At 50.4% G+C, this 1,009,799-nt stretch overlaps 333 protein-coding genes, 9 non-coding genes and 2 pseudogenes across 344 annotated transcripts; 169 read left to right on the top strand and 175 right to left on the bottom strand.

Moving 5' to 3' along the window:
• The first annotated feature begins 2,817 nt into the window (after window positions 1-2,817).
• Window positions 2,818-5,053, top strand: BO83DRAFT_335290 (HMG box protein). The gene is made up of 3 exons (XM_025528404.1): window positions 2,818-3,179; window positions 3,258-3,305; window positions 3,372-5,053. Exons 1-3 carry the CDS (start codon window positions 2,973-2,975, stop codon window positions 4,596-4,598), a joined length of 1,482 nt encoding a protein of 493 aa, XP_025389841.1. The 5' UTR covers window positions 2,818-2,972; the 3' UTR covers window positions 4,599-5,053.
• Window positions 5,054-6,309: 1,256 nt separating this feature from the next.
• On the bottom strand, window positions 6,310-7,210 carry BO83DRAFT_436324 (uncharacterized protein; the record flags this gene model as incomplete). The annotated part of the gene is made up of 2 exons (XM_025535947.1): window positions 6,310-7,026; window positions 7,091-7,210. The coding sequence occupies 2 exons, from the start codon at window positions 7,208-7,210 to the stop codon at window positions 6,310-6,312; spliced, it is 837 nt and encodes a 278-aa protein (XP_025389840.1).
• Window positions 7,211-8,309: 1,099 nt separating this feature from the next.
• Window positions 8,310-9,125, top strand: BO83DRAFT_387490 (DNA replication protein PSF1; the record flags this gene model as incomplete). The annotated part of the gene is made up of 3 exons (XM_025532717.1): window positions 8,310-8,336; window positions 8,400-8,950; window positions 9,032-9,125. 3 exons carry the CDS (start codon window positions 8,310-8,312, stop codon window positions 9,123-9,125), a joined length of 672 nt encoding a protein of 223 aa, XP_025389839.1.
• A 949-nt stretch (window positions 9,126-10,074) lies between these two features.
• BO83DRAFT_335288 (sulfate transporter family protein) lies at window positions 10,075-13,709 on the top strand (the record flags this gene model as incomplete). The annotated part of the gene is made up of 5 exons (XM_025528403.1): window positions 10,075-10,306; window positions 10,397-11,728; window positions 11,779-11,978; window positions 12,026-12,259; window positions 12,309-13,709. The coding sequence occupies 5 exons, from the start codon at window positions 10,075-10,077 to the stop codon at window positions 13,488-13,490; spliced, it is 3,180 nt and encodes a 1,059-aa protein (XP_025389838.1). The 3' UTR covers window positions 13,491-13,709.
• A 2,674-nt stretch (window positions 13,710-16,383) lies between these two features.
• On the top strand, window positions 16,384-17,533 carry BO83DRAFT_377317 (uncharacterized protein). The gene has a single exon (XM_025530956.1). The coding sequence runs from the start codon at window positions 16,752-16,754 to the stop codon at window positions 17,037-17,039; it is 288 nt and encodes a 95-aa protein (XP_025389837.1). The 5' UTR covers window positions 16,384-16,751; the 3' UTR covers window positions 17,040-17,533.
• Window positions 17,534-18,965: 1,432 nt separating this feature from the next.
• Window positions 18,966-21,022, top strand: BO83DRAFT_240804 (uncharacterized protein). Its single transcript, XM_025526967.1, has 5 exons — window positions 18,966-19,344; window positions 19,411-19,609; window positions 19,670-19,871; window positions 19,928-20,106; window positions 20,314-21,022. Exons 1-5 carry the CDS (start codon window positions 19,058-19,060, stop codon window positions 20,908-20,910), a joined length of 1,464 nt encoding a protein of 487 aa, XP_025389836.1. The 5' UTR covers window positions 18,966-19,057; the 3' UTR covers window positions 20,911-21,022.
• BO83DRAFT_240787 (uncharacterized protein) lies at window positions 21,023-21,560 on the top strand. The gene has a single exon (XM_025526966.1). The coding sequence runs from the start codon at window positions 21,135-21,137 to the stop codon at window positions 21,411-21,413; it is 279 nt and encodes a 92-aa protein (XP_025389835.1). The 5' UTR covers window positions 21,023-21,134; the 3' UTR covers window positions 21,414-21,560.
• Window positions 21,561-21,766: 206 nt separating this feature from the next.
• On the top strand, window positions 21,767-21,838 carry BO83DRAFT_t118. Its single transcript has one exon. It is a non-coding gene; the product is annotated as a tRNA-Glu (tRNA).
• A 2,892-nt stretch (window positions 21,839-24,730) lies between these two features.
• On the top strand, window positions 24,731-27,312 carry cpcA (amino acid starvation-responsive transcription factor GCN4; the record flags this gene model as incomplete). The annotated part of the gene is made up of 3 exons (XM_025535946.1): window positions 24,731-24,839; window positions 25,501-26,268; window positions 26,326-27,312. 3 exons carry the CDS (start codon window positions 24,731-24,733, stop codon window positions 27,036-27,038), a joined length of 1,590 nt encoding a protein of 529 aa, XP_025389834.1. The 3' UTR covers window positions 27,039-27,312.
• Window positions 27,313-28,298: 986 nt separating this feature from the next.
• On the bottom strand, window positions 28,299-30,137 carry BO83DRAFT_387486 (asparagine synthetase domain-containing protein; the record flags this gene model as incomplete). The annotated part of the gene is made up of 2 exons (XM_025532716.1): window positions 28,299-29,348; window positions 29,397-30,137. The coding sequence occupies 2 exons, from the start codon at window positions 30,135-30,137 to the stop codon at window positions 28,299-28,301; spliced, it is 1,791 nt and encodes a 596-aa protein (XP_025389833.1).
• Window positions 30,138-30,337: 200 nt separating this feature from the next.
• On the top strand, window positions 30,338-33,187 carry BO83DRAFT_358234 (guanine nucleotide exchange factor VPS9). Its single transcript, XM_025529292.1, has 5 exons — window positions 30,338-31,900; window positions 31,954-32,031; window positions 32,085-32,260; window positions 32,311-32,936; window positions 33,000-33,187. The coding sequence occupies exons 1-5, from the start codon at window positions 30,538-30,540 to the stop codon at window positions 33,043-33,045; spliced, it is 2,289 nt and encodes a 762-aa protein (XP_025389832.1). The 5' UTR covers window positions 30,338-30,537; the 3' UTR covers window positions 33,046-33,187.
• Window positions 33,188-33,329: 142 nt separating this feature from the next.
• On the bottom strand, window positions 33,330-34,901 carry BO83DRAFT_358232 (uncharacterized protein; the record flags this gene model as incomplete). The annotated part of the gene is made up of 3 exons (XM_025529291.1): window positions 33,330-33,704; window positions 33,801-34,728; window positions 34,783-34,901. The coding sequence occupies 3 exons, from the start codon at window positions 34,899-34,901 to the stop codon at window positions 33,354-33,356; spliced, it is 1,398 nt and encodes a 465-aa protein (XP_025389831.1). The 3' UTR covers window positions 33,330-33,353.
• A 2,169-nt stretch (window positions 34,902-37,070) lies between these two features.
• BO83DRAFT_416138 (uncharacterized protein) lies at window positions 37,071-38,021 on the top strand (the record flags this gene model as incomplete). The annotated part of the gene is made up of 2 exons (XM_025534678.1): window positions 37,071-37,739; window positions 37,796-38,021. The coding sequence occupies 2 exons, from the start codon at window positions 37,071-37,073 to the stop codon at window positions 37,853-37,855; spliced, it is 729 nt and encodes a 242-aa protein (XP_025389830.1). The 3' UTR covers window positions 37,856-38,021.
• A 739-nt stretch (window positions 38,022-38,760) lies between these two features.
• BO83DRAFT_240694 (uncharacterized protein) lies at window positions 38,761-39,259 on the top strand. The gene has a single exon (XM_025526964.1). The coding sequence runs from the start codon at window positions 38,900-38,902 to the stop codon at window positions 39,155-39,157; it is 258 nt and encodes an 85-aa protein (XP_025389829.1). The 5' UTR covers window positions 38,761-38,899; the 3' UTR covers window positions 39,158-39,259.
• Window positions 39,260-39,740: 481 nt separating this feature from the next.
• Window positions 39,741-40,051, bottom strand: BO83DRAFT_240697 (uncharacterized protein). Its single transcript, XM_025526965.1, has one exon. The coding sequence runs from the start codon at window positions 40,014-40,016 to the stop codon at window positions 39,849-39,851; it is 168 nt and encodes a 55-aa protein (XP_025389828.1). The 5' UTR covers window positions 40,017-40,051; the 3' UTR covers window positions 39,741-39,848.
• A 626-nt stretch (window positions 40,052-40,677) lies between these two features.
• On the top strand, window positions 40,678-41,402 carry BO83DRAFT_240689 (uncharacterized protein). Its single transcript, XM_025526963.1, has 2 exons — window positions 40,678-40,919; window positions 40,998-41,402. Exons 1-2 carry the CDS (start codon window positions 40,792-40,794, stop codon window positions 41,341-41,343), a joined length of 474 nt encoding a protein of 157 aa, XP_025389827.1. The 5' UTR covers window positions 40,678-40,791; the 3' UTR covers window positions 41,344-41,402.
• BO83DRAFT_462834 (WD40 repeat domain-containing protein) lies at window positions 40,959-43,182 on the bottom strand. The gene is made up of 4 exons (XM_025537302.1): window positions 42,975-43,182; window positions 42,426-42,794; window positions 42,158-42,372; window positions 40,959-42,116 (listed from the first exon to the last, which is right to left on the bottom strand). Exons 1-4 carry the CDS (start codon window positions 43,018-43,020, stop codon window positions 41,409-41,411), a joined length of 1,338 nt encoding a protein of 445 aa, XP_025389826.1. The 5' UTR covers window positions 43,021-43,182; the 3' UTR covers window positions 40,959-41,408.
• A 1,304-nt stretch (window positions 43,183-44,486) lies between these two features.
• On the top strand, window positions 44,487-45,814 carry BO83DRAFT_335275 (VIT1/CCC1 transporter family protein). Its single transcript, XM_025528402.1, has 3 exons — window positions 44,487-44,764; window positions 44,818-45,154; window positions 45,207-45,814. The coding sequence occupies exons 1-3, from the start codon at window positions 44,698-44,700 to the stop codon at window positions 45,712-45,714; spliced, it is 912 nt and encodes a 303-aa protein (XP_025389825.1). The 5' UTR covers window positions 44,487-44,697; the 3' UTR covers window positions 45,715-45,814.
• A 78-nt stretch (window positions 45,815-45,892) lies between these two features.
• Window positions 45,893-51,822, bottom strand: BO83DRAFT_358224 (uncharacterized protein; the record flags this gene model as incomplete). Its single annotated transcript, XM_025529290.1, has 5 exons — window positions 45,893-46,451; window positions 50,303-50,360; window positions 50,427-51,001; window positions 51,267-51,449; window positions 51,483-51,822. The coding sequence occupies 5 exons, from the start codon at window positions 51,820-51,822 to the stop codon at window positions 45,922-45,924; spliced, it is 1,686 nt and encodes a 561-aa protein (XP_025389824.1). The 3' UTR covers window positions 45,893-45,921.
• An 861-nt stretch (window positions 51,823-52,683) lies between these two features.
• Window positions 52,684-56,222, bottom strand: BO83DRAFT_436312 (putative C6 transcription factor). The gene is made up of 4 exons (XM_025535945.1): window positions 55,683-56,222; window positions 55,064-55,562; window positions 54,245-55,007; window positions 52,684-54,180 (listed from the first exon to the last, which is right to left on the bottom strand). Exons 1-4 carry the CDS (start codon window positions 55,827-55,829, stop codon window positions 53,100-53,102), a joined length of 2,490 nt encoding a protein of 829 aa, XP_025389823.1. The 5' UTR covers window positions 55,830-56,222; the 3' UTR covers window positions 52,684-53,099.
• Window positions 56,223-59,489: 3,267 nt separating this feature from the next.
• Window positions 59,490-61,482, top strand: BO83DRAFT_425743 (Zn(II)2Cys6 transcription factor; the record flags this gene model as incomplete). The annotated part of the gene is made up of 3 exons (XM_025535228.1): window positions 59,490-59,887; window positions 59,939-60,544; window positions 60,615-61,482. The coding sequence occupies 3 exons, from the start codon at window positions 59,490-59,492 to the stop codon at window positions 61,480-61,482; spliced, it is 1,872 nt and encodes a 623-aa protein (XP_025389822.1).
• A 2,424-nt stretch (window positions 61,483-63,906) lies between these two features.
• On the top strand, window positions 63,907-67,276 carry BO83DRAFT_425742 (uncharacterized protein; the record flags this gene model as incomplete). Its single annotated transcript, XM_025535227.1, has 12 exons — window positions 63,907-63,957; window positions 64,023-64,062; window positions 64,120-64,145; window positions 64,210-64,537; window positions 64,591-64,781; window positions 64,834-65,116; window positions 65,172-65,311; window positions 65,363-65,493; window positions 65,546-65,900; window positions 65,953-66,069; window positions 66,128-66,167; window positions 66,234-67,276. 12 exons carry the CDS (start codon window positions 63,907-63,909, stop codon window positions 67,274-67,276), a joined length of 2,745 nt encoding a protein of 914 aa, XP_025389821.1.
• A 267-nt stretch (window positions 67,277-67,543) lies between these two features.
• BO83DRAFT_407246 (phosphoribosylaminoimidazole carboxylase ADE2) lies at window positions 67,544-69,804 on the bottom strand. The gene is made up of 4 exons (XM_025533941.1): window positions 69,265-69,804; window positions 69,092-69,189; window positions 68,066-69,023; window positions 67,544-67,893 (listed from the first exon to the last, which is right to left on the bottom strand). The coding sequence occupies exons 1-4, from the start codon at window positions 69,728-69,730 to the stop codon at window positions 67,697-67,699; spliced, it is 1,719 nt and encodes a 572-aa protein (XP_025389820.1). The 5' UTR covers window positions 69,731-69,804; the 3' UTR covers window positions 67,544-67,696.
• Window positions 69,805-70,024: 220 nt separating this feature from the next.
• BO83DRAFT_416129 (uncharacterized protein) lies at window positions 70,025-71,692 on the top strand. The gene is made up of 4 exons (XM_025534677.1): window positions 70,025-70,074; window positions 70,221-70,266; window positions 70,336-70,384; window positions 70,443-71,692. Exons 1-4 carry the CDS (start codon window positions 70,065-70,067, stop codon window positions 71,538-71,540), a joined length of 1,203 nt encoding a protein of 400 aa, XP_025389819.1. The 5' UTR covers window positions 70,025-70,064; the 3' UTR covers window positions 71,541-71,692.
• Window positions 71,693-71,958: 266 nt separating this feature from the next.
• Window positions 71,959-76,108, bottom strand: ctpA (Cu(2+)-transporting P-type ATPase CCC2). Its single transcript, XM_025526962.1, has 2 exons — window positions 75,916-76,108; window positions 71,959-75,854 (listed from the first exon to the last, which is right to left on the bottom strand). The coding sequence occupies exon 2, from the start codon at window positions 75,628-75,630 to the stop codon at window positions 72,046-72,048; it is 3,585 nt and encodes a 1,194-aa protein (XP_025389818.1). The 5' UTR covers window positions 75,631-75,854; window positions 75,916-76,108; the 3' UTR covers window positions 71,959-72,045.
• An 861-nt stretch (window positions 76,109-76,969) lies between these two features.
• Window positions 76,970-78,278, top strand: BO83DRAFT_358209 (uncharacterized protein). Its single transcript, XM_025529289.1, has 2 exons — window positions 76,970-77,422; window positions 77,481-78,278. Exons 1-2 carry the CDS (start codon window positions 77,164-77,166, stop codon window positions 78,200-78,202), a joined length of 981 nt encoding a protein of 326 aa, XP_025389817.1. The 5' UTR covers window positions 76,970-77,163; the 3' UTR covers window positions 78,203-78,278.
• Window positions 78,279-78,361: 83 nt separating this feature from the next.
• BO83DRAFT_240295 (uncharacterized protein) lies at window positions 78,362-78,793 on the bottom strand. The gene has a single exon (XM_025526961.1). It carries the CDS (start codon window positions 78,685-78,687, stop codon window positions 78,430-78,432), a length of 258 nt encoding a protein of 85 aa, XP_025389816.1. The 5' UTR covers window positions 78,688-78,793; the 3' UTR covers window positions 78,362-78,429.
• A 107-nt stretch (window positions 78,794-78,900) lies between these two features.
• Window positions 78,901-80,134, bottom strand: rgsB (putative RGS domain protein (Rax1); the record flags this gene model as incomplete). The annotated part of the gene is made up of 3 exons (XM_025527408.1): window positions 78,901-79,137; window positions 79,189-79,915; window positions 79,980-80,134. The coding sequence occupies 3 exons, from the start codon at window positions 80,132-80,134 to the stop codon at window positions 78,901-78,903; spliced, it is 1,119 nt and encodes a 372-aa protein (XP_025389815.1).
• Window positions 80,135-82,265: 2,131 nt separating this feature from the next.
• On the top strand, window positions 82,266-83,477 carry BO83DRAFT_377300 (short-chain dehydrogenase). The gene has a single exon (XM_025530955.1). It carries the CDS (start codon window positions 82,320-82,322, stop codon window positions 83,067-83,069), a length of 750 nt encoding a protein of 249 aa, XP_025389814.1. The 5' UTR covers window positions 82,266-82,319; the 3' UTR covers window positions 83,070-83,477.
• Window positions 83,212-84,791, bottom strand: gcnE (histone acetyltransferase GCN5). The gene is made up of 4 exons (XM_025526960.1): window positions 84,733-84,791; window positions 84,579-84,664; window positions 84,464-84,517; window positions 83,212-84,403 (listed from the first exon to the last, which is right to left on the bottom strand). Exons 1-4 carry the CDS (start codon window positions 84,749-84,751, stop codon window positions 83,354-83,356), a joined length of 1,209 nt encoding a protein of 402 aa, XP_025389813.1. The 5' UTR covers window positions 84,752-84,791; the 3' UTR covers window positions 83,212-83,353.
• A 138-nt stretch (window positions 84,792-84,929) lies between these two features.
• On the top strand, window positions 84,930-86,774 carry BO83DRAFT_358198 (putative DNA repair protein Rad1; the record flags this gene model as incomplete). Its single annotated transcript, XM_025529288.1, has 5 exons — window positions 84,930-85,131; window positions 85,185-85,214; window positions 85,299-85,353; window positions 85,420-85,459; window positions 85,590-86,774. The coding sequence occupies exons 1-5, from the start codon at window positions 85,029-85,031 to the stop codon at window positions 86,772-86,774; spliced, it is 1,413 nt and encodes a 470-aa protein (XP_025389812.1). The 5' UTR covers window positions 84,930-85,028.
• A 5,552-nt stretch (window positions 86,775-92,326) lies between these two features.
• On the top strand, window positions 92,327-92,641 carry BO83DRAFT_425731 (uncharacterized protein; the record flags this gene model as incomplete). The annotated part of the gene is made up of 2 exons (XM_025535226.1): window positions 92,327-92,554; window positions 92,624-92,641. The coding sequence occupies 2 exons, from the start codon at window positions 92,327-92,329 to the stop codon at window positions 92,639-92,641; spliced, it is 246 nt and encodes an 81-aa protein (XP_025389811.1).
• Window positions 92,642-93,367: 726 nt separating this feature from the next.
• BO83DRAFT_240154 (uncharacterized protein) lies at window positions 93,368-93,921 on the bottom strand. The gene is made up of 2 exons (XM_025526959.1): window positions 93,622-93,921; window positions 93,368-93,537 (listed from the first exon to the last, which is right to left on the bottom strand). Exons 1-2 carry the CDS (start codon window positions 93,861-93,863, stop codon window positions 93,534-93,536), a joined length of 246 nt encoding a protein of 81 aa, XP_025389810.1. The 5' UTR covers window positions 93,864-93,921; the 3' UTR covers window positions 93,368-93,533.
• A 157-nt stretch (window positions 93,922-94,078) lies between these two features.
• Window positions 94,079-96,223, top strand: BO83DRAFT_377295 (GATA transcription factor LreB). Its single transcript, XM_025530954.1, has 2 exons — window positions 94,079-95,707; window positions 95,783-96,223. Exons 1-2 carry the CDS (start codon window positions 94,270-94,272, stop codon window positions 95,827-95,829), a joined length of 1,485 nt encoding a protein of 494 aa, XP_025389809.1. The 5' UTR covers window positions 94,079-94,269; the 3' UTR covers window positions 95,830-96,223.
• A 416-nt stretch (window positions 96,224-96,639) lies between these two features.
• Window positions 96,640-98,141, bottom strand: BO83DRAFT_377293 (putative Phosphoserine phosphatase). The gene is made up of 7 exons (XM_025530953.1): window positions 98,038-98,141; window positions 97,764-97,889; window positions 97,696-97,709; window positions 97,553-97,629; window positions 97,197-97,499; window positions 96,992-97,140; window positions 96,640-96,930 (listed from the first exon to the last, which is right to left on the bottom strand). The coding sequence occupies exons 2-7, from the start codon at window positions 97,849-97,851 to the stop codon at window positions 96,767-96,769; spliced, it is 795 nt and encodes a 264-aa protein (XP_025389808.1). The 5' UTR covers window positions 97,852-97,889; window positions 98,038-98,141; the 3' UTR covers window positions 96,640-96,766.
• Window positions 98,142-98,344: 203 nt separating this feature from the next.
• BO83DRAFT_335233 (tRNA (adenine-N(1)-)-methyltransferase) lies at window positions 98,345-100,176 on the top strand. The gene is made up of 4 exons (XM_025528401.1): window positions 98,345-98,586; window positions 98,676-98,822; window positions 98,891-98,961; window positions 99,035-100,176. The coding sequence occupies exons 1-4, from the start codon at window positions 98,481-98,483 to the stop codon at window positions 100,016-100,018; spliced, it is 1,308 nt and encodes a 435-aa protein (XP_025389807.1). The 5' UTR covers window positions 98,345-98,480; the 3' UTR covers window positions 100,019-100,176.
• Window positions 100,177-100,424: 248 nt separating this feature from the next.
• On the bottom strand, window positions 100,425-100,972 carry BO83DRAFT_240084 (uncharacterized protein). Its single transcript, XM_025526957.1, has one exon. The coding sequence runs from the start codon at window positions 100,771-100,773 to the stop codon at window positions 100,474-100,476; it is 300 nt and encodes a 99-aa protein (XP_025389806.1). The 5' UTR covers window positions 100,774-100,972; the 3' UTR covers window positions 100,425-100,473.
• BO83DRAFT_240088 (CCR4-Not complex 3'-5'-exoribonuclease subunit Ccr4) lies at window positions 100,973-103,589 on the bottom strand. The gene is made up of 2 exons (XM_025526958.1): window positions 102,422-103,589; window positions 100,973-102,359 (listed from the first exon to the last, which is right to left on the bottom strand). The coding sequence occupies exons 1-2, from the start codon at window positions 103,482-103,484 to the stop codon at window positions 101,173-101,175; spliced, it is 2,250 nt and encodes a 749-aa protein (XP_025389805.1). The 5' UTR covers window positions 103,485-103,589; the 3' UTR covers window positions 100,973-101,172.
• A 1,647-nt stretch (window positions 103,590-105,236) lies between these two features.
• On the bottom strand, window positions 105,237-105,571 carry BO83DRAFT_240077 (uncharacterized protein). Its single transcript, XM_025526956.1, has one exon. The coding sequence runs from the start codon at window positions 105,502-105,504 to the stop codon at window positions 105,313-105,315; it is 192 nt and encodes a 63-aa protein (XP_025389804.1). The 5' UTR covers window positions 105,505-105,571; the 3' UTR covers window positions 105,237-105,312.
• A 2,969-nt stretch (window positions 105,572-108,540) lies between these two features.
• On the top strand, window positions 108,541-110,450 carry BO83DRAFT_377287 (class I SAM-dependent methyltransferase). The gene has a single exon (XM_025530952.1). The coding sequence runs from the start codon at window positions 108,869-108,871 to the stop codon at window positions 110,066-110,068; it is 1,200 nt and encodes a 399-aa protein (XP_025389803.1). The 5' UTR covers window positions 108,541-108,868; the 3' UTR covers window positions 110,069-110,450.
• A 1,355-nt stretch (window positions 110,451-111,805) lies between these two features.
• BO83DRAFT_377285 (thioesterase family protein) lies at window positions 111,806-113,208 on the top strand. Its single transcript, XM_025530951.1, has 4 exons — window positions 111,806-112,207; window positions 112,291-112,299; window positions 112,434-112,604; window positions 112,664-113,208. Exons 1-4 carry the CDS (start codon window positions 111,854-111,856, stop codon window positions 113,018-113,020), a joined length of 891 nt encoding a protein of 296 aa, XP_025389802.1. The 5' UTR covers window positions 111,806-111,853; the 3' UTR covers window positions 113,021-113,208.
• Window positions 113,209-116,623: 3,415 nt separating this feature from the next.
• BO83DRAFT_377282 (putative ubiquitination network signaling protein) lies at window positions 116,624-120,387 on the top strand. The gene is made up of 2 exons (XM_025530950.1): window positions 116,624-118,732; window positions 118,796-120,387. The coding sequence occupies exons 1-2, from the start codon at window positions 116,995-116,997 to the stop codon at window positions 120,112-120,114; spliced, it is 3,057 nt and encodes a 1,018-aa protein (XP_025389801.1). The 5' UTR covers window positions 116,624-116,994; the 3' UTR covers window positions 120,115-120,387.
• Window positions 120,388-120,750: 363 nt separating this feature from the next.
• BO83DRAFT_t115 lies at window positions 120,751-120,855 on the bottom strand. Its single transcript has one exon. It is a non-coding gene; the product is annotated as a tRNA-Ser (tRNA).
• A 533-nt stretch (window positions 120,856-121,388) lies between these two features.
• On the top strand, window positions 121,389-121,493 carry BO83DRAFT_t119. The gene has a single exon. It is a non-coding gene; the product is annotated as a tRNA-Ser (tRNA).
• A 934-nt stretch (window positions 121,494-122,427) lies between these two features.
• On the top strand, window positions 122,428-122,537 carry BO83DRAFT_t120. Its single transcript has one exon. It is a non-coding gene; the product is annotated as a tRNA-Ser (tRNA).
• A 682-nt stretch (window positions 122,538-123,219) lies between these two features.
• On the top strand, window positions 123,220-123,324 carry BO83DRAFT_t121. The gene has a single exon. It is a non-coding gene; the product is annotated as a tRNA-Ser (tRNA).
• Window positions 123,325-123,787: 463 nt separating this feature from the next.
• On the bottom strand, window positions 123,788-125,541 carry BO83DRAFT_309767 (uncharacterized protein; the record flags this gene model as incomplete). The annotated part of the gene is made up of 2 exons (XM_025527405.1): window positions 123,788-125,398; window positions 125,458-125,541. 2 exons carry the CDS (start codon window positions 125,539-125,541, stop codon window positions 123,788-123,790), a joined length of 1,695 nt encoding a protein of 564 aa, XP_025389800.1.
• A 563-nt stretch (window positions 125,542-126,104) lies between these two features.
• BO83DRAFT_425722 (uncharacterized protein) lies at window positions 126,105-126,470 on the bottom strand (the record flags this gene model as incomplete). The annotated part of the gene is made up of 1 exon (XM_025535225.1): window positions 126,105-126,470. The coding sequence occupies one exon, from the start codon at window positions 126,468-126,470 to the stop codon at window positions 126,105-126,107; it is 366 nt and encodes a 121-aa protein (XP_025389799.1).
• Window positions 126,471-126,951: 481 nt separating this feature from the next.
• On the bottom strand, window positions 126,952-128,189 carry BO83DRAFT_335223 (flavin reductase family protein). The gene is made up of 2 exons (XM_025528400.1): window positions 127,971-128,189; window positions 126,952-127,907 (listed from the first exon to the last, which is right to left on the bottom strand). The coding sequence occupies exons 1-2, from the start codon at window positions 128,026-128,028 to the stop codon at window positions 127,153-127,155; spliced, it is 813 nt and encodes a 270-aa protein (XP_025389798.1). The 5' UTR covers window positions 128,029-128,189; the 3' UTR covers window positions 126,952-127,152.
• Window positions 128,190-128,341: 152 nt separating this feature from the next.
• BO83DRAFT_377280 (mitochondrial 54S ribosomal protein bL31m) lies at window positions 128,342-129,151 on the top strand. The gene has a single exon (XM_025530949.1). It carries the CDS (start codon window positions 128,450-128,452, stop codon window positions 128,948-128,950), a length of 501 nt encoding a protein of 166 aa, XP_025389797.1. The 5' UTR covers window positions 128,342-128,449; the 3' UTR covers window positions 128,951-129,151.
• A 3-nt stretch (window positions 129,152-129,154) lies between these two features.
• On the bottom strand, window positions 129,155-131,562 carry BO83DRAFT_377279 (sorting nexin 1). Its single transcript, XM_025530948.1, has 6 exons — window positions 131,415-131,562; window positions 131,294-131,353; window positions 130,743-131,218; window positions 130,312-130,692; window positions 129,661-130,263; window positions 129,155-129,599 (listed from the first exon to the last, which is right to left on the bottom strand). Exons 1-6 carry the CDS (start codon window positions 131,446-131,448, stop codon window positions 129,453-129,455), a joined length of 1,701 nt encoding a protein of 566 aa, XP_025389796.1. The 5' UTR covers window positions 131,449-131,562; the 3' UTR covers window positions 129,155-129,452.
• Window positions 131,563-131,892: 330 nt separating this feature from the next.
• On the bottom strand, window positions 131,893-133,129 carry mde1 (methylthioribulose 1-phosphate dehydratase MDE1). Its single transcript, XM_025530947.1, has 3 exons — window positions 132,764-133,129; window positions 132,219-132,694; window positions 131,893-132,157 (listed from the first exon to the last, which is right to left on the bottom strand). Exons 1-3 carry the CDS (start codon window positions 132,896-132,898, stop codon window positions 132,040-132,042), a joined length of 729 nt encoding a protein of 242 aa, XP_025389795.1. The 5' UTR covers window positions 132,899-133,129; the 3' UTR covers window positions 131,893-132,039.
• A 526-nt stretch (window positions 133,130-133,655) lies between these two features.
• clxA (calnexin) lies at window positions 133,656-136,159 on the top strand. The gene is made up of 5 exons (XM_025530946.1): window positions 133,656-134,022; window positions 134,084-134,366; window positions 134,423-134,553; window positions 134,624-135,277; window positions 135,334-136,159. The coding sequence occupies exons 1-5, from the start codon at window positions 133,897-133,899 to the stop codon at window positions 135,826-135,828; spliced, it is 1,689 nt and encodes a 562-aa protein (XP_025389794.1). The 5' UTR covers window positions 133,656-133,896; the 3' UTR covers window positions 135,829-136,159.
• Window positions 136,160-136,625: 466 nt separating this feature from the next.
• BO83DRAFT_377276 (CoA-acylating methylmalonate-semialdehyde dehydrogenase) lies at window positions 136,626-138,972 on the top strand. Its single transcript, XM_025530945.1, has 3 exons — window positions 136,626-137,476; window positions 137,554-138,191; window positions 138,252-138,972. Exons 1-3 carry the CDS (start codon window positions 136,729-136,731, stop codon window positions 138,666-138,668), a joined length of 1,803 nt encoding a protein of 600 aa, XP_025389793.1. The 5' UTR covers window positions 136,626-136,728; the 3' UTR covers window positions 138,669-138,972.
• BO83DRAFT_377274 (uncharacterized protein) lies at window positions 138,970-140,223 on the bottom strand. Its single transcript, XM_025530944.1, has 4 exons — window positions 139,990-140,223; window positions 139,891-139,932; window positions 139,342-139,791; window positions 138,970-139,284 (listed from the first exon to the last, which is right to left on the bottom strand). Exons 1-4 carry the CDS (start codon window positions 140,041-140,043, stop codon window positions 139,162-139,164), a joined length of 669 nt encoding a protein of 222 aa, XP_025389792.1. The 5' UTR covers window positions 140,044-140,223; the 3' UTR covers window positions 138,970-139,161.
• A 603-nt stretch (window positions 140,224-140,826) lies between these two features.
• BO83DRAFT_335202 (dynactin subunit 2) lies at window positions 140,827-142,473 on the top strand. Its single transcript, XM_025528399.1, has 3 exons — window positions 140,827-140,925; window positions 141,003-141,062; window positions 141,134-142,473. The coding sequence occupies exons 1-3, from the start codon at window positions 140,887-140,889 to the stop codon at window positions 142,466-142,468; spliced, it is 1,434 nt and encodes a 477-aa protein (XP_025389791.1). The 5' UTR covers window positions 140,827-140,886; the 3' UTR covers window positions 142,469-142,473.
• Window positions 142,474-143,084: 611 nt separating this feature from the next.
• Window positions 143,085-147,825, bottom strand: BO83DRAFT_436284 (uncharacterized protein; the record flags this gene model as incomplete). Its single annotated transcript, XM_025535944.1, has 5 exons — window positions 143,085-144,646; window positions 144,712-144,945; window positions 145,003-145,806; window positions 145,900-147,432; window positions 147,553-147,825. The coding sequence occupies 5 exons, from the start codon at window positions 147,823-147,825 to the stop codon at window positions 143,099-143,101; spliced, it is 4,392 nt and encodes a 1,463-aa protein (XP_025389790.1). The 3' UTR covers window positions 143,085-143,098.
• A 519-nt stretch (window positions 147,826-148,344) lies between these two features.
• Window positions 148,345-150,215, bottom strand: BO83DRAFT_335200 (dolichyl-P-Man:Man(7)GlcNAc(2)-PP-dolichol alpha-1,6-mannosyltransferase). Its single transcript, XM_025528398.1, has 3 exons — window positions 150,151-150,215; window positions 149,817-150,095; window positions 148,345-149,756 (listed from the first exon to the last, which is right to left on the bottom strand). Exons 1-3 carry the CDS (start codon window positions 150,164-150,166, stop codon window positions 148,378-148,380), a joined length of 1,674 nt encoding a protein of 557 aa, XP_025389789.1. The 5' UTR covers window positions 150,167-150,215; the 3' UTR covers window positions 148,345-148,377.
• A 186-nt stretch (window positions 150,216-150,401) lies between these two features.
• Window positions 150,402-150,990, top strand: BO83DRAFT_377271 (YOS1 family protein). Its single transcript, XM_025530943.1, has 3 exons — window positions 150,402-150,440; window positions 150,531-150,590; window positions 150,657-150,990. The coding sequence occupies exons 1-3, from the start codon at window positions 150,407-150,409 to the stop codon at window positions 150,830-150,832; spliced, it is 270 nt and encodes an 89-aa protein (XP_025389788.1). The 5' UTR covers window positions 150,402-150,406; the 3' UTR covers window positions 150,833-150,990.
• A 1,033-nt stretch (window positions 150,991-152,023) lies between these two features.
• Window positions 152,024-154,682, bottom strand: creB (ubiquitin C-terminal hydrolase CreB; the record flags this gene model as incomplete). The annotated part of the gene is made up of 4 exons (XM_025535224.1): window positions 152,024-154,106; window positions 154,191-154,204; window positions 154,275-154,421; window positions 154,647-154,682. The coding sequence occupies 4 exons, from the start codon at window positions 154,680-154,682 to the stop codon at window positions 152,024-152,026; spliced, it is 2,280 nt and encodes a 759-aa protein (XP_025389787.1).
• A 4,151-nt stretch (window positions 154,683-158,833) lies between these two features.
• Window positions 158,834-158,938, bottom strand: BO83DRAFT_t114. Its single transcript has one exon. It is a non-coding gene; the product is annotated as a tRNA-Ser (tRNA).
• Window positions 158,939-159,057: 119 nt separating this feature from the next.
• Window positions 159,058-161,286, top strand: BO83DRAFT_358145 (histidine--tRNA ligase). Its single transcript, XM_025529287.1, has 2 exons — window positions 159,058-160,707; window positions 160,778-161,286. The coding sequence occupies exons 1-2, from the start codon at window positions 159,127-159,129 to the stop codon at window positions 161,057-161,059; spliced, it is 1,863 nt and encodes a 620-aa protein (XP_025389786.1). The 5' UTR covers window positions 159,058-159,126; the 3' UTR covers window positions 161,060-161,286.
• Window positions 161,287-161,457: 171 nt separating this feature from the next.
• Window positions 161,458-163,404, bottom strand: BO83DRAFT_407218 (putative ubiquinone biosynthesis monooxgenase (Coq6)). The gene is made up of 2 exons (XM_025533940.1): window positions 162,937-163,404; window positions 161,458-162,878 (listed from the first exon to the last, which is right to left on the bottom strand). The coding sequence occupies exons 1-2, from the start codon at window positions 163,115-163,117 to the stop codon at window positions 161,521-161,523; spliced, it is 1,539 nt and encodes a 512-aa protein (XP_025389785.1). The 5' UTR covers window positions 163,118-163,404; the 3' UTR covers window positions 161,458-161,520.
• Window positions 163,405-163,708: 304 nt separating this feature from the next.
• On the top strand, window positions 163,709-164,103 carry BO83DRAFT_387443 (uncharacterized protein; the record flags this gene model as incomplete). The annotated part of the gene is made up of 2 exons (XM_025532715.1): window positions 163,709-163,936; window positions 164,014-164,103. The coding sequence occupies 2 exons, from the start codon at window positions 163,709-163,711 to the stop codon at window positions 164,101-164,103; spliced, it is 318 nt and encodes a 105-aa protein (XP_025389784.1).
• Window positions 164,104-164,274: 171 nt separating this feature from the next.
• On the bottom strand, window positions 164,275-166,222 carry BO83DRAFT_377266 (sorting nexin-4). Its single transcript, XM_025530942.1, has 2 exons — window positions 165,713-166,222; window positions 164,275-165,636 (listed from the first exon to the last, which is right to left on the bottom strand). Exons 1-2 carry the CDS (start codon window positions 166,004-166,006, stop codon window positions 164,455-164,457), a joined length of 1,476 nt encoding a protein of 491 aa, XP_025389783.1. The 5' UTR covers window positions 166,007-166,222; the 3' UTR covers window positions 164,275-164,454.
• A 166-nt stretch (window positions 166,223-166,388) lies between these two features.
• On the bottom strand, window positions 166,389-169,384 carry kexB (kexin kexB). The gene is made up of 2 exons (XM_025529286.1): window positions 167,335-169,384; window positions 166,389-167,283 (listed from the first exon to the last, which is right to left on the bottom strand). Exons 1-2 carry the CDS (start codon window positions 169,095-169,097, stop codon window positions 166,515-166,517), a joined length of 2,532 nt encoding a protein of 843 aa, XP_025389782.1. The 5' UTR covers window positions 169,098-169,384; the 3' UTR covers window positions 166,389-166,514.
• Window positions 169,385-170,144: 760 nt separating this feature from the next.
• On the bottom strand, window positions 170,145-171,803 carry BO83DRAFT_462782 (kynurenine 3-monooxygenase; the record flags this gene model as incomplete). Its single annotated transcript, XM_025537301.1, has 4 exons — window positions 170,145-170,886; window positions 170,943-171,317; window positions 171,403-171,617; window positions 171,695-171,803. The coding sequence occupies 4 exons, from the start codon at window positions 171,801-171,803 to the stop codon at window positions 170,158-170,160; spliced, it is 1,428 nt and encodes a 475-aa protein (XP_025389781.1). The 3' UTR covers window positions 170,145-170,157.
• Window positions 171,804-173,119: 1,316 nt separating this feature from the next.
• BO83DRAFT_407215 (MFS transporter) lies at window positions 173,120-175,092 on the bottom strand (the record flags this gene model as incomplete). The annotated part of the gene is made up of 5 exons (XM_025533939.1): window positions 173,120-173,403; window positions 173,470-173,717; window positions 173,777-174,010; window positions 174,072-174,847; window positions 175,087-175,092. 5 exons carry the CDS (start codon window positions 175,090-175,092, stop codon window positions 173,120-173,122), a joined length of 1,548 nt encoding a protein of 515 aa, XP_025389780.1.
• Window positions 175,093-177,749: 2,657 nt separating this feature from the next.
• Window positions 177,750-178,201, bottom strand: BO83DRAFT_377264 (uncharacterized protein). The gene has a single exon (XM_025530941.1). It carries the CDS (start codon window positions 178,019-178,021, stop codon window positions 177,797-177,799), a length of 225 nt encoding a protein of 74 aa, XP_025389779.1. The 5' UTR covers window positions 178,022-178,201; the 3' UTR covers window positions 177,750-177,796.
• Window positions 178,202-178,415: 214 nt separating this feature from the next.
• BO83DRAFT_377259 (uncharacterized protein) lies at window positions 178,416-183,364 on the top strand. The gene is made up of 6 exons (XM_025530940.1): window positions 178,416-180,311; window positions 180,379-181,643; window positions 181,699-181,824; window positions 181,880-182,082; window positions 182,139-182,434; window positions 182,507-183,364. Exons 1-6 carry the CDS (start codon window positions 178,775-178,777, stop codon window positions 183,256-183,258), a joined length of 4,179 nt encoding a protein of 1,392 aa, XP_025389778.1. The 5' UTR covers window positions 178,416-178,774; the 3' UTR covers window positions 183,259-183,364.
• A 168-nt stretch (window positions 183,365-183,532) lies between these two features.
• Window positions 183,533-185,651, top strand: trr1 (thioredoxin-disulfide reductase TRR1). Its single transcript, XM_025535943.1, has 3 exons — window positions 183,533-184,033; window positions 184,117-185,016; window positions 185,078-185,651. Exons 1-3 carry the CDS (start codon window positions 184,012-184,014, stop codon window positions 185,257-185,259), a joined length of 1,104 nt encoding a protein of 367 aa, XP_025389777.1. The 5' UTR covers window positions 183,533-184,011; the 3' UTR covers window positions 185,260-185,651.
• A 70-nt stretch (window positions 185,652-185,721) lies between these two features.
• On the bottom strand, window positions 185,722-189,682 carry aof2 (putative lysine-specific histone demethylase Aof2). The gene is made up of 2 exons (XM_025530939.1): window positions 189,632-189,682; window positions 185,722-189,507 (listed from the first exon to the last, which is right to left on the bottom strand). Exon 2 carries the CDS (start codon window positions 189,226-189,228, stop codon window positions 185,800-185,802), a length of 3,429 nt encoding a protein of 1,142 aa, XP_025389776.1. The 5' UTR covers window positions 189,229-189,507; window positions 189,632-189,682; the 3' UTR covers window positions 185,722-185,799.
• Window positions 189,683-190,609: 927 nt separating this feature from the next.
• Window positions 190,610-191,969, bottom strand: BO83DRAFT_397624 (TVP38/TMEM64 family protein; the record flags this gene model as incomplete). Its single annotated transcript, XM_025533201.1, has 3 exons — window positions 190,610-190,967; window positions 191,030-191,449; window positions 191,500-191,969. 3 exons carry the CDS (start codon window positions 191,967-191,969, stop codon window positions 190,610-190,612), a joined length of 1,248 nt encoding a protein of 415 aa, XP_025389775.1.
• A 1,511-nt stretch (window positions 191,970-193,480) lies between these two features.
• BO83DRAFT_239481 (CCCH zinc finger and SMR domain protein) lies at window positions 193,481-196,300 on the top strand. The gene is made up of 3 exons (XM_025526955.1): window positions 193,481-194,716; window positions 194,792-195,523; window positions 195,577-196,300. The coding sequence occupies exons 1-3, from the start codon at window positions 193,785-193,787 to the stop codon at window positions 196,133-196,135; spliced, it is 2,223 nt and encodes a 740-aa protein (XP_025389774.1). The 5' UTR covers window positions 193,481-193,784; the 3' UTR covers window positions 196,136-196,300.
• An 8-nt stretch (window positions 196,301-196,308) lies between these two features.
• BO83DRAFT_436270 (HpcH/HpaI aldolase/citrate lyase family protein) lies at window positions 196,309-197,951 on the bottom strand. Its single transcript, XM_025535942.1, has 3 exons — window positions 197,584-197,951; window positions 197,239-197,459; window positions 196,309-197,178 (listed from the first exon to the last, which is right to left on the bottom strand). The coding sequence occupies exons 1-3, from the start codon at window positions 197,621-197,623 to the stop codon at window positions 196,465-196,467; spliced, it is 975 nt and encodes a 324-aa protein (XP_025389773.1). The 5' UTR covers window positions 197,624-197,951; the 3' UTR covers window positions 196,309-196,464.
• BO83DRAFT_377252 (DUF846 domain-containing protein) lies at window positions 197,913-199,197 on the top strand. Its single transcript, XM_025530938.1, has 3 exons — window positions 197,913-198,344; window positions 198,467-198,753; window positions 198,822-199,197. Exons 1-3 carry the CDS (start codon window positions 198,202-198,204, stop codon window positions 198,968-198,970), a joined length of 579 nt encoding a protein of 192 aa, XP_025389772.1. The 5' UTR covers window positions 197,913-198,201; the 3' UTR covers window positions 198,971-199,197.
• Window positions 199,198-199,456: 259 nt separating this feature from the next.
• BO83DRAFT_335157 (FAD-binding oxidoreductase) lies at window positions 199,457-201,200 on the bottom strand (the record flags this gene model as incomplete). Its single annotated transcript, XM_025528396.1, has 3 exons — window positions 199,457-199,644; window positions 199,715-200,580; window positions 200,715-201,200. 3 exons carry the CDS (start codon window positions 201,198-201,200, stop codon window positions 199,497-199,499), a joined length of 1,500 nt encoding a protein of 499 aa, XP_025389771.1. The 3' UTR covers window positions 199,457-199,496.
• A 2,652-nt stretch (window positions 201,201-203,852) lies between these two features.
• BO83DRAFT_335156 (porphobilinogen deaminase) lies at window positions 203,853-205,296 on the top strand. Its single transcript, XM_025528395.1, has 2 exons — window positions 203,853-204,447; window positions 204,508-205,296. The coding sequence occupies exons 1-2, from the start codon at window positions 203,945-203,947 to the stop codon at window positions 205,043-205,045; spliced, it is 1,041 nt and encodes a 346-aa protein (XP_025389770.1). The 5' UTR covers window positions 203,853-203,944; the 3' UTR covers window positions 205,046-205,296.
• BO83DRAFT_239428 (uncharacterized protein) lies at window positions 205,258-205,940 on the top strand. The gene has a single exon (XM_025526954.1). The coding sequence runs from the start codon at window positions 205,470-205,472 to the stop codon at window positions 205,818-205,820; it is 351 nt and encodes a 116-aa protein (XP_025389769.1). The 5' UTR covers window positions 205,258-205,469; the 3' UTR covers window positions 205,821-205,940.
• A 1,863-nt stretch (window positions 205,941-207,803) lies between these two features.
• BO83DRAFT_358105 (uncharacterized protein) lies at window positions 207,804-209,451 on the top strand. The gene is made up of 5 exons (XM_025529285.1): window positions 207,804-208,024; window positions 208,101-208,148; window positions 208,198-208,233; window positions 208,288-208,698; window positions 208,754-209,451. The coding sequence occupies exons 1-5, from the start codon at window positions 207,887-207,889 to the stop codon at window positions 209,288-209,290; spliced, it is 1,170 nt and encodes a 389-aa protein (XP_025389768.1). The 5' UTR covers window positions 207,804-207,886; the 3' UTR covers window positions 209,291-209,451.
• Window positions 209,452-209,769: 318 nt separating this feature from the next.
• On the bottom strand, window positions 209,770-212,234 carry BO83DRAFT_407204 (fungal specific transcription factor domain-containing protein; the record flags this gene model as incomplete). Its single annotated transcript, XM_025533938.1, has 9 exons — window positions 209,770-209,945; window positions 210,007-210,207; window positions 210,266-210,735; window positions 210,785-210,904; window positions 210,995-211,187; window positions 211,239-211,712; window positions 211,763-211,941; window positions 211,986-212,132; window positions 212,170-212,234. The coding sequence occupies 9 exons, from the start codon at window positions 212,232-212,234 to the stop codon at window positions 209,770-209,772; spliced, it is 2,025 nt and encodes a 674-aa protein (XP_025389767.1).
• Window positions 212,235-212,651: 417 nt separating this feature from the next.
• Window positions 212,652-216,490, top strand: BO83DRAFT_462765 (benzoate 4-monooxygenase cytochrome P450; the record flags this gene model as incomplete). The annotated part of the gene is made up of 7 exons (XM_025537300.1): window positions 212,652-213,029; window positions 213,090-213,637; window positions 213,710-213,998; window positions 214,067-214,387; window positions 214,910-215,200; window positions 215,264-215,758; window positions 215,807-216,490. 7 exons carry the CDS (start codon window positions 212,652-212,654, stop codon window positions 216,488-216,490), a joined length of 3,006 nt encoding a protein of 1,001 aa, XP_025389766.1.
• Window positions 216,491-218,032: 1,542 nt separating this feature from the next.
• On the top strand, window positions 218,033-220,394 carry BO83DRAFT_462751 (putative zinc knuckle transcription factor (CnjB); the record flags this gene model as incomplete). Its single annotated transcript, XM_025537299.1, has 12 exons — window positions 218,033-218,099; window positions 218,202-218,316; window positions 218,496-218,626; window positions 218,679-218,809; window positions 218,871-218,969; window positions 219,046-219,253; window positions 219,305-219,452; window positions 219,501-219,592; window positions 219,633-219,693; window positions 219,747-219,823; window positions 219,885-219,956; window positions 220,027-220,394. 12 exons carry the CDS (start codon window positions 218,033-218,035, stop codon window positions 220,251-220,253), a joined length of 1,428 nt encoding a protein of 475 aa, XP_025389765.1. The 3' UTR covers window positions 220,254-220,394.
• A 448-nt stretch (window positions 220,395-220,842) lies between these two features.
• BO83DRAFT_387424 (ABC multidrug transporter) lies at window positions 220,843-227,006 on the bottom strand (the record flags this gene model as incomplete). Its single annotated transcript, XM_025532714.1, has 2 exons — window positions 220,843-222,244; window positions 222,298-227,006. The coding sequence occupies 2 exons, from the start codon at window positions 227,004-227,006 to the stop codon at window positions 220,843-220,845; spliced, it is 6,111 nt and encodes a 2,036-aa protein (XP_025389764.1).
• A 1,008-nt stretch (window positions 227,007-228,014) lies between these two features.
• On the bottom strand, window positions 228,015-228,763 carry BO83DRAFT_407201 (uncharacterized protein; the record flags this gene model as incomplete). Its single annotated transcript, XM_025533937.1, has 1 exon — window positions 228,015-228,763. The coding sequence occupies one exon, from the start codon at window positions 228,761-228,763 to the stop codon at window positions 228,068-228,070; it is 696 nt and encodes a 231-aa protein (XP_025389763.1). The 3' UTR covers window positions 228,015-228,067.
• An 840-nt stretch (window positions 228,764-229,603) lies between these two features.
• On the bottom strand, window positions 229,604-229,960 carry BO83DRAFT_425687 (uncharacterized protein; the record flags this gene model as incomplete). Its single annotated transcript, XM_025535223.1, has 1 exon — window positions 229,604-229,960. The coding sequence occupies one exon, from the start codon at window positions 229,958-229,960 to the stop codon at window positions 229,604-229,606; it is 357 nt and encodes a 118-aa protein (XP_025389762.1).
• Window positions 229,961-230,552: 592 nt separating this feature from the next.
• Window positions 230,553-232,620, top strand: BO83DRAFT_462728 (MFS transporter; the record flags this gene model as incomplete). Its single annotated transcript, XM_025537298.1, has 5 exons — window positions 230,553-230,588; window positions 230,654-230,981; window positions 231,038-231,079; window positions 231,149-231,596; window positions 231,733-232,620. The coding sequence occupies 5 exons, from the start codon at window positions 230,553-230,555 to the stop codon at window positions 232,346-232,348; spliced, it is 1,470 nt and encodes a 489-aa protein (XP_025389761.1). The 3' UTR covers window positions 232,349-232,620.
• Window positions 232,621-237,238: 4,618 nt separating this feature from the next.
• On the top strand, window positions 237,239-239,578 carry BO83DRAFT_377247 (sugar porter family MFS transporter). The gene is made up of 4 exons (XM_025530937.1): window positions 237,239-237,763; window positions 237,837-238,025; window positions 238,101-239,037; window positions 239,104-239,578. Exons 1-4 carry the CDS (start codon window positions 237,544-237,546, stop codon window positions 239,378-239,380), a joined length of 1,623 nt encoding a protein of 540 aa, XP_025389760.1. The 5' UTR covers window positions 237,239-237,543; the 3' UTR covers window positions 239,381-239,578.
• Window positions 239,579-242,122: 2,544 nt separating this feature from the next.
• On the top strand, window positions 242,123-243,937 carry BO83DRAFT_309985 (putative MFS transporter; the record flags this gene model as incomplete). The annotated part of the gene is made up of 4 exons (XM_025527417.1): window positions 242,123-242,271; window positions 242,320-242,631; window positions 242,693-243,284; window positions 243,356-243,937. The coding sequence occupies 4 exons, from the start codon at window positions 242,123-242,125 to the stop codon at window positions 243,935-243,937; spliced, it is 1,635 nt and encodes a 544-aa protein (XP_025389759.1).
• Window positions 243,938-244,548: 611 nt separating this feature from the next.
• On the bottom strand, window positions 244,549-248,633 carry glnA (glutamate--ammonia ligase; the record flags this gene model as incomplete). Its single annotated transcript, XM_025535222.1, has 6 exons — window positions 244,549-244,566; window positions 244,620-245,041; window positions 245,100-245,604; window positions 245,822-245,914; window positions 246,006-246,044; window positions 248,574-248,633. 6 exons carry the CDS (start codon window positions 248,631-248,633, stop codon window positions 244,549-244,551), a joined length of 1,137 nt encoding a protein of 378 aa, XP_025389758.1.
• A 3,262-nt stretch (window positions 248,634-251,895) lies between these two features.
• Window positions 251,896-252,477, bottom strand: BO83DRAFT_377243 (uncharacterized protein). The gene has a single exon (XM_025530936.1). The coding sequence runs from the start codon at window positions 252,250-252,252 to the stop codon at window positions 252,073-252,075; it is 180 nt and encodes a 59-aa protein (XP_025389757.1). The 5' UTR covers window positions 252,253-252,477; the 3' UTR covers window positions 251,896-252,072.
• BO83DRAFT_238799 (RNA polymerase II mediator complex middle subunit MED1) lies at window positions 252,475-255,213 on the bottom strand. Its single transcript, XM_025526953.1, has 2 exons — window positions 253,405-255,213; window positions 252,475-253,350 (listed from the first exon to the last, which is right to left on the bottom strand). Exons 1-2 carry the CDS (start codon window positions 255,061-255,063, stop codon window positions 252,697-252,699), a joined length of 2,313 nt encoding a protein of 770 aa, XP_025389756.1. The 5' UTR covers window positions 255,064-255,213; the 3' UTR covers window positions 252,475-252,696.
• Window positions 255,214-255,512: 299 nt separating this feature from the next.
• BO83DRAFT_377241 (uncharacterized protein) lies at window positions 255,513-256,629 on the top strand. The gene is made up of 5 exons (XM_025530935.1): window positions 255,513-255,653; window positions 255,729-256,129; window positions 256,196-256,275; window positions 256,346-256,376; window positions 256,432-256,629. Exons 1-5 carry the CDS (start codon window positions 255,567-255,569, stop codon window positions 256,496-256,498), a joined length of 666 nt encoding a protein of 221 aa, XP_025389755.1. The 5' UTR covers window positions 255,513-255,566; the 3' UTR covers window positions 256,499-256,629.
• On the bottom strand, window positions 256,550-258,222 carry BO83DRAFT_377240 (DUF159 domain protein). Its single transcript, XM_025530934.1, has 3 exons — window positions 258,071-258,222; window positions 257,400-257,976; window positions 256,550-257,335 (listed from the first exon to the last, which is right to left on the bottom strand). Exons 1-3 carry the CDS (start codon window positions 258,095-258,097, stop codon window positions 256,692-256,694), a joined length of 1,248 nt encoding a protein of 415 aa, XP_025389754.1. The 5' UTR covers window positions 258,098-258,222; the 3' UTR covers window positions 256,550-256,691.
• Window positions 258,223-258,841: 619 nt separating this feature from the next.
• On the bottom strand, window positions 258,842-259,574 carry BO83DRAFT_238771 (uncharacterized protein). The gene has a single exon (XM_025526952.1). The coding sequence runs from the start codon at window positions 259,388-259,390 to the stop codon at window positions 258,995-258,997; it is 396 nt and encodes a 131-aa protein (XP_025389753.1). The 5' UTR covers window positions 259,391-259,574; the 3' UTR covers window positions 258,842-258,994.
• Window positions 259,241-261,300, bottom strand: cpcB (40S ribosomal protein RACK1). Its single transcript, XM_025530933.1, has 4 exons — window positions 261,130-261,300; window positions 260,787-260,913; window positions 260,301-260,618; window positions 259,241-260,042 (listed from the first exon to the last, which is right to left on the bottom strand). The coding sequence occupies exons 1-4, from the start codon at window positions 261,207-261,209 to the stop codon at window positions 259,617-259,619; spliced, it is 951 nt and encodes a 316-aa protein (XP_025389752.1). The 5' UTR covers window positions 261,210-261,300; the 3' UTR covers window positions 259,241-259,616.
• Window positions 261,301-261,491: 191 nt separating this feature from the next.
• On the bottom strand, window positions 261,492-262,721 carry BO83DRAFT_377236 (succinate dehydrogenase assembly factor 2). The gene is made up of 2 exons (XM_025530932.1): window positions 262,183-262,721; window positions 261,492-262,102 (listed from the first exon to the last, which is right to left on the bottom strand). Exons 1-2 carry the CDS (start codon window positions 262,640-262,642, stop codon window positions 261,654-261,656), a joined length of 909 nt encoding a protein of 302 aa, XP_025389751.1. The 5' UTR covers window positions 262,643-262,721; the 3' UTR covers window positions 261,492-261,653.
• Window positions 262,722-263,052: 331 nt separating this feature from the next.
• Window positions 263,053-264,330, bottom strand: BO83DRAFT_377235 (emp24/gp25L/p24 family protein). The gene is made up of 4 exons (XM_025530931.1): window positions 264,098-264,330; window positions 263,811-263,937; window positions 263,412-263,712; window positions 263,053-263,334 (listed from the first exon to the last, which is right to left on the bottom strand). The coding sequence occupies exons 1-4, from the start codon at window positions 264,284-264,286 to the stop codon at window positions 263,316-263,318; spliced, it is 636 nt and encodes a 211-aa protein (XP_025389750.1). The 5' UTR covers window positions 264,287-264,330; the 3' UTR covers window positions 263,053-263,315.
• A 221-nt stretch (window positions 264,331-264,551) lies between these two features.
• Window positions 264,552-269,155, bottom strand: BO83DRAFT_407193 (uncharacterized protein). The gene is made up of 2 exons (XM_025533935.1): window positions 266,400-269,155; window positions 264,552-266,347 (listed from the first exon to the last, which is right to left on the bottom strand). Exons 1-2 carry the CDS (start codon window positions 268,734-268,736, stop codon window positions 265,016-265,018), a joined length of 3,669 nt encoding a protein of 1,222 aa, XP_025389749.1. The 5' UTR covers window positions 268,737-269,155; the 3' UTR covers window positions 264,552-265,015.
• Window positions 269,156-270,919: 1,764 nt separating this feature from the next.
• Window positions 270,920-271,455, top strand: BO83DRAFT_416078 (uncharacterized protein; the record flags this gene model as incomplete). The annotated part of the gene is made up of 3 exons (XM_025534676.1): window positions 270,920-271,003; window positions 271,114-271,205; window positions 271,254-271,455. The coding sequence occupies 3 exons, from the start codon at window positions 270,920-270,922 to the stop codon at window positions 271,453-271,455; spliced, it is 378 nt and encodes a 125-aa protein (XP_025389748.1).
• Window positions 271,456-274,781: 3,326 nt separating this feature from the next.
• On the bottom strand, window positions 274,782-275,882 carry BO83DRAFT_309877 (uncharacterized protein; the record flags this gene model as incomplete). The annotated part of the gene is made up of 1 exon (XM_025527411.1): window positions 274,782-275,882. One exon carries the CDS (start codon window positions 275,880-275,882, stop codon window positions 274,782-274,784), a length of 1,101 nt encoding a protein of 366 aa, XP_025389747.1.
• A 3,179-nt stretch (window positions 275,883-279,061) lies between these two features.
• Window positions 279,062-280,982, top strand: wetA (developmental regulatory protein WetA). Its single transcript, XM_025526951.1, has one exon. The coding sequence runs from the start codon at window positions 279,143-279,145 to the stop codon at window positions 280,832-280,834; it is 1,692 nt and encodes a 563-aa protein (XP_025389746.1). The 5' UTR covers window positions 279,062-279,142; the 3' UTR covers window positions 280,835-280,982.
• Window positions 280,983-281,288: 306 nt separating this feature from the next.
• Window positions 281,289-282,530, bottom strand: BO83DRAFT_358062 (uncharacterized protein). Its single transcript, XM_025529284.1, has 3 exons — window positions 282,362-282,530; window positions 282,181-282,297; window positions 281,289-282,105 (listed from the first exon to the last, which is right to left on the bottom strand). The coding sequence occupies exons 1-3, from the start codon at window positions 282,432-282,434 to the stop codon at window positions 281,753-281,755; spliced, it is 543 nt and encodes a 180-aa protein (XP_025389745.1). The 5' UTR covers window positions 282,435-282,530; the 3' UTR covers window positions 281,289-281,752.
• A 207-nt stretch (window positions 282,531-282,737) lies between these two features.
• Window positions 282,738-285,200, top strand: BO83DRAFT_377230 (calponin homology domain protein). Its single transcript, XM_025530930.1, has 2 exons — window positions 282,738-283,248; window positions 283,310-285,200. The coding sequence occupies exons 1-2, from the start codon at window positions 283,082-283,084 to the stop codon at window positions 284,949-284,951; spliced, it is 1,809 nt and encodes a 602-aa protein (XP_025389744.1). The 5' UTR covers window positions 282,738-283,081; the 3' UTR covers window positions 284,952-285,200.
• Window positions 285,201-285,532: 332 nt separating this feature from the next.
• On the bottom strand, window positions 285,533-287,461 carry BO83DRAFT_335101 (uncharacterized protein; the record flags this gene model as incomplete). Its single annotated transcript, XM_025528394.1, has 3 exons — window positions 285,533-286,202; window positions 286,332-287,298; window positions 287,353-287,461. Coding segments are annotated over 3 exons (1,746 nt in total), but the record flags the coding sequence as incomplete, so codon positions are not given.
• A 386-nt stretch (window positions 287,462-287,847) lies between these two features.
• On the top strand, window positions 287,848-287,931 carry BO83DRAFT_t122. The gene has a single exon. It is a non-coding gene; the product is annotated as a tRNA-His (tRNA).
• A 1,821-nt stretch (window positions 287,932-289,752) lies between these two features.
• On the top strand, window positions 289,753-291,382 carry BO83DRAFT_358052 (FTR1 family protein). The gene is made up of 4 exons (XM_025529283.1): window positions 289,753-290,014; window positions 290,074-290,195; window positions 290,269-290,714; window positions 290,780-291,382. Exons 1-4 carry the CDS (start codon window positions 289,984-289,986, stop codon window positions 291,342-291,344), a joined length of 1,164 nt encoding a protein of 387 aa, XP_025389742.1. The 5' UTR covers window positions 289,753-289,983; the 3' UTR covers window positions 291,345-291,382.
• A 921-nt stretch (window positions 291,383-292,303) lies between these two features.
• fetC (putative ferrooxidoreductase Fet3) lies at window positions 292,304-294,151 on the top strand (the record flags this gene model as incomplete). Its single annotated transcript, XM_025534675.1, has 1 exon — window positions 292,304-294,151. One exon carries the CDS (start codon window positions 292,304-292,306, stop codon window positions 294,149-294,151), a length of 1,848 nt encoding a protein of 615 aa, XP_025389741.1.
• Window positions 294,152-294,296: 145 nt separating this feature from the next.
• BO83DRAFT_377227 (uncharacterized protein) lies at window positions 294,297-295,319 on the bottom strand. Its single transcript, XM_025530929.1, has one exon. It carries the CDS (start codon window positions 295,234-295,236, stop codon window positions 294,619-294,621), a length of 618 nt encoding a protein of 205 aa, XP_025389740.1. The 5' UTR covers window positions 295,237-295,319; the 3' UTR covers window positions 294,297-294,618.
• Window positions 295,320-295,359: 40 nt separating this feature from the next.
• BO83DRAFT_377226 (uncharacterized protein) lies at window positions 295,360-296,960 on the bottom strand. The gene has a single exon (XM_025530928.1). It carries the CDS (start codon window positions 296,482-296,484, stop codon window positions 295,720-295,722), a length of 765 nt encoding a protein of 254 aa, XP_025389739.1. The 5' UTR covers window positions 296,485-296,960; the 3' UTR covers window positions 295,360-295,719.
• A 920-nt stretch (window positions 296,961-297,880) lies between these two features.
• On the bottom strand, window positions 297,881-299,550 carry BO83DRAFT_377225 (ORMDL family protein). The gene is made up of 3 exons (XM_025530927.1): window positions 298,970-299,550; window positions 298,439-298,797; window positions 297,881-298,377 (listed from the first exon to the last, which is right to left on the bottom strand). The coding sequence occupies exons 1-3, from the start codon at window positions 299,100-299,102 to the stop codon at window positions 298,330-298,332; spliced, it is 540 nt and encodes a 179-aa protein (XP_025389738.1). The 5' UTR covers window positions 299,103-299,550; the 3' UTR covers window positions 297,881-298,329.
• Window positions 299,551-300,834: 1,284 nt separating this feature from the next.
• On the top strand, window positions 300,835-302,960 carry BO83DRAFT_377224 (zinc knuckle domain protein). Its single transcript, XM_025530926.1, has 2 exons — window positions 300,835-301,856; window positions 301,917-302,960. The coding sequence occupies exons 1-2, from the start codon at window positions 300,876-300,878 to the stop codon at window positions 302,793-302,795; spliced, it is 1,860 nt and encodes a 619-aa protein (XP_025389737.1). The 5' UTR covers window positions 300,835-300,875; the 3' UTR covers window positions 302,796-302,960.
• A 54-nt stretch (window positions 302,961-303,014) lies between these two features.
• Window positions 303,015-304,076, bottom strand: BO83DRAFT_397593 (putative haloacid dehalogenase-like hydrolase; the record flags this gene model as incomplete). The annotated part of the gene is made up of 5 exons (XM_025533199.1): window positions 303,015-303,239; window positions 303,315-303,486; window positions 303,571-303,780; window positions 303,851-303,883; window positions 303,952-304,076. 5 exons carry the CDS (start codon window positions 304,074-304,076, stop codon window positions 303,015-303,017), a joined length of 765 nt encoding a protein of 254 aa, XP_025389736.1.
• A 276-nt stretch (window positions 304,077-304,352) lies between these two features.
• On the top strand, window positions 304,353-305,603 carry BO83DRAFT_462686 (uncharacterized protein). The gene has a single exon (XM_025537297.1). The coding sequence runs from the start codon at window positions 304,540-304,542 to the stop codon at window positions 305,404-305,406; it is 867 nt and encodes a 288-aa protein (XP_025389735.1). The 5' UTR covers window positions 304,353-304,539; the 3' UTR covers window positions 305,407-305,603.
• On the bottom strand, window positions 305,453-306,812 carry BO83DRAFT_377221 (putative metallo-beta-lactamase domain protein). Its single transcript, XM_025530925.1, has 3 exons — window positions 306,632-306,812; window positions 305,855-306,503; window positions 305,453-305,775 (listed from the first exon to the last, which is right to left on the bottom strand). The coding sequence occupies exons 1-3, from the start codon at window positions 306,766-306,768 to the stop codon at window positions 305,581-305,583; spliced, it is 981 nt and encodes a 326-aa protein (XP_025389734.1). The 5' UTR covers window positions 306,769-306,812; the 3' UTR covers window positions 305,453-305,580.
• A 538-nt stretch (window positions 306,813-307,350) lies between these two features.
• Window positions 307,351-312,408, bottom strand: BO83DRAFT_425662 (uncharacterized protein; the record flags this gene model as incomplete). Its single annotated transcript, XM_025535220.1, has 3 exons — window positions 307,351-307,506; window positions 307,567-308,991; window positions 309,046-312,408. The coding sequence occupies 3 exons, from the start codon at window positions 312,406-312,408 to the stop codon at window positions 307,351-307,353; spliced, it is 4,944 nt and encodes a 1,647-aa protein (XP_025389733.1).
• Window positions 312,409-315,853: 3,445 nt separating this feature from the next.
• Window positions 315,854-318,254, bottom strand: has1 (ATP-dependent RNA helicase HAS1). Its single transcript, XM_025533934.1, has 5 exons — window positions 317,582-318,254; window positions 317,271-317,516; window positions 316,739-317,214; window positions 316,426-316,686; window positions 315,854-316,360 (listed from the first exon to the last, which is right to left on the bottom strand). Exons 1-5 carry the CDS (start codon window positions 318,168-318,170, stop codon window positions 316,112-316,114), a joined length of 1,821 nt encoding a protein of 606 aa, XP_025389732.1. The 5' UTR covers window positions 318,171-318,254; the 3' UTR covers window positions 315,854-316,111.
• Window positions 318,255-318,711: 457 nt separating this feature from the next.
• On the top strand, window positions 318,712-320,099 carry BO83DRAFT_238431 (SIR2 family histone deacetylase). The gene is made up of 3 exons (XM_025526950.1): window positions 318,712-318,832; window positions 318,923-320,031; window positions 320,094-320,099. Exon 2 carries the CDS (start codon window positions 318,999-319,001, stop codon window positions 319,971-319,973), a length of 975 nt encoding a protein of 324 aa, XP_025389731.1. The 5' UTR covers window positions 318,712-318,832; window positions 318,923-318,998; the 3' UTR covers window positions 319,974-320,031; window positions 320,094-320,099.
• Window positions 320,100-327,596: 7,497 nt separating this feature from the next.
• Window positions 327,597-330,052, top strand: BO83DRAFT_238335 (transient receptor potential ion channel family protein). Its single transcript, XM_025526949.1, has 2 exons — window positions 327,597-328,103; window positions 328,170-330,052. Exons 1-2 carry the CDS (start codon window positions 327,731-327,733, stop codon window positions 330,029-330,031), a joined length of 2,235 nt encoding a protein of 744 aa, XP_025389730.1. The 5' UTR covers window positions 327,597-327,730; the 3' UTR covers window positions 330,032-330,052.
• Window positions 330,053-330,185: 133 nt separating this feature from the next.
• On the top strand, window positions 330,186-330,599 carry BO83DRAFT_238327 (uncharacterized protein). The gene has a single exon (XM_025526948.1). The coding sequence runs from the start codon at window positions 330,275-330,277 to the stop codon at window positions 330,518-330,520; it is 246 nt and encodes an 81-aa protein (XP_025389729.1). The 5' UTR covers window positions 330,186-330,274; the 3' UTR covers window positions 330,521-330,599.
• Window positions 330,600-331,003: 404 nt separating this feature from the next.
• On the bottom strand, window positions 331,004-333,617 carry BO83DRAFT_397586 (putative U1 snRNP complex component Yhc1; the record flags this gene model as incomplete). The annotated part of the gene is made up of 6 exons (XM_025533198.1): window positions 331,004-331,344; window positions 331,418-331,495; window positions 331,571-331,699; window positions 331,758-331,988; window positions 332,633-332,825; window positions 332,853-333,617. 6 exons carry the CDS (start codon window positions 333,615-333,617, stop codon window positions 331,004-331,006), a joined length of 1,737 nt encoding a protein of 578 aa, XP_025389728.1.
• Window positions 333,618-336,384: 2,767 nt separating this feature from the next.
• Window positions 336,385-337,692, bottom strand: BO83DRAFT_462672 (uncharacterized protein; the record flags this gene model as incomplete). Its single annotated transcript, XM_025537296.1, has 6 exons — window positions 336,385-336,425; window positions 336,646-336,911; window positions 337,062-337,102; window positions 337,137-337,445; window positions 337,533-337,632; window positions 337,658-337,692. The coding sequence occupies 6 exons, from the start codon at window positions 337,690-337,692 to the stop codon at window positions 336,385-336,387; spliced, it is 792 nt and encodes a 263-aa protein (XP_025389727.1).
• A 221-nt stretch (window positions 337,693-337,913) lies between these two features.
• On the top strand, window positions 337,914-338,384 carry BO83DRAFT_309518 (DUF3602 domain-containing protein; the record flags this gene model as incomplete). Its single annotated transcript, XM_025527398.1, has 1 exon — window positions 337,914-338,384. The coding sequence occupies one exon, from the start codon at window positions 337,914-337,916 to the stop codon at window positions 338,382-338,384; it is 471 nt and encodes a 156-aa protein (XP_025389726.1).
• A 3,992-nt stretch (window positions 338,385-342,376) lies between these two features.
• On the bottom strand, window positions 342,377-343,636 carry BO83DRAFT_397583 (actin-related protein ArpA; the record flags this gene model as incomplete). The annotated part of the gene is made up of 3 exons (XM_025533197.1): window positions 342,377-342,439; window positions 342,497-342,811; window positions 342,869-343,636. 3 exons carry the CDS (start codon window positions 343,634-343,636, stop codon window positions 342,377-342,379), a joined length of 1,146 nt encoding a protein of 381 aa, XP_025389725.1.
• Window positions 343,637-344,019: 383 nt separating this feature from the next.
• On the bottom strand, window positions 344,020-345,312 carry alg13 (N-acetylglucosaminyldiphosphodolichol N-acetylglucosaminyltransferase catalytic subunit ALG13). Its single transcript, XM_025530924.1, has 3 exons — window positions 344,801-345,312; window positions 344,598-344,736; window positions 344,020-344,537 (listed from the first exon to the last, which is right to left on the bottom strand). The coding sequence occupies exons 1-3, from the start codon at window positions 345,138-345,140 to the stop codon at window positions 344,399-344,401; spliced, it is 618 nt and encodes a 205-aa protein (XP_025389724.1). The 5' UTR covers window positions 345,141-345,312; the 3' UTR covers window positions 344,020-344,398.
• A 143-nt stretch (window positions 345,313-345,455) lies between these two features.
• BO83DRAFT_377208 (mitochondrial 37S ribosomal protein mS35) lies at window positions 345,456-346,976 on the top strand. The gene is made up of 2 exons (XM_025530923.1): window positions 345,456-346,043; window positions 346,124-346,976. Exons 1-2 carry the CDS (start codon window positions 345,485-345,487, stop codon window positions 346,711-346,713), a joined length of 1,149 nt encoding a protein of 382 aa, XP_025389723.1. The 5' UTR covers window positions 345,456-345,484; the 3' UTR covers window positions 346,714-346,976.
• Window positions 346,977-347,050: 74 nt separating this feature from the next.
• Window positions 347,051-347,547, bottom strand: BO83DRAFT_238279 (uncharacterized protein). The gene has a single exon (XM_025526946.1). The coding sequence runs from the start codon at window positions 347,397-347,399 to the stop codon at window positions 347,142-347,144; it is 258 nt and encodes an 85-aa protein (XP_025389722.1). The 5' UTR covers window positions 347,400-347,547; the 3' UTR covers window positions 347,051-347,141.
• A 148-nt stretch (window positions 347,548-347,695) lies between these two features.
• Window positions 347,696-349,360, bottom strand: BO83DRAFT_387388 (uncharacterized protein; the record flags this gene model as incomplete). Its single annotated transcript, XM_025532713.1, has 3 exons — window positions 347,696-348,720; window positions 348,818-348,848; window positions 348,917-349,360. The coding sequence occupies 3 exons, from the start codon at window positions 349,358-349,360 to the stop codon at window positions 347,696-347,698; spliced, it is 1,500 nt and encodes a 499-aa protein (XP_025389721.1).
• A 1,630-nt stretch (window positions 349,361-350,990) lies between these two features.
• BO83DRAFT_387387 (putative chromatin remodeling complex subunit (Chd3)) lies at window positions 350,991-355,612 on the bottom strand (the record flags this gene model as incomplete). Its single annotated transcript, XM_025532712.1, has 2 exons — window positions 350,991-355,232; window positions 355,304-355,612. The coding sequence occupies 2 exons, from the start codon at window positions 355,610-355,612 to the stop codon at window positions 350,991-350,993; spliced, it is 4,551 nt and encodes a 1,516-aa protein (XP_025389720.1).
• Window positions 355,613-355,907: 295 nt separating this feature from the next.
• On the top strand, window positions 355,908-357,605 carry BO83DRAFT_238269 (RNA methyltransferase). The gene has a single exon (XM_025526945.1). It carries the CDS (start codon window positions 356,008-356,010, stop codon window positions 357,511-357,513), a length of 1,506 nt encoding a protein of 501 aa, XP_025389719.1. The 5' UTR covers window positions 355,908-356,007; the 3' UTR covers window positions 357,514-357,605.
• Window positions 357,606-357,816: 211 nt separating this feature from the next.
• Window positions 357,817-361,869, bottom strand: BO83DRAFT_335054 (putative SNF2 family helicase/ATPase). The gene is made up of 5 exons (XM_025528393.1): window positions 361,542-361,869; window positions 361,416-361,442; window positions 361,211-361,354; window positions 358,191-361,151; window positions 357,817-358,124 (listed from the first exon to the last, which is right to left on the bottom strand). Exons 1-5 carry the CDS (start codon window positions 361,665-361,667, stop codon window positions 358,011-358,013), a joined length of 3,372 nt encoding a protein of 1,123 aa, XP_025389718.1. The 5' UTR covers window positions 361,668-361,869; the 3' UTR covers window positions 357,817-358,010.
• Window positions 361,870-362,116: 247 nt separating this feature from the next.
• On the top strand, window positions 362,117-363,538 carry BO83DRAFT_377204 (uncharacterized protein). Its single transcript, XM_025530922.1, has one exon. It carries the CDS (start codon window positions 362,368-362,370, stop codon window positions 363,154-363,156), a length of 789 nt encoding a protein of 262 aa, XP_025389717.1. The 5' UTR covers window positions 362,117-362,367; the 3' UTR covers window positions 363,157-363,538.
• Window positions 363,439-364,020, bottom strand: BO83DRAFT_377203 (uncharacterized protein). Its single transcript, XM_025530921.1, has 2 exons — window positions 363,848-364,020; window positions 363,439-363,785 (listed from the first exon to the last, which is right to left on the bottom strand). Exons 1-2 carry the CDS (start codon window positions 363,954-363,956, stop codon window positions 363,604-363,606), a joined length of 291 nt encoding a protein of 96 aa, XP_025389716.1. The 5' UTR covers window positions 363,957-364,020; the 3' UTR covers window positions 363,439-363,603.
• Window positions 364,021-364,178: 158 nt separating this feature from the next.
• Window positions 364,179-366,276, top strand: BO83DRAFT_407163 (putative AP-3 adaptor complex subunit mu; the record flags this gene model as incomplete). The annotated part of the gene is made up of 3 exons (XM_025533933.1): window positions 364,179-364,263; window positions 364,322-364,741; window positions 364,815-366,276. Exons 1-3 carry the CDS (start codon window positions 364,220-364,222, stop codon window positions 366,274-366,276), a joined length of 1,926 nt encoding a protein of 641 aa, XP_025389715.1. The 5' UTR covers window positions 364,179-364,219.
• Window positions 366,277-366,531: 255 nt separating this feature from the next.
• Window positions 366,532-367,858, bottom strand: BO83DRAFT_397572 (tyrosinase family protein; the record flags this gene model as incomplete). The annotated part of the gene is made up of 3 exons (XM_025533196.1): window positions 366,532-367,264; window positions 367,320-367,405; window positions 367,457-367,858. 3 exons carry the CDS (start codon window positions 367,856-367,858, stop codon window positions 366,532-366,534), a joined length of 1,221 nt encoding a protein of 406 aa, XP_025389714.1.
• Window positions 367,859-369,121: 1,263 nt separating this feature from the next.
• BO83DRAFT_238150 (integral membrane family protein) lies at window positions 369,122-371,331 on the top strand. The gene is made up of 9 exons (XM_025526944.1): window positions 369,122-369,771; window positions 369,823-369,852; window positions 369,908-370,127; window positions 370,236-370,270; window positions 370,318-370,423; window positions 370,469-370,523; window positions 370,573-370,635; window positions 370,696-370,794; window positions 370,846-371,331. The coding sequence occupies exons 1-9, from the start codon at window positions 369,613-369,615 to the stop codon at window positions 371,279-371,281; spliced, it is 1,203 nt and encodes a 400-aa protein (XP_025389713.1). The 5' UTR covers window positions 369,122-369,612; the 3' UTR covers window positions 371,282-371,331.
• Window positions 371,332-371,790: 459 nt separating this feature from the next.
• On the top strand, window positions 371,791-373,080 carry BO83DRAFT_407160 (kinase domain-containing protein; the record flags this gene model as incomplete). Its single annotated transcript, XM_025533932.1, has 4 exons — window positions 371,791-372,243; window positions 372,298-372,337; window positions 372,407-372,463; window positions 372,499-373,080. The coding sequence occupies 4 exons, from the start codon at window positions 371,791-371,793 to the stop codon at window positions 373,074-373,076; spliced, it is 1,128 nt and encodes a 375-aa protein (XP_025389712.1). The 3' UTR covers window positions 373,077-373,080.
• Window positions 373,081-374,534: 1,454 nt separating this feature from the next.
• BO83DRAFT_387380 (hexadecenal dehydrogenase) lies at window positions 374,535-376,353 on the bottom strand (the record flags this gene model as incomplete). Its single annotated transcript, XM_025532711.1, has 4 exons — window positions 374,535-374,902; window positions 374,960-375,759; window positions 375,881-376,111; window positions 376,208-376,353. The coding sequence occupies 4 exons, from the start codon at window positions 376,351-376,353 to the stop codon at window positions 374,535-374,537; spliced, it is 1,545 nt and encodes a 514-aa protein (XP_025389711.1).
• Window positions 376,354-377,171: 818 nt separating this feature from the next.
• On the bottom strand, window positions 377,172-379,014 carry BO83DRAFT_310012 (isocitrate lyase 1; the record flags this gene model as incomplete). Its single annotated transcript, XM_025527419.1, has 5 exons — window positions 377,172-377,532; window positions 377,589-378,141; window positions 378,196-378,538; window positions 378,593-378,748; window positions 378,811-379,014. 5 exons carry the CDS (start codon window positions 379,012-379,014, stop codon window positions 377,172-377,174), a joined length of 1,617 nt encoding a protein of 538 aa, XP_025389710.1.
• A 2,345-nt stretch (window positions 379,015-381,359) lies between these two features.
• On the bottom strand, window positions 381,360-383,828 carry BO83DRAFT_397567 (alpha,alpha-trehalase; the record flags this gene model as incomplete). The annotated part of the gene is made up of 5 exons (XM_025533195.1): window positions 381,360-381,486; window positions 381,556-383,294; window positions 383,359-383,480; window positions 383,555-383,630; window positions 383,703-383,828. The coding sequence occupies 5 exons, from the start codon at window positions 383,826-383,828 to the stop codon at window positions 381,360-381,362; spliced, it is 2,190 nt and encodes a 729-aa protein (XP_025389709.1).
• A 787-nt stretch (window positions 383,829-384,615) lies between these two features.
• On the bottom strand, window positions 384,616-387,779 carry BO83DRAFT_357987 (putative potassium uptake transporter). Its single transcript, XM_025529282.1, has 11 exons — window positions 387,702-387,779; window positions 387,524-387,644; window positions 387,309-387,445; window positions 387,047-387,236; window positions 386,855-386,988; window positions 386,760-386,801; window positions 386,376-386,708; window positions 386,201-386,315; window positions 385,430-386,144; window positions 385,335-385,378; window positions 384,616-385,279 (listed from the first exon to the last, which is right to left on the bottom strand). The coding sequence occupies exons 1-11, from the start codon at window positions 387,736-387,738 to the stop codon at window positions 385,003-385,005; spliced, it is 2,145 nt and encodes a 714-aa protein (XP_025389708.1). The 5' UTR covers window positions 387,739-387,779; the 3' UTR covers window positions 384,616-385,002.
• Window positions 387,780-388,653: 874 nt separating this feature from the next.
• Window positions 388,654-389,653, bottom strand: BO83DRAFT_309547 (short chain dehydrogenase/reductase family; the record flags this gene model as incomplete). The annotated part of the gene is made up of 4 exons (XM_025527400.1): window positions 388,654-388,873; window positions 388,938-389,241; window positions 389,325-389,550; window positions 389,624-389,653. 4 exons carry the CDS (start codon window positions 389,651-389,653, stop codon window positions 388,654-388,656), a joined length of 780 nt encoding a protein of 259 aa, XP_025389707.1.
• Window positions 389,654-390,175: 522 nt separating this feature from the next.
• On the top strand, window positions 390,176-391,396 carry BO83DRAFT_237712 (deubiquitinase OTU2). Its single transcript, XM_025526943.1, has one exon. It carries the CDS (start codon window positions 390,341-390,343, stop codon window positions 391,343-391,345), a length of 1,005 nt encoding a protein of 334 aa, XP_025389706.1. The 5' UTR covers window positions 390,176-390,340; the 3' UTR covers window positions 391,346-391,396.
• Window positions 391,397-391,447: 51 nt separating this feature from the next.
• On the bottom strand, window positions 391,448-392,388 carry BO83DRAFT_425635 (putative thiol methyltransferase; the record flags this gene model as incomplete). The annotated part of the gene is made up of 2 exons (XM_025535219.1): window positions 391,448-391,804; window positions 391,885-392,388. The coding sequence occupies 2 exons, from the start codon at window positions 392,386-392,388 to the stop codon at window positions 391,448-391,450; spliced, it is 861 nt and encodes a 286-aa protein (XP_025389705.1).
• Window positions 392,389-394,111: 1,723 nt separating this feature from the next.
• Window positions 394,112-395,966, top strand: BO83DRAFT_397562 (MFS transporter; the record flags this gene model as incomplete). The annotated part of the gene is made up of 3 exons (XM_025533194.1): window positions 394,112-394,496; window positions 394,557-395,566; window positions 395,670-395,966. 3 exons carry the CDS (start codon window positions 394,112-394,114, stop codon window positions 395,964-395,966), a joined length of 1,692 nt encoding a protein of 563 aa, XP_025389704.1.
• Window positions 395,967-399,628: 3,662 nt separating this feature from the next.
• BO83DRAFT_387372 (PE repeat family protein) lies at window positions 399,629-404,119 on the top strand (the record flags this gene model as incomplete). The annotated part of the gene is made up of 2 exons (XM_025532710.1): window positions 399,629-399,899; window positions 400,008-404,119. The coding sequence occupies 2 exons, from the start codon at window positions 399,629-399,631 to the stop codon at window positions 404,117-404,119; spliced, it is 4,383 nt and encodes a 1,460-aa protein (XP_025389703.1).
• Window positions 404,120-404,667: 548 nt separating this feature from the next.
• BO83DRAFT_425632 (gamma-glutamyltransferase family protein) lies at window positions 404,668-406,658 on the bottom strand (the record flags this gene model as incomplete). Its single annotated transcript, XM_025535218.1, has 4 exons — window positions 404,668-405,954; window positions 406,008-406,357; window positions 406,416-406,434; window positions 406,494-406,658. 4 exons carry the CDS (start codon window positions 406,656-406,658, stop codon window positions 404,668-404,670), a joined length of 1,821 nt encoding a protein of 606 aa, XP_025389702.1.
• Window positions 406,659-407,648: 990 nt separating this feature from the next.
• Window positions 407,649-409,363, top strand: BO83DRAFT_357970 (uncharacterized protein; the record flags this gene model as incomplete). The annotated part of the gene is made up of 3 exons (XM_025529281.1): window positions 407,649-407,920; window positions 407,989-408,307; window positions 408,370-409,363. 3 exons carry the CDS (start codon window positions 407,649-407,651, stop codon window positions 409,117-409,119), a joined length of 1,341 nt encoding a protein of 446 aa, XP_025389701.1. The 3' UTR covers window positions 409,120-409,363.
• An 852-nt stretch (window positions 409,364-410,215) lies between these two features.
• BO83DRAFT_237535 (C2H2 finger domain protein) lies at window positions 410,216-411,643 on the bottom strand. The gene is made up of 5 exons (XM_025526942.1): window positions 411,390-411,643; window positions 411,305-411,330; window positions 411,134-411,241; window positions 410,521-411,076; window positions 410,216-410,465 (listed from the first exon to the last, which is right to left on the bottom strand). Exons 1-5 carry the CDS (start codon window positions 411,513-411,515, stop codon window positions 410,343-410,345), a joined length of 939 nt encoding a protein of 312 aa, XP_025389700.1. The 5' UTR covers window positions 411,516-411,643; the 3' UTR covers window positions 410,216-410,342.
• Window positions 411,644-421,579: 9,936 nt separating this feature from the next.
• On the bottom strand, window positions 421,580-422,744 carry BO83DRAFT_377180 (flavin reductase family protein). Its single transcript, XM_025530920.1, has one exon. The coding sequence runs from the start codon at window positions 422,583-422,585 to the stop codon at window positions 421,752-421,754; it is 834 nt and encodes a 277-aa protein (XP_025389699.1). The 5' UTR covers window positions 422,586-422,744; the 3' UTR covers window positions 421,580-421,751.
• A 2,479-nt stretch (window positions 422,745-425,223) lies between these two features.
• Window positions 425,224-426,503, bottom strand: BO83DRAFT_237410 (WSC-domain-containing protein). The gene is made up of 3 exons (XM_025526941.1): window positions 425,995-426,503; window positions 425,433-425,938; window positions 425,224-425,377 (listed from the first exon to the last, which is right to left on the bottom strand). Exons 1-3 carry the CDS (start codon window positions 426,317-426,319, stop codon window positions 425,354-425,356), a joined length of 855 nt encoding a protein of 284 aa, XP_025389698.1. The 5' UTR covers window positions 426,320-426,503; the 3' UTR covers window positions 425,224-425,353.
• Window positions 426,504-427,832: 1,329 nt separating this feature from the next.
• On the bottom strand, window positions 427,833-428,608 carry BO83DRAFT_377176 (uncharacterized protein). The gene has a single exon (XM_025530919.1). It carries the CDS (start codon window positions 428,554-428,556, stop codon window positions 428,044-428,046), a length of 513 nt encoding a protein of 170 aa, XP_025389697.1. The 5' UTR covers window positions 428,557-428,608; the 3' UTR covers window positions 427,833-428,043.
• Window positions 428,609-431,264: 2,656 nt separating this feature from the next.
• BO83DRAFT_357956 (Gar1-domain-containing protein) lies at window positions 431,265-434,176 on the bottom strand. The gene is made up of 11 exons (XM_025529280.1): window positions 434,080-434,176; window positions 433,807-433,907; window positions 433,601-433,746; window positions 433,402-433,455; window positions 433,227-433,343; window positions 432,628-432,701; window positions 432,513-432,570; window positions 432,411-432,448; window positions 432,329-432,340; window positions 432,085-432,266; window positions 431,265-432,020 (listed from the first exon to the last, which is right to left on the bottom strand). The coding sequence occupies exons 1-11, from the start codon at window positions 434,120-434,122 to the stop codon at window positions 431,652-431,654; spliced, it is 1,194 nt and encodes a 397-aa protein (XP_025389696.1). The 5' UTR covers window positions 434,123-434,176; the 3' UTR covers window positions 431,265-431,651.
• Window positions 434,177-434,313: 137 nt separating this feature from the next.
• On the top strand, window positions 434,314-437,142 carry BO83DRAFT_335000 (threonine--tRNA ligase THS1). Its single transcript, XM_025528392.1, has 6 exons — window positions 434,314-434,448; window positions 434,513-434,951; window positions 435,002-435,266; window positions 435,320-435,895; window positions 435,955-436,615; window positions 436,672-437,142. The coding sequence occupies exons 1-6, from the start codon at window positions 434,388-434,390 to the stop codon at window positions 436,824-436,826; spliced, it is 2,157 nt and encodes a 718-aa protein (XP_025389695.1). The 5' UTR covers window positions 434,314-434,387; the 3' UTR covers window positions 436,827-437,142.
• Window positions 437,143-437,312: 170 nt separating this feature from the next.
• Window positions 437,313-438,896, top strand: BO83DRAFT_377169 (glycosyltransferase family 31 protein). Its single transcript, XM_025530918.1, has one exon. The coding sequence runs from the start codon at window positions 437,413-437,415 to the stop codon at window positions 438,844-438,846; it is 1,434 nt and encodes a 477-aa protein (XP_025389694.1). The 5' UTR covers window positions 437,313-437,412; the 3' UTR covers window positions 438,847-438,896.
• A 101-nt stretch (window positions 438,897-438,997) lies between these two features.
• On the top strand, window positions 438,998-439,843 carry BO83DRAFT_237071 (uncharacterized protein). Its single transcript, XM_025526939.1, has 2 exons — window positions 438,998-439,240; window positions 439,389-439,843. The coding sequence occupies exons 1-2, from the start codon at window positions 439,148-439,150 to the stop codon at window positions 439,749-439,751; spliced, it is 456 nt and encodes a 151-aa protein (XP_025389693.1). The 5' UTR covers window positions 438,998-439,147; the 3' UTR covers window positions 439,752-439,843.
• mpkA (mitogen-activated serine/threonine-protein kinase SLT2) lies at window positions 439,547-441,567 on the top strand. The gene is made up of 5 exons (XM_025526940.1): window positions 439,547-440,048; window positions 440,134-440,266; window positions 440,334-440,400; window positions 440,462-440,776; window positions 440,833-441,567. Exons 1-5 carry the CDS (start codon window positions 439,936-439,938, stop codon window positions 441,468-441,470), a joined length of 1,266 nt encoding a protein of 421 aa, XP_025389692.1. The 5' UTR covers window positions 439,547-439,935; the 3' UTR covers window positions 441,471-441,567.
• Window positions 441,568-442,306: 739 nt separating this feature from the next.
• BO83DRAFT_436201 (Zn(II)2Cys6 transcription factor domain-containing protein) lies at window positions 442,307-444,505 on the bottom strand (the record flags this gene model as incomplete). The annotated part of the gene is made up of 5 exons (XM_025535941.1): window positions 444,319-444,505; window positions 443,533-444,261; window positions 443,182-443,471; window positions 442,661-443,103; window positions 442,307-442,486 (listed from the first exon to the last, which is right to left on the bottom strand). The coding sequence occupies exons 1-5, from the start codon at window positions 444,495-444,497 to the stop codon at window positions 442,307-442,309; spliced, it is 1,821 nt and encodes a 606-aa protein (XP_025389691.1). The 5' UTR covers window positions 444,498-444,505.
• Window positions 444,506-444,688: 183 nt separating this feature from the next.
• On the top strand, window positions 444,689-445,733 carry BO83DRAFT_436200 (SDR family oxidoreductase). The gene is made up of 2 exons (XM_025535940.1): window positions 444,689-445,358; window positions 445,437-445,733. Exons 1-2 carry the CDS (start codon window positions 444,749-444,751, stop codon window positions 445,628-445,630), a joined length of 804 nt encoding a protein of 267 aa, XP_025389690.1. The 5' UTR covers window positions 444,689-444,748; the 3' UTR covers window positions 445,631-445,733.
• Window positions 445,734-446,722: 989 nt separating this feature from the next.
• On the top strand, window positions 446,723-449,013 carry BO83DRAFT_377164 (putative pyridine nucleotide-disulfide oxidoreductase AMID-like). The gene is made up of 5 exons (XM_025530917.1): window positions 446,723-447,373; window positions 447,448-447,789; window positions 447,853-448,210; window positions 448,259-448,566; window positions 448,616-449,013. The coding sequence occupies exons 1-5, from the start codon at window positions 447,166-447,168 to the stop codon at window positions 448,657-448,659; spliced, it is 1,260 nt and encodes a 419-aa protein (XP_025389689.1). The 5' UTR covers window positions 446,723-447,165; the 3' UTR covers window positions 448,660-449,013.
• A 279-nt stretch (window positions 449,014-449,292) lies between these two features.
• On the bottom strand, window positions 449,293-450,804 carry BO83DRAFT_334986 (TauD/TfdA dioxygenase family protein). The gene is made up of 5 exons (XM_025528391.1): window positions 450,419-450,804; window positions 450,267-450,361; window positions 449,761-450,202; window positions 449,604-449,707; window positions 449,293-449,551 (listed from the first exon to the last, which is right to left on the bottom strand). Exons 1-5 carry the CDS (start codon window positions 450,639-450,641, stop codon window positions 449,342-449,344), a joined length of 1,074 nt encoding a protein of 357 aa, XP_025389688.1. The 5' UTR covers window positions 450,642-450,804; the 3' UTR covers window positions 449,293-449,341.
• A 1,067-nt stretch (window positions 450,805-451,871) lies between these two features.
• On the top strand, window positions 451,872-453,888 carry BO83DRAFT_462566 (putative MFS transporter; the record flags this gene model as incomplete). The annotated part of the gene is made up of 7 exons (XM_025537295.1): window positions 451,872-452,117; window positions 452,189-452,284; window positions 452,349-452,633; window positions 452,732-452,857; window positions 452,917-453,012; window positions 453,071-453,596; window positions 453,650-453,888. 7 exons carry the CDS (start codon window positions 451,872-451,874, stop codon window positions 453,886-453,888), a joined length of 1,614 nt encoding a protein of 537 aa, XP_025389687.1.
• On the bottom strand, window positions 453,821-456,404 carry BO83DRAFT_236972 (Zn(II)2Cys6 transcription factor). Its single transcript, XM_025526938.1, has 4 exons — window positions 456,011-456,404; window positions 455,423-455,917; window positions 454,896-455,373; window positions 453,821-454,844 (listed from the first exon to the last, which is right to left on the bottom strand). Exons 1-4 carry the CDS (start codon window positions 456,313-456,315, stop codon window positions 454,038-454,040), a joined length of 2,085 nt encoding a protein of 694 aa, XP_025389686.1. The 5' UTR covers window positions 456,316-456,404; the 3' UTR covers window positions 453,821-454,037.
• An 845-nt stretch (window positions 456,405-457,249) lies between these two features.
• BO83DRAFT_357934 (putative voltage-gated K+ channel beta subunit (KCNAB)) lies at window positions 457,250-458,994 on the top strand. Its single transcript, XM_025529279.1, has 5 exons — window positions 457,250-457,794; window positions 457,852-457,874; window positions 457,931-458,085; window positions 458,139-458,693; window positions 458,744-458,994. The coding sequence occupies exons 1-5, from the start codon at window positions 457,700-457,702 to the stop codon at window positions 458,966-458,968; spliced, it is 1,053 nt and encodes a 350-aa protein (XP_025389685.1). The 5' UTR covers window positions 457,250-457,699; the 3' UTR covers window positions 458,969-458,994.
• An 800-nt stretch (window positions 458,995-459,794) lies between these two features.
• On the bottom strand, window positions 459,795-461,415 carry BO83DRAFT_357930 (uncharacterized protein; the record flags this gene model as incomplete). Its single annotated transcript, XM_025529278.1, has 3 exons — window positions 459,795-460,709; window positions 460,806-461,051; window positions 461,117-461,415. 3 exons carry the CDS (start codon window positions 461,413-461,415, stop codon window positions 459,983-459,985), a joined length of 1,272 nt encoding a protein of 423 aa, XP_025389684.1. The 3' UTR covers window positions 459,795-459,982.
• Window positions 461,416-462,425: 1,010 nt separating this feature from the next.
• Window positions 462,426-463,572, top strand: BO83DRAFT_416022 (glutathione S-transferase family protein). Its single transcript, XM_025534674.1, has 2 exons — window positions 462,426-462,739; window positions 462,827-463,572. Exons 1-2 carry the CDS (start codon window positions 462,689-462,691, stop codon window positions 463,433-463,435), a joined length of 660 nt encoding a protein of 219 aa, XP_025389683.1. The 5' UTR covers window positions 462,426-462,688; the 3' UTR covers window positions 463,436-463,572.
• Window positions 463,573-463,671: 99 nt separating this feature from the next.
• BO83DRAFT_357923 (long chain fatty alcohol oxidase) lies at window positions 463,672-466,026 on the bottom strand (the record flags this gene model as incomplete). The annotated part of the gene is made up of 3 exons (XM_025529277.1): window positions 463,672-464,438; window positions 464,489-465,600; window positions 465,656-466,026. 3 exons carry the CDS (start codon window positions 466,024-466,026, stop codon window positions 463,672-463,674), a joined length of 2,250 nt encoding a protein of 749 aa, XP_025389682.1.
• A 1,528-nt stretch (window positions 466,027-467,554) lies between these two features.
• BO83DRAFT_387351 (uncharacterized protein) lies at window positions 467,555-469,080 on the top strand (the record flags this gene model as incomplete). Its single annotated transcript, XM_025532709.1, has 3 exons — window positions 467,555-467,699; window positions 467,754-467,879; window positions 467,933-469,080. The coding sequence occupies 3 exons, from the start codon at window positions 467,555-467,557 to the stop codon at window positions 469,078-469,080; spliced, it is 1,419 nt and encodes a 472-aa protein (XP_025389681.1).
• A 78-nt stretch (window positions 469,081-469,158) lies between these two features.
• On the bottom strand, window positions 469,159-471,085 carry BO83DRAFT_416019 (rRNA (cytosine-C5-)-methyltransferase RCM1; the record flags this gene model as incomplete). The annotated part of the gene is made up of 2 exons (XM_025534673.1): window positions 470,801-471,085; window positions 469,159-470,682 (listed from the first exon to the last, which is right to left on the bottom strand). Exons 1-2 carry the CDS (start codon window positions 470,999-471,001, stop codon window positions 469,159-469,161), a joined length of 1,725 nt encoding a protein of 574 aa, XP_025389680.1. The 5' UTR covers window positions 471,002-471,085.
• BO83DRAFT_407131 (GNAT family N-acetyltransferase) lies at window positions 471,003-472,139 on the top strand (the record flags this gene model as incomplete). Its single annotated transcript, XM_025533931.1, has 2 exons — window positions 471,003-471,034; window positions 471,473-472,139. 2 exons carry the CDS (start codon window positions 471,003-471,005, stop codon window positions 472,137-472,139), a joined length of 699 nt encoding a protein of 232 aa, XP_025389679.1.
• Window positions 472,140-472,702: 563 nt separating this feature from the next.
• BO83DRAFT_436189 (FYVE zinc finger domain-containing protein) lies at window positions 472,703-473,792 on the bottom strand (the record flags this gene model as incomplete). The annotated part of the gene is made up of 2 exons (XM_025535939.1): window positions 472,703-473,128; window positions 473,346-473,792. The coding sequence occupies 2 exons, from the start codon at window positions 473,790-473,792 to the stop codon at window positions 472,703-472,705; spliced, it is 873 nt and encodes a 290-aa protein (XP_025389678.1).
• A 1,760-nt stretch (window positions 473,793-475,552) lies between these two features.
• BO83DRAFT_377156 (uncharacterized protein) lies at window positions 475,553-476,132 on the top strand. The gene has a single exon (XM_025530916.1). The coding sequence runs from the start codon at window positions 475,698-475,700 to the stop codon at window positions 475,887-475,889; it is 192 nt and encodes a 63-aa protein (XP_025389677.1). The 5' UTR covers window positions 475,553-475,697; the 3' UTR covers window positions 475,890-476,132.
• A 9,514-nt stretch (window positions 476,133-485,646) lies between these two features.
• On the top strand, window positions 485,647-487,651 carry BO83DRAFT_357911 (choline transporter). The gene is made up of 4 exons (XM_025529276.1): window positions 485,647-485,981; window positions 486,080-486,126; window positions 486,184-486,263; window positions 486,314-487,651. Exons 1-4 carry the CDS (start codon window positions 485,778-485,780, stop codon window positions 487,564-487,566), a joined length of 1,584 nt encoding a protein of 527 aa, XP_025389676.1. The 5' UTR covers window positions 485,647-485,777; the 3' UTR covers window positions 487,567-487,651.
• A 178-nt stretch (window positions 487,652-487,829) lies between these two features.
• BO83DRAFT_357908 (calcium/calmodulin dependent protein kinase) lies at window positions 487,830-489,177 on the bottom strand. Its single transcript, XM_025529275.1, has 4 exons — window positions 488,889-489,177; window positions 488,564-488,835; window positions 488,299-488,516; window positions 487,830-488,249 (listed from the first exon to the last, which is right to left on the bottom strand). Exons 1-4 carry the CDS (start codon window positions 489,128-489,130, stop codon window positions 487,905-487,907), a joined length of 1,077 nt encoding a protein of 358 aa, XP_025389675.1. The 5' UTR covers window positions 489,131-489,177; the 3' UTR covers window positions 487,830-487,904.
• Window positions 489,178-489,420: 243 nt separating this feature from the next.
• BO83DRAFT_377153 (2-hydroxyacid dehydrogenase) lies at window positions 489,421-490,620 on the bottom strand. The gene has a single exon (XM_025530915.1). The coding sequence runs from the start codon at window positions 490,513-490,515 to the stop codon at window positions 489,466-489,468; it is 1,050 nt and encodes a 349-aa protein (XP_025389674.1). The 5' UTR covers window positions 490,516-490,620; the 3' UTR covers window positions 489,421-489,465.
• Window positions 490,621-491,651: 1,031 nt separating this feature from the next.
• On the top strand, window positions 491,652-493,257 carry BO83DRAFT_377151 (fatty acid desaturase). The gene is made up of 3 exons (XM_025530914.1): window positions 491,652-491,881; window positions 491,962-492,815; window positions 492,865-493,257. Exons 1-3 carry the CDS (start codon window positions 491,776-491,778, stop codon window positions 493,174-493,176), a joined length of 1,272 nt encoding a protein of 423 aa, XP_025389673.1. The 5' UTR covers window positions 491,652-491,775; the 3' UTR covers window positions 493,177-493,257.
• A 281-nt stretch (window positions 493,258-493,538) lies between these two features.
• Window positions 493,539-494,801, bottom strand: BO83DRAFT_287649 (glycosyltransferase family 4 protein; the record flags this gene model as incomplete). The annotated part of the gene is made up of 1 exon (XM_025527107.1): window positions 493,539-494,801. A coding segment is annotated over one exon (1,263 nt), but the record flags the coding sequence as incomplete, so codon positions are not given.
• A 332-nt stretch (window positions 494,802-495,133) lies between these two features.
• BO83DRAFT_236487 (uncharacterized protein) lies at window positions 495,134-495,556 on the top strand. The gene has a single exon (XM_025526937.1). It carries the CDS (start codon window positions 495,179-495,181, stop codon window positions 495,401-495,403), a length of 225 nt encoding a protein of 74 aa, XP_025389671.1. The 5' UTR covers window positions 495,134-495,178; the 3' UTR covers window positions 495,404-495,556.
• A 152-nt stretch (window positions 495,557-495,708) lies between these two features.
• Window positions 495,709-497,662, top strand: ugd1 (UDP-glucose dehydrogenase; the record flags this gene model as incomplete). Its single annotated transcript, XM_025535217.1, has 3 exons — window positions 495,709-495,961; window positions 496,021-496,457; window positions 496,511-497,662. 3 exons carry the CDS (start codon window positions 495,709-495,711, stop codon window positions 497,660-497,662), a joined length of 1,842 nt encoding a protein of 613 aa, XP_025389670.1.
• A 51-nt stretch (window positions 497,663-497,713) lies between these two features.
• On the bottom strand, window positions 497,714-499,073 carry BO83DRAFT_377149 (glutathione S-transferase). The gene is made up of 3 exons (XM_025530913.1): window positions 498,738-499,073; window positions 498,263-498,663; window positions 497,714-498,150 (listed from the first exon to the last, which is right to left on the bottom strand). The coding sequence occupies exons 1-3, from the start codon at window positions 498,776-498,778 to the stop codon at window positions 497,798-497,800; spliced, it is 795 nt and encodes a 264-aa protein (XP_025389669.1). The 5' UTR covers window positions 498,779-499,073; the 3' UTR covers window positions 497,714-497,797.
• Window positions 499,074-499,307: 234 nt separating this feature from the next.
• Window positions 499,308-499,960, top strand: BO83DRAFT_377148 (NADH:ubiquinone oxidoreductase 6.6kD subunit). The gene is made up of 4 exons (XM_025530912.1): window positions 499,308-499,374; window positions 499,430-499,465; window positions 499,601-499,716; window positions 499,774-499,960. Exons 1-4 carry the CDS (start codon window positions 499,356-499,358, stop codon window positions 499,825-499,827), a joined length of 225 nt encoding a protein of 74 aa, XP_025389668.1. The 5' UTR covers window positions 499,308-499,355; the 3' UTR covers window positions 499,828-499,960.
• Window positions 499,961-500,120: 160 nt separating this feature from the next.
• Window positions 500,121-501,244, bottom strand: BO83DRAFT_462493 (SAP18 family protein). Its single transcript, XM_025537294.1, has 2 exons — window positions 500,183-501,244; window positions 500,121-500,146 (listed from the first exon to the last, which is right to left on the bottom strand). Exon 1 carries the CDS (start codon window positions 500,969-500,971, stop codon window positions 500,249-500,251), a length of 723 nt encoding a protein of 240 aa, XP_025389667.1. The 5' UTR covers window positions 500,972-501,244; the 3' UTR covers window positions 500,121-500,146; window positions 500,183-500,248.
• Window positions 501,245-501,253: 9 nt separating this feature from the next.
• BO83DRAFT_436179 (mRNA splicing protein PRP18) lies at window positions 501,254-502,534 on the top strand. Its single transcript, XM_025535938.1, has 2 exons — window positions 501,254-502,205; window positions 502,259-502,534. Exons 1-2 carry the CDS (start codon window positions 501,307-501,309, stop codon window positions 502,449-502,451), a joined length of 1,092 nt encoding a protein of 363 aa, XP_025389666.1. The 5' UTR covers window positions 501,254-501,306; the 3' UTR covers window positions 502,452-502,534.
• Window positions 502,535-502,926: 392 nt separating this feature from the next.
• On the top strand, window positions 502,927-503,550 carry BO83DRAFT_462487 (uncharacterized protein; the record flags this gene model as incomplete). Its single annotated transcript, XM_025537293.1, has 2 exons — window positions 502,927-503,167; window positions 503,235-503,550. A coding segment is annotated over exon 2 (297 nt), but the record flags the coding sequence as incomplete, so codon positions are not given.
• Window positions 503,551-504,000: 450 nt separating this feature from the next.
• BO83DRAFT_387339 (uncharacterized protein) lies at window positions 504,001-505,712 on the bottom strand (the record flags this gene model as incomplete). The annotated part of the gene is made up of 2 exons (XM_025532708.1): window positions 504,001-505,559; window positions 505,652-505,712. The coding sequence occupies 2 exons, from the start codon at window positions 505,710-505,712 to the stop codon at window positions 504,001-504,003; spliced, it is 1,620 nt and encodes a 539-aa protein (XP_025389664.1).
• Window positions 505,713-506,304: 592 nt separating this feature from the next.
• BO83DRAFT_436177 (ADP-ribosylation factor family protein) lies at window positions 506,305-507,663 on the top strand. Its single transcript, XM_025535937.1, has 2 exons — window positions 506,305-506,664; window positions 506,721-507,663. Exons 1-2 carry the CDS (start codon window positions 506,616-506,618, stop codon window positions 507,416-507,418), a joined length of 747 nt encoding a protein of 248 aa, XP_025389663.1. The 5' UTR covers window positions 506,305-506,615; the 3' UTR covers window positions 507,419-507,663.
• A 408-nt stretch (window positions 507,664-508,071) lies between these two features.
• On the top strand, window positions 508,072-508,976 carry BO83DRAFT_334931 (uncharacterized protein). Its single transcript, XM_025528390.1, has 2 exons — window positions 508,072-508,247; window positions 508,304-508,976. Exons 1-2 carry the CDS (start codon window positions 508,152-508,154, stop codon window positions 508,823-508,825), a joined length of 618 nt encoding a protein of 205 aa, XP_025389662.1. The 5' UTR covers window positions 508,072-508,151; the 3' UTR covers window positions 508,826-508,976.
• On the bottom strand, window positions 508,933-510,800 carry BO83DRAFT_236402 (phosphatidylinositol N-acetylglucosaminyltransferase subunit A/GPI3). Its single transcript, XM_025526936.1, has 5 exons — window positions 510,681-510,800; window positions 510,586-510,617; window positions 510,495-510,529; window positions 510,056-510,444; window positions 508,933-510,006 (listed from the first exon to the last, which is right to left on the bottom strand). The coding sequence occupies exons 1-5, from the start codon at window positions 510,695-510,697 to the stop codon at window positions 509,040-509,042; spliced, it is 1,440 nt and encodes a 479-aa protein (XP_025389661.1). The 5' UTR covers window positions 510,698-510,800; the 3' UTR covers window positions 508,933-509,039.
• A 188-nt stretch (window positions 510,801-510,988) lies between these two features.
• Window positions 510,989-513,673, top strand: BO83DRAFT_377143 (putative ATP-dependent RNA helicase DBP6). Its single transcript, XM_025530911.1, has one exon. The coding sequence runs from the start codon at window positions 511,038-511,040 to the stop codon at window positions 513,618-513,620; it is 2,583 nt and encodes an 860-aa protein (XP_025389660.1). The 5' UTR covers window positions 510,989-511,037; the 3' UTR covers window positions 513,621-513,673.
• Window positions 513,674-516,290: 2,617 nt separating this feature from the next.
• On the bottom strand, window positions 516,291-517,919 carry BO83DRAFT_407116 (2-methylcitrate dehydratase; the record flags this gene model as incomplete). The annotated part of the gene is made up of 2 exons (XM_025533930.1): window positions 516,291-517,511; window positions 517,583-517,919. 2 exons carry the CDS (start codon window positions 517,917-517,919, stop codon window positions 516,421-516,423), a joined length of 1,428 nt encoding a protein of 475 aa, XP_025389659.1. The 3' UTR covers window positions 516,291-516,420.
• A 201-nt stretch (window positions 517,920-518,120) lies between these two features.
• On the top strand, window positions 518,121-519,944 carry BO83DRAFT_309114 (citrate synthase; the record flags this gene model as incomplete). Its single annotated transcript, XM_025527390.1, has 5 exons — window positions 518,121-518,647; window positions 518,699-518,896; window positions 518,947-519,711; window positions 519,760-519,842; window positions 519,895-519,944. 5 exons carry the CDS (start codon window positions 518,121-518,123, stop codon window positions 519,942-519,944), a joined length of 1,623 nt encoding a protein of 540 aa, XP_025389658.1.
• A 2,291-nt stretch (window positions 519,945-522,235) lies between these two features.
• Window positions 522,236-523,916, top strand: BO83DRAFT_357873 (MmgE/PrpD family protein). Its single transcript, XM_025529274.1, has 2 exons — window positions 522,236-522,559; window positions 522,633-523,916. Exons 1-2 carry the CDS (start codon window positions 522,311-522,313, stop codon window positions 523,839-523,841), a joined length of 1,458 nt encoding a protein of 485 aa, XP_025389657.1. The 5' UTR covers window positions 522,236-522,310; the 3' UTR covers window positions 523,842-523,916.
• Window positions 523,917-524,152: 236 nt separating this feature from the next.
• Window positions 524,153-526,570, top strand: xlnD (beta-xylosidase XylA; the record flags this gene model as incomplete). Its single annotated transcript, XM_025534672.1, has 1 exon — window positions 524,153-526,570. One exon carries the CDS (start codon window positions 524,153-524,155, stop codon window positions 526,568-526,570), a length of 2,418 nt encoding a protein of 805 aa, XP_025389656.1.
• Window positions 526,571-526,725: 155 nt separating this feature from the next.
• BO83DRAFT_377140 (uncharacterized protein) lies at window positions 526,726-529,418 on the bottom strand. Its single transcript, XM_025530910.1, has 12 exons — window positions 528,878-529,418; window positions 528,684-528,800; window positions 528,524-528,619; window positions 528,327-528,460; window positions 528,186-528,267; window positions 527,886-528,134; window positions 527,751-527,832; window positions 527,636-527,696; window positions 527,488-527,576; window positions 527,344-527,427; window positions 527,217-527,283; window positions 526,726-527,124 (listed from the first exon to the last, which is right to left on the bottom strand). Exons 1-12 carry the CDS (start codon window positions 528,922-528,924, stop codon window positions 526,811-526,813), a joined length of 1,422 nt encoding a protein of 473 aa, XP_025389655.1. The 5' UTR covers window positions 528,925-529,418; the 3' UTR covers window positions 526,726-526,810.
• Window positions 529,419-529,849: 431 nt separating this feature from the next.
• BO83DRAFT_377139 (aegerolysin family protein) lies at window positions 529,850-530,915 on the top strand. Its single transcript, XM_025530909.1, has 2 exons — window positions 529,850-530,137; window positions 530,214-530,915. Exons 1-2 carry the CDS (start codon window positions 530,043-530,045, stop codon window positions 530,554-530,556), a joined length of 438 nt encoding a protein of 145 aa, XP_025389654.1. The 5' UTR covers window positions 529,850-530,042; the 3' UTR covers window positions 530,557-530,915.
• Window positions 530,916-531,162: 247 nt separating this feature from the next.
• Window positions 531,163-531,244, bottom strand: BO83DRAFT_t113. Its single transcript has one exon. It is a non-coding gene; the product is annotated as a tRNA-Ser (tRNA).
• A 121-nt stretch (window positions 531,245-531,365) lies between these two features.
• BO83DRAFT_309984 (putative ABC multidrug transporter) lies at window positions 531,366-536,044 on the bottom strand (the record flags this gene model as incomplete). The annotated part of the gene is made up of 4 exons (XM_025527416.1): window positions 531,366-531,471; window positions 531,538-533,209; window positions 533,259-535,882; window positions 535,941-536,044. The coding sequence occupies 4 exons, from the start codon at window positions 536,042-536,044 to the stop codon at window positions 531,366-531,368; spliced, it is 4,506 nt and encodes a 1,501-aa protein (XP_025389653.1).
• Window positions 536,045-537,178: 1,134 nt separating this feature from the next.
• BO83DRAFT_436167 (PLP-dependent transferase) lies at window positions 537,179-539,290 on the top strand. Its single transcript, XM_025535936.1, has 3 exons — window positions 537,179-537,295; window positions 537,366-537,460; window positions 537,519-539,290. The coding sequence occupies exons 1-3, from the start codon at window positions 537,248-537,250 to the stop codon at window positions 539,161-539,163; spliced, it is 1,788 nt and encodes a 595-aa protein (XP_025389652.1). The 5' UTR covers window positions 537,179-537,247; the 3' UTR covers window positions 539,164-539,290.
• Window positions 539,291-540,657: 1,367 nt separating this feature from the next.
• On the top strand, window positions 540,658-542,130 carry BO83DRAFT_309676 (uncharacterized protein; the record flags this gene model as incomplete). Its single annotated transcript, XM_025527402.1, has 1 exon — window positions 540,658-542,130. The coding sequence occupies one exon, from the start codon at window positions 540,658-540,660 to the stop codon at window positions 542,128-542,130; it is 1,473 nt and encodes a 490-aa protein (XP_025389651.1).
• Window positions 542,131-542,361: 231 nt separating this feature from the next.
• Window positions 542,362-544,116, bottom strand: sur2 (sphingosine hydroxylase). Its single transcript, XM_025526935.1, has 2 exons — window positions 543,239-544,116; window positions 542,362-543,180 (listed from the first exon to the last, which is right to left on the bottom strand). Exons 1-2 carry the CDS (start codon window positions 543,927-543,929, stop codon window positions 542,594-542,596), a joined length of 1,278 nt encoding a protein of 425 aa, XP_025389650.1. The 5' UTR covers window positions 543,930-544,116; the 3' UTR covers window positions 542,362-542,593.
• Window positions 544,117-544,776: 660 nt separating this feature from the next.
• Window positions 544,777-546,526, top strand: BO83DRAFT_377134 (translationally-controlled tumor protein). The gene is made up of 4 exons (XM_025530908.1): window positions 544,777-545,181; window positions 545,401-545,686; window positions 545,757-545,916; window positions 545,975-546,526. Exons 1-4 carry the CDS (start codon window positions 545,167-545,169, stop codon window positions 546,057-546,059), a joined length of 546 nt encoding a protein of 181 aa, XP_025389649.1. The 5' UTR covers window positions 544,777-545,166; the 3' UTR covers window positions 546,060-546,526.
• Window positions 546,527-546,583: 57 nt separating this feature from the next.
• BO83DRAFT_357853 (putative C6 transcription factor) lies at window positions 546,584-550,530 on the bottom strand (the record flags this gene model as incomplete). Its single annotated transcript, XM_025529273.1, has 7 exons — window positions 550,128-550,530; window positions 549,538-550,070; window positions 549,448-549,487; window positions 548,360-549,392; window positions 547,991-548,307; window positions 547,870-547,940; window positions 546,584-547,814 (listed from the first exon to the last, which is right to left on the bottom strand). The coding sequence occupies exons 1-7, from the start codon at window positions 550,338-550,340 to the stop codon at window positions 546,584-546,586; spliced, it is 3,438 nt and encodes a 1,145-aa protein (XP_025389648.1). The 5' UTR covers window positions 550,341-550,530.
• Window positions 550,531-550,738: 208 nt separating this feature from the next.
• On the bottom strand, window positions 550,739-552,019 carry BO83DRAFT_334896 (RNA-binding signal recognition particle subunit SEC65). Its single transcript, XM_025528389.1, has 2 exons — window positions 551,471-552,019; window positions 550,739-551,374 (listed from the first exon to the last, which is right to left on the bottom strand). The coding sequence occupies exons 1-2, from the start codon at window positions 551,895-551,897 to the stop codon at window positions 550,989-550,991; spliced, it is 813 nt and encodes a 270-aa protein (XP_025389647.1). The 5' UTR covers window positions 551,898-552,019; the 3' UTR covers window positions 550,739-550,988.
• An 825-nt stretch (window positions 552,020-552,844) lies between these two features.
• On the top strand, window positions 552,845-554,814 carry BO83DRAFT_377132 (aminotransferase, class III). The gene is made up of 5 exons (XM_025530907.1): window positions 552,845-552,975; window positions 553,041-553,346; window positions 553,405-553,751; window positions 553,828-554,280; window positions 554,366-554,814. Exons 1-5 carry the CDS (start codon window positions 552,963-552,965, stop codon window positions 554,621-554,623), a joined length of 1,377 nt encoding a protein of 458 aa, XP_025389646.1. The 5' UTR covers window positions 552,845-552,962; the 3' UTR covers window positions 554,624-554,814.
• Window positions 554,815-555,696: 882 nt separating this feature from the next.
• BO83DRAFT_415991 (uncharacterized protein) lies at window positions 555,697-556,933 on the bottom strand (the record flags this gene model as incomplete). The annotated part of the gene is made up of 3 exons (XM_025534671.1): window positions 555,697-555,909; window positions 556,250-556,362; window positions 556,513-556,933. The coding sequence occupies 3 exons, from the start codon at window positions 556,931-556,933 to the stop codon at window positions 555,697-555,699; spliced, it is 747 nt and encodes a 248-aa protein (XP_025389645.1).
• Window positions 556,934-558,813: 1,880 nt separating this feature from the next.
• ysh1 (cleavage polyadenylation factor subunit YSH1) lies at window positions 558,814-561,983 on the bottom strand (the record flags this gene model as incomplete). The annotated part of the gene is made up of 5 exons (XM_025527395.1): window positions 558,814-559,403; window positions 559,468-560,128; window positions 560,186-561,332; window positions 561,538-561,773; window positions 561,831-561,983. The coding sequence occupies 5 exons, from the start codon at window positions 561,981-561,983 to the stop codon at window positions 558,814-558,816; spliced, it is 2,787 nt and encodes a 928-aa protein (XP_025389644.1).
• A 648-nt stretch (window positions 561,984-562,631) lies between these two features.
• On the top strand, window positions 562,632-564,677 carry BO83DRAFT_236030 (uncharacterized protein). Its single transcript, XM_025526933.1, has 2 exons — window positions 562,632-563,794; window positions 563,850-564,677. The coding sequence occupies exons 1-2, from the start codon at window positions 562,717-562,719 to the stop codon at window positions 564,494-564,496; spliced, it is 1,725 nt and encodes a 574-aa protein (XP_025389643.1). The 5' UTR covers window positions 562,632-562,716; the 3' UTR covers window positions 564,497-564,677.
• A 2,634-nt stretch (window positions 564,678-567,311) lies between these two features.
• On the top strand, window positions 567,312-569,966 carry BO83DRAFT_236035 (putative protein kinase (Lkh1)). Its single transcript, XM_025526934.1, has 6 exons — window positions 567,312-568,403; window positions 568,465-568,543; window positions 568,597-568,944; window positions 569,000-569,462; window positions 569,511-569,598; window positions 569,659-569,966. Exons 1-6 carry the CDS (start codon window positions 567,552-567,554, stop codon window positions 569,854-569,856), a joined length of 2,028 nt encoding a protein of 675 aa, XP_025389642.1. The 5' UTR covers window positions 567,312-567,551; the 3' UTR covers window positions 569,857-569,966.
• A 2,240-nt stretch (window positions 569,967-572,206) lies between these two features.
• Window positions 572,207-573,661, bottom strand: BO83DRAFT_377127 (sideroflexin family transporter). The gene is made up of 4 exons (XM_025530906.1): window positions 573,516-573,661; window positions 573,318-573,451; window positions 573,146-573,240; window positions 572,207-573,073 (listed from the first exon to the last, which is right to left on the bottom strand). Exons 1-4 carry the CDS (start codon window positions 573,617-573,619, stop codon window positions 572,393-572,395), a joined length of 1,014 nt encoding a protein of 337 aa, XP_025389641.1. The 5' UTR covers window positions 573,620-573,661; the 3' UTR covers window positions 572,207-572,392.
• Window positions 573,662-574,310: 649 nt separating this feature from the next.
• On the bottom strand, window positions 574,311-576,672 carry BO83DRAFT_309890 (PHD finger domain protein; the record flags this gene model as incomplete). The annotated part of the gene is made up of 2 exons (XM_025527412.1): window positions 574,311-574,500; window positions 574,550-576,672. The coding sequence occupies 2 exons, from the start codon at window positions 576,670-576,672 to the stop codon at window positions 574,311-574,313; spliced, it is 2,313 nt and encodes a 770-aa protein (XP_025389640.1).
• A 4,970-nt stretch (window positions 576,673-581,642) lies between these two features.
• On the top strand, window positions 581,643-583,355 carry BO83DRAFT_357827 (DUF2293 domain-containing protein). Its single transcript, XM_025529272.1, has 3 exons — window positions 581,643-582,277; window positions 582,465-582,587; window positions 582,658-583,355. The coding sequence occupies exons 1-3, from the start codon at window positions 582,032-582,034 to the stop codon at window positions 583,117-583,119; spliced, it is 831 nt and encodes a 276-aa protein (XP_025389639.1). The 5' UTR covers window positions 581,643-582,031; the 3' UTR covers window positions 583,120-583,355.
• BO83DRAFT_397505 (uncharacterized protein) lies at window positions 583,188-584,223 on the bottom strand (the record flags this gene model as incomplete). Its single annotated transcript, XM_025533193.1, has 2 exons — window positions 583,188-583,208; window positions 583,549-584,223. 2 exons carry the CDS (start codon window positions 584,221-584,223, stop codon window positions 583,188-583,190), a joined length of 696 nt encoding a protein of 231 aa, XP_025389638.1.
• Window positions 584,224-585,941: 1,718 nt separating this feature from the next.
• BO83DRAFT_357825 (pseudouridine synthase PUS7) lies at window positions 585,942-588,295 on the top strand. The gene is made up of 2 exons (XM_025529271.1): window positions 585,942-586,168; window positions 586,224-588,295. Exons 1-2 carry the CDS (start codon window positions 585,954-585,956, stop codon window positions 588,220-588,222), a joined length of 2,214 nt encoding a protein of 737 aa, XP_025389637.1. The 5' UTR covers window positions 585,942-585,953; the 3' UTR covers window positions 588,223-588,295.
• Window positions 588,296-588,752: 457 nt separating this feature from the next.
• On the top strand, window positions 588,753-589,105 carry BO83DRAFT_235970 (Zn(II)2Cys6 transcription factor domain-containing protein). Its single transcript, XM_025526932.1, has one exon. The coding sequence runs from the start codon at window positions 588,844-588,846 to the stop codon at window positions 589,054-589,056; it is 213 nt and encodes a 70-aa protein (XP_025389636.1). The 5' UTR covers window positions 588,753-588,843; the 3' UTR covers window positions 589,057-589,105.
• A 481-nt stretch (window positions 589,106-589,586) lies between these two features.
• On the bottom strand, window positions 589,587-591,056 carry BO83DRAFT_377122 (uncharacterized protein). Its single transcript, XM_025530905.1, has 2 exons — window positions 590,907-591,056; window positions 589,587-590,842 (listed from the first exon to the last, which is right to left on the bottom strand). The coding sequence occupies exons 1-2, from the start codon at window positions 591,006-591,008 to the stop codon at window positions 589,712-589,714; spliced, it is 1,233 nt and encodes a 410-aa protein (XP_025389635.1). The 5' UTR covers window positions 591,009-591,056; the 3' UTR covers window positions 589,587-589,711.
• A 1,377-nt stretch (window positions 591,057-592,433) lies between these two features.
• Window positions 592,434-593,378, top strand: BO83DRAFT_387311 (uncharacterized protein; the record flags this gene model as incomplete). Its single annotated transcript, XM_025532707.1, has 1 exon — window positions 592,434-593,378. One exon carries the CDS (start codon window positions 592,434-592,436, stop codon window positions 593,376-593,378), a length of 945 nt encoding a protein of 314 aa, XP_025389634.1.
• A 1,747-nt stretch (window positions 593,379-595,125) lies between these two features.
• Window positions 595,126-597,132, top strand: BO83DRAFT_235947 (elongation of very long chain fatty acids protein). Its single transcript, XM_025526931.1, has 2 exons — window positions 595,126-596,134; window positions 596,200-597,132. Exons 1-2 carry the CDS (start codon window positions 595,343-595,345, stop codon window positions 597,037-597,039), a joined length of 1,632 nt encoding a protein of 543 aa, XP_025389633.1. The 5' UTR covers window positions 595,126-595,342; the 3' UTR covers window positions 597,040-597,132.
• Window positions 597,133-598,047: 915 nt separating this feature from the next.
• On the top strand, window positions 598,048-601,881 carry BO83DRAFT_407096 (glycoside hydrolase family 35 protein). Its single transcript, XM_025533929.1, has 6 exons — window positions 598,048-599,323; window positions 599,371-600,370; window positions 600,427-600,720; window positions 600,775-600,846; window positions 600,905-600,992; window positions 601,060-601,881. The coding sequence occupies exons 1-6, from the start codon at window positions 598,523-598,525 to the stop codon at window positions 601,856-601,858; spliced, it is 3,054 nt and encodes a 1,017-aa protein (XP_025389632.1). The 5' UTR covers window positions 598,048-598,522; the 3' UTR covers window positions 601,859-601,881.
• Window positions 601,882-602,078: 197 nt separating this feature from the next.
• On the bottom strand, window positions 602,079-604,693 carry BO83DRAFT_415979 (putative MFS transporter). The gene is made up of 7 exons (XM_025534670.1): window positions 603,968-604,693; window positions 603,800-603,902; window positions 603,588-603,751; window positions 603,359-603,519; window positions 603,072-603,303; window positions 602,573-603,020; window positions 602,079-602,514 (listed from the first exon to the last, which is right to left on the bottom strand). The coding sequence occupies exons 1-7, from the start codon at window positions 604,220-604,222 to the stop codon at window positions 602,342-602,344; spliced, it is 1,536 nt and encodes a 511-aa protein (XP_025389631.1). The 5' UTR covers window positions 604,223-604,693; the 3' UTR covers window positions 602,079-602,341.
• BO83DRAFT_235878 (uncharacterized protein) lies at window positions 604,415-605,103 on the bottom strand. Its single transcript, XM_025526930.1, has one exon. It carries the CDS (start codon window positions 604,985-604,987, stop codon window positions 604,607-604,609), a length of 381 nt encoding a protein of 126 aa, XP_025389630.1. The 5' UTR covers window positions 604,988-605,103; the 3' UTR covers window positions 604,415-604,606.
• A 2,266-nt stretch (window positions 605,104-607,369) lies between these two features.
• On the bottom strand, window positions 607,370-610,367 carry BO83DRAFT_235838 (uncharacterized protein). Its single transcript, XM_025526929.1, has 4 exons — window positions 610,250-610,367; window positions 608,111-610,183; window positions 607,666-608,045; window positions 607,370-607,598 (listed from the first exon to the last, which is right to left on the bottom strand). The coding sequence occupies exons 2-4, from the start codon at window positions 609,975-609,977 to the stop codon at window positions 607,551-607,553; spliced, it is 2,295 nt and encodes a 764-aa protein (XP_025389629.1). The 5' UTR covers window positions 609,978-610,183; window positions 610,250-610,367; the 3' UTR covers window positions 607,370-607,550.
• Window positions 610,368-615,138: 4,771 nt separating this feature from the next.
• BO83DRAFT_235793 (uncharacterized protein) lies at window positions 615,139-615,795 on the top strand. The gene has a single exon (XM_025526928.1). The coding sequence runs from the start codon at window positions 615,307-615,309 to the stop codon at window positions 615,661-615,663; it is 357 nt and encodes a 118-aa protein (XP_025389628.1). The 5' UTR covers window positions 615,139-615,306; the 3' UTR covers window positions 615,664-615,795.
• A 4,127-nt stretch (window positions 615,796-619,922) lies between these two features.
• Window positions 619,923-621,671, top strand: BO83DRAFT_387306 (uncharacterized protein; the record flags this gene model as incomplete). Its single annotated transcript, XM_025532706.1, has 1 exon — window positions 619,923-621,671. The coding sequence occupies one exon, from the start codon at window positions 619,923-619,925 to the stop codon at window positions 621,669-621,671; it is 1,749 nt and encodes a 582-aa protein (XP_025389627.1).
• A 641-nt stretch (window positions 621,672-622,312) lies between these two features.
• BO83DRAFT_334855 (uncharacterized protein) lies at window positions 622,313-624,197 on the top strand. Its single transcript, XM_025528388.1, has 2 exons — window positions 622,313-623,232; window positions 623,299-624,197. The coding sequence occupies exons 1-2, from the start codon at window positions 622,543-622,545 to the stop codon at window positions 623,917-623,919; spliced, it is 1,311 nt and encodes a 436-aa protein (XP_025389626.1). The 5' UTR covers window positions 622,313-622,542; the 3' UTR covers window positions 623,920-624,197.
• Window positions 624,198-624,380: 183 nt separating this feature from the next.
• BO83DRAFT_377114 (uncharacterized protein) lies at window positions 624,381-625,992 on the top strand. The gene is made up of 2 exons (XM_025530904.1): window positions 624,381-624,421; window positions 624,814-625,992. The coding sequence occupies exons 1-2, from the start codon at window positions 624,412-624,414 to the stop codon at window positions 625,758-625,760; spliced, it is 957 nt and encodes a 318-aa protein (XP_025389625.1). The 5' UTR covers window positions 624,381-624,411; the 3' UTR covers window positions 625,761-625,992.
• A 547-nt stretch (window positions 625,993-626,539) lies between these two features.
• BO83DRAFT_462429 (uncharacterized protein) lies at window positions 626,540-629,712 on the top strand (the record flags this gene model as incomplete). Its single annotated transcript, XM_025537292.1, has 3 exons — window positions 626,540-626,909; window positions 626,972-627,220; window positions 627,251-629,712. The coding sequence occupies 3 exons, from the start codon at window positions 626,540-626,542 to the stop codon at window positions 629,578-629,580; spliced, it is 2,949 nt and encodes a 982-aa protein (XP_025389624.1). The 3' UTR covers window positions 629,581-629,712.
• Window positions 629,713-631,054: 1,342 nt separating this feature from the next.
• On the bottom strand, window positions 631,055-631,573 carry BO83DRAFT_235721 (uncharacterized protein). Its single transcript, XM_025526927.1, has one exon. The coding sequence runs from the start codon at window positions 631,478-631,480 to the stop codon at window positions 631,175-631,177; it is 306 nt and encodes a 101-aa protein (XP_025389623.1). The 5' UTR covers window positions 631,481-631,573; the 3' UTR covers window positions 631,055-631,174.
• On the bottom strand, window positions 631,336-633,428 carry stm1 (putative telomere and ribosome associated protein Stm1). Its single transcript, XM_025530903.1, has 5 exons — window positions 633,228-633,428; window positions 632,899-632,917; window positions 632,527-632,694; window positions 632,313-632,454; window positions 631,336-632,223 (listed from the first exon to the last, which is right to left on the bottom strand). The coding sequence occupies exons 1-5, from the start codon at window positions 633,246-633,248 to the stop codon at window positions 631,668-631,670; spliced, it is 906 nt and encodes a 301-aa protein (XP_025389622.1). The 5' UTR covers window positions 633,249-633,428; the 3' UTR covers window positions 631,336-631,667.
• A 1,025-nt stretch (window positions 633,429-634,453) lies between these two features.
• Window positions 634,454-636,595, bottom strand: BO83DRAFT_235591 (bZIP transcription factor). The gene is made up of 4 exons (XM_025526926.1): window positions 636,283-636,595; window positions 635,582-635,798; window positions 634,973-635,473; window positions 634,454-634,893 (listed from the first exon to the last, which is right to left on the bottom strand). The coding sequence occupies exons 1-4, from the start codon at window positions 636,469-636,471 to the stop codon at window positions 634,589-634,591; spliced, it is 1,212 nt and encodes a 403-aa protein (XP_025389621.1). The 5' UTR covers window positions 636,472-636,595; the 3' UTR covers window positions 634,454-634,588.
• A 3,536-nt stretch (window positions 636,596-640,131) lies between these two features.
• Window positions 640,132-641,981, top strand: pex19 (putative peroxisomal membrane protein receptor Pex19; the record flags this gene model as incomplete). The annotated part of the gene is made up of 4 exons (XM_025535216.1): window positions 640,132-640,366; window positions 640,437-641,275; window positions 641,334-641,424; window positions 641,695-641,981. The coding sequence occupies 4 exons, from the start codon at window positions 640,132-640,134 to the stop codon at window positions 641,979-641,981; spliced, it is 1,452 nt and encodes a 483-aa protein (XP_025389620.1).
• A 1,115-nt stretch (window positions 641,982-643,096) lies between these two features.
• On the bottom strand, window positions 643,097-644,455 carry BO83DRAFT_415970 (uncharacterized protein). The gene is made up of 2 exons (XM_025534669.1): window positions 643,657-644,455; window positions 643,097-643,586 (listed from the first exon to the last, which is right to left on the bottom strand). The coding sequence occupies exons 1-2, from the start codon at window positions 644,255-644,257 to the stop codon at window positions 643,303-643,305; spliced, it is 885 nt and encodes a 294-aa protein (XP_025389619.1). The 5' UTR covers window positions 644,258-644,455; the 3' UTR covers window positions 643,097-643,302.
• Window positions 644,456-645,647: 1,192 nt separating this feature from the next.
• midA (putative cell wall protein) lies at window positions 645,648-646,475 on the bottom strand (the record flags this gene model as incomplete). The annotated part of the gene is made up of 1 exon (XM_025532705.1): window positions 645,648-646,475. One exon carries the CDS (start codon window positions 646,473-646,475, stop codon window positions 645,648-645,650), a length of 828 nt encoding a protein of 275 aa, XP_025389618.1.
• Window positions 646,476-649,368: 2,893 nt separating this feature from the next.
• Window positions 649,369-649,836, bottom strand: BO83DRAFT_425554 (uncharacterized protein; the record flags this gene model as incomplete). Its single annotated transcript, XM_025535215.1, has 4 exons — window positions 649,369-649,451; window positions 649,531-649,645; window positions 649,702-649,719; window positions 649,789-649,836. 4 exons carry the CDS (start codon window positions 649,834-649,836, stop codon window positions 649,369-649,371), a joined length of 264 nt encoding a protein of 87 aa, XP_025389617.1.
• Window positions 649,837-650,178: 342 nt separating this feature from the next.
• On the top strand, window positions 650,179-652,856 carry ptpB (tyrosine protein phosphatase PTP1; the record flags this gene model as incomplete). Its single annotated transcript, XM_025533192.1, has 5 exons — window positions 650,179-650,195; window positions 650,970-651,080; window positions 651,128-651,555; window positions 651,690-651,955; window positions 652,014-652,856. The coding sequence occupies 5 exons, from the start codon at window positions 650,179-650,181 to the stop codon at window positions 652,854-652,856; spliced, it is 1,665 nt and encodes a 554-aa protein (XP_025389616.1).
• A 1,027-nt stretch (window positions 652,857-653,883) lies between these two features.
• Window positions 653,884-654,987, bottom strand: BO83DRAFT_235383 (VanZ family protein). The gene is made up of 2 exons (XM_025526925.1): window positions 654,866-654,987; window positions 653,884-654,669 (listed from the first exon to the last, which is right to left on the bottom strand). The coding sequence occupies exons 1-2, from the start codon at window positions 654,888-654,890 to the stop codon at window positions 654,062-654,064; spliced, it is 633 nt and encodes a 210-aa protein (XP_025389615.1). The 5' UTR covers window positions 654,891-654,987; the 3' UTR covers window positions 653,884-654,061.
• A 538-nt stretch (window positions 654,988-655,525) lies between these two features.
• Window positions 655,526-659,490, top strand: BO83DRAFT_235221 (SAGA histone acetyltransferase complex subunit SPT7). The gene is made up of 4 exons (XM_025526924.1): window positions 655,526-656,772; window positions 656,835-657,973; window positions 658,021-658,706; window positions 658,764-659,490. Exons 1-4 carry the CDS (start codon window positions 655,695-655,697, stop codon window positions 659,386-659,388), a joined length of 3,528 nt encoding a protein of 1,175 aa, XP_025389614.1. The 5' UTR covers window positions 655,526-655,694; the 3' UTR covers window positions 659,389-659,490.
• Window positions 659,491-661,268: 1,778 nt separating this feature from the next.
• Window positions 661,269-664,449, bottom strand: BO83DRAFT_357785 (putative eukaryotic translation initiation factor eIF-2C4; the record flags this gene model as incomplete). Its single annotated transcript, XM_025529270.1, has 6 exons — window positions 661,269-661,678; window positions 661,738-663,574; window positions 663,630-663,778; window positions 663,832-664,034; window positions 664,085-664,197; window positions 664,246-664,449. The coding sequence occupies 6 exons, from the start codon at window positions 664,447-664,449 to the stop codon at window positions 661,482-661,484; spliced, it is 2,703 nt and encodes a 900-aa protein (XP_025389613.1). The 3' UTR covers window positions 661,269-661,481.
• A 2,629-nt stretch (window positions 664,450-667,078) lies between these two features.
• Window positions 667,079-669,799, bottom strand: BO83DRAFT_357781 (anion exchange family protein). Its single transcript, XM_025529269.1, has 5 exons — window positions 669,034-669,799; window positions 668,824-668,972; window positions 668,660-668,747; window positions 668,111-668,607; window positions 667,079-668,057 (listed from the first exon to the last, which is right to left on the bottom strand). Exons 1-5 carry the CDS (start codon window positions 669,456-669,458, stop codon window positions 667,165-667,167), a joined length of 2,052 nt encoding a protein of 683 aa, XP_025389612.1. The 5' UTR covers window positions 669,459-669,799; the 3' UTR covers window positions 667,079-667,164.
• Window positions 669,800-670,939: 1,140 nt separating this feature from the next.
• bbp (putative zinc knuckle transcription factor/splicing factor MSL5/ZFM1) lies at window positions 670,940-672,647 on the bottom strand. The gene is made up of 5 exons (XM_025526923.1): window positions 672,378-672,647; window positions 672,104-672,317; window positions 671,822-672,039; window positions 671,182-671,566; window positions 670,940-671,134 (listed from the first exon to the last, which is right to left on the bottom strand). Exons 1-4 carry the CDS (start codon window positions 672,541-672,543, stop codon window positions 671,208-671,210), a joined length of 957 nt encoding a protein of 318 aa, XP_025389611.1. The 5' UTR covers window positions 672,544-672,647; the 3' UTR covers window positions 670,940-671,134; window positions 671,182-671,207.
• Window positions 672,648-672,843: 196 nt separating this feature from the next.
• On the bottom strand, window positions 672,844-673,712 carry BO83DRAFT_387290 (glutathione S-transferase family protein; the record flags this gene model as incomplete). The annotated part of the gene is made up of 3 exons (XM_025532704.1): window positions 672,844-673,462; window positions 673,527-673,580; window positions 673,633-673,712. The coding sequence occupies 3 exons, from the start codon at window positions 673,710-673,712 to the stop codon at window positions 672,844-672,846; spliced, it is 753 nt and encodes a 250-aa protein (XP_025389610.1).
• Window positions 673,713-674,554: 842 nt separating this feature from the next.
• Window positions 674,555-676,810, bottom strand: BO83DRAFT_235127 (ferric reductase family protein). Its single transcript, XM_025526922.1, has 4 exons — window positions 675,993-676,810; window positions 675,875-675,936; window positions 675,639-675,824; window positions 674,555-675,585 (listed from the first exon to the last, which is right to left on the bottom strand). Exons 1-4 carry the CDS (start codon window positions 676,651-676,653, stop codon window positions 674,713-674,715), a joined length of 1,782 nt encoding a protein of 593 aa, XP_025389609.1. The 5' UTR covers window positions 676,654-676,810; the 3' UTR covers window positions 674,555-674,712.
• A 2,516-nt stretch (window positions 676,811-679,326) lies between these two features.
• BO83DRAFT_462413 (uncharacterized protein) lies at window positions 679,327-680,668 on the top strand (the record flags this gene model as incomplete). Its single annotated transcript, XM_025537291.1, has 4 exons — window positions 679,327-679,436; window positions 679,510-679,753; window positions 679,812-680,000; window positions 680,034-680,668. 4 exons carry the CDS (start codon window positions 679,327-679,329, stop codon window positions 680,214-680,216), a joined length of 726 nt encoding a protein of 241 aa, XP_025389608.1. The 3' UTR covers window positions 680,217-680,668.
• Window positions 680,669-681,161: 493 nt separating this feature from the next.
• Window positions 681,162-685,813, bottom strand: BO83DRAFT_407079 (translation initiation factor 3 subunit CLU1). The gene is made up of 4 exons (XM_025533928.1): window positions 685,487-685,813; window positions 685,351-685,416; window positions 685,224-685,279; window positions 681,162-685,152 (listed from the first exon to the last, which is right to left on the bottom strand). The coding sequence occupies exons 1-4, from the start codon at window positions 685,521-685,523 to the stop codon at window positions 681,553-681,555; spliced, it is 3,759 nt and encodes a 1,252-aa protein (XP_025389607.1). The 5' UTR covers window positions 685,524-685,813; the 3' UTR covers window positions 681,162-681,552.
• Window positions 685,814-686,249: 436 nt separating this feature from the next.
• BO83DRAFT_334815 (cation:proton antiporter) lies at window positions 686,250-688,107 on the top strand (the record flags this gene model as incomplete). Its single annotated transcript, XM_025528387.1, has 5 exons — window positions 686,250-686,403; window positions 686,466-686,798; window positions 686,855-687,026; window positions 687,089-687,623; window positions 687,685-688,107. The coding sequence occupies exons 1-5, from the start codon at window positions 686,367-686,369 to the stop codon at window positions 688,105-688,107; spliced, it is 1,500 nt and encodes a 499-aa protein (XP_025389606.1). The 5' UTR covers window positions 686,250-686,366.
• A 909-nt stretch (window positions 688,108-689,016) lies between these two features.
• BO83DRAFT_407077 (uncharacterized protein) lies at window positions 689,017-689,922 on the bottom strand (the record flags this gene model as incomplete). Its single annotated transcript, XM_025533927.1, has 2 exons — window positions 689,744-689,922; window positions 689,017-689,660 (listed from the first exon to the last, which is right to left on the bottom strand). The coding sequence occupies exons 1-2, from the start codon at window positions 689,880-689,882 to the stop codon at window positions 689,017-689,019; spliced, it is 783 nt and encodes a 260-aa protein (XP_025389605.1). The 5' UTR covers window positions 689,883-689,922.
• Window positions 689,923-690,796: 874 nt separating this feature from the next.
• BO83DRAFT_415957 (uncharacterized protein) lies at window positions 690,797-692,896 on the top strand (the record flags this gene model as incomplete). Its single annotated transcript, XM_025534668.1, has 6 exons — window positions 690,797-690,848; window positions 690,919-691,466; window positions 691,778-692,038; window positions 692,095-692,201; window positions 692,275-692,404; window positions 692,461-692,896. The coding sequence occupies 6 exons, from the start codon at window positions 690,797-690,799 to the stop codon at window positions 692,803-692,805; spliced, it is 1,443 nt and encodes a 480-aa protein (XP_025389604.1). The 3' UTR covers window positions 692,806-692,896.
• Window positions 692,897-694,060: 1,164 nt separating this feature from the next.
• BO83DRAFT_t112 lies at window positions 694,061-694,190 on the bottom strand (annotated as a pseudogene). The gene has a single exon. The product of its transcript is annotated as a tRNA-OTHER (tRNA).
• Window positions 694,191-694,278: 88 nt separating this feature from the next.
• BO83DRAFT_t111 lies at window positions 694,279-694,405 on the bottom strand. Its single transcript has one exon. It is a non-coding gene; the product is annotated as a tRNA-Asp (tRNA).
• An 851-nt stretch (window positions 694,406-695,256) lies between these two features.
• Window positions 695,257-697,349, bottom strand: BO83DRAFT_462399 (uncharacterized protein; the record flags this gene model as incomplete). Its single annotated transcript, XM_025537290.1, has 3 exons — window positions 696,990-697,349; window positions 696,625-696,923; window positions 695,257-696,527 (listed from the first exon to the last, which is right to left on the bottom strand). The coding sequence occupies exons 1-3, from the start codon at window positions 697,172-697,174 to the stop codon at window positions 695,257-695,259; spliced, it is 1,755 nt and encodes a 584-aa protein (XP_025389603.1). The 5' UTR covers window positions 697,175-697,349.
• Window positions 697,350-698,588: 1,239 nt separating this feature from the next.
• On the top strand, window positions 698,589-701,008 carry BO83DRAFT_357764 (ATP-binding protein). The gene is made up of 5 exons (XM_025529268.1): window positions 698,589-699,225; window positions 699,279-699,644; window positions 699,707-699,948; window positions 700,002-700,342; window positions 700,399-701,008. The coding sequence occupies exons 1-5, from the start codon at window positions 698,924-698,926 to the stop codon at window positions 700,840-700,842; spliced, it is 1,695 nt and encodes a 564-aa protein (XP_025389602.1). The 5' UTR covers window positions 698,589-698,923; the 3' UTR covers window positions 700,843-701,008.
• Window positions 701,009-701,181: 173 nt separating this feature from the next.
• Window positions 701,182-702,842, top strand: BO83DRAFT_377086 (uncharacterized protein). Its single transcript, XM_025530902.1, has 2 exons — window positions 701,182-701,607; window positions 701,673-702,842. The coding sequence occupies exons 1-2, from the start codon at window positions 701,304-701,306 to the stop codon at window positions 702,422-702,424; spliced, it is 1,056 nt and encodes a 351-aa protein (XP_025389601.1). The 5' UTR covers window positions 701,182-701,303; the 3' UTR covers window positions 702,425-702,842.
• A 614-nt stretch (window positions 702,843-703,456) lies between these two features.
• On the bottom strand, window positions 703,457-704,491 carry BO83DRAFT_425538 (RTA1 domain-containing protein; the record flags this gene model as incomplete). The annotated part of the gene is made up of 3 exons (XM_025535214.1): window positions 703,457-704,055; window positions 704,117-704,209; window positions 704,269-704,491. The coding sequence occupies 3 exons, from the start codon at window positions 704,489-704,491 to the stop codon at window positions 703,457-703,459; spliced, it is 915 nt and encodes a 304-aa protein (XP_025389600.1).
• Window positions 704,492-705,819: 1,328 nt separating this feature from the next.
• On the bottom strand, window positions 705,820-709,069 carry BO83DRAFT_415953 (putative phosphoketolase). Its single transcript, XM_025534667.1, has 8 exons — window positions 708,711-709,069; window positions 708,582-708,656; window positions 708,289-708,523; window positions 708,086-708,238; window positions 707,727-708,036; window positions 707,056-707,676; window positions 706,170-706,995; window positions 705,820-706,112 (listed from the first exon to the last, which is right to left on the bottom strand). Exons 1-8 carry the CDS (start codon window positions 708,871-708,873, stop codon window positions 706,075-706,077), a joined length of 2,421 nt encoding a protein of 806 aa, XP_025389599.1. The 5' UTR covers window positions 708,874-709,069; the 3' UTR covers window positions 705,820-706,074.
• Window positions 709,070-709,140: 71 nt separating this feature from the next.
• BO83DRAFT_377083 (putative acetate kinase) lies at window positions 709,141-710,889 on the top strand. The gene is made up of 5 exons (XM_025530901.1): window positions 709,141-710,032; window positions 710,087-710,149; window positions 710,201-710,273; window positions 710,324-710,701; window positions 710,782-710,889. Exons 1-5 carry the CDS (start codon window positions 709,338-709,340, stop codon window positions 710,824-710,826), a joined length of 1,254 nt encoding a protein of 417 aa, XP_025389598.1. The 5' UTR covers window positions 709,141-709,337; the 3' UTR covers window positions 710,827-710,889.
• Window positions 710,890-712,649: 1,760 nt separating this feature from the next.
• Window positions 712,650-723,555, bottom strand: BO83DRAFT_397473 (uncharacterized protein; the record flags this gene model as incomplete). The annotated part of the gene is made up of 14 exons (XM_025533191.1): window positions 712,650-712,726; window positions 713,185-713,251; window positions 714,822-715,010; window positions 717,795-717,905; window positions 717,929-718,022; window positions 718,628-718,695; window positions 719,326-719,364; window positions 719,394-719,485; window positions 719,513-719,573; window positions 720,751-720,900; window positions 722,633-722,670; window positions 722,699-722,849; window positions 723,102-723,222; window positions 723,518-723,555. 14 exons carry the CDS (start codon window positions 723,553-723,555, stop codon window positions 712,650-712,652), a joined length of 1,296 nt encoding a protein of 431 aa, XP_025389597.1.
• A 57-nt stretch (window positions 723,556-723,612) lies between these two features.
• Window positions 723,613-725,426, top strand: BO83DRAFT_377082 (Rab family GTPase). Its single transcript, XM_025530900.1, has 4 exons — window positions 723,613-723,695; window positions 723,842-724,082; window positions 724,194-724,257; window positions 724,407-725,426. The coding sequence occupies exons 2-4, from the start codon at window positions 723,999-724,001 to the stop codon at window positions 725,045-725,047; spliced, it is 789 nt and encodes a 262-aa protein (XP_025389596.1). The 5' UTR covers window positions 723,613-723,695; window positions 723,842-723,998; the 3' UTR covers window positions 725,048-725,426.
• A 309-nt stretch (window positions 725,427-725,735) lies between these two features.
• On the top strand, window positions 725,736-726,848 carry BO83DRAFT_309389 (40S ribosomal protein eS7; the record flags this gene model as incomplete). The annotated part of the gene is made up of 3 exons (XM_025527396.1): window positions 725,736-725,891; window positions 726,251-726,333; window positions 726,485-726,848. 3 exons carry the CDS (start codon window positions 725,736-725,738, stop codon window positions 726,846-726,848), a joined length of 603 nt encoding a protein of 200 aa, XP_025389595.1.
• Window positions 726,849-727,984: 1,136 nt separating this feature from the next.
• BO83DRAFT_357743 (putative dynactin Arp1 p62 subunit RO2) lies at window positions 727,985-730,309 on the bottom strand (the record flags this gene model as incomplete). Its single annotated transcript, XM_025529267.1, has 3 exons — window positions 730,184-730,309; window positions 729,731-730,108; window positions 727,985-729,665 (listed from the first exon to the last, which is right to left on the bottom strand). The coding sequence occupies exons 2-3, from the start codon at window positions 730,069-730,071 to the stop codon at window positions 727,985-727,987; spliced, it is 2,022 nt and encodes a 673-aa protein (XP_025389594.1). The 5' UTR covers window positions 730,072-730,108; window positions 730,184-730,309.
• A 103-nt stretch (window positions 730,310-730,412) lies between these two features.
• On the top strand, window positions 730,413-731,751 carry BO83DRAFT_436119 (uncharacterized protein). The gene is made up of 2 exons (XM_025535935.1): window positions 730,413-730,756; window positions 730,830-731,751. Exons 1-2 carry the CDS (start codon window positions 730,484-730,486, stop codon window positions 731,664-731,666), a joined length of 1,110 nt encoding a protein of 369 aa, XP_025389593.1. The 5' UTR covers window positions 730,413-730,483; the 3' UTR covers window positions 731,667-731,751.
• BO83DRAFT_377078 (actin-related protein 2/3 complex subunit 5 family protein) lies at window positions 731,682-732,826 on the bottom strand. The gene is made up of 3 exons (XM_025530899.1): window positions 732,696-732,826; window positions 732,173-732,619; window positions 731,682-732,081 (listed from the first exon to the last, which is right to left on the bottom strand). The coding sequence occupies exons 2-3, from the start codon at window positions 732,529-732,531 to the stop codon at window positions 731,865-731,867; spliced, it is 576 nt and encodes a 191-aa protein (XP_025389592.1). The 5' UTR covers window positions 732,532-732,619; window positions 732,696-732,826; the 3' UTR covers window positions 731,682-731,864.
• A 415-nt stretch (window positions 732,827-733,241) lies between these two features.
• Window positions 733,242-736,958, bottom strand: pmcB (putative calcium-translocating P-type ATPase(PMCA-type); the record flags this gene model as incomplete). Its single annotated transcript, XM_025535213.1, has 4 exons — window positions 733,242-735,436; window positions 735,490-735,632; window positions 735,685-736,115; window positions 736,170-736,958. 4 exons carry the CDS (start codon window positions 736,956-736,958, stop codon window positions 733,242-733,244), a joined length of 3,558 nt encoding a protein of 1,185 aa, XP_025389591.1.
• A 1,898-nt stretch (window positions 736,959-738,856) lies between these two features.
• Window positions 738,857-741,008, bottom strand: BO83DRAFT_436116 (FAD binding domain protein; the record flags this gene model as incomplete). The annotated part of the gene is made up of 3 exons (XM_025535934.1): window positions 738,857-739,677; window positions 739,772-740,262; window positions 740,332-741,008. The coding sequence occupies 3 exons, from the start codon at window positions 741,006-741,008 to the stop codon at window positions 739,040-739,042; spliced, it is 1,806 nt and encodes a 601-aa protein (XP_025389590.1). The 3' UTR covers window positions 738,857-739,039.
• Window positions 741,009-741,520: 512 nt separating this feature from the next.
• On the bottom strand, window positions 741,521-743,657 carry BO83DRAFT_234804 (uncharacterized protein). The gene has a single exon (XM_025526921.1). The coding sequence runs from the start codon at window positions 743,497-743,499 to the stop codon at window positions 741,547-741,549; it is 1,953 nt and encodes a 650-aa protein (XP_025389589.1). The 5' UTR covers window positions 743,500-743,657; the 3' UTR covers window positions 741,521-741,546.
• Window positions 743,658-744,948: 1,291 nt separating this feature from the next.
• Window positions 744,949-747,191, bottom strand: erg13 (hydroxymethylglutaryl-CoA synthase). The gene is made up of 4 exons (XM_025535933.1): window positions 746,830-747,191; window positions 746,647-746,749; window positions 745,490-746,571; window positions 744,949-745,423 (listed from the first exon to the last, which is right to left on the bottom strand). Exons 1-4 carry the CDS (start codon window positions 746,887-746,889, stop codon window positions 745,286-745,288), a joined length of 1,383 nt encoding a protein of 460 aa, XP_025389588.1. The 5' UTR covers window positions 746,890-747,191; the 3' UTR covers window positions 744,949-745,285.
• A 3,059-nt stretch (window positions 747,192-750,250) lies between these two features.
• BO83DRAFT_234778 (M28 family metallopeptidase) lies at window positions 750,251-753,105 on the top strand. The gene is made up of 2 exons (XM_025526920.1): window positions 750,251-752,844; window positions 752,898-753,105. Exons 1-2 carry the CDS (start codon window positions 750,367-750,369, stop codon window positions 753,084-753,086), a joined length of 2,667 nt encoding a protein of 888 aa, XP_025389587.1. The 5' UTR covers window positions 750,251-750,366; the 3' UTR covers window positions 753,087-753,105.
• Window positions 753,106-755,073: 1,968 nt separating this feature from the next.
• On the bottom strand, window positions 755,074-758,515 carry BO83DRAFT_309533 (DUF1765 domain-containing protein; the record flags this gene model as incomplete). The annotated part of the gene is made up of 2 exons (XM_025527399.1): window positions 755,074-757,606; window positions 757,665-758,515. 2 exons carry the CDS (start codon window positions 758,513-758,515, stop codon window positions 755,074-755,076), a joined length of 3,384 nt encoding a protein of 1,127 aa, XP_025389586.1.
• Window positions 758,516-760,347: 1,832 nt separating this feature from the next.
• On the top strand, window positions 760,348-761,007 carry BO83DRAFT_377072 (uncharacterized protein). Its single transcript, XM_025530898.1, has one exon. The coding sequence runs from the start codon at window positions 760,485-760,487 to the stop codon at window positions 760,719-760,721; it is 237 nt and encodes a 78-aa protein (XP_025389585.1). The 5' UTR covers window positions 760,348-760,484; the 3' UTR covers window positions 760,722-761,007.
• Window positions 761,008-762,581: 1,574 nt separating this feature from the next.
• On the bottom strand, window positions 762,582-763,138 carry BO83DRAFT_387266 (ATP synthase subunit H; the record flags this gene model as incomplete). Its single annotated transcript, XM_025532703.1, has 3 exons — window positions 762,582-762,850; window positions 762,963-763,041; window positions 763,115-763,138. The coding sequence occupies 3 exons, from the start codon at window positions 763,136-763,138 to the stop codon at window positions 762,582-762,584; spliced, it is 372 nt and encodes a 123-aa protein (XP_025389584.1).
• A 751-nt stretch (window positions 763,139-763,889) lies between these two features.
• On the top strand, window positions 763,890-765,159 carry BO83DRAFT_234645 (transcription factor SUA7). Its single transcript, XM_025526919.1, has one exon. It carries the CDS (start codon window positions 764,036-764,038, stop codon window positions 765,089-765,091), a length of 1,056 nt encoding a protein of 351 aa, XP_025389583.1. The 5' UTR covers window positions 763,890-764,035; the 3' UTR covers window positions 765,092-765,159.
• Window positions 765,160-765,776: 617 nt separating this feature from the next.
• BO83DRAFT_377070 (Aim21 family protein) lies at window positions 765,777-769,649 on the bottom strand. Its single transcript, XM_025530897.1, has 2 exons — window positions 768,204-769,649; window positions 765,777-768,141 (listed from the first exon to the last, which is right to left on the bottom strand). The coding sequence occupies exons 1-2, from the start codon at window positions 769,153-769,155 to the stop codon at window positions 766,253-766,255; spliced, it is 2,841 nt and encodes a 946-aa protein (XP_025389582.1). The 5' UTR covers window positions 769,156-769,649; the 3' UTR covers window positions 765,777-766,252.
• Window positions 769,650-772,874: 3,225 nt separating this feature from the next.
• On the bottom strand, window positions 772,875-775,039 carry BO83DRAFT_309972 (putative C6 transcription factor; the record flags this gene model as incomplete). The annotated part of the gene is made up of 6 exons (XM_025527415.1): window positions 772,875-773,301; window positions 773,358-773,711; window positions 773,769-773,948; window positions 774,016-774,167; window positions 774,218-774,898; window positions 774,938-775,039. The coding sequence occupies 6 exons, from the start codon at window positions 775,037-775,039 to the stop codon at window positions 772,875-772,877; spliced, it is 1,896 nt and encodes a 631-aa protein (XP_025389581.1).
• A 3,923-nt stretch (window positions 775,040-778,962) lies between these two features.
• Window positions 778,963-780,880, top strand: BO83DRAFT_234449 (branched-chain amino acid aminotransferase, cytosolic). Its single transcript, XM_025526918.1, has 3 exons — window positions 778,963-779,852; window positions 779,932-780,536; window positions 780,607-780,880. The coding sequence occupies exons 1-3, from the start codon at window positions 779,438-779,440 to the stop codon at window positions 780,790-780,792; spliced, it is 1,206 nt and encodes a 401-aa protein (XP_025389580.1). The 5' UTR covers window positions 778,963-779,437; the 3' UTR covers window positions 780,793-780,880.
• A 1,049-nt stretch (window positions 780,881-781,929) lies between these two features.
• BO83DRAFT_377066 (AAR2 splicing factor family protein) lies at window positions 781,930-783,585 on the bottom strand. Its single transcript, XM_025530896.1, has one exon. It carries the CDS (start codon window positions 783,355-783,357, stop codon window positions 781,963-781,965), a length of 1,395 nt encoding a protein of 464 aa, XP_025389579.1. The 5' UTR covers window positions 783,358-783,585; the 3' UTR covers window positions 781,930-781,962.
• A 390-nt stretch (window positions 783,586-783,975) lies between these two features.
• Window positions 783,976-784,905, bottom strand: BO83DRAFT_377064 (40S ribosomal protein uS11). The gene is made up of 4 exons (XM_025530895.1): window positions 784,736-784,905; window positions 784,595-784,667; window positions 784,277-784,437; window positions 783,976-784,214 (listed from the first exon to the last, which is right to left on the bottom strand). The coding sequence occupies exons 1-4, from the start codon at window positions 784,800-784,802 to the stop codon at window positions 784,063-784,065; spliced, it is 453 nt and encodes a 150-aa protein (XP_025389578.1). The 5' UTR covers window positions 784,803-784,905; the 3' UTR covers window positions 783,976-784,062.
• A 1,193-nt stretch (window positions 784,906-786,098) lies between these two features.
• Window positions 786,099-787,841, top strand: BO83DRAFT_377062 (prephenate dehydrogenase (NADP(+)); the record flags this gene model as incomplete). The annotated part of the gene is made up of 4 exons (XM_025530894.1): window positions 786,099-786,287; window positions 786,404-787,003; window positions 787,153-787,284; window positions 787,456-787,841. The coding sequence occupies 4 exons, from the start codon at window positions 786,102-786,104 to the stop codon at window positions 787,612-787,614; spliced, it is 1,077 nt and encodes a 358-aa protein (XP_025389577.1). The 3' UTR covers window positions 787,615-787,841.
• A 1,483-nt stretch (window positions 787,842-789,324) lies between these two features.
• BO83DRAFT_377059 (uncharacterized protein) lies at window positions 789,325-790,130 on the top strand. Its single transcript, XM_025530893.1, has one exon. The coding sequence runs from the start codon at window positions 789,523-789,525 to the stop codon at window positions 790,018-790,020; it is 498 nt and encodes a 165-aa protein (XP_025389576.1). The 5' UTR covers window positions 789,325-789,522; the 3' UTR covers window positions 790,021-790,130.
• Window positions 790,131-791,824: 1,694 nt separating this feature from the next.
• BO83DRAFT_234164 (cytochrome and DOMON domain-containing protein) lies at window positions 791,825-793,524 on the top strand. The gene is made up of 2 exons (XM_025526917.1): window positions 791,825-792,064; window positions 792,131-793,524. The coding sequence occupies exons 1-2, from the start codon at window positions 792,016-792,018 to the stop codon at window positions 793,384-793,386; spliced, it is 1,305 nt and encodes a 434-aa protein (XP_025389575.1). The 5' UTR covers window positions 791,825-792,015; the 3' UTR covers window positions 793,387-793,524.
• Window positions 793,525-794,047: 523 nt separating this feature from the next.
• BO83DRAFT_357694 (putative cytosolic regulator Pianissimo) lies at window positions 794,048-798,877 on the top strand. Its single transcript, XM_025529266.1, has 4 exons — window positions 794,048-796,033; window positions 796,082-797,923; window positions 797,981-798,147; window positions 798,214-798,877. Exons 1-4 carry the CDS (start codon window positions 794,303-794,305, stop codon window positions 798,413-798,415), a joined length of 3,942 nt encoding a protein of 1,313 aa, XP_025389574.1. The 5' UTR covers window positions 794,048-794,302; the 3' UTR covers window positions 798,416-798,877.
• Window positions 798,878-799,217: 340 nt separating this feature from the next.
• Window positions 799,218-801,319, top strand: BO83DRAFT_309911 (putative ATP-dependent protease (CrgA); the record flags this gene model as incomplete). The annotated part of the gene is made up of 2 exons (XM_025527413.1): window positions 799,218-800,896; window positions 801,064-801,319. 2 exons carry the CDS (start codon window positions 799,218-799,220, stop codon window positions 801,317-801,319), a joined length of 1,935 nt encoding a protein of 644 aa, XP_025389573.1.
• A 156-nt stretch (window positions 801,320-801,475) lies between these two features.
• On the bottom strand, window positions 801,476-802,348 carry BO83DRAFT_234109 (uncharacterized protein). The gene has a single exon (XM_025526915.1). It carries the CDS (start codon window positions 802,216-802,218, stop codon window positions 801,769-801,771), a length of 450 nt encoding a protein of 149 aa, XP_025389572.1. The 5' UTR covers window positions 802,219-802,348; the 3' UTR covers window positions 801,476-801,768.
• A 401-nt stretch (window positions 802,349-802,749) lies between these two features.
• Window positions 802,750-804,378, top strand: BO83DRAFT_387254 (RNA-binding protein; the record flags this gene model as incomplete). Its single annotated transcript, XM_025532702.1, has 6 exons — window positions 802,750-802,765; window positions 802,789-802,900; window positions 803,058-803,132; window positions 803,190-803,211; window positions 803,371-803,844; window positions 803,893-804,378. The coding sequence occupies 6 exons, from the start codon at window positions 802,750-802,752 to the stop codon at window positions 804,376-804,378; spliced, it is 1,185 nt and encodes a 394-aa protein (XP_025389571.1).
• An 817-nt stretch (window positions 804,379-805,195) lies between these two features.
• BO83DRAFT_233656 (40S ribosomal protein uS9) lies at window positions 805,196-806,692 on the bottom strand. The gene is made up of 4 exons (XM_025526913.1): window positions 806,349-806,692; window positions 806,201-806,223; window positions 805,731-805,802; window positions 805,196-805,645 (listed from the first exon to the last, which is right to left on the bottom strand). The coding sequence occupies exons 1-4, from the start codon at window positions 806,392-806,394 to the stop codon at window positions 805,355-805,357; spliced, it is 432 nt and encodes a 143-aa protein (XP_025389570.1). The 5' UTR covers window positions 806,395-806,692; the 3' UTR covers window positions 805,196-805,354.
• A 14-nt stretch (window positions 806,693-806,706) lies between these two features.
• Window positions 806,707-807,729, top strand: BO83DRAFT_377046 (mitochondrial 54S ribosomal protein uL13m). Its single transcript, XM_025530892.1, has 3 exons — window positions 806,707-806,773; window positions 806,896-807,256; window positions 807,375-807,729. Exons 1-3 carry the CDS (start codon window positions 806,753-806,755, stop codon window positions 807,491-807,493), a joined length of 501 nt encoding a protein of 166 aa, XP_025389569.1. The 5' UTR covers window positions 806,707-806,752; the 3' UTR covers window positions 807,494-807,729.
• Window positions 807,730-807,828: 99 nt separating this feature from the next.
• On the bottom strand, window positions 807,829-809,130 carry BO83DRAFT_407046 (urate oxidase; the record flags this gene model as incomplete). The annotated part of the gene is made up of 3 exons (XM_025533926.1): window positions 808,722-809,130; window positions 808,018-808,664; window positions 807,829-807,950 (listed from the first exon to the last, which is right to left on the bottom strand). Exons 1-3 carry the CDS (start codon window positions 808,859-808,861, stop codon window positions 807,829-807,831), a joined length of 909 nt encoding a protein of 302 aa, XP_025389568.1. The 5' UTR covers window positions 808,862-809,130.
• Window positions 809,131-809,198: 68 nt separating this feature from the next.
• BO83DRAFT_407045 (MFS transporter) lies at window positions 809,199-811,352 on the top strand (the record flags this gene model as incomplete). The annotated part of the gene is made up of 5 exons (XM_025533925.1): window positions 809,199-809,689; window positions 809,737-809,862; window positions 809,918-810,597; window positions 810,683-810,785; window positions 810,859-811,352. Exons 1-5 carry the CDS (start codon window positions 809,623-809,625, stop codon window positions 811,350-811,352), a joined length of 1,470 nt encoding a protein of 489 aa, XP_025389567.1. The 5' UTR covers window positions 809,199-809,622.
• A 378-nt stretch (window positions 811,353-811,730) lies between these two features.
• Window positions 811,731-813,016, bottom strand: BO83DRAFT_377045 (uncharacterized protein). The gene has a single exon (XM_025530891.1). The coding sequence runs from the start codon at window positions 812,617-812,619 to the stop codon at window positions 812,011-812,013; it is 609 nt and encodes a 202-aa protein (XP_025389566.1). The 5' UTR covers window positions 812,620-813,016; the 3' UTR covers window positions 811,731-812,010.
• Window positions 813,017-813,720: 704 nt separating this feature from the next.
• BO83DRAFT_233432 (uncharacterized protein) lies at window positions 813,721-814,391 on the bottom strand. Its single transcript, XM_025526912.1, has one exon. The coding sequence runs from the start codon at window positions 814,271-814,273 to the stop codon at window positions 813,752-813,754; it is 522 nt and encodes a 173-aa protein (XP_025389565.1). The 5' UTR covers window positions 814,274-814,391; the 3' UTR covers window positions 813,721-813,751.
• Window positions 814,392-816,646, bottom strand: BO83DRAFT_462339 (C2H2-type zinc finger protein; the record flags this gene model as incomplete). The annotated part of the gene is made up of 3 exons (XM_025537289.1): window positions 814,392-815,031; window positions 815,284-816,048; window positions 816,142-816,646. The coding sequence occupies 3 exons, from the start codon at window positions 816,644-816,646 to the stop codon at window positions 814,871-814,873; spliced, it is 1,431 nt and encodes a 476-aa protein (XP_025389564.1). The 3' UTR covers window positions 814,392-814,870.
• A 9,797-nt stretch (window positions 816,647-826,443) lies between these two features.
• BO83DRAFT_377040 (uncharacterized protein) lies at window positions 826,444-827,826 on the bottom strand. Its single transcript, XM_025530890.1, has one exon. The coding sequence runs from the start codon at window positions 827,665-827,667 to the stop codon at window positions 826,744-826,746; it is 924 nt and encodes a 307-aa protein (XP_025389563.1). The 5' UTR covers window positions 827,668-827,826; the 3' UTR covers window positions 826,444-826,743.
• Window positions 827,827-828,538: 712 nt separating this feature from the next.
• Window positions 828,539-830,336, bottom strand: BO83DRAFT_309791 (amino acid permease; the record flags this gene model as incomplete). Its single annotated transcript, XM_025527407.1, has 3 exons — window positions 828,539-829,865; window positions 829,918-830,029; window positions 830,081-830,336. The coding sequence occupies 3 exons, from the start codon at window positions 830,334-830,336 to the stop codon at window positions 828,539-828,541; spliced, it is 1,695 nt and encodes a 564-aa protein (XP_025389562.1).
• A 2,909-nt stretch (window positions 830,337-833,245) lies between these two features.
• On the bottom strand, window positions 833,246-836,262 carry BO83DRAFT_377037 (putative disulfide isomerase). Its single transcript, XM_025530889.1, has 4 exons — window positions 835,691-836,262; window positions 835,548-835,629; window positions 833,949-835,478; window positions 833,246-833,881 (listed from the first exon to the last, which is right to left on the bottom strand). Exons 1-4 carry the CDS (start codon window positions 835,909-835,911, stop codon window positions 833,519-833,521), a joined length of 2,196 nt encoding a protein of 731 aa, XP_025389561.1. The 5' UTR covers window positions 835,912-836,262; the 3' UTR covers window positions 833,246-833,518.
• A 155-nt stretch (window positions 836,263-836,417) lies between these two features.
• Window positions 836,418-837,421, top strand: BO83DRAFT_436091 (complex I NDUFA5 subunit family protein). The gene is made up of 3 exons (XM_025535931.1): window positions 836,418-837,008; window positions 837,071-837,175; window positions 837,234-837,421. The coding sequence occupies exons 1-3, from the start codon at window positions 836,467-836,469 to the stop codon at window positions 837,298-837,300; spliced, it is 714 nt and encodes a 237-aa protein (XP_025389560.1). The 5' UTR covers window positions 836,418-836,466; the 3' UTR covers window positions 837,301-837,421.
• A 371-nt stretch (window positions 837,422-837,792) lies between these two features.
• Window positions 837,793-841,330, top strand: BO83DRAFT_357664 (coatomer subunit beta'). The gene is made up of 6 exons (XM_025529265.1): window positions 837,793-838,010; window positions 838,127-838,189; window positions 838,240-838,261; window positions 838,320-838,351; window positions 838,409-839,677; window positions 839,733-841,330. The coding sequence occupies exons 1-6, from the start codon at window positions 837,993-837,995 to the stop codon at window positions 840,945-840,947; spliced, it is 2,619 nt and encodes an 872-aa protein (XP_025389559.1). The 5' UTR covers window positions 837,793-837,992; the 3' UTR covers window positions 840,948-841,330.
• Window positions 841,331-842,007: 677 nt separating this feature from the next.
• BO83DRAFT_233113 (serine/threonine-protein kinase) lies at window positions 842,008-844,414 on the bottom strand. Its single transcript, XM_025526911.1, has 5 exons — window positions 844,265-844,414; window positions 844,042-844,185; window positions 842,834-843,985; window positions 842,420-842,784; window positions 842,008-842,362 (listed from the first exon to the last, which is right to left on the bottom strand). Exons 1-5 carry the CDS (start codon window positions 844,290-844,292, stop codon window positions 842,165-842,167), a joined length of 1,887 nt encoding a protein of 628 aa, XP_025389558.1. The 5' UTR covers window positions 844,293-844,414; the 3' UTR covers window positions 842,008-842,164.
• Window positions 844,415-845,143: 729 nt separating this feature from the next.
• Window positions 845,144-847,345, top strand: adaB (chromatin-binding transcription regulator ADA2). The gene is made up of 3 exons (XM_025529264.1): window positions 845,144-845,577; window positions 845,654-847,054; window positions 847,122-847,345. The coding sequence occupies exons 1-3, from the start codon at window positions 845,485-845,487 to the stop codon at window positions 847,188-847,190; spliced, it is 1,563 nt and encodes a 520-aa protein (XP_025389557.1). The 5' UTR covers window positions 845,144-845,484; the 3' UTR covers window positions 847,191-847,345.
• A 626-nt stretch (window positions 847,346-847,971) lies between these two features.
• BO83DRAFT_232780 (enoyl-CoA hydratase/isomerase family protein) lies at window positions 847,972-848,791 on the top strand. The gene has a single exon (XM_025526910.1). It carries the CDS (start codon window positions 848,079-848,081, stop codon window positions 848,634-848,636), a length of 558 nt encoding a protein of 185 aa, XP_025389556.1. The 5' UTR covers window positions 847,972-848,078; the 3' UTR covers window positions 848,637-848,791.
• A 156-nt stretch (window positions 848,792-848,947) lies between these two features.
• Window positions 848,948-850,114, bottom strand: BO83DRAFT_309870 (mannitol-1-phosphate 5-dehydrogenase; the record flags this gene model as incomplete). The annotated part of the gene is made up of 1 exon (XM_025527410.1): window positions 848,948-850,114. One exon carries the CDS (start codon window positions 850,112-850,114, stop codon window positions 848,948-848,950), a length of 1,167 nt encoding a protein of 388 aa, XP_025389555.1.
• A 1,387-nt stretch (window positions 850,115-851,501) lies between these two features.
• On the bottom strand, window positions 851,502-852,465 carry BO83DRAFT_425496 (SUR7/PalI family protein; the record flags this gene model as incomplete). The annotated part of the gene is made up of 3 exons (XM_025535212.1): window positions 851,502-851,840; window positions 851,899-852,270; window positions 852,346-852,465. The coding sequence occupies 3 exons, from the start codon at window positions 852,463-852,465 to the stop codon at window positions 851,502-851,504; spliced, it is 831 nt and encodes a 276-aa protein (XP_025389554.1).
• Window positions 852,466-855,257: 2,792 nt separating this feature from the next.
• BO83DRAFT_462333 (uncharacterized protein) lies at window positions 855,258-857,112 on the bottom strand (the record flags this gene model as incomplete). The annotated part of the gene is made up of 2 exons (XM_025537288.1): window positions 856,622-857,112; window positions 855,258-856,543 (listed from the first exon to the last, which is right to left on the bottom strand). Exons 1-2 carry the CDS (start codon window positions 856,743-856,745, stop codon window positions 855,258-855,260), a joined length of 1,410 nt encoding a protein of 469 aa, XP_025389553.1. The 5' UTR covers window positions 856,746-857,112.
• Window positions 857,113-857,705: 593 nt separating this feature from the next.
• BO83DRAFT_397433 (OSTA/TMEM184 family protein) lies at window positions 857,706-859,897 on the bottom strand (the record flags this gene model as incomplete). Its single annotated transcript, XM_025533190.1, has 6 exons — window positions 857,706-857,886; window positions 857,957-859,389; window positions 859,443-859,530; window positions 859,584-859,637; window positions 859,693-859,710; window positions 859,794-859,897. The coding sequence occupies 6 exons, from the start codon at window positions 859,895-859,897 to the stop codon at window positions 857,706-857,708; spliced, it is 1,878 nt and encodes a 625-aa protein (XP_025389552.1).
• Window positions 859,898-860,322: 425 nt separating this feature from the next.
• On the top strand, window positions 860,323-870,305 carry BO83DRAFT_462301 (putative fermentation associated protein (Csf1)). Its single transcript, XM_025537287.1, has 3 exons — window positions 860,323-860,579; window positions 860,628-860,663; window positions 860,728-870,305. The coding sequence occupies exons 1-3, from the start codon at window positions 860,524-860,526 to the stop codon at window positions 870,254-870,256; spliced, it is 9,621 nt and encodes a 3,206-aa protein (XP_025389551.1). The 5' UTR covers window positions 860,323-860,523; the 3' UTR covers window positions 870,257-870,305.
• A 3,291-nt stretch (window positions 870,306-873,596) lies between these two features.
• Window positions 873,597-877,054, top strand: BO83DRAFT_357636 (elongation factor 2). Its single transcript, XM_025529263.1, has 6 exons — window positions 873,597-873,869; window positions 873,994-874,009; window positions 874,138-874,195; window positions 874,274-874,929; window positions 874,987-876,765; window positions 876,828-877,054. The coding sequence occupies exons 1-6, from the start codon at window positions 873,862-873,864 to the stop codon at window positions 876,843-876,845; spliced, it is 2,535 nt and encodes an 844-aa protein (XP_025389550.1). The 5' UTR covers window positions 873,597-873,861; the 3' UTR covers window positions 876,846-877,054.
• A 266-nt stretch (window positions 877,055-877,320) lies between these two features.
• BO83DRAFT_357632 (CCCH zinc finger and RRM domain protein) lies at window positions 877,321-880,385 on the top strand. Its single transcript, XM_025529262.1, has 5 exons — window positions 877,321-877,622; window positions 877,706-877,824; window positions 877,897-878,541; window positions 878,618-879,633; window positions 879,695-880,385. Exons 1-5 carry the CDS (start codon window positions 877,558-877,560, stop codon window positions 880,046-880,048), a joined length of 2,199 nt encoding a protein of 732 aa, XP_025389549.1. The 5' UTR covers window positions 877,321-877,557; the 3' UTR covers window positions 880,049-880,385.
• Window positions 880,386-881,227: 842 nt separating this feature from the next.
• BO83DRAFT_462296 (TNT domain-containing protein) lies at window positions 881,228-882,028 on the bottom strand (the record flags this gene model as incomplete). The annotated part of the gene is made up of 2 exons (XM_025537286.1): window positions 881,228-881,911; window positions 881,963-882,028. 2 exons carry the CDS (start codon window positions 882,026-882,028, stop codon window positions 881,228-881,230), a joined length of 750 nt encoding a protein of 249 aa, XP_025389548.1.
• Window positions 882,029-882,979: 951 nt separating this feature from the next.
• Window positions 882,980-883,874, bottom strand: BO83DRAFT_462294 (TNT domain-containing protein; the record flags this gene model as incomplete). Its single annotated transcript, XM_025537285.1, has 1 exon — window positions 882,980-883,874. The coding sequence occupies one exon, from the start codon at window positions 883,872-883,874 to the stop codon at window positions 883,359-883,361; it is 516 nt and encodes a 171-aa protein (XP_025389547.1). The 3' UTR covers window positions 882,980-883,358.
• Window positions 883,875-885,300: 1,426 nt separating this feature from the next.
• Window positions 885,301-886,034, bottom strand: BO83DRAFT_309837 (putative lactoylglutathione lyase (Glo1); the record flags this gene model as incomplete). Its single annotated transcript, XM_025527409.1, has 2 exons — window positions 885,301-885,363; window positions 885,417-886,034. The coding sequence occupies 2 exons, from the start codon at window positions 886,032-886,034 to the stop codon at window positions 885,301-885,303; spliced, it is 681 nt and encodes a 226-aa protein (XP_025389546.1).
• Window positions 886,035-886,523: 489 nt separating this feature from the next.
• On the bottom strand, window positions 886,524-887,838 carry BO83DRAFT_309992 (uncharacterized protein; the record flags this gene model as incomplete). Its single annotated transcript, XM_025527418.1, has 2 exons — window positions 886,524-887,483; window positions 887,545-887,838. 2 exons carry the CDS (start codon window positions 887,836-887,838, stop codon window positions 886,524-886,526), a joined length of 1,254 nt encoding a protein of 417 aa, XP_025389545.1.
• Window positions 887,839-888,822: 984 nt separating this feature from the next.
• Window positions 888,823-892,826, bottom strand: BO83DRAFT_357626 (GTPase BMS1). Its single transcript, XM_025529261.1, has 4 exons — window positions 892,698-892,826; window positions 892,550-892,620; window positions 892,394-892,483; window positions 888,823-892,327 (listed from the first exon to the last, which is right to left on the bottom strand). Exons 1-4 carry the CDS (start codon window positions 892,753-892,755, stop codon window positions 889,010-889,012), a joined length of 3,537 nt encoding a protein of 1,178 aa, XP_025389544.1. The 5' UTR covers window positions 892,756-892,826; the 3' UTR covers window positions 888,823-889,009.
• A 315-nt stretch (window positions 892,827-893,141) lies between these two features.
• Window positions 893,142-894,412, top strand: BO83DRAFT_377021 (urea carboxylase-associated family protein). The gene is made up of 2 exons (XM_025530888.1): window positions 893,142-894,072; window positions 894,124-894,412. The coding sequence occupies exons 1-2, from the start codon at window positions 893,334-893,336 to the stop codon at window positions 894,321-894,323; spliced, it is 939 nt and encodes a 312-aa protein (XP_025389543.1). The 5' UTR covers window positions 893,142-893,333; the 3' UTR covers window positions 894,324-894,412.
• Window positions 894,413-895,317: 905 nt separating this feature from the next.
• On the top strand, window positions 895,318-898,150 carry BO83DRAFT_407023 (potassium transporter 5; the record flags this gene model as incomplete). Its single annotated transcript, XM_025533924.1, has 9 exons — window positions 895,318-895,524; window positions 895,588-895,837; window positions 895,891-895,972; window positions 895,997-896,145; window positions 896,191-896,955; window positions 897,001-897,147; window positions 897,196-897,576; window positions 897,603-897,722; window positions 897,785-898,150. Exons 2-9 carry the CDS (start codon window positions 895,637-895,639, stop codon window positions 898,148-898,150), a joined length of 2,211 nt encoding a protein of 736 aa, XP_025389542.1. The 5' UTR covers window positions 895,318-895,524; window positions 895,588-895,636.
• A 541-nt stretch (window positions 898,151-898,691) lies between these two features.
• BO83DRAFT_436073 (uncharacterized protein) lies at window positions 898,692-899,160 on the bottom strand (the record flags this gene model as incomplete). Its single annotated transcript, XM_025535930.1, has 4 exons — window positions 899,083-899,160; window positions 898,972-899,012; window positions 898,848-898,916; window positions 898,692-898,779 (listed from the first exon to the last, which is right to left on the bottom strand). The coding sequence occupies exons 1-4, from the start codon at window positions 899,098-899,100 to the stop codon at window positions 898,692-898,694; spliced, it is 216 nt and encodes a 71-aa protein (XP_025389541.1). The 5' UTR covers window positions 899,101-899,160.
• Window positions 899,161-899,547: 387 nt separating this feature from the next.
• Window positions 899,548-901,464, top strand: BO83DRAFT_377020 (alpha-ketoacid dehydrogenase kinase family protein). Its single transcript, XM_025530887.1, has 2 exons — window positions 899,548-899,825; window positions 899,884-901,464. The coding sequence occupies exons 1-2, from the start codon at window positions 899,614-899,616 to the stop codon at window positions 901,088-901,090; spliced, it is 1,419 nt and encodes a 472-aa protein (XP_025389540.1). The 5' UTR covers window positions 899,548-899,613; the 3' UTR covers window positions 901,091-901,464.
• On the bottom strand, window positions 901,072-902,719 carry BO83DRAFT_462249 (putative 2-methylcitrate dehydratase (PrpD); the record flags this gene model as incomplete). The annotated part of the gene is made up of 2 exons (XM_025537284.1): window positions 901,072-902,206; window positions 902,357-902,719. The coding sequence occupies 2 exons, from the start codon at window positions 902,717-902,719 to the stop codon at window positions 901,175-901,177; spliced, it is 1,395 nt and encodes a 464-aa protein (XP_025389539.1). The 3' UTR covers window positions 901,072-901,174.
• A 207-nt stretch (window positions 902,720-902,926) lies between these two features.
• Window positions 902,927-904,977, bottom strand: BO83DRAFT_387223 (IQ calmodulin-binding motif protein; the record flags this gene model as incomplete). The annotated part of the gene is made up of 4 exons (XM_025532701.1): window positions 902,927-903,201; window positions 903,266-903,793; window positions 903,863-904,679; window positions 904,741-904,977. 4 exons carry the CDS (start codon window positions 904,975-904,977, stop codon window positions 902,927-902,929), a joined length of 1,857 nt encoding a protein of 618 aa, XP_025389538.1.
• A 148-nt stretch (window positions 904,978-905,125) lies between these two features.
• BO83DRAFT_436069 (putative thiamine pyrophosphate enzyme) lies at window positions 905,126-908,020 on the top strand (the record flags this gene model as incomplete). The annotated part of the gene is made up of 4 exons (XM_025535929.1): window positions 905,126-905,202; window positions 905,950-905,992; window positions 906,040-906,162; window positions 906,232-908,020. 4 exons carry the CDS (start codon window positions 905,126-905,128, stop codon window positions 907,867-907,869), a joined length of 1,881 nt encoding a protein of 626 aa, XP_025389537.1. The 3' UTR covers window positions 907,870-908,020.
• A 1,589-nt stretch (window positions 908,021-909,609) lies between these two features.
• BO83DRAFT_357607 (amidohydrolase family protein) lies at window positions 909,610-910,674 on the bottom strand (the record flags this gene model as incomplete). Its single annotated transcript, XM_025529260.1, has 1 exon — window positions 909,610-910,674. The coding sequence occupies one exon, from the start codon at window positions 910,672-910,674 to the stop codon at window positions 909,610-909,612; it is 1,065 nt and encodes a 354-aa protein (XP_025389536.1).
• Window positions 910,675-911,499: 825 nt separating this feature from the next.
• On the bottom strand, window positions 911,500-912,057 carry BO83DRAFT_232397 (uncharacterized protein). The gene has a single exon (XM_025526908.1). It carries the CDS (start codon window positions 911,953-911,955, stop codon window positions 911,641-911,643), a length of 315 nt encoding a protein of 104 aa, XP_025389535.1. The 5' UTR covers window positions 911,956-912,057; the 3' UTR covers window positions 911,500-911,640.
• Window positions 912,058-912,353: 296 nt separating this feature from the next.
• On the top strand, window positions 912,354-914,920 carry BO83DRAFT_377016 (aminotransferase-like domain-containing protein). Its single transcript, XM_025530886.1, has 7 exons — window positions 912,354-913,004; window positions 913,084-913,120; window positions 913,171-913,202; window positions 913,259-913,469; window positions 913,527-913,603; window positions 913,664-914,488; window positions 914,550-914,920. The coding sequence occupies exons 1-7, from the start codon at window positions 912,843-912,845 to the stop codon at window positions 914,802-914,804; spliced, it is 1,599 nt and encodes a 532-aa protein (XP_025389533.1). The 5' UTR covers window positions 912,354-912,842; the 3' UTR covers window positions 914,805-914,920.
• Window positions 912,432-912,815, top strand: BO83DRAFT_232371 (uncharacterized protein). Its single transcript, XM_025526907.1, has one exon. The coding sequence runs from the start codon at window positions 912,522-912,524 to the stop codon at window positions 912,756-912,758; it is 237 nt and encodes a 78-aa protein (XP_025389534.1). The 5' UTR covers window positions 912,432-912,521; the 3' UTR covers window positions 912,759-912,815.
• Window positions 914,921-916,503: 1,583 nt separating the features above from the next.
• Window positions 916,504-920,485, top strand: BO83DRAFT_357601 (putative serine/threonine protein kinase). The gene is made up of 6 exons (XM_025529259.1): window positions 916,504-916,551; window positions 916,600-916,670; window positions 916,725-918,010; window positions 918,088-918,202; window positions 918,252-918,421; window positions 918,469-920,485. The coding sequence occupies exons 1-6, from the start codon at window positions 916,508-916,510 to the stop codon at window positions 920,314-920,316; spliced, it is 3,534 nt and encodes a 1,177-aa protein (XP_025389532.1). The 5' UTR covers window positions 916,504-916,507; the 3' UTR covers window positions 920,317-920,485.
• A 291-nt stretch (window positions 920,486-920,776) lies between these two features.
• On the top strand, window positions 920,777-921,220 carry BO83DRAFT_232309 (uncharacterized protein). The gene has a single exon (XM_025526906.1). It carries the CDS (start codon window positions 920,882-920,884, stop codon window positions 921,161-921,163), a length of 282 nt encoding a protein of 93 aa, XP_025389531.1. The 5' UTR covers window positions 920,777-920,881; the 3' UTR covers window positions 921,164-921,220.
• A 37-nt stretch (window positions 921,221-921,257) lies between these two features.
• BO83DRAFT_462224 (uncharacterized protein) lies at window positions 921,258-922,250 on the top strand (the record flags this gene model as incomplete). Its single annotated transcript, XM_025537282.1, has 1 exon — window positions 921,258-922,250. One exon carries the CDS (start codon window positions 921,258-921,260, stop codon window positions 922,248-922,250), a length of 993 nt encoding a protein of 330 aa, XP_025389530.1.
• Window positions 922,251-923,925: 1,675 nt separating this feature from the next.
• On the top strand, window positions 923,926-926,106 carry BO83DRAFT_377011 (serine/threonine-protein kinase). The gene is made up of 5 exons (XM_025530885.1): window positions 923,926-924,305; window positions 924,436-924,487; window positions 924,559-924,766; window positions 924,819-924,975; window positions 925,047-926,106. Exons 1-5 carry the CDS (start codon window positions 924,224-924,226, stop codon window positions 925,847-925,849), a joined length of 1,302 nt encoding a protein of 433 aa, XP_025389529.1. The 5' UTR covers window positions 923,926-924,223; the 3' UTR covers window positions 925,850-926,106.
• A 498-nt stretch (window positions 926,107-926,604) lies between these two features.
• On the top strand, window positions 926,605-927,775 carry BO83DRAFT_377009 (ubiquitin-conjugating enzyme E2). Its single transcript, XM_025530884.1, has 3 exons — window positions 926,605-926,684; window positions 926,759-927,030; window positions 927,121-927,775. The coding sequence occupies exons 2-3, from the start codon at window positions 926,880-926,882 to the stop codon at window positions 927,402-927,404; spliced, it is 435 nt and encodes a 144-aa protein (XP_025389528.1). The 5' UTR covers window positions 926,605-926,684; window positions 926,759-926,879; the 3' UTR covers window positions 927,405-927,775.
• Window positions 927,776-927,843: 68 nt separating this feature from the next.
• BO83DRAFT_377008 (NADH-quinone oxidoreductase subunit D) lies at window positions 927,844-930,001 on the bottom strand. The gene is made up of 3 exons (XM_025530883.1): window positions 929,140-930,001; window positions 928,352-929,072; window positions 927,844-928,291 (listed from the first exon to the last, which is right to left on the bottom strand). Exons 1-3 carry the CDS (start codon window positions 929,809-929,811, stop codon window positions 928,254-928,256), a joined length of 1,431 nt encoding a protein of 476 aa, XP_025389527.1. The 5' UTR covers window positions 929,812-930,001; the 3' UTR covers window positions 927,844-928,253.
• Window positions 930,002-930,181: 180 nt separating this feature from the next.
• On the top strand, window positions 930,182-931,866 carry BO83DRAFT_334637 (DNA-directed RNA polymerase core subunit RPC40). Its single transcript, XM_025528385.1, has 3 exons — window positions 930,182-930,285; window positions 930,357-930,461; window positions 930,560-931,866. Exons 1-3 carry the CDS (start codon window positions 930,241-930,243, stop codon window positions 931,529-931,531), a joined length of 1,122 nt encoding a protein of 373 aa, XP_025389526.1. The 5' UTR covers window positions 930,182-930,240; the 3' UTR covers window positions 931,532-931,866.
• Window positions 931,601-933,560, bottom strand: BO83DRAFT_436061 (NEDD8-activating protein UBA3). Its single transcript, XM_025535928.1, has 6 exons — window positions 933,306-933,560; window positions 933,156-933,257; window positions 933,100-933,105; window positions 932,957-933,036; window positions 932,612-932,908; window positions 931,601-932,546 (listed from the first exon to the last, which is right to left on the bottom strand). Exons 1-6 carry the CDS (start codon window positions 933,332-933,334, stop codon window positions 931,795-931,797), a joined length of 1,266 nt encoding a protein of 421 aa, XP_025389525.1. The 5' UTR covers window positions 933,335-933,560; the 3' UTR covers window positions 931,601-931,794.
• A 151-nt stretch (window positions 933,561-933,711) lies between these two features.
• BO83DRAFT_357584 (telomere length regulation TEL2 family protein) lies at window positions 933,712-936,998 on the top strand (the record flags this gene model as incomplete). The annotated part of the gene is made up of 6 exons (XM_025529258.1): window positions 933,712-934,584; window positions 934,636-934,983; window positions 935,037-935,123; window positions 935,174-935,711; window positions 935,762-936,478; window positions 936,536-936,998. The coding sequence occupies exons 1-6, from the start codon at window positions 933,717-933,719 to the stop codon at window positions 936,996-936,998; spliced, it is 3,021 nt and encodes a 1,006-aa protein (XP_025389524.1). The 5' UTR covers window positions 933,712-933,716.
• Window positions 936,999-938,193: 1,195 nt separating this feature from the next.
• On the bottom strand, window positions 938,194-939,834 carry BO83DRAFT_407009 (uncharacterized protein; the record flags this gene model as incomplete). The annotated part of the gene is made up of 5 exons (XM_025533923.1): window positions 938,194-938,420; window positions 938,456-939,335; window positions 939,383-939,481; window positions 939,520-939,648; window positions 939,721-939,834. The coding sequence occupies 5 exons, from the start codon at window positions 939,832-939,834 to the stop codon at window positions 938,194-938,196; spliced, it is 1,449 nt and encodes a 482-aa protein (XP_025389523.1).
• Window positions 939,835-940,332: 498 nt separating this feature from the next.
• On the bottom strand, window positions 940,333-942,776 carry BO83DRAFT_377005 (Sec1 family protein). Its single transcript, XM_025530882.1, has 4 exons — window positions 942,663-942,776; window positions 942,387-942,582; window positions 941,910-942,121; window positions 940,333-941,853 (listed from the first exon to the last, which is right to left on the bottom strand). The coding sequence occupies exons 1-4, from the start codon at window positions 942,738-942,740 to the stop codon at window positions 940,357-940,359; spliced, it is 1,983 nt and encodes a 660-aa protein (XP_025389522.1). The 5' UTR covers window positions 942,741-942,776; the 3' UTR covers window positions 940,333-940,356.
• A 356-nt stretch (window positions 942,777-943,132) lies between these two features.
• On the top strand, window positions 943,133-944,915 carry BO83DRAFT_377004 (putative plasma membrane SNARE protein (Sec9)). The gene is made up of 2 exons (XM_025530881.1): window positions 943,133-944,503; window positions 944,559-944,915. Exons 1-2 carry the CDS (start codon window positions 943,301-943,303, stop codon window positions 944,616-944,618), a joined length of 1,263 nt encoding a protein of 420 aa, XP_025389521.1. The 5' UTR covers window positions 943,133-943,300; the 3' UTR covers window positions 944,619-944,915.
• Window positions 944,916-946,803: 1,888 nt separating this feature from the next.
• BO83DRAFT_415885 (U2 snRNP complex subunit HSH155) lies at window positions 946,804-950,889 on the top strand. The gene is made up of 2 exons (XM_025534666.1): window positions 946,804-946,935; window positions 946,995-950,889. Exons 1-2 carry the CDS (start codon window positions 946,926-946,928, stop codon window positions 950,681-950,683), a joined length of 3,699 nt encoding a protein of 1,232 aa, XP_025389520.1. The 5' UTR covers window positions 946,804-946,925; the 3' UTR covers window positions 950,684-950,889.
• A 218-nt stretch (window positions 950,890-951,107) lies between these two features.
• Window positions 951,108-953,049, top strand: BO83DRAFT_377002 (FAD binding domain-containing protein). Its single transcript, XM_025530880.1, has one exon. It carries the CDS (start codon window positions 951,442-951,444, stop codon window positions 953,008-953,010), a length of 1,569 nt encoding a protein of 522 aa, XP_025389519.1. The 5' UTR covers window positions 951,108-951,441; the 3' UTR covers window positions 953,011-953,049.
• A 15,074-nt stretch (window positions 953,050-968,123) lies between these two features.
• BO83DRAFT_232081 (uncharacterized protein) lies at window positions 968,124-968,541 on the bottom strand. Its single transcript, XM_025526905.1, has one exon. It carries the CDS (start codon window positions 968,384-968,386, stop codon window positions 968,177-968,179), a length of 210 nt encoding a protein of 69 aa, XP_025389518.1. The 5' UTR covers window positions 968,387-968,541; the 3' UTR covers window positions 968,124-968,176.
• Window positions 968,542-970,388: 1,847 nt separating this feature from the next.
• BO83DRAFT_231941 (C2H2-type zinc finger protein) lies at window positions 970,389-972,185 on the top strand. The gene is made up of 3 exons (XM_025526904.1): window positions 970,389-970,984; window positions 971,057-971,544; window positions 971,604-972,185. Exons 1-3 carry the CDS (start codon window positions 970,512-970,514, stop codon window positions 971,720-971,722), a joined length of 1,080 nt encoding a protein of 359 aa, XP_025389517.1. The 5' UTR covers window positions 970,389-970,511; the 3' UTR covers window positions 971,723-972,185.
• A 2,608-nt stretch (window positions 972,186-974,793) lies between these two features.
• Window positions 974,794-975,422, top strand: BO83DRAFT_357567 (DUF3455 domain-containing protein; the record flags this gene model as incomplete). Its single annotated transcript, XM_025529257.1, has 2 exons — window positions 974,794-975,243; window positions 975,315-975,422. The coding sequence occupies 2 exons, from the start codon at window positions 974,794-974,796 to the stop codon at window positions 975,420-975,422; spliced, it is 558 nt and encodes a 185-aa protein (XP_025389516.1).
• A 997-nt stretch (window positions 975,423-976,419) lies between these two features.
• Window positions 976,420-978,269, top strand: BO83DRAFT_376998 (SAP domain-containing protein). The gene has a single exon (XM_025530879.1). The coding sequence runs from the start codon at window positions 976,840-976,842 to the stop codon at window positions 977,803-977,805; it is 966 nt and encodes a 321-aa protein (XP_025389515.1). The 5' UTR covers window positions 976,420-976,839; the 3' UTR covers window positions 977,806-978,269.
• Window positions 978,270-981,107: 2,838 nt separating this feature from the next.
• Window positions 981,108-985,667, top strand: BO83DRAFT_387203 (uncharacterized protein; the record flags this gene model as incomplete). Its single annotated transcript, XM_025532700.1, has 1 exon — window positions 981,108-985,667. The coding sequence occupies one exon, from the start codon at window positions 981,108-981,110 to the stop codon at window positions 985,665-985,667; it is 4,560 nt and encodes a 1,519-aa protein (XP_025389514.1).
• Window positions 985,668-995,011: 9,344 nt separating this feature from the next.
• Window positions 995,012-997,129, top strand: BO83DRAFT_309404 (protein phosphatase regulator GAC1; the record flags this gene model as incomplete). The annotated part of the gene is made up of 1 exon (XM_025527397.1): window positions 995,012-997,129. One exon carries the CDS (start codon window positions 995,012-995,014, stop codon window positions 997,127-997,129), a length of 2,118 nt encoding a protein of 705 aa, XP_025389513.1.
• A 1,649-nt stretch (window positions 997,130-998,778) lies between these two features.
• BO83DRAFT_309165 (histone H4) lies at window positions 998,779-999,078 on the top strand (the record flags this gene model as incomplete). The annotated part of the gene is made up of 1 exon (XM_025527391.1): window positions 998,779-999,078. A coding segment is annotated over one exon (300 nt), but the record flags the coding sequence as incomplete, so codon positions are not given.
• A 567-nt stretch (window positions 999,079-999,645) lies between these two features.
• BO83DRAFT_406999 (uncharacterized protein) lies at window positions 999,646-1,004,843 on the top strand. Its single transcript, XM_025533922.1, has 8 exons — window positions 999,646-999,961; window positions 1,000,055-1,001,348; window positions 1,001,689-1,001,759; window positions 1,002,009-1,002,196; window positions 1,002,224-1,002,292; window positions 1,002,323-1,002,395; window positions 1,002,435-1,002,577; window positions 1,002,602-1,004,843. The coding sequence occupies exons 1-8, from the start codon at window positions 999,926-999,928 to the stop codon at window positions 1,004,787-1,004,789; spliced, it is 4,062 nt and encodes a 1,353-aa protein (XP_025389511.1). The 5' UTR covers window positions 999,646-999,925; the 3' UTR covers window positions 1,004,790-1,004,843.
• Window positions 1,004,844-1,005,285: 442 nt separating this feature from the next.
• BO83DRAFT_376989 (Annexin) lies at window positions 1,005,286-1,007,258 on the bottom strand. The gene is made up of 2 exons (XM_025530878.1): window positions 1,006,884-1,007,258; window positions 1,005,286-1,006,819 (listed from the first exon to the last, which is right to left on the bottom strand). The coding sequence occupies exons 1-2, from the start codon at window positions 1,006,900-1,006,902 to the stop codon at window positions 1,005,531-1,005,533; spliced, it is 1,308 nt and encodes a 435-aa protein (XP_025389510.1). The 5' UTR covers window positions 1,006,903-1,007,258; the 3' UTR covers window positions 1,005,286-1,005,530.
• Window positions 1,007,195-1,007,260, top strand: BO83DRAFT_t123 (annotated as a pseudogene). The gene has a single exon. The product of its transcript is annotated as a tRNA-OTHER (tRNA).
• Window positions 1,007,261-1,007,353: 93 nt separating this feature from the next.
• Window positions 1,007,354-1,008,992, top strand: BO83DRAFT_376988 (U2-type spliceosomal complex subunit CWC24). Its single transcript, XM_025530877.1, has 3 exons — window positions 1,007,354-1,007,651; window positions 1,007,766-1,008,380; window positions 1,008,473-1,008,992. Exons 2-3 carry the CDS (start codon window positions 1,007,785-1,007,787, stop codon window positions 1,008,900-1,008,902), a joined length of 1,026 nt encoding a protein of 341 aa, XP_025389509.1. The 5' UTR covers window positions 1,007,354-1,007,651; window positions 1,007,766-1,007,784; the 3' UTR covers window positions 1,008,903-1,008,992.
• The last annotated feature ends 807 nt before the right edge of the window (window positions 1,008,993-1,009,799 follow it).

Genomic DNA, 1,009,799 nt, shown 5'->3' with positions numbered 1-1,009,799 from the left:
GACCTGCTCGCATCCGAACCAACATACAAATCAGTATCCACTGGTTCGACGCATGACAGATGTCTCTCACGAGTCACGCAGCATCTTCCAGTGGGCTACCTCAGACTTACCAGGAGGCAACCTTGTAGCCCAACTCTCACCTAATGCGCGCTTGCCTTTGAGTTCTCCGTCTCTCAACGTAGTCTGGCCGCTTTCGCTAAGGGATAAGCAAGAAACGACACGATCGATCGACTGGCTTGATTGTGGGGTATGGGCCAAGCAATAGTATGCTCAAGATTTGCGCTAGCTACCTACCATTTTCAGATGCATACATACGTGCGCTTCATGTCTTTGCCTGAATGACCCAGGGGCGTGTCGCAAGCTCTGCTCGGCGATGTGCGGATGCGGAGAAAGCAGAGTCTAGTTACACATATGTGGACGTCCCAGGCGCTGGAGAATACCGATCCATGGAACGCGTTCCTCTCCTTCGGAGCCGAACTATGTAGACGGGGTAGTGACGCTGATGATGATAATAGTGGTGCATATCGATTTCTCGGGAAACAGATTGCTTGCTTACTGGCTGGAACTGACTCGTTCGGGTTCAACCAAGCCTAGCCTCGAATTACTCTTGCCTGTCTTCATGGATGAAGACTGACGAATTCTACTATACTGAAATCCGGTTGGTCAATGTCGATGTCTGCAAGATATCTACACTTCAGAGTAGTAGTTCGAGACTGCTCGGATGAGGAGACCCGATATCCGGGGAGTCAAAACATGGAGCTAAGCTCGGATACCTCTTGTATCCGGCGGTCTCAATCTGTTTTTATGATAGCCGGTAACCTCGATGATCGTTTGGTAGCATTTTGTTTGCCTCTTTTTTCCTTTTTCAGATTTTTCGCGTATCCTTCACCGTTAGCCTTGTGCTTCCCCGATCTACACTTCCTATCTTGATACTTCTTTTCCCTCTCTGACCGCTTTAGTTGCTCCTCCGGCTTTGTAAAAGAATAGAATGAGCATATCTTTATCCTACAATTCATGAAGTGCCTCTTAAATGTCTAGACATTTTATTTGTTGTGAATACATACACAGTGCACGCTATCACATCCAGAGCATGAGGCTAATTCTGACCAGTGTCACTGCCTGCTTTAGTTCCGGTCCCCGGATAGATAGTAGATCGCACTAATAACTTAATAGGCAAAGAGTGGGACGAATGCCTGAACGTTAGACTGCCAGTTCCCCCCCCCTTCGTTATTATAATTATTATTTTTCCATTCTAAGTATTTTTCTCATTTTATTTTTTTTCTCCTTCTTTTTGATTTAATTTTTATTCCTTTTATTATCTAATTTGGCTGTTAAATTTGGTTCCCCACTCACTGAAATTCAGAATTCAATAATAATTCCCTTTATTTTGAGGTATGGGTTTGCTCCACGATCCAGATTCATTAGGGACCAATGTCCTCTACGTAATGTGAATACCGATCATACCCAAGCTATTATTCTCTTTTTTTTTTTTTTTTTTTTTTTTTCCTCATTTCCCGCCATCCCTTCCAGTGACTGAGGGGATGGCACAGCAAATGCCGTGCCTCAATAATTCAGTGACATGATAAGAGAGGTAAACCCAATCCGTGCCTGGGTTAGATGCATGTCCGCATCTAGTAACCACCCTGAAGTCAGGCTCTGAACAGTCTCAAATCCGCTGGTTCTTCTCCCTCCCCCTCTCTTCTTCCCCCTCCTGTTTTCTTCTGGAAGACTAGAAGAGGAACCTAGATTTGGCACAAAGAGAAAATCTAGAAGCCAACGCCGTAGAAGAATGAACAGGGGAAAAGAAGAAAGAGTGGGAGGATCCGAAAATAAACGTATGGGTGCCCCAGGAGCCAAAGTGTAGCAGACAAGCGAAGAGATACTAAAATAAAATGGAAATCAAATCACATCAATTGAGCGGATGGGATACCAAAGGGAATGCATCCATGTCTGGCTCCGGTCCCAAGACAGCGGAACAAAGACAACGCCATCTAGCAACCCCGTGCCAACATCGAGGGAATTCACCACCGCCGGCCAGCAGAGGGCAGCCCGTCAAGGGTTTCAGCCGCTGGGGATTCCATGGTTGTCATCCCCATCTAGAACTTCGTGCTGCAGTATCCATCCCGCCTTAAACTGCTTGATATCCGCCCGAATTCCACCACTGTTTTTCCCTTGTCTCTATTCACCTTTCTCCCTTTCACACACCTCGTGAACAACAACAGGTGTTCATCATCATCATCATCAAGCTTCTCTCAATTGTGCTTACTCTCGCATTGCTCTCTGGCTTTTGTTCGGACCAGAGCAAATCGCTACACACTTCGTCCCCATCTCCATCATCTTACCGCTTCCTTCTGGGCTCCACCTCCTCCCCTCTTCTCTCTTCTGCTTGTTGTCGTGGTTGTTGTGGGCCTCTACTTGTTTGTTCCTCTCAGGCTTCACTTCACCGTTCTGTATTCCACATCCCTGTTCTTATTATTCTTTCACTCTACTTATTCTGTTGGGTTCTCTATTGTCGCCCTTTTGGCAACAATCTCTACCGTCACTTCCCCCCTGTTCTTTCGTTGCGAATTGCTAGCTCCCCCGCTGTCTATCCTGTCCTTTACTTTTCCCCTCAATATTTTTTCCGCACATACTTCCTCGGTTGCTGTAACCTTTCGTTGAGTCGCACCCCTCTGGAAAGCCTTCAAATGCATAGCCTCCCTGCTGTGGACAATCCCTTAACTACTAATACCACTATTCCGGGTTATTGGCTCGCCTAGGCGTGCACAATATCCACTCACTGATCCCCGCAACTTTTCTGGCTCAGCCCAGCCGTCGCATACTTCTGCCTATTCAGATCTACACCCAGAAATTGGAGGTCTCGCTGATTCTACCTTGAAACTCCATTTCTAGCTTTCTCTTTGATTCACAACCTCTTGACCTCTCCTTGTCATCTTCTATTGTATTCACTCCGTCTTACTCTTCCTCGCACCATGGCAACTGTCGCTACGGCGAGAATGATTCGCGGTCAACCGCCTTCCCCGCCTCATTCTACTGATGGAGACCCTGCACCAGAAGTTCACCAAACCTCCTGTAGCACGCTCCAGCAAGCTTATGGACCTCCTGACCCTTATGGTTCTATGTTACATGGAAATCGTGCGTCTGGTGATATTCCATACGAACACAGGACACACTCTCTGGTAAGCAGACGCAATTTGCTCAATCTCATATGATAATGGCTAATCGTGTTTCAGGAATACACTCCTCCTTCATCGCAGTACGTCTCTTCCGGGGACTATCCTCGATCACTGTCAATGCAAGCCCCGGTAAGTCTTGCCAATACTGGACTTTCCAGGTCTCTAAGGTGAGCCGTAGTACTGATTAAGTCTTAGATGGCAACAAATGGCCTTCAGGCTAACACGCCTCCCCCTGCTGCAGACGAGGGCCTAGTTTCAGAATCGGTACCACGCTGGAGCTCGCCGCCGTCCCAGAGACAGGTGACGAGGGCAAGGGTGGCCAGGTCGCCTAGAGTGCGTCGCAGAAATAGAAATAGGAAGGACACAAGAGTCGAGCTCGAAGGCCCTCTGAGTGAAGTGACCAAGCATTTGACAAACATCCCTATTCGAGACATGGAACGCTGGGTGAATCGGTCAATAGAGGTTCGTCACCAAGAGGTAGCCAAGAGGAACGGAAAGGTTGCCAGGCCCATGAACTCTTTCATGCTTTATCGATCGGCATATGCGGACCGGACAAAGCAATGGTTTGCGCAGAACAATCATCAAGTTGTTTCCGAAGCAGCGGGTGACAGCTGGAGGCTTGAGTCCCCAGAAATCCGTCAGAAGTACGAGCTTCTGGCCAATATCGAGAAGAGCAACCACCTCAAGGCGCATCCTGGTTACAAGTTCTCGCCGTCGAAAGATAAGAAGAAACGAGCTGGGAGCGAAGATGAGCGTCCCCTGGCCAGCACCCCTGGATCCACTTCAGATTTTCTTCAAAATCGTGCCGCGAGCTCTTCAGAAATTGATAGTAGTGGCTGGGAAAGTCGGGACTCGACCCCGTTTGACTTTGCTGACCATGGTTTACATCTACCTGGGGACACCTACCTATCTTCATCTGCCTGGCATGCAGCCAACCATGGGCGGCCGCACCCTGGCATGATTCCCTCCTCTGAGCCGTCTCACTACCTCCACCAGACAATTCATGCAGGGCTTATCCCTCACGTAGAGGATGTCCGATTCAAGAAGACTGGCTTGCATGGGATTCAATATGCTACGTCCTCATCCACTCCACTGGCTGCTCTACCCGGCGCCACACATCATGACCTTCTTCAACCGTCCACCTCGTTGCCCGGTGATGGACAACTGGATCCCCAGCTCCTGGCCCTGCAGACCGAGCTCCAGAGCCCGAACCAGCTCTTTGGCAGCTCTCACAATATGTGGCAAGACTCTTCCAATGTCAACTGCTACACCTCTCCCTCGTCTTCCTTGGCACCTTATTCAATCCCTTATACCGCGACGACTTACTCACAGGGAATACACACCCTAGAAACCGACCCTGCTCTTGATGGTACCAGTGGCGATTTTGACACCTGGATCAACCAGCAGGGCACGACATACTAAATCCTTATCTCGAACACAGTAATCATGGAACGTTCAAAACACGCTCCACCAGTTTATCTGCTATCACATACAAGTCGATCTAATTTTTTTTTCTTTTCTTTTTTATAATTTTCGTCTCGTTTTGTGACCTGGGATGGACGTTTACTCTGTTGTTTCTTACCTTTCGGAGCGGAGTTATTGTTGAAGGCGTGGGTATTTTTCTTAAGTGTGGCCCGGCGCTCTGTTGTCGGGGTCATCGGTCTCAAGTTCGTTCACGTTCGCTGTTTATCTGGGTTCTAACTTTCGGTTCTTTCTTTTTGGTCATGGGGCATGCTTTAGGACACGGATATTGATATGGATATGGAAATGTGCTTTGTGGGAGGCAGTTTTGTTGGCACTCTTGTGCATATCTCATGGTACTTACGGGATTTGATGCATTAGATCAATTGGGCATTGCATGATAACAGGAGGATACCACCACTTTCAATCAAATTTTTGTTTTAATTTCTTTCTCCCTATCACTGAAGATTTCAAGGCGTTCCTCAGTATGCTGAACTTCATCGGCATGCATTGGACCACCTGATATTTTTCTAAGAACTGGACATATCTGAGACATCACGGTGTGTTATTAGTCTATGAATAGCATTTACATTGTCTCTTGCATAGTGACTATTGAAAGGAATTTTCTTATTCTTCTTTATTCCAGTAACAGTCTCGGTGAATATACAGACTCTAAACACACCATTTTATTGACTCCTTTCCTCTACAATGAGTGTGTAACCAAACACAACCCTGATCCTACACTCCAAGCACACTAAGCAATTGTTCCAAGACACTTATTCACCCTTCAGTTCTTCTACCTAATAAGTCTTCCTTTCAATATATCCCCATTCAAGCCCCTTGTTTCATCTTCCGCCAGCTACTTACTATATCTGTATTTCTTTGTTCTCGGTCATTTAACATCACTATCTGAAATAGAAACCCCCAAGGTGAGGGCATGTGAATGCTTCCTTTCAGCTTCAGTTGTTTTACTTACCTCATTACTATTAGTTGTTGAAACAGTTCAATAGGGGCTGTGTAACAATGTCAGAGGATCACCTGGACCTGTTTCTATCCAGCCTTTTTATTGTCTCATTCTATTGTCTGCTACCCCATCTTATGAAACATTGTTCTAGTTTGGATACATGATTGCTTAAGGACATGGAAGCGGCTTCGCTTCGTCGGCCGGGCGGTGTTTGCTAGTAGCTCTTGGAGATGTTCCCAACATATGAGAGGGACTTCTAGGTATTTATATGCTGAGATTTATGCCGTAAATGCAGATGTACATGGGGGTCAGAGTCTTTGAGATCTTAACACTGGATTTCAAAATGTATACTAGTTGCTCGGATACTGGGCTGCCTATCTCTGTGGGTCACAGGAACGTATATATGGCCTGGAATAAGAGTGGGACTCTTCATGGGGGGTGTGTGGTTGTTAGTCGGAGCTGACTGTTAACTTCCTGAAGAGGAGTTAGGTGAGAGGGGTTTTGGACCCTTATTGGTCGGTGGACCCTTAGCGATACTTGAAGCTTGGTAATTGGTATCAGGCGTTCATATTATCCTAGCAAATAGACTACCATTCATATCGACACTAGTATCTTGAATTAACGGATGGGGTTAGTGGAGCATCCCTGGGCTGGTTAAGAGGCTGCAAAACAAACCGCCTATATCATTCAGCATATCTACCAAAACTCTCACTCATCCAAATCGCGAAAGCACCTACAATTCCGATCAACAGAAGGAAGCGGCAGGACTCTCTCCTTCTTAAGCTTCTTCCGCAGAGCTCTTATCCAAATATTCCCATACTGCTGTTCCAAGTTATCCCAAATCGGCTGGATGACCGCTTCCAGCCTGTCAATCTGCATTTTACCCTGACCGACAACATACCAGCGAATCGAAGATAGCATGCGGTACCAGTCATCATCACAATGGCTATTATAGCCCTCGTCTCGACAGCGCAAGAGGATGAGAGCGTGAATGGCCATAGTGAGGTTCGGGATCTTGATTTTATATCTTTCCAGCTCGTATGGGTCTCTATATGCTCTTTCATTGAGCTCGACATATAGCATTAACCTCTCGTCGTGCAGTGGCTCGATCTGAGTAGGGAGGCGTTCGTCTCTGGTTGACATGTAGTACTTGTCGTGTCGGGACGGTTCGTTCAAAGTGGGTTCCGGGAATGAGAAGAGGGTTTCTGCGTGCCCGTATAGCTTTAGGTAGTATGTATGCGCGGGAACAATCCAGTAGCTCGCGATATGGAAGTGTCTTGCTGGTATCATGCCGTCTTCGGGACATTGGAAGCGCGAGCAAGCTTCGATGTGGCTCTCGGGACAGGTTGTGAACTCTGCTGCTTGGAGGGTTCGATATGCAGCGTCGATTAGTCTGTTTGGGACGATGAAGGATATGTCGTGGGGCTGGGGCTTGTTAGTTGGTGGTAGTGGTGGTGGTGGTTCACACTGATAGGGAATGGAATGTTACCTCTTGCGTAAAGGCACCATAGGCAGAAAGCATGTACTCGTTCCAGAGGACATTAGGGATCTTTGCATGATCCAGAAGACGCGCGATGATGGCGCATAGTTCTCGGCCGTAACAGCGCATTTTTGTGATTAGGCTGAGTACCCGTTGTTACATTTCCTGGTGTATGGAAGGGCCTTCTTTCCTACTGATATCTCTGGGAAAGTCGAGGTTTTCTATGCTTTCCTACATCGAAATCTGTCCGGACGAGAATGGAGGATGCTTCCGGGATAATACTATATGTATTATCCCTTTGAGGACCCTTGGGCTTTTATGTGTGGCATTTCTTCTCTCCTTCATGAAGCTTCAGGCACATTGTGTGACGGACAAAGCCATTAATACTGCAAATGCCTACGGTGGCATGATTTTTGGGTACTTGATCGAACCTTCGTCGGAGATAATATTCTTTTCTATGTGCATCTTCCGGGTCGTTATACTGTCTCCAGAGGACTTAGCAGGGAATGGCTTTCTGAATGGTTCATCAGAGAATGAAACTCGGAGCTGTTTTCTCGACGGTGGAGGGCTTTCTCGTTCTGTTGGTCCAAGTTCGTAGTCATCAGTCCTCACTCCTATCTACTCATATCTCAAGAAGCCATTGAGTGAATAGAAGATAAAAATGATTCCATCAGCACTACTCAACTGTAGGCTGGATCGGTCGGGTGGAGTTTTATTTGCATTGGATGCGCCTTAGTTATTTGTTTTGGGGTAGGGAGGGGATCGAAGATATAATAAGTATAGTTCATTTAATTAATTCGCGCCTCGGCTTCTTCCATATATCAACAACCTGGAAGATGGCTAATGGAAAGAGGCTACCAAGGGAGCTTCCACTGGCTCACAATCCTTAGCATCAGCCGCTCAGGGCACATGTTCAAACATCTTCGCTGATGTCAAGTTTGGGTTCTATATCTCACGTTGGAAGGCGGCTTGGCAGGAACGCGAGCCGTCCGTCACGTGTAGATCTTCGATCGGGCGCGGCCTAGCGATCCGCGCGACGCTGTGCTGGCAGATTGACCTCTGACCTCAATAACATTGAATAGCAACTTATTGGTTGTACACACTTATAGTGTGAAGTCAATTCTTGTCGGGTCTGCATAATCCCCACTACAACTCTTATATACTGCCAACGGCGCATGTACATCCCCCGAAAGCCGGAACATTCCTCTGAAGTTCATCTCCATTCGCCATGTACGGCGAACACGGGAATAAGCTTGTATGTGCTCCTCTTTCAAGCCAGGCTCCATGAATAGCTCGTCCTAACGAAACCCACAAATAGGTGCAACATGCCAAGCGCACTCAGGCTCTCACCCATCTCCCTCCCTACCAAACCGAACTGGTCCGTTCCGTAGCCCGCGAAGTACGCGACCTCGACCGCGATGTCGCACACCTCCTCGGGCCTTTCGAAGGCAGTTTCAATCCGTCACAAGAACCAGCCGTCGCCTGTGCCCTTCTAGTGGATCACCTCTGTATGCGCCGCAACAAACGATGTCTACTTGCCTACCACCGTGTTCGCGCCGAGAAGCTCGAGGAGCTATGTTGGAATGGCGTCGATTTGCTCGAACAGCAGCTACCGACTGCAGACGAAGGGGCTGCAGGTGCGTCAGGCCAGGGGAGCGGGGGTTATGCAGCGATGGGCACTGCGAGTGGGAACCACAGTTCGTTGAGCCCGGAAGAAGAAGAGTACTTCCGGCAATATAGCGATCTTCTGGCGGCGTATAAGGGACAATGGACGGATATTGATCTTACGGGAAGCCTGGAGCCCCCGAAGGATCTCTTCATAGACGTGAGGGTCTTGAAGGATGCGGGGGAGATTCAGACCGAGTATGGGTATGTGAGGCATTTGATTCTACTTTTTTTCCCTCGCGCGTATTGTTGATCGGCGGATCGGAATGCTGACATTGCATATAGGGTGATCAATTTGACGAAAAACAGCCAACTCTACGTGCGGCAAGGGGATGTGGAACGGCTAATCGCGCAGGGGTTTTTGGAGCGTCTGAGTTGATGGCGGATGATGAGTTTCAAATCATGCAATTTATGTCTTATGATACCCAATGAATGATGCCTCAAGAACGGAGTATAGTACAGGACGGTCTAGCTAGGATATGCAGTGTAGCGTTGTTTTCAATAATCCCAATTTTTCGGGTTTAGGGTCCTAGAACCGGACCCCAACTGCATACGCTCGCGCCATTAGCACAAGCTATTATCAGAGTGATTACGTAGAGTAATTTATATATCACGAAATAGGTCTATCTAGACTTTCTAGCCTCGCAGTAGCTGCAGCACCGTTGACGGCAGCGGCGGTGCTTACCTAATTGTGTTTGCAGCAGAGGAGAGCATCGGGGCCTATCATCGGCCTCGTGCATCCAAGCTCCTTTGCTCTCTGCAGCAAAGTCGTGCCACTAGCGACAAACTTCCCCTCTCAGAGGTACCGACTCGCCGACTAACCCAGAGCCAATTCGTGTCAGTCCGCTAGCGACGTGCTTCTAAACCTCTAAGGTCCTTCGGTTGACATCGGACCCGTCAGAATGGTGGACCGGCGACAGTAGTGTCTTGTCGGTGATAAGGCTTTTTTAGTCACCTCCGCCCGCGAGCTTTGATAACGATCCTGGGTGCCATGGCTGGGCCTCATTGAGTCCCTTCCGGACCCTTCTGGCCTCCATCTTCGGGAGTCTGCATTTCTCCTCCTTTCTGACATCTGACTCTTATCTTCCTCCCCTCACCCAATTCCCCAATCGCAGAGCAATGCCAACAGCTGCTGTGCCGATTAAATTCTTGCGTCATCTGCTATCATCTACCCCCCTCCTCACGCCTTTTTTGTCGCCAAACAATCACAAGCTTCACAGCCTGCGGGCTTGACTTTCCCCCCTCTCCGGTGGTGATCAGGGAATATCCAGTGACAGACTGTGTGAGGCGATCGCTCATCACAGTCTTCCTTCCGTTTGCGGTCAACGATGGGTGTCTTCCGCTCCCGAGACAGCAGCGACTTTCGCATATCCGGGGTATCCCCTCATCGCTCTCCCTTGGAGGACGACCTAGACTCGAACAGAACAGAGATCCCGGTTGAACATGCCAATCATGGTAGCCCGCCCCGGTCCTCCGGCCTAGATTCACTGGTATCTGGCGGTACCAGCTTCCGAACCCCAAGTCGGTCTTTTTTCCACCGGTCATTCCATACTCCAGCAGGTACGCAGCTACAGAGACCTCACAGACTTTCGTTTCGTGAGGGGAGTTCGTCATCACTTAATGTATCCAGATCTGACCTTTACATTTTAGACACGGCGCACTATTCAACCCATGGCCTCAGGGAGCAGACAGCCGAACTGGCTTCCTTTGCATTGTCGCATGAATCGAATACTCTTCCCCCTTCCTTGGATATCTTTCAATCCTCCCAAAGCCCGAACCGCCCATCTTCTCCATCTATCAGTTTCGCAGCGCAAGGAAGGACAAATATAGAACCCGGTCCTTCCTCCGTCCTCAGCACCGGTTCGTCGGTCCTGACACAGCTAATGCGCAAACCCGACGCCCCCGAAGCTGATCGAGACAACCGGGACAGAGCCTCCGACTGGGATGAGTTTAGCGAGAGTGCAGTGTCCGAAGATCATACCCTAGGAGTTGCAGCGGGGGGTGCGTCTGCTACTGAACAGACCTCCTTGTTGCCCAAGACAGTACAAGCAGGACCTTTTCAAAATTATGGAGGGACTGGCGACGTCGAAAGTCAAGGCATTTCCGGGAATACTAAAACAGACGCGCTTCCTGGAGCTGTTCACAAGCTTAGGATGTGTTTCTGTACGCTATCGAACCCGAAGTCGTGGGACGGACAGACTGTATGGCGAGATGGGATTGTCTATCCGCTCAGCTTTCTGCCGTCGGTATTCCTTGGCCTTCTGCTCAATATCCTTGACGCTCTTTCATACGGCATGATCCTTTTCCCGCTGAGCGAGCCGGTCTTTGCTGATCTGGGCTCGGACGGTATCTCAATGTTCTACGTCAGTACCATCATTTCACAGTTGGTCTTCTCTTGTGGAGGCTCCATTTTCAAAGGAGGAATTGGGAGTGAGATGATCGAGGTTGTCCCGTTCTTTCACCAAATGGCCTTCACCATTCTCACTCGGGTTGGTCAAGACAACCCGCAAGCTGTGTTGGCCACGACTATTCTCTCCTTCTCGGTCAGCTCGGTTCTTACAGGCTTGGTGTTCTTCTTAATGGGAACCTGTAAGCTCGGTGCTCTGATTGGCTTCTTCCCACGTCACATCTTGATTGGATGCATCGGTGGTGTAGGATTTTTCCTGTTGCTCACGGGTGTTGAAGTGTCTGCTCGATTACCAGGCCCCTTCGATTTCACCTTGGGAACATTCGAAAAGCTTATGCAGCTAGACACGATATTTCTGTGGACGACCCCATTGTTGCTTGCGGTTGGCCTTCTGGTTTTGAAGCGTTTCTTGCGTTCCAATTTCTTGGTTGGTGGATATTTCATCGGCGTGGCAATTGTATTCTATATTGTGAAATTCAGTGCCAGAGTACCTATGGATACATTGCGCGGCAAAGGGTGGGTGTTTGATGCTCCATCTTCGTCAAATCCGTGGTACCACTTTTATACTCTCTATGGTGAGTGATCGCTATGTCTTCGCGAGTGTGCGTCATACTAACTGCTCTAGACTTCTCTGCTGTTGATTGGTCTGCATTTCTTGACACGATACCTGCCATGTTTGCACTCACATTCTTCGGAGTACTTCACGTACCCATCAATGTTCCCGCTTTAGGAATCTCTACCGGCGAAGATAATCTCAATGTCGACCGTGAACTCATTGCTCACGGTGTCACCAATGCCTTGTCTGGCTTTGCTGGAAGTATTCAGGTGAGTGTGTTCTAACTTCCAGCGAGTCAAATGCTGACTTATTCCAGAACTACCTCGTATATACAAACAGTCTTTTGTTCATTGACAGCGGCGGCAACTCTCGTGTGGCAGGAGTCATGCTTGCAGCTGCTACTGCAGGGATCATGGTTATCGGTCCAGTTATTGTCGGATTCATTCCAGTAATGGTTGTAGGAGCGCTCATATTTCTGTTGGGCATCGAACTGATGCAGGAGGCTTTGGTTGATACGTGGGGCAAATTGCATCGACACGAATATCTGACGGTAAGCTTCGCCCTGATAACTTCGACAAGCCTTTTGGCTAATTTTACAGGTTGTGATAATCGTTGCGACCATGGGTGCTTGGGACTTCGTGGTGGGTATCTTTGTGGGGATCATCCTCGCATGCCTAAGCTTCGTCGTCCAAACTTCACGCAAATCCGCCATTCGCGCCACCTTTTCTGGCAGATTTACCGGCTCAACAGTCAGGCGGCCGCCCATTCAGCAAAGCTTCCTGAAGGAAGCAGGACAGCAGTCACTGATCATCAAGCTTGGTGGATATCTGTTCTTTGGGACCATCGTGAGTGTGGAAAACACCATGAGGGGACTTATTGAGGAGGAAGCATTCAACAAACGCCCTATCCGCTTTCTGATTCTGGACTTCTCCCGCGTTTATGGCATCGACTTCTCCGCAGCAGAAGCATTCACTCGCATCAATCGGATTCTGAGAAAACGAAATGTGCAGATGACGATTTCGGGCCTCGATGTAGGAGGAGACGTCGGAAAAAGCCTCCAGAACGTGGGGCTATTCGAACCCGTAAATGGAGTTGAGATCTTTGAAGATCTAAATTCAGCGCTCGAGTTCTGTGAGAATGACTACCTGAAGGTCTTCTATAGCCACAGGGAAGCCTTGTTAAACGGCAAGAACAAGTCGTCAGCCTTCCTCGAAGTTCCTACGCCTCAAGGTCAGTCTCATCTTGGCGATGCGGTGGTGAGTTCACCTCGTCAGCAATACTTGCAGCAAGCCGCTAGAACGACTCTCCATGAGAACGAAATGGCGGTTGTCCAACCAGCTGCATGGTCCGCAATGCGTCAACCCCTGCCGCTCCTTCTTCAGACATTCCAGGGCTTGACGTCTCGCAACGAAGATTTTTGGTTCAAGGCTTGCACGTATTTTGTCCGCGAGAGCTACGCAGCTGGCACCGTGCTGTATCACGAAGGTGACGTCCCGAAAGGCTTCTATCTACTGGAGTCGGGGATGTTACGTGCAGAGTATGAGCTGCCTCAGGGACGGTACTTTGAGATCATCGTAGCTGGACGGCCATGTGGCGAGCTACCATTCTTCAGCGAAACGCGGCGGACCGCAACAGTCAAGGCCGAACAGGACTGTGTGAGCTGGTGCCTGACTGCGGAGAAATGGCAAAACATGCGCGAGCGTGAGCCAGAGATTGCGCGAGAGTTGCTAACCGTTAGTCTCAAGCTGACGACGGAGCGGATGGACAGTATTACTTCGTAAGTGACGCCCATTTTACTGCAAACGATCTGTACTGACCTATTTCAGGTATGTTCTCACGACGGCAGCTTGATCCAATCATGCCGTCCTGTATTTTGAAAACCCACATATAATCTGTATCGCATCTTGGGGTGGACATCTGTTGCATATGTAATGACCTAATGTGGAATGCTTTTGAATATTATTCTTTATTACATATTCAGAAATGAGGGTGTAGTATACAACCACCACTAGAAGGGTAGGCGCTCACGCAACCATCAAGATCCACAAGAAGGATCCGTCACCAGCCGACAAGCACAGCGCATGATCGCCGACGAGGAATGAACCGAACCACTAGCAAAATCGAACCATATCCAATGTCCTCGGGTCCGACAACATCAACCACTAGCCTGTAAGCACCCTCAAGTGGCACGGAGTACATGGAAAGCATCCCGTCCACCAATAGGAAAAAGTAATGTCATTTGCATACAATGATCGATCGAACAATGGCGTGACTCCGTCAGTCAGGCGACCCTGTCTGTCCGGCCCCTCCACTCAATCATTCACACCCCATCAACCACAGCTGAAAAACCAATCATCATCACAAACCAACCACTGCACTCGTACTTATTATCCCAATTAGCTTGGCAAATACTTAATACTGTCGAGTGATTACCGGCAAGTAACTTCCGACATCTGTCTCTCTCCAGCTCTGTGTCTCTTTCTTCTATGTAGTATAACTTCCAGCCACGGAAATCACCCGGCGATTGAAATAGGTGGGGCTTAAGTGAGGGAGGTGTGAGGTCACGTTATACATTTCGCTGCTTATCTATCTACTTTTAAGGTATGTATTTAGCATTGACTGCTAACTGGTAGATACAGTTTGTACTAAGTTTATAGGTTAGTCTGTGAGTCATGTGGCTTGCTCGGGCTGGATTCCGTACTCATCATGTCTGTAAAGTAGAGTCAGTTGATTGAGAACCAACAATTATCGGCAACAGTGATCAGTAACGTAATTGATCGGATGGGTGAGTAATACTAAGATCTACTACATATGAAGCAAAATTCACTCTGATGCAATAATAAAAGCACAATAATCTAACGTTAGTTGGGATCATGTGTATGACAAATCCATGTCGTGTGGGCGTGGCGCAATATTCGTCATTAACTATCCTCAATCAAGATGTAATATTGCAAATGCGGAGTAAATCGGAAGATGTACATATGGATGTACGTAGTTACTGTATGTAGATAGAAGCGGTAAGTAAGCACCGTGGTTAGTCATTTGTCAGAGAGAGAGAGAGAGAGAGTAGTTAGATAACTATCTATTTTTGTGATTGTTTATTTGTTTTTTTTTGGGATGATTCGGGTAATGGGGCGTGGTAATCTACTCCATGAGTCTACCCTACTACTTATAGTAGCGAGATGCAAAATGGCGCAATCAATACATGATAATTATTCTACGGAGTACTCCCATCTGGGGGGGGGGCGGAAGTTGGGTTGGTCTTATGTAAGATTTTGTTTTTATTAACTAGTTATGGGGATGGGGATTATTACAAGTGATGATCTTGATATAACATTTAAGATTACAGTGTACTTACTGTAGTAATTATTATAGTATAGTAGGTGACAAGCTTTGGGAATCAATCAGCATCAGATGCGCGCAACATTGCAATGCCCTCTTTTTCCATTATTCATACGGTAGGATCTGGCACAGCCTTGAAAACGACTACTACTACTACTACTAACCCTGACTGCCGACGGGGAGAGAGAGAGAGAGAGAGAGGGGGGAAGAGAGAAGGGGAAAAAGCAAAGAGGACAGAATCGGCCATCATTGCAACACGGGCCAAGCCTGATCATCAGATCGACGGTGGTCTGATTGGTTCATAGCGGTCCGGGATAAGCAAGTCGTTGGTGCCGTTCAGGTTGATTGTCGCAACGGCGAAAAAGGGGGTGGTGGTGGTGGTGCTACTACTTTTTACTTGGCTAGTGGGTTTAGCTAAGATCCACTTCTTCTTTACACTTGCCGCCGCAGATACCTACTGTAAGTATCTACTACTCTGCAAAAGTGCAAAGCTTCTAGTTGGTTGGTCGGTTGGTTCGGTCGGGTCGGGTTTGAATTAAAGTACCCTGCAGGTGCCTTGGGTTGATTGGAGTTGCTACTTACTGGGGTTGACTGGTGGAAATTGTAAAGCAGCCAAATACAGTACGTACTACAGTAGGTACATGGTTAGTTGGTTGGTAGTGCTATGATGGAATAAGTAACTAAGTAGTGAGTACTACTAATAAGTATGGGGCGGGGGCCCCCGAGTCACGGGCGGCTCTAATGTTGAATGAATTTCCTATTTCGGGTATGATATGATAGGCGAGTGACAATCATGATTTGATGGCGGGAGTTGTCTAGGGAAAGCATGCGTGACGATCTTTTGTTCTGCTTCTTTTCCTTCTGCTGCTGATGGTGACGGTTGCTTTGACATATGATGCTCATTCGGTAACGTAAAGTTAGTCTGTAACTTGTTGGTTCCGTGGTTAGCTGTGCGTGTGTGCTGTGGTTGTAGGGATAGTAGTTTGGTGTGGTTATGGATGGGTGGTGCCGCATAGACTGGTTTGCGCCCCAGATCAAAATAGTTTCATCGTAAGGAGAAGAAGCTTGGTCAAGGAGATTGCTTGATTCTTGAGGTGGAACTAGGGCGTTTTATTCTAGGGCTGGCTTGACTAGTATCTTGCAGTTATGTAGGAGGTGGTGGTTCTTGTTTGTTTTATCTGGTCAGACCTTCCAGGGAGTTGAGAGTTGAAGTGACTTGAGACAGGGGATGATGATAGCGTTGGTACATGTGGGTCGCTCGTCCGCCCGCCATGGCGCTATCCAGTCACCCTACCCTTACTAACGTAAGTTAAGTACGAAAAAGTACGAGTAAGAAGTGAACTGATGGACCTTGTTGGGCAGGGGTGGAATTTTCGATCTTTTTTTTTTCTTTTTCGCGCTAGTCAATACTTTCATAAATTTCTCTTGGAAACGGAAAAGAAAAGAAAAAAAAAGTTCAAAGGTCCTTGTGAGACTGTGAGATAGAATGCGACGATAGGATCGCAAAGCCACAGATACTTGAGGGAGATCCTATCAAAGGTTGCCGAACTTGAAGACGCCATTGATCAGGGTAATGTCACGCGAGTCCATCTACTACTTACTGAGTACTACTGGCTGCAGAATCCTCACGGATTAAGGCAAGGCAGTAGGCTGAGATGGAGGGTGTCCTTGGCCCCTGGTTGGCCCCCGAATTCACAACAATGTTCGGGCTGTCACGAGGGGGTTTGCCTGTCGCATGGATGGGGATGGCCATGATTGCCGCTGGGATTGGTATTTCCCCCTCCTTCTCCTCCATACCTGACGAGAAAACAGGTTCGCCGCCATCGGAGCAGGAGGATGAAGAAGACGATGTTATTGATGACGACGATGATAATAATTATTGGATTTCCCTCCAAGAACAGATCCTGCACATCGTTAACCAAAACGACGACTGGTCGGTAACCGAGCGTCTAATAAATTGCAACCTACGGGCAGAATACCTCAACTAGACTAAAACACGGAATCCTAGCAGTAGCCCGGCGCTTAACACCTGACTAGCTCACTAATATGCCATAGTCGGAACTAATCGAAGACTACGGAGAAGCCTTGAGAGAGATCTTGGTGGATCAGGTTGGGCAGGGAATGTCCTGCTTCCAGACTTGTATATGTGAAACATACAATCTTTGCGTTGAATTTGATACACCTCCCATAGGCCACTTGTTTTACTTCCCTGCCTAGATATAATCTACACCAGGGTATGAAAGGTTAAAAGGAGAGGAATAAGGAGAGCAGAAGAAGATGCCACTTGTCTGAATATTGGAACAGCGAACTGACTCAACCATGGTTGTGTAACGGCCCAGCTACAAGCTAAACCCACCAGGATGATCTGAATAGGAGACCATGGATCAGGACCGAATGGGTGGCTTGGGTCCCACAAACACGGTGAGCAGGTGATACGGGTAAACATAGATTCTTCAGAAGTGGTCTAATGAGTTCTTTCGAGTCTAAAACATGGAATAAAAATTCATGAAAAAAAAAAAAAAGAAAAAAGAAAAAAAAAAGAAAAAAAGAATATTCCTTCCTAGCTTTAATTTTTCTTTTGTCCCATCTGATCTTATTCAGATAAGTTTCGTTTCAGCTGTCTGGATGGGAGTTCCCCGATGATAAGGTAATCATGTCAGCAGCGGGTTAAGGCCAACTGCTTGCGAGCCGTTAATCTGCACGACGGGTAGCCAACTAAGAATGGAGGGGAGCTGGCGACCTGTCATCAAAAAAGGTTGTCTGTCTTGAGGAACGATTCACCATGGTTTCAACCGCCCTTTGACCTCATAGGGGGAGGGGGACGGGGAGGCCAAGGGTTAAGGATGTATTACCTATTATTGGGCCGATGGGAGTAGTACTCCGTAGACTAGGAAAGCTCTTGCACCGGCGCAAGAGCCATCGTCCAGAAAATTTTTCGTCCAGTGAATTACCTCCCGACGGCCTGATTTATAGTTTGGACCCAATAACCGGGCCCTTTTCACACTCGAACGGGGTTCTCATTCTGACGGAGTTACTCCGGGCTACCTTGCCATGAAGTTGACCACTCCGGAGTAGAACTTCCAGTAAGGTACGAGCGTCGATCTGCAGACTACTTACATATATAATTCGAACACATAAGATGTAGATGCCCAGTGAAAGATTTGGATTGACGGTCCCCATATACAGTAGTGAAGGGGGATGATAGTAACGTGTCTGTGTGTGGGTTGTAATTTTTTTTATCTTATTTTATTTTTATATTTTCCTTGGAAGGATGGTCTGATGATGATGGGTCAATCGAAGTAGGTAATTGGGGGGTCAACCCCTGATTGTTAGGTAAAAGGGCAAGGAAAAATAAAAAATCAAATAGAATAGGATAAAATAAAAGAAAAAAAAAAAAACGGAAGGTAAAAAAATAGCAGTAGACTCACACCCTCACACACCACACACCACACACCCAAGTGACTAGACACTTAACCCATGATAGTTTAGCCCTGGAGTGGCCATCCCAGTATCAGGCCCACCCTCTTTCAGTCTAGGCTCTAGTGCCGCCCTGCAGCTCCCTGCCTGTTTGGGACGATGCGCCAATGACCAGGCCTCGTCGCCCACACCCTTTCATTTTCGCCCTCGCCCTCGCCCTCCTTTCGGCCCCTGCTCCTGCTCTCCCTCCCCTCTTTTTCTTGTCGCTTCCTTCCTCTTCTTCTTCTGCTTCTTTCTTTCTCTTCTTCTCCTCTTCTCCTCTTCTTTTCCCTCTCCATATTCATTCTAATCGCGACTGTCCGTCCCGGGTTCATTTCTTTTCCCACCCACCTTTTCCCCTTCATTGTGATACCCGAGCTCTTGTAGCTTTGCGCAAAGAGAGCTTTTGTTTCCTTCTGTTGAGATACCCCTTAAAGAGATACCCTGCTCGACGCGCGCCTTTATTTACGAAGCTTCGCCAGCTTCCCTAGCTCTTATTTAATCCCATCCCTACTGATTATAATTACTCGTCTAATCACCACCCGACACCATGTCCGACGTTCAGAAGCCTGTCGAGGAGACTCCTGCGGCTGCCCCCGCCGTTGCTCCTGCTACTGAAGCGCCTGCTGCCACCGAAACCCCGGCCACCGAGACCCCCGCCGCTGAGGAGCCCAAGGAGACTCCCGCTGAGACCACTGAGGCTGCTGCCCCCGCCGCCGCGGAGGAGTCCAAGACCGAGGAGACTCCCGCTGAACAGCCCAAGGAGGAGCCCAAGCAGGAGGAGGTGACCCCCGCTTCTGAGGGTGTCCTGGGTTACAAGGCCCCCGGTCTCGTCAAGTAAGGCGCCACTTGTTGCGACAGATTTACAGTATGCAGTGACTAATGGAGTGTGACACAAAACAGGGGCCTCCGTTTCGCCAAGCGTTTCTTCTACTTCAGCGACGACGCTGTTGAGTCTAAGCAGCTGTCTGCCTTCCACCAGAACGAGAAGGCCGCGGTCGCCAACCCCATCGCCGCCTGGGCCAGCCAGACCGGCAAGGGTCTTCTGTTCTTCACCAAGCGCGCAGAGGACAAGGCCTCCCCCGCCGGCATCTTCAACCTGGTCAGTAAATATGATAGACAACCGGATAAACTTTGCGCCACTTGCTAACTCACTTTCCAGGCTGATGTTTCCGACATTGCCAAGGAGGGCTCCACCGAGCTGCACTTCAAGGTCAACGGCCAGAAGCACACCTTCCAGGCCTCCAGCACCTCCGAGCGTGACAGCTGGATTGCCGCCCTCGAGGCCAAGGCTGCTGAGGCCAAGGCTGAGAAGGAGGCCGTGACCTCCAGCGAGGGTTACAAGGCCGAGCTCGAGAAGCTGAGTAAGTCACATTCGTAGTTGAACAGCGTATAAAGTTAGGCCGCTAACCCCCAACAGGCAAGCCTGCTGTTGCCGAACCCGCTAAGAAGGCCGAGCCTAAGGAGGAGGCTGCCCCCGCCGAGGACAAGAAGGAGGACAAGGCTGCCTCCAAGAGCCGCTCTCAGTCTCGCAAGAGGGCCAGCATCTTCGGAACTCTTCTTGGAAAGAAGGAGGAGGCCAAGGAGGAGGCTGCCCCTGCTGAGGACAAGGAGGACAAAGCCGAGGAGGCTAAGCCTGCTGAGGCTGCTACTGAGGTCCCTGCTGCTGAGGTCCCTGCTGCTGAGGCTTCGGCTGCCGCTGAGACCACTGAGGGTATGTTACCGTATATTAGTACCTTGGGTGTACCAAATACTAATGCCAACATAGCTGCTCCTGCTGAAGCCAGTGACAAGAAGGAAGAAAAGGAGGAGAAGAAGGAGGAGAAGGAAGAGAAGAAGGCGGAAACCCCTGCCCCCAAGTCCAAGCGTGCTTCTCTTTTCGGCAACTTCTTCCAGAAGGTTACCAGCCCCTCCCACGAGAAGTCGGAGAAGGAGGCCACTGCTCCTGCCGAGACCGCTGTTGCTAGCACTGCTCCTCAGCTGGACAACCCCGTTGAGGAGGCCGCTGTGAAGCCCATCGAGCCCGAGAGCGTGACTGCTCCCGCTGAGGCTGAGGCTGCTAAGGACGCCGCTCCCGTTTCTCCCGCCGCTGAGACCCCCAAGGACAAGCGTCGCACCTCTTTCTTCGGCAACTTCGGCAAGAAGAAGGGTGACTCCGACAACGAGGGTGCCGATGGCGAGCCCAAGCCCAAGGGCAACAAGCTTGGTGGCATCTTCCGCAAGCCCAGCAAGGCCGTGAAGTCCGAGCCCAAGGAGGCCACCGAGGCTGAGGCTGCTCCCAAGGAGGCTACCGTCCAGGAGTCTCCTGCCGAGGAGAGTGCTAAGCCCGCTGAGGCTGCTCCCGCTGAGGAGTCCAAGCCCGTCGACGTCGCCACTTCTACTCCTGTTCAAGCTGCTGCATGAAGTGCTTCTCGCAAGGAAGTCGAGTATGAGAAATGGTGGGACCAGCGATATTCGTATCCCAATCCTTCAACTACTCGATGATCAGTCGTTCTGGAAAATGAAAAGCCCGGAAAAGAAAAAAATACATCCAATGATTGTTACTTTTTGTGTCTAATTGATGTTCCCACTGCCACCATTTTGGTATCCCTCCCTGTGCAAGGCGAGGTCTGCCAAGATGAGTGTCAATGATACCCTCTGCTGCTTTGGCGGTCATTTCCGAGCCCGGATGTCTATTGCGTGTCCGGTGCTGCGTTTCATTCCTTTATGATATGCGTTCCGCAAGGATACCCAACTGGCCTTGTGTGTTCATGTTGTGCGCCGTCCAAACTAGATTGATACCACTTGTTGCTGTTTATTGCTTGCTCTTTGATGTTCTCATGTTGCTGTTTGATGCTTTTGTCTTGATACCCTACTGGGAGAAAGGGTGCCTTTTGCCAGCTGGACGGGGACTTCCCTCCACCTAAATTGGCCCGAACCGTCGACTACCATGGCTACATGGTGACAGCGTGCTGATAGCGCCATGTATACATGGCACAGCATCATGAGGTAATACTTAATAGAATCCACGTATTGTTAGTAACATATCCACTATACTCTATTTCAATGCCTAGTAGTAGTGTATCCGAGGTGTTAGACTTAGGTGATTGTCGTACTTTGTTAAGGGCCGCAGGCGTAACGTGCTCACGGTCCACTTGGTGTACGGGGTGGGGACTCTTGAATGTAAGCTTATCATAGAAGGTGAGCATGGACGTTGAGCTGGCGGCTGCAGGATCAAGCCGCTGATAAGAGCTTAAAATGACCCATCATTCAACAAATATCCGATATGGTGTAGTGGCTAACATCGCCGTCTCTCACACGGCAGCCGGGGGTTCGATTCCCCCTATCGGAGCTCAATTTCTCTTTTTGTTTTCTTTCTTTCATCCATTGCACATTGTTTTTTGTGTGTTATATATATATAAAATTAGTCTTCTATTTTTGACCTCAAGTAGCTGTTGTTTGCTCTCTAGGATCACTTACTATGCAAGTACTAGTAGTACATGCACCGAGCCTTGGAACTAACAGATCTGCACATCATCTGCATTTACTCTGGATGTAAATCGGGAATACCAGTCTCGCATCGCAGATATATATCTACCGGGTTATCATGATGCTGTTAGGTCAAATGCACTTCTTGAGGCAGTATCTATCTATGATCATATCGCACCGTTAATCATATAAAAAATTCCTCACCAACACCCCTTCAAAGCCGTATCCGCAGGTGGGTGTAAATACAAGAACAACTAAGCTTCCAATTCTGATATAATAGTGTAGTAGTTTAATATTTAGTCTGATTGGTAGTAGTAGTATTACTACTATTATCAGCTATACCACAATATACCGGTGCTTTCACTTCTGTATTCTGGGAATATGTGTTGGTTGATTGTTGCCTAGTCTCTCCATATATCTATCTGACATTCGACATATCGTAATGTGCTAGCAGGTACGCAATGGACATACTTACCCCGTCTAGATAACTCTGGAAATATGTGTACTTCGTTGATGCCTGGGGGGTGGAGTGGGGTATAGAGTGGTCTGGTCTGGACTAGACTGTGCGCCGTTGCGCATCAGAGTCGTGTGTATGTCCTTTCCTGAATGTAGGTATTCTGCCTAGTAAGGGAGGATTCCGGTTCGGGATCTTTCGGGGGGAACCTTTATCTTGGCGAGGTAGTTCGTTGACTTGGGTGCCTGGAGTTAAATGGATGTTTAGGCATCAGGGTTCCTGAATTGGGGGGAGGTAATAGGTTGTTTTGACTGGATGATAAGATGGGTAGTAGGGGCTAGACTGTTGTGTACTCTGTAGACTAGCTGTGTTGCAGGCGTCGAGGGTAGTGAGGCTGCGATTGTATCTGTGCTTTGGGTGGATTCGGTGATTGTGTTTCGGATGTGGGGTTTGATTACTACTATTAGGTGGTAGTATATAGGTAAGGTGGTGGTCCTCTGCTTCATAGGAGTGGATGAATATGGCCGAGGCGAGTTCAGGCGCCTAGATAGTAGTACTGCTGACAGGTGGCCAGAGCTTATATTGCTTGTCTGGCTTGGTCTTGTTGGTGATTGGTTCCAATCGTGTTGTGTTGTTCTGCATCATGTTCCTTCAGTATATATATTTCAGTTGAATAGTGGCCGGAGGTCCTATAGGCTACGACACATACAAGATTTTCTACATATGCACAACTACCAGACACTGCATACAGAGCCAAGCATTGAATGAGAAACTGCATTCCCCTGTAGACCGAATCGAAAAAAAATAACAGGGATAATCGACAGGATGGGCACTTGACAACCCACGCAGCCCTGGCAGCCTGGCGCCTGCACGGAGCGCACGGGTAATTCGCCTAGCGCCGGAACCATCACCGTCGCCAATTCGACAGGAGGGGAAGAAAGGGTTCAATGGGGGGTGGGGGGGAAAGGAAAAGGGAGAGGGAGCATATGCAAAAGGGATCACACATCACGGCTAGTACTACTATTGTTATTCGTACAATTGTCTCGCATTCGCAGGGTCCGCCTAAACAATTTGAAAGAAAGGGACTAGTTGTACTCAGGCTAGGTGTACCATGCAGCACGAATCAATCCCGTAATTTCAGTATGAACACGACGAAGACGAAAGCTTGGTTCGACTCTTCCCGAGTCGTAGACAAGTTAGTCCTACTGTGCAGTGCTGACCAGGCATCATCGACTCCTTGGACAAGACGTCATCGCCGGCGGCTGCCTGGGGACAGGACAGGCATGGTATAACCGGCCTGCATACGGCGGTGATGCGCGCGCGCCGCGGCTGATGTATGCAGACGCTGATTGGCATCCCCACTCGGAGCAGGTTGCAACGGTATCTACTAGCTAGCAGGCATGTACATACGTACGACATGTGCGATCTCGAGATGTGTTGATATGTCCGTCTCCTAGTCAACTGAGGGTTGACTTGGCAGGAGATGGTAGGTAGGTTGTGAAGTCGGAATTGTTGCCTAGTATTCTACCTCCATTTACTCCTTCTAGACCTCGATCTTAGACATGCCAACTTCGGATGGAATAAGAACACAAGTGAATTTTCTTTTCCGCTTTGCAGGTAATTGGCTTTTAGGTTTCACATGGGCCGGTTGGTCCCGTGCATTACTAATTAGAATGAGGAAATTCCAATAGTCTTGGTCTAGTCTAGTAGTTATCTTTTATGCTCCGCCCGGAATATACGACGCACCTCCCCGGAGATTATACGACCCCCCGACGAATATACCATCCCTGTTACAGCGAGAATAATCTCCTTAAAATCTAACGGGACCGGATTCAATTTGATTCCCCTGTCTTTGTGTGAATCCTTCCTAGGGCAATATTTCGCCAAGGGTCGTTTTAATTTAAAATCTCATTTGTGGTCAGATGAAGGCCGGAACGTCTCGGTGTCTTGATAGAGTTTGACCCAAGTGGAATTTCACGCCCTTCGAGCGACTTTGGCGAGGAGGGGGCTGCAGGGCGGGGAGGGAATTAGGGAAAGGATCCTCCGACCGGGTGAAAAACCCTGGTTGCAAACCGGCTCTCTGTCTTTTTTGTCTAGTATCCCTTGGTGCGGCATCGTATTCCTGCGGCCCCAGTGAACCGGGACAAGAACACGGTAGCCAGGAGTTGAGGCTTACTCCGTAGATAGAGAGATCCTACAAAGCACAAAGGGAGTGACAGTCGCACGGGACAAGAGAGTGATGGACACAGGACAGGTCTCATTCGCAGACAGTTGAGACATTGAGGCTCAGGCTCAGCCCCAATGACACCCCCGGGCGCTGCACCAAATGCAGACCCCGACGGGCTGTGCCTGCTGGTTGGCCAATGGGTCCGGTCGGCGGCACGGGTGCGAACCGGTTTCATCACCCACAGTAAGTCGCGCGGCCTTCTTCTTTTTTTTTTTTTTTATTGTTTTTTTTTGCCTAGTTTCTTCCTTTCATATTAGTCTAGTAGTGGTGGAGTTCAATGAAGGAGTCGAAGCAGGACCAGGAATCCAAGGTTGAGGGGGGCCTGCTGCTACTGGGCCAGTGACCTGCAAGTGACATTTCCGTTGCGGGCTGAATGGAGGAAAGCCTACGTACCTGCCTGGTACTACACAGTAGAATACAGGGTAATTGAGACTTGCTGCTCCAGGCACGGGAATGCCTGGGGCTCCTGCAGGCTCCACTTATTGGATCTGGCAGCCAATCGTGGGCTTTACTGTCCCTATGACTCACACCTGCTGACCGCGTAAGATTGACTATCCCCAATCAGGCTAGGGCACCAGGCGGGGGTTCGATCAATGGTGATTGGCGGAGAGATCCGGGCAAGACCGCACACACAAACAGTTAAGAAGTGCCTGGCTTCCCGTCGCTGCCTGGCGCTTCTTTTCTCCCTCCTTTTTCTTTCTCTCCCACTTCATCTTTTCTTCCCACTCCACACATCTCTCTATTCTTTTTCATCACAACTCAGTCACCATACAGCATCATACTTATACCGCTTCTGATACTACGTGCTTTCAAAATGGCCTGCTAAACGCCTCCCCCGCACCAGCTACGTCTTTCTCGTACGAGACAGACACCATAGATCCTCTTCGGACCTCGTCTTTTTCTAATCTCTCCTCTTCCACCCCCTCAGAGTCTCCTGTCCCAGGACCTCTGAACTTTAGCATCGCTTTGCGTAGCTCAAGTTCTCCGAACAACGCTTTCCCGTTCGACATCTCGTCGTTCACCACGGATACCCAACAGCAATCATGGCTTCCCACGCCCCCGCCTCAGCAGCCATCGGCTCCAGTGAATTCGATTCCCAGCGACAACAACAACAATCCCAGTCCCCTTCCGCAGGACTTTGTGCTCTTTCCCGCTCCGTGTCCCCCGCCGCAACTCAGGGACTCGTGTGCTCAAGCACCGATCAATTCTACCCCTAGATTATCCGCATATCAACCTTCTCTGGTCCAACCAGGGTATCCTGTTAGACGACACTCTTCAGCTTTGCATCAGCAGCTCCCAGGCTCGCCTGCGCAGGTTCCTCTTTCGGCCAGATTAGCCGCTCAATCTTCCGGATATTCCTCGTCTCCGTCTTCTTGGTCTCACCCCGCTCTGCGAAAGCATTTCGCGCGTCGGTTCGCAACACCTGCCGCTTCGAATCCTACTCCTGCAGTGAGCAACACTGCCTACTCTAACCGCCCACCCGTCCCTCTATTCAACGACAAGACGGGCAACTATTCCGCCTTTCCGAATCAGCACAACCAAAACCTAAAGAGAAAATACGCATCGTATCTACACCATCGCCGCATCATGTCTACCCCCAACATCGCTCAAGGTAAGCTCGTCACTTGGGCAGTGCACGCTTATGTATACGGTGCTAAGACAGTTCTAGATTTCCCTGAGCTTTTTGATCTTCAGTCCAACCGCTTTGGGGACGATCTCAGCTCCCCAGAGTCCAACATGCTTTCGCCCCAGATCAACACTTCGTTCTTCAGCCCGATGGGAGAGGTTGCCCCTCCGGGCACCGTCTCGCCGAAGGATCTGTTCTTTGATGCTTCGGCTCCCCCATCGACGACTTTCACCGATCTCAGCACTCCCCCGCTGGATACGCCTGGCTTCTTCAGTCAGAACACATCTCCTATGATCAACACCGAGATGGATCTGAACGCCGTGCCTGAGGAGTGGGAGTCTCTGTTCCCTCAGGATGGGTTTTCTCTGGACCTGGATTCGGCTGCCCTTGAGCTTGCTGCTTCCCTTCAACAGCCCAAGGCGACCGGACCCCCTCCAACTCCAGTGATCCGTGACAGCGCCTCGCCCGCGCCGTCTGCCTCTCCTGCCCCATCCCGTCAGGGCACCAAGCACTCCACAGTGGCCGGTGTCAATGCGCGTCAGCGGAAGCCGTTGCCTCCAATCAAGTTCGACTCTGCCGACCCCGCCGCCATGAAGAGGGCCCGCAATACCGAGGCTGCTCGCAAATCTCGTGCTCGCAAGCTTGAGCGTCAAGGCGAGATGGAGCGCCGTATTGAGGAGCTCGAGCGGATGCTTGAAGAGTCCAAGCAACGCGAGGAGTACTGGCGAAGCATGGCCAAGACTGGCACCAACTGATCTAAAAAGTTTCTTGGGTTTTTCATTTCGGGTATGGCATGGGGTTTTGGTTTTGGTATCTGTATTGTGCTCATTGTGCTATTCCTATCCCTAGTGGGCTCTGTGGGCGGGGGCGTCGAGCCTCCTGTCACCACCTGTCGGAAGCATCATCCAGTCTCTTGAGTGATGCTTCCGACAGATGAAAAGTTTCCTTTTGTTCTTGCGCCATTTACTATGGAGCTTACACAGTGTACTTTTCAGTAGATCTGCATCTCTGCATCTGCTGCTGTGATTCACTCATTCCCAGTCATGTACTGTGGGTCTGTTTTATGGTTCTTCTGCCTTTTCTCTGTTTCCATGGCCGGTTCTGATGTCTCCCACTTATCGGGATTGACTCGTGGCCACTAATCTCTTTATTTTATCTCGTGTACTTGACTGATTCGAGTGCCTATTATGTTATTACCGTTGCGCTTATGTACCAGACTGTGAACTATGGTATTCTCCAATTCAAGTATCTTATATGCGCATTATATCTTCTTTGTAACCGTATTCTCTCCGCTGAAGCTTTTGGCCAATAAATCCGTAGAAGCTGCCGCAAACAACCTTTTCAAGCTTGCTTTCTCATTCAAGTAGATGTACCAAGGCTATATAGGTTTAATTATCGTACAGGGCCACTGATCAATTTGTCAACGTCACTCGTAACTCATCTACATTTCTATCTGTCTCATGTATGTGCATGTGCATATATGTGTGTGTGCTATCGACTCAGCTCAGACTTGCCTTTTTACCTACTTCATAGACAAACAACCTCTTGCTTGCCCGAACCATCCATACCCTCGCGCCCGACCAACAAACAGAACCGACATCCAGTATACCAACACACTCATGGAAATGCTTTCGTAGAAAGTGCCATCTAAGCGTGTGGGAAGTACCAGTCCTGGTTCCATCAGGAGATCCCGCTCCGTTTACGGTGCAGGGAGTCTCCTAGATGATGGGCAGGCGGTTGCATTCCCACAGTTGATAAAACAGGTGTGGCGATGAGTGTGTTGTGGGGGTCACTGGAGCCGTGCCTGCTTGAAGGTCGAAACGAGAGTGTGCTGGATGGGGAGCATAGATCGAAGAGGCGGTCTCAGAAGTATCTGATCCAGAGTTGTCATCATTGCTGGTCTGTATTGATGTGATTGGGGGGTGGAGGCATGTTTTGGTACGGTCAAAGACATATTGGGGGAATCTGAAGGGGAGGGTGTTGATGGAAGGAAAAGAAAAGGAAAGGAAATCTATTCAGGTAAGAGCATCAGTCCCTTTTACTTTGCTCTTCTCCATCTTGGCTGTTCTGGACCCAAACTGAATTGCTCGCTTCTTCTCGCGGGCGACGTTCGTCATGCCGAGTCTCAGTGCAACCAGACGGAGGGCCTTTTTCTCCGAATCGAGCCCTGCCTCTGGTGAATCCGCTGGTGGTAAAGGGGTGCCGAAGCCGCATTTCTCCCAGACTGGGAGCTGCACCACCCAGGAGACAAACTCTTCGTCTAGGAACGGAAACCGCGCTTCGCGACCCCAGTGTGCAATGACTCGATTGTCACGGCCCAAGTTTCGCTTTCCAAGACGGCTGACGTCAAGGTTGATCTCGTCGATGAGGCCCGCGAACCCATCCCGAGAAAATGCTGCTCCATGTCGCGAGTATCCTGCAAATAGCTCATCTGCGCCAAGACCAGACAGTAGCACTCGTGCCGAAGTGGCATATTGCATGGGCTGAGCATCGAGCTGTCGACTGTCGAATGCCAGGCCTTGACCACGCGAAGCAAAATATAATGCGCAGGCTATGGATAGATCCATCTCCGTATTGTGGGGTCTCATCAGACGCTTGACAGTCTCACGGTGCGCAAGGGTTTCCTGGTACGGTACATCTACCGCCACAAACCGCCAGTTGCGATCGGGGCACACTCTTTGCAACTCTGCGAATGCCGCCCGGCCGGTAATACGGTCAGGGCAGCTTTCATACACGGAGCCAGTGGCGTCTCCCTTGCTCTTTGCGGCGGCCGCAACGCGCGGGTTTTCGAATGCCACGTTGAGCAAATCAATGACTTCCTCCTTTGGTAGGATTTCATGAGAAAGCCTAGCGAGTAATGTGCAGTCGAGGCCACCGGAAAACAGTACGGCGACTTTCACATTGCTCCCTGATGAAGCAGTCGGAGGTTCTCGTACATTCTGAATTCGCATTGCCAAGGACTGACGTAGATTATGCTCGAGTTCCTTGACAGCGGTAGTTTCAACGGTTAGTGGAGGAGCTTCTCCTTCGGGTATAGATTTATTCATCGGAGGGACAGGGTTTCTCTACATAATGATTAGCTAGGTAAGATCGGATGAGGAAGAGGTGCGTACAGGACGAAGAGGGAGGTCGGATGCATTATGCTCCCAGAGCAGAGTCTGTATGCAACTTGCATCGAACGAAGGCGTACCGGCACTCTTCGTTGCGATCGAGTTATTCTGGAATATAGCATGTTCTAAGTCAACCACATACACTCCGTCTGTCTCGACCTCACTAAAGTGGGTCGAAGATGTGCCATCGCAGAGACTGCACAGCTTGAAGGCCCCCGACTCATTAACACCTTGGAGTAGAGAGCGTCTTCCAAGTGAGTCTCTGGTGAAGAATAGTTTTGAGTTGATCGCATCATAGAATACAAAAGCAAAGGGGCCGGAGATGCTACTGATAAGAGCCAGAACACCTTGGACAGCATTCGTACTCGAATCTGCTGACGAAGTGGCCTTAGAAGGGTGATTTATAGCCTGCAGTAACAGCTTAAAGATCAGCTCCGCATCATTGCCCTGGATAGGTTCACCTGATATCTTCCAGGCGTCTCCATTGTAGCACAACACGGACTGCGTAGTAGGATCCACTAATGGCTGGGGCACAAGATAGCCTCCTCTCATCGACAAGACTGTGGAAACAAAGGTAAGCTGAACAGCAATGGGCTCTTCATTGCTTGACCGTGGATTGGTTATCTTATGTTCAACGCTATGAACATGGTAGTTATCGGGTCCTCTTTTCCGCAACAAGCAGCAAGTCTCCTCATTAGGAAGCACTGCTCCTGATGCGCTAAGAGAGAAGAAAATCCCACACATGGTAGCAAGCAAACCGCAAGCGAGACGCTGGCGGGGGTGTAGTTTTGAGGTGAAAGAGAAGAAAGAGAAAGAGAAACACAAGATGAGAGCCGGAAGTCGGGGGAACGATGATCCCCCGCCGCTGATTGCGGGCTGTCATCCTCGGCGCTGATGGAGCTTACTCCCCTATCTGGGGGCCCTTTTTGCTATATTTCCGCAATCTCTCCCCTGACACCTACTTTGATTGACCCCGGGGCCTTGAATTCTGTTGCCAATATTAGCTACCCGACATTCGTGGTCTATTACGTGGCAGCCTCGGGAACCACGTCTCCGCATATTTCCCCTCATGATGATCCATGTTTCTACATAACCAGGCTCTCTTGATTTTCTAGTTTGACTTTGGCGTGCATGCAGGTTGCTTATGTCTGCGATAGAACCCTCGGAATCCCCGGCTCCTAGTGGTCATGGGGAGGCCCAGCCGGCCGTTCACAGCGATTCTAGTTCGACTGAACAAGTGAGCTCGACTAGCCTCGAGCCTGCCGCGGAGCAACAGGATGACCCCTCAGGAGTGCCGATGACCAGCCAAAAAGTGCAACAAGGCGACATGGAGGAGAGCGCTCAGGGCGAAGCGCAGGCCACCATCACGGAGTCCCCAAGCACGATGCCGATACCGTCCGCCACAGATCCCTCGAATCCTGTGTTGCCCCCGCGGGAATCGCTTCCGGAGCGGATGAAGGGACTTTCTATCACCACGACGGCAAGACCGGAGCCTGCCACGTCGCCAAATGCAGAGATCCCTCCTACACCCCCAGCGAAAGATGAACTATATGTGTCCTCAAACCCTCACTCCGCGATTACACACTCGCCCGCGATCGAATTGACTGATAAGGAGTTGCCGGAGGTGCCTGAGAATGACCAAGATGGGAGGAAGAATACTGCTGGTGGTGACAATGACTCCCAGTCGGAAATCCAAAGCATTATGGATCAATTTCAAGACTCCACGCGCGGCGATGGGCAGGAACAGATAATGTCTCCCCGCTTGGAATTAGCCGAGCAGTTCCTGGGTGGACAAAGCCACTTTCCCCCTCGTCAGTCAAGCCTTGATCACAGTATATCGGCGGCTGACGACTCGCGCATGCCCAAGTCTGCGACAGGGGTATCTTCCGTCTCGGCTGAGAAACAACCCGCGAAGGCTCCCAAGAGTTCTGCTGCCGACGAGGCCAAGTTAAGTCGGCGTTCGTCGACATCGACAATCCCTCCGCCACCCGAGCCTGAGCCAGATCAACCTTTTGATTTCCATCGCTTCTTAGAGCAACTGCGTCACCGTACTGCGGACCCGGTTGCCAAGTTCCTACGCTCATTTCTCCATGAGTTCGGGAAGCGACAATGGATGGTTCATGAACAAGTCAAGATTATCAGCGATTTCTTGGTGTTCATCACCAACAAAATGGCTCAATGTGAAGTATGGCGCGATGTGTCCGACAGCGAATTTGACAACGCCAAAGAGGGGATGGAGAAGCTCGTAATGAATAGACTATATTCCCAAACCTTTTCCCCAGCTATTCCGGGTCCGCCCACAATTCCGCGAAGTGCGAGTAGAAGCAAAAGGCGTGAGATGGAGAGGATGCATGGCCCATGGAGACGAGGGCAGCATCAGGAGGATATCGAGCGAGACGAAGTTCTCGCTCAGAAGATGCGGATTTACAGCTGGGTTAAAGAAGAGCATCTGGACATACCGCCAGTGAGCTCTCACGGTCGTCGTTTTCTGAATTTAGCTCAGCAGGGTATGCGATGGGCCCTCTTTTCCTTCGATCGACATTTATCTAACCGGTTACAGAATTGTTGAAAATCAACGGCTATCGGGCTCCTCGCGATAAAGTTATCTGCATACTGAACTGCTGCAAAGTCATATTCGGTAGGTTCTAGACTCAATGCAAGGGCGGAGATGACATATGCTAATGTTCCAAGGTTTACTGAGGAACTCTAAAAGATCTGACACGTCTGCCGATTCTTTCGTGCCGCTTTTGATCTACGTGGTGCTGCAGGCCAATCCCGAACATCTAGTATCGAACATACAATATATCCTGCGATTCCGCAACCAGGATAAACTCGGAGGGGAAGCTGGGTACTACTTATCATCACTGGTACGCTAACTCCTGTTATTGTTCACGACCATATTCTGACATCTATCTAGTCGGGAGCGATTCAATTCATCGAGACACTAGACCGAACGAGCCTAACAGTGAGCGATGAAGAATTCGAGCGAAGCGTTGAAGCAGCCGTATCGGCTATTGCCCAGCAAAACCGCGAGTCGGAGACCTTGGAGCGCCAACGCTCAGGCCGTTCCGCCGAAGGCTCTCAATCCGCGCCACGAAGCTCTGCTGACACGCAACGCACGGTCGTGCGCAAGGAGACATCGCAGTCTAGCGATGAAGATTCGGCCCCAGTAGCAGGGCTTCTGCGGACCATTCAGAAACCATTGTCGACCATTGGAAGGATCTTCTCTGATGAGCCAGACTCCCCTCAAGATCGGCCCGCGCAGTCTGGGGCGTCGCCACGACTGACTCCAAACGTGTACCAGCCACCCCGTAATAGCAGTGAAGGCCGGCGATCGGCGGAGAGGCCACGCAGTGCAGCCTCTCCGCAGGTTCCCAGGGCAGATGCTCAAGATGCTGCTGCGCGTCAGGCCAGTGCGGAGGATGCAGAGGCACGGAGAATCCATCGTGCAGAGCACAACAACGTCGTAGAGACGCTATGTAACATGTTCCCTAACCTTGACCGCGATGTTATTGATGATGTGGTCAAGATCAAGGGGGGAAGGTAAGCTGTCCCTTGCTTCTACACGAGGAGTGATACATGGAGTAGCTAACACTGGCCATGCAGGGTTGGATTGGCAGTAGACGCGTGCCTTGCTCTTAGTGCTGAGTGAACGGGGTGCGGTGGAAGATGGTCAAGGACAGGCAATTAATTGCATTGAGAGGATTGACTTTCGGGGTTATACTCCTTATTCCTATGTACTGTGACCGATCATGTACTTATTGCCTGGGCTAATTGCATATAATAATACTGCTAAATGGTAGCCATACCACACAGAAATAACTAGACTACCGAACAGGACTTCTACAGAGATCAGCCCGCTCACTGAGCGCCCGGGGCATGTCAGTAAGTGTGTCCTGAGCCACTCGGCATGGCTATATAAGTATACAATACCTTCAGGAAAGTGAAAACTAGCAATCATCAAGGCACTCCCTTCTCAAGAAACAACTCATCGAACGCACAAGCCTCCAAAACATCCTTGTATTCCTCCACCAGATCCCAAAACTTCGCATCAGAAGGGGTTAATAACTTGAAACCATGAAGGCCTGTCCTGCACCAAAGGAGATTATACTCGTTGTAACATCCGTCGTGAGAGAAATCCCCGTAAGCCAAGACCTGCAGATGCAAGTATCCTTCGCGCCCAAAAGCCCATTCGGCGTAGGAAGGCAGAACATCATGGGCTACAGAATTCTCTGGTTTATGTTCGTGCAACCAGTGCCGACTTGCTCTGATATGAAGTACTTTGATAGTGGTGCTGAGACTGTGGTCGCCCTGTTCCAGAGAAGTTTCAGGTCAGCATTTGACGGCAATCCATGTCAATATTATAGATACTGAAAAGGGGAAGGGGACAGATAGGGTGGCGAATACCGCAAATGTACACATATCCTCGATACATGTCGAGACTCCGAGAAATTCCAACCCTGGATCGTGGGATATGCTGGGTCGGAATTCAACCGACCCAAACAGATCTCCGTCTCCGTAGTGGCCGTAATCTGCACTCACGAGCGAGTGCGTGACGAGGCGTTTCAGTGTGGGCTTGTGATGCAACATGCTGCCACATATGTCGTCCCAGGAGACTGCTGGGAGCATAAGATAGAGGTCAGTTAAGCCGGAAAAAGCCTTCAGGAAGGTTTTCACGGTGTTGGTGACATTATCCTGTGACTCGTCGGTTATTTGGTTCAGCTTCTCCGGGTTGAATGTCAACTCGAGCAGTTTCAGCCTTAGAGGCACGCGTGAGCGGACGATCTCGCGAAGGAAGCTAAATGTTCCAGGGCAGTTGATGAGTTGCAATGCTTGGAGTCGCTCTACGTTCAGAGCACCGACTAATTGGACCTTCATGGGGCTGAAAGATACCTGGGAGAGAGTCAGGCGTTCAAGAGCTGTGAGAAGGGGGATCGGTCTTTCTATACATGGAAGACCAAGCACGCATTGCGCAAAGAAGTTCCGTGGCATCCATATATTGGGAATGGGCAGTATTCGAAAACCTTCTTCCCAGGCCAGTCTAGCGCTGTCCCAGCCGATGAGATCGAGGTGCAGTGCCTTCAATTGAGCTCCATGTGCAGCGATAAACTGTCTAACAGACTCGAAATCAACAAAGCGCTTGAGACCTCTCCAGGATAGGGATTGGAGCTTAGAAAGCTGGGCAAGATTTATGGTGCATGACGCTTGTTTGATTTTGGCTACAGTACAGTCGTTATCAGTGATAAGAGAGATTGTAGTGATGTTCTTTTGGGTCTCTAAGAAATTGTTGATGAAGAGAACCACTTCGTCGGAAAGACACGCTTTTAGATCCCACCTATAGCATGTTAGTGTTGACTCGGCGTAGTGCATCAAAAATCAGTATCTGTACTGGAAACTCTGAAGTCGGCCCTGAGGGAGTCCCGATGTCATGCCCTGCATGTTGTGTGTCAAGATCGGAATGCAGTCAAATGTAGTGGTCTGCTGATCTCGCAGTATCGGTCTTGACATGGGTCCATCAGAATCATCCGAAGTTTGAAGCCTGTGAACCAGGAAATCATGCAAAGAACAAAATTGATAAACTTCTATCTCATGACATGCACTCCACAGCCTGAAGTGCTTTGTATGCACTAACTGCGAGTGATTGGACCTCGTGATTACATCGTTCAAGAACTGAGCTGATGGGTGCGTTGCTTTTATAATGAGTGATTCATATAGTCGTGAAATCAACTTTACATGGATGTTTTTGGAGACTTCACAGAGGTTTTTGAGATCCCTACGAGTCACCTGGGATGGCGAGTTAGTCTGTTTCAAACGCTTCTGGAGAGGAACAGAGGACTGCTTACATGATCGAGCACCATGTGCAGTAGTTCGAGGGGTAATCTGTCTAGCATCGTGAGAGAGATAGTCAATGGAAACAATAGTTGCAGATGAATACTGTTTTCATGTTAGATACGAATGTTATCATAGAGGGATGGCGCTGGATCTGCCAGTCGAACCTTGAGGCGGGGCCCCGCTGGCATGATATACCGGGGGTTCAAGTCACACAATATGGTATGTGGCGAATGCACGTATCCTAGTGGCTACTAGTATAAATATGAAAACCTTTCATATTGCCTGGACCTATGAATAGCTTTTGTCGACTTCGTACGATCTAGTCTAAGGACTATGTTGTTGTCGCGATAAGATATTGGGGCGGAGGTGGGGGGGCAGTGGCCGTAGATCGTACAGGCAAAAGTCTAATAAATGACTTTGGGAAGGAGGCACTCCATGTGAACTTGATGAAAAACCAGGAAACTGACCGAAGTTGGCGGTAACTTCCGTGCATATATAGGCTGATTCATTATGTGCTGAATAAGTCCCAGCTCTGGAAGGGGGAGGCGAGTGTCATTCTATTCGGATAGGGCAAAGCCTCATGAGCCGTAGCAGTCAAGATTCATCCTAGTGCGCTTTGAGTAGTAAATCCTCCGGATAATGACTGCTAGACTACCCGGTGAACGACCAGAATTTTAAGCTGATAGCTCAGAAAGTACTTCCTTATAAGATTTACGGGTGAATGTGAGGTCAGATCTTCACACGATGGTGTCATTCCCCCGCTGTATTATGCTGTAAATTGTACCAGTGGTAATGTAGTCAATAATCATATTACTCGGTAGAGGATTGTAGAGGGTCATCCCAGATTATTGACAGCAAAGCTGTACAGCCAAGGGATCAGCATCACCCGGAACGGGCCGAGCATTCGTGTCCATCCCAGAGTTGTCTCATCATCATTTTCAACATTTTGGTACTGACGGAGAATTCAATGTGAGCGGGGTAGGGAAGACCGTAGACTAAGGCGTCATGTCTCATTGGCCACGGAAATAGTATCATGGATAGGACCTACCGATATAGCAAAGTAAGACAAAAAGCTTGAAGCCGGCTAAATAAGCGGATGAGATGGTGATATACGGAGCAGGATTCGGACTCCGTATATGACCGACTCAGCCACTATCTTAAATGTTGAAATAGCCCCACAATGGGGACGTATACATTATAATGAGGCAACCGAGCAACCAGAGATAGTCCGAGCAAATAATGGTAGCTCCGCAAGCGACTTAATCGAAGATATAAGGTAATTATAACACTAGTACTAGCCTTCAGCATACAATAAGTTGATACTGTCTCCGTATTTATTTCATTCCGACACTCTTGAAAATTCCGTCTAAAGATAGCGGATGATTTGGAAACCGGTCGAGACATGTTTAGCGCCTTCGGGGCATGTATACTGGCATATTCGCTATCAAATAATCCCTGCAATGCCTCTGTGTACCTTATCGGGCCAATGAGTATCGATGTCCCTAAGTGCCTTTCATATTATCCTCGAAAATGTCGGAATAGACGGCACGGATTTGCTCGTACATAACCGGTTAGGAAGGGAAAACAAATCAGAGTTGGAGGTGCAATCAACACGTAGAAAAGCACTTGACATTCGGGCGTGCTTGTCCCAAAGGTTGTCTACACTAACTTCTCCTTCAATTCCAGCCTCCCGTTTGGTCCTAATAAATTGTTTCATTAAAATACTCCGCTTTGCTGTCTAGTATGTGGCCTTTCTCCCTAATAAAATCATGGATTAATAAGGGATCAAGCGAGTGGAATAACAAAAAGACATAGTAACAACCACGGAAGCCAGTATATATTCCAATGCATGATCATGATGCTTCTTCGCAAAGCAAACCGGAGCGTGGTGAATATATAGCTTTGAACGAAGACGAATCTACCGAAGGCCTTGAATCTCCGGTGCCTAAACGCCGGAGGATATTTTCCCTCATATTTCTCACCAAGCCTCTCGTATATGCACCTTTAGCACTTGTCTTTGCAGGAGCAATTGTATTCTTTTGGATGACCCGTACCAGAAATCTCTATACATACACCGATTGCGGAGTGACTCCCGATGAAGCGCGAGCACGAGGTTGTTTATTCGAGCCGATGCAACGCGCATGGATTCCTCCAGAGTGCTACTTTCCGGAGGCAACGGAAGACTACGACACTTTTCGGGACAGACAGTGGTACCTAGACACCAAGATGACGATTGACGCTGATGTGGAGAAGTTGGAGGCTGGGGAAGTGCCCGTAGCCTATACGCGCTACTGGCATGACGAGCATTGTACCTATCTTTTCCGAAAGCTCGCCCTTGCGGTCGATATGGGGAAGAACATGATCAATTCGAAGGCTTTGAATATTGAGCATTCAAACCATTGCGCACTGGCCATAGCCAAGAGACTGGCTAGCTCGTACAATGTCTCTTTTGTGGAAGCTGACCGATCCTTGACGGAGAGCCATTTGGGGTTCGAACGTTGCCTACCACTCAAGGTAAGTTGAACCCCTTGAATAGGCTACTTTCCTGTTAACCTTTCGTCCCGCTTCAGACTGTCCTTAGTCCGAATTATGCTGTTCCGGTCTACTCCAAAGGCTCAGGAAGGAACTAAGTCCTGTCACTATCATGGTTAAATTGGGTTCGCAAAGCAACGAGGACCTTTTTTGGTGACTCAATTCAGAGCTAGATACCGACTTCTTCCAAACTCAGACGCTCTTTAATGTCTTTTGTTTGCAATGGAGATTCATTCCGATCATTGGCAATTTTCTCATGTCTTGGATCTTGGGTTTGCATCGGTCCCGATATCTGAACCTGATGTTCTTGTCCTAGTGCACCGATTAGAATTCATTTGAAGACAACAGTCTTTTTCATTATGCGGAGGATACGGAGTAGATAACTCAAACATACTTCTAGCCATGTCAGTCCTCCGTGGGCCTCAAAGCGAAGCGTATTGGCATGCAAGGAGGCCTCCAATAGTATCCACGTGACATACCGAAACGAGTCGTGCCGCCAAACCTCGCTTACCGCTAGCGCTATCCATAGTTCCCCACCCATTCCTATATAAGCAACGTTCCCCCGTCGCCCTTTTAGACTTTTTTCTTCTTTCTTTTCTTCATACTTACCTTGTTTGGGTGACTGCGATCAAGAAGGCGGTTCACCACGGATTGGTCCCTGCATTGCACAGCGCGGCGGAACAATCCGTTCAACGGCCTACGGGTCATTGACAGGCGTATTCTTTGGCACTTCTCCTTTTGGAGCTTATTTTCCTTTTCATCAGTTCTTGGGCCAGTGGCCCGAGGGTGGAGAAGAGGACATCGTAGTAGTAGACAGAGCAGCTTAAGTGGTGGCATTGTACCAGCGAATAAGATGTTTAGCAGTGCGCGACGGAAGTAACTACCCATTGGAGGGCAATCATATCCGCGATGCTGGGAGCTCGTACTCTGTGCTTGGATTGCTAAGCCACGGTCGGTGGCCTATGACGTTGCGGATTCTGGGTCGCCACCACGACGCTTATAAGTAAACAATATCGCAACCCATTACTACCTTCAATATCTACTACTACCTGTCTATCATAATCCAAACAAACTCATTTCTTTCCTCCCATCTGTCCTTCTGACAGAAAGTGATACCAAAACAAAATCCAATACCTCTGAAAATGCCACACAAAGATACCAACTCGTTGCCCAACGGCACAGACAGTACCTCTGATTCTTCCGCCAACCGCCTCGCAGCAACGGGAAATACCCTCGGCGCGTCCGCCTTTGGCACAGGCATGGACCAGAACAGTGCCACGATACCCGAATACTTGTCCACGGGCTCGGAGGATCTCAGGCCTTTGAGCAAGGAGGAAGCGGAGAGATTATACGAGGAGAGAATTGAGGAGGAATATGCCAAGCGGGAGGGAGGTGCTTGATTAAGTGGTTGCTTTGATTCATAATGATCTCTACGGAGTATTGTGTATATATATTATCAGATTGACCTGCATATTCACCATAAAACTGAAGTAAATACATCAACCTCACATTGATCAAGTAAAAATTGTTGTAAGTACTATGAGTGTTACTCGCAACATAGTATATATATATTGAGGCCAGGCAAAGCAACTTTATATATGTTGAATGAGAAAAAAACGCAGCGACCGACGCAACTCGAACCCGTCACCTCCCCAACACTATATACTACACCAAAACACTCCCCACCTCCATATGAAGTCTGTAAAAGTTGCAAAAAAAACTGGTAGCTTCTCTTTGATTGAGCGTGTCATCCTTAGTGCAGGGGCCATGCTAATCTTCTCTGTATCGTTTCAAATTGACCAAATGCCCGAAGGCAATAGTTACCTCTTTACAATGAATTATATAGGAAGAGTGGGTGTTATTCTACGGTCCTGATTGGCCACTAAGCGAGCCGCCGGGAACACCAAAACTGCCAGCCAGCCTTCACCCCGCGCTGTTTGCCTGAGGACGCACAGTGTAGTAAGTAGTACGGAGGGTCGGTCGGTCGTCGTGGTTGCGATACGCACGGTCTACATCGGTGTTAGGCACGAGCAGGTTCAGTCGATGAGGCAAGGACGGTAGATAGCAGTGTCTGCTGTGTATGCTCGTCGGCTAATCGTCAGAATGGCACGGATTGTCCTCTGGCATATGCGCCTTAACCTGGCATGTCAGCAATAGTACTAACTCAATGGGAAGCGCAGCTCTGCCACAAGGAAGAAGTAATATGCAACTTGAAATAAAAGGAAGAAGAAAGAAGCAAAAACAAGCATAAGCCACCATTTGAAATATTATTAGCACTCGAAGTTATGCTCTAATGCTCAAGAATAAGGTGGAATAGAAGAAGAAAAAAATGAAGGCGAATAGATACTCCTAGTGGCAGTCGAGGGTGGCCCCTCCTATTCCTCTTACAGCGAGATCGGCTATCGGCCAGCCCCAACAACACACCATCTGGCGGAGTACTTCAGTGTAACCGATTTGCAACTAGAAGCCCACTACGTATGGTTAAGCATATTTTGCACGACGGAGTTTCTATAATGCTAAAGTCTACGTCATTAATGTTACGAGCTGGAGAGCCTTGTGTTTGGGATCAACTCAACCACACCCCCCTCAACGGCGCAGCTGAGCCGCTTCTGCGGAGTAGATGCCTACGATTTACCACGCATGGCATCTGCCTTCCTTCTCTCTTCTCTCTTCTCTCTTCTCTATCATTATATTTATGATACAAGTCTACAGTGAAGCAGATTTGAGTACGAAGAGGTGCTATTTCCTCTCCAAATTTGGTATGCACTGCTACAAATTCAGGTCCCGGTGTCTGGCCACAACGTAGATCGCTGCTTTTGGCTCGGAGTTATCTTATAACGTGCAATGGCAGGCAGTGAGGCTGCCTAAGTAGTCCATAGAAGGCAATGATAGATAGTAGCCTGAATATATAACTCACTTCTCCCACAGTCCTCTTCCAATTCTTCAAACATCATACTCCCCTACCCCCTGGCCTTGATAAACCTACCAATCACACCCGAACCTATCACTATACCTTACTATTATACAAACCAAAATGCGCTTCACAACTCTCTCTGTCCTACTTCTATCAACCCTAGCACTAGCAACCCCAGATTCCGACCCGGCCATCGAAAAGCGAGACGACAACACCGACTCAGACTTATCCAACCCTCTAAGTAACCTGTAAACCTACCTACATACCTACACATTCCTTACTCTCAACCCCATCTATATCTAGCTAACAAGCCACCAAACTAATAGAGTCAACCCAACAACCACCACCACCACAATGCCCACCCTCTTCCCTGATGTACCTACCTCCATCAGATCCGACCTCATCACTGAAGTTCCGACCTCTGTCATCTCCGAGATGACGAACCCGACAGCTTGGTCATCAGTCGCGAGTGAATGGAAGAATGGAATCATTCCGTCCTGGTACAGTAGTCTGAATGGGGATGTGAAATCGTACTTTTCGACGGCGTTTGAAACGGCTTCGCCTTCCACCTCGTCTTCGCATGGTGGTGCTGGGCCTGCGGCTCCGAAAGCGACGGGTATGGCGGGTATTATGGGTGCTGCGGGGATTTTGGGGATGGCGATTGTTTTGTAGATTGGTTGTAGTGGGAATATGTATATATACTGTCGAGAAGAAGGGTCAAAGGTATGGATCTGGATCTATCCGGATCTCAAGAAGATGGGTGGTTGTTGAACGAGGTGGTGGTCAGAGACTACGCAGGAAGAAGAGGAGGTGAATGTTCCGCTGACTCTGGCTGGAGTGAATATCTCAACAGCATCTCGTTTAGCCTGCATGTCAAAACAAATAAATAGAAGACGGTCTGAATGGGATCCTAAAATAAGTGTGGAATCTGTTATACGGAACCCCTCGAAACCTTCCACTGGTCGATATTCCATAGGAAGCCATAAAATCTTGTCCTTGCCGAGGCAGACCCATCCATCCTCCACCTTTTTTTGATCGTCAACAGCAGATAGAAAGACCGGATGGCCCTCAGTGTCAGTCTCTAAGTGATATAGCTCATGCACCGTGCTCATATAATTGCCATTTTCGGAAAATTGAATGTAGCGCCCAGTGACACCATCGATGGAACAATGCATGTCACACGATAGCACATCCCACAAATCTAAGGTGAGCTTACCCCAGCTCTTGGAAAGCACAGCAAGGGTCATATCGTTCGGCGAAAAAGCCATTCTCATTCTTAAATCATATAAAATTTCCAGGTAGATGCGCTTCCTTGTTGAAAGTTTACGAATGCCGACTTTCGTACGGTCAGTGACAGCTAACAGGTGACCACCGTGGGAGACATCAAATGATTTCAGCTCAACCGAGCCATTGAAAGTCTCAATTTGCTTCCCCGAAAATGGGTCCTATATTTGGAACTGTAGGGTTTCGGGGTCCATGTAATGACCTTACCATCCGGCCGGAAAGCAGCCTTTATACTGGCGTAATACTCAATATCTGAATTTCCAATATCCAACTCCAACGCCCGAATAAATTTCCCACTGCCTGTGTCCCAAATCATGATTGTTTCTTCCGCAAATGCTGCAACAAGGCGGCCGTCGCCAGAGAATTCAGGGCCAGTACTGGGATTTTTGAGAGCCTCGAGCTGGTTCTGTGGAGTGCCTGTGGGAAATTCCCAGAGGGTTGCGCCATCAAGCATGACCAATTGGAGTTACGGGGCAAGGGATGAATAGAAAGAATTGAGGAAGTATGGGAAACAGAGGTTGAGTCTCCATAGCCGACCCCTGAATCCCACAGGCGTACAATGCCATCGCCCCAATCAGAGATTAGCTCGCCATTGGGAGAGAATGAAAAAGTATAAACACGATTAAGGTGATGCCCTGACTTCCCTGAAGCGCTGTTCCAGAGTTTAGTTGTGCCATCCCAGCCGCAAGAGGCGACTAATTCACCATTGCATGAGAATTCTACTGACAAAGGGTAAAAGTTCTCGAGACTGTGAACTAGCGAACCAGGTCTTCCATTCCACACTTTGACCTCGCCAAGGTAAGAGCACGATGCTAGCAGGTCATCATGAGGAGAAAAGGCTAGGAATCTGGTAGGAAACTCACACATTTTGATTTGGGATTGCACTGCCATACTCATAGCTGTGTTCTACAACCTCAATATACCTGTATCAGACCTAGTTGAAATTATCTGGCCGCCAGGTGAGATTGCTGATGCCATAAGACCATCAATCTGACCTTCCAGCGTCTGATGAAACATACGGTGGGCAATATTCCACAGCCCTAACGTGTGGGGGTTGGTGGACATGTCCTGCACGAGCACTGCCGTGGGGTGCTCAAGAGTACTGGTAGGACGATGCTATGATATAGTGGTTGGCTTGCGTATGGTTTGGCCATGTTGGATTAAAGTTGGGTATACTGGCAAGAGTATTGATTGGCAGGCATAGAAGGATTTGTTATTGACATGGAGTACCTCACACCGAGACATAATTCCTAATATCATATACTACTGTGTAGGAAGCCAGTAAATTGAAAAATGCTCATTATTAGTCCATACTATTCCTCCAAAACATACTATATATCATCAACTGATCAGGGACGATCCAGGCACAGGAGGCTTAGCTATAGCAGTCACGCCATTTTATAAGTACATACTACACTGGAAATGACTGGACCATTAGTCTGACGCTTCACTACTCGGGTACTAGTACTTGAGAACATCTGATTCGGTCATCGACTGAAGGATACTGATGATGATTGTTAGTCAACACTTTTTCATATGCGGATAAAATCTTCTTCTTGTTTCCAGAACCCTATATTAGGGGTTGCAGTGCGGAGCTAAGTAAGCTTATTCCACTGGTAATGAAGCATCGCAAACTTAATGACCTAAACCCGAGAGAATAGTGGGCGCTCTTGCTGATCGCGGCCTTCGGCTCAGACCTGCCCTTAGTGAAACCGGTCGAAGGCGGGTCAGAACGTTTAGTGATCTTCATTAGGTGGATTTAATGAGTATCAGGGCGAAATCCCAAATATTGAGAGTATTCCAACGCTCATCGTATAGTTATTCTGAGTAATAAGCCCAAGTAAGCAGTTTCACGAGAGATGTCTGGCCGATCCTCGGTATCTCTCCCAAGATTTCTCTCAATCCCAGCCATGGAACGTAGAACCCGAACTGGCAAGCTCCATTACAGTGATTGTCGAAAGATTGGCTCCATCGAAGCCAAGCTCCATGGACACGGCACAGCTATGAAGGCGAAGCCCCTAAAACAGATCGCCCTTCACTTACGTCAATTTGCTCAGTAGTGCAGCAACAACAGACAAGTGCACAATGCTACACAGCGTGCCGCGTCTCACCCTAAAAATTTCACACTGGTGTTGAGCATTGGCCTCCTGGTCAGATGTTAGCTGCATCGCCACACCTACTTTGCTAGTGAATTCGGTGTATTCCCCTCCTCGGACTGCTCTCTATCCGCATCGGAGACCGACCAGTCTGCATCCGAGTGCGTAATCGAGCAGCAGCATTGCTGCAGTTGGCCAGTCAGTGTCCTGGTAAATGTCAGCGGTGCTTTGTGAAAGCCAATCAATACCGGTGTATTGGCTTAACCCCGAGGGGCTGCTGGAGCTTTGCGCCGAGATCTACACCCGCTGACAATTACGCCGCTTGTGATTGGCCCGCGCCAAGGCAGCTGGAAGGGTCTGGAGAATAATCAGAAAAAGTCGATTCTGGCTGCCACAAGGGGACTTTTCTTATAAATATCAGTGCTTCCAGAAGTTTTTTCTTCTAGCTGAAATCGTCATCCAGAACAAATTCAATCGATCAAGCTTCTTTCTATCACGCCTGGACTTTGATTGTCTCGTCCTGCTTCGCCGTCTCTCGAGAATCCCTCAGCCTTACCGGAATTGTTAAGAGGGTCTAGATTCGGCCACCGACTCCGGCTTCTGACGTCAGGCCTGAGGCAGCCCGCAGCAGCCCAGTCAATCTACAATGGCGCTATTATTTCTGAAGCAGAAGCTCTTCCCGAGCGAAAAGCAAAAACAGGCCCTTCCATATGGTACGCTCGCCTACCAATGGATAATTCAATACGAGTTGAACTGACAAAACCAGGCAAACCACTGCTTTCCAATGAAGATTCCGATGCTTTGCCGACCGAGCAAGATCTCGAAGCTCAACGGTCTTACTCTACCTTCCGCGCCTCATCTCCTGTTTCCGACACCGACAGCACCGCCGCCAGCACGAGCAGTTCGCGATCTCGAATCAACCCACGCATTGTATCCGATGCCATTCTAGGTTTATCAGATGGCTTGACGGTACCGTTTGCGCTGAGTGCTGGTCTCTCGGCGCTGGGAAACACTAAAGTCGTTGTGCTTGGTGGTTTGGCCGAATTGACCGCGGGTGCCATTTCCATGGGCCTGGGAGGATATGTCGGTGCGAAGAGCGAAGCGTGAGTTTCCTACTCGACTCTGTATCTCTCAATCAATCCTAACAGCAAACAGTGAATCTTACGAAACCACCGTCCGTGAAGCAAAAGAACTCATCGACACATCACCAGCCGAAACAAGCTCCATCGTTCAATCCATCTTCGCTTCCTACCGTCTCCCTGAAGATGTCGTCAACCAGATTAACATGTCCCTCCACTCCTCTGAAGACCGCCTTCTCGACTTCCTGGTCAGCTTCCACCACAAGGAATCCGAGCCTGACTGCAATCAGGCCTGGATCTCCGCCATCACACTCGCGCTGGGCTACTTCGTCGGTGGTTTCATCCCGCTCATCCCATACTTCATCGTCGACCAAGTGATCGTGGCCTTGTACATGAGCATCGGAGTCATGGCAATCACGCTGCTGGCCTTCGGATACATCAAGACATGTGTGGTGCGCGGCTGGTCCGGGCGCGACAACGTTGTCGCAGGCATCAAGGGAGGAATACAAATGTGTTTCGTGGGCGGAGTAGCAGCCGGAGCAGCGATTGCCTTGGTCCGGTTGATCGACACCGGCGGAGCGTAATCTCCCAACTCCAAAAGTTAAACCATCCCATTATCTCATGCCATAACGACTGTACATTAATAGATACCACGATCACCATTCCATAGAGCGGCTCTTTGACCACAAAAAAAAAAAAAATAAAAAATTCTAACTTTAATAAAAGATATCCAAAAATAATTATAAACAAAGAAACAGTCCTGTGTAAAACAAATAGATATGAACCGGAATCTAACCCATCAAAGCCTCCTTGACCAAATCATTTGCTTCTTCCCCCATCTGCAACTCCAATGCCAAACCCCTCCCCCGTTCCGACATCTTTCCCCAGGTCTTTCTCAAGATCTCCACCACCTTCTTCCTCTCATAGTTTTCTTTGAACTTTTCAAATTGATCATCCAAAAACACCAAACATGCCACATCCTCCAAAATCTGTGCCTCCGCATCCTCCCCTCCCTTCAACCCTTCCTTGCGAATCAACCGACCCACGCGCTCCGCTTCCGCTTCTCCAATTCCACTCTCCAGACACACCTGCACCGCTATCTCAGCCTGGCGACGCGCCACCGCCGTCCGCCAGGAATAATACCCTACTTTACCATCGGGGTAAGTACTGCGGGGTACCTCCCAGCGCTTGAGATGCTGGGCGCGGATAGCGAGCTGGAGGGTCGGGGAGGGGTCCGGGGTGTGTTTGTATAGGTAGCTGGTCATTTTCTCGGCGTAGTGTAGTTCGTAAGGGATGTCGGTGTTGGAGACTTTCGTGGGGTCTTCGGAGTGGAGGGCGTCGATTCGAGTGAGGGCGGTTGTGAGGGGGTCCATATTGAATTCTTTATAGGCAATTGGATCGGAAGGGTTGTGGACGTATATATGTATGTAGATATAAAATATATGTATAGGAAATGTAAAAAGGTTGGACTTGTACAGGAGTAATCTGTAAGAGAAACGCTGTAGTTAGGTTATGACTTATCGATTTTATGCGAATCCGACCTCGGGGTTGCCTTGCGGTTAGGTGCACTTGCATCAAATACCGGCTGCGGGATTGGCTGGCGGGTCGGCATTTGGGTGGGTTCCATTTCTTTTCTGGGTATGTGAAGGTGGGTGGGGGTATGCTGATAAGCGATAAGGAATCACACCCCACATGGGAGGTTGGGTTTTGGTGAGTTTGATATTGAGTTATTGAGGTATAGCATGTGGGAGATATAGGGCTGGGGGAGAGTCCGCGGAGATGTAGCTGTTTTTAGGGCTTAGAAGTAGTTATGTTTGTTCCTTTGTGTAATCGTGTTCCGATGCTTTGGGTTCTGAGCATTTACCTACCCTTTTGAATGCATGCATAGCTTTGGTAGACATGGAGTCAGCTACCTGAATTGGAAGCGATCTTTATTCGCAGAGAGGATATCAAAAACTGGCTTATTTTCATGACTCGAAGACGCCGTTAGTCCACACTCAACTCTTTAGGATGGAACTTTTCAAGCACCTCTTGTAGCTCGGCGGTAGATTCTCACGAACTATTCCGAGTACTCTCGAAGACAATGTATGTGAAATGAGCCTAAATCGGGTCAATAGTATCAGGTCAAAAAGCCTAAAACATGCTTTCTGGACAATAAGCTGTTAGCAACGTATGTACCGGAGTCAAGACCCAAGTTGCCTGGCGGTTAGGGCACTTCTGCCACTAAATGGGAACTGTGCCGTTGTCTATGGAGTATCCATGCAGAACGGCGGCGATAATTCGACTAGATATTAGCATCTAATGCTAGAGCGAAAGGACAGCTCACACCGGTATTAGTGTATAATGTATAGGCGAAGCATGGGGACGACCATGTGTGCAGGTATCATAATCAAGCTAGCTAGCCCCAGTAGCTACCACAGCAAACATCCCTACTACTCCTACCTCCCGCCAATCTGCCATATTATGCATATAATTTATGGCTACAATGCAGTCCTAGAAAGAGCTAAGATAGGCAGCTCCCCTTTGATTAACAAAGTATACCGCTGAGACGGAGAGCTAAGTATTATTGCAAGTCAAGCTGCCACTATCCATTAGTGCAAAGCGGGATAGGATCGGCCGGCCAACCTTCTACAATCATCTTCTATCTACGCTTCGTACTGCGTAATTCACCTTTTATCTTCATACCAACAGTGTCACGGACTCTCTTGATAGCTGCGGGGTCATACACAAGGTGGGTACTTAATCTATTCCAGAGATGTGGCAAAGTCCAATAATAGTCTGGTACATCACGCCAACCCCGCTTCCACTGCGGATCTTGATAGCACGGATGAGCCAGGATATGCTGCAAGATTCAGCTTCCGGAGCTTCCGATTGCAATTCGGAAATACGGATTGATTGGTCTTCATCTTTCAAACAATCGGTACAACGAGCGGCAGTTTTGACAGGCGTATCAACCTCGGCATCGAACAACAGAGGGTCTCAAAACACCCCAAATCAATATGATGCAACTGCTACTGCGTGCGGGGGTGTATCCTATCACGGATAGAACCAATCCAGCACTCACTCTGTAATAATTGACCAACAGACCAGAGCATTGCATATACAGTACAAGTCTATATAAACCCAAATCCACCCCAATATACACCCAACTAACACCCTCAATAAACCCCCAATTCAAATCTAACAATGATCCAAACCCACCACCACACCTCCACCCCCAAAGGCCTCTCCTCCATAACCACCCTTCTCACCACCCCCAATGCATCCCTCCTCATAGACCCCCCTTTCCTCCTCACAGACGCCGAATCCACCATCCACTGGATAAAATCCCTAACTCCCCACGCCCCCTCCGCCATCTTCCTCACTCACCACCACCCAGACCACTTCTTCTCCGCGAATCCCATCCTAGCCGCCTTCCCCAACGCCAAATTCTACGCCGCCCCCTACGTCTGCTCCCGCATCAACGCCGAATACGACCAGAAAGTCAAATACTGGCCGGCGGTGCTCGGGTCGGACGCCGTTCCCGCTAAGCCCCGCAAGCCGGACCCGTACTTGTCCAGCTTCTTCATGCTGGATGGGAGTCCGGTTGTGCTGTTGGGTCCGGTGCAGGGTGATTGTGTGGATCAGACGGTCTTCTGGATTCCGGAAAGTAGGACGGTGGTTGCGGGTGATGTTGTGTTTGGGAGGAGTGTGCATGTTTGGTTTGTTTTCCCCCTAACGCCTCCCTCCCTTTTCTGTTGTTTCTTTTTGGGGGAAGGATTGGCGGAATTCACTTCCAGTTATCCATCCATAGGTTGTTGGATAAGGTTTCGGAAGGGGTATCCTGGATGAGAGTTATTGGCTGGCTTATTACTATCTAGTACATTCTGAAACTACTTACTTACTTACGAACATATACTATACTATATGGTCGAAGAACTCGAATCCCCCGCTCTCGTACACGCATGGCTCAAAACCCTCGACATGATCGATCATCTACACCCATTGAAGATTATCCCAGGCCATATGGAGCACGGATGGGAGTTGGATGTCAAGGCGGATCTAGAGCACACGAGACGCTATCTACGCCTGTTTGAGGAGAAAGTCACCTATGCTTCTGGAAGTGGTAATAGTGGTAGCAGCAGCAGCAGCAGCAGCAGCAGCAAACCTTCCGTGCAAGAGCTATATGATACCTTCAAAGAGACGTTCCCTGAGTGTCGGGAGAATCTGGATTTCTTTCTGGGATATATGGCGAATCGGTTTGGAGAGGGAGGGAAAGTATGGGAGGAGAATCGGCATGAGGATGTTGGGGAGAGGACTTTGGAGGAGCTGAATGGGTATTGGTTTGGGTAATTCCTTTTTTATTTTTCTCATCTCTTGTGCAATTCTCTACTTGGTATAGAGGGAGGTGTTGGGTAGATAGTATGGGTTTGTATCTACTGGTAGTAAGGGGGAGTACATATGGGTGAGGGTGGGTGTCAAGGGAATCTGCAGTGGTTTGCTTCTATGCTTCCAGCTCTTATTTATTATCCATGATGGGACTGAACTACCCACGTTTAACGTAGATGTCATTCCTATCCATCTAGTATTGTATCACACAAGCATCGTCGATGCTAAGCTAGGATCCTGTACTATCACGCCCAAGCAATCCGCCGCACATCAACAGACTCGAATAAAAGAAATACATGCTCTTCCAGTGGCGGGCGACGGTCCATCTGGCACAAGAGAGAAGGAAAGCTCAAAAGCTGGCATCGGAGTCTGTCGACATGGCCAGCAGTAAACACAGCGAAAAAAGAAATTGTCATTACAACTCCAGCTCCCTGTCAATCAGGAAGCACATAGACAGAATAGAGTGCAAGCAAAGAAACAGGCAAAAACCGTGCCGCAACAAATCATGGCTCCTCCAACGCCGTCCCATTGTGAAAGCCGGGTATATCCAGCACCGTGATGCAAAATTTGTACGGAGAATTAACAGATATGGCGAGGACATGACCATGGGTCTGCTGAACCTGTCCAGCAACTCACAATGCCAGACACAGATCCAACAAAGGTCTAGCCCTCACCTTTAGAACAAGGACCCTATGCATGAAGCAAAGCCAAGAAGGCAGAGAAAAGAAACGAACAAGCCACAAAGCTTTTCATCCCATCAGGTTTCCGTCCCGTTCGTTTACCTGGCCCCGATCCCAAACATACCAACCCCGTAACTTCCACCTCGGTCAGGTAGAGGGGTAGATATCTTCGAAACGTGGTCCTTTTCGAAAAATAAGCGAATGTGATCAGTATGTTAGAATGCCATTTCACCGTCCGAACGCCCTACCTTCTTCCGTTTTTTCTTTCCCATGCCTTCACTGTTTGAATAAAATGCCCCATCGTCATCGTCGTCTGCGTAACCTTCGCCGTATCCAACAAAGCTGTTGTCGTCGTAATGCCGTTTACGTCCCCTGCTAGGCCGGGCTCGCTCTTGGTCTGAAACAGGCGCTGGGGTTCCATTCGGTTGGGAAATCCGGACTCCATTGGGAGGGGGTGCGACGCCCTTTTTGCTGGCGTCGCCACCGGCGTGCTTAGATGGCTTCTCGTGGCCCAGCACATCTTCCCAATACTCATTGTTCGGTACCGTGCCCGGCTCCATTTTCATGGCCCTCATCTGCAAGTTATGCAGCGCAGAGTCCATGTCCGCTACCTTGATCTCCTTCCCGAACACCTTCTGGTTTTGCCATTCTTCCTCTGGCCACATGGTCATGTGCCTAAGGCTGCCGGGCGCACCAGGCTCAGTCTTCACTGGCTTGTTCCTCCCTGCGAGTCCCAAGCCCTTCAGTTTTCCTTCATAAGACTTCCTGAGCCTGTTGATCTTCTCGCCCGTTACAGGATCCATCCGAGCAACAGACTTTGCCACTGGACCTAATCCGTAGAGTGAGATGAGATCTAGCGACGGATCCGGTCCAGTCGCAATATGGGCTGTACGTTCATAAAGCCACATGTGTTAACAAAGCTCAATCCAAAAATGAGATGGGAGAGAGTGCATTGCAAATTGTGGCAACAGCCATGCCAAGGACTGGGGAGCTCTTACAGCTTTTGCAAACATGAAAGGCAGACGAAAAGTTCTTCTGCAGGGATTCCAAGCTTGGCTCACTGCGACTGGATGAAGCCGGCGCCTCACTATCGATATCCATAGCGTCGCCTCCGTTGTTCGCAGCAAAATCGCGGACTCCAACTTCCATATTTATACCTTCTGTATGCCGGTCATGATCTGTCCGTCTGTGTTGCGCCTGCTGTATGGCCGCGGCATTCATATTCGCTGCTTGCGCACCTGTGTCTGGAGCTGCCGAGCCCATTGGCTTCTCTGTATGTTCAGAATCATCGAAGGAAGTCGCACCCGTGAAGTGCCCGCTCACGCTGCTGGCCGGCGTCGGAAACGAATTCGCCGTACCTACCGTCGGTTGTTGCGAGGCTTGAGTGGACATCGGAGCGGAAGACGGGGGTGATGAGAGAGTTGCGGATTGAGAGGTCGCCTGGTTAGGTGATGCTTGCGAGGATACAAAGTTGGTGGCATAGTTCTGGGCGCTTACCGACATCAACGGAGGTGATGTCGGAGTCTGTGGAATTCGATCGGACAAGGGAGCTGGCAACTGGTTCTGTTTGAGAGCTCCTGCGGCGGGAGACGATGGTGATGGAGGTCCTACTCGAAATGATGCCGAGGAGGCGCGATCAGACATCGAGGACGGAGTGCAGGGTGACGAAAGAGGAGGTTGGCCTAAGCCTGGGCAGCCCGAGCCTCGCGAAAGGGAGACCTGAATCGAAGATCTTCAACACAGCAGCAGATCACAGCAGATTCAGACTAGTATCAAGACGAGGATATGGGGGGAAACGCCGGTCGAGGTGCGCTCAAGCGGGCGAGCAGGACGTTCCACGACCGTCTTAAAAGTCACACATTCCAATGAAGCGACACAGCACTGAGGTGAAATATCGAACAGCACCAGGTAGTGAAGAAAAGACCAGCGAAAGAGTGAATGGCGTGGTCTGTGGGTTAGGTCGAATTCTGGCGGGGTGGGTAGAAGTTCGAGAAAGCGCTGGGATGGGAAACCCTTGGTCCGCAACTGGAGGAGAAACGGACGGCGAGATGTTGGATGACGGCAAGAGCCCCGGGATGGGCACGTGACGCGCCCTCATTTCTTCGATCTTCCCTCTTTCGGCCTCCGCGCCCGTATTTCGGTATCAATACGCGCTAACAATACCGATACTCGGGCGTATTGTCGGGTAAGATACGGAGTATGCATCGGTAACGGACATTCCCTCTTTTTCTTCCCTCACTCTTTCTTGTCTTTCGAGACCAGGTCAACTAACTACCTGCTTACCGTATTCATCCTGTTGGCCATCGCAGGTTTGGCCATCTAGACATTTCTTCCCGTGGATGTGATCCATGTATGCCACGACACGCATGGGCACAAAGCGCCTTACTAGCGTCTCTCATACCCCCCTGTTGGGCGCTGGCCTAAACCAGGAGAGAAAATAGTGGCAGAGCACCGCCCCTCGGAAAGTATTACCTGGGGTTATTGCATAGTTTCACCCGGAAATTTCCTTGCTTCTAGAACCATAACTACACTTGTCCCATCTATAGAATATGCAGTTGACCTGCCTGAGGCGAGAGGGCTTTGTGGCCACTCTTTGACCCCTAAGCCATGTCAACACCTAATGACAGAATAAAATAAGCTTGTACTCTTCTACCAAAACCCTTGATTGAACCCTTGAATCCCGAACTAGTGATCGGAACCGACTCGCTCCAAACACCCAGATGAACCTCATCAAATTCCCAACACGATGACCCTTGGGTATATTGAGATCCATAAATCCAAAATTATTATGGTAACACAATAAGAAGAAACGAACCAGATGAAGATGGCCCGTACAAAGAAAGCTCAAGAAACACGCTGATATGACTGAATCAAGAAGAGCGAGACGCCCTCATAGAAAGCTTTCAAAAAACATGAACATGTCACGATTGGTAGAATGTTGCAGATTCTTGCACTAATAACTGCGCCGAAACGTCAGGAATGTTGTCTTCTAACGTTTCCATCAGTTCCATCTGCTCCTGGTGGCTGAGCGTCCTTCCTCGCCACGGGGGCATGGGGTAAGCGCCATTGGTGTATTGGGAATATTGATCTCCTATCGTCTCGATCCAGTTCATGGGATCGACCGTCGCATCGACATAGGCTAGATGACTAGCCGTCGTGGACGCTAAATTGAAATTGGGATCCCAGCCTGGCAAGCCCGGAACGACGGATGGGAAAGAATTGTATGGAGTTGTCGGGTCGAACGATAAGTCTGCGTAGGAAGGTGTCGGTACATTGTAGGATTGGGGGGAACTGAATGAGGGTTGTGTGGTGGTTGATACGGATTGCGGAGTGAGTTGAGCATCCCAGGATGGGTGCTGCGCGGCCTGCAGTGATTCAGTGGCAATAGGTGATGAGGTCGACCCCTGGGAGAAGGAGAATGAGGGGTCTGCAGAAGGTCCCCTCGAAAATGTGCCACCCGATACGCTGCTTTCGGGGATTGAAGAATTCGCTGCGCGAGCTCCATGTGAGGGGAATGATGCCGACGTACTTGCAGGGCTAGAGACGGATAGCGGTGTCGTGACATCCTGCGAAGATGACGGAGTTGCATGATTAGACGGCGAATGGACGACGAAAGACTCTTCGGTAGCATATGCGCGAAGGCAAGCAGCAACCAGGCTCCTATAGAGTACCAAGGCCGATTCAACACCAGGCCATCTCTGTGCAGCAAGAACAATAGCCTCCAGGGCCACGCCGAGGTGACCTTTGACTTCGTCAATAGGGTGTTCTCTGCGAATGTCAGGATAAGAGAGAGACCATAAAATAGTGTTCAAGGCCATGAAAAGTGACTGGGTGAAAATCCATGTCAAATCAACGGATCCTGTTGCGATTTGTTCTCTCTGCATTGCTACGTTGAATACGGACGCATCATAGCATTTTCGCGCAGCCTCAACGGAAGGCTCCGGCACTTGGGGAGAAGGCCGGAACATAAAGACAATCATCGTGTTTCGTCTTCCATGAAACCTATTGAAAGCCACATATAGATAAGCACCCAGAAACAAAGAAGCTAGTCGGGAATTGTCCTTACCATTTTTGACTCAAGCCACTACCCCCATCATTTTTGGGACACGAAGCTACCCAGTAATCGATCTTCTGAAGCATTTGCGAAAACCATGGGTCTTGGTCGTCGACTGGTACATCGCGCTTATTCAGGTAGAGCGTCCGTCGAATCTCTGCTTGGAGCAGCCGCATCTTCAGGAAGTGAATAGCTATGCACTTGGGTAGGATTATTTTTGCTCCTGGTAGGAAGCCATCCGCAGTGATATACTTGTCCTCCACCGGCTCGAAGAACTTGACGTTGATGTGATCGTGACAAACGGAGTAGCAATTCGGGCGACCAAGGCTATGGGAAAGACCGTACTCCATGGATATGACAATCCAGAACAGTCTTCTTCGCATATCAATCTCTAGAGGGTTCAAGGTCTGCCCGCTGGGAGATTGAGTAATGGTCGCTTCATCGGTAAGCCCTAAGTCTTGACATAACTTGACTGCCATTCCTACGACCCAATATGCCGCTGTCCTTGTTGGCGTGAGCATGGAGTATTGAGCAATCAGGGCAAGGCATTGCAAAGATCGAAGGTCCATTCGTTTTAACGACGGTTCCAAGTATGGCAGCGCCGCAAGGTAATAACTGTCCGCCAAGCCTGCGTAAATAGTGCTCATCTTTTGCATGCTGATAGCTATCACCATGCGTAATTGGAAATTATGGCAGGGATCATTAGACCCGTTAAGCACCTCTTCGGCTTCTTCGCGGAAGGTAGGCTCGTGCAAGGTCGGAAGCATTGCCTGGGCTAAACGGCAAGTCAACCATGACTGTACAGCTGCATAGGATAGAATGCGAACGTACCCTTGACTACAAAGACATCAATAAGTCTGTATGTTATGTGTCTTGGTGGTAAAGTAGGCTGCGGCGTCGAACTGATCATGGGATACACCTTTGACGTTGGCTTGGAGCTCTCTTGTGCAAAGGCATCTTTTATCTCCTGTGCTGTCATTTCAGGAACGACGTCTTTGATGTTTTTGGAATCTGTATTTTGCTTGGCCAGTTCCATAACGAGGCGCGTGATCGCAATACCGCTGGACGGTCCCAAATATCTCGACTCGTCATTCTCCTTGAAGCGAATGCGACCTGCCCCGCGCACCATGAGCTCCGCGTCCGCTGCATGTTGAAACTGTCTCTCGACTTCAGCAAGCTCGCTCTCTAACCGACGAGCTTTTTCTCGGAGCGAGACAATATGATCCCTTGATAATGTCCTTTGAGACGCCGAATCGTAAAAGACACACTTGGCGTTGACGCGTTCGCATGGTGAGCATCGAGGGATTCCGGGATCACACCTAGATTTACGCTGTATAAGAGTTAGAAACTTTTTGTTTTCGAGCCAGCGTGATAAATCAAGGAGTACATGGTAGAGAACGCGGAATCACGTATAAACAAAGTCAGCGATAGAGTAAGAGACACTACGTACATGTCTGCACCGCGTACAAGCAGTCAACGTATGCGCAATCCGGCTATCAGGGGTATGAACAGACGGCTCTGATATTGTTGATGGAGAGTCCGACCAGGGGTTGGTGAATTGTGGGCGGGAGCTTGAGGAGTTTAAATGTGTGGCCATTGTGGTATGTCGTGCAGGAGCACCCCTATATTAGGTTGACCGAAGGTTTGCAAGTTTAGCCGAGAGAATCATCAACGTTGCATTCTATGTATCGCATAAAGCTCTGAAAAAAATGGGAAGCTTTTGAGAGGTCTGATCCGAGCGTCAGGCACACGCGACTGTGGAAATTTGAAGGAGCACTTGAGGAACGAGCACGTTCGACATATTCAGGGTTCGCTCTGACATGCACCAGCTGCTAGGAGTAGGCGGGCAATACCTGCACAGATCTAGGGGTGGGGGGGTTGTACAGGTTGAAGAGCTCAGCTAGCACCTCACACGAATTCCGACTCACTGTACCCGTTCAAACATTGACAAGAAAGACAAGATATGCAGTTGCGAATTTGAAATGGGGCGCAAAGGAGGGGGTGAGGTGGAAACTGAAGTGAAGCAGGCCTCGGTCCACCTCCCGCCTGGATCGACGGCACGCTAAAGAGCGCCCCGATGACCGACGTCGCACTTACCAGGACTACGGCCACCCACAGCTGCCCCTTGCGAACACTGGCCTCGAAAATGACGGGTGGGACAAATTCCACCCCGGTGGGCCTCTTTCTCCCCCTCCCCTCTCCTCCGTACCGGACAATTTAAGAAATGGAAATGATGGCTTCGCGATCCGATCAGTCCGTCAGATTATTTTGAATTTCCGGTGGCTGTGAGAAGAATAGAGAGGGAGAGCTTATAGTAGGTCGGAAGATTCACGGACACGAGGATACATACACTGATGACCTAGCAGATAAGTAAAAAAGTATGCATAACCTTTCTCGAGGATCTGCGGTGGCGGATGATCTAGTATCAATTACTACTGGGGTTACTCTAATAAATCGGGAAGGGGGCAGTAGCAGTAGTAGTAAACTACCAGCACTACCTATCTAGTACTATCAACTAGTCAGCTTCAGTCCTCTTCGAAGGTGAGTCTGTAGGAGGTAACACTGTAAGAGCCTTGAAGTCATTAAACTAGATGAGCCGCGCTCTTCGAGTACGCACAAAATTGAATAGTGTGGATGAGGTAACTATCGAAGAGATAGCCATCGCACTCTCGAGATAGTAAGCCTTACATCGATTGGTTGCCTGCTTTGGTCGTACATGGCATCAATACTACTTACTGCCATGACCTAAGTACTACGGAGTAAATTCTGCCCTTTCTTTGTCAGTCCTAATTTCTCAGCAATTGTAAGCCCTTGGCAAGTCTCCTCGTCAACACTCTTTGCATGGTTGTAGTTCGGACCAGAGCCGACAAGTCTACCAACATATTATGGGGAGCCTCAAGAGGAATTCCGCGGAATTAAATTCCAGAGAGTCTAGCCCCCTTTGGGAGATAAGTAGTTGGCATTCAATATTAACATCCCATGGATACAGAGTCGCGAAAATGAAGAAAGAGGCGAAGAGGATCTTAACGCCATGGTCGGAACCGTTTGTTGGTTCATCTGATCCAAGCTTCGGAAAGCTATCCCAAAAGGGTATATGGGTAAGCACGGGCGGGTGTCTGCAAATGCCTCTAATGAGTTAGAACTTCTGCTAGTAATTTGTGTTGATCAACTACTAGTTAGTAGTCACTACCGTCATGATTGATTTTCTGAGTGAGGACTTCGAAGACTAACAACCCCGTATTGACTAGACTGCTCCTCAGTCCGAATGAAAATTATGAGGATAGAAATACTAGGGTTAGCATTTCGCAACTAATACACCACACTCCGTTGGAAGATTGACTGGCTTACAAACGTCTATGAGCGGACAACAGAGGGTGTAAAAACTAGTTTAGCGCCCCGAACAACAAAATTTGATGCAAGGATTCTGGTTGCATAATTCCAGCCACTGCAACATCGGCAGTTATCGCTACAGACAGACCTTCTGTTGCGACATATCATGACACTGACGAGCTCATACAAATCTGAATTATGTATCCCTTTCGCGAATTCCGAGACGTCAGTGTGGACATTCTCTTCCACCCCCCGGTCAATCAGCACCTTTCTTTTGGGGAGGGGTGAATAGGGGGAGTAAGTAGGCACTACAATAGATACTAATAGTAGTAGTCCTATTTTCTGTTCTGGACCGGCCAAATGCCGGGAGTTGCAGCATGAAGATCACTAATACGGACACCGTACTAGCACCGGCTGACCGAAGCTTTTCCGCTAGATTATGCATAACACTCAAGCGGATGCCTCACAAATAAAGTGTAGGGTGAGAGCTGATACAACGGATGATGTAGATATAAAACTGCATACTAGGGCTGGATCTTGCTTCAACAAGCACAGCTCTGGTCCCGTGTGGTTTCCAAGAAATTTGCGTAGGGAGAAAAAATCCAGCCCCCATTGCGCGTGGGGGAGGTGGGGACCATTTGGGGGGCAATGAAAGGAGGGGCGTGAGCAGGAGCCAGCCTTGACCGGGAAATGTTTGTGTGGCACCCAATGACAGTAAGCGGTCCACAAGCAAAATCGTTCGGGCCAGATGTCCGTGGTGGTGCCGGTGGTGCCGGTGGTGCTGGTGCTGCTTGGTGTCCGGGCGGGTGGTTACCTTACGAGTTGTTTTGATAAGACACTGAAGCCAACCCCTCCCTTCCCATTTTACCCATATCTAATTTCCAACAAACACTGGTAGCCTCCAACTTGTCAACTATATTGCGAGTCTATCAACTGCTAGTACAGCCTGAACACTCGGAATATAATCTCATAAAAAGAGGCTAATAGGGGAAGGCCCGCCAAACAGTCAACGACGACGACTAAGGTACTTTCTACTTGACTTTAGTACTTACTAGGTATACGGGGCTGACGGGTACGGTACGAACCCCCCTCCTCTGCCCCCCCCCCCTGCTTTTGCACTAGCTCGTGACCCTAATTGCGTACCAGAGCCTGCGGTACTTGTCTTTTCCTCCCTTCCACCCTCTACGACTGGCTCATCTGCTCCCAGTCTAGGCTTAGTAGCAGCAGCACTACGATTTCCTGAGATTTCGATACCTTTCGCTTAACGGTGATTTGTCTCTTACTTTTTCTTTTTAGTTTTTTTTTTCTGTTCCGACCTCTATACCCACAACGGTTGTACTGCTTGGGACAGTTTAACACCCGTCAGCCCTCTCTGTACTCGGGGCAGTTTGAACCCCTCTCGCTACTTTGCCCGTTCAGCCAGCCTCCCCCGCCAGGCTTCCGGCTAACTTGATAGCGCTAGTGCCTGGTGAGTAATCTGCCTCTGAGTTCTAGTCCTTAAAGCCATATACATACCTAGGCAGGGCCATCAGCCAAGAAGAAGTCAAAAAAGAAGGAAACATGGAGTTGAAAACTTATGTTTTCCCCAACTATCCTGCCGTCGTATATTAGTTAGATGACTGCAATACGCGCGATAAATCCGATGCGAGGAGCTCTCGCTGAACACCACTGAGTTCTTCCTGCATGCTAATAGAAACCGAACAGATCTACGTCTGAGCGCCTCTTTTTCTCTTTAACAAAGCGACTTGTGCTGCTCATCCCTCCTACTTTATCTACAAGGTAGGTACCTATTATGATCTGCTCAAATTGTGCTGTCACGAGTTTAACAGCTTGGCTGACAGGGCAGGACTCGAGTCAAAGCTAGCCTTTCGACTGGTGAATAATTTATTCCCTCTCTAGTACGATATAGAGAATATGTATAATTAGCATGTCGGGTACCTCATTCTTGGACAGACCGCTCCTCAAAGTCAGTCGACCTGTGGCTGCTTGCTCAAGATGTCGAACGGCCAAAATCAAATGTGACGGGAAGCTTCCGGCCTGCTCCGCATGCGAAAGGGTTGGTAAAGCGAGCACCTGCTCTGGCGCAAGTGACGAATTTGCCAGAGGAAAGGAAAGAAGCTATGTCGCCTCTTTGGAGGGATACTGCGAAAGACTGGAAAAGAAAATTGCAGATCTTCGTCGCCTGAAATCATCATTATCTGTGGATGAAAGGGGTGTCGTCCATCAGAGTTCAATCACATCTATTTCCTCAGCAGGTGCTGTCGCACAGGAAGGTGGCAAAGAAGTCACTGACATCGATGACCTCGTGGGTGATTTTGGCTTCTTGTGAGTGGTCGCTCAGATTAGCTTGATGTTTCTGGGACTGACATTGATCAGGTCCGTCAATGCGACTTCGAGAGACTTCCATGGGATTACTTCGAACACTTCTTTCGCCAACCTTCTTCTGTCCCTGTCACAAGCCGAGTCGATACCAAGACTACCGGCGCAGTCATTACCGCCGCGCAATGAAATACCGAACTTACTACAACATTATTTCGACAACATCCACATACAGCTTCCATTCTTCGTCGAAACGAGCTTCTGGACCTCTGTAGATGCGGTCTACCAAGCTGGGGGGCGCTTTGCCAAGCCTTTTGACAAGTGGATCTTGCATATGGTCTTAGCCACTGCTTCTGCGTCTCTCTCCCTCAAGATTGGTGATACCAGTCATCGCAGAGCGTTATCTCATATTTCAATGGCAATGAATCAAGCCGAGGACGTCATCCGCCCCGGTACTATAGCCGGTATCCAATCAATCCTGCTGCTTGCCCAATATTCCTTATTCGACCCCCAACACTTTCGCAGCTGGTACCTGGTAGGGATGGCTGTTAGAGTAGCAGTCGACCTAGGCCTACACCAGGACCCGCCTTTGGATGTTCAGTCAGCCTCAGAGCAGTTGGACCTGCGTCGCCGTGTATTCCATTGTGTTTACTGCTTGGACAGGTATGTTGAATGATTCCAGACCCGTACTAGATACTTGAGCTAACGAAGGAACTCAATCTCGCTTCTGAAGAGGAATAAGCACTGCTTTTGAAAGAACCTTCTCGTTCTCAGACGAGTCCGTCGATGTTGCTTTGCCATCTTCTGCCACATCCTTAGGGGCATCGCTAACCGAAACGAGTCATATATTTTTACGGAGCTCAGAGCCTGCGTGGCACATTGTCAAAATTCGCCAGATACTGTCGGAGGGCTACCAGAGAAAATATTTCCATGAACACGAGACTTCTCTTCAAGCTCCGGCCTCGACGTGGGCTCTCTGCTCAAAAGCATATGAGTGGTTTGGTAAAATCCCGAGTAATATACCAAACCACTTCCCTATCCTGTACCGGTTGGAGCTATCATACACGATCGTCGTGATTCTTTCTGCTGGCGACGAACCGACTGCACTATGTGAATACAGCAAAATTGTTCTGTTCCATTGCTGCATGCAGTACATTAACGAACTTTATGAGATGCTGAAGAACCCTACTTGGTTGCCTTTGATGACCTTCCTGGATATCCAGAGGACGTATCAAGTTGGTCGACGATTCATACGAGATGTTACAGAAAACCAGGACCTTCTCTTGGACCCTTCGATACCCGCATTACCCTCCATACCTCCGGAGACCCCGGAACAGCTGATTTTGAGTGGTGAAGATTGTATGAGCTTTTACGCGCGCGCCTCGGAATGTCTTTTGCAGATCAACAATCTCCTCCAATATGGTGCAAGCAAGTGGGGAGCGACCGGTATATTGGGGGAATTCCAGCAAATGTCCGAACCCGCTCGGAGCCGTCTTCTACATGCATCGAACCCATACCTGGCGGGCTCTACAGCCTATATGGCTGGCTACTCTACGATGGTGCCTGCAGGAACAGGATACCTAGGCTTTGACATTGGATAAACTGGCCCTCGGCGAGGGCCAAGGCAAGGGATGTCTGCTTCATAAATCACCAATAATGCCTTATTCTATGCCCTTGTGTTTTGGTAATATTGTATGATTTTTTTTTTCTTTCTTTTCTGGTTGCACATGTTATATGTGAGCGAGGTGATGTCGGATAACGATAGTACTCGGAGAAAAAGTGACCTTACCCTCTATGTGTATTGTATCTTGATTTCCTTTTCCCTTCACCTCTTCCTCTGTGGGATGCCTTCAGAGAATGCATGTACTTGAATGACAGTCGGTAGCAGGGAGAACTCGGGCGGGCCCTACGAGAGTCTCCCGGTTGCGGATAAGTGCTGCAAGGGATGCGAGCAGCCACACCAAAAGGCCGATCGCATCGGGCCATGTGGGCTAGCATCTCTCCGCTTTCCTCCAAAGCATTCGAGAAAATGCACGGGAACATCAACCTCCGTACTCAGTGTAGGTAGCTCGGGATTTGATCGTAAGCGATGCTGGCGCCCATCCATTGATCTACCGGCCAATCGTTCATTGGAGAAGACCCAGAGACAGTGTGGCTGGTGAAGATCGGAGCCAGTTGACCGCACTTATAAGCTTACGGTAGTACAGCTCTAGCAAGCTAGTTACAACAGACTCCATAGGTCCGGAGTAGTAGGAGAGGAAAAGAAAGACTAAACGCGCTCAAAGACACGCGTCAAGTACACGCTTGACATTATGAATTTTTCGTGAGCCCTCCCTTGCTTCTCGAGCCTTCTTGGAAACCCGTCCCCTTTTTCACCATGGAAACTTGTTCCCAAATTTAGCATCAGGCACCGCACTCATACCGTAGCAATGAAGTGAACAAAATACATCGATACAAACAAATTCGAGTAGATACTCGAAGGGCAGAGAGACAAGAGCGAGAAGAGAAAGACTACTCGTGACGTCACAGTGATGCGTCGCGGACAGTCAATCAGTCGATCTTATTACACTGCTTTTCCCTAGTAAAAGCAGTGTAGTTATTTACTTTTACTAGGGAAGTACTAGTAGTCCTTTGCAATTTGCACTAAGTCGCAATGGAGGGTGGGCAAATACCCACATAAAGTCCACAGTCACCCCCATAAGGCAGAAGAAGCTTAAGCTTGCTTTTTCCTCCAAGGCTGCCAATGAGTAAAATGTATTTCCGCGTTACTTTAAAAAGAAAAAAGAAATGTTTTCCTTTGATATCAGGCCATGGGAAGGGATCCGCTTTCTCTTTCTTTTTTGGTCTTTCATCAATTAGATTTCGGGTATGCTATTGTTGATGGGATCAACTTGTTGAGCGCCCGTTCAAAGTTAAGCTACCAGCATCCTTAGGGATGGGATGATCTATCTATCTATCTATCTATCTATAGGTACGGAGTAGTAGCACCAATTCTCCTGACGTGGATGGATCACATGTTCCGGTTGAAATGATTCCATGGCTCTCAAGTCCCATTGCTGCTTCTCTCTCGCGCGTGCATGCATGCAAGCAACCTCAGTAACTCCTGAATGAATCCATTAGCTAAGAACACTACAGCTGGCTCAGCCCGACGACTTGTTAGAAGGGCTGAAGTAGGGAGTCGTAGGGATGATCCGCGCAACATCCAGGCTCGTAGCGCCGATCGTGAGTGGATGGCGGGCCAGATCTTTGAGCTGGCGCGTCCGCCCTTGACTTCATCGCTCGGCACGATGATGATCTCATCGTCGTACAAACTCAATCCTCCTTTCTTTCCACCCCCTATGCTGTTTATCTCGACTAAATCTTTTTTCAGGAACCAAGACACAAACCCGGACTTCACCTTTGCCTGTTCTGTTCGTCACCAACGACACCATGACGTCAAACAGGTGCGCTGGCCCAAACTGGCAGGCACCACCCGCGCCATTACGCTCCTGCCCTTTCGCTGCATGCGTCCAGTTGTATTTAAATCCGTAGAAAACTTCTTCGTCGTCGTAGTTCCTTCCTTCCCTTGATCCACTCGTCGTTTTAATTGATACCACGATTTCTTTCGGCGTACATTCTTCCTCCCCCCCCTTCCTACTACAAGTTACACTACTACAACTTTACTACCCTTGTCAACCTAATACCCCATCCGTCCTCGGCGTCCTTCATTCCGGAGATACCCAGCGACGCGACTCTTTTTTTTTATCCCTTGTTTGCAGTCTCAAAGTGAAGATCAGCCTTGTCGTCTGCTTATCGTCTTGTCGTGCACTTTATCTTTTACCTTGTTTGATCTCTGTTCTGTCTGTCTTCTCAGATACCTAACCCCGGATCTTGGCCAGACGCCCCGAACCTGCTGGCCAGTGGTCCCCCTTGCGACTGCCGACTTTCTCCCACATACATACACTTAAAACAAGAAAACTTTCTTGCTTGGCTTTGGAGCCTCGTAGACGTCAATTTTAGCCAGTCAATCTGGTCATCTTGCCGCAATGCCGTCCAAAGCAGTCAATCATCCGCTGAACACCAAGCAGAAGGAACAGGTATGATGCCCTCTCACTCTTCTCGAAAGCTGGAAGTAAGGACGCTAACCCGAATCTCGCTCCAGGATATCAACCAGAAGCTGCAGCTTTATGGAATCTATCAAGGTAAATTAATACTATTGATCGTGTATCAGCATATCTTGTGCTAATAGAGCCATGTAGCCTTCAAGAATGGCAAGCTTCCATCGGTGAGTGCAATGACTCAATTATCATGTTTGTGCTGCCTGCTGACAATGGTATCATTCATCATAGAACAAACAATGCGACGTTGCCCTGAACAGTGCTCTCAAATCTAAGGCGCTCTCGTCACCGTCCCAGGAGCTGTCTGGTGAAGGCCAGACCCTCGTCCAGGATCTCCGTAACGTTATCGAACATGCCAAGAAACTTATGCTGAGCAAGAATGAGGGTCAGCTCTTGCAGGAGTTCCTGTGGGAGGCACAGACTGTCTCCTCCGGGGATACAGAGAAGCCAGGTGTGCCTGTGACGAAGGATGCGGCCCAGCAAGACGGTCAGGAAGCCCTAGAGGGTCTCAAGACCCTTGGACGGCTCCTGATCACGAACGGAGAATTCCGAAAGCTATGTAAGTTGACTTGCATCTTGACCGGGAACATGGAGTCTAACAATATCGTCCAGTAAACGATGCTATGACGCTGGCACGTGATATGGCTGGCGACGTCTCCCAGAAGGCCGCAAACAAGCTGAGGCCATCAGAGGAACAACTTTCCCAGATTGATGAGCCAGCTGAAGAGAATGTGTGGCACGAGCAGCCTGATTTTTCCAAGCACAAGGAAACATTCAAGTCTCGCTTTAGGAGAAACAAGGACGTGAGTTTTTCTGAATCAATATTGCCGTACCAATTGACTCACATATCAACAGGAGGGTAAGCAGGAAGTCGCTGGTACTGCGGCTCAGGCTGCCACCGGTGGCCAAGAACCTTCATCCGTCTCTGATGTTGACGCGCGCGCTGGTCTTGCTGCAGGTGCAGGTAGAGCCCAGGATAAGATTTCGGAGAATGTCCCTGAAGAGGCAAAGGGCCGTACTCGTGAATACAAGGACAGGACCAAGAGCTACTTGTCAGAAAAGGTGCCCCAAGAGCGACGGGATCAGACTATTTGGCGCTTGAAGAAGATGGTCATTGAGATTCAAGGCCATTCTGATTGTAAGTTATCCTTCAACGACATGGGCCCATAGACGGTCGACTGACTGTGAAACAGACCAACAGGCAATCCGAACTCTTCTTTCGATGGCTGAAAAGTATGGTTCCCACGGACGGAACTTGTCCCAGCAGGGTGCTGGTTCAGTCCAGGGCTTCCGAAGCGGCGATAAGATCCAGCGAATGGAGGCCAATCTTCGGGTACGTCAGTCAGTCTTGTCGAATAAGCAGTCACTAACCCCCTCTGACCAGACATTGATTGAACGTTTTGCCAACCACACGTCCCTGGACAATCTATTTGACTCTCTGGACAACATCTACCGAGATGCAGACAGGGATCCTGAGCTGAAAGGATGGTTCCGAAACATGGACACCTTCATCCGGTGAGTATACGAGTGCAAAAGGAACCTAGGCGGTGTGCTAATAATCTCACAGGAAAACCCTAACCGAGCAAGGCTATATTATGGATGATGATTGCAATCGCCAGTGGGACCAACTCACTGACCATGGCCGTTACCTCCTGCGTGAGCGCTACAGGGATCATACCGATCGCATTCTTGATGAGCTTAAGTTCCTTGGCGATCAGTTCAACCAAGACCCTCAAAACAAAGCATTTGGGGATGCGATGCAGAAGCTCTTCGATGACCTTGGTCGCGACAACAGCGGCAACATGGCCTTCAAGAAGCATCTCGTCAAGGACATTAGGGATGTTATCCTACCTGAAGTTCTCGAAAATGTCCGCTATGTCCCCGTTCCTCGTATCGAAGTGTCTGATCCCGCAGCCGATGTCGTAAGTATACCTGAGTTGTCTTATGCTGAGTTCGTGGCTAACAATCTGAAAGGTTGTGGAAAACCTCGTCATTGAGAGCGATAACTTGATGCCGAACGTCGTGGAATTTGGCAGCGACAACTACTTCCGGTGGGGACGCAAGAAAATCAGCAGCAAGAGGGACAACAAGGTTGGTTGACTCACTATCAAGATTATTTAGGGGAATAATACTGACGATGTGCCCAAAGATTATGATTTCGGTGTCCGGAATTCAAGCCGATCTCCGAGGTACGTTAAATTATCTCTAGTTGTCGTCGTTCGCTCTGATACTTTTTACTAACACAACTTCTACAGATGTGAGCTACTATGTCAACAAGAAGCAGGGATTCCCTGCTATCACCGACACGGGAATCATGGACATCTTCTTGGGTGGCGAAGGCTTTGGATTCAAGATTGCAGCCTCCACTGCCCAGAAGGAAGACCGGCAGAACTTCATCAAATTGGATAAGGTGACTGTTAAGATTGACTCCCTCAACGTCAAGTTGAAGAAGTCAAAGCACAAGACCCTATTCACGGTCTTTAAGCCATTGTTATTCCGGGTCGTCCGCCCAACTCTGGAAAAGGTACTCGAGCAGCAGATCCGGGACGCCTTCGCCAAGGGAGATGCCTTTGCCTACGAAATCCACAGTGAGGCAAAGAAGGCACAGGAGGCTAGTAGCCAGGATCCCGCAAACGCGCCCAACATCTACTCCCGCTATCTTGATGCTTTCCGTGCCAGAAATGAGGACAAGAAGCGGAAGGCGCAAGAGATTGCCAAACGAGACACTAAGGTGCAGACAGCTACAACTCTGCATGATTCCCTCTTCCCCGAGATCAAGCTTCCTGGCGGCATCAGTACCAAGGCCACTGAGTACAAGGAACTTGCGATGAAGGGTGAACGCTGGGAATCTCCCATCTTCAGCATTGGCAGCGCCTCGGAATCTTCTGATATTCCTAAGGCGGGTGACATTTCTCGCAAACGGGAATCACCTGCCGAAAAGGGTGGTGTTAGTGGAGTGACTAATGGAGGCGCCACAAACGGCAGAGTCACGAATGTTAACCAGACCAATGGAGGTGTCACCAATGGGACTACCGCTATCACCCAGAATGAGAAAGTGACCAACGGAGGTGCGCAGCCTATGGATGGTCGAGTGACCAATGGCAAGCACGCTATTTCCGGGACCAATGGACATACAAATGGACATACCAATGGTCACTCCAAGACATATGACCATGCGGCCGCGTCCCAGAAATTCTCCGATGAAGTCAACCAAGCGTTCAGTGACGGAAACGTTGGCGGTGGTACTCGCACCACGGTTCCAGGCGTCGAAACGGCCTTCAACCCTCAAACTGCTTAGGTCAATAGTGTGGAGGGACTGTAGAGTTCAACATGCTCATACACGCAGCCAAGTATCTCTTTTGTCATTGTTTTATTCTGCCTGTACTGTATTTGATACCTTGTGACGTTGTGTCTTTCATTTGTTATACGAACTTAATGTTTCACTTATCAGCACAAGTGTGTTAGTAGTTAATGATTAATTCATTGTGATATCCTGCGATATGTTCGGACAAGATTTACAACAGCTATAATAGATAGTAGCTGTATAATGTATACTAATGTGTAAGTAAATTATCTTGCTCATTACAGTCACACGATATGCAATAATGAAGCATTATCTTCAGGAAAACCTAATCATTACCCCTTTTAAAACTTGCTTCTAAACTCTATATAATTTCAACCCATTTGAACAACTTGACCCATTCAATCATAACATCCATTACATTTGCTCAAAGTACTTTTCCCAACCAAGCTCGCGCAGCTTAGTACCCTTCAGCTCCATGTTCTCAGCGCGTGCGCTCTCCGCATACGCCTCAACCTTGCGCTGGATAGCCGGGTCGAAAGCACCGAGGATACGAGCGGCCAGGAGGGCAGCATTGATGCTGTTGTTGATGCCGACGGTGGCGACGGGGACACCTGTTAAATGAAAACATATTGTCAGCTTGGATGCATGCAACATGTATGATATGCATGTCATGCAGGAGTAGTCCATGTGACAGGTGACGGATATGGAATTGAAGGGATAGATGTAATAAGGGAATGAGAAGGAAAAGGAAAGGGAAAGGGAAAGGGAAAGGGGAAGACTCACCCCTAGGCATCTGCACAATGCTGTACAGACTATCGACTCCATCCAACGAGCTACCCTTAACCGGGACACCGATCACCGGCAGCGCGGTATGAGCGGCCGACATACCGGGGAGGTGAGCGGCACCTCCTGCGGCAGCAATGATGACCTTGATGCCACGGGCGGCGGCATTGGCAGAGTATTCGGCCATGTAGGTGGGGGTGCGATGAGCGGAGGTGATTTCCACGTCGGGCTCAACGCCGAAGTAGTCGCGCAGGAGCTTGAGACCGGGCACCAGGGTCTTGAGGTCACTGTCGGAGCCCATGATGACGGCGACGGAGGGGGCAGGCTTGGAGACGCCGGACTTCTGGGGCTTGGAGCGGACGTCGCTGCGCTGGGAGCGGATGTCGTCGACAACGTCGATGAGAGGCTGGATGTGGGATTCGGCTTCGTGCATGGTCGGGGCGGTGACGGTGACGTGACCCATCTTGCGGCCGGGTTTGGCGGCGCCCTTGCTGTAGAGGTGGATGCTGGCGTTGGGGATGGAGAGGGCCGCTTCGGCAGCCTTGAGATGGGTGTCCGGGGCGGAGCCGCCGATGATGTTCAGCATGATGGAGGGTTGGCGGATTTGGAGACTCTGAGGGGGAATGGGGAGGTCGAGGATGGCGCGGATGTGGGCTTCGAATTGAGACATGGGGCAGCCTTCGATGGTGTAGTGGCCCGAGTTGTGGATACGGCTGGCAATCTCACACAGGAGAAGGCTGTCATCTTCCAGGAGGAACATCTCCACGCCGAAGACACCCTTGCCTTCGAACGCCGAGACGGCTTTCCGCGCCAGTTCTTGCGCCTTGCGGTTGATGGCGTCGGAGACGTTGCGGGCGGGGGCGTAGACGAGCTTGCAGATGGAGTCTTCTTGCACGGTTTCAACGGTGGGGTAGGAGAGGACTTCGTCCTTGGTCTTCACGACCATGACAGCGAGTTCCTGCGGTATGGGGTGTTAGATGGTGGTGGTGGGGGTCATTTCGTGTGGAGGCGGGGGGTGGGACATACCATCTTGAAGTAGGCCCATTTCTCGGCATACAGAGGACGGCCCTTGAGGAACTCGAGGGCTTCGGGGATATCGTGTGCACCGCGCACGTGGAAGTTTCCTGATAGATTAGGGATTGGGTTAGTGGAGGTTGGTGGTAGATAGTAGAACAGCAATTGGGACACGGGTGACTCACCACGTCCATCGTAGGCCATGGTCTTCGACTTCAGCATCAAGGGGTAGCCAAGCTCCTCGCCAACCTTGGCCAATGCCTCGGGGGTATTCTCAGCGAGCTCGCGGTGCTCAGCCATGGGGATGCCATATTTGCGGAGGTGTTCCTTCTGGTTGTACTTGTTCTGGATGGTGCGGATGGCCTGCCAACTGGGCTCGATGCGGACCTGCGAGGCGATCTCCTCCAGGGCATAGGTATCGACGTGCTCAATCTCAGCAGTCACGACGTCGCAGGACTTGGCCAATTCGCGGACGGCTTCGCGCTCCTTGAAGGAGCCGGTGACATGGTCATCGTGGGAGCTAATCTGCTTAGCCGGGGAGTTCTCCGCATCAAGAACGTTGCACTGGATGTTGAGGCGGTTGGCCGATTCGACCAGCATACGGCCCAATTGGCCTCCACCGAGGATCCCCACCTTGCGGGAGTTCCACATATTGAGATTAAGGGGGATATAAAAGAACAGGGAGGGTATTAAAAAAAAAGGAGATGGACAGGCACCAGCACGCACCAAGCAGAGGGGGGAGATCTGGGGAAGAGAAAAGCAGCCCCTCCACGGCGGAGCAAAAAATCCGCCCGATAACCATCACGTGCACCAGTGATAAGCGGCTGGCAGGCCCAATCAGAGCCTGCGGTTGCCGGGGGAGACGCCGTCCCCGCGTGTCCAGATCGAGCCATGTCAATTCCGCCCGTCATTTGCTGCTCTTCCTCTGCACATCCCCTATTGGCCCTGTCGCATTTCACTTCGCTGGGCGCAGAAGTGCTGGATCATGTCGCTGGGTAAGTCTGAACCTACTGTCACTGCTGGGATCGAACTGCAATGCTGCTTTCGTGCCTCTTGACCTGCGCCGTTTGCTTTCATTCCACAATGAGCTTGTCAGGCACCGCTTCAAGCTCCAGCCAGCTAACTCAACATGCACTCGCAGACGAAGAAAGCCTCGAGACAGTCGCCAATGGCGGCACGATGGACTAGTATGTCAACTTGCGCCCCAACCAAGCATCAACAGTACAATCGGAGCTGACGTGCCCCGTTTCCTCCAGTGAGAAATGGCCCAGCATGGTCGAACCCCTGCTTGAACGATTGGAATATGTGCGCAACCCCCTACCACCCACCAAACCAATCACCAACTACTAAAACTTGCAACCAGATCATATATAACGTTTTTCCAATGCCGCGTATCCCTCCCGACCTTCAACAGCAGTCTGCCAATCCCACCGTCCCCACAACCACGCCATCTACAACCCTCCAAACCTCCACACAGCCCGAACCATCGTCGCAGCAATCCACCACAACTGAGCGTATCCCCGACTCCCAATCCCAGTCCTCGCAGGGCTCCTCTCTTCCCGAACCCCTCCAACACCACCTAAACTCCATCAAATCCACCTTGCAATCCCTCTTCGCCTCGAAACCACCACACACTATCCAACGTCTCGCAGAACTCATCGTTCGTCCTACGGCCCACTACCGCACTCTTCCCGCATATCTTCGCGCCGTCGACCGTGTCGTCTGCGTCACTAGCAGCGCGGAAATATTCCCTCTCCACTCGACACACCATGGCGCCGCTCCCCAGCCCAACGGCGCGATCATCAACGGCGCCGATACCGGCCTCCTATTCCCGGACCATACACTCGGCAGCGATGAGTCTCTGGGTGGAGCACTTCTCACGCCAATCCCATGGTTGAGTAACGATCCTTCGTCGCCGGAACATGAGGGTGAAAGCGGCGCGCTTATGGGAGATACTGGGTTCACTGCCCAGGTAGTGGAGAGCACTGTCACTGAGCAAGGACATCAGCAGCTGGGGTCTGTCACTACTACGGAGACGGCGACGGTAGTGACAGCGGACACGAATGGAAATGAAAGCACGAGTGAAGCTCCGTCGGCTGAAACATTGGAGGATATTCCGCATGCCAGAGGTCCCTCTGTAGTCGGAGTGGAAGATCTAGGGTTACAGGATGGTAGGGGTGTGGAGATGGATCTCTCGAGTGGAGGGGAGGAGGCGCCAGGACTGCAGGCTGCGGGACAGGAGACTTCCCAGCTGCAGCCGCAGCAGGAGGAGCAGGGGCAAGGACAGCAGCAACAAGAACAGCAGCAGACTACTAGTCAGGATGGAGAAGAAGGTGGTGCTAAGCCGACAGCGGATGGAGATGGAGATATTTCTCTAGACGATGTCAAAGCACCGGAGGAGAACGCTTCAGTATCTGAGACGGCGGATAAAGAGCAGCAGCAACAGCAACAGCAGGCGTAGCTTTTGGGACGTCGTATGATATGATATTCATAATCTATTAGCGTGTCGTGCGTTGTCTTGTCGCGCATTACATTTCTTTTTTGGGACTCTGCCTGCTAGCTAGCTTACATTGTTAAATCATGAATGATGACTTGACTTTGACTGTAGTTGTCATGAACCGTGCTTCCTCGGCGTTATCGATCACTTACACCACTACTTAGTATAACTTACAGCGAGTATGCTTGCATAACTACCCAAATGCGAATGTAAAAATATCCAAACTTGATCCGATTGAGTTTCATATACTGTGTATGTAGCAACATTCGTAACGACAGCACATCACAATCCATCATGAACACAAAACCCAGTCAACAGATATAGTAGATAGATAGCATGCATATATTCATCATTAGGAGGTCATAACATCCTTGAAACACCAATCATGCAATATAGACGTAGATATATAATAACTCCAACAGATAGATTATTCATTATCAAAATCCGAAAAAGACAAAAAAGGAATAGATCAAACCGGCGGTTCCACGGTCTGAAGAGGAACATAAAGTCCCTCATCGGCATTCGAGCCTCTCCTCTTCCTACCCGTCACGGCCGACCAAGTATCAGAGATGAATTCCCGGACCCAGGAGGACGAGGATGAGCGTCTGTGGGAACTGGATCCGGTTACTGATAGCGTGGCTCCCCACCAGCTCTTCTTGGAGGCATTGAAGCTGCCGTTGGATGATGAGTCGATTTCCTTTTGTAGCTTTTCGGCATCCATCCAGCCTGGCCTCCGCCAGAATTTGAGGAGAAGGCTGCTCACCACAACGGAGACGCTGGATAGAGCCATTGCGGCGCCGGCGGCCATCGGGGGTAGCATGAATCCGAATGGGAGGAAGAGACCCATTGCGAAGGGGAGACCGATGACGTTGTAGAGGCAGGCCCACATGAGGTTGAGTTTGATGCGGTTGAAGACCGAGCGGGAGAGGGAGAGGCTTGCGGGTACGGAGAGGAGGTCGTCGGGTCGCATGAGGACGATGTCTGCTGCTTCGACGGCAACGTCGGTGCCTGAGGCAAGGGCGATACCTACGGATGCGGTGGCCAGGGCGGGAGAGTCATTGATGCCGTCGCCGACCATGGCGACGCGGTCGCCGGAGTCTTGCATCGAGGCGACGATGGATTGCTTGTCGGAGGGGGAGACAGAGGCGTGGACTGCCTCTGTTGGGATTCCCACTGCAGAGGCGATTGAGATGGCGGTGGCGTAGGCATCACCAGTGATAAGGGAGGTTGTGATTCCCATACGGTGGAGGGCGGCGACGGCTGCTGGTGCGGTCACCTTCACGGTGTCCCGGAGCAAGATGGACCCTGCGTATTGGCCATCGATGGCGACGTGGATTTGGGTGATACCGGCAGGAACCTTGGACTTGGGGGTGATGTCGGAGTCGTCTGGTTCAGCTGTTTCAGGAACGGGGACGTCCCTTGATCGCAGGAAAGCAAGGTTTCCAACCAGGACACGGTACCGGATGCGCTCCGCACTGGATGTCGGTTCGACTAAGGCGGAGATTCCTTTGCCGACACAGGCTTCAAGGTCACCCAAGCTGCCGGGCAGGCCATCTCCTGGATGGCCGGATTCAGACTGAGCAGCGGAGAAGATGGCTCTGCCGATGGGGTGTTCGCTGCTCATTTCTGCAAGGCCGACGATCAACCACCAGAGTCTGCGGCGCCAGTCGTTAGATGACCAATGTGGCTCGAGTTTAGCTTCAGCAACACTCATTTTGCCGGTGGTCAATGTTCCGGTTTTATCGAACACGACGTGGTTGATCTTGGTAGCAGCTTCGAGGACAGCGCCGCCCTTGACAAGGATACCCTGCTGCGCACCCACTCCAGTGCCGACCATGACAGCTGTAGGCGTGCTGAGACCGAGAGCACATGGGCAGGCAAAGACAATGACCGAGATGCACAGTTTAAGACAGACCATAAACTTGCCTCCGTTATTTTCAGACAAGAAGATCTTGGGAGGGTGAGGTAGAATATGGCTCATGAACATCCAGCCGAAGAATGTTACCAGACCAAGACTGATGATAGCTGGAACGAAGTAGCCCGCAACAACATCAGCCATCCGTTGGATCGGAGCCCGGCTAGTTTGAGCATCTTGAACCAACTTGACAATCTGACTCAGCTGAGTGTCCTTGCCAGCTCGAGTAACCTTGAAGTCCATGGAGCTAGTGCCGTTGACTGTGCCAGCAATGACAACACTACCCTTGGCCTTGTGGATTGGCAAAGCTTCACCAGTAATCATGCTCTCATCGACATAGCTTTCACCGCGAATGACAACGCCATCAGCCGGTACTTTGTCACCAGGGTGAAGAAGCACAACATCCCCTAGCTCGATGAGCTCTGTTGGGATTATCTGGTGCCCTGGCCCTGCGCGCTCCTCAGTGGCCGAGGAGGTGTGCTCCTTGGGAATTTCGTTAGGATTTCCCCATTCCTCGGCGAGCTTCTCCGCCGCTATCGGGTCGTCGTAAATAGTCGTCATTGATGGTGCAAGGGACATGAGCCGGGAGAGAGCGGCAGAGGTTTGGCCCTTGGCCCGATTCTCCAGCCATCTTCCGAGAGTAATAAAGGTTATAAGCATGGTGCTTGTATCAAAAACTGTACTTGGGCGAATATCATTCACCGAAAGCAACGAAACAACCATGGTAAACACACTGTAGAAGAATGCCGCAGAGGTACCAAGCATAACGAGAACGTCCATGGTTGGTGAGCGATGTTTCAAGGATTTGTAACTGGCTACGTAGAATCGCTTTCCAATGCCAAATTGCACCGGTATAGTGAGCAGAAGACAGGCAACATCACCAAGGTAGAGACCGGAACATAGTCTAACACGGCCGAAATCAAGGACCGGAAGATACATCGGCAGTAGCATATTGATCAGGAACACGGGGACTGCAAATGAAGCAGAGAATAGGAATGAGCGCTTCCATTCCCGAACCTCTTTGGTTTTGGACAGCGATTCCAGCTGCGCATTGGTATCATCGGACTGGGACAGGAGGGCATTGTATCCGGCCTTTTCGATCGCTTCGACGATCGAACGAATACCAATCTTGGAGGACTCGTATGACAATGTGATTTGAGAGTTGGCCATATTTACAGACGCTGACGAGATTCCGGGGTTCTGGTGTAGTGTGTCTTCCAAGGCCGAGGCCGAGGCAGCGTCGCGCAAGCCGTGGAGGCTGAGAGTGACACGGCCAAGGCCTTTGGATGTAGGCGCCTGTGCTTCCGATGAAAGGACGGTAGTGTCGAAACCGGCATCGTCGATTATGCTGACAATTTGTTTCGTGGTAAGGGTCGTAGGGTCGTGAGTGATAATCGCACGCTCGGCTAGCAAGCTAATGTTGAATTGCACTACACCGTCCACCCCGCTGAAGGCATTCTGTATACTCGACGTACAAGCACCACACGTCATACCATCTATAGACACCTTCGTGACCATCAACCCGGATGCAGAGCCCGACAAATCCTCCGAGGTGCGGACAGCGCTCTCCTCCGTCGAGGTTTCCAACACCTTTGCGCCAAACCCACGGTCCTCGATAATCTCTGCAATCTGGTCGGGCGTAACGAGAGATGGATCATGCTCCACGACTGCTCGTTCGGAAAGCAGAGATACATTGACTGAATGCACACCAGGTGTATCCTTCAATCCTCCCTCCACCGCGGAGGTGCAAGCACCGCATGTCATGCCCTCGACCGCCAACGTCGTGGTTGACAGCTGAAACACTTTATCCCTGGCCCCGCGGGAACCATCCGCCGGCGTAGACGCACTATCCGTAGAGACGATCGTTGCATCGAAGCCGCAGTCCTCAATAATTTCGGCGACTTTCTCCGCAGGAAGCAGGGTTGGGTCATGATGGACTACAGCGCGGCCCATCATCAAACTGACGGTCACTTCGCCAGCACCCTCCACCCCCTTGAAGGCGCCCTCGACGGCGGAGGTGCAAGCTCCGCATGTCATTCCCTCGATGTTGACTGTTGTGGTCGCCATATGGGCTGCTGATCGGTCGGAAGGAGCGCCATCAGTGCCGGCGCTTAACAGAGCGGAGGTTGAGGCCGCCATGTTGCGCCGAGTTGCTGCAGAAGCCGGACAAGGACGGTCGGGACGCGCGGTGGTGTGTTAATGCATGCGTTCGTTTGGGGAAGAGGGGGACGAGGAGGTCGGGGGAGATAATAATAAAGGAAGGGAGGGGAAAGGAATAATAAGCAGGAAAATGCTAGTAACACGCAAGGGTCGTTCGATTAAGAGACATTCGGACCGGATGCGACGGAAAGGATACGCCGAGCCTTTTTAAACATGCAGCAATTAATTACATCAAGGACACTAAGACAAGGACTACTTACTTACTTTCACTACCGGATGGTACGGGAGCTGAAATGGGGGTTTTTGCACGGGAAGGAACCTAATCTTAGGCCACCCACAAAGAGCGTGGGATGGGAAGAAAGAATGGTAAACAGCAGGTAAAACCAAGAGGTCCAAGACAAGACATACCAGGCGGCGGGAATCCCATTCAACCACGGACTAAGATTAGATCGAGGTCTGGAGGAATGATGCCAGGCGCATCCCAACCCACCGCAACGATGGCGCTAACAGAAAAATACGCAGTAGATGGCGTCAGGTTGTCTCCGCCGCCCCGCGAATTTACGTGAGTTTTTCTTCCCCAAATCGGGCAACATTGCCGCTTCAGGGCATTTGGAAGGCTGGGACCACTCGTAGTATACTTACTGTAGTCGAAGCTTAGTAGGTATTGAACTCAATACCCGTGTTCATGGTTCACCTTTCAAGGCTATGCAGTAATATTGTCAATAAGATCGTATAGTATCAGCTGAGCTGTCCGATCCAGCTCAATAAGCCACCCACGCATGCGCTAGCACTTATCTATCTGGCCTGTACTACCCATCTAACGGTTGCTTATCTGCCTGCACACGGGCTCTGGTATGAACCCTCCCCATGAAAGGGATATACCCAGACCTTTCGCCCAGACTGCCAGGGAAATGACCAGGTCTGATGCTGCGACACGAGAAGCATCATGCTTATTATATGCTCCATCCTAGTAGCAGCTGTCATGGGATATCAAACTCAGACAAGGACTGAAGGGTCTGGAGGGTGAAACACTTGGCACCGAACCGGCTTCGTTTCGATTATATGGAAAGTAGCCGAATGAGTGACTTGAAAAGAACCGGATTTGTCTGTAGTAAATAGACTGTACTCTAGTGAGGAGTGAGGCAACTAGTTCATCACAGTCATCATGAGCAGAGTAATTTATCAGGAACGGAAGCTGACAATGTCATTGACTACAGCAGACAAGATCACCATTCAAACATACAATTGTATATCATTGTTTGCATCTAATGCAAACACTGGAGGAGACACCATTGCTCCTCCCATACCATCATACTAATCACCATCACCATCAACAACATCAGCACCACTATCATCCCTCTACAGTACCACAACTAATGGAACACTCGTCACCACAATTCGCACACTGATACACAGACCCATCTACAACCTCAATCCACATTACCAACCGAATCATCCTAACCTCACCACACACCCCCTCATCTTCACCACCACCACCAGCATCACCACAAAATGGACCAAATACACACCCGGGCCCTCGAAGCCCTCCAACCATTCATCCACCTCGCCACCTCCAACAGCGCGACCTCCCCACGCTTCATCACAAACCTAATCACCAACGCAACCTCCAACCCAAACACCTACGTATTCGCCGAACTCCTCACCACCCCAGCCATCCAATCCCTGCGGGACCCCAACACCCCAGCCGAATATGCAAGCTACCTGACTCTGCTAGAGATCTTCGCCTGGGGCACATGGCAAGACTATCAATGTAAGCCTTCTGGCCCCGAATACCCACCTCTCCCAAAGCCTCTGACTAACTGAAACAGCAACACCCAACCTCCCCCCCCTCAACGACGCCCAAACACTCAAACTCCGACTCCTCTCCCTCCTCACCCTCTCGACAACCACCACCCCGCTAACCTACAGCTCCCTCATGACGGCCCTCAACATAACACAACCCTCGGAGCTCGAATCCCTCGTCACAAAAGCCATCTACGCCTCACTGATCACCGCCCGTCTATCGCCCGCTTCCACCCCACCCACTGTGAACGTCACTTCCGTGGCGCCGCTCCGGGACGTGAAGCCCGAGTCGCTGGGTAAGATGATCGATATTCTGACGGCGTGGGAGACGCGCTGCGGGGCTGTGATTGGGGATATTGAGGCCGAGATATTGCGGATTAAGACGGAGTCGGCGAGACGGAGGGCGGAGGAGCGGGAGAGGGAGGTGTTGTTTGAGAAGGCGCTTGCGGGGTGGGGGGCTAAGATGGAGGAGAAGAAGGTCGGTGGTGGTGGTGGTGGGGGGTGGCAGCAGGGTGGTAGGGGTGGTGGTGGGGTGATTGGAGGGAATAAGAGGGAGTTTGCGGCGGATGAGTTTGATGATGATGATGGATATTGGGAGCATGGGCTTGAAGGAGGGGATGGGATGGGAGGTGGGGGATCTAGGATGGATATTGATGATGGGGCTGGAGTGAGGTTGGGTGGTGGTGGAAGTGGTGCTTCTTCGGGCCCGGCTAGACAACCCAAACGGGTGTTGGGGAAGAAGTCATAGTTATTTACCTACGGTAGTGGTACTATTACTATAGGCGTGAGTCCCATTATAGCGAATAGCATGGTAGCGTTCCGAGTCTTCGAAAGATTCTATGAGTTTTACGAGTATTAGGAAGCTGAGAATGAAAGTTCATCAAGGTACTGCTTAGAGTCCAACATAATATGGCATCAATATATCATAATAATAATAGAATCTAATTACCGTGGACTAACCACAACACCAAAGCCTCAGAGAAATCGTTTAACGTACATGCAAATCCAGCAGATGAGGGGTATTATGTAGAAAGGTAAATAAACAATGAAAGAAAAACCCAATATACACAGGGTGTGGGGTGTGTCTGTGAAATGAACGTCGTGACCCGACGGACCTGGTGTGTCACGCCAGTCCATGGATAGTTGGTAGGTATAAATCCCATATGCGATGGGACCAGAGGCATGAGCAGCCATCACTGGTGCTCCAAGCACTGGGTATCTGTCCCTTCTCATATTAAGAGAATCCCCGAGGTCATTCGGGGAGGAAGAAACTCTCTCTCTGTATCCATGCGCTGAATTGGACCCAAGAAGCAAGATCGCTGGCTAACGCTCAGAAAGAATCAAGATGCACATATATGCTGCCCAAAAGCGGTATCACGCGGCCGTAGAAATCGAAAACAGATTTCGGAAAGGAAATCGGCAAGGGTATACGCGATATTATGGAAATTAGAGCATAGTACCGGGCACAAAGATGAACAGTATACTCAACGCTGCGGCGACAAAAAAGGCGATCATGGCCGTGGCCGTGGCCCGCTTGTTCAGCAGTTTGCGCACGTATGGCTCGCGAATCGGCGACCAATTCATGAACGTGTACTCGCTGTAGCCGAGGAACGCCATGACCGGGTCGATCTTGTACTGGTACGAGACGATGAAGTAAGAGGCAATGGCAAAAGGTAAGATCAACTGGTCAGGTGTTAGTCGAATGTCAGGCCTCGCATGGGATTGGCTACTTACCCAGCAACGAATATGCCGTGGTTTATCCCGGAGAACCACGTAGAACGCGCCCCAGAAACCTCCACCGAAGCTAATGAGGGCGAACGCCAGCCGTGCGAGAATCGTCAAGGGAACCAGATTTCCCAAAGCTTTGGCCTGCAAGAACCCTGGAAAAGCGTCGCGCTCCATTGCCTGAAAGACATAGTCTTTCGCCGGATCGAATACTTCAGGATCATCTCTGCCGTCGTCTTCAATCAGATTGATGATGCCGGATACCATCTCCTCGGGGAGAACAATTTCTCTCTCTGCCCCCGGAAGCAGGTACGTGTAGAGGATCTTCTCGGCGCTGGCGCGAATATCGGCACGTGCCACCGTATGGCCTGGCGAAGGCGAGTCATTCCGAGTCCCAGAACTGTCCCGAGGTTGCAGCTCATTCGATGTGGTGCGAGCAGCATTCTGCGAACCCAGGCTGCTTTGAGGCGAGTGTCCGGATGTTTGACCTTCAGAGCGGAGGAATGCAGACAGTCTTTGGTCGGCATCCCGGTCGCCGACATCGTTTAATCCATGGCGTGAGTTGGAAGGACCAGCTTCAACGAGTGGGATGTCGTTGTAATGCTCGAAGTTATCCAATGCCCCGGAAGATCCTTTGCTGTCGGCTTTCTCAAGATCAGGCGTAGCTACCAAAACGGACCGACGTAGTTCCCGAACGTAATGACGACAGAGGGACATGTGTTGCGAGACATCGAGCCTAAAATAGAGACATAGGTTATTAACAGCACTCCAGCAGGTAACACAATGTTTCCCAATCATACCAGAAGTCCAGATAATCCACCGAGCGCTGTTGATCTCGCATATAGATATAGAAGGAAAACAGGTCGACGGGAGCGAGGGTCCGGCGACTGAGGACCTCGAAGAGCGTGGGGAGGCGATTGCGCTGCTCCAAGCTCGAAAGAGAGGGCGACGCCATGATGGAACGAGTGTTGGGAATCTCTCTTGCTGAAGGATAGGTGTTGGAATTTTCTTTTACTCTTCCTGAATCAGGCTCGAAGGAGCTGCGCCGCGATGAGGGGCCGAAAAGGGGAACGAGCGAACGTCGGATTTGAGTTAGGGACGGGGGTTTGACAAAGGAGTCGAAAGAGCAATTGGGAAGGGATCCGGCGTGTTATGTCTGTAGCTGATCGAGGAAAAGGCTGGCGAGACGCGACGATAAAAAAAAAGAAGGACGGTCAAACAGTCGGAGTTCGGCAGTTGAGCATGGGATTGCAGTGATACGGGGACGAATTGAGGTCGAAGTGCAAGCCAGGAGGCCCTGCAGAAGGTCGTAAGGTATTCCGAGGCAGTAAACAAAACAGCCGACCGACTGCAGGAGAGGTCAGGAAGTTGCGACAGAAGCCATCCAGGAGAGGCTCGGGAAGTGGATTCACAGGCAGCAACAGAGCGAGAGCGAGAGGAGGAGGAGGTGAAAAGAGATTGACGAAGCCAAGGGTAAAAGCGAGGGAAAGGGTGTGGATGGCCAGCCCGCAGACACGCAGCGACGGGCGAAAAGACGACTAGTTTGGAGTTCGTTGATTCGTGATGCCTGAGGGAGGTGCCTGAGTCCCCACTCCCTTTCCAGCAATGGTTCCTCGCATTAATGTTTCCCCGAAATGACCTGGTTCCACTTGCGGCCGATCTTTTGGATCTTTTGACACTCGCCAAGGGGTAGCCGATGATGATGATGATGATAATTGCTTACTGTCTACGGAATAGAGAGAGAGAGGATAATTTCTCCTTTTCTCTTCGTCCAGTATATGGAAAATACAATACAATCTCTTCTGTAATGCAGGAAAAAGAACTCCGCCCCGCCCCTCCCCAGTCACCTCAATTACGGCACTACATCCTCTGCAACCCTTCTGTTGGTCTCATTTACTGTCCAGCCGACAGGCTCCATCCACATCCATCCCACCCAAAAAAAGCAACCCACGGCGGATCCGCACCGTTGGTTCTCGGTCGGTCCATAATAATATGATTATTGCAGGGCCGTGGCTGGCAAACAAGACTAAACAGAATTTTTTATTTTTATTTTTATTTTTTTTTATTTCTTCCCAAGGACCTTCCAAACTGCAAACTGTGCCCTATAAATAATAATAATAATAATAATGATAATGATAATCTCGAACAATGTCCATTTTGCCCGGGGGCGGGTCATGGACTGGACCGTTATTTTCCTGCAAGCCACCCCAAAAACGAGTGTTTTGCTTTATGTGCACTGGGCAAATAATTAATTAGATCAAAATACCGGGACGGCAAATGATGAAAATCGTGCCGATAATAAGCCCAGTGACCCCCCCCGTTTCTATTAATCTTCGTTTTAAGGTTACTCAATGATATCATTGTTTATGGTCCCTCTTTTTTTTTCGGTTCCTTTTTCCTACACCAACTAGAAAGCATAGAGTAACAGGCATATTGCATAGAAAATGAATTAACCACTTAGTGTACTTACTCTTCACCGCTATGTTCATGTCCTGCTTACCATTCAGAAAATATGCCAAATGAGCTTGCTTCTTAAGACACTTTTAAGCTAACGCCAAGGCTAACGTTTCAGTCCAAACTCTCTAACATGTCAGACCTCCATGGTTTGAAATGGTAACTCCTTCATGGTCAGCTGAATATTTATTAGCATATTTATGGAGGTTGCAATCGACCGGTCTTATCTCTGCACCTTCCTCGACTGACGGGGTTCATAAAGAATTGCAGCTTTGTGTTTGTACTGGACATTTTCCAGCTTTGCGTCTGTACTGAACATTTTACGTCGAACGAGTCCTTCAAAGATCCAATGAACAGATCTTACAGTATACATCCAGTAATGATTAATTCAAGTGAGACAAATTGTGTCCATTCAGTTATTCCCAAGTTGAACTTACCCACTGTTTCTACCCAGTATACTACTATACTAAACATGCTACGGCGATTAGGAGGACAGTCGGGCAAGCCGTGCTTATTGAAGAGGTCTTAGAAGGATGTAACGGAGTTAACGGATTCGGGCTTCGGACTTCTACGGACGGTAATAACTATATCAAGGATCCCAAATCCCAATTGATTTGATCATAATCAGTTCTCGCAGATTGATATCATCTCAACTATCATCTCAACTATTCCATGCAAAAGAAAACATGACGACCTCCAAAATCCTCGTTCTCATCACCGGTGCCAATCAAGGCATCGGCTTCGCCGTGGCACAGCAGCTAGCTAGCTCAAGCAAGTTCCATGTGCTAGTCGGCGCACGCACGACACTCAAGGCCGAAGCTGCAGTCAAGGAGCTGGAATCGGATGCAGTGGACAAATCAGCTCTCACACCCATTACCATTGATGTGACAGATGATGCGTCCATCGCTGCAGCTGCTCAGACCGTCTCGGAAACATTCGGACGTCTGGACATCCTGATCAACAATGCGGGTATTGCGCAGACACCCGCCACTACCCTGCGCGAGCAATACCGGCAAGTATTCGATGTCAATGTGTTTGGCATCGTGGTTGTCATGGATACATTCCTCCCGCTGCTGCGTGCATCGACGTATCCCGATCGCCGCATTGTCAATGTCACGTCCGGGCAGGGTCTGATTAGCAGAGCCGGCCACAAGGATCATCCGGCTAGCGCAAAGACCTATTTCATACCTGACTACCGCAGTAGCAAAGCAGCGGTCAATATGATCACCGTCGCTCATGCGGTAAAGCTGGCTGATGAGAAGATTGCCGTCGTTGCGGCTGCCCCGGGCTACTGCCGCACCAGTATCAACGGAGGTCAAGGAGTCAAGGAAGCAAGCGACGGGGCCAGGGTCATTGTGCGCGCTGCCACAGAAGGCGACCCGGAGAAACTGAGTGGGACGTTCGTCGCGGACGAACAATGGACCCTTGGGTGGTGATAGCGCGTAAGGGAGCATATAAGCAAACGTTTTTGAGCATGGCTGCGACCGATCAATGCGTTTGGTATTGTCGGAAATTATTGAAACACGAAATCAATAGAACAGACAGGCTAAAAGCTAAAATAAACCATGTCCTCCACGCCTGGGTATTTGTTCACGCCACGGAAACGCCTTTTAAAGAACTCCAACATACAGAGTACGCTAGTATCAATGCCCGTCGGCCAAATGCTGTGTCATGTTAGCTATCGCGAACAGGTATAGGTATAGGCATCCAAGAAGGAGAATCAGGTTCCAATACTCACCGACCACTCCGGGATATTTCGTATCTGTTGCCACATGAACTTCTCTAGTTTATTGGCACTCTTCGCATAGGGCGTATTCTCGTTATTGTACCTCCGGCAATTGTCAAATATCAACATAGCATCTTTAATAAAGTCTTGCGGCGTCGGATACATGTCCTTCTCATGCTTTTCTTCCATGGTTGATAGATCCATGGGCTCCTTGATGACTTCATAATAGTCAGGAACCTCATCGCGATTAACTGGCTGAGTAAATGGCCATGCCGCGCTATGGTTCTGCATATCATTAAGGAGATGTAGCAGCTGATTGTAGTTGGGCCCGTGGCGTGGTTGACGTGCTAGCTCATCCATGTCCGGTGACCATCCCGACTCTTTGATGGCTGGTATACTCAATGGGTCAATCTTACACGGACCATTCTTCCATTCCTTCGGGGGTACGTGAATGATATGTGAGCGACTGAATGCTCGGATCTTCGCGTGTACAGCTTCCTTCTGCTTCAGAAGCATGCGGCCAACCTCGAGGTACCGTATCTTGGGTAGCATAGTGCACTGCATGATTGTACCACCCTCATAATCCTTGATGTATCCCATCCAGACGGATTTGTCGAGTGTAATTTCTTTGGTGAACCCTTGTTTCTTGAAGTACCCAATGGCGTAATTATCGGCGTATGTGAGGAAGTGCATGATGTCCGATGTGGCTTTGACATAATCCTTGAGATGGGACATCAAGTGCGCACCGTATCCTTTGACCTGCTGGTCGGACGAAATGGCACAGAAAACGATTTCGGCGAACCTGCGACTGTTGAATGGTCGGTATGTGATGCCTCCCACGACTTCTAACGGGTGTTTGACGATGGCCAAGGAAAGATGCGACCTGTCATAGACCAATCGCGCGATGTAGTCTTTAGGCATCTTGGGGAGCTGTTTTTGAAAGATGCATTTGAGACCTGTAAGGACAACAAAGCTGTCGCGAGATCCATCATTGTTGACTACACGAAACTCGATATCGCCGCGACGTTCCTCCAAAACTGCAGGCTTATGTGGAGTCAGCGTCATCGGAGCTCGGGCGGGTTGCGGGCTTGATTGAGGGCTTACCTTCTCCGGGAAGGGAACGATTCTCGGTGGTTTATCCAGCAGGTCATCTTCGGTCTAAGGTAGGCACAGTACATTAGTCTCATACTCCAGACAAATACGAGGATATGCAACATACCTTGGGTTCCCTCTCGGGGGAGTCAGTGCGCGCCTTCTTGTGGGAATCTGGGGAGAGCGCCTCCTCCGATGCTTTCCGCTTGGCACCTGGACCTGACATGAGCAAATGGACCAGAACAGTCGCAAGACGCGTGATCCAGAATTGAGACACTTACTATCTGTGATTGCAGGCATGATGCGCGACGAATTCCGATGACTTCTGGACGAAAGCGTCTTTAACCTCATGCGACTCTCTCCACACGAGCTGCGGCCGCGATACGGGGAGCGGAACGGGAAGAAGTTGATCCGCGGCCGTCAAGCCAGATAACCAATTACTAGTTCGGGCTCCATGGCATTACGACGACAGCTTGAGGGAAGCTCCCTCTCCTTCTTCTCCTCATTTCCTCTCTCTAACTGTCTTCTCTCCTTTATACACAAGCCCATTGGAATTAAGTGCATCTCATAAGTCCTCATGTCTCTGAACGAAGTCTGGCAGGCAGCTTCTGCGAGCCCGTATACTCCCCTAGTCTCTAAAGACAGCCAGTTCTTTGTCGGCTTCAGTCTACTACTTGCTGGTGAGCCGGACCCGACCTCTCTCACACACTAAACAACAACTAACTTACAACAGCTTTCATCCTTACTGGACTTTTCGGATTGAGTCAGTACACCACGTCAGAGATCATTTCCACATATGAAATGTCTTGCGCCATTGTCACAACCATATACTTACAACTTGCCGCAGATCGTTCCTTCCTCAGCATCGCTTCCTTCGGAGTCCCGGCATCTTTGGCGTTTGGGTAAGCCACGAATCTACCCTAACAACAGCCACCCTATCAATAATCGCTAACAAATTCCCCGTCCAGCTTCGGAGCCGTATTCATGATCTGTGCCGTTGGGGTCTACGTTTAAAAAATTTCCAGTTGTTTCCCAGATACCCATGTACCATACACTGGAGAGTTTGAAACGAAGCAAATCGTTACCTTTATAATCACCCAAAGTTCTCTTCGCACTCCAGCTCTCTATCTTAACATAGCTCTCGAGTCTCTACTCTGTCGTGCTTAAGCCAATTCCACTCCAAACCATCATGACGGACACGGAACCCATTTTCACTGCTGTCTCCAGCAATGCCCACCATCTCTACACTCTCCTCCAATGCATCGGCTTCACATCCAGGGCCACGGTGCAGATAACCCCAGATGGAATCCGCTTCTCCGCCGAAGAGATGCGAGTCATCCAGGGGCTCGCATTTCTCGACAAAGCCCTCTTCACCAGTTACACCTTCAACCCACCAGCCGCGCCAAACCAAGGGACAACAGACAACAATGACAACGACGACGATACAACTTCCGACCCCTCCACCTACTACCCGTGCTTCGTCGTCTCCTTGTCCGCCCTCCTAGAGACCCTGAAGATCTTCGGCACCAACGACTCCTCCACCAACCCGAACGCCGGTCGAGCATCCAGCGTCCAACCAACCCACCCATCCGGACCTGGCGCCTTCTCCGCCCCCTCCTTACTCCTAGACCGCTCCTGCACAATCCGCTACACCAGCGAAGGCTCTCCCCTCAGCATCACGCTCTCAGAGACGGGCGTCAAAACCACCTGCGAATTAACAACCTACGAAACCGAAGGCAGTGAAGTCGACATCCCCCTCCAACGAGATGCCATCATCATGAAGATCATCATGCGCTCTGCCTGGCTCCACAATGCCATCTCAGAACTAGCCGCCACAAGCCCATCGGTATTGAAGATCTCCGCGTCCGCGACCCGGAAACCATTCTTCGCTCTCTCCGGCACGGGAGGCTCGTTCAGCGAGTCATCTGTAGAATTCTCCGTCGAGAATGGCGGGGCTAATGGTCCGGGAGGTGATGCAAGAGGCTCAATTGATGAAGGGTCCCGTGCGAAGAAAGCTAAACTTGCGCCGACTGTCACGGAGACGTTCCATGTCAGTCCGCCGTCGTCGATGGGGTCGCGTCTCAAGCAGAATTACAAGTTCGCGCTGATTCAGAAGGCGGCGCGTGCTATGGCGGTGGCTAATAAAGTGAGCATTCGTGGGGATCGCCAGGGTGTATTGAGTCTTCAGTTTATGATTGAGTTTGATGCTAATGGGGCTGGTGGTGTACGGCCGCTGAAGGGTGGTCCGCCGCCTGTTGTGACGTTTGTGGATTTCCGGTTTGTGCCGTTGCTGGATGATGAGGAGGGTGATGATCTGGAGTGAGTGGTACTAGAGAATATATGGGTTGGGTCTATATAGTGGACTCCATGGGATATGTCAAAAAGTAATATAGTGTTCCCTTTTGGTTCCCCAACGCCGCCTCATGCTCATTGACCATACCGAATACAAGGTAATCTACATAGAACGTAATTATAAGATCGCTGATCGAACCACCCTCTTCTCGCAGGGCAAGGCTTGTAGTCCAAGCCATGATTGGAAAATTGAAGAGCGGTCAAATCACATAACCTGAAAACGACGTCAGTCCCGAAATATCACTCCCTAACCTAGGTATAGTTCACACCTAGGGATAACGAAAAAGGGAGCAAACATACCTCAGCAATAGACTGCCTCTCAATAATCGACTTCTGCTTCTCATTCCTCGAGACCCGATAATAGTAGTCACTGAAGTCACCGCACTGCATATGCCGCAAGAACTCCTCGTCATGGGTAATGACAATAAGCTGGAAGTTGGCCTGTTGCTGTCTAGTCCTAATGATGTCATGAAGCGATTCCGCAAGCGAGCGAATATTATCACGGTCAAGATTGGTCGTGGGTTCATCAAGAGCAATCAGGCCGCAGTTGACACCGAAGCACTCCGCAAGAGCGAGTCGGATGATGATACTTGCCAACACCTTTTGACCGGCACTGCAGCGGCCGCGCATGTCCATTTCTGCGCCTTGTTTGACCATGCAGACGCGGTAGTTGTAGGAGCGGTTGCCCTTGGCGTTTTCGTTGTCGGAGCGGATGAGGATCGTGTCGACGTCAGTGCCTCGGTAGGTCTTTTGCCAGAGCTCGCTGATAATCGCGTTAATTTCTTCCATTTTGAGCCCATGGTATTTCATGATGGCTTTGTCGAGGGCACCACCGTAGCGTGCTAGGTCGTCCACTGCGGCTTTGGTTGTTTCCACCTTGATGTGCGCTTCCTTGTATTTGCCTGCTGCGTCTTTGTAGTCGGTATTCCAGTCTGCGAGGAGCTGCATCAGTTGGTCGTCTTTTCCTTTCATCTCGCCCATTTTGCTGGCTTGTTTAGCGGCGAGTGCGTTGTGTTCTCGTGCTCTGCGCTCAGATTCTTCTTTAAAGCGGCTTCGGTCGACTTCGGCGTTTTGCGCCGCCAGCTGCTCGATCTCTTCGGTGACTGCGTCGAGAGATCGGGTCGCCTGGCGGTATGTCAGGTTATCGGCGTATTGGCGCTTGGTGTTCTCGCTGTCCTTGAGTTGAGCAGATATCTTGTTGATCTCTTTAGTAATATTGGCTTGCTCGGTTTCGAGATTGCTGATCTCGTTCTCGATGCTTTGCAGTTCACGCTTGCTGCGCTCTAGTTGATGAGGGCCGCCTCGCTCGTTGTAGGCGTCGATCTCCTCGTTTGCCAGTTCAAGTTGGTGTATATTCTCGTAGAGGTGTGAGATCTCCTGCTGCATGTCCTTTTCACGCGCTTCAGCACGCTGGCTGATGTCGTCGTACGTGGCTTGGACCTTGAGAAGTTCAGGGGTTAGATCGTCAATCTCTTTGTCCGCCTTTGCAATGGCTTCGCGTTGTTGGTTGTTGAGGTTCTTGTACTCCTCAATGCGAGCCAGGAGGTCTGCCTTTCGCTCGAGCTTGAATTTCACGTTGTCGAGGTTGCTCTTGACGTCTCTGAGTTGCAGCTCCAATTTGTTCATCTCAGACAAAGTTTGCTCCTTCTCATGAGTGAGTTTCGACAGAGTCTTCTTCAAGGCTCTAGACTTCTCGCCAATTCCCGCAATTTCATCCTGAATATCTTCCAGTGTACGAGAAGCATTCGTATCGTGCTGTTTCGAAGACAAGTCCTGGACCTGAGAGCGTATGGATTTGATTTCACTGTCGTATCTGACAATAGTATTGACCGTCTTTGACAATGACTCGACCTCTTTCTTTTTGTCGGCCTTTTCGCTGACTATCTTGTCGTTCTCTTCCAATTGGCTCAGTAGTTTGTCTTGTTGAGCAGTATACTCTTCTTCCTCTTTCTCCAGATCTGGAATCTCTGTCTGCTTCAGCCGACACCAGGTATCGTAGGCTGTGCTGGCCTCGCGGGCGGCATTAAGGTCCTCTTCGAGACGAGGTATTTCGTCATCCTCCATCACCCGTTTCGCTCTTTTCACTAACCCCTCTAACTTGTTCTTGAAGGTCTGTAGCTCGTTTTCGGTTCGGAAAGTCCGCATGCACAGTCTGCACATGTTTGCCGACTTCACGGTGTCAAGACAGTCGGCCATGTACTTGCTGACTCCGGCGTATTGTTCAGCGTCCTTCCTGGCAAGATCGAGCTGGGCTTGACGCTCCCTCAGGATCTCAGGATATTCTTCCGGTTCGTCATCAACGGCATCGCGGATCTCTCTGATGCACTCCTTGAGTTCCTTCTGTCGCTGACTTAGTGTTTTCTTGACGCCCTTCATTTTGAACTCGACCTGCTCGAGTTCTCTGCTGACTCCATCACGCTCGCGCTCTGCCCTTGAGACATGTCTGGATTCCTCTTCTATGACGTGCTGGTAGTCCTGCTCTAGAGAATCAGGGCGCCAGTTGGCATTTACTAATTTTGCCAGTCGTTCACCGTGAGCTCCTTTCATCGTCTCCAATCCGCGCTCCCGTTCCTTTAATTCCTTCTTAAGGTGGTCTAATCGAGCCAAATCACCAGCCTTCTTTGTTGCCTCGATGAGTTCGGTATTCAAGCGCGAACTCTCGTCCTCAAGGTCGCGGATCTGTGAGTTCACATTCTGAATCTCCTTGTCCCAAGATGCGGATCGTGCGCGCTCCTTGGCTTGGTCCAAACGAGATCCGATGTCTTCGATGTTTGACTCCAGCGCAGCCTGAACGCCTTCGTCCACGTTGATCTCGTTCAGTTTTCCCTGGTATGTGGCTGCTTCCCTATCATTCGAGGCAATCTGTCGCTTGGCTGCGTTTTTGCTTTCCTGTAGCGCAGACTTCTGTTGTCCGATCTGGTTAAGGGTTGCCTGGACGTCACGTAGTTCACTTTGCGCCTCCTTCTTCACCCGTTCCAGTGCCAGGTTTTGATCTTTCAGGATTTTTCGCACTCTCCGCATGAACTCGTCAACGTCTGCCTGGTCCTCGACATTATCGTAACCACGGATATTGTGCGCTCGAGCGACCTCTTTCGTCATCCTCTGTCGCCGCTCAACCTGGCGCTCGAAGTTGGCTTTGTCGTTCTCAAACTTGCCATACTCTGCTTGCTTGACACCCAGTTTTTGTCGAGTTTGTTCTATCTGCTCCTTGAGCTCCATATAGTTCTCCTTCTTGGCTTCTTCCTGCTGCTGGTACTGAAGCTGCCTTGACTCAAACTGCTCCAAGTTCGACTGTAGCCACTCATCGGAGTCGTCTAGCTCAACTAGGTGTCTCTTGAGATTATCAATAGTCGTCTGAATACTCTTGGCCTCGATGCGCTTTCCTTCAAGCGCACCCAAGACCTGAGAGTAACTTTCCGACTCCTTCCACGCCTTATCAGCAAGTTCAGCCACCCGGCGCATTTCCTGAGAGAGCTGGTGTGTTTCTTCGCGCAGAGCTTCAATTTCGTCCTGAAGCTTTATCGATCGTTTCTCAGCACGGTCGGCCTTCTCCTTATCCTCTTTGGCATGTTGCTCCATGATTTTGTACTTGGCAAGCTCCTCATTCTGCTTCTTCCGCAAAGACTTGATATTGTCGATCGCCTTCGTATACTTCATAGCTTCGAATATCTCATCGAACTTCTTCTTCAGCACCGAGGGTTCACTCATTGGCCACAAGCTCTCGTCCTGATGACAGAATATAACGGAGTCCAGGATCGCCTTTGATACACCGAGATACTGAGGCATAATTTGATCCAGCTCCGCCACGCGGGAGGAAATAGACGTCCGCTCACCATCCTTGACCATCAACAACTGACCCTCTAGTGTCTTTTGTTGCCGTGTCGTTTTCTTCACCGTGAGTTGTAGACTCCTCGTAGCGACCATCTTCGCGCCTGACGTGCCTTTGAAGGACAGTTTCACCTGGGCCAGGACTTCCTTCTCGCCACATAGCTGCCATAATAACTCAGCACGTCTGTCCATCCTACTCAATACCATATCTTATAGATTCGCGTACCTTCGGATCATGGATGAACGCACCACCCTTGCTGTTGGGTGGTAAATCGCCGGTGGTCGCATATTTAAGACACTCGATGATTGTCTGCCCCCAACTCCATTAGCCTGACAACCTCCATGATACCGTCATATACCATCCATCATACCGTCTTTCCAGATCCATTATACCCAACAATCAAGGTAAGCGGCGTGTGAAACTGGATCGTCTCGCTGCGCGTATTATCGAACGACCGAACACTAGCGCCCATCACAAGCAACTGTCAGCAAAACACTCCCATACATCTCTTTAACCAAATATATTATAAGAAAGGAGCACTCACCCCAATATTGACAACTTATCTATCTTGGCTGCGACAAACAAACCCTCGATAGTTAGTACCCTCGATCTTTCACACGACCTCCGCGGAACTTACACCTGCGAGCGGACTGATTAGTAAAGAATGTTTGTGGCCGGATGCAGAACAAAATCTCACATTTTGGGACGACGTCACTTCACAATGGAAGGGTAATGGAAGAAAGAAGAAAAGGCCCGGTCCGTTTCCACGGATGCGTAAGGGTAGGTAGCAGGCCTGCAAATCACACCTTCCCCGTGATATTCTTTCTCCACTCGGGATAAAGAAAGCGTGCCGGATAGATAGCGAGCAGCTGCGCTTGGGATCGGCGCGTCAGTCGACGCGGGGAGACGGCGCGAGGTCACGTGTATGGGCGGTCAGTTGGGGGGTGGTGGGTATTGATTTGGGATGTATATGCTTTCTAGAGAACACCACTAGGATGGGATGGAGTAGGTGGCGCTTGATGTTGTGGAGATACTTTGGTAGAGGAATGATTGGATGGTCTGTGGCTTGCTGATACTTTCTGTTCGGGGCATGCTTTCCCTTCCTTGGAGGGACTCTGTACTTCTTCGTGGAACTTATGGGGACGGACGCTCCGTTCTTGGTTGGGTAGAAGAGCCACGATTGAGTTGACTACATGGGCTATAGGATGAAGTCCCTGCTGGATTCTCTGTACACAAGTAAATAGAGGATATCCCTACGCAATATACCTGCGTTAAGCTATTCGATATCAGACTGGCTGCAACAGATGAATCACTGGCAATCCTATCTGGGGGTTTTCATGTTATTTGACAACATCGATGCGGGCAATGCAAAGGTCAGTGAATTATGTGTTGCTACCCCTACCTCTTCGCTGTATCCCGTGTTGCAAGTACCCTTAGGTTCAAGATGCTGTGCCTCAGATGTGAATAGCGGGCATGGCAGCTATGATAATTTCGACTGTAGATTCTTTGGGCTAGAGCGGTTACTCAATTGCACGTAGGATTGATGTTGCGAACACCAGGTGTCACATACAAAAGGCTCACCCTACCTTCCAGCCTTCTCTGGTTCAAAACCCTCTTCTCCCGAACTTATCCTTTTATCGAACCACTCCTAGTCCACTCGCTTCAGATACTGTACCAGTTTACCTCCATTCAGGATGTTTTACTTCAAGAACATCATCGTTCTTTTGTGCTTGTCCTGTCTCTTCCTCAAGGCTAGCCTGGCCACTTCTTCTGCCAACCCTACCGAAGTTGCCAACGTCGATGATGTAGTTGCTGGGAATATTGGCACTGCAGCCGTCAATAACCCTAACGAGGCCTTCGACGATGTCGACGGTAATGGCATGTCCATGGCTACCACAGATGTCGAGGAAGAGTTGAGCTCTGTAAGCACCATCCTATTTGGCTGATGGGATCAATGCTAACCGAGTTCAACAATTACCGTTTCTGCGAAGGCAGATGCAGCGTTTTGAAAGTGTGCAATTGCCATGATAAGAATTATCATTTCTGTGGTTGTCACTACCATGGACTGAGGTGCAGGTGCAAATACTAGTTGTGATTCAACAGTAAGTAAGATCTTCCAGCTGAGTGGTGCATCAGCAAAGCTGATGTTGCCTCTGGAAAGGAGCGGCCGCCAAGCTTCCGTTCCTCCATGTGCATGTCGTAGTTGCTTCTGACGTGTCGAACAAGGTAGACGGTGGGGCTTGGCTAGTCATGGCTCGGTCTCAGAGGATGTGGAAGGATCCTGGAATAACGACGGCAGTAATTGTGGTTCTCAGGTTCCCTGGTAGGGCTTTCACATTGAAAAAAAAAATTTTTTTGCCAAATTGTCAATTGAAGCAGATTGGTTATGTTAATCAATCTTCAGATACTGTGGCACATAAGTTTATATGGGCGATAGAAAGAGCTATGGTATCATCCATATCTGACCATCTCATTGCTCTGCGTAGTAGCTCGTCATCTGTAGTAGCGTAAGTGGGAAGTGCATTCATCCTTTGTAAGGCTGGAAGGAAGAACATAGCATGAGCATCCCCAAGACAGGGGGATTATCCCGCCGGTAGGACATTCCGGGTCTGACCTGCGCCTGGCCTCGCTTAGTACTCTAGGCCATCTCCACCAGCACCTAACAGAGTCCAACGTACCCGTTCGCGTGGGTGCGGTGTGGTCTGACGTCTGCAATTGCACAGACGGGTGACCGTTAGCAGCTGCAGCTTCCCAGCTTTGCATGTTCTTCAATGGTGGGATGACAGATATCGTAGAGGGCGTTCGGTGTGAGTATCCCACGGAGAATTGAAAGAAGGCAAATGCGGATTGCAGGCTCCTCAAGGGATGATAGTCGAGGTAGTCGATAGATAGTCGATAATTTCATCTATTATTGATGCCTGATATCAGCCCCCGAGACAAACTTAGTAGACGGCGGCGCTACGCGATGCACGTCCCTAGGGGATCTAACGGAAGCCAGATAGTCAACCCGTGCTTGACAAGATAATCCCACACCACACCACGCAGGATGATGTATGCTTCAGGGATGAGGTGATCGTGACAGGAAAGGAGTAGGAGTAGAGGGCCATTCAAGAGGGATAGAATCCAGGATAACCCATGGGGGGTATCGCAAGCGGAGCGCAAGCGAAGCAGCAAGAATACCCAACTTTGAAGCAATGAAGCATCGACCGGGATGCCCCCTGCAGCAATCATACAGACATACCGACCTGTATTGTACAACGGTACCTGAAAGTTTCCCGACGCCGCAGCAACCCACCAATCAGCAGCCCGGATAGTGCGGAAATCCCCGGGAAGCCCCATCGGCAGATTTGATTGGCAGCCGCAGTGGATCCCGCGTGTCGGTGCGATACCAATGACGATGTGGCCGACCAAAAGTACAAGAATTGACAGCTCTACTGGATTCACCACCGCGGTCATGTCCAAAAAAAGTTCAAGAAACACTGCTCACTTACCCTCTCCTCTTTCTCTCTCTATCTCCTTTCAATCCCTTTCTGTATCATATTCTTCATAGGGAAACCTACCGAGTTTTTCACCCCCCGGGAAGAAGAGTCCCCACCACCCCGGCGATCGATCGATTTGATCCCCGCGCAGCCCAGAGATGGAACTCGAATTCGATCAAGGACGAAGAGTGGCGCAGAACCAGACTCCGTCCCAGTCATACGGTCTACGAGCCCCAGGGTCGAACTCAAAACCACCGGGGCCCCCGTATAGCATGGACGCGCGGAGTATTCCTCGCTCGATGAGCCGCGGCGCCGCTAATCTGCTTCAACTCTCCGCTTCCGCTACCATCTCTTCTTCCGCTGCTGCTGCTGCTACCACTTCAACGACCCCTGCCATTATCACAAGCACAGTTCCTGCTCTTGCTTCCATACCTACAACTACTACAGCGCCAGCGGGAACCAGCAATCCCCACCACCCCACTCCAGACATAGGCCCTGCCGGCACCAACAATGACGGCTGGTCTGCACGGGTACTAGACGAACTGAAAGACTTGCTCCTTCTCCTCAGTCACGATGGACAGGTTCTATATGCGTCACCATCATGCTCCGAGGTGACGGGTATTGAATCGCACATGCTAGAACAAAGCGATTTCTCCCGTTTCGTCCATGAAGACGACAAGCCTATCCTAGGCCACGAATTGGACGAGTGCATCAAAACTGGACGCGAAATTCGTTGTCATTTCCGGCTCTGTAGGCCTGACAGTAGCTCTTGTTTATTAGAGGCTCATGGACATCCACACCTAGTGACGACCGGGTCTACTTCTTCTGCGATCGCAGAATCATCCCAGCAGCTGCAGCAACAGAAGACAGTCTGTAAAGGGATATTCCTTGTCTGTCGACCATATCCCACGCGGGGTTCACAGTTACTCGATTCGTTTCTGGAACATAAGATCGAGAACATCCGGCTGAACCAGCGCATAGCCCAATTGAAGGAAGAGGAAGAAGAGGAGTTGAATTTGAGACCAGGGCAGACGTCAACAACAACGACAACCAGCACCACTACCACGACAACAACGCGCCAGACGTATGTATCAACGACACAAACCTCGTTCGCGCAACGAGATACATCAGTATCTGGAGAGGAGAATGAATCATCCGACACATTCACTAATACGGACGACGCCGATTCGCGATCATTTCTGGAGCAGATTGGGGATCGGTTGCCACAGACTGAAGACATGTCCCATATCGACGGGATTGAGGTTATGACGGGCTTGTACTACGGAGAAGGAGAAAGATCACAGGGATTGAGTACGGGAGTCCGTCATGGCCGTCTGATTCGTTGTGATGCGGAGCAGCCGAATACCGTTGCTGCCGGTTCTGCTGCTGCTGCGGCTCCTCCAAGCGACCAACAACAGCAGCAACAATTGCAACAGCAACAGCCACAGCAAACACAATCCAAGAATCCTGCAGAGGCCGTTGACAGGAAGAAAAGAATGAAAGGCGAGTATATGTGCACGGATTGCGGGACGTCGGACTCACCCGAGTGGAGGAAAGGCCCGGAAGGACCAAAGACTCTGTGTAACGCTTGTGGCTGTGAGTTTCTCCCCTTCCTTGATCATTCTGACTAGATAAACTTCTGTATCGGTACTGACATTGAAATGTGATCAGTACGTTGGGCCAAGAAAGAGAAAAAACGCCAGGATTCAGGACCGTAGTAGTTGGTGGGAGGGGAAACGCAAAGAAAAGGAGAAGGAAAAAGGTGGGGCTTGCATTTGTATGAATTGTCATTTACTTTCTACTGCTTTGCTGCTGTTGCATTTGCCAAAAGGGGCCAATTTACCCCTGCGAGGATACCCCTGCTTATGTACTCCTTTGTGCATTGTGCTTTTTCTTGTTCTCCTCGGTAGCACATTTTCTTAGCGGCTGCGCTGTCTCAGCATTTGCACTTATTGTGCTCTTCTCCTCTGAAGTGAACAGATATCATGACTTTATGCCCGACTCACTCAAACTATATTCAGCTCAGATTGCAACATAACTTACACTAAAATGAAGTCCGCGTGATACACGTGCGCAGGATAGTATACAATTGAGTCTCGAGAATGTAGATGTAGGGATACTATAGGAAACGGATAGAAAGAACCAAAGTAAATAGAGGAGTTTGAATCCTTTGACTCCAAAGTTTAATATAAGTCAGTTTACTATCGGTCTTACATCATCAACTACAAGCAGGAACTAGGACTATAAATTATCATAGTGTAGATACCTCTAAATACAGTAGAAATAATGTCTCAACGCTCTTCTTCAGTCCAAGATAGAACTGCTATACCGCTTGTTTCCTCGCTACCTAAAATGTTCAGTAGTCAACAATACAAAGTAGTATATTCAACTCAGAGGCAATCTCTTCATATATTAGTTGCTGATCAGGGTGGGATTAGCAGTGATTAACCAATTCAGATATAGCCTCCTAGAACCCTACACAACTCCGTGCAAAATACAAATAACGGGTACTGATATGCAAATCATCACTTCTATTAACGAATCCATCTAATCATCATGATATCTAAACTAGTACTATGTCCCTGGTGCGTATATACTCAAGCGATCTATATCTAACAGCATGAAGAGATGATATCTTATCCTAGCTGCACCGCATCAGTTCTTGTTGGCTCCCTCGTGGACCGCAGTCAGTCCATCTTGAGCAACCTCCTTAACTGAAACCTTTCCACCCAGGATGTCCTTGGTGGTAGCGAGAATCGACTCCCAGCTCTCAAATAGCGTGAACGGAATCTTCTCGCGCTCGCAGAATGTCACCAAATCTGAAAAAAGAGTCAGTAACTACATAACGCAAACCTCAATGTCAGATCTTGGTAAACGCACCCTTGCCCTTCTTGGCAAACAGAAGATCAGTCTCTGCAGCGGCTGACAAATCGGACACGCCATCTCCGGCGTACAACAAGGTCGGGCGCACACCGTCCGGCAGTGCGGCATAAGGCTTGATTTCCAGGGACTTGTCGTGGCCGAAGTGGCTAGCAGTATGACGTCAGTTCTGGCCCAGCGACCGGTTCCAAGAAGATTTCCTTACCTATCGTCATGGTACTTGATCTGCCAGCCCCCCTCAGAGTTGATGTTCTTGCCATCACGGCTCTCGACCTGGTTGGCAACGATGTAGAGGTGATCGTCCGGTTCGCCGCCCAAAAGCGTCTCGAAGAGGGCGCTGATGACTGGAATCATGCCGGAAGACAACACCACGATCGGTACGTTGTTCTCCTTGGACCATTTGTAGAATTCCACGAAGTAAGGATCCAGCTTCATGTTCTTTTTGAGGTACTCGATGCACTCGTTGTAGGGGGTTTTGATGCTGTCCAGCATGTCGCGAAAAGCGTCACTTCGCAATAGAGGTTAGCAGGGCGTCTACATAAGCTGTCTGTACTCACATACCGGAAGCTCATGGTGCCCTCAAGGACGGCCTCATTGCCTTGACGGCGCTTTGCGCGCCCGTAGCCAAGGTTATCGATCTTGTGACCAAGTGTCAGTGACATGCAGGTTTAGTGGTGTGCTTGTAGATTGTAAAGTGTAGATACCATAGCATCATTGCCTGCATAGAGTACTTAGCTCGTGAACTTGCTGTGCGAACTTCGTCTGTACCTACTGTCTTCGAGGGTGATCGTTCCATCAAAATCGGTGAAGAATATGAGCTTGGGGTTCGTTTTCATGTACGGTAGCGTGGTAACAGTCATGATGAAGGCTCGGTCGCTTTGATTTCACGGCGATAGTTCTGCAGTATCGGTGTTAGTCTCACTGTCGGTTGACATGTAGGAACTGATTAACTAGAGGGCGCGTTCTGTTGCGCATGTTTGGGGGATGCTCAAAAATATACGACGGCAATAACTCTGTCCCTGAGAAATGGAACAGGGGAAACAAACCTAAATCAAGGACGACAAGGGATGGAAATAAACCGGTCGGATATCCGGTAAAAAAACAGAAGGAGAAAGATGTGAACTTATGAGAGAAATGGAGCGATTCCGAGTAGAGAGAAGCAAAGAGAGAAGAGAAGAAGAACCCCGCGGTGAGAAAGAAGAGAGACTAGACTCGATCGAGTGCAAACGAGGGACAATCACCACCAACGATGGACCCATGCGGAGTTCCCCATAATTTCCAGCGCGACACTAAAAGCTGGAATTGTCCTCTTTTCGGTGGAGCCAGTCTTATTTTCTGACCATTCTGGGTCTAGCCGAACCGAGTTATCTTCCCGGCGAGTCTCCCAAATCAAAGTCCCGAATTTTTGATGCTCGATCTTTTCGGCGCCGATACTTTCTCGGACACTTGATTGATTGAGGGCATTACTCCCTCCGAATCATCCCACGCCATGGCTCGTCTACTGCAATCATTGCGTCGAGCCCTAGGCTTAACATCGTCCACTCCTGTCCCTCGCTATGCCCGTTCAATCGACACCAATTTCTCCGTCTTTCGGGGTATGTCACACCTTTATTCGACTGAACGCCGTTCGCTCGTTCACAGTTTGCGCGCCATCCCACACTAACAGATTAAATCCACCACTTAGAGGGAGATAGAGTTGTGGTCCATGGCAAGTCGCCGCTACTTAGCAAACCCTTGCGGAAGGGTCATAAATCCGACACTCGTCGCGGACAATTAGAGCACGACAACATCATCGGCCGGAGGGTACGGGATCTGGTGCAGGCGCGGAAAGGTCATTTATCTTCCTCATTCCAATATCAACTTAGCCGGGCGCATTCTAATAATCTCCATTGAATACAGGCCCTGAATACCGACTCTCCCTCCCTACGCTCGAAGAATATGTTGCCATGACCCCCCGTCTAGTCACGCCGGTACGAACCTAACTACACCGTCGTCAACGCGCACCACGGCCATCCCCAATTCCTCATTAACGCATGCCATTAGATCTACTCAGCAGACGCCAACCTCATCGTTTCCCTCCTCGACATCCACATCGCACCCCCAGCCGAAGGAACAGACACACCGCCCCTTGAAATTCTCGAATCCGGCACCGGCCACGGCTCCTTGACCTTACACCTAGCGCGCGCCATCCAAGGCGCCAACTCTACTCCTCCACCCCTCCCCCCCAGCTCGCAAGTCACATACCTACCTACCAAACCCGGCGAGGTCTCGACCCGCAAGTTACAGCCGCCCGCAGATGGCGCTTCGGAAACGACCGTGGATCCCGACCAGGAGAACTGGGACGCCTGGCGCTCCCATCGCAAAGCAATCATCCACAGCGTCGACGTGACGCCCAAATCCTCCGTCCACGCTGAAGGTATCGTCCGGGGTTTCCGTCGCGGCATCTACGCAGGCAATGTGGATTTCTACGCCGGGCACGTAGAGGACTGGATCGCAGAGCAGAAGAGACAACGCGCACCGACAGGCCTCCTTTCCTCGCTCAAGAAAAATGAAGTTGAGCCGTTCCTCTCCTACGCAATCCTGGATATGCCGTCCGCGCATCTACGGATTCCCCACGTCGCCTCGATCCTGAAGCGGGACGGCATTCTAGCTGTTTTCATGCCGAGCGTGACGCAGATCGGCGACTGTGTGGAGCTCATTCGTCGACAGAGACTACCTTTCGTCCAGGACAAGGTTGTCGAGCTCGGAAACGGGATCAGCAGTGGTCGGCTATGGGATATCCGGCACGCGTTGAAGAAGTCCCGGGATAATGTGTCGGTGGCTTCCTCCACCGAGGAGGGTTCCGGTTCAGAGGAGTCCGTCGAGACGGGTGCCGTTGAGACTGAGTCTGCAGATGTTGCTGAAGAGAAGACGCCCAAGGAGGAAGACAGTGTGCTAGTATGCCGGCCAAAGGTTGGCGCGCGGATTGTGGGTGGTGGTTTTGTTGGAATTTGGAGAAAGATAGAGGAGGATGCGCGGAGGAGCTAAGCTAAGCCGAGCTGAGCTTCATACGATTCCCCGTTTTATATGCCTACCTACCTGCAGTATTCTTGGATACCCATTTGTACCATAACATGCATCTCATAGAGGAAAGACCTACCTCATGTACTATTACTCAAGATTCAGTTACAAATACGATGAAATCATACACCACACTCCATAACAAAAAAGAGCATACACACATGCACTCACTGGAATACAATCTACGACTATAATGAATAGAAAGAGAAAACCCCCAGAAGTAAAAGAACTTAATAAGAGGACAATAACGAAACAAATAAGAACAGGCTTATTCAAATATACTAATAGCAAACGCACTACCCCAATTCCCGATTCCCCATACTAAACAACAACAAATGTCAAATCAACCACCCACTCTCCCTTTCTACATCAAAGAAGGTAAAAGAGAAAGATCAACGACCAACAAGCTCAGCTATAAAACGTCAAGCGATTTCCAAACCAAAGAAGCCCAAACCAACAGGCACATACGTGAAAGAAGACCGCCGACCAACCAGTAGTAGAAGTAGTAGTCGCCTAAGGATACAACGAGCACATACACACACACAGAGGTACAGATGAGAACCGATTCGCCCGCCTAAGTGCAAAATATTGAGATGAGATGAAGAAAGGTTAAGAAAGAGGAGAGAGAATCCGTTCGTGAGATTCAATCTACAACAAATGGAGAAAAGCATGTTGGAAAGTGAAGAGATAAAAGTATCGTCGTTAAGAAGAAGAAAAGGCATAATCAGATCCTAACACATACCAAAGCTGGGAGGAGGAACGACGTAGTAGTAGAAAGAGAGCGTGAGAGAGTGTGAGTGTGTGTTGCGTGAGATAAAGCAAAGCTGCTGCGCCGATGTGACTGACTACTTTCCAAAGATGATGCATGGATACGCAGAGTTCCATTTGAACGAGAGTCCGCTGGGCGACAGCAGTAAGCAGGAAGTAAACTCACAAGAATGGAAGGAAGAAAAGAAAAAAAGAAACAAAATGCAACAAGAGCATGATAGCGTGAGAAGAAAGAAAAGAAGTAAAAAGAGTTAACACCACAGACACGCGAAAGGCCCCCAAAGATTCCGAGATAACAAGATGAACCGGCTACACAAACACCAGTCTCGTAAGATTCAACATGCACCGTCCCTTCAATTCCGTTGCGGTCCAAAATCCGCTTCCACAACCTTTCCCTTTTTCCCTTTAACTGTAAACTCCGCAAATAATGCGACATGATCACTTGGAAAATGAAAATTGGGGAAACCGGGCACCTTCTGCAGATAGTCCTTGTCCACCTCCCCAAGTAACGCCGAGACATGAAGTGTGTTGGAAGTATACCAAATATAGTCAAGAATATCCTTGAAGTCCGGAGTATAGTTCGTGAAGCTCAGCTCGCCAATCGAGTTGTACGCCGACTTAAGCTTGAACGGGTGCGTCATACCGACCCGACTAAGGTTGCCGTAGAGCCTCTTCTCCAGGTCCGGATGGGACTCCGTGAGCCGGCCATGTGCGACCAAGTTGTACGCTGCCGACCCAGGCGCCGAGTTGAAATCACCGCACATGAAGAGCGGGATCTGATCACCACTGGCATACTCCACAGACGGCGCAGGTTCAGGTGGAGGAGTATCCGATTCACCTTCTGCTTCCGAGAAGCGGAACGCAGTCTTGTCGGTACACGGTGGGAATTTCGCGTACTTCTCGGAGAGCTTAGTGATCTCCTCCATCAAGATGGCGGTCTGAATCAACTTCACGTCCTTGAAAGCAGGATCCCAGTAGAGATGCGCGTTCACAACGATGAAGCGGGAGCCTGTCAGTCGGTTCTCTAGGAAGATGACAACCGCAATGTGATCCTTCTGCCAGAGTCTGTTGTAGATGTCATCTTGACCCTTGGCATCCGGTCGCCGCACTGCTGTTTGACCGAAGTTGATCATCTGCTTATCGAGAAGGATGAACTTGCTTCCCTTGAAGAAGGTGGCACAGCCATCGACCGACTTCGCTTCCTCCTCTTGCATACCCATAGCTCTACCTCTAGGCCAGTATACACCCTTGTAATCGTTATAAGCCAGCTGCTCCCGGAAAAATCCATTGTAACTGCCTTGATCGATTTCCTGCAGACAGATAATGTCCGAGTCGTGTGACCTCAGCTCGCTCAGGATAAGCTCGCGTCTGAATTCCCAAGAAAGAACACGGGACGGGGTATAACCGAAGTGACTCGGGGTTGCGGAAGAGTCGCAGAGGGCGTTGTGGGAAAGGACGGTAATTTTCTCGATAGAACTGTTGGAGGAGCTAGCGGTCTCATCCAGGATAATCCAATCTCTATCCGGGGGCGGAAGATGCACTTTTTGAAAACGAAGTTAGTATGAGGTGCATGGTGAGAGCTTTTGAGTCGTGAGCACATACCTGGCATTTCTTCCCTCAGATACCGGACTAGGGCCTTAGTTCCTTCCTTGATGATCTGAGACTTCAAGATATCATTCAAAGGGTTCCCTTCAATTCCCAACATCTCTAATCTATAAAGATAACCCATCTCGAACGGAAGCGTGCGAATATTGTTATCGAACAGGAGGAGCTGCTTCAAGCTTGTGAGCATACCGATCTCTTCGGGGAGCTCCGAAATATCATTGCTCGACAGATCCAAGTGGGTGAGCTTCCGCAATTGGCCAATCGCCGGAGGGAGCGTCTTCAACTTGTTGTGATTGAGGTACAATTTCTCGAGGAAAGTATAGTGGAACAAAGATGTCGCAAGCGCGCGGAGACCCTGTCCGCCGAAATCAAGAGCATGCCAGCCTTGCCGAGGAGCAGGCTTGGACTTCACCATGCCATTGCGATCGCCGCTCCCATTCTCTTGTTGCTCAGGCTGACTGGGCGCAATCTGGATACCCTTGGTTTGCTGTGCGACGGTGCGGGCGTAATAATGCGGGGAGCTTGCCTGCCGTGACTCCGCAGCCAACTGAAGTTGCTGCTGCCAATGTTCGTTCATGGTCTCGTCAATATCTTCGTCCACGTTAACATGAGCGCCATTCTGGAGGGGGCCGGGAGTGAAGTGCGGAGTGGCGGCAGCCAATGCCCCACTGGAGAAGTTGTGCTGGTGATTGATGCTATGAGAAGCTTGGTTGTGATGGGCATGGTGATGGGCCTGCTGTGCGGGGTGGGGGTGATGGCTCTGCGATTGGAACTTGGGGATCTGCATGCCAAATCGCTGGTGGGCCTGGCCGCCATTCATCATGACATGCTGCCCTTGGTGGGTTTGTGTATACATCGTAAAAGGATTCAAGGCAGCAGCTTGGTTGATCGGAGGTGAACGTGAGGGAGAAGGAGTGTCGTGACTAAATTTTAGTCTTCCAGTGGGGGAGTTTGTCCCGTTGCGTACGAGATGACGTTGGTGAGAGTGCTGTTGCGGTTGTGTTTGGAAGAAGAACTGCCCGGCCCCAGGCTGCTGGAACCTGTAGGTACCATCTGCCATTTAACGTGGCAGACGAGACCGTAGGTCGATCGGTTGAATGTTCCTAGGGTAGGTTGAGGCTGGCAGGGTTGGGTTCGGGGAGGCGGCGGTGGCAGGAGAGAGAGGAGTCGGGGATCGGATGCGTTCTCTCCTTCTCTTCAACATGGGGTCCTGAAGCGGAACCACCCCAATCTAAGGATAGGCTGGAGTCACAACCGCAGCAATTTCGCCAATGCTGGTTGCACACGGTTTCGAGATGCAGTCCTGGGGAGGTCGAGATCGGGAAAGCGATCGAGGGTTGAACGATACGGCGGGCGTCGGGCGACCGAGACACAAGAGGACGGACGACGAAAGTCTGTTGAGAATCCTGGGAAAAAGGTCAGGTTGGACTCTCAGAGACAAGCTCGCTGGAGGAGAGTGAACAATGCGCACTTGAAAATAGGTCTGAAGACGTAGCAAAGGCGCCGGCAGCTTGTTGGGATGAGACACAGTCGCCTTGACGCTGCGAAGTGGTTTGCATCGAAGGCGGGAGGTCGCCGGTGTCACGTGATGTCACATCCGGCGGGCCTGATTCGCCGCCAATGGCAAAGCCAAGACCAAGACCAGCCTTGACAAGCACACCTCCAGACTTAGGTCTTCTTCCCTGAACAAGGATATCTCCCTAACGAGCAGAGGATGCCTTGGAAGTCAATATCCGACGTTTCTACAGGTTATCAATCCTTGACTCACCAAGTGAGCATCGCTACCCTATTAACCTCCCCCAGGAGAACGGCAACCGGACAAGATCTCAGCATCGGTCCTTCACGGCCCCATATTCCCAATTATTGAGGGGACTAGGCGATCCGCGGGGGTCACTGCACAAGTAAGGAGGTCCCTCAGCAGTCAACAGCCCACACGCATTCAGAAGTATCGAAGATATGCTACATCTTACTTTTTGCATGAAGCATATCCGACTAAGACAGCGTCTACATTTTTCTTCAAAATCACAATTGTCACTACTATATCACCCTACAATGACTTCCACAGGCCATGAAGGAACTTGCCTCACTATCTTATCTATATTAAACTGGCCATATCGCCTGTGCCAACACGCTCCCGTGACCCTATGACGGAGCCCATATCAAGACCACACATTCCTTGCACTGACACCACAGTGGCTCACTCGCTCGGTTGCTTCCGATAGGCAATGCAAGAAATATTTAGGAGGGCTATATGTTACTATTATGCTATATAGCACCCCTTTATTGCTTTCGGTCACTGACCACTTGGCACTATCTAACTAATCGAGCAAGGTCCCAACTAACTCTGGACACATTTCAGCTAATTGTTGGGTGAGCGCAAAAGGGGCCCATGTTTCCAGAACGGTCTGAAGCGTTCTTCTCAGTTCTTTGTAAACCCGAACCCCCTGGTAGACGAGCATCCATCCCCTTGCAACCCAAAATGATGCCAAATCCATGTGTCTCACGTGAAAAATACGAGGTCGTGGGATACTTAAGGTGTCTTGGTAGGTAATGATCCTCGTATAAGCCCCCAGCCAAGCAGTGTCTCAGCAACCCCAGGACGTGCTCTGAGCATTATTCATTTAGACTACCTAAAAAATCCAAATGTTGCCTAATTTCTGCGAATAAACGCTCATCGTCGAAAAACGGGTAGATATGTGTCACTGGAAGTAAAATTCATACACAAATTGCCACTTGTACATTTTGTACCCCATATGTAGTACCAGTCATCAAGGCCACAGCAAACCCCCTTTCTGGGGACAAAGCAGGATTTCCAAGTGAACTCAAAAAATAATATACCGCATTCAAACTGCGACCAGCTTCGACTGTTATGCAGCAAGCCCTGTCTGTCAAGAATAATGACAAGCAGTAACCGTTAGCAAACAAAACCTTCTCCTTGCTGTGGAACCCCAGGTGCAGCAGGAATGCATAGAAACATGCCAGCCACACATACACCTGCCACATACCTGCACGCCGGACTCGTTCTCCGAGGCCAATGAATGCCTATGGCATCTATTTGCGACAGATGATGAAATACTCATCCCTTGCAATGTTTCAGTTGGTTCCGAATCTCCGACATGTAATGCCCTTGAGGATAATAATTGATGATAGTACTCCTCACTCACCATAAGTATTAAGCGCTCAAGCATCAGTTACATTTGTTAACTAAGTAGTTAGTAAGATTTTGAGGATTAATCAATCCATTCATCATTGCTTGGCCTCCGTATGCCAAGGACTAAACTTTACATTTTCACTCAGTACTCCATGATTCTTCTATTAAGTTTGCTCAAAGCAAAGCAGCTTGGCTTGCGATCAACGTAAGCTCGGGAGATCATGGTGACTAGTATCCATGGAGGGTATGGCACTGACCTGAGATACATATGTAGTAGTCTCGTTTAGCCTAGTATACTCACTAGTGAAATCGTGTTCAAGTTTATCTACTATTAGTGTAGTTGCACTGCTATTCTAGCTAACCTCATATCGTCACCCTTCGTCATGGAATTCATGTGAAAGTTTCATAAAAGTAGCAGTCCACAGGCGCCTGGATGACATTTTTAATTAATCAGTAGAACTGATTTGCTTACGAAGGGATCACTATGTAGTTAGGGTAAGTAGGGTGATTGTAATATAACCAAGTCGCTGGGTAACTATGTCCGAACTATAAGTGCAGTGTGTGAAACAGCATGCACGAGGATGTAAATGTTACACATTAGGCTTTCCGGCAGTAGTACAGCAGTCTGTACGAATACTGAAGCATGTGTACAACTCAAGGCAGCAGGGAACAGACTTCAAGAGATCTAATCACATCATTCAATGCTGACAGCTGTAGGGAGTTTACTACGGTAGTTTCCACCCCCACCAGCATTCCAAAACCAGCTCATTATCAGAAACCTCCGACTGGCGGAATAAGAACCGATGTTACAGATTCTGACACCTTAGTAGTTGCAAAATATGACAATCCATAAGCTGACAGCATCACCACGACGACTTGAAAAGAAACCTGTAACAGTCCATCGACAAAAGGGGAAAGAGAAAAGGGGGGACAGGGAGGGGGGGTGGAGGAGAAGAGATTGGCGCCTAGAAAGAAGAAAACCACCAGAAGGACTACCGAAAAAGCCCAGACAGACCTGAGCTCGGAAAGAATGCCTAAGTAGTCAATTACTTAGTGAGAATAATGGATAGTGGTGAAAAGAGCAAATCCCTGACAGGGCAACAAGTGACCCGTGCAAGCACGTGTCTTTTCAGGTTGAAAAGTGGCCCCGGCATGCATAATCATCCTGGGTGGCCGGCGGAGCGTTGCGGCCGCCGTGGGCCAAAATCCAACCAACAACAATTGGATTATTATTTGTTTTCTCCATTGTAACTAAACAGTAAGTACTAGTAGTGGTTACTAAATAATTATCTGTCCTTGGGCTTCGGGTTGGTGGTTCATGTATGTATATTCTCCCCTTCAAATGTCTGTCAGGTGGAAAAAGAAAGGATTATTCCAGCCAACAGATACTTGCTTGGTCGGGGGAATTGATCCTGGTAGGATGGAACAGGATCTGGCCTTCGTTAACAAATTTGTTACGATGCACTTTACCCGTTTGTTATTCTTCTTCCGAGATCCATCGAATTAGAGTAGTTAGGGTTGGTCAGGATGGAAAATCAACGAGTTGAGTGGTCGCGTCGGCAGCGCCATCGTTACTACAAATCACTGCTAGGATTCTTCAGTCCCACACGGCTACCCATATTTGTTCGTTAATATTGTTAAAATTATCAAGTCGCTAACGCCAAAACAATCATGATGTCAAAGAGTCAGTCGCTAATAGCCTAAGAGGAAGCCTGAGACTAGGCTAGACGGGTCCTAGAATCTTTCCGTCTCCCTAAAGGGGGCAAAAAAAACAAAAATAAGAAAAAGGTAGTTATAACTATTTCTTTTTGATTAATAATTCGATATGTTAATATCTGATTTGACTTTTCTTGATCAACAACTGCTTCCTTCTCCGCCCCTTAGTCTAACGGACGGATTCCGTCAGAAAGGCAATTTTTCTGCCTTGTGTCATCAGGAGACTTGAGGTGACCCATCTAGGAAGCTCAGCAAGTCAGCAGCATCTGCCGCGGTTCTTCCAGTTCCGTGGGATGTCGGCATGTCCGGGCAGGGCTCTATGTGGGCTGGCCTGTGGATTCGGGCGTCAGAACTTGAGTGGGTGACCCGTGAACTTGGGTAAGGGATGAAGCAGGGTACTTCGCAGTGGACGTGCCCAGTTTCATCATTACTCCGGCTATCGTTATCAGTCCTTCTTTTTTGTTAGCAGCTCAGTCGGCCAGATTTGGTTTCACAACAAGAACCACGGATGGCATTTCCTCCGCTGTAACCTTGATTCTTGTTTGGACCATTGAACTTATTCAGTTCCAGACAAGGGGCCCAGTTTTGGGCGGTTCACAGATAGCCGAGACCACTCGAAACGGATCTGGAATACGGATTCAGCTCACCTTCACCCGGTAGCCTCTGCGCATGTACGGATTCTGATTCTGCATAAGAGAGATCAGATGGCACCGGGCGGAACAGTGAACGCAAATAATCGAACCAATAACCCGTAGCTCGGGCTGTTGATCTTGGATGCAGCTGCAGGAGAAAACAACAGTCATTGGTATCAGATCAGTAGGGCTTATGCGGGCGGGTTGGTTAGTATTTGTGTTTGGTTTGAGGAGGAGCATACTTGTAGTGGTGGTGGGAGCTTTTCCGCCACCACCAAGCGGGCGCATTCGTTCAGCTCCATCGTCCGGGGCCTTTCGGCAGATACCTTTTGTACCGGGCGCCGACTTTGAGTAGTGAAAAATCATACTAGAAAAGTAAATAAAAGTGACAGATTAAGTTATGTATAGTATCTATGGAGCGAATCCACCCAAAACGAGGATGTGAAATCGCTCAGTTCGGGGAGGTCGCCGTCCGGAATCCCGCCAGAAGATTAGTGGCAGAAAGTAGTAAAGGCAGTCGCAGTCATAGTGGAGTGGCCCTAAGGGGGGTTCATTTAATCGAGCCGGTGCGATTTCGTTTTCGGTCACGATGTGGTTTTTGCCCCCCTCCATCGTCCTCTCCCTCTCTCCTCATTATTATTCCTCATTCCTCCTCCTCCTCCTCCTCTTCTTCTCCCCGTTCTCGCTTCCCATGAGTCGAGGCCGCCTGGAACTGTATCCCGACTGCCTCACTTTCGCTTCCCTCCTCTCCCCGCCCCCTCCGACTAGCGTTTGTTTCACTTCGCCTCCCACGCTCTTTCCCTTCCCCATTACATTACCATGTCCATATTAATCGCGTCTCTGCCCCGTCCGTGATCGATCTGCGTCGCCATTGTCGTATGCAAGCATGCAAATCGTTGTTGCTAGCTGTACCAGATCGATGACAACCCAATCTTCGCTGCCAAAATGGATATGATGTCAAACGGGCCTGCGACTTTTGCGCCTGCCGCAACTTCAGGCTCCGATCTCCATTCGACTACCAGTTCGACCGGCCCAACCCTCGCTGCGACATCCACCTCTTCTTTAACCTCCGTCAATGACTACTCCAACTTTCCCCTGATCCGCCAGGGCGATCGCACATATCTTAGAGACCCCGAAAATAACTACCCTCTCCCCTGCGATCTTCAGGAGATCCATCGTCAGACCCTGCGCTCGCTCATGCTCATGCGCGTGTTCGGGGGTCCATTTTGCAACCCCCACCTCGCCGACCGATCCCCAAAGCGGGTTTTGGAAATCGCATGTGGTTCAGGCCTCTGGTCCAGTATGAGCCATGAATATTTCACTCGACGCGGCCACCGCAACGTATCTTTCCACGGTATCGACATCGTCTCCGTCGCCCCCGATCTGCGCAAGAAAGGTGTCCACTGGCAATTTCGAAGGCACGACCTTCGGAAGCCCCGCCTGCCTTTCCCCGACGACTATTTCGACTTTGTCTTCATTAAGGACGCAGGAATGTGTCCAGCTAGTCCGGCGCTGCAAGCATCTGGGTTAAGCGAGCCACTGAGGGTGCTCAAATCCGGCGGAATTCTGGAAATCTGGGACTCTGACTGGGTCTTTCGATCCTTGCTTCCCAATCCCGCACCCGCTCGCAAATTGGCGTCAAGGGAACAAGAGACGGCCGATGCGACTGCGACTTACACCTTTTCTTCCGCAACTCCGTTCACACGAGTTCAGAACAAGTTCCTCCAGGACTATAACTCTTGGGTCGAAAAGGCCTTTGACCGACGCAAATTGACAGCCTTGCCGTGTGCGACAATTGGTTTGTCTTTCAACTCAGAAGTCGATGTACTAGAGAACGTTGATAGTCGCCGCATCGCTATCCCGCTAGGCGAACTACGGTGGGAACGTGAAGGTCATGGGAAGGATCCGGTCGGCGCGTCACGCAGACAGTTGACCGCAGATCAATTGTCCATCCGGCGCACGGCCCTTTTGACCGTAGTCCAGATGATTGAGGGCATGGAGCATATCCTCATGGAAGCTAGCGGTAAGACCAGAGATGAATGGGACAGGTGGTGGGCTGCCATGATTGCCGATCTGTTCCAGAAGGGAAGCCTCGCGAATGGGGAGTGCTTGGAAGTAAGCGCTTGGTGGGGACGAAAGAAATGAACCGTCTTTCAGTAAAGAGGATACAAGCTCAATTGCCGATATTCTGGCGAACGCGGGAAAGAAAAAAAAAAAAAGAAAGACACGGAAAGCGTCGTGACCATTGGTCTCTCTCATATTGGTGATACCCCACTTTTTCTCCTTACAGTTTTCGCATATATATATTCCTTGGTGTAATATTCTTGAGAACGTGTTAACAAGGCTCCATGGTATTTTGAACGGCCGGGATCATTTAATTTTCATAGCGCTGTTTCAAGGTGCGATATCGCTTCAGATAGTACCTGGGCGCTTTTGGTCAGCATTGGTGCTGACATTGTCGAGCCTGATTTATCTCGATAATTATGAGACGATGAGGATTCGGATGGACATGGTTGATAGGCAGAATTAATTATAGATGAACTAGTATCAAGCCTTGCGGGCCTGGGCCTTGGACTTTCACATGCTTCACCGTTTGTAGATAAGGAATTGCAGGCAGTCTGGCGCCGACGTGATTCCGGTAAGGGAGGGGCACAAGGTATTGGAACTCACAAGGCTTCGATTTCTGTAGAATAGAACCAATGATCAGCTCAGTTTCAATATCCTGGCAAACAATAGAAAGATTTGTTAAACGTACCCTTCTTGACAAATTCCGCCCTAGCAATACCTTTTCGGATCTGTTCCTCATTATCCAGATGCGCTTGGCTGGAAAACGCTTTATGTAACCTGTTCCGATAATATTCGTAGCCTAGGGGATAATTGCGACCAAGGAAGAGCAGCTCTATCGATGGCGTGGAGTCAGCTTGCTGGCTGCGAGACATTCGATACTGAGAAGAAATGACTGGAAGATGGGTCAAGTCGGGGTGATGCACATACCCTTGTATATATGTATGACCTGCGCGCGAAGTTCTGGATTCGTCATATTGGATGGTGTTGCCAGTCGATGGAATAGGGGGCCAGGACTCGCCGAAGGAGATGGGAATGTGGAGGAGGAAGACGTTGTTTGTCTCTCAGCTCTAGGAAGAAGTTAGCCGGAACACAACTAACTACCGGTGACGTCGCATGGGCGGAATCCTTACTTGTTGCCTCGGAGGGGTAACCATCCAGTAAGCACTAATTATACTGGCTATTGTATAGGCCGGTAATTTATGATGATAGGATTAGACAAATGGCTTTCTTTAAATGAACGTTGAAGTGACAATGTATCTTTCGAAACCTTGGTGCTTATTAGTATTTGATGATTGTAATGGGTGGAGATATATCCGAGTGTCTTCGGTTCCCCGAGAAATGTTTTGAATTATGACGTTAAATTTGCGCAGTGTCTGGTACAATACATCTTCATCGACTGCACTGGTTAGTTATGCTGGTTAATAGGAGGATGCATGAAATACTGAAGCATATCTATACAATTTTGAACACATAGGTTGCTGAGCGATCATCTTGGAGATTCTTCAAATGTATATATTCTAGTTATAAGCCTCAATCAATCCATGCCCGAAGCTGAAACAACTACTAGTAGCATGATGGTAATCAGTAACGCCTGAATATTGTAAATACTAAGCATTGTATACAGACCATCACAAATCAAGTATCGGATCTCACCATAGGGCTTATTGTAGAAAGCAAGTATGGGGGTACTAACAAGCAAGCACCGGCCATGTCAGCTTGCGGAGAGAGGGAAACAATGCGCGGGGCTAGCCGAAGCTCCAACCGCCCGGACAACTAGCCGAAGTGAGAGAAGCTCCTCGGCTGGAAACAGCGACATTCTGACAATTGACCATAACTAGCTTCACTTATTCCCAAATTATAATAATGTCGCTTCAAAGATTCGGAAGGCGACCCCTGGCTGGATTCGCCGCTCAATCTTCATCACTTACCACCCGACTCTTCTCTGTCTCGACCGCATTCCGAAATGCCTCCGTTTCCGCCCCCGGAACAACGCCAAAGAAGCCTCACACCATTGATCCACGATGGCTGACCATGACCAAGCGAAGAATTGGCAGATGCATGATGTTCGGCTTAAAGCCCCCGCAGATTCAAGCAGCCGGGGAGATCCTACAGCAGATTGCAAGGGATTGGCGAGAATTGATCGCTGGCAGCGAAGGCTATTTGACAGATGAGACACGAAGGGGGCTATTTCAACAGAGCGTTGCGTGGGGAGAGATGGTATGATATATAGTCACCTGGTGCATGGCAGCTTACATATGGCATGATGCATAGATGCTAATGTAGGCGCTTGCATTGGACAGGACAGCATGGTAAGCCAGGAACTTCTTTCAAGCAACAAGTGATGTCGACTAATTCGTGAGTCTAGGGTGTGTATATTTCTTTCTAAAGCAACATTGGTTCAGTGGATTACAGCAAGGGGTCTAACATCATGAGCGACTGATTAGGACATGTGAACAACGTTACATACCCCCGATATGCAGAGACGGCGCGCGTGTACTATACCCGCAACTTTGCCATGCATATAGACCCGGCCCATAAGACAGAGTGGATGAATCTTGTCAGCTCAAAGGGCATCGGACTCATTCTTCGAAGCATCAAGATTGACTACAAATTTGTACGGTCTTCTCAGCTGAGATATAGAACTGATCGCTAATACTTCGTCTCTCTTTGCAGCCCATGACCTACCCTGATAAAGTTACGGTATATCATAAGCTGGTTCACGATCCGACATCCCCTGATGCACCTCGTCATGGGTTCTATCTCCATGCGATGATAGTCTCCGAGGCTCGCCAACGGCCCGCTGCCCGCGTTTCCGAGGACCTGGTCATTTATGACTACAAGGCAATCAAAAAGGCGGAGCTTCCACCGTTTATCATGGAACAGTTCAAATCCACCTGGGATCTTCAAGAGAAAGCTAAGAGATACTGGCAGGAGCGCATCCTTGATATAGAAACGAGGGTCCGCACATTGGAAACAGAGAGCTGGGACCGGGAAGATGCGGTCGAGGATACCGGATCTGCGAAGCAGTGATGTAGCAGGCTGACTTCCCGCTTTCGGGCAACTTTGCAGACCGACAGATCTAAGATCGACAATGTACATAGTAAATGAGGAGGATCGAGCGTAGGGCACTGGCATAGATTCTGCTACCAAGCGCGTACTGTAAGCACAGGGGTGCGGTAACGTATGGAAGCTTACTGGTAATATATCTATCTACACGGCATACAGTATGCGTATTGATACTAGCTGTATTCCATCACTTCAAGTCTTCCTGGGCGACATAAACGTTCATGAGAAGGCTCATCATGGCATCTTGAACTTAATCTTCTTTTTGAGACCTCTTCATCACCTCCCATCTCACCCCATAATGGCATTTGGTCTTTCAGACATACTTTGGAGTGGAGTCAGATCAACGATGGCCATTGGCTGTTCGAGGAGAAGACTACAACAATCAAGGACGAAACATAATGCAAGTATTTTCAGGTCATTCAGAGCTCAAATTTCTTACTGTCTTCATAAGTTCGCTGACCATAGACTGCTACAAGCTTCCCACCAATTGCGTCCTCCAGCCTCATCGGTTTCTGGGCTGGTTCAAGGCAATGCCATTATTTTACCATCTTACACCACTTATTGATGGTACCTTATTTCTCAGAACAAGTGGGCGAGACAGAAGAACAATTTTGAGATGTCTAAGTTTCACATGTCTCCCATAAAGCGATGGAGCTCGGCGACACCATGGCCATCCGGCTTGGTCTAAGACATGAGTTGCAACCCTTGAAGAAATAATACTAATGCTAAATCTAAACATGCTGCTGTTCTCTTTCCTGGAGAAGATCTCTGCCCATAAGTCTCTTGACTCGTGCGTTGGCCTTCCTACATCTACCTCCATCAACCATCAGGAAAACACCAGCGCAACCTACATTGACTGCACGAAAGCTTCTGCATCCGTCTGCAAACACTTCATCCTGAAATTCTCCGTGGAGGTGTAGCGTCGATGTTGTGTAAATCGGTAAGTCAATTGAAGAGCCCGGTTGACTCGGCTCGGTTGTCGGCAGCTGATAACTACTTACCTCTTGAGGCCGAAGCTCAGGTCCACAACCGCCATGTGATGCTTGGCCTAGCTCTCGTTACTATGGAACTGATACTCAGGCATAATGCGTGGCTGCTTCAACTTCTCAGGCTACAGGTATACAGATGGGTTGATAGCTACGCTGGCCAGTCATATAGAGATGTTTCACACATAGTTTGTGCAGTAACACAGGATCATGGTTGCCGTGGAATCCAATTGCAACTTGTTGGTTCGTCACGGCTTGACCCGCTTCATTTGCGCCACAGAGTCTCTTCTAGACCCTCCCGCCTAGTGCCTCTGATCGGAAGCTTTGCCGGATCGGTATCAGTTCCAGTGTCCCAGTTAATTGCTTGGTTTTCCAAGCTTTGACGCCGGTCTTGGGTTATGAGGCTCACCACAGGCAAAATCGTTTACCTACGAAAGACAGCAGGGTAAGTACATCTGGTCTCGCACTGTAATACTACTAGCATCAAGGGTCCAATACCCTGTGTTACAGCCACAACGACACGACAAATGGACGGGATATCCCTGGTAATCATCTGACAAGGCTTGCGGGGCTCGACCGGCAAACCCTTCAATTTAGTCAACGCGTCTGTCCACTTCAGGGTAGAAACGGTCGATCATCCATCCGATTCCAAGGCTAGTCGATCTCTGTCCGTGAAAACGGCAATCAAGTCAGGATACTTGCCTATCGAGCTGCAGCCAGTCCGATATCCGGCGTATGACGAACATTCCAATTAGCCTGTGATTCTAGGCAAATTGCCTGAGCAGCGACAATTAAAGTATCAATCGCTCCTACGGGGCAGATCAAGCGAGAAAAGTGATGATTTTGCTAGTGTGGAGATGTTTCGGTGAAATACCGCTGTTTGGTATGATACAGTATTTCCTATATATAGCTGGGCAACAGCTGGGTATTGAAGCTTATCTAATCTCACACCTACTGCCTTACTGTACCACAAGATGTCGTCGTCGTCAGTCTTCGACAATGTTCCGATGGAGACGGGCTATCCCCCAGATTGTCGGTGTCAGCTTGCTTTTTTTCTTCGGGTCCCGTGAATTGCAATTTTGATTCTTTTAATCTCCATTAAGCAGGGAACCAATGGCATGATAATGGTCTCCTTACAGGGTGCTGTTTCGGACTTGGCACGTATAAGCATTACGAGCATCATTTATCGGCTGTACAACCTCCCGCGCAAGTGTCAACTGACAAGTCCAACGGGGCCCCCAAATGACTAGAGAGCTGGGCAGGATATGCTTATCTTGACTTGCAAGTCACGAGCTAGACGACATATGGGCTTCTTCGTCTGCCCGTTTTGAATTCTACGCAATCCAGCTGATAGAGAGATAACCAACCAGGTTTATGCAATATGGACGGCACATATGACTGCCCACGGCTTGGTAGCTGCCAATGAGTTGGTGATGGTGTTGACCATGGTGAGTTTTCACAGCTCTGCCCAGGGAATTGCCTACGCGAACAACCAAAAAGCTATCCCGTGAAGGATGGGATCGCCAGATCGTCCTGTCTAGTTTGGGCCCTAAAGTCCTGGATTACCCGATAAAGCACGACCCCGGGTCTTGTCAGTGGTTAGCGGGTAAGACGTGATATGTAGGGTGACTGCGTGAGAAGGAGGGGTAAACGGACATTAACTGGCGCTGATTTCTGCGAGCCTATGAATGATGGCTGCAATAGGAGGGTAAGGTCAGAATGAACACGTAGTCCAACCCCGGCTTACGAGGCCGGCGTTCAGCAACCATCAGTCCATAAGTGCTTTAGACCGGGAAGCTTAAGGTCTGGTTGTTGCTAGGTGACGGGAGTAATACAGCTAGCCTACATGCGCAGATTGGTTGACATAGTTTTCTCTATTGATCTGTTGGGAAAGTCAAGTGAACATTTGCTTTTGTTTGCTTATGGACATGTCAAGGGAAAGAACAGCACTGACTAGCTGAAGGCGGGCGTAAGTTGCCTTGCGTTGACAGGAGGCTTGGATCCCAGCAGCCTGCGTAGAGCCGTCAAAGAAAGAAAAACTAGCTGTTCGAAGCAACTAGTGGCTGAGATTAGCCCCCATATCAATGCCTCGAGCCGGTGCCGGTACTAGGAAGCAAGCTTACTCTTGAATGATGTGGCTGAAGAGCCAGGTGTCAATTCATGCCCGTAATAGTCTCTGTTTTGTGGACACGGTTGTTTGAAGATCCAAGCAACTTCAACCTTCACCAGGATAAGAGGTCCCATTGGTCTCTTTAGCATCCACGATCTCCGTGGCTGGTCTCAACCTCCAGATCGCCCCAAAAATCGGTCGAGGGAAAGGGAATCTGGATAGCCAACCAGCCAACCGGAAGACAGCGCAGTGAGGGTAACGTCATGTAATGTATAATAAATGTCAGTAAGAAACCTCCTGTATCTGACAAAGTATGTATGGTACCGTGACAGGGAAGGGTATTATATTTAATGCCTAAGGCACCAACCACCGGATTGGCTGGAGGTTGGCCGCCTTGCTGCCTTAGCGGGATTCCCTCTCGACGATCCGTTTCCAACCTTTCGTCGTTTCGTCTTTTTCCCGCCTCGTCTATCCAGACCCAAAAGTCTACCAAACCTCATTCATTTTTCCCTTCTCTTTCCTCCCACCTTCTCCCCCGCCACCCTCTCTTACTCACCCTCTTCCATATCCAATCCGATTCACTCTGACTTTCCTTTTCTTAACCTAGTCCTTACCTCTACCGATTCTCTATCCCCTCTTGTCATTCCTTTTCCCGTTCGCTTCCTGGGTGCTACCTCCCCTCCCTTTCCTTTCCCACTCTCATCACCCCTTCTTCTCCCCTCTCCCACCCCCAACTCTTCTACTTCCCCGACGCTGTCTCCGTCCTCAATTCTCGCCTGGTCCAAGTCCTTGGCTCCTTCCTGCCAAGCTGACTCGGACCTGGGTGTTAGGCTCCCTCGTCCATGCCACGTTCATCGGCCACGGCTAGGAAGAGTCATAGCAATCGGCATGAGAATGGTCTCGTCGGTCCCGGAAAGAAAGTGAACAAGCAAAAATCCAATGGAAATCTGAATGGGAACACCAACGGCGCCTCTGCCCCGAACTCTGGTCCCTCCACTCAAGTCGACTGGCCCGCATCTCGCTCTTCCAGCGATTCGGCCATAACCTCATCGGCAACCACGGCAAGCAAGGTCAACGGCTCGGCGGACACCTCGAAGGCGGATGGCAACGGGCGCGGCTTGCTAAACGGGTATGCTAAGGGTAACGCGGACATGTCTTATGGCCAGACGAATGGCGCCGTGCCCCAGAATGGCGGACTTGCCGGACAGGCGTCGCGGCGAACGGAGAAGCCGGCGACCGGTTCCAAGAAGTCGGGCTCTATCAATCCACTCCAGCTCGCGTCGACGATCCTCAAGTCCTGCCCGATGTACGACACGATCGCCATTCTGATCTTTCTTTTGCAGCTGCCGCCTATGGTTCTCACTCTGGTTCAGTTCCTCTTTGCTTCCCTGACCTTCATGCCTCCTAGCGGTGCAGCGTCTGGCTCCTTGACCTCCAACTTCGACATCTTTCAGGGCCCCGCCGGAACGCCTTCTCTTGGCACAATGATCGCCATGGATGGATTCTGCTTACTCTTCTGGGGCCTTTTCATGTGGACATGGGCGCAGAACTTTGCGCTCGATTTAGCTCATGTTCAAGTTGCCATTACGCTGGGTGGAGGAGGTTCGGGGAAGAATGGAGGGGTCAATGCTCTCTGCGTTGGCATTGTTCTCGTATTACATCTTATCCGCAGTAAAGGTATACAGGATTTTGTTATAGGTCATCTGCTCTCCGCCAAAATCGTCTCGCCTGATTTCTTATCGCAATATTCACATCTCATGCCCCCCGAGTTTCGTCGCACGGAACCGCAAAGCTCCCCAAGTTGGATGCGCAGTCTCCTCGCCGTTCACATCTTGGCTCAAGCCGGCACCGCCATGGCAAGAAGATCGATGGCGAAAAACCGGTCACCGGCTCCCCCTCGCAACGGCAAGCGCGTTGATACCGAAGCCTCTGCCGGGTCGCAGACACAAATCGATTCTGCGTTCGAGTCCGGGGCTAGCGTATCTTCCTACATCGGTGCCGATGGTCAACTCGTTACGCCGGCCACTCATAAGGATGGCAGAGATAGACTCATGTCGGCAAAGAAACGCAGAAGGCAAGCCAATCAGGTCCGGAGCCGTCAACCGTTCTGGGCTGCACTCGCAAGCACGAAGGTGACGGTGATGAGGGAGTATGAGCATTCTAGGGCCCTCAACAAAACCGGCAGGGGCCTTATGATGACAGAAGAGGATCTTCAGGGCATTTCGTTAGATGATGGACTTGTTTGGATAACCGAAGTCGATAGCTCTACTATCAAGTTTGCCGCGGGTGACTTCACATCCGTGGATGATCCCGCGCTTTCCGGAGTCTGTGAAACTACTCGTCTGGGAAATGATGAAACGGAACCTTTCTACGTCTGTGTTAACGGCGCATTGTGGGCAACGGCAACGATCACCAAGGTGCAAGACGCTCCGAAGGGGTCAAACACGGTACACTGGCGGGGCGAAGTCTCGGGACTTGCTCCTAACTGTGCCTATACTTGCTCCTTCGTGCGGAGCGATACTGATGAAGAGATCTGTGTTATGAGCGTCAAGACACCTGCTGCAACTGACGCGGAACAAGGTAAGGGAATACCTCGTTTGGCCTCCAGTTCGTCCGAAACAGTTGGCTCACATCGGCCACCAGCAGTCTCTTCGATCCCAACTCCTCCGCAACCTTCTTATCGTCCGTCATCACCGACCACTACGCTCAAGAACTCGATCATCAACGCCGAGGTCAAACTGAATGAGAAACGCGCCCGGTTAAGGAAAGCCAAAAACGACCACAAACTCGTCATTTCCAAAATCAGGAAAGAACTGGATAACTACAACCATCGTCTGCAGAGTGGTACCGATGAGAACCGACAGAAGCAGCGCTCGTTACAGCTTGAGAGAAACATTAAGCAAACGGAGGAAATCACAGCCGCTCTTGAAAGCCAACTCGACAATTTGGAGAACATTCCCGAGGAAGAACTCGAAGAATGGTCGACCCAGAAGTCCAAGTACGAACGGGAGTTGGAACATCTTAACCTGGCTAAGGAGGAGCTCGTTTCTGCTCGGGCCGCTGTTGCTCGTGAAGTGTCGTCACTGGAGTCGGAGCTGAACTCGGCTATCCAGAGAAAGGAACGTCTTCAGGGCCGCCGTACTAGGGTCAATGAACAATACGAGCGGATCGTCTCTGCCAACGCCCAAGGCTTGAATGAGCGGGAGCGCCGTGCCGCGGAACAATTCGCTCGGGAGCAGGACCAGGCGAAGTTAGAGGCCAACTTCAACGAGCAGTTTGCCAGCATCAGCCAATCCGTGCAGGAGTACCAGATGCGCACCAACCAACTGTGGCAGCAAGCTGCTGCTATTGAGCAAGCCATCCAGCAGCAGCAACAGCAGATGCTCTTGGATTCTGCCCCGCTTACACCCGAAGGGAACCTGCCTGGCACCAACCCTCTGACTGAGGCACCTGGCATATCTTTGGGGGCATTGACAACGACTGCGCCCAGCACCCGCTCTCTCCTGGGACTTAGCTTTCCCGCGCTGAAGTCTAGTCCGCTGCAGCATGCCTCGTCCCCCGTTGGTGCCGCTTCGTCTCATCCGACTAGCCCAACACAGCCACCTTCCTATTTGCAACACTTCCCGACTTCCCCGCTTGGTAACGCCGGCAACTACTTCGATACGGATTTCAGCTACCGTGACCGGTCTTTTTCCAACCGGTCTGCGCACAGCAGTCTCTACGGTGCTGATTTTTTGGACTCTAATCGTCGTGGTCCCTTCCAGCTTGATCTCTCCGACACGGTCGTTGAGAAGCGGATGGATTCGGGCTCCGAGGGGGTAACTCCTAACCCGATCATGAGACCCATCTCGACCCCGTTCCAGCGGGCCGATAGTCGTGGTAGCGGAAGTGGAAGCGGAAGTAGCGGTGCAAGCGGTAGTGGAAGTGGCAGTCCCAGCTCGACGGGTGGTAAGGGCAACTAGGCGAGGTGAAAGGACAAGTCTGTGGTTCTCCTCACGAGCTCCATCTGGCTTGTTTCGGGTTGCGTTGTGGTTCCAGTTCCTGCTTGGTCGTGTTCATCTTCAGACGTGATGCTCAAGGTTGTATGGTGGTTTACCTGCTTTGGGGTTCCTTGGCCCAGACGAGTTCGCGGCCGCCGTGTGTCTTCCGTCTTGGTATTCCCATCGCCTGTGAACAAAGAAATCTTGTGTCATATGTAGAGCCTATTCATAATTTGCCGAAAAGCCTGTTTCTGCACATTTCGTGGTTTCATTGTAGATGTTCATTCTATCGGTAGCATCGTAGATGGCGTAACCCATGAGTTGCTGGTCGATAAACAGCTTTTTGTGGTATCATTTAGACCATTTTCTTATCTACTAAGTAGTGTATATATTCTACGCCTTAACATCACTTTTATACTCGATTCGTAACTGCCATTCGCGCCGTCTTACATGAGTAATAGTAGACAACGACTTTCACAGACCCCATAATATATCCTCATATCCGTCCACAACTGATCAAAACAGACACTCAATACCCTCCTAATTATTCCATTCATGTACCAAGAAAAAAGAAAGGCAGGCTTATAATAATATATAAGCACGGCAAAAAGAGATATGCGACACCTCTGGGACTCGAACCCAGGCGGGCGAACCCACAGGCTAAACAGCTAGTACGAAGAGGTAGTAGCAGGCCTGCGCCTTAAACCACTCGGCCAAAGTGTCTGATTGGATGGTGGCGAGGCTGCCTCTAGTGATTCTCTATCGTGAAGGTGAATGGGTGCAGGAGGTGCTGATAATGAGGATAGAGTAGCTAGCTATATATCGCTCATTAGAAGGAATCAGATACCATATTGACTACCAGTGGCCTCTTGCATATGTCTACATATTTACGCTAGGTTAGTTGCATTACACTGCACACATATGTACGTGATGACCCTGGCAGAGAAGGTTAAGTTGGTATGCGGGATAGGATGCATGTGCCATGGTACTACTCTACACCGGAAATAATCAGCAGATTAGACCATCGACCTAATTATTCAGTCCCTCTCCCTACACGGCATGCGAGGTATGGATTAAGACATGAACATGAATCGTATTCCTTATATTACTCCAGACCCATCAGATAGAAAGTCATTTACCCGGACATCCTACAGGAAGATCAACTCTTATCACCAATCAGTTGAAACTCCAGTTACTACTGCTCGCTCCGCTCGTACAGCTCCAAATCGCTTCCAGCCGCAACTTTATCAGATTTGGACACTTTGGCCGAGTGGTTTAAGGCGCAGGCCTGCTACTACATTCCTGTACTAGTTGATTAGCCTGTGGGTTCGCCCGCCTGGGTTCGAGTCCCAGAGGTGTCGATAAAAGATTCTTTTTTATATCTGGTGAATGTTTATATTTTATTGATATATGGCTCTTTCTCTATTTATTATTAGTATTAAATTAGTTCTTCTGAAGCATAGCTAGAAGATATTAATCTCTTACACACTAGATATATTACTAAGTTTTAGAGTGTGTCAAACCCTAGGATCGTTTCCCTGTCCCTGTTAGCTTAGCTTCACTGGTATACGTACCGTCGAACTAGGTCGAGGAGGAATCAGGCTGATGACTAGCTGAGGACAGCTGGTCTTGGACATGAGAAGAGAAGTAAGGCCGAATAGTGCCGCGCAGCTATTCGTAAGTAAGTGCGGACGAGTGTTCTATCGCTAAGCTTTCAAATGTATGGTTACTTAAAGACACTGTTATTGAGCACGAAGAACAGAACTAGCTAAGTACATGAGAGAGTGTCCTTATATATCCTATCCTTCGTATACCATATCATATACCATTCTGGGTAAATTGATGGTCGATCCAATCGTAGTCCAGGATCCCAGTATACCCTAAGTATACCCTCGATGGTAGGCTTGATGGTAGATGCTCACGTGATGCGTGGCCATCTTGGACGTCATAGTGGTAATCCGACAGTTTGGTTTTGCCCGAGCGCTGCACTTATCGGCGCTTTCTGCCTGGCGAGTCCGCCTTACTAGTAGATTAACTAGCACATCTTTTACTCTCTTTTCCAGGAACCTCTCTCTCAGCAACTTAAGTAAAATGAGTCTAGTTCACTATAGGCTGTTAGAGATAATAAAGAAGGCATAGGGTAGAAAATTACTTGTAATTATATTTGATATTATTCAGCAGGAGCTTCTATTTTGATAAATATTGTTAGAAATTTATCATGTTATAAGCTCATGTATAAAAAATGTTATTCCCCGAATTTAGTATGTAGATTCTAAATATAAAATACATTAATAAGACACTTTGGCCGAGTGGTTTAAGGCGCAGGCCTGCTACTACACTACCTTATTGTACTAGCTGTTTAGCCTGTGGGTTCGCCCGCCTGGGTTCGAGTCCCAGAGGTGTCGATTATCATTCTTTTTATCTGGTGATTATCTATATTTTATTAATATGTGGCCCCTTCTCTTTTTACTACTGGTATTAAATCAGTCCTTTCTAAATTATAGCTAGAAGTCATTGGTCTTTTACAGACTGGGTATTTTACTTAGTTTCAAGATCTTCTTTCCAGGACTCAGTATAAGGATCTACTTGTCAGGGTCAAGCCTGTCGACTAGGTAAGGAATCAACCACTAAACACCATGAATTCATCTAGTAACGAGAAAGGTAGCCTATACCCACAGAATAGACTGATCCTTGAGGGATCAGTAGTCCGGTAGCAAAGAACCAGTTGCTTATAGGCGCTGAAAGGACGCGGATCCGCTGTCGATGACCTCACGACTCCCACAGCCGCTGTGATATGTCATTCTGGGGTCCCGACCAGGAAGGATATTCTAGCCATTCTATCACACTCAGCAACTTGAGTAAGAGAGTCTGGTTTACTATAGACCATTGAAAATAATAATAAAAAAGCATGGAGCGGTAAATTACTTGCAGCTATATTCAATATTTTTCAGCAGGAACTTTTATCTCAATCGATATTCTTAGAGTATCAGATTATGTATTATAGAAGTTAATTTCTGAATGTAGAATATAAATACCTCCGTGCTGTGTGCATGATATAGGTATCTAAAAATGAAAATCTACCAATCAGACACTTTGGCCGAGTGGTTTAAGGCGCAGGCCTGCTACTACCTCCTTGTACTAGCTGTTTAGCCTGTGGGTTCGCCCGCCTGGGTTCGAGTCCCAGAGGTGTCGTATCTCATAACTTTTTTTTTCCCTACTAATTGACAGTTAATTCGAATTGCGCCTGACGTGCGAGCCTTCAATGGTGCCCATCATCAAAGGCCTGCTAGTCGTGTTCTCTAACTCATCTGGCTATGTATGAAAAGGCTTTGAACTTTTATATCCCTGTAGTGATTCCAACCAAGGATTGGAAGACAAACCTCTGCTCATGCCATTGATAACACGCCAAGGGAAATGAAGTATTGCTGCTTTTCAGATAGAGAGCTTTTGTGATCGGACAGTTGTGTGAGGGCTAAATTTGCTACATAACTATACAGGTTTAGTTAGGGTAACAACTTATGAGCCATTGTTTGACCCACATGATTTATGGCATGCTATAAAAAGTATGAGAAGACAAACTGGAGATAGCAATGACTCGGGTAGTAACCTAACGATGCCCAGCAATAAATACCCTGTCACTACCTCCGAAGGTACCTCATACCAAACGTACAAGAGCCTCCACAATATCTGCCATTGCACGAGTATCATAAGATGCATTGTGATAATTTCGAGATGACATGTTTTCTTTGCCTCTTACGAGGTACTCCCTGACCGATTCGAGTCGCTTTGAGGGGAGATTAGGTAGGAGTTTCCTACATAGGTCACCGATGTTGACTGGTTGAAAATTCGTAGATGTTAGATGAGAAATCTTGCTGTGGATCAACACATCTTTCCCAGTAAGTAGCCTGAGGAAACATTGCATGTCTTGAGCAGAAAACCAGGATAGTAGCTGTACGCCACTATGGTCATAGCCACAGACAGTCCTGACAAACTCCCTTATTTTGGAGGGGGTATCGCCATTCGTTCTCAGACCGCCATAGCACCTCAGAAAAAGCGTCCCCATCATTTTATGCTTATTAGAGACGTATGGGGAGACGGCTTCTACGAGTTCTCCCATAGACATGCTGTAATCCACACTTTCCGCATATAGAATTTTTCCATCGAGCTGTCTAATCGCAAATTGCAGCGGAATTGGCGAGTATTTAGCTGGCATCGAGATAAATTCGAAGTCAATGATCCAAGTTCTGTTAGGGCGCGAGTAAAGGCTTTTAAGCTGTAGTAAAGCTCCCCGCGTATCACCTGTGATAGATATCTCTCGCTTAGAGGCGCCATCTGCGAGCAAAATCCCGCCCAAAGTTGAGCCAGACAGATTAGAGGCATGATTGATGAGTGCCCTGGAGTGGTATAGGCAGTAATACGAAGCTACAGAAGCCTGGGACTCTGGACATGTATAAAACATGCATCTTCTCTTCTCGTCAACAAACTCCATAGATTCTACCAGGCTCAGCTTCAGTGCATGCGTAATTTTGCTGCGAATGTTTTGTATAGAGGTAGCAGTGACATCTTCGTGTTCGAATGACTTTTCAATGTCTTCAAGTCCCAGCTTCGGTGGGGTGCCAATACCAGAAGCGTCAAGATGGTGTGAAGACCGAGTTAGAATCTGTTCATCAGTGACTCTATTGATGAGTGTATAATGACCGAGCTCGACTAGCTGAGAAGGTTGCACTGGCGCTTTGAAGAAGGACACTCGAGGCGCCTTCTCTATAATCGCATTTATCATGGATTTGATATCTGTATACTTGCCATACATTGGGCTCAATGGCTGTCCAAACCGGTAGCTGGAATGCAAGATTGTGGTGTATAATGTCCACGTCGGGGCAAAACGGCGCGGCCTCCAAGAAGATGTCTGTAAGAAAAGCATCTCAACGTCTGTGATGTAAAGGACCGGACTCAACCTCAATTTCGAATGTATAGGTTGTGAGTCTTTGTAATATCTCTGCATATACTCGACCACCTGCTCTCTGCTGTCAATGCGTTTCCTCTTTCGTCCTCTGCACTTCATCAATTCGTGATCTATCGTCCAGCCTTGGAGGTACAAGGTGTCAGGGGCCATCTCATTGACTACTGCACCCTTAAGAGAAAGTGACAATGGCAAAAAAATTCTGATACTATCTCTGAATACAAGCCAGATGGCCCAATGCTGTGGTGCGCCTCGAAATGGTTCGTTATAATCAAATCCGACTCGAACTGGAATTGCAGATTCGATCTCAGTCAAATTATGGATGTAAACAACTAAATATAATATGGGAGCGCCTTGATACTTACTCTATCGTCGTTATCAATGATCTGTTGACATATGAGCGCGACGCAAGACCCTATTTCATCATAGCAAGAGATATTTGTATTCATCATCGTCACAGCCGATGCCATCTCTGATACAGACGATCTTATCCTGCATGATGGTTTCCAACTTAGCCATTGTTCCATTGCAGAAAAACCCGTCCTGAGGTGAGATCCTTGAGCGAAGTTGTTCCATTGATAGTATGCGTTGAAGAAGCGGATCGGTTATGTCACCGACCTGCCAAGTATCACCGTCGGCCATAAACTTCTTATTGAAAACGTAGGAAATACTGTCACTCCCTTGGAGGAGTTGTGGGAAAGCGAGAATGCCCTTTTTGGTCCAGTCATGCTTGGCCGGGCTCCACAACAGGGTCGAACTCCATGCGAAAGGATATTGTTTGGTAAAAGCGAAAATCAGGCGTGAGCCTTGGGTCAACGCCGAACTTGATCAATGCCTTCTTCCATGGACCATTGGTGAACATGTACCCGCAGACCGGCAGAGCTTCTCCAACGTCGCTTTCACGGCGCAGTTGGAGTTGGCTTTTGATTACCCTGATTGTTACTATTGGGCGGCGCTCCAGGATATCATGAATCTGACGTGCCGTTTCTTTGATAGACACATTCAGGGTCGATTACTTATCGATCAGGCGGCTGCCATCTGGAATCTTCGCGGCATCCATATTGACGGTGGCACCTGTGAACTCCAATCCCCCAAGGATACTGACGATATCCTCTACATCTTTGCAGGCTTGCTTAGAGGCATCGATGGAATTGCTACTGGATGTGCTGTAGTCGTCATCGTCGTCGTCACTGTTGCTATCGTTGTTATCGTCGTCAAAGTTTGCGTTGTCTTTAAAAGCTAGCGAGTCTGCAACCTCATGGCCATAAACAGCTCGACCCCGTCTGTCTCTGTACTCATGTTTGTTTTGGACAGCTTTGTTGTCATTGGTATCTCCAGAACTGTTGCTGACCGCATGGGATGATCTTTTAGAGCGCATAGTGAACCGTGTTGTTCACGAATGATTGTTGACCTTGACCAAAGCTGCTTTGCCCTGAAAGGAGCATTGCGATACGCAAGATGCCTCAATGAAATTTAGTATATTGGACTTTAGTAACAGTAATATGGCGTGTGAGTTAATGAGATGTGTAAGACAACCCTAAAGAGGTGTGGATAAGTGAATAGTGGGGCAATTTGATAGTGTGCAGCCCATGCTGTCACTCATCGATTATATGAAGCCCCCCCTTATGCGCTAGTTTGGATCTCGGTGAATAATGGTAATAAATCTAGAACCCTAAAAAGAAAGAAAATGGACAATATCATGCGTGTTGCTTGGTGTGTCTATCTAGGTGCGAACAACTAAAATACCCCATGTTTCCTGTTAGACTATGTAAGTCACACTTGATACTACAATACCAATTCCTGTTTAATGTACGATGCTCACACGGATTTGGTAAGACCAAGATCTATGGTGTATTAATCTATGTACATGTAATGGAGATAGTGTTTGCGAGATTCAGCTGAAGCCCAGGATATCGAGTATGCGTAATATACAGAGGTAACGTAACTCCTTGAGAGGCTACCGGCACTTTAACAGTATAATGTGTATGGCCCGTATCTAGAGCATCGGGTAATATAAGGGGAGAAAGGCTTGAGTGACCACGGATTCTGAAAGCCGTCTTTCATATCTCGTGGCCCATTTCCCAGAAGTGAGTATTTGCGTACGTCAGGCAAAGGTCTCCAGCCTTTGTCTCGGAGTCAAGGCTCAACAGCTCTCCTGAAAGCGCTCGAACAACAGTTCCCACGACGATCGTGTGGTCCTGGACCTGGATACTTTGCGGGTGGAGCTGACACTCCAGTACGAATGGAAAGTCTTCCGACCCTGTGGTCGTAGCATCCTGCTTCCTCTGCAACAACGGAAGAGGTCTCCCGGAAGTCTCATCACCACGAAGGGAATGTTCGTGCGCAACGAACTCATATTCACTCTTCCCCTCCAAGAGTGACAAATTGTGGTTGCCCTTGGAGAAGTCTCGTGCAAGGGTAGCGGTTGTCTGTCGGGGAGCGAGGAGGTGTACAAGGAAGCGCTTCGACGATTGAAGCGCGCTGAGCGTCTCGGAGGGCCGGCGCACGTTGAACGATATGACGGGTTCCGGACTGAGGGTAACGGTGTTAAAGGAGGAGACGGTCATTCCGCGGAAGGCCTTATCTGCCGGACCGTTGGGATCGGTGGCCGTGATGATGGCGACAGGGTAAGGAACTCGTCTCATCAAGAGACGGACTTGTTTGGATAATAAGGCGACGACATCGTTCTTCGTGTTCTGAACCCCTTTCAAGTCGGATTGGGGATTTCTAGCGGCTGCGGCGACTTTGGTGACCGTTCTGCGGGATTGCAGTTGACCGTATCGGAGAGCTGTTCCAATAGATGGTGCGCATTGCCCTTTACAAGGAAAGAGTTAGTTGGCGTATAATAATTGCGAGCATACAAAGCAGACCAACTAACCTGTGAATTGGCCCACCGTCCGACAGGCCGCAAGTATAGATCTAGAGTAAGGAAGCATTATTATCCCGCGGCGGACGGAGCTCGCAGCTCACGGAGAGACGGGCAAAAGAACAGAGGTGAGAGAAGCAACAGAAAGACTCTCGGAGCCCTCCAAAGTCATCATGAAGACACAGACACAAATCCCTCAACGGTTCAATGGGCAACCATACTAGCCACCAGACCGTAGCACGCAAATTGATGGGTTCAAACAAAGTCAAGTTGAAACTCCGCGACAAGAAAAGAGCAACCCACGGGATGCTGACATAATCCCCGTCGTTCCGCCCCGAATAATTTGTCTTTGGTCAAAGACAGACTGGAAGATCACCGCAGCGTCGCAGTCTCCAGTTCCAATTCTCCCACCTAGGCCCGGCATATTCAATCACCTCGCGGGCGTCCTCTCAATTACCGATTTCTCTTCCGGTCGCCAAAAAAAGAAAACCATGTCCCTCAGCACTCCCCTCCGCCGCACCGCGGCCACCACCTCCCGTGTCCAGACCTCCACCAGCTTCATCTGTTCGCAATGCCGACATGCGTCTCTCCTTCGTCGTCCTAGACGCCCTTACCAATTCACCCAGCTGATTACCCTGACCGACGGCAGCACCTTCACTCACCGTACCTCTTCTCCTCTCCCCGTCTACCGCTCGACTCGTGACACGCGCAACACTCTGCTCTGGAACCCTACCTCAAGCAAGCTGAAGAGCGTTGAGGATGATGAGGCTGGTCGATTGGCGGCTTTCAGAGCTAAGTTCGGTCGCAGCTGGGATGTGAACACGCCTGTGGAGGACTCTTCCAAGACGACGGACAAGTCGGCACAAAGTAAGGAGGCTGCTGCTGCGGAGGCCGCTGCCGCTGCTGAGGAAGAGGACGACAACTTGCTGGATTTGATCAGTTCGTTTGGTCAGGAAGAGCAGCAGGCTTCCCAGAAGAAAAAGAAGGATTGATATGATTGATTGATTTGATTGGGTTGGATTGAATTGTGCTGGGGTGTATGTATGATGATAGTGTGGGCGATTTATGGACCTTTGTTTCCAGTTTCTTCTTTTTTCTCTCGATGTTGTTGTTATACGATACAGATCTTGTTCGGCTTTATGTACAGTACATCATACCATTTGAATGGAGTTTCAGCATCGGTGGTTTAAGACTTGTTTTTCCTGGAGTGTAGCCATTGCACTGTCTTTGAGTCGATGTGAATGAACATGATTAAAGCCATTACTATACTACATTGGAGAAGCCATTGATATCAGGGCGCTGCTGTAGTGATCCATCCCATTGAATACTTATAAACGACTCGCCATAAGAAAATGAACAAACGTGCGCCGCTCCTCTCAGTAAGCAGGCAAAGTGATAATCAACGTTGGGTAATACCGCAAGGCGGAGAGTGGAGGGGACATCAACAAGTCGTCGCTTTTCTTTTGTACAGAGTCTGACAGGTAGGGAAACCGCCTATGCCTCCTCTGCCGGAGTAGCTTCAGCGGTTTCCTCGACTGCAGGGGGCGCCGAAGCATCGCCCACTCCTGCGGCGCCGTAGAGGGGGTTTCCTTCTTCACCCGCATCCAGCTGCAAGAGGAACGTTTCCCAAAGCTCGATCAACTGAGAGAACTATGTTAGCAAACATTTGTCAAAATTGTTTACCGGACAAGTAGCTGCTCACCTCTTTTTGGGCTTCCACTGCACTCTCCAAAAAGGTCTCAACCCCAGATTTGAAATCCTCCACCTTCTCCTTCTCGAACCTCTGGAGTTCATTTCGCATAAGCCGACCCATATCCTCGAATAGTAGCCGAGCCTGATGAACCTTTCTCTCGGCATCGGCCACATCGGCATTGACTTGGGTCAGGCGATCCTGCTGCGTCTTGCCCTGCCTGAGGAGCTTCTCTTGCGTATGTTTGCGCTTCTGCATTTCCGCTTCCGCCGCGTGCCAGCTATGAAAAGCCTTCTGGCGCTGGGAGAAAGCCGTCTTCACACTTCCAATCAAACGAAGATACTCGTCGATTGTGATTCCCAGAGTGAGAACATCCTGTTGAGCTTGGCGTTCGTACAGCTCCCTTATGCGTAGCTGTAGGTCGGAAAGGCCATCGAGGGGACTAGAAAGCGCAGGAGACAGCTCGACAGCTGCCAATGCATGAAGGGAAGCCGAAAAGTCGCCAGCAGCCTCAGCCAGTCCTTTGCGCTGCGCCACCACTGTGTCGACCGATTTCATCAATGCCTTCAACTGATTCTCCAGGGCGTCCATGTAGATCTTGCGGTCATGGAACCACTGAAATTGTCAGCACGGCTACCTGCTCGCACTCGTAGACAAACTTACATCATCATGCTCGACGAACTTTCCACCACCACCGACGTTAATGCCAAAGGAACTGAACATGCCCTTGTTCTGGCCAAGGTCGGGTTCCCTGTTTTCCTTGTTTTTCACGTCCATGTTAAAGGTTTCGCTCTCGAGGAAAATCTTAAGATCGCCATCATGCTGGAGAATAGGGTGTGCCGCGATTTTGTTCAGCATCCGCTCAAGAGCAGCCCTCCTAGACTCGACGAAGTTCGTATCGAAACGACCCACCGCTTGCTTCTCCGGAGGAGGGGGGACAACAACACCGGGGTTGTTGTTATGCATTGAGTTATAGAGCCAAAGGAAGTCACGGTATCTGCGGCTGACCGTAAACTCCGGTTGTCGGTAGGCTTTGGAAGTCGTCTATATGTAGCATGAGCAGGGTCCTACAGCATCCCACTAGAATGACATACCTTGGTTCTCACTTGATACACAATATGACTGCTGGTGAGGTCTCCAACTTTGTGCGGATCGCCGACAGTGATATCGAAGGTCGGGTTCGCAGCCTTTTCCACGCTAATACTGGGTTCTGATTGCCGTTTCGCCCCTTCCGCCTCACTCGGAGGTTGTACTGGCGGAGGTCCTCGAAATCCTGCACCATCCTCTTCCAGATTCACAGAATCCGCTAGGCCAGTTCCTGCGGACGCTTGGGAGGCAGATGATGTGGGACGAACATTGCGCCCTGAGAACTCCTTCTGCGGCGGGGCAGGTGCCTGCTCAAGGGGACTAGTTTCCGCCTTATCCCCGAGCGGACCAAGGGGATCAAACGAGTCATCCACCGCCTCTAACTTCGTCGCTTGCGCATTGATCCTTCGGGTGCCTCGTGGGCCTCGTCGTACAGGGGAAAGGGGGGCACTGGGGCTAACTTGTTGTGTCGGTTGGTCGGGAGCTGGGAGATGTCGTCATCAGGTTAGAAAGCTCGGACAAGAGGTACAGGGATGCAAGATGCTCTTTAGGGACATACACGTTTCCTCTACTTCGGATCGGGATGCTTGATGGGTGGTGCTCGATTGCGAAGGCACGTCTGCATAACTGCGTTAGACGAAGCACGATGCGATTGTATCCGTGACTGCCTGGGTGCTTACCGCCCCACGGGGAGTCACCAGCGTCGAGATCCATGAGAGATGTGGGTAGCCAACTGGGATAGATCGGAAATCAAGAGGTATCAATTAAGAATAGGAATTAGCTGGAGAATCGAAAGACGGCGTGAGGGGTTGGGGAGAGACCGCAGTCGGGGGAGTTGGAGGGAGCGACCAGGTTGCCGTAGTCCGATGATCCGCGCCGTTGTCCAACTACGGATTAGGGTTCCCCCGCCAAGCTTGATGGAGGACCTTCAGGCTGACCTCCATTTGAACTTGCAACTCTTCCCAATGTTTCTCTATAAGAATGTCTTTTCTGCCTATACAAAGACATGTGGTTTTCTATTCAATGCTTACAGTCAGTTTGGTGAGCTCAAGCACTTGGCAACAAACACACTGGCCTGCTGGATGGATTCCAATACCAAGCCAGTACATTCCCCGAGATACAAGCTAAACACTCAAATTCCCGGCCCCTGTTTCTTACAAAGAAGTACTAGACTACAGTATTTCTTCAAGTGAAGCAGATATTTATTTCATATGTATCATCATCATAGCCGTGCGGCCCAAGTCAGAAGACCTCCAACTGCTGGACTACACAGAATTGAGCGTTTCAGCGAACAATTCCTTCAAACTACGTTTCTTTCACCCAAGGAAGACCAAGCTTGTGCATCTCAACAGCAAGCTGGAACAGGTAGTCTAGACTCTCGCACTGAGTCTTGGCTTTGACGACGTCGTCTCCCCACACATAACTAGACACATACATGAGCCCGCCGTCACTCGAAAGTCAAGGGTTAGAAGATGAGAACTTACATTCCGTGTCTCCGCACAAGGACAGCATAGGTGTCCGGGTATTCCTCCATCGCCTTCTCCAAGCTTCCCGTGAGGTCTTCCTCAAACGCGGTGTTATCGATGATCGGGATGCGAAGAGTATCGTAGAATCCCATCATGCCCTTGCCCTTGCCACGGGGGATACCCTTGATCTGCTCAATGTTGCTGATTTCAAAACAGGCGTTCGGGCCCTTTTCGCGCTCAACCAGGAGGGTCACCAGGACCGCCCACTGAGAATGAGTGTGGATACAGCAGCCAGCCCCGCGCTCAAAAGCGGCAAGGAACAGTGGCGTGCATGCCGAGGGCTTCAGGTCGAGCGGCTTGCGAATGTATTTGCGATCGGACGGAGGGTACTTGGGCGTAGGAAATTCCAAGACGAAGATGTTGTCGGATTTCATCATCTCCTTCTGCACACCAGAAGGAGCGATGAATATATGGTTATCGCGACGAATTGAAGTCTAATGCATAATAAATAGTGATCGATTAGCGGTTAATCACGATCGCTCTGGAGGTGCAACAGTGCATACCCCGCCACCAGTACCGGTGACCCAGCCCCAATTGTAGAACCGGCGACAGAGATCAGGGATCAAGTTGGCGGGATGCTCGGGGTCAGACGACTGGACCAAATGGTCATTGTTCTCCTTTTGGATTTCTTGGGCCATGGCGATGGTTATTGCGCGTGGTTGGAAGATCGATTAGGTAGGAACAGACAGCTCGGGGCGATCGGCTTTAGAGTGATTGTCACAAATTCTCTAGCGCTAATTCTGCAGTAGATCTTCCCTAGATCCTGCGATGAGAGAAATAGAATATATATTGGAAATACAGCGACACTGCCTTGAACGTCGTACAGGTGAGGCAAGAGGAGGTTTGACAGAAAAATAAAAAAAACTGTCAGGCGGCGGGGAGGGGAAAGCAGAAGCAAATCACCTCACTAACGCCTTTGGGTGGATTAAGGTAGCGGGGGAAGTGTGTTCGCGCCATCGCCGACCATTGGTGGACAAGCAACGGAAGAAGGAGGTAATCCATCTAGTAGTCTGAACAGCGTGAGTCTCCCGCTGTAAAGCATAGTTCCCAAGAGAAGGAAAAACCGGATCTTTTATGTAGGTCACTAAAAATGGACCACAAGGTCCTTTACTACATCCAGTAATAATACCTACTGTAAACATTCCCAGCTGCTGAGAAATGAATTGCATATGACAGTCACTGGATTCCAAGTCCATGAACTGCAATTCTTCTAGACTCTGGGTCTACTTACTAAATTAAATACAATCCCGAGGAACGGACAAATACCAGCAGCCGATTTGCACCCGCAGAACATTGGAGAAGCGCGACTAGCCAGATCGGGCAGGCGGGACCTTTCCACAAGGAGCAGCGGCAGCGGAAGAGGCCACCTTGAACTTCCCAGCTTCATGCATTACCTTGCGTCTTCTTATATAACCATCGCTCCAACGGTTCCCTTCTTCCTCTTCTCCTCTCCCTTTACCTTCCCCGTGCAGCTACTTGACTGTTGAGCTTGCCTTCCTCTCTCTCTCTCTCTCTGATCCACATTCACCCTCTCCGGAGGTTCAATTGCTGGTGCGCTTTGTTCGCCTTTGTTTGTTTTTCTTCTTTTCTTCCTCTCTCGGACGTTCTGGTTTAAGAGCGCCGGTCGCTATCCACCATGCGTTTCAACGCTGCTTTGACTTCTGCCCTGGTCTCCTCGGCCTCCATCATGGGCTATGCCCATGCTGAGGAGACTGAGAAGAAGCCCGAGACCACCTCCTTGGCCGAGAAGCCTACTTTCACCGTGAGTATCTCCGCAGACCGACAAGAGGTGCTGCCGCGCCCTGCTAACTTCATGCTTCCAGCCCACCTCCATCGAGGCTCCTTTCTTGGAGCAGTTCACCGATGACTGGGACTCCCGGTGGACTCCCTCTCACGCTAAGAAGGAGGACTCCAAGTCCGAGGAGGACTGGGCCTATGTTGGTGAATGGTCCGTCGAGGAGCCCACTGTCCTCAAGGGTATGGAGGGTGACAAGGGTCTCGTCGTCAAGAACGTCGCTGCCCACCACGCCATCTCGGCCAAGTTCCCCAAGAAGATCGACAACAAGGACAAGACTTTGGTCGTCCAGTATGAGGTGAAGCCGCAGAGTAAGTGTGACAATCGCTGCGCATGCTCGGTGTTGGGACGCTAACGATAGTCACAGACTCCCTTGTCTGCGGTGGTGCCTACCTGAAGCTTCTCCAGGATAACAAGAAGCTCCACCTCGACGAGTTCTCGAACGCGTCTCCTTACGTGATCATGTTCGGTCCCGACAAGTGTGGTGCTACCAACAAGGTAAGAAGGATCTTGCTAAACGCTGCTTAGTGCAGGCGACTGCAACGGGGACTAACAGATAGTTTCTTAGGTTCACTTCATCTTCCGTCACAAGAACCCCAAGACCGGCGAGTACGAGGAGAAGCACCTTAAGGCCCCTCCTGCCGCCCGTACCTCCAAGGTCACCTCCGTCTACACCCTGGTCGTCAACCCCGACCAGACCTTCCAGATCCTGATTGATGGCGAGTCCGTCAAGGAAGGTTCTCTCCTTGAGGACTTCAACCCCCCTGTCAACCCCGAGAAGGAGATTGACGATCCCAAGGACAAGAAGCCTGCCGACTGGGTTGATGAGGCCAAGATCCCCGACCCTGAGGCTACGAAGCCCGAGGACTGGGACGAGGAGGCTCCCTTCGAGATTGTCGACGAGGAGGCTACCATCCCCGAGGACTGGCTTGAGGACGAGCCCACTAGCATCCCCGACCCCGAGGCCGAGAAGCCCGAGGACTGGGATGATGAGGAGGATGGCGACTGGGTTCCTCCCACTGTTCCCAACCCCAAGTGCCAGGATGCCTCCGGATGTGGTCCTTGGTCTCCCCCCATGAAGAAGAACCCCGACTACAAGGGCAAGTGGTCTGCTCCCTTGATTGACAACCCTGCCTACAAGGGACCCTGGGCTCCCCGCAAGATCGCCAACCCTGCCTACTTCGAGGACAAGACCCCCTCCAACTTTGAGCCCATGGGCGCTGTAAGTGTACCTGTCCATTGTAAGGCTTAGGCTTTGAGTGACTAATGATGATGCAGATTGGTTTCGAGATCTGGACCATGCAGAACGACATCCTGTTCGACAACATCTACATTGGCCACTCCGCCGAGGATGCTGAGAAGCTGCGCCAGGAGACCTTCGATGTCAAGCACCCCGTTGAGCTGGCTGAGGAGGAGGCCAACAAGCCCAAGCCTGAAGAGAAGGCCGCCGAGCCCAGCGTTAGCTTCAAGGAGGACCCCGTGGGTCACATCAAGGAGAAGGTCGACAACTTTGTCCGCCTCTCTAAGCAGGACCCCATCAACGCCGTGAAGCAGGTTCCTGACGTTGCCGGTGGTCTTGCCGCTGTTCTCGTCACCATGATCCTCGTCATCGTCGGAGCCGTTGGCGCCAGCACCCCGGCTCCTGCTCCCGCCAAGAAGGGCAAGGAGGCTGCTGGTGCTACCAAGGAGAAGACCGGTGCGGCCACCAGCTCCTCCGCGGACACTGGCAAGGGTGGTGCTACCAAGCGCACTACCCGCTCTTCTGCCGAGTAAACCGGTGCAGCTATCAGTGGAACAGCACGCAGGGAAGAAAGGAGAGATAAAAGGCGGAAAAGTCCAAAACAAACAAACAAACCAGGGATATCCTAACTACATTGTGTTTTTATTTTATACCTCTGTTGCAGCGTTCAATCAATGATTCATTCTGATTCCATGGTGGAAAGGCTAGTGGGGCATCAGCTACCGCCTATACAAGGAAGAGGATAAGCAGACCTCAGTTGGGGGGTTTCTTGGGAGGAGGTTAATGCAAGTGAAATGTGTAAAAGTAGCCAAGCTGCAGAATTCTACTGTTGGTTTCTCTAGTTCACGGAATGATCGGGTAGTTCTTGTAACTTTTCCAGCGGTGTCACAATTTTGTGACCGATCGTCTTGCGGTCCGAGGTTCTATACACCGTCATCGGAGAAGGGCCGACGATACCCGCCATTTACTTACACAGGAGCTTCCATCCCCGAAAAGATTTGATGAAGGTATCGCAATTTCCTTGAAGGGCGAATGTAGCCATACTGGGACTATCTAGAAATAGCTTATAGTAGTCGGCAGTCGATGCTCTCTCCAGGCAAGTGATCTAAAAAGCTGCGAAATTACCCCATAAAATGGCTGGATCGGGCAGGCAGTTCCGGGTGACAATGTGATTGGCTGGAGGCGCCGAGCGTTATCAGAACCTCGGCGGAATGCACAACAATACGGGGAAAGTACCAGACCCAGTATGAACCTGGTACCTGAACGGCCTCCACCGTATTTATCTACTTTGCCTCCCTTCCTGCTGTCCTCACCTTCTCCCCCTTGGATTATTTCCCTTGCTCTTGCCCGTGATTTGAAATTCTTCCTCAAACCATTGTCCTTCTGACCCCGATCATTCATCTCTCACATATCTTATCTTCCATCTTTCAATCATGGCCGCCCGTCGGTCTATTGTCCGTTCCATCCCCGCTCTCCGCGCCGCATCTCCCCGCACGGCCGTGGCCACCTCCAGATCTGTAGCTGCAGCTTCGGCCTCGCGGCGCCTTTCTACTGTTATAATGCCCTCATCATCCTCGACATCTTCTCCTGCAACATCCAAGCTCTCCTCATCCTCACCTGCCACCATGTCAGCAACACGTCGACTCCACGCCACTGCCCAGCAGTTCACCCCCGCAACTACCTCCGCGGCTACTACCGCCACCGAGTACCCGACGGACCATAGCCCCATCGCCAACCCCATCGACACCGCCAATTTCCTGGACAACCAGTTTGTTGCTTCCAAGGCTACCACCTGGATCGACCTGCACGATCCTGCCACCAACAACCTCGTTACTCGCGTGCCGCAAAGCACCGATGAGGAACTCCGTGCCGCCGTCGAGTCGGCCGAGAAGGCCTTCCCAGCCTGGCGCGCTACCAGCGTTATTGCCAAGCAGCAGATCATGTTCAAGTTCGTGAGCTTGATCCGTGCCAACTGGGACCGACTTGCTGCATCCATCACCCTCGAGCAGGGCAAGACCTTTGCCGATGCCAAGGGTGATGTTCTCCGCGGCCTTCAAGTCGCCGAAACAGCATGTGGTATTACCACCCAGCTCACGGGCGAGGTGCTCGAAGTGGCCAAGGATATGGAGACCAGGAGCTACAGAGAGCCCCTGGGTGTGGTTGCTGCCATTTGTCCTTTCAGTAAGTGATCCTGCAGTCATCCTGCAAGCTAGGTGACATTTTCCGACGCTAACCGCTCCCCCTCCCCTTCTCGGCAGACTTCCCCGCAATGATCCCCCTGTGGTGCATCCCCATCGCTACCGTGACGGGCAACTGTCTCATCCTCAAGCCATCTGAGCGGGACCCCGGAGCTGCAATGATCCTGGCCGAGCTGGCCCGGGAAGCAGGCTTCCCTCCTGGCGTCATCAACATTGTTCACGGCTCCGCCAAGACCGTCGACTTCATCCTCGACGAACCCGCCATCAAGGCCATCAGCTTCGTCGGTAGCAACCGCGCCGGAGAGTACATCTACACGCGCGGCTCTGCCAATGGTAAGCGTGTCCAGGCCAACTTGGGCGCCAAGAACCATGCCGCCGTAGTCCCAGACTGCAACAAGAACCAGACCCTGAACGCTCTCGTCGGAGCGGCCTTCGGTGCTGCTGGCCAACGGTGCATGGCCCTGAGCACAGTGGTCATGGTCGGCGAGACCCAGGAATGGCTTCCTGAAATGGCCGAACGGGCCAAGGCACTGCACGTCAACGGAGGCTTCGAAGAAGGCGCCGACCTCGGCCCTGTCATCAGCCCCGAAAGCAAGAAGCGCATCGAAGACCTGATCGCCAGCGCCGAAGAAGAAGGTGCGACCATCCTCCTCGATGGCAGAGGCTACAAGCCAGAGAAGTACCCCAACGGCAACTTTGTAGGCGCCCCCCCCAATCTATTTAACTATATCTTTCTTTAACTAACACGAACCCCACAGGTCGGCCCCACCATCATAACCAACGTAACCCCCGAAATGAAATGCTACAAGGAAGAAATCTTCGGCCCCGTCCTCGTCTGCCTGTCCGTGCCCACACTAGACGATGCCATCGAGCTCATCAACAAGAACGAGTACGGAAACGGAGCTGCCATCTTCACCTGCTCCGGATCTACTGCTTCCCGCTTCCAGAAGGACATTGAGGCCGGCCAGGTTGGCGTGAATGTGCCCATCCCTGTGCCGTTGCCCATGTTCTCTTTCACCGGTAACAAGAAGAGTATTGCTGGTGGTGGTGCTAATACTTTCTATGGTAAGCCCGGGTTGCAGTTCTATACGCAGCAGAAGACGGTGACTAGTTTGTGGAGGAGTGAGGATGCTGTTAGCACTAAGGCTCATACCGTTATGCCCACTCATTCGTGAGGGGGGGTTTTGTTTGTCAGTTGGTTGGACAGGAGATTTATGATGTTTAGGTTGCATCGGACATGATCGTTTTCTATTATAAAATACCATTCAGTTTATGATTTCGGGTTTCTGGCTGTATGGCATCGTTTTAGTCAATCGCATAGTCCAATTTGTCTCTGCGTTGTGTGGATGTGGTCGATATTTTAACCAAAACGTGCTGTCTGCATGTGATCTAATATGATCTTCTACGCTTTGTGCTACTATTCCAGTTTGGATACTTCGCGAAATACATCAAGATATTGAAACCTGTTCTATAGGGAACATAATGATATTTTATTGTGTGGGGCATCCCTAGTCAGAACTAGTGCAGACAGCATATCTGCAGTCACAGCTTGCAATAGAGCCCCGCCTCCAGGGGGTTAGTGTTAGGGCAGTCACTACCCTGTCTGCCATGCATTCTATTAATAAGGTATGACAGCTTCCGAGCAAGAGCATCTCACGTAGGATGCCTCTACTCAGTCCGTGGCTTTACGAAGCTGTAGACCAGCCGGGCCAGCTTGTAGGTTTCGCCCTTGACGACAGCAACACGGCGAGTGTAATAGCGCTTGCCGTCAATGATCTCGAAACCCCAAACCTATTCATCTTGCATCAGAACATGTCAAAGAACGGGAATCATGAAGAAAAAACGAACCTGTTCGGCAGTCCAGCCGCTGTCCAGGTTCTCCACAAAGCTGAGATACCAGAGCCCCTCTCCCTCGCCAAACTCTTCACCGATTTCCTCAACAACAAAGCCCTCGGATGCACTTCCGTCGGCTAGAATCTCCCCTCTAAGGAATTTGTAGACCAGGGGTTCGTCGATCTTGGTCTCGAATTCTGTATAAGGACGCACCTTTCCGTCCTCGCCTTTAGATCCCCGGAAGAACCGCGACTGACCTTTGAGATGGCCAAAGATGTGGTCGTCGTGCTCTCGAACCTTGTTGTCACTGATACGTCTCTCGGTTGTACCTTTGATGCCACCAGTGACCGTCTGGTCGATGTCGATGTGCCATACAGACGGATCTGCGGCATCGGGATACTCATTGATGGAGAGAGTGACTGTTGCGACGCCGAGAGCTTTACGCATAAGCCAGCTCATTCCTTGCTATTCCATCGACGGCAGTATGTAAGCAAGAGAGGTATTGCCTTGAGTTGTATACATGATCGACTTGTAGAGTCCACAAGGGTGGGGTGTGAGACTTACCAGCTCGAGAATGGGCTCTGAAGGGTTGGAGAGAGTTTTGTCCTAGAATCAATAATGTCAGTATATATCTTATGAAATCAAGGCAAAGTATCAGTGTACCATTGTCCACTCTCCATTGAGGGTCTTGAGGTTGCTGTCTGCGGGGGCAGCCATGGTGATGGTACGATGAGGGGTGATAGTGATAAGATACGGAAATTGAAAGTAGGCGGGTCACAGGTAAGAATGGGTGATGGGGATGATGATCAGGACGACAATTGGTCTGATTGACAGTGGTCGTACGAGAATGAGCTGGGGGAGTGGAAGAGGAACTTTAGTGGACGTGGACGGAGCAGCGCTGACAATTTGACTACTTATATGCTGCAGGAGTAACTACTAGATGGGGGCTTCATGTGATGGGCTCCTTCCATTTCTATCGCCGGACTGTGACTTCCGCCGAGGCATCTGACACGTGCCACCGCCTATTTCATGTTGATTTGGCGACTGGCATTTCTTGAGTAGTACTAGTAGTACTACTAGTAGTAGCAGAAGGTGCGCAATGGTTCGCCGTGGTAGATGGTGTGATGGATCAACCATTCGGCTGCGGACTATTTATTTCCAAGCTGTAAATAATGGCCCGGAGTATTTGTTGACCGACTGGCACGTCTCAGTAATTACTACATGTAGTAATCTCCTTCTCGAATAACATCATACTCAGTTTCAGCTAGCTGTACCCATACTATATTACCATTTGATCCAATCCAGCAACTATGTCCTTGGTCACGACAGGTAAACACCCTGAAACACTCATGGTCAGGTACCCGTCCTTTTGAATACAGCTGTTCATGCCTCAGGCCACAACAGATGATGCCCCTTTCACGTGCCCGCCCGCGGAGGAGCCCCAAATCCACCCAGCATCAATCACTCTTTAAGTTCCACCTGCTGTGCTCTTGTAAATAAACCCTGCCTGTCCTTGTCTCCAGTCCGGCCATTATCTTGCCATTACAAAAGCAATTGGCCATGTCCTTCAATAGGAAGTATGCTGGTCTTCCCGACCTGGTACGTTACGCCCATCATTCCTCCCTCCTACCCCATCTCTATTTAACCCGTCTACTAACATCGTTTGTTTGGGCCAGGATCTCGCTCCCGATATCTACGAGACCCCCGATCTGACCGACGAAGCATCCACCGTTCCGGTTAGCTACCCCGCCTGACGCCTGAGCTGGCCTTTGCAAAAGAATCCGACTGCTCATACTATATACCATAGACTACAACTATCCGCACCGCATCCAATGCAGACGACGATGCCGGCTCCAATTCCGACATCGACCGCCAGGGAATCAACGCAGATGAAGCACGCGCCCACTTCCTAGGAGCCACAGTCGACGCGCGCGATGTCAACTTCTCCGACAGCATCGCGATGAAGCGAAAGGCGTACAAGAACAAGAACCGTCGCCGGCGCAGGAACGAGAACGGTCTAGAAGAGCCCGAAGACATCAGCGACAGCGAAGATGAAAGCCTCGAGAGGAAGCTCGCCCGCCTCCGCAGGGAAGTAGAAGAACTCAAAGACGAGATGGCCGCTCGACAGACCGAAACCGAACCAGAAGCCGCAGAAGGAAAGGAGCCCACGGACGACGGAGTCCTCGAATTAAGCCGCGCCCTGGACAACCTCTATACCTCCCGAACCGACAACACAGGATCACACTCCGCAGCTACACTTCTAGCACAAAAGATCGCAACCAAACCCACATCCCAAACCGCTGCACCCAGCACTCAAAACGCAGACGCCACACAACAACCCGAACCAACAGCCCCCGCATCCTCCGGCGTCCTCGCAAACGCCGCAGCATTCGACGGCCGTCTCGCCCTCATCGAAGCCGCCATGGGCATCTCCAGCTCCTCCAACCCCTTCGTCAGCGACGGAATCTCCGAACCTGCACTCCAGCCCGTCCTCCCAGCCGTCGACCACCTCACATCCCGCCTCACCACCCTCATGAACATCCTCGTCGGCCCGAACCCCGTCTCCGCCGTGCCAACCATGGGCTCCGCACCCCCCTCCACAACAGTCACCACCCCGCATCTCGAGACCCTCTCCACCCGAGTCCGCAAACTCACCGCAGACACAGAAGCCCTTGCCTCCGCGCGCAAACGCGCCGTGGACGCCGCCAAGGCAGCTCAGAACGCACGCATCGCATCCGCCGCCATCGAGCCCTCAGACATGTCCGTCTCCTCGTCCTCCGCTACGGAGGTCGATCCGGCTGCTACCCAGCGCGATGAACAAGCCACTAAGATTCAGGCACTCTACGCCACTCTCCCCACGATCCAATCCCTCCACCCCATCCTTCCCAGCGTGCTAGAGCGACTCCGCTCCCTCCGTGCCATTCATGCAGGTGCTGCGCAGGCCTCTGAGTCACTCGATACACTGGAGAAGCGACAGGCAGACATGGCAAGAGAGATCGAGCAGTGGCGCGAGGGTCTGCAGGTAGTCGAGGAAAAGATGGGACAGGGCGAAGCAGCGATGAAGAGCAATATCGAGCTTGTGGAACCTTGGGTCCGGGATTTGGAGGCTAGATTGGATCGTTTGGAGGGGCAAGGCGCATGATTGGGGAAGTTTGTGAAATAGTATGAACATATAACTACTAAATTTCTTGTAACTGTAGCTGGTCGATAGTAGTACTGGGTACTCATATACCAATTTTTTGTTTAAGCGGACCACAACAACCATTAGTACCAATCATTTACACGCAATAGCGTATGCCAGAATGGGAATCTAAAAGACTCAACGCGGGTCCGATAGTACGTACGTAGTTTCTTTTCCATTTTCTATTTTTTTTTCTCCTATATTACGGGTTAATAATGCAGGCGGTCTCTACTGAGCCCATGACGAATGATGTGTCTTATCACAGTGAGATATGGTATGATTCTATGCTCTGGTCATGTAGCTTGAACAGCAATTCATGAACATACTTCAGCTACTGATGATGACTGAATCCGCACAATGGGCATGCTGATAGTAGTAGCCATAATAGAAACGAGATACCGAAGTATTATGGTCTTCGTGATACGAAACGAAAGCGATACTACTCGCTATATAACTGTATCCGGGTCGCGCTCTACAGAGGGAGTACAACATAATCGCAGTATTTGTATTATACCTAAAGAAAATGAATTTCGAGTCAGTAGAACAATACTATGTGAAAGCAATCTCGAGTCCTCCTATGATATAAACTCTTTACCGGAAATCCCAATCCCCTTGGGGATCCCATTTTTCTTTCATGCAATTCAACCACTCCACAACCGGGACTTCTCGGCCCCCAACCAGATACCCATCATCTGCAACAGTAGCATCCATAAGGACTCTGCGCCGAAATGCGCGAACATGTGCCTTCGCATCCCAGGGTGGGATTCGCACATAATCATGCTCGATGTGGCAGAGAGACATTTTGAGCACCCCGTGTTGGAACCGATGGAAACACGACTCACATAGGGCGAAATCATGGCAAAACTTGCATGCATACATGCTCCTGCTCGTGTCTAGGTAGCAGTCACACGCATCACACAAATAGTATTGGTGAGCATCTTTGAGTGATTTAGCATATTGGTTCATGGATTCAAGAAGTGCCTCATAAGACTTCATTTTGGCTGCGTCATCATCACTCCAGAGGGTCTCGTTCATCAACTTGCGTTGACTTAGCCGCAAGAATTCCACAAGTTCTATGACCTTGTACCAAGCGCTGGTCGGTTCGTTGCAGACTTCTTGGAAGTACTCCCTGAGCTCGGCAGCTTCCAGTGTTGTAGTTTTCTCATCAGACTGTAGCCACTCTTTCAGAATTTCGGCGTCTAAGACACGACGAGCTAAAAGCGAATAGGCATTAAGGGCATTGACTCGGTCACCGGTATGAAGGAATATTAGAAACAGAAGGCAAAAACCGTCCATGTCATTACCAGTTGTGTCATCAGATAGTAAGCCAAATGCCTCTCTGATGTTTGCCTGGAAGAGCGCTTCGGCATCCGGTTGTTTTCCACGCCGGATCAAGTCTGCCGCCAAGTATGTCTTCGCAGCAGACATGCCATGAACAATACCCCGTTGGTTCTGGTATACTTCCTCCAATTTCCGAGAATATGTTTCAGCGTTATCAGGGTCTTTCAATGTCTGTGTGAAGTAATGACAGCCTAACTGCCGCCCGACTCTGTCCAGTAGAATTGCACCAGCCGACTGGTACTTGAGTTCCTCCATGATGGTATCAGCGCATTCTGTCCACGATTTGACCGCCTGATCAGCGTGATAAGGGTCATCAGAATAGCATGCAAGTGCCATCCCTTTATGCAAAAGTAAGGTAGTCCATGTTTTGACCCGGTTCTGTGCTTTTGCATTTTCGGTTGCTGTCTGCATGTTTTCCAGTAAGGAAGCGAAGTTATCGGCAGAGGAGGAGCATATAGAGCTAATGATGTAGGGTAGGTTCATCATCTGAGTGTCGTCGTAGTCACTATCTTCGATGGCCATCTGGATCACTAGACCCAGATGCCCCATGGGCCCTGAAGCCGTTCTGGGCTTCAGTGTGTCGAGAACCAGGTCGCTCAGCTCCTCTCTGCAGTTGCGAGACCACAAACTCTTGATTAGCGCATACCTGGCGTTGATATTGCTGGCGCTCAGACTTAGAGCTTGCTTGAGGTACTGCAAAGCTTGGTCCTCGTCCCCGGTCAGTGACGCTAGACGAACCAAGACTTTCCCTTGTCGTTCCTGGTCAATGTCCCCCATCCGCTCCAGTAGCTTACTGGTCTTGGGTTTGGAAATGTCAGCTACCTTTCAATGAAGGAGGCAAGAACACCTTTGGAAAAGCTTACCTCCCGATATTTCTTAAAAGCTTTCTTGTGACTATCGGCATACTCATATGTTTCGGCTAGCCGTTGGACCCAAACATCTTGTTCGCGCATCCGGCTTGGTCCCAGTACCCTCTCGCACCATTTTTCAGCCTTTGTAACGTCATCATCTTTGATGCTATCATTAGATTCGAAACTATGGTCATCTTCTTCGGAGCCAAAGTCCGAATTTTGGCTGGCATAATCGAGCTCTGCATCCTACTACAAGTCAGCTCAAGGCTGAAATCATCTCGAATGAGAGAAATCATAACAGACCATGTTGAGAAAAGCCCTGAGCCATTCAAAAGAGGCTGTGGTGGAACTGGGCGACCGGTCCTGAAGCCATTTTTGACCAGCCAACCTCGCTAGTGGCTCAAAGAGCTTCTGGTTTCGCTTCGGGTCGTTCCAGACCTCTCTGATCTTATCCCGAATGATCGGATGTTTGATTGCAGCATCGTCCGACAGCCATTTCCAGAATGCATCTATGGCATCTGGGGACGTGTGCCATCTCGTCTGTTGCAGAACATCCCAATGTCTTTCAAGGCTCATTGGGCTTAGGAATATTTCTTGGACATTCTCACCTATGGTTCGTCGATCGGTATCCTTGAGTTGTTCAAGCTGAGAGGGTTCCTGCAGGACTGCTAAATGAGCCGGAAGTTCTTCTAGTAAAATTCCCCCAACCGGCCGTGATAGAGGATCAGGTGCTTTTCTGAGAAATTCGAAGGTCCGTTTCACAATTACCAAATGCGCGTTCAGCTTCGTGACTCGAATGCGGTGAGTTGAGGGCTTCGCCATGTCCATCTGGTTTGCATCAAAATTGAACCGATTCATCACCGAATGATTGGCTAGATCCCAGAAAAACCGTTGGGCTACTTCGATACTTGTGTTTTGGACGGATATAGTGGCCGAGATGGCTGGATGCTGGTCCTTGTTTTGATCCAGGATTACCAGATGCTTCATCTCTTTGCGAAGTCGAACCCCATCATCTCTCTCCTCCAAGATCGAAGAAAACCTACCCCGTATTTTCTTTCGCAGAGAGCTTAACGGCGGTGAATTCGAGCAAATGAACTTTTGCTCCCACTAACGATTAGCCAACCCCGAATTCCTCAGGCGACAACATCTTTCTAGATTGGTATCTTGTCGGTTCACAAGATTGCGGAGAAAGATACGTACCAGAAAGGCTTCAAGCTGATCAATATCGAGAATGACATCCTTGGACATGTTGAATTCGCTCCAAATAATCAGCTCATTCAGTTCCGCGATCTCCTTCCAGTCGAGTGTTCTTTCAAGATCTTGTAGCTCAGATCTGGCAAGATCTGAACCTCCCCGACTCAGCGCACTGAGGAAGCGAGTGAGCTCATCTCTGTTATCCGATTGAACCACACTCTCAATCCTGTCAAGCCATTTCTGCACTTTGTGGAAGCTACCGCAAGCGTTACTCGTTACCGCCTCGCATATCGATTCTCTGAGGTCAGCAAAGTCCAGAAAGTCTTCCTGCAACAAATCTTTCTTTTCTAAGAACTTTCCAGTATAATCAGCGATTACTCTTTCAGTGTAGCATTCGATCTCCTCAAATTGCAGACAATCTTTCCGCTTTGAGTACGCGCGCAATAGTTTCCTTGATCCTGTGACGCAGACACGCAAGGAGTTCCTTTTAGAGGGGATTTGGTTGGTGATGAGATGATTCATGAAATCCTTACACTCCTGCTCTGCCAGATTATCGAGGCCATCCAGAACAAGATAACAAACCATCTTATCTGGAGCCTGCCAAACATTCAGGGTGTCCAGAAGGCCCTTATAGTCAGTCCCCTGGGCCCTTCCTTCTCCCATTTTCAGTAAGTGCAGCAAGCGTCGCCGGTAGTCTAGATTCTGCTCTGCCAATTGTAGTCCCGTAGCTCTGACACAGTCCTCCAGCGGTTGCTGGTGGTCTTTAGGACTTTTTGGCATTGGAGAAAAGGAATAATAGGCAGCGAAAGTTTCCTTCTTCTTGATGTCCAGGAACATTGAGGCTGCACAGACGCTCTTTCCTGTTCCTACTTCCCCAGTGATCAAAAGCAATGGTGGTACACCTTCATCCTTGTTGAGCGCCCAGTTCATATAAGATTTCGACTCGAGGAACTGGCATGTTTTGTCTTTCGCCATGCGAAGGGTCTCCGTATAGACACGATGGCCCATCAATACCCCATCCTTCGAAGTTACACGCAGATCTTTCTTGATTCTACTCAGATCATCCTGGCGGGTGACTTCATCAGAGCGCTTGCTGACGTACTCGGATATTCCATCGATTTTACCATCCACGATGTCGATCTTGTCACTCGAATTTAGGATTTCCTTCAGTATGATCATCGATTGAACTTGTTCTTTCTGCTCGGCAAGGGCCTTTAACTTATCCAGACTATCTCGGATGGGATTTTGATTGGACATAATCCACTTCCCTTCTTTGAAGTATCGGTAAGCCTTGCCCTTCTCAAGGAGCTTCACACACTGAGCACAGAGAATTATGAAGGCCATCATGACATTGCAGACAGAGATTATCAGAACAGGATCAATGACTGTGCCCATGCCATAATATACCCTTATTTCAGTGAACCGTGGCTCAACTTCATCAATCACAGCCCGGATTGACTCATGAATGCCATGCACCTTTGATGGAATTTCCAGGATAAACGACAAAGCACTAGCACAAGCGCTTGCAGGCGAGAATGCCTAGAATGTGAATCTTAGCTTCATGAATTGTGCAAATATGAACATCCCTCCCCAGGCGGATATCTTGATTGCCTTTCATTTATCTTCTTCCTTTGCTTTTTCCAAACATGGGATACTTACTATATCGGTAGCACACTTTACAGGTCCAGTTAATGTCTGGAGAGCAGACACAATCGCAAGGAACTTTTGTCTCGTTTCTCTAGACTCATCATCGTCTCCTTTCTCGCCTGATGAGATTTTCTTCATGAGATCTTCAAAACTTTTAACGTCTTCGAATCTTCTGGACTCAAGCCTCCTTTTGGTGATCTTCTCGAATTGAGCACAGGTTTCTTCCATCAGTCGTTGAATCGATTTAAGTCTCTCTTGGACGTCTTGTCTTGACTGAGTTTCCATCTTGGCGGCAGAGCTCTGCTTTTTACCCTAATTCTTTTTTGTTTATTTTCCGATAGTTATGCCCACAAAAGATTGAAACAAAATCTGTATGATATGTTTACCATGACTTTGGTTTGATCTGTTGGACTCGGGGATGTATGAGTGGTTGTCTTATCACTCACTCATGTTTGCTTTTTGCTTACAGCCCCCTCCAACCCCCTCCCAAGGCTGCAGGCGGGGTTCGTTTGAAGCTAAGGCTGTAGGAATCTTTATTCTCAACGTCCCTCTTGCTTCGCAGACTAGTCAAACACACGAATTAGTCCCAGTTCATGGCACTTACTTCTTGGTTGAAAAAGGTCTATCCATCGTCATCACCATCATGCTTCAGCTTAGTATTACCAGGCTGAAAATGTACTAATCAGGATAAGAGCTTAGTACACAGCAGTCACTGGTCGCAATGTGGTTCTTGTATCATCTCGAGTAGTAGATATGACTACTGCTACTACTCCTACCCCAGCAATCCAACAAGGGTATCTCTGTATAATTCTTATGAAACCTGAATAATCTATCAACTCATACTTCCACCCCTCTCCTCAAAATCCTAATCTTCGGCTCCATCCTCACCTCAACCCACCACCCCTTCGTAATCACATTCCTCACAAATCCCCTCGCCTTTTCGAACAACTTCACTCCCTCATCCCCAAGGACATACACAACCACCTTCTCCTCCACAGCTCCGACAGCTTCATCGCCCGGCCGAACGATCCTTAGCCCTGCAAATCCATCAACTGTGTCGACGACTTCCCATGCTCCGAGGACCTTCTCGGTCTCTTCGCCCGGCTCGACGAGGACGTAGTCAAACTGTGACCAGAAGGTCGGGGATAATTTGGTGGCTTCGTCTTCGGTCTTGTCGTAGTACCAGGGAGTGATCGACTTCGAAGAAACTGAGGAGGGGTGTTGAAGGAAGCGAGTGACGCCTGTTTGGCAGGCGAGGTTACCTAGGTAGACGGAAATGGAGTCGGGGGATGAGTTGGTATTCTCAGCGTAGGCGTGGAGGGTATTCAAGGCGTGAGCACCGGGGTAGTTTGCTGACGAGGCGGGGAGGAGAACAAATGTGGATAGGAGAAAGGAGGCGAAGGTGGATGCAAGCATGACGAGGGAGAGGAGACGGTAGAGGAGGGATTTAGTCCGATGGGTCCAGATGTACGATGCGCCGAGGGAGGCGGCGGCGGTGAGTGCGGGGATGGTGTAGATGATGAAGCGCCATTCTTTGTGGGGTTGGGCGCTGTAGATGGCGAGGAAGAACAGGGCAGGAATGAGAGTGTTGGCTGCGAGGCCGCGAGTGGAGGGCTGGTAGAGGGCGAAGGGGATGCCCACGACGTAAGTGAGAGGGTTGAGGAGGAGACGGGGAACGGCGTTGGTGAAGTAGAAGTGCCAGGGGTGGGTGCCCCAGGCGGAGGCTTGGCCGGAGATGACGTTGAATTTGAAGGCTGCGAGTTCAGGCCAGAGGGGGAATTGTTGCCAGAAGAAGGAGTCCACGAGGACGGTAGAGGTGAGGCCGACGAGTAGGCCGAGGATGCCGGCGGGGATGATCTCGCGCTGGATGGTGATGCGACGGGTCGCGAAGAGAAAGAGGGTGTTGGTTGCGAGGAAGATGGCGAGTTCGGAGCGGAAGATGATGCCAGCGACGGTCAGGAGGTAGAGGGAGAGGCGAGCTCGCTTCCTGTATACTGCCGGACTCACGGGCTCTGGGAGGACATATCGCAGGGCCAGGGTGGTGAGGCCAAAGGCGAACATGTTGGACAGGGTCCGCGATGCGTAGTAGAAGATGTGGAATTGGCTGGCTTGAAAGAGTAAATACCAGATTGCGGTGGTCTTGCCGGCAGTGCGGCGCAAACCAGAAGCAAACGCCAGTATCGAGGCAGCATTGAAAAGACCCAGAATGGCGCGTGCTGGAAGTAAATCGCCATCGTTAGCGCTATTGCTCGAACACATTAGAACGAAGCACATACCGAGGAATTGTCTGTCAATGTTGGACTTCAACCAGATAAATGGTTGCGACAGGCCGGAGAGCATCACGGCACCAACGAACGTCCTAGGGACGGCACCAGGGAAGGCAAAGTGATCATATTCAGCGCGCAGCGTCTCGGAGACATTGCGAGTCGGAATCCCCGAGGACAGTATATCATGTATAGCCTGGATGTGGAACGACTCTTCTACCTTAGTGTAGGGAGCTGCGGCGAGATGGAGCAGAACAAGGGCCGGAATTGCGGCGAGGAGCAGCAGGAAGACTAGAGGGTAGATCAGTATACTATTAAATGTTGAAAACTGTGGACAACAACCTACCGACATCTCTCCCCATGATGACACCCTAAAGTCTTTTTTGGTTAGTCTCGAATGCTCCTAACAAGAAGACAAGAAAGAGGAGTATATCCAAAAAGGACAACAACATCCCAGCGGGTAAAATTACGTATGCCGCGATACTGCCGCCGCGGCTTCTCCGCCTCTCCTCCGCCATCTCCATTCAGTATCTCCGTTTCACCACCATCATTCGAGAACCACATCAATCTAGACGTCCTCTTCCCTCCCCCCACCGCCCAAGATGTTCTTCTTCGGTCTTGGGAAGCTTGTTTACGGTGCGCACATTCTATTCCACCCCCTACCACTCCGAATTTATCCCACAGGAGACAACACAACAAGTAACTAACCCAATCGCATAATCACAGTCATCATCCTCCTCATCAACTCCCTCGCTGTCCTCTCCGAAGACCGCTTCCTAGCCAGAAGTACGCCATCCCCCACTCACCTGCCACAAAATTGAATGAATGAGTAACTCATGGAATGAAAAACAGTCGGATGGGGCCGCACACAAAACGACCCAGCTTTCGGCGCAACCTACGATACCACCAGCGTCAAAGCGAAGACCATTAATCTGATTGCGAGTGTGAGGACTGTTATGCGAAGTATGTCAACGAACCCCATATTTCGCTATTGCATACCTACTAGTTATGCGATGTGTGGGAAATAAATGGAAAGAAGAGAGACACAAAGCTAACGAGCTGCGGGGGATTGTTTCAGTACCGCTTATTGTGATAAATACGATAATTATCGTGTACGAGCTTATTCTGGGTTAGAGTTGGGATTGAAAGCTGAACTGGGGATAATATGGTTGAGGAATGGGGAGTTGTGATATAAATGCATGCATATATGATTACTACTGCTGCTGGGATTATTGTTCTGGTTTTGGGGGGGGGGGGGGGGGGGGGGGGTTCAAAGAGATGTGTCTGTATTCCAACCCTTGCCTTCTTCTTCTTTCTTATTGTTATGTTTATTGTATGATTGAAAATGGAGTGAAAGGATTTAACAGAACAGGGATGAGTGCTGTCCTACTGTAATTATAAGTGCAAGTGCTGGGATCCTAATGCTTAGGGTGAGAGGCATGTATGTCTACTCTGTGCTCGAGTCTGAGGAGGGGTACTAGCTGGTATGCTAATGGACACCTCTGTTTCAATGTTGATAGTTTCATTACTATCTAATGCGTGTACTCGCATCGGTCTATATACCACGCAATGTTGATACATATGGTCTATCCCACGAGCCCGAAGGATGAAATGCTCACCATGACCAGACAAGATGTGACAAGTCCAGATCTCGACTTCACTCTCTTCCTACACAAAGAATCGCGCTCCCTCTTTCGCTCCTGGCATCGACAAAAGATGCCCTTCGCATTCCTGAATCCCGTTACGAACCCCATTTCTCCATAACCCATTTTTGAATGGTAGTAAAAAAAAATCGACAACGTGTGATAACTTGTAACATCCAAAACCCGAAAAACATCATTCGCCGAACGCCTCACTTGCCCAGCTGTGTGACCCAGGCACGGGTATCACATGATCAAATAGCAGTCAAAGAAGATATATAGCAATAACAAGTGAAGCAATGGTTGGCTAAAACAACATGCAGAAGCAAAGTTCGAAACATCACAATGCAGGCAAGAGCCCAATAGTGAGTAAGAAAGTAAGACAGGGACCGGACCCATTTCAAATCTTGCATCCACTGGCGACATGCCCGCACCCTGAGCAATTTCGCCATATGAAGGAGCCGGTAGTGAAGAGAAGTGTGATGATACATCAAGAAAGTATGTACGAAAAGTCCACGTATGTTATGTGCAAAAGACGAACAAAGATGCATGCTTGGTGCGATCGGCGAAATGCGGGCCTTAAGAAAGGATGCTGAACGACTTCTTCCGGATGCTGAAACTCCGCCATTTCCCATGCCCTGCCCGGTCGCCCTTGGGGCTCTTGAGAGCGTCTGGCTCGTCATCTTGGCCCAGGGGCTTATGAACGATGTGCGACTCCTTCGGTGGGGAGGTCTTCCGCGGTGAGAGCGGCTGGACGGGCTCCAATGGCGGCTGGCGTGGTGTTAGAGGCTCGGCACTAGGAACTGACGGCAGGCCAGACGACGACGAAGCACGGCTTTCTTTGTCTTTGCCCAAGCGCTGACTGAAACTCTTGCTGCCCCGTTTCAACCGGCTAAGACCGTTGCTGGTTTTCTTCGGATCGCCGTCCTTCCCGTTCTCCGTAGGATTGCGTCGATCCTCATCTGCTTTCGATGCTTTGCTGGCCTCCAGGGCAGCCTTTAGTTCAGCTTCCTCGCGTCGCTGATTTTCCTTAACCCTCGCTTCTTGTTCTTTCCGGCGCTGCTTTTCCAACTCCTTTTCAGCTGCTTTGCGCTCCTTTTCTTCTTTAGCTCGCTCCTTCTTGGATTGGATGTCACTCTTCTTAGGGCTCAAAGGCCGGTTGACAGTCTCAGGTATTGGCGGAACCGGAGGTGGAGTTGCTACCGCGGGACTTGACGGCTCAATGTCTGGACCAGTATATTCTGTATGTGTGGGTAGCTGAGGTGCGGTGGGGGCTCGTCGGAGGCCCGTGTGTCGTTGAGGCTCGTCTGGCACAGGGATCTGCGAGGCACTATGAACATGTGCCAATCCCGAGGGGTGGGGGAAGCCGTTCGGTTTCACAGCAGCTTCATTCGCATCAGCCGCACTGGCATTCATGTTCTCCATCTCTTGCTCCTTCAAAACAGCCTCCAATGTAGTCTCCTGGTAGAATAGGACGTAGGCACATGCCAAGCCAGGCTTATCACCAAAGAAGTTGCGCACGTAGTTCTTGTCAACAGGCTCCACCATTTCGTCATCAAAGAGCAGCCAACCGCGATCCTGCGTCTTGATGATAGACACATAATGCCCGTGGTAAGGACCGCCCCCAATGTGGACCACCACGGCGTATAACTCGTATAGGCGATCGGGATCCTCCGCATCGTCTGTTGTGTTAAAAAGACGAAGATGGTAAGGGTACACGACCCGATGAAAGAGCTTCTGCAGTCGCTGGAGATCCTCGGTATACTTGAATCGCTTGAGGTGCAGGGCCAGAATGCGCGGGAGGCGCTTGATTTTCATCCTTTTCTCGGCCTCCTGGAGCCCACCGCAGTTATCGCAGTGAAACTTGTTTCGCTCGCAGAGCATCTCTTCTGCTGAGAATTTCCTCAGACATGAAGTGACCGACGAGTGCTGCTCCAGATCTACCGACAAATCTAGGAAAATCTCATCGCGCTGGGAAACATTCTCGCACGTCAAGCACTGTGTCTCTGATGTCAAGGTTCCCTCGAACAGCTCGTGCACCCATCGCGTTGTGTTGGGAGTTTTAGAGCCCGAACTGATCGACTGCCGGGAGGAGTCGGTGGTGTCGGCTGGCGGTAAGCTCGGTATAGGTTGCTTCATGGCTTCTGCTTCTACATTGGCGACTACTTCGTTCAGCACAAGGTTCAGGAATTCGTGAGCATCTTGATGCATCGCCGACCGAAACATTTCGTTCTCACGGCGAAGAACGTCGAGGAAATGCTGTGGTCGTACGATACCTATCCTGGACTGGCTCGCAACGACCGATTCGAATATATCTTTGAGTGATGTGAAGAGCGATTCTGACATTCCATAGCTGCCTGCATTGTTTTTCGTTTCTAACAGCGGCAGCGACTGCAGGGCGATTTTCTTTTTGTACTCAGAAGAGTCTTTATCTTCGGGTTTCGGTGGCTGAGCGGGAGGTGCGCCGGGTCGCTGAGCGTTGGCGAGTCTTTGTTTCTCCGCTTGTGCCTCAGCTTCCTGGTTCGCGGCGAAGTTTTGATAGCGAAGGTTCTTCGCCAACGCAGCCTCTAGGGTTTCTATCGGCGTTCGTGTCGGATAGTTGAGCACGGCTTCGCGAAAGGGTACTGAATAATAGAGACACTGCAAGATTGAGTTACAGTAACTGCGCAAACGGGGGATTAGTGACATGACTCTGGGATGGTGTTCCTCCCCTCTACTGAATGGTCGAGACCGATTGGCCACTCACCAAGTATTTCCGTACTGTATAACACAAGCCAGCGTTAGAAACTCTGCCGAACCGGTGTATAGGGTGCAAGAATGGCCAACTCACGTTCTCCATGCCGAAAAACTTGTCGCTACCGTCTTGTCGAACAGAATCCGAACCCATTTCTTGCAGCATCTTCTCCAGCGGGGTCATCGGAAGCGCCAGGGGTTCTTTCTTCGCGGGAGTCGCCCCGACCGAAGGAGTGGGAGATCCCTGAAAATGATGCAGTCAGCATTGTGGTAGTTGTGGCGAACGGTGTTGGAGACGCGACAGGTTGGCTCTCCAGCGATCTAATGGGCGTGTTGCATGTCCTTTCACGGTTTTCCCAAGGATTGCCAACATAACCAGGCATTTGATATGGCCCCAAAGATGTAGGAGGCCAGAGCATGTTCAGAGGCAAAAGAAGCGCGACCAAGCCAGAAAACCGGGGGAACTTACCACATCTCTCCGGAAACTCCTCAGAAAAGACCCCATGTTTATCGCAAAGTCTCAAAGACCTTAGTATTCAACTTCATCTGGTAGCTTTCGCGGAACACAGTAGCCGACACCGGAACCGAATGAGAGTGAATGTGAAGCGTTATATCGGCGCGCAGGCGAGCCAGCCGGTATGCGACGGCAGGAACCAGTAAGCGAAGTCGAGTAGAGATAGGAGGGTTTGTGAGAGCAACGGTCGGCGATATGATGGGGTTTTTTGACACAACGGAGTGACAGCGACAAAGAATTAAAAGAAGAGAGTCTAGATGCTCGGCATAGGGTTTCCTAAATCCGCGGATCCGACGAGCGTTTGTGAAAGGACTTGAGAGGGGGGGAGATGTGGATGAGTGAACCAGGAATGGGGCGGAACGTGAACGGGCGGCGGAAATCGAAGGTGGAGAACGTTGCGGTCGGAGGGAGAAAGGCACAGGCGAATTGAAAGCAACGGTGGTCGAAGGGATGTGTAAGAAGACGAGCAGGCAAAATGCAAGGTCAGACAAGGAGAGGAAGAAGGTGAACAAGAGAAGAGAGAGATAGACTAAGTGAGAGACAGAGGCAGAGGGAGAGAGAGAGGAGAGGCGGGAGTAGGGGAACGACGTTGTTGGTAGCCGGATTATTCCCCAAGTCAGGAACCTCGAGCCATACACAGTACACTGTTTGATACACCAGACACTTTGCAGTGGATACTAAATACAGCCTTTCACATCTGCCTGGGTAATATTACATGGGGGTTCTCCCGTAATGACGGGCGGGTGCGCGGGCCCGAGCGGTTGGGGGGGCAAACCCGATTTGACTTTTGGAGATGAACGTTTCGAAGGAGGGGAAAGCTGGCTTTGACGGGTGCTACTGTCACAGATTGGGTAGAGGGAGAGACTTTGAACCATCGTTTGGACGGGAGCATATTCCCATAGTCATCCGAGTCTAGATGTTTGGCTTTCTCCTCCCCCGCAAATTGTGTGGTGACTGCAAGAAGAAACACCCGGCCGTCTTCTCGATTTCACACCAACTCCGGTAAACCTCAGTCATACTAGGTTTCTTTACCCAAAAAAACACTCTTCAGTATTTTACAGCGGTTTTTAACTTTTAACTCCTCCCACGCATCTTCCCAACAAAGACATCTGATGAACCAGCCCCATTCTGTGTTTCCCCCTCACTATGACTAGAATCTTTACCACGTTCTCTCATCTTGATCCTAGCGAGTTCAAGTGGCCCCCTTATAGCTGGCTCAGCTCTTTACACTACGTCACAGTTTCCATATATTAAAGTTCCTCCACGCCGCGTGCAATGCAATACTTACGCCAGAAGAGGAGGGGGTGACATTTGAGGCCAGATCCACTGGGCCTGAAATATACCCGGTGATTCTCCCCTCCGCCGTAAACTCCGCCAGTTACTCTTTAAATCCGAAGGACAAGTGACCTATAGATTCAAATTTGGCATGCTAAGAATTCGACTATTCTTGTCTCCCCCTAGTTGAGCCTGTATGACGAACACAAGAGAAGATAAGCCGTGCAGAGGATTGATGTGGAAGACAGACAGAGAAAGCTTGCGCAGAACAAGTGGCCATCGGGTAATATGGAAGGTACGAGTCGTGAGGTGCGGTTGCGTCGGTGTCGAAAACCATCGCTCTGATTTGTTGCCAGCCCATTGGCATGGCTTAGCCTTTCCACGAGCCTTCTGCGGTCGGAACTACCTGAAACGCACATAGGTTGCGTTAAGATGCGTGGGGTGGCTATGCTTCCACTGCAGGCATGGAAACCCAACTGAGCAGGATACCCTGCGTTAGCAATAGCCGTGACTAGTATGAGTGATAGATAGATAGAGGGAGGAGATGCTGGAATCAACCAGCACTCACAGCTATCTCAGCAGTCTATTTATCGAGCGGTCGTGGACGCGGGATAAACTGCGTGATTTTAGCAATTAGTCCGGCCTGGCGGCGTTCTTGGCGGTGGCTTCATGTTGGCAAGTTATCGCAGTGCATTTGTTGTCCGGGGTATTTGCTTTTCCCAAGGGGGCGGGGAGGTACCAGGGGCACTTGCTATGGGGGTCAGGAGACCCCTCGAGCATTCCGATCCAGTTCTTATTCAATATTAACTTTGCCATTTCCAGTTGTAGTACCATGCAATCGTCATCTGCGTTCTTGAACTACAACGTTGTACCTTTCTTTCCCCCTCTTTCTGGGGTACGGTCGGGGCCACACCATTATTAGATAAGATCAGTACCACCTAGTAAGCGGTTACGATGTTAGTGTACACAAAGCGAACAGGGATAGGTACGATGTCATACATACCGTATCACGCTACACCAGAACCACGTGGAAACTCAAGGATCAGAAGGGTGCCCTGTGACCAATCGCATAATTTATTCCGCCCCACATACCCCATCCACCCCAGCATTTGAGATACTAGCGTCATACAGACCGACGGCGTTGTACGGAGCGGATGTAATTGTGCCTTACACAGTACACACAAACACACCCATAAGGAGCAGGGTTTGGTTCTCCATTCCGTTCCAGTGAGTGACACTCGTGTCGGTTTCCGATTCTGTCAAGGAACAACAGCTGCCACTTGCATCCGTGGTAAAGTTAAATCGGATCGGGTTCGGCAGTGAAACCATAATTTATACGCGTGCATAAAAAACATAACGCAGCCTGGTCTTGCAATTTCAACCATGAATACTGTGAAAGTTATGAAGACCAACGATTTACGGCGTAACCGATAGCATCCGCTCTGTGTCCGTTCAGCCCGATAAAGCGCCAGATAACTACTAACTAGGTAACATCATAACCCGGGTTTAGCTTATTAAACTGCCAATTGATAAGCACCATGGATCTGGGTTTCAAGCCTGCGACAAATCAATGGCCTTTGGGGAAGATCCTTGAGAACAGGCCATAACGTCATTGGGTGGACATGGGGGCACTAGGGCCTGCACTAAAAGCTGCGGGCGTCTAAATGGAACCTTCCACCGCGCTCGGTCTACTCCGGAGTCTAGTCCGAAGTAAGAGTAGGTTTTGCTACTGCTACTGGGATGGAGGTGTGCAGGGCATTTAGTGTGCCTGGTCAAACCGGACAAAAAAAACACAATACTTACAGACATCAGGTGTGCAAATTACAAAGTGTAACATCACCCCATGTGCCGGTCTGCCTCACATCAAGCCACCGTTTCCCCCGCCAATAAGCGCCTCTGTCCATGTGGGTTGATACTATCCATGTGCTTGAATCTACCACGGGGGCAGATCTTGGAATAGGTAGGACCATAACGGGTGGTCAGGGTTTCTGGCTGGAATGGCGAGTAGAAAACCAGTTTGGGGGGGGGGGGGGGGGCTGGGGCTTGGGAGTGGGACAGGTTCTGGGATGTAGTGCTAAGTAGTAGTAAGTAGCAGTGGTGACTGCGGCTTTGTACTCGGGTTTACTTGGCTCTTCGCCCTCGGTCGGATGGCGGAATGGGACCGAATCCGAATCTGAGTAAAGAAGGCACCCCCATGACAACTACCAACCAGGGCGGTGTTCATTTGCTTTACTGGCAGGGAGTTAGTTCTCCCGTACTACTACGTTGTATAACCGTGTAAGACAGGAAACTTGTCGCATGCCCCATTCGGTGATCTACTGAGCCGGATGGACATTCCTCCTAAGGTGTCCCTTCAGTGACGATTTCTAATTTACTGCGAAGTATCTCCTGCTATACTTGTAACTATTAATACTTCCTTGGCAGGAGAACTCCACGACTCGGCCAGTTTGTTTCTGGGTAGCATCAGTTTGTGATTGACCCTTATACCGAACAGTGCTTGAAATGACACCTTTTTTAATATTTACCACCAAATTTAGGCGTTGTCATAAGCCTGAGGCCATTAATAACCTCTTGCCGCTTGCAGCCTCGATCTCGCATCGTTCGTAGCCACGAGGTTCTCAATGTGGACCAGGAATGTGTAGATCTAGCCAGCATTCCAGCTACGATGTGACTTGTTATGATCCCTGCTACATCGCCAGGGGGCGGAAAAACAAGTCGCAGCGCTGGGCATGGTGGCTGGTGATCTATCAAAGCATAGCAAGAAACCAACTCTATGAACCAAAAATTGGCTGAAAGAAATGCATATATTCTGGGGTCATGATGCTGGTAGACAAAAAAAAAAAAAAGAAAAATCAAAAAGCAATATGCGACACCTCTGGGACTCGAACCCAGGCGGGCGAACCCACAGGCTAAACAGCTAGTACGATAAGGTAGTAGCAGGCCTGCGCCTTAAACCACTCGGCCAAAGTGTCAATTTGATAAGAGTAATGACCTCTATACTCATACATAGACTACCTTGTATATGCACTGTCTGACTCACGAATCTCAACCACCGATTCGCCGACTTCGACTTTACCTCCAAACATCTTTTGCTCCTGAATTCAAGGCTGCCCGTCTATAACGCCGGTTCGCACGGGAGAGTCCGACATCAATTCCTTGAATGCACCCCTCACTCCAACCACGCATTCTCCGCTCCGCCCGACGAGCTTTGACGGAGTATCCCCGGGCCCCAGCGAGCAGTTGCAGACGCAGCACCAGCACCAGCACCAACAGGAGCGGTAGTAGCCTTCAGCAGCACCAAACCAGAGAGCGGCCAAACATCCGGCAGGCGATCGAAGCCCCCACCATCCCCCACCACCGCCACTACCACATCTCCCTCTCCCACTCGACTTTTCCCTCCTCTTCCCCCTCCATTCCCCTCCCCCATCCCTCTCGTTCGCTCTCCACCATGCCCAAAGAAAAGGAATCCAAGCTCTCCTTCAATCTCAAGACCCCCAAGGGTACGAAGGACTGGTCCGGCTCCGACGCCCTTCTCCGCGACCGCATCTTCTCCACCATCGCCGACGTCTTCAAGCGCCATGGCGGTACTGCCCTCGACACCCCCGTCTTCGAGCTGCGCGAGATTCTCGCCGGTAAGTATGGCGAGGACTCCAAGCTCATCTACGACCTCCAGGACCAGGGTGGAGAAATCTGCTCCCTCCGCTACGATCTTACCGTCCCCTTCGCCCGCTGGCTCGCCATGAACCCGGACGTCCGCAGCATGAAGCGCTACCACATTGCCAAGGTGTACCGTCGCGATCAGCCCGCCGTGAGCAAGGGTCGCATGCGCGAGTTCTACCAGTGCGATTTCGATATCGCCGGTACCTTCGACCCCATGGTCCCCGATGCCGAGATCCTGCGCATCGTCACCGAAGTCTTCGAGGAGCTGGGCTGGAACGGTCGTTATAACATCAAGATCAACCACCGGAAGATCCTCGACGGTGTCTTCCAGGTCTGCGGCGTGCCCGAGGAGAAGATCCGTCCGATCTCCAGTGCCGTCGACAAGCTAGACAAGATGCCCTGGGCGGATGTGCGCAAGGAAATGGTCGAGGAGAAGGGTCTGGACGGCGCCGTGGCCGATAAGATCGAGACATACGTGATGCACAAGGGTGGTCGCGAACTCCTTGAGAACCTCCTCAAGGATGAGGGCCTGACGGCCAACGAGTCCGCCAAGGCCGGTCTCGAAGATATGGGTCTGCTCATGGACTACCTTGAGGCATTCGGCGTGCTGGACAAGATCTCCTTCGACATGAGTCTGGCCCGTGGTCTCGATTACTACACCGGTGTTATCTACGAGGTTGTCACCGAGGGCTCCGCCCCCGCCGTGGCGTCCTCCGCTCCGGAGGCCCAGGCCGTGCAGAAGTCCGGCAAGAAGAGCAAGTCCAAGGGCGGCAACTCGGAAGACGACGACCGCTCCAACGACCCGACCCTGGGTGTCGGCAGTGTCGCCGCGGGAGGTCGCTACGACAACCTGGTGGGCATGTTCCTGCCCAAGGCGCAGATTCCCTGCGTGGGTGTGTCCTTCGGTGTGGACCGTATCTTCTCCATCACCAAGGCCCGTCTCGAGCGTGAGAAGAGCGCCGAGGCCCTCCGCAGCAGCGAGGTCGACGCCTATGTGATGGCCTTTGGTGGTAAGGGCTTCACTGGTATGCTGAAGGAGCGGATGAGCGTGTGCCAGACTCTCTGGAATTCTGGCGTCAAGGTAAGCCTCCCCCACATACCCTCTCCCTCCCTTCCTGAACGTATATACTAATAATAATAATAATCTACAGGCCGAATTCTCTTACAAGGTCAAGCCCAAGCTCCCCCAACAATTCAAGGCCGCCGAACAAGCCGGCGTCCCCTTCGCCGTCATCCTGGGCGAGGACGAACTCGCGGCCGGCAAGGTCCGCGTCAAGGAAATGGGTCTGGAGGACGGACACCCCGAGAAGGAAGGTGTTCTGGTCGATCTGACTGCTCTGCCGGCGGAGGTCAAGGCCCGGGTGGCTAAGAAGCGGGGAGAGAGTGTCGAGGGTGTTGCACAGCAGTTGGGTGAGATGAAGGTTGATGCATAAAGATGGGAAACCATATACGGGGCTTAGATGGGTTTAACTTATTTGTGCCAAGAGCGTTCAATTCCCTAAAAGAAAAAAGTATAGGGTGGGAAGGAAAAGAAAAAATTAACGAAGATGTTCTAAAACACAATACCCGGGGGTTTATTTTCATTTTATCTCTCGCGTTTCATTTGTTGCTTTTGTCTTGATGTGGTATAGATAGATAGCAGTCGAATTGGAGCGAGATTATTCTTTACTATTTGTATACCTTTTTGTTCAATTTGTGGGTTCATTAGTGCTTCATTTTTCTTACAGTATTAATATGTTATCATCTAAGGTAGTGAGTAGTCTGGAGTCTAGAATTGATATACTGCACACATGTAGTCAAATCATACACTTGAACAAATGATTGAAGTACTGCTAAAGAAAAAATAATAATACACATACCCCCTCCCTACCTCATAATAAACACATAGGTTGATTTACGACCCCTCAGCCCCCTTCATCAACAACCCCTTAACAAACGGCACCCGATCAATTACATCCAATCCCAGACTGCGCGCCCACGCCACAGGTCCATTGCCCGGAACATTATACAACTTATGCAGAACATCACAAGCACCGCCGATCTTCGCATTTGTGCCGTACCGATCCCATGCGTACCGCTCAAGGGTGAGCAAATCACCCACGTCCATACCATGGTGCACGGCGTACTCGATCGTCTGCGCCAGGGACGCCACGTCGCCCAGACCCAGGTTCAAGCCCTGACCGGCGAGCGGGTGGATGACGTGCGCGGCATCGCCGACGAGAGCCACGCGGGGAGAGACGTAGGTGGAGGCGTGGCGGAAGCGGAGGGGGAAGGAGGCCACGCTGCCTTCCTGGACGCCTGTGACCATGGGTGGGAGGTGGGAGGGCTGCGGGGTGTGTTGGAGGCGCCAGCTGAGTTCGTCTTCGTAGGGGTTCTCGGTTGTAGTAGAGGAGGGGCGTTCCATGCGCAGCATGTATTGGAGGTCGGTCATGGAGAGGCGGAAGGCGGCGTTGACCATGGAGATGAAGGCCTTCGGGGAGAGGGATTTGAGGTAGGCGGCGTTTTCGACGGTCGTGGACCAGACGAGGGTTGCGTTGTTGTTGGGGAGGGGGAGTAGGGCGATGGGACCGCCTAGGGAGGGGAGGAAGCGCTGGTAGGCGGTTCTCATTCCGAGAGGGAACGGAGCGGGGTCTAGGTCGGCGAGGGAGAGGCTCGCGACGATGCCATGTCGGTTGTAGTCCCATCCGTCTGTGGCGATGTCGGCGAAGCGGCGGACAGGACTGTTGATGCCGTCTGCGCCGACGAGGAGGCGCGCGGCGATGCGGGTGGGCGGTTGGGTGGTGGTGGTGTTGGTGGGTGTGATGGAGAGGACGGGCCAGGCGGAGAGATCGGGGCCGTCGGGGGTATCGGTGCCATTGGTGATGGAGGAGACGGTGCTGTTGGAGAAGAGGGAGAGGTTGTCATCTCCGGAGGCTGCGATGCGGGAGAGGAGGGCGCGAACGAGGTTGGAGTTCTCGGTCATGGTCGCGACGGTGCGGAGGTCTTCGAACGGAGAGGTCTCCATGGACCAGTCGAAGGAGATGCGCGAGCCGGTTTCGCCATCCCAAACTTGCATCTCCTGGTAGGGCTGAGCGCGGGATGTGTCAAGGTGATCCCAGGCGCCGATCTTCTTCAGGAACGAGACGGAGGAGGGAGTCAGGCTGCTGACGCGGTTGGAGTAGTTCTGCGCATCGAGGGACCACGAGCGGGCTTTGTTCAGGTCTTGAGTTTCGACCAGGGCGACTTTCAGCTTTGAGGTGGTAGGATTAGCTCCTAGAGAAGTCAGTTAGAGACGCCAATTGAATGTATACAGCGCATTGGAGCAGCATACGAAGTGCAGCCAGCAGGCCTAGACCGGCAGGACCACCGCCGACGCAGACGACATCGTAGATCTCGGGTGCCGTAGCGTTGGAGGGCGAGTGGGAGGCATATCTCCTGCGGGCAGGAAGACGGCCCAATTGACAAGACGGGCAAACGTAGGGACGGAGAGCCGTCCGAGAGAGAGGACGCATGATGAGAGATGGGGCAGTGAACAGCGGGGAAGAGAGAGCGAGAAGCCGGAAGTGGAAGGGAAAGTGAAGCCATCACCAGATACTAAAGCAAACAGAGCAAACATCATTCCGCGTCCATCAACTAACTAACCAAGTATCAAGTGTAAGTCATCTTTCAAACCCCCAAGCAACTACTCATTCTCGCCCCCAAATACTAACTTTCCTCCTGCATAATATTCAATCCAAGAAATACATATCTCAGCATACCATCCAATTTCCACAAAATGCAACATGCCATCTATCCCCCTCCTGACTCCAAATCTCACTCTCACTCTCACTGCCACTGCCACCATGCACTCACTCCGCCACAATGCACCCATTCCAACTCCACTACTGCAGAAAGGCAAAACACCCCCTTCAAGCAAGGTTGAAAAAAAAAAAAAAAAAATAGATAACTAGTAAAACCCTGAAGAACTTTAAAATATATTAGTACCAGACACAGCCTTACAACTTAATTGAATTTTTCTTTTCTTTAACTTTAATATCCATCATTTCACTCACATAACAACCCTACTACCATACTATACATACCGAGAAAGGAAAGAAGGAAGAATGTCCTCATCAAACACCACTACTACTAAAAACCCCAAATCCAAATCCAAATCCCAATCCCAAACACAAGAAGAAAGACCCCATCTATCCGCCAACTTCGCCAACCCATCATCGCAAAGAATCGACTACGACCATGAAGTCTACCTCCACTTAATGTCCGGGGATGATGGTGAAGACACCCGCAAGGACAAGAATAAAAGCAAGACGCCGAATCAGGTGTATAGGGAGGTTAGTACCATACCTGATTTCATTGCATGATTGTTATCTACTATGTGTTTATTGGGTTGTGTGTGTGCTTGCGCAAGGGTGTATCTGATATTAGGAGTATCCCTGTGGTAGAATATCGTGCGAAGACATACGACTCGCGCGCTGGATCCGGCAGTGGTGGACCCTAATGCGCAGAGGGATCCGAGCCCCCTTGATTTGGAGTGGGCGGAGAGTCAGAGGGTTAGGGAGAGGTTGGTGGGGAATTAATCGGGAATCATGGTCATGGTGTTTGAGGATGATGGATGAATGGAAGGGTTCTGATGGGCGAGTAAAAGGTGGAAAGAAAGACAGAGAGAGAATGCAACGTCGTGATGATAATTTCATTCATGAAGCAACAATCTCCTTCCGTAATGGTAATAAGAGAATCAAAACCCTCATGAAGCGAACAAAAAGAAACATGGCTAGTGCGATATCACAGTGTCATAATCAGTAGTACCTAAATGTAGCAATGGTGGTTGTAGTAGTAGTAGTAAAAGTTATCACCTCTCCTCCATGCCTGGGTCATGCTCTTCTTCCAGATCGCCCTCCATCTCAGCCACAAATCGTTCCCAGGTATTCAGTACTCCCTGGTAGAACTCGATCTGCTTCTCGGCCAACGCTCCAAGCGTATCCCGGAACTCTACGGCCTTGATGCGCTCGAAGTCTGCCACCTCGCGCACAACTTCCTCGTCGAACATCTCCGACGTCGTTTTAGCCGACTCGACCTCGCGCGTGAGCTCGTCGATGCGGAGCTCCAACTTCCGCACCCGCTCGCGTCGCGATTGCTCGTGATCGACACCCCGCATGTCCTCCATCTTGGACCGGATGAAAGAGGCCGGGGAAGAGGTCAGCGGGTTGGAGGCATAGTAGGAAGAGGGGTTAGAGGCGAGGGAGTCCCGCTCCGCCACCGCCTTGTTTCGATAGTCGACCAGCGCTTCGAAGTCGAGCTGTTTCTGCTCGCGCGTCTTGAGGAGGGCTTTAAGCGAGACAATGTACGCCTCCATATCCCGCAGCGACCCCAGATAATTCTGATCGGTGTGATCCTTGAGCGTCTTGAGCCCGCGCCCCGTCTCCTCTACCGAGGCTGCAAAGACTTGTAAGGGGACCTCCACCTCCGGTTCTAGGGGCACTAGTTTGCGGAACTGCGTAGCCAGGTCATTATAGTCTGCCTCGAGATCCGATTCTCGCCGAGCCACCCGGGCTACAATCTTCTCCACATGGTTGAGGTCCTCATCCAGTTTATCCGCCTTCTCCCGCACTTCAATAAACCGCTTATCCGGCTTGTGCACCTTAGTGAAAGCGTTGACAAAGGTGTCGGTAAAGTTGTCAAAGATCCCAGGAACCCCGCTGCCGTCCGAGGTGCTGGTCGAGTTGCGCGTGGACCGCAACCGCATGTGTGCATTCCAGTCGGGAGATTCCAAGAAGATGGCCAGCAACGGCGCGCGCCGAAGCACGGGATGCAGCGTAAGCCGTTTCAAGAAGCGATGTAGAGACCATGCCCGTCGGGTGGTGAACTCGGGTCCGAACCGATCGCCGCGGACATACTCCATCTTATGCTTATCCGGCAACGGCGGGACGGCACAGGCAGGGTATTCGCGATAAAGCGTCTTGTATAGGAAATAGAAATCGGTGAATCTGCGTCGCACGGTGAATTCGGGTTTCTGGAAGGACTTGAAATCGGTCTACAGTTCTGGTCAGCGAACACTGCAACTACACACTTGTCTCCATTCGAGACCACTGAAGGCAGAGACAACCCACCGTAGTAGTAACCAGATATGAAATATAAGCGTCTTTTGTCCCATCATTCTCTTTCAACGGCGAATCTACCCGGCACTCTAGCACACCGTCGCCGATACCCGCCAGGTCGACGGCATCCGCCAGTGGCCCAGCCTGGGGGCTCTCTTCAGCGTTGCTCATCCTCCGTTTGCCATTGACATCGTGAGTGTATGGTTCCTGTTCCTCTGTATCTGTCCCGGAAGTCGTAGGTCGCGAGAGATCACTGTCCGGGTCATGCCTCCATGAGACGCTGTCGAAGTCGTCGTGCTGATCCATCGAGGGGGTGGTTGGGTTGCCTGCCGCCTGGAGCCGGCAGAGAAGGCTAGATCGGTAGCGTTGGAGTAGGTGGAGATGGGGATCAGTGCGAGGTACAGTACGTGGAGCTAGGAAAAGCCGGTTTTTAAATTAATCTGAGGGTTCTAGAAGCAGGACAGCAGGATAAGGTGGGAGGAGTGAGGAGATGGAGGTTGGTTGGCGGGCGGTCAACAGCAGGAGAGACGAGAGATGCGGAGGAAGTCAAAAGCAGCGACGGGAAGCGTCATCGCCAAGACCCTTAATTTAGTGTTCCTTTGGTTCTACTCCGGAGATCACCACCACTAGATACTACGGCAGATGAAGAATAGATATAAATCAATGAAGGAATGATTTAAAATGGTGCACACATACATGGTATATACACGCTTTCTCTATGCAGCATACACAGCAGGAATATAGTTCAAACGCAGGTCATCCAACGAGTTAGCAACACTGTCCGAAATAAGATCAACCCTCATCTACTTGCCGTTCATCTCCGAGAATGCTCTCCATCCCCCTCCCGTTCTTGTTCGCCGCTAATCCCCCGATCCCGATATGGTTCATCATCCTCATCACTGAACAACGGTTCCTCGTCGCTCTCGCCCGCAAAAGCATTGTACAGCTCGCCACCCCGGCGACGTGAACGGTCCGCCCGTCCGTTCATCGCCTGCAGCTCATCCTCGTCTTCGATCATCTCGAAGTCATAGTCATCCCGACTGTCGTTGCGAAGGCGTTTACGGCGTTGCACATGGAAGTAGACGCCCAGACCAATGCAGAAGACAATGATGGAGCCGATCGCGGCGTAAATCCAGGCTTGCGTTCGCTTGGAGGCACCGAACGTGGGAAAGAAGGAAGGCAGGAAACTATCTGACGCAGAGGTCGGAGAAGGGCTTGCTGTTGAGCTTGCCTCAGCCGTAGGGGTCTTCTCGAGTTCCTCATCATCGATGGGATCCGTCAGACTACCTGTCGGCATCGCGGATGTTGTTGGCTTAACGTTCACCGGGCGATCAACGCCACCAGTGGGCTTGTCAGGCAGCTCGGTTTTCGTGGGGATGGCGCTAATGCTCGTGGTAGCCACGTTTCCTTCTTCGTAGCTGTGGTCGTCATCATGTTCAGTAGGCATGGGGTGAAGAGGCTGCTCGGCTGCGTCAATCGCCTCGCCCCACAAGTTGAGTCGCCAGTCAATGAACTGTCCAGTATGCTCGTTGACATTGGTGTCCTTGACAATCACAGTCCATTTGCCAATTCCGGACTCGCCCCTAGATGAATATTAGCATGAAGACCAACAACCGAGTGAAAGAATTACTTACCAATGAGCAACGCTCATAAAAGTCCAGTCAACATAGCCCACCTCTTGATTATCCGGCCGCCGGGGCGTACTGAGGTGACTGACCCTGCCGTCAGGGCTCCGCAACTCCACGCTGAGATCGCCTCGGCGGGTGTGGTTAACATTCATGGTGACCGTGACATGCTCCAGCCGTTCCAGATTGGCACCCTTCAACATATCCTCCGTCACCTCATACGAACTGGCCAGGCCCTGCTCGCCCTGTGGAATCTCATGCTCAACCCGCTGCCAGGGGGAATGGAGCCAGGCTTGGGGCTTCACCAGATCCCAGGTCTTTGCCTGTTGCACCAGCGTCCAGGTATCTACCTTGCCGTATCCCCAGTCATGGCTGAACTTCTTTCCATTCTTAGTGTCTTGCCAGCTACCATCGTCTTCATGAACCGGCACTGCCGCCTCAATCATCAAATATTGGACATCACGCCAGGTGAGTTCCGGCCGAACACTGAGGGCCAGCGCCACAGTCCCCGCAGCGAGCGGGCCGGCCGCCGAAGTTCCACCATGAGTACTCGAGCACTTGTCTGTGCCGACGTCCGTGGTATGAATTGCATCACTCGCGCCGCTGCTGTAGGCAACCACCAGTTGCGCCGAGCAGGATTCCGAGTACGGAGGATGGTTACCCTCCCGATCAATGGCACCCACCGTGATGCTGTAGATACTGTTGGTGTAACCGTCAAAGTTACAGTTGTCATCATGAATGGCACCGTTACCAGCCGCAAACACAAAAACCGAGCCTTTTCCACCCCGACCATTTTGAATACCATTGACCATGGCCCGCTTGATCAGGGTTCCCGGAGCCTCCATTGTAGCTCCATCATCGTAAGGACCCCAGGAACACGAGTAAATATCGTTATCCTGGTAAGCGTAGTTGATAGCCGCAGCCTCATCAGTATCGTCAATGGGTGCAGAAAGAATCCGAATACCAGCAATGCGACTATCATACGCAACACCAACCCCGCACACGTCGTTCTTCGCCGCACCAATTTCACCCGCACATCTAGTACCGTGGCGGTCGTCGCTCAAGCGCGGCCTCGGCTCCGGTACTTTGTCGTTATAGTCGTAAGACCCCGCCGCAAAATAGTTCGGCCTAAGATCGTTGCTGTACATGTCCAAACCATCATCGACAATAGCCGTCGTGACACCCTGCCCCGTAATACCCTCCAGCCAGATCCCCGTCACGTTAAGATCATGACCCAGCTGAACGGTATTAAACAAATGCCATTGTTCGCCGAAAATAGGGTCCGCTAGGCCCAATTCCGAGGTAATGCGTTTTTGCGCCGCAAGCGCTTGAGGATCACTCTGAGTGTTCACAGGCGATCTGGCAGTATATCCCGTCGGCGGCACTCTCTTATGAAGTTTCCTCTGGGGGACCAGCTTCTCAGACCAAAGAATACCACTTAGACCTTCGTCTCGCCCGACCAAGGAGGGAAGGACAGCGGCGTCGTCTCCGGAGCGACGGCGTAACCTCCGACGATCGCGCAATTGATCCAGCAGCGCATGGACATCGTCACTGTTCTCACGGGGTATCGAAAAGGTATGATGTGAAGGTAATTCTCCGACGGGGCCTTCGTGGCGAGCACCTAAACGTTGAGCGACGTCGGCCGGCGAGGCGGATTCATCAAGGTGTAGAGCGAAGTAATCATGTGTCTCGTAGGAACGATGAGGATGGAGAGAAGCGGAGGCAGCAGCGCAAAGGCCTAGAGCCGCAGCGACACCACCTGTAAGACGCATCGTTTGGGGGGAGAGTTTGGGTGAACTCTCACTCTCAGGACGACGTGATCAGGCCAAGTAGGAGGCTTGCCATGGACCAACACGTACTGGGTATGAGGCGGGACCCGGTGTACAGGCAGACGCAAGGAAAGTCGGCCAGGTATGTGTCGGTCTGTAGGAGCGCCACCCAGATGAGAAAACGATACCGAGGATCAAAAGCAATTATAGGGACCGAAAGTGGCAAGAATGGCAAGATGATACGAGAAATAATGGAATTCTGAATGAAAGCGAGGGAGAGAGTTGACGAGTTGGCCCGAATGAATAGAGAGAGCAGCTAGACTAATACGCGGCCCTGGGGCGGCAGACCAAACTCCCGACTCCAACTTGCCTTTCGCCGATCCACTTTTTGCCCTTTCCTCGCCCAAAAGGGATCACCGCCTCAGGTGGTCCACCACTAGCTTTATTTAGTCTAGCAGATCTTGGCTGCCCCTTTTGGCCCCGTTAGATCGGAGATCGTGTTTATCCGGGCCCGGTCACATTGCATAGTTACTGTATGTAGTATGTATGGACTATGGAGATGCAGGTGGTGGGACGCCTATTAATGCATGAGGACAATCCTTTATCTCAAGTTTATTGCATCGTGGTTGTACTAGTGCTATATACAGGTATGATTGATAGACCTTATGAGGTCAACCCCCGCATTGGTGGTTAGTCGATCTTAGATGAAAACCGTCCCAAAAAGTTAAGTTTCGATTATATACTTTAAACCGAACCTAAAGTTGAACCATGTCTGATTGCCAGCGAGAAACTACTACACAACATCGCCCTCAATAGTGATAGTATCCCCTCTTCACAACCAAAGTAACATATAATTGGAGTATGAAAAGCTTTTCCTGAAAATGCTAAATATCTCATGTTCAGGAACAGCAGAAGTCACATTAGGGTTCGCATCGCTTTAGTGTGTAAACTTCAATCAAACAATAATCAATAACTGACACTTAATTACACTATGTCCAAGCTTTTACCCACTTATACCATAGACCATATGCAAAAACCAAATTCATTACCAATACTTCGCTTCTTACAAGTGAAGCGAAAAAAGACACAAAAGGAAAAAGAGCACCAGGCAGCTCCACGCCACTGCACTCAAGATCATTCCCTGTCTTCGGACCTGTCGCAAAACATCGGTATATCGCATCGTCTCGAACGCCACCAGCCGGTACTGCGTCGCCCACCCAAGCTGCGGGGCATGAAGACTCAGAAACTCTTCAATATGCTTACGGATATGGTAAGACATCTTGAACACGCCCTGTCGTAGTTCCTTGTAGTTTTGCAACGCCAATTCATTTATAATGTGGACATCCGGCTGGCGATACTTGGTGTACTGCTCAAGGTAGTCTTCCACAATCGCTTGCGGGGTGTCGGGTAGCTCTTTTTGTTGCATCGCATAACTCAAGGAAAGATTGTCCTTCCAGGAGGGGAAACTCCTTCGTTGGTCGAGGAAGTCCTCGAACAGGATTCGGACATCCTCGAAGCCGGTGTTCATGCCTTGACCGTAGAAGGGGACCATGGCATGCGCGGCATCACCAATAAGGACACATGAGTCCTGGTAGTGATACGGTGAGCATCGGATGTCGATCATGGGGTGATGAAGGTTGGACTTGAATTGTTTCTGGAGGTTGTCGGTGGGGATGAGGTCTGGTGTGATACCGGGAAAGTTCTTCTCAAAGAACTCTGCAATCCTCCCAGAGGACTTCAGTTCCAGGAAGACTTTTTCCGGAGCGAACAGATTGCAAGTCAATGTTCCTTCCTAGGGAGGGTCAGTATAACATTGTTTGATTGGAATAATCTGTGGAGCATGCATACCTTATCCGGACAGGCAAACAGCATAAAGTCACGCTGGGGCCACATGTGCAGACAGTCCATCGGAAGAGCATGCCCCGCAGGGATGGTAAGCTCACACCAGAAGATGTCCTCCCACTTCTGGTTAATGTTGATTTTGGCATAGCGGGACAGAAAGAAGCGGGTTGTAGAGTGAGCACCATCAGCACCAATCAGTAGGTCAAAGTTGGTCTCATGACTGGGCTCCAGAGGGCGAGATATGTTTTGGAAAGTGGCACACTTCTGCTTCATGTCCAAGCCATTGAGTCTGTGCTTGTAGAATATACGAACATTTGGGAAGGCAGACAACTCTTCAAGCAAGTTTTGGTTAATCTCAGAGCGGCTAATAGCATAAAGAGCCTACATAAAGATGAGCATATGTCAGAATGGTTGTCTAGAAGGAGCAGAGAAAGGAAAGGAGCAACTGAAGAGGGTTCTGACATACCTGTCCATGAACATCATAGGCAATTCGCCTGGTAGTTAGTCGCGCCTTGGACTTGCTGTGCACCATTCGACCATAGACGGGAACAGTTGTCGATAGAATTCTCTCTGCCAGGCCCCTGCATTGACTATGCCGTAAAGCCTTGATGCCTCGTTCGGACAGCGTGAGACTGATACTCTTGGCAGAGAAGGAAGTTGCTGTCTGGACTTGACTGTACTCTACATGTACAACCATCCGTTAGAAGAGAATGTCACTGGGAAGTGCATCAAAGGCGCAGAAAGTAAGGCAGACGCACCGTCCCTCATCTCATAAATTTCCACTTGAAAGCCTCGCTGAGCCGCATATAATCCCGCCAACGCCCCAACCGGGCCACCCCCGACAATAACAACCTTGTATGAAGACATAGTAATCTAAGTACAATAAGACCTTTCGCACAGAAGAGTAAGACAAATAGATTGGGGGAGACGCCCTGGTAATACTAGCATCCTGTAAAAGGGCATCGTGGTACCCTTTTATATCCAAAAGGTGCAACCAATTCTCCAACGTAGACCGCCTCTTACCAGATTCGGAGTTATAACGCAGTCCTGGCATGATACATTTACCGGTGATTCCTGATTGAGCGAAAGTATATGACACTATTCCGATGAGTCCCCTCGGAAGTTAACTGTCCATAGAGCAATGTTGATCGATTGGCCACTCCAGCATGGAACCGCTGACTTCATTGGCCTGATCTGGAGCCGTAGGAATCTACTACTGACATCCTTCAGGATGGAAAAGAAAGGCCAGAATTGGGGGCCATCCGAAAAAGAGTCTAGTAGATATTTGCAAGCTTTGTCTTGGGGCCAAATGCCTTTGGAAACTGGACAGGGTCAATACGTTGCGTGGCTGGTCGGAGACCCCGGATATTGATATTTATGCAGAAACCAAACCTAGTACCCGTTTACCTACTTAAGTTCACATACTTCGAGAAGAAAACTTTAACAATTTCCATGAATGTAATATAAGTATGGAAATTCCCTCGAAGTCCCGGACTTCAAGGATGTGTGAGTTCTCACATGCATGAAAGGGTATAATTATCGAGGGTCTGTATGTCGGTTGAATGCGGGTTCTCGACTCGCAGTCCAGGCAGCAAAGAACGTCTAAAAATAAGCATTTCCAATATAATATTTCCTGGCAATTCATCGGAAAGGCCACCGGGAAGTGAACGAGACGTTACGGTCTGTTGGACGGTATACTCAACGAAGATCGTTATCGTCCTCCGGTGATCTAGACATCACCCAATTGGCTACACTTGGATATTGTAGGATGGGTTTGGTAGTGCATGTCTGACGTGAGGCGGAGATGTGCCCAAAGAAAGCAAAAAAAGAACTAAGCAGAAGTATCCTCAGTCAGTTTTTTGCAGTAATTCTCTGCAATGGCCACCACTAGATGAAGGATCGCCGGCGCAATCCCGCTTCCATAAGCATCTCCTACGCATCTCCTACGCATCTCCGTCGGCATTTTCTGGCCAGAGACAGTCTTGCCCGTCTGGACCGGGCTAATATCATGACGTGACCGCTAAAAAGGCGCATTAAACCGCCTCGTTCCTGCTGTAAGAGGCCAGAACTAAAACAGTCGTTTCATCCTATAGTTTGCTGGAGATAAGGGATCCGGAATTTGGTGGCTCCGAAGTGTTAGGGCTTATAGGATTTAGGATCGTCATGATAGGTTACAGAAGATTCTACTCCTCCTTTTTGCTGCCCACCTTTCCGCCGGACCGCAGTCCCACGAAACTGACAAAACAGACTACGATCATGGCTGCGAACATGAGCCAATAGGCCGCTTCGTAGCCTTTCAACAAACTGCCATCCGAGTGTGCCGTAACAGATCCAGCGATAACAGCGCTAACGGCTAGTCCGACGGAGTTACCAATCTGTGAGACGGCATTAAACACGGCCCCAGCCAGCCCTTGATTCTCTCCCGGATAAGCTTGCGATATTATAAGGTTTGAGACGGTAAAAAGAACTATTTCCAGATTAGTGAATCAGAGTGGGTTGCTTCATTCAGCCGTCATGTTCATTTTGAACTTACCATCTGGATGAAGTGGGCTCAGAAGCATCCCCACGAACGGCCCCCGCCAATATCCCCAGCTCGGTTTGACCAATGCCATCAACAGAGCAGAGATAGTGCTGATGCAGGCAGATACAAAGACTAATGTTCGTACCTCAACTTTATCCACCACGTAGCCCGTGACAATATTTGTGAGCGCCCCGACGATCACCAAGGGTAGAAACATCACGGCCGAGATGAGAGCAGAATGATGCTGGATGTTTTGGAAACTGCCCATACTCGTCAACTACTTGCCATGTTCTCCATAAAGAACAGAGTGTAAACTTACTAGAGTGACGAGAAGTATTGAAAGGCATTGAAAACAGCCCAGGTAAAGAAAACGATGATGCATGTGGAGGTAAACGTGGTGTTACGCCATATACTGTTGGGAATGAGGGCGGGCTGACCCTTTCGTTGTCGCCAATTCATCCAGGCGATGAATGCAGGAATGAGCACCAGTGAAACAACAAGGAGGGCAATGACGTATCCTGTGCGAATGTTTCGATAACTTCCGGAGAGTTCGCTGCAGGACACATCGCGTTAGCAAGATAGAGTCGAACGCGGGAGATTGAGGGAACACCTACGCCATCACGAAACACAGCAATGCCAGCGAGACACTAATGATGACTGCCCCAATCCAATCAATTCTTGCCATGCGCCTATACCACGGCTCTCCGTGGGGTTTGTTAACAGCGGGCAGCGCCCAGAAAGCCGTGGCCGATAGGACAGCATTGATGATAGCACTGATATAATATCCATAGCGCCATCCGATCGTGTCAGCGAACACACCACCAAGGATGAGCCCCAATGAATAGCCTAAAGGCTGCCCCATTCCCATTGATGCAAATCCAATGTTTCGCCTTTTTCCCGAGGGGCAACTGCGCGTCATTAGGCTAACTGCAGAGGGCAAGCACATTGCGATGCAAAGACCCAAAAGAGTCCGAAACGCGATGAGCTGGTTCCCCGTTTGTGCAAAGCCGCAGGCCAGCGTGAATATCGCATACAGAATACTCCCAGTTATCCATATCATTTTGTCACCCACTGCATCCGCAATGGAGCCGAAGAGCAGCAGAGTGCAACCTGCTGCGAGCGCGTAGACCGATGCGGGCCATAGTAGGATATCTTCGTCTAGATGGAGGTCGATCGCCATCTGTGGGAGGGCCACGGTTAGGATTCCGGATCCCATAGTATTGAGGAAGCTGACGCCCGTGAGGCTGACGATGGTCATATTCGCGCGAGTAGTACTGAAGGGCTTGGATGAAGGGGCCGTTTGTGCGAGTACTGCTTCATCGTTGGGTGTGCTTTCGGATGATGTAGTATGGACATCATCTGGCTCGTATGTGTTTTTTTCTCCTTCTGGCTGCATTGTGTGCTCCCCCCAGATGTATGCGTCTTGAAGTTGTATGGGAATTGACAGATAGAGCAGCTGTCATCCAGCGACAGCCACCAGAGAACACAGTCCAAAAAATGTTCACAGCTGTTTTAATGAGAATAATGATGGACTAGGCTATTCGGAGCTTAGTCTCAATTTGAGAGAGTCACTATTGCAGTGATATTCAGCTATTAATTAACAAGTAAGCATAACAAATTGGGCTCTACATCCATGCTGACATATTGTCCTTTTGATTCTTTTGTAATCAGGTCGGGTTCGTTTCCGCTTTGGATGAGTGTACATTGATCCTTCCACAGACGAAGGATCCACCAGCTGGCGTTTCTGCTAGGGGTTGCTATAATATGCAGTAGTATAACAAGGCTGACTTTTAGGGTTATCGCTGATAAGCAACTCTGGACTCCACCGCGGGACTCTTTCCGTGGTCTGATAACACTATTACTAGTATTGTCTCTGCCCAAGATTTTATTTAGTTAGCTAATCAATCTATCAGCGCGTATGACAAATTGAACCAACGGAGCGCGGAACAGAACTACAGAGGCTTGATAAACATATATTTGTCCAGCACCTCCGCCGGAGAAGCTCTCTATTTACTCGAATTCTTCTCGCTCGTCTGTTCCTTACACTACAGTCATTGATGTTCCAGCGTGCTGACGTGGCCATTCCAGAAATGTGAGAGAGCATTCGCCTTAACAGCGACTGCCTTAACTAGCACCTACTTACTCCCGGGACAATGCATATGATCACCCGTGCATATATATTTTAGAAAGAGAAACCATACATGGAAGGAACTCAGTCCTCCGTGTTCTTCCTCTTTGACCACTCAATTCTTCGTGTTGCATCCACTCATCAAGGAGGATCACAGGGAGAAACCATAATTCCAGTAACAGCGAGCAAATGAGCGACAAACTCCATTCGTTGTAGGAGCAGACCATCATCCAATTATTGATATGTAAAAGGCTTAGGTTTTTAATAGGGTAAACTTCATAGATAGTCCACCTTAGTTGCATGATAGAAACATGTCCTTACTGTAGGTGCACGGAAGCATGAGCGATGCATGGGTGGAATAGTAGCATGAAGCGTCTCGGCAAGACTATGGGGAAGTCCCGCGCGAACAAGATTATACATGTGATGTATCCGATAATGACCGTCTTGGGAATTTCCATTACTTTCTTGAATCCACTAAAGGCAAGATCAGCTTTTGCTTTCCACTCTAATCACTTCTGGCGTGAGATGGCTCCCACACCGCTCCATTACCCCAATCCATATGCTTTCTCTTCGCCTAGTGTGTTGTTCTGCTCATGCACCACACTCATGTGGCATATGAACACCTCTTTAATTATATAACTTCCTTGCTATGCGATCGCCTATTTCAGGTTTCTCACTATGAAGCTCCCTTGCTATGAAATATATTTACTTTGCTATTCTTGGCCTCTTGGAGCTCCAGCTTACGGGTTTTATGTTTTCAGTAGGATTCACGGTAGACCTAAATGTTCAAACACTGGCCCAGAGCTATCCAAACCCATTCCCTTTCAAGAGCTCCGACATATATCTTCTAACAGCCTTCCTCAACCTGAACCATCTATCTAATTGGTTAATATACTCACTGATCCATGAAGCGAAAAAAGCAAGCAGACCAGTCTTGTATCTAGCCATCAAATCTGACGACGAGACTAGTCTATGAAGATGCCACCTGTACCTCGGAGGGTTTTGCCTCTATTCGCAGACGAAACCGCCTTTACGGGATTGTGTGCATGGCCAGTCATTCTTTTATGGTCTAGTTAACTCACCATATTGTGTCAATAAGGCTGCACCAGAGCGTGCGACATTATAGCAAATCATACCCGATTTCTGATGCGGAAGCTTGAAACATGCCAGCCACAAGGGGGGAGGGGGGAAGAGTCGAACAGATGCTTTTGAAGATTCCAGTGCCCTAAGGATAAAAACCTTCTCAACGGTCCCTCTTCGCTATATGCTAACTTCTACCCCCTGCGCGAGTTGCTAACACCTGCCCTTAATGTAGTGGATCGAAACCCCAAGATAATCAGACAATAACCTTTTTGAGCAGCACAATGCCTGAATATCCAGGTTCAAACTTTCGGTCGCATGATTATCTCAGCTCACTACCTGGTCTCGAAAAGAATGTATTTGCGCTAATCTGACTCCTTATCCAGGGAGTACTGCATGTCTGATTGCTTCATGTTACAGCTTAAGACTATGTATGTGCCACCTACCCGCGTTTCGCAGTCCACGATGATCGGATATTCTCTTCCGTCCTCATCAGCTGCTTCTGCATCTACAAAGGGACTTGCTACTTGCTAAACATAGGGTTCGATATATTAGTCCTATATCGCCTTGTTGTCGACAATAATATCAGCTCGTTTCCATTCTCGCATTCTATGCCTCTTACTCGGTTCAACACTGACAAACATCGAAAAAAACTACCCGTGTTACTACAGACTAGTATATACTTAATCCTTAGTACGAGGGCTCTTACAAGGTGTACTGATGATGTATGAGGTTGGAGTGCCAGAGCGCTCTGGATTACCCCATTCGGTAAAACCGATTTACTGGGTCATGTGACAGAGCAAGCCTTGAACAACACAACGGAGACTACACTGGCATAACAACCTGAGAGTTCAGACAGCCAGAGAATTGAACTACACCTGTTAGTCACAAATGTAGCCATTGAGGTTCAATTAATAGTGCTGCTCGAGCGTTGGATTTGAGCAATGAGCACTGCCATCCAATGGTGGTGGTTCCAGTAAGGTGTTTCTTGCCAAGCCCGTGCAACCACCCGCACAGCCATAAATATGATGCAAGTGTCTAGGCTGCACAATATACTTTCATCCTCCATTCCTTGCTTGACTCTCACCACGATGTTGGGTGACAGGTAGGTGTGACAGAGGAGATCCATTGTCAATAATTCTCTTCACGGCTGGCTAGACTGACAACACTGTCCAACATGTACACGAGGCATTTTGAGGTGGCAGACGGGGCGACGTTGACGGCAGTAATTTGACCACACACCTGCCCAACGAAAACTAACAAATATCCTCTCAATGACGATCCATAAGACAACAATAGAACAAGAGTTAGCGGAAAGAAAAACGGCCGAGTCAGTGTGTACCTGGCAGAGCTCATGGGTGGACGCCCCGCAGAGAAGATAAAACAGGCGAGTTAGAGAAAAGAGAAGAAGAGAGAGGGCTGGGCTTTTTACCAGCCACCGGTTTAGATTGACATCTCCCCTCCGATCGATCGAATCCCCATCCCCATCGTATATTAGCATTACGCCTTTCGTTGGGCATTGTCCTCTGCCCCGTGCTCCCCTTTTTTTTTTTTTTTATCTTTCTTCTCCTCTTCGTCCTCTCCCCTCCCTCTACCTACATTCCTCACATTCCCTTTCTTCCATTCTTTCACCTCCCTATTGTTTCGTCGGCCCCTTTGCTTAGCGGGTATCCCGATTGTTTACTCCACCGGCAGATCTGTAGTTATACTGCATAGTACTTATATTATCTCCGACTTATATACCCCGAAACGTGAGGAAAAATACCAGTACCAAGGCAGGACTACTTCTAGGCTTCCGCCACCTGCAGTGCATACTTTGCCAACACTGCCTTCAACTGCAATGCTTTACTACTAATCGAGGCGTCACTCCGGTTTCTGATCAATTTGAATCAATTACAATCATATACTTCTATCGCCACTACTTCACGGGGTAATTGTTTCAAGTGGACCAGTTGAATGCGCCACAGTGACTACGTATCAACCGGACCAACGAAGGACTAACACCGATCCAAAACACGCCTTCAATTCATTCGCCGGCCAGAGCCTCCTTGAACAAGCGGAGCTGCTAGTAACACATTTGCTGCGTTTGCTGCGAGTTACACCGCAAACATGGCAACAGATCGCTTCCCCGCCCCTCCCACGGAAGCTCCCACGTATCTGCAGCAGGCGCCCACCAATGGTATTTATACAGCCCCGTCGCACAAAAGACAGCCGTCCCATGTCGTGAAGTCCGCTGCGCCGGATTACTACGAGGATAACGACTTTTACGCCAACCCCAACAATTCAAGGCCACCGCCACCCTACCCAGCCAATTCTAGCAGGGTTCAAAGCCACCATAGGTCGCGTTCACATTCTACCAGAAGCAAAAGCTACAGGAGAGACGTGTATCCGGAAGACAACATGGAAGAAGGAGAAAATCTCCCAACGCCGGACCGTCCAGTATGGTCTGAGAAGCGCTCGAAAACATCGGCCACGAGAGCTGACAAGCACGGCGCTGAGGCACACAAGGCCTCTTTATCCTCGAATAGTCAGCCATCCCCAGTAAGTCGGTCGAGCACGGTCCGCTCTGCAACCGAACAGCGACGGAACTGGGCATCCGATCGCTCGCCGCTCCAAAAGCTCGAGACCACTTATACGGGTGCGAGCAAGGAGGAGAAGCGGGCACGCGCTCTAGAGGCTGAAATGAAACTGAGGGAACGGATGAAACGGCAGACTGAAAGTCGCGCGACAGCAATGGCGCAGCCTTCTGACTCACTAGAGAGCGTGGATAAGAGAGCAGTCCCTGGACGAATGGCCGAGCCAAGACCAGCACAGGGAGCAAAGCGATCACATCATCGGCATGCGGCTTCTGAAGGACACACTGGATACAGCCCCGAAGGGCCAGACTCTTCCGAAAGAGCCAGGCCGCCTCGCAGCCGAATGCCACCTTCACAAGACGCCGCAGAGCGCGCTTTTGACGAGATTCAGGACTCCAATGGGGGTCGGCCAGACGGGCCGATGGCACGAACCGGCAACGCTCCCAGGCGAACAGTATCTGTGAGCCACCCTCCGCAAGGACCACCGATGGGCCCGCGAGCAATGAATCAGGGCAAACAACGAGATGCACAACCGTATCCACCTATTTCTGCTGCTCCCGACTCGGCGTTTCCTGATCAATCTAGATTGGCAGTCCCGGCGAGGAAGGCCGTTCCAATTCAGCCCAGCACCCGTGCGCCACCAGTTGCCAACCCGGCGGCTTATCAAACTAAGTCGCCCCCACAACTTATCCCGGAGAGGGGGCCTTCTATGCAAGGGCCGACTACCCAGCAGGGAGTGTTGAAGAATCCTACTGGAGCAGCACCTGCCAAGGCTAGCGTAGACAGTGGACTGGATGTAAACAACCCAATAATGCCTTCTGCTCCAGCGGAGACAAATGTGCCGTCTAAGCCCAAGGTCTCGTTTAACGTGCCCCCGCCAACACCTCCTCCTCTCTCTGAATGGAGGACTGCAGCTATAGCTAGGTTGGGAGCCTCTGATTTCGACTTCCAACGTTTTGATGCCGATCGGAGTAAGGCCTGGTGGGAAACTGGCGAAAGCAGCAACCGCAGACTCAGTCGGGCCCTGCCCAACAGCTTTGCCCAGAAGCCGTCTGCTCAGAAGCCAACAAGTAAGCAGCAAGAAACTAGATTATCAAATGCAAGGCTATCTGATTGCTAACCACGCATTCTATACAGGTAACAAGCGCTTTCAGCCATCAATCTTCTTACAAAGCGGACCTCTGCTCCGCTACGCCGGCTTGAAGCGGGTCCGAATTGATGGTCCCAATGGGCCATTTAACAAGGAGACCTGGAGAGGCAGTGTCCTGATCGTCACACAAGACTCACTCTCCTCCTATGAGCCGCGTCCAACGTTGAGGGTGTTTGCTCAGCCCATGGACCTTCTTGCTCCCCCGCCTGTCCAGGTAGGAGGGGAAGATTCTCAACTGGCACCCGAGTACGTTGACCCAACCGCAGGATTGATGAAATTGGGCCGGGACGGACGACCTCTGTATGTCAAGCCTGTAGAACATACTGCGGAGGGAGAAGATCTGTCATTTGTTGAAAATGACGATGGAATCTTCGAATTGTCCCCCAGTATTATGGACTACAGCAGTGAAGGTGTCAAACAGCCGGTCCCGGCCAATCGCATCCACTCCATGGACGGAGAGACTGCTGGAAGCTACAAGGAGATTACAGGCGCTCGTCTCTATGCTGATCCCGGACGGGACGTCACGTTCTGGAAATTCAACATTGAGATTGAGTTGGGCCCGACTCAGCAGCGGGTCGCGTACCGTCTGAATCATGGGCCGGCCCTAGGATTTTGGGTGCCAGCCAGGGGACAGTCAATGAACATCATGTTCCATACCGGCAATGGATTCAGCCCCGCAGTGGACTCCAACAAACTCAGCGGTCCGGACCCTCTTTGGCGAGATGTCCTCAATGAACACCAGACCCGTCCTTTCCACGTCATGATTGGTGGTGGCGATCAGATTTTCAATGACAAGGTAATTGCGGAAACCGCCCACTTCCAGGAATGGGTCAAGATCAAGAATCTGAGCGAGAAATATGAGGCGCCCTTTACTGCAGAGTTCAAGGCAGAACTGGAAGACTTCTACCTGGAGAATTATGCCTCTTGGTTTTCGCAAGGGTTGTTCTCCCTCGCCAACTCCCAGATTCCTATGGTCAATATGTGGAACGACCACGAAATCATCGAGGGATTCGGCTCCTACCCGGAGGAATTTATGAACTCGCCCGTCATCTCGGGACTAGGCAATATTGCGTTCAAGTACTACTTGCTTTTCCAGCATCACAGTGTTCCCGAAGAAACTGAGACCGAGGAGCCTAGCTGGCTGCTTGGCGCTAAGCCAGGACCGTATATCAACCAACGCAGTCGGCATCTGTTCATGTCGCTGGGTGACGGAGTAGCTTTCCTCGGTTTGGATTGTCGAACCGAGCGGATGGTAAGCATTTGATGACACGTTAGGTACTACTTTGATGCTAACAGTGGAACGCTAGACCGACGAGATTATTTCGGAAGAAACTGGAGAACTAATCTGGGATAGGTGCCATCAGGAGATAGTTCGAGGTGAAACTCGACACTTGATCGTGTCCCTGGGCATTCCCCTGGCGTATCCACGAGTGGTATGTCACTGATTCCGGTCTGATCCCCATCGCGCTATGCTAACGTCTTTCGCAGGCCATGGTCAAGAATATTCTCAACAGCCGTAAGTCGCTTGGAAAAGCAGGGCTTTTCGGCGGTTTGGTGAACAAGACCGGCGCCAAAGTCGAGATTTTCGATGATCACTGGACGTCTAAGCGGCACAAGGCTGAGCGGACATATCTGATCGAGGACCTTCAGGATCTTGCGGCAGAGAAATCCGTCCGGGTGACCATTCTAAGGTAAGTGCTAGACTGCCCCTGCAGTGCAGGATATATCTAACCAAGACTGTTTTTAGCGGCGACGTGCATCTGGCGGCGATCGGCCAGTTTTACTCCAACCCCAAGTTGGACGTACCCAAAGACCGAGATTATCGATACATGCCAAACGTCATCTCTTCAGCAATCGCTGACATGCCCGAGACGGAAATGATATCCGACATGCTCAACAAGCGCAACCGCGTGCATCATATGGACACCAACACGGACGAAGATATGGTTCCCATCTTTACCCATGATGTGAATAACAAGCCCCGGAACAACAAACGGTTGCTCCCACGCCGAAATTGGTGTTCTATTCGGGAGTACAAGCCTGGTAAGTTGACCCACATTTATTATGGCGTCTTGAGATGACTGTATGAAGCTTCGGTGTCTGACCGATTGATAGGCACCACGCCACCCGGAACGCCGCCCGATGCCCCAGCTGAAGAAGAACCCCGACCCGCCAAGCTCAAGAGAACATTGTCTCTCACTCGTGGGGAGAAGCCTCCCCGGACCGGGCTCCTGCGACGACTCTCCGTTCGGGGCCCGCCTCCCACCAAAGACTTCAACCTGGGAGAGGCACCACCTGCGCGTCGGATGAGCATGGACGGGGCTTTCCCGACCGCAGACACAGATGATGCAGGTGAACCCAAGCCCGGCCCGTTCCTGCGACGACCCACCAACCTCAGTCAGAAGTCCAAACGGGGTGATGATGGGCTCGGGGCGTTGATCAATATGGAAGGTGGCCTGGCTATCACGCTTAATCTCGAGCTAAATCCCAAGGATCCGGCGGGGATCACGACGCCATACAAGTTGCTTGTGCCAATTCTACGCTACGAAGACATGGAGTACGATCCGCCTGCGGCATCGGTGCCTAAAGGGTGGAAGAAATGGCTGGGAGTGCGACGCAAGAAGGCCGACAAAGCGCCGGTGGAAGATACCGACGTCGAGCAGGGCATAACGGATGAGGAAGATGAAGACGATGGGTTTGATGACGAAGATGATGTGCGAGCGAGGTTCGAGATTGCTCAAGGAGGCGTGTTGCCTCCAGAGACACTGGTGCCTGTGAGTCCGGATGCGGGAGAGATGGGAATGGGGGGAGAAGAAGAAGAGAAGGAGGTGCCTAAACGGAAAAAGTGGTTTGGGCGATCCAAATAGGAAGAAGAGAGGTTCGAGATGCTTTCTGATGAGTGATATGATTCCACGAGTGACGACTGAATAATGTATTCTTTATTTAACTATTCTTGTTCCTATGATATGATATGATGTGATGCTATTCCGGACCCATTCCATTGATAACTAAATGACATAATCGGGTCTCGCCCAGCCCGGTTGGTAAGCAAATGGTGCACGTGACCGGGTCTCGCCGCGAATGATTTGTGAGCCAGTCTTTCTTGCCCTCTCAAGGTCTTCATCCACCCTTTCCTGACTTGTTGAGTCTGTTTTCTGGTTCCTTCGACCTTATCAATCAGTTCCAAAGGTGCGTCTCAATAATCACACCAACATCCACCTCTCTCTCTCTTTTCTCTGCCCCACTCCGTTGCAATTCTGCGCTTCCCCTTAGCTAATCCGTGCCGGCCAGCCCTTTTCCCCACCCCTCTTCGCCTCTCCGTTCTGTCTGTCTGCCCAGAGATAATTCATTTAACCCCCCTCTTCGCTCTTCCGCTTTCTCTCTCTTTCCTCCCCCTCCTCTTCTATTCATACTTAAAAGCCAATCGCTTTCCCCCTTTCAACACCGCCAATCTGTTTTCCTCCGCCTTTCGTCGTTTTCCCTTTTCCACCCTTCGTTCCTCTCTTGGATTGACTGCCGCCGCCGCGTCGTCCCTGCAACAAAACTCCTCGCCTTCGGCCTCCGTCCTATCCAATAACCTCAAGGCGCCCCTGCGCGTCAATTCCACTTCAGCCTCCAGAATGGTGCACACCAACGTCGTTAGTAAGTGGATCCCCATTCTCATTGGGAAATAAATATATGGCAGCCAAGAAAGAACGATGGAAGAATCTAACCGAGTTACACAGTTATCGGCTCCGGCCCCGCCGCCCACACTGCGGCCATCTACCTCTCCCGCGCCGAACTCAAGCCCGTCCTCTATGAGGGTATGCTGGCTAACGGCACCGCCGCCGGCGGTCAGCTTACCACCACCACCGACATCGAGAACTTCCCCGGTTTCCCGGACGGCATTGGCGGTGGAGAGTTGATGGAGAACATGCGCAAGCAATCCGTTCGCTTCGGTACGGAGGTTATCACCGAGACCATCACCAAGGTCGACTTCTCCCAGAGACCCTTCAAGCTGTGGACGGAATGGAGTGACGGTCCCACCGACGAGCCCGCTCACACTGCTGACGCCGTCATCATCGCCACTGGCGCCAACGCTCGTCGCCTCAACCTCCCCGGTGAGGAGAAGTACTGGCAGAACGGTATCAGCGCCTGCGCCGTCTGCGACGGTGCTGTGCCCATCTTCCGCAACAAGCCCCTCTTCGTTATCGGTGGTGGTGACTCCGCCGCCGAGGAGGCTATGTTCCTGGCCAAGTACGGCAGCAGCGTCACTGTCCTTGTCCGTAAGGACAAGCTCCGTGCCAGCAAGGCCATGGCCAACCGTCTTCTGTCTCACCCCAAGGTCACCGTCCGCTTCAACTCCGTCGCCACCCAGGTGCTCGGTGAGGAGAAGCCCAACGGCCTGATGACCCACCTCAAGGTTAAGAACGTCGTCTCCGGCGAGGAGGAGGTTGTTGACGCCAACGGTCTCTTCTACGCTGTCGGTCACGACCCCGCCACCTCCCTGGTCAAGGGCCAGATCAAGCTCGACGAGGATGGATACATCGTCACCCAGCCCGGCACCAGCTACACCAGCGTTGAGGGTGTCTTCGCTTGCGGTGACGTCCAGGACAAGCGCTACCGCCAGGCCATCACCAGTGCCGGTAAGCTTCACCCCAACCCCCGCATATGTGTCAATTGCAACCCACTAACTTAAACTCTCAGGATCCGGCTGCATTGCCGCTCTCGAGGCCGAGAAGTACATCGCCGAGCGCGAGTCTGGCGAGGAGCCCGCCACCTCCACCGAGAAGGCCGCCGTCAAGCCTGCCACCCAGGAGGTTAACGGTGAAGTCAAGCAGGACGGTCAGGGCGCCGCCGCCGAGTACAAGTCCAACCCTCTGCTTTAAGCGATTTATTTCCCTCTCACATCATCGCCATCCCTATACCTCCCAATCTTCTTTTCCCTTATATTTATTCCCCTCCTCTCTATTATCTTATCTAGACCTGGAGTTTTCATTTAGACCGACCTAGACGGATCTGTCATTGTTATGCTCTAGCCAAGGTGGGGCCATGGCTTGTTTTGGTGTGTTTGCATTTTCATTTATCCTGTTACCGTGACGGCTGCTTTATATATTAGACTCACTCCAGCGATTCTGTTGTTTTATTTGTTCTGTGATACACGGAATTGTTCTTTTTCAAAGACGGGGTTTTTTTTCGATGATTTGATCGGTCATCATCCTCGTCGACGATCTGATCTCATGAATGTGAATGTGAATACAAAATAGAGTAGGAAGACGTTATAGAGTAATTTTTTCTTTTACACATCTTTTTCTCGTTTATGGTCTAAAAGGGTCATAATCATACAAAGGATGCAGTTGGATGGGTGTTAACCGTGTTAGGTAGGCTAGGAGGGGAATGTAGAAGAAGGGTAGTAGTGCTGAAAGTGTTTATCGAGCACTATCTCCTGAAGTGCCATTCGTGGTCGCTGTAGCTGGCGCCTCTGGCTGACTAGGCAGCATAACAGATCCGGCAGCAGCAGCAGCCCCGTTAATACTAGCAACAGCGGCATTGGCATCATGCGAGATCAGCGAAGGGCCAGACTGGTTAGCACTCGCAGACTGATGGAAAGACTCCGAAGCAATGGTTGTACTTGGTTCCTGCGACGACGCAGGCTGTCCCCAGTTTGCAAATGGATTCGCAGCACACCACCGATCCTTGACCTCGTACGACTTCTTCTCCCATTCCGCATTGTCGCGACGCCAGGTATCCCAGATCTTCGCATTGGCCTGTCGATTGACCTCTATCTGCTCCAAGTAGGGTCGTTTCACCTCCTCGCTGGCCTGGCGCCACATGAGGCCTAGCGCTTGACGGATCTCGTCGCGCGCGGCCTTGGCGTTGGGATCGTTGGTTGCGGCTCGGCGGGCTTCGTCACACTGCGTGCGACATTTGCCCCAGTAGTCTTTCTGGTACAGTAGGAACGGGTTAAGCGCGGTGCGTGCTGGTCGTGGGGGTGGCGCCCCCAGTTCCTCGTAGATGGCGGCCCACATGGCTTTGTCATACGCTTCCCGATGGAGTGCCTCAGGTGTTGCATTGTTCGCCGTTGCATCAGTGGGGTCGAGTGATGGTCCCTTGCTGTTTGTTGAGGGAGGTTCTTTTCGCTTCTGACCTGTCGTCGCTACGGGTATGCCAAGGTCGACAGCTTTGCCTTTCTCCGGAACAAGCGGTTTGGGCACGTCAATGGGGCCCAGAATGGACTCAATAACCTCAGATGCAGCCCGCAGTCCGGATAGGTATGCCCCATGGACCGTAGCAGGGTGAGTGCCGCAGGTGGCTTCTCCGGCAAAATGCAGGTTGCCGATTGGCTTGGCCATCAGGTCATAATCGCCCGGAAGTGCTTGCGCTGCTACATACGAGTAGCTCCCTCTAGTGAACTTGTCCGTACCCCAGCGAGTTATGATGGTCTCCAAGGGGTCTGGAACAGCCACATGCTTGAAGACATTACGCAGCTGACTGGTCACTTCGGCGATGATTACCGAATCTGCTGTATTCTCGGCTTGATGCGCGGCGTCACCAGCCATGAGAGCAATAAGGACCGGGAGACCAGTGGTCTTCATGCAGTTCCAGAATAGGTAGAACCGGCCACGATTTGCAGCATAGTCCTCCTGCATCATACTGTTTCGGTTGCTAGGTTCACGCAGAAGCCCAAACATATCACGCTCCGTGTCCCAGAAAGGCTGATCAAAGACTAAGATCACTTTGTTCATAATCCCGAAGCCAAGTCGGTCAATCGCACCAACTTTCCAATCCGGGAGCGGAGGAGAGAACTGTATCGAGTGTTGTTTCAGGACGCCCAGAGATCCCGTAAAGACAACCTTATCCGCAACGAGAGACTCACCATCCTCGCAATGAACCACCGTCTTCTGCTTGCCTAGTTCTGTATGGCCATAGGATATTTTGCTGACAATTTTGTTGGTACGGACATCGAGTTTTGTAGGCAGCGAGAAGAGCCCGTACGGCAGTTGCTGATATCCACCGATCACTTGTGAGTGCTCTCCCTCAAATTCGTTGCCCATATCCTGATCCCACCCGGAAAGACTGAGCTTGCCAATGTTCGCCGCATTTGCGTACTCCAAATTAGCCATATGCCAATTCAACAGTCGCATGTCTTTCGGGGTCAATGGGAGCATGCGCTGGTACTGTCGCACACCATCATCCATCACGGCGCCTAATGTCGGGAACGGGGAGGCTTTAGCCACATTGTCCAAATTGATGGTCTGGTTCACTGCAACCCCATCGTTTAAACTCCAGCCCATCGTTTGACAGGCAAGGCGAGCTGGGTTTTCCTCGCCGTTGTCAGATTCGGCCAATGAGGCCCCGGCCGGTTTAATGTCGGCGGTTTTGTGGCCAACACCTCGCCGAACGCGCTTGGCAGGAAACAGAAGCCCGATGGTCCCAGCAGCCCTGGCTTCTTCGTACTGTCTTATTGTAAGGCCGTCGCTAGTGGACACATCACGTCCGGAATCGATAAGATCCCGGTCACCTTCTGCTGTTGGCACTATCACGGACTTGTGGCGATAATTCCCGGATCGGTCCAGTATATCATTGTAGAGCATCTCGTCTGTTGCGTCCCGCGCTTCATCCACCGCTGAGCCATCTATATCGTAGATTGTAGATATGTCGCGCAATAGATGGTAGGGAAGAGCCAGCTGGCCCCGAATAATCTGGTCCAAAGGATTTCCATGGTCGAAGCCGACAATAATCTGAGCGCCCATTTCAGCCTTGGGAACTAATCCTGGAGCTAAGGTAGAGGACTGAAGGCTTCGCAAAGGATGTGAGTAGATACGACCCCCGATCCTGCGTCTTCCTTCTAGTACTATCACACGGGGCGATGTGAGCGGGTCATGATAACGGTTGAAGAGGCCTTCCAAGTGGCGTGCACACCCCAGACCGGCCATTCCAGCCCCGATCACAACAATCACAGGCCCATCCCGCCGTCGACCCTTCTTTGGGGGTGCCGGAGAGACTGGTATCTCTATGCAGCCAAAATTGATGTATCCATTGCGCACGAGAAACTCGTAGGCAAACGATGCAAGGTTCATCCAGCGATAGTCCTTTGCACAACCCATGGCTTCCTCCTTCGAAACACTCAGCATAGGATTACGCGTCCACAAACGCAGAATGCCGTTTCGAATGTTTAAGTAGACAGTGACATGGAGATGACACATGTGATCTTGGAGGAGTTCTTGTTCCTTCTTGTGAAGCGCGAATGGATTTAGTCGGGACGCATACGCCGCTGCCACACATTGTTGAGCGTAGACTGCAGCGGGCATCCTGGGAGGTATCGAGGAGCGTGGCCGGTACATCGCCTGTATGGATCCATTGTCGACACCTTTGTTGTAGGTCGACGACGATGTTGACGAAGACATAATATTGATGGTCCTAGCTGGAGATGTTGACGTCTTCTGAGTGGGATTGGGGGGTAAGGCCTGCGTCTTTTCCAGATGATTGGAAGTTGCTGGGATCGTACTAGGAATATAAGACTGTGGTGTTTGGTCTGCTGCCTGATCGCGATCCTGCAATCCCCGGAGAACGCCATTGATTTCAGGGATATTTCCCCTTACGCCTCCATTAGGAGTGGGGTTAGAAGGTAAAATTCCATTTCCATTTGGAAGACCCCTCGGATATACGCCTTCAGGCTGCTTTGCAGGAAATTGAGAGGGACCCGTTGCAGCGAAGGCTTGGCGCGGTGCCAGCAAAGGGAAAGAGCTTCTGCCAGCGGTATCCAAATTGGTGGGCACATGATATTGGTCCAAATGATTGCATTCATAGCCATGGCCATCTGGACCTCGAGTCCCCACAGCTGCGGCAGATTTCATTGTTGCTGGTAAGCGAGCAGAAGTGGAATCTCGACAAGTGCCACACTCTCTGAGACTGTAGGTATATGCTTGTAAGGCTTCTGGAACCGATAGCAGAGAGCTCACGAAACCAACTACTACGCTGCAAACACGGCGACTGACTGATTGACTCTATGGATACCCATTTCGTGAGGTGATGTAGAATGTTAATGCTTAGCCTATTCATCCATGGCGAGCTCCATCACGATCAGTCCCTTGGATGGGTGAAGAGAAGCCCTGGACCAGGGATGTGAAATGTATCTTATCTTTCAAATCAAGTCAGCGGACCACTCGATATCATATATGATTTGCGGGTGAATACTGGGGAAAGTCCAAGACAAGTAGTATGCATGAACCTGACACAGGCAATGACCAGTTGACATACATGCCGGAGTGGAATTAGTGGCTAACAGGACATCAGGTCCTTCGCCTGCGAATCCATCACGTTGGTTGGCTTGTTTCTGGCACCGGCGCAAACCCTACTAGTAGTAGGACGAGGAAACCGCAGGGGTATCTGAGTGGTACGGAGAGTAGTAGCGACCGACTTACCGGTAGGAAGAGAACACCGCCGCCTGAGGGGTGGATATGGAGACAACGAATCAAGGGGGGAAGAGCCACGGTGCAGAGTTAGAAGGGACTCGGAGTCAGTCCAAAGTAGACGGATGATCTTGCATGATTGAGGCTGTCGGAGTCGAATAAGGGAAGGAAAGTCGGCGGGAAAATCGGCCGAAACCCCGCGTAATTTTCAGTCCGGCCAGCCATTACTTTCGATACTTTCATTACATTCCTGCTGGCCGTCTTCGTGTGCCATCGTCAGACTGAAGACTCCTCGTCCATCTCCCCCTTTTCTTGCTCCTCCTAGTCTTCCTATAGGTCCGTCTGATCTCGCTAAGAGGACCTCGGTGAGATGCTGCTTTGCGATCTGACCGTTTGCCCCCAGCTTTGTTCGCGCTCCCGGATCCTCCCGCGACACAAGCGTCAAGGTGGACCTCCCACTGCTTGGAACGTTGCACTCGTCACCACCGTGCGAATCTTCCAATCCTACGCCCGGTGGCTTAGAGAGCGAGGTCTCCAGTAGTACCCCGAGAATTGCCTTACTGATCAGTCAACCTACCTGCAGAAATTCTAAAGCTACTCTGTACAAGTACTAACACAACTTGGTGTTCAACAGTCGAGGCATAGCCAGAAGCAGGGCTTCTTATGGGCCCCACGCCTAATTATAATATTTACGAAACCCCCAAAGGGAATTTATAAACCGTCATGTCCATCCGGAAAAGTGTGCTGTCATCACTCGTAACCGCAGATATCTATCACGTAGCCACCAACGCCCTCACTATTGACTGTTCCGGGCCAACCATGAGCCCTAGGGTTTCCGCACGTGTGTATGTAGGGTATACATCTCCTCATGGGCCCCATCACCATCTTTGAAAATATCTGAATCGTTGTCGGTAAATTCATCGCGATAAGGGGAGGCTTGTGTGCGGTGGGGGGAGGTCTCACTGCCACTCTCATCGTCAATCGCCAGGTCGACATGGTCGTCGTCGAGGTCGCCGAATCCGATGCGCTCTTCTTCATCACGCGCAAGAAGAGCGGCCGCGCTGTTTACTTCGGGATCCTCGGAAAAGGCGCCATGGGGACGATGGGCAGCATGGTCAGTTTGCAGCGAGCGTCGGATGTCCTCCCTTTCTTTCGCTTCTAGCTCTTTGGCCCGGGCCAATGTTCTTATCCAAGTGCGTTAGTCTCAAAGGCTTGGGTCAATGCAGGGAGGCATCTTGAGTCTTACCTTCTATATATATACAACCCCGTGAAGATACCAATGCAAATAGAGACGATAATGCTGCAAATATTGACAGCCTTGGAGCCTGCGCTCATCTCTTCATTGTTCTCCGACAAGACGCGCAACCGGTTACCGATGAAGGCTGGAACCAGCAGCTTCGGCGAAATGAGTGCCGTGGCAAGCCCATACGTCAACGGTTGAACCGTGGGGAAGGTTGAGACCGCCCCATTGCATACCGAGTAGGGCAGCGGGCAGAGGCGGATCATGCACAGCAATTTCAGGCCGTCATACTTCAGCGTCAGCGACAACGCTGCGAATCTCTTGTCGCGTTCCATCAACCGGTGGACGAATTTGGATAGGATTGTCCGAGACACAATGAAAGAACAAGTCGACCCAAGCACAGTCGCGGAGGCATAAAGAAGCCATCTATGAGCGGTGTTAGCCCTCTTGCACATCAATGCAAACTCTTCACTCACCCTTTCCAGATCCCAAAGATGTAGCCCGCCATAGTTCCAAATGTGGACCATCCAACCAACGGCGGAAAGGAGACAAAGAAAACACACAACCACAGAACCCCGTAGGCTAGAGGAGAATGCTCCCATTGTGCCGCCACGGGTTGAAGCCAGATGAAGACCTTCCCAGTAAAGACAAGAAAGCCTATTCCAAGGACATTGGCCAATAAGAACGCGGACACCGCCCCTACCCTTTGCCAGAAGTTCATCTTGCGCCACGATTCCAGGAGCTGGTGATATGACTTGGTTGCTCGGTCTACGATCTGATCTCGGAGGGTAACGGGTCGTCCGCCGGAGATACTGGCTGAATCCCGCCTCCCCGGTGCCCTTCGGCTCCATGGCGGATAGGCCTCATCCTCCGACGGAGATAGAGGTTCTGGGGACGAGGTCGAGACGGATAGTGCCCGGGCGGTGGATGAGTAGTCCGCAGGCATCTTTTCAAAGGGGAATTTGAAATCGTGGTCGAGCGTATGATCCTAACTTGATATTCGATATGCGGAGTCAAGCTCGGCTCGATGTCGAGATTGTGTGAGGCGGATGAACGCCTGTGCAGAGAAATGGGCCGACGGGCGCAGACCAGTACGCGACTTGGAGTTCGGCAATGTGTGAATGTTTGAATGCAACGCTGTAGATGTTCAATAGTCGTTCAGTTTGGCGATGCGCAGTTAACAGCAAGGAGGGCGTAGCTAAGCCCTCGTATAGGGACGAAGCATGAGTGGATGGCGAGAGAGATGGTAGAGAGTGAGGGAGTGAGAAGAGAAAGGGTCCACGACGTCCGGTCTAGCTAGGCGATGATGAAATGAGAGCTGTCCGGTAATTGGTCAATGAGCTTCTGCTAGTTGTAGCACAGAGGAATGATCTCGGGTGGTGGGCAGTGGGAGGTGGAACACAAGATCGGATTAGAATAGCATTTGGTATTAGAGATCGAGAGATGGATGCGAAAGAATGACCGTGATATCAATCAGCTCATCCAGTCTTACCTCGTGAGAGTCAGTCCGTCTGCATTTCTCTTGAAGGTGGAGTTTAGTGTCTGCCTGAAGGCGGAAATCGGGGAAGATCTTAGTCAGGATCGCTGCTGACTGTTCCACTTTGCCCGTTTCATACTTACGCCTCGATACGGGGGGTTGATTACGGATGGTATTATTGTTTGCCCGCAATCGATCGCATCTTAGTAGTTAGTAAGGGTTGTGGTTACATGAATAACGAACTGCATTAGAGATGTCCCTGACTGTGGGGAGTCACGAAGTATTCTACTATCACTTCGGTAGGTCGAGATGGATTGACACTATGGCGACTCCATCGTCTCCATCTCGATCCTGACCAGCAAGTCTTCTTTCTGCTTAGTCCGGCAGATCGACCAGGAAGCCCAATTCCTAGTGAGGAATTGGCTGCCAGTCTAGATTTCCTCCCCCCAAAAAGGGGGGGGAAACTTGGACGGTGACAGCACTGCCGTTTCTTTGGTTGAGAGTCAAATCGCGTCCCGGAAGCTTCAGCTTTGGTTGATGGCCTGTCAATAATAAAGAAAAAAACATTGACGACAAATAAAAATAACAAGAGTACCTCTTTAGGTGTGTTGGTTGGAAGAGAGATTTATCGGGAGACACCGCCGTAGTAATTGTTTGAGGGGGGACATAAACCATCAATCAATCAATACCAAATCCCTCCGCTCCCTCCGACTTTCTTGCTTTGCTGCCCTCTTTCCTGCTTCTCACCCCTTCTTTCTTTCTACTTGCTGGCTTTACCCCTCTCACTCCTCCTCCTCCTTCTATTCTCTCTCTCCTTCTTCTCTCTTCTGTGTGTCTTGCGCGTCCTCCCTCTTTGGACTTCCTTTTTCCATCTCTCCATCCCGTCTCCTCTTCTTATCTTCTCTCGCCCTTCCTTCCTTCGTTTTCTCGGATCCACTCTCTTCTCCCCCCTCCCCGTCATCATCGATCATTGCACGACGGCTGATGCGATGTAATCACCCGTGGACTTCCAGCTTGTCCCCTGTCGCCTGTCAACCTTGCTAACATCCCTCTTTTTTCATCAAGCTTTTATATTCGCTTCATGAATTCCAGCTGTCCTGGGAACAAATCATGGACGTGGATCATCGAATCTGACCTGTCTTCTGTTGTCTCCTTGATCTGATTTGATTACTGTTCCCAATCTCCAAACGCCGATTACCCCACATCTTCCTGCACACACCGTGTATCCTCCGTCGCCCTCCTACTTCTGCCTTCCTTCGTTCACAACACCCCTGACGATTCAGCATGATTCAAGAAGACCTCCTCGAGGATTGTCTTCGCATCCTCCAGGATCAAGCTCTGGACGAAGAAGAGCAGGTCGAGAAAATAGAGGATTTCGTACGCGAAAAGACCTCCTTATCAGGTCCGTCTCTAGAAAATGCCGTCCTCGACATCCTCTGGCGCCATCGCAATCGCACCTTACCAGACTCCTCCCCTCCGCCGCCCCGTCACACGGTGATTCGCCGCTCGTCTCCTGCCCCTTGGCAGATGGCGCGTTCTGCGACCCCATTATCTCCTCACTCGAACCTAGGCACGAGCCCCGGAAGTACCTCCTGGCTCCAGAGCTCCCGAGGCGGCTTATCCCGGCCACCCCTGTCCTCCACCGTATCGCCTTTTACTTCTCCGCGCCCATCGCCTCGACTAGCTCTTGCGCAACCCATCCCTCACTCCCCTAACCTAAACGCATACGAATTCTCCGATCAGAGCCAAGTGTCCGATTTCTACGGTGACTTGGGAAGCGATAGCAATGTGGACTGGCTGGTTGCCGACGACGCGAATAGCGTCACCTCGTCCATTGGGACCCCGAGCATCACAGGAGGGCTGAGCGCCACGGCACCCGAGTTTGTGCCCGATATGAGCCCGCATGATATCTTACGCACTGTCTTGGGAGACAAGCGATCGAACGATGAAATTGAGGCGGCTCTGGAAGCCAACAGCTACGACTTGGGCGCGACGATCGCGTCGCTATCGCAACCCGGTGATGGTGACCCCATCTTGCAGCACGCGGAGGATGGCCACGTTGTGGTCGGAAAGTCCATGTCAATGGAGCCACCCAAGATCGCTACACCTCCGAGCAACAGTCGTAGTCCAGTGGTCTGCAAGTACTGGCTGTCTACCGGCCAATGTCTCCGTGCCGATTGCCGTTTCAGTCATGATCTAACCAACCACCTTTGCAAGTGAGTATACTCCTGAGCCTCTCAAGGTATTGTTTTCGTAAGAATAGGACACTAAATAGCAGCGCGTTCGTATAGGTATTGGGTTATGGGGAACTGCTTGGCAGGTGACGGCTGTCCATTTTCGCATGACCCTTCAGCTCTCGTTGCGAATCTCAGTGTGACAGACGGTACTCCCGGCACAGGATCGCCTGGCACGTCATTTCACATGGAAAGTACCTCAGATGCCTTTCCTCCTCTGCAGTCTACTGCCGGGATGGGAGACCAATGGGCTGGCCAGTATCTTGGCAAGTATCCTGGCCATTTGTCTGCGTTCCCTGGCAGCAAATACGTGCCTCAGGCCATGCAGTTTGCTGTTGGCAAGCGGAATGGAAGCATGACCAATCTGTCCCGCCCCCATTCCCGACCAGGGAGTCGGCATCAGCATCGTGAGCTGAACCCGGCTGCCCCATCGGTCGATGATCCAGACGCATTCCCCACCCTTGCTGCTGTCAGTGCCAAAAACACCGGCAAGAAGCATCATGGGAAGCGCGGAAATCGCGACAATATTTCAAGCAGAGAAAACATGCCTACATCTTTAGCGGACGTGGTTCGCATGTCCCCATCTCCGGCACCAGGGAAGGGGAAGACTTCGTCTAAAAACAATCGGGATGGGGCTAAAGGCCGTGAGCATAGCGCAGCCGCTCAGGCAATCCCACCGCCGCAGAATATTCCCTGGTTGGAAACTGGTTCCCGAGCGAACCAACAATATATCAAATACCGGACGGAGGCTATCCGCCATGGTACTGTACGGAACAAATTTCTTCAGAGGTAAGTTGATACTCTTTCAAAGTCAAAAGGCTTGGAGCTGATTGTCCGGATAGTGCTGCTCAAGCGTGGAACCGCAATGACGCAAGAGCCGCAAAAGCTCTGTCTCTGCGGGGACAGGCTGAAAACGAAGCCATGCGCAAGTGTCATCGGGAAGCAGCACGGCAACTATACGAAGAACGCAACAAACATCTTTTAGACGCTGGTCTGGATGATGCAGCGGAGGAACTCTATGTTGATTTGCATGGCTTGCATCCCGAGGAGGCCATTGAATACCTGGAGAAGATCCTTCTCAAACATGCCCGCGAAGGCCGCCGAGTAGTCTACGCCATCACGGGCACGGGCCATCATTCAAAGAACGGCAAGGACAAGATCGGCAAGGCCGTCAAGGCATGGCTGAATGAATGGAAGTACCTGTTTCGCGAGTTCAGTGTCCCCGGCGAGCGGGGCGGATATGTCGGAGGCATCCTGGGGATTGACCCCACCAGCTACGATAAATCATTAGCCAAGAGCTTGGAAGACGATGCCAACGGCAAGGCGGATGCGGACCAGCCCGTCCTGACCATGGGCAAGATCCAGCTGTTGAAGCGCGAAGACCTGGAGTCAAAGCAATAATACACAGCAAAATTTAAACCCTCAAGGGAACCCATTTCTTGATTCCTGATCGTCAAAGTCAACGCCGCACTCCAGCTCAAACTCGTACACGCTTTGGAGAATACTAGGGTTTATAAGAATCCTTGTAGGGAAGCCAATGCCACGGAGTGTAAGAGGTGATCATTAGACTATCTACTCAAACTTTTTCTTGATCTCATTTCGGTTCTACCTTCCCCTCATCCAACGAGTACCATCATATATAGTTATTCCTCATTTGTCAACCGGCTTGACTACTTGTATATATAACTCCACTCACCCAAAGACACGCACATCATCTGTATTCATCTTCATCACTCCGGCTCCTGGTGGCCCCACTCCTCTCTCAAACCCCCAACATCAAACCCACACGCCTCAGCCTTCCTAACCACCGCCCTGGCCTTCTCCGCTACCGGCACATCAATCATCTTCCCATCCAGCGTCCACGCACCCCGCCCGGCCCTGGCAGCCTTCTCATCCGCCACACACACCCTCACAGCCCACTTAACTTCCTCCGGATCCGGTCCAAAGATCGCCTGTGCCGTCTCGACCTGCGACGGATGAATACACTGCTTCCCATTGAACCCCAGCCGTCTCCCATCACGACATTCCTCCTCCAGCACCGCAGGCGGAGACCCGTCCCCCTTGGTAGATTTATACGCCGTGCAGACCAAATCAATAGTCGAGGGAAGGTTCGCAGCGCGAGCAGCAGTAGCAATCATCGACCTTGCGAAAAGGAATTCAGTGAGTGATGGGGTTCGAGTAATGCTGAGGTCGAGGGCGAAGTCTTCAGCTGCGAAGATGAGGCCTTGAAGGAGGGGCGTGGAAGCGCAGATTTGGGTGAGGTTTGTGAGGGATTTGGCGGATTCGACTAGAGCGAGGAGGGAAATGGGAGTTCGGGGGGTCGAGGGGTCTTGTGTTTGTTGCTGTTGGGGGAGAGTGTGTGTGATGACGTCGTTCACGAAGGTCAGGTCCGAGGGGGTGTTGACTTTGGGGATTACGATTGTGGTGAGGTTGGGGGATTTGAGCTATTTTATGTTAGTATATTGGATTGAAGAGGGAAATTTTTGGGAAAAGGTGATGCGTACCACTTCGGTAAGATCGCCTAGGGCGAGTCCGCTGTCTACGGAGTTAATTCGCACGGCTCGTTCGCGGATTCCCTGCGGTGCGGGCTCGTCGAGCGCTCTCCGCACCAGGGACCGAGCTTCCGCTTTCTTGTGCGGAGTTACGCTGTCTTCGAGATCGTAGGCCACGCAGTCGGCGGTTAGAGTGCGGGATTTGTCGATGAAGCGTTGGGAGGAGCCCGGGACTGGGATTGGACGGGTTAGTTAGGGGTGAACTGGTATAGCCGGATGGGCAGGTTGGGGAGTGGGAGAAGGGTTGGAAATGCGGGGAGAGCTGCGGGTTGGGAAAAACTGAGGGGAGAAACGTACTGTAGAGAAGGGCGCGACGGAGGGTATTTCTGGCTGCCATTGTCGATTGGAGGAAAATGCTCAGTACGGATTGGGAAGATGATAGTGAGTGGCTATCGCACTGAACTGCAATGTCTCCGGTGGATTGAGGAAATGGAGATATCGGATGAAGCTGCAGCGGTTGCGGATTGACCCGCAACTTTAAGAGATCCTCGGTTTGCGCATAAAGGCTTCTCCAGTCAGGAACCGGCCGATGACCTCATCCGGCAGGTGTGTCGCGACTCACGCGTATTTAAGTTCGTTCCATTGACGCTTGCACCATTCTTTTGTAGTGAATAATTGGGTTTACACCCTTGGCAAGCGCTCAACTCGGGCAATATAACTGAACCCGTGTGCCGATCGCGCATGAAACATGGGGAGTCGGAGAAATAAGATGAAAAGAGTGTCAAGTAACCGTCTGCCGCTCCACATTCTGCCGTGCCCCACCGCCCCCTGGCTGGAGACACGCAGCATCAACGCAGTCCCGCCTCGCATGATCTGGACTCGCCAGGAGGCTGCTTGACTGCCGTCTATCTCATGTGCATTGGACTGTTATCAGAAGTAACTGCTTCGTCTTGATACTGCACGCTCTCTGTCATCATGGAACAGCAACCGCTCCAGCCGCAGCAGGGCGAACTGAACTGGCGCCTCAGTGCTCACCCGATTACCCTCCTGTTCTTCCTGGGCTTTCGCATCAGCGCCCTACTGATGTACCTCTTCGGCGTGCTCTTCATCAAGAACTTGTGCGTAAATTCCTTTCATACTCAAATTCATGATCATAACTCTTTCATTCTTCAATTCCGGAACCTCCCAAAGCTGCACAATCTAGATCCAAGCAACCAACCCAGCTAACAACCGCAACCAGTGTCCTCGTCTTCATCATCACCCTCCTCATCCTCTCCGCCGACTTCTACTACCTCAAAAACATTGCCGGTCGTCGCCTGGTCGGTCTCCGCTGGTGGAACGAAGTCAACACTTCCTCCGGCGACTCCACTTGGGTCTTCGAGTCCTCCGATCCCACTACCCGCACTATCACTGCCACGGACAAGCGCTTCTTCTGGCTGAGTCTGTACGTAACGCCTGCGCTGTGGATCGGTCTTGCCATTCTGGCCATTATCCGTTTGAGCAGTGTGATTTGGTTGAGTCTTGTTGGTGAGTTTATCCTCACACCTCCCCTTTCAGCAGGTGTATAAGGAGTGTGGAATACTAACTGGGCACAGCCATTGCTCTCGCTCTGACCATCACCAACACTGTTGCGTTCTCCCGGTGCGATCGCTTCAGCCAGGCTTCGACATTCGCGAATAGTGCGCTTTCGGGTGGAGTTATGAGTAACCTTGCGGGAGGTCTGCTGGGCAGGCTTTTCAAGTAGGGTGTATGCCTTTAAAATAGGATTAAGCTGGGGTTCATACGGGATGTGGACCTCGGGCGGTCTGTTTTGTCTTTGATTTGTTCTTTTGAGTCGGATTGATGAGTGTAGTGGGTTTGTCTGGGGAAGAAGGAGTAGGTTGGCCTAGGGGAGGGGAGCTTTTGTTTTGTCGGTTATACTCTAGTAGCGTTATGGGTTAGATTTTATTGTATTGTATCATTTGTTACTGCTGGTATGTTCAAGACAGCCTCGTAAAAGATATCTGATCAGATGTAGAGTCTGCTTATCGCCGTACACTGGGGGTGTATAGTCCAAACTTCAATAGAACTATCAGTCGCTGAACAATAAGGTCAGCTTTGTATGCCGAATTCCACTGTAAGACTTAAAAGAAAGCATTATCATATCCCATTATCCAGCTGACGCTATACTATATGGTAGGTGCGTCCTCAACAGTCAACTACGCACGATAGAATAATCATCCAACAAACTGTATATTCCTTGCACTCCTCCGTCCCAGGAACCGTCAAGTTCAAAATGACCATCCGCCCTGACGGAACATGAATCCAGTTGGATCATATGCCTTCGCAATGCTTGCCAGTCGCGCCTTATTCGTAGGTCCATAACTGCCATACACATCCTGGTAGTTGGCGGCATCATTCATGAACAGAGGATTCGAACTATCAGAATAAATTAGTCTGCTGCCCAAAACATATAAAGAAACAACACGAAGGAAAGAAGGTGACATACGAGATCCAATCAACATCACCCGACTGATAATTCGTCGGCTTAGTTCCCAACAGCGTGTTATTGAACGCCTCCTTCACAGTATCCCCAACCTCGTGCAAGTAACCAGGACAAGCATCATTGCAAGCCGGGTTGAGCCAGATCAAGTCATTCTCGACCCAGATACGATCACCGTTGGCAGGGTCCAAACCGAGAGCATTACCACCTGCGTTCTGAGAAGCACGAGCAATACGCACCGACAGCGGCTGCGGGGTAAAGGTACCGAGCTGAAGGTCCAAGTTCCGGGAGGAATCATTCTTGATCATAGATTGATACGTAGTCCAATGGGTTTCAAGCAGCTGGGTCATCTGCTGGGACGGCATGTTGGGGAAGGTATTGACGTGAATGGCGGCATTGATGCCGTAGATCTTGGCTCCGCCTGCCGCGTTTGTTATATTGGTGTAGCTTGTGGTATTAGTAGAGTCAGTGAAAGGTTCAATATCTTCCAGTCCGGCAAAGGCGTTGGCGCTGGGCTTGGCTCCGTCGTAGAAGAAGAAAATAGCGGGGTTGGAGATCAGGGCTCCGGGCAGGCCAATTTCGAAGGTCGGGATGATGGCGGCTTTGGCGTCTGGGTATTCACTGGTGAACTTGGAGAGCGCTTCAAATATTTGCTCGCGTTTGTCGGCAGAATAGGAGCGAATGCCACCCCAGACTTGTCCGTTGTCGCCGAGTGGATGGGCCTTGAGTGTGAACTTGGTGACGATGCCAAAGCGGTTGCCGCCACCGCGCAAGGCCCACCAGAGATCTGGGTTGGAATCACTGTTTGCGTTGATTATGGTGCCATTGCCTAGGACTACTTCGAAGTTGACGACGTTGTCGCATGCTAGACCCTGAGGTTGGGTTAGTACTGGGATGTTGGTATGGGGGGATGGGGGTAAGGTAGTACATATTGAGCTGAGTAGTATGACAATCCTCCTCCAGTTGTGAGCCCTGCCACGCCGATATTGGCCAATCGGCCACCTACCACGACTTGATTTGTCTTCTGCGTGACGGCGTAGACATCGCCCCATCGTGCTCCGGGGCCGATGTCGAAACTCTGGCCGTCCGAGTTGCGGGTGGTTGAGGACATGTTCTCATTAAACGAGATAAGAACGCCTCCATTAGTACTGGAAAACCCCACATTGAAGTTGTGTCCACCTCCTTTGAGGGCAAAGGGTGCTGTGGGATACTTGTTTAGCTGCTGAACTGCAACGGAGACCTGTTGCGCGGTTGCCGGGAAGAAGGCGCAGGCTGGACGGTTGTCAGCGTTCACACCGTTCCAGTACTCCTTGACTGCATTGCTGTAGTAGGACTGGTTCCAAAATGTCTCAAGTCCGTAGGTGCCTGTGGGGTCCCAGACGGTGTATTGGGGGTAAGCCGTGTGTAGGTGTTGGCAAACGGACACAGCGTCGGTGTTAGAGGCTGCCAGAACAGGGGCCACTGCGGCCAGAAGAAGAGCAGCTGCTATCATCTTGAACTTGAATAGCTTTGCGGCTTGGGTCATGGGCCATGTCTGGTACAACGAGGTCTTTTGGCCATCTTATATGCGAGGCTCAGGGGGTCCATGCTGAACGGACTTTGTATCATCTGCTGCAATAAATCCTCAAAAAAGGGCAATCTTTCGTGTCGTATTTGCGTATTTGCAATGTTCGATTCTGAAACGGCACGAACGTTGGGACAAAAAATGGGTTGTTTGATGTTGAGACGTTTACCAAGTAGACCAAAAGAGAAAACTCTCTAGTGGTACTGGTATTGCTCAGGTATTTGTTCTAACATTTGATGATCCATCGGGCGGAGGATACTCTTCAGGGACTGTCAACTCATCAGAACGGAGGGGGATCTGCACAAAACTTCGAAACGAAGTCCCAACTTTGAGAGTAACCGAGGATGCACGTGTCTTTCCCGCTGCACCGTGTTTCTAATGAATCAGTACGGAGTACCTTCTCTTATATAGTTCATTGAGGAGGTTTGAGAAGTCTGTTAAGGGGTAAAACGAGAGCAAGTATAGAACATCTCGTGACTTACGCTATTTTCCATGTTGTCAGCTGGGATTCGTCTCTCCTGCTGAGGATACGTCAGATTAGCACTGATTTCTTGGGCCGAGGATTTTATATCCTTCTTGACAGGTTATTGAACATCTGAAAATTCCTCAGAGCCCGGCTTGCATTGGGTGGTGTTCTTTTTTCGATGCTTAACCCTGCATAGCGCTGTGACAAATATCTCGTGTCAAAGCCAAACCAAAGGGTCCCATAATTGTGACTAGCAGTGTCAAAATTTACATATATTTCCGCCGCGATGAATGAAGAAGAAGAGGTGTAATACTCTATGTCAAACACTGGATGCAAGGGGTGTCCCGCCCAAAAATTGAAGCTACAGGGCACGGCTCGGTAGGGTTTGATGCATCCGCAGTGCTTGCAGTGAGAGGGCAGCAGAAAAGTGGTGATTACTTCAGCTCTCCGTAGAACTAACGACACAACAACTTGTTTTCCCATGATCAGAATTCCCGGCATCAGTCGTGGCGCTGATTGAATTGACCACACGTGTTTTACTCCGAACAGAAGGCCAAAATGGACCGAGTCCGTTCGCTGCCTCTCAGAATCATGGAAGCCTGTGTTCAACACCTTGTCTGCGCATATGATTATTATACGCTTGAAACCATGGTCTTTACCACATCCTACTTCACAAGTACTATTACCCCTAACTACATCTGCTGCCGTGATTTGTGGCATCGGAAAGATGGCGACTCCCGCTGCAAAGAAAGCCACACCATCCAAGACTGCATTTGACTTGCGCTCTATCTCCGGCATTGTGTCTTACTCCTCTTCTCTCCATTCTCCCACGCCCACCGGCAGGGCGTCATAACCCACGCTCGAGATTCGAAAACCGTCCGGATGTATGAAACTATAGAAGTCCCTGAGGTAGGGCAAATACTACCAATTAGCTGTTCGCCAGTAGATATCATGAAACAGCCAGGCCCCTTGTATCTCGGCGGGGGCGGGTCAGGAGGGTTACTGATGGTTCTCTGTTCGGCGTTAAGTTGGGCGCTCGCTGAGCATTCTGTAGGTCTTTCATGGTAATTTGGGGGGAGGGCTCCCGACCGTAGCGTCATCGTCCTTTCTACAAGCTGGGTCGCTAACTCGCACTCTTCTGAATTTTGCGATGCGTCAATTTCGCGTATCAGTCTCAACATTGTATCGCCGTCGAGAGTGGAGTTGAACGTTGGGAGCCATCTCCGATATGGCTTGAGAGCCCAAGCAGATAGCCAAAAGAGGAGACGGGTACATTGCTGAGGATCCAGTCAGCATAAGAGTGCTCATATCAGGTGGAGAACAGATAGTTAGTATCTGGGTTAGACAAGAAGACTTATGGCTACACCCTTTTCTGCTTGCTGGAATTGACCTAGTCAGGACCCCCAAGTCAGACACCCTGACATTGGTTTACCAAGTATAGACAGTTACTTCGACTAGTTCAGGGTTTGTGGCGCGCCAGACCATGAATAAATTGTGTTGCCAGTGTTGGAAGCGGGGACAAAACCATATGGTGGTGAACGGCTCTCACAATTGTGATTCCTCCTTTAGTAATCAGCCTGGAAGTTCCCATGAAAGTATTATCTTCCTTGTTTTCGTCCAGTCCCGATAGATGTATATCTTACGTCCGCGATAGTATGACTTCTCAGCATACACTCGACCAGATCTGGTACAGGGAACTATCCCCGAATGACGAATCTTCTGGACAACATTGACATGGTAACTATGATCTTTACTTGGAAAGCTCATCTATTGGCTACTCGACATCATTGATAAGTTCAGCTCTATCATTGTAGATGATTCTTCGAGAAGAGAGATTCGGCGTCTCGGTGAAGATTCATTGCCGGGTGATGCCCTAAAACCCAGGTATTTCACACATCGCACGGTTGCCAAACCAGATATGCTACCTGGATACCATAATCTGCCACTGGCAAATTTCCACATTGGCAAGGTTTGAGTTAATGATCGATAACAGGACGGTTCGTCTCAGGCCTCCACTCTGGATCACTAGTCTCAAAACATACAAGCGCTTATCTCTTAGTCACCTAATCTTGGCTAGTTAATTAGTTTATCGATTGATTTGACTACAGGCGAACTGAAATCTGAAATCCTCAACTTCACGAAGTCCAATTGTCATCTACAAACTACACACAAGTCAAATTTCACAGTCACTATCGCGAACTTTGAGATGTCACAGAATACACCGGCCACAGTACAGGAGCTGCGCCTGGGCACCCGCAATTCCAAATTGGCATTAGTACAAGCAGAACACGTTTCCAAGGAATTGACCCTTGCTCACCCCGGTGTCCAGTTTCCCTGGCAAACCGTGGTGGTCCGCGGTGATGTTGACAAGAGCAGTCCTTTTTTGAAATTTGCAGGACCATCTGATGCAGCAAAGAACATTTGGACCGAAGAGATGGAAACCAAGCTGTGCGCAGGAGAGCTGGACCTCCTCGTGCATTGCCTGAAAGATATGCCGACGCGCCTACCAGAGAACTGCACACTGGGGGCTATTGTTTATCGGGAGGATCCCACCGATGCGTTGGTGATGAAGGAGGGGCTGCGGTCGCAGTATACGGATCTGAGTCAATTGCCCCCCGGCTCCGTGGTGGGCACTAGTTCCACTAGACGGAAAGCCCTACTTCGATACAGATACCCACACTTGAAAGTGGAGGAATGCCGTGGCAATCTGTAAGAACACTGTCCCTTACTGTCCCTGATACTTGACTTTTTTCTGACTTGGCCTGGCAGCGGAACGCGACTGCGTAAGCTAGATGACCCAGAAGGTCCATTTTCAGCAATCATCCTGGCCACGGCTGGTATGGTCCGCATTAATCTAGAAGACCGCATCACTAAGCGCTTGCCTCCCTCGGAATTCCCGTATGCTGTCGGTCAGGGCGCCCTGGGCATTGAAATCCGCAAGCAGGATATCCAGACAGAGACCATGGTGCGCAAAATCGAAGACCTGCTTACCAGACGGATCTGTTTGGCAGAGCGCTCACTGCTGCGCACTCTTCAGGGTGGCTGCTCGTCTCCGGTTGCAGTACAATGTACTGTTGAGCAGCCACCGACAGCTTCCTCGGCAGCTCGATTGCAACTAGATGGTATTATTATTCATCCCTATGGGACAACATTGCTATCCGAACGGACGACAGCGGAAGTGGGAACGGATGAGGATGCTGAGGCGCTGGGTGCTACAGTGGCTCAGCTTTTGTTGAAAAATGGCGGGCAAGCTTTATTGGAAGAAATTCGGTTGCTACAAGAAACGATATCGACCGACGCAAAATAGTGGAGGACCTGAATATGTACCACTAACTAATAGAAACAATCCCCACTCCATGTACATTGCTACGGCTGTTAAGCTTCGCGCTATCTAATACCTAGGCTCTAGCTGTTAGAAGGATTCTCCCACCTACCGGAATGGTACCCTTGGAGGCCTAAAATAGCGCCGGCTTGAGAATATTGGGCATCGTCTTGCCCTCATGAGCAGCAATTAAAGAGCTCATAGGCACCTCGCGACATAACTCAAGTACAAAATCGATAAGGACCGGACGTGTGGCACACCAGTGGATGTATTTCCCGACTACATTGAACACTCACCATAGGGTGTTTTGCTTAGTTTCTGACAAATGCATGACTGCTTTCCTTCAACCCTCGCAATATAACGCTTCACCGAAATCAAATATGACGAGTGAAGTAAAGAAAATCCTATTATGTGGGACTCTCCTCGCTTCCTTACTCGAATTTTATCACAGTCAATTTCGCTAGGGTCACTCTGTTTACACCCATCAATCTGCCGGTATCTCGACAGCAGTTTCGATGCACATTTACTTCAATTCCCAGAGTCCGTCCGCTCAGGAAACCAAATATGTGGACGTCCTTGCATCACGTATCTTTCGTTCTCTGATTTCCACCTTCATCTTTCTAAGAACAACAAAGTCTGTGGAATGGAATGTGCGTGGCAAGGACTTGCTTCCAAAGCATGTACCAGGCTTTCGGCTTATAAAACGTCTTTTGCCATCGAGGCTAAGAAATTGACCTGGCAAGCGATCGATGCAAGATAGAATCCGTGCTACTTTCAGCAGTTGAGGATGACGATCCTGAGTTGGTCACTCTTCTAGTTAATAAAGACGGGCATCGGTCGGGATGATTGTACAATTCTTACTTGGGCCGCCAAGAAGGGATACAAAGATTGGTGCAACAGCTTATTCACTATGGTGCGGACGTCGATTTGCAGGATAATGAACGTTGGACTGCACTTGCTCAGGCTGCAAAATATGGTCATGACTCCGTCGTCAGACTACTAATCGAGTGTACTTCCTACATTGATTTTCCTAAAGACTACTTTACGCCCCTTCAAGTTGCTGCAGTCAACGGGAAAGATAACATGGTGGAAAGTCTCATTCAGCAAGGCGCAGATGTTAATCTCCCTTACGAACAGTTTACGCCCCTTCAACTTGCTACAGCGAATGGGAGAAAGAGCACAGTCAGAATTCTCCTTCAGCATGGAGCGAGCGTCATACATTCAAGTCTGGCACCCGATTCACTTGAGACCGGATATCATCTAGGGGATTAAGTGTTGAAGCAGCTGAGCCCAGGAGGGGGCTCTCCAATGGATATTCGAGGCATCGAAGGTCGCGCACATTTGAGCAGGGCCGTAGAGATAAGTCTTATGGCTAGAGTCAATAACGAAGAGCCGCGACTAGTCTGCGGCGTCCTTTCAGTAGACTAATATGATCATTACGAGTTAGTCCCGACTTTTGGGGCTATGAAGCCGGTCGAAACGCATGCGAGACTGATGGTGCAAATGCTGTTGCCTTGGCCGTCCGGCATGGTTATTCAACTATTTCACGGCTTCTATGTGCCAGCTCTGCTTATCAGAGAAGTCTATAGCAGTTTCAAAGTTGTTAGCACACACTGAACCTAGCCGTGTCAATTGGAACGTTTGCTCAATGAGGTGCTCTGCTGTTCTATTATGTTCCGTGAGGCTATTTTGATGTATACTACAACATTTCCTGCTTGAAATAGACAGCGCCCTGGGTTGAGTTATCAATTCTGTGTAACATTCGTTCTATTGTATAGAATATTGCTGGGCGAACGGGCACGCCAGAAATAATATAGAGAGCAGCCTGGTTTTTCTTGGGTGGGAAACTGGGTTTAAAAGGTCGAATGATAGCATAATACAGGAAATTCAAGAAGCAGAACCCAGATAAGCCTCCAAGAATACCTGAATTCAGCCGGCGGTGAACAGCCTATAGGAATTGTAGTAGATCTGGAAATCGTGCGAGAACCCCATTCAAATTTGGTTCACGGTCTTGTATTTTTGAATCCTACCCTTAACACAGCAGTTGAGAAACCAGAAATCTGTTATCTGCGAGCGTGCGCGTGGGAACTTCCATTCGAGGACCAGTTCAAGCTTCAGCAGTTTTCAGCTTCATTTACAAGGCTGCAACAACAATCCTGCGCCTGCAAGGCTGAGTGCTCCTGGAGGTGTTATCTCATCCTCTGAAACCGTCCAATGCATGAATGAGGTCTAATCGCAGCGCTTATGCAAGTCGCCAGAACTGTCATTTTGGCTTGCGCAGGGGTGGAAAGCCAACGGCCGCTGCTCCTAATGCACCTTCGCTGCGCCGCATTGCTTCCTTAGCGTGCTTTTTCATTGCGCTATCTCAGAGAAAGTGTCCGTTGGAAAGAGTCGGTGAAAGGCAGATACGACATCTCTGTCTGGACCAATCAGGGTTATAATATTCAACTTGTAGTATTTCTAACTGGAGGTGGGAGTGAGATTTACTAGGGGTATTCACCGACGGAGAGTGAACCGCGCGGTGAGGGAGCTTGCTACCGCGTATTCTATCTATCGAAAGGTATCTCTGATTGCGAATTTCCACCTCAACACAACAGGGATCCTGGTTCCTGGTTTTTCAAACTGAGCTCAACTTCAGTTCTGCCTGTCGTGGCGCTTGATTCAGCCTCGCCGAAAGCCTTATTTCACCCCACTTGCCTTGGAAGTTCTGAGACATCTTCATTGTAATACCTTCTTTTCTTGCCTTCAATTCAGCTTTACAATTATTTCTTGCCTCGTTTACTTATCTTCAAGCAATTTCCTTCATTTTCTGTTGCCATAATCCTCATGCTGACCTTCTCGCGCAAACCTAGAAAGCCCAGAGCACGCATGAAGACCGGCGGTACCTGGAATGATGAAGAGAAACAGCGCTTCTGGGATCAGCGAACAATGTACAGTCACATGCCCTGGAAGGAATTTCGCAAGGTGGGCATAGATTGTTCCTTCCCCTTTATTTATTATCCAGGCCCTCTACCCACAGTGATATACTTACTCTACGCAGCAGTTCTTCCCCCATAGAAGCCAAAACGCCCTAGAGAAGGCCTATTCCGTATGTCCCATTTGCTCCCACTGCCAGGACCTATCTGACCCCATAACAGATTATGAGTATACAGAGAAGACGCGAAGCCAACATTGTAAGTTTGGCTTAATCCACCTCTATATTGATAGCTGTCGTACTGATTTCAAAGTCAAACCCTGATACCCCTCGGGATCCTCCTCCAGCCCGCATTGTAACGCTACGAACTAGAAGCAATAAGCGTTCACTGCCCGACGAAATGGCGCCTGGGAATCGTCCAGAGAAGCAGACCCGAACAGCTGCGGTCCTTTCGTCGGGACAGGACCAAGTGGAAGAAACGGATCAAAACAATTTGACAGACGAGGATACGTCTTCGGACTATGAACAGGACTCCGACGAAGAGACACTTCAGGGGCCCAGTATACCGTGTGAAAGAGAATGTCTAGATGGAATCGAGACAATCGTCATCGATGATACGAACAATGCTCCTGAAAGCCACCAAAACGGCGAAGAAGATGCAGGGGTAGGCAGATCTGACGCCCAAGGAGATACTGATATGCCTGACTCTCGCCCTAACGGAAGTGTAAGATACACATGCTCACAAGTCTTGCGTCGTTAAACTTACTGACACATTCCAGTCGGGCGTGTCTAGCAATAAAACCCCTCCTGCAGGCCCCATGCCTGGACGAACAAGCATGACACCAAGTTCAAGAAGTGGAGAAAGTCAACAAGGCCACCAGAGAAGTACAAAAGAGGCGACTGAGCCTACTAGGCCTTCCCTCCCATCGGACGTGCAATATCTCAAAAACCTCATATGGAGGTTCGAAACTACATTTTTCAAAAACAATGATCAGGAGAAAGTTATCGCCGCGCTGCAATGTCAGATTGAAGATCTCAAAAGGATCAATTCAGATAAGACCGCCAAGCTGGAGTCCGCACAAGAGGAGAGTAGGAGACATACCCAGACCATCAAATCCCTTGAACAACGTGAGCAGAAGTATAGAAAGGAGATTTATGAATTGAAAAACAAGCTCGTACTTTCTGACCAGCGAGCTACAATCTTCGAGCGCAAGGTAGCTGTGGCTCGAAGCATGAACAAATGTGAAACGTGTCTGAGGGTCGCCAAGATCGTGAACGCGGACGCCGATGAGTCTTCTAAGGGCCCACGATCATGAACGCACCCAGCTTGTATGTTTCAATATATATTCGGATTGTTTATTTTCCTTTCCTTTCTCATACCGCTGTGGGTCTCTATCCATGCATGGTCTCACCTTTTACTTTAGCATTCACCCGAACTTTTAGCATTAGATATATAGGTCTTAATATATGATATTACCACGTCCCCTTTTCCCCTACGATCATGGTAAGAGGCTGCTAGCTGTTGGTCCGGGTTCCCACGACAATTGCTCCCTATACTCGAAAAATTCTCTGTCAAGACTCGATGAATTCCACCATGCCTAGAGGGGCGCAGAGCGCCCAGTGATAGTACTTTATACGTTAGTGCAGCCACTGCCAGTCGTGTAGACTCTTAACACAACCCCTGTGATCCCCTGACATTCTCCCGCTACCTACAGTCATTAATTCAGGTTCCAGTCCTTATCAACTTTTGGTACGACAAAAAAAAGTCCCATACCGAACTAGAACTATGTGTAACTCATTCACAAAGCGGAATGCTCGAAAAGATATCCAAAAACAACTGAGCTTGCTCTGACCCTTCGTGCCGACTACATTGATTGAAAAATTCCTCTGTTGGGAGCTTGATATGCTGGAAAATGAAATCGGTGGTCAATGTGTCTAACGGATTACGTGCATGCTCTTGAGGCTCGTTGACTACAGGTATGTTTAGTACGCAATAGTCTGTATAAGGTGTTTCAAGGGAGAGTTAACATACCAAGGGCGTCGAACACTACAAGTAACCTTTGAATACAGTAATCCGCCTTCTGATTCACGATGCTTCCTCTACTGATATTTCTCATGGTGCGGAGGCAGGCTTCTATTTCCTGGCGGATCTGGGTTGGCGTCGGCTCCGAATCTAAGGGGTATTGCTGGCGGACGAGGAATATTGCTAGGCAGTGAAGGATGGCTGTGAATACTAGAGATATTTTAGCACGTTGGTATATGAAGTGGGGTTTTATTGGGAAAAGACAAACTTGTATAGTTGCATGTATACCATGATGCGTACATGTCTATAACCCCCTGGAGTGTGGAAATGTGTGATATCAGACGCTGCACTTCTTGTATTGCGAGCCAGTCTTCTTGGAGGATTTGGGAGCAACTGCGCTGAAAAATTTGCCGAGTACGGTCTCCAAGCGATTTCGTTGAGTCGGGCTCTAAGAAATTCAGTAGTAATGGGAAGTTCATGGTCAATTCCAGCCTATGGTATTGTAAGCATAGGAGTACTCGTACGGCCCAGCGAGCATCTGGGCTCGCTGATTTTTTCAGTAATTCTTCACTCGGGAGCAGGGAAATGCACTCAGGATGACTGTCGGCCCATTGTTCGAGGTGGAATTGTAGATTATCACGCTTGTTAATGGCGGTCTGTATATTGAGAGACTGGCCCGAGTCCAAATTTTGATCGTACAGTGTTTCGATGATGCCGTCCAGGAGTGTGTTAGAGGATCTTTACGAAGTAAGCATGTGTAGTTTCAAATCCTTTGGGGTTAACTGACATCATCTGAAACAGATAAAGGGAACTTATATCCCCTGGTATTGCGGGCTGTTTCAGTTCGCAGGTCTTTTCAATGGAGTAAGGTATAAGATACGGTCTCCCTTGGGTTAACCCCATAGTTCTACTAAAGTCAGATCTGCCATTTGGCTGAATATGGTAGTCACAAGTGTGGGTGCGAACAAAGCTGAAAATAAATTTTGCATCAACCTACCTATCGTTATACACAATTCCCAACCACAATTTTCGATGCAGACTGTCAGGTGTATGTCCATGAGCATCCCGAACAGAGGCACAATGAAAGCCCATCTGCAATGCCGCTCTGACACAGTTTGTATGGGTCGTATAACTCGATGTAGACCTTTGATGATTCTGCTCGTAGAAAGACTTTAGCAGTGATGTCTGGACTGCATTACTGTCAACTCAGGTAAAGCATTGGAAAAGCATGAATAGCTCACCTAGTTCAAAAGTTGGTCTCTCCAATGTTCGCTGGTCGAGAAGGCCTGCGCAATGACTGTAGAATACCTCTGCCTCCGGAAGCTGCAGGGACGCAGATGCATGTGCCCAAATCACATTCAGAAGAGCCAAAAAGCCCCTTTGGAACCTTGGATGCCTTTCAAGAAGAGCTTTCTCATAGGTATTTAACAAGGATTCATAGTTGACATATGGAAGGATGACACCGATTGTTGTGGAAAAGCGACTAACAAGGTACAGTACCTCATCTCTAGACGGAAGGGCGTGTATATCTTCCAGAGGTATGGAGAATTGCTTTACTAATGGTGGTTCCTTTCTAGTTGAATTCCTCTTTCCTTCTGTTATGCTGCAGCTTTGAATAGCGGTAGATGCATGACTGCTTAGCGTCAGGTGTAGGAGAGCGCTTTCTGCGAATGCGTTCGAGATGAGTCTAAACATGGCGTAGTTCGAACTAGACCCTACCTCAGACAATCAGATTGTCTGGTGTTTATGTTAGAAGGCTACCTACCAAAGTAGACATGGCCAAGAGATGTCTCAGAGAATGCGTGTGTGGCAAGCTCATCAACACTCGTATCTTCGCTCACTGTTTTCCCAACTGATGAACCTGGTGAATGTATTTGCGATCCGGTTCTATGACCGAATTTATCCTCCAGTATCTCAATCCGGTGAGCTAAGCCCTGCTGGTCTCTATCTAACGAAGATTAGCATCTTTCTTTTCTCCAGGATCTCACGCAGCTTGACCTCTTAACCTTTGGATGTCGAGTACCAGACCTTGTAGGCTGCTGATAGTTGCATTTTCTCCTCCTATGCTGACATCGTGCACACACCGGCCTTGTTCCCTCACACTACCAATGTCAGTCTTCCATATCCGGATTTGGCTTTCTCACGGGGGATGCACGAGTAGATACCTTTAACTTCCTGTATCGGCATTCCGAACATGCAATCTCAGTTCGTCTTCTGCGATGTGGGCGACCTGACATGGTAACAGTTTTCCCGGATGATGCCATTCAGATTAGTGAAGGATCGAAGCAAAGCATTCTCATCTCAACGATAGTTTAGTGTCCTGTATAATGCGGGGAAATTCCCCACCCACTCTCGTTCACCTCCTCTGGACCAATCGGCTTCGCGCTTCCCGAACTTTGCCGAAGGTATCCCCCATTGGGGTGTAAGACATGAAAGAGTATCACGATGATTCGTATTATGGCTCAATTTTGCAATTAGAGAAAGCCATTCGGATAGCTGGCCTCGGTTATAGAAGCTAATGATGATTGACATTGTTTCCATGTTGAGTAGACAAAAATATATAAAGCCAGCAGAATGAAACCATGGTGTATACCATTGACCATCGCGACTACTTCTTTACATTTAATTTGAAATACAAACCACACAGCTTGAAAATGACCATCCTCATACACATCCTTACGTCTACTCCCATGACCAGCGCTGGTGTCTTCATGGCACTCACTCTCACTATTTACTCTATTTACCAACGATACCTACACCCCCTTGCCAAATACCCCGGTCCATTCCTAGCATGCCTGACCGACCTCTGGCAGGTTTACCAATTTCTGACCCTCAAGCAACCATACAACTTAACAGAGCTCCATGCCAAGTATGGACCAATTGTCCGGTACGGACCAGACAAACTCAGCATAACCAACGAAGGGGCTATCCAAGCAATTTATCAGAAAGGTGGAAGAGGAATGCCAAAGACGGAATTCTATGATGCATACGGCGCAGCTCATCCGAATGTATTCGGTATGCGAAATGAAGAAGTAAGTCTGGTTCATGTTCTATGTTAACAACTGCCGGAAGAGATCTCTAAATGTGATTAGCAACACTCCATCCGCAGACGCCACATGTCTCACGGGTTCTCGATGAGCTATGTGAAAGAGATGGAACAATACTTGGACATTAATATTCAAATCTTGAGAGACAAGATCAGAGAGCATAGTGCTCAAAATAAGACGTTCGACCTGAAAAAGGCCCTGCATTATTACGTGATCGACGTCCTTGGTGAGCTGGCCTTTAGTCAATCATTCGGGGTCCAGGAGACGGATGATGAGACACGAGTCCCGCCAGTCATCGAACATAGTCTGCTTGCCGCTGTCACTGGTGCCTGGCCTGCTATGACAGCAACACTGAAGAAATATCTTCCACTTGTTCCATACAAGCCCCTTCAACAGCTCTTTGCTGGCCGCAAAGCTTGTGCGGATCTCGCGTCAGTGTGTGTTCAACGTAGGTTGGCGGATTTTGGTGGAGATAGGATGTCCAAAAGCGACGATAGGAAGGACGTCCTAACAAATCTGATTTTGGCTAAGCATCCTGATACTGGTGAGCATCTTACACAGACGGATCTTGAGACTGAGGCTTTTGGGTTAATGTACGTCTCTCTTTCGTTCTTCTTCCTAGTTCTTATGATGTGTCGGCCACCAGATGCTAAATGAACCTACAGTATTGCGGGGACACATACTACAAGTGCCACGACAACTCTGTTGTTTTACCATCTGCTTCATAACCCCCAGTATATGGAGGAGTGCGTAAAGGAGATCGAGGCCAATCTGCCTCCTCTTACACACGGAAAGACAGCCTATTCTGTATCCGCTGCAGAGGCCGCCCTACCGTTCTTGCGCAACTGCATAAGGGAGAATTTCCGGATTACGCCGGTCTTCACGATGCCTCTAGCTCGGAGAGTGATGAATTCAACGGGTGTTGTAATAGAAGGACAGCATATACCACAAGGGGTAAGCCACTTTATAAGACTATGACTACGAAGTAGTCTACAATGCTAATGAGTATGCAATAATCGCAGACATCAATCGCTGTCTGCAACCATGCATTCCATCACAATCCTGACGTCTGGGGTGACGATCACAACATCTTCAATCCTTTCCGATGGGAGAACCCTGAGATTGCTGCCAAGGTACGGCTGCTAATGCATTTTGGCCTTGGTGGACGTCAATGCATTGGGAAGACTATTGCGATGACGAATATTTATAAACTGATGAGCACATTGTTGAGGGAGTTTGCTTTTGAACTTGCTGACAAGCAGGTTCAGGAGAAGCGCCAATCTAGCGGGGACATTCCGGAGTTGATTAGTGTTGGAATTAGCGATCTAAAGGAGCCCTTGATGGTCAGAGCGCATGTGCGGGTGGGGTGCATGAGAAAGTTTAGCAAGAGCATGATTGTGAAATCCCCGGGCCCATAATTCCTCACGACCAATAAACAATGTCCCGCAGAGGCTGTAGACGGACTTACTTGCCGGGACACGTGTCGAGCACAATTGCAATTCACTGTGGCGTTCTGCTAGACTCCAACCGAATACTTTCGTAATTACTCTCTAAGAGTACTATGTGTTAAGTCTTCATCGGGTGAGGATGGGCAACCGTACGTCGGAATTTCCGAGGAATACGAGCGCGGATGGCCTAGCGCATTGGCGCAATAAGAACCGCGGTCTGATACCTGCTAAGACAGTTAGTACCACGCATAGCTACCCAGTATCATGGCAAATCAGACGTGAGCTTGCCGTAGGGTCCGGGGGGTCGGCAGTTCGCTGCGGGGAAATTAGCTTGGCGGGTGTGAAGATCCGGGGTACAGGTCGGCTAAATATTTAGGCCCTTTTCTATATTAAGTGACGGGTTTGGGGCTCAGACAGGGGGTCATAATGTCCTTAACTCGGGTGTATTCCTCAACTGATCCATTAAAACGGCATAGCAAGATGGAAAAGCCCGGCGTTCAGCATGTTGAGAATGATGATGGTGATGAGAACCTCGCCGTCAAAAGAAGCAATGACCCTGATTTAGAGGCATTCAATGCGTCTCCTGGTGGCTCAGATGCTTTGACGGAAGATCATCGCCAATATTTGATTCAGAGATATGGAACGGTAGAACTGGATCCTATCCCGGACATGACTGACGCTGATCCCTATAATTGGCCGACATGGAAGGTAAGTTCTCCCTTATGCCAAGACAAATTCCAGAAATTGTTATTGACAGGGCCTTCGGTGTAGAAAGTCATCAACTTAGCTCTAGTTGCGTTCCACGCTATGATGGCAACTTTTTCGGCGTCTTCAATCCAATCCGCCTTCGTTGAGATAGCAGAGGACCTTGGTGTCAGCGTACAAAGAGCAAGCTACTTGACTTCCCTAGTCATTGCCATTCTCGGGGGTGCGCCTCTTTTCTGGATGCCATTGTCCAACCGCTATGGTCGACGTCCCATATTCCTGCTTTCGCTGCTCTGCAGTCTGGTTGCTAATGTGGGCTGCGCCAAAAGTCCGTCATATGCGACTATGGGATTTTGCCGGGCCCTTGTTGCCTTTTTTATAAGTCCTGCCGCTGCTATTGGTAGTGCTGTCGTCGCCGAGACTTTTTTCAAGAAAGACCGCGCAAGATGTATGGGCGTGTGGGCCGTCATGGTAACTTTGGGTGTGCCGCTTGCACCTCTGCTTTTTGGGTTCGTTACTAGTCGTGTGGGATACCGGTGGATCTACTGGATATTGGCTATCGTGAGTATGAGCGTCATCAAGATTAAAGAGGGATGCTAACCATACCAGACCAACGGCGTTCAATTCGTCACATACCTGAACTTCGGCCAAGAAACTCTCTACATCCGTGGTAGCCCTGCTCGTCACGTCAGTAATCCAACCCTTCGCCAACGATTCCTTGATGTGAAGCGTATTGATCCGACGCCCTTGGAAATATGGGACTTTTTACGCCCCATCCGCATGGCAACACGGCCCTGTGTAATGATTCCAGCCGCCGCTTATGCGATGATATTCCTCCTCGGTGGTATCCTCCCATCAATTGAGATGCCGCAACTCTTCCCCGAGATGTTCGGACTTGACTCGGAGCAGGTGGGCCTGCAGTTTATTGCGATGATTATCGGTTCTCTGCTTGGCGATCAGGTCGGAGGATTCTTATCCGACCGTTGGATGCTGTACGGGCGGAAGAAAACGCAGCGGGCCGTTGCACCGGAATTCAGACTCTGGATAAGCTATCCGGGTATTGTTCTGACGATAGTTGGCATTGTTATCTTCCTTGTCCAGCTAGATCATGCTTCATCGAAGTGGAATATCACTCCGTTGGTTGGGGTCACCATTGGGTCTATTGGAAACCAAATCGTCACTACCGTCAGCTTCACGTATGCCGTGGATTGTTATCGATCAGAAGCAGCAAGCGTTGGTGTTTTTATCACGTTGGTGCGACAGACGTGGGGATTCATAGGACCCTTCTGGTAAGTCTTCTGTGTTTTGGGAGGTGTGGGTATACTGACAGTAGTCCAGGTTTCCGCAAATGTTGGAGAATGTTGGGTATCTAGGGAGTACGGGGATTGCGATTGCCTTGATCGTAGCTGTTAGTGCCATTTCAATGGCTCTGTTGCATTGGAAGGGGAAGGCTTGGAGGTAGAAAAACAGGATAGCTAATGGCTTATCTCATCGTTAAGTCCCGCTGGTTACTCAGTCAGCCTCATATTCCGTTCAGTTTACCCATTAGCAACTGTCAAATATCCTGACGCATCTCTTGAGCAATTGCTGGATATATATAGTTTTCAGTCAATTGATTTAATGTGAGATAGTACTTGCTACTATAAGCCTGGGGGGAAAAGGCGAGGGCCTTACGGCTTGCAAGCACCGGGAATGTTTGATATCCAAGTGTATGACCATTGCCAGTGGGCCCTTTTGGAAATCAGTATCCTAAATTGGATCACCTGTAGCTAGTAGTTTGAAAATCTCCTCTCATGTCTATTTTGAAGGATCATCAAACTTTTATGATAAACTATATCTTGCATACTAAGCATATCTTAGTTCCTAGTGTTAATAGTTGTGGATATAGCAGATTTCCTGTGCGTTCATGATGAAAGCACTGATTATCGGAGAAACATTTACGCGAGATCACCTCCAATCAAGCCGCTAGTAGGCTCTGTTAATGGCTGTTAATCGAAATTATCATAATAGTGTTCTGGACGTGGATGGTGGGCCTAGGTGGCGTTCTTATTGAAGAAAACGGCGCTAGCATATTCACGAAGATGTTTTGACAATCCACAACTTTTCACTTGAACTATACAGATGTTCCTGTACAACTAACATTCATTCAAAGTCTATACTAAATGATACCTTTAGACTAAAGTAACAGTTCACAAGTTTTTCCTAGCTCTTTTGCGTTGCTATTGTTATCTCGTAACATCTTCGAATCCCAAGTTTTATGACTACTTGACTGATAGGTAAGTATATGTGGTTGTAGGGGTCTATAAGCTGTACTACCTTCGATCTTTGGTGTTACTCGCTTATTCTTCATGCAATCCATTGGCAGGGAATCAATAGCTATCCCTGGGTTCCACAAGACTAAGCCATGATCGCTTCGTTTGCTCATAAATGGAGAAAGCCGTGAATTGGCTGACCTGTTACCCTATTTGCTCCTCTCTTTTGCAAGCTCTCAAAAAGGCCCCGCTTCCTTGTCTCCCTTTTTCTATATCTCCTGTTCGCCTCTTCCGTCTTCCTTCCTTCTCCCCACTCCCTACTTTGTATCACGGCTCTGGTAGTAGTTCTTTGCAGACAACTAGGCTGAAGGATCCTACGCCGCGTGCCATCAATATGTAAGTGTCATATCCTTTTCTTGAAAATAGATCTTTTCATCCACTTTGTCTATCAAAAACTGTTTCTATCCTGTATACCGAACGCGTCCACGCGTTGTTATCGATTGGAATGGACTACCAACAGACTAACAACACCAGTGCACCGATACCCATCTAGCTTCCATCAACTACAGACTCTGCTCTCAAGATGGCCGGCTGGACGCTCGAAGGAGATGGAGATGACAATGGCACCTGGGGTGGTGGCAATGACGCTGGTACGTGTCCTCTTGGAAACAAGTCCCTTTTCCCAAGGACAGCATGTGCTCAATCATGTTCGACCAAATCATGAAGTTTCAAGATATTAAGAGATAAGACAGGTTTCAGTAATGATGAGAACGCTAGGCCTGGTGGCTTCGGTACTGAACCCGGATACGGTGGTGATGACTTTGCTCCTGCGGCTGAAGGCCATGGCGATGATAATCGGTGCCGGAAGTAAGTAGCTTCCTACAGATCCTCACTGTCGCTAACAGGAGATAGCTGTGGAAGTGACGGTCACTTTGCTCGCAACTGTCCCGAACCGCGTAAGGACATGGCATGCTTCAATTGCGGCGAGGACGGGTATAATCATCCATGTGCCTTTCCAATACATTTCTTTCTCTGACATGAGTTAGACATAACAGGTCTGAGTGCACTAAACCTCGTATTTTCAAGGGTGCTTGCCGTATCTGCAACAAGGAAGGGCATCCAGCCGCTGAATGCCCTGAAAAGGCTCCCGACGTGTGCAAGAATTGCAAGATGGAAGGTATGGCATACCGCATGCTCTAATAGGATGCATGTGCTAACAGCTCGTGAAGGTCACAAGACTATGGACTGCAAGGAAAACCGTCGGTTTGATCTGAACCACATTCCTGACAAGCTCCCCGAGGAGGCTTGGGCCATTCTGAAGAAAGCCAGTGACGAAAGAGATCTCGAAGATTTCCGTGAGGTAGGAAGCACTTACTTCGGATGCGACCCTGTGCTCATTCACAAGTACTAACGTTGCACAGGGACTGAAGGTGTACTCCAAGTCTCTTCCGCAGGCCACTTTCGTGGACATCGAAAACAAATTGCGTGAAGAGGACCTTAATTTTTACCTTATTGCACTGGTAAGACAGAACATTCGTCTTCCCTGCACGCTGAAGCCCTAATAAGCACGCACGCTGACTCTATGGCCCCGTCTAGGACAAGGAGGTTAATGATTGTATCAGCCTCATTGATCTTCAGGGGAAGCTGAACTGCACATACGTGGTCGGCTTTTTCTATAGCCCCAAGCCGCAGCGCGCCAACCTCAGAGAACGCTGGCCGTCTTCCGTCGAGGAAAATCTTGAACGTCTTGCTGACGCCGGTCTGCCTTACGATCGACAGGTTCCCAAGTGCAACAACTGCGGCGGTACGCTACAAACTGTACCCCCATTTCTTTCTATAAGCTAACGGCTTGTAGCATTGGGTCACACTTTTCGTGGCTGTAAGAAGGAGCGAGAGGAGCGTGAGCGTGTCGGCGTCAAATGCGTCAACTGCAGTGCTGATGGACATCGTGCTCGCGATTGCCCTGAGCCACGGCGCAATGTTTTTGCTTGTCGTAACTGCGGGTAAGCTCACTTTACAAGACTTGAGAGTGCTTTACTGACGATAGCAAGCTCGGAGGACCACAAGGCATCAGAATGCCCCAACCCTCGCTCTGCAGAGAACGTTGAATGCAAGCGATGCAACGAGAGCAAGTCTCCAGCATGTCAGATACTCCTTTGCTACATACTGACTGTATAATCTAGTGGGACATTTCGCGAAGGATTGTCCTCAGAAACCGCCTCCCAGAACCTGCCGCAACTGCGGGTAAGTTTGAAAGAGCTATTCCATTGACTCATCTACGTCTCCTAACGAAGCAGATCCGAGGACCACGTTGCGAAAGAATGTGACAAGCCGCGCGATGTCTCTACTGTTACCTGCCGTAACTGTGATGAGGGTAAATCCCGAAGACATTACCCCAGATCTCTACCGTCCAGACTGCTAATACTCATTTACAGTCGGACACTTCAGTCGTGACTGCCCCAAGAAGCGAGACTATTCCCGCGTCAAGTGCAACAACTGTGGTGAAAGTAAGGATGCTCCCCCGGTAAAAATGATTTTCTACAAAGCACGCTCTAACCTAATTACGCCCGTCTATAGTGGGCCATACCATCAAGCGTTGCCCTACCGCCAATGCCACCGAGGACGCCCCTCACGACGACAGCCACAGTCTGTACGCGCCTGTTAACGACGAGTGGAATGAAAACGGAGGAACTCAGTGGAACGCCAATGGGGGAACTGAGTGGAACGATAACGGCGGAACTCAACAGGAAAGTGCCCCAGCCGAGGAAGGTGAATGGAATGTTGGTTCCGCTCCTGGTTGGTAGAAGAAGGACATGGCAAGCAAAGTCGATCAACGCATGGTGCATGAGGCGTCGATCACAATCGTCTGGAACGATGTCGGATACCTTTGCACGCGTGTTACTCGGTCACTTGCATGCTTATCTCTCTTCTCGGACAGCAACCAGTTGGCCTTCCATGGTGGGTGATGTCTGTTGAGGGTCTAGCTTTGATATGTGTTCATACCGGCTGGTTCGGGTAAATCTCCCCTCGCTATTTTCTTTCCTTTACTTGCAGAATTCGCTCGGAAGACGGAACCGTTCCTGCTTGTCTTTGTTTGATGAGCGGAGGGATCTGTCAGGCCGTTTGACCTGTAGGGTAGTTCGAAAAAAAAAGTTGATTCGAAATACGTTGTTGCTTCCTTAGTGTGCTGTGAACGTAGCTTAAGTACAAATCATCTTATATAGAGTATCAAGCCAAGTTCCACCATCATATATGATATCCACACTAACTCATACCCATGAATTAAATAGAAAACCACACATCAAACAAAAATAAACCCGGAAATAGTATCATCAACTGCACACAAAAGAACACGATTACACATTAAATATCCCCACCACCAACCACCCTAACTTACCTTCTAACCCTCCTCCTCCTCCACCACATCACAACCTTCTCCCAAGCCCCCAACCTCCACCTCCTCCCCCAAAAGACATGATAAACCAACACAGCAACCCCAAGATTAAACCCCACAAAAGCCCACCCGACGCCAAAGTCCATCCATCTCCGATCAAACCGATACTCCCTCTCCGCGAGGAACTGGTCCGCATTTGAATATGGACAATACTCACAGCTCGTCATCGCCTCCGGATTCATCAACCGCCCGGGCACTGTCTTCAGATAATCACCCAGATACTCAACACAAGTCTGTCCTGAAGGCGGATCAAACACTGCTAACTCAGCACTGCTGCAATTAACCGCCACGCCATGGAGCTGAGTAGAAGTTACGCCTGCGACGAAGTACGTGAATGGGGAGACGCGGTACATGAACATCCAGAAGCCGGGGAGGGCGTGGGGAGGTTGCATGACGCCGTTGAAGGTGAGGGCCATGAAAGTGCAGATGCCTGTTATGAGGGTTGAGGTGGAGATGGTGAGGAGGGCGAAGGAGATGGCGTAGATGAAGAATTGGATGAAGAAGAGGAGGACGAGGCCTTGGCGGGGGGATGATTGGTTTGTGGTGTCTGAGATGGGGTAGTAGTAGATTGCCCAGACGCAGATACTGAGAGGGATTTGGTAGAGGAGTTCGGTGAGTATGAGGGATAGGATGAGGACTTTGCTGGAGTAGGTTTTGGTGAGGCGTTCGCGGGTTTGGTATATTGTGTGGTGGTTTGTGAGGAAGGGGGTGATTTGGTGGACGATGGGGATGAAGAGAGTGCAGATCATGAATGCGGAGAAGATGGTTTCTTGGAGGCCGCTGATTGAGGTGCCGTGTTTGTAGAAGGAGAAGCTGATGATGAGGGCGGCGCTTATTTGGAGGAGGATTCTTGATAGAATGGAGAGGGGTGAGCGCCAGTATTGTTGGAGGGTTCGGCGGAAGACGATGGGGAGTTGGAGGTGTAGTGGGATGGCGAATTCTTTGTTGTCTGTTGGGTCGTTGTTGTTCTGCGTGTCAACGTTCTCGAACTCTTCGTGGATGGGGTCAACTCGGTTGTTCTTGGCCCAGATATCGGACCAGGGCTCCCCGTGTCTGTTGGTGGCAGTGGAGAGGATCTCGACTATGTATTCGGCGTCATCTTCGTTTTGTTTGAGGGTCCGTGGAGCGCCGTTGGATTCGAGATAGTCTAGCAAAGGCTGCGCATTGTCGCCGGTGGATCCGAAGTATACAGTTCTACCCTCGGCGGAGAGGAATAGGAGCTGGTCAACTTGCTTGAATGCCATCATGCTGGGTTGCAGCGTACAGAGTATCGTCTGTCCGGCGTCTGCCAACTTCTGGAGAATACGGTAAATTGCGCGTGAGCTTTGCACGTCGAGACCGCTGTTAAACATTAGCTCCTGCTCTATGCAAGAAATGCCAATTGCAAAGCTTACCTGACAGGCTCTTCCACGAACAGAATCTCTGGCTTCGCAGCCAATTCTACTCCTAAACTCAAAAGCCTCCGCTGCTTGACGTTCAAGCCTTCTCCAACCACTCCAACGACAGAGTCGGCATAGTCCTCCATTTCCAGCGCCTTAATTATTTGCTCAACGTACGTGTGTTTGTCCTCCTTGGAGACGGAGTGTGGTTGTCGTAGCACTGCGCTAAACCGCAAAGTCTCGCGAACAGTCGCCGTTTCCAAATGGATATCCTGTTGTTGAACATAGCCTATCTTCCGCTGGAAATTCGAGCCCAGAAGGCAGTTGTTGAAGAGTATGTCTCCACTAACAGTGCCTGTTGTGGAACGCTGCGCCAACACCTTGAGTAATTCCGCCTTCTGGACACTGTTATGGCTCATCAACGCTGTGATCGTCCCTGGCTTGGCCCGACCAGTCACTTGGTCCAGAATGCGATGGTTTCCACTACTTGTTTGGATTTCGCAGACCACATCGCGCCAGCTCAAGTCATTTCGCTGAGGTTCAATGAAACTGAAATCATTCTGTCTCACATTGCCAGTGGTATCTTGGTCTGGAGTCACCGAGCCTTTTCCAGATTCTTCGTCCTCTTTGCGATACTCTTCGCGCCTGAGGTAAGCCGATTTGCTTCCGAAATGAATAGTTGAGTGTGCAATGAACTCCGTCGCAACGAAATAAAGACCCATCCAACCGACCAGGAAAACAATAAGAATACCAAAGTTTCTCCACACATGGTCGTAGGTATACTTGTAGGTCTGCCAGATATAGTCGTCACCACTAACAGTACGACGGCCAGCAACAGCCCCGACAGCTGAGCAAATATATGCATTCGTCTGGAGGTTGGGCTGAGAGGGTACGAACTCGGCACAGCCAAATTCCCGACCGTGGAACTCGTTGGCGACTAGGGCTTCATATGCGTAATATATGGGGTTGATATCATGGACAAATTCGAACCAATGAGGCATTCGAGGCTCCCGGATAATGAAGCCCGTAAATATGAAAACCCAAAGTACCAGCATTCCAGCGAGGGCTTGTACTTGCGCCAGTGTCTTTGTCACTGCTGCTGTCATCCGGAAGGCTGCACTAGCCACATGGATCAACACGAAGTTGATAAGAAAGCATATGAAGAATTGCGAAGGTTCGCGGCGAAGGTTGCTCATGAAGTATATGACAATAGTGTTCACAAGGACGAGAAGAAAATTCTTGGGGATTTCACTCAATAAAATGGCGAGTGATTCGGTCATGGGGTGATAGAAGCCAAATGAGGCATGCTTTTCCACCACCGAACGCTGGGAAAGTTGACTGCTCAACTCGGTTAGTGGCAGGAAGGAGTTGAGCATCACTAGGTAGAAAAGCACGGAACCCTTCGAGAAGAATGCAGCGGTCGTTGCAGGTGTATTGTAAAACATTGAGCCGATCAGCAGGGCTATAATGAAGCTCACTGTAATCTTGCATGCTGCTGAAGCACGTTCGTTCCAAGCTCGCTGAAAAGCACGAATGGTAGTGAGTCTTACTTGCAGCATTATACCGGGATACTGCGAACCAAACTGCGTCTTTCCTAACTGTTTCTGTTCTTCATCCAGCTTAGGGTCGAGCAGGCGTTCTCTTGAGTGAGAACCCGCAATCTGCTTATGACCACTCATCTCCCTTTGTAGCTCTTGATACTCTCGGGACTGGCACCAGTACGTCTCAAAGTCTTTCGGGGTTCGGGGAACTCTGTTCTCCATACCCCGACGTGGCTGCCTCTCCGTTGGATTGGTAATTGAAGTTAGGAATTCGGCAGTGCTCTGGTGTGGATGACAATACCACCCTTGGCGCTCGAAAAAGCCTTTAGCCTCAGAAGAAGAGCCGTAGAATATCTGGCGACCTTCGTACAACAACAGAGTCCTGTCAAATAGATCATACATTGCTTCGCTAGCTTCATATGCGGCTACAACATGGGACGATGAGCCCAAATCTGCTGCCAGTCGCAAAGACTGCACGAACTTCAATGCCTCTGTTGAAGCTAGGCCCTGAGTTGACTTGTCCCATGCAGCTAAAGATGTTCCGGATAGGATTATCTCGGCAATACTAACTCGCTTGCGCTCCCCCTCTGGAACGTCTTTGACTTTAGTGTTATACGTGTGACTCAGGCCGAACACGGCTACAACAACTTCTGTTATAGCTTTTGCATATTCTGTCCGTGTTATTCCCTGTAGTCTTTCGGTTGGGGCTCGACTTGATGCCGCAAACTCCAAAGTCTGGCCAACTGTCAAATATGGAAAGTGTTTGTCGGTTCCGTAGTTGTAAAGACTTGCTCTCTTGACATTCTCCAGTGTCTGTTGATGTGGAATGCCTTGGTAATGGAAGACCGATTCAGGACCTAGCTTCAAGCCATCAAGCTTCCCACACAATGTTTTTGCGACCGTACTGCACCCTGCTCCAGGTCGTCCTAAGATAAGCAGCAGTTCCCCATTGCTTATGACGCCGTTTAGATTCCGTACGATACTCTTGGGGGATTTCCGGCCCAGACTGAATGTATCTCGCGGGCGCAGTAGGGCAGAGAAGACGCTCATAGCCGTCAATTTACGAGCATCGGGCCTAAATACTAGAACATGTAAGTTTTGAAATGTCGTTGCCGATAGGTCGTTATGTGTGCCCCGGTTAAGCATGCACATCATCTTTCTGAGCCACCTGTATAGACTGAAATCTCGGCTCTCTGGGTTAAGATACGGCTCGCCGGGCGAGACATTGGTCAATTGAGTGACACGAGCAACAACTTGATCATTTGCAAGCTTGGTGAGATGTAGTTTTTCGGTTGGATCCAAGGCAGCGCAAGTCTTTGTACGTATTAAGGTCTTGCTATTCTTTTCGTCTCCCATTGCGGATTGTTTTCCTGATAGAGATCCAGCTTCGGATGTCGAATTTCCCTCATCAACCGCAATGCTGTCATGATGGTTTATGTCGCATGAAATTTCTTTCTCTTCTCCTGTGTGCACCACTTCCGAGGACAAAGCGGGCGCAGTATGAAATAGAAGAGGGTCTCCTTCAACTGCTTTTCCTGAAGCCTCATCTTCCTCCGTTACTCCTTGGTCAGCCACTATCGCGGGGCTAATAGACACACTTTGGTCCATATGCCTAGCAGTCGCATAAGTATCGTCTTCTTTGGCTTCTCGAGAGTCGGTTATCCCACTTTCCATCTCTTGCTCCTTCACTGCGGGTGCGATGGTTAGTGGGGACGACGTAGGTTCCGCGTGTGATATGAGAAATGTCCCTTTTCTTCTTTCGCTTGTTTGAGTTGTTCCATTCATTATGTTGATTCTTGTTTCCCAAGGAGCAAGATCCGGTGTCACGGTCTGAAGGGGGACCTTATCAACGTTGGCTTCGGCCCCTACGTTCTCAAGGCTTTCTTCTGTAAACACCAATTCCGATGAAGCGGTCTGTGACTGAACTATCATGTCGCTGTGGCCGTCCGTATTGTTCGTTGCGCAATTGCGGTCCTCCAATTCATTGGTCTCTATCCTAGACTCAGTATGTGATAGTATGGTGCTCTGTTCGGATGATTCGGTCCCCTGTGCTTGAGGAATTCCCTGGGCGAACCGCGACGTAGACAGGAGCCCCGAGGAAGTATCCTGCCCGTGATTTGACGTTTCTTCCATATATCCATCATGGGTTTGCGCTTCAGCAGCCACTCCTCTTCCAGCGACTCTGTGTTCCGATGTTGCATTTGGGCCTCTCAAATGCATAGTAGAGGACGAGATAGAATTTTCTGGCATGCCAAACTGCATAGCTCCAGCACGCTCTTGAAAAATATCTCGCCTTTGATTTGACATTTCTTCCGCATATTCTCCGTAGAGTTGTGCTTCAGTAGCCGCCTCCCTTTGAATGACTCCTGAAGTCGATATAGTATCCGAGAACGACGACTGCGGGTTGGAGAAAGAGATGTTCCTTTCCATCATCTCAGACTGCATTGCTTCAGCATTTTGATTAGACGCATTATGCACTTGAGCTACAACTGCCGTGCCTTCCGTATATCCACTATAGGTTCGCATTTCAGAAGCCACCTCCCGGTCAGCGTCTATCGATGCTGATGTAGCATCCAAGAACCCCAAGTGGGTGTTGTCGGAAAGAATGTTTCTTTCTACCATCCCGGACTGCAGTGCTTCAGCATCTCCTTGAAAGAGGCCATGCCCTTCTTCTTTCATAGACAATCCTTCAATATTTCCACTATAGATTCGCGCTTCAGGAGCCACCTCCCGTTCAGTGACCCTTGATACCGATGGAGCATTCGAGAAACCAAACTGCATACTGGAGGAGGAGAAGTTTCTTTCTACCATCTCGAACTGCCTTGATTCAGCATGCTCTTCAACAGTCCTAGAAGTGGAGAAGAAGTGAGGAGATGTTGACTCCGTTTGATAGAATTGAAACTGGCTCCTATTACCATCTCCAGTTGCAATGAACTCGTGGACGGCCGCGTCTTCGACAGCGCGTGATCTGGATGAGTATTCAGAGCTCGATCGCACATGCGCAAGATTTAATTCCCTGAAAGTGTCCTCGCTGAAATTGCCACTTCTAAAGACATCTTCCTCGCCCATCGATCGGGAACTAGAAAAGAATGTTGAAGAAACGGACCACCCATGGGCCGAGAGATGATCTCTCTCCAGCCCATCCCTGTTGGTATTCAATTCGTTCTCGTCTCTGTCGGCCATGTTGTAGTCATTTAATCATCATTCTCCGCAATGATGGTTACGAACTGGATCTTTGGCCAGCGATCGGATTAGTCCAGAATAGGGAAGGAAAACAATCATCGAAGAGTCACAAGTGGTCGGTCTCAAACAGCTGGGGTAGAAAAGAGAACTGCTAGCCAAGACAGAAACTGGGAGAATGAACTCCGGGACTCTGCCCACTTGTCAGAGAGTCTCTGCGTAGACCGGGAGCCATTTTGTCCGTGGTGCAGCTCAACAAACCCAGTTCAGCTGGCACTCGCATAAGTCTATCGACGGACCAAAATTAGTCTTCGGAAGAAAGAAGCAAACAAGTCATCATCAGATCCTCAGAGGTGCATGAGCTCTGTGGTACCCACTGATCTACAAGGCAGGCTCGGGATTTTGTATGTGGACGAATAGCTAGTCCGGCACCCGGGGGCGATAGTGATCCCGGCCAGATGAATAGTTTAGACATGATGTCTCTGTATGGACGTAGTGTACGATTGATAATCGCGGCGACGATCTGTTCTTGATCCACAGATTGATGCTTCGTTCATGTTTTGGGTTATAAAGCAGACAGACTGCGAGAATAGAAATGAGAGACTGCTTTCATGGCTTCAGCTGAAATACCCGTGGGTCCAGGTGATCCCGACAGCTGGCTCCGCCGGCTAGTGACTACCATACGGCTCGTGCTGCCCGGCGTCGATCATCCCGGGACAGTCCAATGGTTGGTTAGTACTGAGAGTTATGATCAAGCTCAGGGCAATACTACTAGTAAAAACAGAAAGGCAGAAAAATATTTTTATTATACTTCTATTCAAGTGCTACGGAACAAGATCCGCGTGGAAAGGGCGGTTGGTGTGCGCGTTGTGACCATGTGACCTCACATACTTGTGGTATCGCTCCAACACGGCCTTTCAGGCGAAGAAGCTTCCGAGGGGCGTATTTGAGTGGTAGTCTTTTCCTAGATAGGCAACTTTTGGTATAGAAGAATCCTTTTCAAAGTGCGGAGCAGCGGCGGCGCCGGTAGCGAGACATCCCTAGCAGGTGCTTCATGTCACAGATCACCTCTGGCTTTGTTCGATCGCGTTCCTGCAAAGAGTGAAGAAATCATTGTCTGTATAGGTGCTTCCCGCGTCGGCAGGCATCGCTTGTTCTATCATTGTCACCCAGGTAGGAATGTCATGAAGGATCTCTCTGAGCATCAAGAGTGAAGCAGTAAACGGAGGTAGGCCGCACTGGAGTTGCTTGGCGAGTATGTAGATGTTTTTGAAGTTTTCAATGTACTGCCCCGCAGTTGAATAATCGGCACGCGTCATTCTGACTAGTTTGTACGCGACGTTCTGACATCTTACAATGCCGTGCCCTAATACAATCCTTCTTATCACTTCGTATGCTTCATCGGCAAAATCCTTGTCGTCGACAGATGACACAAACTCTTCCATAACTTCACCAGATAGCTGCCTAGTCAGCCATATCTGCAAGCGTTTCGAGCAGCTATGCCATCTGACGTAGTTCTTATGGTTTTCTTCCGGGCGTGAAAGGTCACGGTCGACAAGGTCCTGCAAGCCAAGGTTTTCAAGTACCAGTCGGACCCGAAACTCCCATTTTGGGAAATCGGACCATCCCATCAGTAGGAATGGCAAACCGGGAATAGTATCAGGTAGATCATCGGGTATTCTGTCCGCTTGCGTGGTTCCCTTTGGAGGAGTAAGCGATAAATCCCTGAAGAAGATCGCGCGTCCCTGTTGGGAAGCCATTCCGATGGAGATTAACTAATCGAAGTGCTGAAAGCGGGGAGTATATTGCGGATGGTAGTTCCTCAGCACCTCTGAATGTTCGTATTGGGTGAACTTCGGTGAACACCCATTCACCACCTTGTTTCGCTGATATTAGTCTCTCCGCCTTTTTCGGCGTCAGATTCCGTGTTGTGCAGGTGTGGACAGCTTAACAGCGGAGATTCTTGGTTTATATCCTCTCAAGATAATGGTCAGGGACTGTTTCAACTGTAAGTATGATATTAGATTGTCAAGAGGGTGACGTTGGTTATGTTGAGGCCATGTAGGCAGCAGAGGCGGCGAACTATCTGGTGGGGTCAAGCTACAGTGAATGTCTGGAGCTTGACAGCATATCTCATTTCATCTATAGTTTCACATTATGCTATGTATTGATCCCCAGTGTAGGCATGACGGTATAAGCCTTAGCAGTTGCTTAGATATCACAGGACTACGCGAAAAAGGGAGTATATTACAGCGGCAGCATCTACCTTTTGATTTTTGTAGGGCCATGAATTGGCTATGTTTGCTCTTACTCAATGATCTAGAAGAAAATTTCCCAGGCCATGTGCGATTTCGCTCGGAGTATGTCCACCTCGGCTGCACCTTCACTCAAGGACGGGATCTCTTCCACGTATTGTTTTACCTCTGCCCTATCATTCGCTTTCATTCGGAGAACCTGTCGAATTCCACCAGTCAGTCCCTTTGTTGTTACAGCACAGCGGTCTCAGTCAACTTACCTTTCCAAAGCCTCACGCAGTGCAATGCATCTCTCTCCCCAAACAACGCATCAAACGACGATGCATCCCTTGCGACAATAACAACTTACCAAGTCACACACGGGTCCGTGATAAAGGGCCGCAGACGTTGCACTGGCTCACAGTGCAGATACTTTCCTCCTTGGTGGAAGAGCTTAGACACCGAAGTGAATTTTCCAATGGGGACGACCTTGGCGTCTGAATACCCATGCTTAATCCACGGCACCTTCTGCTTAATGGACTCAGCTCGTTCTGGGCTCTCAATGCTCCTCCAATGCACGACCGCTCCATTGACCTTGTTTATTTCGTCGGTTATGGAGGGGAAGAATCGAGTGGTCTCTCCACTATGGGTTGAAGCCCAGGCAAACTCGGACTCTTTGCGAAGTAAGGCGAGTGGGGGCGTCTTCAAGGGTCTTCCCTTCATTAAAGATGTCATAAAATAGGTAGTCCATTTCGGCAGGAGGTATAAGCTTGGGTGGCGAAGGACTAGGGCTTTAAAACGGGAATAAATAACACGAGAGTTAGAGATACCTTGATCACGGATGATTCAGTATGTTACATCGCCGTTTGTCAGATGGAAGATATATTGATATACACCTGTACTTCCCTTGCCGCGCTCCTAACGGAATGCGATCAGAAATGGGAAGCCGGTGGGGGATCGGCAGTTAGTTTTATACTAAGCTGGCGGGGATAGATGTGTCCTGAAAGCCTAGTGGTAGATTCCAAGAATATTCCTAACATCTGAAGTTATAGATCCCGACGGGGCCGAGGGGGCCGATGGGGTAGCGACGATCATGCAGCAAGCCATCCAGAGCAGACCGTAGGTGTCAATGCGCAAATGACGGAACTGGCTGAGCTTGATGCACACGAACTTACTAGAGCAATTAGACTTATTGAGAGATTTTGCATAGCCTACTCTCAGAGTCCGGAATGTGGAGACGAAATGGAACTGCATATATAAATCTCGAGTTGCCCATTTGATTTGGCCCTAAACCAGAAGCAAATCCTACATCAAGATGCACAATGGCCCTAATTCTCCTAACGACCCAAAGGTATTCTTTACATATCATATACAGATCCTTTTACATCAAAAAACCTGCGTACTTAGAACCACTAGTGTTGGAGCACCCGACTCCGCTGCGCCATCCTGATGAACATTTGTTTCTATGTCTTTATCGGAAACCTATACGCATCAGGCCTCGCCACAGGCTTTGCTTCGTTGGCCCAGGTCTTCCACGTCGAATTCGACACGCTTACTGGCCTTGTCGCCTGGCCTGTATTCGCACTCGGAATTTCCAACCTCTTTTGGATGCCGACAGCAATGTGCATCGGTAAGCGACCAGTCATCTTGATCTCTATGATAGTCTTCCTAGCTGGATGCACATGGAGCATCAAAGCAAGCAGCTTCAAAGCCCTACTAGCTTCCAGAATCGTGGCTTCATTTGGTGCGTAGTACCTAACATCACTACTATCCCGTGAGCTCCCTTCATTGGTGATCTAGGGGCTGGGTCTATCGAGGCTCTTGGACCGTCTATTATCGCTGGTAAGTGAGTACATATTGACTATTCTTTTGTCTATAGACCTGTCAATTAAATATCGTTGATTCATATAGATCTCTTCTCGGAGCGGTATTTCGCATCCGCTATGGCTCTCTTCGCCTTGTCACTTTGTACTGGATCCCAAGTCGGCCCTATGATTGCCGGTTTTGTCATCAGTGACGTGAGCTGGAGGTGGTTCTTCATCGTCTGCGCGATCCTCGGTGCAGTCAATTTCTTGACTTCGATCCTCTTCTTGCCTGAAACAACCTTCCGGCGTTGCTTTGCCGAAGACGGGAATAGCAATGCCGCTGAAACCGAAGAGAAGGTGGAACAAACTGTCGAACAGAGAGAGAACGAACCTTCTCCAAGGAACTACTGGAAGGATCTAATCTCATTTAGAGATCGTGGTCTCGAGCCTGAAGGACTGAAATGCTGGCCTGGGCAATTTTCCCTCCCGTTTCGGTTCCTTTGTGTGCCGATTGCTTTATTTGCGACGATCGCCTATGGTATTTTTCTTTCGGGGTAATTCATACTTAGTATTCTCTGTTCGCATCATTCAGTCTTTCTACTCATACACTTAACCATTCCAGCTGTATCCACTGCTTGACATACTCCTATTTATATATCATACAAGCTAACCAGAAGGCACTACCCCCAGAATCGTCCTCATCTCCGCAATCAGCCCCCAATTCCTCTCAGCATCACCATACCACCTCTCCTCCTCAGCAATCGGCGTCTACACACTCTCCTCCTTCCTCGGCATCGTAATAGGCTACCCCATCGCCGGTCCCTTAACCGATCTCCTCTCCAGATTGGTCGCCACTCACAGAAGACACACTACCACCACCACCACCACTATCAACAACACTCACCACCCAAAAGACCGCATGCCCGCACTCATCGTCCCCTTTCTGATCGCACCTCCAGGCTTAATCCTCTTCGCGTACGCAATCGCAAGAGAGAAATCATTATATGTCTCTGCCACCGGATACGCCATGCAAGCAGCAGCTCTTGTCTTCGTTCCATCAGTCACCATGTCTTATATCATGGATGTGTATCCGCAGTCCGGAAGCGAGGCCATGGTGCTCATCAATGCGGGTAAAAATGTCGTTGCGTTCGGTGTGACGGTCTCGGGTGCTGGTTGGGTGGGACGTGAGGGCATTGTCAGGGTTTTTTGGGAGTTGGCTGCTGTGCAGTGGGTGGTTTTGGCGTTGGCGATGCCGTTGTATTTGTTTGATGGTAGTGTGAGGAGGTTTGCGGGGCGGTTTGTTTAGGGTTGGTGTACTTCTTGATGCTCCCGTTTTCTTTTACTTTCTTTTTTATTATTATTCTTATTGGGTTGGCGTTGGAGCTCGCTTTTGCGCTGTATGGGATTTACTCAAGTTTTGTCTATGTCACTCAATGTATGGTGTATGGCAAAAAAAAGTATCGTGAGTTATTTACTCCCACTCCATGAACCAGTCACAGCCTATGTTGCTTTGGATTTAGCGCCAGAGACATAGCTCAGCTGCGGGGCTAGTTCAAGGATCAGGAGGTGGGTTTACTTGTTTACTTCCCCCGTGATTGACTGCCACATCCTAAGTATCTGCAAGACATACTCACAACGTGGTCTGGTCTGGCCCCCATACGCCCCGCATGACTGTTGATCTTGCTTGGAGTCAGTATGCATCTCGTCTAGTAGGTTCGGAGTCTAGGAATTTAGTATCACTTCAAGCTTTCAGGGAGAATATCATGTCGGGAGCAGTGCGGCTGAGCCCGCTCATGTGCCAGCCATGGTGGTGGGGTCTTGGTCGGTTAGTATGTACATCGTAGTTCTAGAAAGCTAAGACCAGGATCTTCCAGTGGCTGCTGGGGAAGCTATTTCTCCGGTGAGCTGTCTAGCTTGTGTTGTCTGGATCGTGAGATCGGAACTGTTGTTGCTGTCAATAGGCTTGAATGAGACGCGCCTTGATGAAATACGGGAAATCGTGGATGGTCACCGGGGAACATATCCGCGAAGCCAATTGCCTGGTATTTGCTCAGGAGTTCTTACATACGTAGTATACTCTTATTGTTGGTGAATCTTATGGTTAGCACACTCGGTATGTTCGAGAAGGCGATCCCATGATCGGTCCTGATATTGACGGCCGTGCTTGCTTGGTCTGTTGCCCGAGTATCCGAGACAGAGGACGATGAGAAAGGAAGTCCAAATGAAATGAAATGACATCATCGCGCATTCAACCCTAGCTTCGGCCGCCACGGCTTAGCTCAAATGTACCTATAGTACGTTAGTGCCTGGATGGTTGATTTGGTGGCTCATCCTTGGCTATGGGCGCCGATGATCTGCCACAGTACTGCCCAAGGTAGAAAGGTGTATTGCATGAGCAGGTTGCGCTAACATATATTGGCGAAATCACAAGCCGTACGCATATGCTTGGTTGTATTGAGTTGGGTGGCCTGTGTACGAACCTTGGGCTGTGCACAATACCCCGGATTCAAGGTCACTAGTATGCGGCGTCTCCTGAAATCCACGAGGGAGGTCTTCGGGACACAAGCACATCCTCGGTTGCCCTGGATTCTTACATCCAACTTGAAATCTATTTAGTCATGAATTTCCAGTTTGACTCACAGATTGCATTTGTGAGGGGGACAAAAATCCCGCGCTGTCGAGCCAAGACCACCAGCCTGATCCAAGCGCCGAAGCACACGCCAAAGAACTCAATCCGTTCTAGTAGCCCCACCAATTGTCTCTGCTTTGTGATTGTTGGGCAAATATTCGACACGCAAACAGAACCAACTATCTCAGAATGGTAGGAAATCAAACATTGGTCCTGGAACGCCCGAATGTTTTCCGAGCCACTTACATTGACCAGACCGCGTTCCAATCAGAGCGAGTAACACTAATATGTTCGAGGACCAGTAGCTCATAGCAGAGCTCCTTCCTTGGTACCATTGTGTCTGCGTGGTGGATGCTCTTGAAACAACAGCTATAGCGGATGTAGTGGTACATTTCTTCCATGCATATCTACCCAGTAGTTTATCCTGGTTCCAGCTGACCGGGATCGATTAGTCACCTTTGGTGTAACATGACTGCCATATTTTTGGGAATCAGGTTTCGCATTCCAGAAATCGTGATGGGTATTTCAGGTAAGCTGACCATGTCTGTCAGATGAGCGCCAAAGATAGCTTAGATTCTAGTAACCTGCCATGTGAATTGACGCGGGTGTCAGAACACCACGAGGTGATCTACTATCGACCAAGAAAGGAAAGAACCAAGGCGCTGCCATGCCGGTCCACGAATAAGGCAAGGTAAGCGACGGGTGAGCACTGGGAAGATGCAGAGATTGGTACTCCGTAAACGAGATGCATTGAGCGATTCACGATGCACATGAGGTAGGGGAATTCCTGCCTATGAGATTGTGCACCCCTCTACAGCCCGATGAGAAACGCGGGATGTCCAGAACTGGTAAGCCGCAGAGGAACCTGGAGACACGCTCGGCCACAACCGAAGAGCCTGACTGCGGGGGGAGGCCGAGCGCAGTTTCACGGATAATGGGGATTCCTACAACTGACGGATGAAATGGCCTGGTCTCTTGGCAACAAACTCGAGCCGGCTTAGTGGTTAGACGCTAAGCCGCCCGAAGGGACGCCAGCAAGGAGTATGGGCTGCCACCCTTGGGCCAGTGAGGTGCCCGGCTTGCCTCGCGCGCTATTTCCCTCAGTCGGCCGGCGAGCTGAATGGTTATCCATTAGTACTTTGGGGTACCGCGTACTGTGTACTTTGAGACGGGCGCAGGGCTCCCTCCGTGAAGGCAGCCTAATCGTCCCCACCAGACTGCTCCTCAGGATAAGCATCTGACATCCCACATCTTCACCCATCAAGCGGGTATAGACATCCAGGAAGTTTGGGGTCGGTTGCTCGAACGTTACAAGGAAAGGCAGCTGTGGCATACATAGTGCCATAATGCATCAAACTGTGGCCGTCGTCTGGGCCGATGTTTTCGGTGACCTTCGGCCAGGCCTAAGCCAGCGCATATCGGCCGTGGTTAAGGTTACCAACACCGGCGGGAGTTCGGTCTGCGTCAGACATTTGTGGTCGGTGTTGAGGTCGGTGTAACTGCACTTTCCCGGCAGCCTTCCTTTTTGTCAAACCGACATGATGACTGCATGGTTGCAATTATCTGGTTGGTTCATCCGCAAGCTTGTAGCAAATAATAACTTCATCAGACGACTCAGAGTGACCTAGGGAGGTTCCTGGAGGCATCAGGAAGCGGCTTGTTGAGCGGGGTGGAGCTTAATCGAGCCGAACACCGACCGTGATTGGAGGAGACGGGGTCTTAGCGAGTGTAACCGCATGCACCAGGCCGATATTAATTGATGCTCTCCCACGGAATCCCCGACTGCGCGGAGGGGAAAGGGAAGGTTTGGTTGGCATCAGACCAGCCTGACCCATTGGAGACTAGGCGCCCCATCCAACGAGAATATTACGGGACAAGACGAGACGGTCGCACGCAGGAGTCTCAGTCGATGAGGGAGATGCCTTACCGTGGAGAGCAAATCCCTAAATAGGCCAAGAAAAGAACATTAGAGAGCTAATGGAACTCTGCATATCAGTTAATATTAATGTGCTTGACCTGAGTACGATGTCGCTAGCCCAGCTGTGCCACACAACAATACTTGAAGCATTCAAGCAAGGAGGACGCGATAGCAAACGCCCACGAGGCGGATAGAGCCGGGGAATGTCCTTACTGGAAGCGGTAAAGCGGTCGGTCCCTTTGTGCGGAGTCTCCAAAAACCCCGGATTCTGAATAATCAGCCCGGATCTCTCTCTATCTTCCCTCCATCGACGGAAAGGGTCCACGGGGACCAGACGACACACGACAGCCATGACACGGTAGCATACCTCGCAATCAGCTAATCCATCAAATGAGCAACCAGAAAAATATGACGATTAGATTCAGCGCCCTCTGCCTACGATCATTTCCGTTTTCCTTGATTTTGCCCACGCGAGAAGCCACGCGAACTGGCCGATGACGATGACTGCAACGCCCAGATCGCAGTTAGCCGCCCCGGAGGCTCACATTCCTGCCTGCCGTCCGCTATCCGCCCGCCTACGGAACGGACAATGTAATGTTAATCTACGCTTCACTAAAGAAAAAGAAAATCACACGAAAATCACTGTAGGATTCATCTCAAGCTCCCAACAGTGGACAATAACCAAAAAATATGTATTGCCAAGTACAAAACAGTATATCAATCTCGGCTGGCTCACATCCGAGCTGGTCCAACCGCGGGTTGAAACACTCCACGATGAAAAGCGACCGCCGTGCTCGGTTTCTCCAGAAACGGCTAGTCCCCTGCGCATCCCGATTCCTATGACGGCATCGAGGAGACCTCCGACCGTTGGTTGGAAATTTGCTTACTCCCACCACCACTAGGCCTAGTATAGTGATACCTACCCATGTACTCCTAGTCTTGAAGTCTAGTACACGCCGGAGCAGACGCGGCCCCCAGTTCAGCCCCCCCGCTGATCGCGACGCCCGCTCATCGTGGAGGTGGAGTAAGAAGGAGTCGGGCAACCCACCCACCACTCGTCATTTCATCTGCACCGGTCTCCAAGATGGTGTAAGATGGTGTGTGCCTGGGGGAGGCCATGTGGGGAACGGTCATTCCTCCGTTGGTTGTAAGAGCCAATGGAACTTCCTGGACGATGGGTCCGGGGAGGGATCTCTTTCAGCAAGTGCTCTCGGACGCAGAATACTGTATGTACTGTGTCTGTAGAGAAATAATATCAGTCTCTGGATCCGGAGAGTGGCAGCTGTGGGGATAACTTCCCCTCCAGGCTTCTGTGGCTCAGGCCAATCAGCTGCAGGATTCGAGAAGCAGCTTCCTGATCGATTGCAGTCCCTCCAGGTCATCCTGAGCCAATCCCATCTTTTCGTTTGTCTCATCCAGTGGGTTTCTCTGCTTTTCAAAAGTCAAATCGCATGGTACTTGTGTGCTCTGGGTGGTGTACTAGTAGTGACAGAGTACCAACGTCCTTCCTACGACTAACCACTAGTAGTAGTATCCCTCACTGAACCTAGCTAGTAATTGCACGGATACTCTCGACTGGCCCGAATGGTAATATTATTACTTACAGTTCAAGCTCTCCACTACCCAATCGGTCATTAGAAACCTACCGTTGCGACAAGTCGAGTCTCTTGAGACTCTAGCTCTATTTAAAAACCCCCCGTCCCCTTCCCCTCGTGCAACCTACTGGTTGATCTCTCTTCTTTTCTCAATTTCTTCCCTTCCATTTCACTTTCCTTCCGCCAGCGCATACATATTCCTTCCAGCCAATGACTCTGCCTCCCTGACTACTGATCACTCGTGTTGTGCGGTGTTGGCTTCTTTCAACTACTTCAAATTACACAGTTCCTGTCTCGACCGAATACAGTAACTCGGGCTTAATACTTTCATAAAGAGTGCGAAAGTCCGTCTGTGCAAGATGGCGCGGTCATACTTGGGCCTCACAGGAGGCAAACTGCAAATTGCTATCAGTGTCATCGCTGGTATGGATTTCTTGCTGTTCGGTTACGATCAAGGTGTCACTGGCGGTCTCTTGACCCTCGATTCGTTCATAAAATATTTCCCAACTATCGCGACCAACGGTGAATACTATGAGAGCTTGACTAGCGCGCAACAAAGTACTCAGTCGACTCGTCAAGGTAAGTGCACCATCTTGTGTGATATGCTCCAATCACTAGTCTAGCCCGCGGGCTGATCTTCATTTTTGTCAAGGTGTCGTCGTCGCTGCGTACAATTTGGGTTGCTTTGCTGGATCGATTCCCACAATCTGGATTGGTAATATGCTCGGTCGACGCAAGACGATCTTCGTGGGTTCGTTTATTATGTGTATCGGAGCTTTGCTGCAATGTACCTCCTACCAACTCGGGCAATTCATCGTTGGACGCTTGGTTACTGGTTTCGGTAGGTGCAACGAGTCCATAAATATCCAACTTGTGAGTTCTGCAGCGCAGCGATACTAATACCGTCGGTCGATAGGAAACGGCATGAACACCTCTACCGTGCCCACCTGGCAGTCAGAGTGCTGTAAATCCAACCATCGCGGAATGCTAGTCATGATCGAAGGTGCCATGATTACCTGCGGTATCACCATCAGTTACTGGATTGATTTCGGTCTGCTATTCGCCGATCCGAATGAGGTGGCATGGCGATTCCCGCTGGCCTTCCAGATTTTCTTCGCCCTCATTATCCTGGTTTTCGTTTTGCCCCTTCCCGAGTCGCCCCGTTGGCTAATCCTTAAGGGCCGCGAGGATGAAGCAAGGACTGTCCTGCGGTCACTCTTGGGGGACGATGACGAGACTTTCATTGAGACGGAATTCACAGCCATCAAGGCCACAGTCTTGGAGATGGCCAAGGGTTCGTTCCGTGACATGTTCACTATGACCGAGGACCGCCACTTCCACCGTGTGGTCTTAGCCTACGTCAACCAAATGTTCCAACAGATTTCGGGTATCAACCTGATTACATACTACATCCCCGTTGTGCTGGAGAACCAGTTGGGTATGACCCTCGAAAATTCCCGCTTGATCGCAGCCTGCAACGGAACGGAATACTTCCTCGCTTCATGGATTGCCGTGTTCACCATTGAGCACTTTGGACGCCGGACACTGATGCTTTTTGGCGCCGCGGGAATGTCGATATCTATGATCATCCTTGCCGTCACTGCTAGCATCGGTAGCGACGGAGCCAATATCGCTTGCATCGTCTTCTTATTCGTATTCAACACGTTCTTCGCCATTGGCTGGCTGGGTATGACCTGGCTGTATCCCGCTGAAGTGGTGCCGCTGCGGATTCGTGCTCCGGCCAACGCGCTGGCGACGTCATCTAACTGGATCTTCAACTTCCTGGTGGTCATGATCACGCCTGTGGCTTTTGACAACATTGGTTACCAGACCTACATCATCTTTGCGGTTATGTAAGTTCCTCTTTCTCCCCGTTTATTCCCCTTTTGCTGTCATCATCGGTTCTAACCTTTGAACAGCAACGCCTTTATCTTCCCAGTGGTGCTCTTCTTCTACCCGGAGACGGCCCGTCGATCCCTGGAGGAAATGGATCGCATTTTCCGCAAAACGACCAGTGTCTTCAACGTTGTCAAGGTTGCCAACGAGGAGCCTCACATGTACGGTAAGCATGGTGAGCTCCTGCGTACGCTCGATGACGTGGAAGACGATGCTGTCCGTCGCGCCAGCGTGCTAAGCCACCGGGCAAAGGATATGGAGAAGGACAGTGACGAAAACACCAACAGCGTGAAGGCATAAGCATACACGACTGTGCTTTTTTCTTGGTCCGAACTCTGAAGGACTATAATGATTTAGTGATTCAAGCATGGGCCGTGCGGCCCTAATTGCTGAGCTTTGTTTATACCCCGACTGTTTCCGTGTATTTAGACCGAGAAACATGCTAGTTTTGATCTTCATGCTTAACTTAGATTAAGTCTTGCTCGATGAATATTACCCAGTCCGGTCAGTAAGATGTTACATCCAATATAGCTCGAGATGAGTAGCTCCTTGCGTGAGGTATGCATCGATACTGCACGGTCATGCAGCTAAGATGAATGGGTGTCATTGTGGACACTCCCAAGAAAGGAGCTTATCTTTAGCATCATAATGGAGCGGTCCAGGCTGCCGTAATGAACTGGTCTAGAACGTTTGTTGCTCTACTAGAACTGGGTCCATCTATAGGGGAGTCTGCAATATTTAGCGCAGCCTGAGGCAACAGCAAGTATCGCCAAAGAATAAAACCAGATCAGGTGACAACAATAAGAAGCAATGGATACCTGCTCCGGCAGCTTCCTCAAGAGTATAGTCAGCCTTCATGCCAACACATTACCCGGTTTGATAGACTCTAATCCATCCTTCGCCCACTATTCTGATTCCGATTTGGTTTCGCGGTGAGCGGATTGGGACGCAATGCCCTATTTTATCATGAGTGGACAACGAGTGTTCTGATACTTGGTGAGTAATTCTGCTTTCACCATGGTTCGCTATTTGAACATCTAATGTTGTACGCATCTTGCAGTTCTCTCGTTCGTGGGCTATCGATAGGCTATCAATCTCAAGGTGCCTCTACTGATTGACTGTGTCTAGTGCTCAATATCCTGCATATTGATGATAGTACCTCGGTCATCAATCGTCCTCTATGAACTTGTACGATGAAGCTTTTGATGATATCACAAATAGTAGGGACTCGGTGAGAACTGGCCCTCGTTCAATAACAAGGTGACACAAGTCGCTTCGATAACCGAATTTGTCTTTTGTTCATTGGATGGCATACATAAGCATAGCATGTTGTACAGACTGTCGCGCTAACGTTGTTTGCTAGAGTGTTTATATGTGCTTGCTAACTCTTAGTGGGAAATAAGGGGGAACTGCAATTAACCCTGACGGGGCTTTTCTCTATTTATTTTTCCTGCATGTCTCGGATAGCAGTACTCTTCTCCCTAAGATTAACTGCAACAACAGAGTGATTGATGGGCTGACGAATAGCTGGCCTGGTACCAGGCGCAAACAAGGTGCATGATCCGTCAGGTTCGCTGGTCGGGTTAGTGATGGTTCCCTGCATCCATAGAAAGGGGCAGCCGCTCCAGGAAGATAAGCTGTTCTTGTCTAGACGGAGAGGATACTGTGCCAAGTCTTTCTAACTCCCTTCGTTTTATGCAGAGCTACAAAAGCGTACGAGCCGGTCACTATCTTGAGGGGAGCCAAGCTTAGGACTGGATAGAAATGAAGTGCGCGACTTCTAGTGTCGTCGGATTACGGTTCCCCTTTTATGCCCGTTCATCTGCTGCCCATGACTGGGTGGAGCCTATCGGTGCCAGTTTGTCTGCTCGGTCTCACCGAGGTCCCGATGTCAGAAAATGTGGAAGAGTGCCGTCTAGACTTCTATCAACTGAAAGAGCTCAGGAAAGAAACGATGGATAAGCCCAGAAGATTGGCTCACCGGGCCATGGATCCAGTCACCGACCGGTGCAACAGAAAGCTGCAGATCGAACGGCAACCTCGATGACACTGCAGGATGCAGGCCTCTTAGCCGGACGAATGGAAAGCACCGACATCGGATTGAAGCTTTTTAACTTTTAGTGTTGAGCGACACCGTTGAATTTACTCAGTTGGTAGTGAGTACAATTTGATTTCTCAATCTGGGGGAAAATAGTGACTCATTGCGGACTGAAGGAGATTGTTGGTTAACTAAAACTTGTTGAGCACATCAACCGCGAAAGTGGATTCGTCCGACCGTCGGCTGGCAAATCCTCTTGGTGCTGCTCTGGAACCTCTGAATTCGTTCCATGGCAATTGTTTATCCGCCGAAACCGTCGCTGTTCTCGTGAGGATCGACTCTTCTCGGGCCATCGTTGGTCCGCTTCACGTCTCTCGCGTCTCCGCCTTTTGTGTCTGCGGTTCTTTTTTATCAATCGCTTGGCAATTGCCTCAGGACAGAGCCAGCCAAGTACAATTCCTCTGTCCCTTGCATTTTCAGCTCTCCTTCCCCTCTTTTCACTGAGTGAGCTGCGATTGACTGGAATCGTTTCATTTCTGCCTTTTCAGCATCACATCATGGCAGTCTTAGTTCAGGTAAGTTCTCTTAGTATCCAGATTTAGTAGATAAAGTCGGTCCTCCGATCCGTGCACATGCTCAGAGCTCTCCCCGCTTTTTTTTCTTCCTCAACGCTTGACTCAATGCTTGCAGCATCCACCCAACTAACCAGGCATGCAATCTTTTCTAGGGCTGATCACTACCATCTTGATCGTATATTTCCGGTTTCTCCCACCGTGACACCACTGGCCACTCAGCTCTGTCTGTGCGGGGTGCCCAGCTGCATTGCTTGAGCGATCCTTATCAGCCACTTTATACCCTCCGTTTCCTTACCATTTTTCTCGCTTTTAGAGGAACGACCGTCTTGCTCACCGTTGTAAGTCCCAAGCCGTGGCGTCAACGGTGTCTCCCCGGATCTCGCACTAACACTATTTATTTCCGCAGGAGTTCCTAGCAAATACTCCAGCATGTCCCTGATGGAAGCGCCATCCCAGGCCCACGAGCCGGGAAAGGACCTGAGCGCAGAGGATATCCAAGAGCGATCATTGAGCAGTCATGACGGCGACGCAGAACCGAACAACGAGCCCGATGTTGAGGATATCGAGCGCATCTACAGGTCCGTCTCATCTCCTTCCTAGGTGCGGTCACACCTAACCTTGAATAGAAAATTGGACCTCCGTATCATCCCCGCATTCTGGGTCCTCTACTTCCTTTGCGCAGCAGTGCGCTCCAATGTCAGTCTTGCGCAAACCATGAATACCGACGCTGGTCACGATCTCGGCTCCGTCCTCAACGCTACTCCACACCAAATTTCTACGGGTCTGGCGCTGTTCTACGTGTGCTATGTCGTATTCGACCTGCCGTCCAACCTCATAATGACCCGACTGAGCCCGCACGTGTGGATGAGTCGCATCGTCATCAGCGTCGGCGTCATCGGCAGTTGCATGACCGCCATGAAAGCCGCTTGGAGTCTATAGTTCGTCCCCGGGCCTTTGTGTCACCTTTTATGTCTGCGCAACAGCAACTAACAACCCCAGCCTCCTCCGTCTCCTTCTAGGAATCGTCATCGCGGGCATGTGGCCCGGCATGACCTACTACCTGACACTCTTCTACCCCCCATCGCGCACCGGCAAGCGCATCGGCCAATACTACACCGCAGCGCAAGTCTCCGCCGCAGTCGTCGGTCTGGTCTCAGCCGGATTCCAAGAAATGGACGGCGATCGCGGCTTGGTCGGCTTCCAATGGATGTTCCTCGTCTACGGCGTGATCACAATCGCCGTCGGCATCATTCTCCTCTGGTGGCTACCAGACCGACCCCTCGCCCCAGGCGTCGAACCCCCACACCGCAAATACCTCTGGTGGTTCCCACGCAGTCCTCCAGCTCTCACAGGCCGAGACGCCGAAATCCACTACCAAGATCTCAAGCGCGTATACCACCGCGCGCAATGGACCTGGATGGACCTCGCCCGCGTATTCATGGACTGGCGCCTCTGGCCCCTCCTGATCATGTACTTCGGCGTCGTGGGCGTAGGCATCGGTGTCCAAAGTTACGCGACGGTAATCATCGAAGCAATCAACCCCTCCCTCAGCGGAATCGACCTGAGTCTTCTCTCCGCTCCAATCTGGATCGTACGTCCCTCCCCATCATCCCCTCCCCTCATCAACCAAACCGACCCACTAACCCCCCTGAAAATCCACAGATGGACCTCATAGCCATCGTCCTCGTAACCCCCTTCTCAGACCGCTTCCACCGGCACCGCGCCCTCTTCTTCTCCATCCCAGTCCTGCTTCAAATCCTCGGCCTCCTCCTAACGACCTACGCCGGAACCGACACCAACTCCTGGCCGCGCTACGGCGGCCTCCTAATCGTCGGCTTCGGACTGGGCCCCACCGTACCCATCACCATGACCTGGACCGCGGAGGTATTCCAAGGCCGCCACGGCGAGGTAGGCGTGGCCACTGCGTCGGCGGTAGTCTCCGGATGGGGTAATCTGGGGAGTATATTGACTACGTATGCGCTGTATTCCGGGTGGAAGAGCGATTACGAGGCGCCGGGCAGGGCCAAGTATCGGAAGAGTAATCTGGTCATGGTGGGGATTTTGTGTGCGAGCATTTTGGCGGCGGTGTTGATGCAGGTTCTTGTCAGGGTGATTGATGGGAAGAAGGGTGGGGAGCAGGAGCAGGATAAGATTGTGGATGGGGCGGCGAGACGGGAGGCGAGGCAGAGGGGGTTGGATGGGTTGGGGAAGGGGATGTTTAGGTTTTGGAAGAAGGCGCGGTGAGGAGATGGGGATTGTATGGGGTTTGTGTGCGTGAAGGGTGGGGTCTGGTTGGGGTATCCATCTCTCTTTGATGAGAGCGGTCTATATCTATAGTATACACGATTATGATCACTACACATATGTACTTAATGCCAGTCAAAAAGTTGTTCCTGTTTTATATGCCAGCAGCGATACCGCGAGTCGTCTAGATGAGGGAGATATCTCATGTCCAGCCCGTCGGGCAATGATTGTATTCACACACTATGTTACTGTGGTAAGTCGGCTATTAATCTATTCTCTGATCCTTCCGGTGCATGCCTGAAGCACGTTCCACCAGTTTATTTTCAAGTGACTGTCGGTTCCTCCGAAGTCCTCTATGCTTAACGTAACACATAACCCAAGTAATGAAAGAAAACGAAATGCAAAACCAGCAGAGGGTAAGGAACGCAAGGCGAGCTCTGGCGGAGAGTAAATGAAGAGTCCCGAACTACCAGCTGAAGAATGAAAAAGAAATTCTATGTCTGCTCCCGAGAGTGCCAGGCTGCGCTATTGTCCACCTCCCTGTCGACGCCGGAGGGTATACGAGCGCTAATATGAAGTGTATTCACATTTTTAAACGGTATGTAACGCATTTAGTTGCCACCCATAAGCTGAAGAAACAGTCAGTTATCTGCGTGATCATATTTCAAAATTCAGAACTTACAGTCTCAACAATAATACCAGTGATCTGGTAGGGGCAGGCGTTACTGGCGGGACGACGGTCCTCGAAGTAACCCTTGCCATCCTTGGCGACCTGGCGGGGAATACGGATGGAGCCACCACGGTCGGCAACACCATAGCTGAACTTGTCGATGTTACCGGTCTCGTGGCGACCAGTGAGACGCTCCTCGTTACCCTCACCATAGACGGCAATGTGCTCAACATGGCGGGCTTCGAGCTTCTTCATGGCGGCCTCAATGACCTTCATACCACCCTCAGCACGCATCGAAGCGGAAGAGACGTTGGTGTGGAGACCGGCTCCGTTCCAGTCACCCTTAATGGGCTTGGGGTCGAAGGAGATCTTGACACCAAACTCTTCAGCGACACGGTGGAGGAGGAAACGGGACATCCACAGGTGGTCACCCACTGCAGATACAGTTAGTATTGATACACTCAAGTTAGCGACTGGTATGGGTCAACTCACTCTCAATGCCGTCGCAAGGACCGACCTGGTACTCCCACTGAGAAGGCATGACCTCAGCGTTGATACCGGAGATCTTGATACCGGCGTACAAGCAAGCACGGTAGTGAGCCTCGACGATGTCACGGCAGTAGACCTTGCCGGTACCAACACCACAGTAGTAAGGACCCTGGGCACCGGGGAAACCACCACGGGGCCATCCGTAAGGCCAGCCATCAGTGCCGAGGAGGGTGTATTCTTGCTCCAGACCAAACCACCATTCTTCCTTGGCGTGAATCTCCATCAGACGGTTGGCCTCGTGACGGTGGTTGTACTTGTTGGGGGTTCCATCGGAGTCCCAGGTCTCACAGAGAACGAGGATGTTGTCACCACGGCGGAAGGGGTCGGGGAAGATAGCGACGGGGCGCAGGTAGACATCGGAGTTGTCACCGGGGGCCTGACCCGTTGATGAACCGTCAAAGTTCCATTCGGGAAGCTCATCGACCGATGTGACAGGCTTGGAGAGAGTCTAAAGCACAATCATGGGTTAGCCCGAGACGCGCTATGTCACGTGCGACGGGTGGGTGCAGCCGGCGCGTGCAGGATCGAGTCACCGTGCGCAGGGCTTATCGGTGTTCGAGGGAGCCATGATAACGACGGGTCCCTCGTCTCAATCCAGGACAACGCCCGGCTCCACACGCGTGCAGTGAATAAAGGAAGTCGAGGGGATAAAGAAAAGTGCATACCTTGGTCTTGCTACGGCAGCCACCGACGGCGTCAATCCAGATGTACTCAGCCTGGACGGTACCCCGCTGGTCGAGGGACATGTACTTCATGAGCTGTTTCCAGCCAGTCAGTATGCATTTTCCTCAGAACCGCAAAGCGGCTGAAGAAAGATTATGCAAGGTATTAATGAGAAGATGAACGCACATTCTCCGTGTTGGAGATGACGGTTGCTTCACCGGAAGACTGTAGCGAAAGTGTGAGTCAGCGAGTAGTTCTCAATGAAATTTTGGCAGGCAAGCAAAGCAACAGAAGCAAAAGAAACAGATTGAGAGACTGGAAGTGGAAGGACATACCATTGTGAAGTGTGTGTGTGTGATGTAAAATTAAGAAAGGTTTCTTTTTGTGATTATTGAGCTTGCTAACGCAAAGCCTGTTCAAAGACGATTGACTTTGAATTTGTGATCAAGTCCAATGACGATAAACGCGAGACAATCCAAAAGATTGGTCAAGAGCAAAGTTGATAGCGAGAGAGGGGAAGGACCCAGAGATATAAGAGAGAGAAGCTTGGAATAAAAGATGGCGGAGAGAGGAGTGAGGAGGAATGGAGATTGTAAGTCAGCGGTTCAGTGGGTGGGGAGGGATATCCTTTAAATTTAAGAGAATCAGGAAGGCGGGCTTTTGCTGGGGAGGGGGGCAAAAAAGTCCCAGACAAAAATGGACCTGGAAATTCACAAAAATAACTCTGAAAATTACCGTCACAGCTTCGGGCTGCGTTTCGGTTGCTGGGCATCCGCTTTCGTATTACACTTTTCTTTCCCACCGCGTCCGTTTCGCCGGATACACCGATCGCATTCAATATGCGAGGAGTTGTGTTTTCTGGCGATCCTTGAGGTCGCATTTGCTGCTTTTTTTCGCATTTGCTTCATTGGACATCACTGCTTCATGTGGTGATTTACTTAAGATTCTATGAATCAACTTTTGTTGCTCAACTGATGAGTGAAATGTAACTTTACCCATCATTCAAGTCAGATTCACTGACACCAGATGAATGCGGCAAGGCTGCAGGTTAGACCAGGGTTTGTTACGCCACTATTTCCATCGCCCATCCATTGTAAGGACTAGACCCAACACTGGCTTTTTCGATATCAAGTCTACGTACGCCGGTCATTTTCCCAGCGTGGGCATGTCCGCGGCTTGCTAAAATTCACGCAAGACTTGCTAATGGAAAACTGATTCATCACTAACGGTGAAAATGGCAGGATATTGCATTAGCCATGAAAAAATGGGATTGTCCATGTCGGGTAATGGGAGCACCTTGTCCACCGATATGCCTATGAGGGCCCAGAAAGAAACAATATTACCCAAACGGGTAAAATTGATGCAACAGCTGGGAAAAGTTCCCCCATCTTTCTTTTTTTCTTTCGTCTACCAAGACAACCTTCTGTGGAAGGCCACTACTGCAGTCGGATAATTTCTTAGAAAATCCAAGTCGTATTCCAGACTATCTGAACCTTGATAGGCAGCACTCTCCTCCATTGGGATTCATCCATGACTGAGAGTATTAATCACAGCAATCTCATTCGAACCCGCAAAGCGGTTGCCCCCTTCCTTCCCCAGATAATCTTCCCACCCCACGCGACGGTGATCTGAAAACAGAAGCGACCACTCCTGTTTGAGTTCCCACCGTGCACCTGCCAGCTATCAGGGCAGGATTAAAATTAAGGAATAAGAAAATAACAGCCACTTATCTCGTACTTTTCTACTATCAACTCTATGCACACCGCATCTCGAACGATCATGTCTGCTGACCTTGTCCTCCCCCCCTCCAATACAAAAAGTAATCATGATATTGTCTGATCCCTCACTTTTTCCCTCTCTGGCCTTTCGTTACCCAGAGATAGCGACAGCAATTAGTTGCTAAGAGATATTATCAACCAGTGGTCGGTTCCGATGCATATCAGCTGCAGGACCCGAATAGCTCGAACGTTGCCTGCGCCTAATCGCATTGACATGGGATCCTATTGGTAGGTGTGACATGATGGCTGCAATGATAGGAAAGACATATCGAGGTACCGGTGTCTATCTTTTCCGTCTTATCTTTGTTGCAATTTGGGGGTAAATTGAAGCGGATGGCAGTAGTGCATTGCCTGACTACCACTACTACTACTATCGTGAAGCTGCGTTGAGTGTCTACTTGTTGTGACCAGATATCACGGATGAATTACCGGGGCGCCTGATAGGAAACAAATCACGACATTCCGTGTAAGCGCCAATACACAATTTGTTCCATTCACGATACGCAAATCCTGTACCTGCGGTTATCTAAATTGGGAGGATTTCCCTTATCAGTGGCTGCCCCTCAAAACCCCGCCATGAGTCGCGTGGGTGGATCATGGCGCGCCTGCCGACTGATTTTTTTTCACTTATCGGCCTTTTCATTTCCTTTTAATCGCGCATGGACAATACACTTTGGGTCGACGCTTTGCCCTTTCCGCACAGCACTCTCAAAAAAGGCATCACGATCGAACTATTGTCCCTTATCCAGGCTACCGGCCCGGTGGAATATCCCGTTCCCATTTCACCCCCCGTCAACTCATATCAGTTGTCCAAAGGATGCTTGTACATTGCGCATACGAAGTCTGACAGCTTACCACCATGAAATACAGTTACACACAAGCGGGTAAACCCAAGAAAGGCCATGTCCCGGATGCCTTGCCTCGCAACGCAAGTCGACTGGCTGATTTGCCGGGAGTGGGGCGTGGCAAAACATACCTTGAAGGGAGAATGGCAAGAGAGCCGCCCGCCAACCCCGAGACCGGCCACTGTTTCCATGTTAACTGGAGTTATAATTAGGTTTTGTGACTAATATCATGTGAGTACGGTGTGTTACTCGTGGGCGCACCGCCTCTTCTGCCGAGCCTGGAGGGAAAAACGGTTCCAGAAGGGAAAAAGTCAAATGAACGGCGGATGAATGGATTGGGGGGAGGGGGAAAAGGGAAGAAGGGAAAAATGAGGTTACTCCTGAGTTAGAGCATCCTTGTTCAACCCCAGGATTTCCCATCCGCATGCTCTGTGGTGACCCATTCGTCTGTTAGTGTCCGATCGTGGGTTTGGTCATTCCCTTTCTCCGCGAGTCTTTGTCTGCCGGGGGTGGGTGGAAGGGGTGCTGCAGCAAATGACAGAGAGGCCAAGTCGGGAGTTTCAGGAATCCGCGAGGGAGAGAGTGGCTGCGTCTCCGATCAGCCCTGTGGACGTCATGGCTGGCCTCCACACGGTGATGCTAACATGAGGTCTCAGATGTCATTGTTAGAGAACTGGGCAGGATAGCCTGAAATCCACCTAGGAGGCATCAGGTTCAGTGTCTTAAACCGTGCGCCATAAAAGCGTCATCTTCCTTCAACACATCCTCCCGGTTACCGTGCGAACCTGGAAGCCGGGCTGTGTGCCGCGCCCCAGAATAGAACGGGAGCAAGAATAGCAGGAACTGAGCCATCACAGACTGTGGCACTGCACAATGACTAGCCGAGATGGGTCTAGTGCCCTCCAGCCGACGACACAGTACACAATCCAAGTAACCACTATTATCATCACCCTACTTGACTCGTAACTGATCGTGATCCGAGTTTCACATTCATCTTGATACAGTAGCCCGATCCCCCCTGATTGAAAATGATACACAAAATAGAAAAAAAATGCAACCGCATATACACGGACGGTAATGCCGAGTACGAGTGGACCAACTTACCACCACCGGACTGACCAACAGCTGCAGCACCTGGTGAAAAACTAGCAGACCAAGGATGGGTTCGGGCGTCACAACAGTGGACTGGCGGACCACGATGCAAGCCTCTCAGCATATCAAAAATCAATATATCCCTCACCGGCCAAGCAGAAAAAGAATTCAAAGCCCCCATTTCCGAATTAACCCCTCAATGAAACGGACGATAAAACTAATCAGAACATGGTTCTGTCTGTAGATCACGCCCTTTCAGTTCGCGATGCTTATCGTGGCCTTCTCATTGGTTGGTTGTGGGTGGTCATGACAAACGACGCTGACTGGTTTCGGGCCGACCAGAGCGATTAGGTGAGATGCGATTTACATTTGTGTAACTGGGAGATACAAAGTTGTTTGCTTCTTTGCGCTATACTTGAATGGTATTGATATTAACTTACTAGACTACTATATCGCTGAGCTTTCTTATCGTGATATTGTTTAGTAGTACGGAGTACTATATACCTTCATCAAGCACCCACATCTTCACCACTACAGAGACTCTTTACTACTATACATACAACATTCCAACCTACCATTCCTTTCCCTACAGAAGATGACAGTAGTAATATCCATTATTCACAATCATGATTCCTCGGAACATATCCCTGAATCGCCATATGAAGTAAATGCAACATGCACATGCAACACCCCCAGAGTTCCGAGAAATCCAACCATATACAATCCGAAGCCGATCAATTGACACGTTCGAATGCCATCCCATCTCGCAGACCATTACATTCCTCTCAAGATCATGATCATCACCACCATCCAATCCTCATACTACAAATCACTCACTCATCGACTACCAGTTTCGTATACTTACATACCTACACCACCACCACCACCACAATGACCCAACCCAAACCGGCACCAACAATACAATAGCCTAACCCATCTGCACGACATATCCAATATCACTTCAATAATGACATGTCTAATCGACATGCCTAGTAGTTCACAGCAACAAACCCAGGTACTCCGTAGGATCTCGACACTTTTGCTGCAGAATATAAACCTTAATCCCATTGCAGATGATGAAGCACTATGGAGATGGTAGGTAGATGTCTGACACATAGCAAAACGATCTTCAACAAGGTAGTATCAATGACTCAAGCCCGGGGATTCCGATTAGTTAGTTTGTAGTTAGTTAGTCCAGTCCTCAAGAGACAGACAGGGCCAGGGCCAGCATCAGCACCAGCCACAGCAGCGATCTCGGCCGCGGAGTAGTAGTAGCTTTGTTGCATTGCAGGTATGTATGTATGTATGTATGTATGTATCATGCGGTGCCTGAATATGGGGTAGCTGAAGTGTTAAACTCAGCTAGCTAGCTGAGGCTAGGATTTCCATACCGGATTTTACTTAGTATACTTACATACTCAGGTGAAGTAACCGTGAGAGAACTAAACCATATAACCGTGAAACAGAAACAAAAACAAAGAAGCTTACGTACGTACGTACATACATAACATACATACATACATGTAATAATAATTCAATATCAACAGAAAATAAAAAGAGAGAAAATAGGAAAAGAATTGAATGAAAGATAATACCTCAACAAAGTGTAAAATTCAAATCAAAAAGCCTAAGCTAAGCTAAGTACCTGACACTTACCCCCAAATTCCCCATAGTTAGGCATCCAGTTTTAGCCAGTCAGGGAGAGTAATTCGCGCAGTTGATCAAAGGGGGGGTGCCGCCAGGATAAAATTTTTTTATTTTAGTGCATAATACTAGTAATGTCCGAGCTTCAACTTCATTCCTCTTTTTCTTGATTTCATCATTTTAGGGGAAAGAAGAAACTAAAGAAAGGAAGACACACACGGGATGGAAATGAATGCAAAGTGCATAGTTACATACATACATAATGATCTAGACAACATCTAAATTTTCAATTGTATCTTCTTTGCAATGTTTCAATTCAATTTCCGAGTATGAAGGAAGAGAGGGTTTTATTTCCGCATATTTACATACGTACAGTACAATAGACTAGTAGGGGAATTCTCAAGCACATGTACCTAGTAGCAGTGTAAACCCTCCTTGCATGTTGTTGGGGTTGAGCTTTGAAATTTAATCCCTCATACTCTATTTTTGTTTTTCGCTTGAAAAAGAGTGAAAATGTGGCGGTCGGTTGGTTCAATTGGCTTGTGACTCAGTTGATCGGTTTCAGAGGGATCGGATGGTGATCCATTTCTATCTATACCGCCTCTACTTTGTACTATTATTATTATTGTTGGGCATTTGCCGCTATTGGTTACCAGTAGCTACTAATAGGTATAAACCTGCTATAAGTCATTGTGGATTCTTATAATTATAGACTTGCGAGTTACAACAAATCCATTGGTTAAACTAGTTAACTACTTCGTATGGAAATGCTAGGACAGTTGTCATCAAGGCTGGTCTAGATTCCCGAGGCTCCTCTTTTTTGTGTTTGCCCCTGCAGATGGGCCGATGGACAGACACCCACGTAAGTTAACCCTCGCTCTGGAACTTTGACGGTCAGGTGCTTTTTCTATTTGCTTTTCGGTCTGGCATACTGTACATTTCATTCGCTTTCTGTCTTGCTAGTATTATTTTTCGGTGGGCCGGTTGTGATTGTTGTGATTGTTGTGATTGTTGTGATTGTTGTGATTGTTGTGATTGTTTGTTCGATTTGACCGGCATTCCACCGTTAGTCATGTCAAGTTGCCTCGGATCTAGTTCCACACCCACAGGGTCACCATGGTCAAACACATGGTCCCTTCCCAGTAGTTGTACAGGACTGCATCACATTAAGCTTAGATTCCCTTTCACATGCTCCAGTCCATATCAGGTGGTTTAGAATCGGGTGGTACAGAGTTGGTTTTGTTTGGCTTCAACTGGTGTATGACAGCCTCTAGCACCCATCCCACGCAGATACTGCACAGACCGTGATTCAGGAAAAATGGGCCGAGTCTGCTTCCAGAACATCGGTCGAATCTTCGGCAAGTCCCCACGTCTGAATTAGTGCGACTCCTGGTCGAGGATATCCCAGCTTGCGTCACCGCTTAGACCGATGGATGAGAAGATCGATCGCTCTCCACTTCCGACGCAGTGGACGATGCGTATTCCTCCCCCTCACTGTCTTGGACTCCGCGGCAAGTTTCAGCGGCCCTTTCGCTGCCGCGCCCATCGTAAAATCCATTCCACCAAGATCCCAATGTCCTGTGATATTTCCAGCACATTTGCGATTTTGCTTTGCAGCTCGAGAGTCTTTCTCTCTGGGGTGTCCTCCATGCTGTCTGTGGTGGTGTTATTGTCATCTAGTAGACCCGTCATGTCCACAACTGATATCCGGCCATTCAGTCCAACTTCCAGACTAATGGACACCTTCGTTAATGCTGCCTCCACGTTGGCGGATTCCGACGCTTCGTCTGGCTGATCCACCGCGAAAAGTAGCATGATTACCGGTGCCTGTCCTAGTTGCGTCCGCAACGTTACGTCTACCTTGACATCATCAACAGTAGAATTGAGACCAGAGTTTCCGTTTCCCACCCCCACAGGACCTTTACCCTTAGCACTAGGCGAAGTTGCTAGTTTCTCGAAGCCTCCCAGCAATGCATCAAGCCTCTTCTGGTTCGGGTCGGCATTGCTCAAGATGATGACATCTTTCTTCGAATTTCCATCGGTAAACCTGGGTGGACTGAATGAGATATTCGAAGAATCAGCGGGCGTGGCGGGTTTATCCTCATCGGGCTTGTACGAGGAGCTGAAAACGCTGCGGATAAGGTTGGCCAAAAAGGCGTACTGACGAAGGATCTAGAAGAATCTGTCAGTAGTCTCGACACACACATCTGAGTCACCGAATCATACCGGGATAATGTCTGCGAGTTGCCGGGGATGTGCAAATGGGATCTCCCTCAATGTTCGGCCAGCAACAGACTCAAACGGCTGAAAAGTATAACTGTGATGCTTCGTACACGGCTTGCCCGTACTGTCAACCGATTGCACTGACATTCTACGTCTCCTCCGCTCAAGCTGAGAGGCCTCCTCGGGCCCCAAACCCATAGCACCTGCTGCCGACAGAGGCGACCAGCCCGGGGCCAGGAGTCCATCGTAGGTGACCATCTTGAATTCTTGCGGCAATTGCATTCCAAGATGCCGGTAAATATCAGATGCTGCCAGAATCGGTAGATCCAAGGCCGGCTCCAACTTCGCCACGAATCGACGATTAGGAGCAGAAGAACCCAGCATGTTCGAGTCAAGTGCCATGGCGTCAGGGTGACCTTGATTGTTGGTCAACGTCGCCGGCGGATCAACCCAATTGACAACTGCAGCTTCGGACCCATGCGCCTCACTCGACGACGGCCCATTGTCATTGTTATTGACTCCCGTCAACACCTCAGACCCAACCCAGTCCTTCGACACACGGAGAGATGGGTAACCCTCTTCGCACTCCACCACGATACTCCATTTCCCCTCCAAACTGCTCGGCTCATCATCCGATGGCTGCCCATTCGTCGCATCAACCACCATCGCATCAGATGACGTCCTCTGCTTCTCCTTCACATCCAGAACCCGTGCTTGCTGCACCCAGTAATCCAAACCGAGTCCAATGCGACTCCCCTTGTGCATACACGGCTGGCCAACCCAGCCACTGCACAGATGGTCGTACACCCCCGCAAACTTGCGATGTTTCCACTCCGCCTCCCACACGCGCTTCAAGCTCTCGTAAAGACCCTCAATGGCCTCGAAACAATTAACCTCCTGACTAAGCCGATCATGTTTGGCAAGCCACTGTAGATTCTCATGGAACCCACGCAACGACTTCCAAGCACCCCGGTCTCCTTCCTCCGGCGACTGTATCAAATCGCGCTTAAGCACCGCCGTAGCCTCGTCACGCTGCTCCCCATCTTGCGCATCAGGCGTCGCATACTTCAGACTAACATCCTTCACCACATTATACCCCCGGTGGAAGTCAATCTCCAGATCAACAAAGTTCCCCGCAATGCTGAGACTGTCTTCCTGCCAGATCGACTCGAACCCTTCGAGATCACTCAGTCGCTCAATACCCTCCCTGCACACGCCCCGCCCCGAGACTCGGGCTCGTAGGAGCTGAACCACGTCGTCTATATGTCTTCTGCGCTCCTCCTCGCTGTCGCGAGCACCCCCGAGCTTCAGTCCCGGCATGCCCAAGGCCTGGATATCATTCTCGTTCATGCCTGCACCGACAAGACCATCGTGTCCGGCGGGGGACGGACTGATCCCGCTATAGCCACCAAGCGCGAGGAGAGCCGACGGGGAACTGAAGGTAACGGGGTCCTCCGCTCCGGTAGTCGCGGCGAGAGGGGTAGAATATTGATGCAATGAAAAGGGGGGTTGGTTGTGTCCATGACCGGAAGCTGAAGGCGTCCTCGTTGACGGCGATTTGTGGGAAATAGGACGGGCCATATGAGCACCAGACGGACGAGGCGACGAGGTCAGATGTGTCGGAGTCGCTCCTGGGTTTGGCTTCGATGAGGGAGTCGCCATGGTGGTGTTTATTGAAGTGAGATCTATCCACCTCGAATAGGAAATTTACAAAGTGTATGAAGTAGCAAACAAAGGCTGGGTATCATGCAGAAAAATAGAGAGATAATGGAGAAGAAATCAAGCAGCCGATGAAATCATGGATGCTGCATATGTCGGACGACAGCAAAAACACACGACTTGAGCGGGGCAAACCGAAAGAGAGAATGATTGCGCAAGCGCCACTGTCTATTTAAGAAAGTATAGTAGATGAACCTCCATAACAAACGCAATCAAGAACCACAACCCAGGGAGCTAAATCGCAATGGAGGGGGGAAAGCCGAACAGATGGTCGTGCCTAGTACCGACCATCAACTGGTCGCGGCCGCAAACGCGCAGTCACATGAGTTTGCGCTGTTTGTCTGCGCAGCGTCATAGTTTCTCCAGGTCTTCGGATATTCTACCCAGCGTTTATTTACTTGAAAGTTCAATTGAGCTCCATTCTTTATATCAGCACTTGGTTCAAAATGTTTGGCATTCGCTCATTCGTCCGCCAGACGCCTAGGTGGACGCAGCTCCGTGCTGTGTCGACGCTCGAGGGCCATTCTCATATTGTAAGTACATTTCATTCCAAGAGCTAGCTAAATCGCAGCAATCTACAAACCAACCCTACTAACCTCCCTCCCCAGTACGTATTCCCCAAAAACGGCACCAACATCCTCTCTCTCCTACCCTCCGAACCCACCAACCCGGATCTCGCCCTCGGCGTGACCTCCAAGCTCCCCCCAACACCCGATTCCTTCAAAGAGAACCCGAAATTCCTCAACATCCTGCAAGAAGTGATCGCGGAGCATGGATACAAAGATCCAGAAGCTGTTTCACAGGCCCAGGTGATGGTCTCAACAGCAGGCGCTAACCTAATGTCTGGGGGAGTGCTGATGGGTGGCGCACGGTCGAGGAGACGGCGCGGCGAAGTCGGTGACTCCAGTGGCGGAGCTAGTGGTCAAGGGGGTGCTGGTTCGGCGGGGAGGGGAGGCTGGATTCATTTGTCGGATGGTAGACGGCCGCCGGAGTATGGGAGGATTGCTTGGTATGTTGTTTTTTTCCTGTTCGTACCTGCGGAGTTGGGTGTGGGCTGACGAGGCGGGATGGATAGGCCTGAGGATATCTTTGGGAGTCTGGAGGTGGATGCTGACGGGAAGTTTGTGGGAGGGAATGGTAATTATCAGGCGAGTGGTATGTTGCGTGATTGATTGATTTGATTGTAGGTCGTTGGGTTGGGTGATGGTGTGGCTGACTTGGGCAGGAACTTATCGCATCGTGACTCGTGATGGAATGTAGGTTCCCTCTATTGCTGATATGACTGCGTGAAATGTGCTAACTGGAGTTTAGTTTCGGTCTGAGCCCATTTCTACGGGAGAAGTTGGTCCAGAGACTACGCCAGCAAGAGTCTCAATAGGCTACTTGGTTAGGAGCCTTGTACAATAGTTCATGTTTGTATTATTTAATGGGCTTTGTGGGATAGTATCTCCATTCATACTGCTGGCAGTTGAATCAAGTTGGATCATGCCTCAATTACAGATAATTAGCTCCCGGGTCCTGCCCGGAGCTTAGATTCTGGGTATCTCCATCTTTCATGCAAATTCCACGCCTCACTTCCCAAAAAAGTTCGTAATCCGCTGAGTCCCTGCAGGAGGCTGCTTCTGCGGGCTCTTCTTCAACGGCTTATTGTGCGTGGCACTGCGCATCTTCTTCCCTGCCGGCGTCGCAGGCTTGGACGGTGAGGTCTTCTCCGGGCTCTTCTTCGGCGATGTATCTACACTCGGCTCCGTTTTCTGCAACTTAGTATCCTCCGTCTCGACATCCGGAGAATGTTCCCTCTTGATTCCGGTAACCGGCTTGGGGGCATTATCCTCACTCCATTCCGCATCTTTCGTGGGTCTCTCATCCTTCACTCCTTCTTCCACCTTCACCGCGGCACCCTTCTTCGCATTGGCAAAGAAGTTCGCAATATTGCTCTTATTCTCCTTACTACTGACCGGAACTATAAAGTCCGGCGAATCATTCCCTACCTTCCCCACCTCCTTCGCCACAGGATAACATTCCAGCTCGCCCTCATACGGCTTGAGGATCGACTGCAGCTCCTTCGACCACTCCGTCCTGGAGGGGTCCAGCCAAATCTTCATCTCCTCGCTATTCGGATCCAGAATCACGGGCATCCGATCATGCAGGAACTTCAAGTAGGGATTGGACGAAGTCGTAATGATCGTATATGTGTAGAGATATTCATCGGAATCTGTATCTCAATTAGCTCCGACACCCCAACATTCCCTCAGACATATGAAAATATATTATCTCACCCTCATACTTAACACTGTCCCACAACCCCGCAAAATACATCAAATCCCCATCCTTCCTCTTGACAAAATGCGGAACTTTCTCTTTCCCTCCCGGTCCCTTCTTCAGCCACTCATAGAATCCCTGACACACCACTACGCACCGCTTCCTCCGCTTCATGGACGTCCACAGGCCCCGGTCCTCGATTAGTGAGTCATCTCGGCAATTGATCGTACGCATAAGACTTCCGTAGTCGGGGTTGCGTTTCGTCCAGAACGGGATGAGACCCCAGCGCATGCTGTGGAGCTTGTATTTGGTGGCTTTGCTGTTCTTTTGTTTTTCTTCTCCTGCATCTTCCTCCTCCTCAACTTCGTCTACTGCTGCTACTGCTGCTTCAGTCACCTCTTCGTCGACGTCAGGTTGACTAGCTGGCTCATCATCATCATGATGAGAAGACGGGTACATATGCGTTTCGGCAAGATAAACAGCGCCAGTATTCCCCGGTGCGAAGTTGTAGGTTTCGCGAACGTCTTCGTCGGGAGGGGCGTCGTCGACTTGAAGGCCTTGGTCTTGGAGACGGCGGCGGATGAAGTTCATACGCTATTTGTTCATCTGTTAGTTACGTGTGGCTAGTGGTGATGGTGATATATAGTACCACCGGAAAAGTATACAGGGCGGAGGATGAGGTACGTACCACGCCTAAAGCGTATCGTCCACACATGGTGAGATGATTGAATTATCAATGAGGTGAAAATGGAAGCGCTGGAGTAATGAAAGGGTAAGCTGAAGTGGAATGCGACTGAAGAGAGAGAGAGAAGAAAGGAAGACTAGGTTGCGACGTCATGCGGCAGGGCGGAGAGGGAAGAAGCTAAACTACGATCGATCGGCGGGAATCTCTAACTGTAACCTAATCAAGTTGTGAAGGGGGTCTGGAACTTCCCGCTGTTCGTGCACTGCTTAGCGGACTCTTCTCATATTTGTCTTGCTTCAATCTCACTTACTTCTTAGCTTAGAGTATCTATAATTTAATTATATCTTAGTGGTACATCTTAAGCGGCTAACTGAGCGACTTGGAATGTTCAATGCCGCATTGCGGTGCTTTTACTATATCCGGAAATTGTTAGCTAGCAGTATATACTTTTCAAGTAGATTCTATGATGGAAAATCCCTAGTATCATTGCGCTGGTAGCATACAGTATGGGATACTCAAGATGAGTATAAACAATAGACGCAGGATGTGATCTAAGTTGTCCTGGAGTACTATACACAATAGTTCGATAGTAGTACTTCATTATAACAAAGAAGAGGAGTTGAAGGATAAAGGCGAAGCTCCCAGGCCTCTATAAATGTAGATATAGAATTCCCAAAAAAAAGATATTAGGATAAATAGAAGGAAGTTTGGAGACTGAACGGTGATGCACGCAATAACGTATATAATGTCATCGCTCCTGGAGATACCCGCTAGCTTAGTTTACTATTGCAAAGGACGTATATGAAGTGAGTAGTAGCAAATAACCATAATCGTGTGAATGCGGACAACATATCATTTATTGAGATATAGCTACATAGCACTGACAGAATCAATGCCATAGCCTGGTGTCATGCAAGGTACGAGATCTTAGCCATGTAGATCAATCTCAGGGCTGGACCCGAGAAGAGCCTCAAATGGAGGTTGAATCTGGGGATAAGGTAGATAGGATGGAGCATTCCATCGACCGATGGATCGAATCCAGAACAGCGACATGATTATGACCCCGCAAGAATATTGAGATGTTACTACGAATCGATAGATCCTTCTACGGTATACCATCATCAAATTCCCCATCGGAGTTACCAAAGATAGTATAGTAAATAGTAAGGTATGTCTACCAGGTCTCTCCTCCGGTGATAGGGTGTAACTTTTTAACAGTCTTTTAAATGGTATTAGAACAATTTTGCATGTCATCCCTTTCACAAGATTCCAGACAGTTCGGATTTTTATGAAACGAAAAATCTCGAAGTAAAAGCTAGACATGTTCAAGGTGAAAACCCAGGAGAGAAGCGAAGAGAGAAGAACTCCCCTCCCTCCGAGGTGCTTTCATTGCTTCATGGCTCATACATCCCAACCAATGCCTGCCCTTTTTGAGTGTGTGTGTGTGTTTGGAAAAGGGAAAAATAAAAAACAGATATCTTTGTTATTTGATTTCTCTCCTCCGCTAAAATCTCAACACCGTCCCTTGGATTACTTGATGGGTATCAATCTATGCCCTCGACATGACACCCCAAGCGCGGATCTTGTGGTCGGTGTAACCAGCGAACAGAGTCTGGCCGTCAGCGCTCCAGGCCAAGCTGACACACTCGGGGTCGCGGCTCTTCTTGCCCTTCTCGACGTACTCGGGCTTGAGCTCGTCAACCTTGCTCTTCTTCTCGAGGTCGAAGATGGTGATGCTGCTGGCAGTGGCAGCGCAGAGCCAGTAACGGTTGGGGGAGAAGACGAGGGCGTGGATCTCGTCACCGGCGTGGAGGGAGTAGAGGTGCTTGGACTCGTTAAGATCCCAGAGCATGGTGGTGCCGTCCTTGCCACCGGAGGCGCAGAGGGATCCATCGGGGGAGATGGTGACGGCGTTGATGTAGCCGGTGTGACCGATGTGGTCGGTCTGGAGACGGCAGGAAGCGAGCTCCCAAACCTAGTTGTTTTTGCATGTTAGCTTTGATCCCACAGATACATCCTCTTCAGATTGAAGTTCTCAGTGGAAAAGCAATAAGAACAATAACAACATAAACAAACTATGTTTGTCGAGTGTCCATCAGGGCATGGGTGAATGTTTGTCTCATGGCCATAAGGCTCTGAAGTAGCAAATACGTTTATGCAAAAACATCTTCTGGACTTGTCGAAATTGCGGATAATGGAAAACTTGGATGTGCGGGAGTCGACTCAAACGTACCTTGACGAGCTTGTCCCAACCAGCGGAGACGATGACGGGGTTCTGGGGGTTGGGGCTGAAGCGAACGCAGGAAACCCACTCGGTGTGGCCCTTGTCGGTGATGGTGAACTTGCAGTCACCAAGGGTGTTCCAGAGCTTGATGGAGCGGTCGCGGGAAGCGGAGACAATCTGGCGGTTGTCGGCGGAGAAAGAAACGGAGAGAACGTCGTTGGTGTGGCCGACGAAAGTCCGGGTGGTCTCACCAGTGGAGAGCTCCCACAGGCGGAGGGACTTGTCCCAGGAGGAGGACAGAGCGTAGGCACCGTCGGAGGAGATCACCTATATAATCCCCATGAACGGTTAGCCAAAAGTTTTCTTCCCTTGATGCTTTTCCCAGTCCGGCCTTCTCGTAGGTCTCGATCGGGCTTCGTCCTTCGTTGTGGGGATGATTCTTCTTTCTTGTCTGGACTGGGACATGGTGGGGACGGAGTGATTCGGAGGGCATACACAGTCAGAGACGATGTGAGAGTGACCCTCAAGGCTGCGCTTGGGGTAACCGTAGGCCTGCTCGTCGCGGGTCAGGTTCCAGATGATCAGGGTCTTGTCGCGACTGCCAGAGAGCAGCATGTTGGGGCTATAATCGAGGAAGAAAAACATAAAAGTCAGAACCCAGTTTTGTCCATTTGATATATGAATATTCATGTTTCAACCAATGCGATCATTTTCTTTTCTCGCAACAATGCATCCATATACCACTTGTTCGGTAGCACATGCACACCTTGTTCGATTTTCGCAACAAAACGCATTTGTTTCATGTGTTCATTTCGGTGGTAGTGTAGTGTTGCCTTACTTCTCCAGAGAGGTAGCCAGGCAGGTAACCCAGCCATTGTGACCCTCAAGGGTACCGCGAAGGACGAGCTGCTCAGCCATGTTGGGAGTCTGGGAGGAGAGAGGGATGAACGCGGGCGGAGCAATTGTCGTTGACTCTAGGCTGGAGATAAAAATCACAGCATTGAGGATGGAGTGGCAGACACTCAGCGTGCCCGCCTGAGCCCTAACTAGCGCGCCCAGCCCTTCTCGCCGTTGTGCGGTACCGCCAACCCTAACTCGTATAAGCGAGTCACGTGAATCCTCACCGCCTGCCTCGGCTGCTGACCGCCTATGGCCATCTATATCATAGATATCAAGTTGAAGTGTGAATGAACCCTCTTTATCGAACGGCAATGCTTTTATAACCCTCCCAATATATCCCTGTAAAGCCATCCCGGTGTATAATCTGTACAATCTCGCCCAACATATAATACAAGCCAACTATACAATCTCGCGTCACTTACACACACACACCACCATGCCTATGGCAGCAGACTAGCAAGCTCAGTTGTTGAACACCTGCACATTGGGCATACGTCCCAGTCCAGGTCCACCAGTCTTCTTGGTCTTCGCAGCATGGAAGCCCGTGGCACTGTTATCCCGAACATGTTGACGCAGGAGTCTCAGCACATTGGAGTCGGCCCATCGTGACGGAACGGGCCGGTATGCAGCCTTGAAGGCACCAACCGTCTGCGCCCACTCGCCGCTCTTGGCTCCAGTACGCTTCCACGTCTCCGTAGGAGTATCCTGAGCGCCTGCATCAGTGGAAACAGCAGCCTCAGTCCCCTCAGCCGGAGGGTCCTGGGTGGCCCAGTAGTAAATATCCCAGTCATTCTCATCCAAGAACCGGTCATACTCCTGCAACTGCTCCTTGTTCATATCGGCCAGATAAACATCGGCGAACGTAGACAACAGGAGATCAGACTCGAGGATTCCGCGCTTGCGGCTCTGATCTATACAATCCCCGGATTTGCATCAGCTACTCATTCCACACAGAAAGACTCAGAGGGGAAGTGGACTGGGGATCACGAACACAACAACCGAGCCCTCATAGTAGTAACATCCTCGCCCTCCCGGCGCAGCGGCTCAACTTTGAAGGTAATGCCCTCCATCTCTCCAACACCAAGTTCAGGCTTCTGAGCCCCCGTCTCCTGGCGCCCTCCGGTGAAATGCTCGACTCTTCCGGGGTACGGATCCGCCGGCCGGTAATTGGGGTCGACCGAGTTCAACATCTCCGGGGGAGCCGGCTTCTCACCGACCCTGGGGAAGTCCTTGGTCATGGTGGAGGTCGTGTTAGGCACATGAGGGTTAGGGGGCTTGTTTGTCTGGTTCTTGCGATGCTCGGGGGCCGTGGATGGTGCGCGATCATTGTTGTTCACGCTGTTTTGACGAACAACCGAGCTGCCGAAGGAGCGCCGGGCAAAAGTTGTCGTAAGAGAGATTGACGAGGTTGATGGCCGCATGAAGCGGTTGATGAGTCTGGGTGCAGACATTATGATGTCGCTATGGTGATTGGCACTGACCTATAGTGGAAATGAATAGGATATTGGAGGATTGGTCGTGATATCCTGGGGGGGGTCGACGATAAAGTAAGAACCGAAGCCGAAGAATGACGGGGTTGACATCATCCGGAGAAACCTCGTTTGCATTGTTTGCAGGGCTGTTCACCAACCGTCTCCGGCGCATTTCCAACGGCGGTTGGTTTGCCCCCCTTGCTTCGCTGATGTTGCTATGACTGCAGGATGTCAGAGTCTGTGGGCTGCAATTGGCTCTCAAAGAGTGAAGTCTTATTGACTAGCATGGAATCCAGCCTGGAGTTACACAGTATCGCGTTGGCTGTCTTATTGCTAGCGGCTTCATGGTGACATACTACAGCACCTAGCGACGGTCTTTCGACTTTGGGTAGAGGTCTTCTTTCTATGTGGTTAAAAATGGCTAGAAATCTGATAATAATACCGATCACCAGCACCAATATACATGCACAGTTGTCATACTCATCAGATAATCAATCAGTGTACCGTGAAGCAAATCCCGGAGCTACATAGGGCCAGGATGATAATGAAATGCATTGAAAAAAAAGATAGTCCATATTTTGTCATGACAAGAGAGAAAGCATCAACCTGGAACCTTCTCTTTCTCACGATTCTAGATTTAAACCCACATAGTCTAGATAAGGTGCTTGGATCTACAAATCCAAACCAGTTAGCCACACCACCCATATACCAGACTAGGGGAAGCGTCATAGAGAGGAAAAGAACGTACCTGAAGTAAGCCCTCAGATACACAACCTGCCAAGCACCCAATCCAACCAGCATACCCATAGTACCGAATGCGAACCACTTCACACGCTCATTCGTGCTCTCGTTGGTGTCACGCAGCTTTTGCTCACGAGCGCGCAGGTACTCCATCTCGCTGACAATCTCGGCCACCATCTCCTCGATACGGCGGAGGTCGGTCTCGACAGGCTTGAGCTTCTCCTGGACCTGAATGCTAGACCAGTCACGGGCATCGGCACCGATGTCGACGTCGAGCTCGATGGACTTGTAGGGGTTGGCAACGGCGTCTGGTAGGTTGTCTGGTTAGCACCACATATACACACCACACAGCAAGAATATCCCTAGTATATCACAGAGACAAAATAACCAAGGTGTATAGACATACGACGAGTGGTGAGCTGGTTGTCAAAGCAAACATCGAAGGCAGTATCAGCGGGAGAAGTGAAGGCCTGGCGAGTCTCTCCGGCAATATCCTTAGGACGACCGTGGTCATTGCCCAGCGCATCCTTGATCTATTTCAGAAAGCAAAATAGTTAGCCAAGTATATCTTTTCTTTCTCAAGCGACACAATTTCAAGGTGGAATAGGACATCGGGAGACAACAAAACAGCTGGCCCGACCAGCGTGCCTCCCGCAATCACCACAGACAACAATGGGGTGAGTTCCCACATACATGCATGTTAACAACCTGACCATCACCCTTGTTTCCGCTCACAATGGCCGTGACGACCACAAGCTGGTCCTTGAAGACGAAGTTGCGTATACATCGCTCGTTCTTCCCGCTCACGGCAGAGAGGTCGAACTTCAGGGCGGAGGTGAGTTGAACGAACAAGAGGAAGAGAAGACCGAGGAAAGACCTCATTGTGAGACGGGTGGCCGCCATTGTCAATGGCAGTTGTGGCAGTGGCCGGGGGGAAGGAGACTATAATTGACAACGAGGCTCGGAAGCTGCTGTGCTGCTGCTATTGATGCCACGCCGCGCTCTGGAGCCCAGGGGATCCCGATCGTTCGGTGGAACGTTTCTCCGGATATCGGCCCACACGCCGGATCTATACAAACTACACACAGTAGATTGTCTTCGGACACCTACTTACTACTCGAATCATTATAGTGAAGGGATTAATTATCCGATTAAGTTGTTAAATTTCCTTCCTATCAACAACTTAGGCGCTTGAAAAGTCAAGTAATCTCATTCATAGGCCATAATGAAACTCTCTTCCTGAGGATACTAAGTAAATAAGAAAAGGTCCACGAAGTAGTGGAAGATAAAGGAAGAAATGTAGAGGGGGAATCAAGCGTGAGAAAGAAATACCGCTGGAAAGAGTGATACATCCAAGAGGTGCAAAGGCAGACCGCAATCCAAAAGGGAAAGAAAATAGAAGATATGAGCGAAAGAATAAAGCTCCAATATGGACAGGAAAAGGGCAAGGAAATAAAAGACAGTATCGGTCATCAGGGTTCGCCACGGCGAACAGGGCATGTCGTTTGCCTAACACATTATGATATCGTGTTCAAAGCAATGATTAGAGAGTGACAATGTAGAGAATTAGGACACAGGAAGGAGAATATAAGACGCATTCGAGGAGACACATCATGCCTCGACCTTCTTGCGGCGAATAAAGAGTCGCGAGAATCCCGAGTCCTTAGACTTGGTAGCAGCAGGAGCCTTGCTGACGGGAGGCTCAGGGGGTCCAGTGTTCTTGAGGAAATCTGCCAGTGCGCTGGTCTCGGTCTGTCGCACCGAGGGAGTCTTGAGGTCATAGGCGCCATTCATGGCTCCCGCATTGCGCTCCATGCCGACTTTGACAGTAATGTTCGAGGCGCCTCCCGTGTAGTTATCGGGCTGTTGACGCAGAGAGGTCTTGGAGGGTTTCGCGATAAGTGTCTTCTCGGATGCGGTGTTCCGACGCAGACGAGCTTTCACTGATGCTGAGCCCCGCCGAGAGTTTGCATTGGCCGCCAAAGGCTGTTGTGGCGGAGTGGGCTCTGGCGGGGGAACATTGCGCAGGAAGTCGATCAGACTCTCCTCATCACGTTTGGGCTTTGGCTCTTCAAGAAGCTCATCAAGCTCGTCGTCATCGTCCAAGTCAATAGCGTAAGGGTCCGGTACACGGCGTCGTGTCCGTGGCGGACGGTGGTCATCGGATACGCTCACAGGAGCAGCAAATGTCGTCTTCGTTTCCTTGGCCATGACAGTCGGAGTGCTTGTCCGACTAGTAGATTCCAGAAGCCCTGTGCGAGAGCCCACGGAGACCAGAGACGTCTCAGCTACCGATTGCGTGCTAGCCACGGAGGGGGCACCCTTTGTGCGGCCTGGCTCAATAGCCTGGAGCTCGTCCGAGTCCATGGTATCCCTGAAAGGCGCAACAGTACGCGGGATACGATGAGCCCCAGCCGTTGGTGGGCCTTCCCGAATGAAATCGATCAAGTCGGACGACTGATCGCCCCGGGGAACCACGGCAGAACGGGCTTCCATGCGGGGACCGCTACGGGCAGAGGCTGCAACAGAAACAGTGCTACTCGCAGGCCGGGACAGCTTCTTCGAAATCTCAGTGGCATCAGACAACCGACGCAGGCCCGACGACTTGGCGGGGCTACCATCAACCGTTGCAGGAGTGGTAGGAGTATTCGGTCCGGTGGACTTCAAAAAGTTTGCAAAATCACGGGTCGATTCCATGCTGTGCTTCGCATCCCGAGCCTGTCCGGCAGCCGGTTTCTGCTGTGGGACCATGGCGGGAATTTCGATGGATTTGGGTTTCGGCTGGATGTACTTGGGTACTGGCGGAAGGGCCACCGTGCTTTTCGATGATGCAGTTGAATGTCTCGACCGAGACATGTCATCTGGGGTCGGTTCAACGCTTTTCGGCAGGTCGGTCGGCTCAGTACCTGCTTGCTGAGCACGCCATCTAGGTGAATCCGGCAACTAATATGAGGGATTAGCAATAGCAAAAGGAGCGGAACAATGGCTGACTCACCTCCATTTCCCTCATGCTCTTGGGAGTCAAGGTGAAATGGATTGTTTCCTCGCTGCGGATCAACTCGTCCAAGCCGGACGTATCGTCGTAAGCCGACTCCCTTGTCGAGACCCTGCTGACCTCAGACGAGGTACGGAGACGAAGCGAGCCAGTATCTGCAGGGCGACCGATAAGACCTTTCAACTTGCTCGATACCTGAGAAGTCGTAGAACCTGCAGTGACAGGACGCTTCTCACGGCTGCTGCTGAAACTGCCTGAGCGACGAGACTTGGAATAGACAGAAGACGCCACTGAGGTGGATGGTCGTGCCGGCAATCGCTGGACTGCGGCGCGTTCGACGCCGGAGCCGACGGAGGCTATCCCTGGGCTCGAGCGCCCGTACTGATGCTGAACCCCGGGTACGAACGAGCCGCGTTTGCCAGGCAATGATCGCGAGGATTCCGAAATTGCGCTCTCTCCAGAAGTTGAAACAGGCCGAGATGTTTTCTCTACGGCGATGTCGTCCACAGAAGATGGAACAGTTGGAGGGGTCAAATCGTCGGGAGTAGACTGGTCACAATCAGCAGCCTTGGACGCATCCTGATCGGCGGCGACGGGTTGTGCCGGGGTGGAGTCGACGACCCCCTGCGTTTGCGGCGCGACAGGCCCAGGGGCAATTTCTACCCCAGAGGCCACTTGAGCTTTTTCGTCTGTCTCATGATTCTCAACCTCGTCGATCTCTTCCCTCTCACGGTCGGTCAGAGAAGGTGACGACACTGGGGTACTACTAGCGTCACTCGTTGCTACGACCGATGCGACCGATGTGGACGGGGTCGCGGCGGCCCCCTGTGCAGCGCTAGGAACCACCGGTTCATTTTGTTCGGCGGTCTCTGATTTAGTTGCCGCTCCACCGTGCCACTCGTCATCCTCGTCATGCTCGTACATCGTCTCCAGGCGTCTTCGCTCCTCTGATGGAGTAGGCGACGTGCGCTCGGCGGGCTGCTTAACTTCGGATGGTTGTTCATCCGTAGGAGCAGCATTGGGCAAAGACCTTGACCGAGCATGGCGCGGCGATTTGATGTTAACTAATCTTGGCGTGATAGGGGAGTTCCCGCTCGATGAGGGTGATCTTGGTGAGGGTAGCGTCAGCACCATAAGGCTGTGGGGTCGAACCTTATGGGCTACAACGGCTTGCATCGTCTGGATGTCGCTAGTGTCGAGCTCCGGGAGGAAGCCTGCGGTTTCAATCTCCTGAACATCATGCTCACTCATCGGCAGTGGGACGGATGCCGGGTCAACTTCGTCCTGGCTCTCCGGAAGCGGCTCATTCACAGACCGCGATGATGCGGTACGCGGCGAGATCTCATCGAGTGTGATCGCACTGCTCTTCCTACTGCTGGGCCCGAAAACTAAGCTCTGGCGATTCACGAGAGATTCCCTTGACACCGCTCGCGACAAGTTGTTTCCTCGCATACGCTTCCTCCAAGTCCGCCAGAGCCTTCCCAGAGTGGGGTTCAACGCCAGCCTCTCCATGTCGTGGTCTTCCACGACCAGTCGGTCCATGCTTGCGCGGTTCGCGCCCGTCTCCGTCATATCATCTTCACCCTCAAGGTTTGCTGATAATCTAGACCGAGCTATCTCGCCCGCAATGATTAGGGCTTGCTCACCCATGTGTTCAATGATGGAGGTAAGAAAGATTGAGGCAGCAGGCGTGATGTGACCGACATGGCTGGCGAGCCTGTGGAGGCCGCCTCCATCTTCGCCTATGATTTCCTGGTTGATGTATTCCTCTTCATCATCTTCTTCCATGTCTCCCAGCCGCGTGTAGACCATACACCGCAGACGGGTCAGCTTCCAGGAACGCACAAGGTCGAATTCGCCAATCGAGGTTTGGCCGCTACGGGATTCCAGCTGCTCGTCTTCCGGTCCGCCCAGATATTCACTTAACTCGTCATCAGCTGCCGACACCATCTCCTTGGCGAGTCGAGGCTTTAACACTTCGGCGACGGCGGGACGAATCTTGACCAATTGAGTGGACTTGGCCGCGGCCAGGATGTTGAAGAGAATGTTGTCGAGGAATGCATTGAGAGAAGAGAGGGCTTCACGAGTGACAAGCGCACTCGCACTGGACTCATGGCCTTCATCGTCGGCCACAAAGTCGGCGGCGTTGAACTCTTGGTCCGCAGTAATTATTTGAGCGGCCGCAGACGAGGCGATATACGAGGGCGCGGGGATCACTGGTGGGGGAGCGAGAAAATGGGAACGGGAGAGCTGTGAGTCGCTGGACATGCTGGTGCTGCGCGAACGCGAGATCGTCCGTCCCAGCTCGTGAAACTCGAGTCCTTTGGTGTGCTGCATGGTTGAACCACTGGGTCATATACCGACCCCGACAGCGCGCAAAGGGTGGTATGTATTAAGAAGTAGGATAGAAAGTGAACGACTCGGGGTAAAATGTCGAGGGTCAAAGAGAATGGCCAGAAAGAATAGGGAAAGCACGCTAGATCATCCTAAAAGTCATAAGGCATAAGCATATCTTCGTCAGCTTTTCCAACAATACGACCTCCGATGCACAGCCTAGTTTGGGGGCCATTTGCTTGATTCGCCTTTGCGCAGTCTGCCTTCTGAACGGATGTCGTAAGATGGCGTTGGACCATCCCAGACTATCAAAAGCCAAAACAGGGAGGATGACTGGGGGAGGGGCGCAATGAGCAGCGAAAGGGCGAAGAAAAACAAAGAAGGACCGAAGCAAAGCGAGGAAGAGAAAAAAGAAAAAGAAAATGTACAGAGTACCCAACGGGATGGATGCAGGGTAGGATAGTGTCGCGACTAAGTAGAACGTACCCGGAGAAAGGAACCAATTAACAGTACGTCGGGGTCATGTTCGATAAGGAAGACGCGGAAAGGGATCTGAAGGAAATCGATTCCGAGAGATCAATAAAGAACTGGACGGAGAAGAAAACTCATCGAAGAGTTCTATAGCAGAGGGAAGGAGGAGAAAAGGAGAGAGAGTGTGTGTGTGTGTGAGTAAGAAAGAAAGAAGGAGAGTAAGTGAAAGAAAGAAAGAAAGGGAAGTAGAGGAAGAAAGGAAGATTTGGAGTAGTTGATGGTAATTTCAGGAGTAACAGACAGAAGAAGATCCCGTTGCAATGAGAGTTGTGTTGCTCTCTGTGTTTCTTGTCTGTCTGTCCGTCTTGTCTCTTCTCTACTGCTAAACTAGGCTCTAGCTCCCCATTCAGACCCGAGGAATGAAATATTTAGTGACTTAGAACTGTTTAGTATTACTGACTATTACAATTACAGACTAAACTGGGCGACTTGGTACCACTTTAGTCTCTTTTTACTCGAAGCAAAACCAGGAGAGGTGGAGCCCACCCTTTTCCCCCCCCGGCGGAAGAAGAGAAGCAAGAGGCAAATGAGGGTCGAGGGGAGAGTGGAGCAGGGGGGAGAGGAGAAGAGAGAGGTTGATGGAGGCGACGGTCGCTGTGAACGGTGAAGGCTAACTTGGGATTATCAAATTTGCGCGATGGAAAGTCTTATCCGCTCTTCTGAAGCGGATGGGCTGGCAATCATCTCCGGATTCCTTGCAAGGTTGTACCAGTTGTTACCTTAGTACAAAAGTATGTTGTAGGATGGTGTCTTGTCTTCAAAGTATCTATCTAGTATCTACGTATCTACTGGACCAAATGGAAATGATTTGATTTGACTTTGGACGGCATTAGACTCAGCACGAGTCGGATGTCTCCAGGCACGAGCGGGTTGCCGATCTTGCCACTCGGAGGGTGAATGCTGTGCGTGTGTGTCATACAACAACGTGGTACTACTATTGGGACCTTTCGGCCGCCATGAACCACGCATTTCCTTTCAGCAACTGGGAAGCGTTGCTCTAAGAAGTAGTTCAACAGCCTTGATGGTATAGTACCTTGGTTGGATGAGCAATAGTAACAACCGTGACTTGAGACCGTTGGAAGAAGCCCTTGGGACCTTGTTTTTTTTCCTTTTTTTCCAGAGAAGCAGCGAAGGAAAAGGCAGCGAAGCCCCCAAGAAAGACGACGATCTCCAGAACCAAACTAACTAACGAATGCGACCCACTCAGCCTTCGAAACAAAACCCTAAAACCGTCCGACTGCAGGAAAGGGGCGCTACTGTACGTCTGTAACCGCTTAACCGACCCGTGTTGGTCTGCTTGGCCGCTCCGCCTCGAGGTTTCTCTCATCTTAGGCGAAGTTGTACGTCACTAGTAATCCTCTGAATATTTGAATGAAAATGGAAGGTGTCTGGGACGATGATCCGTCATGTTCCTGGACGAATTTCCTGGGTCTTCTCCCATCCCCTCTTCTACCCTCTCTGCCTAAAGAATGGTCACAAAGAGATATGCCACGGTTGAGCACGTCTATTGGTCGTACCAGGTTTCGGTATCTCATATCCTTCCCGAAAATATCCAGACCCATCCAACACAAGGTCAAACTCTGATTTTCGACTATTAAATCCAATCAATACCCCTGGGCCGAAGCGGAAGGCGGCCGTGCCCAGGGCCAATAGACATGGGGTCCACTCCCATCACCACGGGCACTCTCCTCCCCCTCTGCCTCTCTCACTCCCCTTTTGAGTCTCTGAAAAAATTCGAGGTGCGATGGTGCCTTTTCTGAGCAATTACGCAATGAGGCTCGAAAAAAGGGCCCCGTTTCTTTCCAGAAATGCTAGGGATTCCTGTCAATCTGCCTTGCACCCGTCACAGAATCTCACAAGCAAAAGGGATTATGACCGAGATGAGGTCGAAAATATCAAGATGGGGATCCTTTCGAACGGGACTGACAAGGTAGATCATCGGTGGGTAGTAACGACCATAATGCATGAGCGTGCTGCATGACTCTCCAGCACACACACACGCAATTTCTCCATATCTACCCCATACGCTACTGAATTGCTATATGAGGCTAAAGGACGCCCTGACAAATCTTATATGACTATTCGGGACCACAAAATCCTCCGACCTTCCTTCTCAGTATTAAGCTGCTGGGAAGCACAGGGCAAATCCCTGCTTGATGTGCCGTCCCCAAAGTTACTATGGAGTGAGTAGTCTATCTTCTTGCTATTTATTCCTGACCCCTGCAATAATCCGGGTGCGCAGTTAGGTACTAGATACTAGTTAGGTAAGAAGCCAAAGATTTGAAATACCATTACAGGCACACACCCACACAACCCCCCACCATCACGCGATCGAACAACCATACATACAGCATCGTTGGACAATGGACATATCCCAAAAATCTCCTCTCCGTGCCTTCCCAGTGGACCGATCCCAGTACCCAGTCATGCTCAGTCATGACCAATGGACAGACAGTGACCTCCGTAGTTCTCGCATTCCGTGGTTCGGACGGCCCTCGATGAAGCCGTTCCGGGTAAGTCCTCGGATAGTTAATCGGGTACACCAGGGAGCTCTGGCCTATGATTGGTTTCCGACTACAGATTTTAATCTATCTCGGATATGGTTGCTATACCCACTTTGTCTCTCTCTCTCTCTCTCTCTCTCTCTCTCTCTCTCTCAGCTGAGTCCGTTCAGGTCCCAAGTTCAGCTCAGCCCAGTTGGGTCTAGTTAGATGGGGAAATATCCACGTAAAAGCTCCAGCTGAGACCACACTGCATGACTCAAGCAGTGGCTATATTAAGCGACGGGGAGACCGATAGTAGATGGGAAGTCCCAATAGGCTGGAGATGCACGGTAGGTGCATACTCAGTCTATCTATCCATCCATCATTAAGATTATTCTAGGTAGTGCACATATCCTCCTAGGGACCATTGATCAAAAGGAATAATAATCTAAAGTAGTGGGGGGTCAGCTGTCATTCCGGAGCCAAGGACATGGGACGCACTGGGAAGATGCAAATCTCGAAGAGTTCTAGACCTCGAGTAATCTATGATGAATTCAGCTGTTGTATTTACCATATTCTTTTCAACTGCGTCTAGATCACGCCTCTATCTAACATAAGAATATCATCCTGAATCTAGACTAGGATACACTTCTCATAGGAGATATCCGACCCTGGCACCTTCAACTTGGCAGCAACAGCAACAACAGCAGCAGCGACAGCGGCAACATGATCCCAATCGCACCAACCACACCACAGCATCACCTCCTCTAATGCCATGCATCCTAGCGCAGCGGGAGTGGCTTGTCAATAGTCAGAGCACTATTATTCAGCTAGACTAACCCCCCATGGCCCATAGTTAATCACAGAATGAGATCAATACTGCTTGCTGCCCAATGAACCCAACTATTGACATTAAGAGACATCTCCAGCTAATATGATCTCCACTACTATCTACCTAAGATCATCACGATCTAGACCTATAGATAACCATAACTGGCTGCTATTTACACAAATCACGTTCCCATGTAGTACTACTTATGCAGGTGGCCTAGGATACAAACTAGCTAGTAACTAACCCCGCAATCACTCACTCACGCACCAGATAGCCCGCACATGTTCTTGTGTAGCGTTCAAGGATATACAGTTCTGGTACGTGTGACGGTGCAATTGATGGGTGAGCTGAGTAGAGTTTCTGCTTCTGCTTCTGTTTCTGGTTCCACAAAAAACCGAGATATACTCCGATATAGCTGACTGACCGGGAGACTGACTAACGGGCCGTCGCTACAATGATAGTCATTGCCCTACTAAGTATTAAGGTAAGTACTCACCAAATTAGTTAATAAGGGCCCATGTACGCAACATCAACACATGTGAACCATCCAATCCCGATAAACACCCGGCGTCGGGGCACAGTCACACAGCCCAGCCCAGTCCATTCGCCACGATGGGCAAGGGAATCCCAGCTAGCAGCATCATCATCATCATCATCATCATCCACTGCAGGGATAAAGGGCCGATCAGTAAATCGATCGATCGATCGCAAGTGCGAGTATGTGTGTGTGTCATACCCTGGCGCAGCCTGCATGTACACAACACAGCAAGTACATAGAACGAGGCATCTGTACACCATCATCACAAAGTCAAAAGAGACTCAAAGTCCGAACCCCGACCGATCAGCCAAAGTAGACGGAATACTACTACTACTAATACTCCTACAACAGTAGATGACATGCATATAGCCCCCCATCTAATGCCAGCCAAAATGACATGTACTGTAAGTGCTGTGCTCCACACCACCAATATGTAAGTAATACAAATACTTAGCGAACAACCAACAATGAATCAACAATAGAACACACACACAAAGGAAATACACTAGACTGTATTTAGCAATAGAAACAACACGGCAGCATTTCCAATCAACTCATCAATCACACTTTCATTAGAATCATACGATCTAACTGGCTCGGTGGAGGCGATGGTGGCTTCGGTAACTAAGATGTTACTAAGAAGTTAGTTACTAGTTGCTTGCATAGTGGACAAGTAGACTAGTAAGTAGTGTAGTTGATTTGAATTATTCTGGTGTAGGCGAATTCCGCTCTTTTCCGTTCATAAGGCCGGCTCCTTCATTTACCCTAGGTAGCTAAGTAATTTAATGGGTTAGTTTCTGCCTGTTAGATCTGATTGTGACGTGGCTGGCTGGCTGGCTTAGCACACTCGGTTATTATTCGTTATGTCATGTTGTCTGCGGCGACCTGGTAGTTAGTTAGTGTTAGTTACTAACTAGTTAAGTAAGGTAGTTACTGATCGGATCGGATCTGACATCAGCTTTGATCTGTTGTTGGAGTCATTAGTTAACATTCCTTCCAGCGAAGTAACTGAAAAATTGTGACCTAAGCCATGGTTAGCGTAAGCAAGGTTGCGGACTCGGAGGTAACTGGCCATGTCATAATACCGATGTAAGTAGTAAGTAGTACCCCTGTAGGTATTGTTTGGCCCCCAAGCGATCGGTTTCACAGCAGAACCGGGTATCATACCTCAAGCCTCGCTCGTTTCAGGTCAGGTGGATTTTCCACAATCCCAAATTTAGGCACTTACTATGACAATGTGTGTTACAGCTGGACGGGCTGTGCCTTGCTTGACGGACTCAGCTTGTTTCAAGACTGACAGGGAAGGTTTGTTTTATAGCATCATCTGAGCGTATGCTTGACACTTCTATGTTTCGAGTACTGTTCGATAATGAGACAGTATTCTCTAATGGCCCGGGTCGTGTCTATTGCCTTCTTGGGCTGGTAGGGATTCTCGATGACCTTTGATATGTAGAAGGAAATGGCACTTTTATTTCAATGTCATGCTATTGATAATATTATCAAGACTATTGAACCCCGCTCATGAGCTTTTGGTAGAAATCGGTTGTGCTGTGCAATGGCACACCGTAAAAGAAAAATGTCAAGCAAAAATCAATTCCTGGGCTAGTTCCAGTTTGCAAATTCTTTTCATCCGTCATGTCATCATTTCTGTATGATCTTTGACTCTAGTGGACCAAAAAGCCATTCCAATTTTCCAGTGCATACGCAACACCGCTGGTGAAGAAGCTTAGCTCGTCTGGCCCTACGTTGGTGTCACACGCTAGTCTTTCGGAGAGTAGATTCTCGATCTTGGCCAGCAAGTCCTTGTTGTGACTTCTACCGGCTCTCGAGGGACGGTCAGAGGCGCCTTCTTCGTTAACGAGGTTGGCAAGTTCTCCAAAGTCCTCCTTGGCAACTATGTTGCGGAAAAGCCCAATGACGTGGTTCAGCACATTGTCAAAATAGGTACCGCTGGCACTATCCAGGTCCAAGTACGGGGAGTCCAGACGACCGATGTAGAAGTCATTGGCCTGTTTGCGAAGGCGGGCTTTGTATTCGAGATCGCGAATCCCATTGATGCCATTCATGTAGGCAAGAAACAGCCTCTTGTCCAGATCGACGATGTCGCTGGTGTGCTCTTCAGGCAGCTGCTTGATCGACTCGAGCGTACTGCTGAGTTCGTCATCCTCGATGTCGTTGACGTCCAGCTCGTCAACTGACTCCTTGAACCGGAGCGTGCCAGATGCCAGTGCACGTTCCATTAGCTCGTGGCCAGTCAGCTCTGCTTCAGAGTCTTCATTGTCGTCCGGCGAATCTGGAGCATCAATATAGCGTATGTTCGTGTCAAATCGAACCATGGGTCCAAAAGAGATGAAAGATCCATCCAGGGATTCGGCATCGTCTTCGTCACATGAGTCTGACATTATATCAGACGCGTCGTCCCACCCGGAGACATGGTACATATCATCATCGTCATCACTGTCTTCGAATATCGCATCATAGTCGTATTCCGAGTTTTCCGATGCATAGCCCGACTCTGATTCCTCATCTTCTTCGATTTCGGAATACGGTCTTTTCAAGATGGGCTTCAAGAAGGAACCAAGAGACGGTTCGGTTGCAGTCACCGGGCCTGATACACCAGAGGTGTTCGAGGTGGTTTGCTTGGTCGACACGACAGAGACTTCGTCCGAGGCATAGCAACTGTCATGAGAGATCGATACTTCAAGTTGAGAAAACGTTGAAGAGAGAGACTCCCATGACTTTTTGTTCATGGTTTGAGGGCTCATTTTGGTAGAGGCCTTTTGCAGAATGATCTGGTCAACAAAGAATGCCAACAGCGGCAATGACCAAGAAGTCCCAAAGCAAACTTGACAAAAGTTTTCCCACTCGCACTTGTAGCGACTGGGATGAAGAGAGGTCAATTGCTTTTGGCAAGGGAAGAAGAGTGGAGATTTTTGATTTCAGTAAGTGGCTTCGAAGGCCTCCAAATGGTTTGAAGGAATCCATGGTGAAGCACAGGCGCAAAGGTAGTAGCCGCCTAGTGAGAGCCGAGAAGGCCCTTGACCAGAATAACCTCGCAAAACATTATGGATATCTGTAAATTCACTTCAAGTTGGGGGATTGTTTTGAGTCAAGACGCATGCGCGTTTGGTTGTTGGAAAGGTTCTTGGCCGAGATATACGGTTTAAGCCCTTTCTTTCCCTTGAAAACACGTTCGATTTCGATGGAGTGTCTGACGTGATACATATAGACTGCTGGGTCGTTTGTGAACTCGGTTGTTGAGTTGAATGAGAATGCGCAGTACTTGATGCTAGACAAATACCGCGACGCGTTGAGTAGTGCTTAGGCAGTATCCGTCAAGTCTGCGTGAGGATGACGGCGTTATGGGCTCTGTTCGGAACTTGGCTGGGTGCTTTGTTCGTAAAGAGGGGCAATAACCGATGGCCGATGCCCTGGCGCTATAATGTCATGCCCACTTTTCGTGGGGATACGAGTGGTGCAACGGGAGGGGACGAGGGGTAAAGAACAAAAATTCGTTGAGAGACAGTCCCTCAAAGGAAGTTCGAGTATGATAAGACTCGACGACTGTCCGCCGAGAAGTGTCTAGAATGGATGAGAAATAGCACAGTAACCAGTGCTGGGGTGGAAGAAAGGGATGGGAACAAGGCGAACCTCGCGGGTGTCAGTCAGATTTCCGTCATCACCACATGACCTTGGCCTTGTTGCCTCCCTTTCCTTTCCTTTCCTTTCCGGCGCTGCCATCGGGCCGATTGCGGAATGCTCAATTGGGTCTAGCTGTTGCGGCTGAGTCTCGCTATTTCCTCCAATCAACGCTCGTTGCTGCTCGGCTCGGAGTCGCGAGTAATTCCGTCCCGGAGTCTCTACGTGCCGCCGGTGAGTGTTTCTCATCATGGGTGTGGGCTGCTGTGTACTCTGGAGGTAGCATTGATTGTCGACATTATCACTGCTGGAGCTGGCTTCTTCGCTTAGATTCTCTCCATGCTCCTGGGTTCTAATCCATATCTGGCCTTTTTCTCCACTCCAATTTCGGGCTGATGTTTTACTTTTCTTTGAAAGAGAATCAGTCCTTGTCGAGAGGACAGCGGCACATTGACTTCCCAAAAAGGAAATACGCGGCACTACCACTTGCCTTTGCTACAATGCCCATCATCTTCGTCCGACTTTTACAGTCGAGCAGGACTTACATTCGATGCAGAGAATCTATATTCCATACTTAGCATTAATCCATCCTTGGCTGTCTATGTTTAGGTTTTGGTATGCTTAATGCACTAAAAGAAGCTGGCCCTAGAAATTCTTCTGGGTGGCTTGCTCGACTCACTGTACCGCCAGAACGACGGTTTCGGCGGACCCCTGATAAGACACCTTCCAAAACACCACTTGCCTCCATCGTCTCTCGGAAGAGTGTGACCTTGTTCCGATCGCCTGTGCTTCGTAAGCCTAAGTATTACGAACCCCAGCTCCACCAGATGCTGAGGAATCTGGACAAAGAAAGGGCAACTTGGCCAGGGAAATGAGACGGCCTCGCTTCTGAGACGATCTTATGCTGTACTAAACTCTCCCCAGGCTGGCGAATCAGGCTGTCTATCTTGAGACAAGGAACAAAGAACTCGCGATGAAACATCACACTTAGAGTTCCGAGCCCTCGCAAAGCCGAATTCTACGATACGGACCGCTTATTCTTCAGCGTAGTCCAAGGCCAATGGGTACGGAGCTCAGCACACTCACAGAAGGTGTAGGCCAGAGCTGAATGCGAAAGCTACGCCCTCCCTCCTTCGCCAGAACTTCACCCGTAATGGGGTGATAAGAATAGAAACTCGTCTTAAACGACGAGTTAATCTACAGATCTAAAGAAGAGAATTTTCTTTCTTTTTTGGAGCTAATGCTTAATGCAAAAAGCATACAGGAAGGGCTTTGATCCAGAATGCCAAATCCTTCTGTCCACGCATTGTTACGGGGGGTGTGCATTCTTCCCAGGCCCAGCATTCCAATGTTCAGGCCAACCAGCTCACCAACGGTAGCTCATTGAGTACCCGAAGATCATTAGCTCCACCATGCGGGAAGAGCGTGGAGCAAAGGTTCGGTCGGGGTAATTTAGTGCAAATCATTGAGGCTGCTATCCTACGTATACGACTCAGGATGAGCCAAAGCAACCCAATGACGCTTACACTCCAGGTGTCAGTCAGCCCGTTGAGCCCCCTCTCCACGTCGTCCCTTGACGCGTTGAGCCGTCGAAGCCGGTCGACCTCCATTGTGACACTCATAGTTCGATCCAGCCTCGACATCGATTATCAAACAATGGCGAGGTTGGTGTCATTGGCTCAGCGCTCGCTGGTTCCTCTAAGACCCGCCCATATCCGCCCTGCTGATACCTCTGCACCCTGTTTCTGGCATAGTAAAGGTTGCATTCCCGCGGGTGGCCATCAGTGCTCCGAGCCCACTGGGTGAAGGGTGTCTGGCAGTGGATGGCACGAATCAGCCACCGACTTTGCACTCCTCCTGATTGGCGACAATGGCTCGTGGGAAAGGCATGGGCCGTTCTGCTCGAGCAATTGGGATGGGGTGGGCCATATCGAGGGGCTGCGTATTCCTTGATGGCACATTCCCTGCCTATCTTGCCCTTGTTGAGAGCTCTTGGAATGTGCACAGAATCCAGCAGAGAATCCAGAGGCTGGGGCCCATCGTAGCAATTCAAATAGGAGCCCTCTGTCTGTTGTTTGTTTGCTTTGTCTACTTTGCATTTTCTGCACTGTTTTCTTCGATTGTCAACTCGTCAAACTGTTCCAACACTGCCATTGCATTCCATCATTACTTCGAGCCATCGTCATCACCGCGGCCATTTTGGACGGATACTCGGCTAAGCTAGCCGTCCCTTACTTTGCGTCAAGCTTTCCTCTGCATCAAGCTTCTGTGCTTCCGCGGCCTTCGTCGCCAGTCACATCTACTCGGCCCAAGTGTTCGTTGGGTCGACCTTAGACAGCTCCTCTGGTCGTCGCCGCAAACGGAAAGCGGCACCCCGTCTGGCACAATGTTCGCCCAGCAGTTCGACCATTCCTTGAATGATTTAGATTTATTTAATCAGTACGTCAATATGGACAACTCCAGTGTGGATGGCAACAAAGATGTTTCATTCCCTGGCGATCTTGACCAAATATTTCAGCTTGAGTCATTGTCCAGCGACTGTGGCGAGCACTCTCCGGCCATCTCCACATCAACAGCGCAACCCCATCAGCAAACAGCCCAAAATTGGAGCAAAGACTTCTGGTGTTTGTCCCAGAACGCGGACTCTTCTACCAGCCAAGGCCAAAATTTCTCTCTACAGGACACTGTTCACCCATCTGCCGTTTCTGAGCTTGGTGTCAACTTTGAAGCTCCGCCGACAGCGTGCGCTCCGGAAACCCGCCCTTCTCCGTCGACTCCCCCAGCAACTCCTAGTCGTAAGACCACCAAGAGTGCTGTAACTACGCCCAAGGTGATCCGTCGTCATCGCGAACCTAATGATCGTCGTGGTCCGCTGCACAAGCAGAGCTTCTCTCCTGGCATAACACGCTCCTCTCAACCTCAACGGAACAGAATGGCGTATCAAGAAGCCTGGGCGCAGCGATTCAACAACTTCAGCTTTCGCAGCTCGGATGAACGCCTGCCTCTGTCCCCACCACCTTCCGATATCCTCGTTCAACAGGAGAATATGGCAGCAGACAACTCTGCTGCCCACTTGAACCGCACCGAATCACTACCCAAGGCATCGGCTGAAATGCCTCCCCAATATGACACCGGCATCTTCAACCAATCGCCGGCTATCTCCATGCCTTCTCCATCAACAGCTGCGCTAGCGGGGCAGCCCCCGAGATATTTAAGCCAGTCCAGCGGCTCGGGGTTGCCCACCTCAAGCCCCCCGTCGGCTGACGACATCTTCTCCTCCCCACATTCTTCAGGCCCTCAGTCCATGTCTTCCTGGCATTCCGACTCTCTTGGCTCTTCTGGGATTCCGTACAGCACCCCCGACCTGAGTGGACAAGATGGCCAAGCCTGGTGGTCGCCAATGGCTTCGAGAGTCCCACAGCGACAGCCTTCGTATCAGCAGATGGTGGCGTCCCCAGCTGCACAGAGACCGATCCAGAACTCTGCAAGTCAGAGTGACATGCTGCAAGGGGGCCTTATGATTCAACTGGACCCGTCGTCATACGATCTTTCTAACACACATTCGTCATTCCCCTCGGCCGGCCTGCCTTCCGCTCCAAATGGTCATGAGAGCCGCGCCTACATGCAGCCCACTGCAGCACCAGTGGATTCATCGTCATTCGTCACCCCTCAGATTCCCCCTTCCCATTCACGCTCTCCATCGCTGTCTCCGGGCTCAGGCTCACCAAAGAGTGGAAGCATGATGCACAATGGCCACCGGAGGTCATTTCAGCGCCAGAGTATGAACCGAAAGCTTTCCTCCAATTCTATGAGCGCACCCAAACCAGTCAAGGCCCCCCACAGTTCATCGGGGAGTCCAAAGGGAGGCAACAAGGCCGTCACCGTATCCTTCGTGAATTTCACACAAAATGATTCCAAGAGGATCCTCACCGGTGTCGCACCCAGTGGCAGCTCCAAGACTAAGGCACGACGTGAGCAAGAAGCCCGCGCTCGACGCCGCGAAATCAGCGAAGCTGCCTTGCAAGCCGTCCGGAGTGCCGGAGGAGATGTTGAAGCTCTGGAGGCAATACTATGCTAATATCATATGTAATAGTAATACTCACATGTCGATCCAGTACATCGCTCGTTTGCCAGTATCCGTTTATTCGTCGTCATTTGTGTTCTGCGGCTAGCCAGTTTTTTGAATATTCGTTATACCATTCCAGAGTCTGTTGTTATTATTCTTTCATTTTCTTGTTTGTTTCATTTCTCGATACAAGGCAACGGTCGTTTGGGTGTTCGTCTGATCATCACTTTTTTCTTTTTGAGCCGAGGATTTGGAGTTTGATTTCATCAAAAGCGTTAGATTGGCGGGCATTCAGGTTCCATCAACCTCATACTAGTTGGATATAATATATACCACTAATATTGCATTCTTGAAAATTGTGTTTGCACAGAAGCGAGTGATCTGTATACATGCAGCTAGGTGGCGACACAAAAGAAATCAAGCACCATGCTTTTTGACATACCTGTACATTCTATCAAATTGGCCTGATCAATATTCGCCTAACGGCGACCTGGTAGAAAATTCCGATGAAAATAATGTACATAGTATCATTCATAATACAGTAATATTTCGTAATATACAAGATTTGGGGGTCCTTTAAGCCAAAGCTCCAGATGGCCAAGTACGATGTGAGACATCCCAACCCGTCACTGATCCCCAGAAAAATGTGATGTCTCTTATCGAGAGATACTGTTTCGCAACTGTCTGTAATGTTGCTCCAACGACACTAACGTAACACAGCCAATCAGCTTCTCTCTCCGTATGTCTGGCGTGTTCCGCATTTCGGGAACGGATGGCAACCTGGCAAGGCAACCCCAGATATGCCTATTTTAGAGGTGACGAGTCTGACATATGTGTTTCAGATTGAAGCGAGAGACTGGAGGCCCAAGTACGGAGTAGTCAAGCCAAGCTGCATTTCTCCACCTCCTTCCCTCCAGACACCTCGCTCACTCATCTCTTCGACGCAGTCGGGCTCCACGAATCAGGCTGCCACTTCTGACCCGGAGCGCCTGCCGTCGCCTTCGCCCAGGGGTCATTCTTCTTCGCAGCCTCCGCGGTTGCCGTCTGCGTATCCTCCGAAGGGCTCTTGTTTGCTTGGGCTACTGTCGCATCACTCGTGTTGGTGGCGGGGAGCGGTTGTTGTTGGGATTTGGGCATATCCAGATATGATGGTTTGCTGGCCCAGCGCTCATCGGCCAGACGGGCTAATTCCTTGATTTGCATTTGTCGGATGATGTCTTGTTGTTGTTCTTGGATGGACGGGGGGTCTGCGCGGACGTAACGGAGCCATTGGTGCCATTGTGCTGTAGTTATTGGGGTAACGGTGTTAGCTGCTGCTGTTGGGGATACGCTATGAGAGACCTGAAGGTGCCACTTACGGCTCACTTGGACATCGGCGAGGTGGGTTTTGGGATCGGTCTTGACGATGCGGCGGAAGCGACCGGCGTTGAGTTGGTCCTTAAATTCCCAGAAGGTGTTTCCGTGTAGGTCGGTGCCTGAGGAAGAGGTGTTAGGAGGGTTTCTGGGGAGCTATAGATTGAGGATGGCAGATGAGCCTACCGACGAGGAACGACCTGCGCCAGGGTAGGCGAAGGCCCTTCCACTTGAACCAGAGACTGTTGATCGGACTCATTGGGGTACCGGAGGGAGGATGGTGGTCGATCGAAGGCTATGCGATCTAGGTTGAGGCGGTGCAGTGGTGGTGGAGTGGCGCGGAGAGAGAGGAAGATGATGTTCCGATTATCGAAATGATGAAGCCGAGATGAATTGAAGCGGCGATGATTGGGCGGTCATGGACACCCGAAAGCTCAGGCATACGGGACGTCATCGGTAAGATGGGGCGGTCACGGGGCGTCAAATACGGTATTGTTCTGGGCGTTTCTTTTCTATTTCGGGCTTCGAGTGTTCGATTTCCATTCCACGCCGCATTCCGTTCGCCCTCCAACTTTTGGCTTCGTTGCTTTTGTTTTGTCTCTGCCTCTTCGGTTATTCTGCTGCATTGATCCCTCATAATCCCCCGGTGATCTGTCTTCTTCATCCCTTCCTCTGCTCTTCATCTAGACCCTGAATTGATCTTCCGATTCATCCGCCCTCACATAAGCCTCCACCCCCCTCCTGAACCCCTGTGACGTACTGCCGGTTCGTCCCACCGGAAAGCCACTATAAACACCCACTCCCCCTTATTCTTTTTCGTATATTTTTGCGCCCAAGCTGCCTAACGGTCCTTTAAATTCGTCTGCATGTCCCAGACGCTCTGATTGAGACGGTTCGAACTTTAAGATGGCCTCCGTCACCTCGCTTGACAAGGACTTGCGCAGTCTGCGCTTGTCCCGCTATACCCCGCAGGCAGCCGCGGAAGTCCGCGACTGGATCGAGGAAGTGTTACACGAAAAGCTCCCGCCAGGAGATCTCCTGGATGCTTTGAAAGATGGCGTTGCACTCTGCAGGTGAGGATACTACGAACTTCCCTCAAAGAGCGGCCATTCAAGAACACTAACAATATTGCAGGCTGGTCAACTTGGCCGTCTCCCCCGGCGTCAAGTACAAGCAGTCCTCGATGCCCTTCGTGCAAATGGAGAACATCTCTCACTTCCTTCGCGCATGTCAAATGCAGCCCATCAGCCTCCCTCCGCACGATGTCTTCCTGACAGTCGATCTCTACGAAGCCAAGGACCCCGCACAAGTCCTACAATGTCTTACGTCTTTCAGTCGTCGGGCCAATGCTCTCCAGCCTAGCAAGTTTCCTCGCGCACTCGGTCCTCAAAGCAAGGCAGCCACTCTGAGCCCGCATGCCACCGGTTCCAGTCAAGGCGCTTATACCCCCACCAAGTCGAGTGTTTCCGGTCACTCCAGCCCGGCAAGATCCCCGAAGCCAGTCAGCAGCTGGAGCAAGAAGTCTGATGAGTTTGTCACGGCCCCCGCCTGGAATATTCACCAGTACGGTTATATGGGTGGTGCAAACCAGGGTAGCATGGGCGTTGCCTTTGGTGCACGTCGGCAGATCACCACCGCTGCCCCGCGTGTCCCCAGCTTGGCGGAGAAAGAAAAGCGGAGAAAGGAGGAAGAAGAACGGCAAGTTTTGGAAAAGCAGGAAGCAGAGCGCCAGCGCCAGCAGGAGCGCGAAGCGGAAGAGGAGCGTGCTCGCATCGAGGAAGAGCGCCGCTGGGAGGAGGAAACCAACCGTCTGAGGGAGCAAGAGCGGCGTCAAGTCGAGGAGGAGCGCAAGCGTTGGGACGCGCAACAGCGCAAATGGGAAGAAGAGGAACGGCAACGCCTGCGTGAAGAAAAAGAAACGGAAGATAGGCTAGAACGCGAGCGACTTCAACGACGAGAGGCGCAAGACAGCCGTCTCAACGGACAGTTCCTCAGCCAGTACCAAGCCAGTCTACCAGCAGCATCTCCCGTTCCCCCAGTCTCCAGCGAGAACCGCGAGAGACAACGAATTCGCGAGCTCGAGCGCGAGCTAGAACGCGCCAAGGAGAGAGAACGCCAATACGAGCGTGAACGTCAAGACATCCAAGAACGGGCCACCAAATCGCCGCCTCGCAGTCCCCGGCCAGCCCAGCCCAGCTACGACCTATCTTCCCTCGAGCAAGAGCGTCGCATGCTACGCACCGAATGGCAAAAGCACCACGACGAGCCACTCACAGAATCAGACATCCCCCCAAGCATGCCTCCGCGACCCCTCCCAGAGCCCGTCATCTCCGCCGAGGACAAACCATCCACGCCCCCTCGCCCCTTGCCCGACCCCACCGGAGCGAAGCCCCCTATGCCTCCAAGACCCCTCCCCGATCCCACAAGCTACACCCCTCCATCCCAAAGCCCCTACACACAAGAGAGCCGGGTCGACCGATTCCTCGCTTCCAACCGACCCCCTGTTGCCCCGAAGCCCGCCGCCCACCGGCCCCAAGACTACACCACCACAGCGGAAGTAGACGCCGAGAATAGCCGTCGCGCCGCCGCTCAAGAGAAGACCAAGGCCGGTGGCTGGGCTTCCAAGTCCCTTCTGGAACGCGAGATGGAGCGCGAACGGGAGCGTCAGCGCGAGTGGGAGGAAAACCAGCGCCAGACACAGGAGGCAGCAGCTAGGGCTGGGTCTTCTATTGCGGGCGCTAAGCGGCAGATTATTGGGCCGAGGCCACCTCCGTAAATATGAAGTGGAGTGTGCCCTTTTCATAGTTCGCCTTTTTATCACCCCCTTTATCTATTTTGTGTCTGCCTGTCTGGTTTTAGTTTGTCTCCCCTGTGTTGTGGATATACCCTTTTCTTTTGCCTCCTTTTTTATCCCCCTCGCACCGCTTGGTGCGGTGGTGTGTGCAACTGCGAGGTTTGCTTGGTTTGCGTGGTCTAAAATATATTTCTGTTCGGTAAAAGAAAAAATCAAATCAAAAGATTCGAATTTACATGTAAATAAGTAAATAAGTAGTTTTCAGGTGAAATCCGATAGACATTTCAAAGTTCAGAGTCACTTTGATGTCAGTTCCAACTAAAAAGGGTATTTGTACTATCTATACATTAAGGAAATATAGCCGAAAGCCTGTTTCAAAGACAGTATGAGAGTCGACGAGCGAAACAAAAGTTATACCGAACCAGAGAAAGAAAAAAAAAAAAAAAAAAACATGACGCGCTTGCCTTTAATTCGCTCACTTCAATCACACACGCATGCAAATAGAATAAAAAAGAAGAAGAAGAAGAAGAAGAGACATTTCAATACCTCAAGCATCATGCAGTAGTGGCATCACCCTCGAACGGCAGAATACAAAGCACGAGAAATTGCAACCGCTCCGCACTCTCCTCCAACCACGCACGCTCAATATCATCCGCCCACCTGTAAGCTTCCTGGGCATGTTTCCGCGATTGGTATTCGGACCGGTCGAATCGACGATTAACGCCCTTATGAACAGCTTCTCGCAGACTTTTTGTGACGCTTAGCATGCCGTTATCGGCGAGAAGGATGATCAGTGACTCTAGGATGATGGAGATTTTGGTGTTATCGGCTATGAATTTTGTGCTGGCCGCGTAAGGCAGGAAACATTGTTCTAGCTTCGCTTGGTTGAGATATTCCTCGTCGGTGTCGGGGGCGGCGGTCTCGCGCATGCGAAAGAGAAGGAACTCGCAGAGGGTGGTTTTGGCAGGGCCGGAGAGGTAGGGGAGGGTGGAGGGGCTGATGAAGGCTTGGAAGACAGGAAGGGGCAGGTGACGGATGTTTTCGGCGTAGAGGTGGTAGAGGTCTTCGAGAGGGATGAAGTCGTCGGGAAGGTACTGGGAGACTGTGGATAGGAATTGTAGGAGTCGTTGTCGGAGACCGAGCGAGCGCATGCCTCCGTAGAAGCCGACGTCGCCGTGCATGTAGGGGATGTGTCTTGTGGGGAGCTCTTCGATGGGCACACGAGCGCCAGTGCTTGGGGCAGAGCCGCCGTATGGGCCGGGGGGTGTATTGATGCCGTTGGGGCCTATGGCGAGTGATTTGCCTCTACGCTTGGGCTGGGGTGCGCGCCGAGGGGTGGGTTTTTCTCGAGAGCGTTTGGACCTGCTGGTGGTTGAAACAGACGAAAATACTTCCTCGTCGGAATTGGCGTCCGTCTCATTGATATTCTTGTTTTCATCGTCATACTCTCCATCCTCGATCGGATCATCGTCCGTGAGGTAGTCGCCGAACTCGTTCTCATCGATGTTGACCTGCGCGCTGCGCTTTCTGCTGGTGGGGGTGTGAGCTTTTGCGTATTTGAGTTCATTGTCGAAGACTTCGCGAAACTCATTGCGCGAGGTCGAGCCACCGTCTGCAAAGATGGAGCGGACGATGCGCCGGTATGGACCGTACGTGGTGCTAGCTCCGTGAATGTAACGGAATATGAGGCTTTCTCTGAGAATTTGGAGGGCTGGATCATCGTCATGATGCGTTTTCTTCCTTCGGGACTTCTTCGGGGAGGGCGGTGGTCCCTGTTCACTAATGGTGTTTCCGGTGTGAGCCTCCTTGTACTGTCGAAACCGCTCGTTCCAATCACTCTCTAGAACATCACACATGTATTCAAGCCAGACCTGCCACCACGTCCAGCGGGGCCGATGGCGAACAGAACAGTTGAACGCCCAGCCAACGACATGCCAGAAGTCTTCTGCGTTGGACCACAGGGAAAACGACTGGCTGAGATCTAAGTTCAAGGGTTTCGTATCATCGGAAGACAGGTCCGAGGATGGGGGTATATTCTCTGCCACAGGACGTCGTCTTGTATGGCGGGGGAAATCGGGTAGGTTGAAAGAGAATGCGACGTTTAGCTTCGAAGAGATGGGTCCGACAAGGGTATTGGTCAGTCGAAGCAGACGTAATGCGGCCAGGGGTGCTTCTTCCTCCTCGGTTGTTTTTGCGCGCGTGGTGGTGGAGGGGTGTATGAGGAGAGTTGCGGCTAGGGCGAGTTGCTGGACGGGCGGAGTATATACTGGCGCTGAGGCAACGGTACCGGATGTGAGGATATTCAGTAGAAAATTGATAGCTTGTGTATCTAAATCGGGAGGTCAGATGTGGACAAAGAATCAGCGATGCGGAGGAAACGGACAGAGTCTCTCTTCGAAGAAGATAGCTGCATGTTGAGCTAGCTCAAAAGGAATGGGTTTGGCGGGTCGATGAACAGGCAAATCAGCCTCTAGCGGTTCTAAAGCGGCCATAGAAGATGGGAGTGAAGAGAGAGGTAGAGAAATGAAGAGGATGTGGAGAAGATGAGGGAGACTTGGAGATGGAATGGAAATGGAAATGGCAGAGCGATAAAGAAAGCGACGCGATGCTTATCGATAACCCAGCCGGGGCAAGCACGTGTGCCAGCCAATCAGATGTGGTGCCTGACAATGCGGGCCACAATCAGGCAGTCCACACTACGAGACCAATTCGGTTTGTTCCCTACTGTTTACAACAGAGAAATGAAGGGTTGGTTGAAATGGACGGATAAACCAGGTATCCTGAGCGTTAGCCTGAAACTTCCTGAGCTGCGGAGAGTTGATGATTGCTAAATTATAGAATATGATGCATAATAATGAGTTCACTTTCAGCAAATCAGGGTGCTGTAGTGTAGTGGTCATCATGAAACGTTGTGGTTTTCCGCAGCGCCGTTTCGACCTGGGTTCGATTCCCAGCAGCGCCAACAATTGGCGTTTGAGCCTGATCTGCTTTCTTTTTTCTTTTTGTGCGATACACTTTATTTATCGCTCTATTTCATTCGAAACCATGTTCTTTGTCTACGGCGGCCATGATATAATAGCCCTTTTTCTGCTTTCAATTCTGATACTGTGCTACATTCATCAGTGTCTCTCTTCCATTGCTACATTCAAGCCACCGAGTCTCTGTGGGCAAAGGGACCTAGATACGTAGTATTCCGCATGAATCGCCATCACCATACTAATATACAAGTTAATATGCATTCTCATCGGGGTGGTAGTAGTCTATACAGCAACTAGTGAATATTAGGTAGTAGTACTATATGATTACTCCATGTATAAGTGGTACGAGTGGTTGGTGTGTCTGAATACCTTCCCGATTATATATAGAAGGGCTACACCACTACACCGAAGGATAGTGAAAAGCCATATGGCACCTAATCACGAAAACCAGGAGAGATAAGCAACGAGCGTCTCATAGAGCTAAGTGGTAACTTCTTAAAGTCATATGCACAAAAGTTAGTTAGTAACCTGTGGTGTAATTAGTGGCTGGCTACTCCCATGGATCCGACTCTCGGACGGAACACCGTAGGAGCACAAGTGTGATGAACTCCCAGGATACCCATTTGACAGACAATCATACTATCCAGGAAGAATTCCAAGCCTACTTCTGTTCCACCATAGCACAAGACAGGGAGTTGGGTTCTGTAGCAGGTTAGTCGTCCTCGCACAATTCGTGGATTAGCAAGCATACTGGCTATCTTGCCCAGCACCACCCTGGAGAGCCACCGTCCGTTAGGTCACATGGATGGAAAATATGACCAGACACCACTATCTGAACGGCAAGTCAGACAGAATCTTCTTGAATAGACCGTGGGCAGTCCCACGGATCATCCACAGCCACTTTCCCAACCAGCCCGACTGTCCAGGAACATGAAGCTATACTCCTTTCGCTCAGGCCCGAACAAAGTTTGGCCGAAGTACCCACACCCCGTGCCACGAAAAGCTTGACCTGAGCCAATCGTTTGAGGATACACGTTCCCATCATTCGTATCATCCTCTTTTTCCGTTTGCCGAGTGTATGTACCCCCCCAAATGAATGCCTTTATAGCAGTGGTGGGGACGACATATGGCAGGGATGAATCCCCCGCGCCCCCTTGAAACCTGTGCGCAATGTCGGTGAAGTTTGGATGAACCTTCCAGTTGATGCCCCGCGTACCTCGTATGAGGTGGATGACACAAGCCAGAAAGGCAGGGAGCTGCGCGCGAGCCGTCCGGTAGACGATCCGCATTGCCATTGGTGATCTCGGCAGTCGAACGGGATTCACCAACCAAGGGTGCACAATACGAAGTCACTGGAGCCAGATGATAGCCATTTACTGACAATATCCAGATAGAGATTGGCTTCAGAGTATGCCCGAGGTCCATACCACTAATTCAGCTGGTCCGAACGATGCTCCGTAGGCCTGATTGGAGGGGCGTAGTCTAGTTATCGGATGTCTCACTTGAGACTCGACTCACCACCGCAAAAGACCCTGGCATTCCCGGCTAATTGACCCGCATATTCCACAGACCCAATAACTAACCATTCTTTCCGCCATAGGCGCATTTCTCTCAACTAGCACGTGTGTTTGGGGTGGTTGATGAATGGATCTATGTCTCAATCTGGTCATGATAAGCGGACGGATACCCAATCCGATCGGCTCGTTGGACGTGGGGTGATAAACAAGATCGACCACGGTGAGGGTAAAAATCCTCCCTTCCTACCTCGCATCACCCCAATAGCAATCATATCCTACCTGATGCATGTGTCATACACGGTATGGTAAGATGAAACCTGTAAAAAAATTCGTTTTACGGCGAGGGGTAAGACGGATGTGGCTCGAAGAAAAAAAAAGCGGAAGAAACCCGCCAAGCGAGTGAATACTTATCAATCAGCGGATCTCGTATTTCGAGAGATTATCTGATTAAATAACTTTTGTTGTCGCGTGTGTTTGTATTGCGTTCATAGGGCCAATCTTATTCCCTTCGTCGTCAATATGGGCAATAATCCGGTCTTTGCTGTCACTGGTAGGTTCATCGCAACATAACAGATTTTCTTGAAGTGATAGGTTACTAATTGCGACCAGTGTTCTTCATCTGCTTCCGAGAATGCCTGGAAACAAGCGTGGTTGTGTCTGTGCTGTTGGCTTTCTTGAAGCAGACTCTCGGGGATGACGGGGGCGATACGTATAAGCGACTCGTGAGACAGGTAAGTGTACTCACGGCTTCAACATGTCATTATCGCTGAATTCAATTGCTGATGATTGCCTCGTCCCCACCAGGTCTGGCTAGGATGCGCACTCGGACTATTCATCTGCCTCTGCGTCGGCGCCGGCATGATTGGCGCCTTCTACGGCCTAGGCACAGACACGTTCTCTAGCACCGAAGATATTTGGGAAGGAGTCCTTGGAATCTTAGCATCTCTCATTATTGCGGTCATGGGAGCAGCCCTATTGCGAGTGTCAAAACTGCAGGAGAAATGGCGGGTTAAGCTCACCAAGGCCCTTCAGCACCACCGCAACACCAACACCTCGCGTAAGGGCCGTGTGAAGATGTGGCTCGAGAAATACGTCATGTTTATCTTGCCATTCATCACCGTACTTCGTGAAGGACTGGAGGCAGTGGTGTATGTTGGTGGTGTTGGATTGGGATTGCCGGCTACCTCTTTCCCTTTGGCGGTAGTGGTCGGCCTCATTGCAGGATGCTTGGTCGGATATCTGATTTATCGGTAAGTAAACCAAGCACCGTTACTCGCTAGATGACACAAGCTAATGCAGACATCGCATGTTATAGAGGAGGCAGCGAATCAACCATGCAATTTTTCTTGATTGTCTCGACCTGCTTCCTTTACTTGGTAGCCGCGGGCTTATTCTCCCGCGGTGTATGGTACTTCCAAAACCACGCATGGAACAGTATCATTGGCGGGGATGCCTCCGAAACGGGATCAGGCCCTGGGTCCTATGACATCCGACAGAGCATCTGGCATGTTAACTGCTGCAACCCCGAGTTGGGAGGTGGCGGCGGATGGGGCATTTTCAACGCCTTGCTGGGATGGACCAACTCTGCCACATACGGATCCGTGATTGGCTATAATCTATTCTGGGTCTGCGTGATGCTCGCCTATGCTGCGATGTTGTATCGGGAGCGGCGTGGTGCAATCCCCGTTATTGACCCGATGATTGCGCGCTACCAGGCGTTCAAGGCCCGGGTGATAGCAACCATTCTTCGTCGGCCAGTGGAAGAAGAGAACGTTGAGCCGGTGGAGTATTCTGGGATTTTTGCGGAGAGTGGCAAGGCGAAGGAGACTGGTGCCGGAGAGCCCATGTCTGTGAGGGAAGCGGAGGTTAGGGCTGCGTAGCGATAGACCGATGGTGCTAGACTGCTAGTATAGACAACGGAGCGGCGGTTTTTCTCATTGAACCGCGTCATGCGGGTAATGTAAGTAGATTATAATTTGTAATCGCATCTGGCGGCTTTGTGGTTCCTTGACGAACCAAGAAAAATAATTGGCGCCAGTTCCGCAGAATGCCAGAGGAAGACAGAATGATACTGCGTAGTAAAGCAAAGTAGGGCAATCGTAATTAAATCAAACAACACATTACCGCAAAAATACTAGCGTAATACCCGTCTTGGCGCGACCGGGCCCAGCATCAGATAAGCCAACGCCCAGACAGTTTGATAAGATTGGGGGCACAAGACACCATCTGCTCGCTTGCAAATGACGAGGAAAAGGAAAAATCTGTTCGACTGTCATCTTTAAGCCATTTCATTGTTGAAGATATTATAGCCAAGCCATGCCAAGTCGGCGTTCTCTACCTGAACTGGGGATCAAGCTATTGTGGGACTGCATGCTGGGTGGGACTCCGAGAAATCTACCAGTTCGGGCGATAGTGGAAAACCGTTCCTCACGTACAGCCCAGTATTCGGTAGTACTAGTCAATATCAGATGGCTATCTGATTCGTCTCAAGCCTCGCATTCGTGGATGGCTCCTCCTCATTTTACCTTCATCCGGCGGCCCGACTGATTGATAAGTGGGATGATTGATCCATAGTATCTAGTAGTCATACTAGTCATTAATTTCATCTTACCTTTTTTACTTTTCTCTCTCGTACTCCACCCTGCCAACTGAAACCCCCAAAGGGCCTCCAGCCCAGGGTATATAGAACCCCCAACATAGAACCTCCCCCCCGCCCCCTTCCCTATTTCTCTCTTTCTTTCCCTGTCCGAGCAAATCCCCTCCCTCTCTCTCGTCCGTCATCATCCGCCCTTTCATCCCGGACAGGACGGACAGACAGACAGACAGACAGACAGACAAGATGGCCTTCCCCAGCCGTCTTCTCCCCTGGCTCGCCGCCACCATCTTCTTTTTCATCGCCCAATGCCAGGCCAAAACCGTGACCTATGACTGGAACGTCACCTGGGTGACCGCCAACCCAGACGGCCTGGCCGATCGCCAAGTCGTCGGCATCAACAATCAATGGCCCCTGCCCATCATCGAGGTCGACAAGGGCGACCGCCTCGTAGTGAACATGCACAATGGACTCGGCGACAAGAGCGCTTCAATCCACTTTCACGGCATGTACCAAACCAACACCACGGAAATGGATGGCCCATCCATGTTGACCCAGTGTCCTGTGCCGCCGGGCAGCTCCATCACGTACAACTTCACTGTCAACCAGAACGGCACGTACTGGTACCACTGCCACACCGACTACTGCTACCCAGACGGCTACCGCCAGGCCCTCATCGTGCACGACAACTCCTCCTACTTCGCCGACAAGTACGACGAGGACCTCACCATCACCATGACAGACTGGTATCATGAACTGACCGAGACCATTGCCCCGACCTTCATCACCGTCGAGAACCCCACCGGCGCTGAGCCCATCCCGGACTCCTTCCTCTTCAACGACACCCTCAACACCAAAATCCCCGTCGAAGCAGGAAAAACCTACCTCTTCCGTCTCATCAACATCGGCGCCTTCGTCGCCCAGTACTTCTACATAGAAGACCACACCATGCGCATCGTCGAAATCGACGGCATCTACACCGACGAGGCGGAAGCAGACATCCTCTACATCTCCGCCGCACAGCGCTACACCGTCCTAGTGACGATGAAGAACTCCACGGAGAAGAACTATCCCATCGTCACGGTCGCGGACTCCCAACTGCTCGACACCATCCCCTCAGACCTGCAACTCAACCAGACCAACTGGCTCGAGTACAACTCGAGCGCCGCGTTCGAGCAAGCCGTCATGACCGTTTCCGACTGCTCAGATCTCAACCCCTACGACGACATGGGCCTTGTCCCCCATGACAGAATGGCCCTTCTCGAGAACCCTGACATCTCCCTCGAACTCACTGTCACTATGCAGGACCTCGACGACGGCGCCGACTACGCCTTCCTCAACGACATCTCCTACACCGCTCCCAAAGTCCCCGCCTTGTACACCGTCATGTCCGCGGGTGACCAGGCCACAGATGCCACTGTCTACGGCGACTACACGCACTCCGTCGTGCTGGAGAGGGACCAAATCGTCGAGATTATCCTCAACAACGGCGACACGGGTACCCACCCATTCCATCTTCACGGTCATGCCTTCCAGATGGTCGATCGGTACCCGCCGTATGGTCCTCATTTCTATGACTACGCCGACGGTGATCCGATCACCTACAATGCCTCGAACCACACTGCTTTCCCGGAGTACCCGCCCCGGAGAGATACCTTTGTGCTTCCGCCCCAGGGTTACTTTGTTGTGCGCTTCAAGGCCGATAACCCCGGTGTGTGGTTCTTCCATTGCCATATTGATTGGCATTTGGCGCAGGGTCTGGCTATGGTGTTCATTGAGGCCCCGTTGGCTATTCAGTCTAGTGTTACTATCCCCCAACAGCATTATGATGTTTGCGAGGCGGCGGGTATCCCTACGGCGGGTAATGCGGCCGGTAATACCGAGGATTATACCGATCTTACGGGCCAGAATAAGCAGGTTGCGTGGTTGCCTGCTGGTTTCACGGCTAGGGGTATTGTGGCTCTGGTCTTCTCGTGTGTGAGTGCCTTCTTGGGTATGGGCATGATTGCTTTCTATGGATTGTCGGATATTAAGAAGGGTGGGGGTCAGGTGCAGGCTAGGAGGGAGGAGGAGGTGAGAGAGCATGAGGATTAGTTGTTTTACTTTTATTTTTTGTTTTGTTTAGATTAGGGGGTTTGGAGAGGATGCTCTGGTTTGCATCAGATACCCGATGAATTAGATAGGATTAAAAGTATGTAATGTATTAGAAGTGTAAGGACTCTTGTCTATCGTCATCTTCGTAACTCGTAAATCCCACAAGATGGGCATCGGAAAATTATATAAGATGGAAAGGGTTTCCCGGGTTCCACACATGGCGGGATAGCGGTATGCATGGTCAGCATGGATCGTATCAATATAAGGAAGTTGGACTGCCTCCCCCACCCCCATACCAACGATAGAAGCCAGCCGACGGTATACTCAACGCCGTGCCTTGCAGTAGGTGGTCTGGACAACCCTTACTGCCCAGTTTGACTTGTCTTTCTGGGGAGGGTGGACTCCTGGGCCACTAGATTGCCCGGCAATTCACCTAATGGTAATCGAAATGTTAGTTTTTGTCTTGTTTAAAATATTGCCCGCCTGCTGCAAGGGCTCTTTGGAGGCGATTCAAAATCAATGATCACGAGGCCGCCAATCTCTTCGTTCCAAAGTATATTGCGCCATTCTGGATCACTATGAATGACACCACACGCACTGATCTGTTCCAAGACCTCATTGCGCTGCTCTCGGAAAGAAGGAGCAGTCTGCTCAGTCATAACCTTGTTCGCTCTAATACCTGCCCAGCTTAAAACAAGCATATGCGCCATCAACTGACCGTGATACCAGTACCGAACGCGCGGAGCGAAATTCCCCACGCATACTGGAACATGTGTGCCTTGAAGAGAGCGGAGATGATGGTAGGCTTTGATTTCTTGCTCGAGGCTTGGAAGCTGCTCGGCGCTAGTGGCCTTTAGAACCACAGTATATCCATGGGATAATATGGTGGCTTTCAAGAGATAACCAGTCCTACCGACGATGTGTAGCTGCTCGAAACCAAATTCCCGATCGCGCGATAATTGATCAGACAGGAGACGCGTCAAATCACGAGCGTTGATGCTGTGGACTAGATGTCCGTGTCTTCTGACGTTCGGACATTGAGGATCCAGAGGGCCTTTCTTAGCCAAACCACGCAGGCATTTCATCGTGCAATACTGGTCTTGAATCGCGTTCTTTGGATTTTCGTTTCCTTTCGGCATGCACCCGCTAGCTTCCTGGGATACTCGTCCTCGTCCTCGTCGTTGTCCCCGCCCCCGCCCTCGGTTGTCTCGAGCCCTTCTAGAGGCATTATTAGGCGGCGGAGAAGGGGAAGGCGGGCTTGAAGAAGCTCCTGCTTCGTCTCCATGCTCATCCTCATCGTCAATTCCTTGGCTTTTCCGTGACGGCTGGAAGTCAGGCTGACAACGCCGTCGTAGCATACACGGAGACCGATCCACGGGTTTCCGCGACGGGGGCTTATATTCGGAAGACGGCGGCTCTTTGCGGACCGATTCCGGTATCTGTTTCAAGATATCCAGGTATTCGACTTCCCACGTGTCCAAATCATCGGCTGCATCGTACCACGCCTGAGATGGACGTTCAGCTTGCACGGCGTTGAGCGTGAAGGCCAGAACCTGAGCAACTGCTGTTCAATGTAGACGAAGCTCATCCTCGTCAGTGACATCCCGGTTGGGGAGGAGCAAATAGTATTGCACAACCGAAGGATCTTCGGTGATGCGGAGGCAGATGAAGGCCTCCCCGGTGCAGATATAGCCGTGTTGGACTCCCACGTCTACCATGTATGAGAAAAGCTGGGTGATTACTGCTGCGACGAGCCGAGTAGCATGGTATTCGAAGCTATCTACATCCGTGTTAATGACATCTGTCTCCAAATCCATCTCATGGAGACCGGCGAGTATTTCAGCCAGCGATAGCTTATGTGGAGCTTTGTGTTCGACAGCGTACACGGGCACTCGTTGATCGTCTGATAATACATGGACGCAGAACTGGTCAGCGCGACGGTTGCGTCGTCTCCGATGGATCGGCCGCTGTGCACTTCGTGCTCTGCCTCGGGTAGAAGGTACGTGTTGTACCGATTCTGCTATTTGAAGCTGTTGCATTGACGTTTCGAGTGGAGAGGTCATGTCATCGGCATTGTTATGGTCCTCGAAACTAATATGTCCATGGAGTTTGAAGCGCCGTCGAAGTCTGTCGTTGTTGTGTATCTCTTTTAGAATTGATTTTACGAATTTATCCACTGTGTCGCGTTGGAAGTATTGAAGTTGAAGTTCGGACCTTATTGGTAGAATATCTTGCCGGAATGAGATCCAGTTGATTCTTGGACGCGAAAGCGCGATGCGTGGAAAAACCGGGGCCTTCTTTATCGAATGCTTCCCAGATGGCCTCGAAACCATTCCCAAGGTACTAAGCGTTTAGGCCGTATTCTACTGACAGGAATTGTTGGGCCATCCTGGGTTGTTAAAATTGCATCTGCCTCGACAGGGATAGCAAGAGAAAGCTCATGACACCCTTCGAGAAGACCAAGAAGGGTGCTTGGTTCGACTTGTTGCTCTGCCTGACTGATTCGCTGTTCTGCCTGAATAGCTCGCTGCTCTGCCTGGCGGAGTCTTTCCAACAATGTGTTCACATCATGCTCCATGGCGCGAGCAAGAGAAGGTAATGGTATGTTTGTTGGTTGTGAATAGTCGTAGTAGTAATTATCCCTTTCGGGGCCGACAAGAACTTGCGGTACTGCTGGTTAATTGTTGATAGAACGTGGGACTGTAAAAGAAAGAAACAAACAACTGTTTCAGTCCACTTACAGCATGCACTATGGAAGAGAAAACCTACAAAGGGCAGCACAAGTGCTTGTCATTGTCCTCTGGAGATGAGATGGAGTGGGTTAGTTATAGTAAGAACTAAGTCTCCACCTGGGGGACTCAAGTTCATTTTTAGGAGACCGCTTTCCCCGCTCTGCTGTGAACCAACTGTGCAGCTTTAGGCGCCTTGGCACATCTAGACTATTTTACCCTTAACTCACAACAGTGTGACTATTGGGATAATCATCAATTATAGATCACATCTCCATCATCTTCATTAGATTTACCGACGCAGCAGACTGCCCCCAAGTCTCATGTGGCCAGCTAATCTAGTCATTATCCAAATTGGGCACGAAATGCATTCGTTCACTCTGATCTTCCCCTTATCGCTGGAATCACTATTTGAACACTTCATGTAACAGTTCCTGTCAAATTTTGATCAGCTGTATCTGGTGGTCTAACCGTGGAGTGCACCTATTGCGTACTGTCCAATTGTTTGGCGAGTTAACCCTCAAAAGGAAAAACATTATACACCAAAATGGTTCCTCCAATCATATCACAGTAGATCGTCAGAAGGGAATAGAGGCCTTGATGGACGAGTGAACAATTTACACAACTCTCGATTTCTGGACATGGCTGTATTGTTCAATGAGTTGCTGGACCCTAGTATGTACCGTGGGACTTTTACTTCGATTGAGGATAGCTGATCTCTTCTAGAGGGAATAACAGCAGGCCAAGGGACAGTTGTCTGTCTGATAAACCCCTTCACTGTTGTTTGTTTGATGGGCTTGTGGAATACGATATATATACCAGTATCATAGTAGGTTATCTCGGCTGTTCCCATGGCTGTGGGATCGCGTAGGTAGAGTTGCATACTGCTAGCCGGATTCGAGTCTAATAAGAGGCTATAGATTACTCCGCTAAAATCACGCCATCAGAGGCGGACTGCTGCCTACGGGCAGCCATGTCAGGTCTACAGGTAGCACCACAGCATAAGGAATATCTTCTTATATAGAGTGTAGTGATGAGAAGAGAGTCCAGAACCATCAGACCGGCCTCCCCTTATCTTCATCTATTCCGCTTACCCCATTCACGCCAGCACCTTTCTATAAACCGAACCACAATTTCCCCTTTTCCTTGCCTCCTCCATTCTTTTCGTTTTCCGAAACAAGACACTGACGGGTCTGTCTGCCCATTGCATGCCGAGATATGAGACCCACGAAATCGAGCACGATAGAGATGTTTGGGATAAAGCAAGACGTTAAGAGAACAGAGAGGCAAGGAAAAGTGACAGCGACGCCAAGCGGAGAATATTATCAAGAACGAGAAGTAATAGTTTAGTAGTGAGAAGCAATAACACACAGGTTAAGTGTAAGGGAATAAAAGCAAGTAGATAAAGCCAAAAAGGAAACGGAAAGCAAAGAGGAAGAGAGAAAGCGGCTACTCTTCGGGTATATCAGAGAAGAGACCTATTCGCAGACGGTGCGACTAATGAGAGCAGTTAGCAAATGACTCACCAACCACATAATAAAGCAAGGACAGCACATACAAACGGCAATTTCGGGATGACAACTCCCAGGGTTGCAAGGAAATTGATGGTGAAATACGTCAAGTCGTAGTGGGTATAATGCGTGCTAAGGAGGAAGAGACAAATGGGTACGCAGAGGAGGAACTTCTTCGTGGGGGTATACTGGTCTCCGTTGTCGATCTGCTCCCACATGTTGAGGTTGTCATACGCGCCGGCGTTGAATTCAAAAGGGATGCCTCGCACCCAGTGGAACATGAGGAAAGAACCGAACATGTAGCTGATGTTGGTGAGCGTCCATGAGGTCTCCTGCGAGACGCCGGGAATGATGTCGAACAAGATCTTAAGGGCAATGATGAGAACGAAGTGAATGGTCCAGGCTCCTAAAGGGTAGTACAAAGTGGTCAGCCACTGAAGGTGTCATGGAAGTCATGGGGACATATGCTGGTGACAAGTCCCCGCCGGAACTCGAACCCCTCCTTCTGCAGCGACGGAGTGGTGATGATTGAGGGGAGGGGGGGGGAAATGGTGGAGATGGAGGTGGCCACTACTCACCCTTGGCGTTGACCCAGTTCGCATTCAAATTGGGCAGGGCAGCCTGGTCGCTGGTGTGCTCAATGGACTCGGGAGGCTCTTGGTAGATGATACTACTCGACCGTCTCCTCCGTCCAGCTTTGCCCTGGGCCATGGTGGTGTCCGGGGTCAACCGGCGCGACGCAGCGTCGACGTCCGGGGGGAAGGAGATGGCACGGGGAACGATTAGGGAAGACACTTTGGCGGTATTGATCGGAGATCGAGCGAAGAAAAAAGGAGGAATCAAGTGACAGGAATGAAGAGGAAATGGTCGTGAGAGAATGGCAGAGTGGTAAAAAGGACGCCGCGGGCGAGAGAACGAGAGAGCAAGCTGGCTGGAATACCGAGAGACTGGAGTGACTTCGACTGGGAGGCGATCTTGAAGACGATCGGCGGCGGTGTTGGTCACGGGAGCAGGTCTCCGTATTACCGGAACAGGGGGTAAATTACCGCAGGGCCAAAGAATGAAGTTGGACCCTAAGATAATATAATATCACGAAAGAAAAAGCGAGTGAGTGTCTTGCAGGATGAGGAAGGGAATAGAAAAAAAATCTCAAACGAAAGACAATGGAAGAGAAGAAAGAAAAAAAAGTCAAGAAGAAAAAAATAAAAGAAGCCAGCAGTCCGACATCCCGAGGGGCAGCCGAGCAGATCCTCAACTTCAAACTAATTGTCGGCGTGGCTAAGAATAGCCGGGACGCTTGCTGCATCCCATCGTTCTAGATAGAGTCTAGACCACACCATCGCTGCACCAACCAAATGCCATTCCTGTCTGGGTTGATTCGAGACCTTAATTAATGATGATATTGCTATCTATGCTATCTATGAAGGGTTTTCTCCTATTCCATATTCCCTTTATTGGTTATCACGAACATATGAAATCTTACTGGGAGTGTCTGACTCAGGATGAGACTCAAGTGGATAAAGGCAATATACGATCCTTTCGTTGATAGCATCTACCAAGAAAATTACTACGGTAAGTACTGGCTGAGAGCTTCTACTTAGGTTCGTCTAGTGTCCACACATATTAGCTGCAGTGACCATATAGTCTATCTACTGCTGAACAGCTTCAGAAGCGTGTAGTAACCATCTCAGTCTCAATGGCTGAATACTCCGTTCTGCTATTATCCAATAAGATAATAATTAACAAGTTGAAATGTCCACGCCCTGACAATCACTCATAAAATATTCCGACTCTGTTATTCCCGGAGCAAAAAAGCAAATGGATCTCTTGGATATTGAGAAGGTCGCGAACATCGGATAGTTTTGCACTAATCACATGGCATTTGTCGCTTTAATCCAGGGTTTCCCTTTAATAATGCAGTAGCTGATCCCCTAAGATCCTCTCGGTGATCATATCTGAGTTACCACCGCATCTCTAGGATTCCTGATAGGCCGTATCTCGGTGAGAGGACCCATATAAATTGGATATATCCAGCACAGCCATCCTTTACTCGCGTCATGACGAAGATCAACAACAATCCAGCAATTCGTAGGATTCCTAGGAGTAAACCGGCCCGTCTTCAAGATCGGAAAATCTGAAAAAAAAAAAAAAAAAAAAAAAAAAAAAAAGCCACAATATGTGCCAATTCCAGACACTGCAGCTCATTACTTAGCTTGTCTCCCAATCCTCTCCACCTTCAACTTGTACCAGACAGCCATCAGTCTAAAACAATGAACGTCAGAAGCAATAACAATAATGGATGATGTGATGCTAATACTCGTTCGTGACGATACAATACTTGCACATGGCACAAGTGGCTCCTACCACCCGCCGTAAAATTCTCTCCGCGAAATCTGAAGGTAAATCCGAAACGAATCTTGCAGCAGCAAGCAAACGCCCTCAACTTCCTGCTCCTTCCCCCTTCCATCCCCGTCTTCTCCCAGGATGCCCGATTCTCCATCCGACGACAACGATTCCAGAACCGCCGCAGTCGGCCCCCGCGCTCAGACAACCGGCTCCCGCCACTCCTCGCGTCAGAGCTCCCACGATTCCAACCCGAACCCGCGGAAAAGGCGTCGCCGCAGTCGCTCCGCCGACGTTCGCAATGTTCGCGATTTCGTCCCCCAAGGCGCTACCTTTAGTGCAGCGGGACTTGGTGTTGATGTAGACGCTACCTCATCTTCCGGTTCCGACAGTGACGACGGGTCGTCCGACGGTGGTGATGATGATGATGATGATGCGCAGACCGAGACCGCGCCCGCGCCGCCGGCGAGCTGGAATAAAGGCAGCAAGAGTGCGATTCGGACATCGCTTCGCAGTCGCGCGAAGCCAGAGGAGAGCAAACCTACGTCACAGTTCGACTCTGTCAATGACAAATTCTGGCGCAGTCGCAGTGAATCTGTCTCCTCAGAAGGCGAACATGAGACGGAGGCGTCAAAGCCCGCTCAAGTCGATGGTATTGAAGAGGGCGAAGTGAATGAGGAGGAAGCTTCAGACGAGTCCAGTCAGATGCAGCTCTCCGGCGACTCAGATGATTCAGAGTCTTTGGGATCGGAAGCAGACGATTCAATCTTGCTGAATATCGGGTCACGGAACGGCCAAAGTCTCGGTCAGGACCAGGATGGCTTAATAACCCCAGACGGCGACGACGACTACGACCCCGAGGAATTACCAGTATCCAACGGAACATCTACCAACGGACAAACCTCCACAAACCAATCCAAGGAGGACGCGCTCCTCCGCTTTTCGAAGAAATACCCGACCGCCCCCTCAACCCTCGCCGACCTCGACCGCGAAGACATGGACATCCAAGCGAAATACCGCTTCTACGACCGCGACGTCAACGCCATCGACCTCCAACTCCCCATCGCCTGCACAGAATGTCTACTCGAGGGTCACCTCGCAGAAGTCTGCCCGTCCCGAGAGGTAACGCTCACCCCTCCCCCCCCCATCATCCCCACAACTACCAACTAACCAACCATATAGTGCATACACTGCGGCGCCTGGAACCAGCACCAAAGCAGCTTCTGCCCGACCTGGCGCCGGTGCCAACGATGTCGCGCGCGCGGTCATGACGACGACAACTGCCCATCGGCACTGAAAGGCTCCTCCAGCGAATTCCCCTGCGAACTATGCGGCTCGACCACTCACATTGAAGAAGACTGCGACCTGATGTGGAAGCTCACTACTACCCGCCCGGACTCCGAACCCGTCCTCGTCTCCCTCTCCTGCGCCCACTGCACCAGCAACCGTCACCTTATCGGCGACTGTCCCTCCCTCCCATCCACCCGAACCCTGCTCTCCTCATCCTGGACCGTCCGCGGCATCGACCCTAACATGATCACCAACATCAACTCCGTTGTCAATCATCGACGAAACAACAACAATAATAACAACAGCAACAATAATGGTAATAACCGAGGAGGTCTCAAGATCCGCGGCCGCGCCGACCACCGCCCGCCTTCCTCCGACAGCGACGACATGATGGCTCATCGACGTGCGCCTGTTCATCGCGGCGGCCGCGGCAATATTCGCATTGGAAGCGGCATCGGCAGAGGGAATAAGAACATTTCGGGTGGAAATGGGTATCGCGATAGATCTGATTTCGGCCCGTCGAGGCAGCGCTCGATGTCGCCGAATCCTCGTTCCATGCGCGGGAGAGGTGGGAAGGATAGTTGGCAGGGCAGTGGTGGACGGGGGAAGTCGTCCGGTGGCGGTGGTGGTGGTAGCCGGCCGCCGTCGAGAGGTGGGAATCCCGGTCGTGGAGGAGGTCGTGGTGGGAAGAGAGGTGGTGGTGGTGGTGGGGATGCGTATCGACCGTTACCGAGTGCGGCGAAGAAAGCCTGGGACAAGTATCGGTTGTGATGGAGTGGGTTCTTATCGTTATGAACAGGTTCGTTGACGCTGGCGTTTCCTGTGTGTGTGTATATATACCCCGAGGGTGGAACGATTGATGTTGCATGTTTCAAAAGTTGTGTTGAGTTAGATCGTAGCTCATAGCTTAGAGCTCATTATATGTACAGACAAGATGATACTATAGATATCCAACGTGATGTGTACAGGAGGACAGGACAGTATTAGTCTCTATACGCCATTCTCCACGGCATTATCCGTAGACGTAGGGGTCTTCTCACCCCCGCGATGTCCCACGAACCCTTCGTCTAAGATGCGAATCAACTCATCTAGCCTCTCGATACAGAGATCCGTATGCGCATGGTCCTTCAAATGGCCGTTATGGTCGTTGAGCAGGAGCACGGTCGCCGCGCCGGCGGTATGCCCGGCTGTCATGTCGTCGAGAGAATCTCCAACCTACACCGACCACGTTCAAACACACCAAATCAGAAATGAAACAGAGAAACAATCAAGAAAAGAAAGGAATCATACCATAATCAACCCCCCCGCCATCCCCCCCTCATCCTGCACCCCCCACTCCCTGGCAATATGCAATATCCCTGCTGGATCGGGCTTGGGCAACAACCCCGGTGTTTCCCGTGTCACAATGGGGAGGAAGACGTGTGCGGGGAGATGGTTGTTGAGGAGGTTGAGGACGGGGGCTCTACACCACATGCTTATTAGCATTCATCATACTACAACCAAAGCAACTTCCAATAGACTAAGGCGTAGGGGGAGGGAGGTATACTCAAAATTCCTTGTACACAAAGCCCTCTTCACCCCCCTCTCTTCTAAGAAATCCATCAATTCGACCAAGCCCGGTTGAGGCTGCTGGGATTCCATGGCGGTGCGCTCAATGGCTTTGATTTTGTTTGTAGCTTCGAGACGCGATTCCGGGGTTGGGAGACGGCTGATGTGGTGTAGGATGTCGACCTTAGGGGGGATGTTGAGGGCTTGTCTAGATTATACGTTTTGTTAGTATGGGTTGGATTGTAGGGTGGGGGTGGAGATGGAGGTGGGGGAAGTACCGCATTTCGGAGAACATGTGGTTTTGGGGGAGGCTATATATTTATATTATATTTGGTTAGCGGTGGAATTGGTAGCTATGAGGGTGTAGGTATAGGTATACCATAATGTGCCGTCAACGTCAAAGACGATTCCGCGGAGTGGGGGTGCGGAGGAAGAAGAAGCAGAAGAGGGGAGGAGAGGGGCGAATCGCCGTTGACGGAGAGGATAATTGTTTAGGGATGCCATGAGGGAACGGGAAATGCGTAGGGCTGGATTAGAGATGGACATTGGTAGGAGTCAAGGTAAGGAGGGGAGAAGAAAAGAAGTAGAGGAATGTAGAGTGGAGAAGTGACGTTGAAGAAGGAAGTGGTTGATGGGCTGATAAGATGGAGTGGAGACTGGCATGCGGAATTAAGAGGTGGGTTTCCTTAATTACTAGTTTCGGTTCTATACTTCATGTTACTATAGACTCCATCCATATACTGCAATACTTCTGAACTGCATTCTATCTGCACCAATTACATCAGAACAGTTTCCACAAGAGATTGTCAAGGTTTAACGGTTGCACCTTCCTCTGCACCAGCAACATCTCCTTCCACACTCATATCTCCGAGTCTGACACCTCACAATGATCTATCTCTGCTTCTCCCCTGCAGTCCTCATCCTTTTTTTCACCCTGCATCCAGTATAAATCTTCCTGCCGGCCACCATGTCAGCCAAGAAACACCATCCAGCTCCTCGCGATCCTATTCTCAATGCCATCAATATCCGCACCGTGCTCGCCCTCCTCGGCACTCTCCTCACCATCAAGCTCCTGAACTTGCTGGCATGCCTCACGGGGGTGCGACGCACCTCGCCCCGATATCCCTACAGCTACGTCGGTCAAGCCATCAGTCGCAAAGAGCAGCACATCATCCAGATCCTGCTCGAAATCATCCCCGAGAGCAGCACCTCGGTGAATACCAGTCTGCCCTCTAACGCAGGCTTCTCCAGCCCCGACGACAGACCCACCACGGCCGACAGTGTCCCCTCCTCCAGTCTGGTCATCCCCCTCATGCCGGTGCCGTCGCGGGTTGTTCAACTGTCTCACAGCGCACCTACCCGGAGCTTGGAGCTCGCTATTGCCGATAGAGACCGGGTGTTTGATGACCATACGAGCACGCGCGCGAGCGTGCACTTCCTGGGCCACCAGCCGCTTCCTAGTGACTCGGTTTACTCGTCGATTGTCCGGAGGAGTCTGTCGATCAGTGATCCGAATTCGAATTGTTCGAGTCCGCAGCAGGGTATGCTTCCAGGGGTGCGGTTTTCGGGGTTCATGTCGGATAGGGTGCGGTTTAGTATATTGAGTCGGCCGTGGTCGATGGATAGTGTGTTGGCGGATGAGTCGCAGCCTGAGCAGGTCACGTTGGATATGGCACAGCTGCAGCAGACGCGCACGGCAGACAGCTATCCAGGACCGTTTCCCATCAGTGATGGCTTGGAGCCGAGCTCGTTAGCCACGGCGCAGTGTGCCAACAATGGGGCCAGTGAGGCCACCGCGGTGCGGACCTCCGTGAGGCCGTTTACCGATGTGTAGCAAGCAGCTTTGGGGGAGGGATGAAGATGCAAGATGTACACTATTCCTCGACGGAGCTATCTGGAGCAGAAGATGCAGGTGCAGGTGCAGATGCAGAAGCAGAAGCGCCAATAAAGACCATGCAGTATGTACTGTGTAATGCAAGTATGTAATCCAATCCAAATAATCAATCATTCATGCACATTCCTCCTCATGAATCGCATGATCCAAATACCCCATAGCCCGAACAAAGATCTTCGCACTGTCCAACACACGTTGCTTGCAATTCCCAACCGTGTCCATCCCCATGAACGCCCCATACGCCCGATCAAACTCCGTATGTTTAAGAGCCTTCCAAATACCATGCACATCATCCGGCGGCAGGGGAATCTACACCAGCAGCAGCAGCAGCCCATTAGCAACACCCCCACGGAAAGAGAGAGAAAGATAGGAAGACAGGAAGACGTACCATATTCGGATAACTCCACATAAACGTATACGACGCCGTGCCCTCCCTCCTCCCTCTGTCCCCATAATCCCCAACCCCACTAGGAATCGTCCCAATAGTATCCGCCAACAACATCACCTTTTCATCCTTCCACCACAGCACCGAACTACCCGGGAAATGACCACCTGTTTTGACTCCTATCACCCCGCTGCCGGGGAGGACTTCTACCTCTTGACCGTCCCAGAAAATTTGCCTTGCACTGCCACCATTGCCCTTACTGCCTTCGGCATTAGTAGTATTACTGGATGTGTCAACCCGCATAACCCACTCCCTATCCTCCCCGGACAAATACACCGGACAGTTAAACGCCTCCGCCCAGACTAAGTGCGTGGCGTAGTAATGCGGATGGGAGATGATGATTGCGGAGATACCGCCTAGCGCGTTGATGTTGGTGATGGTCTCGGTGTCGAGGTAGGGGATGCAGTCCCAGAGGATGTTGCCATGGGGAGTGAGGAGGAGGAAGGCGCGTTGGCCGATGCAGTGTTTGGGGGTGGTGTGGAGGGTGTAGATTTTGTTGGAGTTGGGATGGGAGGGTAGCGGGGAGAGGATGTTCTTCAGTTGGGGTTCGTGGGTGGGGGCGCGCAGGGCGCGGAGGGTGGTGTAGTCTTGTCTGTTGGTTTTTATTGTGGTGGGTTAGTATGTGGTTTGGTGTTTTGCGGGTGGTGGTGGTGAGTATGGCTGTGTATAGGGAGAGAGTGGGGGTGTAGTATAGTCAAGAATGGGGGAATAGAGATATACCCAGTTGGAGGGAGATATTGACGGGGATCATCGCAAATAGGACATGGAGTTGGCGGCGAGGGAGTTGAGAACTGGGTGCCGCAGGTGGTGCAGATGGGGAGGTCGAGGGGGTCAATAATAGTAGTATCACTAGTCATGACGATAATAATATTGTACCTGTATCTGGTTGTAGTTATTTTGACAATGTAGAGATACAAAATCGAAACACCCATCAAATGGGAGATATTCACTGCTTAAATGTATGGAAGAACATCAGCTGTTCTCCGCATTGACCCCGCATGTACTGGAGCCATGGATCGCCGAGCTGAACCTCAGCTGAGCTGCTGCTGCTCTGCAGCTGAACTGATAAGCTGCAAACCAGGGCTCGACTTAGGCACAATGATGTCAACACTATCTGAATCCTAAAGAAAAAAAAAAGGTGGAAACTTTTGTATTCCATCCATCGCATGGCATACAGCCCATCCATTATGCACTAATCGAGAAAAATATGCTGCAAGAAGGGAATCATATAGCACAAAAATGCAAAGGTCGGTACAAAAGTAGCAATACTAGTCGACACATCCCCCCTTTCCGCCCATACAACCATCCATTTCATGCACGCTTGCTATCGCTGCACGGGTCATAAGTCGTGAACATAACAAATCGTATAACAGGTCCAAATCGAAAGAAAACATGACGAGAGGAGAAAAAATAATATTGGGTATCAAACGTCTGTCGCGTCAATAGTCATGGTCGGCATCCACCTGCTCCGGACTGGCGCGATACTGGCTTCGCTGCCGCCGTGCAGGGCTGAACTGGCTGCCCGACGTTAGGGGACGAGGCCCCGTGGGTTTCCGGGGAGGCGGTGTGCTACGGGGAGAGCGCATGATTGAACTCTACAGAGATATGGTCAGCATCATGCGAATAAAACGTCCCTTCCGGGTATGATCACTAACCCGCGAAGCAACTCGTTCCATGTACGATCGCTCATCGTCTTCCTTGACTTTGGGCGGCCGCTCCGGGATCAGTGGCCCCTCATCCTTGATCTTAGGCGGACGAGGAGGCCCCGTGTGCCGCGAGCTCGCTTCCGAGTAGCCCGCGTCTGAGATGGGCGAAAGACGACTGGCGCCGCTGTAGCGCGGGTTGGCGTTCACGCCAGACAAGCTGGGGTTGGATCCCCACTGGTCCGAAGGTGCGCCCGCTGGCACGCCGTAGACCTGCGCTTGCGTTTCCAGCTGGTTTTGGTATCGCCCCGACGGGCCTTGGCGAGGCTGGGGATGGTGAAGATCGAGACTGCCCCGGTGAGCCCGGTACTTCGGCGCCTCCGACGCTTGTCCCGATGCTTGAGACGGAACCAGAGGGGACGGCGGCCGATTCTCCTGCTGCGGGTCCTCCAGAGTGTACGTCGAGCGCAGTCGGTCTTCGCCCTGGGGATCATAGTAGTCCGGCTTGTATGGTCCTGGTGCAGCCTCGGATTCAGAGCGCGAGGTATCGAAGGACGCTCTCTCCTTGCTGCGGCCAGGTTGAATGCTGTTGCGGATGTTGTCTCCCATCGAAGACGCCGTGGTTTTGGACCAACGGGAGATCTTGGGGAAGAATGAAGAGCTGCTCGATTTGTGCTTCTTGGCCTTCTCCGTCGTCTTCGGCGTCGCCTCGTTACTGAGGGCACCCGAAGCCATAGGCTCACGAGGAGGTGTTGACACAGGAGCGGAGCCAGCCCGGCCCTGGCGATTGTTGGCCGGCTCCTGCGAAGGCATGGTTGGGCTCGGGAACTCCGCCTGCTCATCTATGTCTTCATCCAGTTCCGGCACCGTACTGACGCGGTTTTCCATGCCCCTCCGTAGTCCATTACCCACGAGTGGTTCCAGAACAGGCTGGGAAGAGGTGGAAAGGTACTCCGACTGGTTTCCGGGCGACGAAGTCCCAGCATGGCCCTCCGGCTCATAGCCCTCCGGATCCACACTGGCCGCTCGGTTGCCTCCCCGCATGTACCGGTCATCCTGGCCGTAGCGTAGAGCTTCGACTTCATCAAGGAGCTGTTCCAACATATCCTCGATCCGGGTAAGATCGTTGGAGTTCTTGAGGCTCAGGCCTTTAAGTGCTCGCTTGAAGATATTCTTCCGCTTCGAACGCATGTCATCCCCGTCGTCAATAGGCACCTGGCGAGCACTACGCGTGCTAGCCGGCTGAGGGCGTGGCCCACCAAGAGCTCGATAGGTCCGCTCGTGCTGTCTGTCACTAGCTTCCATGAGCATTCCATCCTGTAGAGCAATGAACTTCTTCATCTCCTCGAATGAGTTGCGCATTTCCGCGGCGCTTCGAACAAGAGTCACGAGAATCTCCGTATCCCTGGCATTCCGTTGGGCATCGCGAACCGTGAGCTGTTCAAATAAGTCAGCAGTGTTACTTTCAAACAAGATGACATGTTTACTAACATGGTCCATGAGTGCAACAATGTCCTTGGACTGAATGCGATCAATTCCTTTCCCAGTTGCACTGTCATACAGAGGTGAGCCGACTCCTTGAGAGTATCCACTCAATTGCCGCTGGTGACCAGGCATAAAGTGGTCTTCCCCACCAAGGGGACTGTCAAACAAACCCATTCCATTTGTGTCGATTCCAGCAATACCCTTGCTGAGCGGCTCAGGGGTTTCAACACTCGGGGAGCGAGGGTTCGCGGCCGACACATACCCTTCGTCTTTGGCACCAAGCGGTGTGCCGAGCATCTGGCCTCCGTGGTACTGCTGATCATAGTAGTCGTTCGCACCGTAGTCATCCTCCGGGTAATAGTCCTGGCCATAGTGGGAGGGCTCAACTGAACCCAAGCCCAAGCCAGCACTTGCACCAGCTCCAGACTTGTCAAAGAGGGGCGACGGAGCGTCTTTGGAAGGGGTGCGGTTGAACGACCAGCTGTTTTCGTGGGCCGCGGGACCTTGAATGATGGAAGGATTGGTATTGATTTCTGATTCTGAATCCGGGCTCCGGTCGTCTTCATGCGGCATTGGGCTGCTGTCGAGGTTGCCAGCGAACAAAGGAGCCGGCTCGTTCTGGTAATGTTCGTCCAGCGACTGGGTGACACTCTGGGGCGGCGAAGTAGCACCCATGCGTCTAGGGAACGAGGTCGCGTCGGGGCTGGAAACTTCCTCGCGCTGCTTTAGGGGGCTTCCTCGGTGAGATTCGTGCTCTGCCGGCTCCTGCTGCTCATGATGCTCCAGAGGCTCCGGCTCCCAGTCCTCCTCCTCTTGCTCCGGAATACCAGCCATGGAGCGGTTCGCTCCAGACTGGCTGGACCTGGTGTCCAGGATCGTGGGTTCGAGGACAGAGGCCACCGCCGATTCAACAGCCATCGGATGTACGAATCGGGGGTTGGCAGCAAGGCCTTCAGCTACCGGTCGGCCCTGATCTTCCTGGTCGTGGTGATCAAGCTCGCTGTCATCGGTGTACCCGGTCATGCGTTTACCCACGGTGCTCTGCGTCTCAGTTTCTGCTAGCGATTGCTGGTCTTCATCATCGTCGGAATATTCCTCCCAGTGTCTTTCCTCTCTGGGGGACGGTCGGGGGGTCTCCTCGTAGCCGAGCTCGGGGCCAGGTTCCTGTCGACGGCGTAGGGACTCCGTCTGGCTCGTGATGCTGAGGCCTTCTGGACGGGTAGATCTTGCAAAATCCGTACTGGGCGCAGACGAAAGAGAGTCAATCGAGAGACGCGGCTCCAATTCTCGTTCATCTTCGGAGTAATCGTACCTATCATAATGGGTCAAGTCCCGCTTGACCGGAGATTGGCTCTCATTGCTGGCCACGCTCTGTATCGGACTAAGAGTGCGCCGACGGCTCGCCAGATCACTGTAGTCGAGGTCATGATTCTCGGAGTGGGAGTCGAGCAAATTAGCGGCAGCGGCAGCGGCGATAGCGCCTGCGGCGGCATCCCCGACGGGCGACCGACTCGAGGGGCTATGCATCGACAAGTCGTGGCTGGACAAGTTGCTGTGCTTGAGTTTCAGCTCATGCCGCACGTCAAGAGGCGTCCTATTTGGCGTGCGAGGTGCAGGTGACAGGGGTGCTGGCGAGAGAGATTGGAAAGGGGAGCCGCGGAAGCCGTCATGGAACTTGGTGTCTCCGTACGGTGCTGCTGGTTCGGCGGTCTGCTCGGAGAGAAGGGAAGCTCTGGTGAGGTCGGATTCAATCGCACTGCGCAGTGGCATGGGGGCGACATTGTGTTTCTGGAAGACTAATTCGGTCTCGTTAATACTGCCGGTGCGGCTTCGGGCCCCACTGCTCTTTCTTCTTCCCTCGCTTTTTCCGAGGCTGGACCGTGAGTCGTGATGCTGGAGGGCTGCAGCGGTTAGGGCCGTCCCCACGAGTGCAGCTTTTTCTGCATCACGCAGTCCTTTGCTCTTTTGTCGACGGAGCTTTTCTTGCTCCGTCAACTCGGGGCGGTTAGCCCATTTGATGTAACCGAGATCCTGGCTTCTTTCGCTTCTGCCATGGCTTCGTTCACTGTCCTTGCTGGATCTTCGTTCTTTCTGGGATGGGACGGAGTCGCCAGAAAGGACGATGCCTTCATCGCGACTATCCTTATTCAGGACGACCTTGGGCTTCCGGACGTCAGGGGCGCTTGCGTGTTTGGAAAGTCGTCTGCCCAGCTCGTCCCGAGAGGGCGTGCTGGCTGATGAATGTGAGGTGTTCATGTCGCGTTCAAATTTGGACGTGTTGGTGATGACTTTCTGGTCCTTCTTAAGTTCCTTCAGCTCAGGCAGTATGAGTCTTCGGATTGCGTCTTCAACAGTTTCAAGAAGCTTTGGGTTGTTGATCGATGACTTCGAGGTACCGGATTTGAACGAGTATTGATCACCGGATCGGCGATGCGAGGACACAGCCGAGGCGCTGAGGAGGCTGGATTCTGGACTCATCATATCGTCGGGAAGAGCCCGACGACGAGGAGACTTCGAATCCATATCTTGGAGATCACTGCCGTCTTCGAACCTACTTCTTTCGGCACGCCGGCGTTGCCTAGAGACGTCGCGAGGATCGTTGCTGAGCTTCTCTGCGACTCGATGAGCAATGCGTTCGGTACTGAGGCTGCGACTACGTTGTCGCCGGGGGGTTTTGAGGTACTCCTTGGATTCACGTTCCAAGCTCTGACTGCGTTTTCGTCGAGGACCAGATGAGGGGGCTTCCAGCATGCTATCCGCCGGCATCGACGAGATGTCGGAGGTTGGGTGGAAATACCTGTCGCGCGACAGGGCGGAGAGCTCACTGCCTTGGTCGCGATTCATGAGCTCGATTTCTAAAGGAGAATGGCCGGGAGGCTGGTTCTCATCGGTGGCTGAATTGGAAGAACTGTCATCCACAGCCGACTCCTCCAGCGACTTGTGCTTGTGGGGCGAGCTCAGGGAGATGCGGCGGGAATAGACGGGTTTCCGATTGCCACTCGACTCGGTGATCTGAATGTGGTCCTTCTGGTCCTTGAGCTTCCGCGCGGAGGAAGGGGTGACACGGACACGGACACTGGGGCGGGAAGTGAGGGAGCCAGAACCCTTCCCGCCCTCGAAATACTCGATGAGCAGGGAGGTCTGGGAGTGCTGCGACGAGCGGGACAGTTTGGAGTCGTCCCCGCGGGAGCGATGTTTCCGACGAGTGGGGATGGTGACGGGGCTCCCGTCGTCTGGAATGGAGTATGAGGTCTTGTCTGTGCGGCGAGATATGTCAGTTGCCAGATCAGTGCCTGTGATGCTGCCGTTGGTATCGACAATGGATTCAGTGGGGGCAGGCAAGATCGGTCTGCGGGTGTCGACGCCCATGATGAAGGAGAAGAAGAGAGCGGAGAATCCTTTCTTTTCAGCCAGACAAGACCATACTCTGTGTTTGGGCGAGTGGGAACAATAATTTTCCTTTTTTTTTTTTTTCCTTGTCTTGTCTTCCCTGATTTCTATTTTTCCTTTTTGCCTATTTTGGGAAGCTGGCAAAAGTTCAGGGGCAGGAAGTGTGTGTGCAGGGGGGGTGTGAAGGAGGGTAGTTGGAAGGATTAAGGCTGGGGATTGGGTCCGACTGCTAACAGACTGAAGTGTCACTACAGATCGGACCGATCGATATGCAGCTCGGATGAGGAGAAAGGAAGCAGGCGGGTAAATTAGATGGGCAGCAAGAGAGGGATTGGAGAGGATTGGGGAGGGGGAAAGGGAAAGGGAAAGGAAGGATGACGATCAGAGCAGGTGGGGACGCAAGAAGGGCAGCTGTGAGGGATTGCTGCGATATCACAAAAAGCAAAAGAGAAGAAGCGTACCAGCGCTGGGGAGTGTTGGGAGGGAGATGCAATAACAGCGGAGATTTTAGCAGTAGAGGAGGAAGAATCACCCGAGGCGGTAGTTGCCGGTGATTCGAATCAACACAACGAGGGAAAAGGTGGGGTGGGAAGAGAGAAGAGTGTGAGAATGAGAGAAAGTGAGAATTAAGGATGAGGATGAGGATGAGGCAAGTGAATGAATTGAGGCAGCACCCTCACTTGCGATAAGCCAACAATCGGTGTGGATAATCAACGGATGGTGGCCATGTACATTCACCGCAAGAGTTCACCCGTGCATTGATTGGGTTGACTGGGTTGGAGGTATGATTGCGAGTTGGTCGGGGCTGGGCTGGGTAATAATGATTCGGATGCAGGGAAAGTGCCCAAGATTAAAGAACAAGAGAGAAAAATCTAATCGAAGGGCAGCAGCAGCAGCAGCAGGAGAGAGGGGAAAAGGTCCAAGTGGATGTGCTTGCTTGCTTGCTTGATTGATTGATTGGAGTGGGAACGGTGAGGGAGGGGAAAAAATAGAGAAGGCTGGTAAGGTCGGTCACTAAAGAGCTAGTCAAGGGAGTATAAGGATGGATGGATGCTGGAGTTGGCGGTTTAGTGTCCACCCCCAAGTTCAAAGTAACTAAAAGTCAGTGGCCGGCACTGATTTAGAAAACAGTCACTGAAACTTAAGTAAGGTACGGCCTTGGATGAGTTGGCCACGACCCAAAAAAGATGAGCTTCTTGTCTCTGCCAGCCTCGCGATTATCGCGTTTCCTGGGCTCTTATACTGCTGATGGCCTTCGCTTGAAGCGGGATTTCCCCCTTCACTTTGGGTGTCATTATCGGTTGGGTTCGATAGAAGTGGACTGCTTTGCTTCCTACGTGTGTGTATCCCCTCCCGGGATCCATCCTTCTCCTCCACCAGATGAGATCCACGCATGGTGACCGAGCAAAGCTGCGCTTCAAGGCTCTCTCACTCTTCCATCAGATCAGCCTCGAGGACACAAATACTATTGAGTAGTCGGCTTTGCCGGTTTCTCCCTGTCGCCGAGAGTGATCTTCACGATGCTCGATGATGCTTCCTCAAGCTTAAGGCTGAATCCGGCTCCTCATCCACTTGCATGTTTATTTCCAGACACACCAGGGATGTAAGAAGCGTGAGGCTTGGAGAAATATGATTTTTCTTGTTTCCTAAAATCCATACAAGTTCATGCGCGCACCTCCCACTGGACGAGAGCGGGTTGTTGCTTTCGTAGTGCGACCCGAGATGTGATCTGTTTCCTGTCTGTCTGCCACTCCCGATCTTGGATGGCCCTATTACCGTTGTACAGGTGTGAGAGAGAGCAGCGGTTTTTGCCTCCCGAGACTCATGGTGGTGAAACCTGGAGCGTGATGCTCAGGAATTGGCTGCCATATATACAGCTTGAAACACGAGCCCTGCCAGCACCCAATGTCCAGAGGGTCGTTCGGTTTCGGAATGACTCGTCACATTAGAAGCCACGATCTCCTGTCTTCCGGACTCCGTACCTGGCTGGGAATCGGATAATTCTGAAGACCACTGGCGGAGGAGGCTACCGGAACAGCATCAGCATCCCGAACGAACATGACTAGTGTAGGTACAGTCGTTGGGTTACTGGGATTAGGAAAGTCCGAATCGAGAATAAAAAGTCCTTCACCAGTAGATGGATGAATCGTGAGTGGGTGGAGCCCGCGCCCCTCCCTGTGTGTGTGTGTGTTCCTTTTCCCCCGACCCGCACACGGAACCAGCAAGAGACTCTCTCATCTCTCCCATTGACTGACTGGCTCATGGGCCGCAAAGCAAGAAAGGTAAAGAGGCAGTCAAGGACCAGGACTAGGCGGTCTCCAGGACGACCAACTCCAGGCAATCATTGGCGGTTAAGACTGCCAGCTCATCAATCCCCTCCGTCCCCTCCGTCAATTCTGACTACAGCCTTCACGGCTGATTGGTAGCCTCTTTTCATCCTTTTTTTTTTCTCCATTGCAACGATCATCCTGCTAGAGTAGGACAGGTGACTGTCAGGACCAGGTGTTGCTTACGGCCACTTGCAACGTTGGGTGCGCTCGTACTTTTTTGTTTTCCAGTAGTGGATGGGATGGGAGGAAAGTTGGGTTCGACGGCGGATCCCGTCCCGTCCCTTTCCCTTTCTTTTCCTTTTTTTGTCTTTCCCAGCCACCTTTTTGACCAGCCACCCTCGGATTTAAGTGTAGGTTTGATGAGTTTGCTAGGATTGTCCATGCTCCCCCGGTCAGCGTGGTCTTATTTGCCCTTTCAAGTTTGTGTCTGCCGGGATGTGAAATGAAAAACTTAAATATCTGATGATGGGAATTGTCGGATCGAAGTACTTGATTGGTCTTGATGTCCAATGCATGGGGTGTGGCGGGGCTGGGCTCATCATCTTTGATCATAAAAGGGTGAGTTCTTTCAACAGGCAGCCATACTAAGTAGACTATTAATATAAAAAAAATAAGAAAAAAAAAAAAAAGAAAGAAAGAAAGAAAATTCACTGCGAGCCTATGAGAACTCTTAAAATTATTCTCGCGGTGGGTTGTATTCATTTCTTGTCGGAGGGACTTGCCAATTTCCTTCGTTCTGTTGTGTAGATTTGCCAGATATAGAACAGACCACTCTACTCTAAAGTACTATTTTAGACATGTGGAAGATGCGTAGAGTTTCCAGATTTGCAGCAGCAATAGGAGATAAGATTCACCGACCATCACAATCTGGTCCCCTCTGCATCTATTCATAGCCCAGCCTACCAGATACTTTATTCCTTTCTGTTACCAGGCCTGTACAAGAATGACATGCATTGCAGCCATCCATACTAGCCCGTGAGACACTCCAAGCTGCCAAGTACATCAGCAATCCAGCCGAGGGAGCTACTATGACCAGTCCTCGACCATAATCTCCGTTTCACAGAAAGAGACTTAGCACGCTTCTTCAGTCACCTGTTTCGCTCTGTGCTTCTGGGTTTATTCTAGGGAGTAACTTCCGATCGGAGGAAAACGTAAGGTAACGGGGATACTGAGTACATCTGACACAACAGATCAAATGCTTCTGAATGATATGATCTATTCAAGAAAACGATTGGAAATAATAATATAGACAAGTCCAGATATCCACAGGGTAAACTCCGAAACTAAAATGCCAGGTCTCAAGAAATCACACAAACCACTTGCTTTTCTCTTTTGCTTATTAGTCAGTCAGTTCAGTCATCCTCGTGCTTGCGCTTGAACTTCAGCCCCTTCGGTTGGCTGCCGTAGTTTCGGCGTCCTTGCTGCTGCTGCTTCTTATCCCGACTCAGGCTGGAGCCCAGCTGGATGTCGATGCGCGGCGGCGTCGAGAATCCGAATCCCTTGGCAATCTTGACCAGGTCAAGCTTGTGCACGTCGAAGACGGACCGGAGCGAGTGGGAGGCATATGCCTGGAGGTAGGCTCTGTAACCTTCCTTGGCGGACTAAGCGGGGTGTCAGTATGGGATCGATATCGTAGATAGAAGTCAAAAAGAGTCTGTAAACGCACCTTGTTCAGATAGTAGTTCTGACCAATCAACTTCTCGAGCTGAGATTGAACGTTGACAATCTTGTTGGCCGGGAAGTCGAACTCCACAACGGGAACACGAGCCTCCTTGAGGTGCTTCAGGAAACCAACCTCGGAAGGCTGCAAGAACATCAAACTGCGTCCCTTTCCGTTGACACCACGAGCCGTACGACCGACACGGTGGACGTAATCCCTGGTGTCATCCGGGGGGTCGAACTGGATGATCCAGTCCACAGCAGGAATCTATGATTGTTAGATTGTGCTCCGAGTGATTTGTAAATGGGCAGGTACTCACATCCAGACCTCTGGCAGCAACGTCAGTGCAGATCAGGGTTCCCTGCTTGGCATTGCAGAACTCAAAGAATGTGTTGGTCCGCTTCTGCTGCTTCTGCTTGCCGTGGAGTTCAAGCACCGGCAGGTCGATGTAGTTGAGCAGCTCAGCATGGTACTTCACACAGTTACAGCTGGAGAAGAAGACAATGATCTTCTTCTTAAGGTTGCGCTTGAGGAAGGAGAAAAGAAGCAGGAAGCGCTTGTCAGCCTCACAGATGACATAACCCTGTTCCAGACCCTCGACTGTGCTGTGCTCCTTGCGGTGGTCGACGTTGATGTACAAGGGGCCAGGGCGCAGCGATATGCGCGCCAAATCCTCGACTTTCGTGGTCTGGGTGGCAGAGAACAGCATGGTCTGTCTCTCTTCGGAGGGCAGGATCTTGACAATCTGACGCATTTCGTCCTCGAAACCGACTTCCAGAATACGGTCCGCCTCGTCTGCATAGACGTTAGAGTACATTCTCCTGTTGTGTTCGTAATCAGGCCACACTTACCGATAACGAGAGTCTTCAGGTTCTTGAACACAAAGCCGGGGGTGTTCTGCAGATGATCAAGCAAGCGTCCAGGAGTGGCAATGAGCAAGTTGACACCCTTGGTGAGCTTCTCCGCCTCAGCTCGACGGTTGGCACCTCCAATAACGATACCATATGTTTGCGAGTGGTGCGCCATCAACTCTCTGGCCACACCGAATATTTGCAGCGCCAACTCTCTGGTGGGAGACACGACAAGAACACCAGTACCTAGAAATAGAAAATCAGCACATGTTCAATCGAGCGAACACCTAGTAGAGATGCCAGGAACCCACCATTGCGAGGCTTGAACCGCAGAGCGCTCAACATCTCCACAGCAGGAATCAAAAAGGACAAAGTCTTTCCGGAACCCGTCTTCGCAGCACCGAGAACATCACGACCAGCAAGTAGCGGGGGGATAGTACGTTGCTGGATCTCGGTCATAGTCTCGAAGCCCATATCCTGAATACCCTTCATCGTCTTCTCAGAGAGGTTCAATTCCGTAAACTTCTTAGGTTCGCTATCCGTCTGGGGCAGACGCACAGCGTCCAGAGAAGGAAGATCTGCACCATTCTCAGTCTCTTTGCCCTCCTCATCATCTTCATCTTCGGGTTCCGCCTGACGGACTTCTTCCTCGCTGTCATTCTCATCCTCGTTGCTGGAGTCGTCAACCTTGCGCTTCTTGGGCTTTTCTTCCTTCTCGGCCTCCTTTGCGGCCTTCTTCTTCGACTTCTTTTCCGTAGGTGTCTCCGTCACTTCGGTCGTCTCTCCATTGTCGACAGCGGGCTTCGGAGAAGCATCGTCGGCTTCGGTCGCACCGCGCGCACCGTGCTTTCTCTTGCGCTTCTTGTTGATAGATTTCGCGGTATCCACAGGGATCGGCATCTTGACTGAGTACCTTCCGTAGACAGGTTCCCTTTGCGAACAAAAAAAATTCGACGTTGGGGTTGAGTCTGGAACGTGAAGCTGTACACGGCCCTTTTTTTTCTTTCCTCTTTTTTTTTGGTCCGATTCTGCCAAAGTCCGCGTCACGTGCTGATAAGGGGCGATAATTGGTTGTGGCAAATCTGTGCGTTGGTGCCTGAGGCGGTAACAGACATAGATATGCTACCATACTCCGTATTCTACGGTGACGGCTAAATACTGCATCCAGTATAGCGTACCTGATCGGGGAAAGCGCATCACTGCCGCTTGGCATCGTGGTGCGTGGTATATACAGTATAGATAGTCTCCTCGCCCACCTGCCTCTCCTCTTGCTTTCCTATTATTCTTTGACGCCGTGTCGACTCAGACTAACCTAAGCTATTGTTTCCCATTGCGCCAGTCTCTCCGTGTCTTGCACTTCGTCACCCTCTTCCGCATAGGGTCGACTATACTGAGCTTGACCAATGGGACGTCTCGGATTGGGACACTTCATTGCGGATGCTTGTCCTTGCAAGATATTGATATTCATTCCGGGGTCACTGACTGTAGCGCGGGTATAAAACAAAGAGACCAAATTGAGAAGTACAGGTCAACCACCGGATCCATTTAGAGGAATGCTTTAGGTCAGCAAGAATATACAGTTGTGCTTCTGATGCAAGTCATCGAGACAAGCCTGATCTGCTGACGTGTTTATGCTGACATCACATGGCAAGCCTCTCTCCCAGGACACATGCTCATAGCAACGTCCTAACTCGACCAGATCCTCTTCGACAGCACCCATATCACAATATGACTAGTACGTCGTCTGAAATCGAGATAGCCGCCCAACACCTTGCCAAGGCGAAACGAATCGTCATCCTGACAGGCGCGGGCATCTCCACCGCCGCCGGAATTCCCGACTTCCGCTCCCCCACCAGTGGTCTCTACGAGAAATTGGCACCCCTCAAGCTGCCCTTTCCCGAGGCGATTTTCCATATCAGCTATTTCACCCATACTCCGGAGCCATTCTACGCCATCGCAAAGGCTCGCCATCCCCGCTGCCTCAAGCCGACCAGATCCCACGCATTCCTCGGTCTGCTCGCGAGGAAAGGCCTGCTTCACTTCCTGTTTACCCAGAACACCGACGGTCTCGAGGAAAATGCCTTCGTCCCCGCAGACAAGATGCTTGCGGTGCATGGGAACTGGAAGACGCAGCGTTGTCACAAATGCAACACGCCGTACCCGGACGAGCTGATGAAGAAGGCCATCGCCAAGAGAGAAGTACCGTACTGTCTTGAGGCGAGGTGCAAGGGAGCGGTGAAGCCGGATGTGGTCTTCTTCGGCCAGTCGCTTCCCGCTGCATTTGATGAAAAAGAGAAATTGGTAGCCGATGCGGATCTGGTGATGGTTATGGGCACAAGCTTGAAGGTTGCCCCGTGCTCGCGGCTACCGCGGTTGGCGAGGGAGGGAGTTCCACGAATCCTCATCAACATGGAGAGTGCGGGGGACTTTGGTACGCGACCAGAGGATGTTCAAATCCTTGGATCGTGTGATGATGGGTTGGAAAAGTTAGCCGATCTGCTAGGCTGGTCGGATGAACTGGACAGTCTCTGGGCTGCGGCTGCGAAAGAAGAGCCGACCGATGACGAGGAAGAGATCAGCCTAGACGAGTGTATTAATCGATTGGTCCAGAAGAACCAAGGAAAGCAGGTGTCCGACGGACATAAGCGCATGCTAGAGACACACTTGCAGTCAAAATTTGCCCATGTGCTTCGGTCGAGTTAGACCAGAACGAATGCAGCAAGATACGCTTATTAACAACCCAGAGAACATAAACTCGCTGGTGTGAACCTCTGAGACCCCGTCCGATAGAAAGCATGTACACTCTAACATGGGATCATCCAGTCTATCTTTTCATTAAATCCTTGCTGCACGATTGCACATAATCCTTTCAGTTCCGGAGATTTATACTGGTCAGTGATTCCTTCATTGGGCAATTCGTCACGAGTGGCACGTTTTCGACTTGTAGAAGTACTGGAAGCACTCATCCATATCACAATGCACTTGACAGTCTGCAGCGCTGTTCATATCGGTGATGACGTCTAGGGAAGCATCATCCCAGTCCGCTTCGACCTGGTCGAGATGTGAACGGACGAAGCGTTAAAGACGTCTTTGAGTAGACGTAAGGAATCGACATTCTGAGACGCCCGCCAGCGATACATCCAAGGCAGCTAGCTCCAAGAATCAATACATAGCTCACCTCTTGTCTCCAATTGTGTTCAAACTGGGAAGCCTCTCCAACATCGTCTGAAGCCATACGGTGATATAGGCAATAGGGGGACAGCACCACGGTCGTTTGTCGATATACATAGTGGAAAAGTGATCAAACGTCCAAGGAGTCGAGCCCTGCAGCATCGGCCATGACCAGAGAAGCGGAACACCTGCCTTACCCATAACGCAGTCACCTCCCGAGAGTTTTCCAGGGGTAGGCGAAGTTGGCCATGCTCGTCAGAGTAAACGGATGCCTAGGCCCCAGGACCTTTTCGCTAGCCTTCATCACCTCCAACTCTACCCTTTCAGCTTCCTGCCATCGTTTTTGGTCCTAGAAGTCGAATCAAAGGTGCCGATGCGCATCAGATTACTTATCATCTTGTAGCGTAGATCTGATATCTCTGCCTGCAGACTCTCCCGTTCCTTCCGCTCCTCCTAGGACCGGTAGCTTGCTGTTGAGGTTTTCTATACTCTCAGAGTGTCGGAATTCTCGGGCTCAAATACTCGTTATGAGATCTTTAGCATCTGTATCTGTAGCTCTTCTGCTTTCTTCCATCGTCCTTGGTGTCGGGATGCTCTGGCTCCGGCACTTCTTTCCTTATCTCCGAGGCTTGCAACAACAGCGCTTCTGCTCATTGTACCTCCTGTCGCTATATATCTCCTTTATAGCTCGGGTGATCGGCTAACACAGCACACAAACATACCCACGGTCATGAATTATCTTATTCTTGTCGTCAAAGATAGAAAACCCTACCACAGGTCTATTAATCTCTACGCAGTTCGAATCTACAACAGAGAGAGCGTAGCCGGTAATTATAAACGGAGCAGTCTATCGTACCCTCCTTCATCCGGCCCGCCATTAGCCTGACTTTTTATATTAGAGCTACATTTGATCTGCTGATACTGGGGTGCTTAAGCCAGTGACGTATCCGGCGTGCTATCAAGGTCGCTGGTAGATTTATATATCCCGAACCCACTAGCAGGACCGCGACAAACGTCTATCATATAAAGGCCTGATTACATGTTATTACTTATAACCTTTATGTCTTGTGTAGCCGTAGGGATGGCGCACGCGATTCATACTCTTAAACATTAAGTTACCTACCGCGCCATACAAAATATCAACAGGGATGCCTTTTCACTCTTAAGATTAAGGAGGAGGCGCTAGATCATTCTTATTTTCTAGCGAGTGCGAAATTTCCGCAAGCGATTCACTTTTGCCGATAGCCGCGTCGGCGCTATCTCTGTCACTACACACTCTCTCTCAGAGTTCCATCTAGCGATATTAACCTTAGCTCATGGATTTCCGAAGGTCTACTATACAGGTTAAGTTTTACAGAAACTATTTCAGCAGTTTGAAGGAAATCGAGAATGTGGCTTTGGGAAATCTATTAGCGGCCTAATGACCCCCTACCCCCAATCACTTTAGTCTAGAACTTCTTGTCGCTATGGTCTGTTGGTATTACAACGAAGCTGAATTTAGTCTGCCTAGAATGTTTACACGCTTTTGTATCACAAGACCACGCACAATCATGGTCTTTCCGCCGTCATCGACAATTACTCCGTATACTACTGGTTGCTCTTCGTACATACGAAGCATATTGTGCAACCTCAAGAGAATATGAAGCGACTTCAAGACGTCAATCAGATAATTGTCGTGCTAATACTATTGAATAATTTACAATAGCTATTTCTCATAGGTTTTGGGTGGATCTTGACCTCTAAGACAATATAGGGAAATTTCGCCCGAAATTCCGAGACCCGAACCCGAATAGCTCGGCCTTATAGCTTCATGTCATTGTTTCATGCGCGGTCCACAATTATCGTCTCTAGATGGCAGGAGGTACAGTTCCATACTATACAGCCTCCAGCATCTATTCAATTTCATACTACCTGACTAGAGGAGTACAGGTTTCCCTAAGCCGAGGCAGCATACTCTGTGTTTTTAGAACAACAAAGTAAAATACAGACCTACCACCTCACATAGAAAGTACTACTACTACGACGAACATAGCACCCTACACCAAAATCTCTCCGTTCCGCTACAGTGCTTACGATTATTTTCGAACAAACTCAGCTATCAGACACGGGCTGAGTAGCCCCAAATCCAACACAGTTTGCCGGGATTGGATTCCATGAAGCGCTAGTCATGGTTGTAAGGCTCGTTACCCCTTTTCTGTTCTTTCTCTCTCTCTCTCTCTCTCTCTCTCTCTCTCAGGCGTTGAATCTGACTTACTTTCGCTCAACCCGCTCGCCAAAACCAACTTATGAGATATCCAAATCTACCCCTGAGAGTGGCTTAGCTCGGCTCCCTGCCAGGGATGCACCTTTGTAAGCAAGCGAACGGAGTTAGAACATCAACCTAGTCTAGTTCACTCACTTCAATGTTTTGGAAAAGACTGGTCCGACGTTTCAGATGTATCTATACTTAGATAGACTCGACTCCAGTCAACAGACAGACATCTGGAAACAGGGCTTCGCTTCTAGTTTATGTGGTAGGAAGCCATATTCGCTGTGTAAGACCAGACATCATATTATGCAGTTTACAGGAAACTAGCACTCGGAGATCAGCCCAATACTACTTAACTGTGCAGAAGGTCCGACTTATCGTCCCATGGGGAACGAAAGCACAGTGTACACAAAAGAACCGGATACCAGCACTCCATCACAAACCGCACGGGCAAGATGGAGTAGTCTAAGTACTACCATATGTCTTTCGTGTATGTGCATGAGCGGGCCTGCTGGGGACGGCTAATACGTAAGTTGATGTAGACTATATAAAGACACGTCATCAGTGTCTTGTCTGTTGGATAGGTATGGGTACCACTGTCTAGTGTTGAAAATCCTGCTAGATTGGCGATTATGATCTTGCTATATAATGAAGGTTAGTAAGTAAGAGTATAGAAATGCAACTGTTGACAAATTTCGGGGAAGGTATCTAAATGCCGTGTATACTCTAACCAGGAACTGCCGTACTTAGGTATTAGTGAGATTGAGAGACACTTAAGCCGTTGAGCTCTGGGCTAGTGGGTTTATGGGGCTAGGGGGGAGGGGGGCGGCGCTCATTCCATATTTGTGAGGGCGAAGCTTGGTTGATATGAGAAGATACTAGTAGGAGTAGGTTGATGAGATCAATGATCGAGGAGCGATAATATCATTCATTTTGTGATGTTGCTCGAGAATTTGATGGTGATGGAGGCATAATACTAAGTACTAGATCTTGGCTGACTCTGATATATATTCGTCAGTAGTTGGCTAGGATCATGGTGAGATTTCGAGAAGCAAAGGCAATAAAAACTGTTATGTTTCAGGTCAGGTAGAAATGTCATCTTCACTCGAGGATTATATATATCAACCATCAGGAGCCCGTTGTAGTAGCCTGGAAAGATATGCGATCACAGTACTAGCGATACTACTAGAACGGCGGAAATGTACGGTATAGATAAATGCAAGTATAGTTAGGTAGTTATGAATAAGTCACTTGTACCTCATAATTTAGCATTCGTCCACTTGACGAACTACGTCTTGAGTCCGATGAACAGTAGTCGCACCATGAATATGACACTGTCCAACAAGCATAAATACGACAATTACCTAATTATGAACCACCATTCACAACAATCTTATACCCTCAGAAAACCCCCGCCTAAACTCGAGAAAAACCAAATGAAACAACCACTAGACACCACGGTTAACAACTCATGGCCCAGGCCCTAGCAGCGAACCAGAAAACCAGGAAGAGTGGCGTAGCCGAGAGACACGCAATCCGTGGTTCTGCACTCGTAAGTAATTGAGGGCCAGGAGCACCAAAAATAGGACGAGCCTTTCCGCCAGACCCAAGGTTGAGGCGGCGTCAGCGGGTTAGGACCCTGTGGATGGATGGATGATGGATGATCCGATACTACGTGTTGCGTTGCTCCCTTTGATCGCTCTAAAGGAAGGAAGGAAAGAGCATGGAGAATCGCATTGTTGTGGAATCGTTATTTTCTCCGCCCACTGGGTATGATGGAAGGAGGGAGGGAAATGCACGGGGTTGGGGAGGAGAGGAGAGGAGCAGTTGATCAATGGGGTCCGGACGTCATGATGCGCAAGTCACGGACGGGCAAAAGTCTGATGATCTGCCTTTTTTTTTGGCTTGGGGGTGAGTTGATCAGGGATGCGGGATGCGGTGGCATCTTAGCAATTTTAACTACAATGTCCGTGTGTCTGGGAAGGTCGTCCGAGACATGTGGTAGCAGGTATATATCCTGTGTAATAAGGGAAGGATGAGACCTGGAAAAGCATTAAAGATTTAGTTCCTTCCTGCAAGAAAAGAGGATTGGTTTGTAGTTGATTAAATCGGAAAGAGGTGGTAGGTACTAGATTGACTTTGGTTTCTGGAAGATTGGGCAAGGAGGCGGCTGTGCAGACAGACCAGGTTTGCCCCCTCGCCAAACTATCTAATAGTAGATTAAAAAGAAGCAGCCCATAGTTAAGCCCTCGACGGCAGGCTTGCTGTTAGTGGCATTCCGGGAACGCCCTCTGGGGCGCCCTACCGCACGCACTAACACTTATGTCAATCAAACAAGAGACATACGAGTACGATCCGCTGTCCTATTCCGTTGATCTTCCAGATCAACAGTTATTAACACGGTTCCAAGGTAAAACCACGCATGAGCAATGACCCAACTCTCTGCCGTTTATGTGTCCCATTGAGGCAGGTTATCTGCAATCTGACATGCGACAGGATCGAAATTTCCACGCGCCTGACGGAGTACTACAGGGGAATTACTCAGCAAGCTCAGGTTACTGTGTTACACACGGGGGTTCAGGCACAGGGTCCAGGTCCACGGTTGAAACACAAATAGATCGGTCGGAAGATAACCTCTGCTGCGAGATTTGACAGTTCCAGTTGATCGATAAACGACCTGACATCTCATATGTACGAGGTTTGGAGAGACCGATGCTGTCTTTCTAGATGATGGCAGATGAAGAGATTTTTTTTTTCTTGCTTCTTCTTTCCTATGTTGCATTGTCCTCTTATGCTTGCGCTGGATGGAGGTACGCACCTCGACGTTTCAGTTGCAGTAGTGCGTATCATTGGGTCGTCGCAACAACTCGTGGGAAAGCCAAGTTATTAATAGCATCGATGTAAAGTATTCCGATCCAGGCGGTGAGCGGGGGAACAAGAAAAAAGAAATGAAGCAGGAGGGGCAAAAAGAAAGCACAACAAAAAGTCTGTTCTTCGACAACAGCTACAAAGTACTTTGTTAGGTGCGTGGATGAACTACTAGGTCAAGGAGGCAGTAAGACCAGGAAGCAAGTTGCTGATGTAGATCTCCTCGCACATACAGCACAAGACACGATGGACTGTGTACTGTGTACTGTATACCTGTGTAAGTCCATGTCCACGGCATTGCGATCACGACGAACAGCGGCAGGCATTACATAGATAGATCCACTGACATTAAATTTTAACCTCTACGAGGCTGCAGGTTGCACCCCACAAGCAAGCACGGAGGATGATAATTTCGTAATGCCGTAGGAGGATGGAACCATCCATGATTGCCAGCCGTTTTTGCACCCCCCGGGCGCCATAGAATTTGCTCTGGCCCGCCCGATGCTAGACAAATCAGAGTGCGGCCCGGCGGGTAAAGGAAACTGGCATAAGTAGGCATCCGCATTTGGCCAGACCCAACCCCCTGAGGGACGCGCGTGCACCCACTGGAGTCCGACTGAAGGTGAGCCTTGGGACTTGGGGCAAAGAAAAAGGCAAATAATATGACTTCAAGTTGGTACCGACAGACTGGCAGCAAAGCAGCCAGTTAGTTTTAGTTCGTAACTAGGTAGACATTGGCTCCGATCATTCCTGGTGTGGCAGCTGCACAGCGCGGGACAGAGCCCTAGTATATGAGGTCGGCAGCTGAGCAGGTTGAGTGACCTGCTCTTTTTTATGCTTTCTGACCTCCTCTGAACCGTGTGATCATTCAGTGAAAAAAGAAATTGGGCAGAGTTTGATTCATACGTATAACTGATTGGTCCAACTGAGATTGATTCACTGGTCATTATCATCTGTCAACCATTCTTATTGTCTTGGCTATTGTTCATGATTACTAGTATCATTGTTCCTGCGTGCTTGAATACTTCATCTCCATCCATCCCCATCCATCAAATACCGACCTGATACCGTATCGTACATACTCCGCCCGGCGGTGGTTCGACTCCACTTTCCCGTGACAGAGTGCCATTGAGCCTTGTGATTGGCGAGATTGAGGGCGGCCCCCGAGCTGAGTCAGCGCAGAGGAGGGTCCTGGGCGGTTTCAAACCATTTCAAACCAATGCAAACGACAGCATTCCATTCCCGGCCGTCTCTCCTGCGACCCCAAAGAGCTGCTGAAATCCCCTGAAGAAAATAATACACACACGTCCAACTCGCTGTGACTGTGTTGTGTCTGGTGTTTCTCGAAGGGAGAACGTCGCTTTCTCTTCTTTCTTCTCTCTCTTCCCTCTTGTCTGGATCTTCTTGTTAATTCTTCCTCTTCTTCTGCTTCTTTTCTCCCTCTCGTTGCATCCCTCTCTTTCCGCCAATTCGACCTTGCGCACCCCCGTCTCCCCAGAGGGTGCGAAACACCTCTCCCCTCTTTTCCCTCCCCTTCCCGCTTTTTTTCTTTAGGGAGACTCAGGCAACCATCTTATCCCATCTTCCAGTCTCCTTCCCCGTGTGTCGTTCTTCCAACTCGACAACCACCAACCCCCGGCCATACTGTGTGTCGCCATCTCACGCTCGCTTTTGTTGTTATTTCGACTTCCAACTACCACAATCTCTTGAAAGTCTTTATACTACTACTACTACTACAGTCGACACTCATTTATTATATCGCATTCTTTTTTTTGCAATCGTTCTTTCAGACCCGACGTAACCCCGTTTCATCCGCTCTTTTTGTTCCAATATCCCGGAAAGCAAGCGCCCTGGGCTACCAATGACGTGGTGAACCGTAACCGCAACAGGATCCCACCCCCCCATCGAGCGATAATCCTTACATACTACCCTATCCGACTCTTCCTTCTACGATCCTACCCTCCGCGATTTCTACTGCGGTACCACTCCCTCCCTAACAGCTTCCGCCGACTTCCTACACGACCGCATCCGGCCGCGCCAAGCTGGTGCTCTGGAGTACCACCTTATTGTTCGATCAACTTGATTTTTTATCCCCGCGTCTCCCGCACTGGTCGACGGGCGCCCTCGTTATTTCCTACGACTCGACAAGTTGTCGGCCATATAGCTTGCCAAAATGCGATTAATATCCATGTTCATCGGCCTTCTGGTCGTCCTGCTCAACTCCCCGCAGGCCGCTGCCACCAAGCTCATCGAATCCAATGCCCTGAGTATTTGTCAGGACAGTTCGAATTTCACGGCCACTTACTTCAGTGTTACTTTCACCCCCGGCAACCGCTCGCTCAGCTTCAGCTTCGATGGAGTATCTGCAATATCTGGAAAGGTCACTGCAGAGCTCGTGCTCGAGGCCTACGGTATCCAGGTGTTGACCAAGACTCTCGACCCTTGTGAGATGGATCTTACTGGACTCTGTCCCATGAATGCGGGCACGATCGATGTTCCGAAAGCCGTCATTACCCTGCCCGAGTCGGTGGTCAAGGCCATTCCGAGTGAGTGATCTCCGTCATCGGCGGCCTTTTTGAGCGAGCCCTAGTTCACTAACAACCGGCGCTTAGACATTGCATACACCGTCCCGGATCTTGATGCCAACGTGCGGATCTATATCAACTCCACCACGACTGGTGAAGCCATTACCTGTGTGGAAGCATCCCTCTCCAACGGCAAGACAGTTTATCAAAAGGGCGTCGGCTGGACTACAGCTATTATCTCCGGTCTCGGTCTGGCTGCCTCTGCTATCACCTCTGGATTGGGACATTCGAACACGGCTGCTCACGTCGCGGCTAATGCGCTCTCTCTCTTCGGTTTCATGCAGTCTCAAGCGATGATTGGTATGACATCCGTCGGAATGCCTCCGATCGTGGAGTCTTGGACCCAGAATTTCCAGTGGAGTATGGGTATCATCCATGTGGGCTTCCTGGAAACCATCTGTACATGGTACCAGCGCTCGACCGGAGGAACGGCTTCAACCCTTCTTTCGGACTTGTCCACTACGTCCGTTCAACTGTACAGACGCAAGCGCTCCCTCGATGACGAGCCCATTGTCAGGAAGGCCACTGGATATTTCAAGCATTGGCAGAAACGTGCTGATGCCAGTACCGAAACTGCCACGGATTCGAGCGTCATTGTTCGTGGTATTGAGCGTGTTGGCTTCAAGGCTGGAATCGAATCTACGAATATCTTCCTGACCGGTCTTATATTCTTCGTTGTATTTGTTGCGCTGGTGATGGCCCTCGTCGCTGTTTTCAAGCTTGGCTGTGAGGTCCTTGCTAAGAACGGCAAGATGAAGGGAGACAAATTCCAGGAGTTCCGTAACGGATGGAAGGTTGTCGCACGTGGAATTCTGTTCCGACTCACGCTGATCGGCTTCCCCCAAATGTGTGTACTCTGCCTGTGGGAGTTCACCCGGGTCGACTCAGCTGCGGAGGTGGTTCTTGCTGTGATCATGTTCCTTTCGGTGGTTGCAGCGCTGGGTTGGGCAGCATTGAAGGTGTTGCGTCTGGCCAAGCGATCTGTCATCATGCACAAGAACCCGGCTTATATCCTCTACTCTGACCCTACCTGCTTGAATAAGTGGGGCTTCTTGTATGTCCAGTACCGCGCAACTGCATACTACTTCATCGTCCCGTTCCTGGGCTACATTTTGATCAAGGGCCTGTTCATTGGATTGAGTCAGCCCGCCCCGGTCGTGCAAACCATCGCTCTTGTGATCATTGAGGCTGGTATGCTCATTGCTGTCAGCGTCCTCCGGCCCTGGATGGACAAGAAGACCAATATCTACAACATTTCGATTGCCGCCATTAACTTCCTCAACACAATTTTCCTGCTATTCTTCTCGGATGTGTTCAACCAACCTGGAATTGTCACTGGTGTTATGGGTGTCGTTTTCTTCGTATACAACGCTGTGTTTGCTCTGGTGTTGTTGATCTTGGTCTTGATTGCATCTGTTTACGCCATCGTTTCCAAGAACCCCGACACACGGTACCAGCCCATGAGAGATGACCGGGGTTCGTTCATTAAGAACGGGGGTCAGTTGACCACCGAACTGGATGCTCTGGGTGCTACCGCCCGTGGGGACATGAAGGGGTCACCATACCAATCCAGTCCGTTCGAGGATGACAATACGTCCTTCTCGAGTGGAAACGGTGCCAGTGTTAGCCGTCAGAATCTCGAAGCTCCTGATGCCGCGACACACCAGACTGCTCGCCATTCCCCGGTCTCGCCTGTTGACCCGTCTTTGCCGCTATTCCCCAGCGACAACTCGGCCCGCAATGGCCCTCCTGCCTACGATGCTAATTTCGGGCGTTCGCCGTCTCCTGTACCACGGAACTACAATAGCTCCCCCTTCCAAAACCCACATGCATACCGGCAACAAAACAACCCGAGCCCATGGCAACGGGGAGCAGGTTACGACCACTGAAAGACTTAATATGATTGCTTTCTAGCCTTGCTTGAGATGAAGTTATGGCTTAGTGCGGGCATGGGTTGATTCTTCGGGCCCTATTCTAGCTTTCCACTGACTGCATCCTCCCTCCCCCGCGCTATGTGCGTTTTTTTTTTTTTTTTTTTTTTTTTTTTTTTTTTTTTTATTTGCTTTATTATATTGCGATTCCTCCCATTTGCTTGCCTATATGCTCTTGGCTACCATTCCTTGTCGTATACTATGATATACAGGAAAATTACTTGTTTCCTTCTTTTCTTTCTCCCAATTCCTCTGGCTCTCACATCCGAATTCTTTACCAAAGGCAATCCACCTTTCATTTCCTTCCTCCCTTTTCTCTCTCGATTTACTTTCACCGCGGGCGTTCTGAAATACTGGATCTGGAGATCGGTACTTGGGTTTTGTGTGGACTACGTGAAGTGTTCCTTTTATTTTATTAGCTGGCAGGGGGTCTGTCTACTTGTCTGATCCGATATCCCTGTATTATTCTTGTGATTTCATCGTGTATGGAGAGAAATCATAATGCTATGCCTGAGTTGCATTGACCTATTATTCTAAAACTATTGAGTAGACCTTTGTAACATGTTTATAACATTCTACTAAGGTTATCGTAGCACTACATTAAGAAGCTTCATAGGTATTAGTACCATGCAACTCACATACGCATTATGACAAAGTAAATAGAAAAATCCATCCAATAAATCCGTTTATTCATATTCTGTTGATTTACCAACTTTTTCTTTCCTTTCAATCAAACAAAAGAAAAGAAATATTGCATAACCGAATCCCCATAGATAGAACGCTGGTATGGAATCACTTGAAAGAAGAAGCAGCAGAATCTAGACAAAACAAATAGAAAAGAAAACAGAAAATAAGTAACCCCCGTAATAAATATAAATCAAGCAACACATGATACAGATACAACATAAGATAAGATACTACTACCCACCATCACCGTTTATCACCCAATCCCGGAGGCGGACCAGGCAAACCGGCGCCCATACCGGGCGGTGGTGCGTACCCACCATCCTGTCCCGGAGGACCGGCTATCCCGGGCGTAGGACTGGGGCTGTATCCTGCTGGGGCTTGACCTGGGGGAGGAATCGGAGGGAACCCGGCGGCAGCAGCACCGGGGGGAGGGGTCGGGAAGTTAGGAGGGAATCCGCCAGGCGGAGGAGGGAAGCCCTGGGCGCCCGGGGGCATGTTGGGAAGAGGAGGGAGACCGGCAGGAGGGGCGGCGCCTGCTGGACCGGGGAAGGGAGGGGGGAAGGGGAGGCCTCTTGCTCCGGGGGCTGTTTTCATTAAGGTTAGATAAGATACCTCAGGTGTGAGTTTGGGATGTTGGGGGATTAAGGTGTAACGTACGAGGAGGCATGCCCGGCGCGCCGGGTGCGCCCAGAGGAGGCATTCCGAATGGAGGGGGAGGGAGTTGACCTGGTCGACCTGGGGAGAGGGTGTTAGCTTGTTGGTCGATGCAGTAGTGTGTATGTATGTAGTAGGTGGCGATGCGTGACATACCAGGGAAGCCAAATGGAGGAGGGTAAGCTCCCGGGGGAGCCATCGCGGGGTTCGGGACAGCCTGGCCTTCGGCAGCGTAGGACGAGGTGATGGAGTCGATGACCGATTGGGCCTTTTCTTGTCCGATTTCTGGTGTCGCGTTAGCAGCACGCATTGGGATGGTCTGAGAAGAATGGGGCCGCCGTACGTTGGTAGTATTCGAGAACGTTTCTGAGGTGGTTACGTCCGGCGTTGTGCGCCTTGCGCACGCTCATCGAGTCGTGCGTGAGGTAGACATCGCAGTAGTCGCCTGTATTTGATTGGAGACATTGGTCAGTGGGGATGTGACTCCGGAGATGATGGCTGGATAGGAGGATGGAAGGAATTGCATGCGCGATGGACAAGTCGGCGGGTTGACGTGAAGGGAAATGGGGGTGTCCTACAGAAGAGTGATCTCTTTGTCAGCATCAAGAGTCCATCAAAAGATGAGGGTGAGACTTATATTTAGGCATTTTGGTGTTCAGAGAGCAACTGCTTTTTGAAAGCGAATTAAGCTCGAGTCGGATGCGCGCAGATGGCGCGGTGCGCGTGAGAGATGGCTCGGTTGGAAGAGTGCGATGGTGTATTGACTGCACTTGTAGCGGTCTAGAAAAAGGAAGAGAAGCTGGAAAATGAATGGGCACAAAAAACCGTTGATGCTAGCTAGAGAGAAATCAATGGCGACGCACTGCTTGAGGCGGAGATCGCAGCGATATCAGGGCGGTCAGGTACGGCAATATACCAGGGAAGTGATGTTATTGCCTCAGGCAGAAATGCATTTCAAACTATAGCACCATGTTCACGTGTGCGAGAAGGTCGTTGCAAAATAATCCGACAAGCTATTTGTCAGTCAATTGGTGTATAAAGAGCTGCGTAGGGTCGGCCTTGTTATCATTAATTAAAATTCAGGTAGTATTTTCTAAACAGATGTAAAAAATGTGATTGTTTTACGTTTCCGTACTAGTAAACCGTCTAATTTTATTTAGCTATTTGACTAAGGGCTCGTCTTTTTTCAATTCTCCCAATCCTGATCCTAAGGCTAACGAGCATCAGGAGTATGGGTGCCTCCACTAATCAGATGAGAGGTTAACATATGGGAGCGCTGTGCCGTGCCAGTCTGAGCCGGGGGGGAGCCGTCATATTCAAAGATGTCTTCAGCAACTTCCAAGAGTAGCTCTGGCCACAGAATGACATCTTTCTCAGACCACACCGGTTTTCTACCCACTAAGCGCTGGAACTCCAGCGTGACTGAAGGGCCTCAAACAGTTGGAGGGTCATCTCCATAGCACACTTCAGTAGTTGAAATCAGGTCTGGACTATAGGCTGTCCTAAATTGCGCCCCGGTGTTGGAAGGAACACTGGGTTTGGGGAAATACTTTTCGAATACTATACGCTTACTTTCTTTGTGCACACTGATCAAGATCACGATCTGCACTTGCCCGTTAGAGTTATTTATCCACCAGGAGGCACCTTGACGGAGTCTAGGCATTGGATCTGCTACTGCACTTTCAATCACGATTTTTGGCCGATTCTTGTTCCTAGATTCCATTAAAGGATGGGACCAACTATCGTCGGCTTCTTTCACGGAACCAGGAGGGCCAACGTGCATGGACGGCCATAGGCCAGGACGTTCCTCGATGTCGAGACTCATGATCCTTAACTGGGAGGTGATCTCTCGTCTGAATGTCATGCGAGCCACGTTCTGCCTTTGTATGGCGAGTTTGACAATAAGAGGTTCAATATCTGGGAAGTATGTATACCTCACTGGATAACATAGCTGCTGGCGGTCCTTGACCAGGTGTTGAGAATCCTGTTCAGACACAGATCCTAGAGACAGGTATTGATCAATATCATGCTCTTCGAGTGTATTAAAGGCGGCTTTTATTGTTTCCTTGAGCCTTTCAATGCTTTCGAACGCCTTTGGGGGATACCTCCCAGTCAAGGCAAGGTCGGCTGAGGGCAGAATAGTATACATGGGTCCTTTTGACGGTAGACATTCATTACGGCCTGATTTTGAGGGTTTCTCCATCTCAGATGAGGTCAGACTTCTATAGCCAAGAGCGCATACTCAAGCTTCAAAAAACGAGGACCTGGCAGGTTAATTGGAGAGTCAAAGAGGAATTAAAAGGATCGAGGAAGTTATCTTCGGTATTTGTATAATATATAAAAATGGCTATATTCGACGGAGTTAGCCGCAAGACACAGGCAGTTTAGACTCAACTCAGGCAAAAGCCGATTTTATAGTTGTAGTGTGGACTGCCACTCCGTATATTCCTTTGGCCTCCAGCCAAAACATGCCATTACCGCTCTACAGACCGTTCAAGGCGGCAGAAACTAGTGAACCTCGATGAAAAAAGCTCGGATTTAGCGGATTTTGGAAACATACAGTCCCAGAACTTTGACCTGAGATTCTGTTAAAAATGGCTGTGGGCGGTGGGCGGCGGCAGTATTATATTGACTGAGGATACTATTTATATTTATGGAATGATTATACTTCTATGTTTGTTTTCTACCCATGATACTAATTATTTGAGATATATTTTCTGGTTTTGTACGGAGCAAGTACTAATACTAGCTGGTACTTGAGCCTGGGATGTCTGTCGTAGTCGAAGTTGAGGGCAGGGCTGTAGACTAGGCTTTACCAAATGGCTACGGAAGCTGCTTGATCGTCTATAGTTTACATAACAAAGCGCTCGTATGTGCAATATGTTAAGAAGGCGACTCCTTACTTTTATTTTCCGTTCTATGTTCCTGTTTCTTCGTAAAAGCAATGCGAGGAGGTGATTAAGAAACAGGCAGTAGGATAACCGGTGATCTGAAATATATGGAGTAATTTGTGGAGTTAAAGCATTACTACTTCTGGATCAGGTTCATTGCTGCATTCAGTCAGTGTGATAATCATGGTGTCTGCATGTTCAGAAGTATTGCATATCCTAGAAACCAGATTTTGACATGACAGACAAATACTAGTAAGACTGGTATGCATGGCTGCACTACCTAATGAGCCGCCCAACGGCCGATAAACGCAAGGGGAACTGTGTCAGAACTATGGGGTAGGACATAAGAAGATGTAGTTAATGTGTTGCCGTCACTACTGTATCCCCTGATCTTGTTGTAGTAATGGACTAGCAAGGGATTCGCAATGTCGTGACCGACGACTGCCTGAGCGACTCGCAAGGGACCAAGGGGCCAATGCGTAATGCCAGTTGCAAACTCTCGAAATGACTACAATGAATGATCTGGTGTATCATTATGTCCCCGTGTGCGGTGACTCGACCATAGAGAAGTGGCAAGATAGGAATGTTGAGAAATACGAGTGAGGGGTCACGACACCTGGACATGGTTGGGAAAGGAGCACACGAGCGACCGAGTCAGGCGGTGGCCGTGTCCAGAAGCATGGAACTTCGACGACCTCCTGGCCACGTCTCCGGCGAGAAGGAAGCTGAAAGAAGGGGTACATCCTGCACGGAAAAATTACTCGTACGTCATGTCCCGGTGGTGGCAGTCAGCCGGGTGTGATGAGTGATGAGACCTGCATGGCTAGGATGCTCCGGGGTCGAAAATCCGGGGAAGCAACGACGTGTCCTCCAAAAGGTCTTCTGCCGTTTTCCTTTTTGCCTCGGGAACCAGAAGCGGGTTTGCAGGAACGACGGGAATGGCGGCCATTTGCCGGTCCAACCGGCTCGGTTGATGTGGCCATTCAGGGGCTTGAGATGGATGAGATGGAGTTGCTTTGTTAAGATGACTGTACCCCTGACCCCCTAAGAAAGGAGATGCAGTCCGTGAGCGCTTCACTAGTCGAAGTCGTTGGTCCTTAGCATACATTTCATTTGACTAATAGTAATAGTCCTGACAGGTGGGGGATGATGAGCACTCTAGAAGAAATCACGATGGTCGGAGGGTGATTCGTGTCATTTGAGGCATTTCTGGTCGACTTCCCCTCTCGATCGTTCCAGATTTATGGAGTCATTTTTCTCTTTTTGGAGTGGCGCCCCCCTCGTCAGTCTGTGTCTGGGGAAGCTGTCCTGCTTGGGTTTAGCGTAATGGATTGGCAGTGGGGTTCCTGAGGCATTCTTCAATTTTCCGTTTGTGCCGTTCAGATCTCATGACAGCCAGGGGAGATCCCTCAACATCCAGTTCCCCCCCAAGTTCCTGCCATTGCCCCATGTCCAACGCACACCGGCCAGCATCATACGAGTAGCAAATAAATTTCAACCAGCCAACACAGAAAGAAACTGGGGCGCAATGAGGGACAGTCAGATGGGGACCCGGATGATGCGGTGAGGGGCTGTTGTTTGATGATCTCCGCTAACCGTCTCCATACTGGAAGAGATTTCTGCACTAAAAATGGTCTCGACCGGTAGCCCCGGCAAAGTCTTAGTCACTCCCTGAAGGAAATCCCACGCTCCGCACCGGTCTTGACTTCAGATGTGACTTTCATGTAGAATGCCATCATCATCGTGCATACGGAGTTGGTTGGCCTGCCCCTTTGAGCCTTTAGCATTGGGCATCTTCCCCGGTACCTGCCTTTCCAGTAGACGCCGTTCAATATGTAGAAGTAAGTCTGCTTAGCTGAGATTTGTGAACCGGGATTTGACTGGACGATGCCCTTTCGCCATGGTTGTAAAGAACAACACCCCCTCGGTACTGCCGGGGATCAGAGTTTAGCCATTAAACTTGACGCTTCCAATTTCAGATGCAGCACGAATAATGATGCAACTGTGCTGCTGCCGGTTTCAGGTAGCACCGGGCCTAATAGTTGCGGGGAATAATAGTCATGGACTGGTAGACTGTTCTTACCGGTTGACCGGCTGACGGTGAAGCCACGAGGGCTTGCCTTGGATATTGGGCATTACGGGATAGTGGAAGGGATGGTGCGAGTGGACAACGAACTGTTTGTAGCGCACGAGTTCGTCAGTTACTCAATTTAGTTTCTCTTGCTGGTACCGAAAAGAGTAAGTCCATAGGCAGTCCTGCCAAGCTAATAATAACATGTTATTTTCTTATCTACGTGTTATTAGTATACCAAGTAGAAACTATAGACAGTAATAGAAGACTATACAGAGTAGACGGGCTGTGTATTACTTCGTACATCCAAGACCAAGGAAGCAGCATCAACTCAGCCCCGGGCCCAAGCATACCATAGCCCCTTGGATACACCGAATTATTGCTATTATTGATGGCGAAATTGCGAGAGTCTTCCCCCTCATTCAACAGGATCGACCCAACTAGAATCAGAACAGGCCGCACGCAATGTGTTGGCCGATGACGCGTGACCGACTCAGCAATTTCCATTACCCCCAGGAAACCACCAGAGCCAGCCCTCGGGCACATCCATGGCTTGTGATTGGCTGTAGCGCCAATTTCTGTTACGTTTCGCCACGCCTTGGATTGGCGCCGTGCATGTCAGATGATCGCACAGAAATTCTTTAAAGCAGCCAGGATAGACAGGGGCGGTGGGTCGGATATCAACCAATGATACTGTTGAACAGGAGGCGGGCAGACAATGATTGGCTGTAAATGTTGCACGTTTTGGTGCCGCCCTAACGGGGTGAAAATTTGCAGGGCTGAAAGCAGCGGTGATGATGGAGTAGCGCGCGCATAACCGCAGAATGCAGAAAGAGGGAAGGTTCAACCAAGTCACTACTAGTAACGAGTTATTGGGGATGAAATTTTCTGGGCAGCTCCACCCCAGCCAAGCGTGACCCTGGCGCGGTGCCTGGAAATGGAAACCACGCAGTGGCCATGGTGCAATCATGAGTCTGCCTGCCGTCACGAAGGGGGGCTGTCCTGACTCTTCCCCCGGTAACTCGCTGGGCCCGCCTCGTCTGCGTCCAACTATATAACTCCTTCCCCGCTGCGAGGCCTGGTTCCAGGCTATAGAAGTGGATTCTCATCAGCTCCAGTTTGAAGAGTCAGTCATACCACTAAAAAAGAAACACACGAGGGAAATTTTTTTTAGTTTCTCCTCTCCTTTTTTAATAGTCTCGCTCCCAGACTGCTTCTGCTTTATTCCTCTTTGTCTGACTGTCTGCCTACCACACCTTCACCAAACAAACAAGATCCTACCACTCTTCGCGAATTACTCGACCATAGGTCCCCATTGCCTATACATCTCATCTCCAATTGACTCATATTGCGTCTACATGTTTATTACGCCATTATCGCAAATCGGATTGAGTTTCCGCGTTTCGAATTATTCGAGTAATTCGATATAGACCGCGAGTTTATACTTCCCGCATCGCAAGCGCTTTTGCACGCATCCTCAATCACATCAACAAACACCACTCTACTACCTACTACTACCTATCACAACTCAATCACCATGCCTGCATCAGTGAATTACCGTGTCGTTGAACCGCATCCGTCGGTCCCTCATACCAGCCGCCCTGCTCTGCACACGGCTCGCGGAGGCGCTGGCAATGTCATCAACCTGAAGGGCACCAAGACCACCGACTCTCGCTCGGCTACTGGTCCTGCCTCTTTGACCCGCTTGGACTCGAATGTCCCCAGCACCTTCAAGTCCGGTCGTGGCGGTGCCGGCAACGTCCACAGCAGCAGCGAGCGCGCTATTTTCAGCTTCGACGAAGAGCTTGAGCGTGAACTCCGCCGTGCCGCCCCCGTCTACCACGTCGGCCGTGGTGGAGCCGGCAACATGGTCTTCTCCAGCGACGACTCATCCAGCACCCTCAGCCGCAAGTTCTCCGGCAGCAGCTCGAGCAGCTCCGGTTCTGCTCGTGAACGGGCTCTCCGCGGTCTTGAGAAGGGCTGGGGCAAGCTCAGGGGCATGGCATAGGTATGAAGAGTCAGGGGGGAGTGAAACTGGGTTTCTTTCCGACCATCTTCAGCGCCATTTCCATTGTGCCTATTGCCGCCTACCAGCGTTGCATCAGCAGATCATGACTCACGACTTACGACCACCAAAAAAAGTTTTTGTTTTCATTGTTCGATTCGACCTTCGAAGATTGCTACCTTCACCCCCAATCATCTCATTCAACTACGCCTTTAATCCTTTTCCCTCTCTTTAACAATCGATTGAATTAAGGGGTTTATTGTTCCCCCTCCAACTTCAGCTCTCTTCTCATCTTTTCTTTTCTTTCTATTTTCAACCTCCACATCAACACTTTTCAACATGATACCCCTTTAGCCATGGTCTCGTCTATACGTGCGGACATCAGCATGGCGTTGACATTGCCCTGTTCACTTGTTCCTTTGTGATTTGTTAGGACAATGACAGGATTTTGTCTTGTTTACAGCATAGGATCGATCACTGCATCTCCGTGCTTCACTACCACAGCATAATGTGTCACTGGCCAATAGAGCCAAGATTTCCCATGTATCCTACTAGTTAACTGTGAAATCAAACAAACAAAAACCACCCCAACCAAACCAAATTTTGTCGCGTTGCGTACAAAGTAGTAGTAGTAGGTTGTGACACAACTAATGTTGGTAACAAATTGTGCAATCTCACGTAATGATGCCGAAACCGTCTGTTACACAAAACGTAACCACAATTACCTCACCAAACACCCTGGGACCGCGGAGCGCATCGTCAACGACTGTACCAGATCCATCTCGATGCACCATCCCTTCAGCAAATGACGGGATCTCCGGAATTTGATGTCGTGACTTGACATCACTCAACAATTCAATGACACGACTTGCCTTTTTTTTTTTTTTTTTTTTTTTTTTTTTTAAATAACAAACATAAAATGTTCTTGACAATATCATTCTATGTAAGGGTTACAATGACGCTGCCCACCTACATTACTATACTCTTTGAGACAGTGGAGTTGGGTTGGGTTACCTTAGGTTAGAAATACCTGGAAGTGTTCTAGACTTTCTTTTTACACAAGATGCGTTGGAGGAGGAAGAGGTAAACAAATGCTCGTGGTTATTTGGTTCGGGACTACTATGCATGTGGCTGGCTAGTTAGTTGGCTAGCTGACTATGTGTTGTACACTTGCTTGATCACTAGTAGGGATATGGTTGGCACTGTGTGAATATTCCTCATATTGTGGATTGGGTTGAGGCACGACCAATAGGCAATAGATTACACTTGGAACTATAATTGTAAGTATATTGGTAAAGTGACTAAGACATACATGTCTAGGATGTCACATGAAGATTCCAGTGACTTGAGGTTGTTGTTGCTGCTTCTGACTTAGACATCAAACGCTCTTTCCTCAACTAGTAACTACTTTTACCGTTTCCATCCATCTCGCTGCTATTCTTGTTTATTACTACCTACTACCTGAGTCCTGCTACTGCTGGAACCCCGTCTATTGATCAATCGCTAGGACTCAAAACATTCTGCTGGTTAATGGTCATAAACCTACTTGTAGATTCGAATGATTCAACGGATGATTCATCCGCGTCCCTCAGAATGCATACTTGGACCTGCTAACTCCCGCATTACAACCTCGTTGAGTGATATGATCATCAATCACTTTGTCAGTGTGTCTTTCCTCACTGTTTGAGGGGTTATTCTCACGTCTTCATCTTATCTGGAAGCTTAGGCGATGCAACGATGCCAATCAAATAAATTGCATGCTCCAGGAAAGGCAGACAGCTGTACTCCCTAATTTGAGTCACCAGTTGCTCTTACCTCGCGATTGTAAGGTTGTGAGAGAGAGAGAGAGAGAGAGAGAGAGCCGTCCTTCCTAGCCCCCTCGGCAAGAACTCTATAAGGACAGCCTGAGATTCCGCGGATATTGTTACGAGGCACTCAACCATGCATACTGGAGAGCCAACGATGTGGTACAGCAACATTCCTTGAGACCACACCCGTTCCATGCGAGTTATAGGTGGAGTTTCTGTGTCCTCAACCTAACCCCTCTGTTCAAAGTGTGACTCTGTGGTTGGGAAGACGGTAATCAGAGCAGATCTATTCGACAGGACGCAGAGCTCATGTGGCATGTTAGAACTTACTATTCATCTAGTTACCGCTCTCAGCATTCAATGATATCGCGTTACACCCCTGTGCGCAGTCTGAACTAATCTAGGGACTTAGTGGAACACAAGAAGCTGAAATGTCTACATCTACATACCAATATGACATCTACGGCACTTGGAGACTCTAGTGTCACTGTCATTCAAGAGGGGGAAGCTACGGTACAGGCGCAGAGTGCATCAGATGGCATTCTTCCAAAAAGCCCGAGGTCCTCTTCCGTACGTCATATCACATACCAGTACCCAGGAGCCATAGACCTGAGGGCCAAGACCGGACCTCTAATGTGATATTGTAAGTCTAAGACACATTCTGACAAGCCATCCTTGCGGAAGTTACTTGTAACAGTTAGTTTTGTTGTAACATATTGCACCACGCAGCAGTCCTCCGAGTTTCAGGCTCAATTATCTACTTAGTATACACCACAACAAGCCATCCCCCCAGCACCCGTTCCAATAAGACGAGGTATGTATGCAGGGGATTGACAATCATCCTTAGAAATCACATCCAACATCCGTTCAACCCTTACCATTGTATTCTCTATCTCCTCATACATTACCCCTCAATATTATAACCTCCCCTCCCCTCCCAAATCCACAAAGGATCTCGAAGCACAGACCTCACTACATTTCCAAATTTCATTCCTGGACCACCTCCAGAAGAAAGGCCTTCTACCGCCCTCAATTGCCCCCGACAACCCATCCTCAAAATCACCATGCTCTCTCAGAAACCCCTCGCAGTAACCCTCATCGCCATATCCAGTGCACAAGCAATATGCAATAACAGCATGTACGAGATCGATTCAGGAGCATGCACCTGGGTAGGATCGGCACCATTCTGCCCCCAGGACATGGCAGACTATTGCGATACGATAGATACCCCCACAGGGGCAGTGAATCTGTGGGCTACCACCCGAGACCTTGATATAAATGATCTTCTTGAGCTGGGATATATCACACAAGAATGTTATGATGATTATGGGGATGGCTGTTGGGATGATGGTTGGAAGACTCTTTGGTGCGAGGGGGCGTGGCCTCAGTGTAGTGGATAAAGGGCCCTAAAAAGCTTTTGCTTGATGGTAGGTCAATTGAGTACTAGTTTTTATTTTCCACTTTTCTCAATTACTTTCCGCCCTTCTGAAATTTATTTCTGTTACTGGTGGTAACGATCAGATAGGGCTATGTGGATGGGGTTTTTTTCTGTGCATCTTAGGTCAATTGCGGAGCTTCCAGGCCCCAGGTTACTTGATCAACGGAGATGGTTTGTTGGGACTCGTATATTTTCATCTATCCATCCAATATGTACACAAAACTTCAGAATGTGGCACGCAATTTCAGCGAGAAATAAGGAGATATGAGGTGAGACAGGAAAAAGGTAGAAGAAGTGAAAGCAAAATAGCATCTAGATTCATGTCTTTCCTCGTAATCCGGGTACATGTCGCTAGGTATGTATGGTTAGAGGCTAAGGGAAGCAGCATAAGATTAAGGGTAGATGTGCTAATGAGCTCATCCGATTGGGATGGACACCAACACCGCTCATGGAAGATGTATCTCGCATCAGATAGTTAAATAGCGGAAGGGTGAAAGCGTAGTATGAGTGGCAGATGGGGTATGGCAGCTTGAATAATCGAGGCGAACAGAAAAGAGGGGTATCTATTAAGAGCTGCTGCTGACCATTGTGAGCATCACCATTGATGTCTTTTTCTAGCTAGTAGCTTGCATGTTCAGTCTTTGCAGTAAAACGTATCCTGTCGCGGAGTCTGCGAGCTGCAGGTGCGGAAGTGGATACATCGATCGTGCAGGTCCCTGATATTGTTTCATCCGAGAACGCAAGCACCTTTAAGCGAACTTCCGGTGGATGATCTCGGGGTCTTCGTGCCATTCGTCTGCGCTCACCCACATCTGTTGAAGGAGTTAGATGTACGGTTCATAGTTTAGGGTGATGAGGTGGAAACCTACCTTCCGGAAGGTGCTCAAGCCAGCAAGAATACCACCTCCGATCCATGTCGTGTACTTCCGTTCTGCGGGGGCAGAGATTCTGATCTTCATATCCTCCACAGCCAGACGCTTGATCTCGCGCATCAAACGGTCCGGGAAATTCTTGCACAGCGTTGATCCACCAGACAGGACGATGTTGAGGTAGAGAGATTTCCGCAAATCGAGATCCGTCCGGGTAATGGCGTCCTGCACGATTTGATGTACACCAGGGTATTCCAAACCAATAAGTTCCGGATCGAAGAGAATTTCAGGGGCGCGGTAGCGTTCTTGTCCGATCTAGTTCGCCATTAGCAAGCCCCTCCAACCCGATCAGCATAACGTCAGGGAAAGTACCTTGATCTTATGCCCATCAGGCAGCGCATAGTCAACAGATTTCGTCTCCGACTTGTGATAGCTATTCATCCAGTCTTTCTCCTCCCGCTTCGGATCCAGCGAAACGTAGCACACCTTCTCCTTGATCATGCGGACGACCTCCTTCTCCGCACTGGTATGCAGCACATGTCCATTCTTTCGTAACAGTAGTTGCAACTGTTCCGTCACATCCCGACCCGCCACATCAATCCGCCGTATACTGTTCGGGATCGCGAAACCTTCAAACACCGGTACCGCATGGGACACACCATCCCCTGAATCGAGGACCACACCTGTTGTCCGACCAGACGCGTACAATGACAGCACAGCTTGAATTGAAGTGTACAGCGCCGGAACGTTAAAGGTCTCGAACATGATTTGGGCGGCAGCGTCGCGGTTCTTGCGTGGGTTGAGCGGTGGCTCCGTCAGGAGCACGGGGTGTTCCTCCGGCAGCGTTTTCAGCTCGTTCTCGTACACGTAGTGCCAGATTTTCTCCATATCGTCCCAGTCTGTTACGATTCCATGTTCCAGAGGGTAGCGAATCTTGAGCAAGCCGCGCAGTTCTTGAGCTCGTTGTCCGATAAAGACATCGCCTTCGAGACCGCCGGCCATCACCCGCGGATGTTTGGGCCGGCCCACGAACGAGGGGAAGTAGCAGGAGGGGATCTCCTCACCGGCAAAGCCGGCGCGGATGGTGCCACTGCCATTGTCGATGACGATCGGAGCGTTGTGGAGGGTGGCTTCTGCCATTGCGTGGAGAGAATGTTGGGGATTGGGGATCGGGGAAGAGAGAGGAGAGATCGAAGGGCGCGGGTGTTTTGTTGTCGTCAAAAGGCACGGAGAGGCCCCGCGGCCTGGTCGGTTGCTGGGCGAGGACGCGGAACTCGAACGATGTCGCAGGACTTCTGCCGGTAGAGTGCTTGAGCTCGATTGCTCTTCTGCGAGGTCACGAAGTAGAGCAAACCAGGCCGGAGGGAAGGATAGCTGCGGGTTGTTCTGCGCGTATGTTTTTGGGGTCGAGGAATGGAAAGCACAGACCAGCACCGCTCCAAACTCTCGGAAATCCCAACTATAAACTCTATCTACAACCCAACACAGTAGGATAGAATGCATTACGATCATCATGCTTTGCTCGCCATATGATCAATTTATAAAGACATAAATATGCTTGATTCCTTCAATCGTCCCAACCGGATTGGCTACTCCTACAGATACATTCCCAATAACCTATATCTAAGCGTTGTTAAGCCACCATTTAGCGGATTGTCCAAGACACTGATGAGTCCAGTCGTAAGTAGAACCGTCCAGTCTACCTTCCATGGCTGTTTGGTCTCGAGACTCCTCATTGCTCAAGGCTCATGGCCAGCTACCCGATGACGTCCATAGTCATGATAATTATAATCGTACCACATAGTGGCGGTGTCATCCCAAACAACTTACAGATGTATCGCTTTCAATGCGCCCGGCAGAGTGGATTCGACCGGTGCTAGTGATAAAGACCCAAAGGCGGCTTCAATCTAAGAAGCCCAGTTCGTCAGACATCACGCTCTCCAGCGTTGGCTGGCGCCGCTGGCTTACTCCACACACAGGCGGCCAAGCCAGCATCTGAGCTCGCAGCTTTTCTGCACGAGCGAGTGCGCTCGAAATTTCCCTGGAAAAGGAGTGAGTTCGTCTATGTCACCCGGTCCTAAGCACCGAAAGAGCAGCGTACCAGTAGTTGCTGGCGACAACATATCCCTGCTTCTGCAGTTCCTGTGCCAGTTCTTCCTGGTGATTATCCTTCAGGGTTGGGTTCGGTACAACAACAAGCGGTACACCAAGCCGTAATGCTCCAAGAATACTTCCCGATCCTGGACCCAAACCATGTCAGCCACCTCAATCAGGTATTGGAGAAACTGTAGACATGGGCATTACCAGCGTGGCTGATGATTAGACCCCCGAGTCGACCCTCAGACGGATCAGCTCGAGCCAAACCCATCTCCTCGTCTAAGCCAGCCTGATTGAAGTCAAATCCGGCGATTTCAAGTCCATGTCGGCTTTCACTATCGGGAGGGCATCTGTTCTGGAACTCATCCCAAAGAGCCTGGCCGTCCTTGCCATATTGCACAAGTAGGTGGGTAAACCCTAATTTCTGTAATGCCAGCAGACACTGATCTGACAGTACTGACTGTAGAAGAAGACGAAAAGAAGCTGTAGCACCCACAGTGACGAAGCAGACCTTTGTAGTGGCATTTGGTTGGAGAGGAGACGGCATGATGGTTAGTTAGTGGGCGGGTGATATCCCGCACGGAACAAGACTCAAACGTGGCCAATTTTGCCAACCATATCAGCCTCTAGGGAATGTAGTCAGTGCCGTAGCATTCATAGACTGGCATCCAACATGCCAGACTCTAGATGAAGTTGGCGCGGAAAGACGCAAAGGCAAGTATGAAGTTGCAGTTGAGGTAAGTAGTTCCAGCCAATTGTTCGGCGGTGAAAGTCACTGCCTTCCCGAAACGGTTTAGTGGCACGCGGCGATGGAAGGAAATGAAAAACATCCGCCGAACTTCCTCCACTGCGCCTCTCATTCCCAATATCCCCAGACTTTCCCCTCCCCCAATGGCCTCAGTAGCTCGGTCGCTGGGCCGCTCGGCCTTCTTCCTGGCCCGGAGAGGGCCTATCATCACCCCCTTCCGCCAATTCTCCGCGACGCCCATTTCCCTCGTCTCAGAAGATCCGCCCGTCCCTGAGGAGCCCAAGCGCCCTCGTCCGCAGGACCTGCCCCCGGCACCCGAATACTCGCCTGATTTCCTCTCGAAAGAGGAGCGGGAGCAATATGACTTGATGTCTCCGGAAGAGCGAAAGGCATTCGACGAAGCGAACCGTGCTCTTGTCTCCGAATACAACGACCCCCAGGCCCGTGCCGCCATGTTCGCCGAGCTCGACAAGGAAGTCTTCCAGATCGAAAGAGAAACACATATGCGTTTCGAGGCCCCGAGAGCCCGATCGAATGGGTTCTGGGCGGAAGACGAACCGGATGATCTGGCTCTCGTTGAGGACGGCGATGAGGATTTCAACGATGACGAAATGACGAGCATGGCCTACGCACAACTCGAACAGCATCGTGAAATCAGAGAATACGCTCGAATCGCCGCTTGGGATATGCCATTGCTGAGCGGTATGCAGCCACACCTACACCCAGACCCCACATAGTTACCCCCCTCATGTCACAATCCCTTTGCTAATAACCCGCAATAGAGCTCGCCAAACCCTTCACCCTCCCTCCCGAATCTCACATCCTCCGCTTCCGTTATACAACATACATGGGCGAGCAGCACCCCGCCGAACCCAAGGTCGTTGTGGAGCTGTCCTCCAAAGATCTGACCCCCAAATATCTCACCGAAGCGCAGCGCCAGACCTTCCTCAAACTCGTCGGTGTCCGCTACAACCCCCAAACCGATATTGTGCGCATGTCCTGCGAGAAATTCCCGCTCCGCGCCCAAAACAAGCGTTACCTTGGTGATACCATCAAGTCATTGATCAAGGAAGCGAAGGAGGGCGACTCGTTCGCCGACGTCCCTCTCGATCTGCGTCACCACAAGCCCAAGGTTACGCACCGCTTCCCCGAGTCTTGGGTTATGACACCCGAGCGCAAGAAGCAGCTGGAGGCCACTCGTGCTGAGAGACAGCGTCAGGAGCAGGAGCGGGTGGACGGCAACAAGATCGTTCTGCAGGCGGCGCGGACCCTGCCGGCTTTGAACCCTGCGTTGAACGCAAAGGCCACGGAAGAGCGGGAGAAGGTTGCGGTGAAGGTCAATGCAAAGGCTCAGAGGAAGAGGGTTCGGTGAGCTGAGCATTGAGCTGTGATGAGTTCTGGAGGAATTCTAAGGAAACAAACACCACGCCTCACTACCACCATGATCGTTATTCATTTACGAGAAACGGAGGGAGTATGTCCATGTGGTAACCTGATGTGTCTGTTTTCGAGGGTATACTGTAGTATTTTCTTTGACCTGTGTAAGCTCAAACAAAACAGGGCGGCGCATATTTCGCAAGGTTGTATTAGACACTTTTATCTTATGCCAATGTATTATATCTCATTCATCGTTAACTAGCACTTTCCTCTACTTATTACAACTGCATGAATCCTGATACTGTCTGATTGGACCTAATAGCATTGGGAAATGATACACTACGCCGCAAAGGCTCTGTTGATTTTACATTCCATATATTATGAGGTTTTGATATGTTCCTGGTACTATCGACATGATATGTGCTATAATATCCAGCATACCAAACCGTTCCAACAAAGGAAAAGAAAACTAGAGGAACAGAGCAAGCAAAGGTAGTAAAAACACACGGAAAAGAAGAGAAGACAACAGAAATCGGAACTCATAATTAGCACATGTAAACGAATCAAAGGACAGAAGACAAAACACACCACCGAGAACCCTTCAGCACAGGACGTCGAATATGAAAGTTTGACAATCCCCCGCGCCTTGCGCCGGTTGTATGTATCCTGACGACCACTCATTCCCTTTCCAACCTAGATCATGAACGAAAGGACAGACATCTGGTCTAGGGCACAGATGAGAACCAGAGAGAACTAAATGCCGATGGCAATAATATAATGACCTGGCATCCTTGAGCCATCCACACCCGCCGGACTTATCAACCCTGTAAGTATATTTAGTTCGACTAGTACTCGCCGTGTCGTGTATCATATCATGAAGGATCGAGACCCTGTATAGTTACGTCTCATATTTAATTAGAATTGTCTCGAGCAGTGCAGGACTACTCAAGCAGCGGGATTCGTTGGACGGCCGGGCTTTAATCATCGTCCTTGGTGCCCAGGCCTAACAGATCAACTTCGAAGGACCCGTCACACGATTTACCGTACCCTCTCTTGGTACCGATAGCGCCGAAGGTCGCTTTGTGTTCTTTTTTATCTTTGTGTCGGTCGCGGACAAGATCGGGACTCGAGTCCGATGATGCAGTGCCGGACTGGGTTAAAGGGGAGGCACCGCGAGTAGCCGGCTCGGACGCGCTATCTAGGGCAGACCGGATGTTCGGGCTTGGGTGGTCAACCTTGGAAATGGGAGATGCAACGCTCGGCGGAGCAGTGCCATAGCCTCTACAATCCCCGCTGAATGCATCTACTTCGCTTGCTTCAGGTTCGGACTCCTGCTTCAGGACAGCAGGCCGAGGCTGATACAACCGGCGGGATTTTTGTGCCTTCTTGGAACGAGGCTTATAGGGAGAACCACCGGCCAGCAGGTACTCCGAGCTCCCGGACATTGGAGTCGGCATTAGAGATTGTATACTGCGGACGAAGTCCTCACGCTCGCTGTTGACACTCGCAAAGGCGGCGGTGCCATTTGCGTTGGCCAGCGCGCGCATCTTCCCGGGCGCAGATTCCACGGATGTGTAGCTGGGGTACTCTGGAAGAGGGTCAAAGGATAAAAGATCCATTTTCGAAGAATTTTTTGCTCCGTGTCTCTGGGGCATTTGAGCCCTGGACGGTCCTGCGGCGGCATAGACAGGCCGCGACGATCCAGGAAGTGCAGCTGGTGAGTGCTGAATAGCATAATGAGTCTTCTGCTGAGAGTCCCTCTCAAAATCAGAAATGTCCGAGATGATGTTTGCCCCGAGGCGAGATGGGTTGTGGACCGCCCCGAAACCCCCATTGTCCGTCAGTGGCAGAGCATGACCGATTTGATGACGAGGATGAACATGTCCATTCGGTATCAGGCTGGGAATGCCATACTTCTCACGATACCAGCGAGGGATGTCACGGAGGCCAAGCTTCTCGAGCATCGCCGGGTCGCCAGGCATCTCATGTTTAAAAAGGCAGCCTATAGTCATATTAGTGGTCATACTACACAACCAGACGACTGAAATACTAGCCTTGTTGTGAATAGTCACACTCGCCATGGCGAATCCAGTACGAACAGTATTCTTTCTTGGTATTGTAGTGAGGTCCCTGGTTGAGGGTTAGTCACACGCATTTTCCTTTTCAAAATCGTTGTAATGCTATATGTTAGGACTTACTTGTCTAGAACCCACACTGCCAGCAATACTACCACCATTATTAGGCACCAACCAACCGTTACTGGACGAACTGGGCGTAAACATGCCGCGAGAAAGACCATGCTGTATCAGCGTTGTAATAGCCCGACGCTCGTTGGTCGGAAGACACTCATCGGAAAGGACTCTCATCAACGCGGCCTGTAAATCAGAGTCACGGGTGCGGTGTCCGGTCGAACTCGTGGACGTCTCTCGAGTGGAAGCGGGGCCAACTCCTTCGACAACATAAGACTGGGGCCTCATCTGTACAATCCCAAGGCTCGTCATTCCTTGGGTTTCACTGGCTGCTAGCACACGGGGAGCTCCACGAATCGAGATATGCGAGGGGAGCTCATCCACGGCGATAAGGGGAGTGAAGGTGCCATTAGGACGAGTACAGAAGTACTGGGGATGAATCGTGGAGGACATCATGACTTGGCAGCATAAAACTGCAACCAGATGTTTGGATGATGTCTCGTAAAGAGATGAAGAGTCGGGAATGATAGATCCTAGATTCAAGTGTAGTGGTAAGCGGCTTGCGGGAGGAAAGAGATGAGAAGGGAGCCGGAAGTGCTCAAGAAGAAGCCAAGGGAATCAAGAGGTAGGAGGAGAAAAAAGAATGGCGGTAGGCGAGTGCGCGTTTCAAAGCGCGTGGTGAATGGCTTGGGTGTATGAGCGAGAGAAATGTCACTACCATTCACTGAAGCCGGCAGTGGGAATTGGATAACAGTACTGACACGGAAAATTTGGAATCACTAAAACGAATTCAAGCAGAGGAACTAAAATATAGATGAATGCATAATATAAGATAAGAAAGCTTATACGGACAATGCCATTAAAGGTAAGATAGAAGGGATGGCGACAGGTGCAGATACAAGGTTTTATTCGGGAGTCACCGTAAACATCCACAGTTAGGGAAAGGAAGGTTCCGCTAAATTGCGGAGCAGACATCCAAGAGGGTGTAAAGGCAGCAGGAGAGTAACGTGAAAGAGCCTCCAAAGCGCTTTAACAGCAGGCTCCGACTTGGGTCCCGTTGTGGCTCAATTCCGCCAGTGTTTGTCCGATGATGTTGGTCAGTACAACATCCGGCTCGGATGGCTGCAGCCCTCCCACTCTGGCACACACGCTGTTCTGGCCTGTCTTGTCGGTTTCGTTGGGGACACAATGCCCCATCCTTGAAAACTGGAGCCCTTTGACAGTCATCAAATTTTTTACCTTTCCTGCCATGATCTCCCTGTATCCCGTGGACCCCCTTGTTCCCCTATGATGGTTGTGGTTGTCAAAGGCGGGAAGCTGCCAACACCCATGTTTGTAATGTACATGGTTTGGCCACTTTGTATGGTGATTCCGAGAGGCATCATACTGTGGGAAGCTCCAATTCTCTATCTGAATCATTCTGGTGGCATATTCCCATTCTTTGAGACATTGAGTGCCGATAAAACGTGGCGATACAAACGGCTATATCAGCCATTGGTGTTGGTGACATAGCGACACCAACTGCCCAGTAGATCAGCAGTAAACGGCTTCCTGTGATTAGTCAAATAGAGATAGCGCTTGAGACACAATGCGGATATAATCTACACTTACAGCCCTATCAGCGATGGTGCGGCCTTTTTCACCAAGGCCATTGTGCGACTCGAGAAATGTTGGCATCTTCTGGAAGAAATTAAGCTATCCCACAAGCTTTGAGCGGGGGCTCCGGATACAACCATTCGTCAGGTGAACGAGGGGATCTGATCTGCTTTAAGTGTATATCGGCCAGGGGTCCAGTGAGGAATGCGATGACAGCTGCAAGGAGGAAAATTGACAGCGGCAGAAACCGAAAAGCCACAAAAACATGTGACCATTTCGATTTACAGCCTCAAAGGGAAAGTGCCTCAGGGTTCATGTCGGAAACTTCCAGTCATGCCAATGATATGATTGGGTATGATGTCTATGTATGTATGTACATGCATCCATAGCGATGCAAGATTGCAGCCCGTACGCCCAATAACCCCGAAGGATCCCCATATATGCTTTTGATCCATGCACCATCAACTCCTCGCCATCTTAATACTATCTATGGTTCATGTCCCGAATATCCATAAGGATTGCGAAATGGCTGAGGGGGGCCCCATGCTGGTTGCTGGTGGGTCGACTGCCATGTGCCATCGTTTGAGGTGAGATCGATGATGGAGGGATTGGTCGCGCCAACGGCACTAGGTGCCTCATGTGTGGCTTGTGTGGTATGTTGTGCGGTAAGATCGATCATCGGGGAGTTCGTCGTCACAGCGGCACTGATAATCGAATCGGTGGTGGGTATGCCAGGGTTTGTGAGACTCGATGCAGCCTTACTGGCTTGCTTTTTCTTACGCTGTGCAAGGTCCCCACGGACCCCATTCAAGTACTTTCTAGCTAGTTGGACAAGTTCACGGTCCTCAGTACTTTGCTTCAGAGCGGCAAGCATTCTGGCAACTTGAGTATCTGACCGTAAATGCGGACATGTACGCGAATACCCATAATGGGCAAGCCCGCACAGAGGACAGTGTTCGACGCCGGCCATCTTCAGGCGGCAATGTCCAACTACGTGGACCCGGTTGCACGCTATACAGGGTGGCCCCGGAAGGAGGACGGGGTCTACATTGCCATCTAATGGGGGCGGTAGATCCTGTTGGGTAACGCGTTGGAAAGCACGCACTGTGGCTTCTGTTAGTTGCCAGAAGAGCTTACTCGATGCAAGGGCGCTCTCACCTTTGGAAGTTTTAGCGACCTGGTCCATGTCGTCGGAATCCAGCTCGGGCGCAAAATCGGATCCTGATTCCATTGCGTCGTCCGCTCTGAACTCCCTGTCACTTTCCACCTCCTCACGAGCATGGCGGTCTTTGTTAGGCGACAGCTCCATTAAAGCATCGTTCGCATAATCCACAGCAGTCCGTTTGCGTTTCCCACGACCAAGGGTTTCAGCCTTTCGTCTGGCTTCCTCGGCAGCTGCCTGCTCTCGCTCCCACAGGATCTTTTCCCAAACATCTGCACTTGGCGCAGGCTCTTCCTCCACGTTCTGCAGTTGATCCTCGAGATTCTGGTTATCGTTCGCCCAAACCCGAGCAAAACTGAACTGGTTACCCTGATTGCTGTCATCGGGTGTGCTAGCTTGCTCGGCTTGACTGCGGTCAAGAAGTTTGTCAACCGATTCCGAATCATAGCGGACGTCGCCAGAGTCATCGTCATCAAACAAGGCCTGAGCACCGTGCCGCAGAATGTTCTCCAGGTCTCGTCCATCGTCCTCCTCCGAGACCATGCGATCAATGAGGACATGGTCAAGAACCATTTTCTTCTTGCCAATCTGCATGATCTTCTCTTCGGCACTTGCCCGGGTCATGAGCTGAAAGACGAGGACCTTGTTCTTTTGTCCTATGCGATGAGCACGGGACAATGCTTGCATATCCTGATGTGGGTTGAAATCGGGATCCATAATAACTACGGTATCAGCGGTAGCTAGGTTAATTCCAACGCCACCAGATCGAGTTGATAGGAGGAATGCAAAGTACGGTGAGTCTTCGGCATTGTATGCATCGATAGTCTTTTGTTTCTCGAGCGATGACATTCTCCCATCGAGGCGGAGATACATTAAGCCGACACCTTCCAGAAAATCTTCAATGATGTCCAGATTCTCAAGGAATTGACTGAAAATCAGAACCCTGTGGCCGCGGTTCTTGAGTTTTGGCAGCATTAGTTCTAATAGCTGGAACTTGGCAGCTGCATCTACCAAATGTCGATGCGAAACAGCAGCGTTGCTCGTTTTCTCTTCGATGGCCCTGCTGTAAACAAACGGATGACATAGGCATTTCCGCAATTGCATCAAAATATTGTTGAGATTATGCTTTTCCGTCTGTTTCAAGGCACGGGTGCCTTCTTTCCTCTGGAAGATTGCCTTGATAAGCTGAGGGTTCTTAGCCAATATGGATTTGTACAGTTTCTTCTGCACCATAGTCATCGAAACAGGGACGATAATCTGTGCCACTGGGGGGAGAAAACTGAGAACCTGGGCTTTTGTCCGTCGCAAGAAGAACGGACGGATCATGTTATGTAGTTCAAGTATGTTCTCCTTTGATAAATCCTTATACTCGTTTTCAAGGTCATCTGCCCTCTTAGATGGATCACAGAATTGCAACAAATTAAAAAGCTCTCTTATGTTATTCTGGAGGGGAGTGCCCGTCAAAAGAATCTTAAAAGGAAACTTGATTCGTGACAATGCATCGTACAGTTGACTTTTGTCGTTCTTTAGCCGTTGTCCCTCGTCCACGATGAGGCCAGCCCAAGGTACTTTCGATAGCAGTCTTCGGGATGCGTCGTCGACCAGGGTTTCGTACGAAGCTACGACGACGTGGCACCGAAGGCTTGTATCGTCATCAGCGAACATTTCATAGTCTTGTGCTAACTTCCGAGAGAATGCCGATCCATAGTATGTGACTACCCGCAGTGAGGGAACCCATGTTTTGATTTCCTTCCGCCAATTCGGGCACGTCGAATTTGGCACAATAATCAGGAAAGGCCAGCATTTATGATATTGAACAAGGGTTGCAATTAGGCCGATGACCTGAATGGTCTTACCGAGACCCATTTCATCAGCCAAGATAGCGTTTTGCTGTTTGTACCACATGTAGTAGAGCCAGTCAAGTCCGTCCTTCTGATAGTCCATGATCTGTCCGCCTGTCATTGTCTCTGGCTGCCCACTTTTGACAACATTGGAGCTGAAGTTTTGCTTCCGGACGTGAGCAATACGCCGTCTGAGGTTGTCTTGGTTGGGTATGTGAGTATACTCCATTTTGACCCAGTCTTCGTATGCAGCTCGGAAACTCTCCCATCTCTCAGGGTTGCTGCTGCGCTCGGGAGGCGTGTCCCAGGTGACCTCCTCATACGGTAAACCTTTAAATTTGACGTACATTTCTACCACTTCATCCATACGTGCAACGTCTTCTTCGAAGGTACGTTTGCGGCCTGTGTCAGGCGAGGTGCCGGAGAATCTTACATCAAAGACAATGTCCACGAGCAAGAAGTCCTCAGGAATTGCTTCCTCGGCGGTCATACAGGGTTCGAGGCTTTTATCTGACCTCATAAAGGCACGTCGCATGTGATGATTCACAAAGCCCCAAACCCAGCTGCCCGGCATCCAGGTGGTATGGTTGTAGGATTTATTCTTCCACTTGATAAGATACTCCCTATCTGCTCCCTTCGCGGCCTCTGACTTGTGGACCACAGGGCGCCATGCGACTATCGCGCCAACCTCTCCAGGTACTGATGCACAACTCTCACATTGCCATGTCATGTGCGTTATTTCGGATAAGTGTTCGAAGTGGAAGCCTCTGCGGCAGGTGGTGCAGCGGAAGAGCAGGTTCTCGACGTCGTTGACCCGGGACATGTCAAAGGGCGTTATAGGATCTTTACCATCATTCTGCTGCCGGAGTTGTTGCTCCTGCTTAGGTGTCAGACGCTCCCGGATCGGTTTAGACATATTCCCTCTGATATTGCAAATTGAACAGCGGCCTTGATGTGGGTTGGAGGGGTCCTTGGCATGAGAAATGCCCAGACAGCGCCGGCACTGGAGAACAAATAAATCTTCAGCTACTTTTGTGACAAGATGTTCTCGCGCAGAGCGTGGACCGAGACACCCTTGGTGGTAGGCGCTCGTACATCCTTGACAAAAAACCAAAGGCCCTTTCGCGTAGTCATCGCCAATGACATGGCAGACTTCGCATACATTCCTATGGCGTTGGCGAAATGTATCATGCTCTGGGACTTTGCGAAAGAACTCCTTAGCCCCAAAGAACTTCTGCATCCGAGGAGCATCCTCAGCATCTGAGATGTCATCTTCATTCCTCTCGCGCAAGCTTTTCTTCTTTGACTTCCGCGTCCTAGTAGAATGCCGTGTGCCTTTGGGTGCACTATAATCGCTTTCATCGGAAAGCGAGACGACCGAGCGCGTATGCTTTTCGCGGCGTCGCAAGACTCGACGCTTCTTAAAGGTAGCCTCTGAAGAAGCAATTATGTCCTCGCTTGAAGGCGACCTCTTCCTTCTCGTGCGGCGGGCTCCTTCATCACTGCTGATGGCCTCAAAGAATGCTGTGAAACCAGATCGTTGACCACGAGTAGTGCGCCGGGAACGCCTCATATCGGGTATATCTGACTCAGAAGAGGGAGACTGTTCTTCGGAAGGAACAGCTGAAGCTGACCGAGAGGAGATGTAGTGATCTGGTCCGTAGTTGAGGAAGTTGGAGAGAGACTCGGGACCGTTCTGGAGGGACTGAAGTTGCGCGAAGGACATCTAAGACAGAAGTCGAATGTCAGTGATTTGACAGAGAAGTGGAAGTCAAAAGAAGCCCATGCAATACCTACGGTTTCAGTTTCACCACTCTGCAGCTTCACCTGGTAGCTCAGTCCAGCATCTGCCTCGGATGTTTCACTAATGACATAGCGGACGTCAAAATGTCCGGGAAGAAACTCGTACTGCGACAGATCACTGGTTGATGTGACTGGAATTTCAACCGTGACAGAAGACTCAAATATTGATTGCGGCTCAAGCTCTTCCTCGCGACTCACTGTGGGATTGTTGAACTTGGCGAAGAGCTCCTTGACCATATCTCCATCGTTGTCTGCATTATCCGGCCCCTCGCCGCTACCGAGCGTTTGTAAAAGGAGATCCATGATGAGGGGAGACTATTAGAACAACAAGATACTCAACAACAAACGCTATTACAAAGCAAGTGACCATATAGAACGACTGTCAAATGAGCAATATGCGCGTCAACATAATTGCAGTTGGACCCCCAATTCCCAAGCGGGTGATAATGAGATTCCAGACCCGCGCGTTTCCCCGACAAACGCGAAATTCCGCGGCGGAGCAATATTGATGCGCTTATCTTATCGGGCGGTGAGCAGGAAAAACCCACCTCCAAAAGGCGGAGATCGTCGTTGCAGGACTCTCCGCCTAGCATACATTTCCCGACGCCAGAAGAAGTCTTACCATCTTCAAGCTCATCGTTCGAGAGTGGATGGAAAGAGAGGGTTTCTAATCTCCCGTCACAGCTCTCTGGACTACGATGTCTCTCCAATCGTCTCTCACCTCTCTTCGAGCTTACCTTCGACCCTCAATAGCACCGTCAGCTCATTTGCGCCCCGTCAGACATGCATCACTGAACTCGGCCATTGGCCGGGGCATCCGCAGGTCACAATATGTCGATGATGTACCTCAACGACGCAATTCCGCCCGCGATGCTCGGGATGGTGAGCACAAAAGAAACATGGCCAAGCGTGACAAACGCCCAGAAGCGCGGGAGCACCGGTCTGGAACCGCATTCGACGAGGAAGAGTTCATTGAGAAAGGGACATTTCGCGCATTGCCTCGCGCATATCAAACAGAAAGAATTGTAACTAAAAGAGGGAAAGATGGAAAGAAGATCTATACGAAAGAGGAAGTGAGGCACCCTGATTATGTCGGCGACGATCAGGAAATCAGGAGTGGGCGTTTCCGCACATTATCCCAGGATTATCAGAGCAGGCCTCCCCCGCCTCGCCAACATCGTCCTACCGACAAATTTCCCGAAGAAGTCAAAAGTTTCGTCAAAATTCCCCTCTCAGTGCCTTATACCACGCCTGCATCGCAGTTTGTTTATGGAATTTCTGCATGCATGGCTGCATTACGTGGCAGCCGTCGCCGGCTATACAAACTCTACCTCTACCAATCAGAGGGCCAAGAATTAACTCCGGAGAAAATAGCTCTACGAAAACTGGCACTTTCGAAAAACGTGGCGGTAAAAATGGCTTTTGCGAGCTGGCGCCGATTACTCGACCAGATGAGTGATGGCCGACCTCACCAAGGCTGTATTCTTGAGGTATCCCCTTTGCCTCGGCTGCCAGTGCAATATTTCAGGCCCGTTCCATCTCCGGGGGCGGATCACTTCAGCCTAGAGCTGGGAGCGCAATCGCGAGAAGAAGCACAGGTAAATACTATGAACAACACGGTTGACATCAACAACACCTTTGGAAATAGGTATCCTGTTGTTGTACTACTCGACGGCATCGTCGATCCTGGGAATCTCGGCGCCATCATTCGCTCCGCCTACTACATGGGAGCTGACGCCATAGTTTTCGCGGGCCGAAATTCAGCAGAGATATCCCCAGTAGTTATCAAGGCATCTGCAGGAGCCGCAGAACATATGACATTTCTTCACGTGCGAAATGAAGTCGAATTCATTCGACAATCAAAAGAAAATGGGTGGCGGTTCTACGCCGCTGATGCGCCGGGCAAGGGATCTTCATCTGTATATATGGACCCTGCCGAGTTTGGGAATGAGGGCACTGTTGCCCAGGCACCGAGTGTCATTATGATGGGCAGTGAGGGCGCGGGGCTGAGCCCCCACATCCTTTCCCAGGCAAATGCTGTTGTTGGCATCCCTGGTGCTAAAATCAGCCCAGAGTTGGGCGTGGAGTCAGATCCGGCTAGAGTGGACAGTCTCAATGTCAGCGTTGCGGCTGCTTTGTTGATGAATATGTTCCTTCGGGTGCCGGTGTCATGGGCCAAGAAGGAGGATACTAGGGTCTGGTGAGGGAGCATCTGTACAGTAATATCAACGACATCATATGTACACATACGTCTGAATCGCATAGTATAAATTCATAGCATACTAATATACTGAGAGGCTTTTCTCAAACATGAAATCTCTCAAGACTACCATACAAACTAAGCAATCATGACCAGTCGAGGTATGAAGAGCTCCTTCTCTGCCTGTGCTTGAGCATTCAACCACAGAAGTCACCGAGCTGAGTAATATACTGGATGATCAAATTACGGTTTCGAGTGCACTATGTGATGGAAGACAACATTCATAAGGTCTTTTTAACCACAAAGTGTCATTTTACAGAAGCGAAGGAGATGGAAGATGATCATAAAACTACAATGGCATCTATCTGCCAACGCCAGACCGACATATATGGAACAAAATAGAACCAACAAACCTTCCCTCCTCAAAATGGCTTCCCAAACAGTCTACAGAATAGTCGTAACAATCCTTCGTCATCGCCCACTTCTGATTACAGAAAGAGATCATTTCTTGCGACTCCTCGACTTGGGTGCCGCATTGGAAGAGACACTGGCTGCCCGCGATGTTGAGGTAGAAGTTGCCTTGCTGCCACCCTTGACGGCCTTGACTTGCTTATTCTGTGGGTAGGTTAGTCGAGCTCCTCTATTGTGATTATGGATGGTAGGAATGTCAAGGAAACTTACAACTGCACCGCCCTTCGTCTTCTTCTTGGCGGGTGGGCCCTCATCCTCCTCGGCTTCATCGTCGTCGCGGTCACGTCCCCGGCCCTTGCCGCTCTCACCGTTGGCCTTTCCGTCGGTTTCGAATTCCTTTGCCACGGTGTTCAGCAGGGTGGTGCACCGACGTCCAATTTCGACTGGGGTTCGACTAAGGAAGAACCAGTCAAACCGGAAGAGGGGAGACTCGCGGATTTCGTCACGGATCTTCTCGTAGAGACCTTCGCCATCGACTCCATATTTGTCTAACATTACCAACAAGAACCGATCCTCCTCTTCCGTATAGACCTTCTTGTTGGTGGTAGACACAGTGTAGTTGATCTTGACTTGCTGGAGTGGTACGCGGTACATTTCCATCTTCTTGCGCAACATTTTGCGTTGGTGGTTCATCTTCCGCAGTTTATCCTCGCCCTGCTCGATGACACGGAGGTACTTGGGATAATCTTGGATTTCAGTGTACCGCTCCCAGAATACTTGCGCGTACTCCTCGATTTCTTCCGGCTCTTTGCTGTCCACCTCGGTGGCGATTCCAACGTAGTCAGTACGGCCGAACTTGGCCGAACCGTTCACGAACTGTTGGAAATCCCTGCGGTTCCAGTTGGAAAAGCCTTCTTCAGACATCTTCGCCTTCTCCGCCTGCTCATCCTCCGTTAGTGGCACTGCATTGTCAATCTCCTGTTGTTCGAGATCACGTTCGGCCTCGCGCTCGCTCAGCTCTTCTTCTGGACCATCAGGCAGAGGAACCTTGTATCCGATTTCCTTGTGGAAGTAGGCGGTCTCCTTCTCCTGCAGCTCTTGAAGCCCAGGCGGGAAGAACTGCCAATCATGGACAGTGATCTGCTTTGGCGCCCGAGGAACCTTGGGCTTGGGATCAGCCGTTCTACCACCAGTTGCCAAAGCCTGGCGATAGTATTTGTCAATAGAATAAAACTGTTCCTTTCGCTCTCTCTTCGCGGGGTTGATCCAGTTGATACCAATGTCCTTCTTGCGATCAGTGAAGTCTTTGCCGTTCCATTCGTACGCACTTTCGGAGCTGAATTTCTGCAAGTCGTCGATACCAAGCTTTTCGTACTTCTTGTTCAATTGCGCAGTCCGCTCTTCGCCCTTTCGCAGAATGTTGTCAATATCATCTTCGGATATCTGGTGTTCCGCAGATATGGTGGTGTTGGCCTGAGTGTTGAAAACATTGGCAGCTCCGTGCTGGATCATACCCAGCAATTCTTCCTTGGACGCGGCATTCTTGGTCTGCTGCTGAGCGCGTCCCTGTTGAATGACAAGCTGGTCGAGCCGCAACTTCTGTGCGGCACGTTCTAAGACTTTTTCTTCGATCGCATTCTCTGTAACAAACCTGAACACCACGACCTGTTTCGTCTGTCCGATACGGTGGGCACGATCCATTGCTTGCAAATCAGCTTGAGGATTCCAGTCACTATCAAAGAGAACGACAATATCGGCCGTCGTCAGGTTGATACCAAGACCTCCGGCTCTTGTTGTGAGCAGGAAGATGAACTTCTCTGATCCCGGCTTATTGTACTCGTCAATAGCAGCAATTCGGTCCTCGTGGGCCGTTGTACCATCGATGCGGCAGTAGTTGTATTCGCGGAAAACACAGTAGTCTTCGAGAATATCAAGGACACGACTCATCTGGGAGAAGATGAGTACGCGACTTCCCTGTTTCTGCATACGCGCCAGCAATTTGTCAAGGATCGTCATCTTTCCAGCATTGTAGATGAGATGCTCATCGGTGGTGTAGGGTGGGCCAGGCTCTGCACCCTCAAAAAGGTAGGGATGGTTGCAACATTTGCGAAGTTGCATGACGATATTCAACAAACGGGTCTTTGACTCACGCTTGCCGGCGGCGCCATTGACCGCATCAATATCCTTTTCGAGGATCTTCTGATACCACTTGACCTGCATGTCCGACATGGGGACGTAAAGATTGACCTCCTTCTTTGGCAGCAAACTCTTCTCAACGTCACTCTTGACACGGCGAAGCAAGAAAGGTCGCAGAACGCGATGGAGTTGTTGCACGACTGTATCCTGATCGGAGTCTTGTCCGGAGAACCATTGGTCGAATGCCTCAGAATCACCGAAAACATCCGGCAACAGGAAGTTGAGGAGGGCCCAAAGCTCGTGGAGATTATTTTGAAGTGGGGTACCGGTAATCAGTAGTCGGTTCCTGGAATGGAAAACACGGATGATTTGCGCCAGAGAAGACTCCTCGTTCTTGATCCGATGGGCCTCGTCGATGATGATGTACTCCCAAGCGAACTTCTTAAGGTGCGCCTTTTCTCGAAGAATCATCTCGTAACTAGTGATACAAACGTCGAAGTTCTCATCGAGAAGCTCCTCATTGATCAGCTTGTGTCGCTGTTCTTTGTCACCCTGAAGGACAAGCACATTGACCTCAGGTGTCCATTTTCCAAACTCCCGCTTCCAGTTATCGAGGGTAGATTTCGGGACGGCGATGAGGTGCGGGCCGGTGATATCGCATACATGTCGGAGGTAGCCAAGGAAAGAAATGGTCTGCAAAGTCTTGCCCAAGCCCATTTCATCCGCCAAAATACCTGAAATACCGTTCTCATGCAGCGAAACTAACCAGTTCAATCCTGCAATCTGGTAATCGCGCATTTCCCCCTTGATGAACGGCGGGGAGTCCCGAAAGACCGTGTTGGTTTCGCCGCCGGATTTCTCATCCTTCAACAGCTCGGCGTCTTCTTCTTGCTCTGTTCTGCGACGCCTTTCACTACCTGCACCGCCTGAGCGCGACGAGCCCTTCTTCTTAGCCTTTGCCTCCTCCTCAGCATTTTGCCGGTCGATTTCGGCCATGATCTCCTTGATCCGCGGATTAGGGTTGGTTTCGATGAAATGACGGAATAAGTCGGTCAAGCCGAGGAGGTAGCGAAATCGTCGGATAGAATCATCTTCCTATAGTAAAACACACCGTGAGCGACAAATCATCAAAAACGACAATCGCATTGGCGTACCTTCGACTCATCCAAACGACCATGCTTCTTGCCCAAGATACTTTTTCTCATGTGGAAAGCTTCAGACCTCCGTCTCCGGCCATCCAAAGGCGCTGCGTCGCCTGCAACACTGCTCGCCGTGGTATTTGGGTTCGTATCTGAGTCCTAATTTGTGTCAGTCGGCTCATGCGTCAGGCAGATCGCTGAGTTATTGAGTTGCATTTACCGTGTAGTCTGGAGTGTCCTGGTAGCCCTGAATTAGGATTATTGTCAGCGGGAGCGCTTTGCCGTTAAACCCAGGACGCGCATGAAGATAATACATGGCGCAAAGAGGGGTTTTGCGCTAACTCACCGTCATCGGCGCGTCTGCGCTATCCACGGGTACCGACGTGACAGGCTCAGCATTCGCGTCTGTCATAGGGGTATCTGCCTGTGACGGCGAGTCGGGAGTCGGTTCAACTGAAGGAGCCATCACCATCCACAGCGCACCGAGCGCAGCTGTTCGGTACTATACGAAGCGGAACACGAGTTGATATTAAAACAACCTAGGGTAGGAAGCTATCGACAAGACCGTAGAAATATGTAAGATCCACGACCTCTTGAAAAGCTGGCTGTAGAGGATCTGGTGGGAGAAATTGAGGTTGGGGGGGGCGCACAAAGGAGGTGCGAAAGGAACAAACAGTGACGGATGATGAAAGGACGAAGAAGCACCGCCAGTCGCGCTCATGGGATGGCAAATGGAATTTCGTCGGAGAAGCGCGGCCAGGGCACGCGCTCATTGGACGGGAGACGCGAGGGCGTGACTGAGTCATTTCTGAGTCAGCAGGCGGCGGAAGACCAGTTTCCCCGCTGTGGGTCACGTTACCGGGACAGACGCAAAGAAAGATCAGCTGCGCCAGCGTCCTTTCCGAACGGTCATCGCCAGCCAACGTCCTTTGTTAGCCTGCGGAACTTGTTGTTTCTCCTCTATAACGCCCCCTCTTTGGGCCTGTCTCTTTTAGTCCAGACTATCAGTCATATCTGCCTCTTCCTGATCTTTGTTGGGGTTGCCTCGGAGTTTGCCTAACCCCCTGTTTCCCAGAAGCACGGTTCAAGTCACCCCTCCTAGTGACGCCAACGCTAGTATTTATTGTCAAAAGTCTCCCAGGCAGACTGCTTCTGCCACCACACCACACACCATGGACTCGATGAGATCCCTAAACACGTCACTGCCCAGCTCCACGCCTCGGCCACAACCTCCTGAGCAGCTCCTACAGTCGTTCAAGGCTGCTGCTCTCTCCGTCACGAATCTCTACAAGAATGCTGTCTACGAACAGTCGCAAGCCAAGCAAGCTGGATACCAAGAAGCAATTGAGGATCTACTACACTTTCTAGATCGGGAGAACCTCGGTCTTGGAGACGGGGAGGGCTGGAAAGTTCGGCAATGGGCCACGGAACGGAGTGATGGAAGTGGTGCCCCTAGCGACGATGATGAGGTTGAGAAACAAACCAGAGGCGCAACGCCGGCTGCCACCCGCAAGGCACAGCCAGAATCCGAACCGATCCGACAGCCTTCCAAGTTATCGTCGGAGGAGCAAGCTCCAGCTCCGCCGCAGCAACAGCTGCCAACACCTTCGACCCCTCATGCCTCTGAATCAAACGACTTCGATCGTCCAACTATCTTCACGTTTACTGCCGGGCCCACTTTTCCGCAATTCCCAGAACAAGACATGGACATGCAAACCACCGACAGTTCGACTCCAGCGTCTCAAGATGGTGCCCCGGTCAGCGTCTCCGTTTTGCCTCGAAACGCCCGGCAACAGAATCGTCATAATAACTTCACCCGCTCAAACACTCGGTCGTCCCCTCATGAACCGTCCGTCGGGATCGGTTCGAAACGAAAGCTGAACGTGCCCGATTTCTTCGACTTGTCTGGTCTAGGCAATCGAGACATATTTGGGGGCGGCAAACGTGGCCGCTTCACCTAGAAAATATGGTATCGACGAATAGACGAGCATATATTCTCACGGTCACGCAGCGGTCAATTGCATTCTTTGTGGTTTCTTCTTTGTTTCTCTTTCGGTGCATTAGTAGGAGTATTGCATGTGGCCCTTTGGTGGGCCACGGGTCATCTTTCCGCAGTCATCTTCATTCTATCCTTGTGCTCATATTCTCTTTGCTTACACCTTTTCCTTGTCATATCCCATTTCCTTCGGTCATCATTACTATTTAAATATAGAGGTTATCAGACATGGCGATACCCGGTGAGGCGGCTAGTGTTATATTAATCGTACGATCCTTTCTATATACTGCTTTGTACATGTTTATTAGTGGTGAAGCGCTTGACTTGATGTGCATTCCCGTTACCAGAAGAACCAACGCCAGAGTAGAATATATGGTATAGAGTACATGATATACAAATCGTCGTGGCTTCATCAGTTGAAGGCTCTATAAATTCCCATCCCAACTAGTGTCGCAGAGATGGTGAAGAGCCCGAGATGTCGAGATCCCATCTTATACTTGGTTGTTCCTTGCATGATTGCCTTTTCATTCATCTTGAGGTTCTTCAATCCCGAGTAGTAACTGTACACACCGAGGCCGATGAATGCGGCGGATCCTGTAAGCCATCAGATTAGCTATAGTACCATGATTATCGCCCAGAAACAAAGATTAGAATACCAGTGACTCTGCACGATAGGCAGTCATCATATGCGTCCTCCGCAAGTGCACGCTTCGCGTCCTTGGGCTGGACATCCAAGGCGCTGTTATTCTGGGTAGACGAAGACATTGTTCTAGAGAATCAACGAGAGACAAAAAAGGTCTTTTAGAGAGCAGTCCAGACGAGTCTCGATCAAGGAGACTAGCTCGTTGCGGCGAGCTGCAGCCATTCAGAGGAAATGCATGAAAAGGCGGGGATCGGCGGCAGAACGAGGGGCTTTTGGACTCCGCTAAATGGGGGCCGCTGGATCACCGACCATCATTGCTACACCATGACCACCTCTGCCTACTACATTACACTCCCACCGGTCGGGATAGGTCGCCTTCGCCATCATGAGCGGCCAGGTCGATGCGCTCTATATCTATGATGAGCAGAGGCACGCCGTTCCTTCCAATGTTCTGACTTCCAGCAGTCACTGACCTGTCCTCTTCCAGCAATCCGATCGTCGAGCAGGTCTATCGCTCCCGTCCGCCCTCCGCATCGGCCATTCTCCCCCTCTATAACGCCTATGCAGCTCCGCGCCCGTCACTCATCTACTTTCCAAACACAACTCCGCCGGTGACAGTGTTTTCGGTAGTGCAGTCCAACCTGCTGTTCTTGGCGCTGTCCGAGGTCGATACGGAACCGCTACTTGCCTTGGAATTCATTCATCGGGTTGTTGATGTTCTCGAGGACTTCGTTGGAGCACCATTGCTTTCCACCAAGATCCAAGCGAACTATGATGTGGTCGCACAGCTTCTGCACGAAATGTGCGATGCGGGGGTTGTTTGCAATACAGAGCCCAATGCGCTACAGGAGGTAGTGGAAATGCCAGGATGGATGGGGAAGCTGTTAGGCGGCGTTGGATTGCCTGGGTAAGTGCCCACTATTACCGGATGAAGGTCACCATGCTATATTCAGTGAACTGACGGCCTTTGTTATGCGCAGATCATCGACACCGATTCTGGGACAACCCAGTGCCATGAAGCAATCAGCCGCCGCCGCGGCCCAAGGACCTGCGATCCCCTGGAGAAAGTCCGGGGTGAGACACACTTCCAACGAGCTCTATGTTGATATTATCGAGTCACTTTCCGTGACGATGGCGCCATCAGGGCGAATACTCTCTGCGATGTCTTCCGGTACTATCGCCTTCACCGCCAAAATATCCGGTGTCCCTGATCTGCTTCTTTCGTTAACAGCACCCGGTGGTCAAAAAGCTTTGGGACGTAAGTTGGAGTTGCCGGTATTTCACCCATGCGTGCGCCTGGCGCGCTGGCGGGAGAACCCTGGCGAGCTCAGCTTTGTACCACCAGACGGTCGGTTCATTCTTGCCGGGTACGAGGTGGACCTCATGCCAACAGACCCTACACTTGATCAACCCCCGAGTCATATGGAGAAGCTTTTCTTGCCGGCTATTGTGGACATCCGTAAATCGCTTGGGCCGACTGGCTCAGATTTTGAGGTCCGTCTTATTCTCAACACAAATTTCCCGGGATACTCATCCTCCAGCCGACCTGGTGTCGGGCGTAGCGGATCAGGCACGTCCACACCCTCTTTTCTCGGGGGTGGAGGCGGCAACTCCTCAGCGCCAGCGCTAGAAGAGGTTGTGGTGACCGTCCCGATTCCGAAATCGGTCCGGAACATCACAGACATGCAAGCCAGCCGTGGAGAGGCTTTATTCTCACCGGGCAACGGCGTACTAGAATGGCGCGTGCCGACCAAAGATGCCGGCACTATTTCCGGGACGGCGACGCTCCGGTGCACCGTCGTAGGACACTATGCGGATGACGAGCTGGACGACGATGTCGAAGAAATCGACGCAGACACCAATCTCCTTCAGGGCTACTACGACGCCAACGCGTCTTACCAGAATCCTGAAGCAGACACGACGAAACGCAAGACCAAGAAAAAGAAGAAGAAGAAGGTTGTCAAGAAATCATCTTCCCGCGCAGCAGCAGCGGCAGCGGCAGCAGAAGCCTCAGCTTCCTCGCCCGCTGAACCCCTCTCCTTGAACTTGGAGGATCCCGAACAACTCACACATACTCCTACTCCTGAACCCGAACAATCGCAGACGCTTACACCGCCCGTTCAATCATCCTCGCCGCAACCCCCACCGTCACTTCCCCGGTCACAGTCACAATCACAGAAACAATCACCCAGCCGAGCCTACTCCGATTCCTCCCTCTTCCTTTCGGCGCCCCGGAAAACCAAGACCCAACTAAACGCGACACTTATGCCTAACTCGGCGGCGGTGTCGTTCTCTGTTCGTGGCTGGCTTCCCTCGGGGCTCAAGGTAGAGAGCCTGAACATCGATCCGCGGCGGAGTCGCGGACTAGGCGAGGGAGTGAAACCATATAAGGGAGTGAAATATATCTGTATGAGTCGGAAGGGAGTGGAACGGAGATGCTAGATACTACATTGCTATACATCTAACAATTGATCTATTGGATATGACAAGTACTCTAGGATTACTGCCAACTCCAACAACCATGTAAAACGGAAGAAAATACTATGAATTGTTGTATGAGTCCGGTTCTGACATTCTCTCGTACCAACAAGATCATGCCATTTACTTTTGCATCACACATACTATATACATTCTCACTAGAACTATACAACCCATCACTCCCAACAGTATCATGATATCCACCCACACCTCCCCAATCTAAACATAAGCATAACAGAACGGCCCCTTCGTCGTACTCATCAAATCCTTCATCCTCCTCGGCACTCCCTTGGCATACCCCAAATCCACAACCGTTTGCAAGGTAGTATTCTTACTAGCCGGCTCATTCAAGAACGTTCCCGTTCCCGAGATCGCATACTCCCTACTCTTCAAATCCAAGTTCTGCCAAATCCACCAAACCCGATCAATCATACCATGATGATGCCAGAACGCCGGATCTCCAGGACTAACATAGACATCTCGTCCCGGATCCCCACCCATACTATAGTGTCCGGATCCATGAACACCAATCGACCCACTGCCTGGCACACCTTGCATGATCATCTCGAAGTCCCAGACATCGTCATTGTCCAGGATAAGCGAGGTGATCTTGGGGTAGGTGTTGTAATCTTGCAGAAGGGCGGTGGTGAGACTGCGCTTCAGGCAGCGGGGGTTGTAGTTGAGGGGGTTGGAGACGGCGGCGGTGCCGCCTCCAGGGAGGGAGAGCGCAGCGGGGCCCATGTTCACAGTGTAGTTCTTGAAGGGCCCGCTGGTTACGCAGCCACCGCCGGTGCCAGGGGGCAGGATTATAGGGGCGTAATCGCCGAGGTAGAGGGAGATGTTGCCTTGGTTGGGGATGTAGTAGCCGTTGCCGGACATGGAGGTCTCGGAGCCGTCGAATACTTCGGACGCTTCCATTGTGTGGATGGCGTCGTAGCCCCAGTCCCAGTATCTGTGAGTTGAGGTTAGTTGGGGAGTGAGGGGGTGAGGGAGAAAGAGGGGCGTACGGGAAGTCGCCTGCGTAGTGGCATTCATCACGGAGGGCTTGCTCGAATTCAAAGGTGAAGTAGCGGTGCCATGCGAGGAAGGTTCCCTAAGACTCTTGTTAGTGTTGGGGTTAGACTTCTGGGCAAGTAACGTGTACCGTATAGTGAATCTCCAGAGTCTGGTTGATATGCGTGGCTAGGAAATCATCATAGCGAGTCTTAGCACCTGGGGCTAGATGCGATGGGGTGCGCGAGGGAAGCTTCTGCAGACAGAGCACCGAGTTGATGTAGTCTTTCTTCTCGGGCCTTGAGAAGGTCCGCCAGTCACGGCGGATGCGCAGGGTCTCTCGCGTGCAGGCCTGCTTGTCCTCGGAGCTGCTGGGAAGGTTTGCCAGAGTCTGGTCAAGGGCATAGCTTGACAATTGCTCGAGCTTGGCAGCTGCGGCAGCCACGGCAACGTCGGATGCAGCTGGGCTGGTGAGAGCCGTATGGGAGGCTGTGGGCACGGCCCAGGCCTGCGAAGCAAGCAGGCCCAGACTGAGGGCCTTGAGAGCAACCATTGGGTTGGCTTCAGGGCAGTGAGAGGCAGAGGCAAGACAGAACGGGAACGCAGCCTGAGCAGAGAAAGAGGGGTCCCCAAAAGGGGAATGCCAACCCTTTAAGTGTTCATCCCTTGTTTAGATCGCCTAGATGTTCGTATCTCGCTATGGGCACGAGCCTATGCTATTGATGGAGATTCGGATGGCCGGCGAGAAATAGAACGGAGCCCTAATAGACTAGGATGCTGACCGAGCAAACATGGAGTTCGAAACAGCTCCAATAACAATGGCAGTCTAAGCAGTTAGGGCGATGCGCTGTCTGCTCTAGACTTTCTGACAGCTCCACTATCGGTCCCAGACTCCGCCAGAGTTGACCGAAGGTGATGAATACACATGAATGGTGAGAATCATGTTTGCTGAGGTGGGATCGGGAGGCTCAGAGCCACTGGAAGAAGAACGTGGATGGTGGATGTTTATAGTGAGGTCGTCGTATATGCAGGGCTATGACAGTGTTGTACTTCCAAGAAGATGTCTGGAGAAGAATAAGTTTCGAAAGTATCATACGGTATGGGACGGAACCCGCTAAGCGATGACGGCTCGCGGGTCGGACGGTTCCACCCTCTTTCTCTTTCCTCCGACAAACCAAGGATCCCTCCACCGGCTGGATCGGATCCTTCGATTCCTCCAATATCTTATAATGCCCTGAAAGTGGAATCGCTGCTCTCAGTGGCTTGACCCGCTCATCGATCGATCCCTGAACGATCCCGCCTGTGGCCCAAGTGTGATCCTCCATCCAAGACCAAACACAGACGATCAGTAAACATTGCGAGCCAGATCTACCCAATTGAGCATTGCATATGCTAATTTTTTCTGCTATCTTTGGCTTGCTCTAAGCCATTATTGCTAGTAAGTTATCTTATTACGGTCCATTGTGCGAAACGTCCAGTCCAACTGGCTTGGTGCTTGACTAGGCGAGAGAAATTAATTTATATCTAGATGAACCCTAACTCTAGCTCTTACGCTAAGTAAACAACTGTGCTGTGCCGCCGGAGATATCCGCACGCAATGACAGGAATAAACAGATTCGAGGACGTACACGTACTCTTACAGGGGAATCGCCAGGGGTTTCGCGTTCGGCCTGTGTTTGGTGTGTGGGACTCCAAGCTGATGCGCGGATGGCACGATGTCAGCTCCACTCACAAACGTCGTTGAGCCGTTCCGAGGTTCTACCTGAGCGTTCAAGGTTCAACACATGGACATGAACTATCCCATTGGTCATGTTCCTGTTCAGCCGTCCTTAATGCCTCGGACATACTGTAGAGACCGTGACCTATTGGAGGCCTTGCCAGGGGGCCAACCGGGTCCTCTCGCCGAGATTAAGCGAAATTGATTAGATTGTACCTGACAGATGAAGGTGGCAGAGCTGAAATGGACGGGTCGATTGCGGCATGGACAACGAAGCAGATGGTTACCAGTTCTAGCATCGGAGATCCTGGTAGTGGGATCCTTTACCACCGGAATCCAGAGCAGCAAGAAATCCTAACTTCCTAGTCATTCCTCTAGTTCCCTAGCGTTATCTTTCATTGCGACGCTCCTGGAGAAGGATTACAAGCATACGACCGGCAGAATAGGCCGCTAGCGCGTGTGGAAGGCTTTCGCAAGCTCTGATCCTGCGATCTGGGTGACCCGATGCTATATCGCCCATTTGCCCCCTCTGTTTTCTAAGGATACTCATGATCGTACCATGACAAGCATACCCCAGTTTGAGTGCGACTATGGCGGCTAATTCTCATCTGGGGGGCGCGGGCTTGCCTGATGTGAGCCAGGGACCCCAAATCTTGGCAGCTACATCGATCACCACGGCTTTTGCATTACTCACGGTCCTAGCCCGGATGTATGTCCGTGTGTTTTTCATCCGAAATGTTGGGCCCGATGTGAGTATAGGACAAAAAGCAGCCGGAGAATGGACACTGACCTGCAGCTAGGATTATGTCATGGTGTTGACAATGGCACTTGTAACCTCCCCTCCCGACGCTCTAGCAGCCTGGAATCTGACATTGACGCCCATAGTCACTCGGTGGATTTGCTGTGATAATCCCAGAGGTCATATATGGTGCAGGAAGACATACGGTCTATGTGGAAAATACGGCCTCGATAGCGACACACCTAAATTTCGCCACTCAGGGAATTTATATGTGGGCAATCGGGCTCGTCAAGATCTCCATTGGGCTGTTTCTCCTCCGGTTTGCCCCGCGACGGGGCTATAAGATATTCATCTGGGTAGTAATGGGTATGTCATGAACCTAGCTGTATGCTGGACAATTGCAGGGAGATGGGAACTGCTTTGATCAGCTAGTCCTGCTCTGTCTATTCCATCAATGGCTAATGACTGTGGCAGTGGTCATGCTACTCTATACCATAATATGCTTTCTTGTTTGTCACTCCCGTCCTGTATAATGAATCACTACTAATGATGGCAGACACTCATGTTTGAGTGTAAAGATATCCGATCCATCTGGGATGAGAATGTGAAATCACAGTGTTTCACATCCCCACAGCTCCTAAAATTGAGCTACACAAATACCGGTAGGGAACTTGCTCATGTTCTTAGGACATTGCTGACGATCCCAGGTCTGAATGTTTTGACAGATATCATATTTGCCATTTTACCGGCGATAATGCTACGGTTTGTCCTCGTCTCAAAACTGCACGATTTTCTCAACTAACAGCCACAGACACCTGCAGGTTAACCGACGTGTGAAAGCCTCGTTGGTCTGCATATTGGGACTGGGGATATTGTAAGCAACCAATATATCCCCCTCCTTCCCTCATAATTACATCCCCTAACCAAACTTCAGTGCCTGCGCCGCAGCAATCGTTAAGCTCTCTGTCCTGCCCAACTATGGTCGCACCGGCGACCTCCTATGGGACTACTCTACCCTCACAATCTGGGTCGTGTACGCAAACCTCCCCACCGTTTATCACCCATACTAACAAACCCACCACAGCGTCGAGTCCAACATGGGCATTATAGCAGGCAGCCTGCCCACACTGAAGCCCCTCTTCAAACAATTCCTGGGCACATATGGATCCCAAACTAAAACACGGCGCTACACATACGGTAGCAAGAAGTACCGACTACAATCGTTATCCCCATCCTACCCACAGCCATCCGTGCGCAGCAGACCCCTCAGCGTTCTGGACCCGGAGGATTTGGAAGAAGGCGATCCCCGTGCTGCCCAGAGAAACTCCAAGTACGGAACAACAACGACCAAATACCACTACCGCGATGGCAGCCACACCAGCGAGGAATACATCCTGACCCGTCAAGAATCAGCGGGAATCGTGCTCACCACAGAGGTGGTAGTCACACATACTACAGCGGAACAGGTAATACGAAACAACCGAGGGAAAAGAACACAGTTACCCAACGAGGAGGTATAATATTACAGTCACTTCCACTACCTACTTAAATACCATATCATCAATACTTCCCTACTATCAAACCATATACATAGACCTGCCAACAACACTTCAATCCCACATCTACCTCCAACCCACCCCAGTACAATAGAACATCGAAACTAAACCCCTACCCCCACATTCTTCGGCACCTCCACAACCACAGGCCCCAGCCTCCCCCTCAACGCCACCCCAAACGCCTCATCAATCCGTCGCGGCAACTCCTCACAGTTCACACTCCTCACCCGCACATCCCCAACACATGCGAATGGACTAGTGAATTTACTCCGCAAGTGTGTCAGCTTGCCAGATTTGTCTGAACTGTTTCACGTATTACGGATAAATTGATATTCGTACCAAACCAACAATAATACAAGCCCCGTCCTCGTTGAACAAATTTACCACCTCCATCTCTCAACTCCGTATCGGTCCCCCCAAAATCTGCTGGCATCGAAGTAGTACCTTCGAGTGGTATAACAGGTGTGATCGAAATGACAGCAGCAAATCAATACTGCAACCAAGATGGCAAGGAAGACTTCGGCGACTTCGTGCGTAATGAAGACGAGGAAATGGACCTAGAAGAGGTTGCCGAGCCCTGGGACAGATATGATAAAAAGATAACCTCAGATGTCTTCTATCCCATCCGCCTTGGAGACCTGATCAATGAGAGGTACCTGGTAGAGCATAAGCTTGGATCCGGCGGCTTCTCGACTGTCTGGATGGCCAATGACCAGCAAAATAGCAGGGACGTTGCCCTCAAGATTATGTTTGCAGGAGAATCGGGTGAAAGTGAGATCCGCCTGCAGGACGAAATCGTTCGGAATGTGCGTGATGCCTCCTCTCATTTTGTGACGTATCTGGAAACCTTTCTACTTCCAGGAGATGGATGTCACCATACGGTTCAAGTATTTCCTTTAATGGGCCCATGTCTTTACTGTCCGAACGTGATTTAAATGTCCATGACTACTCGCATGTCCGCTGCTCTGCAATTGCTAGAGGCGTCGGAGAGTTTACACGAGGCCGGAATAGTCCACCGTGGTGAGTGACACCGAAAAATCCTGCTCTTTTCTCTATTCGCCCGCATGCTGATGTTTTTATTTCAAACAGATTTGAATGAGAGAAATTGTATGTCGGGAATGCAACCCCTCCACCTTCTACCCAGGAGTGCTAAATACAAGGCATTGGGCCGGCCATTGAAGCAAATGAACCGGTGGACGATCTCTGGAAGGAAGGGGAGCTCGTTGGACCTGCTAATATCTCCCAAAGCCTACAAACCCAAAAATTCTATCTCAGCGACTTTGGTCTGGCAAAGAAACTGAGCGATCCCGTGACTCCACGTGGCTATCCACCATTACAATATTGCTCCCCGGACCGCCTGCATAGACAAGATCCCAGTCCTGCCTGCGACATGTGGAATTATATGATCCTCTTCTCGGAACTTTACCTTGGCAACGTGCCTTTTTCTACGTTTTTCAATGGTGGAATTATTGGTGTTTTCGTGTTGTCTTTAGGTCCTCTGCCCGAGGAGTGGAAGGGACTCTATACTCATCCCGAGAGCCGTGATTCCTGGTATGACCATAATCAAACTCCCGATCCCAAATGGACTCTTGAGTCTAGAATTGCAAGCTTTTGTCCCGACGCCGACCCAGTGGAGCGGAGCCATGTGCTTTCTATTATGTCTCGTGTGTTTACTTACGACCCGGCGAAGCGTCTGACCGCAACCCAGCTTCTGCGTGACCCTTCGTTCAGAGCTATCATGGAGAATCATGGCTGTTGATACCAAGTTTTTGTATGCTTTTTCTCTTTGTGCTTTTTTGGGATTGACGGGTTTCGCGGCGTGGTCTCTCGCTTCATGGGTTTCTCTGTTCTGAATGTTGAAAGCGTAACCTTTTTATTTTCTTCTTTTTATAGGTGTTAATCAATGCGACCGTCTGTCTCTTACTAGATATATATCAAGAAATTTTTAATGCATTTATTGCAACGTGCCTTCCGCTTGTGGAATAAGATAGCAGGTCTTCTTAACCCCCCTCGTCTGATCCGTGCGATCCATCATCATCAGGTTCTGTATCTAGGGAAAAGGGAAAAGGAAAAGAAAAAAAAAAAAAAAAAAAAAAAAAGGAACATCGTGATGGTTGATTGTAGGTCAGTGGCTGTCATTATCCTGGTTTAGTTAGTAGTTGGGGTTGATGGATGGTTCTACTACTAAGTTACTACTAATCTTTGGGTTCATAATGTTAGTTAGTGTCTTTGCTCTTACTAGTATCTATTTCTTTTATTCATCTTTTGGTAAAGATAGTTAAGTTGGCTAGTTGTGTGTGTAATTTCATTAACTAACTGATAATAGCTGGCTAGATATAGATATTCGACGGATATATAATTGAATTCAGATCCGTAAAATTTATACTACTTGGAAGTAGGCCTGTGATATAAATATTTGATCATATGAAGAAACCTTGCCTGGAGATGTTCTACCCCTACGCGACCTGAAGGCTTAAGGATAGCGTCACGTCAACAACTTGGAGGCTACTTTTCTCCACATGTATGATCTACACTCGACTTCCTAAGCGAGCTAACAGCTAACTAACTACTCCGAATTACCTAATTGATGAAGATCGACATAAACCACTCAATCTTAGTTAGATAGCTTCACTCCTACTCCGTATGTACATGCCTACCCACCCACCTACCTCGTCATGTTCGCATACTTTCAGCTAGTCAGATCATTTTACATACATGGTGAATCGACCCCCATCCCAAACAAGAACCACAGAACAGACCAAAAGGAAAAGAAACGAAAGGAAAGGAAATGATCAACGAATGGCACACGGTCTTATAGTCGTCCAAAAGCAAGACTAACTCCAAATAGAAGACCGAAATAGGTAAAGATATGCTGGCGCAATTAGAGCTTCGCCAATCGGCGCTCGAGCACTTGACGTGCGATATAAGCCACTAATCATAGATATGTAAGTAAATGCTCGTACATCGTGTGAAAGTTAAGCAAAACATTATGTGTAGAACATTAAGCAATATTATCAATAAATATTATGTTTAGTGTATATGTAAATTACGTATCCAGGGTATCGGGGTATCCAATTAACGTGGAAGCGACGTGCGGGATAATTCACTCTCGGTCTGAAGGGGATGCGGAGGTAAGAAGTCTGGCATATCAAACAAACGATACGCAGTAGTGAAAGGGGTTGAAGCAGAAAAACGACATGTGTTGATAGTGAAAGAATCACTCACCAGCAGCAACAACAGTGGCACGAGCAGCACCGGACTTGGCACTGCCGCCACCAAGAGTCAAGAAGTATCTGAGCCAGCTCAGCTGGACCTTCTTGCAGTCGCGGTCAAAGTCGGGAATCAAAGTAGTAGCCTTCTTGAAGAGCTCCTCCTTGCCGTTGTAGGGCGGGTAGCGGATGGCGAGGAAGCTTTCGATCCAGCTAGGGCTAGTGGTGATTGTGCGACGGTGCACAAAGACATCGAAACTGGCCTTACCCCGGTAAGCACCCTGACCGCTCTCGCCAACACCACCGAAGGGGAGGGTGGGGATGTGCAGGGCGGCGTCGTTGACGGCAACACCGCCGGAGCGGGTCTGTGACAGGACTGCAGCACGTTAGTATTTTAAGTTGTACGGTAAATTATACAGCTCCAGAAACATACTCTGCTCAACTTCCGCCTTGGAACCGAACGGGTAGAGGCCCAGAGGCGTGGACTGGACGCCGTTGGCGATCTGGACAGCCTGCTCGACGCTGTCAACAGGCAGGATAGGAATGAGAGGACCAAAGCTCTCTTGTGTGATCATGGAGTCTTCAGGCGAGTCGACTACAACAACGGTGGGTTCAATGAAGCGCTCCTTTTCGTCCATGCTGCCACCCATGACAATCTTGCCCTTGGTGTTGTCGATCATGCCCTTGATACGGTGGAAAGAAGCATCGTCAATGATATGGGAGAAGTCCGCAGAGCCCTTGGCACCCTGGGGGTAGAACTCCTTGTAGACCTTCTTGAACTCCTCCACGACAGCATCGACAAGCGGCCTCTCGACCAGCAGGTAGTTCTGCGACGTGCAGAGTTGACCAGCGTTCATCAGCTTGGGCCAGAATAGTCTGCGCGCGACCAGTCGGGGGTCGGCATTCTTGGAGATGATGGCGGGGTTAATGCCACCCAGCTCCAGAACAATGGGGGTGAGGTTAGGAGCCGCTGCCTTAGCAATGATGCGACCGACATTAGCACTGCCGGTGAAGAAGATCTTGTCCCAGCGTTCGGCCAACAAGGCCTGAGTCTCGGGAATAGCACCCTGAACAATGGTGTAGGCGGAGGGGTCAAGAGCAGCCTCGATAATCTGCTGGATGACCACCGCACAGTTGGAGGACTTTTCACTAGGCTTAATGACAACGGTGTTACCCGCTGCGATAGCGCCAATAACTGGACCCAGCGTCAACTGGAAAGGGTAATTGAAAGCACTGACCCCATAATGGTCGCCGTTAGCCTTGTCTCAAACCCCAACCAAAACAAAATAGGGGGGAGGGGAGAAATTTTTGTTGAAAATCCCACAGAAATCAAAAACAAAAAGGAAAAACATACCCAATAACTAAGACGCAACCCAAAGGATCCTTGCGGATCTTGGGACTGGTAAACTTAAAGGTGAGGTCGATGTCTTCGGCCTTCTCATCCTTGACCCATTTGGGGAGATTGCGGCAAACGAAGACAATGTCATTGAGCAGCCAGGTACTCTCAGCCATGACGGCCTCAAAGAGAGGCCGGTTCAGATCAAGACGCAAAGCCTCATGGATCTCGTCGACACGATCCTTAATGCTATTGCGTGCAGTAGATTAATTAGTTACATATTAAAGCCATGCGGGGAGCTACCCGAAAGGTAGTGAAATAAGGTACTTTGGGACAGCAACTCACGCCCAGTAAAGCTTCCGGAGCTGGACCAGCCGGTACTCCACATCGCGAGTGGTATGCTCATGGAAAGTCTTGCGGCAGCGAGAGACGCGTTCAGCGACCTCGTCAACAGGAGTATACTCCAGAGGAGGGATTTCAATGGCACCCATGGTGAGTAAATTAAGGTGGTGGAGAGAGAGAGGGGAAGGGATGAAGATGACAGGAGGGAGGGAATGGGAACAGGAGGAGAGGAACGAAGGATCAAAAAAGGCGGAAGTTCAGCCGAGAAGAACTAGTAGTTTAAGAAGGAATCCGAATGCGGAGCTCTTGTTTCTGACAAGCCCCTGATTCTTTCAGAAGCACCGTGACGAGTGCCTTATCTACTCCTATGAGTAATGAGTAAGGGAATACGAAGAAACAACTGGAGGTGAGGATGTTCGTCAGGCCAGCTAATATGATGAGCAGCAGCCAGCATTCCGCCGACCGAGGACCGGGTGGATTGGTGATCAGCAAATTCACCGAGCCGTTCTTTTTTTTAGGGGCAGAAAAACCCCCATGCATTCTCCGTCCATCATCCATTTCCGGGCACATGCCCTCCCTTTTTCCCCTCATCTGTTCCGCGGCACAACCGAGGACATTTCCACTCGCAAGGTCTGCTTTTTACGAACGGAGAACCGTTGTTGGCCACTGCTCACATGTTACTGACTTATCTTTAATTAACAAATGACAGCTACGGGTTGAGTCATGCACGCGACCCACTTGCCTCGCAAGGGATTCTGTTTGCGGATAGCTTAGGAGCTTATTTTTCCCCCTGCTCATCACCCTCATCAACTTAATGTCAACGAACTATCACATTGTGGTATATACGATGATAAATCAAAAGCTAGCTCACGGGAACAAAATGGAAACCATGAATAATATAGAAGAAAAAGAAAGAAAAGCAATATGCAGATCTGCAGTCAGCCACCAACTACTCACCCCTCCATCATCAGTGCTTGAACTGATCCTCCGTGACACCCTTGCCCATAGCCGCCGTACTGCTAATGCCGCCCGTCACCATCTTCAACATATTATCCACGTAGTTGGCACCACTCCATTTCTGGTGAGTCACCACATCCACTCCCTGCTCCATCTCCGGTTCTTGCACCAACTCGCCGTACGCCCGCATTCCCTGCTTCGCGTACGCCTTGGCGAACTGATCCGTGATCAGCGCCGTCGTGTGCAGACCCGCCAGGGTGATGAACTGCCAGCAGTATCCCAGGGCTCCCAGACGCTTGATGTACGTCTCCTGCTCATCGCGCGGCATCGCCTTCTTCCAGTTGAACGAGGGCGACAGGTTGTACGCCAGCCTAAAGGGACATGTCAGTGTCAAGGCCTTACCAATGCAAATCAAGACCACACTTACTTCTGCTCCGGCCACACGGCGTGAACGCCGTCGGCGAACTCCTTCGCCTGAGCATAGTCGGGCAGCTTGCTCTCCATCCAGATGAGATCCGCGAAAGGTCCATATGCAATGGCGCGGTTCACCGCACACTGGGTACCTCCCTGGTACCGGTAGAAGCCCTCCCGGGTGCGAGGGGCGTCCCAGTCCCAGTAGACGTCGACTCCAGTGATGTCCTTGGCGATAGCCCGGGCTTCGCGGTTGCTCTTGCCCTTGGCCTTCGTCAGGAACTCATCAATGAGGGCCTTCTTGTTACCAGAGGAGCCCTTGTTGATGGTGTCGATGACAGCTTCGCTGAACAGCTTCAGGCCAGCCTGGGCAGTCCACTGGTCTTCAATGGCCTGCAGCTCGTTTCCGTTCTTACCAGCCTGCTCCGCAGCCACCATGAGGTCGTTGAGGGGTTGGAGGTTAGGGTTCGTCGATCCCACGACGAAGGCGTGGTCACGGTAATCGATTGTGGAGGTAATGAGAGTGGCAGCTTCGGAGTCGGTTCGAGCAATGGCAAGCAGGTCGGTGCCTGGATAAAGTCAGTTAATGCTATGCGGATTGAGCAAATCAGGATACTACTCACCCATGATGTCCGCCTGCGCACGGATAGCCACCAGACGGTTGATGTGTTCGCTGATAGGCACAAGCACCTTTCCGGCCATGTGGCCGCACTTCTTGGTACCCGGAGCCTGGTCTTCAATGTGAATACCAGCAGCACCGCGCTCAACGAACAGCTTGGTCAGCTTCATCACAGCCGTCAAGCCACCATGTCCGGTATCAGCATCCGCAATGATGGGGCGCAGGTAGTCCACATTTGCCACCTTGCCACGCTGCTCCTTGGGGGTGGTGATGCGTTCCTCGCGCTGTTTCCGGTCATGGAACAGCTGAGCCAAGAACAGCTGGTTGACCTTGTTGGGGACGGTGTTCTAACTCGAGTCTTAGCAGTGATCTCACAATTACCAACATCCTCTGAGACCTACCATGGGGTAGTCGGCAAGATCAGGAGAGGGTTCATCGGTGGACGAGGCAGTGGAGGAGCTCTGCCAACCAGAAACGTAGACGGTGTCAAGGTATTTGGCCATCTGGGTGAGCATTGTGGGCTCGAGACAGCCATAGGTGAAGCTAGGTACTTTGTTCTGCGGAAGAGAAAGGTAAGCTCATGATTGACCTAACCACCACACAGCAGGGACATGCGAACCTCGAAATTGCTCTCCAAAATCTTCCACAGCTTCTTGCTCATAGCATTGGAAGGATACTCAATCTTCAGGGTACCACGCTTGGCCACAATCTGCTCAGCAGTAAAGGGCCGCTTGGTGTGTCTCCATCTGGAGTCCTGCCACCACTTCTGGACGGCCTGGACATCGTCCAGATACTTCCGGTCTTCTTCTTCAAAGGAAGCCATGATGATGTGTGGTATAGCCGAGGGGGTAATATAAGCAAAGATCTAAATTGATGCAAATGGATATAGTATAATACAATGTATCCAACAATGTTCACATACAACCGACAAGAGAAAGACAGAGGAAGAAGAGAGGAGAGTAGAGGAGAGAGAAAGAGAAGAAAAGGTTACAGTCAAATAAAGTCAATCAACAAAAAAGAAAACCGGAATCACAAGCCAAAGGGAAAACACCCAGCTACTTAAAGCATGCGCCATAAATTCCCTCGATGCGTCACAAGTCATCGGGGCCACCCAGCACCAGCACAAGGTTGGTCGGTAAACGTTCGGTTCAGCGGGACAAGAAGGAAAGAAGGGCCAAGGGCCAAGGACCAAAGGGGACAGACAGTCAGCTTTGCCGCCCCCGGAGTATCTGATTTTCTTGCATAAAATAAAACCGGGGGTGAGTCGAAAACATTTAGGTTGAACCAAGGGTTTCACAAGCCAAGTTAGTGGAGGAGGAGTCTCAGTAGTGAGTGGTTTTGCTGGTTCGGAAGAGAGGATCGAGACCAGACGAAGATCCTCGGTCTAAAGGGACCAAGCCGAAAACAGGTCGCCACTCTGCAGTTAGTAGTTGGAATCAATTGCTATGCAATAATTAACTCTACTTTCTACATTTTTATTTTCCTTCTTACGAGAATCAACTTAATCCTGAATTGTTCTCTTCTAAATTCCTACTACATACTAGCAAACAAGAACAACACTCCCTCTAAAAGACTGCATAGCATATTATCCCACTATCAAATGTACATACTAGCTACCCCACGAAACAACCTCCCACCCCATAGTAACATAACAATCTGAGTAAATGACGTTGTCCAACCTCCAAACATAACTAAGTAAGCATGTGCCTAGCACCAAACTTACAACAACCACCTCCGACTCTACCCATTTACAATACCATACCACTCCCGTCCCCCCAGGCCTCCATCCCCATAGGCTCAGTCCCTCCCCACCCCGTATCCATGCCCCTCAGGCATCAATACAACACGGGGAAGAAAATCAGCCTCGGCATCCCGCCACCCAATCAGCTGTCCATCTCATAGCCGATCTACTTAACGTAGCTGTCCCTTCCGTATAGTCTTCTTCATTGCCTTGAGGGGCCACGCAAGGTCGGGAAGTTAAGGAGATGGTGTTCCGAGTCTTCTACTACTTTTTCGTATCTATTTATTTGGGGTTTATTTGTGCAAGAGTGTTGGTGTACTTGTGGAGGAGGGGTTCGGACGATGGCCGAGAATAAGTAAGTAATTCATCGGAAGTTGGATGTTGTGAGGGAGTGCGTGGGTTGTGTTTCGGAGATGAGTAGCTCTTGTGTTTTTGTCTACAGGGATAGTAAGTTGTAATTACATAGTATACTTGTTATTGTAAGATGAGAGGGTGTGTGTGTGTGTGTGTGCAGATCTACTCCGTATACAAAGGTACACTGCTATCTACTGAGCTGAGTGGTTGGGTGATAAGTGGTTAAGTATTCGGAGATTCTGGGGGCTGATGCATGGAGCTTTCAGCTGGGCTGGGCTGGGTTTGGGGGTTTCGGGGCTGCGTGGTCGTGTGTCAATTATTAGGACTACCTACGGTGTGAGCTTGGGGAAACGGATGGATAAATTGGGAGGGATGGATGTTCTGATGAAAAAGAAAATAGCAATATTGGGTTGTAGGTAGTTTAGAATGTATGTGTTTTCATTCACATGTGAATTTGTCTGTGGGAGGTCATCCATCCATTCATACATCTGACAGTCGTGACTTCTGAGTCAGACTCAGACCAGACCCTGGATTGATCTCCGATCGTTGTTAGCTGCATCTAGTGCTTACGGGGTAAAAGGATAAAGCCTCATCATAATCAATCATCATTATCATCCAAGTCCGGAAGAATGCATTAACTACTACGTACTATTTCTCGTTACTACCTAATCGTTTTATCGTGGACTTTGTGGCTGGAAACGCAAACCCGAACAATGAACATCAAAAAGAACAATCAATCATCCAAAAGATAAACGCCGCATTCAAGAAGATTCGTCACTTCTACTCTGGGATATGTCCACCTCGGAATGATAACAAGCTCCCTTCTCTCTCTTTGCATCAGCATAAATCAACTATTGAGTCAACTCAATCATAGTAGGCAATGCATCCTCTATAACCAAAAAGCCAAGATGTCCCCTCGTCCAACCGATTCTAAAGCTATAGAAACTGTGCCCGCATAACCATTTTTCCTTTTTGTGCAGAAAGTCGACAAGTGCCACGACGGGCGAAAACAAATAGCCGCGCTAAATGCGATCATGCTCTCTCCTGTCTTTGTCATCCTCGGGATTCCAATTTTAGTAGTCTTGGACAGCCACCGCCTTGTTGTACGTCTCGTACGGCGTGATGGCTCCCAGGGCGCGTCGCTGATGGGCATTGAGTATTTCCAGTCCATACACGTAGCTGGCGTTGACCCATCCGAACCTAGAGAGATGACCGGGTTAGTGTTGCGTTCGCATGGTTATTACTCATCAGGGAGGGAACAACGCTTACCCTTCGCGGGGAGCCCCCTTGAAATCCACACCTTGGTTGCCGTACTCGGCATCCACTCGGTGTGGGTCAATAGGCCGGGTGACGTCGTACTTCTCGACCACCACGCCGTTGAAATCAACAAAGGCCTTGGTGATCATATACAGCCACTTGTATGCCAGGCGCTCGGCTTCCTCTTGGTAGCCATACCGCATCAAACCTGTCCATGCCAGCATCTGCTGGGGCGCCCATCCGTACGGGTAATCCCATTGCCGGTTAGGCCGATCCAGGCCAACGGCACCCCGAGATTCTTCAGTTCCCGAGACAAGGCCTCCGTAGGCCTCGAACCGCTTGAGGGACTGCACCAACTGCGATGCTTGGTGGGGTGTCGCGAGACCAGCCCACATCGCCCAATAGGTGGTAGCACTCTCGTACGAGGTGCGCTCCTGCTTGGCAGTATCGTAGTCGAAATACATTCCCTTCTCCTCATCCCAGAGGTAAGTGTCCATACGCATCTTTCTTCTGCGTGCGCGACGGTCCCAGACCGAGGATGACTCGAATTGGATATCCTGGGTCGACGCGGTCCGGAATTCCTGCGGGATCTCGAGTTTGTCCTTGAAGTAGGTGCGGATGATGCGGGCAATGTCCACCTCGTACTTGTACAACAGTGAGTTCAGATCGACGGTAGCCAGGTTGGCACAGACTCTCTCCAAACGGTAGCTGGTGTCATGTCCCGACTCTCGCACGGCCCTGTCATGCAGGAAGTACTCGTCGAGCTCTGGCTCCAGGATCTTCTTTTCGTTGTAGGCCTCAACAAATTCTTCAAAGCTCATGCCGTGCTTCTCGGCATATGGAGTCAGAATATGAAGGAAATGAGTCGGCTCCGTCTCCGGAGGCACTCCTTCACCTTCGGGGCGATATCTGGACAGACCAGAAACCGGATCATATCGCGGCTCGGCCGTCCAAACGCTATAGTACTCCTTGATTGCGGCAAGCGTCGCATTGCGAAGGAAATCCATAGCATCAGGCTCGTTCTTTATCCGTTCGTAGACACGCAAAGCCATGTCGGTCAAGAAAGGAGGCTGGGAACGCATGAGGTAGTACGAACGATTTGCGTTCAAGATCTTCCCGTAGTGCTTGATGCAGAAACAGAAGTTGATCACCATGCCTTTAGCCAGGTCGACTCTATTGCTGACCAGCAGACCCAGAGACATCATATAGCTATCCCAGTTATATAGCTCGTTGAACCTTCCTCCCGGGACCACGAACGGAACTCCACTGTACTCGGTCTTCCCCGTGGCTTCATCAACCTTCTTCTCCATGGCCAATGCCAGAAGACCGGGCTTATCATTCAACCTCCTGGTATACTCCGGAGTAATATTCGAGTCCAACAACTGCACATCCAGGCGCAGCTCGGGATGCGCTTCCGCAATGCCCTTGTAGTACTCAAGCTGCTCCGGGGCTCCCGGAGGGACGTAGACCCGGGGTCGTGGGTCGTCTGTCCAATCCTTTGGATCGCGACCAGCTTCAGCAATGTTATGTCCATCAATCCGCCGTGTCAGGGCGTTCCAGAAGGAGTTCTTGATGAGACGAGAGAGACGTGCGACAGGGTTCTCACTGAGACGGGCTTCATCGAGAACAATATGTTTCCGACCGTAGTCCTGGGCGATTGTGAGCTCCTGAAGGAGGTTGGAAAGCATGTATGTTCCTCGCAGGTCGAATCGGTTGTATCCCGAAGATGCAGCGGTTCCCACGGAGAATACCTGCAAGACAGTGCATTAGTGACTCGAAGTGGCCGTAATACTTTCGACATCCGACCACACATACCTTGGGGCCCACATCTTCTATCGTTATCTGCATGTTCCGATCTGTGTCTTCCCGCTCCAACAGACTGTGGAGCGTTGCGTCAACGTCAATGAGGAATTTGCGGGGAACGGCCGGTGTCTCATCTGTATACCCCGCGGGTTAGCCCACAATCCCTGGATACCTTTGGGAAATTGATCGTTCTCTTCTTTTGACGTACCATGACTCGCTCTTCTTGCGGGGAATTGGCCTCCGAGAAATTCTTGAATGTCATCCCGATTGAACGATTTCAGAGTCTGTACACAGGCGTGGGGTCAGCAAGGCTGATTCTCAGCTTATCTTAGGGGAGCGATGGAATCCGGACGTACCGAAGAGAATGCCCGCTTACGGTCTCTCATGCGAGCAATATTATCCTCATCGCCATAGTAGACGTCGGGATCGGAGAATGGATCGAGAGACGTGTTGCGTCGATGCTGAGCACTTGGCGAGCTCATCGTCGGGAGATTGTGGGATGGTAGATAGAAGAGACGTTCGATGACAGGCCCAACAAACGAAGGGCTAGAGCGAAAACGGGGGATCCGAGCAGGGGTGGATGGATGGTTGGGTTAAGGGGTGACACTGCGACACCAATTATTGAAGACGCTAGGCCCGTTCGTGGCGCTGTACTCTTCTTGGACTCGAGACGGTACCCAAGAAAAAAAAAAGAGGTTATGCTCTTCGTACCTCAGACAATCTCGCTAAAGCTGGGTAGGATGGTAGGACAAACAGTAGGGTATTGGGTAAGTTAGAGGATTGAGAGACAATGCAAATACATGACAAAGGGAGTTTTTGGTGTAAGATGGATTGGCCACCAGCGGCGGTTCAGCTCCCGTGCGATTTGGGGGGGTACGTCACAACACCCGGTCTTCGGTTTGGCTGGTTCCTTTGAAGGTTTTTGTTTGTGTGCAATTCGGCGGTGTGTAACTCTCAATATATACTGGCTGAGATTGAAAACTTAAGAAAGAAAAAGAAAAGGAGAAGTAGTCTCAGACTGTTGAATTTGTACTCTTCGCTAACAGGGGGGATTTTTGATTATCTATTGTGATTATAATTGTTATTTCTTGCCCGGATTGAGCGGCAGCACCCAACAACATCCCATCGATGTAGAGAATGAAGTTCCCTTGGAGACTATGACGCCACGGGCCCGATGATGTCGCCGCTCCACTCAATAATTCCCCCCCTTCGGTATTTCCCTCGGCTGTCTCCGCCCTACTTGTGCTGCATTGAATGGACTCTGGAGATAAGTTGTTGGACAATTCAGGCCAAACAAGGAATAATGAGAAAATGTGAAGAAAAAGGAGTAATCCTGAAAAAAGAAAAAAGCAATTTACTGCCAGATAACGAGTGGTCACGAGGACCAAACCAATAAAGCAAAAATGAAGGAGGTCTGTGGGTCTCCGCGGCATCTGTTGGTCGAGCTCTTGACGTGGCACTCGATAGATATATCTCTAGTATGGAGCACGCAGCAACAATGAAAGTGGGATGATCTTTCAGTCTATGTACATTCTAGATCTTCTTCGGTGTGGGACAGCCTGTACACACCCAAGACTCATTAACCTTTCACCTCCCCCGGCAAAGCAAGAAAGCCTGAAGAGAGTCGCCCAAACCCAAAAGACAAAAGTTTTCCTGCTATCTCGTATGGGCTTTCTTCATCTTCATGTATCTGCTGTCCGTCGGATCCATACTGCGGATGCGTGGCAGGGAGATACTTGGTCGCGTTTCAACTTTATCATCCTCCACAAGGCGGTTGTTGGGGATAAGGATCGCGCGGTCGAGCTGATATGGCAGTCCACGGTGCCGTCCACGAATCATCATGGCACAGATGACTATCTTACTGAAGATATCGAACTGAGCGCTGAAGGAGGTGGAGGCGGTCGGGTATCCTAGACTTAGGCCGACGTTTCCGCTGTGCATACGTTAGGTACATCTACGCGCAGTAACCATGGCGTGGCTATACTCACTAGGCTGAGACGACTTCGAAAAATATCGCGAACACGGAGAATGCCTGTTGTCCAGGTCAGAGCGATGCTTCCAACGGTCCAGGAGGGTCACAAACCGGCTTCGTGGGGTCCATTATTTTCCCCGACTCTGCAATGCAGATGCACATGATTCCAAGGAAAATATACCACAAATCGAAGCTGAGTTGGTTTCGCATGTGCATTAAGACGTATCTCTTGCCGTCACCTTCGTCCATATCGGTTTCTGATGAGAATACCCCGATTGATTTTTCTTCATAGATGTTGGAGGCTCGTACACTGATAGCGATAGGGAACACCGAAATGTACATCATGACGAGTAAGCTGAATTGGACTGCCGGGTTCACGTCGGCAAGATTGAACGATGCTGTCCCTGTGTGCCGTGAAGATGCTGACTGAAAGATAGCTGCCGCCACACGAGGTCCCCCAGGTAGATCATTCACCGCTGGGTTGTCGAGATCAAGGACCAGGATTAAAAGGACATCAACAAAATTCAATACGAAGATTATCCCGAATAGGATCCATGTTGGCTTGCTGCGGAAAAGGAGCAAGTAGCATCGACGAGGGTACTTCAACAGGAACTCCAGGGGTTCCTTAAGAGAAGAGCTCTCAGGAATACACTTGGACATGCCCCAGATGAGAAGACGGAGGCAGCAAGGATATAAAGTATTTCCAGCGTAAGCGAGAAAACTCATGATTAGCATAGGGAACACAGCATCATTGAATGATATCATAGAATCCGGAGTAAGTGTAAGTCCCAGGTTGCTAGTCATCGTCTGAGCCGAATAAATCGCCCTATAGTTATTAGGATATACAGATTGCCTGTAAGAGTCATATATGCCAGGACTTACCACCAGACTTCATTTTGACCGCATTCGTCGAGGTAGTCCCTATACTTGCGATTCGAATGCAAGATCCAAGGGACAAGACACACCACACCAATCACATGGAGCCCAACAAAATAAACTTTTGATGATAGATGAGCCTCCTGAACGCAGAAGAGGGAACGAAGCTGTATATACGCACCGATCACAATTTTGAGGAGTAGCTTCAGGCTCCGGTACTCGATGCCACCAAGTCGCTCTCGGTCTGCAGCAGTCAGGTTGTGGAACTGCGAGTTTCTTCCAAGTGTTGCTTGTACGGAGAGTTCCGGCAGGTTTGCGTCTTTGGAGAGAGATATGGCCGGCCGCAGAGATGGCTCTCGGGCTCTGCTAGGTTGTTTCCCGATCACAAACAGAGACGATGCTACCCGCTCGAATGGTAAGCCACCGGTAGCGCTCCTACCATTCTCAGACACGTCATCCGTATTTTCAGAGTTTCTCCGCTCAGTTTCGGCGTCCTCATCTTCCTCTTCGATGACTACCCGGTGTCAGACTGAATGATTGCAACAGAGCTTGTGATTAGGCTTACCGTCCTCACCCGGTCCTCGTTGGATTTCTGCTATCGGCACCCCTATTTCCTATAAGCTATTGCCTGGCCGTCAACGCGCCATGAAATCAAGGTACCTCTGTCACGCTCCCGCGGTGAAGGGATGTAGAGCGCCTTGGTAGTGTCCGCAAAGGAGATACTCCGCGATAAACCAACAGTAGGTGCATCTGAGCTGTCGTTTTCAGGTCGTACTCCTCCACTGCTTCTAGGCCTATATGGCGATTAGATTGCGATTCATAGCGACATCAAGTGTCGAACCACGTTCCCACCTTTCGGGTACCACATGACCGATTTGCGAGCCAACAAAGCGCTGGCCATCGTCGACTTCCTTCTCTGTTGAGTCACCTGGTACGTTTTCTGACGTAGTAGGCTCACCCTGCCCCCGATGATGCGCTTCAGGGTCATAGCGAGCGGAATCATAGTTCGATGGGTTACTCTTTCGATCAAGGACACCAGGTGCTGTTGAAGTTAATCGCATCAGTGAGAGTTCGAACACCGCGCAACTTAGCACTAGCACGTGAAAGGACCTACCAATTTCTTTGAGTCGTTTCTCGAACCATAGCAAGCGGACAACCACCACCAGAATATTGATAAATCCGAGGTTCGAGACAATTGGGACAAAGTAGACGAAGAGTTGCTGATAGAGCTTCAAGTCCTTAACGTCGACTCTAAATATAATATCCACGTCAGACTAGGCTCCTATGAGCCGAAAGTAAGTAGCACGAATGAAGAAACGATCGACTAACGTGTTCAGCCCTGACTCGGTCGAAGAGCTTACACCGAAGAAGTATGCATCGATGGCGCGGAGATTGCCGTAGGGGTAAAGAACGACCAATCCCAGAAGACTCAGGAAAAGGATATATGCATCTGTCCCCAGTAGATGAGCTATTTGTGCCACCATTATTGAAATGATAGTCAACACACAATGTAGAGTGATAAAATTAGCCTGCAGCTTCCACATACTGCGTCGCGGCAGGTATGCTCATAGATCGGGAACGAAACGATTGGGGCGCGGTAAGGGACAAACCAATCACGAATACCAGCATGCAATGACTGAAGAGGCGAAACTAGAAAAGATTAGTTTACCCAAATTCGACAGCAATCTCTGACTCTTTACCGGGACTAGGATCTTGGGAGAGCCCGCTGTGAGATCTTTATTCTGTGCCAATAGAGCCCCGCGCTGGTAGAATGAGCGATTTGTCCGGACCAATACCGTTCCAGAAAATCACGACCCCACGCGATCGGTCACCAGAGCTTAGATGGAGGCTGTATAGATGCACCTTTGCGATCTGGGAGGGAATTTTCCTAGCCAACGGTTCTAGTGCACACTAGAAAAGGTGGCTGACGGCGAGTGAAGATCGCCGCAGCAACCTTCGGCGTGGAAAATGCAGAACACCAGGTTGCTTTTTTGATGTGCGCTGACTGGAGTAGACGACCACTGGAGATGATTTTGAGATCGTCAGAAGGCAAGACAGGCAAACGCCAACCATCCGCAATACTAGTGGAAGGTTTGTTGAGGGAGTGAATCCCTTCAGCCATGTTCCTCCCAATGATGAGAGTTACCCGCTCAGCATGACATCCTCCTTTGTCATATGCCAACCATGGGATGATGTCAAGCGCGTTGTTCAGCCTCCAGTCGTATTGCCTTCTTCATGGTAGGGGAGACAAGATGAGTGGCTTGGACTAACTTTTGAACATTATAATTTGCATGACTCGGGCACGGACTGTCAGGTCTACCACGGATCAAAAAGTTTAAGTGAAGCAATCCAGTAGTTGGGTTGGACCTTCTGTATGTAGGCTTAGATCAACTCTGCATTGCATACGCATACATGGATTTACCCCAAATATCCCATCCATCTTGTTTACAGCTTACAGTTTAGAGCTTCGCTGCGATTACGCTACCGCCGTCCAGAGTGATAGTCGCTCCATTCACATACGAGCCGGCGCGGCTGCTCAAGAACAAGCACGCACCTGCAACATCCTCCGGGGTACCAATCCGACCCAAAGGAATACTTGCCTCGATTGTCTCCCGATGCGCTTCCAAGGTGGCAGCCATCATCTTGCTCTCGAATGGGCCACAGGCCAAGGAGTTTGATCTGCGGGTAGTGCCGGGTCAGCCCAAGCGCCGTCGATAAGCGATCATATGGGAGTTACACGTACGTGATGTTCCGTCTTCCAAGGTGGTGTGCCAAAACACGACTCAAATGGTGCAATCCAGCTTTACTGGCACTGTAGGCAAAGGTTTCCAGAGCTGGAACCCTTATGCCATCAACACTACCGATGTTGATAATGCGAGCCGGGTCACCTGATGAGCCGGCTTTCTCCAGAAGAGGGGTGAGAAGCTTGGTAAGGTCGAACACACGATGAAGGTTGAGGGTGAGAACTCGTGTCCATGCAGACGAAGGGTATTCATCATACGGGGCACCCCAGTTGGAACCCGAGTTGTTGACAAGAACGTGCAGCTCTGGAAATGTGTTAAGCTAGAGTACTTGGCACACCCCTCTCCCCAAGGAGCAGCACTCTAGGGGCTAGACTTACTACTCTCACGCTTAGCAATTTCTTCGGCCAATCTCTTGACTTCCTCTTCTTTATAGAAATCGGCAGGGATAGCATAGGCCTTGCCCGTGCCAAGTGCATTGAGCTCGTTTACAGCTTTATCGCAAGACTTGGCGTCTCGCGACGAGATATAGACAGTGGCGCCATTCTTTACGAAACCTTCTGAGATCATCCGACCGATTCCTTTGGCGCCACCAGTGACCAGCACGACTTTGCCCTAATCGCATGGTTAGATCTTCAGCTTAGCTGTACAGGCCGAGTCCTCTATCCTGCATCTCCGCAGTACGCACCTTGACGTCGAACAACTTTTGAACGTCCATGATGATGGTCTGTGTGGTAAATATCGTACTTGAAAGCCAGAGAAGATCGAAGAAGTCAGTTTCATAAATGGATGACCGATTGCAAGAAACTCAGTCAGCCGCACGTGTGAGGTCTGGACGGAGACGCTGATCTACCCCTTATAGATATTACCTTTACCGCCTGGGGATAATGGGGATACCCGAACAACCGGGGATCACTCTACAGTGTCACAAAAGATACCGAGGCAGGGCGGAACGGAAGAACAATGTTGCAGTGCTTCTGGAGTGATTAGTAGTGGCTTGCATAGCATGTCAGTGGCAATGGCCAGCACGAGTTTGATCAGTACAGAGTACAGTAATCATAAAGCTGGTAGAGACACATGAGGCAGCTCTCATCATTGCCAGTATCTTATCTCCTCTCGATGGTCGTTCAATGTAGCCGAAGAGCGACCAAGGAACTTGATGCCTTAGGCATGAACACCGAAGGGCCGATCGGGTGATCCAGAAAAAGTCACGACAGGCTTTGGCGGGGCTGAGCTTCATCCCACTCGTGCATGTCCAGCATTGAACTTCCTACTCTGTCACGATACCCTTGTTTGTATTTTTGCATAGCTGCCCTTCGCGTTCATTCAACATATTGATTCTCGACATTCTTCTAGAGTCATTCATAGAGTTTCAGTTGGACCAGCACATCCCCCGTTTTCCAGGATGGAGGAGCTACAAGCTAAACACCGCAAGGAACAAAAAGATCTCCAGGCTCGAATCACTCAGAAGAAGAAGTCCGCCACGAAGAAGACCCGCAAAGGAGTTAACGATGATTGCGAGAGGCTTCAAAGAGAGCTCTCTGAGCGGCAACAAGCTGAAATCGCGCAACTAAACGGCGAATCAGACCAGCCTGTGGATGGCATCGAAGACCTCAGTTTGAACGAATCAAGCGAAGGGGACCGAAACGCTGATGAGGCTGGTGACTCGCCCGATCAGCAAAATGCAGATACCCCGTCGGAGACAACGACATCATCGCCTCAAAGCTCTACCCCCGCTACCCCGCAGCCCTCCGGTCCTCGTCCCAAGAAGCCCAATCGTCAGAAGGCCAGATTAGCACGTCGTGCCGCGGAACAAGCAGCGCAATCGGCGATTGCTGCGGAGGAGGCTGCAAACCAGACCGATCATCGTGGAAATGAGAAAGAGGTCATGGAGGGCGTGTTCAAGCGCTTACAGTTGAAGGAGGTTGACATAAACCCGGATGGACACTGTCTGTTCTCTGCCATCGCATGCCAATTGGACGAGCAAGGCATCGGTCTGAAACCTGACCCGAAGAGGATGATCCTTCAGCCTCCAACTCAATCTCGCATTGATACCGTGGCCTCGCCTAAGCATGACGGGTATCGGGCGGTTAGAGCTGTGGCGGCAGATTTCATCAGCGATCACCAGGACGACTTTGCACCATTCATGGAGGAGCCTCTGGACCAATATACCAGGAAAGTCAAACTGACAGCCGAATGGGGCGGACAACTGGAATTGCAAGCGATCTCCAGGGCATATGGCGTCGAGATCAATGTCATCCAAGGCGATGGGAGAATCGAAAAGATTGAACCGGGTGATGTCGAAGAGCCAGGCGACGAAGAGGGAAGCAAGCGGGTCATCTGGTTGGCTTACTACAGACACACATACGGACTCGGGGAGCATTACAACGCACTCTCCAAACATACATAGAGAAGCGTATAAAACAAAAAAAGTCAATCAAAGATTAGGCTATTGACCAATCAAGGCAGTGACTCCCATCCCGGCGATACTTCATCTACCGCGGATATGGCCTTACCGGCGGCGCCAGATCGATACACGGTCTTGAACCTCCCCATTGACATCCTTGCCCACCTCATGTGTTCGGGCAGGCTGCCAATAAGCCACACGTTCCAGTCCTCGCTCACTTGGCTCACGGAGAGGGTCTCCTCTGCATCGACCCTGGGCATCATAAGAGACCTTCTCTCCCGGGTGGCTGAGATGCTCCATGTAAGCCTCCGAGGAAAGACCAAACGGAGGGCCCGGGAGCGATGGGTCCTTGTGCCTTGGGTATTCCAAGCAGATCAAGTTCCCATGTGGCGAAGGGGCTAATAGCTGAGTATGCCGGAGCGCCCAGTCAGGTCGCATGGACGGGCTCAACGCGCAAAAGAACTACACACGAAATCAGTAATCATTCATCTAGAGAACCACCCGTAGACCGTCGCCTCCTCTAGCGACATCATAAAACTCACCGTATAATCATAAATCAAATCAAAAGAATTCAACCCCAGTCCCAACCCCTCCAACCAATCATCCTTGAAGAAGTCTCCCTGCACGAACACCACCTTTCCCCTACCAACCTCCTCATCTCTCACGGGATACTTAGCACTAGTAGTACTCTCCTCCTCCTCCCGCCTACACGCCTCAACCGCCGTAGCACTATACTCCAACCCATACGCATCATACCCGAAACTCGCCAACAGAAGCACATCCACTCCCCTTCCACAGCCCGGGACTAGCGCTTTCTTGCGGTACTTCTTCCCCTGCGCGTCCGTGGCGATGGCATTGCCAATTGTACCTTGACGCTGCGTCAGGGTATCTTCTAAAGCTGGATTCGGGGTGCCCTTGTCCCAGGGAGGAGTGGGGTTTGCGTTCCAGATTTCGGCCCAGCCGTCGACGTATTTCTCGCCGGGGTATTTGGCGAGCGTGTTGTGGACGGATTGTTGGGCTGCTGTCAGGGTGGGGTGGTCGGCCATGGTGGATTGATGATGGATGCTAGGTATGAAAATAGGTACTAGTAGGTACTTTGGATGTACGAGGTCAGTAGGTGGTGAGTTATGTTGTCATTCTAGTTGGGTTTGTATTTCTGGAACTGTCTATGAGGCTGGTTGGCTTTCTGGCTCGGACGTGGGGCAAGTTGAGTGAGCCGGCGGGTCGTGCTGGAGTGTATCCACTGGGCTGGAGGGAGGGTTTTGTCGTCCATAGATAGCTGTTGCTTGGAGATAGACTTGGATGTTGCAGATGTACTGTCAATATGGATAGCTACGTTTATTATACTGTTCAGGCTGCTTGAGTGACATCGTTGCTGCTTGGGGGTTTCCCGAAAGAGGGGGTTTTCCTAGATCTCATAGTAATACCCTTTGACATGCCTAGTTGGTCATTAGGAAAGACGGTCCATAGAGCGATAGTCGGAGCAACGTGAATTTGAAGGAAGCAATCGATATCTGACTGCAAGAGAGGATATTGCGAAAGTATTGCGCTGGAATAGTGTCACGGGTGCTTTACTTCTCCCCGACATGACGATCAATACCATATAGAGGACCCCGAGAGCCCTTATCAAGGAGCAATCTAGCTAGATCACACCATTGATGTCAATTATCGTTTACTTACGGTTATACTCTCGAGCCTCAAAGACTGAGCACCTGTGATATTGTGTGCCATGTGCATTCGGATGTTCATACTGTTTTCCTTCCTGTTCCTCATGCTATGAGTCCCCACTACCGAGCGGGACATTTAACGTCCGGCTATCTAGCGAGGCTTGACCTCGGCAAAGCACCGATTAGTGCCAAATCAGGGACGGAAATGACCGCCATCGGATGGGACGGCACCAGTTGGTTGGTCTCTGACTGGCTGGCCTTGAATTTGGCTTTGCCCCCTAGAGTATGGAGGGAGGGTTAGATGCTGCTTGATTCATGGGCTTAGCACACTGACGGGGTACCTGGTCATTGATTATGGAACAAACTACACAGATTTCAGACAGGATTTTGCAACCAAAAGGGTTTGACTGCGGTATGCATACTGGCGCCTTGCGTATGTAGCGGTGTACTACGTGCTGCTTGCCAGTTTCAGCTAGATGGTGTTATTATCTGGATTGTTGGGATTTTGAATTGCGGCCAGAGATACGATCGTAGAATAGAGAAAATAAAGCTGTAGTGAAAAGATAAGAAACCGGGAAATTTACCCTGCAGCCCGTGCAGGATCTATATCCTTTGTAAGCAGAATCGATCTATCAAGGATTCCTGGATTGTCGAGATCCAATGGCAGGTGCAACCCAGAGCAAGTGGGGAAGGCACATACAGTTTCCTGCCCGATTAGGACGAACCAACCCCGGCTGATACAAACTAAATCATGAGCAAAGACGCACCCCAGTCTTCCTCCTCTTCTTTCTTACTCCAAACTTGATCTTTTCCAACTGTTTTATCTGGCCGACCAGCTCGTCTCCCACTCTCCCTCACCACTATTCACGTCTATACTTACGACTTATTGACAGTCTATGATGTTACTCAGCTTTTATACTTCGTCTTAACAGTTTGTCACTGGCCTTGCCGGCAAGGCAAGTTAGCGCATGCTACTTTCACTTTATCACATGCATGATATTCTAGTCTGTCCCGACCTCTTGGTGTGTCCCTTGTGAAACGAGCCCTATCGTGCTGCTTGGACTGTTAGCCTCTCGTATGGAAAAGCAATACGGAAAGGAAGATGGCGACAGCAACAAATGGTATCCCTGATGCCGACTTGGTGCAGATTTCCCCAGCTGGTCATACTCACCCTGAAGCAATACGATCTAATGATGAGATGATCGACGAGAAGTGCGACCCTGACTCCATATCTCAAGGCTCTGACGACTCTCCCGTGATAGAAGGCAAAGATGAGGAATCACATGTTCGCACTACCTTTTCAGAGGAAGAGAAAGAGGGTCCGATAGTGGTACCTAGATTGAAACGAAGGGGACTTTTCGGTCAGCTCTCGTTGCTGGCTGAAGTTGAGAACCCCAAGGTATATCCGCGGAAGACCAAATGGTTTATCACATTCGTGGTAGCAGTGGCAGGAGCCGCAGCTCCAATGGGTAGCTCAATCTTCTTTCGTAAGTCGTCCATCTCTCCAGTCGTGGCTCCATTTGGTCGTGTCCTTACATGGATGCCAGCCTCCCTTTCCCAAGTATCAATGGAACTGGGAACCTCAACAACCATAACAAATTTATCAATCTCCCTATACATGCTTAGTATGTCGATCTTCCCACTGTGGTGGTCATCTTTTAGCGAAAGATTGGGACGACGAACGATATACCTCGTTTCCTTCAGCCTCTTCGTCGTTTTCAACTCTCTCTGCGCCATCTCTAGTTCAATAGCTATGCTCATTGTACTGCGAATGTTGAGTGGTGGTGCATCTGCATCAGTTCAGGCTGTTGGTGCAGGAACTATTGCGGACCTTTGGGACCCCCAAGAAAGGGGACGTGCTATGAATATCTTCTATCTCGGTCCGCTATGTGGACCTCTGTTAGCCCCAATTGTAGGAGGTGCTTTAGCTGAACGCTGGGGATGGCGAAGTACGCTTTGGTTTCTGGCCGCCTATGGAGGGCTCACCGTGGTTTTCATCTTTTTTGCCCTTCCAGAAACACTGGCAAACACGAAACTCCAGACACAGGAGGCAAATATCGAGCAAGAGGAAACTATTAGGCGTCAAGTGAGTCGAGTATCCTCTCGACAAGTCGTTCAGTTCACCACTAGGTGGTTGAAGGTCCTCAAGATGGTGTTTCTTGACCCTTTGAAGATCATTCTTTACCTGCGCTATCCTCCCGTTCTACTAACTGTATACTACGCAAGTATCACTTTTGGATCTCTTTATGTGCTAAATGTCAGTGTTGAGCATACATTCAGCGCTAGTCCATATAATTTCAGTACAATCATCGTTGGCCTGCTTTATATACCCAACTCGCTCGGATATGTTGTTGCTAGCACCTTCGGAGGCCGTTGGATGGATAGCATCATGCAACGGGAGGCAAAGAAAGCCAAAAGATACGACGAACATGGAAACTTGATCTATCGTCCCGAAGACCGGATGCGTGAGAATGCCTGGCTTGGCGCCATGCTCTACCCTGCTGGACTGATCTGGTATGGATGGTGCGCGGATCGAGGCGTGTTTTGGCTAGCACCGGTATGTTTCTTGGATGTCTGACACGCAGGGTTTCACACATCTGCTGATGCTTATCCCCTCTGCTTCATGCACTTCATGGCATCTTACTGACAAGTTTGTGTAGATGATTGCCAATTTCTTCTTCGGCGTCGGATCAATGCTCATTTTCGGCATGGCAACGACCATGCTGACAGAGTTCATGCCCAAGAAATCCTCTGCAGGTGTCGCACTAAACAATTTCATGCGAAATATCTTCTCCTGCGTGGGCTCAGTTGTCACCGCCCCAATCATCGATGCCATTGGCAATGGATGGCTGTTCACCATTCTCGGACTGGTCGCGTTTGCAAGCAGCTCCGTCCTCTTCGTGATGAAAGTTTACGGGCCTCGATGGAGGAAATCGATGGATGCTCTGAGAACATGACGTCCTTTATGACCAGTCTCGGTCATTGGTACGCTGCGTTGGGTGCCAACCACTGTTACTTGGGTCTAGACCCTATTGGTAAGTGTCGTGTTTTGTCAAGATCATCATAGACGGTTGCATAAAGTATTTCCTTGGCTTTCTGTCTCGGGGTATCTGCCGGGTTCCTTTTCTTTCTCGAACTATCACGCCTGGTGGTACTAGGAGTCAAGTCCGCGTCGTTATGACAGGTGGAAGTGGCCTCAAATTCGCCAGAGAACGGTTACGTCTTGAGGATACCCAAAACTGCATAATTGTTTATTTTTAGACTTGATGAAGCCCAAGTGAGGCCAGATGCCTCCTGCTAGGCTGTGGCGAACGACAGCTATCGCCTGGTTCGAAGGACAATAGAGCGTTGAGGTCCAGATCAATAGAATACCCAAGTCAATAACTAATTGGATGAATTTGGGGTAGTGTCGATTCTGAGCCCGTGCATTGTTTCATAATAGGTCCCAGTGTCAATGTCACTGCCAACAGTGGTTACCCAAGCATGCGCAGACCAAGGCGAGTGTAGTAGATTCTGATAGCTCTCACGCTTCTAGTGATCCTATTCTAGCATCTCACACGGTGATTGGCAGCCAGAACTTTGACAGCACAGGCTGACCAGGTAAGCGCTCAAGCACAAAGTACGCGTATGGTTTAGACGGCAATTTTACCTGACGGGGCCACAGATGGGGGTTTAGCGGATGGAATGGACCAGCAATTCGCACCGCCGGGACGAAGCGGAAACATGCATAAGCGGTACCACCAGATGGATGGATTAAACATCAAGGCTATGGGTCAGGGATGGTGGTGAAATCCAGCGGGGAGGCAGCCATATCCGGCCCGTTGCATGTTCCAGCGTGGGATGACACCGAAAGTATCGACTAGGGTTTCGGTGGTGGCCAGCAAATGGATTGCCGGAGACAGAAAGAAAGCACCCCATGATGGCAAGATTATTAAACTTGCATAGAGAGAGAATGTCATTCTGTCGGACCTGGCATCTGCTATTGTGTGACCATCATCTCTTTGGGCGTCCGTCCGCTACGTGTAGATAGTAGTCTATACTGGGTACCTTACTATACGTTACTTAGGTCAGATCTGCGGGCGATCTCGACCTGAACCTGACAGATTTACGCTGTGCTGGCAATAGAAAGATCTAGTAAATAAATGACACGCACATAACGATCTCGGGTATCTGGCTGAGTATCTGAGATGATGGGTTAAGGCAGTTGCGATGGCAATAGATAGATGAGGGGGTTGTTGACGTGGAGGGTGTTTATGCCAGAGGGAGAAGACATCGGTGCTGGCTGATTGGGATGATTGGAAATTGGGGTTTGTATAGACCCGAGCGGGGGAGCCCATCAAAACACAACACTGTCTGCGCAAGCTGCAATGCTGGGCAGCTTGCCTGATGGGCAGGTAGCCAAGGGAGAAATGGAGGGTCTCGGAGGAATGGGGTTAGTTAGCATCACGATTTAGTGTGCTCCGTAGCTTGCAGCCATGTCCATCCATCTACTCACTAATGACGCCTCCTTCAACGGGCCTGGATGGGGGCGGGCGTGCACTGGTAGCCACTCACCGGCTGCCAGAACAGCAATGCGCCTCACTTATCGGTGGATGCGACGAGTCCGGCTTCTTTTCTTGCCCACCGCCCATGATCTGGACCTTCCTCGGAATTATTGATTCAATCTCTCGATTATTACTCGGAAGTAATCGCGATGCGAATTTGGGATGACAGACCTTCCCATCGTGGATCGGGAAAATGTCATCGGGATTGGAGACACGATGGACAATTCCTTTACTTCCCATCTTCATAGTGCCTGAGAAAAATTGACCTCTTGTTGAATGAGATCATGAATAGTCAAGGCACTTGAAATGAAACAAATTGAAACCCGATCGAAAGAAATTCCCACTATTCCTGGTTGGGCGGTCCAGTGATCTGCGGCTGCTGAATTGTCCGGTGGAGTTTCGAATCCGGCTTCACTTTCCCTCCTCCCCTCCCTCTCTTTCCTTTCCTCACCATTCCGCCAGGCATTTGTTTTTCCATTGACCCTTCTGGCTTGCTTCGTTTTGGCTTCGATGGTTCTTCATCAGTACCAGAAGTACGAATTGACCAGGGTTCTGGAGATCTTCATCGCCCCCCTCTCTCGCGACCAGCTTTCCCTCACCCCCCTTGTCATCTCGGTGATGGGGAGTGATGCTGTTGTCGATGATTGATCGCCTTTACCCACCGAACGGTGCACAGTCACAACAGTAATCCCTACCCATGGCCATAACATTCGCACCCTAGTTACACCCAACCATCCCTAGCTTTTTTTCTTCCCTGGCCAGGGACCCAGTCTCGCTACTCACGGACCATGCGTCTAATTTACTACTATTGCTGCACCAGCCGTTGGGCATGAATGATTATGATACTGGTGCTCCGGCTATGTTGATGAGGTACACTCGACAGGTCGGAGTAACCATGGGCAGCGCCCTTTTCACTTTCGATGGCTTCTTTTTTTTTGTCGCCTTTCATTGCCCCGGATGCCGGCATGATTGGCTGTATTAGAGTGTTCACTCATTGGGCCTAAGATCAATCATTTGACCTTGCATGCTCAAGGCGCAGGTCTCTATCGACCCTCCGATTGCTTTTTCCTCTCCCACTGGATTTACGATCCCGTACAAAGTACTTGCAGGGCATTGGCTAACCACGATACTTTTGAACTATCTATGCAATACTTCTGCCCGCAAGAGGCCAAATAAACAAAAGGAATTGACACCAGATGGTGAAAAAAAAATTTAAATTACGAAAACACTTGTGATGGAGCTGTGGCACCACCCCCACCACACTAATGACACACCCTACGGAGCACCCAATTCCCTGTGGTGTTGCTATCCTATCTGGACCACAATTGCCCATCCACTCCCCGCCGCCACCTGCTTGCTAGTTGCGACTGCATGCTTCTGCTGCAGATGGTGCTCCGCCGGTTATCCCCTTGCCCCAGTGATGCTTCCGGAAGAAGACCCTCTTTCTATGTCCATCCGGGAGGGATGGGGCCCATGAGACGTGGCCCAATGATACGAGTTGCCGTCGGGCAGTTCGTTCATGACGTCCCCAGCCCCAAGCCCGAGCCATTCCTGGACAGTGACCCATTGCACTGGATAGCGAATGCACTACTATACGTCGCCTCGTCTTCGTCCTCGAAAAGGAACCACAATGTTGTTGGCGGACCATCGGGCCTATGCCCTTTTTGCCCTTTGCGTTTCCAACCTCTCATACCCCAGCGTTTGCTTAACCCAGCAATTACACAGCACCCCTCGTTTCGCGTTCCTTTTTCTTGCGTTGCCCCTATTTTTGGGTTTTCTTCATTCGCCTTCCCCCCTGTCTTCTGCGCCTTGTCTAGACATTCGACAGGCATATGTCATATTTCCTTCAATAGATTTATATCCGCTTGTTACTCCCGTTTCACAAAGAGGTCATCAGAGACCCAAGAAACGCCACTGATCCGATGCCATGGGTAAAAAAGGAAACAACAAGAAAAAGAAGAACAACAACAACAATAATAATAAGCAAAGGCTCCCCGTAAACGACAATCAACTGTCCAAAGAGCAAACCCCCTCTCCCGATCCCACCCCAGAGGCACCCGTTGATGTCGGAGAAAATGGAGCAACGCCCGGTCCAGTATGCACAACTTCCCAAGTTTGAGTACCAGACTTTCGAGCGTCACTATCAGACCTTCGACCGTCAAACTTTTAGCTTTTCATATTACCCTGTCAATACTGCATCTACGGATCATCTGACGCCGCCTAAGGATCAGGACAATAACAACAACCCCGTCGAACCAGATAATGCCCCGGCCGCCGAGACTACCCCTACAGAAGGATCCGATAGTGCCCCTGCCGATGGTGGCTCAACATCTCCCGAGTCTGAAGGTATGTTGGACCTGCCTGTGATACTACCTTCTGGCCTGAGACACTTGTTACCATGTTACCTCACGTGACATTTATCATCTTATACTTCCTTGTACTAAGCTTCACCAGGTGCCACCGAAGCAACAACGCCTCCACCAGAGGCTGAAGAGACCTCCCACGATACGACTGCTGAAACAAAAGAGGAAGGCGAGAGTCCCCCTCCTGAAGCAGACGAGTCCACCCCACCGCCGGAAGATAGTCCTCCCAGTGATCAACCTGTTGAGGATGCACCCAAAGACATAGAACCGGAACCAGTCGATGCAGACGCTGCACCGGCGGATGTAGATGATACATCGCCCGAGGAGAACACTGAAGCCCCCAGCAATGGTACGCCTGATGTTGATATCAGTTCCCAAAGTCAGCTGACCTTACACATAGAGGATGACTTCATAGAAGGTGATCCTCCTACAGAACATGATAATGTCGAAGCCGAAAAAGAAGAAACCGAACAACAAGCGGCTGAAGACACCAAGCCCGATGATGAATCGCCGGCGAAACCAACGACGGCCGATTTGATCGACGCTGATAAGGACGGGGAGAACGCAACAGAACAGCCACCGGCAGAGAGTCAAGAGGGCGAGGCTGAGCCCCCTGCTGAGCCCCCTAGCAACGACGAGGGCACCGAAGCCAACAGCGGCGATGCATCGCCCGAAGAACCGGCTGCAGACGCGGAGGCCCAGGAGCATGAGGCTGAAGCACAACCCGAGCCTGCGCCAGAATCCACGGAAACCCCTGTCGCCCCAGAAGGACAGGAGAATCAAACTTCAGAGGAACAACCTAGTCCCGAAACCACAGAAACTGTGGATGGAGCACCAGCAGACGAGGGAACGCCAGAGTCGACAGAAGATTTAGCGGCGGACAATGCCACCGTTGAACCCGAAGCAGAGCCAGCAAATGCAACTGAAGAGGCACCGGAAGAACCGGCCGCTCCCCCCGAAGAGTCACCTGAAGGGTCCGTACAGCCTGAAACAACCGATGAGGCCTCAGCAGAAGTTGAATCCGGCGAAGCGCCAGCCGAGGAGTCTACCGAATCACCTGTCGCTGAAGAAGATTCTGCTGAGACACCTACCGAGACACCCGTCGAGACACCTGCTGAGGAAGCCGTTGTCATGGAAGAACCCGCCGGAGAGAGTGTTGCAGAAGAACCTCCGGCTGAAGAGCCCACCGCGGATGATACAGCAGACGTACCGGCTGAGGAAACTACAGAAGCAGCAGAACCTGCATCCGAACCCGCCGCGGAGGAGGCAGTAAACGTGGAGGTGCCTCCTGAGGAAGCCGCGACTTCGGAGTCAGTCGAAGAGCCTACCAATGAAACTCCAGCGGCAGCGGAGACTACTCCGGAACCAGCAAGCGAGGATGAACCGGTAGATGCTCAAGAGCCAGCTGACGAAAAGCCGACCGAGGAAGTAGTTGCAGAGGAGTCTCCCGCGGAGGCCGCAGCAGAGGAAGTCCCGGCCGCTGAGGCCGCAGTCGAAGAAGCGACTCCGAACGAAGATGCCGAGGGTGCCGCACCGGAATCTGAGGAGTCTCCTGCTGATCTCGCCGCTGAAGATGCGCCAACAGAAGAGCCAGTTCATGTCGAAGAACCCGAGCAAGTAACACAAGAAGCGGCCCCTGGAGAGACACCATCGACTGAGGAAGTGCCAGCAGAAGAGGGTGTCGGTGAAGTTCCTGAAGAAGCTCCCGCCGAAGAGCCGGCCACAGAAGCGGTGCCCGAAGAATCCGCTCCTGCAGAAGAAGCTATCGCTGAAGAACCTGCAGCTGAAGAACCTCCAGCCCCAGATGAGACACCTCCTGAACCTGCGCTTGAGGAGAATGTCCCGGCTGAAAAGTCTGCTCCAGTAGAGGAGGCTGTTGAAGAGGAAGTTGCTGCTGAGGAGTCTATCGCCGACGAGCCCGCGATTGAGGAACCTGCTGCTGCCAATGAACCTGAAGCTGAGGCTACCGTTGAAGAATCAGTACTGGCTGAGGATCCTGCACCCATCGAAGAAGCTGTCGAGGTGCCCGCCACCGAGGAACCCGCCGCCGAGGAGCCCGCCGCCGAGGAGCCTATCACTGAAGAGCCCGCTCCGGCCGAAGAGCCTGCCCCAGTTAATGAGACTGTTGAGGAACCCGCTGTCGAGGAACCTGCCGCCACGGAGGAGCCCGCACCGGTCGAAGAAGAGCCAGCTTCGGTTGAAGAACCTGCTCCCGAGGAGAACACTACCGCTGAAGCACAACCGCCAGCAGAAGAGACTTCATCTGTGGAAGAGGTTCCCGCTGAAAGAGCTGTTGATGATCCCGCTCCAGCGGAAGAACCCGCTCCAGTAGATGAGCCTGCCGCGGGGCAGGAGCCTGAAGTGGAAGAAGCTACCCCTGCTGAAGAAACCGCTGTGGTCGAAGAACCTGCTACAGTGGAAGAGGCTATTCCTGCTGTAAATGAGCCTGCCCCGGTGGAGGAGCCTGAAGAGCCTGCTCCAGCGGAAGAAGCTACACCTGCGGTGGAGGAACCTGCTGCTGTAGAAGAGCCCGTTGCGGAGGAGGCTGCTGCGGAAGCCGCCGCCCCGTCTGAAGAGCCTGCTGCTGTGGAGGAACCTGCTGCTGTGGAGGAACCTGCCGCTGTGGAGGAACCTGCCGCTGTGGAGGAACCTGCCGCTGTGGAAGAGCCTGCCGCCGTGGAACCTGCCGCCATGGAGGAACCTGCTGCTGCAGAAGAGCTCGTTGCGGAAGAGGCTGATGTGGCAGTCGCCGCCCCGGCTGAAGAGCCTGCTGCCAGGTCAGAGCCCGCTCCTGCTCAAGAGCAGCCTGCCGCTGAAGACCCCGCTCCTGTTGAAGTACCCGCAGAAGATCCTGCACCTGCTGACGAACCCGGTTCAGTCAATGGACCAGGACCGGCAGAAGATACAGCTCCTGCTGAGAGAGCCGTTCCTATCGAGGCATCAGAAGTCGCAGCACCCCCGCCGGAAGAACAGGGCGAAAGCGAAGGATATGAAGCAGATCCGAGCTCAGAGCCGTCAGAAGAAACCGAGGCTAACGGTTCTTCAAGGGGTGAAATTCTAGGCGGAGCCATAGCCGGGGCCACAGCCGCCGCCGCCGTCACCGCAGCAGTCCACCGTAAAGATTCACAAAGGAAGCACAGAAGATCACCCGACGCTGACTATGATCGGAAGGAGTCTAGGAGCTCGTCTGATGGTCATCGCTCACAAAGGCGAAAGGGTGAGCGTATTAGTATCATGGGTCGATGGGCGCAAGCTTTACAGGACTCCAAGAAGATGCACGAAGAGAAGCAGAAGCAAAAGATTCAGGTCATCGAGAAAGAGCGTCGCTCTTCGGACCGTGGAAGTGAGAGGGAAAAGGACAGGCAGCGGGAGCGTGACCGGGATCGCGACGAGCGGAAACGGGAACGGGAACGAGAGTACGAACGCCAACGTGAGCTCGAGCGTGAGCGCGAGCGCGAGCAAAGACGGCAAGAACGCGCGCGCAGACAACAAGAACAAGAGCGTCTGCAACAAGACCAAGAGCGCAAACAACAAGAGCGTGAGCGCAGACACCGAGAACGCGAACGCGAGCGCGAACAACGTGAACAACTTGAACGGGAGCGGGAGCAAGAACACGCAAGGCGCTCTGAGCGAAGCGCAAGATCAAGGAACTTGGAACAATCCGAACGTTCTTTGAGCGGTAAAGAGAGCGCACCCACCAGGTCACACCCACGGTCAGATCACTCTGGAAGTCAGGACCGCGAGCGCAAGAGCAGCTCGTCGTCGCGCCACACCCAATCTACAGAACCCAAGCCTCGCTTCTTCTTGAAGTATATGGAGGGTCAGTCAGACACCAATGGCCCACTTCTGAAGATCAACGCTGCCAAGGCCTCCGCTAACGTCTACAAAGATCGTGAGAGAAGGTCATCCTCCCACCAGAGTCAACGTCAGTCGCAAGAAGGCAAGAGCAGCAGTGAGCGCTCAAGTCGACCACGTCCCGAGGACGACGAAGAAGCTCGAGCTTGGCGTGAAGCTCGCAGAGAGCGCAAGAGGATGGAGATGGAGCAGGAAGCAAGGGCAGGGGAGGAACCCGAGCAACGTCGTCCTCACCGTAGTAGCGGAGAACATCGCCATCGTCATCACAGACATCGACGCGAGCCGTCTCCTCCACCCAGTGGACCATCCAAGCTGAAGACTCTCTTGGGTGCGATTGCTGCTCACTGATAATAGACTTGCTTGGGAAACGAACACTCATTCTTCGCTTTCTACCTTCCTCTCTGTCAGCTCGATGTATATATTTATTCTTTGTTTTCTTTTGTCCATTTTGACTTGCAGTTTCTTTTGCGCAGCAGATTCACAGCATGCATGCATCAGCGGGAATAGCATATGGTTCGGGGTGCTTGTGACCTTTTTATGAAAGCATTTTAGCCTATTTCGGTTCTATTCTCATGTATCTTACGTTTGATGTATGTTGCATGCAATTGATGAATGCGATGATAAATATGACTATCTTTTCTCTATGTGGACTTATATTTTACGTCTAATGTTTTCTTCTCTTCTCTTCTCCTTTGAAAAGTGCTATTTCTGCGATGGAGCGTATGGTAATTAGCGGGGGGTTCTTTTTTTCTACTCTTGTTCCTCTCATCTTATGGGATTCTAAGCGCGCTGTGGAATATCTCTAAATCAAATTTATTTAGGCTGCATTAGCACATTCTAGGATACGTATCGTCTCAGCTCGTAACAAGGAGGTTCTGAACTACCGGAGTAAGGCTTCACAAGGCTGGAATCGCCATTCCATCACCTCTCAAGTCGCTTCCAGCACTGTACACCAGCTTCCCATCATCATAGTGACAACGAATGATCTGTCCACGGCCGAACATGCCCCTCTTCCATCCAGTCAGAACCTCGACCTGATGGCCCAGCTTCTTCAGGCCCTCAACCGCAGCATCGCTGACGCCTTCCTCCACATAGACTGTTCTGTCGATGGGCTTTCCCTCATCGGCGTTCCCAGCAGAGATACAGATTCTAGGTGAATCTAGTGCAGCTTGAGGGTGATAATTGAACGCAAGCATATTGAGGAGGACCTGGACGTGACCTTGAGGCTGCATAAAGCCACCCATCACACCATATACCGAGTGGAGAGATCCATCGGAGACGTTGGTGATTAATGCTGGGATAATGGTGTGGTAAGGTCGCTTGCGCGGAGCCAGTGCGTTCGGATGCCCTGGGGTCAGCGAAAAGTTGGCACCCCGGTTTTGGAGGGTGAATCCACATCCCTTGGGTATGATACATGTTCCGAATCCACCATAGTTGCTGTTGATGAAGGAGATACCGTTTCCTTCTTTGTCTGTCACTGCAAAGTATACTGTATCACAGTGGTTGTGGGCTGGACTGCCATGGTCAAGGATATCGGACGCCTTATCAGGGTTGAAGAGTTTGGCACGTTCCGCGAGATATTCGCGGGATATAAGTTCCTTGCTTGGAACCTTTTCCACATCGGGATCGGTGACCCACCAGGACGCATCGGCAAATGCAATGCGAAGGCTTTCAATGATTGCGTGTAGATATTCGGCGGAGTTGTGCTGTGCCTCAGTGAACTTTGGGATCTTTCCTGTGCGCTCTAGTTCCTCGAGGATACCCAAGGCCATGAGAGCCACGATACCCTGTCCGTTTGGTGGATGCTCCCATATCTCCACTCCCTGGTTAGCCTCGCCGGTTGTACCGGCGGCCTGCTTCTCGACGATATCCTGACCGGTGAATTTGAGGGAGATGGCTTCTGTTTCCTGGCTTCCGGTTTCGGCGTGGAATTTCAGGTCTTCCAGGGTGATATAGCCTCCCAGGTCCTGGACGACTTTGACAAGTTCTTCTGCAACACGTCCTTCGTAGAAGCCCTTCTTTCCCTCCGCGGCAAGCGTTCGGAATGTCTGGGCCAGTGTGGGGTTTCTCAGGATTTCTCCGGGGAGAGGGCTCCGAACACCGTTTTCAGCGTTCGGGTCAGACTTGAGCATCTCGTGGTAGTTTGGCGATGCTGCGCGAATCAGATGCTCGCTTTCGTGCCACTGCAGAGAGTCAGCTTGTTGTATAAGTCGGACGAAGAGAACGGTGTGCTTACAAAGAAAGATGCCAGCTCTGAGACAGGAAAGCCTTCCTCACCAAGTTCGATAGCAGGACGCAAGATCTGCTCCAGAGAGAGTTTTCCACTACCAAACTTTTCCACAGTATCAACCCACCCTGCCGCTGCACCGGGAGTAGACACAGCGAGGACGCTGGTCATGGGTATTTTTCCAGACTCATCTGGGCCAAGGTTCAGATCCTTCCTGACCTTTTCGAGGGTCGCATTGGCAGGATAGCGACCAGAGCCGTTCAGTGAATGGACTTTCTTCGTTTTGGCATCATAAAAGAGGCAGAACATGTCTCCACCGATGCCTGTGGATGAGGGCTCTGTGATATTCAATGCCGCAGCTAGTAGACACATTTCTCTTAGTTTCATCTTCCCTCAAAAGTCACTTATTCTACTGACCGACAGCTACAGCAGCATCCTTTTACCAAAGTCAGCATTTAAATCTCAGAAGATGGCGGGGGTTCCTCAAGAACGTACGGCGGCATTGCCTCCTTCACTCAGGATTCTGTGGCCTGCGGCGGCTGCCAATGGCTGAGTACACGTTACAATTCCTTTTGTGCTATGCACAGTACTTCTCCGGCTCGCGAAAGGGACAAAATCGGGGTTGAGCCGAGAATAGACAGCTTTGGAGTTCAATGGCATCTTGATGACGTGACGGGGGTGTGTCTGCGATGCGGGAGGGATCTCGCGAAGGAAGGTTGAGCAGAAAGTCAAGTAGTAGAGAAGGAGGAAGAAACACGAGACAAGAAGTATATTTGTCCTAAGGATTCGGCTAAGGGATACGATAGAGGCGATCAGTTATCCTCGGAAAATGCCCCGACTTCCCCGATAAGATAGAAAGAATGACTCCAACTGCCTGGTGGGGTAAGATGAGTCTCGCCCCTCCTTTTGGCCGCCGTGGAGGGAGATGCTCGAGTCCATCCTTAGGCGTAGAGGTACCATCCACGGCCAATTGAGTTGATAAAACATAGAAGATGTATTACAGAGTTCTGACTATAATGGTGCCACCTTCATTCTCTTCATTGAGACTAATATTGCAATAGAAAGTGGAAGAAGCGAGAAGCCGAGCAAATGCGGAGGAGCGGAGAAGAGAGAGAGAGAGATGCACCTTCCCGAAGAGGAAAGGCGTAACACCTGACTGGCGGCCGACGCGTGACCCCAACAAGGCATGACGTTGGGAGAAATCGATGCAACCAACATCGTTCCCGATCTATCTCTTCCACGAGGCGTGTTGGATATGACTCGTCTGCCTCGAATATAATAAGGACCGCCCTGAAGGCTTCGGTTCCACGTTGGGATTCCCCATCTGACCCAGCCAAATCGCCCACGGGTTCTCGATCGCCGAGACGAACCACTGCTGTTGATCTTCAGGACCCGCGCCGAATACGGAGCGGAGCTGGATGTTTCCCTGCCGTATCATCCCACTGTAGCCTTCAACAGGCTTCTAGTGCTTCTTTGGACGTTTGATATACTTATAATGGCCCAACTAGACTGATCTGGCTTGCCTGTCTTACTTCTAGTGCTCAATACTTGTTGCTCGTTCATTCAGTTTGCTGCCGGTTAGCAAGCCTCTTCGGAACCTGTGCATCTCTTTCCCCTCCGCCTGTGCCATAAATACTTCCCTCGAACAGGATGGTGGTTTTCATAGACTTCGACGACGATGCGCTTAGCCCGCATCATATCTCGGGTCCCTCCAATCCCTTCCTACATCCCTACATAGAACCCAAAAAGCCTGGGTTATCCGAACTATTACCTGTCAAACCGGACGAGCCGCATCGTGCAGCGGATGTATCCGCGGACAGTGATCGCTCCGCAGACCCGTTACACAGCATTTCTCCCATCTCTAAAGCGCCACAACAAAATCCAAATCGGAATGCTTTCTCAGCTGCTCTGAGCTGCTATCCGTATGAGACACTTTGAACCAGGCCGCTCCAGTGTCTGGTTCGGTATGGTGTGCTGACTGCGGATACAGGATTATCAAAGCAATTGCTCGCTCGGTGGATCTGAATACTCTACACGCCCTTTCACGAACATGTCGTCAATTCCACGCCAACCTGTCTCCCTATCGCCCGCAGCTGGTTAAGCAGACCTTGCGTTGTGAGAATGAGTATATCGAAACACTATCGGACATGTTGAACAGCGGAGCTTGCATTCCCGACAGCGTCAAGTCGGTTATGCGTTTGCTCAGCCAGAATGCCAGAAGTTCCGGACGCCTGACCAGTGGCAAAATCTCTAAATGCGCCCGAGATATGGTGGCCGAATGCCGTCGATGTTCCAAGGTTGTGTGCCGGGTGAGTCTGCTCCACCAAGCTCTGTGTCGTCCCATTCCAATACTGATACTTGTACCATGTAGAATTGCGTTATCAAGCCTCCATCCAGCCACATGCTCAAACACCGCATTCGTCGTCTCTGCACCACTTGTCGTACGGCCCCTCTGAATGAGCTTATCGAGCAACCCTACGAACATGCTCATCCACAGAAAATCTACACACATGCGCCTTCACACCCTCCTCAGTCCATAATCTCGGCATTCCAACGTACGCCTTGCTCCTGCGATGATGCTATATGGCTTTGTCATCAATGCGGACACCAAGTACGCAGCAGCGATACCACCTACCGACGGGTATGGACATGGCGCACTCGTTATAGTACCTATCTTGGTGGCCTCGGCACTGGGATTGGAGAAGGCTGCCAAGGCGTCAAGTGCGGTAGAGGAGAGGATTGCCTTGCAGCCCAAGAAATTGAGCTAGAAGTAGAATGCGAAGCGGACGAAGCCTCAGGGAGCCCCCCTGACTATGGTCGCTACTATGAACATCGCCACAGCCAGAGTCCTCCACGACACCACAATCACGCCCATGACGGCTGGGAGCATCGTGAGGAAGAAGAACCGGGCTACTTTCGACAGGAGATTATCGGCATCGGAGGCCGCGTCAAACACAAGGCGAAAAAACGAGTCACGGTGGGTGCTTGCGTAGTAGAGCATGAAGATGAGCGTGAAACAGGCGAGTATCTTACTAGAGAGGAGCGGGGACAGCATAGAAGCTGGTGCGGATGGTGTTGGAGAGTCATTCCGGCCAGGGATGAGCTGTGGGGTGTTAAATGACTTTACGAACGTTAGATAGATGAAGTAATTGCCAAGGGCTTATGTAGCGAACTTGCCTGGTAGGCGAAGACAGGATGTGAACGCGACTTGGTATCCTGGATATTTCAAAGTTTTCTGGCTGAGATTCAGTCTCATCTAGCGAGATAACAGCAGGTAATTTGATGGCTTGATCATTATGTCTAGCAGCAGTCAACAGTGGATATTTCCTAGAATCATGAATATCAGCATCTCCCAGATTATTCTGAGCAGAGTATCTTTGCCAGTGTCATTGTCAAGAATCTCATGTACTACACAGTGAAAGGCTTGCCAACAATTCAAAACAATTCAGAGTCTTCTGAAACCAAACCCCAGTTCTTCAAACCAAGTTACCTAACCAGAATAAATCATTCGGAACAATATCAGACGAACTAACAGATGGATAATCAGGAGAATTATGAGAAAGATTATCGGAAGTAAGGTGTAAAATAGATAGGTCTTGCAGCAAGAAGTGAAGTCTATACTAGTATACAAACACGTTTCTATAAGGAAAAGAGCAAAACATTGGACAAGGTTGCATAGGAAAGAACAAACAAAATATAAAGAAAACATCATTGGCTCAGATAAAACATCAAGGCACAACAAAAGAAGAAACCATCAAGCTAGCATAACTCAATAAGTATAACATGACATATGGACAATCAGTGCACGTTGCGAAATAAGAAAGCCACACAGCATGGGTATATAATCAATCATGAAGATCCCAAATGGACGCCATCCAGTAGCCGGGTAGCCAAATTGCAAACCAGGGCTTTTTTCTCCAGAACAAAGGAAATATGTGCAGATAGACAAAGGAAATGATAACAAGGATGGATAAACAGATCAATAATGGGATGAGGCCACCAGTTTCTTTGGTGGCTCGTTCCCATGGCCTCATGGGCCTGGTAATGCCAACGTCAATGCGTGGCGGCATTAATGTCGTATTATGGTTCATTTGAACGGTGCGAGACCGGCTTGACGGTGATGCTGCGTGGTTCTCTTCTTCTCGTGCAGTCGCATTATTCTCGGTCCGCACAAATTAGAAGTACCAGAGATATGCATACATATCACTGCGTGTCGTCCAAAGGGGGGCGAGTATTAGCGTATCAGTCGTATTGGAACGTGGCTCATAAGCCCTAATTAGGCACCGGCCTGTCGTCGGTGGTGAATAGATGAAAATCATCACCGCCTGTTGGCTTTGTTGTTGCTCATATCGCCCATGACTTCCAGTTCATTGCGGGTGGGTATGAGGCGGGGGGGAGGACATGTTCCTCGTAGGTCAGGCTTGGGCTCGCTGACCAGCTGGGCGATGGATAATGGCAGTGGATAGACTGCAATAAGGAATTAGCGAACATATTATGGTGGATGTCTCTCTGATTGACATACCGGATGAAGGAGGCTTTCGGTGAGAGGAAGGGGCATCATGCTTAGGGACGGAAGGCTGGTGTCTGGCTGTTCCCAGCAGCGCATATTCGACTGCATGGACATTGGCGAGGAAGTCAGGTCGGGTTCCATGAGGCTCTCGGGATACGGTTCAGCGACCGTAACCGGTGTGGAGACGACAGACGAACGGGAGTGAGAGTGCACTGAAAGGGAAGTGCCATCCGAGAGAGGAGACGGGCACGTTTCCGGGGTAGCGTAGTACCGACTGTCTTCTACGGACTCGTGAATCTGATGGGGGCCTTGGTACAAAGGAGTCTGGTGTCCAGATGTAATTTCGACACTATTCCACATCAAGCCGCAGTCATTGGAGAGGTCTGGGTGGATGGCAGGCGCCACGAGGGCACCAACCGACATGGCATTGTGCGGTTGGGTAACGGCCAAGTACGGTGTTTGAGTTGAGGGCATAGACGTGGTGGCAGGGACATAAGGCTCAGAGATGAGGGGAGTTCGGCTCTGCTGGTGCCATTGGGCAGTCCTGTCCATCTGTGCTTCCAATTCGCTGGAGGTAATCGTCAGTAAAGGTGACAAGCAAGCCTTTATGGCAGGAAGTACTTACTGTCTTTCCATGTGGCGGGCGAGAAGGTCAGGGCGGTGGAATGCCTTTTTGCAGTGGCTGTGGGTACAGCGGAATAGGGCTTCAGGGTTGTGGTTCAGCTCATGGCGTCTGCAAGATTTGGTTAGCATACCAATAAGGCAAGATTATTGCGACACAAGTGCAACGGCTTACCTTCGGTGCTCGGCTCTGGTGAAGACCTGAATTGAAGGGTCAGCTTGGTTCCAGGTCTGTGCGACAGCATCCTCGTGGTACCAACCTTGTTGCAGCCTGGGTATTCGCAAGCATGCACACGCTTTCCCTTCTTCGCTTTGCTGATGCGATGCGTAGTTGGAGTGTAGGTGATAGGAAGAGGGATCTCCGACTGAGTAGTGCTTCGACGCATTGTTCAAGTTTGTCTGCCTGCTTGGTGTATCTGAAGGTGTTCTAGAAGGTATCGGATGTTGTTGTAGCAGGAGTAGGATTGAGAGTAGTTGTAGTTGTTTGAGGTTTGAGTTGTTGGAGTTTGAAGGATGAAGAGGCAGGAAGAGGCTTTGATCTTATAGAGTTGGTTGTGATGGAGTGAAGATAGACAGGATTCAGATTGGCGAGTGAGCGATTGATATAGGATTTGGTTCCTGAAGGAGGCTATCCCCTGATCATTCTGTAACAGACCCAGAACTTGTCAGGAACGGGATAGACATGTGGTAAGTGTGGAGATTGGGGGTTAGAGTGGGAGGTGGGCTGTGATGCAGCTATACTAACAGAATTGGGGAACAGACCAGGGTGAGATCAGAACGGAGGAGGCAGGGAAAATGCCTCGCATCTGCAGGCCGGATTGGGGCAGTGAGATTAAGATGGGGAAAGAAAAATAAAAGAAGAAGTAAAGTGACGATCTGAAACGGGCGGAATGGTGGCGGAGAGGCTGTCAGGGTGGATAGTCTAGAGGGAGCAAAGCAAAAGTGATATAGAAGCACCACTGGATGAGGCTAGACCTGGGTTGAACCACTAACTACTACTTAATTACTTAACTTGGTATTTTTTTGTCCTTCCCGAGCGATCGCCGGGGAAAGCGAAGGTGGGAAATGATTTGGAAGCATAGTAACAAAATAGTAAATAGAATAAATTGGAAAATTAAATGTAATATTATGGTAATATGAAAAAATTCATTAGAGTAAATCGAAATCGTGCAGATAATAATAATAACAACAATAATAATAATAATAAGAGTAATCAGAGATAAAAATAAATACGACAATGCGATTATCGTCCAATCTCCTTCAAGTTCTGCACCAAGGGAGGGAAAGAAAAAAAAAAAAATGTACCTAAGGCAGGTAAGCGAGAGAGCCAGTGCACTGCAGTTTGATGATCAGTTTGTAGGGTGATCACAGCAAGCAACCACTCAGGACTAGCCCTGCTACCATGGCTATGTTAGACTTAGACTACTACTTTGACTTCCACCAGGTCAGATGGAGACGGAACCGTGAATCCGCTCTCCCCAGCGAGGCTAACCGACGCTGCCAGTGTGTCTTTACAAAAAGTGGGAATCAGAAAGTAAAATGGATCCATTCCTGTCATCTCTTTCCCGATCAGGATTTTTCAGTTCAATTTTATTGATCCGGTAGGGAAAGAAAATAAGATAAAATAAAATAAACAGTCAGACAAGACCAAATAGGAAGAAAAGAAAGAGAGAAAAAGCGGCAGGGCGTTTTTGTCATACTCACTTGGCAGGAACGATGGGTTTCCCTCTTTAGGCTTGGTTAAATCCATCGTTACTATGGGGCCCGTTGGGCGAACGGGCAAATGACAGCCGCCATGAGGCCAACATCCCTTTCCCCTTCAAGCGACTACTTGACTAGCAAGTCCTGGTGGTGTTGCGGCTGAGGCACACTGCAGATTGGAGTTGAAGAAGAACCTTTCCTGTATCGTCGAATTTTCTCGGCAGGAAAATAGGACAAAAAAAGAAAAGAAAAGAAAACATCTAATTTACCCTGTTCGTCAATTCATGTACTAACTGACTGATCAAGCGAATACTCATACTACAACGGCTCCGTTTGTTGTTGGTTTTTCTACTACCAGACTCCACTTGCATAAGCTGAGCCATGGTTTTCCCGATCTCCAGTCCCGGCCGGTACGAGAAAATTAGAAAAGGGAAAGTTAGGCTTCTCCGGGTAACTCTGCCAGAGGCACACTCCCTCGCTCACTCACGAGAAAAACAAATTAATTAGCGGAACCGGACTCTTCATACTCGTGCGAAGGAGAAAGGAGACGGACGGGATCACGGAGACGGATATGGAGAAAAGAGGGGGGAAAGAAAGGGGTACCCCACTCCTGGGCAACAATACCCTGTGCACATGGCTCAGGATTCGATCCCAGTCGATCCCGTCAGCTATGAAGATACGAGTCATACATTGCATTATGGAAAGCTGATGGGTTCGGATGATGGCCGTTGTGGTCCGGTGTGGTGTAGTGTAGGAGATGTGTTGTAGCTACTTACTTGTTTCCCACCTATACTACTCCCTACTATACTGCCCAAACAGATGGCACCATCAAGAGGTTGGCAAGCTAAGACCGCCAACCACATGGCTATTCCTTCCCCTAGACCGTTCCCTTACCCCTGCTGCAGTGCTACTATTACTAGTGTTCTATTAATTTGCTGACATGGTGAAGGTGACGTGCGAGTATTGTGCAGGGGTGTCTGTCTCAGTATCTATTAGAGGCAAGGCAGTATGGGGTTTACGATATTGAGGTTGGATATTGTTGATAAGGAGAAAGAACATCATGCAGAGCCTGAAGGTCGAACACCATCACTGCACAAAATTGGGGAAGTTGTTGGGTGTCTGAGCCTCATGATTGGGGGGCTCGTTTATGACATGGAGGACCCAAAGTATTCTGGCCAGGTCTGCTGCCCTCTAGTTTTCGAGCCAACTCCAGACTTAAGCAGGCTAAAGTAGTGGGCAGAGACTTGACTTACCAGGATAGCCCAACAAGCAAGCCAACCCCGGTGTCGCTCCTCAGGCTTTTCATCAAAGCCTCACAAGCAACCCCCCATCCGACGGTCCACTTTGGAGACGGGCTGCCAAATTCAGGGAGCTAGCCAAGGTCCTTAGGCTAAAGAGGAAAAGGCTTATAAGATCGGGCTATTCCGTACTCCACGGGCCACTGGCCAAAGTTCCATCCAAGCTAAACGTGGACCAAGTGGGGCGACCCACCTTGACCATTTGAAATTGTCAGTTGACATCCCGTACGAGAGCGATAGGGTTCAATCCAGTTGGTGGTATTGCGGCACACACAATACGGCGGTTTCCAGGATGTTTGCTTGCCCGATAGATAGCCGCCCGGACCACTTATCGACAAATGCAATGTTAGAATAAGAAATTCGCCCGTATCAAAATTCCAACTGCACGAAAACCATATGCAAAGCACTCCTAATAATAACCCATCTGCAGCTTCAGTCATTCTTACTATTGGACCATATTTGCGAACTGACGCGACCCTATGTATTCAGGTAAGATCGTCCATTGTCACGGAGAGCCTTGTTCATTTCCTCATCCGCCTGGCGGGCAGCAAAGCCTCTCAACGGCGCCCCGCTAGCTTGAGATGATCTATACTGTTTCCTTATCGGGTGTGACTCCTCTCAAGCGATCCCGTCAAGTGTCCACTGTCATAGCATGGACAATCGATCGAGCCTCTTCTAGCGCTGTGGAGAGAGAGAGAGAGAGAGTTGCTCGTCTTATCTGTATGGGGCCAGATGGTCCTCAGGTATCTGCTGACATTTTCAATTTTTTTTCTTGGCTCGATTCCAAAAGTGGTGCTGCAAATTGCAATCTACCAGAGCCTAGTGGTGACGTGCGCGCTATTCCATGGTCTCACATAGCGCCCGGCCCTCAGTCGTAGAAAGTAGTAGGGAGAATTGTTTTATTGCCCACGTGCGACGACAGGGTTGTTGCTGTATTGGGTAGTGTTAAGGCTACTACTTCCGTTGGCGATCGCTAAATGTACCGGAATTCAGCCGGTCAATTCGAGTCTGCCTGCCAAGTGATTGTTTCATGGATACTGAAGGTCGGTACGGAGTACATGCGGTTACCCTAAATTCCACGTGACCAAGCATCGGTCTTGCTCGGGGGCCCTGGAATTTCTGCAGACAACGGGAGGAAGCCTTAGCACCAGCAGATGAAGATGAAGACGATGTTCCCAGAGAAAGGAAGACGAAAGGAATAGCCGAGATAAGCACTCTACATCCTTACCATATGACCATCCTCAGGTACCAGCTTTTCAGGGGCAAACTCTTACTCACTACTCAGAAGAGACATGAACAATCAGATGTCCAGAGCAATGTTGGAAAGTGGTGTTGGTCGTTAGGTCCAGTGAGCAAGCAATTCGTTGTGGTAGCGATGTGATGAACGGAGCTGAGTGGTACGGTTGTAGATAAATTAACCTATTTGGGAAACCAGTGTGTTGGAGACCCACTCGTGTAACAAGACGGTGTACTCCTCTTACACACAGATGTATGGGTTAGATGCTTAGGCCGTCCATAGGCTGCTATCGTGGAAGCATTCCGTAGCGTCTTCCCCTAGCAAGGGAGCCTTGGGATGATGCTACCTCAGGCCTCCTTACTGAAATCCTAACACAGTTAGAGAGTCCATACTAGGTAGACAAATGCCTAGCGCTGTGGAACAAAGAATGTTTTCGCTTCGTGCATCCTTTCAAGGAGGTAGAGGTCCCAACAAGCATGGGGGCCATTGTCATTCTTACCTTCACATGGGTTTCTAGCTTGTTTCAGATCGTGGATCAAAGTGCTTCGAACTGCATTCTGCCTTACGCTTCGAGGGGCAGAAAAGTGAATAAGCATTAAGTTGTTCTAGCTCAAATTTTGAATGGTGATCTCATAACCGAGACAAACACCCCTTTTCGGTAGAGAACGCGAAACAGCAAATGCAGTAAACGCCGCGAGATAGAGCCCAGCCCAGCCCACCGGAAGAATAACGGGTGTAATACGAGCCTGGGTCACCTTTCTTGTCCCCATCGGAGACGAAAGTTGCGGACTCGCGGCACTCCCGTTCCGTCAATGGAGTTGTGGCTGGGTCTCATTTTAGAGTAAGTGCGACTGGAATAGGCATAGAGGCAGATCCATGCCGAAATTGCCCGTCACAAATTCAGCCATTCCATTCCTCTTAATATCTTAATAATAATACCGATTATTATATGGTGTTTAATATGGATGACAGATGGCAGGTCTGATATTAAGCCACAATTATCCTGGCGGCCATGTGTCCGGGATCGACAACATGGTCTGATTTTCACCACACCACAGGAGAAGCTCGTTCGCCCTTGATAAGCGGGATTCTTCGGGAAATGCCCTAAGCAGGGGTGGTATACTTCCCCGACAGACGCCAACTGGGTGATACATGACACCACAATTCAACCAAGTCATCAAAAACGGGTTCCACAGATTTATTGCGCTAACAAATCATCTCAACTTAGGATTTTACTGGAACCAAATCAGGTCATTCAAAGAGTACAAGTTGAGAGAGTTCACACTGCTTGTCATAGGAATGGAAACAGTAAGAGCAGAACTGTGTAGCTGAAACCCCTCTATTCTGATGAGGGGCTGCAAGGTGCCATATCGGAGAAATTTGCTAGTGGTCCATTTTAGGAGAGCGGGTCCCTTGAATATTCGTCAAGCAACTGAATGAAGCAACTAATTGAAATGCAGGAGGCGGCTTAGCTACTGCAGACTCGATAGGAAACCTGTGCCTCAGGCCTAGACACCAGGTCCATCATGCATCGCCATGACACCAGGCCGCCCGCAGCCCACATTGGCTCTCGGGCCTTCACGTGGCGGGTCCCCCATGCTAGGATTGTGATCTCTCACAGAATGATGATGAGTCGGGCAATAGGAGCAACCATTCGCGATCCATACAGGGTGATCAATATTCTCCCACCCTTTCTGCCTGGGACAAGGTCATGTTTGTTTATATCCACTGGGGTACCAGCCATGACAATCAGCTTGGCTTCATTGGCTCTCATTGCACCTAGGAGACTTCGCCGGAATCCTCTGAGATATTCTCTGCTGATACCTGAGACAGGTGCTTGGGGAGTAGTATTCCTGATAAAAGTCTTCTAGAAACAATGTCCCTGAGACTGGGAGAAAGAGTTTCTGCCTAATCTACGTCGTTGGCAACGCCTCTGTATGCGGCATACAAATCGATGGGACGGGTCTTGAGGCAAAGATGATAGCAAGGATACGAACACTAGCACAAAAAACCCCGTCGCTAATGACATAACCCGACCTCTCATGCCACGAGGGAAAGCTAGGAGTCGACAACGTGGTCAAATTGTGGGGAAGGAAGAAGGAACCACTGGGTTAGCAGCCCTGGACTGGCCCCCTGCCCACCGGCGGCTCGTGCTATCATGATGGCTCGAGACAGGAAACAGGGTCAATTACGGCCGCTCCTAAACAGGTGCTGCATTAGGAAATGAAGTGAATAACTTGACAGTACCACGGGGTATCCACCCACAGATGCTCTATACGAACAAGCCAATGGTGATGCAGAATAGAGCCTCCCGTCTCTGTTATACTATTGATGTGCATGCGCTCTACTTGATTATACTGACAACATACCCATTCTAGTAGACTACGAGATTATTGATCAGTACTAGGCGATCGAGAGCTGTCATGTGCCAGTTGCCTCCCCCACCATCTCCTCCAAACCGACATATGAACTAGCCTGGGATGGAATATGATAATCATACTAACCGTCAGTCTAGGGATTAATTGGCCAAGAGGTCATTCACGGAGCCCGCTACTAGATGCAACCCTGGTTCAAAATAGTAAGCATCGAATGCCTAGGGCGTGTCTTAGTGGTAAAGTACAATTTCTAGCGCAACACCGGGCGCTGCGGTCATCTCGCGAGGGATTGCCGTGTGAAGCATGTGCGATGCCAGACAACACTAGCCATGCAGAGTGACGATGGCTTCTGCAGTCATCATTGCGTCGGAAAAAAACTGCCCTTGTTGCTGATGATGATTCTGAAACGCTTCCATGACAACCCATAGGTTCACAGCTTGTTGCTTATCCATGTCTCTTGCCCGAAAGAGTTACTATACTGATCAGGTAAAGTTCGTCGGACTCTCGGCAAAAAGTGGAATCCGTCGGTGGGTTATGGCTGCCGGAGCCAGATTCTGCCCCGGTCCGGCTCGAGGACAGCAGGATCTGGATCTTCCCTGGAATGGGTGGGAAGGGGGACACTGCACGCCGGTCTCCGGAGGCTAATCATCGTCCGGACCCCCTCCAGACTCCCGGAGGATGTATCTATCTACCATCGAGAGGCCATGGAAGGAGAAGGCCATCTGGAGGATTTACAGTTTGGAGCTACAGAAGCGGGAACGTGATCCCGCAGTCTAAAAAGTTCCTCTCGTAAAGCCTTAGAATTCAGGAATCTCATGAGAGGATCAACTTTACACGAGAGAATCGATGACATCGAGGTAGGATCTGATGATCCGCACCCCGAAGGTTTGATGAACAACTCTGTACCACGCGAGATGGTAATCACTTTCATCTATTCGAAACCCTGTACCCTCGCATAAGATAGGGGCCCAGGGGGAAGGGAAAGGGTGGCATGACAAACATGATCAGCTTACCTCATCTCAACTTGCAAACCTAAGAGAGGAGGCCTGCGGTATGCCTAGCACTTGAAACATGCACTGTGATTGCTGTGGATGTCACGAAGATCACCGATGCACATTCCACTTTGGGGTTTAGGTTTTTCCTGCGCCATCATCAAAAATAACAGAGGTGATAGATCAGGTGTCGAACCCGAACCCGAAACCAAATCAGCCTTGCCTGAGGCTGTCAAGTCACACCTGCCTTAGGTAATCCCATCATCCACTTTGGACCCGCTCCAAGAAACTGGGAAATTGGGTCTTCACAACCTCCAGTATCCCCGTCGGACGATCTGAGCCCGAGCGCAGTTCCGGTCCATGGCGGGCAGTCTTAATTTGTTCAAGTCTGCCCGGGGCATAAGTCTGCATATTGTCTTGCAGATAATCCCCCTATTGGTTACTAAAAGGGGCAATCGATGACGGCTGCAGGCTTCCCACGCAGTCCTGTGTATACTGTCGGACGGCTGGATATGGACTACGCCTTTACCCTCCAGTAAACACGGTGAGATGTACAAACTCATCGACCAGATTACACACCTACAACAACAAACAACAATACCATAACTCCGCCACCTCCCTGATTCGTCGAAGTGGGGGCACTTTGGGTATGTCTTGTGGACACTGGACGGCACTCTTCTCCAGTCTCGTACGGAATGCTCCCGCTGCTCCAACGCGTTATCATCAGATAAGACCGGCGCGCTCACTAACATTCGAAGCGCTGCAACTAACCTCTTAGGAAGCTAGCAACAGCAAATTGGAGCACGCCGTGCACTACGCTAATCAAATCGCTTGAGCCCGTTTTCTGGTGCTAAGCTTGAGGGACCAAGGGACGGCTCCCTAGCCAGCCAAGACACTACGCACGTTGTAGCTACTATAATTCTCTTGACTAATTAGCATTGGATGAGTAGACGGCTACGCCGTGACGGAGTCCCCGCCATATTTCCGTCCTTAACAGAAATTTTAAGAGGCTGTCTATTACCCACTGCCAAGCAGTCTTTTCGAGTTCGTCTATCTAGGTGGGCTTGGTTGTCCACCCCATAGACCTACCTTACCCTCCGCTAGACTTTCATACACGAACAGACGAATCAGCCTCATCAGTTCCCCCTCCAGGGTGCCGAGGACCGGAAAATCCGACAGGGCACGTATGCCGAAGATGTCCGCGATCTACACCACACACGCCGTATGTGTTGACCAGAAGGACTCAGGCCAGCTGGGCTTGTCAAAGGGCGGAACGGCCCTTCCGGTGTCTGTTCCACACAGGCAGCCACAGTTGCACGAGCATCAACGTCAAGTCTTAATCTATCCTCTATCGAAGATAATATGGTGAATACATTAGTGCTTCTGATCCTTCCAATGAGTAGCCAGCTATTGTTTGTGTACTTCTCCATATGTTCCATTATTTCTAAAGCTCTTCGCTGACTCCTATAATAGGCTCGAGCTAATACCAAAACCGGAACATAACGTCTCTCTGTCATAGTAGCCCCTGTCAGCATGGCCCCCTGCTAGCAAGGGCCCTAGTAGCGAATGATGACCAACACTGAGCTCGACACGGTGTAACCTAGTCACCTGGAGACCAGGAAAGTGTGATCGGCCGTACAACCCTTCTAGCGGTCATTGGTGAAGAAGCAGCTTCCGTGCTGCGTCGAACATTCCACACGTCAGCCTACGCTTTACGTTGGATACTACTTTGGGAGAGGTACATCTTCATGCAGGCTTTTAGTTCGCAACCTACTGCAACCTAGTCTGTACTATTGTTACAGGTAACAGAGCCACGGGGCCTGTTACTTTGCGTCATGACAGGGGTGCCATGCGCTCTGGAATGGGTGATATCCACATGGTCTGATCTCACTCCTGCTACATTCAGCTTACTGCGAATCGCTACAGTATCCTAAAGTGTCAATGGGTTTGCGAGCCGATAGTTGCTAGACTAGCATTTCCTCGAGCAGTTGGAAATGGCCCTTGCGTGTCAGCATGAGCCGGTCTGTTCAGGGTCCAGATATGCCTGTTCTTCCTCGGAACTATCAAGGACCTTTTTGACAATGAGCGTGTGAAGAATCACCTTACCAGACCAAGCTAGCAGTGTTGTCCCTCCCACGTAGCTCTGTGCCGCTCACTTTCATTACGGGCTTAACCACGAAGGAACGAATACCCTTGCTAGCGAGGGAACACTAGTCCAAATGATCTAAGAAATCCTTCAGACAATGGCTTTACCCGACGACTAATGATGTGCGCAGAACAAATTCACTGCGCCCGGATTAATATGCCGGGCACCCCGACCCGGACCCAGTCTTCTGCATGGCAGTCAGGAGTGTTTCATCCATCTACACGTGTGCTGGCTGCGGAGCCACCCCCTGGTGAGCACGACGGCGATCATGCAGTACTTCGATACGACCGGGATCGCAAGACAGCGGGGTCACTTGCCACGAGGCATCTTTGCCCCTAGAAGATTCCAGATGATCCTTTCACGCGAGAAGAAGAGCGCTGTTCGATCTAGTATGGTGATTCCGCCTTGTGTATCAATGCCGTCATTTGACAGATACATGCCAGTATGGTTTCCTAGCCCATTCACTTCTGCTGAGACATCGCTACTCCTCCACATGGACTATCGGTATTCCTCCACTGTGTAACCAACTTTCATGCGGGCAATGTAGCAGGAACAGCCACCAACAGGCACCAACCAGAACCAACATGTTGGGTTACTGTTCAGCGCTGACTCGTTCACAGATCCTGCAATCGCAATTTAAGCATGACACTATCAACAGGGCAAAGTTGCCAGCTGTGCAGACTAGGATGCACTAGGCAAGGGCTTTTGTCACAATTGTCTCAGTGCCTCTAAACCCTACCATCTGCTTACCGAAACAATGGCAGAGTTGTGTGCATACCTTGTATGAGACGAATCAGCATACTGCAATCCTGTTACATCGAGCTGCAGGTCATGGATGAGCGGATCACAACACAGATATTGCCCCTGACGAGCCTAATCCTGGAACTCCTTCCACTTGACCATCCTATCTCTCAAATCGACTTCCTCTCCGTCAATCACGAACCGGCCATCTCCGCGATGGTGAGCCATCTTCATTTCCCTCTTCCTTCGTTTGCCACCACCAACACGATCGTCGTCATCTGCTGGGTCTCTGCTTCCCTGGCCATACTCTAGATCCATGTCTCTATTGATCCATGCTCCAGTCACCTTCAGCACCCACAGATTGTACCTTGCCACCAACGCTCGGTCCTCAACCATACACTGAATGTTGGCTATAACATCCTTCCCTCCAACCAAAGGCGCCCGTGCTCTCCCTTCCTTACCCCCTTTTCTATCCCACAACCCATCTGCAGATGCAGGATCAGGAGCTGGGACCGGGTTTATTCCAAAATTGGCCCACTTGTTGACATCTTCCCCACTGCAGTTGCCGATATCAACGGCCTTCTCCAACATCTCCACTGCAGGAATGGCGAGCACGCATTCGCCCGTCTTCTTCAAATTATCATAGCTCTTGTCCCACGGCCCAATGCAGGCACCGACAAGTGTTGGTCCTTCGTGCTGGATCATCATGTGGAAACCCATTGTCATTATGTTGTGCGTCTTGTTGGCTATGGAGCCGGTCGCCACAAGCAAAATGGGTCCAGGCTCCAGGAGCCGATTGACCTTGTGGATAGGATAGGCCACGAACTGGTCCAGACCATTGCGCTTATCATCGCCATCGTTGGAGCTGAATTCTAGTCTCGATTTTTTCGGTGTCCGGTTCGGCTCCGACTCCGACTCGTTCAGGGGCTGCTGCAGACTGACATTGACATCCCTTTTCGTGTTCATGTTGTTCCTGCGAGACATAACTGCCGTAGACCTCTCGTCTCCTTCCTATACAGGTATGTGCAGAGTGGAATATAGATGAAAACTGTACACACACACACACCACTTGCGGTGTATCTCGTCAGGAAGACATTCAGAGGACCTCAAGGGTGAAGTGCAGTGAAGAAGTTGCTAAGTCGGAGAATATCCGGACAAAGAAGTGCACCAAACTTGCTTGCGGAACAGACTGCCTCTCCCCGCATTCCTAAGAACTCTCCGGCCCGCGCAATCCTGTTGGTCGGCTCTTTGTTCCCCTTTAGTAAGTGACGTACACATGAACCATTGTCCTCTCATGTTCCGAATGAATACTTCATCGACAATATCACAAGCAGTCATTACATCCATCAAAGCAATCACACTGCATCAAGAAGACACTCTCTCCTACCTTATAGACCAAATACCGAAAGCTACTTAACCAGAAACACATCATCATATTCTGTTATCACTCTTGCTCCGTACTGGAGCGAACGGGTCTAGGATCTATATCTAATCGAACGTAGGAGGAACAAACGTAGGCAAAGCAGATGATGATGTTCAATTGTAACTATCTAGGGTCTTCTTCGTAGAAGATGTAATGCGGTTAACTAATCGAATGAGGAAGGCGCGGCATGCCCGCTGCAACTCTTGCTCCTTCTATCTTGAAACGTAGATCGACTTCTCAAACCACGTAGTTCTCACCTGGGCCATCATACATCATGCTCCAATCGATACAAACCACATAACCAAACCAAATCCCACCTACTAACCTCGACGATTAGTCCACGTAGTACTCAGAAAGAACACCCATAATAGTCCTCTTCTATACTCTGTACATGAGTCGTGTGAATAACATACCCATGCATTTAAATGAATTACTACTACTACTACTACTACTACTACTACTACTACTACTACTACTACTACTACTACTACTACTACTACTACTACTACTACTACTACTACTACTACTACTACCACTGCTTTTTGAGAATCTTCTCCCAACTACTTATACTATTTACATGATCATCATAAGCGAAGTACAACCCGCTCTAAGAAAAAGCGACTGGATACCACCAACCAATGTAGTACCTGATCTTCTTGACTAATGATTATACTACGCCTATTGATATCTATCAGACGTGATGACTATAAATCCCTTGTTGATATATATAAGTATGACTACTAGCGCTGTTGGTAGCAACGTAGTAGATAGTGGTATGCGTATATATACATATATATATATAGTACTATGGAATCATCACCGATATCCCCCCTCCCAAAAAGCCTGGCAACTAATAAAAACTCATGAAGGGGGCAATTAGTAGTTTACTTTATGATTAGAGGGACAATGAACTCCCACATACTAACTAGCATTAGCTAACTAGCTAGCTAGCTAACTACTAAATAGTACTGTATTTATCAACATATACTTACCCATCAAGCCCTCCTCCACCGTAGTACTACTACTAACTACACAAAAAACAGAGATCAGCAACTGAACTTCAATCCCTCATGAACCCAAATCTGGGAAGTAACTTAATTGTCGATGATTAAAACTAGCAGGTCATAGTTAGTTGTATCCACGAAACTATTTGACTCCAAGCAGGGATTAGTAATAATAGTATTGAACATGTCTTCGTGCGTCATACATAGACATCATATGGTAGATGATGTTACCCTTGACGTAGGTAGTGAAGGTGCAGATGAATATATATCTTTCAATATGGTACTAGTGTCCGCGTAGTTACTATTAAGTAACAAGTTCAACCACATCAATTCGGATAAAACACCAATTATATGATTGGCGATAACAGTATATAGTATCAGACGAGATCATATGGCTGCCTACTTGTGGAAAGAAATATCGTTATTCATCGGTCATCACGCTACCAAACCCCGAGGTCTATATGGTCATTGCATAAGGAGAAAAGAAAAAAAACCATCATTACAGCTACAAGATGATTGACTGATAATCAATGCATCACGCACATGGTACACATTCATCCTCACATTAACTACAGGGCTGTCCGTCACAGTACTTACAATCTTCCAGTCAAGGCTACTGTATGTAGTACCCATGACAAGCACGCGCGGCCCACCGCCATAGAAACAAGCATCGCAGAAATACAACAATTGGGGGGTTCTCGGCTCAATAACAAAAAGGTTTGGGAAAAATAAATGCTGTCCACGAGGGTAATCGACTAGAATACAGCCCACTTCAAATAACGCCTTATCAAAAATGAGATCCTGAAACTGATATACCTCAGCCCGACTCGTCGAGTCCTTGACCTTGAGAAGCCCTTTGATGAGACAGAGAACCCCAAGTCGAAAATGTAACCATCATCAATGGCTAGTGACCTGGGTGTTTCTGAAGAGCCGCAAGCCTTCACTAAAGCAAAAGTCACGGTCGGCTTTCTCAACAACGCTCCGGGAGGGTTGCTATCCGCCACGGGCGGCACATACCACACGTATGGAGCGAATGTGCTTTTCGTAGCCAGTGGCTGAAGGGGTCATCATATCCTATCTGCAAACATGCACTGGTATTGCAAGGTCGCTGTATAGTCCAGCAGGAATAATAAAAGGAGGGAAAGGATAGCTGTCGTGAAGGGTGAATCTATGGTGACAAGCGAAGGTTGTGTAAGGTAGGAGGAGGATATCTGGCAGGGCATGGCTCTATCGTTGAAAGACATGCACAGATAGGATCTTGGTCCACAAATGGCGCTGTCCATGGAAAGCTGGCGAACGCATCCCTTCTAGCGTCGATCAGGGTTAGTCACCTAGTACCTGTTAGCCGGAACTCTTCATATCTGGTCATCGTTCAGTTAAGCCCACCTGCAGGATGCGACGAGAGAAGTCTTGGTCATCATCGATGCTGCCATTGCTCTGACGGCGCTGCGCCATGAAATCACCATCGAAACGGGAATCCGACATGGAGTGCTGGGACATCGGGTTGCCATAGTTGTCCACACCAACACTACGACGGTATTGCGACTTGCGGTTCTTGAAGCGCCACAGGAAGAAGCCAGCGCCAGCAAGAGCACAAGCTCCTACTACACCCACGACAACGCCGGCTGCAATGGCAGCAGTGTTGGCACTTGAGCTCTTCTTCTTTGGAGCTTCAGTGGCACCCTCGGTAGTTGCAGATGCGGTCGCATCGGTCCCGGACGTTGCATACACGGTTTGTGTGGTGCCAGAGCTAGTGACGACATGGGCTTCCTGGGTTGATGTTGTAGACGTTTCGCTCTCGCTGCTGGAGGTACTTGTGCTCGAGGCGGAATAATGGTCGACGTCATCCTCAATGCCAGTAAGGTAGACGGAATAAGTACTGCTGCCACCGCCTATATTGTCACCGTTAGCAGATGTGCCATCTGAGGCCCAAAACCGGAAAACATACAGTCCACAGAAGGCCAGCCGGCACATGCGATGTTACACTTGCTGTCATCAACCTTTGCTGACGAGGCAGGTAGCAGGTTACCGCAAAGACAGTCCTGCCCATTATGCAGGGCAAAGACTGAGTAGTTGTCCTTCAAACACAGCTTCTGACAGTATCCATCACTCTGATATGTATAGGTTCCCTGATCTTTCAGTGGCGTCGAGTCGGAGTAACAGCCATTGTATTCCTCGGTATAGGCATATGTTGCAGGCAGACTGATGGATAGGAGAAGGGCTGAGGCTGCAAGAGCCGACCGCATCGTGAATGATTTCGTGGTGTGGTACATGGTCGACGTAAGAAAGGATCCCAAGGGGTAAGGTTTGGTTGAGTTTGGCGAGAAGTGACCTCAAAGATACAGCGAGGGAGGTTGATCGAAGAATAAGGGACGACCTGCGTAACCCTTTGAACCTCTCAGAGCCACTTTCAAAAGTCGATAGTCCTGGTGGTCTTTTCTCACTCCTATGTCCTTGGAGCTGGACGTGTCGCGACGGTCCTCCGGGGTAGTGGAAGAAGAGTACGGATAGTTTGCAAGGGCCGACGTTGAGGACGAGTGACGTAGATGGGACCAGGCCTTGACGTGGAGAACTGGTCGGCTATAGACCGACAGTAGAGGGTCAGAGGATGGTAGTAGGTGAGGATTAGAGTAAAGATAGTGATGAAAGAGTGTGGTGTCTGGCCTGGGGGTAAGCGGTCCCTGGCGGGGAAGGGCCCTTTGGACCGGTCGTTTCAAGCACCCCTTTCTGTCGGGAAGAGTTTAATGAGCGTGCCTGAACGGGCGGTTCAGGAAGGGAAATCGGCCAAGGGTGGATTCGCATTCACAGCAACAGGGGAGATTCTTTTATGGCCCTTCGAGATAAATCCGAGTATCCAGATAATAGAAGCTCGACCTAGGGGCCACAACAGTTTTGAAGAAGCGAGAGTAGTAGTATGAAGAGTTGGGAAAGATGAAAATCCAATGAAAATAGGAATAAAAAATTGCACAAAAACAATAATGTCCTAATAGAAGGCCAAAAAGAGCGACTGGGTTGAAAGCAGGAAAGAGAAAAGAGGGTCAGAGAAGGGGAAGGCGACAGAAACGATTGACAGACTCCTTCCTGGGACACAACAGGGTGACTACTGCAGAGGCGGAGGACTGGACTGGGAAGGCATTAAGCGACGCACTGACGGGTGAACTAGTACTAGTAAGTAAGTAGTATCATTGTGTACCTCCGTAGTTTAGTCGTAGGGGGAGGTCAGAGACAAGAGAAGGGGAGAGGGGGGCCTGTGTGTGCCTGCCTGTCTGCAGCACCAGGTAGTTAGTTAGTGACTTCTGAGTTCGCCCGCGTACTAAAGTTTCCCCTACTGGGACGGTCGAAAAAAAAAAAAGGGACAAACAAAGCGTGAGGGAGGAGCATCATCCCCCTCCATTCCCTGCCTTCTCCCCCAATGGCAGGGCGTGAATCCAGACGCGGTTCTCTTGTTGGTGGTTCCCCGACGGTACCTGACCCTGGATGTGCAGGGCGGTAATTTACCATGTCCCGCGTACCTGTCCCTTCTATCCAATCATATATCTTGAATTATATTACATCAGCAGACCCGTCCAGGGGCAGGGCTCATCCCTTTCCATTCTGGGCCACACGGGCGGCACAATTACAATTGGAGCTGCTGCTGGCATGCACTAACTAACTATTCATCCCCCCCTCCCCAATCCACCCGGTCATGGGGGGCCAGTCATGATGATTGGTGGCGGCGCTGTATATTTACTCATACAAAGAGGGGGATGGGAAGAAAATAGGCACATGCTCAGGCGTTTTTTGGGGGGATTTTTTACCCTTCGTCTCAACTCCTCCATAACATACTTTCCTTCCTTCCGTCTGATGCCGCGGTCGGAACTCGAAAGGCATGAAATGTGCGACTCATACATACTAGGCACATACCAGCATCTTGTGATCTAGTTGGCGAGAATATTTTCCTTTCCCTTTACCTTCATGTAATCTCCGTATGGCTACTTCGACATTCCATGCATCTTCCCTACTGAACATCTGTCTGTCCCTTACGATCATTATTCGGCACCTCCGGCAAGACAAATACACGTACCCAACTGGAAAAAACATAAAGAAATGGAAAACGACCCAAAATTGGAAGAAGCAATTCGAATTTTGCCCGGGAAGAGGGTTTATAAATAGCAAAGATCCTCGGTACGACCTCGGGCACTGATGCCCTCTGTACGAGGACACAAGCCTCGCGCAAACTCACCCGTCCAAACTCAGCAAGTAGTAACAACGCTGCTGCTGCTCGGGTGCTGACACCAGCCATTGAATGTCGATAGAAACGCCTGCTCCACGATGGACTTTTCCAAATCCGACTGACTAATGATGAGTTGTTCGAGGTTTCAATTGTACCGATCCTTGCATGACTGCATGACGGGCAGCGCGAAGTTTTCCTCTGCCCACTTGTAAGGAGATGTCCGGCCAAACCACTAGGTAATGGAATTGGTTCTGGCGTCAATAATGTATTCGGTCTCTGAATCGTTGCGTCATCCATCTCGAGACACAAGAACGTAAACCAACTACGCATCTACTAGTAGCATCAGATACAACCGTCAGTAGTGAGGAGTGTGTGCCTTCTCCCCCAAATTTTGGCGCCGACACACCTCGAGGACGAACGGCGGAGGATGTCACTGGACAGGGGAGTCGATTAACCGCCCAAACTCTGGGGCCCATCATCGCATCGCAATTCCAACAGTCGCTGAGAGCATCCAAACTAATCCTTTTTGATCCTTGATCCGCATGGTCTACCCAATGGGATATCGCTGCTTGGGGGAAGCTATGCACGCCGTCACGGATTCGAGTGCTCCAGTTTGTTGGTTAAAAGTGATCTAGTTAGCGACCGGCGGGCCCTCTCCTCTTTCGAGTCAGAAAAAAGAGTTCGAGTTACCTCGTGCTTGGCTTTACCGTTGAAGCAGTCACTACTCAATAGTGGGTAGCGATTCACCAACGCGACACAACGCACTTATGCTCTACGTATCAGAGCTTCATTTGCCACATCATTGTTTCGGTTGAGGGAGATCCTCTTGCATCATTACCAACCTGCGACTGGAATGGTTCCGATGGTTCAAGACGGTCGGGTCGTTTCCGGGGTGCGGTGGGCGCGCGGTAGATAGTGGGACCTTTGGAACCCCTGCAGAAGTGCAGCCTGCGCCCCGTAAAAAAAAAAAAATAAGTAGTTAGTAAGTGTTGTAAATGTAAACACCGCTTGAGTAAGTAGTATCTACGCAAGGATTCTCCGCTCCCACCCCCCTTGACGCGTATATCTGCAAGACTCTATGCAGGCAATTGAAATCACGGCGCTTTCTCGACGACCAGAAAATTCAGTTGCTGATAAATTGTAATGGGCCGATCCAGTTGTAGGAGGTTAATTGATTGATTGATTGATGGGCAATGGGGAATTGCAACTGATGACGACTCCTTCGGTCGGAGACTACTATGTTCAATAAGAAACAACCGGCGAATTCTTGCCGCCCATTCTACAGGAAAGTAGACACATGTCCGTTACATCGTGCATCTTGCTTTTACTTTTTCCTCTTACTCCTTTGGAGCGCGCGTTGAAGGAAGATGCTTGATCTTTCGTCACCAATAACATACCCACAAATGTTATTTTGAAGATGGGAACGAACATGCACGATCAACTGTTCCGTTTCCCGCGGGCCCATGGGAGGAATTCTAGAAGTATGAAGCAGCAGCAGCAGCAGCAGCAATCCTTCTTCACATGCCGAATAAGCTTATCGTCCGTTCTTTTTCCATCATTCCAGGCCTAGTAGGAACGGGTGTCTGAAATTTAGCATTCCCCGAAGTTGTTTGTCGTGTAGGGTCTGTCTATGCTGCGATGGCTGTAGATTTCCACTTCACTGGCTTGCACTGGCAAGGCTCGACTACTTACTCGAACACCATCCACCGATGTCAGCACTCCCAAAATAGTACGGATACACCGGGAAAGGATAAAGGCAAGAGCAAGAAAAAAGAGAAGAAAAAAAAAAGCAAGCAAAACAAAGACCAATCCCACCTACTAGTAGCGAACGACCAGGAATAATATTGTAGGAATAGAAACTATCAACACCACAACCCCATCCATCCATCCGCAGGGCAAAGGAAAGATCACCGGCACTGTCGGCAATTCACCACTTAACGCTTTTCTCGGCCTCACCGGATACCACCTCCGACTACCAAGAGGTCCTACCATTTAGCCAGAGACGGTGAGCGAGCGGGCGAGCAAGCAAGCAAATGAGTGAGTCAAAGCGACCCAGTAGAAAAAGGCTCAACTCAAAGTGAAACCCTGACCGAGGGGTCTAGAACATGTCACCAGGATCCACGATGTCTCTCCCGGGGTTTCCATTTTTAAAAGTTCCGTCAATGATATACCCAATCGTGAACGCGCAAGAGACAATAGCGCAGGATTTTCTATTGCTTTGCCAAGAAAGGAAAAATCTCGGCTCTACGTAGTAGATACACAATAATCAACTGGGTTGGCTGAGGGAACACGCGGATGGATCACTGGGAACTTGACCTGGTAACGATAGCCTCAAGGGTCTCACTTGGATTTTGAGTGTGTGTGTGTGTGTGTGTGTGTGACCATGACTGACTCGGGGGGTGAGGTAGGGTTGGTCTTGGTGACTGACTTACTTCCATTTCTTTTGCTTCTTCACTTTGCTGCTTGGTGGGATGGTAAGGAAATGTTTATGATGATCATGATCATGTATCTTGCTGATCATTGAGAGTGTAGGGACTTCTAAGACATCTTGTTCTGTAATATTAGGAGGTCGAAGTTGGCAGGCTAGAACCTCCATAGAGGGCTTGAGTGGCCATCGGCTCCATCGTCTAGTTTCTGATCTGCTTATCAACACGAGAGGGACGGTTCCCCCATGATTTCGGACTCGGCGTGCATTGGTCTTCCCTCCATATCTGGTAGGTCATGTGGTATCTTTGAGTCGATTATATGACACATAGATTATATGAATATCGGATGTGGATGGATGATCAGTTCGTTGGGCTTCGGATTCCTACTTTGGAGCTTATTGCAAGCTGCACCGTTATATCCTCTACGAGTATGTACTTAGGTGATGTTTCCTGCACGAATCTGAGCATATACTTGGTCTTGAAGTGAACATCCAATGCTACAACCATTCGCACACTTGATATTTTTCTCCAAAACAATCTATAACAGTGTCATAGTTGTGTCTTCCCTATCTGTTTAGGGGATCTTGATTTTCGAAACATACTCAGTATCTAGGACAAAGCAAGAAACATTGCGTAGCTGCTGCATCGATGACATAACAAGGATCGCCATACTATGAACTTATAAGGTACCGTCATTGCAATAAGCTAGAGGTAGATAATATCCTGTGTACAATATCAAACCCGATACCGGCTGAAGACAAAGGACAAGACACTATGCAACATATGCAAATTATTTTCATTTCTGTGACAACTGCGTTATCTTCCACAGATACATCGTACCATACTTTTTTCTTTCCCTATTATCCGGTCTCCCGTGGTGTATATTGCTCGTGAAAAACATCTCTATCACATTTAGGAATCCTGATCCGGACAAGTGCCTGATTGCCCGTTCGGTTCTCCCTGCATCTAAGGCTTAGGGATATGCAGCGTTTTGCTGACCATGAGGCAGCCATGCAAGACAAACAGTAGTACCAGCGGGTGAAATTCGAACGCTGTGCCCTGGGCTACAAGGCCAAGGGGTAGATCTTCCAGTACCCAGTCTTGAGAGACACAGTAGGCCAGGAAAAAGGTAATCGACAATGTAGTCGGGATGGGGGTGCCCTCAAAGTACTTCGACTTTCCGGACTTGTCTTTCGGCAGAACAGCAACAGTCACGTTGAACCGGGCCAATCGTGTCAGGCCGCACAGAACAAAGAAGGAGAGGAGCAGGTGGTCGAGGCTGGTGCGCATTCCGAGGGCAAAAGCTGCGGCGGCAGGTGCCATTCCGAAGGAAATCTAGAGCGCAGAAAGCGAACAATGAGCGAAAGAGCCGCATGACACGTGAAGTAGGGGACCATACCAAATCGGCAAGTGAGTCGAGCTCTTGTCCCATGAGTGACGACTTTTTCCTCCACCTAGCAATCCGTCCATCCATGAAGTCGAAGAACAACCCAAAGGGCATGAATATCAGAGCAGCCCAAATTGCGCCAAAATCGCGAGGGTCACCAAGACAGTAACGCATCGAGGAGAAGACGGACATCACTGTTTATGGGCGGTTAGTTCCGGGTCCTCGGGCTCGAAGGAAGGAGAAAATTTGTGCTTGCCTCCGCAGAATCCTATAATGGGGTGTCAGCGAATGGATATTCCAGGATATGAACGGGTCTGAGAGAGGATCTGGTATATTACCATTGAGTTCAGTTACCAGATCAGCAAGATGCAGAGCCCTGATGTGCGTAATTGTGTAAGTGAAGTGGTCGAAATCATAGCAACGAACTCTCAATGGCTGACCTGATCATGCTAAAGTGACCTGTTTCGGAAGAGAGAAGCATCTTTTGCTTTTCTTGAGCTGCTACCATTTAGCTTCCCAAGCTTTAAGGATCTTGTCGCAGGGATGCAGGCTCACCACCGTTACCCGCAGGTGGAACACCGCTAGTCGTGGAAGTATTTGACGGCATGGCAGAAACTCTGCGAGACATGCTCAGGTGAATTTGACGAAAAGAAGATTCTCGCAGGACAAACAATCGGAGTAGTGGTGTACGTTGGATATAATCGAGCACAGGTTGCGGGGATAGGAAAGAAATGATGCAATGGTACTAGGCAGCTGTCTTCAGAAGTGTTGACAGGCGCACAGATTCTACGGCACAAGCGTGGCCAGACGTCATTGCAAGGCGGTGTTGTCATGCGCCACACACGGACACTAGCCACTCCAGACCGTCACTGAAAAAAATTTACTGCGCCACATTTGCCACCCAGTCATATGGGCAATTTATGGCTTCTGCGAAGACCCGAAACAAATAATGAAAGAACAATATTCCGCATAATCGATCGTAGCAATACATGAATTGGATGGCTGAGATTCACGACAGCCTCTGCGTACAGAGAAGCAGCAAATTTTTCCTAGGATGCACAAGAATATAGAGACAAATAAATTCCTGTAAAAGCTCCCGTTTCCCATAACGCCGTAAGAAGACAGTACTACCAGGCAAGACAGAGACTGTCTACCGTCCGCGGAAGCCTCCACCACGAGGTCCTCCTCTGCCACCACCCCTCGAGAAACCACCGCCGAAACCACCACCGCCACCACCACGGAAGCCACCACCCCGGGGACCACCACGTCCTCTGGGAGCGCCGCCGCGACCACCACGCATGGGGCCACCACGGCCACCACCACGGCCACCGCGCATGGGACCGCCTCTGGCACCACCGCCAGCTCTCTTGGGCTTGGCAGCACCTGTGTTCTGGTTAGGATCAAGCACATAGAATTGTTGCGCGAAGCGAGCGATATCATACCGGGAGCGGGCTTGGGCTTGGGAAGGAACCTAGTTTTGCAAAGTTAGACATGTTTTAATCATGATCAACAACAGCATGCAACATACTTCTCCAAGGGAAGGAGCTTGTCGCCACCAATGTAGACCTTGTCACCAGGCTTGAAGGAGGTCGCGACAATTCCTTCCTGGGGCTTGATGGTGAAGTAGACCTGGTTGATAGGGCCCAGGACTTCATCGACCTTGCCGATAGGGGTCTATTGAAGAATTGCGTTAGCGCATCGCGAATTTGCGGAGAGCAATTGAGTCGAGCATACCTTGTTCTCGAGGTAGATGGGGGCGTTGAAGTAAGGAATCTTGGGGTTGATGGATTCGCAAACCATCTCGCCTTCGCAAGAATGCATGACAGTTCCCATCTCTAGTTATTCCGCGTTAGTCCCAAACACTCCAATCGCATTTTGGCGTATAATTACCCAGAACTTGGGCAGGGGGACCGAGAGGTTGCTGGAAACCTCCGCGACCTATCCGACGAAATTTTCGTTAGCTCATACCCAGCACTGCGATCGACCTCTAAGGTTGCTTGAGCTCACCTCCACGGCCACCGAAACCGCCACGGCCTCCACGGAAAGACATGTTTAATTGCTGTTGATGCGGTCGACCTGGATCTCGGAGTCCGGAGAAGTTTTCAAATGGTGGGAAGCTCGAAACGGTAAAGTGTCGCTAGCCGCAAGGGCAGTTTTCTGTCACGTGGCTCACCGCCTTCGGTCCCTCACTGTCGATTTGCGTTTCATGATCGTCCGATTCCTTAGAGATACTGAGTCAGACATCGTTGCTGGCCCTGCCCCTCTTCCCAGGTCTAAAACTCCCAGGTCGTTCTTCAGACGCTTCTGGATACAAAATGTCTTCTGAAGGCGCAAAGGACCTTCCCGTTCGGCCGGCGGCCGACGCCAAACCTGCTGGTGAGCCACTGCCTGCCCCGCCATACGCTTCCCAAACCCCTCTTTTAACCTTCAAATGCGCCAGGTGACGGGCTCCCCGATTTCATTGTCGAACGTAACAACTTCTTCGAAGAACTCTGGCAACAATACCTCGAGGAACTGAAGAACAAGCCCCACCCCGAAATCAAGGTCAACCTCGAGCTTGGCGACGGAAACTCCATCGATGTCACCGCAAACGCCTGGGAGACCACCCCCGCACAGCTTCTGAAGAACGTGCCCAAAGAGTTGAGCGCCAATGTTGTTCTCGCGAGGGTTGGAAAGGAACTGTGGGATTTGAGCCGTCCGCTCGAGGGAGATTGCACCGTTTCTTATGTCCCCTTCGATCACCCCGAGGGTAGGGAGGTTTTCTGGCACTCTAGCGCTCACTGTCTGGGTGAGGCTTGTGAATGCGAATATGGATGTCTTCTGTCCCACGGTCCTCCCACGCCCCAGGGTTTCTTCTACGACATGGCCATGCCGGAGAAGTAAGTTTGGGTGAAGATAATGCGGAAGAGTTATACTGATAGTGAAATAGCCGCGTCGTCAGAGAGACCGATTGGCCGTTGTTGGACCGCCACGCCAACCGCATTTTCAAGGAGAAGCAGAGTTTCGATAGACTGGAGGTTACGAAGGAGAACCTCAAGAAGATGTTCGCGTACAGCAAGTACAAGCTGCACTACATCGACAAGCTCGTCACCGGAGAGAAGAGCACTGTCTACCGGTGTGGTACCTTGGTCGACCTGTGCAGAGGTCCCCATATCCAGAGCACCGGCAAGGTCAAGACCTTCAAGATCATGCAGGTGTGTATCATAGTGAATCTATGCCTCACAAATATTCGGCTGACCCTTGAAAGAACTCTTCCGCCTACTTCCTCGGTGACCAGTCCAACGACTCTCTGCAGCGTATCCGCGGTGTTGCTTTCCCCGATAAGAAGCAGATGTCAGAGCACCTGAAGTTCTTGGAGGAGGCTGAGAAGCGCAACCACGTTAAGATCGGTAAGGAGCAAGAGCTGTTCTTCTTCGACGAGGTTTCTCCAGGATGCCCTTTCCTTCTGCCCAACGGTACCAAGATCTTCAACGCCCTCCAATCCCTACTGCGCTCCGAGTACCGTAAGCGCGGCTACCAGGAGGTTCAGACCCCCAACATGTATGATGTCGGCATCTGGAAGACGTCTGGTCACTGGGCCCACTACAAGGATGACATGTTCAAGCTTGATGTCGAGAAGAGGGAGTGGGCTCTTAAGCCTATGAACTGCCCCGGTCACTTTGTGCTCTTCGGCCACCGCGAGAGAAGTTACAGAGAGCTTCCTCTGAGAATCGCGGACTTTGGTGTCCTGCACAGAAACGAGGCATCCGGAGCCCTGAGCGGTCTCACCCGTGTTCGCAAGTTCCAGCAGGATGACACTCACATCTTCTGTACTCAAGACCAGGTGAGTTTTCACGATCGGGATCGCACCCTTTTGAATCATCCGAAGCTAACACTGTAAAGATCACGTCTGAAATCGAGGGTCTGTTCGACTTCCTGCAGTCCATCTACGGCCTTTTCGGCTTCACCTTCAAGCTGAAGCTCTCCACCCGGCCTGAGAAGTATCTTGGTGAGCTCGAGACCTGGAACTACGCAGAGGAGCAGCTCAAGGCGGCCATGACCAAGTTCAAGGGCAATGACTGGACCATCGATGAGGGTGATGGTGCCTTCTACGGTCCGAAGATCGATATTACCATCGCTGACGCCCTCAAGCGAGAGTTCCAGTGTGCCACCATCCAGCTTGATTACCAGGCTCCCATCAACTTCAAGCTCGAGTACATGAGCAACGAGAAGGCTTCTGCTGATGCCGCTAAGGAGGGTGAGGCCAAGCCCAACGAGCCTGGTCCTGGCCGTGCTCGCCCGGTTGTCATCCACCGTGCTATCATCGGCAGTTTTGAGCGTTTCCTTGGAATTTTGATCGAGCACTTCGGTGGCAAGTGGCCTTTCTGGATCAGCCCTCGTCAGATCCTAATCGTGCCTGTCATGCCTGCTGTCAACGACTACGTTGAGGAGTTGCAGACGATTCTCCGCGGCGATAAGCTGAACGTGGACATCGACCTCAGCGGCAACACCATGCAGAAGAAGATCCGTACTGGACAGCTTCAACAATACAACTTCATCTTCGGTAAGTAACATCTGAATCCCTGCTTCTCTTGGACCTGCGCTGATAACCTGGAATAGTTGTTGGCGCTTCCGAAAAGGAGAGCCGTACGGTTAACATCCGTAACCGTGATGACCCTGCCACCCAGAAACAGGGCGTAATGATTCCTCTCGACGAGGTCCGCGAAAAGCTCCGGGTCCTGAGAAAGGAGCGGAGACTGGTCAACGCTCTCTAAGTGAAACATCATTTTTCTTGCATCTGATCGTTTGCATCGCGGGTTCTGAATTACGTGCTACGAGATCTACGTGTCAATATACCATGACTTAGATACTAGATCGCATAAGAGGCGATGTGGGCAGAGATGAGTGATTAGACCAGGAGATTAAGTTGAAGCCAGCGCTGCGTGATGCTGTGTTTCTACGGTGATTGAGTATCTATAGCCTTCGGGATAAAAGTTCACGTATATGGCGGCAGAGGATATTGTTTAGAGTTGCAAGGGCGTTAGAGCTAGCTGTTGATTGTTAACTGAGCCTCAATCCATGAATTATTCCACTTTAGAAGCAATTGATCTCCTAAGAAAGGGGGTAAAGTCCGACCCCAAGGGCTGGCCGCCGATTGCGTTTCGGATGTCCGACCGTCCATTCCCGAAACGCGAGCCAGACTGTTCGGACTTAATGTACCACGTTTTACTTCTTCCCAACCCAACTTCCACTCCCTGAGGACTGAATCACGCCCTTTCTGACCGGGGTGAGGATGATCCTTGTGGTGCACACAATCTCGCGTACGGGAAGACTCAATCGCATCACCGTCATGACTGATCCATGATGGCTCCGCCGTTGCACCGTCGGTCATGGCGCCAATCAAGGGCGTCGGCACTAATCATCGCGGCGGCCTTTTTCTCCGCAGGCTTCATACTATTCTTCTACTTCAGACCTAGCTATGTTGCTCCAATTCCCGATCTCGAGTCTAGTCCTTCCCTAGCTTCACCCGATGACACCAATCCTTGCTTCGTGGATCTCGATCTTCTCCGACAACACTCCAGTACCGCCACAGTACAATATGCTAGGCTTGAGATAGCCGTGACACCTACGGCAAACTTCACTGGTTATGCGGATACTCTTAGCACGCGCTTTCCCAAGTTTCGCACCGTACACCTAGACACCGAAGCCCATCGAGAGACTCTGTCGCTGGAAAAATGTACTGCCACCGTGACCATCGAGGGGCCTCAGCCCAGTGCACCCCCGGACGCATCTCATATCATATTCGGCCTTTCTACATCGATTGATCGCTTGATTGACTCCCTGGATGCGTTTGCGCATTGGGCTGCGGGAACCAATGCGCAGATCTTGGCTGTGGTGGAAAGCGGGGGACAAAAGAAGGAGGCTGAGAGACGGGCGCAGGCGCTGGGAATTCGGCTTACCATCGTCGAGGAAGATAATGAGCGCTTGGATCGATACTTCTATCTGGTGCAGTACTTGTACAAGCACAAGGACAAGTCTACTCAGTGGGTGGTCATGATGGATGATGATACATTCTTCCCGTCAATGACCCGGCTGGTGGATCGGTTGACCACCTACGATGCCTCAATGCCTCAGTATGTCGGTGCTGTGACGGAGGATCTGCAGCAGATGTACAGTAGTGGCTACATGGCATATGGTGGTGCAGGGATCTTCCTATCTCTTCCGCTTCTCGAGCAACTCCAGCCGTGGTTCGATGAATGCTACGTGTTCAAAGGGGGTGGTGACCACATGCTCTCGCAGTGCATCTATAAGCACACGAATACTAAGCTGTCCTGGGAGCGAGATCTTTTCCAGCTGGATCTCCGGGGAGATGCGTCAGGATTTTACGAGGCTGGGCGGGCTCAGCCTCTCTCGGTACATCATTGGAAGTCTTGGTTTCAGGCTGATATGGCGGCTCTCAGCAAGGCGTCCAGCATCTGTGGCGAGGAGTGTTTGCTCCACAGGTGGCTCTTACAGGACGAGTGGTATCTTGTCAACGGATTTTCCGTGATCAAGTATTCGACCGTGTCAGACGATCCCTTGGCCATGGAGCAGACATGGAATGCTAGCCAGTATACTGGTCCGAATCCGTTTACTTACAGTCTGGGGCCACTACGCCGCAAGGATGAAAAGAAGATTTCTTTTCGGATGAGAGATGTAGTGCAGGAGAAGGACCGAGTGAGGCAGATTTATGTGCATGAGGTGACACCTGAGGAGGTGGAGGTGTTGGAGGTGGTTTGGAACCATGCTGCATAAGAATGACTGTTCGATTAGATACACATAGATGTAGAGAGAGAGAGAAAGACATAGATACATATATAAGATACCGTATACAGATTCTTTCTCCCAGAATATGTGATGATGAAGACTATCTTTTTGGAGTGGGAAGATGTAGAGTGTGCCTCAGGCACCGGGTTGTCGGAGCAGATCGCGATGGACCCGTTGAATGAACCCACTCTGTTGTATGAAGTATTCCGTAGAGGCTCCGGCATTTTACATCCTCGCGACGCCGTTATGGAGACCAATGGTCACTAATTAATTGCATTGCTGCCTTCCTATGGGCTGCAACTCCTCCTGCATCTCCGACTATGAACGGTTCCCCTCAATTGCTGCAAGCTGCGCGCTTCGCAGGGTCCAATCAGAAAGCAATGTGCGTTGCCCGTCACACCTCGTCACTTTCAACGAACTGCATCTCCCAGGTTCTGTTTATTTCTCCTGTCGGGGGTGGGTATGAGTCTCTCTTTTTTCTTCTTTTTTTCAATTCAAGCTTCAGCCTGTTGACATTATTATTGTTCAAGCCCAGTCTTGCCGTGTCTCTGTTGATCCCGCAATTCCAGCTTCTCCTGTTTCAGAGTAAATCCAGACCCTCCCGGACATTGGCGGGGCGCTTGACCCAGACGACGGGCCTGACAGACACCATTCCTTGTGAATTGATTGACTGGTTCTGTACTTTCAACCCGCCGAGCTTGTCTGGAGAGAAAAGTGACAAAGAGAAAAAAAATAAGGGTAAAAAAAAAGGGAAAAAGCAACCAAAACCGGAGGGAATTTTCTCTGAGAGAGTCAAGAGAGAGACGCCTAAATCCACCAGGGAAAAAGAAAAGAGACTCCAAAACGCACCGCCGGGCCAGCCCAGCGCCTACTTTTTTGCTACTATTTACTGACTTAACTCAGTCACTACCCCACCTGGTGCCATCCATCCATCGGAACAACTCTCTCCCTACCTCATCGATTCTCCCCATTCGGCCTCCATAACTTCCCCTTTACTTCCCCCGCCTTCCCTCGTCTCGCTTCCTCTTTCTTTTACTATCTTTCTTGTTTGTGTTCTCCTTTGTACGAGTGTTTATCATGGCCGACTTGCAGGGTCGCAAGATCTTCAAGGTCTTCAACCAGGACTTTATCGTCGATGAGCGCTACAATGTCACCAAGGAGCTGGGTCAGGGCGCATACGGCATTGTTTGGTAGGTTTGATATTCTCCGATGGTGTCATTCATCCAGGAGCATTCGCTATCGTTTCGTTGAAACTCATTGTTCTGACAATATCAGCGCCGCGACAAATGCTCAAACCGGCGAGGGTGTCGCCATCAAGAAGGTCACCAACGTCTTCAGCAAGAAGATCCTCGCCAAGCGCGCTCTCAGAGAGATCAAGCTGCTCCAGCACTTCAGAGGTCACCGTAACGTGCGTTATTCTTCCATTCCTTCCGGTGATTGCTCCGAGCCTCGAGGCTGACGTGAAGATGGCTTAGATCACTTGCTTGTATGACATGGACATTCCCCGCCCGGACAACTTCAACGAAACGTACCTGTACGAGGGTGAGGCTTCTTTCTGCACCTACGGGTTTCTCTTCCTGTTGCTAACTTCATATATTATTAGAATTGATGGAGTGCGATTTGGCCGCTATCATTCGCTCCGGACAACCCCTCACCGACGCCCATTTCCAATCCTTCATTTACCAAATCCTCTGCGGTCTCAAATACATCCATTCGGCCAACGTTCTGCACCGTGATTTGAAGCCCGGAAACCTTCTCGTCAACGCGGATTGCGAGCTGAAGATTTGCGATTTCGGTTTGGCCCGTGGTTTCTCCATCGACCCGGAGGAGAATGCAGGATACATGACGGAATATGTCGCCACAAGATGGTACCGTGCGCCGGAAATCATGCTGAGCTTCCAGAGCTACACGAAAGCCAGTATGTGTCCCTGATAACCCCCCAATACCCCGGCGCTGTAGCTGATCAATGCCCAGTCGATGTTTGGTCCGTGGGTTGCATTCTGGCCGAGCTGCTGGGTGGCCGGCCCTTCTTCAAGGGCCGTGACTATGTCGACCAGCTTAACCAGATTCTCCACTATCTGGGTACTCCTAACGAGGAGACTCTGAGCCGCATTGGCTCACCTCGTGCTCAGGAGTACGTTCGCAACTTGCCGTTCATGCCTAAGATCCCCTTCCAGCGCCTGTTCCCCAACGCCAACCCCGATGCTCTCGACCTGCTCGATCGCATGCTTGCGTTCGACCCGACGTCGCGTATCTCGGTTGAGGAGGCCCTTGAGCATCCTTACTTGCACATCTGGCACGACGCCTCGGATGAGCCCACCTGCCCGACGACTTTCGACTTCCACTTCGAGGTGGTCGAGGACGTGCAGGAGATGCGTCACATGATCTACGACGAGGTAGTGCGCTTCCGGGCTCTGGTCCGGCAGCAGTCGCAGGCGCAGGCCGCCGCGCAGCAGCAGCAGATTGCCCAGCAGACCAACGTGCCCATCCCCGACAATCAACAAGGCGGATGGAAGACGGAGGAACCCAAGCCCCAGGAAGCGCTCGCCGCAGGCGGTGGCCACCACAACGATCTGGAATCGTCGCTGCAGCGGGGCATGGATGTGCAGTAGGCCACTACTAGTTCCAATCTGCCGCTGCCTTCTTCAAATACAGTGTACATGTGTTCAGTTTTAAGACAATGGTGGGGAGGAGAGGCCTGACTCTTTGAGACGGATTATAATACTATCGTTCCGGAAGTCGCGGGCGTTTCCTGGACTACCTACCGCTGTTATACGATATTATTCGATATCGCTATCTATCCGTTATGCTGTCCTGTGTTATGCCCTTACTCCCTGTCTGCTGGGATTATGAATTCTTGAAATGCAAAACATACGCTCATGGTCGGCTGTTCTCATTGGATGGATTTTTTGTTTCTGTCATTGATTATCCCCCGTTAAAGAAAGAACTGGTTCTACTCGCATCCGGGAAGTGTCGTTTTGGAGACATAGTATCTTCGCCGGGAACCTGCTGCTTTGCAATTGAGCGCTGATTCGAACACGGTCTGCCTTGGTTGAATGCCTGATTCAATAGATAGAGTAGTCTGATAAATAGCATTTTGCTTCTCATCCCACGATTCATTCACTTCTTGCATGTATCAGCTAGTGTTTTGTACCCAGAACCGGAATGTATTTCAAAACAAGCCATAAGCATGACCAATCGGGTTATTCATCGAAACCCTACTACCTATATACTCAAAAGTAGAGAAAATCATCACGCGATCTTCCACTCGAAATCCCACCCGACACCGGAAGATCCGATTCCACCCGCGGGAACAAAAGAAAAATCCCAGCAACTGAAAGCTCACAAGATATCCAATTACCAAAAGTACATAGTAGCTCGATCATGATCAACCAACCAACCAACAAAAAACCAAATTAATAAGATCATAAGTAAAACCACACACAATCTACCCAAACCCCGTCGTAAAATCCCTCAATAGCGCATCCCACTGAACATCATCCACATTAAACATAGTACCCTCCAAATCGCCGTAGATACTATTACCATCAATACTATCTGGCATCCAGTCCTGGGATACCATCTCACCATCACCATCACCATCAACCTCACCTCTATTAACATCTAGCTGATGATGATCCGTAGTACTAGTACTAGTCGCCGTGGAGGACAACGACATATTATTATTATTATTATTATTATTATCCCGCCTGATTGTATCATTTCCCACCACCACGACCCCCCTAACCTGATAAGGATAACAACGGGCCAACAACCGCATCTTGGAACAAAGACTTCCTACCACGTCCATCTCTTTGTCTGCGGCAGATAACATCGGTTTCCCCTGTTCATGTTGGAGCTTGGTTTCTAGTGCTGTGGCTAGCGAAGTGACGAGGGTGGGGTAGTCTGCTGTGGTGATTATGGTTTGGATTTGGTCTTGATTCGGTGTTGAGGAAGAAGAAGAAGAAGTGCTCCTTATAATATTAAGAAGTGCCAATACAGCAGTGGGGATGTATCCAACCGCAGCGCAGATACGGGCGTTCGTTATGACTGTCAGCTGGGGGATCTCTGATACGGGGAGGTTCGTGACCATTTGAATGAGTTCCTTGCTTCGTTGGATGAGGATCATCAGCATGGTTGTTCGGATGATGGTGGTGGCGGGGTCTGTGGTCCAGAGGTCTTCGCGGAGGGATGGGTCGTCGAGACGCATTTCGGTGTATTTGAGTTCGGTGGTGAGTGCCGTTGCTGGTGGGTTTGGTTTGGTTGGTTATTATTCGTGGATGACTATGTGGGAATGGTGGGTGGGTGGGTGATGGTAGGTACCTATAAAAGGGGGACAGCTTGGGAGATCTCTCTCTATAGATGTCCGTAGGTTGTCGAATTGTCGCTGTAGAGATCCGCGCGTGACTTGCACAAGGGCACTTCCGCCAGATGCTTGCATCGAAGCGTAGACTTCGTCCATTGTTGCCATGATTGATTGTAGATGGATGAATGGTGCGATCCAGCGATCTGATGTATACTCGGTGGTGGAAGATGATGCTAGACTCTTGAGGCATTCGTCAATTCGACTGTCATGTTTCATGGTAACAGGTCTGCCGAGCGTGCCATAGAACCTAGCAGCACGTAGTAAATACTATTAGCATGAAATCGAATATAGAGAAAGCAGTCACTCACCCAACAGACAACCAATACGTCCCCAACAGCGCCCTCTGCTCATCCGCACCCAACCCACCCCTCCTATGCAACTTCAAATCATGCACAATCGTAACACAAAGCTGAATCAACAGCAACAGCCTTGGATGATACTTCTCAGCAGGATACATGTACCACGCACAATGAACCAACAACCCACGAAGCAACTCGAGATTCCTCTCAGACCGTGCTACTATCCTCGAAGTAACATGGTTCATGATTTCGTCGGCGACGATCTTGCGCAGAGGATGTGCACTGCCCATTGTCGCGGCGACAACACACAGAAATAGAAACGGTTCTCTGACCCTGAGTTGATCGGCTGTCTGACCATGCGGGATCAAAACAAACGGAAATTTGGCAGCGAAGTCAGCTTTGAAAACTGTGAGCATACGCTCGGCCTCAGCTGGACTCAAGAGCCCTCGGTCTACGAGTGATGGCTGGCCCGCGAGGACAGAGCTGGTCGGTGGATTGGGGCCGTGGGAAGGGTCTTTAGCTGCGTCTAGCAGCGCGGCTATGTCTGTGTCCGTTGAATTTCCTTGGGAGGAGGAATCATGAGAAGATGTGTGCAGGTCTCTGTTGATGTTACTGTTAGGTAGACTATCATTAGTCGAGGTATCAGGCGGTAAGGTCTGTCCATTCTGTTGTTGTTGCGTCAAGGTAGCCAGCTGGGACAAGAGCTGGTCGACTTTCTTCTCCAAGAGCTCTACACGGCTGCATCAATTTCAGTTAGCACTTGCAGTGCTAATTGTCTATGGTAGAGGGGAGTACCTCGGTGCAGCCTTCTGTCTCTGCTTACGCTTTGTCTGCGGAAGGTCAAGGTACGTGCACGACTTGCCTAGACGAGCGCACCGCTGGCACAGGTTGGCAGCCTGTGGCGTACACTTCGCCTTGGCGGTGGTGCACGCCACGCATGCTCTCCTTTTGATTGCAGAGATTGGGGAGCTCATGATGTCGCATAGTGAGGAGTCGGGAACGGGGGGAACGGATCGGCCGATTGATGAAGTTGCTTACTCCCGCTTGCTGACAAGGAGTAGTAAGACCGGGGGATCGGATCGTCCGGTCGGGAGGGTTGGTAATCCGCCGAATGTATATAAATGTCGATGAGTATAGCGAAAAAATATCGCAAGAGCATCAGGCAGAATTTACTTATTTGATACTAAGATTTATTGTTTTTACATTTCATATTCACTATCGGAAAATGTCCTCATACGCCATCACTGGAGCCTCCAAAGGCATTGGCCGCGAATTCGTGCGCCAACTCGCCGCAGACTCAGCCAATACAGTGCTGGCAATCGTGCGAAACCCTGAATCAGCCGACATTTCAGATCTCGCCTCCAAGCACTCCAATGTGCACATCATCAAAGGCGATGTCACGGACCCAGAATCCATTCTGGAGGCGGCCGCAGCCGCAGCCGCGATCACCGACGGCAAGCTCGACGTGCTCATCCACAACTCCAATGCCGTTGACCAGGATAGCATGGCATTTACCCCAAGCCAATTGCCATTCGATGCTCAAGCAATTCAAAATATATTCAGCCCGCCGCTCAACACAGCTATCTACGGCGGTATATGGGCGACGAACGCTTTCCTTCCCCTGATCGAGAAGGGAGCGCAGAAGAAAATCGTTCACATCTCTAGCGGCATGGCAGATGTGGACCTTATCAAAAAGGCTGGTGTCAGTAGCGGTGTTGCATATTCTATTGCAAAAGCTGGATTGAATGTCACGGTTGCGAAGTATGCAGCAGAACTTGCGCCTAGAGGGATTAAGGTGTTGGCTTTGAGCCCCGGATGGGTTGACACGTGGGAGGGTAAGTCAATTCCATTGCTCTTGACTTATTTGTCTTTGGACTGTGATACGGGAGATGCTAATGTAGTCGGTGGCACAGGGGAGAAACCCGCTGGGGTAGTACACGCGAAAGAGCTCCTGCTGAAGATGTTTCAGCTAGTTGAGCCTGAGCTCAAGGGGCAGATCCAGCCCGAGGAGAGTGTTAGGAAGTGTCTCCAGGTGATTGATAACTTGGATGCTGAGTCTAGCGGGTTGTTCGTAAGTCATAATGGAGACAAGTCAAGGTGGTTTTGAGTATGTGAAATGTGGATGTTGCATGAGTTGTCGGGCTGAATTAAACGCGCAGTGACGTACATAGGCTCGGGGGTTAGTAGTGCCTTAACTATACCAAATCAAGCATATATGGCTTTCCCTTAATATCATTTGCAGTATCTACGGCTGTAGATCGAGTGTAGGACCAGCGAGGCAGTCCCAGCCCTTGCGGCCCTGGCCTACCTGATCGACAGTTTGCATTCTGTAATCCCGCATTTTCTCGGTCATGACTTCTTTAGCTTGGATAGCTCTTTGATCTTCATAGCCAGTGGGTGCGCTAGGCCAGGAGACCCCAAAATTGGGCAGGAATAGATCAAGCTAGAATGTAGACGTGGTTACTGTCAATAGGACGCGATTGGAAATCGCCTCATCCATGAAGCCCACCCGTATTCCTTTCGTGACCAAGCGTTTGAACCTGCCCCTCTCCAGGTAGAGTGACCGGCGGCGACTACTCTTTTTCTTTTCTGCCCTCTTGCACAATTACTCAAGCCGATGCACGAACCGAGGGAGGCGCCGAGCAAACGGCCAAGAGTCGAATTTCAAAGGAGGCTGTGGCACCTCTACAAATTTCGAGTTCGGGAATGACTGTGACACCCACCTTCCATCTGATAACTTTATTGAAAACTGATTGGGAGAGAAAGAAGGAGGGGCAGTCAGAGGTGCGAAAGTAGGCGAGCGGCGCTACTCTAAATTAGGAAAGAATAGCGGCAGGTATGTCAATCTGGAATGCAGAGGCGGATCAGATAACTTTTTTGTTTTCCGACCCGGGGATGCCAGCGCAAGACGAGCCACTCTTTTACATCATTAGTGTCTGTGAAGCTGAAGAAATTTTGGCAAAGCTCACTTGTATCAATATACCCCATTCTCTGTATCATTCTCAAATCTGAAAACATAGAACTTCGGGTTTCCTGGACCATTAAGTCACAAATCCTCCGTTCCGATCTCGCTGGCGTTCCATCTGATAAGATGACCCCCTGTGGAGAGCGGCCCCTATTGGCCGCCGAGGACCCATTTCTGGCAGTGCCCGGAATCACACGATCCGGTGTCGAATATTCCATGTCCTCCGGATCACCCTGGATTACGGGTCTTGCTGGGAATATACCCAGTAGACTACCTAACTAGCAGGCACGCCGTGGTATGCCGCGGGAAATGACACTTCGTACGTTTCCAGTCATCTTTCCCAACGGTGGAGTCTTGAGCAGCAAAATCGGTCAATCTGTGCCAGATTTTCGGTTCATTCGGCGATAGAAATAGAAACAATTAATTTCTCTGCCTCTTTTCAGCGCAGATATTGACCAATATAATCGGCTCCACCGTTAGTGAACCGGTCCCTCGGTCTCGGCTCCTGTGGCCTTCTTTCGCCGGAGTTATTGCGGTCTCCGTGCTTAAAAGCAGCTCTACTCCCAGAGACTTTGTTCCCTCTGCTTTATTTTCTGTTGACTTCTCTGAATTTGCGTCAACTCCCCTCACTTCTCTTCAATCTCCGCTCTTGTAACACCTGCACCAAGTGTTCCATAATGCCGTCTGCTACAAGCATCGCATCTTTCACGCGACAGTTCCGCGTCTTGGTCGTCGGGGGCTCATACGGTGGCTTGACCGCAGCCCTGACGTTACTTGACCTATCTCGCGGTCGAGTAGCCCGATTCAACTCGACCCCAGATGCGCAGCCGCCGCACAGACAGCTTCCCATCCAGATAACTGTCGTAGATGAACGTGACGGGTTCTGTAAGCCTCACCACTGATCTGGCTCCCCCGAAGTCTCCGCAGCTCACATCGCTAATGCGTATTACTTATTGTAGATCACTTAATTGGATCTCCTAGAGCCTTGGCATCTGAAAATTATGCATCGAAGACCTGGACAAAGTTCGAGGACATTCCGGCCTTGAGGTCCCCGGACATTCGATTCCTGCGCGGTAGTGTGAACTCCGTTGACTGCCAAAGCAAAGTGGCCCGTATCCTTGACGCCCACACCAAAGAAACACGAAAGGAGAAATACGACTTCCTGATTGCTAGTTCAGGACTGCGACGTGTCTTCCCAACCGTCCCCCAGTCTCTTCGCAGGGATGAGTTTGTGGAGGAAGCCAAGAAGCACGTAGATGACATCCACAATGCCCAGGATGGAATTGTGGTTATCGGAGGGGGTATGTAGCTTGACCTTCGTCGTGTACTTTGAACATTGTATGACTGACCGAGGACATACTTAGGCGCCGTTGGTGTTGAAATGGCAACTGAGCTCAGACTTCTTCATCCCAACCGCAACGTCACGTTGATCCACTCTCGTGATCGTGTACTCTCAGCAGAACCTTTGCCGGCTGAATTCCAGGAGCGTGTGGGATCCATTCTGCGTGAAGCAGGCGTGAAGCTCATTTTTGGACAACGAGTCCTCGACATCACAGCTATCGAGACCGAAGGAGAGCGACGGCTCTGGAAACTTGAGCTGGCTGATGGAAGGACTATCTATGCAGGCCATGTCATGAACGCCGTATCCAAATCTGTTCCCACAACGTCGTACCTACCAGAAGAGGCCCTCACTGAGGAAGGTTACGTCAAGATCCGAGCATCGTAGGTTCCCTGAAGAAGGATCACTCAAACAAAGCTAACGTTAGGTAGCACGCAATTCCCCAAGAACCTGCCGAACGCCGATTCCCATTTTGCTGTCGGTGATATGGTGTCCTGGTCAGGAATCAAACGTTGCGGGGCTGCAATGCACATGGGCTATCACGCAGCCGTCAATGCCCATCAGCTCATGCTGTCGGAGGATTCAAACTACAAACCCGAGTTTATCAACCTTCAGGAGGTGCCTCCCGTCATGGCGCTCTCCATGGGCAAGACAGCCGTCACATATACTCCGGATTCGGGAACGAAGGATGGAGAAGATGTCCATGACGTTATGTTCGGCGAGGATATGGGTTATAGCAGTAAGTGATCATGGTGGTTCTAATATGATCAGTGTCTAACATGATACAGTTTGCTGGAACTATATGAGAATGTCTGAGCCATGCCAGGCATAATGCACTCACACATGACTCTTCACTTCAATTCGACAGATCGGGTATCTGTCGCCTTTTGCCGTTGAAAGACTATTCAGATCTTTCGTCACTATTTTATACTATTAGGCGTACACAGTTTGCTGGTTAACTGGCACTGCCTAGTCGGCGGTTATCGTGCGTGACCGGGCTCTGGCGTTTGGACTTTGACACTTTGGATTTTCATAGCTTGTCTGACATGGTTCGTACTTAATCCGAAATGGGTATTCTTGTTTAGAATGTGACTGTATATGAAACATCAAGGAAGATGTTGTATATGTGGTGTGATGAAGATAGATACTAAGGTGGTTGCAGACACAAGAGATGTAAGACCGTCAAAAGACCACAACGGGAAGAAGGGGGTCAGCTGATTTGCAGATCCAGCCGAGAGACATGAATCTTATATACTCATAGAACTTGATGGCACCTAGTCATCCTCTAACAAGCGTCAAAATCAACGAGCACAAAAGTACAAGTCATACAGATCGAGATACCACTGAAGACGATACCATTGTTGGTATCGCTTCCAAGTATTATACCCTTTAGTCCACTCCACAATTCGAAGCCAGTCAGATGAGAACCAAGGAACGGAAGATTCATTACTATATATATTATGGTACCCGCCACATGAATAGAATCTCAAGTCCTACAAGACCAAGTTTCAGGCTTAAGCTTGAGCCTCTGCCAACGCCTGCTTCCTGGATTTGGACTGGATGTCTAAGTAAGGAGCTTCACCCAGACTGCAGACCCGGTCACCAGCCCGGGCTTCAGCGTAGTCATAAGTGGCGCAATGCCAGGTGGATCTGTTGTCCCAGATGGCCATGTCATTCTTGTTCCACCGGAAGCGAACCTGCGCGTCGTGGTTTTGTGTGACGAGCTGTCGAATGTCAGTATACCAATTGCTGGCAAATAGGTTATTTCTGACTCACATTGAAGAGATATTGCAGCAGCATATCGGACTCGTCCTTGGTTACTCCATTAATCCGTTTAGTGAATCCCTTGTTCACATACACGGACTTCCAACCGGTCACAGCTATAAAAACATTAGCACTCTCACCCATTTTGGAGATGATGGTTGATACGCACGGTTAGTCCGAACGACAGGATGAACTGCTTTAAGATCTTCACCCTGATTAAGTGGCGATCCTCGAATTCCCTTGCGTAGGGGGTTTCCCAGCCTGCGTGCTTCGTCATGGAAGAAGCTAGCATCGTGTGTGGCTGTTAGACCCTCTAGGAAGGCAGCCATCTCAGGAGACAGGCGGTCGTATATCTCGTATCCCGAAGCCCAGAGAGTGTCTCCTCCGGTTTCGGGCAGAGTGTGAATCTTGAGCATGGCGTAGTCCGAAGGTACACGCTCAAAACTGATATCGGTATGCCATCCTACAGAGGCGAAGCGACTCGTATCGCTGAGCTGGTGGGTAAGACCGCCTCCTTTCTTCTGCTTTTCGCTGCTGATAACACTGATTTGATCACCAAGTTCGCTGCCTTCTTCCGTCAAAGGGTGAACATGGAGGCCAGATGATTCGGGCTGTAGAGGGAAATATAAGCTGTTTATTCCACTGACCATACCGGAGATCGCCAGGATTACTTACGCAACCAGCCAGAACAGTCAGCCTTTCGCCGAATTCTCTCATTTGCTGGGGTGTGACATCCTGGTTACGAAGGAAAACAACGCCTCTTTGCGAAACTGCCGATTGTTAGTGTATGTCAAATTCCACGAAATTTCAATAAGAGCAAAGCATACTTGTCACCGCCAGGTCTTTGATAATCTGGTCGGAGTTTTCTGCCTTGAGTATATCGGCCACCTGAAGTCCTTTGTACTCTCTACCAATGACTGGAGTCAAGTCTTGGTGGGTATATGTGTCCAACAATCCGGAGTATTGCAGGGGTTCTGAAAGCCGTGGACGGGACTCCTCGTGTCCTCCGCGGATTGTCGAGGCTGAGGCACTCTCGACGGCTGACGGCATGGTGATTTCTTGATTGACAGTGATTGATATTCTTTGTCACAAATGAAGGGCTATCTTATGAAATCTAGGAGCAATTATTTCCGCGGCCTCCGACGGATTCACGGGTGACTATATAGTAGCAGGTATACAGACTACACGAGGTCTCTGCGAGAATTACGACTGCTGCCGACGAACAATCTCCACTTTCGATAAGTGACGAGTATCGGGAACGCGAGAGAAGAGAAGCATAGAAAGTCGATCGTTCCACCTCTACCCGACTGGCACACGAGTAGGATGATGCTATCTACTGCTTTTGTCATTTGTCGCATGTTCCAAACTGTTCTGCGACAACCCGACCCGGATTCCTAGCCGTCTGGTGACATGAATTATTTCCCCGCATCCAGCACGGTGGAAGGGTCTCGTCTTATCCCTGAGCGCCAGTCACAAGTCAACGGTGCTGTTATCGGCGGGGCATCGGCGAAATTTTCGGAGGAGGCTTGCATCCTGCCAGCTTGTGTCGCTCTAGTGCCGGCCGCTAAAATCGCCGATCGACGAATGAACAGTGCTCTCATGAACGGGCTTGCCAGCTGCGTGTCCAGCTTCCCTGCGCATAGGCAAGACTGCTCTATGGTAACAACCATCAAAGTGCCAGATCTGGGGAAATACATAGGTTATCCGTAAGTGGAATAGTCCATCCCATCTACCGAGCTGCAGCAAAAAGAGAAGCATCCGGGGAAGCGCATCGAGGATCTTCAGCGACTGTCTGCATTAACAAGATGGGTATGAAGACTTCAACCGGACCCATCTTATTCGAGGCGATTCTCCGAAGCAACTAAAGAGTTATTGGCCATAAATCCAGGGTGCCGCAGGCGATATGGCCAGGTTGCGCACACCAGGGCGCCCTAGGCGATGATGTGCTCGGTGATCCGTCTTGTGCAATCCGGTTAGTCTCTTTCTGGCTCGAAGGTATCGATTCAGTCGTAAAATCACCCCCGATATGGTTGGTTGGAAGAATAACCACATTGTCTTCCGCCATCGCGAATCGTATTGGCACTGCAGCCATCTCCGTAGTATGTATACTCCATACAACAAATCATGCCTTTTAAGGCATACACCATGAAATAAGTATATAAGTAGTCATGGGAAGTTTCTCCCACGCTTCGCCTCTAACCCTACCTGTGTCATTCCTCTGCTCTTTTCCACATCCCCATCATCCACATCCAGTGGTGAAATAGTTAAGAGCGAGCAATCATGCCCGACGACATCGAGCAGGGCTACAACAAGGGCACCATCAAAGCCCACGATGTACTCGAAGACTCCCAATCATCCAAAGCCTCAATCGAAGTAGGACAGGAGCATCTCGCAGGCGTCACTCCACCCCACGAATCCTTCGAAGGATATCACCGCTTCGACCCAACAGCAACATGGACACCTCAAGAAGAGAGGAAACTCGTCTTCAAAACAGACTTGATGCTTCTAAGCTGGATTTGCTTCATGGTATACCACCATCTCAAAAACCCAATATATCTCCAATCGGACCAAATCTAATGATAGAAAAATAAAATCAGTTTTTCGGCCTCCAACTCGACCGCGGCAATCTTTCCAACGCACTCACAGATCACTTCCTAGCAGACCTAAACATGACCACAGACGACTACAACAACGTACATATCCCCATTCCTTACTATCAATATTTACACTCACTGACTAACCTTCTCCCAAATACAGGGCTCAACAATCCAACTCGTCTGCTTCCTGGCCGCAGAATTCCCCGTCCAGCTTCTAATCAAGCGATTCGGCTTCAAGCGCGTCCTGCCCGTCATGATGCTCGCTTGGAGTCTGGTCTCCTGGACGCAGGCGTGGATGACCAGCCGGGCGTCGTTCTATGTGACAAGGGCGCTTATTGGTGCGTTTGAGGGAGGGTTTATCCCCGGTACGATTCTGTTCGCGACGTATTTTTATAAGACGAAGGAGTTGTCGGTGAGACTAGCGTTCTTTTGGTCGACGTTGAATGTAAGTCTCCTTCTTTACTGCGTGATGGTGTTGGAGATGAGGAAGAGAGAGAGAGAGAGAGATGTGGAATCGGGGCTAATATACGATTGGTGATATAGGTTGCTCGCATCGTTTCCTCCTTGCTAGCTGCTGGTATTTTGCAGATGCGCGGCGTCGAGGGAAAGTCGGGCTGGTTCTGGCTTTTTTTGATTGATGGGTTGCTTACGTTTGTTATTGGGTTGGTTGTATGTGGTTCTCTATCTCGAGGTATACAGAGAGGAGATATTTGCTAACAGCCAAATAGAGTCTCTTCTACCTCCCCAGCTCCCCAACGAATACCAAGAGTGTCCTGTTTCCCCGGCCGTGGTATTCTGAGCGTGAAGAGGTGATCATGATCAACGTGAGTGCTCATAAACCATGACTTTTTTAATTGAACGGAATCTGACAGACCCCAACAGCGCCTCCTCCGCGATGACCCCTCCAAAGGCTTAACCCACATCAACGAGCGCGCCACACTACACGACATCTTTGAAGCATGGAAGGACCCCTCAATGTGGGGACTCTACTTCATTGGCCTAGTAGCCTACATCCCTCAAAGTCCCGTGCAATCCTACCTCTCGCTCACCCTGACCCGTCTCGGCTTTGACACCTTCGACGCGAACATGCTCTCAATCCCGTCCGCCGCGCTACAAATCATCCTCATGCTTGCCGTTTCCAAGAGTAGTGATATCTTTGGCGAGCGGACATTCCATTGCTTCTTCGGCGAGTTCTGGTCTCTGCCGCTGCTGGCGGCTTTGGTTGCGCTGCCGAATTATGGGTATAACTGGGCGCGGTTTGCCGTTTCGACCATGATTTCCGGCTATCCGTATTTTCATCCGATTGTGTCGGCCTGGATCTCCGAGAATACGTTTGATGTTAAGAAGAGAGCGATTACGGCGGCCACATATAATGTGATTGTGCAGATTGGGTCCATCATTTCTTCGCGTAAGTGATTTGGCCCGGTTGAGATATTGGCACGTTGACTGATTGTTGAACAGAGATCTATCGGACGAGTGATTCGCCGTACTATTACACTGGAAACAAGGTGCTTATTGCGCTGTGCGTGCTCTCCTTGGCGGTTTTTGTCGTCCAACGTGAATTCTTGCGGCATCTGAACAGACAAAAGGAGAGGAAATGGCAAGCCATGTCTCCTGAGGAGCGGGTTTTGTACCAATCTGACAGGGAAGAACGAGAAAAGGAAGGAAACAAGCGGCTAGACTTCCGCTTCAAATACTGATGAGACGAATGTATTATAATCAGACATGTTGGTAATGATAATCTGGACTTGATAATGGGTTCTTTGGGCATAATATGACTGAATTCGCCTTAAACAGCAAATGGGTATATTCAGAAAGGTGCTCATAGATGGATCGGGAATAGCTTTTACTAAGAAAGCAGAAACCCTTCGCCAGATAGGACTGCATCTGGGAAGTCATTGCTTTGAAAGTTGAGTTCAGGTGTGAACTGACCCTCCGGAATTTGCGAGATGAAGTCGTTTATTAACATTTCGACGGAGCCAGAGGGTAAAGCAGGCGACAGCGAGGCGAGACTCATGGGTGTACTTCTTGCACCCTCCAGAGGTAGCGAGTATGGTAGCAAGTTGCTAAAAGAGGGGTCATAGACGCTTTGAGAAGATTCAAGTTGCGGAGGGAATGTTGACTCCGCAAACTCGGGGAATAGCATGTCTTCCAGTGGCTGGAGACCGTTGTACCCACTCTGCGCATGGTGCTCGAGACTAAGACTATCTTGTATATGCCCTTGGCCCACAGACTGCATTGTAGGGACCTGAGCCTCGGTGGCAGCAGACCAATTATTGAGCGAGCTGATGTCGTCAGCTATGGGACCTGCAGGTTCCATTGCAGTAGCAGCCCGGTTATGGGTTAGGTCCTCTCCACTAGACGCAGAAGTTGTGGTAGCTGCAGGTAGCATTTTACTTCTAACTGGTGGTTGTGGTTCTCTTATTGGAGATGATAATGCAGGACCGCTTCTAGCCTGGGCATCTGCCATCTTTCTATACAGTAACTCAGCTAGCTCCTTGTTTCCCCCACCTCTGAAAGTGGAGAGGATGGAGTGTAAGCGGGCAAGAATGCTGCTGGGGCGGCTTTCATTGTCCCAAGAAGGCGCACGTGGCAACATTGCGAGGTCTATTACGGCATCGGCGAGTGAGCTGGCAATTTCATAGAGTTTCAACTCCTGAAGATCTGATCAGTGGTCATTCCGCTGGGGCTGCTGAAAGTAACATACCATACCGAGCCCATGTGCTTCGATGGCCGCTCGTGGTAATTGCGATACTATGTTCAATAGCTCCTTTGCGACTAAAATTGGAAAGGATGGAGAAGTGGGCCAATAAGTAGACGATCCATGAGCGCTTTTCTTGGACGAGAATTTCCACAGGAGCATGCGCATCCAATGTCTGGTAACGCAAAGGTCTGCCTTTTGTACGTCTGAGATATGATCCAACAAAGCTGATCCGTCCTGCAGATTATCTTGCAATAGCCTAAGAAAACGGCTGTCTAGGTTAGGAACTTCGCTGGACAGTGGCTCAAAGCCTCCCTGATCATCTTCGATGATGTCAAACATTTTTGACTGTTCGAACAGTCGGAACAGATTGAGCAGTTTCAGGAAGGCCGGCAGAACCTGGGGCTCATCATTTGCATCAAGCTCTGGGGTTGAGATATCTGTTCTCAAGACTACGGGGAGCTTGTGGAGTATGCAGACGCCGCTATGAGAACGTTAGGGGCAATGACAAAAAGCAAGAGCAGGTTCTTTACCGTTCGGTGACAAACAACAGCCATAACACACGGCGACGCATTTGTTGTTCTTGCGGGGGAAGGCCAGCGTACGAGACTTCTCGATGCAGACACATCATCTGAGCTAGTGTGATAGCCTCCCTCAAGTACAATAGTGATTCGCTGGCGCCCGATTGGTGGTTCTCGAAATATACATGAAGGAAAAAGGCTGTCCGGACATTGTTCAAATTGAGCCTTGATCGGTAATCGCAGGATCTGCGGGCCTTCATGCACTCCGCTGCAAATGTTTCCGCAGTCACCGACTTGTCAGGGAGAGAACTTTGCCCGAGCCTTAACTGGGCGATCGTTGCCGCTGCCACAGCAGTTGCCAATGCATATGTCTCGTGGTCATTCTCCGCAACATCCTGTTGCAAACTGGACATGACACTTTCGACATCGACGATCGGCCAGACAGGGTACATTCGCACGTGGTATATATAAAGCGGAGATGCGAGAACATTGGTGGGTATGCGAGATCTGTGTCGCTCGAAGTGTTAGACGGTAATAAGCACAATAAAGTGGTTTTCTGGTTGCACGACCTAGAAGGTACGAGAATGATATTTAACACACCTTTCCGATTTTGCACCACATTCTCGCTGCACCGGTGTCGAGGCGTGGTCGGTCTCCAAAATCTCCCCGCTCTGAGGAATCGAGGGTAGAGCATCATGTACCTCGATACCGCGTTGAGCTTGGTCTATAAGGTACTTGGTAGTTGCGCGCAGCTTCTGAGGACCGCGAGGTTGCTGGACCCGGATGTAGGTACACTTGATGCGTGCATTGAAGCAGGACCGACATGGCTGACCACCACCACAGCGAATCTTTCGAATCTTACAGCCGTCGCATGCTTTCTTGGTTATACTTGCTCTGGAAGACATCTTTGTGGTTGTCAAGTCGCAGGCGTAGCGCAAATTGCTTCGATTGAATGCATGACAAAGGAAACAGGACGGAGTTGCGAGAAAAGTTGAACGGCAATGGGCTGTCAGTTGAGCCGAAAATCAGCCAGTAGCGTAACGCTGCATATCCCAAATGATGCGAGGGGACGATTAACCCGAGGTCATTGCGGGGCAAAGCCTACGCATTCGCTGACTGGTGCAGCTTGAAGCGACGCTTGGTGCAGACGTGGCGTATCCGAGTCGTTCGACGGTGCAGCTCTGGTTGACTCCGCTGCGAAGTTGCTGTATTGCTTGAATTGTGAATTTTGTCGAAAAGGTGTTGCCATGATACGATGAGGATGTCTGATGATAGCGGGTGATTGCGCCTTCAACTCCACGCGGCACGCCATTATCGAGACCCACCTCGTGTGCCTGGACTGTCCACAACAGACATCAGGGGATGTTCGTCCTGAAAAGCATTGCCTTCTTAGATGCAGAGTCACAAAGCTGAATGTCTAGCGAGTAAACACGAGGAGATGCGGCAAAAACAACTGCAGTGACGATCACAGGATGTTGAAATGGTTTACAGGAGAACGCATCTTCTTCATTGGCGTCAGATATACCACAGGAACCTTTTCGGCATCCCATCACTGTCAATAGCGAAGCAATTGGTGGTATTCAAAGTCACTCTTGAACCATAACTGTAACAGAACGTAGAGAGGATGGTAGAAAGGCAACGATCAAGAAAGTCTTCAGCAACGGTGGATGGATGTACTTGTAGGAACTCGGTCGCCGCTGGCTGGACTATAAACGGCTGTCTGCCTGCTGTCACCTGACAAGCGTACTATCTCTAATGGGACAATAATCACAGATTGCACTCATTTACTCCGATTATGATTGCTAAGGCCTCTCCTCCACACTCGTGGCTATTGCTATCTTCACATTGCAGCACTTCATTAGCAGTACATGGAAACCGGAGATAGACACTGAGCAGCCTTTCTCGGAACCGGCTAAAACCACTAGTGCCTATGCTAAAACATCCAGGCTAAAGCGCAGCCAGACCCTCCGAGTATTCCTCCGACGCCTTTGCTGGCCTCCGCATTTGCCCCTCCTTATCTTAATGCTTATATGATTGGTCTTCACAAGCACGAGGACCCGGAGACCCTGTCAAGAACAGCTCTCATTCGATTCCAGTACAATGACCGCCTCTGCCTAACCAATCGCGGCCAGATCGCGATCGCAGCTCCCCGGGCGCAACGCAATGGCTGTCGCAACCTGATAAATTGGTTCATGACCCCTCACAGATGGCAATAAATACGCTCTGTCTTTTCCTTCTATTCCCTATTTACGTTTCACTGGCTCTCGAGAAGATATTCTACATATAATCATGGCGTGGCCAAACAAGAACAAGGACATGCTCTACCGACGAGTGGGCAATTCTGGTCTACACGTCTCTGCACTTGGATTGGGAGGCTGGTTGACGTGAGTATCTGGTCTTCTCCAGGGAAGAATTGTGGATGGCTAATTCGTGTCTTATAGTTTTGGCGGCCATGTCGACAATGGTGATTCCTTACTATAACTACCCCAATGTGCACCAACAGCTAATTCCTTGCCCTAGAAATCACATTTAACTGCATGAAGCAAGCTTACGACTTGGGAATCAACTTTTTCGACACAGCTGAGAGCTATGCGGGCGGTCAATCAGAAATCGTCATGGGTCAAGCCATCAAGAAGTTTGGCTGGAAGCGCAGCGATCTCGTCATTAGCACCAAAGTACGTGTCATTCTATGCGGGGCCAGAGTATACGCAAGTTAATCAGTCAACAGCTCAATTGGGGTCTGGCGAATGGCGAGATTCTAATCAATAACCACGGTCTATCCCGCAAACACATCATTGAAGGCACACGAGCATCTCTTGAGCGTCTACAGCTCGAATATGTCGACATCATATACGCCCACCGCCCCGACCGTCTAACACCCATGGAAGAGACAGTGAGAGCCTTCAACCATGTCATTGAGAAGGGATGGGCATTCTACTGGGGTACATCGGAATGGTCCGCGGACGAGATCAGCGAGGCTTGTGGTATTGCCAGAGCTCTGGGACTGATTGCGCCCATTGTCGAACAACCTCTGTACAATATGTTGGATCGGCAGAAGGTGGAAGGCCAGTACCAACGACTGTACTCCCGCTGCGGCATTGGTTTGACTACCTTCTCACCATTGAAGATGGGTCTCCTCAGTGGCAAGTACAATGATGCGACGACGCAGCCTCCACCAGGATCTCGCTTCGCAGAGAGCAACGACAAGTTCGCAAGCAGCGTACGCAGAGACTGGGAGAACGAGCAATGGGCTGGGAATATCAAGAAGATCGTTGGATTGAAGGTATGCTACTTCACTCGATCAATTAAGGCATATCGCTGACAAACTCCTAGGAGGTTGCGGACAAAATGGGCGTCAAACTGTCGCAATTGGCTCTGGCATGGTGTCTCAAGAACGAGAATGTCTCCGCTGTAATTACCGGCGCCTCTCGGCCAGAGCAGGTTGTTGACAACGTAGAGTCTCTGAAGTTACTCCCACGCCTGACACCGGAGATCATGGCCGAGATTGATGAGTATTTGCAGAACAAGCCAGACCAGGACCCAGCCAGACAGGATTAGCCAATTATCAATAATGTAGACATGACACGAGCCGAGATAAAAGCAAAAATACAAATCCCACTTCAACCAACTCCTGACCTAGAACCATAAGCACGTGTCCGCCCCCCGTCTCACCTATTACATCACCCCCGCATTTCCTCCCTCCACTTTCCCCTCTCACCCATACTCTTTACACCATCTATCCCCTTACCACTATTTATCACCAATACACACCAACAATGACCACCCTTAATGAATCCACACCCCCCAGCCCCCACTCCCAACCCAACACCCAAACCCACACCACACCTCTCTAACCACCATCAACAAGAAAAGAAGCCCCCCCTCCTCACCCTTCCCCCGGAACTCCACCTCCAAATAACCTCGCACCTCCCCCTCCTCCCAGACATCTACTCCCTTCAAGCAACCTGCACCTACTTCTACACTCTCCTCCCACCACCCAGCCACTCGGCCCTCCTCGCAGCCGAAACCACCGACTACGCCATCGCCCATGACCTCTACACCTGCCGATACTGTCTGCGACTACGTCCCGGCTCTGTCTTCGCAGACCGGATGCTCCGGCGCGGAAGAGGTCGGTATGGACGTGACAGGGCGAAGAGGTTCTGTGTTGACTGTGGGGTTCTGCCGAGGGGGGAGGGCGAGGGCGAGGAGGCGAGGTATGGGGCTGGGGCGTTGGTGAGGGTGGAGGGCGAGCTGAGGGTGTTTTGTGGTGGTTGTGGTGGGTTGAGGAGGGTGGGGATGGTGTTGGGCGTTGCGGGTGGTGTTGGTGGTGGGGGGAAGAGGGAGAGGGTTGTTTGTGAGGGATGTTGGGGGGTGGCGGGGTGGATTTGATGGATCCCATGTGATGGTGTTGTGATACCCATTTGATGTTTATTTATTGCCTTTTTGTGCTGGAGTGGGATGGGCTTGAGAAGGGGATAGGGAAGCGGTAAGTAAGTGTGGGATATGCTTTTTGCATTGAGAACATGAATGAACAGGGATACCAACACAGGCTGACAGGACACAAGGTTTTAGTTATAGGAAACCATTCAACGAGCCGGCGATCTCAATGTCCCCCTCCTCTTCGCTGTCTTCGTCGTCGTCACTGCGTGCGTCGAAGTCGAAGTAAAAGTCCGCGTGCTCGTCAGAGATGTCACACTCGGTCAAGATCATGGTACTGGTTTGGTCCATGCAGGTCCATGATCTACCAATGCCCTTTGCTATGGCTTGTTGGTCTTGCGGGTTCACCTCCGCCAAGTACCGAAGGCCGTAGGAGACTTTGTATCCGTCGTGATTATTGTCGGGAGAGTCCGCAGGGCTGGATGGGGATACCGTATCTTCTTCGGGGGTAAATCGCTCGACGACCATCCCATGTTTATAATGTGTCACGTATACGTCGTGAACAGTCCCGGTGGTGGGTGCCTTCAACCCCTTGATAAGGTACTTTTCAAGCACTTCGGTGTCACTAGCCTTGATAGTGTCCGATGCCGATATACTACTCCGAACTTTAGCATAACGAATACCACTCTTCTTCAATGCACCGATCATCAAGTTCCGAAGCGTCACCTGACGATACTCTTTCACAGAAGCAGAGGTAGATGTAGATGTAGATGTAGCCGAACAACCAACATAATCTTCCGCTGCCGCAAACAAAACAGCAAGAATACACGCCATCATAACCGCCAATCCGTAGCAACTTCCAACTTGTAGAATATTGCAGATGCATTCGGTTAGAACAGCCATGGCCATAATGTAGGTGAGTCTGCGGACTAATCAGTCAACCATTCAATAACTTATAAGGTGCTGGAGATCCCACTTATTATGACTGCGTCCCATTGCACATACAACCCTACCCAACATCATGGAGAATTGATCTTCTGAACACTCATCACGCACCAGCGAATCATCATATCGCCTCAACGTCCGAGCGAACTCATAATCATGTCCCCAAGCATGAACCGTGATCTCCCCATTCAGGACTTCTCCATCTGTAGTGATTGAGTACATCTGGGCTGCTTCGTAAGCTGCAAGCAACAGGAGTATAGGTTTGAGCATTTTGGTGGTTGTTTCGGAGTCCAGACTGTTTTCCAAGGACTGAGATGTGCTTAGGGGACGCAATAATGTCAGTATCTCTGAAGCTCGTCAGGTGATGATCAAAATATGACATACCTGTCCCAAAACCCAGAACATAAAGCGCACACAACAGAACCAAAACTACTCAAAAACCCAAAAATCCCCTTCAAACACTCAAAAATCATAACGGCTGTATATGACTGCCGATTGAAAATGCTACGCGCAGTTTCGCGCGGCACGCGAGCATCATATTTTGATAGCAGGGCTGTGACCTGCGGAGTGAATTCTGTGAATTGTTGTGCGCCGCTACTACTGATGAGTTTATTCACGATCGGGGGGCTTGAGCGGTGGTCATGAGGATATGATCCTGGAATTTTGATGATGATGGGGTCCATGATTGCGGATTGGATTGGGTGTTAAGGTGAAACGAGGGGGATGGGTTGGGCTGTGCAATATGGAGGGGGGGATACTATCTGTGTTGGATATGTTTGGTTGTTGGTTTGGTTTGGGTAGGTTGGGCTGAACTGGGGTTGCTATGCCGATTGTAGGGGGTGGTAGTGAATGGTAGGGTGGTGTGGTTGGGTATAGTTCTCAGTATGGAGTAGTAGGGCTTTGGTAATGGGGATAGAGATGCATGTTGGTAGTACTAGGGATGAGATAGGTAGTATACAGATTATATTAGAGAGGGGTTCTTGGTGGGGGATATTGTAATGGAAAGGCACTCTTGCTAGACCTAGACCAGACTTGAGATCGAATGATGCTAGTTACATCTTAGACAGAGCAGCAACGCTAAGAAGCGAAGATACTTCTGATAGCATGCAGTGAGTGCAAGATCAACACTGTCAATAAGCCCTCGTGTCATACCTAGACCACTAACCACCTTTTCAAGGCTCCATGCAGGAAGACCATAACTAAGATATACAAACAACCAATAGCAAAGGCACCATCTACCCCAGTGATAGCCCTGAGAGAACCTGAAGAATGCCGTCCCAATTAGATGAACTAACCCAGGGGCAGGAATCCAGATCCAAGCAACCTTAAGTGCAGATATACCAATCAGACCGGATCAACCACACTTAGCTCTAATGACGCCATATCGTAAACAAATCACCAATATAAACTCTATAATAGATATCACCATAGTAGTTAATAAAAATCAATATACTAAATACTACTAACTTGGTAATTCCCAGTATTGACAAAATCTCCCTCGCTGACCCCACATGAACAAACCCCGGCATTTCCCTGCAAAAGCAAGCCACTCGGGAATAAACAATCCTGCTGACAGGCCAATCAATCCTTCCCAGCAAAAGTAATGTATTTGCAAGCAAAAGAACCAATACACTATAAAACACAGTAAGCATCAAGCATATCCCGGTTTTACAAATATAACCTCAAACTGAATCAGAGTAGTACTTTCCATCACATTCCATCAGAGTGTATGATCGTCCACCGCCATTCCGCTGATTTGTCATCTCAGCTTCAAGTTTAGGAATCAACCCCTCTCTCTCCACTCCGCCTTGATCCGATCTATATTCTCCTAGACATATTTATAACCCAAGGACCGTCCACAGTTTGCTTGATTGCTTGCTTCATCCTACCAAACCAGAACAAAGCTCCTCAATCTCCAAACAATACCATACATACACCAACTTCACAACCGCCAAAATGTCCTTCGGAACCATCTACACCTACCCCAACAACCCCCGGGTCATGAAGGTACTTCCCCCCCCCCCCCCCCCCCCTTCTCCCCCAATATATCCCCTCAACTACCACCCAAACTAACCACCAACATAACTGAACCAGACCCAAGCAGCCGCTAACTTCAACAACCTAACCCTCACCCTGGCCGATTTCAAGATGGGCGAAACAAACCGCGACCCGACCTTCCTCAGCAAATTCCCCCTGGGCAAGGTGCCCGCCTTCGAAGGCGCGGACGGCACCCTCCTGGCCGAATCCGACGCCATCACGCAGTTCGTGGCCGAGAGCGGTCCCGCAGCGGGTCAATTGGTCGGCAGCACGCCCGCCGAACGGGCGCTGATCCGTCAGTGGATCTGCTTCGCGGACGGAGAGGTGCTGAGCGGAGTGACTTCGTTGGCGCTGTGGCGGATCGGGTTCAAGGCGTACGATGAGGCGACCGAGAAGAGTGGGCTGGAGAAGTTGACCCGTGCGTTGGGAGCGTTGGAGAATCGGTTGAAGGGGAGGACTTGGGTGGCTACGGAGAAGTTGAGCTTGGCGGATATTAGTCTGGCCGCGGCGTTGTATTGGGGGTTCTCGTTGAGTATTGATGCTGAGATGAGGAAGGAGTATCCCGGTGTGGTGGCTTGGTATGAGCGGGTTCTTGAGAGTGAGCATGTTAAGGAGGCGTTTGGACCTAAGGTCTTTGTGGAGAAGAGGAAGGAGCCTGAGAACTAAGTCAGAGAGATGGATGGATTGGGGCAGGTCCGCGATCATGATTTATGACTTGACTTATTAGAAAAAGCAATGCAAATTGACTGTGATCAACCGAAATAATAATGTATTGGTTCTCTGCTACCGATATATACCATCATGGGTCCAGCCACAACCAGCAGCCCTGCTATGAATGTGTCTGGGATGAATTGTATGGACAAGGGACAGGTAGGGCTTGCTGCACGAGCAGAATGATTCATTTACAGACGAGCATGGAAGTTCTGATCGCCTCTCCGCATCGATCGGGCCAGATTACGACTAGCGCGGTCGGCAATGGCCATGTTGGTGAGCATGGGGTTGACGCCACTGGCGCTGGGGAAGACGGACGCATCCACCACATACAGACCCCGGGTGCCCCAGACTTGACAGTCCGAGTCCACCACACTGGTCCTTGATGATTTGCCCATTCGACACGTCCCCATCTGATGCGCACTGGCAAACATGGTTCGCTCCGGATCAAGGGGTTTCTTGCGACGCACTTCCGCGATCCAAGCCTGAAGTGCTGCATTATTGGCACCTTCTGTATCCTCGGCATCGGATTCCACTGGGCGGAGGAACGGGGGCACTTCACGCCATGAAGTGTGGAATTCCTTCGCGCCCGAAACATATGCCATCTTTGCACTGGCGATTATACCTTCGACAATGTGCTTACGATCTGTGGGTGAAACAGCATAGTCAATGCGAATTCGTCCATCACCCGGGTCTGGATAAACTCGCCCAGTGCCTCGATCGCGCGCAAGCATGATCAGACCGGCCATGCGAGGCAACTTCTGCACCCAGAGCTTATAGTCGAGACCATTGCGCCAGGGGAATAGGGGGAGAAAAGCCGCGGGCACCATTGACAGGGCCTCGATCTTAACTCCATGACCTTGGTTATCTAGGTTCTCGAGCTCATTGACGACGGTGGTCAGCGCAGCGCCTTCCCAAGGGCGGAACTCCTCATCTAGCACTGCACCCGCAATGGCAACTACGGATAACGTTAGCAATGACATTCCCTTCCTGCAGAGAGCATCTTACCAGGATGGAGGTGGAGATTCCGGCCAATCTGGGGATTCTTCAAACCACTGCGAAGAAGCAGCAAAGGACTTTGCAGAGTGCCGCAAGAGACGACAACCCGTTTCGCCTTGATGGTGACATTTCGCGTAACTGCAGTTGCACCTGAACGACCCAGGTACGCATCCCTGGACGTCCACACTCCCTCGACCCCTGACGCTACCTGGCCATCTTTAGTGTCAGTGAACAGGATCTTGTTTGCACGGAAGCCTTCAATGAAGGTTGCGCCGGCTGTCGCGGCATCTGCCAGGAAAGTTTCCGTGGGGCCCTTCTTCCCCGTGGAATGGCAGCCGAGCGTACAGTAGCCACAATAATGCTCAGTGTGGCCCGTATTCTGTGGCACGGTCTTCGCAGCGTAGCCCAATCTTCGAGCTCCTTCGAGGATGAAACGATTTGTCTTGTTGTGCTTTATATGCTCAACATCGACCCCCATCCGCTCCGAAACACGGTCCAGACAGTTCTGGAACTCCATCGAGGTAAAGAAAGGCAGGCCGTTCTTTGCCCATTCCTCGCGTACGAATCCCTGGGTCTGCAGGGCAGCGGACCAATTGACCGTGCCACCGCCACCCCAGGTTGAACCGGCCAGAACAGCCATCGAGCCATCATCCGTCACAACGGCACCCCCTGACTCGAACATGCTATTAAAGGCCTCGTTGAAGTTCATGGGAAAGTGGTTTGACGTGTAGTGATAAGATTTGTCCAACACTAGTACTTTGTGGCCTGCTTCGGCCAGGTTCTTCGCAGCCACGCTACCACCGCAACCACTGCCAACGATGACGACGTCGGTCTCAATGGTCTCCGGCTCATCTGCGGCAGGAAATTGGAGGAAGGTGTGCTTGAAACCATCGGCAGGCTTGCCGTGCACTGGCACTCTTGGGAAGCCAAGTACAGGAGCAAGAGTTGGGCTGAACTTGACCCAAGTTTGCTTGAACATTCCCGTGCAAGCCCTATAGACACCGCGCAGCGGACTCAGTCGAGAAGTCTCCCATCCTCGGAAGATCTCTTCCCGAACGTGTAACGGTTGTTCGTGGATCGGGGTTACTGATCCTGTCAGGAGAAGCGATCCCGCCCGGGTACTATTCTCACGTCAGCTTTTGGCTGTTGCGGCCACATCTGAGAATGGATACGCACTTAAGAGCATTGAGGATAAATCCCAGGCCATTTCTCCCTTCGTCGTGCACATACTGCGCAAATAGGCGCTGCAAGCCTTCTCGGAACAGAGGGTTAGACGACGCGTCTTCCTCTAGGTACTGTGCTGCAATGGTGCCAGCGTCCGGAGAGTGAATTGATTTAGTCAATGTCGCCAAAGACTTGTTCAGCTCGGAGTGCGGGATGACTTTGGTCGAGGCTGATTTATTTGCAGTCGGACTCCGGATCGAAGGAATGACCGTGTCAGCCAACGATAGAAGAGTGGTCCATTGTGCCTCTGTGAAGATCTTAGTGGTTGGGACTGGAGGCAGAGGTACGTCCAGAGGAACGTAGTGAGAGACTGGTTCCGCCATGGTGTGCGTGTCCACCTGATAGGATAGCGATATCTGTATAGAAAGTACTCGGTAGTATGTATAAGATGAATGGATGAATTAAGAATGACCAGAAACCATGTTCAGGAGGAACCGGAGTGGAGCAGAAATGATGGTCCACGGCTGCTGCTAATGAATTCGGCGCCTTCAAATAGCGGAGAAAGACGAGGTGTGTGAGCAGAGCAGCCAACCACCCAAGCGGTCGATTAGAATCCCAGAGAAGTAATGCTTGCGAGAGTGAGGGGAGGCCAAGTGACTAAATTCTAGTGGTGCTGCCAGTCGGGAAAGGGCGATCGAGGAGAGCTGAATGCTAAATGCGCCAGGCACGCCAAAGATGTTCTCCCAACTCGGTGAACACGGGGGTGGCCCCCATATTTTTTGGTGATTTTGGCGATGTGACGATCAGCGCACGGCACCCGAGGCATATCAAAAAAAGGAGACCTGAACTGGAGAGCAGTGGGGCCATCCGAAAGTCTATATGAGTAGAATCAGAAGCCATCAGAGGGATGTTGAAGCTGTAAGTCCTTGCTGGTTGGTTGGTTGGCTGGTTGGCTAAATGGGGATGTTGCGGATCCGCCGAGGGAAAAAGAAAAGCCATTCTTTGGGTGCGGGGAATGCTCTTTTAGACACTCACTCACTCACACATTTGCCATGTGAATCTCGCATGCCAATGTCAAGCTTGATTGTCCTTAATGCTTTGTCCCCTCGACTCAACCAACAGTACCCCTTTCGCCCTACTGCAATTACTGCAATTGAAGCGTCACCATGTCGTGAGGGGAGTCAGTTCATCCAATACGATCGATACGGTTCCGATGACATCTCCCGCCGGTACATCCAACGGGTGGCTTGCGAGGACAAGGCGCTGCACTCCATCCTGATTGCTCCAGTCTTCATGCTGCTCTGATATCCGCTGAATCAAACTCCAATATAACCCTGGTCCAACAGAACCTGCCCTCACGGCGAGAAGAACAAAAGCCAAAGTTAACCGCTGTGCGTGACAATCCCATCGCCCGGAATGCGCGCGCCGAACCTCCGAGCGCGTAACTCTGGCTGATTCCGCTGCCAGAACATCCCAGGGCTGTTGTTGGTTCACGATGTGATTCAACGGGTCTTCTCGCCAGCTCACAGTTGAGATTTTTTCGCATATAACTGTCGTCTTTCTCCTCTTGAGCTGGACTGAAATTATCAACTTCTCTTGTCCAGAGCTGATCCGAACGGGAGCAGTCAACTTTGTGGACAACGTGCTCAAATTGGGGACTTCGTGGTTCTGTTTTCTTATATTCTCACTATACATTTTTGGAGAGGCCAGACCATTGTACCGCACACGTCCCGGGGGAGCTACTTTCATTTCCGACCGTGCATTGTGGAGTGAGGGACCCCTTGCAGGCCCAGTCATACCGCAGTACGTGCCGTGCATTCCATCTTGAGCATCACCACATGCGTGGGCTTGAACACGTCTGATTCAATCCAACAAGGCCTTCCACTGCGGAACATCATTACACAATCCACAATGTCGAGTGGAGTTGGCCGACCGACGCTAAGCCAATCTCCCAGTAATGGGGAGCCCAAATGTACCCTTCCTTTGGAGAAGGTGTTCTCCATTCAGATAGGAACTGAGCTCTTCCGTCTCTCGGGAGCTTCAATTGCTTCCGATGGTCAGTCGACCCGAACCAGTCGCCCTCATGCTGTTCCTTGCTAAATTTGTCAAGCTCCGTCATACTTTTCCCGCTTCTTCGAGGAGCAGCTTCGCCTGAACGGAGACATCTCCAACGTCAGGACCCTGTATATCGACCGGGATCCCACCACATTCAAGGAGATTGCCAGGCATCTGCAAGGTAAGTAGCGCGTATCGCAGAATGCAGCGTCTCAACTAACTGTCGCCAATCAGGCTACCATATACAGCCCAAAGATGGGCCACAGTTCGTCAAATTTTTTGCGGATGCCCAATTCTATAGCCGTAGGAGACCCGTCCACAACATCATTTTGAGAAAGCAAGTACTGACACTACCAGTTCCTCGATTGATCTCCCAACTCTTCGAGTCGGAGATCTTCGTCCGAATTGGCGGTCACAACTTCCAGATTCCTCGCGATATCTTCTCTAGCCCAGGGGATTCGCCGAATTTCTTCACATTGGGATTTGCCGCCTTCTTCGCCTCGCCACTGGAAGTATTTCCCGGGCTCGACCGTCAGGGTCTCCTGCGACCTCCGGCAATCACCCCACCCAGCGTCCCCAGCCGCTCGGGAGAGGTTTTTGCGCAGCTCCTCCATCTCCTTCGCGGATATCCTCTGGATATTCGAAACGAAGCGCATCGTGCAGAGCTCCTGCGGGATTGCCGCTACTTCCATCTGCGCGGTCTAGAGCAGCAGCTCATACCGCACCATATCAGCTTCAATCCCATCCGCAAACGGGATGAGATTGTCATTCGACTCGAGGACGTCCGTCGGTCAGGCATCGACGTAGAAGACATCGCTCTTCCTCCCGGTCACACTCAGGCCGACACCATGTCTGCAGCCTTGGTCACTTACTCTCGCCCGTTTGTCGATGATAAGAAGTACGATCTCATCCTCGAGATAGGGGACGAAAGCACCATCCTCGACATCACCAGCAGACGTCCCACCTTTCTGGGCACCACGAAAGCCCGCGTAAGCAGCCTTCTGCAGGTGATAGCGGGGAAGAAGGGCGACCAGAACCGCCCAGCGGGACAAAAAGAGAGTGCACCAGAAGACCGTCTCTGGGCCTCTCTCTCAATGGATACCGACATGACCGTCGATGGAGAAAGGGAGTACTTCCCCGACATTCTCCGGGACAGCATGTCCGGCTCGGAGAACCTGTCAGAGGAGCCGTCGAGGAAGCGCAAGCGCGTTGAAGAGGCGTCCATTAATCGTCCGTGGATTGTCCGCAACGGACAGTGGCGGCTGTGCATGCAACCGAGGGCCAAGGGAGATGGGATGGATATCGTCATGATTGCGGTGAAGTTGGAGGTGTATACGTTGCAGCGGACGCGGAATAAGCAGAGGAAGTTCCTCTCCTCTTGATCGTTCTATACCTATACATGACTTTGCTTTTGTACTGTACATGTCCCCTTTACTTTACTTTATGATAGACCCATGAACTTAATCCGAGAATCCCTCCCACTCGTCTTCCCCTTCTTCATCCTCTTCCTCCTTCTCATCCACCTCATCCTCATCCTGACGACCCTCCTTACTCTCCCCAGCTACATCCTCATCCCTCACAAACCCAGCAACAAAGAACCCCCCAGTCCCCTCCTCATCCCCAGGCCAACACCGCAAACACCCCTCCAACTCCTCATCCGACAGCGTCACCTCAACCCCTTCACCACCAGTAGCACCCCCCATAACCCCCCTCTCCTCCCTAACCCCCCTATGCACCCACTTCCTCATCCCGACAGGCTGCTCATCCCTCCTGAGCACCCTCCATCCACGCGTCTTCGCCACCTCCGAGGCCAAAATCCTCGAAACCACCGCCTCATTCTCCAACAAATGGATCGAGCACGTACTATACGTCACCCTCGTCGCGGCAGGGAAACTCAACGCGTGCTCTACAATCCGCGTCTGCAGATTCGATAGCTTGATGAGGCGCTCCTCCGTCATTCCGGTTACTGGGACGTCGTTTTCGTCTGTTGCCGAGGGGGATTCTGTCGTGGTGGTGGTGGAGGAGGAGGGTTTCTTTCCTTCGCGACTGTCGTCCTCATCGTTGGCGCGACGCTTGCGCTTTTTCCCTGTCGAAGAAGAGGAGGAGGAGGTTGTAGTAGACTCAGGGAGTGTAAGCTTAGGCACGTCGTCGCGACCGATGATACCACTTCCGGAGCAGCTCGGGTCGAGGAGTAGGCCTGAGACGTTCTCGAAGCGGGGATCAGTTGGATCCAGAGCGAGGAAATCCTGTCCTGGGAGGACGGTCACCATGGTGTCTGCGCCGGCGGTGGAGACCATCTTCTGGAGAGTTTTTGCTCGGATGGGCGATTGGTCCATGGAGAAGATGTGGTAGGCCGTATCCCCATTCACGGTTCCCTTTTTATGTTTCCGTTGCTGCTTCGCCAACAACGAGGCCATGTGCGTGGTCTTATTCCCCGGCGCAGCACACCCATCCAACAATCCACCACCATCATCCCACCCCTCATCCTCATCCCCGACAAGCAAATACGCAGGAAAGCAACTCGCCTTATCCTGCAAAATAATCTCCCCGTTCTTGTACGCCGGCGACGACGTAAACTCCGCTCCCGGCGCAACGGCAATAAGATCCGGGACATGGGGGTCGAGAACCATTCTCTTCGGGAGGGTAAGCTCCGCTAATGACGAGACCTGTTCGTAGCCTGCGAACGTGGTGGAGAGCTGTTTCTCCAGCGTCGTGCGGATGTTGTTTACTCGTACCCAGCGCGGGTATATTGCGGTGGATATGCCTGCTGCGCCCTGCAGAGCGAGCTTCTCCCTCGCGATGGCATCTTTCAACGCCGGGATCGTGGCACATCCGCGTCGCACTCGCGCTTTGGTGAATTCGCCGCGGAGGCGGGTCTTGTGACGCTCGATGGTTTGACGCAGGGGGTGGGTGGATTTGGCGGCCAGGCCGGATTTGGCGAGGAGAAGGTCGTGCACGAGGAGGAGGGAGAGGAGGGGGGTGAGCTGTAGTTCAGTTGGGCTTGTGGTTAGTTAGTATTCTCTGAAATGGATTGCTTCGTGGGTGTGTTGAGCGGGTGGGGATAAGTGGTATGTGTGTATATGTGGAGATATGTGTATGTACCTTCGGTTCAAGCTTGAGGATCCCCGCTGCTTCTATTACTTCCTTGAGGAGAATATCCCATTTCGAGGCTTCGATGATGAGGGCGTAGATTTGCGCCGGGGCGGATTTGATGTTGCGGGCGTTGTAGATGCGGGATTTGAAGGAACCACCGGTGGTGGAGGGGGCCGTGAGGATGGATACGGCGTCGTAGTAGAGGGACATGATGGAAGGGAGAGAAGTGGTGGTTATTGCATGGTAGAGTTGTGAATATTGTGAGTTGCGATGCGATGCGATGGAAAAGGAAAACTTGGTGTTTGCATTGTTTGGTTGGGTTATCGGAGGAGATAAATAACTAAGTATACATTCAGATCAAGTAACCAATTACCAAACAAATGACCATTATATAAATATTTAACCTATCTCATCGCTCAGACTAGATAGATGAGACAAGAAGTAAATAATCTGGTAAACATACCCAACCCTATCACAACCGACCTAATGACTCACCCACCAGCAAACACGAGGAGGCACATAAATAGTTGGAATGGGCCTTATCTCCGCATCTCCGTCCGATCTATACTTAAACCCGCATATCCCCCATCCCACACAATTCCCTCCACCTACAATCTCACCAACTCTCTCCACACCTCCTTGAAACACCACCCTCACACCCTCCAAACACAATGTCCACAGCCACCAAACAACCAACATTCACAACAACCGTCATCCCACCACCCGGACCCTCCCCCAACCCACCACTCACCGTCCCCCACCAACAACCACCCTCACCACCCCCACGGACCCCCTAACCACGGCCCTCCTCATCCGCCGGGACGTCTTCATTCATGAACAAAACTGCACGCCGGACGGTGAAATCGACTCGGACGATCCGCGCAGCTGGCAATGGGTAGTCTACGCACACCACCAAGACACCGAGTCCACCCCCACCCCAGTGGCCGTAATCCGTCTCGTGCCACCACCCCACGCACCGCACGAGATCCTCACGCACCCTGAAACAGCGTCGAGTCTCCCCAAATGGGATCTGAAAAGTGAGCCGTATGTGAAACTGACACGGGTGGCGGTGGTTAAGGAGTGGAGGGGGTATGGGCTGGGACGGGTGTTGGTGGATGAGGCGCTAAAATGGGCGGCGCAGAACTCGGGGGAGATTCAACGGGCGTTTAGGGATGTTGCTGGGGTCGAGGGGGAGTGGAAGGGGTTGGTGTTGGTGCATGCGCAGGTGCAGGTGGAGGGGATGTATAAGAGGTTGGGGTTTGAGACGGATGAGGCGTTGGGGAGGTGGGATGAGGAGGGGATTGAGCATGTGGGGATGTGGAGGAGAGTGTCTGTTGGGTCTTCTTAGATTTGGGGAGTCGTGTGTATATAGTGTATGTATTGAAGGGATGTTAAGAGGATAGATAGATCTACATGTGAGTATACAGCTACGTAGATAGAGGTTTGATTGGTTGTTTGTTGAATAAGTCTATTGCATATCATGATGATGTCAAACCCCACAACTCATCGAGTAAACTTCACACTGAAGCGAAAAACAAGGAACCAACAAAGAGATCGCCGCGCATAAGCAACCATGACGGGGTATCCTGAGTAGTAAAAGGAGAACGAGATTAAGAAAAGAAGCCCCCCGCATCTCTGTCGACGATCTGTCGCAGCTCACAAACAAAGAAAAAATCAAACGCCCGTAAAGCCCATTAGCCATAAATCCGCAATTCATCCGAGCAAACTCCAAGCAATGACCGAAACGGTTGAAAAAGACAAACCCAGACGGTGTAAAACAGAAGCGAAAAGTGACAGAAAGTATGTTCTAAAACAGGTATGTACGAAGTGAAGTCGCTTCCCAATGTCGTAGTTTCAATGGACATGGGTGGTATTGACATGTTGTTCATCAGCCGTAGTTGTCGTAATAAATTAGAAAGTGCTCCAGTTCCAGCCACGAGGGACGCTAGCGGCGATCTCAGTGCTCTGGGCCAACACTCCGGTCAAGGCGGGCTTCGCATTCTCGTCCGGCGAGATATCCGAGCGGTCGGAGGCGGTATTGCATTCTTCATTGTCACTGTCGGAGGCTCTGCTTTGAGCATCGAGCAGGCTCTGGATCTTGCTCAGGCGCTCCGTGCGAGATTCCTCCCAGCGCTGGTAGGCGCTCCAGCAGAGGTCGCATGCGCGGGAGGGAACTCCATCGGGGTGGAAGCGAGCATTCTGATCAAGCGGGACGACATGAGGAGTGTGGGAAGAGCAGAAGACATGGCCGCAATGGCGACAGTGGTGGCGGCGAAGGAAGAGACCGAAAGAGGAGCGGCAGGTGGGAGAGTCGCAGTTGGGGGAAGCAGAGTCCGCCTGTTGGGAGGTTTTGTTAGCACAAGTTCAATTTATTTGCTTCTTTGCAAGGGGGTTTGTTGCAAGGCTGCCTGGATGTCGTCATGGCGATCACGCGATATCGCGCAACGCAATTATGGCGCGACTCGGAGCTCGGCTTGCGCCATGACAATACTATATAGTAGACGCGTCCACCCAGGGGCAAAGGCAAAAGGACTGAAGAAGTGGTTTCACTTACTTTCCAGTGATCACGAGTGGGAAGGCCAGTGACCTCACCCAGGTGCTCATTTTTCATCCATTCATCCTCTGCCAGCTTGCTGACAGCAGGACCGCTGTTGTAGCTCTCCATGGTCGAATGACGAGTAACAGGTGCACCAACTTCGCCCTCGTTCAGGCTGTCGAGAGAACCGTGAGAACCGTGAACGCTGCGGGGAGGAGTCGGGGGAGAAGAGGCCTTCTGGGGACGCTCAGTCGGGCGCAAGGCAGCAGGAACGTAGAGAGGGCCCTTGAGGGGACGAAGTTGCTTCGACTGAAGCGGCAAGTGCTGATAGCGAGGAGAGGTAGGAGAGTTATTTGCGGGAGAGGTCTCGGCCGAGTTGACAGGAGAGGGATGGCCGTAGACGGAAATTTGCTTGCCAGTGAAAGCAGGGGCAGTAGTAGTCGCAGTCACAACGTGGGTAGCCATTTGAAATGATAACAGGTGTTGAAATATTGAGAAAGGGTTTTGGGTAGAAGGTGGAGGAGATGTTGGTTATCAAGTGTTGGTAGAGTGGAGAGTAGTTGAGAGGATGAAAGTCAAAAGTAGAAGATAAGGTGACAGTAGACCAAGTACTAATAGCAGCGGATGTTGAGGGAATTATGAATTATCGCTTTCAGTAAGGTGTCGAGTGAATCGATGGGTTATGATGCCAACAGTAACCAGAGAGGATTAGATCAGTTAATGGCCATTGACAGAGTAGCTGGACGGAACCAGAAGCGCATCGCAGTGGCAAGCGGGAGAGTGGTGGGATAAAGTTCGTGATGACGCTGGGATCTGGAGATAGGCGATATAGAGAGGATCGATCCAGGAAATCGGGTTGCAGCACAAGCAAACCGCGTGGGGGGGATGTTCAAGTAAGTGAGTAAATAGTGAGATGATAAAATAAGTTAAGTAGTGGGTGGGTGGTACTCGAAACGAATCGGGACGAGTGAAAGGGAAGGGGGAGAAGCAGGTGATAATGGTGGGCGATGAAGGGCTACTAATAAGAGAGCGAGACTCTACTCCTACAGGACCACTCCCAGCAGGAATGAATGAATTATTAAGTGGCATCCGCCGGACGGGGATGGGGGGTGGGTGGAAAATGGAAATGGGCAATAGGGAATGGGCGATTTTTTTGCCATGCATTGTGGAGATGCGCTAGTGGATGGAGACCCCGATGATAATAATAATTATCATCATCCTTGAACACGCTAAATTAACCCGACGAGCAACGCAGTTTCGTCTGCTTGGACTCGAAAGGTAGTTCCGACGGCGGCTTAGGTTGAGGCTAGAAAGTCCCGAAGAAAGGCAGGGAGTGGAGCCGTTGGAGGATCGGAGGCGACCTTACACTCCCAGAAAGTTACGCTTGATCGTGACGATGACTGACTGAAGTTACTTTCCCTACCCTACACTGTAAGTAACAAAGGGGGAATATTATTACTTTACTGTTACTGGATGTGTCTCCTACGACTTGAATGTTACTTTACTTTTTGGGATCTTATTTGCTTCTTCGGATAATATTCTCCTCTCTTCCTCGCCCCTTTCGCCCTGCAAGATGTCATAAGAATGTGATCGTGACCTACTGATAGTTCATCTTATTCATGTTTCTTTCCTTTCCCGTACTCATTTCTTACTCGACTAACCATTGTTTTTCCCCTGACGAATCCGTAGCCGAGGACTGGAGGGAAAATCCAGGAGATTTTGTTTGGAACTGGACGGACTCCCCGATCGTCCGGCGTTACCAATCCATAACAGCAGATCGGACGGATTCAGGTTAGACTAACCCCAAACCAGCACGGCATTTTACCGAGGCCGCCCTGAGAAAGAGAAGATAATCTCCAGAGCCGGGATTTAGACGAATATCGGATACTACGCCGGAGTGTTACTCTGCTGAGTGTTTCCGACTGTCTTAATAGTTGGTATTATTATGATGGGGGATAATGATGACGAGAGCTGCAATATACTCGTTACCCTGTATACCGGCAATTCTTCCGTGATAGTCATATGAAAATGAAAATAAAGGGTAATACATCCAATCTATCTACTTCTGCCCGGTTCTTGGCAGATTCATGACATTTTGTACCGGGTGGGTGGGATGGACAAACGCGGTGTTACTACCTGCTGCCCGTCCACGGTAATATCCAAACTGGAGGATGGCTGCATCGCCAACCAGTCACTACCACTCGATATCCATTCATTCCTTCCCCCTTTCCGCCGAAAGTCATGATGACAACAACCATGGACACCTTCCCCCCCCCTGCTCTCTCTTGACCGCCTCTTGCTTCCCACCCGCACCGGGCATTCCTTGGATCGAGGATCTTCCGTATCTTTTCCCCTCCATACCGCCCATCGATGATTCATTCATCCCCGCGGTATGCACAGGGCGGCCCAGACTCAACCTTGTATCATCCTTTTCCAACTCTCGACCCTGAGGCAATCAAGTATGCATCCCGGTCTAGTGGCAACAAGACTTGGAACACGGTGGAACACGGTATCATCATCGAAAATGGATTTATGCCCGCATCTGATAACTTTCCCTTTTGAGCCATCTCCATTGTTCTTCCCCCCACTACTCCTCACGATGTACACAGCTGTCCCCATTATTCTCCCCTTCTCCAAACCCACCAACTGCCAATATCACTCACTCTGCTGTAAGCACGGGAGTCTACCGGGTAAGGTACCACAATTAATCATGGATGAGGGCCCGCTTCTCCATTAAAAAAAGCGGACACCTAACGCGGACTCCAACCGCCATCGGATAGTCTACTTTGTAATAGTGGCAGCTGAAAGAGAGACAGACACAGACAGAGAGACACGCTTCTTGAGCGACGGCTACAGACCACGGAACGCTCGACCGGTGAATCTCCCATCAAATCAAAATAGGGTGGCTTCTCATTGGCAAGCGGACTCCACCCGAGGTAAGACCCACTGGCCGCCTTGACCGCGATGACTTGCTCTCTTAGGAAGAGTTCACGAGACCACTGCTACTACTGTGTACATGGGTGTTCCCTTCCCATTGGGAAGTACTAGGAATGGTCTGTCCTATTCCCAATGATCACGGGAAGGGGAGTCAGTGTGCAGTTAATACTTACTACACTACTACTACTACTATTTACATATCCACACATACATCCACTGCTATCCCCATCCCCTTGCAAGCAAGACTCCATCAAGTCCAACGTCTTTCTGGCGGTGACAGACCGACCGTTGTGTCCGACTGCTCCCCCGTGCCAATCAATCCGATCGGATAAGAAACAGGGTGGTGAAGGGGAGATGAGATGGAACGGAAAGCATGGACTGGGTTTGGGTTGGATTGGATGGATGGCTGCTCAGAATGGGGCCTTTGCACCGGTGGGAGTGGAAACCAATTAGCTGGAGAACCGCTTTTCCCAAAGTTGGTGGATCCCTTGAACCTCGCCTCCGGATTGGAGTTCTCCTGCAGCTCGTTATCGCTGTACTGTGATTGGCTAAAATGGTCTTGCCACGTTGCCATTGGTCAGTGCCCCTCCAGGCCAGCACGGACAGTCCCCGAACCAGTCGCCTCTCCAGGGCGTCTCTCCTACTTTGCACTATAACTTTCATGACTTGGTGTCTTTGTCGGGCAAACTGCCTCGAGCAGATTATGTAACAGATACAACAAACCGCGTCGCGTGTAGACACCTTCGGTACCGCTTCGGGTTAGCGCTTCCGGTGCACCTCGGCCGTTGAGCCTTTGACTTGCCGCTGTCGACTTTCTTCGGCTTCCCCCTGCGCCCGTGGTGGATGCGCCTGACTATTGAAGCCGTGATGATTGGACTGGCCTCGTGGGTTTGGGCCTGTCAAATTATTCACGGCGGCACACGACCGAGGCAAGTTAGTATCTTGATTGCTTGCCCCGGTGTGCGACTTGGTGCTATACCCAGCTGAAACCCGCCTCGAATATTCTAGTCGGCCTTAGTCTAGCAGCCGCTACGGTGAGTCTAAATCGGCAGAGGATCCCACTCCTGACGGGCCGCCTGCTGGTTGGTGCAGACGTGCAGCTCAGGATGTAAGACATCCGCGGACTTACATGCACCGTACAGCCTGGCCGTGAACTATCCTCAAGGCACATCCCTGCCGCTGCAGCTCTAGACCGGGTGCGAGGCGGTGGCAGGATGTACCTAGTACCTGATTATTCAGGATTTCTCCCTGGCTCTAAAGTGGCATCCAGGAATACTAGCTGCTTCATTTGTCCAGCTTAGGAAATGACGACGATGGCTTTGTTTTCGAGCAGGGATTCAAGCAAGTTAGGAACTATAACTGCTGCTCGTTATATGCAAGCGCCTGGAAAATGCGCTTGCGTCTCAGTTTCGAGGCGATTCGATACGATCGTGAAGCAGGCCGCTTAAGCGCTTCGCCGGATCGACCGCTAAGTAGACATTAAACACGGATGTAACCCAGAGCAGGCACCTGCGTTAGGAACTGATAACTGAGGCGACTCCGTGTTTAAGCGCCAAGCTAAGCATCAAGAACAGTCGATCCATCAGATTAGGAGACCGACGGGATTGATCACCCTTTCCCAGCAACCAGGTACATCCCTCCATTATGAGATGAATCCATCTTACTACGTACCCCTTATCGAGCTTCCATACGAACAGAGCAAAACAAAAACAACGCTCTTCAGACGGTTGGGAACTGCCAACCAATCATATTCACCCTATCAAAAATAACGCGGGAACCATACTGTATACGAGTCCCTTCCCCCCATCCTCAACCACACGAGGAGGAGACGTGGTTAATTCTCGGCATCTCCAAACCCTACCGTATCCGCGTAGCCCGACACCCTCCCCAACCCCGAACCACGGTTCAACGCAGAGCCGGACAGACAGCTCAACGTCGATCCCACCCGAACAGGCAATCTCATCGAACACTCGTCGAAGCCTCCGTGCCCGGAAATTGCCCCTCACCGAGGAATCGCCTGCCCGGCCGTCCCTCGAAGGCAAAAATCGGGGCGATGAACAACGATGATCCGATGATCACTGGCGGTGGATGTCTGGGTCAGGGCCAACCGCGCACATGATACGATCAGTGATCAGTAGAAAAAGTGGATGTGCATACGTGCCACAACTCACTGCCACTAGACTAAACTTACTAGACACAGCCGAGCCGACCAGACAGCCAAAGATACGCCAGTCCTCTGTAGAGTGTAGAAAGGCAGTGCCGGGGCAGCGAACCAATGTTTGCGATGGAGACTGAGACCGCGTAGTCCAGTTCAGTTGTTGGGTTGACTCCGTACCACTCGTGGATGTTTGTTTGTTGTTTACAACCCTAAAATAGAGTCGAGTATACGTATGTCGCTTGGCTGTTGTTTCTTCTAACGGTGAAACATCATCTTCGTTAATTCGTCCTGAGGTTAACGCATGCCAAATAATAAAAACAATCTCTTTTGGTTTTAGGTGTTCTTTGTGTAACCATCACCAGGAGATTTCAGTCCGCTGCAGAACTGCAGCCCAATTATTGGGTCGCTGCTTCATCCGATGCATCCGGATCCTGATCGGGTAAGATCGGTTGACTCTCATCGTCCATTCACATTGACATTGGAGTGGGATTTTAACGTTCACCTTGCTTGTTTGGGGCGTTGTATGGCATACACTCTAATCTCGATTTATTCTCCATTTAATTGCATGGTAACCCATATCAACTAAGCAGGGGACTTGCATTTGTGCATATATATGCAATAGCATTAGTATTAACGGTGCGTAGCACAAATATATACAGCTAAGATTGAGCCGTTAACCCTCCAACACAGCTTGGACATGAATTGGTAGCAAAACGATTAGGTCTCGTCCAAGTAGTAAGTACTACTGGATACTGTTAAAGAGATGATGGTTGTTCAATCCTAAAAGAAACACAAGCAGTACTATGACTAGTAGCAGTAGCACTCTAGCCCCCCCCCCCCAAGTTAATTAACCTACATGATTGTACACAATTCAAACCTACCCAACCCCCCTCCTCACCACACACCATACACCAATTGCATAGTAACCATCCTGACGGACAAAGTACCAAAGCCAAATCTAGCCCCCAAACAACAACCTGCTATTTATCAGTTGAAATCAATATGCTGATCACTGCACCCAGAGCCTCAAACTTCCCTTCCGTGCTCCCCCCAAGCGAAGTAAAAAAAACCTAAAGCTATACGAATAAGGCTGGCTATCAAAACCTACTTTGTCCTGCCCAATCTACTACCCATCATCTCGGGAAGTCAAAAAAGTACGAAGGTGTGTGCTTTGATGATGGCGCACGGTTGCTTGTGGTATCTGTGCTGAAGCTTCTGGCTCGGTGGTGAGGTAATAGGTAGATAGCTAGCTAGCTAGCTGGCGAAGGATGGGATTGAAGGAGCGAGGAAGGAAGGTTTTGGGCTGCAGTGGTGGTAAGTTGGGAAGGATTTGCTAGTGACTAGGATCATGGTGTGGATATGATATTGTCCTTGGGGATTTGTGGGAGATAAGAAGTGAAGTACTACAAGTCTTTGTATGATTTGGATGGTCTGAGACTGGATATGTATTTACTGGAATTCGTGTTTGAGTATAGAAATGCTAAAGGGTAATATTATAGGTACTCCTATCTTTCTAATACCAGTGCTAGATGGACATATTCAGTAATTCTAGACACCGTCAATACTGCCTGTATACCTACAAAACAAATAAACATCTCTTGGTTCAATGCAAGATACCATCACATGCTATTGTTTAAACGAAGGTTAAGAATAAGACCAACTCATCAGCACATCCCTGTCTCTCTCTGGAATATACTCTCTTAGTTACCCCGCCACGAATGCCACCAGAGCCCCGCTACTCCGATGATGGCGACAGTATCGCCGCCTTCGGACATGACAGTGATTCATTGACAGAAGACATACAGTAAATTCCCGCAACCGAGGAGGCGGGATCTAGATCGAGATCGAGCTGGATGTGTCGGCGGCACATGAGGGTAGATAGATATCTAGGCGAGCTCCTATTCTTTGCCATAAATTATCATATTGGATTTGTCAAGCATCGACTATTTTGGAATTGACGCGGAAGCACTAGTCCGAGTTGGTTTCCTCAGGCGTTGGGTCTGTCTCGTGACCGGCATGGATTAGTGTTGTTACTTGTTGCTGTGGCGGTGGCTACTAACCATCTACAATCTACATAGTATCCATCCATTCGATTTAGTTCCTCTCAGCTGGGGGCAAATGGCAGAATGGCGTGCTTTGTTCTGCAGGTGACCGGCAGGTGACCGGTGAATACTAAATTCACTAACTAACAGAGGGTCTACAGTCCACATAGGTGATAGTCTAGACAAGGCTGTCCTGCTCTACGGCTGCTTGTTGATGCCCAAAGCGTCAATGGCGGGGTGATTACCAGTTACCCCTCACTCAACTTTTCTTTGATTCTCACCGCAGCCCCTCTTCCATCTATGATAGGCACTCGCCAGCCGCGTCTGGCCGCCATTAGCGCTGCCTCAAGTGACATCACTACGGTGTTCCTCTTTTTGAGATACAGATGGATACATTGCACTTGAGTTGAGCGCTCATGCACCTACCGGCCGCACGGTGAGTTGTTCTGTCTTCAATGCTGATGATCTAGTGCGGTGGAGTACCTATCGGCCGAGTACATACACACATCCTGGAATCTCCTCTGCTGCATACCTGGTATCTGGAGATAAGATCGAAAGAACCCCGCAGTCTGCCATTGTCCACATCTGCTGACTGACTGACTGACATTCATCCTCGTCAATGGGGTCAAGCATGGATCCCTCAGCCACAAAGGCCAACGACCGGACCGAGCAGGGTCAGCCTGGCAAAGAAGCACCGCTGCGCTCGGAAGATTGCCAACTAGGGTCTCTGCAGCCATACTGAGTCACGCGTGAACTCCCGCCCCCCCTCTTTGTTCCGATCTCTGTCGATACGAAGTGTACATAGTCGACTTTCCGACTCTGGCCGGGCCTTGTCTACAAGCTAGAACTGCACGCATCCGGACGCGCGGGCAGACGGACACGTGTCGGCCGTCCAGTATGCAATCCGTGCGTCATCTGAGGGCGGCCATGGGCTCGGGACCAAGGCAGAAAACATACCGGCATCCAGCCAGGTCAGGTTCAATGAGCATTGACTTGTTCCGTCCAAGAATGATGTCTTACATCCAGCTGTCACCGCTATAAGCTTCAAGGCCCGCTGCCAGTTGATGGGTGTGTATATACCCCGCATCCTGCAGCTAGCCTGCTCCGGGCCTGCCCGGACTCATGCTGCTCATCTGCCTGGGATATTACTCGTCCAATAGTGCCAGCCAGGTAGTTTACACATCCGGCTGTCTCTAGCTTTTGACACGTGTGAACCCGGGGATATCGCGGGTATGTCTTCTCTGATAACCTGCGACAAGTCATGTAGAGTGTGCAAGAGGTCATAGTCCATGCCAGGACGCATGGCGTGCGGGTGATGACCATAGCTGTTATTCATCGGGACGTGCACGATGTTGGGTGTCGTAGGCCATCATGGATATCAGATGCCGATGACGCCGCTGTGTTCGGCCCAAATGTGGTAATTTGTAGGATACAGTCCTTCAGATAGCTTCCAGGCATGGCATCGTCGCCGTTCACATGACAGTAGGATTGACAGAACGGCCGCCATGGCACACAGTCTCGACTGGCCCATTGTAGTACCCATTGCAAAGAATTCATTCACATGTTATTCCGCTTGACTTGGGCTTGGACGTCTTCACTTGCCCACCTCAGATCGCTACAACCCCTGACTTAATAGTTCTGTTTCTTTGTCAGGCCATCGCATATGCAAAATGGCGCTGAGATATGTCCAGCAAGACATGTGTCAATCACTCTGGATGTACGCGCTAACTATCCGCAGTGTTTGTAGTGAGTAGCAAGAGCGCAAGTCTATCATATCATGATAATGCAAGATATGCATGCTTACTGCCTCTATCTCAACTCACATCAACCCAGTTCAAAACAGACTTGTGTATCGTCAACCCAACCACTAAAGCTACTAGATAATACCATCCATCTACGATCCGTGGAACAGCACCAGTCGAAGAATCATCAACCATATCCCATATCACCCAATCTGGCGCGAGTTGCACCCGCCTAGTCTCCTCACATGAAGCAGACAGTCTGCCGGTCTTTCGAAAGACAAACTGAAATTTGTCCACACTGGGTTGAATAATAACTGACACTCTAGAAAATGGACATGAGTACCCTACATGAACACAGACACCAAAGCCATTTGTTGAACATAGCTTAGATGAACAAGAGCACTATCCATGAGCAAGCCCAGCGACAAAGACATGCGTATCATATCTAACCCATTCTAGTATGCGCACCCTGGAAACGTGTCTGCGATTACGATGAGATTATATCTCCCGCAACATTCTTGAGTCTAGCTTCATCTATATACAAGTACTACGGGATGGTAACGCGACAATGGCTCGAAGTTGTATCCCTAAGTGAGCGAAATGGTCGCATCAATACGCCTGCGATTGCGGATTATGTCCATATTATCGTAGAGTTGAACACATATTCAGCCGAATGTGATATCGAGTGCTGTTAAGTTTTTGGGTATGTTTGAAGAGCATGATACATACAGAAAGATGCTGTAGGCACCGCCAGTACATATTTATTTTCCCAGAGTTAGGAAACGCCTGATCTCAATGGCATACTCAGAAGACCAGCGCTGACCAGAGATACAACTGCGATGCTATCCAAAGCTTCCCACAGTCTGTCTCACTGTCTATGGAGCTACCCCAGCCCGGGGGGCCAAAGCAAAAGAGTACATTCGTCAGGTATGTGCAGTTTCGGCGTGAAAGGACTGGCATAGTGAAGAATGATTCCACTGACAGTGCCTTCCTCTTTATCACACATGTAAGAAAGTTTTTGGATAGACTACCTTTTTGTATGTTGCTGATATTCTTGCAGGTGAATACTATGCTAGAACTTATACATCTAAGTAGATCAAAACAGATATATACCGTTTTGAGGACATGGTGCAGAAAATTGAGATGTGTCCCTACTATGATAAGTGTTGAATACTGGTAGTATGTCTGTCATTGACGGCTTCTATCGACTAGCCTTCAAACCTCAGTGTCCTTTCCTTTCTGAGACAGGCCACGGAATCATAAGTGCTGGTAAGCTAGGCACAGGTTAGGGTTCAATGAGAGCTAGTATGAAACTAGCACACCATACCAGGGACTAAGATGGAGGCAGGCGTTCATCTGTGGGATCAAGTCTAGTGCCCCTGGGCTGAAATATCTTCTGACCCCCTGCTCATCCTTTACCCGATGTCAAAGACAGCCAGTGGTTCATGCCGTGAGCAAAATAGCATCCCTACACCATTTGAAACCACCACCTAACCGAAACAACCTCTCTAGCTGCCGACAGCTAGTCCAATTCCACGATCGCAAAACCAATGCCCAGTTTACAAGCCTTATTTCCTCCTCCCTGCAGCCCTGTGCTCTAGACCCAACCCTCGCTAACCAACATCCGACCATCCGACCATTTGAAAACCAAACACAAAAATCGACGAGGTCCAGAATCCAAAGCAATGAATTAAACTTCAACCAGTCTCAATCGTAGCGTGTCGGAGCGCACTCAATCCCCACCGCGGAGGATATTTGAACTCCACTAGCGCAGCGTCCGTCTTACGCAGCGTTTTAGCACGTTTAAAGAATCTAAATCAATGAGGCAGGACGAATTACGTTCCTTCAGTTTCAGGGTTGCCTGGCTGGGAGTGGAGTCACTTTTCCTTAACTCCATGCGTGGTTTTAAAACTAGTTCAGTAGTTAGTTATCGCGGATGATGGCCGATTGCGGTGACAAATTGGTTTGGCTAAGCGGATATACTACTTGCCCCGGGATGATCTGTGCTCAGGGGTTCGGTCCGGGCGGCCCTCGGTTGCTTAGCTTGCTGGTGGTCCACGGATATAAAATTGCTTTGCGTATGTGATGTTGGTGAGTGGTGAGTGAGGGTGTGAGGGTCGTGATACAGGTTGATGGGTTTAGGAGTGTTGGTCAAGTAGTGTTGTGTGCTGCTGCTTTGGTTTGTAGGCAGACTCCACGGTTACATGAGATGGGTTGGGCTAGTGGTTAAAACGGACCGGCCTCTTTTGTCAATAGACTAGCCTTATGGTTAGCTTCGTGTCAAGTTGATTAGTTTGCTATGGGATTAATTGGTCTGCTTGGCGAGGAAAGTGGCTGGCTAACATTTTACCGGTAGGGTGTTGAGTTGAGTGCTGAGTGTGTCCCTCGCAGTGCTGGCAGCTGGAAATGCTTCACAACCGCCTAAATCATAGGAGTCTAGCAGACGTTTCTACTAGCTGTAGCCATCAAAAACAGCTAATGGTGACAAGTAGCCCATAGAGTCTTCTGCAGTAGTGTACGTTAAGCCAAATCAAGATGGCGAGATCAGGACACTGCAAGGAACAGAGGCAAGATGGAGGACGACGATTGACAGTTAAAATGACATTCTAAACATGCGGATAGCATTTCCACCAGTAGTGGTGTTTGACAAGGGGTAAGTAGACAGGGTTGATCAGCTCCAGACACTGCACTCAACTTCATAAGCTTTGTTCGCTGTCGCAGATGATGTGGCGAAACCTCCCGCCAGAGTTGTCCGCAAGGGATAACCATGTAGGGCTTGCTGTCCGAATGAGTGTCGAGGCAAGGTATCCATGGCCAGCACAGCTCTCTGTATACTGTAGACTCGTTACACCGATTATGTGCTGTCCATGGAATAGAAGGGTTCATCTTCCAATTCAAACCACAATTCGGTGGGTGGTGCATCAAGACCCAAACAATCGTACTAACACAATGACAATAGAACCAGAGGTAGCAACGTCTTTTTCATAGGATACTGATATCAATCAGCCGGTATGCAGGGACAATAGATCGATCGCATCTGATCTCGTGCCTGATCGATAAGCTCATCATCAGATTGAGACTTATAATCTCGGATTCCTTCCTCTCCGTCTCCTGCATTCCGCCCCCCGGAACCATGTCGATCCCTGCCTCCAGGCAAAGTTCATATCCAGACAATTTAAACAACGCATCAATTAAACTTTCATGTCCGACCACTAGCATTGAACTAAACAGGGACTAACAGACCGGACAGACCGGTTCTATCCACAATCCCTTTATCGCGTCCCGTCGTTGGCAACCGGTGCCTCTTGGCCTCCGATCGCGCATGCATTAGCGACAGGCTGTTCTTCCCCCTCGTCGTACGATCAGTCATGCAGGAAAACTGTGTTCATTTAAATGGCAATTTAGGTTCTGAGTCCTGCATATTAATCGTGCTTTAGCTCGGAAAATTTTCTTCTGCTGCTGCTGCTGCTGCTCCTGGCCGTTCTTCAAACATAATCTGTTCCTGCTCATCTCTCCATCCCTGTCAATTTCTATGTCTGTGTGCTGAAGAAGACTGGAATCGACGAGCACGATGGAGTTCGAGCACGAGCCCAAGCAGCCGGTTGATCCTGTGGTGGCCACCGATGTACAACATTCCGACGGTCCATCCACCGTGGATGTGCCGATCAACGCTTCTGGCCACAAGCAGGAGCTCGAGCGCAATTTTGGCTTCATTAACATTTGTGGTTTGGCTTTGACTAGTGGAAACACCTGGATTGCATTGGGTGGGAGTATCGTGAGTGACTTCTTTCAATGTTTTTGCTCTATAGATGTCGTCATCTGTAGATTTGCTTGTCTCCGACCGTCCGATAACTGATACTTTCTACCATCCAGGTCACGGCTATCTATGATGGAGGTCCGCCCGGTGTGATCTATGAGATGTATGTCCACCACGCCACAGCAATTCTGTATTGACGTCAATACTAATGTTCTCCCAGGATCGCGGCCTCTTTCTTCTACTGGTTCATTGCTGCATCTCTCGCTGAACTTGCCTCGTCCATGCCATCATCCGGTGGAGGTTCGTCTTTCACCACGCATACACTCAGGACCACACACTGACCTCTACAGTCTACCACTGGGCCTCCGTCACAGCAGGAAAATATGGTCGCGTCTGCGGCTGGTTCGCCGGCTGGTGGAACTTCCTCGCCTGGATCTTCGGTGCTGCCTCGACGACGCAGATTCTAGGCACGCAGGTCGTGTCCGCCTACGCCTTGTTCCACCCCGACTACACCATCGAGCGCTGGCACGTCTTCATCGCCTACCTGATCTGCTCCATCCTCTGCTGCTTCCTGGTCGCCTTCGCCAACCGTGCCCTCCCCATGATCGAATCCCTGGGCGGATTCCTCGTCGTCGGTGGCTTCCTCGTCACCGTCATTGTCTGCGCCGTGATGCCCCACGTCAACGGACAGCCCTACGCCACGGACGACTTCGTCTGGCGCGACTGGCTCAACGAAGCCGGATACAGCAGCGACGGCTTCGTCTTCTGCCTGGGAATGCTCAACGGCGCCTTCGCCGTCGGCACCCCCGACGTCATCTCCCACCTGGCGGAAGAAGTCCCCAAACCCGGCAAAAACATCCCCCTCGGCATGCTCGCCCAGTACGTGATGGGCTTCTTCACTGCCTTCCTCTACCTGATCGTCATCTTCTACGGCATCACCGACCTCGACGCCGTCCTCGAAGCCCCCTACCTCTTCCCCCTCACCGAAATCTACCTCCAAATTACCGGCACCCGCGGCGGCTCTCTCGGCCTCATCATCGTCTCCATGCTGCCGCTCTTCGTCGCCATCGTCGGCTGCTACCTCACCTCCAGCCGTGTCCTCTGGACACTGGCCCGCGACCGCGCTACCCCCTTCAGCGGCTACCTAGGCCGAGTCAACCACCGCTTCAAGAACCCCCTCAACTCGGTCCTCGTCTGCGGCTTGATCGCTATCATCCTCGGCTGTATCTACGTCGGTAACTCCACTGCATTCAGCGCCTTCGTCAGCTCCTTCGTCGTCCTGACGACCCTGTCTTACTCCGCTGCTGTTCTCCCGCACCTGCTTCGTGGCCGTCAGGGCATCCCCCGCGGTTGGTTCTGGATGAGTGGGATTACGGGGTATTTGGTGAACACAATCACTTGCCTGTATATGATCGTGTTCATTGTCATCTTCTGCTTCCCATTCTCGATGCCCGTCGATGCGGAAACCATGAACTATACGTGTTTGATCACGGGTGGGTTCACTATCTTCATTGCCCTGTTTTGGTTCGTTCGTCAGGGTAGTTATACTGGGCCTAGGGCTATTGCGTTGGAGAGTAGTGCGCTGGCTAAGGATGCTATTTAATGGGGAGGTTGTATAGTACTGTATATAGGAGGATAAAAGTCTGCTGGGTTTAATAATTTATATTAATATGAAATAATTACACAAGAACGCTATTGGTACATTTGGGGTAATACTATGAGTAATATCATTAAAGAACATGCATGTTTGATGTCTTCTTCACTGTAAAAAAAAAAATATATATATATACTATCCTGGTCTACGATCGGATTACACTTGGTGATAGCGCAAGAGCCAGCAGGAAAGAGACATGAGAGGTATAGATTGATCGTGGGAAATTGATAACATGAGAGGAGATATTCTAGTACATGCCATGGTAATGGAACGAGCATGGACGAGGCTCACACACCGCCAAACCATTTATGCGCCAATGCCTGACGTGCTGTGATTCTCCTTCTTGGATCAAGATTCGTCATGGCGCAGACAAGGCTTTTGAAATCATCGTCGACTCCCTGCCAAAGAGAGAATGGCCTGACCGGGTTGTCCTGATTGAATCCATTCAGGGTTATGTTGAAGACAGAGGCCCAGGGATTGTCACCGAGGTATTCGAGAAAACCATGAAATCCATCTTTGTCGGCGAAGTAGGAGATCTGGCGTTCAATCACGACGGCTAAGCGGTCTATGCCTTCATCTAATTCGTCGTCTCCGACTGCAAATATGACCCGTTTATGTACCACGTAGATTAACTAGTGAAAGTTAACGAACCGAGATTTTGAATAAAGTGGTCATACTTACAACAAGAGCGAACGAGAAGATATCGGATGGTTTATTCACCCGTCCTCTAGCATGGGCTTCGGGACTCCTCCACATCCAGTTGCCTGCTTGCTTACCAAGCATGGATGAGCCAGGGGGGATGTGGACGGCGTCTTCGAGATCGCCAAGTTGGACTTTCTCGATTGTGATACCTCTGTTGGACTGTTTCCAGTTGACGAAGAAGTTGTCCGCTTTGATGTCTACGTAAAATCAGCTACTGTCCGTAAAATCACAGGGTACGATCTACCCGTATGAACAATGTCTCTGTCATGCATTTCTGCAATTCCATGAAGAGCTTCTTTGAGAAGTTTCTTTCTTGTTCCAAGAGACAAGTCCTTCTGAGCCAAGTGGAGAAGATGACCTGTGAAGTATTCGAACACGAACATTGACTTCTCAGGGATGATATCCTGAGCAAGACGAACATGACTGGCATTGTTGTGTAATCTGCTGTTTACGTCTTGAAGGTCTTCGAAATTGACCTCGTGGATATATTTCAATATAAATCTCTGATCACCGGCGCTAATGGACTAGTAAGGGAGTGGTCATGAGAAGTAGTAGTCAAGTCTACTCACGTTGCAAGGAGAACCTGACGTGGCGGGGATGATTCTTCCTGAAGAACCCGTTCAACCTTATAATGATGGCCAGATTGGCCAATATACTCATCAGCGTGGATTGAGGAAGTTGGAATTGTGCTTGCTCTGCGGTGGAGACAACTGCTGACGATCGATCTGTAGCTAGGAAGTCTTGAACTCACGAGAGCCGAGTATGCTCGCGTCTTGAAAGAGTGCACAATTGGAGAACATAATGACAGCATCGAGAGAATGCGACTGACCGGAGTAGTACGTCTGCTTGGCTTAGATCTTTCTGACAGAAGATGTGTGGCTTCGAATGGAAGTCAACATCAGGTGACAGCTGCAAGGGGTGCTCGGGGAGCACGCCACAGTGGCAGGGCTGGGGTTACAACATTGCGCTCAGCTATTAATGTGACCGATGAACACGTCTTGAATCTGGCATATCACTAAAGCTTATGATCGACTAAGATCTGCACAGGATCTAGTTGAATATCTATTTAGGGATCGCGGGCCCAACACAGCCCTTAATATTATCTCAAGAGTCAGGCAGGTATATTGCTACAGATAATCCACACATCTACAACCGAACCGGCTCCTTATCCTCCTCAACACATAAATGTCCCTCTCTAACCAGCGAATTCTTACATGACCGCTTCTTCGCCCAATCCTCCAAATTGTTCAGTGACACCTGGGCAATCTCACTCAGTGCCTCGCGCGTGAAAAACGCCTGATGTCCACACACGAGGACATTGGGAAACGTCATCAGTCGCATCAACGTATCATCATGGATGATCTCCGCTGAATGATCATTATAAAACAGATCCCCTTCTTCTTCATACACATCCAACGCCAACCCACCCAATCTTCCATCCTTCAACGCCTGCACCGCATCTCGTGTATGGATCAGCCCGCCTCGCGAGGTATTCACCACCATTGCCCCCCTCTTCAACTTGGCCAGGCTTTTCGCATTGATCAAATGTCTCGTTCCCTCTGTCAACGGACAATGCAAGCTCACCACATCACTGCGTCCTAGCAATTCATCCATCCCTACATAACTTCCTCCTATCTCCTTCTCAAACTCCTCCCCACCATATGGATCTGCCCCAAGCAACACACAGCCGAACCCCTTCATTATTCTCGCAAATGCCATTCCAATGCGACCCAATCCCACCACGCCCACCGTCTTTCCTGCCAAGGTCTGGCCTAGAAACCCCTCTAGATTGAAGTTGCCTTCGCGAACACGGTTATACGCCCGGTGTGTCTTGCGGTTCAAGGTTTGAATCAGCGCCACGGCGAACTCGGCCACGGCTTCGGGGGAGTAGCTGGGGACATTGGCGACGAAGAAGCCGAGGGCTTCGGCGACGGGGAGGTCGATGTTATTGAACCCAGCACAACGGAGGAGAATGGCACGGACACCATAGGAGTGTAGAGCATGCAGGACAGTAGCGTCGAGGGTGTCGTTTACGAAGACACAGACAGCATCACTGGAGCGCGCGAGAGAGACGGTGGAGGCGGTTAGAGCGAAGGGATGGGCGGTGATGGTGGTTAGATCTGGGTGAAAAGTTTGGAGGGTCTGATTGAAGTAGTGGGTGTCGTATGATTTGGCGGAGAAGAGAGTGAGTTTCATTGTGCTGGCTGGTTGATTGTTTAGATGTACGGTAGATTGCGTGAAATAAGTGCTGGTAAGTAGGTTTTAAGAAGAATTGGATGAAAGGCTGGCGGGGTTACACATGGGAGGGGTAATGACGTATCCTATATTGACAGTTGAGTTTATTGGAGTTTATTTGGGTTTACATGGTGTAATGCTGTATGGATGGCTGGATGCAGTGAATGGCGTGTTGAGCGCATTTGGTGATGCCGACCGGCTAGATTGGTATGCAGTGGCAGCCCGCAGCTGGTACGTCGCTCTCCATGTATCCGAGAATGAAGCTTATATGGGCTCCCTATCTGGCTATAACATACTTATCATGCAAATGTATACTGATTACGAGCCACGCCTCTATACTCAAAATTTGACGACAACAACTGTTTGTGAGTTGTCCGGAATATTGATGCTGTTGCTAATTATAGATAGGCCACTAGGGTTTCTATCTATGTGATGGGTATAGAGCTTTAATGGGTTGATAAACACATTTAGCTCACCTGCCAATTACGACGTCTATCTACTATATTACACGACTCAATTGCAGCATCTGGATACCTACTACATTGCCTTGACCCCAGTGGATCGACACGGGGGAGCTAACTGGAGCTACTATTGAAAGACATCTGCCACTTGCTGTTCTCGGAAAAGTGACTCCGCCCCCGCCAACCAAGTGGACATCTCTTGCCCTCATCGGAATGTCACAAGTCTGACTTTAAAACCCTGGGGATCTCGACTGGACGCGAAAATATACATCTTTTGTCACACCTCACGGACGGAAAAAGTCGACATCATGACCTGATCATGAGAGGAACTGATGGAATTGCCCTGGATGCAATGTGCTCGTCATGGATGCTCTTGACCCACCATCTCCACCCATGGTTGCTGTCCCCAGGCACACAGCTGGCAGACACATCACCACCACCACGGACTTTTTTAAGTCCTCCATTAGCGACACGCTAAGTTAGGAGCAAGCTGGGGTATGTATGGATGGTCTGATCGGAATCATCGAGCACGGGCTCAGATCGGATAATATGCCAGGCAGATAGATACTTACTGACCATCGTCTCAGCTCATCCGATGCTGTCAGCCCCACCCCCTTTTTTCTTCTTCGGCGGTCCGTTAAAGCTTGTTCGATTGTCACTCCAACAGGAATTTTTGGGCCAATACCTCCCTTTGCTTTACTGTCTAAACCGTGCCTTGCTTCCCGCCAATTCCAGCAGATTATTCCCTGTTCTGCTGGCCATGGACCCTTCCACCTTTATCGATCCCTATCTGACCCCGCCCGATCGACTGGTCCTCGATAACCTGCTGCTCGATAGCCAATCCACCCCGGACAAGCCCAAATCATGTACATTCTCACCCGCTGTCAACTAACTTCCTTGCCACTGCTCTTCCGGGTTTCATGCTAACTTGCTCCTGCCACTAAAGCCGGTGGGACCCCCGATGTCCCATCAGATACCGACGCCACCGTCAGCCAACTGGAGGCCTTTAATGACCCCCGGCATGCCGACTTTGTCCCGACCATCTTCTTCACCTGGGATTTGCAGGACATCAAGCTGCCTCCGCTGCTAGATGCATGGCTGCTGCAACCGTACATCAGGGCCGCGCGGTCCATTGTCCGGGTGGACACCGACGTGGTCATGCTCACCCATCTCTTGCTCTACTTTACCACTTCTGTGCCTAGTGCTATCTATCTCTTCCGTAACTTCCATTGGCTCCATGGCGTGCTGCATTGGATCATGCAGTCCTACTACGTGGGCACCTATACGTTGATGATGCACCAACACATCCACATGGGCGGCATCCTGAAAAAGCGCAACTGGTGGCTCTTCGATACAATCTTTCCCTACATCACGGACCCCTTGATGGGCCACACCTGGAACTCCTACTTCTACCATCACGTCAAGCATCACCACGTCGAAGGCAACGGTCCAGATGATCTATCTTCAACGATCCGGTACCAGCGCGACAGTCTGGCCGATTTTGCCTGCTACGTCGGCCGCTTCTACCTCTTCATCTGGCTGGAGCTGCCCACCTACTTCCTGCGCAAAGGAAAGACCCTGTTGGGTTTGAAAGCAGCCTTTTGGGAACTCAGCAGCTACTTGATGATGTATCTGCTCTGGAACTATGTCAGCTGGAGAGCGACATTGTTTGTCTTTGTTCTTCCGTTCTTGCAGCTGCGTGTGGGTCTCATGGTGGGAAACTGGGGACAGCATGCGTTTGTCGACGAGACGGATCCCAACAGTGACTTTCGCTCCAGTATCACCTTGATTGATGTAGCGGTATGCTCCAATTATTCCTCAATTTTAACCACATACTCACTATGAATAGAGCAACCGCTTCTGCTACAATGACGGCTACCACACCTCGCACCACCTGAACCCGCGCCGTCACTGGCGCGACCACCCCCTCGCCTTCCTGCGGCAAAAGGACCGGTATGCATCCGAGCATGCCCTCGTATTCCGCAACATCGACTACATCATGATCACGGTGCGACTGATGCGCAAGGACTACGACCACCTGGCGCGGTGTCTGGTGCCGATGGGCGACCAGATCGGCATGACGCATGCAGAGCTTGCGGCGATGCTGCGTCGCAAGACGCGTCGCTTCAGCGAGGAGGAAATTAAGCGGAAGTTTGCTTGATTGCCTCTTTCCTCTCTTTAGCTGCTTCTGGAAGGCATCCCGATACTGGAAGAGGAGATAGGGTTGTATATACAGACTCACATACTCTAAAAGAAGATGTAATACATAATCTATTGCATACACATACACACACAACCTCCCTACTAAGCAGCAGAAGAATTCCGACCAACCCACCTCCCCAACAGCGGCACCCTCCCCAGCGCCCTGGGCACCATTCTTGACCCATGCACAATCAACGGCACAACAGCCACCATCCACATCACATACACCACCGCAACCGCAATCCCTAACCTCACCCTCTCACAGAACGACACTTTCACCTCCCCAGTTCCCCCCAACAATGCGCTCTCTTCATCCCTTCCCCCATTGGCTTCCAAAGCATCCACCATCCTCCCCACCACCCTCCGATTAATCCTCTCCCAAGTCATATCCTCCGCAAACACCCTCGCCCCTCTCCCCAACCGCCCCCTCAACCTCCCATCCCGCAACACCTCCCCCACAAGCCCACTGAACACGCCCACTTCCCCCTCCGCCACCGGAACCAAATACCCCGTTTCCTGATTCCTCACGATATCCGACGGGCCACCTTGATCCCTCGCGATGACCGGCACCCCGCTCGCCATAGCCTCCAGCACAACCAGCCCGAATGTCTCCGTAACAGAGCAATGCAGGAAGATATCCGCGGAGGCGTAGATCCTCGCTAACTCCACCCCAGTTTTAAACCCGAGGAAGATAACATGTGAAGAGATGTGGTGAAAGAGGGATTGGATGCGTGCTGTCACAGCTGGGTTGGCGTTCCCACCGACTATCACCATCTTAAAGGGTATCTTCGTACTGGAGAGAAGATGGGTAATGGCCTCAGCGAGGAACTCAAATCCCTTCTCTGGCGCGATCCGACAGACTGTAAGGAGGATTGCTTCGCCATTCGGGGCTAACGTATCCCGTAAGGATTGGGATCGACGGGATGGGCTGAAGAGAGCTGTGTCGACTCCCCGTCCCAACCGGTGGGTCTTGTGTATTGGGGTATTGGTGGATCGTAAGTAGGTTAGGACATCGCTGCACGGGTAGAAGATCGTTTGGATGCAGGGCGTGCGGAAGAGATATCCCTCTACGAGGGAGAGGAGCCAGACGGCAAAGGTGGAGAGGGGTCTAGGGAAGATGATGGAGCTGTAAGAGGAGAGGTCTGTTTGGTAGTTTAGGAGCGTTGGTGGAGGGGAGTGGAGTTGGCGGAGTTGGAGGAGGAGTTGGAAGCCTAGACTGGCTGGGCTGGCGATGTAGATTAGGTCCGGGGTGAAGGTTTGGGGGTAGATTGTGGTGGTGAGGTGGAAGGGGTAGACGAGGGTGAGGTCGGGGTTGTAGGGGAGGGGGTAGCCGGGGAGGCGGATTGTTGTTGTTGTTGTTTCTTCTTCGTGGGTTTGATGATGTTGTGGTGGTGGTGGTGGTGGTGAGGTGAACTGTGGTGCCACGACGGCCAGTTCGACGCCATTGCGACGCAGATACTCGATTAATTTGCCGGTTGTGCGACTGACGCCGTTGACTGGGCCTAGAGATTCGGTGGTAAGGAGGATGCGTTTTCCTTTGAGGATGCTGGGGAAGTCTTCAGAAGGAGGAGGAAATGAGGGCATGTTGATGATGTTGATACTATTCATCCAGTATCTCATTGGTGGACTGTACGTCTAGTACACTGTCTATGACTACCAGGAGTGCACGCACGTACTTATGTTCTACAAGAATAGACAATACGGTGTGCACAGAGCAACCCAGACCCAGGAGGACAAAACTAACACCCATAGGTCATCATTCCCCTACACTGAGGATCACTGCAGGTGATGCACAAGAACCGTTCGTGTCGCCGGGCTGGATGCGGGCACGTGGGCTGGCTGAAGAGCATCGCTCGTTAGGGCGGATCACCAGCCAAATTTCATGCCTTCAATGCCTCCTGCATCCCCCCCCAATGGTTGATCCAGTGGCAGTCCATGCTGCCCCCCGCGTGCATCAACCCATGCAGCTCTGTGGCATTGACTCCCTCTTTTGCCTTCATGCTCTGCTGCTCACGTTCCGCTGCAACGGCCATGCGCCCTCCGCGCAAGACCTTATCTCCTCGGTCGCCCGACGATCTCTTGCCTCTACTACGATTGACCCCGGTAATTTTGTTAGGACAGTGGGAAGGTTCAGGGATCTGAATCCTTTGTCTTTTGCTGTTCACATGAGTATTAATACTTCATAGGGCCATTCAGCGTTGCTATTCAAGGCTTCACCATGGCGATTTAAGAAGACGGTGCCGAATGGGAGACTTACCACTTCAAGGATTCAAATCCCTGCAACTCTCCACCGTACCAACAAAATCACCGGGGGTCAACCACTAGGTATCTGGGCTGACGCTTATGCTGCTTGTAGTCCTGTCTCCCTTGTCTTGTTTTGTCTTGCCCCTCCGTCGTCTCGTCAGTTCCTGCACTGACTGGTCAGTGAGGTCTGTTGCCGACGGTTACACAAGAAACACTACAAGTAGCACCAGCAGCAGCGGACAGCACAATGGATCTCGCTTCTTCACCACTGAGCTCTCTCGAATGGAGTCTAGATGACAGTTCAACCTGTCCCACTACCCCCACATCTAGTCCGCTGTTTCGCGCTGCAAAGGTGGACGATGTCTCGTCGCATTCTACCTCGCCTGCGGGAATCACTGACACTCAGAGAGCCCACAACGACGCTGCGACCGCCAGTTCGGCACGCATTCTGGCTAATGACCGTGTGAAGAGCGTCTGCGTGGTGGGTGCAGGATACGTGGGTAAGCTTCTGCTGGCACACTGCCCTTATCTACGAGCCAAACTAAAGCCAGCCCTACAGGCGGACCAACCGCGGCTGTTCTCGCGCTGTACAATCCCTCTGTCGCAGTGGCAGTGCTGGACCGGGATCCTCATCGCATTCAGAGCTGGAAGTCGGCGCATCTTCCGGTACATGAACCCACCCTGTACAATGTGGTGCGCGCAACGCGCGATGGCTCGGACGTGGCTCAGAGTGTTGGTACCGAAGGCTCAGAGTACTCGCGCCGACAGCCCAACTTGTTCTTCACATGCGACTCGACGGCCATTGCAGACGCCGACATGATATTCCTGGCCGTCAACACACCCACCAAGACCTTCGGTCTCGGCGCCGGTAGAGCCACTGACATGACAGCCGTCGACGGCGCCGTGCAGGAGATAGCACGCCACGCAAAGCCAGGAGCCATAATCGTCGAGAAGAGCACCGTGCCATGTGGAACAGCTGAACGGGTGCGACAAACAGTAAGCCTCATCCCCACCCCTTATATAACATAAGAGTAAAGTTGACGGACCAGCTCACCACCCTCCGCCCCAACACCCCCTTCGAAGTCCTCTCCAACCCCGAATTCCTCTCCGAAGGCTCCGCCATCGACAACCTCGTCCACCCGGACCGCGTCCTAATCGGCTCCTCAGGAACAGCCCCCGGCCGGCGCGCCGCCCGCATGCTCGCCCACCTCTACTCCTGGGTCCCTCCGACGCGCATCCTCCAAGTAAACGCCTGGTCATCGGAACTCGCCAAACTCGTCGCCAACGCCATGCTGGCCCAGCGCATCAGCAGCATCAACTCCATCAGCGCGATCTGCGAAAAGACCGGCGCAGACGTCGACCAAGTAGCGCGTGCCATTGGCATGGATGCGCGCATCGGACCACAGTTCCTCAAAGCCGGCGTCGGATTCGGCGGGTCCTGCTTCCGCAAAGACATCGCCAGTCTGACATATCTCGCTGAATCACTAGGATTAGACGAAGTCGCGCATTACTGGCGCCAGGTCAACGCTATGAACGAGTACCAGCGCGTGCGGTTCGCACGGAGAGTCATCGACCGCTTCGACGGGAATCTATCCGGTAGGAAGATCGCCGTGCTGGGGTTCGCATTTAAGAAAGACACCGGGGATACGCGCGAGTCGCCGGTTGTGGATGTTATTAGACTGTTGCTTGAGGAGAGGCCGGCTGAGATTGATATCTTTGATTTGTTCTGTCATGAGGAGGATATATTGCGTGAGTTGGAGGCTGTCTGTGGGAAGGAGGCTGTGGCTGCTAGGGTGAAGGTCCTGTCGGATCCGTATTTGGCCTGTTCGCAGGCTAATGCGGTTTTGGTCATGACGGACTGCGAGCAGTTCAAGAATGGGCGGAAGCGCAGTGCTGCTCGCTCGGACTCGGAGGCGTACGAGAGTCTGGATGAGATGCTGTCGCCGGTGCGCAAGGATGAGGAGTGGACGTTTAACGGGGCTACTTATCGATTGACGCCGGAGGAAGGGTGTGGGAGTGATTGCGCGGCATGTCGGAGCTGGGCACCGCGGTCTGTGGCTGTGGTGAATGAGCCGTTGGAGTGGGCGCGCATTGCGTACAACTTGAAGGATCCGAAGTGGGTGTATGATGGACGGGGATGTTTAGATGGGGCGGAGTTGCAGAAGTTGGGGGTGGAGAGTGAAGCTATTGGGCGGATGTAATCATACTACCATTGAATTTCATTGATAGATAGATCGAACAATTAATTACTACTTAATACTATCATATATACCATTATCCAATCCCAATCCCAATCCCAATCCCATCAAATATCATTAAAATAGAAAAGGGAGAAGTTACAGAGAAGCCTCAAATTTCCCATCCACCTCCTCCACCTTCTTCACAGCCCTAATATACCCCTCCTCCTCCTGCAACCTCTCCGCATACTTCCCCAACAGCGGAAACTTATGCAACTGATCCTGCAACCTCCCCGACATAGCAATGACGGGAAAACTCATCATAATATCCGCGGCCGTCAAGTCTGTCCCGCACAGATACGCACCCCCATTAGGACTACTCCGCAACTGATCCTCCAAGAACTCCAAATGCGACTGGATATTCCTCGCCAGGAAAGCCTTTTCCACCTGGCCCGCCACAAGGCGCGGAAGCGGCTTGACGAAGAAGGGCATGCCGGGGGGGTTTTTTACCGCTGTTACCCACCACCATTAGCATGAGCATTAACATCCTTTCCTGTCCGCAGGACATATCCCATCATATCTCACATGGAGAAAAAAAAGAAAGAAGGAAAGGGGAAAACATACTATCCATAACCAACTGCATCACCAAAAACGGCATAAGACTTCCCTCAGCATAATGCATGAAGTAGCGATAGCGCATCCATTCCTCGGTTTCACCGCCCACTACACCCTCCTGGTTGGGTTTCCATCGAGCAGGGAGAAGAGGTTTCTCTGCTGCGTTGTCGCCGAAGTGGTCGAGCAGGTATTCGATGATAATGCCGGACTCGGCGAGCACGATGGGCTTCTGGTCTGGAGGGGCGTTCGCGGGTTGGATTGTCAACAAAGGAGACTTTCCTAACGGGTGGATCTCTTTTAGTTCGGGTGGTGCGAGCTTGTCGGGACCGCGGTGGTAGATCTTGAGCTCGTAGGTTAGGTGCAGGGCTTCGAGGAGCCAGAGGATGCGGTGGGAGCGGGATTGGGAGAGCCTGTATTTATGAGATTTTTATTGTTAGTGGTTGGGTGTAGGGGGGATAATGGGTTGGAGGAAGGGTATACGGACCAGTAGAGGGTGATTTTGGTGCCTTTGTTGGGGTCGGTCATTTTGAGTGTACTGATTGATTGATTGATTGATTGATTGATGGTATTGGATGGGTGGTGGTCTGGTGAATAGGAGAATGGTGTGTATGTTATCTTATATGTGACAAGCCTAGGTAGGTAGGGATTGAATGTGATTGAGTGCTCATCACATTCAAATTAGAACTTATCATGCGCGAGCGAACCTCGGATGTTCCTCGTGAGGACTGACGCCATGAGTGGGGCGCCCATTTTTGCGATCATAATTGTAGATTGTAGATACCAGAGGACGAGGGATTCCACTTTTCAACATTGTGCAGTGTAGACAAGCAGTGTATATGTGTAACGTATGGGATCGTTGCTGACTGTAGAATGTCATAATACTTATCACTAACGTTATACCTATAGCTAGTAATCATAATAACATTACTGATATCCACTTACCTGCATACCTGCATAATTTCATAGTACAACGATGCTAAGTATATTACTAATTATGCTGCTCATCACATGACCCAACTTCAACATCATCATCACCACCACACCCAATACGCATGTACCCCCAGCTCGCCAGCAATAAACCAGCGCTCCCCAAACCGCAACCATGGCCGGTCCCAGCAAGTGTATGTCATTAACCTCTGCTTCTCCTCAATCCCAATCGCTAACCGCTATCTCCAGCTTTGATCCTTGATCCGGCCCTCCAGAAATACTACGGTCCGTTTGTTCCCGCCAATAAGACTTGACGCATTACATTACTCCCCTCCCTTCAGAAACAACAATTACCTCTCAGAGGGGGCATTGGGAGGAATTACTCTTGGATGGATGATAACTGACAATTGGGTTATGTAGAACTCAACGCCAACCGCTACAAGTACTTCCGGTGGACGCCGCGCCATGCCTGGTTCTCGTTCCTCTATATGGCGCTGATTCCTGGTGCGCTGGGCTATGTCGCTTACAAGACTGATGTGAGTGATCTGAGTTACATTGGGATTTGGTTTGGGCGAAGGCTAATGGTTGTGTAGGGTCTGTACGAGCTGCGTGGAAAGCGCAGGGGCGATACGATTGTCGAGTGGTAGATCGATTCGATCCTCTCATGTGTGGTTGGGCGGGAGAAAAGCGTGATGTGATGTGATGTGATGCGATGGGTCGGGCTGGATGTGTATCTACTACTACTATTATACCGTTATTGAAGATTTCGTTTACTACAGCAGGTTCTTTGCGTTGCTGATGGGCACAGCAGTCAATAATACCGACATTTTACTAGTAGATAGTAGACAAGACATCCCTGTAGCGAATCGGGTATCCTCAACTCCTAACACTCATACATACACATACAGCATCAAAAATCAATCATTCAAGCAGGTAGTTAGTACGGCGCCCACCCCCTTCTCCCTCCTCTCCCTCCACCTCCTCCACCACCACCACCACCACCACCACCCCTCTCCTCCGGAACTCTCTCCCCCCGTCTCCAATCCCCCGGTGGAATCCTCCCTCCTCTCATCCCACCACCGCCACCTCCTCCACGATACCTCTCCCCCTACCAGCATCCCCAGGGAACGCCCTCATCCCCCCACCCATCGCCATCCCCCGACCGGGGTTAACCGGCGGCGCCACAGACCCATCCTCAAGCGGCGGCAGTACCGCACAATCAACATAATCTCCAATAACGAACCTTGCCTCCTGCAACGTCTTATCCGCATCATTGCCTTGAATCCTCAACCTTCCTCCTACTCCAGCACCACTCCCTTTCCTCTGCCCTCCTTCCTCCCCAATCGCATTCTCATCATCATCCCCACCATTCGCAATCGCACTCTCCCTCGGTCCGATAATCACACTTCCCAAATCCTTCGCGAGATATCTGCCCCGCGCGTCGGGCCCCATCGTCGCGGCGCCTTTGGTGTCCGGGTATATGAGGCGGAAGCAGAGGCGCGTACCGACCGGCGGGTCGGGAAGCAGACTAGGTAGCGCGGAGGTCAGGAGGTGGGAGAGTTCGCGGAGAGTGCATGATTGCCAAGTGTAGATTTGGAGGTGGGGAGGGAGTTGTTGTGGTGGTGGGGGACTGCGCGTGCGGATGGCGTTGGGGCCGCTCGTGGGGCCGCTGTAGGAAGAGGAGGGGGCTGATGAGGAGAAGTCGGAGAGATGGTGGTAGTTGTTGAGTCGGTAGAAGAGCTTGAGGTGGAAGGGGGTTGTGGTTTGGCGGTCGATTGGGGGTGGTGTCATTTTGCTGCTCTTCTTTTATTATTTCGTTTGTTTTGGTAGTCACTTTGTTGGTGTGGTCGGTTCCAAGAGATAGAGTGTGCGATTGTAGTTGTGTAGTATAGGATGGTGGTTATTGCATTGAAAGAGAGAATGAACGAAGGTAGAGGATGAAAGCTTGCAGCAAACAAGCTATCCAGGCGCGGGTGTTTCTGCTGGATCTGGACGGCGGAAGTTCCGCCGCGGCAAGTTTGCCGAACACGGGTGTCTCTTTACCTCCGATTTACCCAACTCTATCTATCTATCTAATCGCCACAAGCAGCACTACACCTTCACTGGCATCACACTACAACACCAACATGGACTTCGCATCGTTAATGTCCAAAGAAATCTCCAAAGCAAAACCCAAAGCAGACTCCCAAGACACCTCCAAACCCAAATACACCCGGCGCGGCGACCTCGAAGCCGCCCGCATCGCCGCCTACAATGAAGAACAAGAGCGCCTCGCCCGCGAACGCGAAGAGCGCAACGCCCTGAAACGCAAGCTCGAAGACGAAGAAGCAGAGCGTCGTCGTGAACGGGAAGAGAAGAAGCGCAAACTGGCCGAGGAGTCGCGCAAGAAGCGCGAAGAGGAAGAAGCTGCCCAAGAACGAGAGCGCAGGAAGAGACTCGGGTTGCCGGAGCTGCCGCCTACGGAGTCTGGAGATGATAAAGAGGGTGAGGGTAAAGAAGGTGGCGAGGAGGATATACCGGAGGAGGATCTGTTGAAGAAGTTGCGGGACATGGAAGAGCCGGCGATATTGTTTGGGGAGACGCACAAGGGCCGGCTGAGACGGTATAGGAGGCTGTTGCAGCGGTCGTTGACGCCGCAGCCACAATTGTCGGATGGGCCGATTCCGACGACGTTGGAGCTGGTGCCGGAGGTGGATATGAAGATCCCGGAGACGGCACCGAAGGATCTGGAGGGGAAGAAGTTCTTGTTTCGTCAGCTGGCGTCGTACTTTAATATGGTGCTGCGGGAGTGGGAGTTGGCGTTGGCGAAGCGAGATGCGTCGGTCAAGTTGAGCTTGCAGGGAAAGCAGGCGTATAATGCCATGGTGCAGTCGCGGGAGAATATGAAGCCCTTGTTTCGCAAGTTTGAGAAGGTGGATATCGATGATGGAGTGCTTGAGCATGTGGTTGAGATTGTGTCCAAGGCGCAGCAGCGGCGTTATGTCGATGCTAATGATGCTTATCTGCGGTTGAGTATTGGAAAAGCGTACGTATCTTCTTTCTGTCTTGACGTTTTGTTCTTGGCTAATTCTTTTGCAGAGCTTGGCCTATTGGTGTTACCATGGTTGGTATTCACGAGCGATCCGCACGAGAGAAGCTGCATCAGAGCGATCAGCAGGCGCATATTTTGAGTGACGAGATTACGCGCAAGTACTTGCAGAGCATCAAACGGTGCCTCAGCTTTGCGCAGACGCGGTGGCCTCCGGATGATCAGTTGCAGATCATGGGCTAGCCTGATGTTGATATGTATCTATACCCATAAGACTTGTGTACTTTTCAACATTTATCTCTACATAATCAGTAAACAGTAGCAAAGCCCTTGAGGTAAAGCACTTATTCCAAAGACTTTACTCTTGTATATCACATGTAGCCAGCGCTTAATCTGCATCATTCGGCAGATCTACATCCACCAAGCAATACATCATATAAAGAACAACATCCCAGGCGACTTCCAACACCAGCTCAACATCCAGAACCAACTATCATCCTGTCCGAATACCCGGACATTTTTGATTATGTCCGCGAGAAAGAGGTATTCATCTACCCCCTTTCTAAGGTGTGATTTGCTCCGCTTTAGTCAGACAAAGAGAAAGTTATTCTCCGCGATCCACTAAGTGGATTAGTTGAGATGCATAAGAGGGATATAGTTCATAAATGGTAGATGATCTTGGTTATTGTTGACTGATATGTTGTACTAACAACCCATGAAGACATTAAACCCAAACACATCCTCATCGACTACACAACCCCCCTCCACAGCCGATAACGAACAAAGAGCCATCAATAAAGTCGATCCAAACCTCCGACTTGGAAGATACAGTCATCGTCCCGCCAGGGAAATGGCTGCGCGGACCCCCTCTGCGGAAATGCACTCTGGCGCAGCGCCGAGAGCTGGGGGCGCGATCTCGTCAGAACCAGGCGTTTGATGTGTTCTCCTTTGCCCTGGTTGTATGTTTGGCCTGTGTCTTGTCTCTATTTGTTCCATTGATTGTGGGTCAGCTAATATATCACGCAGATGATTTATGTGACAGCCAATGAAATGGTCCTTCGCGTCCCCTGATGAGCAGTTGAATGCTGCTGACGCATGGGGGTATATTCTTCGTCTTCATTTATCATACTTTGCCGATGTGGACGGGGTGGAGCAATTCCTTGAGCATATAAGGGAGCAAAATCCATTGTTTGATCGTATATTGGAGTTAATCCACACGTTTGGGGCGGAGAATCCGAGACAGCCGGTTGAGTGTTGGGGGTTTCTGGAGCCGGGATTGAGGGATTTGGTGGCTAGGATGACTTATCTTGATCCCAGGGGGAGGATTACGGCAAGGGAGGCGCTGGGGCATCCTTGATTCAAGTGATTATTCTGTGGGAAGGGTTGGGGATGTCGGGAGGTGAAGTGGGTTGTTATGGTTGCTCTGGGAGGATGGATGGGTTAGGTGCTGAGTTGTATATGATCTTTGCTTAGTACTAGAGTTCTGTCGCAGAACTTTGTTAGAATGTGAAGCTTATCTAGTTACATATTTGTGGGATTGATTATGATTGAGGTGGTGGCCAGGGTTGTACAATCATGGGTGTACTTCTGTGGTGGTATATTATGCTTAAAGACTTCTTCTAACGCAAGTAAGGACAAGCCCTCTCCAGACAAGATATATGCAGATCAATGGACAATTGGCCAACTATACATGAGTAACAACATATCCTCCCTTTATAAACAAAGCCAATGGAATGCTATGTACAATCATCAATCACATCTATCATCTATCATGCATCGTTCGTCATCATGCCTACCTCACGTCAAACCATCTCCAGAGCCACCTCCACAACCCGTTCGGCATAACCCTCTGCGGCCAAGTCGACGCCATGCGGTCATCATCCACAGCACGGAGCTCGCTAGGTGGCGAGATATCGTGTCCATCTATGCCACGCATGACGCCCAACGATGACTGTGGCCGAGAGGTATTGTTCGATCCACTGCGGACTCGCTCCTTACCCGTGCGCGCGTCAACCAATTTCCCGGCGGCTTGGACGCAGCTGCCGTACGCAAATCGGATGAGAGAGTCGCCTGTGAGGCTGCCGATTATGAACACGTCTGGCGCAATCTCAATATCATCATATACTTTGCTGCGCAAGGACCGGGCGGAGATGACGGGGCTCGTGTCTGTGGTCGCATCTTGGTCGAGTACTTCATTGAGAAGCGGACGGTCGAGGTAGTCGAGGGTGCCTCGTCGGCCAGTAGCGTAGACCATCCCGCGGACGGCGCGGGTGACGGTGCTCCCGTCAGGCTGGCGGAATGTGACCAGGGCCTGACCCTCTTGCATCGCAACATCAATGACTTCCGAGTTGGGCAATCCTTCGTATATATCTTCCCATGAGCGAGTTTCCAAGAATGGGATCGAGGTGGTGCGCCGCGGCTTCACTCGTTTCTTCGTGGGGTCTGCTGCAACCGCAGCTCGTTTCATCAGTCGATAGACTCCGGCGTATTCAGGATATGCTTGGTGGTGGCAGCCACGCAGCGGTGATGACCGCCCTTCCGGATCCCACTTGAACACATGGATGATCTTCTGATCCGCCGGTGCAGAGATGATGATATCCGCGGCAGAGAATCCAGAGCCGACCACAAGCAGCGGAGTCTGCGGAGTGGGCTGGAGCGAGGTCAAAGGCTGTAGCATTGGGCTGGGCTGCAGCACTTGAGTGAATATACCACTAGCCAGGACCAAGTGCTTGCAGTGGATGTTGTGAGACCGAATGTAAAACCCATCATCTGTTCGTGAGATGCCGGAGATGGTCTCATTGAACCGGAACACATCATCGATCTCAACCGCCTCGGGGTACGTGCGGAAGTAGCTTGCTGTTTCTTCCCGACTGGGTCGGGTATATGCCGGAAGCTCCTTGCCCGTGATCTTCCGGTGGTGCTCAGCGAACGAATAGCCCGGGAGAGACAGCATTGACGCATAGCTGAGGGTCTGGATGTCCCAGCTGGCAGGCACGGGATTATCAGTCCACTGACCCCCTGCATGCTGAGCATTCCCGAACACCAAATGGGGAACGGCCTTTTCGGGCACGAACCGCCATTCGACATTCGTAATGGCCTCAAGCTCTTCTACATCCACGCTGGGACGCACCAGCGTGTCCAGGAGCACGTTCACGGGGAGAGCCTGCGTGGAGTACGACAGTCTCGAGGCGGCGAAATGATCCGTCAAAGCGTGCACGTCCACATGGAGCAACTCCGGGGAATCCTGGAGCTTCGCATGCAGAAGCGGGTCAGGATGAGGAGGATTGGAGGAATAAACTGGAAGATGGCCATGAAGAATATACGACAGAATCATGGCCGACGGCCCGTTCCCTGTGGGGGATCACATCAGCACGATAACAAGGACCAGAGGAAGAAATCAAATAAAAATCCAGCATATCCGTTGGCACGAAATGGCGACATACCGACGATAATGGTATCAGTCTCCAATGAAGGCATCTCTTGCGCCTTCGCCCGCCCAACCATCGTGGGGCATGCTGTTTGCGACATGCGATAGCAGGGTTCCTCTGACAAGTCCAACCACACACAGTATTGAAGATCTACAGTAGAGCCACTACCTCCAGCTTAAGGGTGAGAACCAGTGGCCATCGGGTGACCGTTACATTGACAAAGAGGAGGAAAGATTAAGCTTGTAGGGAAACCATTAGAAGAGGAAGGGAGAGAGGGGATGCCGATTCCGCGAGCGGACAAGGCAGGGCCTGGGGACGCTGACAAACTGACAAATGCAAGACCCTCAACTCGACTATGTAATCCTTACTTATTACAGTAGGAATGGATCCAGCCAAGGGACGTGGGGGGCGATTGCTTGCCAGCCTCCAATGATGACCGTTGCTCCGTGCCACCGGCGCATCCGGGGTCGAGAAGGTGAGAAGTTTGGCTGCCACGATTGACCCGGCAGGCCGTGGTGAATGGACCCCGTCAATCTGGGTTCCGAGACACTTTCATTGAAAGGAAGAGCAACATTCCGCAGCGATAACGGCATGCCCGGATAATGAATATTAGTCCCAATAAATCAAGAGATCGACAATGCATGACTTTGACGTTGCGGGGTCTTCTTGTTCCGGAAGGTAGGGCTCGGGGCCTGTACCATATCTACCCTATACCCTACCTTCCTGTTCGGGACACGGCTGACGCGTGGAACCCCAGGCAATCAATCTATTGCCATCGGCGGCTGGCCCAGCGTCCTCCGTATCGAAGCGCAAGAGACAAATCAAGCAGCAGGTGGAATATTTCAAGAATCCAGCCTTCTGCTGCTGCCATGATTCTGTTATCTGAGCTGTCGTCCCGCCGGTTCTAATTGGAATTCCGAGGCTGCGTTCGCCGGAGGATATCTGGTCTAGTCTCCGCAGTCCGTCCCTCTCCGCAATCATGTATCATCTGGCCAAGTCCCTGTATATGTACGCTACTAGCAAGGAGGGTGAGTCGATGTCTTTGTCATAATCCCATCCTCGCGCGCTAATATCACAGTAATAGAATACTCCGTACTCCTCCTTGGCCTCGATAACGCCGGCAAAACCACCCTCCTGTCGCAAATCAAAGCCCTCTATCAACCCCGACCAGATGGCGCTCCCGCCCCTAACCCCGGGAAAACCGTGCCCACCGTCGGCCAAAACGTCGCGACCATCTCCTTACCGGACATGTATCTGAAAATCTGGGATGTGGGGGGACAAATATCCATGCGGAACCTCTGGCAAAGCTACTACACCAGCTGCCATGCCATTATCTTCGTCGTCGACAGTGCCGACGTCGGTCAAGACCCAGATATCACCCGGCTGCCGAGTCGACGACCTAGCTCTGCCTCCGGTCCGTCAGGAGGCCACTCGGGCGCATTTACGGAGGAAATGGTCGGGATCAATGCGCCCGGGAGCGATTTCGGTCGGCTCGACGAGTGTCGGCAAGTGCTGGAATCGGTTCTACAGCATTCGGATGTGGCCGGTGTACCGATCCTCGTTCTCGCCAACAAGCAAGATCGGGAAGACTCGGTAGAGGTTGTTCGTATCAAAGAGGGGTTTGTGCGCAAGGTCTTTGAGGGAGAGTCTGGAGCCGGGGTGAGGGATAGTCGTGTGTTGCCGGTCAGCGCGTTGATGGGGTCGGGCGTGCAAGAAGCGGTGGAATGGGTGCAGACGCGAGTCAAGTGGAATAAAGAGGGACGACCACCGTTAATGAAGTGATAGACTTGGGGATGGGATGGTCTGTTGCGAAGAATTTCGATTCTTTTCTTGTTCTTATATCGTGTTATTCGGGCTTGAGTTTGGCGTTAAGAGGTTATATGATCGGGAAGATACCTTAAATTGCATTTGTTTTCCATCAACTTGGGTCTTGTTCAATTGGCTTTCGCTGAAACTGTCCCGCATAGCGCATGTTGTACCGCAACCATGTAGACAGCCATATCTACATCCAGCAATGACCACAGCACAGTATATCACAAAACACAGAAAAATACCTACTACATCATCATTATCATCTCCATGGCCTAGATCAAAACAAACTGCCAATTCCATGCACCGGCATCTGACGGAGACATCCCTAATCATCCCATACCAGATACTGCAGAGTTACACCACATCCATGGAAGCACGCGACCGAAAACCGGACTGATTGGACGCACTGAACATTCTCGATACCAGTGCATGACGTTTATCCTAGTCAAAGTAGTGGTTCGATGAAAGTGAAGTGATGGAAAAGCATGCAAGCCATGAAGTCAACGCCGGTCACTTTGACGTCATTCCCGTGAAGCCCTAAACTGCCATCCCGGACGGTTCAGCTTGTATATTTAGCTGTCCGGTTACTGTCTGCTTCAATTCTGTTTAGTATCGACTGCAACAGTGTTTACTCTCTAATAATCTTGAACTGATTTTTTTTTCAAGTTCCACCACACGATAACGTCCGCACACATTCTTCATCATGAGCCACTTCAACAACCCCGACTCTGTCGCTACTAACAAGCAGGGTGAATTCCACCCTTCGGTGAAACCTACGGGTCCTATTGAGCAAGGTGGTGTATGTATCCCATTCTAATAGTGTCCGATCATGCAAATTGTACTGACAAAAAACAGCACCAAGTAGGAAGAAAGGTCGCTCCTAGCGACTTCGTCCCCGAATTCCGCGCCGAGAGCCATCCCCCTGGTACCGCGCCCGCCAGCAGCTCCTACCAGCCTAATCCCACCGGCGAGGTTGGTGGCCAGGCACTCAACCCCAATGTCGAACGCAGCCATGGCAAGGAATCTGTCAAGACCAACGCTAGCGATACCTTGATGGGCGCTACATCGCAGGACGTGCACAAGGGTCTGGGCCAGCCTATTTCGGGACAGACCAGCAACGAGCTTCGTCATGATGGACAGCATGGACGCAAGGGCCAGAGTGCGGGCTTGGAACAAGTTGGAGCTAGTCGGGGAACTACCTTTGAGAGAGATATGCCGAGCCAGCGTGGATTGGAGCGTGATGAGGCGCGCCCTGGTCAGCGCGGTGATAAGGGTGCATTGGCTGCAGAGGATCGCATGCCAGAGTCGGCAGAGACGGCGGCCGCTGAGTGGAAGTATGAGCCTTCGACTAAGAGGGATAACCCGCATAAGCATTGAGCGTCACCACAGGCTGGACCTTAGTTGGATTTGAAGTGAACATGCTTAGAAAGGAAGTATTTTGGCGGCGATGTATTGATGAACAAAATATTCCTGCGTCTATCGGTCTGGGTATCGTACTGTCTCTGTATCATAAGCGAATTAAAATTGCAAGTCGAGAAAAGCTTGGCCTGATCATGGTGTAGAAGAATTTGTAGGTGCAGTCGGGATCATGTTATGATGCAGGCCCCAGACGGTCGCCTTTATACGTAGACCCTGGCCGTTTGTTCTCTTTTTGGTTGATCTTCTTAGGCCAGCTACGCGCAATGTCAATGTTTGCACGGGGAAACCACATCTCCAAGAAAACATAGAGTAAGAAGTCGATCACCACGCAAAGGCAGAACAGCTTGCCTGCCCACACTCCGCATCCGTAGTACCGTTTCAGACGGTCAATAAGGGCAAAGCTTCGCACCCGGTCCCGACCGGCCTCCCATCCCTGTCCGGGATAGTAGCCGTAGAATTCCTCGGGGCTAATGTCCCCGGAGATGCCTTTGTAGACACGTTCCGTACGTTCGGCTACGTCCGTCCAAGAATACATCATCTTGACCTGGTCGTGGAATCGATCCGTGCGGACTTTGTTCGAACGCAAGGCGGCGATGGCTTTTCCAGTGGCAAGCACGATATCATCCTCCTCCGGTTTCGCAAAAGTTGTCATGTGTTGGGGGAGCACCTCGGGAATGCCACCAACGCGTGTGCACACCACGTATAGACCACAGCTTGCAGCTTCCACAAGGACAGTACCGAACGCTTCAGTCAAACTCGGATGTAGATAGATGTGTCCCCGGATCATCACGTCACGAACTTCTTCGTGTCGCACCGAGCCAAGCATTTCAACCTTGTCCTGGAGAACATTCCTTTCTAGCATCTGTTCGAGATCGATGGCCTTGGGCCCTGATCCGGCAATGATGAATCGTACATTCGGATGGGACGCAAGTATCCGGGGAATGGCGGCAATAAGAAGATCGGTTCCTTTGTTGTAGAAAAGACGGGATATGACAACAATCGTGATAATATCGTTGGGCTCCATGGGTCGCGCTATTGGCCGTGGCTCTGGGGGTCGGAAGTTCTCTGCAACCACCGCATTGGGAATGACAGACACCATCAACGGGTCTAGCGAGGCTCGAAGGACCGTGTTCTCCTTGCTATCCCCTAAGTTATTAAAAGTTGAGCATAATCATGCGATTAACGTACCATGTATGACTGACACAAATAACATGGTCTACGTCACTCAAGATGAACTTGAGCAGCTTGTTGGTGAGAATTGACGCCGCATCTGCAAACCCAAACAGCGAATGGTCGGTAAAAACTGTTCGGAGGCCCATTGTCCGTGCATGAAGAATAGCTTCGTGACAGAAGCTGCTCAAGCTTGCATGGCCATGTACAATCTGAATCTGCTCACGAATCACAATATTTCGGAAGATAGGGAAGAACGAGAAGACCGTCGGCATGGTCGACTCCCGGTAAATCACGAAGAATGGGACATGGTATACTTTGAGCCCATTGGTGAGATAGCGAACGCCGGTTCGTCCCTTGTAGGCATGAGTTATGATGATGACTTTATGGCCGCGATCGATAAGCTTCTATAGAGCGATAAGCGTTGGCTGGAGCGAACGAGGTCTGGTAATCTTACGGTCGATAGCTGATATATGTGACTTTCAATTCCGCCTGGGTTCATCAGTAGCTGATCGTCAGAGGAACAACAGAAAGAGAGACCAACTGACCTGGCTGGGGGAAGAAAAAGTCACTGACCATACTGTGGACCGGTGATTAGTAGGCCAACCTTGATAGATCGCTCGAAACGCAAGCAGACACTCACGCAATGTTGTATGTCATAATGGCAGTCGGTAGCCTCTGAGCTACCCAAATGACACCTTCAACAATGGCCTTGAGAGGGCCGTTTCCAGCATATCCATGTTAGGACCTGACCAGCGTCAGGGGATGAGCAGATGGCCGACGATCGAAGCTGCGGCGATGGAGAGACGCGATGAAGCCCGGATTGGTCCAGACCCGGGCGGTGCTTGGGGCGGTGGGGATGTTCTGCCGGGAAAAGATTCCCCGCTGGAAAAGAAATATTGATGCTTAATCTTCGGAGCTGCTCTGGCAACACCGACCCAGTGCTACATTCCCCTTTCCCTTGTCAACCTCGCGCTGACCCTGCGCTACCGCCGCGATCATGGCCGGTGATCGCTCCGCATCTCACGATCCTGCCCGCATAAGCTCAGGAACTCCGTCGAGCGCCAAGAAGTCTCACAAAAGAAAGAGAGATCTCGATGGCTCCGCCACCGCTATATCCACTCCCACCCCGACGAAGAAATCCAAGAAGAATCAGGGTTCTCCATCCAACGATACCCCAGTCAAGGAAAGCCGGAAGAAGAAAAAGCATTCAGGAGCTGCAAGCCAAAGTGCTGTTCAAGAGACATCGCCCCAGAAAGAGAGTGCTGTCTCGCCGGTCGGCGGCCAAACGACTACTTCAAACCAAGACGACAGCCTCATTAAGAAAAAGAAGAAGTCGAAGGATGGAAAACGGAAAAGCGGAACAATTAGCGATGCAGCTGATGAAGATGTCGATATGAAGGATGCAGACGACACTGAAGAGGCCAAAGAGGAAGAAGCTAAAGGGACGAGGAAAAGCCGAAAGACTTCTGAGACTGCAACGACAGAGGATGACGACAAACCTACGAAGAACAAATTCGCCGGCATCTTGTCCAAGTTTGAGAGGTCGAAGAAAGCGCGGGAACTGGAAAAGACAAAAGAAAGCATGAAGGATGAAGATTCCACTGAGCTAACGACAGCAGAGCCGGTTGTAGCACAAGGTCTGGAGCCGTTACCACAACCAGAAGCAGCGCCTGAGCAGGATGAAATGCCAACCTACTCTTCGTTGCCGCCATGGCTGGCCAATCCCCTCCGTGCATCCGCTCAGGAACGACGCAAATTCGCCGATTTGGGAATCGACTCTAGCCTCCTCCGAGTTTTGGAAGACAATGGCTACCATGAAGCATTTGCCGTGCAGTCAACCGTCATCCCTCTCCTGTTGCAAGGACCAACGAACCATCCGGGAGACCTTTGCATCTCCGCCGCCACTGGTTCAGGAAAAACCTTGTCCTACGTCCTACCATTGGTCACAGCGTTGAAGCCGCTTCCTGCGCCTAGGTTACGAGGACTCATCGTGGTGCCTACTCGGGAGCTGGTGAAGCAGGCCAGAGAAGCCTGTGAGCTCTGTGCCGCTGGATCCGGCCTCCGCGTCGCGTCTGCAGTTGGAAACGTTGCGATCAAAGACGAGCAGCGGTCGTTGATGCGCGTCGATCAGGTCTATGGCCCTGCGACATTCAAGCTTCGTCAAAACGTGCAACTGACAGGCGATGACTGGACGAACTTCAATTTGCAGGACTACATCTCAGAAGCCGGTGATCTAAGTGAGTCTCTGCCAGGCTACGTTCACCGGTCAGAACCTAATGTCGACATCTTGATCTGTACTCCCGGTCGTCTGGTCGACCATCTTCGTTATACCAAGGGGTTCACCTTGAAAAGTCTCGAATGGCTCGTCATTGATGAGGCAGATCGACTACTGAATGAAAGCTTCCAGGAATGGGTGGACGTCGTGATGACCTCCCTGGACGCCCGGAAAGCCCCTGGTGCATTTGGTTTTAGCGGGAACTTTCTGTCCGGGCTTGGCTTGCCGATCCAGAGCAAGGAGCCACGGAAAATCGTTTTGAGTGCCACGATGACTAGAGATGTGACGAAGCTTAACTCTCTACGTCTTGCCAACCCCAAGTTAGTTGTCATCGGCGCGGATGCCGCCGCAACAGATGATGAGAGCGGTGGCATTGCACCTTCAGACGAACAGTTTACGCTCCCGCCTACCTTGAAGGAACATACCGTATCGGTTGGAGATGGATCGCAGAAGCCGCTGTATCTCCTGCGCCTCCTGCTGTCCCACATCAAGATTGAGACTAAGAGTGTCAAGCCTTCTGTGCACGATACTTCTGACTCTGATGATTCGGATTCCGACGAGTCAAGCTCTGGATCAGATTCCGATGACGCGTCGGACGTGTCTAGCTATGATGATTCAGACTCCGACTCAGACTCGGACTCGGACTCTGATACCAGTTCTGAATCGTCTTCAGACTCCGAGGATACCTCGGAGGACGAGTCGAGCGACGAGTCAGAGTCATCTGACAGCGACTCTGAATCAGAAGACGAAAAGCCGGACCGACAAAGGCCATCGCAGACCACAGTTTTGGTCTTCACGAAATCGTCTGAATCCGCATCACGACTAGCTCGACTGTTGGCACTCCTCGAACCCTCCCTCTCCGACCGCATTGGCACGATTATTAAATCGAACAAGTCGTCTGCTTCACGCAAGACTCTCACAGCTTACCGCCGGGGCAAGATATCTGTGATTATTGCAACGGATCGGGCCTCGCGTGGTCTGGACCTACGGTCATTGACACATGTTGTCAACTACGATGTGCCAGCTAGCATCACTACCTACGTGCACCGGGTCGGTCGTACAGCTCGTGCTGGCCAGGAAGGATCGGCGTGGACGCTTGTGGCACACCGAGAGGGCAAGTGGTTCGCAAGCCAGATCGCCAAGGGGTCGGATGGGAAGATCACTCGATCGACCAAGGTAGGAAAGGTGCAATTCAAATTGGATAATATGAAGGAGGTCAAGGCACGCTATGCATCTGCCTTGGACTTGCTCGAGAAGGAAGTGAAAACGGGTGGGACCAAAGCCTCCAAACCTAGTGCACAATGACATTGATGTTAGGTAGTCTCGGACAAGTGTATATAGTTAGGCCGAATACATGCAGACCAGTCTGGTGACCCTTTCTGTTTCGAAGAGTGGCCCGGGCTGAATACATAACTATTAAACAACACCTCCCCCCTCCCCGGCATATCACGCTCAACAGCTGTTCCCAACAGTTTTGTGCTGTATCAGATTATCAGTAACCATATCACTGTTCGTGTTGAGGTGCCGGGCTCAGCCGAGCTTGTCAGGTGCAGTCCATCTCATTATTGGACTCGCCGTTCTTCCTTCCTCCTTTTCTCAGTTCCTCGTTCCTATCGTTGCCAAGTATTACCATCCAGTTGCCGTTGACTTGTCTTTGCTTTGTTGTATGTCGAGAGGTATGCTGGTACAATATATATAATTACTCGTGCGGTGCTCTTGAGTGAATACTAACTCATATATTTATGGCATGAGCTGATCCTTCTACTACATTTACTGGGCAGCAGAACATCCTACCAGCGTCCGTGCCGTTTCCCCAATATGATGGTCAAATCCTCCTCATGTCACTAGTTTATATATGTCCACCCGCGCCGCTCAAATCGCTGCACCAAACAACCGGTGCTGTGGAAGATACATTTACCCAGATCGCAACGTCTTCCATGATCGTCCTGTTCCGAGCTGCTCCCTCAGGGCCGTAGCAATCCGTCTCCCATAAAAACTACGCACATCGGGAGTGTTACTAAATTTCTGAGAGGTGGTGGTTGCCCATCTGCCCTGCCTTTCAGAAGCACAGTGTTATCGACGGTCCTACGCAAATTACAAATGAGACTGGGGTATTGACAAAGAGCTGTACAGGATTCGTCGGGACAGGTCGAATATGGGAATGAAGGACTGGTAGGAAGAGCACTCTCACTGACAACCATCGATACGTATTCCCGAATTGATGGCTGCCTGCTCCAACCGAATACATCTGTGCGCACCTCGGCCTGGTCATCTGGACGGCGAGCGACGACGTGGAACAGAATAGACAGAAGCCCAGCAAGGAACACACTCAGCAATAGTTCCGGTCGCGTCGCCAATGAGTTCGACCACCTGGGATAGAAGCAGCTCAGAGTCTGAGCCTTTTTCGCACAAGGGATATTACGCGCTCGCACGGACTCATTCGCACTACTGTCTACACTTTACATAGACCCTAGTTCCAGCAGCAGCTCAGTTGAAACTACGTTTGGAAATGGGCTGCAGGGAAATGGACAACTCCCGTTGCGCGCAAGCAATAACGCCATTTTGGGCTATGTGATAGTCACGGGAGAACTCTAGCAACTCGTGACCGTCCACTTTGAACGCTTTAACTTCAAGGAAGTCGATCACAGAGTCAATAATTTGCACTATTAGCAATGCTATCATCTACGAGGTGTTTCAGGCGCGGAAAAGAAAACAAAAAGTAAGAAAAAAAGGGAGAGAGAGAGAGAGAAAAGGAGGGGGGACCTATTCCAGATCAGCTGTTGTGGTTGCAGATCGGATGGACAGTGCACCCAACTGTCCTACTATCTCCTGACTTACGGACATGCCGCTCAAAAATTGAAGGTCGGCGATGTAGCAGAGCGTGGAGGTGGGTTTGAGCAGCACTCGCGACTCTTCCCACTGCTTCCCATCGGCGGCGATGCCTACGCAGCACTTCACCACATAATGCCAGGTTCGGAAGAGTATCCATTATTACGAAAGCGAAGTTGCATATAGTTCAGCAGACGGCGCTCGAGCGTGGTGGAGACCGTCTTGCGGAGAGCGTCGGGGCTTAGCCCAGGGTCTAGATGGCTCTCCTGCGGTGGTGGAAGGCACCTGTGATGGTCTGATACCTGTCAGATGTGTTGCCCTGCAAGGGGAACCGGGCCTACAGTGTAACGGCAAGGCGAATTTTCCAATCACTACAGCAAAAGAAAGGGGGAAGCACGCTGTCAGTACTCAAAATGTATGTGACGAACCAAAAAGAAGAGCAAAACCAAAAGCATAGATTCGGTGCCACAAGTAGAGGGAGCATCATGACTATGTTATTCAGAGACCCTCATGACTTTTCCGAATTTCCCGCTATTGACTTAGTGGGTTCTACTAACCTCCACTGTCTTGGAGGCCTTCTTGCGGAGTATTTCTCGGCGTGGATTTAACCCGCGCCTTCAAGCTTATCGAAGTTTACAGCTTACAGCAGTGATTGACCGATTGCAGAAGGATCAGGAGAAGAGGCGTCGCAATGCAAGTAGGGCGAGAACGCCAGGAAAATCAGGAAATTGCCGCGCTCATCCGCCGCACCGGCTTATACTATTGAGCTTGGGCCTCCTATCACGCTTTTGGGAACCGTTTTCCGTCTGTTTGTGGTAAATCGGGTCGTGAAAGGGGGATCCCTGCAGACTACTGTGGGTCGCATGCAATAACGCAAGAACAGCCTGATTCCCCACTGGGTTAACACTGCCGAAGAATATAGTATCAGCACGTTGACATTCTGGAAAAGACCAATAGGCGGTAGCTGGCGCTCGATAGTGCAAATGCTAAGTTGTTTCTTTTTCGGAACTTTACCCATTCTGCAGCCAGAGACTGTCGTCGAAGAAGCAAATTACAGGGGTCTCATTGCTCTGACAGTTTCATCAGACAAGATCAGAATCACCACACATCAATCCACTGAGTTATGCTAATTAAATTGATTGTACGAGTCTATTATCGACCGGTTTCAAACTATATGTACTATCATTCCAATGATTCCAGCGGTGAAGACCCGCCAAGCTCGTCAAGCTCCTGTTCAATATCCACCAGTTCCCATACTATTTAGTTTCAATAGCGATCATCGGCCCAGCAGGTCGACCAATCGATGCACCGGAAGTTTGTCCTGATGGATCGCGTCGATCACCCGGCTTGTCTCCTCCGCCGTGAACAGGCCCTCCATGTTTCGCTCAAATTTGGCACGCACCTTGGGCAAAGTATCTTCATGCATCGGATGCCCGATCGGGTATTCGACGACTACTTCGTCTAATTGCGCCCCGTTGGTCAGAAAGACGGTGAGTCCGCTGGCCGCCGCCTTTTTGTGGTGGTAGCCGTAGGTGAACTGCGGGTCTTCGGCCATATGGATCCGCTGGCGAAGGGTCTCAACACGCGGGTCATGGGCCCACACGCTCGAATCGTGGTAGTCGTCTGCTTCGATGATCGCGTTCTTCAACAGCACCACCGACACCATGTACCGCATGCAGTGATCGCGGTCGGCCGCATTGGTGAGCGGGCCTTGCTTGTCGATAATGCGGACAGCCGCTTCATGCGTGCGGATATCGATGCGACTGATTTCAGTAGCGGGATCGATCCCCCTGCTGGCCATGGTCTCGGCCAACGACATGGCTGCCTGAACTGCGGAGATGCCGTGGCCCTCTGCAGTGATGAGTTTGAAGAACACCTCCTCCATCACCCGTGTCTTGAAGGGCCGTGGCAGCTGCAGCTCCTTACCCCCAAAGCTGACAGCCAGAAAGCCCCATTCTGGCTCAGTTAGCGCGCTAGGGATGCCTGGCTGGCCGGCGCGAGCTAGTAGGCACAGGTGTACAGCACGCATGGCGGCGTCTCCAGCGGCCCAGCCCTTGCGTGGCCCCGCATTGGGACTTTGACGGAAGATGCGCAAAGGGTGGCCATCAGCCCACGCATGGGAGAGAGCGACGGCGGCTTGTTTCTCCGTCAGACCCATCAGCCAAGCGACAACAGCTGTGGAGGCGATCTTCACAAGTAGTGTATGATCCAGCCCCACCTTGTTGAAGGCATTGCGGACCTGGTAGCAGCCTTGAATCTCGTAGGCTTTGATCATCGCGATCAGAACCGTCCGGACGGTCAGTGGCTGGCTGGTGGTGCCTGTACGGCTGAGCCAATCTGTGACCGCCAGGATGGCGCCCAGGTTATCTGTTCGTCGATCGGTTAGCCCTATATCCAGCCAAGCTTCTGGGAGCGCAGATCCCGCAGACGGGCCTTACCAGATGGGTGGCCCCATTCGGCACCAGGGTATGCATCATTGTGATCCAGAAAGCGAATCAAGGTTGCCATGTCAAAGGCACCCTTGACTGGATCGAGCTGGTGGCAGGTGCCCGGCAGCTTGAACCCATAAGGAGCGACCAGACCTGGTGTGTATGGGCCGATCAGAGCGCGACACTCGGGGCTTTGTTGAAGAGTCTCCAGAGCGCAACCAAGAGCATCCATGAGAGCATAGCGGGCCCGCAGGATAGCAAGGTCGCTTGTTACTTCGTAGTGGTAGACATACTCGACTAGGCGAGTTATCATTTCGTCATACTGTCGATCGGAAGTGGAAGACATGGTTTTCGGAGTGTGCACGGAAAGACTTAGGGATAGATAGGATTTGGAAGAAATGTTTGGATTGGCCCAGAAAGCGACGAGAGTGATGGCGAACGAAACAGACCGCAAAGGGAACCGCCCTTTTATGCTCCGTCGGGCAGACCGTGTCAGCCAGATGCCTTTAGATCGCCGGTGATAGTCTCTGCGGGCTGTCACTAGTCGATGGACCAAAGCTTGACAGACTATCTCGGCGTATCCATTCGTCCTTTTGAACTATTCCGTCCGAGACTGGATGGCCTCGGACAGATGCCTGCTGCCACGCCAGACGAGGTACAAATATGTGCTTCAGAGCCAGACAAATCCCAACAGAATCAGGACAGAAGCAGCGACAATCCTTCGCAGACTCATCGCATCCCCTTCTACATCATGGCATACACACTGGCATCTTGGCTGGGCCGCCTCTTCGATGCAGGCAAGAGCCTGCTGCCCTTGCAAGGCAACTACATCAATGCCCTACTGGAGCAGGAACTGCCTGGTGAGCGTGAAGGCACATTGACAGTGCGGGATAACCGGACGGGATCGAAGTATACGATTCCCATCGTGCGCAACTCAGTACCGGCCATGGGATTCCGTCAGATCTGCGTCGACCGTGCAGGAAAGAGCCCACGACAGCAATTCGAGGATGGCCTCCGGTTGATTGATCCAGGGTACCGCAACACAGCCGTCAAGATGTCCAGCATCACGTACATGTATGCTTACCTTTTGTCCCCTGGTCATCTTTGTCTTACTAACTGAGGTAGCAATGGCAACGAGGGCGTCATTCTGTACCGGGGCCACCCCCTTGCTTCGCTCATCGGAAAGAGCTACGAGGAGATTACCCACCTTCTCATCTGGGGCTCGCTACCCACACCCGAGGAGCGTCTGCGCTTCCAGCGGCGAATTGCCGAGGCGATGATGGTGGTGCCCGAGAACGTAAAGCAGATTGTGGCCACTTTCCCGTAAGTCCGCCCCTTATCTTTGCTTGTGCATGCTACTAACCTTGACGCAGACGAAACACTCCTCCAATGGTCATCCTCTGTGCGGTCTTGACGGGCTATCTGGCAGATCAACCCGAGCTCATCCCCGCCCATGCGGGTGCCAACCTCTACAACCGACGCCCAGAAATGGTCGATGAGCAGATCATCCGCACACTAGCAGTCACGGCGATAGCCGGGTCGATAGCTCACTGCCATATGAAGGGAGAGGAGCTCCGCGCAGCCGACCCGAACCTGAGCTACATCGAGAACATCCTCTGGATGGGCCGGTATGTGGATAACAACCCGGCGGTCACACGGGAGAAGGCAGCGGAGATCTTGACGAAGGCGTGGTCGCTGTATGCGGACCATGAGATGACCAACTCGACATCGGCTTTCCTTCACGTCTCATCTTCCCTGGCCGACCCACTTTCGGCGATGGCTGCATGCTGCATGTCTGGCTATGGGCTATTGCATGGAGGTGCCATCGACGCGGCATACCGAGGAATGCGGGAGATTGGTGGGCCGCAAAATGTGCCCAAGTTGATCGAGAAGGTGATAAACAAGGAGTGCCGGTTATCCGGGTACGGCCATCGGATCTACAAGCAGGTGGACCCAAGGGCGAAGTACGTGCGCGAGATGTTGGACGAACTGACGCGGGATCGCGACATTCGCGAGATGGACCCTGTACTCCAGGTGGCCATGGAGATCGACCGGATTGCCAGCACACACGAGTACTTTGTCAAGCGCAACCTGCAGGCAAATGCAGACTTGTACGGAAGTTTCGTGTACACGGCACTGTAAGTATTCCCCACATATTCCCAGAGGATGTCTACTAATCCATGCAGGGGTATTGACTCGCAATTTGCGACGGTGCTGGCAGCCACTGCACGGGTGTCGGGTGTGATGGCACACTGGAAGGAGCAGACTGGTAAGTTTTCGTCACGTTTCTTCTTGCGAAGAAGAGAAACTAACGAATGTAGAACGCGCACCGGATTTGTGGCGGCCACTGCAGGTGTACGTGCCGAACTAGAAATAGGGGTCTAAGGATGGAATTGTACAGAATGGGTCATCATAGGAGTCTATTGTTTTCGGGTCTGGGTCTTGGTTACTCCATAATTTGCGCTATATTCTTTAGTTAATATATTTCAACAATGTTTATTGATTGTCATCTACAATATCCATGGTGTCGTACGGTGAGGCGCATTGTTGTGAAAAATAATTATCCGCAGTGATTATTACAATGATGATTGATTTGTAGAATTTAGAAGAATAGAGCTATAAATCGGGTCCAGGCCGGAGATACCGATCGATTTGGTCCAATGTCCAATTATTATCTAGATTTTGCATTCTCTGTCAACTCTTGCTAGAGAGACTAATCCATTAGACCGGAGCCAACCATGCAATCCTGTGGCTGCACACGCCCAGCGGAGGTTAGATCCGAGACCACTTTTTCAACCTATGCATCCATGCTTTGCTCAGTCTAAATCTGTGATCTAGTGCATCTCCAAGGTCATCATGAAGTGTTCTCGGTGGCCAATACTTCTAAGACAAGTACCATGCCTGCGACCCATACACTATCGTTGTACGCGCCACACTACGTCTCGACAGTGTTGGATTTTTACCGTCGTAGGAATCAAAAAGTTGATAGTTACTACGACTGCTATTGCTACTAAAACGCCTCAGTCTAAGTAGCAACCTCTAGTACGAATCCGAGGCTCATATATAGTCAAGCTCTTCCTTTCTTCTCGGTTTCCATCACTGAACCCACCATCTCCTCATCTTACTATCAACCAGCTCCTCGTAAGCATATCCATTATTCACCCAACCAAAGCCAAACATGTAGCTTCTCTCCACCTTTGTTGCCGGTGCCCTGGCCCTTACCACCTCTGTGCAGGCTGCTAACTGCAATGCTGGCCTGAACTACTGTGCCTCTGTGCTGAAAAGTATCGGTACGTGTGCTCTCGTAGTATTCCACCTTCACCTAAGAATATCAAGCATATGGTTCAGAATCGGATTCTGACTTTCGCCATTGAATACCTTCAAATTTCAAGTACTTTCAAATGATGAATGCCGCCATTGGGCAAAAGTATAGAGAGTTCAATGCGGATCTTGTCCACCCTATGCTCTACCTGTGGCATTGCAATGCCGGTGGATCGGTTAGCATCGTTAAGCGCTGTGACTGGGACTGCGTGGATGGAGGTGCTGGAAAGAGTGATTACTGCCAATGGCAGCAGTAGATATAGTATGATATGATGCAGTGTTTCTTGTGGCAGGGGGGTTTGATCTGATCGTGTGGGTTTGTGGTAAGGGTTAACATGTATTGCTTGTGTTATTTACATGGAAGTGTTTTGGAGCTTTAGCGTGTTAGAGAAGACATAGTTTGATGTTGAATAGATTTTTTTTTTTGGAATGTATCTGTGAAGAGGGTAGTCCGCATTATATGCCCGTGTTTGTCAATGGCAGATGAACGAGGGTGGTACGTAGTTGCCTATACTGAGAGTTCTACGGTCTTCTTCAATCTCTGTGTCCGATTTGACACCTTATTTACAGGGCCTACCAAATCTCGAAACCCTAAAAATCGCTAATTTTCCTACTGCTGTGGCATTTTGTTCAATCCAGTCAGCAGGTGAATCAGCTTTTCACAACACAATCGATTGTGTAGTTATCAGACCATGTAGGTCAGGGGTATATCATGTCCGTCTAGTATTGACCGGACAGAAAACACCGACAGAACCCATCACATTGCTTTTGTCTCCAGCTCCACAAAATCCAAAGAAATATATCTGCGCCCTTAATTAAATCCCCTAAACGCCTTGATAGCGGTCTGCATTGATAGTGTTATATCGTATAATAATTAGCTTCACTAGTTACGAATGGGCGGCAGCGATCGACACGCCGCAAACAAGTAACAAAAGACCCACAATGACAAGTCGGTTTTGCAAAAGAAATAATGACCTTTACGTTTCAGTTAGACTATTGACGTGTTTTTATTTGATTATTATCCTATCACGGCCCAATGCAATAAAAATTTATATGGTGGGTCATTGACAAGTCGATCCGGGCATTTCTACGCCGTGTCTAAACTCCGTACCAAAATACTCCTAGTAGATTATAGTCCAAAAGATAGTCAGATCGAGAAATGAATCGAATCGAGAAAATGAAGACGATCGGGTTCGCCAAGAAGCACCCTATGTTCTTACTTTCTTTCTTTTTCTTTGTTGTTGGGTAATCATTCATATCCCCATAGGGCTATAACTGACAAACTTCCACCTTTTCCTCGCCAAGCCATACTTCTCACTCGCTATCATACTCCTATCCTCCCTTTAGTTTCCATCAATTATTTCCCATCATTTACCTGTCATTCAGTCACATAATACATAATAAAGTCCTACCACAATGACCTCTCACACACCTCCCCCCGCCACTTCCACCGGCACTCCCGTAACTCACACCCTCTCCAACTGGCTGGAAGAACTCACTTCCGAGTCCATTCCCGCCGAAGTCCGTGAACGGGCCAAATACCTCATTCTCGATGGATTGGCCTGTGCTCTGCTGGGGGCACGACTCCCCTGGTCCGTCAAGGCCCATGATGCCATCACTGCCATTGAGGGAGAGGGCAAATGTACCGTGATCGGATGGAATGAGGTATTTCTTTCTCCTCTAATCAGATTCCTTCACGTCTATAGACGTAATGGATAGGATGCTAATGGAGTGATAGACCCTCCCTCCCAATGCCGCCGCCCTCCTGAACAGCACCTTCATTCAAGGCTTCGACCTCGACGACATCCACATCGAGGCCCCCTTGCACAACATGTCCGTCATCGTCCCTGCAATTCTCGCAGCCGCAGAACAGGAGCAGGGCAGTTCGACTCGCCCTATCAGCGGCAAAGACTTCCTTACTGCCACAGTTGCCGGCTGCGAAACAGGACCCCGTGTAGGCTACGCCCTGGGCGGAACACACATGCTCACAATCGGATGGCACTCTGGTGCCATCTTCGGCCCTGCTGCATCTGCCGCAGCTGTCTCCAAGCTGTTGAATCTCCCAGCCGCGCAGATCGAAGATGCCCTGGGCATGGCGTGTACACAGGCTTGCGGACTTATGTCCGCGCAGTTCGAGAGCATGGTAAAGCGCATGCAGCATGGGTTCGCATCACGGAGCGGAGTACTTGCCACATACCTGGCAAAGCAGGGATTCACGGGAATCAAGGAGATCTTTGACCGCGAGTATGGTGGGTTCTTGAAGATGTTCTCGCTCGGGGCGGAGACTGAGCCCAAGTTTCACCCAGAAGAAATTTGTAAGGGATTAGGGGAGGTGTGGCAGATCAAGAAAATCAAGCAGAAGTTGCATGCGTTGTGCGCGGTGACTCATTGTACAGTGGATTGTGTTAAGGATCTTCAGGCCGAGCATCCTGCGAAGATGGGCGAGTGGAAGAAGATCGTCAAGATCGAAGCGGAGATGGCGAGGGCTGCGATGAAGAAGGGTGGCTGGGCACCGGAGAAGCCGGCTACCGTCACAGCGGCGCAGATGAGTATACCGTACGCGGTGGCGTTGCAGGTCCTGGATGGGGAGATTGTGCCGGGGCAGTTTGCGCCGAGCATGTTGAACCGGGAGGAGCTGTGGGATGTGATTGGATTGGTGGAGTGTCGGGAGGCTAAGGAGCTGGATAATACGTGGGCTCAGAGGGTCAAGATCACGTTTGAGGATGGGGAGGTGCTGGAGAAGTTGTTGAAGGCGCCCAAGGGAGTCCACCCCGGGGTGACCAATGAGGAGGTGTTGGAGAAGTGGCGGGCTGTGACGAAGGGGGTGATTCCGGAGGAGAGGCAGAAGAAGATCGAGGAGGTGGTGTTGAACTTGGAAGATGTGGAGGATGTTGCGGGTGTTTTGGGCGAGTTGTTGAGGGGAGAGACGGTGAATGTGCTGCAATAGAAGATTACCCCTTTTGGACGGGGATGGCTTCATATTTCCCAAGCGATGTCACGCCATACCAAAGACTCATTTACCCGGTGCCTGAGCAGATCTCTACTTTGTTAAACAATGCCAATGTTCGTATTTTTTTTATTGCTAAATGCAAGCATTCCAAGTTCTTCCCAATGCCGGCTAAATCATTCAGGCTAAACCCCGCGATGAAGTCAATCGGCCATTCTCCGGCGCATCTCCGCATCTCCGCAAAACCCTATAAATCTACCCCAGATTCAGTCCCCGACCATCTTTTTCTCCCCCCACAGACTGGCTCAAACATGGCGCACTCAATGTCTCGTCCCGTGGCTGCCACTGCCGCTGCTCTGCTGGCTCTGGCTCTTCCCCAAGCTCTTGCCCAGGCCAACACCAGCTACGTCGATTACAACGTCGAAGCCAACCCCGACTTGTTCTCTTTGTGCACGGAAACCATCCCACTGAGCTTCCCCGACTGCCAGAATGGCCCCCTGCGCAGCCACCTCATCTGCGACGAATCAGCCACCCCCTATGACCGAGCAGCATCGCTCATCTCGCTCTTCACGCTGGACGAGCTGATCGCCAACACCGGCAACACCGGCCTCGGTGTCTCCCGACTTGGCCTCCCTGCATACCAGGTATGGAGTGAAGCACTTCATGGCCTCGACCGTGCCAACTTCAGCGACTCAGGCTCCTACAATTGGGCCACCTCATTCCCCCAGCCTATCCTGACCACCGCGGCCCTCAACCGCACCCTCATCCACCAAATCGCCTCCATCATCTCCACCCAAGGCCGCGCCTTTAACAACGCCGGCCGCTACGGCCTCGATGTCTACGCCCCCAACATCAACACCTTCCGCCACCCCGTCTGGGGTCGCGGACAAGAAACTCCAGGAGAAGACGTCGCTCTCGCCGCCGTCTACGCCTACGAATACATCACCGGCATCCAGGGTCCCGACCCAGACTCGAACCTCAAACTCGCCGCCACGGCCAAGCACTACGCCGGCTATGACATCGAGAACTGGCACAACCACTCCCGCCTGGGCAACGACATGAACATCACCCAGCAAGACCTGTCGGAATACTACACTCCCCAGTTCCACGTCGCCGCCCGCGACGCCAAAGTCCACAGTGTCATGTGTGCCTACAACGCCGTCAACGGCGTCCCTGCCTGCGCCGACTCTTACTTCCTCCAGACCCTCCTCCGCGACACCTTCGGATTCGTTGACCACGGCTACGTCTCCAGCGACTGCGACGCCGCCTACAACATCTACAATCCCCACGGATACGCCTCCTCCCAGGCTGCCGCTGCCGCTGAGGCCATCCTCGCTGGCACCGACATCGACTGCGGTACCACCTACCAATGGCACCTGAACGAGTCCATCACTGCGGGAGATCTCTCTCGTGATGATATCGAGAAGGGTGTGATCCGCCTCTACACGACCCTCGTGCAGGCCGGATACTTCGACTCCAATACCACCAAGGCGAACAACCCCTACCGTGACCTCACCTGGTCCGATGTCGTCGAGACGGACGCATGGAACATCTCCTACCAAGCCGCGACGCAGGGCATTGTCCTTCTCAAGAACTCCAACAACGTCCTTCCCCTCACCGAGAAAGCTTACCCACCATCCAACACCACCGTCGCGCTCATCGGTCCCTGGGCCAACGCCACCACCCAACTCCTGGGCAACTACTACGGCAACGCTCCCTACATGATCAGCCCCCGCGCCGCGTTCGAAGAAGCCGGATACAAAGTCAACTTCGCTGAGGGCACCGGTATCTCCTCCACAAGCACCTCGGGCTTCGCAGCCGCCGTATCCGCCGCCCAGTCCGCCGACGTGATCATCTACGCCGGTGGCATCGACAATACCCTTGAAGCGGAGGCACTGGATCGCGAGAGCATCGCATGGCCCGGTAACCAACTGGACTTGATCCAGAAGCTCGCCTCGTCGGCTGGAAGCAAGCCGCTCATCGTTCTCCAAATGGGCGGTGGACAGGTCGATTCCTCGTCCCTCAAAAACAACACCAACGTCTCCGCACTCCTCTGGGGTGGATACCCCGGCCAATCCGGCGGTTTCGCTTTGAGAGACATCATCACGGGAAAGAAGAACCCCGCGGGCAGACTAGTCACGACACAATACCCTGCCAGCTACGCGGAGGAGTTCCCCGCGACGGATATGAATCTCCGTCCTGAGGGAGATAACCCCGGTCAGACATACAAATGGTATACCGGCGAAGCAGTGTACGAGTTCGGCCACGGATTATTCTACACAACCTTCGCGGAATCATCCAGCAACACCACCACGAGGGAAATCAAACTCAACATCCAGGACATTCTTTCCCAGACACACGAAGACCTGGCGTCTATTACCCAGCTCCCTGTGCTGAACTTCACAGCCAATATTAAGAATACTGGCAAGGTGGAGTCGGATTACACCGCTATGGTGTTCGCCAATACGTCTGATGCAGGCCCGTCGCCATATCCGGTGAAGTGGCTGGTCGGGTGGGATCGGCTTGGGGACGTGAAGGTCGGGGAGACAAGGGAGTTGAGGGTTCCCGTTGAGGTGGGGAGCTTTGCGAGGGTGAATGAGGATGGCGATTGGGTGTTGTTCCCGGGGACGTTTGAGTTGGGATTGAATCTGGAGAGGAAGGTTAGGGTCAAGGTTGTGCTGAGTGGTGAGGAGGAGGTGGTGTTGAAGTGGCCGGGGAGGGAGGAGTAGATCATCGCTCCAAGCGATTGATTATCATCATCATGATGATGTATATAGCCCCTAACTATTTATTATCAATTGACATTGAATGTTAACTCATATAGAGCTAGCTCTCCATCGTGAGCGAATAAAGTGAGAATTTCATAAACTTTATTAGAGACTAGCTAGCTATAGGCTATTCACAATTAGCCGGTTCTGCAATATGGCTTGCTTACCCGCCCTGCACGCTGTCCGGGGCCAGGATCATCATCACCAACTACTCTTCGCATAAAATGTAAACAAAGGCCTGGGACCAGGATCCGTCCGACTCAAAAGGAGCAAGTCCCTCGTTCGCATACTGGCCACATGAACCTGGTGTTCCGAGACCTCTTCAACCGGGTCTTCAAATGCCCAGAAGACGCTTTCTTCTTGATATCCATCGGATACGCGCTGGCCGCTCAGACATACAAATGATGTACCCTGTCTTCCGAAGGAAACAACTGTGTTTCCGAATCTGGTGTCGAAGTCGTAGGTTTGGAATTTGAAAAGTGTGCGGGCGTTTCCTTGGAGAGTTGGGAGTGCGACTGCAGGTTTTGTTAATGTGTTAGCAGGGTAGTTCTTGACCGGATGTTTATACTTGTACATAACTTTCAGAAAAGGGTGGGGGAAAGCTCACTGTCGCTGAAGCTGCCGTTGTCGAGGGTTCGTTCTTGGGCGATCATGGTTATTGTCCTGATGGCCAGCTGTTTCGGAGTTTGGGGTTAGTGGAGGATAATTGGGGATATGGTTGGTGGTGTACTTACCAGGACTAGTTTCTTGTAGTCCTCTGGAATGGGATATGAGATTGGGGAGTTGATTTCTTCGGGGTTTTCGTTGATGGCTTGGACCTTTTTAACTGTTAGTAATGTAATGATAGCTATAGGATTTTTGTGGATGCGCAGGCTCACTTTGGTGCGGATCACGGAGAGTATGTTGGCCCCTTCTTCGTACAGTTCGGCTTGTTGCTCTCTGCCGTTGATGAACTTGGAAACAGGGACTATAATATAGAAAGGGTTAGTAAATAGCAGCAAGCGGTGATTCGTGTGAAAGCTATACTCTTCCTGACGAGCTCAAGGTACGCGTCGTACTGCGTAAAGTCTTCGAATAGGTACCAGCTCTGGTTCAGTTAGCTACATTCCATGGATAATAATCATTGCAGAGCAGGTCTCACCCTCTGACTGGCAAAAGTATAGTCAAATGGCGTGAATGCATTGTTGAAATTCGGTACGTTGGTGTATCTCCACAGGAGTGCACTGCGTCGCTGTAAGTGTCCTGTAACCGAAGAAACTTGAGAGGGAGAACTCACAATCGTCTATATCTATGCTTTCCCTCCCTCAACTCCTGGTAGAAGTTATCCGCGCCTTCCTTGATCGCAAAAAGAGGCGAGTCTTCACCGTCGTGTGGCTCTGCGTGGATAACTCCAGATCGGCCTCCGCCTCCAGAGGTATGGATCCAGACTGTTACGCGAGAGTGTCTGTTAATCGTCTCCACGGCACTTCTTACTTCGTTTGTGACAGAGCCGGTGACTCCGTACATCGAGAAAGCAACCTCAGATCTTTCAGAAGTGTCAGGAGGAAGTAAGTTGAAGGACTCGGTGATGACTTACGCCTGTCTGATCTCTTGACTGGTGGATTTGTTGACTGCGGAAATGGAGACGCGAGCAAAGTATTGGCCACCTCGAATGAAATCTGTCACGACCATTTAGCAACTACCCAGTGGCTAGAAGATAGAACATCGTCTATCTTACCTGCAATAAATCGATCTCCGTACAATTCATTCGGAGTATCGGTGCTAATTTGGTGAAAGGAATACGAATTCCCAATTGAAGCTTGCTGTCTGGATGACACCTGGACTTGATAGGTCACCGTACTGCTTTCAAAACTGTGTCGATGAAGATTAGCTAATTTTGAATGCCCAAAGTCAAGCCAGAACAGATACACTCACCTTAGCCGATCAAGATAGCCAGCGTCGATTTGAGAGGACTGTCCCCAGCCGGAAATAGCAGCGCCAGCACTTATTTCCAAGGACTGCGCAAGCTTTCTGAAAAAGACATAAGGAGAGAAGTCAGCATTACACTTCAAACTGAGAATTTAGGTGTGCGGACGTGTAATCATCGATCCTTTCACTACTATAGAAGAGGTCGTAGGTGACGGACTCCGGTTGGCCTGGAGTGATAGTGACAGCATCTGCTACACCAATTTGTTGAAGGTAGGTATTGTATCTGGATGAGGGATGAATTGTTCAGTATGTGAGCACGGACACGGTTGTATCTATGAAGAGGATCGGAATCGATCGTACCCCTGTCCTTGCTGCATGCCATCGAAATATGGAACAAGTTCGGCCATTTTGGAAAATCTGGCTGCTTTGATCAGGTAATAGGGTATGAAAAATCTGAAGATGATTCTCAAAAACTGACTGGTAGTTGCATCACATTCCAACCAAATGCTGATGTCTTTATATGCTGGAGCACCAGTGTACGAGCAATCCTCGGGCCTATACAGACATCACGTCACTCACAACAAACCCCGATGCAATGTTCTCAGAGATGTAACTTCGTGGTGGCGGTCTGCATCATTCAGTTCTCTATGTGAGGCATTTTCTTGGGAGAAGTAGATTCCATCGAGTGACAACGACGACTATCCATTCAGCGGAGCAAGAGCCATGGAGAATGCAATGGCAGTGTCAAGGATACAAACATCGCGAGTATTAAAGCCGATGTCTAGACTCGCAATTGATGTCTGATTCGTTATCGGTGACTCCGAAAAGCCACTGGACGGGCACTAGATTCCGCTGCACGAAGCGTGGAATAATATCGATGGATCTGTAGATCAACTCAAGTGATCAAGGAAACGTTCGGGGAAAAATGGACCTGCCTGTGCTTCAGATAATTTGTTGACATGGACTGTTCGGGAACTGCCCTATAGTACCCCTGCAGTGGCAAATGCATGTCATCAGAGATGCATGAGCTGAGCATCGCGCAAACGCTTTCCCCTCATTTCTGAACGCTGATCTGGCCCTTCAGCTCGAGGTTCTACTCCACTTTACACTGCTGGAGGGTTACATCGATGAAATTCTTGCAATTCTGTGGCGTGCTTTCTATGATGTTCCTCCGAGGGCAAGGCACAAGGAAACTCAGCGACTGGGAATGGGAAGGCATGAGCTGCACAATCCCTGCTACTCCTGCTGTTGCGAATACGTAATGAGATGGATTAGCAGAATCCAGGATCCAGACTTGATTTTGCAGTCAGGCACACACTCACAGATACTAGGCTGGAGGATGACGATGGTGGTCGGAAACTCCAGACCTCAGCAGCGAGTACCAGAGATGATATAAAGACCCCCTTCCGGTCGCTCAGAAGAGAAGTCCACGAGAAGCATATCTTCCTCAAACCAAATTCGTCAAGAATATACACAATCCTCTCCACCAAAGACTTATACCACAGCCTCCACCCCCGATTAAACCATGGCCGAGCGAGCAGAAGCCCAATGGGTGCACATCCGCGTCGTCAACTCCCTATCCTTCGACACCCTGAGTGTCAGAAACACCTGGCTAGGCTGGTAAGTTCACAAAAAAAAATCATAAAGTTACCCATTTGGCACCAGCTCTCTTCCCTCTTCCCTAACACATTATCAGGGGCAAATTCCACAAAGAAAACAACAAGAGCGCCGAAATCCCCGTCTCCGACATCAACGCGCTCCGGGCAGCTCCTGGCGGGTCCTTCAACGTCTTCGCATGCGGCAGAGCACACTCGCCCTCTGGCACAGAGGGAAGCTTTGACGTGTACAGTGGAGATGTCCGCGTCGCTTACATCTACTGGGACTGTCCTTGGGGCTCGAAGCGCAACCAGTTCCGTGTTGACAGGATTGCTGATGATTACTGGGTGGAGACGGGGTATTGGAATCAGTCGGGCGGTGCTATTGGTAGTGTTACGGTGGAAATTGGGAGAAGAGATCGGGCGATTCGGTCGAGTCTTTAGATAGGGTGGATTCTGTGCTTCTTGGCCTGCTATTGCAGGAGTGTTTGGTTCGTTGATTATGTGTATGTGTTGTAGGTGTTGAATGGGTGTGATGAGAAGTATGTGATGTGGTTGAGTCGTCATTAACTTCTTGCCATTGACGCGAGAGACGATCTGATTATGATTATCTTACTACTGCAACTGATGGCTATATGGTGGACAGATTGATTGAAGAAGTCGGAAGTCGTAGAATTAGTAGGATCGACAGCATCTCCCACCCTATCGGAGTTGCTATGCGTTAGCGCAGGGACTGAAGTTTGGGGTGAAAGGCTGATATGATAGATCAACAACTGGCAGGTACTCTAGATAGTGTGTCGAGCATGTTCAAGATATATAATATTGTATTGCCTCATTTGTCCGTGTCATTGTCTTGTTTGACCAGAAGACGACGCTGAAGTCTTTCGCATATGCTGATAAGTCCCTAGCAGTGCTGTCGGTATAGAAGCATCGACTCCTCGACCGCAACAACAACGAACACAACTCAACTCATAAAACAACAACTATTGCAATTACATGGCATACTCTCACCCTATCTTTCCGAGCAAAAAATAATCCGAAAAACAAAAACGACGACAGTCGGATTTGAACCGACGCCTCCGAAGAGAATAGATTTCTAGTCTATCGCCTTAGACCGCTCGGCCATATCGTCTTATGATAGAGCTTTCGTAAAAATGCTATAAGAGGTCATCAATCAATGCATCCAACAATTCATTCGGTTTATATCATAAATCATTGATGCCATATCCATACTAATCATTTACATCTATGTACTATTTACTCTCCATCATCTCGATCAGTTCCTCGTACTCGCCCGTATTTCGCACCATTTCCCAAAATACGCCCTTTTTCGCGACCAGTCGCGCCGGTGAATCATTCCTATTAGCTTTCAGTTAGTTTCGTTCCTAATTCATACGGATAATAGAGGGGTTGGCATTGACGCACTCGATAATTTCCCCATCTGCCATCACCAACACTCGATCATAGTCCATGATCGTCCGCAATCGATGCGCAATCGCTATGATCGTGCAATCGGCAAACATCGTCCGCAATACCTTTTGCATATGCGAGTCTGTTTCGTGATCCACCGACGCCGTCGCCTCATCCAGCAACACCACTTTCGATCGCCGACACATTGCCCGCGCCAGGCTCAGGACCTGTCGCTGACCCTGACTGAAGTTCTCTCCGTTCGCAGCAACCGGCGTATCCAGCGCCAGCGGCCGCATTGTTCGGCTCTCGCCCTCGCCCTCACCCTCGCCAGGGACATGAACCGTCGTGCACGCCGATAGCGCCGCGCGCAGCTCGGTCTCGCTGGACTCGCCAAACGGGTCGAGGTTGGACTGCACGTCGCCGGAGAAAAGCACCGGCTCTTGCGGAATCAGTGTCACGTTGGTGCGCAGCCGGTTCAGGCGGATCTGGTCAATGTTGACTCCATCAATGGTTACGCTACCGTCGACGATATCGACGAAGCGGAGCAGGGATAGCCCCAGGGTTGATTTGCCGCTGCCGGTCCGGCCGACGATGCCGACACGCTCGCCTGGGTACGCGACGAAGGATACTTTGCGGAGTACGTCGGGTCCGTCGGGTTGGTAGCGGGCAGTGACGTTGCTGAATTCGACCCGGCCGGAGGTTGGCCAGCTGGCGGGTAGAGCGTCGGCTTTGCGTTGCTCTTCGATTTCTAGCTTCTCCTCTGGCTCGATGTCGCCGTATTCTGTCATGCGTTGGAAGGAGTTCAACTCCACTTCGAGCTCGTTGAGCGTCCGGACTAGCGTCAGGATCGTCTGGCTGAGGCCGATGGCGTTCGTCAGAGAGAATCCCACCAGACCTGCTGATCCGGACCAGAAGTATGCTACGCAGCCGGCTGCAGCTGCTACAGACGCGGCGCAAAAGTCTGTCCGGACCGAAACCCAGCGGTTGCAGTTGTATTGTGCCTCGGAGGAGCGGGCGTGGACTGCCAACTTCTCGGCCAGCAGGTTCTGGAACACCTGGTCCATGCCGTGTCGAGCTCGGATCACGCTCAGTCCTGACAACGAGTCGGTAAAGTGTGAGAAAACAGGGGAGTAGTTGATAGAGGTCAGCCGCTTGATCGATACTTGAGCGCGTGTGTACATCTCTCCGATGACGAACCCTGCAGCGCAGATAACGGCCGCCGGGAGAGCAAAAATGGGCATGATGGAAGCGACACTGGCAATTCGAAGCAAGAATCGTAGAGTATTCTCGATTGACATCCGCAGCCACTCAACAAGAACTGTGTCCAGAGACCGTGTGTCGTTTCCGAACCGGTTGATGGCGCGTCCAATAGGGTTTTGATCGAACCAAGCAATCGGTGCAGACAGCACGGCCGTCACCAGCCGGTGGTGCGTCTTCTTAGCAGCCACCCAGCTGCCGTACTGATAAATAAGATTGTTGCATAACTGCAAGGTCAAGAAGGTGATGATGCACGCTGCGTATATCCCGAGGTAGAACAACGTATTGGGGTGCTCGTATTTGTCGTACGCCCCAGTCCATATGGATAGCCAGTATGTGATGGCAAAATAGGCAAATTGCACGGAAATGGTTGCAATCACAACCAGTGGAACGTAGGAAGCGCCACCAAATAGCATCATATAACGAAGCGCTGATCTGTTAGCAATGCTCAAAGCCGTCTGAAGTCCTCGGGTTCTTACCTAGCGTGCGAGGCACTCTTCCCGTGGCAGATGTCTCCTTAGCTATGCGTTCCTCAGCAGGCGGTTGCTTCCCAGCAGGAGCAACTGGCGGAGGCTCTGACGGGGATTCCAGAGCTTCGTCTGCCACGCGCACATTGCTCTCCGACACGGAAGAGTCTGTATCAGTGCCCGGTGTGGTGCATCGCGAGGACATGAGAGAAAGTGTAGTTTTGGAGATAGCTCGAGCGGGGACAATCCTGCCATGCTCCAACCGGATCACCAAGTCGGCATCCTGCAAGGCGGCTGGGTAGTGGGTGATTAAAACGACCGTGCGATCCTTGAGTAGACCGCTGCGGAAACATTTCTCATAGACAAGACTAGTGGTATGGGTGTCAAGAGCGGAGAATATGTCATCAAATAACAGCGTGTTCGATGGCGAATAAAGTGCCCTTGCCAAAGATACTCGCTGTTTCTGACCGCCGGAAAGCGAGGTTCCTCGCTCTCCCACCATGGTGAGGTCGCCTGCCGGAAGCTGTTGCAGGTCTTGGGTCAGACCACTGGCTTCGATGGCCATGGCATAGCGGGCTTCATCGAACGGGCTATAGAAGACGATGTTCTGACGAATTGTATCGTTCTGAAGCCATGGTGCCTGTGGAACGTACGCTACATCGCGCGGACAAGTAGCAGTTCCTGATTCCAACACTGTCTCACCCAGGAATGACAAGAGCAGTGATGTCTTTCCGCAGCCAGTGGGGCCCGTCACCACATTGAGAGCGTTGGGCTTGAAGCGGAGAGTGATATCCTGCAGCCTAAAGGCAGCAATGGGGGTGCGTCGAAAGGTGGCATTCTTAAACTCTAACGGGCCGTCTGGGTGCCGCTTGATCTCACTAGCAGTGTCAAAGAAGTGGTCCACACGACGCAGCGACTCTGATCCTTGCGCGGTATAGCGGCTGATGTTGGACAACCAGATAAACTGAACGCGCAACGTTTCCATGATGGACAATGAAGTAAAGGCGACAGGGGCCCGCAAAGGAAGATCAGTAAACAATATGTAAACAGAAAACATAACTAGAAGACTGAGGAGCGGCAGCAGCTCGCCGCCCATGGAAATAAGAGCCACAAATACGCTGCGTCTCCACAAATGGCGCTGCTCTACACGGCGAACGTCGTTAATGTTATTCATCGCAGCATGCTCCCACCCAAAGTACTTCAACGTGCGGATGGATCCCAAGTACTCAGATATCTTGGACAGCCGAGCATCCGTAGCCTGCATAACGGTGCGTTGGATGCGGGAGACTTTCCGCGACGCCAGGGCAGGCAGCGGAGACAAACACAGCAGCATGAGAACACCAAACAGCGACGGCCATCCTAGCATCTGATACAGAAACACTAGAGCCAAAGTAGTCGAGATCGGACCTGCGGTGGCTATATAGAAGATATCACGGGAGTTGTAGATAGCGTCAACATCGTAAGACATCAAGCTGGTCAGATTGGCCTGGCTTGACTTGGAGGCACCCTTGGACTCGGCCCGGTGCTTCGACTTGGCATGTTTGCCTGAAGAGTGGCCCACAGAGTCATCGTAGATGTACGAGCGCATCGCAGTCTGATAGAGCTCCTGGACGAGTGACACATTCACCCGAACCAGTAGTCGGGTTGCCGTGAAGATATACTGTTGGTAGCAGAGCGAGCGTGTCGCCGGACCAGCAAAAAGTAGTGCGATCCACAATGCAGGATGAAGCACTGCACTGCTGGGGTTCTCCAGATAGGCTAATAGCCGCAACATGGAGTATGGCGCAAGAAAGTCCACCACCGCCGTAAGGGCCGCCCAGAACATCATGGTTTTGATTTCCGTCTTCAGCATGCGACATAGCGTACGGAAGGTTTTGCCGCCTTTAAGCCGCTGCTTCTTGATCTTTTCTAGCCACTTCAATGGCTCATCGTATGACGGCAGTGGAGGCAGATCATCCAAAGTCAGATCCCTCTGACAGCCTCGCAGGATCACATGGGTGATCCACTCATACGAGCAGTAGTAGGAAAAGAGAGAGCATGTCTCTTCTGGAGAAGCCTTCTCTTCAACCACTACATCGTCCGTCTCTGCGTTATGAACAACCGAGCGTCGTGGGCGTGGCGTAGCCGCTGCAATTGCCACAACCGCCGCCAAACAGGCCACAATAGCAACTCCAATGGAGGTTGGCCTATAGGTAGCTCCGATCACCATCATGGGTACTATATCCTGCACCACAGCCAGAATGAGAGCCGTTGTCACCATTGCATTCATATGCCAATACATATGACGTCGATAGTCATAGCGCTTGATGCAGAGCCGGCCGATACCCAACAATACCACGTAGGTCAAAAGGGCGGACCGTTTCCAACTGTCACCATTGTGTATGTCGACCCAGGTGAGACAACAGGCCGCAATAGCGACAGCCAGGTGTGCGAACGCGAACGGCAGAGATACCACAATTTCGGACTGATCATGCAGGGTAGTCTTCGGCGATGGTGATTTCTTCCGGTAGGAACGGATGTAGCGCAGACTTATCGACAACAATACCACAATCCATGATGCTAGGATCGCCGCTAGGTGGAGGTTGCCGGATTCAACAAAGGCGGACGCCTTCCGAGTCCGATATTGCCATAATTCCCTAAAGCAGCTTCAAGTCAGCCATGCCATTACCCACGATCTTGCTGGAATAAACCCACCTCTGCACCAGACCAGGATTCGGAGTATAAGCGATCTCGCCAGCCCCGCCTTGAACTGTTAGGGGCACCACGGCTGCGGGCACGATGGCCGCGAGATGCTCCATCGGTCAAATTGTAGTCTGCAACGGGCAGACAAGCTCACTCATGGGCAGTTCTCGCTTTCGTCATAACCAAGTGAGAGCTCTCTGGAAACTGCCCGACAGCATTGGAGATTGGCGAGGGTGGGGAAGGCAGTTACAGAGCACGGGTTGAAAGGACACTACCCATTGTCTTAAAGACTCCGGTAGTGAGAGGCTGGACAGAAGCCGGAGGTGCAAGCGAGGGGCCGGGAAATTGGAGCAGCCGGAGGAAGCGGTGTTAAGAGCAGGGAATAATTTGACGGTCATATTGCCGATAGCGGTGGACCTTCAATCTTTGGATCCGGACGAATTCTGCCCCGGATCGATCCTTGGATCGCCTCGAGGAAAATCCATCTGATAACATCCAGCTGAGTCAGGATAGCGCCTGAGGCAGTCATTCTTTTCATTATCAATCTGTGTCCGTTCCATCCTCGCTGCCTTGAACACAGAAGTATTGAGGCAAGTACAATGCTTTCTCAACGATCTGGGACTATTGAGCGGCATACCCCGTCATCAACGCAGAATCCATTGACAAGCTTCGGTACACATCACATCATCCCCTCTCTCACTGGCTGTGGTATCAGCACTAAACCCCCCACTCTCATCGCTTAGCGTGTCATCCGCCATAGCCACCGCCCGATAACGATAGGGAAGACGGCCGATGCGTGATTCCTCGGAATTTGAAAGGCTTAGCACGCCTTATCAAATAATCAAGCAACCAGGCTGTAAGACATTCCAGGTCCCTGATTAATATCATGAGGATTGAGGCATCTATCAAGCTGGCGTCCTTGATGCCTTATATTCACGGTGTCGAGGAAGCCCCTCCCGAGGAATGTTAATGCGCGATTACCGATGAACAGGCGGAGCCGCCTACCCCGCATTGGGTCACCCAAGAATTTTGGATAGCTTTGATGCATCTTGATAAAAAAAAGAAGAAATTTTCCTAAAAGAAAGAAATAACACCCATCTCGGACATCCTTTTGCCTATAATCGAGTTTCTCAAATAGGAAAAGAAAGTCTTGCTGCGGCTTCCCGCAACCCTAGTCCCTTTCCGGCCTTCCCGCCCTATGACTCAAAATTCAGTGCACGGATAATTTCATTAGTCAACTACATCGAGTTATCAGAGCTCAACCCATAGTATCATTCCATTTGCATGAATTTCGTCCAATTATAGAAATTGGGATCAAAATGTCGGTGATAGAGCTTGGTGACTCTATTCCATCGCTCACCTCCCATGTAAGTCACATCCGTTCCTGCAGACGTTCGCATTCATGCCTGTCAGTCAACAACACTTACACTTCCACAGGCCGTGAGCGTGTCCCTACCAACATGGGCGGACAATGTAGGTTATGAGGAAGGTGATAGACGAGTCGTGGACAAAATGACAACAGGCTATCCACGGTACTGCTCAACGTATATGCATCCACACTTGAATCATGGAGACTAATGTCACGGCCAGATTTTTCATTCATAAATCAATTTGTGCGTTAGCAGATGCTATCATTGCCAGATATGGTAGCCCAAACCAAAAGGCTATGTTGTTTCCTTCCTCAGCATCTGCCCAAAGATGTCGCGACTTTATCAAGGAAAAGGGAGAGCCCGACCTCATCAAAGATGTCGAGGTGATTGATTTGACCCTTGATAAGGGGAAAGAGTCTTCAGAAATCATATTGAAGATTTCCCCCTCGATATCCGCTGTGATCTATCACAGCGACCTCTTCCCAGTAGCGAAGCAGTATTGGCAACACTCTGGTGACGGAATCTCAAGCAGACGTGCTGAGTTTTGCCACTCACTCTTTGTGGACGGCAAGCTCGTACCTGCGGTAACGCCGCAACCTGTGATCCCTCAGAAAAGGGGTCCCAGGCGATACCAGCGAGGCTCTATTGACCTTACTTCCACCCCAACAGACAAAAAGGCCAGCCCAGAAAGAGTCAAGGATGCAGCATTGATCCAGGAAAGCACGCAGTTCCTCGAGGATCGGTTCGGTCGGAATCTTGATTTATCTTTTATTGATAACGCCAAGATCTCCCTCCGTCGACGCATTGCTGGCTCCTTGACAGGAGAAGTGAATCTCGCCGAACCGAAAACCCCCGAGCAAACCTCTAACTCCCACGGAGCGACCCAGGACGACGTATATCTTTACCCCTGTGGAATGAACGCTATCTTCAGCGCCCACCGAATGCTACTCCAGTCTAGAGGCCAGCTGAAGAGTATATCATTCGGCTTTCCATACGTGGACACTCTCAAAATCCTCCAAAAATTCGGCCCTGGATGCATTTTCTACGGACACGGTTCATCAGAAGACCTGGATGACCTGGAAGCCCGCCTTCAGGCCGGAGAAAAATATCTAGCTCTATTCTGCGAATTCCCCGGAAACCCTCTCTTGAAATGTCCCGACCTCAAACGGATTAGAAAGCTAGCCGACACCTACGACTTTGCCGTGGTCGTCGACGACACGATCGGGACTTCCATCAACGTCCATGTCCTCCCTTACGCCGATGTGGTCGTCAGCAGTCTCACCAAGATATTCTCCGGAGACTGCAACGTCATGGGCGGCAGCGCTATCCTGAACCCCCAAGGAAGATACTACGACTCCCTGAAGAAAGCCTACGAAGCAGACCATAAAGACAACACTAACTACTGGGCCGAAGACATCATATTCATGGAACGCAACAGCCGCGACTTCATCAACCGAATCAAGAAGATCAACCACACCACAGAAGCCATCTGTGATCTGCTCAAGTCCCATCCTCTCGTTAAAGATGTATACTATCCCAAGTATAGCTCAACGAAGCAATTCTACGAGGACTGCCGAACTCCAGAAGGTGGATATGGTGGCCTGCTGTCTTTCTTCTTCCACAAGAAAGAACACGCAATCGCGTTCTATGATCGCATCGAGACCGCAAAGGGACCTAGTCTGGGCACTAACTTCACTTTGACTTCACCGTATGTCCTGTTAGCCCATTACTGGGAGTTGGAGTGGGCAGGTGGATTTGGGGTACCTCCGGACTTGATCCGCGTTAGTGTTGGCGTGGAAGAAACGGAAGAACTCATTTCGAGGTTTGTGGTTGCGTTGAAGGCTGCTGAGGCGGTTGATTCCTGATTCTGTTCAAGCGAGAGTTGTATGCATATATCTTCTGACACTTCAACCTGTCAAAATCTTGTACCATGTTAGTCTATTATTTAATTCAACCATATGTAGCAGGTACTACTACACCAACATATTTCAGGGCACACACACACATACATTCGAGTACCAAGACCTAATAGACCCTATCCAACCCCCCACCACATAAACCAAACAACTTACCTAGCAGCAAAAGCTAACTAAGGCTGGTACCACCCCCAACCAAGCATAACAAAAGATTCATTATAATTTAGGTAGTACCACCTACGGCGTAAACTTCCGACGACAAGCAACCCAGCCGCATACTTCCGATGGCACGGAGAGGCCTTTGTGAAACTTCGCTTAGTTCTCATCCCTCCATGCATGAGGGGAGAAAGTAAAATCTCTAGGTCCTAGTTAACCAATTCAGGGTAGGTATACGGGGGTTGGTGATGCGGTATTGTGTTACATGGATCAGCTGCAGGGCGGCATAGGCCAGTTGCAGTGGTGGCACGGCATTTAGAATGTGTTGTACTAGCAATGGATGATCGGAAATGGGGGAGTTGATATCATCATAATAATGTATATCTCGATGGGGAGTGGGAATATTGCGGAGGACATGGGTAGATGCTGTTGACACTATGATATTTTTTTTGCGTTGTGGGGAGGGAGGTATATTTAACAAGGCGGGATAATTCCGTGAAATTTGTGGATGGTAAATGGATTGAGATAAATACATATACTTGAGTATGCCCCAAGGTGAGTTGGGTTGACTGAGTTGGGTTAAAGAAATAAGTACTATTTTTTATTCGCAAGCACTATATTATTCATTATGATGGAAGGCTATTCCCACCACAAGTACAAGTCATCCACTGCGTCAAGTCGCTAAACTCAAGAGATCTTTGATCCCATATCCCCATTCAGCAACATCTCAAGTGGAACAAGGTGTAACACGAAGCATGCAGGTCACGATTCCCAAGAGTCCCAATGTAGTGCCACCGTCCATGTATCACCCCAGAAACAACGGGAATCCCCGAGGAAAAGACATCTTTCTCTCGGTGACAGCCTTGCCATATACTACTGTCGGTCGTCTGCGCACGGAAGTTTCCTCATGCCATTCATTTGGTGGTACAAGGAGGCGGTTTCACCATCGAGGCCCACCCCGCAGCCGCACGTTCAGCAGTCATTTAACCAGCAATTTGAGTTCAAAGTGGCGGACAAGCTTTGAGGTGCGAGGTGGCACAGCACAGACTGTTGAAAGTTGCTGAAGCCGAACAACGTGCATTATGACAATGTCATTCTCCGAAATAAGAAGCTCCCTGTAAAATTGTGTAGAATGAGTATATAAGCCCCTCCACAGTTTCGTGAAGCAGTGCCCCTGGTTCTCTAGCAGTCCAGTATCTCTTATTTTTATCCTATCGTGGTTGACCCTCGACTGTACGGTGCCACAACAAGCACCACTACAGACAGATGTCTCACCAGGCAGATATCATGCCCAGGAAACTTGTTGAGCGCCGCAACCGTATAATCTATCCGTTATCAGTCACTCAGCTCGACCAGCAGGATCTGACTTCGATAGTTGAGATCCTCCTCATTGATAGCGAAAAGGATCGTGCGAAAGTCGCGTACCTGGGCCAGTATCGAGGCTACAGAACGTCTAAGAACATCAAAACTGGAATTCAGACTCTTCGATGGCAACTGCAAGCAAATGCTATGTTCCGATTGCTCTTCGGCCCCTCCAAGATCGTCCTCTGTGAGGTGCACAAGGGATTTAACCCCTGGATTATCCACAGCCTCTTCGAATTATTGGTCAAAGAGGTCACATCGTTCTTGGATGAGCTGTACTGGTTCCTGGAGTATCTCAAAGACGATGTCAAGGAGATGCTGCGCGCTCTTAATTCGATCGCCGGCATGTGGTGGTGTCCTAAAAGCAGGCACGACCTTCCTCCTTTCCATGCGAGGTATTACCAAGAGAACCGCTGCGAGGCGTGTATGCTTGCGCGTGTTGTTGCTAAGGCTCCCGATCTGCAGAATCTTCACGCCACGCTTCTGAGTCGCACAAGAGAAGATAGGTCTAAAAAACACCCTGAGCTTCAGAAGTTCGTTGAAGTGGCCATCAGTATAACCGGCTTTACCCCTGATATGCTTCGAGATGGTATGGGATTGGCAGCCAGAGCCAGAGCAGCCCGAAAGGCAGCACGCAAATTCGCGAGAAAACAAATGAAGGGGCCAAGACCAATGCGCTATAAAGGGAAAAGGAAGAGATCCCATTGTATAACCATCCAGTTGAAGGCAGAAACGCCCGAGGAAGCGGAAAAAGAGCGAAAAGAGATTTTGGAGATGTTGGCACGTCTTAAAGGCGAGCCCTCCAAAAAACTGGACGATCTTGCTAATGACATGGTTAGAGAATTCAAGTGCGACGTGGAACGCACAATCAATGGTAAACATGAGAAGCTCCCAGACTATGCGGACAACGAGCAAGTGTCAATGCTTGCACCTAGCCATCATCGTGTTAGTCTTGTGAGTGAAGCGGAAGTCAGTGATTGTCTGTCGGAGGACCCGAGCATCAACGGCGAAGAAACGGACATGACGCCTGCACCCAGCTACCATTCTAACCTAAACGGTGTCGGGTCACAAGAGCCTCCGGTTGTAGGTGCCAACAGCTTGAATAGCACGACTTATTGTCCGCCCACAGTTGCGACTGGATCATCCAATACAGACCAAGCGACTGATAATCGGTCGCGCCCCGGTGACGATGAACCCATACTTTCTATCATTGAGGAGGCTCGCAGAAGTAGCGACAGATTGCCGGTGGAGGCCAAGAGCAATGGATCGGCAATCCCTCGACTCATGCCTGATACGCCAGGGAAGAAATCGGTGAAGTTTGCAGCGCCCAGACATGTTGTACCTGTGCATGGGAGCCGCCTGCCCCAGAACTTCTTGAGGTTCAGAACGTCGTCATGATTGTGTCAAGGGATGCAATATTCGAACCACGCGAGTTGCTGAAATTTGCTCCATGTTCGTATAGCGTGATTTCAGGCGCACCCTATAATCCGCGATTACGCAGTTTGCTGTAAGTCATCAGAATGTGGTAGAAGTGAAATTTATACAGATTATTTAGTAAAGACAAGAATTGAGTGGAATGAACAGAAGGGAAGTGCTCGTCAATTTCCAAATCTCCGTGGTCATGCAGGATGCCCGATTAGTAGATAACCCGAACAGTAGGTAGGTGGGTGAGAAGACATTGTACAGGTCCGTAGCAGGTTCTCATCAACCTGGCTATTAATACAGCGTAAAGAATAATGCAGTGAACAGACAGCGAAGTAGGAAGTAGGAGGCGTCCCGCAACTCCAAAGACCCCCGCTGGGCGGCGAAGACAAAAGGTGAAAGAATTATTACAACGAATTATGAATGCAAAAAGAATTGACTATAGGACGCTGCTGGCGACGGGGTGGTTTACGCTTCGGAAACCATCGACATGAGGGGAAAGCGTGACGGTCTTTCTGCGGCGAGAGCGAGTGGACTCTGCCGGTCCTTCTTGGGGAACAGCTGCAGGAGTGACACTTCCGGATGCCGGAGTATCAGCACCCGAATTGGTGGCGGAGCTAGCATCGTTGTCAAGCTGCTTCTGAGCAGATTCACGGGAACGTTCGTAACGTAACTTCACATCACCCTTCCACTGAGTACCGAACCAACGATCCCAGATTGTGAAGAAAGGCTGCGAAAAGTTCGTCTTGATTCCCCAGCTTTGGTGGTGAATGTCATGGTAAGCGGCATTGTTGGATGTGAAATGCTGCAGCGGATCCCAGGGGAAAGCATAGCCGCAGTGATCGTCAACGGTTTTGATGGTAGAAAAGGTGAAGAACCACATGCTCTGGCGAGTCGACATCCGGGCTGTCAAGAATGCGACGCCAGTGCCAGCAGTATCGAGAAGGAATCCTTCAACGGGATGGTTGTAGAGAGCGCCGAAAGCATAGGGAACATATAAACGATGGTGGCGGGAGTGGAAGGTTACTGGAGACTGTCAATGAATTGCTCAAAGCCCGAATGACTCGAAGAAACTATGACTTACCATAAAGCCACCGGTTCAAATGCATCGCGCGGTGCAGGAAGTACTGCCAGGTATCGACGACGCAAACGCCCCAGATGAACTGCAACGCAGGGACGAAGAACCAGTAGATGAAACCGGCCGTAGAAAGTTCCCAGCTAGTGAAAGCAGGGACCACCGCTTCTGCGCCACTATCCAGAATAAGGGACTGGGTAATTTGTGGGTAATGCCCGCCTGCAATGGCGCCTCCAAGCATTCCCCAGCCCTTATGCGACAGATTCTTCCCTAAACCCATAGCATCAATACCAAAGAGAGCCAGCAGGTGAGGCAGGCCCCTTTGCATGAGGCGAAGACGGCGAGCCCAAACTGCCACATCATATGCTTCTTTACCCAAACATTCGGGCTCATCCAAATAGCTCACTGCCATGCCCGCGATTGTCTGGACTACTTGCTGGAGCAGAACATCTCTCACTACTTCCCAGCGCGTGACTCGGTTTCGTTTCAGCACCTCAGCGGGGGTGTGTAGGCGGTATTGAGGGAAGTAATCGTTGACATCGATAAAGTGATATACCATGGACAAGGCCCAGTAAGCAACGATAGGTAAGATCAAAGCGAGAATATTGTCTGGGATCGGAGCAAGAACCGGCGGGCGGGGAGTCAAGGTATAGGTCGGAAGAGGGGGGAGGTCAAAGACGACCGACGTGTTGGTAGCCATGATGGAATGAGGACGATCGATCACCAGGACTATGCAAGTCAAGAATTGGGAGAAGGTTATTCGACAGACCTACCGCATCGGTCGCGGAGATCCAACGTGGAAAGGAGATTCGAATGAAAGAGAAATGAGATCGCAAACGCAGTCGGATGCAAGTATGGCAGTGAGAGGTTTCTGGCGCAGGCCAAAGGGAATAGCAGGAGATTTAAGGGCCCGTGGGACAACGCAATGATTATGGACCGGCGATGGCGAGATATCTGATCGGGGATCCTGGTCAGGTCAAGGCCCACCAAAATCAGGGGACGCAAATGGCACCAAGTGCCGAGGAACCGATGGGGTAGTGGTGAGGGATTAATTAGGAGGGAGGGTTCAAAAAGAATGACTGCGAGGTTCAGATTACCATCGACTGTAGCAGTAGTCAAGGAATCCGGCACCGGGATGAAGAAGATAACAATAGTCGAAGGGCGGCCAAAGGAGTGTCTACCGCGAGTTGGAAGGTCAAGACGGAGAGAAAAGTCACGGGTGGAATTGGCAAGCAGGAGTGGCGCCACGGGATCGTGAGGCCGACCGATAGCTGCACGATGTTGTACTGGTATGTATTACGATACAAGATACAGCTATTCAAGATGATTTTATGATGGAAGATGAATGTTATGTATCAGTAATATACCACTGTATGTTACCAACAGAGGACCCCCTTAGCCACAGCGATTATGCCTCAGGCACGAGCATATCTGGAGTGGGAAGATCGGATGCCGGAGCCCAACTGACATATCAGCCGAGCTAGAATAATACTACCCCAACATTCAACTACAGAGTAAAACCAATTATCTCAGAAGTAAAAGATTGATGCAGCGGTAGTCTGGACTCACTGCCTCGACTTTCCCTTTCTTTCATTTTTGCCTCAATATTTTTTTTTCCTCATCGCCTGTCAGAATTTGCCATCGGAGCAATGGACGAAAAAAACAACAGGAAAACGGTAATTGGGATCTTTCTTTTTGGGCCAGACGAGTCGACCAGACCCAAACAGGACTAGCGGCAAGCGGTGCCCCTCGAGCGACGGAAAATCGACCGTGAAAAAAACCCCACCACGAGAAACTGGAAAGGTAAAGCGCCACTAAATATTAATCTTCATTTTTCCCCTCCTTCCCCTTCTTCTCCTCCTCCCTCCGTCTCTCTCTCCTCACCTGCCACTTCTCTCCTCTTGTGACTTTGTCCACTTCTTCATACACCCGCCAAAATGATCATTTACACGGTTCGTATACCCTTCTGAGTCTACCTCTGTCCTTGTTGCGATCCTCCAGCAATGCAAGGATGCGTGAAAAGAACAACAAACGGTTGCATCAATCCTGCAGCCTTGTTGCATCTCCTCTGCTTCCTTACCTGCATTCATTTTCATCATCATCATTATCATCATCATATCCTCGCATTTGAAATTTGCATGCCTCCAAATTACTGACGTCCGTCCTTATAGGATATCGTCTCCGGCGACGAGGTTCTTGCCGACACCTACAAGATCCAGGAGGACCCCGAGAGCAAGCTCCTCTGGACCTGCGACTGCCGCAAGTACCTCAAGAAGAGCAACGAGGACTTCCAGCTCGAGGGTGCCAACCCCTCCGCTGAGGGCGGTGATGATGATGCCGGTGGTGAGGGTGAGGCCGTCATGGTCCACGACATCGAGGACCAGTTCCGTCTCAACTGGCTCAAGACCGAGGAGGGCCTGAAGCCCTCCAAGGATGCCTTCAAGGGTCACCTCAAGAGTATGTTCTCGCACTTCTGAGATACGGTTCAGTTATTTCACCCCAATGCTAACGAGTCTACCCTGTACAGGCTACGTCAAGAAGGTCCTTGCCAAGCTCACCGAGACCGGTGCTTCCAAGGAGACCATCGATGAGTTCAAGGCTGGTGCCGCCGGTGCTGTCAAGAAGATCCTTGGCAACTACGACAACTACGATGTTATGATGGGTCAGTCCATGGACGGTGATGCTATGTACGTTTATTCTGCCATCCATCTTCTGGTTGCAACTAAAACTAATTTACCGAACCAGGCACATCCTGATTGACTTCCGGGAGGACGGTGTCACCCCCTACGCTACCCTCTGGAAGCACGGTCTCCAGGAGGTCAAGGTCTAAATTCAGACACTGCAGTCATGCGAATAATTGTTGTCATGAATTGAAAAAGAAAGAGAAGAGACACTGAAAATGCGATCTCCTAATACGAGCAACCAAGGGTCTCCGGAAATTAGCTGTCCAGGAGTTTGGACTCCTGGGTTCCCGCTAACGCGTCCCTTCTGGCTATTGCTAATTATCTTTCCCTTCGCATCTTGATATCACATCATGCTCCTGCGTCGCACATCTTCTGCGTCCTTCTTGATTAAAGTCACGCCTCATGAAATCCATAACTGTTACGTCTTCTTTTATTTTTGATCACATATTATTCCATCGTCTAGCGGTTCTTCCGTTTGACACATGATCATCTTTCAACCTCAAGACACTGAATCCAGTTTCATAACCGTAGATCTCAACCTCAAGGATGAGTTCAATCAAAAAGTAGTAGAATATGACCGCTATATACAAAATAAACGAGAACTTAATTTATACCCTCCAACCAACCAACCAAACACCTCCAATTAGACATACATTAAGTACTAAGTGAATCAACAATAACCCACCCAATCAGACCCCCTCACCTCCCCCATCCCAACCTCATTACCACCACCACTACCACTACCAACACTCCCAAAACTGCCCCTCCCCACACCACCACCAAGCCCCATCCTCGAAGGCGAAGCAGCAGCATTAGCATAAGCCGCACTGCTCAAATCCCCAAACTCGAATCCCGTGACCGGATCCAACTCCATCAACTCATCCGCCACCGGCAGATGCTGCCCGAAGACAGCGTCCCACTGGTCCCAATCGAAGTTTAAGTTCGGATCCACCATGGAGGGCGGTGTGGGGGCCCCCGGGATGGGTTGGCTGGTGGGTGAGATGGCTGTGTCCATGAAGGACGGAAGAGGAGCTGCTTGTAGAGCAGCAGGAGGAGGGGTATTAGTTGGTAGTTGTGGTGCTTGCTGCGGCTGCGGGGTGTTGTTGAAGGTGCTGGCGAAGATGTTAGGGTTCAAGGGGGCGATGCTTTCGGGGGATGAGATGGGGGAGCCGCTGGGGAGGGGGGAGGTGGCGGTGGTGGTGTCCATGGGGTATTTGGGGGGTGTTGGGGATTGGGGGAATGGAGGAGGAACGGGGGCGGTTCTTGATTGCGGGCTTGGGAGGATAGGAGCAGGGGCTGGAGGAGGGAGTTGATAGCGGAGAGGGCTTGGACGGGAGTTGTTATTAGTGGTAGCTGGGTTGGGGAGTTGATGGGAGCGAGTCATGTTGTAGAACATTTTGGAGAAGTCGGTGAGTTGGCGGCGCGTGGTGACGGGAGGAGGAGGAGGGTAGGTTGAGGGGGAGGGAGTGCCGCTGGTGTAGCAGGGGTCGTTGTTGGCGTAATCTTCTTGGAGAGAGGTGACGCCTGCTTGGATCTGGGCTTGTTCGGACCATAGTCTGTGAGGATCCAGGCCGGCTTTTTGCCATGCTTTTTGGCGTAGGCGTCGGATCATGTCCCATGCTTCGCGGCCGCCGTCTTTCAGAGGTCGTTGGGTTGAGACGCCGTCTTCGCCGCCGACGACGCCGCCATCGGGGCCCGTCATGGAGAAGATTTTGTCGATGTAGGCGCGGGATTTGGGGGCCTCTGGGCTGTAGGGGCGTTCGTAGAGGTCAATGAGCATGATCATGGTCGCGTGCATTGGTTGGTGATTGCCGGGCCAACTCCATTGGAAGGGTTGAAAGTCGGGGTCGGTTGCGAGTGAGACGAACTTCTCCATGAAGCCGTGACAGTGGCGGAGTGCGCTGTGGTTTGTTAGTGGTTTGTGTCTTGTCTCTGGATGGTGATGTTGGACAGTACCTCTGTCTTGCAGCCGGCCAGATTCGACTTTTGGCGTTCTTCAGAAAGGGCTGATAGGCGACGCAAAAAGCCTGGTAGGCTTAATCAGCAGGTATATCGGTAAATCTTAGAAGATACTCACTTTGTCTATGAAAAGAGACATGAGGATCCTAGCCCACTTGTGGAAGGAGACAAGGACAGGCGAATGGTACTGCTCTGCACATCCATTGGGTCCATCCGCCGGCAGTTCGGTGCGGGAATCTGCTTGTGAGGATAAAGACCATGATCTAGTAGACGACACTGGAGACGAAGTATCGAGCGAGTTTGCTTCTGGTATCCGGTTGATGATAGAGTTCAGTTTGTATTGCAGATCAACCAATATCGACCTCAGCTCCTCCATGTCCCTTCGCGTGACGGGTTTTGTACCAAGCTGGATCTTCATGATCCGACGAACAGCGCCTGCAGGGTTGTTAGATATCGTAACCTATGGACGTATACTTCAGATACTTACGAGCCATCGTATATTTGCCCTTGGCCGATAGGTAGTAAACGTTAACCATAGAAGGCCCACCACATACGGTTGGGTCATCGGGGTTATCCGGTGGCCTCATGCCGGTCATGACAAGCCTATCATACTTCTCGGCAGCGGGAGTTCCAAGAAGAGTGTCTTTAACCTCGCTAGTCTCGCGAACATCCCAGTAGTTCTCATCACTGACCAGGGGAGGCAGACCGCTGGACATGGCCACCACGCCGTCCATGTGTACAATGTGCCACCATATACGGCGACGGTATTCCGCGTCGCTGGGGCCAATGCCGAATTTAGCAGGGTCCCGATGCAAACCCATAGTCTGGGCCACCCTCATGGCAAGACTGATGAAGAGACTACTGGTCAGAGGCTCTTCCTCCTTGGAAAGAATGGTCTGGACCAGCAGATATGCAGATAAACCTTGCATGGACGGACTGCGAGGGAACGATATCTTGGATAGCCAGCGCGTTACCTCCTCACTGTATGCCTTGGACAGACCTGAGCGGGATGACACGTTGAACTCAGCCTTGATTGTTCGTATTGAGACAGTGACGGAACCGCCATACCAGATGGCATAAAGCAAAGGGATAAAGGATGGGTCAGGGCAAGACTCTCCAGAGTAGCTACTTGAATCATACCAATCCCAGAAGGAGTTGTAAAGCTTCAGAATGGTAGGCGGGTGCACAACTGGGGTAATGGCGTGTATTCCAGACATAAATCCTTTGTACAGGATATGGCTCTGTCGTTTTGTCGGCATGTTCTCAAGCATCTCTGGCTCCACTATCTTGTCATTCACAGAAGGCGATTCGCTTGACGGAAACAAAACAGACTTCTGGAATGTCTGTACTCTGCTAAGCTTCTCGGCAGGCTCGCTGACACCGTCAGCCGACTCTTTCCACTGGCGTCCCGGTGTTGTAACCATAGGTTCCGTTCCCGCATCGTCAACGGGGCTCTCATTGAAGGCTGGTTCGTTGTGCGATCGATTCTGATCCCTGAGCAACTGATTGAGCTCATTTATCTAGTGATACTTAGCATAGTCCTCCAACGAAAGGCTGGAAACTTCTTCAGCATACCTCATGAGAAATATAAGCCCAATAAGTCGTGCCGACGTATCTAATCCATTGTCAGTATAGAGCCCTCCCGACCACAAAACAAAACCATACCTTGATCGCCCTCCATCCTCCAAGCTCAAGTGGCCAAGATTCAAGCTCCCCACAGGATCCACCAGATCAGTAGCATGGCCCGCGGGAATAGGAAATTCGTCGCCACTAGACTCAGCCGCGCGACGCGGACTATCCGGACGGGAACCAGCAGTTGGCTTTAAGGCCGCAATATTGCTCAAACGAGGATCACCCTCAGCCGGCTCGAGTTTCACATTTGGTGCCAGCCGTTGCTTTCCTGCGACATTCAGCGGCTGATTCGTCTTGCTCAGCCTCTCGATCATCGAGGTGAGTTTATCCAAACGCGCCTCAATGGCTTGCGACCGTTGCTCGGAAGCTCCACTTTGCTTCAGATGACCGTAAATAGATTGTATATCATCGATGTCCTCCTCAATAGGTCGCGACGACTCCCTCCTCCGCTTGACGCCATGTCCGTTCTTCGATATGCTCGAGCGCGACTCCGTATCCTTCTGTGGCGCCGCATCGTAGACGCATTCGGTACCATTTTTCACGCAGTTGCCGCAAATCGGGTGGACCTGCAAATTTGCCTGTCAGACCAGTTCAAGACTCACAAACAGTCTAGGACTATGCACCTTGTCGCATTTGACCTTTCGCCTCCGACAAGTGTGGCAGCTGTAGCTGGCGCGATTGCGGGTAATTTGACGGCCTCCGGCCTTCCCAGTCTTGGGAGCAGCTGAGGACGAAGAGCCTGAGGCAGGGGAGTCGTAGCTAGAGCGAAACTGGGATCGGGGGGTTCCGTTCATCTGCCCGTAGCCGGGCAGAATGCTCGGTGGGCTTGTATTCATGGTCCGTCGGTCGCAGTGGCGGGGTTCTATGATCCATCGACAGGACGCAAGGAGTGGTTCATGAGGGAGTGCACATGAGTGTCAACCCATGTATGTGAGTCGCGACTACTCGGGTGCCGATCGAACAATTGTGCGCTTGTTGGGAAAATAAAACGGAAGCAACCGCGCAGTGATTGAAGCTGAAGCTGAGAGGAACAGCGGCGGAGGATGACTCTGGGGTAAAAGAGGCCGCGGTTCTACTTATCGGCGATTGCGCCGGCTCGGCCAATGACAGCGACCATATACGCAAGACGGTCGGATGGTCCTCCCGAGAAATTCGGAGTGGGTTGGATTGACCCATGATTCTCTACTGAGAAGTGTAGGACCTTACAGAGCATGCTTTAGGTACGCTATAATTACTCGAATGATCTCTGCAGAATAAACTAGAGAAGCTACGGCTGCCATCCGCTGCGGAGACGGCAGATGGCACCTATCAGCCACATCCGATACCACAAACCAGACATGTCCCCACTCATTGATCATTTCATTCGACTTGGTATCAAGAGAACAGCAGAGATGCCCTCTATACATGAATCATCATAACGCCTTTCGCCCGTGCCAATGCAATCAAAAGCCTATGTACCATATGAAGAAACATCGACAAGTGCTTCACGCCTTGCCCTTCTTCTTATCCTTCTTCTTCTTTTCGCTGCCTCCAGCAGACGGACTTCCACCCATGCCCCCCATTCCCCCCATTCCTCCCATCATTCCCGCCAGATCCGGCATTCCAGGTATCTGGGGCATGCCTGGCATACCCTGCATGTTCTGCATCTCAGCCATGGCGTCCTTGAGCGGGTTATCGCTGACTCCACCACCGCTGTAGGCCGGAGAGTGTATCGGTAGAATCTTTCCAATCTTCCATCCACGGGGAGCGGCGGGCGCAGCAGGTAGTTTCTCGGGCATGGGGAGTCCTCGGATTCTGAGACGGTAGGGGGATTCTTCGGTGGTAGGGTGAGCCTTAAGGTATTGCGCCACGAGGATGTAAAGGTGGTGCTCTGTAGTCATGGTCAGACAAAGGAAACTGTGATCAGGCCATTTGAAAAGGGTTCGACTCTGATAGTAACCTGCGGACAGGTTGGGGGTACACTGACTGTTCTTGATTCTCGAGTTGACCAGCTTCCCGTCCTCGTTCTTCAGCAAGACACGCACACGTCCAGGGTTGGCCCAGTCCTTGGGATGCAGCTTCTCAGGCTCGAATCCGACATTCAATCCCAACATCTGCACCGCATCGACAATATCCCTCGCTAACGGGTTCTCAACCGCCAGCTCACTTCCAACCTTGCGGCCCTCGGCGCGGGACCGCGACTTGTCGAAGTATATCGGGTACAGGCATTGATAATGCTTGGGGATCTCGCGCTGAGGTTCAGGAGCGGGCCTCATGGGTACTGAGCCGGACATAGGTACTCCAGCTCCAGAAAGGATGGACTCATTGGCGAAGTTGGCGGGCGAGGAATCGGAGGGAGCAACTTCCTCCGGGTCAGAGTCGTACACCTCCTCTACTTGGGCGTGTCGTGACATGATTAAGACTCAGTATAGGTAATAATAACAGCGTAGAAAAATATGTATAAGATTAAGACACGCTAATGTGTCCAGAGCGGAAGGTTGAGCAGGTGGGCTGTTGTAGTGAAGCCGTGGTGGCCTTTCTGTGCGGCAGGGAGTTTTAGTGGCCAACCAACTGCGGAGCGGAGAGCTTTGTCCGCCCACCGCCCGCATCGCAGCGGAGATACCCATCACTAGTACTACATGCAGCCCTTGATTTGCTTCTGAACAACTGCTCTATCATGTACCGTATAAACCTTACCTTTGTTTGCTGCAGTTGATGCACATGATCATGCCATGACATTGTCGCTTTGATAGGTCCTGCACGCCGAGGCTCAAGGGTTACATTGTGTTAGGCCAGCTTATTACCTCCATGACTCCCCGGTTCTGCCTGGACATTAATTAGGGTTGGCGATGAAAAAGATATGCCAGAAAGGGGTCGACTTCAGCATTGAGGGCAACATAGGGCGCCAAGCCAGAATAGCATAACCATAGATTATCCAGCGATAGAATCCTGATTAACATATCCAACAAAGTTCTATCTGATAATATATAAGCTGGCACAACATGTATAGACAATGGCATTGACGTAGACAGTTGATGTCCACTTGAAGGCATGGTGTAGCAACAAGTCGTCGCAGTGCTTCCTCTTCATGATCCATCATAATTAAGCCAAGATGTTGCATCGCCATAAGCGAGGGAGATTGCTCATCTCCGCATCAGCAGTAGATGATGGAGAGATGGACGACTCAAACGAGCACGATAACCACCATCAAGTCGGAGATCGGCCCGTCGGCGGAGACGGCCAACCATGCGCTCGGCTTCCCAGGATTGGGTTGCCGGCTCCCCGCCGGACTCCATCCCCGCTCCTCCCCACATCTTGAGTCACTGCGTGATATCAAGAAGAAGCAGTCGACAGGGCTTATCGCAGGCATAAATAGCTCTGCATCATGCTGCAATCATGGCTCCAGAACTATTCATCCAGCTCTATGCACTCAATATACATTTGATCTACTCAAACGGCTATCTATATCCTGTTCAACCATGACCAAGTCAGGTATGTTCTTACTAGTAGTATACCAGACAATCTTAATCCCTTGTTCCTAGCTCACGAAAGGCCAGTGACAGTCACCCATAGCTCCGTCCTTCACCGTGATACCCGCTTCGTCCCCAAGAAAGCTATCGGCGGTAAAGGCAGCTACATCTTCCTCGAGGATGGCACCAAGTTCCTCGACTCGACCGGTGGTGCCGCCGTATCCTGCCTAGGCCATGGCCATGAGGAGGTCAGCCAAGCGGTGATTGACCAGATCAACAAGTTGTCATACTGCCATACGGCATTCTTTGGGACAGAAGCATCGGAAGAGCTTGCTACCTTCCTTACCGAGTCGACTGGTGGTAAGCTCTCGAAGTTGCTCGTTGTGAATTCCGGTATGTTAAAACACTTACTCTGCACGATATCGCCAGACAAATACTCACATTATCTCAGGCTCTGAGGCTGTCGAGGCTGCATTGAAACTAGCTCGTCAATACTTCGTCGAGCTACCCACCCCCCAACTACAGCGATCCAGGTTCATTGCCCGGAAGCCCTCCTACCATGGCGTCACCTTGGGTGCCTTGTCAGTAGGCGGACACATGATCCGTCGAGAGCCTTTTGAACCCATTCTATCAACCAACACGTCTCACGTCTCGCCTTGCTACCCCTACCGAGGTAAGAAAGCAGGCGAGTCCGACGCGGATTACGTTGCCCGACTAGCAGCAGAGCTCGACGCAGAATTTCAGCGTGTCGGACCAGAGAATGTCTGCGCTTTCATTGCAGAGCCAGTTGTAGGAGCGGTAAGCAAGCATCTCTCAACAGACTCACTCCTTACACACAAAGCTCAGCAACTAACGCAAGCACCCATCAAACCAGGCCCTAGGCGCCGTTCCCGCCCTCCCAGGCTACTTCCCCGCTATGAAAGCAATCTGTGAAAAGTACGGTGCGCTTTTCATCCTAGACGAGATCATGTGCGGCATGGGACGCTGTGGCACCCTCCACGCCTGGGAACAAGAGGACGTAGTTCCCGATATCCAAACCATCGGCAAGGGACTCGGAGGCGGATACGCACCCGTCTCTGGTATCCTCATCAGCGAGAAAGTTGTCGGAGCCCTCGACAAAGGCACGGGAGTGTTCCGGCACGGTCAAACGTACCAAGGCCATCCTATCGCATGTGCTGCCGCGTTAGCCGTGCAAAAGGTCATCAAGCGGGATAACCTACTCGAGAATGTCAGAAACATGGGTAAGTATCTGGAGGAAAGGTTACGGGGCAGCTTAGAGCAACATCCGTATGTGGGCGATATCAGAGGGAAGGGGCTGTTCTGGGGTGTAAGTCACTCTTCTTAATCCAAGTTCTATCGACCATTAGTGTACCCGAGGTTTGGGTGAAGACTAATATACCATGTATCTGCAGATCGAATTCGTCAAAGACAAAGAAACCAAAGAGCCATTCAGCCCTGACAAAGCAGTTGCATTCCGGGTCCAAGAGACTGGGTTGAAACCAGAGTACGGGGTGTCGTTGTACGCTGCTAACGGGACGGTGGACTGTATGAAAGGAGACCATATCATTCTGGCGCCGCCGTATAATGTCTCCAAAGAGGAGATCGATATCATCGTGGATACGGCGGTCAAGGTGCTTGATGTTGTTTTTGCGAAAGTTAGTGCAGCTTAATGATGGGATATGGAATTGCTTGCGGTAGACTCTGCTGCTAAGGATACGTACGCAGTTGTTGCGATGGTGCATTGACTGATTGCATCAGCAGCCAATGCGAGGGTCCGTCTGTCTTGTGAAGGATGGAGGGTAGTCAACTGGATCCATTTCAAGGAGAATACAATTGATGTCTCTTTATAATATGTCAAGACGTAGGGTCAAAGATATATGGATTTGATCTATCTAGATCTCAAGAAGATGGTTGGTGGTTGGATTGGGTGGTCAGAGGCCATGTAGAAAGAAGAGACAAAAGATCAGCTGACAGCTGCCTGGCTGCAGTGAATGTCTTAATACTGCCTCCCAGACAGGCAGATCCGAAGCCATTATATACATGTAAAAGGATTCTATCTCAGGTTTTCAAGATGTTCGAAGCGCTTAATTAAAACACGGAAATGCAAAGTAATCAAGATTATAAGTAGGGATGCTTTGAGGTTTATTTTAAATAGGATTTCCTATAGAATTAAGCACAGGGATCAATAATCTTAATGAGTTCAACTATTAGTGTTCCTCCACGACTTTTTCTTGTGTGTCAGGCGTACGCGAGGGCATTGGTAAGGCTAATTTGGGGTTTATTTGGAATATTGTTTGGGTGGCCGTTTAGGTGGCCGCTTGGGAGGGTCTTTGTATACGAGCCTTTAGATTAGCAAGCACATGGTCAACTGTTTTAGTGGATTTTAAAGTCTTTAGTGATTCAAGATGTTAAATAAATGGTGATAGCTTCCAGCAGTTAGGCCGGATTTGAGGGTTTAAATAATAGCAACCAGAAGCTGTATAAAAGGCTCCTTTGCAGTAAGAATACCTTTTATTTGTGAGGGCTCAAGTGCGCGTTTATACATATATTTAGCGTGATATATACCTGGGGGTGGTTTTTCTTGTATGGAAGTTGGTGTTTTAGCTACCTTTCTTTTCGGAGAAGCTTGCTTTGGTGGAGGCTTCGAGACTGGAAGCTCCGCTTAAGATTTTAAGACTTTTGGTAGGGGCTCTGGCTCTGGTACTGGCTTTAACACTGGCACTGGCACTGGCTCTGCTTTTAACTAATTCTGGAACTCTTGCAGTCTTTGTACGGGAGCAAGTGAGAAGAATCTTGGATTTTCTGTATATTCTTGCTTAGTCTGAGTGACTGTGATATGATAAGCTCTCTTTAAGAGACTGAGGTATTCATTCCCATTTTTGGTAGTTGAGTTAAGGTAGAGAAAGATCTCAGGTTGTAGAAATAATGAGACGCGTTGTAGCTCTTCAGAACTGATCTTAAGTGTTATTTTGAATTAAGAAAAAAGAAAGAGGTGTGTATAGCTCTGCGGCAAGAAGCCGGGCTTATAACTTGTCAAGATGTAGGGTCAAAGATATACGGATTTGATCTATCTAGATCTCAAGAAGAAGGTTGGTGGTTGGATTGGGTGGTCAGAGGCCACGCAGGAAGAGGAGGCGAAGGATCAGCTGACAGCTGCCTGGCTGCAGTGAATGTCTCAACATAATACAAAAAAGCACTAAAGCATCCGAGTAGAAAGAAAAGAATCAAAGCCACAGCCATCTAGGTCTCACGCAGTCCACGTCATCGTTAAAAGCCTGCCAATGCTGTCATCGCACCAATCTGCTAGCAACCCAGAAATCCTTATATGCTTTATGGAGTTCATTAAGCTGAGCATCTGCTTGCATGGGATCCAAGTAATCACCTGCATACCCAGCTGGGTCCAAGGCATCTAGAAATTTGTGAAACCGTTCCTCAAATAAGTCAATTCCTATTCTCTTCTCAGAGGCCTTATGTAGGTAAGGTCAGCCCCTGGATAAACAAAATAGGAAATACAGGAATGTTAATAGAGATCAGGCAGATATAATATATCAAAACTTACCGATCTTCTTAGCAAGGATAGGATCAACCCCATAGAGAAACACAAAGGTATCGGCGAAACCAATGCTGAATTGTGCGCGCGCCTGCTGCCCGAACTGACCGGATGCGTGTTGAGATTCGGACAGTTCTTGATCAGTTCCGGCCAGTTCTTGTTGAAATTCGGACAGTTTTTGTTTAGTTCCGGCCAGTCTTTGTTCAGTTCCGGCCAGTTTTTGTTCAGTTCCAGCCATTCTCGCTTCAAGCTTTTCAAGATCCTTGCGGAGCTGATCAAGTTTTGAGTGTATAACCGGGATTTCGGTGTTTTGGAGAGCCAGCTTAACACCTGCGTGATTTCCTGTTATCATATCGTCTCTCTCAGCTTCCACGAACAGTTCATCGCCTTCAAGGAATTCAGAAAGCGACCGCTTTGTAGCAGCAACCATTTGAGACTCGGGCCCAAGATATACTTGTTGACTGGGAAGCTGCGGTAGAAAGCTTGTTTGGGGAAGCACGTTTACACTACGTCTTGGGAAGGTGTCGCTCCGATGGGGTACTGCCGTTCTTGAAGGCGTGGGTTAAGAAACGCTGGAGAATAGCACGTCGTAAAAAGTATGGTTATGAGCTTTGAATAAAGGAAGTAGTAAGGTGAGAATGTGAGGGGTGAAATATATGTACCGGGAGGTAAGTAGATGATGTCTGCATTATGGTGTACCTACGTAGGTACCGTATCCATAGGCGGGTACTGACGGGGATCTGATGAAATAGTACGGAAAGCTCTGTGTTTCCGAGAAAGTGAAGTAGTAACACAGCAAGTGAATGTACAGTGAATGGTGATTGCAAACTTCACTTTTCTCTTCCCCCTTTCGTCCTTCCTCTGTCCTCTGGAACCATGTCGTCTCACGCAGTATTCCCCAAGGCTCAACATGGAATGATTAAGCCCTTGGATCAGGCTTAGCCTACCGGAAGGCTTACAGGCATGTCACTCTATTATGAGTTTTTCATTTCTTTTGAGCTGTGCTAGGTAATTTGTGTCCAGTGAGGAAATAGTGAAGTTCAAGTGGAACATATCAAGAAGCTTAATTCTTTCTGCTTGGGTACTTCCCTTTTGCTTTCTGTCCACATACTACGCTTACTCTACTCATACTTCCCGTTTATCCACTTTTCCTTCTTCACAAAGAAAAACGCTCCAAGAAATCAAAAGGCCCTGCTCCTGCTGACTTTGAGATCTACACAGACGAACGAGCAACCGCTGTAGTGTCGTCGAAAATCAATATTAAATTTCTGAATTCCTTGAAGCCGATGAAATGCGCGTGGAAGCTGTGAAAGACGAGATGATAACAGGAAATAACGCCGGTTGTCGAGTTGGCTCGCCAGAACGCAAGATTACCTATCCTAGAGACGAAACTGGCCAGAGAATGAGTGTTGAGTATACCCTTGGATTTGCTCAGATCCGAGGAAGATTTCTTTCCAGCTACCGATGACCACATGGCCGATTAACAAAGAATTATCAGCCAAGGACACGCGAAAGCGCACGGCGGCCATCTCAATGCGGATGCTTACTTATACCGGGAAGAAGGCCGGTACATTGATGAAGATGGCATAGTGCATCCGCCACGATATGAGACTGACACATTCCGATGTCTCTATGGTGTTGAGCCAAATATAGCGGAGATCATCAGTAAGTCTTGATGAACAAGTCCACCCTATCTCAATTGCAATTTCTGCATCCATCATTTAAGTCATGTACTGACCTTAACTACGTTAAGACTACCACTCCAACTATTCAAGTTCTGGAGCGACACGCTACTATCGAAGCCTCCGACCGCCTTGAAGCTACTGAAGTATTGAAAGCACGGTTTGACACGTTTCTACGTGCCTTGAAAGAAGCCGGTTACCCCGGAAACTACCTCAATTTGATGTCTCCCGAGTATCATCAGTTCAAGGAACTCCGATCAGCATACAGAGAATACTGGAACGCGACCTAGTTGGTGTCATCAGCGTAGCCGATGGACACTATACCGGAATGCGGACTCTGTGTTTGACGCTTTCGCTTTTTGCTCGAATTCTTCTTCTCATATCCCATACCAATGGCTTCAGCAGCACATGTTTCTTAGTAGCAATGTTGACTACCCGCACAAATCCACACCTGACCCATCATTAAGCAGCATTGAAGCAGCAGCAGCAGGAGGAGGAGGAGTATGATTCATATACCCGATATAGCCGGCCTTTACTAAATTAAGGTGCTGGTGGGAGGAAATAGTCACTATTTCAAGTGGAACATATCAAGAAGCTTATAGTTACATACACCAATTACAGATTCATATCACGCTTTAGCCTCAATCGCTGTCGCCTTCAATCCCGTAGAGACATCCTGATCTTTGCTTTCTCCATTTGCAGCCACCACTGTAGCAGGCGCAGGTCCCTCTGCCCACATGCTCGCCACGGTTTCCACGGCTCGTTCGACGACGACGCGGACCCGATCCCTTAGCGCAGGGTTGGCGCACTCCACTTCCAAATCTTCCAGCCATATCCGGGCGATGTGCTTGTCGACCTTGATTTCGAGTCCGGGGAATGGAATGCCTAGTGCGTGGAGACGAGAGATCTCGGCTGCTTCTAGCTCTGTTAGGTCGTCTTCTTCTTCTTCCTCTTCCTCCTCCTCCTCTTCTTCCTTCACAGGGGTCGACTTGTCGTCGGAGTCAACTTTGTCGGTGGTGCCATTGGTAATACTATTGGGGGGTAGGCGTGGGCGCTCGATGGCCGTGATCTCTGAGCCGAATTGTGCTTGGAGCATCATGAGGAGACGTCGGAAACGCTCTTCTGGTCCGACGTTGGAGTGGGGATTGGGAATTTGGTGGGCGTGGTCATCGTCGTGATGGTGGTGGTGGTGATGGTGATGCTTGTGCTTGGCGGATTCTGTATGAATCGTAGTTAGTAGGATGGTTCTTCATGGGTATTGTTATAAGTGGTTGCCACTTACGTTTCACTGACGCAGGGCTGCTCTCAACAGTCAGGAGGACCGCCATGACTGCATCAGCAACTCCGTCGTTCATCATGTTCCCTTCCCATTCAAGTTCGACTTCGCGAGTGCGAGGATAGTATCGGATGAGCACGCAACCCATGACCAGGTAGGTTTGCGTATCTCCCATGGGGATTTCTTCATCGGCGGCTTCCTCCTTGAGTTTGTCTCCGTTGGCTTTGTCGGATTCATCTTCCTGTCCCTTCTTGGCAATTTCCTGCTGTGGTTTGCCGACTTCTTCAATGGCTCCAAAGGTACCTTCAAGAGCCCATTTTATTAGGTCCATGCTTGCAGAGCTTAACGTAATATGCTGCTTGCATGTAATGGCGGTGGTGGTCAAACCAGCATACTCGCGGAGATCGTCGGGTGCCATCAAGGATAGGTTGAAGCCGTTCTGGACAAGGACGCCGGACATGAGCTGGCCATCGTCTTGCTCCGAAGGAGGCGCGATCTGAGCCAATTTACCCACTACCTTTGCGATCTTGTCCTTCTTGAACGGGATACGAACTTCTTCGCAGTTACCCGGCGTGTAGACCTTGACTTTGACGGTCTTCTCGGCGTTGAGACTGAGCAGCTTCGACTTGAGTCGCATCATTTGGTGCTTTTCACCGTGGACAAGGATCTAAGGAGAATGAGTAATCCAAACATGTTGTGACGAGAGGTAAACGGGGCTACATACCACAACAGGTGCAGAGACTTCCTCGATGAAATTTCTGTTCTCAACTCCATCTACATGGGCTGCGAAACTGACCTCATCCACTGTACATCTTCTGGGAATCATAACCTTCTGCTCTTCCTCATTTCCGGCAGCCATGCCTCGCCTCACCAGTCCCGTCGTTGCTCTTGACATGACCGCAGGGATTTGCTCCGGTTCGTTCAGAATCTGCTTGGCCATCGTGCCCTCAACACTGTAGCCTGTCATGACCACACCATTGCGTTCGTTCGGAGCCCACCGCTCCAGAAGCTCCCTACTGGTTCCTGTCTGGAGCATACCTGGTGAAGCCAACATAACACATCCCCCTACATCATCGAAACGCTCCAGGCTGCGCAAACTTCTGACGAATCTGAAGTCCCAGGGCCCTGCACTGACACTCTTGTCACCACTAGCTTCCGCTTCCGCCATACGCTGACGGAAGAGTCGCTTAATGTTATCGTTCATTGCACCTATATATGTTTGATACACGACCATACATCTGCGAGCCGTATTTCCGATATAGTAGATAGGTATCTTCTGAAGTTCGGGATGTGTCTCCCAATATTCATCCAGAATGAGCAACAACTCCTGTGCGCGACCCAGGGCAAACACCGGCATTAAGACCCTGCCCCCGCGATTCAGGACTCCGGTAATGGCTTTCATAAGGGCGGCTTCACGTTCAAGGCGGGGGGGATTGGACGAAATGCCGAACGTCGACTCTGTGATAAGCACATCAATTTTCACACCTTTGGGAACTTCGGCTGGGATCAAGTGTCTGTCTTCTTCACGAGAGTAGTCACCGGTAAAGAGGATGTTGAGGCCGGCAATTGAAATCAGGAACATTGCCGCACCAAGGACGTGGCCAGCAGGGAAGGGAGTAATGCGAATGCTATTGATGGTGTGCGTTGTGTTGAAGTCGATCGTCTCGATCAAGGGAAGCGTAGACAAGTGGTCCTGCTCGGTATACAGAGTGGTGCGTTGATCCGAAGACGAGGCCGTGCTGCTCACACGCACATTGTCCTGAATCAACCATTTGTAGATGGCTTTGGTGGCGTGTGTCATGAATACACGGCCCTTGAAATTGGTCTTGCTGAGCACATAGGGGAGCGCGGAGGAATGATCAACATGGAAACTATGGGTTAAGTAGAGTATCTATCAGCCGACTGTCCGATTGAGATGGTCGAGCAAGAGTGAAATTGCAATGATGTAGCAGAGGCTGCGGTTAAAGGCACGGATACAGAGATACAACGCAAAGACCAAGATGAATAACTAGCATATATTGTATTGTGTCTCTCAGTACATGAGCAGATGCAATTGCTATGATGGCAGAGAAGAACTCTGCCACCATGCTGGGAAACCAAGGAGAGATGTGGTGTGGGATGCTATCCACGGCCATGAACAATCCCCGCATGCTCGGGGGCGACGGTGTAGGAAGGGTGACTAGGGGAACGCAAAAGAGAGACTGTCCCACATACTGGCTGATCAAAAGAATATCTACCGTGCTAAGGTCAAACTCGTCGAAGAAGGGCAGGGCTGAGAAGCCTTCTTTCGCAGGATGCATACCAGCGTCAAGCTAATGAGACCACAGTCAGTAAACAGTAGTTACAGCATTGGGTTGCGAATGACACACCATCACTGTTTTGCCCTTATACTGGATTATGTGACATGATCGCCCGACTTCATTTCCGCCCCCTAGACAATAGAAAGCCAATTCATCCGTTGGATCGGCCGGCTCGTCATCCACCGCGGCATTTAAGGCCGATGCCTTTCGCTTTGTCGCCATGATTGGGAGTTTCGGATAAGCTACAGGTAGCGATGCGGAACTGAGGAGAGTATGCAGCAGATCAGTACAGATGCGACGGGGTCAATAGTAGGTGATGGTGTTCCTGGAAGTGCCGATATTCCTAAACTAGCTGCCTCTGCTCCGTAGGATGTCAGTTGACGCGGGATTGACTGCCCATGACATGTACTGCACAGAACCTGATCTAAATCTGCAGGAGTTTATACAGTCAGTGCAGCATCCGCCACAGTAGTATCTTGGGCAACAGGCAAAGTGTGTTATATCTTCTGCATTTCCTGCAACTGGGCGCAATAAAGACACGGAAAGTCGCGAAACCAAGAAAGCGCAAGGTCCAACATGGCGCGGACTTACCTAAGCCAGCCACGTGATGCTCCCGGGCGGATCGCCGCAACAGCAAACCTCGTCGGTGCGAAGCTCCCCTTCGCCGTTCGCGAGAGTAACACCGATAAACCCCGTCGACCTTCTTCCCTCCCTCCGGTGCTCACTTCTTCACCAAGACTCCGTGTCCGATCTCTCTACGCCATTCATATTCTGCTTGCGATGACCTGAGATGGTCTCACTTGGTGGCGGAGGCGGTTAAAGTAGTCCGCCCGGTTTTCCTACATACATACAACGCGAAACACCTTCCCTTCTGGCGTCCAGCGCAACCGTGACTCGGTCTTGCCTTGAATTCTTCGAGCTAGAATTTTCATCGAAGCTACAATATCCATTCACCATGGCGCAACCCCAGCAACAACACTTGACGCAGTCATTTTCCCCGCCGGGTTCCTCACCTTCACCTGGTGCCCCATCGCCTGTAAACGGTGGTGTCCCTCCACCTCTCAAGCGCCAACATCTCTCACCTCTCCCTCAGTCCCAGTCTCCTTACGCCTCACCTAGCTTCGGGACGTTACAACTACCGCAGCACCAGCCGGCTCCCATGACTACACCGACCATGAATATGAACGGCGTCCCCCAGACTCCCGCTCCTCCGCCTCCACCTCCAGGCGCGATGGGACCCCCTTCTCGACCGGCAGACAAGGCTACCGATGCTGCTGAGCTCACAGATGTGCTAGCATCATCAGGAATTGATGTGCGGGAAGAGGAGGCGTACCTGACAAGCAGTTACTCTGGTCCTCCGGTGCAGGCTCAACAACCACCTCGCCCTCAACAGCCACAGATTCCGCAGCAACAACCTCAACAACCTGTGCCACCTGCTGTGAATACTTCGTTCACATCACAAGCGTCGACGACTGGGAGTGTTCCTACGACTCCTAGTTTTGAACAACCCTCCCCATATAAGCCGGCGACCACGCAGGATTCCTTCTACAGGGAGCCGTCGACGCAGCCTCCTGCGCCCTTCAAGGATCCTAATGAGCCGACCCGCGAAGACACTGAGGCAGCTCGGCGCGCACAGTATACTCTACAGGACTCTTTCTTGTGGACTAAGGTTTTGGAGCAGAGACTGCAGAAACGTGGATTCGAACTCGGAGTCCGTATACCGGCAGAAGGACTGTATCATCCAGTACCCGGTCGCCAACAGCCTATCGAAGTCACTGGACCAGATGGATCATCGATCATACGTTCCGGGCAGACAATCCTGAACCAGACCGGTGCACCTTTATTGGACATTCTCAGCTTAATGTCTATCGCATGTGAGGAGCGGTTGCGAACGGTGGTCGATTATTCTTCAACACTGGCTCGGAGTCGCCGCGCACACTCACACGGAGTTGTCCCCACTGATTGGAAGGACGTTGCTACATCGGCTAATGCTGTCAATGGGAATGTGGAAAATCCTAGCACACCACTCAAGCGTATGTTTAGGACAAGGCTTCAAGACGTGTTTCAGACTAATCGATTGGCATATAGGCCCGCACTCAGCGATCGAATCGCAGGGTACTAAACCACTGTCGGAGAAGTATCGCATGCTTATGGATAAGGACAATTCAAGCGAAGAGGCCCGTGCTGCGAAACGTACCAAGCGCAGCGCAAATGCCATCCTTGGAGAAGGGGGAGCGAGCCGATCAGAATCTGTAGATATCCCTGGCTCCGGCGCCTCCACACCGATCGGAGAGAGAGCCCCTAGCATCGATAAGAAGGGAATGTCGAAGAAGGAAGCCAAGAAGCTCATGGATGCCAAGGCCAGCGAGGCTCAGCAACATCAGCAGTCAGTAGAGACCGCGCGCCTGGCTACTAACAGCATGCTATCTGGTCGCATGTTTGGAAGCAAAAAAACGTACTCGTGGTTAAATCGTGGTGCAGCAGCTGGCAGTGGATTTTCTACGCCGTCCCGGGTCAACACCGCCACGCCGCCTGCAAGCACGGACAAACCCGGACGTTCCGGTGAGCCAGCCGCCGTGCCTGCAAAACGTCTGGGAACATGGCGAGAAGACAAAGAGAAAGGTGCCGGCATCCAGGTTCGGGATGTTCTATTCATGCTGGAGCTGGATGGCAGAGGGCCCCGACACGTACAAAAGGCCTATTCGAAAGATGTGAAGGAGGATCGAGCGGACTAAAGATTACCTAGCATGAGTCGCTTCAGCGGTTTGTAATTCCGTTTTGGGTTCCATGCTGTGACTGCGCAGGATCGTGGTTACTTGGCAAGGTTGCATACTCCGCAGTGCTCGCAGTTGGTGTTCTTATCATTCATTGTATGTGCACTTGCCCATTCTTTTCGCATCCGATTGTGAGGCCCCGGACTATTGTCTGAGTAATACTCAAGCACCCGATTCTCTTCCGTTCTTCTAAGCTTACTACCCCCTGTTTAATTGTCCCGGGTCTCTGCCCGATATTTTATGTGGATGTATTACTTTTCTTATGCCCGTGTGTTACGGAGGGGAATCAGGGTTTCGCTATTGCAATCCGCTTGCTCTATCTCCTACCTGACGGCAGTGAGAGCAGCAAACGCCAGTCTCTGGGGATTGTGGATATTGTCGGACAGTTCATTGACGTGTTGTCTGGAAGACGACAATTTGACGCCCCGATGATATTCGGCTTTGCCAGTGTGCCACGGGGAGAAGAGAGCAAAACAAAAGAAATGAAAGAAACGACATGGGTAGACTCCGTCTCTCCGTGCATCGACTCGGTCACTGCATTTCATACGTTTGAAATGATATGACATATTTGCCTAGCAGACTGACCATCTTCTATCCCTTCGTTCCCTACTATTTCCTGCGTAGTTGTAGTTTGTTTCGTACCTGAGGCCATTTGTACTGCATGCCAAGCCCGAGGTTTCCCAGAGCAGTTTAGGGTTGACGCTAGATCGTTCGGGGCATCGGGTGGGACCAAACACGCAAGTCTCTTTCAGCCGGAACAACTGAATCTGACTTCATCGTTTGCCCGGGGAGAGTTGCCAATCAGCTTGTCCACCAGACTTTCAGCCATCGTTCCAGTCACACTCGGATCATCGCCCTCTCATCCCTACGATTGATCCCTTTTTTCTGCAGACGAGAGCAGCGAAGCGGGGTTCCCCAAGAGCATGATCAACTCAGCGGGGGAGGGTACCACCCCCAACTTCAAAAACAAGAGGATCAACTTCGGGGGAATGATGTCAGAGATCAGGGACTAAAGAATTGGGACGAAGGGAGCACAAGGCCGAAAAGCGGAGATTCGCCGCCCCCAAATCCAATCAAACGCCTCCGCGGCGTCATCATCCAGAGCATCGTTCTTTCGGGTTATTATTAAACCTTCTCCCAGGGCAAATTGGCGGTACGAGGCATCTCTTCTCACTACTGCAAACGAGTTCTCTTAGTGGAAAATGGAAAAAACGCATGTCATGCAGCAGCCCTCTCCGGTCGTCTGAAGGTGCCCGAAACGCAACAGCAGCCACGACGACATATTGCCACCAGACCATCACCACTCACTAACTACTAAGTAGACTAACACTGCACGGCGAAGACCGCAGACGAGTAGAGCGATGACAAGAAAGGCCGGTTGAACACATCTACAATGCCACCCATACCTTATCATCATCATCATCCCTCTATCTTACCTGACCATTTGGGTCTCGCAGGGTAATTGGTAACGTGTTTCATATCTGACATTTCGGTTCGCGGAAGAAAGGACCTCAACCGGTGGATGTCATCCAGAGCTTGGAAGCCTAGACTCGCCTCAAACTCCGGCGCTATGTTTTGCCTCCGGGGCTGGTTGGGTTAGATGAGCCTTGCGATCTGCGCCTACAAAAACCGTGCCAGATTGTTGTTTAGGATTGGAATTATTATTATTGATAATCGCGATTGCCCTACCATGGGCTATTGCCGCATAGAGAAAAGGGGGAATCGTCAAAGGGCGAGCAAGACAACCCGACATCGAAGACGGTGTCCAGCCGAAGAATAGGCTTCCTCGGAGGATTGATTGATCCAGAAGGCCCAATGACACCGACTGGAATGGAGGATGAAGAGGGCGAGTTGTATGTGTGTGTGTGTGTGTCTGTGTCGTAACCGAACAAACCTTCTGTGGTGGTGCTCGTGCGGCGAGGCGCCATCATCCACCATGACCCTTGAGACCGCCGTAATGGTGGAGAGGAGGTTCTGTTCGGTCTGTATTCTTTTTGGTCAGTAAATGCGGGCTGAAGGAATAAGTTCTGCACGCTGCCATTTTGAATCTCCCCCTCATAGAATAAGATTTGTAGTTGTTATTGTCCGTCTTCTTTGTAGTGCTCGTTGCTGTAGGCCGAATTGTTTCAATCCAGGCAAGAATTGACGAGGATAACTGGTCCTTACCAACGACTTACTTCTTGGGAAAGTTCCCATTTTCTCTTGCTCTCTGGGCGCTGTAGTTTCCCGTTCCAGCACAACTCAAGTTTCTTTCTGGAGTCCGTCTATCTGTCACCAGATCTCATCGCCTCTCCCATTTTCAAATTCCAGTCTTCGCGGAGCACCACCACTTCTTGCTTTTCTCCCCCTTTCATCGATGCTCACCATTCTTTGATAAACCCACCACCCCAAGCTGATGCTCTTCGACACTTCAATGATTTCTCCTTTGGCTCGCCCGGTGACCCAATGAGTCTTCCTTCGTGAGCTCATCCGTACCGTACGAAGCGTTTCTCGGACGCTCTGCTGGTTCCCCCGACCGACCGCCTCGCCATCCATCCATCCCTCCAGCCAGTGATCCCCACGCCTCTCGACTCGCTCTTCCTTTCCTTTGCCCGATAATATTCTCCTTGACTCTTCTTTTCATTTTTCTCTCTTGCAATCCTTTTTATCTTTTGACTCTTTTCTATACCCCTCATCAAATTTCACTCCAGTTTTTGCTGGAATTTTAACACGAGAATTCCCGGGTGTCTGAACCCTGCTCCCAGGTAGTTTCGCAGAGAGATTAGGACTTACTACGACGAACGACTGCCGCTTGTTACTACGACAATTCGGACGGCCGACGACCATCCGGCGACTGTGAATCTCCTCCCCTCCACCACACCCTCTCTCTCCTTTCCTCTTTCTTCTCCTCCTCCTCTTCACGTCCCTATCTCCTTTCTCTCCTCTCTCTCTCTCTTTCTCTCTTTCCCCCCCTCTCTCCATTTAGCCGGAATCCGCCGCGAGGACATCCGGCTAGTATACACTTTTTCTTTGCATCATGTCCACCCCTTCCACGGCTACCGCGACGCATCCGCATCAGCAACACTACGGATACCCCCATCATCAACCCTACCAACCGAACGCATCCTATCCCACCACTTCCGCTGCAGCCACTTCTCGCCTCGTCCCCTCTTCATATCCCTATCCCGTTTCCGCCCCGACGCCTACTACCCTTCCTTTCGTGCAATCTCCGAAGCTTATGCCAACCGCACCCACCCCAACGACTACCACAACCACCAGCACAACCACTGCCACCACAACAATGCCTCCAGCCCACAACGCTGTGAGCGCTGGCACAACAGCGCAGGGCACCCGGAGGAGGAAGCCTAACTGGGGCGAGTTCTATAAAAATGGGATCCCGAAGGAGGTGATTGTCATCGATGACACGCCCCCTCCGGAACAGTCCAAGGCCTCCTCGCGCAGTCTCGCGACAGCGTCCACCGTCACGGCAGCCAACGGCAACGCTCCTCAGCCGGCTGGGAAAAAACGGCGCACTGGCATCGAGTCTGCCTACGACGTCACGTATTACGATCGGCCGTCGTACTCAATCAATCCACAACACTATGGCGAGGAGTCATCGGCTGCCTCCCTGTCGACTGATCGGACAACCTCCCTGCACACCACGGCTCCTACATCTCTGTCCCAGGGAAGTTCGGGGGCCAGTAATGGGATCATTTACGAAGACGCCAATGTTGGCCAGAAACGCAAGCGCGTAACCACTCGCAAGTCCGCTCGCGATGAGCAAAAACGGCGGGAGTTGGAGAACGCAGGGGATGCGTTCTTGAGCTATGTCCCGCCGCCGAAGCCGCCCATCAAGGCAAAGGATGTTCCGGTACCTGTGGTCCGCGATGTATGTGATAAGTCATCGCCCCATTCTCCTTACTCTCTCCTTCTTTGCTAACCAACTCTAGTATGCGAATCGAGGCGAAAAGTATGATGACGACGATGGCCATTATATTGTCAATCCTAACACTCCCTTGACTGAGCGATGTATGTGTTTCCTTCGTGGTCATTCAGATACGATCGATGCTAACGTTTCGCAGACTCGATCATCAAACTCTTGGGGCAAGGTACCTTCGGAAAGGTGGTTGAAGCGTTTGACAAGCAGCGTAAGACCCGCTGTGCCGTCAAGATCATCCGCTCGATCCAAAAGTACCGGGATGCTTCGCGGATTGAACTTCGGGTGCTGTCCACACTGGCCTCCAATGACAAGCAGAACCGCAACAAGTGCATCCACTTGCGAGACTGTTTTGACTATCGCAATCACATCTGTATCGTGACGGATCTGCTGGGGCAAAGCGTCTTCGATTTTCTGAAGGGAAACGGCTTTGTGCCGTTCCCCAGCAGCCAGATTCAAAACTTCGCCCGACAGCTGTTCACCAGTGTAGCTTGTGAGTACTTTTGGCAATATGCCTATCACTGGGGCTATCTAGCTGACATTCTCAGTCCTTCATGACCTGAATCTCATTCACACCGACCTTAAACCCGAAAACATCCTTCTGGTCAGCAACGCCTACCAAACGTTTACCTATAATCGCACCATCCCATCCTCTTCGCATGCCATCTCCCGGAGTGCTCGTCAAAGACGTGTGCTGTTGGACAGTGAGATCCGCCTGATTGACTTTGGGTCAGCCACATTTGATGATGAGTACCACTCGTCTGTGGTGTCCACTAGACACTATCGGGCCCCCGAGATTATCTTAAATCTGGGCTGGAGCTTCCCTTGCGACATTTGGAGTATCGGTTGCATCCTCGTGGAGTTTTTCACGGGGGACGCCCTTTTCCAGACGCATGACAACCTGGAGCACCTTGCCATGATGGAAGCTGTTATCGGCGACCGCATTGACACTAGACTAGTGAGGCAGGTGATGCAAGGCGGTCGCAGCGCAGGCCAGAACCAGGCCGCCAAGTAAGTTACATCGTGGTTACACCCGCCGAATGATGCTGACTGTCCCAGGTATTTCAACAGAAACAAGCTTGAATACCCGAATGATCAGACCACTCGTGCCTCACGAAAGTATGTGAGGGCAATGAAGCAGCTTCCGGTACGAGCCCCTTCCACTCACGGCCTAAACCCGGGGTTCAGGTTTGCTAACGAGCCGCAGGATTTCATCCCGACCAACACCAAGTTCCACAAACTATTCCTCGATCTCCTTCAGCGGATATTCGTGTATGACCCGAAGAACCGCATCACGGCCAAGGAAGCGTTGAAGCACCAGTGGTTTAAGGAGTCCTTGGTGGATGACGGCACTGAAGCCCTACGGATTGGGGAGCAGCTGCAACGCACCACTCAGCGGCGTTGATTTGGACAGCCTTCCGCTGGACACTTGTATCGGGTGTGATCTAGCTTCGCGCTAATATTCAGACGCTGCGGAGCCCTTCTATACCGAGAGGCTGGTACGTCGAGATAAGCCCTTCGACAGCCACCAGGCGTTAGTATGTATGGGTACAGCCACATTTGCGATAGAGGGATGTTATTTTTCTGTTTGGATACTACTTCTCAGGGATGGCCTGGCGATAGTGCTAGCCGATTGACGATAACTGGGTAATGGAACTGACGGAGGGTACATGGATGGGATATCCCGGAGTTGATGCCCGCAGTCGGGCAAGGTGTATGGGGTTTTTGCATGCTTCATTGTGAACACAAGAAACCGTTGGTCGGGGCCTGACTACACCAGTCCCCGATGAGGACAAAAGAGCAGTACGACATATATTGATTATCGGAGGGACATACCATTTTATATTTATGTGTTTTTTATACAGTCCGGGCGGCCTGGACTTGGGGCTTTGTGGGCTTATGGGATCTGTGTTGAGCTTCATCGTTTTTTTTTCTTATATCGTCTTTTTTCTTCTCGCAGCATCGTTCGATGTGATTTCTCATACTCGGAACTTATTGACGTCTACGGGCGCTGGTGACATGACGATTTATCTCCTGCATAGCTTCGACTATGATTCTTGACCTTTTTGACTTGTTCTTCGACGCGGTAGAGCAGTACCCTCTGGTCTGTCTGTCTGTTTCCCTCGGATGGACCGAGGCGATGATGATGCATAGACCTGTGCATTGTGAACTACCACTCCTACCGATGTATATATATTATACCACTTGATACTACCTTACCTACTTACTTTTATGAGCTCGTTACGACTGATCAACGGACCCGGAGTTCTCTGGCGCTACCATCTACCATCTCATATATCAATACCAATGCCAACCTTGATATGATGGACAATTTGAAGATCTTCAAAACAGCATCATGTTCACAGCCATCCCTACTGCTCATCATACCAGTACACACAACAATAGAATAAGCCAGGTACGAAAATACTAATCTCCTCCCAATAACAGAATGGCTACTACAATACTAATCCATCCCTTCCTTACTACTATTACAACTCCTATTCTCCCTTAGCGCATCTCATCAGCTCTATTTATACAATCATACTCCAACATCACAACATCTCACTTCAAGTTATCATCCATCCCCACCACTCGCCGAGTTACCACCAACAGAAGCCTCCACAAAATCCTCACCCTTGTGCATGCATGCACCCAACTCTCCCACTCCACTTCAACTGAAAATCAACCATACCATCTAACTACCACCACCATTTCACTCATTTCTTCTTACAAGAAAACAACATCCACCAATTCCAAACAATTCCTCCAAGATCAAACCCGAATCAAACACCACGAACTAGACATCCCAATGACCTTCGCCTCCGTGACCCCATTGTACGAATCAGATGGAGGGAAAAAGAAAAAAAAAGATGGAGGTGGCTGAGGTTGTTGTCGATTACTTCCTTTGTGTTTGACTATCCCAACTGTCTCTTCATGGTCTCATGAAGTATATATGATATGACAAAATTCGACTTCGACGAAATATATGATTGAATCTGAAGTTTGGAATTAGTAGGAAGTCCTTATCCGAAAAATGATACAATTAACTCTAGATTTGCATAGTAGCCAGTACTACCACTGACTCGGTATTGTATTTTCGAAGACTTAAAAATGTCGATCAAGGGTGCCGGGGGACGGAGGGCGTTATTATTGCGCGAGAGAATATGTGGGCGTTTTTTTTTGAAAGACATTTATCATTGCTACTAGCTATTTAGTGATGGAGGAGGAGGAGGGGGTAAATATACGTATGCTCTATATATAAGAGAGAGATTTCCATCCAGTACACATGGTAGTATATACAAATATACAAATAAAAGTCCTTATGCTTTCCTTATAAGATAAGTAATAAGATAATGTTATATGATAATCCTATAGCTAGACATTAGTACTCTCAATACTTGATTATATATAGATAAGTCTAGGAGGGTACTGTAAGGCTGAGGGTAATACAAATTAAAATTATTGTACAACTAATTTGTGATGGTAATAGAAGAGTGTTGTTCGGAATCCTATATCCAAGACTTACTGGTGAAACGATTTTGACTACTAACTACTTTTAGATATGTTTTTACTACTATGATATATGTATAAGACCCTTCATGATATAACCTAGGCATTACAAGTACTTAAGTTCTATGTAACCTAGAGGCTATAGTAGTTGAAGTAGATATATATCATATTCTCGGTTGTAACCGAGAGAGTGATGATGTGAGAGGTAGTATATGCGTTGCACTTGTAGTCGAATAGGAATTCCCATTTAGAATCATGCTTTGGCTTCTCTCAAGACCAATGCTCACCCACAATAATATATATGCAACCACACGATCTATCCACAAACGGTCTAACGATCTAAAAAAGCATTGCAAAGCACAATGACCCGAAGACAACAGCTATGAACAAACGCCCCCCCCTACCTGCCAAACCAAGGTAAACATTTTTATCTACATGCCCCGGTTAAACTCCACCTGACCATCCTTACCACCCTTCTCCCAGAACTCCGGCTCCAGAGTCGTGGCGCTAATAGCCTGTCTCTGGGGGAACGCACCCAGGGCCAACGGCAACGCGAACAGGGACGTCGCCAGGACCAATCCCAAGTTCAAGGGCATAATCATCCTTGGACGAGCCTTCAACCAAGCAGTCTTCTCCAACCGCACCAGCACCAACGGCGGGACCACCATGATAGGAGTAGCATTCAGCACACGACTGATAGCCGTCTCGCCGACGGCAATAGTAGCCGCCTTCTTACTCTTGCCCAGACTCTGCACCGTCTCGCCAGACTCCTCGAGCTTTTTCTTCTCCACCTCCGACAGCACCGGGTACACATCAATACCCTGACGGATCTCCTCGCCGCGCATGAGGAACACGTTCAGAGCGCTGGCGCTGGACACAGCGGCGAACGGCACAAGACGACCCAAGATGAGCTTCGCGTTGGGCGAGATGCCCTTGAGACGGGGCACGAGGGCGTTCAGACCCAGAGCGACGGAGCAGGAGGCCGACACGGCCATGAGGTAGGACTTGGCGATCTGGGGGACGGACAACGGGGTGGACTTGTTGGCGTTCGCGTTGTTAATGGCGACGTTGAGCGATTGGTTGGCAATTTGCCAGAGGAGAGTTCCGGTGGTCTTGGTATATTGGTCAGATTTGAAAATCCATGGTCGGCTTTAGGAGCTGGAGCGTGTCGGTGTGTAACTTACCTGCAGTCCCGGCGTAAGCATACCAGCTGTCACGACCAGATTGGACATAACGTAGCAGGACATGCGGAAGGGAAGGAAGACCGGCTCGCCAGTGTCTGTTGGTGTTGTATGAGTATCTGCTGTGCGGCTTCTTCCTCTCGAAGGATAGTTCATGGGGTAAGGAGGAACGCACCAGGGTGAAGGGTGGAATCAACCACCTTCTTCGCGCGCCACAGCTCCGGAGTCATATGCGGAAGATGGTTCTGCTTGTAGGAGGAGACCAGCTGCTTAGCCTGCTCCAGGCCGGACGAAGACACGAACATCATCCTGGAAAAATTGGCGTCAGCGAAAGTTCACACACTCATTCACATCGAGCGCATTTCCCACTTACCGCGGGTCGGAGAGGTCAGCCGCATGCCGCACGCGGCCCCAGTAGGTTGTCAGATCATATTGAGACCGAGGGAGGTCCCGGCTGCCGGGGAGGGAGGCGGACATCTGCAGAGACGAACGAAGGAGGGTCGCGAAGACAGGATGGACAGAGACACTTCAGGGAAAGGAGGAGGATCGGAGGAGTCATCGGCGCCACGGCGAAAATCATTGAGGCGGGACCACACACGTGCCTATCGCGGGCGGTGAGCCGATAAGCGTCAGGTCCACCAATCGGAGTGCGTCAATCTCCGATCTCGTCAGGAACGTCTCACCGCCTTGAAAGCGGTACGGTATTTCCGTTACCGAACGCTACATCGGAAGTATGTACTGGTAGAAGTCAGGTCTACTCAGATTTACTTGTTGCTAATGTAGTACTTCATGGTAGTGGTTTCATTCGAGGTGGCGAACATATAAGAGTACAGGTATCACAAGTCTCTCGCCACACAATTAATATAACAAATTAAAAACATCCAACAGCCACAGGTGAGCAGTTACCGCTGGGATGTGATACATGACCGCCCGAAGCGGATGGAATGTACGTCGCAAGGAAATGGGGGTATGTCTAAGCTCTGGCACACAGATAAACAAAGGAAACCCGGTGGAATAGGAAAATGAAGGCGTAGGCCTGCTCACTGGCGAGACCATCAATGCAAACAAAGAACCCACCCGGGATGTAGGTCAAGTCGTACAAAAACTCGGTGCGAGAATGGTACACGAAGAAGGGAAGGACGCCAATCGGGCGCCATGGTCATTACATTCATCGAAATCGGTAGGATTTATGAGCTAAAGGCGAGGTGGGGGCATGTCCAGAAGCCCCGACAGGCACTCGGACCCGATGATTCTTTCGAGTGGGTGTCTGGGCGCAGAAGATGCACACATACACGGACGGCAGGTTGGCCCGCTCCAGTCCAACGCACTTGGTGTGCAACCAGTGACTGCATGATTCGCTGCTCATCAATCAGTAGCCATCCATAGACAGTTATTGCTATGGCTTACCATTGGATCATGAGGTGGCCACCATTGTCCATGGAATTGCAGACACACCGGGTCCCATTGCTCGGGTTGCTGAAGCGGTCGGTGATGGGGGTGGCTATGTCGGGGTCGGTCATGGTCGTGGGCGATGTGTTCGTGGTTCGTGAGCTGAGGTCAAGCTCCGCACCGAATCGTGGCGGGGACGATCGGAGGTGAGCGAGAGAGCGAGCAGAACGGCTGATCCGCGACCCGTAGCTGACAGTGTGCGGACGAGGTATCCGGCCTCTCTCTTGGAGGACCTTTCGGAGTGCATGCTGAGCATCACCACTGTCATCCTCGGGATCAGCAAAAGTCTCGCCTAGGGAACCGGCACTGAGGTAAGATAGGTCTGAGTGGAGCGTTGTCAACTGCTTTTTCGGGGTGCGCTTCCAGTCATCCAAAGTAGGCTTGTACTGTGGTCGTCTGGAAGGCGCTCGACCGGCGTCAGCCCATGGGGATGCTCGTCCTGAGGATGACGCTGCCGTAGAGGTATAGGAACCCTTGGAATGGGGCCGTGAACCACAGTCACTACGAGCAATTGTCGCCCCACTGGCATCGGAAAAGGCAAACGAAGGGTTGCGGCTGGGGACAGTTGGGTATTCACAGTAGTCCACCGAGTCATACTCGCTTTCCGTGGTGGAGCCATCCAAGTCCATTCCTGTGAGGGGGTCCGTCAAGCCGGTTGATGCCTCGGGCACAGGTTGCATTTCCGCCTTAGCTCTACCGTCTTTGCCTATCTTGAGGACTACGGACTGAGAGCGTCTGGGCAGAGTAGCAGCCACTGAATTTGCCCTCGACAGCTGATGACGAATGGGCTTGATAGGAGAGGAGCGACCCTTAGAGGGACTCTTCCGGATTCCATTGCTGGAAGAAGCCATCATACTCCCAGACCCCGGTCGGCTGGCAGACCCTGCAATAGCACTGTGCGTTAGGCTACGAGTCAAAGTCGGCCTCATCTGACGGGGGGTGTAGTCATCGTCATCATCATCCTCATAGACAGGGATATGGTGGTTGACGCTGCGAGCGCGGCGGAGCTCCTCTCTCTTAGACTCCTCCGTTTGGTGATGGTAGGGCTGGCGAGTCGGTCGGGAGAAGAGCCTCTTCTCAGGAGTCGGCCGCAGTCCACCAAATCGGCGTGCAGGGGAGCTCAGGAACAGTGCTGGATCCTCTGCTTTCGTGATAGGGCGGCGAGGGGAAGTGGAGAAAGGGGCAGGGAAGAGGGCGGCGTCGGTAGTGGTCACCCCCGAAGAGAGGTTATATGTACTACTATTATTGAAATCGGGGAGGTCCATGTTCCCTTCGATTATAGGCAACTGTGGGATGTGAGAATCCGGGGCGGTGGTGTGATTGACGTGGAAGGAGTCATTGGCATGAAGGTCAAACAAGTCAAGATTGTTACTGGCCGACAGGCCCATATTGCTCTCGTGCTGATTGAGATCATGGTCCCAGAATAGCCTTTGCTGTGGGAAGAATGAAGAGGTGCCGGAATCGATTGATCCTAGCTGGAATGGGTCTGAGGAAGATTGAAGGTCTCCAAAGAGCCGTGGGGAAGCACCCAGTAACCGACTGGGAGTCTCTAAATGACCGCCAATCATGCTAGAGGCGGACGGCCGTCGACCTGTACCAGTGGCCTCGTCAAGCCCCGTCACCTTCTTCCTCGAAGCACTGCTGGGAGGAGGGGTCTGAATTGTCGCAGCAGATTTGCCTGAATCTACCGTGCGAGGACCATCCTCTCCCACATGCCCATGTGGCCTGGACGGGCGACGTCTCTTGGCCGTATCAGTGTCCTGCTCCGCCGCTTTGCCATTCCGGGTATTGTCCTCAGTATCGGTCGGTCGGTCGGGGGCAGTATCCGGCAGCCGGAGAGGATTGATGGAGGGTGTGCTCAGCCCAAACTTCTGGGGCGTGCGGAGGAATTCCGGACTCGAGGCATAGGGGTCCGAAGTATCCCAGGTAACCCGGGGATCGAAGAAGCTGGATTCGAGTTTAGGGGTCTGGAAAGCGGAATCGCCAAAAATTGTGGTTGTCGGGGGAGTCCTCGTAGGAGTCTGAGGTTCACCGTTGGGATAGCTGAAGCTGAACGAGAAAGACGGCTCTGTCAGCATCATGTTGCACACTAGCTACCGCTGGAGGGTCGGAGCTCGGTAGGAGCTCCGCAACCCACACGATGTACTGAGGAGACCAATGTGGGTAGCGGTTTAATGTGCATATAGAGATAAAAGTTCGAAATGAAGCGGAAGACAGTGAAAACGTGAAGTAACAAAAGAGCAAGAAAACAGTATGAGGGAGAAAATTGTATCTAGTAAGGAGTGTGGTGATAGAGAGGCAGCCCCGCGTGTGCCGGTAATACAAGATGAGTAGGAAATTCAACCGACATACCTGTGAACCGGTTGATCCCAACTCATGTCAGCAACGTTGTGATCCCAGCAACCATACAATGCACAAGCTGCCAGGCAACCCTCTTGTAGGAAGTCCAGATATTTCGGGGGCCGTCAGGAATGTTGAAGGAGAGGGGTTGGTTCGGTAGGGATCGCTGTGCCGACGAATGTGAGCCTCCTCCACAGGGTCATTGAAGCCAAGCTAGTTCGGACTGGAGTTGTAGGTTCGGACACAAGATTGTTTGACCCTTCGAAGGAAAGGTTGGGGTTGGACGAAGGGAGGACGACGCTAGCACATAGTCCTATCGTCGGTCTGAAGGACGGGAGGTCACCGGGGCTGGTAATCTGGAGAAGGGGACAAAGAAAAAAGGTAGAGAGGGAGGAAAGAGGAGGAGTCAAGAGGGGAGGAGGGAGATAGAGAGGACGGACTCAGACCAGGCAGGCTGGGGGGTTAGAGGGATTGAAGGTTGGGTTAGGTTGGTTAGTATGGAAGGTTCCAAGAACGACAGAGCTCTCCTGAACAAAGGGAGGAGCGGAATGCGTTTAGATTAGGACGCTGTGTCTTTGATGCTTCCCTCTTTTGTTTTGGCCGAACCTTGCCCTTCAAACAGGAGTGAACAGGAAAAAGTGGAAAAAAAGAAAAGGAGACCAGGAGAAGAATCAACCGGCTCGTTGTGAAGGAGGAAGAGTAAAAAAAAAAAAAAGAGACAGAGGAAGAGAAGAAAGTAAGAAGCGAAGCCGAATGGGAAATTTTGTGTTTTCGTTTTCCTCTGTTTGTAATTTGGTAATAAGTTGACAGTTTTTTTGCCCTCTTTTTTTCCTTTTTACTTACATCCGCAGATCCACCAGCTGGGGACTTTTTTTTTTTAATGAACTGCTACGTTCCCTGGGAGGGTCAAGGTCCGGTTTTGCTGCAACCAGGACTTGGTACCTTCAATTGCTGGTGACAAATGAGGCTGCTCCAAATTATCGTCTTTGATCCTGCCATCTTAATCTCCCGCCATTATTATAGTGTTTGTTATAGTATTCTAGTATTCATCTAGTCCTTGGTCATCGAGTCCCCTCTCGAAACATCATCTATGTAACTAACCAACCAACTAACTCTGCCTTTCCTCCCGATCGTCCTCCACTTTTGGCTGGTGGAGCTACGGGCCTTGGGTGAGATGAACTGGGACCGCTTGCACACGACCGACACCTTGACCTTCCCGCTGCGAAGGGAGAGCCTTCATGACGCACCGGATGGGTAGAAAAAGTGAATGGATGGTAACATCGAATAATAACCTTTTCTACTTTCTTACTTCCTCGTATGAAACAGAACATTAGGTGATTACTACTAATCATGCTTTGGTGGTTCTATCAAATTCCAATGGTTCTGGTTCCGAGAATAGTGAACTATCACACTACTCTTTAGTAGTTCACTGTGTACCTCGGATGGGATAGTCAGCTAGTAGTGACTTAATCAATTCCTAGGGAAGGTATACTCCGCTTGTGATTGTAGTGTATAAGATAGATAGTAGAGAATAATAGGCAGTGATCCACCCATCAAACTATGCTATACTGTACTGTACCTAATATCTTACCGTCAATGCCGGAGAAACGTATACGAGGTCACCGGCATCATCTTGAAATTGTCGACAAATGGAGATGACGGGAAGAGACTGGTCCTTTCAGCGCGAGATTATACCACCGAACGTATCCATAATAATCCATGACTAGTGAACCGCGCTCCAAGGCACCAGCGGGCGGTCCCAAGAACAAGGAACAGCGGTCCATTTCCGTGGGTCATCTATCACCGTCTCCAGCGTGATCGGTTGGTCAAGTTACTTACTGGTGCTGACGCCGGGCTCTGGACCTGCATCCGTCTTCGATTGTTTCCCTCCCCCGTATCTTATGGCTTGTTCATTATTCCTCGGGTGGCCATCGAAATAGACTTCCCACTTGGCTGAAGAGGATGACCGATATGTCAACAGTCACAGGTGATACAGAAATGTGGCCGCACGTCTCGACCGCTCTCTAAACCACCGATGTATGTAGATCGAATCATACCGGTCAACACTTACTCCATATTTTTGCTCCATACTGTACTTACTGGAGTAGGAATCAACCCGGACAAAGTTTTGAATGTGAGCAGCTCAACCTCCCTTCCCTTACGAAAGCGTCGATCGAGGCCGGATTGGGCGACGGGAGATTGAGCCTTGCGACCACCGCCAACACTAACGACCCTCGGACGCCCTGGGGTTTCTGGTCCTTCATCCATCCTCCCACCACCCCCCGACTCCGGCCACGACCACCACTAAATCTAACCACTAATAGTCAATCCCCTGGGGGCCCTCTTTTCAGTTCCAGCCTCGATCTCATCCCACGTCTCGCAAGATTGGGTTAATACTGTGTTAGTACTGTGTATGTGTGTTGCCCGGAATATTAATAGCTCCCCGTAATTACGATCTCCTGGGCCTGGGACCGACCCCAATGACGACATCCGAACCCATTTTCAATTTCCTCAATTCAGCTCCGTGTCTTCTCCGGCATAATCCCTGGTCTCGCTCCCTTTCCTAATTTAGCTGTCTGGAAGCTAGTATGTCGACACTATTTACACCCGCTGCAGCTATCCATGCTTCCAACTTCGGGACAGGCGAGGTGACAGAAAACGTAGGCAAAATACCAAATGGCTCGTCTCCAGAAACCGTTGGATTTAAGACTCGACTGAATCCAAGTCTTCGCTTTCCCAGTTCCTACACATAATTAACGGGTCAAACTTGTCTAATCTAGACTATTTCTTGGGGAGCAGATGTTTCAGCCCGCAAAGGAAGTATCATCTTTCATGGATACTAGTACTATTAAGAGTAAGTGGTAGCTAGGATGGATACTGGGCAGGGCAAAAAGGTAGGGTGAGCTTCCGTCCCCGAAAGTAATATTACCCGATTAAGGAGATTCACCGCGACCCGCCCGGTGGTTCATTCATTGGGCCACGAAAAGAGGGGACGTGAGGCCACCCATGAACGCGAGTCTAGACTGCTACTAGGTACTGACTACTATCTGCGATTCTACTATTCATCGGTTCTCCTGGATGGAGGATTCTAATGCCTGCCGTAACTCGTTTAGCAAGAAGAAAAAGAGATCAATGCTTTAGTCTCTGGCGAACATCATTGGTCGAGCACTATTGGAAAGGGGAGAGCCTACAGTATGGTAGGGGCGGAATTCTCCCCGATCGGTTAAACTAAAGTACTACACTCCAGTCTTCAATGGGTAATGCCGTCCACTACTTCCGAACCCAGATTGAGTTGATTCGCAGTTACATACTTACTCCGTCCCGAACTGACCCTACCATTATTCAATATTATTATGATCTTTTTTATTTTTTTCTATGTTCTGGGGGCATTGATCTGCTCTGCCGATGCTAATCCAGCCGACTGAGATGGAAGACGTTTCCGATAGGCCCCAAGCATCCACCAACGATGACTTGCTGTCTGGAGTCCCTCCCCCCTTCACAAGTCAGTAAACAACCATTCTCAGGCCCATCGGGGCTGAACCAGTAAGAGTTGCTGCACGCGAGCGACGGGACCTGCAGCAGTAGTTAGACGCCCTGCGGTGTAACCCGCAGTAGTCTCTCCTCCCTCCCTCCATTGAGCATCTGTGATTTCAGTTTTCGAGGAAGCCCCTGACATGATGGTTGATGCAGCACCGGCTTAGTGTCCTGCCAGCCTGTCCATCTCGCAGCTCGTCAGGCACACCTTGGCTGGATTAAGGTTGGAGACCTCAGTAAGGAGCAGCACTGCCCAGGGTGATGTTTGGCTCACCCTTCCTCTAATTACAAAAAAGTTTTGCTTTGCTTTCACCCCGTGCAAGAAATTCCTGGACAGACAGCCGGGGGTTCTTATCTTTTGTGCAGCTAAAGTGAGATTGGAGTGCACATGGCCCTGAGGACTGCATACCTGAGCTGCACCATAGATCCATCTATAGCAATTCTTTGCTCTTCACGATGTGTAAGATCCGGGCCGTGGGCGGATGACCTGACTGGAATGCCGGCGGAGCATAATCATCGATCAATATCTGCGGATCAGATGCACATAATGTGCAGCTTCATACACCGACTGTGAAAGTGGCAAATATTGTGCGGATATTGCCGTATACATGTAGGATTGTTACCATGGGGATACGGGCCTGGAGCGGGTGCTTTGCAGAGTCAGTGCGATCGATCCTACAGGAGTTTCGTAAAGTAGTAGGCAGCGAATGCATAAAGCAGAAGGGCTGATGATAGTTCATACAAGTGTTGCCAGTATAGACCGATAGTGACGACTGGTAACTTCATCATGCGGAGTACTCCGTCACCGAGGCTCTTGTTAAAGAACATTTGTGCTTTCTGTAGCCCATGCTGAGTGGCATACTGTAGATACTCTGTTTCGCCTCCATAAAAGAGCCTTTCACAGGATAAGAAGACGGCCATTCCCATACATAGTGTGAGATGTAGGGATTATATAACTGATGAAGTTATTGTATACCATATATAGAGTATACTTGTCCAAGACCAGGAGACCCCGAAATGATACATGCGACTACTCGAGGATCTACTCATACTTGATACCTGAAACTGCAGGCTCTACACACCGCCACACACACCAGCCACAACCCCGCCAAGATCCACCGCCCGCCGAGAAGAGGAAAGTGAGTGGATTCATCATCCAATCTATCCATTGTGCTGTGTCAAATCACACTTTGGCCATTGGGCATCAGTATCTAGCCTTTCTTTCAGCCATAACCACAATCATTTACAGCCATTTGCTACAAGGCATAACCAACAACTCAGCCCGCATGGGTTGTTATACATAAAGAGAAGGACAGCTGGGCCGTCGTTCTTTGACTATGAATGAACGTTCCTTTCACTATCCCGACCCATAAGCATCTGCAAGCACCTGTTCAGTTTCTTCCCCTGAACGCCTCACCGTTATTCCATACCAGCAGAGCAGCAGTAGCCTTAGTGCAGCGTCAGATTCCAAGTATACAATAAGAATCAGATTTGGATCGTGTCTTGCCTAGTCCTTACTCAGCCTCTTATTTGAATGGCCTTTCCCTCTCCAAAAGTTCGGAGATAATGTCGCCCACGCCAAAGAAAGCCTCCCGCTCAGGGGCCGCCAGAAGGCGGCGTGGGAAACGGAAGATCACCCCGAGATCGCCCCTGTCTATCCTGGCCCAGACTCGAAAAAACAGCGCCGTGAAGAAACGTGATCGCAGCGACGTGGTCAGCAGCAGCAAGACAAAACTTACGGAGCGCAGGAGTAAACCAGGGAGACCATTCGGACTGAATCTCCTTCCACTGTCGACCGAGCCAAGAGAAAAGGTGAGTGATGACAAAATCTGAGAGACCTGCTTCGGGCTTCTCTTCTGCCCTTGATAGTTATTAGTGTTCCCGGTGTTGTAGCAGGGATCCCGATCACCCAGCCTTGATCCTTGCATTGCCTGCATATCCTAGCGCCAACTCGGGGTACCAATCACTAAACACATACTGACACCCGAGCCGTGGACAGAACTGTTTTAGACGGGATCCATCCCCTGCGAACTACCGATTTGTCCCCAAGGGCGACATCTACATTACTCGCAATTGCCGAAAACTGACAAAGGAGTCTGGCCGAAATGTCTACGTGGTTTATGTGAGGATACAAACCCAAATCATTCTACCATTAGCAGCTTCTTTGTACCCAGTGTCTAACCTTTTCACAGGATGATAGAGGCAAAAGCACTCTTGGCCTACGTGTTCCGGCCGATGTTCATACTGCCGTCCTCCGGTTAGCGGACGAAACAGCTCAGTCTCGCGCTCAAGCTGTTCAAGTACGTGATGAGAAAGATTATGCGCAGGCCCGTCAGCTCTTACGCGCCCAGTTTCCTTTAATGCCTGAGGAGTCACTGGACACTATTCTCGAACATGCCTTTCTGAAGGGCTCTGGCCGCGTGGGCCGGACATCCAGATTATCAGATGAAGACAAAGCCAAGTTAGCCGTAGAGGCTCATATCAGACACACCCATACCAGCTATGAAGCACTCCTGAAGGCGGGGAAGACGCGCGGTGAAGCTCGTCAAGCATCAAAGGAGATGGTCCAGGCTATCAGAACCGCATGGGCAGGTGGCAATGTAGAGCCAACGGATTGCCTGACTATGCGCGATCGAGTGATTGTGATTGATTAATCCCTGTGTGGGGAATGATTTGATTACAAACCAACGACATTCAAACGAAAGCGATGCCCTATTACCGTTCATTTCTGGTATGTTGGAGACTGTACACAGATTGCATCAGGGTTAACACTACATATGTGCGAGGCCGCAACACCTCCACGACTACGGCGTTCTGTTTTGGCTTATGGTATTGATGCACAGCGTGATGACTACTAAGCATGCATGATTAGATTAAGTATAGAGATTAGACACTCAAGTTAATATTGGATTATGTTATTTAAACATAGGAAAGAAAGAGAGAAGGAAGAAAAAGAACAACAAACGTCCTCCACAACTACCTTTTAACTCCCTCAATCCACTTTCCAACACTCCCATCCCATCCAGCCTACTATCATTACCTCTCCCCTCCCATCCCCAACTACCCACACCCCGAACCCTCACCACTCCCCCCTCCTCCCAAACCCTCAACCCCCTCGACCTCCACCCAACAATCGGCTCCCCGGGCTCATAAAAGAAGATCTCCAACCTGCCCCCATCCCCATCCCTCCTATAAGGAAAAAACCGCACCTCCCTAACCCCGCCCTCCAACTCCAAAAACACCGCATCCAGATCCTCCAACAAATTCCCAAAAATCTCCTGCGCGGTATCCCCCCTCGCCGCAACCTTACACAGCACATGATACTTAGTCCGATTAATCGCCTTATTAGCGAAACTCCCCGTCCGGAGAGAATGTGTGAGATGCTGCTTCGCGGATCGCAATATGGCGAAGATGCAGTGCGAATGGTGTCTGTTGATTGGGGTGTGAGCGAGAGTATCGCATTCGGGCATGTTCGTGAGGAGAGTTTCGAGTGAGAATCCGATGGTTATGAGGATGAGGTTGTCCAGGGGTGTGTAGAAGAGTTTCTTGTAGTATTCGAAGGTTATTCCGGATTCTTTGAGGCGGAGGCGCCGGGCGAGGATGGGGTCACTGTGGGTGGTTTGGGGAGGGAGGGGGATGGTGGTGGTGGTGGTAGTTGGGTAGAAGGGGTAGAGGTGAGGGTCGAGGGTCGGCCAGTGGCTCATGTCGAGGTGGGGATGGAGGTCGTGGAGGAGGGTGGGGTAGAGGAGGGTGTCCATGTTTGGTTGAGTCCTTGGCCTGCTGAGCAGGGGGGTGAGGGACCCTGAGGTAGGGTGTTTGGTGGTGGTAGAATGCGTTTTATAGGGGGTTTATATGGGGTGGAGAGTTTTTAGGGCTTATGGTGGGAATGGGATTTGGAGATGTGTAACTGCTGTTGTTGCGGGAGTCTCCAGTATAGGGCTCTTACAGGGGAGCCTGGAATGCATGTAGGAGCCTACACATGAGCCTGATGTGCCTAATGGATACTATACTAGGCTGGTAGGCCAATTAATGAATCTTGCTGTGGTCTTCTGTACGTACCATCCATCTTGTCGAGCTTAGTCGGGATTTGCCGTAGATGGTGACTTGATAATACACCTGCTGCTAATAGTGAATGAGCCTAGAATATCTTTTCCTTGATTTGGGGGTAAAGCTGTAATGCTAAGGCTCCATGTCATGGTGGCCATATCGAGGTTCTAGGCAGCATGCACTAACACCTACGTTGTTCCTTTGTTTCTGAACGAACCCCAGGAGTATCGGTTTGAGGTCTGACAATACTCGCATGACAAGAGACGTAGGAAGTCTGTGGTATGTACTAGTAAAGACATATTACAGTGCACATGTGATTGCCTAAATAGCTGAGTGACACACTCTGTCTTTCCACTAATAACTGATATACTGCGTATACCCAAAGGAGCTATGCTTATCATGTTGTATCATCATACATAGAGGCATAAAAGCCAGATCTTCACAACCCACATCCTTGCAGGTTTGATCGCTGAAGCAGAAGTGTAAACCAGACCTGCAGAGAAGATCTCCAAAACCTGCAAGAACCCTTTATGTAGTATCTGATATAGAGAAACCTAGAGAGATGCCTGAATGGAACCATGCCGCCGAATACCCTGACATATCTCCTCAATCAACTGCTCATGCTCCGTATCTCCAATCATCTACTGTGATTGAGTCAAAGACTACAGGATTCACCCACGTACTTTTCTCTTATTAAATCAGACCAGGCCCCCTCTGGTCAGAATATCTTCAGAGTATACACAATGATCCCCACTACAGCACCCAGATGCCTAAAAAATTATTGAAAGCCCCTGGTGGGAAGTTTTGTTTAAGGCGTGGTAGGGGGTACTTGCAAGTCTTACGCGCTACCGATTGCGCCACAAGGACCACTTGTGTGGATCTGCGGCAGAATCAAAAGATTCATAAATATGCTCATGTGTATTGTTCAGAGGTATACTCAAAAGCACATCCTTGGGTATCTGCATGGCTGCATGTCTTCTTCGATATGGATGTACTGTATGAGACCTATCACATCTCGACATCTGGATATATGACCAGAATATGGGTGACGCAAGGCTAGTCTCATGGCAGATCTGGGAACCGAAAAGTTCTGTCTGCGTACTTCCAATCAATGCGAGAGACAAAGAGAGAGGCTGGAGCAATTAGTACAATATATACGTACATAGCTACATATGAATATACGTCAAGCAGAGGAGAACTCCGACAATATTCATGCATACCACCTTGGTACATTTGCTACAATTGTTGAAAGGATATTGAATGAAAGTATGTCAGTAGTATAGATCAAATCATGTAAACAGACTTCCTCATTCGACCACGTTAGGGCTAGCCCCACTTTAGCCCAATGCGGAGCAGCAAAAACGTGACGGTAACTTTTCCAGACTGGAGCCGCTCATGACTTTTAGGTGCTGCAACTACTACAGTTTGAGCCACCGTTACTATGGAAGGTGCCGATATTGTTGAGTCGCCGCGCAAGCGGCTCAAGACTGATAACACTCCTATCACCGATGATGCTGCCCTTCCTCCCTCCAACGAGGCAATTGCGCCATCGGACGCCGCCAAACTCTCCGCGGAGGAGGCGAGAGAACTCGAGGTTGGAATCACCGAGTTTGTCAGTGGCGATAATGAAGGATTTTATGGCATTCTGAAGAAGAGGTAAATACGGCCCAAACTCTGTTGATATACAGGCGCTTACCGACATCTCTACTAGATATACCGACTTCCTTGTCAACGAGATCGTACCGTCCGGCGAAGTCCTGCATCTACACAATATCCCCACCCCGGAAGCAGAACAGGAGAAGGCTAAGCCCGTGGAAACTCCCACGCCCAAACCCGCAGAGAATGACCAACAGGAGAAGCCAGAAGGATCTGCAGAGAAGGATGCTGCGCCTAGTGCAGAGAGCACGCCCGAATTCCAGATCCCCGAGGAAGACATGGCCCTGCTTGAATCCCTGTTCGGCGAAGAATCCACCAAGAAGATTGTATCGCTGAACAAGCGTGCCGTCCTCAATCCCAAATCGAAGCCGAGCGACCTGCCCAAGATTCCCACTCTTGTTGTCGATGACCGCGACCTGCGCATCAAGATGCACCAGGCTATCCGTCGCATCTTCAAATCGCAACTCGAGTCTCAAACCGATGGCGAAGGAATGATGGTTATTTCTGCTGCGCCAAACCGGAACAACCGCAGTGCGCAGGGTGGACGTAACAATGCACGCCCCCGTGTGCCGGTCAATTGGGATGAGCTGGGTGGTCCCTATCTGCACTTCACTCTGTACAAGGAGAACAAGGATACCATGGAAGTCCTCTCGTTCATCTCGCGGCAGCTGAAGATTAACACGAAGAACTTCCAGTTCGCCGGAACCAAGGACCGCCGCGGTGTCACTGTTCAGAGAGCCTGTGCGCACCGTTTACATGCTGAGCGCCTCGCAAAGATCAACCCTACGCTCCGCAATGCTGCTCTTGGCGACTTCGAGCATTGCAAACATGGCCTTGATCTAGGAGATCTGAATGGCAACGAATTCGTCATCAGTCTCCGTGAGTGCGATATTCCGGGTGTTGACTTCAGCAACCGCGAAGCTGCCATTGCGAAGGCAAAGGACGTCGTGGGCACCGCACTACGGAATCTCCGCGAGCGTGGCTACTTCAACTACTTTGGTCTGCAACGTTTCGGAACTTTCGCTACACGCACAGACACAGTCGGCGTCAAGATGCTCCAGGGCGACTTCAAGGGCGCCTGCGATGCTATCCTCCAGTACAGCCCTCATGCTCTGGCTGCCGCTCAGGAGGGCGAGAACTCGACTGCCATGGTCAGCTCCGACGACAAGGCCCGCGCAGAGGCAATCCACATTTTCGAAACTACCGGAAACGCCAACAAGGCTCTCGAGAAGCTTCCTCGTAAATTCGCTGCGGAATCCACCGTCATGCGTCAACTCAGCCGTGCTCAGAACGACTACCTTGGCGCTCTCCAAGCCATCCCACGTAATCTGCGATTGATGTATGTCCACGCCTACCAGTCCCTGGTGTGGAACTTTGCCGCCGGTGAGCGCTGGCGCCTGTACGGCGACAAGGTTGTGGAGGGTGATCTCGTGCTGGTGCACGAGCACAACGACAAGGAAGACGCCGGAGCAGCTGCCGCTGCGGGCGACGTTGACGCCGATGGCGAAGTCATCATCACCCCGCAGGCGGGAGACAGCGCCTACGTCTCTGAGGGAATCACCCGTGCGCGTGCCTTGACGGCCGAGGAAGCAGCCAGCGGCAAGTACAGCATTTTCGATGTCGTTTTGACCCAGCCCGGGTACGATGTCCTCTACCCGCCCAACAAGATGACGGACTTCTACAAACAGTTCATGGGCAGTTCCCAGGGTGGTGGTCTCGACCCCTTCGACATGCGTCGCAAGTGGAGGGAGGTTAGTCTCACAGGTAGCTACCGCAAGCTGCTCAACCGTCCCGGACCCGACTTCTCCTTCGACGTGCACGTGTATAGCCAGGATGATGAGCAGTTCGTTCAGACCGACTTGGAGAAGCTCCAAGGCAAGAAGACTGAGACTGAAACCTCTGGTGAAGCGACACCGTCCTCCAATGCGCAGGAGAAGCTTGCCATTGTGCTCAAGTTCCAGCTTGGTTCGAGCCAGTATGCCACCATGGCTTTGAGGGAGCTGTCCAAGGGTAAGGTCAAGGCCTATCAGCCCGATTTCGGCAAGGGTCGATAGATGATGGATGTATATATAGTATAAGCTATTTTTTGTACATACTCTGGGTATAGATTGACTTGCAACATAAATGAACGCTACGTGATAGGCCCATTTAGTCAAGGTCTGTTGCAGCAGATTCAAGTAGTATAATTAATTAGACAGACAGTGTGTATGCTAAATAATTACCCCCATACCTAGAGTTATCCTCTGACAGACGGCAAACACGAGTAATGATAGTAAAGAGGAGCAGGGGGGGGGGAATGGTCAGTGCTCACTCCTTAGGCTGACGTGAGATGAGATGAGGGCTAAACTCGGTGAAGTCAAATGGCATATCTATCTGTTTTTTCACTCAACCTTTGCAAATCATGCCTCTTCCAAAATATGGGACGATCAACTTGACGAACGACATATCAATGTATCAATGAGCGAGTCCAGCGTCCGCCGGACAGTCACTTAAGGGTGTTTAGCTGTGCCACAGGGCCACATCTACCTAGTCAAACATCCTGGTCAGACTAAGCAGGGTTTGGATAACTGATCCTGCTTTCTTCCTCTGCTTCATCCCCATTAGGACAAGACTCATCTTATAGACCGTTGAACTCTCAGTAACTGAATATAGAATACTTATCCGCTACTTAGCCCATGCCCTATCTTTCCCTAGTTGACATCATGTCCACCCAGCCCCCTTCAGCTTATGTAGGGTTCATTGTGAATCTGTCTGTGCGCCGTGCTGCCTGCGACCAGTGTCACGCACAAAAACTGCGTTGCACCAAGCTGGAAGTCTGTGTGATGTGCGTTCGATGCCAGCGTCTAAATCGGCAATGCATCTGGAGTCCTCCATCAAGTCGATACTAGATAGCCAGGAACATACTTCGACTGTGTTGAGCATAAGACGTGTTTGGGAGGCCATGTGTTAACATCATGTTCTCATCGCTATTGGTGGTCACCGGGATATTAGGCAGCTTGCAGGGCAATTGAAACCAATCTACGTAACGGAGAGTGGACGTGTGATCGGGTTTCTGATGACTTTATAAGAGATGCACGGTATGCTGGTCTCAGGATGTTGAGAGCTGCAGGGAGGTATTGGGGCGGCTGCATGATCTGGGGGTTTGTCATGGGGATACGAATCCGTTTAACTTTCTTATATGTGGTGGGAAAGTTACGTTGATTGACTTTGATACCGCTCGTAAATGTGATGATCAGATTGTGCTTGTTCAAGAGATGGATGGCTTAGCTGCGTGCTTGGACAATCGATCTGGTAGAGGGGGTGGTGGCCTTCTCTGAACATTGTTTGGGGGGGGGGGGGGGGGGGGGACCAGATGAATTTCAGTTCGTAGAGCCTGGCAATCGGTAGTTGGCAGGGTTCTACTTTGTCACCTGATAATGTCAGGACAGTCATAGTAATAATAGGTATACAGTGTGACATGGCTATGCAACGATATATATACTAATGATACATGACCCATCAATGGGCCAAGCGGACTGCTAACACATCAGTCAAGACCTCCGCTCAACGGGGCTTGGTGTTCAAAGGAAGAGGCGGCGGCGTCGGGGCTGACCCGGCGACAGGCGTTGAACGCATCCCCGCCTTCTTTGGAGGAGGTGGTGGCGGCGGAGCCTTTCTTTTACTCAATGCATCCGTGTCAACACTGGATGTCGAACTATTTGCATTCGGGTGAGGTGGCACCGGAGGTGCTTGAGTGCTGGGAGTCTTCTGATCGTCAAAAAACTTGTTGACTCGCTGGGAAATCCCGTACTTCTCGTTCAGCCCATTCAGCTTCTGTTTCCCCGCTTGGATCTTGTCGTTATGTCGCTCCCGAAATTCACTGACTGTAGAGGAGCCACTTCTGGGCTCCGGGCTAGATACAGACTGGGCCGTGCTGCCATTCGTATAAGTTCGTGCTGGCGGCGGGGGAGGAGCAGGAGAGCTCGAGGAGGTAGTCCTCAATTGCGAGAAACGGGATTGCAATTCGTTCACCGGTGCTTGACCGACAGAGCCTGCAATTGCTGGGGACGCAGTACCGGGAGAACTGCTATCTCTTCCCCACTGACTGGTATTATTTCCTATTCCAAGTGCAGGTACTGACACACCAGCTTGGGAAAGGCGGGAAGCAGCGCCTTGGTTTATGTATTCTTCGGCATGCGTAGGGGTCTGAGAATGGGGAGAGTAAGCCGGGGGCGGGGTAGGCGGGTGCGGGGATGGAGTCGAATTGTTGCGAGAAGGAAGTCGCGGCGGAACATTGGGTTTGGGTCTGGAACTGGGGGGTGGTACGGAATCTGCTGGAGAACCCATGCGTCTGACTGGGGGCGGCGGAAGGTTAGAGGTGTCCAAACCCGTCCGGTTCGCACGATATGGCAGCGGCGGGGGTGCTGGTTTTTGAGCAGCCTCCTCCTGCAATTGCATTTGTTGCTGCTGCTGTTGCACTTGAGCATTTTGACGATCTATCTGTTCTTGTGGCAACGGGGCACCCAGTCCTCTCCGATCCGGCGTTGTCTCATTCGGCAGAGCGGCAGCGCCATGATATTTGATATGCTTCGGCGGTGGTCCAAAAGATGCTGGGTCCTTGAGCGAAGAAAGAGGTGCCGAAACATGCTCTTCACGATCGTTAGTGTTGTCCTTCCCCTTCCCCATCCATCCTGCCTAGATTGAGGTAATTTCACATCAGCTAGTGGCCTGATTGGAGCAGGGGGTGGAAGACACTAACCACTTGATTTATGCCTTTGAAGTCATTCCTCCAACTTTCCTTCTTCCCATCTTTACCCTTAGGGTGCCAGCCCTCTTTCATTACCCCCTTGAATCCACTCATGATCTGTAACAGCGGCGTTGAACCAGCAAATAAGTTGTTTCAGTGGAGTACCTAGGTAGTTGCAATGACGCCGATCCGACCGGGACCGGAGAGATAAGAAGAGCGAGGCAGTGCCGTGACACTAGTCCCTATTTGGCGGGCGGTCCGCACTCCACCCCGCGCCTAACCAGATCCGGCCATCTCCAATTTCCGGGGTCATGTGATGGCCATTCGCTGGATTTACGAACTACTTCAAGTCATGCATTGCTCCTGCTTACTCTTCTTACATACTTCAACTGCATGATTAAGTTATTTTTGTCCCAAAAACACACCGGCTGGTCATCCGGGGTATGCGATGATCCCATATCATCCCTGGGATCTCCTTAGGCCGCAGTATAACTGGCTGTCTGCGACAGTCAAGGATCCTTTGGCCCCCATGTCGGGGCCACGCAACGCTGCTACGTCTCCGGTCTCTTAACGCGACGAACTAATGCGTCGATCAGACTAACGGGCCGATGATTGGAGCTAAGTCACTCCGTCTCAGGGCTACCAAAATCGCGGCCCTATGAGCACCATCCCATCTCGCAGCCAAAGAAAATTGTTGTTTGGATGCCTGCTAGGCGCCTTGTCTTTGTTATCTCATAGGGCAGATATATAAACGGTCCCGGTCCACGACAGCGCTAGATGGAACCCTCCTCCCAGACTAAACAACCTGTCAATGTCGGCGCCTATCGTAATTACTAGTTACTCCGTACTAACTGAGCCTCGAGGAGGAGAGGCTTGTCCGTTGTTTCGTCTCTGTTGACTAACGAATGCGAGATGCATGCGTGTCGTCCTGGATGGTGGGCAGCGCTTCGTGCTGTGCCGCCAACTTCACTGCTGATTGGCAGTGAGCGACCCTCCGTCCCGAACTATACTTGGTACCCTCAGTAGTCCCTTCACTAGGAGCTGCTGCGCCATGTCAGCCTTCCTTTGTGTTAGCTTGGGCAGTTTTCTTTCCCCATCTTTATTTCCCGGGCAGGATCCGTGCTTTTCTTTTATTTCTCCCCGTATATTCTCATTTCTCACATACGCATAGGCGCGTATAGGCTCTTTGTTTGCTCTGTGACTGGCATGTCTGGGTATTCCCGACGTACATTAGTATAGAAAGCTTTCTCAACAAGAGCCTGCAGAATCAGCCTGAGGGCTCCCATATGGTAGGTCCATGCTCATACGTGAATCTCAGGTGTTCCATTGTTTAATCATTGCTATAGTCGAGTCCGGCATATCCCACCTTGTTCAATAAAAGATCGCCCTTGTGTAGGGCCACTACATTCCTTAAGATTTATCACCACTGCCCACCTTCCTTTGTATCCCGGCACGACGCACATATAAAGCCCCCATTGTTCTGCACCACCACGTAGGCGGGATAAAACCAGTCGAGAACAGAATTTGAGCATTGGCAAAATGGCTGGCATAGGTGGAGGCTCTAACTACAACCCTGGCGGGGAGTCAGATTTCACCACGCAGAACCCATGGGGATCGGAGCACACTACGACAGCAGAGTATTATCCCGGAGAAACCACCAGGACAACCACCCAGCAATGGACTCCGATCACCACTAGTGAGTCAAGCTCACAACCCATCACTACCACCGCAACTGCAACCCATTCATCCTTAACCTCCTCGAGTACCTCCACTACCGCTGTCAAAAGCACCAGCAGCTCCGGCAGTTCTAGCAGCAACACCCAAACCATCGCTATCGCGGTTCCCATTGCAGTCGTTGGCGCAGCGATCATCGCAGCCCTACTATTCTTCATTCTAAGACGCAGGCGTCAAAAACGCAACCGTTCCACCATACCCCAGACCAACAACAATCCACCCCCAGTCAGCATGGGCGCAGTTCCTCGCCAAGTACGATCACCTCCACAACAACAACGACCACAGCAAGCAGCAAACGGCACAACATGGGAATTTGCGCCCACAAATTCACATGACATCCCCTTCACAGGTCCCATCCCAGGTCGCCCTGTCCCGCAAGAACCCGAGCATATCAATCCTACCAACAATTATCCCCGCGACTTTAGCCCACCAAGTACGAATAACCACAACTTTCATACCGCTGCTACCGCTGCTGCCGATGCTGCAGCAGGAGCAGGAGTTGCAGCAGCAGCAGAAGTCCCCAGCAGAGACAACAACAACCCCGAGAGAAGCCCCCAGCCCACTATGCCAGCTGCCTGGCCCTCCCCCGAAGCAAGACTTGACCGTCCAATATCGCCCTTTGATCATCCACTCGACGACGCAGTATCTGAGATATCGCGTCGATCATATACCCATGCTAGGGACATGGATGATGTTTCGTCTGTATCGTCATTTGAAGATGATGAGCGAAGGCCGGCTATGCGTCATTGAAACTGCCTTTTCACTCAATAAAACTATTTCTTTTGATACCTTTCCCCTCGTTTCCAATTAGCAAGCGACCTTCACTTCAGTTTTGGAAGACGGATATACCAAGTTGCTACCCATTCGCTTTCCATGCTTTGTCTATTTTCTAGTCCTGTCATGTGAAGATACGTACGTGCGTGCATACATACATACCCACTCTCGCTTTTGTACATACATGCATCTTGGTATGTGAAATACGGAAATGGTACTTTGATGGATAATGGATTAACGGACGGGGTATTGCGCGTGGAGGCGTTCATAAGGGAGTAGTTAAATCAAAATGTCGGTTTGAAAATCGCACTTCTTTTATTCCGACACTAGTCGGTGACATACCAAGCTTGTGTCATTATCCAGTAGTACTAGGCTTGTATCCTATATTGAAGGACGATGAGGAGTAACACATGGGAGATAGACCAGATGCTAGTAATGCTACTGAAAAATACGGCCTCTCATTTGAGCATGCATGTACTCCCCACTATTGAACTGCTGTCTGCCCTCTTAATTTAGTGTTAACGGGAAACAGTAAGCTACGACCGCAGAAGCTGCTAATATTCGAACGCACGCCCAATGAGTCGATATATCTCCCTGATTATGAACTCCAGACTTGACGGCATGACCTTGATGATCATCACAGACAAATACGAGTGATGTGCGTTCTGACCCGTCAGGCTCAGAATCCTCATCTACTGACAAACGTCTAACTGGGCAGCTTCTCGTGTAAACCTAGAGTTGTGCTTAGGGCAATTCCTGCCAGGCAATTGCGTTTTTACTACAAACAGTTCTTGCCAGTATCTATTTGTCCTTTCATCCAATGAGGGCCGCATTTATCCAGTCAATGATGTTCGGGTGATGTCAGTCGCTGAGTCAGCACCACGAGTCATGGTGCAGTCACGGGATCCACTGCGCTGCTTCTGGAAGGCCGGAAATCGAAATGTTGGAGAAAACCAAAACCAAATCCTTCAATGGCGTGGTATGGCTGTCACTTCCGCTGGTTGATGTCATGCCGTTTCAAGGCAACTCAATTCCTATCTGGGTGCGTTGTACTAGGTGATTGATAAGAAAGGGGAGTAGATTGGGGCAATGGGGAGTATCTGTAGCTAAAATGGAAGATGTTGTACTACTTTGTTTTCATGCGGTTGAGATCAATTGCGGAGGGTGATGTGTTCGGTTTGTTTGTCGAGGCGGAGAAATATTCAGTGAATCCGGGCCGGTCATCATGTGAGTGGGAGAAACAAGATCTTATATCATCTCCAACAAATGCAGTCAGCTTGTAACTATAGGATGGAGGATGACTTCCTTCAAGGGGAAGGACCCCCCAACCCCCATGCAATTCCAATGCAAATCCATCATCATTATCATCATCTTTATCAGTATTTTTCACAAGCATGTCAGAGCTCTCCAGTAACCACTTTGTTGGGCCGAGGCTTGAAGGTTGGCCGAATTCCCAACAAAACGCTGCGCGGCTCCACTCGCCGCGATCATCGTGACTCTCATTGATCCACGGTCCAACTGCAATCCGGAGATTGACTGACCTCAATTATGAATTAATCACATCGGCCTTGCTTTAACTCCTTGTCACCAGCGATCCCCGTTCGTTCGACCAACCGTTGCCTATCCTCCTCCTCCCTCTCCTCTCCTCCACGCTCGCGTAAGGTTTTGGTCGCGCCTTACAATTGCTGCTTATCCCCAGTTCACAGCGGGATTTGCGCGCGCTCCCCTCCAGTATCCAGTCGTCCGAGTGGACTTGCTTGGCCTGGAAAATTTCCTGGTGATTTTCTTCTTTCGGCTCGGGCTAACTGAATTGTCCCACCATTTCTTCTTAAAGTCAATTCTCATCCTCTTTCCCTCCTGATTCTTCCTTCAATCTTCCATCTGTATCTTCTCCCTTATCGTCGGGTCGTCCCAAAGTCGCACGAAATCGCGTCCCGACCATGTACGACTTCACCGTCCACGGCGAGGCGAACCCGGCCGTCATTCGCATCGGCCTGCCTCCTTCGTCCCTTTTGAAATTCCCTCCCAGCGAGCTCCCGGCCACTGTCCCCGCCCCTGTGATCTCCGAGCCGACATGGAACCAGCCCTTCAACATCCCCCCGACGCTCTACAACCAGCTATTGGACGTGCGCGTTCCGATCACGATTGCGAGTGTGTACGCTGTGACTGTGGTCCTCGTCAATCGCATCAACAAGAGCCGAGGTTACAAGCCTTATGGATTCAGTCAGACGCGTCTCTTCAAGCTGTTCGTCATCCTCCACAACGTTTTCCTGGCCATTTACTCGGCATGGACTTTTGCGGGCATGATCCGTGCGTTTCGCAGCTCGTGGCCCAGTCGGGATGATCCCAACTACGTCGCAGCTGTTGCCGATACGCTGTGCAAGATCAATGGACCTCGAGGTTACGGTAATGCGGCTACGTACGACTCTACCGTCGACCAGTGGACTTTCCGCAACCCCGAGTTCAGCCTGGCTGCAGGCGGTGTTCCGGACCCCTCCGATCTTGGTCGTCTCTGGAATGAGGGTCTGGCCTTCCTCGGCTGGATTTTCTACCTGTCCAAGTTCTACGAGGTCCTTGATACCGTCATCATCCTGGCCAAGGGCAAGAAGAGCTCGACCCTGCAGACTTACCATCACGCCGGTGCCATGATGTGCATGTGGGCCGGTATCCGTTACGTCGCAGCTCCTATCTGGATCTTCACCTTGGTCAACTCTGGAATTCATGCTTTGATGGTATGTGACGTCCCTCTCGGGTTGTTTTTGATTTGTTGCTCATATGTTCTGACCGTCCCATGCAGTACACCTACTACACTGTGACTGCCCTGCACATTCGCGTCCCCACCGTGATCAAGAGATCCTTGACTACCATGCAAATCACCCAGTTTATCATTGGCTCCACCATGGCTGCTTCCTACCTGTTCTTCAGCTACACTCTTCCTGTGGGCCAGACCGCTCCGGCCTCTCCTGTTGACACCCCGACTGTGCCGGCTGGTACTGCCGGTGCTGGACTTGTGCCATGGCTCAAGAAGCTCGGGTTCCGCGCTGCGGGTGCGGAAGGTATCGCCGAGAATGTGGGCGTCCCGGAAGCTGCTGCTGGTGCGCGCGTCCTCCATGTCGGACCGATGGTGACCTGTATGGACACCAGCGGCCAGGGTTTCGCTATCTGGCTCAACGTGATGTACCTTCTGCCTTTGACCTACCTCTTTGCCCGGTTCTTCGTTCGCTCGTACCTCTACCGCAAGGAGCCCGGTCCCCGTCAGCCGACTCAGTTGCACGCCGCTGAGAAAGCCGGAATGGATGCCCTGAGAGGCGTGAGCCGCGAGATCCGCAAGGCCGTCGAGGTCAACGGAGAGACCAGTGAAGCTACCGAAGATGAGGCTGTGAACAAGATCCAGGCCCTTCGGGCACAGAAGAACCAGCAGAAGCCTGCTGAGAACTCTCCTATTCGCACCCGCGCAACTGCTGCCAAGCAGAAAACGCGTGTCGCCAGCAGTGATGCTGACTCCGACTCGGGTTTCTCGACCGTCAGCGGCAAGAAGGGCGCGAAGAAGGCCACTAAGGAAGAGCTCCAGAGCTCGACCATTGTCGTGGACACTAAAGACTCCAACCCCTACGAGGTTCTGGATCGCTCTGCCTAAGTCTTCGGCAGCGCTGGTTATGGGTGACTTATTTGGAGTCTCGAATCAGTATAGACGGATAAAAGTATTATTACGAAGATCAACTCAAGGCGACTTAGCCTGTCGCCTCGGCCCGAATCGCGAAATCGGCCTTTCACCATGACGGTTCGGGGATGTACGATACGTCGGTCGGTTTCCCTCGGCATTCATCGGCCATCCTGCAGAGGCAGGACCCGCGGTTTCCCCCCGCCGGGCCCGGGTTGGTTCCGGTCTAATGGCCCACGGTATCTGGAGTTGGTCGCCGTCAGGCTAGCAGCCTATCCACGGGCCCGGTTACATACGGTTTCTTAATGTTACTTTGCTTCTCTTGGACAGCTTCTCTTGGATTATTGTCTTTCCCTGTTTCACCCCTGCTGTTCATAATCATTTCCCGTTTATCTTGTGATAGAGCCCTACTATTGTGTGTGTACATACTTCTTTCTGGAACCTCATCCACCGTTGGACATGGAGGCTGTTGGTTTAGGTGTCGGGATGGAATTGGAAAAGTTTTTGTAATTTAGTCAAAGAAATCGTTTGGAATTGGGCAATCATACTATCTTATTCAGATCTCAAATTATGATCTCGTAACAATGCAGTTGATCTGGTGGTGGCGTCGCGGTCATGTGCGCGCTGGGCTCTCTTACTGTGGGCTGGAATCCTGCACTCCCCCGTCATCATCTCCATCTCGAGATTCATCACATTCCCTATAATACTACCTGTTTCATCAACTAATGACCTCACTCAATGGAAGATTATCCAGCTCTCCCTTTGAATCTGGAAGTACGTTGACTGCTCTGTCCTTGGGGTTTCTGGTCAAGCTAACTGGTGTTGCTTACCTCGGCACAGCATCTCTGCGTCAGACAGGCATCGATCAAGCCATCCGATTCCCCCACAGGAAAATTGCACCCCGACAAATCCCTCTGAATGGAGGAAAAACCCAGCCTGGTTTCCCCACAGACTAGTTCCACCCCACATTGGCTGACACCTCCGCCGGACTTGTGCAGCGCAAGCTTGAATCTACAAAGGGTTTGGTCCCTGGGTGTACTCCACCCCGAACCCTGTCCCGGTCTCATTAAGTTGGCACTATCGGCACCGTTTGGTCATTGGCTCTTTGGCCTCCATGGCCTCTCAAACGAATGGTAGCCTGGTGCTATTCAAATTAACGAGTTTTATGAGCTCGCTTAGCAGTCGTTGATTTCATCACAGAGCCAGTTGTGGATAGTGTCATTCGGAGTTACGCTTACGCTTTCAAGAGTCTCTCGGAAACAAACCAGGGCTCATGGATTCTACGCCACTAATTAGGCTAGACGGCGGGGCCTGAACTCATGGGAGACGAGATGTTAAACATTTTTCCTCAGTTGAAGGCGGGCTATAAATTGGACCTCCTGGCCCGGAGTGTCAAAAATGGGTAATCCATACAGGCACGCATTCCTGATCCTCCATCAGGTCAGTTCAAGGAGCAGCCATGACGCGGATCACCCAGTTATGCGCTCTTTTACTCTCCAGTACAGGTCTCCTGGCCGCTGCCCAGAACCAGACGGAAACTGGATGGCCCCTTTACGATGATGGTCTGACCACAGACATCCAGTGGGATCATTACAGTTTTAAGGTCCATGGTGAGAGAATTTTTGTCTTCTCTGGCGAATTCCACTACTGGCGCATTCCAGTGCCTGGCCTATGGAGGGATATCCTTGAGAAGATCAAAGCTGCAGGCTTTACGACTTTTTCAATCTACTCGAGCTGGGCGTGGCATGCCCCGAATAATCACACGGTCGACTTCTCCACCGGTGCCCGCGATATTACACCGATTTTCGAACTCGCAAAGGAGCTTGGGATGTATATCATCGTCCGCCCGGGTCCATACATCAATGCAGAGGCCAGTGCGGGTGGCTTTCCTCTGTGGCTGACGACTGGCGATTATGGGACGTTGCGCAACAATGATTCGCGATACACGGCAGCATGGAAGCCATACTTCGAGAAGATGACGGAGATCACTAGTCGCTACCAAGTTACGAATGGCCATAATACGTTCTGCTACCAAATTGAGAACGAGTATGGCGATCAATGGCTCAGTGACCCCAGCGAGAGGGTTCCCAACGAGACAGCCATCGCCTACATGGAGCTTCTCGAAAGCAGCGCTCGTGAAAACGGCATTCTTGTACCATTCACGGCAAATGATCCCAATATGGATGCCATGGCTTGGAGTCGCGATTGGTCCAACGCTGGAGGCAATGTCGATGTTGTGGGCTTGGACTCCTATCCTTCGGTAAGTGGCTGGTCGCGATCGAAGCATGACTTAACTGACTTTCCAAGTGCTGGACTTGCGATGTCAGCCAGTGTACATCCACCAACGGCGAGTATGTAGCCTACCAGGTTGTCGAATACTATGACTATTTCCTCGACTTTTCGCCGACAATGCCGTCTTTCATGCCTGAATTCCAGGGCGGCTCATACAACCCCTGGGCTGGACCTGAAGGTGGCTGCGGCGACGATACTGGAGTGGACTTTGTCAATCTTTTCTACCGGTGGAACATCGCCCAGAGAGTCACAGCCATGAGTCTCTACATGTTGTATGGAGGAACGAACTGGGGAGCGATTGCTGCGCCTGTCACAGCTACTAGCTACGACTACTCCTCCCCTATCTCCGAAGACCGATCCATCTCATCCAAGTATTATGAGACCAAGCTGCTCTCATTGTTCACGCGCAGTGCACGAGACCTGACAATGACCGACCTCATCGGTAACGGAACGCAATACACCAACAACACTGCTGTCAAAGCATACGAACTGCGGAACCCTACAACCAACGCTGGATTCTACGTCACGCTTCACGAGGACTCGACTGTCGGCACTAACGAGGCGTTCAGCCTGCACGTCAACACGTCAGCGGGCAACCTCATCATTCCCAGACTCGGAGGCTCAATCCGTCTCAATGGCCATCAATCCAAGATTATTGTTACCGATTTCACCTTCGGGTCAGAGACCCTTCTGTATTCTACTGCCGAAGTCCTCACTTACGCTGTTTTGGATAAGAAGCCCACCCTCGTCCTTTGGGTTCCCACAGGCGAGTCTGGAGAGTTCGCAGTGAAGGGCGCAAAATCCGGGTCTGTTGTATCAAAGTGTCAAGACTGCTCTGCGATCAACTTCCACCAACAGGGAGGTAACCTTGTCGTCGGATTTACTCAGGCCCAGGGAATGAGTGTCGTTCAGATCGACAACGACATTCGAGTGATCCTACTGGACAGGACCGCAGCATACGAGTTCTGGGCCCCTGCTCTAACAGAGGACCCTCTTGTTCCGGAGGACGAAGCGGGTAAGAAAACAAAACAGACTCCTGATATTCAGAGTAACGAGCTAACCTACGAGTAGTTCTCATCCAAGGCCCGTATCTTGTTCGCTCCGCTAGTCTGGAGAAATCAACTCTTGCAATCAAGGGCGACTCCATCAATGAAACAGCTGTGGAAATCTTCGCGCCTAGCGATGTCAAAACCGTCACATGGAACGGCAAGCAGCTGAAGACATCCAAGTCCTCATACGGTAGCCTCAAGGCCACTATCGCTGCGCCTGTATCTATTCAACTGCCAGCTTTCACTTCCTGGAAAGTCAACGACAGCCTGCCGGAGCGACTTCCGACATACGATGCCTCCGGTCCGGCGTGGGTTGGTCAGTACATTCTTCACTTCAACTTCTTCAACCCGATACTAACATCTATCCCAGATGCAAACCACATGACAACCGCCAACCCCAGCAAGCCCGCCACGCTGCCCGTCCTATACGCTGACGAATACGGTACGCCTACCCTCTTCCTCTATACCTAACAAACAAACCTAATATATATCCACCCTAGGCTTCCACAACGGCGTCCGTCTCTGGCGCGGCTACTTCAACGGCACCGCCAGCGGAGTCTTCCTGAACGTCCAAGGAGGCAGCGCATTGTAAGCCCTTCCTTCCCCTTCCCCCATCCACCTACAAACAACCACCCCCATTTAACAACAAAACCAGCGGTTTCTCTGCCTACCTAAACGGCCACTTCCTAGGCTCCTACCTCGGCAACGCCTCCATCGAACAAGCCAACCAAACCTTCGTCTTCCCAACCAACATCACCCACCAAGCCACCCAAAACACCCTCCTAATAATCCACGACGACACCGGCCACGACGAAACCACCGGCGCCCTCAACCCACGCGGCATCCTCGAAGCGCGCCTCCTCCCCTCCACCTCCACCACCACCGACAACACCACTTCCCCCGAATTCACCCACTGGCGTCTCGCCGGCACCGCCGGCGGTGAATCCAACCTCGACCCCGTCCGCGGGGCCTGGAACGAAGACGGGCTCTACGCAGAGCGAGTCGGATGGCATCTGCCCGGGTTCGACGACAGCACATGGCCCAGTGTATCATCATCAAGCCTATCCTTCACCGGCGCAACCGTAAAATTCTTCCGCGCCACCATCCCCTTAGACATCCCACGAGGCCTGGACGTCTCCATCTCATTCGTACTGGGCACACCAGACAACGCACCGAATGCGTACCGCGCGCAGTTATTCGTGAACGGATACCAGTACGGACGGTTTAATCCGTATATCGGCAACCAGGTGGTGTTCCCGGTTCCCGTGGGAGTGTTGGATTACAGTGGGGTGAATACGATTGGGGTGGCGGTGTGGGCGCAGACGGAGGATGGGGCGGAGATTACGGTTGATTGGAAGGTGAATTATGTGGCGGATAGTTCGTTGGATGTGGCTGGGTTGGAGACTGCAGGGTTGAGGCCGGGGTGGAGTGTCGAGAGGTTGAAGTTTGCTTGAATGATGTAGAGAGAGGTTTAGGGTGGTGTAGGTAGAAAAAGGGATTGTTGAGGTTTTTGTTGTGTGTTAGTTTTAGTTCAATTCATGATTTCTATCATGTTGTATCTTTATTTTCATGTAAGCTTTGGGTTTTAGATCGAGGGGTCTTGAAATGTTCTGGTGGGATAGGGGAAAGGTGTTTTGGGTTCCTGGCAGCTGTGTTTGGTGGTATGTCGTTGTAGTCAAAAATCACATTTTATATTCAGATCATGTCTTCATTCAATACCCAAATAATAGATAGGTATAATAACACATCATAATGCATCATGCATCGTGCATCGTGCATACTCCGTCATGATACTAGCCAGCCAACTAGATGACCCAAAATCTTATAAGAATGCTGTGTGCAAATATTTACCAAAACCATAACCATAACCATAACCCGCTTGGGGTATATAAAGCAACCCATAACAATCCGATGTCGTAACACAAAACAATCTAATTCTAAACCAAGAAACGGAAGCCCCTGGAGCTGGCCTGGCCAGGGACACCTCCGCCATCGCCCAGGCCCTCGCCCCGATCGAGCTTCTTGTTCAGCCGGACGAGGATGAAGCGGAGGGCAGTTGCGGACAGGATGGCTACGAAGGCGGTGACACAGTTGACGGTCATAGCGGTCACTAGAGTTATTGTTAGTGGCTTGTTTTTGGGAGAAGGTAAGTGGATGAGGGTACTTACCGAATCGCGGTGCATCACTGTCCGGGTACATGTAACTGGCATAGATACTACTGGCATTACTGACGCAGTTGATACCTGCCAGAGCTGCAGCACGCTTCGAGGCCGGACGGGGGAGGGTGCTTGAGATCCAGCCCAGGGCTACCACGTAGCCGGTGTACAGGGATGGAACCATCAGCATCATAGAGACATAACGGGGAGCGGTGCTGGTGGTGGTGGCAGCGAGGATGAAAGCCGCTACAGAGATGTATAGGGGTAGGGTGATGTGGAAGTAACGCTCGCCAGTACGATCGGCATGCCAGGCATTAGCAAAGGCACAGATGACAGCCAGAACGTATGGGGGAGCGGTGAGCAGAAGCGTTTCGATGTTGCCGTAGTTGAGGGTCTTGACGACGGTGGGGAAGAAGTTTGTGACAGAGGCAGAGGAGACGATGCACAAGATGAGCAGCATCTATATGTGTAAGCGGAGAGAAGGGCAATGACTTTGTGACTGGGTACTTACAAGAATCCAGGTCTTGATATCGGTAAAGGCCAATTGCACACCGTGGAGGAAGGTTTGTTGTTCACTATCCACCCAGTCGTCCTCACCGATGTCTTCCTCCAGCCGCCAAGCGGCCAGCTGCTTCTCTTCTTCGCTGAGCCAACTGGTGGTTCTGGGAAAGTTGGGCAGAATGAAGATGGAGATGGCGGCAACAACGATGGTGATTGCACCCTCGATGATGAAAAGCCAGCGCCTGTTACTCTCAAGTCAGCGATGTCCACGTCTCAAGTCTTTACTATGGAACTAACCAAGCACGAAGACCCATCTTGTAGTCCATGTTCTCGGTGATACCAGCGGCAATAAGTCCAGAGAAGGCTCCTGAAATCAGGGAACCCGAGTAGAGGGCTGCCGTGCGGAAGCCGAGTTCCTTGCGAGTGTACCAGGCACTAAGGAAGTAAAGACAGCCAGGCTGAAGGGGGAAAGTAGAAGTCAGTAAGGCGCTTCGGTAGATATTTCTTTCCTTTCAGGCAGACGTACGAAGTAAGCAGCTTCAACAAAACCGAGGAAGAAGCGAACTACAACCAAGCCGGCATAGTTCTGAGCTCCCGCCGTGCACGTAGAGATAATACCCCATAGCATCATAGCACCCGGAAGGTAGAGGGCAGGCTTTCCGAACTTGTTCAGGAGCAAATTGGAGGGAACTGGCACGATCAGTATCTGCTATTCTACCAATAGAGGTCTGCACCTACTTTGCATCAACAGATAACCCACGAACAGGATACTGACACAGGTCTGGTATTCCACACCCTGCAAGTTCAAGTCGGTGACGAGACCAGCGAGTTTGGCAGCAGCCTGATAGTAGACAGAATAGTGAGCACAGAGTTGATTATATGGACAAGCTGAAGCATTCCACTTACGATGTTATTCCGGTCCAGATAGTTAAGAATGTACATGATGATGATCATGGGCAGGAGACGCAGGTCAATCTTGCGGACCAGGGCCTTCTCGGCCCTCTCGCGCTCCTCGGGGGAGAGACTGGCCACATAGGCCGGGGCCTCTTTCTTGGGGTTTGGTTTATCGGCATTGGCTACTCCATCGGTCACGATCTCGACGTTGTCGACATGGCTCTTGTCGAAGTCCCGTTCGACATCATGAGAAGTTCTGGGGGACATGATTGTCTCCGATGGTCTGACACTGGCCTTCTATGAGGCAGAAGAGAGGGAACAATGACAATGACAACGACAACGTGAGAAGAAGAAGAGGAGGAGGAGGAATGGATCAACAGGAGAGGGGGGGAACGGTCAAGTAAGGGGAGGGCGAGGGGATCAAGAGATAGGAAAAATTAGGAAGAGGAGAGGGAGAAAGGGAGGAGTAGTAGAGTAAACCACGGGACCATGGTGCCAGCTGCAGTCGGGACCAGGGGACCTTTTTGATGTGGTCAAAGAGTAGAGAACCGAGCGATGACGACCCGACGAGGTTCCCGAAGGATGGGGAGACAGACGGGGAAGAGAAGCCGCAATGGCAATGGGGATCGGGAATGAAGACATGGTAGAAGACTAGAAACAGCCAACCCCGCCAATGGGGAAGACGGAAGCGGGGAAAGAGTCTGGAGATGAGATCAGGATCATTAGGGGAAACCGTCGGGACTGGTGGGATGCCATTTGTGGAGAGGGACGACTGGCGTGGGGGTGAAATATTAAGAAGAGGAAGATGATGATGATGATGATGTTGCTGTAGTATGGAGTAGACAGAGAGAGAGAGAGAGAGAGAGAGAAAGAGGGTAGAGAAGAGCGTGGGAGGCCATCAGTAAGTATTCCGTGGGGGTTCCCGAGCGAGGGTCCTCTTCCTCTCTCCACTTTTCTCTTTCTCTTCACTCCACAAGACACACCTCTGCATCTCTTCTTCATCTCAAATCCCCGAGAAAAGAAGAGATACATTTATCCATCGGGTAAGATCTAATTTCTACTCTTTGCAAACAAGAGGAATTTCTGCAATTCTAGTTCAAAATGTCTACATTTCTCTGAGTAACAAGAAAACTGCAAGGCATCTACAGTCATCCACAACCATCCCGCAATCCTCAACCCCAGACCGAGCCAATTCCCCGAGAAAAACTTAAACCAACCTGGACGGTGCCAAGGAACACCGGCCCGAAAAAAAAACAAAAAAGCTCGCTCTCACGGTGTCGACCCCAGGCGGAAGATCCCTACCCTCAACCCCGGCTCTGGCTTCAACCGGTATTTTTCCAAAGGATCAATCATCAATCATATACTCCGTACTTCCTGATGGATGGATGCAACTCCACCACGGTGGATATTGGTTGGTCATACGGGAATACCACCCCCCTCTTCCCCTTCCTTCACGCACGAGAGTCACCGCTGGTTTGATTGATCATCAGGTCAGTCAGCAAAAAGCCCATCTTCGTCATCGAAGGTAGGTTGGAGGGTTTACCGGCGGATGGACCCGACATTCATCGAGAAGAAGAGGCCAGCCATGGCCATTGGGAAAGAGGGATTACTTCCTTGCTGGCTTAGCGACACGGGCTTATATCGCACATGCCGGCTAGATCATCTATTCGGGCCCCCCGTCTGCTCCCCGCCCCCGAAGGAGGAAAATAATGGAGAATATTCATTCCCCAACGCCACACGCACGCACGCACACACACACACAGATCAGGCCATGAAGGGTAAGCAGTAACCAGCCAACCCATGGTTCACAAAAGTACTACCCGGTTGGAACAACCAAGCAGTAGCTACTTCGTATGTACCCCATCCATCGGGATCCCATAACAAGTCTATCTACTAGTAGCAGGCCGAGTCTACATCTATCTACATTTCACCCGAATACCTCCTACTCCTCCCGTACCCCAAGCCAACCCCATAGATACTCTACTACTCTGTAAATAAGTACCTCTTCAAACTAAAGATTCCACCCGAATAGTCAAGTAAAGTACCCAACTAAGCAGAAGAAGGTCATCATCCCCTGGGTCCAGGTCCACCCCTCGGCAAAATACTCGATTTGCCAAGCATGTGTTTCCCCCTAACTAACTAACCTGAACCCCGGCAACAACATGTGGCAGCTGATGCCGCAGAGACTTTTTCTTTTTCCTTTCCCTTCTTTTTTTTTGTATATTAATTTCCTTCTTTCTCCTTCTTTCCCGATTATTCATTTCTCGTCCCATTGGGCTTTTACCCTCGGGATCTCTCGCGTGGTACCTACTATCGGGACCGGGGCCGGGTTTGCATGTTCATCCACTCATACGCTTTCCGTTGTAGATGAAAGCGTGGGGGTTAGTTAGTTAATTAGTTACCTAGCTTTCCTTCCATCTCTCGCTTGAAGGGCTTATTTATCAAGTGGCTGTCGCTGTCATCTCCTTCTGGTTTTACTTCTTTTTTTTTTCCCTTTTTTTCTTCTTTCTTTTACTCTATTCTATTCTTTGAATGAATAATACGGTGGCTATGGTCTGAAGCAGAACTACACTGTCTCCCTCCATCCCTCTCTCTAAGTCTGACAGAGCCAGATCATAATGGAATTGTTCAGAGGCTCGAGAGCTACGCGGTTTCGAATCCATCGGGATACACTTCTACGACCTACGACCGATGTCTGCTGACTTGCCAGACAATTCTCCTCAAAACTATAAAATCCAGCTGTATGTAGTCCCAAGGAAGCATTGCGTAAGGTCGGGCGGAGAAGAAAAAAATTGCATTGATATTGCCAGTCAATGCTTTGATGATGGATGATGATGCTGCGAGACATTCACTTGTGTACCGGTCTCAGAAAGCTGTACACAGACAACACGTCGACAAAAAGGATCGGTGCTTGCAGGAAATAGAAAAAAGCAAAAGAACGTTTCACAATGAACACTATGAGACAATGTGCAAAGAGATGCTGCCCAATTTTCACGCTTGCAGAACAAAACGAGACTTCAAAGAGACGGTGTGGCTTGCATGCAGTGGTCGGCCAGGAATCGGGGCTCGAGAGAGAAAGGAAGACGATTAAAGAGGAAGCGAAAAGCACGAGCTGTGACAGGCTGCCGAGGGAGAAAGGAAGCGCAAAAAGTAAATCGGTGCCCAAATCCTGGGTGCGACGTAGATCGAAGCCAAATGATCCGGAACCGGGCCATAGGCGATGCCTCCCTTAGCCGATCCACTATTCTTCATTTGCTGTAGTAGAATCCCCATAAATCTTCATGCGCAGAATAACGGAAGAACACGACACAAGACCAAGACCTGAATGTTGCTGTCGCCATAACTCCCAGAACGCATAGCAAAAAATGAAAAAACACAACAAAGGGGCGACCCGGTCACGTCCGTACACTCGACGGACAATTAGACACCGAGTCAGCATGAGACTGAAGACGGAAACCAAAAGACTCTCTAGCGAAAAGGAAACAGGTCTAGAAGCCACCAAGGCTCAATACCATGCCGTTGATAGATCCAACACTCCTCCTAAGGGTAAATAACACAAGACACGCAATAAGAACGCCATTCGAAATGCAGCGGCTCAGAGAAAGTGAGTATAAATTTTTGACGTCTCGTGGACCTCCATCTCCTGCGGCATAGTTAGCACTCAATCGACTTCACTTTAGAAAGGGGGCTAGTAAGGACGAGTTCCTCACCATTTTGAAATTGTTCAGCTCCTCCTTGATTTGTTGGGCAAGGAGGGGAGTCAACCGGTTGCACGTGGCGATGTCACCGCGTCGATCGTACTCCCCGCTCGGCCATGTCTCGTGAAACTGGATCCGGGGACTGAACACCAGACTTTTCGGCATCACAGCTTGTGGAGTAATAGGCGCGCTCTTAGATTCAGAGGTCTGGAACCGCCCTTCTGAGAGATAATCATCCTCGCCGGCAATTTTAACCGCATCGGTTCGCCGATTGCCTGACCGTGTCTGGTCTTCAGGAGTGCTGGGAACGCTAGAATGCGGTGAGTCATTGCCGTTCAAGTTTTCGGACGATTTGAGCACATATGTCTGGTTAGCCGGGTCCGAGTAGGTCTCTAAATGGGACGTTAGTACGAGACATATCACAAGCAAGGATCATTTCATGGTAACCAAGACGTACTCTTCAGTATGCCCTTCCTCACGGCTGCCAGAACCTCCGCTCGCTCCCTGTCTCCTCCGACAATGCTTTTACGCGACTTGTCCAAGGCACCATCTTCATGGCTCACGGCGTTCGCTGCATCGGTTTCCACCTTAGAGAACAACGTGTTACCAAGATGATGGTCTTGCGAGTCTGAGGTGACGGCTGTACTTTTCCTCTCCGCTTCGATGTTGACCACGGACAGCTGGGGTGCCATGGGCTGAATCATTACACCATCGGTCGAAGATGTGCTCACTACCGACTTCGGACGGAAAAGCCCCACCAATGATCGCGTCGATCGTTTCATTCCCTTGCCCATCTTGCGAAGCATAATAGAGGCCGAGGAGGCTGTCGATGAAACGGAAAGATTGTCGGTGGAGCTGTTGAATATACGACCTTGGTGATGTGATGAGTAAATGCTCTCGCCCAGGCCGCTCGCTTCCTGTTGTTCGGCTATGGCTGCCTGTTCTGGGCCCAATTCCTCTTGCAGCAATTCCCTGCGAGCCCTCTCCGCAGCCATCGCTTCCCTTTTGTTTTGCGAGGAAGCTTTGAGGAGCTCTGATGCGCTACCGAACGAAAAGGCCCTCCTCAGCCTGGATTTCCCTGGTCGCTTAGGGTCGCCCTTTGTTATTTCGGCAAGACGTTGGGAAGCGAGGCTCTCCGTAGGAGCAGGGTTCGGCGTTGTGGAAGGCTGGGATGCTTTGGGAGTCGGGGGCTTGGAGTCAACCTCGACCGGCTGAGACAGCGGTGAGGGTTTGTTCGGTCGCTTGCCGTCATCGGTCTTGGGACCGCTCTTACTGGAGGATGATGCAGATTCGCTGTGTCCTGCATCACGTACAGATGAAGTCGAAGAATGGGCGGACGGAATGCTTCCCTGGACTTCTTTATGAGACTGTGCCGATCGGGGCCGCGTGCTCTGATCGAAGTAGTCATGGCCACCTGCTGTCGGCGTCGGCGATGATGTGGGCAAGTGTAGCTGCATATTGATGAGACCAGCGTTATCAATGTTTCCCCAGCTCCGGCGCCTATACCTCTTGGCTAACTCTGTCTGAGGCTTATCTGCGCGCGTAGTATCATCAGCACTGGGCACGCGGACATGCCCAATGCGGCGGGGGGCATCCAGAGACACACCCGCAAGGCTGGGAGTACTCATGTGGAGGGCACTGTCGTCTGTGGCTAACGTTGCAGAACGTGCAGGTGCCGGTCCGTTGGGCTGCGTGGAAGCGGGCTGGGTGCCCGCAGCATTTTCCGGTCGCCGGTTTCCACGACGATAGCGGTCGGGGGACGGACGGGCCACAGTTGGTGAGGATATGTTCATGAAATTCGAAGAGGAGGGTGAAGGAAGGTTAACTGTGGAGAGCGGGCGCAAGGGAGCATCGGTACGTATTTGTCTGGTCGGAATCGCCGAGTCGTCTTTCGACATGTAGGAATGGACGGAGGAATTGGAGGAAGAAGTGGATACAGAACCAGCTGCAGGATGGGCGAAACGCGAGTTGACTCCGACGTTGGCGGGACTTGCAGACCCCTGAGGCACCGAAGGGGCTGAAGATGTGCGATGCTCTGGCCTCAGATGAGGGGACAGTGACTGACGGGCTTGCATGTTGGTTGAATTCGAGGAGTTTGGGGTGCTGGTGAAGGCGTAGGGGGCCACGACCTGGTGGCCCACTCTGTAGTTTCCCGAACTGCCGTTGTTGTTATAGGGGTTCCAGGACATCGTCGAGTTCCGCGGATTTTGCTGTTGCCCGGGTTGCGAGGAAGTTGTGAAGGTTCCCGAAGAAGAGGATGGTCGGGTTTGAAGCACAGAAACCGTGCCACTTTGCTGGGGGATTGTCTGTACCAACGCAGCCATGGTGTTCTCCTCCACTACCCGGAACGAAATAACATCCGACGCGTAGCTGACAGCGTCTCCGGGGAGAGTTGTGTCGACAGGTAAGCTTGTCGACTGTCCGCAGCGCCCAATCTAAATGAACCAAGCCTAACGTCGATCAAGTCTGGAGGAGAGGTAACAAGGGTAGAAAAAGGAGACAGATTGTAAGAAGGCAACAGGGGGAAAGTCTGTACTACAAACAGTTGTCAGTTTTGGATTGCACAAGAACAAGCCGGTTCAAAGGCTAGCTGAACTCTCGAGGACCGATGTTTCTCCAACGCGAATGTGGTTGCCGTTTCGAAAGGGGGGTGTGCAAAGGCAAGCGGCGGAATGGGGTCGTACCTGTTTCGCAGTAATATGCCCCCACCGAATTATACTGATACAACAATTAAGGAAAAGCGTTCTGTCGATGTAAAAAACGAATGCTGACGAGGACAAAAGAAACGAAAGGCTCGGGATCAGGCGATCGAAGAGGGAGGAGAGCTGGCGACGAGGTACGACGTGCGGAATACAAGGCTCCAGGGATGGCAGAAGCTGTCTAGAGCGGTCGAGCCATGTACAAGAAAAGAAAAGAGAAGAGGGAAAAAGCAGAGCTAACAAACAATGTTGAATAGAGACAAGAAGGGAACAATGCCAAAACCAAATAGGAGATCGAGAAGGAAACGATAACCAGATCCTAGGCACCTTGTCTTCTGAATCAAGCAGAAGACGGGCCGCTCAGGGGGGAGGGGAGGAGGGAGGGATGGTGAGAGCCGGGAAGGATGGGAAAAGAAAAGCAGAGAGGATGGGTCGGAAAAGGAAAAAAAATAAGGGAAGAAGAGCAAGAGGGGCTGAAGGTGTGGGAGGGAGTAGAAGGGGAAAGGGAATAGAATAGGGAGGAGGGAGAGATAATGGGGGAGAGTTGAGAGAGAGAGGGGAGGGAATGATGGGATGCTGCGACTACAACTTTCTCACTCTCTCTCTCTTTCGCTCTCAACTTTAGGGGAGACCGACTGACTTGACAGGCGGAGACAAGCGGACGGGATTTTCCAGAGAACGCGAGAAGGAACGCCAGGCACACACCCTCCCGAACCGTGCCCTGTATTTCCTTTTTACTTTTCGATTCTTTGGTTAGTATTTCTTGATTTATTACTTTTCTTTCTAATTTTTTTTTATTCTTTTTTCTTCTTTCCTTCGTATGTCGCTTTTTGTTCAATCCAGTGATGATCCTTAAAAATCGTCCATGTGTATTTAATTCTTTTTCTATTTTGTTCGCCTTTCTCACGTTCGCTTTCTTGTTCAATCTAAATTCGTTGAACCGACAAGGAGCAGAAAAAGTAAAGAGATCAATTTGGAGGGGCGCCCGATTAAAAATCCACGAGGGGAAACCCGATGGAAGTGTATTGTATGGACGTAGTATGCAACGTACGCATAAGAAAATCTTTTGAAGACTCTGATCTGATCTCAAAAAGCTCACATCCAAGTAGGGGTGAGGTATTCTACGATGACTCTTATTGCAGCTGCGAGTCATACCAGAAAATACCAGGAGAACTCGCCATAATCATATCTTTCATCATACAATTATTATTTTGAGTAATTTCTTGAAAGACAAGGAATGGGGGGAATTATGATAAACGAGCATTCTTGCTCGGTTCGAGAGGGTGTCCCTCCCTTCACTTATCGTATCATCGAAGCTAATATTATCAGGTAGATTAAATGTTCGAACGTCTCCTGAATCTCTTTCCACTCTTTCTTTTCTCTTTTTCTCCCCTTCTGCATCAGTCAACCACTCTGATTCGACCAGCTAGGCGGGTGAGACTAAGACACCTTTGGGGCTGTACGGTAAGTCCGGTTCCATATTGGTAACTGGTACTAAAGTTAGGCTGGGAAACTAGCGGGTTGTAGTTCTGCGGCCGTTGTTGCCATTCGGTAACCATCGTACCGCACATACGATTCGTCCCCAATAATACCTCCATATTACGTTAGGAGCGGGTCAACCATTCCCCCCCCTACAATGGCCAAACCCGGCTCCATCCTTGCGAGGTAATCGAAGGCGACGCTACTTGAGAACTTGGATAAACGATGTGCGGGTCTGGCTGACTGAAGATGTCTTTGCATTCGCCTCATCGGCCCATCTTTCCCTCGTTTGATAGGAGATGTTCGTTGTGGGGGATTTGGCCCTCCGACACGGAGAGTACGTTGTAGTAAAGAAAGTAGCTGGACCTCCTCCTACTTACATTACCAGATCTCTGTAATGGTTGGTATTAGTGATCAACTGCCGAGTACGCGCAATAGTAGAGAAGTAGAGAGCCGCCTCCTTATCTCTTTTCTTTTTTCCTTTTCCTTTTTATCTTTTATTTTCTACTTTTGGGTAAGTTCAGTGCAGTGCTTTCTTCAGATCTTTGGTGTGCGGCAGGAATCGATAATTGATACCCAGAGAGTATTAATTACTGAAGAACAACAGAACGTGCTGAATGCATAAGACCATAATCAACTGGAACCAATTAGTATTGTCTAGTAACCTGAATAGTCCAATCGGACGAACAAATTGGAAGCTGATTTGCGACCACACGCCTGCTAAATTTCTTAGCTGTCACGCCATGACTACCAAATGGAGTCTACCTCCAAGGAACTGAACCCAAGCACGGAAGCTCGGAGAAACAGCCTGTGGAGAGCCAGTAACTAGTAGCACTTAGCTAACACTATACCACAGTACTAGTAGTTACTTTTGTAATATTTGACTACTTAAGTAGTAGTAACAGTCGCTAGGTAACTAACATTGGTACCTCGGCCGCTGGCACCACGGATGACTAGGCGATCGCGTTTGCCAATAATACCGATTAATGTCATTATTATTATCCTTCTTATCCAAGGATAACGCGATGCCAAGACTGCAACAACAAAAAGGTTGCCAAGTTGATTCTACCAAACTCCAGTCTCTTCTCCAGTCTCCTGATGATACGAGTCAAGATTTTCGACGATTATCCTGCAATGATCTTAGCCAGGATTATCGCCCACCCCAGATTCTTTGCCCAACGCACAAAGCATGACGAAACATTGAGGGGGATTTGCCAATCCCCAATTTCCCAACCCTACCTAGACTAATAGTTTCTATGGACCGTGTATGGAGTACATGTATCAGACTAATGATTGAATCTTTTATTTTCCTACATTACCAGTGACAGGAAAACTCTCCTGGCCATGTCCCGACTCAGGGAATGCTGATCTCTAACCAACCAGTGGAATCTTCCCGTGAGGGATTCCGCGGTTCAGATTGTTCCACCAAGAGTAACCTAATCGATAGCCACGGTCCGTGTCCCCCTCAATGCCGTTGAAGTTGAAGTGACCGGTATCCACGGAGTTTTGTCGCAGCCTCCGACACACTCTCTCTCAGCTCCCGGTTGTGTACCATGGAAAGGTTCAGACTCCCGAATCAATGGATGAGAACCTTATTCAATCTCTTACTACGGTTGTGTACATGATGTCAGCGATGATACTCGAGACTGATAACGCATCCTCTCATCCCTGAGACCGATTCAGAATCCATCTACAGCAGTGCGGAGGATATGTTGTGCTGGTTCCTCAAACCCTATGGCCACCTGTTTGTCAGCTACAAGCTATAGCCAAGAAAAAATGTGTGTGTCCTCCAGTTGGGTGCGCGGGGAGAGCGCAATAGACTTGAATTGGATCTGAGTGATCTGAGATGCCGGGTCAATTGCAAACGAGACTGATGTACAGTCAATCTTCAGATTAGAATTTGGACTATTGATGCAGTGCAATGCAATGCCCAGTATTTGACATACCAGTTTGCTTCCAGTGACACGGTTTGCGGTTTCTCCCCGCTTTGAAGATATATCATCATGATGATGGATCTTGGTGATTGTGCTTACTACTGAAGATTGCTGAAACAACACGACGGAGGATTGACCTGGTCAAGCAACGGTACCCGTTAGCACAAAAAAGAGAAAGCGAAAAGCTCTATTCTATCATACTTCTCACTAGTACTACAAAATATTGATGCCGCAGGTCGGTAAGTATGCGCTATATCCTTCGGGGGGTTCTGGAATCGGTCAATGCACTCGAATCCTAGTTGCATATATTTCGGTAGTGCCTACCCTCCAAAACACCACGATAATCGTGGGCTTAGCGTACTTATACTTCGTATATAATCAATAAGCATGCAAGCTGAAACTATGAAGATTTGCTAAACGTAAAGATGGCGAAGCGAGGAGAGCGCAAAAGATTCAATAGCTTAGCCACAAGGGATCCCATCCACCGTATTCCAACCTACTTACGACTGTCGGTGAGCAACCCTGCCTGACTGGTCTCACTCAGAGAGTGACCGCCTACATACAGTTTCCATTAGGTTGGGTCACTGTCTATCGCAACGTGTTGGGTGTGTAAGCTACGGCCCAAAACCACACAGGCGCCAAATGGTTATCTAGATGGACGGATGATGAGGACGGTACATCAAGCCGGCCGATAAGTCGCGGGCGCGGTTTGACTCGGTGGTGCATGCGGAGATTGTACTTAGTGGAAAGGCCCACCATTACTAAGTACTAAGGCACAAATTGTCATCCACATTCCGCCCCTTCGCTACCAGCTTGTCAAGATCATCTACAATTTCAGTCTGACTGTTTCAAAAACAGAAAGGCAACTGCCATCGCTTGACTGGCGTCGATTTTCAACGGTCATCGCGAGAAAGACGGGGCCTGAGCTGCAAGTTTCCCAGGAAGTGGATATATCCTCCATCTATCGTCTATCCCCGGTTTAGTGCCATCGCAGATCCCCTGTAAGGAGTTCCCGCGTGATCGACAAGCAACGTCGCCATCTCAACATCTTATTCGGGGCTTTGCCTTCCAACCGCGTCACTTCCATGCTAACTTGACAGACGGGCTCCGGCGGGCGCATATCATCGCCTATCCTGCAGTCTGAATCATGGTTGGCGTACTGATATACGGAGTTACTTGCTTCTAGTATCATCCATCCTTCCATTTTGCAGAGGCGAAGGAAGAGGGAACGTTCTGCCGTATTCAGATCAGTTCGTTAATTCACGACAGTAGTAGTAGTATGTTCCGATGCCGCAGTTGGCAAGCACGGGCGATACTCATTCGCGTGGTTTCCAATCCACTGCATAAACCATGGATCCTGGGCCAAGTTTGAATTTGACGAGTCAGCAAGTCAGGAAGCATCAATTTCAGCTCCTCTTCTCAATGCAATTTCTCCAGGATCCACTATCGCAGAGTACTCCGTACCTCGGCGAGAAAGAAATATTTAAAGTGGGAAAGCAATTTTGAGAATTTATGCATTGACTCGATAGCATGTTGCCTGAATGCTCATCGAATTGCAAAGTACGAAAAGAAATAAAAAGTGGATATTCTTGGGTCCGAATTATACACACTACTACACATTAACCAGACGAACATCATACGTTGCGGAGAGTGTCCTCCGTAGCATCGGACGTCAACCGCGGTTCCACCGTTTTAACCCGACTATCTATCAGTCGGAACCAGGTTCATACGAATGCCGAACTGTCGAAAGCTGGGTCAAATACTGTGCCGTTGTGCTACTAACACTGATAGTATATTTGCTTGTTGTCCCTGGATGCTGGGATGCTTATCCGAACATCCGAGCAAAGGCCGAAAGGATCGCATGTCATAGACCCATCATGATGCCACAAATTAATTAGCTAATGATAATAGAATACAAACTTGTCAAGGGATTGCAATGGCTGGCCTGAACGCCATCGAACGGACCGACCAACCTACGCGGGGTGCCTGACCATTGGTTTGCCTAATGCTTATTTGCACCACTCCGTACCATGTCAACGGCTGTCAGTTACCCCAAGCGGCGTCATGGTCAACCGTTGTGTTAAATCAGTGGCGCTTTCGACTAGCTCACGTTGACGTGTATCTCAATAGCGGGGACAGCGAAAATGCGGAGTTGAGAGATTTAGGTCCAAAAAGCCAGATATCCTGACAAGGTTCCTGCCATTGGATGGCCCAACCGCACGGTCCTCTCTATTATATATAGCCCAGGAGCGTTGAAACATGGGGAGTAACCTGGCACGGACATGCTGGTAGCTACGACGCAAACGGAGTGGCAGATGCTGACTCCTCCATGGAGATGATGGACGAGCTTCCTACTAACGGATTCTTTCTCGATGACTGCAGTGGTTGAGTGTCTGCAAGACATTGAATAGCCTATAAGACCCAACATACTCACCTAGGTGAGAGGTTGAACCATCTGATTCACCAAATAAACACTCTCTACTACACTATTGATGGTTATGGGCCAATTGCTAGGGACTATCAGCCTAGCACGAGCAAAGCGCGCTTGAATCATCCAATCCCGCCTCAAACGGTGAATCCCTTATATCCGGGGAACCCAGAGTGTGGAGTACATACAGTAGTTAGTCACTAGTGGGCAGCACCGAAGCACCGTCTAGTCTACTGTAGTCTAGCCATGCCATGGATCCCTCGCACGCAAACATGTCAGGTGGCCTTTACACCTAGACTGCTAGTATTACAAAGTAGTACTCCATAGTTTCAAGCTAGTAAGGAATAGTAAGAGTTCATCATTGCGGACATGGCTCCTTCGGACAGTCATCGGAAACGGCGCCTCATTGTCAACCCAGATCTTCCCTCCCCTGGTGTTATCTCTGGGTTCAGACATCGTACTTTTAGGCAGAAACTAGGGGCAATTACTCCGGACTCCGTACTTCACCAGCGTACCCTCTTTGGTCCGGTCGCAACCATCCAGGGGCTAGATTATATAGTAGTATCGCTACACCTATGACTACTAACTAGTGAGACGGTAGTAACTAGTCAGCCTGGGCTTTATATCCGAACCTCCTCAAAAGGGTAGGAACCGACCCAAGCCAATCATTCTCCCTCGTCCCCTTTGAGACCAACTAAATCCCGCATTATCATTCGGGCGCATACTACTTACCGGCTTATCACCAAAATGGTGCCCCTCAAAAAGAATAACAACACATTAAAAGTCAAAACATGAAAGCAAGGGATAAAGAACCACCATAGCAAAGTCTTCCTCACCAGAATAGCCTATAAATCCATGATTGGTCACAGAAGACTGGAAATTTCCCGGCCCGCCCGCCATTTTGGTTTCTGCGGCCGAGATTGAGATCCCCTTCTCCTTCCTATAACTAGAGAAAATATTATACTTGTTAATAAAACTGGTAGGGCCTTGATGCCTGAAATTCTTATTCCTTTACTAGTTCCTCTAGTTGATCGAGCTAAGCAGGACACATCACTCTGCATTTAAGTATTCACCTACTGCATGTTCTTGCAAGCATTGTAACCGGGATATACCTGAAACACCGAGTGACCCTCTGATCTGTCCTGGCATAATAAGCCGTTTAACGATACATTGCGTTTGTTTTTTTTTTTCCCTGCAAGCTGCACGGTAGGGGGAGATAAAGAGAGATACTACCTTGAAAGGGGGCACATGGGTACAGGGTACTCCGCACTATCTTGTCTGGTCTTTTCTGTTTTTAATGTTGTTGTTCCTTTTGCTTGGTGCGCGTGGGTTATGATTTCTACTACTACTACTGATCTGATGTGGTTCGTGTGCCTGTGCCAGGAACGGTCATCTGACTGGATGTCGTATCTCCCTCACTACCACCATCATTTACCACCACCACCACCACCAAGTACTAAGACATTACCAGCAGTGAGACCTTCCCGCCAAGTATGATTTTCCGTTTGTTACCCCGATCGGAAGTTCCTTAACCATCTAGTTTCTATCCATCATTAGTCACTAAAAAGAACCAGTGGAGCACCCAAGAACTCGTACAGTAAGAAGTGTACGAGAGAGTAAAAAAGAAAAGAAAGCGGAAACGAAAAGGAATAAGTGGTGTAACTGCGGCAACATGATTCTCGGGCCAAAAAGAAGAGGTTAAGCTAGTTAGCGGAATCTGCATGTCGCTGCAACTGGAAAGCCACCAAGCGGGGTTTGTGTTGCCCGGTAGGAAATCCATTTGTTCTTGGTGACCTTGGTTTTTAAGCGTTCTCACTTCGTGCTTACTGCAGTCGCCCTGTGAAGAGGGGCGGTGGCCTACCGATTGTCTGCCGACTCTGAATCCACACCGAGTTTGTCTGGTGGCTGGATGGAAATTGGAAAGGAAAAAAAGGGAAATAAAACTCGAAATCTATTATTGATAAAGACGAAGCCAGATACAGATACTAACTACAACCCTTGCACTTGCCTGGCTCTTATCTCCAATTCTTGACAACATCCAAGGTGATCAGCAAGTGGAGCTCTAATGATCGAGGGCTGGCTGAGATCAAGGATCCTTCCATTCTCCATCCAACATGCTGATTGATTTGCCCAATGCTCGCCGGACCGTGAACTTACGCCCAGAGCATTGAATGAGACTTGAGGTGCCGCGCACGGGATTATCTCAGACAAATATTCCTATCTCGACCCACTGCGGGGTCCATGGGTTTCGGGAATAGAAGGATTGAGGAACCGGAACCCTCTTCATGAACTGATCAGGTCTGGCGATGATAAGTCGATATCATACCATTGCGTGATCTGATGTTGTCCGTGGATTGGACTTGCAACTTCATTCGCTATGCGAAGCCATTATTCACTCACTGTGTTGCAATTATTCCTGCACTTGCTGCTTCTTCAATGACTACTCCTCGTCTGGAAATGAAGAAAGGCTTTGCTTCAGCTACGAGTGGGGATACTACTCAGTGGAGACCCTCATATTTTTGGTACTTAATAATAGGTACTTGTCGCTGATTTAGCTTCAGCTTTCCCGGTATTGGTGGGATAGCGTGAGACACGCACGTTCGCTCACCGGTGTGAGGGCATTTTGTACCTTGGATGAGACCATTGTGCGGACAATAGGAACGAAAATAGTAACGAAATGGAGGATGTCAATATCTTTCTTCCTCGGACCATTGGGTTCATACCGTACAGCTCTGGAATCAATATAGTAAGTAGGCCAGAGTATTGTCTGTTCTAGCTAACTTTGCAGTATCTACGTATTATGTAGTACATTGAAGGCTGACCTGGATGTATCATAGGTAAGCATACATAACCTATGATGTGATTAGAATAGATGTATAGTATACTACTTCCGAAACATTACTCCCATCGGGATCAAATTGCGGATTATGACTTACACACAATGGGACGCTTGTACAGCCAATGTCAAATAGTTCAGTAGCTGCTCATATCTTTACTCATGATCCACTGGATATATAACCTGGCATCATATCTGCATAATGGACACAGCTTGTATTAGCGATAGAGGCACTAATTCCCTCAATTCCCGATTATGAGACTTTAAAGACCATGAACACATATACAATATTGGACTTTTCCCATGTAGGTAGTGCGGGTTTCTACTACTATCTTGAAATCGCTTAGCTCAGAGAGTATATGTCCATGCTGCAAGTTTAGTACTAGAAGCCACTAGCCAATATGATGTTACTTGATAGTACTATATTCTAGTTATACATTCTGTCTTACTATTCATCCACCGATTTTACCCACCTTTCAATCTCTCAGATGATTTTCGAGGGTATTACCCATTATCAGCAGCAGCAGCAATAACAGCAGCAATAACAGCAGCAATAACAGCAGCAATAACAGCAGCAGCAGCAGCAATAACAGCAACATGTTTGCCTACTACTCAAACTGCCCATTTGCCTCGATGTCCATATGGTCATTGTCTGTTTTGTTCCTTCACTGCGTCGAAGACCCTCGTCTTCACTACGTCGATAAACACAAGATGCCCTTCTTTGTTTCCCACCAGCTTTGGGATTCCTACTCCATGCAGAGATGAAAACTTCTTCTAGACGCATTTTCAGTCTACTTCATCTCTTCCATCCGATCTTGACTTCCCCTGGGATACTTCTCATCAACCAGATCCCCTCGTGTGCTTCAACCCAGTGTTAGCAACACCAAGTCAACATGACCCAATTGGTTGTTCACTGGTTCGCGTGCAATCACTTCTACCCTGAATGGAGGAACACCCCCATACCTCCTTGGGCATCCCCTGGGACTATCCTCCGCCCTACAGCTGCATTACACGGCTACGACTGCTCTGTCTGTCTTGATCCGCCAAGCAAGATCCAAGAGGCACGAAAGTCCGTTCTGATGACTGCCACTGCCCTCTCAAAGATTATCGATATCCCCGTTAACGATGGCGGATTCATGCACGGGGTTATTCGATTTTATGCCCGAGGTGACCATCTAAGATGGCTACAGCCGCCTACCCCTGATGCTCAGCTTTTGGCACCCGACCCATATTTGCATGCATTGATGATGGAATCGTGGAGGAACACATTGGGCGAGTTGTACTTCTGGACTAGGCCTGGTTATCTCTTCGATGTCGCTCTAGCTGAGGTGAAGCGGTCGGAGCCAGACAACTACGAGCTCCTCAATTGGTCTGGGACAAATTATATGCCAATCTGTCCGTACTATTACGTGTCAATGCCACCAATGGCGCAGCCGGTTGCTAAGCCAGTGCAGAGCTCTTATGATTCGGCACAGAGATCTTCCCTGAGATCACAGGCTTCATCCAATCTGGTACAGACACCTATGAGAAAACCAGATTCTAGTGTTGATTCGACACAGTCTTCTTTCGATACAGCCCGGACTGCTTCTTCAGATCAGAGCCTCTCTTCCCGCGTGAGCCAGAGTCCCTGCCATGAGGATATCATACAGCAGGTAGGTACCCAGAACAATACCACTACGGCTATGCAGAACGTCCAGACCTCCCAGGTGTCTCTGCCCTTTGTGAGGATGGACCCCTCCGTGGCCCTAGATGATCCGTTCGTTGTCGAGCCTATTTCGGTATCCCCAAACTCATATATTCAGATGGTTCCATCACTAACTGTGTGGCAGGGGGAGGGTAGCTGGTCAAGGCAAGACGACCATATTGCCGACCTGATGCGCCAACTCAGACTACCCGGGCCAATGGTGAGAAATGTATCACCAGACCTTGGTTCACCGACACCTTCAACTCCTGAAAGGATATCTGCGAGAGTAGTTAATCGAAGCAGAGATTCGGAGAAGCCCTACAAACCCACTTCGCTCGCCAATGGTACTTCTGCATCTTGCGACGATGATGAAACTTGGTCTATGGAAGATGCATCGGAATCGTCTTTCAAGAACGCAGCTAACGCTCGTTCCGAGTCTGCAGCTTCCTCCGCTGGCAGCCCCGTAGTGGCTTCGGAGAACGATAACAATCAAAGATCGCCTGTGTGCAATACTAGTGATACTCCACCTATCAGATGCACAACCGTCGATCCCTCCTTGCTCGTGCTTGAGAATAGCCTCAAGATGTATCCCTCTATTGAACCCACGTATGATGCTGCTGCAATCAGACCTCGATCACTCTCACCCGCAGAAAATCCCGAACATGAGCTCCAAGTTGGCTCCCCCGGTGGGAAGGATGCGGAAGATACAGACTCGCTAACTTTCAATATTGGAACGGAGAATGACTGCAATACGGATCTATTTACAGCTACTTTGGATCAGTATACTGTAGAGCAGCTGGCCGCGCGGCAACTCACAAAGACTCCAGAGTTAGAAGAAAGCAACCCGAATGAATATGGATTTGGGTTTGGATTTCAACACAGTTTATTTGATGGATTCGACTTTTTGCTGCCCGAAGAACAATCTGAAATACCTTTGGAGTCGAACTTGATGTTTTGAAGGGGATGATCGTTTGTGCAGCAAGAGAGAAATGCGACCTTGTCCTTCGACTCACGATTTCATGATATTTATGCTTCTCTTTGGGTTCATTTACATTCGCTTCAAGTCTGTTTTTCATGCTTCATCAAACTGTTCTTTTCTTTTCCATTCTTCTGCGCATATGTACACGTAGTTCTTTTCGGCCATACTTTTCTTTGCTTGCTATCTGATGGGGTTATTTCGGATATTGGGTTATTGCTTCCTGGGGGATACGGAGTGAATGGCAAGGAGGGAGTCATTAGGTTCAGTTTTTATGACGTGATTTTTTTTTCGCATTCACGGAATTCTTCTGACTTTTAGCGAATAGCGAAACAATTGCACATCAAGACCTTGTTCTATAACATTCAATACTAGTCGTGTGATATACAACTACCCCAGAACCACGTGCCGACGGCAAGCTGAATCGGCTTATGCGGGCACTGCATAACTACAGGGAGTAAGCAGCATAAAACATGGGGCCGAGGAAGAAGAGAGAAGTAGTCTACCCCGGGCAGTTCCGTACCATACCGTAAGGGAAACCATTGGTTGCTCCTGGCAGAAAAAGCAACCCGCGGTACCAATAATCAGCGGGAAACTATTATCATATCACCAGCCACATGTTTCTCGGTTCGTCCGAGGCCAGCCCAGCCCGCGCGGCAAAGTAGCAGCTACTACTACTTAGTTACTAGGACTTAGCTCCTCCTTTCTTATCCCCATCATTACTACCACACACCTCCCCAGCCCCCTCCGCTCTCCCCTCCCTAAGACAGAGACTTGCGATGTGACTTGCAGCTCACCGCGACCCATCCCAGTCTATGCGCCACTATTAAGCCCCAAGTTCAGTGTGATCGCGATGTCCTTTCCTTACTCCCAGGATGCTCGCCGCCGGCGGGTCGGAGCCGGCGCCGGCTTCAGCTCCACTGGTAATAGGACCGTCCTGGGATATTGGGTGCCTCTCGCTGTTACCGTGGGCATCGCAACTGTTAGCATTGCAGCCTGGATCTGGAGCGAACGCAGCGAGGACGATGACGATAATAATAACAATAACAATAACGACCGCGATACTACTATCCCCCCTCCGCACGATGACCGCTTCCCCGCCCCCGAGGGATACCCTCATGGCGAATATGCGGACGATTACGCCCGTTCAACCGCCACGGATATACCAGGGGATGATGCTAGCATGATGGCGCGCATGCAGGGTGCGCTGCGCCGCACTCCTAGTCCTCAGCAGATCTTCGATGGCGCTAGCAAGAAGGTTGCTGCGGGAGTCGCTGCCGCGGGAGCTTTCGTGGGTGGTGCGCTGACCTCGATTCGTGAGGAAGATAGGGGCGACTTTGAGGATCATTCTCGCTGGTCGGAGGAGGTCGCTTCGAGAGCTCAGCGCGCGGAACAGTCTGCGCCGACTATGACGGGGGCGTTGCCGGTTCGTGATGTTGGGGTTGGTGGCCCAGTGTCTGCTACGAAGAAGAGGACTGTTGCGATTGTGGTCTCGTCGGAGTCTGCGCAGGTGGATCCGGAGGATATCGTTTCTCAGCATGTGGTAAGTCTCGATGGTTCGGTATGTGCCAAAGCGGTTTATGCTAATGAGTTTCTGTTTTCTACGTAGTCTATCCTTTCTCATCTCCCCGAACATGTCAACCTAGATACGGCTAGGGTCTTCATCATGATCTATGCCCCCGGTCTCAAGCACGCCCCGAAGCAGGGAAGCTCCTCTCAGCCGGACTTGTCTGTTGCCTCTTCTTATTCCAACATCGCCCCCGAAGAAGCTGTTGCGTCTGGTGAGCTTCCCGAGGGTGAGTCGCCCTCGGAATCTCGCCAGGTCGATGAAGAAGAGGGCTCTACACCACTGTTCAAGACGATGTACACCCAGGCGCAGGCACTTGTGGAGAAGGAGAATACCATCATGCCCTTCAGCACCGCGACAGGGTTTGTGCATCTTCTTCGCCACCTTTCTCCTGAGGTAGTGTATGTTCAAGAGTCCCTTACCGGGGAAGCAGGAGAGCATGTAAAGCTCTTCTCTGGCTGGGTTCGGGAAACAGTCATCGTCGTCGGAGGCGAAATTGGTCACGGTGGTCTTGTCGACAGCGACGATGAGTCTGCTCTTGCAGACAAGGGCGAGAAATGGTGGCAGAAGGAGGGTGTGACAGGCATTGGCAAGCGAATTAATGTGGTCGATGTACACCGCATTGGTGATGATTGGAGGCGAAGGGTGTCTGGGCACGACTAGAGCAGAGTCCAGCCGTCCGGCGCCATTGGGGATGTTGGTGTCTCAGCGTTGGCTAAACCTCTCGGTTGCCTTGCGTATAGGTGTGCCTTATGTTATTTTGATGAACCTTCTCTTTTCTTGTTATTGATTCCCCTGTCTTGATGAGATGAAGAGGATTTACTCTTCATGTTCTTTACCCCTGTGTGAATATTGATTGCATGATGACCGCGAAGCATGGTCTACTTAGCTTCTACGGAAGCGATATATTGGAATGAAATGAGCCTTTGCACATAGCGGTGAGTCTACGCGTTAACGTACTCAGGAGTATAAACTCTGTATAGATTTTGTCATAGGTGGTCAATACTTATCCCGTACATGATGTATGTATGATACTCATGTGTTGATAGCCATGGTGCGTAGTACTTAAACGACTCATCCACCACCTAATTTCCGCAGCCAACACCACACATTCAGTTCCAACCGAATAAGCTGTGTATTCCCAATAACTCAGCAATGGAAGATGGTATGTGAAATGAAAATCCCCATGTTATATATTTGTACTTCATTACTACCTGCACCCCTATACACTTTTCTAGTTTGCATGCTTTATATGTTATAATTATGCTTCCAAAACCTTTTCTTCCTTTTTTTGGCTATTCATTCACTTCCCATATCTCTGCCTCAGGTTACTTATAATATTCACTTTCTTTACAATCTTTCAAACTCTTCCTACACACCTTCATTCCCTCCTATCTCTCATACATAATCTTCACGGGCTTAATTCATAAACTCATACTCACACTCCTCTCCCAATTGTCCCATATCTATCTACTCCATATCCAGTCCATACATCCTGATAATCATTCTCAATCATGGCTTCCTTGAAGTCTGACATCTTTTCGGAGCCACTTCCAGGTCTTTCCCGTCATAGCACATCAGATGATCCGGTTATCAACGGAATTAGCGCACCATACAATATTCTGGCTGATTTGCCACCCTCCTGTCAACTGCGCTCATATCAGTCATGCTCAACTTCGAAACGGTTACAAAATGCGCTGAAGGCCATTTACACCGAACTGGAGCAGAATGGAGGGGATGGAAACCAATGGTTAGTCCTCATGGGCATGCCTCAAACGGCCATTGACAGGCTGAGCGAAGCGGATGACATACTGCCCGATATTGGAGTTCGGTTCATGTGGGAAGCAAATACAGGGCTCTTTAAGGTCGTGCCATCTGCTTCACATGAGTTCACTACGACAGAAATAATGCGTTACATCGAAGACCAGAGAGCTCAAATGGGGACACCACGAACAGAAGTTTTCTGGGGGAGAACAACCACGAACCCTGGTACTGTTTCGACACACGGCAAGCAACCTGACGAGTGCTTTTATCCTTCGAGCCGCCCGATTTCTTTTGGCCAGATAAATGGATGGCCGACACTTGTTATCGAAACTGGTGTCTCAGAATCTATGGCAAAGCTCCGGCGCGACGCAACCTGGTGGTTTCAGAATTCTTCTGGAGACACTAGAATTGTACTTCTTGTCTCGATCAAATCCAGGAGCAGAGAATTACGCATTGAGAAATGGCAACTTGCCCCTCCCAACATAGGTAGACCGGGTACTACTAGACAACTTATCGACCAATTACGCCAGCAACCCGACCAAATGCCACCTCTAGTCCAGCAGCCCGCAAATATGCAGCTCGCATTTTCTATTCAGGAGGTAGTCATTACGCCAACGTCGATAATCGGACAGCCTCTTGTGATCCCATTCAGGGCTATGTTTGATCGGCAACCTACTGGAGCCGAGCGAGATATAGTCATAGATAATGTGGGCTTTCGCGAGATTTCACGTTTCATATGAGTGACAAGTACAAAGCCACGTTGGTGTGTTTGTCTCGTCCATCATCAGCCTGCTAAGACCCCCAAAGCCCAAGGGCACCCCTGAGTCGCTAACCGCAAGATGCTCTCCACAGAGCCCCAAGAGCCACTACTACGGTATTATGATGACTATACTCTCTACAGATTGCCTTTTTGTACTTAGTTTCAATCAAATTGCCTAGATTTTGAATAACACCGTAGTAGTTGGTCTTCAGTTATGTATCGAGAATGACAAATTAGATGTTAGCCATCACTAGAATGATTTCTAATTTTTCAGAGTGGAAGGAATACAAATCTTCTTCAGTAGCCTGTCATACAGATGAATAGAAGATATAATATCTGGAATACTCCATATCGCAGGCGCGCGGCACTAAACCCAAAGCGGTAGTCAGGTGACCCCGACCTCCTTCACGTCGCCCGCGGCTTGGCATCATACAAACTCCCTTTGCAGAGCCACAACCGACCGTCGACCGACTCTTCCCACTCGCTCCGAGCCTCCCCTGCCTTCCTTGCAGGTGTCTGTTCGATGGACTTTCATACCCTTTGTCTGTAGCGACCCGCGCTTTGTGCAAGTGTTCGCATTGAATCGGGCCAGTTCGTTGTCGTGCCGCCCCCGATCTCCGCTCCCCACATGTCTCGCGCTCCGGCTGTATCATCAACCACGACTCACGGCCCTGTCCTCATCCTTCCTGGATCCGGTTCCCCCAAGGTCGCATTTATCAGCTTGCGACCATAATCGCGCCGCGGTTCATCTCCGAGACTATGGCGACCGCAATTTCGAAGCCGACCTCGCATACCCCTAAGATGAAGCGACCGCCCCCGCCTTTCGTCCAGACCGGAGTGAACGGAGTCAAGTCTCAACAATCCTCCTCTTCTTCTCCTCCCTCCTCCGCGAAACGTCTGCCCGGTTCGAACCAACCGGCTTCAGCAAGCTCCGCCGGCGGCCCGACGTCAAATGGCGTCAATGGCGCGGCTAATGCGGCTGCCGGCTCGAACAAGGCTACTCAGAATCGACCTAAGAAGGAAGCGCAAAAGCCCGGTGACCAGGCTGCGCGGTTACAAAAACCATTGTTAAGGTCCTTATCCATTGACAATGATCGTCGCGCAGGGAATAGGTGTCCCGAGCCATATGGTAAGCTCTCAACCCGATCCACATGCGGAGCCCCTGCGTACTGACCATCGGGTGCGTCATAGTCAAAACGTCGTCTTACATCCTCAAGAAGTTCTCCAAATGCCCGCCCTCGCTTATCCTCCACCTTCACCCAACACATTTCCGCTTCGAGCAACAAGATGGAAGCTTCCCTTATAATTCCGAGATGAAGGTCATCATCGAACATATTCGTGCCGGAACCGTTCCCCATGATATGATGGAGGAGCTGTTGCGGGCTAATGTCCGATTCTATGAAGGCACGCTTCCACATGCCTCAACTTCACCTCTATCTGGTGGACTTGGCTAACCTCTGTAATTCACAGGCTGCCTCATCGTTCGCGTGGTCGATCACAAGTCGGTGTCAGCCCAGGCCAGGAAGTCGACTGCGCCGACTTCCAACGAGAATAACACCCCGTTCTCGATTCATAACTATAACGAGCATGTTACACCATCGGCTTATGTGCCCTACCCAAAGCAATCCCAATTAAACTCCGATAAGCCGACCGCCAAGGAAACCCCAACCGGAAATCAACCCGATACGAAAACCAACGGCGAGCAGTCCGGCGACTCGGAGAATCGTGCAGAGGAAGCTACATCGAACTCCGCTCAACCCAAGCAGCCTCCAAAACCCCGAGTTTTCACTACCGTGCTCCACCCAACTCCACGTTCCTTGCAAGCGGAACTCACTTTACTTGCCACTACACCCGATCCCAAAGCGGCGAAACAGTCGGCATCAAATGCTGCCTCGCGTCCTCAGCAGTCCTCGTCTACAGCTCCACCATCTCCAGGAGGGTCATCCAATCAGACTGAGCGTGGACATCCTGCAAAACGACAGAGAATGTTGGTTGAACCTCAGGAGTTTCTGGAATGTGAAGCGAGATTGACAAGAGCACTGGCTCCACCTCTCTTCTTGGACCCTGTCAACAGTTTCGACGCTGTGCAAGATCTGCTGAAGATCATGGAGAGCCCGCTCCACCGCGATCCGCCACCCTCACCAAAGAGGAGGAAACGTACCGTGGCTGAACTCGCTGCTGACGAGGCGCTGGCTGCCGAGGAAGAGAGATTCATGCTCATCATGGATGAGCGTCTGGAGCCTACCTCCTCCGGTGGTGCTGGAGGGCCGAAATCCGCGGTCGTGGATGATACGGGTGGTGGTGCACCATTTGAGCCTCGATTCTCAAGGTTCAAGACGCTTGAGAATATCCGTATGCAGCATGAGGAGAAGGCCAAGCGCGAACATGAAGTCAAGATGAAACAGGAGTTGGCTAAACGACAACAGCAAGAGCAGGAGAGGGAGAAACGTCGCCTTCTGGAGCAGCGACAGAATGAAGAGCACGCTAAGGAAGAGGCTCGTAGACAGCACTTTGCCGCGCAGGCTCAGGCGCAACTTGCGGCGCAGCAGCAACAACAACAACAACAGCAGCAGCAGAATCGGCATGTCATGGCGCAAACTAACGGGGTTAGCCAAGCGCCGCAGTCTTCGCCGGTGGTCCGTAATCAGACACCCCACAACACCTCTTCGCCTGTTGTTGGCAACACAATGGCCGCACAAGCAAGTGTTCCTATGAGCATGACGCCTTCTATGCAGGGAGCAGGCAGCCCCCCGAGGCCGCCATCTGCATTGCAGCACGCCCATCCTACAGTTATGAGCCATCCGATGGCACCTTCCAGAAGCCAACAGGGACAGAGCCGACATGGGACACCACAGATGACTCAAGGAACGCCAGCAATGTCTCATGCTACACCTATCATGCGCAATGTAACACCAACACAGCGTATGAGCCACGCCAGCCCGAGTCACACGACAATGGCCCCAACACCGGTGATGAACCAGGCTACCATGATGGGAACACCACAAATGGGAGGCGGAATGGGCCTTACAACTCAACAGCAACAGCAGATGCTATTGCAGCAGAGGCAACAACTTCTCGCCCAGCAAGGGCACATGGTACAGAATCAGTTCTCGCCCAAGCAAGTAGCTCAGATGCAGGCCAACGCACATGCGCAGCAGAATATTCAAGCCCATCAGCAGCAGATGCTACAAGCCCAGCAGCAGAATTTCCAGGCACAGCCCAAGTTCCCGAATCCACAAGCCTATCAGGCTCAGTTGATGCGTGCGCAGCTCGCGCAGATGCACATGGCTCAGCAGCAGCAACAGCAACAGCAACAGCAGCAGCAACCGCAACAGCAGCAAGGCCAGCAATCACAGAATCAACAGGGACAGGTACACCAAAACAGCCCACATATGAACCCTCAACAGCAGCAAATGCTAATGGCAGCGGCTCAGGCCAATGGAGGTCATCTGCCACAAAATATGCAAGGAGTAAATTTGGCACAGAACGTCATCACTCCACAGCGCTACCAGCAATTATTCACTCAGCGATTAGTACGGCTTAGGCAAGAAATGGCGGCTCGATTGATGCCACAGTACGGTTCACCGTCGCAGTTCCCACCACATATACAACGACAGTACACCACGGGACTGGAACAGAATGCCAAAGCCTGGGTTCATGACATTGTTCGACGAGAGCGCGAGCTGATTCAGCAACGTGCCAACCAGGTTGCTCAAGTTCAAGCTCAGGTGATGCAGCAGCAACATCAGCAGCAGCAACAGCAACAAAACATGATGCAGAACGCCCGGGGAAGTAGCTGATTTGCTTTACCTTCTTTTTCCTTTCATTCTAACTACAATATGCCGCAGGGCTATTCTTTCATCTTTACCCTTTTTCTTCAAACCTTACCGTTCTTATACCTTCTATCGGATTTGGACAGCGCATGGCGCTCCCCACGAACCTCCACGATTATACATTGGGATTATTCTGTTCTTTTTCTTCTTTTCAAGCCCTCGCTTATTTTTTATTCATTTCTGAGACTGTGCATAAGGTATTGGGAACCAAGGCAAAAGAGGTTGGCGTTTTCATATTTTTTGTAAGACTTGGGCCTCCTTTTCTTCTTTTTTGGTATCCTTATTTATTTTGCTTTGCTTAACTTTCCTTCTTTTTGTCTTCCTGGTTTGCGCTTGGCGATTTGATTTGCTTGTACCACACGGGAATGGACTGGTTGAATTTAGGGGAGCAAGGAACCGACTTGATACCATTTTTGTACAGGTGTCCCCTTTTGATTTATGCTGATGTTGACGTTGATGTCTGATAAGAATCGAATTGAAGCGAACTGATATAATGTTGTTTGTTATAAGTAAGACTGTCTAATCGACAGGTAGCAATCATCCCAACAACTAAGGAATAAACCCCGCCCCCTCCCTATGAATTACTCTAGGGGCTTGCACCTAAAAGAATAGTTTCACCATCGACAGTGCCGATAGTCAATAGGCAGTAACACGGAGAGCTTTAGCTTTCTTTATGGGGGGGAAGGCTGATGGTTGATTGAGTAAGGGGTATGCGGTCGGTGGAAGATAGGATAAAGTACTAGGAAGTCGGAGATATTAAGACAGTTCAGTTCAGTTCATTCATTTATATATCTCTATCTGTCTAATGACCCAGAATTGCGGTAGATAATAGCATGCTATGGGGCTGGGTAAGTTATAATAGTAAGTAGTAGTAAGTACTAGACACATAATCCCAACATTGTATGATCAAATAGCATTGAAAGTGTGGTGTGAGCAGAGCAGTAGTAAGAGTATACATTTAACTGTGGGGATGAAGAACCTAGCAATCTAGAAGTCATTACACTTCCTTACTAGTAATCACTACTATGATTGAATCATATACTTAAGCAGAGCTGCAGAGGGGAGCTAGATAGTAACTAAGTAGGAGGTTCTACTATCTACCTACTTCCAACAATTTACTAGTAATCTGTCTGTTGCTTAGTTATAGATAGATAGTATTATCAGATCTACCTGTAGGAGTATATAGCATAGTATAGTGTAATCATTGGGGACATCGATTCAGAGTTATCTGCACTAAGTACTTGATATAGAATGTTATCTGAGTATTATCTAGTTACCATTGGTAGTAGTATCTTTCAAATCGACTAGTTTATTTACCCAAAGGTGGGAGGAGGGGGGGTGTAGTACCAGCAGAGCAGGATGAGGCTTTCAAGTCATTTAGTATTATTGTCGAACATTGACATGAACATGAACATTTAGAACAACAAGATTACATGATGTGGTAATCCATCCACCTTTATTTTTACAGAATTATTTAGAAATGGACATGGGCGGGGGGGGGGAGAGATACAGAAATATGGACAAGGACAGAGCCAGGGAGAAGAAAGAAATAATTATTCCATCATTCCATAGAAACAACTGTACGATAAAACTGAAATATGTGGAAAAGGGCCCATAAAGCCATAGATAGATAAAAAGAGGCATATTGCACAGATGAACCTTTGGATTTTTTTGGTGTCTTTTTTTCTCTTTCCCTTCTGTTCCTTTTATGTTTCACCCTTTCCCTATTTTGTCTGTTTTCCCTTGGTCGTTTTTTGTTTTCACATTTGAGATTCAAGTTCATACACACATGCAAGCACACACAAGACGCACTCTTTTCTCTCACTTCTCTCATGCACACACACAAAACTTTCATTTTCGTTCTCATCTCATTTGGATCCCTGGATTTCGACTACCTAAGTTGCTAGCGAGAAAAAAAGGGGTGTTGGGGAGGGAGGGTTTATGGTAGTGAGGATCATGCGTAGAAAGAAAAGAAAAAAGGTGTGGGGGAAGCATGGGCATGCATGCATGGATGCTAGCCTATAAATGCAAGCTTATGAGGGAAAAAACTGCATTTATTTGCCGCCAAGGCTGGGGAAGTTCTTCTCGTCAACGGCGACAGTGGGAGCAGCAGCAGCGGCAGCGGGGCGCTCGGAGCGGGGACCGTTGCCACGGCCGCCACGGCCACCACGGGGACCACCACGGCCACCACGGCCACGGGGACCAGGGCCACCAGTGCGGGGAGCCTCAACGAAGCGCATGTCGACCTCGAGGATGTTCTTCTCCTTGCGCTGCTTCTCGCGCTTGGCCTTGTCCTCCTTGCCCTTGATGTAGGCATCCTCCTCCTCGGAACGCTTGAGCTCCTTGGCGGCGGCCCACTTCTTGTCGAGCTTGGTGCCCTCGTTGGGAGCACGGACGGGCTTGGCGCTCAGGTCACCCTGGGCGGCCTTCTCGGCAAGGTACTCGGCGTAGGACTTGGACTTGTCGGCAGCCTCCTCGGGCTTCTCCTCGCCGGGGGTCTGGGGCTCGGTCTCATCGGTCTGAGCAATGTTCTCGCCGGCCTTCTCGTCGTCCCAGGTCTTCTCGCCGCTCTGGTTACCCCAGCCCTGGTTCACCTGCTTGCGGGTGTCGCTATCCAGTTCGTCAGTTTTGATCGAGTCCCAAAACTTCCTTTTTTGCCCATCTTCATAAAGACAAAACGTATAGAGGGAAAGGCTTACGTCTGGCCGGTGCGGGACTGGCGGTCGTGGCGGACACGCTCACCACGGTCCTCACGGGCGCGGAATCCGCGCCGTTGGGCGTCCTTCTCATCGGTGGGCTTCTCACGGTTGTTGTTTCTGCCGGCGTTGCGGTCACAGAAAGCTGAACGTAATCGAAATCAGTCGGAATGGACTTGCCAGGGGGCCGGAGCCCAATGTAGTTGGGAATACATACCGGCCTCGTTGCCAGTGGCACGGCCACCACGGCGAGAGTTGTTGTTCTCACGGGGCTGGGCAGGGGCCTCCTTGGGAGCGTCCCGCTTGCCAACACGGGGAGCGGGCCTGTCTACGGCTTTCGTAGGGGGCTCGGGAGCTCTGTTGGGGTCGAGTTCAGGGTCATTGCCTGTAGTTGCGCAGCGCGAGCAAAAGCACGCTCGAGGTTAGAAAATGATGTAATTCCTTCACGAATTCGAAGTGTAGATGGATCGACGACATGCGAAAAGAGAGACCAAGGCAAGTCAAAACACGATAGGTAGTGCAAAGTGCAGGATGGGACTCAGGTATGGTAGGTAGGTAGGTAGGTAGACAAGGGAAGGGCGAGAATTACCAAGAAGCTCGTAGAGGTTCTGTTATAGTAGATGATATGTTAGCCATCGCATTCCTTGATGTTTGAAACTGTCGCTTTCTCTCCCGTCTCATCTGTGGTGGTGGTGATGGTGCGAAGTGGTGAGCAGCAGGATAGATTTGTGCAATATTCCTGCCGTCCCCCAAACCCCGCTCGTTGCAATGCAACTGCGCTCCCAACCCAATCCCAGCATTCTACCATCAATCCAGCCCGTAAATCATTCCTTCCCCCAAATCGCGGATTTCCATCACCCTCGCACAGCAACAGACGGAGAGAAAACGAGAGCCATTCTCTTTTCAGAAGCAACGCACCTTGGACCGGATCTCCGCCATGACGCCTGGTTTTATGCGGGGCCTTCCGGGGAAGGCTTCTCTCTTATCGCAACAATTCGGTCCGACGGAGCGGGCGGGGAGAGTCGACACAGGCAGGAACCTCGACGACGAACGGTATCTGACCTCTCCTTTGTTTAGGGGGGATGGGATAGGATAGTGGTTGGAGTGAAGGGGGTTGACTGGACGGTGGATGGAGGCGACGTTTGTGGTTGCACTCGCCCGATCCGGTAAGGTGCGAATTGCTGCTAAGCGAATCCGGGAATGCGACCTGTGATTGGTCTACAGCAGCTAGGGCTTAGGGTAAAACACCAGCGGATGACGCTGAGATGATGCTCTGCATCGCTGCCTTCAGTTCGGCTTACGCTCGACAGTATGTAGCATGGTTGGATGTTGCTTTTTCTTTACTCCTCTTCCCCTACAGCATTCTTGGGGTGATCTGTAGATCACTGCCATCCCAATTCCATTCCCCTCCTTTGTCATACGTCACTACTCCATTCTCCATCCTCTTTCTTCCTCTCTCGTTCCCCCAGCCGTCGTAACTTTCCCCCAATTGCCGAGCTCCGTACTAGCTGGTCACCTGCCACTCCAGTTACTTCCCTATTCGAGTAGATACCTTCCCCTAGCTCTCAAAGCTCTCCCAAGAGGGAATTTTTCCCACATAGTAGTATCTCCAAGAAAAAGTAGCAGTAGAAGGAACCGAGGAATGTAAGTAGAAGCGAAGACGTGATAAAATGATTCATGAAGATGAATAGAATAGAATGCAATGCCGCAGGGATGCAACATAACCCAGATCAGCAAGAGATACACATGCAAGCCACCGTTTCACTGCAGCCCAAATCATCACCATCTCCATAGCAAGGAAAGAAAAACATCATATAGCTATGTCCGCAAGAGCTGAGAGTAAGAAGTGCGACCCAATTCGAACTGCACCGCAGTCGCCCTCGGGCCCATTATACCAGTCATGCATGTACACAAAGAACCATGTCCCAACTTTTATCGCGACCTTTCTTTTTACTTTCCCTTTTGACCCTTCTTTCCTCCGCTCATTCCGCGCTCAAAGGAACAAATAGCCAACCGCTTTTTTTCCAGTTTCAAAGGCGTCAATCAATCAAAAGCGCCACAGCAACAGCAGAACAGCAAGCGAACCAATATAAACAAATGGTATCAACCGCAAACGCCAGGCAATGCTTCAAAGTTTCAACTTTTGTCTTCCAGTCATAGAAGAAAGCTATGAAGGAAAATCCGTCAAGCGTGTCTCTCTCTTCCGACCGTGGTATCCCTCGAACCGAAAAGGAGAAGTCAGTGCCGGATGTGAGATTACTAAACAAGAAACAAACGGGTTAATGGCGGGTATTATTCTGCTCGTAACTGAAAGGAGTCTGGAAATGCATGCTAGCACTCAATCCAAATGGATCGGCATCCAGCATAGGTTCATAGTTCCCCATGAGGTGATTCGCATTATTGTATGCGCCATTGGCTCCCTCTCCCGCATGTTGGGTATATTGGTTGAGATTATGAGCCCCCATGGGGTGAGAGCCCGCCGGCACAGATGCGGCATTGTTGTAGCCGGAGACGTAGGGTGAGGCACCCACGGTGGAATCATGTTCCTCGTCAATCATATCGGCCTGGGCATCGTACTCCTGTTCTATGCGGACATTAACCAAGGGTTCAATACCACCACGGACCTGGAAGAAAACAACAATGCGACAATGGAGTTAGCTTACCCAGTTGGTCATAGTGCTTCTGGAATGGCGATGGGTAGTACGCGGAGGGGACGCGGGGAGCTCGGGGATTCGTACCACCCGGTATGGCGGCCTTTGGGTCGGTCGACTCCGGCTGGCCGATGCTCATCGGCGGCGAGGTTTGGCTGATATTTCGCGAGTGCGACAGCATCTGCGAGCGCTGCTGGGCTTGGGGATCCACCCCAACCGGCGACATGGCTCCCTGGAAGGGGAAACCGGGGGACTTGGCGTGGGACGGAGAGGAGACATGGGACGGAGGCGTGGCCTGGAACTGTGGCGACGGGATACCATACGCACCATCGCGATGTTGAGCCATGCCGAAGGGCTCCTTGGGAGCGATGCCAGGATGCCGTTGAGCCGAGGTTCGGTTCACGGCAGCACGTTCCAGGGTGGAAGGAGGCTTCGCTGCCATTGGGGTGGGCTTAGCGGCGCCCGCGCCAGGGGCCCCGGCCTTGAGTCGCAGCTCTGCTTGCACATCGATTCCTACGGTCGGTCAGTATCTCACGTATGGGACAAGGATCGCCCCGAGGGCGCTTATCAGGAAGGGGGCTTGCAGGCTTGCAGTTGGGTATGCGAACGGGGGAGACCAACCTTTTTCGAGCAAGATACGTTCGAGCAAGGAGTTCTTGTAGCGCAGCATCAAGCATTCATCAGCGGCGCTACGATGATTCTGCTGAAGTGTCTGCAGGGAGTCTTCATTGCGCTTAATGGTGGACTCGAGCTGGCGGATGTACTCTGTGCGACGCTCACGGAAGGCGGCCTGGGCCTGGCGGTTGCGTTGCTTCCGCTCCTCCGAGGTAGCATAGATCTGACGGCGGCTGTTAGCTTCATGCCGGGGAAGGGATGGGATCAAGGGTCCAGATAGATAACAAGATCGATAAAGGCTGAAGAGGGGGAAGGGCGGAGTAGTAAGGTGCAGATGAGATAAGTAGTCAAGGGGACAGCAAGAATGGAGGGATATGACAGGACGATAAGGGATGAACAATCGCAATGATAAATGATAATAATAAACGCAGTGCGGGGCCCCGGACTGGCACGCAGGGACAAATCACTGGGGGAGGAGCAGCGATAGGCACCAACAGCACAGCCAGTGATGATGCTTGATGAACACCAAAAGACGTGATGGATGTGATGATAGATAGATAAAGGTAATAGAAATGAGATAAGAGAAAAACAAGCAACGACCACCACGAGGTATAAAAAGCCAAAAGGGTCGGTCGATCTGGATCCGGGGTAAAACAATAAAAAACAGGAGTTGAGGACAGCCACCCTCGAAGAGTTCTCTTACGTACTGGTTTTCTTCCTCCTTTGCGCTTCTGAGTCTGGGTCACATCTTGCATCAGAATCTCCCCCTCGGCCTCAGGTGTTGACACCGCCGAGCTGATCGAGCCTTCAGGCAACGGCTCGGTCTTGGGGACAACCGGCTCAGTGGCCGGGTTGTCATTTTGTGTGGAATTGCTTGTCTCAACCATGGAGACCATTGGATTTGGCTATGTATGAGGAAGGGGGGATGGGAATTTAGCCTCGTTCTTTTCTTTGTTTGCTGGCCGTTCTTGTTGCCTGTCCGGGTTGCCCAAAAGACAGGTTGGTTATGGGAAAATCCCCCCCTTGCGTGCTTGGTGGATGGGGAATGACGCACCCAACAAGAACGAAAACCTGGGGCGTGGGATATATTATAAAATTAGCAAGGAAAGAAAAGGGAACAACAACAGAAAAAGAAAAAAAGGCAGATGACGACGGCCGGAATCGAATATCAAAAGCCTCTTCGTCTTCTTCTCTTCTCTTTTGTCTGTCTCTCTCCCAAAGACCGGGCTAACAAGACAGCGGACTTTAATTTCCCCCTCACACAAAATGAACGCGGTGAACGATCACGAAAGACAAAATGGTAATAGAGTACACAGCAGGTAAAAAAAGTTAGCCGGCGGGGTTATGGAATCTGATAATTCAGACGCAGGAAACGCGCGGCTGGGCGGCAGAAAGGGACGTGCGAGGGCTGGCAAAGGGTCGCAAGGAGGCCAGCGGAAGAGGTGACATAAAGGAAATTGATGATGGAATACCCAGATAGCCAGCAGGTTCGGAGGGAAAGTAGGAGAGAAGCGCGAAGGACAGTGAGAGGGGAAGGGTGGGAAGGTGAGAGTGGGAAAGATGTGAGGTAAAATTATTTACTAAAAAGAACGGGGATGTTATTAAAAGGAAAAAAAAGGTCGAATAAGGGCCTTCTTCTCTTGGTCCAAGCCTGGTGGGTTGGAAAATTCGAGCAAAGAGTGGGCAAAAATAATATTTAATGGGGACAGCAGAAGGAAAGGAAAAAAAATAAAAAAGATTTTTATTTTATTTTTCTTTTGGCTTCTCTTCGAACTTTCCTTTTAGGTCAAGGCAGAGACTTTCCCAGGGGAAAAATCCAGCCCATCATCCCCATCCACTCCCTCCATCCACTCACGCGAGACGGTACAATGAGTGTGAGAGGGGAAAATGGACCGAACGGAACGAGCTTCGGTTTCGCCGCCGCTCGTCAAAACTCTTCTTGACTTTTACACTACTTTTTTGACGCCTCGTCTAGTCTTTACTTTTTTCTGCTTTTAAACAACTGATGTTCTCTCGCGCCCGTCCGGTTTCTGTTTCTTCTAGTAGTTCTAGTAGGAGTTCTACGCATTCTTCCCTGCCCCTGCTTTAGTCTCTGTCCATCCAACATCACAAGAGCCACTCTCCCCTCATTGCCCAGTTACAACCCCCCCCGCCTCCCTCCCCTCTCCTCTCAGCTTTTCTCACACTCTGTACACTGGCAGTCTCTTTGCTTTTCTGTCCACTCAGGTCCTCGATGCAATTCCCTCCTTGCTAGGAGCGGTTTTCCTCGGCCGCGGCACCAACTTGAGCGAGATCCACTGCAAGGTCAGACCCAGCCGAAGATCCGCCCAGGGTGAGTCGTCAAACTCGTCACTGCCTCCGTGGTCCAAGTTACTACTTATGCCCTATTCGAACGAGCTTACTCCTCTGGTGGTGCTGGTGGTGGTCCGTCCACCAGGCGATGCAGGCTCCGAAACGGAGTGGAGAGCAGGAGAACGTGTCGTTGTCCTGTCTTATTCCTTTTCGCTTCTCTCGGAAGTGGCTACTGGGGGTGTGGATGCGAGCAACCTTGAAAGCAATGCCATTGTTGCGTCGGTTCCAGCTAGCTCAATCTGGACCAGAACTGTGTAGTATCTATTGCAGGCGATAAAGTAGATGCCTGTCTTTTCTCCTATCGACAAGTCATGAGCAGACTTCCCTGCCCCTTTCTGGTGGGCACGTTGTTAATATCTTCATCATGCCGCGGAGATGTTCCGGCAGGTCAAGACAAGGTTTTCCGTGGTTCAGCTGGGGCGGATTCCTTGTCCTGCTGTCGTACGAACTCGGGGGTCTTGCGTGGACACACCAGGTTTCCCCTTCTACCCTCTTTTGACTCCTCATTCTATTGAAGGCGGTGGGTTTATGATTGATTGATTAATTGAACCTCGGTCTAAGTACCGTGGCAGGAAGTAATCCGACAGTCAAGAAAATTCTGGTCTAACTCCACGAGAGAGGTCGTAGGAAATGCCCGGGACCCTTGAAGGAGGAAGAAACAGCGAAGAAAATCACGCAGATCCAGCCAGACCAGACCCAAACGGGACAAGATGAATACGGCAAAGTTTCGTCTCTGACCCCGTGACCAGTGGCTATTTGGGGGCATAATACGGCATGATGACCATACGGTACCACGAATCCATCTCGACTAAATTGCCTTTCTCATCCTCCCTGAAATTTCTCAGGGTCTTGGATACTACACTACATAAGATAGTCTGATCTGTCTGGTCTGTTCGGAATCCCGAGGATAACCATTTGGATGACAGTCCTTGGCATGTCTGCTTATAGAACAGTCGGACTAGAAGAGACCTCCTCTTTCTGTATGCTTTGAGTATACAATGAGAGCACCTGATCCGACAGCCGAAATTCCGGTTTCCATTCCCCCTCAACGCAAACCAACCAACTAATCCAGGATGTACCTGCAGGACAGCCAGACTAGACAGAAGACACTATGACTTACTCGGTTTAATACTACTACTCCTTGTGGGATATACATGGTAGTAGGTGCCTAGTAGGAGACTGCCGATGAAGGAGATCTCCGCCAGCCAACCACCTCCATGGCCTCGCCTATGTCCCGTCATCGTACGTCGCTCCGAAACTCCGCCTCAAAGGAAGAAAAGGCAAAGTGACTGTGACTTGACATCACGAGGATCCGCCACGGGATCATCTGAGGATGATGGGCTGATCGGAAGGAATTCCAGTGCCCGTACCTGTTGCTGTTGCTGGGTGGACTTGCGGCGACTACCGATGAGCAGCAGCAACTATTGACCAGATCCTTCTTGGCAGACTTGGATTTGTTGTCGCTGCTGCTGCTACTGCTGTTGCTGTGTTTGGAAGATGAATATCAGAATGGAGAGAGTGTAGCACTTCTGTACTCCGTAAAATAGAACGTATCTCCATCGGAGTAAATCTGAATCCAGACCGAGTTAGTTGTTCGAACATGTCAACTAGCCAAATCTCCATCAGATCTGCCGGTGACAGCGCCTGGACCCTGATGTCATTCCCAGGTCTTTCCTAACTATACTCAGTCACCTCCCCCTACTGCTCGACTCTATACTCTTTCTTTCACTCTACCCCTATACAAAATCACATCCGTTCGTTACAATTCCAAATGTTAATACAATTACTCCAAAGAATGAATGCCATCCTTCCATCCCCCATCCACCATCCCCTGAGCGCAACTCCGAGAAAACAAAAAGAATTAACCGCGGCGATCGGCTTTCAATCGGCTCTTCCCCCACTACCAAAAAGATGGACTGACTGATTATTCATTCCCTTCGTTTCTTTTTTCACATGAAGACCGAAAAAAAAAAAGAACTACATCCTCAGCTCTCCATCATCATCCACCCCATCTGATCTAATCCCGCCTGTCAGACTTTCTGTCCCCTGCATCTTTGAAAAGGAACAACACAAGGGGCTCATCTGCGCGCCGATGCAATCCGCCTCCGCCCGTCGCAACCCAGCAACTGCAACTTGAATCCGCCGCATCATTTCCCCTCTTTCCCCCCAATTTCCTCCCCCCTCGGCTATTGCGATCATCAGCCATGGCCTCCTCATCGGCTCCCTCCGCCAACATTGGCGCAACCCCCCAGTCTGAGAATCCTGCTGCTCCCACACAGATTCCCCAAAAGGTTTCTGCGGATGATCAGAAGAAGTCCGCCACGACAACTGCCCCGAATAATGCCCCCTCCTCAGCAGAGAACCCCGCGCAACAACAGCGCACGAACAACAACGATGACGATGACGATGACGACGAATCGGAATTTGATGACTTAGATGGTAATTCCACATACTCTTTCTCTTCAATCCCTATATATATTCTCAACTAACAAACAATGTGATATAACAGAGGTCCTTGACGACTTCAAACCCAAACCATCCCCCGCCCCTGCTAAACCCGATGCCGCACAACCATCTGCCCCCGATGACTTTGACGAGGAGGCCTTCCTCCGCCAACTCGAACAAGATATGGCGAGTATGATGGGCGGTGGTGGCGGCGCCAGCAACGACGCTGCTGCGGCTGCGGCTGCGGCTGGCGCCACCGATACCAACGACGGCGGCCTCGACAAAGACGCCGAGGCATTCGCCAAGATCCTTGAGGAAAGCGGAGTCTCGCCGTCCGATTTTCTGAAACAGCTCGTCGGAGACGTCATGATGAAAGGCGACGACGATAACAGCACTACGGCCGCCACCGCGGGCTCTTCAGCAGCACCAGCACCAGCAGCATCATCAACGCCATCAACAAGTGGCACCGCAGCACCTGAAACCTTCAATGACACCATCCAGCGCACAATCGAACGGATGAAAGAATCCGGCGACAAAGCCACAGCGGCAGCCTCGGAGGACGACATGTCGGATGATCTGGTAGCGCAACTCATCAAGGCGATCGAGGCGGGGGCATCGTCAGGCGAAGGTGGCGACGAGGGGGATCTGACAAAGATGTTCATGGGCATGATGGAGCAATTGTCGAATAAGGAGATCTTGTACGAGCCGATCAAGGAGCTTGATACGAAGTTCGGGCCGTGGATCAAGGAGAATAAGGGCAAGGGGAAGGTGTCAGATGAGGATATGGCGAGGTATGAGAAGCAGGCTGGGGTGGTCAGGCAGATTGTGAGTAAGTTTGAGGAGAAGGGGTATTCGGATGAGGATCCGAAGTGTAGGGAGTACGTGTGGGAGAAGATGCAGGAGGTAAGTCCTTCCCATTGCGATCATTTGTCGTGCTGTTCAGTACTAACTCGGGGTCTAGATGCAAGCTGCGGGTAACCCGCCTGATGAGCTGATTTCTGCTCCTTGGATGGAGGATCTCAAGGGTCCGGGTGGTGGTGCCGGCGCGGGTGGTATGCCTGATTGTCCGCAGCAATGATGAGTAGTAGTAGTAGTAGAATTCTAATATATATATATACACGCTTGGGCCTGATGGATAGTATTCCTGTTGACCCGGACTCAATGTCTATTATTGTAGTGCAGAACCTGTTGGAAAACAGCTTCACCACCTAATATGGTACTTCCAAACCTCAGTCTCCCAACCCCAGGGCCAAGACGCATAGTCATAAACCCAATAGAGCAGAACCAACTACTAGTTAGATGTTACTGCTGACTACATACAGTATTACCATCAACAGATGCATCAGACCCCCGTGACAGCATCGTCAATGCGGCAAATCTGAACAACTGGACAACATCAACGTTTGAGACTTCGAGGGTTACTGTATTGTCTATTCGGATCACCATAATCATCAACCAACGGGAGAGGATCTTGACCGTGACCATTATGCATGATCCTAAGAGTCTCAGCAAGTTGTCCATCCAGCTCCCGTTTTCTGAAAATCCTAGGGTTTATTTTTTGATAGGCGTAGGATATAAACGGGTACCAACTGATGTCTTGCATTCGTGAGCAGTTCTGATAGTCATACTCGGTATTATTAAGGTCGACCACAAAGTAGGAGGAGTGCTTGCCAGGGTAAATGTTGACTGCAATGAAACAAGTCTTGATATTAGAGTTATATTCATGGACGCAATTCTGGATTTCTGTGACAAATGGGCGTATAGATGTCAAATAATCTTTAGGATCGAGTATGCTATTTGGAGTATCGCCGAGTATTCGCATCGGGGCCTGTGTCTGAAGACTCTTGGAGGAAGTCGAAGCGAATCCCTCGGATTTGGTGGAGAATGCGGTCGCGGATATCGGCTGTGGTTGAGGCGTCCATGATGAGTGGGCGAAGTTCGCTTTGGAAGGGATGTTAATGATGATGATGATGGGATTATATGGTGAATGTTTGCTGGCTTCTTTGATACTTGAAAGAGAATGAAGAAGTTCTTGGATTCGGATTCAATCAAGGGATGCCATTAATCAGAGGAGGAGAAGGAGAAATGATCTTCCGTGTTTCTTCTTTGTTAGGAAAGGGTTGAAGCAACGACTAGCCAACCAACAACTCTTTGCAAGAGTAAGTTGAGGTGAAGGGTTTGTGAGTAATAATTGGCTTCGAAGGTATCCGATCACTCGGAGGATTATAGTAATCTGATTCTGATACCTCAAGGTGAGTCCAGCTTGTCCTGATTAGGACGAAGGAATATTCTCTAATTTATATAAGCCAAAACTTATTATAGAAGTGGTTGAGGGAGCTTGGACGATAGTAGGTAATGATATCGTGCTTTTGAGTACTGGGCGGGTGGAGGTTGGGGTTGTGGGGGATAAGGGATGTCAGAGACGGGAACGGAACGAGTACTAAACATACTATCGGGCGGGAACCTAGGTCCTGATCCATTAGGCTTGGTGGTTTTTTCAATGGGCGAATGGCCGTCTTGAAATTAGGGATGGAAAACCCCTATGAGGATAGTTTGTTAGAGTATATGCATATAGTAGTAGCTTACCAACACTTCAAGTAAGCAGTGGCACATCTACGTGCTATGCAGAACACAGGATATTAAATATATGGATAGACTAGGTTACTATCCGGAAAATGACTATACTGAATAATTTGCTAATTACTACTGTCTTAATAACCGGATGGGTGGGTAGGTAGTAGTACCCTATATCATTATAGACCCAATCCATGTACCTCATTCAACGCCAGACCATATCAAACCAGACCAGACCATGCTTTTGCCCTGTCCGTAACAACTAACGTGATACTAGTAGTGACAAAAGTCCCATCGACCCGCGACAAGACACTCCCATATCCACAACCAAGACACACGCACAGATAAGGCAACAATCACGACATATCCATATCCTGACTATGAGCAAATCCCCCACTTGACCCAGAGATACCGGGACCACCATCATGCCCCGCTAGATCCATAAACAGATCATCGTATTCCTCTTCATCGCTGAATGAGGTGTTCATCCCACCATTACCTCTACCAGCAGGACCACCCGAATCAAACACTCCGTGCTGCTGCTGCTGTGGCTGTGGCTGCTGGTTCAAGTACTCCAACCGTTCCATTTCGGCCGCTTGTTCTTGCAAGTACTCGTCTAGAGCATATGCGTCTACATCATCTGAGCGAGCAATCGTTAGCGTCGTCACCTCATCACAGGACGTCTCAGACAAGGAAGCTGTCGAACATACCATATCCATTGGCATACCCCTCTTCCTCTTCTTCCTCTACAACACCCATCATCTCCTCCGCCCTCCGCCTCATCACCTCCCCCCACCTCTTCTCCTCCGCCACATGCTCCATAAGCACCAACTGCTCGCCGCGATCCCCAAACCGCCCATCATCTCGATCCCGCTTCACGCGATTTAGAAACACATTCCGGCGTGCCGAGGGAGACGCGCTTGATTTTAAGTGCTTGGTCATGGGGTTGGAGATGGTGTTGGCGTAGCGGTGGGCATAGTTGGGGGAAGATTGGATGTTTCTTTGTCTTCTTGCGAATTGGTGGTGTGATTGTTGTTGTTGTTGCTGTGGTGGCGTCGGGGATGGTGGTGCTGATGCCGATATGGAGGGGAGTTTCGTGGGTGTTGGAAGTGTGAAGGGGCTGGAGGGGATGTTGAATTGGGTGTTGTTGGAGGTGGCGGCGAAGATGTTGGGTGCTGCTGAGGGGGTGTTTGTGAGGCGGCGTGGTGAGAGGGGAGATGGTCGGGTAGGTGTGTATTGTTGGTGCTGCTGTTGAGGTGGTGGTGGTGATGACCCTGGTTGTTGTTGCATTGGGAGGGGAGCGAACATCATGGTGAATGTCTGTAGTTGATTGATTGAAGTAATGCGATTCAGCCGGATGGGTGGATAGAAGGGTATGTCAATTCGTAACGCGTGGAGGTAGTGAAGATATCGTTGCGAGTATAGAATTGGTTTCCTCGTCACTCATACGACAAAGACAGAAGTAGCTTAGCTTTTCGGTAACCACAGTTGCCACTCAATCGTATCTATCCAGTTGATAGTAGAGATGGTTGTCCGGAGGGACCAGCAATGGCCGCGGCGAAACAACGTGAAAGGCGGCAGGGATTCGCGAGCGCGTCCGACACGACGCCACGTGCTCACTAGTCTCCTTCGGGATATATAACATTCCTCAGGCTGTCAGGCACCACGGCACCTTTGACCCCTCCGCTGTGCGACGCATCATATGTAAACGGACAATATGATTATGCGGTCTTTTGCATCGTACATTATCATGACAGATATATTCCGAAGGTTCTATATCTGATCTTGCTGTTGTGCCACTAGTGTCGTCGTAGATCGAGAACTAGGTGTTGGGGTTTCTGATCGCTCATACTCCTAATTCTGAGTGGTTACGATATAGAGGTAGAGATGTTGCTCAATGGTGTTGTGTGTGGGTGAGAGAGGGATAGACCGGGATCGGCTTTAGATAATGCAAGTTGACGATAAACTCACCTTGCAGGATCGCATGTTCCTGGCGCACTGTTCACTACCGGCATATAGTGTGGACCAAGACATGTCAGTGATTGTGCTATTTCCTACCGAGGTCGTCTGTATTAAACATGGTGAGAAGGCTTGAACCATCAGACGCTACGATGTATGACCTGCATAGTAAATAGGTAACTACACATATGCAGCGTATCTAATCTAGCAAAACTGCCATGACATCATTGACAGTACAATTACCGCAGAAATCCTTCTCAAGTCATTTTTTTGATTAAATACATACAATCGAAAGCTTTTGAAGGCTGAGGTCGGGGATCTGCAATCCACAGCAGAGACAGAGACGGGACAGTTTGCCGTTCACCGCTCCGCCAGAAAAGAAATCAAATGCTCGAGGGGGGAATCAAACTAAATCGACCAACCATAAATGCTAGGACAAAATCGCTGTGCTAAGTAAAAGGAGCGTGATATCGGTAAAGACCCGACGTATGGTCTATCAGAGCGAGAAAAGAGCGGTAGCTTCTTGAATGCAAAGCAAACAACCCAAGATAGCAGTGAAGAAACAACAAATCAGAGGATTTCCTCTCCACAAGCGCCAACAATAACTGCGTCATAATCGTACAAATTTACAGTCTCAAGAACGGTATCAGACCAGAACATATGCCTTCCCTGTTCGTTACCGCAGGATAAACATAGGAAAAGGGTGGTGTGTTCGTATCATAGACAAGAACGCCGGGTTGGCTTAGAAGTTTGATGCAGCGTTGACAGGTCCAGGGTTGTGATACTGGTCAAGCGTGGTCTTGAAGGGCGTGCCACCAGCACCAGGGCTGGGTGCCTTCTCGCGAGCACCCGCACCGACTGCCGTGCCGCTCATGAGATCAGCAGCCTCGTCGTTGTCTTGCGCAGCCTTGCGAGCGTGGATCCTCCAGCCAACAACGGCAAGGGCACCGACGATGATTGCACCACCCACGCCGACCACGACACCGATAATGATCTTCTTCTGAGAGGACGAGAGACCAGAGCTGCTGTTAGAGTTATCAGACGAAGTGCCGCTCAGACCAGGACTGCCCGTGGAGTCAGCACTGGCGGGAGTCGAAGTAGTGGTGAGAGTGGTTTGGACGGGGGTTCCACTGATGGTCTCGATAGTCGTGACCGTCTGCACAACCGGGGTTGCGGTGGTCTGCTGGGTAGTGCTTTCGACGGTGGTCTTGCCGTTCTTGTCTGTTGTAGTGACTGCAGTTGTCTGCGCATTGTTGTTGTTGTTGGATGATGTTGTCTGTTGCGGCTGGGTGGTTTGTTGGGGTTGCTTGTTGGTCGTGGAAGTGGTCTCTTCCGAAGTAGTCGACGTAGTTGTAGGTTCACTGGTGGTCGAAGAGCTCTCCGAAGTCGAGGTAGAGGACTCAGACGTCGAGGATGATTCACTAGATGTGGTAGAAGGGGCCTCTGTGGTAGCGGCAGCAGCGGCAGAGGTGACGGCGTTGCCTACACTCGTGACTGCAGCGCTCTGGCCAGCGACGACAGCCACGAGGGACAGGGAGTAGAGGAGGAACGAGAGACGAGCGGCTCGCATGATGGGCACGTCGGAAGAGATCGATCAGTCGGACTCGGGGTATTCAAGGCGTTCTTTCGAGGCTTCCAGCGCCAACACGGATGAGGCAGGAGGGCAGTGAAGAGAACCGACACCGGGGAGGCGAGATTACAATTCCAACGCGACACGGGGGTGCCCAAATGGTGAGAAACGATCGTTTGGAGGGTTAAGAATCGGGGGGACAGCAGGAGGACAAAAAGAGGCTGTCGGAAGATATGATTCACAAGGAGGGGTTAACGAGTGACTGCAGATATAGAGTTGGGTGTGCTGGTGTGTGTGGTAAGAAGACAGGAAAGAGCGTAAGGAGGCGGGATGGAGATGAAAAGGGACTGGAGATGAAAGAGAGACGGAGAAAGAGGGAGACGAAGGGAACGGGATGGTGGAAGGGCACTGGCCGGCTCAATTGGGGGGAGCCACCAACGGGACTTTTGGCTGCGCAACACCAATCCCAGCGTCGTGTCCAGGAGTCGGCGCTCTCTAGCGTCGGCGCTAAAGAACATGCCAGCCAGTCAGCGGCTGCCAGTTGAGACAGTTCTGCACAGGGGCGCCCCTCGTTTTGTGTTTTTTTAGTGTTTTTTTTAGTGTTTTGTTCTTGCATTTTTGGGGCGCCTGACTTTCCGCCCAGTATTTGGTACTGAGTATTATGGATACTATGGGTATTCTTCTTTTTCTGCCCGTTGGCTGTCACGGCCCTTGTCTCGGACTACTATGCCCAATACGGTGCTTTCTGGGTCGTCCCGATCCCACTCTGATCTCCTAGTGAGGTACCTGAGCAGTAGTGCTCCGGGTTGGTCGGCTAGAGTGAGGAGCAAGCAAGTCTATAGTATGGTAGATCACAAAGCGATCTTACAAAATTAATGAGTTCCAAAATCCATTAGAGTAATTCTGGTACACACGTTGCTATTTTAAGGCATGTACCATGGGACTTTGGGTACCGGTTAATGACCGTACCATAGAAAACAACTTTGTTCCTTGGGAGGAATTACCTAAGATTCGGCACCAACCAACAAACAACAACACCGAATCAACAATAATAATCCACAATTTTACTATGATGACTGGATATGTGTATATTCTATCAATTTTTATGCTTCTTGCTGTTGGGTGGTCCCTTTCATTGTATCCGCGTGGCTCCGGTTCGACAGCAAAATAAGGAAGAAGAAAAGAAATTTCTGTAGTTTCCGAGCACCCACATCCTCGGTGTCTTCCTGGGAATACGGACATACGTACATTCTCTCTCACGTGTTTCATTCCGAAAGAACAAAATCTTTCCATCTTTCCAAACATGGCCATCGACGTGTGCCGGCTCACCCGACTGCAGCAGCTGCCCGCTTAATGGACGCCAGGGCGGCAATTGGGCCGGTGACTCCGTTCCCACAGCGTTTTTTGCTGAGCTGTCTTTCCTTATGGCAATACCAACGGGGCTTAGTGGTACTTCCCCGTAGCGTTATCACTAAGCCCCAAAGACCCTGCATCTTAAGGGTCAAACTGGTCTTGTTCGTAAATGATTCATCCTTCATAAACCTTAGTCTGGGTGCCACCCGACACTTTCATAATAATACTTTGATTACTGCTCTCCATAAGACTAGTTAATAATTATCTTCTCTCTCACGGTGAATGAGAGGGTTAGCTAGCTAGCTAGCCACTTTCGAGTTCGAGTCGGGTGATCGGCAGCATCTGACGGTTCTAGATTCCTCTCTGCTAATTACACAGTACCCAGCTGGCCACTCATACTAGACAACTACCCCTCATTAGACATGACACGGCGCTCTGGAACGTTGTTCTCATTAGACTCCATATTTCTGTTAATTAACATACCGTGGGGTTGACGACTTGTTAGAGGGGTCTTGGTCTCGAAGGGTTCCAATGTGTGTGTGTGTGTGTACTCATCGAGGTTACGTATATCTCCTCAATAGTGCGTGTGCCTAGACCGTTCCCCATCATACCCTCCCTCCCCAGTAGGAGGTAGAGATTATTACGGGTCGATTCGGGTCTCTGCAGCCACTCCGTCCGCCAGTTGATCGCGTGGCAAGGATGAGTGATCTCGCTTGCTTTTCTCCTGCCTGCTTAGTGATCGGGGTTAGTCATGGCGTTCGTTATCATTCCTTTTGCTTCGCTTGCATTAGTTGTCTGTCTACCTGGTATGTAATCAGTTATGAAAATGTGCATTGACTCAGATGGGGATATTTCGACGAGGTTAGGTTACGTAGGTGTTTGCGTCTGTAGTATGTACGTATTTCACATCCTCTGTATTCTGTGGTCGCACAAGTAACACCTCGCCTGCATATGCAGGTTACGCAAAGAATAAAGTAGCCCTGGCAGCGAGGACACACACACACACTCGTGCCGGGGAGTCCCTGGGAATCGGCCCTTGCAACATACAGGTCCTGCCATCCGGATTTCCCGATATTGTACACATCACATGGGGGATAAGGTTTTAGTCGTGCCCAGCCATGGCCGGCTATGACCAAGGGATAAGATCGGTTCTGCCTGGAAGGCTCGGATGATATAAGCGATGGATTTGTTAACTAATTGTTTGATATTCGGTTACGTTCGACTCTCTTTGAGACTATATATGTAGGCTTCGACATTTCAAGGCCCAACCCAACAGTCCAAAGATACACGGTTAGGCAAAGCGGATGAAGCAATGGTAATCGTTCTCCGGATGGAATGAGGGATGTAGCTCATGGTGCAGAAGAGCTACAGCCCAATCTGTATCCGGTATACCAGACGGTATATTAGACAGATCAGGATGGACAAGCACGAACAACAGAGAAACAGAAAATAACGGAGTATATGAATATTGATGGGTATCACAAGTCATAAAAAGCAGGGCAGTCACAAATGCCCGGATGAAAGAAACTTCACCTTCTCATCAATGCTTGTTGCGGGGATTCCCTTTCATCTGGTCCTTCAATTCTTCTCTGAAGTACTCGAAGAATTGGCTCAACTTCGAAGCTAGAGTGAGGGGCAGGTTAGTATCAAATGATACTACACAGCTACCATGACCGGTTCACGGTATGGGCGAAGTTCATACCAGACTTTCCAGAGTCAGGGCCATGGACGTCTTCCAATGGGACACCCGTCTTCAGGTGATGAACCTTGCGGTGAATTCCCCCAACCAATTTATGAAACGACCGGCTGGCCAGCAGCTATACGTGGCAACATGAGCATCAAGCTCAAGGATTAGACATGATCATACACCTACCCTAGAGGTAAGCCATTCCTGTATGAAGAAGACTGTTAGTATGGAGGGTTGTGCGCGAGAGTCCAGACACAAGTGCCTCATACACACCTCGAGAGGCCGTAGCAGAAATGCGCTTTTGAGAAACGCCCGAAACATCTTCGGTGTGGACTACGTAGATCAGGTGGGATCCGTGGCAACACAAGCTAGACTAAAGCTTGAGTGCAAAAGGGATGAAGCCAGCGCACCGTGGGGGGCTGGTGAGAAGCGAAAGGAAGAAAAAACGCGTGGTCTCACCCTTGAAGAGCGAAAAAAGGTGACAGGTGAGGTCCAGCCACCAACTGAGTTGAGCCTGAGGCTGGTGACACAACACGGCGTTCCACCAATCAGAGGTAAAGGACATGATACTCCGCCCGCGGCAAAGTGTCTCGGAGAAAGCGATGATCCGGGCGGATTAAAGGGATGGAAAGTGGATGGATCGACCGCCTGAGGCCGACCATCATGGCTGACGATGGCCGGTTGGATGAAGATCTCAAGGCACCGCTGGAAATCTGAATCATGCCTCGGACGGAGCATGGCTCTGAATGGTGAATGCAAGTGCTCTTGTACTATCTGTTCCTGAGACGCTCTCCTGAATTACATCATTGTTTTGCCATCCCCCAACCCTTAACTAAAGCATGGAAGTCGTCGTAATGCGCAGTAGTAGTAATAAAACTGATAATAATAATACTAATTATCTCCTGAAGGGATCCATACTCCGTCTGGACCCCGAATAAATCAGAAGAAAAAGAAAATTACCAGGAATGAGAAGGATCTCTTCTTGTTCGATACATACAAACTCTGCCAACCTGCCAGAGAAACATCTCCTTTTATAATATTTTTTTTTTGTCTTGGCTGCCCAATTCTGCTTCTTTTCTCTTCCTTGTATAACCCATACTTATTCTATTAGTCCAAACCCACTCTCCTTAATAACCTCATTATTCTAATCTTTTTAATGACTCGACTGATTGGACTGCTGGCCACGTCCTGAGGTTAAAAGACAACAGGAAGACGAGAGAGTGCGGGGAGAACAGCAATTGCCAAACGGTGTCGCGAGGGGGTCTTGCATCAAATACTCTCCTTCTTTTCCTGCTGCTGGCCGGACCCTCTCGCCTGCTGTTTCCCCCGGGTCGCATTTCGTTGACGAGGTTATTGCTTCATTGTCACTGACCCGGTGGTTCTCCCTGTTGGTCCATATTTTTTTTCTTTCTCTAAAAATCACCCAATTTTTCTTCTTGTCCTACACGTTGCAGGGGTTGTGGGCTGCACGAAGAAGTTGGCTGTCGGGTCTTGTCTGCCGGCCGAGTCATCTTCCATATTATCGACTGCCAGGCAGTCTTCCTATTCGGCCGCGCGTTGTTCCCGTGAGATCCAGAAATCTGGCCAAGCATAATATTACGTCGAGGGGCAGCTTCCACAGCTGTCCCGATCTGTCCACGCTACAGATATCATCCCTGCCGCATCCCCCCAACGGCGCGCACGAGGATCCGCCCGACGGCATCGAGGGGGAAGTCATCACTGCCCCAACCTCCCGCTCGCCCTCCCCCGATACCTTCAGTCTACGCAGCGGTCCCCGAAAACTCGCAGCGACTAAGAAGCGGGTCTCGAAGAAGGCGCGCGGCGTCCTGGGCAAGGTTCGGGCCTTCCAGAGGATCGCTGCGGCCAAGATGGCTCATCCCACCATCAAGATCGATACCAGCGTACAAGCGACCAAGCGGTCGCTTCCCGAGGATAATGACGATGGCTTCGAGATTATAGATGGTCCGGAGAACGACGATCCTGGCCTGGAAGCGCGCGATAATGAATCTGTTCCTCCATTTCTCTGCCAGTCAGTCCTAGGTCAGTATGCGCCCGCCTGGCACTTCACCCCGCTTGCTGCTTCTGGGTCTCCCAGTCGTTTCGGGCGCAGTTGAAGGCGTTGCACCTCTCTAAATATTGCCTACAGCCTGACTAATATATCTTTCTTGTGATAGAAATCCATCAAAAATTCGAGGAACTCGAATGGATGCAGCGGACTCGGATACACGAGGGGATGCTAGCCAACGACCCCTCACACCGTTGGGCGCTAGAGGGAGACCCCGAGGTCAGGGCAAGAAACCGATACATGAACGTGCAGGCATGGGCCAACTCCCGCATCCATCTGCGGGTGCCAGAAGGGGAATGCGATTTTATTAACGCATCGCCGATTGTCCTCGAAGACTCAGTCTCGCAGGAGGAGCGACGGTATATCGCGACGCAGGTGGGCGCATATATTCTGCCGAGGGTTGAAGGATAGTTGCTAATCCGCTGCTATGTAGGGACCGAAGCCGGACCAGCTATCCCACTTTTGGCACATGGTGTTCCATGAAAGTGAGGATGTAGGCGTCATCGTCATGCTCACGCAGACATTTGAGGCGGGCAGAGAGAAATGTGCCCAGTACTTCCCACTGGACCGCGAAAACGCCACGATGCCCCTGCGACGTGAGGAAGACCCGTTCATGAACGACAACCATCACCAGCAAGCCGATGAGGACCTTCTAGGCTATGTTACACTGCTCGAGACTCAATGGGATCCCACATCTCGCTCGGAAATCCGCAAACTTCGACTCACCCTCGGCACCGAGTCGAAGATTGTCTGGCATTTTCTGTTCGCCGGTTGGGCGGACTATTCCAAGCCCGAGGGCGATGACCGCGATGCGCTCCTTCAGTTGATTAAACTGTCCGGTTCGAAATGCACCCCTGCTAACCCCCGCATTGTGCACTGCAGTGCTGGTGTCGGCCGGACAGGCACGTTTATCGCGCTGGACCATCTTTTGCAGGAGCTCGAGTCCGGCCAGTTACTAGAGGCGACTGACCCCGACATCGACCCTGTCTTCGACACAGTCAACCAAATGCGCGAGCAGCGAATGATGATGGTCTATAATGAGATGCAACTCCAGTTTATATATGAAGTCCTACGGGAGCAGACCGATCTCAAGCTCGGAAAGACTGCCGTGCCCAGCGGGCGCAAGTCGGATGAGAGATCAACGAAGATGGCCAAGTTGTCAACCGACGACAGCTACCGACCATCCTCCAAACCTGAGCTCGAACCTGCTGAAGATCACCGATCTACTCCTACCCGGAGCTGGTCGGGCACCCCCGAGGTTTCCGATAACGAATGAGGCTAGGGACGACCGGTTCCCGTCTCAGACAACATTATTATATTACCTTCCCTCGTACATATATAACATTCTAATCGCCTATTGATGTTTGTCTTTTGCCATGTTTGTCGTTTTTTCTATTTGCCATGACTAGTTACGAGTTCTGACCTGCATCTTCAACATGCATTCTTTGCCCTTTGCGCCACCCTGCATACTATGTTTCAGTATACGACCTGATGCTTTTATTCCTTCAGTGCCCAGGATGCTTACATTTTCACAAGCGAACCGTCCTGGGCATTGTCATCCGAAGCTGATTTGCTTACTCCCACGCGATTATCTCTTTTCAGCTTTCATTCTGTTTCCCCCCTAGCATTAGAACTGGTGTACCATACTGGACTTGTGGATCTGCCTGGAAATGAATAACGATGCATCTATTCATACACGTGCCCTGAAAGAAAGGTCCTCTCTTACACACCCTACCAGAATACTACCTACCACCTAAGCAATCAATCACTCAATATAAATCATAGCGTTCTTATACTATTAAACGGAAACAAAACTCCCACCCTCCTCATCTCTGTTATCCTATGTACATCATAATTCCCTCGGAGGGTTTATAGAGCAAAAACCAGAACCAGAACCAGGAGGAGTAATAAGAATAGAGATAGCTAGATAGGCAGGGTTCGTAGAGGAGAGACGCGGAAGATATAGAGAAATAAGAAACACAGAACAGAATGTAACGGATCAACTCAAAACGCCGGTAGATAACGGGTCGGGTCATGACACGGTCGTAGCGAGAGTAGTAGTAGGTGAGTAAATAGATAGATAGGTATGGTAACTTTTTCCTTTTTCCTTTCGTTTCGTTGCCATTCTTTTCTGCGTAACGTAGCAATCGTCGAAGCGGGCGGGGTACGAATAGTCTTCCCTATCATATGGAGGATGGGTTGGGATTATATCGGGGTGTCGCGGAGGGGCGATCAGCAAATAGGGAGTGCGTGGTAAGCGTGGTAGAGAGCGACAAGGTGGTGGTGGTGTGGTAGAGAATGCATCAACGCCGAGTGAGCGTATACGTCGCAATCACATGGTGGGCAGCGATGCCATTCTGCTGGATGAAGCGGAGTTCACAGTCCAAGAGACGTGGAAGGCATGATAGATGGGTAGTAGATAGCTAGCTAAGGCGCAAGAGCCATAGATCTAGCTAGCTAGCTAGCTAGCTAGATTGCGACTTAATCACTCCGCTTCTTCCCATCTTCAGCGGGCGACGTCCTCTTGGAGGTATCGACGGCCAAATCTCCAGACTCGTCCTCCTCATCCCAATTATCAACAGCATTCTCATCCCAGTTATCTACCTCCTGCTCTAGACTCATAACACCTGTCTCCTGGGGTCCAAGACCCTCCTCCTCGTCGCTGTGGTGGCCCGTCACTCCGAGCTCGACATCATTCTCTGTGCCGTCGCCGCCCAGGGAGCCGAAGCGCGCCTTGCGTCGCCGGTCAAGCATGCGCCGGTGGTACCAGCCGCAAAGGCCGACGGCGCCGAGACTGCCGACAATGTTGGCGAGGAGGTCAAAGAAATCGAAGGACCTGCCGTTGGGGAGGAGACCTTGGATGATTTCGGAGCCGATGCCGAGGACGAGAGTGCAGACGATGAGGGTTAGGTGGAGGGTGCGACGACGGGTGGTGTCGAAGATCCAGTAGAAGACGAGGGAGAGGAGGAAGAAGGTGACGACATGGAGGAACTTGTCATTGGGTTGGAGTTGGGACGGAAGAGTGGATGATGTGCTGTGCGGGAGGAGACCGATGTAGGCGGCGAGGATGAGGAGGAAAAGAAAGGCGCCTGGTGAGAATGTTGTTAGTGGTACAGACTATGGTGGTATTTATGGTATTAGTTGGTGTGGTGTGGGAAGCTGGTGAAGCTCTTGATGTAATCGGATGATTAGGTATCATAGAGCTTCACTTTTGGCTTCGGAAGAGGGTTGGAAACGGATGGGAAGAGCTCAATGGATGGGGAAGATCGGGGGGAAAAGACATACCCGCGAAAGGGTATCGGATTCGCATGATGGGCGATCTGGAAGGAGATGGTTTACGGGGAGAAAGTGTAGAGAGAGGAGGGCGTGGAGGGAGAAAAGGAAAAGGCCGGAAGAGGGAAGACTGGATGATGAAGCGATGAAGATGATGGCATGTCATGTGGTTGGTTTAGTTACTTTACGATACAGACAGACAGCTAGAGACGCCGCAGCCTCAGGCTGAAACTGGGTTTATTGTGGTTTGAAACATCCTCGGGAAACTCCCTGCCATTCTTCTTTTCTTCTTCCCCATCGAGGCTGAGTGTTGCTTGTTCCCCCGTTCCAAACCCAAGTTCAATCCATTGAACGGGTTATTGCTCGCCTTGTTTGATTTTATTCTATTATTTAATTTTAATGCGGATTCACTTTTTGTCGGCTCATTCCTTTTTGTCATAGTGTTATTCTGTCTCATTATTATTACTATATCTTCCCCTTCAACAACTACCTACTACTACTAGTTAACTCTGTTAGTTGCTTTGCTGCTGCTGGAGTCAACGAATTGCGCGGTTGGTCTGAAGCTGCGGTCGCCGTTCCGACTTCACGCAACCAACTTCATCTCATCCGTTCGCGCAGAGAACCTTATAAAGAAGCCCTCCAGTCCCCCATCAAATCCCCCCACTATTCCATCACTTGGGGTCTCCAAATCATCGTCCCTCATTTCTTGACCCCTGTCCCCTAATGTATATGTCTTTTTCAGCGTCTCAAAAGGCTCCCTTGTACCTTAGCTGGAACTGATCCGGACCGTGGAGAAACGAGCCCCCCTCGCCCGCCCCAGAACCGGGGTCTTGGAGCGAGCATGTCGCTCGGACACCACCACGCCTGGCTCCCCCCAGGTCATCTGCGCCCGCCGGATGATTTCCATGATGCGCGGTCTGTCAATGGCTATCCCAAATCTTTTTCCGGTTCGCGAACTCCCCAGATGCGCGCTTCGGCCGACGCCGACGGGTCTCACGCGGGCGGTCTGATATCAGATGCCGATATTGCAGGCGACGAGGACCCGCGCATCGCCATGTTCCGGGATCTGTACAAACGCAGTGAGGCGCAAATAAATGCTCTCTTTGCCAACCAGAAAGCTGCCGAAGATGCCCGCCCTGCCAACGATTCCGACGAGTCCCAACCCGAGAGCCAACGCGCCGACGAACCCGCTCCGGCCCCGGCGCCCCCCAAGAAGCCCGCCAGGAAGTTAGATGACGATGACTACGATGAGTATGACGACGAAGATGACGCTGAGGATACTGAAGCCGCATCTCCTCCCAAGCCCAAGTCTCTCGCTGCCTCTCAGCTACCTAGTAGCTTCCCATCGCCCAGCCGACCGCCCAGCGGCTCCGTGTCGGTCGGGCCCGATGCGCAGAAGGAGGCCAAGAAGGAGACCTTGGAGGATATCCGCAAGAAGCTAGAGGAAGATAAGAAGGCGACCGAGGAAGCTGCTAGGAAAAGTTTCCACACACTCTTTTATACTTTAGAGAATGATAGAGATGCCATGTTGGACCAGCAGCGGCTAGAAGAGTCGGAGCGACAGGTAGAAGCGGAAATGTCGGGCCAGGCGAATGCGGGCAACAATGCGAACCCAACCTCCAATGGATATGGGTCGCTGAGTAACGCGAACCTGGGCGCCTCGAGCCTGACCCTCAAGAACCTGATCGCAAGAATTGACATGAAGCGGAGTTTGGTCCAAGCATCTGACGCGGAACTCCGAAGCCTGATGAGCGAGGTTCGTAAGAACCGTAGTAAGTGGGCTAGTGAGGACAAGATTGGCCAAGAAGAGCTGTATGAAGCTGCAGAGAAAGTGCTTAGTGAGCTCAAGGCGATGACTGAGCATTCAAGCGCCTTCTTGACTCGGGTGAATAAGCGCGATGCGCCTGACTACTATACAAGTAAGATACCCTGACGGACGAAGAACCACGCCGTGTGTCTCGTTGCTGACTCCCTGCGCTAGTTATCAAACATCCGATGGATCTAGGAACCATGACGAAGAAGCTGAAAGCGCTGCAATACAAGTCGAAGCAGGAATTTGTCGATGACATCAATTTAATTTGGTCGAATTGCTTCAAATACAACACCAACCCAGAACACTTCTTGCGCAAGCATGCTTTATACATGAAGAAGGAGACGGAGAAGCTCGTCCCTCTGATACCAGACATCGTCATCCGAGACCGCGCCGAGGTCGAAGCAGAAGAGCGCCGACTGCAGATGGCTGAAATGGACGGCGCCGAAGAGAGTGACGACGAACCGATCATGTCGTCCCGTGGTCGCAAGGCCCCCGGCAAGTCATCATCGAAGAAAGGCACTGCGCCTGTTCGAAATACTCCCAGCGGATCGGAGCCTCCTGGTCAGAGCTCTCAGCCTCCGGGGCCGGTCCGTTCGGATTCTGATGTTGTGATGGAGGGGACTCAGAACGGGCTTGTAACGCCGCCGCCTGGCACACAAACGCCATCTGACCCTGCGGGCGTCAGCTCTGGTGTACCTGGAAGCCAAGGTGATGCTATGGACATTGATGGGTTAGTCCCGACAAGCACCGCGCTGAGCGCGTTGCCCGCGTCTGGTGTGGATTCTGAAGATCCCGAATACAAAGTATGGAAACAGGTGACGAAGAAGGATCGCGCCCTCATTGCCGCAGAGAGGCATCGTCTCTTCAAAGGTGACAAGCTCAACTCTGATGAGCCAGCATTGCTCCGTACTAAAGCGGGCATGCGGCGGTGGATCAGAAACCAAAAGCATAATCTTGCAGAGAACGACAAGGCGCGCGAGTCAACAGGACAAGGCATGGAACCTGGCGCCGCGGGTGAAACGCTCGCAGAGGGCATTGAAGTGGATGAGGATCGAGTGATCCCCGACTATTACGATGTCATGTCAGGGGTTCCCGATCTACCCTCTCAGCTACTCTGGAAGGAAGACTCGGACGGCAACATTGTGGATGCGTCCGAAGAGTTTTTGAGGATCCTCCCGCAAGGCTCATTCACTCAACCAGATAGTAAGCTGGCCCGCAAAATGGATGCAAACATGCGCCAAATGCAGGAGACGCGAAAGGTCTGCTCGAAGATCGGCATCGTCAAACAGATGCAACTGCAGTCTCAGGTAAGCGATATCTCGAATCATAATTTCCCTTGTCTAACCCTCCAAAGATGTACCAGAATCAGTTCCAGAAATACCAGCCGGAACCCTTCGTCGAGCAGGATGTGTCACCACATGTGATGAATGACGGGGGTCCTGTCATTGCTCCTTGGGTTTGCAAAGCGGCCATGCAGCGTTCCGTGGCGAAGATCTTCTACCACACTGGCTTTGAGGAGTATCAGCCTTCGGCCCTGGATGCAGTGACTGATATTGCCTCCGACTTCTTCCAGAAGATCGGCGAAACCCTGAAGTCGTACATGGAATCCCCGAAAGTCCCGACGACCGAGGCGACCGAGGCGACGGGTACAGCTCAGTGGAAGCGAGCGTACACGGAGCCGGAGATCGTACTACACACTCTCTCATCTGTTGGCATCGATGTAGAGTCTTTGGAGTCGTACATTAAGGACGATGTGGAGCGGCTCGGGACGAAGCTTTCGACAGCTCATGACCGGCTGCGCTCTCTGCTGTCCGAGCTCCTGCGACCTGCGCTTGCAGATGGCGGGGAGGATGGCTCCAACGCATTCCACGATGGCAGTGAACAGTTCATCGGCGGTGACTTTGCAGAAGATATCGATGAGGACTTCTTCGGTTTTAAGGAATTGGGGCTGGACAAGGAGTTTGGTCTGGCCACACTTAGCGTGCCACTTCATCTCTTGCAGAACAGGATGTACAACGCTGCGCAGGCACAGAACACCAGGTATGTTTCTCTTATTGTATCGACTATTACTTGCTTGATACTGATGGGTTTTTGCAGTGCTGCCCAAGCCGTCACTCTCTTCCCCCCGCCCGCTCCCTACCCTCGCATCACCAATGACTCTCTCGCTTTGCAAATCGGGTTGGTTCAAGAATTCTTCAGCTCTAAGCTCCAAGCAAACAACAATGAGCCTTTGGTCGAAGATCTTGAACTACCACCGAAACAACGACCCATGGCCGCGCGACCCCGTCTGCCCGCGTCTGGCAAGATCCCGCCGCCTTCCGCTCCTTCAGGCGTGACCACCAGTCCCCAGAAGCGAACCCTCCCACCCTCCGCATCGGGGCAGTCGGGCGCTAAGTCTGGGACATCGGAGCCGAGTAAAAAGAAACTCAAGAAGAATGGGCCTAGCCTGGGCGCTCCTGACGCGACAGCTGAAGGAGACGATGCCGCCGCCGTTGGAGTAGATGGTACCAAGCCGTCGAACGGATCGTTGTTTACGGCCGCTTCAGCGGACGAGCCCTCTGCCCAGGATGCAACTATCAAGGGCGAGATGGAAACCTCGACCGCGCCAGAAGGGACTGGTGCTGAGCATCAAGCCCCAGCTGGGACCTCAAACGATGACCAGAACCCCAACCACGACAGCGCTGCTGCCCTACCAAACGGAACGGCAGATGAAGCGTCATGATATGATCTGTCCTACTCATTCCCCCGCACTGTACTACCTCATTATACCATGATTATTTCCCTCTACCTCTTCTACCACTTTTATTATTTCCTTTTTCCTTTCGTCTATGTCTTCATTGCAGTATATTATATTGTCCACCACTTATGTCTTATCTACCTTTTTTACCCACTTTTGTTACTTCTTCTTCCATCTCACTTGTTTTCTCATTCTCTTTCATCGCCTGTTTTCACTCTTGGATGATATATAGTGTGCGATATGTGGCGTCGCGCTCTTTCTTTCCAGCTGCCTGCCTTTACCCGAGCCCACATTTGAGTTCGCGTTCGACTTCGAGTTCGAGCCCCCTCTCTTGTCCTATCTAATCCCAGCATTACCAGTGTGCGACAAGAGAACGGAACTACAAGCGGGAACCACACACAAAAAAAAACAGATAAATGAAGATACACAAATACAAACGATGCATCCTTGTTCAATTTACTTGCCTTGTATACCGTAACACAAGATCATGCATATACCTGTTTCAACGTAGATAGAAAAATAAGGACAGGGATTGATTTCCTTCCATTACGATCTGGCCTGCGTCTGCATCAGCCTCTTTTTTCTTTGGCTTGGCTTGTGCGTTGCTGATTGTTCTAGACTAGACGGGGGTATGTATGTATTCAACTGTAATATTCTCTTTCATTTCAGATCTCATAAAACAAACGCTCATCGAGTACTACTGTGTAACGTTGTCCCATTAGAACGGTAAGTAGCTAGCAGGGTAACACAAACACAGACGAACAGACAGGCACCACCTAGATATCTACCTTCGAGATGCAGCAGCAGCAGCAGCATGCACGCATGCATGCATACATGGCATGATATCTATCCATCTACTAGTATCCTATCACATCCCCAACTACATCTGAATATAACTATCTATCTTATATTCCTAACCCCTGCTCAGCTCAGTCGCAAAAATCCTATCGACCACCCACTCACAAACACATCATCCATCCACACCACATCCCCCATAAAGCCAAACAAGTTTTTGGAAACAAACAAAACAGTCATCTTATCTTCTGCGACCGTAGACACATACAGACTGTGCAACATCCCCCACATTCCCCACACTATCCCATCTCCATCCCAACAATGCAGGGAAGGCAGGCAGGCAGGCAGGGCCTAACCAACTTTACCAAACTCGAAAAGTACTCCGAAGCTTTAAACTACCCTAGCCCTCTATAGTAGAAACTAATACACTCCATATATAGAACAGGATTTTTGCATATTCAATACAATGTCACGCAAATGCCCACCATCTTGCATCCTATCTCACCACATCTTATCTCAATACCTTCATCTATCCACCCTTCACCCATCCTTTCTTTCATCACTACAGATAATGAAGGTATTAGCAAGAATAAAGCCGAGATGTAAAAATAGAAAACCTAGGTCCAAACCTCACTACTTTACTGATTTAGTATAGGAACGTAGATAGGTAGATGGATAGCTACCCTCAGTCCTCCGAATATCAGTGGTAGCCTTACTCTGCTATACTCGACGCTCGTGGCTGGGTGGTTTAGTATGATGGCTTACACTTGCGACTTATTTGTTTTTACCTACATTATCTTCGATTTTCTTATATTCTTGGTTTGTGGTGAGCTCTCTGTTGGGCTTTGTACGATCTCTCCATCTTGGCTTGCTGATTGGTAGGTTTGGCGCACCCGCTTGTTGGCATAACCTGACCTATACTGTCTGGCTTGTCCGTGACCGACCTAGTCTGATAAATCTTTTATTATTACGAGGTGATCTACTAATTGTTCTACTGGCTACGAGCTCTTGTGCACAACTGGTAAAGCAATAAATCTTAATTGAAACTCAAGGACTATGGTACGGTACGCCAATGATCTGGCCTGCAATCCCTATCGACCTAAACCGTCCTACCATCAAGGCTGGTAAGTTAGAGTCAAAGGGGTATGCTACCTGAACTTCAGTGTTGAGCCGACGCAATCCGAGTACGGCAATAGCAAGCAGATCAGACGATGTACCGGACATCGCTGTGTAAACGACTAAAGGCAAAAAGCAACCAATATCTCCACCACGCCAACTTCTGCCTAGATGTACCACATCTGCCAGGGCAGTCTGTTCCTCCGGTTGATGATTGGCAGTAGCTTAGGGTCAATTGGCCTGTTCTTAGGCTTGGGGTTCGTGAGCTTGATCGTGTTACCGCTCTGTGGGCCAGAGCTGGCCGGAACATCCTCGTGGCTGCGGGCACGACTAGCGATAAGGTGCGCATAGTAAATGGCAGGGTCTAATGTTTCACACATGTTAGCGCTATAAGCCTCACCGAATGGGGGTAAGGCAACTTACACAAGGAGACCGAAGTCGTAGACCGGATGTACTGGTAACAATGATCATAAATCATGTTCTGAAGCTCATGGGGCTTGTGCTTTATCTGGTCGAGGATAACATGATAATGAACGGGCCGCGAAGTTCCCTGCAGAGCAATATGCGAATAGAGGAGGAAATCCCAATCATGTGGAGAGGTCACATCTTTCTCAATCAAAATACCGGGCAGCGGGTTACCGTTCTTGTCAGCAGCATTGCGATCGGCCGGCTTTGGGAATGCTCGCAAATGGTGACGCTTGTTAGCAACTACCACAGTGATCTTACCATCCCACTGATTCATGTTATGTTGAGTAATGACGCTCTTGATATTTATGACCTCTTGATTGAGTACGTGCTCGAACTGACCGGAAGAAACACCATCACGGAAGTAGTAAACGTACTTAGGCGCGCGTCCCTGTCCGATAGTAGTTATCCATTCACGAACAAGAGGGGCGAGCATGAACTCCATACTGGTCCGCGAGATGATCTCTATACGATCCATGTTTGCTTCGCAAGCACCAAAGTAGCTGCTACCATAGGGATCCTTGGACACGGAAACTGCCGCCATTGAGGGTGACCAGACACCCATGGGAGGATGAGTCACGTCAGCGCCAATAATCATTGAGCCTGGACGCAAGGTCGCTCCTTGCACCTTTGATATGGCACGACTTGTGACTCCTCCAAGCTTAGCGTTCACCTTCATGAGGACATTGGAAACATATTGGGGATTACCCCTGTTGACATGACCTGCCTGCAGGACCTGGGAAGGCACACCCCAGCGGCAGTCACACGACTTCTTGATTCGTGTATAGGTGAAGGAATTTTTATCCGGGACGATGACAAGAAGCAACTGAGGGTCCTCTTGATTTGCCTTTCCGGCACCCTCATACAGCTTTTTTATCGCTTCACCAATGTCTTCTTTGAGCTCGATGATCACAGGACGACGGGTAATTGTGCCTCCATGTCCAGCATAGGTCTTCATAAAGTTGTCGGCGAATCTGACTACCTGGTCGTTACTGATAACGTTGCGTCTTCCAGGGAAATAGCCAATCCCCCATGCTTGAAGGGGCTGTGGATTTGCTGTGTAGAACTTCTTTCCGCGGAGATCCCAGCGGCCACTAACACCAGGTTCAATGCGCTGGTTGTTGCCGAACATGACGGCGGGACTTGGTAGAAGCCGAGCCTTGGTCTTCATCATGGTATTGCTGATCTTAAGCCCAAAATTGTTAAGGACAGGGTCTTGGTCGTGGGCAAGTGTTCTCTTAGAAGTGAGAATTGTCTCGAGCCTTTCTGACGGACGGGACGCCGCATATTTGATCATTTGAGCTGTCTGGGTTTCATTCAACTTAAAAGGAAAGCGCTGGAGACCCTGGATGGTCAAGACCTCCATAGGGTAGACCACATCTTTCTTGGTCATCTCTACCATGGGAAGTGCCCAGTCGTTGAGGGTCAGGTCGTACTTGCGCTTGAAGTACTGCTCGACGCTCATCCGGTCAATCCTGCCGGTAGCCTTGTCCTTTATGTCAACCATGTACTGGCGCGCGTTGCCGTTAATAAGCCCCTTGACAGTGAACCGGACTCCCAGGACTGGGCATCCTCCGTAGAATGGAGCCACAACCAGCTTTCGGAGCCGCCTACTGACTTCTTGGAAAAGCTCCGACTCGGTAACTCCGCCATACCCATCCGCTTTTGGCTTAAGGAGATGGCATAGATGCTGATGGTCTCTGGCGTCACAAATCTCCAGTGCCGCGCCAGTCAGGCTAATACGGGCCCAAAAGCACGTATTGGAGACGTCGACATTGACAATAAGTCTACCGCCCTGGGGTAACAGTTAGATCAAAGACCGGCGTAAGGTAGAATAAGGGCAATCTCACGATGGCAGGCCGAATGGATTGATACATTCCCTTAAGAGCAATGACGCCCCCGCCCAGCTCCCCCTTCCCGCCATTCTCATCGAAAAAGGAACGTTTGATGGCCAAAAGCCGTGAGCTGGGATGTTCTCTGAGAACATGGTCAAGGAAATCTGGGAATTGTCAGTTGGTCTCTAACAATATCAGGAAAACAGTGAGTGCTTACTCATCGCCTCCAGCACTCCATCGTCGAAGGACGCCTGGCCAGAGAGCCAAGCATTCAACACGGCCAGGTTGACTGTTCTGGTATGCCGGACAAGCAGACGGAAGGTATTCTTGTCCTTCTCTATGCCTTTCCTCACGGGCCGACCCTCTTCGACGTCAAGATTGATTTCCTCATTGAATTCGGTTTTGTAGAGGTTCATCGACCTGGTTGTACCATAAGCACTTCCCTGTAAGATACTCGGTGGTCTACCTACCATGCAAGCTTCGAGCCATCATAGACGATGCTCTTCAAAGCCGCCCTTCGAGCCCTGGAATTCCACACCTTCTTGTTGACAATGAACTTCTCCAGTCCGGTGCCGATGTGAACCTATCAAGGTTAGCAATAGAGAAGTGATTCATCTGGGGCGCAACCTACATCGTACTGATAAACGGTTCGGCTTGGGAACTTCGTAATGGGGTAGGCATTGAGCGAAAGCTCGACTTCTTTTCCGGTTGTATTGAAACCTGGACGGGGGACAGTCTCCACTGGTACAGAGTACTTTACGAACTCCTCATCAGTACGAATTCTCAAGTGACGGAGACCCCCTGGGAGTTTATTGATCGCTTCAATGTTGTCCATGATGAACGTAGATGTAATGCAAGATAATTGCTTCAATAGGGAAAAACGAAAAGGAAAATCGATAGACAAGAACGAATTGCAAAGGAAGCACACGGGTGGATAGGAAAGTAGAATAGGGTGATGGAGAAGGAAGAAGAAGAAACCCTGGCAGAGAGATCATGGGGATATTTATATTCCTGTCGAGAAACGGACATTCCCACGTATTGTGAAGCAATAGAGCCAGTGAAATAGGAATATGGAAGTCAACTTCCTACATGGAAGGAATGGTGGAAATGTGAATCCCGGCATGATAGTGGCAGCAGGAGGCGTTTACCCAATGGAAAGGGGTGAATAGGCGACTCCCTGCAGGTGATGCCCTTCCAAATGGGTTGTACAAAGGTAAAAGACCGGCAAGTCCCTTTAAATTTGGAAGCAGGGGAGAAGGTATTGGGTCGGAGGGAGGGAATATCCCGGAGATTCCCAGCACGTATAAAGAAGGACGGTGAAAAGACCAAGGGAATACGCCGTACGACGCGGCCGACGGCGGTGACAGGAACGCCAGTGCATTACACCACATGATGCATATTGAACGAATCGAGGGAATGCAAACAGAGGCCTGAACTTACCAAGTGGTTAATCGCAAACGCAGACATTGGCAAGTCCACGTTCTTGCACATGTCGGTCTTCAATCTAGGCCGGTCCAACGCCGGGTCCGATAGCGGAACACCTTTGCTCGCCTGCATGGCTGCGACAACGCCGAGATATTTTGGTTTTTTATTGTATTATGGGGGGTTTTGGGCTGTGTGTGATGATGGTCAATGATCAGAGGAAGTAACGGAGGGGATGAGCGCTCAAGAGATCGGAGTAGGTTGGGGAGGAAGAAGGAAGAAGAGGAAGAGGAAGAGAGAGGAGGCCTTTTATACCTTGACGCCCACGAAAAGGACTAAGTCGGATAAGAGAAGATGAAGTCAAATGTGAGGATACAGAGAGGTATAGGAGGATGAGAAGATGGGGAAGAAACAGAAAGAGAGAGCGGAAACACGTCGATGGCGAGTTGAAGGGGCAACAACGCGTGTTAGGATCTAGATGAGGAAGGAGCGAGGCAGAGGAGAGCAGCGTGGGATTGATCGCGCCTTCCTTGTTTGTCGTGTTTACAAACTGAGGCCTGAGTCGATGGAGAACCGACAGTGAGGTCAATCTGGATGGCGTCAAATTGTTCAGACGATCTACGCTGTATCTACTTGACGGAGATTGCGCGGGTTTGCGCACAATATCATTTCAAATGTAAAATGGAAAAGAGTGCTACAATAGTTGGATTGCTACCAATTGGAACGAAGAATGATCAGAGGTGATACTTCATATCTAGTTTATTTCCAGCACCTGGTGGGCTTCCTTTCAATTTGCTTGGAAATGTGCCATTGAACCGCAAGCTAACGAATTTAGAGAGCTCAGATAAAATGACGATCTTGATCCTTCATATCAAATTGGACAGCTACGGTTTACGTATTCGGGACCACCTTATCACAGAGAACGATCGAGACGCCACGAGCAGAAAGAGGAGAGATCGAGAGATCTAAGAACAATACCAATGGACGAACGCAAATATACGCTATTGCTGTAGTGGTGGAACCGAAAATACAAATGGCCAAGAATATACCGAGGAACATAAGCGAGCAAGAAGATGGTTGAATCAGCACGCTTCTCACCACGCAGTTGATTGCCACCGACCTTCGGAAACATATCATCCTTGGCTATCCTACAAATATACTTCATGAACTGAACCACTCCATCAGGATGGCCCATTCTTCAGTCGAGACGAGCGATCCCGCTAGATCATACGCCTCAAATACCAGTGAACAGCTCCCATTGGCAAAGAGTCCGCTTAAGAAGAATCCCCCCTCAATGCACATCAACTATCAGAACACTAAAACCACTAGAAGCACTTAACGGGACCCTCAACATCTGCTCTACCAGACGAAAAAGGAGAGCCCCTGAATTGCGAAATAATGCCAGATACGGTACTCCACAAATAAAACACTTTGACATAGCATAGACAATTAACTTTCCTCGGAGACCAGCTAGCGCAATCCCAAAGCGACGAGCCCATCGACCTAATCGTATCTAAGCCACAGCCCCCGGTCTCAAGCAATGCCATGCATATCATTTGATCAACCTATACTATCACGCATGGCATAGCTTCTGGGCCACGACCAGACCCTAGGAGGAGAGAACCAGCCCAAATAGGCAAATGTGTCCTTCTATCAAGTTGACTGTCGCTCATTTTGCCCCATTACATACCTACTAAGCATCGGTAGATTAGGAAAGATACGTAGGTAGGTAGTACAGTGCGTAGATACGATTCCTGAAGAGTGCGTCTATATTAAGTTGATATCATATGATGACTACTTCAAGGTTACATTCCACAGGCAGCTAGGTGAGTAGGTCTACACCCATTCGATGTAGATGAACGGTTCTCATGTAAGAAGAAGGGTGGGTAAAGAGATGTAAAACGGACAATCTTACCTGGGAACAGTGACGTTTAAGAGTGGGCTTCAACTCATACCCTAGTAAGAAATCGAAAATATCATCAACCTGAAATACTGTACTTGATGCATCTTCAATTATATACTAGACTATCTATCATCTCACCATTATATATCTCCAAAATCAAAACCATCATTATATACTTTTAGCCCATCACCTGCACTGCAGCGCTTTCCCTCATGGGGAATACACCTACTCCACCCCACCAGTCGTACTCCTCCGCCTTACACCAAACCTCTGCATCTCATACGCCTCACCTCTCTCCAAATCATCCTCAACAGCCGACTCCGACGAGCTCTCATCCCTCCGCATCATAACCCCATCACCACCACCCCCATTCTTCGAATTACGGCGATCATCATCCCGGCCTGAAGCAGCAGCAGCAGCGTCACTCAGCCCATGCGACCCGCCCACGCTCTCCATAGTGAATGGACTAGCAGTCGGGGCGTCCAGGATGGACAATTCCTCCTGTGTAAACCACCAGGGGAACAAGAACGAGCGGACGGGGATGAGCAGCAGGATAATAACCGGGAAGCCGATGGCAGCAATAGTCTGTGTGATGGCAAAGGTGGCGCCGAAGCCGATCAGCTCCAGAATGACGAACACCCAGATGGAGAGACGGCGTTTGATGCGCTTGAGCGGGTTGGATGCTGGCGTGAGACCGCTGTCTTGGGCGAGGAAAATGAGTTTCTGGGTGATGCCGTTGCCTTGGAGGGCTTGGACGCCCATGATGAAGAAGAGGCCGGCCAAGACGGCTTGGGGGATCAGGTGCAGGACAATGAGCAGAGGGCCGGTCATGGTGCCCAGGGTCATGAGGCCTTGGGCGAAGTTGCTGACGCGTTGTTCGACGACGTGGTCGGTGACGCGGATGGCTTTGCCTTTGTTGGTGTCGTCTTCGTCGGCGACGTCGCGGGTGACGCAGAGAGCGGCCGTGTGGAAGGGTGCTTGGGGGATGAGACCGTTGGGGAAGGGTATACCCAGGAGACCGGCCACGAAGGTGGTGATTCCGAGCAGCCAGAGGTCCCAGTGGAAGCCGGCTGGCTTGCGCAGAGGGAACTCGGTTCCTTGTGCAATAAGAGATGAGACTATTTGGTCAGTTACCCAGCAGAGCATTTTGCTATCATGAAAGTTGACTTACCATTGTGGTCAAAATAGAACAGAATCGTCAACAGCACCGCGAACGGAATAGCAAGGAACACATCGCCGACATTGATATCCCAGAAATGAACCAGCCACGGGCGCTCTTCCGTCGGGAAAAACGCTTTGCTAGTGGGCAGTCTTGCCACCTCGACATCCCTCATATGGCCGATATGAACGAACCCAGTAAAGAACACAATGGTCAAGGGCGTGCCATAATCCTCCAGAAACTTGCGAATCCACCGTTTAAAGAGACTGCTGTTACCGAGCTCGCCACAGATCCAGCCGCTCATAAGCACCAGCAAGGCGACCATGATACTGAGATATGCGGAAGTCTCGCCAGCGGTACCCCATTGCCTAGTGAGGACCTGGATACCCTTCTGGAGGTAGATAAAGGCGACATAGAAACCGAAGATATCGCACGAGAAGCGGGTGACATAAGTGAGACCATTACAAGCATTGGTAATGGCAAGCAGCCAATGCATGATCAACGACCATCTACAATAATCAGCACACGAGCTGCCAAAGAGAGAACCGACAGAAGACTCACATCCCAATCCAACACATAAATGCCAAATAATTCGTCCCTCGTGGCGAGATGATATCATAAACCGTGTAATTAAACACAGTAATAGGACCTATCCCACCACCAGATCAACAACAGCTCAGAAACAAAAGAAGAAAGAGATCGAGATAGAGAAAAAAAAAACATACCAGTAACACCCACAATAACCAACGGCTGAGCCGCAAAGACCGAAAATACCACCGCAGCCAACACACTCGCCAGCAAGACCTCATTAACGCCATAACTCTGGTTGGTTTTCTCAAACATATCCAACGAGAAAGCCAGCGCAGGAAGAATACTACACCACACACAATCAGCACCACAAGAAAACCAACAAAATAAAAAGAGGATGCACCCACTTAGCAAAATACATATACACCGTCGCCGGCACAACGCGATAATCCCACGCATCAGTCCAATCACTCCAATAGAATGGAGCACGGCGCTTAATATCCTGAATCATACCGCGGAAGAAATGGATTTTGTACCATTTCTCTTCTCCTTCTTCTTTCTCCCCAGCATTACCTGTCCCACTCCCCGTGGAAGACTGATACCTAGTAGTATGTTCATGATGGCTGTTGTGTGTACTGTGCTGAGAGCGAATACTGCTCGTCGCCGTCGCCGGGCGGAGATGTTGCGATTGCGACTGCTGCGACTGCCACGGCCGGCGCGAATGCGAAGACGACGGTGGGAGGCGGGTGTCTCCTCCCCCTCCTCCTAGTATTCCTCCTCCTCCTCCGCTGCCGCTGTGGGAGCCTGAAGTGGAGGCAGATGGAGCCTGCATGGTTCTATTAAGAACTCGGCTATCCCTCAATACTACAAGATAACAATAATAATGAGTAAGTATACGTAAAGAGCCTAGTAAACTCTCTCACAGCTGCCCCGGCGGGAGAGGGAAAAAAAGTGTCACTCTCTCAGCCGGAATCTTAACTGGTTAACTTGATCCGGGGAAAGTTAGGTTCGAGGAATGAGAAGAAGGGAAAAAGTGTGGAGAAACGGCCGGCTAGTTAGTACCAAGCTAGCTTGCTGCTAGCTAAACTGAAATTCCGGCGGCGACGGTTGCGGAAAGCTCACGAAGGTGGTGATTTCTAGAAAAACCGATAAGTGGATGAAATATAAACCATTACTCTCTAGTCTAATAAGAATTGGGGGGACACTCGAGAAACATAATTATGATGGCGGGTCTTGTCTTTATCTACGGATACTGCTAGTCATGTTTCTACGCGGTAGCGACCATGCTAGTTAGTGCCTAACGTCATTGGCTTTAGCGAGCGAGCGAGTGACGCTCTTTTTTTTTTTTTGCCGACGGGCAGCCATGCGTACATTTTGCAGACGGATTGATGTACCCCCCCCCCCCCCCCCTGCAAACTAAGTCTCGATTTTATCGAAAAGTGGAAGCAAACAATTACAGCAGAACGCTTGATGCTGGACTACCTAACTATTACACAGAGAGAGTTGTTAAAACTATCATCGCCAGTGTCCTACGTGCACTATCAATTTACCCGGGCCGGATTCTTCTACCGGTGTCCCTAGCTATCGTTCGCATCAACATTAACCACTTTTATGTCGCATCTCCCCTAAGCGGGAGGGGGAGGCGGGGGAGGCTGGTCACTAGGCGGCTGCATCATCATGTCAGTAAGCGGTAGTAAAATTCAGTTGTGTAGATAGCAAACATACCGGAGGTGGGGGACCCTCGCCAGGAGGCGGAGGGGGTGGGCTGCCAGAGCCGTAGTACATCGACGGCATGCCCGGCGGCGGAGGAGGAACACTCAGACCCGGAGGAGCGCCAGGGGCACCCATGCCGGGGTACGTAGGGTAAGCTCCGTATCCGTACGATGCTTGTCCGCCAGGGGGCGGCGGGGGAGCAGCCTGTTGCCAAGGAGCAGCAGCGGAGGCAGCAGCAGCGCCAGGTGCACCATAACCACCGTGAGAGCCATAGCCATAGTCGCCGCCACCGCCACCACCACCACGGCCCTGTGCAGCCCATGGAGGCGCACTGCCGTGGTCGCGGGAGCCGTAGTCGTCACGGCGGTCGCGGCCTCGTTGCTGCCAGGGAGCCACGTCACTGGGCGGAGGTCCGCGCTGCCATGGCTTCACGTCGCGGTCATCATAACCTTGATCGGGGCCAGCCTCGATCCGACGAGGGACATGGCCGTCTTCGCCGGGCGCGCCACCAGACAATTCTTGCATGAGTTGCTGAAAGATGTCAGTACTATGTACTGTGTACTTGGAAAAAGAATGTGCGGGAACATACCTCCATCTCACGGTCAACAGCGTCACCGCCGCCAATGGCCCTGCGGCCGCCGAAGCCACCGTTGTTGTTGCGCCAGTCAGAGCCGCGCTGACGGTCGGGACAATCACGGGCCATGTGACCAGCGTTACCACAGACGCGACAGATGATATTGGCGGTGAAGTTGCGCTGCTCAGGACAGTCGTACTTGCGGTGTCCGATTTGACCACCTGTGTTTGTTAGCTATAATTCTAAGTAGATTATGAAGGGCACGTACAGTTCTGGCAAGCCTGGTTTTCGTCGTCACGGAGAGTACCGTTGAGTGCAGCCAGCTCTCGGAGCTGATTCCTCTTGAGCTCGTTCTGACCCTCGGGGATCGAAGCAGCCTGTGTCCATTAGTACCTGGACTTCATTGTACAAGATCTTTGGGGTACATACCGTCTCAATGACATTATGCACCAACTTCTTCGCCTTGTTAACCTTCTCCTCAGTATCCGCCATAATCAAACAGTGAAGATCTTCTTCCTGGTTGCTGGCATGAGCGGCATCAGAGCGACCCTTTCCTTCCTTGACGGAGCCTTTACCACGAATGGCAATCTTGGCACCAGACTCCGACTCCATCTTCTTCAGGGTATTACCACGAGGTCCTATGAGTAAGCCAACTTTAAAAGATAGCAAAAAGCTAAGTGTTAGTGCAAGCTGTTTTAAGTACTTTCAGGCGGGTGAGTGTGAGCAAAATGGTGCAAGTGGGAGCAAAAGAACAGGTAGAGCAAGGGTTCGCAAGAAGCGAGCTGGAGATAAACAACGCCCGGCGGCGAAGTCTTCATCAGAAGCCCGACTCGAGCACAGCAGAGTCAAGGAGTGCAGGAGAGTACAAATACAGCAATGGTTAGGAGTTAGAGGGTTAGTTATCATACTGAAGTTAATCTCTGGATAGTCATTCACAGGCACATAGACCTTCTCCTGGGTCTTAGTAGGACGTCTGTAGTCAGAAGGCGGGTGGTAGTTAGGAATAGTCTTCATCGCCTTTTCGACGAGTTTGTGGCGCTCATCCTCGAGACGCTTCCGGTAACGGTATTCCCTAGTGTTTACACGTCTGCCAAAGTTATCGTACTGAGGAGGGGGAGAGGGAGATCTAAAACTGTTAGCATGTTTTCCACAAGGGCGCAGCAGCCATCAACAGGAGGTAAGGGACGAACCTATCCCCATCAGCCGGCACAACATCATTGATTCTCAACTTCTGGCTAATCTCCTCAATCCGCAAATGCAGGGTATACGCTTCCAGCTGTTCATTGGTGAAATTAGCCATAATCATGGTCGGCAGACCCATGAGACCGGCAGCCTTGTTTTCCTGCGCATCGCCCCAACGGTTACGCTTCTTGCGCTTCTTGACGCCGTCGGCGGGGGGTTCAGCTAACCATAGCATTAGCAGCTGTTTTTTATTAAAGGGCATTTATAATATTATGCACTCACCTCGGACAGGGCTCCGACCACGCTTGTAGGCCGAATCACCAGCACCAGGCATAGAAGCAGGCGTCGCGGTGCGACTCTCATCCTCCGGGCCCTCCTCACCTCCAAACCGTCTCCGGCCCAGAGGGATGTTATTGGACCCGGTGATTCCCTGGTTGCGCCAGGCCATGATGAACGACTATTAATCCCTGTTGTTAATGAGACCGATATACGAGCCAAAAAAGAGATATTCTTTTTCTTTCTTTCTCCGCAGGATCCTAGACGAAAGGACGGCGATGCGATGCGACGAGAGAAGCTGGGGAGGGAGATGTGGCAAGGCTTTTAGGCCGGCACGTGGTGATGACTAAGCGGGGAGCAGAACAGAACCGTAACTTATGCACTTTCACATCAATACTATCTCAACAACTTTTACATTGCAAAATCAAACAATCATATACATAATTACTAACTAAAACATACTAAATAACAACTAGTGCTTAGCATCCGCCTTCATTCCCTGCTGAATCCACCCCTTCGACTCCTGCGCAATCTTCTCCGCCTTGGCCTTATCCTTCAAAATCTCCTTAATAGTATGCGGACTCGGCACATGTCTTCCCTTCTCGACGCCCTCCCTAGCAGCCATGCGTTCCTCCCACGCCTTGAGATTCGGGAACTCCTCAATATCGACTCCCGCCCACCCGGCCGCAGCAACCCATCCCCAATGCGAGATATCCGCGATACTGACGTGATCACCGACAAGATACCCGGACTTGGACTTGGCGAGGTGCGCATCCAGCACGCTGTATAGCCGTCTCGTCTCGTTGATGTAGCGGTTCACGCCGTACTCGATGCGCTCGGGCGCGTACCGGTGGAAGTGGTTCGCTTGGCCTTGCATGGGCCCGACACCGGCGTTCTGGAAGTAGAGCCAGCTGTTCTGTTCGTAGTATTCGCGGGTGCCCTGCGGGTAGGAGATCTTGTGGTCTTTGTCGTATTGTTCCGCGAGGTAGGTGAGGATGCTGCCGGATTCGAAGAGGCGGATCTTGGATCCGTCAGTGAAGGTGTCGGTCAGGGCGGGGATGCGGCCGTTGGGGTTGATTTCGAGGAACCATCTAGATGGGTGTTAGTGGTGTTGGGGGGTTGGGTTGTTATTGGGGTATGGAGTAGGTAGCGTACGGCTCTTTCTGGGTGTTCTTGCTAATGTCGATCTTCTCGACTTTGTAAGGGAGACTGGATTATCGATTAGTTGATTGCTAATTATCCTATGAAGATATCGGCATACCCAAGCTCCTCCAGCGCAATGGAAATCTTAATTCCATTGGGGGTCTGCGCTGTGTAGAGGGTGATGTCGGGACGGCTCATTGTGGTAGCTGCAGCTGTAGCTGTACTATACAGAGAATAAGAAGAAAAAGAAGAAGTAGAAGGGATCCGTGAACAGAAAATTGAGTTCAAGTAAATAGGTGATGATGATGGTGATGATGATACAAAAGAAGATGCAGTGCGACGACGAAGACAACGGGCATTAAATAGGCCTCTGGATCCTACACGAACCCCGCTCATGACCGACCAAATAACTACTACACGATGATTAATGCAATTGAACAGCTACGTTAGTTAGTTCATGGGGGGTAACGGGTTAACCTTAGGAAACATGATGATGCCATTTTCGGCTGATTCATCAGTAAGCCCCACTTGAGCTTGAGGTTTGATTTCTAAGCTGCAGAAAAAGCATCCGGCTGTTTCTATCGGGGATGTTTTTTTTATCGGGCGGGGATGCCGTACTAGGATTATGCCGGTTTACTGTACGGTTAATTCATTATTGGGATTGCGTGATTATTAGTTGGCGGTATTAAGTACAGGGGTTTAGATGTTACTTTGTAGGTGCGGGTTAGTAATGTGTTGCAGTGTTGCTGATGCCGGGATGCATACATCGATCGCTATTATGGGTGCTGACTGCTGCCCAGTAGTCCTACTGTGTTGGAAGAAGCTGGACGGGAACAGAAAGGATCGTGTAAGCATGCAATGCAATGTACTAACTAGGGTTTAGCTTCAATGGCTTACAAAAAAAACAAGTTTCCATAAATAAGCACAAAGTTATGCAAAACCTAATTGTTATGTGCAATCGCAAGCTTCAGAGCCACGCATAAAAAGGAACAACTATATATACTACCCTAGCTACAAAAGTATAAACCAATAGCAACCGAAAACACCGAGAGGATCCAACACACAGGTAGCCCATAGGCTGTAGATAATTGAGGGACATGGCTGCCAAGCGTGGATGTGCTGAGACACAAATGGGGGCCAAGTGAGCAGCAGCCCTCCATTGAACATTCACTTAAAGGCAGCCGGCTGTCCACCAGTCTTACCAGGTAAAACTCTCCTCGATGAAATCCACTTGCGTTTGGTCCTGTCTCTTGCGGCACACCCGTCGAACATCATCGCTCAGGCTTCCGTTTCCACATACCAGCACTCCCATCGCTCCAACCTGGTTCTCGGCCTCCATGTTGATCAGCGTGTCAACGTTAGGACGACCCGGGAACATTTGAACGGTGGTGCTGGGGCTCTGGATCTCCTTGGTATTACGCGGGCGGGTGATGAACAGCATGATCCGAAGGACTTCGCGACGGCGGTCCATCGCCAGAATGCTGGTCATCCAGGGCCGGATCCACTCGAGGTGTTCAGGGGACTGGATGATCCAGACCAGGGTAACGCGACGGGCCGCCACGGTCCCTTCGGCAAAGCCCTGGACGAGATGCCGCACGAATGGTACTTGATGTGTGATGCCGACACCGCCTGCAAAGAGCATGACCGTGCCGTAGGAGTCCATGGTGTGGATGCTGCCGTACGGGCCTTCTGCGAACGCCCGCAAGGAAATCCGTCCACTGGGAGAGTTTTGAGCACGCTTAAATAGTTTGTCGGTGAACCCAGTGCGGCGACGAATCAGCAAGGAGACGGTCGTCTTCTGAAGACTCGCAAGGTCTTGTTGGGTCATAGGGATGCCTTTTTCGCTTGCGGGGATTTCTTCGGCTTCGCTCCACCCGACGGAGAAGGGGTGGCTCATCCAGAAACCAATGGATGGGATGTACAGGTACATGTGTTGGCCAGGCTTGAAGGTCCACGGCCGTGCCATCTTCAGGGTGATTCGCAGGGCATCGCCCGGGAGGGTCTCGACATGCGCTGTCGTGCATTCCCTTCCGCAGTTACGGTACACAATGATGAGGATTCGGGCGGCTCTCTATAACCATGGTTAATCCCGTCTCATTCTTCAATAGGATAATGGAGGCTTACCTCGAGAGCCCAGAGGATGATGGCGGCGAGAAGGTAGTTCTGAGACACCAGGCCATCCAAGTGTATCCATAGGAAGGCGAACGAAAGCGCAACGAACGCGATGTGGAAGTGGAGGAAGGTCTCGTAGAATGCATGGCGGATGGGGGAGGGTGAGTGCACAAGAAGAGCAGTGAAGGCGCAGCCAGCCTAACAGTCAGGTTAGTCGAATTCAAGCTTGGTCTTTCATAAATGCTTACGATCAATCCACTCAGCATGAAGCTGCTCTCTCCGAAAAGCATTCCAACAAGACTCCAACCAGCTATACAATTATTAGCACATATGGACCATAATCCGACATGGGTTGCAACTACATACCTTCCTGAGCCTCCGGGATCGCAAAAGCAAACACATGGGCGATTGCCTCCAAGACGACAATGCGAGCGAGCCAGCGGTGAATCAGATTGAAGGTGTCAAACGGCACTTGAAGCAGGGTGATCAGGGGATTGTTCCTGCCGGCCATGAGCACCACCGGGATAAGGTTCACTGTCGCCATGGTTCCGGTGCGGTTGCGGATCAGGCCCGCAACCGTGGACTCCTCGGTCCCATAGGGTACGGTGACAACGCAAAGGACGACGTTCATAACGATAATGCCCACCACGATAAAGGAGTGAAACCGACTGGGCAGCGTGCCCATGTTGACAGCTCGGGAGAGCTGGAACTCGCGGTTGTGGCGTGTACGGAACAACGGGGCATAGACGATATGGTTGTGGATTTTCGCGAGCATGCTGTCGGGGCGAAGGAAGTACCGCTGGTGTTCATTGTTAAAACTTGCCAGTCGCCTCATATGACTGGCAAGACGATGCCACATCTTCCAGACATAGATGAAGGCAGCCATTAGGCCCAGGACCAGCAGACTGAGACGAGCGAGGTCGTCATTGAGCATCTCATAAAATGAATGACCCCCTCCATGACGCTTTCCAAGCTCTGCTGCAGAAGCAAGTCCGACCAGGGACGAGCAAAGAAGAAGAGAATGCATTTTGTGTGTGAATTGAAAAATGAGAAGAGAAAAAAAAGAACGGAAAGATTTCTCGACAATCGACGTGGAGATGTACTAATAGGGGATATTTCTTGCAGGAGAGACCAGCTCTACCCAGACGGAGTTTTTTCTTCAGAAACTAATTGCAAATGAAGAAAAAAAGAAAGAAAATCCCGAGATGATCCTCGTCGATGACCCATGCAAGAGACCCAATGAGGAGTATTTGAAGTCTCTAGTTGTTGGACTGGCGTGGGGAGAGCAAGAATATCCCACGTCCAGCTGAGAGCCAGGGTTCACACCAACAAGGGTATTGTGATGGCGCTTTGTCGTGCAACGGGAGGATCACAACTTGAACAAAGACCAAGCGACAAGGCTGGTCACGGATCGAAGAGAAATACGGTAAAAAGCTTGGTGTGTCTTGATTTACAGAGAATGGACGGTCGCCTGGGAACTGGGATACTTCCGTGTGGAATCTCTCGACAGTGGCGGGCAACGGAACGGAATGTTTAAGACGGAATATGAACCAGTCACACCCTTTGCTTTTTCAGCTTCAGAAAAGAAATGAAAAAAAGGTTCCAATAAAGAATGAACGAAAACCCGGTACCAACAGCCAACAATCGACCAACAGCGAGCCAGAAGCGAGCCAAATCGATTGGGGGGCGTGGGATAGGCACCCAAAAAGTAGTAGGGTTGGAAGGGAAAGAAGGGACTGACTATCCTGTAGCCGATATGTGAAGGGGAAAGCGCTTAACAAAAGGGAAAGCTGAGAAGCAAGAAAAGAGGGAAAAGAAAAAAGAAAAGTCTACGAAGAAGAAGAACGAGCAGAATTGAGAAAGATCTCCAGAGGGCCAGTGCAAAACCTTCTCAATCAAGCACACGCCCTTGGCTGGATTGGAGCATTACGGGTTAGCCGGCGACTCATCAGGGCCCAGCATCGGGGCCCATCGAGTCAAGTCAGTGCATCGCGATAAGTGGAGAGAGAGGGAGAATGAGGTGGAACATTGGACAGGTCGAGCCATGTCACCAAGAGACGCTGGGCCCGTCCGGATGACTCCTGTCAAATTTGCCATCCACGCCAAGCGAAGCGGATATATGAGGCCATCGATCGAGTAGTCAAGAGGAAGGGGGGAAGAAGAGAGAGAGGAACAGGGAGAGGATGAGTGGGTTCCTAGATGAAACACCCCAGCGGAGGCCGGATGAGATCTCGCGGCTTGGCTGGAGGGAGTGATGGCTGTCGCCCTTGCGTTGTAGAAGTTTAACAGCCAGTGAGCGAGCCAATCTTGGCAGCGCGGGCGGACAAGAGCGGGCCCCAAGTGGATTTGGCGCGGTTTGAGGTTTGATATGAGCGAAAGACAAGAGTCGGAGAGAGTCAAGATAGGCAAAGACTTTTTTCCCGGATGGCGAATCAGAAGAGATAGTAATAGTCTAGACAGGAGTTCGTTCCTCTTCTTTCTTGAATGTGGCTATGATTAGGTTGTCGGCCATTGCCTATTTGACTGGTGATATCAGACAAGAATTACTGAGAACAGGAAACAAGAAAGAAAGAGGAGGTACCTATTCTTGGCACCGGAAGACCCGTGATCTAACTGATTGATTAAGTAGGAATATTCCTAACTAGTATTCCTTTCTACGCTAAGCATAAACAAAGGCTCCCGAAATAAACTCTCTGAACAATCCTTTTCTTTTTTTTGTACTACCATAACTCCCTCTCAGTCACATCATAAGACATTAATTTTACTGATATCAACCACACGGCACACCTCCCCTCTCAGCCAAGGCTAGAAGGATTGTTAATGTTTTACTCTGGGGGAAAATAAGTAGTCTAGTCTATCTACTAAGTATCTACACCAAGTTCCTATCGTCACGCCTTCCCCACAGCAGCAGGTGGAGCAGTCCCTCATATCATTACTCATCGATTCAAGAAAAAGTGGGAAATAATATGGGATGATAAACAAACCCTCATTTCATCAATCAGAAAGCAATATAATTATTCCTGGGGTTGTTCGTGTAGTTGGGGAACTTGTTGGGGGAATAAATCTAAATTTAATTTCGTATTTATCCTGATTTATACTTCCCTCCTGCTGTCAGTCGGTGCATGATGTATGTCATCTGTCAATGTTATTGTTGTTTAAGCTACAGTCGTGCGACACTTTGTGTGTCACTGCCGCTGCGTCAATCTTCCCGTTCAGGAGGTGCCCTTCTGACCGACTGACTGACCGTGGGGGTTGAAGGTCTTCTACTGACCTTCAGCTAGTAAATAGCATCGATAGTATTTCCTAGGGAGTTTCAGACGGTGAAGTCATACCTAACCACATTACTTCACCTACACCAACAAGGGAATTTAGTAATCCATTCAGAAAGATCTACAATTTAAACAAAGCCGAATTCCGTGCCCAACCCATGCCACAATTCCATTTACCTTAACCCCCACGGTCAATCCAGCCACCGGAACCAAAGAATCAAATGCAAGAATGACTTTTTCACCCACGAGTATTCTTATCAATCAGTCGATCAAATCCACCAAAACGCGAAAATCACCCCCCAAAAAGAAACCTAATCAATCAATCAACCCACTCCTACCAGGAAATTCAATCAGTCGGTCTAATTCTCAATTTGCCGAGGAAATAAAAAAAAACATCACAACAATACGCACTCGGATGGAAATGAATGAACATGGACAGAACCAGACCAGACCAAATCATCAATGACCCAGTGATGGGGGTTCGTCTGAAAAATGAGACCTCGCCAACCAGCATTGCCAATCTCCCAACGCCCGCGCGAAAGTGAAAAGAAAAATTAAATCATGACCCCCGCGCGCTCACAAAAAACTCAGCTCGTCCTGGCTGTCATCATCAGAGCCAGGAATTACTCGCTTAATTCGGGACAGGTCGCGTGCGAGTGGAGCGTCAAGGACGCTGCATCTCCGAACGGTGTAGTGTTGGAGGTGGTAGCTATTGTCGCCGTCCCGCACTGGCGGTGCAGATCGGCGGCTCTTCACACGGGCTGGTCAATGATAACCACCACGAGCTGGGTGAGTCAACCTAATAGGAACCGGCTGGTGTGTTCGGGCCCTTCTTCAAAACGCTGTTCTTGGCCTGGGGTACAAACAACATCGCCAAGGGGCAGCCTGTCCGTGACCCGGGCGGCTATCAGTGCAGACAGGGACGCGCCCGCGTATCGCTGGCGAAGCGCTGGCCGTGACTGCCAGGACTAAATGCAGCCATCAAACTAAGTCTCTTGGGAGACGAGACGGTGGCCTCCAATCATTCCTCCTCCCCCGCGCCCTCGTTTTCCCGCTCATTGATGGCGCAGACGTCACGCTGGATGCCGCAGCCCTTTCTCTGAAGGTTCAGGCTACGCGACGTGCTACTGGTTGAAAGACCGACGCTCAGGTCTCGCAGAAGCTGGAATTGAAGCGCCGTGGGGAGCCAGACGTGCTATCTAGCCAATCCATTCGTCCAATGCTTTCTTCCTATCAGTACATTGAAGTGATGTGGCGCATCCAATATAACTCCCCGCCAACGCTATTGCTGTTTCCGCAGGTTCCTTCGCGAGCAGATTAAATCCCTTCTCATTGTCAGCTGAACAAGCCACCATATGAATCACTCAAAAAGTTCCGAGGTATCCTCACAGCATTGGAACATCTATTGGACAAACTCTACTACTGTTCAACTGCATTGCATCCTGTTGGTATACCAACAATGTCGTAGGCAGAACAATTCTAGATTTTTGTCCCATGAACCACTGACTTCAGGGTCAGTTTGCAACGTCCACTCATCCTGGATCTTAATCATGTTTCTCGTCTGGGAGATTAGTCTACAACCTGTCTCTGGGCCGGTGGGGGTGGTAAACGGTCAGAGTCTTGACCAGTCTTGGCTTTTCATTTCCATCTCAGCGATGCTGTTCCCACTCCTCGTAACATCTCTAGAGTTAGTGTGTAGTAAGTAGTGTATAGTTAGCACAAACACGCAAATTCGCCCTTCGGATGCTACTACTACTACTACTACTACTACTACTACTACTACTACTACTACTACTAAGTACTACCACCACCCTCCAAGTTGCACCAACTATATCGCGGCTTAACGTAGGGAGAGAGCTCTACATCTGTGATGGGGAGAAAAGGATCCAAGGAAAGCGAATATGTTTATTGATGTATTGTAAATTCCATCATGTCATCCGGAAGGCTGGTGACCAGATACTCGGAGGTAATCAAATTGCGGGTTACTAAGTATGTGTAGGGGACACCTCGATAGATCTAAAGTTTCTTCTCTTATGGTCAGGATATACAAAGAGTCGCAGTAGGTGTGACTGGGATGTGTAAACGTTTTTGCTTCATTGCCGGATGCAGTTAGCTGATACTCAGTCAGGGTCTCTCTCTCACTTCAGTCTTATTCGCATGGTAGTTTGGATAGCCATTCACGGCTTTGGCTTAGTAGTACTAGACATCTAGGTGTATGATGGGATATTCTGCTACGAAGAGGAGAAATAATGAATCAAAGACATAGCATCGTTACAGAGTCGTATTGGGATAACCACCGATCATCGTATATAATACATAGCATGCGAATCGCCCGGCTTGGCTATGCACTGCCCGCGATAGAGAGAACCCATGCCAAAAGGCGTGAAATGAACAGAACAATAGGAAGATAATAAGAAGTAAATAATAACATAGAACCATCAGCACCCAATGTGGTGCGGGAGTAGAGAGATTTCTGCAAACGGCCCGCTCATCCAAAACATCAACTCTTTGCAGGGATATATAGAGCCAAATAATACCTCTATTAAGACAGGCATAGTACAAGGAAAATAAACCCAAGATCGTTTTTTTGAGCTCGGCCAGCGGCCATGCATAGGAAACTGGAAGGTAGGAGAAAAATATGAGACAATTCATCTCGCTTAGGCCGAAGACTTCTTCGATCCACGGAGCTTGGGGTTGCTGGCAGCAGCACGCTTCTTCTGCTTGGCCTTGGAAGAACCGGCATCACCGCCCTCGATGAACTTCAGCAGCTCATCGACGCTACGGGAGTCCAGGGAGGCGCTGCCGGGAGCCCTGGCTCCAGCGGCCTCGGGAGCAGTCTGGCCAACCTGAGGCTGGATCTTGGTGCCGAGAGAGCGAGGGTTCATGTTGACCCGGCGCAGACGACGAGCCTGGATGTCCTTGGCATGCTTGGCAATCGAGACCGCGTTCTGAGTGAGCTGCTCCAGCCAAGTCTCAGCTTCCTTAGTGTTGCGGTCGTTGGGACCCAATTGGCTGAGGAAGATGTTGTAGGCATCACGCATCTTGCCAACGGCACCCTTCGAGTCCTGGTCAAGAGCCAGCGCCTGGGCCAGCTGGAACAGGATGGTCGCGGTGTTGATGGACTGGCGGCCAAAGAGAGACTCGCACACTTCCAGCGAGGCCTCGAACCACTTGCGAGAGTCCGAGTATTGCTTAAGGTGCTGCAACATCACCGCGGCGTTGTTCATGGTGGTGATGGAATCGGGGTGGTTGGCGCCGTAGATGATCTTCCAGAGGTCCATGGCGTGCTTGATGTAAGCCAACGCAGTCTTGGTGTTTCCAGAAGCGTGCTCGAAAAGACTGAGGTTGAGGTAGCTCAGAATGGTGTCAGCCGAGTCCACACCCAGAGTACGCTCAGTGACGATGACAGCCTTGCGAGCCAACTCGACGGCCGCCTCCTTTTCGTCGGTCTGGTAGTACAGCATGGACAGCTGGTGGTAGAGCTTGGCGACCTCAGGGTGGAGGATGCCGTAGATCTGCTCGTGCAGAGACAGAGACTCCAGGATGAGCTCCTGGCCCAACTGCTTCTGGTTCTGCATAAGAGAGATACGACCGGCCTCCAGGGCCTCCTCGGCAAGGGAGCTCCTGGGGGAGGCGTCCTTGACCAAGGGCACAATGTTGAGAATGTCATCAGGGACAATGGCAAGGATGGGCTTCTCCTCCTTGGCGGCGCGGGCGGGAGAGCTGGAATCGCCACCCTTCTTCTTCTTCTTGTTCTTGCCCTCCTCCTGAGCAGCACCGTTGGCACCGTTAGTGACAGGAGCCTTGGCAGGGATCTGCGACTTGTCGAAGATGAATTCCCGGGCACCAAGCTGCAGACCGAGCTTGATCGACAGGTCACGGAGAAGCTGCAAGTGTCTAAGAGAGTTGAACCACTCGGCTTCCAGGGTGAAGCGGTACCGGATGGACACCTGCTTCTCAATCTCAGCCCGGAGAGTGGCAGGGGTGGCCTTCTCGAAGGAGAAGTCGCCTTCGGGGTAGATGGAGCGCAGAGAAGCGTCGATCTCGGCAACAGGGTTGGGGTTGACATCAGCACCCAGAAGGCAGTTGAGCAAGTGAGAAATGCAGGAGGCGACGAACGGCGCCGGCACGTTACGAAGGTATTCGTTGGCAATGTGCTTGAAGGCACGGGCAATCATCTCCTGAACAAGGAGAGTAGACAGAGCATCGAGGCGAGAACCCTTCTCCTTGGACAGCTGAGCCAGCTTACCAAGGTAGCGGATGTTGATACCACGCTTGTGCAGAAGCTGGCTAAGAGACTGTCCGTCCATGGGGAAGCCGACATCACCGTCGTGCAGGTCCTGGATCAATTCGGGCATGATTTTAAAGCGCAGGTAGTCGCAGGTCTCGCGAACCTCCTTCTCGTCCTGGGCCCACTGTTCCTTCTCTTCGTCGGTCTGGGGAACCTGACCGCTGCAGACATCGGGGTTCAGCGCAAGGGAGAATCCGGAAATGTCAACGCGCTCCTGGTCAGCAGCCTCCTCGCTCTTCTCTTCTTCGGAGGCCTGCTCCTTGGATTCGGTAGCCTCGGAGGATTCAGCCTTGGCAGCGTCCGCCTCGGCCTTGGCGCTACGGCGGCGCTCGACTTCGGCCTTCACGTACTGGCTCATCTTGTGTCTCCAGTAAGATTCAACAAGCTCCAGTCTCAGGACCGACATGCGGTGCGGGTAGGCATCGCTACCTTCTTCCTCCTGCCACATGACATCCAGGGGAGTCACGCGGTAGAGGTCAAGGACGTACTTGCGGCCATCGGTACCCAAAAGACCCTTGGTCTCCACGCTACCCTCGAGCTCGTGGCGCTGGCCTTCCTTGTCCCACACGGCGTGCTTCTTGACGCGAAGAGCCTTGGACATCTTCTCGAAGACAGACACGAAGTCGGGGTGAGTAGCCACGACATCCTTTCCTTCAACACCACCATAGTCGATCTGGTGCTCACCGGGCTCACGCTGCTTAAAGATACCGGGGACAATGCTCTGACCGACGATACGCTTACCAAGGTAGTCAACGACAACAGTTCCCGGGGTGAAGAGACCGTTGATGTCGAGCTGGTTGACAGCCTTGATGCCCACAACATCCTTACCGACAGCGACACGGGCAGCCTCATCACCTCCCTCGGAGGCAAAGGTGCCAACACCGTCCGCACCGAAGGAGTAGAAGATGTTGTTGTACACGAAAATCTGAGCATCGCGGCTCTCAGTGGGGTTCAGAGGAGCGACCTCACCACGAGCAACCAGAACGGCACCGCGAGCGGCGGCCTCGTTGTAATCAGCGAACAGCTTGGAGGTCAAGCGCTCACGGAAGACACGGTCCTGAACAGTCTCGCGAGGCAGCTCCCGGGTGGTCTGGAACTCCTCATTCCAGTCACGGAGAGTCTCCGCGTTGTCAACTCCGGAGATGAGGTAGTTCTCCTGGGAGCGGGTGATGTCCGGCTGGTGAGCATTGGCGGTCGAGGTCGGAGGGGGAACAAGCCACGGGTTGTTAGGGATGGCGTTCTGGAAGGGGAAGGTGGTCAGGAGATCCTTCTTGTTGTTCGACTCCTGGAGGGCTTCGAAAGAGGCGTTGAAGGAAGGCGACAGGTGAGCGATCAAGGTGAGCAGCGAGTGCGCGCGACCACTCTTGGGGATAGTCTTGGGGGAAGGATCGAACTTCATGTTCGAGTTCTTGTTCACGTAGAAGCCGGAGATGTGAGAGGTGATTTGGAACTGCTCACCCTCGTTGGTGGTGACCTGAAGGTAGAGCAAGTGGCCCTTCTGACGGAGGTGATAAGGGACGGGGTTCCAGGGGGAGAGAGAGATGGCCTTGACGGTCTTGGGAAGGGGGGCTTCGGCGCGGGGGAGGATGGTCTTGAAAGAGGGAGAGCTAGTGATGTCGTACTTGGACAGGGAGTGCTCCTTCTCCGACGCTTCAGCCACCTCGGCGGAGATGGCATCGTGCAGCGACAGACCAGCGCTGATACCGTGGAGGTTGTCCACCCGGTCACCAGCAGCGCCAACCAGCTCTCTCATGCGAACAACGTGCATACGAGCTTCCTTCTCGTTGTAGGGATCCTCCACCAGGGTGATCTCGGAGTCAGCCTTCAAGTCGGGCACCTCAGACAGCTCGACGAAGTCATTGATGCGCTGGCCGTTGAATTCGAGGTGGAAGCAGGTGTACTGGAAGGTGCTGGGCAGCTCGACGATCGATTGGCGCACATCTTGAACTTGTTCTTGGCTCGACACCTAAGCATACGAATTAGAGGGTTTTTGAATCATTCCTCTGGTCGCATGACTCCTGTAGACTTAATACCCACCATCACCTGGATCTTGTAGGGCTCATGGGGGAGCTTGACGGTGATCTGGAAGAGGCCTGTAAACGATGACTCATGGTCAGTAACAGGTACGCGATTATTGAGTCATGAAGCGACAAGAGAGACATACCACCGGTGTTATCCTCTTCCTGAGTCTCCTCAGGGTGGTTACCATTGGTGAGCTGTTCGGGAGTCTCTGTGGACAGGAGGTTAATTTTATCGGACACATGGGATCGGTGATTGACGGCGGGATAAAGAGAGCGAACCTTTCGAGTGCTCCAATTCGCCATTGGTCTGGGCCATTATGACGGACTAATTGGTGGTAGATCGAAGGGAGAAATATATAATGGAATAGATCGGTAGCACTTGATTAGACAAAGCTACCTGATGACGGCAAATGTAAAGCGGGTGGCGGTGGAAGTAGTAGAAGGATGTTGAAAAGGAAGAGAAAAAAAAGGACGGAGAGTAAACAGAAGCAAAATGGTATGATACAAGGACAAGGGCAATTGAATCGAATACAACCCGACCCCGTACCCAGGACAAGAAAAAGGGAACCCAAAAAAAGACCCGATTAAGAAAGAATTGGTAGGATGGAGGGAAAAGGTTGAAGCTGGAGAAGAGCACACGGGGAAGCCGGGCAAAGAGAAAATTTCGCGGATGCGGAATACCCTCGGAAGTGCTCGGGCGGTGGGAGCCAAAACCGGCACCAAAAACTAAATTGGTGGATTTGGTGGTTCTCCACATCAGTTGGGACGATGCCCCGGCGACCAGATAAGATGTGGATAATATAGTAGTCAAAGTAGTCAAAGTAAGTCTGCATCATTGGGAAGTTGAGTAACGAGTATTTGACCTTCAAACATAAAATTTAGTTTTGCGGAGAAGATTGATTGATTGTATGTAGATAGTAGATAGACTATGGCTCTCGCAGGCAGAATTGAACAGTGAGATCATTGCCCGTAACCTTACTTTGTGCGACCTCAGACAGATGTGTCACCAACACTATCTGTAGTATGCACAAGACTTCACTGATTTAGAAAGAAGTATATTGAGACTGAGATTCAAATTCCATTGATATACCCACCACTATATATTACTGAGCAAGTCTGTTAGTCAGGTAAAGGCATTAGGATTGAAAAGGTTGCAATTATGGCTGGAGGTTTCCTCCCCTATCACGAACCAGGCAGTACGTTGACGATGATATCTTCACTACTACCATTGATCATTGAAAGAAACTGACCATATCAGTTGTCAACATTCTCATCCTAATCTCCTTCTTCCTCTTCCTCTCACTAGCGGAATGGATCTCCTCAAAAATCATCCGCGCCGGCATCATTGGCCAGATCGCCGTCGGTATTATTTACGGAACGCCACTGGCGAACATCCTGCATGAAGATTGGCAATCCACTTTCCTTGCGCTAGGTTATATCGGCTTGATACTGATCATCTTTGAAGGCGGGCTAGGAGCCCGCCTTGACCTCCTAAAGAAGAATCTTTTTCTAAGTATGATTGGCGCTGCAACAGGGGTTCTTTTTCCGATCGGACTTTCTTACCTGCTCCTCTACTTGGGATTCGGCTATGGTGAGTAACTATACATTATACTTGATTGGGATAACAAAGGTGACATATCCCGACAGGTGCTGTGGAAACCTTCATCGTGGGAGCATCTTTGTCTGCTACCTCTCTTGGCACGACCTTTGCTGTTATCTCAACTGCCTCCAGCACGGTCGATCTCGCCCAAACTCGCGTCGGATCAATCCTCGTAAGCGCAGCTGTCATTGACGATGTTGTCGGCCTGGTAATGCTAAGGTAGATAAGCTACTTGCCCTAAGCCCCAGATCATTCACAGTGTTCAAACTCACGTAAAACAGCGTCATCAGTGATCTAGGCGAATTAAGTCAAGGCCATTCTGTCAATCTAGGCTGGCTAATTGGCCGCCCAATCGTAGCTTCCATCGGAATGGCTATTGTAACCCCCCTGGTAACAAAGTATCTCTTCGCGCCACTGTTCCGCCGCTATATCGAGTATCACTTCGCTCGGTTCGACCACATCTCCAACATCATTCTGATGATCTTGGTCCTCTGCGCATTTATCAGTATTGCCGCGTATACGGGGACTTCCATCCTCTTCGGTGCATTTCTGGCTGGTACCTTCTTGACTTATATCCCTAGTAAACATCCTGATGGGCCGTTTGTGGTTATGAGTCGCGAGGAAGGCGAAAGGGAGGAGAACAAGAGTCCGACGTTTGTGCACACCTTCGAGCGCTATCTATTAGATGTGCAAAAGTATCTTATGGAGCCGCTTTTCTTTTCGAGTGTTGGATTCGCCATCCCCTTTGTGCAGCTCTGGACGGGGAAGAGGATCTGGAGGGGTATCGTCTTTACTCTTCTTATGCTGTTTGCAAAGGTATCAGTTCCCGTTCTCTCGCTAAGCGTGGTACTGGCATGACAACTAAAACAATGGCCAGCTCATCGTCGGAATCTGGGTCCCTCTCTGGCAATTACTTTCCAGTTCCAATCTCCTGAACAGAAAGACGGCGAAAGAGTGTCCTAGCGAAGAGTACCCCAGCGAAGACAGCACAAAACCAGTCTGTTGGTCCACAGTCTGCCTCTCTGGCCTACTTCTCGGCTCGGCAATGGTTGCCCGCGGCGAGATCGGCCTCCTCATTGTCGAGGTCGGGTACAATGAGACTTCGTACGTGAGTGAGGATGCCTTTATAACCGCTGTCTGGGCGATTCTGCTTAACACGGTCTTTGGCCCTGTAACTGTGGGGCTGCTGGTGAAGTTTCAGGGAAAGAAGATAGAGAAGGGAGCATGGGGCCTTCAGGGGGCTGTTCCTGCTGGTGGCGGCGGTAGTGGTGATTCAAGCATCGATTCCTCAGTTGGGTGATATGCTAGGCACCATACCATTTAAAACACTCCAGAGGGCCACTCAGGTCTGGCCCAGAGCCTTTTCCCCACGAATATCCAACCTTCAGTCAACTGCTTACTAAAATGCCACCAAACTATACTATCTTCCTGCAGGGATATTATTCCCGAACGCCAACATCATTTATACCTCACTTTTCTTCACTTGGCAATTCCTGCTTCAGTGTAGGGCTGAGTCATGTGAGCTCGTAGCAGTCGGGGCATTATAGTAACATAGACTTAAGGAAAGACTCTGACCATCGGACGTGCATGACTATATTATCTGATGATGATTAGGTGCCTAGTGTTCGACATACATGAACATGATGATAGAGCAGAGGTGACGGAGTTGAATTTGGAATAGACGGGGTTAGAGGAAAATTCGATGTTTGGGTGGCTCTTGCCATGCTGTGTAAAGTAGAGTGCAGTTGGTATAAAGAATGCCGAGACATCTCATCGTGAGAAATAACAACGAAACAAAATAATAGTATCAGTAGTATCAGTAGCTGTTATAGCAAGATTATTTTGATGTCCCCTCTGTGCGCACCACCCCCCTCCTGGACCTCCTTTCAGCCTTTTGCTTGCTGCAGGAGGATTTCGTCGCTGGACACGAATGGCAATATGTCTACGGGGACCTTTATATACTTGTGTCTGGTTGATGGATAACGTTAAGGGCAAGCTCCCTTGGTGATATAGACTATCAATTTGATATAGAGGTTCATTCAAAGACTGGGGCGTGGCAACTTCAAAAGATGAATAACAGCATATGATTCAGCTGGCTCGGACAATGAACAATAAGGCAAATCTTCCTATTCTCATAAACAAAAAGCATTTTAGGTGTGCACGATATCGCAAAGCATAACCTGACAACACAGCTAAACCGGTATATCAGCTAGGGGGAGACGTCTTTGTCCTCGGGGTCAGACTCATAGTTGTCAGATGAGCGGTCATTTCTCACTGTTTCCGTCAGAACCTCAGCTTTACAAATTAACCAGGAGGTAGGCTCCCCCTCCAGTTCCTCGAGTCGTAGAGGCCGATGGCTGAATGGTACGTATCGGATTGGAGTATCGTACCGGCACACTCCCGGCCGAACCACGAGGATTACCCGGCCGCGTGGCTTGGGGACGTACAGTGGAGGATCCTCTTGCTCCTCGGATTGAAACTTTGCCGAGAACATGAGCCCCGTAGAAGTATCAAATTGCTCCAACTCAGGAAGCTGATGAACCTTCACCTGTCCACCCAGCATAGCCTCGTGGTTGGTGAGGGCTCGTGCAGTGTCCTGAAATAATTTCACCAGGCGCTCACGGCGCGCTGTCTCTTCTTCTGCACCAGCCAACTCACGCAGGAGCAGCTGGAACAAACTGTCTGCCAGAAGTTGATCCGCCAGGTCTTTTGCCATGTTTGCCTGCCGCTTGCGGCTCCTGTCTCCAAATTCATAAGGTGTTTTGTCCCGAGGGGATTTGGCCATGGCGTCTTCTTTTAGGTTGGCAAGACTGAGTGTGACCGACCTCCACCATACAGCATTGACCGGGCTTGCTAAGAAGACCAGGGATGACAGTCCCGCCTGTTAGACGAAAAAGAACCCTTTCATGTAATTGGAAACGAGCTGGATTACTTACATTCGTAGTATCTTTCATACAGATACTGGATTCGTTCGGAGAACGACAAGTCTCCAGTCTTGTCAGTTCCATCACGTTTCCCATCTAGGAACCTGAACGGCTTCTCGAGCAAATGAGAGAATATCGTTTGGTAGATCATTGCTTCGGCCAGATATGAGTGAAATACAGCACGATATGAGGGAGGCAGGAGGGACTGAATCTTAGTCCAAGATTCTTGGATACAGTATTTATCAAGTCTTCGAATGATCATCTGTTTCTGTACTCTGGAAATTGATGGTGCATCCACACAAACAAATGCATCAGTCCAGAAGTGGACTTCGTCTCGGAGGTTGAGATAATCTATTATGACTGCATTCGTATCGGGGTAGTATCCCACTTGACTGAGTGTCATGCGATGACAATGGCTTTGATATTTATCGAAGTCCTCAGCTGTCAGGTGCACCGAGGGCCTTCTGGACGGTCGGGTATCGGACGGTGACTTGCCCTTCGGGGATTCAGTAGGAGAAGGCTCAAGCGGCTCATTGGGACTCTCTGGCAGAGGATCCTGTGGCTTCTATGTGAAGATCAGCCATGCAAGTGGAAGGCCGGGGATTGCCAGGGTTGAGAGGTAGATGCAGGATGATAGGCAGGAGGTGAGAAGGGGGCTATCAACCTTTAGCTTCTTTGCGTTACGGCGTCGTTTACCCGCCATGATTCTCAGAGTTTCGAAGACGCAGGATGGGTGGGAAAGAGAGGCGACGGAGGAAGGACAAAGGAGGAGGAAAGAGGGTGTATGTATCACTCTGGACATCAAAGTCCAATCCCGTGACATTGCCTTGTCTTTCAAGCCAGCAAACGCCACAATAATAGCAGCAGCAGCAGCAAAGAAACCTTCTTCTACCCCACCTAGTCACAACTTCTTTATCTCACGACCATACCAAGACTAGCATCTCTTTATTGTGGAACCGTACCAAAGGCTACGATATCATTGTCTCGTAGCCGTACCGTTCCTGCCTTTGACATCCAATCGTTCTTGTTCCTCGTATCTCTCAAGACTTCTCTCATTTCAGAAGCATGGAAAGGTCCAGATTGGTTATTAACATCGAATTTGGGGCGAGTAAAACAGGTAAAGCTCATGCTCTCCAGATGCTTCCTTCTCCCACATGTGTTCATCACTCACGTCCCATTTTGAATAGTCGTCGGCTATCATGTCACCACAAATGGGTGGAATGGGCTTCCTACGTTCTTACAAATATACAATACCCATATCATTCCAACGGCGATCGCGTACACCCAGGGGGACTTGTCATGCTGTATTGGAACGGATGCCCAACGCCGAAAGAACTGCATTTATTGGATAAAACATATATTCGACGATGCTCGCATATTGCGAGACTCTGATGACGAGCTTCTCAAGGAGCTCGTCGGGTCGACATGGCCGCAGCTACCTCGCAGGCAACGCGAGGATCCATCCCTCGTCGTATCTGACTTCCTGGGAAAGTTATTAGGACATCTCCAGAGTGCCTTGAAAGATGACCCGACACTCAACGGAATGCCAAAACATTTCATATTTACCACGCCATCTACTTGGTCGAGTTCTGCGCATATGAAGATGGAACAGGCTGTATATTCAGCAGGGTTTACAAGCCCTCAAGGCGCAAGCGTCTCTTTTACTTCAGAGGCCGAGGCGGTCGCCGTATACGCCGCCAGTGAAGGGGGATTCAACATGGGGCAGCTTTGTGAAGTGAGTATCTAACTACAGGCAAAGGCCTTTTCAAATCGTCGGAATTAATCTGATGACCGGGGTTTTTTAAACAGACAGGTGATGGAGTTATGGTGGTCGATTGTGGTGGTAGCACCGTCGTATGAGTTTTCTTAAATACAAGGAATCTCTTTCCTATACTAACAGCAGGACTAGGACATAACTACATTTTCGGTCGATCAGAAAGCCCCTTTTGAGTATCAAAGATTGACGGCTTTCACTAGTGAGTAAGGCCTAATGAGGTCATGTTTTCAGCTAATTTTTTGTAAGGTAACGCCTGTGGGGCTGTTCAGCTCCAGTCTCTGGTATATGCTAAAGCGTTGCAGCAAAGTCGGACGTCTGGTCGGATGACGAGAAGCAAGGTCAAGCTACTTCCGTTTGCCGAATGGGCCCGGCAAAAGTTTCCATATGGACTTGTATCAATGCCCACTAATACCGGGCTTTTGGATGCTGCCTTGCGGCTGATCTACAATAGTGTTGCCAATAAGATCATTAGCCATATTCGGCGTGAGATTGCTTGCGCTAACATCTGCGCTGGATGCAAAGTTATTAAGGTACTCTACTATCTGGTAGCTCTCGTACTGCATTGAGCGACTAATATCTCTGTTAGAAACTGCTTTTAGTGGGAGGTCTGAGTGGCTCGGCCGAGATCTCAAACGCCATTCAGGAGGCATGTACAAACGAGTTAGAGATCGAATTTCACCAGCCACAATACGAGTAAGATTGTCGCCATTTTCGTCACAGTATCCCCCCGTTCTTTTTCCATTCAAAGCTTACAAGCATTTCATAGTTTTCGGAATATAGCCGTTTGTATCGGTGGCACACTGCGCGGCCTCACGGGACCGCAACTGTCCTTCAAATTTTGGAGATATTATTATCTGGTCTACGCGAACCGGCAGACCACCATGATCGTCAGCAAGGTAATGCGTGAGCCTGGTCTATCAGGGTGCTACTGATGGCTTAACCTTCTTCGCAGGGAAGCCCCTATGACAACGAGTATACCAATCACATCAAGATAATACTGCCCCGAAGCACAAACGGGTCCCATCACATTCTTGTTGTGGAGAGTGCGCAGCAGGTAAGCCAGCTCGAATCGCTCGAAGACCAAAACAAGGTTGTTGGCAGAATTAACTGCGACTTGTCACAAGTGCCGGGAAACTGGCAACTTCTGAACGTCTTGGTCAATTACCGAGCCACAGTGAGATCTGAAGGACGACATCTTCCTCCCGAGCGCCTGCTCCATCTGGCTGTGCACGAGTCGGAAAGTGAAGAAAAACGGCTAATAGGCCACACGCGAGTCCTCATGCAGAGTGGGTTGTGAAAGCAGTGCTTGGAGTTTTATTCGGTTACGGTGGGCACGATGGGTAGGGGAGAAAAGAATTGTTTACACACATAGAATGTAGAATGTTTTGGACGGTTAGAATGTCAATTTCTGTAGGTACCGGGTTGCAAGGTGTATTTCCTCGAGTCGTCCTGTACAATATACTTCGTAGTATCTGTTATGTAGACCGCGCACGGAAAGATTGGATGGAAGAGCGGAAGCTGTACAACCGGTAGGACCAGAACTTCCTACAGCCCTCTACCACGGGTACGTAGGAATCTAAAGAAGCAGATACATGGCCCCTGTCTAGCATGACAACAACAAACACCACCCTCCCTTGACTCAAAGGCCTTACTTACCATGCATCTGTTTTTCAGGTCATTTCCATAGAACCCACTGTCAGGGCCTATATATACCTTATGCCTCCTCGAAGCAAAAAAAAGACCAGCTCCTGTCCGAACATCAACATACGTAACCAACCAAGTCTTGGTAATTGTCCACAGACCCTCACCAAGATGGAAGAATAAAGCAACTCAAAAAAGCCAATGAACAAGTCTCCCCAAACCTTTGAGGTAATATCCATCTGTTTTCTTACACGACGCGCCCCCCCCCCCCCCCCCCCCCCCAAAAATTCATCGGTCGGATTGTAAAGTGTACCAAGAAAATTTGGCAATATGGCGCGGCCGCCTGCATCGGATCCTGGACCTGGACTCCTATCCCCCCCTCCCCCTTTCCCCGGTGCTCGTGCCATATGGGTTGATATTGCTATGTTCACCACGTAATAATGAGAGAGAGTAGCCAGAGTAGCTTTTATTAGTAGATGATATTTGCTTTAGTACATTTACTGAGCATAGAAATAATAACTTTGAAAGGGACAGAATCTACGACAATTGATTGAGATCTCAGGTGGTATTACCAAACCTGGTAGTGTTCAGCATATTCCTCATATCTTATGATCCACGAAAGTTGGTATTTACAAACCTTCTCGAGTTGGTGGGCGAGAAATCCCTGCTTTGATAGACACAACGCGTGCAGGCATAGGCATGTCTTTCGGGCGCAGGTTAGATGGATAACGGTTGGTGCCTCGACCTCTCCCTGTCAGTCTTTATCAAGATCATGGGGAACAATCTAACAGAAGAATGGAGGGAGAGAAAGAGGGAAGGGGTAAAGGACAATGAAATGAGGGTTTTCGTGGAACAAAGAATATGAAATGGAAAGATGGCAAAGCAAGATGAAAAACAAAAAAAAGAAGATGGGCCCGAACCGCGATTCGAACGCGGGGCCTCTCGCACCCAAAGCGAGAATCATACCTATTATTTAGTTAGACACTGAAAGCCAAGACAGAGCATAGATTTGAGGGCTGCTTACCACTAGACCATCCGGGCTCGTATACGTAATCAGGTGGCAAATAGAAAACAAAGGCTAAGAGAGGAAAGGTTACGAAGAAGTAAAGCCAAAAAAGAATTGAAGATAGGCCCGAACCGCGATTCGAACGCGGGACCTCTCGCACCCAAAGCGAGAATCATACCTATGAATTTGTTAGACGATGAATGTGATGGAATGTTTGATTGGATAAAGCTTACCACTAGACCATCCGGGCTCGTATGTGGGGTTCTTTTAGCTTTTTCCTTCCATATAGAGGGTAAAAGCTCGGTCCATGCTAGGTTTTTGTCACCGTTGGTGTTCCACTGGCGGCGTTCAAATATATATGTTCTGGATTGCTGGAACGCTCGAAGAATTTTCACGTTGAGCTCCGTGATGCTTATTCATCCGTCGCCATTGGCGAACCGTTTTTCCCAGACTATTGTGTGCTTCATTAAGTTTCTTTATCAGTACTAATTCCAAGCTTTTCGACTCATCCAGAGAGTCAGTTGGATACCATCGATGGGATGAAATACTTATATAACTGAGGCTGGTCCTTAACATAAGCGATTCCTTATTTTAACTTGTCTGTTTCCTCTTTAGTAGTGGTTAGACTTTGATATGCAGGTATACCTCTACATAACGTGACCAGTACTATATGTAGTAAGATGGCCGTGGCTTCGTGCAAGAACATACAATATTATGGAACCGAATGAATGCAAATACCTATGGCTCCTAGGGAATAAATGCTACGTAGTTTAAATACTTTAGAGATGTATGTTTTGGTCTTCATCAAGATTAACACTTACTAGCCTTGGAATCGTATCTGAATGCCGGATATATATACATGAGATCGGCGGGTTCTTATTCTATTCTGCGATGCAATAGTACTTTAGTAGTATGTGCACTCATAGCCAAGCATTCAACCAAAAGCAGTTATATGATACTGATGAAAGTCCGAAGCTTCTATTTATAGCTGTAGTATCTATGGCATCGATGGTGCGATACCACACCATTAGTACTGAGCTTTCGGAAGCGGCCCCTGAGCAGTGAGGATACGTCAGGCCAAACTAGCTCTTAGATTCAGCCTCAAAACAATGGAGAGAGCTCCAATGTGGGCCTGTGCTCAATCTCACGTAGCAGATCCTCCAATGATGCCGTGAACCTTACGTTATAGGGTACCTCCATATCTCCAGAAACAAAACCCGGTTCATTGATGTACATCCGGCGAAAGTAGTCACGTCCCACCAACAACGCGAAATTTTTTTTGTGTCGGAATCCGCACATCCGCTGCAATATATCTCTTGCCTTAGTTCGATCGATGTTTAGTAGTGGTACACTCTTGTCGCCAATATTTTCCTTGGAGTACAAGAGCGCTACGCTGTACAAGGCCATCCGTGTCTTTAAATGCCGATATCCGAGTCGCTCTGCAAGTAGCCGGAGAATTTCTTCGGCAGCAAGCATGGCTGGCCAGTAAGTATTGATACAATTGTATGCTGTCTCGTGCATTGCCACATTAGTGTCCCACAGAACCTTCTCGATTGCCGAGTACGTTCCAACAGCCTCTGCTGCCAAGTCGAGTATAGCTGAGGAAGGCGATAACTGCTCTCCCCAACTCCATATAAGGTGAAGGCTTCGAGCTGGACGATTGTTCTGGGACCGTATTTGTTGGAAATCTGCACTTTCTGCTCCGTATGTCTTCTGAAACACGGCCCTTAGCACGACCACTCTGAAACAACCATCAGTGTATCTGATGATGGATGGATCTGGAACTCCCTGCAGGAGGCATACAATATCCAATGGCTGGATCGATTCCACTAATTTCCTGATGGTCCATTTTACTTTCCACAATTTGTTGTGGTCCGTTTTAGCCACCCCAGTCAAAAGCACTTGTAAATCGGTCTTCGTGTGCGTGTCATCTGCTTTGACAATGAAACCCAAGATCCGTCCACTGCACTGTATGCCTGCAATTTCCCTACCAGGCCAGGTCTTCACTGAGACCTGTTCATTCAGGAGAAACCGGATTAATCGTTGGAAGAGCTGCTCCCAGGACACCTGATAGTTGGGTAACAGACCAGGTGCTTTATGGGAATCAGAACTCAGTCCCAGTAAAGCATATATTTTATCATGCAGAATAGAGGCCTCGCTCGTATGATGCATATCAACCAATTCGGCCAGGGAGAGCTTGTTCATTGAAAGCGTTCCATACTGAGGTCGAAAGATTGCTCCACGAATCAGACGTGTGGTACTCAGCACACAGGGGCCAGCATACGAGCCCCATGCTTGAATGCCCGTGGCAAATGTGTAACCGCTCATTCTGACAGGTCCACACTGGATTTGGATATTTCGAGCGAGGCCCACTTCTTGAAGGATCTGCTTATCTCCCATTAGACATTGTATATCACCGCGTAAAGAGCAGGAGGAGGGGGCACGCGGGTGGACATAGCGTGGTAATACTTACCCACATGCGATAAAACCAGCTCCGCAGGAAGAGAGTTTTAACTCCCTCAATGAGGATGCTTTCTGATGGCAGAACAAAGAATTCACCAGCAAACACTCCCTCTGCCGCTACACGAATAGCTTCTAAAGCCTGACTACTATTATCCGCCTCCTCGCCCAGCCACACCACCACCTGGCTGGCCTGCTCATATATGCGGGCCATGTTTCGAATTTGCATCTCTTTCTCTGTCATGTTGTTCTGGTCGATGCAAATTGCGTCGACCCATAATGTCCGTTCAAACTCATGGCCACGAAGCCTAAGCAGGGCGGAGTGTAAATTCTTTCCGACTGAAAAAGCCTGATTGTTGATTGAGATGTTGCACTGCCCGTCCGCCTTATCTCCCCATACGTATGAGAGGGCGTCATACTCTTGGGCAGTATCGTCCAGAATAGAATGATTGGAAAGCTGGCATGCGATTGGAGCGGCTCTGTCCTTGTTTGGGAGCAGACGAAGTATGCGAGTGCTGAAAGGCTCTTGATCCAGAGGAGAATATTGAAAGACGGCCATGGTTGAGAATAATAGTACTTCTTTTGGGTCACTGTACGGGATGAAGGTCCTACAGCGTCGTTTAGGAGCACTTTACACATGCAGAACAGCCGTCCCTATTATCCCGTGTTGCCCATCGAACTCGTCTGAAGCTGATGTGCCAATAATGGTGGGAATTAGAAAGCCGTTGAGATGCCGACCGTGTGGAATTAGCCAACGAGGTGCACCTTAGTGAGGGATTCTCGTGCATACTAAGTCTCCTAGTAGTAGTACTTAATACAGTAAGAGCGTCGACAACTTGTTCTTGAAAGATTGGCTGGCCGTGTCCCTGCTTATCCTGGGTTCCCCGCCATGAATAACGCATCAGTTTCCGGTCCTACCCCCTACCCCCTCCCCCCTCGCTACCTATCTAGATTAGATCATGCACGTGGCCAAAGGGGAGTACCACCTACTTTGCAACAGGCTGCGGATGCCCCACTGACAGGAGCGGATAGAGGCATTAGGCGAGAGCGGGGTTGTCATTTGTATATAACATGATCGCGAATAATGTTGAAGAATGCTAACAACAGATTGGATCCACATCCTCACCGGATTAGTTAAGGTGGCCCCGAGCAGCGTCGGTCCAAGAATAAATAGGGGAGGAATATTCCGTAGACGAACGGTGATGGTCTGGAGATCGTGTCAGGGTACTAATATTGACTTGCTTCAGTTTACTTTAGCAATTCTGCAGATTCTGTCCTGGGACATCTGCGCAAGATGGATGGACAGGCTATTCATAACATAAGTCCAATAGATTTTAGCCGTGAAGGTATAACATGAACTAAGTCAGTAATAAGGCAAAGGTGGGTTACTAACTGATAATGCTCTCGTACATAGACGAAGGCGATGTGGCACCATATCACGTTATGTCTCAGAATCCAGGGTAGTTGACCATCGAGCAGGTTGGATTATGGTAATGGTAATAGTTGTTATAGACGTGTCAATCGATTCAGTACCGATGATATACTATAACTATGGGGGCATGCGATGAGCCGCGGATAATATTATGGCCGCGACAAGCATCGAGCTGCATTGAATGCAGGTCACGTGATACAGACCGGGGTATTGAAGAAATAAACAAACCAGATCAAATCACCTCAAGCCCAACTTTACGACAAACATTGCAATCTGTAGAGAAGAGTTTGTTGTTGTAGAGTACACCAACTCTAGCTGATCCGCAACTATTATTACAGCTGCATCATATTGAATAACTAATTAGTCTATACAGCAATAGATCTGAATAATGATCAGCCACAGGGTGGGCCCGGGATGCGAGGCGCAGCAGCGGAGTAATCCACGCCAATCCGATCTGGGCGAGTAGTACCGACTTTTTGGTAGCAGTACTGATTCGGGCCCGATTCCAACTCACCTCTTTTTCTCACCGTGCGCTGGCCTTCTTTCATTCATTTCTTCATTTGTCGCTGCTTCGCTCTTTCCCGCACCTTCTCTCTGCCCAATCCTTTGCCATTGGGAGCCTTGTTGCTGTCAGGATCCGATTCCATCTTGAAACAACGGCTCTTTCGATGTATAGATAGAGTGGTGTCTCACTTCTGTGCCGGACCCATCTCCGCCCTTTTAAGAAAGTTCCACACACTCCTTTATCAATTTCATTCGATCTCAATTTTTCATATATACATTCATCCGTTGTTTGATATTATAGGGTGATCATCTACCCCCCTCGGAATTATTATCCGATAATTAGCAGGGATATCCGATACCCAGCAGAGAAATATGTGGTATCGCAATGCTCCCCGGTCCGTGATCTCTTTCTCTCGGGCTGGGCTGTGGACACCTCCCAGGACAGCAACCACAACTATCAGTGGTACGCGCATAGCAACCCCCTCCTATCGACGGGGTTTCTCACAGGGCTCAACTCGGAGAAATACGGATTCCTCCTCTTCGGACCAAAATGCCTCTAAGGAAGGCAGAAGGCGGAGGAGCGACGACTCGGAAGAGGAACCTACTCTGCGGTCGACTTTATTAAAGATGGGGGAGTCTGCGGCTACTACTCTTGCTTCGATGGCTGTTCTGGGGTAAGCTATCTTGTCCTTGAACAATGATTTTTCTCCATGCTAATACCTGCCAGTATGGTTGGATACGCGTACCACCGGTACTACAAGTATCTCATCCTGGAGAAGATGGAAAACGCCTTCAAACCGGGTGATCCGGCCCTTGAGCTGGCCGGTGTGGAAGACGGAAAGCATCAGTCTACCTACGAGGAGCATTGGGTGCATCGCGATGAGCAAGCCAGAATGGATAGAATTATCTCCGGTAATGCTGGAGGTCGGTATTACCTACTGGTAGGCGAAAAAGGAACCGGAAAGACGTCGATGCTTCTCGAGGCAATGCGCAAAATTGACGGCGAGGGCTGTGCCATGTTCGAAGCTCATGCTGATCTCGAGCTTTTCCGGATTCGTCTGGGAAAGGCTTTGGACTATGAGTTCCATGAAGAGTACGTCTACTAATGAAATCTATTCCTATGTGTGCATCGGGTTGCTGACGCCACATGAACAGTTACATCGGCAGTCTCTTCAGTATCAAGGGTCCTCGGGATACTACCGCACTCCTTGATATCGAGCGCGCTTTTAACAAATTGGAAAAGGTTGCTCTTGCCAGAAGGCGCAGCAAGAAGTCGCCTTTGGTTTTGATAATCAACAGTGCCCACCTGATCCGGGATGATCACGATGGCCAGGATCTGCTTGAGGCGATCCAGCAACGGGCCGAACAGTGGGCTGCAAGTGGGCTGGTGACGACAGGTAAGTCTAATTACATATACCATACATTTATGCGTGAGTATTGACGGAAACAGTCCTGAACAGCGACGAGTACTGGGTGTATGAACGCCTGAAGAAGTACGCTACCAGAATGGAGGTCATCCCAGTGCGCGACCTCCCGAAAGACCGAGCAATGGAAGCCCTGAGGAAGTACCGCAAGCAGTACTTTGGCCAAGAATTAACCCACGAGGAGCTTGAGGAGGTGTATAATCTCGTCGGCGGACGATTGTCCTACCTCAACCGAGTTGCCAAGGCCCTAGACTACAAGAAGCTCTGTGAGAGCATCTGCGAGGCCGAGAAGACGTGGTTCCTCAACAAGTGCTGGATCCTGGGACCTGAGATGGATGATGATGTGATGGACCAGCAGAAATATGCTGTAAGTGCAAATCCCTCTGTCGATGACAAAAAGCCGGCGCACTGACCGACATGTAGTCTGCGGCAATGGTGCTGGCGAAAGCACTTGTGGACAAGGGAGAGGAAATGGACAAGACGTATGATCCGACGCTTGGCCACATTCTCCCAGAGATTCCTCTCCATCAAGCGCGACAGATCATGACACGCGCGGACTTTATCCAGAGCTACGACCACGAGAACATCTTCACCATCGACTCGCGGGCGATGGTTCGTGCGGATTCGGTACCCATGCAGAATGCGTTTAAGGAGATCTGTAGCTGGCCAGGATTCGACGAGCACCTGGAAGGCACTCTTACGCGCATTGGAGACATTGAGAGCTTGGGACGTACTCGGGAGCTGACGATCAAGGACCTCTGGAACCAAGGCAAGTATCAACTGGTCATGCGGGACCACAAGGGGCGTGAGCAGGGTGCGGCAGAGTTCTCCGTTGTGGAGCCAGAACAGGAAAAGGAGGACAACTGAAGACCAGGTTTAGCCTGGTGAGTTTGTACGATGTACAGAAGATGGAGGGTCTCTGGGATACCTGATCTCGGAGGATATCTCAAGAGTGTACTACTACTCCATGTGCCACATGGTGGGAAAGTGGCTTAACCGACCCATGTATTTAGAAGAATCGCTTCGAAGCCACTTACGACTGTCTTATAGAATACACTAACTACATCTCATCCGAGTTACTTGGGGTTTTTGGATTCTTTGGGGCATCGTCACCGGTGACATCATGGTCAGGGTGTCTCTCACCGCCCGGCAGCTCATTCTGGCCATCGCATCATCCCAGCCTCATCTTTATTTCGCTGCTTGTCAATTTCCTCTCCTCCCTTTCCTCCCCTCTTCTTTTTCTGCCCTCTTCCTGATCCCCCTCCGACCCTGTCCATCACACCATCAATTTCCATCCCCCCAAAGCAATCCCACCCACCAACAAAGCAATGGCTCCCCGCAAGAAAGAAGTCCTCTCCGCGGTAACAGCAGCCGACGACGATACCGCCGAGAAGACGACGCGCCAACTGCGTCACAAGACGCGCCTGGACCGCATCCACCCCGCCGTGCGCTTCATCCTCGCCGTGCTCGGTAGCTTGACATTGAGCTCGACGCTCTTCTCCCTAACGACGGGGATCACCCTCGGCGAACTAGGCCGCGTGAGCAAACACCTCGAGACATGGTGGGAAGTAGGAGGTCTGATGGCCTGGAAGGCCGTCGAGGTTGGACTTGCCTGGGTTATGGGCTTTGACGGTATCCCTCCATCCCCGTATAACTTCATATCATCATCGGTGAAGCTAATCCAGCAAAAACCACAGGCCGCGACGTCCTCTCCTTCACCTACCTCACCCACCTCCCCACCTTCAGCCTCCTCTCGACCTTCTACAGCCTGCGCCCAACCACAATCCTAACCAGCTACTTCATCACTCTCCTCTCCACCACCCTCCCCTTCGTCCTCCTCCGCAACCTCACTCCCCTCCACTCTTTCTCGGATTCCACGCGCATCCCTAACCGGTCCATCCTCAACGACCGCCCGACAACCATCTACACCACCATCGCCGCGGCCGCCATCTTCACCGTCACCCTCTCCCTCAGCTACGCCACGCCCTGGCTCCCCACCACCCTCGTCACCCACTTCCAAGACATCCCCGACGTCACCGCCATCCATGCCGGTCCTGCCGCTCTCCCGGGCCTATTCCTTTCCCTTCTCCCCGCTGGCCTGGCGGCGCGCGATTTCCTCTTCGCCAGCTCGACGGGTGCATCCTCCACGAACTCCAAGAAGAACAGCAACAACAAGAACAAGGAGGGGACATCCAGCCCCGAAGGCGAGTACCTAGCCTACACCGTCTACCGCAAAACATGGGGCACCCTGTCCCGCAAGACGCAAGTGCTGGTGTCCCGCACCGTTCTGCTGGCGAGCATGTTGTTCGCAAACACAGTTGTGCAGGTCGCAGGGACAGTGAACCAGGTGGACGCCGAAGGCGCAATGGTCTGGGGTGCCGTGTGGGCCATCGCGGCGGTTATTACAGGCGCGATGTTTGGATGGATTGAGGCCGTGGATGGAGTATAGGTCCATCAGCTTCATTCATCATCAGATTGAGAGAAAAATTAGTTCCTTTCATCCGATTTATGATGATGTCACTTGGTGTTATTTTTTTCCTTCCTGTTGGTCTCTTTATTTCCCCCTTCTTTCCTCCCAATTTCTCTCTGTGCAATGAGATGAGATGCCGTATCGCCGTGACACAGAAGCAAAAGCAACAATTCTCACACCATGTGGTTTTCTTCCCTTTTCTCTCCCCCCGCTGTCAGCTAGTCAGTCAGTTAGTTATTTCTCCGAAAGCCAACCAACCAACAAGCTAGCTAGCTAGTTAGCACTCTTTGATTTTGTCATTTCCTGTTTGCCGTTCATTATTTGTATTTGCTTTAGTCCAATCACGATCCCAGCCGTGGCGTTTTGCGAAACAAGGAACGGAGGAAAAAAAAAAAAAAAGGAAAGAAACGCAAAAAAGGCGGAACCAGGAGCAGGGATGATGTGGGAAATTTGAGAAAAGATTAAGGTTTGGTCTGAGTATCAGGATCAGGGTCAGGAACAGGGACAGGGTATCTATCTGATTCCGGGGTCAAGTGTTTCGGCGGCGTGTTTCAAGTTGATGTGTTTCAGCGGGTGGTCTTATTTTTGAGATTTGTTGATCGTTGAGTTGAGGTGATTTATCTGGGGCAATGGTGTGTCTTGTCCGGTTTGGTCTTTGGGGCCATGTTACGATGTTATGTTCTTAATGAATGATTTTTTTTTACTGCTTGGCTATGATTGTCATGATTGTCAAGTATACCTTTGGTCAATCTTGATTATAGTTGATGGATTTCCATGGTGCTGAGGCAGGGGAATCGTCTAGTTCATTAAAGTTGAAAAGGAAAAGCTAATTACATAATGCCACACTCCAATCCATCTACCGATTATTTAAACGCTGCGTTGACATACCAGAGACCAGAAGCAAAGCACGTGGACTCGCTTTCATGGCGTTGGAAATAAGGTTAAAAAAGTGAAATGGGGTAAATGAAATTATGTCTGGAATAGAAAGTAGGAAGGTGAAAAGCGACAATATTACCGCATCTCCATTCCACTAGCCATCCCGTCAGGAGAGTAGATCTCGCGGTGGAACGGCTTGACTTCGTTTTTAGGGAGCAGCCATCCTGGATGGAAGATGTTGAACACACCAACCGCTAGGACCATCATGATACCGTCCAGGACGATGAAGTACCGCTCGTGCGTGATCAAGTAGCCAGACCACCCTTGCGACAGCTCGATGGTTCGATAGATACTCCGAATGTAGATGCAGATGACAGAGAAGATCATCGCGCCGAGAAGAGGGATGATCGTGCCAGTCATGGTTTGCAGGATCTGCATACGGAGAGTGCGACGGACGAAATCAGCGGCGAGGAAAACAAAGACCGTGATAGACGCGAGCTGGAAGACGATACCGGCGACCATGGTGTGTGTGCCTGGAGCAGTATCGCCGTTGACCTTGTTTACTTCCATCGACGCCATGCCACCTCCCACAGCCTGGACGACCAATGAAATGACATCGCAAGTGACGAAGATCCAGAGGTAGAGTTTTGGTCTCAAAATTGAGGTCTCGGGCCCCAACAGGTGGATGAAACGGCCCAGGAGCACGTAGATCCCGGCGGTAAAGAAAGTGGGGGCTAGAGAGAGGCAATTAGTTTCTGTTTCATGAAATGGATATGTGTGTTCCAGCTTGCGTACCGATGATCAAGGTAGAGATTTGCATGAGAAAAGCGGTTCCATTGTATGGGCATTCAGCAGACCAGGTACGTGCTGCCCAGCCCAGGATTTCCGCTGTGATGGCCGAGTTAGCGTACGGTTGAATTGGACTCTTGTAGGAGGGGTTGACATACTGATACATCCAAGAACGAAGACAGCGCACCACCAGGTCCTCTTCCACACCAGCTGCAATGTGTGAAGCAACATCGACAGACCGAAGAGGACACAGAATACAATGCCGGCAGCTAGCGAGGGCACGTAGCCATACGATGTGCCGTAGCCATCGATCTTTGCATGACAGCCATAGGTCAATTGCTTCTTGAATTCATATTCCGCAGTAGAGTTAAGGCTCGACATATTGGCGTAAATGAAGGCCAAGGTGGTCCAGACCAAGTATGCCGAAGATTATATGGCGAGGTCAAGTGCGACTGTGGACAGAGTAAGGAGAGAAAGCGGTTTTGAGGCAGCGAAACACGCTGCAGATTAATATACGATCAGAAAACAGGAATAAACGAATGACACCGAACGGGCAGGCTGTGCGCTAATCGAGCCTAGAGGGGTTGAGCTATTTGCTGTTGGACATAGATATATGCGTATGAAAATGCACGGGGTACCAATCGGCGAAAAGAAAAGGAAAGACGGGCATCAGGGAAGGAGAGGCTCTGCCTATAAAGAAGAAAAATGGGAAGAACTGTGATAGAAATCCTTCCAAACTCTGCCCCCATACTTTATTCTCGTCCGTTCAATAATGATCCCCGTCCTCCTGGCTGCCCGTCTCTGGGCGCCACCTGGTACGGCGGGGACACCCGTTGCAGGGAGCAATCTGATTGCACCTCACGAGAGTAGGCAGGGCCTGCCTTGCAAAAGCAAGCACTTCATTCGGCTAACAGACTGGCGAGACCCAAAAAAGAGTTGGGGGACGAGATGATAGCTCGCAAGGTTCGCTCAAAGAGGTTTAGCGCGTCTCGCATGAAGCCGGTAACTCCGGCCTTTTCCATCAGACGGTTTCGCGATAGAATTGTGAACAGACACCTCCCTAAGATGATCATCCTGTTGTCGCTGTAAGGCAGCTCATCTGATAGGACCCTTGACTGTCAAAGATTGTGGTTAGGACCGTTATGCCGTGTCACTGCTAAACTCAGTAGAATCAATATATGCCATGCAGCCCAGGCAGTGATGCATGGCCAAAACCGATCGGGAAACAGGGAACCCGGGAGTCCGTCCACCGAGCTACCATACCAGCAATAAGGAACAGCACGGAGTACAGTAGATAGTTCTGGGACGGGATCGGAGTTATGATAAGGCCCGATGTTAGGTTGCTAAACATCGAATGAAACCTGAAGCTAGGCTTCGATCAGACATGATGGATGGGATGTGGTCGTCGTCCTCCAGATCACCCTAGTCAACACTAGACAGGGAGAGTTAGTCAACTTAACAGTAGTAACTCACGAAATGCAAGCGAAAGAATATTGATCGATAATCACATGCAGGGAAGAGCGGAGAACTTCCTGCACCGGCAACATCCAAATACGGAAGGCGCGTCTGGCAAACCCGCTGCCCGCCTCAGGCATCAATATAATACTTCACTCCCTCTCTCCTTCTCTCTGTCTCCCACGCAGCCTTCGGCTACGAAATCTCAGCCTCTCACATTTTCAAATCACTAATCACAGTCTTTGGCATGTCACAGCAAAGGTTCAGATTCACTCACTTCTTAACGATGCGAGTCTAGTCCCGCCAGTGAGAACTTAGATGTCAAAATTCTCTACGTCCGTATGCGATGGCTACGCTATTGTTGCTCTGCCTGATCAACATGACATCCAGGCGGCTGCGCAAAGACGGACACTTTAATATTCATTCTTTTCTAGCGCTAATAACAGGTCATGTCTTCTTCATATGCTCCACGCTTAATGGATCATCTCATTGACTCTACTCATTCGGACTCATTCAAACGAGGGCATATCATACGTATCATCCGGGTCTGTGCACAGTCAGTATGAGCAATATTCGACCAGTCCACGGTAGGTGAAGCTCTTACCTTTGCGGTTGGCCAGAATGTACTTGCGTGTCTCCACGATGTTGTGGTCGAATTCGCTGACCAGCTCGTGCTGCCGGATCTGAACCTTCTCATTCCGTCTGGACGCCCCAATCACGGCTGCCTTCGCCACGTGGTATCGTGAGACGTGATTCAACAACATCATATCGAATGGCGTCGTCGTGCTTCCTTCTTCCATGTATCCTTCCACTGAAACCCGGTCCAGGCGGGGCCGCCCGAAGAGCAGACCCTTCAGCTCGCCCGGGTATCCGTGGTAGTTGAAGTGTATCGGCCGGTCCGAGCCAAACAGGCTGTCGAAGGCTTCGGTGGACAATGCATGTGGATGTAGACCTTCCTTCTCCAGAATCATCAAGTCGGTCACATTGACCACCCGCACCCGGACTTCTGGACAACGCTTGCGGAGGATGGCCGCCGCGTAGATGACCTCGAACATCACCTCAACTCCAATGCCAACCAGCACGACATCCGGGTCCAGCCCATTGTCGGTGCTACAGAATCTCCAGATCGATGCGCCGGCTCGGCAGTGGCTCTCTGCTTCCTCGGGACTCAAGTACACCGGAGTTGGCTGCTTTGAGCCCACCATGAGGTTGACGTAATTCTTGGACTTGAGACAGTGATGAAGGGTGGTCAAGAATGTGTTCGCGTCAGGGGGCAGATAGACACGCGCGGCGGTGGGCTTCAGCCTGAGCACGGCTCCGATGAAGGATGGGTTCTGGTGAGAGAACCCATTATGCTCCTGACGAGCCCATGTACTCGTTTCGATATAGTTGATGCTACTGACCGACTTGTGCCAGGTCGTCTCTTGAGCCTGTCATGGCAGTATCTGTTAGTATCGGGCGATCTAGGAAGAAGCACTGCAGACAAATACCATTTTGTTGAACTTGGCATATTGCACCATCATGGTGTGGATGATTCCCAAGAAGCTTTCATACGATGGGAAAATGCCCACCCGGCCCGTCAACGTGTATCCCTGCATAAAGCCCTGGCACAGGTGCTCACTGAGCACTTCGATGACGCGGCCGCCTTTAGCATTCGAGAATTGATCCCACTGAAAGTTCCTTCCCGTGTGCGCAAGTGCTGCATCCAGCTTGTTGCTCTCTAGCTCATCTGGTGAGAACACTCGGACGCCGTGGGGGTTCTGGGTAAACACCTGGTCAATGAATTTTCCAATTGTCTTCATAGCGCTTTGCTGGGAACCCTTTTCTACACCAAATTTTCGCCAATCTGGGAGATCGGGTGCTCTATAGCCCTTGTAGGATTCTGCTCGCTGCCCCAGCTTCTTGGAGTCTTCCCGAGGGATAACAGACTTGATTTCGTCAATGATGTCTCCGGTCTCAGTGAAAAGTTCGTGCGGATTATACGAGGAAAGCCATTTCTGCAGAGCTTGAAGCTCCTCCTCGTCCTTCTTTGCATTTGGAAGAGGGACCTGATGCGAGTGGAAAGATCCCTCTATGAACGACCCGTGGAGCTCTTTAGGTCCTGACCAGCCCTTCAAGGATAATTAGCGGAGATCCAATGTTAAGGCAGATATTATCATACCTTAGGTGTGCGCAAAACAATCATTGGCCATCTAGGCTTCATTATTGGCTTGCCGGAACGCGCCGCTTTTTGGATCTTGTGGATCTCCTCAATTGCCCACATCATAGAGCCGTGAAGATCTGCATCGATGTCATCCAGGTTCTCAACAATGCGCACCTGGTATCCATAACCCGTGAAGAGGGAGACCAGCTCTTTGTTGTCCATGCAGCCATAGATGGTGCGCTCGCTGATCTTGAAGCCATTGACGTGGAGGATCGGCAGGACGGCACCTGATTCTGCAGGGTCAATGTACTTGATTGCATGCCAGGACCTGTCTGTTGTCAGATTGTGCTCGAATGGGGGAGTTGTTAGGTACTTACGTCGCGGTAGGACCAGTTTCTGCTTCTCCGTCACCAACCACGCAAGTGACGATCAGGTCCGGATTGTCCATGACAGCACCAAATGAGACGGCCAATGCATAACCCAGCTCACCACCTTCATGGATTGCTCCGGGGGTTTCCGCGTTGATATGGCTTAAAGAAGTTAGATTGGCTTCAACTCAGATTCCCAGCCAAAGTCATACCTCGGTAAGCCAGCGCTTGTGCTGAAAGTCGAGATGAGCTCATGAAGACCATCCATGTCTCGGGAGTACTTGGGGTAAAATTTTTCTAGAGAGCCCTCGAGCCACAGCGAAGCCAGAATAGCTGGAGCGCCGTGTCCAGGTCCAACGACATACAACATGTCCAGGTTATGCTTTCTGATGATATAGTTCAGATGGGAGTATATGAGGATCAACCCGGGACATGTTCCCCAGTGGCCTACAGATCTGTGAGCGGAGCTTGCAGAGGACAGCACCGGGAGATTGAAGATACTAACCAAGGAGCCTTGGCTTGATATCCTCATGCTTTAGATTCTGTTTCAGCAACACATTGTCCTGAAGGAAGATCATTGCTTGTGTGACAGGTCAGTGAATGTAGGCTGGAAATTTGGGGGCCTCGATCTCACCAGCAGCAATGTAGGCCGCTGCTCGGCGGAATTTCAGCAGGGCATTGTAGTCAGATTCCTCCAAACTCGTCTCTTGGAGTTTGACCTGCAATTGATTGACAAGGTCGGGGATATGTGAAGGCTCAGCCTTGGGATTTGGCCTGTCAATGACCTCTCCAGGCATAATGATTTGATGGATGTAGATTGGTCGTTTGGTAAATCAAAAGGTTACTTAGTATATCCGTGGAACTAAGGATTAAGGTCCGTTCGAGATCCCAGGGTCTATGGAGGGGTAGATCTAGTAACACGTGGAAACAAGAGAGTCTAGCCCACTTTCTGCAACTGTCAAAGATGGTAGAACAAGGAGATCATGCCACTGCCTCGACTGCACTGCTTAAAATAAGAACTGGGAAGCGAGGTGGTGAGGTTGTTGTTGTATGGAGACCCCTGGCAATACGTCACTCGGGGAGTGACATCACCCGCCGTCGCAACCGGGAACTGAGCTGCCACCACCAACAAGCATCAACCCACAACTTCCGAGATCAAGGCCCGACAAGGGTTTCAGAAAGCCTATATTTCAATCTTTCTTTCTCTAACAGCCAGCAAGCTAACTCATCGTGTCCCCGCACCCAATTGCTCCGCAACAACATGGCACGCAAATCCATCCTCTCCGTCAATGCCGGATCCTCTTCGGTCAAGCTTACCTTCTATACCTACGAGAAGACCCCAAAGGTCATTGCTGCCGCGCAGGTTTCCGGTATCACTGCCCCACCAGCAAAGCTGAAATACACCAGTGGCGACAAGCAACACAAAGAGGAACTCAAGGAAAGCATCAGTACTCCTCAAGATGCCTTCAAATTTCTGCTTCAGCGCTGCATCTCTGATCCCGAGCTTTCCGAAGTCGCCAGCACAGATGATCTAGCCTATATCTGCCACCGTGTGGTGCACGGTGGAGACTATGACAAGTCTGTTGTAATCACCGACGAAACTTATCATCATCTCGAGAAACTGGAAGACCTAGCTCCATTGCACAATTACTCGGCTCTGGAGATTATACGGCATTGCAGGAAGGAAATTCCATCCGTCAGGAGCATCACCTTCTTTGACTCTGCGTTCCATCAAACTCTTCCTGAACATGTCAAGACCTACCCAATCGACCAGAAGACAGCCAGGTCCAACGGGCTGCGGAAATATGGCTTCCACGGCATCAGTTATTCGTTCATTCTGCGCTCTGTTGCGGAGTTCCTGAACAAACCTGCTGATAAGACCAATATTATCGCAATGCATATCGGAAGCGGTGCTTCTATCTGTGCCATCAAGGATGGTAAATCAGTTGATACCACGTGAGATTCCCAGCCTTTGTCAATGGCCATCTATACTGACATATTCACACATAGGATGGGACTCACACCGCTAGCCGGACTACCAGGCGCCACACGGAGCGGAGACATTGATCCATCGTGAGTGCCAATATGCCCTGCTCAGGAAACTGCATACTGACAGTAGTCCAGCCTTGTGTTCCACTACACCAACGATGCAGGCAAACTCAGTCCTGCCAGCACTAAAGAAATGCACATCAGCACGGTACGTATGCACTTGATGGCAATAGTTACATTCCGCTAACGCATGACCAGGCCGAAGAAATCCTCAATAAAAAGTCCGGCTGGAAAGCCTTGACCGGCACAACCGACTTTGCCCAAATCGCCGTCGAGAACCCACCGACACGGGAGCATAAACTGGCATTCGACATCCTCGTTGACCGCATCACGGGCTACCTCGGCAATTACTTTGTAAAGCTAGACGGCCGTGTCGACGCCTTTGTCTTCGCAGGCGGAATTGGCGAGAAGAGCGCGCTGCTTCGAAAAGCAGTTACGGAGAAGTGTCGCTGCCTGGGATGTGCGGTAGATCTGGGGAAGAATGACAAGGGTGCAGGGGACGGGGAGACTGTAGTGGATATTTCTCGGGGTGATGACAAGGGTCCTAAGGTATTGATCTGTCAGACAGATGAACAGGTGAGGCATACCCTTATTTCTACCCCTATGATGATACTCGATTGTGCATGTGAGTGTGGTTACTAATGATGGATATATAGTTCGAGATGGCATACGGATGTGTCAATCAATATGAGAAGTCGTAGACAGATGGCCTGCTGTCAGTTTAGCAAGAGAGGCATGTATCTACTACTTACGAAGTAATGAATTGAACAAGGGAACTCGTCATAAGACCTCATACCCAATGTAGGCATGCATCCCTTTGCTCAGGCATGGAGTTTCCTGTATTGGAATTATATTTCAGAGTTCAAATGTCACCTTCCACTTTACGACGGCTAAGTCTAGCCTAATCACTCTTTTCTAAGTAATACAAAGCATGAGAGTGTAATATTAGTTTCCTAATCAGTAGAAAAAAGAAGTTATGAATGAATGGATGGTGACCGACTCACCCAACAACCGAGTTGAAAGAATGAAGAGCATCTCCCAACAAACCAAACCATCACATAACATTCCAATCACGTTAGTCACCGAGGAACCCGAGACTCAGCCAGCCAGCCAGCCAACATTATCCGTTGAGAGAGAGAGAGAGTTGTAGTCATTGACAACTGAACAAAGAACTGATACTGATTAGTTAGGACTATACTAGGTATATACCCTGTATCCCTGCAATAACTTAACATCGTTAAGTATAAACCCTGCTTACCCGTACTCAGTACATACTACTTACTATGATAATTTAACCTGATTGGCACACGTAGTATCTCTACAAAGTATTAGTGGTAGTAGATAGAACCTTTTGACATCTACCTCGCCAAGAACTGCCATCAAATCCACGTCTCAACTAGACACCATACCAATACCAATTCCTCAGTATACTTGTTTTAGACACTTGACAGATCAATTATCATTTCTCATCCTTCCCTGTCTGACCTTTGTTTCAATCCCAAGCACCCTATTGGGATACGAAGCATGTCTTACTCCCAGTACTGTTTATGTGTTGGATGGAATAAGTGATCACATCCCATCACATCACAATAACCACTAGTTACCACTCCCTCTCCGTCTCGGACCCGACAGTCTGGACACTTCCATCAGGGATTAAAGGGGGGGCCGGGTGGCGTGTAGTCCTCTCCGCGGGATTTGACTTTTGTGAAAATTGTCAAAGGGAGAAGTTTAATCTGAACACAGTTTAGTAGTATCTGACTTTGTTAGTAGATAGGAATGTGTAGAATGTACTACTTTGCAGATAAAAGTGGCAAATCATGGTGCTGGAGGAGGGTGGTGATTGGGTGGTTAGTTGTTCTTTTTTCTTTTCTGAGGATCGGTGGTTCGGAGATACTCCATCATCTCCATGAGAGGGATTAGTGTTGGATGGATAGTCATACTAATAATGATGGTGTTGAGTTGGTAGATGATGGTTGATGTGATGATGACCCCGTAAGTGTCAGTCACTCACTCACTCGGTCAGAGTTTAATAGGGAACCCAATTAGACATTGAAAATCCTCTAGTCGTCGCTTTGTTTTCACCCATCACCTGATTAACAGAAAGAAAAGCAAAAGAAAGAAGGAAGCAAGAAAAAAAAAGCAAAAAGATATTAGTACGACCCGCGGAGTTGGTCATTGATCTCCGTCTGACAGGATAAACTAATAGTCAAGCCGTACTTTTGATAAAGAAAGAATGAAAGATAGATAGAGAGATAGATAGATGCACGATTATCGGGGTCACTCACTCACTGCTCATGCAGCTAGAGGGTTAGCTGGGACAACAACAACACTTGGTCTAGACGGGCCGGAGGCCATCCATGTATAGTAACACTAAATAATAATAATAATACTGATTTAATAATAATCATAAGAATAATGCTCCGGTTCTATAAAGTAGTCTAGATTTTCTACTACAATCTGGAGTAAGTCAGTACTTTGACGGCAGACATGGATGTTCTCCTCTAGTGGAGCATCTTTATGGCAGCTAAAAATGGATGTGTATAGCTGCCATATGTGCCGTGTGAAGGAAATGGCTCCACTGACAAGGGATCCAGCATCTACCTAAAGAGGTAGGTACTACTACTTCTCCAGACACATCGCATAGCAACCATTCTAGAACTTTCTCAGTTAAGATCAATTGCTTTCTTGGTGAAAGAAGAGAAGTGGAGGCGGGGGGAAGGGGGGGGGGACCGCCTCATCTCGGCGGAGATGTATGATCGCTCACTTGCGCCATCATCTCCGGGAAGATAGGTAGGTAAAATAACTCAGCTACTGTAAGAATGATGTGATCTATCTATTCATTCACTACTTAACTATCTAACTTTCTTCAGTAAAGAAAAAAAAATAATTATAGTAAAAAATAATAATAATGCTAGCTAGTTGGGTCCGCCACGGAGGCGACCTGAAGATCATCACTCCGAATCGGGAAGTCTGTCAGATGGATGCATGGACCGGGCCCCCTTCAATCCCTTCCCTTCCCTTCCCTTTGGGACGGATGGAGGGTCGCTCAGCATTCAGACTAACGATGAGGCTGACAGACGGGGCAAGGCGATCATCACGCATCAATCTGGTGGTTTTGCTGGGTGGCTGAAGAAATAAAAGAAAATATGTGTTGAGGTGATACGAGGGGAAGGAAAGACGGGGAGGAGGGATGCACCATGACCTAAAAAGGGGAACTGAAATATGGTCCGGAACGGGGAAGCGAAATGAGGTTCCAGAGTGGCGGGTGGATGCGTTAGTTGGATTGACATGGAACTTGATACATCCACCGTGGACCTCTTTCTTTCCCTTCCCTTCCCTTTTCTTTCTCTCCCGTGACTTACGGTTGCTGTAGCTGTGTAACTATCATGTATCAATCCCGTTCGTCCGTCCGCGCGCCGCCTCCCCATCCTCTATCTTCCTCTCTCGCTCTATCTATTATCTATCAATCAATCTAGAAGATCACCCTCAGCAGAGGAAAAAGAAAAGAAAAAGAGTAACCGAAAGATAGCAAGCACAAGAAAGAAAAGGAAAAAAAAAAAAAAAAAAGAAAACATTGACAGGGCGACACGGGACATCCTTATCAGGTGAATCATCAACAAAATGAATCCATCTATCGAAAAAAAGTCGCCATCATCCGTCCCGCACTGTTATTGGGAAGAAAGAGAAAAAAATAAAAGTAAAAATAAAAACACACCTCCCCTTTCCTAGTATTCTTTCATTCAGTTCAGCCCCGTTCGTAATAATGCGCCGAGAGCCCAAAAGGATTTGCAGACGATCCGATCAAGTTTCCCCTTCTAGAACGCCATCCCGTGGACGAGAGTGGACACTAAAGGAAAGCCGGCTGCGATTCCGCGCGCCTCTAGTGCTGTAGTTCTGTAGGGTTATCGAGGTTTCTCTTTGGTCTGTTACCACTCAGGTGGATCAGGGGGAGAGAGAGTGTGTGTGAGAGAGAAAGAGGAAAAAGAGAATAGAAGAAGGGTGAATATCGTTACCTGGTTAGGGATAACGGGTTGGACGTGTTGTTTTGTTGTTGTGTACACAGTAAGAACTGCAAATTACCTACTTTGTACGGAGTACTCTCTGTACCTCTCGCTGGATCAGTCATGTCGCATGGATTTTAATTGCATTTTTGAGTTATGGGAGCAAAAACACTAAAATGATTGACTGAATGACAGACAGACAGACAGATAGCTCAGCTCTCAGTTCAGCTCAGCTCAGCCCAGGAACCTTGCCTAGAGTCTTGGCAGGTACCAACCGACTAGTAACTAATTACTTAGATTTTCCGGCCTTAATGTTCAGGTTTCACGCCACTGTCAAGGCACGTGTTCCACCTGGATGGATAGTAGCTGTAGAACTGAAGAATTGCCGCCTTGATTGAGAGCTTAGCTAACAGTAGTGCTAGATGATGATGAACAAGGGAATGATTTTACCTTTCAGCAAGGAAATACTTGTACCCATAATGGCAATTGATCATTCACTCCAATTCTTCGGGGATTTGCTTCATTCACTCTGTCTCCTTCCACCCAACGCACACATACATATTTACTAGGTAGAGACAGGTTAAGCTAAGCTACCATGTAAAATGCAAGACTACTATCCGTCTATGTAAAACAAGACAATGTCTTCACTTCCACATCTGCACAGGTAAATTGCCAAAAGTACAAACATTACTTACCCTGATCAACAGGAGGCAAAAAAACGCTTTGGCATTAACCATAATCAATCTAGTAAATGCAGTTTCCCCCTGCGTCGGTCGCATAACCCTCGCCCATTCCCCGTCCCATAATTTTCTGCAAGGTACTATGCAATGGCGAACAGACCTCCTCTTCAGAAGCACATCATCCTCATCCTTTTTCCCTCTTGGCTATAGTTTAAGTAGTACAGTAAGGGTAAGTTAAGTGGGTTGGTTTTCGTGTTTCACGGCATCGGTCGATCCTCTCTGGCTACTGTATCCTTCATCTGGGATGTAGCTCTGCAGTATGTATGTATCTAGCCACATGCAGTACATACGTCCATTTATCTCTTTCTGTGGCTGCAATAAAAACGATCTGCTGCAGGAAAATCCCGATACCCGACATACTATACAGCGATACCATGGAAAGTAGAACAAGGTCTCGATCATTCTGGTATGTTCCCTTTCCATGGGGAAAAAAATAAGATCGGACGTTGGGGTGTTGCTGTATTCGCTAGAATTAGATTTGTTTTTTTTTCTGCATGGCTAATGCATCTTGCCGATGCGGGCTGAATCATGTCCAGTCAAATTTTTGCAGGGAAAACTAAACCATGCTTAACCCTTGAACCTTGAACCTGGTTGTGGGAACGAATGAACCAACGAATGAGCCATGCGGAAGAGAAGTAAAGTACATGCTCACTTCGTGGGTAAGGTAATTAGTAGTGGTACTTCTGGCTCCGTGTTCGGACTACTTCGGCCCATCTAATGATCAATCAATCAATCAATCAATCAATCAATCAATCAATATCAATTAATCAATCTGCATCCGACCACCACCGTCGGAAAATCCTAGACATGTTTCGAACGAACACCAAGATGAACGTTCACGCATGACAGGTCAGGTTTTCTCATCGCTGTTTCCTTGTGCGGGAATTATTAGTCGCTTGCAAGGGAAAAAAGTTCGAAATGATGGATCATGAAACTAATCATAATCATGTGGTTTGATCCCTGTTTACCACTTACCACTTACCAAAATTGTAAGCAAGCAAGCAAGCAAGCAAGCAAGTAGCAGCTCGCGACGGACCCTCAATGGATTGATTGATGGATGTATCCATTATCTATCCAATTCAATATATTCCCAACCGCCCTATTGAAGACCAGTCAGTCAGTAATCGGACATATAGATAGTTAGCCAGATAACTTGAATAATCAGCCCAGCTATCTATCGACAGTCAGTAAATAGTTAATCATATCGGATCGGAAGGATCCTATCCATCCATTCCATGCCGTTTCTCGCAATCCTCTTCAATCCTTCCAACGATCTAGCCTTCCAAGACCGACCGACCCAATTAGAAAAAAAAAAAAAGCCATAATATCCACAAGTCAAAACACACTCTAGCGTCTGCGGAACCCGGAAAGAAAAAACTCAACCTACGGAGTACTTACCTTTGGCTTTCCTTCTCGTCCATTTCCGAAAAGGCAATACCGCCCAACGGTTCCCTTTCCACCCTTCTCGCTAGACCAAAGTACTCATTAGCCCCGTTCCTCCGGTTTCTAGCGCCGTTCTAGCCTCCCCGTAAACCAATTACGGAGGACAAATCCACTCTCTCGATGGAGTCGTGGTGGTTCGCCTATCGAGTAATTTCCTCTTTTGGGGACATGTTCGGGCCGTTGAGACGGGGATCATAATAGCTATTTCTGCCTTACAGTAGCTCTTTTTGCAATTTGTGGGTTTTAGTTCGTATCTCCGATGTCTATTTTTCTTTTTGGCAGCCAGCGGGTTCAAGAGGCGTAAAGTCCCGGGGACCATGACGGATGGTACGATCCGCGAGCGAACCATGGTTGGATGGGGAAGGGTAAGAACCATCCGGATGGGCCTTCTAGAATCGTTCTGGAAGAGGTGGTTGAGTTGACTTTGACCCATCCGGGCGCAAGGTGGAACACTTGCTTGCGTTTGCTTTTTGTTGATGTTTCTGTTTCTGTAGCTATTGCTGGATACTGGGCGTGAGAGGGTGTGTCGGCTGTTGGGCCTGGATTTCTGGGGTCAATTGATGAGTGCTATTATTATTGCTGGGTGGTTATTATTGTGTGGGTGTGTATGTTCGGCTGTTTGGTCCAGGATCATGATGATAAAACAAAAAACCAAACTAAGGTGTCACATGTAGCCGAGGACGGCGTGTCGCAAAAAAATTGAAGGATTAAAGATACAAGTCATGCCATTCCATTGGATGGGATGATCTCATGTCTCAGAATCTGATGCTATCAGCAACTTTAGTTACTTCTTCCTGCTGACACAGTCATCACGTCCTATTCGACCACAAAGAAAAGGCCAACTATGTTCCTTTCAATTGATTCACGTCATTGGCTAGTCAGAGAAGAGACGGGAAAAGTACGAACCAGTTGTGAGATAAGGTGTAATCAGACATCCCCAAACAAAGATAAAGCGCCTACGGTGTGACTGTGACGGCTAGTTCCAATCCATCGGTTGGATTGAAACACGCGTACGCGCCAGCCTAGCAGGGAGTCCCATGTTGCGAATCCCGGTACATGCGTCGCTTGGCACTTTGTGGCATTGTTTCTCCGCGCAGATCGACGGCGACGTCAAGACGGTCTACAACGGAGATACTATCAGAGGATCAGAAGCTACGCAAGTGAGCAAGAGGTTGGGCAAACGTGGGCGGCTTTGAGCAGCTCGAGTCAGTCTAGAATTCCACTCGTCTAGACGTTACTACTTTGCTTTGCCCCATTGTGGCGAAGGTCAGGAATAGAAGTGGTAAGAATGATGTAGTGGGATGGGCTGGTGGAGTCGAATAATTTAGCCCATACTGGGTAACGACGGTCAAGCGACAGAGGTAATTTGTAATTCCAGCCACAATTTACAGAACGACAGACGAGTGAGAGAGCTTGCTTACCTGAGTATTAACTAAACTAGCTTCCTCCATGCAGCCGGAGATGTCAACCCCCAGAAATCCGCACAGGGCTGCGAATCCCCCAACTTGTCGGGGGGAAGAACATCCAGATTGTTCTTCGGGAAGTTTTAGAGGGCTCCTGGACCCAGCGTAAATTGAGCCTATCGTTTACTAGAGTCTGGTAGTCTGCGATCGTAGGACCGAAAAGCTGCAAAATTGGCGCGCTGGTTCTGGTTGCTCGCAGCTCCATCCGCGGTCGCGGGGGCGAACAGGCAGGGCGAGGGCGCTAGAAGGACTAGAAGCGCGCGAGAAGAATGCGAGTTGCACAATAATACGTAACGGAGGCGGGTAACAGTGGATTTGCCGGATCATGGATCGTTATTAGGGGGCCCCACTGCCCCTTTCAGCCAGCCGATTTCCCCGGTGACCAAAGGGAGGGAAGACGCGAGTGTGCCAAAAGATCAGAGGGTGGAAAAGAAGTCCAGCGGGAAATGAAGGATAAGGAAATAGAAAAAGTAAAGACAGACAATGTCTTGAGGTCAGCTCGGATTCGCTTAGTAGATAGTTGGCCTGTGTAGGTTGATTGCTCACTCACTCAGAGACGACAAACGAGGGCCAGAGGTGACAGAAACCGGTGCTAATCTCTCTGTAGCCAACATGAATCAAACCAGGAGAAATGGTGGGCCAGGCTAGGGAGGTCCATCAATAAACAGTGATCTTGGTCGCGAATAGTCTCCCGAAACTACTCCAAACTAAAGTGCAGCAGGTGACTAACTACCGGACGGAAAGCTTCTGGATTGGTTCTGAACCTGGTTAGGTACCCTGGTCCTCCGTATCCCCGGCGGTTACTTACTAGTTAGTAGGCCAACTTCCCGTAGGGTTGAATGCCTGCTTGCTTACCCATTGCGGATGAAAGCAGAAACAGCTAGCTGGTCGTCAAAGTACTGAGAGTACTTTTTCATACTTACCTACATACTTCTACGCCCAGGATGATTAAAGTGATAGCCCAGAGCTCTGGACCTTACCTATCAAACCATGGTTGGCGCCATCAAAGTTCGATCATCTCGATCGTACAGTAGTCGAGCTCGATAGATAAGTGCGGCTATGCAGGTACTCCGGCCCTTTCCAGGATGTCTAGCCGTGTTAGGGGGGAGCTACCGACAAGGGTGCGCCGCTCTAAATCTTAGCAGCCACCACTGGTAAATAATAGATCCAGCCCGAAAATTCAGAGACCCCGTTTCATAGGATAAGAGGCAAATATCAATGAGCAAAAAGGGAAGGAAAAAAAGAAAAGAAGAAAAGTCAAAACATCTGCATGGGGTCATGCTGTGCAAAAGCACCCAGACAGACCTACCTAGTTGGCTAGCTATGGCATCCCATGGAATTTTGAATACGTAGGGTTTCCGGGAAACAGGCTCCTCCCCCCATCCAGGGGCCCCTGACTTTGGTTCTTCCCTTCCCACCCCCCCTCCCCCCCCCCCAAAAAAACCACGCGAGAAAGCATCAGGTCAAGCCCCAGCGGACCCATTGGTGCTGGATTCGGATCCATCCGCGGGATCCTGTGAGCGGCTGCCTTCCCCACTCACCTGCACTCAAACCTGCCCGTCGCGTCCGAGGAATCGGTTCCTAACTTCTGACTGATGTTCTCCGTACAGTCAGTGGAGACCTCAAAATTTCTTCTGTAGTGGTATTTCCCTTTTTCCGTTACTGGTGTGGTGGTCGTCAGAATGATGATGACTGCTGAACAGTGGCTAAATTCTCAATGCCATTACAAATTTACAGTACCTTTACTTACTATAGTCGGAGAGGTCGGTCCCTTGACTGGTTGGGCAAAGTCTTCTCCGAACTAGGCCATGATCGATGGAATGGATTTCTCTATTCAGAAACAATCCAGGTAAGGTCACTTCCGTTACGGATTAGACGGACTCTTCCTGTGGTTTCCCTACAATTTCCGAGATGAACCCGTGTCTAGGTATCAGCCATCATCGGGAAGGTCTAGTAGTAGCAACTGACGGGGGGGAAGGGAGATGGGATGCAGATGGGGAGCCACTTGAGTGACCGGGAATAACATGAGGCGACTCAGACAAAGAAGCAAAGGGATAGGATAGAAAAGCAACGAAAAGGTAAGAAAGATACCAACCTTCACCTGAGCTACCTATTACTTAGTAGGTGGCTACAAAGTTTCCCGTCCGAGAGAGGCGTCACGACGTTGGTGACGGGGGCCAGAAACCCCTAAGAAAAGAAAAAGAAAGGGGGAAATGGATCGCACCCACGGTACCTTACCTTCGGGACGGGTGAGCCGCCTAGCTATGCTAAAGAGAGCTGTTGCTCGACTACTATTATTGTTGTTATTATTACTATTACTCCTACTATATGCGTATTTTGCTTTTCTTAATTTCTGTGTCTCTCTCAAATTTCTAGTCTTCGCCGTATTACTATGACTCTGTCATTGCTCCGTTTACACACTCTTTTGGCCAGGTTTAGCTTCTTACTCTCTCCGTAGTTTTTCCATTTTCCCAATTGGATTTTCCACCTTTTAATTTTCCCTTTTTCCTTTTCTGAATTTTCTTTTTCTGTTTACTTTTGTCTTTCCGTATCTAGATTAGGTATCGTCCACCTTTATTTTGATTTTCTATTTTTTTTTTGACTTCCTACTTTCAGAAGTTCTTTTCTGTCTAGATTGGAATTCACCCCAATCTGAGCATTAAAAATTTAGAATAAAAAAATAAAATCAACCATAAAGTAAGAAGGTCTAGTCACTATATATCTATGGGATGGACCCCCTTCAACCATCTGGCTACTAAATTCTTCATCCATCCATTCCTAAAATCAATTAAACTCACCCTTCCTCCTCGTCCAGCTCCTCTCCTCTTCCTCCCTACGTACTTTCGCCCATTCCCTTCGCCCTCGGCTCTATTCCCGATCCTCCTCGCCGTGACGTTACCAGGCCGCGTTCCATCCTCCCTTGCGATACGTCCAGTCTAGCTTGGTTTCTTTTTTTTACCGGATTAGACGGAGCTCACTTCCGTGCTCCTTTCCAGGATCACCTCCTTGCCGGCTGCATTAGTCGTCCTCCGTGTCCTTGGTCGCTGGTTCTTGATCAGATCGCGCTTGTTTCCAATTACCATCATCTGCACATCTCGCGTACTTTTTATCTCTCGTCGCTCTGCCACCTGGAAAAAAGTTCCCAAGGGGAAAGAAGGAAAAAGAAAATAAACGTCTTCGAACCGCATGAGTGTCTAAAGAGGATCAAAAGAGGGTAAAAACAAAAAGAAAAAGCGACCTGTCGACTGGGTTCAAGGACTCCACCCTTCCTCATTCTTACACGCCCATTTCTTGGTACTTCGACAGTCGCATTCCTGCCCTACTCAGATCTGCCTACACTACACCACCCTGTCTCGTCTCCAACCCAGTGTCAGACTTGTGCGCCTTAATAAGGATCCCACTTCCGATCTCACCTGCAGCCTGCATCATCTGTCTGCGTCGTTACCGCCTGTTCGCTGCCGGGAATCGCTTGGGTACCTCGCTAGTCCTACACACGATCTATCAACACGACGCACAGTCAGAATAATAATCGAGCTCTTTTTATTTATTGGTATTTTCTTTTTTGGGGAGGCCCGTCGTGTGTTTATTTAATCTTCCTGTGAGTACACTTCTCCCAGGCTTGAAACACACTTCCCTTCAAAACATCCGCCTTCGCTTTTCTATATCTTTCCCACCGTCTTCCACTCCTTTCCGAAAGAGCAAACCTTCAGCATCTGACCATGGCCATTCGCTCAGAATCTGAAATGATATTGCGAGATCTGTCAGCCTTCAACATGGGACGAGGAGCTTATGACACTACCGGAGTCAAGAAGCCGGGTGCACCACCGCCGCCGCCTTCGACCCGATGAAACCCTTGGAGACATCTGCCAACCACATGCTGCTGTTCTGCTATTCTCTCGAGCGAAAAGTTATTTGTGACTTGCAACTGGCGCATGGCTCCTGGAGTTTGACGTGACTACTATGAAGTCGAGCTTGTAAGTTGCCTAGACACAAGCATCTCCCGGGTGATCTGGTTCCCGACTAACAACGAATCATAGTTCCCTGTACCACTACTATTTCCTGCTCTTACTGCGTTGTCCTTTTGCCGCCACTGGTTTCGGTTTCTACATACTTTCTAATTACGCCCTTTCCGCCGTGGACATTTTTCTTCTCACCATGGAACGATACGGCCACCACCTATTTCTTTTCAATTCTTCGATCGACCATTATTTTTGCCTCCATACACCTTTAATCCGCCGACACGAACCAGCTCAGGTCTATGATCTGTTCCACCAAAAGTGATTTGTCGAGATTTGTTGTTTTTCTACTTGGTCTGCTTTACTACCGGCGTTGGGAATAGACGGGATGGGGTTATTTCTTTTTGATTTGGGATACATGGATTGATACCAAGACAGACTAGAACGTTGGACCTCGCGGTCAAATACCTGGAATTTATTTTTCTTTTCCTTACAATTTCGTCAGCATTTGCTCCTTAATACAGTCTGCTGCTAAAAATTGATTCTGGATATTTTCAATGCTTATTGAATTCTAAACCGAGCGAACTTCATCGTGGTTGCGTCAGTGTTGAATTGTGTATGAGTTTGCGTGTATGTGTACACTACTGGCACTGGCACAGATAATCAAAGTTCATGGTTTGGGGGATTATGACTACTGCTACTGCTACTACTACTACTACTACTATGGCGTGTCACTCCATAATGTGAAAATCGCAACCCACTGCACCAGTACGGGGGAAAACTGCAAGTCAGCTGGATAAGTGAGGACTTGGGGAAAAGAATTTCGGCACTCGGACGAGACCCCGACGATGACATCTAACCGTGATTGTCTTCAGGGTTGTTTGACGGGAGCCCACAGAGCGACTTCAATCTGATTTGCTGGGGAGAAGGCAGTGGCATTATCTGGGTGGATCCCTGGTCGAGAATCAACAAGTTCTGAACGGCGTGCATGTGCTTCTTTTTTGGGCAGCCACCGGCTCTGCACAAATCATGTCGTGCAACGTTGGCTCCGTGACACGACTGGATGCCATTGGGGAGGCGTTTCCAACTGTCTGGCCGGCGATCATGGGCCGTTGGGGGACCTATTGGCACGTCATGTTCGGACGCCATGGCATGCTGTTGTTCTGTCGGTCTTTGTTGTTGTTGTTTACCCCGTGCCTACTTTGCGACCTATAGATATGCACCTTATGGATAATCCTGGCGTTGAGTTGGGCCAGATCGCTTGCCTACCAATCATCGAAGCCCTGATGGTTGTGGTCGGGGTTTGAAGGGTTTCTCTAGAAAGATGATCTGTCGCATTTCCCGCGATAGTCAGGCCCCAATGATGGAATGACAGTGTATGAGGAGATACTATCTATCTTCTGCGTTGGAGCCGGTTGATGTCTCGATGGGTATCGACAGCAGGTGTCACGGGTAAGCTGCTTTGTTTCAGGAAATAGTTTAGGGGAGCAGCCGCTTATTTTCCCCCCATGTACGTCGGATGTATCTACAGGTCGAGTGTGGGAAATCAACTGGACAGAAGGAAATACCAAACAGCCCTAAACCCTTCCAACCTGTGCCTCTCCGCTGTTGTCACCTGGTTTACCCGCAGAGCCACAATTGTCTCATCCTCTGTCTTGTCTGCCTTATTTTCTCCCCATGGGACCAGTACCCGCGAAGTTTTGACTGGTACCTGAAGCGCACCAAAAATTAACTAATAAAGATATGGGTAATTTTTTATGTTTGGAGAATTGCGGGAACATCCCGTGACTGCCCGCCCGCCTTGGGCGCGCTAACCGAGTCGGGCATCGCGCCGCCATCTACTTCACCCTCCGCCTCACTGCGTATCTACCTAGGCCGTAGCATCTCTCTCTCTCCCTCTCTCTCGCCGTCATTGCGCTCTCTCTCCATCACTCTTCCCCGTCCACCGCCATTTCACTCTGGTACCGGTGCGTAGTATACCTTCTTCTTATTTGTCCATTTTTTCTTCTCCAATGTTCCCTTCGTCACATTAACCCCTGCTCGATTCTGGCCCTTTCCACCACACCCCCTCCTCCGGAGTTCCCTCGTGTGTCTTGCTTACGTCTTCCTTCAGGCTTCTACTCCCGAGTAGTGCTCTCTGTATCGCCCGGCCTGAGCCGCCCTTTGCGAGCTGAAATCATCCTTCAGATTGATAATCATTCCTAGTGTGGGCTTGTCCTGCAAGACGACCTGATCGCATACCTTCATCGCCTTCGTTGGGCTCTCGAGCCATGTCTGAATCAACTAGCACAAATACTCCCAAACCGAGTAGCAGCGTCAAGCTGGTACTTTTGGGTGAAGCCGCTGTGGGAAAGGTACGAGCAACCCCGGCACTTTCCTTGCTCTGACCTCCGCGTGGTACCTGAGTAACCACAGAGAAAAAAAAACGACTGACAATGAACGCAATGGATGATTGCCCATTATAGTCCTCACTGGTGCTGAGATTTGTCAACAACGATTTCCAAGAGAACAAAGAACCGACTATCGGAGGTAAGCTTCTCCCGGCTGTGGCAGTTACAGATCACTTTTCCCGATTTGGGAAGAGACGGAGGGAAGGGAAGAAGGGAATTGTTCCCGGTTTTCTTGGTTCCCGACAGTGGCTGTATCTCCGATGCTGATGTCATTGTCTATCATCACAGCTGCATTCCTCACCCAAAAATGCTCTCTGTCTACGCGAACGATCAAGTTCGAAATTTGGGATACCGCCGGTCAGGAGCGTTTCGCCTCGCTCGCTCCCATGTACTACCGTAACGCCCAGGCGGCGCTCGTGGTCTATGATGTTACCAAACCGTCCTCTCTCACAAAGGCTAAGCACTGGGTTGCGGAACTTCAGCGACAAGCTAGTCCCGGTATTGTGATCGCTCTCGTTGGTAACAAGCTGGATTTGACAAACGACGGGAACGAGGCGGCCGGGGAGTCGCCCGCTGATGCCGAGGGCGAATCGTCTACGGCCGATGCAGATGAAACCGCCGAAGAACCTCAGGAAGCACAGGATGTCACTTCCGGTGATGCTCGGAAGGTGCCTACACGGGAAGCTAGCGCCTACGCGGAGGAAGAGGGTCTCTTGTTCTTCGAGACCAGTGCCAAGACGGGCACGAATGTCGTGGATGTCTTTACTGCGATCGCCAATGCGATCCCGGAGAGCAGCCTGAAGAGCGGACGAGCAGGTGGCGCTGGCACGGGCCAGACTAGCCTGAACAGCGGTCGTCCGGCCGAAGACTCGCGGGTCAACCTGGGGGAGCGTGGTCCGGCAACTGCAAAGGAAGGGTGTGCCTGCTAATCTCAGATTGTTTTTACAGCGTGTCATGAGATTTTGGTCGTGCTTCTTTCGTTTTTGCAATCGTCCTTTTACTGTTCGATACAATGTCAGGTTGATTACATAGTAATATCCTGCGGCAGTGATTCCCCGACCGTCAGGACCAGACTGACATGCGGCTTGATCCATTCTCATTTCCCGGCGTCTCGAGTGTTCTGTTCTGTTCTGCTCTGCTATGGTACTGCACTACTTCTTTATCTTTTTTTTCTGTTCGTTTCCAATGACTATGCAGAGAGTTAGTATGGCGATTAAGGGAATGGCAAAGATTTGTACAGAGAACCGGTCAGGTTCATTGCCAGTCAGCCATAGTCATAGAATGCGAATTCTGCGATCCAAATGCAATGTATAATATGAGGATTAACATGATAGACAAGCAAGCATTTCTCGCAATGCTGCATGGTAGTAGTTGGTTAATGGTTGATGATCCGAAAAGGGCAGAAGGGTCACGGGACCAGACATCCCCTAACTAGTCCCAAACGGGACTACGGCCACCCGCTAAGCGAGAGGCCGAGCCTCCGATCCCACAGCCGACCCAAGCGCAAATTGGAGGACGTTCGAGAGATCTCCGTTCAACCACCAACCTCGACAACCAACCTCACGACAGAAGGCAGCATCCGCAGCACAGCCAGCTACCCGTCGCTCGTCTGCAATCATGGCTGCTATCAACAAGATCGCCATCAACTCGCCGTCGAGGCAGAACCCCTCCGAGCTGGAGACCGCGATCGCCGGTGCTCTCTTCGACCTCGAGAGCAACACACAGGACCTGAAGGCCACTCTCAGGCCCCTGCAGTTTGTCTCTGCCCGTGAGGTAAGGATGATTTGGTTTTTTCATTCATAGCCTCCGTCCGTGTACAGATCAGAGAGGGTCGAGAGTTTCGTGAATTCGCGGAAATTGGCAACATACGAGAGACGTTCTGGGAAATATCAAATATCAATGTGGATATTGTGTGCGGTCTGCACCTGGATGGTGTATACGTTTGTGTGCTTGGGGATTACATACCACCAGCATTGAGGAAAAAGAAGAGAAAAGAAGAACACGAATTGAACCGTCCCAACAACCAATCGACACTCAAATCTGATCTGCTGCGCGAACTGGGAATTTGAAATATTCATTTGTTTTTCTCTCGGATTGTGCGCAACTTGATATTGACTCTACTATCACCATAGGTCGAGGTCGGCCACGGCAAGAAGGCAGTCATCATCTTCGTCCCTGTCCCTCTCCTCCAGGGCTTCCACAAGATCCAGCAGCGGTACGATTTTCCACTCCACACATCTCCACATGAAACAAAAAAAAATACACGAACCCCGGAATGTGGCCAGCCACATGCCCACAACTACCAGAAGCGTAGCAGCGAAAAAGAAACGACACCAGAAACCATCTGACTGACTCCCCTTCTCTAGTCTGACCCGTGAGCTCGAGAAGAAGTTCTCCGACCGCCACGTCCTCTTCGTTGCTCAGCGCCGCATCCTGCCCCGCCCCAAGCGCTCCGCCAGCTCTCGTTCCAACCAGAAGCAGAAGCGTCCTCGTTCCCGCACTCTGACTGCTGTCCACGACGCCATCCTCACCGACCTCGTCTACCCCGTCGAGATCGTCGGCAAGCGTACCCGCACCAAGGAGGACGGCTCCAAGACCCTCAAGGTCATCCTGGACGAGAAGGAGCGTGGTGGTGTTGACCACCGCCTTGATGCCTACGGCGAGGTCTACCGTCGGTTGACTGGCCGTGCTGTTGTCTTTGAATTCCCCCAGGGTGGTGCCGACTACTAGAGAGTGAAAAAAAAAGGAATCAAATTATTTTTTTTTTCCTCTTTTTTTTCCTTTTTTAATTTGACAAGTGACAAATGTGACAAGACAAGAGACTAAAATTTGATTTGACCTTCTTACCTCAATTTTTCTTCTTACTCCGTCCTCTTCTCTCTCATCTTTCTTGCCGTTTCTTCCATATTTTTTTTTACTCGTCAATTCCCCTCAGAAAATCACGTACCATATATTGCACGTGGGCTCGGGGGCATGCAGAAACACTAAACTACGATCTCCCCATCCCCCATCACCATCCCCGTTTTGTTTTACTGCATGTTCCCCACCCACACACCCACCCCAGCCGTCAGTTAGACACCTTCTTGCTTGCGGCTCTTTGTGGGGTTGAGGATTGAGACAGTGAGGTTCTGGTCAGGTATCTTTCTATCTTTCTTTCTTTCGGTCGGTCGGTCGGTTCTGGTACATGGTATATGTGTTCTTTTTGGGTGGGATTCGGGGCAAAAATAAACCGGGTATTAAGGGATTGAGGGTTCGAAAAGGAAAGTCAAAGTTCAAAGATTCATGTCGGTCTTGCGTGCAGCTGTCATTCTGTCATATTAGTTTTAAAAAGAAAAAGGGGGAGAAGGAAATTGGTTGCTAGGGTAGCTAGCTAGCTATAGGGCTAAGGGGAATTGCCTGCAAAAGAAAATGCATTGTGTTGTCGAGTGTATGAACTCTTTTCTTGTTTTTCTTTTTTTGAGTATAGTGTAGATGGGGTAGGTATTGATAGTAGTATGTAACTATTGTATTTATAATGTAAAATTTCGAAGTTATTGGACTCTCTTTGAGTCTTGTTGGTAAGAGGTCGCTTATTACTAACAGTTTACTTACTAGTGCTGCTTGCTGCCAGGAAGGGCTAAGCCTCATAGTTATAGTTACTATTGTGGGTTCGTTAGATATGTCAATGGGCAGCCATCATGTCATAGGTCGTGAACCACTACTATACCCACCAGCATTTGATGACTATTGACTGCTCTGGAGTCAAGAATGAGACAGATGCGATATATGTCTATCTAGTAGAAAAGAAAACAAAGGTATCACCGACATCCATCAATCATCACATCTATACACAAACCAACGTCAGAACTCAACATGCATGCATCGATCTACACAATCTCCCTCACTATCCTCCCCACCCCCAACACCATCCAATACGCCAACTCCCTCTTCACCGTATCACTCCCACCCGCTCCAGCTCTCCCAACCCCCTGCTCACTATCAATCTGATTATCCGAATCCCATTCCATATGCACAAACACCGGAATCTCCAGCACATCTTCATCCGGCTGTAGCTGCTCATTAGGGTCAGATGCCTGTCCGCTCCAGTCAAATCCCGGGTCGGAGTCGGAGTCATCATCGTCAGATTTGTCATCCTGGTCGTCTAAATCATCATCGGCGGGAGCCTTCTTCTTTTGCTTGTCTTTCTTGGTATTATTGGCGGAGGAGGCTTGTTTCGCACCACCAGGTAATGTCCCCGGTACGACCTCCAACACCACGGTGGTCCAGTTCCGTCCCTTGTCCCAGACTTTGCCGGCCTCTGCGACTTTCTCGTACACGCCGAGCCCTCCGGATCGGGATCCGCGGGGGTCAGTTCCCGTGGATGTAGCCGTGGTAGTGGTAGCCGAAGTACCCTGGAGGGCTTCGTCCCACACGTCGCTGTTGGCGCCAATGTCGAATTGCGGACAGAGGATAGTTACTTTGGAGGCCACGCGGCCCGGAGTGACGGATGGCGTGGCGAGTGTGACGCGGACGGGATCGAACATGTGATTCTTCAGCGTGAGGAGGAGTTGGATGGGTCGGAGTGGGGAGAGAGCGTCCAGGTTCGGGTTCGTCGTGGAACTTGAAGGTGCCGGGAGAACGGTGGTGGTCGTGGTGGTGGCTGGGGAGGGACTGGGGTTCAGCGGCCGTAACGTCGGCAAGGGAATGTAGCTGAGGGCAATCAGACGGATGCGGAATCGCGTGGACTGTGGTTTCAGTTCGGGTTTGACGAGGATGTGCTTGCACGACTTGCATCGTTTGGATCGTTTTGTGCGAAGTAGCACGGGCAGCGGGAGGAGGTCCTCTACGAACCGGGCGTCTGGGGACTGGAAGGCGCGTTGTTCGATGGAGGCGAGACCGTCCCATCCGCAGTCCGGGGAGGACATGCGTTCGATGAGTGTGCCTTCGGCGTCCGGGGAGGGGATCTTGAGACCCTCGCTGGCCGTGAGGGCTTCTCGCATGACGGGCGGTTTGGTTTTGGGCTTCTTGTTGGCTCCGCCGTAGAGGCTGCTGAGGCGGGAGGAAGAGGTGTAAAGGGACATGATGCGGTTTAGGGCACCGGGGGAGGAGAACCCAGAGCCGAAGTCCATGCCTAGAGGGTCAGTGGGGGAGGAGGATGTCGCGGAAATCTGGTTCTTATAAAAGTTCTTGAGGGCGTGGAATCGAGCATCTGGAGTGAGAGGAGCACTGGGTTGGTCCAGAGGGGAGTCTTCGGGCTTGGTCTCGCCTGGTGGTAGGAATTGCTCATCGATGGAGGAGTAAGTGGAGAGGGGAGACTTGAGGTCCCCGAATGTCCGGGACATTTGTCTCGAGCGAGCAGGAGTGACTTCGGTCATCTTGGACAGTTGAGTCCGGATGTTGGTCGGCTTATCGAACTTGATGCCAATATCCAGAGTCGACCACATACAGTATCCGCAAGACAACACCCAGGGGCCTTGTTGGCTGGTGCCGCCTGTCACGACGTTTTCGAGGGTGTTGACGCCCAGGGGGGCGGTACATATCGGACAATTGAAGCAGTTGCGAGCGCATCTAACACTCACTGCATTAGCATACACCTATAAAAGCTTGAGGCTTGTATATCCTGCTCAACGTACCGATTCCCCTCACTCCGAACCATGCTGCTGGGCGTCTCGAACAGGCAGTTCGGACAGTACCAGCACACAATCTCCTCCGTTATGCATCGCGGACACTTGATCTGATGGCAATCCTCGCAGTACAGCAGCTGCTCCGGGGGATACAGAGAGAAATTGGCGCGCGGAGACCGAGGATCAAAAGCCTGTTCATCTTCGTCGTCATCCGGGCGCAGGAGAGATTTGGGTTGATCGGGGTTGGATTTCTGCGGCGACTCCCTCGATCTCCGTTTCTTTGCCGGATCAGGTACAGGGATGTTGGCGCAGGGACAAGATATAAAGGTGTAAGGGAAGGGACGTGACATGTTGAAGAGTTCAATCAAGATATTTGCTTATTGCATTCTAGGCGCATCATTAAGATAATCAGTATGGAAGTCCGAAAACAACATCAGGGGGAAGAAGCAGGAAGCATTATACCTAATACACCGGTAAATCGAATCACACAGAACGATTCAAATTGCTACCTCAATGTAATCTGCTTCCAACATACCCACAAGACCCATCACACATTAAGAAATTGTAGAGCGAACAACCCCGCGAAAAGAGGACGCGACGTGGCGGGAGAAAATGCGGAGATGGAATGGATTTCTCGCCGACGTCACGTTCCGCTGCTGCTGAGCTGCCTCCAACTTCTTTTTTTCTCTTTCCTCTAAACCCTTTCTCCCTCCTCTCAATTCCAGCAACCCCACTCCAATTCATAACCCAGAGACCCTCAAAATGTCTCTGTCTCACATAGTCCGACCAGCTTTGCGCTCCCCGCGCATCTCCACCAAACGCACACCCACCTACACATTATCATCATTATCATCATCATCATGTCCATCACGCCGCACCTACGCCAGCCAAACGCCCGGCAATCCAGTCATGGAAATATTCAATCGAAAGACCAAGCACATGCAGAAGGACCGCGCAGCCCGCAATGTCGAGGAGAGCCGCAAGACCGACTACATCAAGGACGAAGTAGCCATGCGGCTATGTGAACGGTTGCTGGTATGCCCTCCACCACACCACCTACAGATAGAGATAAAACATAATACTGTATGGAAACTGAAAATGAATCTAGGACATCAAACGCACCTTCCCCCAAGTCCTCGATCTCGGCGCCAACAGCTGCAACATCGCCCGCGCTCTCACCATGCCCGATCCAGACCCCGACGCTCCCAACGGCAGCTCCCCACCCCTCAGCACTCGCATCGGACAGTTAACCTGCATCGACACCTCCGAAGCCCTTCTATACCGCGACGCAGACGAACCCTTCAACGACCAGATCTCTCTAAAGCGGCAAATCGTGCCTGATCTCGAATCTCTTCCCTTCCCGGAGAACTCCTTCGACGCGGTGCTCTCCTCGCTCTCGATTCACTGGATCAATGATTTGCCCTCGCTGCTGGCGCAGGTCAACTCTATCCTCAAGCCGGACTGTCCGTTCATTGCGGCGATGTTCGGTGGGGATACGCTGTTCGAGCTGCGAACGTCGTTGCAGTTGGCGGATTTGGAGCGGCGTGGGGGTGTCAGTCCGCATGTGTCGCCGTTGGCGGATGTGAGGGATGTTGGGGGATTGTTGAATAAGGCGGGCTTCAAGATGTTGACGGTGGATGTGGAGGATATTGTGGTGGAGTATCCGGATACGTTTGCGTTGATGGGCGATTTGCAGGCGATGGGGGAGAATAATGCCATCTTGCATCGGGAGTTGGGGCCCATATCGAGAGATGTGTTGTTGGCGAATGAAGCGATTTATCGTGAGTTGCATAAGGAGGAGGCGTCTAGGGGAGTGCCGGCGACGTTTCGGTTGATTTATATGATTGGATGGAAGGAGGGTGAGGGTCAGGCGAAGCCGTTGGAGAGAGGGAGTGGGCAGTTGAATCTGAAGGATTTGTTGGGTGGTGGTTCCATTGGTAATTGATCATGATTTCAGTGGAGTTGGTTCGTGTATAGTATAGAATATTGTGCTTGTATAATATTGACGAGGAAAGGGAAAAATAAAAGAGTCACATCTAGGATATCATCCTGACGAAGAACATGAGTACACAGAACACACACACATACACCTCCATCTTCAACATACAACAACCCAGATCAAAACAACAAGAAGTGAAGAAAATCAAACAGTCCTCCGATCCGTCATGACCCTAACAATCGACCCCGTCCCCGCAACCTCCACCAACTTCTCATGCCAGTTCAACAACACACTCATCTGCTGTCCACCACCTCCCTCACCCAGATTGCGGGCCTGAATCTGCGAGAATCCCGTACTCTGCGGCGACATGCGAGGCGACTGTGCCGCGCTACTGGGAGCTGGCGCCGCCATGCCCTTGTACCTATACACAACAAGGATTCATTAGTATGCACATCCACAACCATCACTTGGTGATGATGACATAGGAAAGTGAAGTGAAGGGGGAACCATACAAATACTTCATCAAACAATCCGCTCTCTCCGACCCACCCTCACCGGTACACACAGACTCCAGTACGCGACTCATCTCTCCCTGACGAATACCCTGCAAGACCTCCACCACAGCGGCCAAATGCACCTCCTTTGCGCGGTCATCGCCGCCCAGCGGCGCCGTCTCGAGCACGTACCGTAGAGCTCCCTCGTTGTCGCCGCTGCGGAGGAGCTGGCGCACCTGGTTTACGACGGAGGCGGCGGCACCGGAGGTCGTCGGGGCGGGGAGAGTGGGTGGGAGGAGAGTATCCATGGGGAAGTTGATCGAGGACTCGGGGTCCAGGACGTCGATGTTGATTGTGCGGTAGTTGAGTTGGGCCATTGTTGCGGTTGCTGTGCTGGAGCTTTAGGGGTGGGGGTGTAGTATATTTGGTTGGGCTTGTTGACTTCTCAATTGAGGAGGTCTGTATCTGGTGGTGATTTCTCTGGTTAGCGATTGTGGTGGGTTGAAGCTGGAGCTGGGTGGTAGGTAGGCAGCGTCATTACCAGGTGTCCGCGGGGAAAGGAGATGACGGAGGTGGTCAGGTAGAGAGATGCGGTGGGTGGCTAGGAAGGGGACGGGTGTGGTGTTCCTAGCAAGGAATTTGGGTACAGTCTTACTGTGTTTGACCGAGATGAATTGACAGCGTGGATTAGAACGGACAGAAGGAATCAAGAGCTCCTGGAGAAGATGGTGGTGATGAATGAGGATGAAGTGGCGGCGGAGAGCGAGAGTCGCTGCGGAGTGCGGGCCGGCGGGCCTGAGGCAACCGCTGTCAGGGTCAGGACTAGACTGTTCAATAACAGCCATTTCAATAACTATACGTTTTAAGAGGAAGGAATCGATATTATCACAATTAGGTATGATTCTTTTTGAATTATATAGACACTTCTCTGGGGATTATGTTCATCTAATGTACATATACTGCTTGTTTCGAATCTAACAAAAAGCCACCAACTCCATGCACTATCTGCATACCCACGCATGCTTAATCGCTGTATACCCATATATACAGAAGCTCAAAACCCGCTAATTAAACATCATACAAATCATCAAGAAGTCGTAATAGTAATTGGAGGCACCGGAATTGATGTAACAGGCGCCTCCGGCGTCGGCTCTCTCTTCAACTCGTGCAACGACGCCCTTCCTGCCTCCTCGTCGGGCAAGGCATCAGTGCTGGTGTCCTGCTCTTCCTTCCCACCGCGCTTCACAACACGCTGGGCTGTTCTTTTAACTGGCCGCAGACAAGATCGGATCATGGCTGCAAGATAACTCATAGCCCGGCCGATGGGCTTGAAGATAAAGTTCATGCATCGGACGACAAAGTTAAGAGCAACCTCGCATGGCCCATCGGGGACCGTACGGAGAACAACCGCCCATGGAAGGCAGCCGAGCGCACAGATAATACAAATGGCCCATTGGATCCCATCGAGACGGGTCACCCCAAAAGCCTCACCTCCCACGAAAATGATCATGATTTGACCGCCGACCATGATGCAGTTGATTCCCAGGAACCAGTAGTTGCGGAACATGCCTTCGAAGATGTTGAACTTGTTGTCCAGTCGTCGGTTGTTGAATTCATTGAAAATCTGCATCCACACAAAGGTGTTGAATACAATAGTGTTGAGGACCGTCTGCGGGTCGTCGGTTCCAAGGCGCGATCCGATTATCTGACTTCCACCAAAGTAGAGCATGAAGGTGATAGCCAGCTGATAGAGAGCTTGACCGAGAATCATCTTCCACATGATCACTGTAAATAGTGATGCGCTCTTGGGAACAGGCTTGCGGTCCAGAATCTTCTCCGTTGGGGCGTCAGTCGCTAAGGCAAGAGCTGCAAAAGTGTCCATAATCAAGTTGACCCAGAGCAGCTGCACCGCGTTCAGAACGCTCTTGTTCTCACTGCTGTACAAAGACGAAACAAAGGTCAAGACCACAGCTGTGATGTTGACCGTGATCTGGAACTGAAGGAACTTGGCGACAGCATCGTTGACAGCCCGGCCCCATGCAATGGCGGTGACAATGGACTTAAAATTGTCGTCTAGAAGGATGATCGAACTGGCTTCCTTAGCGACTTCTGTTCCGGCAATTCCCATGGAGAAGCCGACATCAGCTGTTCTCAGGGCTGGCCCATCGTTAGTACCATCACCGGTGACGGCGACAGTCTCGCCTAGTTTCTTGAGCCGTGCCACCAGAATCCGCTTATCCTCGGGTGACGAGCGAGCTAGCACCTGCAGACGAGGGATGACTCGATCCATTTCCTCGTCAGAAAGCTGACGAAACTTGGGTCCTTCCATGACAATACCATCCTCTGTCTTGATACCACATGAGGAAGCTATCGCACTGGCGGTTACAATGTTGTCACCAGTGACCATCTTCACCTGTACACCTGCCGCATGACACTTTTGGATGGCAGCGGGCACTTCGGGTCGGAGAGGATCCTGGATGCCCACGACCCCGATCCAGGTCATGTCGCGGAAAACATCCTCAAATCTGGCAGATTCCGGATCATCTTCCAAGCACCGGGCGTCTTTCGGCGGCCAACTTGGGAAGTCGCGGTACACTAGTCCGATCGTCCGTAGGGACTGACCTGCGTAAGCTTCGACTGTGTTTAGAATGACCTGTCGGTCTACCCCGTTCAACGCATCGGTGGAGATATGATCGTGGGAAGAGTCTGCCTCGACTATCTGAGTCGTGCATGAGCCAACCATTATCTCAGCAGCGCCCTTGACAAGGAGGCGATAACCCATCGTAGGTTCCCGGTAGACAACCCCCATGCACTTACGTGCAGAGTCGAAGGGGATCAATTGGACAACGTCCGCAGAGGCACGCTCTGCAGTAACGTCCAGGCCGAGATAATCTTTGGCCATTTGCAGCAGAGCCACCTCGGTCTTACTGCCGATGAACTCCTTTGACCCATCCTTCTCTTCCTCAAAAGCAGTAGAATTCAAGGCGATGCTATGGAGGATGAGGTCCCGCTGCTTGCCTGAATATTGCTTGAAAAACTCAGCAGGAGTAGAGACGTCAGATGAGCGTTCCTCGCCTGGGGTATGCTTGAAACGCTTCGAGCCCAAGGTCCCTGCCACAACAGTCATCTTGTTCTGGGTAAGGGTCCCGGTCTTGTCGGAGCAGATAACTGTTGCATTTCCCATTGTCTCACAGGCACGGAGGACACGCACAAGGTTGTTCTCCTTGACCATTCGGGTTGTGGCAAATGCCAGTGCCAATGTGACAGCAAGCGGCAGACCCTCTATGGATATCAGTCAGTAAAAGTCATTAATCTAGCATGAAGAGACTACTAACCAGGAATCGCAACGACAATGACGGTAACAGCCACAATGAGGATGTCGACGAACTCCTTTCCCTTGGCCGCAGGAGTTCCAGTGTTATGGGATAGATCCGCCACGAACCTAAAGAACAGAGCGAAGAACAAGATAATCGCAGCACTAGAAGCAGTTAGCAAGGGATTCCGTGTGAATAAAGGAGGGTCGCTCTTACCCTGAGCCTAGCCAGCCGATCCAGTTAGCAAGTCGACCCAGCTTGACTTGAAGAGGTGTCGGATCATTCGATTCTTGCAAAGACAGCAAGATCCGGCCGTAGGTTGAGTACGGCCCGACACTCGTGACTAGATAGGTACCAACACCTTCAAGCACCTTGCTGCCCGAGATCATGAACGGGTCGAGCTTCTTCGTAGCCTTCCCATTCAAGATCAGCCGCCCGACTTCATGTCCATCAGTCTTCTTCATCTGGTCAGATTCTCCTGTAGCGGAGGACTCGTCACATTTGATGCCATGACCCGAGACTAGAACCCCATCCGCAGGAATGGCGTCGCCCGGCTCGACATGAAGAATGTCACCGACTGTGATGTCGTGTATCGATATCATGGAGACCTTGCCAGATCGAACAGCCTTGACTTCTCGGTCGTTGTTCTGAAGAAGTCAGTAGTGGTCTTCGTTAACAACAAGAGAAAAGTAAGCACTTACACGTTTATCCAGCTTAGCAAACTGTCTCTCCTTCTGCCAGTCATTTGCAGCAGTCACAATGGTGACTATTAGAATAGCCACACAAATCGCCACTCCTTCAATCCAATCCACTCCACTACCTTCGCTCGTAGTCTCATAGATACCAAGAGACAGCGACACAATAGCAGCTATCGTCAACAGAATGATGATCTTGTCGTTGTAGGCTTGCCAAAACAGCTTCAAGAATCCCGTTGACTTCCGAGCCGGCAGTCTGTTCTGACAGAACACGCTTATGCGGTCTTGGAATTGCGTACCGGACTCTGTAATCGGGGCGTCAATGTTTGGAGGAGCGGTTTCTTTGAAAGAGGCATAGTCAGGGGAAGTCGCTTCCGAAAAACTGATCGAACCCGCCAAGAGAGTCTCATCGACTGACAGACCAGATGTCAGGTCTGTCCGCAGCCCTCGTTCCAATCCCTGCATGCCTCCAAGTGCCTGGAACGCAGCCAATGATTTAGGGTTCTGCATCTTGTTCAATTGTCCTGGAGAGAAGGCGAACTTATTGTCTGGCACTATGAAGTCCTGTTCATTTCGAGGGTCGGGATTCAAGGCATCGGCCACCGAAACATCATCGTACTCCATCTTGGTCGGGGCATTAGTGGCTTCAGAGTTGGCTCTCGACCTTACAGCTGTATCTGCACTGGAGATGGTAGAGTCTGCTCGCGGTCGTAACGTCTCACCGTCCAGCGACTGAGCTGACGTCCGCGTGTCACTCCGTACTCTGAGCCTGTCTGGCGATAGAGTGGACGCCATGTCCGCAGGTGAAGAAGGTCTAATGGATGATATGCTTGTTCGTATTGAGTCGGATGATATAGGGTGCTGCTATTGGTAAGCGTATGAATATATGGCTCTCTCATTAAGCTCTAGCGCTGTTGAACATACCTCTCTATCTGAAACCCCGAAAGGGTTCAAGAAGCCAGACTGAGGATGCTCGTCTGGGGTCTGCATTGATGCGACCGGAACGAGATCTGATTTGGTAGAGACAAAGAAACGGGCATAGATCCTGGTAAATGCAGTATCAACTTCAAAGTGTTGCACCTGCTACTGTTTGGTTCTGTGCCCGAGCGACACCCGTTATTAGTAGATCTGGTCTGGGGGCTGTGCTTCCGAAAAGGGTAGCCTAATATTTAATAGTCTGATTATCTCATAACGGATTTCTTCGTATCAATTCTCATGTCTGGTTCGTATCATCCGTGGCACTGAGACGAGATATTGTAACGCCAAGGGTCTTCCCAACAAGCACGGGGTGAAAAAAAGGAAGCGGTTGCAAGGTCCGAGAAAGAGGCTAGCAAGAGTCCGGCTTTTGCCATACGCCAAAACAACCATGAAGTGTGAGTGAGTTGAGTTGACCCTTATGCTTGGTAGCATCACAATGCGCTGCACAGCCTCCTTCAATCCGTCCTATCACCGACGGCGTAGACCAAGGGGTGGAGAGAGGCATGACCCATGGCTTCTACTAACGAGCGGGGGTATACCCAAAGCGCTTTATCTTAAAGTTGAAGACGCCATGACACCTCCACTCTACCAAAGCAAGTTATATTGCTCAATCTAGACGCCGACGGAGTTCCTGTTCATCTCCAGCGTAATCTTATCTCTCCTATGAGAATGCAAGAAGCAACCAGGAGGGGGCAGAATTAGAATCGGAGGGTCCCTGCCTCCGATCACAAGCCTGCAATCACATTTCATCAACTGTATCGATGCGCGCGCAAAACCATGGACAAATGACGCATGCTGAACTCTGAGTGGAGCGTTACAATCAACGCATACTCCAAAAACTCTCCAGATGGAAATGCCGAGAGAAAAGTGGCCCTTGGGAGTTGCCGCCGGGTGAGGTATAGTTCCAGCAAATGAGTTTCTAGCGGGCGGCTGCGCCTCCTTCGTTTAGTTCAAAAGTCAGACGATTAGTCGGTCAATGAGGAGTCACGACATGCCGTTGCCGCCAGTAAGATTTAGTTGCGTTCCAGATTTCCTAGTGCGCATCGGTGATCTGGCCTTTCATTCGCCTCGAGCATTCCTTCACGTTGACTCTATCCTGAAGAATGTTTGTTTGTCCATGTCCTCTGTTGCACGGCCACATCTCCTGCGCCACATATCCCACGGATTGTTCCCATTCGCCTCTTCAAGTTGGTTTCGCCCCCCCCTGCGGCTGAGGAAAGCACCGAGATCCTGGAAAATAAGATTATCTGATGTGGCGTCAGGACTTCAACTGGCTGAGGCTTTGTACATGTTGAAACGCTTTTAGGTGCGGCGATTAATTCATGCTGGTGCTGCGAGCTGTCTCGCATGCGGAGATTGGATGCTCTGATCAGGCACTGCGGGTGTGGCTGGTGAGTGTCTAGGCTCTGCTGAGTGGACTTGACGATGGCAAATCTTGCGTCTTGCCAGCTGAGTTGAACGACTTTGAGTGAGGCTTAGAAGCTTGATCTGTCAGTTGATGGGGGAATGACACTCGCGGAGGCAACATAGCTGCGTTCTGGTGGGATGAGATGAGATGAAGGTGGGTAAGTTGTTCTTAGCAGGCAGCAGCACAGTTATTCAACATGAACAAACTGCCCGAATCAGCCTCGCCAATCATACATACGTCCGGTATTTTCATCGTTATTCAGGTATTATTGGCTCTAGTTGCTACACATTCACTAATAATTATGTGTGTAAATTTCATACCGTATAGTAACTTAACATACAGCATCAATGTCTCTTTAAAGGCACATATTCATCATCATCATCGTGAGCCATTCTCAAGGAGTATACACCGCAGTGAGGAGGTAAATGCAGTATTACAGCCTCCACAGACAGCCTCGAATCTTATTCTCGTGCTCAATTATTGCCTCGGCTTATTCGTCCACGTTAGCAAGCTCAGCATACCGATTCCCCAAACCGCAAAAGCATTGCTTGGATCGTTCAGACCCCGTATCCTCTGATCCTTTTCTACCCAACACATCCTCCATCGCCCAGGCAATCCGCTCCGCACCCAGCCTCGCTCCCTCAAGATTGGCAGCACCGGGTCCCAAACGAAGAGACCCCAGCCGGCCCGTCAAGAAAAGTGGCACATTCGATTGCCACATCAGGTCATCCGTGATGCAAGGCAATCCCTGCTTAGTTTCAATCGGATACTCACGGTTCATGCGTTGGAGCAATGGGAGCTCATTCACATCGGCCTGCATGCCTGTTGCAAAGTATACATAATCGATGCGAGGAAGGTCAGGGATCGGAGGATCTGTCGTAAGACGCCATGTGCGCGAGGAGGCGCAGTACTCCTTGCCGCAGATGACGGTGCGTGGGTGTATAGAAAGCCGATGGGCTGCCACATGTTGCTTCAGAATCTTCTGATACCGTGGCGTGATACTGCCGCCATTACGCGCGGCTTTGATCATCTCAAGGCGTTCCTCGTCCGTGTCTGCGGACCAGAATGCTGCCTTTTCGAAGTTCTTGAACTTGCCCATCCAGTTCAATGCGAGGTCAAAGTGCTTGACTAGAAATCATCTGGTCAGCATCCCCCACGTCTGAGTTTTGGATGGATCACGTAGGAGGCTGTGCAACCTGCCTACTACCTGTCTAGTACGTACCTTTAAAATCCGACCTCAAAAGAAACCAAACCTTGGTCACCCCTCGCCGAATGGCCATATCCACCACCTGCGCTGACGACAGTCCACCCCCAACAACCACCACGTTCGTCTCCTGACGCTGCTTAATTTTGGCCTTCACATTGATACTCGGGAACATGCGAATCTCCGTGCTATGACAAGCCCCTTTCTCTTCCTCACCCGTCAGCTTGAACGGCAGTATCTTCGTCCTCCCCGGCCCAATAGCCAGCACCACCACACGACTATAGAACCGATTTTTCTCCGCCGTAGTAACAGTAAAGATCTTGTCCGACGGTGATAATTCAGAGTGATAGTCGAAGGATATATCATTTACTTCGCACTGCCTGATCATTCCCGGCGCGTCCAGTCCATACCGCGATACAATGCTCCCACAGTAATCTTCAAACAAGTCCGTCGACGGTGAGAAGTAATCTTTACGATCTCTTTCATCAATCTCAACCTCGCCAACAGCCCTGATCACCCACGCAATTAGCAACCCGAACACACAAAACATCAGTCACTTCATATAAGGAACAACTTACTGCGCCCTCGACCTCATCTTCTTCTTCTTATGCTTACTCAACTCCTTCCCCACGCACCCCGAAATCTCCCATAAATCCCTCTCCCTCCTCACCTCCCTCGTATACGCCAACATACCATCCCGATCCCTGGGATCCACATGGAAGAACATCGGACTGCGCAGCTGCTCAATCTCCAATGTCTTGAACGCCCGATTCCATCTCTCCATCCACTTGTCTCCGGAACTATCCAGTACGAGCGTAGATATGCCCCCATTCCCATTCCCATAGTCAGTATCATTCTTATTATCCCTCTTGCCCATATAAACCCCATCCTCCGACGAAACCGACGAAGACAACGACGGCGGAGAAGAATCAGAACTCGACCTAGAACCGGAAGATGAAGACGAAGATGACCCCCGTCTAGGATAATGCTCATCATCATATCTCTGCCACTTCTCCGCCTTCACGCCCTTGAGTTTCCCGCGGTGTGCCTGCACCAATGCCATTCGGCCACTATGCTTGTTGATCCAGTGGTAGCGTTGGTGTTCGTCGTCGGTAAACATGGCGGAGGGGGTTTCTTCGCGGAGGCGCGCGGCGACTGCTAGGCCGCAGGGGCCGGCGCCGATGATGAGGACATCGAGGATGTCCGGGAAGGAGCAGGATGAGGATGATTGTGGTGAGGTGGTTTTGCCTACCATGTCTGGTTGGTGGGTAGTATGTATGTATGTATGTATGTATGTATGTATGTATGGATGGTGGAGGTGAAGGCTTCGTAGGTAGTAAGTGCGATATAGTAGAGTAGGGCTATTGCTTGAGTGATTGATTGATTGTTCAAGTATGTGCATGCAGGGTTTATATTCAATAAATAGATAACAACCTGTTATATGGTGGTGGTGCTCATCACTCCCCCGGGTACTTGGATCCCCAAGGTCCTTGTCGCCCAAAAGGGAAAGTCGGGATCACCATTATTGATAATGTGTTTGAAGTTTAGCGGATGGGTTTGGGGACCTTGGAGACGATTGCAAAGCATGATTTGCTACTATGCTAGGGTTTATGTCATTCTGAGTGAGTTTTGACGCTATTGATTAATGGTTCTGTGCTGGCCTACTATACTGTGAAAGCGTCCTCGGTGGGCATATGGAAAGACATTACATTACTATAAGACAAAAGTTTTATAACAACAAACATAATTAGTAGCAGCAGTGAGAAACCTGTCTCCGCTAAGATAAGCGTATATTATTTGTGCCACTTTTTGGGCCTGGGTTCCGTCGTCATTGCTCGGGAACGAGGAGCTCCTCCACCTTCTCGACGATGCCAGGCATCCTGGGGCCACACCCAGCCTCGAACTCGCTTCGCATCACGGCGCTCCCCAATCTGGGGCTCCGGGATCCATTTGTCTTTCTTGTCTGGTAGGATGCGCTGCCGGGTCAGAGCACCTGGGCCTCCCACGTTGAGATGGGCAGACGGTTGTGAAGGCAAGGGAACCGATTTTGAAAGCATCAGTAAAAAGTACAAAGCTAGACTGGCGGTCATTGGCACGTCCAGCTCATCGGAATCCGAAATTGTATAGCTATCCAGTATGGGCGACTGACTCGCCAAAGAACTGTCGCTGGATGGAGTGGGCGAATGCGGATAGCCATAATCACTGGTATATGGCCCCGAGCCGTGCCCACGCTGGTTGATCGCGAGCTTGGTTGGAATTGGCGCAGACAGCTCCAGGAAACCAAAGTAGGGCACATCGTCGCCCTCGTCACAACCTGCCCGTACACACACGAGCTCGATCTCGGTGAGAATGAAGCCGTAGCGGCAAGAGTGCTCGCGCATGCATCGCTGCAGGTGTGCTAGACCGTTCAGATACTCCACCCTGCGGTGAGGCGCTTCGTTGCGCATTCCCGTGTTCCAGCGGTCGAAGGTCTTGACAATACCAACGAGTCGTCCTCTGGCAAGGCCTGAGGCTGTTCGTTCGGTGTCTGACGCATAGTTGGCAAGAAAGTGTGGCCCGCCATAGTTCTTGTTAGGCGACCCTCGCGGAATAGGAACAGCGTAGAGGGACAAGTGGTCCGGGCCTTGCGAGACTGCCAAGGCAGCATTGATACGAGGTGCATAGATGTCTCGGATGACGTTGACTAAAGCTGGCTCGCAATCTGGGGACAAATAAGAGCTCGGAAGGATATTGGGGGGCGTAAGATGCGAAGGGATTGCGGTTTTAAGAAGTTTCGGAAGTCCACTGATAGAGTTGAACGTGGATAGAGAAAACGAAGTCCAACTGCGCAAGTTCCGAATGTCCCACCAAAAGTAATCGTGCAAGCCTCGTGTCGGAATCACGTTCACGTTGCGCACGAGGTTGATTGCTTGTGTCGGGGTGGTAAGGTACGAGAGCAAGGTGGTTGACTGAGAGTTCGTCCTCTCGGTCTGGTGAACGATGCCGATGGGAGAGCATTGTGCACTCGAAGCTCGCACATACCCGTATGGTGAGCCGGGAAGCATGAGTGGCACCTGCACGGGAGGGTACACTTTGGGATAGTATGGCTCGGCTGGCGAGTGAGGCGCATAAGGCGGATACACTATAATATTGGGTGTGGCGGGAGTAGCCGGTGTAGTAGGGGAACTCTGAGGTTGAGAGGCGTATCTGATGACCTGTCGATATGCTGGATATCCGCATCGGCTTGTTCTTGGATCCTCAACGTTGGAGGCAGAGACTGATCGAGTGTGCGCGCTCGTCGCCTTGCGCTTCTGCGCCGGCGTGACGCTCACGGGAGATGATAATGACGAGCCATTGCGAGTGGTATACTTCGGCGACGCCACGGCCGGGGATGCCATAGGAATGCACCCTGAGGCCTCAACAGCAACCCGATGGCTTGACCGGCGGTTGGAAGCAAGCGGTAAAGTACCAGGAGGATTGCGTGTGTTTGAGAGCACCCGCCGTTGACGTTGGGATCCACTGGCGGGTGGAGGCTCAATCACAACGTCTTGAGGTCTGATTTTCGGAAGAAGAGTAGGGCCATGGTGGTGTTGTGGGGGTGAGTCAACTACAGGGCTGGTAGCCGACGTGATGACGGACCAGGGCGACGAGTTGTTGGAGTAAACAGAAGAATCAGAAGCGTTGCGGCTATGCCCCGTTCCACTATATTCTTGCGGGTGCAATGCAGGAGGGGTTGAGGGACGATAATAAGAGTACTCCACAGACATCTTGCTATATAAAGTCACCGCAGGTCTGAGACGTTTTAGATCAAACAAGATTGCGGGAAAGTCCAGCTTCCCAAGAGGTATCGAACAGGGAATGCTCGCGCAAGAAGCTAAGGTCAAATAAACAGAGAAGAAAGGAATGCACTAGGCAAAAGAAGAGACAATGTTTTCGAGTTCGCTTTGTCTTGGTGAACGACTTCACTGAACTGAGGCATAACCAGACTGGAGACGGTTGGATATTAAATGTTCTTCAACCTAGGACCTATGAGTCCCTTGATCCAAAAAAAGATACAGAATCAATCGAACTGCCTGCAGGGGCATGAAACAGATCTGGCTCCATTGCGACAGCCAGTCGCTAACCATACTAGGTAAATATGATGGAGATGGTAGGGCCATCGACACAGGGATGTCGATATCTGCTTGGATGATGTGCAGAGCATACGATCCTAGAGCAAGCGAAAGCGTTTCATCGACAGTCGCGCGTCAAAAAGTTTCTATATTTGACATCTTCTTCGCTTCTTCAGATCTGAACCAGGCTGTCGGTAGTCTATTCCGACCATGGTTCGTTCGAAACCTGCATAGGATCTATATTGGGTAACATTGGGTGTTTCGTCTATTCTGGGTAATGTAATTAGGATCGATAAGTTCCCGCAAAGGCGTCACGCCTGGGGCATCTATTAGTCGGCGGCAAGCAGGTGTTTGACGTCAAAAAATAGAACGCAAGTGACTGGTACATTTCCACGGCGTGTAGTGCTTGAGGGTGTGCCGTTGTAGAGTTAGCCGCCGAGGTTTGATACCAGGGCCTGGGGGAGCCGCAGCCCACTCAACGGGCATTGGCTATTGCAGTCGAAGCTTGCAGATTGAGGTCGAATACTAATCAACTGATACGATACTCTCAAGCCCAAGAGGTTCTAAGAATATCCCCGCCTGAGGGTGTCGATAAATCAGAGGTCTTGCAGGTCGTCACAGTAGGCGCCGGCTAAGACCCCGGACGGCGTCAGGATGCCTCAGTGGCTCTTCCCTGTCGACAGCCTGCAGTGTGCTTGAGCTTTCTCCAACTGGACCAATCACAGTCATTTTAGATGAACTTGAGTGCTTATTGTGTGACGAAGTTTGGTCGTAGATGGGTCAGACGGAGACTGGCAGACACTGTAAAAGGAGAGTCGGCGGGAAACAAAACAGAGCGACCTTGTAGCTTGAACTGCTGCTATTCTTGGTCACGCCTTGTTTCGCGCCCATCATGAAGTTTGTGAAACTAGCAAGGTGCCTATCTGTCTTTATGTCTCCTAGGCGCTTGGTTGATCAGTGCAATTTGCAACAGGGTTAAGGTGCTGGAAGAACGCGCCACTCTCTGCACCCATGTCACATGACAAGGTATGCTACAGTAAGCAACCAACAAGCCGATGAGAAAAATAGAGAAAGACTACAGGCATTTGTACATCTTAATCACGCCACATTATAGTTAATCATAGTCCTTGAATGACTCCTGATGAGTCTGGAATTATTGGTCATCGTCTTATATAATTGCATTCCAGCTCCTGTCTGGACAAGAGAAGGTCTCCTCACTGGGAGGATACATGAACAACGTATGAAACATTAAGAACCAATATAAAAGGAGAAAAGTAGACCCGGAAACTGGTAGGAGCATTTCGCTGCCCCCGAGCTCTATTAAGGCGAACCACAAATAAACAATGCGCATGCTGAAGGGAATCTAGTAAAACCGTCTAAGCAACCGGTCATGTCCAAAGAAGCAAGGTCGAAAGCAAGTCCATCAAATGCTCGTCATAATTCATGCCTTAACGTCGTACTTGCGGCGGAACATGTCGTCCACCTCAGTCAGGTAGTAGGTACCAGGGTAGAGAGTCTCGGTGCTGCCGGAAGGCTTGAAGTTCTTCTTGAGGTGAGCGTGCTCACGGAGGGCACACATCTGTAACCAAACGTTAGCAACTGGACTTCGAGGTGCAGGTCAAGATGAGGTCGTTGGGATACTTACATCAACGTAGGACTGGGGAGGGAGAACGTTGCGGTTGCTAAGACGGTTCTTGAGATCAAGCTTCTCCACCAGGTTAGACACGTCGCCGACAATCTTCACGCTAAGCAGGGAGCTGGCAAGACCACTGCCGTAGGAGAAGAGACCGATGCGCTTAGACTCGCTAGCATCGAAGGGAACGTGGGAGATCAAGCTAGCCAGACCAGCCCAAACAGTGGCAGTGTACATGTTACCGCAAAGAGTGGCAACCTCAAGAGCGGGCTTGACACGCTCAGCGAAGCGCTTCTTGGTCAGACCCATAAAGGTCTTCTCCACGTTCTTGTCAGTGAGAGAAGTGGCGTAGTCCAGATCACGGAGCTCAGGGGCCACTTCGGCGAAAGCAGGGTGAGTGGGGTTGGTGAGGTAGTCGTTGTACAGCATACGAGCGAAGGACTTCTGCACCAGCTTGCAGGTGGGGGCGTGGTAGCAGAGGTAGTCGAAACGGTCCAAGGCAGTCTTGGAGTCGTCCTGGGCGGTGCCGTTGGTACCGTTCTGGACCTTCTCCTTCAGGGTCTTCTCACGAGCATTGTAGGCCTTGTAGCAGGCGTCGACAGCCTCGGTGTAGCATCTGAGGGAGAAGTGACCGTCCACGACGGGGTACTCGCTGGTCAGGTCGGGCTTGAAGAAGTCGTAGGCGTGGGTGACGTAGGAGGCACGGAGACCAGGCTCGAACACGATAGGGGCGTCGGGACCGATCAGCATGGCGACACAGCCAGCACCACCGGTAGGGCGAGCAGCACCCTCAGCGTACAGGGCAATATCACCGCAGACGACGACGGCATCTCTGCCATCCCAAGCAGAGGACTCGAGCCAGTTGATGCTGTTGAAAACAGCGTTGGTGCCACCGTAGCAAGCATTGACGTTGTCAACACCCTCAACGTTGGTGTTCCCGTGAGGAGCCAAAAGCTGCATCAGGACGGACTTGACGGACTTGGACTTGTCCAGCAAGGTCTCGGTACCGACCTCCAGACGGCCAATGGAGTTGGGGTCGATGTTGTACTTGCGGAGAAGGGAGGAGAAGGTGGTCAGGGCAATGGAGTAGATGTCTGCCGGGAAGTGCACGTTAGCATTGCCACGCGATCATGAGATGCGGACGATGTCTGTCATTATCTAATGCATACCTTCACGGTCATCACAAAAGCTCATCTTGGTCTGACCAAGACCAATGGTGTATTTGCCTTCGCTCACGCCATCGAACTTCTCGAGCTCGCTCTGGTCGACACACTAGAAAATACAGGGACATATTAGAACACAGCTCAGAACAGACAGGAATAGAATCGAATGAAGTGGCAAGAGACACGAACCTGACGAGGGAAGTAGACCTCAATGGCCTTGATACCAATGTTCTGAGGACGGGCAGCCATGGTGAATATGTTGTTAAAGGAGGAGGGGTAAGTATTAAGCGGAAAGTGGGACAGTAGAGTTTAAGACACAAAACACTCAAGAAAGAGAGCTATTGCGGAGAGTCTGATGTATGGGGGGGAGAAGGGAGAAAGAAGAAAAGATAATTAAAGGTAAGAGGAAGAAAGTTTTTTTGGAAGAGAGAGAGGGAGAGAAAAGGAGCTGAGAGAAGGTGAAAGAGGAGAGTATAAGTAGTGAAGCTCACGATATACTAGAGGGACCCCCCGAGGCCAGCGGGCGAACGGTTTCCCAGGTGGTCACTGGCCATCGGCCGGGGGCAAAAGAAAAAAAAAAAAGCAATGAACTGGGTCGACCCCCGTTCCTATGCAGCCAGACAATACTTACGGATCAGCTAAGGTAGTGTGCTTCTAGTGCGTGGCCTGGTGGGTCCATCTGGCTTGGACTGCGGGCTGTGGTTGGTCGGCGCCCTGGCCTGCCCTGGGGTGCCTGAGGTTGTCCCGGCGGTGTTCTGGCAGATACGCCGCCTCAGATCTATAGTATAGATGATTTTGGGGTTATCCAAGTCACGGCGCATCATATCAACGACTTTTCCCACGATATACACCATTTCCCCCCATGACCGGGACAGGAAAAGGGGTCGAAATTGTGGATGGGGAGTTTCACCGGACAGGACTCGCAACTCAAACGATCCACCTCCTAATTTCCACAATTGTTGAGAGGGAGAAAATCTGATGGTGTCCAGGATCTGGTATACGCCGTACTCTTCATCCTATGTCCCGAAAACGGGGGAACAGGATACGGCTGCCTCCAACCACAGCTCTCGCACCCAACGCATCATTGCACAACCTAGCTCCAAGTGGTCTTACCGACAGCTCATCTTGCTCCGGGTGGATGATTCTATTTTGCGTTTTCCTTTTCACCGACTCTTGCCGCCATGTTCTGTGATATGGCCCTCACCCTAACTATACATCCGCCCTCAATCAACGTCGGCCCATGTTTCTCCCACACTGGCCGATATGAACGGAAGGATTTAATATCCACACTACCGTACTTTAGGAGCTTGCTGCTGCACTATTATTACCCTACTTACAACCGTGCAGCTTAACTGCAGACACATGATGTAAACCCGCAATGTTGCACTTCTCTCCCCAGGATGCCAAGCACTTTAACACGGCAATGGGATGCGTTCCCTGGTATCCTTTGTCTCTCCCCTGCGTCCCGGCCGTTGATTGCCCATGACGACAAACCTGCTTACGAGGAAAACTCCGTCTAGACGCGGAGTATCTTTCTGCGGATTGTTTCTGATCAGACGGCATCTCTAATTGACCACACAGGATAGGCTTGTCCGATGGTCTTGCCCAACCCGTAGGGTTTCAGTGTCGCATGCCCCTCCATCTTCTTCCTCTTATCACGCTTTTCCCTCCTAGCACAGCCCCGTTAATTACTTAGATGGACCGAGAACATAGTAATGTCCAGACAAGAATTGTCAGTTGAGGCCTATGGTATGCTTTGCGGTGACATCTACGTTCGAAAGCGTAGGTATGTCAACCAAAAGTCCCGTTCTTCGACACCTGCATATGCCAGATACCAAACAAGTGGGATAACGCAAGCAAGCAATCAGAAAGGAACCTCTCTGGAATCGATTCCATCCCAATCAAATCCAGTTCCGACCACATCCACCCGGTATAGCCTGACCGTGGAGTGGAACAGTGAAACAAGTTGAGGGATTAATCAATCTTATCTTGTGGAGCTTTCGGTGCCCTTTCTGTAAACGAGCCTCCATCTTACCGAGACTTACAGGCATAAGTAGGGTCCCAGTGGGTTCAGATGTCGGAAAGAGTCGAGAAAAAGCCCGCCATTGAAGAAAAGTATACCCGATCTTTGGCCGTTGCCACTCTGGCGCGAAATGGGCCGAGGGGTGCGCTCATTAGTCGTTGACGAAAATCCCACATTGTCATGCAGATTTCACTAAAAGTAGATAAGTACAAAGTGGGCTACCTGGTAGGTGCCAATGGCAGGGGAGATCCACCATCATTCAATTGGATCGGGTCCTTTTTCTTTTCTTTCGGATTCAAAAGTAGCGCCGATTGACATTCTTGGGGCTGTAGTTCCGTGGTCATTTGTCGGATCTCCAGCGTTGATGTGGGATGTGCGAGAAAAAAAAATGTGTATCCGTTTGAAGCGTTACCAACGTCTGAATTGCGTGTGCTGCAGATGCTGTGAACCGGAGTGGAAAGCAAGGGATCAGGTCAAGCAATGATGTCGGCTGTTCGATTAAGTAGAGGAGTAATAAGTAGGCATATGTATGATCAAAAGCCTTTCAGCATACATTTAAGGATATGAATTGCCCAACCATACGACAATAATGGATATATGTGATGCATGTTCGACTTGGTCCCTTATGGATCACTACGTGAGCACACTAGTACCAATGTACTCTGAGTGTACATAGTAGCACTCGGGCATTATTGTTATTGTTAGTAGTAGTAACGGCAGGTCGAACCAGCATGATGATGATGATGATGATGATGATGGTACTAGTATGTACTATACGGAGTAGAAGACAGAAAAATATATATGGTTAGTACTAAGCCATGATTGTCCGCTTGCTCGGCTACTTACTACTTCAATTGACAGCAGTAGTTACTACTCCATGATCTTTCTCTTCGTCTTCACACAAACTACCAAATAGTACTACGGAACACTACTATGACATGAATATATGATATACTATACTACTTACTCCTTTTACTCTCTAATATAGTGCTTCCAATGAGATTGGCAGCGTATCTCGGTACCAAGTAACGGGGATGCATGGCCAGCATTACTGTTTGTCTTCAGTTTCTACTGCTATTACTGGTACTTGTAAACTGTTCTTCTCTCCTTCTACTCTATTCAAAAAGTACCACTCTGCCTCATCCTCATCATGACCAGTTGTAAACAATTCAAATTGACTATTAATGGCGGATACAGAGAGCCCTTAAGGATGATTGATTACATATCGATCGGTCGGGAGAAATCTGTTCCAGAACCCTTCTGCCTACGGATGCCGAGCCGTGGCCCCGACCAGCAAACTTCCCCCCTCGACTGCGCCACGCGTAGCCTCAATGTTCCCCCCCCAATGTGACGGGCGGTCCGGGGAACTTGTGAAGTGAGTTCTCACTACTGCTGCTACCCTACTCGAGATCTGACACTGCGATCGACTGCTACTGACCCATCCTCGTCCTACCTCCATCATCAGGAACATCACCACCCCCTCCCCTTTTCTTCCTTAACCCCCCCTCCTAATATATTTTTAATAAAGTACACACTCTTTATTTACACATTCACCTCCTTTGTCGTTCGTTCCCGCCCCTCCGCTCGGGAGCATGGCTGCATTGGCTGTCACTCCTTTCTCATCCAGATCATGATCCCGCTTAGCCCGGTATCTGTGATACTACCCAACTCGCACGGCTCTCGGGAGCCCCATATCACCCGCCATGGGCAACGACAATAAATTCGAGTATGAGGCCCTTCCAATCCCATCCTACGAAGAGGCCATCAGCGCTCGCCCGGGCTCTTCCCGATCGCACCTCGATTCTTCCGAAGAAGTGAGCGACAACACCGAAAGACAAGGCTTGCTCCAGCGCGGTCCCCAAACGGGTGCCCGCGGAGAGACTAGACCTCATGGATATCACCCTCCCACCGTCGAGTCCGCTCGGAATAGCCTCGATGACCTTGAGTCCGGATCTGGATCGGATAGGGGCTCGTTGGAGGAGTTACAGCGGGAGCTGGCCCAGATGGACGTGGAGGACGCTGGTCAGCAAACATCATCTCAACGATCTCGCCTACGGTCGCGGTTCTCGAAGCGATTCAACGACTTGACTCGTACATTATCCTCGTTCAATCTGCCGTTTCGCCGTTATTTGCCAAGCTTGCCAAATCTCAGGTTTACCGTCTACCTAGACGATGCTCGGTCGGGCTTCAAACACAATGGATGCATGATCTTGTTGCGTGTCTTTGGATTGCTTCTCGTTGTCACCATCGTGTACATCTTCTTCATTTCGGACCTATTCAGCATGAACAACCGTTTTATCATGGGTCAATCCTACAGCGCCGCGTCCGTGGAGAACTTCGTTCAGGGTCATATCAATGAGACGAGCATTGCAGAAAACCTGAAGAAGCTGACCGCATACCCTCATATTGCCGGTACGGAAGGTAGTTTCGTTCTGGCGGAATGGGTGGCCTCGGAGTTCAACAAGGCCAACTTCGACGAGGTCGAGATGGAAGAATTCCAGGTATATTTGAATTATCCCCAGCAAGACGGTCGGAGGGTGGCGATCATCGATCCTCCCGACCTTGCCTGGGAGGCTACTTTGGAAGAGGATAACGAACAGACTTTGGTATTCCATGGCCACTCGAAGTCGGGGAACGTCACTGGTCACCTCGTCTACGCCAACTACGGTTCCCGAGAAGATTTCCAATATCTCAAAGATCAAGGAGTTGCCTTGGACGGCTCCATAGCGCTGGTCCGTTATGGTGGGTCAGAGAGCGATCGGGCCCTGAAGGTCAAAGCTGCAGAATTGGCTGGTGCAGCTGGTTGTATAATATATTCTGATCCCGCGGAGGATGGCTTTGTCCGGGGTCCGGCCTTTCCAGATGGACGCTATATGCCAGCAGACGGGACACAAAGAGGCGCTGTTAGTTTGATGTCATGGGTGGTCGGTGATGTACTCTCGCCAGGTTTCGCGTCCACACCGGATGAGAAAGTGAGACTCAAGCCAGAGGACAGCAAGGGGTTGACGGCTATTCCTAGCATTCCTCTCGCCTGGCGCGATGCCCAAAGGCTCTTGCAGGTGCTCAAGGGCCACGGTTCGAAGGTGCCGGCCAAGTGGGTTGGCGGTGTTCCGGACGTGAATCAGTGGTGGACTGGGGACGCATCGTCGCCCACCGTCAATCTTATGAACATCCAAGATGAGGTAGAAAGACAGCCCATCTACAACGTCGTTGGAAGGATTATCGGGTTGGAGCAGCCGGAGAAAAAGATCATTGTTGGTAACCACCGAGACTCGTGGTGCTTGGGAAGCGCAGATCCGGGCAGTGGCACGGCTGTGTTCCTTGAGCTGGCTCGAGTTTTCGGGGAACTGCTGACTTTTGGCTGGCGCCCACTACGCACCATCGAGTTTATCAGCTGGGACGCTGAAGAGTACAACCTCGTTGGCTCGACTGAACATGTTGAAAAGGAGTTGCAAGCACTTCGTGAAAACGCATATGCCTACATCAACGTCGATGTGGGTGTAAGCGGCAAAGAATTTGACGCCGCAGGAAGTCCGCTTTTCGAGAGCGTCATTATGCAGATCCTCGGTCGCATATCGGATCCTGACAGCAATGAAACGCTTAAAGATCTTTGGGAGAAGAAGAAGAAAAGACTCGGACCTCTTGGTGCTGGAAGCGACTACGTCGCTTTTCAGGACATCGCTGGAACTTCCAGCGTCGATTTTGGATTTATCGGCGAACCTTTCCCCTACCATAGCTGCTATGAGAACTGGGACTGGATGACCAAATTCGGTGACCCCGGATTTCAGTATCACAAGATTTTAGGACAGTTTTGGGGTTTGTTACTTCTGCAACTTGCAGACAGCCCCATTCTGCCTTTCGACTTGGAGGCATATGCTGCACACCTTGGTGGCTATATTACTGGCCTGGAAAGTTATGCCAAGTCCAGGAATGTCCCAACTACCGATAACACTCAGAACGCCGCCCGGGACACCTCTGTGACATTCAAGCCCTTGTATGAAGCGGCGGCAAAGTTCAAGGACGATGCGTCTCACTTTCAGGAGTGGGCTCGGGTCTGGCATGATGCTGTTTGGGGAACTGGTGGGTTTGAGAACAACGTGATTGCTGTACAGCGTCTGGCACATAATACGCGGCTGGCTCATTTCGAAACCCATCTTCTCGACGACAGGCCAGATGGCGGCGTAAGTGATTCAACTCTTTCCATCTGGAACAAAGACTAACTACATATGAATAGGTTCCCAACCGCACACAATTTAAGCATGTCATCTTCGGCCCTGAACTCTGGTCCGGCTATGACCCTACTCTCTTCCCTGCCATTCGAGACAGCATTGATTCTGGCAATTGGACGCTAACTCAGGAGTGGATTGACCGGGTCTCCAATATCATCAGTGACGCGAGCGATCATCTCGTCCATAAGAACTGATCATTCCACTGCCAGGAGGACAACCCCATCACTTTCTCCTATACAATTTTGTGCCCCAATCTACCTCCTTGTCTTTTTACCGCCAAACGACGACCCGATACTGTCCTAAACTCAACGCCCGCTATACACACCATCTCCCGACCCTGCACAGTATACCTCCACATCTCTTGACTCTTGTGTATCTTCCTTTTGCGCAAAAGATTCCCTTCATTGGCATTCGTGTTGTCCCCCTGATAGACGGGAATTGACGAGCCCTCTTCTTCTTTCCTCCCAAGCCTTATCTTCAAGCATTTGTGTGTGTCATGACCTGCCAATCGGATCATATATCTTCTTGTATCTAGTCACCTTGACGCCCACCCCTACCGATCCGGGCCTCTTACGCATATTCTTCTACTGTCTGTCTCTTCTATCTTTCATCTATGTATCTACATTTGGGTGTTTGTGTTTGTCTTTGCCTCGGTGCCTGCTTTTTGCACCTTGCTGTGAACCATGGTGCATTCGGAGTATATCAATTTACTACCACTACTACTTAGTCAATGTCAGGTTTCTTTTTCTTTCACTTTTTCATCATACCTGATAACTATCCATCAATTCCGCGCCTATCAAGGATTTCAATCCACGCATTTGTTGGATCCTATTCGAATGTATACGATAGCTCCCCATTAGCAGAATGCGTACCTAAATCTTTTCTTTTCGTAGTTCCTGCAATCTGACACATCATAGTCGGATTACATTCCCTTGTATTCTTACATGGTGAATACCACCAACGTAACTAAGTAGTTCCATTAACCCACCCCCATAACAATTACTATGATTGAATACTAGCTAGCTAGTTATTTTACAATCACGAAAAGGGGTCATATATCCTAAGTTTTCCACCCAACTACTAAGTTATAATTGCTGCTATTTCAATACTAACCTACCTATATAAGACTCAATTGAAATTGATGTCTATAGAATACACATCAGCCACACTGCTTACTGATATTACCTACCTAAGACGTATATAAATCATGGCCCAAGAAAGGGCCTAAAATAATAAAACGAAAGATAAAAATAATAACAACCCGAACACATAAGGGATGCGTCGTTACTCATTAAAATTTAAAACATTGGTGTCTGCTCCCAGTTGCAATCCGTGCATTTCAACCCATGCCGTGTCTTTTCTTTTCTTTTTGCTTTGGCTTTCACACAAATCACCTATATCCTACAATTTTCTGGCTGCATTGCAGCTAGCTAGCTAGCTAGCTACATCCCAGTTTAGGTAAAGGAAATTAAACAGGAAAAGTTGAATGAGTAAGGAATGGAGAAAGATAAATGGATGGAATAGGAGATAGTAGCAGTCATTAGAAACTGAATTGGTGGATGAGAGGAAGAGAAAAGGAACGCATCGCAGACCATAACCATGACTCCGCCGAAATGTAGGTAGGAAGTAGATTGAATGACGTGGGAAAGAATGATGAAATTTTCAAAGAGAACAAATAATAAAAAGGCTATAAGATAAAGGAAAAAGAGACAACCAGGCCCTCATCCCACACCCGTGCATGCGCCGTGTTATGTATTAGCCAGTCAACCCAGATTTATATACAGTACATGTTTGGAAGTCAATGAGGAATCAGAAGGATGGAAAGGTGATGGAAATAGAACAGTAAGGTATTAAATATGCATAATCCCGGGTTCGCCTTTTCGTGGTCGTACGCTGTATGCAATGTGGAACCGGAAAGTGGTTGGTTCCGTTGCATGCTCTATAGGACAGTTTGCGTGGTTTTGGTGAGGAAACATGATGTGCAAGAGATGTTGTGTGTTGTTGGTTGTATGTAGTAGGGCTTCTATCTTGAAGGTGGATGAATGGAGTGGCCGGAGCCTTCGGTTTGGAATCCGAATGCGGAGGACAACGCCTCCGTCAACGCAAGTCAGGACTGACTCATGATCAGTATGGAGGATATACATTATATTTCCATTTCTTCCTAGGCTTCCAGTGCGCTGCTTACTTGCGGAAACTCTCAACTCCCAGCGTTGGTGTTTCAACCATGCGATCGCAGGGCACGCCTTCGTCTCGTCTCCTGGCGAAGAAGCTATCACATTCGGATACAATTTGTGCCCACTCCGCAAGAGCCCTTCCTGCGTATTTACTGGCTGCGAGTTTATCATTCATCGCAAGACTGATATCAAGGTCATTGGACTGCTTTTCTGACTCTGTACTGTCGTCTGTTCGGGCGTCTTGTTCGTCTGATTCGGGTGCACCTTGAGGGTCATAACTCTCATCGTCGTCTTCTCCCTCCGCCGCTGAAACGTATTCGGATAACGTCTCACAATCATCCCGCTTGTTCAGAGATTTTCGGAGCTGCAAGTGCAGCTGCGACCCCACGGGAAGACAGGGAGTGTAGAGACGTTTGTTCTTGCTAGGCCATTGAGGCCGATCCATCCACTCTAGCGAGAATTTGAACGAGTAGGGTTGGTGTGCAGTCTTGGGCCGACTCAGCTCCCCAGATTGGTTCTGGGGCTGCCATTGACCGTCCAAGCCTTTGTCTGCTGACGCCAGATTTTCAGAGCTCGCAGAATCTGACTCGTCAGAGCTGCTAGAAGACGACGCCTCACCATTAGACTTTGAGCTAGAAGAACTGCCAAACATGGCTTTAAGGATACTCCATTTCCGTTTAGGTGCGGGTTGGGGCTCCAATGATTCCGCTTTCGCAGAAGTAATGCTACTGGAGAAAGCGGACGTTTTCTCCGCTGGAGCCGGAGGAACAACACGATCGAATGATACGAAGAAGTTCGATGGCGACAACTGATTATCACATCTGATAATAATGATCCTCCGGCCTGGTGCCGGCGTGCACGGTGCAGAAGAAAGCGGTGTGGTGAGTTCTTCATCGGCTTTGGCCTGGAAAGCAAGGTAGTATTTCCAAGTGCGCTGAAGCCGGTTCCATAGCGTCTCGTATATCGCAGTGTCAAGAGATGTGGGCTCATCGCTAAACCTCCCCAGTCTCCAACACAACAGACGATGAAAGTAGGCGCGGACCATTGGACTCCAATGGCTGAAGTAATGGTAGAAAATGGACTCTTCTAGGAGAAATTTCAAGCACAGATCGGCTTTCCTTTCCTCTGAAGCAGTCCATGTGGTCCAGATAGCAAAGAGAAACGAGAACACCCGAACTTCAGTGAGAGAATTGTGACTTTGCATCATTTGACGACAGACTTTCAGCCAGAAATTCCAGTCGAACAAGTCATTCTCGATGGAATGGGAATATCGTATGATAATGGGAATAACCTCCTCCACAAAATCACACAGTAGGAAACAAGCATTATGGTCGAACAGCGATGTCCTCTCCGCAGCTGCTCTCATGATGGTACAAAATGATTCAGCATACAGCAACCTTGCATGGTTCGGCTCAAGCGAAGATTCCGAGAGAAAATCCCGAAGCAGAATAATCAAGCGATTTTCAGCCATCAAACGATGACTATTCGCTGCCCCTAAGGGAAGAGCCGAGACAGCCGCATCGGTCCCTTCTATGAAATCATCAAATGTGACCGCGGCAGCCGTGTGATTGGTTTCCTGCATTTGCGGAACCGATTGCTTGTAAAGGGTGTCCTCAAGAACAACCAGGAGCTGCGAGTGAATCGGCAGCAAGCCTGGTGCTAGGATCCGCTTCTGCTTGTCAAGATCTGGCGGCAGAGCATCGGCGTATAGTACATGAATGTACTTGACAAAAACGAAAAAGAGATCGGTATCCCGGCCACTCCATCGCGAAACCCACGGGCTCTGCCAAGGAATCTGAACAGTGCTCAAAGGTACATCAGGCTTCTGGCGAAGGTATCGCACCAGAGCCGTATGGGCGTGAAAAGCAAGCGTCCGTAAGGCTGCCGGGAAGTTTAAAGCAAGGTCCTGTGTTAACGCTTTCGTGCCGCTACCTTTGTCGAGATTTGACTGGGAAAGTACGCGCCGGAAGATGCTGGGAGGTGTATTCCATAGCCGCACAAGGATGTCGGCGACGCCAGGACAGAAGAAGAATGCATAGGCACAGGCCTTGCCACAGAATGCAACTAAGCTGGCGGGCGCATGTCGCATGGACATTCTTTCAACCACAAACGACATCTGAGACAGTAAATTTTGCGTGAAGATATTCCTTATGTTGTGATGAATAGACTCAAGGAGAAAGTCGGAGCCTGACGAGCCATCCGAACTCTCCGATATAGAAGTTGACGCATGCTTGAGAGGCTGTGGGAAATTGCTGTTCGACGGTGGAAGAGGGAAAGGAACCCTCCATTCGGGTCGAGTCATAATGCCGACAATTGCTTCCAAGTATACAGGCCTGTCCGTGCCGGATATGGACTGATTATTCTTGCCGTTGAGCATCTCCAATAGCCCGGTCCACCACTTGTTGAGTATGTTAACCCGGCGATCTAGGTCTTCGGGCCTCAGATGTTTACAGGATTGATGCGACGGGCTTCGGTTCAAGAACGGCAACAGCGCGGACCGGATTACGTTGGCTTTCAAAGCGCTGGACTTAGCCTGAAACCTATATGAAGACTAAGTCAACCAATGTACGCATATATGCAAATTCCTTGAGGACTCACTTCTGGAAGTCAGCCTCGAGGCCCCGGAAAACACCCCAGAGCTCATCCTTTTTCCGCGACACGTCCACTGTTCCGGCGGAATTCGTAGTTGCCGGTGCTTTAGGCACCGGAGGTAGGACCGGCGTTGAGACATTGAGGGTTGCGGTGAGTTTTTCTAGCGAATTCTTGGCCACTAGTGATTGAGGTGAAGAACTACTGGGAGTACTGGGACTATCTGCTCGACTTTGCGTCACAACCGCGACCATCGGACGTCGCGGTCGTTTCTGTAGGATTGTCCGCCTGCGGGCGGGGGCAGTAGGCTCAGTTTCTGCACTCACAGAATCTGCTTTGCCGTTCGCTTTAGGTGGAGTTGTCGGGGGATTTAAGGTTTGTTCCTCTGTACGTAGAGAACGGAGCCGGGAGCTTTTCCCAGAAGGCGGAGAGCTTGACATCCAGGGTTTTCGAGCCAAACTGACCAGCCTGCCGGACATAGAGCGGGCTTTGGAGGGGCGAGCAACGGGCGACGGTGCCCTCGTTTCCGGAACCTGGGCAGGAGGAACTGAGGTTTCTGGGCCAGCAGGATCCGACACATCCTCTGTCGATACGGTAAAGCGAGAAACAGCGATAGTTGGTTTGTTCTTAGACCGAAGCGAGGTCCGTCGTAAGATGTCTTTGCCAGCAGCCACATCCTCTTTTGACGGAGACTCCGTCTGAACAGGATGGTTTAGGTCGGAGAACGTCCTCCGCAGACCAGGCCGGCCGGCCTCGGTGGCCGCTAGGTCCGGAAGGTGGTTGTAACTAGCGGCATGGGTCAAATGGACGTGATCGTCATCGAGATGAGGGGTTGCGAGCTCTGTAGAGGAAGAAGACATGGTCAAGGATAGCCAATCTTGGCTATAGATCCACGCAGAGGAAGAGCCCTAGCGAGGTGTACATCTCCTCCAGCCGCGAAAGGCTGGGCAATATACTATCACTCAAACGGGCGTTGGGGAGACCAGCTCCTCCATATACAACGAAAGCCACTCCCAGAGAGATCAAATCATATGCGGGTCGTTCTATTCCAGTAGCATTGAGTCGTTCCGGTCACCGATGCGGAGAAAGATGAGGGAAGGCGACAAGGAAGGGAGGCTTGGAATGATGGCGGTGCAGGCAGGCAGAGGAAGGGCAAGCGACCGCGGCGAGCGAATACGGCAATTATCGACGAAGCTCGGGATAGGACTGGCTCCGAAAAGCTAAACCGAGAACCTTTAACGACGCACGGCGAACTAGGGACTGAATGTTAGCCAATGCTGGGCAGGAGAAAATGAAGAGCGAGCGGTTGATCGACGGACGGGCAGTATTCCGGCGTGAATACGAAGTATAGCGGAGTAACGATCGTAAGGTTGATTGAACGAGGGGCAGGTCGGAAAGCCGGCAGGGGGGGCAAGAGATAGTAGGTATGATATTGCAGTAGAGCTAAAACTTGCTTGCTCCTTTTCTTGTTCTTTATATGGGGCCCAGGGAAATGATAGAGCGAAGGAACAATGGGGAGTGAACAGAACAAGCAAACGAATGTCGGAATCAACGAGGAAAGGGGAGCGGAGCAGAAACGGAGCGGAATAGAGTAAGGAAAGGGGAGAAAGGAGCCGCAAGAAGAGGAGATGGGGATGAACAAGCCAGCGAGAGCCAGTGACGGCCAAAGAAAGAGAGACAGAGAGACAGAGGGGGAGAAAGAGAGAGAGAGAGGAGATGATGAGCAAGGCCGAATGGGGCAAAGCAGATGAACTGACCGGTTTCGATAATACTTCCCACTTCCTATTACATACAAGCCAGCCCACTTCTTCTTCTTCTCCTGGTGGCTTCTCTCCTCTCTAACCCTTGATTTAGCCCTTGGAGTAGCCCCCGTGAAGCTTGGCCCCAACAATGGGAGGGTATAATGATCTCACTAGGTGGTTATTTTTCTTTTTTGAACGACGACGACGACGATGATGATGATGATGATGACGGGGGAGGGAACAGTGACCTTGCGGGCGCGGAAAAGTAGAAGACGACAAGGAGGACTGAATGGGACTCCTTCCACGTTTAAGATTGAGAAAGAAAAGAAGGCTGTCCTATCCTAAAGGTTCCAGGCAATTTGCCCAAGTAGGCGGTCGCTTAGGATTTCTTTCTTTTACTATTTCTTTTATTTATTTATTTTTTTTCTAACTATTTTTTATTTTTCTTATTTTCCATCTGCCTGCTTGTCTGGATTTGATGGCTTGATGATGTACCCCGTCCACGCACGGAGGGCCCAGAAGGTAAGTAAGCAAGTACACACCGTCTGGCTTGCGCTTGGGCGGTATTGTCTCTTACAGTAAGTACCGGGTATTTATGTAACCATGTATTTGATTACAATACCGCAGTTCCCTTGTCGGAATTCGAGCGATCCGAACACCAGACTCGCCCAGAATGAAACTCCATTGTCCGTCTAGAGATGAAATTGGGACGAGGATGGTGATGCTCATATGATGGGATTGAGGGGGAAATTAAAGCCTGGACTTGGTATTTGTCCCCTTTATCGTCCCCCTTCCTTTCCTACTGTATATCTCACCAAACGTTGAACCGTCCGGGTGCGTCCCTGGTGCTTAAGCCTCGTAACCTATTGATACATGGAGAAGGGGGGAGGAGTTTGCCCCATGCAAGGCTGTGAAGAGAAATTCAATAATCGCGTCATGACGAAATCATTCTCCAAGCTGAATTTTTTTTTTACTATGAATAACCCACACTGTCTTAGCAGTCCTGGACTTGCGTAGATTTACATGTAGGTGCTATGGTAACAAAAGGGTTGAGAAGAAGGATGGATCAGAATCATTGCGACTATTGATGGAAGTAAACTGTATTCGTGAGCGGTACCATACTTTACTATCCGTACTTACCTTTTACTATCTATCTACTTACCCATCCAATCTGGCTCAGCTCCGGGCTCCGAACCTTTTTGAGGCTGCATGCACGTCCAACAGCAGCTTGCAGGAACAGGTTGGGTACGCAGTAGAGTTTTCGATCCTCGTCCTGGCCCCCGAGTTGGGCAATGCGAAGCGTCTGTGGGAACGGTTGCGCTGACTCGTCCGAGGGGCGCAGTGGAGGGGAACATTCTCCCGTGTTATTATTAGTAGTGACAAGATGGGAGTTATCTATTTCGTACAGGAGGAGGACTGGGATCTTGGCAGGACCCTGATATTAGTTCCTATTTGGTTGCCGTATGGGGTAATTGTGAAACATTGTGAGTAAAGCCGCGCGCAAACTTGACTTGGCATAGGGAAATGGTTAGTCAGGCTGAGGCTGGTAAAAGAGGTGTCAAGTAGTGTCAGGTAGTGTCAACTACTTAGTAGAAAGCGCTTCAGTGCTCTTATCAAGTGCTACTTCCTGGTGCAGAGGAGTTGCTTGCTACTTATCAGTCGGGGCGTAAGTAGATGATCAAAGTGTGGCGTGGTTGTTCCATCACACTCTGCCCCTGCTTTGTCAGGAAAGTAAAAGCAAAAGTAAACTATCTCTGGGTGACTTGGTCTTTCACCGTCCGCGCCGTAACTTACCATTCATTGTTTGTTTGGTACCACCCGAATATACTTGGATCGGATCGGATCCTCACCAGTACCACCGCAACTGGTAAACCTTCCCTCCAGCATCCTCCACCTCCTCTTGGATTACTAGTCAGGTCGCTAATCAAATCTTAATTAAGTGGGTTTACATTATCAACCATAAGACAGATGTGAATTCCTGCCAATTCAATCCTCCGAAAGGAATGTTGTACAGTTATAAGCGGTCCACCTGGAGACTCCCGCTCTCATTCCATTTGACCAACGTCATCCTGTTGATAACCGGGGGATGAAGTGGCTCAGCCAGCCATTTCATGCCTGCCACCGTTTCCTAGTCTTCTTGTCAAGATTCCTGGAGAATGAGATTCTAAAATGGCTGACAGACCCATCGATCGCTCAATCATTCCACAGATCGACCCTGCAAGTATGAACGTGTAAGCCCCATATGTTGAAAGCAACCCGGCTGCAACAACCCTCATAGCGTGATGGGTGTTGTGGACAGACAGACAGACAGATTGATCGAGGCAGATTATCGTATCATTCTTTTAGTCAAAGGCCTGAGTCCTGATGGTCTAGCGGTCTGCGAAAGCAATCCTGGCTGGAGCTGTCATATCTCACGCTTCACACCCACTGTACAGTAGAACAACTAATGCTAAATCCCCTGCATCCTCTTCGAATCGACAGATCTTACCAACACACTACTAACAAGATGATTCGTATTGCATGTTGTTTTTAGCCCGATGAAGAAGGACACGTTATGATCGTCTCTCAGCCCGAAGTAAGGTAGATGCAGTTGCATACCCTTGAGAAGATCCAAAGATGTCCTGCCCTTCCGGTCACCGGCGCCCATGTGCACTTGACCATAACCGAAATGTACCAGATGTATTCGCAACTTTCACACGTCGCACACCAGGGTCATCATTGCAGGAGGCGAAATTCCAATTTGTCTGGCCGTATCATGTCCCGCTGTACTCCGGACAGCGTTCCCAAATGGCGTGCTGGGATCAATCTGCCACTTATCAATCAGAAGAGGAGGTTCGGACGGTCGGATATATCAAAGCCGCCCGCGCTACGGTCGCCTGAGGCCAATTTCTGCGCTCGGGGTACCCGCTTTGGCCAAACGTTGAGTACTACGGCTACGAAGTACTCCTCTCACTCCCTTTCTTGAAATAACCTCCCGGCCGGATTATGTTCCGAAGGGATGCAAAACATACTTGACTAAAAGAGCTTGATGGCAAGAGGAAAAAAGAAAGTTCATGTGCTCAAAGTAGGTTTAATTTACAGAAGTTACTCCAGGACTTGAACAGCGGAGGATATCACATTAAGTCCATCCCATTGTCTATAAGCCCCGACTCTCCCTGATCGTTGTCGGTGAAACAACAGATACCTAGTGAGCAGCGTGGGCCTCCTCCTCCGGTTCCTCCTCGAACCAGCTCTCCTCAACGGGAGCGGCCTCACCAGCGGCGGCCTGGCCCTCAACCTCGACCTCCTGGCTCTCGTAGGACTTCAGCTCATTGGCGAGGTTGGCCTCCTCGGGGGACTGGGGAGCGGCGGGAGGAGCGAACTTCTGGACGTGAGCGTCGGCGTCACCGGCCTTGACGGGAGTGGGCTTGTAGGCACGGAGTTCGCGAAGGTAGAGCTCCTGGACAGGGTCGGCTGCAAGACGTTAGAAACCGTAGATGCCTCATATGCACGGCTGATTTGCCCAATCCGAGTGAACATTCTCGATGGGAACCGATTCCACATTGTATGATAGAGGGTCACATACCCTGACGGACAGCCGAGGTCAGGAAAGTGCGGCGAGAAACAGAAACCTGTTGCCGAGAGACGCGGGAGAAGAGAGAGCGCTACCGAACAGGGTCAGTCACCATGTCACCCATTTGAATTGGGGAGTATATCGTAGGTGTATCGTAATCTTACCGACGCTCTGAGAGTCTGGGACATCATCGCGGCGGGGTGATAGATGAGGGGGGTTGGAGGTAGGTGGGTTTCTGCGAGGAGAGCAAGTGCTGATTGAAGCCGATGTTGGAAGTTCGACGTTTGTTCGGGAGCCTTCGGCTTGGCGGATGACTCAGCAGGGCGGCTGCGAAGTCCAAGTCAGGTGCATCTCCAAGTTGGGTTTGTCCGCTTCGCCCCTCAACCTCAGTTCTCTCGCTTCCTCTTCCTCTCCTCTCTTCCCTCTCGTCGTTCTTTGTTCCCCTCCCCTCTTAACCTCCCGGCCACCTCTTCCGCAAGGCCTTCCTTGTCTGCTCTGCGACACTTTTTCGTGATACAACCCTCACGGAGAGACCTTGATTGGTTCCATCGCGGTCGGGCAAGCTTGGCTTCGAGGTTTCGGGGATTACGCTGGAGAAGGTGATCACCGAGTACTTCAGTGCTTTACTCTGGGAACTTTGGCAGGACCAAGAGTCCTTCACCTGCCCGGAAAGGTAAAGCGCTAGCTTATAGAACCTGATCCCCTCCCTGAGGATAAAAAATTGCATGTCGGTGACTACCGGTGGACCTTCACCGTTGTCATTCATCATGTAGTTTTCACTCGGGAATCTCCTGCATCGTCTCCTATCTTTGGAGTTGTTGTTCAGATATGCTTGGGGCATTCAGGCTAACATTAGTACAAAGGCAGTGACGTGAAGACGTACTTGTAAATCAGTCTGAGCGATTTGCGCCGCTGCTGCCCCATCCTCTATCGCCGTTATACGCACGCCGATTCATAAAGTCTTTCCAACAGACTTTGGCTGTGAGCCTCACCTCGCCATTCGAAGGCCGTTGCACCTGCAGCTCCGCGTTTATCGACCACTTTTCTAAACGATACACCCAAGCCTTGTCACACTGCCTCTAAATATGGCTGCCGTTTCCCCTGCTGCCGCTAGGGCCGAGCCAGGCCAATGGAAGAAGAACCTTTCGGCCCACGTCATTTGTCCCGAGTGCAAAGAAGTGCCTCCTAATTTGGAGTTTCCTGGTTCCCATGAAACTGTTTGCGGATCATGTGGCCTGGTCCTCGCTGATCGGGAAATCGACATGCACTCTGAATGGCGTACATTCTCCAACGACGATCAGAACAACGACGACCCTTCTCGTGTTGGAGATGCTATGAACCCGCTTCTCAACGGTGATCAGCTGGAGACCCAGATTGCTAGTGGTGGGTCGGGCCGCGTTCGCGACCTTTACCGGGCTCAGAACAAGCAGTCAAGTGAAAAGGCAAACAAAGCTCTTCTGGCAGCCTACAAGGAGATCGGTGCTCTCTGTGATGGTTTCAACATCCAGAAGAACGTGGCAGATACAGCGAAATACCTCTTTAAGATTGTGGACGATGCCAAGGCATTCAAGGGAAAGTCTCAGGATGTGATCATTGCAGGCTGTATTTTTATCGCCTGTCGCCAGTGCAAGGTGCCACGTACCTTCACTGAGATCTTCGCGGTGACCAAGGTTACGAGGAAAGAAATTGGGCGTATTTACAAGGCTTTGGAGAAGTTCTTCACTGCGCAGAACCTCGAGCGGATCAACGCTGTGGTCTCAAGCGGAGGTGTCCCTGACCCCAACGACACATACACCGCCACCACTTCCACCAAGCCTAGTGACCTCTGCAACCGTTTTTGTAACCTGTTGGATCTGCCCTTCCAGGTTACTAGCGTCTCCTCTGCTCTATCCGATCGCGTGACAACGATGGGAGATTTGGCTGGACGTTCTCCCCTGTCCATTGTGGCAGCCTGCATATACATGGCTTCGTACCTGATGGGACATGGCAAGAGCGCCAAGGAGATATCTCAGGTGGCCCATGTCAGCGATGGTACGATCCGCGGTGCTTACAAGCAGCTATATGCTGAAAGAGAGCGCCTGATCGATCCCGAGTGGATCAAAGATGGAAAGGGTGACTTGAAGAACCTGCCTAATAGTTAAATGGGCTAGACCTTGCCCTTTTCAAGCAGTTTGACTACTCGACATTATGCCGGAATAGCCGCTTGTGCTTCACATCCAGCGCCTTGGTCAAACCTCGCTACTAGCTACTGAGAGTAAACATGATACCCCAAATCACCTAGAGATATACACAAAAAAAAGAGACAAGAAACAAAAACAAAAACACAGATATATAATCCAAGTCAATTTCATACCGTCGCATCACCATATCAAACAAAGAATGGCAATTTGCGAAAGAAGGATCCGGTAGTCTCCCAAACGAACGAGAATGAGATCCAGAAACCAGAAAGGGGGAAATCTCAGTCGTTATTTTCAAAACCATCATCACATGCCGTCATATTCCTTCTTATACTATACCATTTATCTCCCAACTTCCAAAAAGCAGCCCTGATGTGTCTGACAGACAGACCACACCCTTTTCTTTTTGCTCTTAGTTCCCCGTTGACGTTGAATTTACCAAAACCTTCCCGTTGAAGTTTAGTTATCCATTTGCTCAGTCCTTTAGCCTTTCGTTTCAAACTCTGTATGTAATTAATCCAGACATATCTAGCTAGCATACATGCCATGCATCATGCATCATTAGTTACCAATCAATCAATCAATTCCTATTATTATTGGTACTAGTAGTATCTATATAACAGTCATACAGTAAATATTAACGTAACCTGACAACTCTTGCAATTCACAGAACGTAAAAACCTAATCCCCCTAATTCGTCTCTGCAGTGGTATTATTATAGGGGTTGATCTGATCAGTAAGTGTAAAGATTGAACTTCGGTTTAGGTGAAGGATAAGGGTTAGTGACAAGTACCAAGGGGCAGGGTGTCCCTCACGCGGATGTACCAAAGGAGTGGAATACGATAAATGATACGAATAGCACTGCTGGAAGGTGGGCCACACAAGCTGAGCTAGCTAACTGGCTGGCTAGCTGTACTTACGTGTTGTTAACTGGCGGTGGTTGTTGTCGTTGTTGTTGCTGCTCTATAGCTACTGCACAGAGGTATGGTAGACTATGCGTGTATGTGCTATCAAGGGAGTGAAACAAGACGATGGGGTGCACAAGTGTCTCAAGAAATGAAGGAAAGAGGAAAAAGAAATGAGAAAGCAACATGTAGAATAAGACAACCGTCAATAGCCGGTACTTCACTGGGTCTCGCCAATGTCACCTTCCGATGGCCGTTTGCCATCTGCAGAGGCGGCTAGGGTTTCGGCGACGCTGTCGACGTCTTGCTCAGGGGATGAAGTCTCTTTGGCAATGGGGACATCCTCCTTGACCACGGGTTCTACAGCGGGGCTTGGCTCGGCCGCACTGTCAGTTGGTATTGAGTGGGCAGCCTCGGTGAATGTAGGCTCCTTAGATTCAGTGACTGTGGTGTCCTTCGGTGAAGCTGAGACTTGCTCTTCCTTCTCCGGCAATGGCTGCGGATCAACAGGTTCACCGGCGATGTTCTTTGCGATGGCTGGTGCCATGGTATCGGGCTTGGTATCGGGAACAGCAGAGTTGGCTTCAGATCCAACGACCAAGTTACCGTCTTCACCAACTTGCCAGACATTCAACGTCGTGGTGATTCTGACCTCAGGAATAGTGGGTAACCTCGTGCTGGCCTTCTCAACGGCAGGCTTTCTCCGCGCGGGTCCACGGGCGCGGCCCTTCCGAGCATCACTCAACGGTTGTTTCTCCACCGGGGCGGCTTCTTCCTCCTTCTTCTCCTGAAGCTTGGGAGGGGCTTGCGGGCCAAGCTGCAACCGTGAGTTGAGATCCGACAGGAACCCTGCCTTCAGGGCAGCAATCTTACTACCGCCAGGACGCGCCGGTACGGCCGGTTTGGGCTTGGGAGCGATATCCTTTGATTCTTCGGGACTTGCACGAGAGATAGGCTTGGCTGGACGGGCTGGAATCTGAGGCTTGGGTCTATCCGGGATGACTGGAGGTTGACGCTTTTCAGTAGGTGAGGTGACCGGCTTCGTTGATGCATCCACTGCTGGTGCCTGCTGCGGGCGCTTCTGAGGACGTAGTGGGATGCTCGGCTTTGAGGGAACTTCTGGGCTCTTGACCTCTTCCTCTGACGGCTCTATGGTCGTCACTAGTGTATGGCTTTCAGGGGCGTCCTCCCAGATGTCACGGCTGGGGAATCTCTGCTTGGCCACTTCCGGTCGAGCGGGGGGCTTCTCGTCATGCTCTTCGGATTCCAAAATCTGTGTTGCGACCTGATGGGGATCCAAGTGACTCGCGTGGCTTCTACGGAAAGACTCTTGTTCAGGAGTCTCAAAGGCCTCCTGCTTGGGGCCCTCCGGGGTAGACACCGTAGCGTGCAGCTGCAGACTGTTAGGCGAATCTTCCCAGATATCCTGGCTAGGGAACCGATGTTTGAGCTCCGGACGCTGCTTGAAGCGCTCTGCAGTTGAGACAGTCTTCTTGTCCTTCGCATCGTCCTCAGGAAACAGTGGCTCATATTCTTCGACATCTTCAAGAGGGGTGTAGACGCCTCCATGCTCTTCGCGCGAGTCATATCGTGTCAGAGCGGGCATGCCACTCTGTACACTAGCAGCCCTGCTGTTAGATCTGCTGTGCGTGGCACTAGGTGTATGACTTCTGCCTTCATAATCGACACTACCACTCCTTCCAAACGAAGGTGAAACAGCGGGGTGCTGGTAGGCCGACTCGGGGCGCACTTCGTCGGCAGCCAATATGGGCTCGTCGTCTTCATTGCCATCAGTAAAGCCGCGGTTGAGCTCTTCCGGACCCGGAGTCTGAGCGAAACCATCGGGATGGTGCAAGTGGTGGTACGGCTCGTCAACATGGATCACTCGAGGTTCTTGTGGCTTCTCAACTGCCTCCTTCTCCACAGCCTCATCCTGTTGTGCCTGGGACTCTGCGGCTGGTAGGCTGGACTTGCGGAGCGGGGACTCGAACGCCGGACGAGAATCCCGACGTGACTCGGGAGGTGGCGATGACAAGCGATGCGTATACTCATCAGAGGCGATGTAGCCAACTTCCTCTTCTGGAGTTCCCGCCACAGCAGGCGAGGTACCTGAAATATCATCATCAGCACTATCGTTTCGATTACAAAAGTGTATCATTGGTTTAACGTACCAAGTCCAGAGCCAGTGACAGCAGAACCTCGAACAATTTTGTTCAGGTCGTCGCTACTCAAAGCCCAATCTGGTCTAGGCGTGCCAACACCCGGACCATATTGGCCTTGTTCCTCCTTGACGTATTCCTCAGGGTGCTTCTCATACCACGCTTTTTCAAACTTGTCGTTTGTAGGTACACCGTGCCCATGCAGGCCATAACTTCCGGGTGGCAGAGAGGCCTCACGACCACTACGGGTTCTGTTGTGACTCCGACCTGGACGTTGCTGCTGGTGCTCCACGATGTATGGACTTGGGGACGGGGCCTGGACATCGCCCGCGTTGGGGTACATGGGCACTCTCTGCCCAATCTCGGGAATTCCGTGTTCATCACCGTGGAGTGACTGTCTGCGATCTGCGGACGCGGTTGAAGACTCGGCGCGTGAGCCACTAGCCCGCGAATGCGATGAGCGAGTGGGCCTTTCGGCATGATCATCATGAAGAGGAGACCCGGCACGGCCCAGACCGGCTGCTGCAGCTTGACGAGAATCTGTACGTGTGACAGCCTGCACCTTGGCCTTGGCACTGGAGGAGGGTAATGATGGCCTTGGCGCATGGAGCTTGAGATCGCTTCCCACGTTGCGTGTTTCCGCGGGGGTCGACTGGTGGGCGTCGGAGGCGTTGCCAACATCCAAGTCTTCGTACTCGATACCCTCTTCACCCAGAGAGGGAATTGTGACACTCGGAGGACGGGGAGGCAGATCGGTCGAGGGGGTACGCTTCACGCCCGAACCATTGGGCAGTTCATTCAATGGAGAAGGTGCATAGCTATCGCGGTAGGGAGACACTGAGCGCTCAATGCGGTGGGTGGGACGAGGAGGGATCCTAGGCATGTCTGCTGAGGAAGGTGCAAGGCCTTGTTGAGGTGATCTTGACGGTCGGGGAGGGATGACTGGAGCTGTTTGACTTGACATGATCGTCTGGTTGGTCTGATAAATATGGTTTCGGTATGTGCTGGGAATCAATTCTAACGATCATCAGTATCAGCGGAGCATTGAACAAGTGTCACATGAGCCAATTGGATCTCGATGGCGGGGAAGTGATGAGGGTTGGGTTTGAATTGGAGCTAGCACAGGGCAGCTGTGCATACATAGGTCACGGAAACAGGACAGGATGCAGGGGCGATGGTCAGTCTTGGGGGACGTGCTCCCAGTGGGAAGATAGAAGAGAGCACTATCTCAGCTAGAAAGAGGAGCTAGCGGAAGAGCTGCAGAAGAGGGCACGAGGCGAACTCTGTGGCAGGGATTGTACATATGTAGCCGGAAGCAGGTCGATAAGATAGGTGCCATGCGAAGCCGCTCACATTCTTTGTTGTCTTGGCTTGTCCAGCAGACTTCTGAAGGCGGATAGGAAGCCGTTCCAAGGGATTTGGAACGATAGAGAAAGGACGATACTTGCAATGACTGATAAGGGACATGGAATTGATTCGCTTACCTGTTGGCGCAATGTTGGAAGGAGGACTCAGTCCGAGCTCTAGAATGGGGGGAGGAGGAACGGGGTGGGGAAAGTCAATTCTGGGAGAATTCAAAAGATGAATATGAATATGATGCTGAGAAAGATGGAAATACACGAGAGAATGTGTCCGAGCGAGGGGGAATGAGGAGAACAGTGAAGAAGTAGAAACAGTAGCAAGAAGTAGGAGGAGGAGGAGGAGGAGCAGCAGCTTGGCAGCAGGAGACGGTCAGGCCTGCAAGATAACTAGTCTACAAGTAACTATGGGAATGATGTATGACTCTTGATTACCGCAAAGTGGCCGTAACAGCCAATCTAACCGCTTTCTTCCTGCCACGGCCCACCGCCCCGTCGCGTGACGTGCTCTGACGGCATAATACCGCTCCTGTCCCCTCTTACAAACCGTATGGTAACCGTATCTGGGCTGTGAACCAACCGGCACGTTTGTTGCAATTACATAGTATTGTTGAGGCGGTGGCAGAGGACCCCGCTGGGATCAGGAGTCATTTTTAGGTTTCCCATTTTTTCTTTCTGTATCACCGTGTATCATTCCTCTCTCTTTTTCAAGACACGTTCCACTAGACCCTTCTGCAAAGGATGTTCAAGATAACGTTAATCAGTTCAGACAAACACAAAGTAGTCATAGTAGTAGCTAGATAGATGGAGAAGACCACATACCAACTGTCCGTTTCTCAGGCATCATCGTTCAGCTGACGACAATCCACCAATAATACCAGATTAACAACAAATCCCAAGATCCTCAAATGAGACTTACCCTATGCATGAATGACCGTAATGGATAGGTATGATTTGGTGATGTTTTTTTTTTTTTTTTTTTACTTTTTACCATTTTTCACTGCATTGCATCATTTGAGGCATTTTCCCCTCTTAGTCTGCTCTTGGAAGGTTGAACATAATGCATACCAAAAGTCTAGACACTTACTAGGTACCCCAGTAACATCGACGATAACACGTTAGCGCTTCGTGATACTACGAATTAGCATCTATGAAAAGGTCAGCTCAGACCCCAAAGGCAAGGCCGTCGGCCCCCGCCTTGCACGACGCAGAAACCCGGTATCAAATTGGCGGACTACGGATTGATGATCTGTGGCCGATCCATTCTTGAAAACTCCCGGTTTGCTCTAAGAATAGGAGAAAATAAAATCCCTCCCCTATTTTTGCGCTACTTTGTAAATAGATACAATGAATGGTGCGGGGGGAAAACATTCGAATACCGGTAAGAACATACACTGTCCATAGTGAATTGCCCCCTCTGCTGCGTCAGGAACCACTTCCCTCCCCCATCCCCCTTTCATGTTGGGAAAATGAGTCGGGCTAGACCATGGTCCAGATGTAGTCTCAGCCACAGCGCCACGAAGGGGGTATTTCCCCCCCGGTTGCTACTGCTGTATAGTACAGAGATCAGTCAATGGGCAATATGCAGAGACACTAAGAGACAGGGAATAATACCAGATTAGCTATGCAACTTATGTTATTTGTACAATATGTTCACTCTTGTGCATTATTTATTTCCCTTTCTACAATGCAATTGCCAATACTTCAGTGTGGCGGTGCAGACCGGCTTTCCGTACTGATTTACTGGTGCAGCCTTCCGTGGTACAACAGGTGTATGTGTTGATTGCCGGTCTAATATTGAGTAGTCACTCCATGCCAGGCTGCATGCTTGCTATGCATGCATATATACCTCAGATTTTAAGGTCGTAAATGTCAAGCAATACCGCTATTCTATCAATTTGTCGAAGCACTCAGTGAAAACAGATAGATACGGAGTATATGTAACTTGATATGAGTTGAAATCTCCCATGTAGTCTATAGTAACTATGCATCTATCCTTGGTGGCAGGTTTTGTGGCTGCCGGTGGCGCACCCTCCCTGTCCTTATCTGATCCTGAAAGAGCAACTTTTAAAATTAGCATATACTATGATTGATATAAGAAGGCTTTTCTTATTTGCCTGCGTTGCTATAGTTGCTAAATACATCTAAAGAGTTACATATTCGCCTAGTAAGTGCTCTTGCGGTTATTAAGAATTCATGATTCGTAAGTAGATATAGTAGTTGGTAAAGATATTTCCTAGTCCTCTGCAGAGTAGACATGGCTGCCAACCTTAACTTTACTACTCTGTATACTGTGTGAACATGCAGTGCAGAATTGACTAAAAGATGCTACCTTTTAACATAATAGACGTGTCTCTAAAGAGTGAGTGAGTCCTTGTATCCGAAAGTATCACATCAAGGCCTGAAGATGCATATCAGAGAGGGAAGAGAGAGGCAGGGTGATCGTCTTTCAGACGGATGGCCCTAGAAACAACAATGTTATGCATTAGAACCCGCTGTTTAACAACCTTCAGAAGAACAAGAAGAAGCCAATTGGGGCAGCCTGAGGGTCGGAACAGCTGTCTTCCCCATAATGAGGGCTGTCGTCAGCAGTTGTGATGTGCAGCATCGGCATGAAGAGCTAGACTGAGATGCACGAATGAAGAAATCCTTGCCGAAAGGATACTACTACACGATGGAGGCAACCGAAAAGCAGGTTTTACTGAAACCAAAACCCAAGACAAGTTGCTGGTCGGCGGTAAGGGAAAGAACTGATGGGCTTCTGGAGGTTGGAAGGGAGGCCGGCGGGCGCCCTTGACGTGTTTGGTGTAGGGAATTATTGGTGCGCTGGTCCGGAAAACTTATCCTACCGGGACAACCAGCTATCACTGGCTCCGTTCTGCCTTGACAGGTGCCCCCAAAGCAGGCGGACTGATCTCCGGGTTCAGTCTCGAAACTCCAATTGTCGTCCACTGGCTCACGCCACTTTCGTCTTCCTTCAATGCTTTATCTATTTCATCGTCTCTGCTCGGGACCTTCTCATCTGAGTTGATCCTTGTCATCCTCTACTGACGATTTACCGTGGGCTCCTCTAAAAAAAACAGATACCGCATTTTTCAGGAAACACACATTAACACTGCTGAGGGAACGCCCCCCCCCCTTCCCCTCCTCCCTCCCTCTCTCATGGTACAGGATCTAATCTTCGCCCATCATGCCTTCCGATTGAACCTGCTCCTTTCGACTTTCATCCACTAACCATTCCACCTGGTATCTCTATATGATTCGATGCAAACATAATGACGGAGTAACATTGCCTTCCTGGCAAATAATGCTATGATACCCGGGCTTACAGCCATTGTGAAGTCTCCTGCCCCCTGTGATCCAGTACAGCAACAGCTTCTGGGGGCAAAGTGAGCCTCGAGGACTGAACAATGTTCTCTAGATTGCGAAGCATCTCTTTAGCTAACGCGAATCTTTTGCTGAAAGCCACTAGAAACCGACACAGTTCCACAAACGCGTCCTTTGAATCGTCCTCGTTCAAGGCACTCAGAAAGACAAGGAGACTACTATTGGTGGGCTCGAGTATTTGCCTGGGTATTTGTCGCAATCCATAGGCTTCATGGTACGAGCGGAGACAATGGACAACTTGCTTCGCCGATCGAAGCTGATTTGACCGGGCTTGTTCAAATTCCGATGGATGGGACGTGGGCCCAAAATGTTGATGCTCCAAGAAGTATTGGAATAATACCATGATCGTATGGTGATATCCGATACTAAATGACAGTCAGAGATGGTGTAAACATCTACTCCGTGAAGTTCATGTTCTTACTACAGGTATAAGATCTGTGGTGGTTTCTCATCGTCGGCTTCAAAATCCTTCGGAAGGCTGTCAAGCCATCGCTGCAAGAGAACGCATTTCTTATTGGCTGCTATCCACAATTCGCCGATTGCCATGTCGAGCCCTTTGTCAAACAGCAGATCCGGTATGTCCGCGACAATTTCGGTCAAATCGATTATTTTGGTCATGACGAATCGTAGATATGCCGGGTGTTTGGCGAGGCCAACCTGATTGAAGCGAGGATACGGTATCCATATAACATCATCATCGAGCGCAGTTACAGGATAAGGTTTATATTTCGGTGGCTTCAACTCTGCGACCTTGCGACTATGCAATGACGTTTGCCTGCAGACAGATTTAGCCGGTTAGCTTGGTCGGTTTACGTCGGGGATACCGTCATACGCGTTCAAAATAAAGAGACCCCAAGCAGTGATTGCACAAGCATGCTGCAGTCTGAGAGACATTTTCTCCCACTGGCGGCGTCCCATCCTCGGTGAAGTGAACATGCCAAAATCTTGTGCGAGCTGTACAGCTTGTCTGAGCATGAGCCAGCTCAAGTCGTCTTTACCTTGGAATTTCAGGCTTCAACTAGTCAGCTGCTAGAGTTGGTATGTAAAATTAGGATGGGGGGTCTCTTCGCGAGCCATACAAACGACTCATTAGGGCCACAGCTTGAATATTGGCCAGAGAAACGCGGCCTTCCTCCGCGTTCCACAATCGCTCTGCTTCCGCATAAAAATGCTGCCCCCGTGACGTCTCATCGTCAGAGACAGCAAAAACTTCTGGAAAGTCGGAATAGATCTTGTCGTGGTCAGAAAAAGCAAATTGAAAGGAGGATAGGAGCAACGCACACTTGCCACCGCTAATATGCTATTAACAAGCAGCGAGGTGCAGCAATCTGGGTTGGTTTCTTTGGTAGCCATATGCTTTAGGAACATCTCTTGATCCATGACCTGCAATAACGGATGATCCCAAGTGAAGTACAACGATATTAGGTGCGAAACAATATGGTCATCATTAGTAACCACTGTCCAAGGCCCGGAAGATACCTGGAACAAGGGAATATCACATAGCCTCTCCACCTTTATCCGCAAGTGGGCTTCAACAACTGGACGCTCGTGCTGCGATGGGATATCTTCCGCAGGTCCAACGCTTTTGGAGTGCTCTGAACTTGCGTCACTGAAATCAGTGGCAGGAGCGTCGATAATAGTGACCAGGTCGTTCAGTTGAGCATTGCCACGGATCTTTTCCAGCATCTGTCGTGCCTTTTCTTCATCTGAGGATCGAAGCGTTTCGAGAAGCGAGTATAGCAGGCCTCGGTAGTACTCTAGCTCTCCTTGGGTGCGCCTCGCAGCGACCTTTCGCCTCAGGTCGAGCGTCTCATCAAAGATGCATCCCCCAGTGTTTTGGCATGCCTTACAAGGTGGCGGGCGTCCGCTGCACTGTGATCCTTCTTCGTTAGCAGGAGCGCGAAATAGGTGAAGGGGCAGATGAAGGACAAGGATGCAGGGCACTTCGTAGGAAGAGAGGCCCTGGTTTGCCAGATAAGATTCAGTGAGACACGCATGCACACAGAGAGAGTCTCCCTCCCTCCCTGTGTTTCCCCACTGCTTGTATGCAGAACTAAGAGTCCAGGTATTACCTTTCGCTTTGCCTGCTTGCATGGCAAACATGCTGTCGAGTTCTTCCTTGACTTGGCCAATGTGGTTGATCCAGTTGCAACGGGGCCTCGGGGCCCTGGGGCTAGGGAGGGAAGATGTTTGCCTTGGTTTTCGGTGTTCATTTCAAGCGACAATGCTCCCTCTCGGACGAAGGAAAGGTAGCTATGAGATGATCGAGAGATGCTATCGCATCGCTGATAGTGGTTAAGGCTGCTCTTGGGTCAGTCGGATCGTACGACATGAATATCGCCATAAGACGTACGGCAATACCTTTTCAATCTGAGCCAATTGTTCTTGGGTAGAAGGACTGCAAAGAAACGGGTTTCTTCTCAGGAACAGGGGCGAAAATGCTAAATCACCTCACCCTGTTTAAAAATTCGGTATGGAGCGACCTAGGTGACTCAACTCTCATGCAAAGAACGACCTATTCCGGGAATCCTGTCAATAGGCATATTTCGTCAAACACGGATGTCAGCCTTTCAACGGTCGGTGGTTGTTGCTGATGACTTGTGCCGTGGTGACAACAAGACCCAGTGGGGTTGGGGAGACGATTTCACCCTAGAGGTGATGAAATGGTTCAACAAATCGAGAACACCATGATACACGTGATCATAGACTTCTTCTATACGAGAGCCTGGGGATGGGAAGGGGCAGGGCTGGCAGAAGCAGAAAGACTCACCAGATAACTAACTGCCCGGGACCATGACTAACGACCATCACATCTAAGCCAAAGCGCTTGCATGGTATGGAAGACCCCTCAGCGGGAAGCAAACAAGCATCAATACCGGTTATTCTTGGGGCAAATTCCGATCCCTAACAAGGGGCCCTGCTTAAAAAGGACCACAAATACTACAAGTGGACAGCTCTCCCGATTTCCTTACCAAGGTTCCTCAATGGGCAGAGGTCTGGCAGCAGCGTGAGGCGCATCGGAGCGATCTTGTCGTGGTATTGGTTACGGCCCTATACCGTTCGTTCCGGTCCGATCTACAGGTAATGACACCATGTTCGCATCCCCTAAGCAAATGACTAGTGTCAATGTCTCATGGTCCTATATGTGAGGGAGCTTGGGTATCACTAGCCCAGATGCATCCTAGCCAGGAAGCCTGGAATGTCTGCTTAAGGCGAGGATAACACTTAGGGTGACAGGTATGCACGGGGCCCCTCGGACTGCAATTGGTCTACACATTACCCTCAGGCCGTCAAATAAGCGTGCCACAAGGTAGGCCAGGAAGGCTCGCGCCCATCTTGCTGCTACTGCCGTCGATTCATTCCACTGTTTACTAGGATAAGGGATCCAGGACTCGAATGCATACAATACATGACATAGGCCAAACTCTACCTGCGGGTACCATCCGTTCCTAGCGATCTTACAGGCCGGGTGAAACAGCCATCGGGCCAGCGAACCGCAAAATAAAGTAAGGGAGAGTTTTTGGGAAAGCACACAAGGCGGAGGGTGTAAAATTCAAAGAGACCAAAAAAAAAAAAAGAGAGAAAAAGAGGCGGGCAATATGGCAGACAGGTGCTTAAGCCGACACCCGATATGCAGCAAATACAATAGGTGGAAAAGTTCACCGACCCGCAACACAATGAAATAGCACCGGCTAGAGGACTCCAGATCCTAGACTGGTAGAGGTTGAGGTCCACCGTAAATCAGGTCGCCGGTCCACTCCTTGAAAACGAATAGCTACCGAACCAGACTGCTTCTTACATCAGCCCAGCCGGCTCGCCTGTCAGGATGGGGGCTCGCATCCTCTCACTGCGTTCTTACTATGCGGCGAATGATGCTCCGTTCTAGCCTGCCATGGCATGGCCCCGCAGCAGTTTCTCGACTGACCCTGGTTAACAGCTCGATATTGGCGCCGGCTTATGTGGCTTGCTCGAACCAATGTGGGTTGTGCGGTGCAAAGTTCCGTGGGCGTGACGCCTCGTAGCAAATTCGACTGAGCGGGTATAAGATGACGATTGGGGACTGGGTCTACTGACTTGAGAACAGAGCCTTCTTACAGTGGGACTGTGACCAGAAACTAAAGCTCCCGTGTTATAAGCTTAAATCGAGGACCAGACATCCCTATTCTATTGACAGAGTATGACATGCACTGGGGCGCATTTCTATGCACCAAGTGGTTATCCTCCTTGCAGTATAGGGACGGGAGGGGCGCGAGCTCGCTCAAAACCCCATCTCCACATAGAATTTGCGGCGAAGGTCGCGCCTGTCGATCATTAATAGTCCAGAGTTACATTGGGTCGGTCATCTGTTGCCGTAGGATCCTGGAAGCAAGTGTGCATACGCGGCTTGGGATACTCTCAGCAGAGGGTCACGATGAATGGGTCGGATCACCTGACAGTCCGCAGCACGTCCGATTTGCGCAGAAACGGCCTTTTACATCACTGTGACATGAACTCCTCCAATCTTCACCCTGTTACGAAGGGAACCAGGCTTTTACTTACATTTTGTTGGTGTCAACCGATGCTAGCCCTCCTTTCCTATATCGCCACCAATCACGATGACTGGACCATGGCCCGATGTTGCAATACCAGCAGCACGCGAGCTCCCCCAACATTTTGAATACCTCGAACTTTGGGGCAACGCTTTTTTGGCCGGAGTCTGCCAGGGGGGTGGACGTTAGTAAGGTCCAAGCGCTTGGCATGATATCTCTCTGCACCGAAAAGCATCGATCCAATCATCACAACTCATCCTTACCTCCGCGGTCTGAGCGCCAATCAAACATGCAGACCCGGTCTCCGCCCCATCGTAGGCCATCTGGCCCTACAGACAGCTTGCCTAGACGTTCGGCATGGACAGTTTATTCTTCTCAACAATAGGCCCCCTCCCCTCTTCCTCCAACCTCACCGTTGAGGATACTGACAGGCAGCCCGACGACCGGACAATAACATTCTTCTGTTCGGGCACCACCCGGAAAGGAGACCCAAGAGCTGGGCATCCATGGTTATACAAGTAGCCGTGGTACAAAGTGCTTTCCCATTACAGTTTTCTCTTTACTACTTGGGCTGTCCATGTGGCTCAAATAAACCCCGAGGCTTTTCTTTATCCTTGCGTGCGGTGTCTGCAAGAGTTGGCTAATAGAGTTCCAGACAAGCACTCGAGACACACTACTAACGATCTGTTGTCTCCAATCATAAGGGTTGCAACATGCATCCACGGCATTCCAGTCTTTCTGGGTGCTTCTAGCCTTCCTAGCTCTACCGAATGTCCATGCGGGTTCATGATAGCCAAGGATAACTAGTAAATTTTGCTTTTAAATGCTCCAGCTACTCTAACTCAAAAGGTATGTGCGTCTGGACTTCTGTGGAATGCAACCGGCACTTCTTGGTCGGGCGTAGGTATGGAGGTCAATGGATCGAATTACTCTGCAGAAATTGTTTCACCTCCACATATACCTGTGATGGGACTATTCGGCTCGCAGTGAAAGTCCCACGGAATCTAAGCACCAATAACTAAACACCGTGTTCGCTTTCGATGAAAGAGACAATCATACTCTGAGACTGAAATCTCTGGAAAGCCAGAAAGAAGCTTACAAGCATGATTCTAGTCGACCAGCTATGCTAACCATTCAACAAGCTCTTGATCAATACACACCTAGGCCACAAAGACCTTTCAGTTAAGCGAAAGGGTAACCTTTCAAGGTATTGCCTAATCAAGGCGAACATGACTCCTTTCACCTCCGTTTCCGGAGTGATAAGCCGCCGTCTATCTAATCAGAAGACTACACCGCCTTCGGTTAGCATCGGCACGAGGGGCTCAACGCATCAAGTCGATCGATATGCATACGATGGAGTCCGCTGTCAGATATAGAAATATATCGAATCTGTTACCAAATTGACGCGACAAAGAGACAGGCATCAGCCTATCACCGTATGTTCTGTTAGTTCGCGCCCTGTCAAGAACAACGGCGGGACGTTGCATATCGCGTGGAGGCTCGGATATCGATGGCAAAAAAGGAGTCGTCCCATAGAATCAAGGCACCCGAACCGGCAAGTCACTGTAAAACTTTTTTTTCTTGGTTGACCCTTTCCCCTCCGCGGGGTTTGTCTGGGTGCTCCTTAAATTCAGTAGATAGAATCATCGGTTTCTCTTCGTCTGTAGAGAAAGAAAAAAAAAAATTTGCCATCTCAATTGCTCTCTTACCACTCGCTTTGCCACCGAACAATCTCTGCATCTCTGCAATAAGTTGGTTTTCTTTTCGCTCGGGTTACGGAACCGAAAGTCGACGCATAAGGTACTTCGAACGGATCGCCAGGGTCAGTCAACTTATTCTGTGACTCATAAAGCCTGTTTCGTCGCGGAATCCACTCGCGCCCAATCAATTTTTCCAATTCCGCATATCCTATATAATACGTTGTCATTTTCATTGAATCAACTTTCCTCGCAAATCATACTTCAACGCAATAATGGGTTCTGTTGCGCCTTCTCCCGCCGAGCTCGACGCCTCCGTCGTCAAGGTCACCCGCTCGACCAACCTTCGCGATGTGCCTCTTCCTGGCTCTCCCGAGGAATTGAGCCACTCCCACTGCACCGACCACATGGTCACTGCTCGTTGGACCGTCGCCAATGGCTGGGAGACTCCTGAAGTTCGACCATTCGAGAATCTGAGCATCCCTCCCACAGCCTCGTGTCTGCACTATGCCACCGAATGTTTCGAGGGTATGAAGGTGTACCGGGGATTCGATGGCAAGCTGCGTCTGTTCCGGCCCGACTGCAATGGTGAGCGTCTGATGAACAGCGCCAAGCGCACCTCTTTGCCCTCGTTCCGGTATGAGGAGATCAAGCGTCTCATTGCCAAGTTGATGCAGATCGATGGACCTCGTAAGTTTGAACCCGAAATCCGATTGCTGGATGTGACCCTCCGAGCTTCGATGAACTGACAAACCCTCGTCTTTTCTAGGTTGGCTACCCAAAGATCAACCCGGTCGATTCCTCTACCTCCGTCCCGCGTTGATTGGCAGCGGCCCACACCTCGGCGTCCAGACACCCAAGGAAGCCCTACTTTTCATCATTGCCGTGCCGTGGCCCGACCCCTCGAAGAAGCAGTCCGAGCAGCCTGGTGTTCCTCATGGATTGAAGCTTTACGCTTCTCAGCCTGATAGCATTCGTGCTTGGCCTGGTGGTTTCGGATACGCGAAGCTCGGTGCCAACTATGGTCCGTCGTTGCTGGCGCATGGCAAGGCGCAGGAGCTTGGATTCGATCAGGTGCTGTGGCTGTTCGGTGAGGATCGTCAGGTTACGGAGGCGGGTGCTAGTAACTTCTTCATCGTGTGGGAGAACAAGGACACGAAGAAGCTGGAGCTGGTGACTCCTTCGTTGGAGAGTCAGCTCATTCTTCCGGGTGTTACTCGTCGTAGTGTGCTGGAGTTGGCTAGGGAGCGCCTGACTCAGTCGGTGGGCAAGCTGGCTCCTGTTGATGTTGTCGAGAAGCACTTCACTATCGGTGATGTCGAGGAGGCTTGGAAAGAGGGCAGGATCGTGGAGTCGTTTGTCTGTGGTACTGCTGTGAGTATTCCCTTTCCTTACTCCACTTCATGTGTATGGTGGTGATGGTGATGCTAACCATTACATCTAGTACTTCGTCACTCCTGTCAAGCTCATCCGCAACGGAGACGTAGATATGAACATGCAGGAGGCTGGTGTTGAACGCGCCGGTTATGCTGCTCAGATCAAGTCCTGGCTCGAGGCTATCATGTTCGGCATGAAGGGCGAGGCGACCCATGAGTGGGGATACGTCATTGATGGTGAAGTTGAACAATAAGCGTTGAAAGTGATGATTATCATGATGATGACGATGTTTTGTTTAGGGAGGGAGGGAAAAGGAATCAGAGCCCGCTGGGAGGACTCGTGCAGGGTAGGAGAGGTTGGGTGTGGGGCAGCAGGAAGGGATTAGAGCTACTGTATATATATTTAACTTATTCTGTCAGGTACCTTTTTTAGAGTGGAATGATAGACTCATGTGACATGCCATGCTCCGATACTAGTATTCTGCAGTTAAATCCGACAGAAAGTGCAGCCCATACATTTACAAAGAGGATACTACTATTAGAGCTGTGTGGCATACTTTGCTTGTATCAAGGGTTTTCATTATCATAAACTATTGTGGAAGGCCACATGATTTTATTGTAATAATTAGTGGAGACTACACATTACATACTTACCATACAGATAGTTTGAAGTCAGACAAATTCTTTATGCAAGTTCTTACAAGTAGCAGTTGATCTCTACGAAACGCAGCGACATTCTGAGCATGAATATGATCCTGCGTGATAGATATTGTTGGCTTCAAGATTGCCTTTTCTTTTTTTTTTTTTTTTTTTTTTGGTTATCCTATAGAACTTTCAACTGCCAATAAAATATATATTGACACAAGCCCTCGACTCTACTTTTCATAATTCAATATTTCCCAGCTCAAGCTTCAAGTTCACTACTAGTACTAATACACCTGTTCATCTCCGAGTATAACCCAACCATCCGACAATGATGCGTCTTTCCACTCCAATTACCCTCTTTCTTGCTACTATTTAGGCTCCAGCCTTGGCTGCTGCAGTGAACCTCGACCATGATTCAAATCACATTTGCAGTGCTCATGAAGAACGTATCTATCATGATTCGATCATATTTACTTCTTGGCATACCTCTTGTAGAAGGTTCAGACTACTAACACAAGTGGATTGAAGTTGTTGCTCGATCTGTAGAGGATACTACTACTAGTAGCAACGATAGTACTATATTCCAGTCCGTTTTAGCTACCAGATAGTTATAGTAATTATTCGCCCAGCAGTTGCCAGTCTACAGATAGGCAGTTCCATCCCGGAAATCAAGATCAGACCCACTGCTAGTCTGTTCATGATAAGTATGGGTTAGTTGTAAACATATACGCCCTGAGCAGTAATCATATCTTTTTTTCGTCTAGCTGATGGATGCTTCCTCAAGCCTCTCCCATATCTACACGATCCTGTGTGGAATCGTCTCCCAGATCTACCACCATCGGAGCATACTCTCCTAGCTCGTCGTCTTCATCATCATCATGCATGTCGAGCTCCACCTGTTCGCCATCTTCCAGTTGAACCATACCTCGTCGAACAAAGACTTCACGGTTCAGCTCCCAGTCATATTCCTCCTTGACCCAAGCCTCGAGCTTGTCAAACTCCACCTTCACCAATGACTCCGTCCCATCGACGACCTCATAAAGCGACCGTCTGAACTTCACAAGTAGTCTTCGCAGGAACTCACCACCTTCCTCACCATCAAGGTCAAACAGCCCTCCTTCGACATCATCACATCTCTTAAGCTGTAGTAAAAGCAACCTCAGCACCCCAGCCACCAAGGTCTCTCTATCCCGTATCGCCGCCCGACACGTCAAAATCAACTCCAACAGCCTCTTCCACTGCTGAAGACAAGAGTAATTCATGAGCGTCAAGATCATCAAGAACGCAAACTGCAATTCCCCTAGCACCTGATCCTCTCCAACCCTTTCATCACTCTCAGAAACCCTATGTATCAAATCCCCCAACGCCCACGAGCGATCCTGCGCAGCCTCCGTCCTCTCACGCCCAATAGCCCCCTCCCGCCACGTCCTCTTCAAGTCAACTGGCAGAAACCCGAACTGACTCTCCTTCTCTCCTGTAACCTTCTCCAATTCCTCCGTCGCCTCCGCCGAATCCATAAGCCCAGGTATAACATCCGTATCTCTTTGCGCCGAGCTAGCAGACGTAACCATCCACCGCGGCCGACCGTCCACATCCAAAGCCGGATCACCCACAACGCGCGTCAGAAGCTGTGGCGTCAGTTTATCCGTCAATTCCTTCCAAGTCTGTCTTCCTTCTTCCTCATCCTCTTCATCGACTTCAAGCTGTACCGGATGCCCGGCATTCTGTTGCGCCAAAGCCGCCGGCGAGACTCGACTGCGGTAACGGAATAGTCCTCCTCTTTGCCATATAGCTCCCAGATTCGCTTTATGACGCATCGCTTCTTGTTTGTCTGCGTCGCTGTCGATGGTTAACGGGGCTAGGGTCTCGGTGTCAGTGTTCCATTTCCAGACGATTATGTCCGCGCCGGGGTGAGAGGGGTTGCTAAGAGAGAGCGCGCTGCCGGCTTGGGCTTCGCTGAGTTTGGTTAGGTCACCGACGTAGAACCAGCCGCCGCTTCGGAGGGATAGACTCTCTGTTGTTCCGGTATAGAGAAAGTGCCATCCTGAGGGAAGGTCGCGGATTCCGTAGAAATTGGGGGTCGAGGTGAAGGTTATGAGGTCGATGCCGACAAAGGTTTTTGGTGGGAGGTGGGGGACGAGGATCGTAGGGGAGGGCGATAATGTGGATGTCATGTCTGCCTTGTAAGTATCGTTAAGTGTGAGTTGGATTTCTTAATGGTGGGATAGCTGTGTTTAGTCGTGTCGCATGTGAAAAGATCGAATCGCAAAGCTGACGTCAAACCAGATTAAGGCTGGATAGGGTAATGATTTTTGATGTTGGTATATCACGTAGTATGGCGGAGGGTGCAGTTAATGCATAAAAGATATTTGATGAGTCCAGAATCGACGTGTAAGAAATTGTGGTAGGGACAGGAAGGTGGAGGGGAGCTCTGGGTAGATCGATAAAATGTGCTTATCTTAGCTTGATTGCGGGATAAGGAGCCCGGCTAAGGGAGATCAAAATCCAATGCCTAACATTCACAAGCTCAAGATATATATCGAGGTGCAGGAATCAACCGTTGTCAAGTTGCATGATTCTATACGCATATTCTATTCACTGTGATTCTCTACACATACTACACATACAAGTTACACTCAAGGACCACATCAGTTCTAGGTTCAGTTATATTGACTATAGCAACCGCCACACAGACAGCAGACTACCTAAATCCAGAACCGAAAGACACACTTTTGGGTATGTAATAAATTGAAGACCAGGCGATAAAGGCCGTTCTTCGCGTTTATTCCATCCACATACGGCAAGCAAGGCCAAGTCCGCTCCAATCCAACCATGCGGAGAAGCTCCGCACAACTTGGAAGAGATGAACCCGCACATGCTTACAAACGACGACCACGGCGACCACCCTTGCGACGAGTAGAGTCGGAGGGAGTGGGGGTGACGTCCTCGATACGGCCGATTCTCATGCCGGAACGGGCAAGAGCACGGAGGGCAGACTGAGCACCGGGACCGGGGGTCTTGGTGCCGTTACCTATATCTAGTATTAGTGATTGTTCTCTCGAGTTGGTGCTTTCAGAGCGCTCGTTCACATACCACCAGTGGCACGGATCTTGATGTGGAGGGCGTTGATGCCAAGCTCCTTACAGCGAGCAGCAACATCCTGAGCAGCCAACATGGCAGCGTAGGGGGAAGACTCGTCACGGTCAGCCTTGACCTTCATACCACCGGTGACACGGCAGATGGTTTCGCGACCACTGTTATCCCAATCAGTTAGCCAACTGTGTCCCGCCAAGCAGCATTTTGCGACAATTCACGATATCCGACTCCCAAGTCCATTGCGGGGCGCAAAATGTTCTCCGGAGAACGGATTTTCGTGCAGTCGATAATCGGGTGTTCTGAGATGTGACTAACCTCAGATCGGTGACGTGAACGAAGGTATCGTTGAAGGAGGCAAAGATACGGGCAACACCGAAAACGAGCTTGCCTACAAATCATCTCAAATTAGACATGATCTCGATCGCAAATTTGTAGAGTGCACTGCGTTGTACATACCATCTCCGGCCAAAGGACCGAGAGAGACGTTCTCCTTGGCAGCACCGGCGGTCTTCTTGGGAGCCATTTTGTCGACTTGCTGGGGTAGTGGGATGGAATATGGAAAGGAAGGAAAAAGGGAAGTTCGATAGGCCTCAAATGGCTTGGATACAGAAAATGACTGGTGTGTGCCCTACCCACGGCAGCTCACATTCTGATTGGCTGAGAGTTAATCAAGGGCGGTGGGCAAGCGAGTGTTGGAGCCTTAGGCCGCGGAACCGCGGTGAATCAACTCGATGACTCTTTCTGTGACAGGCGTTGTAACACCGGATGGGCAGTCGGCCCGGTTTGGTGCTCCCCCAGCACTATTTAAAATTTCTGCTGCAACCTCCCAAACTGTAACTTTCTTCTCTCTCCTCATATCCAATCAGGCAGACAGTCGGACTCTGTGGCTTTGTCTGCTGGCTTGTTTATTGGCTCAATTGAGCGTGTCGCGCAGCCTAGTTTCTCACAACAAACAAGACTGAACGAGGACTAATCCAACCAGCAAACATGGGCTTCACCAAGGAGTCAGCCACGATCGGCATCATTGGCATGGGAGACATGGGCAAGATGTACGCCCAGCGTCTGAGCGCTGCCGGATGGAGGTAATATTTAAACAAGTGTCCTTCCCAGTCAGTTGTTTCCGATTATCACCCTGGTGGTGTATGTTTATTGTAATAGGTGAGCATCCCCTTTTGTTCTTATCTCTCTCGCTTTCCCCTTGCTTCCTCTCCCCCTCTTTGGATGATGACTTGAGTGCATTTGGCTCGAGTATGGCCTGGAGGTAAGCTTTCCTACCTTGGTAGGTTTGCGACTCCGCCAGACCGTCAATGATGTAACATCTCAGCTACCTATATTTCTTTGTCTGAAACCCAAAGCTATCAACATTTATGATGATTGATTCACACACATTTGCGCATAATGGGCTTGTGCTAACCAATCTGCCAAATTAGGTTCTCGCGTTGTATATCTTTAGAGCAAAGCATCAAGCCGGACTGGACTAGCTATACTAACTATTTACTCTTCTTATCTATCAAGGATTAATGCATGTGACAAACCCGACTCGTATGAGAGTCTTATAAAAGAGTTCAAATCCACAGTACGTCCATGATACTTCACAGCTCGCGCTGTCCAGACATAAACTCATCCTTCCTAAAATCAAAAAGCAAAATGTCACTATCTTTCCCAATGGCCACCTGGTTTCCAGAATAAGCGATTACATTATTTACAGTGTAGAGGCCGGTGTCATCGACAAGGTAGTGGAAATGTATGGCCCGTGTATGTATTTCAAGTTGCAAAGGCTTGCTTGCTTGCTGCGCCCTTATATTTGCATCATGAATTTGAAATGTGCCTGTCTGACTTGTGGAAAATCACACAAAAAGCTACCAAGGTCGGTGCAATCGTCGGTGGTCAAACGTCCTGCAAAGCCCCTGAGCTCGCGGCTTTCGACAAACACCTTCCCAAGGACGTAGAGATCGTATCATGCCATTCGCTACATGGCCCTCAAGTCAACCCCAAGGGTCAACCTCTGGTACGCTGCAGCCTGCCTGTCTGTTTTACTTGGAGCATATTATGTGCCCTCAGAGACCCAAGTTCGCACAGGACAAAGTATGATAACATAACGCCCGTTTGCCTTTTTGTCTCTAGGTCTTGATCCAGCACCGTGCCTCCGATGAAAGCCTCAACTTCGTCAAGGAAGTCCTGTCATGCTTCGAATCCAAGTTCGTTTTCCTCTCCGGAGAGATGCATGACCGCATCACGGCAGATACCCAGGCCGTCACCCATGCGGCCTTCCTGAGCATGGGAACAGCATGGCAGGCCAACCAGCAATTCCCATGGGAGATTAACCGTTGGGTGGGAGGCATCGAGAACGTGAAGATCAACATCACCCTACGTATCTACTCCAACAAGTGGCACGTGTACGCCGGTCTTGCTATCCTGAACCCAGCAGCGAAGAAGCAGATCCGGCAGTATGCAGAGTCCGTGACGGATCTGTACAAGCTCATGATTGAGGGCCGCCGAGACGAACTCAAACGCCGTGTCAGAGCTGCAGGGGAGGCCGTTTTCAAAGCGGGTACCAACGGCCAGGATCTGCTGTTGAAGGACGAAGTCCTCGACCGTTTCTCCCTGTCAAACCGGGAACGTGAGCAGGCTCCTCCAAACAGTCATCTCAGTCTGCTTGCCATCGTTGACTGTTGGTCCAAACTTGGAATTGTCCCCTACGATCATATGATCTGTTCCACGCCTGTGAGTTGCTTGGTCCCTTGCTTTCCATGGCGTTCCTGCCTTCATTCTCATTCTTTTTTTCTGTCTTCCCCGCGCAATTTATGCGATGTAACGTTGCTTGAAAGTCAAAGTCTAATCATCGCGCGCGCGTATGCGTGCAATCTATATAGCTTTTCCGTCTCTGGCTGGGCGTCACGGAATACCTCTTCCGCAATCCCGAACTCCTCGAAGCAGCCCTGGACACTGCAGTCGACGATAAGACGTTCCGTTCGGATGACCTGGAATTTACCTTTGCAGCTCGCGTGAGTACCAACCCTGTTTTAGCTTCAAAAAAAGACCCTGGCCGCGTTTGTGCGGTTTTATTCCAGTCCAATGGATATGAATGGGAACCCAACCCCTCCTCCAATGCACATTTATTCCGATTGTTTGTACAACAACAGCACCACTGACGTCATTCACTATAATTCGTGCAGGCATGGTCGGACTGCGTATCGTTCGGTGATTTCGAATCCTACCGCGACCGGTTCGAGCGGATCCAGCAGTACTTTGCTCCCCGATTCCCCGAAGCCGTCAAGCTGGGCAACGAAATGATGAAGACCATTCTGGAGAAGACTGCAACGGGCCAAGCCTAGTATAGGAGAAGACACACCGAAAGAGATGAAAAGCGAGTAATGCCAATGACTCCTCCCTAAGTCTAAAAGCCCAATCACAAGAAGAAGCCGGCTAGGGGACAGTCGGGTAGCGCGTCTAGAGTAGGTGGATGTCTCTGCGCCAGTCCGGCAGGATCGGAGAGGGGGGCAATCCATAATAATCATACTCATAATAATATACTAATGATATTAACAATAATGTGTAATAGGCAGCAACTGTCTCGCTCGTTGGATAACGACGACGACTGGTAACAACAGTGGAACTTTGGTAGACGTACGGGGAGTATCCCTTGAACTAATCGCAATCAGGCAGATAAGGGTAACCCTTGAAATGTTGTTGACAGGGTTTCCTTCCCGAGGTCGGACGAGAGGCATGGAAAGTCATGGATCTTTCTTTCTTAATGTCAGGCAAGAATGGCTATTATTGTTTCTCCCCCCCCCCCCCTTTAACTGTCGTTGTTCCGTGTGGTTGGAGCAGCTCTTGGTATGCTGAATGGGTATGTATGTATGTATGTACGTAGTAGTATGTTTTTGTTCACGCGCGCGGGGGCTCAGGTCGCTCGCACTCTTTTGCGCACGGAATATTCCACCGTATCGCTATGGGCTGGGCTTTATCCATTTAGGGCAATTCGCATACGTTTCATGGGTCCCGCTGTGGCAGTCACTAAGATGCTAAGCCAGGATGTTATTAGTCCAAGCGGTGGCTAAAGGTACTAGGCTGCTTAGTGTCGTATCTTTGAGAGGTGCCAAAACTCTGGAATGGGGATCGGAGACCCAATCCGATCCCAACAGACTTGAGGAGGGTAGTATCGTTCTTGGTCCTCTTGCATGAATAGATAATTGAGTAAAGTGTGCGTGTGTGTGTGTGTGCGCGCGCATTTCGAAGCGACTAGCTACTGCTAGAGCCGAGATCTTATATTACTTGCGTGACCTGCTTTGGGAAAACAAAAGGTTGATCTGTATGCTGTATGACGTTTTGAACGGAGACCCTCCTTTGAGGCTTCAGCCCCGGGTCGTGGGAAATCCGCGGTTCCGGTAGGGGAGATGGATTTACGGAGCACGTCGGATCATTTTAATCAATTGTTCTCCGGATGGATACTAAACTTTGAATGCCATGAGTCTCGGGCGAGAAGGATAAGATTCGCAAAGATATATGGTAGTATTGGTAATGGTCCGGAGCAGACCGTTTATCTTGGGGCACGTCGAAGGTTGTGCTCGATCGATTAATCTTGGCATCGATGCACTGCTAAGTCCAAAGCGGTTGGTTGCAGCCTAGCTGGATATTGATAGTTCATGAACTTGTCGTATACAAAAAGAATTTAAAAGCGCTATCTGTGCGGACCAGGCCGTCTTGTGGCGTAGTGTCGTATCTGCTGGGGTATGCTAGGATAATTACGATCCAGGCTATGGCGCTTCCTGGCCTGCATCATCGTCTGCATGGCCATTGTCTTTTCAAGCCACCAGATGATGTAGTGGTTGTCGAAGTGGGGTATCACATGGCTGCACTATTTGCATGGCAAAATTTTTTTGCTTGCGAGGTGCTAAGAATAACCGAGCTGTGGACTGATCGAGCCTGGAGGCGTCGGAGGCTCGGAGAAGACTTGCGTTATTGGCCTAGTCCGCCCTAGACGAGTCACAATAATGACAGCTTCAGGAGCCCAAAACATAGGGGGCGTCTGACCCAAGGTGGTCCTGCTTCTTTTCTGAAACCATGCTGCGCAACCTTTCCCCATACACTTTTTCATGTCTGTACTCCGCTGCACGCAACAGGCCATACTAACTGTCGGTCAACCATGAGAACGTGCGGAAATTGCTGAGTTGTTCATATGCTTTGGGAGAACGCGTGGAAAGCGTATAGGGATACGGTGTTCGTTCTTTGGTGCATAAACCATGGTCATGATTAAACTTTTTTACTTCTTGCCCCCCTCCTCTTGGTTTCCCATTCGCCTCGAACCCCTTTTTATGGGAAATAGAAAAAGGGTTAAGCCCAGCATTTTCCAACCCAAGGTTGCCCGGCTGTCCTATTTCAAGAATGGTAAAACAGCCGTCTCAAGACCTCGCAATCGGCGAAGACCTCGCCCGTGGAAAGCCAGTAAACGAAGGTCCCGTCTCCCGGCTCGACCGTGTGATTGGATCCGTTATTCCGTCGGCCCACCCCTGGATGAGCAGCGAAAGAACGCCAGGATCGGTGAGAATACGACTGCTTCCGAGATCCGAGAACTTGGTCTTAGCTACGGAAGGCGGATGCTGATTGGCAGCGGTGGTCCTGCACAGGATTCGTGCGTCCGAGAAAGTGGTGTGGGTGACCACTCACGTCTAGTGACGAAAGGGTCCATGATTGACGCCAGGAACATTAAGCGGACTTGTGAGCAAGTAGCAGTGGACTAGATAGTAGAGAACCTGTAGCTAGCTATTACACCGGAACCACTTTGTAAGTAAGAACTCGGATTTGAGAAAAGTAGATGAGTGGCTCCCAATGACGATACAATGATAATAGACAATGGGGGTGGTGGTGGTGGTGGTGGTGGAAGGGGAGAAAGCTGAATGAGAGAGATAGAAAAAACAACCGAGATACCTGTATCTGGATAGAACTTACAGTACTGACTTAGGTACTCTTTTTCGGGTTCGCCTTCCGGAGTACTTTTACTCCGGTCTCTGGTAAGAATGGAGGATAGATCATTTTACCATAGCCTCTTGGGAGTGAGAACAGGTCAAGAAAGGTGTAACCAAACGACGAAGCAATTTCTAGTATCGTTTGTAGATGATGGATGGACCTTCAAACGAACAACAGATGCGTGCCAGTGAGGGAAGGGGACCGGGGGGGAGGGAAGAACAACAGAAGGAATAACAAGGGAAAAAGGACTGAGTTGATGGGTCCGGCTGCAGGCTGCAGTCTGATTGATCAGCTGCTGCTCTCCGACCCAATTGGCATGTCTCCATCCATTGAACGGTCGAAAATCATGATGCTGGATTCCCGGCAAAAGTTCCTTTTCGCCTTTTTTTGCCCCCCTCTCTCTAAAGTCTACGTACTGTGTATTACTCTTCCACCCCCCCCCTCCTCTGAGAGAGTCTGTCGTTTTTTTAACTAGTAACTACTGTACTAGTGTCCTTCCTTCCCTCCCAGAAACCCACACCCACCCCCCCCCCGAGAAACCCAAATTCAATCCAAGGCTCCTCTCCCGTCTGCAAATAAGCACCCAAACGAAAAGTTGCGCATGGACCCAACTCCATGGATATGGCATAGTCCCATCCTGGTTTGATTAAATGCCCACTAGGCAGTCATCGTACCTTGGGTTGAAAATCCCCCCTTCTCCGGCTGCTAGTATGGTTTGGGACATTGCTGGGCTCAGTCTCCAGCGCTCTGTCTGGGCACAAGCTGGCGAGCACAGACCATGTGGCCATTCCACTCCCAAAATATGCCCACTGAGAGGCCGGAGAGGCGTGGCAGCTGGGGGAACTTTAAATTGGGAAAAACCCGAAGATTTTCGCCATGGTTGATCTGAGAAAAAAATCAAGGTACCCGCTTGCCTTGCGCGGTGGGCATATCTATCTGACAATCGCCCATTTTGATTGACGATCTTCTCCTTTCGTGGGCCCAATCTTGCTTCCTATCGCTGTTGGATCTGAATAGACTCGATTGCCTTCACTCGCCCTTCTGCCCTTTCTGTCTCCCTGGCAGCTGCTAGTCTGTCCATCGGAGGGTGTTCGCCCGCATGGTAGCGTGATCTTCCATCTCTTCCATCGTTGTGATTGCCATGCAGATCTGTCGCATGGCATCTGTGGCACATCACTATGTGGCTTAGGACAACCATGCACCTTTCGATTCTTCAATTGCTCTAAGTATGAACAGCCCTTGTTTCCCCTGTCCCTCCAAACATGGCACCTATGCTCTAGCAATCCCTTGCCAAATGGACGTGACCGCGGTACCCTCGTCGTCGTCGAGACTCATTGATGGTTCATGACGAACATGGGGGGACTTTCAGTCTTGTATACCGAAAGAAATCCAGTAGATGTCGATTTTCCAAAGAATGCTTGGTCTTTACTGACAGAATCTGTCTGCGCAGTGATGTTTCCCATCTCGTCTATCTATGAATATCAGACTTCCAGCAGCAACTGCTAAGATTCCAGCATCTATACTCCCAGGAAACCTCCACCAGCAGGTGTCGCCCACACGCAATCCTGGTTACATTCTATTTAGGACAGTCCTTTTGTGATACTATTCTTTTGGTATCCTTATATTCTTTCTCATTGTATTATTCGTGAAGTGGCTTGGGCCCGCTGTCTCCTCTCATTTTCTCTACATCTACACTGATTCGACTATCAATCACCTATTCCTTCCTTCCCTCAAAACCTAACATCGAAACGATCCTTATTACCCTCCAAATGAAGTTTTCAAATCTCTTTGCTGCTGCAGTCGCTGCCTTTGGTCTGGGTAAGTTCTTCCTTCTTCCTTCTGATGTCATTGTACCTGCTGAATTGGCTGACTGTATCTATTCAGTGCGCTCAGGTTGCAGCCAAATAGTCAAGCACAGGCCCTCAGAAGGTGCAGGTGTCTCCTATAGCATCAATGTACCTAAGAATACCTCTTCAACGGGCTCTGGCCCCATCTTTCTCCAATTACAGGCACCACCTGGTGTCAAATGGTTTGCCCTAGGTCAGGGGTCGCAAATGACAGACGGGAACCTGTTCATCGTCTATGCGGCATCCAGACACAATGTCACCTTGTCCACTCGGAGGGCAACCGGTCATGTGCAGCCTCTTTATGACCCGAGTATCGAGGCATATCTTCTCGACGGCTCGGGTATCCACGACGGGGTCATGACCGCTAACATCCGTTGTGATAACTGCACAACACTTGCTAATGGAGAGAGTGCACTGGGCAATTCCAGCTCCTGGATGTGGGCCCTGACGCATGGCCCTCCGATGATGTCCAGCAACGTATCCCAGGTGTTATACCAACATGACTGGCACGGTACTTTCACCCTGAATACCACTTGGGCTGTTGGGGGCAACAATACCAACCCCTTCGTTGTCCCGATGGCAACCATGCACGAGCTGTCGGCATACACTCACCAGCAGCAAGTCAGCGATACCATTCTCCATAAGAAACGAATCGCCCATGGCGTGATGACTTCAGTGGCCTTCGTCCTTCTCTTCCCCAACTTCGCTCTTCTTTTGTACATCGTCCCTTCTCGGCGTACAGTACCCTGGATCCATGCTCCTCTGCAGCTTTTTGCTGTGCTCCTAGCGTTGGCTGGGTTTGGAGTCGGTGTCTCTGTCTCCAAAGATCTGCAGGAGATTGGAGGCTACCACCCGGTCATTGGTTATGTGGCGGTCGGGGGTGTTGTTTTGATCCAGCCAGTACTGGGCATCATGCAACATCTCCACTTCCGCAAAACAGGGACAAGTTCGCTATATGGCGTCTCACATCGTTACCTAGGACGTTTTTTCGCGGCCCTGGGAGTCATCAATGGCGGAGTAGGCTTTCATTATGCCACTGCGAAGAATCCTGATATCCCTCCGGCTTCCCCTATTGCTTATGGCATAATATGTGGGTCGATGTTCATCATCTATGTCTCCGTCATCTTCTGGAGGAGATCGAAGTCGGCATCCAAGACCTCGAGGTTCAGTTTACCCTTCTTCCGACGGCGACAAGAGAAAGCGCCGATCGCCAAACTTGAAAATAACAGCGACAGCACACTTTGTGGAAGTGGAGTTGTTGAGACGTCACGGGAGAAGTCATGGGTGCCATGAAGTTCCCGCAGAATATCACGATCATTATCAGCATTTTGTACTACCAAGCGTACATTTTCGTTGGGTCTTGCATATCCGGAGTTCGTCGTACTACAGCATCTTGCCATCTTCATTCGTTTCCGATTTTCTATTCTCACCCCTGTCTTCATGTAATATCCTATTGCATCAACAGGATCTCTCACCTGTCTAACACCCCAACCTTCGCTAATTTCCATGCATTATATCTCAGAGAGATTCTTCTGTATATATACGAGCTAGCTCGTTTGACTACTTGCCATGTGTTTCATGACTATATTGGTCTTTCGTGAACAGGCATCGATCACGATGCCCAATCAATCATATTTACTAGTCAATTATCAAAGTGCATCGGTAAAGAATAAGAGAGTAAACACGCATCCAATATCCAAATATCGGTGAGCAATCAGTAGTGGAGGCCACAGAAGCGACGATGAACTAGTATAGTTGCTAGGTTAAGTTAGTTAGCCTGAGGCGATAAGAGCGGGTTAGTCAGCTGGGGTCCGGCCTGAAACCACCAGCGGTGGGATTGGAGAAAGACCCCGGTCATTTGAGGCAGATTGCTTGCTTCGTGCTCTAACTAGCATCTAGCGTTGTCATCTGCAGTCTGTGCTACATGTGATTTGATTCTTAGACGCCCTCAACCTTCCCGATCTTCCCCCCTCCCTCAGCCTCATCACCTTCGTGACCGCCGTGATTTGGTTTCCCCTCCCCTCCCTTTTGAGGTGCCCGCCGTCAGCGAATACGCCCATCAAGAGCAGTCGGTTTCCAGTCACCCCGAGCACTTCGATCGCTCCGATAGTCTCGGTAACCTTGTCGGCGAACTCAATGCAGTCCTCCGTCCCTTATTTCAATTGCGACAGGTGATACGCACTCCTCTCTTGCGGCTAGATGGAGCTCTATGGCGTCCGGACATAACTCAGCGTTCTCCGCGACGTCAATTCAGCACCGTGCTGTGGGTGATGGACGGTCATATAATAGCTTGGAGGATAACACTGCAGACGGTAGCTGGGCCGAGTCCGCTACGCGAACCGGACGAAATGCTCGTTCTGAGTCTGGAGGCAGCGCGACCATTGGTCTGCGGGGAGGGTCATTAGCCCCTTCTTCGGGGGCCCCTGGTAGCTTCAGCTCCGAGCTGAAGAGCATGAAGACGTCGCGGAGCACTACCCCTCGACCCGAAGGTGTTCCCGCACGTCGACCGAGCAGTCTAACGGAGCACGATGAGTTGTCCAGCACCGAGGAGCGCCAGGCCGTGATCCGGGACAAGATCGCAAAAGAAATGAAAATCAAGACGGGGACGGAAAACATGCTCGAGGCGCTCCTGGCGAAGAACCCGAAACATACCAAAGATCAGAGGCTAAGGGTGGAGTCGGAGCTGAGTTCATCCAACCGCAAGCTTGCCGAACTACATCATGAACTGGAGGAGGAAATGCTACGTGCGCAGGCGCCGTCCACCCCTCCCCGAAGTCGACTCTCAAGCCTTTTTCAAGGCGGCTCGATGCGTTCGCCCACTCGGAACAATATACCGATCGAGGAGCAGCAGATCCCGGAAGGTGAAGCGGAAATGGAATCGCCAACATATGTGCTTGCGGAAACACTCCAGGCCCTGGAAATCGAGGGCATGTCCCCAGATTACTACGTTGAGCGTGCGAACAGTCTGGTGGAATTGTTCAAGAGACATCCTACCTTGAAGTACGACTTGGAGTGGTCGGTGTTTGGGCTCCGTGTGCAAATAATGCTCTTGAGCGACAGCAAGGAAGCCGTGGCCGCAGGGTATCGTTTGACTCGTTATGCCATCGCAGATCGGAAGTCGTTGCAAATCATCCGGTCATTACATACAGACGAGCTGGTTATATTGTCCCTTGTCAAGGAAAGCAAGGCGAGCATCGAGCGTGAGCAGGCTTTGAAGTTTGTTAGAGCGTTTTTGGACGTCAAAGATGGCGTTCGGGAAATCTCGCGTGCTGTGGTCAGAACGATTGTCTCGGTTGCTGAACATTACGAAGACCGACTCCGGAATATTTCCATCATGACACTAGCCGAAATCTTGGTGAAGGATCCGGCACTAATTGCATACTCTGGGGGCTTTGCCACTCTACATGATGCTCTCGCAGAGGGGACTTTTGGCGCCTCAGAAAGTCTGATAGCAAGCTTCCTTCATGTCCTTGATACCCCTCACAGCAGGAAACATCTTCGGGGAGGATGTGAGCTAGAGGCTGTTCTCGCACCGTTCACTGACTCCTTGTCGGATACTGTTCGCAATGGGCGCCTTAAATCGTCGGCTAGGGCGATCTCTGCCATGCTCAAGACGTGGCCAGGATTGATAGTTCTCGCGAGAAATGGGGCCCAGCCTTTGCAGTCACTCTTGGACTCATTACATTACCCTGATCCACAGGCAAGGGATCTCATTATGGAGCTTCTGTTCGATGCGTTGAGGATTAAGCCACCTTCATGGTCCTCCTCATTCCTCGCTGGTCGGAGATTGACAACATACGGAAGAGTAGCTAATCTCAGGACTGAGACTGATACAAAGCAAGCTCGCAGTTTTTATGATGACGATGGGAATAGATTTGATTTAACAGCACATTTCTCGACTCTTATCCTCGCAACCCTGGTGGATGCAGGATTGTCCAAGGTCGGTACTCCGAGTTCTGGGTTGTGGTAAACTGTTAACACGGTGCAGGCTCTTTCCGATCTCATTGAGGATGAAACGGACCTTTCTCTTAGACGCAAAGCGACGTTGCTTTTGACCGAAGTCTTGAAGCTGGCACATCACTCTCTGCCCCAGCATATCAGTGCGAAGCTCCAGGTCCTCCCGCATTTGCTACCAGCCGCTATAAAATTTGACGTCGACAACCATGATGTTTCCACCTCAACTATCTACCAGATCGAAAGCATAAACAGAACACTGGCCCGCTCTGTCGGGGGTGTTTCAAATGGAGCGGGGCGTTACAACGTTGACGTTGACATTTCTGCTTCCATACTTACTGGCGACCAAAACAAGGAAAAACTGAGTCCTGCCATGGATGAGACTCAGTTCCGCAATGCGATCCTGGAGACCCATGTTCTAAATACTGTGAATTACCTAAAGTGGAAGTGGGATTTGATCCACCGTATTGTTGAGGGACCTCTGACCAATCCCAAAAGACTGGAGGAAGGAATCAAGGGTTCAAAGTTCATGAAGCGACTTATGGGTTTCTACCGGCCATTCAAGTATAGGTTCTCTATGCTGCCGAACACAAAACCAAATCAACGTTATGTCCGCACTGGTTGTGCGCTGATGCGCACGCTGGTGCAGTTACCCGAGGGCATCAAGTACTTGGCCGAGAACAAGTTCTTAAGGCAGGTTGCAGAGTGCCTTGCGCAGGTTGACCGCATGAGCGGGCTGACATCCTCCTCGCCATTATTCTCGAAAGAACAGATGACCAACACCTTGAGCGGTGGATACTTTGCAATGCTGGGAGTCCTCAGTGGCGACGCCAACGGGCTTGCTATGATGGAGCGTTGGCACATGCTCAACATGTTCTACCATATTATTGAGCTTCGGGATCGAGACGACCTCATACAAACACTGCTCGGTAACATGGACTACGCCAAGGAGAGTCACCTACGAGTCATCCTCTCCAAGGCACTCACCACTGGCTCCAAGGAGATTCGCATATTTGCGACCAGGCTACTTCGAAAATATGCGGTCGGAAACGTTCCCCTTTCCTCACAGTCGGCCACTGGCAATGCGGACTGGGTGGTCAAGCTGCTAGTCACACAGCTATACGACCCTGACGTGTCGGTATGCCAAGTAGCTGTAAAGATTCTCGAAGAGGCATGCAATCAGCGTCATTATCTCGAGTTCGTGGTCAAGTGTCGCCCTTCCCTCGATCACTTGGGCGAAATCGGTGCGCCGTTACTTTTGCGCTTTTTGTCCACCTCAGTTGGATATCATTATCTGGATGGTCTCGACTACATTACACAGGAAATGGATGACTGGTTTCTGGGTCGTAACGACGCATACGTGGGCCTTGTTGAAGCCGCGCTATCGCGTGCCTACGTCGATCAACCGCGTCGGAACAGCTTTGTCCCTGAAGATCTTGTAGATTTACAGGACATCGGACTAGTGCCTCCCCATTTCTATAGAGAACTCGCTCGGACAGCGGAAGGATGCAAACTTCTGGAGCAGTCAGGGCACTTCAATGAGTTTGCGTGGACCATCCGCGACTTTCAGCTGGATGAAGAAGACACAGAGGCTCTTCTCAAAGTGAAAGGTTGCCTTTGGGCCGTTGGTAATGTCGGCTCCATGGAGCTCGGTGCGCCGTTCCTTGAGCCCGATATTGTCCAACACATTGTGAAGATCGCCGAAAGCGCGGAGGTTCTGACGATGAGAGGAACGGCCTTCTTTGTTTTGGGTTTAATCTCGCGCAGTCGACATGGTCTTAAGGTCTTGAGAGATTTCGGATGGGACTCTGCTCTCGACCACAAGGGAAATTCTTTGGGGCTGAGTTTACCGACCGACTTCAACAAGCTCTTCTTGGTATGTTTTTAATAGCGAGTACCTGTGCGCCAGCCATTAACCATCTTACTTTTGCAGGTTGATTTCCCAAGCCATTCCCGGAACCCTGACTCGAAGCGCACGTCTCAGGAGAAATTCAAAGAAGCCGCCATGGACACGGATCCAACCAACCAGAAGATCTTGAAGTTGATAGTCGATATGGGTAATACCGTGTTATCCAAGCGGGCTGCGGCAGACCTCCACAAGTAAGGAACACACCTTGTATAGTAATAACCAAATGCGACGAAAGCTAACGTAGCCCGAATCTACAGTCTCAAGTCGAAACAGCCCGATTGTTTCCACCAGCCTCACCTTTTCCGCAAGACGCTCAGTATCCTGGAAAGCCACCACTTCCGACTGCCTGCACGCCGCTTTGCCTTGGACTTGTTTGACAAGAGTGTCATGCGACGCATAGTGTTAGAAGACGATTCCGATTCAGACTCGGAGGCATCGTCTTCTCAAGTATCAAGCTAGATGGGCACGCCGAGTCTCTCGCTTGTTCGAACAACCTTCCTTTTAACGAACTATCATGCGTCAAGCTAGATCCACAAGCAAGCATCCGATGACCTCACGTTGGAAATCTTCTTTCTTAGCCACATCCCCCTTTAATTTCTGTCTTCCTGGCTATGGCGTTGGATGGTTCCGGTCATGAGCAACGAAAGGATGTTAGCATATCATGTTGTTCTGCTCTATTCTACCCTTGGTTTCCGGCTTTCTTCTTTTTTTTGGCCGTTGATCCGATACCTTTGTCTGCGTTTCTTCTTTATCCACCAATCTTGCATCAGATCGAGAGTTTTGCTTTCACGGGGTTTGTGGGATTTTTTATGCATCGGTGATCATCATTCATTCAATCTTATGAGTGCCCTCTGTTCTCGTTCGTGGGTAACATTGTACTGTATATACTTAAAGCTTATCATTTCCCCTTTTCAAGTCCATGGAATTTTCATCAATTCATTATGTCTGATAGTTTAGCTACATCAAAAGAAAAGATGTCATGACTGGTAGCCAAGACATCGAAGGCGTGTCCCCGAACCTCGGATGACGGCCGGAAGGAGAGAGCTCCCGGAGACCAACCAGCCCAGCTTGTCTCCACCCGTCAGTCACTGTAAGTAAGCCAGCCCAACAAAACATCAATCAATCAATCAATCTAAGCGCCGACCGACCAACCGACCGACCCTGGTCTAGATTCTCTACCTCTTTCCTCTTTATTTGCCTTTTCCTCCTCTCCGATCCCCACTCCTCTAGCATACCGCGAACCTCCATGGAAGATGCCACCATGCCCAGCCCTCCACCACCACCATCACCTCCGCATCCCAGCAATGCAGCAGCAGCAGCAGAAGAAAAACAAAACGGCGATGATCACCACCACACGCTGAACAACAACAACAGCTCATGCGACCCGCGTCTTTCCCTATCAACCTCCGCGCATTCCATCATCCGGCTTATCCAATGCCCGCGCTGCTCGTTACCGCTCCGAACCCCGCTGCGCCTGCCCTGCGGAAACACGATCTGCAAGTCATGTCTACCGCCCATTCGGCAACGGAAGGGGATTACTTATCCGGCGGATGAGGAGCGGAAACAGGGGTTTACGTGCTATTGGGGAGATGGTGCGACGAGCTGCTCGGGGGAACATTGTCTGGGGGATTGTGGGACGGATGTTTTGTTGGGGAGGGTGGTGGATGTGTTTGAGGAGGAGTTGGGGAAGGTGGGTGATAATTATGATGATGGTGCTGGTGCGAGGATGTGTGATGTGAGGTGGGAGAGGGAGGAGAGGTTGAGGAGTGAGGATGAGGTGAAAGGGACAGAGGCAGACATAGGGACAGAAACATGTGTTGCTAAGATTGGGTGTGGGGATTTGTTAGGGGGTGTGTATGGGTTGGTTAAGCAGGGTCGGGTTGGGTTTGGGGATGTGCTGGAGGTGGAAGGTGATACTACAGTCGAGGAGGGACAAGGGCAATTATCCTACGAGAGATTGAAGGAGGCTGTCCGGGGAGAATTGGACTGTCAGGTCTGCTACTCGCTTATATTGGATCCGTTGACGACTTCTTGTGGACATACGTTTTGTCGCGGATGTGTGGCTATGGTTTTGAATCATAGTGATTTGTGTCCGCTGTGTCGGCGCAAGTTGAATATGGCTTCGACAGTGCGGGCTGAGCCCGTAAATAGGAGGATTTCGGACTTGGTGGAAGCTTTGTTTCCTGAGCAGGTTGTGTCGCGTCGCGAGGGTTCTTCTAGTGAGGATGGAGTGGCCGCTACTGGGGATGGAGAACGGACTATTCCCTTGTTCGTGAGCTCGCTTTCGTTCCCGACTATGCCGACTTTCTTGCATATATTTGAACCGCGGTATCGGACTATGATCCATAGGGTCATGCAGACGAGGGATAAGAAATTTGGTATGGTTATGTATAATCGCTCCGGTCGGCTGCAGGAAGGTTTGGGCAGGGCCCAATTCATGCAGTATGGTACGGTGCTGGTGGTGGAGCGGTTCGAGCTACTCCCCGATGGAAGAAGTTTGGTGATCGCATCGGGGGTGTCGCGCTTCAAAGTGATGAGTTTTGAGATGGTGGATGGATATCATGTTGGCAGGATACAGCGCGTGGATGATATTGCGATATCTGAGGAGGAAAGGCTAGAATCTTTGGAAACGTCATCAGGAATGGGGGAATCGCTATCAGCAGCGTCAACACCACCGGAGTCTCTGCCCACGCAGCAGCTTTTTCAGATCGCCTTGGAGTTCATCGACAAAAGCCGTCGCGAAGGAGCAGCATGGCTCCATCCGCGAGTCTTGCTAGCATACGGCGAGGCCCCTACCGATCCGGCTGTGTTTCCCTGGTGGTTCGCCTGCGTTCTGCCTCTCTGGGAAGATGAAAAGTACAAGCTTCTAGCGACGACCAGTGTCCGGGATAGACTGAAGATGGTTGTGCGGTGGGCGAGGAAGTCAGAGTCTCGAGAGTGGTAGGTAGATGATCGGCCCCTTCATCAGGGCTTTGCTTTCATATCCTTCCTGGCTGGCGCTCACATTTTCTCTTGACAAGGTTGGCTCGGCCCCGACCATCATTCGCCTCGGTCTTATGACTAGCCGTCCCTCTCCTCGTCTTCTCCCTCGTGCCAATGGTTCTGAGCCCAGCTTTGACATACCTGGCCCCGTCTGCGGGAGTCTTTACGTCGTTCACGCCATTTTCCATGTCTGTCTCCATCTCATTTGGGTCTCCTCGTCCAGTTGATCCTGATCGCCGGCAGCGGACGCAGAGTCAGGATTCAGGAGGAAGCTACATCCCACAGACTCTCGTTATGGGGATATTCTTGGCTATCTTTGCGACGCAAATGGCGATCAATGTTGTCCAAATTCGGCGAGCCAGACGGCGAGAACCACGCTGATAGATATGCACAGAGGACGACGAGAGAGATGCACGACGAGGAAGAGGGACGCCACTCAATGACGCCAGGTACGGCTAATCCTTGAAGTATCGAAGGCGCTGTTAGTACGCGATAGCGTTCACTGGTCCTTGTACTAGTTGGCGCCCGGCCTAAGACTGCGGCAGCCATAATTCCTCCTCCAGAACGAGGAGTATAAGTATATTCTCGTCCTAGCTGGTGACTGGTTGCCACAGGGACACACTAATCTCGGAAGCTACCCATCGCATCGTATAGGTGGGCTTAATGCCCATCTCGTAGAGTCCGGTGCGACTCCATGCAGGCATGGTATCCTTTCTTTGCTTCTTTATCTTTTCCTTTTCTCCTATGATCGACCGATGACAGAATCAACGGGAACTTACAGCTTTGTGCAGATAGAGGGGTAATAGGAGGGATTGGAAGGTGTCAGGCAACTAACTGTTTGGAATCCCTGCATGTACTTCGAACGAGCACATTGGTGGTGGAAGTGGAAGAACCAAGCCGTAGCTATCTATGCATAAAGTAGGAGCGAAATGCGCCTTGCGTGCGTACCGCAGATGGTGGAGACGGCTAATTGCGAAGCCTGATAAGAGAACAATGTTGCCTAACTGGCAGGGGTAGAGAGCCTCTGAGCTAGTATCCAAGCTCTGACTTGTCCAGCACAATGCAGTGTCGCTGCGCCCGTTTGCCGCTGAGCTGCGCTGGTTGGTGGTTGGTGGCCGTTGGTCGCACAAGCGCTGCACTTGGGATTGGCGACGCCAAAACCACCCAAACGTTGCAAGATGGCGAAGGAACAGATGCAGCTCATGCAATCCTAATCGCCCTTTCCCATGGCGTGCCTCGTCGCTTGCCTGTTCGGGCGCCATTGAAGTCTGGTTCGCCATGCTGGTCCTGATGCGTTGGCTTGCCAGCTCCCCCGGTCGTTTTGCTTCCTTCTCTTCCTCTTCGCCTTTCTTTTCTTCATCTGCAATTGATCCGCTGTTGCATCTTATCTGCAGTCTTCTTCTTTATCACTTTGAAATATCTCCCTACGTATGGAGCGCCCACGGTGAGTGTAATCCAGACTGGATCTATGATGTACTATGTTCGTCAGCAGAGTGAAAGGTGAAGCAGGAAGAGAAGATATCGGAGATTTCAAACCAAGACCCTTGTAGAGAAGAAAGGAAAAGAAAAGAGGAGAATGAGTAAAGAGGGAAGAATAAAAAGTGTCGGGTGATCCATCGTTCTTGCAAAGTGGATGTGGAGCGACTGGGGATTGGAGATATCAACTTTCCCTTTTCTCCTCTTCTCCCCTCTACTTAGTACTTCTCTACTCTTCGTTCCTTCAACCATCTCTTGCGCTGGTCTTAGCTTCTCTTCTGCATATTCCAGGTGAAGACTGCTCAGACTAACAGCTTCTTTTTAGTATCAGCTCAATGTCTACTTCTTCAGGTAAGCTTGGCTTCAATTTGCAGTTGTCAAGCTGCTGGCGGATTGCCTGATCTTCACTAAAATCACCCCAGATTCTCGTTCTATAGCCTCGTCGACCTCATTCACAGGCCATCCGAATAGCTATATGCCTCGAAGGTGAGTGCCCTCATACTCGAGTTCCATTATATACTCACTGAGATATGTGCTCGTCCGACTGACTGGTTTGTAAACAGACCATATGCTGTGAGTCCCCTCAACTGCTCGCTTAGAATCCCATCATGCGAGCTGATCTGACGATTTCACCATGATACAGCAACTTCCGAGCTATAGAAGTACCCCGTCAAACGCAGAAACTGTCACCATCCCCCGCTCGGAATATGATCGTCTGGTGAGTACAATGTGACAGGTCCAAAATGGCCCCTCACTGACCGGTGACACTTCGCAGCTCCAAGATTCGCAACATTTTGGTATGCGACCGCCTCTCATATATCTAATATCTATCTCTGCAGCTGACATTATCACTCCAGCTAAATTAAGAACCTCACTCCTCAATGGAGGGTTGTTCCAGGAAACTCTTGATGTCAGGACACGCCCACTGTTTGGCGTACATCTACTAACCTACATAGGTCTTAATTTACGGGGCTGCTCAGCAGCCTTCTCACCAAACTAGCCGCGAAAATAGCTCTCAGAGCCCAGCGAAATCGCATGCGGCGTTCGAGAACAAGGCTCCTGGCTGTCATGAACACTTGGACGTGAAAGTTCATGACCCTGAAGAATTCGCCATTGGTGAAGATGAGGACGAAGACGAAGACGCTCTCCTGGACACTCATGACAGCGAAGATAAGGACGCCTATGATGAGTCTTCCAGAAGTGCAGGATCGTCTCCTACTCCAAGCGCCCAACGTACCGTGCTAGTTCGGAATCTTCCCGACCGTATCACGCACAGAGACATCGTCGCAGCCATAAAGGGCGGAGCCCTACTGCACATCTACTTACGTGCGCGGGAACACATGGCCAGTGTGTCTTTTGTCGAGGAAGCGGCCGCTCGTGAATTCTTCCGGACTGCGAAGACCTACGGTCTCATTGTTGCTGGGAAGCGCGTAAGTGCCCAATTCGGCAAACGGTAGCACCGCTAATAGCTACTATAGGTGGAAGTGGGTTGGAATGACAGACAGTTCTACCTTCCTCCCTATGTCCGGGCCAAAATTGACAATGGAGCATCGCGCAATCTAATCGTCTACAATGTACAGCCGAACGTCACGGAGTGGGTCATCCGGAAGGATCTGGACCATATCCACAACCTAATCGTGATCTCGGTACAATTCAAGAATGGCAATGCCTACATCTCCACCAATTCAGTGCATAATGCGCTCTTTGCGCGCTCCTGCATGATGTCTCGGTTCACGTACAAGGGCATGAAAATTGGGTTCTATCCGGACGAGTGTTCAGGTACTCCGGGCAAGTACCCCAAGAAAGAACCACAAGCACCGGCAAAGAAAACCGGCTCCGTGCCCAATCGTTTTCAACTTCTGTCCCTGGATGGAGCCGACGATGAGGACGACCATACCAGCCATGACGGACTGGGAAGGATGAACAATGGAATGCGATGGGCTGATAATAGCGTTACCGCCTGAGTTGTCACCTCTCTTCTCTTTTTTTCCTTTGTACTTTCTTTGAAGTGTTGTGCTACCAAATGGTTGAGCAGCACGTTACCTTAGGCGAGACTAGTCACCAAATTTAGGGGAATCGGTACTAGTATGGTGGTGCGTTGCGTGAAGGGGATCTGGCTTAACTAATAGAACGGAATGACTGATCAGGCTGGACGGACGAACATGACAGATAGGCAGCGGCGAGTGGGGTGAGAATGAAACAAGATGGCGGGTGATCTACGAGGGGGATGGCCAGACTGATTGCCAGATGCTATCACTTACTATAGCCAGCGTATATCAGTCATCTAAACGGTTCATCCGTTATGGGAACGTGCGTTTGTATGCTAACTCAACGCACGGACGTCCAATACAACTTTATAGTGACAGGGCTGACGACAAAAAAAGAAATTGGGTGATATTTAAGATAGTCCAGGCTTATACTAAATAACAGCCTAAGACCGGGGCCAGCATTGCACCATAATTTCCAAACACAGCCACTGTAAACAACCCAAACCATCCTCTTTATTTGATTGAATTGTCTGCAGTGGTGGAATGGGACCACCACACCAGATCTCTCTCTTCTTCTCTCCCTCACCCCAATAAGTACAACCGTTAAAACGACAAACAGCAACAACAACACCATCCCGCATGATATCCCGTTTTCTGCCTCATACAAAAAAAACCCTTCATAACCCGGCCATAATCATAAGAGGGGAAACGTTATAGGAAAACTTTTTTTTAAAACCGATCCGAGCCAAGCAAGCAAAAACTCGAACCGTAAAAGGTGGGGGGAAGCATAACAGCCGGGAAAGTAAGGTTTTTGTCCCCCAAATCCATGTTTTGAATTCCTTCCTTTCGAAAACGTACGGAATGGGAAACAAAAAGGAATGAGAACAGAAAAACAGGCAGAGGCGGAGCAAGCTTGTATGTGTGTATATTGTTGATGTAATAATGAAGCCGTTTAACGGTAGGACTTCTGGTAGCGAGCGCGGGCACCACGACCACCGAACTTCTTGGGCTCCGTACGACGGTTGTCGGCGACGAGGAGTGTGCGGTCGTACTGGACAAGAGCCTGCTTCAGCTGGTTCTTGGAGTGCTCATCGACGTACTTCTGGTAGTAGGCGACGATGGACTTGGCGATGGCCTGACGGATGGCGTAAACCTGGGAGGTGTGACCACCACCGGAGACGCGGACACGGATGTCGACACCGGCGAACTTGTCGGCTCCAACGATCAGGAGGGGCTCGTAGACCTATTCCATTTTGGAAAAAAATCCCGTGTTAATTGACCCGTCCCATGGCAATTTCGCATATAATCCCGACAGGTGAGTTATGTACCTTGAAGCGGAGGATCTCAGGCTGGACCAGAGAGAGGGGCTGGCCGTTGACCCGGATCATGCCCTTGCCTTGCTGTAGTTGGAAGAAACGAATCAGTCTTGACGCTCTTGTTCTTCTTCCTTCTGTCGCAGTTTTGGTTCATCTGATATATTGTGATGCGGATGCAGATGTGTCGTTCGAGTTTATTTGCACATGTCTTCTTCCTTTTTTTCCCCTTTAGGTATTCGACTTCCTTCAAATTTGCATATTCGTGTCGTTCAATTATTTTTCGATACTCGATATCGCATCCCTCGCGTTTCCATGCATTCCATGTTCCTTAACCCTTGATGTCGAATAGATACCCAAGCTTCCTTCAACCTTCCAAACCCAAAGTATTGACCAATATCGAACGACACATCGGCATCCGCAAACACGACAAATCCTAGACCAGCAGGGAGGTGACAGATAGACAGCGAATGTTATTCTCATACCTTGCAGTGGGCGACAGCGGTAGCTAAAAATCACATCAACCGTTAGCATCCCATGCTACCTTCAACAAATCATCCAACATCCCGAACCCTCCCAATCTTCAAATTCCACCCAATCCATTTATATATCAAAAACAAGAGGAAAACTCACCCGTCTTCTTCTTGCCGAAGCATTGCACACTCGGGACGGAAGCCATGATGGGGAGGCGGCGAAGTGTGCTGGGTGGTGGGAAGTAAGGTAGACGGTGTCGGGGTCGTGGAGTATTTGTCGTCGATTAACGGAGTCGCGCTGTATTAATTTTCGCTTCGCACAGTCAGGCGGTGCGATTTCTTCTTTGGGGCTTGTGGTTTTGCTGACTGTCCAATTCTTGGTCTCTCGCTTAGTGCGCTGCGCTAGGCCGCTTTGGGACCTTGAGGTAGGGCTTGTCGGGGGAGTTGGATTGAATCACGTGATGTGGAAAGTTCGGACTTCCGGGATAGAGGCAGTGCTCAGGTTGTTGTAGGTATAGATTGAAGTAAGAGGCATATAGCTATAGCTATACGTTTTACGTCAAGATGTCGCAGACTGTTGGAAAGGTATATACCCTTGCTTTCTTATCACCTCGTTCTCAATGGCACATGATTGATCCCTTCTCCCTCCCTCTTTATCTGTCTGTTTATGCTCATTGTCTAACTTTGATATCAATATAATGCTATAGACCCGTCTCGCCTTCTCCCGAACATGGCACTACGTCGACGTCGGCAGTGACCCTCGCAGTCTGGGTAGACTTGCCTCCTCCATTGCCCTCACTCTCATGGGCAAGAACAAGCCCGTCTACGACCCCTCCACCGACTGCGGTGACTATGTCGTCGCCGTCGGATGCCACGACCTCCGCGTCACCGGCAAGAAGCGCTTCCAGAAGAAGTACTACACTCACAACACCCGCCCCGGTAGTCTGCGGAGCATGACTATGGACAAGATGTTTGAGAAATGGGGTGGTGGTGAGGTTCTTCGTCGGGCTGTTCGCGGCATGTTGCCCAAGAACCGCTTGCGGGATAAGCGCTTGGCTAGGCTGAAGAGTGAGTATACCTCTGATATCAATATCAATTGGATATATATATATGTTGTCTCTACCTTGGGGCTAGACTGGTATATGGGGAATCTTGTTTGAGGATGTATGCTAATGACGTTGTATAGCTTTCGAAGGTCTCGCCCATCCCTACAAGGAGAACATCGTCAAGCTTAACGGACAGTCGGTCATCGGAAACTTGCCCGAGGTGAAGGAGGCGTTTAAGACGGCCAAGACCGATGCGTAATTGCATTGTATTGTCTGCGCATCTTGTCGACTTGCTGGATCGGATACCATTTTACCATTTAAACCTCTTGTACTTTTACATATGTCATTGATATTGCTGTTGTCATGTTATGGCTTGCTAGCGCATGGGTGGGAGTTCTGTGATTTGATTCTCTTTCTTTTTTCTTTTATGTGACATATCTTGTTTATATTACTACTAGCTACGCTACACAATTACAACAGCTTGTGCATTGATCATGATGTATCAGAACATGTGAATGATGCTAATTATCCCTAACCTATATACAAGTGCCAGAACTCCGTCTCATAACTGCCAATGCAATACTACAAATCATCCTACAGCTTCGCCTTCGTGTTGCGACCAACCGTGCACTTGATCAGCCCGTTCGGGTTGGTCTGCGGCGCATACACCTCGGCATCCTTGCCGGTGTTCTTCAGGCCCTTGTGCCAGCTCAGGTCTGTGACAAACAATGGGTTAGCCGGAACTCAAGACGAACAAACCTCTCAGACAGATGAAATACATACCAACTTCGAAGTAGTGCTTGTTAGGCAGAGAGTACTCGACCGTCTCAAGCAAGGGCTGACGAGCCAAGATCTGCTCCGCCATTTTGTACATAGTGTTCTGGACACTGGCCGAGTTGTCCTCGGCAAAGGTCTTAAGGGTAATATCCCTGGCCGCCGACCAGGTCGCATCGAACTGAGGCACGTTAGCGCGCACCTCGTCCAGCCCGTTGAAACGGCGCCACTGCCAGCTGGCGTCGACATCGGTGCTGAGAATACGGTCCCATGTCTCAGGGAGGGTGGTGTACTCGTCGCGCAGGAAGCCCCAGAACTGCGAGTTGGTACTCTTCAGCACAGTCAACTTGGCCAGAGACGAAGTGATGTCCACGCCCTTGCCCTCGACGACATCGACCTGCACGTTGCGGGTTTCCTCGCCATCCCGGAGGAAGGAGTGCGGGTGCGGCTTGCCGTCGATGGTCATGCGGGTCCAACGGTGGGTGATGATGTTGACATGGGCGGCATGGATGTGGTTGTACTTGGTGATGAAGTGGCTTCCAAGAATGGAGCCGAAGAGCTCGGGGGGAGTGACGGGGTTTTGCTTGGCGGTAATGTAGATGGTGTTCTTGATGGAGTCGGTCGCGACAATCACGCTGTTGTCGGCCTTGGTGTAGCTGTAGTGAATGAGGGTTAGCTCTCATTTCGATTTGAAGGAGAAAAAAAATACATACGAGGTATCGATTTCACCCTCCAAAAGGACGCAGACGGTCATCTCCACGACTGTCTGGACGCCGGTCTTCTCATCGCGGTGGACCTTGTATACTCGGACATTGTCCTTGCCGTAGCGGGCCGCAGTGACTGGGGAAGACATGGTGGGTATGGGGTAGGGAGGAGAGGAAGATGAGCAACCAAAGAAGGGTATTGACAATAAACACAGAACTGGGAGTTTCAACGGCAACAACCCCTGTGGCAGCAGGATGAAGCTTTTTAAGACTTCTCCGGAGCCAGGGAGCAGTCGGGATGGGGAGATGGCAGCGTATCGGCCACCTCCGAAGCCCGCGGGACTTGACGGCCGCAGCCTCCCTCGCCTTTATCTTATCGCCCCGGGATTCGTAACCTCTGGGGTTATGCAAACATCAGGCAATCCCGGCTGTGGTTGCCGGGGATTTGCTTGGCTAGAATGAATGTAATGTAACCAAAGTGATTGATTGGGATGAATTCATCTATGCTGCCGTCAGCGGTTACATGAAAGAGCAAGAATGACAGCCAGACTACCAAGAAACCCTACAACAACGTAGAGGAAGTATTGGACATGTGACTGCCCAGACGTCATCCACTCGAAAGAATGTCGCGACTCAACAAACAATGAAATCCCAGGCTCAAGATGGTGTCTGCCATCATTGCAAGAAATATCGGGATCTGCTGAGTTTCTCAATATAGCATATCCCGTTTCGACCCTCGACTGACCTTCAATCGCTCTGCTACGGACCTGTCCGATACCGCGGGCCCGGCCAATTGTCCAACGGTTCAGCAATGAGAGCTATCCGGCTGAATCGTGCTGAGACAAGGACATCAAGTCGACGATCCTGAGAATACTATGTGGTTTACAACTGAGGGCAGGAAGCGCCCGCCATGGCTTCTCAAATACCGTTCCTCCACAGTCTTCATCATCGCGACAGTCTGGACCTCTTCGTTCACGGTATGCAGACAATCACACTCAGAAGACACAGTAGCTGACACCGGCAGGACTACTTCCTCTATGCTATGGTGAGCACCGTCCATACTCACACCTGTATTGCCAGTTAACTCTCCAGATCGTTCCCGTCATGCCAACAGCCCTAGTCGACCGCGCGAAAATACCCTATGAAGACCGTACGTCCACCACCACCACACCCACCCTACTCTATACCATCTGATACAAAACCAGGCGAACGCTGGGTCAGCATTCTCCTCATATGCGAAGCCACTGTCGCATTCATCTGCTGCCCGATCTTTGGATACTTGATCGATGTCGCGCCCACGCGCAAACTCCCCTACCTGCTCGGCCTCATTCTGCTCGGGGCATCTATGCTCATCCTCTGTCTCGCACGCACCATCGGCTTCTTCGTCATCGCACGCCTCCTACAAGGCAGCGCAACCGCAATGGTCGTCGTCGCTGGACTCGCCCTCCTCACCGACTCCGTCCCATTCGAGAACCTCGGCCAGACTGTCGGATACCTAGGGTCAGCGGTTACCCTAGGGTTCCTGCTAGGTCCATTACTGGGGGGTCTGGTGTACAGAGTAGCAGGATATCAGCCCGTATTTGCAATGGCGTTTGCCATTGTAGGATTAGACCTGGTGATGCGGTTTGCAGTGATCGAAAAGAGGGTCGCGAAGCGGTGGATGGCTTTATCGCAAGATGATGACGCCGACGATGAAGAAACCAACAACCACGACAGTCCCTCTGAATCAAGCACACCTCAACCCGAAACCACAGAGAACGAAGCAACCATCATACCCAAACACTCCCGCAAACCCACCCTCCTACTCCTCATCCAACAGCCCCGCATCCTTATATCATCATGGGGTCTTCTCGTCCACGGCATGATATACGCAGCCTTTGACGCCGTACGTCCCCTTCCCCCCCCCCCCCTCCACTTCCCCATCCATACACCACAAACTAACAACCCACTCACCCACTAAAAACTAACAGACAATCCCCATCTTCGTCGAATCCCACTTCAACTGGACGCCCCTAGGCGCAGGCCTAACCTTCCTCCCCTCCTCCATGACCGCTCTCTTCGAGCCCTACTTCGGTACACCCCTCCCCCCATTCCCCTTACCCCAAAACCACCCATCTCACTAACCCTATCCCTCTATAACCAACAGGAAAACTAACCGACACCATAACCCCACACCCCATCGCAACAACAACCTTCCTCCTCCTCCCCATCCCACTCAGCATGCTCGCGCTCTCCACCAACCCCACAAGCACCCATATCACCCTCCTAATGATCAACCTCACCTTGACCGGCCTCCTCGTCAACATCGCCACCCCGGCCCTGTACCTCGAGACCCAGCGTGTGTTGGATACCATGGAGCGCCGGGAACCGGGGATCTTCGGGCCCAGGGGCGCAGTCGCCCAGGCGTTCGGGATTCAGACGATGGCGCAGTTCCTAGGGCTGAGTTTGGGGCCGTTGGCTGGGTTCGTGGAGGGGAGGTTTGGGTGGGGGTTTGTGGTTGTGGGGTTAGGGGTGGTTTGTGCGGCGACGGGGGTGGTGGTGGGGGTTGGGTTGAGGGGGGATGCTTGTTGTGGTGGTAGTAGGTTTGGGGATGGGGATGGAGATGATGGGGAGAGGGAGAGGTTGCTTGCTGGGGATTGAGTAGGTAGGTGAAGTAGCTATCAGGGTGATAGATAGGGATTGGATTTTGGATAATGAGTATGAGGGTAAAGTTGGAAGTTTGCTTTTAGTAGGAAACCTAACTAGGCCGGTCATATGCTGATTGATACATTCGGATTTCAGATCAGATCTAACATTCATTTCATCCATCCATCTTCTCTCAAATCATACCAACTGCACCTTTTATCGAAAGAGATAAGACGAGCATCACACAGCACAAGGATTGTCTTCATGTACAGTTCAAACTTCAATCCAGATACACACCGATACACACCGGTGTGGATGTAGCGTAGCGTAGCATAGCATAGCATAGCGGAGCGGAGAAAGAAGAATCCATATCAACACCAGAATGGAATGGATCAATCATATAATAAGAGAATCGAAACCCCGAAGAAAGTTGAAAGCGGTAAGGTTTTTGTCTGTATTCCATTCACCGGAGGGATAAGGGAAAAAAAAAAAAAAAAGAAAGAAAGAAAGAAAAGGAAAGGAAGGTATAACGCCATCCAATGCCCTACTTGGACGCCAATAACCCCTAATCATGGGGGGTTTAAATGGTAATAGAAAAAAATGAAGGAAAGAAACTCCACAAAACGCTCATATCCCCAAACACCATGAATCAATAAATCAATTAATCAATCAATCACAGACTTAGCTGATCAATGCTTCCCACTCTACCGCTTCCACCGAGCCGACCTCCGCCCTTCGTCACCATCCCTAAACGGTAGAACCGCTCCTCCCCGCCAGGCGTTCGACCTCCGATATACCACTTCTCCGGACCCAGCGCATCGCGGAACCCTCCCGAGCCACTTGAGCTGTCGCTGCCGCGACGCTGACGGCCTTGGCTGTTTGTAATCGGGATGGGGTTTGACGCGGCCGGGGTAGGTGGAGAAGAAGCGACCTGCTGGGTCTGAGGTGGGGCCGGGGATGCTGGGGAAGATTCGGGCTGGTTCAATGGAGATCGCTGGTGAGAGTGAGGACGGGAGTGGGAGGAGGATGAAGCGCTTGTGGTGGAATGATGGTGGTAGTGATGGGTAGTGGTGGATGGAGAGGCATCGGATGAGGAAGCGGCTGCGTTGCCGCTGCTGGCCTTGGTGGCTATGGCTCGTGCGCCTTGGGAGATTTGGGTGGAGGAGAGAGAGGAGGATGGACCAGCGGTCGCGGATTGTGAACCTGCTGCTGAGGCTTTGTATGTGGACTGGGCGCGAAAGGCCGCTAGGAAGTTGGCCAGGAATGGCCGGTTGGTGGACATGGTGGCGAGGGGGGGAGCCACGGTGAGAGTATAGAGATGGGGTGAGTAGTTTTAGACTGACAGGGGTACGCTAGTCGGATAGGACTAGGGCCTGTAGTCGGTCGCAGGTGTGTTTGCTAATATTGGTGTAGAAGGTATGGGTTGCCGAATGTGAGAAGTGGTGGAGTGAGGGGATTGTGCGTCTTGTATATAGAGTTAGTGTCGGTGGTCGTCGGTCGAGATCGGGGCGATAGTAGCCGCGGAGTTGCGGAGTAGACGAGATCTAGACGGGGGTCTGAGAGGAGAGTGTGGATGGAGGAGTGCGACTGAGTACAAGAGTACACGAGTACACTAGCACAGACAGGACCAGAAGGAGACTGCAGGAGGGCGCGGACGATCGGAGCCAGAAGGATGGAGGAGGGAATGGGCGATGACGAGAGAAACGGCGGCGGAGGAGATTCAGAAGTTGAAACTGGAGGACCTCCGGGGAGTCCCGTGGACGGCGGCCAATCAGCGGGGGTGGATATCAATCCGGGGGAGCCCCTCGGCGGTGACGTCTATTAATTAAGTACTTGTATACTATCAGTTAGTTCATTATATCTACTGGTAATGGAGGGGATGAAATAATCATTCATCACTTGGAATCTTAAGTAGTCTCTTATCTCTCATGCTTGCTACTATGTCTTTCTGCTCTATCAATCTAACCCCCACAGACACACACTCTCTCTTCCCAAGTAAAGTATTGGCCTACTACACTTTGGCACATGCGGAACAAGAAATAAAACAAGAATCGAATCACCTGCAACAAGACTTACCCGATCGCACTAACCATCCAGCGCTCACCGTAGGGAAATCCCGGGATCATCTCCAGACATCTCCGCCCCGGACCAAAGGTTGGCTTGTTCGGTCGGGAAAGTCAAGTTCCAGGCAGTCACGGGGTGTTCACATGGCCTTGTCCCCTCCCGATCCCGTGAGGCTCTCTCATTAGCTACTTAGCTAGTTAAGTTACCTCAGTACTGCTTGAGTAGTTACTCTGTACTTTGTGGTACTCTGCTATTTCTCTACTACACCCCCACCCAGGTTGATTTGTAAGTCATGTAAATATGGCCCTTATTATTTCTCGTTCAACTCCGAATCACTGGCTGTCTATATTCTAGCTTTTGGATTCCGTGGCTTCCCATAAGTGACGACTTCCACCAGGCCTGATGCAGGGGGTTTTCAATCGGCCTCCCTGGCCTCCAGGCTCCAGGACCAGATACAAGAAGAAAATGCATGCGGCATAATGGATAGAACAAGTACATAACCGACGTATGGAACATCTGGGGGCTGACCAGGGGTGTGCATCCAGGCAGATCAACCAACCGCCGTCCGGAGTAACAAAAAAGAATGAAACAAGCTCCAACACAGCAGGAGTGTCCCTGACTGCGGCCAGGATCTGCAGCCAACCCAGCCGCAAAATGTAGGAAATCGGGCAGTCGAAAAGCACCATGCTACCTTTTTCGGTCACAAATGAAAGAGATAAAAAGAAACAGAACAAGGAATAAAGCATGAGACACGAAAGGAAACCGAAGCACATTGACACAAAAAACACATTGAATAGGAACGCAGGAGGCAAATAGTAAACACAAGACGACGCAACACCTTTCATCCTCGCTCGACCTCGTATGCCCTCCATCGGACACACAGTATGTACTTACAGGGTCGACTGGAAGACAACATGCGGATAGGAAACGGCCGTGACGGTTATGCAAACAGATCCCGAACACACTCAACCCTCCGTGCAGCTCGAATTTGAACAGGAAAAGGGAACATGCAACGCGAAACGAAGAGTGGACGGAAGCCTTCCCCGCAAGAAATCTTTTGATGACTCGTTAAGATGAGAGAGCCCTTGACGCAACAAAAATCAAACACATGCCCAAGTCTATGATTGGACGCCAGTTAAAAAACCACACACACCATCCCATCAACCCACTCATAATGGATGGAAACATAACAAAACAGGTCCAGAATCACCGCAAATCTGCACTCGCCGTAGAAAATGCTCACAAGATTTTTCAAATAAACAATGGACGACCAGATAACCCAGTAGGACAAAAGAAGACGTTTTTCATAACAATGAGTGATCCGGATGCTGTAATCTAGACCAACGCTGTGGCGCGCTGCGCGGAGTCGGTGGCCGAAACGAGCTTTTTTCTATCTGTATTTTTTCCCCTTCCCTTCCATTTTCCGGTTCATATTTTTTTCTTTTATAGGGATAACCCTCGATAATCATTCATGTGATTTTCCAGGCTGGGTTCATGCGCATGATCCAGGAGACTGATAAGGCGCCAAACCGCATAGCATGTAAACCCTTATGTAAGAGCATCATCAGCATGATCGGAGAAGCGTCCCCATCGATACTCCCAGACAAATGACTAGCATTGCAAGATATCGCTAGACTGATGCATAACATCGTTTGACAACGTAACCCAGTTAGTAAGACAAATTTGTAACCGTTCGTTATGGCCGTAATGCTCCGTCTCCCTTGACGTTATACACATCAAGCTCAACGTGGTCAGCTCAAGACATCCACTTCCAAGTCACCACTATTGCCTAGCAGGCTGGACAGTACCTGGGATCCGGGGATTAGCATGCCGTCATCCATACGCAGGGGCAGGAGTTGAGTTCCGGGACTCCTTCACTTACCGTCGCCACTCAGCGTGGTCGAAGCCAGGTAGAGACCATTCATCCCACCCTCCTGGGGACCAGCGGTGGTGGTGGGGTAAAACTTGCGTTCGGTGTCGACGTGAGCGTGGATAGGCTCCTGGCCGGACGCCATGGTCTGGGGGAAGACGGGATTGATGTAACCGTCGGACGCTCCGGGCTGAAACATCGAAGTCCAGTCAATTTCGCCAGCGTGATTGGGAGGTCCAGGCATGACAGGACGTTTAGGGTCTTGAACAACCGGGGGCTTTACCTGCTCAATAGGAGGACGATCAACATTCAGCTGCTGGCCATTTGCATCTGCGCCAGGCTGCACCATGTATGGGTTCTGCTTGGGAGCAGCAAGCCAAGGTCCACGCTGGTGAGGCTGTCCGCCGGGGAACGCGTCTTCGGGCTGACCGCGGTTCATCCCATTGACGGAAGGCATGGAGAATCCCAAAGGCTGCTGTTCCGGATATCCGGGGCGACCGGGAGCCATGCCATTGCCGTTCACGGGCGCCTCGCCATACGTAGCACCCGGCATACCGTTGGGATGCGGGACGGTCGTATTGACTTCATCCTGAACGGGTTTAACGGCGTTTTGCGCAGCTTGAGACCGCTTCAAGTGTGCCTGAGGGTGCGACAGGTGAGTCGCCCCAGTAGGGTTACCGCGGCGCAACGAGCACTTCTGGAAGTGGCGCTTGAGGATATCACTGCGAGAGAAGGTATCCTTGCAGAGCACACACATGTACGGACGGTCTCCAGTGTCTACCCAAAAAAAAAAACATAGATTAGTCATCGGAACAGTTCGATCCCCGCCATGCGCTATCATATTATCCAGATGGAAAGAGGGGCACTCACGTCTGAGCAAATGGCGCTTCAGATGCTTCGCATGAAGATAGGTCTTGTTACAGTGCGGGCAAGGGAACTTTCCATCCGCATCCTTGGCCGGAATAGTAGTGTTCTTCGCGGTACCATTGACACCGTTCGTGACGGGAGTCGCGCGTCCCGGAACGCTCGGCAAAATTCCGCGGCGGCCCTGCGACCCAACAACCTGGGTCCTAGGTGGTTCCTTCGCAGCATACGGGGGAGCACCGTTTGCACCTGCAACAGGGTCGGGGTTCATCCAAGGCGATCCCTTGTTATCGGAGTAGCTGAAAGCACCTGACGGAAGACCGGAGAAGTCCGAGCGACGATCACGCGGAGGCGCCGGCGCAATCGGCTGGGGATAGGTCTGCGCGCTGGACGCGGGAGGCAGCACGCTATGAGGAGGATGGTAGGCTTGCGACGGCTGGGGTTGAGCCTGCGGATTGGGGTGGGACAGGAACGAGGAGGGAGGCAGGCTACCCACGGTGGTGTGAGGCATGATAGGAGCCGCGGAAGACGCGTAGACATCGTGAGTAGATGCGGGATACCTCGACAGATCCGGCCGGTACGGCTGGCCCATGTAGGAGTGAGGGGCAGGGGATTGACTGTGATGAGGCTGCAGCGGGGGGAGAGTATGCGGCTGGGACACAGGGTACTGAGGCTGCATGGTGTACTGAGGCATGGGCATGCTCGAGATGGGTGTCGAGGACAATGGCGTGGAACCCTGGGGTAGGCTGGTGGATGGGGCCGTGAAGGATGAGATCTGGGATCCATCTTGAACGCGGAGAGGCTTTCAAACACGGGAGGGGAAGGAGGGAGGAGAAGAGAATTGGGGTAAGAGACTGGCGAAAGGAGATTTCACGATATCTCGATCATTGATCGCAGGGCGAGAAAACCTTTTCGTAGGATGTGTCTTGCGACCAAGGCAGTGCTCCGTGGATGCGAAAAGACTGCCAATGCCACCTTGTTCAGATCCTGATCGCGTTTCGCTCGCAAAATTCTCCAGTCCGGAGTTGTGTGCTCGCTTCTCTTCGATTGTGACTTCTGGTTCCTTTTTTTTTTCCTTTGCTTGTTCCGACAAATGAACAATCCTCCCACCTGATGCGGAAAATTGACGATGAGATTCGCGGAAGAGGTAGGTTCGATAAGCAAATCGACGCTCAAGGATCCTCAAGGTCGACGATAGACGTGCAGGATCAAGTTCGACTCCACTGCAGAAAAGAGGTCAGGAAAGAGGTCGAGATGCTTAATCTGAATTCCCCACGGTCACCCACCAGAAACTCGAGTTGTGTGGGAACTTCTCACTATCCGCACGTTGTCAAAACAGTCAATGGTTCTGATCCACCAGGGAGGCGGCGTGTAAGTGGGTCTAACACAATCAGCAGTGCTAGAGGGAAATTTCGCTAGCCAATTTTTGCTTCGCGTCAACAATGCGCGCGAAATTGACCAGGATGACTCTGATGGGAAGATCACAACTGCCAGGGACAACGCGTATAGATGCGGAGACAGGGCGAAGGAAGAGTGAAAAGTAAGGGGGGGTGGTAGAACAAGAGGGCAAAAAAAGAAAACGAAAAAGAATGATAAAATAAAATAGAATAAAAAAAAAAAGCTTAGGAAAATTTGTTCCAAGAGGGAACACCCAAGGTAGCCGTCCCTAGGGTAGTCACGGGAATGGAGGGAGGAGGAGGGGGGGGGGTGGAAGGGGGGGCGACGAACGGCGGCGGCGGCACAAAGTTAAGTGGGTGAAGGAGGAAAAAAAAATTAAAAAATATGTTAGGGAAAAAAAAAAAAAAAATATCGTCAGTATCGGAGGAGCGAAAACTGACACACTAACCTACTACTAAAGGCAAAGAAGGAAAAAAAGTGGAAGAGGGAAAGAAATCACGACTAATTGAAGGTTAACTGGGGATTGGCGGTGACGATCGTAACTCTGGGAGGCGACAACCGTAAATGATGAAGAGAAAAAAAAATGTAGGTAAAAAAAGAAAATATGGAAAAAAAGGGAAAATGCTATTAAAAAAATATACGGAAAATATTAGTTATTTTTATGATTTTATTAGCATCGTTTTCTACTCAGTCAGCACCCAACGTTTGGGACGGTTACTGGTTGCCGTTGACCTGATTCGTGCCTCGTCCGGTTTCCGAAACCCAGTCAAAAGCCGAACAAGGTCTGCATTTTCTCTGTAAACTAGACTATCCTACTTTTGTGTTTCCTCCTGGTCGCTTTACCTTTTGGGTACAACGATGTTGAAAACGTTAACCAAGATCTGCGTGCTTCGGTAGACTTCAGCAGTGCCTTTGGCACTGGGAATTCTAAACCACGAGAAGAGGAACGGTTCTGTAAACTTTCTGCCGGCCCAAGAGACGGCAAGATCGGCTCAACAATCAGAGTCTTTTCCGAAATGTAGATACCGGAAGGGTAAGGAAAGCCCTCAGCAGAGCACAAGTCGATTTTGGTTGGCACCAGCGGCAAGCAGGGGAAAATTGTTGAAGGCGCTATTTCGATCGACGATGCTGGTTGGCTAGTTCGTCCATCGCATAATGTATTTTAATTATTCGGATTTCTTGGTCAGGCTTCCTCTGTGTCACAGATTGGTTTGAATGGGAGACACATCGGGCGTGTACCGAAAGACAGACCACCCCGATGTACTCGATCGTATCCTGGCCGCGGACAGCCACGGGAAGGATACCTGGCAGGAACTTGTTGTTACCGGCCCTAAAGCCTACCAATCACATCGCACCAGAGACTGCGCGGACGCAAGCGGAGAAACGCATGAACTGTTCTAGGCCAAGCGTCAAGCATAACGAAGAGTTAATTCTCTTTTATTTGCCTACGTAGTTATGAGAATATGGTCGAGGAAGGAATATTCTGAACTATGCAGAACGGAGTCGGACAGTTCGATGTCCGCGTCTCGATCGTTACAACCCATCGCAACGAAGACCGTAATTTTACGCCTGTTGGTTTTGAACGCCCCAGGGAGAAGAAGGGCCAGGGCCGAACTTCATGACTCAAATGGACTACCAAGGCACCAGACCGGGTGAAAGGAACAAAGAAGAGTAGCAGGTACTATGTAGATACAGCAGCAACATAGCAAATCAGTTCTCCTGGCGATGAGGGGGTGGGAAGTCATGGAGGGGCGGGAGGTCTAAAGACTGCTGCATGCCCGCCGTAAGATTGAGCTTCCGACAAAGCGTAAAGCCGGAGCTTTGGTCTCGAAAGCTTAGTGAATCTCGTAAGTATCTCTGTAGTTACATACTTCATAGATGCATGCCGACCGCCAGTACAGAGCAGTAAGTAACGTCCCTGTTTTGGTACATACTCGAAACTACTACTAGTAGGAATTAGTTAGTGGGCAGGCAGTGCTCCGTCCGGTCGCGTTCGACTGCCCTTTTAAGCTTGGACAAATCACCGAGGCATCATATTGGCCTGGGTGCAGCAGAGCTCTCGACGAACTCTGGGATCTCTCATCATGTTGGAGACAGAAGGGGTCTTCTACTTTGTAGTATGCTTGATGTCATGAGGCGGAAGGAGTTCTGCATCCCTTCTCCGCAGTTGACAGGCCCGCTTGCTCGATATTGGCTCCTTGGGGCGCTCAGTCCTCATGGCACATCCACAATCCCACATGAGTTAGGTAGGGGCAGGAAACCTTATCAACGCGATATCTTTGTTCGAAGTGGAGTGGCATCCTGGCTTGGACCTGAGCTTCACGGCTGGGAACAATGGTAGAGTTGCCCACTCTACTCCACGGCTGTCAATCTCGATTCTAGAAGTATATACTCCATCAATACTCCATAATGTGTGACATCCGATGGGGATCCTTATGGGGCCTTCCATCCTGCACTTCCCCATCACCGGTATTTATATCAACTGCGGGTTGTCCGCAGCAGTCAGGTACCTTTCTTTAGAGTTGATAGTGGTTCACATCTGTAAGTGTCTGATGCCGCGGGCTACAACTCCCATGCAGCCATAGCACTATGCTACCCATTGATTTGTATCTTTGTCTATTAATTACTTCCTACGGTCTCTATTGAGAAGTGACAGGAGTTAGTCTAACGGTGGTGTCACAAGCAACGACTCAACGGCTGAGCCTGCATCTATTACTCATATCATGCGCTCGGTTTGCTTTTGCGAACTAGGTATTATTTCGGACTTGCGTAAGCCGCGCTGGACGGGCTTTCAAAGCAGGGTATGTGTGTGTGTGTGTGTGTGTGTCTCCTGAGACATCCTGAGATTACAGGTTCGGCGTTCAGATCTTTCAGGCTACCCTCCCAAGTCTCCTGGCAATGAAAATCCCACGCTTCAGGACAAGTGATGTTCAGCGCAAAGACACACACCACCGGCAGGGCTCCGACCATTGATTGAACGCCTCAGGTATATACCGGCTGCATGGAGCTTCTAGACTGCAGGCCGCAAGCGTGGTACTTTTGCGTTTCGGGGAGTGGCAGGAAATCCGGCCAATTGGCAAGTCGAGGAGGCCATGCACCTTGTTCCATCCATGCCAGTGTGCCACCCCTAACAGCTTGATTACGCCTTGGAAATTGTGATTTCGGAGGGCCGAGTGATACCACATTTTCCAGGCGTAACCCGTGGTTCGGCGCTGCGTATCCTTGCCACTTTCGACCGGAGGTATGATGGATCATAATCAACTCATTCCTGCAATCGCTGCTGGCGTTCAATCTCGAGTTCCGGAAGGGGACATCAGAGCAGCGAACAGGACGATTCGATTTTTATGGCTTTTAAGCTACAAATCATTCCTCAGATCAACGATTCTTCTTCATGATGGGTCCCTCTTTTAGACTTCAAGACTGCGGCTGTTCTCCACCAGGAGATTTTCGCTGGGAGCTTCTCCCGCTTCGATTGTGGACCTTGACCTCTGGCTTAGGCGGGCGAGTGGAATCGCTGCACTTGCTTCTCCGTATTATATCCGGAGCTATCTGATCTGACCACCCGGCAGGGGTCACACAGCATGCAGCGATTCACCAACTCAGAAGAGGCTTACTGCAGTACGCACAGTCCAGTATGCAGTCGTACTGTGAAAAGCGAAATTGACGATGCATGGCGGAATTGCGCGGAGGAGAGTTCCGTCAGCTTGCAAATGCGGAAGCCTATTTTGCCTTCTTTTCTTTTCAAAAGGGATAACATTAACTACATTCGGATGAGTGCCTCGCGCTCGTGGCCACGGAGCACTACGGGAGCGTGAAGGAAACATGCCGTCATACACCCCCCGTACCATCCAATACCTACCGACTATCTTACCAACCCGGTATCATCATTACTAATGTGTGCGGAACGAAAACTAAGTAATCTTGCAATCTGCGCTCGGCTGGATGGAATTCGCACAGCTAACCTGGTATACTCCCCATACTAAATTCATTATTTGTCTGTCATGTTCTTAGGAGTTGTCGGTCCTTATCCTCGCCTTAGCGATCGGACATATCGCTCAACTACAAATAATAATCAGCTAGACTAGCGCTTGCTCTTAAGCCGGTGGATGATGGTTCTGCAACATCTCGCCCGACTTGCCACTTACGCTGGCGTTCCAAGGAACAGGCGCCCGCAGTTCTCACGCCGGTCAGCACCACTGCGAGACGCCTTCCCGGACACGGTAAGACCAACATGATGCATCCAGTGGTAGCCTCCCGGTACTACCCTGCACCTCGCCCAATGTGGCGGTCCGATCACGGCCACCGGACTCCACCAACGAAGCCGATGGCCCGCTCATGGAAACTTCTACGGAGACACCAAGCAAGGCGGTGTGGGAGATCTCGAGAAAGACCCAGTCCACACACTGGCTGTCGTACGAGAGAAGGCGCACTAGACGCTGTTGGTCCTTAGGCAGCGCATAGCCAGAGATTAAACCAGGTGCTTAACGGCATGGCTCAACGAGAAATTGTCCGACCGATCGCCGCCAGTCTGCTATCGTCCTAAAGCTTGGCCTCGCTTGTGAGACACTTGCGGACTAGTTGGACCAGGGAGTACACAGTAGGTAGGCATAATGCTGTCCGCCATTCTCCGCCCACCATACTGTGTCAGGCACGAAAGGAACTATTCGGGCTTGGTATTCACTGCTACTGGGTACGGAGTTCTACCCGGCTGCAATAGTAGCCAAGCGCCTAGTATATGTGATGTCGATTACTTCGTACCGACACGTACCTACATCAAATTGCGTCGAGTTCCATATATAGATCCTACGGGACACCGCCGCCCTCAACAAAAGGACTGTGTGCAACCTCGAAAGTACATTCACCACAACAGATCGATAGAATCTCTACCGTGTACTCCGTACTATCTACGTGGCAGGGATAAGCAGGCACAAGCGCGCAGCGTGGCTGGTCCGAGTCCAATCTCTGAACAATGAAAACCAACAGGCGCCGTGAAAATAACATAATAGTGATATAATGCCACTAAACTCCGTACGTGGACTAGTCCAGCAGCGCTAAAGTCCTTAGCCCCTCGACGAAAAGCATCCCTACGGGTCCTACAGAGCAGAAAAGAACTCAAAACGACCGCATGCAGATCTTCCCGCCGAATCCGGGACGCTCAGAGTCGGCCGGATACTTCCTCGGCACTTTTACCCTGCCAGGGTGGTTTTTCCGGGCATGACCGGAGTAATGCCGAAGCTCAAGTCTGGATCGGCTCAGTTTCAGACCTCGCGTGCGATCCAATCACAGCGAAAATGTTGAGCGAGGCGAGAACGCCACTCACCTCATTCCACTTGATGCCAAGCGGACCGGACGCTCTTGCGATGCAACATTTTGTTGGTTGTTGTTCGGTGTGTGTATTGTGTGTATTGCGTGCTGTGTGGCCTGAGCCTGAGCTGCTTAGGCTCTTCCCCTCTCCCCTCATCGCTCGCCTGTTTGAGTTAGTGACAAAGTAACCTACTCTGACTGGGAGTGTACACTGTACAGAGCAGTTAGCGCTTGATCTGGATCGCATGGGTGAGGTAATCATGGTCATGTGCCTGACGCTGCGAGTCAGCCAGCCAGCCCGCTCGTCCTCTCTCCCGCTCTCCCGCCCGGAGTGCTGTCGCTTCTGCTGCCGCCGCCATCATTACTTTTTCCTATTCGATCAGATACTTCTCTAGTTACCCAGTAGGTGGCTGGGTAGATACTACACATCCTTCGAAACATCTACACCGGCTCGCTTAGGAGTATGTCTTAAAATTGGGACCACACAAAACAATGGCTATTAACGTACAAGATCACAAGCATACTATTGCCCGAGTTGGCAGGAGTGTAAGCGCAGCTAGTAATTAGTTAATTGGGATGTTATTGCAGCTACAGGCTATCCCACACTTGACGGGCATCGTTGGCGCTTGCAACAGTTACTCTATCTATTCGCCAGCCACCCAGACTAGGGTCATGCATAACTGGGGGGGAAGGACTCGTTCGATCGAGCAATGTACCCAGTCGGACATGGGCGGCACTGACACTGGTCGTCGATCCGAAGGTAGCCATCGAACCATGGTCTTGGATCCGACTATGGGCCATGGCAACAAAACCGCATGGTCCCTGTTGAGGTCTCTGAATGATACGATGGCGGGTCCTTGGGATACGGGATGTATCTACCAGGGCCGCGTCATGATGTTTCCGACTGGTTTGACGCGCATGTATGATCCGGCGAGTGTGATATGTTCAACCGTATCAAATGCTACCAGGGCAGCCGGAGTGCAATCCGGGTGGCTATGGTGAGAATGGCCTGATTAGTAGGATTTGAGTTCGTTGAGCGTAACGCCGTCACCGGAGCCCACCATACAACTTCCATTTCAGATAGAGTATGTGGCTGCCTGAGGCGTGATCAGATAAACGACGAACCCCCTCTTACTAAAGCTGCAGGGGTATGTCCGCACTACGGAGCATGGAGGAGGAACTAAGGGAAAGGAGGAGGGGACGCTGAGGGGAAAGGGGGAGAACCTGGAGATGAGGTATCCATGATCTACTCGATGGCCTCTCCCACCCCCGTATGGGTTAGAAAGGCGAGTCCGTCCCGCTTGTCTGTTGTCGTGTATAAAACTTTTGCCACCGGCGACAGGCCGACAAGCAGCCACGCGGACTGGGATTTCATTGTGAGACAGCCAGGTTTATCTGCCTAGTCTATATGGCAGATTATAATTTCTTCCTAGGCTGGAAAGGATTGTTGTGACTTTCCCCAATAGGTATCTTCCACGGTCTGAGATAGGGAAGAGACGGTAAAATTTGAGAGGTAAGCTGATTTATCCTTCCTTTAGATGTCGATTGTTATTTTTTATTATTATTATTGTTGTTGTTGTTGTTATTATTGTTATTATTATTATTATTATAGCATCAATTTTGTCATTCTATGATTACCACTAAGGTTAACCTCGCTAAAGAAAGCAACAGCAACAGCAGCGAACAACGATATTATCATCATCGGCTGCCGAGGCACAAGAAATGATAATGCAAAAAGCAAAATAATACCGCAACAAGAGGGTCAGCCCCAGGCAATCAACCAACTAACCCACTAACCAACTAGCGAGTTTAGAGGGCCTGCCTCAGGCGGGACACCGGAATAACGGACTCTCATTGCCAAGCACCACCAACCTCCCCTCTCTTCCTTCTTCCCCCTGTCAATCAATCTCCCCCCCAGCCCAAACCCACCTCAGCCCGCTACTCAAATTTACCTACTAACTACGGAGTTACCACTCGTGCTCTTCCTTTTCTCTCGGCGCTGACTTTGGGTCTCAAGCAAAGATAAAGTTACAAGCTACACCAAATAGTCAATGCAAGTCCATCCCAACACGGGTTAACATCCGACGAAAGAGCATACCAGCCAACCTGCTGAAGAATTAGAGCTAGACAGTTCACCCAAGAATGCTCGACAAAAATTGTCGGCAGTAATTTTACACACCACTGGGACATTTTGCCGATACTTACGATAGGCAACGACTTTGCCTGCTACATAGTTAGCAACTTCTCAGCATCCCCTGAAAATAAATAAGTTGTAAAAAGTCGGTGAAGACCATTGCCTACGTATAGAAAAATAACATATAAATTATATAATAAAAAAAACAAAATATCATGGGCTATCAACTACTTACTACCTACCTACCTACCTAAGTGAATACTGACAAAGGTACCAACCAACCAATGAAGCCAGTTCTGCTATGAAACTACATACAAACGACCATGTAATTTTTGAAACACTTTGAATAGATACATAGACTTAACTAGACAGATAGATAGACAGATAGATAAAACTGAATGGATACATCCCAGCCCTACTACCCACTACCTATCCATCCATCCACTCCATAGATACTAAATAGACAGTAGTTAAGACACATACTACTGCAACCTGCGTACCTGCAGGAAATTTAATGACCCTCTGGCCCGCACGCTCGCGAAATCCCGCGTCAAAGGTTGCAGGGCAAGAGACAAAGACGGGAAAATCATTCGTTCGAACCGCCGGGGGGGGGGAAGGCGTAGTGGAGATGGACGGATGGATGGATGGATGGGGTTTTGTGGTCGCGCGGCTGGCGTGTATGTGTGTGTGGGTGTGGATCGGGTAAGTAGGTAGTACAGTAGGGATTATGCTTGCTAATGGAGTTTAACTTAGGTTTAAGTGGTGCTATTGCTAAGTGTGGTATGGTGTTATGTGGTGTGACTACAGTACAGAGTAGGTAGATACATACTATGGGGGGTGGAATACTTGGATACCACGGTTGAGTGATTGTTATGGGAAGGATAATTTCGAATGGCATAGTGATGTCAGATTATTATGGTTAAGATGATAGATGCAGTGAGTGATTCTAAAGATTGCTGGATTCATTGGATGGTACTAAGTAGTTATATATAGTATGTTAGGGTTGAGTGGGTTTCACCTCAATATCATGATATAAGTACACACTGCAATTGAACTACTGGTAATACTCATAGTAGTATACAACTGAGATCCTTCTCGAGAGAATATTATCTTCGTATTGCATTATTCAACCGAAAAAAAGACTAACAAATGTATCCCTGTTACTCTTGATGTGGTTCATAACTCATTTTTTTTAGAGCCTAGTAGCGACAGTATATATTCGTAGCACCATCATTAGACGCCGCTGAAAGCTCTGCAACACTCCACCACTAGTCATATAAATAATCACTCTTAATTATTTTTTATTAGCTACTACTGCTGTTTCTCAACTGATTGGTCGGGTATAGAAAGTGCAGCTGATATGATTGATAATAAAAAAGAGAGGGGAAATCACGAGAATTGTCCTAGTCTTATTATACGCAGAGCAATGCATATTCCTCATAGGCCGCCAGAGTAATGATAGGCAGTATCTAGGCAAGTCACATAGTATATAGATTCTCAGTGAAGGGAAAGAAAATCCCATGCAGCTTTCCTTTTCTATTGCATAATGCCATCTATCAGCAATGTGTCTAAACTCTCAACCACTCTCCTTCTTTTTGTACCCTCATGCCCTCTCACGAGATCCCAATACTGCGGTGTCTTGAAATTACGCATGTAATGGCCGAAAGGGCTTGCTGTTCACAAATTCAATATCCAGAACCAACCCAAAACCATAATCCACCCATACTAACTAAACCATAGACAGACAACCCGGACTAAGCAGAATCAACCTCCTACGACACCAAATATATCATCGACTGCACCACCGCAGCAACCCCCACCACACACAAACACATCTTCCCATGCAACTCCAAACAATACAGCAACTGTCTCACACTAATCATCTCCACCACATCAAGCACATGCAATGGTCCCGGTAACCTGAAGAGGTCTTTGATGAGCCTGCCTTGCTGCTTTGGGCACTCCTCCTCCTCCTCCTTCTCCTCCCACAAAACGATCTGATCATCACCATCCCCCATCTTCTCATCCTGCTGCACCTCCTCCGGCAAAGTGATCAACGTCTCACAATCCCCGGGTACCAAACTCCCCTCCACCACAACAAGCACAATATACGCCGGGAACAAAATCAGAATCTGAGCAACGAGCATAAGTCCCGCGACAAGAATATCAGATCTCACGAGGGAAGTAACATCCGTCAAGTCCTCCGGCTGCAGCTGCAGCAGTACCCCATCAAAACGAACCGGGGCAAGAAGTAGTCCCGGCACATACATCATGATCGACTCAGCAATAGCATAAAGCAGCGTCGGCAGGAGAAGAGCATTCCACCGATAATAATCAAGACCAAGAGGTACGTAGCGCATCTGCTCAGCGGGAGGGAGGATAGCTCCGGCTGTCCGGAAGTAATGGAATTCGGCGAGAGCGACGGAGGCGATGATGTGTGCGAGAGGCCCAGGGAAGCGTGCGATAGGCGATGTGAGCATGCCTGTGACTATAAAGTACCTCAGGTTGTAGTAGATGGTGTAATGGAAGCCGTTGATGAGGGATGTAACTCCGTTCTTGTGGTGGAGGGTGGTGAGGGTTTGGAGGAGGTTGCGGGTGGTAGGCTTTGGTTGTGATTTCTTGTTGTCGTCCTTGTCCTTGTCCTTGTTGGGGTTGGGAGGGTTGCTATCGATGGTCTCGAGAATGAGGAGGGACATTACAAGGTTGCCGATGATATAGCGGATCTAGATGTGGTGATGGGTACTTGTTAGGTTGTGCTCCTTCGCGAGGGGTGGGGATCGGGTTGCTTACTATGAAGTTGAGGGACATTCCTAGAAGGGTCAAGGTCAATTCTAGCACATGTTGGGGTGGTTCGGTAGGACTCTCTTGGAAGAGTCCATGGGCGTTGGCGAGTAGTGGATCGTTCCTCGCGGTGTAGATGAAGGTGTTGAGGAGTTTGCGAAATGTGAATAGTAGGAGTTGTGACATGGTGAGTCTATAGATAGCGAGAAGTAGCCTAGAAGCGAGAGTCTCGGAATGCCATGTTGGATGTGGGATATAACTATTGAGGTATAAATACTTGAAGCTATATTGCTCTGCCAATGAGTTGTCGGCACTTCCCTGCTCCCTGTTTCGCAGACACGTCTAAACTATGGTAACAACCGCAAATGTTTGGAGACCCTCACGGAAGCCAAACTAGTTCCCTGATAGGGTCCATAAATAGGGCTGATTCTATATGAGGCTTCTATGGCCTAAATGCGGGTGGATCCTCGCTGTGGAGAAGAGAATTGGTTTGCTGAATATGAGGGAACAGCGATCTTCTCCCATTGCACCACAGACAACAGACAACCTTTACTCAAGGCAGTAGTGCAAGGAAAGTTTCTGTCTCAGCCGACGTAATGCTCTTACCAAAATAATGGGTAATTGTTTCGACTGGGATACGTTAGATCGTACGAGATCAGAGATATAATACTAATTTAGCAGTATATTGACGCAATGTCGAATTATTTACAAAACTGTATGCGGCGTCGGTGGACGACTGTAGCCAAACATTAGAACGAACGTAACCTGAACAGTGTAGTGAGGCAACTACCTCGCAGATGCCTTGCTCAACGCATCATCTTGCACTACGTCTTCATCTGCTCCCACGCCATCTATAACAGCCGCATCCGCAGCGTGGATTGCGTGCTCCACATTGACCTTTGGTCCCGTGAACCACTTGTGCGCATCCACAACCCACCAGATAGTCACCCCCAGCATTGGCGCTCCCCAGACCAGACACGTCCAGTTCATCAGATCCGGTGTCAGATCAGAACCCGTGACACTAGGCAGACACAGCACGGGCACCATGAGAAGCACAAACACCACACCAATTCCTCCAATCCAGGGCCCAAAGGGGCCCAGATGCCACGGACCTTTACGAAACCGGTGACCAACGAAGAACACCCGAATCGCGATGGGAATGGCAAAAGCGACAAACTGAGCGATGCCGCCAATGGAGAACAACGCCCCGATGGCTGTATCGCCGGCTAGAACCAGCAGACACATGAGCATTCCCAGGACGCCATTGAGGATCACCGCATTGACCGGGGTTTGGGTGCGCGTGTTGACCATTTTCCAGTATTTGGATAAAGGGAAGCAGTCATCTCGTGCGTAGGCGTAGGTTACTCGTGAGGCAGCCACCATGCAGCCTTGGCCCATGGAGAAACCGCTGATGATGGTGAGGGCTAATATGGCCAGGGCAGTCTTGCGTGGCACGACCTGGAGCAAGTACGAGGCCCAGGGCTGGCCCAAGTCCGAATTTATGACTCCATCAATGTCGGTGACAGTGTAAGCGACGACTAACTGCAAGAACCATCCCAGTAAGCCACCAGCCCCTGAGGTCATTACGATCGCACGCGGCGAGGCGACATTGGCATTGGAGCATTCCTCGCTTAGATGGAAGGGCGAGTCGTAGCCAGACATGGTCCAAATGACTCCGACAAAAGTCATCAGAACGGCAACACCATCGGGAAAGTCGGTGAGGTTGGTGATGGTGCCCCAGACGTCCTTGGACGAGGAAAACTTGGGCTCATTCGTAGTCCCAGCAGGAATGGCGATGAGAGTAATGACGAGGGCGATGACGTTGAATGTTGAGCCCCAGGAATTGACTCGAGCCACCCATATAGTGGGCATGCTGCTGATGGCCGTATGGATTATGAGAACGAGCACTGTTAGGAGATAAACTTGCCAGTTAGTGGGGACATAGTCTGGGTTCTGCATCGACGCAGCGGCGAGGATCATTGCAGAAAGCGCGTAATCCACAGATGGTGCTGCGGTGATCTGCCCAATCCAGTTCGACCATCCTGTGATCCAAGCGGCAAAAGGTCCATACTTTGGAGGCGCAAGGACCGCTGCGGCGTAGTAAAGGCCACCACTGTCAAAGTCAGTTTTATACTCCTATAGTATGCAACTCAGGACAATCTTACCTGGTGGGCATCGCGGAACATAGCTCAGCCATGGACATGGCAACGCATTGAATGAAAACCATCGCGATGATCCAGCCCCAGACCATACCAGCTGTACCTGCATAGCCCATTCCTTGTGAAAGTCAGCCCTACCCATCATATTGATGAATCCAGGAACAGCTACCGTAGTATATCGTGCTTGCAAATGATGGAAGCAATCCTAGCACCGAAAAGCTGACACAGAATGTTGTCCATAGCGAGAATTCGCGTTTGAATTCTTGCTTGTACCCCAGGGCCACGATGACCCTCTCGTCCGCATCCATCGCATGATCGGTATAAGGGACGTCGCCCTGAGGCAGAATGGTCGTGACGGGGTCATGGTCGACATCCGCGAACACTGCTCCCTTGGATACAGCCTTATGGCTGCTCGTACCAGACATTATGGATGAATCATTCATATATAAAAGGGGTGATGTGTATACAATAAGCTGCTGCTGGGGAGTGGGAACGGCGGGGCAGGAAGTAACGTGGACGGAAGAAAAAGCAAGCAACGCAAAGATGCGGCGTTTGCTAGCTCAAAGTCAAACTTTCATTTGTTCTTCTCAGACAAATGTCAAGCAGTATAAGTATGGAAGACACAGGTGATTAGAAAATAAGTCATAGAGTGGCTGCGGGACAGACAGGATCATGCGCCAGTACATATATGAGTGGCTTTCGGAAAATCAAGACTGCCATCTTATCTGCACAAGACACGTCCCGTCCTGCAAAGTCTTAATACTGATAGCCAAAGCCTTGAGTAAGATAGGTGGAATGCTGGCGTAACACGATAAACACCTTAAGGAGCTCAGGTACCTCTGAAGCTGGGTGCAAGCGAAGCGGGGATCGAGCGCTGATACGCTTGGCAGCTGGTCACGATCTCACTGGATGACCGGAAGGAAAGACTGTCACTTGCAGTCAACCAGCAGGAACGAGTAGGATGACTCGCTAAAGACGAGACGAGATAGGATGCAGCTCCTTGCTGGGTCAGAGACCTGAAGCTTGGCATGCACCATACTTGGCTGGGAAACTGCAGGCGCCGCGAGCGAAGACAAAACTCGGAGAACCCCTTGAACTTGACGCTAAAGCAATGACCCAGAAGCTGGGGAATCCATCCACTCGGGCTTATCGGAAGCAACTGGTTGGCTATTGGGTGCTTTGACTGCCGGATGATAAGCATCGAACGAATATCAAAGTGTTTCTAACGGGTCGATGATAAGACGGACGGCAGCATCTGGAGCTGGCTGGATTTATGACCTGTCAATGTAAGAAACAATTGGCTGGTACTAAACGAGTCGCTCTCCACTGATTTGGCAGGCTATACCTGCCTTTACGAGAGTAGCGGGGATAATTTGGTTCATTTTCAACGTCTCACCGTAGCTATAGGTGTGTCTACATAGTGCATGTTAGTCGTGGGTCCCTAGACGAAGCATAGACTCCTGTATTAGCCCCCGCATACAACTTGCATGGACACCACGGGAGCCACTATTACCTTGCATTTGATACCAGTCTCCTCACTGGTCTTTCATCTAGGGAGTTCTCGCGAATGGCAGCCTCCAAATCCTTTCAAGCCACATCGTTCATACATTTTCGCGAAGGTCCATGGTGGCTTGAGGGACTGAAATTGTGACTATTCAATTATCAGCGATAGTCAACCTGAAACTGCGCTGCGCAGCACTCGAACGGTGCTGTAATGCGTTCCTGTAGTCCGGTGCCAGAGATGGAATGACTAGCCCTGAGTGGTCCAGTGATGGAAGACTTGAGGCTTACGTTTGAACTCAGACCATAGGCCCAAAATTGTGCATGTGTAGACGTAAATATCAAGGCTGTGATTGGGGGGAGGAGTAAAGGAAGAAGCCTAATGTGCCTGGGGCGGGAGATATGTTCGGAACCTGAGGCTACAAGGCATGCATGTGCCCCTGGAGAGCCATTGGCAGTCTGACGTAGACACAGACAAACAGTGCGTCTTAATGTTACTGGAAAAATGAATGAAGCAGCCAGTGTCTATGTGCTATCAGAAACTCATCGCTATTCTACACGTACAGCACCCTCTTTTTCTCACCATCCATCCGCTAGGAAGCATATCCACGCTGGGTGGGTTGTTTTAGATGGTCGGAAAAGCATATCCCATACGGCACCAATTTAGAAGGGCTAGACGATTGTTAGCATAGCTCTCCATCCCAGTTGCTGGTGCCGCTGGAGTGAAATGAGGGAAAGGCACTTACGTTGTCCTCGGGGGCGATCGTGCGGTCGAAGTACTCATCGAGGAAAGGAACCTTCTGGAGGATGTCGCGACGAACACGGGGGATCTCGCCGAAGAAGAAGAGGGCGAAGGTACCGGCGGCGACACCGAAGGTGCCAGCAATGGTAGCGCTAGATGTGCCCAACGTGTAAGCTGACCTGCCAGGAAGCCAAAGACGAGGGGTAGTCTTGGAACCTAAGGAGGAACTTACTACTTGGTAGCCAGGCCGGTGGTGAGGCCGTGGAAGTGAAGGGGAGTGTGGTACCTATTCCACACAGTCAGTACGTCGCTTCCTTATACCACTTGCAGTCCCGGCTGGATTGGTGCCTCTCTAGCTGAATCTTGTCAACTCGTCAGAGGCAGGGTATGGCAGCAGTATGGATAGTTCTGCCAAAGGCAAACCGCAGTACCCAGAGCTAGCAGCAGGGAACCTGCCTCGTTGACTCAACCCAAGCCAGCATGGACACCTTGTGTATTCGTATGTCGACAGAAGATGGGATATCGGGGATTCTCACTTGGGAGCGAAAGGGGAGCGGTAGGCACCGGCGCTCTGGGCGGCGGCGCGGCGGAGAGTCTGAGAGAAAACCTATCGGCGAGCAGACGAGATCAGCACTGGTTCACTTGTGCCAAACAGGGTTCAAGTCGCTATCAGAGTAACATGGATAACGGCTCCCGACGCAGTTGAACAGTGGGCAAGCTCAAAGAACCCAACAAAACACTGGCAGGATGAATGCCACACGAAGAAACTCTGGAAAAACACATACCATATTTACTGGGTCTAAAGAAGCACGTCCGGCAACGACAATTGCTCCAGCAAAGGATGACGGCAGCTGCACTTGAAGTCTGAGGCTGTCGACGAAAACCGGGAGACTCCGCGACGTTGAGTGCTTGCGGCTTCCGATAGCCAATCAGCGACCGGCAATTGGCATTCACGTGACAATATGATTGGTCAAATCAGAGGCCGCGCATTTCCACTGCTCATGCCATCATTTATGTCTACAATAAAAATGCGTGAGTCGAAGCATTCAACCTCTACTGCAGCATAGCATCCCTTGAAAAGATCATTTGAAAGACCTGATTATTATGGGCACTTTTTTGTTTGTGTATGGCCAACTGGAAGACAGTGAAAGTTTCGAAGGGAATTTGTGTACAACAGTAGCGCCATATTCTAACACCATTTGGGACAAAACAACAGACAAAAGTATAAGAGTAGAATCGTCAATATGAAGAACCCAGAGATCCTGGTAAACATATAGCAACCCAGTAAACGTCCAAGATAGACACGAAATTAGGGCGTGGAAAAAGGTATAAGAGAAGTAACTGTACAATGCCCATATTATGGGATCAATCAACCTTGCCGGTCGATCCACCGTTCAGAAGACCTTCCTTTCCATCAAGGTTGAAGAAACCACCACCGGTGTTACCAGTAACCCCGAGTATTCCGCCACGAGCCCCGCGTCTGAGACTCCTTCCCCGGGCTACAATTGTAGCACCAGCCACCGAAAGCGTCAGGATGATAAAGAAGATGATCGGGTGACCACTGATGAAAGACCGAGTGAAGAAGAAGACAGACTCAAAGGTACCGACTGTGGACTTGGGCGTAAGTTTCGGTGGGTTGGCGATGACCAAGGGGATGGTCTCAAGGATGGAGGTCCGGGAAGCCATGATAGAAGCTCCGCTGGAAGACGTATCCCAGTAGCGCCGGTTCTAGAAAAGAAAAAAGATTAGCTTCAAGTCCTAGCAGATGACTAACTATTCTGTTGTAGTCACTTACATCCTGGTCATTGATAACCACGCGTTCACCGTTCTCGACGTCGATGCCGTATGTGGTTCTCAGCCACCGTTCCCAGAAATCACCATCAATCCAAGCGAAACCGACTTGCTTCTTGTCATCTTCGCGGATGGTAATGCGCATGTTCTTGGCGGCCCGCAAGGCACGCTGGTCGTTACGGTCTTCGGCTTCCTCGATCCGCAGCTGCTTAGCGTCACGCAGCTCAGCACGCTCCAACTGGAACAACTGCGTCTGCTTGTCCATCCACTCAAGGGCGGCATTCTTGAGCTCTCGCTTCGATTGAAGGAACTCGTCCGAGTGCTTCCGGCTCAGAATGCCAAGGACCACATACTTGCCGTCCATGATCTCCCGTGCGTTTGAGGCGGTGAGCTCAGGAACAATGGGCAGCCAGACAGTGCGCATCCAATTGAGAATCTGGCGGAAGTCCCGCATATCCTTAGGAGCAAGCGCATTGTAGTAGCTGGGGCGACCGTCGCGGGACACAAGGAGGCGTGGCCAGGTCGAGATCTTGAACCGTTCCGCAAGAGCAGCGCTGTTCGTCTTGACAAGCCGGGCATGGCCGACCAAACTAAGAGTCAGGCGCTCGAGAGCTTCGAAATCCTCCGAGGTGGTCGCATGGTCATAGAAGTACAGGAAGATGACGTCCTCTTTCTCCTCCAACTCCTTGAAGGTGGTGGCATCGACATCCTGTACACCGGATCCAACATCAACAGCCTTCTTGGCGTAGCTGACCAAATCTCCGAGGCCACGGAGACCGGTATACTCAACCCTCTCACCGCCGCGGAAGAAATACATCGTCGGGAAGGCGCTGACACGGGCATCTTTGCAAAGTCGGGATTCCGCATCGCAGTTCACTTCGCCCACATTGAGAACACCCTGCATCTCCTTTGCCATTTCCCTCCAGTTGGGAGCCAATGCTTGACAGTGGTGGCACCATGGTGCGTAGAATTTGATGAACCAAGGATCCTGAGTGGTGGTGACCAGCTTCTGGAAGCTCTCCGCGGTGAGAGGGACAGAGATACCCTGGGGGTTTGCTGGGGCCGGCTTGGGCTTAGGCTTGGACTTGGACGACACCTTGTCTGCGGGTGTCTCGTCCTCGGCCAGCTGTGCAGCCTGCTCGTTGTGCTTTTCTCCAGCCTTGGTGCCCGCCTCACGATCCTTATCTTTGGCGACGGGCGCCTCGGGCTGAGCCTGAGTATCCACTCCCTTGTCGCCAGGCTGGGGGAGATGGAGACCCTGGGCAGGCCGCGAACCAGGCTTGATCTGTTCCAGCTTCTCCTCAACGAATTCGCTGATCCCCTCCATACTCTTCTTTCCAGTGTACTGTTCAACCAGTTCACCGTTGTGATACAGCGCAAAGGTGGGGAAGTATTTGACTTCGAGTTTCCGGCAAAGATCGCCATGCGCGAGACAGTTCATCTCGGCGAAATGGAAGTTATAAAAACCATGGAATGAGTTCAGCGAATCGGTGTTGGATGGCTTGGAAGACGACGAGGACAAAGGATCGGAGGTCTAGTGGGATATTAGTGGATGCTGCTGGCAAGGAGCGATGTTGACTCAATGCGCGAGATATTAACTCACGTAGTAGAATTCATAGAGTGTCTGCCATGCAGGGGCAATCTTCTGGCAGTGTGGGCAGGACGGAGAGTATTGCTTGACGAACCTAGATTCTTGTCAGCTTTCTGGAAAACCAACGGTACATGTAGAATGAAGAGACAACATACCAGTAGCCGTCCTTGATCGTGTCATCGAAGTTGTCGGGAGTCAAAGCCTTCATGGGCGGGACCTCAATACCATTGAAGGTAGTCGACTGGCCCTCCGACTTCACGTCGGAGTCGCCTCTCTTTACGAGGTGATGGCTGGGAGAGACATTATCGGAGGGGGCGGCTAAGGCGGGAATCGAGAAAAGAGAGAGTAGGGACCACGCCAGCAAAGAGACCCTCATGCTGGCTGTAGCGTAAGGTCTTTGACCTTAGAAGTGTGACTGAATAAAGAGGGACGGTCCGAATTTCGGGGGTCGAAGGAGTAGTGGAAGAAGTCAGGACGGGGCGTCACAGGTGGCACATTGAACTAACGACGGTCTAGAATCGCTAAGGGACACGCTTGAATGTACCCCTTGTTGGAGGGGGTGAAAGAGATATCAGCGAGACAAATGCTGAGTAAAAGAAGAAGAAAAAGGTGAGCTAGGCTCAGAGACTACTGCGGAGGCGATCCGCAGGCTCTTTGAGAGAAAGAAAGCAGGAAGAACACTCCTACAAGAGACAGCGATAAGCCGACCAAGTGAGGTGCTCACGAGAGCCGCAGGGAGAGACTGAGGGAGAATGTCCCCCCGGCGCCACGGTTTCTCCGCGCCCCGACACGGGACCTCAACCCTTCGCGCATCGATCCCGATCCAGTGTGGTATCTTGACGACTGACAGCGCCGCTATTCCCGCTTATCGTCTGCCATTGGGTCTGTCACCACCCGACCCTTATACCCAATTACACAACCTCCAGTCATAATGAGGTCTACATTCCGGTTGCTCGCCGGTGTGAAGCCGGCTCGCTACTTGGAGCCTTTCGCTCCTACCGGCTTGACCGGCCTTGTCACTCACCCTAGCCCTCGCCCGACCTTGATCTTCCTCTACAAGTCCACCCTGGACAAGCTGAAGGCCTTCCCCGAGTCCTCCGTCTACCGCCAGTCTACCGAAGCATTGACCCGCCACCGCCTGCAGATCGTCGAGTCCACGAAGCCGCCCGGATTCGATGCTTGGTTGGAGCGTGTGAAGAAGGCCGTGGCTGAAGAGCCCGAGCGCTTCGCCTCTCTTCGCCGTCCTGACGGTACATATGCCGCCTGGCAGCGTGACGACGGTTCCGACAACCCCCGTGGTCAGGAATGGGATGGAGAGAGCATCGAACCTACTACCGAGGGCCCCGCTCGTACGGCAGAGGAAGAAGCGCGGTGGCACCAGGCCATCGAGGACTCTACCAAGCCCACTGCCGAATCAGACTTCTACACCTCACAGATGAAGTGGGAGAACGAACCCGCCCTGGAGGCTGAGCAGTATGTGGCATCATCTCTGAGCCATGCTACCGTTCCGTGAAGATGCTGACCAATTCTTCTAGGATTGCCGAAATTGAGAGACAGATTGGAGCCGGCCTGATTGAGGAGGTCATTGAGGTTGCTGAGGGCGAGTTGAAGGTTGTTGACGAGCTGTACAAGACTTCCGCGTAAGTTGGCCGATTGACAAGTTTTCGATTGAAGCCAGAGATGCTAACGTTAGCTTAGTTGGGAGGAGCTTTCCGAGAAGCCCAGACCCGGCCAGTGGTCTTACTTTGAGCGCAAGACCGAGTAAGCATAGAATGGTTTTCTCATGAATGGAGGATCCGAAACTAGATTCCCCATCTGCTTGTAATTATTATCTTATGGTTGTGTGAAACAAAATTCGATGCCAATGGCAGGCCAATTTCATTTTCATGGGGTTACTTTGATAGAAGTAGTGATAATGCCGTTAATTCCTGGTTATAAATGTCCCTTGGAGAAAAGAAACTGAGGGAGCTGGTGCAAGTGATGCGTGTGATGTGTATAGTTTATTGCTCTAGTTGATGACTACTGCATTCACCCCCACGGGGTGCTTGAAATGGTCGCACCTGCACTCAGGAATTCCCTTCTCAGATAATCTACAATCAGAAAGGCATCCACAAGCATCTATATCTTGGAGTGATGCAGGGTTGATGTTTGATGCTCAAATGGAATCACAAACCGTAGGCGGTGAGCCCCATATGGCTAGCCGGTTCCAGATAGCTGGCGGGATTCCGTCTCCTTGTGGACACATCGCTGCCAGTCCCTGAACCATCTTCGTTGACCTTGCTGGCCATTCCGGTCGGGGACTTTCCTTCTTTCTTTGCGCTCTCATCTACCTGCTTCTCGGGACTCCTTTGAATAGACGGGCTGGCTGTTTGAGTGGCTCGTGGCCTGGTTTCCCCTCCTTCTCTCAGGCCGTTCTCCGACGCCGCACATAGTCGCGACTCTCCTTCCCCACACATCATGAAATTGGATGTCAAGGTACGGACTATAATGCGGGGTCTAAAGCCCTTAGTTCAATAAGAGGCCGTGGCGTGCAGAGGATATACTCTTGGGAAACAATTGTACGGATGCTGACTGTTGTTGTGGCCTAACAGAGACAGCTGTTCGCCCGCTCCGAGCGGGTGAAGGGCATTGACTTCCATCCCACAGAGCCATGGGTGAGTACTCAATCGCTGCAAATCCGTCGATCAATACTAATGGCTTTCAGATCCTCACAACGTTATATAGCGGTGCGTGACGGTAGCGAGTGGAGGAAATCATCGAATGTGATGTGCTAATTCGACATAGGCCATGTATACATCTGGTCTTACGAGACTCAGGTGAGTTGTGCAGACAAGGAATTGCTATGATGCACTGCTGATTGCTGAACTATGTAGTCGATTATCAAAACCTTCGAACTCACCGATGTCCCTGTACGAGCCGGTCGATTCATCGCTCGCAAGAACTGGATTGTCTGCGGTTCCGATGACTTCCAACTTCGCGTCTACAATTACAACACCTCCGAGAAGATTGCCTCGTTTGAGGCGCATCCGGATTACATTCGTTCCATCGCAGTGCACCCTACCCAGCCTTTTGTTCTTACGGCGTCCGATGATATGACGATCAAGCTCTGGGACTGGGAGAGGGGCTGGAAGTGTGTCCAGGTGTACGAGGGCCATAGCCACTACGTGATGGGGCTTGCTATCAACCCCAAGGATACAAACACCTTCGCCTCCGCTTGTTTGGACCGTACCGTCAAGATCTGGAGCCTTGGCTCGCCTCACGCCAACTTCACCCTGGAAGCCCATGAAACCAAGGGTGTCAACCATGTCGATTACTACCCACAAGCGGATAAGCCATACCTTCTTACGACATCAGATGACAGGACCGTCAAGATCTGGGATTACACGACGAAGGCGCTCATTGCAACCCTGGAAGGACACACAAGTAACGTTTCGTTTGCCTGCTACCACCCGGAGTTGCCGGTCATTATCTCCGGATCGGAGGATGGAACTATCAAGCTCTGGCATGCAAACACATACAGGCTGGAGCAGTCGCTAAGCTATGGCTTGGAGCGTGCCTGGTGTATCGCTTACCAGCGTGGCAGACAGGGTGTTGCAATGGGTTTCGACGACGGTGCGGTAGTTGTGAAGATGGGCAGAGAGGAGCCGGCGGTTTCCATGGACGGCTCAGGAAAGATCATCTGGGCCAGGCACAACGAGGTCGTTTCCACTGTCATCAAGGGTGGTGATGCTAGCATCAAGGACGGCGCACCGCTGTCTCTCCCCACTAAGGAGCTGGGATCTTGTGAGGTCTATCCCCAGACGCTGTCTCATTCCCCCAACGGCCGTTTCGTTTCGGTATGTGGTGATGGTGAGTACATCATCTACACTGCCCTTGCCTGGCGAAACAAGGCTTTTGGACAGGCCCTGGACTTCGCATGGGGCTCCAAGGACAACAGCAACGATTACGCTATCCGGGAGTCCACGACCAGCGTGAAGATCTTCAAGAACTTCAAGGAAGTCAGTGGTGGTCTGGACGTGGGCTTTCAGGCTGAGGGTCTCACCGATGGTGTGCTTCTTGGTGTTAAGGGACAAGGAGGTATTGGTATGTTCGACTGGGAGACGGGTAACTTGGTCCGCCGCATCGAAGTCGACCCCAAGGCTGTAAGTATCCACCAACGACTAAATTAAGACGACCCTTCACTCACACCTCGAATAGGTCTACTGGTCCGAGTCCGGCGAGCTGGTGACCCTGGCTTGTGAGGATACTTTCTACGTCCTCCGCTTCTCCAGGGAGAACTACGTGAACGGTCTGAACGCCGGCGAAGCAGACGAGGATGGAGTGGAGTCCGCTTTCGAAGTTGTCACCGACATCAACGAGTCCGTCCGCACAGGTCAATGGGTTGGAGACTGCTTCATCTACACGAATTCGACCAACCGCCTGAACTACCTGGTCGGTGACCAGACCTACACCATTTCCCACTTCGACCAGGGCATGTACGTCCTGGGCTACCTGCCCCGCGATGGCAGAGTCTACCTTGCTGACAAGGACGTCAACGTTGTCTCCTTCGGTCTCTCCCTTAGCATGGTCGAGTACCAGACCGTGGTGCTGCGTGGCGATATGGACATGGCAGCTGAGCTGCTCAAAGACGTACCCCAGGACCAGATGAACAAGGTTGCACGATTCCTCGAAGGCCAAGGCTACAAGGAAATGGCCCTTGAAGTCGCAACCGACCAAGAGCACCGGTTCGAGCTGGCACTCGGGCTCAGCAACCTCGACATCGCCCTGGAAATTGCCCGTGAAGCCAACAACGAGCACAAGTGGAAGACGGTCGGAGATGCCGCCTTGGCAGGATGGAACCTGGCCTTGGCCCAAGAATGCTTCACCAACGCCAAGGACGTCGGCTCTCTCCTCCTTCTGCACACTGCCAGCGGCAACAAGGACGGTCTCCGTCAGCTGGCCGAGCAAGCCTCGGAAGCCGGCCTCCACAACGTCGCCTTCTCCACCTTCTGGTCCCTCGGCGACGTTGACGGCTGCATCGACCTCCTGGTGCGTACCAACCGTCTGGCCGAATCTGTTCTCTTCGCACAGACCTACAAGCCTTCCCGTGCCCCTGCTCTCGTCGCACAATGGAAAGAGTCTCTCGAGGGATCCGGCAAGACCAAGATCGCCCGTCTCATCGGTATTCCCCCGGGCTGCCCTGACCTCGCCGCAGACGATGACCTCTTCCCGGAGTGGGACGAGTACCTTCGTCTAGAGAAGGAGGGAGTTGTTCCTGAGCCCCCCTCCTCAGAGTCTTTGATCGATGTGCACGCCGACGAAGACGGCAATGCCGTGTCGGCAGGTAATGGTGAGCCCGAGGTGGAAGCTCAAGCCGAAGCCGAAGCCGAGGCCGAAGAGGAAGAGGCCGAAGAAGAAGAAACTGAGGCATGATTGACGATGGTTGTATAAGGTGGGGGAAGAATTGGGAGACAGCGTGTGTGTGAGGCTTTTCCTTTAATTTCCGCAGGAGTGGGAAGAAGAGAAGTGAGAAGAGGAAAAATTATTTCCATGTACCGTTGACAACCCTCCTACTTACTCTTATCTAGCTTGCTTGCTCATTTTTTACATAACTTTATTCATCCTTCTAGAACTATGTTTTGTCTTTTTTTTTTCTTACATCTGCTTGGTTTGTCATCATGATTCAATCTTATGTTCATCCTTTTTTCTCTTTTATATTTGAACATTGTATGTTTCTTCGGTTCAGTTCTCCATTCTACTACCTGTATCTATCACCCCTTGTTCTAACGATTTGAAGTGATGATCATAATATTGTGTCCCCTATTTCTGCGTATGGTGAGATTTGGACAGTACGGTGTATGAGCTACCACTCTATATTTGTTTGTGTGACGCAGATTCAGTTGTACCATTGTCTATGAGCCAGCCATGTCAAATCAACAAAACACCCTTACCGGCAACTGGTTTAGCCCATCCCAGCGCGCAAAGAGAGCAGAACCCAGACAAAAATTTTCGACAGTAACATGAGTAAGGAACAGCTAAATGTCTAAATCGAGGACCGCTCAAATGTGTACTTTCATATGTAGATCGTTCCCAAATGGATTTGGCTTTCCCAGGAGCGATCCGTGTTCCGCTGGAGCAGCAAAGGATCGGACCAGCAAATCTGAAACAGAACGAGGTCGGTTCATCAGGCATACAGTGGCCCTGTGCAGAGGGCTAAAATGTGGGAGCTTTTCGCTTTACCTGTGCCGTCCGCCTGTTGTTCGAAAATGGAAGCAAATCACTGACGCAAGCCCGAGACAAACTTGTGAAATGATGCGGCAGTCGAAAGAGGTGTGATAATGACAGAAAATGAGAAATGCACGAAAGGGACCCGCCTCAATTGTATCTTGAATGCAAACCAGGATAGAAAAACACAAGCGCTCAGCCGAGATCACCGCCACATAGAATGGATTCCAACAGAAAGATACCATATACCACTTGTGCTAAGGGGAAAAACAGGGAGAACCAGCAGTGAAGCAAGTGCTCGAGCTATGCAGAGAATATGCACGAGTAAAGGTGAAAAAGCAAGAAATTGTCTCAAACAATTTCCCTTTATGTCTTGAAGGGACGTATGGTGTTCAAGTGAGTCGATTGATGATATATCAGCTTTTTTACTCGGTGATGCTACCAAAAGAGGGATCCTTGACACTGCCACCGGCGTCGCCAAGACCGGCAACCGGGCGGTTGTAAGACCAGCCTTCGAATTGTTGCTGCATAGTCTGTGACAGCATGGGGCCGTCCACGTACGAATCTTGCGGTGCTTCGGAGGTGAACTCCCGATCGAAGTTGGTGATATCGCGAGCGCCCATCTACAAAGGTTAGTCATCATCACCGTAATACGCTAGCCACATCAAACAGTTACATACCACGTTCGGACGGAAGCTGGGCTCGTACTTCCGCTGGAGAAGCTTGCGCCAATCGATGTTAGCGAAGAAGTGGTGCGACTTGATCTCCGCTGCGCCGTTAGCTCCCAACCGACGTTGAGGATCGCGATCAAGCAGTCGGCTCAGCAGATCCCGAGCGGCCGGGGGAACAATGTCCGTGCTGGGGAAAGTCAGGGGCTCCTGAAGGATCTTCCGATACATATCGTTGGTGTTTTCGTCGTAGAAGGGGGGAAGACCCGTCAACATCTCGTAAAGGAGGACACCCAGCGTCCACCAGTCAACGGTCTTTGTGTATCCGTTTCCAAGCAAAAGCTCGGGTGCGAGGTATTCAGGGGTACCACAGAACGCTGTGTAGAAAATTAGACGTATTCAGGTTGAAAGCAGGGGTAATCTTACTGTTTGTGCGATCCTCATCCTTCATGTCCAACTTGCACAGACCAAAGTCGCACAGAGCAATGTGGCCAGTGTAATCCAGAAGAATGTTTTCAGGCTTGAGATCACGGTAGATGACCTTGAAACCATGCAGGCACTCCAGCGCACAGAGCAGCTCGGCAGTGTAAAAACGGGCCCGGTTGATATCGAAGCGCTGCTCGCGCTGAAGGTGATGGAACAGCTCACCGCCGTTGACGAAAGCAAGGACGAGGTACAGCTTCTCCGGAGACTGGAAGGAGAACTTGAGAGGGACGATGAAGGGGTTGTTGATTTGAGAGAGCACGGATCTTTCGGCGAGGGTGTGGGTGACTTCCGACCGTGAGATGATGTGCGCCTTGCGGATAGTCTTGAGGGCGTAAATCCGACCCGTATCCTTCTTCATGACCTGCATGACCTTGCCGAAACTACCCTTACCCACAACCTTCAGCAACTCGAAGTCTTCCAACTTCATGCTGCGCTGCTTGTTCTCGACGAAGGAGACACCAATCTTGATGGAACCGGTGCCGAACTGCATATCCAGCCATTCGGCGCCCAGCTGACCCAGCTGGCGCTCCTGCGGCGTCTTCTTGGACTTGGGGTCTTCCGCATGGGGCTGAGCCTCTTCGAAATGAGGATGTACCTTGACGGCGCCGAGGAAGATATCCTCGCTGCGACCAGCGCCAGGACGAGCCGTGGGGTTCCGCAAATACAACTGGACGTTCAATTCCGTCTTGCGCGACACATCAAACTTATACGCCGTGTTGTCTCCAGCCCACAAGGGGTTTTCGGGGGAACCAGAAACGGCGTCGACGAAAACTTGGTTCTTTTCGAAATCCAGAAGGGCATAGGGGAGGTACTTGGTCGAATAGCGACCGTGGGAGGTCGGAGCGGCATTGATACCCCCGCTGGTGGATTGAGGGCGACCGCTGGGGACGTAGGAGGCGGCCTGTCCGTGTGCAGAGTGGGATGACGAAGAGCTTGGACGCATGCCATAGGAACCGCTGCTCTGGAAATGGGAGTTGAAGATCTGTTGGTAGTGGGGGGAAAGAGAGAAGCCTCGACCTTCGTGGAGGGTGACGATCAGGATTCCGGGCTTGACAGGGGCCACGGGCGGGGAGACGAGTGACTCCGAGGCATCTTTGAAAGAGTGTTAGACGGTCGGCAGAGAATTGAAGAGAGTAGGAACAACATACTGATTCCATTGGAGTTTGTTGTGGAGATACTGGGGGTTTGCGAAACAACGGGGGTCTCTTCGCCAGAATCACCTTTGATGGTGGATGTGGAGGAGGATCGGGTGAATGTTTGGGTCAAAGGAGCCAAGTGCGTCTCCTTTAGTTCTGTATGAGGGAATTAATTCATTAGCATCCGATATGGCGGGACAAAGGAAACACAACCGGGCATAAACATCGCACATACTTCTAGTGAGTTTCCACGACATTGTCATAGGGATGTTCTAGCAAGCGAATCCAGGGTGTGTATATGTTTGGAGAAAGGGAGAAGAGGGAGAGGAAGGGAACAGAAAAAGAGAGGATCTTTTTGAACAGTCTTCCGACAGTTTTAAGGAAGAGGAAAAGGAGAGAGGAATAGGAGGCCAACAACTGGGTCGGAGGCCTGGCAGAGAAGAAGGGCAGAACGAGCCAGACCAGTCAAGTGCAGTGATAATATGCAGAACCGCCACAGCCACAGCGGTCAGCGACACAGAAAAACGAAGGAGGAGAGAGAGGGAGGGAGAGAGGAATGAGGAGGGCGAGGGTAAGTAAGTAGTAGTAGTAGTAGTAGTTTCAGGAACCACCGATCGGGGCGGGAACAGGGGAACACCCGCAAACTGTACAAGACGCTTGAAGAACAAACGAAATGATGATGGAAGTAGAACCAGGGTCGGGGACACGATGCAACAACGAGAAGGAGGATCGACCCGGAAAGTGACTTATTTTTTAGGGAGAGACAGTTGATAAGGCGAATTGGGGGGGAAAGAATTGGGAAATGGGGGGAGGAGGAGTAGGAGGGGGGGGAAAGGGAAGAGGGGGTGAATGAATGAAGGTGGGAAAGGGACTGAGCGAGGCTGAACTCTGAATAGAATAAGTCGCCGCCACTCCGTCCTTCATTGGCCCAGGAACCCCGTTGCCTGAATGTGTGCCTGGGGCACCAATCTTTGTCACCCTGAGGCGGTGCATTCCCAGATCGTAGTCTAGTCCCGATAAAGTAACCACCAAGTGCACTAGCCTCAGAGCTTAGCCACCGCCCACCCCCAAGAACCTCGAATCGTCCGTCCGCCGATACGCGACCAGTCTCCTGTTCACTGCAAACTGCTACTATCACAATCCTTCAGCCATCCCCAGAAACCTTGTTGGTATTACGGTTCTTGTCTGTGCTGGATCGACTTTTTTGGGACTAACCTGACGTTGAGTCCTCAAGGTTACTCCACCCTAGTTTCCCCGGCATTTCCCCCCGCTCATCGACTGCGGAGACGTACATCCCTTTGCGCTACCGTCGTTCTCCGGACCATCACCTTCATACCCGACGCGCATCACTCTTTTCTAATTAGTTCCAAATTGCCCTCTCATTTCACTGGAGGGCGTGTCGGTGTGGTCGAAACGGATCCGGGAACATTGGAGGATGAAAGGGACCCGCGACCGATGGGTGTAATACGGAAGAAGACCGCCTCGCGCGGCACTGAAGCGGGCACCAAGTATCACTGCGATATCTGCTCGGTTGATGTGACTTCGACGGTACAGTCTGCGATCCGTGTTCTAGAAATCTCCGCCTCTTGTCGGCCTTAAACCTAATCTATCGGTCTCTTACTAGGTTCGCGTATCTTGCGCCCATCCCGCCTGCCACGAATACGATCTCTGCGTCCCCTGCTTCGCTGCCGGAGAGAAATCCAAGAACCATGACCCGTCAACGCATCCATTCCAGGTGATCGAACAGAACTCGGTCCCGATCTTCGAGGAGGACTGGGGTGCGGACGAGGAGCTCCTGCTGCTGGAAGGCGCCGAGATCTACGGACTGGGATCATGGGCGGACATTGCAGACCACATTGGTGGTTACCGCACCAAGGAGGAGGTTCGCGACCACTACATCAGCGCCTATATCGATAGCCCGAACTTCCCGTTACCGGAACGCGCCGATCCGGACGACAAGCGCCTTTCGGAGGCCATTTCGAAGGAAGAATTCCAGGCGCGGAAGAAACGCCGCATCGAAGAGCGCAAAGAGGCGGCCAAGGCAGCTCCACCCACAACACCGAAGCAGAAGCCTACTGCCAGTGTACCGGCTTGTCACGAAGTGCAGGGCTACATGCCGGGTCGGTTGGAGTTTGAGACAGAGTTCATGAACGAAGCGGAGGAAGCGGTGCAGCACATGACGTTCGAGCCTGGTGCGGGCGAGACGGCGAACGGCGAGACAGACGCGGAAATGGAATTGAAGATGACCGTGGTGGATATCTATAACTCGCGGCTTACGGCCCGCACGGAGCGCAAGAAGATCCTCTTCGAGCACAACCTCCTCGAGTACCGCAAGAACACGGCACTGGAGAAGAAGCGCACGAAAGAGGAGCGCGACTTGCTGAACAAGGCGAAGCCGTTTGCCCGGATGATGAACCACGATGATTTTGAAGAGTTCAACAAGGGCCTCGAGTACGAGCACAACCTGCGGCTAGCCATCACGCAGCTCCAAGAGTGGCGCCAGATGGGGATCGGCGATCTCAAGGGCGGAGAGAAATACGAACAGGAGAAGCAACAGCGGGCACAGCGGATGGTGCCGCAGGGCTCGTTTGATCGGTTCGCCAGCACGCGACCGACGAAGCAGTCGCAGCAACCAGAACAGCCGTCCGCTGCCAGTCAGCTGACGACCCCAGAGCTTCCTCTCCGGCTACAAAAGGCGTCCGGGGCGCCTAAGGCACCAGAGCCTGTTAACCCGCCGATGAATGATTTTGATCGGGCGTTTGCCGCCACCAATGGCGACGGGATCAGCACGCCGCAGCCAGTGAAGACCAAGTTTGTGATCCAGCCACTGAACGGAGTGATTCCGTGGAAGCTGGAGAACGAGGGAGCACCGGATCTGCACCTGCTGACCAAGGAGGAGGTCGAGGTGTGCAATGTGCTGCACATGCAGCCCAAACCGTACCTAGTAATTAAGGAGACGTTATTGAAAGAGGCGATGAAGCAGGGCGGCAGTTTAAAGAAGAAGGACGCGCGAGCTATTTGCAAGGTAACCAACCCTCTTTCCCTCTGCCAGCGAAAGAAGTGATATGGAATACTGACAAAGGTTTCTACAGGTTGACAGTACCAAGACGAGTCGGATCTACGATTTCATGGTACACAGCGGCTGGATCAACAAGAGCTGAGCGTCTGATTTGCATGAGCAGGATACCACGTGGTTCTGAGTAAGGAGTTGCGGCGTTGTGAGGTAGATGATACGATTTACGGGTTCGATTAAGTGATTAAGTAGATGGACATATAGTTCAATCTATACAAGGGACAAACTAATCCTTCAATTGACTATAAAATAAACAGACTTTATTTTATTCTTTACGACTTCCATGTAGTTACTACAGTCATCCATGATATTAAGAGACAATAATCGGAACCGATACCCACCGACTAACCACAGAACCAGTCTAGCGGCAAAGACCGTCTTCTCCGCATTCCAATCCAACCAGCTTACCTTTTAAGTACGTATAACATCCGACCGAACCTCGGCATCATTTAAGACCCGTAATCAATCATACACCTTTATATAACAACAACACCACTCCTCCCAATTCTATCTACCTTAATTCCATAACCCTCACCATACCCCAACCCATCTAATATCCCAAAGAAGAATAAAAGAAAAAGATGGCACCAACCCTCCCCATCCCCACTTCAAACACAATAACCGTCTCTCTCCCCCACCCACACGTCCTCCTAGTCACTCTCTCCCGACCCAAAGCACTCAACAGCATTTCCACCGCGGGCCACCACGACCTCCACGCCATCTGGACCTGGATGGACAATGAGCCCTCAATAAGAGTAGGCATATTGACTGGATCCGGGAGGGCGTTTTGCGCGGGCGCAGACCTAAAAGGTAATTACCCATACCCATACCCATACCCATACCCATACCCCTACCCCATTCTTCTCCCTCTCACCAACATAATACTCATTGCATATATGTACATATAGAATGGAACACCAACGTCCAAACCTCCACATCATCCAGTCCCACTCCCTCCCCCACCTCCACACCAGGCATGCCCCCCAGCGGCTTCGGAGGCCTCTCCCGACGGAGCGGCAAAAAGCCCATTATCTGCGCAGTGAACGGGCTCTGCCTGGGGGGCGGATGCGAGATGGTGCTCAACGCCGACATGGTGATCGCTTCTTCTAAAGCGTATTTCGGGTTGCCGGAGGTGCAGCGCGGGGTGGTGGCGTGGGCGGGGGCGTTGCCGCGGCTGGGGAGGATTGTGGGACGGCAGAGGGCGATGGAGATGGCGTTGACGGGGAGGAAGGTTCCTGCGGAGGAGGCGGAGAGGTGGGGGATTGTGAATGAGGTTGTTGGTGATGATGGTGGGAAGGGGGTGGTGGAGAGGGCGGTGGAGGTTGCGGTGCAGATTGCGGGGAATAGTCCTGATGCGGTGTTGGTTAGTCGGGAGGGAGTCAAGTTGGGGTGGGAGGGGATTGGGGTTGAGGAGGCGACGAAGTTGTTGATGGAGGGGTGGTCGGAGAAGTTGAATCAGGGGGAGAATATTAGGGAGGGATTGAGGGCGTTTGTGGAGAAGAGGAAGCCCGTCTGGAGGGATAGTAAGTTGTAAGTAATCGGTTAAGATCTATATCGGCTACTGTTTATAAAAGACCTGGCATAAAATTCATGTTCAGTCATGTATTCGTGCTAGTTGCCTGCAACTATGTACATCATTATCATGTTATGACTATGCTAATCCGTTCCCATACCCATGCTCCATATCCGCGCCGACCAGTGTTCGCCGTATCCCAGATGGCCTGTCACCGTCCTGCGGCGGGGCCAGTTGTACATGCAGGTGATCGACTCGGAATGCTTTCGCAGTTTTCGTAATCGTAATCGTGAACATCAGAGAAGACAGTGTGCAACAACAGCAAATTGCCTTTACTTCGTCCCCTGCTGCACCTTGCGCACCCGCTCCAGCACGGCAGGATACAGAGGGTGTTTCTCTTCCAGGCCGGTGAGATTGCTGGTGGCATCTTCCGCCGACTGTTCTTGGAGAATGTTGGCGAGCTCGGCACTTTCGTCGTCACCAGGCACGTTCTGGAAGCGCAGAGCCATCTCGACAGCGTCCATCAAAGAATCATACTTCATGCCGCGCTCGGCGAGCTGCGAAGCCGGTCCAATGAAACGCTCTTTGCGAGACAGCTTGCGCAGGGGAGCACGACCCACGCGTTCGACATTGTCCTCCAGATAAGGGTTGGAGATGCGGCTGACGATCTTATCGACGTACTCCTTCTGCTCCTCCTCTGAGATGTCGTGCTTGGCCACGATGAGTGAGGCAGTCTCGTCAAGAACCTTGTGAACAAGTCCACGGATCTCCTTGTCTTCCAGAGCGTCGGCAATCATCTTCTTGCCCCGGAAGTGACCAAAGTAGGCAGTAGTAGCATGGCCGGTGTTGACGGTGAACAATTTGCGCTCAATGTATGGCTCCAGGTTGTCGACCCAGTGGATGGCAGGAATGTCCGGGTGGCCGACAGAGCCAAAGGGAGTCTTCTCGACAGCCCATTCGTAGAACTTCTCAATGCGGACGTCGAGGCCACTGTTGGGGGCCTGTTGAGGGACGATGCGGTCAATGGCAGAGTTGGCAAACTGGGCGCGGTCGTACAGGGACTCGACGCGGTCCTGGCTGGTGTGTTGCTTGATGAAGCCGTGCAGGGTGTCGGTAGCACCAATGGCATTCTCACAGGCAATAACCGCGACAGGCTTAGACTCTGTGCGAGCATCGATACCCTTGGCAATGACAGGGGCGATGAACTTGAGGATGTTGGGGCCCACGGCACAGGTCACGACATCAGCCGTAGCAATCTCTTGAATGACGTCGCTCTCATGGGTCTTGGAGTTGATGGCACGGTAGTTGGTGATAGTGGTGGTGTGCTCACCCTCCTCACTGACCTCAGTCACATTGTACGACTTGTTCTGCTGCAGAGCCTCGACCATCTTGTCCATGACATCGACGAAGACTACTTCGTAGTCTGCCTTGTGGAGGAATTCGGCGACGAAGCCACGGCCGATGTTACCACCGCCGAACTGGATAGCCTTCTTTCCCATGATGTACTGGAAATATGACTTAGTAGAAGGGAGGTTGAGGTTGAGGTAGAGTAATTGGAAGACTGATCAAGTGAGGAAGTTGATCAGTAGTATGGAAAGGTGATATGATATCGCGAAAAGAAGAGTGGTGTTGAAGACAAAGGAAGGTTGAGAATGGAAGAGGAGAGGATGGAGAGAAGAAGAGGGGGAATGGAGGGGTATATAAAGTATAATGGCGAAATAAGAGAGAATGAGGCAGTCACGATGGAAACAACGGGAAAGTGCAACGGTGAATGAAACCGAGACTTTTCACGATGTTCGGGCCAATTCCAGTAAGTGGGGGGGAAAAGACACAGGCAGTGACTATGATCCAAGTAAAAGTGAACTAAACTAACTGACTATGACTTAATGGATCACGATGAGGCCCAATCCAAGCCCTTCCAAACAGGACCAGAGCCGGCCGTTCCAATGAGCGGCGATGACGCAGGCCCAAAGCGGATTGGCCATGCGGGCATTTTCAAAGCCCTGCACGCCTCCCCTTACTTTGCTTCTATCCCCAATCAGACACGGCCACTGTCATGGTCCCGGTTGATTCCGCACCCACAGACAATCCTGTCCTAGTCGCATGTGCGACTGTGCCATCGTGAGGTTGACGACGCGATAGACTAATGGCTCGTTGGCTCGTTAGCCCGGATGGCCATCGACTAACCATAGTCTACGTACAACTAGTGGTGCTACTGTAAGTCATCTCACAGATTCTCATCCCAGCCGGTTCTAATCCATCATTCTTTCAACAAGTTAACTTCCCTGAACGCTGTGTACCTATACTCCGATCGCTGACCTATAATGGGCTGGTGGATGCTGCTTGTTGGTCCGGTTCTCAGGTCTCCTACATCATTCCCCTGACTATCATCATCGTCCAACCGGTCGTTAACATCATCATCATGGAATCAAATCGAGTATCCACCAGGGGTTGACCCACCGCTGGTGTCAGGCCAGCGATAGAATGGATAATTCAAAGAGATTCTACTGTTAGCGCTGGACGATGCCGGGAACGAAGCAGCGCCGGAGGGGCCAAGGGAGGCCATGCGCCCTCGTCATTCGACCCGAGCCCAAACCTACTCCACTGGTGACGTGACCGGTTCTTACCCCCAAGAAACGCTACGCTGCACTGTACCACACTTATCGTCGGTTACCCCCAGTGGATGCGATCAACAATGGACGGCCGTAGAATCCCTTTCATGGGGTTTCTGTGGGTCTTTATATCCGGCTCCCTCTTATCCCCAAGACAAACCCAATAGCTTCATGTACTATAGTCTGGCTGGATGTATTCCTTGCATTTCGATTCATTTCTATCCGCGCTATCTACCCTTTCCATCAAATACAATCCCTATTCCTCTTCTTTCCATCACTGATTTCCCTCCTTTTCTGTCTCCACCCCGGGAGATGGTTCCGCACTGGATTTGACCGATTCATAGTCCGAGTGCATGAGGGACTTGGCTTGATCATCACAGTCACCTGCAAGGGTGCCTGTCTCTGCTCGGCTCCGGTCGACCAGCACCGTCAATAAACTGGTGATGCTTCCCGTCAACATTAACCCTGTGGCGGCCCAAGTCATTCCCAAAAATTGGGGTCCGTACTCGGCACTCACACCCATATCCCGGCCATGGTCATTGACAAGATCGACAAATTGAAACGCGATAACCGTCGCAATAATCGAGGAGATTCCGAGCATGATGAACCCCAGCTAGCACGTGGTTAGTGCTGGGATCATCCCAATCAGATGTCTGGGGAGGGCTCTTTACCAGTAATGCCGCTAATTCCATGACGGACTGCCGTGGTCCGCGCCGAACCAGCCAATACAATTTGCCCACTATCGCCAAGCCAGCAGCCCCGGCTCCGATGCAGTAGAATATCCCTATACTCCGGCTGGTCATGCTGAACGCATGGAAATCGTCTGTAACGGCATCGGGCCATCCCAGGTTCGAAAGTGAAGTGGTGTTACCGGTCTCATTCAACAACACCACGGAGGGATCAAAGGCAAAAGGCAATGTGGCTTTGGAGCAATTTGAGAAGTGTCTGTTGCCTGTCATGAGATCTCCTTCGCAATACGACATCACGTAGATGGAGTAGAAGTCATGTATCCCCGTATCTCGACTCTGTTCTCCAGAAAGAACCTATATTGACATATCTCAGCTGACTGACTAGACACTAACGTGCGACCAGAGGGGTCGATCGGGGCTTAAACTAACCGTGAAAATATCGACACCCGGGAGCACCGTCAATTGTGTGCCTGCAAAGAGACATAATAAAGTGAGGATAAAAGCGATAAACGCTGTTATCGTGGGGAAGTAGTTCACCAAGCGACCCATGGTGGAAGATGATCTGCCTCTCTACTAAAAATGTTTGCGACGAAGCTTAATTGATGAATACTGCAGCATGATAACCATGAGGGGAATTGCTCGCTCGCAGACGACATGAGCGGTAACTTAAAGGATCCCAACCGCCGTGTATTCATCATTCCTTGAGATGGCCGGTATACATCATCTTTGGGAGACAGCAATGATCCCAACTTTCTCTCCTCCTTCAAGCACGTGGCGGTTCTCCAGCTGCATTGGTCGCGGGTACTGCCAGAAATTCCAACTGGCCGACGCGAGCCATTGGGAATGTGCATGCTCAATTTATCAGGGTTGGCATGTTCATTCTTGAGGGACCGCCCGCTTGAAGAATGCCCGCCTACCGGGAGCATTCGAGCTGAAAGAATCAAAAAGGTCCAGATCCCGCATTTATCATTTGATTCCCTGAACAGCGCTGTTATATTGACAGTGCGTTATTGCTGACACTAAGATTCGACACCCTGAAAGAACAAACTCTACAGCTAGCCTACTTAGAAAAGCCGTCATCCTAAAGATAGTCTTCATATATTTCCCACCAAAAGTCACTTTTACCTAAGTAGTAATTTTGAGAGCCCGTAGTGACACTACATCCTCAACAACTCTGAAGCCTATGGCCCTGGAGGTGGCCTTAAAAAGGAATTCTTGAAGATGCTCTATGTACGGAGTAGCCTAGCCTAGTTATGCATTCTCTGCTTACCTTAGAAGGCAAGGCCCGCTTTCTATAACATAAGGCCTTATATTCAATGCTCACCACCTTCTTACTTATTATAGCAGTATACTGTCTCAGGCAGTAAGTAGTTCATATCTCAGCCAGTTAAATAGGCCTTTTGCTTGATCTCCGTCTGCAAAGTTTACTTCATTCGCACTACAGATCTACTACTTTCTGCTGGTACTTCACTAAACTATGTTTAGGTAGCAGCGCTTGAGTCAAGAAAGGTTTTACACTTCCCCATGAAGCATCCGCATATCTTTCGCGATCAGGTGGTCCCAACCCAGATCTTGACTTTGTCAAGGTTAACCTAAATTTGCTATTTTGGGGAAGGTATCAGTCGTTGGTTGAATTCTGATAGTTGATAATGGTTAGCCATGAAACATCCATGCCATGAAGGATGCCCTATTTAAGGCATCAGGATACACTCAATCCATATTGGACGAGATCTGTTAATATACACCAGCTACTTGATTCAATTATACTATACCTTCCCTATTCTCCCATTACCCTTGGCCAGTCACTTGCCACTGTTCCCAAGCCTGAGATTATCTCCCTATTCGAGTCTTCTCATTGATCTCGATCTTCTGCTTTCTACATCTATCCGATCTTTCATCTTCTCTGATCGATAGAACATTCGTTCGTTATGATGTACGCACGCCAAACAAGATAGTAAACAATAGTACTGCACTCATATCAAAGCCCACAATGACATAAACAATGATCCAACAAACGCTGGTTATCTTGCCTGGCAACAGTCGCAAGATGAAATCCATGGATACCAAACATACTTCCAACCGAAGCAGAGCCCCAGAAGCTATATCATAAGGCGTCTACCATCAAAGCCAATGACACTGGATAGATACTATCACTGAATCACAGTGACTAATGTGCTTCTTCTGTGGCCAAACGGCCATATTGACCTACGTACCGCATGTATATACATTCTCCCGTGCCATGGTACTGGAGTGCGTCCGCGATATACTAGTAGTGAAGCAACTCAGAGGACTGATTATACAGTCACCCTTCAGAATGCGCCAGACCCGCTGTTGATTCAGCAGGAGATATTACTTCCCTATATAAAGCCAGTATGACATATATGGTAAGATAACATCGAGTACCATTTCCGAACTATCCAGCATATAACAGTTTCTGCCAAAGTCGATTGTTCTATACTATTAGTTACAAACCGCGTTGCAACCTTATATTGCGCTGGCTACTCACAAGCGACTACTCAACTTGTGATACCATAGTATTGTAATAAAAAAAAGCCTCTATTACATATAAGGATATAGTAGGGCAAAGGTTTATAATTCATGAAAAGGCTATAAGCTACTCATAACGAGTCCACGATGCGCATCACCAGTAGAAATAAATACTATCGATTAAGATATATCTACTTACTGCGGTTAAATCCAGGCGTTATACAATGTGGCTCTTGTTGATTACTACTAATCTCCGTTTGTTTCTTTATGCGGTGGTTGACGTGGATATTCACACAGAGTGTCTCATGATTATGGATGCGGGAGGAATGGGGAGACTACCAAGTTGCAGTCAACGGTTCAGAACCCGTACTAGCTGTGCTGACTTACACATCCTGGCGGGGATGCAAGGAATAGGGCGATTGAGTTGACTAAGGACCGACCCTTCAGTTTCGGGTCGCTCTATTCAGAGTCTCTCTATTGCGCAGCTGTGGCCCCATTTGTACTCCTCATAAAATAGCTAGTTTTGGACCAGAAACACTTGTTGATTTATGATGTATTATGTAATTGAAGCCCAGATGAAGTGAAAAGCGCATATGTAGAACCAAAAGGGTATCAGGTACATTGCTGTTGCTAGTATGTAAAGAAAGCGAGCGTATATAGGATCGATCCTCAAAAGGAGGGTCTGTAAGGGACTGGATCATTTAGGCTGGAACGAATAGATATCTCCCTTGAGCAGAGATATAAATACCGACAGAAGAGTAGTATGCATATCGAGGCCGTCGACCGAGAGGTGAAGTGAAAAGCCTTTATCTGAATGACAGTAAAGAAGAAAAGGACCCGGACAGATCAAAATGCTACACAACAGCGGAATGACGATACTCGTAATATTGGGTAAGCATCTCGTCATAGACTTCGGGCTCCTGGTGCTGTGGCTGTTCACCCTCGTAGATTGTGGGATAGGTGTGTTCTTCTGTCACGGTTGGAAAGGTCTGTTTGGGCGAGAATGGGCTGCCAAGAGGGAGGTCAAAGTTCCGTGATTCAGTGCTCGATGCTTGCATGGTTGGGGCTACTGTCGTGCCGCTGGCGAGAGACGGGGTGGCCTTGTGGCCTCCGGTGAGGTTGGTAATGGTTGATGCGAGCGTAGATCCGCTTAGCGTCCGCGACCGGATGCGAAATGGGCCCTTGTCGCTGGTTTTGATCGGATTGGAGAAAAGGAAATTTGGCTTGTTGGGCGTTTGAAAGAGCCACTGGGTAACACGTCCCGAGCGGGTTGGAGTTCGATTGGGGTTCTCCGATGGTGTGGTCGGAGGTCGACTTTCGGAGGGAGTGGTAGGTGGGTGATACGTACTGCCTGAAGAAGGGGAATCCTCCTCAGTTGGAATGGAAGGTAAGGGCCTGTCCTGCAGGCTGGGTTTGGTGGGAGTCCTAGGGACCGTGGACGTCGGGTCCTTGTGGGTGTCCCGGTGTAGCTCGTTCCTAGCCAGGGACGTGCTGCCACCACTTAAATCCAGCCTGGGAGTGGTTGAAGGAACCGCTCTTGGGGTCAAGCCAGTGACCGCAGAGCTATGTTGTGAAAAATGAGGGATTAAGGGACTGGTGACCGGAGGATTTTTCTCTAATAACTGGAGCTGGTCTTGGGTTGGCAATGAAGACCGACGGGAGCCTGATCCGACCGGCTTTCTCGCAAGCTGGAACGACGAAGAGGGTCGGTGAGTTCGCGGTTGCGATATCCGTCCCATTTCGGTGGACGAGAGAGCCCGCGGGGGCCGTGAAATGACCTGCTTGCGGTCGTGCTCGAGAGGGAAGTCTTCAAACTTGGGAAGATCCGGGAGTCTGTTGCCTGGAATATTGAAGCTCAACTCCAGAGGACGATATTCATCCAATTCAGTCAAGAACATCGAGACTCTTCTAAACTCCGAGGGTCCACTGATCCTCACGGGAGCGGTTGACTTCCTCTTGAGCGACATGCTAGCTCGATTGGACGCTCGCGATGCCCGGGTCCTGCCCTCAACCACCCATGACTGTAGCGAAGATACCCGAGGCTGAGGGCTTGGACTGGGCAAGTCATCATAGCCGGTGAGGTTCATCGGAGGAACGAGATGAGGTTGAGTATGGCATACTTTCATTACTCGTTCGACACCTGCAAGGGACAACTGTCAGTCCCCATATCTGAGAGGGAAGAGTTGTAGTAGGAGAGAAAGTATGGGGAAAGCTATACCTTTTTGCTTCATAGCCTGCTGATGATGGAAGCTCTCATCGTCGCCCCTCCCGCTCAGGCAGAACAAACAGGAAGATATCCAGCCAGTGAATATGGAGCCTGCCTGCTCAATTGCCTGCATCATGGCTGCCAACGCATCAGCAGTGATGCTCCATCGCCCAGTGGCCAGAGAGGGAGGACTGGGTGGGGACCGGAAGAAAAGGCAGGCAGCAAAGGCGCGAGCAGGCGATGCACGAGGCAGGTCAATGAAACACTAATACGAGACATCTGCCCAGCGGGGATGCAGGAGAATTAAATCGGAGGGTCCGGGAGGAGGGGGGGCCCCATGAGGGCGCTGATATGAGAGAGTGTGAGAAAGAGAGGCTGGGAAGGTTAAAGTAAAACAAAGAAAGCGAGTAAATAAGCAGGAAGATGAAGGAGGGAAGCGGGACAAGAGTAAGTACTAGGGTTCTGGTGACCAACCATCTCTCCCAAATGTCCCATTTCCCTCCCCGCGATAAGTGTCAAAGTAGTAAACAACAGAAAAAGCGGCGACCGCTTGATGCTATTGTCCCCCTGATTCATCCATACTGGGAGATTGAAAGTAGCAGAGCAGCTAAGGAAATGGTGCCATGCAGTCCAAGGCACCCGCTAAACTAGCTGGCAACCAATAACCGCCACGATCTGCCCCTCCTCGACAGCGTGTCGGCGTGTCGATCAGCCATCAATCCATCAACTGATAGCCATGTCACCCTCTCGGCGCCTAATGGTTGCCCTCCATTTGCTCGGATCGCTGAGGATGTGTGATCCGGCCAGCAGCAGGTGGCATTCACGCTTCACACTCACACCAGATCACTCATTAGACGGAAACAAATTTAGATACTCGGTGCCTGACTGTAGTGTCCCCCCCCCAAATTCAACTTTCGCAGCTTTCCCCTGGTTTCATACTTCACCTCCTGTCTTCTCGTATCGATAAAACATTTCATGGTTTCATTCATCTTACATATCCTATGCTTCAAGAAATATTTGCAGATGCGCCCCCATATGTAAAAAAGCCACTGAAATCGGCGGGGATGGGTCTGTGCATGAAGCAAGCTCTGCTCTCCTAGCGATCCCACACATTCTCCTCTTCCAGCCCTCCATATGCCCAATTTGGCCGCGGTGTCGGTTCATCATCATCCCCTGCTCGATCGGTTGGGCTTGCAGCTCTGGTATTCTCCATCGTGCCATCTGCGCTATTTTCAAGATAGCTTGGCCGTTCATCAACTGGCTCCCCAGAGGGTCTCCTAAAGTGAGAGGTCAGTGCTGTTCCGTTCCGCTGCAGAAAGATGAGATCTATGAGATGTTGCAACATACTGGAAGTGCCTCTGGTCGGGCTCCAGCCAGGTCGATCCGAACGCCTTCTGTGTATGCACTCTTTCCGCTTGCTCTGCTTTGTGGTCCTCCACTACCAAGTCCACCAGCTGACTGCGCTGGGAGCTGTGGGATATGGATGAGCTAGTCTCCTGACGAACTGTCTGGCGACTGTTGGGGGGTTCCCTGCGAGAACTACGGGGGCTACCTTCACTTCGTGGGGTGCCTCCGCCATTGTTGATGCGGGACTTACGGTGCTTTCGCGTCCGTTTCACCGCTCCAGCGTTTTGTAGATTTGGGGAGCTTCGCTGGTGTATTTGCCGTTGATCCTCCGGCACTTCGTTGGCCGTGATCACGGGATACTGATTGCAATTAGCCCATCGGTGTCCTGGACTAGAGCGCCATGCAGCTTGATGACTTACATTCCAATCACCGAATTCAAGAGCGCGTGCATTGGCAAAGAGTCTTTCATCCTCATCGTCAAGACCCATCTCCTCAATGTCACTGTTTGATCGAAATCGACTGAGCGTGCTGCTTCGTCGATCGCGACTGCTTCCTTCAGACCCTGACAGTAATGGCGTTCGACTGTTAACCTCGCCTGGTTTGGGGATCCAGTACTTCGCTTTGCCCCCACGCTCATACCGCATGCCGTGCATCACTCGCCTGACACGGGAGTTGGACTCGGCATGAGGGATGATGTGATCACCGGAATCAAAGAGTCTGTACTCGTAGTTTTCTCCTCGAAGGGTCATCTTCGTGTCTTCAATAAGGTCGCGGATACCAAAGGAATCACGAAGGGCAAACTTCACAGGCAGACGGGCAGCTGAAATGGTGGAGTCGGCGTAGTCATGCCAGGAGAAAGCGTACCAGTGAGTAATGGCGAAGAATGGCATCTCGAAGCAGATCAAACTGTCCTGAATCGCAGCGGCGAGATTGTCGGGTGTATATCCCGCCACGCCGTTGGATAGAGCGCCCAGCCACTGCAAAATGGACAAGAAAAAGCCTTGCCAGTAAGAAGCAAAAATGATAAGCTTGACACAGAGGAACTTAGGAACCGGACGGAATGGTGCCAGGTCGTTATGCAGACAGACCCAAAACATGGCTAACGAATAGAGACTTATGGTCACGCTGACATTGTACACGATACCCGTCCAGAGATACCCCGATGTCAAGCCCAGATAGCCTTCCTGATAAGTATCCGTCGCTTTCATGACAATAGAAATGATAGCCAGGATTGGCTTAAGCCATGTATACTGAAGAATCCCACGCTTAACAGCCAAGAAGGTCTGAGGGTCGGAGATATCCACTTTGGGCAGGATATGGTTCAATGGCCAAGCATGTTGAATTGGAGGACGTCCATGAGTCATAATAATCAATGCTCTCTCGCCTCCCAGAAAGTTGATGAGTAGTTGAAAGAAGGTATAGATCGTGAACGCCTGCAGAGCACCGTAAGTATGTGGCCAGCCAGTTGTCGGCGCGCATAGCTTACCTCGTAGACATCGCGAACGGGGTCCAGCCACATCGCCGCTTTCAAGGATATAATGCTAGCCCAGGAGGAAACCGCATAGATAGGGACCCTATTGCAATCAGCATTGCGCCAACATGGTTGTCAATGGAAGTGGAGACGGACATCAACAGTATGCGGACAACATATCGCTGGAGGAGTGGTTTTCGATAGTTTTTCCTATGTCACAATCAGAACAGCACTAGGATGAGATGGAAGGTTTGGATGGTCGTACGTCTGAAGCCATATGGACCTAAAACCAAGATGAACGGTTGTTATCAGCACATGTACCCTTCGGGGGCTACCAGGGGCAGCGGGGAAGGAGAGCTTGCTCACAGGAGAGACAGAAGTGAAGCTACCAGCGCAGAAACACCAGCGACTATCACCACCGCTCGTGCCAGGCTCGAGCCTGTACCACCGAAGGATGAAATGCTACTCATGATCAACAAGTTATCGGTAATCGCGGTAGTTGACCGCGTGCGCTTTCAAGGCAGTGTCCGCGGGCAGAGCATTCCGTTTCAGACCACCAGAATGTCACCAAGCGCCGAACATGATCATCGGACGGGTATAATCGTGGAGCTGAAAACTTCCCAAGACCTTCCAAAGCGAAGAACTCCCTCGCATGACGGGTGGGAGAGAAAGCAAGGTCGTGCGGTGAATATTGCGTGGACATCGGGGGGGGGGTGGGATCCTTATCCATCAGGCCCATTCCTCCGCTCTAGCTTGAGACACCGCCTACTGACACTCTTGTGACTGGTTCCGTGACGGCAGCCTAGTCTGAGCTAAGCTGGTCTAGTGCGCGTCCGCCGCCCGTCCCTCCGTCGGAGCTTCCCCGTCCTCTCCACCATCTTTTTGTGACCCAACCCGCCATTCCAGCCTCAGTTTCAAGGAACCTGGGGCCCCCCTTTCCCTTGTTCTATTCTGCTTGAAATGCTGTCGCGAATCTTCCATATTGTTTGAACTATGCTTCTCCTCCTATTACGGCTCTCATTGACGGCGCATTGATTGTTTCGCCGAGTCACCATGTTCCTGAAGCACACGGGTTCTGGTAGGAGGATATTGCGACATGGCCAGCACAAGCTTGACAGCTTTATCGCTGACCCCGGATCCAAGCTTCAACTGGTTAGTTCTGTTGTCGCCTTTATATTACAATGGCTAACATGCATTCAGGTTCTTCCTCCTTGAGCTCATTGTCTCCTGCATCCTGTGGGTTCTATTCATGCTCTCCCCTTTCTCTACAAGGTAACCCGCTAACGATCATACTACCCAGTGTATTGTTCTTTTTACTCTACTTCAATCGCCTCTTTGCGACCCTCTTGTCATACGGAATCCGCGCTTATACTTGGCATTACTATCGTGCCTATGTCGACATCCGTGCGCTTCAGATATCCCTATTGGGAGGCCGGATCTTCTTCAAAGGCATCCGATACCATGGGGTGAACGAAACTATTTTTGTGCATGGAGGTTTTATAACATGGCATTATTGGAGACACTCAGTGAGGCAGACGGACCTTGCGAATGGTAGACCCGACAATCAACAATCACAGGATGAAACCCAACACAATGGAACCGCCAGTGCCGGCGCGAGCAACAGTAGCGATAGAGGCGAACAAGGGGGGCTGAAAAGTACGAACTCGCTTCCTTGTCGCATTACCGCCAAGCTTTACGGTCTGGAGTGGTTTGTATATAATCGAACTCCAGCCTACGAAGGAATCCTTGCGGGCTTCAGCCCCCCGCCGTCCGCGCCATCGTTCACCAGACCGCAGTATCCTGGAAGCAATACCTTGGATTCCCGACTGAAAGATGATACAATGGATGGCTCTGCGGGGCATACGCCTGACCAGGCGTCCGATATTCATGGCAGTCGTCGCAATAGCGATATGAAGGAGACCGTTGCGTCTGCGGCTTCGGAAGGCAATGGGCAAGAGGTAGGGGAGAGCCTATCTAGGTTGCTCCGGCTCCTGCCCATTAGAATCGAGTGTGACAAAGGTGCTATCGTCATGGGCAACGAAAATACAAGATCTGTACTGACTGCTATCTTTGATGGCGCCACGGGTTTGATCGAAGCCTGCGATTCTGGTCCCCTCGACCGATACCGGCAAGTGTTCTCTTTTGACTTCACCCACCCGGTCATACAGATGCGACCCAACCCGGACTTCAAGCAGAATCAGATCGCTGCTGCGAAAAGCCTCGGTTCAACCCGGTCGGAGCAAATGGAAACGAAACGCAAACGCGACACGATTTTCAACTACCAACTGCAAAAGCGCCGGGTCTGGCACAGTATCCGTGATCTTATTCCGTACTTCCAGACTTCCGTTGAATCATTCCATATACATGAGAAGAACCCAGAGGCGGCTCCTCGAAGCTCGGTCGACTTCCCCGATGACACACGCTGGGTTGGTCTTTCTCGATATTTGGATGAAAGCTCCCAGGATGACCACGAAGAGTGGAACCCTGTCGAATATGCTAGGTTTTCCACACTGATTGATAGTCCTAGCATGACTGTGGCATACTACTGGGATATCCCTGGTTGTGTCAAGTCGTCCCCCGGTGTACCGGCACCGGCACCGGCACCTTCAACTTCGGCATCGGATATCAATGGCGCACCACCTCCGGAATGGGGAATTGATGTGAAGATCAGCGGCGGCACTATCAACTATGGTCCTTGGGCTGATAGAGAGCGAGTAGGCTTGCAAAATATATTTTTCCCAAATGCCTACAAAAGCTCGCAGCCGGTTGACCCGCCGACCCTCGGTGAGCTGAGAAAGAACTCTGTATTTCGCCTACGGATCGAAATCAACGAAGAGTTGACGTTGCGCATCCCAACCAGGGAGCCTTCAAAGGATTGGCAGTGGAAAGGCCGTGCTGACGCAATACGAGGTGTTTCCAAACTCCGAAAGCAATCAAGCCGAAGGCAGTCGCGCGCAGGAGACGGGGATAAAGGCCATATTGGCCCTGACATACGCCCTTTCGGATGGTTTTCACTCCGCGTCGCGGGCGATTCCACCATAAATTATGCCATGGATATGGTAGCATCGGCCTCAGGGTTCCATAGCCAGCTTGACCTCGATCTTCGAGAAACGAAGATGTTGTCCAGTGTCAACCATGCGCTGTTGTGGCAATGTCCTAGACAACTTGTTAGCTGCGATCTCTCCGTACCACTATCTTGGAACAGCCTTCGGACCTGGGTGTTCGACGTTAAAAGCACCGATATGGAACTATTTTTACTGCGCGATCATATTTTCCTTGTGACGGATCTCGTCTCTGACTGGGCGTCGGGCCCCCCACAGGACTATCACACGTTCGTACCGTTCATATACAAGCTCAAACTGTCTTTTGACAATTTTTGCTTGTTTCTGAACGTCAATGATATGAACATTGTCAGCAACCCTTCGGATCTGAATGACAATCGCTCATTGGCTATCAAAGGCACGACACTCACTTCCGACATCAGCATCCCTTTGAGCAAGTATCAGCCTGAGCAGAACACCATTGGGTTCAGCGTCAATCTGGAGGATGGAGGCATAGACTATCTGACTCCAGTATGGGATACGCTGCATTCTTTTCTGCAAGATAAATCGACTGCCACGTTGAAAAGCCTCTTCATTGATGGTTCATATAACTACTATCTGTCAACATCCCCGGAGCTGACAGATACGTTATTGTTAAACATTGACGGGTTTTCTCCCAGGCTCTATCTATTTGGGTTCTTGATACGGTCATTCATGACAATCAGAGAGAACTATTTTGGAGAAGAAATGCATTTCAAAACTCTAGAGGAGTATCAGGAGCACGCATACCAGCAGGAGGAGTCTGGATCGCATGGCGGAGTCAACCCAAACAAGAAGTCAAACGACCTCGATGTGATCGTACACGTAACTGTCAACAGTCCTTGCGCGCTCTTCCCAGGAAATATCTATGGTTACTCCGACTGTCTAAGGCTTACCGCGCCTTTGCTGGAGGCTGACCTTCGATTCACGAACTACTACATGGACTTGCAGTTCTCCCTAGCCCCTCTCAAGGTGGGCTTGGAATCCAGTGAGGTAGAGGAGAAAGTCCTTCCCGCGGAGACCCAACTTTTCATCGATGGTGTTTCTATATACGGCCACCGTCTATTCGGACTGCCCCCTGCTGAACCTACCTATGTCTGCAATTGGGACTTTGGAATTGGTCGCATTATTGGGGAGTGCTCGCCCGAATTCTTGAGCTGTCTTGTAGCAGCATTGCAGAGCTTCGACTTGACGTTTGACAATGAGGAAAATGCGCTGCCACCATTATCTCCGATCCAGCTTCATGATGTCACCTTCTTACGGGCCAAGGTGGATTCTATCCATCTTTCTGTTCTCCTAGACCAAGCCGCGCTGATGGTCATGTCTGGGCCAATAACGACAGAGTTCAATGATCTGGCGAATGCAAAGTTTTCTAAGCGGATGAAGCTCCTCATACCGGACCTTTCCATTGCCGCAATCGACTACCAGTTCTTGGGTCGATTTGGAATTTTGCTGCATACGGAAATCACGCCTCTCGCGCTTATCCAGTCTAATTTGAAGATTATGATGGTTCAAAGAAGAAGTGATATTAATGAAAGCCGGAACCTACAACAGGAGCATATCAAGGTGCATGATAAAAGGACACAGCGGACGCCGTGGCTACTCATGGATTGGGAGGACATGGATCCCGACTCGCTGCAGCACAATGAAGATGATTCTGTACCACCGACTATTCCTATACCTACAATGCCTGAGCCTATTTCGAAACACTCCGCCTTAGGGTCCTTGCAACCGCCGAGGCGACGCTTTTCTGCAGCCAGAAGCCATCTGAGTTCGAGAAGCTTTCTTGTTCTGCAAGATACGTTGAGCGTGAAGAGCGTACCTAAACGAGAAACACGTACAGCCACTCGACCAACAAATATGCCATCTAGAATGGGGAGGAATCAAAAGCTGCATCGGGCAGCGACAGTCGGTTCAACTCCTACAGCATCTAAGTACCCGGATACGTTCAAGGATGGATCAGTAAGCATATCTGGTGTGTCAAATGCGTGGGTCATGCCGGACTTCTCTCTCCATAAGACCGTCCTTGATACATCACAACTCCCTTCGGAAAAGGACTTGCGCAAAGATGGTACTTCACCGAGGGGTAACCCTCCCGTTGTGGATATCGACCCGTTTTTCTCTTTCTCCGACAGTGATGTAACGACTTATACTAACATTGCCATTGAACTGCCCGTTGGGATTAGGGGCTCCTGCTCCCCTGAGTTCCTTCACATCGTGTCTGCCTTCATTGAGCGATTTCAGGCAAAATCTCCTGTTGCAATCATTGATGCTCTCCAAAAAGAGGTCATATCAGACATTGTAGGTTATGAGAAGTCAATGAGGCAGCCAAAGACGTGCACCAGTGTTGCCATCAAAGCTCCTTCAATACTCGTCAATCTGGTCAACTCTGAATTAGCTGCGAACGGTGACATTCATTCTCGTGACGAGTACAGGGTCGAAGTGTCTCATTTGCAGACTGAATTCAGGACAAAGGTGGAGAGGCAAAAGGGCGATCTCCTTTCGGGCATAAATAAAAGCTCCATTGTGCATGCGGCTGCAAGCAATCTTTCGATATCTGTTCAAGGAACCAGTTCTGAGATGTGTCGACAAAAAGCCGAATTTAGTTGTATCTTTGGCGATATGAACTTTTGGCTTATGGCTAATCCTAGCGTGAGATCAAACTTTCAGGTCAGATCATTCGACACTGTGACTTCCACGAAATCCGTGGAGCACCTCGCCTCCCTAGTCCGCCGAACAACTACAATGTCGGATTCCCTTGCATCCTCATTCCAACAGAGCTCATCAATCGGAAACAGGCGGTTGCAGTATCTCATACACTTCCTTACCCAACGAGCTACGGACATTCCAGATCCAACATTCCTTGTTCGCATATCGTACGTGCTTAGAGTTGCACGTTCCCATCTGCGACAGCACGACTCCTGGAAAATCATCTCACGCTTGCGAAATGTCTACTCCCATATGTCGCCGGATCAGCGCCAAGTGTTGGCATCCAACTGCCTCCATGATACTTTTGTGCTTCCTTCAAACGCTAGAACTGTTGTACTCTCTGATTTCGATCAATGGCGAGCCTGGGATTTAGCCCATGTTGAAAAGAGTTATGTTATGCGAAGGATATGGAACACTTCTGATTCCGAATCCGATTCCGAGAAGACATTGACAAGCCTAATGTTCACTTCTACGGTGAAGCTATTTCGTTTCTCTATCGACCCTGGGCCGAAAGAGAGCGATTTTATTGTGGAAGATTTGTCGACTGCCGTCTCAGTTCAGCCCAGTGAACTACCATCGACAGACCAAGGGCGCCGACTCAAGGACGCAGTAGTCATACAGTCGTATTGCTCTTCCGTTGGCCTCCACTTACGATGGGAGATCCTAGATCTGGTGGAAGGAGTCCTGAAAACAATGTCTACAGTCACACTGGAATCTACGCCTCCGCCCCAGAGTCGTGGCAGTGGCCCAGAAAAGCTCACCGAAATTCAGGTAGTTTTTGGAGCTGACCTGGGCTCGATCATTCTCGATGGCATCAATATAAAGCTAGCGTTGACCGGTAAAGCTCTTAGGAGCTCGCTTGTGCAGAAACCCCCCTGCGCAGAAAGCCCGGAAATCATGAGCTTGTTGCTGAGCTCCGAAGCTTGCTTCTCTGAACTCTCCAGCTCTTCCAAAGCTCTCATGCTCTGGAAAGTCAGTAGTCCTCATATGTACTGTTCTCTTTCAACTGAAGAAAACGAGGCAGAGTTGAACCACGAATGGAAGATTGCTGGTTCTTGCAGGAAACTCCGCTATGACATGAGGGAAGATGTGCTGGGCCTCGCACATACTGCTGATCGGTTGATAGAGGACGAGATTCATTTCATACAACAGCTTGTGAACAGTGTGGAATTGCCATCACATGAGCCGCAACTTGACAAAACTCCTTCGAAGAAGCGAGTGCGCAATAATTTCCACGTTGCCATGTTCCTGGACGATTACCGACTAAGCTTTTGTGTGCTTCCATCGCTGACATATGTCATCGCTGGAGAAGTAGCACGAACTTCAATCACACCGAAATTTGGATCGAAAATTGAAGTAGACTTTGACTTGAAGAAGAACGCACATACGCTTTTATCAAGCGAAGGCGGCAAGTGGCGTTCCCTTTCAACATTGGAGATACCTCCTATCAATGGTCGAGTCATTGCTGATGTCTCCTCGACCCGCACTGATGTGGAAGTGGATGTCACTATTGAATTGATAAGAGTAGAGGCCAGCGCTGTGCGAAGCCTTCTTGGTGCCCTATCCAAGCCAGAAATTTCGCATCTGCTTGACGATCTGAAGCAAAGTCTCGAAGTCCTGCGGCTACATTTTAACGAGAACATTGCCCAGAAAAGACCTCCTCCACAGCAAAGCGTGTCCAAGAGTCACAGCATTTTGTACAAAGCACGCATGACGATGGCGGGAACAACTATTCATGCCAGGGCACCAGGGCTGAACGGCAAGAGCTATACCGCAGATATGGATATCAGCCTCGGTATGGTGCGCCTTCACCTAGACAACGGCCTCAAGGCAGGACATGCCTTGGAATACCCGGAGTTCCATATCGATACATCGAGCATAAGCTTTGATTTGAGGAAGGAAGACGCACATCGCAGCCGCTCATACTGTACTTTTGCAGTCGACGCCAAGCTTCAGGGTACCTCGACGACCAGAGAGAGTGGGGAAACTCGACGATTGTTCCACTTAACCAGCAAAGGGTGCGATATCGAGCTTTTCCCAGAGACCGCCGCATTGGTGGTGGATATGGCTGCCCACTTGCAGGAACGCATAAAAACGTTGGACCTTTCTCAGGAGGTAAAGCGATTCAAACGACTGCGACATCGCGGCCACACGGAAGGCAAGGAACAGGAAATTCCAAGCATCAACGTTACGGATAGCGCTTCCTCCGAAGGCCTGTTCGACTCGATGTACTCCCTTGACTTCAACGATATTCAGATTGGCTGGAACATGGCAGGTGTACCACCAATGGCATCTGGACGTAGACCTGATGATCTGGTGTTCTCCATCAAACGTGTGGAATTGTCCAACAAGAAAGCAAATGCCGCTAAGCTTCGAATTGAGGACATCCAGTTGCAGATGGTGCCTGTTTCTGGTAATAGACGGAAGCGCTCGCTTAATTCTGCTCTATTGCCAGAACTGGTTTTCAATGTGGCATACTCCTCAGCCGGAAAGGAGGTTCGACTAGCCTTCCAAGCTGCAGGGAAATCTCTCGACATACGCGCTACTTCTGATTTTATCTTGCCAGCAAGCGTGATCCGGAACTCTCTTGCCTCTGCTGCACGAACTATCCGAGAGGCCAATGCCACTTTAGTGACAAAGCCATCCGATGATAGCACCAAACACCGCCCACTCTTTGGAAATAAGCGCTTCCGCTCCGTTCTGGTTGACGTTGACTTTGCCGGGGCCGTTATGTCCCTACGAGGGCGGCACACAGATGATACACAGGCAATGCTAGCGCCACCCTTGAAAGACGGCAGGCTCCCTGGGTCAACTTACGGACACTACATTCAAGGAGATGGAACAGCCACTGCAACGTTCAGAGCTCCAGGAGTAGCTCTGAAAGTTCAATTTGAGGACAACGGGCGAGATGACTCTGCCTTAAACGCGGAGTTGAAGGTCGACGCATCTACAAATGTCCTCTACCCAAGTCTCGTTCCCCTGATCAAGCAGATGACCTCTACTATAAAGGAAGCCATGGGCGACCAACCAAAGTCGAGGAGGCCGTCTAATGCCATGATGCTGCAGTCACAGAAGTTGATGCAGGAGACCCCTTTCGATGACAAAGGACCTGGATCAATCCTTGGACGGTGCAAGGTGAATGTAGGCATCTTGATTTGCAAACAGGAGTTCAGCTTAAGCTGCCAACCCATCGCTAGAGTAGCAGCTACCACGCGCTTTGACAGTGTCTATGTGACAGTCAATACCGTGCAGTCAGATGATCAAGAGCGATTCCTAGCCCTCTTGGTGTCTTTCAACTCATTGCAAGCATCCGTGAAGCATGTGTACTCAAACGAGTCAACCGCTAGCTTTGAGGTTGAGTCTATGGTCATGTCTCTTATGAACAGCAAACACCTAGGGAGGTCGAAAGGGATCTCGGTCGTTCTGAGAGTGAGTCCAATGGAAGTTGCCCTCAATGCGAAGCAGGTTCAAGATCTTCTGCTCTTCCGTGAAATTTGGGTTCCTTCAAGTGACGAGGTAGACACTGCCCCTCCACCCGAGCCACAGCCCACGGAGACGCAGGCATATATCGTGCAGCGATATCAACAGGTCGCAGCAACCCCCGCTTTCCCATGGAACACCACAATCTCGATCGAGAAATTGGAAATCCAACTCGACCTAGGGTCTACGCTAGGAAAGGCGCAATTCGCCATCAATGACTTGTGGCTGTCCTCGAAGAAGACCTCCGATTGGGAGCAGACTCTATGCATCAACTTCAATACACTAGGGATCGAGAGCAAGGGCCGAATGAGCGGTTTGGTTGAGCTTCAGAGTCTCAAAATAGCCACTTCCATTAATTGGCCAAATAGTCAGCAGGTCAACAAGACGCCTCTCATTCAGGCATCTATATCTTGGCTTCAGCTGCAGGTCAAGGTTTCTTTTGACTATCAACCATTCTTGATAGCTCACATCTCCAGCTTTGCATTCTTGATGTATAATGTTCGGCAGACGCATGACGCTCCTGGCGAGCGTCTCTTTAGCATACTGGATGGGGACAAAGTGCAGGTCTTTTGCACAAGCCTGACTGCATCACAGTCGCTGGCATTATACCAGGCATGGCAGCGACTTGTGCAAGACAAGCAAGCAGCGTATGAAGCTTCTCTACGAGATGTGGAACGGTACCTGCGCCGGAAGACGTCGATCTTCTCGGAGAAGGCGGAGGTCTCGTCCAGGAAAATTCCCAAACAAGAGGAGGACAAGATCGAGACGGCACCAATCACCTTGCACACCGGAGTTGTTGTCAGTATCAACACTGTTAGCATTGGTGTCTTTCCCAGCTCATTTTTCGACAATCATGTGTTCAAGCTGGAGGCGCATGATGCGCAGGCTCGGTTTGATGTCTCCTTGCAGGACGACAAAATACACAGCGCATTAGGCCTAACTCTGGGCCAGCTTCGTGTCGCGCTCTCAAACATTGTGCGATCTGGCCCTATGGATACGGAAGAGCTACTTGTGAATGAGATCGCCAATCGTGTCACGGGATCCAGGGGAGGGACTATCCTGAAGGTTCCTCGGCTTGTGGCTCGCATGCAGACCTGGCAGGCCCCGGGCTCCCAGCAGATTGAATATATCTTCCAGAGCACATTTGAGGGCAAGGTAGATGTTGGTTGGAACTACTCACGCATCAGTTTTATCCGAGATATGTGGGAGACTCATTCTCGTGCCTTGGCTACTCGACTCGGCAAGCCGCTGCCCCCATCCGCGGTTCGAATCACTGGGGCATTTGATGCGGAAGGCAGCGGCGACAAAAATGAGCCACAGGAGAAGATCACGGCGGTAGTCAATGTCCCGCAATCGAGGTATACATACGTGGCGCTGGAAACACCGGTGATCGATACCCCTCAACTTCGCGATATGGGCGAGGCGACGCCACCGTTGGAATGGATTGGACTTCAACGGGATAAGCTGCCCAACATTACTCATCAAATTGTCATCGTCACGCTTCTGGAGATTGCCAAAGAGGTGGAGGATGCGTACGCGAAGATTTTAGGATCTTCCTGAATTCACGTGGTTCTGTATATAAGTTCTACAAATAATAATAGACTCAACATCACTAAGTAATACTTTCAAATGTACCTAAGTACAATTCAAAGGAATCCAGACAAGATCAAGGCACTCTTACATTACCATTAGGACCCGGTGTAGTCCTACTATAAGATGTTTTCCAATCAGGACATGTGCCCTAGCCACGGGCCGGAATGACAGAAGTTTCATCTGCAAATCAGAGCCTTATGAGTTGATCAGCATCAAGTGCATTCCACCTTCTCATTAACGCCTGAGATCCGCGACACAAATTTGACAGCACATAGCAACACAACAAAGTTGACAGTTATGCCAGAATAGTATCATCCAATGGAGAGCCCGAAATAGAGCCCCTTCCAATGACCGGAGTAAGGGGGTAAAAGGTTATTAAACATACATACCTCTATCGTAGCATCGTCACCTCTGTGTGTGATCGCACATCGAACTCACATAAACTAGTCCCCGATAGTGGCGGTGGTTTAGGACGAAGAGTCCTTGCGTAGCGTAGATGAAGAGAATTTGCGCCTTTCAGGCGGTAAAGAGCCAAGAAGGAAGACCTTGCATAGTACTTAGTAGCAGAGCAATAGAACATCGTAAGTTAAGGACAATGATAATGGTAGTATGTATAGAATAAGGACCACGCCAACGAACCTAAATGGTCTTGCATCTTATTGCTATCAGGCCTCTGCGCGGTATACACAGTTACAGCGCTTTTCTGCCTTGCTTTCACCACTAAGTAGTGAGTCCGATGACATTTCCTCCACAAGTTCACAAATACAAAAGACAAGATATGGCCATGAGTGCGACATAGACCGGGATTAATAGTAGATGTTGACGATAACCGAGAGGCGCATGTTTCTGGCGCACGTTATGTTGTCGAACTGCCTCAGAAGGCAACACGGCACGGGGGTCACTCGGATGAGTTTCGAGGACTGCTTTCCGAAAAGGATACTGAGGCGGCCATATCACGCATAGCAGTGGGAGTAGGTGACAGGTAAGGCTTATGTAGTACATGAGAACCACAGGAAGGAACAGTAAGGTGGTTATAAGATGAATCTGGCTGTCGGGATAATTCCTTATATCAATCCAGATATTGACACACGAACAGCGTTGAACTGGATGTAGCGCTGTTTAGATGAATGATTATGAACTGTTGCGCAGACGATCATACTTAGCATGTGGACTTCAAACCCACAAAAATGGAACAGAAACAAGAAGCGTCTGGTCGTCTCTACTATATCAATACATATCAAATACGAACAGACCATGTTCCTGAAGGGGCTCATCGCTACATTACAGTGTCCATGATAGGTTCATAGAGACATGGAAGGTCTTAAGGGAGCCAGCAATGCTCTCGAGGATGGTTGCATTTCATCCCAGTATGACCATATGCTTAAGAGGCGCGTTGAAGTCATATGAGTATGCATTTTGCTCCTACTCTCACTTTAGCTACTATATACTCACCAGATGCCAGCCCATCAGAGGGTATCTTAACCTCTCCGTTGCGAACGTTTCCTCATCATAAGATGTTGTCCCCTATATGATTTCGCTTCAGATATACCGTGACTCATTTAGCATAATCTAAATTCAAACCGCCCTGTTCCTATGAAAATTGTTTTATACGCCTGTTCCACTTCTGGAATGTTCAGGGGCATGTAAATATCATCGCGCAGCAATATGACTAGAGCAAGGACACTCAGGGGTCGGTGGGCTTGTTGTGTGATTCTTCATGGCGTTTCACGATGGTTCCCGGAGGCAACATGGGGCTGTTCTTGTCGACAGACCCGGCTTGTGGTGAACTGACGAGCCTAGGGCAAACTTAACTAGCGCCGACTTCATTGTGAATTAAGGGTGTCGTATGTTCTGTATAGCTTGGATTATACTACCTACTGCATGATGCTGCCATCGGTGAAGTAAACAATCGAGGTTCATAAGCTGGACTTATTCTGTATATAATCTGATTGATGTTTATCTTGTCTTCGAAACCGCGAGTTTTGAGATACCATTTATAGTCAACAGTGTTGCTACAACATATAATTGAAGATACCCAGGTGCTCAATTCAGAGTGCACATCCTCTATAAGGTTACTTGGGTGAATATGAAGTCAGATCCTCACAGGTGGTTGGTGATCCAGCCACGTGACCAAGCCTGCTAGTATAATTGCTTCAGCAGTAGCTTGGACGATACTATGCCACATTATCTACCTTAGGATAGATTGATAGAACAAAGAGCCTAGACTAGCCATATGTGCACTGCAAAAGGGCACGTCGGACCGCATTTGCAGGTGTGCAGGAGTAGTCGGGCGGGCGATTGGCCTGCCGCTGTCAAATTGGTCGAACCACGTTGTTGTAACGTCCGGTAATGCATTAATTCCTAACTCCGCTTCCCCCCCATCCCGTGACCAGCCGGGCGGTGAGGAAGGAGGGGTCGATACCAGCCTGCAGTAAGCAGCTACAGTGTAGATAATACCAATTTTCGAATACAAGCTAAGCAAATACTCTGGGATGTGACTGCCACCATTTAATGATTTCTTTCCCTCCCATTCATGTCCCTTGAATACTTGACGATGTTCTCTCCATGGAAAGAAGCTGACCAAGATGATGAACATGAAGATGTTTGGGTCAGTGGAACTAGGCCGCAATTAGGCAAGGTTCATACCTTAATTACCCACTCAGGATGGCGGGAAAGACTTCTCTGGTACAACGGATCATGATATCAGCACACTTCAGCACTCTTTGCCACCCACCCACCTGAACACGGGATCACCGCTGAGAGGGAGGTTGGAGGTTACAAGTAAGGTGGCTAAAGATACCGGAAGAGCTCGTGTACGGGAAAGAGAGGAGCTATGAGCTCTATAAGCTTATAGTAACTGGTCATTGGATGACCTCTCCAAAGGAAGGTGTAATTTGCCCATAAACCATGGTCAACTCCCATTACCTTACTAGTTCCAGTCAGTCTGTGCTGCTGGGAAGTGCGGGCACCCAGAGAGGAAATCGAACGAGGTATTGATGATGAGTCCTAATACTAGTAGTTGTGCAGTAGTAGTTCAGCCGTCATTACGGATACTCATCCATAATCTACCATGATTACCCAGTACGTATTTCCCTTGATTCATAACCATTACGATAAGCAGGACTGGTGGGCAGTGAAAAAGAGAAAAAGAAAGATACTAGATACTAGAGGGTAAAGAAAAGTAACCGACGCTAAGCAGTGAAACGGTAAGGAAACGAGGGGCCCGACAAGAAAAAACGCACATCCCAGATTTGAAATCGGAAAAAATCCCACCAGCACAAAAAAAAGTGTCCCCACCCGCCGCCCTCTCGCTTTCCTTCCCTCTTTTCCCCTCTTCCTCTCCATCCGCCCTCTTCCCTTCCCTCTTCTCTCTTTTTCCTTCCTTCACCTTCCTCCGCGAAGCCATCTCTGTCTCTTTCCCCGGAGCAGCGCACATAGGCCTTTCTTGTCCTATTTGATCCCTCGGTCGAGCTAGCTCTCGATCTTGGTCCTTTGTGTGTCGTTCTTCCTTTTTATTTTCTTTTTTTACGAAACCCCGCCTCTACGGCAGTTGACGAGAAAAATCAGTCAAGATGGTTAAGTACGTTCACCCACATACATCCTGTCAATCTCTATGGCGATGCTATACTATCGCATAGATGGGTTGAGGCATCTGCCACATACCTTGGAAACTTGGAATAACGTGCTAACGATGTTCTCTATAGCTTCACTATCGAAGAGGTCCGTTCTATGTTCCCCGCACCCACCTGCATCGGGCTGCTTCTCGACACCTAAGAGGGCAACCCCGGCCCAGATTTGGGAAAAGCGATCAATCAACGAGGATGGAAGTGTACTAACGCTGGAAATAGATCCGCGGCCTGATGGACCGCCCGGCCAACATCCGTAACATGTCCGTCATTGCTCACGGTATGTACTTGACCCAGGTCTTGGCATCATGGATGGCCATGTATCTCTCGAATCAATCTCGCTGACTCGCAACGATAGTCGATCACGGAAAGTCCACCCTTTCCGACTCCCTGGTCCAGCGTGCCGGTATTATCTCGGCTGCTAAGGCTGGTGAGGGTCGTTACATGGACACCCGTCCCGATGAGCAGGACCGTGGTATCACCATCAAGTCCACTGCCATCTCCCTCTACGCCAAGTTCCCCGATGAGGAGGATCTCAAGGAGATCCCCCAGAAGGTCGATGGCTCTGAGTTCCTGATCAACCTGATCGATTCCCCCGGTCACGTTGACTTCTCCTCTGAGGTCACTGCTGCTCTGCGTGTCACTGATGGTGCCCTGGTCGTCGTCGACTGTGTCTCCGGTGTCTGTGTCCAGACCGAGACTGTCCTTCGTCAGGCCCTGACCGAGCGTATCAAGCCCGTCCTGATCATCAACAAGGTCGATCGTGCTCTGCTCGAGCTCCAGGTCTCCAAGGAGGACCTGTACCAGTCCTTCTCTCGTACCATCGAGTCCGTCAACGTCATCATCGCCACCTACTTCGACAAGGCTCTTGGTGATGTCCAGGTCTACGCCGAGAAGGGTACCGTTGCCTTCGGTTCCGGTCTCCACGGCTGGGCTTTCACCGTCCGCCAGTTCGCCGTCAAGTTCGCCAAGAAGTTCGGTGTTGACCGCAAGAAGATGCTTGAGCGTCTCTGGGTATGGAGCCACCCATTATCTCGCCAGTGTATGAATTTGCGCTAACAATCAAAACAGGGTGACAACTACTTCAACCCCGCCACCAAGAAGTGGACCAAGACCCAGCCCGAGGTCAACGGCAAGCCCGTTGAGCGTGCCTTCAACATGTTCGTTCTGGACCCCATCTTCAAGATCTTCCAGACCATCAACAACGACAAGAAGGACCAGATCCCCACTCTCCTCGAGAAGCTTGAGGTCAAGCTTTCCAACGACGAGAAGGACCTTGCTGGCAAGCAGCTCCTCAAGGCTGTCATGCGCAAGTTCCTCCCCGCCGCTGATGCCATGTTGGAGATGATCTGTATCCACCTTCCCTCCCCCGTTACTGCTCAGCGGTACCGTGGTGAGACTCTCTACGAGGGTCCCTCCGACGACGACTGCGCCGTCGGTATCCGCGACTGTGACCCCAAGGCTCCTCTGATGCTTTACGTCTCCAAGATGGTTCCCACCTCCGACAAGGGTCGTTTCTACGCTTTCGGTCGTGTCTACTCCGGTACCGTCCGTTCCGGTCTCAAGGTCCGTATCCAGGGTCCCAACTACGTCCCTGGCAAGAAGGAGGACCTGTTCGTCAAGAACATCCAGCGTACCATCCTGATGATGGGTCGTTTCGTCGAGCCCATTGAGGATGTTCCCGCCGGTAACATCGTCGGTCTGGTCGGTGTTGACCAGTTCCTGCTCAAGTCTGGTACCCTCACCACCTCCGAGACTGCCCACAACATGAAGGTCATGAAGTTCTCCGTCTCCCCCGTCGTCCAGCGTTCCGTTGAGGTCAAGAACGCCCAGGATCTGCCCAAGCTGGTCGAAGGTCTTAAGCGTCTGTCCAAGTCTGACCCTTGTGTCCTGACCATGATCAACGAGTCCGGTGAGCACGTCGTTGCCGGTGCTGGTGAGCTTCACCTGGAAATTTGCCTGAAGGATCTTGAGGAGGACCACGCTGGTGTTCCCCTTCGTATCTCCGACCCCGTCGTCTCCTACCGTGAGACCGTCGCTGGCACTTCCAGCATGACTGCTCTGTCCAAGTCTCCCAACAAGCACAACCGTCTGTACCTCACTGCCCAGCCCCTTGACGAGGAGGTCTCCCTGGCCATTGAGGCTGGCAAGATCACCCCCCGTGACGATTTCAAGGCTCGTGCCCGTCTCCTTGCTGACGAGTACGGCTGGGATGTCACCGATGCCCGTAAGATTTGGTGCTTCGGTCCCGACACCACCGGTGCCAACTTGCTGGTTGACCAGACCAAGGCCGTCCAGTACCTTAACGAAATCAAGGACTCTTTCGTCTCTGGTTTCCAGTGGGCCACCCGTGAGGGTCCCATTGCTGAGGAGCCCATGCGCTCTATCCGCTTCAACATCCTTGATGTTACTCTGCACGCTGATGCTATTCACCGTGGTGGTGGTCAGATCATCCCCACTGCTCGTCGTGTCCTGTATGCTGCTACCATGCTTGCCGACCCCGGCATCCTGGAGCCCATCTTCAACGTCGAGATCCAGGTCCCCGAGCAGGCCATGGGTGGTATCTACGGTGTCCTTACCCGCCGTCGTGGTCACGTCTACACCGAGGAGCAGCGCCCTGGTACTCCTCTCTTCAACGTCAAGGCCTACCTGCCCGTCAACGAGTCCTTCGGTTTCCCCGGCGAGCTTCGTCAGGCCACTGGTGGACAGGCCTTCCCCCAGTCTGTCTTCGACCACTGGGCTGTCCTCCCCGGTGGATCTCCTCTTGACCCCTCCACCAAGCCTGGTCAGGTCGTCACTGAGATGCGTAAGCGCAAGGGTCTCAAGGAGCAGGTTCCCGGCTACGAGAACGTAAGTTGAACCCCGTATTTCTATTCCATTGATGAGATCACGAAGCTAACTTGTATGAACAGTACTACGACAAGCTGTAAAAACCTCCCTTACAAGCCGACTAAATTTCGAACTTGTGATGGATGGAATCCTCTGTTTATGAGATTGACGAATGCAATACCCTGTCTACATTGAGGGGGAGGATATAAAAGAAAAACAGCTTAATGTCGTATGTGGATTTTCGACCGCTTAGAGAAGTAGAATCGAGCTGTGCACGAGCATCTGCGATGGCTTTATTTTTACGTTAACGACCGCGAGGGATTTTCCATAGCTCCTTTCCTATTCCCTCGATTGGACATGAAAAAAATATGATGGTTTTCAAGTTCATTATTAGTATATCGTCACTTTAGACTCGTAGTTGGCTTGTAGGCCAGATAAGAGATTAGTAGCACCGGTGGTGACGTGATGTGGTAGGGCAACCGGGCAGCTCACCCAGCCTAGGTCACGTGGTGAGACTGTCATCCGCGTCGCTCGCGTTTCCCCGGCTTTTTTGGTCCGCAAAGCTCTGTTGCTATCTCCTTGCACGTCTTTCCTTCACCACACGATGATTTGCGCAAGTCTCTGATAAAACTCACCGACAACCTTCCTCTTGTCACTACATTCATCATCCGCATTCTCGACGCCGATTTTGATCCCTGACCCAAACCTCTTTTCCGGCATCGCCAAGTAACGCCTGCTGCCTCTTTAAGCTCTTCGAGGCACTTTTCCTTTCGGCAACAGTCGCCTGCCACGGTTTCAACCTTGCGCAGCAACATGCAGCTCACCGAGGATCAAGCGACCGAGGTGAAGACGTGGGTAGTGAGGAAACTGGAAGATATGTAAGGCTCATCTGCCCGGCGACTGTTTTTCCACGACGTTCCCTGCGCTGAATCACGAGCTAACGAATAACTCGCCGGTTCAGATCGGATGCCGATTCTGATGTGCTCGCCGATTATGTCCTGGCGCTTATCCGAACAGATGCCCCGGACGAGGAGATCCGGAAGGCTTCGGTGGACAATCTGGAAGACTTCTTGAGAGAACGTTAGTCATGTCGAGGTACTTGCTTGCGCAGAGAAAGCGCAGTTGGCTCACTAGCTTTTCTTGCATATATAGACACTGTTCAGTTTGTCGATGAACTCTTCACAACGTTTGCGCCCAAGCCGCAGCCCGTTCAAACCGCCGCGATGTCTCATGATGGTGCTGCAGGATCAGCTTCGGAACAGCAGCAGGCCTTTGGTGCTCCCTCCGGCCCAGCAAATGGCCCCTACGGCATTCCACAGTCGCAAGCCGATGGCTCCAATTTCAATCGCAAGCGTAACTACCACGAGGGATTCCAAGCCGATCAGGAGCGCGACGATGGACCCCACCATCGCACATACAAGACCCCTCGCCGGGGACGTGGCGGTGGCCGGGGAGATTGGATGGGTAGGGACGGCGGCCGCGCAGGACCGGCTGGTCCGGGACAGTTCCATCCTGGTGCAGCAGGATTCCCAGTGATGCCTCCTGCGTTCCCCGGCTTTGACCAGAATGATCCGATGGCAGCGATGATGGCTCTACAGAGCATGGGCTTCCCTCAGATGCCGGGCATGCCTCCGATGCCGATACCACCCCCGGGCGCCGGTGCTGGCCAGCAGCCGGACAAGATGGGACCCAAGAGTTCGGAGCCTTGTCCGTTCTACGAGACTCAGGGTATCTGCTACCTTGGCGCTACATGCCCCTACCAGCACGATGCCATGCCAGGGTCCTCCAAGGAAGATGGTGAGTTGGCTAATTGATTGCGTTGGCCGCTGAACGAACTCTGCTAATGATGGGGGGGTTTTTTTTTTTCTTTTAGAATACGATCCAAAGTCCTCCAACCTCATTACCGACTTTCAAAGGCGCACGGATATACCTATGCGAGGCAGCGACAGAGGTCGCGGCCGCGGTCGTGGTGGGGACCGAGGTGGCTTTGGAGGCAGGGGACGACGCTCTGAATTCTCTTCTGCTGGGCCTAACGAGGATACGACTATCACGACCATTGTTGTTGAGCAGATCCCTGATGATAAGATGGACGAAGCCACGATCCGAGAGTTCTTTTCACAATATGGCGAGATCACTGAAGTCTCTCTGCAACCACACCGGCGACTGGCCTTGATTACCTACGATAACCACGCAGCTGCTAAACGGGCATGGTCTAGTCCCAAGGTGATCTTTGACAACCGATTCGTCAAAGTCTACTGGCATAAGCCCAAGGGTGATCGGAATGGTGACCATCGGTCTCCTGCCGGCGACGCCATGAACGAGGGTCCAGCCTTCAACCGCGAAGAGTTTGAGAGACAGCAAGAGGAAGCCCAGCGGGCGCACGAGGAAAAATTAAAGAAGCGCAAGGAGACTGAGGAAGCAAAACAAGCCCTCGAGCGACAGCGCGACGAGCTCCTTAAGAAGCAGCAGGAAGAGAAGCTTCGTCTGATGCAAAAGCTTGGCGGAAAGGAAGGCGGTGATGGCAGCGCCTCTCCGGCCGACGAAGCCGGTGTGTCACAGGAGAATGCCAGTGACCAGACCCAGCAGCTTCGTGCACAGCTGGCCGCTCTTGAAGCCGAAGCGAAGAGTCTTGGTATCGACCCCAACGGTGCTGGTGCGAGCGCACCGTACTCCTACCGCGGTCGCGGAAGAGGATTCGGTGCTCGTGGTGGATTCCCGCCCCGGGGCCGTGGTTACGACCCGTCCTTCCGCGGTGGATATCGTGGTCGTGGCGGCGCTGCTCGCGGCAGAGGTGGTGTTCTACGTCTCGACAACCGACCCCGTAGGGTGGCTGTCTCCGGCGTGGAGGCCAACTCTGAGAAGGACGAGGCCTTGAGACAATACCTCATTGTAAGTATCCTGCCTCCAGTCTTACCCTATTTACGCTTTCAAAGCTAACCCAGTATACCAGGGCGTCGGCGAATACGAATCCATTGAGCCCAACCCAGACCAACCCGACTCAGTCATCGTAGCCTTCAAGGAACGCTACCTAGCCGAGAAGTTCATGTTTGGAACCCGAGATATCCCCTCGGTAGGCCAAGTCCAGCTCACCTGGGTCCCTAACCCCCCAATTACCCTCCCAGCCAGCGGTACAACATCCGGCCCTGGCTCGGATACCAATAAGACAGGGTCAGATGAGGACACGGTAATGGACAACGCAACGGGGCCATCCATGCTACCGGAACAGAGCGGAGCACGCAAGGACGGCCCGCACGATGTGGACTACGATGTGGCGGAGGTGGATGATAGTTGGGGAGTGGAGTAGAGTAGATTCTACCTACCTGCTTTCGAGTGTAACTTATGCTCATGATGGGATGGACGGATGGATGGTTTGATAGAAAGATACGTCTGCACTTGATTCATACTCCTGGCGTCTTCTGGGGAAGGGAAAATGGTTTCTTTCTTGTCTCGTTGCATAAAGTAGTCGTCGGTGTCTTCTTCTTTGATCTTTTATTTGCTTTGATGTGATAGACTATGCTGGGTATGTATATGTATATGTATGTATGTACCTGGCTCACTTTTCTCTGGCCTTTAGGCATGTACGATAGTTATGTGACTCTGCAGATGCAAGTGATTGGTGATGGTGCTTTGAATGCAAGTGGCGCGATAACGACCTGGTATATACCTTTTCTAGCTGCGGTGGCGTAGTGGTAGAACATCAGGAAGGCCCTACTTGTACAAGAAAAGATAGGGGGCTCTCTTATTATTAGTTAGAAATCATATATTTGAATCCTGTTGCGGACACCTACTCTACCGCGGAGATATTTATATAAGAAATAGTCTAGGGGAAGTTGACTTCTCTAGAAGCTGGGGCTGGATTTTAAAGTTAAGTATATATCTATCATTGTTAGTAGGGAGGCGAATATAGTTTTTGAACAATTTTTTGAGAAATATATCTTTATAGAGGTTTCTGGACTCTATATAAGGATGTAGTTATTTATTAAATCAGAATTCTATTATAGAATTAGAAAGCCTTGGTGCTAGACAGGGAGTATTATCTACATAGCCTTACATGTAATTAGGCGGCTGCATTAGATCAAACAATGTAAATTAAAACCAAACTAAACTATACATTCGCTACTAGTACTCAGTAGTAAGCACAGATTCGCTAGGCTAATTTTCATACATAAAGCACCCCTTCACTATGGTTTCTACATTAAACAAAGAATCGCTACAACATTTCCATTAACTATTAATACTTCGACGTTGACGCGGGATCAAGCCGTAGTGGCACAATATGCACCAAGCCTGTGAGTACGACCTACTAGATTCCACTTGCATTAATTCAACTACCTACTAATACTATACTAGTGATAACCAGTGGAATTTCTCTGCTTAACATCCATTCATCGATCACCCAGAACATGATAGCCATCCTTGTGGCTTCTCTCCGACAGCCTTCTTCCTCCAACATGGTCCTCCCTGAGAAACTCAGCTCAAGCTCTTAGTGATAAAACATCGGTTCCCCTTGAACCGGCTCCAGACTATCCCATGTCGACAGATCAGAATCCTCCAAAGCACCGCTTGGTGCCACTTCCGCAAGAAATCCTTCGTCTAACAAGGTTTGCACTCCTTCCTCCACATACCACTGGTCCGCACCTCCAGGCTGGCCGAACCATGGCGCAATAGGCGACAGCGATGCATTAAAAGGCTGCACTACCTCAAACACCCAGTAGTTATTCTCAGTATTACCGGGACCAACATACTTGTTCAAATTATTCGGCGGGGCAGATCGCTGACTGTACGGTACTCCGGCTAGAGCAAGATACTTGCCATCTTTCCTGCCAAAGCGGTCGTATCTGTCACCCGGATTGAGGGTTACGTTTTGGGGACAGCCTATGCCACCATCGTTGGGCGCATAGACGAAGCCTCTCCAGGGGTCCTTGGCCCAATTGGCCCAGGTGCAGAGGAAGTCGCGAGGGCAGTATCCGCCCCATGGGACCCAGCCGTCGAAGATGGAGGACCAGTTGCCTGAAGTCGCGATTTGGTTTTGGCCTAGCAGTTTGTTGTTGCAGGGACAGTCATTACACCAGAATGTGTTTTGGGTGTCATTAGCTTGATCCGGTACTAGGCCGTTGCAGGCGTTGGCCTCATCGCCGCACTCTGGTGGGATGACATTATCTAAGGCCTAGCTGCGTTAGCATGAGCTGCTTGAAAGATTATGTTTGCGTCAACCTACCACATCTGCAAGGGCTAGTGATCCCAGCAGTGGGAGAGCGAGCAGTGCACGGGAGAGAAAGACCATCTTTGTTGTTGAATGGGATCAATCAGTCCGAAAGTAGAACAAGCGTGTGTGTGTTCAAAGCTGATGAACAGGAAGAATATACGCTGATCGTTACACCTTTATATACCTTTGAAAGATTCCTACTTATGACATTCAGCTCCTACTAAGTATGCAAGGAATGCAGTCAGCCATTGTATATTCATACTACCACCCATACCAATTTCCCGTCTTGATATGCGTATCACCAGCTAGCATTACCATACTACCCCTAGTCCACAGGAATACCATGGGGGGAGGAAAATGGGAGCTGGAGTGTAGGACAAGAAGGAATGTACGCCTGTATCTGCTAGCTATGTTCATCAGTTCAGTTACTCCACGAAAGAAAATGTTCCGAACTGCAACTACCTAATACTCGTACGGCTAAGAGCCAGATTATTCCGCAGGAATGCTTCAAAGTCATCTGCCAATTTGAGGAGAGTATCGGCAACGGCGAGCCCGGGTGCTTGGTATGGAGTAGGGCAGGATTCGGTATCTAAATGCTGATCCCCGCGGAGCTTTTTTGATCATCTACTGGGGGCAAGGGAGGAGGAGATGGTTGATCATTCGGACTGTGAAGTGATTATTTGGCTATGGAATGGAATTACCTTTCCTTGATTTTTGTTGTTTTGGGCCGTGAATGTCTGACGATTCAACCCAACCTGTTTCATGCCTTAAGCCCTGTATTTTCTACGAACTCCTAAACCTTCAGGGACGTTAAATTAGTTCGACGAAACCAATTCCGTGAAACCTGTCCGTAGAAAGGCCCGTTTATAAAAGCGAATGATGTGTGGCTGTAGCGCCTTTTTTCAACTTGTATTGCAGAGTCACCTACAATCAGGGCTCCAATTCAGAAAGGCAGAATTCCCGTGACCTCACTTGTTTATCTCCTGCCTTAAAACTTCATCTTGCTATCGGCATTTCCTTCCATCTCCATTTCTCTCTTTCTGCCTCTCTCTCATATATAGCAGTTCACCGAAGACTTGATAATTGAGCTTCTTACTTATATCTAATTGCAATCATTATGTTATGTCGAAGCACTAATCGGATGGCCGAAATCGATATATCGCATCCAGCCAACCAGACTACGGAGGGATATGTGTTCCAACATACTATCTGGGTGATATTCCTGAAACTACTATACAACAGCTACTATATGACTATATAGACGTTGACTTCACGTGTAACAGCATACACCTCAGCCCTTCAACCCCTACAAAATCCAACCTCCAAAGGGACAGGCCCATGAAGTACAAACCAATTTCCCCTTTCCCGGTGTCGTCGTCCACACCACCTTCTCAGCTAGTACCACCCATTAATCTTGAAGACCTATATCCCCATTTAGCGGCTCAGAAACTTCCCAAGCCTCATCAATTATCCCCAAACTCGGCGGGTCGATCCGCTCAATGTACCCGCCCTCCAGCAACGGAGCGATAGTCCCTTTCACATACCACGCCCAGCCATTTCCAGGCTGACCATCCCAAGGTAAAGTATATCCAGCCTGCGCCTCAAAGGGCTTTGTCACATTGACCAACCAGTAGTTGTACATGGGACTATCATCGTATTTCTTGACCAGACTGCTTGGCCCGATGGACCGTGACCCGTACGAAGCGTTGGCCGGCGCGAGAAAACTGCCATTTTCCCCGCCAAATCGGTCCACCAGAGTGCCAACTTCCAAAGTCACAGTCTCGGAGCAGCCATCGAAGCCGTCGTTGGGTCCGTAGACTAGGTTACTAAGGTTTTTGTTGAATCCGTTATCGGTCCAGTTTGCCCAGGTGCAGAGCCAATCTCTCGGACAGAGGCCGCCCAATGGAACCCAGTCGATGAACATGTTGGTGAAGTATTCTTCGACTGGTTGGAAGTTGGACGGTCCTAGCAAATAGTTCTGGCAGATACAATCCTTGCAGAAAAGGTATGCTTCGGTCTCGTTGTTTTCGTTCGGGGTTATGCCGTCGCAGGGGTTTTCGCAGGACGAGGGATAGTCTTCGGCCTGTTAAGTGAGGTATTGTGTGTTAGCGTGTGTATGGCCTCTTCTCTCTCTCTCTCTATCTTTGTCTCCTTCTTTTCTATCCGTCTCTGCTATGTGACTATGTGTATACCACATAGTATGAATATAAAGTCATAGCATATAATGAAATGTGTCTCCCGTACCACAATTGCATGCGACAAAGTCCCAAGGAACGGGATAAGAAGCAGCGAGATTCGAGCAAGTAGAACCATCGTGACTTGGTAATAGTTTCAGGCAAAAGTATGTATAAAAAACTAAAGGAGCTGGAAGCCGATCAATCTGTAAGAAAAACCCGCAAGACTCCACAGAGATGTGTCCTTGGGATGATACTACTTGACTTGTATGAGATTATTCTGTTTTCCTTCCATCTGACCATCTACTCCTATCACTACTACTCACTTTTTCCAATGAAGGGAGAGAAAGAGAAAGAGAAACTGGAGGGAAGTACGACAAGCCTATACTCCATTCCGTATCCCATAGTGGAATGCTATATACTAGTTGAAGCTACGAGAATGTCAGACCATAATAGATGATATCCTCTTTAATCTATTAAGGGGCGGGGGAGAATTAGTGAGTGAGGTAGTACCCTCTATACTCTCACAAGAAAGAGAACCCAAGCAGCACTGATTGTCTATTCGTTTTCGGACAAGCCCTTGTCCTACTCTGCCCTAATGTAACAAATATCTGCTAGACCCAATATGGAAAGAACTCTACAGGAAGTATGCGGGGAAAAGGACGGAAGGGCCGATGCGTAGCTGTTGGCGGGGTTGGCTTAGCTGGGAGAGGGAGGGATAGGGAAGGGTGACGCGTGTGAGGCTTGTTTAGGCCTAGCTGAGTGAAGAAAGCAAGTATTTGTAGTAATAGTAGTGGTACTGGTAAATCTGAGGGCCTACTAGAGGTATACTACTGTCGAGTAGGTAGTACCGGTAATCGGTAATCGGTATGTCTGTGTGTGAGTTGCTTGGGAGGGATTGATTGCTTAATGTTTGGAGGGCATTGCTTATTCATTTTACATACACAAGATTCATTACAGTGGAGGTGTGCAGAGATGTGCTACTGAAGAGTTACCGTTGAAAGGGGAACCGGGGAATAAGTCCCGCGGAGTTTGTACCGGTTGTGGAATGGAATTTGTGGCTTGGCTTTCAGGGCTGACAGTTATCATTGACCCCAAGGGGTAAGTGTAGATAATTACTCCGAGGGATTACTATAACCCACATATTCCAAGTCACATGGTCCCTTCCCAATAGAATCAACTAGACCGGGCCCATCGATCCTGCATGTTCTGTGGAACCAGTTCAACCATGTATCCGTCCTAAGCAACCGTCAACAACTTAGGTACTGTTATTATAGTCGAGGTCTGCCTACCGGATCAGCCACACACGCAATCTGATCGTATATTTCCTTGAACTTTGGATGTACATCCCCCGTCCCCAAGCCGCGATGCTCTTCCCAAGCACTGAGAGGAACACTGCCCCTGGTACTATCCCCAACCTCTTTCAGCACGTGTACACCATCCCCCCTCAGTCGCTCGACAGCCGCGGGAACATTCGGGACAGTGAAACCTAGATGGCCAAATCCCAGGTTAGGAGGCAAGTTCCCTGTAGACACTCTAAACTCTTTATCCTTCTCAGTCCCATGAGTATGGTAAAACTCCAGCAGCCCGATGGTCTGGGTGAGTTCACGGATGTTGGCGACTCGGAAGGCCCAGGCAGAAAGGTCGGCGCGGTCGCTGGGAGTGGGGGGATAGCCAAGGTAGTACATGGTGAAAGGGCCGGCGTTCATGGTGAAAATGGTGCGCATGCCCATGAGATCGATGTAGAAATGCAGAGTGCGCTGAGGATCTCGGATGCGGAGCATAAAGTGATTCAATCGGTAACCGACCGTGTCGGTTGTCAGAGGCGGGTCGGTGTTATGACCCCCAGGAAGATAGATGCCAGCCTCGAAAGGGGATGGTTGAGATGCGGAAGGTGTTGCTTCATCCATTTCTTTGGCGTGACGAAAGATTGTAGCTTGGACGAGCGCAAGTTGTTTGCACGCAAGCCGGAGGAAACCTGTACCAGCAATAGAACCAATGCGCGCGGGATGCTCTACGTAGCGAAGCTCCTTATAGAAATTAAGGAGCACAATGGTGGGAGATTCTCCAAGTATGACCGAATCATGATCTGTTTGAGCAGATAGTGGCATTAGTGGACCATGGAAACATGATGTTGAGAACGCCACGACCGTTCCTTTCGTCTGAGATTATAGTAATCGCAATTGTAAGAGTAATCTAGGGGTGGCCTGAACCAGATATTTGACCCAATTTAAGTCCGACTCCAATAGCGATTCTTCAGGTTGGGGTACCAAAGAATATATGCAAACCAGGGCGAATGTTGCCCCTGTCCTGTTGATGACTGCCATTTTGAGCCGTACATGTGAGCTTAGAAAGGCAGGCAGGCAGGCTGAACACCAAGGGCTGTGTCCGAATGCCTCTCATCCACCTCGTCGGTTATGCTCTTGAGAGCTGTCAGCTTGCTTAGAGCCATGGTCTGTAAAGCTGGACTGGGTCGAAGCAAACTTGACTTCGTCATCGCTGTCACTGTCCATTTGATCCAGAATCCGGTCGATCTCGTCTCCAGCGTGCAATTCTAGGCCAATCCCTTGGTCGTTTGAAACTGGCATAGGCCGACCACGGGGATTACTGACTTGAGAGTCTTGACTATGGGGCACTCGAGAGGCCGAGCTTCTGGAATCGTGGCTGCTCTGAAATATATTTCGTTGACGTTGGGAATGCTGGGAGCTTGAGTGATAGCCCGAATGTCCAGGACTGGACATGAAAAGCAGAGTTTCAATAGCGTCCTGTTCCATAGCGCTATTTCGATTGTGGTTTTGATGACCAACCGTACCGTTATAAGAAGCCTGACGCATTGGGCCAAGAGGAGGAGTCCCAGGGACCTGCACCTTCTCTGAATTTGCAGCTGGCCTGGACACGCCAACCTCTTGGTAAGAACGATGTCTGCGATGCAGTGACACAGAAACTTTCGGGTGGTGCAGCGGCTCGTTGGGGTTGGGACGTCGACGGCGACTGCGGCTTCCACCTGCAATATCTGCAGGGGGTGCGAGTTTTGGACGGGGATGGGATTTTGGCAGATCGAGGTGTGAGGGTGGCGAGGCATCGGCGGATTGGACCACAGGAGACAGCCGCCCAGGGCCGCTCGGGGTGTAGAAACTGGTTGTTGAGGGTGGATCCGGCGCAGACATTGTGGTTCCATCTGGTGAGCTATTTTCTCCCAAACGCTGAGCCTCTATCTCGCTGGAGGCGGGCAACAGTCCAACCTTAGCGAGAGATTCTGTACTAGGCGATAAGGAATGAGCATGGACGCCATGGATCTTCCTACTCTTCTCAACCTTGGCGGCAGCATACGATAACCGCGTTCGCAGGTGAACGGACAACTAATTTGAAATTAGAATTCACATACAAGTCGCCGAAATTGATGTAAGGAGTAAGCCTTACCGCTGCAATCCTGCTCTCACGCGATAGGGAGCCAATACTATGAGAGCGACGTCGATCGGGACTGTCTACTTCGGAAGGGTGGTCCCCTCCAGGGGCATCGACAAGGTGTTTGGAGATCCCAGCTGCAGTCCTCTTCGATGGGGCGTTGTGTTTAGATGGGCTTCCCGGTACCGTCATAGAGGGACTATGGCTCTTTCGAATGGTGGACGCCAATGGCTCAGACCTGATCTGTTGCCCACCAGTGGACGCGTGTACACTCGTCCCCGTGGGTTCTGACGAAAGTTGGTGATGCATTATTTCTTGCGTTCTGTTGTATTCGAAAAGCTTTCCTTGCGCGACAGGCGGCAGACCCGTCGAGACCGAAGACTGTGGTAACTGTCTATTGGAATTAGATGCCGGCTGATCCGATGGTGGCTCTGATGTTATGTGAACCGCCATGGACGACTCCGGCTTAGGTGGCGATACGCCAACACGACTGTCTCTATGATCTATCGTGTCATGATGGCGGCTCCCAGCTGGGCGGCTGTGGTGTTCGGTGGCTTCTGCAAGATTCCGCGACGCAATTTGGGGTTGGGGGTTCTGCACATGTGGGCGTCCGTCTAACCGCGACGATCCACTCATACTGATAAAATGAGCGGCGGAAACCTGACACTGCAGGTCTTCTGAGGAATCTCAATAAGCTCTCGGGTGTGGCGTTTGCACATTCCTCCGATGGCAGCAGAGGAAGCAGAGGGTAAACAACCACGAGGGCTCTCAAACGGCCTGGCGTCTAGCGTCAAATAGAGGCAGATCACCGCCCGCTTCTGACGTTGTTGGGCACGGGAAGGTCCGAAGCGGAGCTGTCAGGAGCACTCAGTCCACTCAGACAAAATGCCTGAGAAGCTGTTTGCTGCAAGGGATGGCGTTCGAAGAATCCACACGTGCAAGGTGGGACTAAGTACTAGCAAAAGCACGTTGCTGGTCTCCGCACGTCAATCCCGATGCCTGATGGATCGGCTTGAGGGGCGCGAGGGGAGGACGATGAGGGATGCCATATGTAGACGAGAATCCGCCTACATGGAGAACAAATTGAATGCAGAGCTAGCGTTCACTGCGCTGGTGGGCGCAGGGCAACATGGGGAAGATCTTCCAGGACCAGCACAGCAACGAGCGACGAGACAAGACGCGTTGCGCGGCGCGGTCACGTGGGGTTACTTCCACCGCATGGTTCAGGCACCATTTTCAGGCAGCCACCGGAAATGTAAAAAGTCAACACCAACTCAGTCTATTCCTGGTATAGAGCATCAATATATCCACAAAAAAACAATAATCCAATAAGAGAAATAAGAAGTCCGACGCTATAGTCGGGTAAGATTCAACGCCATCCACCATGCAACATGTAGATAGATACACATCAACCATATTCACAGTAAACTTTTAACATCCGGTAGAGATCCCAAAAACATGCCGTTCCAGGAGGGTTGCCTTACTTGCGTTTCTTACCCCCACCACCTTCACTGTCCTGGTTCTTGCGCTTCTTACCTTCTCGGCGCCAGTATTCATCCCGTTCTCTCTTCTCCCGCTCGGCCTTCTTTTCCAGACCCTCCGCAACCTTCGCACGATACACCTGGCGCCGTTCCTCCTGCTTAGCCGCACGCTTGGCCTGCTTCTCGTTGCGCATTGTATTAAGCTTCTGCATGAGATCTCGTGCCTTCTTCTCTTCACCACCCAAGACCACAGCACGCTTCTGCATGTAGGTCTTGTCCTTCCGACCCTTCATCTTCGTGATTTGGGACTTGAAGGGAAGGTCAGCCGCCAGCTGGCGTGGCACACGAAGAGGGTTGAAGTGACGCTCGGGGCGCTCAATGGCGCGGTAAGCTGAGTCCTTGTTCATAGGAGTAGGAATTCCCTTTTCACGACGGACTTCACCAGTGAGACGCATAGCCTTCCAGCCGTTGTCACCGACACCGTCCTCGTCCAGATCCAGCAAGTTGGTGACAGGGTTGTAGAAGCGGTGGGGCTTGATGGGGTACCACGCGCGAAGGAAGACGATATCACTCATGAGAATCTTGTCCTCGAAGGTAGCACGGAAGTAACCCTCGGGCTTGCTGAGAGCGCGTTTGATCTGACCACGAATACCAGATACAGTCCGGATGGAAGCTCCTTCAAATTTGGCGATTTCAATAGACGAGTTGAACATGTCCTTGATGAAAGCGGTGTTCTTGAAGATCTTGTAGGGTACACCAGTCAGCTTAAGCTTCTTGACAATCTCCGTGTGCTCATCGACGCTCAGTACGACACCTGTAGCAGCGATGCGGAATCCCGGGGTCTTGTTCGAGAATGATTGCACACAGCAGAAACCGGTGTTAGGTGCAACAAGAGGCCCGTAGAAGGTACCAAAGCAGTGCATGTGTTCGGGAGTGTACTTGAGCATGCGGTTACGGGTTCGACTGTCCGAAGTGCTGTATATCGGCAGGGACTGGAAGCGGCGCCAACCGAGAGAGAAGATAAGAGGGTCGTTGCTCTTCAGGATCTTCTTATGCCAACGATGCCTCTTGATGCGGATCTGCACATAACCGAATCTGTCTTCAGTCGGGGCCAGTCCACCCACAATCACAGGGAAGCGGGGGTTGAACTTGGTTGCGAATTCGCAAGGAACGTTCTCAAGCACGATACGTGCATAAGTACCAGCCTTGAAACCTTCCGCACGGGCCCTCGAGGCCGGGTCAAGCATATCGAATTCAGCACGGTTGATGTCGATCTGCTTCTGGAGCTTGGCCTTCTGCATATCGTACCACTCGTCCTCTCCGAATTCTTCATCTCCACCACCGGCCTGCCGGGAGTTGTCCTTGGAGTTGGCGAATCCTTCACGGTCTTCTTCCTCAAAGCGCAGCCTCAATTCTTCCTTCTTCTTCGCATTACGTTCTCGCTCTGCATCCAAGTCGACGGGGCCTTCGGCCTCTGCAGCTTCATCATCCTCGGCGCCTTCTTCGTCAGAGAACCCGTCGAAAGCTTCACCAGTCTCCAAATCTTCAAACTCTCCGTCACCCTCGTCATCCTCATCAAATGCATCATCGACATCCGAATCATCATCGTCGCCACCAGACAGTTTGGCACTGACGAAGCGTTGCCGCAAGGATTCAATCATGTCCGCATCTTGCCATTTGGCTTCTAGTTTGGCGTAGTCGTACTCAGGAACAGCACGGTACTCCGCAGCTTCTTCTTCCTCAACGTTTGTCTTCCTGAAGAAAGCGTCTTCGTCCTCTTCAGGCTCTTCATCGTCATCGCCGTCGGCCTCCTCCTTACCGCTCCATCGGCGGATCACATCTGCAGGTGTGATGGTTTCATCATAAAGCATGCGTGACAAGTCAGGGACACGGTACTTAGGACGCTTCGAATGGAGGGCCTTCGCATTGGCAAGCATGTTATCCTTCCAACGGACCTCGCCATCATCTTCACCGTCTTCGTCTTCGTCGTCCTCGTCGCTATCGAGGACCTGATCCTCTACTGACGAGATGGAACCAAGGTCGGAGTCACTATCGGCAAAGGCGATGTCGTCCTCTTTCTGATGAGCATTGCCGTTTTGTCTTTCCTTGAAGTTGGCCTCGAAATCTGGCGGTGCGGAAGCGTCGACCTCTTCTTCATCACCGCTCAGGTCCTCTTCCTCATCTTGCTCCATGTCCTCCTCGTCCTCTTCGCCCTCTTCGCTTTCGAAGCCTTCATCATCGTCCGCCGCATCCTGATTGTCCTGTTCGCCGTCCAGGAATCGAACGTTTCTCTTGTGCTTCCTGCCGACAGCTTCATCCTCGTCATCTGCCTTTCCGATGGCACCACCGCCGCGGAACAAACGAACACCACTGTCTGCCTCACCCAGAAGTTTACGCTCTCCTTGAAGACCGACGACCAATTGCTCTCCCAGACCACGCTCCTCATCGTCGGATTCCTCGCCACGATCAAAGTTCGAGGTCTTCACATCGATGTAAACAGCATCCTTGTCAACCAAGACACCACCGACGTCGGACATAGGAGCAAAAAGCAACTTCTGCTTCTCTCCCAGCCTGCGCTTGCTATTCTTGCCGGTGGCTTTAGCCAACTGCTGATCCATATAAGGTGTTGGGCATGGGTCGGGGAGAGACTCGATGCCAGAAACAGTCAAGTCACCCACACCAGGAACATGCACGCGCGCACCAGAAGCCGGGAAGTTGGTGCCTCGTAGGTATCCATAGAGCGCTATCGTCCGATCACACTTCGGGTTTTCTTCAATCTGGGTAGGCGGCGTGATGTCGAGGAATCGATCTGCCAGGGCGTAAGGGTGAGAGTTGCGCCAGATGAGCGGTCTCGGGTTCTTCATGACAGACAAGAAGCGGGACAAGTTGTGCACTTCACGGTCGGGGTAGCGGCCATTGACGACTCCGGAAAGGTAGAAAAGCTTGGCACCGTTGTACAGCTCGGTCCAGAAACGATGCTTGAGGCGTTTCTTGGCAGCACGCAGGGTGCTCTGCTTTTTGAAAAGGTCCAAGTGGGTCAGGATACCGAACACATTTCCGGGCATACCGTGAGAGCCCAAAACGTTCAAGAACTCCATAGTCTCCATCTCGAAGCCATAGTTTCCGTCGATCATCAGAAGCACAATATCCGCGATTTTAGCCACATCGACCATGCTGGCGAGGGAGTCGGAGGGGCATTCTAGGAAGGTAAGGCGGCGCCGTTTTGAGGTTACAACAGTCAACGGTCCCTTAGGGGTACTGAGGGTCTGCTTTGTGTATCGACGGATCAAGGACTTGATAAGGGTCGTTTTTCCAACCTGGAAGCAGCGAAGGCATTAGCATGTTGCAGTCTTGACAATGGCATCATTGGTAAAGATACGTACCCCCGGTGGGCCAACAATAGCCACCACGAGCGGCGGAGCCTCCTCGGGCAGGCGATCAACAAGAGGCACATGGAGTCTCTTCTCTTTTATCTATGCGGCAGAATGAGCATCAGTGACCGTTGCGTACGGGATTATGAAGAGGGTAGTAGCGCATACATCGTGAGATCTTGCGCCGGCCTTATTCGATTTGCCAGGGTTCGAGAACGCGAAAGCCTTCGGATTCGGGCCTAAGTTGCGATACATCTGTTAGTCGACCATTTTCTTGAAAAAGCGGCGAATCCGACTTTGAAGAAGTACTACATACCGTCGTACTTCTTTTTCTCTTTGGCAGGGCGATGCGCCCTGTTGGATTGCTCCTCCATCTTGAAAATACGAGGTCTGTAGACCCCTCAAGAAAACTCTCCCCGGCTCGTGAAAAGATAAAAGCTTTCACCAAAAAGTCGAGCAATCGGCGAGCTGCTTCCGTTGTCCAGTAGCTCGGCCAAAATTATTATTTCCATTTTCTTTCGCCGGATGGTGATTTTTTCCGAGCCGAGATCTTCCCGCCGGAGAAAATGGGGGCAAAAGGCGGACCAGGAACATTGCTGCCCCAGGCAACAAATTACTAATGAGATCCGCCTGCTATCAGTTATCATCCGGCCCGGTTGAGTTCGATAAGGGCTCAACCCTTCCATATCGGCCCGGTGTCAATACGTCGTGATGGCCATGAGAGGACCCGAACTGGGACCCCAAAGCGGGGCTGTATGGGGCAGAATACGATAAGGAACGCTGCGATTATCGGCAGGCATCCCGAGGTAGTCGTGTACTATTAAAGCATAGGTTCACTGCCCCTGGCGTGGGCTAAGATGTACATTTCTCTCGCATTAGTCGCGTACACTGGTCATCTCGAACCGCGAAGTATATTACCTCAAGACTAGTGCTTCAACCAGAAAGATCCACAATGGCTGCTCCGCGTCGTCCCCCTCCAGCTTATACAGCTCCTGCTGATTCTGGAGTCCATGCTACCTCAAAGCTGTACCGAAACATCTCGGAAACAGCTTCCGAGTCCTCCAAGCGAACTCTAGAGTCATCATTCACTATTCGTCCATGCTCGGGCCAAGCTTGGGTAGTACCAGCTGGGCACATCTGCCGTCTCACAACGCCCAAGGGACCTCAAGTGGGGGATCTTAACATCTGGAATGCGAATAATCCGCGCGAAAGACTCTGGGCAGCGCGCACTCGTCAGATCCACGCCTCCCATGTCTCGGTTGGTGACCGCCTGTGGTCGAACCTGCCATACTTGCGCCCTCTAATTACCATTACAGGTGATTCGCTAGCAGGTGGGCAACTTCACGAAGTTTTGGATGAGGATGGCAAGCATAAAGAAGGAAAGGGCTTCGGCACAACGCAGTTCGGAGGGCGCGTGCACGACCTTCTTGGTACCCGTTGTGACCCTTATGTGAATCTGGTTATGGGTGGGGAAAGCTTCGACTTCCACTGCCATTCCAACCTGACCCGTGCGGTTGTTCCGTACGGCTTAACAGAGCTCGACGTGCATGACGTACTCAATGTCTTCCAAGTGACGGGACTCGATGAGGAAGGAAAGTACTTTATGGAAACATCGCCTGCAAAGCCGGGAGAGTACTTTGAGTTCTTCGCCGAAGTTGATGTGCTTTGTGCGCTGTCGGCATGTCCTGGAGGTGAGTTTTATCCGGCAATTATGGAGACAAGAAACTAATCCTTGGTTGTAGGTGATCTGTCAAACTGGGGCTGGGAGGAGAAGGCCGATATGGGGGATACTACACGTCCCCTGGGTGTTGAGGTGTATAAGTTGACGGATTCCAAGGTGCTTGATGACTGGAAAGAGCCTCAAAGCCCCAAGTATGCTGGTATGCACGGTATGAAAATGCCACAGAGGGCAGATGACGGATCTGGTTATGTTGGGCTATAAATGTTGGAGAGGATATACAATATGATGTAAAATATACAATAAACGACCAGAGTGTTCGCATACTACGTCGAACCGAATAGCTATTCAACGCAATTTGAATGTACCTTTTGATATAGTAGCATCAACTTCTGCCAATACCGAGGTCTACAAGTGGACTGAAGTATCCTACTTAGAATGGTTTATTTATCTTGCGCTGGAGATGGTTTCTTTGTTGAGGTAAGTCTCCAAGGCACTAACTGCTCGTAGACTTAGAACGATGTGTCGCGTCTATCTGGAAAGCAGGTAGTGAGATGCATCCCAACATGTGTAGTAGTAGTAGTACGATGACTCGTGGGGGATCTGCTCTATGTCAGATACAACTACAGTAACAGCTATCGCAGGTTCCAAAGTGCACAACAGGGATGTGTCTCAGGGATTTTCCTCTTTAAGGATGAATATTCATCCAAGTGAACATTATTGATTAATATATGCAGGACGCTGTTTCCATGGGGACACTCTCATTGCCTGAAGAAAAACTTCCCATTAACTTTACTTCAATGGCAAATGGCAATGCAAGAAATGAGATGACGAATCAATTCTGTAACTACATACACATTAACCCTAACCTGAAATTGATGTGGCGTCCATGACAGGAGATATTTAGCAAGATCCATGCGTTGCCTAGAGGCGGCCTCAGGAAATGGGATGAAACAGCGACGATCATGTGAGCTAAAGTCACCCCCTCCGACAAGCACCAAATTTGGTCTGTATTTCCGCATCATATCTTTATTTCTTTTGACATCTCAGCATCAGCGAGTCGGAGCGAATGATCAGCGCCATGTGGTGCGGGATGCATTGGACTTGCCGTGAATGTACCAAGCAACTATTGGTGTTAACAAATGCCGCAGTCTCTGGGCCGAACCCCAGAGGTTGGACCAGAATAATCACTCTCAAGGTGCTTGCAGCTTTTATCTATAGCTATCTGTGCATTATCTAAAACATTCTTAGGATATCATCCAATCCTTATTTACTTCGAGATAAGGATATAGTGGATATAGCTAGATGGCGTTCGAAGGCTCGTATACGATGGCTACGATGTGTGTCCGTCGTAGTGAGAAGAGCACGCGGGATGAGGCTTTGCTCGAAAGCTGACGCTTATCTACGATTCTTGTCGCCTGAACAATCAATATAAATACTAAAATTTTCAGTGGTTCCTATAAAGGTGAATCGCACATAGCCCTTCGTCATCCCATACCTCTTTCACTGACGTGACCTGACCTTTAAGTTAGCTAGCTGCCAGTACTCTCGCGAGTCAGTCTTTGCTTCGCATCAGTATGGACCCTGAACCAGAGGCCTTGAAGGAACTGCCAACGTTGGCGACGGTGAAAGAGAAGTCTCAACAGACTCAAGACTCGATCTACAATATCCGACCATGGAATAACAATCATTTGGACCGGGCCATTAGTACTGTGAGTACTATTGGCGAGGATGATGACCCAGGCTTGCGCAGACCTACAGACTTCAAGCAAAGACAGGTACGGTCTGACAGAATTTCAGTGTTGAGAAACACGCAGGCTGAAATCAGCAGGATTTCTCCGGCAAAATGCTCCTTTGGCTCGCATACCAGTCAATCGGTGTCATATACGGAGATATTGGAACCAGCCCGCTCTGTCTATTCGTCTACGTTCACTGAGGCGCCGACTCGCCAAGACCTTATTGGAGTGCTCTCCATTATAATCTTATTACTATTATGGTGACCCTAAAATACATCTTCATTATCCTTCACGCGGATAACGATGGAGAGGGAGGTACATTCAGCACATATTCTCTGCTCAGTCGCTATGTAAGACAAACCTCTCTCCAAGCCGGACAAAATTGACCAGCCCAGATGAATATCACTCATCGAGATCCTCGAGAGGCATCCCTTGTGCAGATGAAGAGACACCTGTCAATTGATCTCGAGAGCTCCAGCAGATTTGCCAGACACAGCCTGGAAACAAGCAAGTTTGCGAAACGCCTACTGAAAGTCGTAGGAGTACTGGCCGTTACGATGGTTCTCGCAGATGGCTTGCTCACTCCCGCTCACTCCGTGCTGGGTGCCGTCCAGGGAATCGAAGTTGTGTCTCCAAACATTTCCAAAGGCACTGTCATCGGGGTCACGGATGCTATCTTGGTCATCTTGTTCTTGCTACAGCCACTCGGTATCACGCGGGTTACGTTCGCATTTGCCCCAATAGTTATCATTTGGCTTGGATTCAACGCTGCGTTTGGAATCTATAACCTTGCCAAATATGATGCTGGAGTCTTTGTCGCCTTCAACCCCGGTTACGCATTCACGTTTTTAATCCGACACGGAGAATCAGGATGGAGGATGCTCAGTGGTACTTTGCTTGCCTTTACCGGAGTCGAAGCCCTTTTTGCCGACCTTGGTGCCTTCAGTCGTCGGGCGATCCAGATAAGTTGGCTATGTTATACATTTCCCTGCCTACTTCTGGCATATATCGGGCAGGCTGCATACATCAGTGTGCATCCAGAAGCATACTCGAATCCGTTCTACAACGCAGCCCCCCCAGGCACCATCTATCCTGCGCTTGTAATTGCCATTCTAGCAGCTATAGTTGCATCGCAAGCAATTATCACTGCTACATTTCAGGTATGAACTTCGCTTCCAAGGTACGACCAGTCTAACTCTGTTTAGCTCCTAGCGCAAGTGATGAAGCTTTCGTACCTTCCGCAATTCAAGGTGGTTCATACATCCGATATATTCCATGGACAGCTTTACATACCGCTTGCGAACTGGCTATTGATGATCGGGACGATACTTGTGGCGTCTATCTATAACAACGTATGTCAATCGATTCTATGCTCAATGGGGTGCGCTAATGAAGAGCAGACTACATCTCTTGGAAACGCATACGGAGTGTGTGTCATCTTCGTCACCTTCTTCGACACATGCATGGTTGCAATGGTAGCAATGTTTGTGTGGCGCAAGAGTCCTTACCTTGTCTTCTTGCCCTGGCTTACAATTGCTTGCTTTGACGGTGCATACCTATCTTCGGCACTAACAAAAGTCCCCACTGGCGCATGGTTCACTCTCGCCGTAGCCACGATTCTCGCCTTGCTCTTTCTCCTCTGGCGTTTTGGAAAGGAGCAGCAATGGTTTGCTGAAGCGGAAGATCGCTTTCCCACGTCGCACTTCGTGACCAAAGATCAAAATGGTAGCATTCGCCTTACAGATCGGTTTAATGGTGCGCCTTTGAGTACCACTCAGGGCGTATATTCTTTGACAAAGCTGGAGAGACCACGCCCATCGTCTTTAGCCAATTCATCCTGAAGCTCACGACAATGTTTGAGATGATCATCTTCTTTCATCTACGACCTCTCGAAACTCCATCAGTCCCTATCGATGATCGCTACACTGTTCGAAACTCGCGATTCCAAATTGCTACCGTCTGGTTGTCCGCTACGGCTACAATGACGAGATCATCTCCCCGGATCTCGCTAGTACCATCACTGATCAGGTCCGCAAGTACTTGATCGAGCATAGACACACCACTGCTCCGACAGAAGGCAGCACGAGCATAAGCCAGTTGAGCCGGGACATAGGCCAAGACTCGACGAGTGCTGAAGAGTCCCGGACGATCACTAGCCGAGGAAGGCCGATCGATCCGGTAGCACTGCTGGAGAAGGCTTATGCACATAACGTTCTCTACATCACTGGCAAGGAGCAGATGCGAGTCAAGAGGGGCACGAATATTTTCAGGCGATTTGTCCTGGAGATCTTCCTATGGATTCGAGACAATACCCGAGCGAAGATCGCTTCGTTGGGACTGGAGCCGAGAAGGTGATTGAGGTGGGGTTCTTGAAGGATATATGACCACATAGTCTGTAGTGAGATAACAGCATATCGTATGATTTATCGATATCTCATCTATACTATGATGATCCATACAGATATTTCTTTAGTTCTTCATCCACGTCATGTACAAGCTGTTGATAGTATACAGCACGTGACTGCCCCTCGCGGGATAACGTCATCGGGTGCGTCATTGCCGCAGGGAATCACAGGATGGAACAATGCAATTCAATACGAATCCGGCAATGCCAGTTGCATTCATCCATAGTTAATGAGAAGTGAGACTTTGAGGGGTAGTTGTGTAACATCACCGGTGTACACACAATATGTAGAGCTCTCTATACCAGGCACTTGAATTCTGTGCCCCTCACATGTTACAGATTGTGTCTACTTGTTGGCTGGATACGACAATTCTTCATGTAAAAAATATCATAATTCATACATTCAATATAACAGTTAAGATCAAAGAAGTAATCTAGGCTCCCATAAAGTAGTCATACGGCCGGACCAGTTCCCGTTCTAAGAACCTTTGTTTACTGGATCGAGACTTCGCTGTCTTTCTCGACGTGGATGTGGTCGGAGGACTGGAGGGTGGAGACTTGTTCATCGTCGTATTGGACACTATAGAATCAATAATTAGTTGATTATGCAAAAGATAGTAATCTTGACAGTGGGGAAGATGTTCATACACGAAACCCTTGACCAGAGCAAATTCCTTCACGATCTTGCCTCCGTTATCAGTGGCAGTCTTCTTGGCCCTACGCACAAGTGTTAGAGTGAATCATGAAATGAGTGAAGCGTGGTATATCTCACTTCTCGAGTTCCTCAGGGGGAGACTCCTTCTTGAGGCTGACCTGTAAGTAGTGAAATTCGTTAGCATTTATTTAGCCCAGGGGCGGGAGTGGGACAGGATAACAAACGAACCATGTACTGGTGAGGCATGTTGGCGGTATATTTGTTTTGACGAAGAGAAGTAGTTCTTAAGTGAGAAAGTAATATGTAAATCTTTGACCTGAAAATGTTGATGAAAGATGTAAGATGAGTTGCCCGATGGGGGACAGGGGAGGGTTTATTTATACTCTGCGGCTAGTAGTAAGAAGTAAGTAAGAGTGAGTTAGGCACCTGCGGGGGTCGATCTCACGCCCTGATAAGGGGACCGAGGGGTCGGACTAGGGACCAACCAGTAGTGCACACCACTTTGGGTGCAGTGCAGGATCGATGATGTCTATGCAGACAGGGGTTAACAGAGTACAGTTAATGTGGCTGAAGAGTGCATGCAGATAGCTACGTCGCATCACAAGTGGCTACAATTCATATTCTTGGCGAATATTGATTTGTATGGGTGAGTCAACTGGCGAGTTTTGCGGCAGCACGTGAGACGGATCCCCCACGGAGTCCGGCTTGTGAGGTCATCGACTGTTGTGTCTCGCACAGTCGCTATGGCCAACTTCTACCATGGCGGTAAGACGAGTCCTGCAGACTGCGTCTCGGGGTGCTAGCCTTCGATATCGTTGTTTCTCAACCTTTCCAGCAAGGTCCTTTTCTTCGTCACCTCTCGTGCAAACGACTACATCCCCGCGGCACGCGTTTGCCTACGGCGCCAATGATGAAGTTGCACGTCTCGCCGCCAGTCGTCGCCGACCATTGACTCTAGCAGATCTGCTCAAGTATGCAGCACGCGTCGAACTCGGTTGTTGTTTTATGGATATCCGCTAATTTGAATAGACATGGGCGTCCGCCCCTGTGCAAAGATGCCCTCCTGGCCTCAGCCAACTTCACGCTCTCCCTTCTTCCGGCCCGCCTAGCGTCTCGTATCGAGGCTCTCCGCAACCTCCCTTTCATCGTCGTATCGAATCCGCATGTCTCCAAGATCTATAACAACTACCTACACTCGCTCTCGACTCTCCTGCCATATCAGCAACGCCAGGTCACGACGCTAGAGGAGGAGAATCAATTTGCTGAAGTACTTGCCGATCTCGTGCATACGCATACGAACACCATTCCCATTCTTGCCCGCGGCTTTCTTGAATGTCGCCGATACATCGATCCCACTGAGGTAACTCGGTTCCTAGACACGCATCTGCGCGCCAGAATCGGCACGCGGCTCATAGCAGAGCAACACTTGGCGCTGCACTTTGCCTCGCAGCCTGTCCGCGACAATCCATCTGAACAACAAGACACACCGAAGGATGCCGCACCATCAAATTACATCGGAGTCATTGATACCGCGCTGCAACCCGCCCGCATAGTCAAGTCGTGCGAGGACTTCGTGGGTGAGATCTGCGAGCTGAAGTACGGGGTTCGTCCGCGGTTGAATATCGGCGGACAGCCGGACGCTTCTTTCGCACATGTGCCGGTCCACGTGGAGTATATTCTTACGGAGTTGCTGAAAAATGCTTTCCGGGCGGTTATTGAGTCCGGGAATGGGAATGAGCCCATTGAGGTGACCATTGCTGCGGCTCCTGATGTTCCTGCCAGTCCGGTACATGACCCGAAAGCGAAGGAGAAGTGGAGTCACTCCGATTCGGATACTGGATTTCACATGGACACGGTGGTTGGAACGGCGGATGCGAACGAGTCAATCAAGTGTTGGTCGCCGTCGCAGCAGAGCATCACGATCCGCATCCGGGACCGAGGGGGAGGTATCCCTCCGGAGGTGCTGCCGAATATCTGGTCATACAGCTTCACTACCTTCTCTGACTATGGTATGAACGGGTCGGAGAATGGCAGCATGGACGCGCTAAACACGATATCTGGCAGCGGGGGCCATTTGAGCAGCATTGCCGGACTGGGGTATGGGCTGCCACTGAGCCGGGCATATGCAGAGTATTTTGGAGGGAGCATCGCGGTGCAGAGCTTGTGGGGATGGGGCACAGATGTATACTTGACGCTCCAGGGAGTGGCCATGCCATCTTGTGTACCGCAACATTGATATACCACTAATCTAACGAGGGCCGGAACCAATCTAATACCACTTACTATTTCTCATTCCCAATCCTGAAATCTCACCTACTGCTCATAGATGTGTCTCTGACCTCGCCAGCAGATCCACCAACTCACAAACCCTAGCATCATCCCTCTCCACCACCTCCAAAATACTCTGAATCTCCTCCTCCGTAAACATCAACCGCAAATTCCTCACAAACTTTCCCCTAACTTCCTCGCCCGTCCTCGGATTCCTCACATGCCCAACCGGAAACTCGACCAACACCTCCTCCAACACCCGCCCATCCTTCAACCTGAACACCACCCCAGCAGCAATACTCCTCTTCCCAACATCCAAATAATCCCTTGTCAACTCCTCATCCTCCCTAACTACAATCCTCCCTCTCAACTCCTCCACCATCTTATCCCCCACCCACCCCCCCTCATCCCCATAATCTTCTACCTCAATCGCCCTCCCCTTGACCATCGCAACAGCAACAACCCACTCCAAACAATGGTCCCTCTCCGCCGCACACTTCAACTCCTCCCTCCCCGGCCTAGAAATAATATACTTCGCCGCCCAAGGCACCCTCACCAGCACCTCCTCCACCTCATCCCACATAACTCTCGGCTCTTTCTTCATCTGCCCCAAAACAGCCTCCACAGCCGCACACCCATGTCCCTCCACCGGCATAATCTTATACATCACCCCTTCCACCCCCCTCGCTTCCATCGCCCCAAGTTCGCCTATAAACTCAAATTCCCTCCCCCCGAATCTCCCATCCCTGAACCCGCCCCCCTCATGATTCAATACACTCCCCACACCCCTCATCGCCGCCCCGCTCCCACCATCATCAGCCCTATCCGCCCTAAACACCAACTCAACCGCCCTCGCCGCCGCATCAGCAGCCGCCCATCCCTTGCGAGGCACAGTGCACGGATGGGTACGATACAAGTGACTCGGCCCCGCGTCCATCCATACATGGGATAGAATACTCTGAGTTTTAGTGGCAGAATGGCCCATCATCCACGAGCAAACTGCCGCTGAGGCCAACTCGACGAGAATGACATGGTCGAGGTTGTGTGCGTGGAAGGCGTTGAGCGCTTGGTAGTGTGTTTGGATCTCGTAGGATTTGGTTATTGCAGAGAGCAGGGTGGAGATTGTTGGATTGGACTGGGAGTTGCGGCTTAAGTAGTCGGATGTCGCGAGGAGGGCGGCTATGTTATCTGTTCATTTAGTTTTTCTAGTGTTAGGAATTTGGTGGTGAGGAACAAGAGGTAAGGGAAAGTACCTACCAGAAGGATGACCCCATTCCATCCCCCAGCTCGCATCGTTGTGGTCCAGGTAGCGGATTAGGACGCCTAGGTCGAAGGTACCCTTTACTGGGTCTACGGTGTGAGAGGTACCCGGGACTGGGAATCCGTGGGGGACGGTGGTGCCGGGGATGATGGAGCCGAGGAGGGCTCGTGCAGAGGGGGATTTAGAGGCGGTTTCGATGGCGCAGGAGAGGGCGTCGAGGAGGGCGGTTCGGGCTGCAGTGTGGTGGGTGGTGTTGGTTGGAGAGTGGGTGTAGGTTGTTATGTCGCGGAGGGGGAGGTCGTATATTGGTTCTTGCGGTGGTTTAGGTTCATTCATTTTGGGTGGTGGTTATAATGCTGTAGTTAATGATAGAAATGTGGGGACGGAATATGGATCTAGGGAAGGTATAGTATTTATCCAACTGTATGACTACTATCCAAACATGCTAACGTTATCACTAATGCTAAAGTCGTACATGTCCAACATATCGCTAGTAGATAATGGGCAAAATCATCCAAAAGACCAAGCAAATATACTGCTATATCAAAAACCACCCGCTCCTCTGACTCTCTGCACCGCTCCTACTGCTCCCCGTGCCCAGCTAAAGTGCCCCGGGTCAACGCCAATCGATCCCACAGGGAGATCATTGGTCGTTGGATCATGCCAGCAGCCGTCTTCTGGGCTGACGCCGCCGTAGTACGCCGTGTTCTGGTTCCGGTCGATGGCTTCACGCCAGGCGCGGCAGACGAATGGGGAATCCAGCAGAAGGTTTACCTCCTGGCTGTGGTAGAAGGATTGGGTATCGAGGTTTCCATTACCTGCGTAGTTGTCAGATTTCACATCACTTTAGGATATAATATGGTGTTGTAGAGTTGGGGATACCTTGAATAGCAACCTTCTCATCAACAATCATCAACTTAATATGACAACTCCTCCGCTTAAACTTATTATGAATCGGCCGGACTTGATCCTTCGCCACATAATTAAAAATCCGCAGACGGAATCGCTGCTCGTCCGTATCCAGCGCCTTGTACATTCGGTGCGCAACCATCTCGTTCGTCCCGTTCTGGAACGGCAGTAATTCGCCGGCGTCGTTGTACCCCAGACACACGTAGCATGTGACGGTGACGTCGCGGGTCTTGACGGCCTCAATCAGAGCCTGGACGATGGGCTCGGCGTTCATGTTGGGAGTTTGAATAAAGATAGATTCTTGCGCGTTGTTGATTGCTGCGAGAAAGCTGCTGTTTTGTGGCGTGTGGACGCTGCTATGGTTGGGGGCGCCCCAGGGTTCCCGGTTGATGACGGCCATTGGGAAGGGATCGTGTGGTGGGAGGACGACATAGGGCTGCATAATGAGTTCTTGGTCGCTTTCGGGGGCGTCGGCGGACATGTCAGTTTGGATTGTGGTATCTATTGATTAGAGATTAGTTTCTGGCCCTGCGTGGATCTGTAGCGCTAGTGGTTGCGGTGCATGCATACTTAAGCGACGAGTCACAGCCTGCGTTCTGGTCTCTCCCTCCCGTGGTAAAAGCAAACCATTCATGCGCTGGGCCTCAGCCCGAATATCCGGGTCATAGTGATGTTCGTCGACAGTAAGTTCTGGGAGAGGCCCCGGGTCTGAAGCATCATAGTCTGGCTGCTGCGAGGCGTGACAAGGAATAGGAGCCCCCGTGGCAGGAGAGTCCAGCATGGGCAATGGGGGTTCGAGAGAACGACCCCACGAAATCAACGCCGTATCATACAACCCATCCACAATGGGTCCCTCGACATGAATCATCATCTCCAGGTTGTCGTTATCCTGCACATTACTGCTCTGCAGCAGTCCAATGCGTCGATCGATTACCATGAACTTGGCGTGAAAGGTCCCGAAGATAGGTCGGTGGTAATTGACAACCTGCAGGTCGATGTTGGGGATCTCATGAGCCGCAGGCAGTTGCACCTTTTCGCTGGTATATTTCTTCTCTGGCACTGGTAGGTGGTTCTCGAACAGCTGCTGCGGATCTCCGCGATCATAGACCATCTTGACAATTACTTTCGTTCCACGTTCGCCGGCTCGTCGGGATAGCTCTCGGAACGCATTGGTTACCAATGTGGAGGCATCCGAGTGAATCCAGAAATTCGTCGCCAGGAACACTTCCTTCTCAGCTCGCACAATGCAATTGGCCATATGGCGACAGAGATCAGGCAATGGGGCGATGATAGTCAGAGGGACTACGCCGTGGCTGCCCATCAGTGGCGGGGAGACTACCCCGGACATGGGATTTTTTTCTAATGCGCAAAGCGCATCGTGGTAGATCTGATTCCTGTCAGGTATGTTCTTCCAAAGAAGAAAGTGATGGTATTGGCTGATTGATTACCTTCAAGAAAAGGTCGCTGGGTTGAGTGCTGCCCCAGTTACCACACTGCAGAACCTTTCGCAGTTCATGGTCATCCTTGTCGACCGACTCGTTCGAGTCAGACTTGTGTGACTTTGACTTCCGATCATGATACAACTTCTGGAATAGCTTAGTGGGTGATTGTGATGGATCCTGCAAGAGCTCTGAAGTGACGGTCTTCTCGTCATGACAGAGCTCATACACAGTGTCGGAGAGCATGGTAGTTCGCACTTGGTTGGCACTTTTGGGCTGACGAAGAAACCAGAAAATAAACGAAGCCAAACTCAGAGAATACACGGCGCTGACGAGTTTAAAAAGGGGTATCCAAGTGGATTCGTTGGCGGGACCCCAGGCGACTGGCGCGACCATGGCTATTAATATTAATATTAATGTGAAAGGATGGCTGCCTGTCTACGAGATGACGTATTTGGGGGCTATCTACAGGTCAGCATTCAGATTCTGGATGGCCATGGGATAATATAACAATTAATTGGGGCCAATGCTGCAAATGATGTGGTGAGCGCATCCCTTGAAAACCGCAAGCAACTGGCGAGGGACGCGGCCACGACGTCATGCGGGCTGACGATAACCAGTGATAACCAATTGAGAAACTGGCCGATGAGCAGTGGAACTGTTCTAGTAAGATTCAATCGGTGGATGGATCCACCAACTACCAGCTTGGCTCTGAAACAAGCTCCTGTCGGAGAGAACTGGGCAGAATAGGGCTGATCGAATACTCGTGATACTGGACATTTTTGAGCCCAATATTGTTATTGCTGCTGATCGGCTTCCGGCACATAGTGGAAAGATGAGCACCTCCACACTGAATTCGCATTTCCGCACCATGATTGCACCTTGCAGCTCAAGTATGGGTTCCACCTCATCGTGCCAACCTTATTGACGAACTACTTACCCCGTTGGGTGATTACTCAGTGAAAGCCGTTAACCTCGGAGTTTCTCCTCACCAGTTCGGACTTGCCCCCGAGCTGTCCTTTATTAGGCCGGCTTTATCAATCTATCCCCGACTTCTTGTATCCCCCTTCCTTTACTCCGCATTGCTCTCGGTCAACTCCAGTCTATTTCAATTGCGCACCCGTAGATTACCGTTGTTGACTGATTGCGACCATGTGAGTCACTACAATTTCTTAATTGGCCTCTCTTGTTTGTTTCGTATTCTCTGACAGTCTTCAGGATCTACACAGCATCCTTTGCCTTCTTCGAGGCACTTTGGGAGGTACTGTCCCCATCCACATTAAATTGTCGGTCAAGCTAACCTTCCAGGCTGGGGTCTCCCATGTCTTTGTCAATCTTGGCTCTGACCACCCCTCTATCCTCGAGGCTATGGTCAAGGGCCAGAAAGAAAAGCCTGATGCCTTCCCCAAAATCATAACCTGTCCCAACGAGGTGAGTCGATGAATACTATCTCGTTGTGGATCTCGACCGGAACACTAACCCCGCATGCCTCCTTGGCAGATGGTGGCCCTGTCTATGGCCGACGGCTATGCCCGCTTGACTGGGGAACCTCAATGCGTGATTGTCCATGTCGATGTTGGTACCCAGGGGCTCGCTGCTGCTATCCACAACGCATCTTGTGGCCGAGCCCCCGTCTTGATCTTCGCCGGTCTCTCCCCGTATACTATTGAAGGGGAAATGCGTGGCTCGCGCACAGAATATATTCACTGGATCCAAGATGTTCCGGACCAGAAGCAGATCGTCTCACAATACTGCCGGTATGCCGCGGAAATCCGATCTGGTAAAAACATCAAGCAGATGGTCAACCGCGCTCTTCAATTCGCTACGAGTGATCCCAAGGGACCTGTCTATCTGGCCGGTGCACGAGAGGTCATGGAGGAGGAAATTACCCCTTACTCTCTCAATCAGAGTCACTGGGCGCCTGTCTCCCCATCTGCTCTCCCAACCGAAGGTGTCGAGTTGATTGCATCAGAGCTCGCAGCTGCGAAGAACCCCCTGGTCATTGTCGGTTACTCTGGCCGGGAAGCGCGAGGTGTCCACGAATTGGTCACTCTCGCCAACACCTTCCAGGGCATCCGCGTCCTCGACACTGGCGGCTGTGATATGTGCTTCCCTGGCGACCATCCTGCGTGGCTAGGCATGCGTTTTGGTGTTCATGATGCCATCAAGTCTGCCGACTTCATCCTCGTTGCCGACTGTGACGTACCTTGGATCCCGACGCTCTGCAAGCCCTCCGACTCTGCCCGCATCATTCATGTTGATGTAGACCCGCTTAAGCAGCAGATCCCTGTTGCCTATATTCCCACGATAGCGACCTTCCGCGCCGAATCGGCAACTGCTTTCAAGCAGCTCAACGAATATGTTGCCTCCAACTCCTCCATTCAGCAGACAGTCCAATCGGATGAGAACCGTGCTCGTGGCAAGCGCCGCGCAGAGGTGTTCCAGAAAACCCGCCAGGCTATCTACAACCTCGCCCGCTTACCTCCCGGCGGGGATGTCGCTCCCCTCAATGCCAACTATCTCATCAGCCAACTACGCCAGTCCTGTCCATCGGATACCATCTGGGCCATCGAATCCGTAACTCTCACTACTAACGTGGCCGACCAGATTGCCCCTACCCTGCCGAAATCCTGGATCAACTGCGGCGGTGGTGGACTCGGGTGGTCCGGGGGCGGTGCCCTGGGCATCAAGCTCGCCACCGACGCCAAACACGGCGGGACAAACAAGGGCAAATTTGTCTGCCAGATCGTCGGCGATGGCACCTATCTCTTCTCTGTTCCGGGGTCTGTTTACTGGGTTGCTCGTCGCTACAACATTCCCATCCTTACGATTGTGCTCAACAACAAGGGTTGGAATGCCCCTCGGCGCAGTATGCTCCTCGTCCATCCGAACGGCGATGGATCCCGCGCTACGAACGAAGACCTCAACATCTCTTTCGCCCCGACTCCAGACTACCCGGGTATTGCAACAGCTGCATCTGGTGGTACTTTCTGGGGTGCCCAGGCTGCTAATGTTGCCCAGCTGAGGAAGCTGTTACCTGAGGCTATCAAGAGTGTGCAGAATGGTACCACGGCGGTCTTGGAGGCGCAACTTGATGGGACGAAGGGCAAATACGTGGCTGCGAAGCCTTCACTGTGATGTTTCCTTGAACATATCATTACGCTTGTGACGTCTATATGAGTATTATGATACATGATACAGTCTTTTGCAAAAGACTGGTGCCGCCTCCGATCTAGACAGATAGCAGAAACAGAAAGGTAGTTCTATACAATACAATGAATAACCGAATACACATGGACATTGACCAGATGGAGTAAGACTACTAGTAGTACCCAGTAGACAGGCGGTGCCCTGTTCTATGATCCGAACCCCCCATGCAACGCCACTTCGGAGAAATACCTTAGTCTAAGTACCTCTTCGTATAATCGCCGATCCTCTCCTACCGAGTAACTACCTAGTACTAAACTCGATTAATAACACACAACGGGATCACATATCCCTTTTGATTGGGCCAGACCGCCCAACGGGAACTCAATCTCCGTTACCGGGACTTAACTTCCAGCGCTCGGACTTCAATCCTCGGAGATCTGCGAAGCCTCGGATTTCTCTCCGGGAGATGCACCATGCACCTCGCGTAGTTGACCTTTTCGTTCGTCTTTATGGACAAAGCAGTGTCTTCCACCCCCCCTTTCCTCCTTAATTCTCTCTTCGGCATCAGCCACCAACTGGATGGATCCTCGAATAGTGTTTTATTGTAAACGCTGTTCTCTCTCACTTTCGCTCCGCTAGCACTTGTAAATCAATATTATTGAGTCCCAATGATGACAAAAGGATACTCAATACAGTGTCTACTATTGAGCATTTCCTAAGTAAAGCTCAGAATATGTGGGACTATGTACAAGGTTCCTTAATGAATTTATAGCCACGTGATATTCATGAACGAAGGTCCTGCACTCAATCCATTAATCATGGTCATTCCATAGTCATACTATATCTTCAAACACCACTCCCTCCTACCATCCTCCCCGACAACCCAGCCTGACTCTTAATCTTCGCCGCCATATAAATCCCCTCACTAATATGCGACTTCCAATAAAACCTCCCATATTGCTCGTTCCACTCCTCACCGAGCAGGATTCCACCGTCAGAACTACCCAGACCCTTAAAGACTCCTGGGTGCAATCGACACCGAAGATACAGACATTAGCACAGCTATCTGCAAAGCTGTTGTGGGAAAGAGTGGTTTAGTAGCACCCGCATCTGGTTCCCGCCCGCCAGATGCAATCACGTTCAAGGACACTGAGATATGTCGGAAAATCTTCAAGGAGTTTCTTCCGAAGGCGTTGAGTGAGAAGAGCTATATTGTCGCTCCGAGTCCAGTGTTTCCTCCGAAGATCTCACATTTGCGTTTGACTGTTGAGAGGGCGCAGAAGAAGATTATTACTTCGGTGTATTGTCCGTGATTTGGTGATGGTGAGAGAGGTATTGTGCATTCGTGGTTGTGGTCTCAGCTACAATGCCAGATATGTCATATTAATTTGTCACTCTTTCACAATCTTTATAACTAACTGTTCCAATAAATACTCTTTGTCTCAGAACACCTAAGATGTCTGACCCGACGAAATATCCAAGAGTAGTCTACGAAGCAGTAATCAACCAGCTCTTAAGTGTCAAAAATCACCCAATGCAAGAGCAAAAGCAAGTAGATTCACCTCATTGAGAGTTATCATAACAAATTGTGTAACAATCTCGGTTAGTAAGAAAGCATGCATTACGATACCCATTTTTGTGTTTCCCATCATCAGTTTCAGGTCAAAGCAACACCCTTGTCAAGCAAATAAACGCCTTTCAATATCGAAAGAGTCTCAATGACATTCTTTAGACAACATCGCAATCCTTGAACTTGCTGAGCTTGAACAACCTTCTTGCGTTGTCTCTGCCAACACGAAGATATCCGTCTCGGCCACCCAGTGCTTCCTTGATCTTCTCTTCATCATCATCGTACCATTGGCAGCCATGCTCCATTCGCTCGTAGGGGAAGTCGACGCTGAACATCATTCTCTCATCGCCTAGCCACTCGTAAAGGTAGCGCAAGTTCTGGGTGCTGAAATTTCCACTGGTGGTGATGTAGATGTTGCGCTTGAAGTAGTAGAGGGGTTCCTTCTGGCAAACAGTATCTCCGTTCTTCTCTGCCAGGGGCCGTGTCACACCCTTGACCCAATGGTCCATCCGCCAGAAATCATATGGGATGCGCTCGCCCATGTGTCCAATGATGACCTTCAGATTGGGGAATCTATCGAACACGCCATTGACGATGATTCCCATCAGGTGTAGTGCGACTCCATTGCAGTAGCTCTGGGGTGGTCCGATGAGATACTTGCGGTCCTCGTAGGTCTGCTTGTAAAGTTGGGTATCCCGCAAGGGTGCGGCAGGATGAAGGTAGACCGGGACGTCCAACTCCACAGCCACTCTCCAGAACTCATCGTAGTCAGGCTGATCGTAGAACAGAGGCTGATCATCATCTCCCTCCCCGGTGTGTTGAACATCATTCAACAAGGCTCCGTGGAAGCCCAGCTCCTTCACGCAGCGACGAAGTTCATGTCCCGCCTGTCTGGGATCATGCATTGACAGAGATGCGAATGCTCCCAATCTATCACGGTGGTCCTTGATCTGGTCATGGATGTAGTCGTTTACATCGCGGGCCCGTTTCTCGGCCTTGTCCTTGTCAGTGATGCCCTGAATACCCGGGACTGTCAGGGAGAGGATGCTGTATCCAATGCCGTTTTGGTCAGACAGCTGCAAGCGTTCGTCTGTGATAGACACGATCTGACGCTTGTAGCGCTCAACGTCTTTGGGAGCAATGTAGAGGGCTGCCTGGGCATCGATCTCCTCATCCATGCCCTTCACCTCAAAGGCTTCTTCGAGAGCGACCTTTCCACGCATATTGAAATATTAGGTTCGGTAACTTGTTCAAGCTTTCTAGTGGGATGCAATAGATATGTCTCAAAAGTCAAAAGAAATTAAATTATTAGGTATAGAGTAGATGATGCTCTTTGATTGAGATGATCCTCTGTCCGACTGGTTGAGTCTTTGAGGGGGTTTATATACTAGCTGCATCGCGGCTCAACCCATGGTAAATACCCCCATGATGTTCGGTGACAGAAGGTTCCCCGCAAACATTCCCCTCCGTAGCATTGGGTTCGAGATGGCCGGTACTCACCTTGAATTGCGGTGGTGGAGAGGGGTTTCAGAGGAGTAATGATTCCAGATGTCAATTTGACTTTCGGGTAACTGTTCCAAGGCCTCAACGCCTAATAACATTGAATGTTGTTTGGAGTCGGTCTCGGTTGAGAGTTATGTGCAAATGTCATGAGGGGGCTTCCTGTCATACTTATTTCATCCGAGTTCATCGCTGATGAGACGTTGATCTAGACCTGGGTGTGGCAGCTGTGGCCTCACCCGGCTAGAATCGGATGATGGGAAGTGGCTTGTGATGGCTTCAGGGAGGGGAATACAACAAGAGATCTGGATGATCTCAGCATGATCATGGTACATCCTCTTCTGTATTGGAATTGGCCAAGGGATAGTAGCTGGCGTTGTCCCCAGCTGGGAAACCACAGACAACATTGGAGCAGATTTAGTCCCCAAAACTAGAAGGGCAATAGCCCATGATACGTCACATCGAAGAGCTAGATCACTCTTTCAGGTAGAGCTGTAACAACTGTTGTAATATGCTCTGATGTATAGCCTGAAGATTATGTTGAAGGTAGTCATGAGAGTTACCTCGAGCCAGCTTGAGCCAGCTCCAGGATTCGTCACCTACCGAGTATCCCATGCTGAGAAGAATATGAGGATTATGAGGATTGTGATGGTAGAACTCCTCCTGACGCAACTGTCGAGGCTCATATACTAACAAGCGAAATACGGAATTCTGTTATCGTGTAATCTGAGGATGGTGGTATGTGGGTGGTCCGATGGAGAGAGAGCTACACAAACCCGCGTCCTGTTTGCATCAGATTGTGTACATTCGAGGGACTTCTGGTTAAGCTCAAGAGACATTGAGGATAAAGGGAACATCGGCAGAGTAATAGTGTGTTCCTGTAATTCTTCATTGGTGGTGAGCACAGACTCATGCTTTTCTCCTGCCAAAACCCCATGAAAGAGGGGTAGACCCAACAAATGCAGGCTTACCACGTGAATCACCTCCTGAACTTTACCAGGCATGGCTGTCACACCCAGTAATAGGAGTTAGGGCTCCATCTATTCAAGTCAGATGTGTACACGGTTTAGTCACTAACTCGTGGGTAGGCAGTAGTTAGTAGAAGTCGTGATAGTTCGTTTCCATTGCCTATTCGGGGTTAAGACCAAGATCTTATCGGGTCGATAAGCAAGTCCGATGCCGGCGATAGCCTTATCTAGGCGCGGGGTTGTCACCCGAGCGGTAATCTAATTTCCATGCATTCTTGCTGTTTGTCTGGCAGCAACAGTTGTTGGTCCTTGCTTCAGCTCGAGCTTTCCCCTCATTCTCTTCAGGCCAAGTCGGATCACAATAACGATTACTCGATGTCCCACCAAGCTATCTGGTACTGACCAATGGCTCTTTCCTTGAGAAGCAATTAGAATGAAGTTGCCTTTAGTACCTTTGCAGGCCCAACCATACGGAGACTGTATCGGGAATACGAATTACGTTATCGCCGCCCGCCGCGCCCTGTGAACGACAGCGTCACATCGCATCAGTTTGCGGCATCCTACAGCGATATTAGATAACGAAAACGCGGTGAAGCTCCTCCATGGCATCTGATTGCTTCTGCCTTCCTTCCATCAGCAATGGCGCCCCCTTTTTTGCGTGCCTCGTGGATGAAGCCGGTCCCCATCGACCCAATGATGCATTACCGGCGGAACCGGTCCGCCCACTTAAGCGGAGAAAAAGCGGACGCCCCTGCGTGACTCGATTCTCCCTCTCAGTTTCGCCATCAGTTCGCCTGCATTGTGGATTTCTCTCTCAATCGTCTACCTTGCTACACTGACTTTCGTGTGGATTGTGTGCATACCCTCACTTGCCTTTCATATTCACCAAGTTCACTACGTGCAATCAGACCCCTGCCTCAAGAATGAGCCCTCCCGTCGCCGTGGACAATGACTCAAAGAACGTGGGCTCGGTTGCCGCAACCGGCCCATTGACGGTCGATGCCATCCCTGCCCTGAGAGCCAAGAGCGCAAAGATTCCCACCGGTGTTGCTCCTGCTACGAACAGTGACATGTTCAAGAGCCCGGTATGTTATTTTCTCGCCTTCATGAACCAACTATACTCTGTGGCGAAAGACCGACTGACCTTACTGTTCTCTCGTCCAGCACTGCTTCACCAAGCCTCAATCGAAACGCTGGGATCGTAAGTCGTCTGATTGCCTCTGTGTCGGCCAATCACTAATTCCTCGCAAGATATTTTCTCCGTCGAATCCAAGTCCCGGAAGGTTCGTCCGTTTATACACGTCGTTGCGGTATACATCGATACTGAAGCTTTTGTTAGAGTTCAACCTTGAAGGGTGCTGCGCAGTACCTGAAGAACCCCGGATTGATCTCTCTGGGTGGTGGCCTTCCCTCTCCGGAATACTTTCCCATTGAGCAGCTCTCCGTCAAGGTTCCCAACGCCCCTGATTTCTCCCCGGAGGCTATTCAAAACTCCGGTGCTCTTCTGACCGCGAATAAGGGTGACGTGCGCACCGGGAAAAGTCTTTACGGTTAGCTGCCTCCAGCCCCCGCGCTTTAAGTTACAGACTAATCAAACATATGATTAGACTTGGAGGTTGCCCTTAACTATGGCCAGGCTTCGGGAACTCCCCAGTTGCTTAGGTTCGTGACGGAACACACCGAAGTATGTGGAGGCAATACAACCCAAGTTTTGACATGTGTGACATGGACTAATCGCTACTAGCTCATTCACAACCCTCCCTATGCCGATTGGCAATGCTGCTTGACCGCAGGTAGCACGTATGCGTGGGACACGATCCTCCGCATGCTTTGCAACCGCGGGGACTACATCTTGATGGAAGAGTACACTTTTGCGAGTGCCCAGGAGACTGCGCTTCCGCTGGGACTGAAGGTGGCGCCGATCAGAATGGATGGGGAGGGTCTTTTGCCCGAGTCCCTTGATGAGGTTCTGAGCAACTGGGATGAAGCCGCCCGGGGTGGTCCCAAGCCTTACGTGCTGTACACCATCCCCACTGGTCAGAACCCAACGGGTGCTACTCAGTCTGCGGAACGGCGTAAGGCTGTGTACAAGGTCGCCCAGAAGCACGACGTGTACATCGTGGAGGATGAGCCGTACTACTTCTTGCAGATGCAGCCCTACGCTGGTGCTGACAGCGAGCCCGTCCCGCCCCCTGCGACCCACGAAGACTTCCTTAAGTCCCTTGTGCCATCCTACCTGAGCCTCGATGTCGACGGACGTGTCCTTCGCATCGAGTCATTCTCCAAGGTCCTTTCTCCTGGATCTCGTGCTGGCTGGATTGTCGCTGCGGATCAGGTTGTGGAACGATTCATTCGGAACTGCGAGACCTCGGCCCAGAACCCTAGCGGCATCTCTCAGTTGATTTTCTACAAGCTTCTCGATGAGCACTGGGGTCACTCTGGATACATTGACTGGCTGATCAACCTGCGCATGCAGTACACTGGCCGCCGTGATACGATGATGCATGCTTGTGAACAGTACCTACCTCGCGAAATTGCTCAGTGGATTCCCCCTGCAGCAGGCATGTTTGTAAGTACACTATGACTACTATAACTTTCCCCGGTGAGATGATAAGCTAACACACTGATAGCACTGGATCGAGGTCGATTGGAAGAAGCACCCTGGCTTGGCTTCCGGCAAGACTCGTGAGTCCATTGAAGAGGAAGTGTTCCTCGCTGCCATTGATAACGGCGTCCTTGTCTCTCGTGGCAGCTGGTTCAAGGCGTCTGGAGTCAACGAGGAGAAGATGTTCTTCCGTGCTACGTTTGCTGCTGCCAGCTCGGAAGGCATCACTGAAGCGATTCGGCGGTTCGGTGATTCTCTGAGAGTCCAGTTCGGCCTGTAGAGAGCAGTTGACTTCTTTTAAGAAGATGTAAATACAAAAGAAGTAGATAACCCCATCCTAATTGTAGCGTGAAATCGGTTATAGAGTAAACAAATTGAATGTTTATTTTGTCGCGGTACACTTCCTCCTTAAATGAAAGATTATCATGAAGGGACATCTGTATAGAATATTCTTATAAGTAACAGTCTTTCTAATATCCTAAATCCCATGATTTCCCTTCGCTGCGCAGCTATTATCTATCACATTGGTAGAAACCAAAAACATCGGAACCGCGTGAAAACAATATTCCGCCGGGTGATCCACCCAGCAGCGTGACACTATCCTGAACGAACGCTCTGGAACTTTAATCGAACGTTTGCCCCAAAACCCTCCATCGACTGCCTTAGATTGTCGATATAACTATCTAACGAGAGAGGAGAGACGATGTATCTTGTTTTTGATTATTGATATTATTCCAACCAGCTCTTGATACCCCTTAGACTTTCTTCTCTTTCCGTTTTGCCGTTGCCCTGATCCCGTTACCCCTGCATTGACGAACGACCGGTTTATTGTTCGTTGCTTTGTGGTAGACCAGCTGGCTTGGTCCTAGGATTTTTGGGTGCTTGTTGTAGGTGAGTGGTCTTGGGATTTTCTATAGATAGCAATAGAGGGTTATGCTCTGTGTCTTTTGGTGGTCGAATTGCTTGCTGGACAGCTGTTCGTCCGATTTCTTGCGCCGGTTTCTTAAAGTCACGTGATGGGTATGAGGCGGTTAGGATGCAAGATGCCTAACTAGTCAAGCTGGGTCCTGGGCTCAGTGGCTATTTTGTGTCTGTATCTGAAGCCATTCGTGATCACCGTCTCCAATTTGCTTGGCTTGAATAGTGTGCTCTGTTTTGTAGATACTAGCTGGTGCAGTGCTAACCAGCATGCAGATTATTTCACTTTGAAGATTCCATTCGTTCCAGCATCTGGCATCTGGCTTCTCTGTTCATGCAACAGAATTGTGCAGGTGTACTCAAGGCTGTGAATTTAGACAGACCTTCAAATATCTTAGATTGTCACTTCTTGGGTGTACTGAAAGGTGAATCTGATTGGTCAGAGTATAGCACGTGGCCTCTGTACTTCACCATATATCAAATATCTCGAATTCACTGGAGCTCGACTGCCTAGCACCTTGGAGAACTGGTTTCTGCCTGGCGCTAAACTAGCGTCTTCTTCTTCTTTACATCTCTCACCGCCTTATATTCACGTCATTTTTGGGCTTCAGTGCAACACAGCATTTGAGGTGAGTTTGCGCCTATCCTGGGTAAGCTTTCGCAGTGCTTGGGATCACAGGTCCCCGGGAACAGCATGATGTGTTTCAGTATGTAACTAACACCTTGTAGTTCACTGGCTGGTTTTATAGGTTCCTGCAAATCAGCCAACAGTGAGAATCACCCTCCTGCTCCGTGAATGAGACACGGGACGCTCGGCTAGGGCCTCTCGCAGCATCCGATCCGTTCTATATTGGGATACTCCCACTTGTAGCTTGGATGTAAGTTAGTGAATTGGGCGGTCACTTCCCGTGTCTGTTGTTATTTCTTCTTCTTCTGCCGCTTGCTTCTTCTGCTTGTCTTTCTGCGTCGCGTCATACTTGTCGATGAGCCGTGTCCGTGACGATTTCCTCGTTCCTCGTTATTTCTCTCTCAAAGGTCGCGTCGTTTTCTGCATAATCCCTGATAATGGCAGGTTCAAGCTCATTTGAGCCCTGTGAACGCGTCGACGGGTTCGCATTATCCTAATTGCTTGGTTATAAATGCTGATCTACTTGCAGTCCCCAAGCCTGGCAGGAGTATCGCCAGGGAGGTGATCAAGGCAGCGTAGCGGGCCTAGACGGGCATAATAGTAAGTTTCCGTCCCATTCTGACTCGAGTTTGTAAAGAGCTAATCATTATATAGGCCCAAAAGAGGGTCTGTTCGAGGACGGAAATAACCGTCGGCAACGGGGCCTGTTGCATAAGAAGAGCGCGAGTGAGCAACCGGTTTACCGATCTCACCAGCGCTCAGGCAGCAGTAGGCGAGAACGACTGCCATTTTTCGGCAGGAAGGCCACCTCGAAAACGCCGGACGAACAATCTCCAGTTGAAGCACGTGCCACCAAGGCGGGCGACTCTCTTCGTCGAAGGCGACTCTTCCGTTCGCACACTTACCCTTTTGGTCGTAACTTCCACAGACACTCGCCGCGTACTGGAGGCTCGGACTCCAAGATTGGTTCGGCTCTTCAGAACCTCTTTTGGCCAGGACGGTCCAAGGAAGAAGAAGAAAGACCGGCACCATCGAGATTGACCCTTGCTGACCCGTTCTTAATCAGCGTGCCTCCCCTTACCATTGCTCCCTTATCCACCCACTTCCCCAGTTCCTACGAACATCGTCGAGCTCAAGTCTTACCGTTTGCACAAGGTGTTTGTGGATCTCCCACAGGCTACTACTGGGATCCTTCCTCCCCCCTCTCTCCACCCTTCATCCACACTCCACCTCAATTTCCTCCGGTGAATTTCCATTCCCCTGGAAACCCTCTCGGTCCTCCCATCACGCCTGTCTCTCCTACTGAGTGTTTTCCAGCATTTGATTGTGAGTCTCCAGGTGCCCAACCTACTCTCCCCTTGGTACCCTTGGACGCTGGGAATCATCCTAGTCCCGAGACCTTCATCCGGCCCCGCCAGCCTTCTATCTGTCAACAACCAGTTGATTCCCCCATTGGCTTACAAGATCATCCGCTACCCTCAGAGCATTCCGATTCCACCATGGATCCCTCACGTGGATCGCGCTTTCTGGACCCGGCGGTGGCTGCCCTCTCCAAACATAAGGCCGAAGCCATAAAGCTTGCTCGTGAACAGGGTGTTGCTGTCCGAGAGATGTGCCGCAGAGCCAAAACAAACACACCCCCTTATGAATTCGAGGAGTTGATCGGAAAGGGCTCATACGGACGCGTCTACAAAGGCCACCAGCTTCCCTCCAGTAAGGTCGTTGCCATCAAGGTGATGGATATTGATTCTGTGGACTATCAAACTGTTCGTGACTTCAGAGATGAGTCAATCAAGGACTTTATCCACGAAATTAGGGTGATGAAGCAGGTCAAGGATGCGGGTGCGAGGAACATCAACGAACTAATCGAGGCAATCTCCATCCACTCACAACTGTGGCTGGTTTGCGAATACTGCCCTGGTGGTAGTGTTAGAACCTTGGTGCGTGCATTCCTCTTGCCATTCTCTGCCTTCGTAAGCATATTTTCTATCTGTGTGCTAATGTCATTATATTGCAGATGCGAGCGACCGGCGACCGGCTTGAGGAAAAGTTTATCATCCCTATCGCTCGAGAGCTTGCTGCTGGGTTACGCGCCATTCATGATGCCGGCGTCATCCACAGAGATATTAAAGGTAGGCAAACTACCTTTAAGCTACCAGGCTTGCGACTGACTATCTAAAGCTGCCAATATCTTGATCCACGAGGAGGGAAGGCTGCAAATTTGTGACTTTGGTGTCGCCGGAGTGCTTCAATCTCAGATGGACAAGCGGTCCACTTGGATTGGGACACCACACTGGATGCCGCCCGAGATGTTTGCGACTCGCGGTGAAGCCCACAAGTACGGTAGTGAGGTGAGATCGACGTCTTCAAGTAAACTTTTTCATACTAACTGCTATAGATTGATGTTTGGGCCTACGGCTGTACCTTGTTTGAATTTGCCACGGGCAATCCCCCTAACTCGAATCTTCGCGAACGTATGCAGATCGGCAGACAGATCACTCGCAACACTCCGAAGCTGGACACCGATAAATATAGCGACGGTCTTAAGAGCATCGTTTCATTTGCCCTGGAATCCAACCCGGTCACTCGCCCTGGTATGGCAGATATATTGACACACCCTTACGTTGCTGATACTGAGGACGCATATCCTACTGCGTCCCTCAGCGAGCTGGTTCGCATCTATTATCAATGGTCACAGCGTGGTGGTCAGCGCATTTCTCTCTTCCACCCTGGAGGTGCTGCTGCAGCAGAAATCCCCGGCAGTAAACAAGATTATGAAGAGGACTGGAACTTTAGTACGACAGATGGTTTTGAGCGTCGCTTCTCAGTTATTGATCTTGACCAACTGGCCGCCTCTCTGGCGGAGATGGAAGATCAAATAAGTCCAACCACGGTGCCTAGCTCGGATCATGAATCATCTGAGGACGGATCGGACAAGGACATGACGCCGGAGGACAAAGCAAACTTTGACGAGCGTGTGCGTCGGGGAGCTGCGGCGATGGAGGGTCTCTTCGATGAAGACAAGCCAAGTTACAAGTATGAAACCAAGAATGACTTCGTCCCAATCGAGCCAAAAGCCCCTACGTCGGATCTTCCGCTTCGCACTGATACCGATCGATCATCAGTCACCTCGACATTTATTGATATTGACATTGGCTCCTTTGATTCTTCACACTATGCTGCCGGAGCAACCTCAGCCCAGCCATTTCAACTTGCCGATGCGGATACTATTCGAGCGAATCGGACGAGTGGGCGTCAGCACCGGAACTCTGTTGAAGGCCGTTCGCGTTCGTCCAGCAGCGGTGTGAGTAGCAACCGGGGCTCCGAAGATATGACATTCCAGCCCCAGACTGGGCCTCGTCCTCCTACAATGGACTGGAAGTTTCCTGTGTTCATGCAACCTCCAACGGAGGAGGCTGAGCCAGCCAGCCCACCAGAACCAGAGACGAAGCCGGCTGAGCCCGACACATCCGATAAACGAGCAACTATGGAATGGACATTCCCCGTCATGACAGCTCCAGCAAATGATGGGGGCGCCAGCAGCGACAGCTTTACGGATGCTAGCCAGTATGATACACTGAAGGCACCGATTGTGGAGAGCCAGCCTTCAGCCACAGTCCGGCGCTCTAGTATTGGTGAGCCCGGGGACTCCCGGCCATCTACGTCTCGATCCGGCGAGTCCAATGGATCTGAGACTGACTATGACCCCTTCCGCTTTGATCGACCTTCCACACCACCCAGTCAGGCGCCCGCGGACCCAAAAAGTCCTGAATATCCCCAGTTGCTGAATACGTTCAAGTATCCTAACTACGACCAGTCCATCATTATGGACGGCCCTGGTCCAGATGAAGAAGAGGAGACGGATGACGTGTGGCAGAAGCCTTCTGAGAACACGGACGATCCCTCTTTGTCTGAACCCTTCCCGACCGCAATCCCCACTAAAAGCGTCGACCTCAGCCTCCCCTTCGTCCCGTCTGCTAGTTCCTCCGTATCGGACTCCTTACCTACGGCTCGGACCAATTTTCCTTCGCTCACCACTGACGATGGAGAGCCGATCCTGTTCCCCGAGCTCCCTCTGCCTCAGCTTGAGCTCTTCATGGCTGGTGCGAACGACCACGCGATAGCTGGGGAGTTGGATCGACTGTTAGAAAGCTTCATTGACTCGTTGAATTCCACCGGACAGGCTCTATCTAGAGTCAATCTTGGTCCGGAGGTGAAAGAGGAGGTCAAAGGAGAGGCTGAGTAGGTGGTTAGTCTGTGGCTGGTTTCAGAAAAGAACATGTCGGACTGCTGGCGTCTTACGGTTTCTGACTGGTAAAAGCACTTGTCGTTGAGGGCTGTTGGGCATATTTCGGTGTTCGTGCTGGATGATACGGTTGAGCAAAATGTGATGTAAATTGAATTTCTGCAGTCATAATGAAACCATAGTATCTGATGTATGCTGTCAGTTTGACAGCCTGTCGTAATGAGTAATCAGCATTCACTGCCGGTCAGGCCCAACTTACGTATAGGAATCCACTGCAACAATATCTTATCAACAAACAGTGCAATTACGATCAAGGTTTAGATAACTACTGTATAATCCCGACCCTCGTGGCTCGACACGAAACTCAACCTCGTCACGTCTGGACGTGACGCGCGTCATGAGGTGGATGCATCTCATTGCCATTTCTATATCCGTTATCTAACTCAAAGCAACGACTCCTAATCATTCTCCTTCAAGACCTTCGGGACTTAGTAACCCCATGACCCAACTGACAATCAACAACCTTTAACCACATGTCCACATAGACATACACACCCAAACTAAAATGACCACTCGATCAACTACATCCTCAACCCCATCTCCATCTCCATCTCCAACCTCCCACCCAACAACCACACCAAGAACCAAAACATCAGGAACCACAAATTGGCCCCTTACCCTCCGCACAATCAAAAACCTCTATACCTCTCACCACTACCGCCAATGCATCGCCCACGCAGCAGAACATTTGTCTCTAACGGAGCAGCCGGTACAGTCAAGACTATTTATCCTATCCTATCTCCATTCTACTTTTCTTTCCTGTCTACGAGAATATATATTACTTTGAAATCTCTATGAGATCATGTGCTAACAAGATTGTCTTAATGATCGGATGGTGTTTGTGTGGGGTATAGATATACAAAACTTATCTCACATTCTACATGGCTGTTTCATATGAAGGGATGGGTCTTGCGGCCCATCAGTTCTCCGGTCAGAAATTGCCTCTTTTGCAGGCTGCTGTGGAGTGGTTTGGGGTTTGTGGGGGTGTCCTGGAGGAGGTGCAGGGTGGCTGGGATGGTGGCAGTGGGGTGCTGATGTGTGAGGAAGATGGTGATCCGTTTGTGGAGTATCATCGTCCTGATCATGATTATGATGGGGAAGATGGTAGAAAATGGGATGAGGAAGAGGAAGAGATGCTGTTCTCGGGTGAGAGTGACAATAGCTTCGATTATACCAACACCACTATCTCGACGTATAGTGAGGTGTCGTTTTTCGATGAAGGTGGAGAGGGAATTGAGGATGGGGATGAGCGTGGTCTTGTTCCTTCGCCATTGAAGGTGCGGAAGGTGTCTGGGGAGTCGGTTGGAGGTAGTAGCTCTCTGCAGGGTTCCGAGGGTGAGGACCATGCTATGGGTGTGGCCAAGGCAGGAGTTGGGGTTTCGTTGCCATTGCCGTTGAGGATTGCTGCCCCCACTACTTCTGCGTCTATCTATACAGGTCCCAAGAAGGAAGTTGGTATACAAACGTGGCAATCAGTCAAGACACCAGCTTACAAAGGCGAACTACAGACCAACACAACAATCGATTTCCTCCGTCAGCAGGTCACTTCAAGTATCACCACGCTGCATAGAATGATTACGGACGTGGCTGAGATGCAGTATGCACGGCGCATGTCCAAGGGAATGCGACGCTCTGGATCCTTTTGGAGCTTTAGTCCGGTCAAGGAGAAACAGGTTTCTGGTTGTGGTGGTGACGAAATACAGAAGTCTTCTTTTGGGGTCAAGGAGAGTACAGAGCAACGAATTGCGAGATTGCGGAGGGATGGATGGCAGACGGTTGGAATCCGGGAACAGAAGAGTGGATGGAAAGGGGAGGCATATTATCGGGAGTATTGTGAGCGAGTGTTGGATGAATTGTATTTGGGAAGATCTTGAGATTGATACATGGTGGCCATGATGGTTTAGGGGAATTTGGTGTTAAGTTATGGTTCATGATAGAATGTTTGCTAGTGTCATTATACCCATTATTGTAATACAGGTGCTCAATGAATTGGTTGAGCCTCCTTCAGGTTGAAGTCGCAAGTCAGACAGCCTAATTAAGCCCACGTAGTAAGTAATCAAGGAAACCTAACTTACTGGAATTTCCACGAGGCTAGCCAGGAAACCTGCATTCAGCCCGAGTGGAGAACGACAGGAATCATCCGAAGAGAGCAGGCCGTCAGTCAGCCTGTCAGGGCTAGACGGTGATCCAATGAACCGGCGTCAATCCGGCTAAGCATCCCAGATGAGATTTTAGGCTCCATCTCCGCGCCAATCCTTTAAAGGGGGCCAAAACAAAAAAAAAAAAAAAAAAATAGTTAGTATCAGAAACTTGGCGGACATAGCCCCTTTTGTATTGTGACCAATATGTCTCAGTCCGAAGACTCGGAGTGAAGAAAAAATAGTTAAAACGAATACGACATTCTTCATTATGTTCTTTTTGTTCAAAATGAGACCTTCAGTTTTCTTCTGAGGGTGTGGCTGGTGCCCAAGGCACAAAGCGCCAAAATAATTAGCTCCAGGGACTGACTGTCGGCATTGTTTCAGCTTGGAGAAGGGCGTGTCAGCATTGGCCCGCTGGCCGATTTCAGATTTGGGGGCCCCCGTTTCACCCTAAGCCACCTTTTATTCTAGATTCCCACCATTTTTCAGGGCGAAAATTTCTACCAGAACATATCACTTGCATGAAATGTGATGGTCATACTTTCGTAGAAAGCATCAGGCTGTGAAGTGAACAATGTGTCAATACCAGACGGATATCTAAACCCGGAATTACACTGCATTATGTAGTAATTGGACGCCAGACTTCACTGATTGTGACTGGGACTACTGCATCCATGGATCAGCCTAAGCCTACTAAAATGCGCTGCCTGGAGGAGCATCAGCCTTGCGTGGCCGCTCCATCACTCCGACCTCCACCATCCAATCCCTATAGATAGGATTTCCCTTCGAGATTGAGCCCCGCTGAGAAGAAAACCCCCCCCGTGGCTGTGCTGGGCAGCCATGGGATTAATGGGTTAAACTCTATCGCCGGGCCAGAACTTGACCTTTTTCTCGCTCTCTTTCCCCCCCTCCTTAACCAGATTTAATCGCTCGGCTCGCTAGTATTATTATTCCCTTTCTTCTTCTCTTCTGGTCAGTTTCAGCTGTCTGATCAACTGTTTAGCCTCCTTCCTTTTTTTTTCCCTTTCCGACCGACAACAACAGCGCATTGCATTGCCTTGCATTGCCTTGCCTGCCAGAGTCTTGCACGTGCAGCCATTACCATAAGCGATAAGCAGCGACCCCCCGATCAGGTACCGTGTGTTTACCCAGTTACTTAGTCTTAGTCTATTTTTTCTACCCCCTATCGGTGGATGGAGGGATTTACCCACCATCAATCAGCCTTCCCCCCTCCCACCCTCCACACGGACACTGTCGCTGCTCGTGTACGAAAGTTAATCTCACCAAATACTTACTTCTTCCGTCTTCCTCCCCCAGGTTTCTGTTTTTCAACCTTCGTCACTCGATTTCTCACAACGCGACTTTCGCGATCTCGTCTCTTGAATCGCCCCGCTACCAACCTCCCTCACGTGCGGGGTTTCCATTCAGCTTCGCGCTCGCTGGTCTCGAGCCCACCGCACACTACTACTCACGGATTAACCCCCCTTCCTAGGGCCTTCACTAAAGCCCTTCTACTCCAGTCACCATGAGTTGTAGGTCTTTACCTTTCTTCGTTTCCCTTCTCTTGTTTTTCTTTCGTCGCCGATCAGCCATTCGTTCATTCCACGATGGCATACCCTTTCATTAGCCCAGCTTGCCATTGACAGCCATTGATTGGTTTCTGTGCTATCGCGCCCGGAACGGCAGCCTCATGTCTTTCATGAGCCATGTCTTTGTCTCTTATTTCCACCATCACCTGGGGCCATTGCGTCCATGCAGGTGGCATTCTCATCCTGCTCTGCCTCTTCGGTTCGATCGTCCCATCACTACTTGCCCTGCTTGCACCCGTCCACCTCTCCCGGTGGTTTTTATTGAGCGGCTATACTGGTTCTCTCCATTCCTGCAACGTCCAAGTGCTGACCAATGGATGATTTCACAGTCCATAATATGCTCAACAAGCTGTCGGGACAGCCCGAAAGCTACGAGAAAAAGTACGATAGGATCCTTCTCGCTTCCCCTTGCATCTGCAGACATATAATAACCGCTGTGCAATTCGTTTCAGGTCCCACTATAAGTTCGGACGCACACTCGGCGCTGGTACGTACGGTATCGTTCGTGAAGCCGACAGCAGCAAGGGAAAGGTTGCCATCAAGATCATCCTGAAGAAGAATGTCCGGGGCAATGAACGCATGGTCTACGATGAATTAGAGATGCTTCAGGCTCTCGACCATCCCAACATTGTCCATTTCGTCGATTGGTTCGAATCGAAGGTCGGTTGCATCAAGGATACTCTAGACGGTCCCCTGTCTAACGCTATGGCAGGATAAATTCTACATTGTCACACAGCTGGCCACTGGTGGTGAGCTGTTCGACCGCATCTGCGAGTACGGCAAGTTCACCGAAAAGGATGCCTCTCAGACCATTCGCCAGGTGCTGGGCGCCGTCCACTACCTGCACGAACGCAATATCGTTCACCGAGGTGTGTCCTATATATCGTCAATTGTTCACTTTCCAAGGACTTGGACTAATCTTGGCATCCACTCTAACTAGACCTGAAACCCGAAAACCTTCTCTACCTTGGTCCCGACCCCCATTCCCCTCTGGTCCTTGCAGATTTCGGTATTGCCAAGATGCTGGATAGCCCGAGCGAGGTCCTGACCAGCATGGCGGGCTCCTTCGGCTACGCCGCCCCAGAGGTCATGCTCAAGCAGGGTCACGGCAAGGCCGTCGATATGTGGTCCCTCGGTGTCATCACCTATACCCTGCTTTGCGGTTACTCCCCCTTCCGCTCCGAGAACCTGTCCGACTTGATTGAAGAGTGCCGAAGCGGAAAGATCATCTTCCACGAGCGCTACTGGCGCGATGTTTCCCAGGACGCCAAGGACTTCATCCTCACCCTGTTGCAGCCCAATCCTTCCAAGCGTGTCACATCCGATGAGGCCTTGAAGCACATCTGGTTGACCGGTGAATCGGCCAGCGACCGCGACTTGCTGCCCGAGATCCGTGCCTACATTGCCCGCTCTCGTCTCCGCCGAGGCATCGAAATCATCAAGCTGGCGAACCGCATTGAGGCTCTCAAGATGCAGGAAGACGATGAGGACATTCCCAGCCCGGTGGAAATGGCAGAGAAGGCATCTGGCACGACGCCCTTCCCTCAACTCTCGCCCAATGGCAAATCGGATTCCGCGCCAGCGGAGGGCGAGGCGACCGGCACGAAGAAGCGCAGTCTGAGCAAGATTGCCCGCGGCGCCATCTTCCGTGAAGTTGTGCTCGCGAAGGTCCGTGAGGTGAAGGAGAACGAGGAGCGCGAGAAGGTTGAGCGCGAAGCTCGTGAGCGGACCACCCATGCATGAGGCCTGATCGGATGGCGTTGATAGAGACTTGCTTTCTGCTGCTGCACCGGTTCCATTCTTATTGGGTCACGGACCATCACTGAACTGTTTTCTGTGAATAACTTTCGATGATTCCCCGTCCATATACTGATCTGGCGTATTCTTTTTGCTGTTTCTTGGTTTGCTGAACGAGATGGGACTTTTAATGGAGGCTTCGGTTTACGGAGATAATATTCCTTTTTGTGATCTGAAATCATACTCGGCTTGACATGATCTTCCAACTATACGCCGCATGTAGATGACTCGCATCGATGTAACTGCCTCCAAAATGTGATCAGGCAGAGTAGAAACAACAGTCTAATCATGACCAAATCAGATGCCGGGATGTCACGTGGGGGATGTCCCCAGCGTGATCGGTCCGGGCCAATCAGGTGATGTGGTGCGGCCCCGTCAGCCACCGCCAGCAGATGATCGCCCGGAGATACCCTCGCGGCCCTCTTTTAAGTAACTTCCTGTCCCCTCTCTTTCATGTTCCCCTCTTCGGTCTCTCTTCACTCAGGGCTTTTTTTTTTTCCCCGGGCATTCACTACTACTAGATCCCTTAGCACCGTTACTCTTCAGCCTTTCACTGATCCTGCCCCGTCCACAACTCATCCGCCGTCTCGTCGATCGCCCCGCCCTAAGTTGTAGACGTCATACATCTGTGCGCCTCTACGATCTGACAATTCCTTCCCGACAAGGCTGGCCGACTATTACCCACCAGATCTTCCCTGAGCAATCTCCAATAAACCGACTGTCACTTCTGCCTTGAAGAGGCGCTCTGCCCACCATGTTTGCCGGCAAGCGCCTGAGCAAGGTAAGTCATCATGCCACCTACCACCCCGCTCATCATCATCTCGACCATTGCAACTAACACAAATCTACATACAGGAGCTCCTAAAGGTACCCTTCCCTAATACCTGCAACATTCACCCTACCAGATCGATCACAGCCATTATCGACTCTCCAATGGCGCTACTCCCTCACAAATCAACTAACCCCCCCACCACAGATGAAAGACCACCTCCCCCCCGGGATCACAATCGTCAAGTCCGAAAACCTCGAGGAATGGCAAATGGACATCAAAGTCCTCGACTCCAACCCGCTCTACCAGAACGAAATCTACCGACTCAAATTCACCTTCAGCAACAAGTACCCAATCGGTATTGTACCCCCCCCCACAATTACAATTTTCTCCCACAGTCCCTCAAATCATGAACAATACTAACGCATTAATTATAAAATTGTAATAGAACCCCCCGAAGTCCAATTCATCGAATGCCCACCCACCTCCGACCACCCCCGTCCCATCCCCATCCACCCACACATCTACAGCAACGGCATAATATGTCTCGATTTGCTCAGCTCGGCAGGCTGGTCACCCGTACAGACGGTCGAGAGCGTCTGCATGAGTATTCAAAGCATGTTGACCGCCAATTCGCGCAATGAGCGACCTCCCGGTGATAGTGACTTTGTGTCGTATAATCGGAGGAGACCTAGGGATATTAATTTTCATTATGATGATGATAATGTATAATATTTCAGGGGACTGGGGTGGGGGGAGGGGGTGAAATTATTGGTGGTGGATGTTGCATTGATATTGGCGCGTGATCTTGATCTTCCATTTTCAGTTTACATCATATTCAAGTTACCCTTTTTGATTCGCTATTTGCTTTGCTTGCTTGCTTGATTCTTATCAAGGCGAACAAGGAGTTTAACTGGATTTCGGACGGAGCGTTGGTATTATGCATGAAATGCATTTACGTGTGGGTTTTATTTATTTATTTTTTTTTTCTTGTTTACTCTTTCTTTACACAGTTACATCTCCTGTCTTATATATTACAACATACATACATATACATATTTCGCTACACTCTCTCTTCGGTACACAGACAACTGAAAATTGACCCTAGGGGTTACATTTAAAATTGTCACGTTTACTTCCCATAAACTACTACTTCTACTACTGCACCAAATCCAAAATCATACTCGATGTTTTGAGTCACTATACACAGGGTTTATGGAAGAGAGAACAAGGAGGAAAGAAAAAAGGGGGAGGAGGACAGACAGACACAGTCGACGGAAGCAACATCAGCGACACAGATACAAAGGAAAAAGTTCAACGCCATAAAGCAAAGTAACAAGCAAAAGGACATTGGTACAGCAGGTTGAACCTGGTTTTTGGGGAGATCGCCATAGTCCAAAGGTGGACCTGTTACACAAACTCGCACACAAGCCGAATGTGATGGTAATAGTAGAGACAATTAATCTTTCTCTTGGTATATCTGCAACTTCTAATCGAGATTTTGGCACCAATAAATCAGGGTCATGTGTCTTTGAGCTGTTATACAGGTCTTCGTTGGAGATCAGACGGTCCTATCCTTTTCTACCGGTCAACCTCACCGAACACAAGATCCATCGTTCCTAAAAAGAAATGCGTTAGTTTGTTGTTGATATGGTAGAGGCACTGTGAGTATAGCTTACCAATAATAGCGACAGCATCGGCCAGAAGGTGGCCACGAGACACTTGGTCGAAACCACCCAGGTGAGCAAATCCAGGAGCACGGATCTTGCAGCGGTAGGGTCTCTCGCTACCGTCACTGACAAGGAACACACCCATCTCACCCTTGGGAGCCTCAATGGCGGAGTAGGTCTCACCCGGGGGAACGGCGTAACCCTTGGTGAACAGAAGGAAGTGGTGGATCAGAGCCTCCATGTTCTCCTTCATGGCCGCACGAGGAGGGGGGGAGATCTTGTAGTCCTCAACACGGACGGGACCAGCGGGCATCTGGTTCAGGCACTGGTGGATGATGCGCAGGGACTGGCGGAATTCCTCCATACGGCAGAGGTAACGGTCGTAGCAGTCACCGTTGACACCGACGGGCACGTCGAACTCAACCTTGTCGTAGGCATCGTAAGGCTGGGACTTACGGATATCCCAGGGGATACCGGAACCACGCAGCATGACACCGGTGAAACTCATGTTGAGGGCATCGGCAGCCTTGACAACACCAACACCCTGGGTTCTGGCCTTCCAGATACGGTTATCTGTGAGCAGTTCCTCGGTCTCGTCAATGCGGTCACCGAACTGAGTAGCCCACTGGTAGATATCGTCGAGGAGACCAAGGGGCAAATCTTGGGACACACCACCAGGGCGGACGTAGGCAGCGTGGAGACGGGCACCGGAGACACGCTCGTAGAATTCCTAAATTCAAGGACTCATGTCAGTCATTGCGGCTAGCACACAGCTCTGCATGCCAGAAAACACCTACCATGAGCTTCTCACGTTCCTCGAAACCCCACAGGAAAGGTGTCAAAGCACCAACATCCATCGCGTGGGAAAGGACGGACATGAGGTGGTTCAGAATGCGTGTCATCTCACCGAACAGTGTCCGGATGTACTTGGCTCTCTCAGGAATCTCAACGTTCAGCAGCTTCTCAACAGCCAGGGAGAAGCACTGCTCGTTGGTCATCATGGAGACGTAATCCAATCGGTCGAAGTATGGCAGGGCTTGCATGTAGGACTTGTATTCGATCAACTTCTCGGTACCACGGTGAAGCAGACCGACGTGGGGATCGGCGCGGACGATCTCTTCACCATTGAGCTCCAGAATCAAACGCAACACACCGTGAGCGGCAGGGTGCTGAGGACCGAAGTTGACGGTGTAATGGCGGATTTTGCGGCCGGCTCCAGTGTCCTCGGACTCGAGGGCGGCGCCCACATCAGCCTCCGAAGGGCCCTCCTTGTTGGCCAGAGATGTGAAGGTCGGGTCGGCCGGGATGAGGCGGGTGGCCTGGTAGCTGGTGGGTTCTGCGTACCGGCGAGGCAGCGACGTTGAAATCGTCCGGGATCTGGGGATAGCAGTGTTTCTGGAGAAGCTCGAGGGGCGGAGGCAGAGCCTTTTGGGCGCGCTGCCCGCCAGGCGAGTGAAGGAAGCAGCCATTCGGGAGAGCGGGGAGTGAGGATGAGGGTAAAGCGAGGCGGAGAGCCCTCAATCCAGACGCAATTGGGTTGGAAGGAGGGGGAATTGGCGGGGATTGGAAGCGATGCGGACTGACGCTTGCTCCTCGTTGGATGAGGTTGCGCTTTCCAGGCGAGATACAATTTGGGCAGTCACGTGAGGGGAGCTTATGGTCATCAGCCCGTCTCTGGTTGGTCTGCCGTTAGCCACTTAAAACTCTCACCACTAGTGCCGATTCCCCTTAAACTGCTGGGTGTGTTATATACACCCTTTTCTCCGCCTTTGCGGCCTGCAGAATTTCAGAAAATACTGCCGCTTCCGCCAAAGAACTTTTCGCAGTTGCTCCCTCCACTTTGTCTGTCCCTCTTCCTCCTCCAAATTTCCCCGCGGCTTCTAAGTCCATCGTTCATCATGGCGCCTCTCGTTCCCTCGCAGGAGGAGCTTGATCGCAGAAGGGTATGTTCTGTCTTCCGACCGTGACCTCTCGTTCCTATTTCGTCCATCATACTGACTGCATTGACTTCCAGATCGTCGACATCAACCCAGAGACCGTCTCCAACATCCCCTCCACAGATTTCCCTGGTCATTGGCCCGGCGAGTCGCACGAATGGTCTCTCGAAAAGTTCAAGAATGTACGTTGGTAGTACTCAAGTGTTCGCGCTCACATTGTGACTTCTCCACACAAGTCCCATCAGCTTTGCGCTCACACGTCCCTTTTTTTCGCGAACAGGATCTCAAGATCGACTTCCACCGCAACGAGCGTTTCGAAGCCTCCTTCTCTCTCATCGGAGTCGACGCCTCCATTGCCAATGCCTTCCGTCGTATTCTCATGGCCGAGGTGCCCAGCATCGCCATTGAATACGTTTTCGTCCACAACAACACCTCTGTCATCCAGGATGAGGTCCTCGCACAACGTCTGGGTCTGATTCCCCTCAAGGGTTCCGTGGAGGGCATCAACTGGATGCGCTGGTTCAAGAAGCCCACCGACGACGATCCCAATGGCAGCAATCCCGCCGACTACAACACCATCGTCTTGCGCTTGGACGTCGAATGTACTAAGAACCCCAACGCGGACCCGGAGGAAGATGATCCCCGCAAGCTCTACAAGAATGCGCACGTCTACGCCAAAGATATCACATTCCACCCCGTCGGTCGCCAGGAACAATTCTTTGCTGGCGATGACGCAATCCAACCCGTCAACCCGGACATCCTGGTCGCCAAGCTCCGTCCTGGTCAGTCGATCGAGATGGAACTTCACTGTATCAAGGGTATCGGTGCCGACCATGCCAAATTCTCCCCCGTCGCCACGGCTAGCTACCGTCTACTCCCCGACATCAAGATCCTCCGCCCCATCATTGGAGACGATGCCAAGAAGTTCGCCAAGTGCTTCCCTAGTGGCGTCATTGGCCTCGAGAAGGTCACCCGTGAGGAGGCCAAGCAGAAGGACAGCGGATATGAGGGCCACGAGGGCGAATTGAAGGCAGTTGTTGTGGATCCCTTCAAGGATACCGTCAGCAGAGAGTGTCTGAGACACGAGGAGTTCCAGGGCAAGGTCAAGCTCGGTCGCGTCCGCGACCACTTCATCTTCAACATCGAGAGTGTTGGCCAGTTCGAAAGTGATACCCTCTTCCTGGAGAGTGTCAAGGTCCTGAAGCTTAAATGCGCAAGATGGAAGCGGGGCTTGACGGACCTCATGCGCTAAGTCAAAGCCATTTGACTCAGCCTTCCGTGAAAAATGATTCAAAGCTATATAATGCATTGGCCTGGCGTTGGATTGTCTTGTTGATTTTGTACATTTACGAAAAGTTGGTGACAACCTTCTTTACACTTGTTGGGAGTCTGGACTGGGATCTTTTTGTGATAGAAAAAGCAGATTTGACTTCCTAGGTCTTGAATATGATCATCAGAGCATCAGCGATTCTTCGTAACGTGTAGTTGCCGGTCCATCTCAGCGGCTCTTCTCGTCTATTGAAACGCCAGTCGGAAGCGGAAATCGATGATATACGCCGGGTCACTGACTGCGATTTCCTGGCCGTCCTCAATCAAGTCCTTCAGCTTGAGCTTCAGATTAGCGCGAGTCTGTTCCTCCAACTGCGGCGGGAACCGTTGGTAGAGTGTCTTCTCCTCCGTCCTCATACTGGGCTTCTTCAGTTGAGCCTCAGGCCGTTCTCCAAGGGTCTCGATGAATTCTTCCAGCGTCATGTTCGGGTTCACGTTCAATTTGCGTGCCAGGTTTCCGCACACCGGACAGTCCGGCTTCTTCTCCGCCTCAAATGTGTACGTGTACACGCCCTCTTCTCCTGCATACATCATATAGTTCTCAAGGTACGGGTTGCACGATGTGGCAATCTTCAATGCCTCGGAGGTGGTCGCCGCTGCGATCACAGCATTGGTTGAGGCAATAGCCGGAATGATGTTCTTGACAACTCCCTGAGTCATCTGGAAAGTGACGCCAGGGATATTGAACTGCTTCGCCCGTTCCAGAGCAGCATTGTAGACCCAGCCAATGTGCTCCATGTCGTCACTATCGAATGCGTCATCTTTGCGCTGTTCCTGCCAAGCGATCTGATGAGCCCATTCGATGCAGTGTTGAGGCTGGCGCGGAATGGTTGCGATGGTACAAAGAGGAACGGCCGGTCGCGGCGCGTGCATATCAAGCTGACACTCAATACAAGAGGAAAGTGTGGGTAAAATTACACGCGCCTGTCCCTTGAATCCTGTTATCGGTCAGTTGTAATTTTTTATTTTTTCTTTTGCATCCAGCATAAGTGAGCAAACATACCTTCTGTTCCACCATCGATGAGCGGCTTCAGACTTTCTGGGTCCTCGAAATCGACCATTCCGACCAGAGTCGAGTTAATCCAACGTCTGGCTTCGATGCTATCCAGACCACAGACGATGATCTTGAATTGCATGTAGTAATCTTCGTCTTTGTCTTGGATCTTCCCTACATACGGTGTGATCTTTACCCCCTTGACTCGTCTTTCTACAAAGGCAGCAGCAACCTCAGCTTTGGGCTTGCCTATGTCTGACTGGCGAAATAGAAATTGTCTGTTCAGGTTGGAAATATCGATCGTATCTGCACGTGTTGGTCATTTGTAGTGATTACAAGTTAGGAAGGACTTACCCATATCAATGACGTGGATGTCTTTGAAGCCTGACAGAGCCAGGTTTTTGAGGATCTCACATCCTAGTCCTCCAGCGCCGCTGTAAGCAGTGCTTGGTTATTATCCATGTATTTCTAAGGGAGTAAGAATCTCCTTGACTTACATGACCCTGTAATACCGTTAGCGAGCACGACGGGTCCGAAACAGTCAGATACGTACAGAATTTTGGATGACTCTAAAGCACTTATCGTCTCTGGTCCAGGGACCCAATCTTCATCACTGAAGGGTCCGGACTTAGTCAGGACGCTGTATAGATGCTTCCTGGGAGATATGAGCAGCTGCGGCTATGGGGTGAAGAAATCATCTCACCATCGCTGAGGCGAACTTGTAGCTGCCATTTTCCAATTATGTTGTCTAGGGTAGCCACGTCGCTAATTATGTGCCTCTACTCAAGCTCTTGTTGCATAAGCAAGTGATCTCTTGCCTCCGAGCTGCACTTATTGTGAGCTCCTGCGCCAGCTTAGATAATCTGGCGTCCAAGATATAAGCAGAATAATGGCTCCACAGCCAAGAGCTATTTTGCTATGAATTCCGACTTATCAGATTGTAGACAGCGTGAAGGTGATGGTGGGATGATGAGGATGATGAGTCTCGAATGGTCGTTAGATCGATACAGCACCGCCCCACGTGACCCCTCCGCGCCATACAATTTCCTCCAACTTCCACAACTTGGTCCTCCTTTCCTCGTAACTTTTACGTGGATAATGCCACGTTAGTAAAATGGATGGACTACTCACGGCCGTTAAAACGGTCAAGCACAGCCAGCAGCCCATCTTGTCGGCTGCTGCCGAGGGAATATATTCAGTCACCACATCTAACGGCTCTGAGCACCGGTCCAAAGCCGATCTCCCCGGGGACCCAACATCCTCAGATCATATCTTGGCCGTCTTGAAGGCAAAGCCCGACGAGCACGAACTTGCTCAAGTTCTAGCCATACTAGATCCATCAAATAAGACAGCAAGTCCAAACGGTTTTGATATCCGGGTTCCGCGCCCAGTAACAGCGCAAATTCTCAATGCTCTGGTTAGCATTACAATCCCGGATCATTGGGAGGCTCTTGGGCCACAATCCCAAAGCTCAAAGTCTGGTAGTTCGAAACTACGAGCTGCTCTTCTGAGATGTCTTAGCAGTGTCGCGGGTATCAGTTGCTTGGTGACCCAGCTCCGTTCTCTCATAGCTGCGTCCCGTTCATCGGCTGAGCAGGCGAAATCATCCGGTCATAAGATACAGATTAGAGATATCATTGCGGTTATTTCCGCCTTGCTGGAGCCGAGTGACTTTGCGTTTCGCCTATACGCTGACATGAATAATCTGTACAGCAATGCGACGCAGAAGCAAGTGGCTTGGAGGGAGTTGCTCTCGGTGCTTGCTGCCAGTAAAGTATTGTCTACAGCGGCAGAAGCACTTACTCTGATCTCTGACCTTGACGGGATTTCTACAATCTCATGGATCGGGGAAGGCTCAAAATACGCTACCTGGCTAGGTTCGAATATCTGCTATATGGCATCGAAGACTGCTCTCAGTGATGAAGAGGCTTGGAAATCCGTGGCTCTTTTGACTGGGAGGTCGCTAAGCTTGGGCTATACAGGTAATTGAGTAAGCCTTTACTGATAGGCTTGGTAGGCTAAGCGTGATACAGATCAAATTGTCAAAGAGATCTATACCGGACTTCTTGTTCAGCAACCGCTTTCCGAACAGTACAGCTCGCTTTTTGACCGTCTCCGGCCAACGGAACAACTAGCATTGCTTGAGGCTGTCTTTCGGGATCTTGAGAAAAAGCAGTTCTTAGGTGAAATACCTGGTAACAGTGCCAGCAACACCTCGGGACAAGTGGTCAGTAGCGTAGCAGCTCTCTGCTCAATTGCCGTGTCAAAACGGTCACATCTGCAAGGTCAGATCATAGATTGGCTGTCAAGAGGCCAAGGCGGTTCGATCCATTCACTGGGGTTGCGCCGTGCTCTAGTGGCTACATTGGCACAGCAAGAAGGTAGGAGTAAGCCCGCTTAACAATGTTCTTCTGGCTGACAGGGATCACATTAGACTCGATGAATACTCTTCTTAGTAAGAGTCTAGATCAATCAGGCGACAAGTTCTACATTCAGCACGCTCCTATCAGGTGTCAAGAAGGTACTGTATCGATTCATTCTGTATAGCAGAAAGGCACTAATATATATCAGCCAATGCCCAAATTGTTCTTCTCGCTGCGGGCTACCTCCAGCGGCTTGATGCTGCAGCAATGATGTTTATTGGACGCACCGGACTCTTTCTGAATACAATCTCAAACCGCCTAGCAGCGTCTTCGCCGAGAGCTCGCTTTCTCGGTATGTTGATTGGAACTACCATTTCGCAGCTCATCGAGCAGCAAGGTAAAGGGATGAGGTTCGATCTCGAGGAAATGGAGAGCGATGAGGCACATTGGTATTTGGACCTTGCCAAAGTACACGATACTGTTGGGTCTATTGGATCCATTGAATCGCTCAGTGGACCAGCGACAAAATCGACGGAAAAGCCTACCAAGAAAAGGACCTCTGCGACTGATACGCCCAAGAAAGACACTAGAAGAGCAAAGATTGTTGCTATAGAAGAGATTAATGACTCGGATCAAGAGGATGAAGAAGATGAAGACTTCATCCCATATGAAAAGCCCGATGAAGACCCCTCAGATTCTGATGATGACCCAACCTTGCTCCAACGCAACAAACCTACCGCACCAGTGTATGTGACAAAACGAACCGTAACACATATGGCCACTAACCATGAGTTAGGTACATCCGCGACCTCATAACCTACCTACGCGACACGGAAAACGTAGAGCGCTACGAGCTGGCTGTTTCCACCGCCCCTTCCTTAATCCGACGCAAGACCGGCTTTGGAACGGAGCTTGCTGAGAATATAGAAGAACTAGCACTCGTTGTCGTGGGCTTACAGGAGCATGGGAAGATCCCCAGATTCCAGGAAATCCAACTTCAAAGTATGATCGCACTGATCGTATCTCAACCTCTCAAGATGGGCCACTGGTTCTCGGCCATTTTCTTCGATGGGGACCTATCTCAACCACAGCGCTCTACGATCCTCACAGCTCTAGGCTTGAGTGCTCGCGAACTCGGCGGAAATGGCGAAGCAGACGCTAAAGCACTAGGTCTTCCACGCGTATCCGACGCTTCGTTCCCGTCCAAAAAGCTCCCTGGTAACCTCGAGGCTCTGTATCAGCCTGAGGCCGAATCGCCAATCGCAAACCTAACCAAGCAATTATCACGCGCCTCACTCGAACCACTAGCTGCCGATGCCTCAGATTCCCTGTCTGGGCCCAATGCACTCAAGGTCCGCACATTCTCCTCCCGAATGGAAGTCGAAAAGAAACGTCAGCAACGCGAAGCACAGCGACAGAAGTCCACCGCAAAGGATCTATACAGAGTCCTTGCAGATGGGTTCTTCTACCCTCTGAAGGGCCGTTTCGAAATGATGATCATGCAATTTTCATCGTATGTTCTCCTTCCTCCCCAAATTTTCCACACAAGTCATCATCACTAACAAACCAGTTCCACCGCTCCCTCCTACAACCCCTTCTACGCCCCCCATCTCCTCAGTCTCTTCATCCAAACACTCACACTCATCCTCTCAACAATGGGCCCTCACACGCCCCATCTCGCAGCCGCCACACACGAAACATTGACGTTCCTGCTCTCCCTCCACGCTCGCCCCATATCAGACGATCCCGGCATCTTGTCCTCCCTTCTATCCCTCTTCCTCGCAGCTGTAGACTTGAACGTCGCCTCCGGGACATCCGGAGAAGAGCGCCTGGTCACTGAATTCGCCACGCAAGTCATGGAGCTGCGAGAATGGGTAGGGGAGATATTTGACAGAACGCCGCCGGTCCAAGATACGAGCGATCCGCGGGAACAGGTGCGGACATTAGCCGCAGGTGTCATGGTGAAATTGGGAGAGGTGATAGAGCGATACCAGGGACGGCTGATGGGTGTGAATTCCGGATTCAGGTACTAATTATAATTAAACAATCCCAATAAAGTCTATAACAACTTCAACACGATATACCCAACCGTCATGTCTGATCCTCTAGAAAAGGCGTCGTCCCCTCTCACCCATTCACAGTAGTGGTGGTGGTGATGCTGATGGTGGTGATATCTATAGGTATCATTCCCACTCCCCTGTTGTTGCCTACGAACGCTCCTATCACAATTTGGTAACAACGGTACGACGTGCTGATAGTAAATCGTTTGGTATGTGTTAATGCTTTTGTACTTCCATATATAATGCATTATCCGATACGTTTAGGCTGTCTACGCAGAAGAGTAGTACCAGGCTCGACAATCTCCGATCCTGCTGGAGCAAGCGCAGATGGTTGGTGATTTCTGTTGAAGGAGGGCGCATTTCAACAAATAAGAATAGTAGATTCTAATAGATAGTACTGGAATCATAGTAGTTACGGCGGTGCCAAAAAAACACTAAGTCTAGACCCGTTCCTCACAGTATGTCAATGGGGCGGGGCGTGCGCGAGATACGTGATGGTGTGTAGGGAGAGGGTTAATTGCAACTACCTAGATTAGTAAGTCTGCTACGTGGACGTTGTAATGCGGTTGACATAAATGAGAGCTTCTAGAATCTAGACTTAACAGGTAGCGGGTGCTGGCTCGTTAGGGACGTATTTGAAGGGGGACGTTGACGGTCCTCTTCTCGTTTTGCTTTGCTTATAGAGGTGTCAAACGTGGTGGCTTTGGTCATATTGGTCCGGTCCTATTAGGTATGCGAAGATTCTCTATTTTAGGGTCATGTGTTCTGGATGGAGTTGCAAGTGGCTTGGGAAGCTGGAAGACCAAGTCTATGATGCTAAAGCCTCTCTTAAAGTTTGCTGGAGACTTACGCAGAACTACAATATAGAGAGTCAGTGTGAGAAGCCCTCCAGGATACGGAAGACCTCCCAAAGCACGGGAGATGGCCGACGGACGTGCGTCACAGGACGCAGCAGAGCGCGAGGCTCGCAATGCTGTCACTCTCGGGCTGGGTGACTAGAAGACTACGCAACAATTGTCATCGTCTGGGAAGAGCGCCCAGGATCGCCGGAGAAACGCGACACGTCGGCATGCTCAGAATGAAAATTCTGGCAGTCAGGCGGCGACTCAAGGAGACACGGGGCAGAGCGGGAGTCAAAACCAAGCATGACATCGATCAGATCGATTGTCTAATTTGCAGAAGGTGACTCTGGGTTAGATGGTGCTTCTTGGGCGACTGAAAAGGCATCACGAAGATGACCTTCATATATCTCTTTCTCTTTCAGCTTGCCGTCAAGGAAAGATTGTATGTCCGGGGTCCAATATGGCGACACAGTCCGTTCAAACTCCACCATCCCAGCATCATCCAGTTTCGAGTATCTTGGTTGTATGTGATCTAGGAAGATATTGTATAAACCTTTGGGGGTTTCGAGTGCGTGAAGTACCAGAAACTTCCAATTGCCCAGCCTCGTCTCATGATACTCGCGAGACCCAAATACTTCTTTCCCGCTTGAGAGCGAGTCTGTTCTTCCTGGTCGAAGACTTCCATGAATTCGGCATGAATCTCACTGAAAGCATCAAGATGTTCTCCTTCGTATAACTGGTCCACTCCGCGACTTGTGAGCCAATAGGGCGGATGGAGCATCTCAACTGGTCGTGAGCATGTCCACTCTAGGTCAACGAGTGACTTGATGTTCCAGTCGCTGTCGACAAAGAGGTTACTTTGGTGTAGATCCGTCAAGGTCATGATAAACGGCCCACGTCGATGTTTGCGACAGGAGAAATATGGCAGCAGAGCTCGCATTATGGTCAGAGTTGACAGCTGCGCTTCACCGTCGGCCTTGTCTCGTATCGAATTTGGGACATGGCGTAACCGACTGTCATGATAGGACAGCAAGTCCATATAGTAACTATCGCTTGTTGAATACACGAGGTCTCTGTCCATGTTTGTGGGGACGGACTCGTTTTCTAGATGATGAAGACGAAGTGTTAAAGGGCGATTGGTGAGCTTTACAATCCCTTGGTTATCGATTGTCAGAGATCCTATTCGGTCGAAAGGAAACTGGGCTAATGATAGTATAATCTGACTCAACCCGCGGAAAAGGTTGGCTCTGCGTTTGCGGTCGTGGCGTAACCTATCCCAAGACTCAGAAAGCATCACGGCATCAGAGCTTCCGACGTGGTCCAAAAGTAAATAACCCGTTTTCAGGCTGTAAGGGCAGTTTCCACTTGAGTAAGGTGGTCGGATTGGATACCCGATAAGAGGCGATAGCACACGGTGAAGGTACCATTTTAGGCGGCTGACGATGGAGGTGTGCTGAATCGCGGTGAACTAGGCCAGGGTTAACTTAACTCTCAGAACTTCAGCAACTCACTTACACATGGGCCTTGTGCAAATGCGAAGCCCCACAATTGCGGTATGGGTATAGAAGGACAGTTCTGCCGAGTCCATATATAAGTTGCAGCCTCGCAGCGAAGCTTTTCGTCCGAATCCCTGGTTGTTGACTCTCTCCCACTTTATAAGGCAGAGGAAACCTCACGAGGACCCTTTTGGATGTTCTACCATCCTGCCCATCAATGACAACTGGGATGCACACATTGAAGCTTCCGGAGATCCAGTCTTTGACTTCTTCGACACGGCATGTCTGTTTTTTATTTGAATTCATATGATACGACACAATAGATTCGATTACGGTGCGATGTTGATACAAGTATACATAGAAATCAAAGCGCCGTTGTGGATATGATAGCTCTTGGAGGACATTGTCATCGTCGTCTAGAGCCGCAGAGAGACTGATTTGTCCGTGGAGTAGCGGCAGCGCACCCGGCATGCTGGCCGGTCGGGTGGTTTGAGGGACTACAGTGCAAATGAATGTCAATGTAGCCTCTCACAGCGCAAAATAAATCAGACTCAAGGATTTCAACACCCACTGTCTGGCCTAATGCCAAAATTGCGAGGGTTGGGAAGACTGCTAGGTGACTTAAGGGGATAGAGATAGACGGACAACGAGTTAGAAGAGTAAGGCCAATGTGCTAAGGCCGCTAGCCCCCTTTCGGGTGGAGTTTTTTCAGGCCTGAGGCCCCCAGCTCCGGTACCTAGGATACTTGGGAGGAACGACAAAAAAACACATTGCGACAACTATGCACTGCTGCTAATGATCTAGATAATTGCCACACCCCACGCTTAGAAAGTTGAAGTTTCATAATCATGATTCCTGTTGGGCTTGTGGGACCCCACAGACATGAAATGGGCAGCGGCGCACCAGCTTCTAAAGCATGACCTACAGACCCCAAGGAATCATACAGTGTGGGATTGATTTCATCATTCGCTAACATTAAGTCTTTACTACCTTTCACTCCAACTTCGCAAAATTCCCCTTCTCGATCGCCGCATCCATCATCCGATCACCATTAATAAGGCTCGTCGTACAAATCACAATCTTCCGCCGGGGAGCTTCCTGCGCCGCAATAAACCTCAACGCCGCAATTTCTGTGAATGTAATTCCGCCCAAAAAGAAAACATAAACGGTCTTGATCGCATTATTCCCGCTGATCGTCTGCCGCGCCCTGATGGCCTTGTCGTCACCCTTCTGTACAATGCTGAACGTAGCTCCACGAGCACTCTTCACTACGTCCTCAAAACCCAGCCATCCTGGGGACGAGGCGCTTGCAGGACTAGGTGTTGCAGCAGTGACAGGTCCGCCTCTGACAAGAGAAAGAATGTAAGGTTTCTGCAGAACACATTGAACAAGACGGATGCTGAGAGGGGCGAACCCGCTATAGACGTACGCAACGTCATTAGGATCCTTTTCGCTGACCTCTTCAACGACCAGTCGGAGGTTCTTGCGGAGGTAGCCATAGTTGGTCTTTGTGCCTGTCTGGGCGCCAGCGGTAGGGAGGAGCATGGTGGTGGCGGAAGAACGAGGCTGAAGAAGTTCCATTTTTTCGAGAGCCCAGAAAGTAAGAAGGTGTTGATGGCCGTAGGCTTGGATGATCTGACGCTTGAAGTTTTCGAGGTCGCGGGGGCGGAGACCACCGGACATGCACGATTCAAGACAGAGCAGACGGAGAATGGTCTTCAAAGGAACATCGCGAGCAATTAGCTCCTCAACGGCGTCGTGATGGTATGTAGCGTCGGCGCCCGCGGCGTTGTTTTGTTGGACTTCGAGAATCTTGCGGAAGATATCTGAGCGAGTGGTTCTCATGATTTCTTCGGCCAGGTTGGTATGGACTCGGAGACTTTGATGTTCCAGTTGATAGGTGGGAAGTTTGTTGACGAACTCGCGAAGCTCGGAGGTAGTTTTGGCGGCATGTCGGCTTTCGTAGTCGCTCTCCAAACGGCGTGCAACTTTGTTCAATATGTCACCTACAATAGCGAAGTTGGCGTCACGCAGCTGGCTGAAGAGTTGGTCGGAGGAGTCCAGTTGGACTTTCCGCTTTTGTCCTTGTTTTGAGGACTGCTGGGGTGCTTTAGAAGACTCCTGAGCCTGAGGCACTGCCGTAGGCCCGACAATAGAGGTGTCCACATCTGCTTGGTTATTCTTGATGCCCACTGTCTCATCGATCAATCCTTCGTAGGTCAATTGTGTCAGTAGCGCAGTCCCGAAGTCGACTTCGCGATCGATGATGATGAGGCTTTCAGTGCTTGCGCTAGGAAGAAGGCCTCTGGCAGAGACTCCAGCAAGACCCGAGCTCTCTTCAGCATCAAGCTCCTTTCTCATCCGCAGTAGGAGGTCTGCAAGGCGTCGGGCATGGTCACCCTTGCCAATGATACGAGGGAAGTAGCCATGTCTCTGCTGGATGTCCATGAGGGCTTTTGCAGAGTGGAAGATACATGCCGGATCCTTGTGCTGTGTGCCACTGGGTGTTAATAGTGTTTGGAACAGGAAGTTATGCTATTCCTTACCAGGTACAAGTCGCCAAAGGAGTCTTCTAGCTCCAAAGACAGCACATCTTGCTCCAAAGGGGCGAAGTACAGTGGGAATTCGGCAATATTCACGTCACCTATAATGCCGGCTTCTTCAAGGATGGAATTGCTTACAAGGGTCCGCCTCGGAACCCAAAATATGGAGAGTTCATGTTCAACATTGCCGTTGCGCTGAAGACGCTGGATCTGTTCTAGAGGAATGTTAGCTCATACTGATGGCATTCAATCGGGCGTGACTTGAAAGAAGGCCTTGAGATGAGCTGTATACAAATCTCTCTATGTTGGGATCTCTTGACTGACTACGTAGAGTGGAAGATAGATCTGCGTAATCTACTGTTTGTCCCGAAGAGATATAGAGGCATAGCTTCGCCAATGATCGCATGACGAGGCACAGGATAGAAAGGATTTACAATGGGAGAAGGCGACGGGGTGGTGATCCGGAAGAAATGGACATACCTGCCACGGCCCGCACCTGGCGTATCTTTTCCGCGTGGACTAGAAAGACGACGTTGCGCTGAGAGGAGTCCACGTTGCCATTCTCGAGCAGGAACACGCGATCTACACCGTATTCCTGGAGCAGCGAGAACTTGACGAACAGCCCGACTGGACCAGCCAGATCCTGACTGACGACAAGGTTTTTCTTACCACGTACCTGCACCACGAGATTCAGCCCATGCACAAAGGCGAGGAGGATTGCTGCTGCCTTGAGGGACACGTTGGAGGCTTACTCACGCCTTCAAGGAGAGTTAACAAATCCCTACGCGCCTTGTCCCTAAAATAGTCTGCATCAGACCCTGGATACGGCGCCATGGCTGCGGTGAAGCATGCTCCGGCGATGTGATTGGGAGGGGGAAAAGGGAAGATTGAAGGGAAGAAAACGGAGGGAGGAGAGGAAAGGCGGAAGCAAAACGAAGGCAACCACCAACTCAAAGTGGGAAAGTTTGCACGTTTGCAGCCACTGGTTCGTGGCTGCGAAAAGGGTCCAGCCACCCCACTAGCCTTTTAGGGATTAGTGTGTGCACTGCCTGTCATATTGATGGTTCTGATACCGTCATTACTCTCACAACTACCCATTTTATCTTTCTAGGATGATGTATCAGAATTACCCTCCGCCTTGGGTCTCGACCCTCCATCCAATAATGCCTAAGGAGGCGTTTCCCTGACGGCCGCTGCTCCCCTGACCAACTGGAGTTATTATTATCGTTGGTTTCACATCTTTTGCGCTGGTCCCTCTCTGATCCCCTTTTCTACCTCCATCTGTCCTCTTCTCAGATTCTATCCTCTCGCTCACGGATTAATCGTTACTAGCATATCCTTGACCTTCTCTCACCCTCACCAGCCGACTACTAATCTCTTTCGCATTCCACGCCATGGGCCGATTCGGTTTCAAAAAGTCCGGGGACGACGAGGAGGATTCCGGCAACCGTCTGGCACTTTTCGGCTCCAGATCGAAGAGCAAGAGCCCTGCGCCGCCTGCCAACCCCTACGCTAAACCTATCCCGACCGATCCTTACACCAAGGCCAAGATGCAGGCGGGTGTGGCTCCTCTGCCTGCCGGAGAACAACCGCCCGCAGCTGGCCCCTCTGGTGCCCATAACATCCCCGGAGATAACAAATATCAAGGGTATGCGCCGAATCGATATGGAAACCAGGGCGGTTATGGATCTGACCGCTTTGGTGGCGGGGGTGCTGCTGCCCCTGCCGCTTCTCGGTACGGCCCTGGCGGCTATGGAGGACTAGGTAGCGCCGATCCCAATGACCCCGCGGCGGCGGATGGCAACAGAGATGCGCTTTTTGGAGGGGCTCGGGATCGGGCACAACAACAACAGCAGCAGGCCGGCCCTCCTCCGCCTTACTCCGAGGGCGGAGCTGCCTATGGCGGAGGCAGCAACGAGTACAACACCTCCACTTACCAGGAGCGTCACCTTACTGCTGAGGAGGAAGAGGAGGAAGAAATTCAGACCATCAAGCAGGACATCCGGTTCATCAAGCAGGGTGACGTCGCCTCAACTCGCAATGCACTCCGTGTGGCTGCCCAGGCCGAAGAGACGGGTCGTGAGACACTTGCTCGTTTGGGTGCGCAGGGAGAGCGTATCCATGATGCCGAGAAGAGTTTGGATGTCGCTACAGTCGAGGGACGGATCGCGGAGGAGAAGGCAAAGGAGTTGAAGACACTCAACAAGAGCATGTTCGCTGTTCATGTGTCCAACCCTTTCACCAGTTCCCGACGCCGGCGAGAGCGTGATGAGCGGATTTTGAACACGCACCGCGCTGAGCGGGAAACTCGCGAGGGTACCGAGAAGGAGGCTTTCAAGACAAACCAACGGATGGAGCGCACATTCAGGGACATCGACAAGGAGGCGGCCAAGCAGACCACACGTAACAGGACCAACATCACTGATCGTGCCAAGTACCAGTTCGAGGCGGACAGCGAGGATGAGGCGATGGAGAACGAGATCGAACAGAATCTGGATCTGCTTGGAGGAGCTGCGAGCCGTTTGAATGGCCTTGCTCGGGCGACAGGTCGCGAGCTGGACGAACAGAACCGTCATTTGGAGCGTATCACGGCCAAGGTGAGTCCTTTTGAAATCCTGTCACGAAGTCCAATCTCGACTGACTGCTTTGTAGAGCGACTTTGTCGACGACCAAATCGCCATGAACCGGGCCAAGCTGGACAGAATCCATTAAGCTTGCCCTTAGAACCATCATTGACCGCCTGGTGCCGTCGAATTTCTACTGTGCTTATCACCACTTGCTACCATATCCTTGGCGTTTTGGGTATTATACTACATGATGCTTACTATCGGCCTTTTGGCCATTGTGTTTCGCATACGGAGGAAGTAATAGTCGCGAATAGAGATGTCAACCCTTTTAGCTCATACCCAGGACTTTCCATATCGCTTAGACGTAATCTGGCGGGATTTCAGGTGTCTTCTGCATCCAATCCCGCAAATAATTGCAGGGGAGGATTTTCTTCCTAGAGGCTCCGAAAACCATAGCTTTCCAATAGTCAACTTCAAGCAATCTTACCGTACTACTACTCAGGTTTTCCGTCATCAATCAGCTCAATCCAATGATCTTGTCATCCTCGACAGGCCACACGCCTAATAGCCGAAGAACATGCGCCCACTACAATCTAAAACCTATATCACACTCACCCCATGCCATGCCATACACTCTACACAGCAAGTCAGCCGACCCATCCCGTCCCAAATCCGTAGGTAATAACTATGAAGCAAAACATAAGCAGCCAACAGATTCTGAAACACCACATATATTATATCATATTACACTCCTCTCCGCTCATTAGACAGATACACAGTCTCATTATCAGTCCATGCAGCCCCCACCCCCCACCCACACACACACATACAGCAAGTAATCAATTCAGTAATTAAATCCGAATAACACAAGAGTCACGGCTAAGGAAAATGAAATTCGGACAAAGAGAGAGCTGACGTATACAGCCCATTTACAAACAACCCGATCTAACTAGGAATGGTATGTCGACAGTAATCTAGTATGCCCCACTGTGCGTAGGCGTAGTATGCTATGGCCTCGCGGAAACCGTTATTAATCTGCTACATGACAGTTGCATATTGGGCTGAAACACGGTGGGGACTATGATCAAATAAACCAGACTTTTTTTCCCTTTCCCTTTCATCATCATCATTATTGCTTTTCAACATATCTTCTTTTGGATATTGAGGAAAATTGATCTTTATCTGTTCCTGGTTATTTCTGTGTTTCGTTTCCGTGTGGAGTTGCCTTTTAGCCGCGTGGAGATGGCATGATGTCATTTGTATTGTCTGTGGGTTGGAGCAGCTTTGCAGGTGCTCAATTATGATTTTTATTTTTTATTTGTTATTCGAATGATCTTTTAAACATGGGATCAAAAGGAAAATCTTTTAGGCTGGAAAGATTGTGACCGGTTATTACACGTTTGTGGTAAGTAATATGATGGTTGTAAGAGAGTATGAATGACGTTGGAAGAGCTTCGGCTTTGAGTGTGCTGCTATGCTATACACGAACCATACATTATATGCCGCATGTATCTAAGAAGAAGTATACGATGCTGTGAGTGTGAGGTTTTCTGGAAGTCTTCTGCAATACTCTATCTTGGAATGAATGATTTGGTTGTCTGAGAGTAGTAGCCGTTAGTATGTGCATTGTAGGAATTGATGTCCATTGATACGGTATATACCGTCCAGTTGGATTATAGATATTGAAGTGTATATTATATAGAACATTTTGTTATTCTTAGCAAACACTGAATTGAATACTATTGACAACAGTTGTAGCACGATTTATAGGGTAGGGAATGTGCGATAGCAGAAGTAGTAGTAGTAGTAGTAGTAAAAACAAGCGGCTTCAAATATATAGTCATGAACTATCAGCCTAACGCAAAACCTAAGTAGTGTTCTGTTCACATCATGATGTTCGGTTCACTTATACCAAACAACAATTCTTTGTTACTTATTCATAAAGTCTCAGTGCGAGCTCCATAGAAGAGCTATAACACCATATCGAAATGTAGTATCTAATCCATTTGATTCGTTTGTTGTGATAATCGGGAGGCAATGAGTAGAGCCCTGCGCTTCAATTCTACATAGAACGAAGCTATAAATTCGATAAAGCACCAAAGAAACCATATCTAGCCTCATTCAGGCTCGTTCTCTTATCTAGAGCCAAAAGAAAAAAAAATAAAAAAATAAAGACCAAATGGGTGAAAAAATATCGAGGCGAGATCCAGCGAGAGCAGAAGCAGACAGCTACACGGCCATCACGTGCCTCATCTTAGTCATCAACCTAGTCCCGCCGCCGAACTTCACCTCACGTCTTCTTGATATTTTCATCGCGAGACATCAGCGCATCACCCTCCACGCCCCCAAGGTCGCTGCTATTGTCCGTTTTTGATCCGAATGTAGCTGCTGTTACCCCTGCCTGGGAGTGTTCGTTCTCTTTCTCGTCTTTGGGATCACCACAACCGCCACCATGTCCGACGGTAGGTAGCCTCCAGATCGCGGACCATGCTTCTGATGATAGGCTGACAACCCCTTCTAGCTGATTTCGAAGCCGTCCGGAAGCTCCAAGCTGAGCGGAACGCTGCTGCATCTGCGAAGAAAGGTTCTAGGACCTTTGATCCGTCTAGCCAGCGCACTGACAACTCGACCAAGGCCTCCCTGACTGAATCCTTCGATACCACCCTCTACGAACGCGAGGGCGCTGACAAGTATGCGGGATACGACATGTCCATCGCCGTCAATGGCGAAGATGAAGAAATGGAGGATGCGGACGGAGGCCACCGTCTGGTGGGCCAATATACCGCGACAAGGAGCCAGATCGATGAATTTGCCCAAGGAAATGGTGTGGAAGAGGAGGACGTTCTCCTAGGACGCGAAAAGGCGGCCAGAATCGCTGATCGCGAGACGGACTATCAGAAGCGTCGCTTCAATCGTGGTCCGCTGACGCCTACACGCGCTGATCCGTTTGCCGCGAACGAACATGCAAATGTGGAAGGAGAGGGCCAGACCTACCGTGAGGTTATGGCTCTACGTGAGCTTGAGAAAGAAGAAGAGCGTGTTCAGAAGCTGATCGCAGAGAAGCAGGCCCGTGGAGAGGACGATGTTCAGGAGCATGAGGCCACCTTGAAGTCGGAGGACAAAGAAAACGCTGAAGCTGGCTCGACCGTTTCGGTCGCCGCCGGTCGCAAGCGTAAACAACGGTGGGATGTGTCATCCGAGCCTACTGAGTCGGCTGAAGCTGAGGCCCCGCAGCCCGCAGACACCAAAGCCAAGAGATCTCGCTGGGATCAAACGCCTGCGCCTGCTGTTCCTGGCGCCGCCGCCGAGGAAGCTCCTAAGCGTCGTTCTCGATGGGACCAAGCCCCAGCCATTGCGGCATCCACCCCCGTGGGTAACCAAGGGCTTGCTACCCCGATGCATCCTTCTCAAGTAGGTGTGCCTATGATGCCCACCAGCTTTGGAACTGATATCTCTGCGCGCAATGCTCCTCTGTCTGATGAAGAACTTGATATGATGTTGCCCTCGGAGGGCTACAAGATCCTCGAGCCTCCTCCGGGCTACGCCCCTATTCGCAACCCGGCGAGAAAGCTTATGGCGACACCGGCACCTATGGCCAGTGCGACGGGAGTCGGAGGTTTCATGATGCAGGAGCCGGAGAGCGCTCGCGCGATGGGCAAGCAGCTACCGACTGAAATCCCCGGTGTTGGTGACTTGCAGTTCTTCAAGCCCGAAGATATGGCCTACTTTGGAAAACTTATGGAAGGTGGGGACGAGAGTGCGATGTCCGTGGAGGAGTTGAAGGAAAGGAAGATTATGAGACTCTTGCTGAAAGTGAAGAACGGCACTCCGCCTATGAGGAAGACTGCCCTGCGTCAGCTCACAGACAACGCGCGGCAGTTCGGTGCCGGTCCCCTCTTCAACCAGATTCTTCCGCTTTTGATGGAAAAGTCCCTTGAGGATCAAGAGCGCCACTTGTTGGTCAAGGTTATTGACCGTGTCCTGTACAAGCTGGATGATCTCGTTCGCCCTTATGTTCACAAGATTTTGGTCGTCATCGAGCCCCTGCTCATTGACCAAGACTACTATGCTCGTGTCGAGGGTCGTGAGATCATTTCCAACCTGGCCAAGGCGGCTGGTCTTGCCACGATGATCAGTACGATGCGTCCCGATATTGACCATGTCGATGAGTATGTCCGTAACACGACAGCTCGAGCATTCGCTGTCGTTGCTTCTGCTCTTGGTATTCCTGCACTCCTACCCTTCCTTCGTGCTGTGTGTCGGAGTAAGAAGTCGTGGCAGGCCAGGCACACCGGTGTCAAGATCGTCCAGCAAATTCCCATCCTTATGGGTTGCGCCATTCTTCCCCATTTGAAGGGTCTGGTCGACTGCATTGCCGACAATCTCAGCGACGAACAAGCTAAAGTCAGAACCGTCACTGCCTTAGCTGTGGCTGCTTTGGCTGAAGCTGCCAACCCGTACGGTATCGAGAGTTTCGATGAGATCCTCAACCCCTTGTGGACTGGAGCTCGGAAGCAGCGTGGTAAGGGTCTGGCAGCCTTCTTGAAGGCCGTTGGTTACATCATCCCTCTCATGGACGAGGAATACGCCAACTACTACACTAGTCAGATCATGGAGATCCTTCTGCGTGAATTCTCCTCCCCCGACGAGGAGATGAAGAAGGTTGTCTTGAAGGTAGTATCGCAGTGTGCTAGCACTGATGGTGTGACAGCCAGCTACCTGAAGGAACACGTGTTGACCGACTTCTTCAAGAGTTTCTGGGTGCGTCGTATGGCTCTGGACAGGAGGAACTACCGCCAAGTGGTTGATACGACCGTGGACCTCGGCCAGAAGGTCGGCGTGGGTGAGATTCTGGAGCGTGTTGTGAACAACCTCAAGGATGAAAGCGAGCCCTACCGGAAGATGACTGTGGAGACCGTGGAGAAGCTTATTGCAGCCCTTGGAGCTGCCGATATCTCTGAAAGATTGGAGGAACGGCTCATTGATGGTGTTCTGTATGCTTTCCAGGAACAGAGCATCGAAGATATCGTGATTTTGAACGGTTTCGGAACAGTGGTCAACGCCCTGGGCACTCGCTGCAAGCCTTACCTCCCTCAGATTGTCAGTACCATCCTCTGGCGGTTGAACAACAAGTCCGCCACGGTCCGTCAGCAGGCTGCGGATCTCATCTCGCGTATCGCAATGGTCATGAAGCAGTGCGGCGAAGACGCTCTGATGGGCAAGCTTGGTATCGTGCTCTACGAATACTTGGGTGAGGAGTATCCCGAGGTGCTTGGTTCCATCCTTGGTGCTCTCCGTTCGATCGTCACTGTCGTTGGTATCAACCAGATGCAGCCTCCTATCAGAGATCTGCTACCTCGACTCACTCCTATCCTGCGTAACCGTCACGAGAAGGTGCAGGAGAACACCATTGATCTGGTCGGTCGTATCGCCGACCGTGGCCCCGAATCTGTCAACGCCCGTGAATGGATGCGTATCTGCTTCGAGCTGCTGGACATGCTGAAGGCTCACAAGAAGGGTATCCGTCGTGCTGCCAACAACACATTTGGCTTCATCGCCAAGGCCATCGGTCCCCAGGATGTGTTGGCGACGCTGCTGAACAACCTTCGTGTCCAAGAGCGTCAGTCCCGTGTCTGTACTGCCGTCGCCATCGGTATCGTGGCTGAGACTTGCGCGCCTTTCACCGTCCTGCCGGCCCTGATGAACGAATACCGTGTTCCCGAACTGAACGTCCAGAACGGTGTGCTCAAGGCCATGTCCTTCTTGTTCGAGTACATTGGCGAGATGGCCAAGGATTACGTCTATGCGGTCACGCCTCTCTTGGAGGATGCTCTTATCGATCGTGACCAGGTGCACCGGCAGACCGCAGCCAGTGTTGTCAAGCACATCGCGCTGGGCGTGGTTGGTCTGGGTTGTGAAGATGCCATGGTGCATTTGCTTAACCTGGTGTTCCCCAACATCTTCGAAACCAGTCCCCACGTCATTGACCGTGTCATTGAAGCTATTGATGCGATCCGGATGGCAGTCGGCACTGGTGTGGTCATGAATTACGTGTGGGCGGGCTTGTTCCACCCGGCGCGCAAGGTGCGCACGCCATATTGGCGACTGTACAACGATGCGTACGTGCAGAGTGCGGACGCGATGATTCCCTACTACCCCGGCCTGGAAGACGATGGTCTGGACCGGACTGAGTTGTCTATCATAATTTGAACAAAAGCTATCCAGCGCGTGTCATTTACCATCATCTTCTCTGTCTCTGTACCCTTTTTCTGCCGTGTGCTTTTCCATCTATCTTCAACATATTGGGGCTTGTTCAATTACGGTGTTTCTCTGGCGGGATTTGGCGTGTCTGAACCATCTTTATCTAAGATATAGTAGTCTATGGCAATATCCAACATTTCAACGTTCAATTTAATTCTATCCCATTTACTTTCCTCCAGACACTCTCTGTAAGCCAGTTCAGTAGTCAATGAACTGATCGAGACGATCGATCTCTCTGTTCCGATCGATCCTCGACTAATTTCTCCCCCGCAATTACAGCGTGGGGAGCACGCGCATCATGCCATGCGATCGTTAGTTTTCGAGATCCGAGTTACTCTCCCGATCACTCTAACAAAGCTATCCACTTTTCTCCCTAACATTCCTGTGCTACCTCCGATGACATCAAGCAGCACTGCCCAGACCGACCGGAAAGACTCCCTCCGCCTTCCCCCGTGGCACCGACGGAGCATAACTCTCCGTTTCCCAACCGCCATCCCATCATCGGCACCATCCCCTCCGTCTGTCGCTACATACAAAGCCGCAGGTACCTTGAGCACAGATCCCAGAGCACTATGTATCTACTTGATACGACGATCATCATTCTCCTCCCCTTGCCAGACTAAATGCACTAATGCTCTTTCTTTGACGTATACACGCACACACGCACGCACAGGCACATACACACACAATCATATCTCTCTAGCACCATGACTCTTCCCTCAGAATGCGACGTGCTCGTCATTGGCGGCGGTAATGCCGGTTTCTGCGCAGCCATTTCGGCCGTCCAGTCCGGCGCAAAACACGTCGCTATTATCGATAAATGTCCGGAAGAGTGGGCAGGAGGTAACTCCTACTTCACGGCGGGGGCGATGCGTACCGTCCACGGCGGATTGCCGGATCTGCTTCCCATCGTGAATAATGTCGATGCGGAAACGGCGAAGAAGATCGATATGAAGCCGTATACCGTGGATGACTTCACGGGCGACATGTACCGCGTTACAGGGCGGCGCACGAATCGCGAGCTCTGCCAGACACTCGTCAATGAGTCGAACTCGGCGATCAAGTGGCTGGCGAGTAATGGCGTGCGATTCCAACTCTCTTTCAACCGACAGGCGTATGAAGTCAACGGTCGGCTCAAGTTCTGGGGTGGTCTTGCGCTGAAGACTCAAGACGGCGGCAAGGGTCTCATTCAGGATCACTTGCAAGCAGCCCGGAGACTGGGGATTCAAGTCTTCTTCTCGACCGCCGCTCAGAAACTAGTAACAGACCCGGTCTCTGGAGCTGTGACGTCCGTGGTGGTTTCGCATCATGGCCGCGACCAGACTATCCGGGCTGGAGCTGTGATTCTCGCGGCCGGAGGCTTCGAGGGTAACCCGCGCATGCGCGCGCAGTACCTTGGACCTCACTGGGACGTAGCGCTGGTGCGCGGCACGCCCTATAACTCCGGGGATGGGTTCGAGATGGCGATCCGGGATGTCTCAGCCAAGCAGGCGGGCAACTGGTCAGGATGTCACTGTGTGGCGTGGGATGCTAACGCACCGGCCGATACGGGCGACCGGGAGATCTCCAACGAGTTCACCAAGTCCGGGTATCCGTTGGGCATCATGATCAATCGGCAGGGAAACCGGTTCGTGGACGAGGGGTCGGATCTGCGCAACTATACGTATGCGATGATCGGACGCCAGATTCTCAACCAGCCCGGCCACATGGCGTTCCAGATCTGGGACTCCAAGATGATCCCTTGGTTGCGATCGGAGGAGTACCGGCCGGAGGTGGTGCAGCATATCAGCGCGGCCACGATCAGTGAGCTGGCGGAGAAGTGCGCTGAGTTTGATCTCGAAGATAAGAAGCGCTTCGAGCAGACCATCCATGACTATAATAAGGCGGTTTATGAGCGCCAGCGCAGGCATCCAGGTGGGAAATGGGATCCGGCTGTCAAGGATGGACTTACCACGCAGTCCGAGGGTTTGGAACTGGCAGTGCCCAAGTCTAACTGGGCGCTTCCTATTGATCAGGGACCATTCCTGGCTGTTCGAGTCACGGCCGGCATCACTTTCACGTTTGGTGGACTGGCGGTTCGTCCGGAGACGGCGGCGGTGGTGTCGTCGACGACAAACCAGGAGGTGCCGGGGTTGTACTGCGCGGGCGAGATGCTGGGAGGACTGTTTTATGATAACTATCCTGGAGGCAGTGGATTGACGTCGGGAGCTGTCTTTGGACGACGAGCTGGTCGGGCTGCGGCGGCGAGGGTGTCGAGCCGACAGGCACGGTTGTAGTGGCTGCTATAGTAGAGTATGCGATAGGATGTATACAAGTGAGTGCTTGAGTAGAAAGCATATAGTAGGAATAATATACTATGTTTACATCTACATTTACAACAAATTTCGATATCATAGATCTTACTAGTACTAGTAACATGAACTAGTACTCTATGCAACAATGACCCAATATATAATCATCTTCAACACTATAAAATATACTACCAACTGAGAATCACAACCACTACTATCTGATTCCCAACATACATACAACTTAACAACCGAACTACAACAAACATCTCTACTTCAGATAAAACACCTGTACAGAACAATGAACCCCTCCTACCTGGCAGTGATTGTGTAACCGACCCAGCTGCACCCTCATCCAGGAACAGAAAATGACAGTAGAGAGTAAAAAAAGCAATGAGGTCATTCCTCCCTTACCATTCTCCTTTTTCCTCTCACCCATCAACCACATCAAAAGAATTAACTACGTAGTCAACATGAACCGCAAAAAAATACGACATCAACCAACACCCACATCACCCAAAACGCACGAACCACCCAACCAACATCTGAAAGCATCCCATCATCATCATCATCATCATCATCATCATCACCATCATCATCACCATCATCACGAAAAATATAAAAATAAAAATAAAAAATAAAACCCAAATCCATACACGCAGCCCACTACCCCTAGGTACAGCCCGCCAAGGGCCCCTGCAACCCTGCAGCAGGACAACAACAATAACAAATTCCAACAATGACAATGACAAAGACAAATAACCAAAAAGAGAGAACAGTAAGTAGTGACTCTACAACTTTTACTCCTCTGAGTCTAGTTAACTTAACGGAGTTTAGTAGTAAGTACAGTTAGGTATGTTGCCGCGTAAGCCTTCTCCATCAGCCCATGTCATGTGTGGGCTTGGCCCTGCTTGTTCCGTGTTGTGGGGAAAGGAGCACAACCCATTTAGTGGATTCTTATTGGTTGGGGGGATGGTTGGTGGTGGGTGGTGGGGTTTACCTAGGAGGTGGGGAGGGTCCGTCAACTGAGTAACTCGTAGGTTGGCCTTTTTGGTATGACGGGATGAGATGATGGTGGTGGTGGGGGGTGTGGGTCTCTTCAGCTTCTTTTCCAATTTACTTAGTTTTATGTCTTTGGGGATTAGTTGAGTTGCCTATTATGGTAGGTCTATGGAGGTACCTAGTAAGTAAGTAGGTACAGTTCTTTTTTTATATATGTTCATGATGATGATGACATTCTTGGTGGGAGGTGCTTTTTCCAATTTGGGTATTGTGGATGATTCAGTTGGTTCTATCGGTTAGTATTCATTCTATTGTTTTTATAGATTGTATCGTGGTTTTTAAGATGAGTAGTTATTGGTAGTACGGTAAGTAGGTAGGTAGCTAGTTGTGAAGAGGCTTGAGCGCTGTAACTCTTCAGTGACGATGGTGATAATGATGATGATGATGACCTAAGCGCAGTTGAACATCGGAGGTGACTACGAAGGATACCTAGTTATTGGTTCGGAGGAGTTGTGTTTACAGTAACTAACTGTCTAGACATCAAGACATCCGAGTCACTTCCACAATAGTAAATAACCTGAAGCACAGACATCAACAATACCTCTGTCAAGAGTTGCCTTAATCAACTTCCTCTGCCTTCAAAGAACTCAATCGGAAACTTATCACACTACAATAACCTAGGAAGTATAACCAGCAACAAGCATATGATCAATCCCATTTCCCCATCACTATCACCATATTATTTATCCAGGCACACATGCAGTTGGACTACTGTACTCCGTGCCGGGAAAAGAGAAAAGAAAAGAAGGGCAGGCAGTGCATACAGCTTAAAATCGTCATCACATTAATTGCAATTAGCATTGGGCATACATCTATCTGCATGAGGAATGGAATAAAAAAAAATACAAAAGAATGATTCATTTATGCCTAGGCCCCTTCTTTTTTTCCTTTCTGCACCACATGGGCCCCTGCTCATTTTTCCTGACTAGTGTTTCCTCTCCCTCAGATGCAACCCTACTTCTAGCTTCGGATTGATAGGATAAGATTTATGGAAATAATTTCCAGGGTCGTAGTTGGTAATAAGTCAAGGTGGGCTGGTGCGCGCGCGGCATCCGTCATTCATCATCCCTTGTTCTGTAAGTTAGTTATCTACAATATTCATTTCCGACTTAGTCATGTCATTGTTCGGCATGACAAAGCCTTGGTTTGGAAGTAAGTGAAGGGTTAAGTGTTTGCGATTCCGAGGGAACATGTGAAGCCGAATTGGATCCAGATGAGGAGAAGGAAGAGGGTGGAAGGAGGTCTTGGTAGCTAATAGTTTTCGATTCGTGTTTGTTTCAATCTCACACCCTTTTGCTCTCTCTTTCTCCTCTCCGACCCCTGTAAAGAGAGATTAAGGTATGTCGGATGCCCACTAACTAGTAAAGTACTGTAGTTAGCGATGAAGTAGTGAACCAAACGAATGAAGGAAAGAGAGACCACGACACGAGCGCTTATGACGTCTAACAGCTTCCTTCTTGGCGTTAGTTTCGAATGCAGGGTCCTCTTATAACCAAGTGTTATATTAATAGAAAAAGAAAACAGAAGAAATGGCAATTTAAAATCTAATTAACAATATATAAAAAAAGGTCATCAGAAATTAAAAACGCAGATTCAATCCATGGTACGGCTCGCACACTACGTACTAGTTACTTGCTTGGATCACTCAGCAGGGAACGCATTGATCAAGCGCTAGGAACTAGTTTGAACCCGATGTGCCGTTGGCGATTTCAAATCGCTGCTCCATTTTAATATACTAATTAATAAATTAAATGATTAAGTGAAAACAGATGATGGAAATGGGAACTTATTTTGCGCGCACGAACACACACACAACTCGGATTTAATCAACTCGAGACACAATCAGATAAACTCATCCCATCAGAATGTTTCAGATTCGTAAGTCAATATAGATGACAATGACGACTACTGCTTCTGCGGGATGACATCTGTCTATCTTTAGTGTGTATGATTGATACTCACGAGGACTCTCACCCACACACATACACTGAGTGAGTCACTACCATACATCAATCACCTTTTGTGACATCCCGCCAAGGGGGTGATGCTGGTGGTGGCTTGCTCCACTTCCTGCACACTAGACTCGTTTCGTCCCGTCGGGGGGATCCTAGAGACGCGGCTGTCGCAGGAAGCTTAGTCGGTTTGATTCTCATTCAGGGTCCTACACTATGGAGTACCATGGCTGCTGCTGCTGCTGCTGGTGGCGGTTTTTGGCTTTTCCCCTTTTCGGTGTCCGCCGCCTTGATGTCAATGTCTCATGTGTCGTGCACGTCTTAGTCTGGGCTTGTCTTGTCTCAGGGATATCGTCGGAAATCCCCGCAAATGTAGGTACAGATAAAGTGTTACGTACATCTCCTGCTGTGTACACAAGTAAGAAAGCAGTAATAGTGTAGGAGGTAGATACTCCGTAGGTGGCTCTTCCCCCCTCCCTCGGGTGGTGGTGGTACAGAGTTTGGAGTACATCCACCGCGCACAGATGTATGCTGTCAGGTGAGCTGAAGATAACGGTCAGGGATGTTGGCATTAGACCAGTCTGCTTTTACTTTTACCACCCACGCAACAAACCCCTGAAACTATCACCTCATATGCAGTAAAGTAGTAAGAGTCAGGTTCGGGTTCTGCTTTCCCTATGTTGTGTGTGTGTGTGTGTGAATAAGAAATTGAGAAAAAAAAAAGAAAACATCTAGAACGAAACAGGACATTGCACTGGCGCTTGGATAATACCATTGTTATTATTAGAACCGTTTAATAGAAAGAAAATTAAGATTGTTGCGTTCGAGAGAGCTGGCAATAATTACGCATTACGACCTTCCAAGAGAAGCGTAGTCGCTTTGGCAGCAAACGGTGGTGGCATCCATACCTTTCCGTAACTTCCCACGGAAGACGAGGGAGGGAGGGGGGAAGTGATATCATGGCCAAGCCAACCAGAGCTCAGTTACATGTTCTTGAAGAGTAAGCCCGGTGGAGCCCGGACTGGCGTTAGAACTTCATTTTTGACCAACCCTTTCGACAGGGCCAAGAAATGAGCCGGCGCGTTTCAGGTGGCTGCTAGCCCGCAACCCTGAGAGTGGCAGTGTCCTGGTGGGTGGTGGAGCCCGCCAGGATCGCACGCAGGGATTCTGGTCAACGGGCTTGCGGGGTTCAGAATGGAGGCCGATACGGGCTTTAACTTCTTGACTTTTGGACAGAGTTAATTAGAGTTGTTTGGGTAATGTCTATCTTTTACTTTTGTCTGGTTTAGATTCTATCTGTAACCAAGCGAGAAGTGAAAAAAAAAAACTTACCACTCTGCTGGGTAAGTACTTACAGAACGTTCTGAATAAGATTATTTCTAGAGTAATTTTTCGAACAAAGCAGGTTTGCATGGCCTGCGCGCTGCGTAAATTATATCCATCCAATAACTATGATAATTCGATATTATAAAAACCATGACAAAAGGAACCCTTGCTGACAACAAACCATATACTGAAACGGGGAAAGCATCACCCCAAGAAGGTATAGCGCTGTAGGATGTGCACGCGTCAGCTCCTGTGGGGCCCCAACTGTGATTGGGTTATCTGTATGAGCCAAGCTCGGCTATCGACTATCTGCCGTCCCCCGGGGATGTGGCTAACATGCCCTCCCTGCTTTTGCTTAGTCCAGGGATTGAGCAAATTGAATCATAGCGTGGTTTGCCAATAGCGTGACTGGTGATTTCTGCTCTGTTGCGTTTGGATCTTAGTTTGCACGCTAAACCAGACCCGCCCATGGCTCCTCCCTCTACCTCTTATGTGTTCTGTTGGATGGAGTTACTTCCCACCGAGACTTGCAAGTCCTCATTCTAGGCATGTAAGTATGTATGTATGCATGTACAGGCGACGGAATCTCACGGCAAATGCTTTGCTGCTTACTTTCTTACCTGTGACGCAGATTGCTTAACTTCTTACATTTCCATCGGACTGTAAATTGAGCGGATGTGGATCTCCCGAATGGTTTGAGTCGCGGTGGTATATCGGGGTAGGGAACCAATCAGGAACCCATTTGAACGACTCAGGTTCCTCTGACACATTACCTACTATTGCAATTGCGCAATAGTTAGTGAGTGGGACACAAGACAGGAACACACAGACACATCTGGAGCACCTCCGTAAATTGGTTAGAAAAGTAGTCAAGAAAGTACTAACAACAGTAAGTAAGCAAAGCAAAGCAGAGCGCAAGTAGTCCAGTTCCCCTGCCGCACGGGAACTGGATTTTCTCGCTTTGCCGCGCTTGATTGATTGATGGATGACCTTTCATTCTCATCTTGGCAGGGCTTCCCTTTTCGGGCTGTGGTCCCACGCCACTTTTACCTGTTTTGGATTTTCTTTTATTTATTTATTTCTTTTTCGCATTTCCCATCCTGATTTTTTTTATTTTCTGGTTCGTCTTTAAGTCAGCCAGTCCCTCTCCATCCACATCCGCGGACCCATGCATGCCCCAAAAAAATTAGCTCACTAGGGGACAACGCGGGAGGGGGAGAAGGAGGAGGTTCGAGCGAGTGAGCTTGCGAGCTGAGTGGATGAAGAACCAACCAATATGAACAATTGGACAAGGGATCCATCGCTAATGGGGGGGGACTGTCAAAAATTGGGTATGGGCTGCCACGGGAACGAACCACTCACTGATTTGTACCCATCCTCCACTACCACCATCACCTCCAATTAACAAACCTTCACAAACCCCCATCTAAATGACTCCAAAAGTGAACTATACGCCAGCATGCCGCGCCTGCCCTCCTCCCCGACCCAAATACCTACTAGTTAGCTACTTAGTTAGTAGAGACACCGATCAAACCAAACTATAAAATCTCATCTCATTTAGGGTTCCCGAGTTACGAGGTGGAAAAAAGAAAAGAAACTGGCACGCCAACGCCAACGCTACACCTAAAATTGCAAAAGAAGAATCATGGAAAGTTCACTTCATGTTCTAGTTACTGCTTAGTATATTCCTCTTTGCCTCTTCCTCTTGGTCCCCGCGTCCCATGCCCATACTATTATTCAGCCCCGCTATTCGGTGTTCTTGTAGTCTTAATTTCGGGGTTCTTTTTTTGGTTTCCCGCGGGAATCTCGAGTATCTGTTTTTTTTTTTTTTTTTTTTTGTTTCTAAAAAAATAATAGGAGGGATATTGGTTGAGATACATCGATGCGATCTATGGATACCATCACAGATGGTGCTGAAGTTAAGTTTCGTAGTAGTTTTTTTTCTCTGTTTTATATCTCGCTTTATACTTTCCGTGGATGGTTCACTACCACTAGTACTGGGGTGTGAATTAGTAGTACTCGTATCTATGGCACATGATACACTCCAATACCCTCATCATTTGTTTTCTTTACGTTGAAACAAAAAAAAAAAGCGCGTAGCACTAATCTTACGTACCCTCTTCTTGTTTCCTTCCTTCCTTCCTTCCCTAAGTATGGTATAGTCTGACCTAAGAATGCTATACTTACATCTATACCTACAGTAAGATAGGAGCAGCAAAAGTAAGCCCAAAACGCCATCATGCCAATCAACGACGATCTGCCGTGTGGGATCTGCCAAGAAAGGAGCCCCGTGCAGGTTGACAGATGGTGTTTAAAATCACCCACGAAAATAATAATAAACAAAAAAAAGGGGGGGGGGAGGAAGGAAATGCCTGACTCGTTGCCCAGCTTCTAGGTTGATTAATTTGATTGCCAATGGCTGCTATGCTTACTTAGGGTTATTAGTTCGAATCCATAGTCTTACTGTAGTGTATGCTGCTACTAGATACTTACTGCGTGCTTGGCTTGCTGTGGACTGGTAGCTAGGTAGGGGTCCGCAGTTTGAATGATGATCGTCCGTGTTCCTGAAGAATATGGGATTTTAGATTATTGCTTCGATGTTGGCGTGGGTTGGTGATTGGGAGAGAGAGAGAGGGGTGCTTGGTGCCACTTATCCATCTATTGATCTAGCTAGCTAGGTTAGCTAGCTGGTAGCTGGCTGGCTATTTATTGCCGACGTCAGAATGATCGACGAGATGCCGAGCTCAAGATTGTTGATGATGGTCGTGATGTTCTATCTGATCGGAGTGAGATGGTAGATTTAGTTTACACTACTGCTACTGCTACCTGCTTGCTGGCAATCATACAGTAGTCAACTCTTTATCAATGCGTAGTATACAGTATTCAAGCATTTTGGTAAATACTTTCCCCCCCTCTCTCCTTTCATCTCGGAATCCTCGGAAATGTTCTTGGTTCTATGTCCCTTGGCGCCGATAGTCAAGTGTATAGCCAGTCTAGACGTTCGTTGTTTATCCACCGCCCAGTGAAGAAGCGAGATTAAAATGTCCTAATTATAACAACACGACGAATATGAACTCTCCCTAAGGTGGAAGAATGAATGGATTCACCGGCAACGATGGAGTATACCAACCATCTAATTAGCGAGAGGTGCAAGGGCCCTACTACTTACCCACCGCAAATAGTCTACTTCCTGTGTATGGCTCATATCCAATTGGCGATACTACTACTACTGCCCATATGTTGGATGTGCTCCATGCTTTGCGTCGATGCTTCTGTCACCAAAGTCAAAAGCGTGGAAACTTGGCTTCGGGGGGGAACAGACTACCGTCCAATCCCGGAAAATAGAGTGTCTTTCCCCGAGAGTTTCAATTGGTTTTTGTAAATTTTTCTTTTGTTTCTTCTGCTCAAGCCATGATTTTTCGCCACCGAACTAGTGATGCTTTGCCTTCTCAACCTACAGAGTAAGTGAGTACGTACTAAGTAGGCTGGAGCTATACAAGACAGAGACTAACGTAGGTAGGTAGGGAAAAGAAGGCTGGCTGTAAGGCCAGACCACGAAGCCATACAGCAAATGAGGAAGGCGTAGCGGTTCCGCTCCAATTGGGCCTCGACTCGGTACGAGCTGACTGACTGACTGATTTAGTTCGATTTTTTTTTTCTTTTTGGAGTGAGCAATTAGGAAAAGGGTTCCCCACCGGATTACCCGATCGGGACTCCCCGCAATGGTTTAGGGGAAAAAAGGGTCAGGACGGGCCCCCTCCCACCCCCCTCAAAGTGGGTTGTGGCTGATGATTGGCCGACCGTTTCTGGGTCCAGTTACGCGTTTTTGGGGATGATGTGCCGTGTCAAGGGGGTGGGTGCGCTTCCTCATTCGGTAATTTACGAGATGCCAGGATAGGCTTAGGTGCAATCCCTGCAAAAGAGGGCAAACCTTATGCCGCTAAGGCACGGATTTGATGGGAACTTACACCAGTCTCGCCGCTGAGTATGGAGTCTATCTGTCAATGGACTGAGTCGAGGTGAGCGTCAGTTGTTGCTACTACTGCTGCCTTCCCCTCCTCCTCCCCCCCTTTAGTTGTTGTTGTTGGAGACCCCGGAGGGGTGGTGGTTGACAGCCATAAGAAAAGCGGTGAGATCCGGATGGTTGACGCTCTACTTGGGTGGCGTTTTTTCTTCTTTTCTAAAAAGGCACGGTTCCGCCCAGGAAAAGCGGATCCGGCGGTCAAGAGGCAAATCAGCCAAGCCGGGAGCTGGGCTTTTCAAACAAACACCCCCTCCATTGAAAGGAACGGAACTGGACCTCAAGTTTGTGTGACCATCTGAAGCTGCGTCTCAGATGTTGTCGTCGTCAGTCAAAAGTACCTTTTCTGATTTGATCCTATAGTAATCGTTAGATTCTTGTTGTATAGGTTGGCCTGAATATACACATTCTCTCTGTCTACCACTCCGTAGATACTCATCACCCATTCCTTTCGACCAAAAATAGCCCCGAACAAAAATCTCGTTATTATTATCATTTATTTTTTATTCTAACCCAACCTCCGCTTCCCTTTTCCCCCCCGTCCCCTCCAATCTCGGGTCGCGGGATTATTCTTGCTGAAGTTTACGCAATGCACACCCGCTTGGGCCTCTTCAACTTCCGTACAAGCCCCCAGTCCGCGCATACCTATCGTTCTTTTTCCATTTAGCGATTTCGGCTCGCCTCTTCGGGGAATCCCACACCCTTCTTTCTGGTGGAGCAAGAAAGCAAGCAAGCAAGCAAGCAAGCAATCCTGGTTGCCCGAGAATGAGCAATTGCGTAGAATAGATAGATATTTAGATAGATAGATAGATAGGAGTATTTGGAAAGACCAGACATAGGCGCATAGATCCTATTTGCCGCTCTCTCTCTCTCTCGTTGCAAAAGAATTTCGTTTACTCTTGCCGGTATTATTATTATCATTTACTTGCTATAGTAGTTTAGTTCTCTGCGACCGTAGAGTGTGGTAACTAGTACTGTAACTAGTTGAGGTGTGTAAGCGGATTTTGAAGGCATTTCCTGGCCCGCCGCCGCCAATTGCATCATAACTAGCAGCAACAACCCAACCCCGAAGTCGGCCATCACAGACATCAGTTACCCGTCACCCGTCACGAGAATGATAAGGGATATGCGCTTATGTTCGTCTAACTACACTACTCCGTATAGTACTATTGAATAACCGAACCCTCTCGGTCTGAAGTTGCCCGTAATCATCATCCTCATCCTACCGTTATTTCCGTGCCGAGAAACGGAGCTGCATACAGTTCTAGGTAAGTAAGTAGAGAGTTGGGAAGTATCATGCGTCAGGAAGAGATACTACACTACAATACCTAGGTAGTAATCAAGTGTGATCGCGATCTCTATTGGCCCACAAAGCCAAGTAGATACTATCACAGGTGGCATGGCATGTATTGTTAGAGAAAGCATTGCGAATGACCGGGGGCACGGGCGGGTGAGTGTGTTGAAACAACCCTAGGTACAGAATATATTATTGCACATGAATATTAGCCAGGATTCAGATACCATTCTGAGACGCTTCTCATAGGTAGGTAGGTAGTATTCCTCGGCCATTGACTGCAGGACTTGTTTGTGTGTGTGTGTGTGTGTTCAGTGGATACGAACCAGGAAGGTAGACTACGGATAGAGATGGAGTAAAATAAAAAGTAAGTGAGAAGGGAAACTCTCGTCGCACTCGCCCCCTTCTGCAACGCCTCACTGATGATGCGTCCCTTTCCCACCCTCCTCCTCCTCCCTCTTTTCCCTCAAATAGGAACCCCGGATGGAGTAAGTATAATTAAAAAAGAAAAGAGGCAAGATACTACTACTACCACTTAGGTATACTGTAGGTTGTAAATTGGAGACTCGTGTGAGAACTGCGACCGGGAGATTTGTAATAACCCCCTCACAGCTTGCAATTTCATCCCCAACACCATACATACTACTAATTGGCAGTAAGCAATGAATGTTTGCGTATACACCTTCGAATTGCAGGCCGAGTTCTTCTCCAACCCACAGCATATACAGTAGGTAGTACTACTATTACTACTTACGACTAAGCTCACATTTGATTGCCTCTTAATGCGGTTGGTCATTTAAAGTAGACGCCTCATAACCTTAGTGGCTAATCCACACCCTCGTACTGGGACACTTGGTAGGTCCCAGTACCATGTTTCCATCCCATAGTTTCGCCTGTCGACTTGCCATTTTGCGTAAAAGTCCAATTTGTGTCTCAAGTCTGAAGAATTGGGGAGGCGAAAGTGGGAAGCTTGGCCTGGCGCTGTCACCCAGACTTATCCCGATTGAGACGGAGCCACGGACTACTATTGATTCCCCCAACCGCGATGAATCCACCCTAGATCACTGCTAGTGCTAGTAGTTCAAGGGGGGTCGCGCGCGCGGATGGGTGAAAGGTGTTGGCCCAACTATGTTTCTTTTGCGGTTCCTCCATTGAATCGATCCACGGGCCAGAACTTTTGAGCGTTTTGGAGATTTTCGAACCTTTCTGAGGATTTTCAAGAAAAGGCTCCTCTTGTCGCCCGCATGGCCAGCCTCGTGCCAAAAAACCGTGTGGGTTTTCCGACCCACGTTCCCGTCGCCGCCTTTTTTTTTTTCTCTTCTTCTTTTTCCTTTTTCACTTTTTCTTTTTGATTTCTTTTCGCTCAGCCGCCCCTCCCTATTGGGGCATTTTAGCAATGGGGACCTGTTCTTGCACCTGCTCAATCCGGTATGACGAGAGGATGGTTGTTGGTCTGTAGCCAATGGGAATTGGTCCCTTTTTTCTCCCACTACTCCATCCATTGAGCTCATTCGAGAATTCCAGTCCCTTAGTAATAATTTTCTCCAGTTACAACTGTCACCCAGAGTTGTGCACCACGCGACAGCCCCCTTCCCCTAGTAGAAGCCATTGTCTCCAGTTCCCCCATTCAGCTCAGTCCCAGGGATCCGACCTAAACTGGTTCGCGCAGCCAACTCCGATGGTCGGCATGCACGACGAGTGACTCGATCTTGGCCCGATGCATGTGGTCATCCACCAGCATCAATCTAGTAAATTTCCCCTGTCGCTCAGTCCTGCAACCCTCGCCTATTAGGCTGTTATCATCGAATCGAAGTGTTCCACCCTGTCTCCTGGAGGGGACCAGGAAGAAACTTTAAGTTAAGCTAAGCCCGAGAGGTGATGAGCTGTACCTATCATATTGATCCTCCAGTGGCCACACTCACAGACCATCGCCCTGGGGGCTAGGATTGTGGACAGCAATGAAAGAGAAAAAAACGCCCCAGCCGAACGGTTGCAGAAAGTGGGCGTCCGTCAGTCGGAGTCATGGCCATCGCGGCCGCCACCTCCCTGGCATCCACCTTGACGTCGTTACTATAGAGTATAGACTGTGCGGCTTGGAGACGGGCGTAGGAGTAAGTAGTATTTTGGTACACATTTTGTATCTGGTGTTGGAAGTCTAAGATGAGCCTCTTGGAAGGAACGGCCTGGGTGGTTGGATTAAGCGTGATTGTCGGTAGTGCTTTTCCTGACCAATTGCTATTTTCTTTTCTTCTAATATCTTTACCGTCGTAGTAGTAGTGCGTGTATATTCAGCCGCTCATGGCCCTAACCAACAACAACAACAACGACAAAGCAAAGAGTTGGGGGTTACCAGCTTGAATCATAGTGTCTCGAGCCTCTCCGTCTACTAGGACAAACTCAAATCATCTCTCTCAGCTGCTCTCGCATCCACCAAGTCCTTTCTCCTCTAGTGTATCTCCGTACCAATGATGGGTACTCGCCTGAGTGTTGTCAACTGGAGAATGTGTGCCCCATCCTGCTGCTCCTGCTTGATGGAGGTGGATGTTGCGTGTGATGTGTTCTATCCTCCTCCTTTTTCCGACCTATAGCGGATTTCGAATTTCTTGAGCTGTGCCGCTAGCGTAGGGCGCGGCCTACCCAGTTCCCGCGCTCTGACGTCGGTGAGAGACGGTTCCTTCCCTCTCACCCACCCACCCACTTCCATCCCTAATACGTAGTGTCAAGTCAAGTCACATCTTTCAGGAGGAGGAGGGAGAAAGGACGATGGGGGGCAAGCTAAGACCGGAGCATGGACACTTTTGCCCCGTTTCTCGTCTTGCTGGATTGGCTTTAATCCCAGAGAAGCAAAAGCAGAGCAGACGACAACTGGGGGGACCCAGAAGCAGGAAGCCATGGGAATGGATGGAAATTGGTTTCCAGTACCATGTCACTAGCCCAGCCAGAACCGAGGACGGAGCGGGTCAGCCCATACAATCCCGGTAACGTGGTCGCGATCTGAATCGGAGATGGTTCCAATTAATTTATCTCTACTATGTACAGTAGTGTAGTGTAGTAGTGTGCTCTTCCTGGGGGGAAGATAGTACAAAAGTAAGTTGATCACAAGTCTAGTGGCTGAGGAAATATCCGGTGTAACGACCTCTAATGTATAATCTTTGTTTTGGAGGTCACGTTTGGAAAATTACCATGACAGGGTCTCGTAGCATTTTGCGACCGCAAGAGATTGATTCATCATCATCATATCACCATCACCATCATTAGCTTGGCTATTTTATTTACGGAAACAAATCAAGAATCAGGTTGGCGTGACCCTGAATTGACTGGTTCATTTTGGCATCGCGGGTTAGAAGATGAGTTTAGTGGTTTTCTAATTCAGTATTGGAATGCCCGCGATGGATGGAAGTGCTCTCTTCCGCATCGTCAGGCGGGGCGTGTTGGATATTACTTGTTACCAACAAGAAGAGGGGAGGGAAAGAAAGATCCCTCGCATCCACACAATCTCATGCAAGCACGGGTGCTTGTCTACTACTTTACCTCGATAACAGTCTACTTGTCCCTCGGAATCATTCTCGCACACCCTCGGGCTACGAGAAGGAGGATTGTGGTCGACTCCGCACCAAGAGAGGCAAATACCTCATGACGGCAGACTCCGACCCCCATATTAATTAACACGCGAGAGCTCCAACTCCTGCAGAACACGCAAATTGCAAATGAAGTTCCGTCCAACGCGTTGCAATCAAAAAGCCATGTCGTCATCCTGCATGACCCTCTGCCCTTTTCCGCAGCAACCCTTCCCCGAAATCATCACCAACAGCATCATGGCTGAAATTGTGCAGCAAATGTTGATGATTAGTCCGATCTAATTTGCTCTACTTGCATGAGAGTGCGGGTTGAGCTTGCTAGTTATGTAGTATATGTACTGTAGATATCTGACCACCCAAAAAGTATGTGACGACAGTCGCCCTATAGTCCGAACCAACCTTTCATCCCAGTCTATACTAGTCAATCGGCTAAGAACCATGAACTGGTCGGACAAGGTTGCAATACGAGTTGACCTTTCATGCCACGAAAATAATACCAAAGAGAATCAAACTTTCATTGTTAGATCTCTGATGGATGGATTTTCCCTGTAACGCACGGTGCACCCCATCGCATGATACATTTGGGCCTTGCGCCGAATGCTGCACCGCCGACCATGCATGCACACAACGAACCCGAACAATACCTTCGACAGGAGGAATATTCGATGGAAACTCCGCGCAGAGGCATGGGAGTAGTGCTCTATAGTGTGCAGCTGCAAAAGGGTACTTACTTCCTGTGTGTACCAAGAATTTCCCAGCATTCAGCATGAGCCGCCCCATTGCGTTGCTATACCGCCTCAACCAAGATCCCTCCTGCTTAGCGGTATTACGGGGATTCCTAGGCCCTGCAGCCAGCCCGCGCGCCCTATGGCCCTCCGGCTACGGCGTTCCCAGTCGGCCAAGTCATCAACTCTACCAACTTAACTCCCTAACCACATCTTTACTAGACTCAGATGAATTATTCACCAATCATGAGTATATGGACTTGGGTCTTGGCTGCTTGCGCAACATGTCTTCTGCATTATGGCGTCGCAGGACTGCCGCCATTGGCTGCCGACTGTGATATAGAAATCTTAAAGGGGGGTGGATGGAAATCGACGTAAAACCAACAAATTTTAATTTCTCTTTTTGACAGAATGAGTTCGAGGCAGCCTTTTGGCTATTACCCCCATTCCATGTGCCATCTGCTGTTCTTCCTTCTCGCCTCTCGTCGGCAGAGCAGTTCAGTTCTGGTGGTGTACCTGTGGTAACATTACCGGTATCGCAGTTGAATGCGCATTTGAATTACCACATCAGCGTACTAACCAGGTACCTGCTAAAAGGCCTGCCAGATCCAAAAAGGCAAAAGAAAAGGAAAAGGGACAGCCAGTCAATCATGGCTAGCAGGTGGGGTTTTTGGCCCACTCCATTCCTGGGAGCTTTTTTATCTCTAGTCGTCCAGTGACTTCCTCCCCCACGGAACGGGTATACCCTTTGACGTATCTTTGTGATCTGCCGCCACTTCCCCGCTACCTTGAAACACCCTCAAGGGCTCAAGGCGAACCTTGGTCGCTGCATCTAAGCTTAACTCTTGGCGTTGCCTACCCTCCTGCAATCTTTCCCGTTTCCCTATTTTCTTTTTCTTCCCTTTTCTTTCCCATTATTTTCGTTTCCCATTGATCCACACCATCTTCGTGTCTACCCTCCTCTTCCCACGCCTTTCTCTTTTGGTCACTGGTCACTCCCCTCCCGACACGCTACTTTGTATAGACACGGCACAAACTACACCATTCTCTCTTCCTCCCCCCCGCCCCCCCTTTACACTCACAATCCCTTTTGGGCGTAGCCTACTTTTCTCACCCAGGTTCAACCTACTTGCCTTCCTCTGGAAGCTTGCGAGCCCACCGTACTCCGTAACCTCTTCCACACCCACGCCGCCCCCCTATGGATATGATGAATTCCCGCACGCCAAAACTGCCACAAATGGAGAGTGCACGGAACGAAACGTAGAGTCAAATAAAACAGAAAAGAAAATTATGGAGTAGGTCCTCCATATTCCACAGTGGCTAACCATGAAGGAGAAGAGTACAGCAGAGAAGAGAAAAAAAATAGGACCTGTGCCTGACTGAAGTTGTCGTACTCCAGACGCCATTCCATGTTTTCCCTATTGCTTGTATTTTGCCTTTTCTTCTTTCGCGCACAAATCCACACTTTGTTAACCCCCATTCATTCCGCGCTCTCTCTCTCTCTCTTCCCCTTGCCCTACGTACTTACGTTCTCTCTACTAACTACGGAGTACTATCTATCTTCTCTCCTTTTCGCTTTTGCCCTTTTGGTCTTTTGACTTTGGGCTCAACGCTCGTTTCTTTTTTGTGGCCGTCCCGTGTCCGCCTCTTAGTAGTTAGTTAGTAGTAATTAGATATTTGTTGCTGCTTAAATAGAAAAACTACTTAACATAACATAATACTTTATTATTACAAAATACATAGTCATTTGCCGTCTGCACCAGCAAAGTAAAAAGCAGTAGTAGTAATAGTAGTAGTCCTTGTGTCCTTCGTAATTAATATACATACATAGTTACATACATACTGTGTACATACATACATGCCTACTTTGCCTGCCTGCCTGCTTGCCTGCTTGCCTCAGCTCAACTCAACAGCGGAGTTTCAGGTGTCCCCTTTTCCGCACACCCTGGGCGTTTTAGCCTTTTTTCATTTTTATTTTCTTACAGTTACTTAAAATGCTGTAGTATGAATCATATTAACAATTTTCGAATTAAATCAAAACATAAGTAAGCAAGTAAGTAAGTAAGTAAGTAGTGTCCGATTGCTAGCTAGTTAGTCTAGTTTCTTGTCTCGCAGTTGAATCTGAAGATGACGCAAGATTTTGTATCGCCCAGTCCAATTGTTATTTCATCTATCTAACTAGACAGATGCCCTATGCATTTCGTTTCCCTTAGATTATGGTGATCATATTAGGAAAGTGAACACAAAAATAGAAAAGAAGCAAATGGGGAGGGGAGGGGGGGCTATGGGGAGGGACCTAGAAATTCATTTTCTGGAAAATGAAATGGGGCTATGGGGTGTGGGAGTTGAGAGAATGAGGAAAAAGAAAAAATTAAAATAATATGGAAAATAGAAAAAATGGAGAAAATAAAATGGAAAATGAATAGGGAAGGGAAGGGAAAATAGGTGAGAGAGAGGGAAAAGCCAAAAAAGAAAATGCAGGAAAGGGAAAAGAAAAAGGAAAAGGAAAAGGAAAAAAAAAGAAAAAAACGAAAAAAAAAGGGCAATGCTCAATTCAGAAAAAGACCCCCCTCTTCCTTTCTCACACACTCACACTCTTTCTGCTCTCCCCTCTCTCTGCTCTGCTCTCTCCCAGAAAAGAAAGGTATTAAAATAAATAAATTATATCTATAATAGTAAAAAAAAAATAATAAAATTAAAAAGAAATAAAAATCGATCTAAACCAGGGAAAGTAGAAGACCCATCCAAAACCTTGAGAGTCACCCGAGGAACTGGTTCCCATTTGGAGATTTCCACTGCCACTAAGCAATTCCTCTCGTTTTTTTAACACTGGCGCCGTTTCGAAGCCTAAGCGGCCCAAAGTAACGATCTGCAACCGTCCCCGACGGGACGTCGTCAGTGGCACTAGGCCATCACCAACACGGCAACGCCAGGGCTTCCCTTCGTCCCTGCGGTCCATCCTCATGCTGAGATCCTGTATTTGTTCATAAGCTTCGCCGATCCCCTTCGGGGCCCTTCCCCAGACTGTCTTGTCTTTCCTTCTTCCTGTCTGTCGGGTTCTCACCTTCAAAGGGATTTCTGAATTGTTTTTCTACCTCGAGCTGACCTGGCTCTCTTCTACTCTTTCTCCTCTCTCTCATACTTATTTCCTGGTCTACTACCCTCAGGGAAACTACTTTTACTTTGCGCCTCTCCCATCATCCTCGAAGCTTGTCCTACACTTGCATTCTCTATACATTTTGCGCGGATCAATTCATCCTCTCCTCCCACTTCCTCCTTGTTGATCATCCTCGCGATCTATCTTCTCTCCCACCCCCTTCCATTCTTCTGCTCCTCCCCACCTTCTACCATTCCAGTTCACCCGCGCAATCCCCTTCTTGTGTCGTCAACCTTTTCGCGGGGAAATCCTGTGTTTTGGTTCCTGCATTTTCCCAGGGATATCTTGCGCCGTGAATCTCGTGCTTCCCAACATCTTGTCTCACTTTTTTTCTTCTCTAAATTCAAATCCACGCGATAAACCAACTATCCTCCATGACGATGGTCATTGAGAACCAGAACCGCCAATACGGCGGGATGGGCTTCGATAACGTGTATCAACACAACATGCACCACAGCGCTCCGCAGTTCACCGACCCATGGACCGCTCAAACTTCGTCCCATTCCACTCCTCCGGTCTACGCGACTTCCATGGGACCCAGCCAGATTGGCCTCAGCCATGTTAAGCAGGAGGAAGTGAGCCGCCCACCGATGTCTATGCCATACTCGAGTATTCCCGTTTCCGCTCCCTCGATGGTCGCCGGGAGCAACTACCCTACTGCTACTGCTTCGAGTTACCCCGGACCGGAGATGATGGGTTTGTCGCACGACATGCCGCGCACTTCTTTCGATCAAGCCCCGGCCTACACTACCGCCTCGCCCATGACCAGCTTCGCACCCGCGAGCTACGCCCCGCTCAGCTACGCTCCGTCTATGCACCAACACCAGGACCGTCGGATATCTCATGCGTAAGTTTACTCTTCTTCTGGAGCTTCCAGCGGTGTGGAAATATGCTTACATTCCATTTTCATATTGATTAGTGATGCTCGCGTCGGTCAATCGCAACCCCCTTCCGCTCCAACATTCGGAGATGCTCTTGATGCCAGCCGTGGAATGGTCGCGCTCAGCCAGGATATGACACCCCGCAATATCTACGGCCCTCGCAGCTCGCGAGGCTCGGGTGACTCTTACGGTTTCCCCTCGACACACTCTTCGGGATCGTCGATCTCTTCCGGCGGAAACTACCCCTACTATTCCGCCTCTGTCGCGTCCGTGGAGTCCTCTGTGACTGATTACAGCTCTACTACTTCGGAATCTTACGAGAATGGCCATCTGTCGCGGACGCTGCCTCGCCCGTCAACCCTGTTGACGGGAAGTGCGCCTCCGGGACCCCAGTCGATGATGAGCCAATTCAGCTCCAAGATGCCGTCCAACACCCAAAAGAAGCACAAGTGCAAGGTGTGCGACAAGCGGTTTACCCGCCCATCGTCTCTTCAGACTCATATGTACAGTCACACTGGTGAAAAACGTAAGTTCCAGAACGAGCCTTTTACTAGTGGTCTGTGGTACTGATATTCAGGAATCTAGCATTCGCATGTGACGTGGAAGGCTGTGGCCGTCATTTCTCCGTCGTCTCCAACCTGCGGCGGCACAAGAAGGTCCACAAAGGAGAAAAGGAAGGTGCTTCGGGCGAAGACGAAGAGTAAATCAAGTCACTCTTCCTTTCAGTCTCGAACGCCTCCCCCTTAACGCCACCTTAACGGGGCGGAGGAACAGCGGACTACGATCCTGAGACGCATCGCAACACATTGTGCGACATCTCACTCCTGAATCGGGTTCCGTATTCTTGTACAACAGCTTCGATTCCTCTTCTACTTTTCTTCTCTTTCCGTCTCGGCCAGTGTGGCAGAGAAACGATACCCCATTTCTTTTGTTTCCTTTGTTTTTCTCAGATTCCCCTGGACAGGCAAGACACGGTACAACGGCTCGGAGGGTTGCTAGTGATGTCTTTATTACCCAAGTTATGACCATAGAGGTACCGGTTGTTTTGCTGGTTGGTGATTTGTTTTTCTCCTTTTTGGTTTTGATTACCCATTTCCTTCTTATATCTCTCGCTAGACTAGGGAGTTGGTCCGATGTTGTTTGATTTCCTTTTCTGTTCGGCATGGCTTTTTCTGCTCAGATACCAGCTGGGGTTTGGTTCTTGATGATTCACTTCTTTTCCTGCGTTTTCCGTGATATGATTGCAAATCGGAATATATTCGCAGCAGGCCCTTTCTCATGTCTTTTTTCTTCTACGATCTAGAATATTTCTCTTCTTCTCCCCCCCCTTTTTTTCTTATGTTTGTTTCCATTCGGGTTACTTGACCCTTTTCCTTGCTGTGCCGCAGAGTCTCGCGCGATGATTTGTTATCGGGAATTAGCATGGGCTGTTGATCTGAGTTAGGTTTGTTTTCTGCTGGGATAAATTGCTATAAGGAGGCGCACTCGCGTTGGCGAGTGCAGGTCTGATACCCGTTGCAATTGGGCGGAGCATGGGCTGGGAAATGCAGGCTGCTTTGTTTGCCACGGTTAAACTTGTTTGGAGCATACTAGACACCCACGGTGTCACCACGGTCGCTACTATATACCTTATTGTCTAATCAAAGATGCTTGAAATGCACCCCCGGGGTTCCTTGTAGACTGACTGACGCTATCTTTATCTCTGTACTTTTTTCTTCGAACCAGTCTTGCCATGCTCAGTGAACAGTGACAGTGACCCCTGGTCCGCACGCGCCCCGTGTGGCCTGTACAGCCTTGACGGAGGGTGAATCCATTTACTTTCTGCTTAAGAAGTATGAATCCCACTCCGTGCAGCAGGTAAGCTAAGACCCTTGCTTGCCTGTTTGTGCTTGCAGCCATCGGCCTACCTTCTTCACTGGGAGCTCAGCATGCTGGTTTGGAAGCTAAAGCATCTGTGCCCTGGGGGCCAAAGCAAGGGTCACCCCCCGACTTTCTCCGCATTGTCCGAGTGTCTGTCAATGCTCGGGAATTCCCGAATGGACGAACATCAATGTCTGTTGTCTCTATTTTATAATGTCTTCATCTTTGTTCGATAGGGTGTGGTTTCTCAAGACTTGTGTGCTACTAATGTGTCTATCATTCCAGATGTGCGCAAAGACTGACTCCGGAGCAGCGGGATTTGTTTTGAGGTGATGTGGATTGTCATTAAACCAATGAGTTTGTGGCGGAGGTTGGGCTAGCAGCCCTGGGTATTGTATATATCTATATGTATACAGGGCTGCTATATATGGGGAAGTGGCGGGGTTCACAACGGAATCCTTAATGGTGTTGGTAGTGTAACAGGTTGTGGGCTTGTAGCGCCGGGCGCGTTCTTGGGAAGAGGTTATTTCTTTCAAAGATGATTGCGAGACATGCTCATAGCCTGCAGGAGCTGCTGTTTATATTCTATTTCATGTTTATCCCGAACCGGTCTTGCACATTGAAAAGGCTTCAATGTCGGGGCCATCTCCCTCCCATCGTGGTCATCCATCAGCCAAGACAACCATTCCGCAAGAAAAACACAGCAGAAGCACCAAGAACTTGCAGTATACAGCAACACGGCTCACGGCAACTAGCATGTTGAATCTTCTACGCGAAGCGATAGTAATTTCACATCGCACCAATGGCTATGGAGGACATCGTGTGTCCTAACCTGCGCATGACATTGTGTATGCAGGTTGTTGTCCCACAACCATCTCCAATATATGTCGAGTGATAATAGCAGGCGCTAACTCGGCTACTCTCCCGCAGATGTACCTAAATTAAGAGATTTCTGGTTCGGAAATGTTCTCAACGGCCGATGCATGGCCACGAGGGCAACGGCGCTTATATCAAACCTTGTTGGTTTTATGCGCGTCCCACACCCACTGCCGTCCGCGAATGCCTGTCAGACAGATTCCAAGGTAGATTACACAGGCGTGTGGCTACATCGGCAAGGCTGCTTTTGGGTGTAGTGCCTGCGCTGCCTATAGGGTATAACTTGTTGGCCGGGGGGGGGGGGGTCCATGCTATGCCCGACTGACTGACTTGGTTCAATGTTGGAAAATTGTTGCCTGTGGATTGTCTTGCCTAGATGATATCGGGCATACTGAGTTATTCTTTCTGTTGCTTTGAAGGAAGGCTTCTTTCTCGTTCACTTCAGTTCTCACCGGTTATCTCGTGTGGAGGCAGTGTATCTGGCTATCCAACATATCAATGCTTGTGTGTTTAAACTGGACTGTTTTGATGCAGCATGGCTGAGAGGGAATCCTGAGGGATTTCAAGGCAGACTGGTTATATTGCTTCTCAAAATTGGAACTGAGTGAATAGGTAATGAATCAGTGAGCATCAGTATCAGCAATCACTGAGTGGATCATTCTCCTACTACTTATATCTGTCGATGCTCCCTTCCATCAGAACAACTTCCTCACCATCAACCCACTTCATATTCTGCTTCAGTTGTAGAACAGACAGAAACTATAACCCAAAGCCGCTGGCAAGCTACCCATCTCTCATCCAAGAAACAAACATCTACATCATGATGTTTCTCAACTACCTCCTCGTCTTTCTCCTGCCCCTCCTCGTCACTGCGATCCCACACTCAACCTCCGATGATTCCAATAACACCGACACCGACATTGATACCAACACCAACGCTAACGACATCCTAACCACCACCTCCATCTTCAGCTCCACCATCACCAACCTGAAGAATCTCCACCTCACGTCCTGCTCGCTCAACACCACCACTCTCAACATGAACCACAACCTCACAACCCTCCCCACCCCAGCCACCAACCTCACCCTCCAGCACGTCGCCCTCGGCCGAGGAATCCAAAACTACACCTGCCCTTCACCTCAAAATTCCACCAGCAAGCCCACCTCCGTTGGCGCCCTGGCCACCCTCTTCGATGTCTCCTGCATCGCCTCGGCCGATGAGGAGCTTATGCACCATCTTCCAGCCCTCGTGCAAGGCATTGCCCTCGAGAAGCTGGACTTTCTTGCCACGATGATCAGCCTGGCTGGAACGGGAGCGGGCATTCTTGGTGAACATTACTTCACGGGATCTGGGCAGCCGTCCTTCGATCTTAGGTTCAGTGGGAATGACGATTGGGCTACCATGAAGAAGGTTGCTAGTGCTAATGCTCCCAAGAGTGTGGATGTGCCGTGGCTCAAGCTGGATGGGATTGATGGGGTGGGAATCAAGGTATGCATTGCATCTGTATTTGTTGCTTGTGTGCCCCTAAGTTACATGGTACTAAACTGTGGCGTGTATAGGAAGTTTATCGCGTTCATACGGCTGGCGGTGTTAGTCCGGCTACGTGCGCGGGACACGAGGGCGAGTTTGAGGTGGAGTATGCGGCGGAGTATTGGTTCTATGGATGAAAATATTTCTTCTGAGTGGAATGATGCTGGTTGTTGAAGCTGTGTCCTTTGTGCTTCGATGGGACAGAGGATATGCAGTGATTATCTGGTGAATATGGTACTTTGCGATAGTCTTCGATTGCCCAACTTTTTGAGCAACCTAAATTCATGATCATATTGCTTACAAACGCAGAAAGCAATCCAAGCCCATTATTGTAGAGAAATAAACAAAGGGAAGAAAGATATCATTGAAACTTTCCATCTCCTACGGAAAGCATAAAACCCACACTCCCCATCTCAACAAAGCTATCCAAAACGTAACATCTATACCTACACACGCTATAGTCAACAGATCCTATATAACCCACGCCAACGCGCTTAAACCCAGCCACGTCCGGATCCCTCCGCCACTTGAAAGGCTATCCAAAGCACCACGTCAACACAAAGTCTATCTTATGCTTTGCTTCAGCTGGCAGCTGCGCCCAATCATTCAACATAAAGTTAAAAGCAATAGATTGGCCCATCATAGGGAAATCAAAGAGTAGTTTGTAGTAACTTCAGCCACAATCTAACCGATAAACCACCGCCACCAACCACTCGAACAAATAAGTAACACTAACTAACGGGCAAATTAAGCGGGATCTATCATCTTAACTATTCCATCTTTCTTGCTTTCTTTCTTTCTTTCTTTCAGCTGTCATCATCCACGATAGCAAAGTTCCGGATTAAAAGTAAGCACGCATGCATAATTAGTATTCCATACAGAAGTCTCCTTCTTTTTAAGCTGGGTAAATCCCATATTTTCTTAACAATAGCTGAACAAAGTATATACACGTTCATACTAGAAATTAACTTAAAAATAGAATCAACTAGCGATTATGTCATACCCACCACAATAACATCACGTGACCACAATGTCTCTCACCCCCCAAAACCGGTAAGCTCCGGCAGTAAGGCTCTCTCTCTCACAGGCCAGACAAGCCAGAACAAAGCCCGCAGCTGAGAGAACAGAACTGGGAAGCCTGGAACACCCGCGTTTTCCCCCCAAAAACGCGTAGCTCAGAGCACCACCACCAGTTCCGGACGGACCTCCATCCCATCCACACCCATCTCCCTTCCCCCCAATCATCAATCTCTTTCTTTCATCTCTTCTCTTTCAGTACAACCACAATCATCATTCACGGTTTTCTCCTTCCGTCAATCTATTAAACTGAATTTTGTTTGAATTGCGCATGGTGGTTGTGAGAGTGTAATCATCTCATTCGCTTCCTTTCTCTTTTATCTATTTCAATCCCCTTCCTTCCTCCCATCTCATTCATCCATTTGTCGCAACTTGCTTGCTTACATACCTTAACTTACCGATACTCTCGTCTACTACGATACACACTCACCTACCTACCTACCTACCTCACATCGCCATATCGAAATCCATATCAAAATGGCAACCGACTACAGCAAAAAGACCAACGCCGAATTGATCGAGATCCTCAAGTCGCGCAATCTCCCCCACACGGGCAAGAAAGCTGAGATGGTCGCTCGGCTCCAGGAGAACGATAATAGCGCTGCTGACAAGTCGGAGGAGAAGCCTGCCGCCGCTGCTGCTACGAAGGGTGACAACAACACCGATGATGTGATTGACTGGGAAGACGATGAGGTCCCTGCTAGTGAGGCGGCTGCTAAGGCGTCGACTGCGACCGGCGCTGCGGCGATCGCGGCCGGTGGACAAGGCGAGGTAGAGAACCCCGTCAAGGTGCCGAATCAGAAGTTGGATGAGGAGGCAGATCCCGCGACGGCGAAGGATTTGAAGGTCGAACAACCTGGTGATGCTGCGCAGCAGCAGGAGGAGAAGAAGAAGGAAGAGGAGGGTGCTGGTGCTGGTGCTACGGAGAAGGAGGCGGCGGAGGAGAAGAAGCCGGCAGTTACTTACTCCGCTGGGTTGCCTATTACGGAGATGGAGGAGGAACTGAAGAAGAGGAAGGCTCGCGCGGAGAAGTTTGGCGTTACGGAGGAGTCCAAGGCTGCGATTGAGGCGGCGGAGAAGCAGCTGGAGCGGGCGAAGCGGTTCGGTACTGCGGCTCCGGCTCCTGGGGAAGTCGGTGTGAAGAAGCTGGATGAGGCGTTGCCGGAGAAGGAGGAGAAGTCGCGCAAGAGAGGTCGCGGTGATGAGCAGAGCGGCGGCGGCGGTGGTGGTGGTCGCGGTGGAAAGAAGAGGGATCTCGGAGGGAGGAACAGGTTCCGCGGCAGAGGAGGACACGGTGGGAACCGTAACCAGGGTCAAGGTCGCCCTCAGAAGCAACAGAATGGTGGTGGTGCTACTGCTGCTGCTGGGGCCAAGACCAACTGGAGTCAAAAGGACGTCGCGGCCCTGGAAGCTCGGAAGAAGAGGTTCGGAGCTGCTGCGTAGACCCAGTGGAGGGTCGCAATGTGATTTTCCGGTTCATATTCTGCTATCTCTTCTTTTTTCTTTCTTTACAGGTTACTGGCGTTTAGGGGAAATTCAAGCTTTGGTCTGAAAATATGCTGTTGTGTACATGTTGCGAACTGGAGTCGCGGTTGACGGTGTGAGGGATATTGTGATAACTCGGCCTGGGTGCCACTAAGAAGTGCCGGACCTGGTCCATCGGGTCGGCCATTGTGTAACTGGCAAATATGATTCGGTTATTGGATCTGACGGTGTGACAAGAAGTCAAAGCCATTAAGGAGATCCCGGTAGGCATTGTTGGATATTGCCCGGAGATTTCCCCTGGATGTGGTCAAAGATCCGTGCAGGGTGACATGCATCCATCCAATCGCCCTTGTGTTGCTCTCTTTTTCTTACCCTTCTTCAGTCATTGTTTTCCCCAATCAAACATCATTCACCACTGACGAAGGAACGAGGCGAATAATACAAAAAGAGGCTGGTGTACAGCATATAAGCTATCGAATCCCAAGTAAATAGTCGAGCTGCAAGCCTAATTCTGTAGTGGAACTCGTAGCATTCACACGTTCAGCTGAAAATCCCTGGCGCATGAGCATGATGGCGCCCCAGTTCCTGCAGCGCCAACCGACCGACCGACCGACCGTGGCTTCTTTCCTGGCTGGCCTTGGGATCGGATCGGATCTGCAGAACTTAGTCTACTAATCATCACGCACATTCCTTCTGTTTTCGCCCCGAGTCGCATGTTTTATCCGTCCTAGACAGACGCGTAAACCACCAACTGTGAACAGATTCTAGATGCTCCGTGATTGGTATATGTCACATCGCTTAGGGGAGACGAGAGAGGGGGTTAAGTTCAGATATAGTAAGTAGGCCAGAAGTCAGTTAACCGCCGTCCCACTGAATCACATTCACAAAAAGGCAGCAGGGGCGGGGGGCCTTTGCTTCACTCTGTCGGGCAAAAGCCCTTCGTAGTTGGTTCAGTGCGCCCGTGGTGCTAAAAGCTGAGCCAGGCTCCGTTCACCTTGGATCCGTCAATCAGGCGTGATTGTCGCCCCGTGTTGAATGTCTAGCGGCGGATCAAGACCCACGGCTCAGCGACTCCGCATTTCCCTCGGATCGGGGAGAGGCAATGAGGCACTTTTCTTAGTTGATTTTGAAAGGATTGCAGATAGGCAATTAGGGACCGACTGTGGTTTGCTAAGACGGCGGGGATCCACCGGGTTTAGTCCTCGGTCTCAGCTGCTGTGGTGCGGCCTGTAGCTTCGGGGATGTCACTGGTTGTGTGAAAGGTACGCGAAGGAACAAAGTATATCATGTCTGGCCGTTGTGAGAGTGGATCGAGGCAAATGTCCATTTCGTTCTGTGTGATGGGGGCAATAAACGATGTGACTGGATGGGGGGAAGTTGAATGGATCGGGGCGAACCTTCCGGTGTACCAGGGTTGAGTGTGGTGTAGTACCTTGTCGCTCACTCAGTGCACACGGGGCAGAGAAAGTGAGAGATAGTTGCTCTCTAGAGATAACAAAGTAGACATTGCAGTGTAGTTGACTTCTCCAGGGTCTTCGAAATCTCATTGTGGGAGAAAGAGAGTGAAGGGCCTGCCTGCATGCGTGGTGTTGCTATAATTAAAATCGAGATGGCTAAACTCGGCCTCTCCGAATAGTCAGTGACCATCAGTGACGGTCAGTGACCACCACCTGACCGGCTTGGGTCGCCGCCGTGAAAATCTCCGGTCAGCATCAAATCAGCGCCCATCTTCTCCAAAAAAAAAAAACACACAGACCACTTATAGCTTGAAGCTCGCTTTTTAGTCCTTACAAAGCACTAGTTGACTGCGGCAATCCTGACTGACAACTGACAGAAGACTTACAGTGACCACCAGCATGCTTGGCTGATGCCTGCATCTGCCATTCGCGCGTTGGCCCACGGCAAATGGCCGGTTCAGCGCACGACGGTCTTCCCGCTATCTCACGCCACTCAACTCCATCTCGACCTGTCAAGCGATGCCGTTGAACAATCCCCAACCCTGGAAGACCATGGTACTTACCAGTTAGAATAGCCGTAACAACCAGGAGTGGGCCGCGGGCATGGGTTCCTTCCACTGACCACTGGCCTTGCCTCTGCTGTCATTACGGCTTGTCCCCAGTCTGGTCGAATTTGACGGCTTTCGAGAGATTATTCGCCAGCCTGCTCGTGACTTCGGTTGATTTAGATAGACTCCAGGATTGAGACCGTCGATAACAGAGGGCGGGATCACAGGAGATAATTTCACCAGATCAAGAAGGGGAAGCAGAGAATAGGAGAAGTGCCTGCGCCAATTACCATCCCGGTCACATCACTGCTCGAATCCCGACCCAGCGTCGATCGCACAAATCGCGCCAGGATTATCTGTGATGGTTGACGCTCTCTAGACGGATCGTTTACCTACGAATCGGGTTACTGATTCCCCCACTACGCTCGATGTCGCCAAACGGGGTTCGAGGGTAGTCCTGGCTTGTCCAGGGTTTCGCAGATGGTCCAGATCTATTCCTGGTACGGGACTAATTAAGACTTCCACCTCCCAGTTCGCATGCCCTTCTCTACTCTCCCTCTTCTTCTTCTCTTCTATTCATCTTTATCGTTCTTTTCGTTGTTTTTTTCTGTGTAGCTGGTCTTGGTTGTTCTATTCTACGCCATTTAATGTGGCTTCTGCATAGTCTACCTTTTTTAATAGACCGACGCTCTCTGACGTGGTCGTGCAGACGGAGCTCGACCTTTTTTTTAGTTCTTTTTTCCTGCATTTAGCCACTTTGAACGTCTCCATACTGTGGCGCAGCGCCTGCACGGTGTACTTGTCGGTCCTTTGTATACTTTTTAAATCTTCTGCTTTCCATAGTTGCAGTCTCATATCTTGTCGGTCTTGGTTACTATTCTTCTATGACACCTGCCCCCCGCTAAATACGACCGCTTATTTCCCCAACGCTCCATCAAACCGTGGCCCTAATCTGAATAGCTTTCTTCTGCCCCGCCTCTACATACCCCGCTGCGCGGTTACTTTCTAGGTTTTATAATTGACCGGCACCTGTCACTGTCGCAACTCGCACAATTCCCTGACATGTTATGAAGGGTAAGTCATCCCCCAGCTGCTGGCATTGGTTCAATGAAAGCTCACAAGCCTTATCGCTGGTAGCGTTCTCGTCGGCTATAAATATCATCAGACGGAATGATTTCCTGTCTACCTCGTCCTACTCCTATCGTTAGATCGTTGGTCTTCGGACTACAACTGGAGGCTGGACCCAGGTCGCACCATGTCGTCGCACAAGTCTGACGGCGGTCGAATACCCCGACTGAAGAATGTCGCCAGCCAGTCCCGGAGCGTATCGTCGCCCGCGATGGCCTCAGCTCGGCATCACGACGCCCCTGCCCAGCTATTTCCCAGGCCGCAGATACCAAGACCAACGCTTGCCTCGACTAGGGCCATCCGAGCGTCATCGGTGTCCAGCGCTGAGGAATCTCGTCACAGTGTCGCACGATCAGACCCTTCGACGATCTCGGCCGGTCAGCATGCTCGTCCATCGATACCTCCGCGAACAGCCACGCATCCATTGCCGCCGACACCCTTGCATCCAATGCCGGATGGAGGCGTTCGCCAACCCTTCCACATGGCTGCCGAACCCCTGAATGCCCTTGACTCCGACCAGAGGTCCCCTGCTCCCGGTCGACCGCGCAATGTCTTGCGGAGGAAGGCGCCGACAATCGGTCAACATACCGCACAGAACGGACCAAGTTTGGAGAGACTACGACCTGAGAAGCTGAATGTAATCATACCAGATATTCCTACCATTGGGCCAACTCTGAGCGCCTCCTTACGACCCTCTACGAACCGTTCATATTTAGCGTCACCAATGGCTTCGGAGGATAATCTTTCGACCATCGTACCGGAAGCTCACGTCCAAACCGGTCCGAAGGAACTTGCAAGCCTCAGGACCACTATCAACACACAAAATCTACCACCCCCAACTTCAATAATCCCGTCTGCCAGTAGTCCTTCCACAAGGTATTCAGAATCTCCAGGAGTGTGGAGTAGGACTTCAACACCAACTACTTTATCCTCGTACTCACCGGGAATCGTTCATTCCGCAAAAAGTTCTCGCCTAAGGCAACCTAGTCCATCCCAAAGTCGGCTTCTGGTGTTCTTTCATCAGACACAACAGACAAGCCCTGCGAGTGACCGAGGGCAGCCGGGCGTAACACAGTCACCCTTGTTGGACCAAAGCATCAGAGCAAAGGCATCTGTTACTGCGGCTGAGACGAAACAGTCTTCGGCACAAACCGGCACAACGAACACTACCAACGCATCTTACAGCCACCTTCCCCGTAAGACATCCGCAAGCAGCACTCGACGACTCTCGAACAAAGAGAAACCGAACTCTGAGGCTGAACAAAAGGTAGGGGAGAAAAGGGTATCACGGGTCATGTCTCACGCAGATAAAGTACGAGCAAGTTTGCTTGAGAAGCCTCTCCAGATACCCAAAAGGCCGACCAGGGATGGTACTCACCAGTTAATACTGGAACCGTCACCTGTAGTGCAGAGCAATATATCGCCCAAAACGGTGACGGGCCACAAACGTCGAGACTCAATCGAAAGTTCACCCGTATTAGAGAGACGTCCAGGGTTGAATAGGTCTGCAGCCACCTCAATCGACTCACTGCACGCAAGGGCACCCTCCCAGACCCGTGTACCAGCATCTCCGGAGCTATCGCGAAAGTCGCCTCGCCAACCAGCTAAGGAAGAAAAGCTACAGCATGATTCCGTGGCCCCAGGAAAGTCACGAGGACTTGGCCTCTTTACGAAGAGGTCCAAACCTGATATGGATGCACGAAGTGAAGGTCGTTCAGCTCGCAAGGGTCCAGTTGCTGGGACCGGACATGAAGGCTACGGCCGATATGCCCAGCGTGGCCGCAGATCAAGCGTAAGCAGCAGCACTAGCCGAGCAAGATCAACTAGCACGACCAGAAGCGGCCCCAAATCGGTTGCCAGTAGCAAGGGCAGCACTAGAAGCCGGCCGGAGCTAGACCTTGACGACTTTCTACTCGATCGCCTCGAGCCAGTGATCATAAGGGGTGGGAATGTGGATGGGATTGCTTCTCGGAGGAGGCCAAGCGAACAAAGCACAAGTGGATTTAGTACAGCATCTACCTCCAACTTGACGCAGCCGTCTATAATTTCCGAGTCTCCCGGTTGTTCTACAGAGACACTGGCTACTTCTCGAGCATCTGCAGACTCAGTGGAGCCGGAAACTAAGGGCATGAAGCATCAGATCTCATTTGAAGAGCAAAGGGTGGCATATTCTCGCCCGGAGACAGGTCCGAAGGTCACAAAAGTGCCTGCAGCTTCTTCAATCCAGGACTTACATCAATCGAACCTTGAAGTTCGTCCGATGCGTCCCAGAGTACCGGTAGAGACGCAAAGTCCCCAAAAGCAGACAAAGCGAGGACTGGGCTTGAAGTGGAATTTCTTCCAGAGAAAACAAGAACCCGAAAAGCCAGAAGGAAAGATTAAATCCCGTACTGCACCTCATCTTCATGCGACTGTGGCTCCAGCGCCTGTGCACCGACCTATTGCACACTACGCTCTAATTGACATGGACTCTGATCCCTTGGAGGAAATCGTACACAACGTCGAGAACTCACCACCCACTGAGGATGACGAACTCAGCTCCCCGGTGGAAGTACCAGCTGCTTTGAACATCAAGAAAACGCCGCAATCCATTCTCCTACCATCACCACCAAAACTACACGATGCTATATTTCGAGATCAGCGCCAGTCACCGAAAGTGTACTTCAACAAGAGCCTGGTACCACAAAGCCCAGAGGTAAAGCCAGAAGGAGAGCGTCAAAGTCGCCTGACGTCCGTTGGGCGCATCCCGCGTGTAGTCTCAAGGCGCGAGAGGCCGCACAAGCCGGCTGTACAGTCCTTCTCAAGGCCATTCAGTGTGGCTCAATCACCACCGTCTTTGACTGCCCCGGTTGCTGAGACCTCGGGTGGTATCTCGTTTTCGCCCATCTTCACACAGGGCCCTCTTTATCCTACACTTCCCGGCAAATCTGACTACAAGTTTGATCTCACTAATCCTTTCAAGGATCCCTTGAAAGGTAGTGTCTTAGACTTCATTGCCGGGCCCTATTCCAAGGAAGAGTTCATGCGATTCTCTCCCAGAAAGGATTCCGTTTTGTCTACTTCTAGTGGCTCTGACAGTCTCGCTGCTGTAACGGCCGTCATGCCAGGTCCTGCTTCTGAGTTGACCGAGGATGAAATATGGGGTGAATATGATGACTTAATCGACCATGTTCTTTCTCCGCGAACGACAAGCACGCTCTTCGAATCCGAATCCGAGGTAGATCGCAAGCTTGAGCTAGCGACCATGGCGAGCAAGACTCTTCAGGCAGAGATAAACGGGGGACCAAGAATGTCTCCACCATCTGAGCAGCCTGCAGTCGACCTTACGGCCTCGTCACCTAGATCTAGCACTGGCTCTGTTAGGCTTCGAAGGTCCAGAATTGTTGCAGAGCTACATTCGTCTTTGGTCCCGTCATCTCAGCCTTCGTACAGTGAAATCATTGCTAGTTACTGTGACGATCGAAGCGAGAGTAGCATAGTGGAGAAGGAGGTAGAGGACAAGCTATTGGCACCAAATCCAATAGTCGAGCAACAGTCAGGCTTGCTAAGTTCGCCAGCCCTGGCTACATCACCGAGCTTCGAGATCTGTCGACAGCGCAACACCGTTCTCTTTGATATCGCAGAACGCGATCGTGAAGGGCCCACTGCTCATACCAATATCCGATCTGGATCTCTGATGACAAGCCGATGGCTCTCCTTTGGGCGAGTCCTCTTTAGTCCAGCACACAACCATGCCCAAGGGTCTGACCATGAACGTATCCTGGTGGTCGATGGACTGGGAAATGATGATTGGTCATTCTACTGTGCTTTGACATATCCAAACGCGGAGGTGTACAGTCTTACTGACGGGCCAAAACCAATTGCATCCAAGCACCCACAAGCATGGCAGCCTCCATCAAACCACCACACCATTCAACACACGAGTCTCGATGATCAGCTGCCTTTCCCAAGGGGCTTCTTCGCGGTGGCTGTTTTACGATTCCCAGCTGCCTGTTCCGAAAAGGCGCAGGATAATATCATCTCTGAATGCAAGCGCGTCCTTCGCGCAGGCGGTTATCTGGAAATGAGTATCCTCGACCTGGACATGGTGAACATGGGAATCCGCACGCGAAAAGCCGTAAGGACCCTGAAGGAACGGACGTACATATCCGACGCAAATATTAGCCTCAAACCTGCAAGCGACAGCATTCAACGCCTGTTAGGGCGTCATAATTTTGACAACCTCCGACGATGTATGGTACGGATCCCTGTTGCTGGAATGATCGTCCGATCATCAGCGTCCTCCACCTCCACCTCATCATCAAATCCATCCACCATACTTGCAACAACCTCCCCAAATACCACCGTATCCCCCCTTACAGGCCTGTCAACAGCTGCCAAAGCGAAAGCAAGGGCGCATGGAAAGTCCTCCTCCAACGACACGGACCTATCCCTAGGGGATCTCCTCTCGGACCCTTCCCCCTCGCCTTCTAACGACGAATCCATTCGGAAGATCGTTGCTAAAGTCGGTCGATGGTGGTACACTAGATGCTATGAAATTCCTGTGCTCCCCAACGGCGACGTTGCCCTTAGCATCTGGTCTGACAGGAAGATCCTCCGCGAATGTCAACAGCGCGGCACTGGTTTCCGCCTGTGGATCGCATATGCACAGAAACCGAGCGAAAAGCGACGAACGGCAAGTGTGTAGCAGTAACGCTCATGACTTATTATTCTTTGAGACGACCGATATGATATGACTTTATGATAATGCTGTCGCTATTGTTGCACAACCGAACCAACAACCTATGTAATGATGTCTGTCACTCTTACGATATGGGAGTCAAAGGGTCCAGGAAAGACAAAAACAGATTGCTTGATTGATTATGAAACATGATACCTTGTGCATGTACTGCTTTTCTTTATTTTTATTGTGTTGTTTTTGGATCATCTTTCAGTCTTAAAGCTGGACTTGGGGCGGCTGTCTGAACATTAAATTTTTTATTTATATCTACTAGTAAGTTCAATCTGGCGTTGACTTCATCTTCTTCTTTTTCATTTCGAATTATTTCCGTCTGTACTTATTTATTTGCCCTCCATAAAGCAGGCTTAATGGGTAACGGTACTTTATTCCTCTTCTTTCCTTTCAATTCGATTCCATGTTTCAATGAAGTTCCATATCTGACTACAAGACTGACTATATTCGTGACACCTACATCATAAAAACAACACACATCTGAATCAGTAAACGTAACATATCTATCTCCTTTCCATTTTCTTGTTTCATGCTGTTGCCTATTCCAGGCATCTGTATTACATGACACCCAACTTGGTACTTCCGTAAGATAGGAGAACTAGTATAACTTATTCTGTAACAGGGTAGAACATATGACCATCCATACTACTAGTACTTAGTATCAAAGATACTACCATGCATCCATCCATCCATCCATAAATCAGGCAATGATATTTCCAATACCAGGTCACTCTTATGAGCTACTAATAGCGGTACTACCTTTGTTTCACAATAGTTGAAATCCTAGTAGGATAAGTTTAAGTTTCTTCAAAGAATTCGCTTCAGTCTGGATCTGTCAGTCAGTGCATAAGCAACCTAGGTAGCTTACCCCCATCGCAATGTCGTCCTCCCGCCCGCCCGCCCGACCGACCGACCGACCGATCAGTTAGTTTGCCGTTTGAAGTCAATATGAGATTAGTAGTAGTTGAATGGATCCGGGATATATCTCCTGGCTGTTTAATATGCCTACATACTAATGTAGTAGTAGTAGTTGGTAGGTGTGAGGTGACATTGCCACTGTGGCAGACTCACATACTAACTTCATACTGACTGACGTACAGTAAGTAAGGGGTTATAGTTTGTTTGTGATGTTATTCAGGGAATAGGTTAACTGTTTGTATGTGTGGCGAGAGGGGAAAGGTGAGCGACCGATCGGATTACTCTTGCATGATGATGATTTACAGAATAGAGAAAGAAGGAGAGAGAGAGAGAGAGAGAGAGAGTGGAGGAGGTGTTGTCTGTGGCGATGGCTATGCTAGGAGGGTAGAATGGGTAGCTACTATGTAAATCATGATAGAAGTGGTGGTGGCTAATGGGAGCAAGCTCCCTAGTTAACTTTCTTGGACTACGTCGGGGTGCATTTTGTGGCTTTGAAGGACATTAGCTGGGCTATACTGTTGATGTGCTATTATTGTCGAGCATGCATGAGTGATTATTCGCTTTTTGGTTTTGCTTTTTGTGGCTTTGGATGCATGTCGCGTAGATTACCTTGCGTGTTGGCCATAGGAGTTGTGCAATCAGCCCAAATGCTTCTACAGGCTTCTGGACGATAGGTAAGGAGGGCAATCGACTTGCTTGGTGTAATGCTTGGTTCATGGGGTTTGTTGTATCAGGATTGTTGCTGGTTCGCTGGAACTTATTGAAGATGGTGGTGTGTGCCATGGCTCGTGATCGGGGTGTGAGAGGGGGTAGGCAAAAGTGGTGAGAACCTAACATGTGTGGTCGCATGGGGACTTGGGACGGCCGCGGAGAAGGTTCGATACCGCGATGGTCGCACATGGTTATGAGTTGGCGGACCAGGGTTGTCCGGTCTGTGTGCTTTGTACCCCGCAATGTCCATCAAGATGGAGCTGAATTCGCGGTAAGGGTTGAGCGACGTGCTGTAGGTAGACTCTGGTCATGGTGAAAGAGGAAATAAGTTGAACTTACCATAGTGAATTGGGGGCGTGATGGGATCTAGAACCAGATGCTCTTGTTACCTCACCGGTAACAATGTTTTCGTCGGTATACTACTGTAGTCCACCCTGGGCCCCCAAAACAGATACCCAATAGCATTGTCTCTGGAAGAGGGGAACGTCGTGGGCTGTTGTCCACTGAGGGGTTGCGCGCTCGGACAGTGCCTAATCCGAGTCAATGACATGTTTGACATCCCCGTCGCTGGCTCCCACTGGCCAGGGTAGTGTCTGTGCTTGACGGACCCCGGCCCAGTGGCATTACTACTCGGCTTGTGCGGCGGAGGACCTACACCCGGGCTAATGAGGCGCCCCCGAAATTGGCATCGGACCCATCCGATATCACTCGATGAAGGTCAATCTGAAGAGCGGGGAGGGAGGTGGCTCTTAGCTTAGGCCGGTCATGGGTATGGCTGTCATGTGTACACAAGAAAGATATTGGTAGGGCGCAGTCGGGGTGATCGGAAACCGTCTGGTGGATTGTATGCTGTGCTATTACTCACTCACGCTTGTGTCGAACGTTGCTAATGCGAGTGAGCTTGCCCTATGTGGCATCGACACCTAACCTGATGGCCAGATTCCCAACGCAAGTATAGTTCTCCGACCGATCCGTGTTTGACAGCTTTCATGTGCGCCATATAGATGCTGAAATAATGGTACTCGGCCGTCTGTTCTCATTGTTAAAGACTGTGTTTGACACCCCATCATGAACAGACAGCCGCGCGGGCCGATATGAATTGCGTAAGCCTGTTGGATCTGTATGAGCCACGAGAAGATGCCCGCTCAGGAAACCCCACAAGTCCCTTGAGCCAAGGGCCTAGGGGCGGTTAGATTTCACAGCAGAACTGCACCCACTCCTCTGCCGTACCCTGGCGATCAACAATCAGGTGGTCAGGAGCTGCATGGTGAAGCGGAACGTGATCACTCTCAGAGGCTATGCTATTGTCTTCTCAGGATCACGGCTACGGATGAAGTTGCGACCATCGGGTATTGACAGGGTGACGCCCGTGCCAAGCATGTTATTGTTAATCGCAAATGTCAGTAGGTAGATTATAGTAAGATACCGATGAATCAATAGCCGCAGCGGCCTATCCATAGTATATAGGAGAGTTCCTGCATCGGGATGCACAGCATAGCCGTCATCATGCGAATCCAAGGGTCGCGATGAATGATCGGTAGAGGAAGTATCGTACTGATCACAAGAGGCATCAACGAAGATACGCAGCAAGCACGCAAGCACGCAAGCACTCAAGCAGGGTCGCGCGGCGATCGATTTCCCCGTGGGGTCTCCAGCTGAGGTTCTGCTGCACCAGCCATCGTAGGCGGCACAACTTCCCCACTGCTCTTGGGGGAGAGAGTGTGCGGAGTTGAGAAGCTTGCGACGCAGCCCATGGGTCGAGACCGCAGCGGTTATCGGACAGGAAGAAGCAACCCGTTTGCGTGCAGAGACTCCGCGGTGGGCCGGAGCGATAAGAGTCTCTGAGCTGGCCCACGAGCCAATCTGACATCCGTTATGTTGCACCCTGCCGCTAGCAGCGAGCTTCCCCGCCCGGCTTCGCAGTAGATACGAGCAGAGAGTATGGTAAACTTCCCAGACCGCCTTTAGGTGATATGCACGTCCAAATTCATACAAAGTTTAACGTCTCCGGAACGTGTATCTTGTGTCAGAAGTAGCGAAAAGAGGAGATACCATAGAGAAAGGAGACCTCAAGCGCTGGGGCTTGAACTCGGGGGGAGCGTGGGTTGTCGATCCAGGAGGACGGCTGTGCTAATCGGCGCCGATTACCCGCTCGGGCGCTCGACCGGCCGTTATAGCGTCAGTCGTAGGCAGAAGCTAGTCGTCCGAGGGCAGCTAGTCCTGTCAGTGCTCAAACTCAGCTAGTTTCAAGGGGCGTTGATGGCGTTATGTCGGAGATGAGGAGCACGCACGTCAACTGCCTCGAGAGGTTCTAGCGGATTTTGAATAAGAAAGGCATTGTTGTTGGCCTTTCCTCTGCAGGGTGATCTGACCAGCCGTAAAACCAGCCTTTCCCCTTTGTTTGTCTAGCTTTTTTCCTCGATTGCGCGGTAGGCTGTATGGAAAAAGATAGACAATTAGTATAAAATCTATTAAGAAGCAAACAAGTTTAGTAGTGATAGGCTTTGATGGGCAGAGCTAAGATGGGAGAGTTAAGGGAGAAGGAGGAACGCGAAAGGCTGAGACGACGGGGGCGAGGAGCCACACTAGCGCGGTTCTGCAGCTGCACAAGAGATGCCGGCGCTCGTCGAATGAGAACAGCGCCATCCGGACCTCACGCGTTCGGAACGACATTACATGACTTCCATCGAACGAGGCCCGATCATCGCTCCCGTCTAGCCAAGATCGGTGGCTTCAAGATATCTTTCTTTCTTTCTATCACTGTCAACCCCACCACCACCACCACCCCAACCAATGTCCTCTCACTGACCGTCCAGATCCTGCCGATATGATTTCCATCATGACACCCAGCATATGGACCACCAATTAATGACTATCCGCTGTGGCTTGCATGCCCGGTGGCAAATCAGACACGCAGCCAATCGATACCATCACAAGAATTGAGTTGAGAACTACTAAAGTCGGCCAGGGGGGGAGGCGCCCCTGCCGTGCGGTGAGTCGAGCCATGATAAGACCCGGATGGAAAGTGAGACAAGCGCTCGCTCGATGCTGGTCGTGCGAGCAGGGAGGAGGAGAAGATGGAGGAGCCCATAGGCCCGTGGCATCGAAGCGTCGCGGATTCCTACTAGATGAGACCTAGTAGTATCTAGACCAGATGCTACCGCAGGCATATGTCGCCGCGATGGGGGCGAGAACAGCAGCTTCAGAGCCAGTCATCGTCCGAATAGCCCTCTGGCAATGAATGCACACCCTGAGTTTAGTCACGGAATTAGTCCCCCTCGATGAAAGAGATGAAAGGGGGGAGAGAAAGAGTGTCCAAGCATCGGACCGGGGTGGTTCTCTCCGACATAGGCCGTTACACAAGCGATGCAACACTCATGTGAAGATTCGATTAGAAACCGAAATTGCTCAATATCAAAGGAAGAGTGCATTATCAACTCCCGATGTCTATGCAAGCCCGTTGCACCAGGGCTGGGGATGATAAGGATACCTGCTGCTGTTTCTCATCCCCCTACATACAATCCCAAATCCATACAGAATTTTCCTAAGTCAGTTGGGAAATGGGTGGTGGATAATAATGTTAAGCGTCCATGCGCAGCGGCAGCCAAGAAATGCGACGTCGACCAGGTCACTAAAACTCCCGATGCTAGAAGCCAAGAGTTGCTGCGCACAGCCAACTTCCTTTCGAATTTTACTTCTCTGGAGAGGTCCATCAATTCCGTGTGCAGGATAGCGCGGACACTCGGTTGGCCAGATCAAGGCAGCGCTGCAGCATAAGTCTTTTAAATTCTCCCGTGGTCCGTGCAGACCTCCAGCATGACGACTGACCTGACAACACGATTCGATGGGAATGGGTAAGGAAGCGAAAAGGAAGGGGAGGGAGAGAAAAAAGTATCAAGTGAGGTTCTCTCTCTCACACACTCTCACTCTCAACTCAAGGAAAAGTATCTTTCTGATGTCATACTGGCAAGGTGCCTTGGAAATGGGTCGTTGGAGTAGCGCTAAGCGACCGGGCAGCTATCCATTCATATCCACTTCCCAACCCAGTCTCCGTATATTAGTATAGTCTAGTCTGGTACTACTAGTAGTAATCTGCCTCCGGTGTGGGTACCGCAAATACTAGCCGCTTCGGCCCTAGCCCCCGCGTCCCTCCAGAAAAGTAACAAAGATGGCGGCAATCATCCATCAGCATATTATAAAAAATGACTTGTGGCATTTTTTTCTTTAGCTTGGAAGTCGACCAATGTGGCTGGAAATTGGTCACTTCTCATCATTAATCTGAGCATGGCAATGCAGACATCTTACAGAGATGCATTTTTTGGGAAGACCCGCTCCGGTGAAAGGAAGAAGAAAAAAAGCAAAGAAACAGGAGACAGTCTAGAATGTCTAGAATGTCTAACTTTCAAAGTCTGAAAGGCGGAGAAGATGGTGATCGACCAACCCTCGTGCGAAGACCACAAGTGTGTCTCAAGAAAAGCAAGCAAAACATGGGATGTTGCAGGACAAGACAAGACAAGACAAGAGAGAAGAATTGTGAGTGTGTGTGTGTCTGAACGTGCGCGCACTGACAAAGCAAAGGGACAGGTCTGCATCCGCAACCCACCCTCTCCCCCCTGGCGTTACGCTCTACTAATGTGTGTCCTATGTAGGTTGCGCATCAGTCAATAAACCCACTGGATTCTCAGGCGAGGTTATAATTATAATCGTACTAACTTAAACCCACTAGTCAACCAACGTAGGTTATTATATCGTCAGATTACTTTATGTCAGACATATTCAGTGGAGTTGGACTGGTTAGTCAATAGACCGACCGATCGCAACCAACCAACAGATATGACTAACTGACAGAACTTGACTTCAGTACTAGCTGGATACTCCACTAGCCTCCCCAACATTTCCGCCTCTAGACCGTCCAGGCCCCCTTAGTGAAAAACCACTTCCGATCCCGTTGGTTGGGCGGTGGCAAATTTAGACTGGCGCTACGGGAGGGCCTGAAAGACTGGAAACATCCCGTAAGGTAGAAGGAATGGAGAGAAAAAGAAACCAGAGAATTTGGATGAAGAAAAGAGGAAGAACAGTGGGTGAGAGGGAGAAAGAAAGCTGGGGGTGGGGACCATGGTTGCCATACGTAAAACCGCACGGTCGGACGTACCTAGACTCACTACTACTGACTAGTCGTCTACTTTTACTGCTGAACATGTTCGGTCGGGGACGGCTTCAGGACCAAACTTGGCTTATCGGTGAGATAGCTACTTCCATGGAACAGATCAAGTCAACTAATCATCTCCTGATAAGAAGACAGATCCTCCGGAAAGGATCACCAGCGGCTACTACGTAGTAGAGATGGGGTCTGTCTCAAGTGTATAGATAGTATATGAGGGAATGCCGGAGTGGAAAGGAAAAAGTAATGAAAAAAAAATAAATTTGTTTAATAAATGGTATCATAAAGGAGGTGATGGATTTGTATGGCGACATCAAGGGAAAAGACCGGAAGGATGCACGTATGCCTTGATCCTGAGCATTCCTAGTGAGCACGTACATCATACTAAAGTAGCACATACATCGTTACACACATACCGACAGAGACAAAGTGGACTGGAATACTCCGGACATGCAGCCTTGAAGATCACCTGGCCTCCACCTTGAGCCACATGTACTGTGGACTGATTAGGTGCTTTTCCATCATTCTATCTCATCTATAGCATGGGTCTGTGTCTTATCTATGCAAAACAATCCATGGTTGTTCTACTACGATGGTAGCATTCATTGATATTGATTGTCCTCTTTTTCTCTCCTCCATGAGGCCCAAGGAGAGAATATGATAGGAAGATAAGCAGCCAATGATGCCATCCGGGTCCAAGGTACCGGACGGACAAGAATGCGATCGGGGAGGCGAAAAAGCCGGGCAGGGTTTCAATTTTTCAACTCAGTCAATCAGACAACCACCACCCTCCATGATGGAACCAATTTGCTACCAGACAGTTCGACATACGACACTTTCTACAGGCAGGACCGAGATATCGCTTTACCAAGGACCCACCGGGCCGGAACGCACTGACTGGCCGGCGAGGGATCGTCTCCAGTCCCAGACCGTTCGATCGCCTATTTTAAGTTGGTTAGTAGCGTCCCAGCACCCGTATTTACCGCTAATACCACCTCCGCCCGCCGCCATCATCATCCTCTCATTGCCCTCCGTCCTGTTCCGGGTACGGCGGCAACGCGGCAGGGAATCTTCTTCTTCTGCTTGTCTCTTTTTTCTTTCCAACGGTCGTCATCACGAAACATTCCCCCCCTTCTCATCCCTCCCTAACTGAAGCATGAAAGACAAGAGAAATACAAGAGGGGGGTCAATCTCTGATAACAAAATAAATAAATCAAATAAATTAAAACACAGAATTAAATAGATAAATATAAGGGAAAAAAAAGGAAATAAATGAAGGTGAACAGACCTCTTCCCCCTTCACCAAACAGGTATTATTCATTTCACCTTCAGGGGAAAAGCAAGTAGAAAGTGACGGAGAGGGGAAATCCGAGCAGTGGATTTTCCCTTCTGTTTCTTTGCCCCTCCCTGGCTGAAGGTTACCAACTTTACCAGGACGTACCGTATTTTCCTTGCCTTCGATCACTCTTGACGTCCGAGCTCCCTTATCAATATCATTCCTGAGAGGTTCTTTTCCTTTGGGATTATTTTTATTTTTCTTTTCCAACTTCCATGCTTATTTCTCTTTTGGATTTTTCTTTTTCTTCTTTTTTTTCCTCTTTCAAATTAATTAATTTTTTTCTTTCTTTCCCCGTCAAGTGCGGCTTACCCTAATATTTTGCTCTCTTCTCCACTCCGTCACCTTCTCATATACTCCATTACCCATCCATCCATCGCCCGTTTCTCTTTCGATTCACCACGAACTTCTTTGTATCTAATTCCTCTTCACTGTGCTGAAAAGTACTCCCTGCTCGGCTGTTCGATACACTGCCCAGCTTCTTATTTGTCTTCTCTGTTCCTCCTATTTTTTTTTATTTCATGTTTGTAGTTTCTTCCACGTTCAGTTCATACTAGATGTCGAGTCCGCAAGGTGAGTGTATTCGTCGAGTCGACCTCGTGCTTTTCTTTCGTGAATCCCCCTTATCGCATGGCTACTATTCTTCCCCAAACTGCCCCCAATGCATATCTCAGCGATGATTTATGTGTCTGGGATCTTGATCGTTGCTCTCATCTGTGCCACTGCCCGAGATCTCTTGTCTCGTAACACCCTGTTGGCTGCATCCGCCCTCCGCCCCCGGCTTTGCCTCCAACGCTCCTTCTGATACCTTGGAACACCCTGACCTTCCAGTCACACCACTTTCCTCTCCTTCTTTTGCCGACCGTCTGGCATGATTTGTAACATCGGCCCTCCATCTTCCCTTTTCTTGATATGATCGCCCATGTGGAGGCAATGCTGCTGCTGCTGCTGCTGCTCATCATCCTCGCCACTGTTTGATATCGTTTCCAGGCGCCGCCTCCACACACTGGCTAACGTGGGGAAACTAGAATATATCAACAGACGCCGTTTCTCAGGACCAGAAGCCTTCTGTTCATAAAGACCTTTCCTGAAACGAGCTTCACCACCCTGTCGATCTTACTTTCCACCTCATTGCCCACTCTTGTGTCTGCTTACACAAGCACTCCCGGCCGGATGCCATACACTGCGCCGTTGAAGACGTCGCCTTCTGCGCAGCACATTGAACACTCTGAACTCACTCCACAATCCTGTCCTAGCTCTCCCACCGCTGTCGTCTCTCACCATCAACGCCAGCATCTGCCTCGCTCGTATTCTTCCACCTCATATGTGCGAAGGCACCGACGAAGCCCTTCAAGTAGCAAGGTCTTTGTCTTTCCAGAGCCCGAAGGTCATATCAAAGTGGATCATGTCAACGACCCTCATGCCAGTATTCGAACGTCGCCGCCTCCCATAAGTGATGCTGTCATCCCTCCTGGGGCTTTGATCTCACCTCCTGAATCTGCCAACAATTCAAGTGATGAAGAGGTGTCATACCCATCCCAGGACGGGCTCCAGCTGAAGAAATTGGAGGCTGCTGTGAGGTCCATTGAGCAGAGGCGAGTGTCCTCACCGGAGAGACAGCTGTCGGAGGTGCAGTCCTCATCGAGCATGGCAGCCATTGCTGGTGGCCCTGTTCAACCTCCACGGCCGCCCCTCTCCAGAGAGGCCCGCAAGATATCCCACTCTCGATCGGTTACAGAAACCTCAATTGACCGCAGACAAGAGGAGGCTTTGACTAGCTCTCCAGAAGAAAGTGACAGAGATGACGAGCCCCCGGTCAGGCACCCTATGGTCCGCAAGAAGTCCGGGGAACTGGTGAGGCCAGCTCTTCGCCCACCTTCGGCTCGGCGGCGCCCATCTAGCATGCCGGGGACTCCAACTTACGCAAAGGCGGTTCACTTCGACGCTCAGCTGGAACATATCCGTCATTTCCTGCAATTGGATAAGCCTCAAGCCGTAAGTGCAGACACTTCGCCAGTGGAAGACTATGACGCAGCAGAGGAGTTTCCGTTCAAGAAGGGTCATCGGGACATGCCCGCTTTTGAATGGGAGCTTGGTCTGTCGAACTTTCCTAAAGACAGCCCTTCTCGGGCTAAGCAGCGCGTTCGATTGGAACGCCTGCACTTGTCTTCGGATAAAAACACCATGATCGGCGTCGTTGGGGTTGCCAACCTGGCTTTCCACAAGCACGTTGCTGCTCGGTTTACTCTCGATCATTGGAAGACTGTTTCTGAAGTCTCAGCCGAGTACAATGATGACTCCCGACGGAAGCCTACTCAGGATGGCTATGACAGGTTTGCTTTCAGCATCCGGCTGGATGACCAAGCAAATTTGGAGAGGAAAACCATGTTCGTGTGCATTCGCTACAATGTCGCTGGAGAGGAGTACTGGGACAACAACAACTCACAAAATTACCAAGTCAACTTTCGCAGGGTACAAAAGGAAATGCCCCAGGCCCGTGCTCCTCCCTCCGCACGTCCTCGTACGAATTTGCCTAGGAGCAGGAGCTTTGCTGGATCCAACAGCCGCCCACACTCAATGCCGCCTTCATTTGATGCCTTGTCTGAGATGGACAAGTACATCTCGTTCGGCAACCCACCAACGAATGGCAAGAAGGAACATTTGGGTGATGATGATCCGCATGATGTTGAACTGGTGGCTCCGATACGTCGCGATAAGCAGAACCATCAGGTCTTTGGAAATCGTTACGATTTCGGAGCCTCCTTGTCGGCAGCCATGCGGACCAAACCTACTCACGATCGCACGACATTGACAGCTCGAGCAAAATCGAAACTTCCGTCGCATGGTAGTCACGGCCACTCGTCGGAACGGAAAGCAAGCCACAAGGAGGAGAACGCGCCTTTGCCTAGCAGAGGTAGCCAGCAACCAGGGTCCTCAGACCACCACAAACCCTCTACCATCGTTTCTGGCAAGCCGCATCGCGAGTCGTCGGTGTATAAAGAGTTGGTTGATAAATACTGCTTCTTCGGATCCGGATCGATGAATTACCCAAGTGGTGCAGTTGGTCCCGTCACGGGAAGTCCGGACTATGAAAGCCGGACGGGGTCTGGTAGCAGTTCCAGCTCGGTGTCTCCCTGTTCATCTCCTCCCATGGATGGGGTTTATGGTGGTGATTCTCGACACTCCCCTGCCGCTCCGTCGTCACCGAACCATATCGGATATCCATATCTTCAGCCTATGCAAAACAGTTTTATGAAGGATACGCAGACACCTGCTATCATCCAAGGATGAACGAAGATGCATAAGCGCTTTAGACCCCGCCGCCTACGAGATCACAACGCGAACGTCCTTTGCTTTCTACATGTCTCTGTGTCCCTCCGTCGATGGAAGACACGAATTTTTTTTTTTTTTTTTTTTCCCTCTTTCTCTTTTTACCCCAGTGGGGATAAGCTTTCCGAAGGCTATCAAGCATGACTTGAAACTCTTAAACGACAGTGCAGTTGTCAACCCGACCTGCTCACCTGGTGTCCCTGAAGCCGCCTCGTTCCCATCTTCGACTCGACTTTTGTTGATGCGTCCGCCTAAGTATCTACGGGGATCCTTTGCGATGTATTATAAACCGCGGGATCTGACGTTATGCTGGGAGGTGCATGTTTTCTACCTATACAACACAGGGGGGCTTTTTCCAATACATTGGGGCGCGGCTACGATTTTGCTACAGTAACGATTACGATTTGATGTCTTGTATCTTTCCTTTGCAGTTATTTTTGTCAGTTATTTACCGGGGCTACCTTTGCTGAGTGGATGGGATGCATGGGAGGTTCCTGCGCAGCATTTCAAGGGAAGCGAGGAGGCGAAGCAAGGAAAAGTGTTCGCATTGAAGTGGTCTAACGCATTTGCATCGTTGTCTTTCGTCATCTACCTCCGTCCATGATGAGCTTCTGTATGGTGTTCGGAGCATGAATCATTCTGTTTCCTGTACCTTATGTCTTAATTCTTCCTCTACGCTCATGATTTCTCCAAGTTTTGCTAAGGGTGGGTGGTGCATGGGTTCTCATTTTTATTCGAATTGCTGTGCTCCAGGGAGGGCTCGTGAAGCGTGTGTAGCTGCTATCCAGATTATGCAATGGTACACAATACAATTGATTAGATTGCGAGGGATGCAAGTTTGCCACCGATGTAGAGAGTTGACTTTTGTATGTAGTACAGCGTATAGTGGTGAGGAAGTGACATCCGGCCGCCAAGTCTCACGTGACGGACCCGCCGCCTTACGGCCTGAGCCGCGCGGGCAGCAGCAGAAGTTGGTCCCCAGCGGGAACAGCGCCAACCCGCAACCCGCAAAATCACCACCTCGAAAGCGGTCGTTCATAACGCCCTTTTTTACCCCCGCGGCCCGCCAATCAGGCTTCTCCATTGCTTTTGACCCTTCCAGATCACACTCTGGGGCTTAGTCATTCACTCCAAGGGGCAAAGCAGCGAGATCACGCTCTCGCTTGCCGCCCGCACCGCGAAACCTATATAAACCGGTGGCTCCTCCGTCTCCGCCACCTTCTTTCGCTCTCTCTCGACTCTTTTCTTCCTCTCAGCGACCGGCCCGCAACGCATCACGCCAAACCACCCACCACTTTTCATCAACCTTCCATCTCATACTTCTTCCACTCAATTAATCTCATCTCAGCAATATGACTGGACGTAAGTATTTTATCTTCTTTTCTTGCTTCAGCTATTAGTTCCTGGTCGTTCCCTACTCTCGGGTTGGGATGGTGGTGATGATCTTGGATGATCTTTGATGATGCACCCCTGGCAACACGTGACCGCGTACCTGTCACGCCCACGCGTCGTGTCCAAGAATCCATCTGATCTTCACTCCACCCTCACATACCTAACTTCCTTAATCAAACAAAGTATCACTCAACATGTACTAATCTTCTCTCACAGGCGGAAAAGGAGGCAAGGGTCTCGGCAAGGGTGGCGCCAAGCGTCACCGTAAGATCTTGCGTGACAACATCCAGGGTATCACTAAGCCCGCTATCCGCCGTCTCGCTCGCCGTGGTGGTGTCAAGCGTATCTCCGCCATGATCTACGAAGAGACCCGTGGTGTCCTCAAGTCCTTCCTCGAGTCCGTCATCCGTGATGCCGTCACCTACACTGAGCACGCCAAGCGCAAGACCGTCACCTCCCTCGACGTTGTCTACGCCCTCAAGCGCCAGGGCCGCACCCTGTACGGTTTCGGTGGTTAAATTGTCTTCAACCACTCGGCAGGGATCACTGCTTTGGTGTTTGTCGTCTCTCTGGTTGTGGACCTTCGACTGGATTGTAGACTAGACCGGCAGGATCCGCCGTACATTCTGTTTCTGATTTTTGGGGGCTATTTCTTTTGACTCGTTACGGTATTGGGGTTTGGGATAACTGGGGTTCTTTTTTCTACAATTGGAATGGATTATGTCCACGGGTTTGATACTCTTACAACTTGCTTATTTCTTGTTAATGGGATCGGATGGATGGATTCGAAATTATTGTATCTAGACGGCCGTTCAGGGCTTGATGGACGAAATATCACGTGAATGATATCGTTGATACTTAATTTTGATATCTGCTTTTTCAGCCGTAATATGTCTATATAGCACAGACATCGTATTTAGAAATCTTCCCCCTACGAAATTGTTCTGGAATCTGTAGGAAGAAAATCACCCGATCACATGCACCCCCGCACAGGCCACCTCCCACATGACGTAAGGGCCTGGAAGCATGCGGTAGCACAGAAAGAGAGAACTTACCTCGGTCGGCACAAGCACCCATCACATCATATCATATATCATGTACCTGCCTGCCTACTACCTACTAGTTAGTACTTAGGCAATGTGCAAGACTGGTGGTCTGATGCAACACACGACATGCATCTTCTAGCTAGTCGTTCACCATTGAATGTCCTGTCGGTTCAGTCACTTGACTAAATAACCGTCAATCTGCACATTCCTCGTAGATCATCTTTTCTCTCTCTCTTTCTCCCTCCCTCATTTCTCGTCTATCTTCTCTGAAACACAGTCACTATCTACTTGGAGATTCCTTGGGCCGAGTAGAATCAATATGTCGGAGTACAAGGTGGAGTATGATTCGGAGCTGGTAAGGTCATTGAGTGATGTCATTAATGATTTTTCTATTCTTCAGGGGATGAACGAGATATGAAGAATACTAACGAGAATATTGATATGAAAGGATTCCTTCCAGCTCTACCACCGCTACGAAGAACCCCAACCGAACCTCGACTGGAAGCGCGCCGCTCTCAGCGGGCCCGCACTTCCAGCGCTGGGCAATGCCGTCGCGGGAGCAGTCGGCTCCGCGCTCTCGAACGTCGCGACGTATCCGTTGAGTTTGATCGTTGCCCGCTTGCAAACGCAGAAGGTGAGAAGGGGTACAAAGTCGGAGAAATCAGCGTCGGACGCCGAATATACCAGCGTCCTCGATGCAGCACGCAAAATCTACGCCGAGGAAGGAATCGCCAGTTTCTACACGGGTCTAGCACAGGATACGATAAAGTCTGTTGCGGATTCGTTTCTCTTCTTCCTTGCGTACGAGTTCTTTCGGCAGCGGAGGATACGCGCCCGGTTTGGGAATACGCGCCGCAGCAAACATACTGTTTTACCGGTGCTGGATGAGTTAGCGGTGGGTGTTTTGGCGGGGGCGTTTGCCAAGCTGTTTACGACGCCGTTGGCGAATATTGTGGCGAGGAAGCAGACGGCTAAGGATGTTGGTGGTGGGAGTACGAAGGAGATTGCGGCGCGGATTAGGGCTGAGAAGGGATTACGGGGGTTCTGGTCGGGGTATTCGGCTTCGTTGATACTCACGCTGAATCCGTCGATTACGTTCTTTCTGAATGCTGTGTTGAAGTATGCGTTGCTGCCGAGGAGTCAGCGACAGAAGAGACCGTCTGCTGTGGCGACGTTTTTCTTGGCGGCCGTTAGCAAGTCGATTGCTTCGTCGGTAACTTATCCGTTTTCGATGGCGAAAACGCGGGCGCAAGTTGCGGGGAGTCAGATTACGGTGGGAGCTGATGGGGAGAAGAAGAAGGAGGATGAAGGGGTGTCGTTGATGCCGGCGATTGTTAGTAATGTGGCTGCGATTGCGCGCACTGAGGGCGTTGCTGCGCTTTATGCTGGACTTCCTGGGGAGGTGCTCAAGGGGTTCTTTTCACATGGGTTTACGATGCTCGCGAAGGATGCAGTGTATTCGGCGATTGTGAAGAGTTATTATCTGCTGCTCCTTGCGCTTCGGAGGTATCCTACCCCAGAGGAACTGCTTCAGCGGGCTCGCGAACAGGCGGAGGAGTTTGCTGATGCTGCACGTGAGGGTGCTCGTGATTTGGCTGAGAGAACACGGAGTGGCACGGAAGAAGTCCTGAGTCACCAGGCTGGGGGTGTGACGGTGGATATGACTTCCAGTGAATTGGCGGATTCGAACGAGACGGCGGAGATGGTGGGAGATTATGTCGAGGATGATGGCAGTGCGAAGAGTCTGTATCATTGGTTTTGGGAGAAGGAGGGATATGGCAAGGACTGAGTGAGAAGCAGAATAGTCGTGTATCTTGTTACATTAGTATTTAGCGATCAGTTACTGAGTATTGTTGTAGAATGATAACTAGTATGGGTAATGAATGAATGAACTTGGTTTCTTCAGTGGATCCGAGCCGCGATCGACCCGCGGGACGCCCGATCGATTGATTCGCTCTCCAACCACCGCCTGTTTACTCGCCCTGTCAATTACCTTTTACTCCTACTTCTGTTCATCTCTTTCTCTTCCTTTCCTCCCTTTATGACACCAACACATCTATCTAACTTCTCTTCTCCAACCAGCATACCCCATGTCGACCGACCCCCATCCCGGTCCCGGTCTAGGGGACCTGGAGAAAGAACTGACCTGCTCGGTAAGTAAATCCATCATCCATCCAGAAAGTAGTGATGGGGGGAGAAGATGTGCGGAATGCGGTCTGCGACTCCCCCGCCTACGAAATATCTCACCGTCCCTTGCTTCGCCTTGATCGACTAGCGAAATAACTGGCCGGAAATTATTCCCAGTAGATGCTAGACAGACCAGAAGCAGCAAGACGAATCCTCGGAATGTTTTTGTGCATTTTATTAAAGTTCACCGGCTAACTCTCCCCCTCCGACCCCAGATCTGCACGGATCTGCTGTACCAGCCTCTCACCCTCCTCGACTGCCTGCACACCTTCTGCGGCTCCTGTCTCAAAGAATGGTTCTCTGCACAAGCCTCCCGCGCCCGGTCGTCATCTTCCGTCCGGTTCACTTGTCCGTCTTGTCGCGCGGTGGTCCGCGAAACCCGCCCTAATGCTACCGTTACTACGTTACTGGATATGGTCCTGGCGGCGAGTCCCGACCGGGATAAGTCGGCGGAGGAGAAGGAGGAGATTGCGCAGAGATACAAACATGGTGATTCGGTGTTCCCTGTTTTGTCGTCGGCGGATCGGAGGGGTGATGTTTCGGACGATGAGGATCGGAGGTTGTTGGAGGAGGTAAGGGAATTGAGTTTGCAGGAAAGTCGGGTCCGGTCGAGTAATACTAGTGCTACTACTGGTCATCAGTCGAGGCAGTCGTCGCGGACTCGTCGCACGGAATCGAGTGCTGAGGTGGATGGGGCGCGACAACGACGGCGAGAAGAGGAGCGTGCTGCGCGGCGACGGCAGGGGGAGACTGCTGCGGAGCGCAATAGACGCATAGAGCATCAGTCGAGTTTGCGGTCTTTGTTGAGTTTGTCGGATACCGAGACGATACAGGATCAGATTCTACGGCAGATTTTGGAGGAGGGGCTGCTGGATGATATCGACTTCGATAATCTGGGTCCGGCGCAGGAAGAGGAGCTTAGTGAGCGCATCGCTGATGCGTATCGTCGGAGGCATAGATTGCGCTCTCGCTCGCAGCAACGGTTGGAGGCGCGGGAGACGAATCAGACGTCGTCACGGGCTCGGGCTCGCTCGCATTCTACGCAGAGACCACGGGAAATTCCTACGCAAAATGAGACTAGCCGGAATCCTCCTGTGTCGAGACCGCATCTACTAGATCCGCTCGTGGCGCGAAATGGGAACCCGGGTCATCAGAGGCGGTTGTCGGATCAGGGAAGCAGCCGTCGGCGAACGTCACCGGTGCCTGCGAATCCTGCTTCTTCGTCGGAGGTCACGCTGAGGCCTGCAGCGCGATCGTCTAGTGACGTGGTTACTGACCGTCCCCGAAATTCGCAGGCTGCCCGAGTCAGAACGGAATCGTCGCCGCGCTCTCGACGTGCCACGGCATCTGAGCAGAGCACACCGAACATCTGGGTGGAAGGAGCCAGGGAACGTGCCATCCGACGAGCTCCTGGTAGATTATCCATCGATTCACCACGGGTGGTTGCAGCTCCTGAGCAGAATACACACACCGGTTCCTGGCCAGCGAGTCCGGGAATGGTTGTGCCTGCGAGCAGTTCCTTGGTAGCAGAGGTGGGAGGAACAGGCAGATCAGAGGCGCGATCTCGACCATCTTCGTCCCGGTCCAATGCGCCTCGCTCTGCCATCATGTTCAGCGAACCGTCTATTTCATGCAATCGATGTGGCAAGGAGAAGATACAATACGATTTACACAAGAAATGTCCCAAATGCAATGATGGCGGTTACCACCTGTGCTTGAGATGCTATCGCACCGGCGAAGGGTGTCTCGAATGGGCAGGCTTCGCCAAATCCGCAGAAGCGGACTTTGAACGTATTATCGCTTGTTCAAGTGGCCATCCCTCGCCACTTCGCAGCAGCTCCCAGCAGCATATCCTGCAATCGTGCAAGTACCGTCGGGCACCAGACATTGCCTACCGTCCCGACCGAGACGGACGAGTTATGACCACCGACGACCCAGCCCAAAGACTCACAACCGGCTTCTTCTGCGACAGCTGCCAATCCCCAGCAAACGACTGCTACTGGAAGTGCGACCAATGCAACGAAGGCGACTGGGGCTTCTGCAACCGCTGCGTGAACCAAGGACGATGCTGCACCCATGCCCTCCTTCCCATCTGCCGCATACCACCCGACAGCAACTCAACTCCAACCGCAACCGCAACCGCAACCACAACCGACAACACGCCCTCCCCATCACTCGAAACATACAAGATCCTCTCCATCGCAACGAACTGCGACATCTGCACGCACCCCATCCCCGACTCCACCCCCCGCTTCCACTGCCTCCAATGCAACAACGGCGACTACGACATCTGCACCAACTGCTACCTCCGTCTCGTGGCCATCGGCAAAATCCGTAAAGAAAACGGCCACAACGGCTGGCGCCGCTGCCTGAAAGGCCACCGCATGGCCGTGATCGGCTTCGAAGACCACGAAGAAGGCCAACGCCGCGTCATCCTCCGCGACCTCGTAGGCGGCCGTGCCCTCAACGACGACCACCTCATCCAGCCCTCCTCTCCAACCGCCTCCCCAATCACCACCATCTCCACTTCCAACTCCACCATCGCCTCCCCCGAAGTCGGCTCCGGCGATTGGAGCTGGAAAGAGGGCTCCGAGCGCCGCAAAAAGGCCTCTCGGATTAGACCTTGGACTATCGGTGACCGTGACCGTGATCGTGACCGCTCCTCCGAACCAAACACACCCACCACCATCACCACATCTTCCCCCTTCACTATATCCAGCTCAGCTATATCCTCACAAATCTCATCCTCAACAAATTCTACGACAACGACAAATGGTACCCGCCGCTATCCACCCGACGGCGGCGTCGGCTTAGTCGTCCATGCCCTGTGGTCATGGTACCCCGAAGACGGAGTCAAAGACGAATTGATGTTCCCCCGCGGAGCGGAAATCACCGAAGCAGAGAATATCAATGATGATTGGTACTGGGGGTGTTATGCGGGATTGACGGGGTTGTTTCCGGGGGCCCATGTGTTTGTTGCGGGAGAGGTGGTTTGATTGATGATTATGATAACGGTGGTTGTGGTGATGATGATGATGGTGGCAGTTCCGGTTTAGTTTATGCTGTTGATTGAATTTGTCCTTTGTCCTTCTTTCTTTCTTTCTTTCTTTCTTTCTTTTTTTTTTTTTTTTTTTTTTTTTTTTTTTTTTTTTTTTGGGTGATTTATATACGGTTTCACTAACTGATTGATGATGGTATGTTTTATGACTTTATGTTTGTATGTAGTATAGGTCGGTACTTTTTTATGATGAATGAATGAATGAATGAACGCATAGGTCAATGATTAAGGAATAAGGTATGAGGTAGTAGTGCTTTTGTGCATGCTCTGAGTAGATGCATTGGCTTGGATGTATGTATCTTTCTGATTTATCTGAGAGGTTTGTGTGTTTGGCATAGAACTTATCTTGTCCTTTTCGTGTGATTTTCGTGTGAGGCATTAAGATACAGATCGAACATAAGAGTTGATGATAGGTCAGGTTCACAGATTTCAATCAATCTTGATGGTCTCATTGATGGAAAGAAATAGCTAAGTAGGATTAACCCGCGTTGATGATAATCATCGCAATTCAGTAAACTAAATAAAGACAATGAGAGGTAGCCATCCAGCCCAGTCTATCATCGCCCATAACGATAATGCACAAACAGACCCAGCCGCACCATACCATACCCTGCCCAGTCATAAAAGTCATGAGGCTATTTCGTCGAGTAAACATTAAGAAAAGCGATAGCAAGTACGGCTACTGCAATAAAGCAACCATTAATCGCTGGTAATCACCGCTGGTCTCCCCCCTGACCCGCTCGATAAGATCTTTCTGGAACCGATGGTGATATGCCCGTTTCACCTGATCCAAATGCCCAGGCGCCCAGTGTAGGCGGACCACTCTTGTCACCAATTTCTCGTCCTTGGTTCCCATTCCCTTCATGCAGTCTTCGAGCTGCTCAGCGTCGTGCATGGCCGGATCCAACGCAGCTCCGAGCATATGCAGCAGTGCATCCTTCATGTGTCCGGAGAACTCCTTCTCGATGTGCTTGGTCAACTGAATATTGTAACGAGCATAGAACGCATGATTGAGGGCACGGAGCTCGTTATCCGAGGCCCTGGCTATGATACCACATACTTCATCAACGTTGTTGACCATGCGCGCCGCCGTTGCTTGGTGAAGGGACTTGGCTTCTGCTTCGATGAGTTGCGGGTCTAATGGGGCGGATTCCTCGTGTCGAGTGGCGCGAAGTACCAGGGTAAACAAGTTCCGGGTTTTGAATGACAAGTCACCTTCAACGTCCTTTTCGAGAGCGCGGTGGTATGTCTGGTGGTAAGCGGCCTTTATGGCGTTCAGATCAGCATTAGACCGGGATAGAAGGATGTCGTTGAGAAGCCATTCCTTCGTCCCAATGCCTTCGACAGCTTCCCTGGCGCAGACCACATCGTACTGCAACGGGCCATCAATGATAGCTAGAAGACCCCGACGAAAGTAGCCGCTTGTCTCGCCTTTGACATCCTTGTAGAGATCTCGACGGATGTGGTGTGTGTAGGTGGATCGTACGGCGGCCATTTGGAGAGGGTCTAGCTTGGCGAGGACCTGAATCAGAGTCTTCTCGTCTGTCCCGAAGCCTTTCATTGCGCGACGGAGCTGATCGGCTTGGGGTCGGAAGTCCCCGTTTGCTTGCTGACCTCGAACGTAGCCCAATGATGGCACAGACGCAAGCGGAGGATAAGATTGAGGGTGTGGTGGCAAGGGAGGTGCCGCACCGAACGATCCATGAGGCATGCCCTGTGGAGGAGGCAAGCCTTGCGGATATCCTTGTGGACCCCCGTGGTACATATCTGGTCGACCTGGAGGAGCGCCTTGCGGGGTATGAGGGTATGGGGGTTGATTCGGATGTGGAGCGCCGTAGGGAGGGTAGCCAGGCTGGTTCGGGTAAGGCGGAGAGGCCATGTGGTGCTGGTTCTGAGGAGGAAATGGCGATGGGTTCTGTTGTTGACCGTAGCCCTGAGGCGGGCCGGTGAATTGAGGATATGGAGGGTCTGTGATGAAGCGCTTGATCAGCATGATGCAGGAACGCGGGGACAATTGTGGGGTATCACATACGGTTCTGATGGGGATACATGATGGTATAGGAATAGAGGAGAATCTATCTTTTGTTAAGAAGGAAGAGGAGGCTTCAGGGAGAAGAGAGAGCCAGGGTATTTATTCCGCGAACAGAGGCGGAGCGAAGTCATGATGAGCACCGCCTCTTTGAAGATCCCCAGTTTGGGGAACCGTGGGATCGGAAGAGTTTAGCAGGATCCACCAAGTACTAATGTCAAGCAGGCAGGGACTACCCTAGTTTGATATGCTACTCATACACTTTGAGTGCTCTGGTTGGGCATGCGGCAGTAACACCGATTTACCTTGGTTGTGCTCGATTGGTCCAGTGGTTAAGGCTACAACCCACGGGATCCTCGGTTCGATCCCGCGATCGAGCAAAACCTTTTAAGATTGCTTCCGTTTTGGTCCTTCATTGGGAGCAGGGTCATGATGATCGCAGCCAATTTTAGGCAACTGTCATAGAACTCCTTGGAGAATCTTCCATTCATCTGCAGTTCCAATCACCCGGCATTCGTCAAGTTTAAGCTGAAAACACATGATTCGCGCTTCACCACCAGTTCGGTGGCACCTGCCGTGGCGCAGCACAAGGCTGACGCACCTGCGCCATGACGCCGCGCATAAACTCTGTTGCAGACATTCACCGGGCAAACACGGTATTAGTGGATTTGGTCCTCGGTGTACATCATCCAATTTCATTCATTGATAATGAGAAGTTACTCAGGAAGTTTCGCGCGTCTTCTATGATGACATCAGCAGATGCATAATCACGTGAGCAACAACTTTATCTTATCATCACATGATCCGAGCGCATCCACGTTTATCGCGTTCTTGATGTGCTTGGTCATTTCTCATCTCGCATCAACTCACAGTTCCCCGTCGCAGACCCGTCGCTCATATCGCAATGGTTGAGACGACAAATGAGACAGCTGCGGCTGCAGCTGCAGCTGCAGATTCTCAACCCCCAGTTGTCACTTTCAAAAAGCGTGGCGCAAAGGCCAGTCAGAACATTCGCAAAAGACCAGCACCGCCTCCCGTATCGCAAGACGACGATTCTTCCGACTTTTCCTCCTCTGAAGACGAATCCGGTCACAGGATAAAGCGCAGAAAGAACAAGGGTGCGGGGGTCGTCTCTGCTTCATCCGCCACAACCAAGCCTGTCGATCGGGAACCTGCGACCACCGCCACCGGTGATGGCAAAGTCCAGCTTGCGGATACAAACGACGCCACAAAGCATGTGGACTGGTTCGACGAGGATTCTAAGGATGCGCGCTCGTCTAAAACTCAAGCTACCTCAAGTGAGCCGCAGATGCCGGATGGCACATATAAGGGACTGGCGAACCAGACGTCATTCATTAAGAAGAATCCGAATGCGCCAAACAGATCATTTGGACCGATCAAGGCGGCGACCAATATCCGTACCATAACGGTGACAGATTACTCCCCGGATGTGTGCAAGGATTACAAGCAGACTGGGTTCTGTGGTTTCGGCGATAATTGGTAAGTGTCTTCCTTACCCTCGACAGACCTATTTGCCACCTGATAGGGGGTCCTCTCTCTTCTTGAAACATATGCTAACAATTTTGGTATAGTAAGTTCCTCCACGATCGAAGCGACTACAAACAAGGATGGGAACTTGATCGAGAATGGGAGACCGTCACCAAGGGCAAGCAATTGAAGGGAACAGTGGTCGCGAGTGCCGACCGGACAACGACGGAGAACAAGGACGATGATGAAGAGGCTATGCTGGAAGACATTCCGTTCGCCTGTTTCATATGCAAGGGACCATACAGGGAGCCTATTGTCACGAAATGCGGTCATTACTTCTGCGAGCAGTGTGCTCTGCAAAGGTACAGGAAGGATCCAAGCTGTGCAGCCTGTGGATCCGCCACGAATGGATTATTCAGTACGGCTAAGAGATTGAAGAAGCTGCTAGAGAGGAAGAGGGAACTTGCGGCGAAGAGGAGACAGGAGGCTATTGAAGCCGGTGAAGAAGTGAGCGACGAGGAAGATGAAGAATGAGATGCATGTACATAATATCATTAGTAGGACGCTCAGGGAGCGCCTTTATCACTGACAGACACCTTCTGCAAAACTAGTGCTCTTGTGGACATTATGCTCCGTGTTGTGCCTCCATATATCGTAGGCTTGACACTCGGATTTAAATGCACGGGTGATCTTGATGGACCCGTTCACGGTGGTGCTCCCCCTTTACCAGTCTGACAAACTTCACTACGAAAAGTCGACGAAACACAATGCCTCGTATTTTGAGGCGAAGCCAAACGGATAAAAATATACCCGGAAGCTTTCAACTCCTGCTACTCGGTTCCATTGATATGTTCAGCCCAGCGTTGTGACTGTCTTTAGTAGGTTGACACCTGTATGCATGCGGAGCAGATAAGCAACACGTCAGCGAGCTGTCTCCCAAACGACGATGTGGCTTAGCCTCTAGATGTTTTCTCGAACAACAGTAGAATAAACTGATTATGTACATCAACCTTCCCAAGGCTGAGGCGATAGTGGGGGTGCCATACGTATGCTTTGATCCACTCCGAGGCGCTAATTGTGCCCTAAACGCTCTTATGGGGAACGTCGACCGAACCCGACGTGTGTGGCCACTTCTTGCTTCGGAAATCGGAATAATATCAGGCGTGAGTAATTGGGAGTTAATTGCGGACATGGTGGACTGAGAATGTATTCTAATTCATGACAACTTGTTCACCTCGGTGATCAATATTATCCACATTCAAATGAGCAGGCCCTGCCACAGCGCGGCTTGTCAGGAACCAACGTACCAAAAATATGGAGACTACGAACCCTAAACTTGGGTATTAGACGCCCCTCCCCCCCTTTCAATACCATGGATTCGACTTGTTTGACAGCCCCTGATAGGCAACATTGTTTACATTTCTTCCCCCC

This window comes from Aspergillus eucalypticola, assembly GCF_003184535.1.
Source record: "Aspergillus eucalypticola CBS 122712 chromosome Unknown BO83scaffold_8, whole genome shotgun sequence".
NCBI classification, from domain to species: Eukaryota; Fungi; Ascomycota; class Eurotiomycetes; order Eurotiales; family Aspergillaceae; genus Aspergillus; species Aspergillus eucalypticola.
This window is presented reverse-complemented; position numbering and strand designations above follow the sequence as displayed.

Excerpts from the sequence above, each read along its gene's own strand:
- BO83DRAFT_335290 (XM_025528404.1), top strand. The coding sequence starts at position 2,973 with ATGGCAACTGTCGCTACGGCGAGAATGATTCGCGGTCAACCGCCTTCC. Across the intron at positions 3,180-3,257 it reads AACACAGGACACACTCTCTG|TACGTCTCTTCCGGGGACTA; the intron begins GTAAGCAGACGC and ends CCTTCATCGCAG. Across the intron at positions 3,306-3,371 it reads CACTGTCAATGCAAGCCCCG|ATGGCAACAAATGGCCTTCA; the intron begins GTAAGTCTTGCC and ends ATTAAGTCTTAG.
- BO83DRAFT_377317 (XM_025530956.1), top strand. The coding sequence starts at position 16,752 with ATGTTCGGGCTGTCACGAGGGGGTTTGCCTGTCGCATGGATGGGGATG.
- BO83DRAFT_240804 (XM_025526967.1), top strand. The coding sequence starts at position 19,058 with ATGTCCGACGTTCAGAAGCCTGTCGAGGAGACTCCTGCGGCTGCCCCC. Across the intron at positions 19,345-19,410 it reads AAGGCCCCCGGTCTCGTCAA|GGGCCTCCGTTTCGCCAAGC; the intron begins GTAAGGCGCCAC and ends GACACAAAACAG. Across the intron at positions 19,610-19,669 it reads CCGCCGGCATCTTCAACCTG|GCTGATGTTTCCGACATTGC; the intron begins GTCAGTAAATAT and ends CTCACTTTCCAG.
- BO83DRAFT_240787 (XM_025526966.1), top strand. The coding sequence starts at position 21,135 with ATGATACCCTCTGCTGCTTTGGCGGTCATTTCCGAGCCCGGATGTCTA.
- BO83DRAFT_358234 (XM_025529292.1), top strand. The coding sequence starts at position 30,538 with ATGTCTGCGATAGAACCCTCGGAATCCCCGGCTCCTAGTGGTCATGGG. Across the intron at positions 32,032-32,084 it reads CTGCTGCAAAGTCATATTCG|GTTTACTGAGGAACTCTAAA; the intron begins GTAGGTTCTAGA and ends TAATGTTCCAAG. Across the intron at positions 32,937-32,999 it reads GTCAAGATCAAGGGGGGAAG|GGTTGGATTGGCAGTAGACG; the intron begins GTAAGCTGTCCC and ends CTGGCCATGCAG.
- BO83DRAFT_240694 (XM_025526964.1), top strand. The coding sequence starts at position 38,900 with ATGCCACACAAAGATACCAACTCGTTGCCCAACGGCACAGACAGTACC.
- BO83DRAFT_240697 (XM_025526965.1), bottom strand. The coding sequence starts at position 40,016 with ATGGTGGCTTATGCTTGTTTTTGCTTCTTTCTTCTTCCTTTTATTTCA.
- BO83DRAFT_240689 (XM_025526963.1), top strand. The coding sequence starts at position 40,792 with ATGCGCTTCACAACTCTCTCTGTCCTACTTCTATCAACCCTAGCACTA. Across the intron at positions 40,920-40,997 it reads TCCAACCCTCTAAGTAACCT|AGTCAACCCAACAACCACCA; the intron begins GTAAACCTACCT and ends CCAAACTAATAG.
- BO83DRAFT_462834 (XM_025537302.1), bottom strand. The coding sequence starts at position 43,020 with ATGTCCACCAACCCCCACACGTTAGGGCTGTGGAATATTGCCCACC. Across the intron at positions 42,795-42,974 it reads GCTGTGGAATATTGCCCACC|CCTTTTCTCCTCATGATGAC; the intron begins GTATGTTTCATC and ends CCAGATTCCTAG. Across the intron at positions 42,373-42,425 it reads TTCTATTCATCCCTTGCCCC|GCACTCCACAGAACCAGCTC; the intron begins GTAACTCCAATT and ends AATTTCCCACAG.
- BO83DRAFT_335275 (XM_025528402.1), top strand. The coding sequence starts at position 44,698 with ATGGCGCTATTATTTCTGAAGCAGAAGCTCTTCCCGAGCGAAAAGCAA. Across the intron at positions 44,765-44,817 it reads AAAACAGGCCCTTCCATATG|GCAAACCACTGCTTTCCAAT; the intron begins GTACGCTCGCCT and ends TGACAAAACCAG. Across the intron at positions 45,155-45,206 it reads GTCGGTGCGAAGAGCGAAGC|TGAATCTTACGAAACCACCG; the intron begins GTGAGTTTCCTA and ends AACAGCAAACAG.
- BO83DRAFT_436312 (XM_025535945.1), bottom strand. The coding sequence starts at position 55,829 with ATGGCCACACATTTAAACTCCTCAAGCTCCCGCCCACAATTCACCAAC. Across the intron at positions 55,563-55,682 it reads CTTGTACGCGGTGCAGACAT|CGTAAATCTAGGTGTGATCC; the intron begins GTACGTAGTGTC and ends ACTCTTATACAG. Across the intron at positions 55,008-55,063 it reads TGATGTCTTTGTAGTCAAGG|CCCAGGCAATGCTTCCGACC; the intron begins GTACGTTCGCAT and ends CTTGCCGTTTAG.
- BO83DRAFT_407246 (XM_025533941.1), bottom strand. The coding sequence starts at position 69,730 with ATGTGGAACTCCCGCAAGGTGGGGATCCTCGGTGGAGGCCAATTGGGC. Across the intron at positions 69,024-69,091 it reads AATGGGCCTACTTCAAGATG|GAACTCGCTGTCATGGTCGT; the intron begins GTATGTCCCACC and ends CCCATACCGCAG. Across the intron at positions 67,894-68,065 it reads CATTGTGCAGATGCCTAGGG|GTGTCCCCGTCGCCACCGTC; the intron begins GTGAGTCTTCCC and ends TTCATTTAACAG.
- BO83DRAFT_416129 (XM_025534677.1), top strand. Across the intron at positions 70,267-70,335 it reads AATGGCGGCACGATGGACTA|TGAGAAATGGCCCAGCATGG; the intron begins GTATGTCAACTT and ends CGTTTCCTCCAG. Across the intron at positions 70,385-70,442 it reads TGCTTGAACGATTGGAATAT|ATCATATATAACGTTTTTCC; the intron begins GTGCGCAACCCC and ends ACTTGCAACCAG.
- ctpA (XM_025526962.1), bottom strand. The coding sequence starts at position 75,630 with ATGGCGGCCTCAACCTCCGCTCTGTTAAGCGCCGGCACTGATGGCGCT.
- BO83DRAFT_358209 (XM_025529289.1), top strand. The coding sequence starts at position 77,164 with ATGGACCAAATACACACCCGGGCCCTCGAAGCCCTCCAACCATTCATC. Across the intron at positions 77,423-77,480 it reads CACATGGCAAGACTATCAAT|CAACACCCAACCTCCCCCCC; the intron begins GTAAGCCTTCTG and ends TAACTGAAACAG.
- BO83DRAFT_240295 (XM_025526961.1), bottom strand. The coding sequence starts at position 78,687 with ATGAGAAGGGACAGATACCCAGTGCTTGGAGCACCAGTGATGGCTGCT.
- BO83DRAFT_377300 (XM_025530955.1), top strand. The coding sequence starts at position 82,320 with ATGACGACCTCCAAAATCCTCGTTCTCATCACCGGTGCCAATCAAGGC.
- gcnE (XM_025526960.1), bottom strand. Across the intron at positions 84,518-84,578 it reads CCCCCGAGAGGGAACCCAAG|ACCGAAGATGACCTGCTGGA; the intron begins GTATGTTGCATA and ends TGCCTACCTTAG. Across the intron at positions 84,404-84,463 it reads TCGTTCCCTTCCCGGAGAAG|CCTGCAGTTTTGGAGGAACG; the intron begins GTAAGCCCTCAA and ends ACTCCACATAAG.
- BO83DRAFT_240154 (XM_025526959.1), bottom strand. The coding sequence starts at position 93,863 with ATGATTGCTGCAGGGGGCATCCCGGTCGATGCTTCATTGCTTCAAAGT.
- BO83DRAFT_377295 (XM_025530954.1), top strand. The coding sequence starts at position 94,270 with ATGGAACTCGAATTCGATCAAGGACGAAGAGTGGCGCAGAACCAGACT. Across the intron at positions 95,708-95,782 it reads TCTGTGTAACGCTTGTGGCT|TACGTTGGGCCAAGAAAGAG; the intron begins GTGAGTTTCTCC and ends AAATGTGATCAG.
- BO83DRAFT_377293 (XM_025530953.1), bottom strand. The coding sequence starts at position 97,851 with ATGACTGTTACCACGCTACCGTACATGAAAACGAACCCCAAGCTCATA. Across the intron at positions 97,141-97,196 it reads ATCAAGTACCATGACGATAG|CCACTTCGGCCACGACAAGT; the intron begins GTAAGGAAATCT and ends TCATACTGCTAG. Across the intron at positions 96,931-96,991 it reads GTTTGCCAAGAAGGGCAAGG|ATTTGGTGACATTCTGCGAG; the intron begins GTGCGTTTACCA and ends CTCTTTTTTCAG.
- BO83DRAFT_335233 (XM_025528401.1), top strand. The coding sequence starts at position 98,481 with ATGGCTCGTCTACTGCAATCATTGCGTCGAGCCCTAGGCTTAACATCG. Across the intron at positions 98,587-98,675 it reads CAATTTCTCCGTCTTTCGGG|AGGGAGATAGAGTTGTGGTC; the intron begins GTATGTCACACC and ends TCCACCACTTAG. Across the intron at positions 98,823-98,890 it reads TCTGGTGCAGGCGCGGAAAG|GCCCTGAATACCGACTCTCC; the intron begins GTCATTTATCTT and ends CATTGAATACAG.
- BO83DRAFT_240084 (XM_025526957.1), bottom strand. The coding sequence starts at position 100,773 with ATGCCTTTTCTTCTTCTTAACGACGATACTTTTATCTCTTCACTTTCC.
- BO83DRAFT_240088 (XM_025526958.1), bottom strand. The coding sequence starts at position 103,484 with ATGGCAGATGGTACCTACAGGTTCCAGCAGCCTGGGGCCGGGCAGTTC. Across the intron at positions 102,360-102,421 it reads TCTGAGGGAAGAAATGCCAG|TGCATCTTCCGCCCCCGGAT; the intron begins GTATGTGCTCAC and ends GTTTTCAAAAAG.
- BO83DRAFT_240077 (XM_025526956.1), bottom strand. The coding sequence starts at position 105,504 with ATGAGTATTTCATCATCTGTCGCAAATAGATGCCATAGGCATTCATTG.
- BO83DRAFT_377287 (XM_025530952.1), top strand. The coding sequence starts at position 108,869 with ATGGATATGATGTCAAACGGGCCTGCGACTTTTGCGCCTGCCGCAACT.
- BO83DRAFT_377285 (XM_025530951.1), top strand. The coding sequence starts at position 111,854 with ATGTCGCTTCAAAGATTCGGAAGGCGACCCCTGGCTGGATTCGCCGCT. Across the intron at positions 112,605-112,663 it reads TCAAGATTGACTACAAATTT|CCCATGACCTACCCTGATAA; the intron begins GTACGGTCTTCT and ends CTCTCTTTGCAG.
- BO83DRAFT_377282 (XM_025530950.1), top strand. The coding sequence starts at position 116,995 with ATGCCACGTTCATCGGCCACGGCTAGGAAGAGTCATAGCAATCGGCAT. Across the intron at positions 118,733-118,795 it reads TGCAACTGACGCGGAACAAG|CAGTCTCTTCGATCCCAACT; the intron begins GTAAGGGAATAC and ends ATCGGCCACCAG.
- BO83DRAFT_335223 (XM_025528400.1), bottom strand. The coding sequence starts at position 128,028 with ATGCTTCCTTACTCTAGATCTATACTTGCGGCCTGTCGGACGGTGGGC. Across the intron at positions 127,908-127,970 it reads GACGGTGGGCCAATTCACAG|GGCAATGCGCACCATCTATT; the intron begins GTTAGTTGGTCT and ends TTCCTTGTAAAG.
- BO83DRAFT_377280 (XM_025530949.1), top strand. The coding sequence starts at position 128,450 with ATGTCCCTCAGCACTCCCCTCCGCCGCACCGCGGCCACCACCTCCCGT.
- BO83DRAFT_377279 (XM_025530948.1), bottom strand. The coding sequence starts at position 131,448 with ATGGATCTCGACGCTGGTGACTCCCCGTGGGGCG. Across the intron at positions 131,354-131,414 it reads TGGTGACTCCCCGTGGGGCG|ACGTGCCTTCGCAATCGAGC; the intron begins GTAAGCACCCAG and ends GCAGTTATGCAG. Across the intron at positions 130,264-130,311 it reads AGTTCGTCGAGCATGATGAT|TGGTTCCATGACCGCAAGAT; the intron begins GTAAGTTTGTCT and ends TGACAATTTCAG.
- mde1 (XM_025530947.1), bottom strand. The coding sequence starts at position 132,898 with ATGGCCCAAGAAATCCAAAAGGAGAACAATGACCATTTGGTCCAGTCG. Across the intron at positions 132,695-132,763 it reads TCACCGGTACTGGTGGCGGG|ACTTCAATTCGTCGCGATAA; the intron begins GTATGCACTGTT and ends ATTATGCATTAG. Across the intron at positions 132,158-132,218 it reads CTTGTGCGGAGACACGGAAT|TTATGTGTGGGGAGACGACG; the intron begins GTAAGTTCTCAT and ends GTATGTGTCTAG.
- clxA (XM_025530946.1), top strand. The coding sequence starts at position 133,897 with ATGCGTTTCAACGCTGCTTTGACTTCTGCCCTGGTCTCCTCGGCCTCC. Across the intron at positions 134,023-134,083 it reads CCGAGAAGCCTACTTTCACC|CCCACCTCCATCGAGGCTCC; the intron begins GTGAGTATCTCC and ends TCATGCTTCCAG. Across the intron at positions 134,367-134,422 it reads GTATGAGGTGAAGCCGCAGA|ACTCCCTTGTCTGCGGTGGT; the intron begins GTAAGTGTGACA and ends CGATAGTCACAG.
- BO83DRAFT_377276 (XM_025530945.1), top strand. The coding sequence starts at position 136,729 with ATGGCCGCCCGTCGGTCTATTGTCCGTTCCATCCCCGCTCTCCGCGCC. Across the intron at positions 137,477-137,553 it reads TGCTGCCATTTGTCCTTTCA|ACTTCCCCGCAATGATCCCC; the intron begins GTAAGTGATCCT and ends CCTTCTCGGCAG. Across the intron at positions 138,192-138,251 it reads AGTACCCCAACGGCAACTTT|GTCGGCCCCACCATCATAAC; the intron begins GTAGGCGCCCCC and ends CGAACCCCACAG.
- BO83DRAFT_377274 (XM_025530944.1), bottom strand. The coding sequence starts at position 140,043 with ATGGCTGCCCCCGCAGACAGCAACCTCAAGACCCTCAATGGAGAGTGG. Across the intron at positions 139,933-139,989 it reads TCAATGGAGAGTGGACAATG|GACAAAACTCTCTCCAACCC; the intron begins GTACACTGATAC and ends TATTGATTCTAG. Across the intron at positions 139,285-139,341 it reads GCGGCTGGACTGCCGAACAG|GTTTGGGGTTTCGAGATCAT; the intron begins GTTCGTTTTTTC and ends CAAGATGAATAG.
- BO83DRAFT_335202 (XM_025528399.1), top strand. The coding sequence starts at position 140,887 with ATGTCCTTCAATAGGAAGTATGCTGGTCTTCCCGACCTG. Across the intron at positions 140,926-141,002 it reads ATGCTGGTCTTCCCGACCTG|GATCTCGCTCCCGATATCTA; the intron begins GTACGTTACGCC and ends TGTTTGGGCCAG. Across the intron at positions 141,063-141,133 it reads ACGAAGCATCCACCGTTCCG|ACTACAACTATCCGCACCGC; the intron begins GTTAGCTACCCC and ends TATATACCATAG.
- BO83DRAFT_335200 (XM_025528398.1), bottom strand. Across the intron at positions 149,757-149,816 it reads CATTGACAGACAATTCCTCG|CACGCGCCATTCTGGGTCTT; the intron begins GTATGTGCTTCG and ends ATTTACTTCCAG.
- BO83DRAFT_377271 (XM_025530943.1), top strand. The coding sequence starts at position 150,407 with ATGTTCTTCTTCGGTCTTGGGAAGCTTGTTTACG. Across the intron at positions 150,441-150,530 it reads TCTTGGGAAGCTTGTTTACG|TCATCATCCTCCTCATCAAC; the intron begins GTGCGCACATTC and ends GCATAATCACAG. Across the intron at positions 150,591-150,656 it reads AGACCGCTTCCTAGCCAGAA|TCGGATGGGGCCGCACACAA; the intron begins GTACGCCATCCC and ends AATGAAAAACAG.
- BO83DRAFT_358145 (XM_025529287.1), top strand. The coding sequence starts at position 159,127 with ATGCACCCCTCACTCCAACCACGCATTCTCCGCTCCGCCCGACGAGCT. Across the intron at positions 160,708-160,777 it reads TCTGGAATTCTGGCGTCAAG|GCCGAATTCTCTTACAAGGT; the intron begins GTAAGCCTCCCC and ends AATAATCTACAG.
- BO83DRAFT_407218 (XM_025533940.1), bottom strand. The coding sequence starts at position 163,117 with ATGCGTCCTCTCTCTCGGACGGCTCTCCGTCCCTACGTTTGCCCGTCT. Across the intron at positions 162,879-162,936 it reads AGGCCTGCTGGCTGCACTTC|GAGCTAATCCTACCACCTCA; the intron begins GTATGCTGCTCC and ends TGACTTCTCTAG.
- BO83DRAFT_377266 (XM_025530942.1), bottom strand. The coding sequence starts at position 166,006 with ATGGATCAGCACGACGACTTCGACAGCGTCTCATGGAGGCATGACCCG. Across the intron at positions 165,637-165,712 it reads CATATCTGGTTACTACTACG|ACCGATTTCAAGTCCTTCCA; the intron begins GTGGGTTGTCTC and ends CCAGAACTGTAG.
- kexB (XM_025529286.1), bottom strand. The coding sequence starts at position 169,097 with ATGCGTCTTACAGGTGGTGTCGCTGCGGCTCTAGGCCTTTGCGCTGCT. Across the intron at positions 167,284-167,334 it reads TTTATGAGCGTTGCTCATTG|GGGCGAGTCCGGAATTGGCA; the intron begins GTAAGTAATTCT and ends ATATTCATCTAG.
- BO83DRAFT_377264 (XM_025530941.1), bottom strand. The coding sequence starts at position 178,021 with ATGAGCTCTGCCAGGTACACACTGACTCGGCCGTTTTTCTTTCCGCTA.
- BO83DRAFT_377259 (XM_025530940.1), top strand. The coding sequence starts at position 178,775 with ATGGCAACAGATCGCTTCCCCGCCCCTCCCACGGAAGCTCCCACGTAT. Across the intron at positions 182,083-182,138 it reads GTCCGGGTGACCATTCTAAG|CGGCGACGTGCATCTGGCGG; the intron begins GTAAGTGCTAGA and ends GACTGTTTTTAG. Across the intron at positions 182,435-182,506 it reads TATTCGGGAGTACAAGCCTG|GCACCACGCCACCCGGAACG; the intron begins GTAAGTTGACCC and ends ACCGATTGATAG.
- trr1 (XM_025535943.1), top strand. The coding sequence starts at position 184,012 with ATGGTGCACACCAACGTCGTTA. Across the intron at positions 184,034-184,116 it reads GGTGCACACCAACGTCGTTA|TTATCGGCTCCGGCCCCGCC; the intron begins GTAAGTGGATCC and ends CGAGTTACACAG. Across the intron at positions 185,017-185,077 it reads CCAGGCCATCACCAGTGCCG|GATCCGGCTGCATTGCCGCT; the intron begins GTAAGCTTCACC and ends TTAAACTCTCAG.
- aof2 (XM_025530939.1), bottom strand. The coding sequence starts at position 189,228 with ATGAAATCTGCCGCAGCTGTGGGGACTCGAGGTCCAGATGGCCATGGC.
- BO83DRAFT_239481 (XM_025526955.1), top strand. The coding sequence starts at position 193,785 with ATGATTCAAGAAGACCTCCTCGAGGATTGTCTTCGCATCCTCCAGGAT. Across the intron at positions 194,717-194,791 it reads CTAACCAACCACCTTTGCAA|GTATTGGGTTATGGGGAACT; the intron begins GTGAGTATACTC and ends GCGTTCGTATAG. Across the intron at positions 195,524-195,576 it reads CGGAACAAATTTCTTCAGAG|TGCTGCTCAAGCGTGGAACC; the intron begins GTAAGTTGATAC and ends TTGTCCGGATAG.
- BO83DRAFT_436270 (XM_025535942.1), bottom strand. The coding sequence starts at position 197,623 with ATGGCAGCCAGAAATACCCTCCGTCGCGCCCTTCTCTACA. Across the intron at positions 197,460-197,583 it reads CCGTCGCGCCCTTCTCTACA|TCCCGGGCTCCTCCCAACGC; the intron begins GTACGTTTCTCC and ends GTCCAATCCCAG. Across the intron at positions 197,179-197,238 it reads TAGGCGATCTTACCGAAGTG|CTCAAATCCCCCAACCTCAC; the intron begins GTACGCATCACC and ends AACATAAAATAG.
- BO83DRAFT_377252 (XM_025530938.1), top strand. The coding sequence starts at position 198,202 with ATGGAACAGCAACCGCTCCAGCCGCAGCAGGGCGAACTGAACTGGCGC. Across the intron at positions 198,345-198,466 it reads GTGCTCTTCATCAAGAACTT|TGTCCTCGTCTTCATCATCA; the intron begins GTGCGTAAATTC and ends AACCGCAACCAG. Across the intron at positions 198,754-198,821 it reads GATTTGGTTGAGTCTTGTTG|CCATTGCTCTCGCTCTGACC; the intron begins GTGAGTTTATCC and ends AACTGGGCACAG.
- BO83DRAFT_335156 (XM_025528395.1), top strand. The coding sequence starts at position 203,945 with ATGTCACAGAATACACCGGCCACAGTACAGGAGCTGCGCCTGGGCACC. Across the intron at positions 204,448-204,507 it reads GAGGAATGCCGTGGCAATCT|CGGAACGCGACTGCGTAAGC; the intron begins GTAAGAACACTG and ends TTGGCCTGGCAG.
- BO83DRAFT_239428 (XM_025526954.1), top strand. The coding sequence starts at position 205,470 with ATGTGGGACTCTCCTCGCTTCCTTACTCGAATTTTATCACAGTCAATT.
- BO83DRAFT_358105 (XM_025529285.1), top strand. The coding sequence starts at position 207,887 with ATGCTGACCTTCTCGCGCAAACCTAGAAAGCCCAGAGCACGCATGAAG. Across the intron at positions 208,149-208,197 it reads CCCTAGAGAAGGCCTATTCC|ATTATGAGTATACAGAGAAG; the intron begins GTATGTCCCATT and ends ACCCCATAACAG. Across the intron at positions 208,699-208,753 it reads ACTCTCGCCCTAACGGAAGT|TCGGGCGTGTCTAGCAATAA; the intron begins GTAAGATACACA and ends GACACATTCCAG.
- BO83DRAFT_377247 (XM_025530937.1), top strand. The coding sequence starts at position 237,544 with ATGGCGCGGTCATACTTGGGCCTCACAGGAGGCAAACTGCAAATTGCT. Across the intron at positions 238,026-238,100 it reads ACGCTTGGTTACTGGTTTCG|GAAACGGCATGAACACCTCT; the intron begins GTAGGTGCAACG and ends GTCGGTCGATAG. Across the intron at positions 239,038-239,103 it reads TACATCATCTTTGCGGTTAT|CAACGCCTTTATCTTCCCAG; the intron begins GTAAGTTCCTCT and ends ACCTTTGAACAG.
- BO83DRAFT_377243 (XM_025530936.1), bottom strand. The coding sequence starts at position 252,252 with ATGACTAACGGTGGAATGCCGGTCAAATCGAACAAACAATCACAACAA.
- BO83DRAFT_238799 (XM_025526953.1), bottom strand. The coding sequence starts at position 255,063 with ATGGCGACTCCCTCATCGAAGCCAAACCCAGGAGCGACTCCGACACAT. Across the intron at positions 253,351-253,404 it reads AACTCGCAGACATTATCCCG|ATCCTTCGTCAGTACGCCTT; the intron begins GTATGATTCGGT and ends AGATTCTTCTAG.
- BO83DRAFT_377241 (XM_025530935.1), top strand. The coding sequence starts at position 255,567 with ATGTTTGGCATTCGCTCATTCGTCCGCCAGACGCCTAGGTGGACGCAG. Across the intron at positions 256,130-256,195 it reads GAGTATGGGAGGATTGCTTG|GCCTGAGGATATCTTTGGGA; the intron begins GTATGTTGTTTT and ends CGGGATGGATAG. Across the intron at positions 256,377-256,431 it reads ATCGTGACTCGTGATGGAAT|TTTCGGTCTGAGCCCATTTC; the intron begins GTAGGTTCCCTC and ends ACTGGAGTTTAG.
- BO83DRAFT_377240 (XM_025530934.1), bottom strand. The coding sequence starts at position 258,097 with ATGTGTGGACGATACGCTTTAGGCGTG. Across the intron at positions 257,977-258,070 it reads GACGATACGCTTTAGGCGTG|CGTATGAACTTCATCCGCCG; the intron begins GTACGTACCTCA and ends ATGAACAAATAG. Across the intron at positions 257,336-257,399 it reads GGACAGTGTTAAGTATGAGG|ATTCCGATGAATATCTCTAC; the intron begins GTGAGATAATAT and ends ATTGAGATACAG.
- BO83DRAFT_238771 (XM_025526952.1), bottom strand. The coding sequence starts at position 259,390 with ATGTCTAGCTTTTACTTCGAGATTTTTCGTTTCATAAAAATCCGAACT.
- cpcB (XM_025530933.1), bottom strand. The coding sequence starts at position 261,209 with ATGGCTGAGCAGCTCGTCCTTCGCGGTACCCTTGAGGGTCACAATGGC. Across the intron at positions 260,914-261,129 it reads CTGGCTACCTCTCTGGAGAA|CCCCAACATGCTGCTCTCTG; the intron begins GTAAGGCAACAC and ends CCTCGATTATAG. Across the intron at positions 260,619-260,786 it reads CTCACATCGTCTCTGACTGT|GTGATCTCCTCCGACGGTGC; the intron begins GTATGCCCTCCG and ends GGGATTATATAG.
- BO83DRAFT_377236 (XM_025530932.1), bottom strand. The coding sequence starts at position 262,642 with ATGTCTGCACCCAGACTCATCAACCGCTTCATGCGGCCATCAACCTCG. Across the intron at positions 262,103-262,182 it reads TATGAGGGCTCGGTTGTTGT|ATCAGAGCCGCAAGCGCGGA; the intron begins GTTCGTGATCCC and ends GGGATTGTATAG.
- BO83DRAFT_377235 (XM_025530931.1), bottom strand. The coding sequence starts at position 264,286 with ATGAGGTCTTTCCTCGGTCTTCTCTTCCTCTTGTTCGTTCAACTCACC. Across the intron at positions 263,938-264,097 it reads GTCAGGTTGTTAACATGCAT|ATCAAGGATGCGCTGGGCAA; the intron begins GTATGTGGGAAC and ends TTTCTGAAATAG. Across the intron at positions 263,713-263,810 it reads CAACCAGCTCACCACTCGTC|ACGCCGTTGCCAACCCCTAC; the intron begins GTATGTCTATAC and ends ACAACCTACCAG.
- BO83DRAFT_407193 (XM_025533935.1), bottom strand. The coding sequence starts at position 268,736 with ATGCAGCACACCAAAGGACTCGAGTTTCACGAGCTGGGACGGACGATC. Across the intron at positions 266,348-266,399 it reads AGAGCATGAGGGAAATGGAG|TTGCCGGATTCACCTAGATG; the intron begins GTGAGTCAGCCA and ends CCCTCATATTAG.
- wetA (XM_025526951.1), top strand. The coding sequence starts at position 279,143 with ATGTTCGCCCAGCAGTTCGACCATTCCTTGAATGATTTAGATTTATTT.
- BO83DRAFT_358062 (XM_025529284.1), bottom strand. The coding sequence starts at position 282,434 with ATGAGTCCGATCAACAGTCTCTGGTTCAAGTGGAAGGGCCTTCGCCTA. Across the intron at positions 282,298-282,361 it reads GCGCAGGTCGTTCCTCGTCG|GCACCGACCTACACGGAAAC; the intron begins GTAGGCTCATCT and ends CCTCTTCCTCAG. Across the intron at positions 282,106-282,180 it reads CGCCGATGTCCAAGTGAGCC|CACAATGGCACCAATGGCTC; the intron begins GTAAGTGGCACC and ends CAATAACTACAG.
- BO83DRAFT_377230 (XM_025530930.1), top strand. The coding sequence starts at position 283,082 with ATGGCCTCCGTCACCTCGCTTGACAAGGACTTGCGCAGTCTGCGCTTG. Across the intron at positions 283,249-283,309 it reads GATGGCGTTGCACTCTGCAG|GCTGGTCAACTTGGCCGTCT; the intron begins GTGAGGATACTA and ends ACAATATTGCAG.
- BO83DRAFT_358052 (XM_025529283.1), top strand. The coding sequence starts at position 289,984 with ATGGGCAATAATCCGGTCTTTGCTGTCACTG. Across the intron at positions 290,196-290,268 it reads ATAAGCGACTCGTGAGACAG|GTCTGGCTAGGATGCGCACT; the intron begins GTAAGTGTACTC and ends CGTCCCCACCAG. Across the intron at positions 290,715-290,779 it reads GTCGGATATCTGATTTATCG|AGGAGGCAGCGAATCAACCA; the intron begins GTAAGTAAACCA and ends CGCATGTTATAG.
- BO83DRAFT_377227 (XM_025530929.1), bottom strand. The coding sequence starts at position 295,236 with ATGAAATGCCTGCGTGGTTTGGCTAAGAAAGGCCCTCTGGATCCTCAA.
- BO83DRAFT_377226 (XM_025530928.1), bottom strand. The coding sequence starts at position 296,484 with ATGGTTTCGAGGCCATCTGGGAAGCATTCGATAAAGAAGGCCCCGGTT.
- BO83DRAFT_377225 (XM_025530927.1), bottom strand. The coding sequence starts at position 299,102 with ATGGCCCAGGGCAAAGCTGGACGGAGGAGACGGTCGAGTAGTATCATC. Across the intron at positions 298,798-298,969 it reads GAACTGGGTCAACGCCAAGG|GAGCCTGGACCATTCACTTC; the intron begins GTGAGTAGTGGC and ends ACTACCCTTTAG. Across the intron at positions 298,378-298,438 it reads TCATCCCGAAATTGCCGTTT|TCGCACCGTCTGCGAATAGG; the intron begins GTATGTGCTGTC and ends TGCTCTCATTAG.
- BO83DRAFT_377224 (XM_025530926.1), top strand. The coding sequence starts at position 300,876 with ATGCCCGATTCTCCATCCGACGACAACGATTCCAGAACCGCCGCAGTC. Across the intron at positions 301,857-301,916 it reads AAGTCTGCCCGTCCCGAGAG|TGCATACACTGCGGCGCCTG; the intron begins GTAACGCTCACC and ends CCAACCATATAG.
- BO83DRAFT_462686 (XM_025537297.1), top strand. The coding sequence starts at position 304,540 with ATGTCAGCCAAGAAACACCATCCAGCTCCTCGCGATCCTATTCTCAAT.
- BO83DRAFT_377221 (XM_025530925.1), bottom strand. The coding sequence starts at position 306,768 with ATGACTAGTGATACTACTATTATTGACCCCCTCGACCTCCCCATCTGC. Across the intron at positions 306,504-306,631 it reads CAATATCTCCCTCCAACTGG|ACAAGACTACACCACCCTCC; the intron begins GTATATCTCTAT and ends AAAAACCAACAG. Across the intron at positions 305,776-305,854 it reads TGTGGAGTTATCCGAATATG|ATTCCCCTGCCGCCGGATGA; the intron begins GTACGTCTTCCT and ends CTGCTGGTGTAG.
- has1 (XM_025533934.1), bottom strand. The coding sequence starts at position 318,170 with ATGCCGATCCCTGTGGATACCGCGAAATCTATCAACAAGAAGCGCAAG. Across the intron at positions 317,517-317,581 it reads GCGGTTCAAGCCTCGCAATG|GTACTGGTGTTCTTGTCGTG; the intron begins GTGGGTTCCTGG and ends TTCTATTTCTAG. Across the intron at positions 316,687-316,738 it reads TTGCTGCCAGAGGTCTGGAT|ATTCCTGCTGTGGACTGGAT; the intron begins GTGAGTACCTGC and ends TAACAATCATAG.
- BO83DRAFT_238431 (XM_025526950.1), top strand. The coding sequence starts at position 318,999 with ATGACTAGTACGTCGTCTGAAATCGAGATAGCCGCCCAACACCTTGCC.
- BO83DRAFT_238335 (XM_025526949.1), top strand. The coding sequence starts at position 327,731 with ATGCGATTAATATCCATGTTCATCGGCCTTCTGGTCGTCCTGCTCAAC. Across the intron at positions 328,104-328,169 it reads GGTGGTCAAGGCCATTCCGA|ACATTGCATACACCGTCCCG; the intron begins GTGAGTGATCTC and ends ACCGGCGCTTAG.
- BO83DRAFT_238327 (XM_025526948.1), top strand. The coding sequence starts at position 330,275 with ATGATATACAGGAAAATTACTTGTTTCCTTCTTTTCTTTCTCCCAATT.
- alg13 (XM_025530924.1), bottom strand. The coding sequence starts at position 345,140 with ATGCCGTCTCCTCTCCAACCAAATGCCACTACAAAGGTCTGCTTCGTC. Across the intron at positions 344,737-344,800 it reads TCTAATCATCAGCCACGCTG|GATCGGGAAGTATTCTTGGA; the intron begins GTAATGCCCATG and ends GTTTGGGTCCAG. Across the intron at positions 344,538-344,597 it reads GTTGTCGCCAGCAACTACTG|GGAAATTTCGAGCGCACTCG; the intron begins GTACGCTGCTCT and ends CTCCTTTTCCAG.
- BO83DRAFT_377208 (XM_025530923.1), top strand. The coding sequence starts at position 345,485 with ATGGCCTCAGTAGCTCGGTCGCTGGGCCGCTCGGCCTTCTTCCTGGCC. Across the intron at positions 346,044-346,123 it reads GGATATGCCATTGCTGAGCG|AGCTCGCCAAACCCTTCACC; the intron begins GTATGCAGCCAC and ends AACCCGCAATAG.
- BO83DRAFT_238279 (XM_025526946.1), bottom strand. The coding sequence starts at position 347,399 with ATGAGTGGTCGTCAGGATACATACAACCGGCGCAAGGCGCGGGGGATT.
- BO83DRAFT_238269 (XM_025526945.1), top strand. The coding sequence starts at position 356,008 with ATGTCTCTCCAATCGTCTCTCACCTCTCTTCGAGCTTACCTTCGACCC.
- BO83DRAFT_335054 (XM_025528393.1), bottom strand. The coding sequence starts at position 361,667 with ATGGTGATGGCTCCTTCAGTTGAACCGACTCCCGACTCGCCGTCACAG. Across the intron at positions 361,443-361,541 it reads GCGCAGACGCGCCGATGACG|GGCTACCAGGACACTCCAGA; the intron begins GTGAGTTAGCGC and ends ATCCTAATTCAG. Across the intron at positions 361,355-361,415 it reads AGGACACTCCAGACTACACG|GACTCAGATACGAACCCAAA; the intron begins GTAAATGCAACT and ends GACACAAATTAG.
- BO83DRAFT_377204 (XM_025530922.1), top strand. The coding sequence starts at position 362,368 with ATGGACTCGATGAGATCCCTAAACACGTCACTGCCCAGCTCCACGCCT.
- BO83DRAFT_377203 (XM_025530921.1), bottom strand. The coding sequence starts at position 363,956 with ATGTCTTCGTCTACCCAGAATAACAGCGCCTTGGATGTCCAGCCCAAG. Across the intron at positions 363,786-363,847 it reads CCTATCGTGCAGAGTCACTG|GATCCGCCGCATTCATCGGC; the intron begins GTATTCTAATCT and ends GATGGCTTACAG.
- BO83DRAFT_238150 (XM_025526944.1), top strand. The coding sequence starts at position 369,613 with ATGGCGGCTAATTCTCATCTGGGGGGCGCGGGCTTGCCTGATGTGAGC. Across the intron at positions 370,524-370,572 it reads TTACCGGCGATAATGCTACG|ACACCTGCAGGTTAACCGAC; the intron begins GTTTGTCCTCGT and ends TAACAGCCACAG. Across the intron at positions 370,636-370,695 it reads ATATTGGGACTGGGGATATT|TGCCTGCGCCGCAGCAATCG; the intron begins GTAAGCAACCAA and ends ACCAAACTTCAG.
- BO83DRAFT_357987 (XM_025529282.1), bottom strand. The coding sequence starts at position 387,738 with ATGTGGAAGCTGCAGGCTAATTTTATCACTCTACATT. Across the intron at positions 386,316-386,375 it reads ACTCCTCAAAATTGTGATCG|TTTATTTTGTTGGGCTCCAT; the intron begins GTGCGTATATAC and ends TATCATCAAAAG. Across the intron at positions 386,145-386,200 it reads GGTCAAAATGAAGTCTGGTG|GGCGATTTATTCGGCTCAGA; the intron begins GTAAGTCCTGGC and ends TAATAACTATAG.
- BO83DRAFT_237712 (XM_025526943.1), top strand. The coding sequence starts at position 390,341 with ATGGAGGAGCTACAAGCTAAACACCGCAAGGAACAAAAAGATCTCCAG.
- BO83DRAFT_237535 (XM_025526942.1), bottom strand. The coding sequence starts at position 411,515 with ATGCGTCGAAGCACTACTCAGTCGGAGATCCCTCTTCCTATCACCTAC. Across the intron at positions 411,077-411,133 it reads GCCCGCCACATGGAAAGACA|CGAATTGGAAGCACAGATGG; the intron begins GTAAGTACTTCC and ends GATTACCTCCAG. Across the intron at positions 410,466-410,520 it reads CCGAAAGCCTCCTTCATCCG|TCTATCCACTGCCATTATCC; the intron begins GTATGTCAATCA and ends TCCTTATTGCAG.
- BO83DRAFT_377180 (XM_025530920.1), bottom strand. The coding sequence starts at position 422,585 with ATGAACACGAAAAGGGATGTCAATGTCAGTCTGCAGCAGCCCCTGAAC.
- BO83DRAFT_237410 (XM_025526941.1), bottom strand. The coding sequence starts at position 426,319 with ATGTACCACACCACGAAATCATTCACGATGCGGTCGGCTCTTGCAGCC. Across the intron at positions 425,939-425,994 it reads CGGCTGGCCTTCTGTGGACT|GCGGTGGCAGCAGTACTTAT; the intron begins GTATGTTTTCCG and ends GTGACAATATAG. Across the intron at positions 425,378-425,432 it reads TCTCTCGTCGCATCCTGCAG|GTGACTAACCCTGATCGACG; the intron begins GTGGGCTTAACT and ends AACAGGTACTAG.
- BO83DRAFT_377176 (XM_025530919.1), bottom strand. The coding sequence starts at position 428,556 with ATGGATGACGCAACGATTCAGAGACCGAATACATTATTGACGCCAGAA.
- BO83DRAFT_357956 (XM_025529280.1), bottom strand. The coding sequence starts at position 434,122 with ATGTCTTTCCGTGGAGGCCGTGGCGGTTTCGGTGGCCGTGGAG. Across the intron at positions 433,747-433,806 it reads CCATCTACCTCGAGAACAAG|ACCCCTATCGGCAAGGTCGA; the intron begins GTATGCTCGACT and ends ATTCTTCAATAG. Across the intron at positions 433,456-433,600 it reads AAGCTCCTTCCCTTGGAGAA|GTGCTGCCAAGCCCAAGAGA; the intron begins GTATGTTGCATG and ends ACCAGAACACAG.
- BO83DRAFT_335000 (XM_025528392.1), top strand. The coding sequence starts at position 434,388 with ATGTCTTCTGAAGGCGCAAAGGACCTTCCCGTTCGGCCGGCGGCCGAC. Across the intron at positions 434,952-435,001 it reads GACATGGCCATGCCGGAGAA|CCGCGTCGTCAGAGAGACCG; the intron begins GTAAGTTTGGGT and ends ATAGTGAAATAG. Across the intron at positions 435,267-435,319 it reads AGACCTTCAAGATCATGCAG|AACTCTTCCGCCTACTTCCT; the intron begins GTGTGTATCATA and ends GACCCTTGAAAG.
- BO83DRAFT_377169 (XM_025530918.1), top strand. The coding sequence starts at position 437,413 with ATGATGGCTCCGCCGTTGCACCGTCGGTCATGGCGCCAATCAAGGGCG.
- BO83DRAFT_237071 (XM_025526939.1), top strand. The coding sequence starts at position 439,148 with ATGGGCTGCAACTCCTCCTGCATCTCCGACTATGAACGGTTCCCCTCA. Across the intron at positions 439,241-439,388 it reads GGGTCCAATCAGAAAGCAAT|CCCAGTCTTGCCGTGTCTCT; the intron begins GTGCGTTGCCCG and ends TTATTGTTCAAG.
- mpkA (XM_025526940.1), top strand. The coding sequence starts at position 439,936 with ATGGCCGACTTGCAGGGTCGCAAGATCTTCAAGGTCTTCAACCAGGAC. Across the intron at positions 440,049-440,133 it reads GGCGCATACGGCATTGTTTG|CGCCGCGACAAATGCTCAAA; the intron begins GTAGGTTTGATA and ends TGACAATATCAG. Across the intron at positions 440,267-440,333 it reads ACTTCAGAGGTCACCGTAAC|ATCACTTGCTTGTATGACAT; the intron begins GTGCGTTATTCT and ends AAGATGGCTTAG.
- BO83DRAFT_436200 (XM_025535940.1), top strand. The coding sequence starts at position 444,749 with ATGTCCTCATACGCCATCACTGGAGCCTCCAAAGGCATTGGCCGCGAA. Across the intron at positions 445,359-445,436 it reads ATGGGTTGACACGTGGGAGG|GGGAGAAACCCGCTGGGGTA; the intron begins GTAAGTCAATTC and ends TCGGTGGCACAG.
- BO83DRAFT_377164 (XM_025530917.1), top strand. The coding sequence starts at position 447,166 with ATGCCGTCTGCTACAAGCATCGCATCTTTCACGCGACAGTTCCGCGTC. Across the intron at positions 447,790-447,852 it reads AATTGTGGTTATCGGAGGGG|GCGCCGTTGGTGTTGAAATG; the intron begins GTATGTAGCTTG and ends GGACATACTTAG. Across the intron at positions 448,211-448,258 it reads TACGTCAAGATCCGAGCATC|CACGCAATTCCCCAAGAACC; the intron begins GTAGGTTCCCTG and ends AACGTTAGGTAG.
- BO83DRAFT_334986 (XM_025528391.1), bottom strand. The coding sequence starts at position 450,641 with ATGCCGTCAGCCGTCGAGAGTGCCTCAGCCTCGACAATCCGCGGAGGA. Across the intron at positions 450,203-450,266 it reads TGACTGTTCTGGCTGGTTGC|CCCGAATCATCTGGCCTCCA; the intron begins GTAAGTAATCCT and ends TTCCCTCTACAG. Across the intron at positions 449,708-449,760 it reads TCCTGTCGTTCGGACTAACC|CTGTGACCGGTTGGAAGTCC; the intron begins GTGCGTATCAAC and ends ATGTTTTTATAG.
- BO83DRAFT_236972 (XM_025526938.1), bottom strand. The coding sequence starts at position 456,315 with ATGTCTTCCAGAGCAAGTATAACCAAGAAAGCATGCGACGGCTGTAAG. Across the intron at positions 455,918-456,010 it reads TGTGGTGCAAAATCGGAAAG|ATCTCGCATACCCACCAATG; the intron begins GTGTGTTAAATA and ends CGAGCGACACAG. Across the intron at positions 454,845-454,895 it reads AAGCACATGGGCTCGGTATG|GAGTTGAAACTCTATGAAAT; the intron begins GTATGTTACTTT and ends TCAGATCTTCAG.
- BO83DRAFT_357934 (XM_025529279.1), top strand. The coding sequence starts at position 457,700 with ATGGCGTGGCCAAACAAGAACAAGGACATGCTCTACCGACGAGTGGGC. Across the intron at positions 457,875-457,930 it reads TGGCGGCCATGTCGACAATG|AAATCACATTTAACTGCATG; the intron begins GTGATTCCTTAC and ends TCCTTGCCCTAG. Across the intron at positions 458,086-458,138 it reads ATCTCGTCATTAGCACCAAA|CTCAATTGGGGTCTGGCGAA; the intron begins GTACGTGTCATT and ends ATCAGTCAACAG.
- BO83DRAFT_416022 (XM_025534674.1), top strand. The coding sequence starts at position 462,689 with ATGTCCTTCGGAACCATCTACACCTACCCCAACAACCCCCGGGTCATG. Across the intron at positions 462,740-462,826 it reads ACAACCCCCGGGTCATGAAG|ACCCAAGCAGCCGCTAACTT; the intron begins GTACTTCCCCCC and ends TAACTGAACCAG.
- BO83DRAFT_377156 (XM_025530916.1), top strand. The coding sequence starts at position 475,698 with ATGATTCATTCATCCCCGCGGTATGCACAGGGCGGCCCAGACTCAACC.
- BO83DRAFT_357911 (XM_025529276.1), top strand. The coding sequence starts at position 485,778 with ATGGAGTTCGAGCACGAGCCCAAGCAGCCGGTTGATCCTGTGGTGGCC. Across the intron at positions 486,127-486,183 it reads CCCGGTGTGATCTATGAGAT|GATCGCGGCCTCTTTCTTCT; the intron begins GTATGTCCACCA and ends ATGTTCTCCCAG. Across the intron at positions 486,264-486,313 it reads CATGCCATCATCCGGTGGAG|TCTACCACTGGGCCTCCGTC; the intron begins GTTCGTCTTTCA and ends TGACCTCTACAG.
- BO83DRAFT_357908 (XM_025529275.1), bottom strand. The coding sequence starts at position 489,130 with ATGCTGTCATTATGTTCTCCAATTGTGCACTCTTTCAAGACGCGAGCA. Across the intron at positions 488,836-488,888 it reads CGTCAGGTTCTCCTTGCAAC|CGCCGGTGATCAGAGATTTA; the intron begins GTGAGTAGACTT and ends CTAGTCCATTAG. Across the intron at positions 488,250-488,298 it reads TCTTCTCGTTCGCTCTTGTT|TTAATCTACGTGGTACATAA; the intron begins GTAAGTATGACC and ends AACTTTCACTAG.
- BO83DRAFT_377153 (XM_025530915.1), bottom strand. The coding sequence starts at position 490,515 with ATGAAACTCACTCTCTTCTCCGCCAAATCATACGACACCCACTACTTC.
- BO83DRAFT_377151 (XM_025530914.1), top strand. The coding sequence starts at position 491,776 with ATGGACCCTTCCACCTTTATCGATCCCTATCTGACCCCGCCCGATCGA. Across the intron at positions 491,882-491,961 it reads CCCGGACAAGCCCAAATCAT|CCGGTGGGACCCCCGATGTC; the intron begins GTACATTCTCAC and ends CTGCCACTAAAG. Across the intron at positions 492,816-492,864 it reads TCACCTTGATTGATGTAGCG|AGCAACCGCTTCTGCTACAA; the intron begins GTATGCTCCAAT and ends CACTATGAATAG.
- BO83DRAFT_236487 (XM_025526937.1), top strand. The coding sequence starts at position 495,179 with ATGCAGCTCTGTGGCATTGACTCCCTCTTTTGCCTTCATGCTCTGCTG.
- BO83DRAFT_377149 (XM_025530913.1), bottom strand. The coding sequence starts at position 498,778 with ATGACCGACCCCAACAAAGGCACCAAAATCACCCTCTACTG. Across the intron at positions 498,664-498,737 it reads ACCAAAATCACCCTCTACTG|GCTCTCCCAATCCCGCTCCC; the intron begins GTCCGTATACCC and ends TCATAAATACAG. Across the intron at positions 498,151-498,262 it reads GATGCAGTTGGTTATGGATA|CGGTAAAAAACCCCCCCGGC; the intron begins GTATGTTTTCCC and ends GGTGGGTAACAG.
- BO83DRAFT_377148 (XM_025530912.1), top strand. Across the intron at positions 499,466-499,600 it reads GGCCCTCCAGAAATACTACG|AACTCAACGCCAACCGCTAC; the intron begins GTCCGTTTGTTC and ends TGGGTTATGTAG. Across the intron at positions 499,717-499,773 it reads ATGTCGCTTACAAGACTGAT|GGTCTGTACGAGCTGCGTGG; the intron begins GTGAGTGATCTG and ends ATGGTTGTGTAG.
- BO83DRAFT_462493 (XM_025537294.1), bottom strand. The coding sequence starts at position 500,971 with ATGACACCACCCCCAATCGACCGCCAAACCACAACCCCCTTCCACCTC.
- BO83DRAFT_436179 (XM_025535938.1), top strand. The coding sequence starts at position 501,307 with ATGGACTTCGCATCGTTAATGTCCAAAGAAATCTCCAAAGCAAAACCC. Across the intron at positions 502,206-502,258 it reads CGGTTGAGTATTGGAAAAGC|AGCTTGGCCTATTGGTGTTA; the intron begins GTACGTATCTTC and ends ATTCTTTTGCAG.
- BO83DRAFT_436177 (XM_025535937.1), top strand. The coding sequence starts at position 506,616 with ATGTATCATCTGGCCAAGTCCCTGTATATGTACGCTACTAGCAAGGAG. Across the intron at positions 506,665-506,720 it reads GTACGCTACTAGCAAGGAGG|AATACTCCGTACTCCTCCTT; the intron begins GTGAGTCGATGT and ends TCACAGTAATAG.
- BO83DRAFT_334931 (XM_025528390.1), top strand. The coding sequence starts at position 508,152 with ATGAGCCACTTCAACAACCCCGACTCTGTCGCTACTAACAAGCAGGGT. Across the intron at positions 508,248-508,303 it reads GTCCTATTGAGCAAGGTGGT|CACCAAGTAGGAAGAAAGGT; the intron begins GTATGTATCCCA and ends GACAAAAAACAG.
- BO83DRAFT_236402 (XM_025526936.1), bottom strand. Across the intron at positions 510,530-510,585 it reads CTTTTTCTTCCCCCAGCCAG|GCGGAATTGAAAGTCACATA; the intron begins GTCAGTTGGTCT and ends TGATGAACCCAG. Across the intron at positions 510,007-510,055 it reads ATTTGTGTCAGTCATACATG|CAAGGAGAACACGGTCCTTC; the intron begins GTACGTTAATCG and ends CTTAGGGGATAG.
- BO83DRAFT_377143 (XM_025530911.1), top strand. The coding sequence starts at position 511,038 with ATGGCCGGTGATCGCTCCGCATCTCACGATCCTGCCCGCATAAGCTCA.
- BO83DRAFT_357873 (XM_025529274.1), top strand. The coding sequence starts at position 522,311 with ATGACCTCTCACACACCTCCCCCCGCCACTTCCACCGGCACTCCCGTA. Across the intron at positions 522,560-522,632 it reads CCGTGATCGGATGGAATGAG|ACCCTCCCTCCCAATGCCGC; the intron begins GTATTTCTTTCT and ends ATGGAGTGATAG.
- BO83DRAFT_377140 (XM_025530910.1), bottom strand. The coding sequence starts at position 528,924 with ATGGCCGAACTTGTTCCATATTTCGATGGCATGCAGCAAGGACAGGG. Across the intron at positions 528,461-528,523 it reads GGCTATCTTGATCGGCTAAG|TTTTGAAAGCAGTACGGTGA; the intron begins GTGAGTGTATCT and ends TCATCGACACAG. Across the intron at positions 527,125-527,216 it reads CAACGGCAGCTTCAGCGACA|TCGCACTCCCAACTCTCCAA; the intron begins GTGAGCTTTCCC and ends CAAAACCTGCAG.
- BO83DRAFT_377139 (XM_025530909.1), top strand. The coding sequence starts at position 530,043 with ATGGCCGAGCGAGCAGAAGCCCAATGGGTGCACATCCGCGTCGTCAAC. Across the intron at positions 530,138-530,213 it reads AGAAACACCTGGCTAGGCTG|GGGCAAATTCCACAAAGAAA; the intron begins GTAAGTTCACAA and ends ACACATTATCAG.
- BO83DRAFT_436167 (XM_025535936.1), top strand. The coding sequence starts at position 537,248 with ATGTCGGTGATAGAGCTTGGTGACTCTATTCCATCGCTCACCTCCCAT. Across the intron at positions 537,296-537,365 it reads TTCCATCGCTCACCTCCCAT|GCCGTGAGCGTGTCCCTACC; the intron begins GTAAGTCACATC and ends ACACTTCCACAG. Across the intron at positions 537,461-537,518 it reads ATGACAACAGGCTATCCACG|ATTTTTCATTCATAAATCAA; the intron begins GTACTGCTCAAC and ends TGTCACGGCCAG.
- sur2 (XM_025526935.1), bottom strand. The coding sequence starts at position 543,929 with ATGGCTACCAACACGTCGGTCGTCTTTGACCTCCCCCCTCTTCCGACC. Across the intron at positions 543,181-543,238 it reads TTTGAACCGGTGGCTTTATG|TAACCTTCCACTCCCGCCAC; the intron begins GTAAGTCATAGT and ends GACAGTCTCCAG.
- BO83DRAFT_377134 (XM_025530908.1), top strand. Across the intron at positions 545,687-545,756 it reads CTTCAAGGGTCACCTCAAGA|GCTACGTCAAGAAGGTCCTT; the intron begins GTATGTTCTCGC and ends TACCCTGTACAG. Across the intron at positions 545,917-545,974 it reads TCCATGGACGGTGATGCTAT|GCACATCCTGATTGACTTCC; the intron begins GTACGTTTATTC and ends TTACCGAACCAG.
- BO83DRAFT_334896 (XM_025528389.1), bottom strand. The coding sequence starts at position 551,897 with ATGTCACGACACGCCCAAGTAGAGGAGGTGTACGACTCTGACCCGGAG. Across the intron at positions 551,375-551,470 it reads CAACTCGAGAATCAAGAACA|AGCACCACCTTTACATCCTC; the intron begins GTCAGTGTACCC and ends CCATGACTACAG.
- BO83DRAFT_377132 (XM_025530907.1), top strand. Across the intron at positions 553,347-553,404 it reads GTTGCTCGTTGTGAATTCCG|GCTCTGAGGCTGTCGAGGCT; the intron begins GTATGTTAAAAC and ends ACATTATCTCAG. Across the intron at positions 553,752-553,827 it reads CAGAGCCAGTTGTAGGAGCG|GCCCTAGGCGCCGTTCCCGC; the intron begins GTAAGCAAGCAT and ends CCATCAAACCAG.
- BO83DRAFT_236030 (XM_025526933.1), top strand. The coding sequence starts at position 562,717 with ATGGCGCAACCCCAGCAACAACACTTGACGCAGTCATTTTCCCCGCCG. Across the intron at positions 563,795-563,849 it reads TCCTAGCACACCACTCAAGC|GCCCGCACTCAGCGATCGAA; the intron begins GTATGTTTAGGA and ends ATTGGCATATAG.
- BO83DRAFT_236035 (XM_025526934.1), top strand. The coding sequence starts at position 567,552 with ATGTCCACCCCTTCCACGGCTACCGCGACGCATCCGCATCAGCAACAC. Across the intron at positions 569,463-569,510 it reads GGCCAGAACCAGGCCGCCAA|GTATTTCAACAGAAACAAGC; the intron begins GTAAGTTACATC and ends TGACTGTCCCAG. Across the intron at positions 569,599-569,658 it reads GGGCAATGAAGCAGCTTCCG|GATTTCATCCCGACCAACAC; the intron begins GTACGAGCCCCT and ends AACGAGCCGCAG.
- BO83DRAFT_377127 (XM_025530906.1), bottom strand. The coding sequence starts at position 573,619 with ATGTCCGCCTCCCTCCCCGGCAGCCGGGACCTCCCTCGGTCTCAATAT. Across the intron at positions 573,452-573,515 it reads GCTGACCTCTCCGACCCGCG|GATGATGTTCGTGTCTTCGT; the intron begins GTAAGTGGGAAA and ends CAATTTTTCCAG. Across the intron at positions 573,241-573,317 it reads TGATTCCACCCTTCACCCTG|ACACTGGCGAGCCGGTCTTC; the intron begins GTGCGTTCCTCC and ends CAACACCAACAG.
- BO83DRAFT_357827 (XM_025529272.1), top strand. The coding sequence starts at position 582,032 with ATGTCGCCCACGCCAAAGAAAGCCTCCCGCTCAGGGGCCGCCAGAAGG. Across the intron at positions 582,278-582,464 it reads CGACCGAGCCAAGAGAAAAG|AACTGTTTTAGACGGGATCC; the intron begins GTGAGTGATGAC and ends AGCCGTGGACAG. Across the intron at positions 582,588-582,657 it reads GAAATGTCTACGTGGTTTAT|GATGATAGAGGCAAAAGCAC; the intron begins GTGAGGATACAA and ends ACCTTTTCACAG.
- BO83DRAFT_357825 (XM_025529271.1), top strand. The coding sequence starts at position 585,954 with ATGGAAGGTGCCGATATTGTTGAGTCGCCGCGCAAGCGGCTCAAGACT. Across the intron at positions 586,169-586,223 it reads TATGGCATTCTGAAGAAGAG|ATATACCGACTTCCTTGTCA; the intron begins GTAAATACGGCC and ends CATCTCTACTAG.
- BO83DRAFT_235970 (XM_025526932.1), top strand. The coding sequence starts at position 588,844 with ATGCCCTATCTTTCCCTAGTTGACATCATGTCCACCCAGCCCCCTTCA.
- BO83DRAFT_377122 (XM_025530905.1), bottom strand. The coding sequence starts at position 591,008 with ATGAGTGGATTCAAGGGGGTAATGAAAGAGGGCTGGCACCCTAAGGGT. Across the intron at positions 590,843-590,906 it reads TCAAAGGCATAAATCAAGTG|GCAGGATGGATGGGGAAGGG; the intron begins GTTAGTGTCTTC and ends ACCTCAATCTAG.
- BO83DRAFT_235947 (XM_025526931.1), top strand. The coding sequence starts at position 595,343 with ATGTACGACTTCACCGTCCACGGCGAGGCGAACCCGGCCGTCATTCGC. Across the intron at positions 596,135-596,199 it reads CTGGAATTCATGCTTTGATG|TACACCTACTACACTGTGAC; the intron begins GTATGTGACGTC and ends CGTCCCATGCAG.
- BO83DRAFT_407096 (XM_025533929.1), top strand. The coding sequence starts at position 598,523 with ATGACGCGGATCACCCAGTTATGCGCTCTTTTACTCTCCAGTACAGGT. Across the intron at positions 599,324-599,370 it reads GCTTGGACTCCTATCCTTCG|TGCTGGACTTGCGATGTCAG; the intron begins GTAAGTGGCTGG and ends TGACTTTCCAAG. Across the intron at positions 600,371-600,426 it reads TGTTCCGGAGGACGAAGCGG|TTCTCATCCAAGGCCCGTAT; the intron begins GTAAGAAAACAA and ends ACCTACGAGTAG.
- BO83DRAFT_415979 (XM_025534670.1), bottom strand. The coding sequence starts at position 604,222 with ATGTCCCCCAGAACTTCTCATGATGTCGAACGGGACTTCGACAAGAGC. Across the intron at positions 603,903-603,967 it reads ATCTGGACCGGAATAACATC|GCTGCTGCCAAACTCGCTGG; the intron begins GTAAGTGGAATG and ends GTCTACTATCAG. Across the intron at positions 603,304-603,358 it reads AAGATGGGTCTTCGTGCTTG|GCGCTGGCTTTTCATCATCG; the intron begins GTTAGTTCCATA and ends TGAGAGTAACAG.
- BO83DRAFT_235878 (XM_025526930.1), bottom strand. The coding sequence starts at position 604,987 with ATGTATCTCTTCTTTTCTCGGGGATTTGAGATGAAGAAGAGATGCAGA.
- BO83DRAFT_235838 (XM_025526929.1), bottom strand. The coding sequence starts at position 609,977 with ATGGCTGCGTTGGTACAGACAATCCCCCAGCAAAGTGGCACGGTTTCT. Across the intron at positions 608,046-608,110 it reads GAGGAAGGGCATACTGAAGA|AGACCTACTCGGACCCGGCT; the intron begins GTACGTCTTGGT and ends CGTCCCATTTAG. Across the intron at positions 607,599-607,665 it reads AGCTGAACAATTTCAAAATG|GAGATGGAGGTCCACGAGAC; the intron begins GTGAGGAACTCG and ends ACTATGCCGCAG.
- BO83DRAFT_235793 (XM_025526928.1), top strand. The coding sequence starts at position 615,307 with ATGCTCATCGAATTGCAAAGTACGAAAAGAAATAAAAAGTGGATATTC.
- BO83DRAFT_334855 (XM_025528388.1), top strand. The coding sequence starts at position 622,543 with ATGTCCTTTCCTTACTCCCAGGATGCTCGCCGCCGGCGGGTCGGAGCC. Across the intron at positions 623,233-623,298 it reads ATATCGTTTCTCAGCATGTG|TCTATCCTTTCTCATCTCCC; the intron begins GTAAGTCTCGAT and ends TTTTCTACGTAG.
- BO83DRAFT_235721 (XM_025526927.1), bottom strand. The coding sequence starts at position 631,480 with ATGAGAACGAAAATGAAAGTTTTGTGTGTGTGCATGAGAGAAGTGAGA.
- stm1 (XM_025530903.1), bottom strand. The coding sequence starts at position 633,248 with ATGGCGGAGATCCGGTCCAAG. Across the intron at positions 632,455-632,526 it reads TGCCACTGGCAACGAGGCCG|CTTTCTGTGACCGCAACGCC; the intron begins GTATGTATTCCC and ends GATTACGTTCAG. Across the intron at positions 632,224-632,312 it reads CAGTCCCGCACCGGCCAGAC|CGACACCCGCAAGCAGGTGA; the intron begins GTAAGCCTTTCC and ends CGAACTGGATAG.
- BO83DRAFT_235591 (XM_025526926.1), bottom strand. The coding sequence starts at position 636,471 with ATGGTCTCCATGGTTGAGACAAGCAATTCCACACAAAATGACAACCCG. Across the intron at positions 635,474-635,581 it reads ACGTATCTTGCTCGAAAAAG|GAATCGATGTGCAAGCAGAG; the intron begins GTTGGTCTCCCC and ends GACCGACCGTAG. Across the intron at positions 634,894-634,972 it reads GAAGCACTATGACCAACTGG|AACAGGAGTACGATGCCCAG; the intron begins GTAAGCTAACTC and ends ATGTCCGCATAG.
- BO83DRAFT_415970 (XM_025534669.1), bottom strand. The coding sequence starts at position 644,257 with ATGATGTTCGCTCCCCTCCCAATGCAACAACAACCAGGGTCATCACCA. Across the intron at positions 643,587-643,656 it reads GGGGTATGCCAATGGATATG|ATGATGTAGACGCATATGCT; the intron begins GTATGTTCGACA and ends TTGCTCGCTCAG.
- BO83DRAFT_235383 (XM_025526925.1), bottom strand. The coding sequence starts at position 654,890 with ATGCGAATCCGATACCCTTTCGCGG. Across the intron at positions 654,670-654,865 it reads AATCCGATACCCTTTCGCGG|GCGCCTTTCTTTTCCTCCTC; the intron begins GTATGTCTTTTC and ends CATTCTCACCAG.
- BO83DRAFT_235221 (XM_025526924.1), top strand. The coding sequence starts at position 655,695 with ATGTCGCTCGGACACCACCACGCCTGGCTCCCCCCAGGTCATCTGCGC. Across the intron at positions 656,773-656,834 it reads TGCGCCTGACTACTATACAA|TTATCAAACATCCGATGGAT; the intron begins GTAAGATACCCT and ends TCCCTGCGCTAG. Across the intron at positions 658,707-658,763 it reads GCGCAGGCACAGAACACCAG|TGCTGCCCAAGCCGTCACTC; the intron begins GTATGTTTCTCT and ends GGGTTTTTGCAG.
- BO83DRAFT_357781 (XM_025529269.1), bottom strand. The coding sequence starts at position 669,458 with ATGCAGGCTCCATCTGCCTCCACTTCAGGCTCCCACAGCGGCAGCGGA. Across the intron at positions 668,748-668,823 it reads GGTTATTGTGGGTGTTACTG|GTCCTATTACTGTGTTTAAT; the intron begins GTATGTTTTTTT and ends GTGGTGGGATAG. Across the intron at positions 668,608-668,659 it reads TTTATGTGTTGGATTGGGAT|ATGGTCGTTGATCATGCATT; the intron begins GTGAGTCTTCTG and ends TGATTATTGTAG.
- bbp (XM_025526923.1), bottom strand. The coding sequence starts at position 672,543 with ATGGCCTGGCGCAACCAGGGAATCACCGGGTCCAATAACATCCCTCTG. Across the intron at positions 672,318-672,377 it reads TGGTCGGAGCCCTGTCCGAG|CTGAACCCCCCGCCGACGGC; the intron begins GTGAGTGCATAA and ends TGCTATGGTTAG. Across the intron at positions 672,040-672,103 it reads GTGCCGGCTGATGGGGATAG|ATCTCCCTCTCCCCCTCCTC; the intron begins GTTCGTCCCTTA and ends TAACAGTTTTAG.
- BO83DRAFT_235127 (XM_025526922.1), bottom strand. The coding sequence starts at position 676,653 with ATGCATTCTCTTCTTCTTTGCTCGTCCCTGGTCGGACTTGCTTCTGCA. Across the intron at positions 675,937-675,992 it reads GATCCCGGAGGCTCAGGAAG|CTGGTTGGAGTCTTGTTGGA; the intron begins GTATGTAGTTGC and ends ATAATTGTATAG. Across the intron at positions 675,586-675,638 it reads TCATCCTCTGGGCTCTCGAG|AGAGCCGCCCGAATCCTCAT; the intron begins GTAAGCCTCCAT and ends CCATGGTTATAG.
- BO83DRAFT_407079 (XM_025533928.1), bottom strand. The coding sequence starts at position 685,523 with ATGGCCCAGACCAATGGCGAATTGGAGCACTCGAAAG. Across the intron at positions 685,417-685,486 it reads CGAATTGGAGCACTCGAAAG|AGACTCCCGAACAGCTCACC; the intron begins GTTCGCTCTCTT and ends TCCTGTCCACAG. Across the intron at positions 685,153-685,223 it reads CCTACAAGATCCAGGTGATG|GTGTCGAGCCAAGAACAAGT; the intron begins GTGGGTATTAAG and ends TCGTATGCTTAG.
- BO83DRAFT_357764 (XM_025529268.1), top strand. The coding sequence starts at position 698,924 with ATGTGGTATCGCAATGCTCCCCGGTCCGTGATCTCTTTCTCTCGGGCT. Across the intron at positions 699,226-699,278 it reads GCTTCGATGGCTGTTCTGGG|TATGGTTGGATACGCGTACC; the intron begins GTAAGCTATCTT and ends AATACCTGCCAG. Across the intron at positions 699,949-700,001 it reads AAGTGGGCTGGTGACGACAG|TCCTGAACAGCGACGAGTAC; the intron begins GTAAGTCTAATT and ends TGACGGAAACAG.
- BO83DRAFT_377086 (XM_025530902.1), top strand. The coding sequence starts at position 701,304 with ATGGCTCCCCGCAAGAAAGAAGTCCTCTCCGCGGTAACAGCAGCCGAC. Across the intron at positions 701,608-701,672 it reads CTGGGTTATGGGCTTTGACG|GCCGCGACGTCCTCTCCTTC; the intron begins GTATCCCTCCAT and ends CAAAAACCACAG.
- BO83DRAFT_415953 (XM_025534667.1), bottom strand. The coding sequence starts at position 708,873 with ATGCCTGGAGAGGTCATTGACAGGCCAAATCCCAAGGCTGAGCCTTCA. Across the intron at positions 708,524-708,581 it reads TATCAAGCCAAGGCTCCTTG|GCCACTGGGGAACATGTCCC; the intron begins GTTAGTATCTTC and ends ACAGATCTGTAG. Across the intron at positions 706,996-707,055 it reads ATGCCAAGTTCAACAAAATG|GCTCAAGAGACGACCTGGCA; the intron begins GTATTTGTCTGC and ends CTGCCATGACAG.
- BO83DRAFT_377083 (XM_025530901.1), top strand. The coding sequence starts at position 709,338 with ATGGCACGCAAATCCATCCTCTCCGTCAATGCCGGATCCTCTTCGGTC. Across the intron at positions 710,033-710,086 it reads GGTAAATCAGTTGATACCAC|GATGGGACTCACACCGCTAG; the intron begins GTGAGATTCCCA and ends ATTCACACATAG. Across the intron at positions 710,150-710,200 it reads AGCGGAGACATTGATCCATC|CCTTGTGTTCCACTACACCA; the intron begins GTGAGTGCCAAT and ends ACAGTAGTCCAG.
- BO83DRAFT_377082 (XM_025530900.1), top strand. The coding sequence starts at position 723,999 with ATGTCTGAATCAACTAGCACAAATACTCCCAAACCGAGTAGCAGCGTC. Across the intron at positions 724,083-724,193 it reads GTGAAGCCGCTGTGGGAAAG|TCCTCACTGGTGCTGAGATT; the intron begins GTACGAGCAACC and ends TGCCCATTATAG. Across the intron at positions 724,258-724,406 it reads CAAAGAACCGACTATCGGAG|CTGCATTCCTCACCCAAAAA; the intron begins GTAAGCTTCTCC and ends CTATCATCACAG.
- BO83DRAFT_436119 (XM_025535935.1), top strand. The coding sequence starts at position 730,484 with ATGTCTCTGTCTCACATAGTCCGACCAGCTTTGCGCTCCCCGCGCATC. Across the intron at positions 730,757-730,829 it reads GGCTATGTGAACGGTTGCTG|GACATCAAACGCACCTTCCC; the intron begins GTATGCCCTCCA and ends AAATGAATCTAG.
- BO83DRAFT_377078 (XM_025530899.1), bottom strand. The coding sequence starts at position 732,531 with ATGGCCCAACTCAACTACCGCACAATCAACATCGACGTCCTGGACCCC. Across the intron at positions 732,082-732,172 it reads GATTGTTTGATGAAGTATTT|GTACAAGGGCATGGCGGCGC; the intron begins GTATGGTTCCCC and ends TGTTGTGTATAG.
- BO83DRAFT_234804 (XM_025526921.1), bottom strand. The coding sequence starts at position 743,499 with ATGTCTGTGGAGTACTCTTATTATCGTCCCTCAACCCCTCCTGCATTG.
- erg13 (XM_025535933.1), bottom strand. The coding sequence starts at position 746,889 with ATGGCTGCCCGTCCTCAGAACATTGGTATCAAGGCCATTGAGGTCTAC. Across the intron at positions 746,750-746,829 it reads AGGTCTACTTCCCTCGTCAG|TGTGTCGACCAGAGCGAGCT; the intron begins GTTCGTGTCTCT and ends TGTATTTTCTAG. Across the intron at positions 746,572-746,646 it reads CTTTTGTGATGACCGTGAAG|ACATCTACTCCATTGCCCTG; the intron begins GTATGCATTAGA and ends ACTTCCCGGCAG.
- BO83DRAFT_234778 (XM_025526920.1), top strand. The coding sequence starts at position 750,367 with ATGGGCAACGACAATAAATTCGAGTATGAGGCCCTTCCAATCCCATCC. Across the intron at positions 752,845-752,897 it reads ACGACAGGCCAGATGGCGGC|GTTCCCAACCGCACACAATT; the intron begins GTAAGTGATTCA and ends ACATATGAATAG.
- BO83DRAFT_377072 (XM_025530898.1), top strand. The coding sequence starts at position 760,485 with ATGGAAGTAAACTGTATTCGTGAGCGGTACCATACTTTACTATCCGTA.
- BO83DRAFT_234645 (XM_025526919.1), top strand. The coding sequence starts at position 764,036 with ATGGCTGCCGTTTCCCCTGCTGCCGCTAGGGCCGAGCCAGGCCAATGG.
- BO83DRAFT_377070 (XM_025530897.1), bottom strand. The coding sequence starts at position 769,155 with ATGTCAAGTCAAACAGCTCCAGTCATCCCTCCCCGACCGTCAAGATCA. Across the intron at positions 768,142-768,203 it reads TGTCACTGGCTCTGGACTTG|GTACCTCGCCTGCTGTGGCG; the intron begins GTACGTTAAACC and ends ATGATATTTCAG.
- BO83DRAFT_234449 (XM_025526918.1), top strand. The coding sequence starts at position 779,438 with ATGGGTTCTGTTGCGCCTTCTCCCGCCGAGCTCGACGCCTCCGTCGTC. Across the intron at positions 779,853-779,931 it reads GATGCAGATCGATGGACCTC|GTTGGCTACCCAAAGATCAA; the intron begins GTAAGTTTGAAC and ends CGTCTTTTCTAG. Across the intron at positions 780,537-780,606 it reads CGTTTGTCTGTGGTACTGCT|TACTTCGTCACTCCTGTCAA; the intron begins GTGAGTATTCCC and ends CATTACATCTAG.
- BO83DRAFT_377066 (XM_025530896.1), bottom strand. The coding sequence starts at position 783,357 with ATGACATCCACATTATCGCCCTCCCCTACGATCCTCGTCCCCCACCTC.
- BO83DRAFT_377064 (XM_025530895.1), bottom strand. The coding sequence starts at position 784,802 with ATGGCTCCCAAGAAGACCGCCGGTGCTGCCAAGGAGAACGTCTCTCTC. Across the intron at positions 784,668-784,735 it reads CGGTCCTTTGGCCGGAGATG|GCAAGCTCGTTTTCGGTGTT; the intron begins GTATGTACAACG and ends GATGATTTGTAG. Across the intron at positions 784,215-784,276 it reads CAAGATCCGTGCCACTGGTG|GTAACGGCACCAAGACCCCC; the intron begins GTATGTGAACGA and ends TACTAGATATAG.
- BO83DRAFT_377059 (XM_025530893.1), top strand. The coding sequence starts at position 789,523 with ATGGTCATGATTAAACTTTTTTACTTCTTGCCCCCCTCCTCTTGGTTT.
- BO83DRAFT_234164 (XM_025526917.1), top strand. The coding sequence starts at position 792,016 with ATGAAGTTTTCAAATCTCTTTGCTGCTGCAGTCGCTGCCTTTGGTCTG. Across the intron at positions 792,065-792,130 it reads AGTCGCTGCCTTTGGTCTGG|TGCGCTCAGGTTGCAGCCAA; the intron begins GTAAGTTCTTCC and ends GTATCTATTCAG.
- BO83DRAFT_357694 (XM_025529266.1), top strand. The coding sequence starts at position 794,303 with ATGGCGTCCGGACATAACTCAGCGTTCTCCGCGACGTCAATTCAGCAC. Across the intron at positions 796,034-796,081 it reads TGGATGCAGGATTGTCCAAG|GCTCTTTCCGATCTCATTGA; the intron begins GTCGGTACTCCG and ends AACACGGTGCAG. Across the intron at positions 797,924-797,980 it reads ACTTCAACAAGCTCTTCTTG|GTTGATTTCCCAAGCCATTC; the intron begins GTATGTTTTTAA and ends TTACTTTTGCAG.
- BO83DRAFT_234109 (XM_025526915.1), bottom strand. The coding sequence starts at position 802,218 with ATGGCGAACCAGACTTCAATGGCGCCCGAACAGGCAAGCGACGAGGCA.
- BO83DRAFT_233656 (XM_025526913.1), bottom strand. The coding sequence starts at position 806,394 with ATGGCTTCCGTCCCGAGTGTGCAATGCTTCGGCAAGAAGAAGACGG. Across the intron at positions 805,803-806,200 it reads CCGCTGTCGCCCACTGCAAG|CAAGGCAAGGGCATGATCCG; the intron begins GTATGAGAATAA and ends TTCCAACTACAG. Across the intron at positions 805,646-805,730 it reads CTGAGATCCTCCGCTTCAAG|GTCTACGAGCCCCTCCTGAT; the intron begins GTACATAACTCA and ends AAAATGGAATAG.
- BO83DRAFT_377046 (XM_025530892.1), top strand. The coding sequence starts at position 806,753 with ATGTCGCAGACTGTTGGAAAG. Across the intron at positions 806,774-806,895 it reads TGTCGCAGACTGTTGGAAAG|ACCCGTCTCGCCTTCTCCCG; the intron begins GTATATACCCTT and ends ATAATGCTATAG. Across the intron at positions 807,257-807,374 it reads GCGCTTGGCTAGGCTGAAGA|CTTTCGAAGGTCTCGCCCAT; the intron begins GTGAGTATACCT and ends GACGTTGTATAG.
- BO83DRAFT_377045 (XM_025530891.1), bottom strand. The coding sequence starts at position 812,619 with ATGTCCACCAACCGGCCATTCCTGGCCAACTTCCTAGCGGCCTTTCGC.
- BO83DRAFT_233432 (XM_025526912.1), bottom strand. The coding sequence starts at position 814,273 with ATGGAGGGCATACGAGGTCGAGCGAGGATGAAAGGTGTTGCGTCGTCT.
- BO83DRAFT_377040 (XM_025530890.1), bottom strand. The coding sequence starts at position 827,667 with ATGTCCCTCCTCATTCTCGAGACCATCGATAGCAACCCTCCCAACCCC.
- BO83DRAFT_377037 (XM_025530889.1), bottom strand. The coding sequence starts at position 835,911 with ATGAGGGTCTCTTTGCTGGCGTGGTCCCTACTCTCTCTTTTCTCGATT. Across the intron at positions 835,630-835,690 it reads ACGATCAAGGACGGCTACTG|GTTCGTCAAGCAATACTCTC; the intron begins GTATGTTGTCTC and ends ACAAGAATCTAG. Across the intron at positions 833,882-833,948 it reads TGGTTATCAATGACCAGGAT|AACCGGCGCTACTGGGATAC; the intron begins GTAAGTGACTAC and ends TTTCTTTTCTAG.
- BO83DRAFT_436091 (XM_025535931.1), top strand. The coding sequence starts at position 836,467 with ATGAGGTCTACATTCCGGTTGCTCGCCGGTGTGAAGCCGGCTCGCTAC. Across the intron at positions 837,009-837,070 it reads CCCGCCCTGGAGGCTGAGCA|GATTGCCGAAATTGAGAGAC; the intron begins GTATGTGGCATC and ends CAATTCTTCTAG. Across the intron at positions 837,176-837,233 it reads GAGCTGTACAAGACTTCCGC|TTGGGAGGAGCTTTCCGAGA; the intron begins GTAAGTTGGCCG and ends ACGTTAGCTTAG.
- BO83DRAFT_357664 (XM_025529265.1), top strand. Across the intron at positions 838,262-838,319 it reads CCTCACAACGTTATATAGCG|GCCATGTATACATCTGGTCT; the intron begins GTGCGTGACGGT and ends AATTCGACATAG. Across the intron at positions 838,352-838,408 it reads TCTGGTCTTACGAGACTCAG|TCGATTATCAAAACCTTCGA; the intron begins GTGAGTTGTGCA and ends TGAACTATGTAG.
- BO83DRAFT_233113 (XM_025526911.1), bottom strand. The coding sequence starts at position 844,292 with ATGACAATGTCGTGGAAACTCACTAGAA. Across the intron at positions 843,986-844,041 it reads AACAAACTCCAATGGAATCA|ATGCCTCGGAGTCACTCGTC; the intron begins GTATGTTGTTCC and ends ACTCTTTCAAAG. Across the intron at positions 842,785-842,833 it reads GGATGAGGATCGCACAAACA|CGTTCTGTGGTACCCCTGAA; the intron begins GTAAGATTACCC and ends TTTTCTACACAG.
- adaB (XM_025529264.1), top strand. The coding sequence starts at position 845,485 with ATGGGTGTAATACGGAAGAAGACCGCCTCGCGCGGCACTGAAGCGGGC. Across the intron at positions 845,578-845,653 it reads CGGTTGATGTGACTTCGACG|GTTCGCGTATCTTGCGCCCA; the intron begins GTACAGTCTGCG and ends GTCTCTTACTAG. Across the intron at positions 847,055-847,121 it reads ACGCGCGAGCTATTTGCAAG|GTTGACAGTACCAAGACGAG; the intron begins GTAACCAACCCT and ends AGGTTTCTACAG.
- BO83DRAFT_232780 (XM_025526910.1), top strand. The coding sequence starts at position 848,079 with ATGCCCCCCAGCGGCTTCGGAGGCCTCTCCCGACGGAGCGGCAAAAAG.
- BO83DRAFT_462301 (XM_025537287.1), top strand. The coding sequence starts at position 860,524 with ATGGCCAGCACAAGCTTGACAGCTTTATCGCTGACCCCGGATCCAAGC. Across the intron at positions 860,580-860,627 it reads CCGGATCCAAGCTTCAACTG|GTTCTTCCTCCTTGAGCTCA; the intron begins GTTAGTTCTGTT and ends ACATGCATTCAG. Across the intron at positions 860,664-860,727 it reads CTCATTGTCTCCTGCATCCT|TGTATTGTTCTTTTTACTCT; the intron begins GTGGGTTCTATT and ends CATACTACCCAG.
- BO83DRAFT_357636 (XM_025529263.1), top strand. Across the intron at positions 874,196-874,273 it reads CATGTCCGTCATTGCTCACG|TCGATCACGGAAAGTCCACC; the intron begins GTATGTACTTGA and ends TCGCAACGATAG. Across the intron at positions 874,930-874,986 it reads AGATGCTTGAGCGTCTCTGG|GGTGACAACTACTTCAACCC; the intron begins GTATGGAGCCAC and ends CAATCAAAACAG.
- BO83DRAFT_357632 (XM_025529262.1), top strand. The coding sequence starts at position 877,558 with ATGCAGCTCACCGAGGATCAAGCGACCGAGGTGAAGACGTGGGTAGTG. Across the intron at positions 877,623-877,705 it reads GTGAGGAAACTGGAAGATAT|ATCGGATGCCGATTCTGATG; the intron begins GTAAGGCTCATC and ends TCGCCGGTTCAG. Across the intron at positions 878,542-878,617 it reads AGGGTCCTCCAAGGAAGATG|AATACGATCCAAAGTCCTCC; the intron begins GTGAGTTGGCTA and ends TTTTTCTTTTAG.
- BO83DRAFT_357626 (XM_025529261.1), bottom strand. The coding sequence starts at position 892,755 with ATGGAGGAGCAATCCAACAGGGCGCATCGCCCTGCCAAAGAGAAAAAG. Across the intron at positions 892,621-892,697 it reads AGAGAAAAAGAAGTACGACG|GCCCGAATCCGAAGGCTTTC; the intron begins GTATGTAGTACT and ends ATCGCAACTTAG. Across the intron at positions 892,328-892,393 it reads CTATTGTTGGCCCACCGGGG|GTTGGAAAAACGACCCTTAT; the intron begins GTACGTATCTTT and ends CGCTGCTTCCAG.
- BO83DRAFT_377021 (XM_025530888.1), top strand. The coding sequence starts at position 893,334 with ATGGCTGCTCCGCGTCGTCCCCCTCCAGCTTATACAGCTCCTGCTGAT. Across the intron at positions 894,073-894,123 it reads GCTGTCGGCATGTCCTGGAG|GTGATCTGTCAAACTGGGGC; the intron begins GTGAGTTTTATC and ends CCTTGGTTGTAG.
- BO83DRAFT_377020 (XM_025530887.1), top strand. The coding sequence starts at position 899,614 with ATGGCGGTAAGACGAGTCCTGCAGACTGCGTCTCGGGGTGCTAGCCTT. Across the intron at positions 899,826-899,883 it reads ACTCTAGCAGATCTGCTCAA|ACATGGGCGTCCGCCCCTGT; the intron begins GTATGCAGCACG and ends TAATTTGAATAG.
- BO83DRAFT_232397 (XM_025526908.1), bottom strand. The coding sequence starts at position 911,955 with ATGCCTGGTAAAGTTCAGGAGGTGATTCACGTGGTAAGCCTGCATTTG.
- BO83DRAFT_232371 (XM_025526907.1), top strand. The coding sequence starts at position 912,522 with ATGGCATCTGATTGCTTCTGCCTTCCTTCCATCAGCAATGGCGCCCCC.
- BO83DRAFT_377016 (XM_025530886.1), top strand. The coding sequence starts at position 912,843 with ATGAGCCCTCCCGTCGCCGTGGACAATGACTCAAAGAACGTGGGCTCG. Across the intron at positions 913,005-913,083 it reads GTGACATGTTCAAGAGCCCG|CACTGCTTCACCAAGCCTCA; the intron begins GTATGTTATTTT and ends TCTCTCGTCCAG. Across the intron at positions 913,203-913,258 it reads TCGAATCCAAGTCCCGGAAG|AGTTCAACCTTGAAGGGTGC; the intron begins GTTCGTCCGTTT and ends AGCTTTTGTTAG.
- BO83DRAFT_357601 (XM_025529259.1), top strand. The coding sequence starts at position 916,508 with ATGGCAGGTTCAAGCTCATTTGAGCCCTGTGAACGCGTCGACGG. Across the intron at positions 916,552-916,599 it reads CCCTGTGAACGCGTCGACGG|TCCCCAAGCCTGGCAGGAGT; the intron begins GTTCGCATTATC and ends ATCTACTTGCAG. Across the intron at positions 916,671-916,724 it reads GGGCCTAGACGGGCATAATA|GCCCAAAAGAGGGTCTGTTC; the intron begins GTAAGTTTCCGT and ends ATCATTATATAG.
- BO83DRAFT_232309 (XM_025526906.1), top strand. The coding sequence starts at position 920,882 with ATGACCACTCGATCAACTACATCCTCAACCCCATCTCCATCTCCATCT.
- BO83DRAFT_377011 (XM_025530885.1), top strand. The coding sequence starts at position 924,224 with ATGTCTTTGTCTCTTATTTCCACCATCACCTGGGGCCATTGCGTCCAT. Across the intron at positions 924,306-924,435 it reads CATCCTGCTCTGCCTCTTCG|TCCATAATATGCTCAACAAG; the intron begins GTTCGATCGTCC and ends ATGATTTCACAG. Across the intron at positions 924,488-924,558 it reads CCCGAAAGCTACGAGAAAAA|GTCCCACTATAAGTTCGGAC; the intron begins GTACGATAGGAT and ends AATTCGTTTCAG.
- BO83DRAFT_377009 (XM_025530884.1), top strand. The coding sequence starts at position 926,880 with ATGAAAGACCACCTCCCCCCCGGGATCACAATCGTCAAGTCCGAAAAC. Across the intron at positions 927,031-927,120 it reads CAGCAACAAGTACCCAATCG|AACCCCCCGAAGTCCAATTC; the intron begins GTATTGTACCCC and ends AAATTGTAATAG.
- BO83DRAFT_377008 (XM_025530883.1), bottom strand. The coding sequence starts at position 929,811 with ATGGCTGCTTCCTTCACTCGCCTGGCGGGCAGCGCGCCCAAAAGGCTC. Across the intron at positions 929,073-929,139 it reads AGGAACGTGAGAAGCTCATG|GAATTCTACGAGCGTGTCTC; the intron begins GTAGGTGTTTTC and ends CCTTGAATTTAG. Across the intron at positions 928,292-928,351 it reads CGATGCTGTCGCTATTATTG|GAACGATGGATCTTGTGTTC; the intron begins GTAAGCTATACT and ends ATTTCTTTTTAG.
- BO83DRAFT_334637 (XM_025528385.1), top strand. The coding sequence starts at position 930,241 with ATGGCGCCTCTCGTTCCCTCGCAGGAGGAGCTTGATCGCAGAAGG. Across the intron at positions 930,286-930,356 it reads AGGAGCTTGATCGCAGAAGG|ATCGTCGACATCAACCCAGA; the intron begins GTATGTTCTGTC and ends ATTGACTTCCAG. Across the intron at positions 930,462-930,559 it reads CTCTCGAAAAGTTCAAGAAT|GATCTCAAGATCGACTTCCA; the intron begins GTACGTTGGTAG and ends TTTCGCGAACAG.
- BO83DRAFT_436061 (XM_025535928.1), bottom strand. The coding sequence starts at position 933,334 with ATGGCAGCTACAAGTTCGCCTCAGCGATG. Across the intron at positions 932,909-932,956 it reads CATCCACGTCATTGATATGG|ATACGATCGATATTTCCAAC; the intron begins GTAAGTCCTTCC and ends CAACACGTGCAG. Across the intron at positions 932,547-932,611 it reads CATCGATGGTGGAACAGAAG|GATTCAAGGGACAGGCGCGT; the intron begins GTATGTTTGCTC and ends GACCGATAACAG.
- BO83DRAFT_377005 (XM_025530882.1), bottom strand. The coding sequence starts at position 942,740 with ATGGCGCCGTATCCAGGGTCTGATGCAGACTATTTTAGGGACAAGGCG. Across the intron at positions 942,122-942,386 it reads CCAGGTGCGGGCCGTGGCAG|AACAGATCCAGCGTCTTCAG; the intron begins GTATGTCCATTT and ends ACATTCCTCTAG. Across the intron at positions 941,854-941,909 it reads CCTTTGGCGACTTGTACCTG|CACAAGGATCCGGCATGTAT; the intron begins GTAAGGAATAGC and ends AGTGGCACACAG.
- BO83DRAFT_377004 (XM_025530881.1), top strand. The coding sequence starts at position 943,301 with ATGGGCCGATTCGGTTTCAAAAAGTCCGGGGACGACGAGGAGGATTCC. Across the intron at positions 944,504-944,558 it reads TGGAGCGTATCACGGCCAAG|AGCGACTTTGTCGACGACCA; the intron begins GTGAGTCCTTTT and ends ACTGCTTTGTAG.
- BO83DRAFT_377002 (XM_025530880.1), top strand. The coding sequence starts at position 951,442 with ATGACTCTTCCCTCAGAATGCGACGTGCTCGTCATTGGCGGCGGTAAT.
- BO83DRAFT_232081 (XM_025526905.1), bottom strand. The coding sequence starts at position 968,386 with ATGGCGTCTGGAGTACGACAACTTCAGTCAGGCACAGGTCCTATTTTT.
- BO83DRAFT_231941 (XM_025526904.1), top strand. The coding sequence starts at position 970,512 with ATGACGATGGTCATTGAGAACCAGAACCGCCAATACGGCGGGATGGGC. Across the intron at positions 970,985-971,056 it reads GACCGTCGGATATCTCATGC|TGATGCTCGCGTCGGTCAAT; the intron begins GTAAGTTTACTC and ends CATATTGATTAG. Across the intron at positions 971,545-971,603 it reads CAGTCACACTGGTGAAAAAC|CATTCGCATGTGACGTGGAA; the intron begins GTAAGTTCCAGA and ends TCAGGAATCTAG.
- BO83DRAFT_376998 (XM_025530879.1), top strand. The coding sequence starts at position 976,840 with ATGGCAACCGACTACAGCAAAAAGACCAACGCCGAATTGATCGAGATC.
- BO83DRAFT_406999 (XM_025533922.1), top strand. The coding sequence starts at position 999,926 with ATGTCGGAGTACAAGGTGGAGTATGATTCGGAGCTG. Across the intron at positions 999,962-1,000,054 it reads TGGAGTATGATTCGGAGCTG|GATTCCTTCCAGCTCTACCA; the intron begins GTAAGGTCATTG and ends TTGATATGAAAG. Across the intron at positions 1,002,197-1,002,223 it reads CCTAATGCTACCGTTACTAC|TCCCGACCGGGATAAGTCGG; the intron begins GTTACTGGATAT and ends CCTGGCGGCGAG.
- BO83DRAFT_376988 (XM_025530877.1), top strand. The coding sequence starts at position 1,007,785 with ATGGTTGAGACGACAAATGAGACAGCTGCGGCTGCAGCTGCAGCTGCA. Across the intron at positions 1,008,381-1,008,472 it reads TGTGGTTTCGGCGATAATTG|TAAGTTCCTCCACGATCGAA; the intron begins GTAAGTGTCTTC and ends ATTTTGGTATAG.